The sequence below is a fragment of the Acomys russatus genome, chromosome 4, assembly GCF_903995435.1.
Source record: "Acomys russatus chromosome 4, mAcoRus1.1, whole genome shotgun sequence".
Lineage (NCBI taxonomy): Eukaryota > Metazoa > Chordata > Mammalia > Rodentia > Muridae > Acomys > Acomys russatus.
Window position 1 is genome coordinate 25585154 of NC_067140.1, and position 1143383 is coordinate 26728536.

The following is a 1143383-nucleotide window of genomic DNA, read 5'->3' on the forward strand; positions in this document are numbered from 1 at the left end:
CAGAACATGCTCCTGGTCACATGTGTGTTTGCATCATGTTCTTGTGAGCTGTGTGCAGTTTATCCTCGTTCATTCAAATGCTGACTTCTCTACCCCACTGGATCAATCCAGACATTGCACTGTGATGGTTATCCTAAGTATCTCCTGTTTCAAGTCTGGGTAAGCGTGTCACCATTTGTTCTCTGTTCTGCCAATAAAAACAAACTAGCCAATGCTGAACAATAACAGAATAGGGTGGGACATTCTGATCCAGTGAGGGGAGGAGAAAGAGGAAGAAGGAGAGGATGGAGCTTCAATGAGAGACCAGGAAACATCAGAAGAAATGAACAGGGCCTAGGAGATGATTTAAAAGCAAGTATAAAGTGGGAACTCAGAATGGGAGAAAACTATACCGACATGGAGGCTTAGGATGGAGTAACTATTGCGCAGCATTGTGCTATAGGCTAATTAAATGGACCCATGTCTCTCTGTGTGGGTATAAAGCAGGTTAAGAAGTAACCACTGATTTTACTAAAAATAATTATTCAATATTAAATATTAATAATCATTCAACACATGCGCAAAGTCAGCCTGTGGTTGACAGATGCCTACCTAAGACCCAGGGCCCCAACTAGCACCAATTGCACTTGTGTCAAGAAGTTGCCTTTTAGCATATAATTAAAATGAAATTAGGACAGCACTAACTTGTGTGCAGGGTTGCATGTGTGAGTGTGTGAGTGTGTTCATGAATGCATAGACTATATGAGTGAATGTGTACAAGCATGTGTGCGAAGGCTACAGTCATTGTCTTTTATTGTCCTGTTGCTGACACAAAATGCACTTACAAAGACAACGTAAGGTTTAGTTCACCACTCCAGGTCCTGTCAAGCATGGCAGGGACATGAAGGCAGCAGGAACTTGAAGCAGCTGCTCACACTGTGTACATAGTGGGCGGAGGGCAGTGGATGCACGCTCAGCTCACTTTCTCCATCATGTACAGTCCACGATCCCACACCATCTCCCCTCAGTTCACACAATAGACGTCATCTCACACACGTGCCCAGAGGCAGTTCCCACACATGCATGCCCAGAGGCTGCTCCCACACACATGCCCAGAGGCTGCTTCCCACACACACATGACCAGAAGCTTCTCCCACACACATGTGCCCAGAGGCTGCTCCCACACATGTGTGCCCAGAGGCTGCTCCCTACATGTGTGCCCAGAGGCTGCTCCCCACGTGTGCCCAGAGGCTGTCCCTCACATGTGTGCCCAGAGGCTGTCCCTCACATGTGTGCCCAGAGGCTGCTCCCCACACATGTGCCCAGAGGCTGTCCCTCACATGTGTGCACAGAGGCTGTTCCTCACATGCATGCCCAGAGGCTGCTCTCCTAGAATCTCCAGATTCTGTCAACTTGACAATTAACCATCACGGTTATAGTGGCAGGGTGGGGGTGAAAGTTGGGGATGGAGTCCATTTTATTTCTGATTTGTGAGGATAGATAGTTCTGTTCAGCTATGGTGTTGCCCTTCATTTATTATAAAATGCTTACGGAGTGTTTCTAAATTGTTTCTTTTATTTTTAATATGATATTGCAATTACATCATTTCCTCCTTTTCTCTCTTTAAATGCTCAAATATGCCTCTCCTCTCTTTCAGATTCACGGCCTCTTTTTCAATGTATCCGTGTGTGTGTGTGTGTGTGTGTGTGTGTGCGCGTACGCGCGCGCGTTCGTGTATGTGTGTACACATACGCATGCACGTGTGCATGTGTACACATATACAAACATTCCTAAGTACATAAGTATAATCTTCTCAGTCTGTACACTGTCACTTGTATGTATGTCTTCAGGCTGACCGTTTGATAGTGAATAACCAATTGGTGTTCTCATCCCCGAGGAAGACTCTGCTACGCTCAGCACTGCTTAGCTGCCTGTAGTTCTTTGTGTCGACATGCACAACACCTCAGCAAAGATGACTGTCTAAACATGAGCTGAACAGGGACAACAGATATACAAGGGTTCTGTTTGCTTTTGTCTGGTTTTGATTTGGGTTTATTTTTGCAAAGCTAAACTCACCTTAATATGAAGATCCTTGGGAGGAAGTCCAAGCACTGGCTGTGAGTGAACTTTATTCCAGGAACAAAGAGTGAGGAGCAGAGAAAGGCTGGTGTTTGTGAGAAGGTTGAAGGTGCATGGCTGGTGGGCTCACCGAGAGCTCATGTGACATTGGGGCACGGAGAGGAAGCTGCAGGTTGGGTGGACAGTGGAGGAAGGCTTGGTGGACACAGAAGGTGCTGGTGTGTTGCGGGTGCAGCCAGGAGGCCAGTGGTGGGTCCAGAAAATGGAGGGGCAAGCAAAACCTGGGATCAGGGCAGCCAGGGTTCTGCTCCATGCAGTGGAGACAGAGTGAGCTTTCAAAGGACAGTCCTCTGTTCAGGCTACTCCTGGCACCAGACACCTAGCTGTAGAATCACACATCTCATCTCTAACTGAATTTGGTGGCTGTTTGTACAAACAGCCAAACTATTTTTGCAAAAAATTATGCCAATTTATGCTGTCATTATCAATTCATGATTATGATACACAATGGCCCCAGTAGTGTCAATACTACAGTTTTTTTAACTTTCTTTTTTTTTTTTAATTTATTCTTGCTAAATCTCAATGGTTATCCCATCTCTTGTATCCTCCCATTCTTCCCTCCCTCCATTTTCCCCTTTACTCCCCTCCCCTATGACTGTGAACTGGAGGGGGACCTCCTCCCCCCCTGTATATGCTCATAGGGTATCAAGTCTCTTCTTGGTAACCTGCTATCCTTCCTCTGAGTGCCACCAGGTCTCCCCCTCCAGAGGACATGGTCAAATATGAGGCACCAGAGTATGTGTGAAAGTCATACCCCACTCTCCACTCAACTGTGGAGAATGTCCTGTCCATTGGCTAGACCTGGGTAGGGGTTTGAAGTTTATGGCCTGTATTGTCCTTGGCTGGTGCCATAGTTTGAGCGGGACCCCTGGGCCCAAATCTGCCTATCATAATGTTCTTCTTGCAGGTTTCTAGGATCCTCTGGATCCTTCTACTTTGCTATTCTCCCATGCTTCTCTCATCTAGAGTCCCAATAGAATACTACAATTTTTAAGCATGTTAATCCTGCATGGTTTATCCACAATTATTCTATTATACACTGGGGGTGACATTTTATTTGTGGCTACCAACATTAGGATAGTGTGAATTACGCCTTTGCAATTCTCAGCCATTTGGTGGCCTGATTTAAAAATAAAAATATCAGGAGCTCACTTAAATTGGAAAAATAAACAATTTTTAATATAAATGCTGTCTTTGTAGTATTGGCAACATATTAAAGTTGCTTCTTAGTTCTCTAAAAAAAAATCACATTTTTACAGGGCTTCCATGTGTTATGTGGTAATCCTAAAGGAAGAATGAAGCTCTGCTTTAGCCTGGACACTCAGCCAAACACTGTAGGCCTAATGTTCTTCTCCATAGCTCACTCCAGATCATGGAGTGCTAAGTCACAGATTTTCAGAGTCTGTGTGTGTGTGTGTGTGTGTATGTGTCTGTCTGTCTGTCTGTTTGTCTGTGAGTGTGCCTGTGTGCTTGTGTGTATCTCTGTGTGTCTGTGCGCGTGCTGTATATCTCTGTGTGTGTGGTGTACATATGTGTGCTATATGTGTGTGTTTATGGGTGTATGTGCTGTGTGTGTGTGTGTGTGTGTGTGTGTGTGTGTGTGTGCTCGTATACATACAACTTTGTGCACCTGGGTGTGGAAATCAGAGGTTAACTTCGAATTCTTCCTCACGCACTTTCCCCCCTCATTGCATGGTTGAGTGTTTTGGTGGCGTCTCTCTGAACCTGGAGCTCAGGGATTCAGATGAGCTGTCTGTCCAGGGAGGCCGGGTTACCCTTGTCTCTGCCTCCAGAGCCTGGCTATTTGTTTTGTTTTGATTGTGAGTTCTATGGTTGGAACTCAGGTCCGCAGACTTGCAGGGTAAGCACCTGACCAGCTGAGCCACCCCTAGACCTGAGTGTGCCTCTTTGCTGTCTGCTACTTACTGTTTTTTGTCTAGACATTGTAATTTGTGGTAACCAAGCCTTTCCTCAACCACCTCAGATTTGAGGTTCTTTGGTATTTTACTTCAAACTGTAAAGGTGGACACCTCTAATGTTGAGTGCTCAGCCTGCTGCTGAGGACAGTGTCGGAACTGCACCTTCAAGTCCCCACGCCAGGACTTCTGAGAGATGTGTTCTGCCTCAAGCACTTACATTGCTTACACTGGGGCTACAGCTCTGAAAATCGGCTCTTATCCCAGCAGTCCGATTTTGAATACAGAAGTTGGAGAATAAAAGTTAGTGGCCATGGCTGCTAAGAGTTGCACTGCCTATATAGAGAGCAACAGTGAATGGTGTCCTTGAAGGGACATTTTAGAGGTGGAAAGTTCCCTCTTGCAAGCCCAGGTCAGCTGGAGAACTGAAAATTAAAGCTAAGGCTCATGGGAAGGACAGGTTGTGGGACCCCAGGAACACAAACGCTACTGTTTAGATACTTTAAAATATTTTAGCTATTATTCATGCATGCATATATTAATGTGATTGAACCCAATCAGTCACCCCATTTCCTCCTCCCCACCCCACATTTCCAGATTCATGCTCTCTCTTCTCTCTTCTTCTCTTCTCTTCTCTCTCTCTCTCTCTCTCTCTCTCTCTCTCTCTCTCTCTCTCTCTCTCTCTCTCTCTCTCTCTGCCTTGTGCAATGGGTGTATGACCATCTACTGATAGCCAGTAGCTCTTAGATATGGAGCGGGGGGGCTGTGGACTTCATGCACCCTTCCCTGATACTTGCTGGGTTTTTGTGGCTTGAACTTGTCCAGGTCTTGTACGCTCAGCCACAGCCACTAGGGAGTTCCTGTGTGCAACTGCAGTTTTACTGCAGACACGCAGACATCCTGTTCCCTCTTCCAAGATGATCCTTGCAGTTTGGGGGATGCCTGTGATGTAGACATTTAGAGTTGAGCACTACACATTCTCTCATTCACTACACGTTGACACTTTGTTGCTATCTGCATCAACTGGCACCAACTGCAAGAAGACACTTCTGGTGAAGGTTGTGAGATGCAGTGATCTGTGGGTATAAAGAGGAGAACCGTCCGCTCTGTTTACTACTGTGTCCACTAAGCAGCACAATAAGACCAGGCTCCTCACTAAGGCCTATGGTCTAAGCAGCCACTGGTTTGGGGACCAATTAACAGTATCAGACGTGAGGCAAGAGTGAACTTTAGAGTGCTGCAGGTTAGACCCCCAAAGGCCTTCAGACAGAAGAGCAACTCTTTCTCAACTCAAGACATTCTCCTTAGCCCCCTAAGTACCCTCAGTTGTGCCCAGGATGTCTTTCATAGCCACCACGCCCTAAAAGGATGGGATTTTATGTGAAACGCAGTGGAAGAAGCTACATCACCCAGGAGACACTCCCCACAGTTGGTTTATTTTGCATGGATTGACAGGTTTAAACCTGATTTTTTGGAAGTCTGGTAACACAGAACTGAAGGACTGTTTTGAAGCCTATCGAGGTATTTTTGTTTGTCAAAAAAAAAGTCTTCTCATTCTCCACTTCCACCAAGAGCACTGAGAGCTGGCCACTGGGGAAATCCTTTTTTTATTAAGCAAGAAAGCTGGGCCTGAGACCCACTTTTATAACAGGGAGGAAGCACTCTTGGTGTTGGCATGGTGTGTGTGTGTGAGAGAGAGAGAGAGAGAGAAGAGAGAGAGAGAGAGAGAGAGAGAGAGAGAGAGAGAGAGAGAGAGAGAGAGAGATTTCTGTCTTTCTGATCAGCAAAGACTGGAGACAGCAGCTTGTAAGCCAGCTGTTTTCTTCAGCACCTTAATCTTGAATTTCCATCCTCTAGACCCTTGAGGATCCAGTGGCTCTTGTCTGAGATGTCCACTGTAGATCATCCTTTAAACGGTCCAAACACACTAATGGATTCCCTGAAAAGATAAACTGTTTTGAATCAAAAGTACCTTAGCTCATGACTAGGTGAAGATGCCCTAGGTCCCTCCACAGAGGGTGTTAGGCCCATCTAAAACCCAGACAAAGGCTGCTAACTGCATCAATTGAGCCCACAGAGCATCCACACCTCAGGGAACCGCCCAATAGAGCAAGTCTGCACAGTATGCTATCCTGTTCTCTGGCCTGAAGAACTGTCTGAGCTGGGAGATGGGCACACTGCACACAGTGGTATCTTGATGTGTTCGGTTGGGTTTCATAGACCAGCAGCGTTCACCAAGAGTGGGGCACCTTCCTTTCCCATCCCCGGGAGTATTGCTCTTGTCTTCAGTCAGCCAACACTCATCCCAATACAGTCCTGACCCATGCATTCAGCAAGAAGGAGGTGATCCCTGCCAGGTTCCAGACGGAAGGCTGGAGGCTGTTACAAACATATTGGGAAGAGCAGGTGACCACACTGACCTTGGAGATGAGAGAAGGGACCATGTAAGAAAAGGATCAAGTCCAGGGTACAGTGACATCCACACTGTGGCCAGAGGCAAAGCTTGGATTATCACATGCTGCCTCCATCAGAGCCCCGAGCTTCCACCTTGCAAGGGGGGGGGGGGCGGGGGGAGAATCCATTGCCAGATCTTAAAGAAGATAGTAAGCAAGATGAGAATTAAGAGTGTGAAAAATCCTCCTTGAGGTGGGGGCTTGGAGAAAAATTTCCGGAGCCTGCTATAAAAATGAATGTCAAATCAGCTTTCTTATCTTAAAAAATGTTGTAAAAATAACTCATTTTGAATTTGGGGGTGCGGGTAGGTAACAGTCATAATAGCTGTCAATCATCTCGTGCTCAGGCATCTATCCGAAGGCCGCAGGTACAAGATCACACTTAATTTAATTTAATCCTTAAAATGATCCACCAGTTAGACTTGATCACCTGCCTGTCACTGGGAACAGGAAGAGTCAGGGTGTTCAAGACTGTTTGCGTGCATCCAGCTACCAGGGCCAGATTGTCTGATGGGGCCTTGGCCTCAGCACCCCTCCTTGCCCGAGCTGGATGCCCACTCCCACTCCTACTCCAGAACAGGCACAGAGTGTTTAACATCTCACACACAAGGACCTGAGGCTGGGCCTGGAAGCTGAGGTGGCCCTGGCCACACTGCTTCTGTAGATCAGAAGAGAATGTGTGGGGTTGGGGCATGAAAGCACTGGCTGCCTGATGACTGAGCATCATCCCTGGGGTCCACATGGCAGGCAGAGACAGAACAGAGTTCTGCAAGTTGTCATCTGCCCTACACACGTGTCCTCCACATGTACCACAGGAGCTCTAGGGTGCATGCTCATGCACACATACCCACACACTAAATAAATAAATAAGTGAATGAATGAATGAATGAATGAATGCAAAGCCTTGTTGGAAGAAAGGGAACATGCAGCGGTGTTTGTGGCGTCATTACCCGCCAATATGTCAAATGTCTCACATTTATGTTTTATCACGAGTAAGACCTAGAATGACTTAGAAAAGCACAAAGTAGTTTTAATTACATGACGAAAGATTGTTTCAGACACATCCAAAAAAAAAAAAAAAAAAAAAAAAAACCAGGTACCATGTCGGGGGCACAGGGGGCAGGGACAGGTAGTCCTGCAGAGCAACAGAAGACAGAAAACCCATCTGTAAAAGAGCCAAGAAGAGGAGCGGGCTCAGGGTGGGTGGGAACAGCAAGCAGCCTCCAACCTTCAGGTCTCCCAGCTTGAATCACACTGTTGAGTCCCTTCTGGTCAGATGAAGGTTTTCACAACAGGCGTGATGCTGGAAACAGCCACACCCAGACCAGTGTGGTTCTTCATCAGAGTCTTTCCAGACAACTTCCTTCTATACAAACTCCTTTTCTTGTGTTTAAATGATTGTATTAAATCACTTGGCCAACATCTCTACTTCCCAGAAAATGCAAAGCAATTTATTTAAAAGATAAATTCAAGGCCTTGTGGATAAACCACATTCAAAATAGTTGACTGAGTCTAAAATTCCAGAAAAAATGAGAGGGTGAATTGTGCTCTGTAATTCTAGGTCTATGTGTGACTCCGGCCAGGAAGGGGACAGAGGCCAGCCTGTTCTATCCACAGTGAGCTGTCCCTCACAGTGGATGGAGGGCCTGCCTGGGAATCAGCAGAACAAACTAGCAGTGATTTGGTTACTCGCTTCGCTGTAGGCAGGTCTTCGGTGATTGCAGATGACATGCACCAATTGCACAACACAGTCAGTCATCATGAAAACTACACTCTTGTGGAGAAGGCTCAGTCTGAAAACATGAGGGCTTGAGGTGGATCCACACAGTTCACAGGAAGCCCTGGCCTGGTGGTAAGCCCTACATGTGGTGGTGAGGACAAGGAGGATATAGACCACCGGCCGGCCAGCCTGTCTTACTTGGTGCGTGCCAAGCCAATGAGAGGTGCTGTGGAAGTCATTTTTATAAAATTGCATCTGTTTCTCTTGGCCTGGCTATCACCCAAATAGTTGAGACTCTTTTATATTTGTTTATAAAGCTGTACAACACAGTCTCGACATAGTCCAACATCAACAAAAGCTAACGAGGAAGAGGGACAGAGGGATCTTAGGATCCAGCCACGAGGAGCTGGCTCACAAGAGCACGGCTGCAACCTTTCTCGGTAACAAGACGGAGAAATCTTTAAGCCAACTCAAAGCTGTTTCCTTCTCAGCTCAAATTCAGCTCTATAGATGTGGGGACAGTAGGAGGAGAAGATAGGCTCCTCTCTGTCTCATGACTGGCCAGGAGGAGATGAAAGCCTTCAGGGAGGTATGGGCTCAGCCCGCTCGTGCTGTTGTAGCAAATGCCTGGATGGATCCAGGAACCAGCAAGGTTGGGGCTGGCGAGGCCCGGCCATTGCCGCTTCCTCTATGGCCCAGCTTCTTTAACGGTGGGCCACAGCCTGCGTCTCGTACTGGATGCGAGGGCTGTGAAAGAATTGTCAGCAGTAAAACATCTCTGGATGTGTCACAACCCAAAGTTAATTAGAAATAGAATTTTAGTAAATCTGAGGCTATGTCATGTGACTTCACAAGTCATGGGCGGGGAGTACGGGGGGGCTTCAGGTCTGAAGATAGGACAGTGCACCTTGCTGTGCTTGCTGGCACACCACTCACACCAGCAGACGCTGCCTGCAAAGCAGATTCAAGACTGTTGCTTATCATGAGGAGCACATACCAAGCTTTCTGCTCCTATAGCAACATGGCCGTTTAATTACAGAAAACGAAGACATTTAATATTTTATCCTCGGGAAGTAAGTACCAAGTCAATGTATCATCTTGTTAGAATGTTTGATTTTTAAAATTGCTATTTGAGTTAATAACTTGAATTTCATTTTAAAAAATCATTAAACAAATTTTGGCTTGGGATTAGGACAGAATTTCCAATAATTTCTGAAATGGCTCTAAACATACTTCTGCCATTTTGGACTACATATTTATGCAAAGCAGCATTCTCAGAAATGATGATTATAAAACAAAAAATATCAATAAATTCTTTTTTAAGTAAATATGCTCTATGTCCTGCAGGATCAAATATTCAAGATTCATTCTCCAGGTAAAAATAGAGAAACATTTCCATCTCATCAGGATGCAAATTTGCTTTCATTTTTAATAAATGATAACCTTCTGTGTATGCTAAAGAGATGTTTTAAAACAAATTTCCTTATCATTCATTATCAGCAAATCTTCCTTTGTATACCTAGTTTATCTACCTGGAAATTGTATGAAATTTCTCATGTTGTAAAGGTGCCTAGAAATCTAAGGAAGACGGTATGAGCTGGTGAGGTAGCTCAGCAAGGAAGCCGCCTGCTTCCCAGCCTGAAGGCACCTTCACATGCTTAAAGAGAAAAACATCTCCTGCTAGTTATTTCCTGAGCTCCATATGTACACTGTGGCATGCCACATGCGCAGGTGCACACACACGTACACACACATGCCAGCACACACGCACATGTACGTGTACACAAACAAACACAATAAAAGCAGTTCTTAACAAGCTGACCAACTCTAGGGAAAAGAATGTATTTCCACAGAGTACAAAACCTCACAAGAAAGTATACAAAACCAAAATCCATTTCCTAAGAGTTCTCTCTCTCTCTCTCTCTCTCTCTCTCTCTCTCTCTCTCTCTCTCTCTCTCTCTCTCTCTCTCCCCTGTGTGTGTGTGTGCCTGTGTGCCCACACATGTGTGCACCTGTATGTATGTGCATATGGAGGCCAGAGGTCACTGTCAGTCATTTTCTCAGCTCTCCATTTTAACTTTTGAGGCATGGTCCCTGACCGCATAACTCACTAATTAGGCTAGACTAGCTAGCGAGCTCCAGGAATCCTCCTGTCTCCACGCACCCCCAGGGTAGGGTTAAGGCTTGTGCCTCTGCCTTTTAGAGGGTGCCAGGGATGGAACTTTGGTCTTCATGATTGCTCTGCAAGCACTCTAATGGGTGAGGCCTCACCCCAGCCCCTAAAGCACTCGCTTTCATGTGGATTTGGGAAGGTACGTTCAGAGCTCAGCAGATTCAGAATCTTTGTGGGCTGTCTGCTGCTCCCCACCTGCCCTCAGCTTTCCTCCTCACCGGAGGCAAGGCTTCCAAGTGGACTCTCTGAGAATGAAGCCCTGGGGCTGTAAATGCACTCCTCGCCCCCCCCCCCCCCCCCGCCTCTGCTATATCAAGCTACCCCAGACTTAGTGCCCTGGAACCAGCAAGCCCATTGCTTCTAGAGTTAGAAGCCATAAGCCTGAGGCCAGTGCCCAGAAACTACAGCGAGGACCCGCTCCTGCAGGAGCTCATGGCATGAGCTCAGCCTTACATGCTCCTTGGCCGGTGCGTCCTTCCTCCTCTGTACAGGGATTTTTACTTCCATGAGTCAGCCCCTCACCTCTGTGCCCTTGGAATCTCCTGTTTTCTTCTAGATTTGTTACAGTCCCACCCAGTTGGTCCAGGACAATGTCCCCATGACTACCAACAATTTCATCTGGAAAGTCCCATTTGCACTGGAAGTTAAAGCGTGTCTGGGGGCTCCTATTAGGAGGGAAATTGGTAAGAAGCCTTCTATAGAGAGCAGTCTGTCTTGCGCAGACTCTGTTTCTCCTGAGACCTGGTCCAGTGACCTGCAAGTGGGGGTCAGTGCTGCAGTTTCTGCACCCCTGTGAGTTAGTTTACTTGCTCATCCCACGCGTTGTAATTAGTTGCCAAATTGTGACCGATGCTCCTGGGAAACAGAAGACTTCAAAGGGCTTGGCAATGTGCAAGTGGCTTCCCGAAAACTTACACAGGCAGGAAGGCAGGGAAGCGGCTACTGGTGTGAAAGGCTCCTGTGCAGGGAAGTGACCTGGCCAGCCATGAGGGACATGAGTAGAGGGAAAAGACAAAGGTCAGGCTCTCTGAGGCAGAATGAATGGGGGAGATCGTGTCTTCCAGGTCCATAGGGGACATAGCTGGCACGGGAAGCAGTGTTACCTTCATAGATTCTCTGATTTGGGCAGGGCTGGCTTCTGAGGTGTCTGCAGTCATACGGGTTATATCTTACAATTAGAAGGAGCCATGAAAGAATTTTAGAGACTATCCTAGGATATGATAAACTAATGTACACAGTATTAACAGGAAGATGACCATAAGAACCAGACCCTAGAGTGGGTGGCCTATGGGACAGAAAGGAGGTATATGTGAGAGGGCCCAAGGATCTGACTGTGTAGCCTTTCATTGTGGGCACAGAGGTAAGACACAGAGGACAGTCCATGAAGGATCCCACAGCACACTCAGCCACATACAACCACCCAACTCTGACTGACCATACACAAACTCAGTGGCCATAAAGTGGGGACATCCAGATTCTGAGTGCCTACTACATGGGGTTGATAGAGTTAGGGATTCCAGGTACAAAATCCCAGGCCTGGGTGTCCTTGTAGAAGATGCCCAGGAAAAGGCAGCCATCCTGGAGTGGGAAAGGGGTGCGCATCCTATCAGCCCAATGTGCACCCCCCCCACACACACACACAGAAGGGGACTTTATTTTTCTATAACTCACATTACATTGCAACAAGCAAATATAGGAGAGATTCAATAATATCAGGCTTAAGAGTTAAGCCTAAAAGCCCAGGCTGATGAATATAAGGGATAAAAGAGTCACACACCAGAGCTGGGAGATGGCTCAGGTGGAGACGCTTCTGACACGCACACATACAGACCTGAGGCACTCACATGAAAGCAGGCACAATGGCAAGAGGATACAAATTTCTAGAGTTCACTAAGTTCAAGAGGTCCAGGTTCAGAGAGACCTTGCCTCACAAATGAAGATGGGGTCTTTCAGCCAAGCTGGCCAGCAGGCCACGTGATCTGAGGTCAGAGGAAAGGCGCCCGGGTTCTGTTTCCTGCACATGGCTGCATAGAGTATGAGGGTGCCCTCTTGCCTGTGTGCCCTGCAGCATGGCTCTACTGAGTGCGTTGAAGACAGCATCCATAACCTCAGCCACAGTGCTGCCTCCTGAAGGCGAGCTCTCACGATCCCTCCCTGTGGAGCTGATCACCACTGTGGAGACATTCACACGAGGCAAGTGTGTAGTGCGGCACAAAGGCCCATTCAAAATCAGCCGTGTTTGGCCGGTGGGTGCCATGTTGGAGGGTACTATAGTGTGTTGTCTGGAGGAAACGTCTGGGAAGAGAGGCAAGCTGGCATGAGCCTCCAGGGACTCCCCTGCAGTCATCTCCCATGACACTGGACACCAAGAAGACCCAAGTGAAGTTTCCTTCAGGCTCCAGGAAGGTGATATTTCTCAGCAGACAGAGATGGTGGTTGCCGGGGGGGGGGGGGGGGGCAGAACTGGGGAACTTAACTGGGTTAAGTTAAGTTAAGACAAGCCCAAGGCAAACAGGAAATGCAGGGTACCTACTCCCACAGAAGGGACAGTACTCCACACAGAAGGGGACAACTTCATAAGCCTCTGTCACTCAACACTGTGCACTGGGGATTAAGTTCCCAGCTGTCTTAGTCAGGGTTATGAGACACCATGACCAAAAGCAAGTTGGGGAGGAAAGAGTTTGTCTTATACTTCCACTTCTCAGTTCATCATTGAAGAAACTCAGGACAGGCACTCAAACAGGGCAGGAACCTGGAGGCAGGTGCTGATGCAGAGGCCATGGAGGAGTGCTGCTTAATGGCTTGCTCCTCATGGCTTGCTCAGCCTACCTTTTTTTTTTTTTTAAACAGAACTCAGCCCAGGGATGGTGCCACACATAATGGGCTAGGCTCTCCCACGTTGATCACTAATTGAGAAAATGCCTTCCAAGGCTTACCTGCAGCCTGATCTTATTATGGCTGGCATTTTCTCAACTGTGACACCCTCCTCGCTAGCTGGCATCAAGTCACATAAAACCAGCCAGCACACCAGCACACGCACTTGGCACATCATTCAACCCACAGCTTCAGGGTCCATGCATGCACAGCAACTTAAGTCAGTCCTGGGGCATCTCCTTCCAGCTGGGCAGTTCCCCAGCAACCAAGAAGCATTGCCTCTAGTCCTTCAGAACTGCCCCAAACAGGAGCCCCTTTCTCAGCATTTTGTGAAGCAGAACTCCTTGTTTGTCCAAACAATCAACAAAGGATTCCATGCCACCAAATTGAGAGTATCTGGCACAGAGAGTTCAATTTTCTAAAAATTTGCCTTTGAGTGAAGAAGAAAAAAAAAAACTTCAGTTTCCTCTAATAACATACTATATTGCCAAAGCAGAGGGGGAAAAAATAATGAGACTGTAAGTCAGAAAGTGTTTTGACTTTGGGTAATTTACAAGGTTTAAAGAACTAGCCCATTTGTCAAAGGTGAATGATGCGTTAATTTCCAGCTTGGTTGAGCTCCTGTGGAAGACTTAACGGGTTGGTTCTAAACGTGCTCTTAGTGTGTATTGACAGCTTAAGGTAAAAAGTAATGTGAATTTCAAATGCAACAGAACATGGGAAAGAAAGGAAGACAGAAAGGAGAGGTGAGCAATCAGGACGGAATCAGCTAGCCATTGTCTCCCCACCTGTACATCGTCATCTGTACTTTGTCTTTGCCTGTGTTGGTGTATATGCACATACATACACAGGCGCCCACCAATACGCCAGCAAATGGCACCCTTCCATGCCAAGAAGCCGGCTGTTTTCAACAGACTTGGGGTTTTTGTTTTGTTTTGTTTTAAGCCAACGACAAGTTATGGGTAATGTAAGGAGGAAGAAGAACCTGTCCTCGCGTCCTGTGAACTTGTCGCCTTACAGCAATGATCCTCAGCCTGTGGACTGTGACCCATTTGCGGGGGGCGGAGTAGGGGGAGGGAGGTCATGTACCATCAAATATTTACGTTATGTAGCAAAATTGTAGTTACAAAGTAGCAATGAGATGACGCTGTGGTTGGGGGTCACCACAACATAAGGTACTATATTAAAGGGTCACAGCATTCAGAAGGTTAAGAACCGTTGCCTTACAAGGTAACATTTGGCTAATGGCTGTGGGATGAAAGGCTCCCTTGGGCAGCCATGGATCCAGGGCTTCATGGTGCTAGGCAGGCTTTCTACTGGCTAAGCTCCCCCCTCTCCTTCTCCAGCCCTAAGTGGTCCACTTCACAGCCAAGTGACTTAGAGAGTACAGCTAGGGTGCAGGCTGATGGTGCAGGCCAGAGTTGACAAGCTCCTCCTGATCTCTCCAGTGTAGAAAAGCAGAGTTTGCCCATGATCCCTTGCACATGCACACGTGATTGCATAAGGAGATGTGGTTGAAGGTTCAGTGTCTGCAACCCAATAAGAAGTCAGATCAATAACGAGACCAGAACAGGCAGAAGCCAGCTGCCCACATCCCAGAGGTGGGAGGATGGCCACTGCTGATGCAGTCTCTTAAGCCTTTTGCCACATCCACAGATACAATCCCCTCGCTCACAGGCAGCCTGTGTGCCTTCTTCCTTGGCCTCTCTACACCCTGCTAGGCTTGTTCCCTTATTAGCACAGGGTGAGTGTCCCCTGGTCACACATGGGACCTCAGAAGGGGAGGTTTTGTAATCAATTAAAAAACTCGACCTGAATTCGCATTTGACTTTTCCTTATGTTTAATTAAGTCTAATTAAACAATGCTGACATCTTCCTGGCACCTGTGGTGCAATTACGTTAAATATTTAATGCTTGTGAAGGATTAGGCTGCGCTCCTAATCTATAGCTGCAATCTGTTTCCTCTCTGGAGTGCTTTTAATTTAGTTCTGTCTTCATAGGATGAGTTACGTTCCAAAGGAAATTGTTAAGGACTTGGGCATTGGACAAGCAGATCTGTGCTCAAGGATTGGAAGGTTGAGATGCCAAGCCAGTGCTGTTCATATGTGGGCCCATGCCGGGTGTGTGTTCCCAGTGAGAACAGCCAAGCCAAAGGCATGAAGGGGCCATTGGGAACATTTATAAGTTCATACAGCTTCACAAGATGTGCTGGCCTGCATGTGAAATGTCCCCCATGTTCTCAGGCATATGACTACTTGGTCCCAGTTGGTGATGATGTTTTGGGAGTTGTAGGTGATGCTGCCTTGCAGGAGGAGGTACTTCATCGAGGACGGGCTTTGACATTAAAGGCCACTTTCACTTCACTCTCTGCTTTGTATCCTTGGTTGAGATGTGACCTCTCCGCTTTGGCTCCTGCACTCAGGCCTGCCACCTGCAGTCATGCTTCTCCACCAAGACAGGTCCTACCTCTCTAGAACCATGAGCCAAAATTAACTCTGCCTCTTTAAGCTGCTTTAGGTCATAGTGTTTTATCACAGCAACAGAGACACTCAGAAGTAGCTGGGACGTCTTGGCAGCTCTCTGGCTATTTCTCCCAAAGGACTGTCGACTGCAAAATAATAGCAACAATAATTAATAATAATAACAACGACAGCAACGGTAATTTAAAAAGACATCTGTAGGTCTCTACCCCCTCCTGCTCACTCCTGCCTGCTACTTGTCCATGCTCTGCTGGGAAGCGAGGCCAGGTGACGACAGGTGAGCACCAGCTTTAAAGCCTCATTCCAAAGAAAAGGCCACAGCTGGGGATGCTGGTAGCGTGTCTTGGAGAGCACTGTGGTGCTTGTTGCTCTCATGCGCAGGAAAGACTCTCACAGAAGAGATTCCTAGTGTTCTCTACACAGGTAACAATTGGCACAAGGCCTGGAAGCCAGAAGCTTTGCTTCAATTCTCTAACAATATTTGTAAATGAACTCAGTAACTCTAAATGAATTTCATAACAAGAGACATGTTAAAGTGGCTTTCCCAGCCAGATCTGTCTGTTTCTTGGTAAGTTTCTGTGTCTTTTTAAAAATCTGTTTAGGTTTATTTATTTTATGTGTATGAGTATTACCTGAATGTAAATATAAATATATATTTGCTTATATATGTGGCATATAGTGCCATAGTTGTCAGAAGAGCGCAGCAGATCTCTTGAAACTGGCGTTATAGACAGTTGTGAGCCACCATGTGGGTGCTGGGAACCAACCTTAGGTCCTCTGCAACAGCAGCCAGTGCTCTGACCACTGAGCTATCTCTCCAGGCCCAGTTCCTGGGTCTTCAAAGCTCTTCCCTCCTTAGCAGAGTACGGCCAATGCTTCCTACCTAGAAACTGCACAGAAAACCCAGGCATCCCTTTTCTGAAGTTATTACGCCGAATTCTAAAAACATAAATCATCACAGGGAGCACATGTTTGTTGGCACTGAAAGGACAAAATGGACTCCACTCCTAAAGCTCCAACTCTCTGGAAGAGACTCCAGAGCAACCAAGAAAAGGGATGGTTGCAGCTGCATCAAGACATCAGGGCTGGGAGACCAGTCAGGCTGAGGTAGAGGAGGCAGCACATGGGCAGGATGCAGGCTTCATCCAGTGCCTTGGAGTTGTTGCCTAGAGGGCGGAGGAAGCCCACAAGTTGGGGATCTGCAAGGGAATTATCCTCCACAAGCTAATGAAGCTCCTCCTGGGAATTCAACTGTAACTGCTGGGGGGAAAATGCACCCCAAGTGAAAGTCAGTGGTGTCCTGAAAACTGGCAGGCAGATGCTCCTCCCACCTGTTGAGGAGGCATCTGCAGGATCTGAGCCTGGCTTTCCAAAGTAACTTTCCAATTATGTAAAATTAATAGGGAGCTCATTACGAAGTCCATGTGGCTCCTTATTAAACGCTTCCTGTCACTGGAAACAGGAGGTGGAGGCTCCTTAAACTGGGGTTTTGTTGCCCTCTAGTGAGAGAGGTCAGCATTATGTATGCAAAATTATTTTTTGCCGCTGCATAATTAATGTCAGGTGAGGGGGGGGGAATCAAGCCCCAGCTGGCTAGTGAGGGTATGTACACTCTCAAGCCTATTCCAGTCTCTCCCTCTCCTAGCCCATCCCCCACACTTGACTCAGGTAACATATGGAACCCACTGCTTCACTCCTGTCACTTTTGTTTCTTGGCAGGGAAGTTTAGTTTTATATGGCTATCAACAGGCAAAGATCCAAGCATAAGGAATAAATCAACAGAGCTGATCCGAGACACAGAGCCTTAATGCATAAGTATATATTTAATGTGTCTGCTGAAAGAATGTCTAATTACCCTGTCATTGAACAAAGCGCATGTTCAACCGTGATAAATTACGCCATCCTTTACTTCTGCAAAACATATCGAGGCTTCGCAGAGCTGAAGAGAGATCTATGCTCCATCTACCCAGCAGGACCAGTGGCACTCAGACCAAACCAGGAGCAGGGAAAAGGGGGAGCTGGGGGACAGCCCAAATGCTGGCTTTCAGCCCTCAATGGTCTATCCGCTCAGGCAAGAACCAAGTCTCCAAGTGTCCAGTCCTCTGCAGTGTGGCCTGTATCTGCACTGTTCTTTGTTGTAATCAAGTTCCCCAAAACCTGTCATCTGTTCTTCTGAACCAGCCATGCAAGGAGCCTGCATTCCAACCTTCAACAAGAAGCCAACGTACCTTCCCGAAAAAGCAAAGGGAATCCCCAACACAATGCCCCTTGATCTCTCTGGGGCAAGGTCAGGCTGAGGACATCTTCCCTACACTTGGTCATAGTTGTGCCTCTGCTTCCAAGAGGTGACAAGATTCAGTCACAATCAGGGGTTGGGTCTCTGGGAATTGAATGGTCCCAAATGGAATCTCAGACTACAGTTCAATGTAGTAGTGCACTGTCCTGTCCCTTTTGGCTGCATAAAGGGACTAATGGGAAGGTGACAGGGGTGTGGTCCAGCCTGTTGTGAACAGGTACAAGAGTGGCCTAGAGGCCAGCACTGCAGAGGCCATTCCGGGCATGATGTTCAGTGTGTGTGTATGCTGAGGATGGCATGTGTGAGCTTTAGTCCTCCAATCTGACCATCTCAGTAGCAGGAGGTCTCCTACCCACGCCTGCCTCTGTCTCACTCCATCCTCCCAGGCCCTTCTTCCCCAAGTCACCTACTACCTTCTCCCTTGGGCACTGGCCATCATAGCTTGCCACAAACCCAAGGCCAGGACTGGGTACTTTCATTTTGCAGTGGCAGAGTGGGAGCTACATCTGCTCTGTAACTTGTGCAGGACTCCTTTGACAGGAAGAGCAGACACAAGTCTGCCCCGCCGTGGATCTGTCCTTTCCTGAGGGGATGCTCAGAGCAGCAGTCAGCTTCCTCATTGGCAATTGTATTTCTTATTTCTTTGATTATGTTTGAAGTAGCACTTTTATTTACCGACACGGAAGAAAAGGCTTTTCTGTGATTCCTCCGTCGTGTGTAAAATATATAGCTAGTAACATCAGCCCGTTTATTTGCTTTGCTGGATTGAGATCTATAGATGGAAGGGCAAATGAAAATAAAGATAAAAATCTATTCCTGATACCAGATTGGCTCTAAAATGTCAAAGTTTTCTTTATGACTTTAGTAGCTATATATCCTTATTTATCTTGCTGGGTTTGTTTTCAAAGGCTCACTGGCTGGATGGATGCTAGTTCCCTGTGTATCTGGGGCTCTCTTTGCTGCTGGCAGTCTTTTATTGATGCCGGGAGGAACCCAGGATTCCAGCCACGACACGGCCATTGTCATCTTGAAACCAGACCCTCAGAAGACGAGACCCTCACAAGGCCAGACCCATTACCACTGTTTCATAGACGGAGTGGGATCGCCAAACCCTCAGCTGAGATTCTAGCCACTCCTCGCTCCTGCACGTACGTGCTCATGGGAAGCACCAGAGTATGGAAAAGCCTGAAGCTCTACTGGGCCTTTGTTTCCAATAATGTCACTTCTGTGGATTGTCACCCACAAAAGGTGGCTTTGGGGTGATGCACATGCCTGAGTCACTCATGCTCCTGAATGTGACCCCAGTAAATTAAGGAGTTCACCCGTCTAGAGTTGGGTAGAATCATGTCTTTATTATTGTTGCTTTCTTCATCTGAGGTAGATACAAACAGATTCCCAGGGAAAATGTCACAACAGCCTCCAAAGACAGCTGAGAAAGGGGTCAGGATTCACCCCAGGCATGCTGACACAGCACACTTTAGCAATCGCCAAGTACTTTCTGGGCACTCTGATTGTCACAGCACTGAGCCGTCAATGGGCACACTAGACACCAATGTTCTGCAAGGCCAGTTAGAGGCCTAGAAGAGCTGAGCAGGCATTGTCAAGTTGAGGCACTCAGGGCCCCTCTGCCCCTAGAACAAAGCATTCCTGCAGAGCATGGCTGCAGAGTGTGGCTGCAAAGCATAGCTGTGGGGCATGGCTGCGGACCATAGCGGCAGAGTGTGGCGGCAGAGTGTGGCTGCAGAGTGTGCCTACAGATCGTGGCTGCAGAGCATGGCTCTTCACAGGAGTTTGCTGACCTAGTAGCAGGTAGGATGGAGGAACTGGGGAGCATGATGCACTCTCTCCTGCCATAAAGGACAACTGGACCATCTAAGAGATGCTTAGAAAAGGTGTTTCTCCTCTCCTTAACTCTTGCTCCAGCTGCAGAAGATCAGAGGAGACTGCTGGGAAGACCTGTCCCCAGAGCCTTCATCTGTATGGTCAATGCTAAGTTAGGTTGGGGCCTAGGAGCTTATGCCTGCAGGGTGGTCTCCCAGGCTGGGCTGGGGTATGCCCTTTGAAGAGTTCCCTGTTCACTGATGGGTTTCACAGACACACGGGGGATATGTCACTGTGAGGACAATTCTGAGGAGGGAAAAAAATCCTTTCTGAATGTGGGCAGCACCACCCTGGGGCTGGGGGTCTTCGACTGAATAAAGAAGAGCAGCAAGCTGAGGTTTTTAGCTCTCTCTTCTTCCTGACCGTAATGTGACCACGCAGTCCTGCCCCATGCCTTCCCACCACGGTGGACTGTATCCCCTCAAACTGAGAGTAAACCTAGCCTCCCTCAAGTTTCTTATGTCAGGTCTGATGTCACAGCAGTGGGAGCTGTAGCGGCTAGAAGTAGTCCCCAGCAGTGGCATGCCTCCACGGCACCTTTAGAGTCCTTTCTGAGGTTGGCCACTGTTGCCAGAGTTTGCAACCATGGAGCACCCTGTGACACTTCAAGATGGGTAAATTAGGCTGAAGAAGGGGTGGGGTCATGCTTGCAGGAGGTCTGAGGGCATGGCCCCGTAAGTCTTCTAAAGGCTTGCAACTGACCTCCACCCAGGCCTCACCCATGGAACCTGTCACAATGGAAGCTTCCCAGGAGCCAAAAGAGACCACAAATCACCTTCTGCCACATCCACTTCATGGTCCCTGAAGCCACATTCTTCCACTGCCCTTCACAGATCTCCCACCAGGATCTCACTTGACAAATACTCACCCAAACCTATTCTGACAGGTTCGAGCCTGAATGAGACCCACTAACCTGAACCCCACCCCCATGTTCAGTGCCCCTTAATGGCATATGCAGAGGGAGGAACCTGCTGGGTAGGCTCCATGAGAAGGGATTGGCCTGTCTCAGAAGTAAGAGCAGCGGATGCCTGGAGGAGCACTGCAGATTTCCCTTCCCAGCCTTAAATTAGGACAGGATTCTCTCTGTTCCTAGAACTAGAAAGTCTTTAGCTGTCACATCTGAGACAGAATGCCTTGGGCATCAAGAGAGTATTGGGTTCTAGGGACTCAAACTGAAGTCCTCAGTCTTGCAAGGCAAGAGCTTTGCCCACTGACCATCTCCCAACAGCCTGTTCCCCTTTTGCAAAGATTTGGGGGGGGTTTGTGTGTGGCTTTTTGTTTTGTTTTGTTTTGTTTTGTTTTGTTGTTTGTTTGTTTGTTTTTGTTTTCACTTACACAAGTGTTTTGCCTGCATATATGTTCCTGCTGACCACAGAGGTCAGAGAGGGCATCAAACACCTGCAACTGGAGTTACAGATGGTTGTGAGCCACAATGTGGGTCTTGGAACTAAGCCCAGGTCCTCTGCAGAAGCAACAGGCACTCTTAACCACTGCGCCATTTCTCCAGCCCCCTCCCCAAGCCCGTTTTAAACACTTTCTTTTGTATTGTTCAGCCAGTCACATCTGGAAAGACCCAGGAACAGCTGTAGCTCTGTGCAGCCCGTGGCACCCCCACAGGAGCACGGAGCAATTGTGGGCCTTTGTGGCCAGTGGAAGATTACATGAGCAAAGACTGAAGCGGGCCGTGGATCCTGGCCTGCTTTTGTTTGTTTTTATCTTTAAATATTTGTTCATATACATAGTGTGCAAGCCCCCGTCAACTTGCTGAGCCCAGTGCATGGCAGTTACTGACAGAGGCAGTGCAACTGCTGAGGGAGGCTGAGTCTTCACCCTTGAAACACAAAAGGTGAGTGAGTGACACCATGAATCTGAGCATCTAACACTGTGGCAGCCTCATCCATGCCTCGGAGCGAATCATGGCTGAATCATTGCAGAGGGCCTGACCTCCAGCCTCGCCAAGCCAGTCCTTTGCCCTACAAACCACTCGTTCCAGACCCAACCCTCTGACCCACTGGCAAGCACACGGGTGCCCTGTCACCTCTCCCAACATTCCCCAAGAGGAATGAGCATGTGGATTGGTGTCCCCAGAAACTTGTTCATAAAACCAACAATGAGATAGCTTGTGGCCCAGAATAATCCCAATAAACTGTGCTTGGCATTTTTCACTCATGAAGTTGTAGGCACAGGAACGTATTTACATTTTCTATGCCATAAATCAAAGGCAAGATAGCATTGTTCCTAATTTATCTTGCAGACTGCTCGGATGGTATCTTGCCACTGCAAATATTTTTAATATTTCTTAAACAACGGAAGATAAACGGGTCATGAATGCTGAATGTGGCCCTTCCCTTCATACCCCCAGAACTTTATTCCAAGGGACAGGCTTTCTTTCCCCCTCAGCTCCTAAAGAAAATAATATTCAAATTAGATCAAGCAAGCACTAACTGTCAACATCAAAATACTGGCTTTGCTCAAACCTGTCTTTACAACAGGCAACACCAGCCTCCGTGGTTGTGAGCCGCCTGGTGCACAGAGCCCATGAATTATAAATCAAAAGGCAAAAATCGTGTGTTGTTTTTCCTGGTAGACACAGAACAGGATATTAGGGGCCTAAGGGAAGATTAACGTTGGTGCTTTCTAAGTGTTTCACCTCCCTCACGCTGTTGATTCAGCAAAAAGTACCTGCCTCCCCACACCCCGAGCCCCGTGCTATCTGTCTGAGGCATGCCCCTCACAGGACACAGCCAGCAAGACTGACCAAATGGTTGCCCAAAAATCACTTTAACTGTGGGAAATTGTCACTAACTTGGACTCGTAATCTCCGGACTCCGTGTTCATGCGGCAGGGATTTGGCTTGAAGGGAGTCTTCATGAGGGAACTCTGATTTAGTAGACAAAGCCCACTGCAAGTATAATTACGGAGTAAGCAGGTACCCTGCCGAACACTGCATGCTGTTTCTAAGCAGGTTGGGGACATTCATTTTCCTACAAATTTCTATTATATGCTAATTACCAACCATATTAACCTGTGTTTAAGTTTTATTATGGAATAATATAGCTTCTTATAATTAAACATCTAAAACCAAAGTGTCTAAATGAGAAGTGAGGTTTTTCTCGGTCGGGTTTTTCTCCAGGTGTAGGCAGTCTGCCACTGCCTACCTGCCCTCACCAAGGGCAGCCCAGTTGGATTTCTCAATTGTGAGTTTTTGTGGAGGTCAGCCTGGAAGTCACAGAGTCTCTTTCAAGTCATTGATGAACTCTGCTGGCACTCCTGGACAGGCTCATGCCCCTTTGTGGAGTCTGGTGGCTGTGGCCAGATGACCATCTCCTGGAAGTTAGTACTTGGAGTTTTTCTGACCTCTAGGAGTAGATGCATGTTACATACCCTAAAGACCTCACAGCTGAACCAGAGAGGCTGCTGGAGAGGCCAGAACACCAGGGCTCAGAAGTGCTAAGGGCACTAAGAGTTCCCTGTGGGAGGCCTTGTCATGAGGCAGCAGGAATGAGGAGAAGAAGGAGATCTAGTGCGCCATGCGTGGCTCTTACCTCAGCTGCCTACAGACACACCCGTGCAGTGGTCTAACAGACTCTAACCTAAAGGGCAGGCCTCTCAGCCCCTGCAAAATCTCAAATCTGCTCAGATTTATGTAGACGCATCAAACAGCCCCTTGCAGGGCCATACCTGTGCAGACAAGGGTGCAAACACTGAGCAATGAAGACCAGCAGTCAGGAAGCAGTTCCCACAGGCCCATAACCCTGCAAGTCACTCGGATATTCAGGCCCCACCTGCCATAGGAGTGAATCTCCACAAGACCTTTATAGAATTCCCTGCCTAGGGAGCTTGGCTCTTCTGAGGGACAGGGTCACTGGCTCACTGAGGAAGTTTAGGCAACCAGCTGGTCCAAGGCCTGCAGAGTGGGTTGGCAGCTGGAGACAGATCTTAGTTCAGAAGCCAGGAGAGTCAAGAGCACAGAGAGGCAATGCCGGCCAGGAGCGGTACTCTTCTCCTCTCTAGAGCGTCAGGCTTTTTGGTTGAGTCAGTCTGTTGCAGAGACCTTTCCATTTAAATCTGCATGGCACTCAGAAACTCTCCCCACCTAGACACACACACACAGAGCAGTGTCTGGCCCAGTGTCTAGGATGCACTGTGGTTCAGTCAAGGTGACAGGGGGAGTGAACTACCACAGGGCTCACTAAAAGAATCTCAAAGATATTCTGTCCACCGCCTGCCCTGGGGAACAAAGATTCATCCTTTAATCTGCCTGTGGCAGCTCATGTTTATAATTCCAGCCTTCGAGAGGCTGAGGCAGAAGGATTGCCTTGAGTTCAAGGCCAGACTGGACCACATAGAAAAAACCCTGCCCTATAAGCAATAAGCAAACAAGCAAAGGAACTCCTAGAAAACCATCTTCTAAGAAGCTCAAATTAAGACCTGAAGGATGCCGCTGAGCATAGCATGGCTTAACCTCCTGGGTCCGTGCATCTCCTCCGTCTTCTTGCCATCATTTGTGAGGCCCACTGACTGGATCCGTCTCCGATTCATGCTAAGTTAACAGTAACTGGAGGAGCCAAGTCCTCTACGGGAACCTTTCAGCCGGCCGCTAGATGCTACACTAAATTCTCACAGTAAGTCCTTTGCTCCAAGGGTTCTGAGTGTCACCAAGGGCTGGCGATGACTTAGTTGGGGCTGCCTGTTCTAAGTCACAGCCTCCACGGACCATGACAGGTAGCTAGCCTGCTGTGTGGGGGCTGAACCCTTTCTCCAGTTCAAGAACGTTCATGGCTGGCACGGGGGCGTGTCTAGGGAGCAGAAGCCATGATGTTGTCTGATATGGTGCTCGCCTCCCATTATGTAAATGAATCACACAACCTCTGTCTTCAGCTCCAAGCCACGCCTGGTCCTCCCATTATGTAAATGAATCACACAACCTCTGTCTTCAGCTCCAAGCCACTCCTGGTCCTGCCCAGCTGAAAAAAACTGAAGACGGTGACCTCGCCCTGTCCCCAAATTGGATTTCTCATGGCATGCCAGTGCTTAACTAGCCCTTCTGTGGCTTTACCTCACATCTGAGTGGTTTGGTCACTATGTTTTTGTGTCCCCAAATGTAGATAGACAGGGAATATGCCTGTGGACCTTCTCCAGCAAGGCCCAGTACCCATATGTGTCAGCCACCAGTCTCTCTCTCTCTCTCTCTCTCTCTCTCTCTCTCTCTCTCTCTCTCTCTCTCTCTCTCTCTCTGTGTCTCTGTCTCTGTCTCTGTCTGTCTCTGTCTGTCTCTGTCTCTCTCTCTTTCTCTTCTCTCTGTCTCTCTCTGTGTCTCTGTCTCTGTCTCTCTCTCTCTCTCTGTGTGTGTGTGTGTGTGTCTCTGTCTCTGTCTGTCTCTGTCTCTCTCTCTTTCTCTTCTCTCTGTCTCTCTCTGTGTCTGTCTCTGTCTCTCTCTCTCTCTCTCTCTCTCTCTCTCTCTCTCTCTCTCTCTCTCACACACACACACACACACACACACACACACACACACAGAAATCTAAAGCATATGTGCACAGGCTCTTGAACCAACCCTTGAAGGTTTTAGCTCTACTCCCTGCTAGAACTCTGCGAGGCTTGTTCCTCCTGTCAGGCATTTAATGAGAAGAGCTGGAGTTTAGCTTCGCTTTGCTTACAAGCAGCAAGCCTCCTCCACTCAAGCTCACTTGAACGCAGCTTTCTTAGGATGATAAGACAAGGAGCCACATAAGGATTCCTAAGGAAACTGGGACACCCAGGGATCCAAGAAATAACCCTAAGGCGTCATCTCAGAGTCATAGCTACAGGAAGTGTGAGGCTTTTCCCCAGCTGACTCCCCAGAAGCCCCCAGTGAGGGGCTACCTGACCCCTGCCCACTATGCCAAATAGTGGGAAATCTTTTCCATGTGTCTGGTTCAGCCGCATCAGCCTAGAATGGCCCGGATGGCTTGCAGTTGAACCTGACTGCCTGTTTCTTGGATTTGTTGCATTGCAAAAAGCAAGACCCCCAAGCTGCCAACACAGCCATTGTCATTGTGGCAAGGCAAACACTGCCCAGCCTCCTTTGAGAAGGACCGTGAATGGCCTCTCCAGTCCTCTGACTGACATCGCTGGGGAAATGCACCCCTCATCTCCCACAGAACAAAGATTTTGGTGGACGTGCATTCTCCCTGAGCCAGGCCAGGCAGGTGCTGCAGCATCAGTGTTACGATACTCCTGGGGCCAGGATGGATTCCGCAGTCCTGCGGCTGATCTCAGCTCTCCAGCAGTGTCCCCAGAGCCTGAGGAGCAGAGAGCACACCTGCAGTTCTGAGCACACAGCACCACTTGGCTTTAAAAATGTGTGGAGTTGTAAAGGAAGAGAGACTGAAGGAAGGCGGTGGGGAGGATACCTGGCCATCGGCCATGCGTCCTGGAGGGGTTGTGTCTCCTCCACCCTCCTTCCCAGCTGCTTGGCCAGGAAACGAGGAAAGGAAAGGAAGATGACAATGGCTGATTGATTCCACTAAGGCCATGGCAACCTTGACCTCCCCAGAGACAGAAGCAAGCACACATGCAAGGAGGTCACCTGGACAGACCCAGAGATACACAAAAAAGCCTAGCCGTGGAGAATTAGCAGTCTGGGGGCTCCCTGCAACCAAAATTGGGGGTCTCCTCCTGGGTGTCCACAGCACTGTTCCATGGAGGTCTATTTCTCTTGCACCTCTTGGAATCCCTCCATCTGTCAGTCTGCCCATCACATCAGGCTACACTGGGCTTAGGTCACCGATGGTCTCAGTAATGAGCTTGGTAGAGCCTAGAATCACCTAGAAGATGGGCCTCTGGGCATGTCTAGGGGATAAGATGTTCCTCTGGGCATGTTTGGGGGCAGTAAGATGGGCCCCTGGGCATGTATCGGGGTGGGGGTAAGATAGGCCTCTGGGTATGTCTGTGGGAGGGGATAAGATGGGCCTCTGGGCATGTATGGGGGATAAGATGGGCCTCTGGGCATGTCTTGGGGGTAAGATGGCCTCTGGGCATGTCTGTGTATGTGTATATTGATTAAATTAACTGAAGTGACAAAGCCTTTCCACTGTGGGCGGCCCCATTCCTTGGCTGGGTTCCTGGACTGTGCATCAGCATTCACCACTCTCTGCTTCCTGATCTTTGACTCACTTGACTGGCTGATTTAGACTCCTGTCATCTTGGCTTCCCACCATGATGGACAGTACCCTTGAACGGTGAGCCAGAGTAAGCCCTTCCACCTTAAACTGTTCTGTCAGGATGTTTTAGCACAGGGACAGGAAAAGCAACTAAGATAGGTCAGTTTTTGAAGGGCCAAAGCCCCAAGCCCTTATTGCCTACTGATTTGGATCTCCCAAAGGGGCTCAAGTCACCACAGGCATCTTCACGGTGAAGCACAAATGCAAGGAAACTCACACATAGACCCCATTCTGGTAACTGTGTATCAGACAAGCAGGAGACAGAGCTAGCTGCCTGCAGAGCCGATTGCCTGTTACAGGACCTACACAATGGAAGGCCTATGGTGGGCCCATCACTGCGCACACATACCTGAGTGGAGCATGGAGGCCTGTGAATGACAAACAGCAGACAGGCTGAGCCCACGCCACTCTCAGAAGCGAAGGAGTTATTAAGGCAGCCAGAGCACCAAGAAGATGAAGACAGAACACTCTCATATTGCCTCATGGGCTCTCAAGGACAATATTGAAGGCAATTCTCTCTGGGATAAACCGACTGCCCGAAACACCACGATACCAAGTGAAAATAGCATCTGCCACAGAAAGCTGAGCGGCATGCAAACCCCTTATTGTCCAAAAGGGCTATCTCTTTAGCAGGGTCAACTGCAGCTTCTGTGATAGGAAAAGGGTTGCCTGCTCTGGTGACATTTGAATAATTGGCCCCAGTGGAAAGTTAAACTACACCCCAGATTCCAGAGACCAACGTTTCTCCGTTGTCATTGTCAAGATTTATGTTGCTGCATGTTATGTCTCTGCACCTCGTGTGTGTGGTACCTGAGGAGGCCAGGAGAGGGCATCACACCTGGAGTTACATACTGTTGTGAGTCACCTGTGGGTGCTGGGAATAAAACTCAGGATTCCCCCCCCCCAAAAAAGGCAGCAAGTTCTCTCCAGACCCACGCTGACAGACTGAGGTCGGGTGACATACAGGAATCTGGCTCCCCTGGAACCTGTTCCAACTGAATGAAGTCTCCCACGGGGCCCCCCAGGCTTGAGGTACTTACTGTGCACAGTGGAATCCCTCTGGAAGATGGGGTATAGAGCTCATCTGGTCTGCAGCTAGCAGGTCCTTTTGCCCTGGGGAAGAAGCGGTAGGTCCTCTGTTAGGTGTTAGTCTTGAAGCCTAGGCCCCGAGTGAGCTAAGTCCTTCTCTGGACCTCACACTGCCACCCATCCATGCCCCAGCTCCCACCTGAGACTCTCAGCTCTGAGTGTGACACCCCAGGGGAAACCTGTGCCTCTAGGAACCCCAGGCACCCACTCTGCCAACTTCAAAGAAAATAGGCCACCTAGCTTTAGTCCTGTCCGTCCAAGTATGCTCAGGCCACCTGCAGCAGGGTCTGTCCCTCTCCACTGTTCCCCGGGAAGACTGGGTGTCTGCATCCATTCAAAGGGCAGGAAGCTGAGGCGGGTGCTGTGCCCAGGGCTTGGGCAGAGTTGGGACCCTGCCTGGTTTCCCTGGGCTGCACAGCAGTGGGCAAAGCAGCTGCAGACACCAAGGAGGCCTTGCATTTGCCTGTGACTTCACATGTCTTTTCAGACATGCGCTTTAAGTCTTGAGCAGGTAACTCATGCAGAGAGGCTATGGCAGTGGCTGCCTCTGCTTTGCAGACTCTGCCTCTCTTTTTGCAAACAATAGAAAAGGGTATTTTGAAACCTCAACATCCCAATCTGCTGATCGCTAAACTGACTGTTCCCCAAGGGACTGCAGGAAAGCCCCAGTTTCCTTCTCCAGGGATCAGACAGCAGTCTGCTCAGAGGCACCTGGCCCAGCACAGCCTATGAATTCAGCTCCTCACCCTTCTCATACACTGCGTGGAAGACGCTGCCCTTTCCCTACAGATCATGGGGTAAATGCTGGCCCAGGCCTTGGAGGACCATGAGTTTGGCTTTTGTTTTGCTTTCTGGTTACTTATTTTTATTGCAAAATAATCCACATGAGCTATAGTAAATACAAATACTATAGATGTCCAAAAGGAAAAGCTCTTCCACATGCCCCACTGCCATCCTCGGAGACACATAGACAAATCATGCATGTGTGTGCTTCCATACATGCACTGTTGAGCACATGTCTGCACACAGGGAAACATGTACTCGTGTAAACATGCATACACATACACACACAGTCAAATATGCCATTGCAGATTGGTCCTTATGTTCATGGGCCTATACATACACATGAGTACACAGAAAGAGCTGTGTGTATATGCACTGTGTGCCCACACATGTAGATTTACATACATATGTGCACACATGATCATGAGTGTGCATCACAAAAATATGCATTTACAAGTATGTACAAACATATGTATGTGCACATAGGCATGAACATATGTACACATGTACATACAAATGTATATATGCAGGCCCATACACACAGAAACACATGGAGATGTATATATTCATATACTGGCATGCAGGCAGATGTTTCATAAGCACATACAACATTAATGTATGCAGATGAAATATACACACATGAACATAGGCATTCATAAATGCAAGCATGTATACAAACCATGTTTCTATGCACAGGTATCCACATACAGAGCCGCGCATATACTAACATGCATTCAAACATACAGAGGCACACACAGAGACACACACAGAGGTGTGCTCAAGCACAGACAGGAACACACACCTACACATGTATGCATAAAACACTTGCATACACATACACACAGAAAAACACCCTTGCACACATGCAGATATAAATATGCACTTCAAGCAGACACCTTTACCCAGAAGAGGACACACACACACACACACACACACACACACACACACACACACACGGAGGGAGGGAGGGAGGGAGGGGAAAGAGAGAGGGAGAGAGAGAGAGAGAGAGAGAGAGAGAGAGAGAGAGAGAGATCCTTTGGTTCTTTATCCACAAATGGATTCTTTAACTAGACACTGGTTGCTGAAAGCGCCACACATCCTGTGCCCAAGACAACAGAACTGTGGCTGCACCACAACAGGTCAGAGAAGAAGAAAACATGTCATGTGGAAGAGACCAGGCACTACTGGTAGCCTCACTTGACAGTGTCAACTCTCAGGATGTTGGAGTCCCACAGCCAAAGAACTTCTGGAGCATTCCATCACCCCAGCTCTATACTGGGACAGACAGGAACCTGAGAAGGAAGGAGGAGCCCCAAACTGCCACCGGGCTGCCTCCTCAACACAATGCCAGCCTTAGTGTGGACACTGTGACATTATCAAAAGAAAGGGCCACCCAGGAAAGTGCAGCTGTCCGGGGAAGGGAAGAGCTCTCTCCCCCAGAACAAAACTTCTGAGGATGAGAAGCACTGGGGCATCGGCTTGGGCCATCACTTCCAGATGCTGGACCCCCTAAGTGCCCCACAGCTGAATACGACAAATCCTCCCTGTGAGCAGTCCCAAAAGATCACAAATTGTCGCAGTTTGCCTGATGCCTTGGCAGGACACTGTGGCAGGAAATCTTGGTACCCAGTACCTCCGAAGGTCAAGATCTCAGCCCTGAGGGGCCCCCTCACTCTGTTACCAGAGCTTCCTTGCCAAAGATGGATTGCTCCTGGGAGGCCGCTGCGGTTTTAGGGAAGACACTAAATCACAGTTCGCCACTTCTTACCTTGTTGAATTTACGAGCAGGATGTAGCATGCCTTGCCTCTGAAATAGCCAATTAGAAATACAGAGAGATGATCAACTTTGGATTTCCCAAAAGCTCAATGTGTCCCTCGTCCTCTTAAAAGAATAAATTATGCCAATTAGAGGTAGAGGCTAAAGAAGGGGGTTTGAGGAGATAAACAGATATCAAGCCTTTCAAATGGGTGTTTATTGACTTATTTATCCGTGTGTGTATGTGTCCGTGGGCATGCTATGCAGCCTCAGATCTCTCCCTCTATCTTTCTTCACCTCATATTTCGAGACGTGTCTCTCTCTCACTGACCCTAAAGTTCACCAATTCTGCAAAATAGCTAGAAAGCAAGCCGCAAGGAGTCTCCCGTGTTCACCAACCTGACACTAGCATCACCCAGGTTTCACATGGGTGCTGGAGGCTTGTGAGCCAAATGCTCTACTGAATGGCTGGCAACAGCAGAAGCCACTGGATCAAACAAAGGCCAGGGTGAGTTTTTTCTTCAGGGCCACGAGGCATGGATCATAAGGAAGCCTGATCCACTCTGCAGAATGAGTGTCGTCCCTACCGCTAAGTGTTTTAAGACCACTCATTCCTTCTAATTAGCTCTTTCCAAGGCTCTGAAAACTGAGTACCATCCTATCACACCATGTGATAGGCTGTGTGTGGACAGGCCACGAGTGGTCTGAGGGGTTTGGTCATTCTGGCATTGTTATGCAGGTGACAGGCGTAGCCCACTTTTGCAGCCACAGAGTATGCAAGGGTTCTGGCTATGTGCTTGCCAGTTTTAAAGTGCAAGAGGGAAAAAATACATAACCAAGTGTGATTTAACAGAACTGACATACCATTTATTCAACTTTTCTTCAGAACCCTGTGTTTTCAAGCGCCGACCTCATTAAAAAGCCTCTGAGTGGGATGAGGTCCGGGTCCCGTATATATTAATAAAATCATCGATTTTCACAGAGCAGACTCCTCGCTGGCATCAGGAAACCCAAGAACGCTGTGTGCAAACATCGCTCATGTCAATTTCCAGTGTACTGCTGTTAATATCTAATTCTGAGAGCATGGCTTTTGTAGGTTAAAAAAGATGAATTGCAGGAAGACACAGCACTCCCCGTTCCGTGTTTCCATCCCAACTACACATCCTCATGGACAGTTGATCAGAATCCTTTTCTAGATTCCTCCATATTCCATATAGAATGGCCGTTTGTATGTTTAGAGGCGTATGTGACTACATTAATGTTTAAATGGCAATCCAATCTGTAGGGATTTATAATGAGGTTGTGTTGGGGTGCATAGATGAAAGAGCTTCCGCTGAAGAATTAGAACAGGCCAGAGGCTGAAGTCTGGAAATCTCCAGGCTGGGGCTGCTACTTGCACTTGCAGTGGACGCTCCAATAACGGCCCTGGCAGTAAAGTTGCAAGCTCACTGGACTGGCAAGTTAATAAGAACCACTCCAGGAATTAAAGCAAGGAAATTAAGGACATGTGTGGGAGAGACCAATTGTTCACTGGGATTATTGATTGACAGATAAGTCAAGTAATGTTAGCATCAAGTACAGAGTGCAACCCCATCAAGTGTGTAAAAGGGGTTGCATGTTGAATGCATTTGTCTCAAAGTGCACCGGGCACAAGCTGGTGAATAAATTGCTGGGTGCTAGATACAGCTGGAAGTGTGTGTGTGTGAAGACCAGAGGAACAGACAGTGAGGAGTCGGGGAGGGTAAGAGGGCAGTGACAAGCAGCCAGTCAGATCAGGCTTCCAGCAACACATCATAAGATACAGCCATGCACTCTTGTCCAGAGGTATCCATAAAAGCCCTGTGAGAGTGTGCACACGATGGGCCCACCGCAGGTGCTTCGTGTAACTGAATCACTGAGAGTGCGGTTGTGGGGACTCCCTCAAGATCACAGGAGACAGCAGGGAGAAGGCAGGGCTCAATGAGGACCTTTGGTGGCTGTGAATGGGAAGGATGGATCACTAGTGTCAACTGGAGTTGGTCTGGACTCACCTAGGAGACTCCTCCCCTGGGTGTGTCTGTGAGGGAGCTTCTCTATTGGGTTGAGGTGGGAGGAGCCACCCTGAATACGGACAGCAGCATCTTATGTGTGGGATCCCAAGATAGATAAAAAAGGAGGCAGTGAGTCATGCACCAGCGTTCTTTTCTTGCTGCTTCCTGACTGTGGATATCACGTGAGCAGCTGTCTCTTGCCACCATGACTTCCCTGCCTGATGGACCATCCCTCCGAACTGTGAGCCAAAATAAGCCCTTCCTCCCGTAAAGTGCTTCTGTGAGGAATTTTTAAATATGAATTTTTAACTTATTTTATTAATTTATTCAGATTACAACTCAATTGTTATCCCACCACTTGAATCCTCCCATTCCTCACTCCCTCTCACTTTCACCCTATTCCCCTCCCCTAGGTCTATGACCGAGGGGGGTCTACTACCCCACTATATGGTCACAGCCTATCAAGTCTTATCTTGGTAGCCTGCTTATTCCTTCTTTGAGTACCACCTTGCCTCCCCGCCCAGAGGAAGTGGTCAAATATGGGGCACCAGAGTTCATGTCAGAGTCAGTCCCCACTCTCTACATAACTGTGGAGAATGTCCTGTCCATTGGCTAGATCAGAGTAGGGGTTCAATGTTTACTACTTCTATCATCCTGTTTTATTTTTTTCTTTTCTCATACATTATATCCCAACCATAGTTTTCCCCCTCCTTCCACGCCTCCCAGTCCCTCCTCATCACCTCTCTTCTCCCTCAGAGCCACTCCTCCATTTGCCTTCAGAAAAAAAAAAACAGATCTCTCCCAAGGGACATCAACTGAATATAATATAACACGATACAATAAGATTAGGGCACAAACCCTCATGTCAAGACTGGATGAGGCAACCCAGCAGGAAGAAAAGGGTCCTACGAGTAGGACAAAAGGTCAGTGGTATCCCCACTCACACTGTGGAGAGCCCCACAAGAACACCAAGATACACAACCATTGAAATGTTTTATACATAGCAAAGAGAACGCTACCTAATACAAAACAGAATGAATGAAAGGAGTCTTGCTTTTCATTGAAAAGTAAGATCCAAGGGCCCAGTTGCCACCTTCCCCCACACAACAGAACTTTTCTGTGCCTACAAGGAGTGAGGGAGAAAGGCATTCATCCAGTGCTCTGTACACTGTCATGTTTTCTTTCCTTACCCACTCATCATGTCTGACCCAGGACACTTGACTGTGGGAGCCTTTGGAGGAGACATCAGAGCTGACATCAGCCCTCTTCCCTAATAGGCCAACTGGACACTGGAAGCTCAGCTGGAGGGCTGGCAAGTGCGAGCGGCCTTGGCTCTGATCAGTTTGTATGCATCAGTGGCCTTCATTGTAAAGACTGTATAGCAATTGTAAGAGCCGCTGTGCTCCAAGCTGTAAGGGAGAAAATCAATTTCTCTTCTGCAGGACTCACAATGCACCTGGAATTTTACCTGAACCAAGTAAACAAAATTGTCACCTAACATGAATGGGGAAAGAGGTGTTAGAAAAACTCTTTATCGCTCTACTTCTAACACTCCTGTTATTATTGAAGTCTGACTGGGTTTTTCAAGGGATGGGTTATTAAGGGGCAACTTTAAGATGAAACCATTCTTCAGATATTATAATAGAAACATTTTAAAATTTAAATCAGTGGTGGAAGATTGAAGCTATGCAGTTGAGAAGCTGTGATTTTTTTTATTTTTTTTTTATATTTTTGGGGTTTTTTTTTTCCTGTGAAATATCTAGCCCACTCTGGAATTTTCACTTACACACTGCTGTCAAAACATAAGGCTGGTGAAGCAGCTAAAAGGTGAGACAGTAACCTTGAGTGTGCCAAGGTCATGGTGATCAGCTGTCTTTCTCTCTAGATGTACAGCCCATGGCATTGCCCCAGGCATTTTCCCAGGAGGACATAGCAAGGGCAGTTGGAAGGCATCTCTAACTCCTTGGATTCAAGGGCAGGAGGGAACCCAAACCAGTCAGCCCAGACTCTCATCTCTGAGATAAGTAGACCTACCGCTAACCCTCTATAGTCAGCTGAACGTCTAAGGAGACCCTAGACAGAACCAGCGTTAGACGCCATCCTGGACAGCATGCCCCAGTTTGTTAATATGTAATTGATACAACTCGCCTTCACGGTGTGCTATCCTGAGCATCCAGGGCATGTTCTCTGTGTCCAGTGTCTGGCACACACAGTGGTGGCAGGTGGCCTGATGCCACTCTCTGTTACAACCTAGCATAGAGAATATAAGGAGGTCAGATCCAGGTACTCCTGGGTGTTGGCTCCACGAGTTTTCATCCCTAAACTTTATGACGTTGATATGATCACACCTGTTTTGAAAGAATCCCACAAGGACCCTGAGAAGTGAAACTTGAGACGAGCACCATGAATATTGATGTCCTTTAGTACAAGTGGCCTGTTTTCCCAGAATCCATCCCAGAATTCCACCTGTTGTGGCCAAGTGGAGCTGGATCATTGCATCAACCAAAGACTTAGGAAAGGAAAGGACTGTCCATCTGCTATCCACAAGGGAACAGGCCGTGTGAAGGGAGAGTCCTAGACACATGGGGAGACAGGTGGCTTGGGGAGCAGCCGCAGCGTGTGCTTCTACCGTGTCAAGCCACTCTCTGGACTTTCACTATCTTCCTGCAAGCTCGCCTACTGTGGATCGGTGTCTCTACCAGAACAGAGCTGCTAGATTAGTGCAGGTTATAAAGGGGATTTTATTAGATTGGTTTACACAGTGGGGCTGGGTAGCCTAGCAGTGGCCGTGTGCTGGGAAGAGGCTGAGAACACAGTAGTTTCTCATCCTATGAGAGTGGACAACTCAGTGGCAGAACAGCTGTGGTGCTGAGGCCTGGAAGGTTCCAGAAGAGCCACTGGTGTAAGATCCGGGCAGAGGCTGAAGGAGCATCAGCAAGGGAATAGACCCACTCACAGATAGCAAGTGGGCGAGCCTCGCTGCTTTTCCTCAGACATCTTTAGTATCTGAGACTACATAGGAAGGTTCAGCCCCCTCTCTGGAAGGAGCTTCTTTACTGGTTACTCTTTACTGGAAGCAACATTATAGACCTGCGCAGAGGTGTGACTGTTGGTCAGCAGCAGAACCCAGTCAAGCTGACAGTAGAGATTAGCATCCCTGGGGCTGGAGAGGTGACTCCACAGTTAAGAGCACTTGTTGCTCTTGCAGAGGACCTAGGTTCAGGGTGGGTCAGCTGTCTGCAACTCCAGTTCCAGGGAATCTGGACTTCTGCAAGCTCTTACATCCATGTGGAACACATACATACACTCAGGCTCACACACACACACACACACACACACACACACACACACACACACATAAAATAAAATAAATGCATTTTTTAAAAAGATGAGACATTGCCCCTAGGATTACAGTTTCCACTTTCAGGGAAGATGGTGTGAATTTTCTGAAGTCTGCAAAGATGCTTACAAATGTCAGCAGGATGTGGAGTTTCCAGAGTGCTGTGAAGGTTTTTACTTACCCCAAGAACTGATGTTGTCACAGGGTTGTGACACTGCCCCTGTTTTTGTGGTGTCTGTGTGAACTGGTATGTCCCTCAGGATGACCAGTGGTGGCTGAGATGCCACAACTGGAGCTGTTGAAATGTTCTCTGAAACACATTAGAGCCCATTCATGAGAATACCAAAGGCATCATCAGAGTGCAAGGAGACAGCTGAAGGCAGTCTCACCCAGTCCAGGCAGCTTTCATTGTGAGGTGGGCTCAGTGGAACCCAGGAGTGGCAAAGAGCGGTGGCTGTGTGAGACTCTGGGTGTGCACCCTCCAGAAGAAAGCTGAGCCATGTTTCTGGTGACTGACACAGTGTCTCTCCAACCAGCTGGTTGTCCATATTAAATCTACCCAGCATATTCAAGAGTCCACACTGTAAAGAGCAGCAAGCCCCACAGTGCTCACCGCTTACACTCATATGCCCAGCCAATAGCCCACCCACCAAGCTCACACACTCCTTTGCTCTGTCTCATCTGCAAACACTTGAGGCATCTTCCTGCTGTCTGCAGGATGAGACTTGGACCTGGCTCTCCAGCTGGTGACCTCATTCATCCACAATGAGCATTAACTGCTCCAAGCTTCTCTGCAAGTTGCTTGAATCGGAAACTAGGGACTTATGGGTTACAGCAGCAAGAACCCCTAAATGAGCTATTGCTTCCTCTGTATGCTTGGAGGGATTACCTTTCACTCTGACTAGGAATGTTCTTCTGGGCAGCCAAGGCTGTGGCCAGCATCCCAGGTGACCAGCCTGCCAAGTCTAGTGCTCCCAGGCCATTTCCCAAACTCCTTGAAGCCCTCTCCCACTCTTCAGAAAGACGCACCATCTGTTTGCAGACTCTCTGAAGGGGACGCCTGCACCATTTGGGATGTTGATCATATGTTAGCCACTTCTGCGAGCAAAGAAATATTTTGAAAGCTGCCAAGCCACCTTCTTCATCCAGCATGCATGAAAAATTCATTGGGGTTGCTATTTGTCAAGGGACTGCAAACATTTCCTTTCATTTGTCTCGATTCTTACTTAAATTTCGACACCCAACTCAGAAATCCACAGGCCCCACCATTTGGAGCCCTCCTTCCCTCCTTCGTCTCACACCAGAACTATCCATCACTTACTTTCCAAGAATAGGCAAGCTGCCGCTGCCTTCAGCTCCTTCCCCTACGCAGGTAAGCTCTGCTGTGCAGGGTATGGGTCAGGCCAGAGGAGACTGAACTGTAGTTCTAAGCTCAAGAGAAAAGACAGTGGAGTTCTGAGTGTGTGGCTTGAAGATGGAGTACTTGGCTAAAATACTAAAGGCCCTGGTTCATTCCCAACATAGGGGTTAAAATAGGACAGTGGGGGCTCCACCCACTGCCCAATTTGCCCCTCTTGTCTTGGGGATGCACATCATATGGGAGGTGGCAAGTCCTCACCATGCCTTATGTATGCTTGTCGCAATGCAGTATTGTAATATCAGCGTTGTGGCGTGGCCGTGTGGCAGGAGTTGGGGACCTTGAATAACTATTTGAAGTATTTGAAGTATGATAGAAATGGCCAAATTGGAAATACATAGAGTGCAATGTTGGTTTCTTTCCCTGTTGTTGAACAAAACCCCTGACAGAGGCAACTTAAGGAATGGAGTTTATTTGGACTCAGTTCAAAGTATCGTGAGTAGGGAAGTGAGTCCACCATAGCAGGAAAGGAGCTTGCAACAGCTGTTCATATTGTATCTGCAGCTGGTCAAATTGTGTCCATAGCTGGCCACATTTGTCTCTGCAGTTGGTCACATTGTATCCATAGCTGGTCACATTATATCCACAGATTATCACATTTTTTTCATTATCTGCAGCTGGTCACATTGTATCTGCTGCTGTTCACGGTTTGTCCACGGCTGTTCACATTGTGTCCACCGCTGGTCACATTGTATCCACAGCTGGTCACATTTGTATCTGCAGCTGATTACATTGTATCCACAGCTGGACACATTGTATCCACCAGTAGTCAGAAAACAAAGAGAGAAAGGAATGCTGGTGCTCAGTTCATTTTCTCCTTTTTATGCAGTTTGTGGCCCTTGCCCGCAGTGATGGTGCTCCCCCTTCAGAGTTGGTCCTCTCTGTTCAATAAACCTAATCTAGAAAGTCCCTCACTCACATACCTAGAGATTTGTCTACTGGGTGATTAAAAAAAAATCTGTCAAGGTAACAATATTAACCTTCACAGGAGGATTATTTATTTATTGCTTAGTGTGACAGGGAGTATGTCTGTGTGTGAATGTGTGTCTGAGCATGTGTATATGAGTGTGTGCACATGCATGTATGCATGCATGAGTATGTATGTGCATGTGTTTTTGTATACATTATACACGTGTATGTGCACATCCATGCATGTGTTCTATGTGTAAATCCGTGTGTGTGTGTGTGTGTGTGTGTGTGTGTGTGTGTGTGTGTGTGTGTGTGTGTAAGCACATACATATGAACATCTGAGGCCAGAGGAAGACATCCTTTATCATCTTCAGCTTGTTTCCTGAGACAAAGTCTCCCACTGAACTAGAAGTCCTCAGTTTTGGCTAGGCTATCTGACCAGTAATCCCCCCCATGAGCCACCTCTCTCTACTCCACAATGCTGGAGTCACAGGTGCATGCAGACATGTGTAGCTCTTTATGTAGGTGCTAGAGATTTGAACTCAGGCCCTCATGTTTGCAAAGCAAGCACTCTACCCACTGAGCCATCTTCCAAGCTCTATTTTCTATTTTTAAAAGATCATGTTATATGGCTGTTTCCTCCAAGCTTGGCATGACTGTGGCCATCTTGAATCAAAGTAGATGTGTTCACTCACAGGTGATACTCAGGAGACTGGGCCTGTCAGCACTTCTGGATGGATGATGGAAGACAGGGTGCTCAAGAGGTCCTTCATTTCTCTGGGGAAATGGGAACAGCAAACAACTGCCCATAGCCCCATAAGGACTCTTCCCCATCACTCCTGTAACCCAGACAAACTCACAGGTTCAACAGCAGGACTCAGTGGAGTTATTTCTTTAACTAACATCCTATCTGAGGTAAACAAGTGTTTTCCTCTGTCTCCCAGGGAAATATGCAATGGGTTGCTTTTAGTTTGCCCTTTGCTCATCAACTGAGTAGGAAACTTTAGTCTTGGGGCCCATGGTTGCTTTCTAAGGGACATTCTGATAAATCTCAGTGGAAAATTAAGGGACACCTGGGATGGCCTCAGAATAGTGACTTTCCAAGTAGCTCAGAGCTCCTTTCCATGGACTCACAGTCCACTTCCACACAAGGTCAGAGTGAGGCTCTTCCCAACTACCTGTCCCCCACAATGCCTTGCACGTTCAAAGGAGCTCACCAAGAAGCACAGCTCACCTGAAGCTCCACAAGGCAAAGGCTCTCAGACAGCCCCAATTACTACTACTCCTGGTGATGATCAGAACGTATTGAGAGGCCCGTGGTTACTCCTTGTCCCCTGCAGACTTTAAGCATTGTGGAAACTAAGTGGGTTTCTCCTCTCCCCCTCTTCTGGCTGCCAAGAGGCCCCTCCTCCTTCTAAGTCAGCATCCCTGCCTATTAGACAAACATGACAGGAATTGTGAGACACAACACTCTTTCTGTTCTAAGTCCTGAGTAAACACATACAGCACGATCTGGGTCAGACACGGAGTGGCCATCACTTACCGCCTCCTCCCCTATGGACTGACTGGCCCATGCTACATGAAACGATGGCACATCCTGAAGGGATAACGGTTATGTAAGCATGCCAGGTTTTCATGGAGCAGATATGGATTTTAATTTACATTTGTGAAAACTGAAAAGCAAGCAGAGAACAGGTACTGCTGGCCTCCTTCCTGAGGCGCTGACACCGGAGCTGACAGATTAGTGTTGGGGAAGTGGGGGGGACAACTCATGCCTAGGTCTGATGCTGACACCCGTGTCCCCAACAGAACTGTAAAAAGCACCAGCTTGGCAGGTTGGTCATGTATCCATGCCCCTGCCTGGCTTTGGGCCCTCAGTGGTTTAGCCATCCTTTCACTCTCAAGACCCAAACAACCAAGTTAGTTGCTGAGGTCTCTGCTGTCGCACAGGCTGTGACATCACCACACCCTCAGGACTCTGTTACTACCAGACCTTCATACTCACTGGTCCCTTAAACCTCAGGACATTTGCATGTGCTATGTGTACTCTTGTAAAGCTCGTAGGAACACATTCCCCCCCATTTATAGTGTATACCTGTTTTTTATTTGATTGACACTTGCCTTTCCTGTTGGGAAATCACAGAGAGATTTCTCTATTTTGGCTGACACTCTGGTGCATTTAGCTGCAATACAGTAGCTCTAGCTAAGCTTCTGAGTGGATGAATAAATAGTCATTCATAAAACAAATAAGCTTTAAAATAAGCTTCCCTAAGATGCCAAGGGCACAATCCTCCCCTCAGTCACTCTCGTTTCCTGCCCCTGTGTGCTTCAACCACAAGCCCTCTGTGGGTGTCATGATCACATGATCCTGAGCCGTGTGACCACCAGAACCACTCCACTAGCCCAGGCTCCAATGTACATCTGGAGAGATGACCTGGCTCCAAAGTAAAATCTATACTCCTCTTTGCAGGCAGCAGTTCGGCTACATCACAGGAGTGGCTTGGGGAGCAAGGAGGCCGAGGGTCTATACTTATTGTATTAAAGTCCTCAGGAATAGTGATGGGAGCCCTGAGTGTCACCATTGGCACTGCCGGGGGACATAATGACTTGTGCTGAGGCCAGCTGGGAAGTGACTGAGAGAAGAATCGCAATGGGGAGAGCCTGAGGGAGACAGGTAGCATCGTTGATTTGCAAGCATGAGGATGGGAGGTAAACTCCCATCGCTCACATAGAAAGCCAGCCTTTGTGGCGCATGCTTGTAACCTCATACCAGGAAAACAAAAGCCTGGGGTTGGCTGGCCAACAGGAGCAGTTTTAGTGCTACCTTCATCCAATGGCGGTCTGCATCCCGCAGGTGGCATTTGTCCTGCAGAGTTGCCCACGAGCTGCAGGTGGCTCCCATCCCACTGTGGACCCCTGCCTTACGCGTCAAGGAGAGAATAAAGAAAGACATAGTCTAGACCATGTTCACTATGTATGACTCTCAGTACCACATGCCTGCAACACTATGCCACCGTGAGACACCATCGGACTTGTCACGTTACCCATGCTGCACTTCGCAGGTGCAAGTTGACAAGCCCAGCCCCGTGTGCCCTGCTAAGAAGAAGCAAGGCCATCCATAGCTGGCTTTCTCATAGCCTGCACCTTGGCTTCCTCCAGGATCAGAAGATGGCTCCAACATCCAGTGACTTGACCCAAAGAAAGGACAGAACCAGTGTTATCTCTGGAGGAAGCTGTGAGCAGCTGTCTTCCAGGGGTCTGTGCAAGGGTTAGAAAATGTTTATCTTGAAACCTGACATGATGGGTTTAAAACCATGAGCTCCTAATCCCATTGTATCATGGAAAGAAGGCATGCAGCCTGTCACCACTGAGGTGAGCCTGAGAGAAAAAAAATGAGAAAACCTAGAGTTTAAGATATGTGAGATGCATGCTTTGCCTTCAAAGAGATGTGTTTGCTATGAATGAAACTGACCAAGACAAAGATCTTTCTTATAGACCATACATTTCACACTCAAGCCTCTCCCACTGGCCCTGCAAGTCCTGGCAAGAAGGGGATGTGCATCTTAGATCAGATTACAACATCGCCATGGAACAGATACTACAATGCCTGGCCATGCCCCCTGCGAGGCTGAGGGTGGCCCACCTCTGCCTTGAGCAGCAAAAGGAAAGGGACTTGATTGAGTGGACAAGGAAGATAGTCCTGGGATTGAAGCATTTCCAGAAAGCTACCCTAATTTTGTTTTGGTTTGGGGTCCCTGCAGAAGAGGAAGAGAGGGAAGAGGGAGAAGGAGAGGGAGGGGGGAAGGAAGGAAGGGGGGCGGGGAGGGAGGGAAGTAGTCGGTCCAGCTGTATGTGGTGAGGACCCACCACTGACTGACTGAGCTGCAATTCAAACGTGGGCATTCACCAGATCCTGAAGAACAGCTGCTTTGCAAATTTACATCTCAGAAAACTTTGAGTCAAAGGTCAAGTGCAGCCAGCAGAACTATGCGCAAGACAGACAAAATATCCTCTAACCAACAGTCCACATCAGCTAGATGGGGTGAGGGAGGCAGACCCTCTCAGTATGAGGGCCTGCAGATTCCTCCTGGCGTCGCCTCTGACTTGGTCTGTCTGTGGTTGATATATTGTGGTGGGGCAGACAGCAGACAGCGAGACCCTTCCTACCCTCCATTCAAGGATTTCCCCCAGAAAGAGGGACCTGCGTCCATGGCAGCTGGCCATAGCTACACCACTGACCTTATGTGGACAGGGTCAGCCATCCCACTAGAAGAACAGAAATAGAAGGTGTCAGCCTTCTTATCTTGAGTCATTGATGCCAAAAGTGTGGGGATGAGCTGTACCTCCCTGCCAATAAGAGACAGTCAGAGCGACACTTTTAGGTTATCCGTTTAGGTGGCTTTTTAATTTTGCAGAGCAGTTGGACGTCATCATTTAGAAATTAAACTGTGCATACCATTGACCCAACAACTCCATTTCTAGAAAATCCATTTACAGAAATGCTGACAAAAAAAAATGAGGAAGTCACACACACACACACACACACACACATATGGTGGAGAACTGGAAAGGAACCAGCCGGGACACTCACCACCGTGGCTGCTCCATTTTAACTCATGGGCATCTAAAGAGGGAGAAACTTTGTGCAGCCAACACAAGATGGTACTCGAAATAACTGGCAGGTGCCCAGGCTGTCATCAAAGTCAGTTCATCCAGCTGTAATGGATACACCATCAAGTGCATGCATTTTAAGGTGCATAAAGGGACCCCCCCCCCTCAGCCTAATCTCTACTTCTATAGACTATCTCCTCTCCACATTCCAAGCGACTTACACTTCCTAAGAAACCACTGCTCTACCTCTGAGGGACACCATTTTCCAGTTGCAGATGAACGAAGCTTCATGTGATGGATTCCATTCCGTTCGGCTCCTCACACTTGGCCTGTTTACCCTCAGAGCCATCCAAGTCAGATGCACCAATAGCTCACCCTGTTGTTGTTGTTGTTGTTGTTGTTGTTGTTGTTGTTGTCATCGTCATTGTTTTTCAAGATAGATTTTCTCTGTGTAGCCTTGGCTGCCCTGTACTCCCTTTGTAGACTAGGCTGGCCTTGAACTCACAGTGATCTGCCTGTGTCTGCCTCCCGAGTGCTGGGATTAAAGGCGTGGGCCACCACGCCTGGCCATAGCTCACCCTTTTTATTGCTGAATAATTTTTCCTTGTATGGCTATACCAAGAGTTTAGAGAGCAGTTTTATACTATGCCTATCTAGTGAAATAATAGTAGGTTCCCCACTGAGGCCGATGAGCTCCCCAGACACATGTGTTCCTCCCTGTGGAGTAAGCCTTAAATCCAAGCTGAATGTGGTTGGTTACCCTGTAACATTCCTGCCACTATTGCACCGTGGTGTTATCTTACCACACTAATTGTTATTGTAGGTCACAGGTCCAAGCTGTATAAGGTTGCTGGTGACTTCCTCATTAGCAGCCTCCTCATGAGAGCCAGCAGCATGGAGGAAGCTTTCTGGTCAGTACCAACTTGTCCTGCGACCAATATGCACGATGTCATCAGCAATGGGGACTTTACATCAAGTTCTATAGCAAAAGGAGGTTTATTTAAGAAACTCCTATACCGATTTTCAAAACAGTTGTCCCCTTCACATCCCCACCCAAGTATGAAGACCCAGAACATTTCTAACTAATTAATAGCATTTTAATCAGCAATTAATTCCTTTTAAATTGACAAAATATGTGTATATATTTATCATGTAAAACATGGTGTTTTGAAACATGCACATCATGTGAGATGGCTCCACTGAGCTAAGGGGAAAAGCATAAGAGAAAGTAGCTTCCAAACATTCATCTATAAAATGCTGCCGAAACTTGTACATCGTCATTTGTTGGATGAGCATGCCCGTGCACTCACAATGGAAGACGAGTTCACTTCTATTCTCAACCATGATTGTCTTCAGAAGATACAACCAAGACTGGATTTTTATTGGGGTTTGGGGACAACTATTCCTGAATTTGTTACTTTAATACATTTAAAAACTAGCAGAGCTTGGCAACACAGGCCTTTGATCCCAGCTACGAGACTCATGTGGGAGGACAGCAAGCTCAAGGCCAGCCTGATTAACTTACTGAGAGCCTCTTTCAAAACAAAAAGTAAAAAAAAAAAAAAATGCATCTTAGTGGCTTAGTTGAGGCTTAGACTGTAAATGGCTGTTAAGTTCAAACCTTAGACCACAAAAAGACAAAGGGTACGACAGCTATTAGTATGCCTAGACTTTAACACTCATCTGCCTCAGATGTAACCTAGAAAAGAGCTCTGACGTCATCCATCGAAGATTTGACTGGGTGGTCTGCCTGAGCCCCTTCCTGGCTGGCTATCTGTTAATGCCTGGCCCTCTAAGCAAGGCTGTGCTATACCGAGCTTCCTGGTGGTCCTGAGGAAAGGCATCTTGTGTGTATCAGCCTCTGAAGGTTGGGACAGGCCACCCTCCATCATTAATATCCCTATAAACTCCAGAATGAGGCCAGGTGACCCCCACATGTCTATTATAATTATAAAAATAACTGTATCATTTTATCTTTCAAATGGCAATGGTGTTTCCTACATATGATATTTGCATGGGATTGTTTTATTGATACTTTAGAACACTTGTTGATTTTCCAGCCAGATCCTTACAAATTTTAAAAAGAAAAAAAGGAAGACAAAGACTACCTTAAAGATGGCCATGTGTCTTTTTGGGTGGCACCCTCTTGAACCTCTCTCTTGAATGAGTCCCTCACTTGGCGGTTTTTGAAAGACTGTTTGAGCAAACGTTCTACAGGCTGTGGGGAAAGCTGGCCACAGTGGAGCTCCACAGGTGAAGGCCTTGCTGCCTCTGTGTTAACAGCATGGAGGCCAGCAAAGGCTTGGCCTGTGGAGAGTAGGACTTGGCCAAGAAGAGCACGTGGCCCAGAATTGTGAGCAGCTTTGCATGAAGATCCAGGATGACAGTACAGGGCTGGTGGGAGGAAGCTGGGAGTCTGCAAGAGAGGGTTGTCGCGGGGAGGAAACGTGTTCTTAAGACTCCCACTGAGTTATGGAGCCAGGCGTTGTTTAGCAGGAGTAGCTGCAAGGCTCAACAAAAGGATGGGCTGAACCAATGTCAGGTATAAAAAAGGAATATTCATGAGCACACATTGTGACTGTGTCCTTTCTAGAGAAATCGAAACAGAGAGTGGACCTTGTGGACCAAGTGGAGACAAGGAGCACCATGCGGACTGGCTTTTTGTGACACCCCCCCCTGCCAGATGCCACTGCCACTCTGAGGGCAGCTTGAAGGATTCTTGAGAACTTTTCTGTGGAGGTTAAAAGAAAGAGATCTTGAAAGTAATGAAGGTGCAGCTGTGTGTTGATGTCCAGGGTGAGATGAGACCAGAGGAGCTCACAGCCGTGGTGGCCGCTCCACTGGGAGTTTAGCAGATGTGCCAGCCTGGTACCCGGGTGAGAGCACGTCTCTATAAAGAAACAGCTGTAGTCTGAGACAGACAAAGAGCTCAGGTTCTGCTTCAGATCCGGGAATGTGCCACCTCCAGCTCCACAAGTAAAGACTCAACCAGGCTGCAGACAGCTGAATCCCACTCAAAGAACTGAAGTCCCAGAGCAAAGATCGACTTCAGAGCTCAGGAAGGGGTGCCCACAGCAAAAGGGCCACACTTTGGATGTCCCTGAGCACTCCTTGGTGATGACACTTGACTCTGGTCCTTCCATGGTCCTGGTTCCATCCTGTTTCCATGACAAACACCTGACAAAAGCAGAGTAGGGGAGGAAGAGTTTATTTCCACTCAAAGCAAAAGTCAAGGACCTTCCATTTGTCCCATCACAGCCACAGTTGGGAGCAGAGGACAGCTCCAGTCCTTCCTGAGTCCTGTCCACCATAACCTTCTGTCACATTATGGGAGCATAGGGTCCCCCTCAGACCACTAAGTGCATGAACACACAGCTCTAATTTGGATAGCATGTACATCAGCCTGCCCACACGCCGCCGTTCCACACTGTTCTGAGCAAAGCTAAGGATGTGTTTCCATGGTGACCTGGTAATTGCCTCCTTGGAAGGTGTCCAAGTCAGCCCTGTCTTCTCTGGACCTTGGCACTTCTAGAATCTTTTCTACCCCAGGGCAACTGATGTTGGAAAGCTAAGCTGTGTGATCAAGCTGTAGGAAGGGGGATCTGTTGCCTTCTGCTCCCTGTGGACCTCAGAGGGCCACCTCTTCCACAGACTCACATTGTCCATGTCCCTCCTTATCTCCTTATACACAAGAACCCCAGGTTCCTGATGGCTCCTGGCACTGGGTCATGCACTTGGGTCTGTCATAAGATCATGAGGCAAGATGCAGAGAAAGGAATGAGCATCTGGCCTCTTTCCATTTCCATAGTCAGTGGACCTTTAAGACAATAAACGTATCCCTTCAGACACATGGTGAAAGGAAGTTAGCATGCCAGGACACCCCAGGAAGGCACACCTCCTACAGCACATTGTGTTCTAGAAGATGTGGGTTTTGCCAGCATTTTGAAATTCATTGTTTAGCTTCTTTATGCTTGAGGCAAAACACGGAGCCTGAGACAATGATAGCACGCTGTTGAGACAATGGTGATAAATTCTGAACAGATAGAATCACCCTGTGGCCTGAAAAAGAACCATTGCCAATTAATATTGAGATTTGGCAAGTGTGCAGCCTTATACACATGTAATTTATCAGGCAAGGAAATGTTAGGAACAAGCATTGTGTAGAACTAAGCACGTGTCTCCTGCAGGGAAGACGTAGAGGGATCCCACCAGGATCACCGTGGGGATTCGAAGACACTGGTTGGTGCACTGGGTTTTCTTCATCCAGACTGGATCTAGGTGATGCTACAACAAGTACTAGAGGTCCAAGTACAGAGTTAGACTGCAGGAGGCCCTGAGACCTGCACCTAGACGTTTAGCCACTACCTCAGGACAGGCAAGTCCAGTTCTTGAGAGATCCGGCCCAAAGTAGAGGCATGAAGACCTCAGTTGAATCTCTGAAACCCAGGTAAAAAGCTGGGCGTGGTGCCACATGCTTGTAATTCCAGCATTTGGTAGGCATGGAGAGACTTACTTGCCAGATGAGTGTGCACAGAGTTCAGTGAAAGAGTCTGTCTCAAAAGCAATCAGGTAAAGGTGCTGACATTGACTTCTGGGCTCTGCACATACTTGCTTATGCACAGACACACACATACACACACACACACACACACACACACACACACACACACTACCACCACCACCACCACACACATCACATCACATCTCTATCTCTCTCTGTGTCCCTGTCTCCTTCTGTATCTATCTCTCTCTGTAACTCTCTGTATCTCTCTGTGACCCTGTCTCCTTCTTTGTCTATCTCTCTCTGTAACTCTCTGTATCTCTCTGTGTCTCTGTAACTGTCTCTGTATCTCTCTGTGTCTCTGTTTCTCTTTGTCTCTCTGTCTCTGTCTCTGTCTCTCTCTCTGTCTCTCTCTCTCTCTCTCTCTCACACACACACACACACACACACACAGAGGGAGAGGGAGAGAGAGAGAGAGAGAGAGAGAGAGAGAGAGAGAGAGAGAGAGAGAGAGCGCAATGGCACTGTTTAAGCGGTACCTAAGACCCTGTTCCTTTTAGGAGTATCAAGCAGGACTCTGGTATTCAAGTCACCTATGACAGAACTAATCTTCCTGCATCAGCCAGGAGGATGATCCAGCAGGAGGTGGATGGGGTGAGGACTGCCTCCTATGAGACAGTTCTGAACCCCTTCCCAGACATGTAGCCTTCATGCAAGCCGCAAAGTCCAGTAGTGGCCACTGTGCCCACAACTGGCTTACACACTGGCATGCTGTGTTTGCATCCTTTGCTGCAGCAGAAGCGATTCCAGAAGCCAACTCCCCAACAAGTCCCATGAAAGCAGCTGTTTTCTTCATGATTGACTCTTTTCTGAGTAAATCCTCCAGAATCAAGCTGCTTGACGGGTAATTGTTCCTGACGATCATCTTGTTTTCTCATCTGTGCAGCTGTGGTATTGAGAACCACTGTAACATCAACAGGCTGGCGCGGTGATCGCCGGTTCGCTTCCCGCTTACATTGTGCCTTAGTGAGGTTTCTTCTTTTACTTGTGGAAGCTGGGTGCTCCAGTTTTGGGGTGGAGGTCCCTTCCTTCCTCTTTCTTTTCTTTTCTCTTCTCTCTCTCTCTCTCTCTCTCTCTCTCTCTCTCTCTCTCTCTTTCTCTGTCTCTCTCAGTCTCTGTCTCTCTCTGTCTATCTGTCTCTGTCTCTGTCTCTCTCTCTCTCTGTCTCTCTCTCTCTCTGTCTCTCTCTCTCTCTGTCTCTCTCTCTGTCTCTCTCTCTCTCTCTCTCTCATGTCTAATGCAGAGTAGATGTTTCCATTGTAAAATTAAATACCTTAAAAATTGAAAACCTGACAAGAACATCTCAATGATTTGACAGGAGCCCATCTACTGACAAGATCTTTGTTGGTAAAGACACTGGCTTACCTCACTGGCCTGAAGATCATCTGAGTAATCTTGGGATCAACACACAGAACCCTCTTTAGCAATTAGATTTCATAACAGAAAATTGGAAAGTGGGGCTGCCATCATTTTTAGCACATCCATGGGCATATGTCAGTGGTGGCACCTGAATCACAGGGAGCTCTGAGTCTTCCATCCTGCAGCTCTGACTTGTAAGTCATCCTGCAGGACTGCTGGGGAGCAGGTCCTGGGAACCAGAGTTCCAGTTACCTTAGAGAAACTCTGTCAGCTCAAACAACAGCAACCACTTGCCTTGCACCGAGCCCAGCATGGGTAGCCGACTGCAGTGCAGAAAACAGAAGCCAACTGGGGAAGAGAAGAGAACAAAGCAAAGAGGAAAGAAGGGCGACAGAGCCCAGAGGGAGGGCTGGTCCCCTGATGGTCCTATTTCCACTCAGAACCCACCCGACCCAGCTCACACACCTATGGCTCCCCATGCCCCACTGCCACCAGTGCTTCTGGGCCCTGCTCTTTGTTCTGGTCCTCCTGCTTGCCTGATATCCAGGACTTGGCTACAGCCCTGGCAAGAAGTGGCTTTCTCAGGAGGAGCAGGGGCCTGTGGGTTGAGGGAGGAGCAGACCAGACCAGCCAAGGACCCCAGGTGAGCTCATGGGAATGTGTAAGAATTGTGCTTACAGACACGGTTAAACATTTAGGTCCATGTCACAGACAGTGACAGGTTAGGATGACATGTGATAATTGGCTCAGCCCGGCAACAGTCCAATTGTGAGGTCTCAATAGCGAGTTTCCCCTTTTTCTCCATTAGTGGAAGAACCATCAAGGCTCCAATATGGTGCTCACTGGGCCTGCACGCCTTCGGCTTCTCCCTCAGTTCTGGTCTATATAAAAGGCCCTGGAGATCTCTCAGAGCTTGGCCTGATATCTGAAGAGCGAGAAGTGGAGGTGGAGATGGAACATTTAGCTTCCAGAACTCTCTCTCTCTCTCTCTCTCTCTCTCTCTCTCTCTCTCTCTCTCTCTCTCTCTCTCTCTCTCTCAACACTTTGAGAATTACACTAAGAGTGGACAGTATGTGATTGGAACTGGAGCTAGCCAGTTAAGGAACCGGCCACAGGCCCAAAGCAACAACAACAACATGAATTCTCCGTGAAGCTTTCAAAAGCATCCGGGAGCACTGGTGGGAAGGGAGATTTGTAGGCGTCAGGGTCTAGGGCTACGGATAACTTGCTGGTTAATAGAAAAGCTAGGTCTACACAGTAAGGGTGGGGTTGGCTGTCCCACCCCATCTCAGTGACCAGATGTTAGTGCAGGAAGCAGCCAGCCCTGTGAGTCTCACAAAACAAGGCCATAGACGCATCACCATCCAGTTCAAGGTGATGAAATACAACCCGGGTGACCCCCATCTTCCACGTGCCTCCAAAGTGAGTGCCTCTAGACTTCACTGTACCCACCAGCGGGCATCACGCCATTGAATGTCTCACCAAGATGAAGGCTTGAGCATCAAGGAGGAATCAGGGGGAGGGGATCTCTTATTACTTATTAAACCTCCAAAATCTGCCCAGATATGCAATTATGAATCCTCTTCATGAGGACAGGGAGCTGGCACTGAGATGTTCCATGCAGCATCTCCTTGTGCACAGCCCAGCGTTCTCTAGAGAAACTGAACTGAAAGAGGGGATTGATTGGTTGGCCTTCCTGATTCAGGCGGGTCAGCCCAGCAATGGCTGTCTGTACACCAGAGAGGGTCTGACCTGGTAGCTGCTCAGGCCATGAGGCTGGATGCCTCAGAAGCATCTGTCTGGTCTGGGAGGTCTAGAGGTCTCCTGTAGAGACTCAGTCCATGTCAGAAGGCCTGATGCCATTGAAGGGTGGCAGACGTGTCAGCAGCAGAGCAGATGTGCCCACCAGCAATGGCAGAAGGCAGGCAGGCAAAGCAGCAACTGTTCCTGCAGACCCCACCAGACAGTGCCACCCACTTCTCGCTTAAGTAAATCCTTCTAGAAAATAATCTCAACAGACACACTCAGAGGCTTGTTTCAGTGGATCCAAGAGTCACCTGACATCCACTGATAGCCACCATACCATGTCTTCCCTCAGCCTTCATGATAGCCATGGGACACGAGTGTCAGTGTTTCCAGCCACTTACCAACACACTGAGACTTGTGCTGAGTAAGCAGTGTGAGCCTGTGAGTGGCCATGTGGCCCTGAGCCCAGGAGTTCTGCAGCTGTCCATCACCCATGAGAGGCCTTTGCCACTCAATCAATGGTTCTGGAAATGCCACTTAGAACTTAGCATTTATTTCTCATAGAAAAGAATGAATATGGTTTTTTTTTTCCTGCTGGAAATTTACTGCGTCTTTATTATGTTTAACCGATAATACCTTCTGGGCTTTTGGAAATTATATTCACTTAGAGATCAAGCAGTTGTTTTCACTTGTCCCAACAGAAAACTGTAAACCACCATTGGGTCTGCAGAGCCCCTGCTCAGGCAAGGCCCAGACAACAATGGCAGCCGCCAGACTCATGCCACTCAGAACACTCTTGGTCTCTGCTCATAGCTATTTGCTGGAAGCACTGCCCTCAAATGTGAGGCTGTTCTGGTACCCCTCCCCCTCCCTGCCCCCTTCGCCTTCCCCTTTTCCTCTCACTATCCCATCCTCTTCCCCTCCCAGCTAACATCCCTCCTCTCCCTTCCCCTCTTCCTCCCCCTCTACCTCTCACCATCCCTTCCCCTCTCCCTCTCCCTCTCCCTCTCACCATCCTTTCATTCTTTCCTCTCTTACTCCCCCCCCCATCCTCCCCCTTTTCCTCTCACCATCCCTCCCCCTCTCATCCTCCCTCCCCATCCCCCTCTCCTTGCCCCTTTTCCTCTCACCATCCTTTCCCCTCTTACTTCCCCTTCCCCTCCCTCCCCCTTTTCCTCTCACCATCCCTTCCCCTCGCCCTCTCCCTCTCACCATCCTTTTCCCTCCCCCTCTCATTATCCCTCCCCCTCCCCCTCTCCCTCTCACCATCCTCCCCTCCCCCCTCATCATCCCTCCCCATCCCCCTCTCCCTGCTCCTTTTCCTCTAACCCTCCTTTCCCCTCTTACTTCCCCTCCCCCTCCCTCCCCCTTTCCCTCTCACCATTCCTCCCCCTCTCATCATCCCTTCCCCTCCCCCTCTCCCTCTCACCATCCCTCCCCCCTCCCTCTTTCTCCTCATCTCCCTCTCCTCCTTCCCCCTCCCTCTCCCTTCCCCCTCCCTCTCTTCCTCACTTCCTCCCATTTTCTCTCTTAATCTTTCTTTTGTAGACTAATTTTCCGACTAAACCACATTCTTCCATCCAATAACCACCAGTTCACCAGCGGCTCCTAGGCTTTGGATTTGGGTACACGGTTGACTTGGACAGCAGAAGGTATTTGTGCCTGAGATGGTAGGAGAGTAGACAAGCAGAGCCCAGAGGAGACCACCAAATTACCCCAGTCAATACACAGTCACCTGGGAATGAGCACGTTTAGAGGCAGGTGCATGTGTATAGAGTTCAGAAACTAACACTGGGTGTCTTCCTTGCTTGTTCTCCCACCACCACCACCCCTTTCAAGTATCTCACTGAACCTGGAACTTCACAAGCTAGCTAACCTGGCTGGTGAGGAATCCTCTAGAACCCTCTATCTCCACCTTCCTGTTGCTGGGATTACAAAGCTACACTGCCACACCTGGCTTTGTTTTATATTTACCAAAGGTCTAGGGGGTTGAACTCAGATGTCTACACAGCAAGCACTTGACTGACTGAGCTGTCTCCCCAGCCCCCGTGAGCTAATTTTCCTGTGCAGCTGAGATCTTTGAGGTCACTTGTTTGTGGTAACAGCAACAGGAGATGGCCTTCCAGGTATCTTTTCCTGTCACTCGTCTTCCGAGGCATTTGCAAAGCGAGTATGATCCCTGGCTAACACCCTTGATCCCCAGGTTCTAGCCACTCAAACGTGAGGAACTGTGTCTCCACCCATATAGTGAATACTCGGTCCTGTGGTTACAGCAAAACATTTACCAGGAAGACAACAGTGAGTGTGGGAGCCTCTAGACCACCCATAGCGGAGACAGCCAGCCCTCACTGTCGAAAAGCCACACTTACACTCTTTACAAATACCTTTCCCCACACCTGTTCTGTGACCTCAGAAAGTTGGTAGTGTTCTCTGGCAGCACCCCTGCCTCAGCAGCCTCATAAGCTCAATGCAAGATATACAGGAAGCAGATATAGTGCATACAGTGTATACAGTGATGTATACTGTGGCCAGGACTAACCTCCCAGGAGCTGCCAGGTTCTCTCTGTGCTGGGGCCCAGCAAGCTCTCTGGGCTTTGGTGGCTTAGCCTGGTAGGTGACTTATCCATGAAAAAAGGAGGTGAGGCCATTTCTCCAGCACCCAGCAGTGACTCCTCCCTTGATGGGATCACCTTCTGCCTACCCGCACCTCGCCAGCCTCCAGGAGGATCACCAAGTACCAAGTATGGCAGCGTTAATTTCTTCCCACAGCTGCCGTCTGCCTGGAGCCAGGTGACTTGAAAACACTGTTGGGGAAAGGTCTTCCTAGAGCCGAGATGACACTTCCCAGCTCACCCCTGAGACTGGTGTGGCTGGCAGCGGAACCCAGCCACAGCACAGGGGAAAAGCTCAACAAACACTCTCATGAAGGTTTTGACCTTTTTGAACAGGTACCCAACCAAGTGCAAGTAAACTCAGTGGAGGGTTATACAGAAAGGTCTGTACACTGTGACCAGCTGAAACTATCCCTGAACCTCACAAATGGTTCCTTTTCTGAGACTCAACTAATGCAGTACAAAGCGCAAAGCTGTAAGATCACCTCAGTGAACAGGTAAAGTTGTCTGCCAAGATTTAGCCTTCACGGCATGAACACGCTAGGGAGTGGGAACAGAAGACACCGTGGCTTGGTAAGGGAATCCTCCTGCCAGGACATTAGGAGCCATGTGAAGGGACTGTCCCTGACTGTGCTCACTGCTTCTGTCCACTTTGCATTAGAGGATGGCTGCAAGGCTATTAATAAAGAAATCGAATGTGTGGCTTCTAGATTGCAAAAGAAGAAGTAAGGCCATCTCTTCTCACAGATAATATAATTTGTATATGCAAATCCTAAGAAACCAACCAAAAGTCATAGAGGTAATAAATGGTGCTATCCAGTATACGAAACGTAAACAGTGCAGGGAATATATTGCATTTTTATGCAGTGGAAATGAACATATCAACATCAAAGTAGAAAATGTTTCCGTTCTTAATAGCACTGGACTAATAAAAGACCCAAAAATATTTTTTCGCAAGATTTTTGTAATATGAGCATTCTGAGTACACAAAATATTATCAGAAGAAACCCAAGGAGACCCAGATGAGCGTGGATCCTGCAATCCTAGATTTCCAGATTCGCCTTTGCTGGGACACTACTGTGTCTAGCACTCCCATCACCAAACTCACTCTTGTTTTCTTTAGAAATTGACAGTAAAACACACCTGTCATTTCAAGGTACCCAGAATTGCCAAGAAAAACCTGTTCTGAGCTAGGTAATGAGTTGGGAGCACAACAGGTAGAAGTATTTGCCAGATGAGCTCTCTCTCTCTCTCTCTCTCTCTCTCTCTCTCTCTCTCTCTCTCTCTCTCTCTCTCTCTCTCTCTCACACACACACACACACACACACACACACTATAAATTTAAAAGCTGAAGGTCGTTAGCAGAGCCCGGGAGACTCGTGTCGGAAGGAGAGGTGACAGGCATCCTTGGCAGGCATCACAGTTTGGGAAGAAGTAGGCTGTGTCCCATGTTTTATAGTGGGGTCACTCTACCTAACAATTACCTCAAGGCCAGCTGGGAAGAAGAAAACAAGGGTGAAGGACTCACACGTTCCTGTCACAGCTTGCTCCCAAGCTACAGGCGGCAGCACAGTCGGCACCGGCAGCAGACAGATGTGTTGGTGACAATGTATACATTTCCACAGTGGCCAGCTCACTGCCAGTCAGACACCAGGATAACTCAATGAGGACACAGTGTGCTTCCCAGACAATAGTGAGAAGGCAGCCAGACACCTGTGTGGAAGAATACATCTGGATTGCATACAATGTATTAAAAAAAAAAATAAAGTCAAAACAGGAATAAAAATCTAAACATACAGGTTGAAACTGCAAAACTCTGAGGGGAAAAGTGAAATTTTTCAATACTTACTCTAGGCGATGATTTCTTAGATTTGATGACAGAGGAAAAAATAAAAAGAGGAAACATGGATGAACCCCACATCAAAAAAAACACCCCAGAATTATTCTCCAAATGACTACAAGGAAATTGGAAAGGTTTCATAAAAAAGGGAGAAAATCGTGTGTTAGTTGGGACTCGCATCTAGGTGATACAAAGAGCTATTATAATTCAATAATAAAAAGGCAAATGATTCAATTTAGAAACTGGCAAGAGATATGAATAGACCGATTCTCCAAAGAAGACACATAAGTGGGCAACAGCCCATGAAAAGACACTCAGTGTTGTCAGCCACCAGGGACATGCCAATCAACCTCTGAGAGAGACACCAGGTGCTCAGGGAGCAGGGGCTAATGGAGAGAAACATGAGCCCTCACACAGTACTGGTGGGGATTTAAAACAACCCACTTGGCCCCTCAAATGGCCATCCAGAGACTTATCATATGAACCAGCCATTAACTCCACTCCTAATACCATATGCAGATATGGGAATGAAAACATGCATTCAACGCAGAGATGTCCTGTGTTCAGAGCATTGCTGCTCACGCCAGGCAAAGAGTAGGAACAAGAAAGTGGCAGAATAAATCACACCATAGCTACATGGTAGGACAGTCCGTGATAAGGAGTAGATGCCTGGAACTGCACCCATGTTATGTGTGACCACATGCATAAAATCTCCAGGAAAGGACAGCCTGTAGTAATAGAAAGGGATGAGGTACCGGAGAAGTGGGCCAGCTGTTAGGAGAGTGCACTGTTCCTGCAGAGGACACAGGTTCTGTTCCCAGCACCCATGTGGGAGACTTAAAAACTTCCTGCAACTGTGACTCCTAGACAACCAACACCCTCTTCTGGTCTCCATGGGCATTGCACTCAGATATGCCTGCCCGCTCCCCTCCCCCCACCCCACCCCCCTCCGACCGCTGACACACACAAACATGTATACTTTAAAAATAAGACCCATTTTCAAAAACATAGGAAGCAGAGCAGCTGCTGCTGCAGGGCATTGGGGCTGCAGAGGTTGAGGATGAAGGCTAAGGGGTGCATGGTTTCTTGGAATAATAAAACCATTTAAAATCAACTGTAATGTTGGACCAGAATTCCAAATGAACTGAAACCATGAAACTGTACAAGGTAAGTGGGCAGTGTAGTGAACCTCAACCTGCTAGAAGAGACATGGAAGGCGGCCTGTGTTGATGTCAGGAGTGGGGCCTGTGCTGATGTCAGGAGTGGGGCCTGTGCTGATGTCAGGAGTGGGGCCTGTGCTGATGTCAGGAGTGGGGGCTGTGCTGATGTCAGGAGTGGGGCCTGTGTTGATGTCAGGAGTGGGGCCTGTGCTGATGTCAGGAGTGGGGCCTGTGCTGATGTCAGGAGTGGGGCCTGTGCTGATGTCAGGAGTGGGGGCTGTGCTGATGTCAGGAGTGGGGCCTGTGCTGATGTCAGGAGTGGGGGCTGTGCTGATGTCAGGAGTGGGGCCTGTGCTGATATCAGCAGTGGGGCCTGTGCTGATGTCAGGAGTGGGGGCTGTGCTGATGTCAGCAGTGGGGCCTGTGCTGATGTCAGCAGTGGGGGCTGTGCTGATGTCAGGAGTGGGGCCTGTGCTGATGTCAGGAGTGGGGGCTGTGCTGATATCAGCAGTGGGGCCTGTACTGATGTCAGGAGTGGGGGCTGTGTTGTTGTCAGGAGTGGGGCCTGTGCTGATGTCAGGAGTGGGGCCTGTGCTGATATCAGCAGTGGAGGCTGTGCTGATGTCAGGAGTGGGGGCTGTGCTGATGTCAGGAGTGGGGGCTGTGCTGATGTCAGGAGTGGGGGCTGTGTTGTTGTCAGGAGTGGGGGCTGTGTTGTTGTCAGGAGTGGGGGCTGTGCTGATGTCAGGAGTGGGGGCTGTGCTGATGTCAGGAGTGGGGGCTGTGCTGATGTCAGGAGTGGCGGCTGTGCTGATGTCAGGAGTGGGGGCTGTGCTGATGTCAGGAGTGGGGGCTGTGCTGATGTCAGGAGTGGCGGCTGTGCTGATGTCAGGAGTGGGGGCTGTGCTGATGTCAGGAGTGGCGGCTGAGCTGATGTCAGGGGTGGGGGCTGTGTTGTTGTCAGGAGTGGGGGCTGTGCTGATGTCAGGAGTGGGGGCTGTGCTGATGTCAGGAGTGGGGGCTGTGCTGATGTCAGGAGTGGGGCCTGTGCTGATGTCAGGAGTGGGGGCCTTGTTGATATCTGGAGTTGAACCATGTTGCTGCTATCAATGCTGCTCTGGTCAGTGACTGTGTACAGCAGACAGGTAGCTTAGTCACTCCTATTTAGTTCATTTTCTCTGCTGAGAATGGAGACCATGGGGTCAAACATGAAAACAGACATCAGCTCATCCCAGCCTCTCACACCCAGCCCCTCACAGGCCTCTGGGTTCCAAAGCAGCACCATCAACACTGTGGGGTCAGTAGAGCAAGAGAACCAGTTTGTTTGTTTATTTATTTATTTATTTATTTATTTATTTATTTATTTTCATGGAACATATGTTCTGGCTTAACAGCAACAAACAAACAAATAAAAAAGAAGCAATTAATAAGTTTAATTGGCCAAATTCATTACAACCCATCCCGATCTCAGATGGCGACTTTAATTAACTAATTAGAAGTGCCTTGTGCCATAGTCCTCTCAGCGGTTGCTTTAATGAGCAGGCTTCCATGCTTCATGTTACGTTTGTTGGTGTGTTTCACTCATCCATCTCAGGGTTACCGCACGACAAACAGCAGAACTCTTGACAGCCTAGTCTTGAATTCGTGGGAAGTTGAGGAAACAAAAGGTGATGCGGGACTCCGCTCAGGGACAGAATGAGTGAGCATGCAGGGTGCTGCACTTCCTAAAGCTCCTGGCCTGGTGTACGTGTGCAGCCTTGGCTTCACGCATTTCACCGTTCTGAGAGAAAGAACGCAGAGCAAGTAGCTGGTGCTAAGCAACCCCTTAGAATATGCGCCTGAGGACCGAGCATCCCACACGGCTAGAGGAGCAGCTCTGAGAGGTCAGAGAGGCAGCCATGGGTGCTGGTTCTGGGCCAGGAGCAGGAGCAGCCACTTGGGCCAGCTTGGAGGAGTTAGAGATTCATGGTGTGAAAGCAAAGTATTCAGGAAGGCATGGTGATATCAGTGAAAGTTGGCCCCACTGTGTCCCCACAGAAAGCATGCTCAAAAGGAGAGACCTGTCTCCCAGGAACTTCATTGCACTTCAGAAGAAAAAAAAAATAGTTTAAAACACTTCAGGTTTTTTAGGAAGAACACAAAACAGCCAGTACTCAGACTGTCACAGGGGTTGTCTAGATGCAGTTAGCCCAAGGTCGGGTCTTGTGTTAACCGATGTGGCAAGACACAGCTTGACAGTGAACTGTTCGTTCCAGGCTTTGGGGCCCTGGGCTGCACAGGCGAGTGCGAGTGTGCATTCATTCATTTTAGATGTGACTACACTCCTAAAAGCTCCTACCTCTGTGGCTGCTCTGACATGATGGGCTGTGACCTGGAAGTGTGAACTAAGAGGAACTCTTTCTCACACGAGCTCCTTTTTCCATGGTGTTTTGTCACAGTGGCAGAAATGACGCCATGACACCTGGGACCCTAGACGGGGTACACCCTCCTGTCACCACCCAGCTGTCGCTTTGCCCCATTGCTCATGGGGAACCAGCTTCCTCTGCCCACACTTGGAACTTCATCTAAGAGTCTGTCCTCTGGCAGGACACTGACCAAGACCAACCTGGAGGAGGAAGGCTTATTGGCTCACACTCCCGGTAACGGCCTATCATCCCGTAAACCAGGCCACGGACCTGAGGCAGAAACTGAAGCAGAAGCTGCTGAAGAAGGTCACTGACTGGCCAGCATCCCAGAGTGGTGCCACCCATAGTGGGCCAGGCCCTCCAAAGCAAATCATCAGTCAGAAACTGCCCCACAAGCAGGTCCACAGGCCAGGCTGAGGAAGGACACTCCTTAGTCAGGTTTTCTCTTCCCAGGCAACTCCATTCTTGTCAAGTTGACAAAAACTGACCGGCATAGAAATTCTGAATGGAAGAGGGCATGATTCCCCTTTGCTTCTGCTGGTCGCAGCACTAGGAAGGACAGGTCTACACTGCATGGGAGGGCAGTGGTGGTGTTCAGCCATGCCAGTGAAGCCCACAGCACTGACATCTGGGGTCATGGATTTCCAGGGAAGCCTCTCCCGCTCACAGCCTCCTCTAGATCTGACTGGACCGGTTCATTGTGCTGTCACTGAGGGGAGACTCAGCAACCCTCCAAGTGTAGGGGTAGCCACTGCTTTGGCTCCTGTTTCAGGAGGGAAACGGCTCTGACGTAGCATCATGGAGAGGTGCTCTGCACCAGCCTCTCCTGCCTGTTCCTGCCACAGCTCTGGGTTCCCAGCAGCCTGCAGTGCTGTCCTTCAGGAAGAACTCGGTTTCTCTACAGGAGTCATGCATTTTAAAGGGGTGTTTTTCTCATTGGCATCTGGAGCTGCTTTCAATACAGTTTGTCATATCTCGCCCATCACTCTGCCACAGGCACCTTTTCTAATAGCTGCATAAAATTCCACATTATAAATGTCCCAAATTTCAATCACTGATGGATGGATAGTCTTTTTTTTTTTTTTTTTTTTTTTTTTTTTTTTTTTTTTTCCTGGACTGTTTTTGCTTGTTTTTGATACCAAAAGACTCTTGGGCATGCATATTCATGAGTACATGCTCTCGTTTCTGAAGGATCAGTTCAGACATCAAAATGTCTGCCTTTTGATCCACAGCCACACCCACACATGTGGTTTGGGTAGACACACAGGTTGATACACTCGTGGTGTCTGACAACCTTCAGATCTAGCCCTCCTTTCCCCAACTTTCTACTTCCAAAATCTTATACCTACACATTAGCTGCAAGACAGATGTGATACACATTTGAGTGCCCGTGGAGACGGATATAGTGCATGTCCACACACATGTACACACATAAACACACAAACACATATGTAAACACAAATACACACATGTGTATAGTCATAAACACACCATAAACATATGCATATATACACATGCGTGAGCACACACAAACATATAAATGTGCACACAATAACACAATGTACACACACACTTGTAAAGTTTTGCACACCATCTCACTGAGCTGTTTGATTCACAGCTATTGGGTCACTTCATTATTAAGGAACTCAGTGATCATGCCCTTAAAAGCAGACATTCCTGACCGAGGTGGCTAAGATGTTAACGTACTTGCCATTCCAAGCATGAGGAGCAGGGGTCGGGTCCCCATCAAACCCCACAGAAGCATGTAAATCCTGGAAGCTATGCTGATGTGGCAGCAATCACAGCTTCAGAAGGAAGAGACTGTGTCCCCAAGACAAACTGGCTGATGAGGGTCACTGGTAGGTTAGGTCTAGGTTTGACTGAGAGACATGGAGTGGTGGATAAGGTCCCCCCCCCCATGCACACACACATACACACTCACACACATACACACCATACACATACACTCACTCACACACATATACACGCACTCACACACAGACACACATATACACACAGACACACACATATGCACACAAACATGCACAAACACACACAGAGATACACACACACACACACAGGAAAAAAACAAGCAAGCCTCCTCTTGTCCAGTTGTAACACATTATCACTCATTGTGTCCCCACCCTGGTGACAGTTACAAGACCTGATCTTATGATCTGAAATGATTTCCATAGTCAATTTTTCCAATTGCCTCAATAATTCTTTTTATAACTGTTTTCATTTTTAATCCGGAAAAAAATTCAGGGTAATTAAGGATCAGAAATTCTTTTGGTTGCAAGATTCCCTTAATCCCCTCGAATCCAGAATAGCTCCCTAGACTTCATTTGTACTTTCCACCGACGCACTGGTCTGCTGGTACATCCAGGTAATTAATTTGCAGGGGACCTCTCAATTGTACTGATGTGATCTGATCCTGGAACATCATTTTCGTCGGGCGGTGTCCCCTTTGCTGAGCAGTCCTTCTGGGTTTGTGAAGTCACCGTGTTCCTCCGTTGATCTCTCAAGCTTGATCACTGCAGTCCGGAAGTGTCTGTCAGCCTCCCCGCTTATTAAGTTCTCCCTTTGCCCTCAGTAATTAATAAGTAACCATGACACCAGACTTCTCAGGGGTGTGAACCACGGCTGCAGCCGGCTCCTTCATCCCTTGCTGTGAAAGCCCATTGATGTCCTTGCCTCAATCAGTTCTCATCACTGTGGCTGGGAAGTGACAGCTCAAGATTCATTTGGCTCCACTTCCTTCAGGGCCTGATGGCTACACTAAGAAAGGAGGTTTTTTTTTGTTTTTGTTTGTTTGTTTGTTTGTTTGTTTGTTTCATGTGCCTGACTTCCAACTTCTGTTTATTTGATTGTTTAAAGGTTGGTTTGCTGGCTGAGTGTGGATATGCCTGTACTCATCCCCTTATTTGATGGCGTTAACACCCATCTTCCTTTCCACAGGAAGAACGCCTTGGGCCCAGATCACTGGAGTCTCATCCAGCCAGCTCTGCCGTCCTGCTGTGCTTCTTCTGTGGCCAGCACTCCCGCCCTGGGGACACATGATCTGCTCTCATACCCTCTGGGCCTTGCTGTCCTTGCCTTACAGCTTGGGGGATCCCGTGGGTGCCTGACCCATTCTGGCATGGCTCATAGGCCCTTTATACATCACTCTTCCCTTGACTTTGGGCTGCATCCCGCAGCCCCTCCCACGGCATGTGGGCCGCTTCTGGGAGGATGGCTCTCACCCCTGTATGATCTTCTCTGACACTATAACAAGACTCTTCTGGCTTCCTGTCCTCAGGCAACTTCACTTACCCCAGTGTCTGAGAAGGGTGAAGAGGCTCTCCAGCCAGTACCCAGCCTCCCAGGGTTACTACATCACTTTCCTTCTCAGACATCCAAGTCACTAAAGTCTATCCAACTTGACCCAGAAATGTCTAGAGTATTATATTTCCCTCTCTACCTCCTTCTGGCTGCACCAATTCCAGCTCTCATCTCCACAGTTGCCTGACCCCATGCTACAACTGTCTCTCCATAATACAAGTGTGTCCCTTGGCCATACTACTTTCTCGCTGGGAAAACTGCCGTGCGTTTAGAATACCACTGGGCCTGCCTAGCTGTCCACTTTCTCTCTAAAGAGTGTAAGCTAAACCACCATGTTGGATCCCATCGGTTGTGGGGCTGAGAGATTCAACAAGGCTTCTTTGGGATCCCACACGCACACACACTCCCTACCTTCTTTCAGCCAAGGCTTAAAGGTGGGGGTGCTGAGCTGAGAGACAGAACAAAGAGCTGAACGCATGTGACCCTCCAAAATAACTGTGTGGAGCCATGTCCTGCACACACGTCTCTTCTACCTGGGAGATACAACTTGAGTCTTGTCTGACCATCCCAGCTGTCACCACACAGCACACTAGTAAAGAAAACCCCTCTGAGAGCCAAGAGGAATTGTGACGTGAGTGTGCTGGTGTGAATGCAGGTGGGTGACATTTTCCATACTCTGCTGAAGCCCACGAGTCCACTAGCCAATGAGCAGCATCCCCTGGGTCAGCCACACTGGAACGCAAACAGGACACAGAGAAAGTATTCATATATGTAACAGTGCTGAAGCCTCTCCTGGGCATATGTATTTGGAGCCTCTAGCTAATGGTTTCCATGTGCCTCATACCAACTGCATGAAGTCACGCTTCCTTCATTTAGTCTGAGTTGACTTTCTTTACCTTGTATGAACCGCCTTCCTGACGTGAGTATTGGGATTTGGAGAACAACCCTTCTCCCTCCTGTTTGCCGCTTTCTTGGTCCAGTGCATTCAAGTCACGTCCTCTTAACCTGGGAACAGCTCGTGTGAGCGTGTCTCCCATGAAGTCAGCTTTCTGTCCCATCTTAGGCTGACCATGGCTGCTGTGGTGTCCTGAGCCGCGCTGAGCAGCACCAGGTGGAATTGTATGTAGCTGGAGAGGACAGAGCAGTCCTGACACAGGCAGAAGCTGAAAGAAGACAAAGGAGCAGACGCTCGGGAGTGAGACACACTAGACTTAGGGTGCTATGACTTCTCCATTGTGTATAGGCCAATGCGTTGTATTAGTGGCAGGGGGCTGGGGGTTGGAGGAGTCCTACATACTTACTTGTACATTTAAAGACCAACCTTACCCGGTTAGGCAGACTCCCAGGGTGGCCCCTCTGTGCTGCTCGTGATCACTGAGAGAACGCTAGAGGCTGCCTCTGGTCAGGTTAGTCTTTCCCCAAAGTCTGAACCCCAGATTCTTCATTACTTCTCATAGGAAAGTAAAGTGCACAGCCCGAGGCTTGTTAGAGAAAGCCTCACTCGCCTCCCGTATTCCAGACAGAGGGCACCGCCTGTGAGCCTGCCCGTTTAGCAGCCACCACTGGACACATAAACCATCCCACTGAGCACACATAAATGCCAGTGCGGAGGCCCCGGCAGGTGATGAGTCTACCTTTTCCCAAGATTTACATTCTGCGTGTGAAAGTCAATAAAAACTAATTAGATGTTTACTTCATTTCCTTCGTAATGACCCTTACATGCCACTAATTGTCAAACTGAATCTACATGCAGACGTTACCTCTATGAGGGTCAGGGCTAATTTCTGCATACACAAAAAGACATCACCGTGGTTATTTATACCTGTGGCCAGCGTGCTCTCTGCAGATGCTCACGAGCTCATTTCCATAGGAGGGAGGAGCTGCGGCCAAGATTTTAGTGTGCTGAGCGAGCAAGCGGGGGAATTAGGTATGCAGCCACCATTCACAACTACCAGAAGGACGCACCTAATTCCCCGGCATCGCTCTGAAATTTGCTTTATTAAATAACGCTGTAATGTTACGTTAAGTAACATTGGCTCCAGCCTCATTAAATAATCTCCTTAACTATCGCACTGGAAAACTAGTATCATTAGGCAAACTGTATTTGTCATGGGCTCTGATGTGATAGCTACGGAGGACTCTGTGCTGAGCAATTAATCAATAAATAAGGGACCACCACTCTAGCACCACTGAAGGAAGAAGGCTCAAAAACACTAATTCAGTGTGTGCTGTAGTCATTAAACTCAGAAAGAGCCATGCAAGCCTAGGGGACACAAACCCAGACTTGCTTCTTTGCACCTGCCTGAGAGGCCTGGCCAGAGGCAACTTGTGTGAGAAAGGGTTTGTTTTGGCTCAGAGTGTGGAGTGTGAGAAGGTCCGGTTCCCCATGGTGAGTCCTGGCAGCACGGATGTCCAGCAGAACTGTTCATATCGTGGTCAAGCAGGAGGCAGAGAGATCAGGTTAGACCAGAAGTATCACCTTCAAAGGCCCCACCGCCAGGCATTCACCAATAAGGCCCCATGCTCCAAAATGTTCCATAACCTCCCAAAACACCATGCGGAAGCCGAGTGTTCAAACACAGGAGCCTGTGCTGGGCAGTGCAGGTTCAAAGCATGACATCTGATCCTTGATGCCACAGGCTTATGGACATCTCCCGATGGAAAACATACCCAGCCAAACTGTCAAAGTCCCTATATTCTGCCTCGACACTGTCCAGTGGCGCAACATTGCTTTTGAGAATTAACATAAATGCTTAGGTGTAAGGCTCTACAGAAGTTTTTTTTTTTAATCAGTTTAAATCCCCATTAATGCAATAGTAGCACAAAATAAACAATGAGAGGAAACGATTAGACCAAAGCAAGACCCAGAGGGCAAATGTGGAAACCTTTAGCTCCACCTCCAATAGTCAGTGTGGGGAGCATCCAGTGAATTCTAATGGGCTTTGCAGCCTGGCCCCTATGGCCTCTCTACCTGAGACAACACAGCTTCTCTCAGGATGCCTTCACTTGGTGTCCCACAGCTTTCCTCAGCAAATGCCCCACGTTCCTGCCATTTTCGTCATCCTGGGGTGTCCACCGCAACCTGAAGCTTCACCCTGAAAGCTCCATGCATCAGCCTCTTTGCAGGGAGCCCATCCCTGCTGTGAATTGACTTGTCTACTCAGTGTTCTTTCTGGGAACCTTGGTGCGGGCCTCCCTGATCCTGCAACTCTTGTATTCTGAATGTCTGAGAAGCCAGCACTTGTGGGTGATACCAAGTCTTCTGCCACTCGAGGAGCATTCAGAGCCCTCTCGCACCACTACAGCGGGCTCAGGCAGCTGAGCCAAGGATAGAAGTCCGCTGCACAGCTCTGTGGGAGCAGAGCACCCTGGGGGCTCTTTCTGACCATGAACTCTGCTTTCAGGCACTATCCTCCTTAACTTAAGTCTCCCCACTAACGAGTTTGCACTCTATACCTTGAGGCACCCCACGTGATGTCTGTCACCCTTCAAGCACATTTTCTACTGATCCAGAGCAACTACAGTTTATCTTAATGATGCAATTTCTTTCACCTTGACACTCTTTTCATCCGTACCTTGTCTTGTTGATAACACTGATGTGCCGGCATGCCTTTACACACAATAGATGGTTTTCACGTTCTTCTGTATCTGTTTTGTTCAGAATTATCAGTGTAAACATATTCTAAAATCAGTCAGCAACAGCTGTGCCATGATCTGGATGCTAGGCTGTCTTGAAGCTTCTTCTGCCAATCAAATTAACCCAATAGTTCTGAGACTCATTAAAAGTTTTAGAACATGGAAAGAATGTAGCCTGATTATTTGCCACAACACCACCACAGGAACAGTGTCTAATCAAATCCCCAGTGGAGTCCTTGCTCCCATCCTCCTAAGATTAGCCTCTCCACATCCGGTCTTCCCAACTCTCATCAGAATTTCCCATCAGTCTCTGCTTACAGTGTAGTAGAGCTCCACCAGCCTGCAACTGCAGACTTTTACAGACTCTTCTCACAAGCCAGTTCTAAGGGCCTCAGAACCACATGGTCATGTTGTTGACAAGAATGTCCCCACCCTTGGTACCAAGGTAGTGTGTCGCTTCTCTTGCCACTGATAAAATACCTCACAGAAGCAACTTAAGGAAAGTTTATCTCAGCTTGTGGGCTCAGTCCACCACTGTGCAGAAACCATGGTGAGGGCAGAAGTGTGGAGGGTGATAACTATGCCTGCACATGTCTACGCAGGTATGATAACTATGCCTGCGCATGTCTATGTGGGGATGATAGCTATGAGTGCACATGTTTATGCAGCCCCATATGAGTGTTCTGAAGTGAGGAGTTAAAACATCGGGGACAGTCTCATGAAGCTATGACTCAGAATGTCTTCGTATGCATCGCACCCAAGTAGACCGTGCACCTTGAGTCAGCTTCCGATGCCTCTTGGCAACGTGCTGCTGCTTCCATGAGGAGACCTCTTCCATAGAGAGACAGAGGCCAGCAGAACAGCGCACAGCACAGCGGGGGGGGGGGCATCATTGTTGCTTTTGAACATGCCCAAACCCCTCTCAAATGTCTCTCTGTGGCCTGGGTACTGTGGAACCAGGAAGAAGCAGCCTGGAGCAAGAATGAGATCGAGAAGTGTCCAAACCCTGGAAACATCATCCTGATACCAGCAGAAGTAGGACTGTGCCCTCCCTGCTCTGAGTCTACATGTCCCAACACATGTAACCCCCAATTCTACCAACCTTGAGGTGGTCGTGTAGCCTGGTGGTCAGGTTACAGGTTAAACTTCCTCTCTCCCTATAAGGTCATGTTCAGCAAGCACCTGGAATTCCTCTTCATGCAAATAAAGCATTCCCAGCACCATGGTCCCAGCCAATGATGGACACTCACCCCCAAAGCCCCTACTCACTCCCCAAAGGTTTAAATAGCCTTTGTTCCCCCAAATTAAACAAGTTGCTCAGTAAAACTGCCTCCTGAGAAGTGTTTCTCACTACCTGAGGTCTCCATGACCCCCTCCCCAGCCAGTTCTGCCTCACTCTCCCTCACAGGCCACCGGTCTGACCGAAGGCATCCCGCCTTTAAGGAGTGGAGTAGGAAGGACAGCTTCCTTCCTTGGTCTTCCTTTTAAGCAAATATTAGCATGATTTTAGAGATGAAAAATGGATGCCTAAAGCCAGGCAGTAGTGGTGCACGCCTTTAATCCCAGCACTCAGGAGACAGAGGCAGGTGGATCGCTGTGAGTTCGAGGCCAGCCTGGTCTACAAAGTGAGTCCAGGACAGCCAAGGCTACACAGAGAAACACTGTCTCAGAAAACAAAACAAAAAACAAAAACAAGAACAAAATAAAAAACGATGCCTAGTCACTTAAATACAAGTTCAGATCTACCTAGCAAGACTGCTGTAGAGCAGAATTAAAACAGAGCAGAGCTGTCACTCTAAGGCCTAGCTTGGGAGTCACTGACTTTTTTTTCATCTGCATCTTGCCTGCTCCCTCTTAAAGGGTCTTAAATTACATCAGAATAAGCAGGATCAACAGGAGGTTACTCTGTTCCTCAGTCAGCTGGCTCAGTGAGTGAAGTTTTTGTTGTGTGTAAGTGTGAGGACATGAGTTTGGACACTCAGAACTCACACAGAAAAGCAGGATGCTATGATCTGTGGATACCAGCTCATCAAGCGCTCTGGGTCAGCCTTATGTGTATTCACACGTGCAATCTCTGCAGCTGTGTGCTCTAGTATATGATGCAAGATGAAAAGGCATACTTAGTTTAATAGAACTTTCTAGAACGCTGGAAATGGTCCGTCTGCCCTTGTCAGTATGGTAGCTCTAGTAACCACACTGGCCAGTGTGTTCAACCAGTTTTACTTGTAAATCCACACATCCACCGTGACTCTTGTACCGGGAGGCATGGAGCTGTGGGATCACATGTGTTCAAGATGCTGGGAGGGGCCTGGGCATGGAGAACGGTCAGCTTTCAGACAGGTCCATCCCGGCCTCCAGGATCTAGAAGAATTGTCTTGTGAAAAGCTGTGTGCACCCATCCATCATCTTGTCACTTAAAAAAAAAGACCTTTAGTCTGGATGTCTTGTATCTGTCACTGGGTACAGTACCTGTCAATTGGTATGACACAGTGTGCCTTCTATGAGATCCTGCCCCAGCGGGGCCACTCTTGGTGCCTTTTTATCACACACACAAAATTAATACAGTGTTAATCACTGTCATCCATTAGGGAACATAGCTCACAATAAAAGGAACCTTTGGATGTTGTGGCGCTCACAGGCCCATGTGCTGGCAGACATCTGGCTGAGTGAGGACAGTCACTAAGGCTCTTCTGCCCAAATTCTCCTCACCAGAGAACTTGTCTTCATGTGTCACTCTTGGGATCAAGGGAAGAAAGGGGCCTCCCGGCCACTGTCACCTTAGCATGATAAAGACCTCTGGAGACAGACATTTTCAACTTGACTTTGGCAGTCACAAACACCTCCGGAGTCAACGCATCCAGGCAGTAATCCAGGTTGAATGACATTTTCAAAGGAGGAAAAGGAGGTTTATAGATCCACTCACCAGCCCCAGAATTTTGGTCTTCAAACCAAGCAGTGCACGTTTGACAAGTGTTATTTAGAACACTGTCTGATGGGGGGGGGGGGCTTCTGTGGGAAAAGGCAGCAGTGAGTCCCCGCCTGGCTATGTCACCATCAAAATTAGCCACACTTAACCCATAGCTCCCCATGTTAGGCCACCGTCTCTGTCCCAGGTGAATGTGGCCTCTCCTGCTCTGAAGTTATTTTATTGTTCTTAAAAGATGGGGTTGCTGTTGAAATGTGATCTCTCCGAGCGAGCCCCACACGCATGCTGCAGGCAGCTCTTAAATATTTGTTCAGTTAAGGCAGCGACTGTGCTCAAAGCCAGCTAAAGGGCACAGGGTAAACACAGCAGGCCTGGTACACACACTCCCCATGGTGTTCAGGATGCCTGGGATCCTGCTGCTGTGCGTGGAGCAGAGTGCAGACTCCGAGTGACTGTGTGAGTCAATATTTATTTTGTGATGACACCGAGAAACCAAAGCAGCCAGCATTGTCACAAGCTGTGTCCACCTAGGAACGACACAGTTCCTAATGAGTGGCCCCTGGAGACTCCTTGGAAATCCCATAGGGCTCTTTGTTTGTCTCCACCCCATGTGGCTGGATCCTCCTCAGTCAGTGGTTCTCAACCTTCCTAAAGCTGAGGCTCTTTAGTACAATTCCGTGTGCTCTGGTGGCCTCCAACCACAAAATTATTCTCATTGCTACTTCTTAACTGTAATTTTGCTACTGTTGTGAATACAATGTAAATATCTGTGTCTTCTGATGGTCTTAGGCAAACCCGATGAAAGGGTTGTTCCACCCCCAAAGGACAACTCACAAGTCAAGAACAGCTGTTCTACATCAACTATCTGTTATAACGCCCTCATACGGAAGTGAGCCCAGGCAAAGTGAGACATCTCTTCCCATGTGATTCTACGTTCTGGGTTGTGTTGAGAATAAAACTAACCTGGATACTATGTGTCAGCCTTAAATTAATTTAAATTATAAACACGAAACAGCAAGCAAAGTATAGTAGCATTTATTTGTCCCTTCTCAGGGGTGCTTTGACCTCATGTACTTGGGAACGTGCATGTGGGCTCAGCACGGTAGGGCTGGGGGCAGGGAACGAAGATGCGTCGGCCTGAGGGGCATCCAGGGGTTCTGACCCAGACATTGCTCTTGAGTGCCACCTTGCCTCACCCAACTCCATCTGTAGCATCTGCAGGGAATCAGAGTGGGACCCTGTGTTTGTGACAAACATTTCATATTGCAGAGACAGCCAAAGTGCCAATCAGCCAGGCTAGTTCTCCGCATTCTTCCTGTCCACCTGGCTGCACATCAACATGGCCGGCAGCCCTTCCCCTCAAGCTCCACCTGAGAAGGCAAAACGCTAGACCTGGTTTAGTGGGGTTCGTCTTCCTGACACCCTTGCTGCTCGTGGTGTTTGCTGCTAGAACAACCTCAGAGTCTAGGCATCAATTTCTTGCTCAAACTCTGTCTCACACATACACAGGGAAAATTAAATCAGATGAAGAAGAAATTGCCTTAACAGGAGTTAATATTCTGACTAAACTCCTGCTCAGTGTGGTCATGCTAACCAGGTCTGCCACATTCACACTATTATCTGGGTCAGACAAATGAACAAGCCAGGCATCCCTTGGGCGTCTTTTGGGGAAGTGGCCCTGGGAAATCCCATTTACTTTCTGGCTCTGGGTTTCAATTTATGGCAGGGTTAGCCGATGCCAAGACAATGAAAGAACAGTGAGCCATTGTGAATGGGTGGATGGTTTTAGGAAATTGTCTGTTCAGAATGTGAAAAATGTAGACTGTGTTTGAAGCGTTCGAAATGGAAGCCACTGTTTTTATAGCTAGAAATTGAAATACCCTCCAAAGCCAATGGGAAGGCGTTGGGAGGCGGATTATGAAAATGGGATGGGCGTAACATTGCTGTTGGAAAGGCAACTGCCCGCTCACGCAGACAGCGCGTGTTAACCGTAATGTAGGGTACATGGTCAGCAGATTAATGCCTCAGAAAGTCACACAGGCACAAGCCGTATATATCTTACTTTTTCATGACTAAAGGAACTTTGCAGGTGTAGTTAAGAATTTGAGGCAGCTGGGCGTGGTGGCGCAAGCCTTTAATCCCAGCATTCGGGAGGCGGAGGCAAGCGGATCACTGTGAGTTTGAGGCCAGCCTGGTCTACAAAGTGAGTCCAGGATAGCCAAGGCTACACAGAGAAACCCTGTCTCGAAAAACCAAAAAAGAAAAAAGAAAAAGAAAAAGAAAAGAAAAGAAAAAAAAAACAGAACCTTGAGGCATGGGGCACAAATCCATTTCTTGACATACAAGCCTGAGGACTCCACTTCTGCTCCCCTGAAGCCACATACAAAACCAGACATGAGGCATGCTTTTAATCCCAGCACCAGGGAAGTGGAGGGCCGGGGGACACGTGGGCTCACCGGCCAACTGGATACGTGCTGTTCAGTGATCTCCAAATCAGTGAGAGACCCTGCCTCATAAAACAAGGCAGGCAGCTCTTGAGGTTGACTTCTGGCATTTACTCACATACACACAATTAAATTAAAATTCAGGCTTTGTGTGTATGTGTGTTTTAAAGAAGAATCTTAGGACCGGAGATTGACTTGAAGAAGGGCATCAAGCCATGATCTGAGGAACAGAATGTCTGCTGGGACCTCTGGAAGCTGGGCTCAGGAAAGCCATGCTATCCTCCTCAAGATAGCACAGCAGGGAACCCTACCCCAGACTGCCCCCCCTCTTTTTTTTTTTTTTTTTTTTTTTTTTTTTTTTCTTGTCAGTATATCTCATGTAGCCCTGACTGGCCTTGAACTCCTGATATTCCTCCCTCTACCTCCCAAGTGATGGAATTACAGGGTTGAAAAAGCACATCCAGTTTCTTTTTTTTTTTTTTTTTTTTTTTTCAGAAAGAAAAACCAAAAAGCTGATTTTGAGCTACACAACCTCATGCCTCATTAGCACATTTGAGGGACTTTTTTGGAAATAAATTCTTTGTTCCTGGCAAGCTTCTGGGCAGGGTCCCTGTGACTCCCTCTGGGTTTTGTCATCTTTCAGCGTGTACTCCTCCTTCGTCCTTGTCCCCTGGCATGGGAAGGGCAGCAACTGTTGCTGCCAGGTTGATTATAATGTCCCAGGCCCTGATCCTGCCACCAGTAGGGAAGCTACTCCTCAAAAGCCAGCAGGAGGGATTCTGAGCTTCAGGGTGTGACATCTCCTGTGCCTAATGGCCACAGTGTCCCTTGCTTTGCAGAACTCTGGACAAGTTTTGATGAGGAAGAGATAAGAAGGTGAGGATGGGAAAGTGGGTACAGGTTGCTCTTCTTAGGTCACCATTTTGTCGCTTGATTTCTCTGTGGGACCACCCACCATGGTGGCATTCCAGGGCATTATCTACAAATCAAGGAAAATTAAATGATGCATACACATGTGTGTTGACGCAGTCAACAGGCCTCTGCAAAACTGTCATGTTAGACATCAAAAGTGGTCCAGGGGATCAGCCTGATATTGGTGCGTGAGGAAAAACAGTAACATGTGTAATTTTTTTCATTCAAGAATCATTCAGATGGTGTTTACAGAGTAAAAAATCCATCTGTTGTCAGAAAGGAAAGTTTCATGGTGTGTGTGTGTTTGTGTGTGTGTGTGTGTGTGTGTGTGTGTGTGTGTGTGTGTGTGTAAAATGCCTGTGTGTGTAGGTATGTCTGTAGATATGCTCAACCACGCCAAAGGCCAGAGGTTGATGTCAGATGTCTTCATCAATCACGTTCTACCTTTTTGTGATTTGGCCTGCTTCTTTACACAGGGTCTCTTTCTGACCTGGAGCTCAACCATTTTGGCTTAGACTGGCTTGCCAATGAACTCTGGGACCCATCACTCTCCACACGCCAGCACTGTGGTTACGAGTACATGATACACATGCCCACCCACCTTTTTAGGTAGGTGCTTGGGGTCCCAACACAGGTTCTCTTGCTAGTATAGCAAGTTCTGTACCATAGCCATTTCCCACAGCCCCACCTCTTGCTATTTCTAGGAAAGACAGTGGGTGTTTGTCCGGTCAGGCTCCAGATCTCTCTTGTCACCTCAAAGCTACCTCCTTCTGAGCTTGCCCCTGATCCAGGATAGAGAGTGACGTCGGGCTGGCTTTTAGGCACTAGCCACTTTGGCCCCTGGCTTCAGTACTACAGCTTCTGAGACGAGAGGAGGTGGTTACTCCTAGCTGATGGAGAGCATCCCTCCTGATCGCAAGTCTACATCGGAACTGAGCAGTTGAGACCAGCAGGAGCCCTGGCTGCTTCTCCCCTTACCTCCCACCCTAGCCCACTCCCCTCTGAGTCTCCAACCAAGGGCCATTGTCCCACTCTGGTTTTGGTTGTCTCCTTTCTAGGATCAGTGAGGTCCCCTCTCAGTGTCTTCTCCTCTAAGAAGCCCTTCCTGGTCCTCTCCTGGCATGAGGCAGTCTCCACCATTCATAGCCCTCCAGGGAAGCCATGGTCTGTCCTCATAGCACCTGTCTGAATCGTCTCCCATGTCATGTCCACGAGGTGTCCCCCACCAAATGAGGCTTCTGTACATGAATCTCTCATCTCACCTGCCACATGCTCAGCTGACACCATGCAGAAGGCACACCCAGAACGCTGCTCAAGTGAAAGGGGACTGTAGGAAATTGTGAGGGTAGATGTCACTGTCACATGCCTAAAAACAGAAAGACATCTCCCTAGGAACCCTAGGTAATGAGCTCAGGTGAGGAAGTCTCACAATAGGACTCAGCCTCAAAAAAATGCCCATTCATACCACCATGAAATGCTGGTGTAACACCTCTTAACGTTTGAAAACTCACCACAATAAATGAAAAAAATTTTAAATAATGTTGGTTTTTTAAAGTTAAACAACTGACAATATCAAGCGTCGAGGAGGGTGGAACAACTGGAATGCTGGTTCTGTGCAGCAGGGGCGAGGCCTCTGGGGGGAAATAGCCTGAAATTGGATGAAGTAGTTCCTTATAAAACTAAACATGGCCTCCTCATCTTCCAACAGTCCTGTGCCTAACACAGACAGAAATGAAAGTTTGTGTCAATCACCAAACCATAGAAACTACCTGGATGCAAACAGGTTGTACTGGTGTATTCCACAGCTGGGGTTACGAGGATGACTGGTTGGTATTCTTCCCTGAGAGGCCTGTGAAGGAGTACCTGTGAGGTCCTGTGAGTGCCTGTGAGGCGAACCTCAGGACTCCTGTCAGGCCACAGCTTTCTTTGCAGTAAGAAAAGCGACATCTCCTACTCCTATGAGTTGAAGGCTCCATGCCCAGGATCAAGTGGCTGGATGGAGCTTCCTGAACGTGAGGAGGTAGCACTGAGGGAGGCTATGTCACAGGACCATCCCAAGCCTTCTGTGTTCTGCTCACATCATGTGTCCACTGCGAGCCCCGAGCCAGGGACCTGAGAGGATGGTGAACGCTTCTCCCCTTCATCCAAACAGTTCAGCTGCTTCACAAAAGTGCTGTTAGGGGTGGCCATGGTACAACCTTCCCAAATGCTTCTTGGGAGAGCGGCATTGTCACACCCCTCAACCCTGTGACCAGTCTCCTAGTGCTTCCTCATCCACCACGCTCCACAGCCCTGCAGTGGGTCTCTTTGTATGCTCTCACTCACCAACTTCCATACTCTGGTAGCAGACCCCATTAAAGCCCCTTACCCATGGCTCTGTAGCGAATCCTCAGCTGCCCTGTAGCGCTTAATTTCTGTCTAAAATTCCCTGGTGTGGTTTGGATGAGAATGTACCCACAGGCTCAGGTTTTGGATACTCAGTTCACAGTGTGGGAGGTGCAGAAGGTGTGGCCTTGCTGGAGGAAGCATGTCCCTGGGGGCGGGCTTTGAAGTTTCCAAGCCTTACACTACTCCCAGTGAGCACTCTGCTTGCTGCTACTTGAGGTTCAAGGTGTGATCTCTCATCTGCTGCAGCATGCATTCACTCACTCTTATCTGCCGCCGCATGCAGTCATTCACTCTCATCTGCTGCTGCATGCAGTCATTCACTCTCATCTGCTGCTGCACGCAGTCATTCACTCTCATCTGCCGCTGCACGCATTCATTCACTCTCATCTGCCGCTGCATGCAGTCATTCACTCTCATCTGCCGCTGCATGCAGTCATTCACTCTCATCTGCCGCTGCATGCAGTCATTCACTCTCATCTGCCGCAGCATGCAGTCATTCACTCTCATCTGCCGCTGCATGCAGTCATTCACTCTCATCTGCTGCTGCATGCAGTCATTCACTCTCATCTGCCGCTGCATGCATGCATTCACTCTCATCTGCTGCTGCATGCAGTCGTTCACTCTCATCTGCCGCTGCATGCATTCGTTCACTCTCATCTGCTGCTGCATGCATTCGTTCACTCTCATCTGCTGCAGCATGCATTCGTTCACTCTCATCTGTTGCAGCATGCATTCGTTCACTCTCATCTGCTGCAGCATGCATTCGTTCACTCTTATCTGCTGCAGCATGCATTCGTTTACTCTCTGCTTTTGGTGTGATGAGTTTGGCTGTTTCAAATCCCTGCTTTAATCTCCTCCAAAATGATAGACTATAACCTGGAATTGTAAGTCGAATAAACCCTTTTTCCTCCAAGCTGGTATTTGGTATTTGTTTTTGTTTGCTTTGTTTTCTGTCAGGGTTTTCCATTACAGCAGCACGCCCTTACTGCATAGGCTGAGGACAGCCCTAGACTCCACACAGGCGACAGAGAGCCAAGTGATAAGTTCCAGCCACATTGCTGACTGAGTGATGTGACTTAGCTCATCAGATCACAGGATGGAACCCCCCCCCCCTTGAGGTACATCAACAGGGCTAGATGTAGCTGTGACTATGGGGCTTCAGTGTGGGACAATGGTGTTATGAGAAAATGAGGAGGGGTTTCTCCTGCATACAGGCCTTGAGGAGAGGTTACCCACAGGAAGACATGGCAAGTGGCTGTTGATAAGTCAGGGAACCGTGTCGTCATAGCAGATGGGAAATGGGTACAGCTTTCATCTCAGATTTCCCAGCTACAGCTGTGGCTCTTGGTGCCTTAAGCCAGAGCCCTGACAGACAGACAGACAGACTGACCAACTGACTGACTGACTGACATCATCCTCCCAGCCTCCATGCTCCCACAGAGGGTCAGGGCTGTGGCCTCAGGTCAGGAAGCCATGATGATCTGACCCATACATGTAACCTCTCAGTCTGTACATGAGCCAAAGCAACCCCTTCTCCATTATGTTGCCTTTGTCGGGGTGTTTTATCACAGTGACAAGTAACTAATATGCACCCCAAACAGAACTGGTTCTCTGGAAGGAACCTGCAGTTGTCTTCTATCATAACCTCCTCTCACCTTCCTGCGGAGGGGTCTTCATTACTTCACTACAAAATCAGAAGCTGATCTGAGCGCGGTTAGCTGACTTCCTGGCGGCGCAACACACAGCAAGTACACGGAGTCCCATCTGTTTCCGTCTATCTGTAGACACTGCTTTCACTGTGACCCTCCAATTTGCAGCTGCACTGGCTGATGTTGGCCACGGGAGATCTCTGTGTGTTGGATGCAGCTGTGGCAAGCTTCTCCTGCCACCCTCCTGCCGACTGCATTCAAGGGTGTCAGCACTGTGAGGGGCCCAAGCCTGCTGGGAAGAGGGAGCTGGTTCTCTGGATCTTCTGAGGGTCTCAGGAAGACCAGACGAACAAGGCAGCATGGACTATGGCCATGTCACACTGCCCAGGTCTGGGATCCTCATCTGAGCCTCTGGAGTACTTCACATACATTTGTCCCATACACCTGCTGAGCCTCAACCTTCCTCAGCCAGCACAAAACAAATCTGGGCAGAGCCAGACATGGTCTAAAGCAGGCTTCTCATCAACGAAGCCCCTCCTATGTGGTACCTCAAAAGCACAGAGCCTGGGGTAGGGCTAAACAGAGACAAGTTGGCCACAGTCCCACCCAGCTCACTCTGGCTCTACCAAACCAACACAGCCAACATAAGAAGCTTTGCCTAAACCAGGTTATAGACGTCAACCCAGGGCAATGGTCCAACCCAGGCTATACCTAGCATATGAACATGTCAGCCCAGGAGCATCAAGGCCAACCAAATTCCACCCAGGCCACAGTCCCATCACCTTAAGCCAGGAACATCAAACCACACCAACTTGCTTGACTGGCCTTCAGAAACAGCTCCACCACACCATCCCAGGGGTGAGACACCCCCTAAAATACAGGAAACCTGTCATGGCTTTGAATGCCTTGGGCAGTGTGCACTTTCTTGAATTTCTAACAGCCCATCCTGAGGCAGGGTAGGAAGGAACATCCAGCCCCTCCCAAAGCAAGGGCCCACCAGGCACCCCCAGCCTGTCAGCTCTTTGACAGCCATAGTCACAAGATGATTATGCTGCCAGCTACTTGACATCGCTTTCAAACCCCTACTTCATTTCAATAATTATAAAGCTGTCTGGCCTCTGACAAACAAGACAGAGGCTTTCAGTCAGCAGCCAAGCCTGGAAGGAGGTGACCGGCATCAAGCATCACCCTCCTGTGTACTTCTCCTCTTCCTAATCGGTGTTTGCCCACAGTGATAGAAATGGAGAGCATGCGGGCTTGGTACTCATGCTCCACCCTGCCAATCACAGTGAGGCGCTGTGTGGTTGGATGTGAGGTGAGGGGATCACTCAGGATCTGTGTTTTGATGAATGGGGAGACACCTGTGGAGGACACGGACCTCTGCGTGCAGGTGCTCACATGTCCCAGGAAAGCAGACACTGGCTCCAGCACCTCCCCCACCAAGTCCACAGCCTGTGACATATTTTCTGCAGGCCTCTTGCACTTCCCCCGTCAACAGCTGGACTCTGGAGTTTAAATAGTGTCTACCTGGGCCTCAGATGGGCTTCTCTGTAAATGTTAGAAACGACAGCAGGACCAAGGGTTGCCACAACTCTAGTTACCCCAGCCTGGGTCACCTGTTCACTTGTGCTTCAGAACTGTGCATATGACAACATGCCTCATTCTGTCGTGAATCAGAACCTACTACTGTATTGCCTGATACACACATGTTCAAGGATCATGACCTGAGAGGCCTCAAGCCCCTGAGCCCCAGTTCCTGTTGGCTACCATTGGAGCCCCCCTTCTATCTATCTAGCAGGAGATACGGCCTCTGGACAAGCTCTTCTTCACTGCTGACCATCTGGGGAATAAGACCAGTGATACTGCAAGACTGTTGTCCCTCTGTGACCAGGGTGAGAACTTTGCCTGGGGACCGATGACCTCAGAGAGTACACTGGACATCTCCGGCTTTGAAAGGCTCCATCCTGGGGTAGATTCTGTTTCCCAGCTTCCCCTGCCTGTGGATTTATTTACTCACTAACCACTCTGTTCTGGGCAGTTGCTTCACTTCCTGTTTGCATAACCCCTGGGGTGGCTAGTGAGTTGGCTAAGGGCCATAGATGGTGAGAAAGTTCCCAGGGGAGGGGGCTGGTCTTGTCGCAGGCAGAGCTAGCTTCAGTAACTTGTTATTGCTACAGGTCTCCACCTCATATGATTAATTCCATTTATAGCAGAACCAATAACTCATACATTCAAGGCACTCTGTCATGCATACCTGTAAATAGATTGAAAGTTTACTGAAGCATGCTGGGTAAACACAGCTCGAGTGTCTGCATGTCTCCTGGAAGGCCGCCAAGTTCTTTAGATTCGGGCGATATTTTTTTATAATGCATATGAATTCATGCTACAAAGGCTACCTTACCATCCCGGGCCCCCCGCCTCCATCACCCCTGAAATTCCATTTACTTTCAATTTTGCTGTCAAGTTGCTCTGCCTGAGATGAGCCTGTGAAGGTGGAAGCGCAAGGCCATCGCTCTCCATTGATTTAGAAGCGTCGTCTCCCTGTCACAGGCTCCTGTTGCATCTGTGCAGTGACTTGAGCAGACACTGCTTGGCTCTGCACAAGGTGAAAACCTGAGCTGGTCACCTGGCTAGGCAGCAGATTTCCACCCCAGGAGCTCAAAGAAACCAAGGAAAGCTTTCCACGCTGCAGTCAGGGTGAGAAATGATGGCAGAACGGATCCTAACACTTGGGGCCCAGGAGGATAGCAAGTCTTCCATTTTTCTTTCTCTCAGCCCTCCCTCCCACCCTCCACCCCCATCCTCCTTCTCCTCCTCCTCTTTCTCCTCCCCCCTCTCCTTCTTTGAATTTATTTTATTTAATGTGTAAAGATACTTTGGCATGTATGTAAGTACACTGTGTGTGTGTGTGTGTGTGTGTGTGTGCGCGTGCACGCTCTCTCTCGCATGCACTATCCAAGGAGGTCATAAGCAAATATCCTACTCCTCTAAAACTGGATTACAGACAGCTGTGAGCCACCAAGTGGGGGTGCTGGGAACTGGACCTTTGCTCCCCTGCAAGAGCAGCTAATGCTCTGACCACTGATTAGTCTCTGTAGCCCCTCATTTTCCTTTTAAGGCCTTATCAATGAGAAGGTGAAGGGGATACCCAGCAGCATTGCACCATGTCCTCCAATGTCAGCCCTGTCTTCCAGACTGTGTCGTACAGATGGCCTCACAAGCAACTCAGGTCCTCACCCCGGAACACCCTGAGCTGCTGAAGCAGGACCACAGACCTCACTCTCCTCCCCATCTGCTCCTCTTCCAGGTATAAGATGCTCTGTCTCCTCCAGGAGCATCTGCTCCTTGGTGAGCGTGGTTCAAACAACTGACTCCACCAAGCCCCTGGCTGTCTCTAGCCTGGCCACACAGAAGACCGGATGATCTACTTGCTGGCTTAGCCCGACTGCAGCATCCAGGGAGGTTCCTCTCTAGAACTTTGCTGAATACACTCAGCTCCCCAGCCATGGGACTGCTGAGAGTTCAGTGTCTAAACTTCCAGGGGCAGGTGACTTTATTTCTACTAGGGCACAGCCTCACGCAGAATGGAGCCAACGCCCCAGTACTCTGGTGCCCATTTTTGACCATATCCCCTGGATGGGGAGACCTGGTGGCACTCAGAGGAAAGATAGCAGGCTACCAAGAAGAGACTTGATACCTTATGAGCATATACAGGGGGAGGAGCTCCCCCTCAGTCACAGACATGGGGGAGGAGAGTAGGGAGAAAGCGGGAGGGAGGGAAGAATGGGAGGATACAAGGGATAAGATAACAATTGAGATGTAATGTGAATAAATTAATAAAATATTTTTTAAAAGAAGAAGAAGAACCGAAGCCCAGGAGACGAAAGCAAACAATTGCGTGCCCAGATCCAGCCGATTCTGAAGTAAAGGCTTGCCTTCACTTTTTTACCTAAAGCCAGTCCAGATCTTGGCTTTTGAGTTACCTGAGCTAAAATGTATTCTGTTTCTTTACAGAGTCAGGATAAGTTCGGGTTCGCTGTCTTCTGATTGAAAAGCACTATCCTAACGCTACACCTGAGAGCCTTGGTTAGGACCAGGCAACCCTTCTGACAACTGCTATGGTTCCTTTGCAAGTTCAAGTGCCTGGGTCTAAATTAGTGGTGAGTTTTCGTTGTTGTTGTTTTGTTTTTAATCCTTCTGGGCAGTACCCTTGGTTAAAAAGCAACCTCTCCCATTGTCAGAGTGCTCGCTGATCTGGTCATGTAGAGGAAAATGTCTTTTAAAATAAAAGTTCTGCCTGGTATGGTGGCTCACACTTATAATCTCAACACTCCAGAGAAAACTGAGGCAGGAGGATTACCCTGAGCCTGGGGTGAACCCAGGCAGCACTGTGGGCTTCAGGGCAGCTTGGGCTACAGAGTTACAGAGCAATATACTGCCTTAAAAATAATTTTGAAAATTAAATAAAAACACAGGGGCACTGTCCAGCCCTGTGGGCGTCTCTTCTCACAGAGTTCCTGCTCAAATATTTCAGGCCTCCCTTCCCCCCCTTATTTCTGCCTGGGTTATTCCTGGTTTCTCCACAGCTGGCAGAACTGTCCCTTGGAGTCAGCAAACAGGGCAGACCATCAACCTTCTGCCCATGGTGCCTTGTGTTTTCTCACCCTTGGCCTTGAATAATATGTGTGAATATGCTTTGCTTAGGTTGAACTATTAATTTTATTTGATTTTACATACCAAAGTCAATGGTATTTTGAACACAACAGGAAAAAAAAAAAAAAAAAAAATCCATGTTCATGAATATGTATGAGTATGTAAATGAGCATGCAAATGAGAGTCCCTGAGGCCTTTGGCCTGCATTGAGGACTATACCAGACCTCAGGAAAACAGGAAGGCAGGGCTTAGACTGCAATGAAAAATAGAGATGGGCTCTACCACCTCCCCATCCCCCTGTGCACGATGCCTGATTACAGTAGTGTGGTTTGAAAGCAAAGATCCTGTTTTTATTTACATAACTGTGATTAAGCTTTTTTTTGCCTACTTTCTGGTCACATGAGTGCTTCCAGAGTCTTCCCTCCCTCTGCTAACTCTGAGCTCCCTGCATTCTTTTTCTGACTCTCCACCTAGGTGGACACCTTTTGTGTCCCTTTCATCTTGATGCATTATGTTTCATCTCCCTAGTCTCAAGATATTTCCTTACTACCTTTTTCTCTCTCCCTTGACCCTTCAATATCCCAGGCTATTGTTTTTCTGTGAATTTTTCAAGAGTTCTGGGTTTGTCCCACTATAGTAGGAAAAAAATAAAAAAAATTTTAAAAACTCAAAAAGCTCCATTTCTGTGGTGACAACCGGAAGAAGTTTGCTTTGTGGCCCAGACTGGAAACTACACTGGAGAATGTCCCAGATTAACTTGAGAAAAAAGTGTCTATACCAGGTCCCCGGCAGCCTCCACCCAACACCCAGGCTATTCGACCAACCCAAGTGTCTGCTGACAGGTGCCAGATGAAGATGGTGTGGTCTAGAAACAGAAAGGAGCATCAGTCGACCTTTAACCAGGAACTCCTGCCATGAACAGCCACGCAGATGACCCCTGGAGACCACGCTAAGTGAAATAAGCCCATTGCTACCTGAATCTATATGGAGATCCTGCAGGAGGCAGGTCTAGGAGAGTGGAAACTGATTGGTCAAGACAGACCGTGGGTATGTGTGTTGGGGGGGGGCGGTGGGGGGGTGAGGAGTTCACCAGTATAAAGCCTAGGCTATGCAAAGTGAGCAAGCTTCGGGAACCCGCTGTGTGGCTCAGTTCATCTGCCTGGTTTGTGAGTTAACAAACCTCGTGTTGTCATCTGTTCCGATTCCAATATAGCTGCAGTCAGGAAACCCTGGGAGAGCATCTCAGGAAGAAGGGGCAAGGAGGGTGTGAGGCCAGCCAAGACTGTGCACCTGCAGTTCTGTTCTCAGGAGACATTGTTAGAGCCTTGCAAAGACATACAGAAGCACACACCCCTCCCCCCCCCCACCGCCACCCCCCTCCCCCGCCTGCTTGGGCCATGTGATGCCCTTACCTCATATAATCAGATCACTTCCCACTCTGACAACTTGAGATTAGCTTCACGAAGGATGCAGGACTCATTCTGCCTCTTGCTCTCACACCCATTCCCTCTCGCTCCGCCTCTGAGCTCAGCCTACACACAGCCACAGAGCTGTCTGAAGTTAAGAAGTCTGGACTGGGTAGGCGGTTTATACCCAGGGACACCAGCATGTGCACCCCAGCACAGAGGATCTCTCCTTCACCTTCCACCCTAAACACACCCTCTAGGCAAAAGCAGGCATATCTCCCTACCCCTCCCCCCCACCCACACAAGCCTCCTTTTCCTACTGCCTCCATGCTCGCTCAGTGGATCCTGGGAATGTGACCTTAGAGGGCTGACTGAGGTAAGGAGACAGCTCAGAGACACCACATTCCTCAAGCCTGTCCCTCAGACTCCAGTGTCTGGGGATCCAGGACTGAAAGGAGGATCTCTCTGCATTGGTTTCCTCTAAGTCAGTCGACACACATCTGCCATTGGCATTGCTGCTTCCTTGAGTCTGGGATTCTCTCAAGAAGTCAAGGCTAAGCAACCGCCTCAAAAGGAAGAACGGGGTGGGGGTGGGGGGGGGTGGGGTGGGGTGGGGTATGAATTGTGCCTCGATGCCCTATGTGCTCATCCATCCAGGAAGGGACCAGAGCACCTCTTCTCTCCTTGGGGTCAGGCTGGGTGGAAACCAGGATGGGTCTCCTGGGTGCCTCAGACCAAATGGGTTGTGCTGGGCTTTCTCTCCCAGTGCTTCATGGTGCTCTTCAGAACACCAGCTTCCCACCAAAATGGGTAGAGAGGACCTTGTCAAGCCACTAAAGGCCATTATTGCTGAGAACAAAATGTGTTTGCCTAGAATGCGACTTCCTGGCCATGTTATGCAAATGAGACAGAAAAAAAAATCATAACTGTGCTTGGACACCAAGAAGGGATGAGACTAACCTGAAGGATGCAAAGTATTTTATTTTATTTGTGCTGGTCTGGAGCTGAGGTTCCCGAGTGGGAAAGAAACCAGCATGCTTCTGTTTGTTGGTGACTAAAGCAGCATCTTATGAAAGATGCTTCCCAGGACTTGCTGGGTCTCAAGGGACTCATAAGGATTTGTGGGGTGCATAGAAGCTCATGGGGATTCACAGAGAGAGGTTCATGGGGATCCCCAGGGGCTCACAGCACAGAGGTGCTCTAAGTAGGTCGCAGGTAGCTTGCTTGCCAGTCAGAACCGCTCACTGCCAATCCATCAGGGAAGGCAGAAAGCAGCAAGTTTGCAGCTGGGAAGGAGGGCAGAGAAGAAAAGAAGTCAGTGCTTTATCTGCAGCTCATGTAGAGGGAGTAGACAAAGAAACACCTGTCTGTTTACCCCATCCCCACCCCCACCCCCCAATTCTCTGTTCTAGAATATTAGCCAGCCATGAAAAAGTACTATCAAGCTGTGAGGACATGAAAAAAAAAACCCTCAACTTCAGATGGCTAAGGGGAGGAAGGCTCCAAAAAGGCCCCACATTCTGATTCCAGCCATATGACATCCTGGAGAAGGGAACACTGTGGAAGACTTATAGAGGGCAGAGGTTTCCAGAGTTGGGGAGGAGGCTAGAAGGGAGCAGTAAAGATGCTTAGCCAGGGAGATTTACCTGAGTGGCACTATCAAGCTGGCCACACTGTTTCCATTCACAAAAGGGAGCTGTGTTGTAAAGCCCAGATCTTAGGAACGGTGTAGCCATGTTTATCAACTGCTACAATATCACTGCAGTAGTGAGGTGGGGAGGATGTTTCACTAGTGGGTGCCCCAGGAACACCTGTGTGAACACTGGGTAGGGGAAGCCAGTCTAATTTCCATACTTCCTGACCAATCTTCCTGTAAACCTAAAGCAACTCTAAAAACAAAAACAAAAACAACAACAACAACAACAAAAACACCTTTAAAAGATTTTAAAACGTTTGTCAGTCATTGGACAATCTGCAGAAATCAGTTCTCAACTGCAAGTCCTCGGGTAGCTTTGCCCACTGAGCTACCCTGCCAGGACCCTTTCGATCTGCCTGCCTCTACCTCCTGAGTCCGGGAATTGTATCTTTTACCATACCCAAAATATGTAGTACGGGGGATGTAACCCAGGACAGGACCTTGTACATGCTGGCCAGGCATTCTATGAACTGAGTTCAAGATACAGATAAATTATTGATTTTCCTAAAGAGTGGGAGGGGGTGTCTACTTAGCATAGGAAACAAAGGCAACACTAAGGCAGTGTAGAATAAGAGCTCAGGGATGGAGGATAGACACCTGGCCCTGCTTGGTGTAGCTGCTTGGGCTGGCGAGCTTGCACCAGCACACTGCCCGGATCCTAAAGCCTCTATCCCACTCTTCAGGGGAAAGGTACCTGTGTTTGGATGCCAGAGCTGGGATGTCTCCTCTGTGCACAAAGGCTGACGCTATGTGGCTTTGACTTCCGCGTGGAAGAGAGTAAAGACAGGCTGAGTCCAGGGATGTGACTCTGTGGGGTGGCTATCACACGCACACACTGAACCTGAGTCTTCGTCTTAGGCTCAGCTTCTTCACCAGACTGTGAGTGCCCCGGTCAGTCCTTCTGCGGTGTTGAAGTGAGGCCCAGAACTGTGCTCACGAAGGAATATAGGAGACCCCAAAGTGGCAGCATCAGGGACAGGACTCGACCAGACTGGCTCAGTTTACCTGATGCCAACATCAGCTCTTCACCTCTGCCCAGGAGCGCAGCTGTACTGGACTAAGATGCTGGCTGGTGGCCTTCTCGACAGGTGAGTGCCTCTCATGCCCACACACACTCACACAGGCTATGGGCAGCTCTGTCTGGGTCAACTCTGCTTTTCATTCTTTTTTCCTTGGTCCTGCAAAGAGTGCAGAAGAAGTCACATTTTGTGATGCCCTCTGCTGGGCCCTTTCCAGGAACGAGGCAGGAGGGTATCTTTTCTGCGTTTGAGGAGGGCCTATGGGACCTGCTCACCTCATCTTCTCCACGTCCAGCTCTCAGCACACTGATCCAGTGTTTGCTGCCTCCTCCATATGTGACAGTTACCAGTGTTTCTCTCTGTGTCCCTGTCTCTGTCTCTCTGTCTCTGTCTCTCTCTGTTTCTCTGTCTCTGTCTCTCTGTCTCTGTCTGTGTGTGTGTGTGTGTGTGTGTGTGTGTGTGTGTGTGTGTGTACAGCACACAGGAAGGTGCAGATGTGCATGTATGCACATGTGTTAGGAGTCTAGAGGTAACTTCCTCAATCACTGCTCATCTTACCTTTTGAGACAGAGCTTTTAGAAAAGCAACTTAGGGAAGAAGGGATCACTTCCGCTTACAGGTTACAGTCAGCCACTGAGGGAGAACGGGACAGGATCTCAAGCAGAGCTTGAAACAGAGACCTTAACGAGTGCTGCTTGCTGGCTTCTCTGAAGGATCACGCTCAGCTAACTTTCTTAGACAGCCCAGGACCACCTGCCTAGGGGAAGTGCTGCCACAGCGGGATGGGCCCTCGGCATTATTCCACAATCAAGACAAATCCCCACAGAGACTGAGATGCCCACAGACCAGTCTGATCTGAGCACTCCCTCAATGGAGACTTTCAGGTGATTCTAGGTTGTGACAAGTTGACAGTAAAAGCCCTCTGAAATACAAGGTCTTTCACCAAAGGCAGAGCTAACAGATTCTACTAGACTGGCTGGCCAATGTGCCTCCTCAGTGCGGGGACTGCAGATGTGCCCACCACAGCTAGCTTCTATGTGCTGGGATGCCGGAGCTCCAACTCAAGTCCTTAGGCTTGCAAGCCCTTCCCTGAGACCACATTTCTTTCATCATATTGGGAGTCTGTGCTGGCTAGGCTATTTTTTTTTTTTTTTGGTTGTTTTGTTTTGTTTTGTTTTCCTTTGTGTGAGACAGGGTTTCTCTGTGTAACAGCTCTGCCTGTCCTGGAACTCACTTTGTAGACCAGGCTGTCCTTGAATTCACAGAGATCCACCTACCTCTGCCTCCCGAGTGCCGGCGTTAAAGGTGTGCTGGCTAATTTTATGTCAACCTGATACAAGCTAGAGTTATCTGAAAGGAAGGAACTCCAATTGAGAAAATGCCTCCATAAGATCTGGCTGGCAGGCGTTTCTTCCTTCTTTCTTTCTTTCTTTCTTTCTTTCTTTCTTTCTTTTTTAAAGACAGAGTTTCTCTGTGTAGCCTTGGCTGGCCTAGACTCATTCTATAGACCAGGCTGGCCTCAGACTCACAGAGATCGGCCTGCCTCTTCCTCCCTGAATGCTGGGATGTAGGGTATCTCTTAACTAGTGATTGATGGGGAAGGGCTCAGCCCATTGTGGGTGGGGCCATCCCTGGGCTAGTGGTCCCGGGTCCTATAGGAAAGCAGGCTGAACAAGCCAGTAAGCAGCTCCCCTCCATGGCCTCTGCATCAGCTCCTGCCTCCAGGTTCCTGCCCTGGATGAGTTCCTGTCCTGACTTTCTTCAATGAAGAACAGTGCTGTGGAAGTGTAAGCCAAATAAAACCTGTCCTCCCCAAGTTTTTTGGTCCTGGTGTTTCATCACAGCAGTAGAAACCCTGACTAAGACAGCATTTTTCTGCCTCCGGAAACGAGGCCCTCGCTGGAAGGACGGTGTTGCTCCTTCCATGCTGAGGTGCCCGGGACCTCTACAGGTGGCTCTACTCAGTATGGGACAGGAGCTGAGTAGGGCACCCACCTGGGCAGGCAGGTCACCTGGGTGGCAGGACCTGGGCTGGAAATACCTGTCCTCAGGGACTCAGCCTCACGTTGTTGCATGGGACTCACGTCTGAGAGAGGACAAGACTGTCCCCAAGTTCAGCAACAAACCTGCTTACATACAACATGGAAGGGCTCTCAACCCGCTGGCCGGTCATAGCTGTCCCCAGGCTTTTCTGGGGCTTCAGAAGCCAGGGAGCATCTTGTCAGGGCAGGCTTCATAATTCCAGGCAGACACTTAAACCCGTACAGCCTACTTCCACTCTCTTTCCATTTTCTCCATGTCTGTGTTTTTATGGCCGCTCTGTCTGTTCATGTTCCTTGCTTCCCCTCTGGTCTTCCTCCCTTTAAATCTGATATTATCCACTTTACTATTTAATTTCATTTCCTCTCCTTGAACATCTGTTTTTATAGCCCCCCTCTGCCTCTCCAACCCCCACCTCTGGGATCCCATCCCACTCTCCCTCTCCCTCTCACTTGCTCTTGTGCTCTCCCTCGGTAGGAGTCCGCCCACCCCACCCCTCCAGCCCTGGTTTATGGTTCAGAAAGGTACAGACACACAGCTCCTCCCCCACTCTAGGCTGCCTTGCTGAGGCCACCCCCCTTTCTCAGCTATTCCTCCAGAGCTCAATCAGATGTGTGTGGAGCACAAGCAAGGAGTGCTGGGGACAGATAGCACCAAACACTGGCAAGAGATGGCCCCATTGGAGACACTGGAGGCTTGAGAGCCAGTGTGTTTCTGTCTGTGTCTCTCAGACTGGCCAAGGTTCCTCAGACCTTAGGTGGAACATCATAAAGAGCTGTGGTCAGCAGGGAAGCTGGATAGAATGTTGAAGCAACTCCAGAGCCAGTTCAGGTCCCAGGATGTGGGTAGAGGATGGCAAAAGATCGAGGACTTACCAGAAGCCAGGTGGCACAGCATCTCACAGGCTGTGGAGAAGCTATCAAGACCCTAAAGGGGCCATCTGCAAAAAGACCACCTCAGATCTAGCTTTTCAGCAGATCTCTCAGTCCTGATGTGCAAAATACATCAAACATAAAGAAGCTGCAGGAGTTCCAGAACAAACAGAAATGGCTCAACCACTGGCCAGAGAGAGTGCATGGATTTGGAGTGTGTTTTGGAGGGGCGTCTAAATGGTGGTGATCTTTTTAAAAAGTGAGAAGTCAATCTTTGACCTACTGAGAGCCTGGGATCTGGGTCACCAAAAGCACTGAATCCAAGAAAGACACAGCTTTATCCACATGCGGAGATTTTTTTGAGGCTGAGTGGGGGCATCACCACACTCCTGGGAGACAGGGTCCATGTCTTCATGATGTGTGTGACGCTATCTGTCAGTAACTCCCCCTGCCAAGCACTTCTATACATCAGCAAGTGACTAGACAGATGCCAGGTCATGACTGAGTGCTGCCACTGGCACCCCCTTTTCTAACAGCAGGCAGTAACCCAACAAGCAAAGCAACAACAAAACAGGGCGACCGATGACTCGGGTCACAGGAGAGTTGCATCTGTCTCCAGCTGACCTGTTCACTCTGACGGCTGCTTACTTTGACAGCTTTTTTTCTGATGTTTCCCTTTTGAGTTGTGCAGCCTACTTTACAGATGCATTCGACATTCTGTGTCCCTTCCTATGGCCCCAGCAAACACCACAGTGCTGTGGCTAATGGCACGAGAGTGGACTGAGGCATCGTGAGGTGCCCCGTCTAAGCTCCTTTGCTAGCTTCAGTCCTTAGTTTCATCCTCAGCAAAATGGAATAATGGGACATGTGCCAGAGTGGCAGGCATAGCCAACATCACTGCAAGTGTTGAAAAGGTGGAATCTTGCCTGCTGGAGGAGTGGGTGGACATGCTGCGCACCTTATCCTCTATGCTCTTTGAGGGACCAGGGAGCAGATACACAGATGCCAGCTGTGGTGCAGAATGAGGGGCAGGTATGATAGCCTAGAGCCCACCAAAGACTTTCCTGCCCCAGGGGAAAGAGCAATGGCAGCCAGAGGAGGGTGCTGAGGGGCAGAGTGAGGCCTGGCGTGGCTTCTGAACTCCTAATCGGCTGTGGTCAGGCTGGATGTGAGGTCAAAGGGGGAAGATGGGGAGCCAGGGACTCACCTGACTTTCCTTTGCCTGCATCGGTCGGTCTCTGTACCAGGGGGGACCCTGGCTGCGAAGCACCATGTCCAAGTCCCACTGCCCCTTGTTGCAGAATCTCAGCAAGGAACTGGGTGACCTGTTACAAGTCTATAATCCTAGCACTGGGGAGGCTGAGGCAGGAGGATTGCCAAAAGTTGGAGGTGAGCGAGAGATCTCTGAAAAGGGACCATGATGGGCCATCCACATATGCAAGTCTTTTTCCTGTTTGGGACACCACTGGGATTGATTGCATGAGGTCACAATTCCAGGCTTTCACAGGGAGGCTAGGCAGGCTGTAAATGACAATGGATACTGAAGAGAAAGAGAGGCTGCAATAGGAAAAGCCAAACAGTGCAAGGATGCCTCGGCCTTCTTGTTCCCAGGGAAGCTTGGCCAGGCAGGTAAGTGATGCTGCCGGTGCACTCTCTCCCTCACTCCCTCTCCAAATCTCTCTTGCTTCTTCCCTTAAGAGCTGTCTGTCCTCTGCGCAAAGAGGCTTTCAGGAGCCGGTAGCAAGGGGATTCCATTCCTTTCCACTCTGCCTCGAAGATTTTCAACAACCCTCCCCCAAGGACCTGGCTTTACTTTTATGAACACAATTTTTTTTTCTAACTCTGCCTTCTTTACAAGACAGCTTTTTCACTTAACACTGAGGTGCCTAAACGATGATGATAAATGCAGGCTGGGGAGATTGGCTCAGCCATTAATATGCTTGCCTCAACAGCACGAGGGCCTGAGTCTGGATCCCCAGCACCTACTTAAAAAGACACCTGTGGCAACACGAATCTGTGAAGTCAGCACCCAAGAGAGGAGACAGGAGGAGACTTGGGGCTCGCTGTACAGCAGCTCTAGGTTCTGTGAGAGACCTAGGGTATTAACAAGAGGAAAGCAATGGAAGAAGATACGGGAGTCAGCCTCTGGTCTCCACATATATGTGCTCTCTCTCTCTCTCTCTCTCTCTCTCTCTCTCTCTCTCTCTCTCTCTCACACACACACACACACACACACACACACACACACATGGTGTGTGTGTGAAAACCACAAATACAGGAAAAGTCAGAGGTCTGTGAGCCTTTGGCTTGCCAGAAGCCGAACCCCTTGCCAGGAACCCCAGCAGGTGGGTGTATATAAGACTACCCTGCTTGCTAACATCAATAGCTTTTCAGGTGCTGAAGTCAGTCAAGCTGATGCCCCCTCCCCAGTGCCTTTTAAAAACTTCTCTTCAGAACAAAAGTGCACCTCCCTCCGGTCCTGATGCCTCAGTGGCTTCCTATGCAGAACCAGCAGGCAGTGGCAGAGCCAAGGCCCAGGAAGCAGCCTGGCCTGAGGCTCCTTGGTCCTGGGCTCTCCATGGGAAACAGTGTCTACCAAGCCATTGTCTACGCTTCGGATGTTGGGGAGTGTTGCTGTCCACGAGGGCAGCTGCTAAATGCAGATGTGCATGTGTGTGTGTGTGTGTGTGTGTGTGTGTGTGTGTGTGTGTGTGTATGTATGTATTTCAGTAAGGAGCAGTGGGTAAGGGGCCCAAGAATCCATATTTTTAAGCAAGCTCCCTTGGTCATGTGGCTGGCCAGACTGCAAGAGACAGACTGGGGCAGTCGCTGGGAAGAGCTGCTTTGTGTTTGCCTGTCTCAGCATGCCCTCTCCGCTTCCCTCAGAACAAGCCTGACAGAGCAATGCTCTCTGCTGGACTCGCATGGGTTACTGCAACGCTTCTGAGCCATGTTCTTGGAAACGTGGGTCCCTGCAAGATGCCGGAGCTGACTCCTCAAATAAGTAAGTCTGGGGAATTCTGCCCTTTCTAGGGGTCCTGGGGCCTGTCTGCTGGCAGCCAGCTTCCAGATTCTAGACTTCCCTCTGCCTAGCTGTGTAATGGGAACGTTTACAACTGCACCCCTGGGGGAGATTAATTTACATAGTGTTCCTTCACTCACAGTAGGGCTGGTTGATGCCAGGGTGGCAAGCTCTGTCAGGAGTCACAATGCATGTCTCTGACATTTAAGCCTAAACAACAGTAAGATATCCTAAGGACCCACCTGCTTCCTCAGAACCAAGGCCTGGCCCCAAAAGTTGACATGGCTGTCTGCCAGGAACATAAGCTGCAGAGAGGAGGGGGCTCTTCCAGGTGACTGCCTGCTGCTCTGTGCCTAGGCTTCCTGAGAACACAGCGTGGCCCCCATGGTGGCATCTCAATACAACACAGGTAAGAGGAGGGCTGAGCAAACTGTGGTCTGGGCAGGATGAAGTGTGTTCTGCAGGGAAGCATGTCTTACAGGACGTGTGCGTTCACTTCAGAAGGAGATGTTCCTGTCTCTTCCTGACTGTACAGTGGGTCTGAGTCTACAGTGTCCGCCCCCCCCCCCCCCATCCCCCTACCCCCTGTCCCTGTGTTCCTGCAAGTAACCCCAGTAAGCTCACTGACAAAGTACCAGGCTGCTCTCACGTCTTTCTTTGGTCTTAGGTTTCTATCTGGGGTGAGTGTTTCTTTGTCTCCTCAGAAAAGGCCACACCAGAGTCTGAAGACTGCCCAGCCAGCCATGTTAGCTGAGTAGTCTCTCTTGTGCCCTGGCAGGCTAACACTGAGACAATCTGTAGGACAGGGACAATCTGGCACAGGCTTGGTGTTCAGACACTTGGCAGTACAGCCAGACCCAGCCTCATAGTTAACCAGACCCTAACTTCCCACTGCATGAGTGCTAGCCAGTAGACCAGCCAACAGCCTAGGGTGCCATCCACCATTGGGGGCCGGCAAGGCAGAAAGGACCTCTCTGTCCAAGCTGATTCTGACCTTGGGGTAATTTCACTCACTCCTCTCAAACCAGAACTGTTATATTCTAGACACTTTGTCCCCCAGAAGGGAGACAAAGAATATTTGAAAGATCTGAGCAAACACACCACTTTTCTCTACATTGCTTAGCCAGGGGAGGGATGGGGAGGCCTTCACTCACATTCCAAGCTGCCCTTATTTTTCAACGGGAGCGATATGATTCTTAAAGAAATGCCTGCAGTCAGGGTTGGAAATTGCCCATGCAAAGCAAATGGAGCTGGGCTTGCTCAGGGAGCTGACGGCCTGACAGCCCTGCCTGCTGGAGTTCTTTCCTTCCCAGGGCCTCTGATTTCTTCCCTGCCTTTTCAAGCCTAACTACATTTTGGCGCACAAACAGGAATGAGAGCTGGGGGGGGGGGGGTGGGGGGGATGGGAGGGGGGTAGGACCCTCCCAAACCTTGGGGTGTAGCCAGAACTAGGCTCACATTATAAGGGGTCAGCTGAGCCTTGCCAGCCCCTCCTTTCTCCCTTCTCTTCTGACCTCCCTAGGTATATTCCTGAGCTGCTCAGCAGCCTGGAGGCCATCACAAAGGCCCGTGTCAGGACACTTAGATGACACAAGGGCTGGGGGGGGAAGCGTCCTCTCTTCATGGTGGGCTCTGGAAAGTTGACCTAAGGTGTGATGGTGAAGGGGTCCCACAATCTATAAAGGACATCTAACTTGGAGACAAGGATCGCAGTACCATCTTCGGTTCACACAGTCTTTGCTCCTAGAGAGCGAGTGTCCTGGGCTACTTCTGTCCAAATGGGGTTCTAGATGTCCTGCGAGTCTGAAGCCAACCGGCCAGCGAGCAACCAGGCCCGCAGGCTGTGAAAGTGGGCACAGAAGCGGTTCCTTTAAGGCCCGCGTCAGGCCCGGCCAGAGGGGCGGGGCCTCGGCAGGGCAGCAGCGCGGCTTCACCTGCAGTTCCGAGCGCGCGGAACAGAGGCGCGGGCGGCTGCGAGGCCGGCGGACGCACCGGCCAGAGGGAGCGCGCCGCCGGCCCACTTGGCCTGGCTCCTGGAGCCCCGGCGGCGAGCGCGGGGAGCAGCAGGGCGGGCGCGGGCGGAGCATTGCCGCGGCGGGGGAAGCCGGGCACCGGGCGAGCGCCGGGGCGGCGCAGCGGGGAAGATGACCACGGGCTCAGTGCTGCCGCTGCTGCTGCTCGGGCTCTCGGGCGCGCTCCGGGTAAGTTGCCGCCTTCCCGCTCACGAACGATCCGGCAACCCGTGGGGCTAGCTGGGCTCTCCCGGTCCTCTCATCCCGCCGCCCGCTATCGGAGCCCAGAGCCTCGGGGCGGATCGGGAGGGACCCGGGGTGCCATCTCGTTGCCCGATCTGCGCTTGGGGACCGCTCTCCGTAGCTTAGCACTCGCCTCCACTGCCCGGCAGCCCTGAATCCCGAGTTCCAGCCGCGCGCTGGGGTCGGGTGGGCTGCGCTGGGCGCCTGCCCGGGTCCCGTGGGTGCTGCGGAGCGCGGCTTGCGGTGGGAGGCGGAGGCGACTAAGGGGCTCAGGCTGTAGCTGTGGTGTCTGGAGGGTCCTCCCTACTTAGAGAGGGACAGGGAAGAGGGTGCGGCAGGAGAGTGAGACACTGAGCCCAGGGACACCCGCTGGACACCCGCGCTATCATCCCCGCCCCATCTCTACGCTCTCCTAGCGGGTTCTAGCCGGGAGCTCCGGCTCGCTGCGGGGCCTCTGCGCGGCTTAGCGGCAGCTCCCGCGGCGACCCTGGGCGGAGAGCTAGTAGCCCGAACCCCCTCTCGTGGCCGATCGGTCCGGTGGCCTGCTCTAAGCCACGCCGAGGTAATCTCTGCGATGAACCAGGGCTAGCGACCGCTCGATCTGAGGCCACCGGACCCTTGCTGTGCGCCGGGAACACGCCCCGGGAGGACAGAAACTTTCCCGGCCGACTTTCGCCTCCCGCGGGCTGCAAGTGAATTTCGAAGCTGCAGCCTCCAAGAATCGGACCCGATTCTGAGCTTGGCCCAAGAAAGATCCCCAACGCGGCCCGCCCTCTACCAGCCTCTCGGATGGGGTTCCAAGCCTGAGCTACAGGCTGCGGGCTGCGGGTGGCTTCCCAGCCGAACCCGGGCGGCGCCGTTTCGCGCAGCTGGAGGACTCGGCCAGCAGGGAGGCGCGTTCCGCTCTGGCGGCCGGCGAAGCCTATACTGCGGGGTGCCGGCTGTGCTTGTAGCTCCCTGAGCTCGCTCACTAGGCACAGGGCGCCTAGAGCTTCTCCTCCATGGCGGACTGGATTGGTGGGGACACCTGCTATCTTCCTTGGTTCCTGGCAGCTTGGGTGGAACCCTCTGCCCACTGCCTTCTCTTCCCTACAGATCTAAACTCCAGAGGAGCAGGGAGCAAGCCCTTCTGGTAGGCGGGGAAGCCCTCTCTCCTGGCTAGGCTTTAAATGGGGCTGCTGGGTGAATAAGAGTCCAGGACATTGGGTGGGTGAACTTACACACACACACACACACACACACACACACACACACACACACACACACACACACACACACACACACACACACACACACGGAGCGCCTTGCCCCCTTGCAGCCTAATGGCAGAACTGGTCACTCTATTTGCTCAGCTTGGAAACAGACCTGGAATCACTGAATTTGCCAGCTCCCTTTCTTGGAGCTCCACCCCTGTGGCCTGCAGAGGGAGGCTGCCTCCTTCTCACCTAGCCTAAAGGCAGAACTCTGCAGCCTGGAGAGACAGTTCTTAGCAGAGCCTCGCCCCCCCCCCCAGGGGTCTGGTTTTGCCTATGGGTGGGTAAACCACTGGTAAAGCCTGCTGCTGCTGCTGCTGCTGCTGCTGCTGCTGCTGCTGCTGCTGCTGCTCATCCACCTATCCTGGCACCTCTGTCTGCCTCCCCACCCCCCATATTGCCAATAAAGCCCCTCTGGTACCTGATCTAGGCATCAGCTGAGCCCGTGTTTCTCATAGAAGTCCCCACAGCAGTCCAGTGTGGGATGACCCTCCCAGCCTGGGCCAATCCAACCTGAATGAAGTCTCTCAGAGACCTGAGGATCCCAGTGTCACCTCTGGGTGGAGATGGTGGTTTATCTGCACATCTAAGCCAGAGGCTCCTGAGGTGGCCGTGACAAATGGTGGGTTGGATTACATTTCCGTGAACTTACTTGGTTTCACACTCACCTTTCCATCCCCAGGCCCACCATGAGGATCTTACAGTCAGAGAGGCTTGTAAGGCTGGCTTCTCGGAAGAAGACTACACTGCGTTGATCTCCCCGAATGTCCTGGAAGGAGAGAAACTACTCAAAGGTAGGACCAGCTGTGGGGATGGTGGAGTGACGACGGGGCGGCAGGCCTTCGAGCCTTGCTCTCTGAGAAGAGATGGTTGTGAAATCGATGAGCCTCCACTGGGCCAACTGAGAGGCTCTTTGCAATTAGTGAATGATTCGAAAGGCTTGCCTGCCATTTTGGATTGAGGTGAATCATTTCCTGGGCAACAACATGGAATTTAGGAGGAACACTGTCACCCAACGCCGTGCAGCCATGCAGAGAGACCTCCGTACTGAGCGTTTTTATGTATGGAATGCAGGACTCTTAAATTATCCCCACTTTGAAATGCGTGACAAAGCAGACGATGTTGTTGGGAGCTCGGTAAATAAGCCCACAGACGTTCTGTTCCCAAATGTGGCATGTGGCTTTCACGACTGCCCCTCCAACAGCAGGAAAACACACACAGGGAGGGGCGTCAGACAGCTTCCAGAACCACGGTGTGTGAGGGGCTAGATAGCGGCTGGAAAGCTCGTTGCACGTCTATCTGTTTCCCTTTTCCAGGCAAATTAATTAAACTTTCTGTTTGCATAGAGCGAGAAATAAGAAGCTGGGTTCTGGGGTTTCAGAGTTGAGCGTTTGCTCTTGGCCCCAGTTTCCCAGAAGTTTGAACTGATTTCATAGAGACAGGGAAAGTGGGCTGTCAAAAAAGTGTAAAAGGCTAAGTTCTACATTGGCTCTGAAGCCCTAAGGCTGTTGAGTTCTCCCAGCAGGTTTATATTCTAAGAAATAGAGCAGCTGTCCATGAACAGGTGTGTACAGGTGGGAATTGGTGTGTACAGGTGGGAACTGGTGTGTACAGGTGTGTGGAAGCTCTTACCAGCACAGTGAGTGCTGGTTCTAGGCATGTCCACCTTGCAGCAATGCTCTGTGTGAACTCAAAAGCGGCTTGAATTTACTTTGACATAAAATCCCAGACTGACATACTTCCTTCTAGCAGGAATCTCTGATATTCTTGTTTCTTACACATTATATGAACTAAGACAATATCCAGCTTTTCTTGATTTTTTTGTTTTATGAGTTGTGAAGCCAAAACCATTGACCATTGATGATCATTAAAAATAAGAAAAAGAAACAAAGAAAGAGGAAAAAAAAAAAAAAACCCTCCAGGATCGGCGGGCCTCAGTGAGAAAGTGTGTTCAGGACACCCCAGGAGCCACGTGTGTGTTTTCATGTGGAACGTAATGAAGTGGACCACCTTCCCAAGTCAAGTGCAGCTCATCCCTGTTCTAGCTGCATTCTGGAGTCCACCACGCTGACATAGGACATGAGGCCTCTGGGAGCTCCTGAGAGACACACAGAGATCTTGCCATACGCACTAACCAGGGACTCGAGAAAAATACCATTTGGCAGCAAGGGGTGTCTACAACAGAAAAGACATTTCCATATTTTTTTTGCCATGCTTCCTGGATCTCTCAGCCATCATAACTGTGTGTGTAGCCCAGCCCTACTGTGTGCTTTGGTCCTGTAGCCCTACTGTATGCTCTGGTCCTGGCAGCATGGAGGGTTCTGGCCTGGGCTCACCTAGTGTGTTCTGGGTAAACGTCATACAGCCAGTCCCAGACCAGGGGAGAGTGTGGCCAGTAACGACATTTCGGGGCATCTGCACTCCTCTTGGTCATCCTCCGGTGGCTTATAGCCATGGCCACATCACTTCTTCCTGGGCCGCACCCTCTGTTCTTTCCCTGCTGTCTTCGCCTTGAGCTTGCAGTGCAAGATGTTGGGATCAAAGATGCTTTTATATCTTAGACATAATTCTACACACATGGAGGTGAGAACTGAGGCCTGCACACACTCAAATAAGGATGTGCAGAAATGCCTGGGTGCGCAGAAAACTGCCACTCTGAGAACACAGTGAGGGTGTCTTGACAGAGCAGACGTGGAGCTTGGAGCTTCTGGAAGGTTCTGTGCTAAATAGATAATGACTCCTGATAATTGAGTTATTCCGAGGGAGAGAGCTTAACCTTACTTAATTTGACAAGCAGAGCTTCCCAGTCGTGGTTTTACGGTGAGCCGTGCCATGAGCTATTACTGGCTGCCCTGTGGCTTCCTCTCAATGCCTGAGTCAGCTCACCGGCAGCCCCAGACCTCCACGTTCCGGCAGGAGAAGATTTGTTACACAGTAATTAACTTGTTTGTGATAAATGGGTGGAGGAAATGTCGTGGCATTTTGTTTTATGTCTAAATGAAAAGCATTTGCATTCTTTTAAAAGAACCCCGCTAATTAGGCTTAAAATAGTTTTCCCCAACAGGGTAACAAGTGCGCGTACAGTGAGCGGCCCTTCGGAGGTGCAGAGCCACCAAGTACAGAAGGCAAGGTGCTCCTTAGGCCTCAGTGTTCCTGGTCTACTTGGCTTTGTGTTTCCCTGGTGCCTCTGCTGGCGAACACTGAATGTTGCCTGCAGTGCAGCCGAGGCTCTGTTTGTGGAATAATTTACTCATGATCGCTGATGCATGCTAATATCTAAATATGGCGGTCAGCTTCTGAGGGCTGTCAAGCAGCCTGCTCCGAGCCCTGCTGGGGCTGGGCAAGTGCTTAGGCCAGTGTCTCTTTCTCTGCTGGGTAAATTATTGAGGGTTAACCTGCCCAAGGATGGTGCAGGCCAACGTGAAGGGTGGAGTCTGGGTCCACGCTGCCTAAGCTCACACTGGAGAGCCCTGTGTGGGGGAAGGGTTAGGGTGTCTTGGGGAGGAAAGGCTGTGTGTGGATTGGGTGCCCACTGCCATCTCGGAGAATGGCAACTATCAGTCGGGGCCTTGCTTGCTGAGTGGCAGTAGGGCTAGGGTTGGGTGTCGCCTGAGGAGAGTCTGTGTGGAGTTCTAGGACGCTAGAAAGAAAGGCTTTGCCATTGATGACTTCATTCAAAGACTTCCTCCCTGTCTCCTTCCTCAAGTGCACCTGACACACTTGTCCCTGTCAAACTACTGTCTCTCGATTGTCAACCTTGAGGATTGCAGCATTTACTGACGTGTCGCCCAGTTTTTATCATATTTACTATTCCGAGACATACTTGGCCAACAGGCTAAGACCCTTAAATAAATGGGGTTAATTTCACTCACACTACAATGAGTGCTGAGGTGTTATGGTCAAGGGCCGGGCCAGATCCATGCCTATCGCAAGCCTAATCTTCATTCTTACCCCAGTCTCTCTGCCGTCTACTTTGTTAGTTTATTGCCACATTACTGTAGACCAGCTGCTGTGGCTCTGCGTGCTGCATCTGAGTTCAGGGCAGAGAAGAAATAGAAGACCCCTCTGCATTTCTGTCCAGTCTCAGGAAAACTTTCTGTCTTGTAATACCTGCAAGGGCTACCACCAGGTCACGTGGTATTCAGTGCACAGAATGCACTGTTGCGCTTGCCTTAAACCCCTTGCTGGATAGGGAGCCAACTGATTGTCTCAGGACAGAACTGAGAGTGCTGTTTTGGGAAGGAGGGAGAGAAAGATGCCATGAAAACAGCCTTAGGGCCTGGTATGTGGCACTTCCCCAGTGCTAGTCTCTCTCTCTCTCTCTCTCTCTCTCTCTCTCTCTCTCTCTCTCTCTCTCTCTCTCTCTCTCTCTCTCTCTCTCTTTTTCCTCTCTCTCTCTCTCTGGTTCTCATGTAGCTCAGCTTTGCCTCGAACTCACCATGTAGTTAGGAATGACCCTAAAGTTCTCCTGATCCTCCATTGCCTCTTTGCAAGAGCTGAGGACTATATCTGCCCCCTGCCCCCTGCCCCATATACTTATGAGAGGACAGCTGGGCCAAGATCATGGAAGGCACATGGCATCAGTGTCTAAGACACTGGTAAAGCCTAGCAAGCACTGATTCCAGAGGTAATGTCTTCCTGGTATTTTATTTTAAAGATTTATTTTTAATTTTATGTATATGTGTTTGCCTGCATGTATGTATATGTGCAAGGTGCATGCAGTGCCTGTGGAGGCCAGAAGAGGGCATCAGATTCCCTTGAGCAGACCTTTATGACCTTTATGAGTCATCATGTGGGTACTGGGAACTGAACTCAGGTCCTCCGCAAGAGCAGCAAGTGTTCTTAACCACTGAGCCCTCACTCCCCGCCCCCAATCATTCTTTTATAAATCATCAAGAAGTGTCTCTTTGCCCCTGTGGTTTGATAGGATGCAACTCTAAACCCAAGTGATTCTGGCAGGGCAGAATGTGTTCACTGAGGGCCTGCCCTGTGCTGAGCCTCTCTCGGGAGCTGGATCATGCTGGAAGTGAATGGCCCGGAAGTGGCATTCTTGATCAGCACGTGGCAGAGCACCAACTGCTATGGAGGCTGAAACCAAGACATTAATGGTGTGCCCGCAACTCTCAGGCTCCACAGGCTGCCAGACCATGACCCTCCTCTCTCATTTGGCTGACTGTGGGCCCCATTTAAAATGTGTATAGGCTTTTACACCCTCGTGGCAATGTGGCCTCTTTCTGGTCAGTGGCGTTTAATTAGGTTATGCTTCTGGGAAAGCTAGACTTTTAATTTTTTTTTTTTTTTCTGACAAAGAAGAAAATCGTAAGCTGGCTGTGTCTGTGTCCCTTTCCTCTTGCCTGGAACACAGGCATGATTCCTGGTGGCAGAGTGGCATTTGTGACTATCAAGAATGGTGGCGCTGTCCTGGTCACAGGTCACCCTTGAACCTCAGCACAGATGAGACAGGGAAAGTGAGAACCCCACCACTGAGTCACTAAGAACAGGCCCCACCCAAGGGGCAGCAGTGATTGTGGGCACAGGCCGTCAAGCCCCCTACCTGAGTGGCTGTCTCCAGCTCCTTCACCCAGCCTGAGTCCCAGGCCTTTGCTCCTTTGTGCATTGAGGTTTCCTCCTGACACACTGGGCTACAGGGAGCATGAAGGGCACATTGGTAAATATTTGATAAACAAGTGAAACAAGCAGCTACCCTTCTGATTCTTTCCCAGCCAGGAACAGAGATGCGTTAAATGTGTCAGGTCAGGCCCCTCTGCAGAGCCTTCGGGAGAAACTGGCTCCAGAAACCCTATAGGAGCAGAGGCCGTGCTGCACATCTTCCTTGTACACACCAATTCTCCACCAACACACCACAGTTTTGGCAAGGTTGAGGAGGATGAGGCTGGGGGCACACAGCCCCAAACACCAAGCTGGATTGCTTGCCGCTCCTATGGCCAAAGCAATTGTTGGTAGCATGAGATACCATCCTTCCCTTGGCTGTCACTTCTGGGGTCTCTCTAGAGTGACTGCACTGTCTCTGATCTCAGCCTCAGCAACAGTCATTGATTTTTTTTTTTTTTTGACGGCTTTTCTCTAACTTGTGCCTTATGCAAGGCTACTGTGAAGAAAGGGGCAGCAGGGCCCTGGAGGACAAAGGGGAGCTGGGCCCAGAGATAAAGTATGAGAAACACTGCTCTCCTCCAACTGTGTGATTCACATAGAGAGAGGGTCCTAGTAGCTAAGGAAATAGGTGCACACACTGCACATGGCTCTTCCAGCAGCCCCTCTGCTCCTGGCTGTAAGTGGCAACCTGGGTCGATGGACCCTGGAGTCCCACTGCCTGCAAGGCAATGAAGACTTAATCAAAGGAGAATGGCCTTTTATTGCATCCCACACCATGGACCACAGTTCCCTCCACGCTATCCTCCTGTCCTCTACCCCGTGACATGATGATGTCAGAAAATAGCATCCTTTGTAGCGTGTACAATTAGCACACCAGTCCCATGCAGGGAGTCGGGACACACTGAAGACTCCAGTTCTTGAGACAAACATTTTAATCAAACTGGAAGATGAAGGGCCATGAGGCTTTAGCTCCGGTACCTCCCTCTGCATATATCTCATTAGATCCTCAGACAGGCCCGTTACTAGATCAGGGACTGAGGTCAGTGAGGCCGATTGGCTGCGTTGCTCTTCTTCCTGCTTGCCCTGTGTCCCTAGCTACTGCTCATCCTCCTGCAGCATGAGAGCAGACAGCACAGATAGCCCAGAAATGGATGTGCATGGTCAGATCCCCTACATGCTCAGAGCTGCTGGCACAGTTGACAGTGACCAAGAGATGTGTTGATTGTCCCTCCTCCCAACAGCTACATCACAGAGACTCTGCTAGTAAGACGCCCTCAACAACCATTGCTCACTGCTTCCAGACCTAACTCCTTGGCCCACTGGGCCTATACAGACAGTGCTGGCATTGGAAGGCTAGGCTTCTGCAGTACCAGTCCTGGACAGGGCTCTCCCCTGCCTTTCAGGCTGGGCCTGCACTGGGCATATGGCAGAGAAGGTTCTAGATGCAGGTCTGGCCAGCTCTGGAAGCCTGCACATACTTGCTCCCAGCTGGGTTTATGCAGAGAACCGCCATTAGATTACATTATGTCACCTGGGCCTAGGACCTGGGGGGAGGGTGATCACAGATTCATGTGAAGGTAATGGGATTCCAGCTGCCTGACACTTCTCTTGAAGGACCTCACCTCCCCACATGTGTCCTTTCTGCTGTGTCCTTGCTGTGTGTTGAGCGCCCCCTGTCCTAGACTCTGAAGCATCATAGAGCTCTAAGGGCCAGGGGCTCCCTCTGCTTCCTCCGGGCCCAGTCCCTGTGAGACCCTGTGTGCAGTTCCTCCAGGGTATCTGCTCTAGCCAAACAAAGGATCCATTCCACCAAGTGGCACATGTATATGTATACGTGTATGTGTATGTATATGTATATTTAAATTTTTATTTACTTTTATGTGCATACATGTTTTGCCTGCTTGTTTGTCTGTGCACCATGTGCATGCCTGGTGCCCGAGGAGGCCAGAAGAGGGTGTCGGATTCCCTGGGACTGGAGTTATAGACAGATGTGAGCCACCATGTGGTTGCTGGGAATTGAACTCAGGACCTCTGGAAGAGCAGCTCATGCTCTAAACCACTGAGCCATCTCTCCAGCCCATGATTTTTTCTATCAGCTGCCAAGACATTGAAAGTCTGGTTTTGTTTCAGAAACAGTGGCTTTCCAATTCTGCTCTGCTGGGTTTGTAAATTTTATTAAACATTACAATGAGCTTCATAGTACGGTCTAAAAGAGCTGTGTGTGGTGTGTGGCGTTTCTTCATGATCTTAATTTCAGAATGTGAAAGTTTTGTGAATCCCCCAAATTTGCAAGTGGATGTGGGTTAAAAGTGAGGACAGGTGTCCCCCTCCCTCTTTCTTTTTCCCTTTGGAAGTATGGTTAAGTAAATGCCAGAACCCATCACGAGGTGAGAGCAAGCAGGCAGGCATTCATCTTTTCCAAGAATGTGCCTATTATTCTGACTTCTTGAAGGAGCAATTTTTCCTGTGAGTGAATTCCACTATAAAAAATGCCATGAGCCTAGAGAAGCTTGTGTCTGTAGAGGGTGATAAACTTCTCGGGGTGCATCTGCTCGCTCCTTTGTCCCCAGAGGGGCTCTGGCCTGTGTTGCAAAGGCAGTTTTGTTGAGAGGGGTTTGCCCTGGCTCTGGGCTGCCCTCTCCCTTCCTCCTCCAGTATGGCCTTGGCGGTTCCCACATCAGCCAAGGTGCCATCTTCCTGGTAGCCTGTTTCTGTGTGTTTGCTTTTGTGCATTAGCCAACTTATTTGTGTTGATCTCTTCATACTCTTCCCCGTTTTCCTTCCACCCCCAGGAGGCCCTGTTTCTCTTTCATGTCACATGTGTTCTGTGACCTCAGCCCTTCGTAGGCACCCTCTTTCCTCATGGTCTCCCTTCTGCTCTCATGACCTCTACCCACACACAAATGCACTTACATAGCTGTTCTGATATCCCATATGAGGGGGAACACAAAGCCTCATCTTTTGGGAAACTGCCCACCCCACTCCCACTTAACATAGCAACTTCCAAGTCCATCAGTATTTTTCTGAAATTTTTCCTGGTTTCATTTCTTTCCATAGCTGAATAAAATCCCATTGTGCATATGCACCACACTTTCGTGACCTATTCTTCTGTTAGTGACCATCTAGACTGGCCTCACTCCCTTGACATCGTAAACAGAGCAACAGTGAATATGGATGTGCAAGCATCTCTGTGGGAGGATGTAGACCCTTGGTTATATGCCCAGCCACAGTATAGTCTTTGGGGGCTATTCTTAATTCAAACCACTATGGCATGCTCACACATGCCTATAACTCCAGATCTGGCCTCCAGGGACACTGTGCTCACATGTTGTATGTACACATACAGTATGCACATAAATATGTAAGAACAAACAAAAAAATTTTATAAAGAATGAAGGATTGAGGATGTGGTTTGCTGGGAGAGCATTTTTCTGGCATCTGCAAAGGCCAGGATCCGTCACCAGCAACACAAACTTAAGCAGAACAAATGTTTGATTGTCTGTGACCAGGTTATACCTACAAAGACCATTTCCTTCCAGTGCCCCATCAGGGTCAAGAGTGAGGGAAACAACTCGTGTGTCTTGTGCCTTGTGTCCGTGTCTCCTCCTGTGATTCTGCTTTGGTACCCACAGATTTCAGGTGGCTCCAAGGGATACTCAGGTCACAAAATGCAGACTTAGGCTCTGTGGGTTTCCCCACTTTACTGATCCCACAGTTCTTAATGTAACATAATTCACACAGACAAGGATTTAAGCAGCCAATGATTCTGGATGTCAGGAGGTGGCCATGGCCTTTAGTGAGCTGGAATAAAGAAGATACAGTGGTAACAGACTGGCTTCTTCTGAGGGCTCCAGGCAAGAACTTTCCAGCTTACAATGGCCACTGTGCCTTGCATCCCCAGCCAACGGGGCACCCTGTCTGTACCGGCCACGCTTCAGTCGGCTCCGCCTCGCATCTGGTTTAGGACAATCTGTGATGACAGTGGTTTCACTAGCATAATCTAGGATCATCTTCACCTCCAAAGTATTTAGCTTAACCAATCACAAGAGCTCCTCTTACCTCAACAGTGCGCTGTGCAGAGGACCAGGGGTCCATCGTGAGGACACAGCAGCCACTTCTGGAAGTTTTTCTGGCTGTCACATATGAGGACTGGCAGCAGTTCATGTTGGCCTGCCTGTGGAGGAAACTGAGGCAGCCAACCACCACTGTTAGGAAGCTCTCTGTGAATGGGGAGCGCCAGCCTTTCTTCTCAGTCCATCCTGCCCTGCACATCCACAAGGGTGCAATGTCCTGCTTTGCCCAGTGTCCATAACTAAGACTCAGTAGGGCAGATGCATCACTGTAGCCAGCTGAGAGGAGACTGGCCCGGGGAGTGTCTGAAGGCAGATGCTGCCAAACGGCTCCAGGACTTCTCTAACTGTTTTAACTTGGCCTTCTTCGCATTCCCTGTGTTTTCTTACTGACAGTGTGAGGGGATTTAGGGAGGATTACTGTAAGCCTTTAGGGACAGATGGATATCCGCAGCACTTGAGGACTGCTTGTACCTTGCTGGTAGTCAGCTAGTCCCTGTGGGGCTTAGATGCTTCCTGTCTGGGAGAGTGGCACAGGTGAGCCATGGCATGCGAGGTGTACTTGGCCTCTAAGAGGGGGCCTCTTCCATTTTGAACATAAGCCAGCTACCTTCCAGGCCCGGAACACGGGCACTGTGTTTGTCCTGAGTATGGACTGGCTCCTGGTATCTCTGAGCCTTCCGTGCATGAGTAAGCCTTGGTCTCTGGTTGTTTCAGGAGCCTGTGAGTGTGCTCAAGGTGTCCGGCTAGGCGAAGGGTTGGGTTTCTTCTTTGTCCTGTGTGACACCTGCAGTAGTGACTCTTCTTGTCACTGTGACCAAGTCCCACCCGGGCGCTGTCTATCTTAATAGCAGAAGGGATCGTGTTGGCTCTTGAAGGAATGCAGCTTGTCATGGAAGTGAATCCTGGTGGGGAACTCGGCCCATGGTGCCAGTCAGGAAGCAGAGAGAGGGAAGTGCCTGTGCTCAGCTGGTCTTCTCCCATTTATCCTCCTTACTAAAGAGGCCCCAGCTCATGAGATAAAGCTGTCCATACTCAGGGTGTCCCCATCATTGAACACTCTGGAAATTCCTCTACAGACACATCCACAGGTGAAGCCAAAGCAAGAGTGAAACCCAGCAGGGAAAATACCAAACCATGCCACCCCAGGTCGTATTCCCGGGGAGCCAGATGATCACCAGCACACTTGAAAGCCCACGCCTCCGTTTCCGACACCTTCAGCACACATAGCCTTTTCCTACTGGTATCTGGACTCACTCTGGCCCGCAGCTTTCATGGACATCCCATGCTCCTTGCATTCCTACCATGTGCTTTGAAACTTCAGGCTCCCCCGTCACAGATTCATCCAACACCTTCCTAAGGCTCTGCCACATGTTGTGCGATGTCCACAGCTCTCTGGAACAGTGGTGCAAGCCGCCACACTCTGTAACCCGTCCACTTTCCATGTCTGTAAAACCAACGCCAGCTGCATGGTTCTGTTGCACTCTGCTGCCAGCTCCCTCCAGTCCTACAGCTGTAGTGCCCTCTGTGTTCCTTGTTGGCTGACTCTGGGAAAACACTTTCTTAAGGCAGTTGCTTTCAAGCAGGGAGCCCCTTCAGCTGACTCGAAGTTCAGGCTTTGTACTTTTTAAGTCGCTTCGCATTTTCACAAGCTGGAGCCCTTGATGGATAGAAGGTTGCCTTGAAGGCACTTTTCCTACTATTGCAATATGAAGTGAGTGCTATTTATTTGTTTATGTGTGTGTGGCAGTTGTTTATGTGTGTTTATCTGTGGGTTGTACACATGTGTATTCGGCTGAAAAAAGTGGAGGAGGGGCTACAGGTGGGGGGGGTGCTGGAGGCCCATAGTTGTAGAAGTCTTTTTCAGCTAGGCTCCACCTTATTTTTAATTAATTTATTCTTTCCTTTCGTCCTTCCTTCCTTCCTTCCTTCCTTCCTTCCTTCCTTCCATCTGCCTTTTTTCGAGACTCTTTTTCAGGCTATCATAAAACTCACTTTATAGAGTATACTGGCCTTTAACGTCACAGAGATTCACCTGCCTATGCCCCAAGTACTATAATTAAGGGCATGCACCATCCCGACCAGCAAAAATGTGAAATAGTTTTCCTACCAATAAACACTTCAAAACATGTTTGAGGCAGGGTCTCACTGCCCTGGAAGTTGTTATATAAACCAAGTTGGCCTTGAACTCATGGAGATCCATCTACCCTGCCTCCTGAGTACTGGGATTAAAGGTATGTGCTTTCCATCTTATTTTCTGAGACAGAGTCTCTTGCTAATTTGCCTGGCTTGTAGTGAGCTCCAGAAACCACCTGTCCCTTCCCCTCCGTGAGCACTGGGATTATGGGTGGATGCGGACACGCCCAGCTTTCGTGTGGGTGTTCAGCATCTCAACGGAGATCCCTGGGTTTATGTGACAACCACCTCCCTGATGAGCTAGCTACCTCTCCAGCTCTGAAAGGTTTCTTTTAGGTCACACTAATCTCATTGACAATTATAATTGCTTCCTCCACATCCACCTTGCCTGTACAGCTTCCCCTTCCCCCTCCCCCCACCCTGTCATGTCTTGTGCTCTCCCCCATTGTTGATCTGACCAAGAGCAGCAACTGTGCCATGTTTCCTCTGCCAAACAGCTTTTGAATCCATTGTCACTCGACTTATGAGGACACGGGCAAATATAGCTAGAGTCTGTGCCGCAATGGCCTCTAGCCCAGAACCTTACTCTCTGTAGCCTCACGAGCCTGCCCCTCTTTGTCTGCCTTCCTCTCAGCATTTTATTCTTCAAATTCCCATCCCAAAGGACCACTAGGCTCTGCTTACAGAATTCTGTGGCTTCTTTAGCCCACAGCTCCACACTTTTCCAAATTCCTTCCACATACCTGTTTGGAAGGCTGGTTTATGGTCAGGGGACCCTACTTCTTGACCCCCGTTTTCTATATGATTTGCTTTTTCTCATCACTATAACCAAATTCACAAGACAAAGCAACTGAAAGGTTTGCCTTTTTGGCTCAGTGTCAAAAGAGAAGGCTTAGGACAGGGACAGCTTAGTCCCCAGAAGCAGGGACTGGAAAAGACCAGTGTCCATCTTGCATTCTCCTTTCCTCCCTTCTGTTTGGCTCAGAACCTCAGCCCTTTGGTTTTCTGCCCACACACAGGGTTGGACTTCCTTCCTCACCAGAACTGGTCTGGAAATGCTCTTAAACACACACACACACACACACACACACACACGCACGCACGCACGCACGCACGCACGCACGCACGCGCGCATGTCTCCCAAGTGGTTTCAAATCTAATCAAGCTGACAACGAAGACGGACCACCACGCCATCTATGCCAGTATGCCTTGGAATTAGAAAAGAAACCTTGAAACACTCCACACTGACGCCGCAATAGGCTACAGAGCTCACCTGATTAGGGAGGGGTCTTTGAGATATCCCAGCCTCAATTTCCTAACCAGAAAAATCAGAGGCTTGCAATATTCAACTCTGGTCTAGGACCTGCCTGGCTGGTTGGTGCTGGTTCAACTAGCTGGGCTTGTGAGTCCCATCCTAGACCCCTCTGTACAGAGACCTCCGCTGGTTCATCTTTTGGGAACTCCTGTGACACTCTGTAGATAAAAGGTCTCTGCAGATGTATTTAAGATCTAGCCAGTGGACAGGACATTCTCCACAGTTGAGTGGAGAGTGGGGTCTGACTTTCGCACACACTCTGGTGCCCCATATTTGACCACGTCCCCTGGATGGGGAGGCCTGGTGGCACTCAGAGGAAGGATAGCAGGCTACCAAGAAGAGACTTGATACCCTATGAGCATATACAGGGGGAAGAGGTCCCCCTCAGTTACAGTCATAGGGGAGGGGAGTAAGGGGAAAATGGGAGGGAGGGAGGGAAGAATGGGAGGATACAAGGGATGGGATAACAATTGAGATGTAATGTGAATAAATTAATAAAAAATATTTTAAAAAAAGTCTCAAGATAATGTCATCCCAGGTGTGATAATTTGGATAAGAATGGCCCCAATAGGCTTATATTTGAATGCTTAGTCACCAGGGAGTGGAACTGTTTGCTAGGAATTGAAGACTTAGGAGGTGTGGTCTTACTGAAGAAAATGCCCACACTGGCCCTGGCAGAACTGCTAGGCTCAGTTCTTGCTCCGCCCCGCCCCCTCAGCCTGCGGGTCAGATGTGGCTCTCAATGGCTTCTCTAGTACCACGCTTGCCATGCTCCACCTCATGACGATAATGGATTAACCCTCTGAAACTATAAGTAAAGCCCCCAGCTAAATGCCGTTTTAAATTAAGAGTTGCCACAGTCATGGTGTCTCAGTGACTAAGACCCCAGGTAGCTGAGTGTGCCCCAAATACCACAATTATCATTATTGGATTATTTGGTTTGCTGGTGTTTACTTTCTTGAGTTCTTTATATGTTTTGGATATTAGCCATCGGTCAGATGTAGGGTTGGTGATGATCTTTTCCTAGTCTGTAGGCTGTCGTTTTGTTCTGTTGGCAGTGTCCTTTGCCTTATAGAAGCTTTTCAGTTTCATGAGGCCCCGTTTATTAATCGTTGCTCTTAGAGCCTGAACTGTTGGTGTTCTGTTCAGGAAGTTGTCTCCAGTGCCAATGAGGTCAAGGCTCTAAACTAAATCTTATGCACGTAGTCACACACACACACACACACACACACACACACACACACACACACACACACGTGCTCCCTGTCCATTATCCTTCTCTGCCAAGTGGAACTTAAGAGCTATGGGTCACAGGAGATCCTTAAGATAGATTCCTTCTAAATAGTTTGTTAATCTAAGGGCTGTAACTGTGGATGGAGTGCTCGGCAGAGACAAGGCACACTTCATCTGCTGCTGACACATGCATGTGGGAGGAAGTATTTATAAGACAGGCCTTTTCTCTCCTCCCAACACTCCGCCCAGGTGTGGAGGCTGCGGTCAAGTGGGCTAGCTCGCACCCATAGCTGGGTGCCTCACGACAGTGTAGAATGTCACAGGGCCTTTCCCAGAGAGTGACAACTGTTACTGGACTCCAGACTGTCTTGGTCCTGTCACTTCTCCAGGCTTGCGGTCAAGGGGGAGACTGAGTCTCTAAGAGAGATTGAATCTCCACTAGACTGAAATTGATGTTTCCAGCCAGTCTCTGGAGACAAAGTCAGGAGCAGTGGCTGGAACAGGAAGGTCCCACTGGCTAGTAAGGTCAGAGCCAGGAATGGCGGGCAGGGCAGGAAGTGCCCACTGGTGAGCTCAGAGCCAGGTGTGCAGGCCTTTCTCTCATTGCCTTTTCCTGGTGGCCAGCTTGACATGAAGGGAAAAGATGTCTTCTTCCTTTCTGTCCCTCAGTAAGGTATCCACGGAGATGTTGGTGGCTCACCGTTGGGGACACCCATGGGTTATTTGGTTAATGAAAACTCCTGCAGGCACTTTGGTGGGCATCACAGGAGCCCATTTTTCATCCATGGCAGCACCCCTAAGAGCTCTGTAGCTCTGGCCTATTGGACTGGTCTTCTCTGGGCAGGCACTGGGGCAAATGAGCACCTTGTCCATAGCCACTGGGTTGAGCTGCGGCTCTTCTCACCTGGCATCAGATGCCTTATAAACTCCTCTTGACAGAATGAAGACTCAGATGTGTGTGGATATGGGCTCCCTTGCTTAAAGTTTGCAGTGAGGCCCAGCCTCCAGCCCTGCTCCGTGCACGGTCCCAGAACCAGGCTACGCCCTGCCTGGAGACTGTAGTTCAGCGTCTGACCCATCCTAGGCTTCTGGTCCCAGTTATTGGCCATACAGTAGCCATGTCTCATAGCTTTGTGGATCATCTATGGGTGAGGGCATCAGACTGCTTTCCTTGGCAGGGTTTGTGGATGTGCCCACGACCCATGGAAACATTGGCCCTGTAACCATTGCAGGTGCAAATGCATAAGCTCCACCTAAGAAGCAAGCACAGGCAGACTCCGCCCTTGCTCCTCTTCTTCCACTTCAGTGTCATCCCCTTGCCTTGACTCAGCCTCAGCCTCGGGTGGCTTCAGGCCCCAAGGTCTTCCAAAGCATTCCCAAAGAGTTCAGCTTGTCCCTGGGTGGGGAGGGAATGCTCAGAGACTGGCAGCCCTTCCCTTCCATCCTTTCCAGTTGTCTATGGAGGCCCCCCAGACTCCCGCAACAAGCCCGCTCTGGAACCTGGGCTCTGTACTTGGGGGCAGGTACCCTCTGAGCTCAGCAGCAACTCAATCCCAGGAATTCTGTGCCTCTTTGAAGGCTTCCCTCCTAATGGCCTTTGATGCTCAGGTGTAGCTAGGGGACCTTTTGGCCCAAGGTGTGTTTTTTTAAAACTGAATAAATAAATTGTGAAGTGACTTAAGGCTTCAAGGGGTCGTGGGCAGGAGAGGTGTGAGTGTCTGTTTATGTCTGCTTACTCTTGCTATTTGTTAGCAGGGCACTGGGACCTCTGGATTGTGTTGTCATGATAACGCTTAGGTGCTTATGCGTTCAGGAGTTTGTGGAGTTGGAAACAAGTTACTATAGAGATAACCCTACTATGGGCCTCAACTGTTAACCCCACTGTGGGCCCCTGACTGTTTAAAACTAGATTTTTCAGTTCTTATCTTATCTTTTCTTATCTTCCCACAGCTAACAAAGAAGGGATTAATAAGCTTGACTTATCTGGGTCTTATATTTTAAGATAAACAAGAGTGCCACTGCAGGAGGAAGGGTATAAATATGTGATCAGAAGTCGGTAAAATTTTAGAAGTTACGCTTTCTCGAGGAGAGACAGGTAGTTTCAATGACTTTTTTTTTTCTTTCTTAAAAGAACTAGACAGCTTAAAGGATTGGTCTCTCAGGAGTGTAAGATACACTTTCATGAGGGGGAGAATGGAGTTACATGCTTGAAAGGTTAATGGGTGGTAAACGCCAATTTTCTACAATCCTGGCTAATAAAAATAGCTTACAAGACATAAAATGTCATACTGCCAAAATTACAGAGGACTTCAAAATCCATTTGGAAGCTTTGCATCCTTTGCAATCGGTGCACAGAGCTTCGAGTGTCTTCTCCTCATGGTTGAGGGATGCACCCCTAGGGGGAGGTACCCATCTTTCCATAGTGGGCTATGCGTGTATCTCTGGGGGAGCTTTAGCAGAATCTCTGGGTCTTTGGTTCTAGACCCTGAAAGTGCATCTTACTGTGATGGATCTGGCCACCTTGACTCAGCCAGCCTGTCCCCATGTGTCTCTGATGAGCCCCCAGGGAGGGTGTGCAATACTCCTGCCAAATTTCAGTTTTTCAATATGGTGGCCGAGAGCAGCTACTGCTGCCCTGTACATCATACAGCAAGGGATTGTTTTGAATTTATCTCCCATTCAGATATTCTAGAGCTTTTTGGAATATTTATGTGTATGTGTCTTTGTTTGTATGTGTGTATGTTGAGTATGTTTGTGTGTGTCTGTGTTTGTATGTGTGTGCATGTTGAGTGTATTTGTGTGTGTATGTTTCTGTGTTTCTATGTGTGTGCATGTTTGTGTATATGTGTGCATGTTGAATGTGTATGTGTATGTGTACATGTGTATGTGTCTGTATTTTTATGTGTTTGTGTGTGTATGTGTCTGTGTTTGTATGTGATGTGTGTGTATGTTGAGTGTATTTGCATGCGTGTTTGTATATGTGTATGTGTCTGTATTTGTATGTGTGTGTATGTGTCTGTTTGTCTGTGTGTGTATGTTGAGTGTATTTGTGTATATGTATGTGTTTGTATGTGTGTGTTTGTGTGTGTATGTGTGTGTGTGCAAAGGTCAGAAGACAACTCTGTAGAGTTAGTGTCTGTCTCTCCACTTTTATGTAGGTTCTAGGCATTGAACTCAGACTTGCATATCCAGTGCCTTTACCCACCAGCCTATTTGTCAGCCTGAGGTTTTAAAGGGAAAAGCAGGGAATGGGAGACTCAGAGTTCTATGCCTGAGAATTTCCACCTTCATGTCTCTGACTTGTTAGCTTTAACACAGGATTAAAGCTTGAGGGGTCAGAGCAAAGGCTTTTGCATCTTGAAAGATATACAAAGAGCCTGGCTAAAAATTAATTGCTCTCTGTGCTAATTTCCTAGAGTCCTTTGGATCCAGTATCTTGAGCTATATTAAATCGAGCCCATTGACGAGAGCTCTCTCTAAGTGATGGAAGATGGCCTCTGCATCCAGCTTGCTGAATCAGCGTAACCGACAGGCCAGTGGGCTGTCTTTGTAATTTCTTTGTGAGCAGGATTAAATTACCCTGCAGGCTGGCATGGAGCCACAGGCCCTGGCTTTGCTGTCTTGGAATACGAGGATCCAGCCCAGAAGCACACGTGTCTGCATTTAAATTCTGACAATCTCCTGTGCTCACCTGATGTCTCATCTATGGCTCTGGCCTGCCATCCTCTCATGGTGCTCAAGGCCACACAAACATAAAATAAGAATTAGATTTTCCAGCGCTATCAAACTGGAGGCCGTGCCTTGCCTTGGATGGGAGGAAAGGTGCCACTGATGAGATGGTTCTGCCACAACTTGGGGGGGGGGGCGGGGAATTCTGCTGTTGCCTTTTCATAACTGAAAATGAAAATGAAGTATGCATGGCATATCCCCTCTCTGTGCCAAGGTTTGCTTTTGGGTATGGGGTGGGACTTCAGACTGAGTCCTTTCTATTTGTATGTACTATGCTCATCCGAAGGAGAGGCGGGGCCAGCTGAGGGCTGGGGCTGGTCAGCACCAGAGCTGGTGCTGGGCAGGATGTTCCTCGTGAACCAGGCTACTTCTTTCTTTCCCCCAATATTGTGTCACTAATGGCTTTGCCTCCCTTTACAAAAGAAGCCTCCGAGAAGAGGCCTTTTCACTCAGAGCCCTGGGGCCGCAGCCTGCTGGCACTTGGGACTTTCAGAAATTTGCCCATTGTTGGGTTCCAAAGGGAGGAATCTGGAAGGATATCTTTCTCTGCCGCACACGGAGAGTCCCCCAGCACTTTCCTAAGGTTGCACTTGAAGGAGGTACTAATTAATCACTTCTTCCAGCCCCAGGGGAGCCAAAGCGCTACTCCCAAGATAAAGAGGCTGCAGCCACCTTCTGCCTGTCTATTCCTCCCTGCAAGGCAGAAAACCACATTATTTCCTCACTTATTTTTATCAGAAAGGCACACCCCCCCACACACACACACATACACAGTTATTGAGGTGTTCTTAGTGCAGTCCCTGGGTTTCAAGTAATATTCTTTCCTTTTTTATTAAATGCCAAATGGATCAAATACTTGTCCTTGGAAAAATGGCATCTTGAATAAGTACATTGTTTGTGGTAGGTGTCCCCCAGTCACCCCCAGAAGTGGTAACCACTGATGTTAAGAAGAGTAGGTGCAGCTCAGGACCCTTGCCTGTGTGTTTTGGATGGAATCCCTGTTCTGAACAACAGTAGGATAGAAGATAAAGCCTTATCTATTTATTTCCCAACATATTGCTCTGCTAATCTCAACCGCAGTCTCTCTGTGGAACTGCTCTTGGTGAGACTGTGGCCTCTCTTCAGGAAGTTATTTGATTTTTGATGTAAGAAAAAGGATTAGTACGGATGGATTTTGATAAGGCTGGCTGCTTGGCATGGCTCAGATGCTCTCGTCCCGTCTGTATCGCTGACAGTTGGTTCGTTATGCCGGAGCACTGCGGAGTGGCGATACAGAGCATGCAGAGATAATTGTGGTTTTGCTATTTAAAAAAAAAAAAAAATACGTGTAGTGCTTTACGGTGTTAAAATGATAACCTGTTTAGGGAAACTCTCAGTACCCGCCTTTTGGCAAAGAAAAACCTCTTCTAGCCGCTCAACTTGAATCCTATTAATCTATTTTTATTTTCCTGAGTATAATTTAAAGTCTCGTTGCTGTTTGAACTCCTAAGCTAGGAAGGGAGGCCAGAAGTGGCTGCGTGCACTTTTGAGATAAATGTGCCTGCAAGAGGTCCTGCGCCTTCGCTTTGTGGTGAGCTCAGGCTTCAGCCTCAGACTCGGGTGGCTAGACTTGGGACAAGTGCCTTGACCGGTGGTGGGCATTTTTGACCAAGGAACTATATTCTTTGTGCTTTCCTCACATTGGGAGAAGGAAGATTTAGGAGGCCCATGTGACCAGTGAGCAAATGCCATTCCATTTTTTCTGTTAGCTTCATATTTCCTCCAGGAAGTAAGTGCTGTGCCCTGCCCAGGAAACAATACTCTTCAACGGCTGGTGTCCCATGACTCTTGAGCAGGAAATGCTGCTTCCTTTATTCACAAGCCAGGTTCTTTGGTGGGATAAGCATGCTTGGAGGCTAAGATGTTTCTGGATTATAGACACTAGGCCTGCTCTTCTATATCAGTGCGGTCAAGGTGGCCACAGGGGTTCAGGCTATTGGAAAGAAGTAGATAGAGGATTAGCAAGCTACATAATTTTCACAAATACACATTATTCGTTTTTTGTTATCTTTGGGATCTTACTGAATAGATGCCCAAGAGATTTAGGAATTTCTGGATATCAAAGGAGTTGTAGCTTCGCCCTCCCCCCAAACAGAAAGTCCAGAGACTCTTAGACTCTCTAAAATCCCACAAATTAAGACCCAAATGCTGTATTCCAGGACCTTCATTCAGTGTTTTCATAGCCACTCCCTTTTTCCCTTGGCCACACCCACTTCTTTCTAGGCACCAGCCTTTACTGCCTGATAAGATAGCTAGAATTTTCTGCTTCTTCCCTGTAGTATTTCTTTGTTCTTTTTGTTTAAAAGATGATTCTTTACTTGCACTTTTCTTTTTAAAAAAAGATTTATTTATTATTATGTATACAGTGATGTCTGCTTGTACACCTGCAGGCTGGAAGAGAGCATAAGGTTACATTATAAATGGTTGTGAGCCACCATGTGGGTGCTGGGAATTGAACTCAGGACCTTTGGAAGAACGGGCGGTGCTCTTAACCACTGAGCCATCTCTCCAGCCCGCACTTTTCTTACATGAATGTTTTTCCTGCATCTATGTATATGCACTATGAATGTGCATGGTGCCCATAGAGGCCAGAAGAGGACTTAGGCTCCCTGGACCTGGAGGCACAAACAGTTGTAAGCTGTTGTGTGAATGCTAAGAACTGAAACCAGGTCCTCTACAAGACAAGAGAGTGCTCTTAACCATTCAGCCATCTATTCAGCCCTGTTCCTTCGTGTTTGTTGTTTCCCCTGTGTATGTGAATGCCTTCTGGGGCCTTCTAACTTACATGCCAAGTCTTGCTGACTTCTCTTGCCAACTACCTAAAATAAGTCAATGCATTTTCACCACTGTTTTCTGTGGTTTTTATTAAATGTGTAATGATTCAGTGTTTGCTGCATTCTACTTCCTTCTTTCCTTCCTTCCCAGTCTGCGGTCGTACTATTATTTCAAATGTACATGTGTGTACACATACATGTATACTGGAAATAGCTATGAAAGTCAGGTGTGTGTGTGTGTGTGTGTGTGTGTGTGTGTGTGTGTGTGTGTGTGTGTTTGATGGAGCCATAAAGAGAGACAGATGTCACATTGCACCCACATAAAACCAAACCATCCTGCCAGGAAGGAATCTTTGTACTGAAGTAGATGAGCTTTCTCCCACCTCTAGGAACGGGGAGAAGCTGAACTGACAAGCAAGGAAATATGAAAGCATGACAACTGAGGAATGTTAGACATAAAATGGCAAACTGAAGTATTTTTCATTTTGCACCTGTGTATTAGGGCGTACTCGGTTTATTTATTAAGCTATTATCAAAGTAAAGTAAGACAAGTGGGTCTTAATCTAATGAAATTGCCCCGTGGTGGGCTGTGCTGCCTTCAGTTATACAAAGCATAATTGGATAACAATGACGGCGATTGCACTTTGAGCGGCATCCGGGACTGGACAGCGCCTTCGCTGTGTGCCTTCTGCACACTGCTGTTTCATCCAGCTCCTGCCTCAGCACGGCAGGACGCATGCCGGCTGCGCCTGGTGGCCCCCACGTTCCAGTCCCCTCCACTGCTCTCATATTAAAGCTCCTCCCACAGCCTCACAGAGAAGCATTTATGTTGCCATTTGGTAAAAATATTTGCACCGTGGCTACTGACCTGTTTCAAGAATCTGCACTCCGGGGCCGTTGCTCTCCTCAGGGCCAGGCAGCCAAGGAGACCCACCTCAAACAACTACCTTGCTTAAAGTGCTTGGCTTATTACCCTTTCCTCAACCTCATCCCACGTCCTGCCCGCCCCCCCAGACCTCCACCTTAGTGGTGCTGTCATCCAGTTTCATCTCACTACTGAGAATTAGGCACCTCAATAAAATGATATTGCCCTGCAGGAGCTGAGATATACAAGTGCCCATACACTCAAATGGTCAGGGGCCAAGCTGCTAGGCTGATGGCATTTTATTGATTCATCTCCTCCTTCTGCTCCACTGAGCCAGGGCTCTCCCAGCGAGGTCGCGATGTGTTGGTGCTGACCATGGCATAGACGTCCTCACTGTAGATACTGAAGTGATGTGTCTGTGGGCCCCGGGGACATTGATTATTGTCATGACCCAGTGCCTTCAGGCTGCATCTCATAAGGCTGTGTGATTGGGGATTTTTTTTTTTTTTAACAACCACCTTCCTCTACTTGGTGCACATCCCCCAGCACCTCACCCAGCTTAGCTTCCCTTTAAAGTCTTTTTAAAGTGTGTACAATAATTGTGGTAAATGAGAATGTGCAAAATGGAAGATAAATTGAGGACATTTGCAAGGAAAATTCGGAGAGAATGGAAGTGTCTGTAACATGCTTTCTTTCTTCTTCCATGGCCAGTTGAGACTGCGGTCCCCTCTCCTGCCTGAGAGGCAGGCAGCCCATGGATGTCAAGGGCCCAGAGGAGAATAGAACCATCCAGAATCTTACCTGCATGGGCTGAAAATGTGTTACCTGGAGGCGGGGGTGTAGGAGTGTTGGGTTGACAGAATCTATTTCTTTAAGTAAGGGCTGTTTGTGGAGCTTTGTGGCAAGAATTCTGTATTTGGCGAGAGACGAGATTTGCTTTTGAAGCCTTTACCCATGCAGGTGAGTTGGCTGAAGATGGTGGGTATATACATGCGAGCAGGGAGGCACACTTTCTGGAGCTTAAGGCACAGAACCGGTCCTTTTTCTTCTTCTTCTTCTCTAAATTGTTGCCCAGATCTCTTTGTTGCTAGTGACGGGGGAGTCCCCTGTTCACAACCTACTGCTAAGAGCTGCCCATCATCCCTGCAGCCTCTTATCAGGAATGTAGCTGAGTGATTGCCAGAGAGCATTCCGCACACTGCGTAAGGAGCTGAGCACAGGAGAGACACGGTGAGGCATGCTGTTCTTCCTGTCTAGCTGTTGGCAAAAGCCTTCCCGGGCTTTCTCATCCTCTATGCCGTCCCTTCCCAATTGTGAGGAGCTCTGTGAGCAGCAGCAGCTCAGTGAGTCCTGCCACACAGTGACCAGCAAGCTGTGTGTGAACCCAAGCCCTTCACAAATTCCTCCCCACACATACTGTGCTTTCTCACTCTGTCTGTTGTTTGCACTTATCCTGGGGCTGCTGGCTGGGGTCCTGGCTTTGATGTGAGCGCCTCTGCCTGTGTCCCTTGATGCTGTGTAGCTGGACATGGTTCAGCAATCCCTCCCCAAAGAGTTCGTCCCATTCTTCCCAGTCCCTCTGACCCTTTCACAGCAGCCTGTGCAGAATGCACAGCCACCCAGAGCCACTGCTGCCCTGTGTTGCATGAGTCCTCACCTGTTGATGTGATGCATGCCCCTGCCTTTAGTCAGGCACCAGAGCAGGTGGGTGCAGAGGCTCACTCAGGACTTGAGTCTGTTCCTTTTCTCTGCTCTAAGCCTTCCCCACCAGAGTCCACAGAGGAAGAGGGAAGACACTGGCACCCTCACCAGCCTCTTCATGACGCTGTTCCATTCACAATCCGTCCCCTCCGCGTTTGGTCCTGCTGAGTGTCACAGCTCATTCCCAGGGGACAGCTGAGCTCTCCCTCCCACCCGACCCTTCTTATCTTTACTTGGTTGGTTTATACTAACCTTCTGGGACATCCCACTTTGCCTGGAGCTCTCACACTTTCCTTATGGCTCTGACACCTGCTACAACTGTGATGTCTCTCAGGGCCTGAGGTTATCACTCTCCTATCTACCTGGAGCCCTGGAGGTCATGGACATGGTCTGTCTCCCACATAGCACCTGCTGGTGTCCAGTTACTGGAGCAGCTGGCTTCCTGAGTGGAAGCTATTGAGTCCCAAAACTAGCATGGGTCACCCCCGATGCCTCCAGGGTATGGTAAGAAGTCCACACTGGGATCCTCCCCTCCAGCTAGAACGGCTGCTGCAGGATTCCCTGGGGTTGTAGGCTTGGCCTCCCTTCCTGTTCCAGAGATGCATAGGGAGCCTGGCCATCCACATGAAAAGTCTCCATTTGTCAGAGCTCTGTACTGCCATGTAGCCTGCTGTGAAGGCCCAGTGGACACACGGACACCGGTGTTACTGTGTGCCCTTGATGCCCTTCCTGAGGGAGCGCCAGGAGAGAACGGAAGTTTGTAGTCTGAGCCTGGTATCGCAGGGAAGATAGCCTCTGCCAGTGGGTGGACACTTGACATAAGGGTCAGCCAAGTGGGGAAGGGTGGGCTGGGAGTGGTATGTGCCTCCAAGGAAGGGCTGGGGCACCCACTCCCATCCACTGGCTGTGGATTCTCTAAGTGCTTCTTGCCTTGAATGTGCCAAGTGAGAGGCTCTCTGATGAACCCGGGACTGCGGGTGGGATGCAGAGCTGTGAGATGTAACATGCAGGGGAGGTGGGTCCTGATCAGGAGGAACAGGTTATTTTGACCTTGAATGCTCACGATGGTGGAATGGAGGATCCGGGACATGTTTGGTTTGAATGCAGGGCTGTTAGATCCAGAAAGCTGTCCGAAAGATTTGGCTGTCTCTTGATTTTTCCATGTGAAGACTTGTGGCTCATGCCGAGTACAGCAGGTGCCATCGTGGCATGCGTGCATGCACGTCTCAGCCTGCAGAGACCCCTTCAGGTCTCCTCCCATGTCCAAGTTAGTGCTGGGGGTCCTGGATGCAGCATGGCCCCCTTCCCAAAAGCAAGCCCCGCTTGAAACAAAGGTTAAGGGTGCTGTTCTGTTTACTGTGCTATCATCAGCACAGCCTTAGGGCAGTGGTATAGACTTTTCCTTCAAAGATGAACACTTATGCAAAATAATAGAGTGTGTTAAATACAATCGAAAGTCTAGGAAGTTGCCATGGGGTGACAACAACTATAGCCACCCTAGGTTAAGGTAGTTTCATGGCACGTATGTGTGGTGGCTGTGCTTGCCTTCTGGTGTGGACTTGGGAATGATATGTTCTTAATGACCCCCTAAGCAAGGTTCTAACCGCTCCCCCTGCAAGAGGGGAGAGTGGTGTTGGGGTCCCCTGAGCCTCCTAATATTACTGTCTCCATTGCTGTCGTTGGGGGCCACGCTGCTGACTTCCCACTCAGGCTGTGGCTTGTTAAAGGAAACAGAACAGATGTGTAGACAGGGTCTGCACATGGGCCATACGGCCTTGCTGGGCTGACCAGGCTGCAAGCTTCCTTGGCATGCAAGGTGAGAGGGCCAGCCTCATCTCCTTCTCAGTCACATAACTTGTGGGTGAAGCCTATTCTTATGTAGGGCTGTGAGCTGGATCTTTATGTACCCCCAAAACACATATGTCAGAATCACCCCCCTCCTGAACTGAAGGTGTTGCCTGAGGTGGTTGGCCATGAGAATGGCCTCTGGAGTGAGACTTTACTCAAGGGGTCTTGTCAGGGACATAGAGAAGGAGTGTATGAACCCGGAACCGTCTCTCACCAGATACAGGATCTTCTGGTACCAGCACCTTGCATTTCCAGCCTCCAAAATGGTGAGAGGTGGGTTTGCATTGTTTCTCAGCTACCTAGTTAGTAGTGTTTTGTAACAGTAGCACCAAGGGCGACACTTAGCAGCCAGGTGTCTTCCTCCCCGCCACCTTCCAAACCCCCAGGTAGCACTGAGGAACTAACACAAGAGCCAGGCTCTCCAGGTGCACCTGTTTCCTGCCTCCTGGATAAACCAAGGGCGTTGGTGGCTGGAAGCTCAGTGAAGCCTGAACCACAGGTCTGTGCTCAGCTTCTCACGTCACGGAGTCAGGTTGTGCTTCCTACAGGATGGGCACAGCCCGGAACTGTCAGCCGTCCATCATGATTGCTGACTCGCCACTAAGCAAAGGAGAAAACACAGTGGGGTTTGCAAATTAGCAAGTTCTCTGTACCACACTACACCCACTCGAGTGTTTCTCTGAGAAATCTGGCTGATGGAAAGGAAGTCAGAAGGGCATCAGTCAGGACCAGCAGAGGTCGAGTAAACAGAGCGTTAACATCCAGAAGATGCTAAAAACCCTACCTTCCCCACCCTCTTATTTTTATGGGATGCTTTGTGGGTTTGCTTTCCTTCTTCTCTCTTCTTTATCTTCCAGGTCACACTCACTGTATAGCCCCACCCAACTTGAAACTTGTGATCCTCCTGCCTCAGCCTCCTACGTGCTGAGGTTAAAGGTATGTATAACTGCTACACCACTGGTCCTAGTTATGTTTTTTTGCCAACTTGACCCAAATTAGAGTCATTTGGGAATAGGAAGTCTCCACTGAGAAAATGCCTCTACCACATTGGCCTGTGGAGCGGTTTCTTGAGTCATGACTGATGTGGGGGAGGGGCCCACCTAACTGGGGAGCGGGTGCTACCACTGGGCTGGTGGTTCGAGGGTGTGTAAGAAAGCAGGATGAGCAAGCATTGTCAAGCGAACCGGTGAGCAGCACCCCTCCGTGGCCCCTGCTTCAGTTCCTGCCTCCGGGTTCCTGCCTCCGGGTTCCTGCCTCCGGGTTCCTGCCCTGACTTCCCTGGATGATACACTACAGGCTGTTAAATGAAGTAAACCCATTCCTCCCCCAGTTTGCTTTTGGTCATGATGTTTTATCACAGCGACAGAAACTCCAACTAAGACAACCAGGCTTTAAGTATTTTTGTGTTCTTTAAATGCTGACCCCAAAATGCAAATAAAATGAATGTAACCTGTCTCCTCCCTCTGAGCAAATTTCCTTCAATCATGTGGTGTCTCATTTGCATGTGTGCACATGGGTACATGTGTACATGAATGTGCATGCACAGGCAGCTATGTGTGGGAAGCCATTATTTATGTCTACCCATACACATATATATGTTCATGTGTATGTGTTTACCTGTGTATGCAAGTGTGTTGTGTTCATGCATGGTGTTATATCCTATTCACACATGTAAGAATGCATAGAAGAGTGCTCCTATGTGTGTGTGCATGTGCGCGAATGTATGTGCCTATGTCTGTGTGAAAGGAAGAAGGGCGTTTGCAGGCCTTCGCTCTCAGGATGGACTCAGTGAGCAAAGCCCTTTGTAAGCAGCATTTCCTTCTCTCTGTATGCTGAGTCATTAGATGCACAGTGAGGATTCTGGTTCAGAGAAAGCTCTGTCTGTGATTGGCCCTGGATCCAGGCAGAGGGGTGGAGCCAGTGTGTTTGCTAAGGGGGCGCGGGGTGCATGGGTGCCCACCGGCCTGGATGTCTGCCATGGGGGCGTCCTTCTGCACCATTTCCCCTCAGGCAAGTGTGAGATGAATGGTGTGCCTCGGTCTGGTGTCTATTGACTTGTGGGATGATGGCATTTCACCTGGCAAGCTCCCCTTTTCCCACTTTGTGAATTACGTTTCCGTGGTTGCCAGTTTCTCTCCCGGGGAAGGCAACTAGGAAGGCTTTACGAAGATGGATTTGGGTAGTGGAAATCTGGCTTCACCCACAACACAACTCTGGCATCTACTCAGCCCTGTGACCACCGAGCACTTCAGCCATGTGTAAGGTTTTCTTAAGGAGCTGCCCCTCATAGCACGTAGCCAGCATGGGAGCATTGTATATGTGTGTAGTTGGTGGGATCTGTTCTTATTTGAGAGGGAATGGAACTTTCTGAAGCCTGGAACTGAGGATTCCTCAGGACCAGGTAGCCATCCCCAGAGAAAGGATTGGCATGAGTTTTCATAAGGTCCCAGAGGGTAAAGATCTTAGGCTTTTGAGGCCAGATAGGATGTGTTCGCTCACTCTGCATTTGGCTCAAAAGATGCCACAGAGCATAGACTGTGCACGAATGAAACAAGGAGATGTGTGCTAATAAAACTTTATTAGTAGCAGCAACTGGCACTAGATTCCACCCTTCAGCTGCTGTTTGTCCCCTTCTCTGGAAAGGAGTCTCTCCTTGCTGCTGTGTTATCAACTAGCTTATCTTCCCCTCAGCCTGGCATTTCCTGTTTTCTGTGAATTTGGAGGAAAAGGCCTCTGGGTGTGAATGCCGCTCTGCTTTTGTTGTGCCTCAGTCCTCAGCACAAGCTGGTGAGAGATAAGGAGCTGAGGCTGGAACGGCAGATCACACATTGAAGGCCACTTGATGTCCAGAGGCGGAGCTGACCTTGATCCCTGCCTCCCAGTAATGGCAGTACTGCCCATGGAAGCTCAGAAGTGGAGCCGAAGGCTGTGGCACCTGCCTGTTGAGCCGAGGCTCCACCAGCCGCGTAGTCCAGCCTCAGGAAGCAGAGGCGGGGACTCAGACATCCAGGGCTGCCCTGCTGATCCCTGCTGTAGGAGCACTCTCTGCAGGGCGGATAATAATGGCGACACCACGCCAATGGCCGTAATAATGGGAGATAAAGGAAATGAAACATGAGAACCGCCGGCTGATGGATAGCGTCTTCAGTCTGCAGTTTAATGATCTGCGAGTGCAAATCTGTAGTTAAGAACGAGCCAATTTCTCACTTCCTTTCTGCTCTGTTCACCCCAGATAAGGAAATTGAAGTGCTCCACAGACATGGAACCCAAATGTCTCAAATGTCTCCATTCCACCTTATTAGAGAGATGGGGGGTTTGGTGGGGGGGGGGGGTCAGTGCCCTGGGAAGCCAGGAGGTTCTGGCAATGATGTCACTCTTGGGTACACTTCTGAACACTTGGTCCCCAGCTGGTGGTGCTGTTTTAGGAGGCCGAGGAGCCATTACGAGTTGGGACCTGACTAGAAGAAATATGTCCCCCCAGGGGTTACGACTGCCCTAGTCCCTGCCTGCTCTGAGCTTCTCCATCCATCCAGATGTGAGCAGGCGGCCGAGACCTACCTTCTTCTCCGTTATGGAAGGCACCCTCAAAGTGTGAACTCGACCAACCCTCAAGGTGCCTCTTGTCACATATTTGGTCAGAGCACTCTGGGCACACTGAGAGCCTAGGTGGGCAGGGAGGGTGACTTGGGACCGGATCCCGCTTGGGAGAAGGCTCCCTGCAGGTAGGTCCTTCCTTCCTGGATGTACAAGGTTTCTCTCTCCATGCTTCTTTGTCCTTCTGGCTCAGCCTAGGGTCACGTGCACCTTGTAGGCAAGTGTATAGAGCCGTGCACACGGAAGGAAGGGATTCCAGGAAGTAATCCTGACTCCATGCCAGCTGACCCCAGTGAGACGCACATAGACAGTGGGAGGCTTTCCCCAATCCTGGTGCCCTGACTGAGATTGGCCCGTCCCTCCCCAGCAGCCTCTCCATGTTGACAGGAAATGTCGCACCATGGATTACTCTGTTCAGAGCCAGGCCTGACTCCAGTGATGATGGCACGAGCACAATGCTGACCGTACACCCAACAGGTGTGGCTGGGTACAGCCCATTTGTGCAGCCATCTACACATACAACCGTGTAGAATCTTCCAGATCAAGTGACTCTAAGTTCTGCCTGCATGTTTCTGGGGCAAGGCTGAGGTGAATGCAGGGGCGTGCTGTGGGTGCTGTTGGTGGTTCCGAAGCCAAGGGTCGCTCAGGCCTCCTAGCTCACGGAGGGAATTTATGAGCAAACATGTCTGCTCGGCAACTTTGGGAAAACAAACATACGACAGTGGAAGAGCTTTTTAACAGCCCTGCATATTGGTCTGGTTCACAAGGCATTGAAAACCGAAAATAAAACAATGAGGAAGGATGTGTGCCAGCTTGCGGGAAGATCCCTGAATAGCTGACGGGTTCATTTTTGCTTGTTTATGGGTAGATTTCAGAGTCACATCTGTTACTTCTTTGTGAGCTTAGAGACATCCTCCGGGGTTGTTTGCTTTTTCAGCTTTCTTTCTTTTTATTTTTTGGATGCTTTGAGATTGCTACTGGGCTGAGGTTGAGTGTCAAGGAAGACAGTTGGAAGAGTGACTGGGTTAACTCTGTGGAAGCGATGGCTGCCGTGAGACCGGCCCCTGTGAGATTTCTTTATGGCACTTCTTAAAACATTTGCTCTGTGGCATGAGGTTGCCGGTCCCCAGAATGGCAGAAGGACTGACACGCCCATAGGCTCCCAGTGTCCTTTCCGTCTTGCCTCTTGGCCCCAAATCCACATATTTTGTGGGACCCCAGTCTTTCCACCAACAGACTCAGTGTGTGGCTCTTGGCATCTCATACTAAGGTCACAGAGCGTATACATTGGCCACCCTTCAGGATGCCTGGTTGGTGGCTTTCACTTAATCTGTGCTAGCCACTTTCTAAAGGAAGGGCAGTCAAGGGCACTGCTAGGTTGTGGGTCTCTCCAAGCTCTGTTTACTTCTCATTGTGGGATGGCACTCTCAGGCCAGCGCAGGTGGTCTCCACTCTCCCCCGGTAAGTACAGGTGTGGTCATAGCTGTGCACCAGTGGTTCCCTGAAAGGAAGAACTTGCCTTACCTATGTGGTGTTAGACTTACCTGAGGTTCCTGGGTGGCTGCTGGGACGGACAGACAAGGCAGTTCGCCAAGTTTGTTGGGTGAACCGTACGTAAGGCCCTCCATAAGGAAAGAATGAGCCAGGCCTCCAAAGTGACTAAGAAAGAAAGCACAGAGACCAGACCAAGTGCCCTCCTGGGACCTACGCACCAGGCCTCGTAGTTAGAAAGCCAATGAGTTCTTGGCCTTCTGAGCACAGTGAAAATATTTTTGGAGTCTTATGTTTTTCCATAAAATGTGAATTTTACCAAAGAGGAGAAAAAGACACAGTTGGGTTTCAAAAGAGAATTATCTGCTTTAAGAGTCATAGTATCTGGCCACACATATTGGCTTATTATGCCTGTAGTCCCAGCACTAAGCAAGCTGAGGCAGAAGGATTGCTGTGAGTTTGAGGCCATCTTGGGTTATTTAATGAGTTCCAGTCAAGTCTGGGCTAGACTGAGGCCCTATCTTAAAAAAAAAAAAAAAAAAAAAAGCAACAAAGAACTGTTCAGTTTCCCCAGATCCACCTAGAGCTTCATACATGCTTTGGTTTTCCCAAACAATGTATTCCTCGGAGTCTTTCCCAGTGACATCCAAGAACTTCTTCCCATGAAAAATCCCTTTTCAGGGGACTGGTCCTGTTTTCTGGCCGAGCTGTACAAATGGGACTTTCTCAGTCTTGCGCTCAAGCCCCTGAAATCTGTCTGTGTAACCTGCTTTAGCTGAAAAAAAAAATTAAAAGCCTGTTGCTTGCTCATGGCCAGCAACCGCACACACTTGACAGCTCATGTTTGGGACTGTGGCTGTTGACTACAGAGTGGTCCGCACCTGAGCTGGCCTTGGGTCTTGGAGTAGGGAGGAGTTTGGCTTATTAACAATATTTTTCCATTGGGTGCTGGCTCTAGAGAGGCGAGGAGTGGGGGTCGGGGGCATACTGAACAATTCCCGATTAACAAGGCTGTTTATCCAGCAGCCTCCTGCTGCCTGGGAGAACCTAGGCTGGCCAACCAGAGACACAGCCACTCTGGGCCCTGGTAGCTCCCACCCGGCCAGAAGAGTAGACATCATTGTGAAAAACCTGGTTTTCTGAGGCCAGGGAAGCAGCGTCAGACCAAACTGCAAATGAAGGAGCCTGCTCTCGGAGCACGCACACCCAGAGCCGACGTAACAGGGTGCTTGGAACAATACAAATAAAAGCAGTTTCCGCTTTTATCTGTGTCGGAAGGTTCAAGGGTATTCATCGTCTGCAGCAATAATAAAATCATCCTGTTCTCAGGTAGAAGTCACAGGCACTCGCTCCTGGAAAGTAAACCGGGCCAAGGAGGAGAGTGGCTTACACAGATCCTATTAGAAAGGACAAAGCTGTTGCCCTCAGAGTGGTTATAATGGAAAGTGGTTCTGTGCACAGATCTTCACAAGGTGCCCGGCATGAGGCATAAGGTTTGCAGACGCAGCTACAGCCAATTCGGCTGTCCCGATCTGTGAGTGGTCTTGTCTTGTCTGAGGACAACAGCTGTGTGCGTAGAGCACCTCCCTGTGCCAGGGGTCTGTGGGGTGGAACACTTCCTGGAGACTGACTAGACGTGTTCACTTAAGGCTCTGGGGAAGCCCCACACTGCTTCCCTCATTCAAGTCCCCTAGATACGGAGCATGCCTGAGATACAGCCTCCAAGGCACCACATGGCCAGTCCATTTTGGAGAGTGCTGCCCCCACGCGCACACTTGGGACACACTTGCCTGAGGGCAGGCGGACAGTGTGGGTGTCCTTACACACATGGCTCCTGTTACTCATTGCAAGAAGCCCAAGCTGGTGATACTTGAGACTGATGCTCCATTAGAGCTGCATTGGGGAAACTGAGTCCCCAAGGCTAGGCTAGACCAGGACCTTCATCATGAGGCATGGCACAGGCATCAGGGTACACAAACCCCAGCCTCGACATCAACTCTAGCTGGAGCGTTGGGCACAAGGTCAGTGGTCTCCCAAGTAGATCCTCTGTGAATGGCTATGGTGCTGTTCAGGAGAATGAGCTAGCGATGTCCACTCTAAACAGACAAAGTAGGCTTCCTAGTGTGCATCCTTAATACTGTGGGGTGAGAAGCCACTCTGGCCACTTCACTGGAGTGCTGTATCTGTGGGGTGTGGCACACTACGGTGTAATTGTTAGAATGTATCCACACATTGATCATTTGATGGATTGGACTATTATATGGGTGAGAGGAAGCTGCTTTGTTTTCTAAAATGTAATTAAAGCCTCCTTCTGCTTGTGGAAAGGGTTTTAATTTGGCTGTGGGTGGGATGCGTTTATGGATGTTTCAAGCCAGAGGCAGTTGAGTTCTTGAGCTAGGTTGAAGGGGCTTGTATCCCATGCTGGGAGCCAGAGCCAGTGTGAGGGGCCATGCAGGTCACAGCAGCTGCCACCTCATCCACGGTCCACCACTGCACTGCTGAGTCCCAGCAGTGTGTCCCTTGGCATTTCCTGTCTCCTTAGCTTCAGTCATGATCGATTCCCTAAGGTGTCATCCCACAACCGTTTGATGGACGTAGACCAATGAGAGGTCAGAGCTGAGAGATAAAGCATTATGTAATTCGCACATGGGAACTATAGAACCATGTGAGAGAGCCCATTTTAACTGCAAGAGGTGGGAGGCTTTGGGAGACAGGGGACCAGGGCCAAGATGGAACAGGAAGGAAGCTGTCTGAGCAAAGCAGGGGGCTTTTAAGGTTCAGTGTAAACAGAGGGTTGTCACACCATGTTTAGGGCTAGATGGGAAATTTATCTCAAATAGCAAATGTGCATGTGTCCACATGTGTGAGTGTGTTTGTGTGTCTGTGTCTCCCAGTGTGCCAGCCTGCAGTCACTGTTTTTATCACCAAGGTGGCACTTTCTTGCTTTTATGGGATCTGTCATTCAAACAGGGCAGGTCCTACCTAAGGCTACCTCTCAACATCTTTTGATCATGACTCAGAAAAAAAAAAAGATATAATTGTAAACCAGTAAATGCCCTCAACTTTTCATAACACAAAAAAGCACAGGCAGAAACAAGTGTGACAGACTAGTCCATGTGTCACATCATTAAAACGGGTATTTTCATATTGCCTGCTTTTTAAATAGAAAAATGTTTATTGCTGCCCACTTCACCAGTGCCAATGATGTGAGTGGAACCATCTGGAAGGCCAGGAACTGATGGGGCATTTGAGAATGATTTAGAAAGAGTAAGTAGAAGAAGATGGTGAAGGGCCCGAAGCTTTGGGGTGCAGACCAAGTCAGGTATGAGGATGAGTGGGTGCATAGTGGATGGATGGATGGATGATTGATATATGAATTATGTCTAGATGATAGGTACATGGATTATGAATAGATGATGGCTAGATAGATGATGGTAGATGGATAGGTAGATGATGAACTATGGATGATGGATGAATAGACGAGGGAGGGAGGGAGAGAGGAAGAGAGGAAGGAGGATAGATGTGTGTGTATTTGTGGATGAGTGGGTGGTGGGTAAATGCAGAAATCTGGGTTAAGGATTGGGTGGGTAGGTGACACAATAAAAGAGTGAAAGGATGAAAAAGGATATGTGGGTTTATGATGGTGGATGGATGAATGAATGGTGAGTAGATGACAAACAGAGGGAGATTGGATAGAAGAAAAGTGGAGGAACCTGGGAACCCCCCACCTCTCTCTGAACAGAGTTCTACTATTTGACCTCAAATTCTTATCCTTAAGAGATCCTTTTGCCTCTAAGTAGCTGGGTATCTGGGGATGCAGTTGGGCACTATCCCACCCAAGGAGGTTCCTTTTTTTTTTTTTTTTTTTTTAGATTTTTTTGAAATTTTATTTTATATATATGATAATTTTGCCTGCTTGTATGTTGGTGCACTGCACACATGCCTGATGCTCACAGAAGTCAGAAGATGGGTTGATCCCCTGGTACTGAAATTAGGGATGTTTGTGAACTGCCATGTGGGTGACAAGAACCAAACCTTGGTACTCCACGAGAACAGCCGGTGTCTATAACCACAGAGCCATTTGAGGCATCTCTCCAGGCCTTAGTTTTCTTTTCTTAGTAGGGAGAAAGCACTGCTTCTGCGGCATGAACAGCTGGTGTCCTTTGCTCACGTAAACCATCAGTCCTGAGAGATACCTGCCTGGTGCTGAGGCTCCCAGGCTTCCTCCTGCCCAGTTCGCTGCTACTCTAGTACCAAGGACAGTGCCTAGCACACAGCTGACTCTACAGGAGGACGCCCACTCCTCCAAGATGAGTCACAGAAGCCCACGGAGCTTTCCCTGTGTGTGTACACACACACACACACACACACACACACACACACACACACACACACACACACCGGTGTGATAGAGACATCAGTGCCAGTGCATGTCAGACCCTTTACTGGGGGATTCCCATTGTTTCAGCTTGCTCCTTTAATCTATTAAGTACGTGCCCTTGGCTGAACTTTTCACCAGTCCGTGGGGACCTGGAATGAATGTATTAGGCGGTGTGGAGAGAATGAGAATCAGGAGGAGGTGTCTTGGCTGATGCTAAAATATGCCATTCTCCTGGGCTTGTGTTTCTGGGTCCCTTCAGGGTCTGTTGTTCCCGGTCAGGAGTGGCTCTGGGTACCTCAGGAGGCTTCTGTCACTGTGAACACTTGGCTTCCTTTTTAAGATTTATTTTTACTTATATGTGAGTACGTGTCTGTGTGAGTATCTGTCATGTTTGCACAGGTGCCCACAGAAGCCAAAAGAGAGTGGCAGAGTTCCTGGAGCTGGAGTTACTGGCAGTTGTGGGCTGCCAGATGTGGTGCTGGGAACTGAAATCTGATCTTTTTGAAGAGCAGGAAGTGCTCTGAACTACTGAGCCATCTCTCACACCTCTGTGCAGTTGCTTTTTCTGGGCAATTATTCCCTAACTGGTATTCGTTGTGTTTGGAGTAACAGAAGAGCAGATGTTAGCCCATAGTGGTGTAGAGGAGCCAGTTTTCTCTGTCCAGGGGCCACCTATCTATGCTCACTCTGTGACTCAGCCCTGGTCAGCTGTAGGTTTGCTGGCCACCAATTGCACATGCACAGGATTTAATTAAGCTGAGTGTGTAAAGTGTGAGGAGGATTAGGTTGGAGTACAGAGGCCTTGGAGCTCTGGTGTCTGGGCGTTCTGCAGTCCCCTCAGCGGTCTGCAATGCACAGCTCTGTAGGAGACCTGGCTCCTCCCCTCGTCCCTCTCTCCTGATCTTCCACAGGCCACATCCTGTTCAAACCCCAGGGGAAAAAGTTCTACACATTTTCGTGCACTGGCCTTGAGCTTCTTCAACCAGACTCTATTAGGCACCCATGGGCCCCACATTTCCTTTGAAAAATAAAACATGGCATCTGACAGACATGCTGAGACTTCCAGCACACGGCGCTCTCTGATTTTACTCTGATCGCTACCCTTTCCTCCTGCCAAAATATATTAAAAATAATCTTAACAGAACACAAAGCAAAGAGAATATTTTCTGAGTCAAGCTGCAAAATGGCCTGAAACTGATCGGCGCGCACGAGAGCTTACTTTTTTCACGGTAACGAGAAAAGCAAGTGGTGTGTGTGTGTGTCTGTGTGTGATAAACAGGGCGGTTTGATGGAACTCAAGAGCTGAAAGAACAGAGTTAGCTTCTGAGAGAGGCACGCTACAGCGTGGTGGCCCAATATCCATGAGAACATTTCTTCTAAGTGTGATGGCTGAGCAGTTTGTAGCAGAACCCAACTTGTGCGTGTGACCTTGCTTGGGAAAACAGGATCTCTCCAGTGAATCGAGTTCGAGATGAGGCTGGCAGGGTGAACGCTGGAGGCAAAGGCTGCTATTATCCTTATCCGACAGAGCAGGGAGCCCCAAGATTGCCCCCAGCCACCAGGCACTGGGAGAGGAAGAGAAGCCTTCTAGAGCTTTCTTAGGGAGCACATCCATGCCCCCACCTGGAGTTTTCACTCTGGCCTCTAGAGCTTGGGGAAGACTGTGTTCTGTCGTCTAAGCTGCTGGTTTGTAGCTGTGTCTTGCTGAGCATAGGAGAGTGAGTCACAGAGGGGAAAGCAATTAGAAAAACTGTGGAAAAAATGTCACACGCTTCTGACATTTCTCCAGCACTCCTGGCAATGCTCTGAAAGGGCTCTGTCCACTGTGGGCAGGCATGTTCTGTCCCCGGCTTGCTTGCAGATAGGTAGTCTCTTCTTGCGCAAGGGCTGGTACCAGTACTCCGGGACTGTTACAAGGACATCCAGATATAGTGATCTCCATGGCAGCATGAGAGCCACTGTGCACACTCTCAGCCTGGACCTTCCTCTCTCACTCAAGACAGTGAACACAGCTGAGGAAAGCAGCCTATCCAAGCACTGTGGGTTCTGTTAAGTTCCCTGTACAGGTTGGCTGGCACTGTCTGCCAGTAATATTCACAATGAGGCTCCAGGAGGTGACTGGGTCTGGAGTGAGTCCATACATAGGGACAGTACTCTTTAGGGAATGTGTTTGTTTATTCACTCAACAAACACTGTGGGTGGTTTTATCTACTGATGACCCACTGGTGCAGAGTGGGGATGTTAACCTGGCTGGAGCTCACTGGTGCCAGTGGAGTGCAAGACTGAAGACAAACAGTTACACACTTGTGAGTACCCGAGGCCACAGGCAGTGCTTCATAGTGAGACAATGGGACAGGCACTTGGGGATCCATGGTCAGAGGCTGGGCACACGACAGCAGCTGTGACTTAATAGGGATAGATGACGAGAAAAGCTACCTGAAGATGGAAGGGGACAGTGGGTAGGGGACACAGTATGTACAAAGGCCCCACAAACTCTACAGAGCGACCAGGGTTCTTGGCTGCATGGGCTCCTGCTCTGCCTGGTGCCTACCACAACCCCACCTCTGGGTTAGAAGAAGACCTGCCACTTACTCTGACACAAACCTCCAGAAGCCCAAGCCACCCACCACGTATTTCCATCTCCTCCCCAGCTGACGTCCTCTCTCCACTTGCCTGTCTGCGCCCGTCCATTTTAACCTGTCACCCGTGCCTCTGTCTGCTGCCCTACTCTGCCCTGCAGAAAGCCTGCCCCTCCCCAATCCAATCTGCAGAGCTTTCCCCTTTCCTGCCCCAGGCTCAGGGTCCTCTGCAAGGCTGTGGCAGCCTCTGCTCTCCTCCCAGGCTGCCATCCCATCTAGATGAGAGAAGAGAGGTTTCTTATATAGTCACTAGAGGGCATGGACTCAGGAAACAAGCCCAGTTCTTGTGCTCTGTGTGTTAAAAAATCTTGAACACTTCTGGGCTGGGAAGATGGGCTTTAGTAAATAAATAGTCTGCTATGCAAGCCTGAGGACCTGGGTTTGACTCCCGGGATCTACATAAATAGCTGCTTGTGGTGGTGTGTGCCTGGATCCACAGCTTGGGATCGAGTTAGGTGGAGACAGGCATCTCCTTGATGCTCGGCCAGGTAGCACAGACAAATGATGTGCTTTGGGATTAGTGAGAGACCCTGTCTCAGAAAATGAAGGGGAAGAGTGACTGAGAAAAGATACTGAAGTCAACTTCTGCCCTCATATCCGCTGTAACAATATATACACAACAGAGACTCATAGATACAGATACACCCACATACCCCAACCCCACATATGTGTACACCCACTCACATCCCACACATACACACTCATACTCACACACAGAGACACACCCCACACACATGTACACACACACTCATACCCCACACATGTGCACACACATTCACACTCACTCACACACACATACATACTACCCACATGTTCACACACTCAGACCCCACACATGCGTACACACATGTACATACATACTCACACATACACACTCACACCCCATACATACATGCATACATACATACATACTTACTTATACTCCACCCATGTATACACACATTCATATTCACGTGAACACAAACACCTCACATATGTATACACACATATGTGCACACACAGTGTGCACACACACTCACCCTACACATGTATACACATGCACACACATACACACACCTATAATATTCCAAGCCACAACAAAGCCAATGTGCATCACTAGTTGGTAGCCACCCACTACAGTGAACAACAGGACCCTCCCCCTCCCCTCATAAGCCTTGGGAAAGGCATACATAGATTTACCCCAACATGGAACTCTAGTAGCCTTCCGAGAAAGTGCCCAGTGTAGGAGCAACGTAGCTCCTTGGCTACCCTGACAGTTGTGGGTTTGTGTGGGCTCCTTGCACGGAGCACATGGTGTGTCAGCATTGCAACCCTGTACATCAGGGTTGGCCATGGCTTCATCAGCCAAAGACAAGGAACAGCTCTGCACCCTGGAGACCCACAAAAGGCCGTATCCACTCTTTTCTCTGGACTCTAAAGGGACAGCAGTCCTGCCCTTCTTGTATTTCCACCTGCGCAGCATTGGCACACTCTAATGGCCATCTGAGAACCTCACTCTGGAAACAACTGTACCTGCGGCTTCAGGGAGGTGACCTGACCACCAATGCCACATGGTGCCCAGGCAGGTCCCTTTCCCCTGTCTTCATGATGACATACCTGCCATGCTGCCTTCCTGCTGGCCTGGTGTGCCTGCCTAGGCCACAGACCTCTGGAGAGTTTCCTGCATTTTAAGTTGTTTCCAGCTATTATTCTTGGGCAATAAAATTCATCTCTAAAAATAGGTCGCATAAAGGCCTCGGCTTCTCTTCTAATTAGTGTAAGGATTTATTGAATATACATCATACGTATAGGTCATAATATTATTAAAATTACTATTAAGACTTTACTCATCAGAATCTTTCAGGCGGTGGGGAGACAGCAAGCCCAATGGTCCCCAGGAATCGTATCTGCATTAGCAAGATAAAGGACAATTTAGGACGATTACAAAAGCCATGATTTAGGGAACAACATAAAACTGTGCTGAGAACTAATTCGTAATGCCAGCTGCTGCTAAGCTTCTTAATCTTTATCTAGTTCAATTAAAATCTGAATGTTTGGGATTTCATTAACAACCGGGGGGCTTGGAAACCACACTCTCTTTTTACATTGTGCTCTGTTGCTGACTTACAGTGCTGGAAGTTGCCCCAAATGTCCAAAGGTAGAATTAGGTATTATTGAAACTTAGGTCCTTTAAGGATACAGCAAAGGAAAGACTACATTCCTTCAAGTCAGATCCAGATGATGAAGGAAAAAGACCCCACCTAAGCCATGCTGAACAGTGAGGCCTGTGGGGTTAGGGCCTCTGCAAACGAAGAGCTTAGTTTACAAGACTCTGTTCTAAGGTCTTTCCTACTGGGGGGCCCTCATCCTTAAGGGGCCATATCAGTGTAGTCTGCCGCCTGTCACTTCATTAAACACTAACCCTGACCAAGCCTTCACAAGCAGGACTTACAGGAGTGAGAGCGGCCAAGCGGCTCTCTCTGTGTGTGACTCCTGGTTGACCAGGAAAGCCAAAATGCCAAAAGGATGCATTCTGTGGGGTTTTCCTTTGCCTGGGTGGCTGTCTGTCATCTCAAGCTTTATTCCGGGGATTGGGAGGGTACCCCCCCACCCCACAGGGAAGTTCTAATGGCGACAAAGTGGGCCAGCAAAATGGCTTTATCCTGCTTCCGCTCCCATCACCCTGAGACCTCCATGCCATCCCCGGAAGTAGAATGAGGAGCCTGGGTCCCCATGATGCTCCAGCGCTTCATGGTCTCCGTGTGGCCCGAGCGGTATCCCCCACGATGCCCACACCCTGTGACTGTGCTGTCCTAAATAGCAGCAGGAACTTCTGCAGGCAGGGTGGAAGCTGTGGACACCGAGCTGTGAAGCCATGCTTGTCCTCCCCGTGGTGTCCCAAGTCCGCTCCCAAAGGCAGGTGGGGATGCCAGAGTTGTAATTGGAACATAGGAGTTGCACCGCCTCCCACAAATGTGTGCACGTGTGTGTGTGTGGGGGGGGGTGGATGCACCCACCTGTGGAGGTCAACACTGGGAGTCCTCCTCAGCCACTTTCCACCTTATATTTTGAGATACAGCCTATTGTTGAACCAGGAACTCACTGGCCAGCAAGTGCCTGATATGCAACAGTCTCCAGTCCCCAGAGCCAGGGCCACAGGTACATGCTTCCATACCCAGCTTTTTTTGGTGGGGGATCCAAGCTCAGGTTCCCACGCTTGAGCATCAAGCCCATTGTTATCCACTGAGTCATCATCTTGGTTAATCTAAGATTGCTTTGTTCAGAGAACACACAATCCAAGAGAGCACCCCGTTAGCGCACAACAAGCAAGCCGCCTTTCTTCTTATCTATGTCCTGAGGCTCCAGAGAGACCGGGAAGAAGGCAGTCAGGCATTTCAGAGCTCTCCAGGTTGGCAGGGTCTGAGGCCAACTTCAAGCTTGCCTTTTCTCAGCCACAGAGGAGGAAACGTTCCTCTCTACACACTGCCCTGAAGGCCTGTCTTGGATTTCAATTCTTTCTCCGAACCCTCTGAGCCCAGTTCTTAGAAGTCAGGGTTTTATAGGGATATGACAGACAGCCTGTGGTTGTGCAGAGTTGCCTTCTTCAGATACCCACCAGAAGTGTGTGCTCCGTCATCCTGCACCTGGCTCTCCAGAGCCCAACTTGCTGTTCTCCACTGGTGTCTACTGCTCATGTGCAGTGCTCCCTGCAAGAGCAGAGGTCTGGGAGCACAGGAGGCCTATCCTGTCATATGTGTTCTCTGTGTTTGTTACATGAATATGCACACCACATGTGTATTCTTAGTGTGTATATAGATATGTGATTTTTGCATAGATTGTGTTGTGCATATTATGTCTTATGTGCTGTGTGCATTAGATATATACATGTGTATGCATTTGTGCATGTTATACATGTACATATACATGAACACATGTGTGGTGTTGTGTATATTATATGTGCATGCATGTGTTAGATATGTCCATATGATGTATGTGTGCTGTGTGTAATGTGCATGTATGTGTGTCACATGCAACATGCTGTGTGTTCTTTGTATGCTTAGGTAGCATTGTTGAATGCTGTGGGTCTCTTATGTGGTATGTGTGTTTCTCAGCATCATCAATTCTGACCCTGACAATCTGTGAACATGGCTCGCCTGGCCCTCTGGACAAGCTTCTGCATCCCATGACTGGTGTCTCTGTGTCCCAGGTAAAGGAAGCAGCTTATGAGGTGGCGGAGTGTGGTGTGACAGGAACTTCAGGCCCCGAGTCTGACTCTCCGGCTTCTAAGCGTCACATGTAGGACTGAATACCTGCTGCTCCTGGGTCAGAGGGTCTAGGTGGTAGGAGCCTGCATCTCGGCAGACTCCAGAGATGATGTCCCCACCGTCCAGGTGCTGGGAAGGCTATGCACTTTAGAGCTTGAGTCTCATCAAGGCTGCCACTGGCCACTGTGACTTGGAGCTTGTCACAGTGGCTTGGGAAGGAGAAGACAGAAATAAATGAACGAAAGGTGCTTCTGTGTCCCCGGTGGATATAACAGTGTGTTGGCAAAGTGGGACCATCAGAGCTGAGGGTCTGATTCCTATCTGTGGACTTGGCCTCTGATCTGAAAATCTGGGTCACCGATTGATCCCATCGCTAGTAAATACCCTGCCTGTAATTACTTTGAGCATTACAAGGCTTCTAATATGACCCTTCCTTTTTCTTAGTCCTTTTAATATTTTATGACAGAGCCAGGCACTCTAGTGCAATTCAAAGTCCCAAGATGAGCTGTGTGCTTTAGCTCTTGGCTGTCCTTCCAGAACATTCTGAGTGCTGCCCTCCCCTGCTCCTTTGCCACACAGGCTTTCTTTCTCATCTGCCGATTTTATAAGTCTTTGGAAAGTTGTTGAAAGAATGATAATTGTGAATTTGACATGACAGATACCAATAGAATCTTATAGGCAGAAAATCCTAGATTTTAGAATACTGGCTACAAATGGCTGACTTGTGACTACGTGTCGCCCTAGGAACTTTTCACGGACATGTGAGAGCATTCTAAGGAGCACACATCAGCGTGCCCATGTGGTTCGTGGTGTGCAGAGCTGGACCTCCAGCCAGAGCAGGAAGCAGCCACTTCCCCTCACATCAGTTACCTTTTTACCTGGCAAAGGCAGCTTAAGCAGGAACGTGTGCCAGCAGTCCATCTTTGCCCACCTGCAAACTGGCAAGAGCCAGCCGCACTAGCAGGTGCTAGGTGGCTGAGTCAGCTGCTTCATTTGTTCATTGTGTTGAGGATGGCTGGAAGGGGAAGAGACGGGCTTCTCTGGTGTCATGACGCACACAAGATGTCCAGTGTGCCCTGTCATCTTTCTACATGCTAATGTCACTAGCTCAGGTCCCTTCAGGGTCAGTTGTAGCAGTGAGACGATGGCTGCAGGTGGCATAGGAGTAGGATGCTGACATTTGACGTCTTGGACTTAGCTGCCAGCATCCTGCCCCATCCTTAGTGTCCCTTGCCTGTGCACAATAAGTTGCTCTGGGTCTTTTGCGGGGCTGATCCTGGGAGTTAGGGCTTGTGGGGGCCCTGACTCTGGGAAGAAGCCTCTTTAGAGCGGCTCCCAGGTCCGTCTTTTCCCAGCAGACTCTGTCCCCACTGCGGATTTGCAGGTCCAGAGCACATTGGAAGTCAGGGGCCTTTCGCTCAAAACTTGTGCAGTTCCAAGATAGCAGTGACAGGATATGACAGCCGTGGGTGCAAGCCTATGAGCACAAGCCTCTGAGCCCTCCCTTGAGAGTGCTGACCTGTGAGCACAGGCCAGGGAGTGAGCTGTGGTGAACTGCCCCGTGATCTCTATGGAGAGAGGCTGAGATCATTGGCTGAGCTCTGGGGCTGCCGACTGGTAGGACAGCTCAGCCACCAAAACCACAGGAGCTCAGGCGCACTGGTGGCAGCAGTGGTGATCTGGTAGCGGCTCCGAGTAAAGTGTCACCGTGGGACCAGTTGGCCCCATCTGGATCCCACTGTGGATCTGTGCTTAACTTCACAGCTGCCCTCTGTCGGGGGTGGGGGGGGGTGAGCGGAGGTGTCCTCGCAGCCTTCACACCGAATGTCACTGTGCATGCTCCGTGTGGTGTGTGGCAATGCTGCCGAGAAGACAGTGATTTGAAAGTAAAGGTTTCTTACTCAAAAAGAAATGAGAGGAAAGCCAGCGAACAGAACAAGCTTGGGAGGCGAGGAAGAGAAATGACTTGTGACATGGACCATCCCTAGGTGGCCGGCTCCTTTTCTACTGCCGTCTGAACAAAAGTTATGGCCATCCTAGCGTTTTGTATATTTTGTGGATTTGGACAGGATGAGGATAAATTTGCATCCAAAGAGCCAGGCCTCAGCCTATAGGCATCAAGTATGTTGGGAACAGCTGGAGGACATGCCTGTCATGACAGACTTGTTACTTGGAGTCGCTAGGTCGAGTGTGGCTAACTGCTGTGTGAGACAGCTTTAAACGCTGGCATTAGGGACTAGTGAGGTGTTTCAGTGGGTAAAGGTCCTTGCTGCCGAGCCTGGTGACCTGACTTCCATCCCTGGGACCCACAGGGTGGAAGGAGAAGCTGACCCCACTACATGTTTTCTGCTCTCCACACGCAAGCTGTGGCGCACACACACACACACACACACACACACACACACACACACACACACACACCACCCCAACATACATAAATACACCAAATAAGCAAATAATATTGTAAAACTGCAACACAGTATTCTTTGACGCTCATGGAGAAGAAGGTCCCGTGGGTGTTAAGGCTGCAGCTTCTGTGCCCTCTCTGCCATCAGCTTGGCTCTCTGCTGCAGGATGATGTTTGCAAGACCTCTCTTCCTGCTTCCCACAGGTGGGTAGGGTAAGCCAGCATAGACCCCAAGACTGACCCTGCTATGCTCTGATGGCTCACGTCACTTGCCTATCTCAGTCTCCTGGCTAAGCCCAGGGAGTGCTGGCTCCAGGCTAGCCTCAGAGCATTTAGGGGCCAAGCGGTGAGCTAGTTAGACTTCTTTCATCGAGCTCTTTGCTAGACGTTCGTCTGTATCCACCATGTCACCTAGACAGCTCAGATGAGGGCGCTGTGGGAGAACGGGTGCTAGGCAGCTTGGATAGCAGAAGGAATCCCCAGACAGGAAGTTTCCTACTTTCCCACAACACTGGGGATGGAATTCAAGGCTCACTAGACAACCACAATGGAGATACAGCACAGCCAAGTAACTCTCGGGTTCACGTGCTGTGGGTGAGTCGAGTGGCTTGCTGAACTCTGAAAGGCTTGGTGTTAGCTCACTAAACACACGGACACGGACACACACACACACACACACACACACACACAATGTGTACCATATGCATAGATGTGACTGTGTGCCTGTGTTTGGCAGGTGGGTAGTATGATTCATATATGGAATGTGTGAGGGGCATGTCGTGAGTGGTGTGTAGATATGTCTGTGTGTGATGTGTGTGTGTGTGTGTGTGTGTGAGCCTGAGAGGCCAGGGGCTCTCAGAGGCTCTCCTCTACCATATCACCGTAATGCCACATGCAAGTCTGCTGTCTCTGGAAGCTCCCAGCACTGAGTTCTCACCTTTTGTCAAGTGCCAGCGTGGTGTCCCTTTCTCACACACAATAGAGCTGGCTCCCCTGGCCTGTCACATCACCTGCATGTCTGACTCTCGGCTCAGCCTCCCCCTCCATTGTACGTGTCTCCCTTTATACCACCCCTGGTGCTAACGATCTCTGATCAGGGTCTGTGTGTCCTTCCCCAACTCTCTGTGCTCCATGATGCCCATTTTGTGTGATGATAGATACATCATTGAAGGTGGAAATGAGCCATCCCACCCCTCCCCAGAGCTTATGGGATGGGCAATATCTAAGGCCTCTCTCTGTCATGACCCTGACTCTCTGCACTTGACCCCCTGCTCAAGTGCTGGGTAAGCCTCTCATGCGTGCAGAAGCGTCTCAGTCCAGCTCCTTGTACCCACACTGCCCTGTCCCTGAGGTGATCAGGCCTCCTTGCTAGAAACTTCTGTGACTGCAACCCCTCCCCACAGACCCAGAGGCATTTCCTCTCACTGGGCCTTCCAGAGAAGGCCGTGGTAATGCCATAAAGAATGCCTATTTCAGTCTGGCTCCATTCCAGCAAGGCTTTCTTGTCTGGGCTTATGGAGGCCTACCGGTGTTGAAAATCCCATTTGTGCCGTCCCTTCTCAATCTCATGTACTACATAGGCCTGGCTTAGCCGTGTCTGATAAGCAGTCTGCTAAGCCCTGGTGGCTGAGGATTCTCCGCTATGCATCTCCGACTGCTGTGAAGGCAGAGTCCAGCGAGCATTTCCCTAGGAGCAATCGGGAAGCGCTGAGTGAGACTACCCAGGGAGCTGCTGGGTTTCTTCACTGAGGGGCCCTAACTCCATCTTGTGCCCTGTACACACACACACACACGATAAGTGATGATAGCACAGCCTGATGATTTGATTGATATATATGCAATATGTAATAAATGACCATTTCCATTAAGTCAACTGGTTTATCTTTTACCTATTTACCGTTTGTGTTTATGAGGGGAACACTGAGCAAACTTCACATGGAGAACATAGCATTTTCTCCGAGTCACCATGGTGTAATTATGTTCTCCAGACGCCCCACCTCTTACATCGGAGCTTATTAACCCTTTAGCAGTCGCCTCTCCGTTCCCTGCCCCGCCCACTATAACTGCTCTTGCTTCGTTGACTTTGACTTATGTAGACTATGTGCGTGGACGGCGATACGCACCACTTTTATTTCTCACCTGTCTTGTTTCACTCATCCGGGTCCGTGTTGTCATCGCAAGTAGCAGGCTTTCCCTTTTAAAGGGCTGAATAGCATTCCGTGGTGATAAATGTGTGGCCGTCACTGTGGACCCACTCACTCATCCTCAGGCACCCGTGTGGGCTCCGTGTCTTGGCTGTTTTGAAGAGTGTCTCAGTGGACATGGGAGCACGCATAGTGTCCTGAGAGGTTGGAATTCAACTTCCTTTCGATATTTACCAGTGATGGGGTTGCCAGCTCACAGGGCAGTGCTGTTTTTAACGTCTGTAGGAAGCTGTGCGCTAAGCTGTGCGCTGTTTTCCCGTAATAACCCCACTAGTTTCCATTCTCGGCAGCCTGTCAGCGCCCAACTCTTCCCTTTTGATAACAGCATCCTAACAGGTGTGAAATGATAGATCTTTGTGTTTTTAATTTGCATTTCCCTGTTAATTGGTGATGCTGAACACTCCCCCTACCCCCTGTGAACTGGTGGGCCATTTCCTTGTCTTTTCTTTTTTTTTTTTTTTTTTTGAGGCATCTCTTCTGGTTCTTTGCCCAATTTTTTTTAATTGGGTTGTTTATTCGCTTGCTTGACTAGTTTGACAGTTTCTACTTGCAGCTGAGTGGTCTTCGCTGGGCTCTTCCACGGCTGGATTGGGGGCGCGGGGTCAAGGAGATCCCACTTTCCCCAACAGCACCTGTTCTTTCTGAGGCAGGAGCAGGTGAGAGACCTGGTTACCTGGTCCCCTCAGCTGCCAGGGAGCTCCACGGGAGAGCCCCGTGCAGTGTTGCTGTGCTGGGATGCTATGAAGCCACACTGGGGAAGGGAGTCAAGAAGACACTAGGGAGGAAGAGGAGGAGGAGTGGAAGGAGGGGGAGGAGGAGGAAGGCAGATCTTCTGAGCTGGAGGCTGGCCTTGGTCTACAACACTATCGTATTCCAGCTGAGCCAACTCAGTGACTCCCGAGCCAATTCGGGGGCCCTGTCTCAAAACAAACAAAACTAAACAAGAAAACTGGACAGTTCCTGAGGAAAACTAGCTGACGTGTCCTCTGACCTCCATACTAACTTGCGTGCATATGCATGGGAAGCTATACATGTTCACACACACACACACACACACACACACACTCACACTCACAAACTGCCAAGAAAACAAGAAGGATGCCTCAAGATAGGCTTTTTAATAGATCTTCATTTCCCAAACCCCATCACATCAGGAGAAGTTAAGGAAAGGAAAGCAGTTTCCTACATCCTCGCCGTCGGGAAGGCCTCTGGTACTCGCTGGCGGGGCCTGCTCCTGACCCACTTTGTAAGCTGAAGGCTCTAACAAGTTTGCAAGCAGTGTGTCCCCCTCAGTGAGGTTCAGTCTGCAGAACAAATGTGCTGCTCCAGCAAAGACAACGGAGGTGGAATAAACCTCTGGCCGGGGGAAGAATGAAGCCGTCAGCTCCTACTTATCGGGTTTTCCGCCTCTCTCTTCCCTGCCCACCATCTGCTCGGACTTTGAGCAGGAATCGCTTTGCTTGTTAGAGGGAAAGAGTTGCTTTTCGGCACAATTAATTAAGTAGGCCACCAGTGTTGCTGGGTGATGGGTGTGAGGTTTGATCAAACAGATCAGCTAATTGGTAGCGAAGACACGCTGACCATGTGAAACAGGCTGCGAGAGGGGCTGGGCTGCTCTGTCTTCCCAGTGCCCAGGCTCCGCTTTTGTGGAGCATGGATGGGTCCTGCTTCTGAGTCCTTACCCATCACTGGGGAACATGCACCTGTCTGTCTGTTTTGTACAGATGCTGGTCAGATGGGGGCACCTGGGCCTGGGTCCTCAGGTTCCCTCAGCACCTTACCACAGTCATGAACTGCAGCTCCATGCGGCCTCTCACTTCCACACCAGGATGCTAAGCGGCCATGTCTAACAGCGCCCCTGCTATAAAGTCTATCAAATCCTGTTTGAATTGAAGTGTTTATCAGGAAACCCCTGTCATATGACGGGATGGATTCTGAACAGGTAGCCACGAGCCATTCAGCTGGCATGCAGCCAACTTTGCCCTGGGTCGGCTTCTCTGGCCACAGTGCACTGAGGCTGGGGGACTCCCTGAGGTGAACAGTGATATGACCTCTCCTCCCTAGGGGCTAGTGGCAGCCAGTCTCCCTGGTATACTTGTGAGACAATGCAGAATGCCTTCCGATGTCACCAAGAATCCCCGGGGGACTGAGCTCTCTGTTTGCTTGACCTGGTAAGCTGAGGTGAGGCCAGGGAGTCCACGAGCTACTGGAGGGCTGAGCCACCCTCTCTGTCCACTGTGCACTGCCAGAGTAGAGCTTGTGCCAGGGAGAGTTGAGTGCCTAGCTAGACAACCATCTTTGCACATGTGGGCCTGTGTGGGCCTTTCTAACTGGAGCCAAGCTCCCAAATACTTTTTTCCTTTTTCTTTCTTATTTTCCCTCCACCCCCTTTTTTTCTTTTTTCTTTTTTCTTTTTTTTTCTTTTTTTCTTTTTTTTCTTTTTTTTTTTTTTTGCAGCAGGGATCCACAGGGCTTGACTGACCCGCCCAGAGCATCATGAGATGCATCCTCAAGCCTCTTTGATTTCTGCTTTGAGAGCTTTAAAAACAATAAGTATATGAAAATGAGCTTAGCCAATCCATTTCCTCTTAGGCCTTTATCTCATAGGATCATTTTGATGGTCTCCCAAGGAAACTTTGGCCACTGACAGTTTTATTTTGGAGTACAAATCCAGGTGTCTGGATGCCTGTTGTGCAGTTTGTGCTCTAGAAAGAAGCAGAAAGGGCATGGGCTTGCATTCTACCCAGAAGGACTTGGGCCTACCCCTCGTGTGGCACAGGCTGCAGGAGCGCAAAGGGCGTGTGTGCAGCTGGTCTGAGTCTAGACCCCTGACATCCCTGAGCTACACAGCTGGGACCCAGAATGCTCCTCCCCAGCCTGACCATTCCAGTGTCCTGTTCCTTTCATTCATTCCTTTGGTAGCCCTAGCCTACACAGGTGTGCTGTGGAGGGCTGAGCTGAAAGCCCTATCCCCTCAACCTTTGACTGAGTACTGTGCTGCACACTTGAAAGCTGTCAAGAGAGTGGGCCTCCTACTAAATGCTCTTCGTGCTATAATGCTTAATAAAAGGCCTGTGAGCCAGCCTTGGGCTTCCGGAGCAGAACGTGCGCCTTGGTGCCGCCTGGGGTTGGGGCTCAGTTTCCCTGGGGATGCATCATTCTCCTGCTGCTGTGCTTTGTTCTGAGCACTACCTGCCTCTTCCGCTGACACCATGAGCATCGCTGTGAGTCACAGCTGGGCCAGGTGCAGGGAATAACTCAGCAATTCTTCATCGGCAGGAGCTGGGTGTTCAGCTGGAGGCGCTGAGCAGGCAGCCTCCATGGGGTGCCCAGATCTGGCTAGGTGGGCTGGGGACCAGACTAGCTAGTGAGTACAACCACTTCCAAGGGGTGTCACCTGAACCAAAGGATCTCTACCAGACACTACAAGGGTCCTCCCTGCCCCCACCCTAGCCAGGGCACACTTGGCAGGGTCTACTTGTTATCAGTGGGTCAAGGTGCCACTAACGTCCGGCAATAAGGGAACAGCAAGTCTACGTACGATATGTGGGGCAGGCTCAGACAGAGAAAAGCCAAACCTCTAGTCCTCCTGGTACAGAGGCTCGGGTAGCCTGGGTTCAGCTGCAGTTCAGCTCAGAGAATGGAGCCAAGCAGATGGTGAGTGAGAAAACCAACCCATGTGAAAGGAGCACTGTATACTGAGAACCATGTTAGGAAATCCACAGGAGGAAAAGGCAACTGAGAAGTAGATGGAAGTAGAGAGAAGGCAGGACTGTGATGTGGACAGAGCACATGGGGAGGGTGGTGGCTGCACAGGACCCTGTCACCTTGGTGGTAACAAGAGACTGTGTCTCTCTGCCCTGCTATGAGAGGTGTCACATGATCCCTGCTCAGTGGTCAATCCAGCCAGTGGGCCCTGGCTGACTCTAGCCCATTTAGCCAAAAGCCTCCCTCCTCAGGGGTCTCCTGACATTTGAGCTCTCTGTGGGGGCTCCCCCCCCTCCGCTGTAACTCACTTGGTCTTACCTTGCACAGCCTATAAGGTAGACTTGCAGAGAGCGGGAGGGGGAAAGGGGAGGAGGGCAGCAGCTCTGTGGTCTCATTAGTGGTTGATGGAGGTCAGAGTGCTCTGGCATTTATTTAACTCTGCAAATTAAACCAGTTAATTCCCTGGGAAATGAATGTAGTCTCCTCATTGATCCAGGGAGTTGCCCGGTCTACCTGGAGTGTGGAGGGGGCAGAGAGGCATGTCCTGCTGACTCCTAAGGCGAGGTCACCTTTTTAACATCAGAGAAGCCTTGATCGTTTCTGCTTTTCTAATATTCTTGAAATGTGGGCCATTGGATGTTAGTATGTTAAATGTTTTCCTAATTTAAAAAAATTCAAATTCTGTATTCTTGTGTGCAATAAAGAAAGAGATCATGGTGCAAGGAATGGGGAGACCCACGTGGCCCAGCTACCACCTGAGGCTTCTGAGAGACTTGGCTACGCACAACCCAAGGGTGGGAGCCACCCTCCAAGAGATTAGGGCATTAAATGGATGGACGAGGAAAGCGCTTACAGACCACAGGTGTCAGTGACCTCAGCAGGGCTGCAGAACAGAGAGAACCCAGCCAGCTCTCCTCCACAGGGCACAGCTGAGGTTCCAGTGGCACTCAGGGGTCCTAAGCCCACCCACCTATGCTTCACCGCTAACAAGCCCACCTCTCCCAAATTCAAATGCTGACAGTGAGATTTCCAAGGAAGCGGGTGTGTGTGTGTGTGTGTGTGTGTGTGTGTAGCTTTCCACACAGGGATGGCTTGCCTGAAGATCAATTCCATGCCTGTCACATGTCTCCTTTCCAGTAAGTATCACCACTGGCTGTCTCCAGCCTGGTGACGCAAGTGGACAGCAAGGGTCTTCCCCCAGCCCCATTCTGACTCCACTGGAAGAACTGCACACCTGTCTGCCTGCTATAAATGGGGCCTCAGCAGCCAGGGCCTCCCCTCCCGATCCCTGTTTCTCTCTCTTGACCTTTGATGTCAAAGTTTATCCCAAGGAACAGCAGAACAGTAAGTGCAGAACAACACACAGTACATATAGTTGGGAGGCTGCCTCACATAAAACAAGCGACTAATGTCGCGTCATTGTTAACTTCAGCCATCAACTTGACACAGACTTATAGTCACCTGGGAAGAGAGACCCTCAACAGATACATGGTCCAGGTCAGATTGGTCTGTGATGTCTCTGGCGCATTTTCTTAACCACTAACTGATGTAGGAGGGCCTAGCCCACTGTGGGCGGTGGTGCCATACCTAAGCGTGTGTGTGTGTGTGTGTGTGTGTGTGTGTGTGTGTGTGTGTGTGTGTGTGTGTGCAGTTTTGTGACCACAAACTTTGGAGGGCTGCCTCTAGGGAGTCAGTGGGCTTTACTGGGACTTATGAGGAATCTGAGACTGCCTTCGCTCCCGGTTTGGACTTTTCGCCTACACACTTGTCTAAATGGGCTTGGCCTCGCATTTCGTCTGTGAGTCCCTCCATGGTTCCACCAGCTGTTATGGCATCAGAGTAGATCTGGGTGAAGATCCAGAGGGAACTTATAGTAACAATCAGATGAGGAAAAAGGCTGTGCTTTGCCCATAATCCTCTCCCCCACAGCCACCCCTCTGCTGGCTCTGCTGTGTTTTAGGAGGGGCTATTCAAAGCTCAGACTCCGTGAGCACATTTTGAACAAGTAATGACAGTGCTGACTCATGGGTAGGATGTGGCATGCAGAGCGGAAATGCTGCTTAGGAAAGACACCTGGTTCCTAGGAAATACCTCACAATTGCTCAGGTATGTCAGGTGTCTCAGAGCCTCCTGGGATTGCACAGACTGCCTGGCCTGGCTGGAGCAGGTCATTTTTAGCTTACCAAATGCCTGGGAGCCTTGACCTCAAACAGATCACCTCATGTGAGGTGGGTAGGCATTTCGAAGATTTTCAGTGTGAAAAAACCCAAAGCTCATGAGGATTGTAGAGATTAAATTTTTCCTTCCACGAGGGTTCCAGGCATTCTGGGAAATACCAGGTAGCCACTGAGACTCCAGGCTGCCATGACTATTTGGATATGGTGGTACCTGCCCTGGGTTGTGGGTACTCAGATTGTATGCTTCAGGACAGAGCTTTTGTTGTGCTATCTCATAAGAGAGTCATAAAAATGGCTGAAGGAATGGTTCTATTTGATTTCAAGTGGAACAAAGTCCCAGGTAAACACGAGACATGTAACTTCTTGTGACCCCCCTCATCTCAGCCATCTTTGGATAGATTGGCTATGAGGCACAGTGAAGGGTACAAAAGGGACATGCCTGTCCCTGATTTCCAAAGCTGTCATCTCCAGGTCACCTGCATGCTGGGAACAGGTGGACTGGCTGTGTGGGTTGGCCTTCCCTGAGCAGCCATGCTTCCGTGGACTTCAGTGGACTCTGTGCCTCCTAATGAGAATCCCACATCAAGGGAAGACAGGGAGGGTGACCTTGGGGTTCTGAGGAAGTCGCTTGCAGTGGTCTGCTGGAAGCAAATGATTACTTTGAACTCTCATATCTTCCCTGAAAAATTCATGTGTCCAGAAGCCTTGGAAGAAAAGACAGATATGTTTGATTCTATAAAATTTAAAGGCACTGATGATCAAAAACATACCATTTAATTTTTGCAGGGAAAAAAAAAAGAGTAACTTGGGGGAAATATTTTATGTATTTGAAAGTTTCCTTAATAAATAAAGAACCCTTCAAAAATAAATGAGAACAAGACCTTTTGATTTGTTTGGGGCAGGATGTTAAGCAATGACTGAGAGACACATGTGAGCAGTGAAGAAAAGAGGGTTTGGGTGTGTTCTGCAAGTGCAAAGGTCACTCCTGGCCTGCAATTTCACTAATCAGAGTGGCAAAGATTAGTTAGAGCCTGGGGTTCCAAGGTGGCAACAGAGCTGTGTGCACGTAGGCAGCTGATAGGAATACTCTGGGGTGTATGTGTGTGTGTGTTTTGTGTGTGTGTGTGTGTGTGTGTTTTGTGTGTGTGTGGTGTGGTGTGTGTGGTGTGAGTGTTGTGTGTGGTGTTTGTGTGTATGTGGGGTGTGTGTGTGTTTTGTGTGTGTGTGGTGTGTGTGTGTGAGTGTTGTGTGTGGTGTTTGTGTGTATGTGGTGTGTGTGGTGTGGTGTGGTGTGGTACGTGTCATGTGAGTGGTGTGTGTGTAGTGTTTGCGTGTATGTATTGGATTGTGTGTGGTGTGAGTGTTGTGTGTGGTGTTTGTGTGTGTGTTTTGTGTGTGTGTGTGGTGTGAGTGTTGTGTGTGGTGTTTGTGTGTATGTGGTGTGTGTGTGGTGTGGTGTGGTATGTGTCGTGTGAGTGGTGTGTGTGTGGTGTTTGCATGTATGTATTGTATTGTGTGTGGTGTGTGTGTAGGTGTGGGGGTGCACGCTCACACATGCACACGTGCACCCACTTGTGGGTACAGGGAGCTCATGTGTGGTGAGCATGTCGAAGTCAGGAAACAGTTTCAGGTGTTGAATCTCAGGCACCTTCCCATTGCCTTTGAGACAGGGTCTCTCATTGTCCTGGGATTTTGCTAGGCTGACTAAACCAGCGGGCCTGTAAGCCCCCAGGGACCTACTTGTCATCAACCTACCTCGCCACGGCAGGGATTACAGGTGCACACTCTGACAAGGAGGGAATTTAATTCCATGAGCGACACAGAATTTGATTTATAAGCTCATGTGAAAAAAAAAAAAAAACAAGTTCCTTAGACAGTACCACCTAGGTTAACATTTGTGGGAAATGGGACTCTGGCCATGCTGTGAGTGTGTGGGGACCCTGGTCATACTGTGCATGTGTGGGAACCCTGGTCATACTGTGCATGTGTGGGGACCCTGGTCATACTGTGTATGTGTGGGGACCCTGGTCATGCTGTGCATGTGTGGGGACCCTGGTCATACTAGGGGGGACCCTGTCATACTGTGCATGTGTGGGGATCCTGGTCATACTGTGCATATGTGGGGACCCTGGTCATTCTGTGCATGTGTGGGGACCCTGGTCATACTTGGGGGGACTCTGTCATACTGTGCATGTGTGGGGACCCTGTCATACTGTGCATGTGTGGGGACCCTGGTCATACTAGGGAGGACCCTGTCATACTCTGCATGTGTGGGGACCCTGTCATACTGTGCATGTGTGGGGACCCTGGTCATACTGAACAGATGTGGACACACCACTTTGAGGAAGTCATTTCACAAAGTAGCACAGCTCTTCTGGAGCTGGAGCAGGAAGCAAGAACATTTTTTTTAAACCATGAATTTCATCTGGTGGGTGGGATTTACTTTTTAATAGCTGCTAATTCGGGTGGTGCTGAAGGAGGGCACTTCGCCTTGTCTGTAGAACATGCACTATTATCACGCCACAACTCTGGCCCCACAGAAGGTAAAGCATCTTGATTGTGACGGTTCAACATTGGTGTCTGCCGAGTTCTGCTCCCAGGATGCTCAGCTCAGCCTGGAGGAGTGGGTCCCTGACTCCTGGCTGTGTCTCATCCAAATCCTTCCAGATGGGTCTTGGGAATGCTCTTGGCTCTGAGAGCCTGGTCCACCCTTGTTTTGTCATTTTCAAGTGAGAATAGGAACCTTTCCCCTTGGCTTTTTTCTTTTCTTCACCCTGTCTTTAACTGACGGCTCTTCCTAGGGCACAGGGAGTTGAACTTGTGCTCACTCACGTTCCCCAGACCTAGTTTGTCTTTTGGGAGGAGCCGGTGGCCACCACAGCAGCCCACACTTCCACTGAGTGATTCAGGGTGTGACAGGCAGCTTCCTCCAAGAACAGTGTCTGGCTTTGGCTGCCTGGAGCTGGCTGCTGGCTCCAAATGGTCACACCTGAAGGCTAAAAGCCTGGCCATGCGACAAAGGTACCTTCAGGGAGCCTCTCTGCCTTCTGCCCCAGAAAAATACCTGCTACTCCCGCCATGATCATAATACAGGTGCCAGCTTGCAGACTTGGTTTTTCTCTTGGGAGGCTAACCTTCCTATGGGATAGTGACCAGAGTCTCATAGCCTCCTGCGGTTCAGTGACCCCTTGGTCTCCTGTGACATGGATGTTCCACACTTGTTTGAAACCGTTCCCAAGGGACAAGGAGGTGAGTGCTCCGGCTTTACCATTACAGACAATCCCCCTGAGAGTTCTGGGATACCTTAGGGGTACATCTCTAGAGTGAGCTTCTAGAAGAGAAGTGCTCACCTTCCTCACAGTGGTGGATGATATCCAATGCCATTTCCCAAACGATTGTGCTCCCACAATGCCTTGGGGCACACATCTGGTAGTGAAATCCTCTGCCAGGGCTCCAGCCCTACTACCGACTCAGTACAGGGTCTTACTGGCCACATGACCCCGTGTCCAGAGCAATCTTCTTCACCACTCTGGTCTTCATCATTGTCAACCACCCCACCCCCACCCCCGTGCAAGCATTCCCCTCACCCTGATGTCCTTTTCATGAGGGAGCCTAGTAGGGCGAGCAGCAAGGTGACACCAGGTCCCCATGTTTATTCACCCAGCCAAAGAAGCTGCTGTACTTCCTTGAAACTGGAACCCCCTCCTAAGTTGCAGGCCAGAGACTGTGTCCCCAGCCACAGCGATGCCCCTACCTCCTGTCTGAGAATTCAGTGTTGGTATTGCTTCCATAACAATGCACAAAGCCCTGGGCTCAGGCTCCAGGACCATAAAAAGGCAGTCGTGGTGGGACTTGTCTGTTGTCCCAGAAGGTAAGACAGAACAGTGGGATGTGCCGCAGAGACCACTTCCTCCCAGCGAGGGCATTTGGCTTTGCTTGAGCAATGAGAGTGGATTCTTTCTGCAACCTTTCAGCCTTCACTGTGCTCCCCCAGTCTCCAGAGCTTCAGCCCCATCAATCCTTTTCAGGGTACCGGACCGGGCACAGCTTTACCTTCCTTGCCCGCCCTAGAGGAGAGTAGTTTGTAGTTGCTTTAGCATCCACAGGACGCAGCCCTGAGCTAATTTTGACTCTGCTCTGCTCCAGAGCCCCATTGGCACTGAGCACTTCCTTGCTTAGATTCGTGGCCCTCCCACTTCTCTCAGGATGGACTTACCCTTCTTGTGTGTGTTCCTGTCTCTGTCAAGGGTGTGGATCCAGCCCACCTCTGTCCTCTTGCAGGCAGATACCACAAGCTTTAGGCCTGGCTTATGGTCACGCAGCTGCCTCCAAGAAGCCTGTCTGCCCAGCCCAGGAGGCTTCATTCCCCTCACAGACCAGTGTCCTAAAGCTTGGCCCTACGCAGAGCCCCTCCTACCCTGAGCTTAAGTGACCTCTCTTCTCTGACCTCTCTTTGACATTTGCTTATTGGGAAAAGACAGAAACAGGAAGCTGTTCCGAGAGGGTTTTAGCGAATCCAACAAAGAGAGGAAACAAGAAGAGACATGTGAACTGCTTTCATGAATGCATACGTGTGCACACACATTCACACGCAAACCCCTGGGCTGGCAAGCCAGGCAGGCTCACTTTTCTTAAACATTCAGCCAAATCCAGGCCGTCAAACCTTTAGCTTATGTGCTTCAGAGTGTGGTGCAAAGGTTCAATGGAAGCTGTCACAGGGCCGTCAGAGGTGAACACGGTCTAGTTTAGGAGGGTCGGACTGTGGTGGTGATGTGTGTTTCACAGTCCGGTGCTGACGGGCAGGCCTAGGCAGCTGGGGAGGTGGAGGCTGGGAGAGCTGAAGAGCAGGGTCTTAGGCTTCCTCTGCCACCAGAAGCCACACGTGTCCCCGCAGGAGCCTGGGCAGATATTCAAAGCAGGTGCACAGGATGGAAAGTTGATTACCCTGGTGGACACCATCAGACTCGGGGCTGGCTTGGACGCCAGTTGTGGACACAGATCCATGGAGCTCTTACAACATGGTTAGCTCACACACACACACACACACACACACACACACACACACCTGAAGCCTGCCTTCCAGGGCTTAAGGATGGGGCCACCGGGCTACAAGTTCAGGGAAACCTCTCAGTTGGAAGGGGTATCTGGGTACCTGACCCTTTAAGGATTGAGAAGGGCTTTCTGTCATCCAGCAGGGATGAGTTCCGCCCCCTATCTAACTAAGGCACCCTGTCTCATCATCTGCCCATTCCCTGTCCCTGTCCCTCCTAGGAGGATGCTTTGGCTCACCTCTTTTCCCAGATTAGCTGCTGGACTTGAGTGGCTCAGCCAGTGGTGAGTTTTAGAAAGCAAAGATGCCCAGGGGTGTCTGCCCATCTGCTCAGGAGCACAAAGCTCTCCGCTCTTCATTCTCAAAGCCCTCTGGGGCCCAGCTTCTTCCCTACCCCAGCCACTACCACCCCTGTGGCTGGCTATTCCTCCTGTGGGTGGGCCCTGGACCTTATACCTCCAGGCAAGACTCTCCTCTACCTCAGGGAGGCTGTCACATCAATGTGCTATCCTCCCTGGAGTCTCCATCCCCTTGAGGCTTCTGTGGACGATTTAAGAGCCTGAGCACATTTTGTTAATTCATTTATCTTTTTTTCTTCTTTTTTTTAAATTAATTTATTCATATTACATCTCAATTGTTAGCCCATCCCTTGTATCCTCCCATTCCTCCCTCCCTCCCGCTTCCCCCCTACTCCCCTCCCCAATGCCTGTGACTGAAGGGGACCTCCCCCCCCCATATATGCCCTTAGGGTATCGAGTCTCCTGGTGGCGCTCAGAGGAAGGATAGCAAGTTACCAAGAAGAGACTCGATACTCTAAGAGCATATATGGGGGAGGAGATGTAATATGAATAAATTAATAAAAAATTTAAAAATAGCTTGAGCAATGTTGAGGGTAGTGGGGGTTCATGAATGAGAGGGTGAACTTGAACTCCAGTGGAGACTGGTCTTCTTCAACCCAGACTGTAGAGTGCAGGCTTTCCTCCAAGAAACAGGTGGGCAGTGGGCGGAGCTTGGCAGTGATGGACTTTAGCTGAGAAGAACCAGGCAAGATGAGGAGGGCCATCCTGCAATGCTGGCAGGGCCCTGATGGTGAAGTTTTAGAGCCCCTCCCACATCAAACCCCAACCCAGGTCAGACTCACTGGCCTGTGCCACAGGAATGGCTGGGTTTTGCTGTTTCCTCGGCGAGGAGCAAGACTCAACTCAAAAAGGTCAGGCAGCAGCCAGGGTTACATATCAATGAGTGCCAGAGTGGGGTCTGTCTTCTCTATCTGTTCTGCCTACTGTGCCTACCCTTTAATGTGATCATTTTATAGGATAGGAATTTATTGGTCATTGTCATAGTTGGCCAAGGTCAGGGGCCGGCAGATATACTGTGCAAGGTGAGCTGCCCTCTGCATCACAGATGGTGCCATGTTACTGCACACACACCTTCACCCATCCCCCATTGCCCCCCCCCCCCAAGACAGGAAGATGTATAGACCTCTTAGGCCTCCTTCATAGTACACGGGACTTGTACTGTGTAGACAAGTACTGTGTACTCCAGGCTTCAGGTAGGAAGCTAGAAAGCCCCTTTGTGTGTGCTCAGACTGGAGGGGAGGGCTGACTTTCCCACTGGCTCACAGTCCCCTCAGCCAGCCCTCTCTGGAGAAAACTGACTGCAGAGTGGATTTCACTTACCTTGTCTTGGATGTCTCCAAGCAGGGGACAGGCCTCTGTTGTATGGACACTGTGATCATCCTGCCACAGGGGCTAATGAGATCAACTCAGGGGATGATTCCCACTGGTGTCACGGCCGCTTGGTGCGTTCAGTACCAGCTCTCGCACAGAGTCAGCAGAGACAGAGTATGAGCCGTTGACAAATGTATTCAGATTGATTTCTTCCTTAATGGCCTAGCCAATTTGGAACCAATGAGCAGGGACCATTGGCAGCTGTGTCTGCAGCCCAGGTAGTCGAGCTGCAGTGTTCACAGAGGACAATCGCAGGCAATTACCATCCTCGCCAGCCCTGGACTCCTTTTCCACCTCACTGATCTGAGCAGAAGGGCTGGGATCACAGCGATGGAAGTAGAAATCGCCCCACCTAACCTGGTCACATCGGGGACCATTAGCTTGCCTGAGAGGATCACCTTCCTCGGATACTGTCAGGGAAGAAGATCTGATCTCCAAAGTGTGGAGTCTTCTCAATTTCCTCAACTTCCCCACTCAGGCCTGCCCTTCCTTAGTGTGCCCTCTCCCATTCTGACCCACTCACTTTGACAAGAGTGGGAGACGCTGGGTGAGTGGGAGGCCCTGGGCAAGTCACTTGACTCACAGAACCGCCTTCTGCTCCGTGCACTTGCCTCGAGCTCAATGCTGAAGGCCAAATGAGATGCGTGTGAAGCGTAGCACATGCCTAGCAATGCTTAGCACATGCCTACCACATGCCTAGCACATAGTAAATTCTTTCTCTTTCCTCCATTGACATTACTGTCTTAAAATATGAGTGTCTCACCCATTCAACTGTTCTACTGCCACCCCCCACAAAGCTTCCCTTAGGGGTCTTTTTCTCCCAACATCTGTTCCTTAGCCCAATACATGATCACCTTAAGTCCTTTGTGTCTCCTATGCAGAAGACCTTGTCATGGGTGTTGCTCAGTGTCTTTCTATCAATGCCAAAACCACCCACACAGTAGGCCCTCTGTGTTTGATGGGAGCATCCAGTGCCTCCTCTAGCCCAAATCTGTGGATATTTGGCCAGGACATGCTTGTTTGGGTAGGTAAAATGTATGGAGTCTATATCAGATGTTTCAGGGGTAGGCTGGCTAATCACTGAGAGTCAGGCCAATGGCAGAATTCCTGAGGGCCTGACAACACTTTTGTATTATTCCCTCCTGGAAATTATGGAGAAGAGTTGCGAGTGTGACCATCACTGTGTCTCTATGGCGGCAGCACCCCCAGTGGAGGCTCGTCATCTCAGACTCACAGGTCAGAGCAGCAGATGTCCTAGGAGAGGCAGGGTCTGAGTGAGGAGGTTTGGGCCATAGTCTGGATGATCAGGAAGAATAGATCCACTGGCTTCCATGTTCATGCAGGGCTCGTCTCCCTCTCACTGCCTTCACTGCTCCTTATTGATCTGGCCATGAACAAGTGCATCATCTTGGAGTGACAGATCTTCCCTGTAAATGGACAGTGGTCTAGGCATTGATGTCCCAGAGGTGTCTGGAGGCTTAATAATTAGTTTCTTGAGTGTGGTTAGTAGAATGTGTTGTTAGGTGGTGGTGGTGGTGGTGGTAGAGGAGGTGATGATAGAGGTGATAGTGGAGGTGGTGGAGATGGCTGTGACCATAATGAAGATGGTGGCGATGGTGTTGGTGATAGTGGAGATAATAATAATGTGATGATAGGATGATAGTGATAAGTTGGTGAGGATGCTAATTATGATGAGGACCACATGCTAATGGCTATCGCGCTGCTGATGGTGATGATGGTGACTATGGAGATGATGGTGGGCATGATAATGATAATGGTGACAACAATGAAGGTAGTGATGAAGATGGTTATGAAGATGGTAATTATGGTGATGTCACGGACAGTGGTGACCGTAATGAAGACGGTAGTAGTGATAATGCTATTCATGATGATGATGATGATGATGATGATGATGATGATGATGATGAAAAGAACGATCATGATGATGCTGATGAAGATTGTAGTGATGAGGATCAGGATGGACGTGATTATAGGATGATGACAAACATGCTGATGTCGTGATGATGAAGGTAATGATGAGGGTTACGATGGTGACTATACCTACGGTGTCAGGGATGGTTGTGTTGATAATGAGAAGGGAGAAGATGGGAAGACGATGACAATGATGGTAAGGATGGGGATAAAGGTGGTGATTATGATGATGTTAAGGGTAACAGTGACCATATTGCAGGTGACAATAGTGATGCTGGTGGTGTTGATGATAACCATGGTGATAATGGTGCCAGTGATCTGATTTCTGAGCCTAGCCCTGTGATTTCTTCCACATTCACATGTGTCTAGCATGCATTCACATTCAAAGCCTTTGTCCTTAATTCACACATGTGGAGTCTCTGTCTGGAAAGCTCCACCACTCATCCTGTGGCCTTCATGGTCCACACGTTTTCCACTTACTCCAACCATGGCGTACACTTATGGAGTTTTCTGCTCTCTCGACCCACGCCTGTGCCAGTGATGAGCACAGCTGTGAGCACCGGCATGGCGCTTCCTTCTTTCCCTGGTAATTCTGGGAGGTGTGACTTTCTGCCCTGGGGTTTTTAGTTTTCTGTGGCTGTGGGGGGCTAATTAGTTTGGTTTCTTCACAATAGCATTTACAGTTTTCCTATTAACTGGGCAGATGCTCAAAACTGCCCCTTCCTTAGGATCTTCTGTGCGCTCTGAATGACAGGGTTTGGTGGGACTGCAGAGTACCAGGACCAAGGGGAGCCTGGCATGGCTGGCATGGCCTTCTTTTTTACCTCAGAGGGAGAGGCCTGGGACTCAGTTTGCTTTTCTGGTTTGATTAGTCGCTGTGAGCCGAGGGCTCAGCTGCTTCTCTGTTGCCAACCTGGCTCTACCACACTGGCCAGAGCCTCGGTTGATTATCCGGATTCTTTAGGGAGGGTGCTAGGAAAGAGACTGATGAGAAGAAAGCTCAGGTTTATAATCTGCAGAAAGGACTGAGACCGCCAAGGGCTGTGTTCTGTCTCGGCACAGCTGGGTCTGGATGGAACCAAAGCAGGACATAAGGGAGGGACTGGGCAGCCAGCTGCTTTATCATTGAGTGTGGGGACTAGAGAACCCACCAGGACCACGTGTGTCCATGTTCATCTCTTGCCCTTTCTCCTGCCAAACTATTGCCCCTCTCTGCTTCTCCCTGACCCCCAACCCAGATTCAGTGGTCCTTTCCCTCATCTGGTCTTCTATCCTCCAGATAAAGCCGGTCCCTGTTGGCCACTTCCTGTATCCTTGCTTATAATAGCCGGCACTTGCCCAGCACAGAGATAAAAATTGAAATTGGAAAGAGAGTCTGCTCAATTACACTAATGGTTCCCCAGAATGCATTTATTCTTTTAAGTGTTGAACTATCCTGAGGGCGAAGATGACATTGGGAGGCTGAGAATTCTGGAGAAAACCTTGCCGGGCACTTCAGATGCCTATGAGTCCTTCAGAGGATGGCTGTTTCTGGACCAAAAGCCCATTGATACTCATAAACAGATTCCATGGGAGTGGCACAGGAAGTTACCGCAGTGCCAACCATATAACAGCAAGGACAGGCATCCAGGACAAACCAAAATGTCCCTGGTGGAACAAGCAGAGCAGTCATGGCATGCCCCCTGTGGTGACACTCCGAGAGACCATACACACAATCTCTCTTTGCAAGGTCCACCAGAGAGGCATGAAAACATTGCATATTCACATCAGCAAAATTATTTCTGATAACAGATGCTTTAAGACTCTCCAAGTACTTATTTTGTTTATCTTCAGGAGTAGAAACAGGAGTATGAGCAGACGTGCAGACTAATTTCCAAGTGGACGTTTCTACCGTGGATGGAGGGACCAGCACTGAGGGCAGTAAGAGAACAGGTGTTCTGCCCTAAGGCACGGTGGTTCCTGGGAGTCCAGGGCAGAGATGGGGCGTGTTCTCCCTTACTTTCTGCTACAGGGTCATGCATGTGTGCATGTGGCTGTGATCGCATGCACGCACCTATATGTTTCTGTAGACCTGAAACATTTCCTAAATCTGATCCAGTTGTGGGCTTCATAAAGGAGTAGCCACAATGATTCTCACCCAGCCCAGTGTCCAAAAAAAGTATACAATTATTGGATCCAGATAAAACCAGTGCCAGGCCCTGAAGTATGAGGAGGTTTCAGGGCTGTGGAAACGGACAAGCCACAGGAGCACAGACATTCTGCCAGCTTCTTGCCTTTATGACGTCCCATGATGGAGGCTAACAGGTGCATCCCCAAGCAGGAATCCCTGCTGGGCACAGCTGACAGTAAGTGTTTTAGTAGGGTCCATACCCTGTGCCGGTCAGACAAGTATACTCTGCACCCCACACGCAGCAGCCATGCAGAGGGCGGGAGGGAGAAGCCCCGATGGAGCTCTCCCCCGTCATGGGTTATTGGCTCGCCCATTCCAAGTGCCACCTCGTTGCTCTCAAGCTCCGTTTATGAACAGGAAGGGTATTACCGTGCATAAGATGAGTTAATTAAGGAATTATAATTCCCAGAAAGCCTCTTTGACATAATTTTAAAAACCCAGGTAGGTGTAATCCTATCATTGGGAACCCTAAATGGAACAGGAGGCTTGAGATACCATTCTATCTGTGCAAAACAAGTAATCCTATCAGGCAAGGCGGGGCTGGCGAGGGAGAGCTGTCTGAGCAGAGAAGTACAGACAGTGGAGAGCAGACGATGGAGAGGATGCAGGCAGTCCTGAGCCCACCGCACACTGAGGTACCAAGAGACAGGCTTAGGCAAGCATCCTGATGGGTCACCCCAGCCAGTGCCTCCCAATCTCAGGCCCCTGCGTATGCGCACAGCTTCCTACCACACAAGGGTGCTCCTTTCTCAGGAGCACAGGGAAAGGCCAGGCATCCATTGCTACCACTGTAGACTCCTCCCCGAGGCAGCTCTGTGGACCTTCCAAACGGGATTCTGTGGTGATTGATCCTGAACTTGATCTTGTTCATTATAAAACGATGGCTGGGCCAAGCAGGCGTATCCAATCTTTTGACGTAGTAACAGGACAAAGTTCACACCGAAGAGCCATAAAATCAAGGTTTTTTTGGTTTTGTTTTGTTTTGTTTTGTTTTGTTTTTTAATGCATGAACCAGTCTTGTACTATTCTAAGTAAGCTTGTGAGTTTGTGTTGAGATTGTCCTCATAGTCTGCCCCGGGAGGATGGGGCGCTTGTGCTGTGATACAGCCTGTGGAATGGTGGCTTCTTGGCCCCTGGGGTTTGTTTTGTGCTTAATTCTTTTGGTATAAGGCCCTGGTCATGTGCAAAGAATTCAGCTGTAGTGTTCAGCCTGTTAAGGGCTGTTGTTCATCAAGGTCACGTGAGCACGAATGACTGTTCCATCAGCAGACAGCAAGGCTTCCAGGACAGCACTGAGGACCCTCCCTTCTGTATGCTTGCTCCCCGCTGGCCTCCTCAGGAGCCTGTCTTACTAGCTGGGGAGACAAGCACCAAGCTGGGGCCACTGGGGTGGCTCCTAGGACCTGCCTGGTTCCTAAGGCCAACGTGCTTGGTGGTTAAGGTGTCACACTCTGTTGGGATTCAGACAGAAAGGGAGTTCACCCCCACATCCCGAGCTCCCCACACAGAACCTAACTCAGTCGTGGTGTGTTAGCCATTATAACCACTTCTACTAAGTGTCACTTCCAATATAAACTCGGGGGAGAAACAAGTGACTCCAGTGACCAAAAAAAAAAAAAAAAATAGCGCTGTGGCCTAATATTAAACAAATCTGGACATTGCAAAGCAGTCAAAACCCAGCACACATGTTCGACCATGGTGTCGAGAAAAGACCACATGGTTTCGTGCACCACTTACCCCTTCAGATAATAGAGCAAGGAAGGAGCTGGAACTAGAAGTTCTTAACAGCTCAAGAGCTGGCAGACGAGAAGATGCGGGCACCGTGATTGCAGAACACGGGCGGGGACCTTCTCCCAGATGATAAACACCTTTGTTGATTAATTGTCGTGGGCTATTAATAGGAAGCTGAGTAGTCTGGGGTGATTGGCAGAAGATGGCTGGCCCATCTGCTTACTGCATCCTAATGGCTGCTCTCCATGCAAAGAGTACGCGAGGTGGTGGGAAAGCCTGCGTGGCAGCAAGCCTTGGAGACACAGACCCTGTGCTGAAGGCCCTAAACCCACCACCATCCCTGCCTCCCAACTCACAGGCCAAATCTATGGGTGACAAGTGCACGTCGAAGCCTGCTTGTGATAAGGAGAGAACTGCTCAGATTGCTCTTTGCAAAGGCCTGGGCCATGGTCAGCAAGGGCCCATGGCCTACAGAATATGCCTTCTGGCCTGAGGAGCTCTGGGCCTTGACTAACTGGGAGGGCACTGGGCAAGAGGCCCAGTCAGAGGATGCTGAGTACTCATCCTCAGAATTCTCAGGGAGAGATGGGCTGCCCCGCCGGAGGGACGAGCCTGCTCCCCCAAAGCCCATGTTGTCTGGGAAACAGGTCCAGTGATGGTGGTAGAGCCCAGCGAGGGAGGCAAGGAATTCAAGATGAGAAGCCTCTATTCTAAAGTCCTAGGAGGTCACTGGGGACAGGTATAAATAACGTCTGTGATGCTTACTGCTGCTCAACTTGAGAAGATGCCGAATTGCCGAAGAGACAAACCTCCAGGCACAAGTGTAAGGAACTACCTAGAATGGGTTGAGGTGGGAAAACTCACTCTCAAGGGGACCATACTATTTTCTGGGCTGGAGCCCTGGGGCCGAATAAGAAAGGAGGAAGTGGGCCAAGCACCAGCCCCCATCTCTCTCTGCTTCCTGACCGGCCATGCAGTGTGACCAGCTGCCTCATGCTCCTGCCTCCCCGCCAGGATGAGCTGTACATTAAAACTGTGAGCCAAGAAGCCAGGTATAGTGGCGCACGCCTTTAATCCCAGCACTCAAGGAGGCAGAGGCAGGCAGATTGCTGTGAGTTCGAGGCCAGCCTGGTCTACAAAGTGTGTCCAGGAGAGTCAAGGCTACACAGAGAAACCCTGTCTCAAAAAAACAAAACAAAAAAACAAAAACAAACAGACACTGTGAGCCAAGACCCTGCCTCTCTCCCTCCCCCCTTCTCTCCCTCCTTCCCTCCCTTCCTTATGCTGCTTTTGTCAGAATTTCATCCAAGCAGCAAGGAGGAAAACAACCAATAAAACATCATAAGTAAACACTGCCCGTGTCCATTTAAACAGAAGAACGGCAGGAATGAGGACTCCTCCATCTGCGCTTTTGAAATCACCCACCTGTGGCTTTGTGAGGTCAAACTGGCTTCTCTGCTCCATACTGCCCATGAGGGAGATGGCATCTTCACATTTCTCTGACCTCTCTGGGCAGTCTGGCAGGTGAGAGATCATGGCATCCTGGGACCATCAAAGCTACTGTGAGCAGAGGATGCTAATGTCTCAGCTGGCCCAGAGCCTTCCTTCTAATCTTCTTGGGAGAGTTCTGCTCAGCAAACAACTGGGGAGGAGCTGGTGAATCTCTACCTCAGGTCCAGAAATTAGACACAAAATGATTATGAATTATGAATTAAGAAACCCAGGTTAGTGGCCCTTTGCCCCCCCCCCCAAAGTCACTTTCATTCAGATTCATTCACAAGAATGGCTGGGGACCAAGAACGTGGAAAGAACCTTGTTGAGTTAGATTTTTTGACTTAAGTGAGAAGGTGTGTGTCTGTGGGGTGGGGGGAGGTTGTGTTTCAGAATAGAGAAACAAGACCTTGGCCAATGGTTATCCTGCATCCAGAGAGACGGTTTCTATGTGGCTGAGATGTGGCTCTTCACTGGCCCCATTGTTCACCATGGTGTGGGGAGGTCATAGCTGCAAGAATTGATGTACCGAGCTGGGGTGACTTAGAGCAGCCTGGGTCTGGCTCATAGACATGCTGGGACCTTGTCCCTCCTAGAATTTCAGGCACGTCGTACAGCAGAACAGTTGGATTTGGGCAAAAAAAAAAAAAAAAAAAAAAAAAAAAAAAGTAGGTAGCAAAGTGAAGAACTCTAGCTGCTTCCTTCAAAGAGGAGGAGGGCAGGTGCCTCCTGGGAGTAGAGCAGTCACTTGGTCTGGTCAAGCCTCAGAAGTGGACTTTGACGGCTGCGTAGGGCGGCAACGGACACAGGAAAAGAGGGGAGCTGTTGCAGTGTGGTTAAGAGGAGGACCTGCCTCTAGCCTCGCAAAGAAGCAGGCTCACATCTGAGGAGAGAGAGAGAGAGAAGTGGGCGGGGGGGGGGGGGCTTGCCGTAGTTCCCAGAGGCAGTGTCTTAGGGAAGCTGTTGGGGGGGCATCTTCAGAGGAACAGCAGTGTTGGGATCACAGTGCCAGCTGACTGCTCTGTGTGGCAGGTGGATAACAGCTGCTTCCCAGCCTTGTGCCATAGAAACTGAGAGGACACAGACACGTTCGTCAGTGTGGTCCCTCATCGCTGTCACATAACCCACGCGGGTTTGCTCCTTGCAGCATGCAGATGCGTTCGGGAACTCATACCTCACAGTGTCGTCCACTGTTTCGTTCACACTTGGTTGCTCCTCAGCCTGGGGCCCTCCAAGACTTACACAGCTATTGCTCGTTCCCTGTTCTTTTCTCTCCTTTGCAGTACTGGGGGTTGAACCAAGGACCCCAACATGCTAAGGCCAACCCTGCCACAGAGCCGCCTCCCAAGGATGAGTCCTTGTGTCATAGACTCTGTGACTCAGAAATCCATTCTGGATGTCATGCCCCATGTGACCTTGAACTTCAAAGAATCATTTTACAGGCCCTCCCCGCAGCCTGCTGAAGTACGCCCTGGGTATGTTAGTAGTGGCTGGATTTGGGGGACAGTCCTTCCTGGTTCCCAGGCAGAAAGCATTCACTAACTTCTGATCAGTCTTCCTCCAGTTTTGCTTAAGAAGAAAAAGAAAGAAAGAAAGAAAAAAACAGCATAAAGAAAACCCTGTCAACACATTTGTCTCTTTGGGCTTTCCCAAAGAGAAAGGGGAGATACAGCCAGGATGCTAACTCCCACGGCTCTTCCTGTGGGATCCAAATATAAATATCTGTGACAAATGGCAGAAGGAATCGTTAATGACAGCTGTCGGTGTTATTTCAAATGGATTGGACCTTTGCAGCAGCCCCCCCACCCCAGTAACAAACGTGGAGACAAACATTTGAGGCTACCTGAATGCACACACTCGCTGAGTCAGGGCCACAGTGCTTACCAGGCAAAATGAGGCCAGCTGGAGGAACTTCCTTTGCCCGGTGACAGCTGGTAGGAAGGTTTTCTTTTTCTTTTTCTTTCTTTCTTTCTTTCTTTCTTTCTTTCTTTCTTTCTTTCTTTTTTATTTTTTTTTCCTGGACTTGACCTCAACCTCCTGGGTATCAGCCATTTTTGACCGGCAGGTGTATGAACCCAAAGCCAGACTCCAGGACTAGATGCAGAGAGGCCTGGCTGACCTTGTGGTGGCAGAGCCTGGTGATCAGAATGAAATGGATGCTGTCCCTCCAAAGCTGCGCCCCCACCTTCTGGCATGGTCACATGATGTCATCTACAGAGTTTTACCCCCTGAGAACTGCATAATCAAACTACAAAAATAATCACAGAACTAAAAATCCCCTAATGTTCTAAGTTAGTTTGTGGGATTTCATCACATCCGAAGCTCCCCGGGGAGGCGTGTGAGTTAGGCACACCTGTGAGCAAGCACAGTCAGGCCAGCACTTTTCATAACTTACAGGGAAGATTGAGAACTCACAGAATCCGCAGGGGGAGTATGTTCTACTGGGCACGGTGACCCTAGGACACCATGACTTCTGATCACCCTGTTTCCCCCTTTATCGCACGCACTTCCGCATTTGAAGTGTGGCAGGAGAGAGCAGAAGGTTGGCGGTTTTCTTGCCTGGGTTATCCTTGCCAGTGTGAGTTTTTAATTACACCCACATCTGTGTATTCAGGTATCCTGTGGCTGTCCTCTTAACTGAGACATCTTCCCCTAAGGGGAGGAGAAAAAGAGAGGCTTATGAGACTCAGAAAGCTAAGACAACTTACCAGGCTCAGGAAACTCATGAAACCTACAGCATTGCAAAGCCCTTCCCGAGGTTATGAAAGCAGTGACAACTTCAAGTTTGTGTGTGTGTGTGTGTGTGTGTGTGTGTGTGTGTGTGTGTGTGTGTGTGTGTGTAGGGGACGGCAAACTCTGGCATAACTGCATGCAAGTTGTGCATGGAGCTCCAAGGATGCAGCCTACCTGAGTCAGCACTACGCTGGGGTGGTCTGGTTGGTGAGGTGGCTGCCTTTGAATCACCCACACTCCTTTAAGTAACCCCAGTAAATTCACGGGCTCACTAAACTAGATTTGGCGTATGACAGTTACTTCAGTTACTTTGATCGGCTGGTTATGCCCTGTCTGGGGTGAACAGACGCCTGTTCACATCTCTCGGGGAAGTTATTCAACAGCAGCCGCCAGCACGGTTGGCACTGTGACGGAGGCTGCCACTTCGCCTTTGAGGTGGCTGCACCAGCTTGCACGCCTTGTCGCAGCCACAACCATGCTCCATCCATCCAGCAGTTCCACCGCTTGCATTCCCAACCTTTTGAATGCCAGACATTAGCTTACAAGAGACGAGAGGAGTGCTTTCTTTGTTTTAATTTTTATTTTCCCAGTAACTGGCAGAGCAGATCATCCAAATGTTTTATGTTGACTCTATATATTTCTATGCGGGCATCTTAGTTGTATTTGCTGTTGCTGTGACAAAATAGGTTGTGATCCATCAGTGCAGGGAAGTCGGGCAATGGGAGCTTGAAGCAGCTGTCATGTCACATCCGCAGTCAAGGGCCTGAGCTCCACTTGCTTTCTCCACCATCACGTAGTCCAGAGTCCCCTGCCCAGGGAATGGTACTGCCCATGGTGGACAGGCCTTCCAAGTTCAATTAACTTAATAAAGGCAGTCCCCCACAGACATGCCCAGAGGTCAACCTGATCCAAATAGTGCCTCATGGAGTCTCCCTCCTCAGGTGAGTCTAGATTGTGTCAAGCTGACAGCTAAAACCAACCATCTCAGTGGACAAGTGTCTTCTTGTTGATTTGTGAATACTCTTTATATATTCCACATTGTCTCATGTTGCATTTGACTTCTGAAAGTCTGCTGTTTGGCCTTTTCCTGTGTCCAGTGACCTGATACCCTGTGCATGCATGACACTGAGAGCAAGAAACAGTTCTGTTTCCCATTCTCACCTGGCACAAATGGTTGGGACCCTGGAAACCTCAGTAAAGAGAGAGCACTTCACCCTGCCTATGCAGCATCAGGGCTTCCAGAAAGCTCTGCAGGACTCCCAGCATTTCTCTCTTTCCTCCTCCACACTTGGAGTCAATGGAAAGAGGCTTTCTTGGCACCCATGGTTTCTGACTTCTCCCAGCATGGCTGTCACTTGCACACTCCCTCTATGCCTGCCTATACTTCACTCCAGAGTGAGTCCCAAATCCTGGGTCCCCGTAGATTGTAAATGACATGTCTGTTTACCGCCACAGACAATGCTAGCCTGGGGCGGGGACGGGACTCTCAAGGTCACAGGTGGCAGTGCTTGGGGCAGTAAAGGCACCAAGGCTGGGACCCTGAGGTGGCAGCCCACCTCCCCGAAGCAGCTTGTCTCCTGACTAGCACTTCCTCTTCCATTGAAATTAATTTCACCACCTCTGGCATTGTGCCAGGCCATCACAGATTGCGTAATGACTGTGGCTCCGGCTGTAAACCCATTCCACCGCCATTAGCAAACTCATTACCTTGTAACCCCCCTTAATATACTGAGGTTCCTTGGAAGACAGGCTCCCTGTAAGGCGAGATTGTGTTCCACAGTCTTGAGAGAGGACGCCTCTCAAATTAACCACTTCTTGAAGCCTGGCTTTTAATTCAGGTAAACTCTCCTCTTACTCTCCTCGTCCTCCTCTCCTCCTTCCTCTTCCTGCTCCCCTCCATCCTATTCCTCCTCCCCTCCCTCCTGTTCCTCCTCCCCTCCCTCCTGTTCCTCCTCCCCTCCCTCCTTTTCCTCCTTCCTTCCCTCCTCTTCCTCCTCTCCTCCTTCCTCTTCCTCCTCCCTTCCTCCTCTTCCTCCTCCCCTCCCTCTGGTTCCTCCTCCCCTCCCTCCTGTTCCTCCTCCCCTCCCTCCTGTTCCTCCTCCCCTCCTTCTGCTTCTCTCCCTCCTGCCTCTTCTTTCTCTCTCTCTCTCTGTTCTTCACTTTCTTCTCGCCTCTTTCCGTCCCTCTCATCTTCCTCTCCTTTGTCTCCTTTCCCTCTGCCTCCTCCTCTCCTCTTCCCTTCCCCTCCTCCTCTTCCTGTGTCATAGCTCCTTCCCCTCTAATCTGTCCTCCACTTCCTCATCCCCTCTACCTCCTACCCCTGCTCTCCCTCTATTCCTCTTTCGTCCTGTCCTCTCGCCCTCATTCTCCACCCCCTCTTTTTCCCTCTCCTCCCTCCTCTATTCCCTCCTCCACTCCATTCTCTCTGTTCTTCTCCTCCCTCTATCCTCCTCTCATCTGTTCTTCCATCCCGATTCCCCATTTCTCCTCCTCCTGCACTGCCTCAGAAACATGTAAGAATGACAGTCATCCTTGGCTGCTTTCATGAAATGTAGTGTGGAGCACATAGAGAAGATCACTTCTCTCCCTACCAGTGTCTAAAGGACCCACCCTCAGCGTGAGGCTGCAAGAAGCAAGTCATACACAGGAATACTGAGAACTGTGCAGACCCACTCTGATATTTAACAAAGAGCAACTTTGACCCCCCAGAAATGCTTGCTTGTCACACAGATAGAGGTGCTACTGGCTCCATGGATGGAGCCAAGGCTGTCAGTCAACACTGCTGCAGCAGGACCTGTCCAGCTTCCTTCCAGCCTATGACAGGGACCCAGAGCATCACAGTCTATGCACTGAAATTGTCTTCCTACCACTGTGGCTGGGAGACCACGTGACCAGAAGATCTCTGACCCATCAGGGCTCAGTCACAGCCTTGCCTTTGTGTGGCCTGGCCGCTCCTGGGCATTTCCCAGTTATATGTTCCTAATTGATGGGTCCTATGAGAATGGATGAGCTAATTCCTCCTTAGGGCTAATCCAGGTGACATCCAAGTGGAAGTCCCTGCTAAAGCCATGATGTGGCTTAAAGACGACTCAAGAGAGGAGAAGGTGCTACACACTCTTTCCTTTCCAGACCTAAGGCAACCCTGGACATCTCTATGTCCCATCATCTGCCTGGATCCTTAGGTCCTGGTTGCCAGGGGACACTGTAGCTGCCTCAATCAGATGCCCTCATAGTAACTGCATTGCCTGAGCATAACGTTGTCCCCTGCAGGTCTTCACTGCCCTTTGTCCGAGTGAGGACTGTTCATTCTTGCTGAGACTCTCTATGTCATACTTTTCTGCCACTGGGCCCTGGGAGTGACTGGACGGCTAGAAAAATGGTCTTTGAGGAGGGGCCAGAGCCCAAAAGTATTGCTCCAGCTGCTAGAAGACTTGCTCCCCCAACTTGCCCCCCCACACTTAAGAGCACCCTCCTAATTAGGTGTTGTCAGCCATCATGGGAGCCACACGCATCACTTTATAGGCCATTTTCTCATGAAGAAAAGCAAAGCCAACGCAATTCTTGCTGGCTCTGGGGTTTCGCTTCTCACTCAGCACATCCAACCAAGTCACTGTGGGAATAAAATTCCTTCAATGTGTCCGTATTCACTGAGCAGGGAGGAAAATGTCGCTGTTTTAGCTCCTTTAGTTTCTTATCAGGAAGCAGCAAGCAAACTAGACCTGGAGAACTGAAGTGCCACGCATGAGCTCTGCATCAGGCAGATCAGCAAAAAAGCAGAGAGAGAGAGGGAGAGGGAGGGAGGGAGGGAGGGAGAGACAGAGAGAGAGAGAGAGAGAGAGAGAGAGAGAGAGAGAGAGAGAGAGAGAGAGAGAGAGAGAGCGCACTCAGGTGTCCAGGTACTTCCAGTGTCTAAACAAAGCCAGTCAGTCACCCACAGGCTCTTGGCATCCTCAGAGCCTAGTTGTGATCTGACAGGCCTAGAGGAGATGGTGGGCACGGTGTCCCTCTTGTGGAAGTTTAGGAATCTATGACAAGCAGAAACAAGAAGGGCACAGGACTGCAAGCACCAGAGGAAAACCACCCAGCCTGTCCTGACTTCACATGGGTTTCACCACACACGTGAGCCATCTGGCTTTTTGCCTCAGGAGACACATCTGGGCTGCGTAGGAGGCACACATGAAGAGCCAACACCTGGGAACTGAGCAGAGGGAGGCACCATGGATAGAGCTGTGCCTATGTGGACACTGTCCGTGAGCCTGGCTTCCGTCTGTTGACACACACTCAAACATCCCACAGTCACAGATCTGAGCAGTGTTAGCCACGGACATACCATGTGAAAAATTGCTTGCCTTCTTCATAACCCATAACATAAGGCCTTAGGTGTGGCTGACTCAAAGGCTCACGGGGTGTTCTAGATTGTTCTAAAGATGATTGGGGAATCAAGAGAGCATATTTGGTTGTTTCAGGTGTACAGTGTTTATCATGGACTTAGAAATAGTTTCTTGTAGAAGATAAAATGTTTTCCTCCTAGTTTTCTTTATTATTTACTTGGTTTGCTTTGGCTTTTTGAAACAGGGTCTTATTCTCCCCCGCCCCCCGCCCGTGTGTGTGTGTGTGTGTGTGTGTGTGTGTGTGTGTGTGTGTGTGTGTGTCTTTCCCCAAGACTGGCCTCAAACTCCTCCTAACTGTTAGAATCTCAGGTATGAGGCTCCACACCCAGCTTTCTTCACAGTCTTCCTTTTGTTAGGCCTCAATTGGTCAGGGCATTCTACAGCCATGAGGCAATGAAATGATGAAATGGAATCAGAGCATTTGTAGGGCACTGACTTGGTACCCGGGTTGAGGGGCAGTGCATCATGGGAAGTCCTTGTTATTTCTATCCACAGATGAATGCTCAGTTTCCTAGGGCGCTACACTCTCCACCCAGGTGCTGCAGCCAAGAGAAGCAGCCTGGCTTCAACCTGTTTTGTCTCTTACACATCTCCAGCCACCCCTGAGTAGACAGTCACCACCTCAGGCTCCACACAAATGAAGGCTGAAGCTCTGAGCTGCCCGGTGCACAGCCACGAGTACAAGCTCCCCGGCCCCTTTGTTTATGAGTTAAGCCAAGCGGAGAAAACCCTCGCCTTCTCTGCACCTCTGTCTGTTCACCGTTAATTGTCTGGCTTCGTTTTCTTCAAGACGCAACAAAGGGCAGAAGCCATGCTGTTGATTTTCTGTTTAGCTGGCTGTAAATATTCAGGCCGAATTTGACTGACAGCGCGATATTATGTTCCCCAAAGCTTGTGCCGTATGTGAATATTTTAATTAGGATTGTAACAAGCTATTGAGAAAGTTTGAGCTAAATTGGTTCAGCTGTTTTTGCATTAGTGAAGCATGAAAAGGAATTTTTCATCTATTAGGAAATATTCCTTAAAAAAAAAAAAAAAAGAACAGAAAGCAACTAAAATATCAGCCAGTTTAGGACTGTTGCAGTCCGCGTATTGCATCTAGGTAGGGACTGACTGGACAGACTTGAAAAGAGGGGAATAAAGTTCAGAGATTGGCTGACATCTCACCTCTTCCTGTGGCAGCTGTCTGGGAGGGGCGGGTGGACTTTAGGGAGAGTGTGTTGTTAAGATAGGAAAGCTCTAGCTGGACAAATTGCCCTGGGTAAGCATCAACCTGAAGGGGATGTGCCCTGTATAACATTGCTCCCCCACTTCCACATCCTGCCCACTCCACACGCTGCTGAGAGCCTGGAGACGGAGGTGAGCCTGGGCTGTCATGGGGAAGACTGCTAGGAAGCTTCTTCCTCCCGTGTGTTGGCTTTTGGCTTTTCTCTTTCAGCTAACTGGCCACCATGCTTGCTCAGGCTCTAGGCCTTTCCTGACATTGAGGGTCGTCCCCCCCCCCCCCCCCCCCCCCCCCCCCCCCCAGCTGGCTTGTTGGGAAAAACAGGGCATGCTTGTCCAAGATCAAGTGATGCCTCAGCGTGCTGCCACAGTGCTCACCCATTGGGAGGCTCTTGCTTTGGACCCCGGCACCCCTCTGCCCTTTCACATGATGTTTCTTACCCTCTGGCGTAAACATTCTTTGTGCCCTTTTCCATGGGTTCTTCTTGGTTCCAAACTTCTTTTCCCATATGGACCTGCAATCCCCCTGAGGACCTGGCCCTGGGAACCTGGGCTAGACCAAAAGTTGCAGGTATAAGCCCAGTGTTGGCAGTCTTCATGTTTCCAGAAGGAAGGAGGAATGATGTCCTCACATGACACCTCCTAATCTCAGACAGAGGAGGCACAGGGTTCAAATTTTCAGAAAGGTGTGCCAGCTGTGCCAAGCCATAAGGCCCCCAGGAAGCTCGGAGTCAGTCTGCAGTCTCAGATTTTGAATTCAGGCCCCTGAGGTCAATGGCAGTTCTTTCTGTTTGTCACTGTGTCCTTCCCAACAGGTCCCTCTCTGACCACAGGGTGGTCCTTATTAGCTACTAGTGTTGGGGAAGAGGTTCAGCCTGTGCTTATCATGTTGGGGAGGGCTGGGCTCAGTGCTGGGTTGTATAGTCCTGTGCACCCCAGCTGCTCACTGCAGTAGGGAAATCGCACCAGGAGGAATTGTTCTTAATCTCGTTCGTCTGAAAGCGGGAACTTTGACAGATTCCTGCAAGCTGAGCCACCGAGACCATTTCCCAGCAAAGTTCCCCTGTGGGTGGTAGGTGTGGAGTGACAAGTGAGGTACTGTCTTCTAGGTCTCATCCACAGCCCAGGACTGGGGGCTCATCTGGAGTGTGCGCTCCACCCTCAGCGCCCAGCCTAATGCTGAGCCCAAGTGCCTAGCATATGGTGGGCCTCAGGAAAGAACAGCGCCCCCCACATCATGGACCCTAAGCTCTCACAGGAGGCCAGCCCATATCTGACATGCTGTACCCCAGCGCCCCAGGGCCTCAGCCCAGGAACTGTCCCATCCATGTATGTCGAGCAAAGGCAGAATGACTGTTTTTCATTATCTCCTTCTCCATTGCTTTGGAGTCTGGAGGAAAATGCTTTAAACCAATCAGCACCACACTGTTAATTAGCAGAACCTGAGATCCAGCCCCTGGGTACAGGTATGCCCTCATTCATTACTCTGCTCCAGGGCAGAACACTCACTCTTCCTGGTCCACTGGACACCTCATGCCAAATTCACCTTGAAACAGATTTGCTTCTGTTTTTACAGGCTGGGTTTAGAAGCTTCAGGCTACAGGGAACCTGGCCTAGGGCCGAAGACAGTAATTCTTACCAAAGGGAACAATCCCATTAATGCAAGGAGGAAGGTGAGGAAGCCTCCGTATAGCTGCACAAAACCTGCTCTCCGTGGGGAGCCGTCCTACAGACTGCTTTCCATAAATTTCAGCTCAGAGTCTGGTAGGAGAGGAGGGAGGCGCTTGCTCCTTGGTACACCAGAATCCTATAGAATGGACTGAATTAGAGCCTGGGGCACAGTGGGTCTTAAGGAGACTACTCACGCCTGTCAAAAGCTGCTGGTTGGTCAGGAGGCAGAGAGATCAGGCAATGAATGCCAGAAATCTTACAGCAAAACTCATGCCCATCTTTCACGCCTGGGCAGCTGGGGTTCATTACCTCGAAGGAAGGTTCCGGGTCTCTGACCTCTCATCTTGGCTTTTTGTTCATACGAGCAGTGAACTCACACAGTCCCACTATAGGAAGACCTTGTAAACCCGAGGAGCAATTTACTCTTTTCACTACCTTCCATAGGAGTTGGGGTATCTGGTGGTGCGGGCCCCTCAACAGTCAGTCCCACTACCCCCTACATGTCCACCCACCCTGAGAAAGCCACAGTAGGAAGCACAAAGATCCAAGTTCAGGATCACACTAAGAGCATGTAACATCTGTTGTTTATCCAGAATGGCTCTCCTGTAGCCCAGGCTAGCTTCAAACTCACTTTGCACCCATGGATAGCCTTCAACTTCTGATGCTCCCATCTCTTCCTCCCAAATGCTGGCATCTCAGGCGTGTGCCTCCATGCCTGGCTAAAGTGTGCCTTTAAAATACGTGCTTCCCCATACAAGGATGGCTGGAAATACAAGGTCGGTTTGTTCCCACCACCCCCCGAAAGTGGTAGATCCCAAGAGTACTTGGGGTCCAGGCTGTAGGCTTTTTATGTCCCACAAAGTAGCAAATGAGGCGTGCAGCCCCACACCCCCTGCTGCTGCAGACCCTTGGCTGTTTTCTTTGGTGTTGAGGGATTTAGAGGCATCCTTTCCATTCCCACACCCTTCAGTTTTCTTTTCTCCCTGGAAAGAAGGAAGGAAGGGAAAACAATAAGGGTGCACTTTGCTCTGACTGCCTGTTGACGTCGGCCCTGTGCCTTGTGTTCAGAGGAAGTGGACCATGGTGGAGAGAAATCCAGAGGAGATGGTAATTTTGCCAGGATGTGGCATTTTGGGAAAAATGGCCTGGGAAGTTTTCTTTCTTTCTTTTTTTTAAATTATATTTTAGTTTTAATTATATGTGTGTGTGTGTACTTATACATATACATATGCACACACACACACACACACACACAATCTGGGCGTGGTGTGTGTGAGGGCAGGTGACCAGGGAGGGTTAGGTCAAATCCTCTGGAGCTGGAGTTGCATGCACTTGTAAGCCACCCAGCGTGCATCCTGGGAATCACACTTGGCTCTTCTGCAAGAATAGTAAACAATCTTAGCCCTGAGCATTTCTCCAGCCCCAAGAAAATTATTTATTTATCTATTTATTGTTTATTTATCTATTTATTGAGAATGACCCATAATAAACCCAGATGAAATTATCAGGGCATACAAATCCTGGAAGGAAAGAGAGCAGAGACCAGACCCTTCCGGAACGAACAACAAATAATAACGTACAATGAAACCAGGCGCTCTCGGCAGGAGATTGGCCCTAGCCAGGTGTAAAGGGTTGTACAGTTTCCTATTCTCACTCAACCAAGAGACAGGCTGAGTCCTCAAGACCTAGGAGGGACTGTTGTGTCAACCTCTGTGCATTCAGCTTGCTGGGCAGGTGATGGGTGGGGCTTGGGAGCCCGGGGTTAGAGCATGCTGGACTTGTCTGTAAGCGGAGACCTGGGCTGGGCTCACTTGCAGTTAGGAGATGAGCTGGCGGGTTCAGAATCTGAAAGAGCCTCCAAAGTGAAGGCAGACGCAGATAGCAGAGGTGGCCACACCTGTTCTATGGAGTCGTGGGATACCTGGGACTCTGCCCTGCAGAGGGACAGCCCAGCATTTGGCTAACCTTCTGTTCCCACTGCTCCAAGCCCTGGGTATCTAGTAAAGGGCAAGAAAGCCAGGGACCTACCTTCATGGAGACCACAATTTCTAGGTCCAGAGGAGGGAACCCCAAGCAAATGTTCAACCAACACTAGCAGCTCATGGGGCAGAAGCTGAAGAAGAAAACAGCCACCGTGTAAAGAGGGACAGGCCACTGGACCCACTTCAGCAAAGTTGAAAATGGCTTTTGCAGGAGGAGACACTTAGACTGAGTCTAGAGGAGCAAAGAAAGCCAGGCGAGAGACAACATAGGACAAGAGGTTAAAGAAAAGGACACAGTGAGCGCCAGGCCTGAAGAGGTACATGCCTGGGGGGTTGGTCTTGTGTTACCAGCAGGGCAGGGAGAGTGGATCCATCTGGGATGGGAGAGGAGCAAACAAAAGAGCACATGCTCACCAGGGAGCCAGCAATGCAGCCAGTGCCTGAAGTGAGGACAGGTCAGTCTTGGGTCACAGTCATGGTCTTCTGGAGCTGGGCAGGGTGTTTCCTGGAGTGAGGCCTGGGCGGTCAACCTTCTGAAGTGTCAGTGGAGCTGAAGTTGGGTAGCTACAAGTAAAAGAAGGCTCTGGAGAGTGTGTACCTCACAGAATGGGAGTCCAGAGATTTCACACCCAACGGCCAAAGTGTGAGTAGTGAGGCTCTCTGCACACAACCACACACCACGCCCACCTGTTACTTGGACTTAGAAGCTTGAGGAATGGCTTTGGATTCTCATGTTCTCGTATAAGACATTGAGGTGACCCAGGATTCCTCCTTTGCCTTCCAGACTCATCTTATGGGTCATATCTAACAGTGTGAAGAGTGCTCACCCACGGGTGTGCATGGGTGACGTATGCTACAGCTAAGCCTTAGAGTTGTTCTACTACTTTTGAGGTTTTGAGAGTCACTGCTGGACAGAGGTGCCCTCATTTCCTCATTCCTTAACTATCTACCCATTCATTCATTATCTACTCACTCATTCATTCATTCACTATCTAATCATTCATTCATTCATCCATTAGCTATCTACTCATTCATTCATTAACTAATCATTCATTCATTCATTAGCTATCTACTCATTCATTCATTATCTACTCGTTCATTCATTCATTAACTAATCATTCATTCATTCATTAGCTATATACTCATTCATTCATTCATTAACTAATCATTCATTCATTCACTAATCATTCATTCATTCATTAGCTATCTACTCATTCATTCATTATCTATTCACTCATTCCTTAACTGTCTATTCATTCATTCTCTAACTATCTACTCGTTCAGTCCTTCATTAACTCTCTGCTCATTCATTTATTAACTCTACTTATTCATTCATTAACTATCTATTAATTCAACAACTATCTACCCATTCATTCACCAAATAGTGGTGAGCATTCACTTACCAAGTGCTGAACCATACTTTGGGGCTCACAGGGGGCCACAGAGGAAGCTTCAGTCTTTTGAGGAGCAAGAAAGTAAGTGGATCCTCAGTTTGTCCACCCCTTTCCCCACACTGATCACAAATAAAAAGACCAGAGCTACAGAGAGGCTCACCCAAAATGTTATCTAAGTGGAGCATAGCCGATGTGGGGCACGGAGGCTTCCTGGGGTAGCCAGGACTACACTGTGGCCAAAGGGGGAAGCAGATGAAGTCTGCCAGAGATGGCCCAGTGTCCGCCCAGATGCAGCTCTGCGTGTGTGCATGCCAAAGTAGGGGGTTGCTGCTCCTCCAAGGAGGCACATGAGGCCAGTGCTCAGGGCCATGCAGGGAGGTTAGGTCAGTGAAAGAGTGGTGAGGCCAGAACTTCCACAGGCTCGCAGGCTGGAAGGCCAGACGCAGAAGCAGCGCCTCTAAATGGCCCCCAGCTAGAGCATTCATAGCTTCTTACATGAACTAGTATCCCATCTGAAGCAAGGTCTTCTGGGAAGGACCCTTTTTCCTTGGTCCCCTCTTTGCTCTCTTCATTTGGAGTTCATGTCCAGTGGGAGGCCCCTGGGAAAGGCTGTCTCCCAGGCAAACACGTACACACCTGCTCCAGACACTCACTGTAGATCACCGCAGATACGGCTCTCAACTACTTTTGGCCTGGCCTTGCTCTGAGGACTCTTCACACACTTAGATAAGACCATGAATAGTCAGGAACCTGCTTGAGCTTGGGATCCTCCCTGGACAAGCATGGCTCAGCTTCTTCTATCAGGTACTGTCCACTGTCTGTGTCCTATAGTCAGGAGGGAGGTGCATGCCAAACCTTTCCCCTCTCCCACCTGCCCTTTCCCTGGCTTGCAGGCCTATGTTGAATGCCATCTACAAGTGTGTGTACATGCTGCAGATGTGTGCACACACTGCAGATGTGTGCTCAGCTGCAAGTGTGTGCTCAGGCTGCAGATGTGTGCTCAGGCTGCAGATGTGTGCTCAGGCTGCAGATGTGTGCTCAGGCTGCAGATGTGTGCATGTGCTACAAATGTGTGCTCAGGCTACAAATGTGTGCTCAGGCTGCAGATGTGTGCTCAGGCTGCAGATGTGTGCATGTGCTACAGATGTGTGCTCAGGCTGCAGATGTGTGCTCAGGCTGCAGATGTGTGCTCAGGCTGCAGATGCATGCTCAGGCTGCAGATGCATGCTCAGGCTCCAGATGTGTGCTCAGGCTGCAGATATGTGGATGTGCTAAAGGTGTGTGCTCAGGCTGCAGATGCATGCTCAGGCTCCAGATGTGTGCTCAGGCTGCAGATATGTGGATGTGCTAAAGGTGTGTGCTCAGGCTGCAGATGCATGCTCAGGCTGCAGATGTGTGCTCAGGCTACAGATGTGTGCATGTGCTACAGATGTGTGCTCAGGCTGCAGATGTGTGCATGTGCTACAGATGTGTGCTCAGGCTGCAGATGTGTGCTCAGGCTGCAGATGCATGCTCAGGCTGCAGATGTGTGCTCAGGCTGCAGGTGTGTGCATGTGCTAAAGGTGTGTGCTCAGGCTGCAGATGCATGCTCAGGCTGCAGATGTGTGCTCAGGCTGCAGATGTGTGCATGTGCTACAGATGTGTGCTCAGGCTGCAGATGCATGCTCAGGCTGCAGATGTGTGCTCAGGCTGCAGATGTGTGCTCAGGCTGCAGATGTGTGCATGTACTACACATGTGTGCTGAGGCTGCAGATGTGTGCATGTACTACACATCTGTGCTCAGGTTGTAGGTGTGTACGTGCTGCAGATGTGTGCACGTGCTGCAGATGTGTGCACGTGCTGCAGATGTGTGCTCAGGCTGCAGATGTGTGCATGGGTATGACCCTGTCTCACTGAGATGCTGATGAGGGATGCCAGCCTACAGCTTGTTCCCGGGAGCATACCTTGAAGCTAGAGGTGCAGACGTTGATGACACCCAGGTGAGTCTGGGCTGCTCTGAGTCAGCAGCCCCATGCTTAGGGACCAGCTGCCTCAGGGTGCTGTGCTTCAAACTTAGGCTTAGCGATCATGCTCCACCGGATCAAACCCACACTCTCTCTGACACCAGCTGGACCCCAGGACCACAGCCTTGAGGACCAGAGTTCAGGCTGGGAATCTTGTTTGAGCTGTGACTGCTTTTATTTTGTTTTTGTTGTTGCTTTGTTTTGTTTTGTTTTGGTTTGCCTGAGAGAGTTTCAAAGTATTTTATGCAAAGAAAAATATGTATTTAAAAAAAAAATGAAAGCAGAACCTTAGTCCACTAGAAGCCCCTGTGTGCCCTGGCCTTCCCTGCCCTGCCCCTCTGCCCTGCAGCTGAACTCTCCCCTTTCACTTGCCCTGTCTGGATGCGTCCTGGGTGGAGCTTTATAAAGATGGATTTTCACTTTCAGCGAAGAGGAAAGATGGAGTAGGGAAGGACCCCATGCTGACTCAGGAGCCCCACCCCCTGCCCGCCCAGGTGTGCCTTCCAGGAGGGCCAGAGGGCTTATGCAAGCTGGAAGCTCCTGAGGTACTGCTGTGGGGACAGGTGTGCAGCATGTGTGCAGATTTCTAATTTTGTATTCACATTTAAGTATTAACTCAATTTCACTGCTGTGTAGAGTTCCATTCTATACATACTATCATTGTCCATCCTTCTCTCTTAAAAAAAAAAAAAGATTTATTTATTCACTTTACATCCCAAGCATGGCGCCCTCCCTCCTCCCCTCTTAGTTCAATTCTCAGTCTCCCATCCCCCTTCCCTATTCCTCAGAAAAGGGGAGCTCTCCCCACCACCCCACCCCACCCCTGCCCACCCACACCAGCTCACCATGTCCCATCAGGACTAAGCTCATCCTCTTCCTCTGTGGCCCAGCAAGGCAGTCCCCCCAGAGAGAAGTGATCAAAAGCAGGCAACAGACCTGTATAACAAGGACTTCAAGTCTCTGAAGAAAAAAATTGAAGATGGAAAGATCTCCCATGCTCATGGACCGGTAGGATTAACAGTAAAAATGGCCACCCTACCAAAAGCAGTCTACAGATTCAGTGTAATCCCCATCTAAATACCTACACGATATTTTACAGACCTTGAAAGAACAATTCTAAACTTCATATGGAAAAACAACAACAGCAACAAAACCAGAATAGCTAAAACAATCCATCCTTCTCTTGATGGCCAGTTGACCTGCCTCCAGCTTTTGCCTTGCTATGCACGTCCACACCAGTTTCTGAGGCATTTGCACCCAGCATCTGGGTTCCAATTGTGACAACACAGTAGATTTAGTCCCTACTTGACATGAAGCCTTTCCTCCCTCACTGCTCTTCAACTGGTATGGGTGCTGGGAACCAAACCCAGGCTCTCTGGGAGAACAGCAAGTACTCTTGACCGCTGAGCCATCTCTCCAGACCTCACTTTATTTATTTATTTATTTATTTATTTATTTATTTATTTAGAGACAGTTTCTCCCTGAACCTGGAGCTCTTTGCTTATCCAGCTGGCAGCACTCCAGGGAATCCTCTTCTCTGTCTCCCGGTGCTGGATTTAAAGGCACATACAGACAACTTTGCAGACAACTTTTACAAGTGTCCTGGGACCCAGTCATCTCCTCAGCTCATTCCCAAGTGTTTCTGTCAGAGACTCCAGGAACGCTGTGTGCTGTGCAGCTGGGTGGTTCCGCAATGCCTCCCGGGACTGGAACGGCGTTCCCACAGGCCCTTAGCTGCTAACCGTCTTCCCTTCTTTGTTTTTCCAGTTGGGTTCCTTCACTCACTTGCGTGTTGGCATTTTCTTACCAATTGCAAAGGTGTTCACGTACCCAAGACTCAAGTCCTTTATTAGAGCTGTGTGCAGTGACTGTCACCTCCAATAAGCACCCTGTCCTTCCCTTAGCATCCTGTGATGGCTCCAGATAAACCTTAGTTCTTAATTGAGTGCGGAGAAGCAATCGATCGTGTTTGGTGCAGACTGGGGTTTCTGTGTCTCATTGCAGAACTCTCCCCTTAACCCGAGGTCACATGAATATTCTACCACATCGACATCTAAGACTTCTCCCTAAGTCCACACTTTGGGTGCATTAAAGTCCTTTGTCCTTCCCAAATTGGTATGGGAAGAGTATGAGACAAAAGTCTGATATGATGCCATCTGTTGGCATTGTTTTAAAAGTATGATCTGTTAATGTTTATTATTAGCCTTATAATTATTACAGCATTATTATCTAACTGACTATCACAATCAATACAGACATGGATACCTGATAGATTTTAGAATAGCCTTATTTCACCTGGGGTATGGCAGGTATTGCCTCCTAAGCTATCTTTACCTCCCAAACCCCTATATCATGGCATCTGTTCTAATAATTTCTATCTGGGCTACCTCCCATCCATAATTCCATAACCCTTGCTCACGCTCTTCATCTGGGCCACTTTCCTGCATCCACCACAATCCGGCCACATGCTCCTCTCCACACTAACCCATTGCAGCAGCTTCCGGCCACATGCTCCTCTCCACGCTAACCCATTGCGGCAGCTTCCACGTGCTCCTCTCTACACTAACCCATTGCAGCAGCTTCCAGCCATGTGCTCCTCTCCACATTAACCCATTGCAGCAGCTTCCGGCCACGTGCTCCTCTCTACACTAACCCATTGCAGCAGCTTCCGGCCACGTGCTTCTGTACACGATCGCCCATTGCAGCAGCTTTTGCTCCTTTCTTCCTCTGATACCTATCTGCTTCCTAGTACCTCTCTCTCTTTCCCAAGATCCTTCTCTTCTCAAGGCCTAAGAGCCTTTGCCACGCCTTGCTTGTTCCAGCCCTGCCCAGGTATCGGCTTTTTATTGGTCAAACAGGAATAATTTCTTAGGCAAGGTTTACACAACAAGGACAGGTGTAGGTGAAAATGTGCTTGTCTGGACAGCAGCTAGATCTTGGGAGCCAGTAATTAGCATCAGAATACATATTCCCAGACCAACCTCCCACAGCTGCATCTCATGCCTTAGGATCCAAGGTGGATCAAATCCGAGAAAAAAAGGAGACTGCCACACCAGCATTTATCTGTCCGTGCTTCCTAAGCTGCTGTGATGTGTGCAAACCACCCTATACCCCTGCTTCCCCCGCCAAGGGTCTCTCACACACCATACCTCCCCTGCCATGAGCAAGAAGGGCGGGTAGCAGGTGACCCCCTCCCTCAGGTTGCTTCTTGTGAACTCTTAGATCACAGCAACGAAAAAGTAGCAAATACCACAGGTTTCTGATGCCTCCACCTCGGCCGTGCAGGTGTCAGTGGGAAATAGCCTCCACTTGTGCTTACGCTGGATAAAATGTTGGCAGGTTCCCACCGGCTCTTCCCAGCCCATCTGCCCAATCCCACCTCCTCTGTTCCTCCATAGGAAAATTGGAAACGCCTGCTACAAAACCACCCTGAAGCTTTGATGGGGATTTCTGTGAAACTTTGGTCCAATTAAGTAAGAACTGAGAACCTGCATATTTATGAGAGGGTTGTTTCTCAGATTGCGCACCCGTCCTAGGAGTCCTGTAACGTGCGGTTTTTCTCTTTGCACACCCCTTGCTGGGTTTCCTCCTGGGTGCTCTGTAAGCGCTCCACACATTATTTCTTATTAAATACATCTTCTCCCCATTCTGCTATGTTGGATGCAGTGGACGCTTGTAAATTTATCTTGTATCTACCAAGCTGTTCGACTTCTGGTTTCTCATAAACTGTAGATTGCTTGGAGTTTTTCGGTGCCTAAAATCATAGCATCTATGAGCGATGCTGATCTTAATTATCTCTCTCTAATCACGGCTTCTTCTTTCTTGTTAATTAGTTGACGTTAAGTAGAGGTGTAAATTAATAGTGGATAGCTGTCTCGTTCCCAATTTAAAAGGCGATGGCTCTGATGGTCCATCATTGCAAATGATGTTTGCTGGAAATTTCTTAAAAGACATCTTTCACGAAATGCTGGAAGCCATGCCAGACTCACTTTGCTAAAACTTTTTGTTAGGATTTTTTTCCCTCCTGTGAGATAGGCATGCAGTTTTCAATCAGTGATCGTGGAAGTTACACTAATAAACACTGTGGGCCAAACTCGCGTTACTGAGATGAAGTCGGCCTGGCCACACAGATAGGTTCACTAAGCCCGTCTAGACTTAGAGGTTAAAGGTGTCTGCCTCTCATATTGCTGTGGTTTCTTTTTCTTTTGTTTGATTTTTTTGATACTAAGGCTGGCTTGCTGCCGAACACAGACCTTAGCGTGCATTTCCTCCCTGTTCTCTGGGAGAAGTTACTCAGTATTGAAATGTGTTAGGGTGTTATGGCTGCCACGCCTCTCAGCCTCCCCAGTGCTGTGGTGTATGTGCACACTTGAGCCCGTGTGCTCTCAGCCTCCCCAGCACTGAGGGTGGGTGTGCACACTTAAGCCCGTGTGCTCTCAGCCTCCCCAGATCTGTGGGTGTGTGTGAGCACTTGAGCCCATGTTCTGCGTGCCAGCAAGGGCTGCTGACAATGGAGCTGTCCTTTTCATAGCTGTGGAATCCATGAGGTGCAGCACTTAACTACTAAGTCATTTTTCATCTGTTTGGTTTTTCTTTTGACTTTATATAACAATAGAATTTTACATATGTTGAGCATTCTATCAGAAATTTTTACACAATTTATTATTATAACATTATGTTCTGTGGCCTTGCCAAAAAGTAAAAATAAAGAAAATTTAAACATGATTAACAGGATCATTTGTAATTAGGTAAAGAATACTGATGAAAAATACCTGTGAGAATGAGAGTGTCTGTAAGTCTGTTCACCTTCATTCACAACCAATATTAAATGTTTGAAAGCAATTTTAATTGTTTTAATTTTAATTTTTGCTTTTTGGATAATATATAAAGGGGATTTCACTGTGACACTTTTGTGTGTTCTTTTGGTAAAAACAAAACAAGCAAGCAAAACTAAATAAACAACCCCTTGCCTGCCCCTGGTGACCTGGCACTGCACCTGCCCTTGGCTTCTTGTTCCTTGGATAACATTTGTGCTCTCTGCTCCCTTCCCCTGTGACTCCAGACCTGCTGTGCCTCTCCTGTGTTCAAAGGTTAATGGACACCAGTCTTTGTCAAAGCATTGGTTTTGTCTTTACTAGAGGAGAGAGAGCAGGGCAGCAGGGAGCCCACACTGGAGTTCTACTCTTAGTCCTGGGACCCATGGACCGCTGCTTGCCTAGTGGGTTTTCATAAAGTCTCCCCTCCATCCCCGTCCCCCGCTCCCCTCCCATGCCTTCCCTCTTCTCCTACTTTTGTAATGCCTGTGTCTTAGGAGATTCTAGACACAGATTCAGTGTGCACATTTAAATATTTTCCTTGGTTATTGTAGCAGAAGGGTTTCAAGGTAGCATTGGGCAGGCAGGTATAGAACCGGGTCCTAAGGGCCAAGCTCAGCGGGTGACTAGAACACTGGGGGAGCCCTGCTGCTGCGTGGGAATGAAGGGTACACTATGCTAATGGCATCTGTGCTCTCTTTGTAAAGTCACTGCCAGCCACTGGGTCAGAATCTAGCCAGAGGGTCTTCCAAACAGTGCCCAGCATCGGGTGAGAGGTGTCTGGCCAAAGCCAGGAAGAGGAGGCCACGCTCACCAGGGCCATCAGTACAAAAGCTGAGCACAGCAAACTCCCTGGCAAAGCATGAAATGGAAGGCAGCCACGGAGCTGGGGTTCTGTGCAGTTTGAGGGTCTCCTGCCAGAGCTGGAGGGATCTACTAGTGAGCATCCACTCCCCTGTAGTAAGAGATTTGTCATGGCTGAAGCATGGCTTTGCTGCCGGCTTTGTCTGCATCTGTCCGGTTCTCCAGGGAGCCCCTCCAAGATAGCCCAGAGTGTGACCCCGAAGTCAGTTCTCTGGGTGTCTGCAGAGTATCCTGCATCCTGAGATGGGTTGCATCTTGCCTTAGGGATTCTTAGCACTGGATCCTGTGGCAAGGGCTAAGTGCAAGCAGCTGGTGAAAGGGATGGTCCTAAGAAACACAGCACAGTGGGAAACGCTGATGGTCCCAGCGCTGGGGAGGCTAAATCAGGAGGATGAGGACAGTGAACTTAAGCCCAGCCTGAGTTGCTTAGTGAAATTCTGTCTGCAACAAAAGATTGAAGAAAAAGAAGAGTAGTTGGAAAGAGAGACAGAGAAAGGAAAAAAGGAGGAGGAGGAGGAGACTGGAGAGAGAAGAAAGAGAAAAAGAAAATGGACAATGCATGCATTAGCAGGGCCACAGCCATGGGCAGCTGGAATGCTGTGCTAAGTCCCTAGCTGGCCAGGTCCATCCAGGTACCAGTTGAGCAGACGCACAAAGTCTTCTGTGAGAGATTTAACAGGGCTGCTGAGATGCCCATGGATGCTGCTTCCCCACCGAGTGTCCCCAGCGCGGGTGAGTGACTCTCAGGTGCTTATCTGCGCTTGGACCATTTCTGAGGCTTAAGACTCAGCCATGAACAAAGCTGGTGGCGAGATACTATCAGAGGGGGAGTGATTAAGCAACAGAGCCCCGGCTAATTATAAGTGAAGCCAATTAAAGCAACAAAGGAACCTTGCAGAAAGCTGGGACGCGTTCACATGGCGACGGGCTGAGACAGGAGCACCTGGAGCCAGCTCGCAGACTCCCACCGACCCAGTCTGGAGACAGCTGAGCCTCAGAAGTAAGATATGATGGGCTTACTTACCTCTTACATCCCCCAGGCTTACTCAAGTCGGAGAGATGGCTTGGTTGCCAAGGGTGCTTGCTGCACAAACTTAGGGATCTGAGTTCAAACTTCCATCACTCATGTAAAAAAAAAGCCAGATGTAGCCAACCAGACCTATAAGCCCAGCAATGAGGGTGGTATGGACAGCAGGATCATCGTGGCTTGCTGCCTGCCAGCCCAGTTTCAGGGTCAATTAGAGAGACTATCTAAGTTACGAGTGTTGGTTAGCAATCGGCTGGGATACCCACACTAGTGCATGTGAGCATACGTATACAATGGGGCAGAGGGTAAGTCATAGAAACCTAAATAGAGGACAAATGGTGAGATCAGAAACCACTGTCAGACAGGCAGCATCCTGATTATCAACTGGGTAAGAAACGCCAATGGACTACAGAACCAGCAGAACACCGGACACGCACCCCACCCTGTGACTTCACACTGGAGAGCTCTGACCTGTTGCTGTGGCTTGAGTCTTTGTCCCCATCTATATGTTGAGTTCTCACCCTTTGGGGGACATGGCATAAGGAATCCTGGGATTTTATTCTTGAAGGAAGAAGCCTGGGGTCCTGGGGTCCCAAGAGGATTTGAATAGTGGCTCCCTATCTGGCTGTTGATGTGACTCGCACAAGATGGTTCTTCCCAGGGAGTGTTTAAATACTGACTACATCTTCGGCTTTGTAAATAACTCAATGGTGATTTTTTACAATATTGCTTTTATAGAGCCTATAATGGGAAGGCAGTTTTTTTTTCTCTTTCTCTGTCACTTGGATATTAAGCGCTTTAATGAAAATACACAAATGGGGTCTCTATAAAACTTGGCCTGAAGCAAGCTGTGTGGGGCTTAATGCTGTATTAATGTGGTGAGGGTTCCAGGGAGCTGATGAACAACCCTTTTGTCATTGCTAGGGAAATGGAATAGTGGTGGCTATTTGTCCAGCCTCTCTCCCTTCCCTCCGTCCGTTTGTCCCCCAGGAACCACGCTGCGTTGGGCAGTGGTCGCTTAGCAAGGCTTCCTGGGAAGGGATGAGAATGCCCGGCCTGGGGGATTTCTTTATTGGTAGCATGCCTACTTTTTAATTGGTCTTCGTGTTAATGAATGGATTCGTTCTGTTTGGAGTGAGCAGGGCTGGGCACTGGTGCGTGTAATCTGATTGCAGCCGGGTGCTCAGAGCCCTGCAGAAGCCTCACGAACAGCCGTGATTGGCTTGGCCCAGGCTGCACCGTGCTGGTAGTCATGGGGCACCAGAGAATGGCAGGCGAGAGAGGTGGGTACCTCTATGTCCACAGGCCTCCTCCTTCAGTCCCTTGGTCATGGGTGCCAATGGTCACTGTGCAGTGACTGCCACAGAGGCTGTCTTGGGACTCTACGGTTCCAGCAATCTTATTTTTCTGGAATAATTCTTCGTCAAGTAGGGTAGTACAGCCTCCCTTTCCACTCAGGAATCTGGCATTCTGTGGAAAATTTTCACCCCACCTACTCTTCAAACACCTGTATTTTCTCCCCAGCCTATTGGCTCACTCTGCACTGGTCACACTCTGAGAGTACCAGGTCAGCTCCTGACATCACAAACTAAAATGCCATCAGTTTGGTCACCAGAACCCACCTCTGGAGAAGGAGACAATATGGCCCTGGTGGGACTCTGGACACCCTAGGCAGTGTTGCCAGGAGCTGAATGAAAGACACTGGCAGAAATCCTTCTGCTCCTAGCAAGGCCAAACACATGTCATTTGGGACTAAAAGGCACGGAGCCTGGCCTGGAGATGATTTAATATCTCTTTGATCGGGTGACAGGCCTGGCTTGGGTTTATTAACAATACCAAGTCAAGACCAAAGATTAACGTTCTCTAAAGGGGTTATATGAGGTAGCGTCGTGGTCTTGTCCCTTCTTGAGTCTCTTTCTCCACATCCATAATCAATTCCCCCTCTCTCTTTCTCTCTCTCTCTCTCTCCCTCCCGTCCCCCTCTCTCCTCATAAAAGTCACAATTTTTTGCTGGGCTGGCATTTTGGCCTCAGAGTTAAGCATGTGAACCATTTGGCTGACTGATGGTCCCCAACGGCCCCAGTGCCACGTCTTCCTGATGACCCAGTCCTTGTTTGTGACTTGGCTGCCTGTTTGGAAATTGGGGAGTGGTGACAAGGCCTCAAATACAATGCAGCTCTATCAGAACGGGGTACCGAGCCTTCCCTGCCCAGTGCTTATCTCATGTGGAAGCTATTGAGGGTTGCTGCACCCCAGTCTTAGCCTCACGCCTCCTTGCTGAGAAACATGTGTCCGGAGCCTTCCCTGCCCAGTGCTTATCTCATGTGGAAGCTATTGAGGGTTGCTGCACCCCAGTCTTAGCCTCACGCCTCCTTGCTGAGGAACATGTGTCTGGCAGGGAGGGTAGCATGTGACATCCACATGCCTGTCCAGATATGCACAGGGGGCTCTGATCAGATGACACCCGCAGATCCACTTTAAGAAAACAGCAGCTACAGGATTGCTCCTCAGGCTTTGCTAGTCTCAGTACCTCTGAGTGCCCATTTATCAACCCATGGCTGTGGTGGCCTAGAAAGGACATGGAGATCTTGGTCACTGAGTCCTCCCGAGGGCCCTTCAGGCACAAGGCCCACCCCCACCCCACCCCCATCTGCAAGCAGGCCAGGCAGCAGTGCTCCGTCTTCAGTGAGGAACTTCCGAGCTAAGCTGAGACCCAGCTTGGCACTCAGGTAGATGTGGCACTAGCACAGCAGGTCTTAGAATGAGAGCAAAGGGCTCAGACCCTCAGCATCACCCGCCTGTCATGAGCTCAGCCAGGGGCCACATCCATGACATTATTTTTTGGTTGTTGTTTTTGTTTTTGTTTTTGTTTTTAATTCTTACTACCTGAGTTTTAAAAATCTAGATGTGAACTCTTGGTCACATTTTTTTCCCAGAAAATTCCGATTCCAGGCTTAGCTTTTAAACACTGGAGAGGGAGAGCTGGCTGTCAGGCAGAGTTCACGTTCCAGTGGGTCCCCCAACAACTGGCTGTGGGTTCTGAGATAGCACCATTTTATTCCCATTCCGGCCCAGGCCTTTGTCCTGCACAGGGTGTCAGTGTGGCCAGCCCCCCGGCCCCCTGCTGCGGGGGGGAGGACAGCTCTGGATATCTGACTAGGAAGGCTGCATTTGCTCTGCTTTGCATGGGAGGAGTGAACAGGAGCAAGCCCTTTCCCTGCCCGTTTTAAATTCTTAGAGGTTTATTCAGAGGCCCTTTCATTGTTCTAAAAACAGCAATGATATTCTTTGTTCTATGGAGATAATGTGGCCGGGATTCTGTTACACTGCCTGTAATGAATGGCCCCCTGGGCTTCTCAGGGCCTTTGGACTTAATGGAGAAAAAGCGGCAAGTCAGATTACAGGATTCCTGGGCTTCCAGCTGCCCAGCCACACAGGCTGAAGAGCCAAGGGCGGGTGTGCTTATACCTGCGCCAGAGTGACCGTGGCCCACCGTGGATAGCAGGCTGTTCTGTCAGATGCAGAACACAGGGACCATTCTCCTTTTTGGATGCAATTTGAATGGCTGTTGCAAACATGGGGTAGGTGTGTGAAAAACTTAAATGGTGCATGAGGCCCAGCTTGGCTCGCTCCCGGGTAAAGAGGCAAGTGTGTGTGGGTTTAGGTAAGCTCTTTCCCAGTCCTGTTAACTGCACAGGACCACTACTCCCTCCAGAGAATGGTCTGAAGGTCCTCAGGTTCCAGGCGAGAGAGCTCTGATGTGGGGCACCAAAGTGTGGGAGTGTTTGGGGGGTGCAGGTTAAGTCAGCCAATGTCTAACATGCATCAGATCAGGCCCTGAGCTCAGGGCTAGTTTGTGACCTCTGCAGCTTGCAACACCCTGCTCCCTAAGCTCACAGCCTCAGTGCACCAAATGGGAAATCAGTGCTGTGAGACGCCAAGGAAGCTCAGGAGGCTCACCCTGCATGTATCTAGGGAGGACTTCAGGAAAAGCAGAGGACCAGCCATCTGCACGAGTCACATGATGTGCACTGCTGAAGAAAGGGATATCATGTGGTGTCGAGAGAATTCCAAGAAGTCTGAGGAGGTCCTGGATGGTCAACTCAGAGACCACCCTGCCTGGACCCAGGAGCTGGTTCCTCCACTTTCATTCTCTGACTTTGGACAAGTCACGGAAGTGGAAGGTGCTCAGGCCAATTCTGAGCTGTAAGATGGGGCAGTCATCACAGGGTTGGCTTTTGGAAGGACGCATAGGGATGCTGTTTCATATGACTGTTCTGACAAGGGTGTAAACGGTGGGGTGCTGGTCTTGACAGCAAGGATAACGATGTCTGTGGTTGTGGTGATGCTGTTGACAGAGCTGGCATCTGTGGTAGCAATGGTGCTATTGACTGGAGTGGTCATGATGGTGCTTGTAATGCAGGGAGGGCTGGTGTCTATGGCTTTATTGGGGATGGCACTGTTGACAGAGCTTATGGCATCTGTAACCTCAGTGGCTGTGTCCTACCGTCCACATGAGCACCACCAGTGAGGTGAGCAGAGACCCCAGAGCTATAGTACACGCTGTGATCTGGAGTAAATACTCTGAGGAGATCCTAGGAAAGAGGGGCAGGATCAGCTGAGACATCTTCCGGGAGAAAGCCTGGTCAGGGAGGGAGGCCAGCTTTCTCAGTGGGAGATGAGGAGGAGCAGAGATGGAGAGTGGGAACGTGGACAGGGAAGCTCTGCAGCAGAGCAGAGCCCACCTGGCCAATTCAAACGAGCCATAAGGGAAAGGTCATGAGTCCTCATGCACAGCATCAGTGTGTATGGAGTGGCCGCCCACTACAGGTGCTTCTGCGTGGCTTGCACCTGTGGATCTTGCACTGTAGGTCCCTTCACAAAGGCCCAGACAGGCCTAGGAGGAAAACCCATGCTACAGGTTAAGGACATGGCCTCTATGACAACATGGCCGCATGCAGGCAAGTGTACCGGACAAGGACTGCTGTCTGTCTATGTGAGGCAGGACACACCTGGCTCTTTCCTCACTTACACTTTGCCATGTCTAATACCCCTGCCTAGCTGTCCCCTACTAGGTCTGGTGCAGATGGACACACGCAAAGCCTGCTTTGCACATCTTCCAGGCCACCTCTCTCTTCCTAGTCAGTGAGCATTAGCCAACCTTGAAGCCGAGGGGAGGCCAAAATCCTGTGTCCACCTGCCCCCAGCATGTGCCAGGAACGGCTCCCTTTCTTGTCTGTGTTGCCAAGGAAACGGGGGATTTGGAGGGGACATCCTTTGCAAGCAGGGCTCTGAGATTACTGAAGGGCTTGTGGCTCCATCTGAATGAAGAGATTCAGAGCTTGGGGAAACAGAACAGAGAAACCAGGGCTGGGAGAGGCTTGGCCTGACCAGATCCTTTGGATGCTCCTGCCAACCTCTGACACAGCCTGAGGCCCTGATCAAGGTCTATATGCTAGACAGATGGTAGAGTTGAATGCCCAAGGGAGTCTCTGAAGCTAGAATTCTAGCATATTCCATCACTTTATAAATATAATACAAAACCTTTCAATTCCAGGTGTCACTGGTGACTACCAGGGCCATTGTGATATGAAAACAAGACTATGGTGTCTATCTGTCGTCACCTGCTCATTCTAGCTTTGCTAACAATCCTACTGTCTGAAAGTTGGTACAAGGAGCATAAAGTAGATTTCCAGGGAGAGCATCCATCCTCCTTAGGCTCCTTCTGAGTTCCCCTCAGACCAGAAGGGCCTGAGGATGCCTGCACATCTTATTCGCTGTGACCCTTAGCACTGGAGAAAGGTCTGTCTATTTGAAATTGTGGCTTTGTAGAGTCGCCTTTGAGGTCTTTGTCTCACTCACTGTGAGCAGGTGTGGGCAGAAGGACAGAAGGTGGCTTAGAATAATTATGTTTTTTTTTAATCAGATTCACAGAAAGGGGGCACAGACAGTATGGCGCGTCTGTCTCCCCAGCAACTTCACCACCTGCAGCCCAGTGTTTCAACCATCTACTGCCTTTGACACAATCCACAGCCATTAGAAATAGTTGGCTCTTTGGGGTTTTGTCTGTTTGTTTGGTTTGTTTAGTGTGTGTGTGTGTGTGTGTGTGTGTGTGTGTGTGTGTGTGTGTGTGTGTGTGTCCCCGTCCGCTAGGGGTTTAACTGGAGATCAGAGAAACCTGAATTTCAACCACAGCCTTCCTGTGACTTAACCTTTCTGAGCCCTAGGGTTTTGTTTTCTCCTGTGTATAAGGGATGTGAGGACCCTGCCCCTACTCCCACCCCATCCCCCTCCCCCCACTGTAGCATTCCCAGGTATTTGTGAACATCCAGTGAGTCCACAGGATTGGCACTCTGGACACTCGGCCTCCCTGGGCTGTGGATATAATAGTGCTTCGAGTACATGGGAAAGCAGAGCTTGCAAACTCCTAACAGCTCAAGATGTCCCAGAGAACGGACAGATTGTGCAGGGTATGTATATGAGCACCGTGGCTGCTGCACTGGGTCTGGTGGGGTCTGAGGAAGGCTCTGGTGTTGGCCCATATGGGGAAATAAAATGGCAGTGTCCTAATTGGCAGTCATCCCTGCAGAACAACCCAGAACTCCTTATTGGAGACACCAAGCCAAGTGTCTGGAACATCTGGAGTCATGGGTTTAAGTTTGTGTTAGCCCAACAGCCGAATCTGAGTAGGATTAGTTCTGAGGGTCACGAGGGGTCACCAGAGCCCCATCCTTCCAGTAGTTCCAAAGGTGGAGCATTGAATATTCTACTGCCTCGCATTCTCAGTGCACAGTACAGGAGGAGAGCTTCCTGTGTGTAACACGGAGGTTATTAGAACGCCTCATGTCCATGAACTAATACAAGGGAGAGCTTTCCTAAGGAGAAATAAGAAAATTCCAGCAACACGTTTCCTGTTCGCGTTGGTCCGCAAACTCCACTGAACACCCCTGTTCTTGGATGTTCTTTATTTAAATTCCTGATGCTGGTCCCCGAAGGGTCACATTTAGGAATGTTCAACAGAAAGAAAAGTCATTCACGGTAGGTATCAGTGCTAAGAGAGGCTAAGTCAGTCAAAGAGAGCCAGAGTGTCACTGACCTCTGTTTAAAGGGGAGAGTTGCTCAGGTAAGTGCTGTGTGGGTAATTTTGTGGTTAACTTTTTCATCACACAGGCTGGTCCTGCACCATCCTGGGACGGTGTCCCTGCCACTATTCACCAGAAGTAACAATGCAGAGGGCCAGGCCGAGCCGGGAAGGAAAAGCATTACCTTTGTATAATGTGTGCTCGGTGACAGCCATCACTGTTTCACTCCGTCACACATTCCTGGGGAGGCTGCACGATGCTTCAAGTCTCATTAAGCTATTTATCCATAGCAATAAATGGTTTTAATGTAGCACGTTAAGGTTATGCCACCCGGAGCTAGTAAGAAGCAATCCATCTCAGTGTGCATAGTGTGTGGCTCGCCACGAAGTTAATGCCTTCATTCCTGCCTCAATGGTGATCAGGCCCCACTGGCACATTAATCATACTTGTCGCCAGCTCTTGCCATCTTGATGGCACTTCTGGATGGCGTCCTGATACGATCATCACATCTGTATCTGTGGACAGATGTGCTATGAGGTTTGCATAAACCTGTCACTCATAAGCCCTTGACTCATAAACCCCTTCCCTGGTACCTCCTACCCAAGGATGACAGCTTGATTGCCCCACCCACCATGTTTGCCCCGCCTACCATGTTTGCCCCTCCTTCCATCTTTCAAGGTATTGTTAATATGTCACAATGGCAGGAAGATAATATGTTGTGGGAGGGTGGCAGGGAATTCTAATAAAAAGGTGTCATTCACAAAGCCGATCTTCCCCTGCCCTGTCACACAATCTGCATTTTAAAGACCACTTGAATTGTTAACTGGCTTGCTCTGGCAGCCTCCATGGTTAGTGCAGTGTGGACATTTTCACCAGCATATGAGTGAGTGTGGAGCCATCAGGGCTTTGGCAAAGGATGGGTTTGGGGTTCTGCAAAGTAGCGCGACATCTACCCTGTGTTCTCTTGGAACTGCTTCTCCCACACCTGTGGAAGAAGCCTTCAGAAACATTTGCCCTAAGAAGGAAGCCTTAGCACTGCGGGGTCTTCCTGTGTAACCTAGCAAATAGTTGAAACCTCCAACCTGTGCGGTGTGATGTTGCTGCACCTGAACGTGGCAGATGGGAGTTCAGAGCGACACTCTGCGGGAAGGCTGGGCCCCGCCTGAGGGTGGAGCCATTTATTTAGGTTTTTTACTTGTTCATATGCACGTTTGCTTCGTTTTCTCCATGAGTGCACATGTGGAGGCCAAAACTAAATGGTAGATGTCTTCTTCAGTTACACACCAGCTTATGTTTCATTTCAATTTTCTACATTTATTAATTTTTTTGTGGAGGGCCACATGTCCTTGCACATTTGTGGAGGTCAGAGAACAGCTGGCAAAAACTGGGTTCTGGGGACTCATACCGTGCTGGTGGGCTTGGTGGTGAGCGCTCTCGGCTGCTAAGCCATCTCTCTGGCTACCTACCTTATTTCTTGAGATACGGTCTCTGATTGATCCTGGAGCTCACTTTCTTGGGCTAGGCTGGGCTAGGGTCCCAGGGGACCCTCCTAATTACCCCCACAGCAGCACAGGTTTAAAATGTGCCACACTACATCCATCTTTTATGTGGGTACCTGGGATCTGAATCCAGGCCCCCATACTCATGTACACCTTTTTTACTGAACCTTCGCCCAGCCTCAAGAGCATTGTAAATTTGAGTAGGAGGGAGGAAAAAGATGGGCTCACTCTCCTTCGAGTCACTGACCTTGAACAGGCGGTATGGTTGTCAGGATGTGGCCATAGACTCCCAAGGTGAGCCATGTTTATTTTCATACATGATTATTGCCTGCGCCCAGTCAGGGGCTCAGGAGTTCTGGGGGAGAACACAGATGGAGAAAACTGTACACAATTATTGTGCTCTTGTTTTAGGCTATGCAGAAATAATTAAGTCCATCACAGTTCACAGTGAGCAAAAGCATCCACTTAACAAGATGCCCTTGTGTTGGGAGAAAAATGAAATGGGGAGTGTGCGAGCCTAACCCCTAACCAGACCCAACCTCACCCTTGTCAGGATGCCGAGGCTAGATCACCACCTGCTCCTAGGAGACAAAGTTTTTCACAAGGGAGTACCCCATTGTCAATCTGAGCCTTGGCCCAGAAGAATGGCAGCGGTGGCAGCAGCTGACCATCTTTCCTGTTTAATCTGGCACTGGGAAAACATGTAACCAGGCTGTTTGCCCCAGAGACCATAGTAGCTGCTTCCCTCAACACTGACAACAGGACCACACAAGCAACTTGAAAGAGGAAGGGTTTGTCTCGCTTCACAGTATGAGGGAGCAGTCCAGGACGGCGCAGAGAGCATCGGCCAAGGCAGCCAGGGCTGCAGGAGTGGGGAGCTGGAAGCAGTGAAAGAGACAAAGCTGGTACTCGCTGGCTTCCAGCTTCTTCCTGTGTTGTGCTGTGTGGGGCCCCAGTCCATGGGGCAGCACCGCCCCCCCATATTCAGGATGACCCCTCTATTCTCAGTTAACCTCTCTGTGAATGCCCTCACAGATACACTCAGACTTGGTGTTCACTAATACCTTAGGGATGTCTTAATCCAGGCAAGTTGATCATCAAAATTAGCTGTTACAGAGACCTACTTAAAAGGTGCCAAAGAGGAAAGATGCCTAACAGCTATAGCTAGATACTTCTCTTATGTGTAACTCAGACGCAAAAATAAGAAACTAAAAAAAAAAAGCCACTAAATCGTCCAACAGGGCCTTCATAGCGAGCATTTCAAATGCTCTACAAAGATCAGTGTGGCAGACGAGCTGATGCCAGTCACAGGAAAGCAATTTAGTGTTGACAGGAAATGCAGAGAAGTGACCGGATGTCTGAAATTAAGGTGTGGGCAGCCTTGCTTCCCCTGGAGGCTGATGGGAGGAGGGTGTTATTCCTGTGTCTTCCTGCCTCTGGCGGCTGTACTGCTTGAGTCTGATTTATGGTCGTGTAACTTTCCCCCCACGTATCTTTGACACCCTCTTTTCTCATGAGAACACCTGTCGCTGGCTTAGGCCCCATCCAAAGCCCAGGGGGGACACTATCCCACAATGCTTAAAATAATTATATTTGCAAAGATTATCTTTCCAAGTCACAGCCAAAGGTGTGATGGTGTTAGCTGTCAACCTGACCTGGTCTGAAATCACCTGGGCAACAGTCTCATGGAGGCATCGTCCAGATGTTGGCTTTGGGTCTACCTGGGGCATTATCTTGTTCATGTGTTAATTAACATAGGAAGATATAGCCACTGTGGGTGACCCCATTCCATGGTTTTAGGCCCTGAACTGTCTAAGAGTTTAGGAACCAAGGTAAATACAAGCTAAGAAGCGAGCAGCATGCATTCGTTTCTCTCTGCTCTTGACTGTGGATATGACCAGCTGGTTCAAGCTCCTGCCACAGTGACACCCCTGCTGTGACGGATTGTAACCTGGAATTAGAAGCCTAAGTAAACTCCTTTCTCCCTATGTTGCCTTTTTTTTCCCCCAGCAAAACTGAAACCAGAACAAGCGATAAGGACATAGACGTATAGTAACACGTGTAGTCCTGGTACTGAAACCCGAGAAAAGAGAATCACAGGTTCAAAGCCAGGCTGAACTACGTTGGGGCAAATCTCAAACACAAATCAACAACTACATGACGGGACACCTAGTGCCATGGGGGCAGCAGTTGCAGCTGATACTTGGGGTGAGCTGTGAGAGTGGGTGGAGGCAGGTCTCCCTAGCAAGCCTGGAACCCAGGTCAGGCCTGCACACAGAGTGGTCCCCAACTGGGGACCTCCCTATCAAGTCTCTGCAGAAACACAGAGTGCTACACCCAGCATGAGGTTCTGTATCCATCATGCGGCTACCTATCTAGGCACTGGGACTTGTTCTGGGAGCCACCTTATTCATTCATTCATTCATTCATTCATTCATTCACTCATTCATTTTACATACCGGCCATAGCCCCTTCCCTCCTCTCCTCTTAGTCCAACCTTCCCTCCACCATCCCCTCTTCTATTTCTCAGAAAAGGGGAGCCCTTCCAAGCCACCCATCCCAGCTCATCGAGTCACATCAGGACTGAGCACCTCCTTCCCCTATGCCTAGGAGGCAATCTTGTCAGAGGAAAGTGATCAAAAAGCAAGCAACAGAGTCAATGTCAGAGACAGTCCCCTGCCCTCCTTACTAGAGGACCCACATGAAGCCTGAGGTGCCCATCGGCTACATCTATGTAGAGGACCTAGGTCCAGCCTATGCATGGTCCTTATTTGCTGTTTCAGTCTCCCCTCTGGGCTCTGGTTAGTTGGCTCTGTTGGTCTTCTTGTGGAACTCTTATCACCTTTAGCTCCTTTTATCCTTCCCCCCACTTTTCCAGCTCCCTATGTTTGTCTGTGAGTCTCAGCATCTGTTTCAAACCACTGCTGGTTGGAGACTCTCAGAGGACAACTTTGATAGGCTCCCATCTGCAAGCATAGCAGCGTATCATTAATAGTGTCACAGGTGGGTCTTGGGTTGGGCCAGGCATTGGTTGGACATTCCCTCAATCTCTGCTCTATCTGTTCTGTCTTTATCCCAGCATGTCTTGTAGCCAGTGTAAGTTTTGGATCAAAGATTTGTGGGTGGGTTGATGTTCTCCTGAGTCTCATCTAGATAGAAGGTATCTTCTTCAGTCTCCATGGTCCCTCCTACTAGGAGTCTCAGCTATAGTTCCCCTTATATCTTCCGAGAGGCCTATTTTGACTTAGATCTGCAGCTTGTCACAAAGATGCCCCCACTCACAGTCTCTCTTTTCTCTGAAGGCCTCTGTCCTCCCACCTCCACTCTCCACAGGTCTGATCTCCATCCACCTTTATTTCTCTCTGGGTTCCCTCTCCTACTTCATTCTCTCTCTTCAACCACTACCTCTGTCTATTCTATTTCTCCTTCTGAGCGAGATTTAAGCATCCTTCCTGGATCCTCCTTGTTACTTATCTTCTTTGGGTCTATGCATTGTTTGTTTATCCTATACTATTTGGCTAAAATCGCTCATACCATGTATGTCTTTCTGGGTCTGGGTTACCTCACTCAGGATGCTGTCTTCTAGCTCCAGCCTGCCAATTTCATGATTTCTCTGTTTTTAATGGCTGAGTAGTATTTCATTGTATAAGTGTACCAGGGTTTCTTTATCCATTCTTCAGTTGAAGGACATATGGGTTGTTTCCAGAGTCTGACTATTACAAATAAAGCTGCTACGAACATAGGTGAACAAATGTCCTTGTCGTATGGTGGAGCATCTTTTCGGTATATGCCCAGGAGTGGTATAGCTGGGTCTTCAGGTAGAGCTATTCCTAGTTTTCTGAGAAAGTGACAGATTGATTTGCAAAGTGGTTGCACAAGTTTGCACTCCCACCAGCAATGGAGGAGTGTTCCCTTACCTCCACATCCTCGCCAGCATGTGCGGTCACTTGAATTTTTGGTCTTAACCATTCTGAGGGGTTGTAAGGTGCCATCTCAGAGTAGTTTTGATTTGCATTTCCCTGATGACTAAGGAGGTTGAACATTTTTCAAGGTGTCTCTCACCCACTCAAGATTCCTCTGTTGAAAATTCTGTTTTACTCTGTGCCCCATTTTGTTTGCTGGTGATTTTGTTTGCTGGTGTTTAATTTTTTGAGTTCTTTATATATTTTGAATATTAGCCATTTGCTGGATATAGGGCTGGTGAAGATCTTTTCCCAGTCTATAGGCTGCCGTTTCATTCTATTGACAGTGCCCTTTGCCTTATAAAAGATTTTCAGTTTCAAGAGGTCCTATTTATTAATCATTGCTCTTACTGCCTGAGCTATTGGTGTTCTGTTCAGGAAGTTGGCTCCTGTGCCAATGAGCTCAAGGCTCTTCTCCACTGTCTATCGTAATAGATTTAGTGTGTGTGCCTGGCTTTAGGTTGAGGTCTTTGATCCACTTGGACTTGAGTTTTGTGCAGGGTGACAAATGTGGACTTACACATCTCTGGAATCTCACAGCTTGTGTCTTGGGGCCTTTTCTCTCCTGTTGTTATCCTTCTTCCCGTATCCTAAGGTTCCCTCTGACCTGCCTTCTGTCTTGCCAGTTCTCTCTTCAGCACCATCAGCTCAGATTAGATTAGCCTTTTTTACTGGAAGTTTCTATATCCTTTGGCATGGTTTGCTTTTGCAGTTATTTCCCATTCTTTACAAATATTTCCAGTTCATTAAACAGGAACCTTTGACCTTGACAAGCATGAGTGTCTCAGAGTCCTGAACACTGATTGTAAGCTGGCACCATATGCCCTATGAGTCCTAACAATGTGATCCTGGGTCAAGAAAAGAAGTGCACAGTTTGCACACTGAAAGGAAAGGGGTATGGAAGGTGGAAATGGAAAGTGGAAGGGGAAAGGTAGGTGGTTTGGGTTGTCGCCTCAGCACTTATTCCAGACCACCGCACCTTGACACCTTGACACCTTGCCATCTTGACAGCTTGCCATCTTGACAGCTTGACACGTTGCATGGTTGCTTTGTCATCCACTTACATCTTATGCTGAGCAAGAACTTGATGAGACCCCTCAAAACCCCTCAACCCCTGAGGACTTACACTGGTCATTGATAGGCTGTGGGGTGCTGCCAGTTCAGACCTGGGGGTGCTGCTGGGACCATGAGAAGAGGCTAATGTGGTCCATGACCTCTGAGAACAGCACTCACACCCCAAGTTCCAGGAAGCCACCTTCACCCAGGCTCTGTAGCATGCGGGGGAAGGTTGGCATTACCTCTAGGTAACACTACAAGGGGCAGCTTTCCACTCCAGGCCTACCTCAGAGGGAACCGTGCTTTGACTTTCCCCTCAAGCAGCCCTTGCTTTTTGTTTACAAGGCTCAGACCCCCATGTGGCTGTCTCCTTGCTCATCTTTGTCTAATGCAGTGCATTTATCTGTCAGTGGTGGGTGTTGGTGTGAACACTTGCCTGGCATCCCCGTGGGTGTGATAGCTGGCCTGCAGCCTGGTTCCTCGGCTAACCATAGTCCCTCCCACACCAGGTGCCCAGCCTGAGGAGCCTCACAGGTGCCACTCCTCATGTATACATCAAGTGCTTTATCTACTGAGCCCCCAGCCCTAGCCCTGGTGTTAACATTCTTCCTGCATATGGTGCTGTGACTTGATTCTTAAATACATCCTGGACTTCTTGCAAATGGTGGTGGTGATGATGATGGTGGTGGTGGTGTGTGTATACACCAACATGCACGTGCATACACACTTACATACATTCTTATCTGTGTTTACAGACATTGTTGCATTCTGCCCTTTTCATGTACCAACATTCCCCTGGAGCTGTTTCCAGGAATCAGGCTATGCCCAAAGCCCAGACCCACCCCTCACCCTTGCCACAGGCCACATATAACTAATGCTTTATGTTTTCGTTTGGCTTTTCACAATTATAAATTGCTTTGGTATAAACAGCCTTGACATTCAATCTTTTTTGTTAAATCATTCTGCATTTGAATTTTATCCCCTCCAGAGGTGTTTTACAAACTGAACGTGTTGAGCAGGAGAGCCTGATGGATCTTCTCCTTCGTGTTGGGTTAAGCTGATCAAGGTCCTTGGCGCTGGCTTTAGCTTCTGTTCCCTGCTGAAGAAAACAGCTCTTCTCTATGTGGGCAGATGTCCTTGGTCATTCCAAGCGCAGTGGTGGCTGTGCACTGCTAGGTGGCAATTGCAGGCACTGAGGAAGCAGGGTCTCGGTTTCTTCTCTTTTCTTCCCACCACTCAGCTCCAGACCTGGCTGCCTGACGGCCAGCAAGCCTGTCCTATGTGCTTCTTGTCACATGTCAACCCGTGCCTGGTTCCCTGGGCTGTAGGAGCCCATTTGTCAGTGTGACCACAGCCTGCCTGTTCACCAGCACCCTGTATCCTTATCTAGTGCCTGTCACGTAGTCGATGCGTCCTATGTGTGCTGCTGACTTGGTTGACTGTGCATCCTGAAAGGTGGAGGCCTCATGTCATGTCAGTGTTCTCACAGGTTCAGGCGTCTCACCAGGGCCCCACATATGTGGCCCTGTCTGGGGGCCTTTCTGGTTGTCACGACAGGATGTGTGTGTGTGTGCGCACATGCACACACACACACACACACACACACACACACACACACACACGTTGCCCCAGGCCCAAACCCTGGACCCATGAACCCAGAATGCCAATTTGAGAAACACTAATTCTAACTCATTAGCTCAGATCTGGGTTCGTAGTCTCATCTTGCTGAGTTCTCTGAGATGATACTGTAGTTAAAACTTACTTATTAAAAGTACAACCAGCTACTGCAGTGCCAGGAAAGGCCAGCAGTGGGTCCTCGAGGGACTCACACCCAGCACACTGTTCCAGCTACATCTCGGCTCTGCATATGGGATTTTTCTTGCAAATTTGGGTATCTATTCTTGCCTTCCAGATTGAGAGCGCATGGACATTCCCAAGAATGTTCTAGAAAGCACTCCTGGGGTGTACCAGTCTTTGAGCTGCCAAATGAGAAAGTGTAAGCATGTGATAATCTACACAATCAGGATGCTGAGGTCAAGAGGAAGTGAGGGCAGGGTCCAGGGCCTAGAGCCAGTCAGAGGCAGATTCTGCCAGCTGGGGCATGCCAAGCCTGTTGGATCTAACACCTGGGACATAGGATCGTTAGGCATAGTGGGCCCCACTGGCCAGGACCCTTCCCTCATGGGGTTGGAGTGACTCTGCCCTAAGGCCACTGCCTGCCTGGCTTTGCTGGCATGGGAGGCATTGTCCAAACTGGACACATGTCACCCGCTGCCATTTATACAACATTTCCCGAAAGTTCTCTGTGGGGCATGAGGACCCAGTGACTATGTAATGAAAGGCGCAGGATTGTGGTGATCACCATGCACCTCCTTGTTGGCTTCTGTGGCTTGCTCCACATCCATTAGGAAAGGTAAGCAGAAGCAGAAGGGTCATGAGATGAAGGAGTGAACCTCCTGTGTCAGCGGACTGACTTACGGATGGGCTGAAATCACAGTGCGAGGATAGTGTCCCTCTTTATACTCCCCACACCAATTCGCCTGCACGGGGCAGCTTTCCTGAGGCATGTTCATGGGGACACAGAGTAGTTAGAGGGACCAGCCTCCCCTGGCCTGCGGGACTTGGCATCCTCCCACCCCTGCCTTCCGTGGAGCTTTAACAGCAAGGGAGGGGAGGAAGGAGGCCCTCAGTGGCTCCATGCAATGAGGTCGCTCTGGTCAGTGAAGACTGTGGATCTTGGCCCCCATGACAGCTGTGTGACCTTGGCCACTATAACAGGTTAATATTGACTGTCAACTTGGCAGGTTCTAGAACCTTCTAGGCATGTCTTCTAGGCTGGGCTAGTGGAGGAAGGTCTTCACCCACCCTAACGATGGGTAACACCATTCCCTGGCCCGGGGGTGGGGGGTGGGGGGGCGGGGAGCTGAACTGTGGAAAAAGAAAACAATGAGTTGAGCACCAACCTTCATCTCACTCTGCCTGCTGACAGCGAGCACAGCATCGTCAACTGTCTCACACACTTGATGCCATGACTTCCGACATCACGGTGGACTGTACCCTGGAACCGTGAGACGACATAAAATTTCTCCTTCCTCAAGCTGTTTTTTGTCAGGTATTTTGTTAAAGCACCAAGAAAACTGACTAATTCAAGTGTGCTCTGGAGCCCACATGGTTCTCTGCATGGAACACAGGGCTTTCAGTGACATACCAAAGGACCTAGAAGAAAGAGTGACAGGTAGATTGGGGTGGGATGAAGCTACTCTGTTTTGACAAACACACCCCTCCCCTTTGTTAACCTGACCTTCACTGCCCTCATGAGCAGGGTGGAACCCTAACCTTGTTCCCAAAGCAGGCCAGGATCCGGGTCCCAGCTTGGTTTCTTTGTGGGTGATCTTTGCTGTCCATTTCCAGATTCTTCTAAAGGCAGATGTACCCCCACACAGAGCTGCTCACTGCCACCCCTGTTCAGTATTCATTGTCACAAGGAGCCACCAGGTTGGAACATTCCAGACCCCTAGCCTGATTTTCCAGAGAAGTGAGCTCCTTGAGTATTAAAATTAACCTTTTTTAATAACAAAAACGATACAGTCCATTGAAGTGTGGCTGGATTTATCTTATGACAGGGCTTGTCACAGCCTTGAGTATTCATCGGGTAGTTTTAAAAGTTCATTAAGCTCAGAGGATTAAATATCGCCCTGAGCAGCGTCCCATAAAGGGGAAATATGGTCCTATTACTTGGTAAAATGTTGGGCCATGTTGTTAATCTAACTCCCTCGAGTTCTCCTCTCCCAACTCAAAAGACATTTCCTCATGCTGTTAAATCTGACATTTTCCGGGACCCTTGGACTTTCTTATGGCTGTCACCAGGAACGCAACAATACCGGGTGTTGATTTCACGGGCACTCCCCCCAACCCCCACGGCTCTGGGAAATGTCAAGTGCATTAGTCTTCCATTTGTCTCAGCTCCACCCATCACTCCACTCAGTAATAACCAGATGACTAATGTGGAGGACCTACGGTGGAAGAGAGTAGTAGCCAGTGCCCGTGAGAGATGTGGCTGAGCTTCACTCCTGGGCATCATCCTCATCACAGGGGGTTCCATACTGGTGTCACGTTGTGCCCCAGGCACATGAACATGTCCCTGCTACCCCAGGTGGGCAGTGCCATGCTAGCTACCTGCTGGCCCCTCCATGGTTAACACCTCTGGGTTTTTTTCTAATTTTGTATGCAGTCATTTAGACAGATCTCTGTAGGAGAGTGTGTTCATCATCTCAGCAACAGGGGCTCATTTTTGCTTCAAAGAGGCCTCTGCCACAGAGGCAGCACTCTGATTGGCCCTCATATGGACTCACCTGGGGGTAGCAAGAACATCTTGATGTGCCTGGGACAGGAAGTGATACCCCATCACTCAGGGGGGTGCACATGATGCCCAGGGACTGACAGCATTGGGGCCACTGAGAGTCATTGACTGTGTGTCTGACTGAGATCTTCACGCAGCACAGCCATTTGCTGGCCAGTGTCGCTGAATATGTACTTCAGCTGAATCCAGCTCTGTGTGGACAGGGTGACTGTTAGTGAGAGACAGGGCATCCAGGCTTGCAGACAGAATTTGAGAGATCACCTCAGCCATCGTATCTAACTGGCCACCCAGATTTTTGTGAGAGTGAAGTGAGATCATGTAAGATACAGAGGTCAGTGTTGGGTACCATGTAACCATAACATGTAAACCAGAGGTCAGTAACTATGTAACTGTAATATATTAGAGGTCAGTAACTATGTAACTGTAACATATCAGAGGTCAGTAACCATGTAATGGTAACATATCAGGGGTCAGTAACCATGTAACTGTAGCATATCAGAGGTCAGTAACCATGTAATGGTAACATATCAGGGGTCAGTAACCATGTAACTGTAACATATCAGGAGTCAGTAACCATGTAACTATAACATGTAAACCAGAGGTCAGTAACCGTGTAACTGTAACATGTAAACCAGAGGCTCAGTAGCCGTGCCCATCAATGCCACCAACAGCTAAAAAATGCTCAACATTCAGAGTCGTGTATGTACTATGCCAGGTTAAGTAGCATGACTGAGACTGCACAGCTCAGAGCCTAGATCCAAACCCGTGCTTTCAAGAGCGGGACACTACTCCACCAGACACGTCCTACCGTGCTCCCTGGTGAGGGTCTGTGGCATCTGCCTCTGCTGCCACGAGAGCCCTGCCCTGCCTGGGTATTCCTCTTCCAGCAAGTGTTTCTGGAATGCACCCCAGGGTATCAGCCCTCATCTCCATCTGCATCACCATCACCGTGGTGATCTCAGTGTCACATGTTACGTGGCACCACTACATTCTCAGAACACTTACACCTGTAAGAGCACAGTTACTGCCTGTGTGTTATGTCACAGCCCCGCCCTCACTTAAAGGCACGTGAGGGAGAAGACGTAGCTGCCCTCACACTCCAGGGGTCAATGACTGCTGTTGTCACTTTTAGAAGTTCTGGGCCTGGTACAAGGTCCCTGTTATGGGGCCGCAACCCCAGGTGCCTGGAGAGACTGGGATCCTGGGTGAACTTCTAGGAGTGTCTTTCTCTCTTAGGTACATTCCCCATACCCGTGCCTTCACCCGCCTCTAGGGTGTGTCCTTCCTCCCAGCATCTATCTTCAAGGGTCATCTGATGGCTACCTTCTTGCCAGAGGCTGCCCACACTGCCTGCCTCAAGCCCTGCCTCTCTCAGAGGTCCCCTGCAACCGTAATTCCCAGGCTAGGACTGAGCAAGTATCGGGGTGTACCTGTCTTGGGTGCTTATTTCACAACTGATAGTGCGCCTCCAAACATCCCAAACTAAATATCTGTAAAGTCTTTCTCTGCGTTTGACAGACGTCCACTCGGGCTGTGTGGCTTGTGCATTACAGACTTGGCATTTCCTCCCCCTCCCCCCCAAGCACACTGTTTGCCAAGGCAGGAGGACGGGAAACAGAGTGTTGACTGGCATTTGAGTAATGTCACAAGAGTGACATGAACAAGGTGAGATCAGAGTAGCTGAGGCTCTCCATGGAAATATCCCCCACAGGACCCCTGTTCAAGAAGGGAAGGAAAGAGGGACAACTAGGCTCACGCTGTTGTGGTCTGGCGAGTCCCAAGTATGAGTGCCCCAGGCCTGTGTGGCTGGAAGAGCCCAGGAGGAAGAACACTGACATCTGCATCAGTGCTGCTGCGGTGAGGCTGAGCACAGGGGGCCCACTCACGGTTAGCGAGCTTTTCTATTGCTGCAACAAAAGGCAGAGGTGTGGGCTCACAGGGAAGAAAGGCTTCCCTCACTCAGAGTTGTGTCCATCAGCAAAACAGAAAGCAGAGACAATCCTGTACCTGGAAGAAAAGTCTGTGTTTGCTCACAGTTGTGGGGGCTGCTGTCCCCGCTTTAGGCCTAGGCTAGCAGCTATGTCCCTGGAGATCACAGCTGGTGTCAGAGAAGTCCCGTGGAGAGGCAGTTGGTGGTGACTTCTCCAAGGGCCTCAGGGTCCACAGTGGACACTGACCTGGGGTCTCTGCACTTGTGCAGAGGCCTTCTTTATAGAACACAGCAGGGTAGGAGCATCAGTTTCTTTGTTGGCACAGCCTTGCACGCCTGACGACCGTCTCAACCACCTCTGTCATTTCTGGGGCCCAGCGCCCACCATTGTTTACATGGCAGCAATCTTGTTGGGCAGGCCGGGGGCCCATCCTTCTTGGTCACCATGTGCTGTACTGTCTGCCAGGCTTCTTCAGCCCACACTGCTCCCTAGTGTGGCTGCATCACACTTGTGAGGAAGGGCCGGTGAAGCCCAACCTTTTAGTGTCCCAGGTCCTTCGAGGCGGGCCCTCACTCTTAAGAACTTATGATCTCATCCTTTCTACATATGTCCACAGACACGCTGGGGAGGCCAGCTGGCAACAGTGTAGGTGCTGCTGAGAGAGACAAGGGAAATGCCAGGGATCATTTGGAGTGCAGACAAGGGAGATTCCACCAACACTGGGTGTCAGCACCAGGCGTCCACTCTGGAGCATGGGCTGCACTGGGCCTGAGGCCTGAGATAAAGAGGCTCCCCAGAGGCCACTAGGTCTAGCTCAAAAGAGGAAATCTCTTTCTTTCTTCTTTCTTCACTTACAGTTCCACAAATGTTCTCGGGGCAGTTCTCTATCCAGACAAGGGCTTACTTTACAGCTGTGTGTGGCTCCCTGAACAAGCTCTGGCCGCTGCAATTAAGCAGAAATATTTGGTAGACTGTTTTAAAAATGATTTTTGTCCCAATTTTTTCCTTCTGCCCACTACACCTTCCCCCCCTTAGTAGATGTGGAGCATTAAAATAACGGCTCGGTGTGACTCAGCTGCCTTGGACTGTGAAGTAAGTTTGAAGCTCACACACACAGACATAAACACACACAGAGTGAGGATGAGAGGGAGGGAGGGAAGGAGGGAGGGAGACTGCAGAGGAACAGGAGAAAGGTGGCTGTGTGTCACCCCCAAGCACTATTAGTTTCCTTCAACTGGCAACTTCTGGACCCTGATTTAGCTCGATGAGTTGGGGCGCTGTTCCTTTGTTTCTGGGAGTTGGGGTGTGCTGAGTCGCTGACACTTTTCTTCTTGTGAGTGAGCCTCACTCTCCAAGGTATGTGGACCGCTCTCCAGGGGAGATTTGGCAGTGACCACTTCCTTCTCCACCACAACATGTCAAGGCAACAAACCCAGTAGGATCCCATGAGGAAGCCAGACCCCCAAGGCTGAGAAAGACTCCACACGTGCCCTCATTCTACCTGCCCTGAGATGCCCTACTCCTCATTACCTCAAATGGCCAGACACTTGCTTGGACTGTCACTGTTAAACTCCCCAGAGACCCTCAGTTTGCGCCCTCATTCCTCCAGGAATACTTTCTTCGTGGAAGATAGCAGACAGTAAATGCTCTTTAGTCTCCGATACCCAAAGGGCAAAGGGAAACATAACATGGCTGTTGATCCCTCCCTCCCCCCCCCCCTTTTTTTTTTTTGAGTGCCACCATGCAGTGTCTGGCAGGACAGAGTTCATCAGAAAAAAAAATTCAGAAGTTGCAGTGTGCGCTCTGTAGCTTATGTGAATGGCTCCACGTGTTATTCTTAATTAATTATATTTTATTGAAGCAATTAGGTGACTGACAGCCTCAGTTAAGTGCTAATGAAAAGCTCACATTTTCCCCATCTTTTCACATACTGTTGGCCACAAAGTGCAGCTCAGACTCCCAGGGGCTGTGGCTGAGGCTGGAGGCAAGAGCTGGGCTGGGCCTTGCACCCTGCACCCCTCGGGAAGGGGCATCCTTGCCCTGCTGTGCCTGATTGAGCCACTCCCAGAAGCAAGGACAGATGTCCAAGTTCTGAACAGTGGTGCTTCTCTGGGAAGGTATGTTAATCGCTTGGATTTTCACTCCCTTCCAGGAGGGCGGCACATGGGGTGTCAGAACATCAGACAGTTTCCACACTTCTTCTTGCTTTTTCCGGCATCTTCAATGACTGCAGACGTGCTCTGTGCACCATGCACAGCAAATCCAGGGCTCTGCGTCTGCGTGGTGACCCAGAGCATCTAACTCCAGAGCTCTGAGCATCCCAACACAGGTGCCCAGGAGCAGGAGATGCTATGGACAAGCTGGGCACTTGTGTTTGTGTAGCCAAAGTGCCTGCTGAGTCCCTTCCCAACATCACTTTCTGAGGAATGATGTGACTGAGGGTAGCCTGCTTTCCTCATCTTGTGCTGTTACACATGAACCAAAGTCTTTCTGGGATGGAGTCTGGGATAGAGACCCAAAACATCTCTTCCTTTTGCTGCTCAGATGCACAGGGCTGGCCTTTGCCTCGCTTTCCTGTAGGGCATGCTCCCACTGTCTGTGACATAGTCTGTTCCCACACTGACCATGTTGTTTAAAGAAAACAAAATTCCAAATTTCTCACTATAACATCCGTTCTGTCAGAGTGTGGCAGAGCCACCGAATACTCCTGTAACCCTCCTGTCGTTGTGACACCGGGGCTGGTGGTGGAGGATGAGTTGTGGAGCAGCGGGCACTGGTGTGACATCTGCCTTACAGCTTGTCATTAGTTCCGTTCCATGTTGCCTAGAGCAGCAGCCCAGCAATGAGTCAGGGAAGGACTCTTGTGTAGGTAGTCACAGGAGTGTCCAGCTTGCAGCCCATGGACTACGAGCACCCACAGTTATTTGTGGATATTTGTGAAAACCAAAGTGTCGTGAGATTTGATTTCCTGTTTTGTAATACCAAAAGTTATATTTTATTTTCCATTTATTTATTTATTTAATCACTTTGCAGCCTGATCCCAGCCTCCTCCTCCTCTCCTTCTAGTCCTACCCTCATGCTCCTTCCCCCCTCCTCCTTCTTCTCAGAGAAGGGGAGACCCCCAGTGGTTACCAACCCTCTCTGGGACCTCAAGTCATAGCAGGACTAAGCACATCCTCTCCCGCTGAGGCCAGACAAGGCAGCCCAGCTAGGGGAAAGGGATCCAAAAGCAGGCAACAGAGCCAGAGACAGCCCCTACTCCCATTGTTTGGGGACCCATATGGTGACCAAGCTGCGTATCTGCTACCTATGTATAAGAGGTTTATGTCCAGCCCATGCATGCTTTTTGGTTGGTGGTTCAGTTTCTGTGATCCCCCATGGGCCCAGGTTAGTTTACTTTGTAGGTCTTCTTGTGGTGTCCTTGACCCCTCCAGCTCCCTCAATCCTTCCTCATACTCCTCCACAAAACTCCCTGAGTTTGGACTATTGCTTGTCTGTGGGTCTCTGCATCTGTTTCCATCAGCTGCTAAACAAAGCCTCTCAGAAGACAGTTATGCTAGGCTCCTGTCTGTAAGCATAGCAGAGTATCATTAATAGTGCCAGGGGTTGGTTTTCTCCCATGGGATGGGTCTCAAGTTGGGCCAGTGGTTGGTTTGCCATTCCCTCAGTCTCTGCTCCATCTTTATCCCTACACTTGTAGGCAAGACACATTTTGGGTCAAAGGCTTTATGGGTGGGTTGGTGTCCTCCACTGGAATTCCTACCTGGCTACAGGAAGTGGTGACATCAGGCTCCATGCCCCACCCCCCGCCATTGTTAGGAGTCTCAGCTAGTTTGTTTTTATTTATTTGTATTTTCATAACTCAACACGGGGTTCTCAAAAATGAACGTTTCTGTGATATCTATTGCAATGTCAAAAAGCTGAGGCAGGGCCACATCTGACAGTAGGTCCTCTGACCCACTTCTCTTTCTCAGAGCCGTCTTCTTACAGTTTGTATAAAAGGAAGACATTCTGACATCATTAGTGTCCATCACCTCCTTGTCTTCTTGGATCCCAGCTGGATACTTCCAGGCTAATGAGGCCTGTTGGGACATGGGAACCACACGCATGCGTGCATTCTGTGGTGCCAACCTTGAGCAGGCTTCTCCACTCCTGTAGCCCAGGCTGGCCTCTTGTTCATTTATCTCAGTGCTGGACCCTTTGCCTTACGTGGCATCCGGGATTCTGGCACCTGTGCTTAGGTGTGTTGTCTTCAGAGCCCAGAGTGAGTTGACTCACGTACAGAGGAACCATGCCACCATCACATGGCTTGGGACACTTTGTGTGGTAGCGGTGGGACATCATTTTCTTAACACAAGGGCGGTACTAATACCTTGAGCTCTCCCTGAGCCAGTTAGGAGCTGAGGGACCCACATCTAAGCACCACCACCAGTGGGCATGAGCATGGCAGGTGTCGGGCTTAGCGCCTGGGTCACATCGCCTTCCTAGATACCAATGACTAACTGTTAACATGCCCAACTCTGATTCTGGCCAAGATGCATTTATATATCAATATCTACTCGGCTGGAAAGCAGCTCCGTTTTCCTGGGAGAAAATCTACACATTTGCGTTGACCCAGACACCCACTTCCTTCCTGACAGAAACACTTGCCCTCACATGGGCAGAGCCCTGTTCTAGGCAGGCAACAATGGATCTTCCTAACACCCAACATCATGAAAGGGCAGGGGGTAATGACATTTCCACAAGGAGGGTTGGTGTGACAGTGAAACCAAGGACTGGGGTCTGTCACACCATAGAGGAATACTCACAGGCACAAATCTGAGAGCAACCTTAGGACACTCTGCCCACCTGTCTCTGAGCACACACACAGATGGCAGGTGTGTCTGCACAGTCTTTCTCAGGGGCCTGAGTTGTGGGACACAGAGCAGGCTGGTAGAGAATAAGTGTCTCGTCTGCTGTGACCTGCTAGCGGCCAGGGCTATGTGACTGCAGAAACCCTTCCCTGAGATAAATCAGGGGCTGGCACGGGCCAGGAAGGGTTATACCCTCCCCTCCTCGGGGGGCTGCTGGGAGTCACACTTTTGCCTAACAAACTCTCTGCAGGTGGAGACTTGGGAGAGGAATTAATTTTTTATAAAAAAAAAAAAAAGCAACCAGGGACATAAATGAATGCAGAGAGAGTGGTGCTATGTTTTTTAATGGACGGTTCTAGTTCCACATGCACGTGTTCTTGTAGACCTGACAACCAAAAGAGTGACCTCATTCTGTGGCACAGCTTAAGTGCTGTAATCTCAGGGGTGGGCACTTTGTCAAATTAAACATTCTAATGGATCAAAGATGAGACAATGCCCGGGCCATGACATGAGCTGTGGTGCATCCCCAGTGTCAGATGGCAGGGAGCACACATCTATGTTATAGGGACATACAGGATGGCAGTGGGCCCTGTGTCCCTGGGTGGGACTACAGGACCCTTGATTCTTCTTCAGCTCCAAGCTATGAACGACGTGTCATCTGTGGTCATGCAACCTCTCTGCAGAATTCACTTTGTGGACGCAGGTTTGGCCATCCCCAGCTTTTCTGGATTGCAGTATTGCCTCCTCCTCAGAAGTGACCCTGGAAGCTGACTCTATCCACGGCAGAGGAAGGCTTGACCCACAGTTTCCTTCCAAGAATTGAGGCATGTGTGTGAGGCTTCTGTCTGACTCTCCAGGGTGGCCCACTTCAGGAAGATAGTGTGTATGCATGCATCGTGGGCTCCTGTGTTAAGTATTTCAAAACCCAAGCATGCTTCTCCTCCACAGGACTTTTCTTTGAGACCTTTCCCGCAAATCTGTGTGGTTCTGGGCTGTGCCGGCAGTTTTTGCTTTTGGGGAGTGTGTTCCAGGCAGGTGATGATTTTCCTTAATAATGTTCACGCCACTCATTTGGGACTGAAACGAGCACTCTGTGACAGCCTCTCCAAGTCTAATTAGGAGGAAGAAAAAAATCAGGAAGTAAGCACTTTCTGAGCTGGTGTCTTTGAGACAAGAAATTAAAAGCCATGCAGAAGCCCACCACCTCTCTTCCTGACATGTACTCCAACATGGAGACAGGTGTCAGTGTCTGCACTCTGGCTGTGGGGGATTTCTGTACTGCACTGTGCTGGGCACCTGACTACATCCTGCCCTGCAGAGCCACCCTAGTGGAGCTCACAGGCTTTGTCTCTCTGCAGACTTGGATAGAGTGTGAGACTCTAACATGAGTACATCAAAAGCCAGAGGCATCCGTGGTTTTTCTCCTGGGTTTTGCGGGCAATTGAATAAACTTTGGCAGCACATTCACGTGGATCTGTCACCTGCAGTGAATTCCAGAGGGAAACCGGTTTGTTTGTTGGTTTGACCCACCTGACAACTCCCATCCTGTCCGGCCACATCCTTCACTCCTCCCCGTCACAAGTCCCTTGTCTAGTGTCCTCATCAGGGTTAGACATTTGGAGGATAGAGGCTATGCTGCCCTTCTCTATGCCCTGCCTGGAATGCCAACTCCAGACCCCGATTTTGTGCCCAGTCAGCCATCTATTTCTCTCCTAGCAGTACCCTGCCCTACGGGCAGCTCATCTCAGTGTCTCCAATGCAGCAGAGTAGTGGGACCCAGACTAAGTCACCCAAAAGCAAAGGTTATGCTACAGAGGAAGAGGCTGGGGAAAGATAACAAGGCGAGAGTCTCTGTAAGGTCCTGAAAGCACCCAGCAGCTAGGACTTGGAGGGAAGAACTGCAGAGAAGGGCAGGTAGTTGTATAGCATTTTCCTCGGCCAGTGCAGCGTCCTAGGCTCCACATCCTCTGGGCAGGAGAACTAGAGGCACCAAGCAATACACAATGCTGAGAGACTAAAGAAAGGCAGAGTAGGAACAGCTGTCTGTTTGATGGATAGATGCTAAATGGACAGGTAGAAAACCAGATGCTTGGATGGTTGGATAAATGGATAAATCAATGGATGGGCATATGGATACATGAATGGATGGACGTAAGGATGGATGGACAGTGGGTGGATGTTTAAACAGAGAGATATAGATGGATGATAGATCAGTGGGTGGGTGGGTAGATAAATGAATAGGTGGATGAGTGGATGGCGCCTGGGTAGATGGATGGGTGGAAGGACATATAGATATGGGTGTAGATGAATAGTTGTATAAGCGGTGGGTGGGTACATGAATGCACAGACGGATGAGAAGAGTTTTCATAGGCCATGCCTCTATGGTGTCCTTTGACCTGTCTGGTTCCTTGGGAAGGATCCTTGGGGAAAGCCCAGAAACTCAGGCTTCCTGAATACCACAGGACCCAGAGCCATATTGTCCGTCTGGAGATGGGCTTGGAAATGGGCTCTGGAGAATGGACGTCCAAAGCCAATACCTTGACTCTCTAAGGCTCCCAGAAGGGAGTTCCCCCTGCCTGTCTGCGGGCTGCACCAAGGGGCAAGCAAGGGCTTGCCTTTGATAGTCTCTTAGCCACAGCCACTTCCTCTAAACCTCTGCTAATTGCATTAAGCAGTGATAAGTAGAGGGTGATTTCTGAGGCCAGGGGCTCGACTTGGCTCTTCACAGCCCACCTCATACCTGAGTCCCCACTCCACTTTGAAGCTGCTTCTCTGCCTGGAGGCTCTCTGCCTCAGGCCATTTATAGAGCCAGGGCCTGTGAAGCTAAAACAGTTTGATGTGTAATTGCAGGAGGAAATGGGGAGCCTGCTGAGCATGGCAGGATGGAGTGCCTTCCCGTACAGCGCAGCTCGCAGCAATGGCCCCCCCAGGATGCGCACCCTAGGCAGAATGGTGACATTTTTCATGGGCTGCCGTGTTCCTGAATCAACGCTGCAGCGGTGCGATTAGAGGAGGGAAACAATCTCGGCCTCGCCAGCCACAGATCAGTCCTCCGTCCTGCCTCCTGCCTTATTACCCACTGTCTCCTGTGATATGCAGAATAGCTGCTCCCTCCGCATTACACCCTCACGTTACCTGAAAAGTGAATTTTATTTGGTGGTCTGCACATAATTCACAGCACTCCTCCCAAATGCTCCTTGGTTCCCATTTAACTGAAAGTGTGTTCTTTATTTCCCGCAGGCTGAGAAACAGAAGGTAGCTGGGGATCTGTGTGCCAACAAACCACATACCCTAGGCAGCCCCTGGAAGGGAGTGGGTATCTGGCTCCCTCTGCCCCTCTGTGGCAAGCATCTCCTGCTCTCCTTCCCAAGGGACAGGTGCTACCTTCAGCCCTACCAGAGGTGTAATGGGGCTGTCTCCTACCTGGCTGTTGCATGTAGATTTCGTGTTTAGAGTTGACAATAGATGTAATCATGGAAGCATGTTAGGAGCTGGGCATGGTACCCACTTATGATCCCAGCACTTGGAATGGAGAGGCAGGAGGATCAGGAGTTCAAGGCCAGCTTCAGCAACATAGTGGCTATGAGACCGTTCTGGATCACATGAGACCACTCTGAAAAATAAAAATAAAACAAAAAATAAATATTAAAGTTTAATGTTCATTGTAACAGTGTTCTGAGAATCAGATGAAAGTGCACACGCGTACTCACACACATATATGCACTACTATTGTAGGACTTAAAGAGTTAGACACTGGTGTTCTATACAGAAAGTCTTGGCTCTTGAGCTATGTGCCTGTTCTGCCGGATAAATGTGTTTCTTATAATCTGTCCAGCTGTCCATGGACGCTTCAGTTGCTGGTGTTAAAGTCTGAGTCTGAAAGGTCCCACAGCTCATGTTGTGAACACTTCCCTGGCTGTTGGTTCTGGTTTTGGTGGCTGTTGACTCTTTAGGAAGTGAGACCGATAGGGACAAAGTAGGTTCTTGGAGCAGGCCTTTAGAGGCTGTGGCCCAGGCCATTAGAGGTTGTGGCCCACTCCATGTTTCTGGACCTACCCCTCACCCCGCCCTGCTTCCTAGTCAGCTGCCATGTGACTCCTGCACTCCCATGGTCGGTCACTAACTCTGCAGGGCTTTCCCCCTTCACAAGGAACTGACTCCTCCTGTCTTAGGTAGCTATCCACTGCTGAAGGTAAAGCTTCTTTGGGTGTCCACATCCAGGCCACAGTCCTGGCATCTTCCCTGCTGGGAGCAAACCTCTAGGTGTGGTAACTTGGTTCTGCAGCAGAAAAGGTTCAAAGAATTGACTGTGGTTTTCTAGACTTATCAGAATATTCTCTGTTCCCAGCTCCTTCACATCTTCACACATGGCCAGGCCTTCCAATGGCACTTTTCCAGTAAGTGTGGGAAGGCTCGCTGTCCTTCAGGGTTTCTTCTGGACTTGTGATGCCAAGCGCTTACCATGGTCCCTTTGGGCATTTGTGTATCTTCTCCTCCTCCTCCTCTTCTTCTTCTTCTTCTTCTTTAAAGATTTATTTATTCATTATGTATACAGTGTTCTGCCTGTATATATGTGCTTCCACACCAGAAGAGGGCATCAGATCCCATTACAGGTGGTAGTGAGCCACTATGTGGTTGCTGGGAATTGAACTCAGGATCTCTGGAAAAGTAGCCAGTGCTCTTAACCTCTGAGCCATCTCTCTAGCCCGTATCTTCTTTTGTGAAGTTTTTTTATTTTTCAGTATTTCATCTATTCTTAAATTGTACTGTTTGTTAGAGACAGAGTATGTATTTATTATATGTGTGTATAAATAATATAATATATATTATTTCAGTTGCTTTCTGTTGCTGTGATAAAACACCATGACCAAGGCAACTCATAGTAGAGAGTTTTCATTTGCTTTAAGGTTCCAGAGGGTTGACGACCATGATGGCATGTGAGCATGGCGGGCAGAGCAGGAGGCTGGAAGCTTGCATCCTTCACTGCAAGCACAAAACAGAGGGAAACAAGGTGGAACTAGCTGAGGCCTGGACCTCAAAGCCCACCCCAGTGACATACTTCTTGCAGCAAGGCCACGCCTTATAACCTCTCCACAGTGCCGCCAACTGCGAACCAAGTAAATGCTTGAAACCACATGGATGTCTCAGTCACTGTCCAGTTGCTGGGAGGAGACACCAGGATCACGGCAAGTCCGATAAAAGAAAGCATCTAGCTGAGGCTGGCTTACAGTCCAGAGGTTTAGCCCATTATCGTGACAAAGAGCATGGCGACACACAGGCAGACATGGTGCTGGAGACGTAGCTGAGAGGTCTCTATACCCGGGTCCTGCAGCAGGAAGAGAAAGCCACTGGGTCTGGCTTTCACTTTTGAAATCTCAAAGCCGACCCCTAGGGACACACTTCCTCCAATAAGGCCACATCTCCTGATGCTTTCAAATAGTGTCATTCCCTAAGCATTCAAATACATGAACCTGTGTGGGTAGTGTAGCAGTGAGCATAGCTGCCTTCCAAATATACGAACCTATGGGCGTCATTCTTATTCGAACTATAGAAAGACAGAGAAACAGAGAATAACAGAATAGATGATCGATTAGATGTTTGGTTGATACATAATTATATGGATAGATTGATGATAGATAGATAGATAGACAGATAGATAGATAGAGATTTGATGATAGATAAATGATAGGTGATTAGGAGATTGATGATTGATTGACAGATTAGACTATAGATGCATTTATGATAAATAGATACATAGTGGATCAGCAGATGATAAGTAGCTATTCAGAGGAGAGAGGGAGGATGCATACACATGCTCTGGGGGTTTGTTTTGTTTTGTAGCTTTTTAAAAATTCCATCTGTATTTTGTCTTAGTACTTTCTTAGGGCTATGTATTTATTAAAGAGCAGAAGTCCCAGCTTGGCTAGAATCCATATCCGGTTTTTGGTTTTGTTTTGTTTGTTTCGTTTTCCTCCCATGTTCCATGCATCTTGTGCTCTGACTGAGGACTCTGTTTCACTCCAAGGTCACGGCCCCTCTTTTCCCTGTCCCCCACTCCTGTATCGCTGTTCTGGGTGTACATTCAGTGCTGGGGTTCTGTTGTACCTTGTACATGGCGAGAATGAAGGCCCAGTGTTCTGTGTCTTTCCCTTTTCCATGTAAACAGAAAATTATTCGGGCCCCATTTGTTAGAAAAACCATTCCTACCTACGGAGCTGCCCTTTCCGCTTTGTCAAACCGAGGTCAGCCTCCCGTGTGTGGCTGGCTTCATGGTCACTCCATTTCTGCATGTCCTCTGGGTGCCTTCCCTTTGCACACACCTCCTGCCCGCACTTCTGTCCCCCAGGGAGGTGTGCAACAAGCCAGTGCGTACCATCCTGCTACTTCCTTTTCAAAATCGCTGCGGCTCTTCTACGCCGTTTGCATTTCTGTATCCATCACAGAAGCCTCGTGTTAATTTTAGAAAATAAAACCTGCTGGAATTTTGATTGGGAATGTCAAGATCCCTCTTGAAAAATCACTTCAGTTCACGGTAAAATGCAACCCACAACACTTTGGGTGTGGCTCCCTGTTGTGCAGATACCACGCAGAAGGGAGAGGGAGAATGGGGTGCAGGGCTCCAGGGAGAAAAAGAAGAAAAGGTGTGTGAGAGCCTGTGGTGCTGAAGAGAGCCCTGGGGTAACTAGAGGCATTCTGCAGGTGCCTGGTCCCGTGCATTACTTGGGCTTCTTGAATCTAAGGTGTGTGAAGAGGGCCTCTTTGTGCGAGGGGTTGGATGAGGAGAAGGTCCCCAGTGGATTGTCTGTAGGTCCTCACTCCTGCCTGCCTGAGCCTCCTTTTTTGCACCACCACCACCACCACCACTATAGTGGTCTACTGCAGTAGTCAGTAGAAGACTGGCCTACCATCTAACAATAAGCGTTTACATTGCAGCATGGTGTGTAGTCTAACGTGCCAGGCTTGTTAGTCTGAACTGCTGACTTAACACAATCTAGACTCACCCGGGGAAGAGAGTCTTTCTGAAGAGTTCTCTAAGACAAGTTGGCCTGTGGGCGTGTCTGTGGGAGAACTGTCTTGATTGTTAACTGATGTAGGAGGCCCCAGCCCACTGTGGGTGGCACCATTCCCTAGGCAGGAGGGTCTTGAATAGTATAAGAGAGAAGAAAGCTTGCCGAGAGCAAGCAAGCAAATAAGCAAAGCAGCCCTACCAAGTGCTTTCATGTCTGTCTGTTCTTGACTGGGAGTGTGATGGGCCCAGCGGCTACTTGAGTTCTTGCCTTGATCTCCTTCAGTGATGGCAGTAACATGCTAAGCTGAGTAAGCCCTTTCTCCCCTAGGTTGTTTCCTGTCCAGATATTTTTATCACAGCCACAGAAATCAAACTAGATCAGCCACTGTGCTAGCTACCCTGATACATAGGTGACCCACGGGCCCCAGGTTGAACACACCTGCTAGCACAAACTGCTCTCCAGGGGTTCTGCCCAGTGGCAGATGCTGGTATCCATGGTTCCTTCCACCTCTCCGGTGTCAAAGGTCACACCAGCCAGTAGTGCCTAGAATTAACTCACCTGGGAGCTTCATCTTGGATGGCGGCCCAGGTCAGGGCTGGCCTGCCTTTCCTACCTGCTTAGCTTCACTGAACGAGCCTCATTAGATTTTTGCATGATCTAATTTGGCCAGGCTCTATGAAGACGTTGTACAAGCTAGTCCCCTCTCTCTGCTGTTTGAGAGAATAATACATCCATAGGAGAATTCATTTGCAACTCTAAGCCCCCAGTTAAAGACACCTCCGGGGACCAACGTGGGTAATTTGTAGAACATTCCGATCCATTTATGAGATAGATTGCAGCTCACAGTGCGTGGCAAGGCCCCGATCAGACTGCTTCGGAGAAGGCGTCCGTGTAACCCAGCTCTCCTCTGGGAAGGAGTGGAAGCACCAGGGAGCGCTAAGCAGCAAAAGCTACAGTGCAAATTGCTTTCATGGCTCAGGTCCTGGGAGCAGGTACCCGCCTCGCCTTCATCTAAGCACATTAGTGAACTTCATAAAGGCTTAAGTGGCACAAAGGACACTTAATTTCCAGCCCGAGCCCCACCTCCTCTCTCCTGGGTGTGATAGCAGGCAGAGGACACTGGGCCAAGCTGCAGCCGGTGAATCCTAGCCAGCAGCTCGTGGACCCCTGTGAAGTTTTACAGGATTCTTAGCTGCCCACCGGCCACACTCCTGCCTTGTCCCCTCACATCTCAGTGGTCACCCTGTGGGTTATGTATCATTTGGGATCCATAGTGATGTGCAACAGATGAAACCACTAGTCCAACTGTTGTCACTTTTCCTCAGACACCGCCATTTGCAGCCGTCCCCCGTGCTCACATTGTGCTAAGGTGCCCTTCACTCAAGCCGGGGGGGGGGGGGGCAGTGGGCTTCTCCTTCTGAGGCCACAGCGCTGAGAGTTAGTGACTGTGATTCCTCTGGGAACTGTGACCAGCTGGGCACACATGATCCCTGCAGGCAGCAATTCACATCCTGACATCCCCTTTACAGAATACTGGGGCTCCCCCAGAACAGCACGTGTGACTGCAGAGAAGCAGCCAGAAGGCAAGAAGGAGCTTCGGACCTGTTGGGGGTGCAGGGAGGGTACAACCTTGAGGCCCATATCTGAGACTCCTACTCAGGGCTGCAGGTCACCTGCCCCAGTGGGGCCATAGGCTCCAGGGTACTGACCAGCTCTGCAGCATTTGGGGCTCCCAGCAAGTTCTACAGAAGAGCAAGGCCCTGTCGCATGGAAAAGTAGAGCCAGGGCCTGTGCACAGAGCAGGCAAGATCCACAGCTCTCAACCTGGGACATGCCCTTGTCACGGTCAGTTCCACAGGGATCTGGCTGCCTTCTGGCCCCTGCAATTCAGATGGCTTCGGCTTGCAGGGATGGCTGCTAAGCCTTTGTTCACACGGATTTGACGTTCCTCGTGGAGCCTCCACGCAGGATGGATTCTCAGCTCCCAGAAGACTGTACCAGAGGGGCCCCTAGTCTTTAGAGCATGCCCACAGTCGTCATGAACAAAGTTTTGAGAAAGCTAGCTGCCCTGGTGGCATGAGCTGAGTATCTATGGACCCAGGGCTGGCTCCTAGTAGAATGGACCCACACCCCCAGTCCCTGGAGCCCTTCTAGCCTGGCATGTTGGGGATGGAGCCTAACCTTTCTCTGCTCTCCCCTACTCTTACCCCAGATCACCTCTCCCCAGTCCCTCCACAGGGCTTGGCGTGTGCTGTTCCTTCCCCCTGAGCGCCCTTCCAGGGCCTGGTCAACCCTGTCCATCCTTCCTGCCTCAGCTCACATGTCGCCTCTCTAGCTTGTCCCTCCCTTAAACACCACCTTGGAGATCACTTTTGCCATGTCATGTATAGCTGTGACCTCTTTCCCACGGCTCCTAGGTCACATATACTTCTGAGGGCCACCCTCATTTCTGAACAACAACTTGCAAACCCTGGAGTTCCCAAAATCCCCCTGGCATGATAATTTTGTGGAACTTGTCAGAGAACTCAGAAACTCTCTAGACTGACTGTTTGAATCATCCTTGTGTGTAGGGCTGGGTTTGGCCTTGGCTCTATTTCCCTCGTTGTCTGCCAGGGGGCTCCACTGGGCCTCGGCGTCCAGCGTTCTCAGAGGCTCCAGCACATAGGCAAGATGGGTTAGCTTTCCTGACTGGGTGGAACCAACCATGGAATATCAGCTTTTGGAGTCAAGCTGGCTCAGTCTCCAGCTGCCAGCCTGGGGTTAGTCTTCCTGTGCCCAGCCCCCCACCCCAAAAACCCTTGGGGGGCCAACAGTGAGTCACCTCATTTGCATAACAAAGACACTCCCACTTCTCAGGAAATCTCAAGGGGTTTGAAGAAGCTCCTGCCAGGACCCAGGAACAGAGAGCAAATTCTTCAGGACACAAAAGCTGAGCTGTTTCCTTGCCTGCTTTGCCCTCTGGAGAACTCAGGAAGGCAGGATCCTGCCGCTCTTTGTTCACTTCTGTGTGTACATCGGCCCACGTACACGCATGCATAACACCAGCACACCGGCCTGCATACATAGACATTTGTGTGTTTGAATATTAAAGTGTTGCTACTTACAAACCTATGCTTATGCAGAGAGCACGTACTTCACTAGCATGCAGAACCTACATACATATGTGCTTACATGCATGTATACATGTGTTCTCCAACTCGAAAGCTCACATATTCCTGCTTAAGTGTGTGTTTCCTCTTGCCTGTCATACACAAAATGTACCATGAAGTACGCATCCACACCCAGGTGCAGACACATGGAGCCTGTCACAGGGTGGCGTTTCCTAATTCTAGCATTCAAAGGAGGCGACCAGTGGGCCAGGCGTAGAACAGGTCACAATGGCCAGTAAGACGCACCTGTATTCTGGAAAGAGGGCCAGTGCACACAAGCCCCTCCCTTTTTAACTTTTTGTTTGTTTGATTTTTAAGACATGGTCTCACCCTGAGTCTCAGGCTTGGCTGGAACTCACTATGAAACCGAAGCTTGTCTGTAGCTTACAGCAATCCTCCTGCCTCAGCTTTTCATGTGTTGGGCTCACAGGCGTGCACCGCCACAGCCAACCATATCTCTTGCGCTCTCTTTTTGTTTCTCTTCCAGCAAGGAAATGGCTGTTTGGAATCCCAGGCCCCGAGGAAGAAACTCATCTGTTTACTTTCCCTACTCTTTTTCCCTTCTTGGCATGTTATTTTCCTCTGGCAAGATACCTGTTTTCTTTGGAACGGTGCTCACAATGATAGCATTTAGCCGCAGAAATAGCAGCTGTCCTTTTCTCCAGTGACACAGCAAAATGCTGTGGCTCACAGAGCACCTAGTTTCCCTCCTGTGAGCTCAGGACACCGATTACTAAATAAGGTATGTAGGTTCCAGCCATCTCATCTGAGAGGGGCCGCAATCAGACCTTCAGCAGCAGGGACCTTCGAAGAAGAAAGATGTGCTGGCTGCCTTTTCAAATTGGATCTTCTGCATGTGCGGAAAATAGGACCAGGCAGCTGTGCCTGGCTCTCCAGGTGGTGTTCCTAGCTTCTACTATGAAACTTAGCGAATGCTATTTTAAGAGACTGGATCTCCAGGTGCCCCCTAAGACCCTCCTGTGTGGTCAGTCTCTCTTATAGATACACCCTGAACACTTTGGGTCCATGGACCTTCCCTTTGGATAACAGATGGTATGTGATGGTTTCAAAGAGATGGCCATTTCCTTCCCATGAATAGCTAACTGTCCCATGAATGGCTTTGCAGTCTGCACAGGCCCGGGCGCCATCCTTCCGTCATATCACGCTAGACAGGTAGAGAGGTGAGTCGCTGGCAGTAACTAAGCAAGGCCAGGCCAGAGATAGATCAGGGCTGTGGTTCATCAAGCCTGAGCTAGGTCCTTCAACAATTCCAATCCAGGTGTTCCAAGGCAGGCATGTTTCTCACACATAACCCTCATGGATGAGAATATCCCACCGATGCCTTGAGTCAAGGCCAACAACCTGGAGAAGTCGCACTACTTTAAAAGACAATCATGGTCTGGCAAAATAGCTCAGTGTTAAAGCAAAGGTGTTGCCGTCAAGCCTACAAGCCTGAGTTCCAACCCTGGGACCCACGTGGTAGAAGGAAAGACTGACTTAAGCAAGTCCACTTGAGCAAATTACCCTCTGATCTCTGCACATGCACTGTGACACATGTGCGTGCGCACAAGCACACACGTGCACGCACACAGGCGTATCGATTATACGATCATGAAAATCGGTAAACACAGCAGGATGACAACAGGGCTCCCCAAAAGAAATCCTCCGCTTACAAACCGGAAGCCTGAGCCGCGCACAATCTGGCAGCGTTGCCTCCCAGAAGCCCGGAAGCCTTTCTGTGGAGTTCTGGCTTTGTGGTGCGTGTTTTGTTCTCCTTGAGAGAGCCTCGTAAATCAATTGGACACATTTCGCTATGAAAGAAATATTTCATGTGTGGAGTACTTTCTTGAAGATTTCTCTCTTTTATGCAGGGTTTGTGGAAGCGCAAAATGGCCCGTGGGTGTAATGAGTGGCCACAGTCCTTAGCTGTAGATGCTGAATGCTGCTGTTTATGCAAAATTTGGGAGTCAGAGCTTTGTTTGGGTGGATAAGCTGAGGAAAGTAGTCCCAAAAACATGGTATGTGAAAAATGGATGTTCTAGGTATCAAAAAAAGAAAATAATAACTTTGGGGAAACTTTGCAACCAATACCTAGAGGATGATAATTGACATGTCCATGGAAAAACACCAAGAAGCTCACCCTGGGCAAAGACAGACCCTGCTGCCACAGGAAATCGGTGGCACCCCTGTACTCGCAGGAGCAGGCCTCGGGCACTGCCCCCTCCGCAGTGAACACGCTGCATTATTTCCCTGGTGGAGATTGGGACCCTCTAGAGAATTTTTTTTTCCTCTCAGACTAGCACAGGCCTCTATGTGTTGGCTGCTCTGACGAGGTGTGTTTTTAACTTTTAAAAGACTTGTCTTCTTCTCTGAAAAATACTTTGACTTTTTTGTCAAAACGGTCAAAACATTCTCGATGCTTGCAGCGGTGTGATCAAAAGATGCGGGTCTGTCTTTCACAAACAAGCCGGGAGAGGAGTGTTGAAGGGCACAGCTCTGCAGCTGTGGGGTGTGCCGTGTCCAAGCACAAGCAGACCTTTTCAACAACCATCCCTGGCTCCGGGGTTCTGACGGAGATGGGGTTCCTGGAGTTCCTCGTGCCTTTGCCCTGAGTTGAGGCTCAGCCTGGATTTGCCCCAAGCTGTAACTTGTTCATCTATTTAGGCTCCGACACCCAGCAGTTTCTGTCCACGCTCAGCTCGATGCTCAGCTAGATGCATTGCTTCTGGGCTTGTGATAGGTGAGAGCATCGTGACGGACAGGCTGCTTACCTCACAGCAGCCAGAAAGCAGAGACGGGCAAGAAGGGACTAGAAGAGCGAGCAGAAGCCCAGTGCCCTCCTTCCTCCTGCCAGGTCCTGTTTCCTGTTCCCAGCATGCTCCACTCTAATAACTAATGCGTTGGTGGGCTAACACAGGGGCTAGGTGAGAGCCTTGAGGTACAGTCATACCCCAAAGCCCTACCTCTCACCATCACACTGGGGTCAAGCCCTCGACACATGAATCTGGGATGACCCCTAGCTCTACTGTGCCTGTCTATAGTGCAGAGCAGAGATTGCGAGGCAGACAGGCAAGTGTGGGTTGCCACAAAGGTGACCCTTGGAGACGTCAAAACGGCACCTGCTGCAAAGCCCAAAGATCTGAGTTTGGTCACCAGGACCCACATAGTGGAAGAAGACAACCAACTTGTGCAAAGTGGACTCATCAGGTTTTCCTTTGACGTCCACACTTGTGTCATGCCACCCACCCACACAGATAAATGATAAATTAAGTGAACTTAAAGGCAGAGGGGACCACAGGGCTCCTAGGAGCTGCAAACACCATGAGATGACCAAGGAATTGCTCCCAGACAGGTGACCACAGAAGAAGTCAAGGTCTGTTTATCCAGCAGTAGGGGTGAGGGGAGAGGGCTCATTAAGATAACTATTGAAACAGTGAATGAATGCCTGTCACCTCCAGGAGACAGGCATAGCCACTCCCAGCGGTAGGGCTCTGAGTCATAGTTTATGATGGCATGCCCTTTGCCGCAGGGTGCTTTTTGTAGGCAGCTAGCCAAAGAAAATGGTCTCACTAATTCACATCTCATTCTAAATGTTAGCTCGTAGCTGCCATTACAACCAAAATGTTATTAGATATAAAATACAACATGCCCATCTTTGATAAAATTTTGTTTTGATTTTCTATATGAAGCACTAAGCAAATATTTGATTCACCCAATTTAGCGTGAGCTTTGAGCCCCAGCTGCCCGTGAATTTGCTGGAGTCTCAGAATTGATGGCTCAGTGAAGGGAAGCTATGAGGTCCTGGTCCCTCGGATGCAGCTAGAAATCTGGCTTCCTCTCACCCTTAGCACCAATGTGCCAGGACTCTTATTAGAGTCTTCAGCAGGTGCCGTGGTGCCTTCCATGCTGCCTTCCTGAGAGGGGCAAGGAAGGGGGAGATCTGGCATTCATTTTGTGGCTAAGTACTGCCACCTCAGGATGATAAGTTCTGGAAGTGTATACTTAACAGAGGAGTCCAGGTCAGCAATGTCTGAGAGCCAACTGCTCCCATGGAAAATGTTAAACAATCAGCAGAGACTTCGGGTTTGAACAGAAGTCTCTTTTGAGTTCAGATGTAACTTCAAAGATATTGCCGTCTGTAGCTTCATTCAGTCTTGGGGCAAAAACGATGCAGCTCTTCATACATTTCAGAGGAAGAATCGATGCCTTTGAGTTTGCAGACCTGTGCCTTGTGAGCTTCTTGTGAGCAGTACCCCAAAGCTTCTGGAACAGCAGGCCTGAAGTGCAGCCTGCAGGAGCAAGCCCTGCTGCTCTCCCACCTGCCCTGAAGGCAGCAGACTGTCCGTTCTCCTGGGAAAGTAGGGCCAGATAAGACTGGATTCCGCAGTGGGTTTTTCTGATTTGGGAGACAGTTTGTGGTTGGCAGAGCAGGACCATGCAGCCACTGAGGCAGAACCAGCCGAGACTCCGGGTCTCTGTTGATGCTGCCATTTACACTCTCTCCACCTGGGAGGAAGGTCGCTGCCTCTCTCTGCCCCATGCCTCCCACTTGGCCTTGCTGTGAATCCTCCTTACCATGGGAGTGGAGTTAGGGGATGGGAGTCTGGGAAGTGGCTGGGTCAGAGGGCTCTACCCAGCTCCTGGCATTACAGCTCTTGCGAAACAGGCCCAGGAGAGCTGCCTTGCTTATTTGTACCTTGGGAGGGCCACCAGGAGGCGCTATCTCACCCAACCAGCCAAAACCTTGATCTTACAGTTCCTGACCACCTCTGCTTTATCTTTGTTTTGCCAATAGTGAGGTTTGAGCACAGGTTTTGTGCCTGTTGGGGATAGGGCAAAGAAGCCCTACCACTGTGTTCTCCGTTCTTTCTTCTTCTTTTTCTGTTTCGTTAGGCAGCAAGCCCAGGGCCTCCTGCCTAACAGTCACGCTCCTTACCTCTTTTTCTTTTTCTTTTAAAGAGATCTTTATTTTAGTTTATGTGCATGAGTGTTTTGAAACATGTATGTTTTGCACCATGTGTTCTAGTGCCTACAAAGATCAGAGAAGGCAGTATAATTACCTGAAAGTGGAGTTATGGATAGCTGTGGGCCATCATGTAGGTGCTGGGAATTGAGCCCAGGTCCTCTACACAAGCAGCAGGTGCACTGAACAACTGAGCTTTTTTTCTCCTCTCCCAATTTTACTTTTAATTTCTGAGACAAAGGCTCACTTAAGTTGAACTCATTCTGCAGCCCAATATGGCCTTGAATTTGTCATCTTCCTGATTCAACCCCTCAAGTAGCTGAGACTACAGGTCTGTGCCACAAGAAATGGATCTTTGGTTTAGAGATGATGTAGTCTAGGGCATTTTCTTGTGGTGTCCAGAGCAGAGTAGGCAAGTGTGTAATACCAGATTGTTCCATTTGCTGGGCAGGCAGGGACCGTCCTTGCCTACTTACTAGTGGATATGGTCTGAGAAAAACACAGGCAAAGAAGAATCAGTCAGTCACACAGGTTCAGACTCCACCCTGGTGGCTGAGTGTGTGCCTCAGAAAGACAGTGAGCTTGAAGCCCATCCACAACCGAAGGCCTCGCGCCCAGATGATGGTCCAGCGCACGCTTCTGGAGCAGTCACTGCCGTCTCTTGTGTCTCTGTTTAGCAAGATGGATTGTACCCCGTCCCTGCTAACCTGAGCATTAAAGGAGTATTTACTCGAGACGAATTTAAGGGAGTCAGTGCGCATCTCATAAGCCCCAACACTGGTAGCAGAGCCTGCCCCTGCTTGTTTGAGGGCCATACTGCTGCCTCTGACATAAATGCATCTCTGCACTTGACCCCTGGAGCTTGTCACCCATGACACAGGGATGAAAAGCCTCATGCCCCTGATGCTAATCCTCCTGCTATTAAAGTGCTTAGGGTTTAAAGAGTGAGCTTTCTGGGCTGAGAATCAAGTGCCGCTGAGCACGTGTTCGAGTGTGAGTTCAGAGCCCCAGGACCCAAGCAGAAGCTAGGAGCACATGTGGAACTCACTGGTCAACCTGCCTAGCCACTCTGTGATCACTAGGCTCTGAGAATGACCCTGGCTGAAGAAATAAGATAAAGAACAGTGGGAAAGGCTACTGGTGTCAACCTCTGGCTTCCACACACATGTACAGATATCTAAGAACATATGCACATTATCACACACACACACACACATGCACGTACACGTGCACATGATTTTTGAGACTCCAGTGAGACAAGCATGATGACTCACACCTATAGACCCAACTGAGAAGGCTGAGGCAGGGGGATTGCTATGAATTTGAGCCAACCTTGGTTGGCCTAACAGTAAGTTCTAGGACAGCCTGGGCTACAGAGCAAGAGCTTGTCTCAAATAATCAAGTAAACAGCAAGGAGAAAGAGCCCAATGCAACGCTTGCAGGAGTCCCAGGGGAAATCAAAGCGGTGTTGCTGTGTGCCATACTCCCAGGGCCACAGCCTTCCCTTTGGGGTGATGTGTTAAATTGCACTTGCACACAGCAGCAATCCTCATCTGAGCCGCATGGCTCTACAGCTTCTGCGAGAAGCAGGAGATCAGGCCAGGGGATGCGCTGCCCCGGATCCTCAGATAAAAGAAGTAACAAAGAGCTTTATGCAGGCAAAACTGTACACTGCCAGAAGACCTTTCTCCACTTTGACAGATCTTTCCACTGCACTTTCCTCAGGCTCTGCACCCTTGACATCAAGGGCAGGGTGATCCTCTGTGGTGGGGACGTGTCTATACTGTCATGTGCGGCCGAATCTCTGGGTTCCTCCCTTCTCCTCATCCTTCACCCCAAGTAATGCCTGTCTCAGCTATCCCCAGACATGGCGTGGGCCTCCCGGAGCCTGCTGAGAACTGAAGCTTCCAGTGTGTTTTCTGCCTGTTGACTGCTTTTTAATGTACCTTGGGCCCTATACTCCCAGTGTGAAAAGTGCCCTGCCTTCCCCTAAAGCCCCTGCCCCCTTGCCACGGCACACCTAATGCTTGCTAGCTGGTGCAGTAAATATTCCGGAGCCTGCCTTGTTATGCCGGAGTCATTTGGAAATCAGCTCCGAGACGTGGCTGCTATTTTCGGGATCATCACACATCATCTGCTGTTTGGTGTCAAACCCGAGCCGCGGTTACTTAACACTGATTAATAAATGGCAGGTTGTCAGCCGGCTGCGAACATGCTTCCAGGAGCCATTGTTCTTTTAAATTAAAACATTTAAACATTTAAATCCGGGGCTGGTTCTGGTAGCTCACTCTAATTATTCCTTTTGTCTTAGTCTACCTTTCTACCCGGATCACACAGCTGTCACGCCGCGGTACCCGGAGCTGACTACCACAGCCCTGCCCTGGGAACTGCTGTTACTTTCCTGGGGAAAGCTGGAAGTCAGGGGAGACAGCTGGTTAAGTTATTAACACACACAGCTCTGGGAGCTGTGCCTCATAGGAATTAAAATGTGGGTTCAACCTGCAGACTGTGTGTGTGTGTGTGTGTGTGTGTGTGTGTGTGTGTCTATGTGCATTGATGTATTTGTTGATATTTCTGTATCTGTACATCTCCAAGTTCTTGCGTATCTCTACATGTATATATATGTGTGTTTCTATGTTATTTGTGTACTATCTTAACATGTACATGTGTTTATATTTGTGTGTATATGTTTGTGCTTATCTTTACATAATTGTAAATGTGCTCCTGTGTATATCTTTATATGCATGTGTGGTTCTGTGTATACATATGCATGCATGTATCTCTATGCATGCACATATACTTATTTATATGTGTTTCTGTGTATATGTCTGTATGTAAATGTGTATATCTTTTCATACATATGTATGTTTTGTGTGTATGCCCACATATATGTATCTGTGTGTATCTCATTCTATGTACCTATGGTACCCCATGTGTTTCTCTATGCAGATGTGTAATCTTTGGATATCTCTATGACTGTGTGTATGTATCTGCATATATCTGCACACATCTATGTGTATTCCTGAGTGTATGTCATGTGTATTTCTACATGCATGCATGCATGTATGTATGTATGTATATGTGCCCACAGGTACCTCTGTTCCTATGCATTTGTGTGTGTCCCATGTATCTGTCTATGCAGCTGTGTGCACCCTCGTGTGTGTCAAGGAAGCACTTTTCTTTCTTTCTTGCCCTGGAAATTTTGTCCTTCTGCGTCTGCGTCTCTCTCTTCTCTCTCTCTCTCTCTCTCTCTCTCTCTCTCTCTCTCTCTCTCTCTCTCTTTCTCCTTCTGCTCATGGGAGATACAAAGTCTCACTTTGGCTTTCTCTGACAAACCAGATACATACCCAATTCTCTCAAAGAATCAATGGAACTAGGGAACCAATGAGAGAGTAAGTACGAAAGCTGTGGGGAGCTGGGGCAACTTTGCCTTGCTGCCTTCTGAACATACAGATCGTGGTCCCAGCCAGCCCACACAGTGAACAGCATTAGTACTTGTGGTCTGTGGATAGAGGTCCAGCTGGAGAGGCAAAGTCTAGAGCTGGTGGCCTCTGAGACACCCTCTTCAAAATGCTGACTGTGCAAAGACTCCACAGCAAAGGTCCTAAGGGTGAGGAAACGACCCTAGCAGGAAGTGGGTACCACTTATCCAGATGCTAAGGGACCAAAAGATGTGAGCACCCTTTCTGTTCCCACCCTGCTGCCTGCAGAGATGGCCTTTTCTCAGCATCCTCTGGACGCACACAGGTCCCATTATGTTTAGCTGTGCTCTAATTTTTTTTTTTTTAAGGAACAGAACAAAGCAAGGAAGGTGGGAACCTTGCAAGAACAGATGGTGCTTCCTGGGGGCCACACCCCGCCTCACAGTCACGGAGACCATTTGCTGTGACAGGGCTTGTGGACGTGGCTCCATGGCTGACCTTGGCAGTCTGTAGTCCAATGCTTAGATTTTTTTCTCCTCTAGAACCCCAACCCTTGAGCTCCTGACACCCTTTGGGCAGTGTAGCAGCCAGGGCAGTGACTGGCCTGGGGGTAAGTGGAGTGATGATTCTAGGTGCCATTTAAGAAGGGAAACTGAGGAGGTAAGATGGCAGTCTATGATGTTTCCTAAGGAAGCGGTGCAATCCGCATACCTTCCCCCCACCACCCCCCCGCCCCCGCACTGAAATGAGGTTCCGGTGTAGAAAGTTTACCTAGGGAGGTTAGCGTTAACAGACCGGACAATCGCCCAGCTCTTTCCTTAGGAGCATGGAAGGCTGCAGTGTAGGGCATGCACAGAGAGATGACTGCACTGTGCTTTGCAGCACCGTGTCACCAAGACTCTTGGAGCCACCTAACTGTCAACAGGAGAGCCAAGCACCCGCCAGACTCCATTAGGCAGAGACCGCGATTTTAAAATGTACTTCTTAAGCCAAATGGCCACCTGCCTGTCTGTGCACATCGCCGTTTCCATAAATTTCCCTTGTTTTTAATTATAGACTTAAAAAATAAAGTAGGAGCACAAGATTTAATATTACGTGAATAAATATTTGATTAATTGTCTTGCCCACACACCAAAAAAAAATGCTTTCCCAGAAAGAAATCACTCACACTTTGATCATGCTCATGTGTGAAGTTAGAGCAATTTTCAGACAAATTGAGAGCAGCAGTTTTAAAACAAATATTTTTATTCCTCTTGTGGTCTCATGCTGTTCCACATCGTCAGATGTTCCTGGCAGCACACGTGTTCCATGGAGTGGATGCTCACTGCTGTCCCCTTCCTGCTCAAAAACAAGGGGCTTTCCATTTTAAACCATGGGAAAGTACTCTAAAATGCACATTTGCCACGTGTTATTCATGTGTCTCACACTGGGGCTGATGCACAAGACTGAAGCATTGGGGCAGATCATGGTTTGGTATATGTGGCTACACCGGGCCTCAGAAGATACAGTTACAAACATTCACAAGTTTGTGGATAACAAGCCTGTGTCACCTTAATGCAGAGTGGTATCTTCACACATGTGCGTATGCTCACACGTTTGCACATGTGTGTTCATTTATAGGCTTTAGTAAATATATTGGTTTGGGCCAATTAGTGGAAATCATTAAAATGTTGTGAAACTAAACTTTTACTATAACTTACTTGTTGGTAATTTGGTTTTTTTCCTGGGAGTTAGTTGTCTCTTCGCTGTTTGTGTTTTTTTGAGGGGGGTATTGTTTTGTTTCCATCATCCTAGTAGCCCTCTTGGCGTTTCCATCTTTGCTATTTCATTTGTAGGAATTTTTTTATCTGTGTTTGACGCTGACCTTTTACCTGGCGTTCCACTTTCTTTTTGGTGTCCTTTGTGGTGAGTTATCTTTCAGACACTCCTGGAATCTCAGAGCCTTGTTTTCTGGTCTTACCCCTGTCTCGTAGCCATCCTTCACAGGTCTCTTCGGGACTAGTCTCCATACAGGACACATGTGGGGATGAGCCACCCCAGCCCTGCAGGCTTGTTTTAGCCCAACCAGGGGTCTCCAGATAGAAAACTGAACCCCAAGCCCAAACACAGGCCTGCTTTTCCGGGAAGCACAGCACTGGCGGAGAGCTTGGCCTTCTTTCTGTTGGCTGCAAAGCTATTCTTGGAAGAGATTTCTATTAAACCTGTGCTCATCCCACTCGGAGAGGTATTATGTGAGCGTTTAACAAGAGAATGGAGGAACCGGACTAGGACAGTGGCTGCCGGTGTTGCCGCCCCCGCCCTGTAGAATACGGTTAATCACACATCGCGCTGCCAACTCCCCAATCTCTGTAACGTGCTTCTTATTTCCATCTGTGTCAGGGTTTGTAAAATAAACACATATTGTGTTCTTGGAGAAGATAATGGCTATCTCGGAAAGGACAAAGGGGACTCGGATGCAGGCTGCTTTGCTCTGTGATAGGCGCGAGAGGAATTCCACGTACCACATTATCACCGTTCTGCTGGCAGGAAATGACTTAAATAGAGCCAGCCTCGGAAGCCATAATTGCGTTAAACCTTGTTCTGATGAACTTTTCCTTGCGTGGATGTGCTATTCTGCCTAACGAATATATAAACAGGCACCGGTGCCCCAGCAGCTCTTTCTGATCTCAGGAAATGCTATTCTCTCTCTCTCTCTCTCTCTCTCTCTCTCTCTCTCTCTCTCTCTCTCTCTCTCTCTCTCTCTCTCTCTCTCTCTTTCTCTCTCTCTCTCTCTCTCTCTCCTCTCCCCCACCCTACCCGGACCAATCATCGAGCTTAGTGATGGACAAATGGCAATGAAAATAATAACAACAACACAAAATAATAAATCAAATTTTCAAAAGCCCCGTAATGTTTAAATTTCCATTAGGCAAACAGCTGCAGTGACTTGATATACGTAGGTCATGATGTGGGGCTTCGAGGTCCTGAATATGCAATGTTATTTTCTACAATTTTACGAAGCTAGGATTCTCATTACATTCTGGGTTGGTTTTTTTTTTTTTTTCTCCACCGCCGCCAGGGAGGCAGTTGAGAACTAGGTGGCACCTGCTGCCCTCATGGTGCACTGTGCCAGAGACACCTGGGTTTCACCGACACTGTGCTGAGGGCTCTGGTGCCAGCCAGCTCTGTGTTTTTAACCCAAGCCAGGGCTGCCCTTGGAGGCCCATGCATTCATTTCCACTGAGGGCAGGGGACCTTTGAACAAAGGTCAGTGTGGATGGCGGGGCCAGCTGCCCTGGAACCAAGGACAGGGGAAATTAAAGCCATTAATTTGCATACGCTGCAGCCTTCCCATTCTCCAGGGACTGGGCAAGACTCCAGTTCCTACACTAAGCACACAGCACTGGGCTCCTGGAGTCCCTCTGTTCAGAGGGCTGTCTGTCCCTGCCCTCAAGCCTTGAACTACGCAGCAGGCAATGTAGGGTCTCAATACCCGTGGGCTCCTCCTGCTTACGTGGTAATTTTGTACAATCTCATATAGAAAGGACTTCAACTTTTGTTGCTTTCTAAAAGCTATTTGGACAGTGGTATGTCTTGATGGAAGAAAATGTTGATAATGTCTGATCTGATACGCAGCATTAAATCACAACTGTTAGTGTCTTGCTCAACGGACATAATTTCTAACCTTGCCAGTTAAATCTACAAAAATGACGTGTCACCAAACAATTTTGGTTTTCCTCCTCAACTTACTCCTCTACCTCAATGATCCCCTGAATTGTAAATAATTAGCTATATTCTTTTTTTGTTGGTTTTTTTGTTTTTCCAGACAGAGTTTCTCTGTGTGGTCCTTGGCTGTCCTGGACTCACTTTATAGACCAGGCTGGCCTTGAACTCACAGTGATCCACCTACCTCTGCCTCCGCCTGAGTGCTGGGATTAAAGGTGTTTGCCACCACACCCTGCTAGCTATACTCTAAAGAACACTCCAGACTCTGACCTAGTGTTTCAGTTCAGACTCCTTAGTTGCTCTTTGTGTGCTCCATAATCAGTTTTAGAAGGGGGCGGGGCGGCGTCACATACTTCACTTCAGTTACACCAGCAGGAATTATTTATTAGAAAAGTGGGTCACTTGAGGCAGGCTGAACACTGTCCCCTGGGACCTGTCCAGACCCTTGTACACAGTGGGAGCTTGAACTGTATTTGTTCCTGCAGTGTCAGCGGCCCTGCCAGCGTGGTCAGGGATGTCTTAGTGGTTGAAGTCAGGTGCAGGCAGCATCTTCCCTCGTGAGTTACCAGCACTTTCATTGATGAGCGTTTGCTATTGTGGGGTTATCAGAGGTGAGAAGAAAACTTTCTTCTGACTTCTGTTTTGTGTTCTGCTGAGCAAATACAGTGTGATGATGCCAGACCAGCTTAGGGGACGGGACAACGTGGCCCAGACCAAAGGAGGAAGCCCCGTACATGTGGAAGGGAACATTTGAATTTGGCCCAATACAAGCTGGGGAGGGTCCGGAAGCAGGAATCTCCTGGGGAAGTAATACTGCTCCATCCACGGTAGCCCCAACAGCCAGCCTGACCCTGCCATGCATTGTGCGCATGTATATAAGCATATGCATATATGTCATGTGCACAGCCGTATGCATACTGTATAAATGTTAGCAGCCCTTTCCCATCGCAGGCTAGGAAACAAAAGGAGACCCTGAGTCAGGTGAAACACCACCAGAGTCCTGCCTCATGCAGAGCTGAGGCTGTGGGCATCCCGAACCAAGGGCCAAAGCGAGCCTCTAGGCCCCTAAGTGTGAGCGCTGGGTGGACAGCTCATACCAGCCTGTCACTCGGGGCATTCAGAATATAGCCTAGGGAGACAGCACCTGAAAACTCATTATTCATTTAATTGTCCAAATCTAAACGTCACATCCTAACGTGCAAACCTGATGGTCAACTGACTCACGCGCATTTTTCGGCCGTCAGCCCTTGCCCATGTGTCTGGGGCGGTTGATCTTAAGGGTCAGCCAGCAGCACTCAGGCCACTCTGGGAGCAGACAGGCCGCTGAGACGCAGTGCTTAGGCAGTAATGAAGCCATTCTACTTTGTCTTGCGGAAGGGGCAGATTTACATGTAGAGTCCCAAGCATCTTTGCAATTTGTCTCATGTGTCAGGAAATGATAGAAGATGATGCCTGATTCCTCAGGTCTGTAATAGATCTTAGTCCCCCGTTTAAAGATTCCCTTACACGGCGTGATGGTGAGGGAATGCCAACCTTAAGTAGCTTTGTGTGTGTGGTTTGATTTCTGAAAAGATCGCTAATCCTGTGGGGATTTTTGTAAAAGCCTTCCGTCTCTGTGGAGCTACGCTTTCATAATTATCAGATACGGCTCTTCTTGTGTAAATGCATTGTGGAGTAGACTCTGCAAATTGCTTTAGCTAATGAATTTCAAAGGTGGAGTTGGTCCTTATCAGCTAGGGTTGCTATCCCGATGTTATTTGGCTTTTAAATGTTGGCACTTGTTGAAGACTTTTCTAGCATTTTGTAGGGAGGGAAGACAGAGAAAGCAAGAGGAAGGGCCCGTACCTGTTGGTTTCGTAGCTGATGTGGCAGGCCGTGCTGCTTCTAGGCATGCCAGGGTTTCCTGTGCGCACTCCAAAGTAAGTAAAAATGGAGGAGTGGCGAGTGGCAGGTGACAAGGTGGGTGGGGAGTGAGTGACATTTATCCTGGTTCTTACCTTTTCCCCATCCATCCCTCCACCCCACAGCCCTAAGTTCTAACCGATCTGCCTTCGATAATAACACACTGGAGAGAAAGCACAACCAGTTTTCAGTCTCACAACTTCTCAAAAGTTAAACTTGTGACGTGTCTTCTCCCAACTTAGCGGCGGAGAAAAGGTTTATTAAGGAGCAGATGAAGAAATGAAAATCAAACTTCCTGGGAAGTAATTACATTAGTTTATAATAAGCCATAAGAATTTGAAAAGAAGGGGGGCAATGCCAGCCAAGGAATATATTGAGGATATTAAATTAAGTAATTTTAATGTCACCATTTGATATCCAGGAACACGAACAATTTGTAGTTCTCAAAACTGTCAAGTTGAAGCATCCATCTTTCTGTCGTGGGGAAAGGTGGCACGGATGGGGGTTATACATCCCACTGTATAGAAAAAAGAAATCACTAATCACACTTCAAAGGTGCATGTCTTTAGGGGGACGGAACCAAGCAGCCCGGGCTGCGGTTGCTGCCTTCACTTTTTTCCAGTCCCAGCTCAGCACAGCAGCTCCTAACAGATGACCAGAACTCTTTACAATAGGCCAGGGGTCTGCCTCTGGCCTGAGGTGGCCATGTTCCAGAATTGGGGAGCAAGGGGTGAGTGTGTGCAAGAGGTCCCCTGTAGGGCTCAGCCCTTGGCAAGTGCAGTCACAGAGAACAGATAGAGTCTATAGACCACCCCTCTGCAACACTGTGGCTCTGAGTTTAGTGGGTTTTTGTTTTGTTTTTATTTGATTTGATTTTTTTTTTTCAAGATGGGGTTTCTCTGTGTAGCCTTGACTGTCCTGGACTCGCTTTGTAGACCAGGCTGGCCTCGAACTCACAGCGATCCACCTGCCTCTGTCTCTTGAGTGCTGGGATTAAAGGCATGCACCACCACACCCAGCTCAGGTTTTTTTTTTTTTTTTTCTTAAGAGCCAAATACATTGCATGTGCTTTTTCCATGCTTCAGAGGAAGACTGAAAAGCAGTGGGCTATGACCCATGACACCCCGGTTCCGTTCCCCATGGTGCCGACATGTCCTTGCAACCTTTCCTCCAGGCTTGTCCCATTCCCTGCCAGACAGAAGTGTCCAATGTGACCCAGGCCTGGGGCTCAAGAAGAAAAGTAATGACAGTCCTCCCGGGGAGGACAATGTGACAGGGGTGTGTCTTCATCAGTTACACACATGGATCACACACATCAGATAAGCCGAGCGTAAGCAAAGACCCCGTGTTTAGTGCCCTGTGTGCTGGCCGGACGTAGCAACGTTTTCAACAGGGAACAGCAGAGATCGAAGCCCCGAACCAGAGGCCGATCGCACTGTCAGGGGTCTGCACAGGGCTGGTATTTGAACTGTCATTGAGTGTGAACCAGGCTGTTCCTTGCTCCCAAAGAGGTCACTGTGGATTGTGCTTTATTAAACTGAGAGCAGTAGGTCAGGGGCCTATAGCTGAGGCTCCTCCACAGAGCTCTGTGAGCAGTGTAGGAAGTGTGGGCTCCATTCCAAGGGCAGGTGAGAACCATTTAAGGCTTTCTTTCTTTTTTTTTTTTTTTTTTAAACAGCTTTATTGAAATAAAATTTACATACCATAAAATTCACCCTTTTAATGCAGTTCAGTGGTTTTTAGTATATTCACAGTTATGCAACAACCACCACTGCCTAATTATAGAACATTTTCCTCACACCCCAAAAGCTCCTATGGAATTTATGTCACGTGTGGATTTGTGTAACCACCACAGGCAAGGTTCCGTACTGTTCCCTCTCCTCGCTGAGTGTTTTCTAAGAAATCAGTATTTGTCACACCCCTTCCCTTTAAGCCATCAGTATTGAGAGAGATGTCATGTGAGGGGTGACAGGTGAGTGATTCTCAGTGGACGGCACCCATGGAGGACTGGTCAGGAACACGGTGCTGGATCTGTGTCTTCCCTCAGAGCGCCTGCAGAGGAGACAGGACAGCGTAGACTCTACGCCAGTGAGCATGGTTTTCTCTGTTCAATTCTTCTAGCTGGTAAGAAGTCTCTGGAAATCCCAGGTGGCCTTCTATCTATTTATATGGCAGTTGCTCCCTGCCCCCGGGAAGATTCCACATAAGCTCTTAATCAACCTTGCAGAGATGGGCAAGATTCTTGTATACATAAAGCCAAAATCTGGACTCAATTCTAAACTTTCAGGACCTTGCAGAGGGCCCTCAAAGGCCTACCAAGGCCTCTCTGCCTGTTGAGATGCTCTGGCATCTCTTGCTCATGCCTAGAAGATACAGATGTCATCCAAGATATTGAAGTGATGAAAAGTAGACATCTAAATTTATAAAACTTTCCACCAAAGTCCCACCACCCTCAAGAGACCAACTTAGCTTGACAGTGAGGTCCTCAGAGGCCCTGTATTTGGCCATATATCACACCCACAGCATGGGCCCAGTCACAGAGGTAACTGACTATGCACATATGTGGAGGGCAGGTGGGAGGAAGGAAGAATGGATGGATTAGTGGCTGTGGGATGGATGGATGATTATAGGTGCATGAGTGGATAGATTGAAGGGTGCTGTGGGTGGCATGGCTACATGTGTGGTAGATTCGTACCCATGTGGAAAGCTTTAGTGGGGAGTCAGTGGGAATAGGGACAGATGGATGGATGGGTGGATGGATAGGTGCATGGGTGAAGTAGATGGATGGATGGATGGATGGATGGATGGATGGATGGATGGATGGGTAATAGATGGGTGGATAGATGGACGGGTGGATGGATAGGTGGATGGGTGGACGGGTGGATGGATAGGTGGATGGGTGGATGGATGAGTGGATGGATGGACGGGTGGATGGATGAGTGGATGGATGGATGGGTGGATAACTGTAAAGATCCATGAGTGGAAAGATTTATGGATAGGTGAATGGACATGCGCATGTGTGGATGGATGGGTGTATGGAAGGAAAGATGGGTGTGTAGACAGACTAAAGGTTGGAGAGATGGGTGAATGTGTGGATGAATAGATTACTGGATGGATGATGAATGGGTGAGTGGGTGGAAAATGGATAGGTCAGTGCATGGGTGTGCAGATGCATGAGTGGATGACTCATTAAAGGATGGATGGGTTTATGTGTTGGTAGTCATACTTAAAAAATGGCTGGGTGGCTGGGTGTGGTGGCGTACACCTTTAACCCCAGCACTCAGGAGGCAGAGGCAGGTGGATCGCTGTGAGTTTGAGGTGAGCCTGGTCTACAAAGCAAGTCCAGGAGGACAGCCAAGGCTAACACAGAGAGACCCTGTCTCAAAAAAACAAAAACAAAAAAAAATATGGATGGGTGAGTAGGTGGATGGGTGGATGGATGGATGGATATTGGGTGACTAGATTGATGGGCGGGTAGGTAAATGGATAGTTGATGGATGGCTTGTTGCATGGGTACATGAATGAGTTAGTTATATAGATACATGATTGGTAGGTGGATGAGTAGGTAGACAGATAGATGGATAAAGGCATAGATGGACGGACGGATGGATGGATGGACGGACGGACGGATGGATGGATGGACAGATGGATGGATGGATGGATGTGTGGGTGTGTAGTCGCATGGCTAGGTGAATTGGTGAGTTAATGGGTGCGTGTGTGAATTATTATTAGTAGTACAGATCTAGTTGTTAGGGAAGTGTAGCAAAGCTCCTGAGGATAAAGGAAGACTTGTGCTGGGGGTGAACAAGTTAACACACGTTGACTAAGAAGGCTGGGTGCACAATGGGGTCATAAATGGAAACTTGCTACACAAAGAAGCACCGATGTTTTAATTTGTCAGCAAATTATTGAATGGCGGAGGTGCTTTGTGCTCGAGTTCTCCTTTCAGAGTGTGAATTTTCCTTAAAAGCAAACAAGCCTATGTTTACAGCATCTACCCAAAGCAGAGGAGACAATGAGGACAAGAAGCTTGAAAAACAGCTTCTGTGTTGCCATGACCACACAAGGCCTTCGGGTGACACAATTGTCATGATCACCTGCTGTGACATTGTTATATTTTTTTTTATTCCATTTACCTGGGAAGTTAGCAACATCTCCAGTCAATTTCTCTGCACACCATAGTGCCATTCCTCCCTATGTGGAGCAAAGGATTGCCTCATTTTATCCTTTCACAGTAACTCTGTTAAAGGTGACACCTGCAGAGAGAAAGCCAGGGGTGTCTCAAGACCTAGACCATCTGGGAAATTCAGCCCACACAGCAGATGAAACCTGACGGCAACTGTCATTTGAGAGTGGTGGTGCCAGATCGGACAATAATACTGGATACAATGGTAGTGACGATGATGGAGGACAGTACTGGCAGCGATCAGATAGCAGTGGTGGCCATGGAAGTGGTGATGGTGGTGGTGATGATGGAGTTAGGTGATAATTGCCGTGGTGGTGGTGGTGGTGATGATGATGGTAATGGTGGTGGTTGTGTTGACTATGGTGATGGCAATGGTGACAATGATGGTTATTGTGATGGTGATGGTGATGATGGTGAAGGTGATAGTGGTGGGTGATGGTGAAGATGATGATGATGATGGAACAAAGTGATAATTTGGGTAGTGATGATGGTAATTTTGTTGGTGATGGTGGCGACTATGGTGATTGTGGTAATGGCGGTGATGACAATGGTGATGGTGAAATGTTTGGTATGCAGGCATGAGGACCTAAATCCAATCCCCAGCACCCATAGAAATAAAGTCAGTGGCACATGATTACAATCTACTGAAACAGAGACAAGAGGATCCCAGGGTCTACATGGCCAGCCAGCCTAGCTGAATTGGTGAGCTCTAGGCTCTGTGAGAGACCTCACCTCAGAAAAGAAGGTAAGGAGCAATTGAGTAGACACCTGATGTCAACCTCTGACCTCCACATTCCCTCATGCTTACGTGCACACACATAAACCCATGCACATAGACACAAAGAAATCAGCTCCACCCACTACCAAAGGGAGATAGGCAGTAACCCGTAAGACAGGTAAGACACTGTCACTTTAGGATTACAAGTGTCCCCGGGTCATTTGAGGGTAGCAACTGCTTCCCCAGCATGCCCAGGGCCCAAGTAGTTCCCTTGATGCCTGGCCTCCCTGGCATGACTGAGGGAATGGAGCCCTGTTTTTGCCCATCAGAGTGCAGCAAGTGGGCCCACAGCCCTAGACTCCCATGTTGGGCACAGCCAAAATTCCTAGGGAGCTGTTAGGGCCCAAGGACTCTAGCCAGGAGGACATTCATTGAGAAGGGTTCCTCTCAGGCTGCCTTTCTCAGTTAGGGATACTATTGATAGCATACAACTCCAAGGTGGTGAGGAAAGCATTTGTCTGGCTTACACTTCCACATTGCTATAGGAAGTCAGAACAGGAACTCAACGAGGGCAGGAACCTGGATGCAGGCGCTGATGCAGAGGCCACAGAGGGATGCTGCTTACTGGCTTGCTCCTTGTGGCTTGCACGGCCTGCTTTCTTACAGCACCCAGGACCATCAGCCAAGGAGTGACACCGCCCACAGTGGGTAAGCTTTCCCTCATCAATTAAGAAGATGCTGTTCAGGCTTGCCTACAGTCCAGTCTCATGGAGGCACTTTTCTCAATTGAGGTTCCCATCTCTCAGATGACTCTAGCCTGTGTCAAACTGACAAAACTAGACAGCACACCAGGTCTGACTGCAGGAAGGAAAAGGATGACAGGGTATCCTGGAGACCTTCAGGGGCAGCACTGTGGACAGGCATGGTGGGAAAGCCTGACTTAGTGAGAGGGTGGCTGTTTTGTGAGTGACAATCTTGTGCTGTCCTGACTAGTCTCCCGTGAGCTTGGCATTTTCTTCAGTCTTCCCAAACCCCTGTGGTGTACTCCCCACCCCAACCCCTAGCCCCTCCCATGCACCCCTAACATGAGCCTTGCCTGTAGTCTACATTTCATTCAGAAGCAACCCTGTTGCTTTCTGGGGTGTCATTTGAGAACTGACTGGGCACCAGGGTCCCAGTGCAGAACTTAGCCACATTTTCAGACATACTTGGCCCTACACTTGAATTCTCACAGGTTAGTGTGTCACACCCTGCCGATTCCAGAGTCACACAAATTACTTTAAAAGGAATATTGGTGAGCAACAGACAGAGGCCTTGGTCTGGAGTTTCCGAGGCTGCAATGAGGAAGAACCTGCCCTGTGGCCTTCTCTGCTCTGACACAGGTAGTCCTGGAGGCAGAGTTGCTCATTCTAATTGTCAGCCCTGTGAGCTAATGATCCTCAAGGCCCTGACAAGGCTGAGGGTAGGGGTAAGGGGAGGCATGAGAAGGGGTGGAACACAGAGAGGAGTGAGGCGTGATGAAAGAACGGGGATGTGAGGTCATTCTGGTTCCTAGGAAGAGGACTTGGAGAGGGATCCTAAGAAGGCAGCAAAAACCTAGGGAGATGAGGTGACCAAGGAGAGGTCCAGTGCCATAGAAGCAGGTGGAATCTGGGAAGGGGATGGGGTCCTTGGGGTTACTAGGGAGGAACCATGTCCTAAGTAGGAGACCAGAGCCTTGGATGAGGGTGGGTTCAGGGCAAGGCGGGGCATCTTTTCTTGGAAGCTGGAAGCCCTTGACTAAGCAGAAGGCTGTGGCTCCGCCCTCAGACCAGCTGCTGTGTAGCACCCTGCTCTGAGGAACCCTTGGAAGCCCAGGGGGGTGGCTAGCGCTGGGGCGGGGCTTGATTGCTTCTTCCTAGGCTGCTATTCTCTGGAATTGGAGCCTCGTCCTCCTGTGTTATTTCTGCATTTGTGCAGTTGTTCACTTAACCTGCGCACTGACCTGGAATGGTCCCCGCAGGAGGCACAGGATGTTTGCAGGGGAATCTTATTGAACAAGCGCCCAGCTCTTTCCACTTGGCTAGCAACGAATCAGAAAGATTATTCAGCACTTGGCTGCCCAAAGCACTGGAATACGTGGAAGTCACCAGGCCAAAAAGTCACTTTGAAACCCCGTGACCAGGCCCATGAAAAATTAAGATGCCCATTAAAAATTGAGCTGACAAAAGAATTGCCACTTTAATTCTCCCTGTTCAGGCTCCAGATTGGAGCATGCACTTAATCATGAAGCCATCGTGAGGCTTTCTGACAGGAAAGTTGACAAAGAAGGGCTGTTAGCTGGATTAAGGGACAAATCCGAACCCCGGGCTAGAAGCTCCACGGTGAGAGCTAGCAGATGAGGTGTGTGATAGGAAAGTGTTTGTGCCTTCCTCCGGCCCTGCTAAGCCTTGCTGAGGATCAGAACTTCCTGCCAGAGTCCTACCCGCCTCTCCTTTCACTCTTTCTTTCAATTATCTTTACAACCACTGCTTGCTTTTGCTACCTTTGGGTCCTCCTTGGGGCAGGGTCCATCAGCGCAGAGGTTCTGAAGGCAGAGAAGAGCTTCTGACACACAGACAGCTGGGGATCTAATCGGAATCCACTCCTGTCACAGGCAAGGATTCGTCCAGAGGACAGGCATCAAGGTCTCTGGGTCCTCGGGTCCTGGAACAAAGACACAGGCAAGGGGCACATGGGCAGTGAAAGAAGTAGAGGCCATTTAGTAAGAAAGAGAAAGGAAAGGCATCACTAAAAATGACAGAAGGCTCAAGAGCTGCGCAAAGTCCCAGGGTCATAACCAGGGCCCCTGTGCCACGACCTTTCATCGCATTTACACCACTCTCTCCACATACGGAGATCTGGATTTGTCTCCCATACACTGTTTTGTCCCTGCTGGTTTCCAGTTTTCCTCTGCCGTTGTTCTGTGTTCGGTGTTGTTTCTTTGTATGATGACCCCACCCACATTCCCATCTTCCCTCCTGATTGGTGACCCACAATCCCCGTGTCTGCTTCTGCCTGTGCGTTCTGAAAAGGACTTACATAGACTTAAGATTTCTGCGTGAAGCTTATGTTTCTTTCCAGCAGACCTCAGCAGTGACCCGCCTCTCTGTTGAAAGCCTGAGCTTCCAGGCCCTTCTTGGAGGAGGCTAGGGACAGGGTGGGAGAAGACACAGGCCTCTCTAGAGGGACACAGTAGAGTCCCTCCCCAGGCCTTTCTTTGGTTCCATTCTTCATCCATGACATTGGTTGGCCCTTCACAAATCCAGACAGTAGCAAGTGTCTTCTTTGTTCTGTTGAGGTTCCAAGTCATCCTTAGTGATGGGGACAACCAACACTGTAGAGCAGAAGGCCACACATTAGCAGGAGGCCACCGAGGCTATCGGCAGAGCCGGCGGGTCCCCAAGGCATGGGGACACCAGAGTACAAGCCACAGGGCCTCTGTAAGGGGGTGTCATGAGGCCAGTATGCCAGAAACATAGACGAACTTGCTTGTCTCATTCCACAGTGTCTGTCAGGAGTTACCCACTAATAAATCCACAAGGAAAAATTGCTTCAGTGGCAGCAATCTGCCAGGTTGCCTGTCTAACTCTGCAGCCTGGCCAAAGCAAATGCAGGTTATTTTATTCCAATCTTAACTACTAAGATGAACTCACAGTCAACATGTCTGTATCTTGGGGTTATCACATGACTACAAGTTAAAGAGGCTGCAGCCGAGTTCGCAAGGATTCAGAAGTGGGCTGAGAGAGTCTGTGTTGGTAGAGATCACGGCCGGGGTGCAGAGGCAGCAGCTGCTGATGCTGACCAGTCAGATTTGAGAGCAAAGCTTCAGGGTTCAGCTTCCTGGGAAGGCTGGACTGGGTGAGGAGAAGGAGGTGACACACAGTTTAGAGGTACCAAAAGGTAGATAGTCAAGGAGGCTAGCTCAGGAGCAGGAGGCTGAGCCTGACTGAAGTTCCAGGAGCAGCTGGGAAGCGCTCCACCCCTGATATAACACGGGAATCTGATTGTAGGCTGGTAGGTTCAGTGCAAGTTGTTCTCCGTTGTATGTGGTTCAAATGAACTAGGGCCCCCCTCTCCTCTATCTGGTGTGTCCCATGAGTTCTTGGACTCTAATATGATTTTAATGCACTCATGTGCCCCCAATAAATGTATATGGTGGACCTTTTTCTACACCCTGGAACAAGCCCTTCATCAGCCTGTGCTGGATGGGTAAGTGCCATGGGGTACATCCCATGGTGTATTAGATGGTACAGCCCCTACCAGGGGCTACATTCCTCTTCTGCAAAACAGAGTCAAGGGCCACGTGTAGAATGGAGCATCTCAAGGTGAGGCACAGCCTGAAAAAGCACCATGTTCTACAATATAGAGTAACTCAGAGTAGGGCAAGACTGCCTTCATCAGAGAAGAAAGCCTTCAACACCAAAATACCAGAGTGGAGCAGGTGCCTTGGCTACGCTGTGTGCCTACCATGTGCCTTGAGACCCCCCCTCCCACTCCCAAGTCAGTCATCTGGTGGGGATGGAGACAGAGTTCTTAAAGACACACACACACACACACACACACACACACACACACACACACACACACACACACGTCGCAGGTGTGTTATACCTCTTTGTCTTTGGTGAGTTAGGCAGCCAGCAAAGCCCTCCATAGAATTGGATCAGAGGGGACCATGCTCCACTAAGAGCTGTAAGGACCTGGAGGACCCCTGATATCTGTGGGAGATATTCCAGGAAGGCTGGGAGTTCAGGAAGATCAAAGGCTAAGAGCCCTTGTGAAACCTGCATAGGGAAGCTATTCAGGTGACATGAGACCCATAACAGGGGCAGGAGGAAGCCGGGGTCTGCACATGAACCTCGTTGACTGTGGTAAAGGAGTTGTTTTCTGGAGGACACTGACCCACCTGTGAGTTCATGGCCAACGTGACAGAATTAAATCCAATAGGGGCTTTTCTTCTCCAAGCCCCCTGGCTCTTACATAGCACTTTCTAGAGATGGAAGTGTCTGAGCCTGGCTGGTGTTGCTAGAAGGATGGGCCAGGCCCCTGTAGACAGAAGGGGAGGGTAACACAAAGGAGACCAGAATGTGCCATTTTCACAGAAAGCCCTAGACTATCCGTTTCCTATATAATCACAGGTGACCCACACGGAGTCCAGAAGGGACAGAGGAAGTGGGTGTGCAGTCTATTCTAGGCTGCCTCCCAGGGGTGGGAGAGACGTTCCCATGACCCACATGATTCCTGTGTGCAGCAATGATCCAATATCAAGCTCCTGACCCAATTATACTTGCACACGGCCACCTCTGAGAGTCCTGCAGATTGAGGGTCCAAGACATCCTTCTGGCTTTACGGTGACATGTGTCCCCAAGTAGGGCCAGGACTACAGAAGGTTAATTGACAGAGGCCGATGCTGGATGCAGAGGTAGGTCTTGGGAGCCAAGGCTAAAGCAGCCAACAGGACCACAGAGACTCTAGGGTCCAGCTTTATTAAGTTTCCAGCGACTAACTTGGCTGCGCTGCTGTCCTTACAGTGAAAAGCAAGCCAGTCTTCAAAGGAGCTGAGTCGAAGTCCCTCCCCAAGCAGGCTGAACACTCTTGCCAGCATCTATGGGGTGGTGAGGGACAGGCTCACTTTGCACTGTGGCCTTGGAGCTGTGACCAAATTAATTTTCCCTGAGAACAAAGAGACCTGCTTGAGAGCTGAGAGCCTGCTGAGAATGGCTCTTTACCCAGAGCATGCATTTGAAAAGAAAAATTTGAAAAGGTTGAATTTGGGTCCTTTATTACACAGGCACAGGGAGTGTGGGGAGGGTCTGCAGATGTGTGTTCACGTTGCATGCCCTCTTAAAACACACGTTGGCTGGTCCCAGGTACCCCTTGGCAGGGATTTTGATCACTCCTTAAAACCTTGGCAAGGGAAGTAAGGCATGTGTTTCCTGTCCCTATGGGAACTAGGAAGGCACCTGTAGGGGAACTGGTGGAGATCTGTACTTGATGCACACGGTGAATTTGATGTCTGTTTTGTTCCACACAGTATGCAAGGGGTGGAGGTCTCTGTTGGAACTGTGAACTGAAGGTGGCTTTCCTGGAGCTGTGATGCTGGGGGAAGGGGAAGTGTGTATCAAAGCGGGAATTTAAAAAAAAAAAAACAAACAAACAAAAACCAAAAACCTCTCCTTTGTCCTCTTTTTCAAACATGCCAGGTGTTTCCACACAAAATACACTGGCCCATGGTAATAAAGATAACCTTTTTAATTTCTTAGAAATTACCAGCCTTGGTGCAGTGGGGCCCATTGCCGACGTGTGGGACCATCCGGTAAACCCATGTCTGTTTTGATTTCACCTCAGGTAGAGGGTCATATTATTGGTGAAACTTACTCTCTAGGGAAGGTAATTACTGGCCTTGAATTCAGACTCTTTTAATATGTGTGTGTTGGGGGTGGGGTGGGGTGACATGCATTTGCATGTAGGTGTCTGTGGAGGCCAGCAGAGGGCGCTGCAGAGGTCACCTGATGCGTTCTCCCTGGAGTTAGTACATGACAGAGTTGTACTCTCGCACTTAACCACTAAGCCATCCTCCAGCCAAGAATTTTGAAATTTTTATCCCAGGGCTTTTTTTTTTTTTTTTTTTTTTTTTTTTTGCTCTGGTCTTACACATTAGGAGCTTAACTTCTACTCTCAACTTGCAAAGGTTACTTTGAGTTTTGACCTTAGCGAACTGTTCAAAAGCATAAGCCAGAACAACAGATCCAACGTAGCATATTATCTCATGGGGTGTAAAATGTGACCCGCTAGTGTTTCTCTGGACAGATTTAGACTTTAGGCCAGTTTCCAGGGGACTCCGTGTGCAGTGAGGGCACAAGAAAGCGCCTATGTTTGGGGTGGGAGGCAAAGGGTCAGATCTCCCCTTTGAAGAGTTCCATCCTGAGGGCACATCAAAGGTCAGCCGCAGCGCAGCCCCGGATGGAGTGTGCTCCTTCTCCACGGGTAAATCTGTGTTTATGTCTTCCCGCGGCTGCCCTCATGCCCCTGCAGCCACTGAACTGCAAAGTGTAATAGATATTTACAAAGAGCCAGCAGAGGCCCTGATCTCTTAACTCCGACCTCAGACACGTTATGGCAAATGTTTTTCTAAGTTTCTCTCCAGATGTTTGACAATGTGCCGACACAGCTGGATTAGTGCTAGGCAAAGCAGGTGATTTCTATGTAGTCCTGTGAGATCATACGTCCTCCTGCTATGACTAAGAATGGACAAAAACTAGACACTGTGTCACAAGGAAACAAGGAGCGAAGACCTCCCTAGAGGGAAAAAAGAAATGAGCAGGTGGTGGGTGACTGGTACCACCCCAGAGCGACCGTCCCAGACTGAAACTTTTGCTTCACAATTAAAGAGCCCTTTATTTAGCACTCCCACTATGGTGCCCGTGCCTTAAGAGATAACCCTTTCCCTGGCTGAGGAGATAGCTCAGTCTAGAAAGTTTCCTATGCAAACATGAGGACCTGAATTCCACCCTCATCAAAAGGCGTGGGGGCTGGCACCTGTAACCTCAGCTCTGGGAGGCAGAGACGGGCAGATTCCTGGGGCTCCTTGGCCAGCCAGCCTCCCCTGTTTAGTTCCAAGCCAATGAGAAATATTGTCTCCAAGCTAAGGCAGCTGGTGACCTAGGAACAGTACCCAAAGTTGACCTCTGGCTTTCATACACACACATACACACACGAGCGTGCGCGCACTCGCTCAAACTTACACACCACTTAAAAACAAAAAGAATTAATACTGTCTGGCCAATGTTGGTTTCTTCCTAGATGCTGGAAACCTTTATTCAAGTATGAAGTTCCTATCTTGTCTTTTCTTCCCCCACTGAAGCAATGATGTTCTCGGTGGTTTTAATACCTTTTCTGCTGTGTGTGCGCTTAACGCTGTGCCAAGTTCTCTGATGAACCGTTGTACTCAGTGCTTCCCGAGATGAGGTGTGCAGAGTCCTGACTCCTGGGTTGAAGGAGGGGAATGCTGCTTGCTGCACAGAGAGGGGAGTACCAATTCTCAGGATACTGAGGCAGTCCTAGTTGCTGACATTTGGCAATTAGTGTAATACAGTTCTGTGTCGAGAGTAAGTCCCCGACATCGCATCATCGTGCGTGGGCTTGGGAAAAGGCAAAACCAGCCCAGCATGACACTTCTTTATGGGGAAACAACTAGCTTGAATAACCTCCGTAAGCATGGGTCAGCCACGAGGAAATCATGAGGATGTGAACACCTGCTGCTCTTGTTTGTAATGTGACATGTCCATTGTGGGTCCATGTCATTTTATTCCTTAAACTGCATGTGTAAGAGGCAGGCCGACTCTGAACACTTAGTGATTTACTGACAGGCTCCAGCAGGATCCTAGGGGCATACTCCATGTCCTGGCTACGGGGCTCCTCAGCACCCTCACAGCGGCAGGCTCACTGTTCCACCAGACTTGGTCTTTACTTCAGAAACACCTGCTGGGGGGAGCTCACAGTTTAATGGCAGGCACGGTTACTTAACTCGTGGGTCGACACTTGCACTTCTGGCTCATTTAGCAGATTGCTTATAGTTCTTGGGTCTGTGATCTAGCGGAAACCCACTGTGGGGAAATGTCCTCTGCATCTGTATGACTGCCATCACAAGAGTCTAACTGAGTGCTGAGCTGAACGTGGAGTGGCCAAGGGCGTGAGTGCGTGTGGCTCTGGATGGAGCAGGGTAGAGAGGAGAGAGATTCCGATGGTCACATCTGGGCATGTTCCTGTGCCCTGGAGACATGAGCCTGTCTTCCTCGTCCTTACAGCACTTTCTCTTCAGGTTCTGCTGTGAGAGTAGCCAGTGGTTTGGGCCCCCTGAGCCTGCATAGAGGACCCAGGTTGCCTTGGTGAGGGCCACAGGGGCTGAGCTGCACCCTCTCGGGGATTCTGAGTTGTAGGGAGCAAGTGCCTGTGTGCTGTTTTTTCTTGGTGGGCTAGCACATTTTCGTGTGTGTGTGTGTGTGTGTGTGTGTGTGTGTGTGTGTGTGTGTGTTTTCTTCTTTCACACAAAAGCCACTTGGTGCCTCTGGGAGCAAATGTCATCGATTCACAGGGGTCTAGAGATGTAAGGTGGGTTTCAGGTTGTTAGGGAAACTTGTCTTTCATGGGAGGGGAGGCTCATGATCGCTGTGGCCTGGGTGAAGGCCCCTTTATAACACATGGGCACTGCTTACTTTCCTCTTTGTCTGAAGCACCCTCTTCTCTCTTTCTCCTTTTCCCTTTTTTGATACCGCCCAGGGCGTTTTCCAATGCTCTATGAAGGAAATTCCTGCCGTGGCAGATGCCGGCAGCAAATACCCTGGAGCCGGCTGTTGTTTCTGCCTTGGGTGGGATTTCACAGCATGTGGACTGATCTGGAACACAGTAACAAAGTGGGTGCTGCAGAAGACGGCTGTGACTTCAGGCTGTCTGTGGCTGGTGCAGAAACCTACCCTGGGGAGGAACTTGCTTTGGGAAGATTAGGTAGATCATAGCTTTGTTCAGCTCTGAGCTCTGGGCCTAGCACTCCATGCTGGGTGCGCTTATTGCAGGCAAGAAGATTGTCTGCTTTGTCAGCAGTGAGCATCCTGACAGAAGAGTATGTGCCTTAGCCTTCCCACAGCTGCAGTGAGCACAGGACCAACCAAAACACACCCCAGAAAATGACTGTCTTTGACTTTGGAGGAAAACACCAGTAGCACAGGCCAAATTTAGAAGTGTCTTCCACCACTCAGTCCTTCTTCATGAGCCCAGGCCAAAAATCTGATTTTAAAAAAAGTCACTTGGGAAGCAGAGGCAGGAGAATCTCTGTAATTTCTAAGCCAGCCTGGGCGACATGAGGCCAGCCTGGGCTACATAGTGAGACCAACACAGAACCACAAAAGTCGATGTCCAGGAAGGAGCTGTCTGTCCATCCATGACCAGCTTCCCCTTCCACACCCTCCCTAAGGAATTTGACCCTCTCTATCTTTTTCTCTCAGTGTTGGTCTCTGTGTCCCTCTCAATTTCTGTCTCGGTCACTTCCTGTCTTACATACATGTGCAGAACGGGGCCTCATGCAGTTTGCCAACTTTGCCCTACTTTGCTGTGCTCTGTGGATTCACTGTAGATTGCTGTTTTATGAGACTATAAGCAAACATGGTTCATGAGAACAATTTGCAGCATGTCCTATTGGTTTCTCAGGAAATCTTCTTTGCCATGTGTCCCCACTTCTGCCTGTGAGGACCATGACCAAAGGCAATGTGCCAACGAGTACCAGAGTAAGCCATGAAAAAGCTTCTGGGCCATAGTTGGCCTTCTTCCCAACAGAGACATTTTTGCCAGCACATTGCTATGCCACCATGCCACCACACAGACCATATGCCACCATATGGCCACACCACGTGCTACCACACAGCCAGCCACATAGCTACACCACATGCCACCATAGAGCCACTTCCCTATGCCACCACAAGCCACATCCATGCTACCACATAGCCACATAACCACACCACATGGTACTGCACAGCCGTGCTACCACACAGCCACACCACATGCCACCAGACAGCCACATAGCCACTCCACATGCCACCAGACAGCCACATAGCCACTCCACATGCCACCAGACAGCCACACAGCCACTCCACATGCCACTCCACAGCATGCCACCATTCCACCACACAACCACGCTGCATGCCATCCCGTAGCTGTGCCACTGTGTCACCACACTGCCATGCCACTATCCCACAACATAGACACACATAGCTGAGGCTACTGGATGGGCAATAAGAACAGCAAAATGTCAGAACACATTTTTGTGTGTGTTTAATTCATGTTTTTAATGATTTTTAAGTTTTTGTGTATAAGTATGTGCCTACACATATATCTGTGCACCGTGAGCATGCGGTGCCTGTGAAGATGAGAAGAGGGAATCACGTCTCCCAGATGATTGTGAGCTATTAAGAGGTTGCTGGAAACTGAACCCAGGTCCTCTGACAAAGCAGACAGTGCTCTTCATCACCAACCCATGGATCTAGTGTTTTAATTCCTCTTTTTCATTTCTGTGTCATGACTGATGTATGTATGTGCACAGGTTTGCATGCCACAACTGACACGTGGGCGTCGGAGGCAGCTTCAGGTACGGGCCCTCGTCATGCAGCCTGTTTGAAACACAGACCTTTCCTTGTCGTTTGCCACAGGGTTCACAGGCGAGCTGACCTGGGGGCACTAGTATTCTCCCGTGTGCACTCCCATGTGTGGGAGTGCTGGCATTGCAGGCCTGTGCACTGCTGGGTGTGGCTTTACTTAGGGGCTAGGATTCTGAGCTCAGGACATCATGCTTGAATAGCAAGTGCTTTGCCCACTGTGCTGTGGGCTGTAGCCGTGTGCTTAGTCCTCATGAGCAAAGAGACACGCCTGGCCCTTCCTTATCAAACCAGAGCTGGAGGTCGTCCTCTCAGGCACTTCTTTGCTTCTCACCGACTGGTCTCCACACTTCACCCTAGTCCTTTTGCGTCTCATTCCATGGCCATTCTTCCCACTGCAATCCCGTGAGGGCCAGAGCCGCAGCCAGCTGGTGCCAGAAGGAGCCGCAGGAAATGCTTCATGCTTCAAAACAAGAGCAGGAATGTGAGATCTGGGTGCAGTCCCTGTCCTGAGGGAGGTGGGAGTCCAGGCTCACACCCAGAGCGTCCCTGCTGACAACTCTGACTTAAAAGTGTGCATGCTCTGAGCCTAGATGTGTGTAGTGTATATTCTTTCCAAACTTACGTGCAATAACTACACATTTGTTAATATCCTTATATGAAGTTTAATCTTGATAGCATTGCTGTGAGGAGTCCCATGGCGTCCCCATTCGTAGCTGAGGAAGCAGACACTTGGGGAGCTGAAGGAACGGAGCCACAGAGCACACCCACTGCCTAGATTCAGGAGCTGTAGGGCCTCAGTGCAGCCGCACAGCTGCACGGCGAGCATCGGGAGGCTAGTCTGGGAATTCCAGGCTGTTGTTCTGGTTGTCACAGCCCTTCTCAAAACAAATAAACAAAAGCTAAACTGCATTCTAGACTGTGGCTGGGGACAGGGCATTCATCACCCACAGTCAGGACTGCAGAGCTGACTCAGTGTTGTGGGCCCAATCAGCACAAAAGTGTTAACAGTGACAGGAGAAGCTGAATCCAGGAGTCCTGCTGTTAGAAAACTCCAGAAGCCTGGAGAGATGGGAAATTTAGGTATGACAAGGTTCTCCTCTCAGCTAAGAGGGGACAGAGCCTGGGCAGGGGTTGCCTGTTGGCCAGACAGGGCGGTCTGACTCTACAGAGCAGAGTCCTGTGTCCCTGCCCACAAGCCAGCCCATACAGAGTGCATGGAGGAGCCGGTCCTGGTTCTAGATTCTGGGTCGGGGCAGGCCAGGTCTTAGGGCGGACCAACAAATGCAGCACAGGTGGGTCATGAGAAGTTTAAGTGGGCCATTCCGAGTGTATTCATGATGGGACCTGACCAGCACTCCTTCCAGGGTCAGGTGGTGGATAGGGAAAGTGTGCCCATGCAGGCTAGTGAAAGGAAATGCTGGCGCTGGTAGCAGAAAGCTAAGAACAGGTGTCCAAGTGATGATCCCAATGATGGGGTGGGCACAGTGGGTCCAGAGAAAACAAGCATGGGACACAGAATTGGAGGAGTGGATGCGGCTCAGAGCAGGGGCACCAAAGGCTGAGGGGATAAGGAATACGTTTCTGAGAGTCCTGATTCTGGGGACATATGTGAGGCTAAAATGAACTCATAGGTCCACTAGACCCACAGCAAAAAACTTCACACACATCCACTCTAGTCCCTTGGATTTCCTCACTGCACCTCCCCACAGTGTAGACCTCCACACAGCTATTTACATGTAAATTGTCTGTGGAAAAGTGAGTTCCCGCCACAGAGCTCCGTTGCAGTGCTGGGCACCCTCACACTACAGATGCATGCCCCTCGTTACATAACGTAACCCTGGGTAGCATCACCTCCTCACCTGGCATGCCCCCAGGGGCTGCTCTGTGAGGTCCTCATTGTGTGGCATGGCCCTGGCTGCTGTGACACCCTCTCAGTTTGCGGAAGGATCAAGGCTAAGAGAGAGGCACTTGGACCACACACGCCGCGGTTATTGCTCACATCCGTAAGTAACCCCGGCACTTGGCTTATAAGGCAGGAGGATTACTGTAGGTTGGAGGCCAGCCTGAGCTCCATAGTGAGTTCTAGATCAATCCGAACTACAGTGTAACACTGTCTCAGAAGGAGAAGGCATGTAGAAAGAAAGAAAAAGAGGAGGAAGGGAGAAAGGAGGAGATGGAGAAAGGTAGGGGAAGGAAGGAGGAACAGTCTGAGTGAACAGTATTTCACACCAAAGGCATTTCAAAGCTGCCCTCCCACCACCACCGCCACAAGCATCCTTAAAACCCAAGAGTGAGGCAGGTAAGATGAATGGCCAGGGTTAGACTTCCTCTTCCATCAGCTCTGGCAGCGGCTCAGGCTGCCACAGTGTGGTCCTGCAGTCAACATGCCTGCCCGTGTCTGAGGAGTTCTGAGGGACTCTGGCCTCTATAGTAGCAGCACCAGGCAGCTCCCCACCCTCCCATTCACTGTCATGAAGAAGGGTGCTTCTCTTCCTTCCCGGGACAGCGTGACCCCGTTGCTGGGATACTTTCTAGGCAGTGCATCCCAGCCTTGCAGAAGGTCCATGGCTGATGGCTGAGACTCCATCCCCAGACACAGAGTTCCAGCAATGCCTATAAGAGGTGGGCTCAAAGCTGTGTGACAGCGAGGAACAGCAATTCCTCCCAGTGACTGGCAGGATCAGAAATGCTCAGAGAACAAAAATGCTCCTCTAAATTGGAAACCGCAAGCAGGCACCCCCAAGCCACAGAGGCAGGACTCCTGTTCCAGTCACCACCTATACCGTTGAGCCGTGGTGACAGCCCGCATAGGTCAACTAAAGGAAGAGCAGGCGCCGCCAGCTGCCATGTGTGCTCGGACAGAAACAACAGATGGCTTGAAAAGCCCAGCAAGAACGGGTGCCTAATCTCACAGTGGTTAACAGCTGTCCTCTGGCATCAGACAAGAGCAACTTCAGGGAGCAGGGGCTTGTTCTGGCTCACAGTTTAAAGTCTACCTTTGCTGGGGAATGGAGGCAGCAGGAGTTTGAAGCGGCTGCTCACATGGCAAGCATAGCCGGAAACAGAAAGCAGGGAATGTGCCCAGCTTGCTTTCTTGGTGTTGTATAGTCCTGGATCTCAGCCTAGGGAATAGTCCTGCCCACAGGGAAGACAGGTGTCACCACGTCAGTTACTACAGTCAAGGTAATCCCCAGAGGCGCCCGGAGCCTCACCTCCCAGGCAGTTAGAATCTTGTCAAGTTGGCAGTTAATGCCTGCTATCACGGCTGATTTGAGACAGCAGTGGCCATGTCGAGCTGTCATTGAGTCTCACGTCTGTACATAATCTGGTCACAGAGCATCACAGGGCAACATCCCCACATACATAGGTGTATGTGTCCAGGTGTTGTATTCTCTGCAAATCTGATGACAGCATATCTGGGAAAAGCAGCTCAAAAGAGAAAGGACAAACTTTGCCTTATGTGTGGTGAGGCAGAACACCATGGTGCTGAGGCAGACAGGAAACATGTGGTGGGGCAGGAATATGGCCTCCTACTGGGCAGGGGCAGAGGCAGGCAGAGAAGGATCCAGGGCAGATGGAGAACCCGAGGACACACCTCCAGTGGCCTGCTTCTTCAGCATAGGCCCCACGCCCATGGTTCAGTCAGGCCTCATGGCCTAGTCTCTTCTCAGTGGTTGTGTCCAGCAGCTGAGGACCAAGCTTTCAGCACACGGGCCTTTGGGTAGCATTGGGAGAACTCTTCCCTGAGGAGACATGAAAAATGTACACATCCTCCTCTTTAGATCCAATGGCAAACCAACATATAGTTCCATCGGAACCCAGCCTGGAACATCAGGACTGTGTGGAACTTAGTTACAGAACATGAGTGAGGAGCAGCTGGCAGGAGTGAGCATCCCCCCCGCAAAGCAGCCACCCTGGAAAGTCTCCAGCCAGCGTGGAGATAGCTTCCCCATAGATGCATGCATGCAAGCACGCACGCACGTGCGCATACACACACACACACACACACACACACACACACACACACACACACACACACACACACACGGAGCTCCCTCTCTGTTAACTTCCCCCCAGCCTATCCACTCGAGCTCTCCAGAGACCCTGTGGCCACAGATCTTCAGGCCAGAATTGTATGCAAGCTGCCAGAAGGAGCGGCAGGAACCTTAGGTAGGGGTTCTGGCCCTCCTGTGCCACCCTCTGGGAGTGTGGGAATCAGTAGGGATGGCACTTTGCAGCAGTCAATGGGCCTCATCAATCAGAATGGACTCTTGCAAACAGGAACAGCTGATCTAGTGTAGACGGCAGCTATGTTGCTCAGAGGAACACAGCCTGTAACAGGTGGAGTCTGGCTACCCAAACTGTTACATTTCACATTCCGGTGGAATGTGACTAGGACCCATCGTGGTGTAGGGTGACTCTGGGTATGTACAGCATCTGCACCCTGCGCTAGACTCTGTGCTTACCGCTGGAATAAAGAGTGAGCCTGCATGAAAGCCCTGCACTGTTAACATGGCCGTGGGAAAAGTACAGCTGGTGTAAGCTACCCACTTCACTCACTGCCGTCTTCACACTTAGAACTTAAAGAGGGACCACGGCCATGAAGCTTTTCTGGGCACTCACCTTCACCTTGCGAGGACATGGGCTTCTGTCTGGTGACACTTCCTCCTACCCAGAAGAACTCCTTAAATGCTCTTCACAGTGCCGGTCTGCTGGTGACGAATGAATCCTGGACAGCTTTCTTATGTCTGAGAGAAATCTACATTTTGCTGCTTTTGAAAGATGTTTTTTGCTGGCTCAAGAATGCTAAGTGGAAGGGGATTTTGTTTGTTTTCTTTCAGTGCTTTAAAAATCTGGTGCCACAGTCTTCCGACTGGAGCCTCCTCTGATGAGAAATCTCCCGGCATCCTTTTTTTTTTTTTTTTTTGAAGATTTATTTATTTTATTTATTGCATATGAGTGCTTTATCTGCAGAAGAGGGTATCAGATTACATTATAGGTGTTTGTGAGCCACCATGTGGTTGCTGGGAGTTGAACTCAGGACCTCTGGAAGAGCAGGTGGCGCTCTTAACCACTGAGCCATCTCTCCAGCCCCTCCCAGCATCCTTATCTTTGTTCCTCTGTATGAAATGCTAACCCCCTGCTGGCCAACCTTGAGCTTTTTCTATCACCTGCTTGACCATAAGCCACCTTGGTCTGTTTTGTTTTTTTTGTTTTGTTTTGTTTTGTTTTCTGCTCACTGCTTAGTTTGCTCATTTACAGTGTGTTGGCTCTTGGAAGGTGTAGTTTTGATCAAGGTTGGAAAATGGTTCTCATTATTTTGATAATTTCTGTTCTCTTCTCCCATCTTCTTTGATGATTCTAATTACACGTATCGGGCTGCCTGAAATTGCACGCAGCCCACCGTCTGGGTGTTTTGTTTTCACCTGCTATTCGTGCAAGGCCTTGTTTCTCTGATTTCATTTCCCATGCTTCCTATTGCATCTTCACGCACAAGCTTTTCCCTTCTTCACTATCTCGCCCACTGTTAATCCTGCTCGATGAGTTTTCTTCCTGAACACTGTCATGTCACCCCAAAAGCCCTTGCTTGGGGGGGCGTCAGGATCTTGGTCTTTCCACTTCCCACTTGGGCGCAACATGGACTGATAACCACCTTCAGTGTTTGTTCCCACCTTACTCATCTAGACTGGTTTCGGTCAGTCGTTCCCTCCCCCCCCCCCCCCGACACCTTTCTTTTCACCGCAGTCATGGTGTGTTCTGATAGGTTGAGTGCCATGGATTTGGGTCCTGTAGGCCCAGGCATTCTCATAAGCCTGGGAGAAGCTCTATCTTGGTTGTAGGCACAGGAATACCCTGGAAGGAGTTGCGTGTCTCCGTGTCTCTCTTGAAGTTTTATCAGCCCAGGGCTGCTGAAGTCAGCATCCCGCCACTGTAGAGAAACTTCTGAGACAAACACTTGCAAATGGAAAGGGCTGGTCAGTTCAGCGCTCTGTGAGTCCTAGAGCAAGACAGGAAAGATAGATGCATACCTTGTGCCTCAAAGGCTTAAGATGACAGTCCAGGGGTGTGCCTGGAGGAGCAAGCTGGTCACCTTATATCCAGGAATCAAAAGAAAAATAAGGTGGCCGTACAACCCTTTCAAGCATGTGCCCCAAAGAACCAAAAGCCACTCAGAGTTCCTGCCCACTAATGTGTCCACCACCCAACAGCACTGGGCCTTCCAAGAGAGACACCCAGGATGCAAACTCCCCCCGCTCCCCAGGTCCACTCTGTCTGTCTGTTGCTCAAGTCTCTGTTCCACATGTCCTGTGAAGCTGGCTATGGCCAGCAAGTCACAGCCCTGGTGAACCGTGGGTACTGTACTCCTTAATTCTTCCTGGGGGCCTTTTGTAGTCACGAGCCCCCCCAAATGTGTCAATACGACCAGAATTCAGCCCAAGATGGAAGAGAGATCCTCATGTCATGGCCACCTCTGTCTACCTCTTTCCTTTTCCTGCTCTCTTTCTCTCTGTACCTGTCTCTCTTTCCCTCTCCTGTCTCTATCTTTCTTTCCCTCTCTCTTTCTTTCTCAGTCACCCTCTCTCTTTTCATTTCTCCCCCAGCTCCCCCTTGCTCTTTCTTTCTCTCTCTAAGAGCACCCCCTTTTCTTCTTCCAGGCTTCCCACACCACCTCCTCCTCTGAGCTGGACCTAGACTTTCCCTTCCTAAGTCCCAGTCTGGAGACTCTCCTTGAAGCAAATGTGACAGCTTGGGTCTCGCTTCATTCTCCTCAGCCGTTTGTTTCACACACAGGAATGTCTTTCATGGGTATGTGTGGTCTGGGCACACAAAGGCCCAATCATCTCTAGGACTGGCTGCTCCTTGCGACAGTCACCCATGGCAGCACACTCCAGAGCGGGTGAGATGCAGTAATGATGTGGAAAACTCCTTCTTCGCCTCTTGCCCAAGATGTTTATGCATTTCAATGTATATGTAAGAGGACATCAAAATATATGATGGAGATTTTTTCCTTTCCAGGGACCAAATTGCTTCAGCAAACGGTTTTCAAATACAGTAAAATGACCATAAATTTTTACTTATAAAATGTTCCCTTGTGAGATATTTTTTTTTTCTGTTTCATGGCTACCCGCAGCGTTCTGCTTTTTGCAGAGATGACTGTGTTCTATTTGTGCCCTTCCTCCTCCTCGTGTGCTTGCACCAGGTGACTCTGAGAGAAGGTCACAGCTTCATTTACCTGGGAATGTGGCCCATGTCTGCTGAGGGTCAAGACTTCGGCTATTCCTTTTCTCTGACCCCATTTATTAAAGTTGCCAGAGTCCTCTGTGCCTGCCATGTACTTACCACACTAGCTGTAAAATGCAGGCGAACAGGGATGTGGTCCAATAGGGTCCCCCAAACACCTACCTCATGTTATCATTAGAGCCAAGGGTAACGAGGCTAGAAGTGCACCCACACAAACATTTTCAAAGTGCTCATGCTTGTCTGTCACCAGCTGGCACCCCCTTTTATTCATAAGGAAATCATTAAAGCAATTGCTCTATTTTGACTGCATATTTTGATCTTTCTGGAAAAACTCCAGCCTCATAGAGGCTCATCCCTCTTTTCTAGGGCCAGCCAGATGTCTCCACAGCTGGACCAGTGGTCAACCCTCACCACCGCACCCCTTCACTGACAAGGTGTTGGATTGCAGAGCCAACCCCTGCCCACCCCGGGGGGATGGACTCCCTTTAAATAGTCCTGTGACACAAAAAGCCAATCGGCTGAGGGGGACCTCCTCCCCCGTATATGCTCATAGGGTATCAAGTCTCTTCTTGGTAGCCTGCTATTCTTCCTCTGAGTGGTCCCCCTCAGTCACAGTCATAGAGGAGGGGAGTTAGGGGAAAATGGGAGGGAGGGAGGAATGGGAGGATACAAGGGATAGGATAACAATTGAGATGTAATATGAATAAATTAATAAAATATATTTTAAGAAACCACCCACGTCTGGAGTCTGGCACTGACCCCTGCTGGAAGCAAAATGCCCCAATAGCAGCAGTAACTGTGCCTTGTGCCAGGCCCAGCCCTGTGCTCCGGTATTCACTGACCACCTGTGAAGGGTCTCTATATACCTGGTGCCCAGTTACAGAAGAGGAAGCCAGGCACAGGGCCATTTCCAGCCTTCTCTGGATAGCTTTGGAGTGAGGTGTATGTGGCACACGGCTCCTCTGGCTCTCCCACTCAGGGACTATGCTGGGCAGGAGTTTCGCATTCATTCACTTGGCCTCTCCTTTCCAGTGCTCCATCAGCATCATTAGTCTGCACCTTGGATGCCTAGTGGCTGGGGCTGGCATTCTGTCCCTTGTTTTTACAGCCAGGTGTCCTCTGTGCCCGCAGCCATCCACAGTGGCATAGACGGCTTGCTGTGGGTGGCTGGCACTGTAAAGGTAGGTACACTACACTCCTGGCATGCACCCTGGGGAGATGGGCTGAGCCTGTCCTGAGGCCAGTCTACAGGCAGGAGCAGACTACACCCATCCATTTTTTTTTTTTTTTTTTCCTGAACAGAGAGACAAGCTACCCATGTTGCACAGCCAAGGTGCGAGTTCACAGACACGTGGCGCCAGCTGGTTGCCATTCTCACACTCTCTCCTCACGTGACTGATTACAACATGGGCTGCGGTTTCCCCGTGTCATCTGCCTTCAAAGTAGATTCAATGAGATTCTGACCATCATGTTGCTGTGTCCTCCTGTTGTGCTGCAGTATGCTTCAGCAGGAAAATTAATATGGCAAAGCTATTCCCTGGTAAGATATAAATATCCAGCCCATCAGGCAGCGTGGCCATAGGTAATAAACACTGCACTCATCCGTAGCTCTAGGCCAAGATACGGGGGCTTCGAGGCAGAGGTGGGCACCCTGTCTCATCTCAGAAAGACTAGAAGCAAAATCTTTTAGAAACCCACATGGAGAACTGTCCTCGCATCACTTCTCAGTACGACTGGGTGACAGGAAAGCCCACCCAACGAACTGTCTCTTCACTCTCCAAAAACCTCTGGCTGTTCTGAGTATCCACTGCAGACCACGCAGAGCGCTTTCTTCTAGAATGTTCCGTCAGGCCCAATGACAGGGGCTTGTGCACGTGTAGGGTGGGGGCTCGTAGAGCTCTGTGGGGCTACATGAGGCTGGTTCCAGAGGTGATGGCGGATGATGTTCCCAGCCTGCCAGAGCAAGAGAACTGCAGAGCAAATTGGCGATTGGCCAGTTTGAGAATTGTTGATCTGAGAATGGAAGAATGGACAGCTGCCTGCGCCATGGAGCCAGGCTTGGGCCAGTTCCTCTTGGAGTACAGCTTTGGGGGTGTCAAGATCCCCCACCCATAACTAAAGCTGTATGGGCAGTAAACAAACTGTTCACAAGCTCCTGGTTCCTTGGCTCGCCCTCAGCTCAGCAAATCCCAATACAGTTCCTCTGATCGTTCCTTTCTCCCTGTCAGTCAATACTGGAAGTCCCAGGAGTGAGTCTCGCTACCTTAACTGTCCACTGGACAGACCGGCTCACAGGTGAGAAGTGAGTTAACCTACGTAGGCCTGCAGTGCCTTGTGAGTGACAAGTCCAGTAGGCCCACACCTGCCAGGCGCTCAGCGACTCATGTCTTAGCTTGCGGTGCCTGGTGCTGGCGTTTCTTTGCCGAATGCGTATCTTTTTCAGTGAAGTGTCGGTTAAGGCCGGTGCCCCATGCTGAGTCATTTTGTCCTGATTGCTGGGGTTCGGGAGGACTGAGTACATATTAGGTGTGTGTGTGTATCTTTAGTTCAGGGTCTTGTGCAGCCCGAGCTGGTCTGCAGCCTGCGGTAAAGGCAAGGCTGAACTCAAGTTCCTTCTGCTTCTACGCCAAGTCTATGACTACACATGTGTGTTGCCATGCCTGTACACGCAGCTCTCGGGCGGACTCGAGGGCTTCCTGCACACTGAGGGTACACGCCACCTGAGTGAGCTAGCTTCCTAGCCATTCATATGTGGGTTTCCCAAGTATCTTCAGCCAGTCTGTGCTTTGCCTTCTCATTATCCTGACTATGCCTTCACAGAATCGGTGATTTCTGCTTTTTAATAAAATCCAACTTCTTAACTTCTTCTCTCGGGATTAACACCTTAGCGTTTTACCTAAGAAGACATGCCAGCTCCTCCGAGGTCACGTCGAATCCCTGATGTACTATGAGGCAGCTTCATGAGGGTTAAGACGGTCTGGGTGTGGCATCACATTTCTGTTTGTCCAGCAGTGCCCTGCAGAAGATGATAAGCATCTTGTCAGGATACAGGAAGCAGGTGGCTTGCAAGAGGGTCCTAGGGAGATGAGGCTGGAAGAGCAAAGCTCGGGATAGATTCGTTGGTAGTCCACTGTGCCTGCTGGTGGGCGCTGTGAGCATAGCTTACGTTTAAGCATCTATTTGTTTGGTCTTGAACCTAGACCCATCATTTCCTCTCAGACTTCCTGAGCTTCATCAGCCGTGGAAAAGGGACCCAGAGCTTAGCGTTTCAGCTTGCCCTTTAAGCAGCCTGCTGCTCCTCCACGCCTCTCCAACAGGCACGGGGAGGAGATGAAATACAAGCTGACAAGGAGCCTCCTGCAGGTTCATTCTCTAATCTACACAATTTCCCAGCTAGACATCACTGACCAGCACTGCGGAGCATCTACAGAGCCCAGTATCTGGTCCCCACCTGCCACATTCACCCCAGAGGGCCCGTCTAGGTGCCAGTCTTCTTCATCACTGGGACACAGTCCAGTCTGTAGTGATACATGGTGCATGGTCTTGAAGACCACAGCTGGGCTTGGCAGTCCCCAGAGCAGGATCTGGCAACCTCTGGGTCTTCTAGAACCATAGTCAAGGGGCTAGCTCTGTTCAGTCAGAGTTCAGAGAAAATAATACATTGATTGGCTCTGTAGGCAAGCAGGTGGCAGCCTGGGCAGAGGCAAGCGTTCATTTTGCAGGTGGCAATGCTGCTCCATACCACTCTAGGAAGGGCCAACAGGCAGGTCTATGATTGCTCCCTTCCCACAGCCTGCCTCTCAAAAAGCAGGGTGCTGTCCAGGCCGCTAGCAGCAGTAACCAAGGTCCTAACCTTTCTAATGACCAGAGAAGCTTTTAATTCTTTAAAGGAACATTCCAGAGTAACCTGTTTTTTCCAGATCTCTGTACACAAGTGCTGGGAGCCCACGTGGGGCGTCTGCAGAATGATCTTTCTAAGCTGCTTTGCCCGACAGACTTCCTGCCATGGTGATTGCTTTAGGATCAGTTCCCTCGTGTGAATTATGTGTGTGGTGCAACCTACACTGCGCTGATTTATTTTAAATTGTAGGATCAGTTCCAAAGTATAAGAGGTGTGAGTCTATAAAAAAAAAAATGTCAGGGGGCCTGACTATAGCAGCAGCTCTGATAAGGGGAAAGCCTAGGAGGGAGATAGAGACAGACGAAAGACCACAGCTTAGACTCTCTCTTCTGATTTTAACAAAAGGCCAAGCTTGGAAGCTGATGGTTTGGTCTTAGCTTTAAAAAAGAAAAAATTTATGGCTAAGGGCATTCAGGAGAGAGGGAGGGGGGAAGAAAGGAAAGAGGGATGGGGAGGGAGGAAGAGGAAGGGATAGAGGGGAGAAGGAGCGGGGGGATATCAAAGCAAGCCAGTAGCCTAGAAATTCTTTTTCTGGTTTTGCCAGGAGGAATAAAGAATGGACAGATGACTGCTTACTCACATGGTATTATCCACAGTGGCACAATCACTGGGTGAGCCGCACACTGCATGTGCTATATACTGGGTAAGCCATAAACTGGGTGAGCCACACGATGGGTTCCTCCAACACTTGGAATGCCAGGCATATGTGAAGGAGAACACTGTGAAGCAGAGGTGGGGGTGCATAGGAAGGGACCTTGAAATGCAAGGATGGAGCCTGGTGCCAGACAATGCTCGTTGCCTAGGATCATTCATAGAGCATTCAGGGAGGAGCAAAACCCACAGGCCACTTTAAAAGTCATCATAGACTGGAGAGACAACTTAAAGTGAATCTTGATCAGAAATTTCCTGACTTGATTTGTTATTTCTCACTTCTCTGTATCCTACTTTCAATCCTCACTCCCTCTTTCAGGTGAACCCTGATTCAATTTTTCCCGTGGGCTGGGACCTGACAACAACTTAGTAGTCAGAAGCACCTGCTGCTCTTATGGACAACACAGGTTCAGTTCATAGCACCCGCAGGGCAGCTCACACGTGTATGTAATGCCAGGGGATCAGATGCCCTCTTCTGGCCTCCACAGGCACTGCACCCACATGGTTCATGTACATATATGCAAGCAAAACATTCATGCACATAAAATAGGTGGTTTGGTTTTTGTTTTTGTTTTGAAGTTATCTGAGTTGGAGATGGAGCTCAACAGCAGAGCATTTGCCTGGAATGAACAAAGTCCCAGGTTCAGTACAAGATGCCTGGGATGGGAGTGAATCTTCACATGGCCCAAGATAGGCACCAAACTACATCAGCAGGGAGCACCTTTGTCACAGCCCTTCAGCGGATGCACCAAAGATGTATACTGCCATGCACTCTTTAGGCATGACATTCACTCAGTGGGTATAAATATTGAATCTTGCTGGTAGGGTGCCTGGTGAAGTATGTGGGGGTGGCCTGCTCTGATGGGTTGATAGGGGGATCATGGGGTGGATAGATAGGTGTTGAAACAAGTATAGCGTTCCGACTTGAATTTGACAAATTCTGCCACAAACTTGTATCTTGAACACTTATTCCCTACCTGACAGTGCCGTTGTGAGAAGCAACGAATTCTTTATGAGGTGGAGCCTGGCTGGTAGAAGTAAGTCACTAGGAGTAGGCTTTGAAACTTCTAGCCAAACTTGTTTCCCCCCCACCCCCCCTCTCCCCTCTCTCCTCTCTCCTCTTCCTGGTCTTTCATGGTGTGAAAAGCTGTCTTTCCCAACCCACCCCACACACTGCCATGAGCTGACCTGCTCCCCTATGCCTCCGCACCATGCCATGAGCTGACCTGCTCCCCCATGCCTCCCCACCATGAGCTGACCTGCTGCCCTATGCCTCCGCACCATGCCATGAGCTGACCTGCTCCCCCATGCCTCCCCACCATGAGCTGACCTGCTCCTCCATGCCTCCCCGCCATGAGCTGACCTGTTCCCCTATGCCTCCCCATTATGCCATGAGCTGACCTACTCCCCATGCCTCCCCACCATGAGCTGACCTGCTCCCCCATGCCTCCCCACCATGCCATGAGCTGACCTGCTCCCCCATGCCTCCCTGCCATGAGCTGACCTGCTCCCCCATACCTCCCCGCCATGCCATGAGCTGACCTGCTCCCTCATGCCTCCCTGCCATGATGGACTTACACTCTCTGAAACTGTGAGCCAAAGCAAAGTTTCCCTACCCACACTTTTTGTCACACATTCTGGTGATACAAAAGAGACATATGTGTCACAGATAGAAGATGGGAAATAAGTACCCAGAAGCCTCCAAAAGCAGCTGTGGGATGCCCTGCTCCGAGTCTCAGAGATGACAGTGGATACATCCCAGAGGAAGACATGTAAGATGTTGGTTCCAGAATGGGTACACTAAAGATAAAAAGGAAACATACTAACCCGAGATACATAGGGTTACAGATGTGTCTCTTACAGACAGATATGGCTGAAGTGGTCCCTTCTTACGTAGAGCTGCCCTGACAGGACAGTTACTTAAATTTAGTGGCATTCTGGAAGACAGGGAAACATTTACCAAAGCCTTGTCTTGCATCATTGCAGAATGATAAAGTCCGTGTGACTTTAGACCACTTGGGTTCTTGACTTTGCCAGGAGTGGGGCCCTTGCTGGTGTCCTTGGGGTCAGTGCAGTGAGTTTCTCCATGAGAATGACCAGGCAGACAGACAGCTCTGAGGAGGGGGAGCCATCATCGACCCACAGAACAGAAGAGACATCTCCTATGACTTCCTCTGAGTGAGGCCTCCTGGATAGGCTCTTGGAGCCTAGATGAGCTTTGGCCTTTGATGAGCTTTCTTTCTGGGTGCTGCTTACAAGTGCTTAATGGGAAAAAGCAAAGACGGCAGGGCCTGGGTCCAGTGCAGACTCACATTCATGGGCTCCAGATGGTACCACTTGAGTTTAACATGTGAGTGCATTTGGGGCAATCAGAGCTCCATTGCTCCATCGAGAGTTGTCGCCGTTTCCCCACAGCACTTATTCCAACACCTAAACACTGCTGTCTTAATTAGACTCTCTATATGGGACGTGGCAGGGCTGCAGGCTATTCTGCAGAGTCCATCTCCTCATCCCTTTGTGCACCAGGCTCCCATGGCACACGCATGGCCAAGCAGACGCTGTCAGTGCCCTTTAAACTTGACCCGGGCGGCTTCTATGAACATGATTGTCCGTGAGTGCCCTTTACTTACTACCATCTTCCTAGTCAACATGGTGCTAACCACGCAGCTGTTTACTTGTGACTTTTGAGTAGAACCATGGCCAGTGACATCAGAATATGTCCTGTTCTAGAGCTAAGCTTGGAAGAGAAGGTCTTTGCTTCTTAGAGTGCAAGCCTGGAGATTCTGGCGATTGAAAATGGCTGACCTAGAAGAGCGGTTTGGACTGGGTGTCACTGCCACCAGCTATAAGCACACCTGCTGTAGTGCGTTTGTTCTCAGCACATCGTCAGGGAGTGTCACTACGCCTTTTTGTGTAGCTCTTTGTGTATCAACTCTGATGATACTGAGACCACACTTTCTGGTGCCCATGCCTACAACAAATGGTTGTGTGGATGCTGTGAGACAGATTTAAAGCATGGAGCTTAAAATATACCCTGAGTCATTAAGGAAATATAAAATTGCATTCAAAGTAATCAAAGTCTAACAAGCATTGCTGATTGTACTTTAATTGTCTGATGACAGGCGATTTGTTTAAGATTCAAGTGGCCACACTCCAGGCAAATCTCACTAATCAGAATTTCTTACCTGCACTGGATGACAGTTTACCACCCTGCCACTTGAGACCTTGGGAAGAGCCTTGTCAAAGAATGACATAAGTTTGATACTGACGCCATTGCACATGACATAACCACATATAGTGTTGCCAGCTCTTGCTTGTTACAGCACCCTGGGCTTTCTTTATACACAGTCACCTGTGGGTACTTCCTATGGAAAAGCCCACGGGGAGCATCCTCATCTTCAGAAACCATCATCATCATCATCATCAACAACAACTTACGCAGTTGTAATTGAAGGAGAGCTCCAAGTTCCAGCCCCATCAAGCAGCAGAAGCAGAATTTGGCAGCTTTGACCACGTGGTCAAAGCTTTAGAGTCAAGAATACAAAAAAAAGGAGTCATGGAATCTCCCTCTGCAGCTAAGGAAAGCTTCTGAGGCAAGAAGTGTGTCTGGGATGTTTCAGTATGGAGGCCTAGACAGGCCACTTTGTGAAGCTGTGATGATAAAGCCTGGATTATGTTGGAGACCACAGATGTTGAAGATGCCAGAGTTGTGGGACAGCTTCTGAGCAGAGATGTTAATAGGGAGTGGAACCAGCCAAAGGGAGAGAAGAGTGTGCGCCCAACAAAACTGAAAGGAGTTGGAGATGTGAGGAGTGCTTTGGCATAAAACATGGAGATAAAGAGTTGGAGTTTGCCCTACTGGCTTTCAGTTGCTTTGGTCAGCAACTGTGCTCCCTTTCCTTCCTGTTGGTCCAGCACTTCCTCACTGTGCTCCCTTTCCTTCCTGTTGGTCCAGCACTTCCTCACTGTGCTCCCTTTCCTTCCTGTTGGTCCAGCACTTCCTCACTGTGCACCCTTTCCTTCCTGTTGAAATGTCGATGTTTATTCAATGCCACTGTATGTTGGAAGTATGCAATCTGCTTTTTTATTTTGGTTTTACAGGTAGTTACAGTTAAGAGATTGCCTTTGAGTCTCAGAAGAGACTTTAAACTTTGTGATAGACATGGGAACTTTTGAGGTTGGTCTAAATGCATTTTGCATTGTGATATGGCTACCGGCCTATGAGCTCCGAGAGTGGAATGTGGCGGTTTTAGTAAGAATGGCTCCCATAGGGTGATATATTTGAATGCTTGGTCATCAGGGAGAAGGATTAGAATGATTAGGAGGTCCAGCCTTGTTGGAGGAAGTGTGCCACTAAGGGTGCCAGGCCTAGTCTGTGTCTTGGCCCGTGGATCAGGATGTAGCTCTCAGCCACTGCACTAGCACCATGCTGGCCACCACGCTTCCCACCACAATGATAATGAACTCAGCCTCCGAAACTATACGCAAGCCTTCGGTTAAATGAATTCATTTGCAAGAGTTGCCTCCTTCGTGGTGTCTCTTCACAGCAACAGAACACTAGGACAGTGCTGACGTCAGTGGGGTTGGTGTTGGTAGTTCTTGTGCTCCTGGTGGTGAGGTAGATGTCACTGTTGAAGGTGTTGGTACTTGAATGCTGCTACTGATGGTGTTGGCGTTGCTGGCGCTATCACTATTCTTGGTGTTACTGATGTTGATGGAGTTCTTGCTGGTGTTCCTGGACTTGCTGATCCTGATTATAGTGGAATTGATAACAGTGTTGATGGTGTAGATATTTTGATGCTGATGTAGGCATTTTCATGGTAATATTGATATTATTTGTGCAGATACTATTGCTAGTTGTGTTTATTTTGGTAGTCAAGGCATTGCTGATACTGGCGTTGGTACAGTTAATACCAATGTTTTTGAGGTTTTAATGCTTTTATACTGATCCTGATGTTAGTGGTGGTATCAATATTATTGATGTTGATGGTCTTCATATTACTGGTGCTTGTGGTGGTGAGGTTCTCAAGGGAGCATCCTGTGGAGTTTTGCCTTTTACAACTATAGACTACTATGTGCCAATCATAACTGCGTTGGAGATACTATGGAGAAGATGTCAGAGGAGACGCCTGGCCTGGAGAAGCAGAGGAAGAGCAGACAAGCGGTGAGCAAGTGAACACAGAATTACAGTATCAGAAATCCAGAAGCACAAAGTACAAAGTCAAAACACTAAAAATTGACACTACACAGGGAGTTGGGGAAGGGTGACTACAAACAGCACAGCTTTAGCCTAGGAAGCCTCCTGTGGAGAAGCCATGGTAAGCCAAACTCAAATGGAGAGCTTGGGCAGACCAAAGATGGCAGGATGAGCTACCTGGGGGCAGGAGTCATGGTGCAGGGCTCAAGGTAAAGCACCACATGCCTTTCCATGTGTTCCATGGGCACAAAGACCACTCTGCACCAAGAAGAGCTGCCCAAGAGGAAGCAAGTGGTGTCCCAGAGCTGGATTCCCAGGAGCCACATAGAAAAATGAGAAGAAATGGGTAGAATTAATTACAGTAAAGCACACTATCTAGTTCCATATACTAAAGTCGTAAGGCTCCAACAAGCAATGAAGACATATACTAGTGAGCTGCACTGCATCCCTTTATGTTCACATTTTTGAAATATGTGGCTTCTTCCCTCTTGTACACATCCCAGAGCAGACTGAAGGTGTGCCAACTGCTCAAGGGCCACAATGAATCCGAGAGGGCTCGGGTGTGTGGCAGCGTGGGAGATGGCACTGGCCACATGGCCACACTTAGGTCTGTGTGCCTATGCTGACATCTCTACAGTGGAACACATAAAAAGAAATTCCACAGTAGGGTCTTTAGGAACATATTCCTGAGAGAGATACAAGTTGCCTTCTGGCATAAGGATGGGGGGGGGGGTGGGGCAGAAGAGATAGCGGAGTCGGCTACTCAGACTGCAGGCAAAGGGAGGCTGCACCAGCAGACCTGATTTGAGCCAGTGTGGAGGGTGGAAGGAATCACAGGCGGAGATGCCTTGGAGGGGTGTGGTGGAGGAGTCAGTGGAGCAGGTAGAAAGGGTGGCAGGATGGATTCCATGAAGAGGCTTCTGGTGTGCGAGCTTCTGCTCTGTATCAGGTACGTGGCCAGGGCTGAGCACTAAGTCCCAAGCCTCTAACTTCATCCTCAGGGTCAAATTCCATCTCCACAATGGCCCTGCGAATGGGTTTTCATCTCATTTTCTTCCAGGAGAAGCTGAGCAGCCCACCTCCCAGCTCACCTCCCACTGGCCTTACCTTCCCGAAGCCGTTGATCCATACGCTGGCTACACCCTGACTTCTTCATAGGCCTGACTCCCACTCTGCCTAATACTCAGGAACAGTTTTGGGGTCTCTGAATCTTTTGTTTCTAGCAGAGCAATACCCCACCCTGTGGGTGACACCCCTGTTGGTCCACAAAAAAAAATCCCTTTTTTGTAAACAGACAAGAAAGAGAGGAACAAGAAACTGGTGCAGGAAGCACTTGCAGGGCTAACTGTCAGTGGTTTGGTCCCTCACACCAGGGTGAGGCACAGACATGGTCCTGTGTGACTCCCTGCAACAGGCACATAGGTAGCCCAAGAGGGCCGCACCACTCCATCCGAGGAGCTGGACTGGCTGGCAACCCGGGCTGCTCCTCAGCCTGTCCTCTGAGCCCTGACAGGGTGTATGGTCACTTCCAGACTCTGACTCCTTTAAAAAAAAAAAATCCCTGGTTTTAGTCATCCTCTGAGTCTGCTGAAGTTTTGTGTCAAATGTCGGTTCATCCTTTTTTTTTCTCCTTCTGAACTTGATAACAAGATCTCCTTCCACCTCGCCTCTCACATGCCGTGTGCAAGTCTCTAAAATCTATAACCCTGAACAGATTTAGAAAATCATATGCTGCTATGAAAGGGAGCCATAAATGAAGCCTTATAGCTGAAGTTTTGTCATTTAACAAATGCGCTGTCTCTCCATTATTCCTTCACTACTTAACAAACAACTCATAGTGCAATGCAGAAGGCTCACTGGAAGGGCTCCCCCACCCTTTTCTTTCTTTCAAAAACAGCTATTTCCTTGCAGGTAGTAATTTTGTTTTAAGAAAAGTGATGTTTTAGCACCAGGCTTTTTAATAAAATATGCGTGAGAGAATAATTCTTCTAAAACCTTCCGTATCTACCAAAAAAATCTATATGTGGGAGAGCGTGAATTAATCTCTAATAGATTTTATTACATAGCAGTTAAAAATTTCTCTAAGAGACATGCAGTCAAAGACATCAATTTGGGGTAACAAAGCACAGCAGAGAGAAAAGGCTGAGTGAAGATGGGCACCAAGCCCTGCTTGCTTGTTCTGTTTCTGGCTTAATGGGAAATCGCTTGCTTATAGACAGGGCTGGGCTGTGGACTGTATCTGCGGGGTGCTGGGGCTGGTCAAAATGCAGAGCTGGGCCTGAGGAAGTGGCTCACTGTACAATGCTTGCCTTACGGGCCAAAGACCTGAGCTCAAGCTCCAGTTCCAGAAATGAGGGAGGGAGGGAGGGAGGGAGGGAGGGAAGGAGGGGTCACAGCAGCAAGCCTCTATAACCTCAGCACTAGAAAGGCAGAGACACATGGATCCCTGGGTCTCACTAGCCAGCCAGCAGAGCCCAGTGGGTGAGCGCCAGGCCAATGAGAGATCTTGTTTCAAAAACCAAGCTAGATGACATATGAGGAACAGCACATAAGTTTGAGCTCATGTGCATCTTCATGCATGCAGTCGTACATGTGCATGCACACATGCGCGCGTACACACATACACACACACATACACGTGTGCACAGTTTGAAGGTGACATCTCCCCATGATTTCTTGTTCGATGGACATCGGCCACCTGCTAGGAACCAAAATCTGTTCAGACTGGGCAAACTGAGGTTAGTGACAATGCTGAGAGGGCCTCCACGAATGCTGGAAGCAGCGGGAATGGAGTTTTAAATGTGGGGCCTACGTGGGGAGCAAGCCCAGGGACAATTGCACCTACTGATCTGGCGAACAGCCACGTGGCCCTCTCAGATCCAACACTGGCCATTTAGCTTCAAAGTCAAGGCAGGGGCATTCGAACTCATAGCTACATCCCAGGTGTGTGGCAGGTTCCAGAAACAGGGCCAGTCCACAGCACGTGGGTTGTGACCTTTCCAGAGTTGAACAACCCTTTCACAGGGGTCACCTAAGGCCATCAGAAAGCACAGATATTTACATTACAATCCGCAATGCTATAAACTGTAGCAAAATTAGTTATGAAGTAGAAATGCAACATTTTATCCTTGGGGACCACCACAACATGACGAAGGGTATTAAAGGGTCACAGCCTTAGGAAGGCTGAGAACCGCTGCTCTCTAGGAATGCTGGCAAAAGACACCACGCATTAATTTAGAAGTGTAATGTGCTGGGATCACAGGTGTGTGCTACCGTGGTGTGGTTCTTAAGAGTGTCTGTTACTCATCTCCATTTCTGTAAGGATGGGGGTGGCCTGTGGTTAAGGTCCAGGGTTCTCGTTTCTGAATGAGCTCCCTCCAAGAGTGAGCAAAACACTGCACTATGATCCTTGAGCAGAAAGAGAGGGTAGAGTGGCCAGGTCTGTGATTTTACGGAGTTCACATAGCGGACCCTATGACAGAGGGTACCTCAACTTGCTCAGCCAGCATGCCTGGAGAGACAGCAGAGGCTGGTCCACACCAACCACACAGAAGCAGTAGTGGACACTTAGGGGCCACATGCTGTAGCTCAGGTCGCCATGCCTCCACAACTGCACCCTGCCCCTCATGAGGCCAGCATAGACCCACTGCTACTCACACTGATGGCCACATGACCATGGTCGGGTGTGGACTCTGGGGACACCCATGCCTCTGTCTTTCTGACAGGTCCATTCCCCACTCCTGGCCTCAGTTTCCCTACCTAAAAGTCCAATGCCTCCTTCTGTTCTGGCCTTGCTTCTTCTGGCCATGAGGGGAGCCTCCCCAGCACACAAGAGCACTGGAAACATGATCTTGTTCCTTTTCAGACAAGTCACCTTCCTCCATGGTTCGTGGGTGACCAGTTGTATGCCTGGGCTCACATGGTTTAAGCCCTGTCCCCAAGACCAACCTGGAACCTTATACTGCCGACACATGACAGATCCATCTCATGGGCCCTCACAGGATTACCTACAGTTCACCATAGGCAGGATTCTGAGATGGCCATTCTGTGAGCTTGTCACTACCCCTCCAACCCCTCCTCTACCCCACCCCCAAGACTTTGAGCAAGGCTCTGCCCTCATCCAGGCCCAGTCTGACTTACTTCAAGTGGCCTTGGCTGAGCTCCTCCTACCCTTGGTGCTTGTGACAAATTGTGAGAACCGTCCACGCTGAGGGCGTCAGAGGGTCAGTGAGGCATCTTCCCAGCACACTTGGAAAGATGCTAGACACAGCCTTCATGTCACCAAGTCTTTAACTCAGCCATTAGAACCATTACTGTTAACATCTGATGGCTCTTGTCACTAAGACAACAGCCATCAGCCTGAGGACCATCACTTCTCTGTCTGAGCAGGAACTGCGGGGTGTCCTTGGAGATAGCTGAGGTGGCTGGGGGCCCCCCCTTAGCTTCAGCATGGGTGCACGTGGTGTCAGTAATTTGTTTACATTACTGTTGTGTTTGTCAAATAATGGAAATATTACAGGCTGTGTTCTGAAATGGAAATTAAATTTTTAATGGGGTATATGGTAGTAATAAAAGAAAGGGGTGCACACTGAGGAGGACTCGGACACGGTAATTACAGATTATAAAGTCATTACTCACGTTCACATCTGGAACTGCAGACTGAGCTAAACTACGTGACTGGGAGCAGAGCCCACAGGACTTACTCATTAAAATTCTACATTATAGCACTGGAGAGAAATGTAAACTTGAGGCCCCATCTCACTGGCATCTGCCTGCTCTGAACTCCTCTCTCTCTCTCTCTCTCTTCCCCCCTCCACATGTATATTCACATAGGACATGAGGAAGAGTCTGTAGTCTTTCCTGCCACCGCCCTGAAAGTAAAATACCTGTGTGTCTCTGCCAGTTGCTGTAGGTATTTGTGACCAAATGCCTGGCAGAAATACAAGAGAACAATATCTTTCGCTCACTTATTTGGTCGCCCGGTCCTTGGTTTCTTGGCTCATGTTTCTGGGCCCCTCAGAGGTAGCATATCACAGGGACTGGATTGTTCGTGCTGTTCACCCCATGGTGGCCAGGAAGCAGAAAGAGAAGGGTGTCTTCAAATATCTGTCCCTATGACTTGCTTTCTCTAGACAGGCCGGGCCTCTACCAGTTTCCTGGGCCTCTCCAAATAGCACCATACCTGGCCACCAAGCATTTAACATACAATCCCACAGTCAACATCTCATCTTCAGATTCTAACATCTCACCCCTGGCTCCAACAGGGTCATGGCCATCTCATAAAACAAAATGCAGTTAAGTCTTCTCAACGTCTCCAAAGACTTACGAGTTCCACTAGTGTCCAAAACTCCATGTTGACAGTCTCTTCTGAGACCCAGAGCGAGCTCTTAGCTGTGAGACGTCATAAAATCAGAAAGCAGGATGCATATGTCTAAGGTAGAACCGTTGAGACTAGGGGAGCCGGTGAGGTTCCAACCAGGAGGGTGGGTACCTAAGCACGCAAAGCAAACACTGCCTTGTAGCTCCATGTACAGCATCCAGGACGTGTGGTATCATGATGCGAGCTCCAGCAAGCTTGTGTGGCCCCAGCCCTACATCCTTGCACTTTGTGGCTCATGGACCTCCTCTCCTGGACCAGCCCCACCCTTGCCTATGGCTTTCCTCCCAGTAGAGTCTTGCTGTCTCCCTTCACAACACCATAGATTGTCCCTTAAAGTCTTCTGGGTCTCTGACTGCCACACATTTCCTGGCCTCCTAGACCAGGGGATGCCTTCATGACTCCATAACTCTGACATCTCCAGACTTGCCAAACTGCCATCATTGGCAGGTGTCCCTGTGACCTGAATAAGAGCAGCATCAAAGCTGTAAGAAGGGTCGTGTTTGGCCAGTTCTGGCAGTTCCTCGGGGCGTCATTCCTAGCGAGCACGTGCAAAGCACTTGATTTCCTTTTAACTGTATTAATCCCTCTAACAACCGTGCCCTCTGACACTGAATCACTTCTTTTCTGGCTAATCTGAACCTTATCTTTTCCCTTCCCGCCTCCCCCTCCCCCCCACACACACACCTTTAGCTCTGTTCTTTGCTCTCCAATCTCATTCTAAGCCTAGGTAAAAGCAGCTGGCAGGAACCATGCCACGCCCTGAATGCTCACCCTCTTGAAGTTTTATCTGCCAGATTAATTAATCCGTTCTTTGTTTAAAAAAACCCAGCCTCATTTAAACTCTCAGGACACAGACAAAATTCTGACAGATTGTTTTCCCGAATGTAACAGGAATGAGTTCTACTGTGACTGCTGACACGTAGCTTCCGGTCCTTATCATCCTCGTTTCTATTGGAAGCTTGTTATTCTGGGCTTCCACAAAACTCATCCGTTAACAGTGGCTAGGACCCCAGCTTTCTCCATCCTGCATCTTCAAACTTTTCCGAATCCCTCCCACGATCCGGTGCCAAAGCTTCTTTCTCCCTTAGTCTGGAGATGCAAAATCCAGAGTGAGCCTTGAGTGGGAAGCCGCTGGGGCCGTATCAGGCCCAGGAACCTTCACATGAACTCGTCTGGCATGAGGCACAGGAAAGCACATCCTCTACAGGTTCTGGGCACTTAGCTGTCTTCATGGCATGACTGCATTATGCCTCCCGAGTGCTGTTCCTCCACTGCGTCCACCAGGCACCAACGCTAATGAGATGAGGAGAATTCCTCTCTTACAGGCAGCGAACTCTCTCCAAGGTCCTTCCAGAGTCAGGTCTTTCAAAGCCCTCACCAGATTCCCAAGTCTCCTCTGAGCTGCGGGGTAGCTGGGCTGCCGGAAACACCGTAACCCACAGCTGTGTTCTTCATCCTCGCTCACATCTCAGCCATACAGTTCCAGCATTGCTGGGCCCTTCAGGCTGTGGGAGGAGGCACTTAGATTGCATATTAATTATCAAGCTGGTCCTGATACAGAAGAGCAGTCTAAGGATGCTGGAAAGTAAGAGGAGTGGAGCCAGAGCCACTTGGGTGGGTTGGGGGTGGGGAGAATGCTGAAGGTCATTGTCATACTCCTGGCTGTTGTTTGCCAGTGAGAGGCCTGGAAGGGGCATGAGGAGGCTGAGGTAACAGGAGATGGCACCTTTGTCTTGGCTCTTTCACACTCTCTGGGTCCCCAAGACGTATAAACACTTGTCTCCTCATGAATCTCTAAGATTCAGGGAAGTATGTTCTAGAATGACACAGTGTGGAAACTACAAGAGGTGTCAGACTAGGGATGGTGGCACACGCCTGTAACCCCAGCACCTGAGAGGCAGAGGTGGAGGGGATCTCCATGAGTTCGAGGCCAGCCTGGACTGCATGAGTTCCAAGACAGCTAAGGTTACTAGAGGGGCCTTGTCTCAACAAAACAAAAACAAACAAACAGAACCTAAAAGGTGTCAGTGTACTAGTCACTATGGCAAGGATCAGACCTCACTCACTGGGGCACTGCCAAAGTTTCAGATGTCAACTTGACATGAACTTAGAGTCATCTGGGAAGACAGAACCTTCAACTTAAGAATTTCCTGAATCAGACTGGCCAGTGGACTAGTCTCTGTGACATCTTTTTGATGACTAGTTGACTCAGGAGGGTCCAGCCCACTTATGGGGGTGGGGGGGGGCAGGGAGCACCTCAGAGCAGATGGCCTTGGTTTATATAAGAATGCTGGCTGAACACAAGCCAGTGGGGAGCCAGCCAGTCCGCAGTGCACCCCCATAGGTTCTGCTTCAAGCTCCTGCCTTGGCTTCCTTGATGACCAGTTATAACTTGTAAGCCAAATAAACCCTTTCCTCCCCAAGTTGGTTTTTGGTCCTAAAGTTCATGAAGGGCAACAGGATGAAACTAGGACAGGGATCCAATGGGAGAGAGGTGATGCTAAACTCACAAACCTTTCCTCTTGTTTCTAGGTAAGTGACTTGCTGCTAAAGCTGAGCATACGTGTGTCTGTACTGGCTGTCGCACCAGCAAGAATGGCTTCAGAGATGTGTGAGTGAAGACCCTGGGTACAGTAAGAGCCACCCCACCCCCACCCCGGCAGTGTGTCTACAGGCCGATGATCCTTGGTCTGTACGTGAGGGACGTACATCACGTTTTCCAAGTCTATGGTGGCGTCTCTTGGTGTATCTAGTCTAACAAGTACAAATGAATGAAGGTATAAAGATGAGACAGCTAAATGGTGAAACACACGTGCGTGCACACACACACACACACACACACACACACACACAGAGGACTCCAACCTGGAGTCAAAGTGCTGCAGATGAGGCAGAACGCAGGCGTTCAATGTGAACTTCAAAACCCGCTCTCCCTGCTCTCAGCAGCCCCAGGGATGGAGCTGGTGTCTGTCCTTGAGGTTGACATTGACACCTCTGCAATGACATGACATCCTCATGATCTGCAGTGTCTGTTTCTGCTCCCACCAGCCGATCTCCTGGCACTCTGGTCAGGCTGCCTTAGGTCTTCCTGTTTGCCACGATGGCTTCAGTGGTGGTCATGATTGTCTTCCAGAAGGAAGACTGTGAGATGTGATGGGTGTGGGTGAAACGTGTCCCCTTTGTAACTGCTCGTGTGTGAAAACCGTAACCACAACCCTGTGTCATATGGCTGACGGATAAGATTATGATATTATCTGAAGGAAAAATGCCTAGTCTTCTGGCGCTCCCATAGTCGTGATGCTAGCTCAGCCATACGCCGTATGATGTGAAAGACATGCAGCCAGAAGGAACAAAGAGGCATGATCTAAAGAAGTGCCCCACCCCGCCCCGACAACCTGAATGGCGGGATGGCTGTCTAAGCGCTGCAGGTGACCACCACGTGGTGCAAGCTTCCCAGACGTCACAGCTAGAGGGAAATAGCCACAGTTAAAATAGCCATAGATATCTCAAAATAAAGCGTCGTTACTTTCTTTCCTTGTTTTGAGGGTGTTGTTGTTGCTGCTGCTGCTGCTGTTCCTGGAAGAATTCAGTCACACTAAAAATAACTTCCTTCATAAGAACCTTCTAGATTGTGAGTTCTAAAGATGTCACCCTAATGAACCATAGTCTCAAGATTTCTGGAGAAAACACAGGGAGGGTTCCCTGTGGTTGTATGTCCCAGTTACTTTGTGTCACAATTGTGACATTATAACATGGCTTGCTGGGGCCATCCTTGATTGTTCCTTCAGTGGCTGGGAAGTCCAGGGACACTGTAGAGAACCATGAAGACAAAAACACTGACAAGTCTAGAACATGAGGCCTGGTGTCATGTGACAGGGCCCCAAATGGGCATACAGGGTCCTGGAGTGACAGCTGGCATTAGGAAGGAAGGGTGCAGATGCACGTGATGGGGCAAAATTCTATGGTGAAGGGAAACAACCCAGTGGAGGCCGAGTGAGGCGTCTGCTCAGGGCTCAGGTGGATAGAGATGCACCAGGCAGACACCTGCAAGTATGTAGCACTAGACTTTCCAGTGCGCAGTCCTTGCCCCAAGTGGGGGAGATGTTCCCACTAACACATACCATGGGAGGTAGGAAGGGATCATAAAAGCTTTCCCACTGAGCACATTTTTTCTGGAAAAGTGCACAGAGGGTGGAGCTTATCTGCACAAAAGCCAGGAGAACGTGTTGTGGGGACTGAGGAACATGCTCACTGGCCCCAGGTTTGCCTTAGTCTTATGAAAGAAGAGGGGTCATGCACCACTCCTGGTCTTGGATGCAAACTTCAGATGCAGCCTCAGCTGTGTGTGAATCAGCTTAGCGTGTGAGGAGCCACGTACATACGCTCTGTGTAATGGCCATCTTCTGTCCACCATGGCAAGTCATCTGGGTCACGTGAGCAAAGCTGTCTTTTATTTCCCTCACGCGCCTGCTCTGTTCTCACGATAAGCAGGTGTTAGGTTCTGTGAACTGTTCACCTTTGCTAGAGCAATCCAGTGTGATCAGGTTGGCCAAGAGCACCCTTGGCCATAGCCAAGATTCTTCACTCGCTGTCTGCTTGAGCTCTGAGGATGAAAGCTGCCCTGCACTTCCTACCTGCCACCCTGGGGCTGAGACGGTCTTTCCTGTGTCCTAGCGTCAGACCGTGGCACCTCTATGGTAGGATCTCAGGTTTGGTTATCACCAGGTGGCTGAGAGAGCATGCATGCCAGGGTCTCAGGGCTCATGGCCAAGGCCGGATCATTGAGAAAAGCCTACCCCTGAGCTCTCATGGGGGTGGGACACCCATGGGGCTGGCTCCTGGGTTTCTGCAGAACACCCATGACTCTGTCAGTCACCTGATTCCCTGTGATTCCTGAGGGGATGCCCAGAGAAGACTCCATCTGTAGTTGGTTTTCACTCATGGGTTATTTGTGGTAACATTTGGGTCTTCTTACTTTAATTTGGGGCTAGGAGCTCATCAACTGTGGGACACTGGGAAGCATCCAGAAGTACTCTATGATCACCATTCTAGGAGCAGCTTGCTAGTGAAGGATGCTGTTTGAAATCCTTTTGGAAGCAGGACACTCCCCGTAAAACAGCCTCATCTAGACATTGCGGGGGTGGAGCTTGGGAGCCCTGCGTTCCCTGATGCAGGTAGCACTGAGTGACATCTGTGAGTAGAGACAGACATTGACTTAAGAATACTGACAGTGACACACACACACACACACACACACACTAACTCACAAGATCCACACCATGAGCTCCATGTGGTTCTTGCTACTTCTGATGGGGAAATGGAGGCCTGGAGAGCTCCGCAGCATGCCCAAGTCCCACCCTAACCCTGCAGCTACCACCACCATCCTTTGCTGGGTTTTACCCAAGCCAGAATAAGGCTGGTTAAAGCCCACATGGTACAAAGTACCGAATCCCGCCATGTGCAAATACATGTGTATGTCTCCAGGACCCCGGACTTTGATGCCTCCTCAAATCCCCTAAACTTTGGCCTCCTCACAGATCCCCGATGCCATCAGTGGGCCAGGCCCAAGGCCAATACGAAAACTGTGTGTACTTGCCATGTGTAAATCTGACTAATGTCCTAATTGGAAGCAGAGCCACAGTTAATTACCCTGATTCCTCCCCCAGAGTGTCTGGATGGTGGCATCTCCTTGATCTCAGCAAAGGCAGTCACAAACATTGCTCTCGGCCCAGTCCGTGTTCACATCACACCACTTCCTCCCCAAGGGCTTGGTTCAGAAGTGTCTGACTTAATGTGAGGGAAAACAACGCATCAGGGAAGCCCCAGCATGGCACGGGTAGGGGACAGCGCTCTTCCCTCACACACTCCCTGTGTTACTGCATAACATTTTGCTCATGATGTAGGGCTTGGGGCTGTTTCTCTTGTGGAAATTACTTTTCAACTCATGGCTGCTTTCATTCATATACCGGAAGGCAGGTCTGTGATGTGAGTCTTCTGTGAGGCTGGGGCTATGGGCAGCTATATTCGGAGGACAGTAAAGAGGGCACTGAAGGGGAGCCATGATGGTTTACTGGACTCTAAAGGTGGTTGGTGGAGATGGAGCTCAGATGGCAAAGTGCTTGTCTGGAATGCAAGGGACCCTGGGTTCCATCACAGCAAAGCATGAGCTCAACACAGTGGAGCTTGTCAATAATCTCAGCGTTTGGGAGGCAGAGGCATAGGAGGATCAAGAGCTAAGGGTGGATCATCTATAGCTACGTATGGAATTTGAGGCCAGCTAAGGCTACATGTGATCCTGTCTTTAAAAAATATAACATAATATGGGGTTGAAATGAATTGTAAGAGAAGGAAAAGGAGGAAGAGGAGAAGGAGGAGGAGGAGAAGGAGGAAACAGCCTCAGCCAGTTCTCTTCTGGGACAAGGGCAGGGCATAGCCACTGGGAGCCCTGTGAAAAGTCAGGGGAGGAGATAACCCATGAAAGCATTCCCCCAAGTCCTAGCTTCCTGGGCTCCTAACTGGGGACACACAGGGCACGGGGCATGGCCTGGGTGTTTTGTGTTGCAAAGGACCTAGTTGCTGTTCCTGTCGACCAAAGACCATGTTCCCATGGGAGGGTCTGTGCCACAGGCCACCAGGCCACGGGTGGGCTACTTCTGCTCTCCTCTAGAACACCGAGCGTGCAAAAGGTGCTCCTAATTCAAGGTCTGTGTGTTTCAGGGAAACCCAGTCTTCAGCTGGCTTTGAGGGAAAAAGGGTTTAGCCACCTATGGAGAGGCCGAGAAGGGATTCCAGAGGCACAGAAGTTGCCTGGTTGATTAGAAGTCCAGAGACGGCCTCAAACTGTGGAGTTCGAATTACAGAGCTGCAATTAAAGTGTCATAAAGTAATCTGCTGTACAGATTTGAGAATCATTTGTCCCCTGGATGAATGGCTAATGTGAGTAATAGCAAATGGCCTCACGGTTACTGTTTGTGACAGCGCAGAACACTGTGGTGTGGGGAGCAGAGCGATGAAGTGTGGTACCAGGAACTAGCCTCTTCAAGAGGTCTGAGTCAGGAACCGTCCGCAAGTGGAGAGGGCGGTACAGTGCAGGCCTCTTGTCCTCGCGTTGGTACAGGCAGCAAGCAAAGCTCTAGACAATTCTCTGGCCTTATTAAAATCCAATTACAGTAATGGCTCGGGCTCAAATGCAGGGCATTGTGAATGCAAGATAAATGCCTCAACAGACCAGTCTCACACAGTCCCCCGTCCTTGTGTCTCTCTGTTGGTGATCTGGTTCCAGGCGCAGCTGGCTTTCTGGGTTTGTCTAGTAAAGGACTTGAGGGAGGCAGCCTCGGAATGTGGTGTGTTGCGTCTGTATTGTTATGTTTCTTTGACCTTTACAAAGAGATGAAGCCCCCATCTGACTAATTCAAGTGAAGCTGAGAACTCAATCAATCAGTGCCCATGTGTCAAGCCCTGACAGCTGGACTCTCAGTAATATAGATGTAGATGTCCCCTTGCTGGGATGTGGAAGTGACACACAGAGGATCAGCAGCTGCTGTAAGAGCCACCTGGGTGCTGTGACCACAGGGACTCCCAAAGGTGCCCAAGACCCACGTGGTAGGGCTCTCTGTCAATCCCAACTGCCTCTGGTGGGGTTGGGGGGAAGGTTAAAGCTGCTAAGAGAGAAATGATGATTTGGGCTATCAGGGATCTTAGAAATCCCAAACCAGTAAGGTCCAGCTGCCCAGGCAGGTGGTTGCACTCAGTGGCCTCCAGGTCCTTCCCCTAGGACTCCATGCAGTGCCAGGGAAGTGGAGCCACAGTGAGAACTCAGGGTACTATTTCCTAAGTTACATATTGTGCAACATATTGTGCCTGTTTGCAGCGGTGTTGGGGGGTATATTTCTTAAGTGCAACAACTAAAAATAAATACACAGAGAGACACTTACAAATAGATACATTTTTTTCTCCAACTGTAATTTTTCAAAGCCAGGATAGCTGTAGCTACCACTAGCAATTAAGAGGCCGTCAGAGCCAGCCTGATGAGGGTGGTGTCTTTGGAGAGCTTGGGGATTGCTTCCTTCCCTCGGCTTCTATCTTGCCATTGGATACAGTTATTTTTAGTTCTCCCAGGATCCAAATGAGATTTGGATTTGCATGAAGAGGGGCCCAGGGCAGCCCGGGCTCTTCCCAGGTGCTGGCTTCCCACAGCCTAAGGAGGTTTAGGGAAAGCCAGCTGCACAGACAGACTCTCTTGACTGAGACTGGCTTTTATGTTCAAAAAAGCAGATGGTGGCATGCTCAGAAACAAGCAGTACATTCTACAAAACTCCTGACCACTTTCAGCAGACTCCAAAGGTCAAAAGCAAGGAGAATCTGAGAAATTTCCACAGATGAGAGGAACCCTGGGAGGCGTGAGGGGTTCTGGATGGGGTCCCAGACGCTGAGGTGCCTGGGGTGAAGGCTAAGGACACAGCACCACGTGGTCTGCTGCGAATCACAGCACAATGATACCTGAGTGTTCGCCCCACCAGCTATGGACTGGAGAACACTAAGGGGACCCGTGGGCAGCTGAGGACTTTGTGGGGTGTCCGATCCACAGTCCTTACAAAGTCCTGGCAGTCACCATAGCTTCTCCTTAGATCTAAATTAGAGTCCTCACCTTAAAAAGTCTACACACAAGTCATTTTAAAACTTTGTCATTCCATGACTGGGGGAAGCTGCCATGCACTATCATGGAAATCCACACAGCTGCCCCTGCATGCACACAGAAGCGACATGACTCCAGGGGTACACCCACCATCTTCCCTGCCACTGAGAGACATAGACAACCTCCTAGTGACAATAAATCATACCTGGTCACCCAGCCAGACACACAGATATCAGCATGTGAGGGAATGCCATCTCCAAAACATATTGTATTATATTATATTATATTATATTATATTATATTATATTATATTATATTATATATTATATCATTATATTAATCAAGGCTCCTCATATGAGATAAAGTGCTCAGTGTACATCTTTTTAGACTGAAAAATCTTCCTTTAACAATAAATTTTAGTTCCAACAATTATCCTGTAAATGTCATGATTTCATCCTTCCTTGTGGCTGAATACTATTCCGTTGTGTTTATGTAGCACCTTTTCCCCCCTCATTCACCTGTTGATGGGCATCCAAGTGGTTTTTATTTCCTACATGTCATGACTAGTGCAAGAATAAATATGAACGTGTGGCATCTCTGTTGGAGTATTCAGAGCCCTTTCTGCCCAGGAGTGGTAAAGCTGGGTTCTCTGAGCTCATAGGCAACCCTATCTGGCCACCAGCTGCCTGTCAAGGAGCTAATCTCACCAACATCTGCATGCTTGGTGACATGCCCAAAGCACACAGCAGCAACTAGGGTATGTGTGTGTGTGTTCACACAGTCACATATGTCCATGAGACCCCAAGAGTCCTTACAGAGAAGACATTCAGGGACCCTGAGACCTGGCCACCTATACTGACCCTACCCTCCTCTAAGCTGCTCATTTCCAACCTGTCATAAGCTCCATTCTGTCTGAGGCCCAGAAGGAAGGAATGCAATCTATTAAACATTTTTTTCTCAAAGCCCTGTGCACATCACGACCCAATTCTCCAGCTGCCAATACACAAAAGACCAAAAGTGGGTCGGCAAGTGGTAAAGGGGGTGAAGGGTGATCCACAAGCAATCACTTAAAAATGCTTTAGCTGCAGCTTCTGGGGATTATCTAGGCAGATGAGAGCGGAGATTCAGAGGCACACACAGGTCAGCTACAACCACTTGTAAAAACCTGAGACCTGCGAGGGTGAGCCTGTGGCAGGTGACAAGAGCTGGCATCCCACAGAAGCAGCCTGCCAGGGCCCTCCTCTGCAGGAAGCATATAGGTGTGAAAATGTGGAATGTTAATTCCCCTGCAAGAAGACTTCTCCAAATGCCTGAGGACTGGGGCTGGGGATGGACTGAAGTGGTTTTGTTTTTGTAGGCTGAAAATTCCACCATCAGAAACTATGTAGATTTTGTCGTAGCATCAGAACACTGTTTTCCTGTTCCATTTTTTAAAAGAATACATATATGTCAGTTCAAAAGGCTTCTACATAAGCTACATTGTCAGTCAGTACAGCAATTTCAGGGCTTCTTGCTCACTACCTAGTGCCCACCCCCTGTCTACCACCATCAACTGCCCACTGTCCACCACTCACTGTCCACCACCATCAACTGCCCACTGTCCACCACCCACTGTCTACCACCACTTCCAGTCTACCACGCACTGTACACCACCCACTGTCCACTACCCACAGTCTACTCTCCACAGTCCACAGTCCACAGTCCACCATCCACTGTCCGCCACCTGTTGTCCATTACCCACAGTCACAATCCACCATTATCCACCATCTCTCCCTCTGCCCATTGACCAGTTCCTACTGCCAGCTGCCCAGTGCCTATGTCTAAAGCCACTGCACATCTCTCAGTGCCAACCACTCATTATCCACCAGCCATCAGATGCCACCCCTTATAGTACTGTCATTTACCAAGGGACAACTGTACAGCAGTGGCTAGCTCTCTGCCCAGACTGACATATCTCTCTTGAGGCTGGAATCCTAGCTCTGAGTCTTGCCACCCAGGGCTTGAGAGAATATGCGAGGCATGGGTCCATATGGTCTACAGGGGTCGAGCTCCCCACCTCTGGCATGTGTAGCATCTGCAGAGGGTAGGGTGCCACCTCTGGGCTGTCTATTGGCCTTAGGTATTGCTCTCATTACTTAACAGAAGACTTGACAGAGCAGTTTAAGGAAGGAAAGAATCGTCTCGGCTCACTGTTTTAAGTACTGTCCCTTGTGGCTGTGAATGCGCAGCAGCAGGAGCGTGAGGCAGCAGCTGATCATCCCGTTGATTTGACAATTAAGATTCGTCATAATGCCAAGCCACTTTATTTCCCTGCTGGCCGTGTACTCGATGTCCACCCATTTTATAGGAAGAAACTGAAGCATGGGATTTATAAAGTGACCAGGATGGCTCAGCTACCAAGGGTAGAGCTAGGAGGTAGGTTCCACCCTGTATCCTGACAGTCCCACTATGTTTTTTCTTGTAAACCTTACACGGTGCATGTGTGTGTGCGTATGTGTATGTGTGTGTGTGCATGCACACGTGTCGCCTTTAAGAAAATTTCATCTATAAAACTACCACATTTTTCCCTCTTAAAAACAATTTTGAAAATGGTGACTACCTCAGTTTATGTCCCCATGTGGCTGTAACCCTAGTGACTGGCCAGGCCGCTGCACCACGGCTGCCCGCCGACCTTGGTCTCGTCACTGGGCCGTGAAGGGCCATGGGCATTGATTGAATGACCAAATCTTCTCTGGAGTCCAGTATTACCTGACTCTGAGGTTGGCAGGTAATATATAGACATAGCCCTCCACGGTAGACTGGAGTTGGGAGCCAGAGATTAATTCTGTCCCCAAGAAATGAGTGTTCTTGGGAGTAGCCCTGGGCTGTGGGTCTCAAAGAGGGCTGTATGGCCAGTAGGTACAGGGCAGCAGGAGGCCCAGGATATTGCTAGACACACCCTTCCCCACCACGTGGTTTCTCATCTTGGGTTAGGGGCTGGGGTGTTGCTGGGCCCTCACCCAAAACAACACACTCTTCTCCCCAGGTATCCCCAGAACATCCTGTGTGGAGCATGTGGGTGTGTTGAGACTGCAAAGAGAACACAGAGGTGTCTGATTCATGTGACGTTCACTTATACTTGGAGCAAATGGTGGAAAGGCTGTAAAATCCATCACTGTGTGGCACTGACTCTCTTCACGACTGCTGGCTGCCCACCTCTCACTGTCCACTAGCACTGCATGTCAACCATCTGCCAACCACTGCCCGCTGTCCATCATTCACTCCCACCTGACCCCCGTCCATCATATGCTGCCACTACCCCATTGTCCACTATCCATAGTCACCGCCCTCTGTCGCCCCTCTGTCCACCATGCCAACCACTCCCACTCTTCACTGCTTAGTGAGCATCTACCACTCACCATCATCTGCCCTCTGTCCATCTCCCATTGCCTGCCATTCACAGCCCACTGCGCATGCCCCCTAGCCACCATCCACTGTCACTAGCCTCATCCACCATCTACTTTACATTCTCTGCCGCCCTCTTCCATTGCCCAGCACCCACTGTCCACCACACACCACCTGGTGCTCACCATCCACTCTCCATCATCACTGTCCTCCCAACATCACCATCCATCGCCCACTGCCCACTGTTCACTGCTTAGTGCCTGTTTTCCACCCACTGTCCACTTCCCACAGCTCACCAGCCCCTGCCCACCCCCTCTACTGACCACAGTTACCATCTGCTTTCTACCACCTACTTTGGACTCTCCTTTGGAGAGTCACTGTGGCTGGCCTGGTGGTGACCTATGGTGGTTGTCAATCAGGTCCCAAATGGACACATCTATCCAGACACACATAGCATTCAGGAATACACAGGAAGTCAAGACTACCCAGAACAAATTCCTTTAGACTGTGAGTTCTAACAGGGGACAGACAGGCAGGCCCATCCTACAGAAGCAGGCACTTCCTCCATTTCCATGTGAGCCATGAGGTTTTCCCACCAGGCGGAGAAATGTATGGCATGCCCAGGACTAGACTCTGTATGACCCATACAATATGCCATTTCTTACACTGAGTTTCAGCCCCATATGAGGTCACATACATGAATGTGAGACTTAAAAATTCTAATGGCAGTGAAGATTACCTAAGTGTACAAAACAAAGCTTAATACAAAACCTGATATGTAATGCACCCAAAGTGTGTCCCACAGGGCTCACCCAAGATGCATTCTGCAGGGCTCACACAGGGGTGTCCTACAGTGCTCTCCCAGGGGTGTCCCACAGTGCTCACTCAAGATATATCCCACAGTGCTCACCCAGAGACATCCCACGGTGCTCACGAAGATGCATCCCACAGTGGTCACTAAGGGCATCCCACAGTGTTCACCCAGGGGCATCCCACAGTGCTCACATCTAGGGGCATCCCACAGTGCTCACCCAGGAGCATCCCACAGTGCTCACCCAGGGACATCCCACAGTGCTCACCCAGGGGCACCCCACAGTGCTCACCCAGGAGCATCCCACAGTGCTCACCCAGGGGAACCACACAGTGCTCACCCAGGGACATCCCACAGTGCTCGCATGCAGGGACATCCCACAGTGCTCACATCCAGGGGCATCCCACAGTGCTCACATCCAGGGGCACCCCACAGTGCTCACCCAGGGGCATCCCACAGTGCTCACATCCAGGGGCACCCCACAGTGCTCACCCAGGGACATCCCACAGTGCTCACCCAGGGACATCCCACAGTGCTCACATCCAGGGACATCCCACAGTGCTCACCCAGGGGCATCCCACAGTGCTCACCCAGGTGCACCCCACAGTGCTCACATCCAGGGGCACCCCACAGTGCTCACCCAAGGACATCCCACAGTGCTCACCCAGGGGCACCCCACAGTGCTCACCCAGGGGCATCCCACAGTGCTCACTCGGGGCACCCCACAGTGCTCACCCAGGGGCATCCCACAGTGCTCACCCAGGAGCATCCCACAGTGCTCACCCAGGGGCACCCCACAGTGCTCACCCAGGGGCATCCCACAGTGCTCACCCAGGGGCATCCCACAGTGCTCACCCAGGGGCACCCCACAGTGCTCACCCAGGGGCATCCCACAGTGCTCACCCAGGGGCACCCCACAGTGCTCACCCAGGGACATCCCACAGTGCTCACCCAGGGGCATCCCACAGTGCTCACATCCAGGGGCATCCCACAGTGCTCACCCAGGTGCACCCCACAGTGCTCACCCAAGGACATCCCACAGTGCTCACATCCAGGGGTACCCCACAGTGCTCACATCCAGGGGCACCCCACAGTGCTCACCCAGGGACATCTCACAGTGCTCACATCCAGGGACATCCCACAGTGCTCACATCCAGGGGCACCCCACAGTGCTCACCCAGGAGCATCCCACAGTGCTCACCCAGGAGCATCCCACAGGGCTCACCCAGGGGCATCCCACAGTGCTCACCCAGGGGCACCCCACAGTGCTCACCCAGGGGCACCCCACAGTGCTCACATCCAGGGGCATCCCACAGTGCTCATATCCAGGGGCACCCCACAGTGCTCACCCAGGGACATCCCACAGTGCTCACATCCAGGGACATCCCACAGTGCTCACCCAGGGGCACCCCACAGTGCTCATCCAGGAGCTTCCCACAGTGCTCACATCTAGGGGCACCCCACAGTGCTCACCCAGGGACATCCCATAGTGCTCACATCCAGGGGCACCCCACAGTGCTCACCCAGGGACATCCCACAGTGCTCACATCCAGGGACATCCCACAGTGCTCACATCCAGGGGCACCCCCCACAATGCTCACCCAGGGGCATCCCACGGTGCACCCCACAGTGCTCACCCAAGGACATCCCACAGTGCTCACATCCAGGGGCACCCCACAGTGCTCACCCAGGGACATCCCACAGTGCTCACATCCAGGGACATCCCACAGTGCTCACATCTAGGGGCATCCCACAGTGCTCACCCAGGTGCACCCCACAGTGCTCACATCCAGGGGCACCCCACAGTGCTCACCCAGGGACATCCCACAGTGCTCACATCCAGGGGCATCCCACAGTGCTCACCCAAGGGCACCCCACAGTGCTCACCCAGGGGCACCCCACAGTGCTCACCCTGCTCACCTAGGGTGTGTAATTTGACTGTAGTTTAATTTCTGGACGCACAACTGGAGCACTTGGCATTGCGCATGCCACGACACCACACATCACTGATGAACGCTGCCTGAAGCCCTCCAGCTCAGACTACTGTGTTATGAGCTGCAGTGTCTGTGCTGAACACAGAGTTTCTGTTCTCATAGAAACAGAATGGTTTAATTACAGAAAACAAACACCTTCAATATTTTCCCACCCTCATTCCTCAGCATGAAGGTATCAAGCGAGTCTATCTTTGGAGTGTTCTGTGTTAGAATGTTTGGTTTTTAAAATTGACATTTAAGTTGTTGACTTGAGTTTCTTTAAAAGTTGCTAAATGAATTTTGACTTGGGATAAGAATAGAATTGCTAATAATTGCCCTAGACATGGTTGCACGGTGTTTTCAGCATTGTTGATTATAAAATCAAAACATCAATCAGTTCTGAAGAGTGAGTGAGGAAGATGCTCTGTGTCCTTCCTGCTGGATCAAATATTCAGCCAAGACTTAATTCTCGTGTAAAAATAAACAAGCATGTCCATCTCATTAGTGTGCAAATCTGTCTTCATCTTTAATAGATAGTAAATTCTATGTACGGCAAAGAATCATTTGCAAATAAATGTCTTTGATTTGCTGTAATGTTTGATTTGTGGGCCTGCTTCATGTAGGTATGTGCCCAAGGTCATGTAAAGATTCCTCAAGTGTAGAGGGGTTATGAGTGAGTAGAAAAGGTTTGAAAACCGTGGTGTGGATCGCCCAGTGGAGGCCCAGACTTAACCAAGAAGACAACCTGTCACAAGGACCAATAACCCCAACAGGCTCACATACAACTTTTCTTCTCATGAGCACAAGGCCTGAAGTGCACCCCCACCATGCTCACAGTGGGCCAGCTTGGCCTGTGATCCACAGTCCCCAGTTAATACGCTTCCATCTGTCTCTACATTCCTTGCAGAGTGCCCCCACCCCCCTGCTTGGCCAGACTCCCGCCCCTCTCTCTCTACTATCTCACAGAGGCATTTGCCCCAACCCACCACTAGGTAACCTCACTGTGGGGGACCCACAGCCAACATGACACCTCTGTTCTCAGACACAGCAGAGCTACAGACTCACTCTCACCCTAACAGGAGGGTCCTATAGGTGTCGCTGTCCCCTCTGTGGCCAAGAATCAAGGTGCGCTGATAGGAGAATGCATTCTTACCACCCTTGAAAATGCTCCCGGGAGCCCGTGCCCCTGCATCAGAGTCATGGAAAATACTCTACAAAGTCACGTGGTGAAAAACTCAACAGCTGAGGTATTTTAAAGCCAACAGCAGACCCTGGGAGAGCCCTGGCTCTCTGCAATCACAGAGCTGCTGCTTATGTGGCCTAGCCCCAGATACATCTCTAAAAATATGTAGAGAGGGAATTTAACCCCAGTCAGAGCACAGGCTTTCATCATCTCATAGGCATCTTCCCTTAGTCAGGGCATGGGCTCCTCTAGGTTTATAGGCCCCATTTCCTGGTCAGAGCACAGCTTGGTCATACACACGGTTTCCCAGCCATAGAATGGGCTCTCTTAGCTCAGCCCAGTTCCTGTTTAAGCAGGTGGTGTAGGCTGCCGCCTTGTCCAGCATGTGCTGCTCAGAACATTTCCTCTTGACTCGAGCACAGAGCTCAGTCGCCACGTCTGCTCTTGGTTCCTCCAGGGAGGCCTATTTAGACTATTCTATCTATTTTTGTATTGTTTAGCATAGTGTACAAATGATCGCTACACAGCTGGTGGGTTTGCAGCCAGCGAGGACCCCAGTGTAGCTGGCACTGTGTCTACCAGGCCAAGAGCTGCCTGGAAGAAAGCAGCTTCAGGCACTTTGTGGGCTCCAGCTGCTGAGGGGGGAGGGTAGCCTGAGGAGTGGGGGGGTGGAGATCAGGTTTCTGAAATTTAACCTTCTGGATGAGTTCTGCTTGACTTCAAGTGCAGGCAACCTGCTTCTTTCCCGTCTGGCTTTTCTCGCCCTGTTTGTTAGGCCCGCCGGCAACATTGTAGCTTCTCACTGGCAACATTGTAGCTTCTTTGTTTGTCTTTAGTGTCCCCTGGAAAGAGACCTGCTGAACCCATCCGCCCGCTGTAGGGCATTAGGGAGCTGACCAGGCTGAGCTCTCGGGCTACGGTGAGAGCCTTGGCTGTGTCTTCTGCTGACCTGGAGCTTGCATCTCTGAGCATATGGCCATGGGGTACAGCTGCCAGAGGCCAGCACACCTGAGTGTTCAGCTGATACTTCTGATCAAAGGTCAAGGTGGACATCTCTTTACAGCCCTGTGGAGAGTGGGTTCTGAGGTCAATCCTTCCCCTGGATTCAACAAGTGACTAAAGTCCTTCGGCTGCAAAGTGGGGACACAGGAGAAATCAGCCCTGATGCCGAGAAAAGGGTTTACTGAGGAAGACCGTGCTGTGCTCAAGGCAGGAACGACATGGCTGTGGTCGACATGGTCTGTGTTCTTAGCCAGAAAGTGTCCTGAACACAAAACATATTCTCATTCCTGAGAGAGTCAGTACACTTCACAGGGAAGAAAACTGAGGCATGGAAAATTAAACTCAGCAAGGCCACCGAGCCGCAGCATTGTCTGCCTCCTGGGCTGGCTCAGAACCACACTTTGCTCTTTTAGAGCAAGCCATGGGCAAATCTGCTGCTGGCAAATAAAGCCTCCATTCCCAGGGTCTGTCCCAGCTCCTCCAACCCTCACAGCCTCACAGCCCCACAGCGCATCCACAGACTTCTCTTTCTTGTCAGAGATGAGCTCCAGTCTCTGGAGCCATTTGAGCTCAGAATACTCATTTCTGAAGGCCCAGATGAGGCCTTGCTTAGCCCACTCAAGGCTGTGGTGTATGAGAGCAGGCCTGGGTACCCCAGCTCACGTCCATGGCAGCTTAGGTTGTTGCTGTAGCCTGCCAGAAACGTCCTCCGTGGCCCTCAGGTGTGAGGCCAGGCACTATTGTGCTGTTCTGTCATCCGGGCTCATAGCTGTGCCTTCAAAGGCAAAGACCAGCAAGGACCTGGAAAGGGGGCTCCCACAGGATGTGAGGGGCACCTAGGACCTAAGCCCAGGTTCCTTTTGGCCATATGTCCTGCCCCTCAGCCACAGAAGAAGAGCTACAGCTAGATTCTCATCTATGAACTCAGTAAAAACCGGGAAAGGGCCGCAGTGCCTTTTCTGACACAAGTGTCACATTCATTAAAGTTTAATTTGATCTTTTTAAATATCACATTAAGACAATTCTATCCTGGAATGGAATGGTTATGGTTAGCATAAAGCTGCCCCCCCCCCCCACACACACACACAGTGACTTCATTTATATTAGCTTTTATTTAACTGGGTAAAAGGTAATTTGTTTTTATTAATTGATACATTCCCCCCTCAACTGGGGCTAGCCTTGGGCCCTAAACTGCATGCATGTAACTGCCCTCCCTACAACAGAGGGCTGCCCACCCTGGCAGAGATGATGACTGCCTGGCGCAGGCAGCCTGTTAATGCCGCCTCTAGTTTCAGGGGACTTGGGCCAATTGCTTAGTCACAGTCTCAGCTGAGGTAAGCAGGACACTTTCACTTTCTGCTTTAAGCTGTGGGGAACTGGTGGCTCTTGGGCAGAACGCAGGTGCCAGGACACACACAGCTTGCCATGCAGTGGGCAGGTCCTGCAGCCATACGCGGGACAGGTGCTGCTTCCACGCTGCCCTCGCTGCCGCCACCGAGCTTCATCCCTCGGCCACCAGCTGCCTGGCATGGACCTCTTGCTTATCTGTCTTTTGGCTTCTTCCTAAACAACCAATGGGACTGTATCCCTCCCTTGGTAACTCATCTCTTCTTGCCCTGTCTCATGCTGTGACCTATGTCTTCAGAGAAAACCCCCTGTTTGGATTGGTAAAATGCTGGGGGTCTCCTAGGTGAACCCAGAACCCACCACACACACTGGGCAAACCTTATTTCTACCATTTTGTGTTTGCAGGCACCCACCCACAGAGCAGGGGGCTCACACAGAGCCATCCTTCCCTCATTCCCCTGCATTATAGAGAGGACACCATTACCCCCTCGTGACCTCTCCCAAAACTTGACACATAGACCATTCAGGAGCCATTTCTCCTTCCAGTGGCTTGTAGGTTAGGACATGGAGCACCTACCAAATTTTATGTGATGAATACCTGGGTGGGCAGGCTTTAGATACAGGGGGCAGGCCACTAAAAATGAGCCTCGCACATCTTTATACCATTTCTCTTTGCAACAAACACCTGGTGTGGCAGGGTCCTGGGAGACGATCTCGTCACCTCATAAGCGTTGAGTCCCTTTCCTAAACAGAAAAGCCCCATCGTTTTCCATGGAATAATTCCAGCTGTGTGCCTGTGTGGGGTGCATTGTGTTCGTATGTGCTTTGAGTCTGGGTCTCTCCCTAAAGCTGGGGTTCACTGGTTGCCTAGACTGGCTGTCCATTCGACCCCAGGGACCCTCCCAGCTCTGTTTCCAGAGCACTGAGATTACAGGCCCATGGGCAGCTTTTTACTCAGGAGGTTGATTTCTTCATGCTTGCCTGGCAAGCACATCACTGACCGAGCTCTCTCCCCAGCCCCAAAATGTCTATTATTGGAAAACATATTTAATAACAATATCTGTTCTAGTTACTTTGTTACTGTGACAAAATATCTGAGTGGGGCTGAAGACGTGGCTCAGCAGTTAAGAGCCCTGGCTGCTCGTCCAGAAGACCAGAGTTAGGTTTCCAGTACCCACATAGCCACTCACAAACATCTAGAACCCCAGTCCTAGGTCCTCCGATGCCATCTTCTGGCCTCTGTGGGCATTGCATGTACACAGTGCACACACCAAACACCCATACAAATAATAATGATTTATGACTATAGTATTTTTAAATATATCTGACAGAAGCGGCTGAAGGGAGGAAAAGTTTAATTTGCATCCCAGTTTCAGGGGACTCAGTCCTTCGTGTCTGAGGTGCACATGGTGGCTTGGGCAGTTCTATCTGTAGCAGTACAGCATGAGGCAGAAGTTCCAGTCTCAGTGGGTCAGGAAGCTCCCAGAGGAGCTGATTCCACTTCTGCCAGGCAAACCACATGTCTCAAAGGTTCCACAACATCCCCAAACAGTATCCACATCTGGGGACCAAGTGCTCAAAGTATGAAGCTGCGGGGGACATTTTGGCCAAGATCTATACAAATAGCTACAGGTGGGCATGTACCAGGGCAAAACTGGACACTTCACTTGCACTTGCCTCGTCCCTTTTCAAAAGCAAGAAGTCTGGAAAGTTCAACTTCATTTTCAGCTTAGAGACATGGAAGGCCCTTTGAGCTGGACACAGGCTGTCTGTGAGGCTGTATCTGCTGCTTGCTCAGCAGTGCATCTTCTACAGTGGAGACATGCATGTCCCTAACACGTAGATACTGAAGCCCAGGCAAGTGTGGCCCCAGCATTACATATGCAGTGAACACCACCAAATGGTAATTGGACAAATGGTTCTTCTCCGTGGTTTCCATAATGACATTTTCTATGTATGCCGCACTTTAAACTCTTTTCAAAGCTTTTTCATCTCCATTATTCTGTTTAATCCAGTTAATTGAACTTGAATTGGAACAAAGAAAAACACTGATAAATTAATTAAATCTCTGCCTTTTATGGGGGGTCAGAGGTAGACAGGAAACACAGCTTGTAGCAGCTGTTGGTGAGTGCCTATTGTAGTGGGACACAGAAGAGCAAGACACCCCACCCTCCCACTTCTGACGATTTATTGAAAAGGGGGGAAGAAAGAATAAAGTTTGACTAGGACTTTAATGTAAGATTTCTGAGGGGAAAGCTTTGTTTCTTGTTTTCCTTCTCCTCCTCTGGCCCCCTTATCTACATGACCCCGAATACTTTTCTGAATAGTTTGTGGTAGTTTTGTTTGTTTGTTTGTTTGTTTGTGTTTTGTTTTTATGAGGGCACATGCTGGTTATGAGTCTTGACATGTATGATTCACAGACAGACATCAGTTTCTACCGGTTGGCCGTGCCTGAACAGAGGCCAGACAGAAGCAGGGGTGTCTTGTGCTCTGGGGGACTCTCAATAGCTGGCCTCTGCACCCACAGGATGACAATGCCCCTGCCTTGCCCAAGGGTGCCAGCCAAATATATCTCCAGGTCTGGGAAGATGTCCTCAGGCAGAGAGGACAGGGGACAGGCCTAACACTGAAGTTAGGCTGCAAGGCTGGGCCCTCTGTGTGTGGAGTGGGTGGGCCTGGGCTCTCTGTGTGTGGAGTCGGCAGGGATGGGATCTCTGTGTGTGGAGTGGGCAGGGCTGGGCTCTCTGTGTGTGGAGTGGACAGGGCTGGGCTCTCTGTGTGTGGAGTGGACAGAGCTGGGCTCTCTGTGTGTGGAGTGGGCAGGGATGGGCTCTCTGTGTGTGGAGTGGGCAGGGATGGGCCATGTGCGCAGTTCTGCACAGTGAGCACGTGGATCTGGTGTTCAGACGCAGCAGCAACCAAAGTCAGCTCATCAGCATGTGTAGGTAACATCCCAGTGTCAGTGTCAGCTTTCTGCCCCTGTGCTGTGGGGTACCTGGTGTCCAGCTCTGCCTAAATATGACCCTATTTCAGAAATTCCTAAATCTGAGGAAACAATACCTCAGGCGTGGGCAATGAGGAGCATACCTAGAAATTTCCTCTTTAATATCCCTGAGGTTAGCTGGTCCGCACCTCTCCTCCCTTGGTGAGATGCTGTGAGATCAACACACTCACTGGGCCCTCCTGGGCCTGTCCCTGATATATGTGAGTGGAGCAGAGAGGATGTCGGTTACATCTCTTGACTGAGGAACACTACAGGCCAGAGACTCATCCCAGGTTAGGCTAGGGCCAAGCTCTCTTTTCCATTTTCGATGGGTGCAGGAGAGGGGGAGCCCTCAAGTGATATGTGTCAAATCAAGGCTGCATCTGACCCATGAGCTCTGAGGCAAAATCAGTGCCCTGGAGACAAGACTGCACTGATGGGTCATCTCACCACAGGTTGCATGCTAAGCACCTACTTTCAGACAGATGCTAAAAACACCAAGGGAAGGTCAAAATTAGCTGGCAATATAGGTCTTTGGAGGATTTGTATGACAGACATGGGAAGGTTATGGATACGTGTGTTACATAATATATCAATATTATAATGTGTATTTACTTGTGCCCGTACAGATGACCACGTGATACACACACCCGCATATACTCAGAGTTCTTATTCCTTGTTACTTCTTTGGCAAATCCTGCTATGTGGATTCACTTCACCTCATGGGTGAACAGTGTTGAGAGAGACAAGGGCAGAGAGACAGGGTGATGGCAGCTGAGGCACAGGATTCCCAGGCAACCTCAGCTAGCCAAGCCAAGCCATGAAGCGGGGAGCGAGACAGGATGAAAGACTGGGCTCAGGAACAGTTGGGATAAGGGCCCCACCCTTTAAACATGTGACAAGTATGCAGTTAATAAACGTGGTAGACAAAGTTTTGGGAAACTAGGTTTTACCTTAAAAGGACAACTCTGTGGGAAGGGGGCGGGGCTGGCACCGGCCTGTCTGGGCTCCATGAGCTGCTGTTTTTACCTCTTTCAGTCTCAGAAACACCTCTGCCTGTGCAATAGACACCCAGAGCTCACCAGAGAGCACCCAGTGCTGTCCTCCAAATGGCAGAGGAGGGGACTGTGTGCTTCCTCCTTACAGACCAGCCTCCAGGATTTCTCCAAACTGCAGCCTGCTCGCTGACTGTTCTCTGCCATGTTGCTCCTTAAAGCTATGGCACAAACAAGCCTACGGAGCTTCCGGGGCTTGGGGCAGTCTTGAGTGCTCCTCCCTGTTAAAGCCACTGCACTTAGGCAGTTAGAAGAGTCTTGTTAAGAAAAACGCTTCCCTGCTGGAGGCATGTCTCAGGGATGGCATCCAGTTAGGTGCAGCTGTGTAAAAAGAGAGCCACATTAGCCCCTGCCATGTCCGGCTTTTGTTGATGTACCCTTGTCAGTTTGTGCGCAGTCCCTGGAGGATGCTGGAGGAGAGACACCCAGGAGTTCCTCAATGGATGGTGTCACCTCCAAGAGTCTAAAACTATATCAGACATGCTATTTTAATAGACATTTGTAAAACTTCATCCCTTGTCCTTACTTGGCAATGCTTTGCTTTTGGGGAGTGCAGTTGATTAATTAATTGGTTAATTAAGTAAGTAATGGGAAAATTCCCCCAGTGTTTTAAGTAAGTTTATGCCCTTGTGTTGGGTCACATTCATGGATACCCTTAGCCACATGCAGCCTAAAGGCTAGGGGCTGGACACTCCTGCCTCACATGTGTCCCTTATGGAAAAAATGTATTGATTTGAACAACCTTCAGGTTCCCCAGCCTGTCATTTAACAGAAAAGTTAAAAGTCATAAGACCAAATCTTCACACGAAACAGTGACTTCTCTTCTTCACCATCTCCCAAATCTTCCATCAAGACCATCAAGGTCAGCACCATGTGAAGTTCACACACCTCAGAACCAGACCTAGCTGCTGGGCCACACGGTCCTCGAGGAAGGGCCATTGCGCCTGGGCTGGGGAGACCCCGGGGCCAGCACAGGCAGAGCACAGCTCCCTGTCTCCTCCCATTGGCTCAGTTCTTTCTAGATAACTTACCTGTGGGAGGCTTTTGGTCACCAAAAGGGAGCAGGACAGCAGGGGGGGGGGGGGGGCGGAGGGCACAGTGTTGAAAGCACCTTCATGGAGCACTGTTGGACATGTTGACATGCTGAGGTTTGGGGGCTGGAGCCTTCTGCTCCATCCTGCACTCTACAGTGCACAACCCTGTCACTTCTCACTGGCCAGGTACAAGGTGCTCAGACATGGCTGTGGTCCCCGGAAGCATCCCGTTTGTGTCTCGGAACCTCTTCCACCACAGTGCTCATCCCTCACAGGCTAGAAGACAGGAACAGGAAGGAGAGTAGGGCAGCAAATGCCAGCTGAGTGGCCACTGTGTGACCCATGTTATGTCCCCTTCCAGAACCTCGATGTCATCTCAGTTACCTCCACCTCTGGTCAGCTGCTTCGAAGGACTACTGGCCTGTGGTTTCCAGGGTTTTCCTGTATCGCAGACACCTCTGGGGTCTCTTTCCCCCATCCTCAGATCTTCTTGCCCAACTGCCGGGCAGAGGAGGGGGGCGTGGGGAGGAAGAAACCCAGGTGACAAGCAACACAGGTGTCCTGGCCAGCTGCAGGCAGGACTTGCATTGCACAGATCCATAGTCCAGAGCAACCCAAGTGCCCTGCTGGCACGTGAGGAACAGCACCCAGCATGGAGGTCAGGGGAGGTGGCGCTTCACTGAGAAGCAACTGAAGGTTCAGCAATGCACTTTATTGCCCCCAGCCATGCTTCATCAAGCTCTCCCTATGTCTCTGTTGGCCCCTTCCTGGGGGTCAGCGGCGTAATCCTGACCTCCTTGTAGTATCAGCATCTGTGTTAGACGGAACCCAGAGAAGCCAACTTTGACAGTGGGGCAGCACAGCGCTTTTGTAAGCAGGTACCCCTTCATCAGCTTCCCTGCAGTTCCTGGGGACACAGAGTCGCCCGTCGGTGTGCCAGGTGCAACCCCAGCATCGCCTTGCATGGCGAACTCTCTTTCTAAGGACCTCACCCAGGTTGGCTTTCCTTTCTTGTTCAGAGCTGTGGCCCTCAGATGTGAACGGCAAGAAGAGTGGTTTCACTTTCGTCCTTATACTTGTCACATTTTAGAGCTTCCTAAATATAGCTTTATTTTTTTTTTTTAATCCTACTGCCTTACATCAAGATAAAAAGGTTTCTGTCAAAATCAAGCGACATGTCAATTTTAATGAGCAACTGAAAAATTAACAAACGCGGCGTTCTAATCTAATTATGTTCCTTCAGAAAGCTCCCTAGGAATTGACTCAAGTCTGATTTGTCAGGCTCTCTGCCACTAAGGCTGGATGACGGCACGTAGGAGACTCAGAACCTCCCTGGGCCTCTGACATGGCCCTTCTCTGTTCGCAGCCCTTAAAGACTTGTGGTTTGCATGGCAGCAAAGGCACAGGAAACCTGCTGTGTTTTCAAGTCCCCATCTCCTGAGACCCAGCTCCCAGAGGAGAGTAGAAGCCACATAAACAGTGGCCATACACCCCGAACCCTGCCATGTTGCCATCATTCATGGACGGGCCTCTCCTCTTTTCTAAATAAAACTTTTTTAAAAAGATTTATTTATTGATTACTTATACAGTGGTCTACATGTACCCCTGCAGGCCAGAAGAGGGCATCAGATTACATTATAGATGGTTGTAAGGCACCATGTGGTTGCTGGGAATTGAACTCAGGACCTCTGGAAGAGCAGTCAGTGCTCTTCTGAGCCATCTCTCCAGACTTAAGTAAGACTTTCATTAGTAGAACATGGAGCCATCCTCCCCCAGCAGGGATCCTGGCAACAGCAGGAGGTAAAATTCTTTCACTGTCCTGAAGCCACTGCTCAGCCCCTAGTAAAGTCTGTGACTGGACAAGGAGAGCCTGCTGGCTCCCTACCAAGCCTGAGTCTGTGGTGGATCTTTTGGTGACTGGCCTGTCCCCACAGAGGTTCTTGTTATTTGTGTGACCACTGCATGCTATGTCTGTGTGGTGTGACATTTCACCCTAGCCACAGCGCCAGGCGAGGGAAAGCCAGCCCACTGCCCAGTTCCTCACTCCTAAGACCCCCCTTTCTTCAGCCCATTACGCTTCTGTGTTTATGACACTGCAGTTTTGCGTGAGAGTGGTGGTCTCATGCCAAGGCTCGGGGACATCCTGGACAGCCTAAAGAGTGTTCATTTTTCTGACACCCATGAACAGCAGGCCTCATTTTTTCCTGATAAAGATTTACTGTGTGCCTGGAAAACAAAGCACAGCAGAAAAAAAGTCTGGGGACACAGCTCAGTTAGGAAAGCACCCAACTAGCATGCAGGAAGCCCTGGGGTTCAGCTACAAGCACTGCATAACTCAGGTGTGGGGGTGTGCACTTTTAGTCCCAGCTCTTGGAATCCTGGGTCAGTCTCAGCTGTGTGACAAGTTTGAGGCCAGTTTCAGCGACAGGAGACCTCGCCTGACAGGAAAATCCTAATAAGTGTGCTAGAGGAAGTGTGAGGCAGATAGCAGGGAAGAGAAGTTCAAAATTCTGCAAGCCGCGGCGGAGCTGGGCCACTCAGAACGTCTAGAAATCTCTGCAAACAAAGGCAAGGGGGTGGTCAGGGCCTGGGTAGACAGTGTACTGTCCTCACTGCTGTGCCTGGACCACAGCTCCTACCAGAGAATGAATTTTCACTTGGTCCTGGCCTTGGTGCCTGAGCCCTGCATATAACACATGCGGTGGACCTACCGAGGCAGAGGTTGACGCATTGACAAGGCTCCCAACACAACCCAGTCTAAAACATTCCTTGTAAATAGCTCCGTTCTCTGGTACCCTAGCCTAGTCTTAATAATGAAGTAATTTCCAGGGCCTTCAAATTTTGAATGAGTAGGAAGGGAGCGAGAACCCAGCCATGTCACGTGACTAGTTTCTGCTGTGAGCTGTTCTGGTGTCACTTCTGAGACCCAGATCTGGGAGCCTAACTCACTGTGGTCACAGGAACTGGCGAGAGAAGGGTCAGGGAGTGGTGCGCACACCATTCTGGCCCTTCCTCCAGTGCGCGCTGTCATTTGTATCTGCTTTAAATATCCGAGGAATTATAGTGTAGAGGAATTCATAACACAGCTGGCCGTAAACTGGAGCGTTCAGGTGTGGCCCTTGTTGCAGATCATTATGATCATGTAGCCCATATTAAATCTGGATCTAAGAAAAAAAATCCTTCTCTGGAGGTGCTTCGCGAGCATTTTAATAAATTCTGTTTATTGCATGATCCCTGGGTGGATATTGTCTTCGTAATTCCATGCACACTTGTAACACGGGATCCACAGGAGATACCAGCCCTTGAGGAATGCAAACCTGTTTTCAAGTCAGCGTTCTTTGATGATGCGAGGCGTTGGCTGCAAGCGATTTCTTTACTTTAGTTGTATGAACATCTCTCCAGAATGGCCCCTCCATAAAATCTTATTCTCGGGCAGCCCCAGGGACCTTTGAGGTGAATTAAAGTCACATGTAACCACGGCACGCTGTGGCACAGGAAAGCAGCGACGGCTAAAATTCTCACAAGTGTGTCTTGCCCAGCCACCCTTTGATGTGACACTTCCACAAAAACCCAGCAGAGCCACACACGATCCAGAGGCAGATAAAGTGGCTAGTGGGACAGTGAGGAGGTAGAAGCAGCTGGGAATTACATGCCTAGGTTCTGAAGGGGCTAGTGGCAGCCCTAGAAATGGATGTTTTTGGTTCTACCTAAAGGCCTAAGCCAGAAGGCGGGGCCTGTAGAACCCGCTGCTCTCAGCCCCACCTGGCACAGGGGACAGAGCTGTAAACATCCTGTGGCCTTGGCTTCCTTTCCTGCCCAACTCTTCCTAGCTGGTACTGTCCCCAAGGGTGTGCAGAGTCTGTGTCTGCACATATCAAGCACTTAACACCATTCCTGTCCCCACAACCAGTGTCCCAGATGTTTCCTTTCTAAGTCCCCACACGTGAGAGAGAACAGTATTGTCCATCTTGAATCCATAGCTGCTTTGGGGACAGAATGTGACTGGATGGGTCAGTTCTGAGCCCAGTATTCAGGCAGGTTGTAGCTAGTGCTCTGGCCTGTAAGGTGGGGCTGGTCCAGGACCTCCCTTGATGGTGTTTAAAAAGGCTGCATGACTTTATTAGAAAATGCTACAATGTCTAGCACCTGATGTGAGTGTCTGCTAACTATTGGTGCATGTGGCAGGGAGGCAGAGAGAGTCGGAAAGAGATAAGGAAAGGAAGAGGTTGAGGGGAAGAGATCAAAGTTGGGTACCATTCATCTTGTTTTTAGAAACAGGGTCTCTCGTGATCTGCAGCTCATCAGGTAAATTAAACTGTCTGGACTGCAAGCCCCAAGCACGTGACTGTCTCTAGCTCCCCAGTGCTAGAATTACAGAAGATCTATACCACCTTATTTTTGGCATGGGTTCTGGGCATCAAAAGTCAGATCCCGAGGTGTCTCTACCTCTCCTGGTAAACTAACGGTTTGAGAGGTGGCGGCGGGGTAGAGGTAGCGGGGCTCCACAGTGCTGGCAGAGACCCAGCTGTGGAAGTGTAACGGTCTCCGAGGCCAAAAAGGGCCTGTGATGTGCAGAGCTCCGGGGAAGATAGCTGTCAAACGCAGAGTGCTGGAAACTCGCCTCTACTCTGGCTGAGGAGGCAGAGTTTTCAAAGCAGGATTTAGAGCATCCTGTTTGGGAGCAACGTGAGGATTAGCTGGGGTTTTAAAGTCCGTTCTTATCGCACACATTACTCATGTGTGGAGGCTCCTGAGGTATTGGCCCTGGAGCAGGAATTTCAGCTGTGATAAAAGTCAACACTTGCTGCAACCCCAAGGCTATGGCACTGGTTAGCACTGTGGACCCCTGGGCGGCACTGATAAATTATCCAATGCTAGGAGGACCTGCCTGGCTACTCCCCCATATCCCAGGACCAAGCAAAGCACACTCCATGTCACCTGTATTTGGATAGAGGACTCCACACAGGACGGATGTGTGAGTGTGGTTGGCTCCCTCACTATTCCTTGCTTCCAGGCAGACCTATGCCCAAACCTCCATTCTGTCCCCCTGGGTCCATTAATGCTGCCACCTCCTAAGATACCACTGAGCAGGTGTCTCAAGGGACCAGTCTGGGCCTCCGTTCTGCAAAGCAAATAAACAGGATGTTAGCAATATGGGGCAGGCTCTGTGGGCTGCTGCCTGAGGCATCAACTCCTCAACGTTGGCAGTGAGAAGGGAACAAGGCAGAGGTATTATAACTGCTGGTTCAGGTTGTGAGGCCCTTCTGGAAGATGTAGCCCCCACCACCTTGATGGGGGAGCTAAGCAGTATCCAGGGCCCCAGATCTGCGTGTGCATCTGGATACACTCATTCTGTCCCAGGCATCTCTCTGGGGGTGTTACTGATCGCTCCTGCCTCCCCGACAGGAACCCCACCTCCTTTGTTTAAGACAGTGATTCCCAGGGGTTAGCCTGTCTTTACAGCTGTGTAAATCTATCTTTGAAATAATAAAAACATCCTTAAATGCCATATTCTGTATATCTCTGAGGTTTTTGAAGACCTTATCTAACTATTTTACCTTGTCTTTCTATAGAATCATATTTATCTGTTACACCTAGGATGTATATTCTTGGGATTAAAAAAAAAAAGACTAGTAATTGACATGACCATGATTTGATGAACTAACAATTAACTTGCATAACTTACTTATCCTAAACAGCCTGCAATAGCACTTTCAAAGTATTGGAAGTAAACCCTGTATTATAATTGAGTTGCATGGATATAATACCACATAGTAGAGTAGAAATATATATGTATGTGTGAAGAATAATCTTAAATTTGAGTTCTATACCAATATATCTAAAATTAAACTTACTTTGCATCAATATACAAAATTCTATTCAAGTTAATTAAAAATAACCTTATTTGTGAGTCACAGTTAAGTCCTTAAGTTGGGAGTAGATTCATTGATATACTTTTTGTCCTATCATACCTTTATATTTCTATATCCCCCCTTCTTTCTTTTCAACCCCTATCTCCAAACCTAAGAACTAAAGGTAAAGAAAAGGAGAGACCTCCCTGAGTCCAACCTTGTTTTCTCTGTAAGTAAGATCAATAATAACTTATAACCAATACCCAATGAAGATAAACATCTATCACCCAAGAAAGCAACAAAAAAAGAAAAGAAAACCCTCCCTACCCCCCTTACGGGAAATGGGGCATCATTCTCTTAAGGTTTCTTCCTGCCGATTTGAGATGAATAATACCTTTGTAGGGGGCCGAATAAAGTTGGGGGAAAATGGTTAAACAAGCTAAGAATAGCATTTGTGGTCCAGTTTCTAAATGTTGAGAAATTCCAGGCTTAATTAGAATCCTGTGTAGGATAGTCTGAAATGCTGGGCCAGTTGGGATTAGAAGCTTTCTTCGAAGTTGTCTTGGGAGCTGTCCCATTCTGCTGGAGAACAGCAACTGCAGCACTTGGTGCTGGAACATGAAGGATGCAGGATGTCAGTGTCTAGCATGCTGAGAGGAATGAATCCTGTCAGGTCTGATCCAACATCAGTGTCTGGTTCTTTCCCTCTGAAAACATTCAATTTCTCACAAGCATTATACACTCCTAAAACTATGAATGGATTAAGTGTGCAGGATGCACAGAACAATTAAGGCTGGTTCTCTGCTCTTTGTGTGAGCAGAAGAAAGACATCTGCAAATCTTCATTCATACAGTAAGAAGAATGGCATCTAATAATAACTCGCAGGGATTCTGTAGCCAACAAGAAGCATTGTCTATGCCATAGACATTCATGTCTCAGCCAGTCTCCGAGCTATTCTCCATGCAGTGGGATTAGCAATACAAGCTACCTGCTTGTTCTGCAGTTTGAATTCTTCACATCCCTATTGTAGCCCCCTCCCTCCCCTAGTCCTCAGAAAGAGGAGCCCTTCTCCCCTAACATCTGACCTTTACCTATCAGGTCTTGTTGTTACTACCTGTACCCTCTTCCTCTGTGGTCTGGCAAGGCCCCCCTGCCAGGGGGAAGTGATCAAAGTTGGGGACCAGAGTCCATGTCAGAAGTAGTCTGTACTCCCCATAGATGGGACCCACCAGGGGACTGTGCTGCCTATCTGCTACATCTTAGCACATCATACATGGTCCTTGGTTGATGTTTCAGTCTCTGTATTGTCGTGTAGTTATCCTGTATTATGTGGCTAATATCTGCTTTTGAGTAAGTAAGACCCATGCATGTCTTTCTGGGTCTGGATTACCTTACTCGGGATGATCTTTTCTAGTTCCATCCATTTGCTTGCAAATTTCAAGATTTCCTTATTTCTTAATAGCTGAGTAGTATCCCATTGTGTAAACGTACCACAGTTTCTTTATCCATTCTTCAGTTGAGGGACATCTAGACACCCAGCTGACCTCAAAGAAGATAATGAGCATCAAAGAACCTCCTTGTGGAGGTCACTTCAAATGTGGTAAACCAGCCACTGGGCAAAACGTCCTCACTTCTACCTAAAAAAGGAAAAGCTTGGATGCAGGCAGGGTCAACACCAAACTCTGCCAAGAGAGGGTAAGCAAGTCCTCAGTAGTTCCTGCTTCACAAATATGTCTGTCAGATATATTGGGCCAGAAGGCTGAAGATGATGCTCCAGCGTTATCGAGAATTTTGGGTGACTGCTCAGGCAGCAAACTGTCTCTGTCATCTTCTCATCTGGGAAGCTACTAACTTGCACTCCCTGTAGACTCAGGTAATCAATTTTATTTCTTCTCAAGTCTCTGATAGGGTCAAAGATGAGATAGTTTAGTTTTGCAATTAAGCTTAGTAATTTAGGGGTTAAGATATATTTATGTCTAGATAGATGTTTTAAGTTGATAATAATGTGAGATATGATAGATATTGATTTACATTCAGAATTTTAGACTCACCAAGGTAGGAAAAATGTTTTCTTTAAGGCTGCCAAATACAAATAGCCAAACCACTATGAACGTGACATTTATATAAATCCTGATTGTCTCCTGATTCTTCTTACCAATAAGTAGTTTAGTGTATATAAGTGTGATAATCTAAATGCTTATGTAAACTATTTAATAAAAATTGTTTTATAAAAATTAACAGACTTTAAAAAAAAATGACAGTTTCCCAGCCTGTGGGTCTCGACCCCTTTGGGATCAAATGACTCTTCCACAGGGTTCACATTTCAGATATTACGCATATCAGATGTTTACATTAAGATTCATAACAGTAGCAAAATTACAGTTATGAGGTAGCAGAGAAGTGGCTGTGTGGTTGAGGGGTCAGCGCAACATGAGGGACTGTATTAAAGGGTCTCAGCATTCGGAAGGTTGAGGACCAGGGCAACAGGAAGATGATGATAGATGCATGGAAGATAGATGGGTGGAGTGCTCACCAGTCAGTTCTATTAGCATATTCAGCATAGGCAGGCGTGAGGCGGCATAACTCAATTTCTATCTTAAATCGTTGTTTTAATCTCGCACTTGAATATCATCATTTAATTTGTACATCCAGCTGGAAATATTGATTTTTTGAGCCATTCATTCTGTGCATTATGTAAAATTCTATTTGCTCTGTGCTGTGGAAATATTACTTTGTGGTTTAAAATAGGATTGAGATTGTTCCTTTTTTTTTTTTTTTTTTTTTTTTTTTTCCCTTCCCCTAGTGTCTCCTGCGGATGTTTCTGTAGACGGAGAGTAGTAACTAGGGCTGAAATTAAAGCTTGGAGTGGGCGAATGGTTGGGTGGGAGAGACAAAAAAAACCTGTTTACTTTGTTTCCATGACTATATAAGGCTTGCTCTACGCATCCGTGCATCCGTGTTTAATGCATTCTTAAGGCTGGTGAAATTGGCAGGCACAGACTCACAGTCCTGACAAGGGACTGGCAGTCTGGAGGAGCTCCCAGGGCAGCTGCCTCTGGGTGCCTACTCTGGAGAGTAAGCATCCAGGGCAAAGGCTGCTGCGGTGTTGCCTGCTCCCTCTCAAGGGACTCCTCTTTTGACACCTTTCCCTAAACTTGAGCCTTGGGATCAACTCCAGGGCCTCAGATGCGAGACAGCACGCCCCCTGGTGGCAGTTGTAGCTTGACCTCAGCAAAGACTTCAGTCTTTTTAAGAGCCCTCCCTCTCACTTAAAGGGACAATCAGATAGAAGAGCCTCTAGCCTCATTTCAGGTATTCATACAACCTATGGCCAATGGGTGACGACGTGCATTCCATAGTAGCTATGAGTGACGCCTAACACGTTTGTAGTTGGTGACATCACACTCAAGTGTAAAATATTAGACACCCCTGAGTTGACCACCACATGAGATGTTTTTGAGCTTAGCCTTGCCTTTCTCAGGGACAGAGGTGATTATTGCCACTTTAGCTTTCATCAGGGCTGTGCCCTGACATTCAGCCTGAGGGATTTTTCACCACTCCCACTTCCCAGATGAGACCACTGAGGCCCATGGTCCAGTGACGAACTGGTTTTACTGGCAGGTCAGCAGTTTCCCGCAGGGTAGCCAGCCCCATGGCAGGGGAAGTTGAGTTAGCTTATGGGGACTATGACAGGCCAAGGAGACACACCAGGGATCCTCCAGGAAAAACGAATATGTTATCCTCTTGCATATAAGCAAGCCTGTTTTACCATAAATTATATAATGCATTAATGTTTTAACCACATTAATTTCTTCTCGATACAAATATTCTTGTTCCATGGGAACCACTGGCGTTAAGTAGACATCAGATATCTGATCGGACATACACACTGACCATCAGTCAGTTCACTTCTTACCAGCATGGCTATCCCCATCAGTCAGTCGGCTAAGTTGTGAAACCAGAAACTCACCCTGCCCCCCCCCCAGTACTCTTCTCACCCAATTGGGGGATTCCTAACATGAGACTGTATGTGGCACCTGGTTCTCACTCCAGGACCACGTTAATGAATGATCACCCTTAAAGTAGACGTCTGAATGAGCTTGTTGCTAATTTAGCCCACAAACACCACAATGGCGCTCTCAACCCTGGATGTACAGATCAGATCCCCTTGCAGCCCAGGACACAAGGAAGGAAGCACGTGACACCCGCCGAGGCAGCATCTTCACAGAAGAAGTCGTGGCTCTAACATCAGACTTGGGAATAAATCAATTTGTAGCTGTCCAGGAACGCTTTTTGAAAGGATGTTTTCAGGACGAAGTCATCTACAACAAAGTCACAGTGGAGCCCAGTGCAGCATAAAACCACAAATTTCTTGTCCAGGTCACATTAAAAATTTCAAGATTGCAATAGCAGAGCCATATGCCAAGCTGGGGCCCATGTGCAGCCAACTATGCAGACTCTATACACTACAGGGATGTGGCCCTGGTGCCATCTGAGCACCCTGGAACCAGCCAGTGTCCCTTCCCAGGGCTATGTTCCATTAGAAACGTTCTGCTGCTAGGGTGGGAAGCAGCCAGAGAAAGAGTGGGGTCTTCACAGTCACCCCACACTTCCTGTCACAGGGACCAGGTACTGCATGCATCCAGGGTCTTCACAGTCACCCCACACACTTCCTGTCACAGGGGCTGTGCAGTACATGCACCCTAGCTTTTCACAACCACCTCACAGTTCTGTCCTATATGATCATGCAATGTATGTATCTTGCCATTACATCCATGGCACCCTGAGAAGACATGGCTAGCTCATGCCCGGGTCAGACCTGGAAAAACACTCGGGCATCTGAGTAAGCCACCCAGGCTCCCCTCGGGCCAGGTCTTGCTGTTGGACCAGAGACAAGAAGGGTTGTGGAGGACTCAGAATGTTTTCCCCATGGCCCTGCTTTCATGGCACTAGTGGCCCTCTGCCCTCAAACACAAATCCTCGGACCCTTGCTCTCCTGCTCATCTGCCTCCGTGACACCTCCAGCATCCTTAGGGGACTAAAGTGACCTGAAGGCTCAGGGAAAGAGAGAGAGACACACAGATAAACTGAGAAAAAAGCAATCCACCTGGAAGTGGAGACTGAAGAAGAGCCGGTGTCTCCCGGGACTGCAGAGATACACCACCCAAAATAAACCAGATTGATTATTGTCAGAAGGAGGGATGAGAGAGAGAGAGAGAGAGAGAGAGAGAGAGAGAGAGAGAGAGAGAGAGAGAGAGAGAGAGAGAGAGAGAGAGATTGTGTGCCTAGACATGTCCCACCCTGACACAGGACCCTCAATCCCCCCAACACATACCCTGTGAGGCCACCAGTCTAAAGACACCAAAACTCCACAATGAGTTCCACAGGAGATAAATTATAATTTAAATGAAAATATCTGAGCCCTAAACTACTTTGCACACATGCATCCATGTGTGCCTATGCACACGGTACACTCCCAGTGTCTACAGACATCTTTGTAACATCTGATATAGAGCTGGGGGTTGCTGTGGCCTGGAGAGGGAGGTCACTTGATGAGAGCCTGCCCAGCTGCGTGAGAACCAACCTCCTCTGGAACCTTCCAGAATAGCTGCCTTTTGCCTGTGCTAGTGAGGAATTTCAGGAACCCTGAAGTCCCTACTCACCAAAGTCCCCTCTTCATGTCTTGGTCACATGTTCAATGTGTCAGCACTAATATGGGAGTGAGTGACAAGAGATGGTTTAATTTTTCTCAGACTGCCTGGAGGTCTGATATGTGAAGTCCTGGCTAGTCTTCATGCCTTTGTTTTCCTACCTGCTATGGTCTCTAAGCAGATCAGCACCATGTGCCGCTGACCAGCCATCGCGACCCTGACGGGAGCAGGAGACCATGATGGCTAACAGGTGCCCATGTTGCCCTGAGGAATAGCTGTGCCCTTAGCCATCCAGAGGGCACAGGCAGCTCAGGAAAGCAGGCAGCCAGGCATCTCCAGCTTGCTAGGAAATGCCACTAGCAAGAGCTATCTTCTGGTAGAAAGAACACGGAGACAGACACAGGCCCACCACACCTCAGGCCTTGAACTTGATGAGTGGGAGACGCTGGGCAAGCAGGAGTGAGGCGGGCTTACGTGACCATGATACCTTCTCCCCTGAGTGAGGGCTTGCTGGGTATTTCCAACCCATTCTTCCCTCTACCCCCTATGTCCCCTTCCCCCCTCCCGCCCACCCCCCACCACTACCCCTTCCGTCAGAGCCTCAAAAGACAGGCACCTGGTGGGGCATGATGAGCCGGCCTTTCAAAGGAGTGGTTGAAATAACCTCTGCAGGCTGGAAGCCAGAGCTCTGGCTGGGCTTGGAGGGACTGGCCCCCCAGGGTGACAGCAATGTCACAGTACCATGAAAGGGACCTGGGGGCTCACACAGGTTGGTCAGTTATGCACCAGTGTTGGTTCCCAGGGAACGCCCACCAGTCTGGCCTGGGATACTCCATCCATCTCCCAGAGCTCTAAAAACAGTTTTTCCCACAAGCCTGAGTGACAGCTTCCTCTCATTCCCAGCGCCCTACACAGCAAGGAGGGAGTCCTAAGTTCTTCTTGTTAGAATGCTGGTCCAAATGGGGTGGCCTCAACTGATCTAACTTCCCAGTGTGGTCACATCCTGTGCCCTAGGGTTGAGATGTCACTTGTGAGCTGCGGTTGAGGGTCAGCTCTTAAGTTGTTCTCCATCTCAGGCATAAGGTGTATGGTGACGGCTGTGATGTCCACTGGCGTTTCCCTCTGTACCCATGTGTGCGTTCTCACCGGTGTCCGCTACTGTGAAGATGCGTGAGGAAGGAGCCCAGCTCTGAAACAGCATACCCTCTGCATACACCCCTGCCCTGTTCTCAGCAGCCAGCTCATCTCTCCCAAATCCCACAAGCCCCCATTTTCTGAGGTGTTTCGGGCTGAGCGATTGGATCCCCTGCTGGGGGCCAGGTGTGGATGAGACTGGAGGAGGAGCAGGTGCAACCACCCCTCGGGCTTCGCCTCTGCTGCCCACTGTGGTTATGGACCCAGAACAGGGTGAGGCACAGCAGTGTTCAACAAGCAAGGTGGATGGGCAATTGACAGAGGTTGATTGTTGGACTTAGAGAATGTGGTTGCACGGTGAATGAATTGCCTTTATTTGAAGACAAAAGCCTTCATGAAAAGACACATAGGAGCTATGCAGACAAGCACCAGGTAGTTGACGCGTGTGCTCTGGAGTGGAAACGGGATGAAGTGCATTCAAAGTGTCCCCTAGAGCTGTGCTTTATTGGGGAGACTGCAGAAAATAGAGGCAGCATCGTCCCCAGACTCTGCCGTCTACTCCCTAAGAAGCTCATGTGTCTGGTGTCACGAGACCATGATGCCAACCTCTAGGCTCTGGGCTGTCATTCATATCCTAAACCCCTACCTGAAGTGTTTTGTGTATGGCACTTGATGCCATGGGTACCCGCAGGGACAAGTGGGGTGGAGGCCCCTTGTCCCAAGGAAGACCCCTGAAGTAACAATGAATGGTGGCCATCCAAAAGAGCTCCACTGGCAGTGGATTCTTCCACTTCTCATACTTGACACTGGGCCGGAGCTTCCTGGGCCTTTGATGATAGAATTATACATAGTAAAGCTGCACACTTTTTGGTAACCCCAGGCATATTGCAGGGCCTTGAGTGGGGAACTTTCCAGTCATCACTTAGTCTTTCATGGCTCTGTTTACAGCAGTAATGAAACAAGGGCCACCAAGCTGGAGGCTTCTCTACCTCTTCCCAGGCTCAGGGGCCCAGGGCATCTCTGGACATCTTGCACAATGACAACACATTCCCCTGGGATTTCTAGCTTATCTCATCCCATCACAGCTTGTGGGGAGTGGGGAGAAACATTTGAAGATTTCCAATCGAGAACTGAAAATAAATGGTTAGCACCATCCTACCTGTGTGCAGGAAAGTTTGGAAAGGGAGCTACTGATGCCGCTCCAGAAAATAAGTGCCCAGTGCTCGTAGGCTCTGAATGTATCTGCTTAGCTTAGCAACCAAGATGTCTGTCCAGTTCTCCAACATCTGCTGTTCTGCTATTAAAGGGGTGCACTGAGCATGTGGGGTCTCCATAGTGAGTGTAGGCACCCTCGAGTCTTGCTGTGAATGGTCAGCATCTCCCACAATAATCATGTGTGAATGTTACGTTACTGTATGGTTATTGTTCAGCATATTAAGAGCTTTAAATGGTTAACGAAAATGTTGCAAGTAACCAAGGACAAAGTATTACTGGGGTGCCCATCACCTGGGAATGACAAGCATCCATCACCCAGGATTGACAGGTGTCCATCATGCAGGATTTACAGGGGTTTTGCTCACAAGCTCCAGATCCTAAAAGGGAGATTGAAAGAAGTGGTATTCCCTGAATCACCTTTCTTCTTTTGTTTTTTTAAAGGTTTGTGCGCTCTCTCTCTCTCTCTCTCTCTCTCTCTCTCTCTCTCTCTCTCTCTCTCTCTGTGTGTGTGTGTTGATTTGTTTGTTGGTTTGTTTATCAGCTGTGTGCAGGTGCCTGTGGAGGCTATTAGAGGTGTCAGCTCCTGTGGAGGTGCAGTTACAGGCTGTTTTGATCCATCCTGCATGGGTGCTGAGAACTAAACGTGGGTCCTCGGCAAGAACAGTACACCCTCACCCACTGACCCTGCTACTCTGGCTTCGCTTCGTGTGCACAGAAAGTATGCTGAGTCCCTACAGAAACTTACTTGAAATTCATAGATGGCATCATATCCTCATCTGTAGTAGGGATTTTTTTTTCCAAAATCAATGATGCTCTTGGGTCTCCTACATTCCTTTCAGTAGCTGTCCACCAAATGAATGTGCCATGATGTGTTCCTGTCAGGGCTCCTTCCTCTGCCCTCCTCGAAGGCACCAGAAGGATCCTTGTGCCCTGCCCCTGTGTTAGAGTTGACCATAAGCCTTACCTTCAGGGTGACATGGTATCTGTAACCAAACGCTAAAATGCTCGCCCTGTGGGGTTACTCAGAGTCTCATGTGAAAATCAACTGGAGCAAAGTCCGTAGGAATGCCTAGTCATACCCAGGTGGACGGGGCGGGGAGGGGGGGGCGCGCGGTGGTTAGAGGGCTGTGGAGGCCCTACGCTAGAAAGAAATGTGTGTAGGCAAAGGCAGCTTATTACTGCAGCAAAGCCATGCTCTGCTGACTAACAAGGGCAGCTCAGGTTTTTGGGTGTCAGGGTGGCAAGGCTGACCCTACACAGGGCCATGTCTCTTTGGTCACATGGGCTTTGAACTGCATGGGCCCCTCCCCCAGCAGCAGCAGCAGAGCCTGGGCTCCATGTGCTCCTTGTACACGGCAGCTTGGATTCACTGTGTCTGCCGGTCAGAGGCCTGTCAGGTCCTGGCTTTTGCTGGCTGTGGATCCACTCACACAGTAAAATTTTCTGTAACGGCCTTTTAATGAACAAAATTCATGTTTCCACGATGTTGGGGGTCACTTTATATTAGTACGGAAAAAAATAAAAACATCCATCCCCAGCAGGATAAGCTTTTATAAGCACACGGAGTGTGTTTGTTAGCAGGACAGGGTTCTCCATTCTGCCGATAGATACACCAGCAGTGTCTGCTTGCTGCAGAGCGAGAGTCGCCGGGCAATGCTGCCCCTTTGCAAGTGTTCCACAGGGTCTTTAATGAGGTTTAAAGTTCCTGCGGCTTCAACAGTGACAGTTTCTTTTGTCGGTAGGAGTGGGGATGGCAGCGTTTAGTTGAGTGATAAAAAAGTTACATTCGCTAATGTCATTTAGCCCTGCTAATTTCACAACCTTAATAGGATTCATTTGTCACTTACGACATTGCCAAACCGAGCAGTTCTCTTTCTAACTTAGTTATAAAATTACACACACACACACACACACGCACACACACACAAAAGCAACAAAGCTGGTGGCACCTCTGATCTGTCGCTGCAGACAAGTCAAGAAGTTGAAGCGGGGCTGCTATTCGGCAGACGCCCCAGCTGTGAGGGGCGTTCTCCTAAGCGAATGTATCGGCTCACAAGGGCGAGCAAGGAGAAACACATCCTATATCCCTGAAGCCTGGGAAAAGGATCCAGTGATGGCCCAAAACCTTTCCTTAATCAGTAAGGATTCTCTCTCTACCTGGTCCTTAAGGAGCCCCTCCCCATGCCCCAAGGCTCTGCAGCTGATCCCTGGGGAAGTGAATCACACCATCCACTTTAGATCCATGCTTCTGTCTGAGGGCACTGGCAGTGACTGGAGATGTGTGCGGTTGTCACAACAGCTGTGTTGGGGCTACAGGCATTGCCCTGCTCCAAATGCCACCAGTGCCGCTGAGGCTGAGACATCCACTAAAGATAGTGAGTATTCTTAGCTGCTGTGACTTGTGGACCCCTCTCTGCGCATAACTACTATGAGGGCAGCATGCAAAGAGGTCGCTAGAAAACAGTGGTCATTATAGACACATCACCAAGACTTTGTCTTGCATCTGGGACATTCTGAGGGCCACGGAGAACATCATCCCTTCACTGCACTGTTTGCCTCAGCCTCACCACCACCAGAAGACACTAGGACCAGAGGGCCAGCTCGGGATAATTATGGAAAACAAACAATATAGATCTGACTTCAGCCCTACGCAGGACGCCTGCCACCCTGTCTAATCATGGGGAAAAGGGTCTTGCTACTGTCCCCCAAAAAGTCAGAGTCCCACAGTTATGAGCCCTAAACAGAGAAAGGACATTTCTTACTGCCAAAGTCTTGGAAATTGATGGGTACAAGTGTAGCTGGAGCCACATTTACAGATTGTGGAGCTGAGTGTGCCCGTGCTATGGGTTTGCTGAATCTGCCCTCCAGAGCTGTCTCAGACAGCATGAGCCTCTGGATCCTGCAGGGTCCATATGACAGTGTCTCTGGACCATTTTCAGAGCCCAGAGCAGTTTATCAAATGAAATGTTCCACATGAGCCACGAGCTTTGCCAAACAGCATTGGGAGCGCTGTGGCCATTTACGGCTCCCACGTGAGAGTAACCACTGCTTTTTAAAAAGACCAAGTGGTCTGCCATGTTAAAAATTACCTTTAAAACGCTAAAAAATTATGGCCGTGTCCAATAAGTGTGCATTTGGGAAGTGGCAGTAAATTCAGTGAATGGCCAATTAACATTTCAGGCGCCACAAGCCGCTGCACACTGAAACTCTGATGGCCTGTCACCAGGAAGTGGGCTTTTCCCCAGGGAGCATACCACGGGTTTGTCATGCCCACCGCCCCGGAACCTCCTCCACAGGGCTGGCTGGGTGCGTAACTGAGCACTAGCCTCTGTATTAGGTCATGTCTGCATGCCGTGTCTCTCCTGCTCCATCAGGTCTTGTTCTTGTAAAGGCCAGCTGGAGATGTGGGCTCCCTTTTCACGGCCTGTGTAGAAATTATCTCTTCCTGTCACCCTTCATTGTGCAGCTGCCAGAGATGGCAGGAGAAAGCAAGGCATCTCCTGGGGTGCAGCCAGTCACCAGGCACAGGGGAGAGGTGGGGTTCAGGGGGCTTTGTTCTACTGCCTGGAACTCAGTGACTGTGGGGTGTGTGTGTGTGTGTGTGTGTGTGTGTGTGTGTGTGTGTGTGTGGTATCTGTGGACGTTATGGTGTGAGGTGGGGTGGGTGTACAAACAGGCTCTTAGTCAAACTTACAATTTGTCTGTGACCAAAAAGGAACCGCTGGGGTGCCTGATTCTCCCTGCAGAGCGGGAAGTCCTGCCCTCCGTCCATTTCCACTCTGACAACAGGAGAGGGGTGCTCGATGGGTAACCTGTGCCAAGGGGAATACTGAAGACCCACATAACAGCTGGGGAGGAGGCACACTGAAGACCTCAGCAGTTCAGAGCTAGGTTGGGACCTGGGAGAGCCAAGCTGAAAGAAAGAGGTGCAGGGGAGGAGAGGGAAGGAGGGGGGGAGGAGGTGCCTGCCTAGCAAAGGGCATCTGTGTAAAGCAGACAGAATGTGGGCAAAGAGGGAAGGCAGGAAAGCAGCAGGGTTGTGGTAAAACAGTAGGATTAATCCCTCCCACCCCAGCTCTGCAACATTTTAAAATTTAATTTTGAAATATTGAGTGAAGTTCTTGGGGTAACACTTTATTCAGATGGGTTGCGTTTCCGTGGCATAAAATGTCTATTAAAAAATTAAAATGTGTTTACAGAAACATAAATTCTCAGAGTGCCTCAAATAAATTGCCTCTAAAAGCACATATCTCTTAGCAAGTCAAAGAGAGCAGACAAAATGCACAGCGCCTGATGCACAGCCCAGCCGCAGAAAGTTCAGGATCCTTAGTGGGTCCGCCTCAAGGTGCCTGTCACGAGAAGAGGCTTGGTAACAGAAATAAAGACAGGAAGTCAGGTCCTGGCAAGAGTCGGCAGGTGACTGGACTGGCTAGACTGGTGGGACCGTTGCATGTCCAGAGGAAGAATTAGGAAGACACTGGAGTAGGAGCTTTCCAAGCAGGAGGTAGGCATTTCACTGGGCTTTAGCTGTGGAACAGGTGGGTGGAAGCCATCAGCGGGGTGGAGGTGACAGGGCAGGATGGAGATAAACGACATCCGCTGGCAGGACTAGTGAGCTGGCAGCAGCACCACCACCCCTGTCTCATGAGGCTTTGGTGGGAATCACTGTGAAAATGCTGACACCAGGGTGAGCCAGCAGCCATGGAGGTGGAATATGCCACCCAGCGGTTGATTGGATCATTGGCATTCCTTGGGCTGGATAACAGGTGACAAGAGGGGAGCGGGGCACTGCACCCTCACCAGCCATTCCATCACAGAGGCTTAGAGTTAGGAGGACAGTGGAAGAAGGGGTGTAAGAGGTCATTTAAAACTATACACACCCTCCAAGACTCTGTCTACAAACAAGATCTGGTTCAACAGTGCTACACTGAGTGCTGGCGCGCATGCAGTGTCTCTCGCTGGCCTAGAACACAGCACGTAGGCTAGGCTGGTTGGCCAGCATACCTACCCTGGTGATCTGTCAATGTCCACCTCCTTAGCCCTGGGATTATGTGGGTCCTTGGACTTGAACTCAGAGCCTTATGCTTGTGAGTCAAACACTTTACTGACCAGACCATACTGCCTTCCTTCAAACACTTAGGGTTAGGATTGGGTGGGCTGCTGAGAAACATGCCTGGCTATAATTTGCATTCCTCGTGGACAAAATTAGAATGTTGTGTGTGTGTGTTGGCTGTGCCTGTGTGTGGCCCAGCAGCTGGTTAGATCGTTCCGTTGTCCACATCCCCAGCTGCACCCAACATACTGAAATCAGAGCCACTGCCTCCTGCATTCTGGGCACCAAGCATGTGGGACATGTTACTCAGATCGTGAGGAGGGGATGCTGGGTGCAGGACTGGCCAGGACCGGGCAGCAGATCTGGTGTCTAGATGAACTCCTGCTGAGCTGGCTGCTCAGCTCTGTTCCCTCAAGCCAAGAACCAGGTAGCCGTAGAGCCGGACCATCCCTTCTTGCTGAGGGCCTGTTTCCTGTACGGCCTGTCACTGATCTTATCAAAGCCTGGTGTTCTCCTAAACTCACCCTCTGCCTCTCTAACTGACGTTTCTGACTCTCTCCAACTGGAACAAGCAGGAACTGGCCTCTGCCTGCTTCCAAAGTTGCCCATGGCCTGGCTGCATGCTGCTTGACCCCACCCAGTGCTTACGTTCACTGTGTGAGGCAACATCTGTCCACCTTGTGGCCTTTGTACCCACCACAGACTCATCACCTGAACACTTTTCCCCAGAGCTCCAGAAGCTACTGATGCCTTGCAGCACACACATTCTCCACAGAGCTCTCGCCTCCTGCACTCCCTCTTCCCTCTGGCCCAGAACCTACCTCTGCTAACTCCACAGTGGCCTCAAACACAGAAAGTAAACAGTAGGCAATTCCTCCTCCTCCTCCTGGGCTCCTATAAACAGTTAACAGAAGGAGCAATGAGTAGCTGTAGACTAGGGTGTGGACTAGTGTGTGGCGCATCACCAGGCCGAAGCTGTTAGCTGGTGAACATGAATGCACTTTCGTGTTTCTGAGCAGAGTGTGTGGAGCTTGATGAAGGTGCACTGTGCGCACTGAGGAATAGTTTGTCCCTCCCCGTCTTGACTAAGCTAAGCTTTGTTCTCCCTTTTATCTTATAAAGTATATTGGAGTGTAAAACTATATAAGAAAGTCCGTAACTCGCCAGCCCACACCTCAATGTATGTTCACGAAATGAGTTTACGTGTGTAACCAGACACTGGCTCAAAAAATAACAGAACATTCAAAGGCCTTCCAAGTCTTCTGGCTCCTCTGAGTGGCTGCGCTGGCTTCCCAAAGCACAGGTAGCGCTTGCTATTTGTGAATGTGTGAACAGAACCCTCCAGGGACCACACCGGCAAGGACTTCCTTACCCACTTTACACCAGGAAATATGTGAAATAATCACCTGCTGTGGAATAAAAGACATACTAAGAACCCACAGTCATCACTTAGCATGGTGTCCCTAGCCTGTGATCCCAGCATTTGGGGAGACTGAGTCAGGAGGGTCAAGTGTGAGGCCAGCTTGGGGGAGCTACCTAGTGAGCCTATGTGTCAAAATTAAAAACACAAGTCAGCAAGACGGGGTGGTGCTGATGCAAAGATAAACACAGGGATCACTAGACCTCAACCCAAAATCCAGGCATTGACCTGTACATCTATGGCCAATTGACTGTTGATAAGGAGCCAAGACCACAGTGGCAAATGGTGCTGAGACAACTCTATATCTCTATGGGAAGGAGTGAGACTGGACCCCTACCTCACACTACACAAAAATTAACTCCAGATGGACTGAGGGCCAAATGCAAGAATTAAGAGTATGAACATTTTAGAATTAGGCAATGACTTCTTAGACAAGACCCAACGCACAAAAGAGAAAATAACCAGAGTTCTTCAAAATTAAAATTATATGTGCTCCAAGAAGAGCCACCAAAAAATCAAAAAGGTAAATGAATGCACCAGAGAAAACATTTGTAAATGGCACCTATGATGAGGGTCTGGGGTCTAGATAGGTGAGGAGCTCCGAGAACTCAGTAACAGAACATACGAGTCCTCCATGTAAAGTGAGTGGGTGTTTTGAGTAGATGTGATAGGGGCTGGGGAGATGGATCAGTGAGCAAACACACTGCTGTGCAAGCGCAAGAATGGAGCTCAAAACCCACGCAACACAAACGTGTAGTCCCTGCACCCCACAACAAAATGGGAGGTGGCGGTTAGAGGGCTTCTGGAAGCTCACAGCGGGCTGGCCCCTTGTCCACAGCAGGAGAGACAAGGCAGGTCTACTAATATTTGTGACGTTCTTAATTTTGTTTTATATTATGTGTGTGGATGTTTTGCCTGCATGTGAGCCTGTGCAGCGCGTGCATGCCTGCACTTAGACACAACAGATACACACACATGTAGCGATACATCAGATATCAGAGGGGGACACATCACAACAGGGAAATGTTACTGGCCCCACACAGCCACAGGGCGCCTGTGATTATGAAGCAGAGTTGCTGAAGACACTGGGGCCTTTCATGCATTACTAGAAAGAATGGAAACTAGTGCAGACACCATAGGGGGGAGTGTATGATTCTTTAAAAGTAAAAAAAAAAAAAAAAGTTTAATGTATAACTCAGCAATTTTATCTTCAGGAACTACCCACAAGAATTGAAAATACAACATTACAAATACCAGGCTACTCGGAGTGACACTAGTCACAGTAGCTGAGACCCCCCAACCTGTCCATAGATGATGAATAGGAAATCAAAATGGTTTATCCACGCAGTGACAAAGCAACAGTGTTGAAGTGTGCTTTATTACGTGTGAACCGTGGCTCCACTGGGCTAAGAACATGAGGCCAGACATGAAAAGCCCACATCACAGATTCCATTTGGCCTAGTTGTCTAGAACAGGCAAATCCAAATAAACAGAAATCATTCTGTTGGAGACCAGAGGATGAGAGAAAGGGAGAGAGATGAGATGATGGAGGTGTCCTGGCCAAGATGATGGCACGTCATGTGAAGTGTAAAACTGTAGGGTGGATTCGTAGTTGTGAGTCACATTATAATGTTTCAAACCGGTGGGTTAACGGCTTTTGAGTTTGAAGCCAGGGTCATCATGGCTGGTGACATGTGAACATTATCAACAGGGCATCGAATAAGCACTTGTGTGTCTCTACCTTCGGCACCATCATTGGATCATGGGGACCTGTGCATCCTACTTTATGGATGTCACCTAAGGGGTTTCCAGGACATGGGAAACTCCCACCCTATAGCCACCAGGCATGTAGCTTGCTTTCCCATCTTATCTAAACTCTCTCCCTCCCCCTCTTCTTGTCTGGCTCTCAACGTTGCACTGTGGCTGTCAGTTCCCACTCTCAGGTGTGCATATCCAATGGTTACACCTGCAGTTCTAGGAACCAGGCCTTTGGAGCTAAGAAACAGCCTCAGAGACATGAGCTTGAACTAAGACTTGAACGTCATGAATTGCCCACAGCATCACGGTGGCCCTGAATAGGGTACAGGTCTACGGCATTGTAGGTCTAGGTCCTACCTGGTGGTTTTGACTCTGCTCTAAGGAAGCCCTCACAACAGGGTAAGTCTCCCCAGGCAGGGACAAGTTCTACCTGTCCCCAGTTTCACCTGATGCAGTGGTTGATTGAGTGAGGGGCTCTTGCAAACCATCCTATCCAGTCCTTTATGTTTCGCTGGGTAGTTCCTTCAGCGTCACAGCCCTTGATATACACTTTCTCCGAGTCTTATCCTTGGACACTCAGAGCATTAACAGGCTGTAAGAAGAGTCACTCCAGGTGACACCTGAAGCTAGGAGGCAGGTGGAGGTGTTGCAGATGCTAGTCAGGTGCATCTTGGGGACTCGTGGGTACCTTCCTGCTATCAATCTGTGGGTGCCATCTGGGATACCAGAGCCAAATCCATATTTCCTTTTGAACCTAATTCTTCAGAAGACAAATGCAGTCACAGAACCGGCTTTGCTGCACAAACCCAGCCAGGCTGATCACAGATGGCCAGATGCCTCAGGAGGGAGGATACAGGGAGACTGTACCAGGCAGAAAAGATGCTGCAGACCAGCTGTGAGGCGGGGTCTTATGCACATGGACATGTATATGCAGGGACCTGTGTGCATGCGTGCAGACGTGTGCACGTGAGAGTAAGTACAGGGGTGTGTTGTGTCGGCTTCTGGGGTTACTATGGCTTGAATATGAAACGCCTTCGAAAAAGCCCCTGGGTTGATCATTTGGTCCTCAGCTTACAGAGCCAATACTGGAGAAATGGCTGGCTCCTGAAGAACCTGCTCCCATCAGTGGATTCACGCCTCTATGGCTTTGTAAATGGTCATGACGGGAGGCAGGAACTGGCTGGAGGAAGTGCATCACAAAGCAGATGGGGTGCCCTGAAAAGACAAGACCTGTCTTGAGTTCCTTGCCATCTCTGTATTTAGGCCCCATGAAGGAGGAACTATGCTCAAATGCATGTGAAAGTCCTCTCAGTAAGAGTTCTGTGTGTCCATGTGTACACACCCATGTGAACAAATGGACAATGCAAGTGCACAGCTGCATGTGGTGTATACAAACACTCTCCCAGGATGTGCTGTGTGCATCTCTGTATGTAAGCATGAAGCACACGGAGAGCCAGTCACCCTTACAGTACATGTTGTAAGCATCTTCACGTATGTGGTCCTAAGGCCCGGTGCCTTCTGGGTGAGCGACTCCACGGGAGCACAGGGGAGTCATTTATTTTTCTGGATGAAGCCAGCGTGTCCTGCACGAGATCACGGGATGAGGAACCAAGGGCCCCAGCTCCTCTTGGTTTTAATAGATGGCAGATCAGCAGGGCTCCTGAGACAGCGGCCTCCTGTCTCTTTGACTAGATCAACTGCTCCAGGTGACCTCTTCAGGAGGAGCCCCGCCTGTGGCCTATGCAAGAGGCTCCAGGGCCAAGCTCTTCTCTGTCAGCTGTTCTGAGCATTACCATCCACCCCACCTCACATCCGGAGGGAACGCAGCCCCTTCCAGCCCCTCATCATATCCATCTCTGGAGCCGTTTGTGCATTTGATGAGAGGAATCAGAGCTGGGCCACTATTCAAACACGCTACATAAACAGTGGTTCCATTGGCATGAATGAGACCCATGCATGAGTTATGGGCTCGTTAGCACAGCAGAGAGCCTCCCTCTATCATATTAAGTTTATTTAAATCACAGAGTGTTCATTTTTAGAAACAATTTGCACTCAGCTTAAGGTGCCATGGGTGCTGCCTCAGGAACAATGATGCAATCCTATTCCTAACAAGATTCGCACAGTTTGTACTTGTGTGACAACTTGGTTGCATTGTCCCTGCCCTCTGGGTACAGCACATAGTTATTGATTGCACATTAAACAGTATTAAAGAAAGCCTCAGAGTTATGTGCATTCCTCTCTGTGGGCTCTGAGCATAGAGCATCTTTCCCTGTTCTGAGACCCCTAGCGGGATTCCCTCAGCATCTCTGCCATAGGGAACACGGCTTTCAGTGGCTCTCTGACCACTGGGCTCTGCCAAGAATGGCTTCCACATTAGCCCCAGGAATGGGAACTGAGATTTTATTGTGCTTCCAAAGCTTGGGTTTCTTCTGGGAAATAATCTCCACCCCAGCCAGGAAGGTCCAGGTAGAGGGCAAGATTTGACCTTTAGATCTCATGTTTCCTCATGTTTACTAGAATGCAAAACACAGGGCAAACAGCCCATCCTATGGCAGAAAAACAAAAAGGGACTGTGGAGACGGCAGCTTCTGAGAGTGGAAGGATTGGCCCTGCACGAAATAACTGTGCACAGTCACCACCTCTGTCCCAGGATGTATTGTATGCACTCAGCAAACAGGAGACTGACCAAAGCCCAAACACAAGCCCCCACTCCCACCCCCTGAGCAACAGCTGGAAGCTGTGGAACTCAAGAGCCCTCACTCCAGCTCCTGTGCACCGCCATGGGCGGCGGTCCCCTTGCCTTCAGGAAGCTCATGCACCAAACACCACTGTTCATGGGAGCCTCTTGTGCACCGCTATTAGCTGCCCCCAGCCCCTAACCTTCATTGCCACCTGTAGCCCCCTAGACACCAGGGTGGTAGAGTTGCCTCAAGCATAGCTGGGTGGCTGATCTCTACCCTGCCACCACCATCCTCCTTTGGAAGTCTGGTCTTGCTTCAATTTGGGGCCTGATGAAATAGAAATGTCACTGGAAATTGATTTTCAATTTAATCAAAAGGGAAATTTATTTCTGGGTCTTTCCAAATGGAAGGTCACCCTTTGATGAGCTAGTGGGGCTTTTATTAAGTTTTAACCTTCCCAATGGGCGTTCCTGCCGCTGTGGTCCCGGGTGAGTGGGCATCCTGGGAATCTATAAGCTAATACCTAAAAAGGTCAGAATTGGCCCCACAAAGGAGAGGCGCCTGGAGCTGCTGGGGCCTCTAGCTCCCTAGTTCCTCTTTTGCAAGACTCTCCATCCAGACAGCCAAGTTGCCTGTCTTAAGCCAGATGCTTAAAAGTACACTAAGGAAGTGGTGGGATAAAACTGTTTACAAAACCGTCCACCATTTCAGCTCCAGGGCCTCAGTTCACAGATGGTTAGCTGGCCACAGGGACCCATATCTTGGTGCAACTTTATCCAAGACCACAGCAGATCTTGTGAAAGCAAATTCAGCTTGCAGTTTAGCTCCGCCCTCCCCGCTCCCCAAGTGAGATAGCCATTGCTTGTGCCACAGGACCTTGCTCTGCTTGCTGCGGATGGCTCTCTTGCATATTAACTGGGTTTCCTGACATGATGGCTGTTGTTTAGATAGCTCAGAGGAACAAGAAGGGATAAAATCCAGGAGTAAAACCTCAGCTCTTTTATGATCCCATTCAAAATTGCATCTTTGTTTTTAGTGGAACCCTGTGCTTTCTAAAGGCATTCGAACTTCTGGGGTGACGAGCACCTTTGTGCTCCCCTAAAGGTCTGTGCTTGCCCTCCTAGATGGATGGCCCTGCTGGAGTCTGAAAGGCTTGTTAACGGCATTAACGCACAGCTACCTGGGTTTTAATCATCAAAGACAAACTCGCACCATCCCATGCTGGCAGAGCATCACTAATTCTAGTTATACGGTAACTATGTAGCTCTGGGTTTCAGAAATTAGGCCTCTGAGACCCATCGGCTGTGTGGCGCGCCTTTGCTAAATGAATGGCTGTATTATTATCAAGGTAATTCAAAACAAATTTCAAGCTGTGACAATGAAATGGTTCTGATCGTAGGCTGGGGTTTGTGCTGAAATTGCCCATTGGAATGAGAACTGCTATGCCTCGAGTTGGAATACTGGTGTACTAATTTTACCTACTCATTTTCATTAAATTCTAACAAAATTTTTACCAGTGTGAATAATAGCAGCCTTGGGCCAACTGTTACTATGGGTTAATAATGTGATGGTGTCTCTTTCACCCCACTTAGCTGGTGGTGGCTCTTGATCTAAGATTACTCTGTCCAATGTATCTAAGAGGAGAAAGAACTCAGTACCCCAATGACTCTGCCCTAGAAAGGAAGAGCTGGCTTCCTCAATCCAGACCCAGCACCGTCCTCCCCAAACTGGGTGTGTTCGTGCGTGTGTGCATGGGGGGGGGGGGAGCACAAGCGTCTGACATGCAGGTGTCTGTACCTAAGAAGATCAGAGATCAATCTCAGGTGTCATTTCTTGGGAGCCATCCACCTTGTTTTTTTAAGACAGTCTTCCACTAGCTTGGCTAGCCTAGCTAATCAGCAAGCCCTGGATAAACCCATTCCCACATCCCAGCAGAGGGAGTACAAGCATGTTTCACCATGCTCAACATGCTTTATATGGGTTCTAAGGTTTGAACTCTGGTCCTCTGGTTCTCAGGCTGACAGAGCAAGCACTCTACCAACTGTCTCCCCATCCCCAGCTCTCTCCTTTCAAACCCTATATGCTGGGGGACAGAGGGGGGCGGACTGATGGCTCAGTGGTTAAGAGCATGCACTGCCCTTACAGAGGACCTGAGTTCTAATCCCAGCACCCACATCAGGCATCTTACGACCACATATGACTCCAACCCCAGGGGACCCGATACCACTAGCATCCATGGGCAGTGGCACTCACATGTACATACCCAAACACAGGCGCATGCACACACGCACACAAACACACACGCACACATACTCACAGATCAAAAATAATGAAATCTTTTTTTAAACATCTCAGGATGTTTCGCCTTCTGCTCTATCTCTTTGCTATTGCTTGTCATTTGTGCTCAAGGAAAACACTTCAGAGGCAGCAGTGTGGGTGCCTTTGAGGTCCTTCCTCTCATCACACGTGTCCATGGGCAGAAGAGAGCTGTGAGATTCTGCCTGGCCATTTGGGTGTCCTCGCCTCTGCCCCTGAGATCTGTTTCTGCTCATGTCCCCACCTTACTGCACGGTGCAGCCAATGCTCAGCGAGCCTGTGGGAGGTAGCAAAGGTCATTTCCATGACCACATCTTAGGAACCCCTGGAATTCCATCTTGCGTCCATGAAGAAAATGATTCCAGAGGAGTTGCATGTACTGTGCAGTGTGTCCCCTCCCTTCCCTCACCAAATATCACACCCATAAGAACAGCATCCATTGGCAACATCTGCTGACATCCACACAGGACACACAGCAGCCTCCCGAGATGCTCTCACCTCCACAGTTGCTAGAGAGACACACTCCCATGAAGAGCACCGCATGGGGCCTCTCAAAGTGTTTGTGAGCTGCCAGCCAGCCCCAGTCCCTCGATCCTTCGCTGATGAGTCCCCAGCTGTGTTAAGTGGCTTTAAAGGCTAAATTTTTCCTTCCTTCAGGGAAGACCTGTGAGAAACTCGGTGGGAAGACAGACTCCCATGCTTCGTGGAATACTGATGGTGCCCTGATGTGTGCCCTAAGGGATGGGGGACCTTTTTGGGTCATCACCAGGAGTCAGGGTGCTGGTGCGACAAGAGAGGAGAGCCATGTGCAGCTTCTGATCACACAGCTAGGGAAGCCCATGTACCTCGGCTAGATGTCATCTTCCCTCCTCCATGTACCAGCAAGTGACGTCATCAGCCTCCCAGGGTCCGCTCTGTTGGTGAGGCTGTGTCCATGGGCAGGCATCTGCACCCAAGGGAGAGCTGAAGAGCTTCAGTCGCTTTCCCTGAGAAGCTCGGAGCATCCCACATCTGAGATGTGGACGTTATCTCCATCAGTTTTCCCTGTTACAGCATCAGGCTGAGGTCTCAGCAATGCTTGCACAGAAGGGATCACACAGCCTGCCTGAAAACCCATGTTTACACTCCTACTTGTTCTCTTCAGTCCGCGCCGGCGAAGGAAGACTTCACCTGGTTGAAAGCCAGACAACCGAATTTTGGTCAGCACCATGGACAGAAATTCCCATTTCCCCCTACACTGTCCTAAAGGGACACTGTGTACTTGTATGCGTGTGTGTGCGCGCGCGCGCGCGCGCGCGCGCGCGCGCGCACGCGCGCGCACATGTGCGTTTTATTTTGTTTTGTTTCTCGAGACAGGGTTTCCTCTGTGTAGCCCTGAACTCACTTTGTAGACCAGGCTGGCTTTGAACTCAAGAGATCCACCTGCCTCTGCCTCCAAAGTGCTGGGATTAAAGGCGTGCGCCACCACACCCAGCCTTCATTATTAACTTTTTAAGTTAATGCTTTTTAGTAAGAATGCAAAGTATTGGGCTTTGTTGTGGCATTTCAGTTCATGTGTATCATCATACTTTGTTCTTAAGTACCCACTTCCCGGTGCAGTCCCCACCCCCACCCCTTTTGCAGATCTCCTTCCACACCGCCAATAAAACGTTCCCTCTTCCGCTGTCATGTCACATATACCTTATTACCTTTTCTTGTTTATTCCTTCTCCTCCCTTCAGGCCTCTTCCTCCACCCCTGTAGCCCTTTTTCTATTTCCATGCTCTGTGTGTGTGTGTGTGTGTGTGTGTGTGTGTGTGTGTGTGTGTGTGTAAGCCTGGATTCCTCACGGGAGAGAAAGCGCATCATATTTGCCTGAATCTGTCTCATTTGGCTTAACATGTTGATCTCTAGTTCCCTCCGTTTCCTTGAAAACGTGGTAATGTCATTTTTTCAGTCTGTATTTTCCTTGTGCATTCATCTAGTGATGGACCTCTAGGCTGGTTCCACATCTTGGCTGTTGTAAATAGTGTAGCACTAAGCGTGCATGTACAAGTCTCTCTGGGTTGTGCTAACTTAGAACCCGCTGGTTAGATACCCAGGAGAGCACAGATGGGCCCTAAGACAATGCTGTCCTCAGTATATTAAAGAATCTCTGCACTGCTGCATACTGGCTGCACTGTATAAAGGGAACCCCTTTCCCCACCTCCTCACTAGCTTTCTTGATGATAGCCGTTCTGATTTGTGGGTAAGACAGTGTCTCAAAGCAGTTTTAATTTGCATTTCCCTGGGAGATAAAGATGTTGAACATTTATTAAATATGTATCAGCCTTTTGTGCCTTTTCCTCTGAGGACTGTCTGTGCAGTTCGCTGGCCCATTTACTGTTTGAACAGCTTGGTTTTTGATGTTTAAATTTTGTGGTTCTTGGTGGATTCTTCGTGGGTTCATCCCCTATCCCGTGTAAACTTGGCGAAGGCTTGCCCTTGCTCTCTGGACTTGCTCTTTTCTCTGCTAATTGTTTCCGTTGAGATACAGGAGACTTTTACTCCCACATAACTTCCATTGTAAGTTCTTGGTGTTACCTCCTGCTTTGTTGTGGTTCCTTTTAGAAATCCCTTACCTGTTCCTGTATCTTGAAATATTTAGAGAAACAGTATAAAGATCTGTAAGTAGGAAAACTTCTCACAGGGAATCTGGGGGATAACTCTAAACCAGACCTTTGAAAGGTCCTAAGGACCCATGACCCTGCAACAGCAGTTACTCCACAGATGTTTCTATCCAACTCACTCTGCCCAGTCTGAGCCCCCGCCTGCCCGTCGCTAGCGGGTCTCCTGCACCTCCGATGGCAAATTTTGCCATCTGGGAGGTGAGGCTGACAGCACTAGCCTACCTGTGGATTCTGACAGGGACTGACCGATTTGGTCCAAAGAGTTCTGAGATATCCCACCACGCCTCAGCATACATGTAACATGCACCGTTCAGTGTGCTGACCGCTGTCTCATCCTTAGGGACACACCCCAGTACGAGCCTGGGGAAGGGGTCCTCTGGAATTGGTACTAAGACTTTCATCAGCGTGCCCCAGAGAAGTGGCAGGCTGCTGGGCCCAGGCACTTCAGACCCCATGCTGAGTCCTGCAATACAGAAACTATCTGGCCTCCAGAGCCACCCATACCCACGTGGGAGGGACACTGCAGAGGTTCCCTTCAAGACTGGCTATTTGAACCAGACAATCAGATGAGTAGGCAGGGGGTGTGGCTCTGACGTTGGCAGTGAGTCCACTGTCTATGTCCCCATCTGAGAATGAGTCGGGAGCTTTCATTTATGAGCCCTGGCTTTGCTTACCATGACTACCCCCAGCCCACCCCCCAGGCCTCCAAGAGTGTTCAGAAAAGCTTGTGTTTCTTTCTGTATAACAATAAACATAGAAAATCATGCGTTAGTTCTATTCACATCCTCTAAAAGATGCACGCGCGCGTGCACACACACACACACACACACACACACACACACACACACACACACACTACATCCATGCCATTGAAGGCAGAGTCTGTGGCCCTGCAGTTGCTATAAGATGTGGCGGACTGCTTGGGCTTGGGCTCTTTACATATTACACTGGTCCCTGCACAACACAAGCCACCCTCCTCTCTAACCAGTCCTGCTCATGAGGGAAGGATGAGTCAAGGTCACCTTCATGACTAACTATTGTACCCCAAAGCCAAATCTGGCCCTTTGCCTGTGTTTACAAATGAAGTTTTATTGGCACACACCCATGGCCATTTATCTCTGGGTTGTCTGTGGCTGCCTGTGCTAAAATAACAGAACTAAGTAGTTACAATAAATGCCAGTTTTTCCACAACGCTGGAAATATTTACCACCTGGCCCTTTACAGAAAACCCCTGTTAACCCCTGCTTTAACACACAGACAGGAAGAGACGCCAGCCATCCCCACACATGTGAGGGTTCCTTCTGTCCCCAGCCATGGAAGCTGGATGTGCCATTTTTCTAACAATGGCAGTGATTTGAGAGGCAGCATCCACCTGTTGATCTCTTAACCCATTTCACCCACATGGGGAGAAGGAGTGTTGTGCTTGTACACAAAGCTAGGTTCGCACTTCCGGTTGTGGCAGTTGTTGTGGGGACCGGAAGGACAGGTTTGAGGTGGCCCTGTGGCACCACTCAGCCCTCCACAGAAGGAAGGCAGTAATATGGAATCTGTTAACTCCTGTGGGCTGCAGTGATCGTTCTGATTTATTATTTTAATTAAGTGTTTTAATTTCAAAAGTTAAATAAGCTGTCTTTATATGTAAATCAAAGCAAACAAATTATTGCTCATGAGCAGGTGCACCATCATCTGAGGAGAGAGAGCTGGGAGCCCCGCTCCTTAACAGCCCTGAAGCTGTGGTCAGACACTGGGTGGGCACTTGAGCTAACAGCTCAGGTCAGAAGCCCCTGAGAAAGGAGGCAGCCCACGGAACGGCAGTTCTTTGTCAGTCTTGGCTGCATCCTCAGTCCTGGCATGGTGTCACTGGCCTCCACAAACAGTTACAGATCCCAGGAGCCTTTGCTTAGCCCTGCATAGCTGCAGCTCTGGCCGGCTTCATCCTTTCCAGCCAACCTCCCCGCTAAGCAGAGCACATGGTTCTGTGTGTTCCCGAATGGCCACGCGTGCAGGCAGGAGGGCTGGGAGCCCTAGCATTGGGGTTCAGGTCTTTATGCAGCAATGAGATCAACTACATCAGGGAGAAACAGCAGGTATCTGCACGGGAGGGCTGCACAGCCAGACCAAGGCCCCAAAGGAACAACCCGTGCCTGTACACACCCTGCCTGCTTGTAGGATGCTCAGCTTGAGCAAATGAGGGTCTCTGCATTGCCCTCCGCTGCTCAGCCCCAGCTGCCTCCCACCTGATCAGGAGACCCTCAGCTCACCTAGGCATGGTGACAAAACAAGCCCTCTTCTGACTGTCCTCCTACAGCCACCGAGGCCCCCATGCTCAGCCTCCTGTGTGTCAGGGGAAGGTCTGTCACAGGACTGGGTGAGTCTGTCTTGGGGTACCTCACTGAACTGTGAGTGAGCACTAGGCAGCCCAAGTATTCTCCTGGAGACTCGAAGGAATGTCTCAGTGTTTTAGTTTCCTTAAAGCCTTCATTATCACCTCCTGTCCTTCCTGCCTGGGTTCAAGAACCCTTGTTGAGGTACATAGGCATGATGCCATGACAGTCCCTGGTGCTGCCACCATTCTGACCACCAGCCTCTTCTTATGGAAAACTAGCAGAATCCAGTGCTTTCTCATGTCCATTATTTTTGGATCTTCCAAAGATTTTTGAAAACGTGAGATAGTTTCTGGGACTTCATTCGTCAGTGTGAACCCAGGGGGTGGTGAATGGAATTAAACATAGACAACAGACTAGGAAGGTGGATCACTTGGGAAAGTGCTTGCTGCGCACATGGGAGGCTTGATTTTGATTCCCTGCAGCCATGTAAAAAAAGCCAGGCGCAGCACACTGAGCTAGCGAGATGAAAATGAGCCTGCGTGGCAAGCCGAATAGGTAGACATTTGCTGGCAAGCCTGACTACCTGAATTTAGTGAAGGCATACAGCCAACTTCTACAGGTGTCTTCTGACCCAGTATGCATGCTGTGGGACACTCATGCATGTACAAGCACACACACACACACACACACACGCACGCACGCACGCACGCACGCACAGTGACTATCTACCCACTTTGTAAGAGTGAGTGTCCTACCAGTTGCCTACATAATATATGTACTTTTGTGTCTCCCTGAACTGGGAGGGACCACCTTGCATGTGTCTGTGAGACTAGGGAAGACTATTTTGCCATGCCCTGTGTTCTGTGAGAGAGGACGTTGTGGCCTTGAGGTCGTTGGCACCCACAGGGCTCCGTGGGACCTGAGTGATGGTGCACGTTCACACAGTATCACTACATCACTTTCTAACTCTCTGGCCACTGCCTGCGAGGCCCTAGGGAGTAGACACCAGGACAGCAGCTGAGTGAGGTCAGTCTGTCCCGGGAAAAGGTCACTGGGCCCCTCCACAGCTGCATGTTGGACAGCTCTGTAAGCTTGTCCCACTTTGTGGGGTTCTGCTCTTACCGACAAGTCACTTACCTTGCTCCATGAGTAAACAAGGGTTGACATCTCATTGCCCCCTTGATTCCTGCAGACACTGGTGGGACAGCTGGTTTACCTGCCTTGGGAAGGGAAGGGAAGGGAAGGGAGCGGAGAGAAACATATAAATGAGCCCCATTCTGAACTCTGTGCCCTTCACCAGTGAGGGAAACAACACTTCACCCTAAATCCCTAGGCATGCCAGTGAAGGGTCCTGCTGTGTGGGTCAGCAGGCAAGTTTATTCTCAGCTAAGACATCAAGAAGCAATCTATGAAGGGCGGGGCTGCGTGGCTGCCCTGGGGAGCACGCAGGAACTGAGCTTTCTGATCTGTGCTTGACTGTGACACTATGGTCTCACGTGCTAGTTACCACAGGCCTTCCTCGTCTCCTCCTCCAAGAGCGTTACCTTCAGTGTGAGGTGGCTGGTATTGTAGACAGGTTCTCCTCTCAGAAAATGTCAGCTGGAGCTACCCTCCGTGCCGTGGGGAGATAGGCATCATATGGTGGGAGTCTTTACGCATTCACGTGGCTACAGCAGAACTTGGCTGCTGCCTCCGCTGTCTGAACAGACAGGTTCTGCGGATCTCGCCGGCGTGCCAGCAGCTGCCCACACGGCTTGTGTTTGCTGTCTGCGAACAAGGGCTGCGCTCCGTCGTTTTGCTCTGTTCTTTTCTGCTGGTGTGCCTGAGCTGGAATTTGCATGGGTGTTTCTTTTCCCTGCACCCTTAGCATCCCCTCCTCCATAGAGCATAAATGCCCACAAGGACATGTTCACTGACAGCACAGGTGTGTGGCCACCATCACCTCAGAAGGATTTATCAATAGCTGAGTGAACAGTGTTGAAATGCAGCCTGGGTGTGTGTTTAGTCAAGAGGATGGGGGTGGGGGGGTGCTGTCATCAACAAAGCCACCTGCAAGGGGATAATACAGGACCAGATCCAAGTAGGTGTCTGACTCTTGCCCTGTGACCAGAGTGATTTTCTCAGTTTTTATACAAGCCTAGAAACGTACAGGGGCATCCTGGACTTAGAGATGAGCCTTACTCATTGGTCTCCCTGAGCAGACTTGGTGTGCCCATTCATATCAAGGTCTATGCTTTGGTGCCTAGAAATAGCTAAGGCACTCACTGGGTTGTTGAAAGGAAGTGTTTCTCCTCCAGCCATGGGCCCCTGACTACTCTCCTTCTCTTTCTTCCTTTCCACCTGCTTCTCCAGTCTTCCACAACTTTCTAAAGCCACCCCTAGCAGCCCTACATGACAGAAGGCCCTAACCCTCACCGCTGGAGTCACCACCTGTGCCCTGTGCGTGGGCGTCCTGGGTGCTTCCATGTTTAAGAGGAAGAAATATACATGGAGGCAATTGCGGTTCTCCTCGAGACCCTGACCTTCCTAGCCATAGATTGGAGCAAAATGCAACTCCCCTCCGAATCCATGGCCTCCAAAGAGCAGAGTGGATATGATCAGAAACTGGGGGGTCTCTGAAGTGAGGGTGGGTCCCTTGTGAGCAGCAGGGGTCTATGGGCGCACTTCCCAAACCTTCCCCTCACCCCACTTATCCAGGACCCATCTTGCCTAGTCGCCTGGCTGAAGCTGTTTCCTGCACTTCTCACCAGGCACCCGCTGAGCCCAGGCACTGCAGGACAGCCCCCCTGTCCCCTTGGGTCGCCTAGCACACGCATGAGATTCTGAAGAGCTCCTCACTGCAGCCAGCCAGGGAATATCCTTACCACATACTCTGAGAGAACCCCCAGGCCCTGTGTGGTCAGACACATGTGTTCATGTCATGGGAAACCATGGAGTACCTGAGGAGTAGTCCAGCGCTCCTATGGCTGCCAGCTCAGTCTTTTCCACACAGCTTAGATTCTCAGACCCACCCTATCTCTTCCTGTCCCCTGCTTTTCTTCCCTGTTTGTTAATATCACTGAAACCGTGTGGGTTTTTGTTTAATTATAGAGAAAAACACCTCCTTAGCAAAGAACCAAAACGTGAGACTCAGTGAATCTCGCCCTGCAGCACAAGATACCCCAAGGCTGCCTGGGGCCTGCACTCCTCAACTGTGCCACAAGAGGGAGCTGCACACACTGCTGCTTCAGGGTCCGGTGCTGTGTCTCTGTGGCGCTGGCTCCACCTTTGGAAGGCCAAGGGGGGAATCCAGGATGTGCCCAAGCAGGGGTGACTTAGGTACACCCACACACAGTGTTCCAGTGAGACAAAAGCAGATGACAGACACTTTGCTGGGGAAAAGCCTTAAGGGAAAGAGAAGAAATGGCCAACAGGTAGGTCATTGGCTCATTTCTACAGTAAAGTAGAGTTGTACCACATAGACAAGATTTCTGGAAAGTGACAGTACTGTCAAAACCTTGACATTGTCCAGCCATTTCTTTGGCAGGTGGCAGAGTGGCTGAGGTAGAAAAGAAGAAGAGAAATCCAAGCATAGTTTCAGGTATGGCTTGATCAGGCCCTGGCTTTTCTCCATCTCTGCTGCCTCCAGCTGAACTGTCTAGCCAGATCACCTCCCATTGAAATGGGCTGCTGATGGGCAGTCTAAATGTCCCCAAGAATAAGTAAATTAACAAAGGAGCAAAGGATGTCCCCAGTGTTGGCACAAGTCCCAGGGTGCGGACTCACAGTCCATGCAGAGGCAGTCGGTACCACGTACCAAGAGGATTTGTTGGGTGGGTTCCAGTGGGAGCAGAAAGACCCAGAACCACCTACACTTGTAGCATTTAGATGTTAGTGAGCAGCAGCCAGTTAAATCCTAGAAAGAAAAAAAGGAGCCAGAAGAAAGGAGTCTGAGTGGGTAAAGCGAGCAGGGCACAGAGGGCGGTGGCCTCAGTGCTGTCCGTCTGGCCCTCTGCCTTGGTTTATAAGTAAAGCTTTATTGGAGCACCGCCGTGTCACTGCTCCCATATTGCGAGCAACTGCTGCCTTATTACAACAGCAGAACAGAGGGACAGCAAGAAATACCTCTACACTGAAATACCCCCTGCCTGGCCCTGCCCAGAATATGGTGCCCAGTCCCGGCTTGGACACACAGTGACGGAACAAGACCTGAGTCGAGGGGCACGGGTGTCCCTGGAGACATGTGGGTGAGGGTGTGGCTCTGAGACATGATGCTCCTTCTAAGATTCGAGCTATGAGTAGGAGTAGAGAAGGACAAACAGGAAGGGATGGAAAGCTTGAAGAAATGTGGAATGTGTGAGCCCTGGGTGTACACACATGGGTGTGAGCTCCAGTCCACGCTGCTGAGGAGTGTGGCCCCAGGGCAGGCTTCAGGTTGGCTTTTCCTCTGTTTGGGTGTGCACGTGTGACAAAGCCCCTACCACACCCGTGTCCTCTGTATCTGACGCATGGAATAGACGAGGCTTTTAGGGCTCGTAGGGTCTGTGGACTTGAACTGAACCTGGAACCTCCATGTGGATGCAGAGGCGTTTTCCTTCCTGTTGGAGCATGACTGAGTTGGAGAGCTGGCCTGAGTGTGTGTGCCTTTTGAATGCCAAACGCTCTGCGTCTCCATGTTGCTCTAAAGCGCTCCCACACTTTTTATTTTGTAAAAAAAAAAAAAAAAAAAAAAAATGGCAAATTAGATTGAGTATCCTTTCTGGTATTTTCGTAACTGACAAATAAATAGCTGTGCATCTGAGATTCTTTCAGCGTCTCCCAGGTAAGCTGTGCCTTTAGCAGCTACCTTAAAACACAGCATGGGAACTGAAGAGATGGATCAGCATTTAAGAGCATTTATTGCCGATGTGGACTTGGTTTCCAGCATCCACTTGGTGGCTCACACCTGCCTGAAACGCTGGTTCCAAGGTATCTTATGACCTCTTCTGGCCACTATGGGCACTGTATGCACACAAGGCACATACACACAAGCAAGCACATAAACAGACACAAAAATATATATAAATCAGTCTTTTTAAAAAGTATAAAGTTGTAGCCAACCCTTTTACTTATAACACATGTGTTTTTAACTTTCATGTCCTAAGTGCCGTGTAATGCCTGTACAACTCAAACCTTTGCTGTTTTGGTAAGAAGTTTCAGATCATGGCAGCAGCAGTACCCAACCAGACTCGAAATCCACGAATTTCTGAGAATGCTCTTACAGAGAGAAACTTGTCGCAAACAACTTCCTGCTAAAGCTGAGACTCTTGTTACAGAAGCTTCTGGCAGCTTTGTTCATAGCACCGATCGCAAAGGATGACTCCCAGGCAGTGGGGATAAGCATCCTAGAAACACATGGTGACATAGTGAGTTTTGAGCCAGAAAGCATGGGGAGCTGAGGCCACCCACAGGGTCATATGTTCTTCACACCGGTTCTCAGCGCGTGTACACACACACACACACACACACACACACACACACACACACACACACACACACACACACACCTGAGGCTCAGGGGAACCTAGAACCACTTCCAAGTGCTAGAATTGAGGGGAGACAGGTCTTTCCTTTTCTGGTGGACTCAGAGGTAGCAGAAACCCAGGCACAGCCTGTGCTAGTTAGTTCCTATTGCTGCGATGAAACACCATGACCGAAAGCAAGTTGTGGAAGAAAGGGTTTATTTGCCTTATGCTTCCAGATCGTAGCCCACCACTGAAGGAAGTATGGACAGGAGTTCAAACACCAGGAGGCAGGAGGTGATGCAGGAAGAGATGCAGGAGATGGAGGAGATGCAGGAGGTGATGCAGGAGATGGAGGAGATGATGGAGGTGATGCAGGAGGAGATGATGGAGGTGATGTAGGAGGAGATGATGGAGGTGATGCAGGAGGAGATGCAGGAGATGGAGGAGATGCAGGAGGTGATGCAAGAGATGGAGGGGATGATGAAGGAGATGATGGAGGTGTGATGCAGGAGGAGATGCAGGAGATGGAGGTGATGCAGGACGAGATGCAGGAGGTGATGCAGGAGGAGATACAGGAAGAGATGAAGAAGGAAATGCAGGAGGAGGGCTGCTGCTTACTGGCTTGCTTGCCATGCTTATGCTTGTCCAGCCTGCTTTCTTAGAGCACTCAGGACCACCAGCCCAGGGATGACTCCACCCACAGTGGGCAGAGCCCTCCCACATCAATCACTAAGAAAATGCCATAAAGGTTTGCCTACAGCCCAATCTCATGGAGGCTTTTTCTCAATTGAGATTCCGCCCCTCAGACTACAGCCAGCACACAACACTGTCTGCACCTCAACCCAGGTCTCTGGGAGTAGACACCTTGCCATGTGGATGATGGCTTCAAGTGGCAGTGTTTATTATCTTTCATCTCTTGCTCTCAGAAGTCCAAGGCCCATCTCCGTGCCTCCCGCCACCTGTTAGTAAGGCTGGGTCCCGTGGAGACTCTCTCTCCTTCATCCTCCTCTGCCTCTCCTGACTCCCTCCCTTAAGGGCCACCCTTCTTGTTTTTTACCCAGAGGTTCGTCACTTCAGCTCCTCTCTCAAGTCCCTTCTGCCTTCATGGCCATAACCAGCAAGGCATTGTGTATGCCTTGTCACCATAATGGGTCTCAGAATGTGCTTGACCAGCTCCTTCCCAGGGTTGTGCTGTGTGTGGCTGCGTTCTGCATCCTGTGAGCTGCAATCTTGAGTACATGTCATCCCTGAAGTCAGTGGTAGGAAGGCTATAAGGTCTGAGGTAGCCATTTGGGGGTATGTGGAGGACACTGCAGAGCCAGCAAGTAGCCAGCAGGCTAGTGATCGAGGAGACTCAACCAGCGTCCAACAGGAAATGGAAGAAAGCTATGAAGTGGGAAGTTGTTAGCAGCTGGCTTCACACCCATCAGGCTCTCAGGAGCCTGCAAACTCCCTCCCTCCCTGCCCACTCTCTCTTTCTTCTTTTCCCTCTCCCTCCCCCTTGCTCTTTCTCTCTGGTGTGAGTGTGTGTGTGTGTGTGTGTGTGTGTGTGTGTGTGTGTGTGTGTGTGTAACTCAAGCCTCTCACACTGTAGCTAGAAATCCCAGGCCCTAGGCAGCTACTCACACAGAGATTCAAGGATTTTGAATGTGAGCATTTAGGGGAGGAAATGATGGCCCCACAGAACTTCGGGCTGGGGCTCAGGTAGCTTGCCCCAGAAGCCTCTGGCACCTGTTTTCAGTGCTCCACCTTCGAGTCTCACCCGACAGGCCAGCTCTGGGTTTGCAGCTTGCAGCTGATGTCATCTCCACCCTGCATGGGTCACGCTCCTAGGCCAGACCACACCGGTGCTGTGGCTACAGGCCACCGAGGTAACAGTGAGATCTTCTCAATGAGCGTCAGGTCCAGGTCCAAGTTCCTGCTCAGTCCCTTCCAGTGGCTTCTGTCACTCCTGGAATCTCACCTCAGCTCCTCACTGAATCCTTCCATGAGCCAGCCCTGCCAGCTCTTGTTGTAGCTGCCCCTGAGACACCCACTGGAGGACAGGAATGACAGAGCAGCTCCTTTCTCCTAGTGCTCTGTCTGCAATGAACAGGACATTGCCTGGCCACTTCCTAGCTACAGTCTGTGCTTGGGGCAGTTTAGCTAAATCAATACCAGTAGATTTTCTTATGGAAGATAATAAAACGTGTGATTAACCTGGAGGATGTCCTAAGGAGAGGTCTATTCCAATGATAGCAATAGTAATGGTGGTGGTGGTGTTTTGGTTTGGTTTGGGATTTTTTTTGTTTTTTGAGGCAAGGTTACTTTGTATAACCTTGGATGTCCCAGAACATACTCTGTTTAGGCTGGCCTTGAACTCATAGATCTGCCTGCCTCTGCCTCCCGAGTGCTGGGATTAAAGGTGTGCACCACCGCTACCCAGCAACAGTGACAGTGTTTACGATAGGAGCAAAGGTGGCAGAGATGATAGAGGTGATGTTAGTAGCGGTGATGGAGGTAATTGGGTGATGGGGTGATGGGGTGATGGGGTGATGGGGTGATGGGGGTGATGGGGGTGATAGGGGTGATAGGGGTGATGGGGTGATGGGGTGATGGGGTGATGGGGGTGATTGGGGTGATGGGGTGATAGGGGTGATGGGGGTGATGGGGGTGAGGGTGATGGGGTGGGGTGATGGGGGTGATAGGGGTGATAGGGGTGATAGGGTGATAGGGTGATGGGGTGATGGGGGGTGATGGGGTGATGGGGTGAGGGGTGATGGGGGTGATGGAGGTGAAGGGGTGATTGGGTGATAGGGGTGATGGGGGTGATAGGGGTGATGGGGGTGATGGGGTGAAGGGGTGATGGGGTGATAGGGGTGATGGGGGTGATAGGGGTGATGGGGGTGATGGGGTGATGGGGTGATGGGGTGATGGAGGTAAAGGGGTGATAGGGGTGATGGGGGTGATGGAGGTGAAGGGGTGATGGGGTGATAGGGGTGATGGGGGTGATAGGGTGATGGGGGTGATGGAGCTGAAGGGGTGATGGGGTGATAGGGGTGATAGGGGTGATGGGGATGATAGGGGTGATGGGGTGATAGGGGTGATGGGGGTGATGAGTGATGGGGTGATGGGGGTGATGGGTGATGGGGTGATGGGGTGATGGGTGTGATGGGGTGATGGAGGTGAAGGGGTGATGGGGTGATAGGGGTGATGGGGGTGATAGGGGTGATAGGGGTGATGGGGTGATGGGGTGGTGAAATGAGGATGAGGATTGGCACTTGGTCTGAAGGGAGACACTAGAAGGAATTATAGGGAAAGTCTTCCCATCACAAGGGAAACAGGGATCCAACCCTGCAGGGGCCCAGCACTATGACTGAATTGCTTGTCGGGACTGCATCTCTCCCACAGACACTTGCTACTGAGTGAGTAGATTACAAGATGGGGTTGCCCGTAATGAGCTACGGTATCCCCTGTGCCCTACACACATGCATACCTGTAGTCAGCTACAGCTGTGCCTGGCTCCATGTACTTTACGGTCTGTGCCTCACAGATAAGAAACGGGGCTGCATAGTATGGGAATCTTGGCTCAGGACACGACAGAGCTGAAGCCCAGGCATGGCTCTGCTTACAAATGCTTCAATAAAATGACTGCTGAAAAGCCCTGGCTGCACAGGTGGGCGCCCTGCAGACAGCTGAGGCTGCCGGCCATTTCCAGCCTCTGCATACACCTTGCAGAAAGTTTCTCAGCCTTTCACTAATCCACCTCTGATTCAAAGCCTGGAAAATGGCATCTATCTGGGTCTCATTTTTATGGCATTCTGTATTAGGTGATCTATAGCTTTCTGTGTGTGTGATTTTCAAAACACTTTCTATTTATGTGCAGTTTCCTGTGGTGCTTTTATTTTTGGAAGAGCTGTTGCTGACAATATGGGCAATGGACTGATGGTGATGGTGCTAATCAGAACCTCACATGCTCTATCCCCGAGACACACCCTGCACCTTAGTCTTCAATTGGTGATTCAGAAAGTTTTGTCTTTTTATTTTATCAAATTCAATTTTCAAGGATTTTAAGAATCCGTTATGGGATGCATGAATCCTGGTGGAGCATTAAAGATGATGATGGTGGTGGCGGTGATGGTGGTGGTGGTGATGTTGGTGGTGATGGTGATGGTGGTGATGATGATGGTGGTGGTGGTGGTGGTGGTGATGGTGGTGGTGGTGGTGATGGTGGTGATGGTGATGGTGGTGGTGGTGGTGGTGATGGTGATGGTGGTGATTGTGGTGATGGTGGTGGTGGTGGTGGTGGTGATTGTGATGGTGGTGGTGGTGGTGGTGATGGTGATGGTGGTGGTGATGGTGGTATTGGTGGTGGTGGTGATGATGGTGATGGTAATAGTGCTGGTGGTGGTGCTGATGATGGTGGTGATAATGGTGAGACAGGATAATGATGATGCTGTTAGTGATAAGGATAAGGTAGTGAGAATATTGGTGATAATAATAATAGTGATGGGCATGACAGTGACAACAGCTATACCTCACACTCAGTGCTATTGGGTTTCCACACAGTCCTGACACCTTTCTTACATTAACTCATGTGGTGCTCACACCGGCCTTAAGAAGTCTCTTCCTTCTGACAGATGAGGAACTTCTCTTGCAAAGAGTTGAAATGATGTCACTGGGATTCCCAGCCCGTGAGTTGGGGGAAAGTCTGAATATCAGACACCTGGCCCCACAGACCACACTCTGCATCCTTGGAGACCCACCAGCCCATGAGCAGGTGCACCACCCCAAGCACAGCAGTTAGATAACAGTGCAGAAAGTCATCAGGCTGAAGCGCATGTACTCATTCGCCTGAGGAGCACTTAGTCTGTGCTGAGGCTGGGATGAGCGCTACAGACCAGATGGGCCCTGGGTAAGCTCCTGACCTCCCGTGGCCCACACTCAGAGGTTGGGGTCATGAGCAGGATTATAATGGGATTCAGGGCTGGAACCGAGCCAGGGGTGGCTCAGGTACACAGCTCCAGAGTTGCCATCTGACACAGAAGACAAAGAGGTGGATTCTCCTGCTGGAACTTGCCTCTGGGCTTATGGCAGGGAGAACAACGGTGAGGAAGGCTGGTGGCTTAAAGTAGGATCCCCAAAGTCCTCATCAGGACAAGATAGATGGATGCTTTGGGGAGTGCCTCTCTCTCTGTGGATCTGCCATTTCATTTCCCAGTGGTCATTCTGCTGGGATTTCAGCTCAGTTTCTAAATTGGTTGGACCAGATCATCACTTTTGTTCTTGTTTATGTCAACCCAAACTGAGAGGCAGAATGGTACTGTATGCTCAGAAAACTCCAGACCCTTCATATTGTAGATGCTGGCGATCGAACCCAGGGCCTTGTGTGTGTTAGGCAAGTCCTCTTCCGCGAGCCACATCCTCAGCCCAGAAAAAGTTTCTGTCTATAAGTCAGTCCCCAAAATGGGTAAGCAGTGCACTGAAGGGAAGCCCGGGGCAGTGGTGCTTTCTACAGCCCTGTGGCGAGCCATCCTGGTCAGTTGTGTTGGTCATCCTGTGGTCATGAGCGGTGTTCTTGATTCCTGAAGCAAGGCGAAGCCTGGGAGGGGCCACAGGGAAGGTGAGGCTCCTGCCCATAGCAAGGAGCAGAGGGGAGCTGTTCTGGCCCCTCATAGAGAAGACCAGCAGCCAAGACCCCATGTCCACAAATGGCCCCAGACACACATGAACAGTGCAGACCCAGCAAAGGAAACTGAGTCATCCATTGGCTCGGAAGTGGCTGTGGCCTGAATTCCCTTCTCCCGTCCTGCTCCCCACACTGTTATCCCTCTGCCTCTCTCCATAAGATCCTGCTGCTTGTGCTCTTTGCGAGGGAGGTGGACAGGGTTGTGGTGTGTGTACATATGTCGTGTACATGTCCACATGGGAGTGCACACACATGTGCGCAGTTGCACTGAGTAGAAGGACACATCAGCTCTTGACCTGGCTACTTCAGCTAGTCCATCTATCTAGCTCGCCACAGTAATTTTCTCTCTGCCTCCCAGAGACTGGGATTACAGGCGGCTGCCATGCTGGGCTTTTATGAGGGTTCTGGCATTCGAACTCTGGTCCTTGTGCTTGCAGAGCCAGCACTTTATCCACTGAGCCACCTCTCCAGGCTCATTTGTATCTTTTACTCAGCGCTCCTCCCAGCAACGCCCTGTCCACGGTGCAGTGCTCGGCAGTCACTTGGCCTCCTTTATATGAGCGCCTTTCCCTGGAAAAGCAAAGCAGCCCTTGCACCTCATAAATTTTAACTGCCTTCCGGCTGATGTGTTCCATGTCTGGATCGTTTTATCAGCCTCCCTTTGATTGTGAGCCCGAGGGCTGAGCCCTCATCCCGTCTCATCTCTAAGCAGCTCCAAGCTCTCACTCTTGGCACAGGGCTCGTAAAGAACCACGAGAGGACAAATACATGCAAACATCTCTAATTGTTTTACTTACAGGCATCTGACAATGGATCAGAGATGTGTGTGTCGTGCCACATCAGAGCCCTGTGTGCTGTTTCCTCACATGCCTTAATCTGCTCCTTGGGTATTAGTGATTTGTAAAGCATGATTTATTTGCTTAGAATTTTCTTCATAGCTTTAAAATTGTGCATGGTGTAAAGGAAAAATTTAATCTCTGATTCCTCGTTAGGTTTTGCCAAGCAGGCTTCCTGGAGTTAGTTCTGTCTGTTCCATAGGAACTTTTTGTTGTTGATGATGACAGTTTGGGGTTGTGGAAGGAAGGGAGGAGGAGAGAGAGGAACGAGGGAGATGATAGAAAGGCAGACAGACAGACGTGTTGTGCAGCACACTGGGCTGCATAAGGATATTGTTACATAGACATATAATGTGCTTTGAGCATCTTTCCCCACCCCTATGGCTCTGCCTTCATCTTCCTCTCCCCTTTGCCCTCCTTCCTTCCCCTATACAGTCTTGCTCAACACGTGCAAATACACTTGATTTTATGGAACTATATAAAATCCAAGATCCATATATAATAGAAAACGTATGGTGTTTTTCTTTCCGAATCTGCATTGTTTCACTTACCTTGATGGTCTCCAGCCTCTCCCTTTCCTAAAAACAACATAATTTTGTTCACTTTTATGGCTGAATAAAATTCATTGTGTGTACAAACCACATTTTCCTTATCTGCTCCTCCAAGGCTGGGTGTCTAGGTTGGCTCCATAAGTGCTGTGGGTGGTGCAGTGATGAACAGCAGTACCAAGTGCTGCTGACACATGTTGTGTCTGCTGAGCAAACACCAGGCATGCCGTAGCAGGCCATATTGTGAGAAACCTCCCTACTGGCTTCCCCACAGTGGCTAGACTAGTGTGCATCCCCACAGCAATGCGTAGAGTGCCTTCCTCCGCGTCTCCTCTAGCATTTGGCATTATCTGTATTCATAATGAGTGCCATTCTGCTTGGTGTTTGGTTGGCTGCTTTGGGTTTTGGGTTTTTGAAATAGGGTCTTGCTCTGTATTCAGGCTGCATAAAGCTCACCATGTAGCCCAGACTGACCTCAAAGGACTCATGGCTGTCGTCTGCTTCCACCTCCTGTGCTGGTATGACATGTGGGAGCCACCATGGCTGGCTCATGTTATGTGTGGCAACCTGTAAAGACTGCGCACTTCTCTTAAGACAAAACCCAAGTCTTCCTTCTGCCTGCGTGTTACATTGTTAAAACAAAGAATTTCCAAACACACAGCACTTTTATATATACCACACACAGAGACACAGACATGCACATACATGCACATGCATATATACACACACACTACAACATACACACATACCACAGCACAACACCACACCACACACACACACACACACACACACACACACACACACACACACACACACACACACACACACATTTGTACTTTGACACGGGTTGCGTAGCAGAGGAGCCATTCTCAACCCAACCTCATCTTGCCCAGGCACCTCAGCTTTGTTTGTAGTGTGTAAACTTTCCAGTGTTTTCCCCTGTGTTTTCCTCAGGACATTTTTTTTTTGAGTGAATGTAATATTCGGTGACTCATATAATTCAAGAGGTGACAGCCAGAGACAGAAGGAACACCCATAAAGAGCAGTTCAAACCGTGCCATTCTGTCCTCCAAACCATGTTGCCAGATGCCCCTTGCCAAGGAACATGTGGGTGCTGAGGCTGCACGGACGGCCTTGGTCACCACGGTGTCCAGGGGCCCAAGACACAACAGAGCCCAGTCGGTGAGCTCTAGGTTCAGTGAGACTCTGCCTCAAAACTTGCAGTGGAAAGCAACGGGGGAGACATTTGGCATCAGCCTTGGCCTCCACACACGTGTACACACATGAGTGTATGCACACCCACACCCACACACGCACACCCACACACACGGGGTCCAGCCTCAGGGACCTTCCTGACCACTGGGGAGCAGATAACAGTGGCCTAACACCAAGAGCCTAAGTATGACGCTGAAGGCTCTGCTGGCTGGAAGACGACTGTGGGAGTGGGGTGACCAGGAGTGTCCCCGTCCCCAGCAGCAGACACAGGGAAGACAGAAGCCCCTTCCCAGCCCTCAGCTCTCTTGCTCTGCCCTTCCCTGGTTAGCCCTGGCCTGTGACATCCTTCCCTAGCTGGAAACCCTCTGAGTACTATAATTCTCTTAACAGTTTACCAAACCCCAAAGAGCGTTTGTGTGTATAACCTCAGCCCACCGCTGCTTAGAGCCAGACATCAGAGTCAGAACCGCCGTATTTGAAAGCCAGTGTCTGGCTGTCTCTCTTAGCATAAGATGCACACCACGGGCCAACATAAACTGAGAGATTTATTAAGCTAACTCTGTGTCCCTCAACAAAGCCAGCGGAGTGAGGAGAGGACCTCCCTAGTGCCAAGCTGTGCAGGGAGTGCAGGGCTCACCACTGTGTTTGCCCTGGGCCTGTCATCTGGTGGGAATGTGCAAAAACCTCAGCCAGCTCTGCTGCGCATACTCGAGGAGAGTGTTGCATCTCCTCTCCATGGGAATTGTGGGTATTCTTCTGACATCAGATGCTGACACACAGGAGATTCTCATTTTTTAAAAGATAAATTCATGTGGTGTATATGCATGTTCACATGTGTGTGCACAGGTGTGCATGCACATGTATGTACAGGTTCATAGAGGGCTAAAATTGATATTGGGTGTCTTCCTCGTTGCTCTCTGTCTGTTTTTTTGTTTTGTTTTGTTTTGTTTTGTTTACTTATTTTTATTTTACTTATTGAAGCAAAGCCTCCTGCTGAACCTGGGGCTCACAGATTCCAGCTTGTCTAGCTAGCCAGCTTGTTCTAGGGAGCCTGTCTCTGTCCCTCCTGGGGAGATGGCGGCTGGGATTACAGATGGCCACCATGCCTGCCTGGCTTTGACAGGAGTTCTGAGGGTCTGCTATCTGTGCAGCAAGCGCTTTATCCCCTGAGCTACCTCTGCAGGCCCGGTGAGCGGTGGCTTCTTAAAGGTCGGCTGAGATGTGGCAGTGGATGCCATGCTGGGAGCTCAGCAGAGAGAGGCCCTGTCACCCCCATGCCCCCACCCTCCACCCCCTACCCCCCTACTCCACCCCCCCACCCCCCACCCCGTCTTCTCAGGGCAGCCTCTAACCTGCACGTGATGGACTCACCACTGGAAACTTGAGATCCTAAGTTAGGTCATTGTTTCCTTGAACAGCAACTTACCCATCAGGCACCAGCACTACCACATGCCTCTGCAGAGCCCCTACAGGTAGAGAAGCCATAGCTTTGCCACCCCCAGTATTTCCAAGGTTCTTCTACAAGCAGCAGCGGCGGCGGCGGCGGCGGCGGCAACAGCAGGCTTCTTCCTTTTTAATCACAGAACCACATCCCATAGCATGGTGTGGTGTCCTAGGCTACTTAACCCCTGAAGCCTGCAACAATGCCACAGCCCTCAACTGGAGCCTTTCCGTGTGACTGAGTCAGGAACTCAAGGTTGGGGCGGGGGTACCTGAGTGGACATTAATAAGATCAAGGTGCAGTCAGAGGCAGATAGGCCCGTGAGGCAAGGACCTCAGCAGTCCCCAGAAGCTGAATGTGGCCATGAAGGTTCCTAGGAGTCTGGGCAGGAGTGCGGCCAGGCTGACCCCAGTCAGAATCCTGCTGCAGTGTGGCAGTGTGAGGGTATGGCCCCAGACTGCCTTGATCTGTTTGACAGCAATAAGGTATTTCCTGCTGTGCCTGCGTAGCGGGTCACACAAGGCCCCCCGGGGTATCCCCTTAGCGGACTCCCCATGCCAAGCGCCTATCCAGGCTGCCCCAAGGCTCAGAGCCCTCCATGTCCTTCCAGGGATCCTAACCCAGCATCTGTGGTCTGAGAAGCCTGTGTGAGGAAGGGATGCCCATTAGGATGCGTCTCCATGGTGAGACGCCCATGGTAACCTGTGTTTTGTGTCCTGTATGAGCGAAAGTTAAGAAATACAGAGAAGCGGATATTTTGTGGTTTACCAAGTCTGTGGGGGTTGAGTGGGTTTTGATCAGTTATGTGCTGGTGTGAGGAGAACAGTAAATGACGTTTCCGCCGTGCCCAGGTGGCATGAAAAATATTCTTATATTCCACCAAGGTCCCTGTCCATGCCATATCCTGCATGAAGTCACAGATTTTGACATCTGTGTTTTCATGGCAAGCTACTGGGGAAAGACAGAACCGTAGAGCCAGGCTCTACCAGTCACATGAGGAGCCCTGTGAATTAGGTGGGTGAGAGCTTTCTCATGCTGGCGTTCCATAAGCCTTTCCCACAACAGCATCTTCCAGTAAAGATGCCAACTCCATCAGCTCCTGGGAGGGGAAGCCCCATGGTTTGGTGACTGTGAACCTACAGGGTAGTATCCTTTAGGATGCCCAGCCCAGGACTGACATGTCCCTTAGGGCTGAGGCACACGTGCGGTCAGTAAGCAATCTCCAACATCAGGAGAAACAGGGTGAAAGCCAGAGCCCCAACAGCTGCCCAGGTGGGACTAGGACTTCAAAGCCCCTGATTGTGTCATCTACTGCAGCCCACCTGCCGGGTGGTGTTGAGTGGAAACCACAGCCTCTCTGCCAGGGCACAGTGACCTCATTCACAGTGTGGGTAAGCGGGAAGGAGGAGATAAACTGGTTCATCACCTAGGTCCAAAGCTCTACGTCCCAAGAGCATCCTGCACACAGGTCCCTGGTGCACGTGGACTTGCACCTCTGCCCTCTCCAGAGCTAGGAACATGAACATCCTGCCCTCCTGCCAGAAAGTCAGTGGTGAAGCTTCCTTCCTGGTTCTCTTGAGAAGTTGGAGAGCAGTGTCCTGTGCCACCGGGCCTGAGTCCCACCCCTTTCTTTTTTCTTTTTACTAACTCATTCATATTACATCTCAATTGTTATCCCATCCCTTGTATCCTCCCATTCCTCCCTCCCTCCCACTTTCACCCTATTTCCCTCACCTATGACTATGACTGAGGGGGACCTCCTCCTCCTCCTGTATATGATCATAGGGTATCAAGTCTCTTCTTGGTAGCCTACTATCCTTTCCCTGAGTGCCACTGGGCCTCCCCATCAAGGGGACATGGTCAAATATGGGGCACCAGAGTTCATGTGAAAGTCAGTCCCCGCTCCTCACTCATCTGTGAAGAATGTCCTGTCCATTGGCTAGATCTGGGTAGGGGTTCAATGCACCCCTTTCAATCTGAGAGACAGCCATGGGAGCTGGGCCACCCCCACAGTCAAGACCCAAACATTTCACAAATAACAACTGGCCCCCAAATTTCATTTTAGTAGGGGATTCACAAGCGTAGATGCTTCCAGAATGATCCCCAAGCTAGTCACCCCTGCATTTTGGGGCAGTTGTGCCCTTCCTGACTCTACAGCTCCACAGGACCTCCTTTACTTTCCTAATGAATCTGCCCCCTGGGCACAATGACTTGGCTTCCTTTGCAGAGCAGAGCACGCATCAGGGGCGGGCTTCACAGGTCCCCAGAGGGAGCCAGATCCTGAACCGAAGTGACAGATACACGGGTGAGAACCCGGAGAGGAAGAAGGGCTGTTATATTTAAGAGGCATTCTATCTGAGCAGACTGTCTGACTACTCAAGGCGTTTATCCTAGTTAGAATGAGCTTGGGCACCTTCGAGAAGGTATGCTGGGTCCCGGGGGAGGGGCTCCGCCCTGCTGGTGTGGGCGTGGCAGGGAAACAGCTCTTTGGGGAAAGCTGAGGGGTTGAGATGGGAACTTGGTCCCTGGTAGAGCACTTCTCAGCATGGGTAAAATCTTAGGTTTGATCTCCCATTTCTTAAAACAATAAGGAGGGCCGAGTGGCACTCTTGGCAGCAAAGACACACATCCCCTCCCTCCCCCAAAAGCCCAGCCCCCCAACCCCCTGACCCCCTGACCCCATCACCTCCAAGGCACCTCCCTGCAGTGTGAACTTTGAAGGCTCAACTTGGTGCTGAGAAAAACAGCCCTTGCAGCAGCATGGAGCCTGCATAAGTTCATTCCATGTCACTGTGTCTTGGTTCTTGTCCCTGCCATGGAGACCTCATTGTCCTTGTCATAGAGTGCTGTAAGCTCCCACCCTCACCCCCACCCGCGAGGCACCTGGCTAGTGCCTGTTTAGCCAGCATGGGGCACCCTGCCATCACTGTCATCCTCTGGACTTGTTTTAACTCTGCTGGCTTCTTGGTGAGCTCCTAGTCAGGCCTCAAAACCTACTGAAATTGACCCTCCTAAGGCAGTTTCCCCAACACCCTGGGCTAGTGGCTCTGCCCAGCAGAATCAGCTCACTACACCTTGCTGCTCCCTGGACACACTGCCGAATCACCTTGATAGTTATTTTTTCAGCAGCCTCTTCAGGCCTCCTCCTGCTGGCTGTGTCTACCTCTCTCCACCCTCTGTGAGCAGCAGTCTCTCCCCCGGACAACTGTGACACACTAGAGCAACTCTGGTGACAGATAGAGAGCGGAGGATCCTGGGCCTTTCTCTGGCACAAATTTAGCCCATGCAGCCCAGCCTCTGATGTGTCGGGAACAGCCTGAGCTTGCCTACTGTGGTTTTCTGCATGCTGAGCCTAACCCTGCCTCTGCAGTGGCATGGGGTTGGGGGGTAGAGCTTGGGGAGGCACAGCCCAAGATCAGGAAACACTTCTTTTTTGTAGATGTGTAGCACATGTGCAAACACACATAAACACACACACAAACACACACACACACACCAACACACACACTTTTATCTCTACCTATGCATGGACATACACCAGATGTAATGGGCGTTCTCTTTGCAAACCCAGCAGGAGCCCACAGTCCCCCCCCCCCGAGAGTCACACTCCCTCTCTTCCAGCAGAGATCATACTGTTAAACAGAATCAGCTCCCCGCCCTACCCACTGATGTCATTGCTTTCTTCCCTATTAACTTTTGTGTCCAAAGCCAAGAAGACAATATTTTTATGCCCTGGAGGAAGGATGCTGAGACAGTGGCTCTCTGGAGAGTACGTGGCCAGGAGCCTTTGTAGCTGGCGCGACGTGAACCTAATCATATAAGCGCTCACCCTGGCGGCAGCTGCTGCGCCTTCCTTTGCTCCTAATGAGCCTTTCTGGACATTGAGGTTGATCTCTGATGAGTTATTGATACTGATTTCCAGCCTGAATAATTGCACCAGGAGCATTGGGCCTGAGATGGGGACATGTTAGACAGCTGGAGGAATCGTTCTCTGCCTTTGCCCTTCAGTGTAGTCCAGGCAGTGATAAGATGTGTTGGAGGCGATTTCTATGCCTGGGGTCTCAGATAAGCAGGTTTCCATTCTGCATATCAGAGGAACACGGAGGCAATGACGTGTCAGATCTCAGCAGTGCACTCCCTTTCCCTTCTTCCTGTATGTGAACTCACATGTGCACATGAGGTGCCCACCCCTGTGCCAACACACACACACACACACACACACACACACACACACACACACACACACACACACACGTGTTTGTTGTTTATTCTTCTCTCAGACAGGAAATGTTGACTAACAAATTGTCCTTCAACCACTCGTTTTCCTGGTCAAGTTATGAAGTGCTCCATGCGTACTGCAGTGGGTGTCACTTCGAAGAGACTGGAAATGAGCCACCAACCCCGCCAATGTGGTGTAAGGGGCGAGGACCGGAGACAAGGCTGGCCCTGAGAGGCCAAGTCCATCTCCCACCATCTAGCTGAGGCTAGAGCAGGCTGGGTTCAGGCTTGTTGGCGTCCCAGTGGCATTTTGCGAGTTTTGTCACGAGTCATGTCAGAGGCTGGGGCTCTCAGTAGGGTACCACTTGGTACTTTTCCATGAAATGCAATTCCATGGGCTGGGGAAGATTCAAAAGTCAGCAAGCATGGGGTGGAGATGAGTGGCAAGGTTCAGAAAGGAAGAAGGTCTATGCTCGATGAAGCCCTGGGGGTACTCTGGGCATGGGGAGGGGGACTCAGAAGAAAGTGCAGGGTCCTGCTGCCCAGAAACAGTGGCCAGTGCTGGTCATACTGCCATCCCCACTACCATGACTGTCCCTGTTTTTCTGCCTCTCTGTCTACCCCCATGCTGTCTCTCTTGCTCTCTGACTCTCTCCACCTGTCTCTGTCTCTGCCTCTCTTCCTCCCTGACTTTCTCCCTCATACACAGGCTCCTCCTCACCTCTCTTTGTCCCTTCTGTCTCTGTCACTCACCTGCCCCTGGACCACCAGCAACATTGCCATTCAACCATGTGATCTGGCAGATGCCGCCCACAAAATGAAGTTTGCACATGACATTGGCTCCGCACGAACTTAGATCTGGATCCTTGGCCCAATGGGGGAAAGTTTCCCAGTAGCGACTGGTGTGGGGACAAAGAGAAGTCCAGAAAGGGAGTAATCTGGAATGTGATGGACTATATACAGTGTGACTCTTCCCATATGCCAAGGGCCTGGCAGGTGAGTCTAGGCCCAATAGGCCTCCTCAGCCAACCTTGCACTTGGACACTGTCACCTCCAAATTGGCTCCCGGGTACCTGCTGTGGTGTCCTGGGAAAGCCATAGTGTTCAGAACTTATTTTTCTGCCCACTCTGTGGGAATTGGGGCCAGAGGTCTAAGACCACCTGGAAGTGAGAGAGAAGGGCCATAGCCACCCGCTTGTCCTTTGTGGGAGACAGACATTTGCATGTTTCCTGGTCTATTAACCTTTATGATCTTGTTTGAACACTTTGAATCTGCCTTCACCACATTGTACCTGAAATCCAGATGCCAAGCCACATATGCAGACCATGAGGAAAAAAACAAGCGCCTCCCCATCCCACCCCCATTACAGGGAGACTGGACTCTTAGTGTGCACAGGGCTCCAGGCAGAGCTGTCTCCTGCCAGAATGCATCAGCCACGAGGGTTTCCTTCCAGTGTTTGTTGGTTTTTTTCACCTCATGAAATCAGTAATGCCATGGCCTTTTGGAATGCAAAGTGGCTAATTAAAAAAACCCCAAAGCATTTTATACCACTTAAGAAGAGAGGCAGAAGCAGAATGTGATGTGTACTCATGTTTCTGGGAGAGGCCTAAGGAGAACATGGAGGTTCTGCTCTTACTTTGCACCGTATTCCTTGAGGACAGTCTCTCTGAACCTGAAGCTCGCCATTAGAGTTAGACTGGCTGGGTCGCAAGCTGTCAGGTTCAGACTGTCTTCTCCCTCCCGTGCAGAAGGTAAAGGCACATACAACTGTGCCTGCGTCTTATGTAGGTGCTGAGAACTGAGCCATCTTCCCAGTCTAATTTATAACAACAACAAAAATCAGATGTAAAACTTGGCTTGTTCATGCCAAAAGGAAGAATGTGGCAGTCCAGGAAAGAGGTGGTGATGTAACAGAATGTGATGGCATCCTAAGGAGATTTGCCTATGCCCAGACTCCTAGCAGCATATGAGGTCTGAGATGAAAAAGGATCAGTTCTGGGGAACCTCAATCACAGCACAGGCTCCCCTGGGCCAGGGATCTCTACCTGGGACAGCGTTCTCTCCAAGGCCACCCTGGCTCCTGGCTGCATCTTGGCACACTCAGTTCAAGGGTCAGCTGGGAAGGTTTTCGTTAAGAGGAGGAGATGAGGAGATTGAAACAGAAAGAACAAAGTGGAGATTTTCACACGTAGCCAGTTTAAAGAGGCAAGCCTGCCTGGTTCTGCTCTGGTGTGACACGGCTTGGTCTCCTGCTTGCAGCTCACTTCATCCCTGGCACTTAGACGCACAGTTCTCTTCACCTCCCCTGCTCTTCCCAACACCCCCCCCAAAACCCCCATGTCTCCTGATCCTCCAATTAAAGCTGGGCCTGTCTCTCCCCTTCCCTCTTCCTGTGCCCTGCATCCAGTGCTGCTAGGTAGATCAGACCAAGTCTGAAAAACAAGGGCAAAATAGCCAGTGGTCTCCTGAATGCCATCATTTGATGGGCCTGTTCACCTGTCTACCAAGCCTCTGAAAGCAGTTGATCTTTCTGCGGTGGTGCCCTCCACACTTCCCTTGTTAGCTTTTCATAGGGTTTTATGACAGACCATCACCCCGTGCTGTCCCTACCACCCCTCTGCTCGGTGTTGCCTGCCTGTCCTAGATGAAAGCCAACGTGAGTCCAAGCTGCACAGGCTGGTCTAGAAAGCATGAACCATGTGTTCACCCACTATCACCCAATGAGGACAGCAGCTGTCACTGTGAGAGCAGAGGAGAAGGACCTGCCCTTACTTAACTTCTCACAAGTTGTCTTTCCTTGGCCATCACACTGGCCTTTTTATTGGCCACATGGAGCTGCTGTGATGCCAGGTAGTGCCTGCCAACCCGAGCCCTGCAACAGGAGAGCCGTTGTCAGGACCCTGGACAGAGCTTCCTGGAACCCTGCTGCTCTCTGTCCCTTATCCATTCAGCTGTGTCCTATACTATGGGGACATTAGACACAGCCAGGGGCACAGCCTGTGACCGTGACCTCATTCCCTCACCGTATCTAGGGAACTCTGCACCCCATTCTGCACTGGTTCACAGGAGGCAGGCGTCTCAATTACAAGGGTCCCTAGAGGCTTTTGCCAAAGAAGCAGCTCAAGATCAACCAAGTGCAAGGCCGAACGCGACCTCCTGGGTCACAGAGCAGATGTCCACGCTCCACGAAGCCTGCCAGCCCGGCCCTTCGAGTCAGCTGCAGCGTTCATTGTCTAACACCCACAGCTAGACGTCCATGCTGACGCCAGGCTGAGTGGCCTTCTGTTTCTGGCAGCACGAGGGTAGCTGCACACACAAAGGCCCAGCTCTTCCATCTGCAGCTGAGTGACAGACCAGTTTCCCTATCTGGCACTGGAGTTGTGTGATACCCTCCAGCATCATATCATTAGTGCAATCAGAACCCCATGCCATCTCTGTGTCATGCCCTCTAAGGCAAGTGCAGGTGGATGTTAAACCCAGCTGTGTTGGTCACACATGACCCTGTGACTGTTGGACCAGACACCAGCCAGGCCTTTTTGGACTTGGACTTCCTGCTGCGGGGGTCCCCTCCAGGCTTCCTTTGCCTGGTGCTGTTATCTAGATCATATGACAGTCCTCATCTTGTGCCAGCCCAGATAGCCTCTGCCCTGTGTGAGAGTCTGCTGGAGAGGAAGGATGGGAGCTAGGGTTGGGTACAAAGAGTGGGTCCCAGGACACGTGGTAAATCCCCTGTGGGATTCTAGGAGACCTGAGTGGCTCTCACCCTCAATGAAAACAATATGTGGCACATGGCCACTTTCAGTCACCTCTGATTTCCTCTGCTCAAGTGCCCTTCCTAGCACTTTCAACATAGTTTTCCTTGTAGTCTTGGAAAGCTTTCCTGGTTTTTCTGCACGTTGATTCTGACAGGGAGCAAGCCCCCGTCTGGCTGTCACTGACTGTCAATCATGGACCTACAAGGGCAAAGTGCTTCATCCCATGCCTTAGACCCCAGAGTCTTATTCAAAGACTCCTCCTGTCTGCATCACCAACAGTGTCTCGGAGCCTTGGTCTGTTACCATCTCACGTGTTGCTCTCGGGTCTCTAACTGGCTTTACCAAGGTTGGGCATGAGGCAGGGATCACACACATTTCTCAACTCTCTGATTTCCTCAGGAGGCTTGTGGGTCCTTGGCCATTTCTTCTGTTTAGTGTCTACTGCAGAGAACATAGCTCTGAAGAAGGAGCTGCCATCACATATGCTGCCCATATAGAGCAGAAAAGCCTGCTTTGTGTACAGAGTTCGTGGCCATGAGCTACTGGTCACCATGCCAGGCCACCATTACAGGTGAGACGAGAGGCTCCTGTTTGCAACAAGAAGAGGCCACACAGCACCACATTTCACACACCTTCTGGAATATTCCTTCTTTCCCCTGTCTTCAGCTCTTCTCACCTGTAAGAAGAGTCTCCTTGAGAAACCAGGGTGAGGTGTTTACTCTTCTTCTGTCCTGCTCTTGGTCTCTGTTTCACACTACCAATTCCCTTAACAGCCCCAAGTCTTCACCCAAGTTCTTCAAGAAGCAAAAATACCTTCAGAGTCATTTACAAGGAGAGACAGCCTAGAAAGATACCACTGCCCTCCAGGCACAATGGGCCCTAGGCATTATTCAAGGATCCCAGAGGCTGATCTGAAGACAAAGCAGACACTGTCCCCTCATTACAGAGCTCCCAGGGCCTGTTTGCATGTGTCAGTTGATAGGAGAAATCTCCAGAGCCAGGCAGAAACATTCACACCTTTTAATATTTCCCAGGAACTACAGAAACCTTCCTGATCTCTGTGTTTTGTCAGCCACTATCATTTCTAGACTGTCCGTCTCTGTGTGGGATTCAGGATGTTTAAATGAAAGAAAAATCCAGGAGAAGGGTTTCAAAAGGAAAAAAACATCTAGTGAGCTAGATGCCCAAACCACCAGGGAAATAATTAATTCCAAGATATTAAAAGAACATCGCAGCTGCATCCGCTGTCTTCCTGTCTACTTCTGTCTCCTAAGCCTCAGCCTGAAGCAGAATCCCCATCAACCCTTCTGAGGGGGAGGCGCTTGGCTCCGCGGGCTTCCACTCTTTGCAGATTTTCTTTGGCATCCTTGAAGCTCCGATGAGGGAACTTAGGAGACCAGATAGTCTGTCTGTCCCAGCCTCTGATAATGTGCTGTACATCACAGAGACAGGCCAGGGTGCAGAGACAGGCACGGGAGCAACTGACAGGACTGTGGCGCCATGAGGAACACAGTTGACCAACCCCTGGCATAGGACGCCTAAACTTCTTGGGACTTCCTGAATACCCTGTGTATTTTGTTACTCATGAGTAGCCCTTTCCTGGCACACCTAGGTTGGTGACTCAGATTGAGGCAGCCAGACAGTGGCAGGGTAAGGCTGGTCACCTGGAAGATCGGGAGCCTTGTGATGTCATCAGCCCATGTGCTGACTAGAGCATAAGAGGGACAGTAAGCACCAGACCAACTCTTGAAGGTGAAGTTCAGAGAGACAGCTTCCTGGGGTCCGACACAGAGGTGCAGGGAGGATGTCACATGGTGTGGCTGTGGAGTCACATTGTGTGCCTCTTGCTCTGCATGTCTCTTGTGTGTTCTCGGTAATCATGGAAGCTGAAAGTGGTTCATCAGAGCCCCCCAGGTCACAGCCAGTCAGAGAGCAACTGGACTGAGACTCAGGACCGATCTGAAGCAGGGTGGTCTCACAGAAGTAAGTCCTAGAGTGTGCAGCCACGTAGGTGGTTGTGTCAGAACTTAGCTGTGTGATGAGCACACTAACGTTGGGTGTTGCCTTGTGAGACGTGTTAGAGAGAACAGCGCAGTAGATCTTAGAGAGAGAACACTGGGAAAACAAAAGCCATGCTTCCATAGACAGCCGTGGCTAGCCTCCTTTTGTAGATGTTAGTAGTTGGCTTATTCTCAGACTTCCTGAAGACTGGAAACAGGAGCTACCCACTCAGGTCCCAACTTCCTTTCGCCCCTGCACTCCTTCTCCCACACTGTCTCCAAGTTTCTTAGGACACTATTGAGTTCAGCCCACCCAGAGCCTCAGGAAGCAGGAGGAACCCTGGGAGAAGCCCACTTTTGCCACCATTATGAAAGTCCGTACTTTGAACTCAACTCCCATGTTTTACATGGTTTTTTTATAAAGGAGCAGCATTCCATGATAAAACCATTTATAATCAGTTAAGCCCCGTAGTGTTCCAGTGCAGCTTATTTATGGACTTGTAAGCCTCTTAGGTTCATATTTTATAAAGGAAAATGAATTAACGGCTGGTGGGTAACCAGAAATGTGTACTAAATATACTGCCTGATGCCTCTGGCGAGTCACAGTTTGGCTTTCCCTCTTGTCTCTTTGAAGCATCTCAAGGAAAAACTATAGACCTGGGCTCTCGACAACAGTGAGGTTATTAAGTGTAAAGCTTGAGAGTTAGCAGAATTGATTATTTCAAGTCGGAGTGCACAAAAGAAGAGCTGCCGAATCTTACCTTTCCGGATGCCGGGATCATGACAACAAGTGCAGCTAGGGACAGTGCGCCGACGGGCACAGACACTCTACATAATCGGAGGCCCCATGGAGGGACCCGGTGGAGGGGCCTCAGGTGTGGAGAAAGGATCGGGCTATTGAAAACCCAGGGTCTGTTCCTGGGATGTGTCGACTGTGGTCTGGCCTCTCTTTCAGAGCCGCTGTGGGATTGGGAGGCACCCTTCCCAGCTGGCTCCAGCTAAGGGTCCTATACCCTTTGCCCTGTTTGTGGGATCCCTGGCAACCCTCTGCTGGATGCGGAGTTGAAGATTATAATATGATATCTAGAGCTAGGTTATTTGGAGAGGAGAGACCCGGGGCCCAGTGGCCCTTCTGTCTGACATCATCAGGGGTCTGTACTGCCATGTGCACTTCAAAGGGACATAACTAGGAAGACTCCCCAGCTAGATAATATGCTCAAGGTGAGGCTGGTTCTGCAGCCTTCCCTTGGGTAGGAGTGGTCCAGCACACAGAGGCTACACAGGCATTCCAATACGTGCCTTGTCGGTGCATCTGAGCTGACCTTGATGCTGGTGAGAGACGGGTCCCCACAAGTGACTTAGAAGAACCATGCAGTGATACATTTCCCAAGGACAGAGCTTGTAGACATCTGAAGATAAAGTCTATAAGCTTTGGGGAGGATGCCTGCCCCAAGAATGTCCCCATTTGTTACCTCCAGTTCTTAATTCTGGGAATCAGAGTCTGCCTCAGGATATGAGTTCCAACAGGTTAGAGGCAATGCATGTTTGAGCAATGAAAATGGATGTCAGGAGAACTGCAATTCCTCCCCAGGAAGTGCCAGGAAAGGTCACATAACCCCATCTGCCCTGCACTGTGGGGCTCTGATAGATGGCTACTTGCAGGGGGCCCACAGGCACTCTCGTATTATAGAACATGTCATTAGAGCCCAGATGTAGGTATCTTTCTAAGAGCTTGATACAGGAGGAAGAAAGATGTGGGGAGAGGGTTGTGAGCCAGATGCAGCAGCCAGGTAAAATATCAAGGTTGAATGGGGGTGGAGAACAGAGAAGAAAGGCTGCTGCTGCTGGTGTAAGTGAACAGGGACCAGCACCAACAAGGCAGCATGGTTTAGGGGCTTTTCAGCCTCTGTGTCTCTCCCTTTACTTAAGCCTGTCTCATCTGTATCATATCTGCCTCCTCAGTGAAACTATATCCCAACATCTCCAGGACACCCTCTGCTGGAGAGATACAGACGGACCAGTCATGTTGGTGTGTCTTTCTGTCTTTATCCATTATAATGTAGCCATCATAAACAAAGACGGACACTACACAGAACACTACACAGGACCAGACAGTAAATGGGTGCATGATAACTCAGTGAGATGTGTGTAGATAGATAGGTAGATAGATAGGTAGATAGATAGATAGATAGATAGATAGATGGATGATAAGTAGATAGATAGATAATAGAGAGAGAGATAGAGAGAGATGTATTGATGATTTATAGATCGATTTATTGATGTTTAGATGACAGATGGATAGATAGACAGATTGATTGGTGTTTAGATGATTGATAGATAGATAGATAGATAGATAGATTATTGACGATAGGTAGATGATGTAGATGGATAGATAAATGATAGCTAGAGACATTAAGAGATAACTGCATCTCCTTGCTATATACATAGTGAAAGCAGAAGTGAGAACTGGTACTTGCCAACAGACTCCATAATTCATTAACAAAGATGTTTAAATTACTTTAATTACAGTTCACTTAATTGAAAGCAACATCTTTTATTTCCTTCTGTGTCCCCTGGAGAGGATCGGTTGGTTAGTGGTTCCATAGGCATACAGTAAAAGCTCTCCTCCCTGGTGTGCCACACTGGCTTACCCATAGGAGTTTCACACACACACACACACACACACACACACACACACACACACACACACACTCCTCCAGCCCTCACTGGAGAGCTCAGGCCAGGCAGGGCCAAGTGATGCGTCTCTGACTCATTCTAGTCAGATAATTGTTCTCCATCTGCGCTCTGTGACCCATAGGGACGTCTCCCCAGCACTCAGGAACCCGTGGCCCACACTTCTGTTCTCCACCACACTGATGCCAGGGTGTTCTCACGACTGCCCCGTTAGTGCTGCTCAGCACTACCCCCGTGGCTCCCCGCGTGGCTTTACCGGCAGCTTCCCTGGATGCTGCGCTGCTGCTGTGTAACGACTTGTAACTGTCTCCAGAGCAGCCTGCCTCAGAAGAAAGTTCTTTAGTCTGTTGAAAGATCTCGACTAATTGCAAAGCTGGTACCACACTGTCAAGTTCATATTCCATCTGGGCATGAACACAGTCATAAAGATTTTTTTTGGACAGGTTAATTTGCCTAAAATACCATGCAGTCAATCAGAGTAACAAAGTTGTTGATGCTCGCATCTGTCAGGCGGCCTTCCATCAACACTGACCTTCCTCTAAAGCGTCCTGGCTTGCAGGCGCTGGCAGTGAGACAGAACCAAGAGCCCAGCTGCAGAGGAAGGCCCCGATGTGGAGTGCCAAGCAGCTGGGCATTGTGAACTGAGAGCGGCTGGTAGTTCAGTCCTTTCTAGAGGTAAAATGTAGCCATCGAGATAGAAGACAGCAGTAACCATTCATTCAGATGGCTGGTCTTACTTAACATTTGTTACTTTTACATTTTTCTTAATTTGTGACAGATACAAACTCTCTTTGGGATGGAGTTCCCAGCGCTTCTATCTGAAGATTCTAATACACATAGGTGTTTACTTTAAAAGTAAAAGTAGCTTAAGTGTATAAACTATAATTATGGAAATTAGGCCCCCCCCAGTAGAGCCGCACGGTCCCAGCAGCACAGGAGGCACCTCTGCTGGCCTTCTGTCTGGAGCTGGTCACTTGTGACAGCTGATTGAAGTACTGTTTCAGGACTGGACCCCGTGCATCTCTAGCCTTTCAGCCTGCTTGAGGCAGGAATGGTATAGGAAGGAAGAACTCTGCCACAGAGGTCCAGCCCTGGGATTACAAAGCTCAAGGGTGCTGGGAACACCTGTCATGTCCAGCCCCTCTCATGTACTTAGAGGAGAAAATGCCTAGTAAGCAAACCAGGGAGGTCACAGAAATTTACACACTATGACCACCCCATTTTTCTTCACCAGTCTGAGAACGAGCAGGGTGTGGTAGCACACATCTGTAATCCCAACACACAAGAGACTGAAAATGACGGAGACAGTCTTAATATGAAGCTATAGCCAGGCAGTGGTGGCGCACGCCTTTAGTCCCAGCACTTGGGAGGCAGAGGCAGGGTGATCGCTGTGAGTTCAAGGCCAGCCTGGTCTACAAAAGCGAGTCCAGGACAGTCAAGGCTACACAGAGAAACCCTGTCTCGAAAAAACAAAAACCCTACAGAAAAGCGTAGGTCTGCTGTTCATAGGGCCTTTCTTTGCTAGCTGGAGGGGCTAAATGCAGCCTGGGATGGGATAGCAGTAACTGCACGCGGCCATAGGTCAGGCTATGATGGTCCATGCCCACAGGACCAGCATGAGATGCAAAGTTTCATAGTTGGCCTTGTTCTACAGACGTCTTGGGCCTTGCTGTAGGTAGGAGTCTATCCTAGAACCCCATACCAGAGAAACTTGACAAGAGGTAGACTAGACAGCTATGGGAACAGCTTCCTGACCTCTGCGCACAAGACTATTCAGTAAGGCTATTGTGTCTCACCCCTGACTCTAGCCAGAAGACACCAGCAATACCTGCACACCCAGTTGTCACGACTGACTTGTCTCAAGACACTGCTGCACACTCCCTGTGGAGACACACTGCATCGATTTAGAAGAATGCTGAGTCATGGCATACTGAAGTAACCTTGAGCCGCTTTGGGTGCCTGATCAGTGGTCACTACAGTGCCTGGCATGATGGGAGGGGTGAGTTACCCTGTGGACCACAGCCAGGGCTCCGATATCCCCAGCTGAACAGACGACAGCCAGTCTGCCTTGAAGGTTATTTCCATGTCAGTTAATGACATGAAACATTTGGCTTCAGATTTGATGCCTGGAAGTAGCTTTGATGCAGAGCGCTTTGGCTGAGAGTGGAACCGGCCTGGCTTCCTGCTCCTGCCTGCCACATGCAACAGAGAAGCTACAGGAAGGTGACTGGCCATCTCTGCTGTAAGGAGAAATGAAAATAGGTCTGTCAGAGCTGGCAGGGCTGGCTCTGCAGACGTAATGGAAAGCATGGGGGAGGGGCGTCAGCATCAGTACCCATGGTGTGCCAGAGTGTCGACAATATGGGGTTGAGATCAGTGGTTTAGTCAACCGCCTCCTCCATAGCTGCACGGTGGCCAAAGCAGAGCAGATTCCTTTGTGCAGCACCCAGGCTGATTTCCGATGCACACTGGAAATGTTGGTTGACATTGCATGCTGTGGCCCCAGATTCTCAGCATCACCGGCTCTGTCATCAGAAGGCAGCTGCTGCTTTCCTGGGTGTGAAACCCACTGGTTGTTCCCCAGCTGGGAACCCTTTCAACTCCCTTCCAAACAGACCCTGAAGGTGTGAACTGCACATGGTCTGGGTACAGATCACACCTTGCATCAGAGCTCTTGGCAACACTGCCATAGCAGAAATAATTGCGAAAACAAATCTAACACCCAAAGAAGTCTAACAGTGAACTAATATAAAGCCACGTGGAGACGGCCTGATGACTGACTAAGAGCCAGGCCCAACAGCCATGCAATCTTCCACACACCGGCCTCCTTTGATGAAAGTGTAGCACAGCAGGACTTCAGGTGGGGCTCTAGGGAACCGCCCAAAAGACATGTCATTAGATTCAGGGTATTTTTATAGTCAGACATAAAATCTTCATGGAATCTAAACCAGAAACACCCCCCCCAAAAGAACATCCACCCTCTTCGGAGCTGCCTGACTGGCCCAGTCACCAGGGTGGAGATTTAGAAAGGAGGGGCTGTCGGGCAGACCCAGTACCTTGGACAAGCACCTTTCTGGGGCTGTTTCCGCACCAATCAGATGACTGTCCTTGCTTTGAAGGTTGCTGTATCCTAAGCGTGGAGTAGATTTCTGGATCCCTCAGGAGTCAGGATGAGGCAGCCTCACTGAGAGAAGTCCATCAGTCACCACAGTGCCTCACCCTTAGTGCCAGTCAGTGGACAAAGCACGCCATTGGCCAGACGCTGACTCTAGGCTCCTGGCTTTGCCTCCTAAGTTCACAGAAGCCTGGCGATGCAGGCTCTCTCCATCCTTCCCTCCTGGGAAGGTGATCCCAGCAGGCGTGGAGTCTGACTTGATCTGTGCCCCTCAAATGGAATCCAGGGTGAACAGTGACAGCTTCATGGTAAAACTGGGGAGGGGAGAATCAGCCATCTCCTTTTCTTCTATTATTTGTTATTGGAAAATTGTTCATGCAGTATATTTTTATCATATTTTCCATTCCCCAAACTCCTCTCAGATTCTTCCCACTTCCCTACCCACCTTACTTCATGTGTTCTCTCTCTCTCTCTCTCTCTCTCTCTCTCTCTCTCTCTCTCTCTCTCTCTCTCTCTCTCTCTCTCTCTCAACACCAAAAAAAAAAAAAACCAGAAAAAAAAATGAAAATCAAAAGAAGCAAGTGAAAGACCAATAAGACCAAAAAAAAAAAAAAAAAAAAAAAAGCAGAAACAAAGCAAAATGAAACAAAGTCCACAAAAATACCATTGAGTTTGCTTTGTGTTGGCCATCTACTCCTGGGCATGAATCCGTCCCTGGAAGGTGGTTTATAGACTCAGCGACACTACACTGGAGAAATTTTATATTCCCTTTGCTGAAGGGTATTAACTGCAGATAGTGTCTTGGTTAAGTATGGGCCCCGTCTACATCTCCCTCTCAGTACTGGCACCCTCTCTGGCTTGAACCTGGGAGGGCCTTGTGTGTGCTATTATGGTCTCTGTGAGTTTGTGTGTGCATCAGACCCTGCTGTGTGTGGAAGACAAGTTTCCTTGGAGCCCACCACCTCTTGCTCTTATAATCTTTACACCTCCTCTTTCACACAGATACCGAGCCTTAAATGGATGGGTTTGAGGAAGATGTCCCATCAAGGACCGAGGGCTCCAAAGTCTCTCACTTTCTATACATTGTCCAGTCATGGTCTGTGCGTTCCCGTCTACTGCAAGAATATTTTCTGGTGTGGGCTGAGCAAGGCACTGATATATGGATATAGCAACATATCATTAGGAGCTATTTTATTACTATGACCCTTTAGCAGAATAATAACATTAGGTTTTAACACCTAAGGCCATGACCAAACTATTCTCAAGTTCTCGGCCACTTTAGCAGTGTCAAATATGGGTTCCATTCCATAGCATGAGCTTTAAATCTAATCAGAAAGTGGTTGGTTACTCCCATAACATCTGTGCCACAATTCCACCAGTAAGTACATCTTGCAGGCAGATCACTGTTGTAGGCCACAGGGTTTGTAGCTGGGTGATAATAATGGTTACCTGTTTTCTCCATGAACACTAGGCAGTAGGGGTGAGGCTTCCGGTTAGGCACCAGCTAAACTTTTCCATGTTCAGTGGCACACGCTTGTGCTGTCTCTATCAATAAGGCCTTGCCCGCTGTTAGGTTGTAGAGCACAACCAATAGCTGTGGAAATAGCCTGAGGTGCTTGAGGGGTTTTCTGGTACCCCTTTGGACAACCACTCAAAGCAGTGTAACCCGTTGCTGGCACTGAAGGTTTTCCTTGGTGACGTAAGGTGTCTAGTTGGGGCTTGGTCTCGCCTAGAATTGGACAACTCTACTTAGATTCCTTTCATATGTGTGTATGTTTTAGGAAGCTTCTACAGTAGTAAATTTCCATATGTTTTTTGAGTGGCCTTCAGTGTTAGTGCTCACCCCATATTCCCTCTTTGAACCTTCCCTCCAACCCTCCTCCCCATTTAATCCTCCAATCCTAGTTTTCCCTTTGTCTCTCCATAGCGCTGTATGCTCTTCTCCCTTCTGTGGGAGAGTCTCTCCTCCCCCATGCCTGTACCTCACACTTGTTTCCTACTAGGTTCCTGTTGTCATTTGAATTGTAATACATACACGGAAAGCTTAGACCCTAATATCCACATATAAGAGAAAATATATGATGCTTGTCTTTGGGTGGTTCAGGCTACCTCACTCAGGATGATTTTTGCGAGCTCCATCCGTTTCCCTGAAAGTTTCATAATTTCGTTTCCTTAATGGGTAAGTAATATTCTATTGTGTGATTGCACCACATTTTCATTATCCACTCTTCATAATAGCCAGGAACTGGAAACAGCCTAGAATCAATATTCCTGGTGGTGATGATGAGACAAATGGAAGGAAAGTATGTCAGTTATAAGGGAGTAAAGGCCTCTGAGCTACTGCCCATGGACAGCAGGGGTTCCCTAGGGAGGAGGTGAGAAACCCAGATGGAGCCACGGGGAGCCACGTGGAACAGGAGAACTGTGAACACAGGTCTGGAGGGGAGAGATCAGTCTTGTGAGAATGAAAGGATGTCAGCTGGGAGAGTGACTCAGTGAGGATGGCCCCTGCAGGAGCTCCCGCGAGCCCTGTAGTCAGCGGTTCCCTCACAGATGTAGCTGTGCATGTCTGTGTGTGTCTGACCCTGCTGGCTGTGAACACAATACTCATGAGTGCCTTTGTGGTCACAGATAGGCAGCAAGGCTCTGCCTGGGGAGCTGCTTCTGCCTCTGCGACATGGGACTGGAGACTTCCCAGCTTTGGTTCATTAGTCCATTTGACTTGAGGCAAGGTTTTGTGCAGAATGGACTGACCTGGAACTCACTAGGTAGCCAAGGTTAGCCCTGGGTTCCTGATGCTCCTCCCTCTGCCCCCCAAGTGCTGGGATGGCAAGTGCACACCAGCAGATAAAGTCATCCTTTGACACTCTCTATATAGAATCACTAGAATGCTACACACTGGGACAGGTCTGAAGGTAGAGTCTGTCCTGGGTGCTACCAAGACCTCTTTAGGACGGGATCAAGCCCCAATGACTGCCGCTCTCCAAACCCTGCTGACTCTGCAGTCTGGGAGTGAAGAGAGGAACTGTGGGCAGATTTGTGTTGGCCTGTGTATTTAATTAGCACATTCGTCCACCATTCAAATATTTAATGAGATTGTTTTTCTCCTCTTGACATCAGGCATTCTGACGTTTGCTGAACCAACTTGGCATCTTAATTAAGGATTTGTCTCGATGATTCTTTGTTCCCAGAAGATTGTGTGGGAGTCAGAAGCCTGAGAAGCAGGCTGTGTTGGGGTCAGAAATAACGATCATCGACTTAGCATGAGAACCAAGCACCAGCAGGTCCACACAGACAAGCCCAGCAGCTGCAGCGGCCGCAGCAGCCGCAGCAGCAGCAGCAGCAGCAGTAGCATTGCTAAAATACAGTTGAGCATTGCTTGGCTCTGGTGTTCGAGGTTCTGGCTTCTGTATGCTTGGCTTTTGTCTACAGGAGTTTGTTCAAGGTCTTGCAGACTCCTTGATGGACTTGAGAGAGCAACCCCAGTGTATACACCTCCAAGCTATAACCAACTACAGTGACATTGATCCTCTTATCAATCAGCCAGGAGGCTGAGGCTTAGGGAGCTTGTAACCTGGTCCGGGCCTATAGCTAAGCTGTAGCATGCCCTCCAGGTCTTCATAACACCCCCATAGTTTCAGCCTCTCTTTCCACTTGTCTGGGTTGCCATGGGGATGAGGCAGGGCAGTATATGTCAAAGCTCTCGTCCCTCAGAGAGTGCCATGCGAGCATGCACGTTCTGCAGGAAGGTGGGGCTGCTGAGCTTCAGCCACTGGGGCAGGGCAGAAGGGCACCATCTGTTCCACGGTGTTTGGCACTTCCTGGGTGTCACACAAACTCTTGGGCACAGGAAAACATGAACAACCAAGAAGTGTATTGCTGGTCAAGAAACCAGGGCTTCAGAACAAGAGGTGGGCTGGAGAGGGTCAGCTGTGGAGGAGTTTTCAGGGCAGAGGGGACTGTGCGCATTGGATCCTGCTCCCTTTCAGAGCACAGATCCTGGGTCCCACTGCAGTCTGTGCAGTCTCCTGAGCCTTTCGTTTGACCTTAGCGTGTTCCCATGTTGTTTCAGTCATGACCCCAGAGTGTGTGCATGTCTGCAGCTGCAAATGTTCACCTATGACCTTCCTCCAGGGTGTGAGCTGGTACAAGCCAGAGTGGGAGGGAGCCCGGAAGGGGTAAAAAAAAAAAAAAGGAGTATGGGCTTTGCTTAATGACATAGCTCAGAAGTGCTCCTCTGAGGTACAAGGTCAGCAAGGCTAAACTTCTGAGACCTCTGGCCTCATTGGTCCAGATGGTCCCCCTTACAGGTCTCCCCTTGGTCAGGGGCCTCAACGCCCACCACAAAACATCGAGGATCTGGAGAGTGTTTGCCAGCTGCTGGGCAAGGAAAAAAAATGCAGACCCCATCCGCCTGGCCTGTGGTCAGGTTTATAGGTAAAGATCTGCAACTCAGAATCTTTCTAACCTTACCCGAAGAGAAATCTAAGCTCAGGCCAGAAAATGAGTGCTATAGAGAAATAATGCTGGGTATTCCAGCCTGCTTTCCTAGCTGTTGGGTAACCACTCCTAGTCAAGGCTTCTGAGATCTCTTTATGCAAGATGGGTGATGTAATGAGCTGCAGGATGGTACATGGTGAGGGCAAGTCCGCCCTGGAGGGTTACTGAAGAAACCCCTATGAGCGTGACCATCATGTGGTCCTAGCTTTTCACACTGCCTCCCTTTTCGTAAGTGTGCCACTCATGAGGCCCAGAAACTTGTTCTCCCTTACATCTCCCTGTAGGCTGGACACCTGTCCCCTGCTCCTTTGTGGCCTTGCAGGGATGTCTGTCTCCCTCTTCACACTGCACCACAAAGAGTGTGCTTTACCAGATGTTATTTCCAGGGACCTCCAGGCATCCTCTGGTGTAGGGATTCAGCTAAGGAGGGACCAGTTTGCTTCTGGCATTCCAGGCAGTTCCCCCTGCCAACCACGCCCTCGTGTGCCGCAGCCTTCACGTATATGTGTCCCTGGCCCACAACCATAGACCGCTGTGTCAGCCCTCTGTGCATAGAGACTGCACCTGTCGCTGCCTGTGTCATGACTTGGCCTTCCTCCATTCCCAACCCTCATGCATCCTGAGTCTGCCATCTTCCCAGGCTGCAGCCTGGATCTCCCAGCTGTGTCAGCAGCTCCTCCAGAATGGCTGCTGTGCCTCAGGTGTCCCAGCTGCTCATTTTGCAGCTCCTGCACTGGAATGTGTAATAGGCCCTATGAATTCATATTCTATCTGTGTTTGCTGAAGGAGAACAAGTTTTCTGCCCTGGTGGGAACCCGCGCCCCCTCTGAGTGCAGAAGACCACCATCTTCAGGACAATTGTGGGCCAGGCATCCTGGGTAGACAGCTTCCTCCCTCTGAGTCCTATGTGAGATGGCTGTGTACCCCTGTGAAGTGAGCGTGCTGGAGTGTGGCTGCTAGGTCCAAGGCCCTCAGCTGAAATAAAGCACAAAATCACAGTTATGTCTGAGAACCACGCACAGTTGAGGAATCAGTGCTATATAGACGGTCTCATCTTTGTATCTCAGATCCCATATTAATATCAGCTCCTAATGAGGGGGAATGAAGGAGAAGCTCCTACCCTCCCTGCAGCTACACGTGCCTCCATGGCAGGCTGGGATCTCAGACCTTTTCAGCTTTACATCGCTGTCTCTGACGGTTACACTGCATAAAGTAGGGACTTTATACATGCTTAGAGGGTCTTTGCCGGCAAGTCCCTCTTAACTGAGGTGTCTTGTAAACTTCTCTAGATCTCTCTGCAGGGCACATCTGACCCACAGCAGGCTGGCAGGAGTCTGCCTCAGCCAGCTCAGCCGCTGCCCCTGTTATCCACCTGCCCTATTTATAGGACCCGGGGCCACTAGGAAGGTGGCTCTTGTCTTTTGATGCTGGTGAGAAAAGACCACCATACACACAGGTAGGCACAAAATGGAGAGCCCCTTTGTGGCTTTCAGTGCCTGTCTTACCACCCCCCCCCCCACAGGAGCTAGCTGTGTCCCCCAGGAGCTGCTGCCAGGGAGGGCTGTGCACAGGATGCTCTGGGCACTCACTGATGCCAAAAATGAAATAAAAAATAATAATTAAGAGCTTGGACTCCAAAGGTTGAGGGATTAAAAATCCCCAAGGCAAAAATGAGCCATAATCAAAGAGACCAGGGCTGTTATCTGCCCTCCACACATGCTGTCCTGCCCCATGCAGTTGCCTTTAATTATTGGTATTTCTTTTTAAGTTAAAGATGAATTTGAGACAGCAATGAACTTGGAAGGTTTATCTTCCAATTACAGGGAACCTGTTCATAATGATCACTTAGAGCGGCTGTGGCTTTTCCCGTCAGTCAGTGAGGAGGCTGGGAACCGTGTGGGAAAGCAAAGAAGCCACCACATCCTAGATAGACCACGTGCTTGCCACATCTATCCCTGTGTCGTCCCCACCAAGTGACCAAGTCAGCGATGCTTCACAGCATCTGGACCACTACGCTCTGGGAATGAGTCTGCTGAGACCACTGGGATCCCTCCTTCACACCTTCCCCAGCCCAGCTCACCCTGCCACCAGGCACCCACTGGACGCCAGTCACCCTCACCGCTGGCACTAACTGCCCTGATCCCTACCCTTCTTTGACACATGATCATACTCAGTGTGATAGTGATAGTGATAGTGAGCTTACAGTGGTGACTCTGATTGACAGTTGCCAACAAGGTTGCAGTAGGGTGTGTGCAGAATTCTCAGCCACTGTCTCTGCCCTGGTGCCTCTCTCATCCCTGTTTGAAAGGAGGCTACACTTTCTGGAAAGTGATTTATATTATAACTTACAATTCCCCCAAGAGTCCATCGCACTCTCCTCTCACTGGGTTAGAGAGTGCAGGAGCCAACTGACTGATCCGATCGTAGTTCTGCGGTCTGCTCAGGGTTCCTGACAATCCGATCAAAGCAGAAGTGAACAAGTGGGCACAGTGGGCGGGAAGTGAAGGGCAGTTATTCATTCAGCAAACACTGTCAGGACCTTTGCGTATGTGGGTGCAAGGCTACAGCAGAGCATGCCTCTCTGCCTCTCCAGCTCTGTGGGTCTCTCTCCTTCCCTCTCCACTTTCTTTTTTTTTTTTTTAAGCGATTTTTTAACTCAACTCTCCTGAGTTAAATCTTTTTTTTTTCCAAGAGCCATCTCTCCCACATGCACCCTGTCCCTCAGGACTCTTTCTCAGAGCATCCACAATCTTTAAAGAGACTTGCACACTGAGAGGCGAGCACACTGCTAAGATTGCATAACCGCCAGCTTGACTATCCAGAAGAGGCAGGGCAGGTGCTTACCAGATAGTAGATGGAAAGGAATTGCAATCATGCTAGGGTTACTCGTACAGGAGAGAAGCCAACAGTATGGCCAAGGGTGGGAGCAGGGCTGAGCATTAGCGACCTCTGCTGAGCCTAAGAAAAACTATAGACCATCTGCCACGTGTTTTCCAGGCCTCAGAAGGCCCTACCTCTCTCTGGCAGAACGCCTAGTGCCCACCACCTACAATGCACTGCCCAAACCCCCCTTCCTTGTAGCTACAGGGCTTCTTTGGTCACAGTCTACTAGGATTTGGATCCAGTTGGGAGGTGTGAAGTCAGGGGACAGGAAGAGGTGTCCTCCTCTCAGGCGCATGAGTAGTGGGGACTTGGGGACATGTGGAGCTGTAGCCACCTGCCATCTGTGGGCCCACGCCCAGGATTCTTGAACAGACACTCCTTCCAGGCAACTGGCCCTCCTCTCTCTTGCCTTTTGTCTGGCTGGTCAGAGAGACAGCACCACCCACTCAGGCCCAGGCCAGGCTGAGATGTACCTCTCTGCCAGCCTTCTGGGAGCACTTTACCCCTGCCACCTTCACTTCCTGTCCCAGGACCAGAACCCCACAGAGAGAACGTTGCCTCCAGAGCCTACACCTCTGAAATTCAATCAGACCCAGCAAGTTAGAGGAATGGTGGAGGCCAGATGTGGGACAGAAACCATGCTGGACTTACCTTCTCTGATGTCTTAGTTAGGGTTTCTATTCCTATGAAGAGACACCATGACCACAGCAACTCTAATGAAGAAAAACATTTAACTGGGGCTGGCTTACAGTTTCAGAGGTTTAGTCCATCATCATCATGGCGGGAAGCATGGCAGTGTCTAGACAGACATGGTGCTGGAGAAGAAGCTGAGAGTTCTACATCTGGATCTGTAGGCAGCAGGCAGTGAACACCACAGTGGGTGTGGCTTGAGCATCTGAGACCTCAAAGCCTGCTCCCAATGGCACACCTGCTCCAACAAAGCCACACCCACTCCAACAAAGCCACACCCACTTCAACAAAGCCACACCTACTACATCAAAGCCACACCACCTAATAGTGCTGCCCCCTATGGGCCTATGAGGGCCATTTTTATTCATCCACCACACCTGCCTTGCTCTGGGCAGTCTGGAGCATCTGGTCTCTGGCCCACATGGTCCTCTATGATTTCTTGCTGTAGGGAGATCACTGGAGCCCTATTCTGCCCATTCCTGGTCAGCATGGATATCTGGGCCCAGTATGGCAGTTGACCACATTTGGTTTTTTTTTCATTTTTCTTCTCTTCCAATAATTTTACCCCTTTGTGTTAAAATTTATAAATATAGATTCATAGGAAGATGCATGGACAGAGTCACTTCTTCCATGCCTCCAGTCTTCTCATTGGTCCCGTTGTGTGTGTCACTCATGTGGATTATGTCACAGGATTGGCTCCCACAGATATGTCCCTCAAGTACCCTAGTGTCAATGTTATATTGCTGTGAAAAGATGCCATGAGCATGGCAGCTTTTAGAAGATAATTCATTTAATTGGGGCCTTGCTTATAGTTTCAGAGGTATAGTCCACTATCATCGTATGGTAGTGAGGAGCCTGGCATCAGGTGTGGCAGGTATGGTACTGGAGAAGTGGTTGAGAAGCTGCATCCTGATCCACAGATGGTGGGAGGAGAGAGAGAGAGAGAGAGAGAGAGAGAGAGAGAGAGAGAGAGAGAGAGAGAGAGAGAGAGAGAGAGAGACGACGGACAGACAGACAGACAGACAGACATGGTGGTCTGACATGGGCTTTTGAAATGTCAAAGCCCCTCCCTCACCTCAGTGACACACTTCTTCCAACAAAGCCACACCTCCTAATCCTTCTAATCCTTTCAAACAGTTCCACTCCCTAGTGACTGAGCATTCAAATATGTGACTCACTGAGGGCCATTCTTACTCAAACCACCACATCTGTCTAACAGAACCCTGCAATTCAACCCCAGGGCCATCCAAGGAAGATGGTGTCACCTGGTAGCTCAGTCCCAGCCTAGGCTCCTACATGGTATATGCACTGTGCACCCAGCCTCCTGGTTTGAATTAGGGAAGCTGCATTTTAGACTTCACCTTCCTCCTCTTTCATGGGGAGCAATGGTACCCTCCCAGACTCTCCAGTCTCAGTAATAATTCTGCACCTCCCTTCATCTTCCTTGCTACTCTGCCTCCCTCCTCCCCACTGCCCTGCCTGGGACTCCTCTATGACCGACCTCATGTGTCTCCTGTTCCCTTGTGATTTTTTTTTTTACCTCTTCTTTCCTTCCTCTCACCATGCCCCTATTCTCCCCACCAATACTTTATAAAATATTAGCTGCATTGCATCTCAGTCTAAAGTACCCATGACCTTGTAAGAATAATGGCATTTGAGTAACTGTCATGTTTATTGAATTCACGTTGGTGTAAAAGCAAGACTCTTCTGTGCTAGGGAGACTGGAGGAGCAACTGGCTAGGAAGCTGGATTACAAGGCCGGGAGCAGCGGTGGGCAGCTTCACTGTGAGCACTGCACATTCTCAATGCTTCAGCCTTCCAAGCCTCCGTCTCCCTAGCTGCCTCCGACTCACCTAAGTGCATACTTCAGCAGGATGTAGAGTAGAGTTTCCAGCCTGAGCAGCAGCAGCAGCAGCAGCCAACTTTATGGGGTTTGATTTTTGTTTCTTCATGCATGTATGAATTCTCGGGGATATTATTTTTTAAACCTAAAGTGAATCTTGGAAGACTGTCCGTGTCTTGGATTGAGTCATGCTGCCTGGCCCTTTGTCATTCTCTACCCACAACTCTGTGAGCTGGTTTTGAGTCCCTTTCTTATGACACCAAAAATGCTGTATAGGTCATGTGCCATGAACCAAAACTATAAATAAATAAATGTGTGATTGTTGCTGCCAAGGGCAGCAGGTTCAGTTTTAGAAGCCTCTCAGGAGGCAGGAAGAGTCACATAAAGCATAGCCCCTGCAGAGGGAGAGGTATGAAAGGTGATTGGCCAGTGGAGTGTAAAGGAAGAAAGAGTCATCCAACAAGCACCAGGTCCCTCATCCAAGGAGTGATGGCCTGGGGGAGGGGCTTAAAGCGGAGGGCAAAGAGTTTGAAATAAGGTGAGCAGAGACCGGTGAAAGGAGCTGAGGGGAGAGACAATGAAGTATCTGGATACAGTGGTGAGGGGACAGACAGGCATGGTCTGGTGGAGCCTCATGTCTAGTGAGGAGAGACTGTTGACATGGGGAGAAGAAAAAAGGGAAGATGATGGATGAATGGTTAGATGAGATAGGATGGATGGGTGTGTGGGTGGGTGGGTGGATGGGTGAGTGGGTGGATGGGTGTGTGGGTGGGTAGATGGATGGATTCATGGGTGGGTGGATTGATGGATGGGTGGGTGGATGGATGGATATGAGGATGGATGGGTGGATGAATCAATGGATGGACCGGTGGGTGAGTGGATGGATGGATGGATGGATGGATGGATGGATGGATGGATGGATAGATGGATGCATGGATGATAGATAGGTGGATAGATGGACGGATGGGTAAATGAATGGATGGATGGATGGATGGATGGATGAATGGATGGATGGATGGGATATATGGGACGACAGATGATGGGCTGGGTGAGATGACAGATGGATGGGATTGAATGAACAAATGCATGGATGGACAGACAGGATGGATGGAAAAGGTGAGAAAGTAAGGTCAGAGATGTGAAATTAAGTTATGAAACACTTAAATATACAGGAAAAGAAGAGTTCCATAGCTAAATGAAGAGGCTAGTGCCAGAGTAGGCAGACCCTACACGTCAGCATTGGTTTGTGTACCTCATGGCATCATAGTGTCCAGCACCATACTGCAAGGTCAAGAGAAAATCTTTCCAAGGAATACTGGAGAGGGACACAGTGAGGATAGAGCAGAGCTGTGGGGTGCCCAGGTGCTATGGGGTGCCTGGAGAAAGCACACCATAGTTCCTGGTGCTGGGTGAAGGTCCTGTAAAATACAAAGACCCACACTTCGGTTCAGGTGTGTCATGTATACAGTGTTTCCCCTGTCATGACCTGTCTTGAGGGGACTGCTTCAGACATGGGCCACTTGCTGGTTTTGCCGCTAGGTTCCGGCAGAGTCACTTTCTGTAGAACATGGAAGCAGAAGCACAAAGCACAGAATGGGGGATTGTGCCACCTCCGGGCGAGGTTCCTCAAGGTGCCACTGGGCACACTGGTATTGTAACATCTCTCTGTGATCAGCCCCTGTGATCCCGGCTGTCAGAAGCAATAAGCAGCGCAGATGTAAATGAGTAAGGTGCACAGGGACAAGAGCGGGGCCAGACACCTGCCTCAACAGCGCAGCAATGCTCCAAGATGCTTGGTAACCATTCTCTTGTTCACTGAGGTGCTGAGGAGGAGACTGCAAAGGACCAGGAGCTCATGACTTCTATACAGTGGTCAGTGGAGTCTCTAGAACTTTCTCTGCAGTGGTTCTCCACAGGATCAGGCTTCTGATGGTCAACACTGACTCTTGTTAACTTGGCAGATGATTCCTTTCGTGGCCAATAGCTGTTCTGTTAGTTCCTGGGTATGTTTGCGACTCAAGGGCACACAGACACCTGAAACAACAACACCGGAGATCTCCATTGTCTGCGTAAACCTCCTCAAAGAATGGCAAAAGCTCTGCACTTGGAGTTCAACTTGATAGCTGGAGAGAAAGGTAGACCAAGGCTTTGCGGCCCACTCCTCCTGGGCCATCCATCCCTGCAGTGTAATAGAGCAAGAGAATCCTTTGTCTAGCCCTGGTTTCCTGTACCATGTAAGTTTTGAACACAGAGCTGAAGGTCTGGGCTTCCCAAGAAGTCCTGGGGCTGAGAGCAGCATTAGCGCTTTTTGAGAGTTTTCACATGACCCGGTCTGTGATACCCCACGGGGAAGGAACCAGCACCAGCCTAGGCCGCCAGGGAGCTGCTCTCAGGTGCTGAGCCCACCTGCTGGCTCCATCAGCTCTTCTTTTCAGGTGCAACAATGGCTCTCTCGATGGTCTGGCTGTCTTGCCTTTGTGCATGGTACACATGAGAGAAACTATGAGGAAAGAAAGTCGCAGGCCCTACCTTCCATGTGAAGCCCTGCAGCTTCTGGTGTTTAGTGGGATGTCTCACTGCTAAATTCTAGGAAAAGCGGCTAACGCTTTCCCTGCTCAAAACCTTTTGTGTCACAGCCGGGCTCGATGGCGCGGGCCTATAATCCCAGCACTGGGGAGGCAGAGGTAGGAGATATCTCTGAGTTCAAGGCCAGTCTGGTCTACAGAGCCAGTTCCAGGACAGCCAGGGCTACACAGAGAAGTCGAGCCTCCAAACACACACAAAAAAAATTATGTAAAACAAAGCCCTTCATGTCTCATCTCGGGCACCCTAACCATCACCCAGGTCTGTCCTCCAGCATGGAGAGATAAAAGCCACCTCAGAGGGCCACAATACTGATCGCATATGAAGCTTGATCTCCAAGCTCATTGCTGGCACAGTGGCCCCCAGACCAGTCCAGTTTAGATAGGGACTCACATCCAGATGAGTACATGGATGTGCATGGCACAAATGCCAACACAGCTCAGACAACAGTTGCACTCACATACCCATGGATGTATACAGTCCATGCTAGCAGCTGGGCTTTCGTGCTGTGTTGCTGCTGTCTGAAGGAAGGAGGACTCATGAGAGGCTGGACAAGTGTAAGAGTCAGTGTCCCATGACAAGAGCATCCCACCCTCAGACAGGTCAGGGTGATGTGTAGAGTCCAGTCTAAGTCACCTGGGCTGGGAGGAGGCAGCTGCTTCTGGGAGGCAGAGCAGACATGAATCTTTAGGAGTTGACAGGGGTCTGCAGTGGCGGATTTATTAAACATTGCTGCACACATACATGTTTCTCCTACTAACAGATAATTTCTTTCATCTCCCAGCAAACTCAGGGGAGATTAATTAGGCATGAGACGTTGATTACCTTTAAGAGAGTGCTGGCATTTGGGCTGTGCCTCGGGTCATTTTCAGGCCCATTTCTACTGATCACTCCTTAGTACTGCTCCAGGTTAGCCAAAGCAGGTGGTTGTCCACAGCAGGACAGAATGGCACAGCCTTCCCAAGTGCTAAGTCTGAGTTTCCCAGGAGATGGCTGGTGGCCATGTGGGTGGCACCATGCGGTCCAAGTTCTGTGAGGCATTCTATTCCTTAGGTGGTGTTCTGTCTCCTGGTCTACTTTCTATCAGCTATGAGGTGGCAGTAAGAGGACCCCAGTGAGCACTGCAGGATTTGAGGGGAGCCCCTGGGAAGCAGGAGGCAGCTCACGGGGCACAGGCCTGAACAGGCTTGGACACAGCTTCACCTCAGCTCCACAGTCCGGCCTCCCCATCCCAGATGACCCGGCCGCCTCTAATGGTCTCCAGGCCTCACTAACCTCTATTTGTTGTGCTCATGTGGCTAAACTTAAGCAACATTTATTCAGCACAGGTTTGGAGCCATCTACTGGGTGCCTGATGTCAGCATAAAGGAAAAAAAGAGGCACACTGAAGCTCCTCGTATGCTGTGGCCCTCAGAGCCCCCAAGGTATACAGAGGACCTGAAAATATTATATTATTTTTAAATCGGGAAGAAAAAGTCACCTAAGCTACATTATGGTTTTGTTTTGTTTTGTTTTTAGCAATATAGTGGTAGATTGTTATTCTTATGTTTTTGAGGAAGGTGGATTAGGCAGAGTCATAGGAGGCCAGGGTGGGCCTGAGGTCTGGTAAGGAGAGAGGCAGGCAGCTAGCAAACAGTAGCTACCTGGGGTACAGTTCAACAGGCTGGGAGGGAGGCCACCAAGGCAGATTGTCATAGGTGACCAAAGGCGAGGTCACTTGCAGGAAGAATGGAAGTAGCCAGGAGATGTGTGGTGGAAGAGCGCCCGAAGCTGAAAGACCGATCATCTGCCATAACCACAGACACAGTCCTTTGCTGTGGGGATGGGTGACTTTGAGCTCAGTGGTTGAATGTGTGAACGCGTTATCTCCCAGCTCTGCTGGCAAGAAACACCACAGGGAAGAATCCACTCCCATGCCTTATTCTGAGTCTGGAGGCCCCTGTGTCCCTTGGCTGTGACCTCCATCCTGTGAGCCAGCAGCCACGTCATGCTAACCTCTGCTTACATCATCGTGGCTGTGACCTCCATCCTGTGAGCCAGCAGCCATGTCATGCTGACCTCTGCTTATGTCATCTCTCCGTCCTAAATCCCCATCCAGTGCCAGAGACATCCTGTTCTCACCTCAGGTGAGGAAGGCCGTCTGAGGCCATTCATCCTGCGGTGCCCGAGCGCGTCAGAAAAACACCCCATCACTCTTTCGCCTTCTATGTTGCACACGTGTCAAGGAATAAAATGTTGAGAGCAAGGCCCACCTCATCGGCCCAGGGCCTACCCTGCTGCCGTAGGAAGTGGGCTTGGCGAGGGTAGTGCTTCTGTTTGTCTTTGGATCTTGGTGTGCCTGCTCTGGCCCAACCTCAGTTTTTCCTGTTCCTTCGCCCTGTGCTGTCTGTGGGCAGTGGAGAGCGCTGTCCCTCTGTCAGGCTGCTGCTGTGTGGCCGGGGCTGGAGGTGGGTGGAGTAACTGACACTAGATAGGAAGATGCCCTTGGCGACTCTGGTAGAGAGACACTAAATTTCACTAAGCACAGGAAAGATCAACCAACCGGCTGTGTGCCATGAGGTGTCAGGATGGAAAACTCCTGAGAGAAGCTTGATTGGATGGGGGAGGTCTCACCCCGACTGAATGGGATTCTCAGTAAAAAGGAGAAGTGGGAATCAAGGGCCTGGCTATGTGGCAGGGCGTCACGGCAAACTAAGTTAGTCAGGTCATTGCTAAAACTGGGTAGGGAGGTCAAAGTGGAAGTGGCCATACAGAGGGTTTGCTAGGCCTAGATCTCTAGTGGCTCAAAGGAAAGTCTGGCTATGGGTACATAGTGGTTTCTAGAGAAACCCCTGGGAGTTATCATGGGTAGCCCCAGTGGGCATGCAGACAGCACTAAGCCCATGAAGGGCAGGGGCTAGACTAGCCTCAGCTGCCAACACAGGACCCTTGCTCACTGTCTGGCCTGTCCTAGCTCCCAACAGCTCTGCTTATGATAAGGGAAAGTGCTTTGGACAATGTGGACTAGCTAAGCACCAGAAGAAGAGAGGCTGAAGGTCACCAGAGTGCAGAGGTACCCAGGCTACCCGGGCCCCCTCGCTGCCTGCAAATGCTGGTGCCCTGAGCGGGAGCGAGAGCTAACTTCAGTGGCCGCCATTGTTCCCCGGGCACTTGATCCTCTGCGAGGTTCCAAAATACTCTGTGCAAAGACAGAAGCAGCCAGGAATAGTAGAGTTAGACAGCAGCGGGAGAGACTGGCCTCCCATGCCCACAAGAGCTCAAGTAAACAGTGCTGTTTCCCTGGAGCCAGGAAGGTGTATGCTCAGGAAGGGGCCCTGGCAGTGAGCATTGCAAGAATTTCAGACTCCAGCTGTACAGAAACCGGGTAGCCAACTACACAGAAGCTAGACTTAGGATCCACCAGGTGTAAACCAGTGTGGCTATGAGGGGGAAATCAAGACATCTAGTGACATGTCTCAGAGGCTTTTAAACAGAAGCATTGTCTTTGAGAGTCCCTCGTTACACAGATTACCCTGTGTGGAAGAGTTTCTGATTACAGTGTCCTGGCCACCTATAGCTGTCACCACTAACCATGTGTCAGAGGCAGGGACAGTTTCAGGAGTTCCTGGGATGTTGCCTTCCTCAGGAGTCTCTAGTCCTGAGGGACTCTGAGTCACATTACAGCCACATACCAGCCGGATGAGTGTGATCAAGCATATATTATCTTTAAATGTAAATGAGTATATGAATAAAATAATTAGCAAACAGATTAATTCAGAGGCATGTGTTGCAGTGTTGGGGACCAAACATAAGGCATGCTTATCAAATGCTGTACCACTGAACTGCACCCCAGTCCCTATAACTGGCTTTAAGAAACTCAATCCATATATAAATAGACTTGTGAGATGGATGCACTGCAGGGATTTTTGTTTGTTTGTTTATCTCACTATACAAACAGAGCCCTCATTGTACGAGTGTGGGGATGCAGTAACAGACCAGCACAGGCTGGAAGACTTAACATGAGTCACGTAACCGATGTCTACGATCAAGCCCCTGGCCTTCTCCCTGTTCAGGGACTGCCACCTCTGTGTGTGCATGCAGCCAGAAGCAAAGAGCAGACCCCATGCAGTCTGGCCTCTGGGGACACCAGTCCTCTGAGAGGAGGGACTGCCTTCCTCAGGAGCCTCCCTGCTTGCTCCACTCACAGCCCCTCCTGCATTGCTCTCCCTAGGGCTTGTCCTAGCCATGGTAACAGCTATCTCTCTGGATGAGGTAGGGAGGGCTACAGACATGGCCCAGAGCCTCCTCCTCCCACCACCACCACTCATCTACCTCCCAGGACCCCCAAGCGTTCCAAACATAGTGCTGGAAGAGTCTGCCAAACACTTCAGTAAGGAGATGAATTGGATAACGGAAGAGAAGCTTCTTCAAGGAATTGGAGCTGATCCAACCTCAAACATTTTGTTAGAACAACATTTTCTGATTCCAAAGTACTGGGGTAGTTAACTTCTGTGTCAGCTCCAAACTGCAGGTGTGGGCTATAAAAAAGAAGAAGACGAAGAAAAGGAAGAAAAAAGAAGTTACTCGAGAATGCTTACAAAATGACAGCTCAGTGGACGCACTCGTGCTGGTGCTTGGCCAGTGCTCGGTTCACAGCAGCTCATTCATTCTCAATGAGTTTACAACACTGAGCAAGGGGGAAGGGAAGGTCCCCGTCTGCCTGTCTCCTGTGACCACAGGATGGTTAGGAACAGAAAGGCAGCCCGAGCAGGCCAGCATATATCTCCTCTGCATGCAAGGTCCCCGCTAACAAGGTCTTACCTAAGGTTCTTTGCGTGGCACCTGGTTGTCTATGCAGAGGCATCGGCTTGCTCTCGGCACTCACACTGTCTCTCTTACTCAAGCATCGCGATCTCCCCAATCTCCAGAGGCAGCAGTGAGAATTCTAGAAATATGGATCATATATAGCTGCAAAACAAGTGAGGCTAGGAGGGTAGTTGGCAAATAGCTAAAGTATGTTTTATATCTTTCTACCTCAAAATGAGATAGCATGGGGTCATCTAATAGGGAAAAGAGATATATGCATACAGACAAATGCCTATATATGCATGCATGGCATAGATAGCATATAGGCACACAGACATACATGCAAACACTGACATGAGCATATATGCAGGCATGAAAATACCTACTGTTTGACTTTAGAAGATCTGGGAGTCCAAAGTACATAATAACACCCTGTCCTAGCTGGTTGTGACCTGGAAGGCAGGAACTGTTTGCCGAAGGTGGAGAGGGCCCAAGGATAGAGTTCCATGTCTGTGATACCCCCTCACTGCTTCTGGAGAGGAGGCAACCATGTGGCCCACCTGCAACAGGATTGTACCCTCCCAAGGACAGTTAAATAGCAGCCATTACTAAAAGTACATCACCAAAAGAGTGGCCCAGGCTGCCCCTGTCATCTTGGCCATGTGATTTAACCTTGTCACCATGCAGTGGGCTCCCATCCCTCAGCTGCATTTTTGTGTCAGACTGAAGCAGAGGACACTCCAGTCAGGAATGCCACTTGCTTCAGGTGGGTGAGCCACAGCCATCTCCTCCTACCTTCCTCCGAGGACCACAGATACAGACAACACAGCCAACTTCACTCACCTTCAACTAACTGAGCAAGCATCTTATGTAACGGAATAGAAAGGTAAACACTGATCTTGATGCCTCTTGTCAAGCCTGAGATTTCACAGCGTGAAAGCTAGGTGAATGTAGGTGAAGTCTACAGACAGAATCCAGGTCGCTGGCAAAGCACCATGGGTAGAAGGAGAGGAGTGGCCTGGGCTTAAGAGCCACCTACAAGCATTGATTTGTCCTAGCTGCAAGGACCGGCTCCACTACACAGGTGGGCTCCTCTGTTGTGATCCAAGGGCTGGCCACATGGCCCCAAGCAAGGTCCAACCGTATCTGGCCCCTCTTGGCTTCCCAGCTCAAAGCCTTCATCTGTAAGACTTAGGCCTGGCACGGTGAGACTCTGATACAACTCCTCTATGCTTTCTTTCCAATTTCTGTTTCCCAAGTGTTGCTCCTGCAGTCTCTGCGAACGTCATTGTCGTTATTTTGAAGTGGCGTCTCCGGGTCACGATTTGTAGGTTGTCATGGGCTTGCGTCAAGAGTACAACTGAAGTTCTCCCCTGCACTGGGCACAGGAGAGGAAAAGCTCAGTGCTGATCACATGAAAGATGCCCTGCAGGGAGAGAGATAGCAGGTTCCAAGAGAAAGGTTTTGGGCCATGCTTGTGTGGTGGAGCGGGCTCAGCTTTGAAAGACTGGGTGTCTGGAAACTTCAGGAGAAAGTTACAGGGAATGGCCAACTGTGACAAATTTGCAAGCAATGCAGCTTCTAGCAACCTCTGTCACCCTTTAGGGGCTCCAGGCCTCACATTCGGCAGGGGTTCCCAAGTCTGAGACACCCCAGGAGAATACCTGAAAGTACCTCATTAGACTCTGTCTTGTCCAGATACACCCATGGCCTGGCTGAGGAGCAGGCTCAGGGGAGCCATAGAAATGTCAGACCCATTGCATACACCTGGTGACTTGAGGCAGGGAAGCTGCCACTGCCCCTCCTGCTACCGCTGAATCAGTGTGGCACCAGCAGCTGCTTCCTCAAGGGAAGCGCACTCCCTGGCTGAACAGTACTCAGCTAGCCCAGTGTCCATGCGGCTCTTCCTTGCTCTCTCAGTCTATTCCCCTGCATGTAGCTGTTGCCAATAGATACTTTTTTCTCCTTCTTTTTTTTTTTTTTTTTTTTTTTTACAAAAACAAGATCATATCAGCTTTTACTTCCAGTCCATCAATGGCTGTGGTCACATTTAGAATAGAACTCATCTGTGTGGCCCTCAATGATCTGTCCACTGCTGACCCCACTGCTATCCTGGGGGACTTAGTCTCCAAGTGGTCATTACATGTGGACCTTCTCTGGCTTTTTAAATACATTCAAGCACTTCCTGGTCCACAGGTTTGTGGTAATGGGGGTGCCCACTCCCCTGCGCTTTGCCTAAGCAGCAGGCTCTTCCTCCACAGCCTCCTCCCCATACATGAGGCTTGGCCACCTCCACCTGAGCTCCAGGCAGATGCCTCCTCCATCCTCGAATCTCTTGCAGCCCAGTCCGCCGACAGTCACTTCTCTGTTTTTTGCGCGCTCTATGAAGGGGCCAGGGTTTTGTGCACTGGTAAGCTCCTGATGGTTGTCTCAAAACCAGGCACAGAGCTAGCAGAGCCTGCGCACGGTGCATGGATACTGTGTGCCATCTCTGGTGTGACGATGTCTGTATGTGCTTAGAGCCGCACTGTGCAGTGCATTCTGAAGTGTGTAGCTGCAGTGTGCAGTGCTGGGAGCATGGGCCCACAGTGACTGACACTGTTAACAAAACAGTCACAATACGACCCAGGAAGCACTGCTAACACGTGTGTTGTCCTTCTTGAAAGTGAGAGCTGAGCATCTACTGGAGGAGGAGTGAGCATGCGCTAACCACTGGGTATCTCATAAGACAGAGAGTAGCCAACATCCTCACCAGCAAGAAAACCAGACTTTAGCATCGAGATATAAGGTCACCCACAGGCAGTGTTTACCTTGCATTCAAAAGATTTATTTCCATTCTTAAAGGAAATAATAATAATAATTACAGGCCTTTGGTGGTAGTAATTCACAAATAAGTGGTATTTAGTTAGGTTTTTCTAAGTGCTAACGGTTGGCCTCGCCTTTCTCACTGGTGAGATTTACTTCACTTAGATGTCAGCCAGGGTTTTAATCAATGTGTCCCTGTGTGGGCCATCTGGGTAATTATGGTTGTTTTCACCTCGACTGACATCACCCCTTGACTGAAGGCTGAGCACAGAGGACAGCAGACAGCTGAGTCTGTGTACACGAGGGTTGGGGATGGCGCGTTCTGATCACAGGTACTCGCAAAGGGTATATAGTCCTACCTGCCACCAAAAGGTGCCTTCTCTAGGCGCATAGCCCCGCCCCCACCCTCACCCCCGTGGAAGCACAGTGTTGGAGCCAAGGAGTCTCCTGTGGCCACCAGGAGACCTGGCCACGTGCAGCACACTGGCCAGCATGTGGCCACCTAAGAGCCATATGTTCTCCACAGACAGCCCCACCATGCAGGTAGACTGAGGGCCACTTGGTTAGCCCTGCTAAGAAGGCGTCACACCCATCTCATCTTCTCCAACTTAAGGAAGACCTAACTTTCCAAATCTACATTCATTTCTTTTCCAGTGAGTCAGTGGGATTAGGCCTCTCTGGGGGTTGGGGGGCGGAGTTTCTGTCTCCTCAATAGACTAAGAATTTCCTTCAGCTCCATCATAGGCTTTCAGACTGGGATGGCAGAGATAAAAATGGGATCCAGTGAAGGGCCCCATCTTGTGGAAAGGGAAGCATCGCCTCAAATTGTGCTGCTGCTGCTGCTGAAGGGGAGGAAGGAGTCCCACAGAAAGCGGATGGTGGGGAAACCGAGAGCTACCGTTTCTCCTCAGCGCACAGCCTGTGCTTGCATGTGATGGGTGGAGTCAGCAGCCCACAGCCACCGGGAAGAGGGAGGAACTGCAAAGACAGCCCTGGAACCATCCTGCAACATAGTTTCTCGAACCTTGCGGAAGAATAGCACATGCCGTTACAGTAGAGAACACACAGGATGCTGCAGCTGCGGCCCCTTGTGAAGCAGCTGTGTGCGTGGCCTGGCCTGGTCCTTCCGTGATTCTCCTTGTGGCCATGCACGTACACAGTTATGTGTTGCAGTTTGCTGTGACATCAAGATTCAATACCTAATGTCCCGCATATGCACCTGGTTGTTGGATACATGTCATCATGACTGTAAACGTCTGAAAGCCACAATGGAGACACAGTCTCCTCAACTGGCCTTCTACAGCTTACATCCAGGCTGTTTCTAATATTTTTCAGTATTGTAAGTACCATAATGAATGCCCTTAATCTTTTCTCATTCGCCAATTATTTCCTTTGGCAAATTCTTAAGACTGTCAGGTCCCAATGAGCAGACATTTGCCATGCTTTTAATAAATAGTACATATAGCCCTTCAGGACAATTGATTGCATATATTCACCATTAGTACTCGAGAAAATCTACTAAAACCTTTGGGCTTTGAAATGTAATTTTACCCAATTACAGTCTCAGAGATAACACTAGTGACATTCATTCTTTTTTTTCCATTGGAAAAAAAATGCATTTTCATTCCTCATAATGACAAGCAAATTTCAAAAAGGACAAAATTTTTCATTGATTAGTTGTGTATTTATGTTGCATGAGAAGCACTATGGCTTGAAAAAACAGTCACGGACAAGACTGTTTCATCTTGTAATTTATCACGCAGCCTTTTAAATTTGTTAAGTGTGTCGCTCTTTCTGGGACTCTTCGGCATCCATGTGCTTAAGACATGGACTGGATCCAGGGCAACCTGTCCGAACCCCACTGGTGGATTCGTAATCTAGTGGACTTGTGGGAGGTGGAGTACGATGGGAGAAGTAGACTGTCCCCAGGAACAGCCTCTGAAGGCCTCTTTGGTGTCTCTCAGCTTCATGAGCACCAACCATAACTGACCCCTCACCACATCTCCACCATGATCCCCGCCTCACTGCAGACCCCAAATCAAAGAGACGTGCAACTACGGCTTGAAATCTTGGCAATCATAAAACCTTTTCTTTCTTAAATTGTTCACCTTGAGTATTTGGTCACACTAGACAAGAGCTAATGTGGTATCACCAGCACTACTTCAGGTGTATATGAAGGAGCAGGTGGCATCGGGTGGCCTGGAGGTGACATTGAACCATGGAAGCAGAGCAGGAGATTCTTCGGGGGTGGGGGTGCAGCAGCTCCTGAATAGGACCACGGCATAGGCCAACTCAGAAAGCAATGGATGCCCATCTGCATGCTTCCACAGACAGGCAATGGGCAGGCTGTTCACGCTGAGACAAGCTCTGAGTAGTTTGGCAGTCAGAACAAGAGGGGACACGCTTGACTCCCCAGCAGGTGGCCATGACAGAATCTCAGCTGGCAAGAAGGCACATTTCCTGAGCACAGGTTCAAGTCCTGTATCAGCTCCTGCAGTGACCAGGCACCATGACCGAGGTGACTTACAGAAGCAAGGTTAATTTCGGCTTACAGTTGCACAGAGTTAGAGGCCATGGTGCCAGAGCAGTGGTAGCAGGTGCAGGCAGCTGGGGCAGCTGCCACAGCTCACACCTCACACTGCAACCCGGAAGCGGAGAGAGCTAACTTGAAATGACCAATCCTTCTGAAACCTCAAAGCCCACCTTTAGTGGCACACTTCCTCCAGTGAGACGGAGCCTCCTAGTCTTCCCCAAACAGCTGCTAAGTAGGACCGAGTATTCAAATGCCCAAGACTTGTGGGAGGCATCTCATTCAACTTCCTCAAGTTGTTTCTTCATTCTTCCTCATCATTTTGTATGCAATTCTGCCTGCTTGTTACCCCTGGGCACCACGTGAACACAGTGCCTTCACCGGCCAGAAGAGGGCATCAGAGTCTCCCGAAAACAAAGTAACTGATGAGTCACTGTGTGGGTGCTGGGAATGGAACCTGGGTCGTCTGGAAGAGCAACCGGTGTTCTCCGAGCCGTCTCTCCAGCCACCTCTCCGCTCCTGTGACAAGGTTTCATTAAATAACTCAGACTGCCCTAGAACTAGTTGTGCTCCCACCTCTGGCCCTGACTGCTGGGTTACGGCAGCGGCTACCACACCTGGCTCCTGATCATTCGGGCAGCAGGACTTTAGCGCCTCTCTGAAACTTTCAGCTTCCTGCTCTTTTTAACTCTCCAGTTAACGCTGTTCCCAAGAACCTAGGGTAAAGCAGGGCCTTGGGTCTCCAGATTTTCCAGGTTAGGATACTGCGAGGCTGAGGATTCCGAGTCTCTTTCAAGGTTACCGTGGAGGGGAAGGAGTGGGCTGGGCTTGAGTATCCACTCTCCTTCAGTGTTTCACTAAAGGAAGTCGATGAAGATGAAGATATCTTCAGGATCCTTAACAATGTCAGCACACGGCTCTCTCTGTAGTGAAATGGGCTACACAGGATTTGTGATAGGCCAAAATCAATAGTGGCAGATCCACGTCGGTAAAGGGACCTAATCCTTCCAGAGACTTAACCGATTAGCCTCTCTGTGGCTTCCTCCACGTGGGGAGCATCTCTGGGAGAAGTAAGAAGGTGCCTGGCAGGGGAGGGGGGGTACGGTGCTGCGTCTGTGTTACATCTGTTGTGATCCTTCTGCTAGAGTGAATTAAGTGAGCTGCTGAGCCCCGCTAGCTAGGATAAGGCACAGGACTCCTGAGGTGTCTCAGGCTAGGCATGGTAATTCTGGGGTTCACTCGGTGGCTGAACTCTGCTGTGCTTTCCTTTGCACTTGGTCCACACAAACCTCTCTACTGGGCTTCCAGTGTGCGCACTTCCTTCTCCTGAAGGGTGCTCCAACTTAAAGGGCAGGTCCCTCTGATGGCGTCTTTATTACTGTAAGGAAAGACCTGAGATGAGAAATACGTGAAGACAAGTGGTCTCTGTACTTAAAAATTTGGAAACTTAAATTCCCAAAAGCCTCACTTTGCAGGGATCACACCACCATGACAAGATAGAAATCATGTGGGGAGACGAGAGAGAGAGAGAGAGAGAGAGAGAGAGAGAGAGAGAGAGAGAGAGAGAGAGAGAGAGAGGATAAACTTTGAACTTAGATCTGGGCCCCACTTCTTAAGTGGCCCACCACTTCCCAAAATCCCCACACTGGTGACCAGGCTCCCAACACCTTAGGGGGGGCGGTCCAAGCCATTCTGAATCCATGGCAGCCTCTCAGGTTTTCCTATCAGGTCAGGAGAGATGACTGATGGGAGGGAAGGAGAAGGTACAACATGCCCTCTAGCCACCGCCACGGCAACATCTAGCTGTTGATTTGTAAGCAAGTGAGGGGCTTGGGGGGACAGTGTCAAGGCCTGGTGTCCCTATGAGCCCTGCTCCACCAACCCCACTCAGGGCAGAGAAGCCAGAGAGCGTCTGAGGGAGCAGAAGGGCCAAGAAGGAGCCTTCCAAAAGAAGACTCCTCAGAGCTCCTTGTGTCCCTGACACTCTCTGGACAGCCCCCACCCTCGGCACAGAGGGCGGTCCTGTCTGCAGCCCCTGCCAGCACAGGGGAGCTTTGGGATCAGTGGAGGATGAGAAAAGCTTGAGACTCTGGAACAGATATGAGCCCCTGCTCCCACTCCCAGCGCTGCTGTGTGCTTGCTGTCCTGCTCTTGGCGATCCTGAAAGCAGCCACCAGCTCACACGCTCCCTTGCTGATGCCTCAGAATCACAGACTGGATCTCTAGTGACCAGTCTTGTAAGACAGTGGGACACACCAAAGGCAAAAGACAAAGAAGGAATCCCCAGGGAGCCATTACAAGATTATGATGGTTTGATGTGAGATGTTCCCCACACTGCTCTTGGGGAGATATGAACAAACATCTGCTCACAGCAGCCCGAGGTTCAGCTACACCAAGTTCCAATTGGTGAGCCAGCAAGTTTTATTAGAGTTATTTAAAGGTCTGTGGTGAGGAGTTACAGGAACAGAAGTGACTCAAAGGCAGCTATATTACCAATGCCCACCCCAGCACAGTGACAACTCGAAAACATTAGAAACCCGGAGCACGCTGCACAGCCCTCAGGCAGCTCAACAGGCTGCAGTGTCCTTTCTAGGCTACCCAGTTGGTCTCTGCTTCTTCTGGGCAGCTGAGCGGGTCTAAGAGCATCGCTTCGTAGACAGTCTTATATATGCTGGGGGAGGGAGGAGATTAGTGACTTTGGTCCAATTCCTGAAGGCGTTAAATCCTTTGCTTCCTGAGCTTAAGGAGCTTCCCTGTGAGGTGGAATGTTTCGCCTCTCCTTAGAACATTCAGTGTTTTGAGGAGCTTTCTTCAAAGACAGAAAGTTTTGGTCTCAGGAAATTAATATGCAATAATGTGTTCAAACACTTGGTCCTAAGTTGGTGATCCATGCTGGTATTCTGTAACACCTAGGAACTAAAGCCTCAAGGCTTACAGAGGCCATCCCCTCTTCCTGTCCACTCTCTGCTTCCTGTTCTATGGAAATAAGAAGAAGCATTGAGTCACAAATGCTCTTCCACAGCCCTGAGCTGCTTGCCACTACGTCTCCTTCCCTCCATGATAGTCTATTTCCTCTCAAACCTTGAACTCAGATCAACCCCTCCTTCATGTGGCCTTGGGACAGAGTGTGAACAGGCACCTCCTTATCTGTAAAGGCAGTCTGCATGTGTGGGGCAGAGCGGATCAGCCGTAAGTAGCATCTGACAGGAAGATGAACGGTGCAAATTCAGTATTCTCTAGGAAGTCTCTTTAGTCCAACCAGGGTTCTGCTAGTATCTGGACTAGGTTGACAGGCGGGTATCCATATATGGCGCGGTCTGTTCCTGAGTAATTGCTAGATCCTAGGAGGCTGACTGGAGAGTCCGTGCAAGTGCTGCCTGTAGGAAAGGAAGCAACCCAACTCCTCCTTACACTCTGGGCCCGCCCTGCTCCCAAGGCCTGTCCCTGTTGCACACAGCTCAGCACCGAACAGTGACATCAAAAAGCAATAGCCTCCTGAATGAGCCATTACATCCTAAAAGGCCACAAAACTCAAAACTAAGCAATAAAAGCCTCTGGCTGCATCTTTCATTTTAAGCATCCAGCTTATAACAGCTTTGTTCCTTCTGGGCTTCGGGGAGTCTCAGTCATGCTGAGCACGCAGGCTTCTCCATGGGGCATGGAAGCCTGTTCATCACGTCCCAGGGTGGGGACTACCAGGATGGGAGCCACGTGCCACAGAACCCCATAAAGCTAGGAGGACTTGAATCCAGAGCAGGGGGAAAGAGTAGCTACATGGCTGCAAGCACAGATGTTGGCCCCTGAACAGAGACCCTCCCAGCATACCTGCCCTGGGGACTGATGTCCCAGGCTGGGGCTCGGGGACACCTGGATAGTAGCTTCTTGGTTCCTCTACACATACTTCTTATCCATGAATATTTAGGTCTCAGCCAGAGCATAGCATAGAGGTCAGCTGACAGGTCGAGGAGTCGCAGAGCTTCTATGAGCCAAACCAGGCCTGGAATATTCGTATCTTCTCCCCCAGTGTTCTCTGGCAGCAGCCCCACCCAACCCCACCCATCCTGTGGAACACTCCTCCCTGCCCCACCCCACCTTCCACATCTATCCTACCCATCCCTCATCTTTCTCTCCCCACATTCATGTGAGCACCTGAGCTGTTAACCCTATTTCAGATGAAAAATAATCAAAGCTGTACCAGCCGCACGCGGCTCGGTACCGTGCAGGCTTACATAACTAACTTCTCAAATTCCGGGAAACCAGCCTATAAAGATTCATATTTTTCCAAAAAGGGGAACTGAGATTCAAAGGGTGCAAGATCTCCCAGTAGAAGACCTGCTGAACTTTAACTTAGACCCCCAGCTCCTAAAGGCAGCAAGGTCCAGGGCCTGCTCAGCCTTCCTTCTGTCTCCTGAGGCAGCCTGGCCACCTTCCTCTCTGTCCACAGCCACCAGCTCCGCCTGCCCTGGGGACAGAGGCCACGCCCCTACCGTGTCTCTATCCTGTCTCTGTCACTCTGAGCTGAGCTGTGCTGAGCGCCCCTGGCCTCCAACTAGAACACGAAGGCCTGCGGGCATGTGTTCTGTCCTCATTAAACAAGCAGCTTTTAATAACCATAATTAATTCACTGTGCTGTTCCTGTAAATCAGACACATTAGACAGAAGTCAGCAGACGCTGTGATAAAGTCACCAGGCATCGCGATCATTAGAGACTTGCAGTGAGAAGATTCTCCACACCTGGTCCTGGCTTCCTCTGCCCTTCTTCTCTGGGGCTCTACAGAGCGTCAGGCTGCCCGGTGCCACAGAACTGTCTGAACACGGACTTGTGTTCGTGGGGTCTTCAGGGCCACATGGAGTTCACCAGTGTTTTGTATGATCTCTTAACTGGGTGTCAGCATTTGAACCTCAGGAGCTCCCATGGACGTGAAGATGCCCACACATAGTGTCTGGCAGCGGGAGCTAGTCCCCTTTGTTATCCTCTCTGCATTCCCTGCAGCCCAGTCGGGCACCTGTGCCTCCTTAGCATGGCCCAGACGTGTTCCCTTCTTCCCCTCCAAGGGCCTCTAAGCGGTGGATTTTACAGGAGAATCACAGGTAAAGAAACAAGGGAGGGAATGAGTGGATGGAAGTAATAAGGTAGCGTCATACAGCCAGTCTTCCAAGCCCTGGCACAAATGCTCTCCTGCCGAGTCTCCTCAGCCCTAGGGGATGAGGAGGGAAACATACAGATGAGCAGCCCCAGTACTCCTGCAGGCTCAGCCCCTGCTCCACCCTGGCCATCACATTGAGGATGATGGCAGCTTGCACTGCCCTGCCCTGCCCTTCCTCTGTGCTGGAGCCAGTGGGGACACACCGTAGGTCTACTGACTCCCTCCATCTCACAAATGACAAATGGGAGACACAGAGAGATGAAGGAGCTTGTCCAAAGTCACACAGCAGAAAAGCTTGGAAACAGAATGTCAGCCAGGCGCTCTGGGCCCATGCTTGCACTGGTTCGGGAAGAGCTCAGGTGTGTGTGTGTGTGTGTGTGTGTGTGTGTGTGTGTGTGTGTGTGTGTGTGTGTGTGTGTGTGTGTGAAGACTGGAGACTCTTCTGGAAGTTTCTCTGAGTTCTCTACTCTTGGCACTTTGAGTAGAAGTGCCAGTTATAAGGTCACTCAGCTCCCAGGTCGATATGGGGGAGCAGCACCGTGACTGAGACCATCACACAGCAGCCCACCTGGACTCCAACTAAACAGCCGTTTTGGGGTCTGTGTGTATAGATGGCAGAGCCATAGGCAGGAGTGTGGAGGTCCCTTGACTGTTCCTAGTCATGGCTCACACAGCCCCTTTCCCCTCCTCGTTCCACTACCTGCTTAGAGAGCAGAGACCAAGACTGGGGAAACAGATCCAGAAGAGAACAGGAGCCGTCCCCGACTCTCTCCCTATGATGTGACTGCTTGGTGCCTAGCCCAGATGATGCACTTATTAAATGATTCCTTAGGGCAAGGAGTGTTCACAGCTCAATGAATGTCCACCTTCCCTGTCACTGGCCAGTGGGAACTGGGGAGCCTACCACAGACAAGGCAGCATCAGGGTGACTAAGATGACGGATGAAGAAGGGGTATATGTCAACGGTGTGTGTGATGCGGACCAGCTCGGCAGAACCCCAGAGGCTCTGCCCACAGCAACATGGCGCTAAAACCAGAATCAGTCTGCAGTGCCATGGCACTCCAGACAGGTTTGTAATGTGTGCCACTTGGTGGCTGCAGCGTTAGCCCAGACACGCAGTCGCCATGGTCATTCTAAGTCAGGAGCTGGCAGCATGGCCTTGGCATATTTGTAAGAGCCGAGCCTGGCTGCCTGGGACATGGACCAGGAAGGAGGCTGGGGAGAGCTGGAGTCATCTTTCCAGGCAGGAGCTGATTGCCCAGACAGACTGGCGTCCCTGAAGATGGCCAGACAAGGAGGGACCCACCAAGCAAGAAAGCAGCGCGTGCTGACAGCCTTGGGCGTCAGAGGAGGAGGCCCACAGCCCCATCATCCTGGCTGGGCTCAGGTCCCTAAATAAGCAGATCGTTTCTACCCCCACAGCCTCCACCCTGCTACCCTAGATACCACCGGCACCAGGCCTAGCATTGTGTCACAGTGCTCTTGAGAGCAACAGTGCTGCGTCTGTATGTCCAGCCAGTCTGTCAGGGGTATCTGTTGTTCTTGCATTGTGAAGACAGGGCATGGCGACATCAACTAAGGACCAAGGAGAAGGGGAAGGCAGAGCTTAACCCCAGAGAGACAGTGTGACTTAGTGACACAGTATAGAGAAAGCATATGCTTAGTGATAGTAAGAGCTCCGTGGAGCCTGCGTGTGGAGTGTGTGGAGCACCTGCTGGAGGCTGAGACTGGAAGATCTGCCAGTCTCACTATGCTGCGTATGATCCCTGGAGGGAACAGCTCCCAGCTCATGGTTATTAATTTTATTCGTTTTTGATGAGGTGTGTGCACAGCCACGGGCCGCCACGACCTTACAATGCACTAGGGTGTCAAAATGTGAGATTTATCTCTGACCTTCAGCTCCCTGCAAGCGACTGGTGGCCTCGTGGGCAAAGTTTGCATAAGTCTCAGCCTGAGCCGCGACTTCCGTTCTCTGCCATCTGGGACTCTGTCACAGGGTTTCCATCTGAAAAACCAACCAGAAAAGCCAGAATGGGTGCACAGGAACTAAGGGACCACCTGAGAGTCCTCCCCAGCCTCTCCCAGCAGATGCTGGCCAGTGAACCACCGTGCGGATGGATGCTGCCTCCACCCACTGGCCACTGCCTCATGGCCAGGCCCTTCTTGATGGTGCTCCAATTCTGGAAAGCCCATCTATGGAGGTCCCAGCAGGCCAGAGACAGAACCAGGACTCCTGAGTGGCACGCTACCTGCCCTCGTTGGCCTCTGTCCTGTATCCCGGGTACCATGCCTGGTGCCATGTTCTTAGGCAGTAAGGTACAAAGTGGTTATGGACACAGCATGGGGATGGAGTTCTGGGAAGGGCACTAAGAGCATTATGGGTAGGGAAGACAGGTCAACAGAAAGCTAGAGTCAAGGTCCGCTGGAGCGATGGTGACGAGGGCTGGCATACTGCACCTTGCACAATGCGCTGTCAACACAAAAGCCCAGTGCAGGGCAAGGCTCTGTGTGCCTAGGCATACAAACCTGGTTGCTAATGAGGGTTGCTAATGAGGGTTGGACTGAGGCTAGAGGGATCAGGCGGGCCCTGGCAGAGCATGCTGGAAACTTTATTCTGAGACCACTGGGCAACTGCAGGCTTTAGTGGAAGGGCAGTGTGTGGATTTGTCTGAAATTCAGTGTTCTACACTAAGGCTCCTATTTCCAAGGAGGAAACAGTGTCAAGAAAACCAAGGAAGAGGCCTCAGATCCTGTCAGAGACTAGTCCACGCGCAATGCAACCTCCGAAAAGCCATCTCCCAAAACTCCTATCTACCACTGAGTCAGAGCAATCTTTCTTCCAAAGTTTTCATCCTCTGCCAGCAGAGAGGAAGGTCCTGTCTCCTCATCGTCCTAGCCCTGAGCTACAAAGGGCTTAATGAAAATAACTTCCAAGTAGCTGTGGTTTTGAGGGTCCAGTGCAGGTGTGTTTTGCCTTCTCAGTATCAATAAAACATGTAGCGACACAGGAAGTGCTGTGAGCTTGAAGCTAGAGAGGAGGTTTTACTTCTACGGGTCAGCAGCAGACCTGAGCTGGGAGGGACAGGAAGAGCCAAGCCATGAACACCTTAGAACACCTGAAGCTGCCACCTTTAAACATCCACTCCCTTTCCAGCCTCAGTAAAGGAGGCAGGGTGGATAGGACAACAAAGTACAGCCCTGAGTAGCCCCACAAGCAAAAATGTGGACTTTAGGAATGTCTAGACCCCGGGGGCCTGAGTGATCAGGTCAGGAAGATGTCACAGCCTCTCTGCATTGACTGGGTTTCTGCCTTTCACCACCCCATGTGGGTCCTCACTGGCATGCAGAGTGGCTGCCCCCTCCCTCTCAGTCCCAGAAAACTGTGAAGCGTGAGAGTCAATGACCCAGTCAGTGTGGTGTGATGACCCCTGACCTGTTCATGAGGGTTTAAGTCCATGCATTGACTAGGCTAGGATCACATGTCCTCCAAGGGGGCCAAGGATGAGGTCAACCAACCCACCAAATGGACTAAAAGGGGACATGGGAAGCCCCTACAGAACTCAGAGTCACTGTCAACTTGAGGAAGGAGGCATCAAAATCAAGTGCCCGCCCCACCCCACCCCCAAAGAGGTATGGCACACAGGTCTGGGTGTAGGAGGCTGAAGAAAGCCATTCAGACAAGGCAATGCTTAAGTAGCCTTTCAGGGTTCCTGTCACCCTGTGGCCATCCCAATGCTGTGAAAAGCTAGGCCTGACTCCCTTTGGCGATGTGGGATAGAACATGGGTGGTCGGTCACGTCTGCAAGGTAAAGAGCCGCAGACGGATTTGCTGCAGCTTGCCCTGTGGCTCCCTCCACCAGGGGACAGGCTTCTAGGAGATAAGAAATGAGAATGAACTTAGCTTACCTGCATTTGATGCTAACCATGGTCCCTTCAAATCCAGGTGCAGAGCTAGCATTGGGGTGCTGCTGACGGTAGGGAGTTGAAGAGATACAAGTGTGATGGATTGATAGGTGGAGATTGGATGATTGACATGGGCTGTGTCATGGGTACATGGATGCATTGATGGATCGATGGCAAATGAGAGGGTGGGTACATGGATGTGGAGGAGGGTAGGTGAAGAAATGATGGTAGATAGGTGGGTGGGCAGATGGATGGAGATGGACAGGCAGTACTAGTGGGTAGGTGAGTAGATAGATGGATGGTTAGACTGATGATGGATGATGGCCAGTTGCCTGAATGAAGAAGAAAGGATGGAAGGAAGGACAGGTAGGTGGGAGGACAGATGACAGGTGGTATGTCTCCCAGTGTCCCTTCAATACATGATAAGAATACACATAAGGTTTTGTACTAGGAAATCCCAAGATGAATTAAGCAAAATCCATCCCATCAAGAGCCCTTCACAGCCTGAGAAGTAGACCTAGTCATATGCCCTGTGAGAGCATGAACATCTGTGGAATGGCTTGGCCAGCTCTTGCATCTGGCACTGTAGCTGAATGATCAAGTGTGGCCCCAGGCAAGGCAACCCTGAGGCCATGGCAAAGGTGTGTTCTGAGCAGATCCTGTCTGGAGACGGATGGTGAAAACTCCTGCCGTGTGTGCAAGGGCGCTGAGCAGGTCCTTGGGTCACTAGCAAGGAGACTGGAATATTAGTGGGGAAAAATGAAAGAAAAGAGTGAGACAGCCCTGAGAACATGTGTGACTGAAGCTGTCCTATGTCTCTGCAGACAGCGTTGTCTAAGAAGGCACTAGAGACAGCACAGGGCAGAGGAAGTGGGAGACGACAGCCAAGGACAGAGTGAGTGGTTGGCCCCTGGTTCTGGTATGAAGTAGGAACCTCAAGAGAAGTGTGAGGTCTGGAATGGCATGCAGAACAAGACCAAAGACAGTATGATGGTGGGGTTGTGGGGGCGGGCATTGCTAGCGTGTAGCTGAGTGCATGAGCCTGAAGTAAAAGTTGCCTATTTGGTCCAGGGTAAAATACTTCCTGACCTGGACTAGGAACTAGAAGCCACCAGAGTGGGCCTCAGCACTGCACTCCAACGCTCCCAGACGGTGTGGTGGGAAGATGCCATGTCCTTGAGTGGGAATATGTATACAACCTCGCGTGGTCTAAGCACATCCGAGCTGTCCTTGAGAGAGAAGGGAGAGACGCGGAGCACAACCAGCGATATGAGGTCAGAAGGAGAAGCCCGTGGGAAATGGGGAGGTAGGAGATGCTCCCCTAAACCACTGAGAGAAGACAGGCGCTCCACCCACCTTAACTGCCACCCTGGAGACTTTCTCTGACCGCTGACCCCTGAGCTGAATGACGGTGCTCTGATGCTCCCAGCCCTGAGCCAGTGACTGTGTTAGTGTAACCACAGGTACTTTAAGAGCCTCTGAGCCTCTGGTCATGGCTGCATTACCTTCTCTGAGGTACTCACCTAAAGGAACGTAGACAAAAATCCAGGGATAGCATCCTCCTCATATGCCGTCTCTCCCTGTCTCCTTTTTGAAAGCTCCACAGTGAAGAGATCATGTGAGAGGGAGTGGTCCAGGCAGGTCTGCATTCATCCATCCCTGGCAAACAGAGGTCATGGGAAGCCTAGCAAATTTCACTTCACATGGGAGGCAGGGTTGCTGTTCCTGTGGACAGCTTCACCCTAGCCAGGGTTTTATTACACAGTGTGTGCGCAAGCCTGAGGCCTCTGTTTTTCAATACTCAGTGCCTCCCATAGGCAGGGAGGGCCAGCCCGGCGGATTCTCTACCCTGTTGGCATGTCTTTGGTTCTTAGTGCTCTCGGGGCACATCCTGAAATGAATTCAGGGCTGTGGAGCTACCCACAGAGCAAATAGCACACTCGGGTTACCCCACTGCTAAGGAAAAATTAAGAACGACATCTCTCCTGGACCACGCGACGACACGGTGGGACAGAAGCTAGAGAGAATGCCCTTCAGGGATTTAAGTTATATGGCCGTCTTGCCCAGTGGTCTGCTCACAGCTCACACTTCTCAAGCTTAAGTTACACCTTAACAGGAATGAGTGAAGCCATCCAAGGGAGGGCTGGAGCCAGGCTCAGGAGGTGAGAGGTATGGACGGCTCTGGGGAGCAGGCAGAAGATGCCTGGTCTCTGGGCTGCTTCCCTCTCTAGGCCTCAGTCGGTTCACATAAGCTTCTCCTTGAGACTGCAGGACTAACACAGGCAGCACAGACAACTGGAGCAGAGTGAGGGACAACCAGAAGAGGGATAAGAGGACCCCAGGAGGTGAGTGTGCCTTCTAGAAGGAAGAGGATGCTACAGAGCTGGAGGAGGTTCCAGCCAGCCCCCTGGGAGAAGAGCATTTGGATTAAAAGGATAAGTGTGGGGGCTGGAGAGATGGCTCAGAGGTTAAGAGCACTGTCTGCTCTTCCAAAGGTCCTGAGTTCATTTCCCAGGAACCACATGGTGGCTCACAACCATCTATAGTGAAATCTGGTGCCCTCTTCTGGCATGCAGGTGTACATGCGGGCAGAGTAATGTATACATAATAAATAAATATTTTTTTAAAAAGGATAAGTGTGACATAGAAGGCTGGGATGAGGACAAAAGGTCGTAAGGTAGATGAGCTTGTGCCAGTCGCTGGGAGCAAGAGATGCAACACCAGGGACAGGAGTGCAATCAGGACAGGCAAGCTCTGAGAGCCGTTTGCCTGCCATCAGCTCACAGAGATGGTATATTTTTCCATCCACGTGTGCTGCCCCTAGCACCCTGAGCAGTTAAAAGATTACACTAATCAGAAAGGGTCCATTCTAACACTGCGTTTTACTTAATTCAGTGGGTTTGAAATGCAGCCTCGGTGTATACTGCTGTTCATGAGCATGTGACACTTGTGAGGTCTGCAGAGCCCCGGTGTGTGCTCCACACGGTGTGACCTCCCAAAGTGGCAATCCTGGCTCTCTCTGCACCACACACGCACACACAGGCAGCTTAAAGGGTCAGCGTCTCCTCCCCGGCTACTCTTTGCTGCTCTTATAGCCTTGGGAGGGCGATACACAATCCTACACATTGTGACTTTTCCAATCTTATTAGTAGGCTATCTTCCTGAGTCTTGTGAGCCTCTGCGCTCCCTCTAGGAGGGAGTGTTTCAACTTGGAGGTAGTTGCTGCACAGCAGAGTGCTAGCCGGTTTGGTTGGCTCTGGAGCACCACCTAGCAAGAGGAACGGTGATGCCTTGGACCCCAATTCAGGATTAGAGGCGCAATAAGGCACGTTAGATCTGCCTCCTGCCCTGCCCTGCTGCCTGTTTGATTTAGTCAGTTTTGGCTGGCACACAGCCACACCTTCATTGAGCTGTTGCCTATGGCTTTTGCCTTTGGGTGAACTGATTGAGCAGTTTCAAGAAGCCCCAGAGCCTGGCAGCCTGAGATTGTCATGCCAGGTCCTTCAGAAAAGTCCATGCTGTCCACCAAGACAAAGGGATAGGGATCTGGCCAGGGGTAATGGGCTCAGAGTCTCTCTACCTGTTTTCAACTTCTGGGTGTACTGTGTGGGGTGATGGGGCAGCTCTGCAACATGCCCCCACCAACACCTCCTGCAGCTTGGGAGAAGGAAATAGCCATCCTGTAGGGATTCTGACTTGGCTTGGCTCACCTCTGACCCCTCGAGTTTGGAGTCAGGACCTTCTTCACAGAGCTTTCCAAGTTGTCTCTTACCCACCTTGGCCAGCCAGCACCTGTCTGGAATCCCCTGTCCTCAGCCCCCGCCCCCTCCTCCAGAGCAGCACAGGCTCCTCATGCTGCCTGGACTCGCCCTGCAGATGCCTCTAGATGTACCAGGGTGTGCTTGTGTGGCTTGAGGCCTGATTGACCTATTCAAGAGTCTGGACAGGGCAAAAGTACAGGCCAGGCTGGAGAGCATACAGCCTGGACAAGAGCCCTGGGACATCAGGGTAGCGAAGAGCACCCAAAGAACTGCTCAAGGAAGAGAGAGGGAAAGTGGGGCGGTTCCCACATCTGGCACGAGTGAGGAGAGGTTCTCTCAGGCCAAGTCCTTACAACTGGCCAGAGCAAAGCAAAAGCAGGACCCCCCAGCCCAGCCCACCCCACCTCACCTCACCCCACCCCGTACCCGTACCCACTGAGGGGAGGGGCGAGAAAGGGGCACGTAACCTACTTAAAAGGACGACCTGCATATGATCCATTAACAGCACCATTTGCTGGCTGAGAATGTGCTAAGTGAGCAATACCAAGGAAATGTAAGGAGAGAGCCAGATCTGTCTTTTCATTGGGGCCTTTCAGGCACACCACTCAACAACACCCAGCACACTTTGGGGTTTTGTTAATGTGTGATAGTTGGCGCTAATGCATGGGCTTGAAAATATACAGCTTGAAGAAAAAAAAAGTCAACAGCTCTTCACACGTTGTTTTCCCCCACCAGTTCAGACAGACTTTTTCTGTGCAGGTTTTTCCCACGTCCAAGCGTAGAGAGGTTGGTATGACCCGGGAGATGGCAGTGGGCTATGGAGAAGTACAGGTGGTAGGGAGGGCAGTCCACATAGACAGACAGGGCACAGGTGACAGGTATGTAGGCAGTAGACACATGTTTGCATCGTGTTAGATACATACCACCCACAGATGAGAGCTAAGTACACAGATGCAGATGGTCGGACACGGACAGAGACCTATCATTTCTGCACGTTGAGATTTGCTTAGTTACTTCAGAGTCCTTGCAGAAGAAGGTGGGCAGGAGAGCCATAATCATGGTTGCAGACATCATGTATGGACCTCGGTAGACACCCTGACGGCCACCATTAGGAACGACCGTTAGCTGGAAGCCCTGTAGTCGCAGTCAAGAGCAAATGACCACCAAGTTGGAGGCTTCAAACAATCCTGGAATCCAAAATTTGAAATCAAAGTATCGTTGGAGTTAGTTCCTTTAGGGCATCTGGGCATCTGTTCCAGGTCTTTGTGCAGCTTCTGGTGGCTCTGAAAACTCTTGAGTCTCTTGTCGTGCAAAAGTGCTGCCCCCTCCCAGCTCTGGTTTCCTGTGGCCTCTTCTCTACCTGCCTGAGTTCTTGTCTTGCCTCCTAAGGATGCTCTCCTTGATTGACAGCCCGCCCTGGTCCAGCACAGCCTCACTGCTGTTGCTTAGACACCCCTGCAAATAATGGGTAGGGAAGTGGCTCAGAAGGTGAAGTTCTTGTCACGAAAGCACAAGGACCCGAGTTTGACCCACTGTGCCAATGACTCAAAAAGTCAGGTACAATAGTATGCTCCTGTGACCCCCAGCACTGGTAAGGCAGAGGCAGGAGGATCCCTCCTGGAACTCACTGGCCAACCAGCCAAACTGAATCTGTGAGCTCCAGATTCAAAGTAAAGGAGAGAGAGCTTGAGGAAGACAGCTAGTGTTGGCCCCTTCCATGCATGTGCTCACGCGCGTATGCACACACACGCACACATACACACACCACCATCACACCACACCACATATGTATGCATGTATGCATGCATACATACATACATGCAGGCACAATTTTAGCAGTCAAAACCCTAGAAAGTCTCCATACACACCCAGCTATTTTGGACTACCTGTCTTACCAACGATGGAAGGAGAGGGGTTCTGCTCTCTACAGAAGGACTTATGTCTCCTGGAGATCTGTCTGCATCTCCAAGGGGCTAACTAAGCTCTCTTGGAACGGGGAGGGCTGGAGTGGTCGTTTTTCTTCCCTCTCTTCCCACCCACTCCTCCCTGGGGGAGAAAGAGATGATGCCCACCGAGGAAGGCATGCTTTAAGCAACTTCAGAAGAGTGCTCAGCCCATGCCTTGTGTGTCCATTAACAAACCCAGCAATGGTGTCACTGAAGGGAGTGTTCGTGGGCCCTCTAATATCCCAGGATTCTTCTCAGCGGGGAAAACACCCACCTCCTATGCTAACAGCTTTTTCCCTCTTTCAGCCACATAAACCTGAGGCATAATTTAATGTGAATTACCTACAAATTGTATACAGTGCTTTGCAGCTAAGAAGCTTTTTGCAGGGCTCGGTATAAATTTTCTCCTTTGTCCAAATCCTACGAAATCCTCTTTCTGAATTGTTAAGATTTTCTGCCATGCATAAAAATGAGGCTTAAATCACCCAAAAGGTGACAGAAATGCATTAGACAGCCCTTGGAGCGTCACAACAGAGCCTGCATTCTGAGGCAAGTCAGCTTCAGGCCTTAACCAAGCGAATGGGAACGTTCAGCTTTGGCCAGTGGGCAGGAAGAGAACGGTGGCCACGGCTGAAACCTAAATCCTCAGCGACAGGCCCAGAGCACAGGCTGCCCCCTACAAGCTAAGATGGGTGCCCCTGAACTGTGCCTCAGGAAGCCCTGTAGAGATGTCAGCAAATAGTCCCTGTGATTCATCTCACCCACCATCAGCCTCCTGGACAGAGGAGCACAATGGAGAGTGTTTTCGCGTTTGCACTGAGGAGTGGCATGCTGTGGGCTAGAGAGAGGCATTCCAGAAGTGGCCCCAGGGTTTCTGCTGCTAAGTGCTTTCAGTAACTTTTACCAACATCAAACTGCTGATTATCCGCCTCCATTCTAAGTTTGCGATCTGGGAGGTCCCAACCTTTATCTAGGATGGACTCATGGACAAATGCATTTGATCTCATCCAAAATAAGAAGCAATGGATGAGTAAAGTGGATGGATAGGTGGATACACGAGGCTGTGATGAGAAGGAAGGAAGGAAGGAAGGATGGATGGATAGATGGATGGATGCATGGATGGATAGATGGATACACGAGGTTGTGATGAAAGGGAAGGATGAACGGACAGATGGATGGATGGATAGATGGATAGATCAGTGGTGAGTAAATGAGTGGATGGGTAGACAGATAAATGTACATGTGGAAATAAATGTGTGGGTGGATACGTGGATGGATGAGTGTGCGGATCGATAAATGGATAAATAGATGAGTGAGTGGGAGGTGGATGATAGATAAAGAAATGGGGGGATGGGTTCATAGCTGGATGAATATATCGATGAATAAATGGCATGGGGAAAGGGATTCATTGCTGATAAACAGCAACTGGAGGAAGTGTAGACATCACCTGCACTGCCCCTTCCCCCTCCCCAGCTCACTGACTGGAGAATGCCTGACAGTTCTGGCCTAGAAAGGAGAAAGCATGGAGAACCCCGAAGGCAATGCTAGATTACCCTCAGATTTACAGACAAACAAAGTTTGCTATGCGACAGGGCTTGGGACACCCAGGTGACTCTAGAAAGAACACCTTGGCTTTCCACCCTCCCAGCATTACTCTTTCTTCAGGAAAACTCCCCGCAAGAAAACAAGCGTTAAAAACGCACTGTGAGTGGCCTCCCTTGCCTACTCTTCAAAAAACCTAACACCTTTTTATAAAGATAAAAATGACAGACTAGAGTCTATTAAAGAAAACGTAAAGTCACCGTGTCATTCGAGGCTGACAACGGGAGCTTGCTTCGTATGACTTTGACACAATATTTTCTTGCAGAAATGTGTTGGTGTGAATTTATACTCTGGGAACAAACGTGCAGGGAGTGACTAAGTACACACAGCTGTATTTCCACATCGACACAGCACAGGGCATATGATAAATCTCAAGATCCATATGTTTGTCTTATAAAATTCTGATCTTTACAAATAGAAAGAACAGATGTCTGAGTGGCAGAGGAGGAGTAACCACCGGAGGCAAGAATGTGTTTTGGAGATTGTCTGCTGACAAAGTTCTGTCCAGCCCGTCCAATCTCCCACGCAGAAGTCGCTTTCTCCGATTTGTAGCTGGGCACCTTGGGCACCTCACCTGGAAGGTGATAGCAGATGTCCTCAGGGGCATAGCTAAGTGGGTGAAGACTGAAAGATCATGCTAAGCTGCTAGTCCCTGCCATCTAGGGACCCTAAGATTAAGGGCCACCTTTTAGTAAGGTGCCGACCTAATGCAATATATCCTCGACCTGTTGAAAATGATGTCGAAATTAAATGTTATGCTGCATTTGGCTTTTCCGTGCCATAAAAGCTAATGGCACTGTTAGAGATGGCCCAGTGGTTCTCAGTGAAGGACTGGCTACTCTTTCGGAAGACCCGGGTTCAATTCCCAGCACTTACAAAGAGGCTCACAACTGTCTATAACCAGTTCCCAGGGAGCCTGATAGCCTCTCCTTGCCACCGTGGGCACTGTACACACATCATGCACAGATGTACATGCAGAGAAAACACCCACATACAAAAAACAGTGATGTAATTCAGATACAATTTATTGTCCTGTCACCTCGAGTCAGCCTTGAACTGTGATCACGAGTGGACCCTGTTTGCATATGTAGTGTCTGGTGTGCACCTGCCGGGTCTGGTGTGGGTGATGCCTCTGGGCTCAGCCTTAGCAGAGGAGAGATCTAGCAGTGAGGCACTCCCTACCGCCTAATTTCAGAGCTTTTGCATTGCCCAAGTTAACGTTCACGCTGTCCTCCCTGTGTCGCCCATCCCCAGCTGGCCTAGCCACCACCAATCCATTTCTTGTCTGTTTTTCTTTCTGTCTCAGAGCTTTGCCTCTTCTGAATATTTCATACTAATAAGTCATACAACCCAGGGCTTCTGGTTTTCGGTCTTCCTCCACTCATCAGTCTCTCAAGAGAGTCTTAGGCTTATGACCCAGTGTGCAAAGTGGAGTGACAAGTCTCCTACAGACCTTCTATGGGCATGAAGCAACAAGTCTGGCACCAAGCCATTCTTCCTATGCTAGTCTCGTAGTTAACACTGGTGACATGCTATCCCTCTTGCCAGTCCAAGCCAGCCTCTCGGGCTGCTCTCACCAGTTCTGGCGGTTACCACCATGGGTCTTGTCTAGTCACAGTGACCATCTTGCTTTTAGCTGAACACTTATCACTCACAGGAGTTACTGCTACCTAACTGCTTTCCTAACTTGGGGAACCAAGAAATGTATCTCTTCTTAAGAGCCACAAGACTCCAGTCCTCACTGAAGCAAGTGGATGTGCCCTCCAGAAGTCTGGAGCACCCTTTATGTATACTCCTCCATGTATATGGCAGGCAGGACACAGCAGCCTGTGGAGTCTCTGCACATTGCACCCTCATCCACTTGACATTCCAGAGGGTCTGTTCTTCCCAAGCCATTTCCTTTCTCTCCTCAGAGGAGAAATGCTGAAGAGTCTGATAAAGACTGCAGCACCCTCAGATGCACAGGCATGCTGACCACTGTACCCTCAGATGTAAAGGCATGCTGACCACTGCACCCTCAGATGCACAGACATGCTGACCACTGTATTCTCAGATGCATAGGCATGCTGACCACTGCAGCACCCTCAGATGCACAGACATGCTGACCCCTGCAGCACCCTCAGATGCACAGACATGCTGACCACTGCAGCACCCTCAGATGCACAGGCATGCTGACCCCTGCAGCACCCTCAGATGCACAGGCATGCTGACTACTGCAGCACCCTCAGATGCACAGGCATGCTGACTACTGCAGCACCCTCAGATGCACAGACATGCTGCCCACTGTATTCTCAGATGCACGGGCATGCTGACTACTGCAGCACCCTCAGATGCACAGGCATGCTGACCACTGTACCCTCAGATGCATAGGCATGCTGACCACTGCAGCATCCTCAGATGCACAGGCATGCTGACCCCTGCAGCACCCTCAGATGCACAGACATGCTGACCACTGCAACACCCTCAGATGCACAGACATGCTGACCCCTGCAGCACCCTCAGATGCACAGACATGCTGACCCCTGCAGCACCCTCAGATGCACAGACATGCTGACCCCTGCAGCACCCTCAGATGCACAGACATGCTGACCACTGCACCATGTTCAGATGTGGAGAAATGATTTTCTTCTGGTTAAAATAGACCAGTGGAGTATTCACAGATCCATGTATATACATATCTGCCAAGAGAATGTGAGTCTTGCCAGCTTTTCCTACAAGAGTCAGAATTTTTGTGAAGCTCCTGGAATTCTGCAAACTGCCTTGAATCAGATGACAGGCAGTGTCCATCTGCCCCCTGCTGTGTATGTGTGTGTGTATGAGAGAGAGAGAGAGAGAGAGAGAGAGAGAGAGAGAGAGAGACAGACAGACAGACAGACAGACAGACAGACAGACAGAGGAGGTCCAGAAGCAAGCAGCAGTCTTAGAATGAGTGTGTATGGTTATGTGTGTTTACACATGTGTGAGCATAAATCTGTATGTGATGGGAGGTCCAAGGTCAAGCAGGAGTGGTGTGTGTGTGTGTGTGTGTGTGTGTGTGTGTGTGTGTGTGTGTGTGTGTGTGTGTATGTGTGTAGGATACATGTGCACGTATGAATGCATGTGCACATAATGAGAACTCCAGAAGTAAGTAGGAGCTCTGAGTGTGTGTTCACGTGTGCACATGTGTGTGAGTGTGTGCACATGAGCCCTAACAGAGGGTGATTGGCTCCCTAGAGAATTCCCCAAAGCAAGGTGCAGTTTTCCCTAAAGCTGCAATGACTGTACTCCTTTGATTGACAAGTTGTCTTGTTATCCTACGGTGTGTCTTATCAACCCTGGAGTTCACTGGAAATCACAGGCACCCCTCCTACCCCCAACCAGCCCCAACATATTTCTTATTTTTGTTTTTGTAACCCAAAGGACCAAAATGGTCTTTCCTTTTCTTCTTTAGATGTGATTTGTGGAGAACAGTTCACTGGGGAGGTGCGTCCTTTCATCAGTGACTGTCCTCAGAGGCCACTGAGTGTCAGAAGTAGGAAGGCACATGGTAGGGCTGCTCTGAATGGTGTGGCCTCCTCCCTCTTTGAGCGCTGTGACTTGCTGACTCAAGCAGAGGTTCGATTGGTGATTTGTTTTAATTCTGTGATACAAGCCAGGGAGATATTTTAGGAGCAGCTTAAAGCACAGAGAACTTTATTTAAAAATAGACCTGGCAGTGTAAAATTGGCCAGGTTCCCTCCCCAGTACACAAGCCATGCGAAGGAGCTTCTGCTCCCAGGTGAATCACTTGGAAATGCTTCACCCTAAAGGCTCATGGGAGGGGAGTAGCATTTGTTGCAGAAACACCTGGTAGTCCATGCATGGTCCATGAGGCAAAATTTTCTTTGTAAAACACAGAAACTCAACCATGGCCCAGAGCCCATCTCAAACCACAAGGGAAGTTTCTGTCCTGGGTTTTCACAACAGGAATTAATTCACTTTACTTAAGGTCTGTGGGCTTACCTAGGTATCTACCATGGATTTTATTAGTTCAGTTGTCCTTAGCTGAGTGATGAAGTCGGTGGGACATAAGGCAGCTCATTGGCAGGACAAGTGCAACATGACATAGGAGCATCTCACAGTCTTCTGGAGTCACCTCCAGGACACTCAACCCTAACCCTGACGCTGGGAAAGCTGCGTCTATATGTAATCAACTGTGCTGTGCAGTTAGAAAAACCAATATCCCCCCCCCCAAAAAAAAAAAACAGTCTGGGCATGCTCAACAAGCATGCAGTTCTTAAGATACCTCCGATCCTGGCTGGTTAGTGCTGGACATGAAACCCGGGTTCCGGAGAAATCACTGCACTTCATTCTGAGCGTGGTTTAAAAGAGAGTTAGTCAAGCACGTTAGTTAGTTCAGTTAGGTTAAGAGGCTAAGTTAGTGGCTAATGAGTTCTGTTAGCTAAGTTAGGCCGAGAAGCCCCAGTAAGCTTGTACGTTCACTAGCTCGGTCCAACATAGCAGCCACGTCCAGGATGTGTCAGTTGGGAGTTGACAGAGCTGACTGAGGCGGAGTGTGACAACCACTCCTTCACAGCCACAGCCCCAGAGCTGCCTCTGAGTGAGTCAGCAGCAGGGCCCTCCGTGTTCTCGTTCAGCTGTTCTGCTCCCAACCTCACACTGGTCAACAGAGGTCCGCTAACAGCTTCCCACCCCTGCTGTTGCCTTCCCCCACAGCCTCACCAGCCAGACCTGAGGAGATAGTGTCTGTTCAGGGAAGCATCCGCACCAGCTGTTGCTCTATCAGTGGTGGAAGCCATAGCAACCTCTGCCCGGTCTTGACATTGACTTGTCTGGTGGGCAGCGTTCACTCAGTCTCTGCTGCGAGGGAGATTGTTGCTTCTGGTGACATTTTGCAGAGGTGTGTGGAAACAGGCACGGAGTTCAGTGTGTCTGAACTCCTCCTGACCATACGGAGCTACACTGTTGGCTTCAGGCCTGCTGTGTTCCCAACATACCTCTTACCAGTCACATGCCTAGGTCCTCACATCGATACTAGGATCACATGCTTCCAAGGAACCGACTCCACTTTTTAATTTCAGTCCCTTTGCCTCCTAACAAAACTCATATGTACAATGTAGAAAAGTTTCAAACCCAGAACTGTATGACAGCAGTCGGCAAACGTTCTGGTAATTGAGCCACTAAGGGAGTCCCCCCCACACACATACCGAGTGTTGTTTGCCTAGAGTAAAAAAAAAAAAAACATGCGCATGTAATATGTAAGGATGTTCCAGAACTAAATTTATGCTACCTTTGCAACCAGCTTCCTCCTCCCAGCATGCCCTGCCTGTCACTGGGTGACTTTCTCCTGCCTGTGGGTGCTGTGACGCACACTGAGTTCAACCAGAGCAATGGAGGTCGGGGACAACACCGTGGTCATTTAGTCACAGGAGCATGTGACAGGAGGTGTGTACAGTAGGGTGTGTACAGTGACTGGAGCTGAATGAGCTCTGGGAAGCTGGGACCCAGGGTCAACAGTGTTAGGTCCAGAGGCAGCTGTGTCCTCTCGGCTACTCACGCCCTCCTCCTGCTAGAGCCTGCATTTCGTCTTCGCAGGGCCTGAGTGAGCTGTGGTGAGGCTTGGTGGCGGCTCTACCTCACAGTATTCTGGCTTTTGGTTTTGGTTATCACAGTCCCTGGCGCAGATGACTAAGGAGGGGGAAAGAACGGTTTTGGCTCCGAGTTTCTGAGCTGAGAGAGCACAGTAAATCAATCCATATTACAACTGGCAGAGAGACTGAGAAAGAGAATGCTGATAGCCTCTGGTTTCCCTTTAGTCCACTCAGGCCAGCAGCCCAACTATGGCAGCACCCGTGCTCAGGCCCAGTCTCTCGCTTTAATCGCCCAGGAGATGCCTCACAGGCATGCAAGCGGTAAGCCACATTCTATTAGATGATCTAAGTCCTGTCATGCTGACCACAAGGACTACCAGCACACACCTATCTCGGACCCAGAACAGAGCTGCTCCGGTGCCCAAGCCTTGCATGGCTTCTAAACACACAGCCCTTTCTCTGATAAGAGGAAGGGACAGACTGGTCTGGAGTGAGACAGCTCCATGGGTAAAGCACTTGCCTCCAAGCCTGATTGATGGCTTCAGTTCAACCCAAAGACATCACATAGTATAAAGAGAAAACAGACTCTCAAAAACGTGTCCTCTGGCCGAGAAACACACACACACACACACACACACACACACACACAGAGAGAGAGAGAGAGACACACACACGGCAAATGCACATATAATTGATCAATCAGTGTAATAAAAAATATTTTAAAGCATGGCATATGGCTGGAGAGATGGCTCAGCAGTTAAGAACACTGGCTGCTCCCTCAGAGAACCCAGGCTCAGTTCCCAGAACGCAAATAGGACTAATAATCATCTGTGTCTCCAGTTCCAGAGGATCTGATGCCCTCTTCTGACGGTGCACCCATGTGACACACAGACATAATGCATGCAGGCAAAAATACCCACATACACAAAATAAAAATAATCTTGTTTAAAATGAAAACAAAGAGACACCTTTTAAGCATGGGGCCTTTTCCTCCTGAGGCGCTCCGCCTCTGACATCTCAGTGAGTGGATGGCAGCCAGAGCTGCTCTCCCATGATTCACTCCTAGGCCGAATCCCTCAAAACTCTTTCACTTGCGTTTTCTGCCCAGAAAGCTCCACGTGCAGAGGTCAGCAGCCCAGCACTCTGGATGGACAGGCAGGGGGAGATCGACATGCACCTGAGTACGCATGAATGCCTGCCTGTGCGCTGCATAGGCACAGACATCAGGCGAGCTTATGTGTGTGCATGTCTGCATAGACACAGATCTGAGGTGTTCACTACAAGGGTGCACGTATAGAAACAAGATGACTGGAGTACAGTGTGTGTGTCTATATGCAGATATCAGTGTACGTGTGTAGTTGCGCATGAATGTCCACAGTTATAAATATTAAGTAAATGTTTGTGTGCACATTTGTTCATAAATTTAGATAGTTTCGGTGTACTATGCATATGTTTCTGTGTGTATGTGTATAGATCCAAGTATGCATTTGTGCACATACGTGTGGATTCAGACATTAGGTGTATTTATGTGTGCATCTCTATAGGTATAGATAGTGTATTAGATCTATGAAATCATTTATTTATTTATTTATTTGTGTTGGCATGTGTTTGTGCACATGCGTGGTGATGGACACACCCTATGTACACATGCAGAAGCTAAGAAAGGTCTTCTCTATCAGTCCCTGTCTATTCCTTTGAGACACGGTGTCTCCATGAACGTGGAGTCTGCGCTTTCTCAGCTAGGTTGGAAGACAACAAACCCCATGATCCTTTTGCCCCCAGGCCACAGGCTTGCACAGACCACCCAGCTCGCTACACAGGCACTGGAATTCAAACTCCAAGGGCTCACGGTTGCGCACAAAGCACTCTTAACTCCATCCCTCTAGGCTTTGTCTCTGTACAAGGAAACATATAAACAGAAAAGTCTGGTGAGAGGTAAAGGCGTATGCGAGGGGGTGTGAGAGATGAAGAGGCATGAGCCGGTGTGGGCGTGTGAGTAGGTGTGTATGGTGTATGCGTGTGACTTAGTTTTATGTTTGTTTTTAGCACCTATGTCCTTAGATTCAATTAAGGAGCTTCTCAGAGGAGCATTTGCTTACTCCTGAGACACTGAGACGTTTCTTTCCATCCTGGCCAGCGTCTTCCTGAAAGAGTCTGTTTTAGAGAGACAGACCTGGGGCTAATCTCAGTTTAGGTTAAAGGGGAGAAATCAGAGGAGGAGAAAGCTGAGCATCTAAGCTCTTCCGCACGTGCTGCTGGGGACGTATGAGCCACACTTCTTAATAAGCATTTATCGATCAAGCAGGAAATTTTTTCAGATCTGCATCCGTGTCTGCAAGTCCCTCGGTGCTGAAGGGAGGGAGCGGGGCGTGTTTATAACAACTCTCCACCATCACAGAGCCCATCTGTGTGCTGCATGAGTCAATTTGCAGCCACTTACATACATCTCCGCAGCAATTGATCAGAAAAATTGATTCAGATTCTACTTTAATACCCTATTTTCTACCAACAGTGAGTGTCTTTTGCAAATGCCAGCTAGGACCTCATAAATGCCCATGTGGATTTTGTCAAAAGTTAGCACATTTTTTTCCTGAAAGCCTTTGAGCTAATAGTATTGGAAGGCTTACTAAGAGAGCTTTGGTTTTTGTTTGTTTGTTTTCTTTGTTTGTTTGTTTTCCTTGGTGATCCAATAAAAATGATCCATGAGTTTTAGGCCCTAGGAGGGAGTCTGGGGAAAACACCACTTGGGGCTGGAATGGCTCATTTGGGGATCCGGAAGTTCTTTTTGCCCATCACCTGAGTGGCTGTTTATTGCTAAACCTGGCGACTGCCATAATGACCATCATTGTTGGACCTACCAGGATGTGATAGGATATTTTAGTCAAAAGTTAGCGCATGCCCCTAATGGTGGGGATGAGACAGGTTAGAGAGAACAGCAGCCTGTCCCTGGTCTCGCCTTTCGCAGGGTCAGGGTGACGGTGGAAAAGTGACCATGCAACAGGAGAAACACAGAGGTCTTAAGTACTGAAACCATCTCACCCGCCAGCCAGCATGAACCACGGAGCTTCTGGTTACCAGACCCTGAGACACTGATAGTGAGGCAGAGGGGGAGGCCCAGGATCTGCATCAACACAGGTACCAGCCTGTGGCCTTGTGAGAGCATCAGTGTTGGCATCCCAGGAGGAGGAGGAGCAGCTACTCTCTGTAGACAGTCGGGAGGCCCCAGCACAGGCATCGCCCCATCATTGTCAGTGGGTGAGGCACAGGAGACGGAGGGAAAGGAGAGGCAAAGTTAAGGCCTCCACGCCTTCAGAGACTGCTTTCATTCCTTCAGTGCCCGACATATGGCATGAAGTAGGGTGTGAAAGATAAATTTCTTTGGATAGGTGCGGAAAATCTGTGTGGCATTCTTACCGCTTGGCTGCATGGGAAGATGGAAACAGACGTTTCCGAGCACAGAATTTTAATGCCTCAAAGCCCAGCCTCAAGATTGGCCTTGCTAGTGTGGGACTAATGCCTGCTTAGTGGTGAGTGTAGGAGGGGTGGGGAGGCCACATAAGGGAGAGCCTCAAGCAGCTCTGCCTAACCTTTGGCACTGTAACATGCCACTGTCGCTTGCTCAAGAGTGATTTGGCCAAGTTACCAAAAAAAAAAAAATCTTAAAATGTTTTAAGTAAGATTTCCTGTTGGGCCTCATTCATAGCCATCATGGGCCACATGCAGCCTACAGACCATGGATTGAACACAACTGGGCAGAGGAAGCCAACAGCTAAGGAGTGTTGATTAGACAGTGACCAGCCTGACTTAGCAGGGCTCTGGAAGGCCATTTCCCTCCAAATGTGGCTGGCCATGTACAACCAGCCCAAAGTTTCTACAGCTCCTCTGGAGAACTAGGCCTGCCTGCATGAGTGAGTCCAGATGTGGACCTAGGCCTACCTAGATGAGCCCAGATGTGGGGCTAGGCCTACCTAGATGAGTCCAGATGTGGGGCTAGGCCTGCTTAGATGAGTCCAGATGCAGGGAAAGAGATGGGCAGTAGCCAGGGATGTCTCCTTCTTGGCCTCTCCACCATCTTACTAGCTTGCTGGGGACCGTGCTGTAGCACAGATCCAGCAGGCTCTCAGCTCTGACAGGCTCTTGGCTCCAGTGGGCTCTCAGCTCTCCAACTTCAGCCCAGAGCAGTTCTTCCTGAACTGTGAGTCAATGCTGGCCCTGAGCTTGGCATGAGTGTGAAGCTGTGATGGAGATGAGGCTGTAGGCATAGAACTGTGACCTCCCCTACACACACACACACACACACACACACACACACACACACACACACTCACACACACACACTCATAGGGGCCACTGAGTGCCTTGAAGAAACATAAGGAAAGGAGACAAGTAGTGTGCATGCACATCCACACACGCACACAAACACACGCATGCACACACATACTCACACACATATTCACACACATGCACAAGACTTGCATGAGAACAGTGCCTGGGGTCCACACCACTCCACAGCTTTTGAGCACCCACTGTCCTCAGTACCCCTTGGAAGGAATGGGAGTATGAGCAGTGCTACTGCTGAGATGGACAAAGGACCCATGAGAGACTCCAGCACATTCTAAGCACCAGCAGTATGCAGCAAGCCCACTGTTTGCAGTACTACCCTGGGGAGAAGGCCTTCCCAGTCTTCCTTGCAGGAAGATGGCCACTGGATCCTGCTAAGACTGTCATATCAAACCTTCCTATATGGCCTTGTTTGGAGAGATGACCCCTTGTCCCCTTTGCAGCCTGCCCACAGTGTGTGCAGGAACTTACTTTAAACTGTGTGGTGGTGGCTGTACAAACACAAGGACCTGAGTTCAAATCCTAGTACCCACATAAAAAAGGCAGATGAAGCAGCACACCCTGGTACTCCCCACACTGGGAGGCACAGACAGGAGGATCCTCAAGCTGGCTGGCCTGCCAATCTAGCCAGGTTGGTCAGCTCCAGGTTCACCAAGAGACTCTATCTCAAAGACAGTAAGATGGTGCGATGTGATGGCCTGTGCCTTTCATTCCAGCACCTGAGAGGCACAAGCAGGTAGAGCTTTGTTAGTTCGAGGCCAGTATAGTCAACATAGTAAGTTGTAGGGTAGCTAGGGATACCTGGAGAAACACTCAAAACAAAAAAAAAACAACAACAAACAAAAAAACACTGTTGACCTCTGCCTTTCACATACATGTGCACACACATGCACGCACACCATGAACATACACATACATATACCATGAAAAAAGAAAACAGTGTCTCATGGTCACCCACTCTGTGGTCCTATAGAATAGGCCCCAAGGACTGGAACCAGACAAGAATGGGTGTCCAAATGACATAGTAAAATGATGCAAAGTGACCCTGGAGGCCCCAGTCTTTGAAGTAAAGCCCTGAAGACTCTCACCTTGGAGAGGAAAGTGAGAGTCACTCTCCTTTGTACAGCCTGCTCCCCTGGGCGCAGTGCGTTCTTATCCTCTCTCCGGCCTGGCAGCACAGTAGCGATGCAGTTATTTTGTTTTATGGGGAAGCTGAGCATGCAGCCTTGGTTCAGAGCCACTGACGTGCAAGTGAGGCCAAGCCACTGCTTGTAATTGTACACAATTTTATTTATCGGCCCACACGCCTCTTGAGCTGCAGCTCCAGGGGTGCTCCGTAGATCCAATTATTAGTGTTGCCACCTTCAGAGAAGACGCAGGGGTTTTTGTGTTGAGTTCATGATGTTATTTTCTTTCCAGAGTATTTTGAAAGGTTTTTGCAATTAATCTGCTGTTCTATTTGATTGAAACTTAGAGTTTTTGACCTGTGTCACCTTCCTGCAAAGCAGACAGAGCCAAGTGTGCCTGACAGTCTGCTTTGGTGAGGTGGGGCCTTGCAGAGCTTGCAGGGGCCATCGAGTGCTGTGAGCACAGCATGCATGCTGCCAATCAGAGAGGGATGCTGGGGCAAGCTGAATCCACTCTTCTCTGTCTGCCTGGATATGAGCTCCAACTTCAAGCTGAAGTCCACTCTGTGTGTGGATGCTAGCACCATAGAGCTCCTGTGCTAGTGTAAAAACACAGGCCAAGTGGCGAGCGGCAGCAAGCATCCTGAGAAAGTGGGTGTGGTGCCTATTTCCATGAAGGAGGGCACAGCGTGGCTGGAATTAGGGCTGAACGAGGCTTTGTAACATTGACTTGGTAGGAGAGGAAGACTGATTCCCAAGCCTAAGGAGAAATCTACAGAGAACGACGTTCAATTGTCTGTGGCCATCTGTAGACCCAAGAGAGCTATGTAGCCCTTGATGGCACTTTAGGGCCAGAGCCGAGACTGTGCCCTCACAGTACCTATCCCTGCCCTCCCAGCTCACTCCCCAACTTGTCCTTTTTCATTTTAATTTTAAGCACTTTGGATTTTTTAACAATATTTACTCAGAGATACTTCATCTTGTATTTTTCATTTGAAGATATTAATAATGACCTTTCAGAACTTCCAATTAAACTTTTCAATAAATGGGAAGGCGAATGAGAGGAGTTTGGGCAGACTAAGTGTGCTGACATTACTACTATTCTTAGGGGGCTGAGCTTAGAGCTGAAAGAATAGGAAAAACCTGGTTCCTGTCCTCAAGTGGGCAAAATACACCTTTGGTTAGGAAGGCGAGGTGTGCATGCTTCCTTTGGGCCTCTTCCCAGACTGAAGGATTCGGTAGAGTACCTTTTCTCTGCTTCTAGAAAAAGGCCAGCTTTTCTGCACACCTAACCAGTCCACCCTAGAGCAAAGAGTACCCTAAGACATAATGCTCAACTCTGTGGAGGCGGCACAGAAGGAGAAGGGTGGTGTCTGGGTGGTCATGGTCACCTCCCATCTCCATCTGTTGTCTGGATAAAGCAGTCCATGGAAATAAGCTTTTAACCCTTTATATGGGATGAAATATGGACTGTTTGGTTTGGTTTGTCCTATCTTGCTCTGCTCTGCCCTGCCTTGCTTCAGGATTCCTGTTATATATTGATTCCCAACACAGAGAGAGAAGGGGGGAGAGGAGAAGAGGAGAGGAGAGGAAAGGAGAGGGCAGAATATTGTTTAGACAGACTTTGAGGGACATGGAGGTAGAAAAGACCAGGTCAAGTGTCAGTTCTTTGAAATAAGGGCACCGTTGAATACTAAGACCAGGCCCCTACAGCCAATGAAGCAAGTGGTGTGTGAGGCTCCCCTGAGACCATCTTTTTTTGTAGCATGACCCACATCCCCAGAGCCTTCTGTGTGGAACCAGGCAACTCTAGGGCTGACCCCTAGGGATTGCAATGGCTACAGGTACTCCAGGAATCTCTGGGAAACATTGCTCCACATCTTACAGTCCTAGTTTAGGGCTGTTTGGAGAGCAGCAACAGCTGTGCTCCCTCTCACCACTTCAAAGAACCCTAAGGTGGGGGCTGGGTGGCAAAAGCAGACCCATGAGATTTGCCTGGAGGCTCCCAACCCTGGCTGCCCACATATAAACTCCAGCAGTCCGCTTGCTCTGCTGACAAAATCTCTGAGCCAGAACCTAGGGAAGGTTTAAATTGGGAGTTGAGGGAGCAGAGACTAGCCGGGAGGCTCTGGTTGTAAGGCATTGGCTGGGTTCTTCTGCACGCTGTGTGTCAACAGCGAAAAATTACATCACTAAGAGCCAAGTCAAATACCCCAGTTGTGTCAAGTTTCCCTAGATGTGATGTGAGGAGTAGGAGCCTCTTGAAAATGCCACATTCCTTCCATGTAATGCCTGCAATTTCTCTAGAAGGGCACTGGGTATGATGCCCACATTTGCATTCAGAGTTGGCATTCCTGCTCCTCTCCCTGGGCACAGCAACCCCCACTGCACTCATGCTCAGAGCATGGCAAACACAGAGGACAGTAGAGAGTGGAGCTCCTTGCATCCTCCCCTCTTCTCTCAGATCTCTCTCTCTCTCTCTCTCTCTCTCTCTCTCTCTCTCTCTCTCTCTCTCTCTCTCTCTCCTCTCTCTCTCTCTCTCTCCTCTCTCTCTCTCTCTCTCCTCAGTGGCCCCATGGTTTTGAGTCATGTTGGCACAGCAGTCAAGCTACCTTTGAGTTTGTTGGTTGGAGAGGGCTTAGCAGAACCAAGGGGGGGGGGTAGTTAGGGACTCAAAGAACCCCAGCTGTCCCCAACCTCCACCCCTGAAATCCTGACTACTGGTCAGGAACTGCTGCTTGCCTTACTATGGGAAACCCTCACTTCTCGTGGTAATACTGGGAACAGTTGTAATCAGCATGGTGACCAGAGTGCATGAAAGAAGTGCAGATGGAACCGCTGGACCAGGTGGGTTCCCCAAGGACACCACAAGGTCAGGAGCTGTAGGGTCTCCCAGCAGAGGTGAAAGAAGCCTGCATCGTGGGTTCTCCACAGCTGCAAAGCTCCCTGCCAGCTCCCTGATATTTGGTAGTACCCAAGCCAGGTCCCCACAGGGGCTGTGAGTGGCCCACTGGCACCCTGGGTATCTCAGGAGCATGGAGTATGCCTGCTGTAAGTAAGGAGGCTCAGGCTGGTGGCTGTCAGCCTCTGATGTTCACTGTAAGAGCACCGTCAGCAGCTATGTGGTGAGGTATACTTCCATCAAGGGCTAAAGGGAGGCCTGAGAGACACATGGGAGGTGTGTGCTGATGAGTCCCCGACAGACAGACATGGCTTGCCTTTCCATCTGGTGCACAGGAGCCTGCACAGGCCACTTCACAAACACTGACGAGAGTGATGATTCAGCTTCTGTCCAGTTGGTCTGTGAGATCTGCGCTCCATGCTCCCTGGTCATCTAAAGAGGATGGCTACTGGGACCCAGAAGCCTGCCAAGCATTCCCACCCCCTTTGCATCGTCGACTTTGAGAGACATGAGAATAAAATCATTGCAAATGGAGGCTGGTTGAGAGGCTGCTGTAGGCCACAGCCCTCTTCTGGGCTCTTGTCCACCAAGAAAAGTAGGGAGGAGAGGGTGTGGGCACTAGGCAATTGCCCTTCCCCTGGCTCTTCAGCTGAGACTTCCTGCCCCACAGCTCCCACTTCCTCAGCTGCAAAGGGCAGTCAACATACATGTCTCACTGGTGTGCTAGGAACACTCCCTAGTGAACAACCAACAGATTACAGCCAACACCAGAAGCAGCACCCACACCACATTCAAGGGAACAGCCAGGTTCTGCCCAGAATGAGGCTGGCTGCCCCAGGGAGCCCCTATAATAGCCATCCACCAGCCTCACAGAGCTAGGCAGGGAGCCAAGCATCAATTTGGTGAAAATCTCCTCCTCAGGAACAAAGAATCTGAACCTTGAGACTAATTCCAGAATCATCCTGTATTCCTCCATCACCAGAGCCCATGATGTTCTCTCCACACTCACCACTGGGGACACCCTTATCTGGGGACATCACTCTGAGACTTTATCCTGGCTGCTCAGGATGGCACAGGGACATGAGTGACAGAGCTCTGGTGGGGCCATGCACTCAGCATTTAGGGACCATGTCACACCGTTGTGCCAACAGCTTCTCAGGCCCTTGAGGCATATCCACAACACAGACGAGGCAGTTAGAGAGTTGCAGTAGGACCCTTCTGCATCCACCATCTCCTGCCTCCAAGGACGTGAGTTCTGACTGAATACAAGCCTAGGGACAGAAGCCAGCCTGGTCAGCATCCAAGTCCTGGGGATCTTTCCATCTCCTGGTAACTGTGGTCCCTATCCAGCACCCCCTGGGTCCCACCCCAAGCCTGGCTGATGATGGAGAAGTGGCTCACTCATACAGCCCACCTGGCAGAAGTAGGCCATCACTGCCAGTATCTGAGCCTCTGCTTTCTTGGAAGATGCTGTTCGCTCCTGTTACGGAGGCCGAGAGGGTCAACTCCAGGTGACACTTCAGTCTGTGCTCCCAGGGATATGGCAGGCTGCTCTTGAAGGGTCTAAGAGGCATCAGAGCAGTGAGGATGAGGCTGGAGACACACTTCCATCCCCACTGAAGGTCAAGCACTTAGCTGCTCCTCTGGGTCATGAATGTGGTGCAGGGCGCCATCATTAGCACGGGCTGCTGCTGGGTCTGAACCTTGAGGCACACCCTCTGCCCCATGTAAACCTCCACTGCTCAGACTCTGCCTCAGCATCTCTCTCAGGATGCTCTTTACAGCCCTGGGTCAGCCAGTCAGCCCTAGGAAATCACTAGGATCAGGGCGTGGGGGGGGGATACTGCCCAGCACATCCCATCATAGCTCACTCATCCTATACACGGAAGGTTATTGTATAAAATTCAGATGCTGATCTCTGCACCCCCCCCCCACCCCATGTCTGGTTGCAAGCCTTGTTCTGAGAATCTCTTATCTCAATGTTGTATAAACTCTGCTCCCCAATTGTCCCCTTGTATGCCAGTAAAGCAGCTTACAGCCACTTGCTGAGCAGGGGAGATAGTAGGGCTGGACTTCTTGACAGCCAGGGGAGGAGGAGTTAGAAGATTCAGGAAGGGATTCAGCCACAGGCAGAGGTGAAGAAAATACAGCTAGAGCAAAGAAAGAACTAAAAAAAGCAAGTAACTTGGGGGTTTTGGAAAAGATGGAGTCACGATAACATAAAGAGTTAAGAACAGACTTAAACTGCTCAAGAATGTGTTGTAGAGTTTTATAAACAAATATAAAAGAGCCTCGGTTATTTGTGTGGTTGCCAGGTTAAGAGAGAAACTAAGAGCAGTACATCATGGCTCCTGCCTACAACTGTGTACAGCAGCCCCTGCCCCACGCTCCTCCACGGGTAAATCAGCTGTTACACGTGTAATTCTGAGTACACTGAGGCTAGCAAGAGGAAACGTGGGGAAAATGAGATGTGAAGCCAAGCACCGCCTGTTCTGAAGTGCCATGTTAGGGCATAAGAGGATCGCCCCTCGGTGCTGTTCTACAGATCTACGAGCTACCTCTCACTAAACTGGTGGCGGTTGATGGATTAGGTGCGTTGTTGTCTTGGTAGTACCTGCTTTTAATGGAAGTGGCGTCGTGCTGTCAGACCGTCGGCTCAGTGGGGAGTCTGGCTGACTCAGTAGGGCAGCAGCTGGCACTGAGTTTGTGGAGAGTCTGGCTGACTCAGTAGGGCAGCAGCTGGCACTGAGTTTGAATGCCGCACATTCTAGTAAGATGGGGGTCTCTGCAACATGGAGACTTACGGTCTGGCTCAGGAAAGGGTCGGACTACAGGCGGTTGTGGTCTTGTGGAGACTGGGGCAGCAAGGACCTAGTTAGGGGAGAGCTTCCAGACTGGCTGGTGGGCTGTATGAAAATGCCTTAAGCTGGGACGGCTCTTGGTTGCTCCCCTTTCTTCCTCAAGGCATCGTAGCTTCTGGAACTGTTACCAGGGATCTGCACACAACTCCCTCCCAACCTGAAGAAGAGGGTCCCAGAGCTCCGCCTCAGCTCACTCAAACCCCCCAGCTCTGGCAGTCGCATGCAGTTCCCCCGCAGGGGGCATCATGGTGGGATGCTGTGCACTGCCACTGTCCCTGGACCTCTGTGAGGCGGGGACCCTGACAGGAATGGCACAAGAGCTGAGTGCTCCCCTGACAACACCCTAGGGCAGCCACAGAAGGGAGAGGAAGGAGTAGGCCTGCTGGCCCCTTCCTCAGCTGTGCCTCTGGCCTTGTCCATCACTCCTGCCTGGCCCACAGCACAGGAATGGACAGCTCTAGGACCTACAGGGGCTGCCCAGAGGACGCAAGTGGCTGCCGTCAGCGCAGAGGTAGCGAGCAGGAATGTAGGAACAGACATACAGAAGCTCCTCCCAGTGCAAGATGCCAAGCTAAGCTCTCACTCCAAGGTGGAGACATGGCTTTCTCAGCCCTGAATCCCTGGACCTGGGAAGTTACCTTGTATCGTGACGAAATAGCCAACCAGTTCCCTCTCAGTGGCTCAGAAGCACTAAGTGTTTGCGGCCTTGCTGCTCTGCAGCTCAGGGGTGTACCTCGTCCCGAGCAAGCTGGTCCTGAAGGCTCTGGTGGTGGCAGTTTGCAGACCCACTTTCCGTGATGGCCTTAGCTCTTCCTATGTGGATTCACAACTCGTGCTCCTTAGTAGGGACACTCTTTATTGCCATCCCTCGTCTGAGAACCTGTCCCCTGTCCCCCGGGGCCAGGGTCCTCCTGGGTCCTGACCTACAGGTGTATGTGTGGTATGTTTGTTCCCACGATGGCACCCCCTGATGTGGATACTGGGGAAGGTGGCAGGGCTGGCACCCTGGGGCTTTCTGCCTCACAGTGTCTGTCTATCTGTCTGTCTGTCTGCCCTCTGTCTGAGCTTGGCCTTTGTGTGTGTCCAGGCCTCTGCCTGGCTTTTTTCCCAGCAGAATGGAGTGCACATTTTCAGCCTTGTCCAGTGCTGGCCCAGACTCCCTCTCAACACACTTAGTCTCTTCTACCTCCTACTAGCTTGGCATGAAGCCCTCCTTCCCAACCTGGGCCCCCTTGACTAGGACTGAAGCCACCGCCAGCCACTGTATTCCCCATCCCGGAGACACAAGAGCCCGTGGGGGTGGGGGCAAGAACAGAACCCGCTGGTCTGACCCTGAAAGCTTCACTAAAAGCACTGTGTCTCTGCTGGCCCCAGGTCCCTCCAGCCAGGCTCAGTCCACAGCCCCTCCCCGCTACAACACCATAGCCTGAGGTGTTACAGTATTTTACTTCAGTACCAGTGAGTAATATACAAAGGCTGGTCCCCAACAGATGGGCTGAGCCTGGTTCTGCCTGCTTCCCTGCAGGCTGCAAGCTCCCCTAGCCACCATCAGCCTCCACCTGGCACATGGCAGGCTCAGTGTCAGGACTCAGAGAATGGGCAGAAGATACAGGCTAAGTTAACAGACATGGCACCCTGAGAGCAATGTCAGCCACTCCACAACGTTCCTGTCCGTCAAGAACGGGGCCATCGCTTTCCTAGTTATATGACCACAAAGTTTGCAAAGGACTGTGGGGTGTTAGTTGATTAAGTAAATGAGAGCAGAGGAGGCTCCTGAAGGGACGTGTTCGCTTATCAAGAGCAGTCAGTACCTTCGCCGAAGTTCACCGCTCACCTCTTCTAGAAGCCCGTAGTAGCGGGTGGAGCGGAAGGCGGGGGGGGGGGGGTCCTTATTTTCCCCACAGATGGCACAAGCTAATTTTCCTCGTTTGCGTAGCACCTTACACCTCTGTAGACTTTTTCAGAACGTTGGAAAACAGATAATTGTCTGTTTTTGTAGCCGTATAAGGACTTTTTTCATTAGCAAGATAAGGCTGGACCATCTGTGTGTTTCGGTGTGAAGTTTGCCACCAGCCACACATTAGAAACTTTGAGACAAAAGCTGAGTAGGACGGTTCTAGCCGACCACAGGCAGCCAGCTCCTAGGTCCCCAGATGCCTGTCAGGGTCCTGGGATTCAGAACCTACAGTGAGTGGATCCAAACCCATGGAGGGCTGGAAAGCCTAGCTGGTGGGTGTACCTGTACTCACTTCATGCTCTCCCTTAGCCTGGATCGGATGGTTTATCCAGCCCAGCTGGGTCTAGCCAAGTTAGGACTTCCCAGTAAAAAACAATGAATAACCAGAAATCCCTGCAGCAGACACTTGTAATTAGCCAAAATAATGAGCAGACGTGACTGCGTGCCCAGCTTTAGACACGTCATCTGTAGCAGCCTGCCCCACCCAAGGTCCAGGGACATCATGGAAGGGGGCCAGATGTAATAGCCAGAGGATGGGCAGGAGTGCTGTGCAACGCTGCCTTCTGACGTGGCAATGCCTGTGCCATTCACAAACTCACACCAACTGTGGTCACCTGTACAGTACTAAACCCATCAAAATTCCAACATGGATGGGAGAGGCGCCCCCAGGGTCCATCCTTGCCAAAGCAGATATTGGCACCTGGCATCCGCTGAGGGAGGGAGGACCACTCCCTTTTGGGAATGCGGCCTGCGGTCGGTTGATAGATATGTTCAAAACATGTCATATAAATGTATGAGAATTTCAACAAATTAACTTACAAACATCTTTAAGTTCCTTTGCTGTGTGTCCTCCAACAAGTTAACTCCTGTCTCTGAGCCTGGTGTCCTAGAGAAGCTGTGCCAGACAGGCACACCAGGTTCCCAATCCCATACTTGAGCTGATATAAATGGCTATAGGAGATAAGTCCCAGCTGAGAACTCCACAAACTACATGGAGTGAGAGCCTCCATCTGCATGGCGTCAAGGTCAGCTTTCTGGGCCGTGGTCGTTTGGTGAGCTCCTGGTCTGTGCCCATGCACTTCTTTATGTGACTTCCCAGGATAAAAGCAATGAAGACCGGCCAGGTGGGCTCTGTCCAGCAAAGGAGATCTTCAGTGCACTTTCGGATAACATTGCCCACAAGAGCCTGGAACACCATGTGGTCAGTGTTACATTCTTACAGTCACCTGCATGCACAACAGATCTAGATTTAAAAAATATGGATGCTATGAGTGTCAAGCGATGTAACTCCAATGAGACAAGGAACTTCCCTTTGGGGTCTGGATACCCATCTGTTCACTCCCATCCTCTGCGGGACAGTGCCTGAGCAGTGTCACCCGAGGAGCTATGATCCTCTCCCCAGGTTGGTTCTGCCATATCTGGAATCCTGCAGCACCAGCCATGGCAAAGCAGTACCTCACATGGTAGAGGCACCGCTGAGTCATCACACTGGGCAAGAGAGACCCAGTTAAACCATATCGGCGGTACCAGTCACTCAGCTGCTCCTGGTGTAGAGCCTGCAGGGCCAGCACTCCAGCCTGGCACCCCATGTACAGAACCAGCTACAGAAGATGCTGTGCTGCCTGCCTAGGCTTCTTGCCGCAGTTCTCACAAGCCCTCAGATTTGAAGAACTCTGGCACCTGCTTGCTTGGGCTCTACTGTTCTTTACAGGCTGGTTAATGCGTCAGGATGCCTCCTTCGCACTGGCTCCTGGTCCACTCCAGATGAACAGATGCTTTAGCCAATAAGAATGGTCACCTTGTGATATGGAGAAGGCTGTCCTCATGCTCATGGGCAGTTCTGACAGAAGCAGGTCAGAACCATATCCAAGCCCACGGAATGGCACTCCCCACACAGGACCATCTGCCCATGGAATGGTGCTCCCCACACAGGACCATCTGCCCCTAGAATGGCACTCCCAACCCAGGACCATCTGTCCACAGAATGGTGTTCCCCACACAACACCATCTGTCCACAGAATGGTGCTCCCCACACAGGACCATCTGCCCACAGAATGTGCTCCCCACACAGGACCATCTGTCCATGGAATGGTGCTCCTCACACAGGACCATCTGCCCACGAAGTGGTGTTCCCAACAATGGACCCCAGGCTATAATGTATACACATAATGTGTGTGTGTGTGAGAGAGAGAGAGAGAGAGAGAGAGAGAGAGAGAGAGAGAGAGAGAGAGAGAGAGAGAGAGAGAACAATGGCAGGTGTGGAAAGCATAATGTTTATAGAGACTAAGAACGGGCAGTATCAGTTGGTGAGGGCGCAGGTAAAGGACACATGGGTCCTAAAAGTAGACAGGAAGCTGGGGTTTTTTCCTCATTTCTTTTCCATCATGGTTTCCATTTCTTTTCCTATGGTTGATAAGTGAATCCAACTTTCTGAATATTGAAATAGCTAGAATGATGAAACAAAGCGTAAATTATGCAGTTTGATACTGAAAGTGTGAAACCCTCGGCAAAGCCCTAGGGCTTAAGTGAGACAGGGTTTGGGACTGGGAGGTGTTGTTTGAGAGACTTCCTCGGACCATCTTTGTTCTTCTTTTGTTTGTGAGCTAATTAGAATAAGTTGTCATTGTAAGAGTTATCTTTATTATTTTGAAATATGCACCTGTATGTGGGTATGTGCATTGGAGTGCAAATGCCCCTGAAGCCTAGAAGCACCGGATCCCCCCCCCCCAAGCTGGAGTTACAGGCGGTGCAGAGCCCCCTGGTGTGTGGTCTGGGAATGGAACCAGGTCCTATGGAAGAGCAGTACACACTCTTAACTATGGAGCCATCTCTCTAAGCCCATAGAAAGTTGCTTTTAGTAATAGAAAATACATTTTGTTCTTTCCTCCCAAACCAAAGAGATAATTTCTTCTTCATCTTTAATTTGTTCCTCTAAACAATGGCCATCCCAGGTCCTCAAGCCCACTAGAACTGTGAATTCTAAATGCAGGGAATCATGTCCTAGCCTGTCCTCCTCACACCGCCTCTCCCAGAATACAGGGAAAGCCAGTGAGCCGGGGGCCCCACCCCAAGGTTCCCGGGGAGCACCTGACAAGAGGCTGCCTCTCTGGCTTCCTTCCTGGAGAAGAGACGACTTCTGGGGATTTCTTTTCTGCTGGGACTGTTGAGAGGAAGACTAGGACGTAGGCAGGAAGGCACCCCACTTTTCTGAATTGCAGGAAATGTGCAGATGCAGCTGTGGGCTCCCTCCCAGGGTTTAGGCCACAGCTCCTTGCAGCCTCTGAGTGAGGAGCCCTCCATGTCTCAGCAGCTAAAGCAGAGGAGTGAAAGGCTGACCTGGAGGGGACAGCGGCTCCAGCTGTCACACCAGCACATACAGGGTGCGCAGGTCATTCCTGCAGACAGCTGATTTGTGTGTTTGGAGGACGGTCAGCCTCTAGGTGGTGTTCACGGTGAAATGGTTGTTCCCAATGCCAGCACCACAGACTCTTGTGCTAGATTCAGCTCCCTCTCCACCCTCTCCCCGCGCCCGCCCCCACCCGCCCCGCCTCAGGAACAGGCAGAGGTTGATTAGTGACATCGGCCAGGAAGCTGAGCTGAGCTATGGCTCTGCAATCACGCCTTTTGTCTGATTTTTATGTACACTGCCACTTGCTTCCTTCTCCCAGGTGATTATAAGATCTGCAGGAAGCTCATCGTCCTCCTTGACTGACCCATTCAAATCCGCAAGCCTCCAAATTGTAGGTGCTGAGTGTTCCCCTGGGCTCAATTGCCACAAACAGCTTTGTGAGTAGAGAAGGTGACATTGGCAGGCAGCCTCCCTCGCCACAGTGAGTCAGTAAATCGGACTCTGCCAGCTACAGGTTCGTGCCTGGTAGCTTTTACTAGTCAGACATGATCAGAGAAGTGTAGCAACCTCTACCAAGCCACACAGCTCGGCCCACTAGCTCCAAGTCCTGGACTTTTACAAAGCAGCACACTTGTACTTTCCAGACACACCAGCTAGTGGAAGCACACAGTAGGTTCATTCAGAGGTCGAGCCTAACAGGAGAGAGGCAGGCATGGACTGTTCTCTCTCCACCAAGTCTTCCAGGAGTATCTAAGCCAAAGTTCACCTACCTCGAAAGAGCGTGTTCCTTTAATAAAAGCCTGGAGTCTTCTTCACCACTCTCTACTGCTCACTTGGCAGGGGCTCCAGAGTCACTAGAAGCAAATGGTCCATCTTGATGGGCAGAGATGGTGGACTGAGCAGGTGGGTGGGGCCAAATGACAGATAGTCTGAGCAGCTTCCTCCAGAAGAAATCATTGGGATGGGTAAAAAAAAAAAAATCTCTCCTGGCTCCCCAACACTTTTGTGAGTTTTAATTTGCACCCAGAAGCAAAGCGTCACCTACGTCTTAGGCATTTGGCTGAGCATCTTCAGGGCTGTCTTCTGAGATCTTGTGTTGAAATTATCCTTGATAATCTCCTTTGCAGAAGCTCTTCGTTTGCATAACAGACATCACTCAAGGGCTCCCTATAGGCTGCATTGTCAGCTAAGCTCTCTGCTGTTTTTCTCTGGACAGGGAGGGGGATGGTCTTTGAGGACACTTAAGGATCAGGTCAAAGACCACATGAGACCACGTTTGCATGTTTCTGTCACTCCTAAGCTGACTTCATTAGCCAGCTTTTACTCAGCCCAAAGTTCAGCCCCCATTAATGAAGCTTAAAAGAACCAGCTTTCCCAGAAGGGTATTCCTATAAAACAACCCTTCCCTAGTGTGGAGGTTCAATTGCCTTCTTTAGAGAAATGGGGTGTACTAGCAATCATGGACAGAAGTGGCCTTTGGACTAGACCCTCCTGGCTGAAGAAAATAGAAAAAGAATTACGGAGGAATGTGCAGTCCACCTCAGCCTTCCTCTTATCCTGGGTGTGATGTGGAAATCCAGAGCCCTCCAGCCTTCCAGAGATACGGTAGGCACCGGAGGGGTTTCCTGCCTAAGAGAGAGTTTAACCAGAGAGATGCCTATTCATACTGTCTCTGGACACAAGACTTGTCTTCTTATTTGTGAAAAAGACAGCATAGGCAGAAGGCATGATGGCACCTCCCAGTGCCATGCACAGCCTGTCACTAGACAGTGTGGGTAACCCGGCCATTACTGCCGCACATGCCACCGTGTCCCCAGTGCAGCCGCTGGGGCTGGCTTCGCCTCCCTACTCCCTGCATGTTAGATGCGACCGACAATCAAGCTTGCTTCTCCCACTGAGCTGGGAGGAAAGCACAGTGTGCTGTTCCACCACCACCCACAGCAGTCATGATGATATTGTGACCCACGGAGTCTGTGGCCTGATCACATGCTCCTTAGAAGCAAGACGGGATTATAGATGGATGATCTCAAATCTTGACTCCTGCTCCCTTGGGGGTGACCTATATGGAGGCCAAGGATGATGAAGAAGTCATTAGTAAGGGGCTGTACCTTGTGTCTGTGGGATGTAGGCTTCATTTTCATAACTCCTGGGGTCTCTTTATACCCACATCTCAAATTCCTGGTCCTATGGGAGTGTCAGGGTCCCATGCTGGGAGGAGGTTCAGAGGGTGTTACACGAGGCCCTATTTTTGTTTTTCTGAAGAATGCCCCTGTGGTGATCTTGGCGACCTCTGGACTCTGTGAAACTAGTCTCTCTGTCTGGGATGGACTTAATTGGGGGCGGGGGTTATAACCTGCCTTTCTCAGATTCCTATGCAAGCGTAGCTCCGCCGAGAGTGTCCCCTGGGCCCCAGGACCAGGTGAAATTCCTGGTGCTCTCCCAGAAGCTAGTGCTGTGGGGTCCATAACAAATCCACCATCAGCAGCCCAGGCTCCCTAGGCACTGTTGCCTCCTGAGAGTGTCATCTCTTGGCTCATGGTAGGGTCCACTTTGTCCCATTAGGGACAAAGCAACATATGTCCCAAGCAACATAGGTACCACCTATACCCAAAGTTCCATTCCTTGGTTTTCAGGCACCCACACAGGTCGCCTTATCTAAAGGGGTCTCTGTGTACCTTGAAATTATGCACTGTGCATATACCAGAGTCTCCTGTGGAGACCCCAGCAGAAGCTGCTAGGGCAGACCAGGAGAGTTAGAGATGGGAGAACCTATGTTTGCATTTCCCAGGCTGCTTCCTGTTGACTCTAGCAAGATGGCTGACAGCCAGTGTGGGTGCTAACAGTAGAGCCCAGATGGGAAAGTTCAGGCTCATATTTGGATTCAGCCCTGAAAATGACAGAGAGCCAAACTAAGGGCTGCCGCTGCCTCAGCCCTGGGGAACTCAGACTCCACACCCTACCCCAACCCCTGGCCCATCACTGCCAAGCTTCCAGATAGGCCTAGAATCCCCGCATCTTCCTCATGCTCTTTTAGAAGCTTTTCTTCCCACCTCACGTCTGTATGTACCATGAGACACAGAGAACGTGTCCCTATCCAGAGTCACAGGCATGTGTCTTCACTTCGAGTGATGACAAGGAGTTGGGACAGTGGTTGCTGCAAACCTTATCAGGGTTTCAACCCTCCTGTCTTCCCAAACATCCTTAGCTTATCTGCAGGAGCTTAAGCTGCCTCCTGCAGCCTTAGGGCTGGAGCCAGAGCAGGAAGAAAATGCAGAACAAGAGACAGCACCCCAAATGGAGAAAAGCAAGAGTGGGCACTTGGGGCCCTTCATGTACAGAAAGGGAGTGGGGGAAGGGCCGCAGGCAAGAGAGAGTCATCTCTCTACCTGGGCCCTAATTACAAATGATTTCATTAGCCCCATCCTGATGTGCAAGACGCTAATGAGAGAGAGGTTGGCAGCTCTAAAAATAGCCCCCTCATCTAGTTCCTTGTTTTAAAGACACAGCCCCGGTTGGGCCGCTGGGCCTCGGCTGTCAGCTCCAACATGTTTCTCACCACTCTGCGTGTGTGACCAGAGCTTGTAGAGGGGACAGCGGCCCTGCCCCTGGTGGTTGAGACAAGAGGCCCACAGCAGGGAAGCTGGGTGGGAGAATGTGGTCTGTGCCCTCTGCACCACACACATCGAGGCTGCTGGCTGCTGATGGTGTACTGGGTGAGGCTGACACAGTCACAGTGGTGTAGGCTGGCCCAGGCGGGGCTTGTAAACTGGAACAGTCTGAGGTGTTCCTCCTCAGAGTTGACTTATGGCTCCTGAGGGACACCCTGCCTCGGTGGTACATCCTAGGGCAGAAGCCATGTTTCCCGTCTGTAAATTAGGGTAGGGCTGGGAAGATGGCCCATCTGGTGAATTACTTCTGAGGACCCAAGTTCAACCCCCAAAAAACCACATTAAAAATAATAATAAAGTTGAGTGTGCTGATGCGTGTCTGTGATCCCAGTGCCGGGGAGGAAGAGACAGCCTAGCCTGCTTGATGAGTTCTAGGCCAATGAGAAACTTTGCCTCAAAAGGGGAGGGGGTGCTGGCCAGCCAGGTGCCCAGCACTCAGGGAGGCAGAGGCAGGCAGATCTCTGTGAGTTCCAGACCAGCCTGGTCTACAAAGTGAGTCTAGGGCAGCCAAGGCTACACAGAGAGACCCTGTATAAAAAAACAAACACATACACACACACACACACACACACACACAAAAGAGGAGTGGGCTGAATAGAGTCTGATGAACGACACCCAAGGTTTTTGTTCTCCGGCCTCCATGTGCATACACACACAAGAACATACATACACAAACATGCATGTGCATCTACATGTGAATGAACATATATACAGGAGTGCCATTGTAGGTGCGGTAGTGCTGGAACAGGCTCATGTGGAGGTGTGCCAGCATGCCATGCTTGGGATGTTCTCTCCAGAGAGATGCCTTCTGGCTTCTGCCGCAGAGGCCCCTGTCTAGCCGATGCATCCTGGAGGCAGAAGCTGCACTTTAGATTTGGGTGGTGTCTATGTAAGAAGGGGGAGGTGGTAACCACCCCCCACGATTGCAGTGGGAGGGAGTGGGGTTCCTGCACACTGTGATCCACTCTGGTCTGGCACATAGTTCCGAATTATTGTTCCAGAGCTGCTAATGTCATCACCATCATCACCTCTGTCAATCGTCAGAGCCAGCCCTGTCAGTCATCAACATCTCTGTCAATCATCACCATCACTCCTGTCAGCCAGTCAGCAGCATCGTCACCTCTGTCTGTCATCACCATTAGCATAACCACCATCAGTCATCAGCACCACTTTGGTCAGTCTGCAGCAACAGCAGCTCTGTCAGTCATCACCAGCTCTGTCTGTCACCATCACCATCACCCTTGTGGGTCATTGCCAGCTCTGTTTGTCACCATCACCATCACCCTTGTCAGTCATTGCCAGCTCTGTTTGTCACCATCACCATCACCCTTGTCAGTCATTGCCAGCTCTGTCTGTCACCATTACCATCATTATCATCACTATTACCATCACCATCATCATCATCATCACCATCATCATCACCACCCTGTCAGTTATCATCAGCTATGACAGCCACTCAACATCATCACCACCATTCCTGCATTGCCATTATCCATCACAGGGGCTAAGAAGGAGCATGTTAGCTCACACTTGCCCGGATTAGAAATGGTAGGCATTTCAGGCAGAACCCGAGGTCCACCACAGGAAAGTCTAGAGCCACGAGGCCGTGAAGCAGAGAGAGAACCCCCTCTAGAGCACGATCCTGATCCCTGAACCCCATGCAGACCCTTTCCCCAAGCACCACTGTCAAACGAGCCAGGACGGTGTGCACCCAGAAGATACCAGCCTCTCCGGAGCTTAGCAGAGTTGCCTACCAAGCCAATTGTGACCTTGCAAGACTTCACAGCATGCTACCACGATGCCCTGTTTCGGTGAGCTGGAGGCAAGAGCATAAACGGAGACTTTTATTTGCCTTACAAAGCTCCTGGGAAGCAGGAAGCAAGACCAGACTGACAGAGCCACAGTAACTGTAGACATGTAGACAGTGAGGACTTGAGCTACCCGAGGAGAAGTCAAGGCTCTGGAGTCAGCAGGGGCTTTGCGGGGCGGCGAACAGCCAGGCACCCTGGGCGAGCACTGGCCTTGGTGTTTGCTGTTATGGGCACCCTGAGGTGCCAGCTAACACTCTGACACTCATTTCCTCTTCCAAAATGAGGGGGTGCCTATTCCCATGAAGTGTGTGAGGGTTCACGAGGACAATAGCCTCTAAGTGCCAACAGGACGTGGGTTAGACTGTGAGTCGGTGCTGGATGTGAGTGGGTGGCTGGCTGGCTGAGAGAATTTCCAGGAAATGTTAGTTGCGTCAGTTAGCCCATGCAATGTTACCTTCAAGGAGGGGAAAAAAATCATAGCCATTCTCAGAAGAATCCTGAAATCTCTCCCATCTCCCCAAAGTGTCAAGGGACTCCAGAGTCTTGAATGAGAGCAGTGATGGCAGCCATTCTGCCTCTCCTGAGTCCTCAGGAATTCCAGATCCCAAGCTACCATTCATGGGGATGGCTCCTCCATCACAGCCCAGAACCCTCCTATCTGCTGAGGTTCAGGCGATCCCCCACCCCCACCCAGCCAGTACCAGAAGAGTGTCCGTGTCTAAACCAGCATTTTCACCAGCATCGGAAAAATGAGTGCTGGTCCTCTGGGTGCAGGGAGCAGCAGGAAGCAGCGGGGAGCAGCAGCTTGTAGTGCAGGAGGCTGGAATGCTCCCTGGGCCTGCAAGCCCTCGGTGTGCCCACCGTGTCTATGGCTACATTAGGGAACTCATTAGGGATTTCTTCAATTAAGAACCACTGTGTTCGACCCTAATGGGGCGTTGGCAGGATTTATCAATGGGGTGCACATGGCTCAGTTTCTCTCACCACTTGGAAAAGCCACACTAAGAATGACCCCGTCTTGCACCCACTTAGGCATTGCCCAGTACGGCAGCACAGTCATTCACTTAAGCAAAGGAGCAGTATTAACGCAAAAAGCCAGGATCCCTCCCCTGCATGGGGAAGAATCTGTCTCCTGTCTGGGGGAAACCTCCCTCCTACCCAGACTCAGGGCGATTCTAGACGAAGCTCAAACACTTCAAGGAGTTGTGGGTAGCTCCGACCCTGCCCTTGGGTAGCTCGGACCCTGACCTTGGGTAGCTCGGACCCTGACCTTGGGTAGCTCGGACCCTGACCTTGGGTAGTTCGGACCCTGACCTTGGCTCAGTTGCGCCGTCCTCCTGATTCCTGATCTTACCCATGACTGTTAAAGACTCAGAGAGCCCAGTAGTACCACACTGAGGAGAGTGATGCTAGCAGAAGGTCAATGGGGTGCACATGGCCCACTGTGGTCAGCTTTTCATAGACAGGAAGAGCACCCGGAATTTCCCAACAGTGCAAGATGTAAGGTCATCATGGTGTGAGGTCACTATAACACTGCCTCAGCCCATTCCACGTAAGCCCACAGTGGGCAGCTCAGCCACCGAGTGGGAAGGAGGCCTTGGTGTCTCCTCTGACACAGGATTTCTCACAATCCCACTGCCTGTCTCCCTTTAGTTCACTTGACCGTGCATAGTAGATCAAGTGCCTGGAGTGACAGCAGGAAGAGGACCCTCCTGCCCTGCCCAGCTGCTCTATTATTCAAGTCACCTACCATGTCCACTGCGACTGACAGCCCAGGATGACACACTGCTATTAAGCAACTTGCTCGGGCCATGTTCTTCGAAACAGTTGTATGAGGTGTATCTACGTGACACTCTTGCTCAGAATTCCCTGGACCGTCTTCTACCTGCTTGCCCATCCTCTCTCTTCCCAAAGCCCTAACAAGCCTGATTTCCCAGTGTTCCACCCAGCAGTTTTTCTGCAGTGCTAGAAGGCCTGGTGCAGTCTTCCCGGCCTCATTCACCCAAAAACCACATTCAACGGGAGGGAAACTGTGGAAAGCCTGTCCCCGCCCTGAAAATGCCTTTGCTCTGTGTCATCGCTCAAGTCTCTGCTCAAACATACCCCATTAGGGGGCCTGAGAGCCACACAGCTTCCTCTGCCCTCCAGGACTGGCCCCCCACAGAGCCTCGCCTGGCAATTCCTGCCTCCCAGAGGGACAGTGAGCTTCCTAAGAGGAGACTCTTCTGTGCTCATCCTCATCCTGTACTAGTGATGCGGCCTGTGTGGGTGTTCATTATCATTCACTGGATAAAACTGATTTCCAGGTCATAGGTTCAAATACAACCAGGACTTGAACTCCAAAGTCATCTTCCCACGTTGCCCTCAGTGTGTAGAAAGTGTGTTCTGAAAATCTCCACCCACACTGCTTTTAGGATAGTGAACTGATGGCGGGGACAGGGCTGGAAATCCAGAGGAGAGTTTGCCCCAGAAGAAAAAGGTTGCAGACTGGGAGCTGGCTCAGCAGCTAAGAGCAATCACTGCTCTCGCAAAGGACCTGAGTTCGGTTCCCAGCACCCAGGCATAGGTCATAACTTCCCGTGGCTTCCCTCCGTGGAATCCGACACCATCTTCTGGTCTCCATTGTGCCTTTGCTCGTGTACATGTATCCACTCAGAGACACACACACACATAATTAAAAGTAGAATAAACTTTAAAAGAGTGATCCGTGAGGCCCAGACAGTGTCCTTAAGCCATGGCCGAACTAACATCAGCATAGGAAATGGTCTGCCCAGTAAAACAGAGGGACCTTTGCAGAGTTGTTCAGACAAGAAAACACAGTCAAAGGAAGCCGTGACGTTCTGACATTGCTCACCCAGCCCACATACCCTTCACCAGACAGGCCACTGCTCTGGGGTGAGGAACGACCCTCCGCTTTCCTCACAGAGCGAGCCTGTCCCAGCAGCACGGAACATCTAAGCAGCAGGGGACTCAAGTGACTGCTGAGGGACTGACAAGTCCAGTCAGGAGCCCTGGGAACGGACTGTCCATCTTCCTCCCTCACCAGCACAGTGCTGCCATTGCGGGGTCGGCTGAACAAACCACACTTTCTAGAAACAAATGTTGTGCTCTCATCAGCATATGGCCACTTTGGGAATCAGCTGAGCAACATAAACCAGAGTAAACAAAGCAGGGAGCTGGCAAGGGTCCTGCAGGCTCCAGGTGCAGCCGACTGGCATGTGCGTGCAGAGCTGCAGGCAGGCAGGCAGCTCCGAAGCTGGTGGTCATGGCTTCCTGTGGCAAGCAGCCCCTCGAGACTCTTCAGGCTGTTTGCGATAAGAACTGAGAGGAGCAATCTCCTTGGGCCCAGCCCCTTGCGAGGAGTTGCCACACATCACGGGCAGGAGGGGACAGATGGCTCCTGAGAGGTCTGTGCCATATCTGTGCATGGCTGAAGAGTACACGGAAGAAAACATCCAGGTGAACTTGGCAGGAAGTAACGCTTCGTGCAACTCAGCCGTCTTCAACAGATCTGCTGCACTCACATGCAAGAGTTCATCATGAGGGGAGCCTGTTGACTGTGGACTTTCCCTCAGAAAAGGAGGGGTAGGGAGGTCATGGCACCCTTGCCTGAGATTCTAGCAGATGCCTCCTGTGCCTTCCACTCATCTGTGTGCAGCTCTGTCCTACTTGCATGTGACCTGGGACTCAAGAGATGCTAGAGAGCACAGGCTGGGGAGGCTCAGCTGCAGGATGTGGGGCCTCCACCTCTGTTGGGTGAGAATTTACAGTGTGGCTCCTTTGGGGCCACCCACACCTACAGGAAAAAAAATCATCCATGTTCTGAAAGCAAGGCCACCTTGTCGGTTCCCTGGGGTGCATTTTTGTGGAATCGTGCTATGGTTTGTCACTAGGACCTCATCAGGAGAGCATAGACCTATCTTCCTGGGGAAATAATTCTCAAAACAGACCCCCAAGGGGACCTGGAGCCTGTCTGCAGCTCTAGAGACACCCCATCCATCTCCAGGCTAGGTTGGTGTCCATGAGAGGCAACCACTGCCCAGACAAGAACCTCAGCTCTACCTCACCAGACCCCTTGTAACCAAACCCAGCAGTGTCAAGTCATATGTCCCAGACTCTCTGCTTCTGTGCTCTCAGGAGGCTCTGTGGCCAGTGGTGTGGTACCTCGTGCCCTCCAGAACCCAGCACAGAACTCCTTCTGTCCTCTCTGTCCATAGACTCTCACGTGGGAGCCAGGGACGCAGGCTGGAGCAAGCTGCAGGGCAGAGTCGGCAAACGGGTGCCTGGCGGAGATGCTTAACTGCACGCAGCTCCTCAGCTAATGAAGAATGTTCTGGCCACGCATCACGGCGGGTACAGACAAAGGTGCAGGTGGAAGAAAACAGCACCGGGGAGGGCCGGGGCACCAGTGCATGGCCCTGCCAGGCGAACTGCTCATGGAACGTTAAGGAAGAGCTTGTTCCCAGTGGGGTCTTTATCGGCAACAGCAAGAGCAACAGTCCACACAACCACATATCCACAAGGTCATCCCTACCCATCACATTCAACGAGGCATCTTCCATGATCCTCCACGGGCGGGCTCATCCCACCCCCACCCCCGGGCTGTCTCGGGGCCTTTGCACTGCTGTCCCACCTCAGGACATTTCCTCTGACAGACACAGCCTCCGCACTGGCCCCTCTAATCTCCCTCGTTGTCCAGGCAGCTGGGGTTTTGTTTACACAGTGGCTTGTCCATTTATTGTCCTCTGCACACCAAGGTCACTTGGGCAAGCTCTGAGCCTTCCTGCTCACACCCAGAACACCTGGCTGGATGGTATGGAGGTCCTGGGCAATTGTGGGAGGGAGGAACGAAGAAGCAGGGAGATGGAGTGAGAACAGTGCTCTTGTGAGCTGAACAGCAGGCATGACGCTGCCTGCTTCTTGGCAGAAATCCAGCTACAAGCTCACCTCTGGCTCATTTGATCTTTCTCCACTCACCTAACAAAGGAAATAATAAAATGACGTGTTCGCAGACACAGCACAATTCTGCCGCGCTCTGTCTTGGGGAGATGCCGTCTGCCGCCCCCATGAATGTCAGGCCATCTCTGCTGAGGAGGAGCCCCTCCAAACGTGTGCCACCTTAGCTCCATCTACAGAGCCAGCAATTAAAAGTGACAAGGGTGAGAGGTTGGAGGCAGCCTCCTGGCGAACACTGAGCTTTTTTCTCTGGAGCAAGGTGACTGGGAAGCATCTGCCGATGAATCTGCGAGCATGGCTACACCTGTGCTTCTGGGCCTGTGGGAGCAGGATAACATAGGGTAGCATTTAAGGCAGAGGTATCAGAAGCCTTCTGGAGAGAAAAAAAGAAACGGTGCTGGGCTGCCAAGGACCCATTGTGATGGTTGTGTGTTTGTGTTCTGGGAGTAATAGACTGCCGGATTTCAGAACTAGTGACCAAGGGAGGGCCACTCCCACACAGTGGGGCTTTGAGAGGCATTCTGACAGATGAAACTTGACGCCACGTGTAACTTAGGAGAGGCACACAATGTCAGGAGCAGTCCAAGGGCATCAGCTTGCTACACGCTTTACTGTTTGAGTCTTATACAGATAGACACTCTAAGTGCGCCAAAGCCAGACACAGCACTCGAGAGTGCCTGCCTGTAATGCCAACACCCAGGAGGCAGAAGCGAGAATATCTCTGTGAGTTTGAAGCCAAACCTGGGCTAAAGAGTGAGACCCTATCTCAAAAACTAAAGATTAAAAAATAATGCCCTAGTACGGAAAGAGAAGGGAGGTATTTGTCATGGCTTGACCCTGGGGCAAGCTGAAGGGATTCAAAGCAGATTTTGGGGCTTTACTGATAAGTGAATCCTGCTAACAGGTGCTTTGTTTCAGTGGAATTCACTTCCTCCTTCTGGCCGTGATCATTCTGAATATGAGCATCCCTTGACAAATGCAGTTTGTTTTTCCAACACACCACATGGGACTACAGTGCCTGCTGGAATCCTCATGGATGCCTTGCTGCAGCCCAAGGGGACATTAGCCGGACACGGTGTTTTCATCATCACATAATAACACCAGTCATTTTCTACTCTGTCAGGGGGCAAAGCCAAACCCACATTACAAGTAATGTTATAATGGCATCAAGTTACCTGAGCACCAAGACCCTTTGATAGTGCAAAGTGTGGGAGAATGCTCTGTTGCCTTGGATACAGTGGAAAACCCCTGGGTCCCTCTTCAAGGATGCTTACCCACAGAAATGCTTAACACCCTGACCCTAGAGTACACAGCCAGATTCTCTATACTGACCACTCTGCCCCTTGACAGAGCCGAAATCCCTGGTCTCATTATATTTAAAAACATTTTCAAGCTAGGCATAGTGGTACACGTCTTTAATCTCAGCTCTCGAGATGCAGAGGCAAGCAGATCTCTGAGTTCAAGACCAGCCTGGTCTACAAAGAGAGTTCCAGGACAGCCAGAGAGCTACACACACACACACACACACACACACACACACACACACACACACACACACACACACACACGCATCTCTCTCTCTCTCTCTCTCTCTCTCTCTCTCTCTCAATAGACAGACAGACAGACAATACACTTTCATATTAAACCCACAAGCAGGAGGAGTATCTCTAGGAATGATTCCAGACAAGGAAACCCACATGTTATTTATTATTTCAAGGCAGCAACAATAAAAGGTGAACATGCAAGAAAACACTTTATCAAATGTAACCGCAAGTCGCTTTTTTTAGTTTCTAGAATAAATAGTAATTAAATCATGGAAGCTGTGACAGTGAAATTGCTTATAAAACCAATCCTCCCACCATAATTGCTCAGATACCCACATTTTTATAAATACTGGGTAACTTTATCCATTGCTTTTATCAGCAGAATGTGACACCAGCTGTTGGTGCTTCATAATTTACCGCGGCACTGGGTGACAGTCACAAAAGCATGTGTCTTTAAAAATGCACTAACGTGGTTCAGATAAATATGCGGATTTGGACGTGTCGCTTTCTGTGGTGGAGTCAGAAATGGCTGCAGCACTGGCCGTCAGGAGGGGCCAGTCGCCTAATTAATGTTTCGGAAGAAAAATGATGCAGGGTGCCTGCCGTACCTGCACTATCAACAGGCCACGGCAACTCTGCGACTAATCAAGAAAGTCTGTGGTACGCTAGGCCAGCCATCTTGCCTCTGCCCCAACAGGACACAGGTGGCTGACAAGTCTCACTAAGTCATGGAAGAACCAGCCATGTCAGTCCCATTTCTGTGGTGTTCCTGATGCATAGAAGAGCCCTGATATGCCAGCTTTCTCTGGCTCCTCCATTGCAACCAGCTTCCTGGGCACAAAAACAGATGAAAGGATGGGTCGTCTGCACCCACAGGCAGAGACCGGTGTGAGGCAAGAAGTGGGGATGTGTGACTCAGTGGGTAGCAGGGATTGTGACAGGAGTGAAGGGGTCTGCCGGGGTTTAGAGGGTGGGTGCTTGCCCAACTTTTCTTCTGTCCATTTTCCTGGACTCCTGGAAGATGGAGGAGAGCCCAGTGAGGTCCCTACTGTCCCGGGGCTACTTGGGGATCCAGATGCTGTACCTGTTGTTGCAGCCGTCTGTCTGCTGGTCATTCTGACCGTCTTCTCTCCTCTTACAGTCAAGTTCAGCAGCTGCTTGGGCACCAAAGGGACACAGTATGAGACCAACAGCTTGGACTTCAAAGTCAGGGCGGATGGGACGGTCTTCGCCACTCGGGAGCTGAAGATCCCCTCAGAGCAGGTGGCCTTTACTGTGACGGCACGGGAACACCAGACTGCTGAGCAGTGGGACGCCATGGTGCGGCTGCTGGTAGCCCAGACCTCATCCCCACACTCTGGACACGAGGTAAGAGGACACAGCACAAGCAGGAAGGTGTGGCTCCAGAGCCAAGGTGTCACCTGCCCTGGCAGGAGGGGGCACAGGCAGAGCCTTTCCCTGGCTCATGGCAGCCCTTTGGCTTTGCCCGTCACAGGCATGGCATCACTCCTGTCCTCCACATCATTCTGAGGTAGACCCGCCCTCATGGGTAGGATATCTGAGCAGGTTCCACCCACCAATCTGCTGCCATCATGCCCTCCACTGCATTTCGAATGAGATGTTCACGCTTCTACCTTGAGCTATAAACCACAAATGCTGTATGTGGCCTGGGCTCTCAGGCATTGTACTTACTAGTAGCCGCCTGCTTTCAAGGACAGGAGGGTCAGCAAGCAAAGCAGGTAAACCCTGAGACTAGGAAACCACGGCAGGTCTAATTCAGAGCCACTGAGAGGTGGAGGGAGAGGACGGCAGACAGGAAGAGAGTTGGGGGGTGGTGGGGAGAAAGGTAAGGAAAAGGAGAAACAGGAGAGGGGAAAGAGGGGACGGGTGGATAAGTGAGGGGAGGGAGAGAGTGATGACAGGTGAGGAGGCAGGCTCCTGCACTGTCCAGTAGTCTTACCAGATTCCTAACAACCTCCATGATTCCCCACATCCTCTCTGTCCCATTCTTGTTTGTGCTGGGAACTCCTAGGTGGCTGCATTAGGCTCAAGGCATCAGAACTAGGGCTAGCAGAGAGCTTGCAACCTGGGAGCCTGCAGTAGAGAGAGACACTGAAAAAACCAGCGTAGTTGGAGAGGGGAGCATGATCAGGCCCTCAGATCTGTGTGGCTCTGTAATTGTGCACAGCATAAGATAGTCCCAGGCACTGCATTGGGGCTCCCTGGGAGATGCCTGGAGGACCGGAAGTCAGTTGAGCGTTTGCGCAAAACCTTCCATAACTGAATGTGCCTTTGAAAGAAGCCTCTTTGTGGGAGAAAATCTGCAAATATCCAAAAACCTGTCTGACCAAGGAGCCCTTCATGGAGCGGCTTGCAGGACAGGCGGCCAAGGGGGAAGCAGGAATTGGTTTTTGGACTTGTTGCTTGACTCCAACCAAGTAGGAGCAGAACCTTGGAAGACGTTCTTTCCCACTGTGGCGAGTGGAAAGGAGATCATGAACACCAACCTCCTGGGTAGGGAACCAAGCATATGTGTGTGTACGTGCACACTCACACACACACATACTCACACACACTCACATTCACATATTCACACATATTAACCTCCACACACATTCACACACACACTAACCATCACATACACACACACATACACACTAACCATCATACACACACTCACATACACTCATTCACACACATTAACCTTCATACACATTCATACACACACACACACTAACTATCACACACATACATACCATCACACACACAAACACATTCAGACACACACACTATCACATACACATACTAACCATCACACACACACATTCACACATACACACTAACCATCACACATACACAAGCCATCACACACATACACACTAACCATTACACACGTAAACCATCATACACACAAACCATCACACACACACTCATATTCACACACATATACACTAACCATAACACACACTTACACACACACACACACACACACACACACACACACACACACACCCTTCCTCTGCCCACAGATGCTGAGGACTCTAAGACAGGCAGGTATACTGCTCGCTTCCTTGTGTGTTTATCATGCACGCTCCCCATGCCAGGACTTTCTGCTCTTGCTCGGTATTAGTTACTCTTCTTGCTGCTATGTGAGACACCTGACAGGAAAGCAGCTAAGCGAAAGCCAGTCTATGGCTCACAGCTCAGGGGGATGCAGTCTGTGGTGGAGGGGGAGGCACGGCAGCAGGAAGGCAGTTGCTGGTTTAAATGAAAATCCCAGACCGTTCTACTTTACCAATAAAGACTCAGGAGCCAGATGCTAGGGGTGAAAACCTCTTGGCTCAGAGAGACAGAGAAAGCACCCAGCTGGCCTTCCTACTCAGCTCACGTTCCCAATGGACGAGGCCAAAAAGGTTCACTAGCTCAGCTGACAGCCCAGGAGGAAAAAGCCAAAAAACCCAAGACCAAAGCCTTGCTAGCCCCAAAAGCCAAAAGCCAAGAGGCTGAGGAGTGGAAGAGCTAAAGAGCCAAAGCACCCTTCTACTTCTACCCCTCAACTCAAAGTCCCTCCTACCCTGTCAGCTGGCTTCTTGCTCTGCCTTTTGACCTAAGGTTCACTTTATTAAATCCTGCGTACAGTTAGCTCTTGGATCAAAGGTGTGTGCTAGGGCTCAACTACAATAAACAAGAAGCAGGTTTTTACAGTTCACAATCTCAGGGATCACAGTGGGATGGACGATCCTCTAACACACATGGAGGTCCACCTGATTTATACCTGCAGGCCGGAAGAGGGCACCAGATCTCATTATAGATGGTTGTGAGGCACCATGTGGCTGCTGGGAATTGAACTCAGGTCCTCTGGAAGAGCTGGTGGTGCTCTTAACCTCTGATCCATCACCCAAGCCCATAGGTGTTGTTTTTAAATTACCTAGTATTATCAGTATGCCTGACTAGCAATCAATCAAGACACAGACACTTGTTGTATTTTAAAATAGCCTTAGTTAACCTGGGGCAGCGCAGATATCAATCCTCTAAACTACTTCCCATAGTGGGGCATGTATGGGATCCCTGCCCCAATCCCATGCCATGTGTTTCTAATAACTTCTATCAAGCTACCTTCCATCCATAATCCCAAATACTTGCTAATGTTCTTCATCTGGGCCAAATCTTCCATCCATGCCGGCCACATGTTTTTCTTCCATCTAACAGATGACGACCTCCTCCTCTTCCTCCTCCTCCTCAGGTTCCTCTTTCTTTCATCCTCCTTCTTCCCAGGATCCTCTCTGTCTCTCAAGCCTGGGAAGCTTAGCCAAACCTATCTCGTCCATCCTGCCCAGGTGATGGCCTTTTTTTTTTTAAATTAGCATCAAAATACATCAAACCATCCCCCAACATGTAGGGAAGACTTTAGCCTTTAGTCAAATCTCCTTTCATATACAATGCCTAGCGGTCAAGCAAAAATAATCAGATACATAGAAATAGATAAAATTAATGAAAATCCTGCAAAGCCACAAATCACAGAGCAGACAGCTACAGGAGTGAAGCTGTGATTGTGCTCACTCAAATTTAATAAGAGCTTTTGACAAGATTGGAAGAATTTGAAACTGAAAATGTGATAAGCAAAACTGAAACTTTTGTAGATAGATACTGCTACAAATTAGACACAGATGAAGAGAGAATCTCTGAAGCAGAAAGTTGTTTAGACTGAAGTGTGGTAGTCTACACAGCTGAGTTCTGGCAGGGCTGTGTTTGGACTGTGGGAGGAGGAGGAGGTTTGGAGAGATGAAATTGGGGTAATGTCCCACTTGGGACACAGATCTGAAAACACACATTCAAGGAGCCCTAACTAACACTCTAGGCTTAAAAATAAAGAGAAACTCACTTTACGCCCTAAAAACAGATTAAACCTGAGCTCAAAAAAGGAAAGGAAGGAAGGAAGGAAGAAAGGGAGGAAGAAAGCAGAATAGCAGCAGTGGGAGGGAAAACAGAGCTGAGGCTTGGGCTCACGTGGACTTTGGGGCTGACATGTGAGGAAGGTTGTTTGTAACATGCTAAAGGAAGAAAGGACTCTACACTGGTAAGGCAAACCAGCGCATAAAACTGAATATCAGCATTGCCAAACAAACCAAAGCTGCAAGAAACTGTTATGAGTTAGCTCTTTGGACACCTGAGGTGAAGGGTGGGTGAGGTGAAGGGCAGCTGAGGTGAAAGACAGCTGAGGTGACAGACAGCTGAGGTGAAGGACAGCTGAGGTGAAAGGACAGCTGAAGTGAAGGGCAGCTGAGGGTGAAGGGCAGCTGAGGGTGAAGGACAGCTGAGGTGAAGGACAGCTGAGGTGAAGGACAGCTGAGGTGAAGGACAGCTGAGGTGAAGGACAGCTGAGGTGAAGGACAGCTGAGGTGAAGGGCAGCTGAGGTGAAGGGCAGCTGAGGTGAAGGGCAGCTGAGGTGAAGGACTGGTGAGGTGAAGAAGAGGTGAGATGGAGGACAAGTGAGATGGAGGATGGGTGAGGGTTCAAGGCAGAACAGACAGAAGGCTGTTTCCTGCATGTGAACAGCTCATGTGGGAAACAGCAAGTGTCAGAACTCTGACAGGAAGTAAGTGAAACGCTGAGATGGGACAGCTAACACCAAAAAGACCTGAGATGCCATGTCTGGAACAGCAGTTCTCAACCTGTATGTCATGACCCCAAAAAGACTATATTTAGCCCCAAAACAGAATTTTACATTTCAGTTCATAACAGTAGCAAAATTACAGTTATGAAATAGCAACAAAATAATTTTATGTCTGGGGGTCATCACAGCATGAGGAACTGTATTAAAGGGTCGCAGCATTTGGAAGATTGAGAGCCATATGGAAAATGATCAATTTTATGCTGATCATTCCTTATCCAGAATGCTTGAGCCAGAGGGTTTCAAATTTTAGAATATCTGCTTGGGACTACAGAGAAGCATCTTGGGGACACAACCCAAGGCTAAACACAGAATTCATATGTTTCATCTACACTTTGTACACATAGCCTGGAGGGGTGTGTGTGTGTGTGTGTGTGTGTGTGTGTGTGTGTGTGTGTGTGTGTGTGTGTGTGTGTTTACTGTGACCTATCACATGAAGTCAGGTGTGGAATTTTCACTTTGGGTGGAAAGGGCTCAAAACATTTCAGATTTTGAATTTTCTGATAAGAGATATTCAACGTCTATTATATTTTGATAAGATAAAAAAAATACTTACTCTTGGGATGTGGTGATGGCTCCATGGTTAAAAGCACTTACTGCTCTTGCGAAGGACCCAGGTTCAGTCCCAAGCACCTACACACAGTGGCTCATAGCCCCCTACAGCTCTAGTTTAAGGGGATCCAACCCCCTCTTCTGGTCTTCGTAGGTGCTGCACACATGTTGCACACATAATGTATTTGCAGGAAAAACACTCATGCATTTATAAAAGTATAAATATTAAAAATTTAACAAATAAAGACTTCCCTAAAAACTACTTACTCTAAAGTCTTTGAGAAATTCCTGAGAGTCATAAGATTGTGTGTGTATGTCTGTGTGCTCAAAGATAATAAATTCAAGAAAGGAGAAAGGAAAACACAGAACAGATGGACTAATATATTTCTCTTGGAGTAAGATGGTATGCTTACAAATACATCGGTAATTATAAAAAATGAAGACACGGTAACATACAAATAAAAGAAAACATGTTGACAGATTGAGCAAGTGAAAACCCTGCTAGGTGCAGCTTGCTAAACACACATCTCAAAGTCTAAGAATGGAGACAGGTTGAAAGTAAAATCCTAGGGAAACAAAAACTGTGTAAATAACAACCAGAAGAAAGCCGGAGGCTGCTCTGTTAACATCAGACAAACAGACCGAGATGAAGCATCACGTAAAGCGGACGCTTCACAGAGCCAAGGCGACACGCAAGACCTGAATTGCCGTGCACACGTGTGACTTCAAGCTGTTCACAATGAAGTTGGTACAAGTAAAGGGAGAAATGCCCAGCAAGTGTGCATCCATTGTAAATGTTAGCAAGCATGCATCTGTGAGTAATAGACAGACAGACAAAGTACAGTGAGGAAACAAAAGGGAGCCATGCAGTCAGGAAGCTCAACCTTGTGCAAGGAAGTTTGTAACCCAGAATCCACCACTGCTAAGGACCCCCGACTTCTAACCACTGACAGACCAGTTCCAATTTTTAACCCAAAAAGTCATACTATTGTTGCAACATTCAAAGTCCAAATAGGCCTAGGTGGTGGGTTATTTATTTTTATATCAGAACAACAAAGATAAAAATCAATAGCAAGAAACATAACTGGAAAAACCCCCCATAGATACATAAGTCAAGTGAGAGCCTTGTTACTGTCCCCTGGTAAAACAGAACTGAAATGTAAATTAGGGAATATGTTGCCTGAATAGTAAAACTAGTGGGGTACACCAGGTAGAATGGCTGGGGTTAATGGATGATGGGATAAAGAAAGAAAACTGCCTTCAAAGTACACATCCCTAGAAATTACCGAAGGGATAGAAGATGAGGTTCAAGTAAAACAGAAAAAAATAAATAAGTAGGAGAGGAGGGGGGGAGAAGAAGAGAAGAGAAGAGAAGAGAAGAGAAGAGAAGAGGAAATCAGAAAGTCATAAAATCTGTAACAAAGGTCAGCTCTTAAATGATGAAGTCCATCATTCTGGGCAAGAAAAAAGACAGAAGCAGCAGATAACCGACTCTAGTATAAAAAGATGGTGCTGACTAACATGTGGACACTAGAAAAGTATGTAAAGGGAGTATGTGCATTTTATACCAAAACTAACTCGAGAAAATGCTGATCTGTGTCGTTATGCTCAATCTTGGCCAAAAGGCAAAGAAACAGCCAAAACTGTTTATTATTATAAACAAAAATTAAAGTCTGTATTAAGGTAACCATTCAACTCTGCTGATAGATTCTACCTCAGCTCAGAGGAGAAATTAAAATTAATTCCACACGAACTTGTCCAGAGAGCTAAACGAGAAGGTTGGTCCTGTAAGCCTGAATGGAGAGTGTGTCTCAAACCCCCAAAACCACCGCCCGGGTGAGGAGGACTCGTGTCTGGAGCCCAGCATGAGTCACTCCCAAAACCCGGCAGAAATTCATCTTTCCTGACAGAAGTCTTTTCCAAAACCAGTAAAACTATGTGCCAAGCCAAAGACCCAAACTTTTGGAATGTGTGACAGAAAAGATCATCATGTGCTGGCATCGTCTATAAATTTATATAAACAGGATGCTAACAAACTTCTATCTAGCTATGTTTACATAGATTGATAAGTCACGACTGAGCAGTATTTATAAAAAGAGTACAAGGTTAGATTAATATATACAATTCGTAGAACAAAGAATTAAAAGATTGCATAATCCCCTGCATATCACTTACTAAAAGTTAACTTCTGTTCCAGATATTAGGAATATTCAGGTTATTAGTAAGAGGAATGACCTTACGGTGACTCAGAAAGGGGCTCTACAAACTCAACAGTGGCTGTCCAAATTGGCTCTTGAAATAGGTAAAGGGGGTTCCCACCTCATGCCCTGAAGGTCCAAGCCAATGCAATAAGACAAGAAAAAGAATATTGAAATATAAACCCTAACAGGGCGGTAGGTAGGTTACTGGGGCCGATGGGAGAGATTGGCTGTGTGCGGAGGAACTGAGCTCTGTTGTGCCAGCCATGAACTCCAGCAAGTGAACTGAACGCCACTCAACAGTTCACACTATTTATTTACATGTGTATATATGTGGGTGGCACCATATGCTTCAGCACACATGGTGAGGACAAAGAAGGCTTGTGAACGCCCATTTTCCCCTTTCACCATGTAGATTCCAGGGGCTGAACTCAGGTGGTCAGGCCTGGAAGCAAGTGAACGCCTTTACCCACTCAATTCCCAACCTTCACTCCTTGAGAAAGATTCACAGAGCGCCACAACAGCAAACAGAACAATTCACTGATCTACAGGAGGATCTAGAGAAGAAATGGCCGCCTGTAAAACATAATCCATGGAACATTAACGTCCCAAGGCAGCTCTCATGGAAAGGGCACTGAAGTGAATTCCTCAATTACTGTTGCCCAGGGACCCCATACACACACGTATACATACATGCAAACAAACAAAAATACATACCTACATCCACATACAAACAAACATACCTACACACAAACATACATACATACAAACAAACATACATACATACATGCACACATGTGTACATGCATAACATTTTTAGTACACATACGCATATGCATATATATTTTACAAAAGTATACCAGGATCCAAACAAGGTCGGCTCCCATTGAACCAACAGCTGACCCTTAATATTTTTTTAATTACTGTATTTTAAATTATTACATAAGTTCCTATACAACATATTCAAGCTTATCTCCTGATCTGCAATGTTTAAAAATTGGTACACGCCTTTAATCCCAGCACTCGGGAGGCAGAGGCAGGTGGATCGCTGTGAGTTCAAGGCCATCCTGGTCTACAAAGTGATTACAGGACACAGGACAGCCAGAGACCGGTAGCAAAAACAACACAATAATAATAATAATTTTTTTTTTTTACTCTGTGACCTGGAGAAAAATTGTAGAGAGCAATCAAGGAAGGCACTTATGTTGGCCTACACACACATACACACTACACACGACACAACATATCACTACACACCTGCACACACATATACTATACACTTACACATGCAGATATACCTACTCACACTTTATCAACATATTCACACACTACACAGAAATACACAGGCACATACAATATACATATAAACTAAATACCACACACACACATATTGTACATCGAACACTATACAAATGCACACCTGGTAATACACATCACACACATACACTACACACATATATAATGCACATATAAATGCACTACACATAAACACATGCACATGTAAACATATAAACTACACACACTTATAACACAAATACATGTACATGCACTAAATCAGACACACATGCAGTACATACATATAAATGCATATATACATATATTATGTAACACATATGATGCTGGGGGATCAAAACATTAACCATACACATGCATGCATTCATTGCAATGAAAACACAAACCCACACACACACACACATCCATACACAGAAACACCAAACAACATACATGCACACATATGCTACATACAAAGTATACATACATGCACTGCACACAAGTGCACAGCACATGTACATACTACATGTATGCCCACATATACATTACGCTTGCACACAGAACACGGCGATAAAAATGCGAAGACACACACATATACCCTTAAACGCCAAGGACTTCCCAGCAGGGCCTGAAGAAGGAGAATTCATACCCTAAGTAAGATTTCTGTTCTGCAAGGTTCTAGAGAGAAAGATGGCTGCCTGGAAGGCAGAGAGCCCGTGGAGTGCGTAAGTTCCAGGACAGCTCGCACGGAGAGGAGCCTTGGAGTAAATCCCTCAAGGGCCGGCGCCCAGGGGCCCCCTAATTTCTCGGTTCTGTTCTTTCATTTCTCTTCTGCCAAGGCTTCTGCGTCCAATGCCTCCCCATTCATTATTTCAGCGACTCTCTGTGGCTCTGAGTAAAACCGACAGCTTTACAGTTAGATGAACCATAAAAAATTGGCAACTTCTCTCCTCCCCCCACCATCCCCAGCAGCCATTAAAGGCCGCCTTCCTGCGTGTGATGCGAGCGGTGCTCAAATCTGGAAGAACGTCCTTTTGTGCAGTCTTGCAGGAAAGCCGATAGCAATTCAATTAGAAAATGCAAATGAGGTCACATATTTCCCAGCGGAGCGCTGAGGTGCCCCTGAGGAATCGGAGCAACATGCAGCCTCCCGGTAAATACCGAAGATGAAGCGTCCCTCGCTTGCTGTCATCTGCCCGGCTGGTACAGCGCTCGGATGTGGCAATGGGGCCTGTGGGTATAGTTTCCCAAAAAGACACTGTTGTTTATGAAACTAATATTGGGTCTTCTAGCCCATCAGCACTTTTGAAGGATCAGATCACAGGCAAGCAGCTGGGAGCTTCCCTGGGCTCCTTGATCAGCTGCGTCCCAACCTCTAGTGCCACAAAGGGTGGTCCAGTTTAGAGATCGATTTTGCAGTGGGGTTAGATCAACAATGGTGGGTGACCCTGTGAGCCCTTAAGACACAGACATGCAGGGAGAGCATCGTCAGGCAATGAAAGCAAAGATAAGGTGATCTCTATACTCCCAGGATTGCCAAGGATTGCCAGCACACCAGGAGCCAGCTAGATGGACAAGGAGCCGCCACAGCCCCAGGCCCAGGCCCAGCTCCAGCCTCAGCCCCAACCCCAGCCTCAGCTCCAGCCCCAGCCTCAGCCTCAGCCCAAGCCTCATTCCAGCCCACCTCAGGCCCAGCCTCACTCCGCCCCCATCCGCAGGGCCCAGCCTCACCCCAGCCCAGCCCCCCGCACCAGCCACAGCAAACCGCACGCATAGCCCCAGCCACAGCATAGCCACAGCCTCACCACAGCCACAGCCACAAGTCTCAGGCCACCCCAGCCAAAGCTCAGCCCCAGCCCAGGCCTAGGCCCAGCTCAGCCCTAGGCCCATCCCTACCCCAGCCCTCAGCCTCAGCCCAAGCCCCAACGCCCAGCCCCACCCCCAGCCAGAGGCTCGGCCCCAGGCCAGGTCAAGCCCATCTTCAGGCCAGGCCCAGCCTAGCCCCATCCGTCAGCCTCAGTCCCCGCCCAGCCTCAGCCAAGCACCCAGCCCAACCCCACAGCCCCAGCCCAGGCCCGGCCCAGCCCCACCCCATGTACCAGCCCCAGCCCCAGCCCCAGCCTCAGCCCAGCCCAGCCCCAGCCACCAGCCCCATCCCCAGCCTCAGGCCAGCACCCAGCCCACCCATCCCCACCCCAGCTCAGCCCAGCCCCAGCCCTAGCCCCAGCCCCAGCCCCCCGGCCCGTCCCAATCCCCGTCCCCACCCAGCCCCGCCGCCAGCCCACCTCAGGCCCAGCCAGCCCAGCCCAGCCCCAGCCCCAGCCCCAGCCCCAGCTCCCATCCCCAGCCCCTTCCAAATCCTTCCCCAGCCCCAAAGCCCCATCCACAGCCACATGTCCCAGCTACATCTCAGTCCTATCCTCAGACCCGCCCCAGGCCGCTCCCCAGCCTCAGCCTCATGCCCAGCAACATCCCCAGGCCTCAGCCTCATGCCAATCTCAGGCCTAGCCTCATGCCCACCCCAGGCCAGCCCCAGTCCCATCCCCATCTCACCACCAGCCCGCCACAGCCAGCTACATGCTCAGTCCCTACCTAATACCCAGCCCCAGGCCCAGCCCCATCCTCAGCATCAGCCCCATCCACAGACCCATCCCATCCCTCGAGGTCCCATCCGCATGGCCCCGCCACAGGCCCATGCCCAGCTCAGGCTAGCTCATACCGCAGCGCAAAGGCCCCCCACCCCCACCCCCAGCCCCACCTCAGGTCCAGGCACGCCTCAGTCCCAGCCCCAGGTCAAGCCCCAGCCTCAGCCCCCCCACCCTAGCCTCAGTCCCAGGCCCAGCCCCACCCCGCCCCAGTCTAACCCAGCCTCAGGCCCAGCTCCAGCCCCAGGCCCAGCCCCAGGTCCAGCCACAGCCACAGCCACAGCCACAGCCACAGGTCCAGCCACAGGCTCAGGCCTAGCCTCAGACCCAGCCACAGGCCCAGCCCCAGCCTCAGCCTCAGGCCCAGCCACAGCCCCACACCACCTCAGCATCCAGCCTCACTCAAGCTCACACTCGCCTCAGGCCCAGCCCACGCTTAGCCACCCAGACCAGCATGCCCACCGCAACCCAGCCCGGCCAGCACACCTACGCCCGTCAGCAGCCCAGCCCCAGCCCCAGCCCTCAGCCTCAGCCGCCAAGCACTCACAGCAGGCCCCAGCCCAAGCCCCAGCCCAGCCCAGGTCCAGCTCGCTAGTCCTAGCCAGCCAGGCCCCCACCAGTCCCCAGCTCCAGCCTCTAGCGCTCAGAGCTAGGCCCACGCCATCCGGCCAGAGCCTCGCTAGCTCAGGCCCGCCCAGGCACCAGCCAGCCCCAGCTCAGCACCCAGACACAGGCCAGCTAGGACAGTCCACCTCAGTCCCAACCCCAGGCCTCAGCCCAGCCAGGCCCCAGCCCGCACAGCCCCAGCCACATGGCCCAGTGCCCGCACGCCCCAGCCTCAGGCTACTCAGCCAGCCACGCCAGCGCTCCAAGCCCCCGCCCGCCTCAGGTCCGCCCCTAGTCCAGCCCAGGTCAGCCCAGCCTCAGGCCAGCCCAGACCCTAGGCTCAGCCAGGCCCAGCCCCGCCCCAGCGCCCAGTCGGCTAGCCAGTACCCAGCCCCAGCCTCAGGCCCAGGCCGCACAGGCCAGCCTCAGCCCGCCGCAGCCCCAGCACCAGCCCCCCACCTCAGGCCAGCCACGCCCGCCCAGTTCCCAGCCCAGCCTAGTTGCAGCCCAGCGCCACCCCAGCCCCAGCTCAGGCCCAGCCAGAGCTGCCCCAGCACCCCAGACCCCCCCACCCACCCCACCCAACCCACAACCCCAGACCCAGACCCAGCCACAGCCCAGCCAGCACCATCCCCAACCCCCCAGCCCCAGCCCCCAGCCCCCAACCCAGCCCCCCGAACGCCAGCCCAACGTGCCACAACCCCACCACAACCCCAGCCCCAGCCCCAGCCCCACACCCCAGCCCCAGCCCCCAGGCCCCCAACCCCCAGCCCCCAGCCACCACCCACCATTCCCCACACCGAGCCCCAGCCCCAGCCCCACCCCACCCCCAACCACCCCAATCCCCAACCCAGCCCCAGCCCAGCCCCCGGAACCACCAATCCCTAACCCCATCCCCAGCCCCCAACCCCGGCCCAGCCCAGCCCCAGCCCCAGCCCCAGCCCCAACCACAGCCCTAACCCCAGCCCCAGCCCCACCAACCCATCCCAACCACAGCCTCAGCCCCCAGCCCCAGCCCAAGCCCCAACCACAGCCCTAACCCCACCCAACCGCCCCACAGCCCGCCCCAGCCCCAGCCCGCCCCAACCACAAAAACCCAACCACCCCAACCACCCAGGACCAAAGCCACACCGCAGCCCCACAACATCCCTAACCCCAGCCCCACCCAACCACACCAACCCAGCCCCCAACCCACCCCAAGCCCACCCCCAGCCCCACCCCCAACCACACCCATCACCCCAGACCCCAGCCCCAACCAAACAACCCTAAGCCCCAAGCCCCGAGCCCCCAACCAGCCCAACCCAGCCCAGCGCCCAGCCCCACCCACCCCAAACAACACCAACCCCAGCCCCGCCCCAAACACCCCAACCCGCACCAGCCCTAGACCCCCAGATCCCCGCCCCAACCACAGCCCTAACCCCTCAGCCCCCAGCCCGCAGACCCCAGCCCCAGCCCAGCCCCAACCCACCCTACCAAAGACCCCACCGCAGCCCCACCCACCGACCCAACCCAGCCCCAGCCCCCATCCCCACCGCCACCCCAACCCACCACAGAGCCCCAGCCCATCCCCCCAACCAAAGCCTAACCACCCCAGCCCCACCCCAGCCCAGCCCAAACACATCCCCTAACCCAGCCCCCAGCCCCACTCCACCCAACACAACAGCCCCAGCCCCCACCCCCACCCCAACCCACGCCCCAGCCCACCGCAACCACCCCTAAAGCCCCAGCCCCCAGCCCCAACCCGCCCCAACCACAGCCGCAGCCGCACCACAGCCCAGCCCCCCAACCCAGCCCTAACCCCATGCCCACCCCATCCACCACCCCAACCACAGTCCCCAGCCCCAATCCCAAGCCCACAGCCCTAACCACAGGCCTCACCCAGCCCAGCCCAACCCCAGCCCTAACCCCAGCCCCAGCCCCAACCACAACCCTAACCCTAACCCCAGCCCGAACCCCAACCCCATCCCCAACCCAGCCCCCCACCCCCTAACCCCAGCCCCCATCCCAGCCCTAACCCCAACCCCCCGCCCCAGCCCCAGCCCAGCCCAACCACAGCCCTAACCCCAGCCCCAGCCCCAGCCCCAGCCCCAACCACAGCCCAGCCCCAGCCCCAACCACAGCCCTAACCCCAGCCCCAACCACAGCCCTAACCCCAGCCCCAACCCCAGCCCTAACCCCAGCCCCAGCCCCAACCACAGCCCTAAAACCCCAGCCCTAACCCCACCCAGCCCCCATCATCCCCAGCCCAGCCCCGCCCCGGCCGCCCTAACCCCCCCCCAGCCCCAACCCAGCCCCAGCCTCAACTCCAGCCCCAAGCCCAACCCCAGCCCCAACCCCAGCCCCAGGCCCAGCCCTAACCCCAACCCAAACCCCAACCCCAGCCCCAGCCCCAGCCCCAGCCCCAACCCCAGCCCCAGCCTCAACTCCAGCCCCAAGCCCAACCCCAGCCCCAACCCCAGCCCCAGGCCCAGCACTACCCCAACCCCCCAGCCCCAGCCCCAGCCCCAGCCCCAACCCCAGCCCCAAGCCTCAACCCCAGCCCCAAGCCCAACCCAGCCCAACCCCAGCCCCAGGCCCAGCCCTAACCCCAACCCCAACCCCAACCCCAGCCCCAGCCCCAGCCCCAGGCCCAGCCCCAACCCCAGCCCCAGTCCCTACCCCAGCCCCAGCCCCAACCCCAGCCCCAACCCCAACCCAGCCCCACCCCAGCCCCAGCCTCAACCCCAGCCCCAGCCTCAACCCCAGCCCCAGCCCTCAGCCCCAGCCCAACCATCCCCAGGCCAAGGCCCAGTGCCTAGCCCAACCCCGCCCAGCCAGCCCAGCGCACTGATTTGGACTCTGCCCTCCCTCTGGAAGAGAATAAACCTCTGTTGGTTTAAGATCCACCCCTGACTCCATAGTCTTTTGTTCTGCAGCCTGTAGACAATATTGCAAGGGGCATGGTGGTCAGTTACCTCTATGCCCTGGTGCATGACCCCACCCCCTGGGCCCATCCATCCTCCTGCCCCTTGGGTCCAGCACCCTCTTTCTTCTTGGCCCATTACCCTCCCATTTTGAAGGTCAGTGGTACCATCATGCTTCGTCACCCACTTCTTGTCCCTTTTGCCACCCCACCCCCGTTGTCATGGTTGGTTGCCCCATCCTGCCAGTTGGTAGCCTAATTCTAGTTTCTGCCTCTGAGGCTCCCATGTTGCCTGAGAGAAAATGGAAAGGTGAGATCTTAATAACTAACATCAACCATTCCTAGAAGCCATTTCCACGGAGACCTTGTTGACCTTGTAGCTGAACTGTGTCACAAGAAAGGACAGTAGTCCGTGTAGGCTCCACCCCCTGGTGAGTTCTGGAAGCCTGGTATCCTGAAACCTAAGCAAGACACTGAAAGGTTCAGAGACTTTTGTTGAAAGCTCTTGGGGCCCTACAACGTAAAGGCTGCAGTGGCCCGGGGCTTTGTGCATGAAGAGGAGGCATGGCCGGCCAGAAGAAGCCCCTGGCAGTGTTAGGCGGTTTGTAGGCCATGAAGTTTGTATCTCAGAAAATAGTTATGGATAAATTCTCAGGGAGACTGAAAACACCAGCTCCATAAACAGTAAGCTGCAGGAGTGTAGACAAGCTGTGTCCCACTGAGAGCAGAGCTCTCCATGGTTCCATGATGTCAGACTACATTCGACTCCAGTACTCCGCAGGTCTGGGCTGAATGCCCTGAGGCTGGGACACACGTGGTGACTGGTCCATGTGTCTCTCATGACTACTGGCCAGTGTTGCTAGGAAGCTGTATGGGAGAGGAACATAGGTAAAACCCCAGCCCAAGAGCACCAGGCCCCACTTGGCGAGAGTAGGCATCCATCAATGTCATAGCCTCATGTGGTCCATGAAATTGGGTCATTATGTTGTGAAGGACAGGGTGATGGACTTAAATGAGTGTCCTTAGCTCCTCCCTGTCAGTGCTCTGTGACAGCCCTCCAGTCCCAACACCGACTGCCTTGCTGGTGTGTCTGCCACTATCTCCCTGTCAGCGTGGGTCACAAACTTCTGAAGTTCAAACTTGGATGACATTCCCAGACTTGAACAGTGCCATGGCCCTTTGCTTTGTAGATACACTGATGACAGGAGGCATGAAGGCTTGTCTAGGCACCATGGCCATTGGCTACAGGTAGCCCCATGGCCAGAGCCATGTGGCCAGGCTCACAGATGTGGTACGGTCTTCTGCCACTTGTCATCAGTCTCTGACATTGCCATAGGCCTCGGGGTAAGGGCATTGTGTCAAAAGTCTGCCCAGATCTAGCCATTCTGCTCCTTGCCCAGGCCCCAACAACTCAGGTCTCTCTACACAGGGTGGATGGCGACACTCATGCAGTCACTCTGGAGACAGCATGAGGCACAGTGGTGGTCCTTGAATCTGAGCTGCGGTCCCTGCCAGGCAGAGTGACCTGAGCATCCTGCCCAATGACAGGAGTGACAGGCCCACACTGGAGGATGCCAACAGACAAGGTGCAAGCCCACACAGTGGCCACCATCTCTCACACTATTGCTCACCTACAGTTTTTAATTAGGGCTTTTAATCTTCATAGAGGTGTGTCCATGTGCCTATACGTGACTTCAGAGAGCCGAGAAGAGCCTCCTAGGGAGGCCTCAGCCTCTGGAGTAACAAAGGCTTCAGGCCTGTGCCTTCAGGACAGCACCTCTCTGGTGTGTAGAGTGAAAATAATGCCAGGGTGTCTCTGACCAAACATGCACATTTCTCTCCAAGGTGTCCATCTGGGAGTTGACACCAAAGGAAAATGCCATGTGTCCCTGGAAGAGTCTATGGTAGTGATAAGAAAGTGGTCATGGCAAAAAGGATTCCCAACAAAGACAGGCCATCTGTGACCCTAAAGCCCATAGGTGTGGGTGAAGAACCATGCAGCACCAGGCAGTGGACACGACAGCTGGGCTGTGTGTGGCACCAGACAGTGGACATGACACCTGGACTGTGTGTGGCACCAGGCAGTGGACATGACACCTGGACTGTGTGTGGCACCAGGCAGTGGACATGACAGCCGGGCTGTGTGTGGCACTAGGCAGTGGACATGACACCTGGGCTGTGTGTGGCACCAGGCAGTGGACATGACAGCCGGGCTGTGTGTGGCACCAGGCAGTGGACATGACACCTGGGCTGTGTGTGGCACCAGGCAGTGGACATGACAGCCGGGCTGTGTGTGGCACCAGGCAGTGGACATGACACCTGGGCTGTGTGTGGCACCAGGCAGTGGACATGACAGCTGGGCTGTGTGTGGCACTAGGCAGTGGACATGACAGCTGGGCTGTGTGTGGCACCAGGCAGTGGACATGACAGCCGGGCTGTGTGTGGCACCAGGCAGTGGACATGACAGCCGGGCTGTGTGTGGCACCAGGCAGTGGACATAACAGCAGGCTGTGTGTGGCACCAGACAGTGGACATAACACCTGGGCTGTGTGTGGCACCAGGCAGTGGACATGACAGCCTGGGCTGTGTGTGGCACCAGGCAGTGGACATGACAGCCGGGCTGTGTGGTGCCTCTGAGGAAAGGCTGCCCATGGGCTCCTCCTACACTCTACTCACGACCTGCTGGAGCCATGGAGGGAAGGAACGGGGCAGATAGTTTCTGGCCCTGTGAACAAGTCCAGGAAGGAATGATGCATGATCCCTGAGTTTCCTATGGATCTAGGTGTCTTCTTACTGTGATGGGAGTTTGTAGAGGGTTTATTTATTTCTTCTGAAAATCAAGGGATATTTTGTATCTTACTGCACATAATTTTCTTAACTCTCTGGAGCATTTTGTTCTCATCCAGGGCATTTGGTGATGTCGGAAACCACTCTGGATGTTGTGGGCGGGAGGTGCGTCTGGTAAAAGTCAAGGATGCTACCAGCAGTCTGTAGTGCCAGGGATGGTGAGACTTAACGGCTCACACTGTCTGCAGTGCCCAGGGTGGTGGGACTCACAGCCACACTGTCTGCAGTGCCCAGGGTGGTGGGACTCACAGCCACACTGTCTGCAGTGCCCAGGGCGGTGGGACTCACAGCCACACTGTCTGCAGTGCCCAGGGCGGTGGGACTCACAGCCACACTGTCTGCAGTGCCCAGGGCGGTGGGACTCAGAGCCACACTGTCTGCAGTGCCCAGGGCGGTGGGACTCACAGCCACACTGTCTGCAGTGCCCAGGGCGGTGGGACTCACAGCCACACTGTCTGCAGTGCCCAGGGCGGTGGGACTCACAGCCACACTGTCTGCAGTGCCCAGGGCGGTGGGACTCACAGCCACACTGCTACTCTGTGCATAGGCATCAGAGAGTAGGGCCGGTCCCTAACAGAACAGTAACTTCTACCCTGTGCGTCAGCTGTCACCTTCAATAGAAGGAGCAGTGAAGGACTGAGGTGTGTTTTGGCGACTCAGTCTGAGCTCCAGTCTGAGACCTCCAGGCCTCAGGCAGCATCAGACTCCACCATTCTACATTACGCTCGTAAGTAAACCAAAAGTTGCTTCAGTTGGTGCCCTGCACACAGTAGGTAGTTTACACAGAAGGTTCAAGCCCAAACTGGCCTTCCAGATAGAGGCGATGACAAAACAAACATCCCACCCTGTTCAGGAAGCCTTCCCGTGTGCATCTCAGTGGAATTTCAGCACCTCCCCAGTGGGCAAAGATCAGAACTAAGTAGCATCAAGCATCTGGGGCAAGGGCTGTATTCATCACCCACCTGGGGCCTTTTCAGGGCGAACTCATGCAAAGATGTGTGTGTGATAGCCCCATGCTCTGTTTGTGAGTGTAGCTATCTGCCTGTTGTTTTTATGTGTGTGCGTGTTTGTTAAATGCCAGTTTATTCTGCCTTAGCTGTTCCTTGGCTACTATGGAAACCCTAGCTAAATATTTTAAATGTGTATGCTTTCAGACAAGCCAAGTGGGCCCTTTCCAGAGTTACCTTAAAAGGAAGTGACAAAGGAATGAGCTGTGTAGAGTCCAATGTTCCTGTAGAAGGAAGAGAGGGAAGGCGGGGCTGACGGAGGGAAGGGGGAAAGGGCAGTGAGGAGGGGCCTAAATATCTAATCACCCTCAGTTAAAAACAATGCCAGGGCTCGACAGTGGCGGGGGACCCACATCACTTTCGTTATTGAAATGTGTTGAATCTAGAACTCTGGGGAAGCCACAAATACCAGAAGACGCAAGACAGAGAAGTGAAAGGCAGCTATCAATAGATTTATTTGGGACCATATCTTATCTCTTCCTATTGCAGTGTGGACTGAGATCACTCCTGATGCCCAGTTAGCAACCTCAGAATGCTAGGAGTTAAGACAAATTAGGTGTGTGACCGGGGTTGGCTCTACTTTTACCTGTGTGTTGGACAGACCCACCCAGGCCATTGGGCTACAACCCAGTGACACTGTGGGTAGCCAGCGGCGTACAGAGCTGCAGGCATTGAGAACGAGAGCACCGTGACAGCAAAGGCTGCTGGGTAAGGGAAAGGAGATGCAAGTAGAGCAGTTGTTGACTGCTGGATGCTGGGAGAGACCAGGGAAGAAAAGGCTTTGAAGATCCCAGAACCTTCCCTTCTGGGGTCACCATCTGACTGGGGCCGCAGCTCGAGTTCTTCTCCTCCCACACACAGCCGGATGTGTGTAAAAGCCCACGCCACTATAGTGAGCAAATGGCCATCCAGTGAAGGTCTGTGCCTGGCGGTGGGACTCAGGGGAAAAGCCCATGCCCTCCTGGCCAGCAGGAAGGCTATAGGAAGTCCACATGGGGCCATGCAGTTCCTGTGGTACCCCCTCTGCCACTGTGCAGCTGTGGGGCAGACACAATTTCCAGGTTAAATGGATAGACCTTTTTTAATTATTACTATAATTTTGCCGTGTGTGTGTGTGTGTGTGTGTGTGTGTGTGTGTGTGTGTGTTGGTGCATGCATGCCACTGTGTGCATACGGATGTCACAGGGAACTTTATGGAAGGAGTTTTCGCCTTCCATCTAAGCCTGGGTCCTAAGGCTTGGTCTCAGCCCTCTAGGGTTATGCAGCAAGATCGTTACCCACTGAGCCATCTTGCCCCTTAGACACCCTTTCCGTGGCTATGATTGTGAGCCTCCAATGTCTTTTCACAGAAAGAAAGTCTCTGATCTCAAGTCTGTCCCATCAATCGACATTTCCCTGCTCACCGCAGCTCTGTGCACACACCTCCTCCACCTTTGCCATCTCTATTTTATTTTAATTTATTGCTCTTGTAATGTGGATCAAAGCCAGGGTCCTCTGTGTGCTAGGAAAGCACACTACCGCGGGGTGACATCCTGAGTCCTCTTTTCACTTTTTCTTCTGTGACAGCACTGCACTAACAGCTCAGGCAGCTGTTGAGCTTTCAGTCTTTCTTCATCTGCTTAGCAAGAGGCTGAGGCTGCGCGCCTGTGCCACAGATCTCCTCTGCCCTCATCATCGCAGGAGGGGAACCTTGGCTCAGGCAAACAAGCATAGGCGAGAGGGCAGATCCCCAGTTTGCCACTATCACTGATATTTAAATCTTCTTTTCTTCTTTTTTTAAAAGATTTATTTATTATTTATACAGTGTTTTCTTTGCATGTACACCTACACACCAGAAGAGGGCACCAGATCTCATTATAGATGGTTGTTAGCCACCATGTGGTTGCTGAGAATTGAACTCAGGACCTTTGGAAGAACAGACGGTGCTCTTAACCTCTAAGCCATCTCTCCAACCCAGATACTTCTTTTCTGATGGAATTTCCTGGTCAGAAGAACTAGAGAGAGAAGATGGGGTCATCTTTGGCCCACACACTCTCTTTACCCTGTGTCCGTGCAAGGACTGGACTATCTGTTTATGCAAAGAAGGACCCGGGGCTCCTTATGGAAACCACGGGTCAACCTTAGGGGTTTACAGGGCTGAGCTGCCAACCACAGACTTTCCCAAGGAATCACAACCTTGGGTAATGGAAGCTGATGGCTACATCTCCTGAGGTGAGGTTGGCAATGTGACACCTTCACTAAGACACTGTGTCCCAGGGCCCTGTTGCGGGTCCCTCAAGAGCTGATGTGCCAGCTTCTATAAGCTGCATTTATTGAATCGGGAAGACCCAGACTACGTCCTTTTCTCACAATTGGGAGGAATGTAAGGTGTTTCAGCATGCTCGCCCACACCCGGTGACTGGGGAGCCGGGAAAGCATCACAGTTGTGATGGGTCACCCCATCTCCAAGGTCAGGCCACCCAACTGCCCGGTGATGCAGAGCTGGAAGCTAGGAACCTGGAAGCGATCCTATTTCCTTGCTGCAGAGCGTGACTCTGTCTCTGGGCAGCAATGGGAAATGCTCTGTCCCTCTGGGGACTTTGTAAAAAACCTACATGTATATTCAGTGCCTGGCAACCGGTGCTGACCGCCCATCCTCCCATGACTGTGGGGGATGGGTAAGGATGTTCCATTCTCTAGGTCTTGTCAGTATCCCTGTGCCCCACAAGAGACTCACACCAGCTGCAGGGAACCTACCATGCCAAATCCAGAGGCCTGGAATGAAGCTCTGCCATCACACGGACATTTACAACATACCGATCAGCATCTATGTGTAAAGCAGTTTCCACCCACTGAAAATCAGCTCTCTCCCATTGCAAACCAAGATGATAAGGACAGACCCGTACACACCTGGGGCAGGTGTTTGGGAGTGTCTGGTCCCAGGCACGCTGTCACTCACACTACCCTTTGTGGTCTCGCCTGAGTGTTTTACATTTAAGCCTGTTGACTTGAAAGTCCAAGCTCCTGCCTGGTTCCTTGAAAAAAATGAGTAGACTGGGCAGCAGGGAACCAGCAGAAAACATCGCTCTCCGAATTACATTCTAACTCTGACTCTTTATTGTCTTTAAAATAAAATTTGATGAGCGGGGTATGGTGGCACGTACATTTGATCCCAGCCCAGGAGGCAGAAACAAGAAGACCGCTCTGAGTTCGAGGCCAGCCTGGTCTACCTAACAAGCTCCAGGCCAGCTAGCAATATAGTGAGACCTTGTCTGAAAGAAAGAAAAAGAAAAAGAAAGAAAGAAAGAAAAAGGTGCTTATTTTAAACCTGCCCTGGATCAGTGTTGAATTATTCATCCCTGACTTGTGACTGGAGCCTGCAGGGAGCTGACTCAGCTTCCTGCTAACAGGGGCCAGCCCTAGAGTCCTCACTGAGAAGCCACAGTGGATCACCCTCCATGGCCCTGCCCTGGGGACAACTCTCCTTCCAGGCTCAGTACACAGGCACACAGGCAGGAATGCACATGCATGCACACACACCACACGCACACAAGCAGGTACACACACCACACACACACACACACACACACACACACACACACACACACACTCACAGTATGCAGAATAAGGATGCACATTCTATCAGTGGATTCGGCCAGCTCATGAGGGCTCAGGATGCCACTTGCAGTTAAAAGGCAGAGGATACAGCTTAGTTGTTAAAGCACTTTCCTTGCAAGCATGAAGACTTGAGGTTAATCATCAGAAATCATATTTTAAAATAAGAAAAAAGACAAGTGTGGTGGGAAAGCACCTGTGATGCCAGCATTTTGGAGGCAAAAGCTGGGGGATCACAAGTTCAAGGCTAGCCTGGGCTACATAACATCCTAACTCAAGTGAAGAGGAAAAGTGGGGGAAGAAAGAGGGGGAATCAAACAGATTTAGGGCCATGAGTCCGGATGCAGAATAGCTGGTGCCTTGGAGGCACATGGTCCTAGGCTTTCCTGGCTCCTATATAACCCACTGCCTCAGTCAGCCCAAAGCACAAGCAGGCCCCAGAACTGGAGATCAAGGGAAAGGCAGAAGGTCTCAGGTGTGGTAAAGTTCCCACAGACTCACCTACGGCAGAGAGGTGGGGCAGAGCTAGTTGTACGGCTCTAGAGCACTGGTTCTCAGTTTCCCTAGTGCTACAAACTTTTAATACAGTCCCTCATGTTGTGGTGACCCCCAACCATAAATCTATTCCATTGCTACCTCATGGCTGTAACTTTGCTGCTGTTATGAACCGTAAAGGATATCTGATACATGACCCTGGTGCCTGGGATGCTGCAGGCCGGATTTCTCCTCTTCCATCACCTGTTCACCTTCCATGCAGCTGCCCTAAGGCCCAGCAGCAAGAGACACAGCAAGGCTTTCCTCTTGAAGCTGTGTGTTCAGTGCCCAGACAGCAGCCACAGCCGGTGTGAGTGAGGCTTCAGTTTGGCAGCAGCTGCCGTAAGAAAGCTGAGGCCAGCTGAGAGGGAACAGGAAAATGAGGAGGAATATTGTTAGACAGGAGGCCCAGCGACACTCGAGACACTAGATGCAGAAACCCGGCAAGAAGCAGCCCACAGAGGAGCCCGGGCATATGTCCACATGTATACACATCTGCCTCTGTGTGTACGCCAGTTGTACGCACACACGCAGAGTGTCACACAGATATGGACGTCCTCTGAGATGCTTAGCAACCTCGGTGAAGCTCACCGCCCCTTGCCCATCACCCAGTCGCCATCACTCAGAAACACAGAGGCGAGAGAGTCAGCCAGCATCCACGGTTATGAAGAACTGCTGGGGGAAGTGGAAGCATCGTCCACGTTCCCCATGCCATGTTCTGAAAGGACCCGGATGCTCATATGTCAGGGAGAACAAGCCTCTCCCGCCAGGTTGGCCGCTAATTGCGGTCGATGGTTTTTCTCCCAGAGCAGTGGGTGCTTCTTCCAGGAAGAAGCCTGCGCAGGTCTGGCATTGACTTCCACCAGATTTTGTTATTACATTTGTCTCACAGCTTTAAAACAGTAGCAAATATGTGCAATTTATTTAAACAACACTTGGGAAATTAACGCCGTGCAAGCTCTTTCTAAGCAAATGAAGATAAAAAGCCGGGTTTTTAAGCGGATGTATGAGAGGTGCTTGGCGTTTCCAGTCTGCAATTAGAGGCCTCCACAGTAGTGGCTACTATTGGAGAGGCACCTCTGAGTGGGGCAGCCTGGCTGGCTGTGCCTCACCACATGCTAGGAGCACTGGGGACAAGCTGGAGTCTCCGCCCAGAGGCTGGCCACCTCAGCAGATATGCTCTGAATGAGAACAGCCAGTCTACAGGGTCTGGTGGCCGCAGGGTTGAGATTTTAGCTATTCCAGGGGCAGAGACAGGAAGATCACTAATCTAAAGCCTACCTGTGCTGTAGAGTGAGTCTCTATCTTAAAATTTAAAAAGGGGGGGGGAGAGAAAAAGATGGGGGGGGGGGAGAGGAAGGAGGAGGAGGACAGAGATCAGGGTTAGATCCCTTGCTTAGCATGCACAAGGCCTAGGTTTGTGCCTAATGTTGGAAAAATCATCCCTTCCCCTCCAGAGCTAAGTACCTGGCACAGGTGAGCCTGGCATCTGGGCTCGCGTGAATATCACATGTGTCTGAAAACCAATGACGTCCTTCACCCAAGGGCTCAACACACAGAGATGCGCAGCCAGCGCTGAGCTGGCCAGGCCTGGGGCTGAGGAATGAGTGTTTCTACAAGGTCCTTAGTCCACAGCTGCAGGTGTGGGGCCAGCCTGGAACTCAAGCCCAGTCCCCTCCTGCTCCCAGCAGGTTTTTAAAAGACAGGCCAGGGGCAGGAAGACAAGCCTCAGAGGCCACGTCTTTCATGGGAACACGCACCACTGCCATCCCGCTGCCCAGCCCAGGAGAACACAGGCAAAGGGGATACCACTCACAGGATTCAGGGCCTCAGAAGTGAAAATCAGCACTTGGGAGGCTGAGACAGGGGTATTGCTGTAAGTTCAACTGAGTTCCAAGTCATCTGGGACTAGAAAATGTAAAGGTGTCTGTCCACAAGGCAAGTGCCCAGGCTGTCTGTCCACAGGGCCAGTGCCCAGGCTGTCTGTCTGTCCGTGGGGGGTGGGGGGAGGGCGTTCAATAATCCACAGAGGAGATGTTCAGGCGGTCATGACTTCACCCATGCCTAGAGCTCAGTAAAAGGGGATTCTACCATGCCAGTGAGTCAAGACAGAAAACACATCACGCGTTTCTTAACCCCGCTTAGTGTGTTACAGAGAACCTACAGCCGCGGCCGTCCCCCACCACTAGCAAATGTCTCAGTCTGCGCTGGGAACAGACTTGCTTTGGCTTCTCAGTTTGACAAGTGAAAGGCTATCTTACTCTCATTTGCATTTCTGATTCATGGAAGATGTAACAAGTTTATAGATAGTCAGCATCTATTGAGGTATTGCCACGGACCAGCTCAGTCGGGGATAGGTCCGTGGGACCAAGAGTTTTCAAAGTGTCGGTGCGTAGAGATAAGGTGGTTGACAAACAAAGACAAAACTCAAGATCCAGTTTGTATCTGAGTGTATTTGGCAGCTAAGCAGTCTAAATTTTTATACATACATTTGAAAAGCGGGGGTGGGTGTGGTTACAGTTTCCCACAGAGCGGATTCACAGAAGTCAGTGAGCAATCAGGCATACACAGTACAGGTACAGAATGCAAAGTTATTGTGTTGTCATATTTTGAATTACAACTTTAAATGAAACAATATAGGTTATGAAACACACAGCAAAGACGTCATCACTTTTATGTTGCTGGCTTGATACCAACACGCATGTGCTCCCTTTGTCCAGGGTCAGTGTTCTCTCCCTAACGAAACATGTGCCCAGCACCTGTGTGCCAAGACAGTTTTTTCCTCTAGTTCTCTTTTTAAATATCTGAGTGCCATTATCTGGAGTTGTTTTGTTTTGTTTTGTTTGATACACCTTATTTCTTTGTAAGCCATAATATAACTTACCAACTAATGATTATTTCCTAGTCATGTTTTTTTTTTTAATAAGTGGAAGTGAAGTAGAAATACTCTGACCCTGGACAGTCCCTCCCTGGCTGCAGTCCCAAGTTAGGGTTGTCTCATAGCAACATTCATGCTTGAAAAGTCCTGATTTGCGAGTAAAGCAGAGTTAAGAAAAGAATAGATTCCAGCACAACGAGAGAAGAGAACTGCAATTTAATTTTCCCTGGCAGAAACAGCCCCAGTCCAGGAGACTCTCCCTTGTGGTGGGGGTGGGGGGTGGGGGGCAGTCATAGCCTCAGGCCTGTGTAGTACTTGTTACACAGACTCCACTGGAAGGCTTGGGACAAGATATGAATTATCTGCGCATGTTCTTTTCTTGTTCTGAAAGAAATTATTAGTTTGCAAAAGCTCTTTACATAGGGGCTAGTGATCTTTTCTAAGTTCTCTTTTGAATCTTGTTGTTTAACACAAAGCCATGAGTAAAATTAAATTTAAAAAAAAAAACCTTGTCCATAGCCCATTAAGGAGCTTCATGGGCTTCCTTCTGTGGTGTCTCCTTCTTCTATCAAATTTTACATCATAAGACAAGACCCTCGCCCCTTCCCCAGTGTCCCCTACTTTTCCATACCTGTAGGGGTGAACACAGATCCTCCTAACAGCTACCTAACCTGGTTTCTCTGACTCTTCACCCTCAGAAAGGGGAGGCAGTGGCCCTGGACACCTCTCAGCCCCCGAAAGACACACTGCTGCCGTGGCCCCAACATCAGACCTCCAGCGGGCTGAGGAGGCAGAAACGTGACTGGGTCATCCCACCCATCAACGTGCCCGAGAACTCGCGTGGGCCCTTCCCACAGCAGCTCGTCAGGGTAAGTGGGCCTCAGCTGCTCTTACAGCTCATCTGGAGACATCTCTTGCGTAAACTCCGGAGCCAGGGCAGGTTCAGGGTGTGGGAGGTGCTATGGGAGGATGCTCTTCCTCCAGGCCAATAGGCCTGCTCTGGTCACAGCGACTCCTTTGGGGATTATCTATGGAAGCCTGTGTGGTTCAGGCTGTGCCCTTCAGCCTCTGGCATCTGTCTGTGATCTGACTGTGGTTTTCCCTGTGGAGCACTTGCACATCTGTGACAACGGTCACCATGATGCTATGCAGGGACACGATCATGGAAAAGCCCCATGAAATTGAGGTTCCCACGGATGGCCAGAGTATGCCGGCGGTGTGTGTTTTCGGGCCTGTTTTGTACTGTGCTCCTTTCAAAGTAAACCAGGGTTTGTGTTTAGTACGCAGACATCATCAGAGTCCTTTATGTCACTACCATCGGCCCCGATGGGTTTTCCAGTCTGTCCAAGAGTGACAGCAGGGTCACAGCATAAACTCTGGCATCGGTTCATGCAGCACACTCCCAGAGAGGCTTGGTGGTCATGTCCCTGCCTCGGTGCTTGCTCTCACCACAGGAGCATGAGGCTTTCCTGAGTGTATTACATGCCCTGGTACTGTCCAGCTGGGCTGGGAATTGCCCTATGAGTCCAAGTAAAGGCCTGGAGGGAGCTATGGAGGAGGGAGACCCTACCGTGGGTGGGGGCCTTAGCTCTTGGCTGTTGGCCGACCTGCTGTCCACAATGGCTGGTAAGAAAATGCTGATGTCAGCCCTGTGGTCCTCACGCTGGATATGGCCTCAGTCCTCCCCGGCTGGTGGCTGCGGCTGGTGATGACTTGTGTTGTCATTCGCTGAAGTGTTTTCTCCAAGTCTTTCATTCTTAATATAAATCAATTTGTTCTGAAAGGAATTTCATCCAGCCATGCCTGCTACACTGTATTGTGTGTCACGTGGAGGGTGGCTATGAATGTGGTGGCTGCCGACTCAGAGAAAACAACCCAGAACATCCCTGGAGCCTCGGTATGAGCCTAGGAAAGGCCACAGGACCATCAGAGTGTCATAGAGATGCACCAGGGCACCGTAGACCCCTCTTTAGCATCACCAGGTGGGGAGGAGAAAGGGGGAGGGGCTGTTCCACGACCCTGGCTCGCTCTTCTAAGACAGGCCAGTCTCCAAATGTCAAAGGCTCTCTGGGAGACAGGTGCGAACTGAGTGGGCCCCAGGCAGCATATGAACGGGGGTGTGGCCGTGTGCCCATCAAACCCAATTGTTGAAAGTAACTAGCAAGCCGATTGACAGCTCCTCAATTGAAAACTACCAATCAAATTCATCCCCAGCCTCCAGGAGGGTCATCTCCAAGTCATTCTCAGGAGAAGTGAGTGAGTGAGTGAGTGAGTGAGTGAGTGAGTGAGTGATCGAGTGACAGGGGTGTGCTGAGGGCTCTGGTCTGCTCACATCCAAAAGCTATGCTCAGGAACAGGGATTGGGGAAAGACTCAGGAGCTCTGCAGTATCCCCAAATCCTTGCTTTGTCATACACCCCCATCTATAGAGAGACAGGGGAAACATAACAAGACTATAATAGGCCTTTGTGGGCAGAGCCAGGCCCCAGAAAGTGCTACCTGTATGCCACAGGGCCCCTGGGTGGAGTGGGGTCACTGATGCTGCCTGCCTGCTATCCTCTGCTAGGCCTGGAGGAAAAGGTCCTTGGAATGCTTGAGACCTGCATGGATGTGTCTGTGGTCAGGGATGGCCAGGCAGGGTTGGAGCTGAGGGAATGGCCACTTCTCCCAGCCACCACAGGCCTGGATCCACTGTCATTAAGTCTCTCAACCTATGAGGAGAATAAAGGAACCGTGTTGTGACTGTATACACAGCAACCCACCTCCTAAAAATGTGTACATAGGGAGGGAAGAATGGACACAAGGGATGAGATAACCATTGAGATGTAACAAGAATAAATTAATAATAAAAAAAATTTTTTAAAAGGTAAAAAAAATGTGTACATATGTAGCAGCCCACCCCATACATACATGCACACATGCAGACATGAACATAGAGCAACCTGCTTCATATATACACACATGCAGAAACCTAATTTTTACATGCACTCTCTCTCACTTCCTATGTACATAGACGTAAACACATACCCACTTTATACATACATGAATAACCCACACACACACCAGCCCATTTCAAACATATATATACACATGCAATGCACAAGCTCATTTTGTTCACAGGTGTGCGCACCAGCTGCACACACACACACACACACACACACACACACGCATTACACCATTCACACAACCACACACACATCGTGCTCTCGTTTTCTGTTCCTGGCTGTTGGAGTGCAGTGACTCTGGGTCTACTCTGTGGTACTTCATCGGCAGGAAGCCTGTGAGCTTCCTGTCGGTGTTCCAGGGCAGTGCTCCAAGAGCTCACATCAGAGCCTGAATGCAGCTTGATGGACGAGCAGCAGCGCTGGCACACTCAGAGGCTCAGCTGGGATTAGCTGCAGTTCCGTGCTCATTAAGGCATTTCATTCTGATAAAATATGTTAAATGAAAACGTGGGTGGAAGAAGAGGCAGAATGTTCTTCCCAAACTTTGGTTAATTGCAGGCTCTTTCCTTGGAAGGGACAGTGTGCATCTTCAGAAGTGTTTGCTCTCTACCACACAGGGGACAGATGACTTGTGTGGACAGGGAAGCCTGGCAAGGACAGTGGCTCCCATCAGCTAAGAGGCTGAGCCATGCAGGTGCAGAGTAAGGGCTGAGGGGCACGGGTCCACGAGAGCTGAGGCACAGCAGTCTATGGTAAAGCAAGGGCTGAGCCACATAGGTCCACAAGAATTGAGACACAGCAGTCTGTGGTAAAGCAAGGGCTGAGCCACACAGGTCCACAAGAGCTGAGACACAGGAGCCCATGGTAAAGCAAGGGCTGAGCCACACAGGCCCATAAGAGCTGAGACACAGCAGCCCATGGTAAAGCAAGGGCTGAGCCTCACAGGTCCACGAGAGCTGAGACACAGCAGTCTGTGGTAAAGCAAGGGCTGAGCCACACAACCACAGCAAAACATGTGGGGCCTCGGTGGAGCGTGACTCTCAGCAACTGGGCTGCTGAGCTGTGCATAGCAATTATGCAACGATCTCACAGGTCCACTGTGGGGGGCTAGCCCACAGTCTCAATTCAGTGTGCATGAAGGGTGGCAGCAGCCTCTGGGAGACATAACCCGTAAGTCCCAGCCATATTTTCTTCTCAGATGGAGGGTGTGTGATTAAGAGCCAAGTGCATGCAGAAGCCTGTGTAGACGGCATGGTTGAGAGCTACTGGCCTCTTTAGGAGATGGAGGGCAGGGAACTATTCATGAGGTGGCATTTGAAGGGCACAATGTCACAGGTGACACTAGCATCTTCCATACCACACTGGGCTATCGGTAAACAGCCACCAACATCACACACTTTGTGCCACCAAGACCCCAAATCACACAGAGCCCATTGTCAGGAGCCATATAAACTTTTCATCTTTTTGTTTGTTTGGTTGGTTTGGTTTTTGGTTTGTTGAGACAAGGTTTCTCTGTCTAGCTCTAGCTGTCCTGGAACTGTAGACCAGGCTGGCCTTGAACTCACAGACATCCGCCTGCCTCTACCTGCCAAGTGCTGAGATTAAAGGAGTGCGCTGCCGCCGCCACCCAGCAACCTTTTGTCGTCATAGGCCAGTTATTTTGGGTATTTGCTGCAGCAATGGAAGACTGATTAGCACAGGAGTGGAAGCAACGAACAGCCCCTGAGCCACCCTGGAAAGCTCCAGAGGAACCATAGAAAACACTGGGACATGGTCCCTAGACCAGAATCCCAGTACTAGCCTGGACAGTGTGGGGCACCCCTCCCCTTTTGGAGATTCAAGGGGAAGAACTGGAAGCTCTCCTTCCATGGGGTCCAGGAGCACATCAGCTTTCTGCTCGCCCCTCCCTCTCCCGACTGGGCTCCATGCGGTGCTAAGGGGGCATCAGCAAAAGCTTTGAAAGACGCTTGCTGCTCTAGCGTGTTCATGAAGTTTGACTGCTGGCAAGATTCAGGAGAGGATAAAGCAGGACTTGTAGAAAAAGGACTTTTCCGCAGCTGAATCTAATAAAAACTCAGTTTGTTAACCAGGGAGGTTGTCCACGGCGGCAGCACAAATTGACTGGAGACAAGGAGGGAGGAGAGCAGCATCCTGGAGGACAAGTCATTTAATTTTGGAAACTGATATTTGAGGAGACAGGAAGCCATGCAAATCAGTCCTTGGGGCCCCTGCTAGAAAGTGAGCCCCTAGAAATAGCTGCCACAAAACCACTCTGCAGGGATGGTGCCTGCGGAAGGTGGCAAAGACGGTGTCTACAGCAGAGAGGTCGCAAGTAGCCGTGATGAAGTATGCAGAGGGCATCTGAGCCAGTGCCAACAGCAGCAGTAGCCAACCAGATGGAGGCTGAGGGCTTTCTGCTTTCGTGGGTGTAATGTTCAGGTATGTGGGCACACATGTGTGGGTGCATATGCACATGTGCCTATTTAAAGAATAAAAAGACAAGAGTGGAGCTGGAGAGACAGCTAAGTGGTCAACACTAGCTGCTCTTGCAGAGGACCTGGGTTCAGTTCCCAGCATCCACACAGAGGTTCACAATTATCTATAACTCAACTTCCATGGGTCTTTTGGCCTGCATGCACATGATACACATAAACTCACACAGGCAAACAAAGATAGATGATAGATGGAGATAAATAGATAGATAGATAGATAGATAGATAGATAGATAGACAGACAATAGATAGACTTGGTTTTTTCTTTTTTCTTTTTTAAATTTATTTATTTATTCACTTTACATCCTGATTGCAGGCCCCCTCCTCGCTTCCCAGTTCCTCCCTCCACATATTTGTTTTCTAAAGACAAAAAACAGCATGGAAGGTGTGGTAAGGGCTGGCTTGGAGTGGGGCTGGGCTAAGAAAAGCATGAGCAAAGCACACAGAGAGACTCCCCCATGGGAAGGGGATCCAAAGGTGGACTCTGAGTTAGTCTGGCACATACAGACCTCTGTGTGTTAGGGAATAGGATGAGCTCCCCTTTCTGCCCAAAGCTGGCTCTTTTGTGCTACTCCAGAGGATTGGATAATCTAGACAAAGAAAGGTAAACTGATTGGTTCTCGCAACAGGAAGCCCACCCTCTGCTCCACCATAGAAGGTGTGAAAGCCCCACCTTATAGTTCCCTCCTGCAGGCTTGGACCAAGAAGTAGCCATCTTAAATACAGCAGTCTACCTGCAACCTCTTCCTCCTCTCTGTCCGGTTCCTCCTCCCTCAGTTCCCTTTGCAATTCCATTGTCCTCAGGAAGCTTGTCTCAGACGTCACTGAGGCCTGGCACACTGCCTCTAGCCACAGTGGGTGTCAGGTGACCCCCAGCCACAGTGGGTGTCAGGTGACCCCCAGCCACAGTGGGTGTCAGGTGACCCCCAGCCACAGTGGGTATCAGGTGACCCCAAGCCACAGTGGGTGTCTATCAAGTGCCTCTAGCTTGCTTATTTCCTTGGTTACCAGCAAGCGTGAGTGCCAGCTCTTCTTTAACTTGGGAGGGAGTTCCCGCTGAGCAGACCGCACCCTATGGGCCACACCTGAGATGCCCCACTTCTCAGGACCCAGCAGAGCTTAAGGGATAGGACACCATCAGACTCAACACTGCGGACTTATGAGGTGAGCAGCTGATGACAGGACTGACAGGACCCCCAGGCCAGCAGACATTAGGAAGAAGTTGGTGGCTGTTCCCTTAGGGGTCTCTTGGTTCTGCTCAAGCCATCTGTGTGGCTTAGAGTAATGTGTTTGCATGTCTCCTTGGCAAGGGATGGACCTGTGATGGTTTCCTCCACTGCCAACCTAATTAGACTAAGAAACACCCAGCGCCATGGCAAGGCTGCCTGTGAGCGTAGTTCCATCGAGGTTCAGCTGAGGAGAAAAGACACGACCTGACTGTGGGCAGAACCAGCATGGCCTGGGATCCTGACTTAAAGAAGAGGGAGAAATTATCCAACACCAACGTTCCCCTTCCCCTTGGCTCTTAGTCCGCTGAGAGGCCCCACATTCCCCTCGCCTGGCCTTCCCTGCCTTGATGGGCTGTCCCTCCCACACCAGGAGCCAAAATATCCCACTCTCTCCCCTTTGGTTGCTTTTGTCAAGGATGTGGTCACATGGAGAAGGATAACCAACACACTAGCATGTCTACCGATTACAAGAAAATTCACACGACAGTGTCCCATAGAAGGCAAAAGTGTTGCAGACCCTCGGAGGGAGGAAACAGCCTCGCGTGTTCACGTGGTCCCCCTTGTCCTGCCTCAAAGGGCGGACACATGCCTCCTCATTGCAGGAGTCTCTAGAGCAGCAGTTCTCAACCTGTGTGGCATGACCCCCCCCCACAGGGGTCACATATCAGATATCCTACATGTCAGATATTTACATTATAATCCCTACCAGTATCAAAATTACAGTAAGAAAGTATCGTCACCGCAACATGAGGAACTGTAAAAAAAAAAAAAAAAAAAAGGCCCGCAGCACTCAGAAGGCTGAGAACCGCTGCTCTAGAGGAAGCCTGGCTGGCAGGAAGGATGGGGCATAAGACCACACATCTGGCTGGACCTGCAGTGCAGACCTGTATGACGCAAGTCTCCCCCAGACAGAAACTGCAGGCTGGACCTCTGAGAAGGAATGAGGCGTGAGGCAGAGTATGTTGGATTTTCTCCCCACAGAGCCGAACCGTGGCTGTAACTGGCACTCAGCAGGAGGGGCTCGCTGCAAGAATGGCTGAAATTGCAATCCCTAGGGGTGCAGCTCAGCCCTGAAGCACACATACCTCCCTGGGGAAAGTGGCATTCCCACAGTGTGCACCCTTTCACACCATATCCTGGCTCCAGGTGGGAGTCCCTTCCTGGCCTCATGGTGAGGAGAGGAAGGTGTGATTCTGAAAGAGCAGACAGGGCAGGACGACCCCGCAGCATCCTTGTGATTTACACAGTGCCCAGGGTCTGCTGTTCCTGTTGAAGCCCCAGGGACACGAAGAAAGTCTCCCTTCCCAGCTGCCCTGCATGCTGTGACTCCATCAGTTGTGTGAAAGGACTAAGTGGGTCTCGGTACGCACTGTCTCTTGTCTGAGCAGAAAGGGTTCCTGCTCAACCGCCTTAGTGGCTCTATGGATACAGCAGAAAGCTCCTTGGGAAATGACAGTCAAATCAAATTGCTGCAAGTGCTCAGATAATTTATTGGAGAATATTCAATTAGAATACATTAATATTTTAGGTCTCCATCATCAATTTACTGTCAGGATTTAAGGCCGTTATGGCAGCGCTGCTGGCTCAGTGGGTATATTTAGGTGAGGTTGGGAGCCTCAAACTGGCTCCGCCATGGCTGGCAGCAGCCAAGAGCCCCACGACCCTGGACCAGATGTGGCCAGGTGTGGTCAGGACACTGGGCAGTGGGTCCCTGCTACTCTGGGGGCTTCACTGGGAACAAGGGAAGGAGAATAGTGGGTCTCTACAGGATGTCGTGGCAACTGGGTGTCCTCAAGGAGATTCAAGTCTCAGGCTCTGGGAAGGCTGAGCAGGAGGTGACTGTCTGATATCATTGCTCTGCTCAGAAAATCACCACTTAGCCATGGCCTGCAAAGGTCACATGGCAGAGCCAGCTTCGCAGGTATCATGACACCCTTCACATTTGGAGTGGGCAAGGGGCCACTGATGGCAGACTGTGACTTGAAGAGATGTCTCCAATCGGAGGTGACAGGTATCAGCCACCCTGCCTCTAGGTGGCCAAGAAGTAGCCCAGCAGGTCTGTTCTCGTTGTAGGCTAGTGACAGGAGGAGGCCTGGCCACACTGTCCAGCTAGACCTGAAGACCAGCTGGCACAGGGGTCCAGCATGGACATGAGTCTCTTTTCAGTCTTGGGCCCAGAGGGACATAACACTCATTACACGTCAAAGAGGGTCTCCTTGCCTACAGGGCCCCCACTGTGAATGTGGCAGAGCAAGGATGGAAGAGGCTTAGGAGTGATGTCCAGCAGGGTGGAGCTGTCAGAGGCTCAGCAGAGGTGGAGCCTGCCCCCTCCCCATGTGCCCTATCTTGGAATCTAATGGATCTAGCTGCATTTGTATAAAATATAATACAAATAGCCTGTGGAGTCTGGACCGGCCTCATACACACCTCACTGTCCCCCGACCCTCATTCTTGTGGAGAAGAAGCCAGTGGTCTCCGGGGGACTCCTCTCACAGCCTCCCAGTGAGGCTGGACAGGGCTCAGGCCCCTCCCACATCAACACCACCCTCTGGGTCTCACTGTCCTGTCTCTGGTTGGAGGCGGCAGGCCAGCCTAGAACATCTGCAACAGACAGCTTTGGATCAGTCAGGGTTCTCTAAGTTATACTCACACGCGCACACATGTGCATAGACATGCACACACACTCATGCACACACTAAAGGGGGGTTATTAGATTGGTTCATCAGATTTGCCCCAGGGTAGTCCAACAATGCCTGTCTCACACTGGAAAGACAGAGAATCAGCCATTGTTCAGTCCACAAGGCCGGATGTCTCAGCAGTCCCATTCTGGAGGATTCTGGGAGAGCTGCTGGTCTTTAGTCTACTTTGAAATTCTAAAGAAGTTGCTGCTGCAGCAGGATAGATGGTCTTGCTATCGAGAGTGGGAGGCAAGCAGGCAAAAAGCAGTTTCCTTCTTCACTGCCGCCAGAGGTCCACCTATACTTGGGGTGGGGTCTTCAATATTTGAATATTATGAAGAAAACCTTCACAGCAGTTCCCAGCACCCCGATGCAGTCAGGTTGATGACTGATTGACCATCACAAAACCCTTCCTCACCACCTGCTGAGGATACAGGTGATCACGCATCCCGCCCTATGGATCTGAGGCCCGGCTGCAGGGCTGATTGTGTGGGCCATCTCATCATAGCTGACCTATACCTTAGCACCTCCATATCAGTCATCTGGGGTGTCCTGCCCTGGCCACAGGGAAGCAAGGAGCGCTTGTGGAGATATGAGCTCTGCTTCTGCTACCATTCATCCCGCACTGCTTGGTGTGTGACATGTCATTTCTCATCGATGTGACCAAATGCCTGACAGTAAGCAACTAGGGGGAAGAAAAGTTGATTCTGGCTCACAGTTTTGAGGATACAGGGTGGGGGAGTCATGGTCACAGGAGTCTGGACAGCTGGTCACGTTGCACCCACAGCCCCCACTCACCTGCTCAGTCTTACTCAGTCCAGGACCCCATCCCATGGACTGCGCCACCCACAGTCAGGCAGACCTTCTCTCCTCCAGGAAGCCTCCCTGATCACGCCTTCACATACACTCCCAGAAGTGTGTCTCTTAGGTGACTCCAAGTCCGGGTTGGCAAGACCAGGAATCGCGCTGATCCTGCACCTCAGTCTTCCCGGACCCACAGGTTCTCCGCACCCCTCACATCAGACAGCAGCTGCTCACTTGGCTATGTTGTGTGGACCCACCTGCTCCTTTACCAGGCACGTCCACACAATCCCTCAGCCACATGAGAGCCCCACAGAACCCATGTGTGAAGGCTCCTTGGGAGGAAGATGCTGGCATGAGCTCAGGACTGAGGCTGCAGGACAGATACCACCCTGCTCAGGCCTCTCACTGGAGGGTTCGTATGCACGGACATTAGCAGTGAACTGAGGCTGTGAGCATCCCAGGTGCCAGGGCCGTGGATAACCTGCTTCCTCCTCCTTTGGAAGAGGAGACTAGGCTGGGCAGCGGTCCTCTATAGTAGTCACACACAGTGTCTCAAGTCCAACTACTCCACAGTGCCCTCCCCTCGTGTGTGTGTGTGTGTGTGTGTGTGTGTGTGACCTCTCTCTGTCTCTCTGTCTTTGTTTCTCTCTCTCTCTCTCTCTCTCTCTCTCTCTCTCTCTCTCTCTCTCTCTCTCTCTCTCTCTCATTAATTTGCTCAATGCTTCCTATCAAAGATGTAGTCAATAAAAATTAGCCTGTCCTGACCTGGCCTCATTCTGCAGCAGAGGGCCGGGGGTGGCAGCTACTTTATCTCGGTCAGAGTCCCCAGGGATTTCACTGAGCTCCAAGCTCTCTTAATGCAAATTTAAAAAGCTTTTAATATATGTTAAATAAATATCAGCCACTTGTCAGAGCTGTGGCTATTAAGGATTAATTTTATAGCTGTTACATTTCTGATCAACTGTTACTTATAATTAGCCCCTATAAATGTTTCTAAATAATTGGATAATATTTGAATAGCTTAAACACACTATCTTGTTGCATCCATCAAGAATTTATATTTAAACAGCTGGAAATCAGGAGCAATGGTGAGGAGGGGCCCCACAGCTGGCCGGTGCGTACACCTGTGTGTTTGTGTGTGTGCGCGCGCACATGTTGAAGCCAGGCACTACCTTCATTCACTATTGTATGTTTTGAGGTAGGGTCTCCACTAAGCTAGAAGCTCACCAATTTGGTGCCCGGCCCAGGGATCCTGCCTCCACCCCGACCTGGCACACACAGAGTGTCTGCTGCCACACACAGATTTTCACAAGGGTACTGGGCACTGAACTTTGGTCCTCTTGTGTGCACAGCAAGAACAATACCTAAGAAGCCATGAGTCAAAATAGACCTCTCTTCCCTTCCTTGTCACAGCGATGAAACAATTGACTCCTGAGACTGCTTGCTGCCTCAGCCCCATCCAGCCACCTTCTCCTTCTCAGAGCCTGGGGTGCCTACCCAGAGTTTCTTAGGTTCAGAAGGCAGCCCCTGTGTTGCTTCTCTTCACTCTCTGCGCAAGGTTTGGGTAGCTTTGAACAACCCACACTTACTCTCTGACATTCCTGAAGGTCAGAGGTCATGGGTCAGGCCTGAGTGGTCAGAGTGAAGGCTGTAGCAAACCAGCGCCCCCAGGAGGATTCAAGGAGCCACCACGTTCCTATTCTCCCCATCTCCTAGAAGTGCCTGCATTCCCCCCCCCCACCCCCTGCCAGGCCCTCAGCGCAGCACCACCCTGTCTCTTTCCACACCATCACCTTGAGGTCTGTTCCTCCATCACCAAACCTCTTCCTCCTTACAGAGGAGGCTTCTGGAACCTCCTAGGTGACCCAGAGTCGTTTTCCACATCAAGGTCCTTAACTACCCACCACTGTGGACCATTCAGCTGAGGAAGGTAACCTTCGTAGGCCTCAGGTTGAGCACCTAGACCATCGGTGTCCCTCTGCTGCTGGCCACATGGTCCAGGAAGAGAGCTGTGGCCCCTCACATCCTGTAATCCAGCACAAACATAGTTCTATATGGTTTCTGCTTGTGTCGAGGATGCTCTTAACCTCGCTCATCTCCTGTAAGCAAGGATGCTCCAATAGGCACTATCTGTAGTCTGCATTGCTGGGGGCTTGGAGCCCTCCCTGCCTGCTCAAGCCCAGCTGCGGCCTTGTAGAAGGCAGCACACACTGGCCATGTTGTTGCCAGGGAGAGAGCAGCTCAGAAAGGCCAGGGTTCTCACTCCAGGTCACAGCTCCAGGAACAGAACTGGACTTGGAGACCCCCCAAAATCAAACCTAAGAACTTTCCTTGCTCACACCCAGGGCAGAGATGCCACCCTGAGCAAGGTATGGTAAAAGACAGTGGTTTCTGGAAGTTCCGAAACCATTTGGCTCCCCGCCCTGTGCCATCTCTCACCCTCCCACCCTCCCACCCTCCCACCCTGCCACTGGGACTCTGCTTTGCAACCACCACAGTCCAGCAAGTGGCCTTCTCAGGAACAGGGGACACTTCTCCCTGTCATTCTTATTGTCATCCTTTGTGGAATTCACAGATGACTACAGCTCAGAGACATTTCTCTTAATTCTGTTTGTCAGGGGCCAGGCCCTTGGGGGGGGGGGCAGCTGGCAGGAATGGGATGTGTCCATGCTCACTATTCGTATTGTGGTCTGACCCTGATGGCGATGGACAGTCAAGGAACCTTCTCTTGTGCCATTCACTTACCCTCCTGTTTGCGCACCCCACCCCACCTGCCCGCAGGTAGCTTACCATGGCTAGTCACCACCTGTAAGGGAGCTGCCCTGAGGTACGTTGCTGCCACATGTCCATGAAGTGATGCCCAGAGCCCCTCTGGGTGATTCGGACAGCTCTGACCCTCTGAATGCTTTCAAATCAGGAGACACCAGCTAGGAACTTGGCATGCTTGGCAGAACCCATCCAAGCTGGCAATTAATGGTGCCAGAGAGAGAGAGACAGAGACAGAGACAGAGAGAGAAACGTAGCCAGAGCACCTGTCCAAACCAATTTCCCTTGGCTTGGTTATTTGAAAGTCTAAAAAACTCTAATATGGAGAGGCAGGCAGCATTTAAATTTACGTTCAGTTCCCAGATGAGATCTCCTGGTTCAGCCGCTCAACTTTATTTGGAAATATGAACAGTAACTTGATTACATGTTCAGGAAGCTGCGGCTGGGGGATTTCCATCAATATCCTTTTTCCTCCGCGTTCCTCCTCTTGAGGGTGGAATCCATTCAGTTCAGAAGCAGGCTTCCAAAGCTATGTGTGCAGAGCAGATGGCAGAGGCCAGGATGAGACCCCTTGGCTGATGTCTCGCAGGTCCCAGGTGAGGCGACCCAAACTGGAAATTCCAGGCCTGTGATAGAAGCCGGAGCACGTTGCTTTGTCCACCCAGCCAACTTTATTTCTAGCTTCCAACCCAATTACTTGGCCAATAAACTGTCAAAACACGGAAGTCCATTATAAGAAAAATTTCCACTCCCAGCAGCTTTGTGGCTTGGAATGCTCAGAGATTTAAAAAAAAAATCACTCACCCACTCCTTGGAAAATGAAGGCTGTGTGAATAAAAAATCTGCCTGTTCACCCCTGAAGGAGGCATTACAGACACAGCAGTCAGGGATTAGGGTGGGGAGCGTGGACAGGAGCACTAGAAAAAGATGAATATTTATGCTCTTTGCCCCTTGATCTTCCACCAAGGATGCGGCCACACCATGGCTGGTCTCACCAAAAGAAGCCACATTGTCCAAGGGGGTGTGTTTTTTATAGGATGGAAAATGTCATTGCTGCCTCTTCACTCAGACAAGGAAAACTAGGAGGCTGTGTAAAAGCCAGCCCACCATCCAGGTCACCTGAGATGCACCATGGAGGGTAGGAATGGAGATTAGGCCCTGTGCCGAGCACCCGTGGGGCCTGGGTCTGCAGGGACACACCCATGTGTGACCTGTCAGGAGTCAGATGTCTCCGGCTGCATGCTGCAATGAGAAAACAGAGGCCTGAGGTGGGAGCCACGAGATGAGAGACACAGAACTCTGCTCCACAGGCCTCGGCCCTCAAGGCAGCATAGGGCATGCCCACAGGAAATGGCACTGGGGAACCACTGAGCTCTTTCTTTTCCTGCTGAGAAATAAAGTCTCAAAATCTTCAATAGTTTTTCTAGAAAGTAGCTTCCATTCCAGGGAAATAGCAAAAGGAAAGACCTGTAGGACCAACAAGCCATGTATTATCCACCACAGTCACACTGTTGCACATTACAGTGAGGGGCAGGCACCAGAGTGCCCACGTGGTGCTGGACTCTCATCCTGGAGGCCTGGGTGTCCCTCAGATCCTAGGAGGAGAACATCTGAGTTTCTAGTAACAAGACAAAGCAGAGAAACACACAGGGAAGTAGTAAACACCTGCCTCATGCAGAGAGCTTCCTGTGCCCTGACAGGGCAGCTGTGCACACTGCATGCACATGCACACGCGTGTACACACACACACACACACACACACACACACACACACACCTGAGCTGGCAGCAGCAGTGGAGGGGTCCATGCTCAGACCTGGAGCTGCGGAGACACCATCTCCTCCCGAACCCTGGCTAATTCTGGGAAGAAGTGCAAGGGCACAAGAGGAAACCTCTGTCCAGTAAGGGCTGCTGTGTGGCACGCCCAGTGTCAGCATCACGGACACCAGCAGCGACTTGGTGGAGTTTTTGTAGCGGCTCCTGTCCCTGGGCAGGATACCATGGCCACTTGATTCTGAGGAGAGGGTTAAGGACCACTTGCTATTTTCCTGGGTGTTTCCTCCAGTGCACAGAGCACAGGCAGAGAGGAGAGCAGGCTCCACCATCCATGGCTCCATTTTCAAGAGAGCAGATCTTTTTTTAACTACCAAGGAGCCCTCTAATAACGGTTGCTAAGAAACTGCTGCAGTTGGTGATTTTGCAAACCTCTCGCTCATTCCCTGATCTTCTAGTTTTCAGCTCCCACCTGCTTGAAAGCCCCACAGCAGTACTGAGGTCAGGGGGGGGCGGTCAGGGGGGCCTGGGAGCAGCCTGTGGGGTGGGGTGGGGTGAAGAGCGGCAGTCTGTAAGGAGGATGCCCTTGGGAGAAGACCAGCAATGCTGGACACAGGAGGACTCATAGAATCCCAGGCTAACTCTCGGAGCCACGCCATCCCATGTTAGGGGGAACTGGAGCTGAAGTTCCACTGTCAGCCTCTGGTAGCAGGGTATCTGGGTACCCCCAAATATTATGAGCAAGGCTCTTGGAGTTCAATGCCTTGGATCCAGAAGTCCCCATCTCCATCTTTTCCATCATCTCCTGTCTGAGGGATGAAGGCCCCATTCCACCCCAGTCCATGCTGATGTGTGGCAGGACCTTCCACTGATGGGGAGGATAGGAGTGGCCAGGTCTTTCCTACTCAAACACAGCCCTTGGTAAAATAAATGAGTGAAAGAGTGGCTGAGAAAGGCTGCTCAGACCAGTGTGTTGGGGCATGCCTGATTAGAAGATGTCACCTCCAGGGATGACTAGCTAGCTGGGAACTGAACAGTGGTTAGGGACCATGGCCCTGGCAAGAACACAGGTGTAAAGTTGGGGTAGGATGTCAAAAGTTGGAGAGCATTGCTCCTCAGCCGGTCCCTATAGAAGCTTCACTTCGGACTCTATCCCATCTAGAACCATCTTCTCCAGCTGCTCTCTGTGGGGCAGGGACATAGATAGCTCTGAACACAGGGCCCTGCCCCAGTCCCCTGCAGACAGACGGTCACTGATGCATTGTCAGAAAGGGCAGAGCATCACCCACACATTTCACGTTCAGGACAAACACTCCATTTCATCATGGATGTGTCTCCCAGCCCAGTCTCTCTTAGAACTCCTTTGGAATTTAAGGGGAACAAGTGCAGAGGGCTTCCTTGGCGTGACTTGCAGCAGGACCAGGACCCCCACACTGCACCTTGAGCTACTTCCCTGCAAGCATTCTCACTCTTGACGTTCTTGGCTCGCCTTTGGCTTTTCGAGTGTGTGACGTGTCACCACCTCACATGCATGCCTGCCTGTGACCAGAATGCCTTATGTAGAGCTGGCACCCATGACATACATACACCCCATACCTACCTTTGCCCCTGTGGTTAGATTCCTGTATACTGTTGATCCCATGGTGTTGCTTAAGACGGCAACAGCTTTATGATTATGGCAATTCATTGCTCAACAAAACATCCTATCAGGTGAGAAGCATACCTCCAGAAGAGATGCAATGATAGCAAAATGATGTTATTATCCTAGGGAAGTGTATGTACATCTACCTATAAATGAAAAAAATCCAAGTACAGGAACACCTGTCACACCTTGGACATGGTGTTGTCAGGATCCAGTGGTCATGAGACCTTAAATTTGGACTGTTGCTTCCTTCCTCCAAGGAGTACTGTAATACGTTCCTAAAGACATGGGCTGTCAGCCCAGCAGAGTCATTAGGCAGGATGTGTCCGTGAGCTCAGGAACCTAATTAATCCATAGTATTAGATACTGGAGCAAATTGCAGATGACACCAGGAAGACGACTTACCTGCTATCTGCACAGTTTACATAGCTAAAACCAACTCCCCAAACGGGAGATCTGAAAGCAGGTGCCACTCTATGCAAGATCAGGGTCCCAACATGCTGGGTGATTAGACGTAATTACATCCTCTCAAATATGACCATGGGACTCATTAGTGACCGTGCTTCAGGGAAGAAAGGACACAGAGCTCACAGGAATGTCGTCGCAATGGGAGTGGGCGCGGGATTCCAGAACCAGGACCAGGGTTGTGAGGGCTCTGGACAAAAGCAGAGTGTTCCATGCACACAAGTTTCACAGACTGGTCCTGAGATGAGGCATGGGACAGCCAGGGCAGTGGAGGAGTGGCAGCCTCGCTCTGTGTAGGGCAGAGGCTGTCAGGCTCTGTGCTGTAGGGGAACAGTCTAGGTTGGGCTCTCATAGACAGTGGTATCAAATCCTGCACACCGTAAAGTCCTGAGGGCATCCCCAGGAAAGCAGAGTGCTCTCCCGCGCACGGGGCTGGTGGTGCCAGGAAGGCCAGAGCCCAACATGGGTCTCACAGTGAGAAAGCAAGCACAAAGAGCCACATGAGAATAGGTATGTGGGCCAGTACTGTCCACGGACCCTGAGATGGCCTTTCCATAGGACTCTACCCTGTAACCACTTTCCCCAGCACCATCGTGACCTGGTGTCTCAGACCCAGACTCAAGATCTGATCCAGTGTGTTCCCTCTTTCCACCAAGGAGAGTCCATCAAAACTCATAACAAGTGAGCCAGAGAGTCAAGGAGACACACACACAGAGAGAAAGAGAAAGAGACAACACACACACACACACACACACACGGGTGGGGGGAGAGAGAGACAGACAGACAGACAGACAGACAAGACAAGACAGAGACAGAGAGAGAGAGAGAGAGCTCCCATGAGGCACAAGGTCTGTGTGTCCCCACCTTTGCTCTCCTCCACTTTCTCAGCCATCCCAGCTCCCTAGCCAGCCAGCAATGAGAGAATGAGAAGTGAGAACAGTGGGAGTTTGTAAATGATTCTTCACAGCTATGTATGCCAGGGCTGAGCTGAGTGTGGTTTATAGGCCCAAGACTTTCCTAGGACCCTAGACACCTCAGGCATCATAGCCCTCCCAGATAGGGCATTGCCAGGTCCTGTCATCTTCTCTGCACGTTCTGCTGTGTTTACAACACCGTGATCTAGAAAGAAACTGTAGGTATGAATCAAGATCACCATGCCCAGCAAGGAGAAAGACATAGCGCTGGTTAGTGCAGGCAGCCACTCTAGACACATGCAACAGAAGCCATATTTTTTAAAAAGCAAAAACATCCTCCAATTCTCAGCAGGAAAAAAAATGTGATCTCTGCTAAGGCCAATCTCCGGGTGGGAGCAAGGACCGCTGTGGTAGAGATAGAAATGTCTGAAGTGGCTTTTTTCTGAAAAAAGGAGGATCAGCCACCAATATGGAGACAGGTGAATTAAGTGCCCACCCTTGGCTCATGCAGACAACCCAGAAGGGTGTGTGATAGCCACCGCTCCCCTACAATAAAGATCAAACTTTGAGCAACCTGAAGCGAGGAAAGGCCAATAAATATTTAGCTTCTGTGCCTTTCTGACAGAAAAAGGCACCTCGCTGTAGAGCAGTAAGCAGAGCTGTGAAACCAGCCAGTCAGTCAGAAATAGAAAAACAAATCAACAACTGCTTGCTCCACAGTCCAGTGGGCTCTGGGAGCTCAGGAGCCCTCCCCCCTCCACTTGCCACATGGAAGTGGTTACCCCATAAATATGCCAGCTATGACTGCATTGAGGGCCCCTCCCACAGCAGCCAGCTATCTTTCCAATCTGGGGCTACACCCAGAGCCATGGGAAGGGCCACGCCCCTCCCTCGGAGCTGTCTTTTCACCCCTCCATCCCTAGAAGACAGATACTATTGTACCTGCTCAGGATACTACCTAAGACTCACCACATTTTCACCAAAGTACAGCTTTGGAGCTTGGGATGAGGCACAGCAGGGCCAGGCACTGGGTACCCGTGAGCTTTCTTTCACCAGCACACACGCAGCTGCAGAAGCAGGCTCACCATCACCCAGGGACGGGAATCTGAGCAGGCCTCTCGACATTCCCTGTCTCCTCCCTGAAGTGGCCTCTCTTTCCAGTCACACTGGTCCCAAACAGCCTGAGTTTGATGAGCTCCTGCTGCTCTGGTGGTTAGTGTGCAGGCCCCTCCCCCACAGTCGTTACCTGTGGAGTAGCCAGAGAGAATGATGCACCTCCAGCCAGGTCTTTCTGCTGACTGCAGATGCTAGGATTTGGACATGTATGTAGCCTATCATTTGCGACTGTGTAAAAACATTTGTAGCCTTTTCTGGTCCCTCGGCACTTGAGGGGTAAGGAATGCCTGAGCAGACCTCACCTGTTCCCTCACCTCCAACAGCCAGGAGCAGGTTGGCTGCCCTCACAGAAATGGGTCAGACAGAACCTGGTAGTGGACAGCCCTGCAGGGTGGTCCCTGGAGAAACATGGGTCAGGCAGAAGGCTGGCTGATGGACCATAGGTGCTACCTGGGCTCTGAGAACTAGACAGCAACACATTCAACTGATGGAAAGACTGCCGATCTTCTGTACCTTTAAATACAGAGGAGGTACAATCTAGCCAACCACCACAGATTTCAAACAGAATTCCTAAGGACCCCTGCGAACCCCCTAGTTCTGGAGTGAGCAGTGTAAACAAGGTTATTGCTGGGAGTGGGCGGTAAAGCGCACCATGAGCCCCGCTGAGGCTCCTCAGAGCTCCAGTTTCAGTCTCACCGTGCCCCCCCCCCCCATTAATGAGCCAGCCATCTCATCTCTCCATCCCAGCAGGCACCAGGAGAGCCTTTGTAGTCCTCACTCTCCCGGAAGTATGCTGGTAACAATGGCAGGGGCCTCTAGTGGAGTGTAGGTGCTGTACCCTCCCCCACTGCCCACCCCACTTGCCCGTGAGCTCAGCACATGCAGATGTCAGGAAAGGCGGGGTGACTGAACATCTCCTTGGGCCCCTTCCCACAGGTAAGAACACTGAGCTCAGAGGGACCCCAGTCATGCAGCCTGGCTCAGGGTGTGGCACTGAACTAGGAAGCTGCACTCTTCATGCCGCCTGAGATGTGACAGTGGATGCCATGCTGGGAGCTGTGCTGGCAGGTCTTATGTCAACTTGACACAAGCTGGAGTTACCTGAAAGGAGGGAACCTCAATTGGAAAAAAAAAGGCCTCCATAAGATCTGGGGGCAATGCACTTTCTTAATTAGTGATTTAGGGGAAGAGCCTAGTCCATGGTGGGTGGCGCCACCCCTGGCCTGGTGGTCCTGGGTCCTACAAGAGCAGGCTGAGAAAGCCTCGTCTTGCAGCAGTCCAAAGCCTTAGCAATGAATAAGATGCTGAAAGCCGGCTGTATGGAGCTGAAGCCACTTTAATGGTGTTCATGGTTTATGTGGCAGGCTGCTGGATGGTGGCAGATGTAGGGTAGGAAGGGCTTTTAATGAATGGCTCTTACGTCTCTTCCAGCCCAGTTGCCGTGATTCCAGGGCTGCGAACAGCCATGAAACACAATAGCAGGCCCCAAGGGGGGCACTTCCTTGGAGGTCACAGGCCGTGAGTCGTATGTCTTGTGGCCAGGCAACGTTTGTTCAGGCTCAGGAACAGCTCCCATGGCATCCCCAGCATCCACAAAACCATTTCTTGGAGCAATGGGAGCTGCTGACCCAGCCTTGACCACGTTTGTCCCAGAGAGGCTCCAAAAGAAGACAGTAAAAGGCAGCCTGGCTCTTGGGTTCCCAGAGGATAAGCTGAATGCCCCCAGTGAGCTCCCCAGAGCATAAGGAATCCATAAGGCTCCACTGAGTCGTCAGGGCAGAGGCAGGGACTGCACACAGGTGGGGGTGGAGTTCCAGCCCTGGGCCATGCTGAGGGCCTCCAGAAGGGTTTAAAGTGAGTGGGAATCTGGGCCTTCTGATTTTAAATGAGTGAAACTGCTAATCCAAGATTATCAAATGCAAAAGACAGCCCCAACCAGGGAGGAAAGGCTCAGGCTCTGAGATTCAGAACCCATTATCTGGTCCCCTTATCCCCGCCGCCTTGTGATCTGTGATGCCTGCCACACTTATTCATTAAACCCTCCACTTCTCTGCCTTTACAAAAGAAAGTTAAGTGAACAATTTCACTTGGCCTTGGCACAGCGGAGCTTAAAGTCACTTAAACCCAGGGAAGCTCAGAAGCAAATGGGGAGGGCTCCAGGTGACACCTGGTGCTTGCTCTTGTAGCCAGGTCTGCTAAAGCATATGTCCCATAAAACGGTGGGGCCACTGAGTGTGTGGCCTGCACATCTACCCACAGGAGCCTTGCGAGTGGGAACACGGGGGGAGTGAGATTTTTCTCCCCTAATCTAAACTCCCCCTCACCTTACTTACCTTCATCTTGTACCGAGTAGTGTTTTCCCTGGTGTGCACAGGTGAGTGGGCTAGTGAGAGATTAGAGAGCTTTCTCTCTCGCTCTTAGATTTTATAAATAGAGGTGAAGTCCAGAGTGCTAGTTCAGCTGAAATGCTTAGGCACAAAGCAATGGGAAATGCTATTTTCCACTTGCTTAAACACCAAACTTATTTTCTATTATGGTGGGAAATGTTAATTCTTATAATAGCGGAGGCATGTGCTTGCCAACTGGTGTCTCCAAAAGCAGGAACTCCCCTCAATTTAGACTAAGGCATCTTTCAGCCTCAGGGCTCTGTGACCCATCAGCTCCTTGGGGAGCGACTTTGGGTGAAGGAGGGTCTGGTATAGTCTGGAGGGGCGGGCATTAGAGGAAGGCTCCCTGGCAGAAGTCCCAGAAGTCCGAGCAGATCTTTCAGCAGACCCCCCCCCCCACTCTACAGGAGAGGGCGCTGGACACTCCCACAGGTTGCTCTGAGTTGAGGGCACACAGTGGAGACTCTCAGGGTCACGTGTTTATCTTCAGCCCAGTTCTTTCCCCTGCCCTGTCTCCTAGGTACGTTACAGTTGTGCCAGATGCCAGACAGGTCCAACAGGTACAAGCATGGCCAGTGCTTAGAGCAGAGGGCCCACCCTGCCCAGACTAGAGCACAGCACTGTCCCTTAGTGGGGCACCATTTGAGGTCTTCTTATGAGGATTCTGTGTGTGTACACACGTGCATATGTGCATGCATGCACACACATGCTTATGTGTGCATACATGTGTGTATAGGTATGCTTGCCTATGCACCCCTCAGTGGGGCACTATCTGAGGTCTTCTTATTAGGATTCTATACATGCACATGTGTGTGCATGCATGTGTATACAGGTATGCATGCCTATGCACCCTACAGTGGGACATCATTTGAAGTCTTCTTATGAGGATTCTGTGCATGTGTGTGTGCATGTGTGCATGCATGTGTATATGTGCACACACACACTCATGCGTGCATACATGTGTATACAGGTGTGCTTGCCTATGCAGGCAGGAATGAAGGCTAGAAGTTGATGTCAGCTAATTGCTTCTTCCTGATTTTTTCCTTTGACTTTTCATTTGTTTGTTTATTTTGTATGTGTCATCTATGTTTGGCCACACATGTTCCACAATGCATGTGTGAAGGTGAGCATAACTTGTGGGAGTCAGTCTCACCTTCCACCATCTGAGTCTCACACTCTTCCTGCTGAGCCTTTAGCAACTGTGCAGCCTTATTTTTTGAGACCAGGTTTCCCACTGAACCTGTAACTGGCCATTCCAGGTAAACTAACTGGTCCTAAGCCTGGGATCTGCATGTCCTGTCACTGAGCCCCCTGTACTGGGTTACAGGTACACGCTGTCACACTCAGCTTTTAAATGGGCACCGGAGATCTCAGGTCCTTGTGCCTGTTTCGGGAGCACATGAGCCATCTGCTATGCTATTATCCACCACGTCTATGCATAGGCTCCTCCCCGCCTGGCCTTGCCACCCTTCTTCACACACAGAGCCTGAGGCGTGCCACGTCCTGGCCTCTCATCACGTCCAGGCTGTTCCGGGGGGCTTTGCTTACCAGACCCTGAGCCCGTGTTGTGGCATGCCCCTCCTGCACCCCAGCTGGCCTCTCCCTCCCATGCCCACTCTCTCCTCTTCTGACTGTGCGCTCCCAACACCTGAGATCTTACTCCATCCATCCATCTTTGAGCCTACAGAGTCACTGACACTATGCACTGCAGCCACACTTCTTGGCTGGACAGCTGACTACATGTCTATTCTCAGTGGCACAGAGTCAGGGATATGATGGGGAAGTGGAGTCCGGGAGTGGGTGCTGGAGAGCTGTGGCTGCCTCAATCATCTCCTGGCCAGCCAAGGAGGACTGTTGAGAAACAGGAGGCACACTGAGCCCTCCACCACTGGGCCAAGACTCCAGTGACTACTGTAACCCAGGCATTTAGGAAATGATCCCAACCCCGACCCATGCACAGCTCCATCCCTGACACAGGACCCCTAATGATTCAAGTCAGCAGTGAGCTCATCTGCCTGTGCGGCTGCTAAAGATAAGCAAGTTGGACCTGCTGGGAGCAGCTGGAACTTCCTGCCATTGGACATCTCGGCAAGAGCCACAGCGCTGCACTCAGATGTTCCCTAATGACGGTGTCCAGTGGAAGAGCCTGCCTCTTGGGTCACTCCCAGCATCCTTCAGCCTTACCTGAGGTCTGCATCTTGCACCTGCCCTTACCTGAGAGCCCTCTCAGGTACCCTCTGCTGTGGCATCTGCACCACACATAGGGAGGGAGCCAGATTAGCAGGCATGAAGGACCATCGGAGGCCTAGAAAGAGACCCTGGCGGAGCATACACTCTGCAGCCCAGGCTTCAGGTGTGTTTGTGGCCCATCACTCACGCCTCCCAGGGAACATTACCGATGCATTTGCATGCTGCAGCCTCCCTTGGTTCTGTGATTTATCATGCCCCCCCAAATACATCATTAAGATGATCATATGCATTTAGGAAGGCGGCCAGGCTGAAGACCAACATTCACTTCACGGAGGCGTCAGCCCCCAGCGCTGTTTTGCTGTGATTTAGTGCCGTGTGCATCTGTCAGGAGAAAGCATCGCTTTCAGGACCACGTGGGGGTTCCCTCTCTCCATGGCTGATTCGTATAATTTATATGAAGGCTCTGAGCCCCCCCCGCCGGGCTGGGATAGCTTGTGATACACATAATTACAAACCCTTCTCCCAGCATCCTGTGCTGTGTGAAGACATGTTGAAAAGAGCTATTTCAGTTGTGTTGGTGAAGTGTATCTTCTCTGGGGAGCTGGCCAGGTAGCTGTTAGTGTGTGGCACTCAGGGACCCACTCAGCCAATGGGGAGATGTGAAAGGACAGGGCGGGGCCACCAATATGACTTTGAACAGGGTGGAGACCAGCTTTTGGAGTAGGACAAGCTACTGTTGAGCCAGGGCCCTTCCCAGAGACAGCCTTTGGGAGAAGATTTTGGATCAGGTCCCTGCCTCCACCACTGACCAACAAAACTGTCCCAGGCCGGCTTGGGATGGCCAGGACAAGGAAGGAATGCCCTTCCTCTCCTGGGATTATGTCCTATTTAGGGAGGCAAGTCACCTAGGGGAGAAGTGGGACCACCGTGACAAGGTTTATAATAATCCTTAAAATCCCTCAGTGTCTGTGAGGCTGGGATATGGCCCAGGGCAGAGTGCTCACCCAGCATGGCCTTCAACATGGAGTCAAGCGAGTCAAGCGTGGCGGTGCACACCTGTAACCCCAGCACTCAGGGAGTGGAGGCGGCAAGAGCTGGATTTCAAGGGCATCCTCATCTGCAAATTGAGTTGGAGAGCAGTCTGGGCTACATGCACCCTGTGTCAAACATAGTCACCTCTTCCGAGGTGACTCAGTGGTTAAGAGCACCAGCTGCTCTTTCGGGGGTTCAATATCCAGCACCCTCACAGTAACAACTGTCTGTAGTTCCAGGAAGCCCAATGCTTTCTTCCGGCTTCCGTGGGTACCAGGAGACAAACGGTACACAGACATACATGAAGGCAGAACGGCCATACACATACAATAACATGTTTAAATATTGATTAAAAATAAAACCCTTGGCCAGGCAGTGGGGGCGCACGCCTTTAATCCCAGCACTTGGGAGGCAGAGGCAGGGGGGATCGCTGTGAGTTCGAGGCCAGCCTAGTCTACAAAAGTGAGTCCAGGACAGTCAAGGCTACACAGAGAAACCCTGTCTCAAAAAACAAAAAATTAATTAATTAATTAAAACCCCTTTGTATCTCAGGCTCACCTGAACATATTCTCCAGTCTTAGGAGGTGGAGGGGGTGGGGGGGGGGGGGGGGGGGGGGGCTAGGGGTGGCTACTGGGAAAGAAACAGAGAAAAAGATAATACCATGCAGGTTGGTTCTATGCCCCTCACCAGCCCCAAGTCCCTAATACACCTAGCAGGCAGGCGGTGGCAGGGGGAAGGGGGTGTGCCAGGGAGGACTATGGGGAGCAGGTTCAATCGCACAGATCAGACCGACCGGCACAGGAAACAAATGACTTCCATTCTTAGACCCTGGGGTTTGGCCCTCCCTGTGCTTTCTGCTCAGCCTTCTGGGTGGGACCGTTCAGGGTAACTTGTGGCGTTACTATTTAGGGAGGGGGAATCCTACAGTCGTAATTTGCAAACATTTCATTGCATCTGCACAACTAGCACAAGGCAGCGTCAGGAATCTTGCTCAGACCCAGGTCGCTCCTTCACCATCACCACTGAGGAGCAGGGCCCCGGGCTGTACCAGAGCCTGTCCTCAGGGACTTGCAGCCAAGCCTGCTGGCCTGGCAAAAACAGGTGCAGATGTCAGGTGCCGCCCTGTACCATCTCCTTCCTCTCTGAGCACGCGCTCCCATGACTGTCATTGTAACACACCCCATCACTGCGTCCCCACCCTGACACTGTCCTCACTAAACTTAACCACCCAGCCCTGGAAGCACCATCTGCTTTCTGACCACAATGCCCCCCCCCCCCCACGGCAAGCAATGGAGTCCCACAGTGCCCTTCCTTCCTTGTGTCAGGCTCATTCGCAGGAAACAGCATCAATTTCCTTCCATCTTCAGATGCAGTCAGTGCACTGCTGAGGCCATGTCTGCCGTCAGTCTGTTCACTGATGGGCTGTTGTACATTCTGGCTGCTGCAAAGGACACCACTCACAGTGTGCCCTTGAGTGGCCTCTTACAGTGCTAAGTGGGGGGAGGGGGGGAGGGGAGATGGTTCAGTCAGGAGTGTGCTTGCTGAGCTAACATGAGGACCCAAGTCCACTACCACCCAGTAAAACCTGCCAGGCATGGTAGTTCAGAGCTCGGGACTGGAGACAGGCAGATCCCTGGTGCTCTCTGGGCCACCAGCCTAAACTAATCAATGCCATGTCTTACTGAGAGACTTTGTCTCAAAAAACAAGGTAAGCCACCCCCCAAGGGACAACACCCAATGCCGACCTCTGGCCACACACATACATGAGTGCACGTATATACATAACAGTGTATGTGGGCACATGTAAGTTGTGCCTACCACCTAGGACAGTATAAAGTGAGGTCAGGAATGGCTGAGAGGGTAAAGTGAAATTAGGATGTAAAAGCTCCTGGGCCGGTCCCTGTCCACAGGGAGCACCCACCATGGAGACAACAGTAAGGCAGAGGAAGATGCTGACCTGGGTGTTGGCCTGAGGCTGATGTGGGACTGGTACTGCTCTTGGGCTGGTACTGATCGGGGTGAGGGTTGCTAGGGGCACTGGCTGTTGGCCCCTCAGAAAAGTGGCAGAGACCTATCAGGCCTACAGAGACTTACCGCACAGGAAAACTTTGTAGTTTTTGGTGGCTGCAGGGGCAGGCAAGGGACCCAGGAGATACTAAAGTTCAGCAGTGCTGTAGACCACTGCTGAGGAATCCTCTCCCCGCTGGGAAAAGCAGATCTTTCTGCCTTATTCGGGCTTCAGGTGTTTGGGTGAGGGCCCACTCCATACCATATCTGGGAAGGACAGTGGCTATTCCCTGTTTGTAGGTGCAAATGCCAACCTCAGTCAAAAGTGGCCTCACACAAACACCAGCACAGTGGTGGCCTGACCAGGCTGACAACAGAAACCTATGTCCAAGGGGAAGGGGAGGTCCCAGGCCTCAGCAAACCTGGTCCAGTGGCCTGCCTCAAGTCACTCAACCTGATCTTTCTGGAAGATTGTCACCCTGGTAGTGGTAATATTTCCCAGCCCGGGATACACACATACATTTGGTGGGGTCCTGTCAAACGTCACGCCAGGCTGACTTGATGACAGCATGGGGTCCAGAGTAAAGACTTTGGAGCCTCTGATCTTGGCTGGGTGGCCATGGCAGGCCCATTCCTCAAAGCTCTGCCTAGGTAGGAGAGTTTGTCTGAGCCAAGAGTGTGAGAAAGCATTGTAACCAGCTGGCAAGAAACAGAAATAGAAAGCCAGACATGGAAGAGACCCATTGTTGATGCAGAGCAGGTGGGGTCACGAGGGCCTCACCATCTGACAGGCTATCAGGAGGAGGTGTCCTAGAGGCCAGAGCTGTCTATAGAGAGAAAGGGTGTCCCCAGGGCAGCCTGTCCATCTGCCTGAGTGAGCCAGGGAGACAAGCCACCATGCTGGGGCAAGGGGGCAGGAGGTCAAGCAATGCCTGCCAACTGCAGTTGTCAGATGCCCCGAGCACATTCTCTCTGTTCTGTCCAAGGCTGAGATCCATCACAGGCCAGAAACATCCCAGCTGTTTCCCCAAGGCTGACTGGAGCTCAGACTTGAGATCCCAGACCCTGGTGAGCCAAGTGGTCATGGGGAGGGAAGTAGGTGGTTTTGTGATCATGTGGAGGCAAGACAAGGCCAGCATCTCTCCACTGAACCAGTCCACTGTGGATCTAAGGCTGTTGGGAGTAGGGGGCCTCCTGTCGAGGCTCAAGGGGCCAAGACCAGGCTGCTTGTGAGACACTAAGAGGAAGTAGGGACTCGTACGTTCTTTAAAGGGGCAGCCTCTCCACTCTCCCAGATAACTGTCTTAAGTCAAATGTACCAGACACCTCACTTATTCAAGGAGCCACTTCTGCAGATTCTTAAGTAAAATTCAATCTTTGAAAGCTGAAACTTGATCTGAAATCAGCACAGCTGTATTAAGAGAAGGCAAAGGCAGCCTATCTATGGCACCTCCTGCCATGCCCACTGCCTCTGCACAGCTGGAGGTAGTAGTGGCCTCCTTGTGAAACCCACATGCTCCAGAAGATGTGCCCAGGTCTCTCTATACCTGCACACAATGAAGCCAGCAGCCACCACCTGATAGTCTTTCTTGGCTACCCTGGCTCTTGGACTCCGGGAGAATTAAAGCCAGTCAGACTTCTTCCCTGATATAAGCACACAGCAGCCATAAGGTGAATCCCACAGCCCTCCCTGGGTTCACATGTGGTCCCATAAAAGCAAGGAGTTGGCAGCAAATAGATGTAATAGAGGTTGTCTCACTGACAAAGAGATCTGGAGCAGCAAGGTGAAGGGACAGGAAAAGAACAGCCAGGCTTTTACCTGCATAGCCAGTGGCCAAACTTTCTGCCCACGCATCAGGAAAATATGTCCTGGGGTCACCACACACACACATTATCCACAAGGAACACAAAGAAAGAAATTTTAGTTACTCAAAGGAGTTCGACATTGGTGACAGCAGACTTGGTGGCCTGATCCTTCTTAGTAAGCACCAAGTCTCAAGCTGTAAAAATATTGAAAAAAAAAAAAAACAAAATTGTGTAGTCCCACAAGCACCCATGGCTGTGTCTTTTGTGGTTCATCAATTTTTCACCACGGTTAGGTAGCACATCTCTTGTACATCTCTTCTCCCTCTCTTTAGGAAAATGAGTTCCCCTCAAGCAATGATGGTGGTGCTGATAATAGATTGATGATGGAGATGATGAGAAAGAGGTGGTGGTGCTAATGGCAATGTGATGATGATAAGGATGATGGCGATGGCAGTGGTGATAATGCAGACAATGGTACCCCTGGTGATATGCATGGGTGTGACAGTGATGATGGCAGTGGTGGTAATTCAGACAATAGTACCCCTGGTGATGTGCATGGGTGTGACAGTGTTGATGGCGGTGGAAATGAGGATGGAGATGGCAATGGTGTGGCTAAAGATGATGGTGTTGATGAGGAAGATGGTGACACAGGCATGGTGGTGGTAATGTGGATGTGGAAGAAGATGGTGATGGTGTGGAAGATGGTGACCCAAGCAGTGGCGGTGGTACTGGTGGAGATGGAGATGATGGTGATTGGTGATGAATGTAGAGAAGGCAATATGAACATGAATGTGGTGTGATGGTATAGGGTGGTGTGATGGTAGAGAGTGGTGTAATGGTAGAGGGTGGTGTGATGGTAGAGGGTGGTGTAATGGTAGAGGGTGGTGTGATGGTAGAGGACGGTGTAATGGGAGAGGGTGGTGTGATGGTGGAGGACGGTGTGATGGTAGAGGGTGGTGTGATGGTAGAGGAAGGTGTGATGGTAGAGGGTGGTGTGATGGTAGAGGGTGGTGTGATGGTAGAGGGTGGTGTGATGGTAGAGGGAGGTGTGATGGTAGAGGGTGGTGTGATGGTAGAGGGTGGTGTGATGGTAGAGGGTGGTGTGATGGTAGAGGAAGGTGTGATGGTAGAGGGTGGTGTGATGGTAGAGGAAGGTGTGATGGTAGAGGGTGGTGTGATGGTAGAGGGTGGTGTGATGGTAGAGGAAGGTGTGATGGTAGAGGGTGGTGTGATGGTAGAGGGTGGTGTGATGGTTAGGGGTGTGTGTGATGGTAGAGGGTGGGTGATGGTAGAGGGTGGTGTGTGATGGTAGAGGGTGGTGTGATGGTATCGGGTGGTTGTGATGGTAGAGGGTTGGTGTGATGGTAGAGAGGGTGGTGTGATGGTAGAGAGGTGTGATGGTAGAGGTGGTGTGATGGTAGAGGGTGGTGTGATGGTAGAGGGTGGTGTGATGGTAGAGGGTGGTGTGATGGTAGAGGGTGGTGTGATGGTAGAGGGAGGTGTGATGGTAGAGGGTGGTGGTGTGATGGTAGAGGTGGTGGATGTGTGATGTATAGGGTGGTGTGATGGTAGAGGGTGGTGTGTGATGGTAGAGGGTGGTGTGATGTGTGATGTAGAGGTGGTGTGATGGTAGAGGGGTGGTGTGATGGTATAGGAGGTGTGTGTGATGGTCGCGGGTGGTGTGATGGTAGAGGGTGGTGTGATGGTAGAGGGTGGTGTGATGGTAGAGGGTGGTGTGATGGTAGAGGGTGGTGTGATGGAAGAGGACGATGTGATGGTAGAGGAAGAGGAGGCTGCAAGCACCTTCTCTTGAACATTTTCTCTGCTTTAATTCTATGACGTTTTTATTCAGCAGATATCTCGAGTCCCGTTTCAAGAATGAAGAGATAAAGAATTAGGGGTTAGACTTGTCCAAAGTTCACTAATAAGAGACAAAATGAGGGCTTTAAACTGAATATGTTTGATCCCAAACTCAGGGTTGAAACTGTTGGTCATTCTATATTTGTGTGCTTTGATCCCACTGAATTTATCTGTGCTTAGAGCCCACTGAGCTATCTGGCGGCTTAAGAAAGTTGCCAGTCTGTGGAGATGCTGTGGAAAATAAGACATGCCATTTTCTACTAAGTATTTTTCACACCCAACACTGTCTCATCTATAAATACTGTGCTGTGAAAGCACATGGTGAGCCACTCTCTTCCTGTGTAAAGATGTGTCTTATTGGAAATCTGGGAACTTGCAATGTCTTGAGGCACAAGAAGGAATTGCTGGAGGAAGGCACGTCACTAAGGCGCCATAGTTAAGTGTGTCTACTTGTTTTCTTTCTGCCTGTAATTTGCCACCAGGGGTCGGAAGCAACATGTTCCTGGGGAAACACCTCCCCCTCCCCCACAGCTCTAGGGGAGTGGCTTTCCCCTAAGACACAGCACTTTCCCTCTCTGACTTCAAAGGCATGCCCAGCGCTGCCCTATCTGGGGCAGACTCCTGAGTCAGTGGGATGGTTTGAGATGCACCAGTATGGAGCTAATTGTATGGACAAAAGTACTGAGGAAGGCAGACCTTAAAGCAAATGGGCCCTGTGAAGTGTCACTCCTGGGCCACAGGTCTCCCTAAGGAACCAGTTTCCATCACCTTGTATCTGAGTCAAGCTTTCTGCTGTGAGGAAAAGCTGTGCGTTCATGCTCGTGCTTCTAATCCTGGCCTCGGAGGTTTATCTGGAACTAACCAGCAGATAAACTGGGGAGAAAGAGCTTGGTAGCAAATCAGAATTTGGTGTCAAGCAATAGGTGTAGGCCACATGTCCAATTGTGATAACATGGGGTCCTGTATTCAAGGCCTAGTTTGTGTAGTGTCATTCCTGTCGGCGCACAAAGGGAAACTGGGATAACACTGGGCCACACACGGTAGGAACAGCCTCAGTTCCCTCATGATCACACCGGAACTTAAGCTGTGTGCCGTGTCCTGGGTGCCGCCAGCTGCCACAGCACAGCTTCAATGATGACGTTTGAGGATGGGATTTTCCAAGTACCACTCTCTCCTGCTACCCACTGCCACACCCTTCATCCCATGACATCGGATGCAGTGGTGAGGTATGTGGCAGAGTGGGCTCTCGCAGTGACCTATAGACTGTAGAGTTGGTGGGATTTCCCCTTTCTCTCACCCCATGATGCCCAAATCCATCAGCTACCACCACCACCAGATACATACACAGTCATGCGGAACTCTGACGGAAGATGAGCCCACACTGCAGAGCCCTCCAAATGCCACACCTCACTCGGTGCTCACCCAGTACCTAGAGGCAAGGTTTTGACAGGAGGCAAACTGAGGCCAAGAATAAGTGTGTCCAAGAACACTGGTAGAAGTCAGTAGAACCAGAATTTGAACTGGGACAGAGCTCAGTCCAGCCCACTGTGCTCTGAGCCATCTGCTGCTTGTCAGGCCTAGCATGTCCCATAAACCCCTGAGTCCCTCAACACGGACCCAAGCTTCCCACGTGCACTGCCTGTGTTGACAGCAGCTCTGTCTTCCCAGTTGCCTGGAGCCCTGTGTTCCCTTCTCTGTTCACAGTCTGCCTATGGCCCATACCCAGAGTGTGGCATCTATGCCTCCAAACACCTCAGTCACCCTGCCCCGAGGCCATTGCCATCCCTCGCCAGTGTCATGTCTATGGCGCCTATGCCACTCTCCTGCTTCCGTCCCCACTCCTGCTGCAGGCACCGGTCAGCAGCAAAACTGGGTGTTCCTAGGAACATGAAAGGCAGCACCTTTTTCTCTCCCCATCCAGTGGTCCCTCGTTACCAGGACAAAAGCCAGGATCCCAAAGGTCTTCCTTGGCCCCACAGCATGTGGTCTTCTAAACGCTGTCCTCATTTCCTGCCACACTGTCCTTACTCACTCCACCCCCACCACATTGGCCACCTTGCTGCCCTTGACTGTGACAGCTGAGCCCCCTGGCTCTAAGCCTCAGCCCTCTGAGGATTTGTGGACATTTTCTGCTGAAACGCTGTCTCCCATCACCCAGGTGGCTGTCTCTTCTCTTGGTCCAGGTCTTGGCCACAGTGCCATCTTTGTAAGAACCTGTCACTGGTGCCTTTATCTAAGCCCGTAACTATAGGACATCACTGCCTTCCACTGGAAACACAGAGACAAGCACAGGGCACCAGGGAGGCACAGAGACAAGCACAGGGTACCAGGGAGGCATAGAGACAAGCACAGGGTACCAGGGAGGCACAGAGACAACAAGCACAGGGTACCAGGGAGGCACAGAGACAAGCACAGGGTACCAGGGAGGCATAGAGACAAGCACAGGGTACCAGGGCAAGTATCTCTGTCAGTTGACAAGGGTTCTGAAAGGAAGCATCTTAGCCGACTTCCCAAAAAAAATATCATTCTTGGAAGAATTGTCGCATAAACCACGACTCCATACTACCCCCCAATGTGCTCAGTCCCCAGGAACATCAAACCAGACACCTGCCTGCTGCAGGGAGTCCAAAAGCCTGTCACACCCCACCCTGAGCTGGTGTCTATTCTGACCAGGCTGCTGTCCTTGCTCAGTTGGGTGATGCAGTCACCTCCCACCTTTGTTCTTACTTTGTTGTCCAGAGAGCACTGAGAAGTCTAAAAACAAAACCCCATGGGAACTATCAAAGAAAGGAAAAGAAGCAGAAATCCAGGCATGGTGGTGCACAGCTGTAATTCCAGCGCTCAAAAAGTAGTCAGGGTTACACAGCAAGACTTTGTCAGGAAAAAAAAAAAAACAAGCAAAGGAGCTGGGGAGAAGGCTTTGTTGGTAAAGTACTTTTCAGGCAAGTATAAAGACCTGAGTTCAGGTCCCAGCACTGACACGAAACGCCAAACATGGTGGCATGATAGAAGAAGATATAGCTACTACCAATTATCTAAGAAGTAAGCTGGCTTCTACCTGTGTGTCTTCAAGTAGACAGACAGACAGACAGACAGACAGATTCTACCTGTGGGAGGACATGCCCAGCATTGGGTATCCAGGGTAAAAACTATCTTTTCTAAAAGTTCTTGTCGAGTCTAGCTTTAATGAGTTTATTTCCAAGTTTTTTTTTTAACTACTTAAAAAAAAAAAAAAAAAAAGAGGCTCCTGAAAACTAAATGCAAAGGGAGATCTGTGTGATCAGCAAATCCAGGTCTTAGTGCACAAGAGGCAATTATTTTGAATGACTCAAGACATGATCATCTGATTGTATGCCTGTGTATGCCCTAACACCAAAGGAAAAGCCTTGCAACCCAGACAAACAGCCAGGCGTGGTGGAATACTCTTGTAACCCCAGTGCTGGTAGGACGGTGGATCCTGGAACTTCGCTGGCCAGGCCAGCCTTCCCAACTTGGTCAGCTCCAGGCCAGTGAAAAACCTTGTCTCAAAATAACAAGAGGAGTGGAGTCTGAGGAGTGTACCAGAGGCCATCCTGTGGCCTTCCGCTGCCTAGGGAGGGCAGGGCACATTGACAGTCTCCCAACGGGAAATTGATGAGACCTCAAAAGTTAAGCAGGCCTTTGTGCAACCAGCAGGCCAGGCACATGCATAACCACAAATCCCACTGTTAGCGATAAAGCCCGCCCACTTCCCCCACTAGGAATTCAGAGAGCCTGGCCTTATTAACTTGGCACAGCCTGAGCGGCGTCTCTGAGAGCACCAGTTCCCTCTTCCCACCAGGCAGCTCTTGTAAGAGCATGTAAGCACGGCTTTCATCAGCATCCATATGACCTTGAGGGGCTTTCCCGTGATTCATGAAACTTGGAGTAATTGTGAACAGTACGCACAATGGCCGTGGCATTTCACCATCAACTCCGTTCCCTCCCTTTCCTGTCTCGTGCTGGGAATTCTGCTACAAGAACCTATGTGAAAATAAGTGAAGGTTCAGTTTCGTTATGCGTGGAACACATGTCAAGTCTCTTCAATAATGTTCAGAGATCAGGGAAGAGCGCGGGCAGGGCAAGCCCCACGTCCGTACCATTCATTTGATAAGAACGGTTTTAACGGCCTGCTGAGCCCAGCTGCTTGCAAACTTTCTTCTTTGGCCATTTTATATGTCTATGATGTATGTTGGTCATTTTCTCCTTTCCCACTACCCTCTCCTTCCCCTCCCAGTTGGATGGTTGGGTTTTCTGTGGTCATTTTTGTGGCTCAGTAGGGTTGCTTGCACTGGGGTTAGTCACTGTAGCATGGGCAGTTTAACCTTGACTTCTAAGAGAATGACCATGCTAACGGCTGGCTCCTGGGGATGGGGGGGGGAGGGGCGGGGGGCGGGAGTCCTCATGAGCTTCTCTGCATCCATGATGAAATGCCGACCATCTGTCTCATGCAGGGAACCCCGCTGCTAGCCACATGGTTCCCCAGCACTCTGCCCCACCCTCCAGCCCTACGTTCTTTCTGTCCCCTCTTTCACAGTGTTCCCTGAGCCCTGAAGTGGATCACACAGATGTCTACTCAGGGCTGAGCACTCAACACCAGCAAGGGGCTCTTCAGTGCTGCAGCAAGTCAACAATGGAGCTGCAATTTCACGATCACTTCCTAAAATAATTGAAATGAAGCTCCGCCCAGGAACAGAGATAAAATCATGCTGATTTTAAACCGGGGCCTTCAAAAGACTTGCCTGAATGTCCGGGACCCACGTCTGCAGCGTAGGCTAGACAGCATGCTCTGATGGTCTTTTGTGGGCTTCGTAAGGGATAGAGATTCCTGGGCAGCTCCCACTCAGGGTGTGCCGCTGAGCTCATGTCAGAGGGCTTGACCAGGCTTGCATCCTGATGTGGACCATGATTCTGCAACGAGGACTGATACGGAAATAGCCCTTGGCTACCAGGGCAGAAAGCAAGAGTGGAGCCCCCACTGTGTGCACGCCTTCATCTTTTGCTATGGGCTGCAAGCAGTCCTCACGCCAGACTCCAAGAGTGGGGGCTAACGTGCCTTCCCTTCCTCACCTCTCTTTCCACCTCTGCCTTCCCACTTCTGCATTCACTGTCTTTGTTCTCTGTACAATAATGAGTCACAAAAGCCCCAGAACCCCTCTGACTTCACCAAGCCTCAGGTAGTGTAGACCATCTCTCCCCCACTTCTCCACAGCCAGCCCACTGCTCACCCTTTGGAGCACAGGGTGGCCAGATGTCATGCAAAAAGCCTTTCTTAGGGCCTTGGCAGCCATGGCTTCCCAACAGAATGGTGAGTTGACCTGGCCATCTCTCTGTCTACCCTTTCCCCTGGGCTGCTACTCCTGGTTTAATTTGCTTATCTAATAATTATGAGGCACCCGCTGCATGCACCTTCCAGGACCAAACAGGCCACTCTTGGGGGCAGGTTGCCCTGTTGAATTCCCAGGGTCCAGCAAGGTGTGTAAAGCATCATCAGTCCTCAACAACAATGGAGCAGGGAAGGAAAAACGAAGGCGGGGCATCTGGGCAAAGCGGTAGTGAGTGGACGCAGAAGCCCAAGAAATCCTGATTCTCTGTCAGCTGTGGGATCAAGTTCAAACACCGAAAGCATTAGAGTTTTGTGTACATATGGCTGAGGCCGCAGGAAGCTGCAAATGTGTTTAGACACAACCTCTGGGCTTCAGCGAGAGTTGGGCTTTAAAAGAAAATTGCCTCTCTTGGCCAGCTACAGTCTTGCTGGCTGCAGTCACAGCCAAGAGTAAAACCGCCCGACTCCATCCTGGTGTGTGGGCAGAGGGATGAGGAAGGCATGGATGTCACGACTCAGAGCCCTTCACTCGAAGACAAAGAAGTGGGAGCTGCTGCAAGCCATGCCAACTCCCAGTGGGGAGCAAAAATGAAAAATTGCAACTTGTTCTCCCAGGGAAACCTCTGGGTTTAATACAATACTAGGAGAAAAAGCACAGAAGCATTTCACCAGAGACCCATGTCTTGTTGGACAGACTTGATCCTGGGGATTATCTGAGCATCCTCCGAAATGCCAGGGCACAGACCAGGGAGGCCTAGGGGTGGCAGAACCATTAGCCACAGACTTTCCAAGTCCTTCAGAGGAGGGAAGCCATGGTGCAGGCATGGAGGCTTGTATGTACTTATGTGTTTGAATGTCTGAATAATGCATGTTTGGGCATGTGTGGTTTTGTGTGTATATTGTGTGGTGTGTGTGCAAATTATGTTTATGCATCTATGTGTAGTGTGTCTGTGTCCTTAACTGGCCGTGGATAAGAGCACATGAACCCAATTTGGTCATGATGTTCTGTGAGCTATCTTGCCCCATGTTCCCACATCCTCACAGACCCTTTTCTCCCTGACAGCCTCTGTCCAGATTTACAAATGTGGAATGTCACTTTGTGGGACAGTTCCTGCCTCCTGACAGGTGATTGTGTCTTCCTGCTTGTCTCCATAGGGCCTGGCAGTGTGTTTTTCCCCATAAACTGAGGGCCTTTTATGAGTGGACCACTCTTTCTCTCCTTCCCATTCTCTCCCCTCCCCATGCCTCACACACACATCTGGAATCCAGATGTGGCTGCCCCCATTGCTTCCTCACCTGAATGCACCGAGAATAAACCCCGGGTGTCTGTAACTGGAAGCCATGCACAGGGCTGACTTTCTCCAGCTTCAAGTTCATTTGAATAAGGCAAATACTCCATATGGGGGGTCTGGGGAGTTCCCTCCTTCCATCCTTTCCGGAGGACAGAGCCATCCTGCTACTGTCCCCAGGTGAGCACAGCCTCCGGTGTGGTACATTATTTTAATGCAGACATCACTTTAAACTAACCTTTTACCATCTGTTCTGTCCTCTAATAACAAACGTGAAGGAGCCCAAGCAATTCTCTGTGGCGTCCTCAGCAGGGAGCTGGAGGGAGGGCTGTCTGTACTTCCAACTCCCCACCTAGCATCCATGTCTGCAATGTTTTCCTCATTTTCCAGACACAAATCACAGGAAAGTGTTCTCCCCTGGCCTGCTGGCTTCCTTCACAACAGTATTTCTTCTCCACAAGGTAAACTCTGAGAGAATCAGAGCGTTCCAGTGTCTGTGCAAAGAGCCCCCTGGACACGGCGCTCAGTGGCCCACTGCTGCTGTATTTCAGAAGGTACTTTAGGGTGACCCAGAAGGTGATCAAAAAGTAAAGTTTCCTTTTTAAAAAATCTTTAACTATATGGTGGATTCCTTTCAGAACGGCTATAATGAAATGTCCCTGTGGCCAGAAGGAAGTGGTGGTAGCCACACCTCATGCAAGAGTGCAGCAGCATTGGCCCTAAGGCCACTAGAGACACTCACTCTCACCAGAGGGCCGTCCCTGGCTCCATGTGCCCCCTTCAGCCAGTGCACTCCACCAGCAGCGCCCTGACTGTGACTCAGTGCTCTAGTCCAAGTCAAAGCTTCCAACGTACCACAAATGGGTCCTTGACACTCCAGGGCAGGGACTGCCCCAGTACCATGTACTTCTACCTCACCTGGCACCATGAACTCAGACGCAGGCATAAGACAGGCAGCTCTCTGTCTCTCCTCTAGACTCTCCATGGAGAAGAGGCAGCCTCTCAGACTACCCACCTCGCCGGGGCATATGGGCACAACTCAGCCTCCATGGCACACTTATTCTGCTGTGCACAGACCAGGAGCGCACAAGCTTACACAGGCACCACCAGCTCTGGCTAGCTAACAGGGGGAGGGAAGGGAAAGCCAGGATGTCTACCACCTACTCTGGTCATGTTCTCAGAAGCCCTGTCCCCTACCTTGTCATGGAAGCATAAACGGGGACATGGGTGGGAGCCTAGATCTGAGCCTCCACAGACTGCACACCACACATACACGTGCACAGCGGTCTCACATGGATATTTCTCCAGACCCAGCACAAGCAGTTGTAGGTCTGCCCTGATTTTCATGATGCCTGTGTGGTGTCAGAGAGCTATTCTGCTGTCCCGGGTGACTGGGGTGTTGGTGGCCTCACTCTAGTGTAACCAGCTCTGGTTCAACCATGATAAATGCTGGTTTAAGAAAGGGTTTCTCAGCTGAGCATGGTGGTGCACACCTTTTATCCCAGCACTCAGGAGACAGAGACAGACAGATCTCTTTGAGTTCAGGGCTATCATGGTCTATATAGTAAGTTCCAGACCAGCCTAGGCTACATAGTGAGACTCTGCCAAAAGGAAGGAAGGAAGAGTGGGAGGGAGGAAGAGAGAGAGTAAGGAAATGTTCTCCAGTTGGCATGCCCTCATGGAAATCACATGAGAGTGAAGAGCTACAGTACGGTCAATTTAAAAACTTCTGTGAGAGGGAGAATTAGTCATCCCCAAAGTTGAGTACCCAAAATAGTTATCCCGTCCCAAATGGCCACCCCTTCCAAGAAAAAAAATACACATAACACTAAACAGATTCAGCAGGTTGTGTGTTATGTATTTAGGGGTGTGTGTGTGTGTGTGTGTGTGTGTGTGTGTGTGTGTGTGTGTGTGTCTAAGTCACTGTCTTATTACTGTGAAAAGACACCATGACCAAAGCAAGTCTTATGAAAGAGAGCATTTACTGGGAACTTACTTACAGTTCAGGGGCCTAGTCTACCATCAGCATGGCATGGAGCACAGTAACACGCAGGCAGTAGCTGAGAGCTACATCCTGACCCATAGTCAAAGAGAGAGACAGAGATTGAGCCTAGCGTGGGATTTTGAAACCTCAAAACCCACCCCAGTGGCACACTTCTCAAACAAGGACATGCCTCCTAATCCTTCTAATCCTATCAAACAGTTCCAAGAAAGAGCTGAGTGTGGTGGTGCGCAGTAACAGGGCCCTAGTGAGGGATGGAAAGTAAGCACCACATGGCCAGCTGGAGGAAACAGGGAAAGCAGATAGGCACGAAATACCTCCAGGTCAGCAATGGAGGCATTCAGCCTGTGTAGCCTGGCCCAGGCTGCAGCACTGGCATTGATGCCCTGCAGCTGCTCAGGGATGGAGGGGATGAGGGCACCAGGCCACTCGAGGCCATCCAGAAGCAGGACCACACAGTGGTCACACACTGTAGGCAGGGGAGAGTGGCCACTGAGGACAGGGGTCAGCATCAGGAGGCCAGCACCTGGCTAGGCATGGTGGCACACACCTTTAGTCCCAGCACTTGGGATGCAGAGGCAGGTGAGACTCTGTGAGTTTGAGGCCAACATGGTCTACAAAGCAAGTCCAGGACAGCCAGCACTCTGTGTGACACAGAGAAACCCTGGCCTGTCTCAAAAGAAAAAAAAAGTCTAAAGTTTTACGTCTCTGAAACTCAAGGCAATCTCCAAACTGTAACCCCTGTAAAAATCAAAATGAAGAAGCCGACCGCACACTTCCAACATACAATGGCATGGAGTGAGCATTTCCAGTCCCAAAGCGGGGAAAGAGCATAGTGAGGAAATACTGAACCAAAGCAAGAGCAAAATCCAGCAGGACAAACTCCAAATTCTCCGTTTCCGTGACTGATGTTAATGTGTTCTTCAGAGCTATAACTCCTTTCAGTTTGGGTTTGTTTGGTTGGTTGTTTGGTTGGTTTGGTTTGGTTTGGTTTGACTGAAACACACTTCTGTCTCTTGAGCTGATTCCACACGCCGTCTCCAGCTTTCCTTGGCAGATATCCTACCAGTCTGGCATCTCCGACATCTTGGGATCTCCGACAATCTAGACTTCACCTTCACAGCGTCACCTAATGGCCTCTCTGAGCCTCCATGCAAGGACACTACCGAAACAGGGCTGGCCTTGGCAGCTTCCCTCAGCCTTACTTGGAGATGACACAACCCCTTTCTTCTATCCTTGACTCTACAGGAAGAACAGCGTGGCCAAGGATATTGAGTTCTGCTGCTTGCTGACACTAGAACCTGGCCCCCAAGTTTAATTACACTTGTATCAGCTTCTGTTGTTGATGGCACCTTCTACTGCTTGAGCTTTTCTTTCCCTTTCACAAGTTGGAAGCTTAGCTTGTGGGAGCTTGCCCTGAGGTCATCGCTCCCTTTATCCCACCAGGCTTTTCTTCAAACTCTTTTTCCCCCCCCCCCCAGAGCTGAGGACCAAATGCAGGGCTTTGTGCTTGCTAGGCAAGTGCTCTACCACTGAGCTAAATCCCCAACCCCTTCTTTAAACTCTTTATCCCCTTGAGCTCTGGAACTTCTTCTGTCTTCTTTCTATCTTACACTTCCTGGTACTCTTTTTCTCTTCAAAACTGTACGTTTTGCTTTTTCTTTTCCTTTGCTCTGCTTGCTCCTTTTCATTGTAGATCTGCGTATGAGAGACCTCTGATAACCATGTGACACAGTCAATACTAGGCTGCCATGAAAGCTCCTCTGCCAAGGCAGTGCAAAATTCTTCACTTTATCTTCTTGCAGATGTTTAGGACAAGGGCAGAAATCAGCCACTTTCCTTGCCAGAATATCACAAGAACAGCCTCTAGGCCACTTAGGTCCTTCCCATCTGAAACCTCCTGAGCTGCCCCACACTGCTCTCGGCACTGTCTTCCCTGCCCCTACTAGGATGGCCCATCCAGCCCCACTTCACATTCACCCGCTTTCCTAGTCCAAAGTCCCAAAGTCCACATCCCACGAACGAGCACCAATACCCCACTCCTGGTACCAATTTATGTCTTAGTAACTACTCTGTTACTGTGAAAATGTGCCATAATCAAGGCAACTCTTATGAAAGGAAGAACTTAATTGGGGGCTTGCTTATAGTTTCAGAAGTTTAATCCATTATCGTTGTGCTGGGGAGCACGGCGGCATGCAGGCAGACGTGGTGCTGGAGCGATAGCTGAGAAGACAGCCATGTTCTGATCCATGGGTAGAAAGACGGGGGGGGGGGGAGACCTGGCATGGGCTTTGTGAAACTTCAAAGCTCATCCCCAATGACAACACACTTCTTCCAGCAGGCCACGCCTCTTACTTTTTTATCAATCCACTCCCTGGTGACTAAGCATTCAAGATACGAGCCCTCTGGGGACCATTGTTACTCAAACCACCACAGTGTGTAACAATAATAAGTAAAGAATAGAAGCCCATAAATGTGAAAGAGGGAAAGAAAAGGGGTAACGATGTAATTATATTTTAATTAAATGTTTAAAATCAGGTTATTCTTAAAAATGAAGAAAGAAAAGAAAGATGTTCTCCATCAAGCTGAAGTTTCTAGGAATTGGGTTTTTTTTTATCTTTATTTATTATTTATCCAGTATTCTGCCTGAATGTCAGAAGAGGACCAGATCTCACATATAGATGGTTGTGAGCCACCATGTGGTTGCCAGGAATTGAACTCAGGACCTTTGGAAGAACAGCCAGTGGTCTTAACCTCTGAGCCATCTCTCCAGCCTGGAATTGGGTTTTTTTTTTTTTTTCCTGGAGCTAGCTTGCATTTCGGCATACAAATGAAACTGGAAAGAAAATCTGTTCCCACACTTTCTCATGCTTCAGCTGGGAAGTCTGTCTTCTTTCGTGCAAAAAAAAGTGCCCCATGCCAGGTGATGGTGGCATATGCTTTTAATTCCAGCATTCGAGAGGCAGAGGCAGGCAGATCGCTGTGAGTTCAAGGCCAGCCTATCTACAAAGTGAGTCCAGGATAGCCAAGGCTACACAGAGAAAACTTGTCTCAAAAAAAAGAGGGGCCCCACCCAGCAAGATCCCTAATTTGTGTGTGGATGTCTATGCTCCCTTGGCAATGTCTGTGGCCTGGCATACTACATCACAGCTTGAAATACTGGAACTTGAAATACTGAGGGCTGGGGGTGTAGCTCAGTGGATGGAGTGTTTGCCTAGCATGCATGAATCTCTGGGTTCAGTTCCCAGCATTGTACAAACTGGATTTAATGGTGCGTGCCGGTCATTCCAGGACCTGGGAGGTAGAGGAGCATCTGAAATGCAAAGTCATTCTCAGTTACATAACAGGTTTGAGGCAAACCTGAGCTACATGAATCCTTGCTCAAAAATAAAATAAAAGTTAAAAAAAAAAACCCAATCTTGAAATGTTGTACCTTGTGCCTCCCCGTCACCCAATGTACCCCTGAGCATGAGACTGGTGACACTCAGTAACTCCCTATCCACCAACTGCCCTCCTGTTACCACTGTTTGCTGTCTGAGCCTACTATGTCTCTGGTTCCTGGCATCTTCAAAGGACTGAAGAACCTTACATAAATATCAATGTAACAAGGAGTTTTATTCAGAGGAGAAAGTGCGAGATAGACAAGCAGAAAGCAGCAGGTGTGAGCCAGAGTGTTCAAGAGTCCATGGATTCCTGGAAGCTCTTTTTGGGTCCTTGAGGAAGAGAAGTTGGTTGTAGGGGTGGGGTATAGGTGGGTTTCTGCTCTGATAAACTTTTGATTGACATCTGGAAATGGGCCTGTTGTGCAGGCATGGGATATTTTAATCATATGCGTGCCTACTCATGCATATGCATTAGATGGTGAATGGGCACCTTTCTCTAAACTCTAAGACACAGGTCGCCTCACTGTACATGTACCCAAACCCTGTTCAGCCTGGATTGGCTCCTTTCCCTCAGGATGGGTTTGACCACAGAAGGGAAGTCTGTGGGGCAGAACAACTGGTTGCTTTGTTGGGGAGGGGACAAGTGTGATTCCATGTAGGAGGGGTGCTGCTGAGCTGTTCCTGCGTGGCCCATGATGCTCTGAGAACATGGCCAAGTGTGAGGCCCTCCAGCGTCAGGACGGATGCGTCAGCCACTGCTGTAGGCTCACATCTCCATGCACGTGTCTTTCAGATCAGATCCGACAAGGACAATGACATTCCCATCCGGTATAGCGTCACAGGTGTGGGCGCCGACCAGCCCCCCATGGAGGTCTTCAGCATTGACTCCATGTCTGGCCGGATGTATGTGACTCGGCCCATGGACCGGGAGGAAAGAGCCTCTTACCACGTGAGTATCCATATATGGAACAGGGCAGTGTCCACGCCGGCAGGGCACAAGCAGGGTGCAAGCAGCAAGGCACACTTCTGCCAGGCCACAGGGTCCTGAGCACAGGAGGAGGACCCGGGCATCTACCGGCAGGCTCCACCACAGTGCTTCCAGGCCAGAGTGGGCTTAAGTCAGCACTGCCAGTCCCTTCCCGGGTTAGAGCTACCTTACATTTGCATGCTGTGTCTCTGAGAGCTTCTTAGAGGAGAGCCAGTCAGAAAGGAGAAAAGAGAGGCTGTGGGGTCTCAGCTTCCTCCTTGCCCCCACCAGCCTTGCACATGAGGGAGACAACCAAGTTCCCCCCACCTCTCTCTCTGTCTCTGTCTGTCCCTCCCTCCCTCCCTCTCTCTCTCTCTCTCTCTCTCTCTCTCTCTCTCTCTCTCTCTCTCTCTCTCTCTCTCTCTCTCTCTAATATTATGGCCAAGTGACACTGCATCTTGTCCCCTGGGCTCTGCTCCAGCACTTGTGAGGGGCAGGCCCAGCACTCTACTTCTGTGAGCCTCAGTCACTGAGTCTACCCTGGACCTAGGTCTCGCTGCAGCATGAGGAGCTGTGACATTGTTATCATGATAACCACTCTATCGGGTGGATAGAGCAGAGGTAGGTGTGTTAGGGTGTTGTTTGTGCTTGTGGCTGAATGCCCAGTGTTTTGATGATCATCTGAGAACAAAGGTGGAATTCTTGGCTTCTGCCCATACTGTCGTATTAACTGCTGTGACTTCTCGCTGCAGCTCTGTGCTGATTGCAGGCTGACCCTGGTACCCTGGGCCTGATGGCCGTTTGTTCAGGACTGGTCCTCTACCTCCTCTCTCCCGAAGGAGGCTCCATGTACACTAGGACTTGTCGGGTTGTGCACATCACATCCTCAGGCAAGGCCAGAGGTTGGCCTTGGAGCTGCTTGCTGCCCATTTATGTAAAGGGAGGGTTACAGGAAGTTGAGTCTGTCACTGGCAGCCAGTGACTTTCCCAACCAGCCCCAAGAAGCCTCGAGGAGTAAGGTGCCGCGCTGAGGGACTAGAGAACCAACCTCAGGAATGTGGTTTTCCCATTCCTAGCCACAAAAGGCCCCTCCCTCAGACAGCTACCTGAGCCCTACGTAGCTGCAGTTTATAGTCCACAGACCTGGAGCTCTGCACATCGCATGGCTTCTGTGATGGGCTGAGACACAAGAGTGACCCCAGTCAGGCTCACAGCACCTGGTACACACTCTCTCTCTCTCTCTCTCTCTCTCTCTCTCTCTCTCTCTCTCTCTCTCTCTCTCTCTCTCCTTGCAGACGCTCACCTTATCTACTCACTGCACTCTGCACCTATCTGTTCATCTACTCACAGTTCCACACACTTTCTCTATCCACCTATACATCCAAGTACCTGCCTGCCCATCCAGCCATCTACCTATCCATCTGTCAGCCCAGCTACCCACCCGCCTACCTGTCCGGCCATGCTCCTGCCCATCTATCCATCATCTGCAAATTCAGTTATCCATTCATTCACCCGCCCACTCGCCCATCCTACATCCATACGTCCGTCCTTCCACACAAGGTTCATTTCTTGAGCATTCACTATATGTTGGGCCCTGTGTTCGGTGCTGGGAAAACAGAAATGACTGGAGTATGCATGGCCCAGGTTTGGGAGAACATCTACAGTTCTAAGCTGAGGAAAAGGTGACTCCTTTATAGCCCTACACCTCTGAGACAATCAGAGCCCAGGAAATGCCATCTGAGTACTCTGGTAGAGGCCAAGGTCAGGAAGAGGAAGTGAAAAAAGCAAATTGTCTTGTTAGCTTGGGTGGAGAGATTCCCACAGGAGCAGAGTTGGAAAGTCATTGTGTCCTTCCCCGCCCCCCGCCCCCCAGCAGGAAGATGATTTTGCTCACAGGCTAAACAACTGGAGGGGAGAGAGTTGGAGCTGGTCTCTGTGCCGGACTTCACTCTGGGGCTGGCAGGCTGTCTGAGGCTGAGGTTTGGGTCAGGTGGCAGTAAGCTCTCAGCTTGGCTGCTGGTTTCTACGCAGGAAGGGGTCAGTGCCTCCCAAGGCCCCCCAGGGGCTTTGCCTCACTCTTGACAAAGAGCTCCGTGCTCTTCAGCTTCAGCTGCTGTCGCTGTCAAGGACCGCTGTCAAGGACCGCTCCAGCAGGCCACATCCCCACGCTTTCCCTGCCGTTCCCTCCCTCCACCTCTTGTCCTTGTTCCCTGCTTGCCTCGTGCGCACTTCACTTCCAGGATGTGTTCTTTAGGAACATTTGTCTCCAGAGTGTAGAGAAGGGCTCCAGCAGATGTGGGATCGAAGGTTGGGAGACGGACGGTGCAGGTGCAGCCTACCCCACCCTCCTGCCTCTTTCCCTGGGTGGCAGATCACCTGGAGTCAACCCTGCATCATTATTTTGCTTCCTCGTGGGCCACAGGAGGAAGCCACTCACTGATTAAACTCACTTCTTCCAAGATTAGACAGATTCATTTTTAATTATCAAGGCCTATAGGAGAAAGCCCCTGGCCTGAGGAGTTTCCACTTTCTGCTTCCTCCCCTCCCTGAGGCCTTGACTAGAGGACTCTATCAAGCCCTCTGATTTCCCACCGGAAGATTCTATCTGCCCTGTACTTCAGGACATCTCCAAAATTGCTTTGATACCTCTGGGAGGCAGCGGCTGTTGGCAGGGTGTCCCAGGTGGGAACCAGCTGTGGCTGGGGCTTCTCGGGCTGCCTTCCTCTGTATCTTCCATCATCTTCCCACTGGAAGAGTCAGCAGTCTCAAAGTTTTCAGGCTTATTACCTTCAGCCTGTGGCAGTCAGTGTACAGTCCACTGCTGTCCCCTCCCCCTACTTGCCGTGTGTGCATCACAGGCATAGAGTTTTAGTCCTGGCGTTAAATGGAGGGTAGCCCTCTGCCCTAAAGAACATGAAGAATTTCAAAATAATGTGACAAATCATACAAATTAAATGGCTCACAGCGAGCACAGAGCTTCCGTGACTTCCAAGTCCTATGTGTCCACCTGCGATAAAGCATTAGGATGATGTCACTCCTGCAGAAAACAGGCATGAAAACCCACAGATCTCACCCCTCGCTGTGGCCCAAGCTGGAGCTGCCACCACAGCCACATCGGTCACTTAGGAGAGGGAAGGCCGGTCCCTCCATGCACCTTCACGGCCACTTGGTGTCAGAAGCAGCCAGGAGGGCACCACCAGCCTATGTGAAGGCTCAGAACTGCAGGTGTGTATGCAACACTGGCAGCCTCCCAGAGGACGAGCAGGCAGCTAGCCCCACAGAGCACAGCAGGTCCCCAGGGTACTGGTAGGCTCAGCCCTCCATCTGCCCCTTCCCTCTTAGGCACAGGCACCCAAGCACAGTGGCCTGGCTGCTTCCACTGTGAGAAGATGTGAAGTCTTGTGTGCGGGGCACTTGTCCAGCCCAGGGGCTCTGGGTGACCTTGGTAGCACAGACAGAGCTTCTGCTTACACAATGACCCTATCCGCACACAGGGGAGAACCAAGGCTCACAGAGGTTTCTGGATGTGCCAGACCTACCTGAGCCCTGCCCAGTTGCCTCTCCCTCTTTCCCCCAGGGAGTAGGGCACTGTTATGCTACCCCAGTGCTGAGTCACCAGGGAACCACACTCATCCAAGTCAAGAACGCCCCTGAATGTGGCTGCCAGCTCTGACACGTCTCTTGCTCCGCAGCTCCGAGCCCACGCAGTGGACATGAATGGCAACAAAGTGGAGAATCCCATTGACCTGTACATCTATGTCATCGACATGAATGACAACCGTCCCGAGTTCATCAACCAGGTCTACAACGGCTCTGTGGATGAGGGCTCCAAGCCAGGTGAGGTTTGCCAGATGTGTTCGGCATTTGCTTCCTGGGGACTGCACACATGGGGCTGGGACTGTTAACACACAACACAGCTGCCCGGGACTGTACGACCCCCCTCCCCCCGTCGTCACACACCTCAGGGTACAGAGAGGCTGCAGAGAGCAAGCACTGTGGCAACAGTGGATAGCCTGATGGAGTTTGGACCTCAGGTGCAGAGGAAGAGTAGAAGAGAACAATAATGTCAGAAAAGATGGACCCTAAGCAAGGAGCAAAGTTTTTTACCAGACTAAAACTGATAAAGTTTTAAGGACAAATGGGCACTGGGGACAGAAAGATGGCGGGTGAGTGGACAGACTCCTGAGAGGGACTGGAGATATTTTATTGCAGTTATGAGAGGCCAGAGGTCATTATCTGAATGGATGAGGAAAGTCGTTCACTATCTCCTAGTATGAGGGTGTGGGGGGAGTGAATGTGGGCAGCACACGTGTGAGTACACATGCAAGTGTGTGTATGTGGAGGTCAGAGGTTAACCTCAGGTGTTGCTCATCCACCCCTTATTTTGGGACAGGGTCTCAATAGTCTAGAACTCTCTGCATAGGCTAGGCTGGCAGGCCAGCAAGTCCCAGGGTTTGACTATCTATGCCTTGCCAGCTCTGGGTCTGTAAGCACGAGCCAGGAATTACGTGGGTTCTGGAAGGTAACGCAGGTCCTCTTTGCAGGCACTTGTTACTAGCTGAGCTACCTGCCTTGAGGTAGTAAATTGCTTAGCGTCACTTGTCCTCCCCAAGGCTGGCCATTTGGGGTGAGGCCCAGGAGTCATTAGGAGTCAGGCGCTAATTGTTTGTATCCTGGGTCAGGCTCCAAGAAGTTGGGCTCAGGTTGTCAGAGCTGGAGAGTCTTCTTTGGCTCTTGGTCTTATTGTCTCTATGGTAACATTAGACCAGGAGATGAGGGCATGTGTTGGAAAAGAACCTAGGAATGGAAGGGGCTGTGCCAACCCAAGTCAGGAAACCCAGCCAGAGTCCGAGGCCCACCAAACAAGCCAAACTCTTCTCCCAGCCCAGGAGGTGAGTCCTTGTAGAGAACTGCCCCAAGTGCGTGTCTTCCCACAGAGCCGTCGGACACATGGCTTTACCACATGCCGCAGCCCTCACTGTGAGTTGGGTCTCAACATCTCTGCCCTCCACAACTCCTGACAAGCACATATGCCCCTCAACACTTAACAGTGAAGACACCTTAGACCCAGGCAGCTGTGTGTGGGGCTCACAGCATCAGTACCCACATGTAGAGAGGTAAAGGGTGCTAGCCAGTCCCACATCTAGTTAGGCCGGCTGTCTCCTGTGCCCAGGTGTGAGAGGACATCATTGGACAGGCCTTATCCTGGGAAGGGTAGAATGGAAGAAGTCAGAAGCCTCTGCTGAAAGTACCAGGCATAGACATTACGATACCCAGGTAACTTTGAAGTTCTGACAGACAACAAGCCCCTCCACATGGGTGTGTCCTGAGGAGCAACTCTCAGACACTTACATTAAAAGGTTCCCTCATTATCTTCCTAGTGACCTGCACTTTATCCTCTGATCCCAGGCCTAGTGCTCTGACAGCAACTCTGAACTCTGCAGAGTACTGGGCGAAACTAAGGCAGTTTCTCCTCAGATATCCAGAGCAGGCAAAGCCAGGGCAGGCTGTCCACCTGCTCCCCAGGCTCTGTGGGCCCCACGGGGGGCGGGGGGTCAGCCTCGTCTGGCTAGGGCAGGAAGGCAAACATTTATCACACTCTCTTCCACTGGCCGAGGTTGTCATTGCTCCATCCCTGGGGACTGCTGTTTCAACAAGGCGATTGCGTTTTGGAGTGATTGTCTTTCAGGATGGTGAGACGCAGGCAAGCCCAGTGTCACCCGAGGGAACAGGATGTAACATTATTTCTGGGGAACCTTAGGCAGCTCATCCCAAGGCAGTCCCTTGAGGGGCAGGGGCAGGCGGTGGGCGGGTAAATTAGCTACAGCAATGGAAGAAAAGGAATGAGGGCGGCCAAGGGCACCTCTTGGAGGGGCTGGAGGGAAGGCGTGAGCGCAGCTGGGGTGTGTTCTCGTTAGCGCAGAGGCAGGTGACTGTCATCCAGTGCGGGGCTTATCCGAAGGGCCTAAAGTTCTCCTGGCTTCCCACACCTTCTTTTACAGCAAACAAGAAAAGATAATAATAATAATAATAATAATAATAATAATAATAATAATAATAATAATAATAATAATAATCAGCATGTGTAGCTGGCATTGACTCATTAGGACAACAAAAGCAGCAGGCTGCTGCACCACCTCTCAGATATAAGCCATCAACCCTGCAGCCTGCAGCGGGTCCTTCTCAGAGCTGGCCAGGGAACGGGAGCCTCACAGACCTGAACTCTGCCCTCCAGCTGGCCGCTCAGCAAGCTTTCCAGGGCCTGAGTGTGAGTTCTGAGTGGCTTTTGGGACTCCTGGAAGTATAGACCCCGTCTCTCGTCCCTGAAGGAGTCACGTATTCAGACCAACTGTGGGACGAAGCCGGCTGATGTCACAGCCACTTGGCATCTCCCTCCTCCCCAGACCCCAGCCAAGGGCGAGCACGTGGCGTCCCTTCCTGTAGCACAGTCTCTGGGCCCTGGAAATGGTCTACAATTTCTTCTCCTCCATCAGTAAATTACAATAATAGAAGGGTCTTTGTAGGAAAAAGGCAAGCTCCTGTCGAAAATTAGTCATTATTCTCTGGGAAGATGGGCTAATGAGAGGTTTCGGATGTGCGTCCTAATGGGAAACAAATGGGAAAAGATGAAATATTGACTGAGCTGGCAAAGAATGTTGAAGGGTGAGGTTCATTCAGGGCCCCACAAGCAGCCTGCACTGACCTCACTTCCCCCCAGAACCCCAGTCTTCTCTCAATTGTAAGAATTCACTAGAAATGCTTTTTTGTCTAAATTATGGGCATGTTGAGAAAATATATATTCACGTGTAGCTGTGAGAAATGCAGCCGCCCCTCACCTAGTTCCCATAGTCCAGACCAGCACATGGGTTGTTCTCAGGAGGTGACGACGTCTGTATAGCCACAGCCATACTGAGGGCCAGCCAGTGTCACCTGCACCCTTGTGTATATGTGCATCTATGTGTCTGTGTGCATGTCTGTCTGTCTGTGTCTAGGTATGTGTATCTGTGTGTGTCTATGTTTGTGTGTGAGCCTATGTGTGCATGCACGTGTGTGTGTTGTGTGTGTGTGTGTGTGTGTAGGTGTTTGTGTCTGTGTGTTTGTTTCTATGTAGGTCTGCCACTCATGTGGCTCTGTGACCCCTGCCATGAAGACACAAAAGGCCTATGATGGTGTACATGTGACAATGTCGGTGCCCCATGGGCTCATGGAACCTTTGGGGCATGGAACCTGTTAGACGAAGTGGATCACTGGGGACAGGCCTTGAGGCCTGACAACCCATTTCCTGTCTGCTCCCTGCTTCCTGTCTGCTCCCTGCTTCCTGTTCCATCAGGAAGTCCCAGCTACACTCCTTGCTCCCCAGAGCCACCTGCTGCCATGCCTGACCCTCCCTGTATCACAGCTGCACCCCCAACCACGAGCTGAAATTAACTCTTCCTGTCAGGTATTTGGTCAGAGCAATGAGGAAAGTAAACTACTACGGGCCCCATCAGAGGATGCCCCCACTACCTTTTCATAGCCACGACTCTTACGCGCTCCACCCCCATCCCTGTCCCTCACCCCAGCAGGCTCTGTCATGTTCTCTCTGTATCTGCCTGTACAAGATCCACTGTGGGCGGGACCATGGGACCTCTGGGGTTGGCACTTTCACTCAGAATGAGACTGCAGCTCCATCCAGGCTGCCACATAGATCCCAGAGCAGCCATGCCACAGTTTGCTAGCTGGCCACCTTCTGAGAAGTTCCAGGGTGATTTCCAGCTTGGGACCATCCAAATGATGCCGCTAAGAGGAAAACACAGGTAGAATGTTTGAGAACACACAACTTTGTTTCTCTGGGATGAAGGCCTGTAGCAGGAGTTCCAGTTTATATAGTCCCATCTCTGTGATAAAATCCCTGAGACAGTCCCCTTATGTGGAAGAAAGGGGTTTTTGGTTTTGGGGTTTTTTTTGTTTTTTTGGTTTTTTTTGTTTTTGGCTTATCATTTCAGAGGGTCCAGGCCATGCTTGACTGGCTATGTGGTGTGAGCCTGAGGGGAGGGTGAAACATCATGCTGGAAGAGCATGGCAGGACCACCACTCACCTTCACAGCAGCTGGGGACAGAAACCACACAGAAGTAGCAGAAACAAGATATACCCCAGTGGCATACTTCCCCCAGGCAGGCCTTCCCTCTGGTTCCCACCACCAACACTAACAACAAAGCTTTCCAGCGAGGGGCCCACCAGGGAATGGACCAGCTGGCTGGGTCAAAACTCTCCATGGTCAAATCTGCCTGCTGGGGACCAATCCTTCAGCCCAAGCCTTATGACGTACTTCTTGGCAAATCGAAGCAAGGTGTCACCTCCTCCCAACATGGTCACCCATGCGAGGGTCTTTAGAGGACATTGGCATGCTCTGGGCATCCAGTAGACAATTTTATAAGACACTTCCATGCCCTTCCTCGAGGAGCTGCCTTGTTGAATGGCACAGCCTCTCTGCCTCACCAGCCCCTGCACGCAGCTGTGGGTGGGTGCACAGCGATATTTGCTACAGTCTGAGAGTGTTTCCCTAATGGCAAGTGACATGCAGCATCTTGTCCTGTGTCTCTCGCCATCTGTGCCCCCTCTGTGGTGACCACTCATGTCTCTGTCTGCCTCTAATTAGATTGTTCTCAGAGGTGCTTTGAGAATTACTCTCCCACACTGCCCACAGTCCTTTGCCTGTGCATGGCGTGCACATCCTCCTCCAGCTCTGTGGCTTGTTTTCCCAGGGCTTTGGTGAACCTGACTCTTGACGAAGTTCTCTCTTCAGAACGGGGCTTTGGGATTGCAAGAATGCCTCCCAAGCTCCGGCTCCTGAAACCCTTTCCCCCGGGCTGTTCTCTAAGAGGTTTTAGATTCATGCTGAGCACCAGTCCATGGTTCATGCTCAGTCAGTTTTCATATAAGGTGACAGATTTATGTCCAGGTTCCTTTTTCTTTCTGCTCTTGGCTGTTTTGCTCATTGTTCCCGGTACCACCTGTCCAAACTCTGAAATCCACAGCTCATGTGCCTCATGGATCTGAAATCATCCACAGCTCATGTGCCACATGTGCCATGTGGCTCTATGGCAGGTGGCTCTATGGATGGTGGCTCTGTGGCAAGTGACTCTATTGGAGGTAGCTCTATGGGAGGTGGCTCTATGGCAAGAGGTTCTATGGCAGGCGGCTCTATTGCAGGTGGCTCTGTAGCAGGTGGCTCTATGGTGGATGGCTCTATGGCAGGCATCTCTATGGACGGTGGCTCTGTGGCTGGTGGCTCTATGGCAGGTGGCTCTATGGCAGGCATCTCTATGGACGGTGGCTCTGTGGCTGGTAGCTCTATGGCAGGTGTCTCTATGGGCAGTGGCTATGTGGTAGATGGCTCTATGGCAGATGGTTCTATGGCTGGTGGCTCTATGGCAGGTGGTTCTGTGGCTGGTGGCTCTATGGCAGGTGGTTCTGTGGCTGGTGGCTCTATGGAGGGTGGCTCTATGGATGGTGGCTCTGTGGCAGGTGGCTCTATGGCAGGTGGTTCTGTGGCAGGTGGCCCTATGGTGGGTGGCTCTATGGCAGGTGGCTCTGTGGTGTGTGGCTCTATGGCAGGTGGCTCTATGGCAGGTGGCTCTATGGCGGGTGGCTCTATGGCAGGTGGCTCTGTGGTATGTGGCTCTATGACAGCATGAGCATACAGCTAGGACTCCTCACATCTCTGGAACAGAGGTGGATACCAGAAAGGAAGCAAGGCGAGGAGAGCCCTCAACCTATAAAATACCTCAAGGCCTCCCCTCTGTGACCCATGACCCCACAAGAGGCTGTACCCCTAAAAGTTTCCACAACCTCTCAAAATGGCACCAAGTAGAGACCAAGTGTTCAAATACGGGAGCCCTTGGGAGGCAGTTAGTTCACACTCAACTGTGACAGACCACACACTATGGCTCAGGTCTCACGCAGACCGGCCACCATGACAGATCACACACTAGACTTTCATGTGGATTCTGGTGGTCCAAGCTCCATGCTTGCACGGGAAGCTCTTTGCCCACTGTGTTATCTCCCCCACCCCGTCTCCTTTCTGGAGCACCCCAGGTGAGCCATAGGACCTCCACCATGCTTCTGGCCAGAAAGGCCACAGCCAACTAGAAGCATCATTTCTCAAACTACACGAGCAAAGATGCCTCTTGACCCCTCAGCCAGCTGCTTTAACTCACTGCACACCTTGACCCTTGTAGCAGTGTGGGAACCCATGCTATAAATTCTGAAGTTGGTGTCACTTAGAAAATATGAAATAGCAGAAGAATATACAAGTTGGGAGTGTAGTGAGAGAAACACTCATCTGTACAAGGCAGGGCTCGGGCTTGAATAGATTATTCTATTAGCAAGCCCCCGTATTTATTTATTTCATTTCTGCGCTGGTGGAAGTCCCCCTAGATTAATGCCACGGCCTGATGCACAGATGGCACCAGATACTTGAAAGTCATCTGAATATTAAGAATTTAAATCTTTAGCCTCAGTGATTTGAGCAGAAAGCCAATTATGGGGCTGAATTAGTTTTCAAATTAAACTGCAATTTAAGGCTTGTGAAATTAATCCTTTAAGGCGTGTGGCAGCATAGTACATGGGTTCCGAGGAAAAGCAGAGCCACGAGTCCTCAGTGATCCCACACTACTTGCCAGTGCATTCAGAAAAGAGATGCCATCACCCTCCAGTTGAGAGCCAGGCCACACCCCTGAGCCCAGGAAAAAGACGGCTGATTCAGCTGGCCTGGCTCTGCTCACAGGAGAAATCCAGGCCTTTCTCCAGGTAGTGGGAGGCTGTGGAGGCCTCTGGAGAAAGCTCTGGAAAGCTCGCTTCCCTCGCCTTCTGTGCCTAGCATACAGGCCAGCACAGATGTGGCTCAGGTGGGCGCTCCACCCGTGGAGCCATTGCGCTGGTGCTCTGGCTTTGCCATGGGGCACATGTTCAGAAGTGTAACTGAGAGGTTGTAATCAGAAGGAAGGATCAGTGGGGGACACTGAGCACCATCTCACTGGAGGCCTGTGGGGCCCACTGGAGTGGCATTGAACTCAGAATCCAGATCAATCTTCTGCAGACCAAGACATGAGGTACCTTCGGCTCCAGCTTTCCGAAGAATCTGGACCTTTAAGGGGTGACATGGCAGCAAGCTGAGCATCAGGGAGGACACAGGGCCAGGTTCAGATCTAGGACTGAGAATGACCCATGTGAGCCCCAAGCCCAACCTGGCCTCTGAATTTACCCAGGCCATGCAGGACCATCAACACACAGTGGTCACAGCCCCCTGTGCTTTGTCACTGCAGCCAGTATCAAGCCCTGCCCTGCCCCATTTTTCATGTAGTCTCTATTAAGGATGGGTACAAGGTTGGACCCCCCAAACTTGGGTCCCCACAGGACCTCAGAGCATGGCCTACTTTATGAAAATAGGGTCAGCTTTTTCACACATTGCTCGTCAGGGCAAATCCAAGATGGCAAGGGGATAGTCGACATACCAGTGATGACAGAGGCAGAGTTTGCAGGGCTATGTCCACAGGCAAGAAACTGCCTGGGCCTGGGGACTTCAGCAACTGTAAAGCTTCTGGGGCATCAGGAATGTGAGCAGCTTGGCCATCCCACAATACTGGATGGGCTCAGCCTGTGGGCATAAACACTTGTGTAAGCCCCACTCGGAGACATTTTGCTACCTGAGAGACAAGCATGGATCCCTTCAAGAAACACCCTGGAAATCCATGGCCTCCTCCTCTGGAACCTTCCAAGCAACACCCAAAGCCAAGGACCACCATCCGCTATCCCAGCATTGCTAGGCACTGATGGAGAAGTTCCCAGGACACAGATGTCAAACTCAGACATCAGTGAGACCCTCCCCCCCCCCCGCACCCCCGCTTAACCTGGAGGTCAGAGAAGGTCCCCAGCAGGATAGGTGTGCCTCTCTGGGGCTGTGGGTTTGGCTGATCAGCCTGGATTCCTCAGCCCTGTATTTCCTACCCCAGGCCTTGTTGCTTTTGAGTCTCTAGACAAAATACTTTTAATCATTTCTTGGGCCCAGTGAAGACACTGCTAAAAAATAAATTAAAATTAAAATTAAATAAAAAGTCCAGGACAAGACATAGGCCAGTGCCAGGGATCCAGAGCCCTTGTAGATGACACTGACTGACTACTGGCCCTGACCTCAGGCCAAAAGAGACAAAGCAGGGCCCTTAGCAAGGATTTCAGGGGGCTGAAGATGGACAGGGGGCATTCTCTGAGTTCCCCCTCAACACTCCCTTAAGGAAGGATGTCTCTCACACCCCAGCTGAGTAAGACAGTATAGTCTCTGTACTCAACACTTGGCCTGCAAATAAATGCAAGCAAGAGTCGAGAGTCTGGAGAAAAAAAATGTGTCCTACCTATGGTCCTCCCCAGGCCACCAGCAGCAGCCATAATTCAGGACATGGCCTCCCAGCACACACCAAGGCCATGCATCTGTCTGTGGGATTCAAGGGTCCTGCAGAGCAATAAATTTGCCATTTCCCTGCTGAGGCCAATAAATCCAGCCCACTGAACCCTGTAAGTCAGTTGTGCAGAACGCAACACACTACTGGGGAAGCAAGAAACCGCCATGCTGTGAAGGGTCACGGTGACATTCATATTCTAGTCTCAAGATCAGGGAGACTGTGGTGTGGATTCAGTTACCCTGGAGACATGAGACAGCCACAGGCAAGTCAGCAGCAAGCGATTTTCTGGACAAAGTCACCAGGGCATCTGTCTCACCCCAGCTCCACATCCCAAAGCCAAGCCCTGTGATGGCCATGATGTCCTCTGGGTGCCTAGAGATGATGGTGCAGCCAGCTCCTGCTTCCAGGCTTCTAGGCCCTTCGTGGTGCGTCTGTGTGACTAGGCTACTGTGTAGTGTGCTCACAAATGCAAGCCTGTTTTCAAAGCCCCGCCAAAGGGCGATTGAGTCCATTCCTCCGCATGCCTTTGTTGGGGGCAGGTATGGGCCTCTGCACTTGAGTTATGCTCACAGCCTGGGCATGAGGCTGTGCAGACCCAGCCCTGTCTGTGATGAAGACAGACAACTCTGCGCCCTGCCCCCATAGCCACTGCCCAGCCTGTGTCCTGGCCTTCTCTGCTGCAGTCTCCTCCAGTACCCTCTGGCTGACTGGATGCAGCTTTTCTGAAAGGCCCTGGGCTCCATGGTTCTAAGGTGAGCACACTTACCTTCCTGGCCATGTCCACACCTTCCACAGTCCCCAGGGATTATGTGTCTCCTCTCCCTTTTGACTTGAGCCAAGACTAGACCTACTGCCTGACAGATACACCCAGGAAGACTTACCACAGCTCCAGGACTGTCTCCATCGGCAGCTTTCTTTACTGTCTCTGCAACCTCCCCCACCCTTCAGTCTCTGGGCTGTAATGGGGCTGACAGCCTGCCCTCTATGTCCCATGGGGGCAAAGTGAATGACAGGCATGAAAAAGACAGGAAGAGCTGAGCCATTCTGGGATCAAGTGACCCCCTTCTATGTGGGACACCACACCCTCTTTGGCCTCTGGCTTCAGCCTGTCCTGCCAGCTCCCTCGTCCCAGTGTAGCTTTCTTCCACAGAGATAAAGGCCTTGGTGGCCACATGTTCTTCTATCACCTGCATCTCGTCTGCCTTCCCGCCGCGCAGGCACGCGCGCACACACACACACACACACACACACACACACACACTTGAACCCACTGCCAGGAGCCTGCATGTGACCGTGACCTCCGGGCCTCTATCCTCCTCCCTTTGTTCTCTCCTGATACTGAGGACTTCCTGGAGCTCTCCTCCCTCTCTCTCTGATGATGGCAGCCACTGTTTTCTGGGTCCTCTGCACAGGTCCAGGGTTCTGTGCCAAGGGGCTTCTCCTCTGCCTCAGTCTACCATTTAATGGCCCTTCCTCATCCCTGGGCCCTCCCCAGCCTTTGCCACCCACAGCTTTGTCTGGAGCATCTCAACAACTGCCCTGCACTCCTCCTTACAACCATCCACCCAGATCCCCATGGTCAGGGTGGTCAGGGTGCAAAGGAGGAAAAAAAAAAACGTTCACCACAGAGAGTATGAGCACTCGTATGTATGGAGGGTGAGAAGGGCCAAGAAGGTGAGGGCTGAGGAGGACAACTCCTCTCAAGCATGCAGGAGTAGCTGAGGCTCACAGGATGCAAATATGGCCAAAGCTGCCCCTCAGACTATCAGGCATCCTCAAGGGTCTGCTCAGGGAGCCCTTAGGGTGCCGACCATGCCTGGGCAACAGCATGGAGGCTACTTCCCAGCCACATTCTGGGCTTCTTCCTCCCCCCACCCCCTTCCCTCTGCACCTTTCAGAAAGAAAGAAAAAAAAACAAAAAACAAAAATTGCTGAGCCCTTGCTCTGCTCTAGGGCTGGGAATGTTCCTGGGTCGTTTCCATGGCAACCCGCGGACCTGCTTCTTCCTCTTGGCTCAAAGTGTTCAAGCCTGAAGCATCCTCACCTCACCCTAAGGGCTGCAGTGAAAACAGCCAGGTCTCACGGTTTCCAACTTGTGGTTTAGGCTCTATCTGCCTCAGTAACTTCAGTCCCCTCTCCTTGCTTGGCTGGCCTCCTCCCCCCCCCCTCCCTCCCTCTCTCCCTCCCTCCTTTGCTCTTTCCTTCCTTCCCTCCCTCTCTCCTTCCTTCCCTTCCTTCCTCCCTCCCTCGTCTCCTTCCCCCACCGCATTTTCTGATGCCTAAGTGACATTCACTCACTCTTAGGAGAAAATCGCCAGATCTTGCCTAGGGTGCCACGCTCCCTTCCACAGCTGTTACGGGTTGTGTGGTCATGTGTCAGTCTCTCTCCTCCGTGTCACACGTCAGTGTTAAAGCCTAGCTTTGGCCTCAGTGAACCCAGCATGGAGCCCTGCTTTCCACTTCACCATTCCCCATGTTAACCTCAAGTGTCCTATTCTACAGCACCTCCAGGCTCGATCCTTGTCGTCGCAGGCGCACGCCTCGCTTCGTGTACCCAGCACCCTGTTGCGGAACTATTCGATGGACTCCCTCCCCTGCCCTCCTGGGTGTGCAGCTCACCGTCTGAGGACACATTTCCCACTGACTTCCTATCTTGAGTTCATTGTCGACTCACACCCATCTATCCCATCACATGGCCTGCCCCACTCTGTCCCTCCCACATACAGAACTCTTCCTCAGGACCTTTGCTTCCCCACCCAGGGTCTACATCCTGTTTTGTGAGATAGGGTGGCCTGGAACCTGACAATCTCACACTTGTGGCAATCCTCCAGCCTCAGCGCTGTGGGTGCTGAGATCACAGAAGTGTGCTACTGAGAAGGACCGCAGTCCACCTTCTCACTTGGCTAATTCATATGTCTTTTCATAAAAATGGGCCTCCCTTATTTGCTAGGAAACACTGTTGATTTGTAGTTCAGAATCTCTGCCTATCTGTGCCGTCTTTATCAGTAACAGTGAAAAAAAGAGGATGACATTTTTCTGGCAGACCTCATTCACAAGCTAAGCACGAGGCATGATGCCTGGCATGTCACAAGTTCAGTTAATAAGTGTAAAGTGGCTCATTCATAAAATAGAGTAGTATTCAGTCATGAAAAGAATGGCTCGTTCATCCAATGGAGTAGTATTCAGTCACGAAAAGAGTGGCTTGTTCATCCAATGGAGTAGTATTCAGTCATGAAAAGAGTGGCTCGTTCATCCAATGGAGTAGTATTCAGTCACGAAAAGAGTGGCTCGTTCATCCAATGGAGTATTCAGTCATAAAAAGGGCAGATGCTCAAGAACTCTAAGCTCAGTAAGAGAAACCAGACACAAAAGGTCACAGATTGTGTCACCTCGTTAACATGAAGTGTCCAGAATAGGTGAATCTGGAGAAACAGAAAGCGGATGGGAGGCTGGAAAGGCTGGGAGAAAGGACAAAGAGTGGCCAGTGATAGGTTTGACTTCTCTCCAGGGTGACGATTGCCTTTTGCAGTTAGATGGTGCGAATGGTTCTTTTCCATTTCCTGAGGATATTCTCAAGGGCAACTGTCATGTGTGTGGCTTATATTTCAGTAACAGTGTCTTTATGGAGTCCCTCTGTGCAAGACCAGTTGGTCCTCAGTAAGCAGCTTGCACGGGCACTCACTCTTCCCCAGCCTCACGCTCTGGCTGGGGGCCTTAGCAGTCCTGACTCAGGCCTAGTCCTTCTGCCAGTTCCCCCCAGAGGTGAAAAAGCACCTCCTGATGCAGGTGGGGCCTCTACAGAACAATGAAGTCAGGGAGGGACACGCTCGGGTGCTGTAGGGCAGGCTGAGGAGGTTTGCTCTTGAACTATCTCAGACAAGTGGCAGTGCCTAGGCCACACTGTGGAGAAGGATGCTGTCGTCACTTACTGTTCTGTCAAGAGCCCTGGGTGGACTGGGGATGTCTACCCTGGCAGGTGTCTGGAGTCAAACCATCCCCATCTGACCTGCCGTCTGTTCCAGGTACATACGTGATGACTGTCACAGCCAACGACGCTGATGACAGCACTACGGCCAATGGCATGGTGAGGTACCGGATTGTCACGCAGACGCCCCAGAGCCCGTCCCAGAACATGTTCACCATCAACAGTGAAACAGGGGACATCGTGACAGTGGCAGCAGGCCTGGACCGGGAGGTGAGACGAGCCATGGGCTACGTAAAAGCAGCCAGTGCTGTGGTCCAAACATAGGGTTAGAGAGCCGGGGAGCCAGGGGATGCTCAGTGGTGACTCCGACCTGGACTGGAGAGAGATGGTCCAGCAGTCACCTTGCTGCTTGGGTGAGTCACCAGCTGACACCCTGTGAAGTCCCCAGAGCTGGCCCAGTGGTATGTGCATCACAACAGGAACTCAGGAAAGTGGAGATGAGCTCCCTGGTGCCCAGGATCCTATCACCACTGGACACATGATCTGGGGTCCTATGACACCACTGTGCTCCAGATCTGGGGTCCTTTGAAGCCTACTTGTCTGAGCTGGCCTCGCCTCAGCATGATTGACCACCATGAGTGAGTAGCTGCCTGCCCTCTGTGACATAACAGGCACCAACAGAGGGTTGGTGTTTCTGAACACCTGACCTGCCTGTATCATCAGACAGGTGGTTTCTCACCTGGGATGCACATAAGAGAAGGCAGACCAGCTGTATCCCCACCAGAAACAGTAGAGCTGACCACCTGCCCTAGTCTGGCCCATCATCAGGACAGTATGGCCTGCCCTCGCACAGGCTGGCTTCCTGTGTAGCCTGTGACCACTAAGGCCAGCCACATTGCAGATGTACAATACTCACTAGGGACCAGGAAGGAGAGCCACTGAGCACAGAGGCACCCGCAACTTCTACAACTTTGTAGAAGTGTGACCGGGGCTCCCTGACAGTACTGTCTTGGTGGTCCAGGTTGTCCCATTGCAAGTCAGCATCCCTGGAAGTTCCACAACCTCACCCTCCAGGTGCTGGGACCCTGTCACAAGCCTGGTCTCATGAGGGCACACTGTGAGGATGCACAGCAGGTCTCCTCCCCTGGGGAGCCTACATCTGGGGAATCTGGCAGGCTTGAGAGCTGCAGAGCACCTGAGGCCTCCAATTCCATCTTGTCTCTAAGACTCAGAGGTCTCTGAAGAGCTCAAACTATCCCTGACCATCTAAGCCGTAAAACAGTGCACAGGGTGGTCCATGGTCAGTGACCCTTTGTAGCTGCGTGGCATGGACAGGAGGGGATGGTAGCCCTGAAGACAGTGTGAGTTGTATTCAGCTGAGGTGTGGCCTTCACTGGCTATGTGACCACAAGTGTGTCAGAGGGCACTGAGCTCAGCCATGGTGCCTTCATCTGTGAAGGAATGATAGTGCTGGCCTTTGAGCTTTAAGGTGTGTGTGTGTGTATGTGTGTGTATGTGTGTGTGTGTGTGTTTGTGTGTATGTGTGAGTGCATGTGTGAGTGTGTGTGGTGAGTGTGTGACTATGTGTGTGAGTGTGTGTGGTGAAGTATATGAGTATGTGTGTGTGAGCGTATGTGTGTTTGTGTGTGTGGTGAGTGTGTGACTATGTATGTGAGTGTGTGTAAGTGTGTATATGAGTGTGTGTGGTGAAGTATATGAGTATGTGTGTAAGTGTGTATGAGTATGTGTGTGTGAGTGTGTGTGTGTGTGAGTGTGTGGTGAGTGTGTGACTATGTGAGTGTGTGTGTGTGTGAGTGTGTGGTGAAGTGTATGCGTATGTGTGTGAGTGTGCATGTTTGTGTGTGTGGTGAGTGTGTGACTATGTGAGTGTGTGTGTGTGAGTGTGTGGTGAAGTGTATGAGTATGTATGTAAATGTGCATGTTTGTGTGTGTGGTGAGTGTGTAACTATGTGAGTGTGTGTGTGAGTGTGTGGTGAAGTGTATGAGTATGTGTGTGTGAGTGTGAGTGAGCGTGTGTGTCTGCTTGATGAAAACAGAGAGACATTAGGAGGTGTCCTTGTGCTGTGTGCAATTGGTATTGAGAGTTCTTCTGTTTTGAAGCCATGTAACCCTCATCTCCTCCCTCGGAGAAACTACCACTGTGTCCCCAGCACCATGTACTCATTGAGGGCTCAAAGCCTTGGCTCCATCAAAGGACCTGCCAATTTAGCCTGAGACACTGAGATGCCATTTAGCCACCCCCACCTTGTGAGGGTGTGGGATCTGGCAGAGAGGAAGCAGTCTTTGTGTACTTGGCAAAACCTTGGTGTGTTAATGGACCGTGGCAACTATTCCCATAGGACACAGCTAGAATCAACACATTACCAACCCCAAGAAGCCATTGTGTCTCCACAGAAGCTTTGGGCTCTGTGGAAGGTCTTAGAAGGCAGTTTCCCCACTACCTGCTCCAGCTAAACTTGACAACCAAGTCTGAACCACCACACCAAGGCTCCTCGGTGTCCTCTCGCTTATAGAGAGCTCTGCCCACCACTGTGCAGCAGGCAGTGTTTGGGAGGGCGCCGTGGACAGGTCCCTTCTGGTCCCACTTCCTGCTCAAGGCAGAGCTATCCTTAGGAAGTGGGAAAGTCCCGAGCACTTGTCTAATTAAGTCCCAAGCATCTACATGATTAAATGTCAGGAGAGACTTGGACGAGGTACAAAGGGCTCTAGTGCCGCGCTGGTCCCTGCCCCACCTGCTAATCCCGCTCATCTTCCCACGTTTCCTAATTAGAATATTTATGGCCTAATAAGAAGATGAGCGCCACTCTTGGCTGCTCTGAAGGTGAGAGCCAAGCTTCGGAGGCAGCAGGGGGTTTGATTGCTGAGTTCATGATTAGCAGCCAGCCTTACTGTGTTCGCACCTCCACACTCCCCCAGGAGGCTCGCTTTGCTGTCGTGGGCTCCATCAGTTCAGGTTCCACCACATGGTGACCATCAGCTGGCCACCTTCCTCTGTCTCAAATTTCTCAACTTTATGGTGGTGGGACCGTAATGGCCCAGGACTAATGCAGGAAGGGTCAGAGAGAGTTTCCACCCTGACACCTCATATGAGGACTGACAGCAGGCACTGACTCCCTCTCCCCTCCCAACCTGGCCCCAGGAAGTCAGCTGACCCACCATCAACCCCAGTAAGGATCTACTACCCTGGCAGTTATCAGGCCTCACTCCTTGTTTGACTTTATAAGGTTTTCCCTCCTCAGACCCCTTAACCCCTGAGTATGCAGATGAAGTATCGTCCAACCCCCCATATTCTGGCCAAGGGTACATGGCCACAAAAACCTTGTCCCAGAGACCCTGCCCACACCCCCAGAGGCATAAAGATCCCCCCAAACTGAACTGGTTCTCCTAAGCTGTCCCCAGGCATATGTTCTTTGTCACACACTCACATGCCAACCAAGATCCTGCTTGCACCCACCTACCTGCCCCCTGGCTAAGCCTCCCTCCCAGAGTGGGAAGGGATCCTGCGGAAGGCCAGCCCAGCCCCATCCTGTGCTCATGTCAGATGGAAAGAGCTCAGTTCCCTCCAGAAGATGAAAAAAAAAAGGAGAAGGGCGGTGGGGAGTGAAGGAAGATAGCACAAAGCAAACACAGACAGCACAGCTATTGGCCTGGGCTGGCCTCTGCTTTTCCAAATGTCTCCTGACTCCAGTGTGGGGTATGTGCCAGCCACAGGCCCCTTGACCTCCCAGGCCTCATGAAGTGCAGCTCCCAGGGTTCCAGCCATGCCATGCTATCAGACCCCATCCAAAAAAAAAACAAGCTTTTTCTGTGTTAATGTCTATTGACTTTTTTCCTTATCACAAAAGCTACTTCTCCTTGGTAGGAAACAAGTCAGCCCAACGAAGGAAATAGCAGGCCTCCATGCCACAGTGTGGTGGGGAAAGCATGCTCTAAAGCAGGCTGTGGCCTTCTCTGAGTCTCCTGTGCCTGTTTGTCCCGTTTCCCTGCTAATGGTCCTTGAGGCCATAGGGGCAGAGTGAAGTTACTGTGCCGAGAGGACCCTTTCAGCTCCCCCCCCCCCCCCCCCGCCATACAACAGGGTCTGTCCTCTGCCTTCGCAGACTCCCGTGTCCCTTCCCTTGTCTCTGTCCCCATCAGCACAGACAGTCTGTCCCTGACAGACAGCACAGAAGTCAAAGGAGCAGTTTTAGCTGACACCATGGAACTCCCAAGGCACAGACAGGACAGAGAACTGAGGGACCAAGGCCCGGTCAACCCTGTGCCACAGAGCCACCATCCATGACTCTTTGGCCACTTGTTCTGCCCTCCTCTGGCACCACATTCTAAAGAAGCATAGCTGTCCCTCCTTGTGGCCTCTTCCAGTGTGAACATCCCTCAGGGACACCCTGAAAATGTCTCTAGCCTGATTGCTGATGGCCACCACCTGAGCCCAGGCCAGCTGCTGGTCAGAGTGCAGGCCATTGTGACAGGCTGGGGCTTCCAGGGCATCTCCACAGCCAGGTCTGGCACCTCTCTATGAACAGGCCTCCTGGCATGTCCACCTTGTGAGGTGCTCACATGTACCATAAGCGCTGACGCCTCCAGCTGTAGGAGAGCCACGAAAGGCCAACACAGGCATAGCACGGCCACCAAGAGAATCCAGAGAAGACCTTTGTACCCATGGCCCTGCAGCTTCCCAGGGCTATAGGAGCCTCAGCAGCACCCAGGCCACATACAGTGTATCACCTAAGCTCTCAGCACCAGCACAGTGGAGGGGACGGAAATCTCCCACCAGTCCTCAGCAGCTGGGAGCCAACTAGCTCAGATCTGGCTAAGCCACAGGGACAGAGGTGGGCCTCTGGGAAGGTGCGATCACAGCATGGCCCACCTCAGCCAGATGCAGAGACCTATCGTACCCATAAGCCATGGTGAGGATCATGGCTCAACCTGCTTGGGGCTGCTTCAACTTTCATGCCAGGTCCCTCCTACCTTAGACCCGCCCCCTCCCCGACTCCCAATGCCAATGAGCCAGCTGTTGTCCAACTGCCCTCAGAGCCCACCAGGTTGGCCCAGACTGAACAGGCAGACCTGACATCTCCAACTCAGGACGCAGGGTATGAACAAGGGGAGAGAACCCACCAGCTTGAGACCAAGGGTCCCAGGAGTCACTGGCCGACTGTAGCCATGGTCCACTCAGTGTCTGTACCAGACAGAATGATGGTCCCACAACTGCATCCTCGCCCTGCGTGTGAGGACCAGGAGCATCACTACCACTTCGGAAAACATCTTTGAAATGAGACATTAGGACCTAGAAAGGCCTGAGTGCACCCAGATCTACAAACGGGGGTCCAGGAAGAATCAGGCAGAGGAAAACTTGATACAGACACAAGGAAGACAACCACCAGACATGTTAGAAGGAAGACAAAAACTCTGTGAGCCCAAGGAAGCGAGGGCCCATGGAAGGAGGAAAGATGGGGCTAGATCTTGTGATGGAGTCGGTGCAGGAAGGGGCTCTGTTCCACACTAAAAGAAACCCTGCTGATGAACCTACTAGGAAAGCCTCCAAGCAGGCCGTGATGCGATCCTATCTTGCTCTTAGTTTTGGTCTGTCCTTCCTGAAGGCCCCCTTAGGCGGCCCAGGCCTGAGCAGTACTCCACTGTCCCAGAAAAGCAGGCAGTACAGTGGTGAGACTCCCCCCAAAGACCATCTCCACAGCCCTTGCTGCCACAGACCACTGAGTCTCTGCCAAGAGGTGGAAGGCTCCCAGTTTGGGAGCTTCCTGTGTCTTTTTGTTATTCCTAGAAAACCCCTACCTGAGGTAGCCTTTGCAGGAAGCATGGCTGGGGTCTTCCTCAAGAGGATCTGGCTTGGGGACATGAAAGGCACAGATGGAGAGACACACTGTTACTAGCCATGGCCACACTGTGTGTGTGTGTGTCTGTGTGTGTGTGTGTGTGTTTGTGTGTGTGTGTGTTTGTGTGTGTGTGTGTTGGCTCCGCCATGGCTATGTCAGGCCATCAGTCAACACAAGAGAGAGACAGGACAGATTGCCACAGTAAAGGTGTCAAGACAGATCTCCATTGCCATGGTAAGGGTGCCAGTCACTGATCCTCTTGGGGGGGGGGGGGAGAAGAGGCTGCTTGCTTTTTGGATGTTTGCAGTACTAGGTACTAACCCCAGGGCCTTGCCTGTGCTCGGCCAGAACTCTACCACCAAGCTGCACCCAACCCAAGAGTTTTTAATTACCGGCTCCACAGGAAAACATCTCAGCAAGGGCAGAGCTGTGTGTGATGATGCAGGCATGCGCAGGGGTGTGCCTGCCTGCAGACACCACCCCGCAAACCCAGAAACATCCAGGCACTTCCAAAAATAGCTACAAATACTCAGACGTGTCCAGAAAACCCAGTGACATCCAGACATGTCCAAAAATGTACAGACACATTCAGAAATATGTGACATGTCGTTGGCAAGGACATCTGTGTGGGGATTTTTAAGCACCCTCTTTCACAGTGTTCCAGACACCGTCTCCCTACAACCTCCACTTGGCAGCAACTGAAAAAAAAAAAACCAAGGCCAGAGAAAGCTGGGCACTGCCCTTCCTTTCCCAAAGATGGAAACCTTTTGTTTCCTGTCTCAGCTGTCTTCCCAGCTCCACTCAGGACAAAATCATCGGATACCCTCATAGTTATCAACCAAACCCTGGGGACTTGACACTGGTCCCTAACACTGTTCTTCCCAGACAACACTGTTTCCAGTCACACCCATAAAGACACAGCCTTCTGCAGTGTGGAAGACACAGGCCGGAGCACTGAGGATCATGCCACTCAGGCCAGGCTGACAGGGAGCCCTGGAGAGCCAGGAACAGGTGTCAGCGGAGGCAAAGGGCACCACTGGGATAGCAGACTACAGCGTCACCCATTCCCGAGGCTAGATCTCTGCAGTGCCCTCTGGGCGGTCCCCTGCCTCCATGCCCAGTGTCCCCGACACTCCCCATCCACTGTGCTCCTTGCTCAGAGGAGCCTCGGGCTTTCTGCTCTTGCCTGTTTCCCTCTCCTCTCACCTCTTCATCCAAGGGCCACTGGAAGTGGCCTTCAAGGGCATGGGGCCAGAGATACTGCCGTGCAGGCCAAGTGAAGAGATAGGAAGGTCCAAAGTGTGACCTTCATTGGCCCCTAAGGATGAAGGGATGGTGACAAATCCAGACAGGTTGGTCTCAGTCCCCAGATCGGCATTTTCCTGGGCTCCCAAAGACAAGAGGCAGGGCAGAGCACAGCTTAGCTCAGGACCACCCAGTCAGCCCACAGGCCCAGTCCAACCTGTGCCTGTTCTATAAGTTGTACCAGAACGTAGCCTGCACCCATCCACACTGTATCCCCATCAGTACAGACACTGAGACAAGTTGTTGACTTGCCTGCCCCCGACACTGAGGTCATCAGCAGATGTTGGGTACAGAGCAGCCAAATCAGCCCCAGGCTGGCCACCTCACCTGTGGCAGCAGGGCCCCCTCCTTCCCTGCAGAGGCTTTGCAGCACTTACTGCTCCGATCTGAGGTCTCAGGCAGGCAGCCAGAGACAGATGCAGCCGCAGATGGACGCTGTAGCTATTTGTTATCTTTGAACTTTGCCAGTGTTTAAGCAGGAGGCTTTGTACACAAATCCTCTGGATCCTTTGGCAGTAGAGGCTCTCACCTCCGGCCATGCTTCTCAGGAGGGACTAGGAGGCCAGGACCTGCCTGAGCCCAAGTGTCTGCAACCTCTGCCCCCCCCCCCCCCCCCCCCCCGACCCCCCTGCACAGCACTAGCCCCAGGCGGGCTGCACCTGGCAGCAAGCGTCTGCTACTGTTTGCTTCCAGTGAGGAATACTCCCAGCTTCTATCAACAATGAGAGAAGGAAGGAGTCAGAGCACCATGGCCTCCAGCCTGGAGCAGACAGGACCAGGTCCCTTGGGTGACGGTGCCTAGGCAGCAGACTCCCTGGGTCCCACTTCCCCATCCATTCAGACAGGCTCACCCTTTGGGTGGTTCTTTCCTTTTCCTGGTCTCACCCCAGACAGCCCCACAGACTAGAGCCGCCTGCTCAGCTGCTCTCTGACCTCCACTGAGCCCCACCCCCATCTCCGGCTGCCCTTCCGCTCCCTTGGGCGTCCTCTGCAGACACAGATCGGACTGTGCTCATCCTCTCTACCCTTCCATGGCTGTCCATCTTGCTCTGACTAGTATAGATCCGGCTTTTGATCCCTCTATACCCTCAGCACTACACTCCCCATCACAGGCCCAACTTCCTGGGGTGCACATGCATAAGTACACACACACACACACACACACACACATGTACATACATGTACACATGCACAGGCACACATGCACACACAGAGAAACAAACATCTACACAATCACATACGTGTACACGTGCACATGTGTACATACATGTACACACCTACACAGATACAGACGTGTACACACACATACATACATGCAAGCAGCACAAACACACATATACACTTGTACACACACAAACATATGAACACATGCATGCACATATGCACAGGTACACACACGAATACATGCACACATGTACACACACACACCCCATGTCCCACAGGGCCTTAGCAGAAACCATTCTCTCTGTTGACGACAGTCCTTCCCAAGTATAGTAAGTACCCAGAGGTGGTTAATTGGACTAGCAGCCCATGCCTACCATCCACCCTCTGTACACACTACACAGCCCACAGCCCATGTCGCTATCTGAAGTGACTGCTTTCCCCTTGTTTACTGCCAGCCTCCTTCTTCAGAGCCCTGCTTCTCAAACAATATCCCCTAACACCCCCCCCCCCCCGGGCAGAGTCAACAGGTACTGCCCAGCTCCCCATAAAGCATGTGACACTCAACAAGAATATGACCCACCCACAAATGTCAATAGTCCGCATTTGGGAAAAGCTGTCCTGGAGTCAGCCTTGGAAAGTCAGGAGCCCCAAGGGTGAGTAAGCCACAGCCTCGAGGAGGAGGAGGATAAAGAAGAGCGAAAGAGGGCAGTGTTGAGCCTGCGCTTTGAGTGGGCAGCCTGGAGGAGCCACCTCAGAGCTGGAGGGGTTACCAGGAAGGGCTGAGAAGAGGGACATCCCTGCCACTGCAGCCTTCTTCCTTGTAGCGTCCTCAAGCCTTCAGTTGCCAGGGGTGGTGGGTGATGGAGAAGAGAGGGGGAGAGACAGAGGAGGGAGAGAGAGAGAGGGAGAGAGACAGAGGGGCTGGTGAGAGCAGAGCAATGCAGCTGGCTCCACCGCACGTTCCAAGCCTGAGGCTTGCTAAGCTGTTGGCTCCCACAGGCAGCAGCAGTGGGGAGGAGGGGCCGCGTGCACCCCACTGAGAAGGGGAGGAGGGGCCGCGTGCACCCCACTGAGAAGAGCCGCATTGTCTCTTTCTGCTTTTGATGCAGCAGAAAGAGCTGCTGGCTGGAAGGAAGTAGAGTGGAGCAGTGCCAGAAGCAGGTGGCAGGGCTAGACAGGTAGGAGCCCCAAGTGGGTCTGTGTGTAGCCTTTCCCCAGAGAGTAGAGGCAGAGTCACCGCCCCAGGCTACAGCAAGCAATGCTGACGTCTGGGCAAGAAACACACCCTTTGATTCAGCTAGAAGCTTCAAGCAGGACTGGAGTTAAACCCACATATTTTTAATCATGTGGGATGGGGTCAGGGTTGGTGTGTGTCACTTGCGTGTACAAGTGAGTGCAGGCCCACAGAGGCCAGAGGAGTTGAATCCCCTGGAACTGCAGTTGCAGGTCATGGTGAGACCCCCCCCACCCCCATGCAGGTTCTGAGAATCAAGCTCAGGTCCCCTTGGAGAACAGTGCTGAACCACTGAGCCATCTCTCCAGCCTCAGAGCCTGGTTTTTTTTTTTTTTTTTTTTTTTTTTGTTTTTTTTTTACTCATGTACTCTAGTGAGGGTACTCAGGAAGCCCAGATTTCAGGAACTGGATTGGTCACTGCAAGTTTGCTCAAGACACGGGCCATCCTGGGGGCCACCCTTTCTGGGAGCTCTGCCGGGGGCCTTGGCTCTGCACTTAAGACAACTTCTTGGAGTCTTCACCAAGTGAACCAAGTCCACCAAGTGGACAGATGAACCTGGTCCGCCTGGGCACCCCGTGAAGTGTGCACAGCTTCCCCGCCCCCCCCCCCACTCCAGCCTCAGGCAAGGAAAGCCTCAGCAAGTAGGACAAAGGCAGAGGTCCCCGCCCTGTGGACCACTGCTGCTGAGGCCCAGTGCCACAGGAGACGCGTCTGAGCCAGGTGGTCTGTGCACACATGCACCATTTTATCCTGGCACCCGATGCAGCAGCATAGATAGAGATCCCTGCAACAGGCCAGGGCTGCTCTGTGACAGGGTTCAGCCTGCTGTAAGGGTCACTCTGAGGCCCTGTGCATTGGGTGCACCCCACTGAGGAGAGTTGCACTTTTGGGGGGACAGGCTAGTGCCAGCACCTTGAGCTGTGATTCACATACCTTGGACTCCTTCCCCTTAGTGCACTCAGCTCACCCAGGGGTGCTGCATACCTGTCACTTCTGCTAGCTCCCAGAAAGAAGCCCTGCAGTGTTGGTGTCACTCCCACTTAGCCTTTTCCGTCTGCCCCAGTAGGCAGCCTCTGCTGTCTGTGGACTTGCCCGGTGTGAACATGTTGCGTTAATGAGGACATCCTCGTGGCTTCTGGGCCTGGCTCCTTTCACCTGACAATGTGAGATTCGTCTGGGCATAGCTAGTGTCAAAATGCTGTTCCTTTTCGTGTTTGAGTGAGATGCCATCATGTGGACATGCTGTATTCATGTACCCGTCACGGGCTGCTTGCCTTTGTGGATGGTGTGGTGGGCACACTGGTGGACACCGTCTATGTGGACACCTGCTTTCCACCTTTAGATCTACACCCAGGGGTGAGGGGTTTCCAGGTTGCATGCCAACTTTAGGTCCAACTTTCCACTGTTTCCACAGTGCTTGCCTGCCCTTCTGCCCCACAGCTGGCCCTTGCAAACCCCCTCACCACACACCTGCGCACAGAGCAGTCTCTAGGTGCTGAGTAACAAGAGGATGGCCTCAGCTGCTCCATTTCTCAGTGTCTGGAGGGACAAAGGCTCCAGCAGTGACCACTGGCATTGCCTAAGAGGAAAGGCTCCCTGGGAAACCAGGAAAAGCCACCTCAGAGCAGCCCTCGAACCCCGAAGGACCAGAGACGCTCTCAGAAGGGCCAGCAGTGGCTTTGGCCTCCATGAATGACGGGAGAACTCAGAGGTTCTATATGTCTGGACTCTGAGCCTCAGTTTATACCCTCTATACCAACCGCCTGCTAGGAACCGAGAGCCCAGAACGAGTAGGTGGCATGCTTGCAACCTTGTAGGTGAGACAGACTCACTGAGGCAGAGCCTGAGGTGACATTGGGAGCTCCCCAGCCACGAGCTCAGCCTGACCTAGGGAACACAGCTAGCTGGACAGCAAGCCAGGAAGGCAAGGGATGCCACATACGGGGGCAAGCTGGAGACTCTTTGATGCATTATTGATGGGTGTTCTGTGGAATTTGCATTCTGGGCTACAGGGAGGTGAGTGAAAGCCCCAGGGATAGCTGCTCCCGGCTATCTTCCTCCTCTCTAACTTAAAAATCGTGTTTTAATGAATTCACTGCAACTCCACTGCTGATATTTGGGCCAGATCCAGGGGCACCTGCCCTGCCCTCTACACCTAATGGGAGCTGGGGAAGGGGTGCCACAGGAAGACAGTCGAGCAGTAGGGGTGACCTTGAACGCAGTATGTGCACTGCACCCAGCACCTCCATGGAGGTGTAATTCAGGGGCAGAGACTGCCAGACTCAGGCCCACAAGGGCTCAGAGGCAGGCAGTAGACTCTACAGCTGCCCCAGCCATGACAAGCCCAGCTTCTTCTGGGTCCTTGCAGTATTTCTCCCATCTTGCTGGACTAGCTTCCATCCAGAGTCCTGCTGTCCAAAAGCAAGCCCAGCTCGCCCTCTAGTGGCGAGCTACGGTACAGCCACATGCACACTATCCACATGTGAACATAGACCTACATGCAAATATAATATGCATGCACACAGGTGTACGCACGTCCTAACATGTACACAGATATTCATGTGCACACATGCACATGCAAGCACATATGTTCATACCTATGTCTCTGTGCTTCTGCTTTTCTTTTTCCAGCGCCTCAAGTGGGCAGCAGTGCTGGGCTTGGCCCACTTGTTTATCCCTCTCCAGCTGCCAGGTTGGCTGTGTCTGGGACAGAAAGAGGGAGAGGAAGGGGCACAGATGGAAGGATGGGAGAGAAGTAATGGAGAGCAAGGAAGGAACATCCGGATACCAGGGGAGAATGAGTGAAGTAATGGGTGTGAGATGGAGGGACAACAGAAGAATAGACAGGGATTCTGTGACCTATCATCTGCTGCCCATAATTTTCTTGGAGCCAATGTATGGAACTCACACACACACTTCCCTGAGTCATGCGGTGAGAACTGGCCTTTCCTAACCTCGGGAGAGCAAGAATAGAGATTCAAGTCATCTGAAGGACATTCCAGGGGGGGGCCGTTTCTCCCCTGTCCTCCAGCGGTGCCAGTGAGAAGTGGACAGGGTCCCTACAGAGTTGCCTCCCTCAGAGGCTGGTCAGAACCTGTCACTCCCACAGCACTGTTATGTCTGGTCAGAAAAGGCATGTGATTCCAGTGCTTTAGGCCTCCAGTGTAGGCAGTAAGCAGGGGAGAGTCACGTGACTCCCACAGTGCAGGTGGTGAGCAGGGGAGGGTCATGTGACTCCCCCAGTGCAGGCAGTGAGCAGGGGAGGTCACGTGACTCCCCCAGTGCAGGCAGTGAGCAGGGGAGGGTCACGTGACTCTCTCAGTGCAGGCAGTGAGCAGGAGAGGGTCACGTGACTCTCTCAGTGCAGGCAGTGAGCAGGGGAGGGTCACGTGACTCCCCCAGTGCAGGCAGTGAGCAGGGGAGGGTCACGTGACTCCCCCAGTGCAGGCAGTGAGCAGGGGAGAGTCACATGACTCCCTCAGTGCAGGCAGTGAGCAGGGGAGGGTCACGTGACTCCCCCAGTGCAGGCAGTGAGCAGGGGAGGGTCACGTGACTCTCTCAGTGCAGGCAGTGAGCAGGAGAGGGTCACGTGACTCTCTCAGTGCAGGCAGTGAGCAGGGGAGGGTCACGTGACTCCCCCAGTGCAGGCAGTGAGCAGGGGAGGGTCACGTGACTCCCCCAGTGCAGGCAGTGAGCAGGGGAGAGTCACATGACTCCCCCAGTGCAGGCAGTGAGCAGGGGAGGGTCATGTGACTCCCCCAGTGCAGGCAGTGAGCAGAGGAGGGTCACGTGACTCTCTCAGTGTAGGCAGTGAGCAGGAGAGGGTCACATGACTCTCTCAGTGCAGACAATGAGCAGGGGAGGGTCACGTGACTCCCCCATTGCAGGCAATGAGCAAGGGAGGGTCACGTGACTCCCCCAGTGCAGGCAGTGAGCAGGGGAGGGTCACGTGACTCCCCCAGTGCAGGCAGTGAGCAGGGGAGGGTCACGTGACTCCCCCAGTGCAGGCAGTGAGCAGGGGAGGGTCACGTGACTCCCCCAGTGTAGGCAGTGAGCAGGGGAGGGTCACGTGACTCCCACAGTGCAGGCAGTGAGCAGGGGAGGGTCACGTGACTCCCACAGTGCAGGCAGTGAGCAGGGGAGGGTCACGTGACTCCCACAGTGCAGGCAGTGAGCAAAGGAGGGTCATGTGACTCCCACACTGCCTGATGCAGCATATTATTATCTTTTGCTTACCTTCCAAAGATCACAGCTGCATCCAGGTGCTCACTGCTCCTTCACTGTGGAGCGTGTGAGTGAACCCAAACTGCTGTGTCTTGCCATTTGCTAACCTGCCATTCCATCCCCAGCTCCAGTTCTGGCCTTCTGTTCAGCTTTACTGCAACAATGGTATCTTGCAGACTGTCTTCTCTGCCACAACGAAGACTGTACAGGTCTATCTGAACCCCGATCTGCCCCTTCTGCCTCAGCACCTAAAGTAGCTATGCCCACTGAGCACTGCTGAGATGCAGACATGGTCAGCCTCCCTCTGCCACAGCTACCTACCGCCAGGCAACAGCAGGCTGAGGAAGGGGAGCTGCCACAGGTCCAGGGAGCTCTAGGTGGCCTGTGCCAAGGATGGGTCCCACTGAGGAAGAAGCCCGCATTCCCCATCTACTGAGCCCAGACTGACCCATGGTCTTTCCCCTCCAGAAAGTCCAGCAGTACACCGTCATCGTCCAGGCCACAGATATGGAAGGGAACCTTAACTATGGCCTCTCGAACACAGCCACCGCCATCATCACAGTGACGGATGTGAATGACAACCCTCCCGAATTCAGCACAAGCACAGTGAGTAGCTCACAGTCCGCAGGGACACCAGACCCACAGGCACTGAGAGAGTCCCAGTGGGGGGAGGAGCTGAAGGAAGGGCCCTAGGTAACAAAGGCTGAGGCCCAGGTGCCTGGAACAGAGAGGGCATAATGCCAACCACCTCGACACTCCCTAGGGAAGTGAGGAGGCTAAGTGATGGCTGATATGTTTCTGGGCCTTGTAAAGTCTGACTAGTCAGGCCACCATACCATTTGGGGAGGCTTGTGTGACTGTGCAGTGGGTGTTGACTGGCAGATGCCAGCTGGGCCTTGGCTATGAGCATGTGTGTCCTTGAAGCAAGGATCCCCTTTCTACCTTAGTCCTCAGTGGACAGTGGCTAGCCCCTTGTGGTCCCCATCAGCAGACAGGGGTAAAGAATGGGCTGGACACTGGACTGGGCTGGGACATCAGAGGCCAAGGGTTCTTAATGAGTACGCATGTACCAACCCAACTATGGTACCAAAAGTCCACTGTGGGCCTCCAGCCATGGGTCAGAGGAACAGACCCCACCCCAACCATGGGAGGGAAGGTTCTGGAGACAGAACTGTAAATCACATGACCCCTATTTCCCCCAGACTCCCATGGAACAGCCACACTGCAGGGAGGGCCCCTATCTGTGTGACCCTGATAACCACTCCTGGGCCTCCCAAAACTCTGTGGGATCCTGGTCTCACACAGCTCTCTGCTTGCCAGCATCCAGGACTCCCAAGTTCATGGATGAGCGGACAGTGCTGTGACCCAAGTACCCCTGCCCCTCTGTGAACACGCAGCCCAGTCCAGACCCGAAGAGACTGCAGGTCGAGGTGTGCAGAGGGAAAAGTCAGAAGGTCACTCCCAGAGACAGAGTAAAGAGGGAAGTGTGTCCTTAATAGTAACAACAAGGACGTCGCCAGGCACAGCATCCAAGGTCACCCAGGGTGACCTTGTCAGGAGCAAAGCCAGCACCAGCACAAACTCTGAGTAGTGGGGACCCAGTGGTGGGCCCGGAACAGGGCAACTGGGACTGAACCCTGAAAGTGTCGCGCCACGTGGAGGTGAGTGGAAAGGAAGGAGGAAGCCTTCTCTTGAAGATGCCTGGAAGGCTGGATCCCAATCAGGAGCATGGTCCCACCTTCTAGTCTCCTGGACCACAGTGCCATCTAGTGGCCAAACAGTAGATGGCGGCCAACGGCCCCCAGCCGACTGGGTGAGTCTTGTCTCAAGAGGAGCAGGGAGGAGGGGTAGAGGATTTAGTGAACCAGCTCGCCCTGGAGGAGCACTGGTGCTCTGTCCAGGGAGGCCTTGAGAAAGCCAGAGGGGCCTCTCCCTGGGTTCAGTCTTTTTGTTCTACCTCTAGCAGGCAAGAGGAAGAAAGATCGGGGGGGGGGGGGGGCAGGCTTTAGGGAAGTGGCCACTGACTCTGGACCTGCAAGTGACACCCCTAGCACAGACTTCCTTCTGCCTCTAGGAGGCTTGCTTAGTAGCACTCAGTGTGGCAACCACCTTCTGTGTCAGTACAGGGACTCTCAGCCAGCGGGTTGGTGCCAAGCCCACACTGGGGCCACCCCTGGTCTAGACCATGCCTTGCCACAGCCACTGCAAGAGGGCAAGGAACTCACCCAGGGTGACCTTGTCAGGAGCAGAGCCAGGGCCACACTCAGACACAGACCCACTTGTCTTAATTAGGTTTCTATTGCTGTGGTAAAACACCATGACCCATCCCGGTCACTGTGCATCATGAAGGGCAGACAGGTAGACACGCAAGGCAGAAGCTGTTGCAGAAACCGTGGAGGAATGCTGCTTACGGGCCTACCCCTCATGGTTTGCTCAGTTTTCTTTCTTATAGCCACCAGGACCACCAGCCCAGGGGTGGCACTGGGCCCTCCCACATCAGCCACGAGTCACGAAAATGACCCATAGAGTTGCCCACAGGAAATAGGATGCAGGCATCTTCTCAAATAAGGTTCTTCTTCATAGTAACACTAGGTTGTGTTAAGTTGAATAATAACAATAATAATAATAATATCAAGACAGCACTCCTGAAGCAGGCATTGGTGCTGCAGGGTCCTGGGATAGTCATACAAAGCTGAGACCCTCCCCTAAGCCAGGGCCACCTGTGCTTCCAGGAACATACCCTTAATGCCCATGCCAGGCTGCTGGAGCACAGATATTGCGGGCAGGAACCACACAGGTCTCCTGACTTTGGAGGCCCCACACCTACCCTCAGGAGGCAACCTTGGAATGGTATAGTCACCATGAGAACCAGGCCAAAGAGAAGAAAAAAGAAGTACAGCTTTGGGCTCATCCCCAGCAGAGGAGACGGCATACCACAGCGGCCTGAGCGGTTCTGAGGAGCTCACCTACAGGAGGAGAGTGTTCATCGCAGACTAAGGGCGCTGAAAGGAGCCTCAAGAGGCTGGTGTGTGGAGCACAAGGACCCATCCTGCCTCTCAATCCTGCCACAAGCCCCAGTTTCCTCTCCATGCCACCTTGCTCATTCCAAAGAGCTCTAAGAAGGCTGTGCTGGTCAGAAAGGACAGGCCATGCCACCTCCAGATGAGAGCCAGCAAGCCTTACTCCTATATTTTCAAATGCTGAGATCAGACTTAGCAGATCCCAAGCTGGCAGCTCTGACTCCAAGGTGAGGCTCCAGCACCTGCCAGGCCACTGCCCAGGCCCTACAGCACTGCTTCAGGGTAACCATAGCCCACAGTGAGAGAGCACCAACATGAGTGCCCTTCCTCAATAGCTCCGGGGGGAAGTCCCCCTCACCTGAGCTCAGCAGGAGGGCCTCTGCAGGTGGCCCACTTCGGCCCATGACTCGGAGCTCTGTCTGACCTGAACCACCACCTACAATCCAGCTGAACTTCATCTTCCCTGGTGTGCATCAGCCACTGCAAACACCTCGCCAGCTCGCACGCCATCTGTGAGGGGTGGGCGAGCAGCGGCCCCTGTGCTGGGACACAGAGGAAATCCTGGCCCAGGCAGCACATGCTGCTACAAACGGGCAGCTGGAAGGTCACGCTGGAACTTAAGTCTGCAGCAAAATGGCACAAAACTCACTCCAGGGGTTGGCCGTGCCTCCGAGCAGCCCATAAAAGGAGGTGGAGACTCCTGGTTCCTGGGACACAGAGGGCAAAGAGGGACGAGCAGGTGGCATCTGAAGTCCCTTGAGTACAGAACACTTTTCCACACATCCTCTCCAAAGACATCTGTACATATTTGGGTTCCGGGTGGCCCTTGCCAGGACCCCATCCAGAAGAGTGGCAGGCAGGTGCTCCGGACATGTCTTGGCTTCACGGTGGGAGTGTGCTGGCAGGTTGGCCACACACTGCACCTGGGCTATTTTTGTGAAGCCCAATCAGGAACCATCAGGCAAGGCTAAGGAGACGCGGGCATTCGTCAGCTCTGGTTCCTACTCTTAAGTGTTAATTAAAAGTTATTTCCTTCTTGCTCCTGTGCAGCTGCAGTGCCCTCTGGAGGGCAGAGCCCATTTTTCATCCAAGACCACCACAGGCACTCCCCTCCAGAGCGATGCAGGACCAGCTGGGGTGGAAATCAACCTTCAGACCACGCCCCAGACGCCTCCAACCTGACCCATGCTCAGATCCCAGTGGCACAGAGGAGCCCTGAGACCCAGCAACTGGGGCCTTCCTCTGAGCCCTGGCCCTCCCACCCACACATAGTCACTCTTGAGCTACTCTTGTGCCCTTCTCCCTGTGTGGCCTTGACTGGTGTCCAAACCTCAGCGAGCCCAGAAAGCTTGTCCACATTTTACTGTGTTGTGTGATCAATGACAAGACGTGGGCATCGCTGGTTCTTGGAGGCTTACGTCTGAATAAGCCCAGGCTTCCCTGCAGACACAGCAGTTGGAGCCTAGCATTTAGCAGTAAGAGGAGGGAGCAATCTCTAAAGCCATGATCAGCCTATGCCACATGACTCCAGTGTCATGTGCAGTTTACCTATGCAAGATGTTCTGTCCCCTCACAGGAGCGAGTGACACCGAGCTAATGATTGAAAAGGGGGTGGTGAGAGCATGGTGTTCCTATAGGTCACCTCCCAGCAGGACAGCGCCCATCTGAAGGGACGCTGCCAGGCTATGCTACACACACGGCGGTGGCTCTCCATCACGATGACAATAATATCATTGGTGTACAAAGAGGAAAAGCTGGTTTGGGCTCGTTTTCAGAGAAGCCCGTCCACAGTCACTGTGGACCTGTGTGTGTTGAGGCCACAGATCATGGTAGGAACATGAAAAATAAATTGCTCAGTTAGTGATGAGGAAGCAAACACAGGGACAAGAAGGGGTCAGGGTCACCATCGCTCCCTCAAGGGCACAACCCAGCCAATGATCTGACTCCCTCCCACCAACTCATACCTACTCTAGTTTTCACCCTTACACTGCCACAGGCTAAAGACCAGCTAGCTCTTCAACACCGTGATCTTCAGAAGACTCTTAGCAGGCAGTAATTGAAGGCAGCCAGATGGCTCACTCACCAGGGGTGAGATGTTCTTTTCCCCAGAGGCAGGAGTCTACTGAACTTAAGAGCCAAGAATCTTGCCCATAGCCTCCAAGGTTCTGAGGTTCTTCTAGAAGCATCTACCCCCCAATAACCAGGGGTGTAATTTATGTTGTCCTCTGGGGTGGCCTGTCTGCTTGAGAAGGCTACCCTCAACTATGAGGTTGGACTTGGGCCAACCTGGGAACCTTCCTTGCGTCTATCTGGATGGGGCAGCATGGTCTCTGCCAGTGTCTTGCCAGCCTCTCATCCTAGCGGCAAGCCCCACCGCCAAGCCCTGAAAGCCTTGACTTCTCAGCTTTTCAACTAAGTGTGGAAACCCAGGAGAAGAGAGAGATTTTTGACTCACCTCAAGTTCCTGGGTCTTAGAATTTGGCATCTTAAAACTGTTCTGGGCTCTGTACACTTAATTACACTTGGGCACATAGTTATAAATCATTCATTGGGGGCTAGTTCCCCATGCTCTGAGGTGGTGGCCACAGGGCTGAGTCCAGAGCTTATATCCCTACCACCTAGCATCCCCTCCTCTCCCTCAGCCCTCCCTCCGGTGTCCACCCTCAGACCAAGGGGCCTCCAGTGCCTCTGAGGGACTCCACAGACAGGCCAGTATACAGGGAACCAGACCCAGGCCCTGCCCTGAAAGATGCAGGCAACTCACAGCAGAAGGGTACCTGTGAATAGGACCCACACCAACAAGCCACCCCTCAGCCTGGGACCAAGACTTCAAGGTCTCTGTCAAAGGAAGGATTTTTATGTTCCTTGGGGTCCTGGGCCCCCTCCTGGCCACGCAGTGTGTGCACAAGCTGGGAAAGGAAGCAAAGCCAGGGTACCTGGCCTCAACCTGGCTGCCCACTAACCAGCTGCTGGCCAGGGACAGTCCCAGAGCCCGTTGAAACTCCATTTACTTATTTGCTCTCACCTCGTGGAGCCTGCGAGGCCTGTAGATGTTTGCAACTTGACAGCACGGGGACACGCAGACACTCGATAATGAAACAGCAGTATCAGTCAGGGAAGAGATCAGCCTCCAAGTGGATTCAGCGTCCAGCACCGGGGGTTCCGATTTCTGGACAGAACCCAACCGATGTGTTTCGCTGCCATGGCTAGAGTAGCCCACTTTTCGAAAACATGGAAGGGAATCCAGACACGTCTGAAGATCTGAGGAACCTCTCAGACTAAATGGACGCGGGAAATCTGCCCGAAGGAGACTATCTCTGTTAGGACCCGGAGAGTCCTGGGTTTGGAGGCACCTGGGAGGCACACCCCGGGTGTGTGTATAAGGGAGGGAGGGTGCTTCCAGCAGGGTTTGGCCGAGGAGAAAAGAACCCCCCTGAATGTGAGTAGACAGCACTATTGCGGGCTGGGATGCCCGACTGGAGAAAACAAGTTCATGTCTCCTCTACTTCCTGGTTGCGGATGCGGGGTGATCAGCAGCCTCCAGGACTTACCTGCCCCGGTGGACTGAGCCCTTAAACTGTGAGCAGAGAAAGACCCTTCTTTACATTGCTTTCGTGAGAGACTTAGCCGCAGAAGTAAGAAAAAGAACCAGTGCACCCTCGATGCGTGTGCCACCGTGGCCTACTCTCCACAAGGATGCCACACAGGCTGGGTTAGGAGCGCTCCCGGCCTCATGCTGACAGCTCTTGAGACAAGGTTACAGGCTGAGGTGCAGGGGCTAAGGGCCTTAACATACAAATTTGGGGGACATGGTTCAGCCTGCAACACTGCCCCCTCAAGCACCTGTGGTCTCCCTCCAAGGAAAGCTTCCCATCTCATTTTGTGGGAACACTCTGACACCGTGGCAGCCCTATTGCCAACTTGGGATGTCAGTGGCAGGAGGAGGGACCCTCACTTCGGAGGCCATCAGCAATGGCAGCCTCGCCCAGCCACACGAGGAACCTGGGAGCCCAGTAAGGAAGCCACACACTGGACACACGTGCCCATGACTCAGATGTGCCGTGTCTTCCCGTGCCCCCGCGCCCCGCCATGCTAAATGGCAGAGAAGCAGAAGGTTTAAAAGTAGGGTTTCATTTCCCAGAACTCTCTGCTTCCCTTGTACTCCCTTCCTGGTGCTTCCTGGGGGAAACTGCTGCAGCCTCGGGCCTCTTTGCTCCAGGGCAGCTAGGCTGAACACGGCTGAAAATCAAAGGAGTCTCTTCTGCACAGCAGCCCTTTGCTTCCATCCCTTGTTCCAATGAAAGGTTGGAAGAGGAAGGTTCCAGAACAGCACTGGGGGCACTGCAGGGACATCCTTTACAATACGCACAGTAGGCTCCTAGTTGATCCTGAATTGGCGTGACAATTATTTATCTTGCTAAGGTGGATTTCAAGCATGTGAGCTCAGAGCTGCTGAGCGCAGAACCTAGATGCCATCCCCAGCAGTGGGCCACAGTCAGCAGGGGGCACTCGGACTCCTAAGGCAGACAGCCCCTCCCCCACTCTAAGTGAGCCCATGGGGCCTTCATGGGTGTGCAAGCAACTTCACTGTGCCTTTAGCATTAGAGAGGCTACCACCTCTGTGTCTGGTCACCAGCCATGGTGGCTGACCCCAAGTCACCTGGGGGCAGTGACCACATGGTGGCAGGATCCAGGGCCTGCCTCTCTCAGAAGCCTCCTGCAGCTGCCTAAGCCTCCTATTCACTTCCCTCATGGATACCTTCCACTGATCCTCCATGCTCATAAGCCAAGCTTGAGCACAGCAAGAGCCTGTGCAACAGCTTGCTGCATACATGAGGGTTGTTCTGGGTAGGTATGTGCAGGCGGGACCCAGATGCCAGGGCATTCTCCTTTTGGCACCCCGCTGTCATCACAGTGAACAACAGTTGTCCCCATCCACCTCGGGCATCTGCTCCAGAGCGGTGACCCAGGAGCAGGGAGTCTGGATTCCCGGCTCCACATTCTGAATTTCTTTCTTTCTTTCTTTCTTTTTTTTTTTTCTTTTTGTTGTTTTGTTTTGTTTTTTTTGTTTTGGTTTGTTTTTTGAGACAGGGTTTCTCTGTGTAGCCTTGCTGTCTTGGACTCACTTTGTAGACCAGGCTGGCCTCGAAATCACAGCAATCCACCCGCCTCTGCCTCCGGAGAGCTAGGATTAAAGGCATGTGCCACCACGCCCCTGATATTCTTTCTTACGTTTTGAAGTTTGCAGGCGAGGTCCCCGAAAACCGTGTGGAGACAGTGGTGGCCAACCTCACAGTAATGGACCGTGATCAGCCCCACTCACCCAACTGGAACGCCGTCTACCGGATCATAAGCGGGGACCCCTCAGGGCACTTCAGCGTCCGCACAGACCCCGTCACCAATGAAGGCATGGTCACTGTGGTGAAGGTGGGTGACTGCTACCTGCACATTCCCCAGTCCAGGAGCATGAACATCTTTCAGCCACCAACAGCAGAGGACTGAACCTTTTGGAGACATCCTCCACAGGGTCCCTCCCAACTCAGGCTGACCTCAAACTTGTGCAACCAAAGCCGGCCTTAAACTCCCTCCTGATCCTCCTGCCTCCCCCTCTCACCCACCATTTTCCACTGGGGAAGTAGAAGTGGTTAAGCTCAGATTCTGCCTTTTGTGTCCTTGCTGATGTTTTTCTGTGAACAAGCCCCGCCCCCCCCCACCTCCCCATTCACGTAAGCACCCTGTGGTACAGTTCACGGAATGCAGGGGTTTATGTTAGGACTCCTCTGGTCTGATGCTAGGGCCCAGCTCTCCAGGGTGCACTTGGGCCTCTCTTTTGAGCCAAGGGTGTTGAGAGGGGAAGACGCCTTAGTGAGCACGTCCAGCACCCTAATTGGAACTGTCAGAGCAACTTTTTTTGCTGGTTTCCACATTCCAGGTGTGTTTTATCTTTTCTACCTGTGGATTTTATTGGCAATCGTATTTCTGGAAGGACTGATGACACAATTTTTAGTGCATCGCATACAGTGTGATCCCATGTCCCACAGGGACATGAGCCAATAAACATGGATGCAGCCTGTTAAAACAAATCAGTCTGGCCTCTACCTGGGGCAGCCAGGAGGGGCTGCAGGCATTCCCAGGCACAGGTTCTGCAAGACTAAGCCCTTGTCGTGGTGTGGTACCAGCTCTGGGAGCTTGGTGGCACCTGGAGTTTCCATACAGAGGAGGCAAGACTAGGTCACTATTTCTGGCCTAAAAGCCTCCATGAGACCTTTCAGGGGAAGGGTGCAGGTTACTCTGCCAGACTTGCAGCCCGCCCACCCAGCCAGGTGACCCTGCGGGCACAGACCCCACCTACAAATGCGCCTACACAGTGTCCAGCAACACAGAATAAACAGGGCAGAGGTAGGAAAAGGGAGGGACCAGCTCGTTCTCCACTTGTTTGGCTAACCTCACCAGCAATACCCGGGCCTAAGGAAGCAGAGGCACTGGCCTAGCCATACTCCATGACTGGGGGACAGTGACAGGTGGACAGCACCATGTGCCATGGAGAGGTGAGATCATAATCAGAGCTTAGGAAACTGTGTCCAGGGCTCCCCTCAGACAAACAGGAAGACCTGGTTTGGGGAAAGGGAGGGCTCACCATGGACGCCATCCGGGAACCAGAAGCCTCTCTGGCGCCCCCTCCAGGCCCATCTAGATCCAGTGCCTCTGTTTCTTTCCCACGCCCAGTGATGATCAGTTTTGAATTCCTTTCCATGCATAGATACACCACATGGTGGCAGCACTGGGACACCCCGGTTCAGAGCCACAAGGGCTTGTGCTTACACATTCCAGAGATAGGGTAGGTTTGGATCCACAGATTCAGGCGTCAGGCCCAGCACAAGGGTTGGCACCTGCAGTGGGACACAGACATGTGAAGCTGACTCTGCAAGCAAAGCTCTTCCCTACACAGAGCTCATGACGAGCCAGGCAGGCCTCCAAGAGGCAGGGAGCCATGTGAATTCCCCAGTGACTGTCAGGCCTCACACTCTACCTATCTTTGCCCTGTTGGAGAAAGACGCTGAGTCAGTTGGCTGTGAATGTCCCCATATTGGGATCTGATGGCATCCCTGTTCTCTCAAGCTCCCTTTGAGGAAAGAATTAGCCAAGAGGATCCCTCAGGGAGAGGCTGGTGGCTAGAGAGCTGTGGTATATGGCTGTCTTGCTTATGGTCATCAAGGCCTGGCCTATGGGCTCAGGTGGTGACTGGCCTGAGCCTCCCAGTTTATAGTCCCATTGGCTAGCTCTTGCCTAAGTTTCAACCAGGTGTAGAGGCTTTTCTCAACAGCAAGGGCCCAGACACACCTTCAGTGCCATCTCCCCCAGGACCCCTTACCCAGGTGGCAGCAGAATCTTTGCCAACGTGACAGTGTTAAGAGTCTTAAGGTTTGAGGTGAGCCTGGACCATCTGGGTCAGCCTAGTGCAACCTCAGAGGTCTTTACAAGAGGACGCAGGAAGGTCAGAGAGTGTCTTAGTTAAGGGGTCAAACACCATGACCAAAAGTAACTTGGGGAGGAAAGGGTTTGTCTCCTCCCACAGCACTCAGGTCACAGTCTATCCTTGAGGGAACCCAGGGCAGGCACTCAAGGCAGGAACCTGGAGGCAGGAGCTGATGCAGAGGCCATGGAGGAGTGCTGCTCACTGGCTTGCCCCCATAGCTGCTTTGTTATAGCTCGTGCCCCGGGGTGGCCCCACCCACAGTGAGCTGGGCCCTCCTACATCATTCACCAATCAGGAGGAGGCACCACAGGCCACCGTGATGGCAGCAACCCTCTCCCTAAAAGGACTCTGGCTTGTGTTAAGAGGGAGGTGTGAAGGCAAGCAGACTGTCAGAAGCAGTTGGCTCTGAGGAGGCCCCACTATTGGACCTGAGCCAGGGACAGGAATTTTACTTCTGACCCCAGAGCTGCATCTAATTACTTTAAGTCTCAAACGTGGGACACAATGTCAGTAACGAGTAAAAAAACAAACAAACAACAACAAAAAAAAAGTTAAACAAGTCTGAGCTTAAGTCTGGCTTGGTTTGGTTTGGGGTTTTGAGACCTCCTCCCTGTGTGTTCCAGGCTGGCCTCCAGCTCGCAGCCTTCCCATCTCGGCCTCCCGAGTGCTCGGATAGCAGGCGTGCACCACTGTGTCCAGAAGACCCTTAACTCTTTAACTTTGACTTTACTTAGCATGGGTGGGCGCAACACTACTACTCACGCATGAGGCGGTTGGAGGACAACTTGCAAGAGTCATTTCTCCCCTCCAACCATGTGGATCCTGGAGGTCAAACTCATATCCAGGCAGCAGATGTCTTTACTCACTGACCCACCTTACCCACCCTAAAACCAAAATCAACCTGTGGCCACCATTACCCTCAGTTGTGTTTGCTGAGCTTCCTGTGGCTATGATGGCCCTCAAGAACCTCAGCACACTTGTTCGTGTCCACCCGCTCAGTAGCTAAGGGATCTTTGTTGAGAACTCTGGAAGCCAGGCACAGAGGTACGCACGTGTAATACCATCGCTGGGGAAGCTTAGGCAGAAAGATCGATGGCCCAGAAACCTGGCCTCTGCCTCACCAAGGCATGGGGCTACTGGCCATTTTACCCCAACCCCTCTCATTGGCCAGAACCCAGAAGAACAGAGACAAGAGTCTGAGGTGGAGGGACAGTGGAAAGCAGACCACCATGCAAAGCTGGAGACTGGGCAGTTGGAAGGCCAGCCCACACCCACACAGTAGGAAGTTCCAACACCCCTGTCTCTTCTTCCAGGCAGTGGACTACGAGCTGAACCGTGCCTTCATGCTGACCGTAATGGTGTCCAACCAGGCGCCCCTGGCCACTGGGGTGCAGATGTCCTTCCAGTCCACAGCGGGGGTGACCATCTCTGTCACTGACGTCAACGAGGCCCCCTACTTCCCCTCCAACCACAAACTGGTCCGCCTGGAAGAGGGTGTGCCTGCCGGAACCGCACTCATCACTTTTTCCGCAGTGGACCCTGACCGGTTCATGCAGCAAGCCGTGAGGTGAGTTTTTCAGCATAGTCTGGCCCTGTGTGACCCTCAGAGTGGGATCCAGTCCTATGTGCCACACACAAGAGTCCCAGAATGCCCAAAGAAACCTGGAAAACCAGGAAGCCCAGTAGAGAGAGGGGGAGGGAGGGAGGGAGGGAGGACAAGGGGTACCATGTCCAGACCTGAGGAATTGGCTCAGTCTAGGAACAACCCATCTCCAGAGAGTCACGCAACAGGACAGGCTTGGGCATCAATGAGCACCATAACCACATCCAGGTTGACAGGGAAGATGTTTAGGCAGACCATGGCCTCACTGACAATGGCAAGTGACTTGAGCAAGCCACTTAGAGTACCTCATACACCCACAAGATATAGATGATGAGAGCATAGCTTCTTGGAGTCATCCAGAAGCTAAGACCACTGCCTGTGGCCTGTCCCTCTGTAGGACAGCCTCAGAGGTACATGAACCCTCCAAGTACTCTGAGAGGACAGAAATGTCACTGTGCTATGATCCAGGATCACTGGGGCCTTCATCTTACCTCTGGTTTCCTGTCCACAGGTACTCAAAGCTGTCTGATCCTGCGAACTGGCTGCACATCAACACATCCAATGGGCAGATCACTACAGCCGCAGTCCTGGACCGAGAATCCCTCTACACAAAGAACAATGTATACGAGGCCACCTTCCTGGCTGCTGACAACGGTTTGTACCACTCCTTTGAGGCCCTGCCCTGGGGTTATGGGCAAGGGAGGGAGGATGTGGTGAGAGAGGCCAGTGGTACCCAGAGAGTTACAGTGAGGTCTAGAGAGCTGGATGGGAGGTGGGGAGAGTGGGGACAGCAAGAGGGAAATCGGTACAGGCAGCCGTGAACACCTAACACTGCTCCATCCTGCCTCTCTCATCATCCAAACTTCAGACACTTCTGTTTCTCCACCTAATGCTGCATACTCATTTACCTGACCATGTCCCCACAGTGTCCCACTGTCCCTCATTCACTCATTCACCCATGGCTCCAGGGTAGCCAAGAACCAGAGAGTTAAGCGGGAGATGCTCTCCCAGCCTATGTTCACTATCTTCTCAGGCTCCCCACCTATAAAGTGGGTGGCAAGAACAGACCTACCATTCTCCAATACTGTTAGCTGGCACCCTAGCCTGGAAAGGCCCTAGCTCTATGGCTCAGAGTCAGAGCAGACATGACGGCCCTGGAAGCAAGGGAGGGCGTTAGGCGGGCACCAGGCAGACAGCACAAAGGAGGCGTTAGGCAGGCACTCTGCAGGCAGCACAGAGAAAGGGCACAAGGAATGGGGCAGGAAGGGTGACGGGCTGAGGAAGACACTGCCGTTTCCCATAAGGCTTCTTAGAGCTTTGGACCAAGTACAGGGGGAACCTATGGCCAAGAGGCCCATTTCAAGAACCACAGCACCCTGAAGTCTGGCTGAGCACTCTCGAGTGTTCTGTGTGGTAGAGGTAAAAGAGACTCTGAGCAGAGAGCAGTCTAGCACCATCGGTCCTGGGATGAGCCCTGGCCTCTCTGAGCCTCAGCTGTCTCCTGGGCCAAATGGGAAAAGCCTAACACCACTGAGAGTCACATCACTAATGGGCAATGACAGGCCTATGAGTGAGCCAGGGGTCAGTGTTCTCCATAGCACTGACCACAGCCATCCTGCCGTTCACTGAGGGCCCACTGAAGGCCAGGCACCTTCCTACCGGGAGCCTCACCTAGCAGAACTCACTGAGGGCCTGGCGCCTACCAGAAATTAGAACAGAGCAACCCTGTCTGGCAAGGCCTGTTTCCCAGTAGCGGTCACTGCAGCTGTGGGCTAGCAGGAACTTCAGCAAGATTGAGAGGCATTTTTCTCTGGCATTAAGGAGGCCGGGAGCTGGGGGTTAGCTCAGTGACACAGTGCTTGCCAACGACTGTGAGGCTCTTGAGTTCACTCCCAGTACAGCAGAAGGGACAAGGGAGAGTGGGGGGAGGTGGGAGCGGAGAGGAGAGAAGATGCCAGGACCAGTGGTCCATACCTTAATCCCAGTTACTCAAGAGACTGGGGCAGCCTGGGCTCCAGAGTATGTTCAAAGCCAGCCTCCGGGACTTAGAAAGCGAAGCCTAAAGCCTGGCAGCCAGGGTGAGAGTTGATAACCAGGTGCTCTCCACTCTCACCGGATTCATGCTGTCCCCCGGCACAGTCCAGAATGTATGCCCCAGGATCGTGACTGCATTCCGGCAAGCAGAAAGGGTGTGGTGCTCACCCATGCTCTCCTGGGGACTTCCAGGAGGCACCACACAAGCTCTCTGCTCAGTTTGTGACAACCAGAACTTAGTCACGGGATGACTGTAGCCAGAGATGTAACCTCCCAGGGGACAGTGATGATCTGAGCTAACACTTAGAGTTCTGGGTCTTCCCTTTTTTAGGGGGTGGGGAGTTGGTTTGGTGGTTTGGTTTTTTGAGACAGGGTTTCTCTGTGTAGCCTTGGCTGTCCTAGACTCGCTTTGCAGACCAGGCTGGCCTCGAACTCACAGAGATCCACCTGCCTCTGCCTCTGCCTCCCAAGTGCTGGGATTAAAGGCATGCACCACCACGCCTGGCCTGGCTCTTCTCTTAAAGAGAACAGAGAAAAGAAGAGAGCACTGAGGGGCAGCAACGCAGCAGTCTCTGACCCACAGAGACAGGGGAGAAACAAGCTGACCAGGCCATTTTAGTAGTGAGAGGAGCTGTGAGGGAGTAAAGGCACCGGGAGAGAGAAACCTGTGATGAGCACCCAGCCCTTGTTGAGGGAGGACCACCCGGGTTCTCTCCTACAGCAGATTACAAGACAACAGGTGAACTCTAATCAGCATGTGGCTGTGTGTCTTCCTGGGGACTTCACTTATCTGTCTGTCCTATGTAGGGCCCTGTGTGCTCACTCCAATCTGTCCTGCAGGGATCCCCCCAGCCAGTGGCACTGGGACCCTGCAGATCTACCTCATCGACATCAACGACAATGCACCACAGCTGCTGCCCAAGGAGGCCCAGATCTGTGAGAGGCCCGGCTTCAACGCCATCAACATCACCGCGGCTGATGCCGATATGGACCCCAACATTGGCCCCTATGTCTTTGAGTTGCCCTTTATCCCCACTACAGTAAAGAAGAATTGGACCATCACCCGCCTAAATGGTGAGCCCCCACCCAGCAGTGCCCTGGCCACAGGCAGAGCCAGGGTCCATCCCCACGGAGATGGGAGTCCCCGCCTCCCAGATGGTTCACACACAAGGCTGGAGATCTAGCCCTGTTTACCCCTGTCCCCTGCCTCAAGGCCATTCACTTGTTCCTTAGTGCCTCATGTGCTAGAAAGAGCCTCGCTCGGCCCAAGCAGGCAGCCACTGTGGGTTGACTGGCCCCTGAAGACTGCATCCCTGAAGGCATTTCTTCCTAGAGATGCAGTTTATGCTTCCACCAGCAAAGCTACTAGTTCTTCAGGCCCTTGCCAACACGACAGGCTGTTGCTTCTAGAAGCAACGCCACTGCCGTCCTCAGTCTCTGGGCTCTTGGGGGAGAACTTACATGCGGCTGAGGTTCGGCCTCCTGCTCAATGCCTTTGCCTTTTTTCTTTGGAAAGTTTTTTTTTTCCTAATTGATTTTATGAAACTCTATACATTCAGGAAATCATTTCTTCATTCTGTACATTGACTCGCTTTTTTTCTTGATTTGTCAATGTTTTAGCTTTGTGTGTCAGTATATGTGTGCAGGTACGGGCATGTGTAGATACATGTGTGTGCATGTGCACAGGAGGTCATCGTCAAGCTCCACTGTTGTTCCTTGGGCACTGTCCACCTTGTTTTTTTCAGACAGAGCCAGCAAGACCCACAGATCTGCCTGCCTCTGCCTGCCTCTTGCCTGCCCAGCTCTGGAACTATGCACTCTGTGCCAGGCTTTTTAGATGGGTCCTTGGGAGTAAAACTTGTTTTTGTGGCAAGAACTTCACCAAAGGAACCATCTCCCCAACTCAGTATCCTGAATTTAACAGCATGATGTGTGTGTGTGTGTGTGTGTGTGTGTGTGTGTGTGTGTACACGCCTAGGTGTACATATGGTGTATGATGTGTCTGCACACACATGTATGGCGTGTTTGTGATGTGTGTGCATGTGCGTAGATTGTGTGCTAGGCGTATGTACATGCACACATGAGTGTGTGTGTGTGTGTGTGTGTGTGTGTGTGTGTGTGTGTGTGTGTGATTGAGTGTCTGGCTGTGGAATTCTTCCTTGGGAAGGACAGCAGCAAACTGGCTGACTGTTGCTGTTCCTCACTCCAGGGGACTACGCCCAGCTCAGTTTGCGTATCCTGTACCTAGAAGCAGGAGTGTATGACGTCCCCATCATCGTCACGGACTCTGGCAACCCTCCCCTATCCAACACATCCGTCATCAAAGTCAAGGTGTGCCCGTGTGACGAGAATGGCGACTGCACCACCGTTGGTGCAGTGGCTGCGGCCGGCCTGGGCACGGGCGCCATTGTGGCTATTCTTATCTGTATCGTGATCCTGCTCAGTGAGTACCAGCACGTGTTCAGAGCCACCTCGCCTTCCGTCTCTCTCCTGTCCAGACATGGGGACCCCGCCTTCTGTCTCTCTCCTGTCCAGACATGGGGACCCCGCCTTCTGTCTCTCTCCTGTCCCAGACATGGGGACCCCGCCTTCCGTCTCTCTCCTGTCCCAGACATGGGGACCCCGCCTTCCGTCTCTCTCCTGTCCCAGACATGGGGACCCCGCCTTCCGTCTCTCTCCTGTCCAGACATGGGGACCCCGCCTTCTGTCTCTCTCCTGTCACAGACATGGGGACCCCACCTTCCGTCTCTCTCCTGTTCCAGATGCAGGCTTCGCTCTCACTACACCTAGATCCAAGGCCTTTGACCAGACAATCAGTGTGATACCTTCTTTATGTGGGATCAGAAACAGCCCCACTATGGGGCCTAGGGGAAGTGACTCTGAGGCAGGGCTGGGGCCTGCATTGTCCTCTGAAGACAAAAGGCACAGGGATGCAGAACACAAAAGCAGTCAGTGCCCCTGGGAGTGAGTGGACCTACCAGCCAGACAGGGAGCCTGGGTCCCTCTCCAGCCTGCTGGGTATACAAAGCCATGGATCAGAACAGACACCCCTGTGGCCCTGACAGAGTCAGGCACACAGGGGCCACATCCCTTCTTCCACAAGCTCCCTCCACCTGTCTCCTCAGGTGACAGATCTGAGACACCAGCTGCACAGGTGCCTCTCTGGTCACTTGATCTGGCAGAAAGTGGCTCAAGGTTTCTGGTTTCTGCTTAGATGCTCACAGCTCAGACCTACCCCACTTTCCAGTTCCCTGTCCACAACGTGGGCCACATCAAGAGGTCCCCTGGCTACCACCTTGTCCTGGGTTTGAAAGAAATACTATCTCTCGCAGGGTTCTGACCTCTGAGCCTACACTAGCCGCAGCCTTTCTTATCCCATTGCCCATCAAACTACATGACCAAGCTGGTCACCCCACAGACTGCCTGCAACCCTTCCTACACGCCCCTCCCTCGCTCTGTATGGGGTGCCTAGTGACACTCTCTGTCCCCTCCCTGTGCCCTGCACTGCTTGACTGCAACTTCCTCCTTCTCCATGTCTAACCGTAGAGAGATGGCGGAGGCTGGGAAAGCTTACCTGGAGAGACCACATGTTCATGACGATGGGGTTGTGGGGACAGGGGAGGCTCCCCTGTATCCCCTTCATAGGAGCCCTGTCCTCAGAACCCAGGTGGGAATGGAGACCTATCAAAGATGAACGTGCAAAAGTGGAGGCTCCCAGAGGTCCAGAGATAAGCAAAGTGCCACAGGACACAGGGACAAGGGAGCATGACCACATGTGACAGGGAGGTGACAAAATTTCTTATTTTGTGCCTGAGTTCTTTGGGTAGAAGGACCCGTGGGATTGTTCCCCAGTCAGCCTTCCTTCATGGTAGGCTATCCCTTAACTCAGTGTGTTGCCTCTGGAGGTGCCAGGGATGGCTTCCACTCACCCCTCGCCGACCTGCGGGAGGCCCTTTCTGGGTTTCTCCTCCTCAGTCTCTGTCCACCATGGGGGCATCACCCCACCATGCCTCCTGCCTAGAAACGTGGTGCCCTGCAACCCTCCCTTTTGCCTTCTGGACCCGAAGCCTCACCTGCCAGTACTTCTAAAAGAATAATGGTCTCTCAGTTTACCCTCCACCCTTGTCCTCCTGCTCCTTAGGTAGTGACATTTGTGCTCAGTCAGCCCTGCCCAACCCCTGAAGGAGGAAATAATCCAGTGGGCTGTTAGCAAGCCCAGGTTCCACATCTGTATATGCAACCAACTGCAGATAAACGGTCACAAACAAACAGAATCGTGTGACTGGGGGGTGGCTTTTCGGTGTATGAGCACTTGCTGCAGAAACTTAAGGACCTGAGTTTGAATTCTTTTTTTTTTTTTTTTTTTTTTTTTTTTTTTTTTGGTTTTTTGAGACAAGGTTTCTCTGTGTAGCCTTGGCTGTCCTGGACTCACTTTGTAGACCAGGCTGACCTCGAACTCACAGTGCTCCACCAGTCTCTGCCTCCCAAGTGCTGGGATTAAAGGCAAGCACCACCATGCCTGGCTTCTGAGTTTGAATTCTTAAGACCACCAGGCATAGCTGTGCACACACCTGTAACCGCACTGTAAGGTGTAGAAGCAGGATTACTAGAGCTTGCAGGGGAACAGCCAGGACCCAGGTTCAGGGACAGACCCAATCTCCAGTCTCAAAGGAATACAGCGGGGAGTAAAGATCAGGACACAGGTGTCCTCTTCTGGTCTCCACTCTATAGTTGAACTTGGTAGTCACATGCACATGTGTATATGTATGTACATGTGTGTACACATGTGCATATCATGTGCACATACCTAACTGCTTATGTAGATGAGTACAGAATATGTTCATAATATTCCCCGGGCATGCACATTTGTATACACAAAAGCCATGCACACACACACACTCACACCTGCGCACATCATGTGTGCCCACACCGCTCACAGTGCGGCCCCCTCCTCTTCACAGTCATGGTCCTGTTGTTCATTGTGTGGATGAAGCGGAGGGAAAAGGAGCGACACACGAAGCAGCTGCTCATCGACCCTGAGGATGATGTGCGTGACAACATCCTGAAGTATGACGAGGAAGGCGGCGGTGAGGAGGACCAGGTGAGCTGCAGGTCTCAGCCTCCGTACCCCATCCCTCTGTACCCCATCCCTTGGGCTCCAGCAGGGCTCACTCAGGCATTTTGGCCTTACGTGTCTTGTCCTGTTTCTTACGGAAAGGTATTGCATACTCCTTCAGACCTGGGCCCATGCTGCAGCCTCCCCTGTGTGCGCACACAGGCCTGGGTTTGCGTCCTCTCATCAGATCAGTCCGCCCCACATGTTCCTCCGACTCCAGCCACCATCCCCAACCCATGGCTGCCCTGTGCCCTGGACGAAACAGTCCAGAGTCTCCTGGGAACACCAACACCCGCCTACAGGACACTCCCCGTGTGGGCTCTCTGACCAGGACGGGTAGACTTCACACAGCTATCTAGTAAGGGCAAGGAGGACCCAGCCCTTTTCTGTCAGCACTATGAGTGTCAGGTGGCTGGCTGTACAAGGCTGCTGAGCTACAGGCAGGAGCCTCACCTCTGGGGGTCAGCGGGGAGGTCCAGGCCCTTGCGAGGCAGCCAGCAGGCATAGACTCCATGGCTACCCTGAGGTCAGGCAAGACTGTGGCAAAAGGAGAAGAGGTGGTGTGTGGAAGGGTCAGGCCTCGGGGGTGGGATGGGATGGGACAGTGGATGTGCTTGGAGCCTGGTACAGTGGCAGCCTCTGGGTGGATGACAAGACTGAACAGGGGTGTGCTCAGGATTCTCCCGTTGCCCTGCGTGTTGCTCCCACACTCCAGCTCCCCTGACTGACTCACTTGGTCTTCATCCCCCAGGACTATGACCTCAGCCAGTTACAACAGCCAGAAGCCATGGAGCATGTGCTGAGCAAGGGCCCCGGTGTGCGTAGGGTGGATGAACGGCCAGTAGGTGCTGAACCCCAGTACCCAGTCAGGCCTGTGGTGCCCCACCCGGGAGACATTGGAGACTTCATCAATGAGGTATGAACCTCGGGAGGACCTGAGCAAGGTGTCTCCTTTAATGTTAAATCCTATCACTCATACACAGAGCTTGTGGGGACAGAGGTGGCTAAGATCAAGACCTGAGGCCAGGACGGCCCTCCTGCTGTGTGGCCTTGAGCACAGCGTTAGCTCCCAGAGTCAGCTACTCTTAGAAGGCCTAAGACTCTCAGGTCTAGAGCTTAGCTCTCAGCAGACACTCAGCGGGAGTTAGGGGCCATTTAGGCCACTGTGCCTACAATGGGGTGACGGTAGGAAGAAATATTCTCAGAGGAAATGGCAAAGGGGCCAAAACAGCTCTGGGGCACACTAAGCCAGTGCAGCGGGGAATGGCCTTCCCTGGTACCCAAGCGCACTGCCCTGCATATCTTAGCGCTGCCCTGGAACCACTGAGCCCTATCCTCAAGCATCTACAGAGCCCTTTCTGATGTCAGCACTTGGATGCATTAAAGACCCAACAACAAGGCCTCCACACTGTGGGAAAAGCTTGGTTTCTTACAGTGAAGCCAGGAAAGGCTGGGCTACATGCCGCACCACACCCCTGACTGTTACAAAGAAAGGGAACAAATGACTGGGCCAGAGCACTGTTTTCATTTGACAGACAGAGGCAGGGATCTGAAGGGGGAGATCTCTAGCTCAATAAACCAGAGACTCCACCATCTTCGTACAGGCTGGAGGTGCTATAAGGCAGAAAGCGGGATGACGGAAAGCGAGGGAGAAGGTGGCCTCTGAAGGCCAGCCCTTCTAGGGAGTAATAGGGCTGGGACTGAGGACTCTAGAGAACCAGTTACCGTTGCTCTGGAAAGCAAATTCCTTTTGTGTCAGAAAATGTCATTGCTCAACCAAAGGAGTCTCTGGTCCATAGCTCTGTCCACCTTCTTCTGCAATGAAGCAAACAGGAGCTGTGGAAACCGCTTCCCTGGGGTCCCATCTGTGACCCTGTCTACCCACCAGCATGGAGGTGGGAGGGGCAAGCTGGGGCTTCACCACCGGGTCCTCAGGACTCACTGTATTTGAAGTGGGGTCGGCAACTCTTATACCTCAGCCAGTGGCAGATTCTCTTGCATGGTGACCTGTGTTGTGAGCCAGCAGACATCCAGGGGTTTCCTCAGAATGCTCACAAGAGATGGCACCAAATTCTGTAGTTACCAGAAAGCCAGTGGCACTCAGACAACACCATGAGCAACAAAACTTTCAAGCCCTGCAAAGCATGTCCCACCCTCCCCTACCCCATTTTTAAGTCACTCAGGAGAAATAACGAACACAGAGTAAAGGTAAGGAGTGTGGGACCATCCCCTTCCCAGGGCAAGGGTGCGCCCAGGTGGCCTCGGAGGGACATACAGAGCCCTCGGCACATAATGAAGGACTGGAAAGAATGAGTACAAAGGAATGGAGCTCCTGGCTGGAGAAGGAAAGGATGGGAAATGGGAAAAGAAAAAGAATCACGATCACAAAGGCTGAGGGCCAGGCTCAGGGTAGAGTACCAGGCTCTCGGTTTGATCCCAAGAGCTGCTGAGCATGATAGAGCACTCGTCTGAGCCAGTGTGACCAGGGCCTGAGCTGAATAAGCCCATACTTTTTTTTTCTTTCTAAATCAACAAGGAAGAAGCAGAACTCACAGCCTTGCCCTTCACTCTGACCCTGACCAGAAAGCCCTAACATCTGCCACATCTCACGGCCTAATAATGCCCCTAGAACAAATCAAAATGCTAGCCATAACCCAAGCATAACCTTAGACCTAACCTAACCCTGTCCTGACCCAGAGCTATTCCTAACCCTAGTTACGGTACAGCCATAGCCACAATCCCACTACTAGCCACGACATAACCATAACTACAGCCTAAAGGCAAAACTACATTTAAATATAATCATTTACTGACTGCAGCATCAATCCACCTAGACCTAGGCATGACCATAACCTTACACTAGCCCTCACTCTAACCCTAGACATGACCATAACCTTACGCTAGCCCTCACTCTAACCCTAGACATGACCATAACCTTACGCTAGCCCTCACTCTAACCCTAGACATGACCATAACCTTACGCTAGCCCTCACTCTAACCCTAGACATGACCATAACCTTACGCTAGCCCTCACTCTAACCCTAGACATGACCATAACCTTACGCTAGCCCTCACTCTAACCCTAGACATGACCATAACCTTAAATTAGCCCTCACTCTAACCACAGACATGACCATAACCTTACACTAGCCCTCACTCTGAGTTACATATAAACATAATTCAGCCTGAACCTAAGCTACAAACTAACTCTAATCCCACCCACAGCCCAAACTCGAGCACAGTGGTTCTCAACCTGTGGACCATGATCCATTCGGAGCCACCTAAGACCACTGGGAGACACAGAGATTTACATTATGATTCATAACAGAAGCAAAATTACAGTTATGAAGTAGCAACAAGAATAATTTTATCGTTGGGGGTCACCACAACATGAGGAATCTCATTAAAGGGTCACAGTGTTAGAACCACTGCTCTAACCTTAGTGCCATATTTGACCCCAACCCCAACCCTAATACTAATACTAACACTAATACTAGCCTGGAACTTACCCTAGCTAGCCCTAGCCCTAAATATATTCCTAACCTAAAACCTTTGTCTAGCCTTAGCACTAGACCTAACCCACTGTAGCCCTAACCATAACAACCATAGCCATAACCCTAGCCTGAAACCCAGGCTTGGAACTAAACCTACTCCTGCTCCTACGTTCTCACCCTAGCACCAGCCTGACCCACAGCAATCCTCATACTGCCACAGAATAGCCTACTGGAATCCTAACCCAGACCTTTCTATCCTTAGCACTAACCCTAAGCCTAGCTCTGAGCCCTAACCCTAATGCAAACCCTAGAATAGCTGTAACCCCACCTTACCCTGGACTAACCCTGTTGCAACCCTAACCCTTGGTGGAGCAGAACTCTACTCATGCCCAGCCCAGGCCCCACCCTCATTCTTTTTTTTTTTTTTAAACAAGTGAGCAAAGGCTTCAAACTTTTTTAAAGACTTTATTTATTATTTATACAGTATTCTGCCTACATGTGTGCCTGCCCACCACAAGAAGGCACTGGATCTCATTACAGATGGTTGTAAGCCACCATGTGGTTGCTGGGAAATGAACTCAGGACCTTTGGAAGAGCAGACGGTGCTCCTAACTGCTGAGCCATCTCTCCAGTCCCCCAGCCTCATTCTTGATGCAGCTGTTAGTGGCTTTGAGCTTCCAGCCCCTGCGCTCTGTTGTTTTTTGTTGTTTGGTTGGTTTGGTTTTTCGAGACAGGGTTTCTCTGTGTAGCCTTGGCTTCCATGTTATTTGTTTGTTTGTTTGTTTGTTTAGATTTATATATCTTGCTTTATATGTATACGTGCTTTGCCTGCATATATGATATGTCTGTGTACCGTGTGTGTACAATGTCCACAGAGGTCAGAAAATGGGGATCATATACCCTAGAACTAGAATACAGACAGTTGTGAGCACCAATGTGGGTGCTGCAAGAGCAAAGGCTGCTCTTAACCACCGAGCGACCTCTAGCCCCTGTGTCTGTTCTTATAAGCATACTTCCTTATTTGGCCCCTGGCAACACCCTACTCATGCAGCAATTATTAAACATCTACTGTATGCAAGCGCCTGTCCTCCCTCCTCCCCCTTCCCCCCACCCGCCTTGCCTGCTTGTGTGGGTCCTCCTTCTATGTTCTATCAGATCACTGGGCCGACACAGCTTACACACTTTCACCCTAACCCTCATCTCTGTGATTTCCCAGGGACTCCGAGCTGCTGACAATGACCCCACTGCACCTCCCTATGACTCCCTACTAGTCTTTGACTATGAGGGCAGTGGTTCTACTGCAGGCTCCGTCAGCTCCCTGAACTCTTCCAGCTCTGGGGATCAAGATTACGACTACTTGAATGACTGGGGGCCCCGGTTCAAGAAGCTGGCGGACATGTATGGGGGTGGCGAGGAGGACTAGCCGACCTCACCTCCTCTCCCACCAACATGAGAAGGGCACTTGAGGCCAAGCAGCGGAACTGAGCCAAGGCGCCAGTGCTGTCCTGGTGTCAGGAGGCCCCTCCTCGCTGCTGTCGCCCTGTGTGGAGCTGCGCAGTATGGACAGAAGCCACCCACCACCACTGCGGCATCTCAGTAGCCACGTACCGCGAAGGGAGAGCCAGAGGCACAGCCCTAACTTGAATCTCTTACAACAAAAGCACTGTTAAAACAAAACAAAAAAACAAACAAAAAAAAAAAAAACAAAAGTGCCTTTTGGTACACATGACAGATTCCCTAACTCAGGAGTGACTGAAAGAGAGGAGACAGCCCGAGGCCCCCACCTCTGTCCACCCTGCCCCACAGCCCTTGGCCCCATCTGGTACCTTCTGAAGGCAAAAGCAAGGGGAGAGAATATGTCTTTTTTTTTTTAAGTCTTTTATTAAGAAAAAAAGTGGGTTACTTATTTGCAAAAATAGTATGGGGTCCAGACCTCAACAGCTTCTGTTGTGCGTGGCCAGGGTCTCGTGGGCCCTTTGGGCTCTTCAAGGCTGTTAGGTGAGGATCAGGCTTTCCAGTGCCAAAGAGCACCAGGCTAGTCCAACCCCAACAGCAGAGCCACTTCTGTGTGCAATCAGCTTCACCTGAATCTGTGTCCTGCTCCCAAGATACTGTAAATAGCTGGGGCAGGGGTGATGCCTAGAGACCGTCCCGGGCATCCTCACCTCTTCACTTGGCCACTGCCATGCCCTCAAGTCCACCAGAAAGCCTCTCTGGGCCAGCTGTCACCCCGATACCACTGAGGTCCCCTTTTGCTTTGTGTTGTCCAAGAAGCCACAGCGCCCTGCAGAACCTTGGCACAGCCCTCCACTCTTCAGGATGAGACCCTGAGGGATCCTGTTGAAGGCCTAGCAATCACAAGCTCCCCTCACCGGAACCCCTGAATGCCCTCAGCACACTGCCAAGGCTGTGCAGATGGCAGAGAGCAGAGCCTGGCCTGACTGTGGCAGCTGCTTGGCCTCCTTGGGCCCGTTTAGCCCAAGCTCCTGCCTGGCCCCATGAACTGCTGTGGATGTCAGGACCTACCAAGTAGCCGGTGAGAGGTTTCATGTGTCATGGGACCACAGATGCTCTGGCTTGGACCCATGTTTCTGCTGTTCTCCGGAGCTGGTGTGGCATGTTCCATGGGCAGCTTGACACAGGGCAGACTGGGCAGGGTGACCCCATCTGGAGGACAGTAATAGGCTTTGTATAAGGACCTACAGGAGATGTCAAAGCTGTCCTTTTCACTAGAGGGCAAAACAGGCCTAGGACATGTACGTGTCTCAGGAAGGAGCCCTGAGATGGGGCAGAAGGGCAGGCACTGAGGGGCACTCAGGCAGTGCAACATGCTCCCCAAGAAAGGGGTTGAGAGTGATGGTAGCTTGGGAGGTCTTGGTGTCTGAGTCTTCTTGGGGAGACAACAGAAGTCCCAGCACTGATGAAAAACAACTTCCTCTAGACCCCCAGCCCATACCTACTGCTGGGGGCTGGAAGGGCTTCGAAAGGGCTGGGGGTACCCAGGAGATAGCACGCTCTCCAGGCAGAGGTCTCTAATTCATGGCTCCTCTTGGCCTCTGGCTTTACCCGATGGCTAGGTTCATACCGCCCCCCCCCCTCCAGACTGCTTGGCCTCAAAGACGTACCTGAGTGAGCTCATGGGTGCCAAACTTGTGGGTATGACCCATTGGATGTCAGGGTTCTTTCCCAAACCAAACCTATCCCCACCTCTGAGCTCCTGAACCTGAGCTGGGCTACAGGCACCACTGTATCCATTCTTACTCCTCCTATGGCTGCGCAGGAGGTGGGATCCATAGGGGCCTCCGTCTCCAGCCAGCCAGGCCAGTGGAGCTCTCGGAGAAGGGAAGTGATAAGCTGTCCTATGCAAATTGCTCGGAGTAGGCCACCAATGAGGGTGGTACTGAGCTTGGCATGGCCACTGGTGGGATTGCTGTGGGTCAGGGCTTGGGGAATAAGAAGAATCTTCCGGGTTTGATTTTAGAAAATCCAAGAATCCCAAATGCTCCATGGGAAGTGTGTGTATGGCTGGGAGACAGTAGCCGAGAGCTCTCCTAAAATCCCAAGGCTTTTTTTGGAACCCTGGGATGGGAGGTGCCAACTCCACCAGGTATCTCAAAGAATGTCTCACCTGCCTCCACCTACTCCTCTCCCCATCCCCAAGGCCTCTGTCACTGCCAGGCCCCTACAGGAACATCCATGGGGTTCCTTGAAAGCTGGACAGCTTGCCTCTTCACCCTACACCCCAGTCAGCCCCTAGGCTAAAGAAAAATAGGGTTCTACACACCCCCAGACCCATCTTGGAACTCGGTTCCCAGGCCAACAAGTTAGCATTAGCCAAGCAAACAGTCACTGTCAAATGTCTCTCTCCTGTAGCTTGTAGATACGATGTGTCTATGGTCAGGCCCCAGCCAGCCTAGGCTGGTGGCCAGCTCTGTGCAGTACGAGGGTGCAGTTTAGATCCTTTAGGGAGGAACCTGCACTGCTGAGCAGCTTGGAAGACTACCTGGCCATGGTTAGCCTCAGGCACACCTGACTCCCGGCCAGCAGCTTTCCTCTCATGCCTTTCAGCACATCCAAAATGCTGGGCCTCCTTCCGCCAAAGTGTCAGAGTAATGGCCAATTATCAGGCCCTCAGAGATGCCTCAGTTTCCCCAGGGTGAGTACATGGTCCATTGAGATGACACCTCTGTGTTCTCTAAGGTAAACAAGGGAGGGGAGGTCTCTATCTCCACCCAAGCTGAAAGGCAAAACCAAAAACTCGAAGCAGACTCACCCTGCGCAGAGCACACCGGGTGCGGTAGTAGCTCACGCACGGCTTACTGAGCAGGCTCCACCACACCAGCCGGCCGGTGGAAACCACCTCCATATACACCGGGGACGCATCTTGCTTTTCCTTCCTCTCCTTTTTTTCATTCTGTTTTATTTTTTGCATGTTTATTTTTGAAAATGGACAAATGTGTAGCAGCCCGCATGACCGTGGTTTGTTTTGGGAAAGATACAGGAGTTATGAAGTGTTCGCACCGCAGCCCCGAGCGTCGTGCGCTGAGGCAGATGTCTGACTTTTTTTGTAATCGTCAACAGCACAAATATTTTGTATTGTTGTTTGTATCATTTTGTACCGAAAAAAAAAGGAAAAAAAAAAAGGGAAGAGAGTTGATGTTTTCAATGTGTTTTTAGTGCCAGGCAGTCTTGGTTCCAAAGGGAACAGCAGCTTTGCAGAACTGTCATGCCCTGGAGTGGAGTTGGGCGTTAGCGCGCTGCTCCAAAGGAGTAAATAAAGTCCCCTTTTAAGTAGTCGGCCTCTGGCTTGCTTGTGTTCTTCCACGCATCCCAGGATCTGTTGGAGTTCAGGCCTGTGAGCAGGTGAGCAGAGGGTGGATGGTGCCAGGAGTGAGGCTTCTTGGGCCCCTGCTGTGCTAAAGCCTGGGCATTGTTCTAGGCTCCAGAAAAGGGGTAACGCCAGGCCCACTCCCCACATCTGAGGCCCAAAGTCCTATGCATACTTTACATTTCCAGGTTACAAATCGAACGCAGAGTTAAGTGTGCTCAACAAACGCCTCATGACACCACATGGAGGCAGACTGAGATGGAGAGCTGGGTTTTTTTGTACAATCGTGCTGAGGCTCAAATCTAGGCCTCTCGTGTGCTGGCCAAGTGCTCTGCCGCTGCACCATATCGCATGCCCTAAATTTAGAGTTCTCATAGTCAGTGTGTGGCATGTAAGCGTGAACTGGGCTACCTTCTTACCCTAGCGCTGGCTGACACAAGGAAGCTGGGGCCTGCACATGGAGAGATACTCCAGTCTGCATGTGGCCTCTTTGCCTATGCACTGCTGCCCAAATAATACCTTGGAGCTTTGCACAGGTCCACTTTGTATTAAAAAAAAAATTAATGTGTCTTCAGAGGGAGCTGGCTGAAGACAATCTGTGATGAACACCAGGGTCCTGGGACCCACAATGGACTGAGGGGTAAATACATAGCCTGGGTACAGGGATTCTTTCCTCTGTCTTGGGGCATAGTCAAATCTATCCTAGAGTGCCAAGACACACACACACACACACACACACACACACACACACGTCTATATGCAAACATACACACACATGCATGCACATGCATGCTCACCTGTATATGTTGGTGTGTACATGCATGCATACAAACAGGCCTATAGCCACTACATTTTTCAGTGCAAGCCATCCTAGATACCACTGGAATTATCGGAAACCACAACCCAGAATACCACTCACGGCTGAGCTGAACGCCCTGGACATCTCTCGCCTTCACTGTGAGCTCACCTAGCCCCCAGGAGTCCGCCCTCCTCCACCTTACTCCTCCCAGTCTGCTGCTGGGCTTCAGTTCGTCCTCAGTTCTAGCTATCTGCACTTTTCTTCCCTCACCTCTTCCTCCTCCTACCTGCCCCAGGCGTGAACGAGAGAGGATTCATGCTCCCACGTAGGATTTCCAGACAGGTCAGGCACAACTCTGTCCATCAGATTTTGAGGCTTCCGCTTACTAGGAACAGCAGGTGGTGGTCACTCGTCATGTCAGTAACACACTGTTGGGATTTAGATGGCTGCCACGCCCTGCTCCCCGCAAGCATATGGGCTACCTCGAGCCACCTTCCCATGGTCTCCAGAGGGCAACTTGGGGAGCTGAGTCCAGGCCTCGTTCTCTGCAGCTTCCAGAACTTTGCAGCATGGTGATCGAAGAATAGGGGTGCCCCCCCCCCGCCATCTTCATGGACTCCAGTCCTCTCCAAGGACTCTAGAAGATGCCCTACTCTCCTACCCATCCCAACACACACGTGGCGGAGGAGCAAGGACAGGGACAAGTCTGCCCATATCAGGCTCCTCTGTTAGCTCCACAGAACTGGGCACGGGAGGCCAGAAGCTGAGAGGAGGAAGAGAAGCATGTGGCCTCCAGGCAAGGATTTGGCTCCCAACAGCTTCCAGCTCGACGTGACACCTGCAGGGATCACCACAGCTACAAATCCAGAGTCCGTTCCCACACACTACAAAGGCTTTTCCCAAATGCTTCACACACTGGTCACCCACCCTCTACTGGGAGGACACAGTGTCACGGACACAGCAGGCACCAACATGGAAGCACACAGGGTCCTTGTCAGACACCATCCTGCCAGGCCTGCTCTTGGCACTGGCAACCAACAGAACTGTGAGACTTTAGTTTCAGTCATTCTGTTCTAACGACACAAAGACACCAGCACCAGAGGCCCGAACACCATCTATGCTCAAGCAGCTGACAGCCAAACCGCTGTGTGGATGCCACAGCAGCAGTGAGTCTTGTGTACTCATGGCCAGGGTCTACCTGGTAGCGCTAACCTTTGGGATTCACTTCCTCCCTCCACAGAACCAGCCAGAGACCCAGATCCCTGAGCATCATGGGGGATGCCAAACCAAAGCTGGCAGCCCCTCTTAGCACTCTGAAGGGTCTTTCTCCTCTCCTCTTCTCTCTTTCTACCTGTCTCTCTGCCAAGCATAGAGCTGCGCGGTGAGCCTCTGTGTGTCCTTGATTTGGTGTTTCTGCCTCCTTGAGACAAACATCAGCAGGTATCCCTCCCTGGAACAAACCAGGTCTCTCAGGTCCCTGGAGATGAGGTGCCTTCTTGTCTACACAGTCTTGGTCCTCAGCTGCCCATGAGCCAGCAGTGGCTGCACTCAAAAGTAAGTGGGGACTGTGGGCTAGACCAGGGTTTCCCAGGAGAAATGTGCTTAGGTGTGAACTCATGCTGTGGCCTAGGCTTTCTGTGTGTGTGTGTGTGTGTGTGTGTAACCTTACTCTCCCCCACAGTACCAGGAAAAGACGCATAGTCCTGGGCCTGATCTTGGCTGGAGGCCTGGCAGGGCACAGGCCTCCACTCCAACTCTTCCTGGCTTGGAAGACCAGGCTTCAACCACAGCAACCTGCACCTGACCAGTGTAGCCAGACCCTTTGCCAGCAGCTTGGTAAGGGTGACAACCTGGCTGGGACATATATCACACATTCTCATAGACGAACCACCTGTTGTCCACAGGTTCAGGCCCCCGATACTCCAGCCTTCCTAGCTGGAGTTCCTCCTCAGTATCTTGGGCCTCAGCCAACATGACTTTACTGGGCCCACTCAAGATGCCTCACCCTCCTGGTGACAAGGAACGCTGCAAAAGCAAGAACAAGACTCCTTCCCATCCCCACTCCCGGGAGCAGGCTGAGCATTGCTGATGAGAGAGCCCTGTGTAGCTTTTCCTGAGAGGCTCACGTTAAACACAGGCCACACCAAGACCAGCAGACAGTTGTGTCAGGATGTAACCAAAAGCCCAGTCCCTGGAAGCACAAGTGGACCTGTCACTCAGGGTGTCCTGTCCCTCAGGCACACCTGCTGCTCTCTCCTGTGCCATGCCAGCATGCCTAGGATTCCCACAGGGGCCCCTTCACTGGCTTTGGGGCAAACAATCTTTCCAAGTGACCCAGTTATGTGTCCTCTCCCCACTAGCCCGAGGCCCCACTCGAAGACCTCAGCAGCAGCCCACACCTCCATAGCCACACGAACCCACAGAGGCTGGGCCTTGACTTGAGAAAAGAGCTCAGAGTCTGAGAAGTGTGCCCCACAGGGGTCAGCTGCAGGGTAATAATACCTCAGACCCAGCCCCAGGCCAGTCTCTCCCTGAAGATGTAGCCTTCCTTGAAAAAAGAAATGGTTCACTCTGGGCTCCTTCAGGCAACACCTCTGGGGAAAGGTCAGCGTTCTGACAGGACATCAGCCTTTGCTTGGGCACAAGTTTGCCTCCACAATGACTTGCATAACAACAACAAAAAATCACACAGTTAATTACAGTGCAGCTGGTAATTGCAGGATCAATTAGCCCAGTGCTCATTTTGAGGGCCCCCTCCCCCCCCAGCAGCTAATAACATTTACAACTAGGCAACTGCTCTAGCTGAGAACGACAGCGAGAAGCACGCAACTACAACCAGCCTCCCAGGGTGCAGTCCCAGGATATGAATTGGGCCAGAGGGTCTGGTGAGGACCCCCTTTCCCAGCACCAGGCAGAGTACTTGGCCTACAGGCAGAGTTTGGGGAAATGACCTGTAAAGTCCAGCTTAGGTCTTTTTCTGGAAGCCCAGAGACTCTTGGATTTCTGTAGACAGAAGTTTCTGTCCTCCTCTACTACAGGTGTCGGAGACCCGAGCCACCAGCTCACAGGCCTACACTGGGCACAGCCTCCTAACTGGTATTGACTTAGAGGCAGCTATCAACAAACTCAGAGGCAGCATGTGATGGAGACCTGGTCCAGCCACCGTCAGGGACCCTGCACACTCACTGACGTGCACGCAGGTGCGCGCGCGCGCGCACACACACACACACACACACACACCACTGCCCTCCTTGGGCCTATCACAGGCTGTCAGGCACTGTCTGATGCACTCCCATGGCTGAGGGGAGCACAGGGAGGTACCAAGCAAGGCCTTAATCTAAGCAGGCTCCCCTGCAGGGCACAGCCAGCCATGCTGACACACCAACACATCCATGTGGACCTGAGTCACATGGAGTCCTCTGTGGGAAGACCTTCCAGAGTCCCTGCTAAACAAAATTTCCAGTCCACAGGCCCTGTACACATGTGGTGCGCAGACATGCAGACAAACACCCAGGCACATAATTTTGTTTTGTTTCTCAAGACAGGATTTCTCTGTGTAGCCCTAGCTGTTCTGGAGTGCACTCTGTCGACCAGGCTGGCCTGAAACTCAGAGATCCACCTGCCTCTGCCTCCCAAGTGCTGGGATTAAAAGCGTGTGCTACTACCATCCAACTAAAAAAATTTTAAATATATTTTAAAGAAAATATGCATCCCTTAAATCTCATGACCCTTATCCCTCAGTCCCCACATTTTTCTGGGGTAGGAAAATGACAAAATCAGCCTTGAAGAAATGGCTCCTTAACCCGGTATATTTTGGAGGTGTCTGGGGGCTAGACAGCAAGAACACAACACCTACCGCAAACTGGTCCTTACCACCCCTAGCATATAGACACACACACACACACACACACACACACACACACACACACACACACACACACACATACACACACACCACTCCAGCTACACCCAGTCCTTCCAGCTTCTCCTCGCCTTAAGCAGAGTGGAGGCTCAGGAAGATCTTCCATGCCATCGTGTCAGAAAAGCACACTGGCTGGCTTGACTCGAAACGGCATTCGCAGACTGGGCGGGGCTGAGGTGATGTGGATGCCGCTGGCTTGCCAAGACCACTGTACACTGGCCTCTTGGTAACCACCACGAAGCCCCGTAAGTGGTGTGAGATACTGTAGACACAGGGGTCATGCCTCCGTCCTATGGTTACCCTTCCAGTCCCCCCTCCTTCAGCATCCTTCTCTTGAGGAGAACACTTGTTGGGGACCAATCCAGAATGCCCTGCTGAGCCTTTCACCTGATTCCGTTCACAGAGTTCTTGTGTCTGAAGAATACCAAGTCCACAGGCTAGGGGACCGGATCTTGACATCTTTAGAGACCATTCTTCAGCCAGACACAATCATCAACATTAAAAAATAAATAAATACAATAAAAATTTTTTGTTGTTGGGGGTTTGTTTGTTTGTTTGTTTTTGAGACAGGGTTTCCCTGTGTAGCCTTGGCTGTCCTGGACTTGCTTTGTAGACCAGACTGGCCTCGAACTCAGAGATCCTCCTGCCTCTCCCTTCCAAGTGCTGGGATTAAAGGTGTGCGCCAGCATGCCAAGCTCCTACAATTTAAAATTTAAAAAAAAAAAAAAAAAAAAAAGGTCAGCAAGATGGCTGAGCAGGTAAAATAAATCTTGCTGTTCCAGACTGACACCCTGCATTTGATCCCTGGAAGCCACATGATAGGAGAAGAGAATGGATGAAGAGAATGGACATCACAGAGTGGCCTCTGACCCCGTGGGTGTCACGACACACACATATCCACATTTGCACACCCACAGCCCTGAGCCCTGAGCCCAGGCAGCTGAGAGGTGAGGCAGGGACGGCTGCCTGTTATTGCTGTTTAATGTCCATGTGGGAGTCCTGAGCTCTCACACTTTGGATAATTTTCTCTATTTCATGATTTGCATATATCATACTAACGAATTAACAAATAAAAACAAAAATGTCCAAGGGCTGTGCCACCTTGAAAGGGTCTCAGCCAGGAGGGCCAACTGCCTCAGTGGCATGAAGTTGGTGTTTGCTTGGCTCGCTTGGCTGGAAGTAATAGGAAGTGAACCCTTCCCCCAGTCTCACTCTTGCCTAGCCAGCAGGAGGCCAGCCTCTAGCTTCTCACAGGATGGCCCAGACACAAAAAGGACAGCCTCAGCTGAGTGTGGTAGCACACGCCTTTAATCCTAGCACTCGAGGCAGAGGCAGGAGGATCCCTGTGAGTTCAAGGCCAGTGTGGTCTACAAAGTGAGTCCAGGACAGCTAAGGCTAACAGAGAAACCCTATCTCAAAAAAAAAAAAAAAAAAAAAAAAAGGACAGCCTCACCCCTACCCCACAGCATGGTCAGAGTCTCTGTCCCTCAGGGTATCCCCAGCATCTGCACCCACAAAGAGCTCCAAGGCCACAACAGATCAACCTGGTACACATCCTCTTGCCCAGAAAAGCACCTGCCACTGTCACTCACTGAAGCCCCTACCTCCCTCTAAGACCCTCCCTTTAGTCTTCTGTAAAAGCATCAAGTGCTCTTAACCACTGAGCCATCTCTGGGTGGTGGTGGTGCACACCTTTAATCTCAGCAGAGGCAGGAGGATCTCTGTAAGTTTGAGGCCAGCCTGGTCTACAGAGTTTCAAGACAGCCAGAACTACAAAAAGAAACCCTGTCTTGGAAAACCAAAAAAAAAAAAAAAAAAATAATAATAATAATAATAATAATATAGTAATAACAGCAAACAATCCCTTGACACTGAGCCATCTGTGGTGGTTTGGATGAAAATGACCCCTTAGGCCCATAGGGAGTGGCATTATTAGTAGGTGTGGCCTTGTTGGAGGAAGTGTGTCACTGGGGGCAGGCTTTGGGTTTCAGAAACTCAAGTCAGGGCAAGTGGCTAACTGTTTCTTCTTGCTGCCTGCCGATCCAGATATGGAATTTTCACCTCCCTCTCCTGCGCCACGTCTGCCTGCATGCTGCCACATTCCCACCATGATGACAATAGACTAAACCTCTGAACTGTAAGCCAGTTAAATGCTTTCCTTTCTAAGACTTGCTGTGGTCATGGTGTCTCTTCACAGGAATAGAAACCCTCGCTAAGACATGATCTCTACAGACCCCTGGATTTTTTTTTTTTTTTTTTTTTTTAAAGACAGGCTCTCCCTCTATAGCCCTGGCTGTCATGTTACTGTAAGTTCCAGGCTGGCCTCCAGCTAGCAGAAATCCTCCTGCCTCGGTCTTCTGAGTGTTAGGATTACAGATGTGAGCCAATACATCTATAACTCACCAGTCTTTTACACTATTTGATGAGTGTGTTGGGCTGTGTACTGGTGGGTGCCTCCACAGCTGCAGAGCACGTTCCTACCTGCCTCACATGCTCTCTTGGTGTCCCTCGCAGTCACCCCTGGCTGGGTTCCAGAGCCAGTGCTTTACTTGCTGTCACCAAGGCTCCCTGTTCCTCTCTGAACAGGACACCACTAAGAACTGCACAGGATTTCTCATGTCATGCTTCCCGCTCTGAGCGCACGTAACATTTGTTTCTGCACACCTGCTAAAGGACACCGGGCTGCCTGCAGTGTGGGGGTACTAACGAGCCAAGCCCCCTGCAGTGTCTGCTGGGACAGCCCTTTACCAGGAAACCTTCATGCGGTCCCACAATGGTTAGAAGTGCACACCCACACAGACGCTCCGGCCCTCCCAGCGTCTAGCCATCACGGTTTCTTCCAGTATGCAGTCACCTTGCTGAGATCTCAATGTGCATGTAGCAGCCAGTGGCCAGGCATCTTTCTACAGACACATCTGCTCTGGTGGCTTCTCCACTCAGATCTTGTCTCTGGTATTTCCCTTTATGGTCTGCTACTTAGTGGCCTTCAAATCATCTCTCCAGTCCTTTGTGCCTCTCTGGGGAACACAACACTACCTGATATCTGAGATGACTTCCCATTTTTGTGTGGTGGCCCCCTGAAAAGACTTTTAATTTTGGCATTTCTGAAAGCATTTCACCCACTTTTTAAAAAAAGCATTTCATTGGGTAAAGATTTGCATTTTTTTTCCAGTGCGTCAAGTATGCCATGCCACCGTGTCCTTACTTGCAATTCTCCCAACAGAATGTTCTTATTTTGTCCCTTCAGTTTTTTCCTTTTCCTACTGAGTATGACATGTCTCGATATTGCTTTTTTCCTTCATATTTCCCATGATTGAAAAACAAATCAAGCCAGGCAGTGGTGGAGCACGCCTTTAATCCCAGCACTTGGGAGGCAGAGGCGGCGGATCGCTGTGAGTTCGAGACCAACCTGGTCTACAAAGCAAATCTAAGTCAGCCAAGGCTACACAGAGAAACTCTGTCTCGAAAAACCAAAAAAGAAAAGAAAGACAAATCAAAACTTCCTGAAGCTGGAGACACAGTCCAACAGTTAAGCATCTAGCTCCCAGCTTTCAGGTCAGGACTACGTGAAGAGACTCAAACACCACTCAGCAGCAGCAGCACCCAGGAGCTGGGGAGACTTTGTGGGCACCCTCACTGCCTCTCCTCAGCCTCCCTCCACTTCTCCACCACTGAGATTCCTCAGTGGCCAGGTTCCTTCCTGTACTACTATTCCTGGCACATCTCTAGGTCCATTTTAATTGGCTGGGTTTTTTTTTCTCCTCACTTCTGCTGTTTCTGCTTCTTAGAGCGCCTGGGAACTTGGGCTGGTGACCAGATGTTGTGACTTCAACCTTTCTTAGGTAATGGATATTTGTGTCCGTGTACATGTTCTTGGGTGTTACTATGGGATACTCAGTTACCTGAACTTCTTAGCCCTTTGGGAACCTCTGAGCTTTATCAAGTACAAACGATTCCAAGCACTAAGATGCGGGCTCTGCCCCACCAAGGGTGGTGGTGGTGGGGAACAGTTAATGATGCCAACCGTACAGGATGATCTAGGGAAAGGAGATGGCAAGCCTCTGGGCTTGTCTGTGGATGGGGTTCTAGATCAGGTCAGGGTAGCGAGATCTAGCCCATAGGCGGAGTCCCTGGAGTGAATGAGAAGGGAGCCAAGTCCCAGCAGCCACATCTCCCGTTTCCTCACTGGGTTCAGTGTGACCAGCTGCCTGAGGCTCCTGCCACCGTGACTCGCCCACGATGTCATGATGCACTCACAAGCTTTAGGCAAAATGAACTCTTCCCTACTTGTTTCTTGGGAGCGAGGGTATGCAAGCGCGCATGCATGCACCAAAGAACACATATTCTAGACAACGCAATGAGAAAAGTGAAAAGTCATCTATCTACCAGGGCTCACGTGTGTGTGTGCGCGTGCATGCCACCATGCACACACAGGCGGCATGCACACACATGTCCCAAAGAACGAATGTGGAGGTCAGAGACCAACTTGTGAGCTAATCTCTCCTTCCCCCGTGCAGGTCAGCAGACTTGGTGGCAAACATCCTTATCCACTAAGCCACCTTGCCTGCCCAAGCAGCAGGGTCTTAGTCCTTTGTCAGGTACACCATTTTCCAAGGCTGCTGCCGTCTGCCATATTTTCAGAAGGATATCTTTTTTTTTTTTTTTTTTTAAATTCTAAAAAGGAATTATGTTCCACTTTATTTCTCGTCTGGCTCTATGACTTAGCAATCTCAAGACACCAAGTAACATCTCACTTTTCAGAAATTTAATACACTTCAGAGAAATTCAGCGGGCACTGATGTCTCCCCCGTCTCCACCATTTGAATTGTTTATTATGGATCAGTAAATACCACAGACAGGCCAGACTAGGCCGTGAATCTTCCCTTCAAGAAAGCAGCACTCAGCTACAGAAACCAGACATGTGACCATGACAACAGGCTGGATACTGACCACCCACCCTCCACCTTGTGGCCGTAATTGGCAAAAGCCCCATGACCCACACAACCTGCACAACCTGAGAGCATTCTGTTGACCAGCCACCACCCTATCACTGAACACAGCACCATGAGGCTGCCCCATGAGGCAGGACAGCAGTCTCCCCAGCTGTTCTAAGCCCTCATCTCCAAGTCAATCTCTGAATCCAGACTGTGGTTCTGCAAAATCTCCTGGCACTGCCCCACTTAGGGCAGTGGTTCTCAACCTTCCCAACGCTGTGACTCTTTAATATAAATCCTCATGTTGTGGTGACCCCCAACCACAGTGATTTTATTGCTACTCCATAAGTGTAATGCTGCTGTTATGAACTGTAATGCAAATGGCTGATGTACAGGCTATCTGATGTGACCCCTGTGTGGGTCTTGACCCCACAGGCTGACAGCCACTGACCTAGGGGTTTGCACAGAGCTCAGCTCTGGCCTGAGGATCTTAGGCTGTTAAGCGTCATCAACTGGACAGAATTAGAATCACCTGGGAGACAGGATGTCTGTGGGTGGCTGTCTTGATTCCATTGAGACCCTGCAGTGGGTGGCATCATTCCGTGGCTGGGATCCTGGACTGTGTAAGTGGGGACATCGAGCTTCTGGCCGGAAGCCTGTGACCAGCCGCTTCGAGCTCCTCCCTCCCACCTTGACTTTCCTGCCATGGTGGACATCACCTTCGAACCCTTCTGCTTTGAGTTACTTCTTTCAGACATGTTGTCACGCAACAGGAAACTAGTATCCTACACAGCCTTCATGAAATGCATTCTAGGCACACTCTGTTGTGTGCTGCTGTCAACAGCACGCTTCCAAGTTTTCTAACCATTTGTTCATTTGTGCAGAATCACAAGTTGACCACAGGCCTTGAGTGTGGCTCAAGTGTCAAGTGACTCAAGAACCTAACTGTGGAAGAGCCTGGGGGCTATACCACCACTGTAGGGTCATCTCACCTGGGCACAGACTAAATCTTCACTGTGGCTGTCCTGGAGGACTGGACAAGCAGGAAGAGCAAGAGAGGGAAAGCAAAGTCAACTACTAGCACAGAAAGTCGGTGTCCTTTACAGTCAAGTGTAGGACGGGAAACCAAGAAACAAGCAGTGAGGCCACAGGGACGTCACCCCACAAACCCACCGCCCGCCACAATAGCCTGCCTCCGCCCTCAAACTTTAGGTCTCATTTTTCACACTTCTCAATATTGTAGGCTCCCTGTGTTGAACTGTGTGTGTCCCCCACACCCAGCCTAAAAGGTATGGTGGCATCCCAACCCCAGGACTTTAAACGTGCCCGTATTTGAAGATGAGGTCTTTGCTACAGCAATCGGGTTAACATGATGTTTCTTGGGTTTCCTTGGCCCGAGTAGACTGTTCTGACAGAAAGGGAAGCCTCAGCACAAAGTGACACAGGCCAGGGACTGCTCAGACAGAAGGAAGGCAGATAGAGTGCTGTTCTGCATGCCCAGGGCCACCACAAAACCCTAGAAGCCAACCTTTGCCACGTGGACCTCAGGCCTCCAGCCATCCAGCCAGGACCTGAGGAGGTTTGTCCATGGTGTCTGGTCTGTGTCCTTCATCACTACAGCTATAGGAGATCAAGACAGTGGAGATGCTATGGGGGCTAGTAGCGGCTTTAGGTAAGCCTGCCTGCCTGCAGGGCCTTAACACCAGGTGGGCAGAGGTTCTACCCAGGGACCAGCTCCAGTTACACTGACTCAGGTTGCTGGACCTTGAATAAATTCCACTCTGCTGAGGCATGGTTCAGTGTGACTACCCCGAACTTCACCTGTCCACGTGCAGCCAGGCTCCCGAGACAAGGCCTGGAGTGCAAGGAACACAACCTCTCTGGGTGGATAGAGTAAGCACAGGACCCCGTCTCCAGCTCTAAGGGGCTGCCCTCATAGTTAAGGCCCAGCTTCAGCAGGACCAGAGAGGAGTCTTGATGGCATGACCAGAGACTAAGAAACTGGAAAAATAGGCTCGACAAATACAGATAAATTTGTTTTTAATAAAGGAGTTAATTTTCTTTCAATCCTATATAAAACAATAGCAATTAAAAACTTCATTTTTGAAAGTAAAATATTTACATATGAACAAGTAACTGTGCAAAATTTACATGAAAAAATGGAAAGACAGGGATTTCCTAAAAGATAAAATGAAAGGTGTAACAGTTCTCAGGTGTTGGTAAAAAATACTGATCAGCGTTCAGTTCACACGTGCGAATTAAAGTCTAACATGAGAATCCACATGGAGAAAGCCAAAGTATTTACAGTCATAAAAGTACTATCAATAGACAATTTAATACAATAACCTCTGAAAATATAAAGAACCAATTAGTATATTTGTAATAAAAAAATAGGTACAAAGAAGGGGCTTTGCTCTGGACGCCTGTAAGGTTGGCCACAGCTTGCATACAGTCTCTTAGCAAAATAATTATAGTTTACATAGCCATTTCATGTTATGTGCCAAAAATTATGTACAATTACTGACAAAATACACCGACCATTTCCAACACTTGATCCACACTGAGAAACAGTCTGTTGATTCTTCTCAACTCTGATTTTATTTTATCTAGGTTTTCACTCTGAGCTAAAAACACAGTGCAAGTAAAACACATTTATGCTGAAAGGGTTTTTTGATTCCTTCAAAAGCCTTACAGCTCCCAAACAGCAGCAAATAAAATGCATTTGTACAGGTGCTGCGCCCCGGCCTCCTAGCAGAAAGTAACCTGCTTGGAGGTTGAATTCCTGGGGAATTTCATGTAGAAGGAGGGTAAGGGACGGGGTGGGGGGTGGGGTGATAAATAGTCTAAAAATCAGTTTGCTTCGCCAACTGACTGCTACAACAGTAAAATAAGTGAATGAGGTCACCGGCTGTAGACGTACACCTAGTGGGTGAGTCAGAGTGAACTGAACCAAAACGCACACAGGATGAGCAACTGCTAATTATTTGCTAAGCGCTTCCATAGTCTTTAAATATGGCTTGTTTGGCAAGAAGGCCACTCAGTCGAGGATGAGCTCGGTCAGCTGTCCTGTAAGAGCATCCACAGGCCTTTGTACTCTCTCTGCTGCAGACACGATTGCTGCTGCACTGAAGAGCTGATTTAGAAACAGGAGTATAAAACTGCTCCATTGTAAAGAGGTGGCTGTTTTTAAACAATATCCCGTTTGCTTGTTACAAAAAGGCGTAATCTGCAAATATATAAAAACGTCCGAGGCGTCCCATCAGAAACGCCGGCTCATCCTGTTACTTAAGGAATGCTTTGTAGAGCAACAGTGAATGGCTTGTCTCTCGCTCATTTTCTAAACAAAATATGAGGTCCCTGAGGTTGACCCGCGTGATTCTTTGCCGTGTGAACTGTCTGGGGGTTCCCACGCCGGAGCCGCCTGGGACTGCTGTGCCTGGGCCTGAGCCCTGGTGACAAGAAAGGAGAAGAGAAGTGCATTAGTGGGAGGTGGGGGGGGAGTCAAGTATCCCAAGAGCCCTGGCTTTGAAGGAAACAGGCGTGGCCAAGCCCCATCCACAACCTAGGACTGGAGATGAACTGTGAAGGCCCTAACTAGGGCGAAGGCCCCACTCCCCACTACAGCACATTCGGGCAGGACCCTGAAGTGCCCAGAGCACTGGCCCTGGGTGAGGGAGACAAAGCATGGCTTCCATCCGACCTCTGAACCACGCGGCCCGATTTCCACACCACCACAGCACAGTATAGTACAAGAGGCTCAGGTGAGGGGACCAAAGATCACACTCGATGCCACACCTGGGATTGTCCCATCCCTGCTTGGCTGACAGAAGCACTAGGCCTGAATGCTTGGGCTGGGCAGGCTGCTTGTCAGCGGGAAAGGCCGATGCTCAGCGGTTATGACGGTGATCCATGGCCAAGGGATGGGGCTCCCTGCTCCCCTGGCCAGGCCCTGCTGCAGACCCGTCCCCTGGGCGACCAGGGAGCCAGTGAGCCAGCCCAGTTCTTCCTGCTCAGAGACACAGATGGTCGAGGGGGTGGCATTAGCAGTCTATCTCATCACTGCCTCCATCTGACCCCTGCTGGGCTCAAACCACTCGATCCCAACAGGCAGCTCTCCTCTTCTACTCAGTGAAGAGCCAGGTGTGTGTCCTGCTGGTTAAATTGCTGGTGCACATTCAAGTTTACATGCTGCTGTGGCACCCCTACTGTGCCTCCATAAGCTTTAGAAACTGGAAGCACCATGTTCTACCCGTGAGGCCACGGGGCGGGGGGGGGGGGGGGGGCATGCCAGGAGGTGGCAATCACAGGAAGCTGGCCAGGTACAATCGTGCCTGCATGACCTGGCCACAGTTTCTTCATGCATATAACCATCCAAATGAAGACAGGGTACTTTTCTTCAGATGCTGGGAGCCACCACTGTCCATCTTTGTCCCCAGTCTGCACCATAACTTTGCTAGCCATATCCTTTTCGGTGGACAATGTCCTTGGATTTTGTTGGCAGTAACAGCCCCCAAGTAGTGTTTCATCACGAGATCATGTGGCCTCTTAAAGGGCCACAGTGAAAATGAGCAGCTGGTAGGAATGAAGAAAACAGTCCTTCTCCCACAGCCGCCTCGGGCTTCAGCCGGATCAGCGGGCACGTGAGCTTCCTTCAAATGGGTCTTGATCTAGATAGGAGCAAGCAGCCAGTGCTGGGAAGGAAGCCAGTAAAGAGGAGGGCTCTGCAACAGAAGCAGCAAGAGAAGGGACGGCTGAGCGCAGCGGAGTCAGGGTCCTGGCGCCTTGGAGCAGGTTGAGATCCAACTGCCTCCCGTTTCCAGACGTGCACTCCACTCTTCTTGCACTTGCTATATACCTGACCCGAATCACCCTGACTCTGGGCCCAAGAGAAACTCAGGTGGTGACGAGGTGGTGGCCAGGCCCACGGAGACCCAGCCTGGGCAGCAGGCCGTGCCAGGCCGTATTTCACACCTCTACTTTCAGGCTCAACAGCTGACGGCTGGGATGAGGGGGAAGCACTCATCATAGATGCAATACTTAAGAAGCACTAACAGTTGGAGATTGAGACAAACAGGACCAAACCAGTGCCCCAGACTTGCTGATGAGCAAGTATTGACACTGAGGAAGCCCAGACAGTTTCATGTAGTCTCCTCATCCACCCTGGGCCTCCAACCTGGTGCACACCTGCTGGACCCACTCAACCTGAGGGCTCAGCTGTCAGGTGAGGATACCACAAACTCTCACTTGTCTTCTAAGGCCTCCTAAGCAGCAAGGTGCGACTTGGGTTGTAAAATCGCAAGTGCAGCTAAGGCACAGGTGCAGGTTGATGCGACACCCTTTTCTGAGCACACACAGGATTGGTCACAGCAAGAAGAGGCTGCCCTCAGCCTTAGGACTGTGACCAGCTGACCTGAGGTCCTTACAAGACTGTGTGGCACCCAAGTACATCCAAAACCTTCACAGGGTACAGGAGCACACGCAGGCCATACAGCCTGTGGCATCTTGGAGGCCCCTGGGGACCCTTAGCTGGGGAGTCCAGGCACAGTCGTAGATGGAATGTATTCCTGGCTCCTGGGATTGAAGCTCGCTCACAGCCCAATACAGGGCCACAGGAATAAGGCATTTGCTGTCATCCACATAGACGATGAAACTGTAATAAGATAACCACAGTTCGGAGAACTCTTTGAGGAGGGTGGGCATGGAAACAGATGGCATGGGACGGGGACACGAGCACATGGTGGAGGCACCAGAGGAACTCTCCCTGGTCCATGTGTCTGGGCCTCCTGAGTGTACGTTGCAGTCCCCCACCTGACCCCATCCAAGGCTACTGAAAGGCTAAATAAAAGGGTGAGTCTGCCTCTTGGCTATCTAGCTTGCCATAGTAAGGCCAGCTTGCTAAACACGGGTCCTGTATAGCAAAAAGTAGTTCTATATCCTAAGGAAACACTAGGTTTCATCTCCTTCCCAAGGCCACAGGACTACAAGGCTGCAATCTGATGCTTTTCTCCACCAAGGAATACTACTCCAGTAAGAGTCGAGCTCTGTACCCCAGAACAGAGTGAGGGTTCCTGGGGAAAACTCTAAGACCCCAAATCTGCACCAGTGTCTCCTGATCAGCTAGATAATGGCACGCCCTCAGGTCAGAGCAGCATTCGGGAGTGCCACCTACCCAGCAGCACACAATGGATGGCCCCAGCTCTGCTCCACCCTTACAGACAGTACCTCTGGAAGCCACACTCACCTGCAGAGCATTTGAAGGACAGTCATGAACACCCAGAAGCCTGCTAAGAAATTACGTCAATTCTAAGAGGTTCAGCACCTCCCCAGTGCAAAGCGCTAATGAAACCCTGAGAGACACTGCCCCACACAAAGCCGGGGGTGTTAGAAGAGCAATGCGACCACACTCCTGGCAAGGGTGCTCACAACAGGTGGACACACGTGGGAGACTTGAGAATGCAAGGACCCAGGACATGTGTCCAAATTGTCCAAACACAGGCAGTGAGTAAAGATCCCTCACAAGGTGGCAGTGGGTCCTCAGATGGCAAAACAGAACCTTCCACACATGGGAGAAATGAAGGAGAAGGAAGGAGAGAGGTTCAAAACAAGCATCCATAGTCAGTAGACACTGGCAAGTCGGTGGTACAACACAGACAGAGTTCCCAGTACTACCAGGAGAGGGCACCATCACCCCACGCCACACTTGGGCACAGATGAAGTGACCAAGGGCAGCAGCACTCTGCCTATGAGCAACAGGCGTCAGAGGTCAGAAGCACTGATCTCACAGAGAAGGAGAAACAGAGTGACCACAGGGAGAAAGGCCAAGGTGAACACACAATGAGTGATAAGCAAGTCCAGGAAAAGGAGAAAGGAAATCAGGAGAAGGAAAACAGAGTAATGATGGCCAGAAAGGAAATCATACAAAGAAAGCCTGGAACTAGCAAACTGAAAGAGCAAGGCTTGCAGCACAGCAAGGGCCCAGCAGCAGCACGGCAGTGACAACAGCTCTCAAAGAGTAACTAAGTTACCAAGGCAAGAGAAACAGGGCACCTGTGCCTTTAGACAACATGACAGTCAAAACAGTGTGATCTCCAGCACTGGGTGACAGCAGCAAGGAGCACAGCTGAGTGGCTGGAGGCCGCTTTATCTCCCTCTAACATGTAAGACTTTAGCTGCAAAGGAAAACAGCAACAAGAGGCCCGCCTCACACAGTCATAAGTGAGCAGGGGAGGCAGAGGCCTGAAGAGAAGACTCTATTACACTAAGAAAACAACTGTGAGGCTAGGGGCATTTAAAACCTGCTTAAGGACAAAAGCAACCACAAGAACACAAATGTAAGCCTTCCTTAGCAGGACAGCTTTCACAAAGGAGGCAGGGGTGGAAGGGAACACCTGCTATTCCAGCACGTGGGTGGCAGAAGGTCATGAGTTCAAGGTCAGCCTGAGCTATAGCCAAGTCAGTAAATCAAAAACTGTAAAGAAATCAGGAATAGTGTGGTACACCTTCAATCCCGGTGTCAGAGGGCAGAGGCAAATGGATCTTGAGTTTGAGGTTGCCCCGGTCTACACAGTGAGTTCCAGGACAGCCAGGGTTACACGGAGAAACCCTGTCTCAAAGCCCTACCCCTCTCCCAAAAGAACAAAAATAAAATGTTTTTCTTTTTCTTTAGACAGGGTCTCTCTGTGTTAGCCTTGGCTGTCCTGGACTCGCTTTGTAGACCAGGCTGGCCTTGAACTCATAGTGATCCACCTGCCTCTGCCTTCCGGGTGCTGGGATTAAAGGCATGCGCTACTACACCTGGCAACAAAATGTTTTTCTTAAGATAAAAGAAAATTTGGTTTGTTTATTTTTGAGAGGGGGCTAGAGAGATGGCTGAGTGGTAAGAGCACTTGCAGCACAAGAATTAGGATCAGAAGGCTACACAGAGAAACCCTGTCTCAAGGGGAGAAAAAAAAAGAATTAAGATCAGAGTTCAGTTCTCAGCACCATGTAAAAAGCCAGTCACGGTTCACTGTGCCTGACACTTAGCACTAGGAGTGAGGAGACAGATCCCAGGAATTTATTGGCCAGCTCGCCAGCCTCCCCCAAATAGCAGGGTGTTGGTTCCTTCTCCAGCCTCTGCATACATGAAGTCATGTGTGCAGACACTCTGTGCAAGCACCACAGACAGACACATGCACACATACCAAAAATCAAAACAAAACTCTAACTCATAAAAAACACAGCAAATAAAAACACATGTAATCATATACAGCATGACAAGCAGACACTAACCCTGTTGCTTACATTAACAAGTCTAATGAGCTCAGCCTGATGTCAGCAAGTTTTCAGTTGAGTCAGGGTCAGGCATGGTAGTGCACCCTGTGATCCCAGCACTTGGGAGGTGGAGGCAGACTGGCAGAGTTCAGGGCCAATTTCAACTGTGTACAGGACTCATGGCTAGCCTTGGTATCATGAGATGCCCTGTCTACCCTACCCCAATTACTTTAGCTGATATAATGCCCAACAGCTAGCTGGGTGGTGGCGGCACACGCCTTTAATCCCAGCACTCGAGAGGCAGTGGCAGGCAGATCTCTGTGAGTTTGAGGCCAGCCTGGTCTACAGAGCAAGTTCCAGAACAGCCAGGGCTATTACACAGAGAAACCCTGTCTTGGAAAGCAAAAAACAAACAAAAAAGCCAACAGCATGATCTAGCCACACAGAATCATGATGTGTCAGAAGGCACCTGAGCTGCTGGAGAGGCTGAGGCAGGCAAAGGAGTCAGGCAGCATGCTGACCTAAGCAGTGCCTCTCGATGCTTGGCTGCAACCTGCACTGCAGGTGTCACTTACGGATTCTTCTGCACCACATGGCACACAGTCCTTCCACAGCAAAATCCCCCAAAGACAGGTAGAAACAAACACACCCTGACCATAGGCTACAAGGACTGGACTTCCCCAAACCACACTGTCAGGAGTAATCAAGAGCACAGAGGTCAAGGTCCTGACCCTACATATCCACGGAACTTAGCAGCCATGCCAGAAATCTGTTCCCACAGACATGGAACTCCCCGCCTCACACCACCTGCCTCCCAACACAGCAGCAGCCAAACAGCTCAGCACCACAGCATGCCTGCCACTGTGCACGTCACACTGCACACTACACATAGAGAACTGACAGAAGGGCCAAGGGTACCAGTGTCATGGTCTCTTTTCCATGAGGGAAGGAAAGATGGCCCATGGGAGATGGGAATGGGAAGGGAAAGAGGCAGGCACTTCCTTGCATGTTCTTTTGTAAAGTTCTGACTCGTAGAACCATAGCAACATTTTACCCAAAATAACGAGACTCAGCCAGCATGGGCAATGTGACCCTGGGCTTAACTAGTGACAATGTCCTCTACTGAGCTTCAGAGAGTGTGGCCCCTGGAGCAGCAGGAAGGAGTCACTCTGGCAACGCAGGCGCCACGTAGGCTTATAAGGCTCAACACACAGCAGCTGTGCAGGGTGGGTTCTCACAGAAGGCATATTCTCATAGGGCACAGATACTCTGAAACTTCACTTCATACCAGAAACTGAGCAAACAGCAGCGCAACTGGGACAGTGAGACTCAAGTCCCCAGAGGAAACGAGAGGTGAGGAGAAGCTACAGCAGTAAGTGGAGCCTGTGCGCACAGACAGCTCCATGCCCTCAGCTGAGTGTAGCCTGTGCTAGCAAGAGTCTGGCAAGAACCCAGCACCCACCCTGTGCCAAGCTCATTCTGAAGACGACCTCCAGCAGAACATCTGTGCTTCCCACAAAGGGCCTGCCATGCAGTCGCCAATACGTTATGGTGTTAGAAAGCAAGTAAACTGTGGGAAATGACGGGACACCAAAAATGATCCAGAACCAGCCTAAGGAGCTCAAAATCACCAAAGCTGGAAAAGAAAAAACAAGCGATAGTGAGAAAGTACAAGACACAAAACAAGGCCCGCTGAGGCAGTGACCAAGTCACTCAAAAACTGAGGTGTAGAAAGGAAGGCCGAGCTCTCTTTCTCGAGATACACTTACTAAAAAAGCCAGGAAAACACTAGCACACCAGAGCAGATGCAGGCAACAACACAGTGCAAAACAATGGTGAGTACAAGAGCTTCCACAGATACCAACAGTGACGTTACAGTGACAAGCCTGACAGACCCTTCAATGAAGGTTTAGAGCTGTCAGCAGTATGTCTGGATGTCTGCCAGGGGCTCTATGACACTTTAGCCTAAGTGACAGAATCCCACACTTGGCTATCACACAATAGAGGGGACAGCTTCTCTAGCATGTGCAAACCCCTTAGTTAAATGAGCCTTAATACTGCAAACAAAAACATGTTTATTGTATAAAACAAGCTAAAGACACTAAGGAAAACAAGCATGAGAGAATAGTATGATCCTGGCTGGCTGTGGTTAGTCCCAGCATGTTGGAGGCAGAGGCTGGCAGAGCTCTGAGGTCAAGGCCAGCCTGGTCTGAGAGAGTTCCAGGACAGTCAGGGCTACACAGAGAAACTCAGACTCAAAAAACCAAAATAACAACAATAATGAAAGGAAAGTCGAAGCAGTGGCACATGCCTGTGATCCCCAAACTAGATGGGGGATGGGGGGTTGGGATCACGCTCAGCTACAAAACAAGGTCAAGTCCAGTCTGTGCTACAAGAGCAGCTGTCTCAAACAAATACCAAACCCACAAGCACAGGTAAAGAAACAGAAGGTGCCAAGGAGACGCGTGTATGTGTATGCTCAGGTGCATGTGTACAAGTGTGCATTCAAGGCCAAAAGTGCACGGCCACCTCATCTGAGACGAGGTGTCTCAATCACTGTCTCACCTGTGCTGCCTCCACAGTGCTGAGGTTACGGGTACACACGGCAGCACCTGCCTTCTCGTGTGTATGCTGGAGATCAAACTCAGGCCTCTGTAGCAAGGAACCACCCCAGCCCATCTATGTAGGAGGCTTTCCTTAAGCGAGACACACAAACAGCCAAGTTCTTTAACAGAGGCACTGCTAAATACAGACCTGAAGCTGACCATAGGAAGAACACCCACCCAGGGAACTAAGATGACAGTTCCTGTAGAGAAACGGACAGAGGACACAAAAGGAGGATTGCCACCCTCTGAGAGAACTCTGTGCCAGGGACCACCTGCAGGAGGCACCGGAGGCCGTCAGCACAGGGAGCAGCCCCGTGGGAAGCCGCAGCCTTGCTCTTGGAGAGGCTGGGAGCACTGCTCTGGGAACTAACACAAAGGCCCAGAGAGTGGAAAACAGCAGCACTGAGGCACCACAAAGCCTCACACAGGGAGGTAAGGAAGGAGGGTGAGGAGGGGACAGCAAGGCACAGTGCCATTTGTTGACAAGGTGAGGATAGTGCATTGAAAACTGGGGCAAAGACTGGAACACCCACAGAAACAATGGCTGAGCCGCACCACTCAGTTCTCTGGTAATGGCCAGGGAGAACCAGGACTCTCCCTGTTAACAGGAAAGACAGCAATGTCACCTCAGACAGGAAAACCCTGTCCCTCCGAACTTAAATTCTCTAACATCTGAGGACTCCAGCATGCCAGTCCTATTTTGTAGCTTTGAAATGATACTTTCCAGAGAAATGGGTTCTTTCTCCAGTCTGACAAGCCCGAAACATCCAGCACCACACTGCAGGACATTAAATACAAACAAGCCGGTCCATTTGCCATGGGAAGAAACATGCACAGGCGTACGTGCACACGAGTGTGTGTGTGTGTGTGTGTGTGTGTGTGTGTGTGTGTGTGTGTGTGTGTGTGTGTGTCTAACACCACAGAACTAAAAACACTTGAAACAGGGAAGACCACAGGGTCTGGCTGCATGGCCTTGGATTTCTTCAGGTTATGATCATCAGGACACATCAGTTCTGGAGCACAGCCAGGGACTGATAAGTTGGGGGGGGGAGCAAGGCACACAGGGATCCTCTTCTCAGGCAACTGGCAAAGTCCTAATGCCTGAACTAGGAGGTGAGTTACTTGGATTTACGTCTTAGGATAACTCAGCAGGTTGCAAAAACACTCAACATGAAAAAGTTCACTAATGTCTTTTTAATTCCCCTAACATCCTTCTTGAGGTACGCTGCTGCTACCCAAAGTTTTACTCACTTCTTGTTTTTACTCATTTCTGGTGTAGGCTTTGCAGGCCTGCATACTGCTGCAGGCTCTTGCTGACAAGTTGTACACAACAGAACCAGCCTGGGATCCTGCAAACAACCACTTCAGTCTTTATACCAGCCAGGGCCCTGACTGAGGTTCAGGAATTATATTTTCTTCTTTCTAACTCACTTAGGAATAAACCTAATTCCACATGGGCTCAGGCAGCACATTTGCATGAAGATTCTGTATAGGCACGCTTCTATCCCACACCCAGACTCCTTACCTACCCTTCAATTGATGTCCCTGGGTCTCTAGGGTACTTCTCACCAAACCACAGTCTTCACATCAAAAGAGCACAGCTCTGGGAGTCATTACTGGCACTAGGGCTGGGGATGGGTCAACTGCCCTTGGCAGGGACAACACTGCCCTGCTGACGACACTGATATGAGCAGCCCCAGAGTCTACCTGCATACGTCCACAGCAGGACACGCCTGTCCAAGCAAAGCAAACAGCAGTTTTTTTTTTTTTTTTGGTTTTGTTGTTGTTGTTGTTTTGTTTTTGGCTTTTTGAGACAGGGTTTCTCTGTGTAAAAAAAAAAAAAAAAAAAAAAGCCTTGGCTGTCCTGGATCAGGCTGGCCTCGAACTCACAGAGATCCACCTGCCTCTGCATCCCAGGTACTGGGACTAAGGCGTGCGCTACCACACCCGGCTAGACATCAGTTTCTATAGGGATAAAGGCAAAATAGACAAAGTGGTCAGGTGGCAACACGAGGATTCAGCTGAAACTTTAGACAAGCCCCTTCCCAGGGTTAAGGGTCATACTCCTTAAGACTCCTGCTAAAATAGCCAAAAGCCACCCACAGACAGGGGTATTATGTTGTATTGTGTTAGACTAGGGGAAAAATGCCCCACCTCTCTACAGAGACTTACTAGCAGAATAAACAGTGAATGAGGCACTACTTAAGTGGCTGCTGAAACGAGAGACCAGTCTACATTCTTCAGAGAAAAACCACCCATAAGCCCCCTCACATCTGACCCAGGGTGCCCAGTGTTCAGGCAACAGTCTCTAGATATGCAACGAAACAGGAAAAGTAGTCCATGACTGAGGGAGAGCAGTGAGGAGAAGCTGAGGCTACAAGGCAGGCTTTAATACGTGTGTTCACAGACTTAGGAGAAATACAGCCATCGTCAAGTGGCAGACAGGGCAAGCCTGCCACTCACTAGATAGACACTTGCAAAGAGCCTATAGACCTGTGGTGCTATCACCTTCCTAATGCTGTGAGCCTCTAACACAGCTCCCCATGTTGTGGTGACCCCCCCACCATGAAATCCTTTGATGCTGTTTCATAACTGTAATTTTGCTACTGCTATGAATCGTGATATAGATCTGATATGCAGGCACCTCATCTAATATGTGACCCCAAGGGGGTCTCAACCACAGGCTGAGAACGGCTGCTATAGATGCTCTAAACTGAAATCTGCGTCAGTAGATAAGACCTTCCTGGAGGGGACTGCACAGCTCCCATCTTGCTGAGGAACATGACCCAATCTGAAGGGCAGAGGAGAAATACCGATGCAAACGAACACAAGCCATGCCACAGTCTAGTGTGTGTGTAACAGGAGACCAAGAGGAAGACAGATGGGAGCGAAAACACACCTGAAGAAACAATGGCCAACATGTTCCAAGGTGCTATAAAGCACAGGCCCATATGTGGCTCCAGCAGCTCAGCACACAGAAGCAGGGTCAACACCCAGACAATGAACCAACACTTCATAAAGAAAGGCCCAAAGTGTCAGCAGTCACACAAGAGATACACACAGAGGCAAGGAGAGGAACCACCCCAGTCTTCAGATGAAGGTGACACAACACCTCTAACACCCTAGAACGTTATAGCTGGTGGAAAAGCTCCCAAATGAGAACGAAGCTCAACCACTTTAAGCCAGCACTGAGAGAGGGTGGACCCAGCCAGCCTCCAGGCTGCCGGGACTTAGATGCACAGACCCCGTTCCTCCGTGGGAGAAAGGTCAACAGTGACGACAACTGGCGGACATGCAAGGCTGCTGCTACTCTTCTGAAATTCAACTGGTCTAAAGCAAAAGCAACCAGTGAGGTAGCAAATAAGACACTCAGACTTTGGGCTCAGGGACAAGTGGCTAGCTCTCTGGGTCATACACCTTGCAGGTTGCCTCCCACTATCCCCACCAGAGCCAACCCTGAATTCCACCCTATGCTTTTCAAAGTCAGACTGAACCTCATCAGAGCCAACCATGTGAACATGTGCTTTAGCTCACATGATATCAACAAAAAAGCAACTTGAACATCAAGTGTCAAATGCAAAACAATGCCTCCACAAAGACCAGGCGCTCCTGCTGGCTCCTCAAGGGAGGTGCTTGCTCTCTCCCGCGCCTTCCAGACCTCAACCCCACCTTCTGCTGTACCTCTGCTCCCGATCCCGGCCCAGCACAGTCCACTTTCCTCTTCTTCCTGGGCCCGATTGCCGCCAGTGCTGTGAGGTTGGCATCTCGCTGCCGCATCTGTGCCAACTCCTGCTGCTGCATCTACATGTTGGGAAGAAAACAGGAGCTATGGTTGCTTGAGCGTTCTTGCTGCAAATGCAGCCACAGCTACCAAGACCATCTCAAGCTTCCTAAGTTACAACTTCATTAAAGTTGAGGCTTTTAAAACTAAGAATATGTCTGTAATCAAAAATATTCTCAAAAAATTTTAAACAGAAGCCTACCTTAAAATGCTCAGAAAATTAGATGAAAAGGCTTAAGGAGCCTGACCTCACAGAGAAGTCCCCAGGAACTACTCTGCAGCCAAGCGCAAGCTGCACAGGAAGCCGGTGATGGCGGTGGCCACGTGAGAGCTCAAGTGAGCAACGGAGCCTACACTCAGGCTTCCTTAACTGTTCCCTAGTTTGCTGGGCACTGGGCATGAGCACGCATGCACATGAGGGAAGGGCCCGTTGTGAGGAGCTCACCTCTTTTGCTTTCTGCTTCAACCTTAACTGCTCTGGGTCTTCTTGTCTGGATCGAGACTGTTTTTGAAAGAAGGAGAAAAGGAAGAGTCATGCCTTCCATGAGCGCCACTGAAGCACTGCTACTGTCCTCAGCCTGTAACAGCAGCAAGCCAGGTGACACAATGTCTACTAGTTTTATAAATGTGTATATTCAAAGGATGAAAATTTACACTACATAACATAAAAAGAAAAAAAATTTTTTTAAAGTCGCTGCCACCATCCAGATGCAACAAGACTGAATCTTAGCCATATGGCTGCCAGTTTGTCATATGCTTCTAACTCAATGTCAACTGAGAAAAGAACCAGGACAGAGCTTCCTGAGATGGGGGCTCAGGGGCTAGTGAGGGTTGGCATTCAGCTGTCACCCCTCCCGCTGCACAAAAAGCTTGACACTAGAAGTAATGGCTCTAATAGTAACTAAATATAGCTCCTAACTTAGCTCTGAACACTCTAAACTCAGGGCAATGTGAATCCCCAGCCACAGCCTGCAGTGTCCTAAGAGAGCCATGGCTGCCAAGCACAGCGGTGCACAGCTGTAATCCCAACACTTGGAAGGCAGAGGCAGGAGGATCTCTGACTTCAAGGATAGTCTGGTCTACACGGTGAGTTCCAGGACAGCCAAGAGCTACATATTGAGATCTTGTCTCAAAAAGTAAAATAAAATAAAATAAATAAGTAATTGACTGATTAAATGGGAGAGCCCATATCTCTTATATCAATCCCGACTGGAGTGCATCCCCAGCAGCTGAAGTGTTCCATGGGAGCCAGGAGTCTCCCCGCCTCCAGCTCCACTTACAACACCTGTTCTTCCATGCCAGCCAGAAACACGGCCCTGAGCCTGATGAGTGACTCATGAGGGGATGGCCCAAAGGCTTAGCTTGCCTTTGCTGCCCGCATCAAGATCTCCCTCTCCTGTTCATCTTTCCTCTGCTTTTCAATCTGATCAAGCTGTTCAAAGAATTTGAGCTGGGCCCGGACATCACTTGCTTGCTCATATCTGTCGTCATCCTATGAAAGAAAAGAGAGAAAGAGAGAGAGAGAGAGAGAGAGAGAGAGAGAGAGAGAGAGAGAGAGAGAAAGAAAGAAAGAAAGAAAGAAAGAAAGAAAGAAAGAAAGAAGTAAGTAAAAACACTGTCTACCATGAATTTGGAACTTCAAGAGCATGAACATGCATTGCCCCACTGGACAGTCTGCACACGGCGCCCATGGGTGGTGGAAGCCCTCACATCTCACTCCAAGTGTACTCTGACAGAGGGAGAATCTCCTGAGTTACCAGGAGTCCATAGAAGGTTTTCACATGATACACTTTGGTATTTTTTAAGAGACATTTAAGTCCTTCTTTGTAGAAGTGTTGGGTTGGTTAGTTGGTTAATTAGTTGAATTTTTTTGAGGCAGGGTTTCTCTGTGTAGCCTTGACTGTCCTGGAACTCACTATGTAGACCAGGCTGGCCTTAAACTCAGAGATCCTCCTGCCTCTGCCTCCTGAGAGCTGGAATTAAAGGCGTGCGCCATCACATCTGACTTTAGAAGTGTTTTTAAAGCTGACAATTCACCATAAGCTACTCTGAAGACACAGACACTGACTCCAGGTGACATCGGTGCAAGTGTTCAAGACATACTCTGCCTGAAAAGTCACTTTGGAAACAGAGCAAAAGCTGGCTGAGAGCCTGTAGCTTTCGTTCATGGATCAGGAAGGACCAGGCTGCAAGTACTGGGCACTTTGGATGGAATGAGAGTTAAGACTCCATACATAGTTTCCTAAGCTGACAGGTCATGTTTGAAAGCAGTCTCCCTGCAAAGCACTCCTGCAGGCCCTCTCTTACTTCCCCAGCCCAGATGTAAGAGGCCCTGAGAGCACTTACATGGGGTGTGTGTGTGTGTGTGTGTGTGTGTGTGCGCGTGTGTGCATGTGCGCACACACATGTGTCTTAGACAATGACCACAGGAACAGCCCAGACACCAACACTTCCCGGTGGTCTTGGATCAGGAGGCAAGAATACCAACACTCTCCCCTGGAAAACAGCCCCATTACCTTATACGAGAAGTTTTTCTGCTGAGCCGTTTCAGATATTTTTTCTACAAGATTCTGCAGCCTTTGCTGTGTGGCATGAGACACGTAACTCACTACATCCGGGTGCAGCTCTGTGATGCCGTGCTTTTTACCTGCAGGCCATTCAGAAAAAGAGCACATAAAGTGCTTACCCAGCTTCTTTACTATGGCCCTGGCTTCTCTCACCCGCTAGTACTGCTTTGTACAGTCAAAGGCAAGCTAAGCAGGGCAGCAGACAGCCACTGGCCACCCTTCTCCTACCTGCCAACCACCAGGCAGCCACCATGGGTGAGCCCAAGGCAGAGACACACTCACCTACAGCCCCCACATCCAGAAGGGCTGTAGTGAGTCTCATCAGAGTCATGGAGCACATTGGACATATTATGTGGCCACTGAGTGTTCCAGTGGCATCACCAGGTGCAAACGTACCTATTTCCAGTATCCTCCTCTGCAAAGGCGCGGGGAGGAGGAAGGTGTCATCTTTACAGGACCGAGTTAGTGTCCCAACCAATTCGGAATTTGTGGCCAATATTCTTGCACTTTCTTCAGATAGGTTCACTCCAGCCATTGACGCAACATCATTGATGTCATCATCATCTCTGGAAGGAGAAGAACAGATCACTCTTGTCACATGAGGAAACCACAGCTCACTGAGGAGGTTCCAACTCAGTGGCCGATGACAAAAGGCAGGGAACAGCAGAAGGCACTGGGACAGAGACACACACATCCCACACCGCTCCTGTACTGTGTCCTGTTGTCTGAAGGTATCTTGCTGCCTTGTTTGAAAATTAAAGTGTTCAAAGGCAGAACTGTGTGGGGTCATGGCTGTGTGCCCACAGTCCATACCATGTCTCAAGAAAACAAAACCCAGAACACCATCTGCTACTTTAAAGAGTCCATGTCACCTGAAAAAAAAGTCAACCCGCACTCTTTCCTTCCCTCAGTCACAAGCTTTTGGGAGGTGGAAGAGAGCACAAATCACTGTCAGACAGATATTTAGGTGTATTTCCCAGATAGGGGCGTCATGTGAAATTGGCCCAGCCACAGTGAAGGTCCACACAACAATCTCAGGACACAGCAATGTCCACGAAGGCTGTTTGGTCATCAAAAGTCAAAATGAGCACACAGGTCACCTGTGTTACAAACGGTAGTGACCTTGGCGCATTGTGTTGGTACTGAGTCAGCTGATCTGCATCCATTCCTGCAGAGGGCACAGAGCAAGCCTCCACTGCTGCACCCACATTGGGAGCCCACACTGACAGAGATGAGGTCAGAACCAAGTAGAAGTAACAATACTGAAGCTACCAGGCCAAGGACCAATAAATAGGGAAGACCTAACGGTGAAATCAACAGATAACCTGGGCACACCTCCCTGCCCATGCTCTCCTAAAGTATACGGGGCTTCAGTCCTTACCGAAAGGAGCCTCCTCCTGCCTCCTTGAGCTTGTTTTTCTGTGCAGCAGCTGCTTGTGCAGATACAGTAGAAAGGGCTTTGGTTCCAGGTAAGACAGTGGGTTTCACCACAGGGACTGTAAAGCCAAAGATACAGTGGAGACCAGAGGCTGTTACAAGCGGCCTGGCGCTTTAGCCTTACAAGTCTCAGGGAGAAACTGTCATCTCCTTACTCATCACAGTAACATCCTCAAAGCTCTGAGCAGGGTGGGTTGGCTCAGTGATTAGTGATGGGACAGCTCTTTAGAGGACCCAGGCTCAGCTCCCAGCACTCATATCAGGCAGTTCACAACATCTGTAATTACAGCTCCAGGGTCCAGGGATCCAAGGCCCTCTTCTGAAAACACACACACACACACACACACACACACACTCATACTGCAGAGAAACAGAGACTAGCATGCTCAGCCCTAAACGGGACTTCTTTATCACATCCTTTCTTCTCAGGAAGCATCACAGAAGGAGCGGGTAGAAAGACTAAAAGAGTGAGAAACTGAGCCAGGCATGATGGCGCATGCCTATAAGCACAGCACTCTGGGAGGCAGAGGAGGGTAGATTTTTTTGAGTTTGAGGTTAGCCTGGTCTACAAAATGAGTCTAGGACAGCCAAGGCTACATTGAGAAACCGTGTCTTGAAAAAACAAACAAAAAGAGTGAGAACTGTGGGAGGCACTTGGAATCAGTGTCTTCTAGACACGACAGGCCCCTTGCAGCTATGGTTGGTTGCATATACATCTGCTAAGATCAAGCCCATTAAAATCCCAGCATGGGGGTGGAGGAGATGGCTCAGTAGTTAAGAGCACTTCCTCTTTCAGAGGACTTGGGTTCAATTCCTGGGCACCACATAGTGACTGACACCAGCTCCAGGGGACCCAACACCCTCTTCTGGCCTTCAAGGACACCAGGTATGCACATGGTTTCAGACATGCATGCAGGCAAACACCCATACACATGAAACAATAATAATAAAGTAGTTGTGGTGTGTGTTTTGTTTTGCTTTTTAAATTCTAAGATGGATAGGGAGGGGCTCCTGGCTGAAGAGCTTCTGGGATAGTGACAGGGGAAGGGATGTCAATCTTCTCCAAGGACCCAGCCCTGCATAGGCTGCCCATGCTGCCATGTCCTACACACATGCACCTAGCCTGCAGCAACAATAGCACTCAGGTGGCTTTTAAAAAAGTACATAAAAACTGAGAGGGAGATGGAGGGTCTGGGAGGAGGTGAAGGAATGAGTATCAGGAGGGTGGATTTTATCAAAACATGCTATACACACATGCTATACAAAACATGCTATACACACATTAAAACGCTAAGGAAGACATACTTAAGCACAAGGAGAAGAAAAGCAGACATTAGGGAAATTACAGTGCACATCCGAGACAGCACCACTGACCACTGTGAACCATCCATCCCTATCTGCAGCTCCCTTCCTCAAGAGCACCAATGCTAGAGAGGCATTCTTACGTGTGTGTCTGTGTGTGTGTGTGTATACGCACATATACACACTATGTATATACATACACATTTATGTGTACGTGTATATACACATACATACTGTGTGTGCACATTTGTGTACACAGGTATATACATATATACACACTATGTATGTATGCATACATTTATGTACATGTGTATATACACACATATGCACATTGTGTGTATACCTTTATGTATACGTGTGTAAATATACACACATACACACTATGTGTGTGTTGCATTTACGTATATGTGCATATATATATATACACACACTATACATGTGTGCACACACATTTATGTACACATGTATATATACACATGTATATTATGTATACATGTGTGTATGCCTGTGGCTTTCTCAAAGGATGTAATTTACAACAAAGTTTAAGATTTAAAAAACATTTAAGCCCTAATTAAAAAAAAGGTTTAAGCCGGGCATGGTGGCACACACCTTTAAAAAAAAGGTTTAGTTGCATCTTTCAAGTATCTACTCTCCTATATTTCTTCAAACTCTTTTTTGGGGGGGCTGCGCATTGAGACAGGGTTTCTCTCTGACAGTCCTGGCTGTCCTGGAACTCCCTCTGTAGACCAGCCTGGCCTTGAGTAACTCCTCAGTACAGAGAAGACTCCTGACAGAGACTAACAGTAAGCAGACATCGGTGGGTATAAAGTCTCAGCTCAGACTTTACTGCAGCCCAGGAGTTTAGGGCCAAGGAAACACAATGAGGCTGCCCTGAGGGGAAAAAAAGGTGTGGGGGGGGGGGCAGAGGGGGGGGTGGAGGGGGGGGCGGAGATACTGTTATCATCTAAAAGCCTGAGTCCAGTGAAAGGAGCTGATACAGAATTGCACTTCAAAATAAACTTGACCCATAGCCAGGCCTTGAGGTGGGAAGGCCTTAGAAGAGAGAGCATCACACCTAAGGCGGCATAATGGGGCCTTGAAAAGAGAGAAGACCCTGTGTTCAAACCCCAAGAACAAAGCAGGTTTCTGGCCTTTTATAGGTTTTTAGGGAACAAGATTTATACCACACAATGTACACTAGCCTATGTGCCTGAAGGAGGCCTGCAAGGCTACTGTACAGTATACATTCCATCAACTCTGGGAAAGAGGGGGCAGCAGGAAGACAGGGAGGGAAGACGGAGTAAGGGGGGGAGGAAACGGAAGGAGGGAGGGATGAGAACATACCTTAGCACAAGGTGAGAGAGAGCTGCAGGGGGCATGGCCTGAGTGCTAGGAGAGGGAGGAAGGCAGCTAGAAGGTCTGTGATCTAACAGATACTAACAGTGGCAATCGTATACTAACTCAGGTAACTTAAAAAAAATCATGTTGACAAGGGCAATGGCTGTACAACCTCATAAATGAAGTCACTGAGTGGTGTGTGTACATGAATTTTATCACAATGATTAAATGAAATCAAGTACCGTCCCACAGCTGGCCCTTCCTGGGAACAGCCAGTCCTGGGTGGCAGCAGCTGGGCCTCACCTGGCTGTAGCTGGTTCAGCTGGATCTGCTGAGGTGTGGTGAGCATGATCCGGTTGTGAGGCTGCCGCAATGCGACCATGGGTGTCTGCGTCAAGGTCACCTGCGGGGGCCGGATCAAGGCTCCAGGCTTCGGGGGCTGCTGGATCACCTGGGGCACAGCCAGCAGAGTGCATGAGCACATACACACATCCACAAAGCCATCCGCGCTACCCCAACCTTGCCCTGCCGGAAACTCCAGGACACTCAGATGTACACCTCATTCCAGACCTAAAAGCCTGGCTCAACAAGCCCTGCCTCAAGCCTCTACACAGCTTCTGAAGATTTAGACAAAGACAGAATGGCACCACACCAGGCCACAGCACGGCAGAGCAAGAACATGGAGCACATGACACGGAGGACCTGCACAGACCCCACTCCTCCCAACCTGTCAGCAGAGTGACACTGTTCCCTGGTAGCCACATGTCAAATGACTTATTTCTAGTCTGTTTTCTGTAGGATTCAGGTCATTTTTCTATTGGACTAAAGGTGGATCTCCAAGTCCTGCCCTAAACTTGGTTCTCCATCCCAGTACAGCCTATCCCCCTCATCTCTCTGAAGCATGCTGGGCTCAAGGGTGCTTGGTCCATACTTCAGGGCCTGCTCAGCTCCACTGTCCTGCATATTGTCCTAGGCTTACAACAGGCTCCCAGAGCCCACAGCACTGGATGTGCTCTGAGTCCTGCTCACAGGATGGCACCCATGGCCTGACCATAAACCCCTGGGCTAGGACCTTTCCTGTAAGAATTCTAGTTTTTGTTAAGGAGCCTTTTTCTGAGGCTGGTACTGTAACACAGCAGCACAGCGTCCTGAAGCCCCTCTCGGGTTTGAACTCCAATTGTGCTTTTGTTGAGCACCACATGTAACAGGACACTTGCCAAGGACTGAGGTTGAGGCCTGCACCAGAAATGTTTCTGCAACAAAAGATGGTGCTCACACCACAGGATGGGCGAGCCCACAGCAGCTCAAGCTAGGGCTTTCCACTGAGACCACTAATGCCAGCACAGGAGAAGCATCCCACTGCCATGGATTCTGAGATCCCCTGGCTTCAGGCCCAGGTGCATGAAGCTGACCTATCTGTCTCAGATGCACACACAGGCACAGACGAAGTGAGGGATCAGGACAGTACAGAGCAATGACCAGGTGCCTGAACACACCACATACGTATGTGTGTAGCTTCATTTCTGATGCTATGTTCAAACACCCTAACTGCAAGGAATTGACAGAGGAAGAGATTTATGTGGCTCACAATTCCAGGTCACAGTGTCACTGCAGATAAGTCACACAGGCAAAACCTGAGACAACTAACTGGTCAGCCCACAGCCACAGTCATGAGGAACAGCAGTAGCCATGCCGCCTGCCTGCCCCCTCTGTCCAGCTGGCTTTCTTCGCTATCACACAGGTCTGGGAGCGGCCCATGAAATACTGCCACCCACACTCAGGGCCCATCTTCCCGTATCAACCAAAATCCAGACAATCCCCCGTAGATACGCCCACAGGCCACTCTCATCTAGAGTCTTTCTCATTAAGAACACTCTCCCCAGATGATTCTAGGTTATTCCAAATTGGCAGACAAAACCAACACAATAGAAATGATGGTCCTGCGGGCAATCCAGCATTCAAGACCACAACTGACAAAAACCACACACCAGAAGCCTCACAAAGAGAGCAAGTCCTTCCACAGAACTGCATTCTAGGTAAATCAGCATGCTGATTGCTTTCCAGCGCAGTTCCTACTTAAACTATATGAAGGCAAATGACACAGTAACGCCTGCCCCAGGAGAGACCTTTCTCATGTGTGGTCCTTCAGCCTGACCTCCATGCATGCTCTCTTCACTATCAATAGAATGAAGACAAAAGCAAGCTCTAATAGAACAGAGGAGTCTGGCACTGTGTCAACTCCAACAACTCATGTTTAAGCTGCATTTACAACAATTCTAACCCCATTCCACCACCACCACCCAGAGCGGAAAAAGTAAACCCAAGACCTCATAAATGCTCTACTATACATTTTACTATACAGCTAGCCCTCTTCCGAGGTATGGTGAGGCAGCGCTGTTCACGGCAAGCGTACACTCTGAATGCAACTCATAGTGAAGAGCACCCTGCCTCCAATGAAAGAACACAAACGAGACAAAGGCAGATGCACCTGCCAACAGCCCTCAGCTTCCCCTAAGCGTTGGCTAGACTTCTACCCCAGGAAGACAAAAGCCTGACTGCCCCATCTCCTACCCAATCCCAAAGGGTTAAACATTCAGGCACCACTCAAAGTCCAGAAGGCATCCTTCTAAGAGGCCCACTCAACAACTGTGCTCCTGTGCAGGAAACCCCAACAACAGGTTAAGAGCCTGCCATTCTATGAAAACTATGACACAAAGTCGTGGGCCTCGACCTCAGCTCACACTTTAACCTAAGAGAACCACATGTCTTTCCAGCAGGAGCTTCCTTGCCTGCTCTTTCCAGCAGGGGCTCCAAGACAGGGATGGTGAGTTAAGTGGCATGGCGGCTGGCAAGGGCACCATGCCAGGCTCGCGCCTTCATACCAGTGGTGTGGGTGGTGCCCGCTTGCCAACGCCAACCTGTGTGGGCTGAGTGAGGCTGATGACTGGGGGCTGGAGGGCGCTGGTCACTGAGGCAGCTGTCTTCCCAGCTGTGCGCTGCACCGAGCCGCTCAGCACCACAGCCGTGAGTGCAGTGGTGGCCTGCGAGGCAGGGGGCTGCTGCTGCTGGCTCTGCTGGATGAAGGCCGCGGAGTCTGGGGTCAGCTGTCTCAAGGCAGGTAAGCTCCTCTGAGGACAGAAAGACATGTAGTGTCAAGTACTAATCCCCCACCTGTCACTCAACTCCAAACACGATTACTAAGCAGGACTTCCTCGATAAGAACTGGCTAAAGTGCATTTCAGAAACAAAACACATCTCCAAAAGGTGTCAAAGCTGTCAAGCTTATGGAAACAAACCCTACCCCACAGGAAGCCCTGGCCCTAGATGTGAGTGTGCCAGAGCTACGATGCCCGCCCACCACTGGGGACTCAGCTGCAAGAAAGCCAGTTCTGAACAGAGACCCTCACATGCATTGCAGCCACACCAGGTGGCGTCTGTGACATCGCACCTGACTGGACCACACTGCTGCAGCACAAGCTGTCAGTTACCTTCAGGAAAGGCACAAGGTAAGGTTGAGGTGAAGAGTTCAGTTCTCGATACAACCTGCTAGTGAAATCTTCTGCTTCAATTTTCCCGTCCTGAAAAGTAAGCACACTGACATTGCAGTGACACCACAACTGCCATGACACACTTCCACACAACTCCAGGGCACACAGCATCACACTGGTCTGAGCCTTCAGACAGTAGTCTGTCAGTGAGCCACTGTCCAATGTAACAGGTGCAGATCTCCAGGAGCACACGTGTCTGGTGGCCCCTGGACCCTGAGCCACAACTAGTGAACGTGTCTCTAGCCAAGTCCCCAGAATATCCACGCCAAACACCCAGGCAGTGGTGCACCCTGCTCCCTCTCCAGGTCCTGCCACAGGCCCTCACCACCCCACCCAGGCTACTCTGGCAGGCTGAGCTCGGGCTGCAGGTCACACACCATGCTCTGAGGCAGAGTTCCACCTGAGTTCCTTACCAGCAAGTTTTGTACTAATTCTTTCACATTAGCCGCTGTCTCTGTGGACTGTTTACCAGAAGAAGCCAGTTTTATCAATGTAGACAGAAAACTTTTGCATTTCTTTACATTCTCCATAGTTTCCTGTATTAAACAAAAAGGCAGAAATCACAGGAGATTCATCACAGCATCTCACTGTCGTGAAGTGTGTACAGGTCTGCAGGACACATCAACTCAGCATTTAAACCTCTTTCCAGAAACTTCTTTCATCTGCATCCTTCTTGCACAAGCCAGAAGCTTCTCAGAAGGGCAGTCAGGCACGATGAGGTCACCAAGCCTGCGTCTCTCCCCCAGCAGCCCCTTTCTAGGGAAGGCTGCACCTGCCAAGACTCTGCCCTTCAGGAGCGGGGCTGCTGCCTGCCTGAATGTGCACAAGCAGGGTGAGCCCAGGCAGCTCCTGAAAAGGGTCAAAAATACTTGACAAAGAACACACACACAAAAAGAAGTTGCAGAGTATGGCTACAGCTTGTCTAAACGTGCAGGTGCATAAAGGGAAGCAATGAATTGAAAATAGACAGACACACTGACACCCAGACCACAGGTGCTCAGCAGCTGCATGTACATGGCTTTCATAGGCATCTGCAGGGCCCCAGATCCCAAGCAGGATGCTCAGGGCCCTTTCTTCTCAGTGGAAACCCTGTTAGGGGAAGGCAGAGCCCAGGCGCTCACATGGGCCCCTCTATGCCACCAGCACTCCTGGTTGGCTTTTGGGCCCCAAAACATTCTCAAGCCCCTTTATACTACTTCCCCCCCACTCCCCCCCCCCCAACTCTCTAATACCAATGGGCTGGCTTTGCCCCTAGAGGTCCTGAATGGAATCCTTACCGTGGCAGCTGTGGAGGTGGTGCTGGTGCCGGGGACTGTTCGTTGAGGTGTCCCTGTCTGAACAGCTGTGGCTGTTCCAAGTGAGGCTGTCTGTGCAGAACCACCCAGAACCAGCTGAGGCTAGAAGAATTCAAAACACAAGGTAAAATTCATCTCAGCTACAGCACAAGCTGGTGAAGTAAAACAGCTTCTGAAGAAGAACAGAGTGAAAATGGCTAAACAAGTGTCAGTGGTCACATTTCCTGCAGCCACCTGAGGGAGCCAAGGGCATCCCTGGCAGACCCACACCTGAGGACCACAGTGATAACAGGGGGATGTATTTGTATCTGCACTAAAGCCTGATTAGCTTAAACCCATCACTGTCAGGAACGTGTCAGTCTGACAGCTGTCAGAGACAAGCACAGAGGATTGGGTGACCATCACTGTCAGGAATGTGTCAGTCTGACAGCTGTCAGAGACAAGCACAGAGGATCCGGTGACCATCACTGTCAGGAATGTGTCAGTCTGACAGCTGTCAGAGACAAGCACAGAGGATCCGGTGACCATCACTATCAGGAATGTGTCAGTCTGACAGCTGTCAGAGACAAGCACAGAGGATCGGGTGACCATCACTGTCAGGAATGTGTCAGTCTGACAGCTGTCAGAGACAAGCACAGAGGATCGGGTGACCATCACTGTCAGGAACGTGTCAGTCTGACAGCTGTCAGAGACAAGCACAGAGGATCGGGTGACCATCACTGTCAAGAATGTGTCAGTCTGACAGCTGTCAGAGACAAGCACAGAGGATCGGGTGACCATCACTGTCAGGAACGTGTCAGTCTGACAGCTGTCAGAGACAAGCACAGAGGATGGCCCAATGAGCTCCATCTCAGAAGCCACTCCTGAAATGTTTCAGTCTGCTCAGAGCCATGGCTAAAAGGCACACAGCACCCGCTGCAGGGACCATACAGGACCAAGACAAGGATAGACCTCCATTCTCCCAGAACCTACACAAACCTCATCTGCTTCCCAAGAGCGAGACCTGTCAACAACAGCAAGTAGAGGTACAGGCCCAAGAGCTAGGTCACTGGTCCTGGCCTAGCTGTGGAAAGGTATTGCTTGTCCAAACATGAGAACATTTGCAAAGTAAATGGATCCCCAGACGCCAAACAACTTAGATTCCCCAAACCACTAGCCCTAAGTCCTTTTCCTAAGACTTCTGCTTTTCTTGAATAGTCATGATGAAACAGTTACTGGTTTTTAAACTAGTGCCTCTCATTCATAAATCCTGCTGCTCACATTTCTACACTCCTGAGTGCCACAGCCACAGATGCTTATGAGGATGCTGCACTAACACTGCCCCGCCTCCAAGTTACTCTACAGCCAGCGACAGACTGAGGGGTGATAAGTGTCTCCTTCTGCTAAGCATGCATTGCCCTTGGGACTGGAAAGCACCAAACAACACATCATGTGAAGATAATATGCAGGAACAAACCAAGGGCGTCCAGAGAACCAGGGACCCTTCTCACCAAGTTTATTTCATCTTAAAGCTTATTTCTCAGCTGACTACTATGGGCCTAGGGATACAGAGCTCCCTGCCTTTAATCAGATGCGGCCAGCACTAGACGTTCCCCTCAGAAAACCCCAGGCCTCTTAAGACACCGGCTTCTGAAACAGAGCTCTCTGCTGGCTTACAGCTACCTAGGCAGAACTACTCTCCAAGCTGTTCTTACTCCCCACAGCTGCCCAGGAACAGGGAGCTGAGCTCCAAGAGTTTAGAACAGCTGCCCTTCAGTCCATTACCTAGCTGAGGGCTCCCACTGGAACAGAGATGCAAGCTTATGCAGGAACACTGCACTTAAGACCACATGTAAGTGGGCACAGCACCTAGGCACAGTGTGGCAAGAGCTTCAGTGTGGATCCCAAAGCCCTACACTGTGAGACTGCCCACAAACTCAACATCAGGAGCCTTTGGGACTTGTTTCTTCCCACCTGCTCACAAATGACTGCCCAGAAAGAGCTTCCCTAACCAAGTCTGCCTCCCAGCCAATGATGTCTTCCCTAGTGAATCTCCTGAACAGATATGTCTTCCATAGCCAGGCACATCTCTCCAAACATGTTATGTCTTCTCTGATCAGGTCTGTCCTCCTGGACCAGCCCCTTCCCCTACTCTTAACATCTGCTCGGCCCTCTGCAACAGGAGCCCCTGGCATGTGAGCTCCTCCTCTTTATAAGCTAGAAGCTGCACAGGTTGATGAGCAGTATCGGTTTGACAGACAGAGGCAGGATAAGCATCACAAGTGTACAGCAGTGTAGTCCACACAAGTCCCAACCAAATAGGTTATGTCCTGAGATCCTAGCTCAAAAGAAGAGGAGGAAGGGGAGGAAAGGGGAGAAAAAGACAGAGAAAGCTGATCATTTCTGTCATGATAGATAAGGTCCACAGGGGGGCAGTGTGGCCTAGAAGCCACATAAGGCTGGAGTGGCCCCTAGGAAAGCAAGACCACTCCCATTTCCCTCCCTAGCTCACCTACAAATTTGCCACAGGAAGGTGAGAAGAGGTCCTGTACACAGTAGGAGCACTGTCCATGAGGATGTGACGGGGCCATAGCACAGAACAAACTCTCCTCACCAGAGACTTTCCTTCCTCAAAGATGGCCTGAGTCAAATACTAGCGAGGTGGCATTCCTACTTATGCTTTACAAAGCCCTTCTGAATGCTGTGAATACTAAATCGTTTGATTTTTAGGGAAAAGGATGTAGCCTTCATTCAGACACAGTAAAATCACTTCCTTCACTGACCACCTGCATCTTCAAAGTCAGCCTAATGTCCAATAGAAAAAGTCCTAAAGCCTAGTTAGTCTTTGCACTGGCAGCCAGGCTGCATCCTCTTACCTGTACCCCAGGAGAGCGCTGCAGGGTTGTAGTGGGCTGTACCGTTGTCGTCTGGGCCTGAGACACTTGCTTAATTATGGTAGTTGGGGTCACCTGCCGTGCAATAATAGGTGTTCCTGGAGCCTAAAAAAGTAAGTTAGGAGTCATCTAAAATGAGCTACAGTAAATAATACGTGCACATGTGCACACGCACACACATAAACTCCCAAATACATACTAGCGCACTCAACTAACCCACAGCTTACTACTAACCCACAAGGAAATCATCCTAAGCCCAAAACTTTCCAGTCAAAGAGAAAAATGTCTGATGAAAAATGTCACAGAAAATCCTAAAAGCAGACTTTTTTTTTTTAGCTAAGTCTACAAATGCCATCTTTTAAAGCAGACATCTGGAAACCTAGCTGTGGCACTGCTTGTAGGGTGACACTGAAAGTGGGAGAAATGCCCGGTGTCCTAGCTACAGGCTGTAAAACGGGAAGGCAGGGGCTGACCAGGAGGCCTGAGGTGGTTACAGAGACACTATTGAGTAGAGATGCAAAGGTCAGATGGAGAAGCAGAGCCCCCAGCACAGAGACCCTTCAAAGCAGTCCACATGCTTCCGGCACAGGAAACACAACACTGCAGGGGTGCTCTATGGTATTTCGTCTGGGCGAGCTCTGCCTACCTCCACCATATACAACCCCATCTACAGGACAGAGCTCCAGAGGGAGCTCAGAGCTATCAGGATTACTCCTGCTATCTCTTTAGTTGCCAGCTACCTAGGGAAGGCACGGGACAAAAGCAAAGCCACGCAAAGCATACAACCGAGTGCACTGGCAGACCGAAGGGCTTGTGGTGCTGGGGATGTGAGGGCACTGCACACTGGGACAGCACAGCTTGGCATCAAGACCTACAACCTCAGCTGGGCATGGTGGTGCATGCCTTTAGTCCAGGCACTCAGGGAGGCAAAGGCAGGCGGATCATTGTAAGTTCAGGGCCTGGTCTACAAAGAGAGTCCAGAGCAGCCAAGACTACATGGAAAAACCATGTCTCGAAAGAAAAAGAAAAAGATAGATGCGCCTGAGTGGCCTCTGCGCTGTCCTACCACTCATTCTTGGTATGTCAAGCATCTCATTCTTCATGACAGTCCCATGACTAGATCTGCACTTTACAGAGAAAGACACTGGGACACAAAAAGGTAAACCTACTGGTGACAAGAGAAAGGCCAGGATCTGGCCAAGGCAGCTGACCCCAAGTGCCTACTCTTAACCCTCCTCAGTCAACAAACAGCATTAGCCACAAGCGCTGGCCCTCCCAGGAGTGTGTGTATGGTCTCAGCCAGGAGAGTGGGAGACCAAGCCATTCTAGCCTCTGCTTGATGGTTGGGCTTGAAAACACTTGCATGCAAGGGTGTCCACTCACATAGGACACACCTTCACTCTTGCAACAACCCCAGTGTGCAGTGGTAGGGAATGGGTGAGCCAGGCTGAGTTGGGGCCACTCGACACTAACCTGTTCACAATGCATGCACTCACCTGCACGGTGGAGATCTGGACAGGTGGAGCACCTGTGGGGGTTGCAGGACGGGGCGCCATGGTGCTCTGAGGCTGGGCCTGGGCATGGGCCTGCATCTGGGCCAGGGCCTGCTGAGGAATCATTAACAACTGCCCATTCTCACTCCGCACGAGGACCATTCCTGGGGGACAGATGAGACTTGGCATCAGGAAGCACTCTCCACTTCAGTGCAAAAAGACCCTGGCCAGGAAACTACTTACTATAGAAGAAATACAAGAGTAGCTGCAGAGCAGTTGGCTCCCCAAGGGAGACAGAGCAAAGGATGGTGGGGGGCTGTCCAACACTAAGACCACAACTGTATCTCCTTTCACAAGGAACACAAGTGGCAAAGCCACACTCAGTGGTCACAGCTTCAGCCCAGATGTGTGCCCTGCAGCCTCTTCAGATGTGGGTGTGTAAGTACAGTAAGTACCTGCCTCCTGCTTCTGCCTTTTATACACTCACCAAGTAGCAGGTGCCTATCAGTGCAGGCTTCCAACAGCCATGAGCTCATGTCCTGGAGCTACTCTCTGTACCTTCTCCACATGTCTCTGCACAACACACTGAAGTGTGTGGGTCATGCCTCTGATACCGGACACCATCACCACTACATCCACAAGCCAAGTGTCTCCAGCCTAATGCCACAGAATGTCAAGACCAAACCAGGAAGTGTGGTCCTCTATTCTTCATGGGAAGACGGCTCTGGTGAGACACAGGTGCACTTTCCCCCAGATGACATGGATGCCCACAACACAATACAGATGTCCACAGCACCAGAACAGCCTCTCACCCTTCAAAGTCCTTGAAACTCTGGGAAAACAAATTCTACCGGTCCAGTCTAACTAATTTTGGCTTCAAAACCAGCAACCAATTGTACCTTACATCCTAGAAGCAACAGTAACAATTATCTTAAATTTAAATTTCACAACAGAACTACAGATGCCCTCAGCAACAGCACAGCAGGACATAGCTGCAGAGTAACACCCCTGTGGGGAGGGGTGCTGGTAGGGGGCATTGGACTAGAGCCTCCTGTAAGCTACATACCCAGCTCCTGAACTTTCCTTCTGTGAGAAGTAAGCCAGAGCAACCATACAGGAGGAGTCTTTGAAGCTGTCAAGCTCCAAGTATACCAGAAAAGGCAGTAGGGCATCCCTAACCCCACTAAACTCTTAATCCAGAAAGCCCTGGTACTGACATTAAGGAAATAAATGTCCCTCCAGAACTACCTCACACCATCTCCATCAGCACACTAGTGGCCAGTGTTTCTCTGTGGACCTAACAAAGGTACAGGCGACAGACATGTCTGACTATCCATGTGACCACTGTCACTGAAGAATATGGTCCAGCCCAGCTAGTGGAGCACAGGTCCCTTGCAGGATTCCTCAAGGGGCACTTCTTCTCTTCTGGTGCAAAACAGACTGAAGGGAATTTGTGTTCCCTTGGCTGATAGGGGTCTTTTGGTCAAAAAGATCTCAATGCCAGCCTACCCTCAAGCTTTGCAGCTCCTTGGACTTGTGTTAATATCCAATAGAATAGGCACAGTGAGGCCCAGTAGGCAAAGCTCAGACAGCTCAGTTCCTCCTGCTGTTCTGAGTGAGGAGGTTTTCCGAGTGTCATCATGCAAATAACAGGTGACAACCAAAGACCTTAGGCACCTGGGACAGACCTAAACTGACAAATGCCTGACAAGCGCCACCCCCTCTTTAGACAATGCCTGTTTGAGACTAGTAAGATTTAACCAGAAAGCCCTTCAACGTTACCCACAAGATGGCCAGATATGGGCACCCAGCACCATATAGGAGACACTACAGAAAGAAAAAGTAGAGACTTGGTCAAGGGTATGACAAAATTGAGGAGATTGTTTCAGAAGCACCAACAAATGGTGAGAGAAAAGGAAAGCAACCACACACAGGACAGTACATCCTGGACAGGGTCCCCTGCCATTAGCAGCAAAGCTCTGCCATGCTGAGAAGGAAGTGAGATGAAGATGCCCTCTGAACCACACAGGACTGCAACACCACTGACCACGACAGGGAAGGAAGTGCAGAGCACACACTAAAGAGACACAACTGGGTGCTCTACAGCAGACAACGGACACCATGAGCCTTCCACTGCCACTTGGAAGGCAGTACCAGCCACACCATTGCAACAGGAAGGAAAGCATTTCGATGCTCTGTCTCAAACATGTATGTTCTGAAGAAATGCAATGCCTCTAGGACATGAACATAGCCTTGTACCCAAGGAGATCTGAAAAATGTCTCAAAAATCTCCATGCAGTAGAACCTCATCAGTGCATCAAAGTACACTGTACACGGTACAGACTGCTCACGGTACACACAGACCCTACAGACTGACAGAAAGCTGAGTGAGCAGGGACAACAGCACAGGTGCAAGCAAAGACCACGGCTCCAGGAGAAAAAAAAGGTAACACCATTATTCTAGAAAACATTCCAGAAACATGGTCCACAAAGGACCAAGTGAGCAGCTCACACACCCCAATTTCTAGGTGCCAGATTCTCCAGAAGCTGAGAGGAAATGTGGGTCCCCAATCCAGACAGCACAGAGAGACTGCTGTATGTGCTGCAGAAGCTTGTATGCGCTGAATGAGCCTGAATATGCTGTATGAGCTGATGTGTGCTGAATGAGCCTGTATGTGCTGGCAAAAAACACACCGACTTACTGATGTCCCACATCTCAGCAGGAAAAGTAAAAGTAACAGATCTGAAAAGACACCTCCCAGAGATGAAAGACATACAGCCCATGGCAACAAATTAGCTCAGTGTCACAGGCCAACAAGGATAGCGCGAATTAAATCCACCATGCAGAGCTACCCACGCCCACTACTGCAGCTGAAAGGAGACCAAACGTAACTGGTGACAGGAGCAGGGAACTCCCAGCAGCATGCTGGACCCCTGAATGCCATCCAACAATCGTAGGCTTACCACATGATGAGGTGGAGCCCTCTACTCCTGTCTACTTCAGAGAGACTTGGGCCTGAACTAATTGAGGCAGTCTTATTTCTGATAGCTCAAAACTAGGAGCAACAAAATACACCAATATAGAGACAATGCCTAAAATATCTAAATAATGAAAGAATATTCGGAGAAAAAGAAATGAGCCACAGATACAACACAGGTGACCCTCATATGACAAGACAAAGTGGCCAGGGAAAGGTTACACAACATGCTTCTATGTTCCAGGACCCAACTCCATGTGACAGAAAGCTGACAAACAGGTAAAGGCTGGGAGCAGGCGGGGTTGGGACGACTGACACTGCAGAAGTGTTCTGGTGATAGGGGAGGCTCAATATCTTGACTGGTGATGACTTCAAGGGTGTATGTGTCAGACTAGCAAACTGCACTGAGATTCCTGTCTGTCAACTGCATCTCCATAAAGACCTATGCACACGCACAGAAGCACAAGCCCACACGTGCATGTGTGTACACACACTCACCAAGAACCAGCTAAGGTCTAAAGGTAAGGCAGGGTCTTGATTAGCATATCCAGTCACCAAAGCATTCCAACACAGGCCAGGAGTGCTACCTCATGCTTGCTGCCCTCACACATGGTAACTGGAAGCTGGGCCTGTGGTGGCGACATAAAGGAATCACACCCTCCAGGCTCCTCTTTGATGACACCTCTTGTAGTACAGCCACATGGTAAACAGTACAGGAAGGATGCCTGGCTTTGTATTTCACAGGTACCTGACAGAATCCCACATGGGAAACACTGCAGCTGAGCAAACCCTCACCACCACTGCCTCAACTTTAACTCCTTCCAAAAGACACGCTTGCCAGAGATCTCCTGTCACTCGAGGGACATGCTATCCTGGGCTCGCTCTTCCCTATTACGTCACAGCGCCAGGCTGCTTTCCTGGCCACTCATCTTGAACCCCAAGCCTAGTTCCTGAACACCATTCCTCGCCTGCGCATCCCACAAATTCTCCCCAGCCCTCACTTCCCACTGGACCCCATATCCTCCCAGCTCACCACTGCAGAGTTGTCCTAGCCCAGTCTCCAGACTACTGCAGACTGCCCTGTCCTCCTCTCCATACCCCGCTGTAACACAATCTGTCAGTGTCCACTCCAGCTTCCACAGCTGCCTGAGCTCTAGCCGCCCGTCACCTAAGTTAGGAGCAGGTCCCCAATGCCTCCTCCACTGCAGGACAGAGCTCCTGTTGTGGAAAGCCGGGATGCCTTGTGCCTCCTTTCCCAATGGTGGCCTCCAAACATCGGAGGCCTCTCTGCACTCTCACTCACAGGCCTGCAAGTTGCAGACAAAGAACCTCTTAACAGCCCTTCAGACAATTCCTCACAGACACTAGCTAATGCATGCTCTCCCAGTCAGCTTCCTGAGGTCAGGGCTGGAACCTGCAGAAGCTTTGGCTCCTTGACCATTCATCTGCATCTCCCTCCTTCCCACCACAAGCCCTACCCCCTGAAAACGTCTCAGTCATCTTATCAGAGCAGGATAAATACAGTTGACAATAAATTGCTTCTTGCATTGCCCCCAAATCATCAATACTACATTCACAAACATCTAAATTACATACTGTTCAATGGGTAAAGGTGTGTGCTGGTTAGCATGGGCACAGGGACCATGCCACTCGAAGGTCAAAAGCCACAGTCTGTTCACATCAGAGCCCATGCTAACTGAGATCTGCTTTAATGTGTAAAGAGCCTACAATATGAAGATGCCCCCCATGCCTCTTCTCAAAAATTGCTCAACTAAAACAGGGCAGAATTGCCGGGCGTGGTGGCGCACACCTGTAATCCCAGCAGGAGGCAGAGGCAGGCAGATCAATGTGAGTTCGAAGCCAACTTGGTCTACAAAACAAGTCCAGGGCAGCCAAGGCTACACAAGGAAACTGTCTTGAAAAATCAAAAACAAATAAACAAAAACAAAAAGAGCAGAATTATTTTTGTATTCAAGGGGGTTGTTTCAAACTCAACCCTAGGCCAGCTTGCAAACAGGAAGGTCAACTGGGTATGTCAAAGTCTGGAAGAGGCCAAGCGGCCAAAGCCACCCTGGCTAATGTATAGATAGTCACGTTCTGTCAGTATATAAAAGCAGCCTACACTTCTGCTTTCTGAAAGCTCAGGCCGCCGGTTTACCACACACAGATGCCCTCAGGGCCATCACAGGGAACAGGCTGGGCCCTGACCAGGGACAATGCACTTTGAATCCAGCAAGTTCCTAACCCTCAGTGAGTCTTAGGGTAGCAAGTACTCTGTCCCTAGCATGCTCTAGCTCCCCACTGTACACCCAGCAGGTGGCTCCACAGCTCTTCTCACAGCATGTTCATTCAGGATCAGCATTTCCAATGGTGCTCATAGCAGCTTTTTAAAAAATAGTCTCATGATGTAAACTAAGTTGATTTCAAACTTGTAATTCTCCTGCCTCAGCCTCCCCAGTGCTAGAATTACAGACATATAAGTATATGCCACCACATCCAGCAAGTAACAATTTTTGTTTATTTTTGTTTTTCAAGACAGCGTTTCTCTGTGTAGCCCTGGCTATCCTGGAACTCACTCTATATACCAGGCTGGCCTAGAACTCTCAGAGATCCACCTACCTCTGCCTCCCAAGTGCTGAGATTAAAGGCATGCACCACCACTACTCAGCTAGTAACAATTTTTCAAAGTGAAATTTTTTACTCAAAAATTTTATTTAAGGGAACTTGAAGATAGCTCAGTCAAAAAAAAGTGCTTGTCCCGCAAGTATACAGCCCTGCGTTAGATCCCTAGCGCCTTGTAAAACAGGTGCAGCAGTGTGCACCTGTGACTCCAGCACTGCAGAAAGAGGAGACAAGAGGACCCCAGCTCCCCTAGCCAGGTCTCTAAGTTTCACTCAATATGAGCAGCTGAGGGAGACACACAACATTTACCTGCAGGTGTGCGCGCGCGCGCGCACACACACACACACACACACAATAAAACCACTTCACTAAGCTAGCTGACAATCATGACTGTCTACCTTAAAGTTGTCTAGAGTACAAAGGATCCACAAAAGCAACTCAAAGACAAACAGCAAAGGTACTCTGTGTTACTTGTAACAAGCAAATTAAAACCAGATAGCAATTTTACCTACCATGGTAGCAGAAACTTCATTTAAGTTCTAGTATTCCGTACTGGCAATGAATGGTATAGATTACACATAAAAGAAGCAGGCACATCATCCTTTGACTCAGCAGAAACAGCTGCCTGGTACACACCAGAGGCCCCCACATATGACCAACTACTGGGAAAGACTTACATGTGCACACTGAGTCCCACTTAAGACATAGGTAAAGTGACATTTAAGTCACCTAACAGGCCTTTCACTGGCAGGATAAGTCACTTTTGGAGATCAGAGAATCCACACTTTGGCTTGTACAGTTTACGTCTCCTTAAAGCCACAATGAAGATCATCATTTGCTTGTTTGCTTGCTTGCTTGCTTGCTTACTTACTTACTTACTTTTGAGACACATTCTCCCTGTGTAGCCCTAGCTGGCCTGGAACTCCCAACCAGGCTGGCCTCAAATTCAAAGAGATCTGTCTGCCTCTTGTCCCAAGTGCCTGGATGAAATGTGTACACTGCTGCATGGCTAGCTAGCATTTAAAGCAGATGATAAAGGCAGGCATGGTGACACATATGCCAAGCTCAAGGACAGTGTGGTCTACACAATTCGTCAGGGCCACATTGTAAGGCCCTGTCCCAAAACAAAACAAAAATAGCTAGAGAGGGGCCAGGCGCTCCACTCTTCCTCCTCCCAACCACACCCTGCCTCCTGAATGGTCTATGGCTACCCCCTCAACGCACACCATCTCCATAGTTCACACAGACTCCAGCAAGGAACCCTATGGGTTGCACACCCTTCACACAGCTGCCTTCCAACCCAGCTGCTCATCCACTACATGGGCTCCTTGACCCTAAGTGCCCGGCAGAAGGAAGGGCCGTCTGTCTCAAGTGTCCAGGAGCAGCTACACCAGCAAAATGGACCACATGGCCCGGCTCCATCTGCCAAGAAATCTGCAGCTCTGAGTGTTTGTGGGCCCCACAGTTTTCTGGAAGCCATGGCTCTAGATGCTCCCAGGGAAAGGCAGAGCAAACAGTATCCATACCAGATGTAGGAAGCCTGGTAACCAAGAGCGGGGCTCTCCCTATAGCAAGGCTCCCCACAAAACTCATTTGGGAGTGTCCTTGGCCAAACTCTCAGCCTTCACCGTGCTCTTGACTTGCTCCGTGTGCAATTCACTAGCCAGGCTTCGTCAACACTCACTGTTCACAGCAACAGGAAACTAGGGCCTCATCCCAGCCAGCATGACCACTGCTGAGGGGCTGTTTCCACAAAAGCACCTCTAGGTGCCTTCTGGAAGAACACTCCAGTCATCCTATGTCCACAACACTCAGTGGGCGCCTGTCAGTGCACCCAGACTGCTACTGTTCTCTCCTCCGGAGACTCAGGCTCAGCCAGTCAGCACTGGCTGTCTTTTGGTAGAACTGACAGAAGCTAGGGAACATGAGGCAAAGCATTTCTTACTCCTTATTTCCCCTTTCCTCTGACTCTCTCACTAAGTCTAATTTCTGGTATCATGTATGTTCTGCTCACTTTGTATTCTGACTAAAGCAAGGAATGTGTGTGTGGTGGCACGTTGTGGGTATTTTACGGGTGTGAAAGGCAGCACCTGGCAGGTATCCAGTGAATGTGTGTGGCAGCTTACAACAGGTGTCAGTATGTGTGCTGGCTGTCGGATGATTATAAAAATAAAAATTAAAGCCTCAAAGAACACGGCCAGGACTCAGGAGCAGCGCTGATGAGCCATCTCTACTGGGCCCAGAAGCAAGAGAGGTGTATGCACAGACTGCTCTGACAGAGAAAGCACACTTACCCACTGCCATGCTTCTCCATCCTCCAAGAAGAAGCTGCCGTATGGTTTAGGTTTTAACATGTCTTGATATGTCTTATTTGCAACATAAAGAAAGTGTCCACACTTTGGCTCTTACATGGAAGTCTCAGCACTTCTCGTGGAGGGACCAGTGACAGCCTCTGAGACCCCTGGACTGCTCCAGCCCAGCAGCCTCTGCCCTCTGACATCTCAGATCATCTCCAGCCACAGCCTCCAGATAAAGACACACAGAGGGTGGGATGAAACTCAGTGGTAAGACATCTACTACCTCCAGCATTGGAGACAAAAGGGGCATCCAGATGGAGAGAAGTGTCTCCGCCCTTCTCATGTTGAGCTTTTTAGAGTAGCCTCTACCCAAAAGGCCAGGAAAGGGGGGGAAGCAATCCAAGTGCTAACAATGAAAAGTAAATACAGTACACCTAGTGCAGGAGAAGATGGAGCCCAGGCAGAGGGCACGCCAGGGCCTGAACTCATGCTCTCTGCTTGTGGCAAAATGCCTTAAACTAGTGCTCTGTGCATGCCACTGACGAGGAAACAAGGTCAGGTGTGAGTAAAACGCATCTGAAACAACATGCAGCCAAACCTCAGCTCTCCAAACTTGACTGCCTGGCAACGTCACTTAGCAAAACACGATGGGGAGAAGATAGCCACTGGCTCACCATCATCCGACAGCCAGCACACATACTGACACCTGTTGTAAGCTGCCACACACATTCACTGGATACCTGCCAGGTGCTGCCTTTCACACCCGTAAAATACCCACAATGTGCCACCACATACACACCCGCACCTGCTCTATGCCACCCTGCACAGTCACTGGCCAGCCTCCATCAACCATGAGAAACCCACACACATGTGGTACAGCCTTCTGAAGTTTCCACTGTACCCAACCAATGTGACCTGCCAACCCATGTCATAGATTACATCTCCTCTGCCTGTCTTGGGAAGGACAGCCACTCTGTACAATAGGAACTGTCTAGACCTCTTGTGAAGGCCCATAAGCAGATGAGTAGGACTTGGCAGTTAGGGGGGATGAGAAGCATCCAAACAAAGATGAAGCCAAGGGCACACCAGCAGGGGAGCTTGGGAACAACATACGGGACCAAAGAGGCACACACCTCCACTCTCCAACTAATCTGTCACAGTGTCAACACCAGGAAACAGTTCTAGTGGTCTCCTGGAGAAAAAGAGGAAGTGACCCACAAAGATGGAAATGTGTGGGTAAGGCCAAAAGACAGCACACCAGAGGAGAGTTAGCAAATGTGGAGCTCACAAGGGCATTGTTATGACAGTAAAGAAACCCAATAAAACCTACCTACTTCTGGCAAGTATACAAACATTCCCCTGCCCTCCCACACACACTAACTCCCACCCGAAAAAGGCTGTAAAGTATTAGCAATGATTTGGTAAAGTGTTTGCCACTCGACCATCTAGTTTATGATTCCCAGAAACTATGGACATAGCCAGGGCCTTAGATGCCTACTGCTGTGATAAAACACCATGAACAAAAGCAACTTGGAGAGAAAATGGTTTTATTTTGCCTTAGAAAACTCTCAGGTTTCCTCTATCACTAAGGGAAATGAGGGCAAGAATTCAAAGCAGGAAACTGGAGGCAGGAACTGAAGAAACAGAGGCCATGGAGGGATGGCAAGACACCTGGCTGTCCTGGACTTGCTTTGTAGACCAATCAGGCTGGCCTGGCACTCACAGGAATACACCTACCTCTGCCTCCTGCAGTGCTAGGATTACACCACACCAGGCTAGCCTACTTTCTTACACCCTCCACGACACACTGTCTAGGGGTGGCAACACCCACAGTGGGCTGGGCCCTCCACATCAATCACTTATTTTAAAGATGCCCCCAAAAGCTTGCCTCCAGAGCAATCTTGTCAGGGAAGTTTCTCAACTGAGGTTCCCTCTTCCTAAATGACTTTCAACTTGTATTAAGTTGAAAAGAAATTAAGCAGGACAGCTAGTCAGAGCAGTGTGCAATCCCAGTGTCTCAGAAGTAGAGACAGGAAGATCCTGAAGCCTGCTGGCCAGTCATTCTAGTTTAGCCTGTGAGCTCCAAATTTAGTGAAAGACTTTGTCTCAAAATCAAGTAAGACATACAGCAACAGAAGAACAGCTAGTGTCAACCTCTGACCTCTAGACACAGGTGTGCTTACACATCCATACACACATAGATCTCAAAACAGAAAACCAGCAATGCATAAATCTAGCACTCATAAGGCTGAGGCAAGAGGACTACCATGAATTCAAAGCCAGCCTGGGCTGCATAAATAGTAAGTTGCAGACCACCCTTGACTACAGAGTGAGGGCCTGTCTCAAACCCACAGACATCAGAAAAAAGGATTGATTGATTATGTGTCTCAGTGGGTAAGAGTGCTTTGCGGAACATGCATAAGCCCCTCCCTGTCAGAAATGAAAAAAGTGTGAATCAGAGACTACAACTGATAGTATGGAAAATACTGTTAACAGCTGAAGGGTATAGCTTGATGATAGAGTACTTGCCTGGCACACATGGGGCCCTGGTTCAATACCCACCATTGCACAGGAGGGGGGCGGGAGTAAGACAACCAAAGCAATAAACTCAAGGGTGCCCCAGAATAAACCTAGCAAAATACATGCAAGACTAATTTGGAAAAGTATAAAACTTATTTGGAAGTCATTGCACAAGATCTAAATAGAGTGACAGCCCATGCTCACTCACAGACAGGTAGACACCACTGTTCAATGAGTATTGATTTATTCCTCCAAACTGTCCAATACATCAACAAAATTCCAACAGTTCTGTCCTTCAAGGAGTTAGCTCCAAAGCACAGGGGCAGGAGGCTCTAGCACCAATCCTAGGCAACACGCAGTCAATATGGAGCTCTGCCATTTAAGGACAAGTTGACATGAAGGGACCAACAAGTGAAAAGAAAACTCAGAGCCAGATGTAGGCCTCCATGACAAGGCCTGGAAGACCACAGAGGGAGCATGTGGTCAGTACACACTACGTACAAAGAAATGCAATCTGGGACCAACGCAGAGCACATGGCTCCAACTGCATGAAGACCAAGGGCTGGAGAAATGGCTCAGCAGCTAAGAGCACTGACTGCTCTTCCAGTACCATGGTTCAACTTCCACAGTGCAGCTCACAACTGTCTATAACTCCAGTTTCAGAGAATCTGAGACCATCACATAGACATACGTGCAAACAAAACACTAATGCATTTTTTTTTAATTTTTTTTAATAAGCATTAAGCCAAGGTGGTGGTGGTACACACTTTTAATCCCAGCACTCAGGAAGTAGAGGCAGGCAGATCTTTGAGTTTGAGGCCAGTCTGATCTATAGAGTTGAGTTCCAGGTCAGCCAGGGCTACACAGAGAAACCCTGTCTCAGAAAAAAACAAAATTAGAAGCAAAAACTAAAATCTTACAGGAAAATACAGAAGATCCTCATGACCTTGAGGTTTAGAAAGAACTTACAGATCTCTTTAAAAAAAAAAAGTCTTTACCACAGAGGAAGGATACGTAAATTCAAAAACATTAAAATCAGGAAATATATTAAGAAATCTGAGGGAAACAGCATGTATCCATAATCCTAGGTAGAGAAAGATCAAAAGTTCAAGGTCATGATTAGCTCCATTGTAAGACCCAAGCAAAGAAATAGGAGTGAAGAGGAAGGAAGGAAGGAAGGAAGGAAGGAAGGAAGGAAGGAAGGAAGGAAAGAGTGGGGAGAGGTGGGAAAAGAGGAAAGGGGAGGGGGAAGGAGCAGAGAATGGATAGATGGATGGATGGATGGATGGATGGATGGATGGATGGATGGATAGATGGGTGGGTGGGTGGATGGATGGGTGGATGGGTGGATGGATAGATAGATGGATGGATGGATGGGTGGATGGATAGATAGATGGATGGATGGATGGATGGGTGGATGGATAGATGGATGGATGGATGGATGGATAGGTGGATGGATGGATGGATGGATGGATGGATAGATGGATGGGTGGGTGGGTGGGTGGATGGATGGATGGATGAGTGGATGGGTGGATGGATAGATAGATGGATGCTGGATGGCTGGGTGACTGGATGGATTGATGGGTGGATGGATAGCTGGTGGCTGGGCTCGCTCGCTGCTGGCTGGCTCGGTGGCTGGCTGGCTGCTGGCTGGCTCGCTGGGCTGGGTGTGTGGGGTGGGTGGTGGCTGGCTGGGTCAGGGTCGCTGGGTGGCTGGCTGGCTGGCGGCTGGGTGGGTGGCTGGGTGGCTGGCTCGCTGGTGGCTGGCTGGGTGGCTGGCTCAGTGGCTGGGCTGGCTGGCTCGCTGGCTGGCTGGCTGCTGCTCGGTGGCTGGCTGAGCTCGGTGGCTGGCTCGCTGGCTGGCTGGCTCGCTGGCTGGCTCGCTGGCTGGCTGGGCTGGCATGCTCGCTGGGCTCGCTGGCTAGGCATCGCTGCTGGCTCGCTGGCTGCTGGCTGGCTGGCTCGCTGGCTGGCTGGCTGGCTGGCTACCGTGCGTGCTCGCCGTTGCGTGCCTGCGTGCGTGCCTGCCCCGGCGCCTGCGCCCTCCGCTCCCGCCCGTCCCCCGCCGCAGCCGGAAGAAACTGTTTAAAAGAAGCCCAGGTGGAAAGACAGAAGCCACTTCCTAGAAGTATTCCCACAAGCAGCAGGAAACAGAATGGTGTCAGTTTCTGAGCTCAGGGCAGGAAAAGTGGAGTCACCCCTGATTTGAAGAACTTCAGAAGCCTGACTGCGCTACAAGCGCTATGAGGAGGCAGGCAAAAGACTGGTACAACCGGACCCGTTCACATGGAGCCTGACCCAAGACATCGGACAGTGAAGAAGGGCAAGCAGAGCCTTCTGAGCGGGAACTGTGGGTTAGCATTCAAAATAAACGAACACAGCTCTCCACAACGCAGACCAAAAGTGAAAAGTCATTCTAACAAAACCAAACACCCATTCAAGCTAAGAACACTCACTCACCGAACAGAGCAGGCAAAGGATAGCAAAGCCTGACTCCCCAGGTGACAGTGTTACGAGGTCAGTAGACCAGAGAGTGGAGCCTCAAGAATAGGATCCAAGCTCTTAAAAGGACCCCTCACCTCCTTCCTCGCACCAAGCCAGGACACAGTGAGTCCAGGAAGCCAGCCCTCAACAGACACACCACCTGCTGGAACCTGGCCTTGGAGTCCAGAGTCCAAGAGACAGAAGGCTATGTCTCAGCTGCTGATAAGCCCCTACCCCTGCCCGTAGGGACAAAACTTATCACAGCAGACCTAACAGGCTAGAAAAGGGATGAGCAGGGAGTAATGGGTGTAAATGGGAGTAAAGGGTGCTACAGAAGAACTAGAGCACAAAGGCTGATCAGAAATGATGCCCAAGTATCCTTGCCTGTGACCGCCCGCACCGTGCTGGAGGCGCTAGCCAGAGCAGCAAAGGAAAACAACAATGGATGAGGTGAGGCCTCTACTCCCATAATGCATTGGTCTCTAAAGAAAAACCTTAAGACTCTACAAAGCAACGCTGTAAAGATTAACAAATAAACCAGAGAGATGGCCGAGAAGATAAGGAGCACTCTCTGCTCTTACAGAGAGCATCTGGGTTCCATTTCCAGAAGCCGAGTGAGGCAGCTCACAGCTGTCTATACCTCCTGTCCCCAGGGATCCAAGGCCTTCTTCTGGCCTCAGTGGAAACCAGGTACACAAGTGGTGCACAAACAAACATTTTTGCCTGTATACAGGCAAAACAGTCTTACACATAAAATAAATCTTTAGAAAACAACAATTAGCAAATTATCTCTGCAAGGATACAGTATACAATGATTTAGAAAGTGATGTTTCTAAGTACTAGCAACAAATAACTAGATACTTACATTTTTAAAAAGTACTGCCTGTATACTGTATAAAATATGAAGACATACACAAATTAAACAAAATATGTTAAACTCTGAAAACTATAAAACAATGCTAAGAATAATGTGCTTTATTTGTATTTGTAAATCAGCCTCACTCATCAAGGCATGGTGACCCAGCACTTGGGAAGCAGAGACAGGCAGATCTCTGCGAGTTTGAGGCCAGCCTAGTCCACAAAGTGAGTCCAGGACAGCCAGAGATACACAGAGAAATACCATCTTGTGTATGTGTGGGGGGGGGGGTTTACAGCAAGGCAATCCAGCCTCACTCAACAGCCCGGATGCTCAAACACACAACCCTCCACGTCCCACACACTCCAGCACTAGAGACATACACCACCACCTTTGAAAGGCTTGAATAGACGGAGGTAAGTACCATGCTTATGGGTCAGAGGGTTCAATCCTAAGATACCAAACCAATCTAAAGGTGCAACAGGGATCTGAGCTTTTGGAGAAACTCATTAATTCTAGAGCTTACATGAGGACAAAGAACCACAATAGCCACACGTGGTCTTGAAAAGGCAAAGCAGTGAGGACTCCAGGTCCTGGGAAGAAGGGCTCCCCTCTGTCTGGGCCATCAGGGGAGGAAGCATTTCTCAACAGACAGGGCTACAAGTGGACACACTATGGAAAAAGTGCAATCCAACCCCTACCTTACAATTCTAACAAAATTATTTCAAACCAGATCCCAGGACAGCAAAAACATACACATTCTAAAGGAAAATCTGCCGGGCGGTGGTGGCACACACCTTTAATCCCAGCACTTGGGAAGCAGAGACAGGCAGATCTCTGTGAGTTCTTGGCCAGCCTGGTCTACAAGGCAAGTCTAGGACAGTCAAAGCTACACAGAGAAACCCTGTCTCGAAAAGCACATCTCCCAAAAAAATCCTTGTGCTTTGAATTAGGCATAAACTGACAGGGCATAACCAATTTAGAAAGAAGCCAACCAACTGGATAGACCCTTATACATACCTGAAGCCTGTGTGAAGTTCAGAGGAGAGACAGGCAGAGAGGAAGTACTGCTAAAACCATTCTACATAACAAAGGACTTGATTTATAGTGCATCTGAAAAACTCTTACTAAATCCAACAAGCATATTTTTTAAAACAGCGGCCAAAAGTCAAGCACACAAAAAGATACTGCACACCTTGGTCTGCAAGGAAACCAAACTAAAACCACAGTATCAAGACCAAGCATTAGCAGACCCCACTGACCTCCCACAAGGGTAGAAGATCCAACCATACCATCTTGGGGCAGGAGTCCAGATCTCAAACAACATGGAAGCAGCTTAAATGGCTAAGTGTGCGCTCCTCACATACCCCTAACCCCTCTCCCAGGGGGCAGTCCAAGAAAGGGAGACTGTGTCCACTAAAGGAGCTACAGAGAATGCTGTTGAGATCAGAAAGCTAGGTGTGATGGCTGACCTTGGTTGTCACCTTGACGACACCAGAGCTGAGGAAGAGTGGAGTCACCCCCTGGATTTGAAGAACTTCAGAAGTCTTCAGCTGGGCACAGCTGTGGAACTTTCTTAAGAAGACACACCCTAAACCTGGGCCACACCTTCTGGTGGCAGCCCACACAGAAGGGCATGGAAGAAGGAAGCTTCGGCTGTTTGCCCGCTTGCTCTCACTCTTGCTGGCAAGTTCATCCACTCTGTTGCTGAGGCATTCCTTCACTCATGTTAGAGCTGACTTCTTCAGGATTCTAACGTAGACTGAAGACCAGAAGCTCTCTAGGAAGCCTCTGGGACTCCAGCAGCAGGCTGGGACTGCTGAGACAGCCAGCCTCAGGAGCTGGGCAACATGTGGACTCCTGGCCTTTCCATCAGGAGGCAGCCGTGGTTGGAAGACCCTGGCCACAGCCTGTAAACTACTCTAATGTATATACTTATTATATTTATATACATATGTGTAAATGTGTTTATTTGTATGTATATGTATATCTATGAATATATGCATGTATTCATATATGAAACAAATATATATGTTTGTTTTATCCTATCAGTCCTGTTCCTATAAAGAACCCTGACCAATACACAGAAACGACCTACATATCCGCTGACTGATGGGCAGGTGGAAGAGCTATCCCCAGGACACCACTCAGCAACAAAAGGGACCAACTATTGGCACTAACACCAAATGAGAAAAAAACTCAAGTTCTTGTCAGGAGTGGAAGACAGAAGCTGTGTGCCAACTCCTGCATGAACTGAATAGGCCAAACATCAGTCTCAAAGGCAGCCAGGGAGAGCTGGGGAGGAAGTACCCACCACATCAGTAAGATGACCTGAGGCCACAGCGACTCCCTACCTTGATTGTGGTGGAGATGTGACAGAGAACCACACACTAAAAAAGGTGTGCCTGAATACCAACTAGGCCTCGACTAAAAAAAAAAAAAAAAGGCTGAGTTAGAAAGCAGGTGAGGAGACACAGATACACAGATCATGTCCTGGAAATTACCAGAAGATGGGTCCGAGACTCTGCACAGGGCTGGCCAGTCTACCCCAGTGTTGCCCTAGAGCAAAGAGGAACTACACAAGGGTCACACACGCGCTTCCAGCAGCTTAGTTCATTACAGCCAGATGCTAGAGCAACCACAAAGCCCGTCCACTGTCGAATGGAGGGACAGCACATGTCTGCACATGCAAAACTACTCAGCATACACAACAAGCTGCCAACAAGACAACGCAGAGTGAGGAGAGAAGACACAAGGTCGCTCTTCTATAGGCTCACCTGAACTCAGCCCGAAAGTGGCAGTGGTGGCAGTTGAGGTCCAGCATGTAAGGACTGGCTATACAGGGGCTATGGGCTACATGGACCTTTGTATCTCTCACTAGTCACTGGTTAGACACACAGGTGCTTCTCAAAAGAAACTGTACTTTAAAATGAAGATATGCTGATGTGTGTAAAGTATGACTCTCAAAATAAAAAGTTACGAATTCATACCTGTATTTAAAGGAGAACCCCAGCCAGGAGAGATAACTCAATGGTAGAATATTTACTTAGCACACATATAACCTTAGGTTCCATCACCAGCATTATTATTAGTAGTAGTAGTAGTAGTAGTAGTAATAAAAATAATAAAAAACAAGATGGCTGAATGTGGTGACTCAAACCTTTTAATCGCAGCACTTAAAAGGAAAAAAGGGAAAGCCCACCGCAGTGGCACACACCTATAATCCCAGCACTCAAGGAGGCAGAGACAGGTGGATTTCTGTGAATTTGAGTTCAGCCTGGTCTACAAAACAAGTCCAGGACAGCCAAGGCTACAAATAAATATTTAAAAGGTATTTAGCTGCTGTGGTAGACATAACCACAAGCCCTTCACTCAGGAGCTGAAACAGGGATTGTGAGTTGTAAGGCCTGCCTGGGCTATAAAAGCAAGATCTTGCCCACCTTGCTCAAACTCCCAGGTACCGTATCACTTGCCCACAAGTCTACAGTGACTGTCTTAGTACCGTTTCTGTGGCTATAACAAAACAATAACAACAACTTAGAAGAGGAAAGGGTGGATGTAAATATGTTTTTGTTTTGATCCCAAGTGTGGGCTGTGAAACAGACTTGTGTGAGGGCATGCCATGTTTGTCGCTAGAAACAGACTTGTGAGAGGACACATAGTATTTGTCCACTAGAAGAGGAACTGCCTCTTGTAGGGACATGGTCTCTGCCAACTGATAAACATACAGACTCTGAGAGGAGATACATATGAGCCCAAAACCAAAGGCTTGGCCTTTTTGTTTTTGCATCGTTTCCTATCCTTTGGCTGTTTATTGCTCCACTTGAAGATGCTCGTAGAGAAGGAAAAAAAAAAAAGCTCCAAAGAACGCTTTGAGGTCCCAAGTTCCAGAAGCTGCTCCGGGCTCCAGCAGCTTGCTGTTTAGCGGGTCTGCTGGAATCCTGATGACCAAGAGTGGGGTCACTCCAAGGAACTGAATCTAAAAAGGTCTACTTCTCCTGTCCCCTTTAACGTCTTTTCTTTCTTATCTACGATAGGTGGCTTGGAAAGAATGTATAGGCATTAAAGAACCCCAAATAAAGTAGAGTGGTAAAAGTTCAAAGCCTACAAAGGATTTACTTGGCTTATATATCCCACATTACAAACCATCAGGGAAGAAACTCAAAATCGGAACCTGAAACTGGATATGACACAGATATGGTGGAAAAACAGTGCTGAGCGGCTTGTTCTTCAGGGCTGGCCAGCCTGCTTTTTAACACAACCAGGGACTCCCTGCCCACAGTGTGCTGGTCTCTCCCATATCAATCACTGATCAGGCAAATGCTCCACAAACTCGCCTGTATTACAACCTGAGGAACACAGTCTTCAGTTGGGGTTCACTCTTCCCAAGTTACTCGTTTGTGCTATGCTGACAAAAACTACTCAGCAGGAAGACAGAAAAAGGGACTCAAGACCACCAGACTTCTGCCAAAGGACCACCCACTGCCTGGAAGACCATCACCTCTACTCTCAGATTCACCCAGGCAAAACTAACTGAATTTACTACCTGCCTTTATCATTAGCAGAGAAAAGTGTAGGGTGTTTTTGAACTATTTCCTTCTGAAATTATGTCAAGTTTTAGTGCCTGAATTACGCAGAAAGACATCAGTACTGAAAGCAATTTCTTCTCCAAGTGTATTAGGGATACATTTTAAAGTATTTCAATTAAAAGAAAATGTCAGGGCTATAGAGATAGCTTAACAGTAGTACCAGCAGTACCAGCTGCTCTTCCTGAGGGGATCTGGGTTCCAAGACAACTGCAGTTCCAGAGAATCCAAGACCCTCTTCTGGCCTCAAAGGACACTGTACACACATGGTGTATAGCCGTACACACATGGTGTATAGCCGTACACACATGGTGTATAGCCGTACACACATGGTGTATAGCCGTACACATGGAACAAAAATAAACAAATCTTTTTTTAATAATGTATTTATTTGCATTGGTGTTTTGCCTACATGTATGTCTGTGAGAGTGTTGCATCCTCTGGAACTGGAGTTACAGACAATTGCAAGCTACAATGTGGCTGCCCAGAATTGAACTCAGGACCTCTGGAAGAGTAGAGGGTACTCTTAACCACTGAGCCATCGCTCCAGCCCCAAAATAAGTTAACTCTTAAGAAGAAAATGTGGGCTGGAGAGATGGCTCAGTGGTTAAGAGCACCGCCTGCTCTTCCAAAGGTCCTGAGTTCAATTCCCAGCACCCACATGGCAGCTCACAACTGTCTGTAATTCCAAGATCTGACACCCTCACACCAATACACATAAATTAAAACTAAATAAAAATATCTTTAAAAAAAAAAAAAAAAAGAAAATGGGCCAGGCGAGTGGCGCACGCCTTTAATCCCAGCACTCAGGAGACAGAAGCAGGCAGATCGCTGTGAGTTTGAGGCCAGCCTGGTCTACAAAGAGAGTCCAGGACAGCCAAGGCTAGAGAGACCCTGTCTCGAAAAAAGAAGAAGAGGAGGAGGAGGAAGAGGAGGAAGAGGAGGAGAATAGCACCAACAAAAATCTCTAACCTGTGTCTCTTAAGAAAAACACCGAGGTACACATCAGTACATGACACCAGGCACCAAGGGGTACACCTGCAATCCCAACACTTCCTTTAAGTGGAGGCAGAAGAATTCAAAGCCAGCTAAAGAACAAGATCCCCTCTCAAAAACAAAACTAAACTAAAACAAACAAAAAGGAGTAAATGCTTGTATGTCTGTATATGTTAATGTGCAGTGTACACTGGCACATATCATATATATACAATTCCTTGTTTTTATAAAGAAACACTAAGGGGTGGCTTAGAAACTGCCAAAAATAAAAATGAAAACCCTTCCTGGGAAGCAGGAAAGAGGAAGGGGCAGAGGTCAAAGTGCTTCTCAGAAACTCCCTTCTGACCCATTTGTTTAACAAATTTAATACATAACATGAAAACAAACAAGTAGAAATTAAATCAAACTAAATCAGGCTAACACAGGTACGTCAGATTAGTAGACACAGCATGCAGAAGGGTAACCTGATAAGCATTCTTATAGGACAGAGTCTGAGGCAAAGACCTGCAAAGAAGCCTCACCAACTTCAGAGCTCACTGTGTGCCTAACAAGTTGAGCTAGGCAGGTAAGTACATGACTTCATCAGACCCAAGGCCTCCTATGTAAAAAGAAAATGGGAACAGTTCAAAAGGACCCATGGCAGAGCTGCCGGGTCAAAACCTAAAGAGACAATGCAGGTCCCTGCCCCATCACTGCTGCACCTAGGTGCTGTGGCGCGCCACTCCTCCACACACACACACAAAATCATTGTTTGCAAGTGTGAGCTATGTAGAAATCACATAACAGCCACTACTGGAAGCAGAGAGGCTCAGGAGAAACAAAACCTGGGGTGTGAAAGACAAATACTTCTGCTCAGACAGAACAAAGATGGAACAGATTCCCAGGAAACCTGCTGATCCATGTGAGTAACTCTGATCCACACAACAGATTCCTTCAACTCTGCACACCACCCAACACTGCCCTTGTAAAAATAAGAGCAGAACCCACACATAGCATCAGCCCCAACAGCAATGCATGAGGCCACTTCAACTGAGCCCCAAGCAGCTGGCCAACCTTGGCCCTGCTGCACCTTTCTGATGCACCTGCACCTGCCTTCTGATGCACCTGCCTTCTGATGCACTTGCTTTCAGAGGCAGCAGGGTGCTGAGGTTCTACCCAAATAAATGAGAACCCAAACATGGTTCCAGCTACAAACACCTTTCCTGATCCTACAATGGTTTGTAGCACCAAGTAAGAGAAGACAGGGCACCAAGAACTTGCCTGCAACTTTACTGAAATACAGCTCACAAAAATAAAACCCAGCAGGCTGGAGAGATGGCTCAAAGTACTGTCTGTTCTTCCAAAGGTCATGAGTTCAATTCCCAGCAACCACATGGTGGCTCACAACCATCTATAATGAGATCTGGTACCCTCTTCTGGCCTGCTGGCTCACATACAGGCAGAATACTGGGTAAATAATTTTTAAAAAAATTCAGAAAATAAATAAAAATAAAATCCAGCATCTTAAGGCCACAGTCTGCTGGTCCAACAGTTTGTGCAGCCATGCGTCTACTACCACCTTAATGTAAACACCCCACACGCTACAAACCTCCCACCACAGCCTCTTTGCTCTAAGAAACCACTACCATGGCAGTTTACTTTAGGTTTGGTTTGGTTTGGTTTTGAGGACAGGGTTTACAGTGTTGAGAACTGAACACAGAGCTGGCACATGCTAACCAAGGAGCTACCAACTGAGCTATACCACCAGTCCCTAATTCAGCTTTTTCTAGAAGCCCATACAAACAGAATCATGTAGTGCAATGCCTACTCACAGAGTATTTTTAGACCACTCATGCAGCTGCATCTGTCAGAATAGTGTCCCTGGTGCTACCAACTACAGGGCCACTCATCCCCACATGAGTGACACATATAGTGAACTAATGAGTATGGTGAGTGAGCACTAACTCCACTCCTTCCTCAGGAGTCACACACAGATTCATCTGCAGGGTCCTCCTCCAACCTCTAAGACTGTCTGCTGCAGGACCCTGCAGGACCTGGGATCTGCACTCCACATGGCCAGTCTCTTTCACTGTGATTGCAACCACCCTCCCCGCCCACCCGCCCACCCCCCCCCCCGCCCCCCCCCCCCCCAGGGCAGTAAGATGGGATGATGAAATGTCTCCGCATGCACATAGCAGCCTTCTTTTTGTAAGAGCTGCTTGTTGCCATTACATTAAACTGTAGGAGGCCTTTGTAAAGTGCTTGGACCTGCACCCACCCTGCCAAAACTCAAACTCTCTTCTAATTTTGAAGTCAAATCTACTGATCTTTCCCTGTGTTTCTGATGTCACTTTGTCCTAAGGCCACAGCCAGAAGGCACAGCAGCAGTTCATGCATCTTCCTGAAATCTTCATTCACCCCTACGTTGAGCCTTCCAAGAGCATACTTCCAGAAACCTCTCTATGAATGTCATGGAGGTCTACCTCAAAGGCACAAGGAAAGGAGGGGACAGGGGTCGGGGGGTGGGGTGAATAAGTCACTGTGCTCTCGGCTGCACTCCAAACAGGAAGAGTACACTCAAGTGTACAACACAACAGAGTTGGCTCTGACAGAGAGAACACGCACTCAAGACACTGTGACAGGCAGCCTTGGCTCAGAGCTCCTGCCATAAACCAAAGGTCCTTCAGTCACTTGGGAACAGTCAGGCTCTGCCACAATGAAGGTCATCTTGGTTTCCACGTGTGCGGTGTCAAATTTCAGTTACACCAAAAATGGCACTGTCACAGAAGCCAGCAACAGGCAGGCAGGGGGCTCTTCTCTGAGGAGAGACAGATAGAGGGGCTCACTGGGGAGCATCTCATCAGGGCTGCCCCGGCCCCTCTTCCTCCCAAATTCAATGCCCCTGCCTTAACACACGAAGTGCCTGTTCCACACCAAGAACTACAACTTGAGAGGGTTTCTGCCAGCTACAACCATGTCTAGTAACAATCAATGGCCAAAAGTAACTTGGAGAGCCCAAGGGGCACGGCACTGAGGCAGCGCCTCTGCTGTCCTCCCTTCCCTGCAGCAGATGAGCACCAACAGAAGGGTCTGATATGGCACAAACACTTCTTTAAAACCCCAAGGCTCAACCACAGCTTGAGGGCCAGGTGCACCCTAGATGTGCTTGTCAGTGTCCTAGAAACCATTCTCATATGGCTGAGACAGTTTGGACAGCACCATGCCTGTGAAACTGAGCCCTTGAAGGCCTTGTAAGGCAAACCCACTTAGGTGCCACCAACAGGCTCTTCCAGCACTAGTCCTGAACTTGACCTTCCAATGCTTGCTGGCAATCAGTACCACTCCCCGCACATGGCCCTGCTTCTCCCACAGAGGTTCATCCACTCTCGTGAGCCCCGTGCTAGTATGTCATCTTCTAAGGTCTTTATTTGGGAGCCACACCCCACTTAAGAACAACCCTCTCCAGCATCACCTAGCTCTCAGACTTACTATACTGCCACTCTTGGCTTCACACCTGCTTCCTTGTCAGCCAGCATCATCCAAAGACTCTTATTTTACTGTGGTGTCTCCATAGGCACTGTCCTGTACAGCCATTTTCCATACCCACCGCTCAGTGTCTAAGCTCAATTTACAGCTACGATGCCAGCAATCTCTGTTCCCACAAGCAATGCCACTGGCTCTTTGTCTCTTCTCTGTAACATCAGACTGGGATATGGAAATCAATCACAGCCAAGCTCCACACCTTCACATGGTTGCCTGCCAACCTTCAGGTCTAACCCTGACACCTGAACACTACTCTACTGTACCTCCTAGACACACCCAGGAATCTTAAATGACCTTGCCTGTGCACTCCTCAGTCTTTCCCTGTCCTGTCCAATTTTCCCATGAACCTATGTGGCTCCATCTGAGGGCTACAGCCATCAACTTCCACATTATCCAAAGTGGGTCCCATCGCGCTTAGTCAGTCCCTTAGCCATTGCACGTGCTCTGCCCAGTCACCTGAGTACAACTTACTCAGAAGACATAGCTGAGCCCTTGTGTCACATGAACACTAGGTTGCACACTGAGTATGGTCACAAACACAAAGTACCTTCAAAAAGTAAACCACATACTTGCTCATCTGATTGCACAGCAGCAATCAGAACTGTCTGTGAGTTGTCCATGGTCCTCCTTGAGGGACCCATTCTCTTTGCCTTGCTCCCTCTCTGCTGCATGTGTGTATGCCCTCACAGGTCCTACAGAGCCCTCTTACCACTAACCTGAGTCTCTCAGTCTCCCTGTCTTGTCCCTGCCTCCTGTCTACCTAGAAGGCAATTCTCAAGTTCTTGCCAAAGTACCATGAGACTGGCTAGTACAGGAGGGCGAGCCTGAAGGAAGGGTCATAAGGAGGTGGGAGGGCCCAGGAAGGAGTACCTGGGTGAAGAGGAACCAAGCAGGGAGGACCCGGGTATAAAGGAACAAGGTGGAAAACAAAGGACCTCATTGGAGTAACTCAGGAACGACCAAATCAAGAGAGTAACCAGCATCCAAAACCAAGAGACTTCTCTGGAGTCATGGAGAAGAGTGAGAAAGCACCTAACACCCATCAGAACAGCTAAGGTCAAACACTCAGGTGACAGCACATGCTAGTATGGATGTGAGAAAGGGGAACACTTCTCCACTGCTGGTGGGAGTGCAAACGTGTACAATCACCATGAAAATCAAGTGTGTGCTTTCTCAGAAAGTTGAGAATAGTGCTACCTCAAGACCCAGCTATACCACTCCTGGGCATATATCTAAAAGAAGCTCCACCATACAACAAGGACACTCGCTCAGCCATGTTCATAGCAGTGTTACTTGTAATAGCCAGAAACTGTAAACAACCTAGGTGCCCCTCAACAGAAGAATGGATAAAGAAAATGTGCTACATTTACACAATGGAATGCTACTTGGCTATTAAAAACAAAGACATGCAATTTTCAGGCAAATGGATGGCATCCCAGACCCAGAAAGAACACATGCACAGTATGTCCTCACAGGATAACCATGCTACAATCCACAGACCCAAAGAAGCCAAGGAGGGTCCATGAAAGGATGCTTGAATCTCAGGCGAAAGGAAAAATAAAATAGACATCTGAAGTAGATGGAAGGAGGGAGCTGGGTGGGAAGAGGAGGTGGGGAGGATTAACAGGGGTGGGATCAGGTGAGGGCAATGTGAGGGTGGGAGAGGGAGGACAGGGAGAGAGAACAGAAATGGGGGGCACCCGGAGTCTATAGTGGTGGCGCTAGCTAGCATCAGGGGTTATGGGGCCTGAAGTCACCACCTCCTGTAGGCAGGTGGGACTTCCAGTGGAGGGAGGGGTACACCAATCCACCCATAAAACCTTTGACCCAAAATGTGTCCTGCCTACAAGTGTAGGGATAAAGATAGAGCAGAGATTAAGGAAATGATAAGCCAATGGGTAGCCCAACTTGAGACCCACCCCATGGGAGAGCGCCAACCCAACACTATTAATGATACTCTGCTATGCTTGCAGACAGGAGCCTAATATAACTGTCTTCTGAGAGGCTTCATCCAGCAGCTGACGGAAACATGCAGCAACCCACAACCCAACAATAAGCTGAGCTCAAGGAGTTTTGTGGAAGAGTGGGAGGAAAGATCGAGGGAGCTGGAGGGGTCAAGGACTCCACAAGAAGACCTACAGAGTCAACTAGCCTGGACCCATGGGGGCTCACAGAGACTGAACCACCAACCAAAGAGCATGGATGGACTGGTCCTAGACTCCCTACATATATGAAGGTGATGGGCTGCTTGGTTATCGTGTGGGCCCCCTGACAATGGGAATAGGGGCTGTCTCTGACTCTGTTGCCTGCCTCTGGACCCCTTTCCCATAGTTGGGCTGCCTTGTCTCGACTCAGTGGGAGGGATGCTCTTAGTCCTGCTGCAACTTGAGGTGCCAGGCTGGGTTGGTACCTCTTGGGGACTTCCTCTTCTCTGAGAATGAAAAGGGGGAGTCAGGGGACATAAGGGTGGGACTGAGAGGAGAGGAGGGAGGGGACCGGCATCAGACTGTATAGTGAATAATTTTTTAATGGGAGGGGGGAAAAGAGGGAGTTGACATAAAAACAATACCAGAAATGACCACAGCTCTTCAACATAGATGTGAGCCAGCCAGAAACACAGATGCCCTCTCCACACACAGCCACACGCCACCCTCACACACACAGGGCCATGGAGGATGCATGGTGGCTGACATAGAGGCCTTTCCTGGGCCCTTGGAGGGCCCTGGCTCTGTGTGTCCATGACAAGACAAGGCTCACCCTGTACAGGACATCCCAGTCCGCATGTGGCCAGCTCAGCTAATCTGTGACCTCCTTTCACACTCACGGTAGGTGAGAAACTGTCCACAATCCAACCCAGTTGATGCCACAGGGTCCCTTTGTAGGTGCCTGGCAGGCTACCCTCTCAAGAATACTCTTGCTGAGAACTCTTTCACCTATTGGCCTGAAACCAGGACAGGGGCACTAGCCCCACAAAGCCACAGGATGGAGGACCAGTACTTGGCAGCCAGGGGCACACCAGTTCCCCCTAAGTTCTGCTGCGCTGAGAAGCACATCTGCAAGTACACAGTACAATTTGGGCTGCCCACCAGCCAACGTCTGCCACCTGTGCCAGTGGCTATGCTGAACACCTGGCTACCCTGGCCCTCGTCACTATCTGGCTCAGTCTCCCTGTACACACATCATCACAGCCGCAAGGACAGTCCTTCAGGTCTCAGGTCTGCAGAAGCACAGGAGTATGCGGCCACCACAGGGTTGACAGAGAAAACGGGACCAAAGCTGTTCACACCAGGTAAGAACAGACACAGCGGTCACATCAGAATCACTGGTGAAGCTGCCTTCACAGTTTTGTTCAAACAGTCTCACTGTAGTTCTAGCTGGCTATAACTTCTGAGGCTCTGCCCCAGAAGTGCTGGGTTACAGGCATGTACCACCAGTGTCTTTTACATGCTCTTACATGTTATTAGGAATGAAATTGACCCATGTGACCCAAATTCTGTCTCTACTAGGAAATATCCTCCCCCCAAAATTTCTCTTTGGCCAGGTATGGTGCAGTATTTAACACTCAAAGGCAGAGGCAGCCACTGCTGGAGCTCAAAGCCACCCTAGTCTACACAGAGAGTATTAGGCCAGCCAAGACTACAGAGTGATATCCTGTCTCAAAAACAAAACAAAAAACTAGGTAAACTGCCCTTTGACTCTGTTCCTGCAGTGATGTGCTCTCTCACATTCCTTCTGAAAAGGCTTGGGGAAGGCAACCACCTCCTACCATAGCGCTACACCGGCTTTCCTGGGTGTCCCATGGGTTCTCCTGGCCACTTGCCCTATCCTCCACCTCCAAACCAGAACTGGACCACAGGCTGACTCTCCCCAACACCCCCATGGTTTAAAAGTCTTTGGACACCCCCTCCGCTCCTACACTGACTCATCTGCTATCTGCTGGATACTCCAAATCTGCACCCCCAAAGTCACAGGCAGGAAGTAAACACCCTGTTCTCAGAAGGCCACCTTCACTGCTGGACAGCAACAACTGAACATAGAACAATCTGACAATACCCAAGGCTACAAGACTGCCACTCGACCATACTTAACCATCACACAGCAAGGTCCTGCGAGGTGGATGGGGTACTTACTCCTTTACACAGACAAAAACCATAAACTGACTATTGACAGAAAAAAACTGGTCTCCGAATACAGGAGACATCACATACCCATGGAGACAGTCACTGGTAACCGAGAACTCTGCAAAATCAAGGTAAGATGAAGCACCCACACCAAGGAATGCACTGAAGAGGCAGTTTGCATGAGAAGAAGGAAAAGGAAGGCAGAAGAGCAGCTACCACAGGCTAGGACAATAAATGCTACACACGGTCACCTGGGATGCTGGCTCACTCCGAGCTCTCCTACAGGGCGGTATGGAGGTCCCGATTCAAGTGTGAAATGACAAATAAAAGCTGGCCTGGAAGGTTACAGAGACAGTAAGCAATCCAGATCTACACATTTGGGATCCAAGAGCACATACCCTGTCCCCTATATGGCGTCCCATGCTAATTAAGAGTCGCCTAAACACCAGCCGTCAACCCTTACCCAAGCCACACAACATCCTAGAGACTCCCTGTGAATCACACCTGGGGCATCTCAGTCACATGGGGCCCACATTGGAATGCTGAGGGCAAAGAAGTGTGTCGGTGCTCTTGCTCAGCAGACAAGACCACAGCCAGACCAGCACTGAGCCAACAGGAAGCCCAGCAGTGTGGTCTTGCTTGAGCAATGCTATCTGGATGGTACCCTGCTCAGCTAGGCCTCCCAGCCCAGAGTGACAGAGAAGAAAGCACCAAGCTCTGCGAAGTCAGGAAAAGGTCCTGACAGGAAGGCTAGCCTGGGTTGGGGGTCAGGCTCCTCTAAGTCTAAATTTCATTCCAAAGGCAGCAGAGAACTCACAGAACTTCTCCAGTGAACCAGACACCTGGCAGAGGAAGGACACCTTGTGCTCAAAGAGCATTGAGGAGAGAGACACAAGGGGGAGCCATTGGACACCTGTCACCAGGCCTGGAACTACACCTGCCAAGAGTGCTGCACAAGCACCTACCGGTGCCGCCAAGGCAGCTGTAAACACAGACTTAGGAACAAAGCAGGCCACCCGAAGCAGAGGGCTCTTAGGAACTGCAGCAACAGCTCCAGGTCTCCTCAGGAGAGCTACAGTAAGGTGACTGAGAAGTGTGTGTGCAATCCTCACCCTCCTCTCCCTAGAAATGCTGCCTATAAAAAGTCACTCACTGCTGTTCAGAAACAGAGCCGTGACTAGTGAGGCCACTCTGTCTATGCCAAGACCAGGACCCGGGCAGGGAAAGAAACTAGAGCCTCTCAAAGACTAGACAAAGACCCAAAAGGTGTGCCCTAGCCCTCTTTTTATTTTGCATTTCAGTCCAGGCCTCATCCTGACTGCACCCCAGACTGGCCTTAAACTTGTGATCCTTCCACACCAGCCTTCCAAGTAGCTGGGACTACATACTGTGCCACCAAGCCTGGGCCAAGTGCATTTCTGTCACCTGATAATCATACATCTCCCAGTACTTACTGGATGTGTCCCACACACAACCCACAATATTCCACGTGCACATATCACCTGGGCTCAGGTACTTCAGCCATGGCCTTGGTCACGTGTAGACATGAGGTGTAACCCTTCTTTCTCAGGGTGGTCTTCCTAGCCCTGGAGCCAGGTCTGGGATGAGGAAGTCATAGGACAACAACACCAGGGTTCTGGAGAGCCAGGCTGGAAGGTAAGGTTCTCGGGGTCACGACGCTGAGATAGCACTAGCCCAACCAAGCCTCAGAGAACCCACAAGCTGAGTCTGGCCAACGACTCACCCCAAAGATGAAAGAGGTCATCTCTCTTCAGCTCGAGAAGCAGATCCTCAGTCGGCTCCCAGTGAACACACACACACACTGTGACAATGGAGTCACGTCACAAGATCCAGGGGAAGTTAAACTACACCCTATCCTAGAGCCAATTAGAGCCTGGCAAGACAACTGTACCAGGAGACAGAGGTCAGAGGCCAGAAGTCAAGGGACACCTGGAACCATGCAGTGTAATGAGCCTTGTGAGAAACTCACTGCTGCACCTCACAGGACCAGAACCTCACTGGGCCACCCTAAAGTTTCACACACATCCTATAATCCAAGTTCCCTCAGTGCTAAACTGAATTCATCCCTAAGTGGCACTGAAGTGGCTCCGCACACTTGCCAGAGGACAGAGAAAACTCTGGAATGGCCTGTATGGTATGCAACCGACAGCATGTGTCTAGGGGTGGGGAGGATGCTGGTCTTAGAGCTCTGCTCCCCAAACACAGCCCAGCAACAGTCTGCTACTCCTTCCACCTCTAGCACAAGGGGATCTCACGCTGAAGCTGACCCTCCCCTGACCGCTCCTCTTGCCTACTGACTTGTACCCTAAGACCTGTTCCTTGTCCCTCAGACCTCCCTTCCCCTCCCCACGGCACAGGTCCAACTCCCCAACAGTCTTTGCAGTTAGAAACAGCCAATTATCAAATTTCCCTGGCTGGCGTTAGAGAACAAGCGCCGTGTCACTTGTAGGACAAGAACTAAGGCCAAGGGGACGCCCCTGCCCACTGCCGGCTGCCCTGCCTGCTGGCGTGACTACAGCAGGTTACTGCACAGGCATTAGCCAGGGAGCCCCAGCTACAAGCAGGAGCTGTAAGGTGGAACAGACAGAACTCAAGGAGCTCAAAGCAAAGGAGCCTTGCGGAACACCAGAATCCTCGCAGGACAGAAGACAAGCCACAGAACACAGAGTCACCACTCCCTGACCCCTTAGGCACAGTGAGCACGTCCCCCACGCAGATGCAGATGTTCTCCTCATGCGTTCCCTACACATGGGCATGTAGAGCACACAAGCAGACTTCAAGTGAACCACATGCAGGCCGCCAAGAGCTGCCAACACACTGAAGGGCCAAGTCTCCTCCAAGTGGCCATGGGGGGGGCCATACCTGTCTTCCTGCTTACTCACCACCTTCACAGAAGAAAACTTCCTATCACGGGACCTTCAAGACCCAGAGACTGGCCAAAGACTAGACACACCTGGCAGGTCGGCTGGGCCTGAGCCCCACCTACAGCGTGCACAGCCCAGTCACAGGGACAAACAGGAAGCACTGGTCCCCAAACCAAAACAGGCCCCAGCACACTGGCCACATTATGCCCCCCCCTCCCCCTCCCCCAGAGTCAGTGGCTCTTCATTCCTCCCAAGCCATGCCCAGGCTTTTGGGACTCTACAGCCCATCGCAGGAGCAGGCCAGAACCTGCAGGTGCAGGGCATGCCTGGAAGGAGGGGCCAACAGCTCTTCTTGCCCAGACCACAGGGCCAAACACTCTGACTCTGGGCTCCTGTTCACTACCCAGTGTTCCCACTCAGGTTCTACACATCAAACGTTCTACCCAGAGGGCGTACAGCAGTGCGGCCCCATATCAGACTCACTGACAAGGCCTCCTAACCAGTTCCTAGAGCTGAGGCCCTGAGCAAGCCCACTAATGTCCACACCACACCACCACTAGCACCCTGCCACATCCCATGCCCTGCTTCTGGCCTCACCCCCCAGAACAAACTTTGTATTCCACAGCTCACAAACACAAAAATAACCACAAAACACAGTTTTGATTCTGTCACTACCCTGCATAAACCCTCAGTAGCTGGATCCCAGGTGAGAAAACCTCAATTCCAAGGCCAAACCAACACAGACTCAGCTCCCACTGCCCCTCTCCCTACACCCCTGCCCTTTCCCCACAGTCTTTCCCTGGACAAACTGTGTATGGCTGGCTCCTCCCCGCCTAGCATCCTCTCTCAGCTATAGGCACCCATCACAGCCAGAAAGGGCCATGCCAGAAGAGCTGAGATATGTAGCTGGGAGACCCCAAGGTGGGCCCCTCGGCACCCAGCTCACTGGTCAGCATGTATTGCAAGTGAGCCACGAGTGACATCAGCCAGGCTGCTCCAGCACCATCCACACTACAAGACCCACCCCAGCTGGTCAGAGACACTACCAAAGCACAACTACACAGACCTACACGATGTTTCTGATTCCCAAAAAGTCATATTTTTAGCAATGATTGTAGACGTGTAAACTGGCCTAGTCTCTGCAAAGCAATTTGTATCTGTATCAAGACCTAGAAGATGTTCGACCCATCAGATGCACAGGTGCGTGTGGACATACCCATCTACAGCAGGTCGGGCACCTCAGCCGGGGGGGGGGGGGGGTGGGGGGGGGTCGGTTACAGGTTGAGTTGCACACAGTGCAGCAAAGCCTCAAAAGCCAATGAAGGCCAGGAGAGCACACAAAGCAGCAGGGCAAGGCTAGCCACTCACAAGGGCCAGGGATGGTTCTAACTTTATGAAAATTAGAAATATCGTAAGAAACGGCCAGCCGTGATGAGGAGGGCTGGGTAGGGAGCGATAGCAAAGACCTCATTTTCTGCTACTCTCAAAACTTCCGACAGTAAATACAAACTTTATAATCAGAAAATGGCCTTGTAATCCTGGGGGAGGGGAAACCACCCAGCAGGGCATGGTGATACATACCCATGACCACAGCACTTGGGACTGCAAGCTCCAAGATAGCCTGGGCTACATGGGGAGACCCTGTCCCAACAACAAGTAAGCCAGAAAAGTTTTCCTTTAAACACCTTCCACATAACCACTGCACAGTTCAAGGCTCTAAGTGGGCCTACCCTATCTATGACTGCTGTGTTTCTCCACAAGGACCAAACCATGAAGTCAGGACTCCCTGTCAAAGACCCAAAATCTCCCGAAAACTAATCCTGAAGGTTTGTTGTACAAATATGAGGATCTGATTCAACCTCCAGCACACACATGAAAAGCCAGCTACGCACACACTTGTAACCCCAGCACTAGGTAAGCATTAGCAGATGGGGTCCAAGGGTTGGCTGAGTTCCAGCCAGTGAGAGACAGAGACCCTTCTCAACAACCAGGAAGTCAACACCTGAGAAACACCTCCCAAGAATGACTTCTGGTCTCTATACTAAAGTTCAAAACACACACACACACACACACACACACACACACACACACACACACACACACGGCGGAGATGGGTTTAAGTCAGGCATGACAGCTGCAGCTAGTCTCAGAGCTGCTAAGGCAGAGAAAGGAGGACCCCAACCTCTGCTGGCCAGCCGGTCTGGCCAAATTATCAAGCCCTAGTTTCAGTGAGCAGCCTTATCTTTTCTTAAGGAGGAGGGAGGGGCAGGAGAGACCATGCACTGTGTACACACATGCAAACACAAACAGGTACACACAGGGAAAAAAGGAATCCTGCCTGAGCCACTGCCCCAATGAATTTTAACACAGAAAGTAAAAATGCAGGCTCCCTTTCCTTCCCTCTCTCACCCTCTGTGACCAGCTGAGGACCCTCTACCCTTGTCAGCATCTTCTCCAACATGCTCAGATAAGAGCCGCTCAGCCTCTGCCCAGTGGCTGCCCTGGGTCACACTCCCCAGCTTTAGCACTTGCAGGAGGCTCTGGGCAGCAGCCCTCAAAGGGGAGGGCTCAGCTCTTCAGGCTGCTGGGCATCAACTTAGACCCTCAAGCTAAATCCCTTCAGAGGCATAGAGCAGACTCGTTACTGAGGTCTCTCTAAAGCCTGACCGTTCAGTCTGTACAAGCAATGACTCTAAGACTCAAGGTCACCAGCACCACCACCTGCTGTATGATGTAGGTGCATTCCCTTCAAAAGTTCAGGGGCCAAAGAAACCAGTAAGCACCTTCCTCCTTCACATCCACCCTACCACACACAGAGAAAAAGACAAAAAAGAGGGGGGTGGGGTCCCCAAAACAACCTCAGGAAGGGGCCAGGAAAAGGAAGGTTCAATGAGTAAAGGCATTTGCTATGCTATGCAAGCCTGGCATCCTGAATTTGATCCCCAAAATGCAGTGAGGTGGGAAGGACAAATATGACTCTATATGCTGTGGTCTGCTCTTCACACACGTGCTGATGCACATGCACCCACACATATCATGTACACACACAATAACAATATTTTTAAAGCATCAGGAAGGACAAGGTTCTTCCTAGCCTCACATACTCTCAGAGTAGCAAAAGGGCCCAAGCTTCCAGCAGCTTCTCCCATCGAAAGTTCCTACCAGAACAAGAAGATGGAGCAAGCCACAGGGCGGCATCTCGCCCAGGGGCCCCCATAGAGCAGAGCAGCAACAAAATGCTCAGGCAAGCAGGGTAACAAAGAGCAGGACAGGGTGGACGCTAGGTAGGGCCGTAACTGTGGGCAGTCTTATCTCTTAAAGATTTTCAAGTTTTAAGTGTTTGGTGAAAATATTCAAAATAATATATAAACGAAAACTTTCACAGCCCTCCCATAAAATAGAAAGCTTCTAATTCCTAGATATAGCCTGGCCTCTTACCATGCAGAGCAACACTGCCCAGCAAGGTGCTCTAAGAGAAGTGACCCAAGTGCACTCCCAACACCAGCACCAAGTAACCCCATTGCTACACAGCACCTAGGCCTCCTACAAAAAGTCACCCTCTCTCATTTTCTTTAATTTAGCAAATTTATTGCTAGCAAAGGCCTGATTAATAGACTGCCAACAAGTGCCCTAAACAGCAACGCATCGTAGGCCAAGCAAGCAGAGGCTCATGGAGAAAAGCAAAGTTGCTTCTTTAAATTCCACACACTGCCTCAGACCTCAGTCAGTTTCTACAGATTTTTACATCTTTGCTTCAAGATTTGGGGGGGAGAAAAAACAGCTATTATGATTTGATCAACTCGGATATAACCTGCTATTTATAAAAGCTGTTTCCAAATTTGTGACATAAATGGAGGAAAGTGCACATTTACATGAAGGCAGACTCTGAAGGCATCCCTGCAGCACCCTGACTTAAGTCTTACCACCCTGCTAGGCCACTCTATTCAGGGCAGGGGTTGAGTGAGGTGGGTGTGGTTCTGACCCAAGCGCATCTCTGGGGCAATTGTGAAGAGGATTAAAGAGGCAACTTCCTCGGTGCTACCAGTGGTCCTGCTTCCCTCAAGTTTATCAGTCCTACCCAAGCCAGGAGTTCCTTTTCCTAGCAACTCTAGTAGATGAGCATCTGTGCAAAAGTGGCAGGGCAAGCACCTGGGGATAAACAACACAAGCATCCAGGAAGCTGGAGCAGAAGGGCCTCAAGTTCAAGGCCAACATGGGCTACAGAAGGAGTTCCAGACAATCTAGTGAGAGACCCTGCCTCACGAAAACCAAATCAAAGAGGTGATAAGATGGTCCTCCTCAAGCTCAGAGCCATCCTGAGAATGTCCACAGGCCCCGCCACTACCAAACATGAGACTGAACAATACGCTGCAGATGCCAGCCATCCAGCCCAACACCTCCCAAAGATGGTAACGACAGGCCAGCAGTGAACTGCACAGGGAAGGAGACCAGCCCCCTGCAGGTCCTCTCCACAGGTAGCACGCAGACAAGTGGGTGGTGACCCACCTGTGGCAATTTCTGTGCTTTCCAAGGAGAGCACAACAGCCCTGCCCTAAACTTCTTGTGCACCTGGATAAGGGTTCCACTGGGTGAAACTAACCTTTAAAAGACTTCTGTAGCAACATCGCCCTAAGCAGGGGAAGAACCGGGGAACGAGGAAGCTGGGGGTCCACGTCTCATCCTGACAGAGTTTTCTCTTCACAAAGCAGTCATTTACAGTCAGGCAAACAGCAACTATGACATCAAGTAAGAAAAGCTAAAGTGCCAAGAATATCCCTCCCCTTTGGCTGCTGCTGCCAAAGCTGGCATCCAGAACTCAGCCCAGTAACTCCACAGGCAACTCTCCATCCTCCGTGAGACCTGGGAGTCCGCCTACCAGGCAGCCCACATGCAGCCTGCCCGGCTTCCCCTTCTCCACTAATCTACAACCTGCCACAGGTGGAAACCAGCACCTGTCCTGACCACAGAGCCACAGCATCCAGGCCACGGGAGGAACGCTCCCTCCTAGATGGAGAACCTATGCTTTAGCCAAGTTCTAGAGCAATATGAGAGTAAATTCAATTCGAAGGTAGAGCAAACAGACACATATAAAGGAAAATGTTAATTTGCCACGTAGGAAAAATAGCCTACAAGACAGCATCCTGGAGCCAGACCTTTCAAAGCCACCAAAGGACACACTGATTCTGAGACCCTCTCATCTGCTCCTTCTCCAGCAATAAGGACACTGTGGCGTGCCTCTATTGCCTCTTGAGGTGTGCACCAGCCAACCAGTGGAAGCTCTCTAAAGCTCTCTCACTGGGGACCAAACTTTGGCACCAGCAAACCAGCAAATGACAAGCACTGCTAACATTCCGTCCTTTACAAACCTGTCTTGACAAGGAAGCTTGGGTCTCAGTTTGCTAAAGACAAGTTCACCATGCTTATTAGAAGTTTCTGCTGAACCATAAAGATGAAACTTGACCTCAAAGCCCTAGGTTGAAACCTGAGCCCCTCCCCTCTCCCAGCATGACCTCTATCAGGAGGGCACTGGGAGAGGCTCAGCCCCTTTCACACTCTATTCAACTGCCAATGGTGTGTTATTCCACTTGACACCTATGTGTACCCTTGAAACCTCCCTCCCATCTCACTCCACTTCACCATGTCAGGCTGCTATTGGCTAAAGAGACATTTTATTAGAACTTACTTTCACCTTTTCTGAATATATTTTATTATGAAAAGTGCCAATGAAGAAGAAACATAAGTTAGAAACAGTTCTGATCGCCCAGTCACAGGACAAAACTAGAATGTTTACATCCTCTGACTGTGCCTCTGTCTTGTTTAAAGAGAGCCTGGATTTCTAGCACTGGTGGTAGTTTTAACCACCAAACATCAGGTCAGCTTTGGGTGTTTTAAAGTAAGGCATTCCGCATCCAAAGAGCAACAGAAGCCAGAGTGCAGAAGATGGGTCTGGCCTTCTCTTTTCTAGAAAGCCTGCGAGCATTGGGTGTTTGCTGCCCTACTCTGCAGCACAAGTACAGGGGCTGGTGGGGGCAAGCGCAGAGGAAGTACAAACAATGGACTCCGCTACACTTCTCCCCAAGGAGCTATCTTCTGCTCAAACACACCAGCCCTGAACCTGAGCTGGAAATCAAGGCAGCTGTGATGGAGACAAATGTGCCATCCTCCTCCTCCCGGGGAGATAGGCCTCACCTGTACAGCACGGAAGCAAAGGAACCAGGGTCAGCCAGCATCGCTGTGGAAGGGTGCCATGGGCACCGGACCATGCCAGCTTCCCTACTAACAGGACAACATGGGCACGTCCTTGCCATGGGGAAGGCAGTGTTGCAGGACTCCCAGAAAGATCTTCAAATAACAGACACCAACCAGCCACAGAATGCCTGGTAAGCTATAAACATCAGCTGTATTTTACACGCAAAGATCAGCATGAGCACAATGACAGGACCTTCAGTCACACAGCCTGTGTGGGAAGGGGCATTTGCAGCTCCTAGGCCCTGTGTCACACCCAGCTCCTCCTCAGAGCACGGCAGCCCCGGCAACCTCAGAAACATTGCTGGGTCCCAGATCCCCATAGATACGGCAGATATCACCAGGCCTGTGATGGGCCTTCCTGATCCTTACTGACTTCCACAGCAAGACTCAGTTCTTAAGACGCCGTAGCTCTTTCAAAGTGACTCAAACCACCTTTCAGAAAACGGAAGAGGACACAGTGGCAGCATGCTTTCTAATTCTCTACTACTGCCACCGCGGCGGGCAGGCGGCACTGCTACTACCACTGCACATGTCACTATGTAACACGGGAGGAGCGCTCGGGGCTTGCTCCAGCCCAGGGTTCAGTGGGAACACTCCCGCAGAGGACTCTCAAACAAAAGCAGTCTACAAGCCCGGGAGAGGAGCCACTCATCAAACCCAAGGGGCCCTGAGGAATCAGGAGGCAACCGAGCCAGCGCATGTTTGACGCCTGCTCTGTGCTCACCCACATCACCATGATCTCCCGCATCCGCAGACCCCTGCGCATCGAGTGTCCCGCTGACCTCCAGGGACAGCAACAACAAAAGCACCCAGAGCCCCTTTGGGCACTGATGACCACTAAACCACTCAGCTCCCAACAAGGAGTTCCCCAACCCGCCTCCCTGGCAGCAGGGAAGCTATGCTGTCCACACAGACTTGACCAGCCTGCCCGCGAGAAGCCCACCCTCCCTTGACCTCACCTGAGGGAGAGAGAAGGGCACCCTCTGCCAAACGGTGGTGGCCCATGGCACCCCGTCGGGACAGCAGAGTTCCCCGGAGGACTCTGAGCTCTCCAGCCACTGGGAAGCCCTCAAGACTGGCAGGTCACCTGGGCAGTGGCCAGGGCACGGGCCCCAGAACGCAGCCTAGAACTTCCTGGAACGCCAGGGCCTCCTAATGCCCCCGCCCTCGCCTCCCGCCGCGCGCTGCCACTCACCTGGGGGCAGCTGGAAGTTCTGGATGTTGGTCGGGTTCTGCGGCGGCTGCGGCAGGCGCGGGGCCAGCACGGTGGGCGTCAGCGTGGCACGGATAGCGCCGGTGGTGACCGCCGGCGTCCGAGGCAGGCTGGGGGTCGCCGCGGCCGCGCCCTTCGCCAGCCCCGCGGGGGTCCCAGGAGCAGGCCCCGGCAGCGCGCCCGGCATGGCGGGCCCGAGCAGAACGCCGCCCGCCGCGCCCCCGCCCGCGACCCCCGCCACCGCCGCCGCCGCCGCCGCCGCCGCCGGCCCCGGCCCGGGCCCGGGCTTGGGAGCCTCGGCCTTCGCCCCCTGCGCGCCCGCGCCCGGCTGTCCCAGCCCCGCGGCGCCCCCGGAGGCCGCGGCGGGGGCAGGAGCAGCCCCGTTCTGCGCGGCGACGGCAGCAGCGGCGGCGGCGGCGGGTGACACGGGGGGCGCGGGTGCGGCGGGGTGCCCGGGCGGCCGGGCTGGCGCGGCGGGCGCTGGGGGCGCGGGCGGCGGGGGCGCGGCGGGCGCGGGCGCGGCGGGCGGCGAGGGCGCGGCGGGCGCGGGCGCGGGGGCCGCCTGGATGACAGAGCCGGCGGCTGGCGGCGGCGCGGGCCCGTTGTTGACCGGGCTGACAGCAGGTGCGGCGTGCGGCGCGGTGGGCGGCGCGGCGCTCCCATTCAAAGTTTGCGCGGCGCCGGGGCCGGGCGGGCCGGGCTTGGAGGCGCCGGGGACAGCGGGCGGGGCGGCGGTGGCGGCGGGATCCGGCCCCGCTGCGGCGGCGGCGGCGGCGGTGGCGGCGGCGACGGCGGGGCAGGGCCCCGCGCTGGCCTCGGGCGGCGGCCTCAGCTTGGCGGGCGCCGGCGCGGGCCCTGCGGGAACAAGCAAGCGGCGCGGTGAGCTGCAGCCCGGGCGCCGCGGGCCCCCACCCGCCGGCCGCGCTCTACCTGCGGGGGGCGGCTCCGGCGCCGCTGCGGGCGCGCCCTCGGCGGAGGCGGCCGGCCCTGCGCCCGCGGCTCCGGCCGGGCTGCCGCTCACAACATGGTTCCCGAGCGCGCCGGCGGCCGCGGCCCGCAGCTCGGGCGTGCGCGGCGCGAGGTGGTGGTGGTGGGCCGCGCTGGCCGCCAGCTGCGACTCGAGCGAGCCCACCAGATCGCTCACCACTTTCTCGTCCACCTCGCTGTTGAAGAAGACCTCGTCCAGCAGATCCGAGCCCGCCGCCATCTTTCCTCCTCGCCGCCGCCGCCGCCGCCGCTCGGCCGAGCGCGCCTGGGCAGGAGGAGGTTCCAGCGGGGCGCGGGGCGGGCGGGGGGCGGGGCACGGGGCGGGCGGGGGCGCGGCGCGTGGGGCGGGGGGGAGGGCGGCGCACTACGCAGGCGCGGCGGCACGCACCGCCCCCGCCCGCGCCCCTGCGGCTTCTGATTGGTCACGGCCTGCTCTTAAAAGCGGCGGCCAATGGCTGCGAGCGCCAGAGGCCGGGGTAGCATGCGAGGTACGGGTTGCAGGTCGGCTGTTGGAGCGCGGCTGGGAACGGCAGCTGGGCCGAAGGTGCGGGCGGGCAGCGGCTCGGCGAGGGTCGCGGCAGGCGGCGGCGGGGCTCGCCCTTTGTCTGCGCGGTTCCAAAATGGCTGCGGCCAGGGCGGGCGGCGGCAGCTGCGCGGGTGCTCCCAGGGCCCGGGCGGTCCGTGAGCAGCGGCAGCCCTGGCACGGAGGCGCGCAGAGAACGCCGCGGGCGCTCTGGTCAGCTCCTCTGACTTACAGCGGTGGATAGGAGAGCGGAGCACACCCTAGGTGAAGCTGGACATCCGGAAGCAGATTTGCTCTGTATTTACTTTTTCCGCGGGGGGGGGGGGGGAATGAATAAATCCTCTAACCCGATGTTTGCAAGCACTTTGTGGGAGTATTTTAGTTGCCATCTCACCCATTTCTCTGGGGTGTTTTCTTAAGCAAAAGGTAGCCTTACTGACGTTGCTATGGGTTTCCGCTTTCCGGGTTTTTGTTTGTTTGTTTGTTTGTTTGTTTGTTTTGGAAAAGCCCAGAAACAAACCAGGTAGCAAAACTCCTTGTTGGAACCTCACAGCAACCGACCCTCCCAGGATCCTTTTCACTTCTCAAGAGACTATAGTGGGGATGAGGGCTTTGACACCATTTTTTTTTCCCCCTAAAAGAGACACTTCCCGCGTGTGTTTCCTGTACACACCATCCCAGCACTTGGAAGATGAAGACAAGAGGATAGGGAGCTCAACCATTGTTGTATATTTAGTTGGGAGGCCAGCCTGGGGCTTCTCTCAAAAGCAGAGCATATCGGAGCCCACGTGCTGATTCTGTCCTAGCCTTTTAAGTTAAATGGCTTGTTAGCACTGCTCTGTAAGCAACAATGTACCTAAGGAACTGTCCGCACTTGTAAAGTGTGCGGGGGGGGGGGGGGGGGGGGGGGGGCCTTAAACAACAGAAGTGTCGTTCCAGGACATCAGCCCCTGGCCAGCTAGGGTCGTTCCAGGACATCAGCCCCCTTGGCCAGCTAGGAAAGCCAGTAAGGAGAGCAGGCAGGCCTTGAGGAAGCAGTTTGGCTGCTACAAGCCATTGTAGGCCTGTGTGCCCCTCTCCAAAGTACCCGAGCTTGGCTTTGGCTTGACACCAGGAACAGAAACTCACAGTTGTAAATAAAACCCAAGAGTCTTCTTGTGGCACAGGAGAACATGCCAAAAGCATGCTAGGCAAGTGGAGCACTGTTTAGCACCCCCAACCTCAAACCAACTTCAATGTTGATTTATGACTGGTTTGAAGATTTTAAAGTAGATCAACCATCAACAAGGTTCTTGCTGGTCCCCTCACTGTTCTGGTTAATAGGAACCACCAGCTAGGTGTACATCACCCTGTACCCCAAAACCTTTGATGAGAGATGAGAAAAGCCATGAGTGCCTACAAAAAAGACCTAGGTTCTGGAGCTCATAGGCCCATCTGTCTACTGAGTCCCAATCACGCACCCTGCGTGTTCACTGCTGCCCTGCACCAAGGTTCTTCATGAGAGCATGCAGGACTGTCCTTGCCATAGGCCCACCAGGACCTCTCTCCAGTGACCCCAAACCTCTCCAACTTAGCCTAATAGCACTTACGAGCCCTGGGCTGCACTTAAGTGGCAGGAAAAGTGAAAGAGATAGAAACATGGATTTTTATGTGATCCCAAGAGTGGGACTGGGGGGAAGAGACAGACTTGTGAGAGAACAGGTGATGTAATCGAGAAGATGAACCAAGCTCGTGCAGGAGCTTGATTGTTGCCAACTGAAGAAAACCATGACCAGACTCGGGGAGGGGGTGGGGGGTAATATATAGGATCCCAAAACAGGAGGCAGGGGCTGCCTTCCGGAGACTGGAGATAGTTTTAGCTGTTCATCGCTCCACTTCAAGACACTCCTAGAGAGAACTGCTCAAGGGCAGTAGAAGAAATCCTGCCAACTATGCCAGGAGAATCGTTCCTCGGAACTGATATCCTTAAGGTTTCATTAATGTGTTCTTTAATCTCCTTTTCCTATTGTTTAGGTTAGTCGGGTTATAAGTAAGGTACGCTCAACTAGTAAGTTTGTAATAAAATATAATTGTTAAGAAAATTGAGCCAAAAAAGAAAGAAAGAAAGAAAAATTTAAAAGAAAAAGAAAATTGAGCCTACAGTATAGGGTTAAGCTCTGTGCCCACTGACGCCTTAATTCTTTGCTGAAGGGTCAGGTCCTGGAGCCACAGCGCGGGCTGGGTGTTCTGAGAGCACTGCCCTAAGACAGATGGGTGGAAGACTCTGGAGTCTATAAAGGATAATTTTCCTTTAACTGTGTCACCCTTGGATCCATTGCCACCAGCCATTATGACTTCTGTAGTTTGAAGTTGAAAATCCCAGAACTAGGTAGCATTAAAAGAAAAGGAAGAGTCATCAAGACACGTTTAAATTATAAAACACCTCATTAAGTTTTAGGCTTGCTCAGCTTGCACAAAGCCTTGAAACCCCCAGCATTCATACACTAGGTGTAGTGGCAGGTCCTTGCAGGAATCACAGGTTCAAAGTCAGACTGCCATTCAGAAAGCTCCAGGCCAACTTGGCTACACAAGACCTTGTTTTTATTTTTGTTTTTCCAGGCAGTGTTTCTCTGTGTATCCCTTGCTGTACTGGAACTTGGTCTGTAGACCAGAATGGCCTCCAACCCACAGAGATCTGCCTGCCTCTGCCTCCCGAGTGCTGGGATTAAACATGTGTGCCACCATCACTCAAGAGAGACCTCGTTTTTTTAAAAAATAAAAAGAAACCACCATGTTCAATGGAAGAATACGACTGAATAGGAAGCAACACACCATGATGCTAATGAGCAGGGCTGTAGGCCATCAGATTCTTAAACCTTTTAAATTTATTAAGCTGTATGTTTCCAACAGAAGTAGAGACATTCAGTTAAATATGAGAATAAACCACCAAAAGGTAACAATGTCTGTGATGTTGTGGCCTCGAATGACACCACACTGTTGTCGGCCGTGCTTTTTCCCCACTGTCTGCCTGAAATCCTTGCCGTGAGCTGTGTGTATGAGAGAGGCTGACTGACTTCAGGGGCATTCTTGTAGAGACAGAGGTCAACTTTTGGGAGTGGGTTCTCTCCACCATAAGTTCCAGGGATCAAATTCATATCAGGCTAATCTTGCAATTACTTTTACCTGCTTAGCCATCTCACCAGCTCTGTAAGATGTTTGTTTAAAAAAAAAAAAAAAAAGGCACAGTGGCGGGTTGAGCAAACAGCTCATCTGGTAAAGTGGTAATGAATTGGGTCCCAGCAACTTCGTGAAAAGGCTAGGTGTAGCCACACGCCTCTGTAACCCCAACTATGGGGAGGTAGAGACCATAGTATTCCTGGGTCTCACTGGCCCAAATAATGTAGTGAAGTACCCTATCTCAAAACATAATAAAAATGATTGAGAAATTCACCTGTATACCTAATGTTGACCTCTAACCTCTATACACGCACACAGAGAGAGAGTGCTAGATGGCAGGTGGAGATGTCAGGCTGGTTCCCTCTTTCGGGGTGACTGTATCAGGCATCCTTGCCTTGTGGTGGCATCAGTCATTTCTAGCCTCACCTGGCTCCGATCTCTATTCTGTTTTGTTTTGAGACGCTGTCTTGCGCTGCCCATGCTAGCCTTGATAGGCTCATTTGATCCCATCAGCCTCTCACATAGCTGTCACTCCTCATCTTACAGTGACACCAGTCCCTGATTTGGGACCTACCTAAATCCAAAGTGATTTTGGAAAGGTCTTTAATTCACTACACCTGCAAGGAGATCGCCACCAAGTAAGTCCTCCTGTGTCCTGAGCGGGTGTGACTTGGAGGGCCATCTATGCCGGTGTGACCATGTAAGGGGAGAACGCCTCTGAAGAAGCCAGAAGGCACATGTTGACCTGTCCAGTCTCTCGTGTCTGGACAGAAGCTTAAGGGAACTGGAGAAGACATGGGCTTGAAGCATCTGGAACAGAGTCCACTCTGTGCCCTGCGTTCCCAAGGAAGTAACAGCACTCAAGTATGCACAGTCAAGGCTCCTTTGCTTGGGGCCAGGCTCGGGAGGCCAACGGTGCTCTCTACAAGCCAGGAGGAACTGAAGTTAGAGGGCCGAGTCCATGGCTGGGTGTCATGGACCCTAATGTTGGTGGGTGCTGAGGTTAGCTGTCCTTCTGTCCACAGATCACGTGGACATCGCAGGTCTGGTGCCTGCTCTCACCCTCTCCCCTTTGAAACTGACCCAGGTCTCCAGAGACAGCTGCCACACAACTCCAGAATGACTCACAGACAACGGTCTCTTGGCTGACTCCCACAAAGGACAGCTGTGTGACCAGGTTTACAGTTCAGCTCAGAGGAACTTAACTCAGAGTGCATGAGGGAACCCAGCCTGACAGCAGGCATACAACCAGCCTTGCCCAGAGTCGCTCTGCTCCATCAGGTGCCTCAGCTCCTCGGGGTTTCTTCTCTGGTTAATTTCTAATACAACTTGGCCCTCACTCAGCTGACATGTCCAGTTTGTAAAATCTAAACTCCATTTGAAACAGGGTATAGTACTACATACATGTAATCTAGCACTTAAGAGGTGGAGGCAGGAATTGTTCAGGGCTAGCCTCAGCTACACAGTAATTTCAAGAGCATCGGGTCCACATAAAACCGTCTCAAATACAACAACAAAACAAAAACCCAACAAAACATAGTGCAGTGTTACATACTGAACGATCACGGCTCGGGGTGTGTTCCTGGTATCTCTTTATCCCTGCTCCACCCCAATCCTTTCCAACACCCCAACATCGGGCAGGGGAGAAAGAAGGTTAGTAGGGGAGAAGGGATGTGGTTTTCTTAGCTACTTCCTGCTGCTCAGGGTCATCGGGTTCCTCGGGGCAAGCTTACTCTTCATTTCAGGACGTCTCCAACTTCTCCTCAAACTACATCAACAGCAACCAGGAGCAGCGCCTTCTTCCTCGGACTCCTCAGTCTCTCTCTCTCTGGGTCTGGCTTTTATCCCCACTGACAAAGACCATACCCCCGCACAAGGTAGTTCCCACCCAGCTAACAAACATCATGTGCCCTCTCAGGAAGCAGTTATCAGCTGTGGACAAACTGGAGCAGCCCCCACATCCTACACCTGGGATTTTAAAAACCATGTTTACATATAAACCAAAACTTCCACAACACACATTAAAGGCATGGTGGCCTATGGGACACTATTGGAAAGACCCAAGAACTATTGAGATGCCCAGGTCACTGGGGATGCACCATTAAAAGATGGTGGACCCCAGTGCTTTTCTCCTTGCTGTGACAGAATGCCTGATAAAAGGTCCGAGGTGAGGAAAAACTTATTCTGCCTCACAGTTTTTTAGGATATGGTCCAGCAAAGAATGCACTTCTGCTTCTAGCTGCAATATCAGGGGCTTCTTGTTCACATCCTGAGCTTCATGTAACACACCAGACAGGAAGCAGGGCCTGGTCGCCATACTGAGCATCCTGCTTCTTCTAGCTAGACTCCACCTCCTCCTCAAACCACCCCAGCTGGGGACCAAGTGTTCAAACGGTTGACCACTTAGAAAGTGACATGTGAGGTGGGTAGTGGTGATGCACGTCTGTAATCCAAGCAGAGGCAGGGTGAACTGGAGGCCAGCCAGGGCTACAGAGAGAAACCCTGTCATGGGAAAGAAAAAAGAAAAAGAAATGCCCCCACTACATGGGCTACATAAGACTGTTTTAAAAATATTTTGTATCACCAGGAGGTGGTGGCGCCCGTCTTTAATCCCAGCACTTGGGAGGCAGAGGCAGGTGGATTGCTGTGAGTTTGAGGCCAGCCTGGTCTACAAGCGAGTCCAGGACAGTCAAGGCTACACAGAGAAACCCTGTCTGCAAAAAAAAAATAGTTTGTGTCTGTATATATGTGACACATGAGGAGTGCATGCATGTGTGGCCGCAAGAGAAATGTGGAGTCAGTTCTCACACCTTCTTGTGGGTTCCAAGGATTTAACTTGTTGTAGTACAAGAATTGCCACACAAAGCACTCGAGCACCTGTCTCAGTGAGACACTGATCTATTGAGTGACTGTATGCACCAGACAAGGCCGATGGCAATCAGGACCACAGAAAGGACTCGGGCGCCTAACTGTGATGCTGGCCTGATTTTTGGTTGGTTGGTTGGTTGGGGTTTTTTGTTTTGTTTTCTTTTGTTTTTTGTTTGTTTTGTTTTGTTTTTCTAGAAAGGGTTTCTCTGTGTACTCTTAGGGCCCTGGACTCCCTTTGTAGACCAGGCTGGCCTCGAACTCACAGAGATCTGCCTGCCTCTGCCTCCCCGGTGCTAGAAAAACAATAACCAGGTAACCATGTGGGAAGCAAGGGGAGGGAAACATTACATCATTTTGACTAGCTAAACACAAGAAGAATTTATTTGATTTTGTTCCCAGTACATTGTGACCAGGTGGCTAGACAAAGCATTTGAAGCTGATTGGCTAGGATATAGGCTTGGGGATTTTCCAGTTCCCTCCCTTTCCAGGAGAAGAGAACATAGCAGGGTATTGTGGTTTTGTTTAAGTAGAACATATATCATTAATTCAAGCAGAACATTCAATAAGTATTGAACTCTAAGTAACAAGCTGTTCAAGCTCCCAGACAGGTAGAGCCTGAGAACCTGGACTTAATTTTACCTAATGATCAAAATGGAGACTTAAAATGGTCCCTGTTGGGCTGGAGAGATGGCTCAGAGGTTAAGAGCACTGACTTGTTCTTTCAAAGGTCCTGAGTTCAATTCCCAGAAACCACATGGTGGCTCACAACCATCTATAATGAGATCTGGTGCCCTCTTCTGGCGTGCAGGCATACATGCAAGGAACATACTGTATACATGATAAATAAATAAATAAATCTTTTAAATGGCCCCTGTTATGTAAGGAGCTACAATTATGCTTTAAAAAAAAAAACTAAAGTAGGGTTCAATGGAGGGGCTATAGACTTTAAGCAGGTTACAACAAACTCAGTTTGTCATGCTTGCATGGAAATCACCCTTGTCCACTGAGCCATTTCACAAGCCCAAAACTTTTAAAATAAGATCCTTGGGTGTGCAGGCAGTGGGGAAGCATGCCTTTAATCCCAGCACTTGGGGTGGCAGAGGCAGGCAGATCGCTGTGAGTTCGAGGCCAGCCTGGTCTATAAACCAAGTGCAGGACAGAGGGCTACACAGAGAAACCCCTTCTCAGAAAAAAACAAACAAAAAAAGCATGGCACAATAGTACACCCCTGTAATCCCAGCACTTGGGGGGGGGGGGCAAAGGCAGGTGGATCGCTGTGAATTCAAGGCCATCCTTGGTCTACAAAGCAAATCCAGGTGAGCCAAGGCAACACGGAGAAACCTTGTCTGGAGATAAGTTGGAGGAGAGGTGAGGAAATGCCTCTGTTAACAAAGTGCTTACAATGCAAACTTGACTAGAATTCAGATCTCCAGAGCCCATGTAAAAGCCAGGCAGGTCGCCAGCTAGACGTGGTGCCACACACCTGTAATCCTGGCACTCAGGAGGCAGGCAGCTAGGTAACAACTAGACTAGCTGGACTTGGTGAGCTCTGGGTTCATCAGGACACCTTGCCTCAGTGAATAAAGTAGGAAGCAATCAAGGAAAAACAGGAAAGACATCAGCTTTAGGCCTGCACACGGATGCAAACATTTACACTGCACACAGGGTACATACCTAGAGGAATATACCAAATGAAAGAATGAAAAATCTTGACATTGTAAAAATGTCCTCTCTCCCCAGTATCAGCTACAGACTTGTGCAAAATGAAGTTTAAGTCCCAATTATTCTGTTCTTTGTTTTGTTTTGTTTTGTTTTGTTTTTTAAATCCTTAATCACAAAAAGTTAACAGGTTAGGCTTGTGTTTCCCATAGGGCAAAACTAACTTGGGTCATACTTCAAATTCTGGGTGAAGATATAACAACGCTTGCCTGGCGCTCAGAGTATGACCTCAGGTGCAGGCTCTGGAAAAGAACCAACACAGGGAATTGCCTGGTACGCTGCAAAGGTCAGAACACAGTCCAGGCCATTCAAGCAGAAAAAAAAAAAAAAAAAAAAAAAAACTCTGGAGAAGCCTGAGACTCCTTGCCCAAATGCTGACTGCCAAAGCTGGATGTCACCCTCCTCTGGAAGGTGCAGGACATCCTAGAGAAGGGACAAGTCAGGAAGCGGACGGTCAGAGCTGGGCGTGTGGGTATAGGCTCCATCTCTACAGCACAGCTGGAGTAAGACACAAACTGCTGTCCAAGTGACAGGTGGGTCTTGGGTCTCAGTCCCTCAAGTCACTCATCAACTGACAAAACTCAATCCTGTCACAGTGTCCAGGCTAGAACCCCAAAAGAATAATTATCAAAATAATATTATCCTTAAGTGGGGGCTGGGGGGAGTACACACCTTTTAATCCCAGCACTCTGGAGGCAGAGGCAGGTAGATCTCTGAGTTCAAGGCCAGCCTGGTCTACAGAATGAGTTCCAGGACAGTAGGGGCTACAACAGAGAATCCCTGTCTCAAAAAAAAAAAAAAAAATTTTTTTTTTTTTGGTTCTGTTTTTCAAGATAGGTTTTCTCTGTGTAGCCCCAGCTCTCCTTGACTCACTTTGTAGACCAGGCTAGCCTGGAACTAACAGAGATCTACCTGCCTCTGCCTCCAGAGTGCTTGGATTAAAGGTGTGTGCCACCATGCCAGGCTTCAACATTTTTTAATAATTAAAAAATTACCCATTCTCGGGCCCAGCATGGTGGTATACCCTTTTAATACCAACATTCAGGAGGTAGAGGCAGGTGGATCTCTGTGAGTTCAAGGCCAGCCTGGTCTACAAAGTGAGTCCAGGATAGCCAGGGATACACACAGAGAAACCCTGTCTCAAAAAAACAAAAATAAAAAAGTATCCATTTTCAACAAACCTGATAGGAGTGGTATGTAAGGGTTATAAGGTAGGTGTGGGCGATGGAGACAGCTCAGTCTCCCATGAGGGCCAGGTTTTGATCCCAACAATCATGTTTAACAAGATTTAAGTATAAAAAAATTAAGCTGGACACAGCGGTGCACGCCTTTAATCCCAGCACCCAGATACAGAGGCAGGGGTATCGCTATGAGTTTGAGGCCAGCCTGGTCTACATAATAAAACTTTGTCTCAGCCGGGCGTGGTGGCGCACGTCTTTAATCCCAGCACTCGGGAGGCAGAGGCAGGCGGATCGCTAAGAGTTCAAGGCCAGCCTGGTCTACAAAGTGAGTCCAGGATGGCCAAGGCTACACAGAGAAACCCTGTCTCGAAAAACCAAAATAAATAAATAAATAAATAAATAAATAAATAAAACTTTGTCTCAAAAAAGACAAACAAGCAAATAACAAAAAAATTAATTCTAAATAATAAATAAGTAAATAAACTCAAGTGCCAGAGAATTGGACAAAGGAGGATCCTTGGGGCTCACAGGCCAGTCAGCTGCCTAAATTTCTCAGTGAAAGCCCCTGTCTTAGAAAAAGAAGAAGGCAGAGCCTGCAGCTGATGCAGGCACCTGCTGTGCAAGCCTGAGAGTCTGAGTTTGGATCCCAGCGCCCATGCAGAGTTAGGCATGGCTCCATGCACACTTCTCTCCTGCAGTGTTGTGGGGGGCATGGACAAGGCGATGGCTTGCTGCCCGCCAGAGTAGCTCCACGTCTAGTGACAAATCCCATCCCAAACACAAAGTCTGCTTCTGTACACTTGCACACGCAAATGTGCATATCACACACACACACATACATGTGTGTGAAAGCAAACAAATTGTCCTGAAGACTTCCTGAAGCTGTCCTCTGGGTGCATATGTATCACACACATATGCACACACATAGGTGCACAAAAACAAAAACAAAACCAACCCTGAATTATAAGGAAACTAACTGCAAGACCAGTAATATCTGGCATAAAGGAAAAAATGCCTTCAATCAATGAAAGTTTTTTTTTAAGCTCACCAACATAACTAGAGACTACATTTTAAGTGTATATTCTGGAACTTATAAAAACTCAGTGAGTGGGGGCTGGAGAGATGGCTCAGCGGTTAAGAGCACTGACTGTTCTGTCAGACATCATGAGTTCAATTCCCAGCAACCACATGGTGGCTCACAACCATTTATAATGTGAGGTGATGCCCTCTTCTGGCATGCAGGTGTACATGCAGGCAGAGCACTGTATACATAATAAATAAATAAATCTTTTTTAAAAAAATACCTCAATGAGTAGGCCAAGTGTTGATAGAACTCATCAAAGGAAAGAAGAGAAGAGGGAAAACAGGGCAGTGTGACAATGTCTATGCGTGCATTACTAGAATTGCAAAGAGGGAGGAAGGACCAGGAAAAAGCCCTAAAGGGAAGAGTGGCTGGGATTCTGTTTTAGTGAGAGAGATACAGTTATATTTTTATAAATTTCTCTGCTCTCCCACAAGAATAACCTCAAAGGAAACTAGAGGTAGGTGTGATGTGGGTCAAATATCTACCTGGCCTACTTACCAAGTGCTGGACCATCGAGGACTGCACAGGGAGACCTATCCCAAAAGAACAAAAATAAAGGGCAGAAAGATGTCTGTCCACCAATTTAGATATACCACACTCTTTTAATAATGAGAGCAAAGTTGGACCTGATGGCACAGACCTGGAATCCCTGCTTAGACAGGCTCAAGCCGGAAGGCCGGAAGTTCCGGCCTGAGCAACATAGCAAGACTATCAAAATAAAAGGCAAGAACGGAGTTGTGAGTGGATCTTAGAAGTGAAACACTCAGCTGGTATGCGCCAAGCCCTGGGTTCGGTTCCCAATGCTGAGAAAGAGGATGAGGGTAAGCCAAGACATTTTCATGTAAAAATAAGAGAAGTTACCAGCAGCAGACCCCAAAATCCTACAGGAAACTGTTCAGGCTGAAGGAAGAGGATACCAGATGCAAATTTGATAACCAGGGAAAAAAATTTTTTTAATGAAAAGTTTAAGCCGGCGGTGGTGGTACAAGTCTTTAATCCCAGCACTCGGGAGGCAGAGGCAGGCGGATCACTGTGAGTTCGAGGCCAGCCTGGTCTACAAAGTGAGTCCAGCACAGCCAAGGCTACACAGAGAAACCCTATCTCAACTGCCCCCCCCCAAAAAGAAAAAGCTTCAGAAATGCTAAATATTTGGGATAAGCACAAAGGATGCTTTTTACTCTTAATTTCTTTGAAATGCACATGTTTCTTAAAGCAAATATGGCAGCAGTGAATTGTGGCAGTTTTACTGTAATGACACAGTAAACTGGTCCTACAGTATCGAGATGCTCATGCCTGTGACAAGCATCCGTGAACAGTAATGGGCATCAGTTCACATGTCAGCAGCATTCTGGGGAGCCCAGTACTGCTGTCAGCAGCCTAAGGAATTCCTGCTGCCAGTACAGAAAATAATTTCAGGACCAAACAGGCTGACGCAGAGGTCTCAGGTTTAGACAGATGTGTTGCGGAAAGCACAGTCTACACTCAAGGCATGGGTGCAAGCTTCTGGAGACAATGTTAAAATCCAGGTGCGTGTGTGTGTGTGTGTGTGTGTGTGTGTGTGTGTGTGTGTGTGTGTGTATGAGTGCGTGTGCTCAATGGATTTAATTTACAACAAAGTTAAAAGGTTAATCAAAGTTTAAAACTTCAGTAAAATTTAAAAATGGAGGAGGGATGCAGAGTCATCTCAGCAGTTAAGAACACTGGCTACTCTTGCAGAAGACCCAGGTTCGATTCTCAGTACTCACGTGGTAGTTCACAACCATCTGTAACTCCAGGTCCAGGGCAAATGCCGTCCTCTTCTGACCTTCCTGGGTACCCGACACACATGTTATACCCATACAAACATTCAGCAAACCATTCGTACACATAAAATAATAAAATAAATAAATCTAAAATTTTAAATGAAAAGCTGATTTGCTTGTATCTCTTATCTTAAAGAATTTGGGAGACTGTCAAGAAGACTAAGCAAGCAAGGATGTCCTCCATTGAGGCTGCTGGCTGGATCCTATCCTGGGCACCCACTAGGTGAAAAAGATGTGCTCTCAACTTCACATGCACACTGTGACACCTGTACACACACACACACACACACACACACACACACACACACACAACATGGCACACACAGAGATGGGGAGAGGGAGGGAGGGAGTGCAAAATGTAATGAAAATGAAAATGTTTTTAAATTTGTTTTCAGAGCTGGAGAGATGGCACAGCAGTAAAGAGCACATAGAGCTCTTACAGAGGACTGACGTTCAGTTTCCAGAACCCAAGTTGGCTGAGTGCCTCGCCCCCTCCTATAACTCCAGCTCCAGGGGGCTCCGGCACCCTCTTCTGGCTGCCTTGGGTACCTGCACACACATGCAAGAACATAAATAGAAGTAAAATAGAACTTTTAAAATATTTCTTGCTGCTTAGATTTAGGGACTGGGGGAGCGTTAGCAGTTAAACTGTAGGTCATACACATTTTCACCCTGTGTAGACAGTTTTTCGTCTTTGACATCTTCTTTGAGATGTCTCTAGGACAGGCATGATCTCTGCAGGCAATTTTGAGTTTACCAGCTTTGCTGAAATTGCTTCTCTCTCATTTCCTGTTAGGCAGCAGGAAATGGAAACTGGGTCCCAGGGTGAGGGGCTTCTTTCCCTTCCTGAGTCGTCTTTATTTTTTGGTCTTTCTACGCTGCCTCATACCCATTTTCAAAGTGTTTGGCAATATTTTGTTTGTTTGTTTTTGTTTTATTTTTTGTTTTTTGGTTTTGATTTTTTGGTTTTTTTGGCAACATTTTTAATCAATCAATCTTTCTCTATGTGTGTGTGTCTGTGTATGTGTGTGTATGTACATGTGTGTATGTGTGCATGCATGGGTATGTGTATATGTGTGTGTGCATGCATATGTGTGCGTGTGCATATGCGTGTGTATATGTATGTGTGTGTGCATGCATGTGTGCATATACGTGTGCAAGTGTATATGTATGTGTGTGTGTGCATGCACATGTGTGTGGGCACTTGTTCCATGGCATCTGTGTGGAGGTCAGGACAATCTCAAGGCTCTGGTTTTCACCTTCTTTGTTCTTTGCTGTTGCATATGAGGTTCTTGGTGTCTCCTGTCTCCACCCCCCATCTCACCACGGGGAGCACCAGGACTACAGATACACACATCACCGCATCTGACTTCACATGGGCTCTGGAGTTCCAAACTCAGGTCCCGATGCTTGTATGTCTCACCTGCTTAGCCATTTTGCAGACCCTGTCATGCTTGTCAAATTCTAATAGGGCCAGGTGATTAATTGTTCAGATTAGTCCAAACATTCTACCAACAAAACATCTGCAACAGACATGCACCTTCCACACCGCAGACCCGCAGTGCTGTTCCTGATGCCACACACTCGGACTAATGCCGGCAGCAAAGCCAGCGAGGAGACACAGTCTGCTCGCCTCGTGATGACAGGTGTACTTGTGAAGATTGTTGTGTGTGCAGTTGTCTGTGTGCTATAGCTGAGTGGATCTGTGCGGGCTGCAGCTCTTCTGTGCATACTGACTTTCTGAGCCAGAAAGTCAAGAATCAACTCATTTTATAGGATGCAGAAATCTGAGCTCAGAGATGGAATTGGCCTTTGGCCTTCAGAAAATGAAATGCTGTGACCCAAAGCTTCTGGATTCTTGGCCAACAAACTGCTCTCCTTGGTGGTGTCTGTCTGTCTGTCGGCAGAGCGTCTACTTCACAAGCACAAGGACCTGAGTTTGAATACCTGGCACCCATGTAAAAGCCAGTGCTGGGTAGGGGGTCGCGTCAGACAGATACCAGGGGCTCAGTAGGGAGCCAATTCAGTGAGAAATGCCACCTGAGAACTACACAGAAGGCTGGAGACATGGCTCACTGGTTCAGCACTTGCTGCTCTGGTAAAGGAGCCAAGTTCAGCTGCAGCACCCACGTCAGGTGATTCACAACCACCTGAAAGTCCATGTCTGTGCGATCTGACACTGTCTTCTGGCCCCTTTAGGAAAAAACAAAAATAACAGAGACAGCTGGCTGCCGGGACAGCTACACAAAACTTCTCTATAATGTTGGAGCATCCATCTTCAGCCTTCAGGCCCAGAATATCTGACAGACTTATTTGTGAAGCAGGAAATATGAAGGGCCACTTACCCTGTCCTTTGCAGAGCTTGGCAGTCAACTTCTCTGCACCCAAGCTTTGCCCATTTCAGATGGCATTCTGCCTGCTGAGGGAGAAAGAGCAGTTTTTGCCCAGTGGCTAGTTTGCCACAATGGAAACAAACTCCGTAAGGGGATTTTTCAATGTTCACCATCTTCTTCCAAGGGGTACTGTCATGAGCTAGCATGTCTCATTGTCAGAAAATCCTTTGGCTAGGTGTGATGGTGCGTGCCTTTAATCTCAGCACTCAGGGAGGCAGAGGCAGATGGATTGTTGTGAATTCGAGGCCAGCGTGGTCTGCAAAGCGAGTCCAGGATAGCCAAGGCTACATAGAGAAACCCTGTCTGGAAAAAGAAAAAAAAAATCTTTAAAATAATAAAAACATCCTTAAATGCTACTTTATGTAGGTCTCTGAGGTTTTTGAAGACCACCTATCTGTACACATTTACATAATCATTATCTATCTGTAATCTATCTATAGCGTATCTGAGTAAGCAAATGTTGCTTGTTTATAGCTATTTATTATCTTTTCAGCCTAAGAAGTATATTTTTGTGATTAAACTAGGCTAGTATCTGAAATGACCATGAGTTTGATTGACTATTAACTTGCATTACTTGATTATCCTAAACAGTTTGTAATAGCAGCTATTAAAAGACTGAAACTGAACCTTGTATTTATAAATGAGTTGGAAAGGACCAATGCCTTATACAATAGTTGAAGAATATATACATGATATGTATCAAAAATAACTTTAAATTTGTATCAGTATACAATAATCTAAACCAATGTAAATCTTAAATTTGTATAAAAATCTATATTAATGTAAGCAAAAATAATCTTATTTTTATATCAATTTACAAAATCTATACCAGTGTTAGATAAGAAAAGCTTATAACATGTTCTTTAAGAATAGATTCAATAAAAAATAAAAATAAATAATAAATAATAATAAAAAAGAATAGATTCAATAATCTACCCTTTTCCCTGTTATTCTTTTGTTTGTTTGTTTGTTTTTGTTTTTGTTTTTCGAGACAGGGTCTCTCTGTGTAGCCTTGGCTGTCTTTTCCTGTTATTCTTGTATGATATTCCTATATTCCCCCTTTCTTCTTCTCAAGCCCTTTCCACTTACCTGAGAAACAAAGAAGGATAGAGAAAAGGAAAAAGAGAAGTCCCTGAGTCTAACCTCCTATATCTAGTTTCCCCCTTGATGGAGATCAATTAATGACTTGTAACCAGCTCCTTTTCCTTTTTTTTTTTTTAAAAGATTTATTTATTTATTATTATATATACAGTGCTATGTCGGCATGCACTCCTGCAGGCCAGAAAGGAGCATCAGATCCCATTACAGATGGTTGTGAGCCACCATGTGCTTGCTGGGAATTGAACTTAGGACCTCTGGAAGAACAGTCAGTACTCTTAACCTCTGAGCCATCTCTCCAGCCCAACCAGTCCCTTTTCAACAGTAAGCATTCATTGCCCACAGAACAAACTAAGCCTATGCACCTGCCTTAAGGGAGATTGCTTCCTGCTGATTTGGGTATAGTACTCTTTTTTGGGGGGTGCTCAAGAAAACTGAGGGAATTGTTAACAATATTAGCTATAACATTTGTTGTCCAGTTTCTTTTTTTTTTTTTTTTTTTAATCATTTATTTAATTTATATGCATTGGTGTGAGGCTGTCAGATCACCTGGAAGTAGAGTTGCAGACAGTTGTGAGCTGCCATGTTGGTGCTGGGAATTGAACCAAGATCCTTTAGAAAAGCAGACAGTGCTCTTAACCACTGAGCCATCTCCCCAGCCCTGTTGTCCAGTTTCTAAATGCTGTGAACATGCAGGCTTAAAATGACGTCCTGTTTGGAACAGTCTGAAAGGCTAGACCAATCGGGACCAGCAGCCTTCTTTGAAGGTATCCTGAGAGCAAGCTCTGATGGAACAGCCACGGAAGTAGTCTGAGGCTGGGTGAAGCAGGATGCTAGAATAAACATGTTCCAGCAACCTAGAGGATAGAGCTTGTCAAGGCTGTCTCCTTCTGTTAGTGTTTGGTCCTTATATGTTCTGTAAACATGTAAGCTCTCACAAGTAATGTGCAGTTCTATGGTTAGATATGTATGGGTGTGCAGTGCGCACAGGTCAGTGAAAGATGACTCTCTGCTCTTTGTTTGGGCACATAGAAGACATCTGCCTTTCTTTAGAAGCCAGTTTGAACTTACAATACCAAATATTTATCTATGCCATATGAGAGGGTCCTGAGGGGTCTGTAGCCAACAAGATTTATTTGCCAAGCAGAGACAATCGTGTCTGCCAGTCTAAGAGCTTTCCCCATGTAAAGGGAGCATCATATACATTACCTGTCTTTTTTTTTTTTTTCTTTCTTTTTTTCTTTTTTTTTTCAAGACAGGGTCTCTCTGTGTAGCCTCGGCTGTCTTGGACTTGCTTTGTAGACCAGGCTGGCCTCGAACTCACAGCAACCCATCTGCCTCTGCCTCCCGGGTGCTGGGATTAAAGGCGTGCGCCACCACGCCTGGCTTTTTACATTACCTGTCTTGATCTTTCAATTTTCTTTCTGTCTGTCTGTGAGACACAATCTTCGCAGGGTCTTCCTCTGTCAAATCTGATTTCCAATCGTTTGGATGGAAGGCCTGGTGCTCATTTTCCTGTTGGAACAAATGTAAGATCTCCTCCCCAACACAACATAACTCCTTTCCTCTGTCCTGAGGTTCACACACACATATATGTTGATTTAATTCATCCGTCTTTCCTAAATTCCAGTGCTTTCTAACACCTGTGCTGTCTGTCTCGTTGACTTTTTAGAAATTCAAAGTCTTCCCCCAATGCAAAGTCTGTATGTTTATCCTCTACTAAATGGCTAAAAATCCACTTATAAGTGAGTACATAACCATGTATGTCTTTCTGGGTCCAAGTTAACTCACTCAGGAAGATCTTTTCTAGTTCCATCCATTTGCCCGCAAATTTCAAGATTTCCTCATTTTTAATAGCTGAGTAGTATTCCATTGTGTAAATGTACCACAGTTTCTTTATCTATTCTTTGGTTGAGGGACAACTAGGTTGTTTCCAGATTCTGACTATTACAAATAAAGCTGCTATGAACATAGTTTAGCAAATGTCCTTGTTGTATGGTGGAGCATCTTTTGGGTCTATGCCCAGGAGTGGTATAGGTAGGTCTTGAGGTGGAGCTGTTCCAAGTTTTCTGAGAAAGCACCAGATTGATTTCCAAAGTGGTTGTACAAGTTTGCACTCCCACCAGCAATGGAGGAGTGTTCCCTTTGTACCACATTTGCCAACATGTGTTGTCACTGGAGCTTTTGATCTTAGCCATTCTGACAGGTGTAAGACAGAATCTGAGTCATTTATGATTTATATTTTCTTGATGACTAAGGATGTTGGACATTTCTTTAAGTGCTTCTCAGCCATTCGAGATTCCTCTATTGAGAATTCTGTTTAGCTCTGTGGCCCATTTTTTGCAGAAAAAAAGACAAGCTGTGGGTGAGGGCATCTCTGTGACAAGCTGGAGACCTAAGTCAGAATAGGCCTCTGAGAGGATATGAAGGGACAATAACTGAGACTCCTAGTGGAGACTGAAGAGGACACCCTCTAACTAGATGGAGACTCCTGGTAGAAGGAGGAGAACACCAACGCACCCACAAAAACTTTGATGCAAAACTCACCCTGTCTATAAGGTGTGCAGGGATAAAGATAGAACAAATAGAGCAGAGATTGAGGGAATGTCCAACCAATGCCTGGCCCAACACAAGACCCACCCCATAGAAGAGAGCCCACCCCTGACACTATTTTTTTCCATTTTTCAAGACAAGATTTCTCTGTGTAGCCTTGGCTGTCCTAGACTCCCTTTGTAGACCAGGCTGACGTCAAACTCACAGCAATCTGCCTGCCTCTGCCTCCCAAGTGCTGGGGTTAAAGGCATGCACCACCATGCCCAGCTCACCCCTGACACTATTAACGATACTCTCCTATGCTTACAGAGATAGGAACCTAACATAGCTGTCCTCTGAGAGGCTCCGCCCAGCAGCAGTTGAAACAGGTGACAAACATTGGGTGAAGCATAGGGAGTCTAGTGGAAAGTAGGGGGAAGGATAAAAGGATAAAAGGACCTAGAGGCAACAGGATCTCTACAAGAAGACCTACAGAGCTGGGTAGTGGTGGCACACACCGTTAATCCCAGCACTTGGGAGGCAAAGGCAGGAGGATCTCTGTGAGTTTGAGGCCAGCCTGCTCTATGTAGAGAGTTCCAGGACAGCTAGAGCTGTTACACAGAGAAACTCTGTCTTGAAAAACAAAAACAAAAAACAAGAGGAAGGAGAAGAAGAAGAAGAAGAAGAAGAAGGAGAAGGAGAAGAAGAAGAAGAAGAAGAAGAAAAAGAAGACGACCAACAGAGCCAGCTAACCAGTGGAGACTGAAGCACCAACCAAGGACCATGCATGGACTGGACCTAGGCCTCCTTCAAGATGTAGCCGATGGATAGCCCAGGCTTCATGTGGGTCCACTAGTAAGGGCAGTCCACGTCAGAGACATGGACTCTGTTGCCTCCTTTTTTATCACTTTCCTGTGATGGGACTTCCTTGCCAGGCTATAGGGGAAGAGGACAAATTCAGTCCTGATGTGACTTGATGAGCTGGGGTGGGGGTGGGGGTGGGGGTATACCCTTTTCCAAGGAATAGAAGAGGGAGGAAGGGAAGGGGGCTGGGAGGAGAGAAGGGAGTGGGCTATGAACGGGATGTAAATGAATAAATTAATTTTAAAAAATTCCTCCCGAGAGCTGGGTGCAGTGGCACACTCCTATAATCCCAGCACTCTGAGAAGCAGAGGTAGGCAGATCACTGAGTTCAAGACCAGCCTGGTCTACAAGGACAGCAGGACAGTCAACACTACATAGAGAAACTCTGTCTTGAAAAAAATAAATCTACATTCTGCCATGTGGCTGGTCCCTCTGCTCAGGTACCATGAGTCTGTCCTCCTAGCATCTTCCCTGGTGACTCTCCCATACCTTGATCTATCCCAGAATCCTTTCTGCCTACTGGATGTCCCACATTCTATTCTACCCTTTCCTAAAGGCCATAGGTTTGTGTTTTGTTTTGTGTTTTGACAGGGGTTGCATCCATACAGTACACAAGTACACAAGATAGTCTCTCTACAACTCAGTCCTAAACAGCAGGTATGACTCCATCAAACTCCTCCCCTCAGGACTCAGAGAACCCTGTGGAAGAGGAAGCACAAAGAGAGGAAGAGCTGGAGGGCGTGGAGGACAGCAGGAAACATGGCCTAAGTCAACATGACGAAGATATAGATGAACTCACAGGGAAGGAGGCAGCACACACAGGACCTGCAGGAGTCTGCACCAGGTCAGCACACACAGGGCCTGCAGGGGTCCGCACCAGGTGCACTCACAGGATCTGCAGGGGTCTGCACCAGGTGCACACACAGGACCTGCAGGGGTCTGCACCAGGTCAGCACGCACAGGACCTGCAGGGGTCCGTACCAGGTCCGCATGCATAGGACCTGCAGGGGTCTGTACCAGGTCAGCACACACAGGACCTGCAGGGGTCTGCACCAGGTGCATGAACAGGACCTGCAAGGGTCTGCACCAGGTCAGCATGCACAGGACCTGCAGGGGTCTGCACCAGGTCAGCATGCATAGGATCTGCAGGGGTCTGCACCAGGTCAGCACACACAGGACCTGCAGGGGTCCGTACCAGGTCAGCACACACAGGACCTGCAGGGGTCTGCACCAGGTCAGCACACACAGGACCTGCAGGGGTCTGCACCAAGTGCATGCACAGGACCTGCAAGGGTCTGCACCAGGTCAGCACGCACAGGACCTGCAGGGGTCCGTACCAGGTCCGCATGCATAGGACCTGCAGGGGTCTGTACCAGGTCAGCACGCACAGGACCTGCAAGGGTCTGCACCAGGTCAGCATGCATAGGACCTGCAGGGATCTGCACCAGGTCAGCACACACAGGACCTACAGGGGTCTGCACCAGGTCAGCACACACAGGACCTGCAGGGGTCTGTACCAGGTCAGCACGCACAGGACCTGCAGGGGTCTGCACCAGGTCAGCATGCACAGGACCTGCAGGGGTCTGCACCAGGTCAGCATGCACAGGACCTGCAGGGGTCTGCACCAGGTCAGCATGCACAGGACCTGCAGGGGTCTGTACCAGGTCAGCACGCACAGGACCTGCAGGGGTCTGCACCAGGTCAGCATGCACAGGACCTACAGGGGTCTGCACCAGGTCCTCTGTGTATATGTTATGGCTTCCAGTTTAGTGTTTTCATGGGATCCCTGAATGTAGGAATAAATGGGTCTTTGTTTCTCGTGCCATCTCTTGGGTTCTTTTCCTTCTCTTTGTTTTGTCTAATTCCAATTTGTTAGTTTTTTGTATTATCTTATATTTTATTGTTATCCCTTAGAAGCCTGTTTGTTTTCTAATGAGAGACAGATAGTGTACCAAGGTCAGAGGGGAGGGGAGGAGGCATAATCAGGACATATTATGTGAGGAAAAACATCTATTTTACAAAAAATGAAAACTTAGAAAATAAATACTGAGTATTAAAGTAAAATAAGCCAATCATCAAACAATACACATTGTATGATTAAAAGAGGTATCTGAGGTCACTGACCACACCCACAGAAACACAAAACAGCATCATGATTGACAGTGGCTAAGAGGAAGGGAATAAATAATTATATATTAAAATCTCTAAGTCCTAAATCCATTATCTGTGAACAGAGGCTTGTTTGGGAATCGTGTCTGTGTAGATGTACTTTTAAATTTTACTCTTTGGTTTGTTTGAGACAAAGTCTCAAGTAGCCAAAGTTGCCCTCAAAAGTTAGCAATCCTCCTGCCTCAGCTATCCCAGCACTAGAATTACAGGCTACAACACCTGGTTTATGAATCCAAGACAAGCTCCTTGTCTGTGCAAATAGTTCTCAGTGGCAGTGGTCGCTGAGTCCCATTTTCATCCTGCAAGCATCTCCACTGAGAGGACATGGTGGTGTACATCTTTAATCCCAACACTCAGGGGAGCAGAGGCAGGGGGAGTCTGTGAGTTCGAAGCCAGCCTGGTCTACGAAGTGAGTACAGGACAGCCAAGGCTAAACAGAGAAACCCTGTCTCAGAAAAACAAAACAATACAACAAAAAAACCACCTCCAGGGCAAAGTTAGTCCATGTACCCAAACCTGACGAAAAGAACTTCCTGTAAGGAGTGTCAGGCACATCAGCCTCATGAAATGACACAGTTTGAGAAGAGCCAGGGCTCCTGTACACCCAAGGAAATTGGAGCTACAGTGGGAAGGAGGGTGGCTATGGTAAGAGATGAAGCTGGTTCTGGTTTGTTGTTGTTTTTTGAGACAGGGTTTCTCTGTGTAGCCTTGACTAACCTGGACTCACTTTGTAGACCAGGCTGGCCTCGAACTCACAGCGATTTGCCTGCCTCTGCCTCCCAAGTGCTGAGATTAAAGGCGTGAGCCACCACTGGCTGGCTTTTGTTCTCTTAAAGCTACAGAGGAGATCATGCCAAGCCCCACTGCTGATCGCAAAGGCGCGGCCTCCAGACACGCAGCAGTTTGACCTGTAGGAGACAAGAGGGAGAAGAGCCAAGTGATCTGGGTCTAAACCTTTTGTGTTGTCTGAGGGAGAAAAGGCAGAAGCAGCAGAAAAATACTCTCTTGGGAAATAGATTTATCATTAGTCATTTAAAAAGAATTTTGAAAACTGGGCATGGTGGCACAGGCCTTTAATATCTGTACTTGAGTCGCAGAGGCAGGCAGATGTCTGCATTTCAGAGCAGCCAGAGCTACACAGTGAGACTAAAAACAAACAAACAAACACAAAACAAAACCTGAAATGAGATTATCAGCTGTCCTTATAAGAATAGGAGCAAAGGTTAACAGGAACTTTAAGAAGTGCCCCTACCTGAGTGGCAGAAGCTGAGGACGCTAGGAACAGATTCTCCATTAGAGTCTTGGGAATAAATCAACCCCAATTTGGGGTTTCTGGCCTCCAGAACAGTAAGGGAATCTCTTGTCTTGTTTACTGTTGAAAGTGTACTAACACATCTAGCAAGCCATGTACGCACATAAACACGGAAGCAAACACTGACTGTTGGCTGGCGTGTCCTGGGCACGTCTCCAAAGTCTCAGGGCCACACCTCGGATTCCCGAGACAGCCGCCATACAAGCCAACTGAATGCAGGTGCCAATCAGTTTCACACAGCTGCAGCCTCTAGCCCTGCTGCCATCATTCCCCACCCTGATTCCCAAACCCACCCAACATAAGACCGGAATGTGACTCAGTGCCCCCCAAAGGATGGCAGCTGGGAGCCAAAGGATGACACTTCAGTCTGGACTCACTGGGTAAAAGTCAGTCTATGGGGCCAGGCGTGGTGGCGCACGCCTTTGATCCCAGCACTCAGGAGGCAGAGGCAGGCGGATCGTTATGAGTTCAAGGCCAGCCTGGTCTACAAAGCGAGTCCAGGACAGCCAAGGCTTCACAGAGGAACCCTGTCTCGGGGGGTTGGGGGGGAAGATTCAGTCTATGCTCTGAACAAGCCACTCAATGTCTCCAGCCGGTGCGCAAAGCAGCCGTTCCCTCAGGTTGTCCCATCGTCCCCGTCCACTTGTAAGTCTGCTCAAGCCCTGACCTCTGGGATCTGTGGCCAGTAAGTGATACAATGATAATGACTGCATAGCTGAAGGGGAGGGGACCCGGGAATAAGCCAGGTCTATAGTGTTTCTAAATAAAGGCAAAAGGTTACAGTGTGGTAGTGTTGTATTTGCCGGGGTTCCCTAGAACAGAAGGATTGAATGAGCGTGTCGGGCTGGAGAGAGATGGCTCAGAGGTTAAGAGCACTGGCTGCTCTCCCAAAGGTCCTGAGTTCAATTCTCAGCACCCACCCACATGGTGGCTCACAACCACCTATAATGAGATCTGGCAGGCAGGTGTACATGCAGGCAGAACACTGTATACATAATAAATAAATAAATCTTTTTTTAAAATGAGCATGTCACATAGAAGATTTGCCCTACACACATGGCCTGTGTAGTCCAACAGTGGCTCTCTGCATATGGCAGAGGCTGAGTGTCTCAGGAGTCCCAGACTGGTGCTGAAGTCCTCAGGGATTCCTGGAGCACTAGCAGCTGGTCTCGTCTTCACGGGAAGGCTGAAGAGTCTGGGCTCTAACTTCAGAATAGTAGAAACAGGAACAGAAACCCTCCAGGAGAAGGTTTTTCCTGAGCCAGTCCTTCCAGAAAATACCTTCCCGTACTGCTCGTGTTTCCTTTCTGCTGTGAGATTAAACACTATGACCAAAGAGCATCCTGGGGGAGGAAAAGGTTTGTTTGGTTTACACTTCCAGGTTGCAGACTCTGTGACTCAAGCCCATAATCCGAGCACTGCTATGGAAAAGTGGAGCTCAGAGACAAAGGATCTCCTAGGCCTGTCAGCAACTTAGACCTGAATACATCTCAGCAGCAAACAAGAGAGCCCCTGCCTCAAACATGGCAGAAGGCAAGCACCAACACGTGAGGTTGTCCTCCGCCTTCCATGTGTGTCAAAGCATGAAAATACCCTCAAGCCGGAGCGCACGTGTGTGTGTGTGTGTGTGTGTGTGTGTGTGTGTGTGTACACACATGTGCACATGCATGCACATGTGCACACACATACAAGCATGCACTCGCATACGCACACATACACACACATGCACGCACACATGCACTCAAGCATGCACACACCTATACACAAACATACATACACTTGCGCATGCACACACACACACGCATACAAACATTCTGTTAAACAATTCAAGAGGGGCTGGGTAGGTACTCAGTTAGGTACTAGCCTAGCATCGCATAAACTCAGCCTGGTGGCACACACCTGTAGCCCCAGAACCCAGGAGGTGGAGGCAGAAGTTCCAAGTCACCTTTAGACAAGACCTTTACTGAGGGAGCCCTCTCTTCAGCCTTTAAGCAGAATCTTCTTGATGAGCCACTTAACGTTGGATCGGCAGAGAGGGACTCAGCGGCGACTGCTTGGCCGGTGAACCAGGTAGGAGAAGGGAGGGAACCAGTGAGAGGGCCATCACGTGGAGGTGAACCACCACGTGAAGAAACAGGCAGGAGTAGCAACAAGGACATCCCATGGCAGTGGAAGTGAGAAGAACCCAAGGGAACAGGTTTCTGACGCGATCTCCCACCAGCATCCACCCTGAGATCAGAATAGAGTAGAGGCCAAGGTAATGTCACATGATACAAAGTGAGGACAGAGTCTGCCTGTGAGTGGGTCCACATGGAAAGTCAGGCAGTGGGATTTCCCAGCCACAGTCGGAGAGAAAAGGAGGTACTGTGGAGAATTCACTGCCTTTATTCCTGAGTAAATGAGAAGTCTGCATCCCGGGAGTGGCGGCGAGAACCGCCCACAGGAGCTATCTCTCAAGCAAGTGTCTCAGGATCAGGCCAGGGCTGGGCACCATGTCCCAGGGAAACCCAAGGAGGACCAGAGACAGATAGCCAGCAAGGAGAGGAAACGCATGCTCGGGCACCCACTCCCTCCCCACAGACGGGCTTAAGGGGCTTAGCGTCCTGTAGGTCACCGGTAACCTTGCCGCTGCATCTGTCTTAGTAGAAGCCTGCTTTGCGGAATGGAGTTGGGTTGGGGGGTAATGAAGGAGAGAGCACCTCTGAAGGAGTGCCGCTGTAAAAAGGAAATCAGAGAAACTAGCCAAGTTAACCAGGTTGCTGTGGGGAAACATTAAAGCAGGCAAAACTCAGGGTGACAGCGGAGAAGGGGAGTGGGCAGGGCTAGTGAGGAAAAGAGGCAGAGACTGAGTGGGGGGCGGGGCTTGGCCTCAGGCAGGTGCCAGTCAATACAAGAAATGACGTCACCGCATATCTAGGTTAAACTGTATCCAAGCTCACCAGAGTCCAACAGCAGCCTTGGGACAAAAGCAAAGGCAGCGAGCTTGGCAGACACTTCACAGCCTTGATAGACTGTATGGCTTTCTTCATCCACCGACTTCTCTCGAAGCTTCTGAGAAACTCGGGTCACCACACACGCCAGTCAAAAAAGTAGCTTCCTGCAAGAGGTGAGACTGGTCTTCCAGACCGGGCCATGAGCTAAGCAAAAGCTCCCAGTGGAGGGATCGGGGAGTTGGGTAGGGCAGGCCTGGGTCTGCAGTTGCCTATGGGAATTGAACTAGGTAGATCCAGTGCCTCTCCTCCCCCCTACAGGCTCGGTGCAGGAGGGAAAGGGGCTGCTGGCCACTTGCCAGGGCTAAGAGGGGAGGAGGAGGAGACCTACTTGCCAAGGGCACCTTGCTGCTCCTTGTGAAGTGTTCTTCACATCGTGGTTGCCTGTAGGTGCTCTGTGGCCAGCTCTGGGGCTGAGTAGACACACAGACCTGTAGGCCAGGAGTACAGTGTGCACGGAGTCCACAGCCCATCTGTTCTGCTTTGCTCAGGGTCCCATCTGGGCTTGAGGTTAAGTATAAACCCCCAGCAGGTCCGTTACCTCCATATCTGCTGGCTGAGCTGGCTATGGGCTAGGTGTCCCAGAACATCACACAGCACCAGGTTAGGCTCCTAGCTGTATGGCACCTGGGTTCCCAAAGTGACTGCCCCCTCCTCCCCGCCGCCCAAAGGAGCCCTTTCACCTGAGCTCCTTCCTCAGGAAACCCTTTTCAGGTCTTCTGAAGGAGTAGCACCCCCATTCTGCTTCCATTTTATCCCTTCAAGGAATGCCACCTTTGGGCATCCAGGTGCCTGTGTGTCTTTGGCACACATCACCATCCTCTCAGCTGTGTGAACACCAAGAGTTAGAGTTTACAGTAGGTAATTTTCAATCAACAACTAGAAAATGCACCTCTAGGTGTGAGCTGTGAGGGCATTTCCAGAAAGGCTTAACTGAGAAGGGAAACCCTACCATCCCATCGGCTGAGGTCCCAAACTAAACAAAAAGGAGACTAATGAGCTGGGTAGCAGCACTGCCTTTCTCTGCTTCCCCATGGAGGGTACCATGTGACCAACATTCCTTTGCTTGGTGTTCCTGCTGCCTTATCCTGCTGGGATGGACTGTATCCCCTCAGACTGTGAACCAAAACAAATCCTCCCGCAAGTAGCTTAAATAACAACGCAGAGCTCCACCACATTTTGCACCTGTCTGCTTCCTTCCACGGGGACATCACTTATACAGTTCCATCTCTATCTGGCTCATCTGTTAGCCTACAGCTCCACTCTCACCCCCAGGACACCCCGTCAGAGTCAGGATCAGGACCAACGTATCACCGTTGCACTTCTCTGCTCCCACCCGACCCTATTACTAGTCATTTGGGTGGGAACCCTATTATTAGTCATCTGCTTCGTTTCTCTCCTGCCCTCCCCTCAACTAGACACCCCACCCATCCACCCAGGGTAGTCCCAGCCTGTTTCCCCCACTCTGTGCCCCCTCTGGACAAGAGAGAAAGGGTGGGCTGGATTCTGTTGCTGTCTGACTGGTCCCAGGGGTGTTTCAGGAAGAAACTTTCTGAGCCCTGCCTTCCCACAGTTGGAGTCAGTCAGCTTCTGACACTGATTTGGCTTCCAGGAGGACAAAGAAAAAAACTATGGCTCTAAATTGACCAGGGCTCCAGAGCTCCATGTTAGATCCTCTGGGATATCTGAGGTGTCAGCAACTTCTCTGTGCAGACAAGTAAGGGCTGGCTTTCCCAGGGCAGGTAACTAAGGTCAGGGAAAGTCCTTCTGGGGCGTTGGGCGGGGGGGTGGTCCTCGCAGACTAGAGCATCCTAGGTCCTATGAACAAACCAGATGTTAGAATGGCTGTCAAGAGCCCCAAAATACCAGAGAACATCTTAGGAATGAGAAATGATGGCCCCAGCTGGGGCAGGAAGATCTAGCCAGGGAGATACAGCTCCATAGGGCTTCAGACTCAATTGTCATTTCTGCCTGGGTAGCTTAGGGAGAGGCTGGCCTGGTGCTGCAGGCCTGTCAACCCTAAAACAGGAGAGTTTCAAGTTCAAGGCCAGCCTAGGCAACTTAGTGACTTGGTCTCAAGAAACAAAACACTTTTTTTTTAAGAACCAGGACTATAGCTCAGTAGTATAGCACCTGTTTAACATGTATGAGGCTCTGCTAGTACTGCAAAGGATGGGGGAGGGAGAGAGAAAATGGGGAGGGCCTTAGTTAGGGTTCTGTAGGCTCATATTAACAACTTATTACCCGAGCGTACGTCACTTATAACCCGACTAACCAAAACAATAGGAAATGAGGATTAAAGAACACAATAGCAAAACCGTAAGGATATCAGTTATGAGGAACGATTTTCCTGGCATAGTCAGCAAGATTTCTTCTTTTGGAACCTGGAGTAACCAGAACCTGGAACCTCAGCAGAAGCCGGAGCCGGAGTCCCGAAGCCTTCCCTCGAGTAGTTCTCTCTAGGATTGTCTCGAAGGGGGGCGACGAACAGCCAAAACTATCCGAAGTCTCCAAAAGCCCCGCCTCCAGTTCTGGGCTCATTTATATATCTCCTCCCCAAGTCTGCTCACAAGATCTTTTCAGCTGGCAACAATCAAGCTCCCACACGAGATGGTTGGTCTTCTAGTGTATTAACATCACCTGTTCTCTCACAAGACCGTTCCAATCCCACAATTGGGATCATCAAAAACAGGTTTATCTCTCCTTTAGGGTTCTATTGCTGTGAAGAGACACCATGACCACAGGAGCAACTCTTTTTTTTTTTTCCCCCCGAGACAAGGTTTCTCTGTGTAGCCTTGGCTGTCCTCGACTCGCTTTGTAGACCAGGCTGGCCCCGAACTCACAGCGCTCCACCTGCCTTCATTGGGGCTGGCTTATAGTTTCAGAGGTTCAGTTCATTATCATCATGGTGGGAAGCATGGCAGCACATAGGCAGACATGGTGCTGGAGAAGGAGCTAAGAGTTCTACATCTTGATCTGTAGGCAGCAGCAGGAGACTGCCACACTAGGCTTAGTTTGAGCACATGAGATCTCCAAGCCTGCCTCCACAGTGACACACTTCTCCAACAAGGCCACAGTCTCACTCCCTATGGGCCAAGCATTTGTTTACACACCTGAGTCTGGGGGATGAGGAAGGGCACTCTTCTTTTTTTTTTTTTTTTTTTTGGTTTTTCGAGACAGGGTTTCTCTGTGTAGCTTTGGCCATCCTGGACTCACTTTGTAGACCAGGCTGGCCTCGAACTCACAGTGATCCGCCTGCCTCTGCCTCCCGAGTGCTGGGATTAAAGGCGTGGGCCACCACGCCCGGCTAGGAGGGGCATTCTTATTCAAACTGCCACATTCCCACTCTCTGGACCGCACAGGCCTATAACCATCACATAATACAGAAATGCTTTTAGTCCAACTTCAAAGGTCTCCATTGGCTATCACAGTCTCAACCCAGTTTAAAAGTCCAAAATTCAGCCGGGCGTGGTGGTGCATGCCTTTAATCCCAGCACTTGGGAGGCAGAGGCAGGTAGATCCCTGTGAGTTCCAGGCCAGCCTGGTCTACAAAAGCGAGCCTAGAATAGCCAGGACTGTTACACAGAGAAACCCTGTGTAAAAAAAAAAAAAAGCCCAAAATTCAAAGTCTCTTCTGAGAGTCAAGCAATCTCTTAACTGCAATTCCCTGTAAAATCAAATGAAAGGGTCGAATATTTCCAATATATCACGCTCAGTATGTACATCACCAACCCAAAAGGGGGAAAGGAGCACGGTGAGGAAATCCTGTACCAAAGCAAGACTGGAAGCCACGAGGGCAGACTCTGACCTCTACATCTCCATGGCTGATGTCAAAGTGCTCTCCAGAGCTCCAGCTCCCTTCAGCTTTGCTGCCTGCAACACACTTCTTCCTCTCGGATTGGTCTCACTCCCTGTTGGCATCTCTCCTTGTTGTAACCCATGACTCTGGCATCGCCAGCATTTTGGGGTCTCCAAGGCAACCCCAAACTTTGCCTTCACAGCTTCACACAATGGCCTCCCTAGACCTCCATGCAGGGACACCCCTGACATACGCCTGGCCTCAGTCACACAGGGAGATTCTATAACCCCCCTTCCTTCCATCCTTGCCTCTAGAGCTGCACCCGTGTGGACAACGCTGCCAGTTCCTGCTGCTTGGGGAGCTGGAATATGCTCCCCCTTGTTCCATTACATCTTCACCAGATTACTGACTAAGCTTGGCTCTCCTGGAACTTACCCTATAGGTCAGGCTGGCTTCAAACTCAAGAGATCTGCCAACCTCTGCTTTCTGGGTGCTGGGATAAAAAGGTGTGCACCATCACACCCGGCCCTAAGTGCTTTTCTTCAATTCCTCTCAGAAGTTGGAAGCTTAGGTGAGTGGGGTCTTCCTGAGGTCACCTCTCCCTTTATTCCATTTCTTTCTTTTTTTTGGGGGGGGGGTTTCAAGCCAGGATTTCTCTGTGTAGCCTTTGGCTGTGCTGGACTTGCTTTGCAGACCAGGCTGGCCTCGAACTCACGGTGATCTGCCTTTCTCTGCCTCCCAAGTGCTGGGATTAAAGGCATGCGCCATCACGCCCAGCCCTTTATTCCGTTTCTTGATCTGTTTATCTCCTTGGACACAGGACTGAGCTCCATTCCACTTACTGGTGCCCCTTTTTCCTCAATCTGTAAGTTTTGTATTTTTACTTGCTCAGCTTTTCGTTATAAATCTTCATGAGAGTGAGCACTAATAACCACCCAGACAGAGTCAGTACTAGGCTGTTTTAGAGATTGCCTCTGCCAATGCAATTAATCTAAATCCCTTCACCTTAGCTTCAGTAAACCTTTCAGACAAGGTCAAAAAGCAGCCATGTTCTTCAACAAAATGGCACAAAAAAAGTTTCTAGGCCACATTCTAACATTCTTCTCCTCGGAACCCTCTTGAGCCAGGCCCCCACAGTTCAAATCACCCTCAGCACTACTGTCTTCCACATGTTCCTGTAAGTATGGTTCATTAAACACCACATAAAGTGTTCAACTGATTTCCTAATCCAAAGTCCCAAAGTCCACATTTCTCCAAACAAAAGTATGGTCAGGCCTGTCACACCAATGCCCCATTTCTGGGACCAACTTCCATCTTAGTTTGGGTTTCTTTTGCTGGGAAAAGACACTATGACCATAGTAATTTTTTTTTTTTTACACAGGGTTTCTCTGTGTAGCCTTGGCTGTCCTAGACTCACTTTGTAGACCAGGCTGGCCTCGAACTCACAGCGATCTACCTGCCCAAGTGAATTTTTTTTCCCAAATGCTGGGATTAAAGGTGTGCCCCACCACCGCTCAGCAACCATGGGAAGTCTTATGAAGAAAAACATTTAATTGAGGATGTGTCACTCAGTGTCTAGAAAGAGCCTGGGCCTTGTTGGGTACTCTCCCAGGAAACTCAGACCCATAAAGCACCAAACCAGAAGTAAACGCTCCTTCGCTGGAAGGTCAGGGCTAAGTAGGTTTCTGATAGGAAATGGGTGAAGCTCAGGGTCAAAGGTTCCAGCTTTCCCAGAAACACTGGTGTCAAGGTCAAGAAAGGTGAAACACAAAACCGAGACCCATGCCAGGAGATCTCCTGTTCAGCTGGAGGTGCAGGAGAAAAGATTTCTTCACAATAAATGTTACTGCTCTTTTAGCTGGGATGTCAGCACCAGGCCAGGTGGCAACAGGGAGCTCAGGGCTCTGAAACCCAAGCCAGCTGGCAACAAGGGCCTGGCCTGACTCAGTCAGTAGCTACTTCAAGAACAGCTGGTAAGAGAGGCTTGGTGCTCTGAAAACAAGAGGCATTGGTGGGAGCCCGGTTTGGTTTGGGCAGACAGAATGGCTGCTTCTAGAACGCTGCCTGCTCACCTCCACAGAGGGGCACTGTGGTGGGCAGAGCAGTGGGCGAAAGATGGCAGCAGCATGTGGTAGCCTGACTGCCTGGGAAGTCCAGTGGTGAATTCTTCAGGGAGGAGGAGAGCCCTTCCTTCCCTAGAATAAATGATGACAGTCATGATGGAGGAATGGAGAGAGAGTTTATTTTGTGAACTGGGGACATTTTAAACCTTAGATAGTGGGAGTGGATTCAGGGTTGACAGTGTTTGATTCACGGGGGGGGGGGGGGGCGGGTACGACTTTATTTACATGCAGCAGCATAGTCCTATCATAAGAAGGAGAACACAGTACTTAATTATCCCATGGCAGCGGGGATGTGGGGATGAGCGAAGAACTCCAGGTATGGTTAGAGGTATGGAAAAAGGTCATTGGTTAAAAGGGAGGAAGAAACAGAAAAAGAGAGAGAGAGAGACTATTAAATTGGGCACAGTGGAACACATGTTTAATCATAGCACCTGGGAGGCAGAAACAGGAGATCTCTGTGAGTTCTAGGCGCTCTGGTCTACATAGTAAGTTCCAGAATAGAGCTATATTATGAGACCCTGTCTCAAACAAACAAAAGACTAATAAGTGAATTTGATGAGACTGCAAAATATACAGTCAATACATACAAATCAGTTTTACAGCCAGGTATGATGGCGCACGCCTTTAATCTCAGCACTCAGGAGGCAGAGGCAGGGGATCGCTATGAATTCGAGGCCAGCCTGGTCTACAAAGTGAGTCCAGGACAGCCAGGGCTACACAGAGAAATCCTGTCTTGAAAAAAAAAAAAAAAAAAAAAAAAAAAACAAATCAGTTTTACTTCTATATAGTCCTGATGAACAAATTAAAAACAAAATTAACATAATGTTGTATGATAGACTATAGAGATGACTCAGGTATTAAGAACGACTGGATGCTCCTCCAGAGGACATGGGTTCAATTCCCAGCACCCACAGAGCAACTCACAACCATTTGTCTGCAAGTCCAATTCCGTGGGTTATGACACCCTCTTCTGGCCTCCATGGGCACTGCACGTGTGTGGTGCACACAAACTCGGGCAGGCACACAAGCATAAGCATAAAACAAAATTTTAAAACCTTATTTATTTATTTATTTGGTTTTTCAAGACAGGGTTTCTCTGTGTAACCCCTGGCTGTCCTGGACTCGCTTTGTAGGCCAGGTTGGCCTCGAACTCACAGAGATCCACCCGCCTCTGCCTCCCGAGTGCTGAGATTAAAGGCATGCTCCACCATGCCCGGCTCTCCTTTTTTATTTTTCAGTCCTTTATAAAAAAAAATCAGGGGTGGGATAAAAAAAAAAATCAAGTAACACAGTGCTGATAAGAATATGGGGAAAACCACACCTATAATCTCAGCACCCGGGAGGCAGAGGCAGGTGGATCGCTGTGAGTTCAAGGCCAGCCTGGTCTACAAAACGACTCCAGGACAGCCAAAGCTAACACAGAGAGACCCTGTCTCGAAAAACAAAACAAAACAAAAAATATGGGGAAAACAAACCCATACACACTTGTCTTAGTTTAGGTGTATATTACTGTGACAAAACACCATGATCAAAAAGCAAGTTGGGTGGGGCTGGAGAGATAACTCAGAGGTTAAGAGCACCACTTGCTCTTCCAAAGGACCTGAGTTCAATTCCCAGCAACCAAATGGTGGCTCACAACCATCTATAATGTGATCTGATGTTTTCTTCTGGCTTGCAGGTGTACATTCAGGCAGAAGACTGTACACATAATAAATAAATTAATTAATATTTTTTAAAGCAAGTTGGGGAGAAAAAGGTTTATTTGGCTTACACTTGCATATCACTGTTCATCATTAAAGGAAGTCAGAATAGGAACTCAACCAGGGCAGGAACCTGGAGGTACAAGCTGATGCAGAAGTCATGGAGGGGTGCTGCTTCCTGGTTTGCTCCCTATGGCTTGCTCAGCTGCATCCTTATAGAATCCAGGACCACCAGCCCAGGGACGGCACCACCCACAAGGGTCTAAGCTCTTCCCCATCAATCACTAGTTAAGAAAATGCCTTACAGCCTGGCGTGGTGGCGTACACCTTTAATTCCAGCACTCAGGAAGCAGAGGCAGGTGGATCACTATGAGTTCGAGGCCAGCCTGGTCTACAAAGCGAGTCCAGGACAGCCAAGGCTACACTGAGAAACACTGTCTTGAAAAAAAACAAAAACAAAAAGAAAGAAAGAAAAGAAAATGTCCTATAGCTGGATCTTATGGAGGCATTTTCTTAATTGATTTTTCCCTCCTTTCAGATGACTCAAGCTTGTGTCAAGTTAACATAAGACTAGCCTGTACAATAAACACTGCTGCCGAGAGTGTAGCATGGAATTGCCTCTTGGGAAACAAGCTGATGGTTCCTCAAAAGGTTGAGCAGTTACCAAATGACCAGTGTATCCCCAAGAGAAATGAAAACTGTCCACACAGAAGCTGTATACAAAGGACATAGCAGCACTGTTCTGCCTACCTAAAAAATGAAAAAAGAGCCAAATCCACCAACTAGTGAATGGATAAGTAAAATATGGAAGATACGAGTGACACTTGTTACTCTAGCACCTGGTAGGACTGAGGCGGGATGATTGACGTGAGTTTGAGGCCACCCTGGGCTACATAAGACACCTTGGGATTCTTAACAAGATCCTGTTCCAAAACAAGACAAACAAAAACAGGCAAACATACGCAATGCCAACACCAACACAAATCAAGGGGCTTGAGAGGTGGCTCAGCAGTTCAGAGCACTTTCGGTTCTTCCCAGGATGAGTGAGTTTGGTTCCCAGCACCCACATCAGATGGTTCACAATCACAAGTAACTCCAGCTCTAGGGGATCTGATGCCCTCTTCTGGCCCATGTGGTACACATAAATAAAAAGTAAAAACATTTGTTTTCAGGAGAGAGGGGTAAGGCATGGTCTCACTGTGTAAGCCAGGCTGGCTTTGAACTCACAGAGATCCACTTTCCTCTCTGCCTCTCAAGTGCTGGTATTAAAGATGTGTGTCACCATGTCTGAACTAAAGTATATCTTAAAATAAACATGACGTATTTATATGATAGGTTATTGTCCAGCCACATGAAGGAAAGGATTGTGACCCATCTTAAGAAGGAAGGACTCACCTGGAAACCTTCATGCTGTGGGCAGGGAGCTGGGGACAAAGCCCACACCTTACATGGCTCCCTTCACACAAAATGTCCTCAGGAGGCAACCCATAAAGGCATGGAGTAGGAGGAGCCTGAGGAGAAACTGTGACAGTAGGTGCTGGGCTCCTTGCTGGGCATGCAAGCCGTTCTGAATCCACAGTGATGGCCAACGTGGCCCCAAGACACTGAACTGTACACTTCAAGTGGGTATGTTATTGGATATGTCATTATTTTAAGCCATGACGCATGTCCTGGGGCAGCCTGGGAGCTCAGGCTTGGCTGTGGCAGGAGGGCTGTCCTGTGAGTCTCTTCAGCTGGTGTTTCAGTTTCCTTTCTTGTTATTATGACAAAATAGTCTGAAAAAGGAATTTAAGGAGGAGGGGGCACATTAAGATGGCTTAATGGGTAAGGATGACTGTCTCCAGGGCAGAGAACCCTGAGTTTGAGCCCTGGGACTGTTAGAAATAAAATCTGATGGTTCGTTTTCAAATGTGCCTTGAGCTAGCTTGGGTCCAGCTACAAACGAATGGAAAAACACTAGAGCCTTTGCTTAATGCCTGTTAGTCTAGCTACCCCTCCCCCTACACACACACACACACTAATAAAAACAAACAAACCTAGATGTCAGAATTACTCACAGCCACACTTGCCTGCACGGTCACGTGTCTGGTCAGCTTTAAGATGAACAGGATACAAAAAAACTCAGACAAACTGAGCCGACAGAGGGAAAGAGAAGAGCTCAGTGACCATAACGCTGTCACCACTGGTTATTCAGAACAGGAAGGAAGGTATGTGCTCCGGTTTCTAGACTGTTCTCCATTGGAGCACCTGCTTATTACATACACTGCATCACTCCTGTCACTCTGAGTCCCCAGACTCTTATTATGATATGAGGATCTGTGTTTCTCACAGGACTTGTGTGGTGAAAGGGAAGAACTAACTCCATCAAGTTGTCCTCTAACCTCCACACATGCACTGTAGCATGTGCACCACCCATCTACACACAAATAAATGGAATATACACATATAAATATTTTTTTTTCTTGAGACAGGACTCCTCTGTGTAGCCCTGGCTATCCTGGAGCTAGCTCTGTAGACCAGGTCGGCCTCAAACTCACACATCTACTTGCTTCTGCCTTTTTGTTTTGTTTTTTGTTTTTTGGGTTTTTTGTTTTTGTTTTTTGTTTTTCCCAGACAGGGTTTCTCTGTGTAGCCTTGGCTGTCCCGGACTCACCTTGTAGACCAGGCTGGCCTCGAACTCACAAAGACCTGCCTGCCTCTGCCTCTTAAGTGCTGGGATTAAAGGCATGAGCCACAACTGCCAGATAATAAACATAATTTTTTTTTTAAAAAAAGCAGCTCAAGGGGTCTTGAAAGATGGCTCAGAGTTTAATAACAATAGCTCCTCTTCCAGAGGACCCAAGTTCAATTCCCAGCACCCATCTGGCAGCTCACAACTGTCTGTAACTGTTCCAAGGAGAATCAGACACCTTCACACATGCAGGCAAAATACCAATGCACATAAAATTAAAATAAATAATTTAGAAGATAATAAAATAAAAAGCAACTTAAAGAAGGAAGGGTTTTATAGGCGTAGATTTTCTACACCTACTTTATTTAGGGTTCTTAATGCTTCTACCTCACTCTGACCCACCATCTGAAGGAAGGGGAGAGAGAACATTGATAGGTAAAAGGAGATGTGGACCTGTTCAGACATAGTTCCTTGGGCCAATACCACCCTATGTTGTCAAGAGACCACCAGGCGTGGTGGCGCATGCCTTTAGTGCCAGCACTTGGGAGGCAGAGTCAGGTGGATCGCTGCAAGTTCAAGGCCAGCCTGGTCCACAAGCAAGTCTAGGACAGCCAAGGCTACACAGAGAAACCCTGTCTCAAAAAACAAAAACACAAACCAAAAATATGTTGTCAAGATACCAGCAGTACTTATATAAATGTTCCATTCTTAGTGTTTTGGCTATTTGTATTTGACAGCCTTGAAGAAAACATCTTTCCTAGCTTGGTGGATCTAAATTTCTGAATGTAAATCAATCTCTATCACATCTTGTCATTGTCAACTTAGAACACCTATCTAGACCTGAAAACATCTTAACCCCTAAACAGTTAAGCTTCATTGTATAGCTAGGCTACCTGGTCTTCAACTCCATCAGAGACTTGAGAAGGAGTAAACTTGATTCTCTGAGTATTCCGGGAGTGCAGGTTAGCAGCTTTCCAAATGAGAAGACAACAGAGACAGTTTGCTACCTGAATAGTCACCCATAACTCTCTACAATGTTGGAGCATCTTCTTCAGCCTTCGGGCCCAATATATCTGACAGACATGTTTGTGAGGCAGGAACTATTGTGTCATGGTTCTCGCCAGAGGTAATCTATTGTATATATGTGTAATAATATAAATGTATATGTACAAAATTTTTTTTTAATTTTAAAAAAGAAAAAAAAAAGATTGCATCTCACAGCAAAATAAAACAAAACAAATACAAATCTTTTTTTTTTTTAAGATGCTTTTAGGTCTAGACAGATGTTTTTAAGTTGATAATGATGAGATATAAAAGATATTGATTTACATTCAGAATTTTAGACACACCAAGCTAGTAAGATGTTTTCTTCAAAGTTGCCAAATACAAATAGCACAAACACTATGAATGTAACATTTATATAATTTTTGTTTGTTTGTTTGTTTTTTTGAGACAGGGTTTCTCTGTGTAGCCTTGGCCATCCTGGACTCACTTTGTAGACCAGGCTGGCCTTGAACTCATAGCGATCCACCTGCCTCTGCCTCCCAAGTGCTGGGATTAAATGCGTGCGCCACCACGCCCGGCCACATTTATATAATTTATATGATTGTTTCATGAATGTAACATTTATATGATTGTTTCATGGTTCTTCTTGCTATAGGTAGTTTACTGTGTATATGTGTAATAATACAAATGCTTATGTAAGAAATAAATATTTAATAATAAAAAATGATACCAGCAGTGCAGTCCAATAGCCAACACCGAGCAGTCATCCGAATCTGTAGCAGTGGAGCAATCCAGAAGAAATCGCAAGGTCCTGCCAAATCAGCAGGATTCAGTGGAAGTGGCCAGACTCAGCCAGAGTACCATAAGAAGTTCTCTGGACCGTTTCTTTCTGCAAATGATGACCAGAAAAAACCAGCAATGACCAGAAAAAGACCAGCAAAGACCATTGAAGACCAGCAATGACCAGCAAAGACCAGCAAAGGTTGCACAGCAGGGTAGCAATGCAAAAGTCTTCTCCTTGGGGTTCTGTTTATACCCTTCCAACCATCACGTGCTCTCTCACGTGTCTGATTCCAACAAAACATCACATGCCTTCTCACAAGATCTCTTCCACAAAAACATCACGTGACACACCAAATCTTCAAAGTACCAGAAACTTCCACTTCGGTGTTTACTTTAGCTCACGGTTCAAAGCACAGTCTAGCCTGGTAGGTAAAGCTTGAAACAGCTGGTCACGAGACCTCTGTAGTGCTCTCTTTGCTTTCTTACACAGCCCAGAGTCCCCTCCCCAGGACATAATCCTCCCATAATTAAGATGGGTCTTCAACATGGCAATTAGTGTCACATGACAATCCTCACAGGTGGCCTAGAGGCCGATTTTTCAGGTGACTCTGGATTCTGCCAAGGTGTCAATCAATTATCACAGCTGGGAACAAGTGGCAGATTCCAACCCAACTATCACAAAGAAAGAGGGACAGGGCCTGCTGAATAGGGGCAGTCACTCTGCCTTTAGATGTCTTCCACGTTTTCTTTTTAAGATTTTTTTAAAATTTATTAAGTATACAGTGCTCTGCCTGCATATACACTGCAGGCCAGAAGAAGGCATTAGATCACATTATAGATGGTTGTGAGGCACCATGTGCTTGCTGGGATTTGAACTCAGGACCTCTGGAAGAGCAGTCAGTGCTCTTAACCTCTGAGCCATCTCTCCATGTCCACTTGGAGGCTGCATCCTAGGCAGGCCTCATTCCCAGTGCAGCTCCAGCTCACTTGCCAGGTGTGTGGGGCCCTGGGGATGGAGAGAGAGGATGGAACTGTAGCCCATCTGCGTGACAAAGGTACCACGTGTCCATAGACCTGAGCCAAAGTCTGTAACCCACCCAACCTTGATGTAGTCCTGGTTGGCCTAACGCAGGCCCTCTCACTACCATCGTCTACGGCTCCTTGGACACTCAAGGGTTACAGGAATGTAGATCTGATATCTAATTACTGGGGCTGGGATGATAAAGGGCAGCAGGCCAGCAAACACACAAAGAACCCGTCCTTACATTTCCACATCCTGAGGTCTGGGACCCGGAGAGTTTTTATCATGAGGACTCCAAGTGCTACTGAAGGCCACTATAGGCTGAAAGCTGCTGCTGGTTGGGATGCATGGATGGTCATCAGTAACGCCCTCTCCCTCATCTGGAGTGACACCTAGTGGGATGTCTCCCCCTACTTCTGACTGAAGTCTTCTCTGCAGCTCTATAGTGCATGTCTGTGTGAGGCCTTGACACAGTTCCACCCGCTGTCCTCAGTGTGAGGACCTACTACACTGACCTCCACCATCAACCCCTTCTCTCTAGCTGGAGATCTGTCAGGTCAGGTGAGATTACATCCCACCCAGGAGAATCCAAGGAGGTGCTCTCTAGGAGCCAGATTCAACTGGATTCTCCACACCTGGCAGAGAGTAACTCATAGAGAGAGTACTCACTGTTCTCTCGGGAGCAGTTACCTGAACCCCGAAGCCTGCCAAGCCCTTGGTAGCAGGCACAGAGGCCATACTTGCCCAACTGAAGAGCCTCCAGAGGCCAGCTGGGCAAAGCTGGGGCAGACTGCCCACACAGCCTCTCTTGCTGGCAGTTTGTGCGTCCTGGCAGTTTGTGCGTCCTAATACAGAGACAGAGGTTTCAGACACCACCAGGTTCCAACTACTGTCTCTGGTTCGCTCCCTCCTCCTCTAGAAGGTGTGATTTCCCAAGGAACCTCTGGCCACCTCAGCATCTGCTTCCTAGAGAGTGGGCACTTAGGGATGGAGAGCCCAAACAAGGGGGCTAGTAAGACTGGCCTTGTACCAGACCACTCACCAACCACTGCCTCAGTGAGGCGGTGGGCTCCACGTGGTGACCGTATGTCATGGCCAAGGCCTGGAGTTGACAGTTCTCCTGAGACTGGCCCAAGAGCTACTGCGGGGGAGGGATTCCAGGCAAGGGCCAGTGTGGCACTGGGAGTCGACTGATGCAGGTGCTAGAACCGTGTGGAGGGGAGGATGATAGCACTTGAGGGCTGTTAGCTCAGTTGCAGCAGGGGTAATTAGCTCAGGGCAGTTAGCTAACAATTGAAAAGTTGAACACAAGAGCAGCCAGTTGTACTCATCTGCTTCAAAGCCCTTTTTTCCAGAAGGGACAGAAAAAGTTCAAGTTCAGATCCAGAGTTTATGGCTAAAGTGATTGGCTTCAAAGATGGCTGAGCCTTCAACTCAGGCCAGGTATTAGGCCAAAGTGAGGAGCCCTATGGGGGGGGTGGGGCTCAAGTGGGTGAATAGATACCCCCAAGGAGCTAATCGTTTGACCCCTCAAAGACTCTGGAACCACATGAGCCACAGAAGGAGGCCTCTCTCTGCATCTAGCCCACTCCAGTTGGTGGTGACAGTAGACAACCTTTTCTCTAGGTGGGAGCTGCCCTTCATATCCTTTCTGTAGCCACACCTGCCCAAACACAACCCAGCTGGTAAAATGCTGGGCTGGTGATGACACCTGTGGACTCTGAGAGTGCCTGGGGTCCTCAGGTGCCATGGGTCTCCCTCACACGGCCTTTCTGTGAAGGAGCAGTTACTGCTTCCCTTCTCTGGAACTACATACAGTGGCCACAGTTCAACCTGCAGACCTGTGGTGGTAACAGCTGGACTTAGGGGGACAAGTCCATCAAATAATAGCTGTAGCTACAGACACGGAGCTCCCCACAGACACAAGAGAGGCCTAACGCCTCAGGGTCAGCCCCCAGATCTCCCTTCAAAAAGCAACAAGTAAGCAGAGGAGGTACTATAGTGACAGACAGTGTTCTCGTAAGTGTCTATGAGTTCTGGCATCCTTCCCTCAGCAACTGCCCACAGCTGTCGACACTTGAGGGCTTGCTGCTCTAACAGTACTGTGGAGCTGGACTTGCGACTCTAAGACAGGATAGAAAGCATGCCTGAAAAGGGGGAAAGCCCTGTGCCCTGGGATCTAATCTGCCTTTCCCACAGTCTAAGAGTTAAGAAACCTCAACACAACCGATGCAGCCAAGATTATCTACAGAGATAACGTTGTGTTTCCCAAAACATATATTTAAAGGATTTTTAAAACAAGTGAACTAACTCAGGGCCAGAATGAGTGTGGCCTTGAGTTTAACTGTGGTAACACCTAGTCTAAACAAGGCTCCTTATTAAAAACAACAACAACAACAAAAAAAAAACTTATAATTTACAAAAGAAAAACAATTACACCTGCTCAGGTGTCCTCACCTTTTAAACCTGACTCTTGTTCTGCGCTTCGCTTAATCTTTAAGCCTTGTTGTAAATTACATCTGTTGAGGAACAGGAGCTGGAAAGCTGCCAAATCCCATAGGGAGTCATTTTAAAGACGAAGATGTGCGACTCTCCCAGGAGCCCACCCATGCTATGGAAGTGTATTCTCTGTTCCCTACAGGAATCTGTCTAAACACCTAAGAATCTCACAAGCTTGACTTCACTTTGACTTGGCCTCAAGTTCTTTTCTGTGATGTACTTGGAAGTTCCTACGGGGGAAGGGAACTCTTCTGGTTTCTGACAACCACGGGGCTGTAACTCCTGCCCCTACTAGAACCCAGCCATGTCTGCGCAGTGTGGGGCTCGGTACTGTCCACTGCCTCAGAGTTCCCTGTTGGCCTGGCAGACTTCATAAAGTCAGGGTCTTTGCTTCCTGCTCGCAGTCATGACCCTCCCGCTACTGATCTTTGCGGAGAAGCAGGCCCAAGACTTAGTCTGGGGAGATATGAACAAACACCTATTTACTCCAGTTAGCGAACCGACCACAGATAGGATGAGTCCTTCCGCGGCTAGCTTGGTAAACCACTGAGTTAGTTTATTAGGCTTATCTTCAAGCAATGGGTGGTCCCAAAAAAGCTGTATCACTAAAAAGTCCTATGCCCACTCCCCATCCCACTCAAGCTGCACTGGACGTTTTCCTTTTCCTGTATATTCTAGCGCCTCCTAAGACCATGTGCATTACAGATAGCTATAAAAGGGAGTGGTCAGGGCCAGGTGGTGGAGGTGACGGTGGCAGCGGCAGTGGCAGTGGTGGTGGTGCAGGCCTTTAATTCCAACACTCGGGAGGCAGAGGCAGGCAGATCTCCGTGAGTCCTAGGCCAGCCTCGGCTACTGAGCAAGTTCCAGGACAGCCAGAGCTGTTACACAGAAAAACCCTGTCTCGAAAAGTGGGGTGGGGGGCTGGGGGGGTGGGCTGGGGGGGGTGAGGTGGCTGGAATCTCAGGTGAGGACTAATTAAACCCCCCCCCCCGCACTTTCAATGTTGTGAGAGTCACTAGTGAGTAATCTCAGCGACTCTAATTAAAATGGTAATAGCTACATTATGTGTGGAGGACAGTGGTCCACAGGGGCCTCTCACACAGCCTTGTGTGGTAGGTGGGAAGGGCTAGCCAGTTCATGTGGGTTCATCTATTCATTCAACAAATATTTAGGAAGGGGGTGTTACAGTGCACTCAAGACCACAAATTCCCCGATTCAGGTCTGCAGCTAGCTGTGCTGGGACGTAGGGCACGGTACTTAACAGTCCTGTCGCTTTACTTCCTATCTTGAAGACAGAGACAATGATGAGATCTGCTCTCTCGGGTCACACGTGTAGGTTGCTCATGGCTAAGCCTTAGCACAACGCCCAGCACACATTAAAAGGAGCCGCTTCATCTGCTGCAACTTCTTTGAGCGCTAATCTCAAGGCCTTTGCTACACGAGTTATTTTTCCTATTTAGAATTAGGATGCTGGGGCTGGAGAAATGGCTCAGAGGTTAAGAGCAATGTCTGCTCTTCCAGAGGTCCTGAGTTCAATTCCCAGCAACTACATGGTGGCTCATGACCATCTGTAATGAGATCTGGTGCCTTCTTGTGGCAGGCAGAGTACTGTATAAATAATAAATACATCTTTAAAAGAAAAAAAAAAGAATTAGGATGCTGTTGAATAACAGTTTCCTCTGAGATTAAAACATTCCATCCTGCTGGAAGCTCCTTAAGCAGGAAGGGAAACAACTCAAAATAGCTTCAGGAGAGCTCCTTAAGTGGGAAAGTAAAGGGCTCAAAGTAGAGTCAGGAAGTCCCTGAAACTGACCAGATTCACTGGGGGTGGGGGGGGCCCTCCCTGCCCTGCCAAAGGAAACTGTAAGAGCTGAGAGTCCTTAAAGGAGCAGAGCCAAGCTGCGAGGAAGACTCTCAGACAGGACCAGCTGCCTGCCAGAAGCTAACAGCAGCCAGCTGCCTGGAGAAAAGCTCAGACCTGCTGAGCAGCCTGCAGGCTGTGCAGTGTGCTCCAGGTTCCCAGCCTGGTGAGCTGTCACCGTGCTGGGGTAGATACAGTCATCGGAGTCGTCTCTGCTCCTGTAAGTGACCTCCACCACCCCCCCCACACCATCCATATCCCTGAAAGCAACCCCAATAAAACTCACTGGTTCACCAAAGTGGCCTTTTGTGGTATCTGTCATTGTTCTGTAGTGGGTTCCGTATCTGTGTGTTACATTCTTCAGGGACAGTATATCACACAGGTAGCAATGATGACAAGAGGACTGAAGAAGGGGAATAGAAAGAACAGAGGATTGTGGGACTTGGGGGTGGGGGGGGCGAATGACTCAGTGAATAAAGCACTTTTCATGTGAGTATGAAACCTCAAGTTTACGTTCCTAATAAAAGCTCGTTTTCTACTCAGGATTTAGGAGGCAGAACCAGATCTCTGAGGCACGCTGGCTAGCGAGGCTAGCAGGAATTGCTGCACTCAGCAAGAACCCCGCTTCTAGAAAACGAATAGAGAGATCGACCCATAGGATCATTAGCTTTAACGCCTGCGTACACACACAGACATGCACATACACTCTCACACATGGCGCACACAAACACAATAAAAAAAAAACCCCGGAGGATTGTGACTTGCTGGAGTGCACTGTCAGCTCCGTGGGCTGCAACACTGGAGGCTTCTCCAGAAAGACGCTTCCAGTCCTATCTCCACCAGGAGAGAAGCCTCCATCTGCCTTGCTCACCTGTGACTCTGGAAAATTGTGGTCAGGGAGAGTGGGCACTCAGTTCTGAGGTGCTCAGTACCCTGTGCCTGGATGGAAGAACAGAACACTGATGTGTCAACACCCCAAGCCACATTCAGCACTGTGAGTGTACGAGGTAGTATAGCCACTCACAATGTGACATTTATCTTGACCTGTCACCCAAACACCATATTCCTGAGAACAATTAAAACAGCCAGGCAAGCCGGGTGTGGTAGCACATGCCTGTAATCCCAGCACTCTGGGAAGCAGAGGCAAGCGGATCACTGCGAGTTCGAGGCCAGCCTGGTCTACAAAGTGAGTCCAGGACAGTCAAGGCTACACCGAGGCTACAGAGAAACCCTGTCTCAAAAAAACAAAAACAAAAACAAAAACAGCCAGGCAAATACACAGCTGTTCACAGCAGTATTGTAATACCTAAACTGTAGTGATAACCTATCAGGTGGTGATGTGTTTGGCAACACTGTAAAACAGAACATTTCCCACTGATCCACGCTGTGACACATAAACGCGAGCCAAGTGAAGGGAGCCAGAGCATGATTCCATTCATGTGAAATTGTACTTAATGTCCAGACCAGGAAAATCCATGGAAACAAAGAGACTTAAGTTGTTTGGTACCAGGAGAAGAACTGCTAAAGAGCATGGGGTTTCTATTTGGGATGGTGGTTATACAACTCTGAACATAGTCAAACATCACTGAACTGTATACATACAGTCCTATTTAAGGAGTAAGTAGTATCTAAGTAAAACTGTTAAGTAAACAGGAAATGCTTCAGGTCCAGCCTACTATGGAAACGCTGCACTCTCTTTCAGGTCACCACTGTTGATGAGGGTCAGCTGAGTGTTCTGATCCCGCAGGACTTCCAAGGCAAGAGTTTTGGTGCTTGGGGGCTTGTTCCCTATCTGGTGTCTGGTACCTGATGAAAGAGAACAAGAACATGCCCTGGGCTGGGAAAGGAGCTTCCTCTAGAGACAGCCTCTTCTCCAGCTCTGCCTCTGGTACTGCAGTGCCCTGCCTGCTCCTGCCTGCGCCTCCCTGGCTGGCAGACTCTGGAAGCCTCCCTTGCTGGTGTATTATAGTTCTGTCACCTGGAGCCCTAATTCACCTTTTGCTCTTGGAGTGGGTGAGGTGGGGACAGAAAGAAAGCACTGTGATTGTTAAGTCACACCTGTTTATGAGTAAAAATAGAACCTTCCGTTCACCAGTATGCCAGGGCTGAGTGACGAAACCCTCAAAACAGGGCCGGGTGTCCTGGGTCAGCTGAGGACCAGCTTGGGGAATCTGGACGTCTTCATTTACATGACCTTGTTCTTTGGGTGGTGGCTTTGCCCAGCAGGTGCTCGTTCACCATCAAGCAGGTGCCAAAAAGTGCCCAGGCTGGCTGGAATGCACCCAGGTAGGCTTCTGGGTTGTCATGGCAACCTCCTTGGAAGGCGGCATCCTGGCATCTCCAGTGGAGCCAAGCTAGGATGAAACGCCAGAGAAAACGCTTGGAGAATCTGCTGCTTCTTTTCCCAGTGTCTTGCTCCAGACTCAGGAAAGCCTTTCTCTGGACATCTGGAGAGCCTCTGTCCAGGCAAAGCCATATCTGGGTTCTGCCCCTCAGCTGACTACAGAGATCCACAAGGCAGGATGCCCAGAGGCTGAGAAACAGAGGTCAGAGGTCAGAAGACTTGGATCAGACCTGCCCTACCATTCACTGGCTGTGTGACCCTCGCAAAGTCACGAGGCTCAGGACAAAAGTGTTCACAACACCTTAGAGGGCTGGCAGGGACACTGTATGGCCAGGTGTGCTGGGATGGCACAGGTGGAGCTGGATGGACTTGGCTGTCATGTGGTGGTGGGCACTTAGTAAAAGCTTGGTAGACTGCATCTGAATGAGCTTCTATTTCTTATCCAAAAACAACAGAGGCCCAAGGAATTTGCCCCTCACCCTAAGCTGTTCCTGAGGTCTTAACAAGGCTTGCCTCCATGTAAACATCCGTTTCTGTCCCAAGGGTTCTCTAAGCGTGTTGTATCTGCGTTTCTGCCTCTCTGTCATGTGGGGATTCAGTGTGCAGGGCTTCCCATAACCCCATCAGGTCTGACCAGCAGCACAGCCCCGAACAGCTGCACCTGTTAGAGCAGCTGCACCTTGGTGATGGAGTAAGGAGTCTCACGTGCTTTTCTTTGCTGCCCTGCAGCACAGCTTCGTCACTGCACTGTTCCATCCCTGGGAAGCTGGGGTGTCTGGGAAGGGGGGTGATAAAAGAGGTGACAGGAAAGAGAACCAGAAGCCACCTCGATGGAGAGGAGGAGGAGGAAGGTAAGAGTAGGGGCAGAGAGAGGACCAGGAAGACTGGGGAGGGGGGGGGTGCTGCTTAGCTGGCAGAATGCTTGCCCAGTGTGCTCCAAGCCGTGTTTAATGTGGGAGAAGACGCCTGTGACCCCCAAACGTGGAATGCAGAGGCAAGAAGGTGAGGAATTCAAAATCATCTGAGCTATATAGTTTACAGCCAGCCTTGGCTACTTGAGAGACCCTGTCTCACAAAACAATATAGGACCAGAAAGGGGAAAGAGGAAAAGGGTTAAAAAGAAAGGATTGAGGGAGGTGTCAGATCACATGAACTTTTACCCATGCTGGGACAACAGGGCTGTCGGAAAGTGGGAATGCAACAGTGGGAACCGCGTACCTGAGGTAAGACATCAAAAGGATTGCTGGTTGTGCAAGCCCTTCCTTCTTACAGTCCAGTCACATACACAGCACTGCTCTCTGAACGCAGTCACCCTAGGCTGCCCACCTGCTTTCCTCCCCCTTCCACCCCATCCATCCGTGCCTCCTTGCTTCATCAGAGCCAGTTGTGATCAGAGGGAGGGCTTCTTACCTGGCATGTAGACCACTGTTCTTGATTCCTCTTTATGTGTGGATCACCAACCTACCCATGGCTCGCTCTCTCGTTCCTTTTGTTTGTTTTTAATTTATTTATTTATTATGTATAATATGCATGTTATATCTCATTATAGATGGTTGTGAGCCACCATGTGGTTGCTAGGAATTGAACTCAGGACCTCTGGAAGAGCAGTCAGTGCTCTTAACCACTGAGCCATCTCTCCAGGCCCTTGTTTTGTTTGTTTGTTTGTTTGTTTGTTTGAGGCAGGGTTTCTGTGTGTAGCCTTGGCTGTTCTCAACTCACAGAGATCCGCCTGCCTCTGCCTCCCCAAGTACTGGGATGTCAGGTGTGTGCCACCTCACCCAGCTGGTTTTCTCTAATTCTTATTTAGTATTCTTTTTATTTTAGGGAGGGGGGTTTTGAGACAGGGTCTTTCTGGGTAGCCTTGGCTATCCCAGACTCACTCTGTAGACCAGGCTGGCCTCGAACTCACAGAGATCCACCTGCCTCTCCTCCCAACTGCTGGGATTAAAGGCGTGCACCACCGTGCCTGATTATGGTTTAGTTATACTAAGCAATGGTATCTGTGAAATCCGGTGTGCTGGGCATTCTTTCTCAGGTGTGCTTCCGGGTTGCAGAACAGTTTTCTGTGGCACCACACACTCACCTGCTATGGAATGCTGGCCAGTGTAACCCCAGCTCACTGGCACTGAAGTGTGGGCTATGGATTCACCTTCCTGCCTTCTACCCGTCCTTGGGGATGACTGCACACCCTGTTCCCTCCATGTAGCTCACAATTGCAGCAGAGATCTCTGCAGCTACCTCTCAGGTTCTTCTCCTATCCAACCTAGCCACTTTCTTTCTTTCTTTCTTTCTTTTTTGGGGGGAGCTTTTTGAGACAGGGTTTCTCTGTGTAGCATTGGCTGTCCTGGACTCTCTTTGTAGACCAAGCTGGCCTCGAACTCACAGCGATCCGCCTGCCTCTGCTTCCCGAGTGCTGGGATTAAAGGTGTCCCGGCTAACCTAGCCACTTTCAAAGCCTCTTGCAGGCATTATCTTCTGGGGCCTTCTCTTATACCAGTAAGATAAACAAAGTAGCTCAAACACCACTTGGGAAAAGAAGAAACTGAGCTGGGCAATCTGACAGGGTCAGTTCCTCAGAAGCCCTGGCTTCTTTTTCTCGTCTCTCCCCTCACTGGTCTGGTGATTATCAAATGGGTAGGCTCACTAGGTTCTTCAGACCTGCACGCTTGTAAACAGCCGGGGTTGTAGGGGAACCGGGCAGATGCTCTAGTCAGGAAACAAACACTTTGCCAGTAGATGCCCTGGTCAAATGTCTGGCACAGCTGCTCCCCTTCTTGGGCCTGTCCAAGTACCCTCCATTCCTGGCACTGGGCAGGACACCGGGAATGAATGGCCGAGCCTGTGTTCCTGGACCTGGGCGCTGTGTGTATTTTTAGCCTCCGCCCTGTGTGGGCATCTACACTGTATGTAGTGTCCTCAGGGAAGCACCCAGTTGCAAATGCAGGAGCCTGGCAGGCACTTTGAAGCCACTGAGAGCTGAAACTCCTTTCTCCATCTCAGGTTCTAGGGCTCAGAAAGACAGAATCAACCTCTGTTAACTGAGGAAAGCACACCCAGGCTTGTGACTCTGTGACCTTGAATTCGTCTGCTGAAAGGTAGAGGGAAGGAGAGTCTCAGCTGCAGGGGGTGGGGGAGTCACCAGCCAGGTCACTGATGTGCTCACAGGTCCACTCGCCTACCCCATCACGACAACCCAGATGTCTGAGTGAGCAAGGTCATGCTGTGGTTACAGCCTGGATGCCCCAGGCCAGGAAACCTCTTCCCCAACCAGACTGCCTCAGATCTCCTGAGCACAACTTTCCAGGAGTCAAGAAGCAGCTGTGGAAAAAGTGTAGCAGTGGTCTGCCTTCCCTCCTGTTCCAGTGGCTCAGTGCTGGTGGGTGCTGCTGTTATTCAGTGGGTCTTACAAAGGTAGGAGGCAGTGTGTCTGAGGCCTGGACTCTCCAGGCTCACCGCAATTCACCCACATAATATGCTTGTTTCTGCTTCTGTAAACAGAAGGGAGGAGGGATCAGCCCACTATGGCAGCTAGTATAGTGGTTCATTCTCAAAATGCTTGCACGTAGGAAGGCTGAGACAGGAGATTAGAGGCCAGCCTGAGCTAAGAGTTAAGACCCCTGTCACAACAAAAACTGAAAGGAAAACCAGTGTCAGCAAGATGGCTCAGTGGGGAAAGGCACTTGCTAAGTGTGACCACCTGAGTCTACATTTCCAGGACCCATATGGTGGAAGCAGAGAACTCAAAAACTGTCCTCTGACCTCTACATGTGCTGTGATGTAAGCATGCCTATGCACACCCCAAATAAAAGAATATTTAAAATTTAAGATGTGTACAGTTGTTCCCACCAGCCGCCGGTGGTGGTGTTAAGTTGATGTCAACACAGTAATAAGTATATTTTATGTCTCACATTGAGGAGAAATGGTTTCACAAAGCAGCACTTATTTTCACTTATAAGGGATGCTTCCTTATCTTTCATTCTATTTCACTTTTATAAAATACCGATCAACACCTACCAAATTTTTCATGGTATCCATCATGCATGACAAGAACAGGGAACGATTTAAGGTGGCGGGGGGGGGGGGGGGGGGGAGGAGGTTGTCTCCCAACTTCACAGCTGCTGGCAGGGCTTTGGGGCCCAGCCATAGGCTGCATGTAGGCTGGTTGGTGCCCTACGCCTGTGGGAGCCACCTAAGCCAGCCAGGGCTTATTTTTAGGACATCAGCGCCGCAGGCTAGGGAGGGGTGCAGGGCTCCCCCGGGTTCCCCCTCCTGCGCTTTCTATTTCGGGGCCGGTCCGCCTGCTGTAGAGCGGAACCCGCTTGCCGGTTCTTCACTTAGGATGCACCGGCCCAGCGCTGGCTAACCGTCGAGGTCCATCTCTTTGCAAACAGGAAAAGCAGACCGAAGTCTTCAGCCCATTAACACCCGTGCCCGAAGGGTGACGCCGGCACGCGCAGAGGGAGGAGCCTGGCGTTCCTCCAGGACCAGCCCCAGACCCGCCCCCGAGTTTGCAAACAGCGGAGGCCCGCCAGCCTCGCGCACGCGCGCCCCGCCCGCCCAGTCTCACGCCCCCTAAGCCGTGCGCAGGGCCCGCCGGGAACAGGCTGTGAGGAGCCCCGGAGGCGAGTCCCCGGCCAGCAGCCCCCAGGTGCGCAGGCGCGGTCACGCCCCTCGCCGGCGGCGCGGCCATATTTAAAGGGAGCCGAGCGCGCCGAGCCAATGGGCTGCGAGCGTGCGGGGGCGGCGCGTGGTGGCGGGAGGCCCCGGATGTGGCTGCGGCGGCGCTCCTCCCCCGCTCCCTTCAGACTCAGGCTACGCGCCTCGCTCCGCTCCGCTCCCTCTCTGGCTCGCTCGTGGCCCGCAGGCCCCTAGGCGCGGCAGCGGGCGCCTCGGCGGCGGCGGCGGCGGCGGCGCAGGAGTGGGCGGCCAGGAGACCGCGAGGCGGCGGAGCGGGCGGGGCCCGGCGCTGGTCCCTCGCGCCCCGGCCGCCGCCATGAGCGGCTCGTCCGGCACCCCGTATCTGGGCAGCAAGATCAGCCTCATCTCCAAGGCGCAGATCCGCTACGAGGGCATCCTCTACACTATCGACACAGACAACTCCACCGTGGCGCTCGCCAAAGGTAGCGGCCAGCCGCCGCCGCGCGCCCAACCGCCGCCCCAACAGCTCCGCCGCCCCGCGCCTGCCGGCACAATGGTGTTCCCGGCTTCGGCGTTGGGCCGAGGAAGGAACGGACCGGGGTCCTTGCAGGTGTCGGGGGCGCGGGCGGGCCGGCTTTGAAGCCGCGGACCTCCCCACCCGCGGGGCGAGACGCGCGCCGGGGCGGGGAGCAGGGGGGGGGGGCGGGCACGGGTCCTGTGCTCTCCTGGAAGCCTTCGGCTGCCACGGCCCCGCCGCGTCCCGGTGCGGCCTCCCACCGAGCTAGGGCGTCGGTTGAGCTGCGGCTGCCCCGCTCTGAACTCTTCCCGACCCTGTGGTCTTGAGGGGGGTTGGTTTGGTGAGAGAAATACGGAGTCTGTACTTGCTGGTCGCGGCATCCTGAGGCCCCACAGCTTCTTTGTCTCCATTCTCCGCGTTAAATGGGGCGCTCGTTTCTTTGCCGCTCTCTAGAACCGCGAGCGCAGCCGCCCGCCCGGTGTGTGTTAGACCCTCGAGGGTGCAGATTGAAGGGGGTCGAGGCCAATCTGAAGCCAGCGGACCCAGACTGCGGCGAGGCAGGGAAGAGCTCAGTGTTAGGGGTTTTTTGTTCGTTTGAACTCTTCCCTGCTGTACTTACGTGAGATTCCCCAGTTGGAAAAACAGGCCCAGGGTAGGCCCCTGTCCACAATAGGACTTTGCTGATTAAATCCTGCCAATCTCTGACCAGCCCAGGAGTCCTGCCAAAGAGAGGTGTGCTAGCAGCCTGTAGAAGGGTCCCTTGGGTCCAGGATTTCCTTATGGACACAGAAGCTAACGTTGGGGGTCCGAGTTTGTGGACTCCTTCCCTTTGTTTCTGAAACAGCCGTGGCCTCTTGTGTGTACAAGGGCTAGGGAGACTTTCCGTGCTTGCCTAGGGAAATCTCAGCTGCAGCTTGTGATGAGGGTTCAGGCGTGGGACCGCCGCCATAGATTGCATCTGCAAAGTCAGGTGTGAGGAGGGAGGTTCTGCAAAGCCAGCCTTGTCTGCAGAGCTCTGCCCATAAGTTGGTTTGTGCGGATATGCATGGAGCTTTGTGAGACTGGAGAGTCTGGGAAATTTTTCACGCCATCTTCCTGAACTACTGCTGTCCCTAGCAATATTTGCCACATGGTGCCTTATAGGTACTGTCCGCTGAGAATTGATTAAGTAGCTGTTAGTTGTGAAGAGTGCTGTGTCAGTGTGCTCTAGTGTCAGAAGCTCAGTCTCAGGGACTTGGCACAGGACAACAACTTAACCCTTCTTTTTCTCACCCCTAAGTGAGGTCCTTTGGTACTGAAGACCGTCCCACAGATAGGCCTGCTCCCCCAAGAGAGGAAATTTATGAGTACATCATTTTCCGGGGAAGTGATATCAAAGATATTACTGTGTGTGAACCTCCAAAAGCTCAGCATACACTCCCTCAGGATCCTGCTATTGTTCAGGTAAGTGTGTCGTGCCTCTGTGTGGGTGTGGCTTATAAGAGAGGCTGGCTTCCACATGGACCTTGGTGTCATCCATTTGTCTAGAGCACCAGCCTGGTTTTCATCCATATGGCTTGTGTTTCTAGAGATGTTGACCCATGCAGGAGCATGCATTTTTCAGGGTAGTGTGTATGTTCTGCATGGCAAGGCCACCAGGGGAAGAGATCTGTAGGTCACTGTGTGCGAAGTGCAGATGTGACTGCTGGTACCCTTGCCTGGCGCTGGAGTACCTGGAGCACAGCAGTCAAGCTCCTGAGTGGCATAGTGTGAGTGTCATCAGATGCTCTCTGTGGTGACAGGGTTGGTTCACTGTCTTAATGGTGTATTCCATTGTTATAGGAATCTAAATTTGCAAGTATTGAGCTAATAAGCTGGTAGGTTTTTGCCGGGGATTGCTAGGGGAAGGGCGTCTAGATTATTATCTTTTGTAAATTTAGACCTTAGTTGGTTTCTCCAATTCAAAATTCTCCAGGTTCTGAGGTGAAGCTATACTTAGAAAGGTGGGAACAGGCAGGGCTAGCATGTGGAAGAACCCAAGTCAGGTTTCTGAAAATTTGGTGGCTAGGTCTTGAAGGTCTTCAACAGGGGAAACCAGACTAACAAGGAGACTAGAGAGGCTGAAAGGAAGTCAAAGGAGGATGTGGGACTAGGCAAGTCCTCGTGAGCAGTCCTGGTCCTGGAGGCTTGGGTGGGGAAAGGAAGGGCACATTTGGAGACGTGTAAATAGTTCCTAGCCTCACAGCTACATCTCTTCAAGGGAGCCTTTCTCCAACTAAAGGTAGCCTTTATGTAGAAAGGTCAGATTGCTGTTGGCAGGTGGGAGTTGTGAGAGAGTTTAAATTTTGTGAAGTTCATGCAGCTGTAGTGAAATGGGGAAAGGCATCTTTGGCACACTAGAAATTGCCCAAAACTCCCCACCATATCAGGAGTGCAGGCTGACTACCTGGCACCCTCTTCCTGTCAGAAAGTACTGTTTGTGGAGACCTGAAGGGTACCAGGATGTTGCAGTGCTCTTACCTGTGTGTCTCGTTGTTCAGTCCTCCCTGGGCTCTGCCTCCGCCTCGCCCTTCCAGCCGCATGTGCCTTACAGCCCCTTCAGAGGGATGCCGCCGTATGGCCAGCTGGCAGCCAGCTCCCTGCTCAGCCAGCAGTATGCCGCTTCCTTAGGTCTAGGTGAGTGACTGTTCTGTGTGCTCAGTACCCTTACCTGGGATCACCATACAGTGGAGTCATACACCCTGAGAGTGGGGCACTTCTCCTTCCATAATAAGCTGCTGGACCACTGTATCTTTACCACTCCTGATAATTACCCAGTGCAGCTTCAGCTCATTAGTGTTTAATGCTGGTCTGTGAGACTGAGAGGCAGCAGCGGTGAGCTTTGCACCAGGTGACATAAGTCAAAATGCACCTGCACTCAGAAGCTCTGGTGCAGATGTTGTTTCCTCACAGATGAGGTCTGTGAGCCCATTCATCAATCCCTGTGTAATCCTATGGTAGCCTGCTTTACGTGCTGCAAGACCCCAGCTCAGACATGGTTCCTACTGAGGCTTACTAGTCCTAGAGCAAGAGTGTCTCCTGTTGGGAGTCAAATCAGCCCAGGCTTTGACCTGGATCTTGAAGCAGTTTAAAAACATGGAGAGTTGGGTGTTTATCTCAGTGCTGGGGAAGCAGAGACAGGCCCCTGAGATTGGCTAGCCTGCAAGTTGAGCCTAGTCAGTGATTTCCAAGCCAACCGAGAGACCCTAACACCTGAGGAAGCACCACCCAAGGTTGACCTATGTATGGCCTATACGTGAATATGTGCATATGTACACGTGTGCATTCCCATCCCTAAGAACATAAGAGTTTGCTCAGACTCCAGCATAAGGCACTGAGGCAGGGAGTATTAATAAATGCTATGGCCCACTTATTGTGATTGCTGTTCTGATGATTGGCAGGTGACTTCTCAGCCTGGCTCTAAAAAACATCATTTGAGAGGTCACTTGGCTCTTTCCAAGCTTGCTAGGCGTAAGACAAGTATGTCCTGACTTACTTGTGTGCTTTCTCTGTGCTCTTCTCTCTCTCTCTCTCTTTCTCTTCTTTAGAGAAGTTGGTAAGCCCTCCAGCGTCAGCCGCTGCTTCCAGCCCTAGTTCCTCTCCATCTCCACAGCCTGTTTCAGAGCTTGACATGTCCTCAGAGCCACCTCAGCTCACTTCCAAGGGTAACAGCAGTTTGGAGAACTAACTGCATGCTGTCTTGTAGACTATGAGAGCCAGGGGGTAAATAGAGCCAGGCTGGTAGGAGCTGGAACAGACGACCGGCTAGGCCCAGGACTCAGCACCCCGCTTCTGTTTGGTTCAGCATGTGGCCTGATGGATTAACGCCAGTTTTTTAAATGGTTAGAGTCAGCAGAGCACTTGATTCACTCTGCCTGGGTTAGGTTTGACTTGACCATGGTCATTACATGGGAAGACATAAAGATGTTTCTCTGGGGTTTTCTAGGTCCTAAACATGTTCTGGATTGCTGCTGTGGAACTTCCCAAACAACTCAGATGAGACATGTAGTTAAGCATTCCAAGTGGGGAGCCTGCATGGCAGCCCCAGGTGTTGGGCTACGTGACTAGCACCATCTTGAGAGCCAGCCAATTAGTGTTGTTGTCCACCCACCTGTCTCTGCTGAGCAGCAGCACTTAAAGGCTTCTGGACCTTTCTGATGTTCTCATGCTGATGTTTCTGCATGTCTGTGTTACATATGGCCTCATGCTAGTAGCCAGCTCAAGCATCTCACAGTGTGGTTAAGTCCTAAAGGGCCTCCTTGTATCTGAATTAGGGCATACATTATTCTTTCTAATTAAGAGCTATGCCTAGAGATACTTTTTTGTTGTTCTTAGGACTGGTCATATAAATCTACCCACAGGGTAAAATTGCTTTTTAAAAGCACACAAGAGGGGGGAAAAAAAAAAGCACACAAGAGGCTAGAGAGATGGCTCAGTGGTTAAGAGCACTGGCTGCTGTTATAGAGGACCTGGGTTTGGTTCTCAACACCCACATGGTGGTTCACAGCCATCTATAATTAGTCCTAGGGTCCTGACCCCCCTTCTGCCCTGAGGATACTATGCATACCTGTAGAGCGCAGGCATATATGTAGACAAAGCACACACACACAAGATTTTTAGAAAGCACACATACAAGCCACTTACTTGTGTGTGGCTGTTTTCCTGTTTGTCTCTTGGTCATTCTTGCTGAGTGAGACAGGCCTGCGAAAGTGGTCAGCAAGGACTTCAGGAGTGTCTCTCTGACCTTGTTACTGGAGTTTCTCCACAGCAGTGTTTCCATTTTGTTTCACCATGATCAGGACTTCTGTCTCATATCTCCAGTTCCACACAGCCCCTGAGGCCTTAATGTTCCCCATGGGTTACACGACCTGAGACAGGTCAAAGGGCAGCAGACAGTACTGGTGCCCCATCACGTTTCTGCCACTTTCAGAGGATTCATGTTGAGACCACCACTGATAATCTGTTTGGGGGGGGGGGTGTTTTGTGTGGTGCTGTGGGTATAGTCTCTTATAGTGGGGATCTGGTAGCTCATCCTTACTTATGAAGAGCTTACTCGTTGAGAAACTGTGGGTTGTTAACCTTCATTGTAGTCTGTCCTGCTCAGCTCATCCTGTTTGTTTTTGTTTTGTTTTGTTTTTCATAAAGCTGTTCTAGACTTTAACTTCAGAGTCTGACTACTATACCATCTAGAAGTCCCCAGACTGGGATAGTGGTTCTCTAGCATAGAGCAGAGTAACAGTTCTTGAACTCTGAACTCATTTCAGGGCTGTTGACACCTTCAGCATTGGTCAGAGCTTGTCTGGAAGACCCACTGGCAGCACAGTGACGTTCTTTGCATTGTAGTCTCTTAACTTGGAGTTCAAGGATTGGTGCTCCTAGAAAACTGGCCTTGGTGCCACCCTGTGACTTGGGTTTTTTGGGGTTTTTGGTTTGTTTGTTTTTTGTTTTATGTCACAGTGGACCAGCTTCATAGGGAAGGAAAGGGCCAACTGGGAAAGTAAATCCTGGCTTCAGACTTTCTAGACAGTGTGTCACCCTTATCCTACCCCTAAGGTGCCAGCCAGAAGGAGAGATGGCTGGAGATAGTGAGCTTTCTCCTTTTAGCTGTTTGTAAAAGTCTCCTCTCTTCACCTCAGGAGCTGGCTTTCCGTCTACCCCAGTCGGCAAGAGCCCCATGGTGGAGCAGGCTGTCCAAACTAGTTCTGTTGATAACTTGAATGCTAAGAAACTGTTACCCAGCAAGGTCACCTCGGCGGCACAGATCAATGGGCGCCCGGCTCAGCCAAGCAGCAAGACTGCCAGCGGTACTTGACCACTGATTTCCCCCTGCAGTTTGCTCATTCCCACAGGGCTGCATGTGGTGTGGTGCTCTGCTTTGGTAGCTGGGCTCTGGCTTCTGCAGGAGCTTGGCCTCACTTCTCCCTTTGCACCTTAGATGTAGTCCAGCCGGCACCTGTGCACACTCAAGGGCAGGTGAACGATGAGAACAGAAGACCTCCACGGAGGCGCTCAGGTAACACCACGGCCACTTGAGTTGGAGAGCTCTGAGCAGCAGGCAGTGCTTTGCTTTCCTGTGCCTAGGGACTTGGGGCTAAGATGGTGCTTTAGTGAGCTGTGTGCCCTCCTTGTCTTCAGTGTGTCTATGAGCTGCTTTTGAATTAAAGCTGGAAGTAAGTTGATGACTTCAGCCACCTGGTTTTTCTCCATAGGCAATCGGAGAACAAGAAATCGTTCCAGAGGGCAAAATCGTCCAACTAATGTTAAGGAAAACACAATCAAGTTTGAAGGTGACTTTGATTTTGAGAGTGCAAATGCCCAGTTCAACCGAGAAGAGCTTGATAAAGAATTTAAGAAGAAACTGAATTTTAAAGGTCTGAGTCATTTGAAAGTTATCCCCCAAGAGAACCCCTAGAGCGTGTTAAGACAGGAAGACTGGTACACTCTGGAGTGAGTTGGGGTCCTGACCAGTGTGCACATTGGCATAAAGTGAAGACTAAATGAGATGGGCTGTTGGGGAGGGTTTGTGACCTGTGACTTGCAGTGAGAGGAAAGGATCTCTTTGGCATGAAATATTTTGGTCATCCTTTTGGCCTGAGGACAGCTGCAAAGTGGACTTCAGCAAGAAGCCACTTGGGTAGTGTTTGTTTCTGGACCTTTGTGCTCTGCTTCTTCTTGTAGACGACAAAGCTGAAAAGGGGGAGGAGAAGGACCCAGCTGTGATGGCCCCGAGTGAAGAGACTCCCGCAGAGGAAGATCTTCTGGGGCCTAACTGTTACTACGACAAGTCTAAGTCCTTCTTCGACAATATCTCCTCTGAACTCAAAACAAGGTAAGTGCGCTGTGGGAAGACCTGCAAGGACACGACTGAAATGTACGAACATTAAGACAAACTGGGAGCTTATTTTCTGGGAGGGTGTCCTGGGTGTCTATGTGATAGGTACAAGAGTCCCAGCTGTTCTACTTCTGCCAGCTCGGATGTAGTGTCAGAAACTTCTGGATGTCCCCTAGCCTGCTTAAGGCTTTGGGTTCTTTTTGTTTGTTTGTTTTTGTTTTTTGTTTTAATTTACTTTTATTTTATGTGCATCGTATGTCTACGGGGTGTCAGATTTTGGAATTACAGACAGTTGTGAGCTGCCATGTGGGTGCTGGGAATTGAACCCAGGTCCTCTGGAAGAACAGTCAGTGTTCCCAACCGCTGAGCCACCTCTCCAGCCCAGCTTTGTTGTTTTTAAACTATCTTTATTATCAGTATGATCAGGATGCCTGGCTAGCAATCAATTAAGACACTGACACTGGTTATATTTCAAAATAGCCTTAGTTAACCTGGGGCAGGGCAGATATCAATCCTCTAAACTATTTTCCATAGTGGGGCAGGTATGTGATACCTGCCTCAATCCCATGCCCTCTGTTTCTAATAACTTCTGTTAAGCTACCTCCCATCCATAATCCCAAATACTTGCTAATGTTCATCTGGGCCAGATTCTCTATCCACGCCAGCCATGTGCTTTTCCTCCATCTAACCCATGGCAGACTTCCTCTCTTCTGCTCAGGGTCTCTCTCCTCTGGCCTTTCTCTTTTTCTTATTTCAGGATCCTGTCTCTCCAAGCCCCACCTATCTCCTTTGCCCTGCCCAGACAGCAAGCAGTAATTAGTATTAACATACATTAGACCATCCCCCAGCGGGGCTTGCTGAGATCAAGTCTTTGGCACTCCCTGCTTTTCCTCCAAGAGTTCCATTCATGCTTTTTTTTTTCTTGCCTGACCTGCCTACTGTCCTGGGAATCCCTTTAAGGACCTGGCTACTTAGGCAATTGGGTGACAGCCTGTCCTCTCAGGTACTGGAGTCAGTGACTGTGGATGAGTGTCCAGGCTGTGTGGTAGTCTTCAAACAGACCCAGGAGTCCTTTTGGTTGGGTACTAGGCATGCTGCCAGCCAATGAAGAGCAGGAAATGAGCTAGCTGTGTAGCCCGAGCCATGCATACACTTTATCAGGGGAGCAATTGAAGTGAGAGAGATACAGGCTAAGAGAAGGACTTAGACCAGCTGTATTATTATCATGTAGGAGGGGTGTGGCCAGCTCTCAGCAGCAGCTGTAGGAGCGGGGAAAGGAACTTCCCAGGTGAAGGCAAGCTCTGCATGTGGCTGTGCCTCAGAACAGACAGGTGCTGGTGTTGGCCATATTCTAGTAGAGGGCATAGCCAGTCAGGAACAATTTGCTGACCCTGTACAACCTCTTGGTGACAGTGGCTAAAGATGAGCCAGTATAAGAGAGCTAGCTGGCTCAGCCAGAGGTTCATCTGGAGGATGGTCACCATGTGGCAGCAGGAAGGGCTGGGATCTGAATGTTTTTATTGGGTTTATCACCCTTGGTGTCAAGAGCCAATAAAGGCTTGATTTCTGCAGTTAATAGGGTCCGAGGTCCAGGGCAGGTTCCCCTCTCTGCCTCTAACAACTGTATCCCTAGCTCGTTCTCCCTTCTCTGGGCTACTCTGAGGACAAAGCCTCTTTCAGAAACTTCAGTTGTTGCCCACTACACTCAGATCTTAACACACCTTATCTCTTGGGGGTAGTTCTAGGCGGACAACATGGGCTGAAGAGAGGAAGCTGAATACTGAGACCTTTGGAGTGTCGGGGAGGTTCCTTCGTGGCCGCAGTTCACGTGGTGGATTCCGAGGAGGCAGAGGAAATGGGACAACAAGGCGCAACCCCACTTCCCACCGAGCTGGGACTGGCCGGGTGTAAAGGTGCAGTACAAGTGAGTGGGGAACCATCTAGATCCCTGGGTAAGAGATGGTGGGGTGAGCGTCCCTAGACAGTGCTTAGAAGTGGGGGAGCAAGCCTGTCTGTTCACAGAAACTGTACCACAGCATGGATCTTGACCCTTGGAACAACACAGGCAGATCTTAGGAACAATGAGGGTGATAGCTAGGCCCCTGCTTCATCTGAGTGGGAAGGTCAGGGCAATGTCACAGTCATCTGAGGGCTTGTGGAGTGTGTGGTCTGTGAGCGAGAATGGCACTGACTCTGTCACTGAGTCAGAGCCTGTTAGCTCATTATTATTGTGGAACAAGTCTGGCTGGAGTGCCCTTGTGCGGGATGTGGAGGGGCCAGGGTGCTGAGGGAATAAACAGGTGTGTGACAGGTAGCTGCTGGACATGCTCACTTCCTGTCCTCACAGGGTCCTGAAGAGGCATGGAGGTGCTGCTCTGAAGATATGGACAGAAGGAAATGCTGTGCTCACCAGAAGTGGATCTTGTTTACCACGTCTGGAAATCCTCATACTGTTTCTTTTGGACTTAACCTGACTTGGACATGGTCTGAGAGTTAGAACCACTTGTTTTTTGGGGGAAGTGTTTGCAGGTGACCTCTGAGGGCGTCTTGACCTGTACTTCTTGGTTGCACACAGCCTAATAGTAAGGTTTTTGGTATTTTGCAAAAAGGTTTCTATAGACAAAGGCTCAATCCTCACTTTGTACCTTTTTTTTTTTTAATGACAGCTTTGACTCTTAAAACAGAACCAAATTTTATTTGGCACATGTGTCCAAATGTGTCTCTGCAACCCATCTGGACCCTGGTGCTGCTGGCCTGGTACCCCAACCAATAAAAGTGGGAAGTCTCAGGAGCCAGGCAGGGCCGCACAGGGTGAACCAGTCATGTGGGGTGGGAGGGCCAAGGGCAGGAAGGGGTGGGGGGCGTGCTTCATGGATCATGTTGTGTAATGAACCAGTGATGTGTTCAGTATTGGGGGCTGGTGGGATGAGTGTGGTGGGAGGGGGCCTCTTGAGTGCCAGGTAGAGCCAGCTTTCCACAGGTACTGAGGCTTACTGTTGAAATCCAAGACAAGCTCATGTGTTGTGCTCGACATTGTCTTGTCCTTGTCAGCCTCTGGTGCACTTAAGTGTTCTCATCCACTTTGAAATGAGCCAGTCTTTTTTTTTTTTTTTTAAGGTCACTGGCCTTATTTCCTCAATTGTAAATAGTTCTTGTGTGTTTATTTTAAAAGTGGGAGGGGGGGTAGGGACATAAATTTGTTGCATGAGGAAACGGGTCAGATTTTCTGTATAAGCATGCATCCTCTGACAGGGCGTTTTGTTGAAAACAAGCACCTTGATAACCAAAACCCCCTCGAAATAGCTACAAAGCTTTAGTTCTGTATTGAAGTCACATTGTAAAAGCTTGGGTTTATTTTTGTAGGACTTCATAGCTGAGACTAGAACATAGCATTGGGGCTACTGTTGGGGTAATACAAACTCTAAATAAACATTCGAACCTTCAAGTACTGCCTCCACTACATGTCATGCCAGAGCCTGCCCAGAAGCAAGTGCTAGTCAGGCCTTGAGCACCTGTGACTAGTTAGGATTTAGAGGTAATGTACCTGCTGACCAGAGACAAGTGGGCTGTCTTGCTGGGATCAACACCCAGGTGTAGTATGGATGCTAACTGGTATAGGCTCAGAGCACCTTGCTTTGCTCTAACTATCCTCAAGCACAGATGTGTGGTTCGTGGATTGACTTGCTGAGTCTACAAGAGACAGGCAGTCTTGGGACCATAGATGACATATTCTTGTCCTTGACTAATAAAGAAAGCAGTATGTATCCTAACCCAATAAACTGAATCGGCCAAGACACAATAGTCAGTCATTGTACAGATGTTATGCTGCATGTAAGTTTGGCCCAAGAGTCTTATAAAACTGATTAAAACAAAGCCAAGGGGCAGAGCAAAGGAAACTGTAAGCTAGGCAAATGGTATACTAGTAAACTGGTCTAGCAGCCAAGTAGTACATTTCTGGCAAAACAAAAAAGTGACAGCTGTTTTGGGGGGTGGATGGAATGGGAGATGGCAGCTTTAAGGTTTGCTCAGCATGTCACATTCATGAACTGGAGTTTAGAGAGTCATCTGATGTGAGTTGGGAACCAAGTCCAAGTGTTAAGAAGGACTGAGCTCTCTCTCTCCAGGCCACACACATTAAGCAAGAGCACTTGTAGCACTTAATTTAGTTCCATTGGACATGGCTGAACAAAGCCTTAGCCCCACAGACTTGTTACTTGTGGAGACTTATCTTAAAGGAAGCGTATTGAGAACCCCAGATCTGCCAAACAATTTGGCACACACCCCGAGTATAGTGAACCAAGAACTTTTCTTAAAAAGGTGCAAAGATCCCATCCTAACTACAGCTGCACCCAAATGACACGTTCTCATCACAAGGGTTAAAAAATGTAGTTTATTGGGCTCTTGGACAAGTAGACAGAAGGCCCGCAACACTGAGGCTGAAAGATGTTCCCATTCACGCTCAGTTCATCAAGACGCTTTCTTTTGTTTCTTCTTTTCATTTTCTTCTTTTTCTTTTTCAATTTCAGCAACATACTTCTCAATTTCTTCAGGATTTAGAATCTGCCCTCCAGAAAACACAGGTTAATCTCTGCACTATGGGTTAATCCAGCTACTTCCACAGGGCTGTGGAGGGAGTGCTGCTGGGGGCAAAGTGAGGGCTGAGGAGGAACATGGGGCCACAGTGTGACAAATGGTTCCCTGAGGAAGCAGGTATTCAGCCCTATTGCTATAACCTGGCACTGGGCACACTAAGGAGCTCTCCCCTATGTGAACCCTTCCACCCAAAAATAAACTTACCTTGAGGGGTTGATCCCGCCTCATGACAGCAAGTTCAATGTTTTTGCCACCTGACTGGACCACCTTAAATTAAAAGCAAAGAGGCGTGTCTGCCCTCATGTGCATGTAAAATATGGCTCATGACCACACCTAACAATGAGGGCAGGAGCATCTATAGTGTTTGTCAGGCTACTCCAGTCTGGACAACAGGGGCCACTGGGACCCAATGCCTTTATTCCTAGCTGCTCACTTTGTCTTCACCCACTTGGAACCTAATTCCCTGACTTTAGCAACACAACCCTCTGAAAACCCAGTCACCTGAGCGGGAGGCTGCACAGCTGTTGTGCTCTGACTGTCCTGTGCACACCACAGCACCAACACTCTCAAGACAGGAGGCCCGCCCTGCCTGGGGTTTCCCATGAACACTCACTTCAAGGAGCGCCTTGATCACTAGCTGGATGGTCAGATCATCCGTCTGGATGGCATCATCAGTGTAGTTCTTCTCCAGGAACTCACGCACTGACTTGGCGCCTCGGCCTATGGCGTTTGCCTGAAACACACACATCTTAGCAGAGCCAGTCTGTGGCGGGCCAGTAGCGGCTTGCTTCCTGCAGTTGGCTCTCCAGAAGTAGGAGGTGATAGCACAGACCCATGTCCTACATTATTATTTTGTGGTGGTCTTTAACCAAGAATGAGAGGGTTTTTTTTTTTTAATTTTCATTTTATGTGCATTAGTGTTTTCCTGCATGTATGTCTGTGTGAGGGTGTCAGGTCTTGGAGTTAGAGTTGTGAGCCACCATGTGGGTGCTGGGAACTAATCCCAGGTCCTCTGGAAGAGCAGTCAGTGCTCTTAACCACTGAGCCATCTCTCCAGCCCCAAGAAAGAGTTTGTATTTCCTTATCAAGACCCTTAGACCCTGTCTCTTATAATCTCATTGTCCTTTGACACAATGACAAACAGTAATGTAGGTTTTGCTTTTATATACACATCATGGGACAGGCAGTGCATGTAGAACTGAGCTAAGAGGTGGTCCTCTCCTTTGTTTACACCAGCTCAATACCTCTCTCTAGAGCCCAAAGTTCGGCTTTTGATATAGACTTACCTTCCAAGCATGGTATGTGCCCGAGGGGTCCGTCTGATAGAGCCTAGGAGTACCATCAAAGTCAAACCCCACAATGAGAGCAGAGATACCAAATGGCCTGCGCCCATTGCTCTGAGTATAACGCTGAAAGGAAAAGAAGTGAATACCATCAGCCACAAAGTTCATGCCATAAAGCAGGACAAGTTAGCAAAGAAAGAAAACTAAACCTATCCCCAAGCAACCTCAATTCAGATGCTATGGGAAACTTGAGAACAGCTTTCAACATTTCCCTTTCCTCTTAGACACACCCAGGACTGGAAATGTATCCTGCATCTTTTTAAAGACTTGTGTGTATTTGCCTCCATACATTTGTGTCTGCTGTCAGAAGGAGGAGTTGGATCTCCTGCAAATGGAGTTATAGACTGGGAGGTGCTGAGAATTGAACTGGAGTTCTCACAAAGAGCAGCCGGCCAATACCCTTAACTGCTGAACTAGCCCTTAAATCATACATCTTACAGGAGACTGCTAGAAGTCACCATTTACCAGCATTTACCACAGAGCAAGGGTGTGCCTTTCAGCCCTTTCTCAACTGCTTGGCAAATTCTCCAGAGAAGAGAATTCAGGATGGCTGCAAGCCAGAAGATGCAACAGAACAAGAGCGGTAGGCACCTAAGCAAGCACTCACCTGCTTCAGACTGGCAATGTAGCGGGTGATGTACTCCACAGTGACTGGGTCCTCCACAGTCAGCCGGTGGCTCTGACACTCTACGCGGGCTCTGTTGATGACTATTCTTGCATCAGCAGTGAGGCCTGAGATGAGATGAGAGGCACTACAACCGAGTACAAGGGTCACACAGCACACCAGCCTCTACAGGCTGTCCCAAGTGGAAAACATGACCAGCTGGGACTCAGGTTATGCTGCACTGAGTTTTGTTTGGGAATTTGAGAGGTCTTAGGTTGGGTCTGCTGAAGGTGCTAAATGACATCACTGTGGTGTGAGTGAGGGCAAGGAGGGTCCCATCATCCCTCCAGCCACAGGTGCTGCTGGACCAGAGCACATTAGCTGGTGAGACTAACACAGCAGCCAGGTCCAGGAATGCAGACACCTAGGTCTTGCCCATGCCAGCTGAGGCCCTCAAGAACTGCTGTTCTCATTTGGTAGACCAGGCTAGCCTCACACTCAAGAGATCCATATCCATTTATTTTAAATTATCTCCATTTACCTAGCTTACATGTGTCACAACTTGCCCATCCCCACCAATGCTCCACTTGCCGCCCTGATCAGCTTGTACCTGCAAAGGCCATGCAGACATTATCGTCTAAAGCACAGATCTTCCGTACTGTTCTTTCATCTTGTAGCTTGGCCACTGATTTCTTTTCCACACCAAGAACAACAATATCCCTTCCTCGAACACCAACCTTAAGTGAAAATGCACAAGTTACATAAGCAGGACAGCTGTTAGTCTCTGGTATGGCGGGGCGGGGTTAGCCAAGCACACAGCACAAGGGTTGCACAGGACCCCATAGGGAAGTATGCCCATCCTTATCTGGCCTACCACACTGGACACACTACCACAACAAGGACCTCGATCCATTCCTGTGGACTAGGACACATTATCAGGACCTAAATGCCACCCTCATGCTTTTTTTTTTTCCAATTTGTTTTTTTATGTGCATTGGTGTTCTGACCGCATGTATGTCTGTGAGTGTCAGATCTCAGAGTTACAGACGGTTGTGAGCTGCCATGTGGGAATCAAACCCAGGTCCTCAGGAAGAGTAGCCAGAGCTCTTAACCACTGAGCCATCTCTCTAGCCCAATTTATTTGTTTTTGTTGTTATTAAAGTTTTTTTTTCCTGAGATTGTTACAATTGTATCATAGCTAAATAGTCTGTCCCGCAATTGTATCATAGCTAAATAGTCTGTGCTGCAGGAAAGCATGAGTTACATGAAAGCCTAGGCCACAGTGCTAGCAGGACCCCTTGCGCTACAAAGCGAAGCACTGTCACTGGTTCTGGGGACGTGGAATGGTGCTTGCAAGCTAGGCCTGCACCTAGCACCACCAAAATCAAACCAAACCAAACACAATAAACCCAGGGAACCTCACTGGCATTTAACTCTTTAAGCAAAAGAGGAACAGAAACAAATGCAGCGTCCCTGAACTAGGCAGTTAGGAACAGAGGGCACAACTTGGTGACATATGACTGACATGGGGCAGCATCCCTGGTCCCGATCTTCCAGATACCAGGAACCTTCTAAAGGTCCTAACCAAGGGAGATGCTCTGTCCATACAGCCCCTGGTTTGGAGTGATTTCCTAAGTTCCTTCTGTGTGACCAGCAGAGTCGAGAAGCTAGGTGCAGCAAGCAGCTGCAGGACAGAGCACCGGGGACAGACACCTCCAGATTCCAGAGCTTTCCTCTAGTTTTGTGTGTCTCTGAGTGTGCACAGGGGCCCAGGGTGCTGGATTTCTTGAAGCTGAAGTCAAAGGCAGTGTTGAGCCTTACAATCTGGGTGCTGGGAACTAAACTATGGTCGCTGGCATGGGGGGGTGGTGCGTGAGAGAGGAGAGAGAGAATACTAGAAGACCAAAATCAGGTCTTTAGGATTGCTCAAGCACTTCACCGACTTGGCTATCTCACCAGCCTCACGGGTTTTTGTTTTGTTTTTGAAAGATGGTCTCCCACTAGTCATATCGCTTGGGGCTGGAGATATGAAACAGCGATTAAAAGCACTGGTTGCTTTTCTAGATGACCAGGGCTCAATTCTCAGCACCCATATGGCAACACACAACTATTTGTAACTAGTACCAGGTAATCTGACACCCTCATACAGATATACATGCAGGCAAAACACCAATGAACATAAAAAATAGTTTAAAGTAATAAATTAAAAATGCATACAGAGCCAGGTGTAGTGGCACATGCCTTAAATCTCAGCACTCGGGAGGCAGAGGCAGTCAGATCTCTGTAGTTCGAGCCCCGCCTGGTGTACAGAATGGTCTCAAGACAGGACAAACCCTGTCTTGAACACACACACACACACACACACACACACACACACACACACACACACACACACACAAAGAGAGTGTGTGGGGTGGGGTGGGTGAGTAGGAGGGAGAGAGAGATTGATTTTTAAGCCTCAACCTTCTAAACGCCAGGCTTCCAGGCCTGAGCCTCCAAGCCTGGCTATTCTAGAGTCCTGTGGGTGGGTTAAGTCACCAAAGATTGGGACTTTAATTTCAAGGTGATAAAAACACTTGGGAAATGCAAGCGCGTCAAGACTCAGAACCACGTGTGTTCCGAAGATCCGGTGACTCGGGAAACACAGAAAGCAACCCTGTCTCACTGCTGACGCTTGCAGGTGTCGTGCAGTCCCCTTTCCAAATGGTGCTTAGTCCCTGAACAAAATCTGGGGCCCAGCGCAATGAGAGGGGCCCACCGGAACCAGAACACTGCATCTGGAGAGTAGGCGGACCCGGAAGCAGCCTGTCACCATCGCAGGGCCGACGAACCGCCTTTTGTTCACAGCGCCCACCCGGGCCTGGCTAGGAGATCCCCAAGTCCCTGCGGGCGCCGACTCCCCGCTCACTTCCCGCCGCCCGCGCGCACCTGCGGCCTCCGTCGTCCGCGCCGCGCCAACAGCACCAAGATGGCCCCGGCTCAGTCGCGGGGCTGCGCTCGCCTACACGCTCCGCGGCGGGGAAGCCTGGCAAAGCTGCCCGGTTCCCCATGGAGCGTGGAGCAGACTCCGCGGCCCGGCTCCCTTCCCCCGTCGCCACCGTTCAGCTCCCGTCACCTCCCGGGCCACCCGCCGCTAGCAGAACGCCCGGCCCCCGCGCCCAGGTCTGCGCGCCCCGCTTCCTTGTGCGCCCCGCCGCGCAGGCCTCGGGCCGGCTCACCGCGGTGGAGCCCTTCTTGACAGCCTCCTGCGCGTACTCCACTTGAAAGAGGTGGCCGTCGGGCGAGAAGACGGTGATGGCGCGATCGTAGCTCATTACTGCGGACGCGCGAGTTCCGGCCGCCGCCGCCGCCGCTCAAAAGCGCACACTCACCGTCAGCGCCCCGCCCGCCCGCCCGGGCCACGCTGCCGGCGTCCAAGGCGTCGGGCGTCATGGGGACGTGCGGCGCGGCGGGGCGGGGCGGGCGGAACCACCGAAGCCCAGCACAGGGGGCGGCGTAGCGGCGGCGGACTGGACGCCGAACGCAGGCCGGGCGCTGGGGGGCTCCGCTAAGGATCCGGTCCAGGGTTGCAGTGGCGTAAGGCGCGGGGACGCGGGGGGCTCGGGCGCGCATTGGTGGCAGGCAGGCGGGCGAGCCCACGGCACAGCGCCCCCCGCGCCCCCGCCCCCGCGCTGCGGAGAATGGGCACCTCGGGCCGCGGGGCGCAGCCGGAGAATAAACCCCAATGATCACGGGCTGAGAACGGCGCCGCCACCATGTCCGTGGCCTTCGCGTCGGCACGGCCGAGAGGCAAAGGGGAGGTCACTCAGCAGACCATCCAGAAGGTGGGCAGGGCCACGGGGGTGCGGAGTGCGGGTGGGCGCGGGGTGTGAACAAAGCCGGGGCACAGCCCGCCCTCCCGAGCCCTGACGGCGGTCCCGCGCGCCCCCAGGAGAGCCTGCGCCAACTTTGCCGGAGGCACTGGCAGAGGGGGCCGGGTGGCCGCAGGGGGTGGCCACTCCGGAGCGGCGTCCTCAAAGAGCGCCCCAGGCAGCAGACGCGGCAGTGCGGGACGCCGGGGCCCGAGGCCCCTCTAGCCGAGGCGGGGGCTCGTCGCGCTCCGCTGACAGCCTTGGTGGCGACGGTCGCGCGCTTTTACGCGCAGCTTGGCGAGTGGAGAAGGGGGCGCGGGCAGCCTGGAGGCGTGCCGCTGCAGCTAGCTGGCCGCCTTCGTGAGGTACTTAGGTGCCCGGCACAAAGGGACGCATCCAAAGTGTACATGCCATCCCCTTGGCCCGCAGCGCTGTCCCGAGCTCACTGCACGCGGTGGACCTGAGGCCAGCGCAGCCCCGCCCCCGCTCTGGTCACTGGGCATCAGTGAGCCCCACCACCTGCGCCCTGGCTTCAGACACCCCAGATTCGTCCTACAGTCTGGGTCCCATCTATTAGTTCGGGCCACTTTTCCAGAGAAGACGTTTTCATGGGTTAGTGGATATATGGGTTTGTCGTTAACAAAAGAAAGCTTTAAGTTTTAACTTGGACATGTTAGCTTTTTGCTGATTGTCTTCTCGCTTCTGAACTTCTTTCCTGTGTGCTGGCTTTTCTTTTTATTCTTTTTTCGAGACAGGGTTTCTCTGTGTAGCCTTGGCTGTCCTGGACTCGCTTTGTAGACCTGCCTGGCCTGGAACTCACAAAGATCTGCTTGCCTCTGCCTCCTCCAGGCTTGCGCCACCACGTCCGGCTGCACTGGCTTTTCTTAATTCAGATTCTTTCTACAGAATAATTCCTGAATTCCCTTGAGCCAGTTATGTCTCCTGTGGCATTGGCCTCTTCCCTCATGACCTGAGAGGCTTGTGGGAATTTCCTCCCATGTCACCTGTTCCCCAGATCATCCTTGCTGTCTTGCCCTGTAGGAATATGGTGGCTGTCGCAATTAGCAAGCCCTAGCCAGCTTTGAGCTGGGAAGATTATTGGAGCAGAGTAGAAATGCAGGTTTCAAGCGTGGCTTAAAAGCTGTGGGATGCCATGGTGTTCCAGGCACTGTTCAAAGGCTTTATTGAGCTTACCACATTTAGCTTTTTTTGCAAAAGTGACTTAGTGATGGAAACTAAGGCCACAGAGACTTAAGTGGTAGAGCTGGTAGCAGCCCTTCAGTGATGGCTCCACAGGCTGCGGTTCCTGTGGCCATGGGTCCGGCACCTTGGTTGATGGATAGTGATGCAGTCTACACATTGGCAGTCCCCAGTGTCCTGGCACTTTGCCTTTAGAGCCTGACAGTCACTGTTTCCAAAGGCACCTTTGGCTTCAGCATTTATTCAGAATGTTGTAGTTACACCTGCTCATCAAAGCTCCTCATTTTCTCCAGGCAGAAGTGTGTTGGAGGACTGCCCTGCCCCAAACATCAGATCTCATGTTTGCTGACCTCACTCCAGGGCAGACACTCACTCCTCTTTGGAAGTGGGTCTACAATTTAGCCTGTCAAGGTACTTGACCTGGTAGGGCCAGCATTCCACACCCTACCTCTGGGGATCCTTTGCTGAGCCATCTTGAGACAGCTTAACAGGGATGCATCGTGTACCTAGAATGTGCACTTTGACCTGGCTTGATGATGTGCCGCTGTAATCATGTTCTGAAGCCGACGCTTGGGGATGGTGAGGTTGCAGCCAGCCTGAGCTACAGGGCAAGGTCAAAGGCAGCTCAAGCTGTACAGCAAGACCCTGTAAAAGCCAAGGGCTAGGGTTGTCTCGCACACAAAGCCCTGAACTCCTTCTAGCATGTGCACAACACCCCACCCCCACCCCCCCGTGTGTGTGTGTGTGTGTGTGTGTGTGTGTGTGTGTGTGTGTGTGTGTGTGTGTGTATCAACCCATGCTAAGACTGCTGGGGGAAGCCAGGAATTTCAGAGAGGGCTGGTGGGTAGTGAAAGCGAAGGAACAGCTTGTTCTCGGACAACAGGTCCAGTCCCACACAAATGTCCTCTCTTAATCTTCTCTCCCCAGTCACAAGGCCATTGCAAGACTTTGAGGTATTGTTTGCGGCATGTGAATTAGCACCTGACCAGGGTAGTCATTGCTGGTCCGGAGTGTTGTGTGGTATACACTATGTTCTGTAGACTCTGTAGCATAGGTAAATAGCAGCCACTGTCTATTTACCCACTTCGTTGGGATGTGGAAAAGTGGCTGCCGTCCTGCAGTCCTAAGGGAGGCTGCCTCGTACCTTCTCGACTTCTGGTTGCTGCCACAGCCTTTGGTGTCCCTCGGTCTGCAGCGAGGTCTCTTTTCCTCTTCTGGGATCTCCTTGCCTACTTTTCTCTCTTCTTATAAAGATAATGGTAGCATTCGTTTGCAGGTGGCCCACTTTCCAAGTACAGGGGCTTTCCATGGCAGCAGGGGTGTGAAGGCAGGAAATCTGAGCAGTCTGGGTATAGTCCTAGATGTGGCCTGACCTGGAGCAGGTGACCTTGTGGTGACAGCACTGGCACCTGAGAGGGATGCAGTCAGGGCCCCGTGGCCAGGTAGCTGTGCCTGGGATCCTGAGATGGAGCTGCAGCTGGCTAGTGTCCTCAGATGCCAGTGACCTAGGACTAACTCTGCCTTCCTCTCCGCTAGCTAAGGTCCATAGTATACCAGCGTCCAGCTCTGTGCCCCTGCTGCAGCCAGCCATGGTTACATGGTACAGTGCATACAGTGCAGTGGTTCCCCGTGGCTGCCTGCCTATGAAAAGGACCACCGACGCCCCCTGCTGTTTCACACAACAATTACACAATAAAAGTCACATAGCTCTGTTGCTCATTGCATTGCTGCCGCCTTCTTCTTCTCCTTCTCCTCCTTCTCCTTCTTCTTCTTCTTCTTCTTTTTAATTCCTAAGTTCACACATGGTGCACGTGCCACAGTGTATGAGTAGAGGTCAGAGGATTATGGCGTCAGTCCCTCCTCATTTCTCATGGCTTCCAGTCTCCAGGCTTGTACTGCCAGTCCAGTTAGGAAGGCAACTTGGCCACTTGGAAAGTTAGAGCTGTCCCCCACAACGGTGAGTGGCTTGTGGAGGTGAGGCTGCTAGTCTAGTGACAGAGTCTGGCTCTTACGCAAGAGTCCTTCCTAGCAGAGCTCAGGGTCTCTCTTCCCATCCCCGGAACGGGGAGGGAACGGTAACCCTCATTACTCACTCTGGAGGCCACCTTGAAGAGGGAGCAGTGCCTTGGCTTCTTTGCCTTCTGTCAGCCAGGGGACCACCCTGCATGCCTCTCAACCAGAGCCTTGCGATCCTGGGATGGAGATAAGCAGGGACAGGCGTTCTTGGGGAAGAGACAGACAGGCCTGTGCCCTCTGCTCAGTGAGGTCTGTCTGGGAAAGCTTGTGCCGGACATGCCCGAAAAGGCATCTCTGGCCAAAGGCTGTCACCGTCACATCTGCTCCCTAGTACAAATGAGAGAGACGCTTGAATAGGATTCAGGGTTTTCTACCTCCCTGCACCCCTGTCCCTTGTGTGCCCTTGGAGAGAACACCTATACTGTTGGCTACATGGTGCTCGATCCTAGGTATGTTCCTAGATTGCTGGGCCAGTGGGCTTGCCTACCACCTGTCTCTGTGCTTGGAGCCCTAGGGGCCACTTGTCCCCAGGCTACAGGCAAGGAACACGCTGTCCAGCAGGTGTAGTGAAGGGTAGGTGTGACCACTGGCAAGAAGGGCATGGACTGCTATCTTGAGGCATGTGGTTTCAGAGCCTAATGAGCGGCACAGGGGAAAGAGGAATGGAAGGCCTAAAGGAGTGGGCCGTGAGGGAGAGGGACTGTGGGCCGCTGTGTAGAGTAGGCTATGGACAGGACCCATTTGCGCTGCTCTTCAAGTTGTGCCTCGCGGTAAGCATGTGCGTATGGGGGTCCTCTGGCTGCAAGGGAGCGAAGCAGGCTTCCCTAGCTTCTTGGGCCCAGATTCTCGCCCATCAGTTCTAGTTGGTGTGTGCATGCTTTCTCAGCCTCGGTTTCTTGCTTTTTGAGTGACGATGATGTTGAGTTAAAGGCACTTGGGCAGGATGGAATGGGCCAGACCATCTCGGTGTCATTCGGCAAAAGTGCTGAGGGCTCCATTGAGAATGGTGGAAACCCGAGGCCGGTCCACAATCTTGTAAACAGGCGGTTTCTGGCATGCAGCTTGGATTCATCTGAACACACTGGGTTTTAACGTCACCTGCCATCTGTGTGTCTCTTCATTGTGGAGATTCTCACCGTGGCAGGGTGCTAGCTCAGCTTTCTTTTTTTTTTTTTTTTGGTTTTTCGAGACAGGGTTTCTCTGTGTAGCCTTGCTGTCCTTGGAATTTATACCTTTCTGTTCTCCCACAGGCAGCTCTGTGAAGGTCTGAAGTGCTCAGCATGCGTTGAATGTTCTTAGATTAAGCGAGCCAGCACCACGTTTGCCATTTTAAAAAGGCAGAGGCTGGATATGCAGCTCAGTGGTTAAGAGCATGCACTGCCCTTGCAGAGGCTGCACCCTCACCGAGCAGCTGACAACCACCTGTGACTCCAGTTCCAGGGGGTCTGACCCTCCTCTTCTGGCCTCTGTGGGCACCTGTGTAGGCGTGCTTTTAAAATCTATTTTTATGCCGGGAGGTGGTGGCGTATGCCTTTAATCCCAGCACTCAGGAGGCAGAGGCAGGCGGATCGCTGTAAGTTCGAGGCCAGCCTGGTCTACAAAGTTAGTCCAGGACAGCCAAGGCTACACAGAGAAACCTTGTCTCGAAAAACCAAAAAAAAAAAAAAAAAAAATCTATTTTTATTTTGGTTTCTTACATCTCTTTCTCCCTTCTCCACCCCAATCCCTTCCAGCACTCCAACACCAGGTAGGAGAGAGAGAAGTTTAGTGGGGAGAGGGGGCGTTGTTTTCCTTAACTACTTCCTGCTGTTTAGGGTTGTTAAGTTCCTTGGGGCAAGTCCAATCCTCATTTCAGGATGTCTCCACCTTCTCCTCATCAAACTGCATCAACAGCAACCAGGAGCAGCAGGGAAAGCACCGCTGGCTGGCTCGTGCGCGCTCTCGTGTGTGTGTGTGTGTGTGTGTGTGTGTGTGTGTGTGTGTGTGTGTGTGTGTGTCTGTGTGTCTGTCTGTCTGTCTGTCTGTCTGTCTCTCTCTCTCTCTCTCTCTCTCTCTCTCTCTCTCTCTCTTTGTCTGGCAAACAAAGATCACATGCCCTCTCATGGGACAGTTATCAGCTGTGGGCAAACTGGAGCCGCCCCGAATATCTCACACCTGGGATTAATACAAACATATGTTTACATATAAACCAAAACTTCCACAACACACCTGTGTGGGCGCATACCACCACACAAACACATGCACATATAAAACACAGAAACAAAATCTTAAAACACGGCAACAGTTCAGTGTTTCCTTGGGCTTTCAAATGCTGGTGCCATGTGATGCAGCACTGTCCCACCTTATGGCTCTACCATAATGTGATGCTGTCACTGACCTATCTTCTTTTTTTATTTTTTATTTTTATTTATTTATTTATTTATTTTGGTTTTTCGAGACAGGGTTTCTCTGTGTAGCCTTGGCCATCCTGGACTCACTTTGTAGACCAGGCTGGCCTCGAACTCACAGTGATCCGCCTGCCTCTGCCTCCCGAGTGCTGGGATTAAAGGCGTGCGCCACCACGCCCAGCTCCTATCTTCTTTTTGTTAAGGCTGTTGTAGCTGGCCATACTGTGTGGGATTTACTTTGTGTCCTTGGAGAGAGACCTTCCCTGAGAGTGAGGGGTTGAAGAAGAGGATGCTGGGAGCTGTGTGTGTGTGTGTGTGTGTGTGTGTGTGTGTGTTTCTGTTTGTGTGTGTTGTGCCTGCTCACAGGCGGCTGCTGTGTGCCAGTGCCCCCTGGTGGACACTGAGTTGAGGATGTGCTGTCAACTCACCTGGGAAGGAAAACAGTAGAGAGGTGTTTTAACCTGGGGGGGGGGGGGCACAAAAGAGACTGCCCTGACTGTATAGGCTGAGGGGTGGCGCTGGGAGCTGGACTCAGGCAGAGGGTAGTTCCAGGAACCCATGCTGCAGAGTACAGGGAAGGGCAGCAGGCAGCCTAAAGGAGCAGGGCAAGCGTGTCTTCTGAAGATGGAGGAAGGACCTGCCTGTTGTGAGCACTTGAGCAAAGACACTGTGTGGCACAGGAAGTAGCAGGTGTGCCAGGCTTCCACCCCAGGGAGACTGGTCACTCCAGATAGGAAGTGGCCCAACACTGTGCCTGGTGGCTGTCCTCTGGTACGGGCTTGCCACACCTCCTCTGTCCCCTTCCACCTCTCTGCCTTTCTCAGATGCCCCAGAAGAACTGCCAAGTGGCAAAAGGTCCTCTGTATACCATGCCTGCCTGTAAGCTTGCTGTGTCGCTTTCATGCCTGGTGCCCTTGATGTCCCAGTGCTACCTGGAGCCAGGACATGCCCTGGGGTCTACGGAGGTCAGAGCCTCACATGAATGGGTTTGGGAAAAGTGCTAGAATCTCCTACAGGCGCCTCCGCACATCTTGGGAGCCCAGCTCACTGCCTTCCAACGTTGCCAAGCGTCCCAGCCTGGCAGGTGCCAGCTTGGGATTCTGCATTCCTGACCAATTCCCCCACAATGCCAAGAGTGGGCTGTGCCACATTTCTGGGAGCCCATGGTCCATCTCCAGCATGCTCATGTCTGACCACACATCACTCTTTCTTTCTTTCTTTCTTTCTTTTTTGTTTGTTTTTGTTTTTGTTTTTTTGGTTTTTTGAGACAGGGTTTCTCTGTATAGCCTTGCCTGTCCTGGCCTCACTTCGTAGACCAGGCTGGCCTGAACTCACAGAGATCCACCTGCCTCTGCCTCCTGAGTGCTGGGATTAAAGGCGTGTGCACCACCACACCCGGCACTCTCTGGATTGTTTTCAACTCTGGGCCCTATGTTATGTGTGAGACAGTCTGAAAAGAGTGCTGACCTCTACCAAGCCGCACTTCTTTTCTTCACATGTTGTGCTCAGGGCTGCGTGAGATCCCAAGAGATGAGCTTGGAGATGGGGAGCCCCGTGGTTCTCTAGTCAGCCCTCATTGTCTTGCCTAGTCTGCAGAATCCACAGTGCCTCCTACTGGCCATGATGTCCCCTTGGCTTCCCTGGCTGGCCCAGACTGAGAGCAGCCTGCAGAGATGTAAGCTGCGTCTCCCCTCTTGTGGAGTTGTGATTTGAAGGTCTGTGGCACTCTCTGGGTAGGGGCCGGGGCCTTCTGAAGTGTGTGCCCCCAGCACACTCCCCAAGGGTCCTGGCATCCCAGGTGTGAGCCAGCTGCTGTGTGACCACGCGTGTGGCCTGCTTACCTCTGTCTCCTCTAGATGCTGGATGAGAACCACCACCTGATCCAGTGCATTCTGGACTACCAGAGCAAGGGCAAGACAGCCGAGTGCACGCAGTAAGTGACCCAGCTTGCTCTGGTCTCTGTGACACTGTCTTCTTTCTCCGTGTGCTGGGAAAGTTTTCCTTGGGTGCAGAGCCGAGTGAGGTCAGATGTGGCCCCGAGAGGACACGTGAGGTGGGAAGCATTGCTCTCAGGGCCTGGAGATAAAGAGGAAAGAGGGCCACAGAGAGCAGTTTCCACAGCCTCCATCCACGGGGCAGGTAGTAGACCCAACCTGGAGGTGGGCAGAGTACCCAGAGCTCTCTCTCACCTCCATGAGGGCCCTTGGGTCTTCCGGGTACCAACTGTGAGAGGCCTGTGTCCTCACCTTGTGCAGCCTGTCTGAGAGAACTGAGACTTCATCCTGGCTAAGATGTAGGTGAGAATCCACCTGGGCTCCTCCCATCTCCTCACAGGGCCCTCAGGATGTCCGCAGCTATGGACTTAGCCTGTTGTCTGACTCTGAGGAGCAGGGCTCTGCTCCCTGTTCTCCCGCTGTCAGCTCCAGGCCTCTTGTCCTTTTCCACTGACCCAGTGCCACCTCAGAGTCTTCCTAGGGAGGGTTCAGTCATGGAACAGTAGCCTTCTTGGGACTCGGCTGGACCTGCTCCCTGCCTACCCTGTACTGCAGAAAACTGCCAGCCTGGCCTGGGTATCACCGGCCAATGTCTTTTGGTCCTCTGTGTTGGGTGTGGCAGTTTGTCCTGCTTCTCCCACAGGTACCAGCAGATCCTGCACCGGAACCTCGTCTACCTGGCCACCATTGCAGACTCCAACCAGAACATGCAGTCGCTCCTTCCTGCGGTAGGTTCTGCAGCCAGTTTCTCAGTGCGTCACCTCAAGTAGACAGGCCAACAGCAGCCCAGGACTAGGAGGCACCAGAAATGAGGGGTTCTGGGAAAACCCTGTCACACCTGGTGAGATTATGAACGGCTGCAGTAGGCAGGAAGGATTGGACATAGCCTACTTAGTTTACAGGTGTGATCCCAGAACCAAGCCTGAGACTGTTAACGGTGAAGGTCATGACTGACAGGAAGGGCTTTCGCCTTTGTTGTAAAGCCTTCTTTTTCCTTTCTGTTTTTATGTGGCACTGCGACTTGAATGCAGGGCCTTGTCCGTTGTAAGCCCCTCTGAATGGTGTGCGCAGCTCCAGTGCATGTGGGGGCACTACCAGGATAAAAATAAATAAATAGATCCTCCTAGATGAACTCCTTCAATCTTAGCACTTAGGAGGCTGAGGTAGAAGGATTGCTGTCAGTTTGAAGCCAGACTGGGCCATATATCAAGTACCAAGCTAGGTACACACTATCAACACTGTCTTAAATATGTTTGTTTATTTTAGTGTATATGCACACCAGAAGAGGGCATCAGATCCCATTACAGATAGTTGTGAGCCAACATGTGGTTGCTGGGAATTGAACCCAGGGCCTCTGGAAGAGCAGACAGTGCTTTTAACCTCGGAGCCATCTCTTCAGCCACCCCCCTCACCCCCGCACCCTGTCTTTAAAAAAAAAAAAAAGAAAGAAAGTTAAAAGGAAAAATCTCCAATGCAGTCAAGTTCATGTTCTGGATGTTAGCATAATATTTTATTATCTGTTTGATTTTCTCTAAATGCATTTTCTCCAAATTAAATTTTTGCTGTGAAATTGGGTCACATGTCCGTGGCTAGGAGAGTAACATGGCCATTACCTCATGGTAACCAAGGCTGGCTACAGGTGCCAGGGCAGATGTGTTACCAGGAAGGCTCACCCCCAGAACGTGGCTCCCTTGGAAAGTGGAGGTGTTGTTTTTTTGTTGATGGTAATGGTGGGGTTTTGTTGTTGTTGTTTGAGACATCGTCTCTCTCTATGTAGCCTTGGCTGTCCTGGACTCACTATGTAGACCAGGCTGGCCTCGAACTCACAGCAATCTGCCTGCCTCTGCCTCCCAAGTGCTGGGATTAAAGGTGTGTGCCACCATGCCCGGCCTAAAAGTGGAGGTGTTATAAGTGTCATTACCTTGGTCGGCTGTGGTGCTGATCAGGTGTTCCTGCTGGAGACTCACCTTCTCGTTTTATTTTCAGTACTAGGGGCTGAACTCAGAGCTCTGTGCATATCCTTAGGCCTCTTCTAACGTCTTAAAAATAAGTTTTAAATCTCCAGGTCTAAACTGTTTTGCCCAGACTGAACTTACTCTGTAGCCCAGGCAAGCCTTGACCCTGTCATCCTCCTGCCTCCGCCACCTCTCAACTGAGATTTTAGGCCCTGCACCTCCAGGCCTGGTTGGGGGCCAGGCATAGTTAGCATGTGTGTGCTGGCCTAGGAAAGGAACCGCCTCCGTTGTTGCCCTTACAGTTGCCTGAGGGGCTGGGTGAGTCAGGAGAGGACGCAGGAAGTCAGCTCGTGCAAGGCCTGGGTCACAGATGAGACGTGGATACTGAGGCACTTGGCCTATCTATTTGCATTCCGAATGCAGTCATGGATACCTCTCTCTTACCCCGGTACCCCTGCTGCAGTTTGTATGGGCTGCTAAGTCCCAGGGGTGGCTGCGGTGCTTATTCTCTGAGGTAACTCTCTTGTTCTCACCCTCTTGTCATCTACAGCCACCAACACAGAACATGAACCTGGGCCCCGGAGCCCTGAGTCAGAGCGGTTCCAGCCAGGGCCTGCACCCCCAGGGCAGCCTCAGTGATACCATCAGCACGGGCCTGCCCCCCGCCTCTCTCATGCAGGGACAGATCGGTAATGGTGAGCAGGTTTGCCTCAGTGATGTCACCAAGGTAGCCATAGCTTTGTGCCCACCTCTCTCCCAGGGACCTGGCCGTAGGTACTCCTGTAAGCCTAAGTGCATGTGGCGGTTGAATCGCTATGCAGCGTTCAGGGGGCTGACTCCAAGGGCCCAGTTCTACTTGACTGTCCAGTGACCCTTAATGTGCAGACATGTGCTTCTGCATGGATTCTGTAAGAATGAAGGTGTGGTAGTGGTGCCGCCTCTATTGCTGCAACATAAGACCCCCTAATAACAACTGGGGCCTCTCAGTAACCGCGACACGTGGCGTGGGTCTGTTCATTAATCCCTCACTTCATTCATAAGTGTTACTGATCTGGGGTTAATCTTCCTCCTTAAAGCCATCTGAGGGGAACTTGGATCTCTTTACTTTAAGGCGACTCCCTGGCCTCCGGTGCCTGATACTCACTCCCTCTCCTCCCCTTCCCGGCAGGTCCGAACCACGTGTCCATGCAGCAGACGGCCCAGAGCACACTGCCCACAACCTCTATGAGCATGTCAGGCAGCAGCCATGGTACTGGACCTGGCTACAGCCACTCGGGACCCACCTCGCAGAGTGTCCCCATGCAAGGCCAAGGTGCCATCAGCAACTATGTGTCTCGGACCAACATCAACATGCAGTCCAACCCAGGTACTGCCCCTACGCCTGGTAAGGGGCAGCCCTCCTGGTGGGTGCTGTGCCTCTTCCCTGGGCATTTCCACAGGGCCAGGTTGGTAGACACACTTGGCCCCGAGTGGTTTCTCTGAGACCTCAGAAGTTCCAAGGAAAGGGTGCCATTGGCTGTGGGATGTGGAAGGGGAACCCTGGTCTCAGGTGCGGGACCCCTGACAAATGCCAGAAAAGATGGGAAGTCACAGATAACTGAGCTGGAAGTCTAGGCCTTTCTTTTCGCAGAGCAGGGCCCCCAGGTTTGGGCTGTCCGTGACGGTGGATGCTGATGGTTAGATCCAGGAGTGCCTTGGATATGGCAGATCTGAATCAGATGGTCCCTGAGCATCAGAGACAAGGTTTTCAGAGGAATGTTGCAGGTTGAGATGGAACGTCTCCTTAGTGTCTCCTACAATCATAACCCCGCAGGTTTATTTTGTAAATACACTGTTGCAGTGCTTCCCTGAGGATTGTTTTCCCTGTTTTTACTTTTCCAACATGGATACTGGAAGCTTTCTTTTTCCTTTTTCAGTGCTGAGGACTAAACATGGGGCCCTTACATGCAAGGCAAGCCAAGGGCTCTGCTGGTGTGCTTGCACCTCCCCACTAAATTGCCGTGGCTGGCCTTGAATGTGCTCTGCAGTCTAAGATAGCCTTGAACTCGGGATCTCCTCCTGAGCAGCTAAGGTGGCAGGCGTGCTCAGGTCTGGCTTTCTACAAACTTTAAAAGAAATGGCTCCTGTTTCGGTTCTGTCGGATGGTGCTGTTCCGTGAGTCCTGAGCAGTGTGCTGACAGGCCAGCGGGCAGGCAGCCGCAGTCCTGCTGCCGTAGGCCCGTTGCTCAAGAAATGCAGAAAGAACGCTGTGACTCCCTAGGGACAAGGAAGGACAGGATTCTAGTGTCCAGGAGCTGTGGGCTGCCTTCCTATGAGAGCCAAATGTTAGGCCTCACATTAGTACTGACGGCTGAGGTCTGACCTTGTGCCAGGGCGTGGATGCAGCTCACATTGTTAGAGGTTTGACTTGGAGTCAAAGGTACTGTATGTCTTATCTGAAACATAGGAAGTGACGATGGAGGAGCGCTAGGAGGGAGTCAGGTTTGCAGGAGGAGGAGCCCTACCCTAAAGCTTTCTCAGATTTATTTTGGGGTCTCTGTCCTGTCACACAGTCTCCATGATGCACCAGCAGGCAGCCACGTCCCACTACAACTCAGCACAGGGAGGGAGCCAGCATTACCAGGGCCAGGCGCCCATTGCCATGATGGGCCAGGGTGGCCAAGGGAGCAGCATGATGGGACAGCGGCCCATGGCACCCTACCGACCCTCCCAGCAAGGTAAGGCTACTTCAGCCCGTGGTGAAGGGCCATTGTTCTGTGTCTCCGTGTGGTGGAGTCCTAGGTTTGCTGTGGCATGAGCAAGGATGCTGGACCTTCAGGTATGATGCGGACCGAGTGAGCACCAGCTAGCTAGCCCAGAGAGCAGGGCCCTGGGGAGATGGGGTTGCTGTTCCAGTTCTAGAGTATTTGGGCAGCTGGGTTAAGAGGAGAGGGAGGCTTGGTGGTTGAACGGTCCTGAATGTGTTCCTCCCACGGGCAAGGCTGGTTAGAACAGCTTTGCTCCTGAACCAGGTATGAGCATGTCTCGCCCACTGCATGCTGGTCCTGAGTGTCTGGTCACATCCCTGCAGGCTCTTCCCAGCAGTACCTGGGCCAGGAGGAGTACTACAGCGAACAGTACAGCCACAGCCAGGGTGCTGCCGAGCCCATGAGCCAACAGTACTACCCAGACGGTAAGGCACGCTGCTGATCTGTTCTTCAGGCCCAAAGCTCTGCGTCCTGCCAGCAAAGTGCCCCGAGTCCCCTCCGCTCGAGCACACTGGGGCATGGGCTGAGGCTGGTCTCCGCCAAGAAAAGCTTTAGCACATGACACCGCCCACCTTTGGGTTTTCCCCACCTCCCATTCATTCCCAGAAGGTAGTAGGAGCCTCACCTGGGTAGAGTCGCCCATCACTACTACCAGGTGTGTTTAACCTAGTGGGTCCCAACGTCCAGCCTCCTTCCCTCACTTCTGCAAACTGTCACCTTTCAGTCACCTTTAAGTGGATTTGTGAAAGCAGCATTTAGAGAGATCCTGGTATTTGGTATGGTAGCCCGTGCCTATGACCCCAGCTGTCAGGTGGCTCTGCGGGGAGAATGAAGAATTTGGGGCCAGGCTGGGCTACATTACGAGACACTGTCTCAATAAACATCTATCTTAAAGACATTTTGAGAGATAAGGATGGAGCTCTCTGGGGGACTCTGACCATGGCCCTCGTATGAGGTAGGGTACATGTCTGGGATAGAGAAATAAGAGCAGAGTAGGTGGCTGAGTCAAGTCTTGGACCAAGCTGTGACGCCTGGTACGAGATGGGAGCGTGTTCCAAAGGCCTTTACGTGGACACAGCGCTGCCACCCAGGAACTCCCCGGGGCCGGACAGGGACAGGAGAGAACAGCTGGTGCTGTAAAGAAGGTTGGATTCTCTCTACAACTTGCAGTAGCCTCACAGTGAGGTAACATCTACACAAGAAGGAGGGAGGGAGGACGAGAGAACAGAGGGGCTGAGAGAGGAGGCCCAGCTAGTTCTCCCTCGTCCCCCTGGCTGGCCTGTGCTCACTGTTGCGGAGCCGTTGACTCCCAGGACCTAGGCAGGGAGACACCTCTGTTGACTGAGGTCACCTGTTTTCTCACAGGCCACGGTGACTACGCCTATCAGCAGTCATCTTATACTGAACAGAGCTACGACCGCTCGTTTGAGGAGTCCACGCAGCACTACTATGAGGGGGGTAAGAAGCATGGTAGGGGCGCATTTGCGCCCGAGTGTGTAAACAGCACAGAGTACTTTGGATACCACACCCTAGAGTTCACAGTGCTGGCCTCCACTGAGTTACACAAGTCATTGATGGCTGGTGTCGGTTTGTGAAGTTGGGCTTGCCAGGCTGTGCCTTGAGCCTTCACTTGCCTTGTATGTTTGTCTGACCATGTTGGGGGTGCCGCTGCTGGAAGACAAGTGCTGCCATTCTTGCAGCTTAACAGTCGTGAGCCAGGAGGATTGCATCTTTGGGGGGCCTGTGGCCCCAGCATGAAGATCCTTAGCAGTGCTATGGGAATCGAGGAGACGGGCAGCTATGTGTTGTCACTACATTGCTCTGGAGAAAGCCTTGCCTTGTAGCATCTGCCCATCTCTGTGGTGTAAATATGTCTGTCCTGCCTGACTAACGGGATGCCATAGAATGTCAAAGTGAAGCAGGGTGGTGATAGTACACGCTTTTAATTCCAGCACTCGGGAGGCGGAGGCAGGCAGATCTCTGTGAGTTCAAGGCCCGCCAGGTCTACAGAGTGACTCCAGGACAGCCAATGCTACTCAGAGAAACTCTGTCTGGAAAAACAAAACAAAACAAAAAAATGTCAAAGTGAGAGGTGATGCACATATTGCAACCCAGTTGAGAGTCATGGACACATAGGACTTTGCATGCATGCATACATACATAATTTTAAGAAATAATTATTTCTGTCCTTTATTAATCTATGTGTGCACATGTGCACTCATGCATGCACATATGTTTGTGCACCCTCTTATGGGGAGGGGGCCATTCTTAGAGACCAGAAGAAGGTGTTGGATGCCCTGGAGTTAGAGTTACAGATGTTTGTGCACTACCTAATGGAGCTCTGGGAACCAAACTTGGGTCTTCTGGAGGAATAACCAAGCACTCTTAAGCCTCTGAGCCATCTCTTCTGAAGTATTTCTTTCTTTTGTTTTTTTGTTTTGTTTTTTCCAGACAAGCTTTCTCTATGTAGCTCTGGCTGTCCTGTAATGCACTCTGTAGACTAGGCTAGCCTTGAACTCAAAAGATCTGCCTACCTCTGCCTCCCGAGTGCTGGGATTAAAGGAGTTCACCGCCACCACCCAGCTAAATCTTTTTCTTTCTTTCTTTCTTTCTTTCTTTCTTTCTTTCTTCCTTCCTTTCTTTTTAGGATTTATATATTTACTTCATATATACAGTGTTCTCCCTGCATGTACACCTGCAGGCCAGAAGAGAGCATCAGATCCCAGTATACATGGTTGTGACGCACCATATGGTTGCTGGGAATTGAACTCAAGAAGAGCAGCCGGTGCTCTTAACCTCTGAGCCATCTCTCCAGCCCTCGAAATATTTCTTAATAATTGACCTATACTCTCTCTTAGAATACCTCTGTAAGAGAAAAACCACAGAGGGGTGAGTGTCTGTAAATATGACACTGATGTGTAGCCTGTACCGATCCAGAGGTCTTGACACTTCTACCTGCCTATCACACTTAGCCCTCAGGCGTGACTTTTCACAGTCTACATTTTCTTGTTTTATTCATTCAAAACCAAACACACAGTAGTCAGGGCACTCCGCTCAAGCCTCTGCTGTGGCCTGCTCGCTGGATGCTCAGCCTCTCAGGGCAACAGTGAGTATGTGCAGGGAAATGTGAGCCATCAGGCCTTCACCCGCTCCTCGTTCTGGAGGCCCGAGAGCTGAGGCCAGATGTCTGCAGAGCTCCTGTTGGCCAGCTCAGGGCAGGTCTGCTCCAAGGCCTCTGGAGCGTCTTCTGCTGGCTGCCTTCAGTCTGGCAGTCTCTGGGCTTGGCAAACCATGCTCCACCTGCATTGTCATGTGGCCTCTGCATCTGCTCCCATTTCTCTCCCTTCACACAGACCACTATTCTTAGCATCCACTGAAGGTCTAGCTTCTGATTAAGGTCCCATTCATGTCTTGGGAACTGGGGGTAACTTTGGGGGCTGGGTTTTATTTTTCTTGTTTCTTGGACAAAACACCAGACAGAAGCAACTTAAGGAAGCATTTGCTTTAGCTCACAGTTTGAGGTGCAGTCCATGGTGGCTGGAGCTTGAGGCAGCCAGTCATAGGGCATCCACAGTCAGGAGGCCAAGTTGGATAAGCACTGGTGCTCAGCTGACTGTCTCTTGGTGCCACCTACATCTGACTAGACTTTTCAAGGGACACTTTCAAGACACATCCAGGTGTGTCTCCTAGGAGGTTCTCAGTTTAGTGATATGGACAATTAAGATCAACCACGTGGAGTAGACCCTGACAGTTCAGCGCACAGCGCCTTGTCAGCTGTGATATGAGCGGCTCCCCCTGCTTCTCTGTATTGTCAGTCTTTTCATTTGTGTTTCACAAAACAGTAAGACAAAATATGTCGTATGATATTTGAGCCTTTGTGGAAAAAGACGGCCTCTGGAGACATGGTGAAAGGGTTCCAAAGCTACTCACTCGCCTTGTGGGTGACAGGGAGCCTTCTGCCCTGCCCAGAAACGGGACTGTGCCCCTTCTTTCTGCAGGAAACCCCCAATACAGTCAGCAGCAGGCGGGGTACCAGCAGGGCACAGCACAGCAACAGACTTACTCCCAGCAGCAGTATCCCAACCAGCAGAGCTACACGGGGCAGCAGCAAGGCTACGGTAAGAGGGGCGTGTCTTCTTACGGGAGCCCTCTGGCGCCTAGTGTGGGCTGCACACACTGTGATGTCATCCTTTCAGGCGCGTGTTCAGTAAGTCTGTTTTCACATGGATGTTGACTTTAGGAGAGGTTGGGGATGGTACAGAGGGTTCCTAAGTACCCGTGTGTCTAAGATCATCAGTCATCCTAGGACAGTGGACACAGCTCAAGCCAGCATTGGGGCCTGGAGAGATGGCTCAGCTGCTAACAGCATTTAACTTTCCTGCAGGGGACCTGAGTTTGGTTCTCTCAGCACCCACATGGTAGCTTCCAGCTGACTCTAACTCCAGCCCCAGGAGAGATCTGACTCCATTTTGACCTCTGCTTGATGTACATGATACAGAGATACATGCAGGAAAAAAGAAAACCAGCATTGGGCGGTAGCTCACAGGCCACAGCCATGCTGTATTGAAGGTCAGCCTGGGGTTCACCAGGCAGAGTACTGTCCACCTATGGCGAGCTGTGCCTTATCCTTAGCACTGCACACAAAGATAACACCAGTTAAGCAGTGCTACGCTTTATCAACCCTTTCCTGAGCCTTCAACCTGGCGCTCCCCTACCCCTCCCCCGCCCCCCTCGGCTTTTGTACACTAGGCAATCCTTCACCCACTTCTGCAAGATGGCAGGCCCAATGTGCTAGGGACAGGCCTTCAGTTCACCATATCTATGTGGGCATAGTCCCAAGTCTTCTCAGGACTATCAAGGATGGCATGCTGGCTTGTGGCAATCTGGTAGTACAGGCTTTATCCACCAGAGGACAGGTCCCCGGTGCCTCGATGTTCACAAGCATGGATAGCCGGTCATGGTTGGTCTCACAGCCTCTGCCGTCTTCACAGGCCCTGCCCAGGGAGCCCCCTCACAGTACTCAAGCTACCAGCAAGGCCAAGGCCAGCAGTATGGAAGCTACAGAGCATCGCAGACGGGACCTTCTGCCCAACAACAGCGGCCTTACGGCTATGAGCAGGCAAGCTTTCTGGGTGTCTCAGGAAGTGCTGTCTGCCAAGCTGCAGTGGGGCATGGCCAGGATTTCTCTTATGGTCCTGAGGAGCGATCAGTAGGACTGGTCGGCTTTCAGGAAGGCAGCAGTATGCAACCACCATGGGCCTAGAGTTCCTAGGACAGACTTGATGACACGGAAGCCAGAAAAGACCATCAAGTGGCATGCTAGCTTAGTTGTAGACTGAACTTGCCTCTAGAGGAGACACAGCAGTGACATCTCAGGGAAGTGCCCTCACTAGATCTTCAGTGCAGCCTGTTATGGACCTAGTCAGGCACAGGCAAGGTGTTGTGTATATGTTTTCTGGTGTCACTCCCCAGTTCTGAAGATCGGAGACAGCTCCAGGCGCTGCCATATCTCTCCTGCAGGAAGAGCTAGCTAGCCAGCCTGCAAGGCACTGGTGTGGACTTACTCTGTGCTGAGGTGCTGCCTGCCCTGAGGATTATACTCAGGCCCTGCTGTGCCCTCTGCTTCACCCACCTGGGCCCAGGCACCAGAGACCTGTCAGACTAGCTCTGCATAGACTTTTCACTGTGTGGGCACCCAGGGGCCCTTCTCAGCCAGCTGTGTGAAAGGAGAAGCCGCCGAGTTAGTTGTGTGCCCATGTCCCTAAGGACAACAGTCCTCCAGGACATGATCTCCCTCTGGGTGCAGGTTCCCGTAAGCTCGGAGGGAGTCAAGCTCCAAATCTCTCTTCTTCAGACTTCACATTGACCGATCTGCTAACCAGGTCACTCTAATCTCGTTTCCTACAGGAGTGTACTGAGTGATAGCTAGTGTTAGCCTGAGCCCTGCTTCCCCCTCACTGACTCTGGGGATCTCTTTCCTGGAGGGCCAGCATGACGTCTGGTTAGGCACAGGGCTAGGCGCTACCTCCTAGAGAGAGCAGTGCAGCATTGAAGGTACACTGCCTGCGGGTAAAGCTGATAGAAACCCTGGTCAAGCAAACAGTTGTCTAAAGTAGGGAGTGACTGTTGGGCTGAAGGTTGATTGGAGAACTGTCACTGCTCACTTCCTGGGCTTCAGAAGACTCTTAGCTACTTGTTTTTGTGTTTACTTTCCACCTGTGACCCAGGGCTCTGGCTGTGGGAAGAAGCTTCCTGTTGTCTGGGTGTGGGGACCCTGCCACTCAGGACTGGAGAGGTTTAATCTGTGTCTTGTTCTCTTTTAGGGCCAGTATGGGAATTACCAGCAGTAAAGGAGAAGCGATGTCTTTGGCCCCTTCGTGGTAGTAGGTTCTGGACAAGCCGGTGGCAATGCCGATGGGTTGTGGCGTGTTGGGTGCCCTCCACCCGATGCCACGTCTGCATGTTAGGCAGGCTCATTTCACGTGGGTACGATGCCAGGTGTGCACCACTGGCTGCGATGGTGTGACATATTTGGTGCTGTGTAAAGTATTGCATATCGATACAACAGAGAGGTTGTCCTGTTTCTGTCCCTCACCCGCTCCTTGATGTTCTTAGCTAGCTTTGGGGGGGGTCATACTGTCATCACACGTTTTGTGCCCGGTGATGAGACAATATCTACAAGACACCATGGTCCACGTTACCATGAACAGACTCACTCTGCCCCTCCTCACACCATTGTTGCAAAGTGGACTGGAAATGTTTCTTTAACTGGCTGCCCATAGCTTGGCACACATACATACAACCCTGGGTGGCCATCTCTTCTGTGCCTAGATAGGGCTCGGGGACACCTTCTGTGTTTTGGGCCAGTTTGTTGTGTCACTGTAACAAGAAACCTGTGCTTCGTGCAGAAAGACCGTGAGCTGTTCTTTCCAGAACTCACCCATTGCCTGTGTCTCTCCAAAAAGTTTATGTCTTTGCATTAGGAAACGAAGAGGGATAGGTGACTTTTTCCAAATAAATGTATCCATGAGGGAGGGCAGTGTGGGGGTGGCCTACCGTAGGGAGGGCGGTGTTCTCAAGAGCAAGGCTGCCCATCTCCCGCTGCTTCATATATGGTGTAGCTTTGGCCCTTACTTATTTGATGTCATTTCTAGAATTTACAGTACTGACGCTAAATTTTACATGCAATTGCTAAGTGTTTATATTACTTTTTCAGGACCTCTGAGTTCAGATAGCCAAGCAAATGTTCCTTTGTGTTTAGGGAAATCTGAAACCCACGCCATATTTTCTTTTTAAATCCAGATAACTTTATTACGTTCTTTTAAATGAAAAGTACAAGCTTTATATAGGGAAATTTGCGTGGATTTTTTTTTTTTTTTGCATCCCTGTGATGTTCACTTTCATTTTAATTGTGTGCAAACATGAGAGACAGCTTTTTTGAAAAGGTACGATCAAAGGAAACCATCACATGTAATATAGCATGGGCATTTCTCAGCCTTTATTTGGATATAATAATCATGTTACTATGAAAAGAAAACAGAACTCTTCAAGATAAGTGCTAAGAACAACCAAGAAAATACAACAACAACAACAAAAATCCCAGGACCCAGGGCCGCTGTATCGGGCCTGCCCACCAGGACACTTTTGTTGTGTTTTGTATGTAGCCCAGACTAGCCTCAAACTCACTACACAGCTGAGGCTGAACTTAATTTTATGATGCTCCTGCCTCCACTCCCCAAATACTGTGACTACAGGCATGCACAACCACACCTGACTGGTTTTTTCAGTTAATAGTTTTTAAAACATAAAACTTACCTGTAGCTCAGGGGGTAAGGCGCTATTGTGGGTTCTGCTTGAACTAATCTTGACAGCCTTGCTGGAAAATACAGCACAAGGTCCATTTCACTTGCAGAAGAAGAATCAAGGGCCAGACTAAAGGACTGTGTTGGCTACAGTCTTATTCTAGGTCACCCCCTCCTGCATAGGCCTGATAACAACAAACACAGGCGTATATGTCTAGGCATAGTTTAGGAAATAACACTGGCAAGGGCTGACTACATGATGGTATTAACTTTACAGAAATAAGTTTCTGATTGCTAAGTGACAGAAGTATTAGCAGCTTCATTTTAGGGAGTCATCTCTTTTGCTCCTTTGTTTTCTGGCAATTTTTATAAAACGAGTCTATAAGCTCAATTGGGGGCTAAAATTTCCCATTGAAAATGTTGAAACATTTTAAGTAACTGTGAAAATGGTTTTTATTCCTTGCCAATCTAGGAATATGCCTTTTATGTATGCGTGAATGTATGTGTGTGTACAGTATGTGTGTATGTGTGTGTGTGTATGTTAAGTGCTGTATTAATGTATGTGTGTTATATTAGTACTTTTTGAAAGAAAAGAACACTTAAAAAAATGTATCATCCCAAAACTCCAATCTGAAATGTCTTACATTAAGAATTTCTTGAATGTTGTGTATATATTTTTAAGAGCACTTTGTGAAATAGTTTGTACATTTATTTCCTAATTTATACATGATTTTGGTGTTAATATATTTAATGATTAATAATAATGTTTATTTAATGTTTTGTTCATTTTTATGTAATTTTGTGGGGGAAAGTGACGCCAGCAGTTCTTTTTCATAGACTGTATTATAGCTTTTCTTCTGTAACATGAATGTTTGGGAAGTCCTAGGCTCAAATGAACCCTTCGTGCAGGTGTGGTTTACTGTGTTTTGTTTTTTTTATGACTCCTACTAAAGGCCAGAAAAGATGCAAAGGGAGATTTGGAAATCGCTGCTCATTCTTCCTCCTGTTTCCCAACATCCGTTCCACACTTGAACTTGAACCAGTGATGATGAGGTTTTCAGATGTGCTGACAAGCACCTGCTGCTGGAGCTATGGCTGGACGGACCTCTCTCCAGACTTAGCATAGCAGTGGGCCGACAAGGGCTTGGACCAGGATGGAGTGTCTTCCTTTCCTGTAGTCCAGTTTTCAGGCGTGGGCTTCAGAAACGAGCGCCCATTCAAACTTGTAAAAAGAGGAAGACTTTCCATTTCATTAAAACATTTTTTTTAGCCATTACTTCATTTCTGTTTATTAAACAGGTTAAATCTGTCTTATTTGTGAACGAAGTACAGTTTTAAAGCACCCTATCTCATTTTCACCGCTTTTTGTTTGGTTGACTGGTTTTTGGTTTTGTTTTTCAGACAGAGACTCTTCTATGTATCCCTGTCTGGCCTGGAACTCAAGAGTCCTCTGCCTGTTTCCCGAGGTTAGGATTAAAGGTTTGGGATCCCACCTGCCTTTTTCCTGGCTTCGTTGGACAGGGTCACTGTGTACCCGGGGCTGGGCTGGAATTGACAGTGATCCTTAGGCCTCGGCTTCCAGAGTGCCCGGATGCTGAACAGCCTTCGGGGCTTTAGGAGCCTTAGGGGCGGTGCCGCGCCTTCACGCGGTGTGCATTGCGCAGGCGCCGCCAGAGCCCGCCCCGGAAACAGTCGAGCGGCCGGAAGTGGTAGCTGCCGGGAGTCGGTGGATCCCGGAACGCGGCGTTCCCCAGGTGTGCGTTCTACGGCGGCGGGCGGCGGGCTGGCAGGGCGGCGAGCACCGTGTGCCTTGCCGTACGCTCTGTTGAGGAGGGCCCGTGCGACCTGAGCTGCAGGAAGTTGGTTTCTGAACGATTTGTTCTTAGCTAGAGCGTGGCGGCTCGCGCCCGTAATCTAAACACAGGGGAAACTGAGGCAGGAGGATTTCTAAGAGCTCGAGGCCTGCCTTAGGCTAAATAGTGAGACCATGGACAGAAAACAGTGGCAGAAGCTTCTCCTTGCCCAACTCTTTTTGGAAAGCTTTATGGATGCGCTCCTCGGGTGGAGGCTCCCTTATGAGACGCAGGCGCCTCGGGGTGCTGCCTGGCTCTGGGTGGTTGACTTATCCTGAGTCCCAGCCTCCACTGCGTTATGTAGGGGCATTCTGCACACTGAGGACCGATAGAGGTAGGGGTGCGGCTAGGCTGGTGCTCTGCCAGAGCAAACGGGAGCAGTTCCGGCGCTGTCAGGCTTCCTACCGCGATGCGAACCAGTCTCGAGACCTTGAGTAGTCCTGGGGGGTGGGGGAGCGTCGGCCCGTCTCACAAGGCCCCATAGGGCAGGCACCAGGCAGCAGCGTTGTTGAAAGGAACACATGGTTTATTTTTGTTTTTGAGACAGGCTCTCCCTGTGTAACCCCTGGCTGGCCTGGAACTGTCTGGCTTTCAGAAGCCCTGGGATTAAAGGCATATGCCATCACACACACAGCAGGAACACTTTTTTTCTCTATGTAATTAAGTTAAAAAAAAAAAAAAAAAAAGACATGTAATGTGAATTGTCAAAGGACAAAAATACTCTGGTTTCTACATATTTTTCACATGATAAGTGAAGTAGATCGCAAATATATGTAATGAAATGTAGCAGAAACAGTAATGCCCCTGTGGGATTTAATATCGTGCAGCGAAATGAAAACAAAATGCTTAGGATTAAATTAGTCAGCTGTAAAAGCCAATTGAAAGATGAGTGTTGGGTAAGCACACAGCACGCCTCACGTGGTTCTATAAAAGAACAACACTAAAGAAATGCAAACTTTTCTCAAGAATGGTGGGGGGCGGCGCTTTGTTTTGTTTTTTTGGGACAGTTTGTGTAGCCTTGACTGTCCTGGACTCACTTTGTAGACCAGGCTGGGCTTGAACTCACATCAATCTGCCTGCCTCTGCCTCCCAAGTGCTGGGATTACGAGGGTGTGCTTGTATGCCTGCCTTTCCCCCGCCTGCCTTTCTCATTTTTAAAGACAGGTTTTCCTGTATCTCTGGCTACCTGTCTGGCCTTGAACTTGGTATGTAGTAGATGATGACCTTGAATTTTTGATCTGGTCACCTCCACTGCCTAAGGGCTAGAATAGCTCCTAAGTGCCTGGTTTACGTGGTTCCAGGGCTCCAGCCCAGGGCTTGGTACATAGGAGGAGAGCAAGCTTTCTCCCACCTGAGCTATACCCCTCTCCCACGCTGCTAGGGAGGGGGTTGTTTTTGGTTTTCTTTTTTTCCTCACTGGAGACGTTTGCGGCCAAATTTTCAATCAGTTCAGTGAATACACTGAAATCAGTATAGAAGAACCTTGGCAGTACCTTTTGTGCACAGTACCCAGGAGCTCAGCATCCTGTGTAGCAGCAGCGACATGACCTTTTTGCACTGCAGCACCGTCTCCACGTGGGAAGCTCGTATACAGCCATAACTCATCTGGCTGTCATGCTTCAGACCCTGACTGTCCTCGCTGGTCCAGCAAAGGCAGTGCAGAAAGGGAAGTGAGGTCTAGGTTCCCGCTGCAGGGGACTTTCTGTGATGGCAGTGTCGTGATGCAGCCTGCCTGGGATAGCCCTGTGTGGCCTGTGGCACTGAAGGACTCGGTTCTTAACGCTTTATTTACTCTTTTGTGTGTGTGTGTCTGTGTCTGTCTGTCTGTCTGCCTAAGAGCAATAGGTGCCTCGCTCGCTCTTTCTTTCTTTCTTTTCGAGACAGGGTTTCTCTTACAGTCCTGGCTGTGTCCTGGACTCGCTCTGTAGACCAGGCTGGCCTGGAACTCATAGAGATTGCTTCCCTCTGCCTCTAACCCTAACCCTAACCCGGGTTAGGTGTCCTTTCTTATTCTGTCACTCTCTTTCTTATTTTCTTGAGGTCAGGTTTCTCACTGAGTCTGGAGCTAGCCAGGCAGCCAGCAGGCCCCATATAGGTGTGTGGTCACCCCAGCTTTTTTTTTTTTAAAGATTTGTGTGTATGAATACCCTATCTGCATGTCCACCTGCACTCCAGAAGAGGGCACCAGATCACATTCTAGATGGTTGTGAGCCACCATGTGGTTGCTGGGAGTTGAACTCAGGACCTCTGGGAGAGCAGTTCAGTGTAACTGCTGAGCCATCTCTCAAGCCCCCTCACCCAGCTGTTTAAAAGAGTGATGGAGTCCCAAGTCCTCCACAGCAAGGATTGCACAGCAAGGATTCTTGTCCTCTGAGTCATTGCCTCGGCCCCATTTTATTTAATTTTAACTTTACCAGTCCCAGGTGGCTGGTAGACACTGGGTGAGACAATGCAGACATAGTGTTAGGAAAACAATTCGAGACCGAAAGGCAGGGAGAAAGCCATTGAGTTTATTTGCTGGCAGGGAGCCACATCCCTCAAAGAGTCCACATACAAATTGAAAGTGGGGAAAGGAAGGGACTGTGGTGTCACACACCGTTGGTCTCAGCACTTGTAGGTAGAGTGCCAGGCCAGCCAAGGTTACACAGGGAAACCTCGTCCCCAAACCAGACACTACCACCACCCCCGGAAAACCAAAACGAAACAAAAAACCCAGGAAGCACAGAAAGAAGGAAACATGCCAGAGCAGGCCAGGTTCTGAGTCAGGCTCCAGGTGGCTCTGCAGCTGTCCCTGACCTTTGGGGTTGGCTCTTCCAGTGCTGGGATGGTGGACAGCTGTGCCTTGCAGATTGAGCTGCCAGTGTGCCAGCAGGTGCCCATAGCAGAGCCAGGAACTCTGCTTTTCCCTGGCCCACTGTGTCCGTGCTATACTCTCCCCTCCTAAGCAGCAGTAGACCAGGACGTTGCTGGGTTGTTCATGTTCTTCCCCTCAGTGTCTTCCACTGTGAGGTGGGAATGATGAAAGGATTTGCTTCACAGAATTTTTATGTAGACAGAATGAGTTGATCCCTGGAAACCACTTTAACAGGAACAAGGTTGTACACTTGTGCTGCAGCAAACGGCTGCTGCTTGCTTGCTTGGTTTTTGAGGCAGGGTCTCGTGTATCTCAGGCTAGCTTTGCGCTGTGTAGCTGAGGCTGGTCTTGAACGCTAGCAGGCCTGGCTGCTTGGTTTGTTTAGATAGCCTTACTCTGTATGCTCTAGCCTGGAAACCCTTACATAGCTTAGACTGGCCTCAAAACCAAGGAAACCCTGCTCCCTCAGCTCCTAAGTGCCAGGATCACAGACATGAGCTACGGCACCTGGCTCGTGTGTGTTGTTAATTTATCTCCGGGTGGGCAGCGTGTGACTCAGTGTTAAGGAGCATTTATTACTATCTCAGAACACAAGATTCAGTTCCCACAGCACACACTGGTGCACCCGTAATTCCAGTTCCTGGGGATCTGGTGCCCTCCTATGACCTACGTGGGCACTGGGCCTTCATGTGATACACATACATACATGTGGACAAAACACTCATAAAATAATTTGCAAAAATATTTTTAGAACTGGAGAGATGGCTCAGAGGTTAAGAGCACTGGCTGTTCTTCCAAAGGTCATGAGTTCAGTTCCCAGCAACCACATGGTGGCTCATAGCCATATAATGAGATCTGGTGCTCTATTCTGGTATGCAGATGTACATGCAGGCAGAACACTGTATGCATAGTAACGAAATCTTTTTTTTTTTTTAATTTTTTAAATTTGCATTGCTATTTTGCCTACATGTATGTCTGTGTCAGGCACCCTGGAACAGGAGCTGTAGACAGTTGTGAGCTGCCATAGTGGGTGCTGGGAACTGAACCCAGGTCCTCTGGAGGAGCAGCCAGTGTCAGCCTCATAAAATAAAAATTTTTATGTATTTTTAATTTACCTTCAAGTGCCTTTCATATGTGGCACTGGATAAAGAGGGTTGCCGCCTTCTTCTTCTTCTTCTTCTTCTTCTTCTTCTTCTTCTTCTTCTTCTTCTTCTTCTTCTTCTTCTCACCTCCCCACCACCACCTGCATTTGTTTTTTGTTTTTCAAGACAGGGTTTCTCTGTGTAGTCCTGGCTGTCATGGAACTTGCTCTGAAGACCAGGCTGGCCTGCCTGCCTCTGCCTCCTGAGTCCTGGGCCTGGAAGTGTCTGTGTGTCTGTGTGCCTGTCTATGGGTGTGATGCAGAGAGCAGATTTCAGTGGAGCCCAGAACAAGGTGTTGCAGTTCCTGGATCTAGACTCCAAATGGTTAAGCTGCCTGGTAATGGGTGCTGGGGACTGCCTGCAAGAGCTGAGCCAGCTCTAGCCACGCAGCTTCCCCACACACACACACCCCACCCCGCACATTAACACCTGAAAGCATGTAGTTTGAATGTGGGCATCCTTATCTTCCTAGGTCTCAGGGGTAATACTCATGCTTATCCATGTAAAGTATGCCATGGCACCTTGCCAGGTGACATTCCTTTCCCATCCTGTTCACTGAGGCATTGGTTTCTATTGGGGGATGGTCTGATGTATTTTGATACTAATTACTGCTTACTGTCTGTGTAACCACCTTTTGTTTAATAAAAAGCCATCCAACCTAGACAGGACAAAAAAAAAAAAAAATAGGTGGGGCTAAAAAATTCTAAACAAAAAGACTGCCACAAGGAGAAAGGAGAGAAATCTAAAGTGAAGAGAGAAAGGCCACCATGGGTTAACTAAAAAAACAAAAAAAAACCATACATGGCTGGCAACGTAGATGGAGAATACAGCCCAAATAAAAAACATTAACAAGTATTTAAAATTATAAATAAAGGGTAGCTTGATAAAAGTTACTAAAAACATGGATTAAGACAGAGATCCCATGCCTGCCCCACTATTAGAGGTAGTTTAAAAGATTAATATCTGCCCTGCCCCAGGTTAACTAAGACTATTTTAAAGTATAGCAAGTGTCTGTGTCTTAATTAATTACTAATACTAATAATACATGTAACTTAAAAACAGTAGGTTTCCCTACTGGGTGTCAGGAAGGCCCTACCATGTGCCATGGCATGCCAGCCAGGACGGAGCTGCAGAGATGGTCTTGTGCTCTCATAGCAGACCCTGATGGGTGCTAGCCTGGGGTCCCCAGAGCAGCATGCTGCCCTGGAGGGTACTGGCCTCTAATCTCTGTGTGAAAGCTAGGTTTGGGTTTGGATTTAGCATTTACCAGGGGAATGTACTGCCAGGTCTGAAGTTTGGGGATATGTTTTCCAGAAAATGTGATTTCTTGAGATGTAAGGTTGTTTGTTCATGTGTTTGTTTGAATTTAAAGATATGTTCATTCAGTTGCCAGGCAGTTGTGACACACACCTTTAATCGCAGGACTAGGAAGTCAAGAGCAGCCGGATCTCTGAGTTTAAGGCCAGCCTAGTCTACAGAGTGAGTTATGGGACCTTGTCTCATAAAACAATTTTAAAAAAAAGAAGGAGGAGGAGGAGGAGGAGGACTGGAGAGATGGCTCAGCAGTTAAGAGCACTGACTGCTTTTCCAAAGGTCCTGAGTTCAGTTCCCAGCAACCACATGGTGGCTCACAACCATTTATAACGAGATCTGGTGCCCTCTTCTGTCATGCAGGTGTACATGCAGGCAGGGCACTGTATACATAATAAAAATAAATAAATTTTAAAAAGAAAAAAACGATATGCACATTTGACACAAGCTATTCAATGAGTTTCAGAGTACCACATATAAAGCACATAGAAATTCCTTTGTTACTTCTGTAAATGTAGTTGTTCCAAAGTAATTTACTTTAAAAAGAATACTTTCTTAGTCAAGACTAGGGTAGTAGTTCAGTGGTTGAGTATTTCCTTGAGTGTGTGGGCCCTGTGTTCAATCTCTGGCATTGGAGAAATTAAAACAAAAACAACCTTTCAGAGGGCTCAGAGGTTAAAAGTATGGCTGCTCTTACAAACTAGGGCTCTGTTCCCAAGACAAAGCTGGCTGCTCACAGCTATCTGTTTCCCAGGGCGCTGACACCTACATCCTGTACCCACAGGAACTAGGTGTACACGTGCGTGCATGCGTGCACCACACATGCATGTAGGCAAAACACCCATAGCTGGCACACACCTGTAATCTCAACACTCTAGGAGGCAGAAGCAGCAGATTTCTGTGAGTTTGAGGCCAGCCTGGTCTACAAAGCAAGTCCAAGACAGCCTTGGCTACATAGGGAAATACTGTCTCAAAAAACCAAAAGAAAAGAAAGAGTTCTATGTCTGGATCGACACAGCAGAAAGAGTAAGTGAGCCGCTGGGCCTGGCTTGAGCTTCTGAAACCTCAAAGCCTCCCCCCCAGTGACGCACTTCCTCCAAGAAGGCCACACCTCCTAATGGTGCCACTCCCTATGAGCCTATGGGGCTATTTTCATTCAAGCCACCATACTATGAACTTTTAATTTCCAACAGAACTGTGTTGTGTGTGTGCGTGTGAGTACATATTTCAGGCAGATTGGTGCAGATGTAACCTGACTAAAGGTGTAAGTATAGACTGTTGGGGGAGGAGAGAGGAGCAAAGGGTGTCTGCGTGCTCCCTGCTATATCCATCAAAGGTCTGGGAGCAGCAGTGTTACACACTGTCCATCAAAGGTCTGGGAACAGCAGTGTTACACACCGTCCAAATGTGGGTCCATGGTTCCTGGAGGTGAGGCTGGCTGTGCTGCAGGAAGACTCGGCTGCACCCTATGTGCTGAGACCTACAGTGCAAGCCAGGAGGATCTGAAACTTCAGGATGGACTTCTGGCCACACTAGGGATATTTGGAATCTCAGATGGAGTACTGCTAACAGCTGTTGCACTGACCTAAGATGACGTGTGCATAAAATAATAAACTGGTGGTGTATGGTGGCGCAGGATTCCAGGTGTCTCCCTAGGTCCCTATGAAGTAGCCAGGCAGAGAGGCCCTTGCCCAGGAGTGTCCCTCCCTGTGGAGCCAGAGCATGGCCCAGCTTGCCGTGTGCTCAGTAGCCTAGCTCTCCTGTGGCCTAAGGGCTTTGTAGATGTTCTAGCATGGAGGCACACCTTTACCTCCCTAGCTGCTGCTGCTGCTGCTGCCACTGTGTGGTGGAGGCTCACGCATCAGAGCTGCCTGGTCCCCACCCTGAGGCTTCTAGAGCACACATCAGCTCATTAGAGCAGAAGCCGCTTGGCCTCAGAGGCCCTAGTCAGATGCCCCATCACTCTCATCTCTCAGGAAATTAGAAGGATGGGGGCTGCGTGCGGAACAGAGGCCTGAGGCCGCACAGCTGCTGCTCATTGTGTTCACAGTAGGACAGAAGCTACAGGGCACCCGTGTTGCTTGGCTGGCCTTGCCCAGCCTCTCCACTTTCAGGTGAGGAAACTGGGGCAGCAGTTGCAAAGGTGACCTTTGAGTGTGTGGCTGCTGTTGTTCAATATTCTAGTGTTCCGGTTTAACAGGGTTTAGCTGCCCAAGAGCACACTGTTCAATAAAATTTAGCAAATGACTTTCTCCTCCTCTGGAGGAATTCTGACTTGAGGTAGATCCCTTTTAATAATCTCACCAAGTAGGTACCTTGTATTCTCCAGGGTGATTGACTCACCATTGCAAGAGATTTAATTATCTAAATACTGTGTACACAGATCCTGGCCTGAGCGCAGAGAGGCTGGGGGCACCAGAAGCCCCATGCACTCTGGGGTCCAGCAGATCAATTCATCAGTCTGCTTGTTTTCCTTGGCTGCTGCCATATGCCAGGCTCTTCTCTAGCTATAGTGTGAAGTTCATGTCTAACCTCAGTGCCTTACTGGATCTTTCTGGTGTTCTTGTTAGGGCCATGATAGCCTCCCGGCTTCTTTTGGCAAGGTCTTCCACTGTGTTGGAGGGTGTTTTGAAGTGGGCTTCATGCACACAAGCTGACCTCAAGCCCGGCCAGCTCCTTCCACTACAGGCATCATCTAGATTGCTCTCTGTGGCCGTTGTAGACCACGCTAAACACCGGGAGCCCTCTGGAAAGAAGCTGCTGTCCGAGAAAAAACTGGTAAGTGTCAGCCTAGGGAGGACACTTTTGAGTTCCCTCCTCTCCCCCTCCCCCCGCCCCCAAAGTGTGCCTGTCTGTGTCTATGTGTGCTATGTGTGTGCAGCCTAGGGAGGACACTTTGAGTTCCCTCCTCTTCCCCCCCACCCCCGCTGTGCGGTTTTGTGTGTGTGTGTGTGTGTGTGTGTGTGTGTGTGTGTGTGTGTGTGTGTGTGTGTGTGTGTGTGTCTTACTCATGGAGGTCAGTATAAAGGCCAGGATCCCTTGGAGTTACAGACAGTTGTGTGCCACCAGATGCAGATGCTCTAATCCAAACTAGGGTTTTCTGGAAGAGCAGCAAGAACTCTTAACCGCTCAGCCATCTCTCCAGCACCAGCCTTTGCAGTCTCTATCCCACCATGGCTTGTCTTGACTGTGCAGCTGAGGGCTGAATGGAGCTCTTAAAGAGGGCCCTGTGGACCAAAGGCTTGCCAGCAGCACAGGAGGGTCAGGGCCTGATTTGACTGATTTGGGGTATTAGGGCTAGAACCCAGGGCTTTTTGCATGCTACCACTGAAGATCTCCACCACTGAACTGAATCCCAGCCTTAAAACCTTATTCTAAGGGCTAGAGAGATGGCTCAATGATAAGAGCACCGCCAGCTCTTCAAGAGGACCTGAGTTCAATTCCCACTACCACATGGTGGCTCACAACCATCTATAATGTGGTCTGATGCCCTCTTCTGGCATGCTGATAAAGCACTCATAAATAAATCAACCTTTTTTATTTTTAGTTTTCTTACATTTCTTTTGATTTGTTTTGTTTTGTTTTAACCTTACTCTACTTTTTTTGAGGCAGGTACTCATATCACCCAGGTGCTCTTTAAACTCCTGATCCTCCTGTCTCCACCTCCCTAGTGGAAGGATTACAGGCATGTGCTACCGTGCCTAGTTCTTGTAAAAGTACTTTTACATGTGTTTATTTATTTGCAGTTAGGTGTTTTTGAATGTTCATGTTCTGTTTTGAACCTAGCTGGGGACTAGGTATATCTTAGTTTTAAGTTCTTTTTTTTTAATTTATTTATTTTCATTTTATGTGCATTAGTGTTTTGCCTGCATGTATGTCTGTGTAAGGGAGCCCCTGGAACTGGAGTTACAGACGGCCATGTGGGTGCTAGAAATTAAACTAGGATCCTCTGGAAGAACAGCCAGTGCTCTGAACCATTGAGCCATCTAGCTAGCCCCTAGTTTTAAAGTTGGGTTTTGATTTTTGGGTTGTTGTTGTTTTGCTTGTTTTTTGTTTGTTTTGAGACAGGGTTTCTCTGTGTAGCCTTGACTTTCCTGGACTCACTTTTTAGACCAGGCTGGCCTCAAACTCACAGAAATCCACTTGTCTCTGCTTTCCTGAGTGTTGGGATCACAGGTGTGTGCCACCACGCCCAGCCTAGCTTTAAGTTCTTTAATAGTTATAATGAGCAAGATGCTGTTTATTCATTTTTTGTTTGTTTAATGCATGTGCAGGTGTGTATGCAGGTGCCTGTGTAAATGTGTATATGAAGGCCAGGGGAAATCTCTGTGTCATCTCAGGAACACTATCTACCTCTTGAGATAGAGTTTCTCATGTTGACCTAGAGCTCACCAGTCCTGCCGTGGTCCTCTGCTCTCTGCTGTACAGCACTAGGATTGCATGCCACCATGGAAGCTCTGGGGAATCTATCCAGGCTGTTACCCACTTGAGGCAGCTTTTTCCTGACTCTACTGCCCTTGCAGGAAATTTCTATTCTGTTTACCAGAACCTTTTATGATCTTGGTTTGGTTTGGTTTTGGTTTTGGCTTTGGTTTTTCGAGAAAGGGTTTCTCTGTATAATGGCCCTGGCTGTCCTGGACTCACTTTGTAGACCAGGCTGGCCTTGAACTCACCTCATTTCCACCTCAGTGAGGGAGCTCCAGATGAGCAGCTGAGAAAAATCCCTGCTTCTTAGGGAAAAGAACTGTGGCAGCTAGGCTGAGGGGCACAGCACCGAGGCTGTCTGCTCCTGGCAACTCGTGCTTGAGCGGGGTCCTTCCTGGAGGTCTCCCACCTGTGCGTTCCCTGTGAGGCGGAGTCTGGTTATGTTGGTACAGTGCGAGCGCTCATTGCTTTTGAAGTAGCAGCTTGTGATTCTCCTCAGGGTGCTGCCAAGGAATCCTGGGTGATTTTTGGACTCTCTGTTTATTTTTGTAGTACAAGGCATCAAATCCAGGACCTTGCACATGAGGAGTCAATGCTGTCCCGCTCAGCTCTACACCCCACTGGGCTTCTTCTTTTCTTCCTTCCTTTCTTTCTTTCTTTCTTTCTTTCTTTCTTTCTTTATTTATTTATTTATTTATTTTATATGAGTGCTTTTTCTGCAGGAGAGGGCATCAGATCACATTATAGATGGTTGTGAGCCACCATGTGGTTGCTGGGAATTGAACTCAGGACCTCTGGAAGAGCAGGTGGCGCTCTTAACCACTGAGTCATCTCTCCAGCCCACTTCTTTTCTTAAAGACAATCCAATCCTGGGAACTGGAGTGATGGCTTAGTGGTTAACAGCACTTACTATTCGTGCAGAGGACTTGGGTTTGGTTCTCAGCACCCACAGCTCACAGCTACCTGTAATTCCAGTTCCAGGGCATCTGGCACAGGCATTGCACACACATGGTACAGACACACATACTCAGGCAGACACACACATAAAAAAATGAGTATTTTTTAAATCTACTGCTGAGGACTGGGGAAATGGTTCAGCAGTTAAGAGCACTGTCTGCTCTTCCAGAGATCTTGAGTTCAATTCCCAGCAACCACATGGAGGCTCACAACCATCTATACTTGGATCTGACGCCCTCTTCTGGCCTACAGGTGTACATTCAGATAGAGCACTCATATATGTAAAATAAATATTTAAAAAATTTAAAAATCCACTGTTGAGGATGGAGGAGGAAACTATAACAGAAGGATGAGCTGGTCTGTGAGTGTCGCCAGCACGTGTGTATGTGTGGCACATGCATGCCTGGTGTCCACAGAGGTCAAAAGAGGGCTTCACGTGTCCTAGGATTGGAGTTACAGATACTTGTAAGCCGGCTGGGTGCTGGGAATTGAACCCAGGTCCTCTACAACAATAGCAAGTGCTCTTACTGCTGAGCCATCTCTCCAGCCCATATAGTTAATTCTTACTCTTTCACTGTACACTGCATTAAGTGCCTAAAGAGAACCCTCCTGAAAAGGGTCATGCCTGCTTTTCTGTGATTCACACATCAGCCCTCAGGTGGTACCATGGAAAGTAGTCTCTCCTCACAGCTAAAGCCTAGGCGATGTCCAAGGCCTCCATCTCATTCCATCCTAAGCAGCTACAGCAGCATTCCACAGGGAAAGACAGAGCTCGTGTTTTAGCAGTGCAGTTCTGTTTGAAAGAAGCTGGGAGGACACTGTGTTCAGGGAACATTTCCTAAGCAAGCTGTGCTCTCCAGGTTAGAATCGCTGTGTCCCCTTTTGAAGCATGCATACTATACCAGCCACCCGCTGCTGTCTGCAGAGATTTACATCAGCCCTCAGGTGTGAGGACCTGTAAGAGCTGGGTCGTACCTGCAGCTTTTGGAGAGCTCTGTGGTCACGCTAGCATGGCTAACCTCTCATGTTGGTAGAGAGGCATGTAGCAAGTGGGTGCCTATGTGTCTGGGTGTTCCCGTCTGCGTGTGTGTGTGTGTCTCCCAGGAGGGCTCCAGGGTTGCTAATGTCCTCTGGTACTTCTGCTCTCTGTAGAAAAGACATTTCGTGGATCACCGGAGAGTGCTGGTCCGTGGAGGAAATGGAGGCTCTGGCATGAGCTGCTTCCACAGTGAGCCCCGCAAGGAGTTTGGAGGCCCTGATGGCGGGGATGGAGGAAATGGTGGACACATCATCCTGAGAGGCATGTGCCCTAAGAGCAGCTGCCGGGGGGGGGGTGGGGGGTGGCACACACAGCGAGTACAAGTCCCACCTCATTGACTTGCCATGCATGTGATGTGTAGACAGCATTCCTATGAATTACATGAGGTCATCATCAGTGTGCCAAGGCCAGCAAAACAGATTGTTTCCCGTCAGGAACCTCATGACAGCCTGTGTCACAGGGTCAGAAAGTGCGCAGAGGGCCTGGGTCTGAGCATGTGCTTGGCATGAGCACTTGGGAAGCTGGGCACACAGGTCTTCACAGCATGATCAAGTTAGCTGTTTTCTTTCTTCTTCTTCTTTTTTTTTTTTTTTTTTTTTTTTTTTTGGAGTTTTTTGTTTTGGTTTTGTTTTTTGAGACAGGGTTTCTCTGTGTAGCCTCGGCTGTCCCGGACTCACTTTGTAGACCAGGCTGGCCTCAGACTCACAGTGATCTGCCTGCCTCTGCCTCCCAAGTGCTGGGATTAAAGGCGTGTGCCACCACGCCGGGCTTGGTTTTTTTCATTCTTGTTTTATGTGTGTAGGTGCTATGCCTGAGTGTATGTCTCTGTATATACCACATGTGTGTCCTGCAGAGGCTATCAGATCTCCTGGAACTAGAGTTACAGACAGTTACAAGCTGCCATTAGGTGCTAAGAATCAAGCCTGGGTCCTCTAGAAGAGCTGCCAGTGTTCCTAACCACTGGTCCATCTCTTTAGGCCCTTGGTGACTCTGTGTGTGTGTGTGTGTGTTTAATTGATAATAATTGCATTCAGTTCATATGGTGATGCCTTCTTGTTGCAAGTTTGAGCAAGTTTCAGGCCAGCCAGGGCACAGGACTACATAGTGAAAGCCGGTCTCAAAAAACAAAACAAAGCCAGGCGTGGTGGCGCACGCCTTTAATCCCAGCACTCGGGAGGCAGAGGCAGGCGGATCGCTGTGAGTTCGAGGCCAGCCTGGTCTACAAAGTGAGTCCAGGATGGCCAAGGCTACACAGAGAAACCCTGTCTCGAAAAACCAAAAAAAAACAAACAAACAAACAAACAAAACAAAGCCTGGTGGGGAGGATGCACACCTTTAATCCCAGCACTCGGGAGGCAGAGGCAGACAGATTGCTCTGAGTTCGAGGCCAGCCTGCTCTACAAATCAAGTTCCAGGATAGCCAGGACTGCTAAACAGAGAAACCCTATTTAAAAAAAAAAAAAGGAAACAAAAACCAAAAAGATCATATTCTATTTCAGTTAGAATAATGAAGAGTGTGGCAGGCCAAGCCAGGGGAGGGAGGGATGACATATGAGGCCACTGTCCTGCTCAGCAGCGGCATTGGCTGTGTTTTAACACAAAGGAACACGAGATTTCACTCTCACCCTAGTTGACCAGCAAGTCAAGTCCCTGTCATCAGTCTTATCCCAGTACCAGGGTTTCAGTGGAGAAAATGGTGGCAGTAAAAACTGTTTTGGGCGAGGTGGTGACACCCTCTATGTCCAGGTAAGCTGAAGAACTGGGGTGGGCCTTATTCCCTTGGGTCTGTGGGTGACTAAAGGCACCTGGCTGGGAACAGAAGTGGACAGCGGTCTGTTTTAGGAGTCACATTTCCACACAGATGCCTTGGCACTTCTTCATGCCATGTTGCTTCTGACCCACCAGTGTAGAGGAGTGACTCTCCCTGAGTCTAGGTGAGGGCAGCACACCCACATGGGGCTACACTCTCAGGCTGGCTCCCTGGTGCTTGGTTGGTTCTGATACTGTAGAAATAAATACTTTAGAAGTCTGTCTTTGAACTTGTAATCCCCCTGCCTCAGCCTCCTGAGTGCTGGAAGGCAAATGTTACTATAAGAGCTTACTTCTTGTGCAGCATGGGGCATATAACTAGCCCCATAAAAATCTTTTAAGGGCTGGGACATTTTTTTTGTGCTGGTGACTAAAGAGTGGTTAGCAGTGACCCACCCATCCTCTTCCTGGCTGGTTATAGAACAGAGCTTGGTGGTGGTGATGATGATGACGGTGGTGGTGATGATGGTGTTTTTCAGGTTCCTGTGGGTACCTTGGTGAAAGAAGGAGGTGAGATCGTGGCTGACCTATCTTACCCAGGAGACGAGTACATCGCTGCACTGGGGGGTGCAGGGGGGAAAGGCAATCGTTTTTTTCTGGCCAATGACAACCGTGCCCCTGTAACTTGCACCCCTGGACAACCAGGTCAGGAGCGGGTTCTCTACCTGGAGCTCAAGACAATGGCCCATGCTGGGATGGTGAGTTCTTGACTGTGTCACACTCTGAGGTGGAGGGTCCCTGATGGTCGGGTACGCTGCTACCCAGGAGAGAGAATGGTAGCTATTATTAGTTTCCCTGTGTGTATGCTGCTGCTGAGCAGGAGCCTGCACACTCACCTACCCCAGCCCAGACCTCTATCTGTGCCAACTGCTGGTGGCATTGGCAATGTCCCTCCCTGAGGTCACACAGTTCTTTTACATTTTTTCTAGGTTGGCTTCCCCAATGCTGGGAAATCCTCTCTCCTTCGAGCCATTTCAAACGCAAAACCCGCTGTAGCTTCCTACCCCTTCACCACCTTGAACCCTCACGTGGGGATCGTCCACTATGAAGGCCACCAACAGGTAGCAGGTAGAACCTCTGAACCCCTTCCAGAGGATGGGTTTAAATGGTCTAGTGATTCAGGAGAGCAATTATGTAACCCCTTAGTTTAGCTCCCACTTAAAATGAGACATTGTTTTCCCTGATTGAAACAATTTTAATGAGTCTGTTCTCTGTCAAAATCGTCCCCTCCCCTCCCAGCCAAGAAACCTGATCTCTTCAGTTGGGAATTGTAATCTTGAGTGTGGAGCCTGAGGAGAGGGCTGCCTCTTGCCTTCCTCCTTCTCTCCTGTGGAACTGGGCGGCGTCAGTCATGCAGACAGCATGTGGTTTTAAAACCTTTCCTGTACCATTTTTAAGAGGAAAACTTTTTTCCAGAAGATAATGTACCCATTAAAAATAGCAAGCCTGCTGGTAAGGTTATTCGTACAGCACTTTATATCTGCAAAGTGCACGATAGTGATTTGTGCCCATAATCAAATTATCCATAGAATGCAGGGAGCCATCTCCCTATTTTGAACTATGTTTGAAGCCTGGGAGACAGGAATATGCTAAATCTCCCTCATTAGATTGATCCACCATGCCTGTCACCCAAATATTTCAGAGCATTTTACAGATCTGAGGGCTGAGGTGCCTTGGTGTCACTTGGCCCTGCTGAGTCACCTGGGGGTGGATGAATGGCTTCAATTTCAGCTGTTCCTTGAAAGTTGTAGGACATGAGATCTGGGCCAGAGGAGGTCTCCCTGAGGGGAGTCTCCTGACCCCAAGGTTGAGAGCGGGGGACCCTGACCTGACTGTGAGTTCTTCCCTCTTGCAGTGGCAGACATCCCGGGCATCATCCGAGGCGCACACCGCAACAAGGGCCTGGGGCTCAGCTTCCTCAGGCACATTGAGCGCTGTCTCTTCTTCCTGGTCGTGGTGGATCTGTCTCTGCCTGAGCCATGGACTCAGGTTGACGACTTAAAATTCGAACTGGAGAAGTACGAGGAAGGCCTGTCTGAGAGGCCTCACGCCATCATCGCAAACAAGATCGATCTCCCGCAGGCCAGAGCCCACCTGCCTCAGCTCCAGGCCCACCTGGGACAGGAGGTCATCGCCCTGTCAGCACTGACAGGGGAGAACCTGGAGCAGCTGCTTCTACACCTGAAGGCGCTACACGATGCCCACGTGGAGACCAAGCTGGAGCAGGGCTGCCAGCCTCTCAGGTGGTAGTGGGCACAGGGCGGTGTGCCCCGGCGGCCAGCATGGTGCTAGGCCACAGGAAGCAAAGGCAACCCTGTTGGAAAATGCAGGCCGCTTGAACACAGAGAGAAAGTGCTTAGAAATACATGAGAGTGTCAGTGTCTCTGTTTCCCCACCTATTTGGGGCGCCTTCCTAGAGTGCCCCCTCCCCTCAGGCCCAGAGTGGTGGAATATTCTGTGCCACCTGGTACCTGAATTGCTCTCAGTGCTTGGTGTGCCTGTCACCCTTGCTGACTGGGTGCTGGGGTTGACTCATTTGTGCTAATTAACACCTCATTAGTAGGAGGACAGTGCTGCTGGCTGAAGGTAGCAAACGCTGCTGCCAGGCGGCCTGGGCAAACAGCAGCAGAGCCATGGCTGGGCTGCTCACATGCAGCAGCATTTGTGACAGAGCGTGGGGATTGGGTCTGCCCCATAGCCCTGCAGAGCGGCTGGGCCCCACCCCCGCCTCGGTGCTGTTGTCTATTGTGCCAGCATGTCAGGCAGGCAGGGTGCAATGGCCATACTTTGTTCTCCAGTGCCAGCTGACTGAGGAGAACAGTGAGGGCCGGCTCCTTCCCTGTTCTCAGAATGCTGTGCTGAGCTCTGTGGGGGCCGAACACCAAGGCAGCTTGAGCTTCACGACTGAATGCACCCAATATCCGACCCAGGCACGCAGCCTCTGGCTTGCATCAAGGATGCGCCAGCAAGTTGTCAGCCAAAGGAGATGTGAACTTTAAATTGCTGGCATTGTTCCTGATAGGTGGCTTCAGCTTAGCATATATAGAAGAGTGGCAGGGGACCTGTCTCTGGTGACAAAGACTGCCACAACTCTGCCCTGCCCTGTCCAAAGGCTCAGCTCACCAAAGCTTACCTGAACCTGGGAGTCAGCACCAGCTTTTTCTTGCCAAGTGGGGCTGATTTGCTCCTCTAGGCAGCTCGGTCTAGAAAGTGCCCCCAGGTGGTACGGGCTGGGGTCTGCAAGTCCCTGAACAGGCCCCAGGGAAGCTGCTGCCATAAGGTGGCCCTGGGGCCTTAAAAGTGCAATGAGAAGACAGAGACAAGAGGCCTCATATTTTGGGGAGACCCCTGCCCTAGGGTGAGGTTAGTCATACTTCTGGCACATGGGCAAGTCCCTCTGTGTGTTGGGGTGGGGCTGCTGGAACAGCAAGCCTGCCCTCAGCTCTCAGGAGCAATTCCATTTTGATCTGCAGCTGGAACACGGGGTCCTTTTCCGAGAAGCTTTATTCTAATGTCTTATAATTTCAAAGGTCCTGGCGTTCTGGAGGCCAGGGCGGGTCTCGTGTCTGGCTTTCCCTTTCAGGCCACCGCAAAGGGTTTTGTAGTCAGGCCAGACCTGAGAGCATTCATTATCTACCACCAGCTTTCATCTTTGTGACCACTGTGCTCTGGAGCCCTCAGAATGCCTCCCTAGGGCCTGGAGCCCTCAGAATGCCTCCCTAGGGCCTGGAGCCCCCAGAGCTGCTGTATGTCCTGGGAACCAGCATCAGCCCTTGGCCAGGACTCCGTCACACAGGCTGCTGAGGTCCAGGCCAGGAGGGTTGGGTTTCTGAAACTGGTCTCCTCCAAGCTGGTGTTCTTGGAGAGAGAAAACTTGATTTGGTCCCTCCACAGAGGCTCCTGGTCTCATCATTGGGTGAGGGACGAGTGCAGGCCATAAGAAAGCTCATTTAAAGTCACGTGATTGCTGCATACATGTGGCACTAACATATATGTAGGGGAAATGCCTATACACAAGATAGTAAGTAAAAGGGCCCGAGTTCAATTCCCAGCACGCACATGGCAACTGACAGCAGTCTGATTCCACTTTCAGGAGACCCAGTGCCCCCTTCTGGACTCCAAGGACACTGCATGCATGTGGTGCATAGCCCTACACATGCAAGCAAAACCAATACACATAAAATTAAAATAAAATATATGATTACAGGCTGACGTGTGGCATGGTGGTGAAGTATTTGGCATGTCAAGGCTCTGAGCTCCGTCCTGAGCCCTGCAAATCACAGTAATCAGGAGCGATGCACACCTGTAATTGCAGTATTGGAAGATGGAGACTAGTGCATTGGAAGTTCAAAGGTCATCATCCTCAATTACATATGCAGTTTGACGCTAGCCTGAGCTACATGAGATCCTATTTCAAATTTCAAAAGAAAAAAGGAATGATAGTGTGCTAACCGCATGTGTGTAAAACTTCTAAAGTTGTGTCAAGCATGGTGGCACATGCCTTTAATCCCAGCACTTGGGAGGCAGAGGCAAGGAAATCACTGAATTCAAGGCCAGCTTGGTCTACAAAGCAAGTCCAGGACAGCCAAGGCTACACAGAAAAACCCTGTCTCAAAAAACTAAAGAAAGAGAGGAGCTCCATCTCTGCCTCTGCCTCCCGGGTGCTGGGACCTAGGAGTGCTCCACCACACCTGGCTGGGCTACAGCAGTGCAGTAGGTGGCTACTATGCCACTTTTGAGACAGCTACTGCTGCCTGAGTCACAGAAGGGCCGCAGGCACCATGGGGCTGAGATTGCCCCCAGTGCAAGGATCTGTGATTATAGGCTGATCTCCAGCAACCTCAGTGGGTCTGACCCCAACAAAGCACCTAGTGAGTGCGTGTGGGTGTACGATGAATAAGGATGACAGGTCCCAGATTTGTGTGGACTCCTCTCCACTTGAAAGACAGTCACAGCCCTTCTCTGCCCTAAGCTGGACAGCACCCTTCTCTCCTGGCCATTTCCAAAAAGCTGTTTGGCCTTCCGATGACCATTTGAGATGTTGCTGGCCTTGAACTCACAGAAGCCCAGAGCCTGGACATAGGGAGCGTTGGGGGAGTTGCTGTGCCCTAGCTAGCTGAGCTGTCTGGGGCACACACCTGCCCTGTGTTCTTTCCCACTCTCTGCTCTGTTGCTGGATTCTTCCCATCTTCCACATCTGTCCCCACTGACTGGTGACATTTCCCAGACAGCACAGCAAGCCAGGCTCCCTGTGTTCCTGGGTGCTCTTTCCTGGCACATTTACATGTAGGGTCTAGCCTGCCCCTGCTGCCTCCTGTTGACAGTCGTCTGCCAACGATTGCATATGGGCATCTGCTGCAGCCTGGTTGCTCCCAGGCCTGTCTGGAAACAGGTCTGGGGATAGAGCCCAGAGTCCCCTCAAGTTTCCCGGCCTTTGGCCTGCTCCCCACTCAGACCTGCCACTGTTGCTCCAGAGCATCCACTTGCTCCAGGGGCCCAGCCTCCAGGCCCTGCAGGGCTTTAGGAACACACAAGGAAGGGGTCCTTGCTATCAGCTTCCCCTCACAGCCACTACCAGGCCCCTCTTCCACTTCTCTGTGCCAAGAGATGTCCCTGCCCTATTTCTTTCCTGGGTTTGTTGAAATAGAAGCAAGAAGACACTTGCCTCGTGCCCAGGAGCAGAAGATGCAAACATCAGGCTTGCCAACCAATTAGAACTGCATAGGTTCCCTTCCACGGTGCTGTGAGTCATGGGCAACAACATGGCTGGTGGCATGGAACCTTGGCTGTCACTGGTAGGTGTAGCTTGGCTCCCATCCTTCCTGTTTGGTCTTGAAAGATCAATTCTCAACTTCATATGGAAAAAAACAGAAACAAAAACAGAATAGCTAAAATAATCCTGTACAATAAAAGATCCCCCAATGGAATCTCCATCCCTGATCTCAAGCTGTACTATAGAGCAACAGTAATAAAAATGGCTTGGCACTGGCATAGCAATAGGCTGATTGATCAATGGCATCAAATCGAAGACCCAGAAATAAATCCATATACCTATGGGCACTTGATTTTTGACAAAGAAGCCAAATCTATACAATAGAAAAAGGTTAGCATCTTCAACAAGTGGTGCTTGTCTAACTGGATGTCTGCATGTAGAAAAATTAAAGTAGATCCATATTAACCACCATGCACAAAAGTAAAATCCAAGTGGATTAAAGACCTCAACATAAAACCAGATACACTTATATTCAATTTTTTTTTTTCAAGGCAGGGTTTCTCTGTGTAGCCCTGGCTTTCCTAGACTCACTTTGTAGAGCAGGCTGGCCTCAAACTCACAGTGATCTGCCTGCCTCTGCCTCCCGAGTGCTGGGAGGGATTAAAGGCGTGTGCCACCACGCCCGGCTCTGCTATTCAATTTTTAAGGGTACCACTCACTATCTCTAGGGCCCAGTCTATATCTAGACACCCTCAAGATTCTAACTGACCGCTGGAACTAGAAGAACAGCCTGGGTGGTGAGGGGAGGTCCTTGGAGTCTATATGTGAACAGCAGCTCAGAACTTCATGTATTAGGCACCAGTGAAAAAACCAAGAGCATTGTTGAAAGCCAAGCATAGAGAAACATACCTATAACCCAGCAATTAGGGGGTCTAGGCAAGAAGATGAATCTTGGGCTACACATCAACCTTGACTAGAAACAAGATGCTCTTGAGGTGGATGGTGACAGCTGCACAGTGTGCGTGCACTTAATGCCGCAGTGAGCAGTTTTGTGTTGACAGTGCACTATAGTGCAAGGTTAGCCAAGCAGAGCTGAACACACACGACCTGCAGCGGCATGGGATGGGATGGGTGTTAAATGCTGAAGCAGATTGATGTCAGTCTCCTAGCTTGACTCTGCACTGGCTGACCATTTGCCCAGGGCTCTACTGGGCACATGGGCTCAACCGGGTACAGGGCACATGGAGCTTTGTATATATCACTGTGGCGTGTGGCTCTACAGAGTCCTCAAAAGGAATAGCGCAGTGAGAAGCTCTGGAAGAGGGCCCAGTGGCAGTGCTCACCTGGTCGTCAGCTATGCTCAGAGCTGGTTTGCTCAGAGGATGAGCCTGGGAGGGAGCCCAGCAGTAAAGGCTGCTTGCCACCAGCTGCTGCCTTCCCTGGCATCTGATGGTACCCTCTGAGACACCTGCCCTCATGTTGGCACTCCCAGCTGAGGAGCCTCATTTGAGAAAGCCATGGGGGCCATAGAGAAGCAGCTGGGACTCACCATGAATTGAGGGGTATCTTGACCCTGGGTTATGGAACTGTAGAAAGTATGTGGTTGTTGTGTCTTTTATGAAAATCCGAAGTTATACTCCAACGCAGTCTTCTTTTCTGTCTGCTTCCTGACTACTATAAATGGCACTTCTTGGCAATGTCTGCCAAGGTATAAGGTGTAGTGAGTGCAGACTAAGCCCTGGAAATGGAAATGGCTCAGTCCTTCTTCCCTTTGGTTGCTTTTGTCAGGTGTTCTCTCATACGGACTCCAATGTAACTAGTACAAAAAAACGAAAAAACAACTGGTACCAGAGGGGTGGGGTCATTACCATGACTATATCCGCCCTTAAGCCTCTGGAGCAAGTGATGCTTAGGAAGAATTTGGAAGTTTGGAGATGCAGCCTGGAGAAACCCTGGATGCTGTAAAATAAGCTTGCCTCATTTTATGAGACATTGTCTCTCTCTCTGTGGCTCGGGCTGGCTTTATATTGCAGCAATCCTCTTGCCTCCTCCTCCTCCTCCTCTTCCTCTTCCTCCTCCTCCTCCTCCTCCTCCTCCTCCCAAGTGCTGGCATTGAAAAAGTGAGCCACTGGGTCAGTAATGTCTGTTTGTTTATCTGAGACGGGGTCTCACTCACCATGTAGCCAAGGCTGGCATCAGACTTACAGAGCTCCTCCCGCCTCTGCCTCCTGAGTGGAAATCATAGTTGTGCTGCCCAGCTCTGTGAGCTCACCTCCCATCAGGCCGCTCTGGAGGGAGTTCCTATAGGCAGAACGAAGGTAGGAAATAGGCAGGAAAAACTATACTGATGAAGTTTCAGGGAGAGAGGAAGATTGCACGGTTTGCACAAGGCAGTACTCATATATGCTCTGGCCAGGAATTTACCTACATTTTTCTGTGCCCTGAGACACAGAAGAGTGAATTTAAAAATAAAGAACTAGCCAGGCACAGCGGCACATGCCTGTAATCTCAGCACTCAGGGAGGCAGAGGCAGGCAGGTCTCAGTGAGTTCGAGGCCAGCTTGATATACAAAGAGAGCCCAGGACAGCCAGGACTACACAGAGAATCCTTGTCTCAAAAAAACCAAAATAGATAAATAAGAAAAAAAAAAAAAAAAAAAAAAAGAACAAGTTAATTGTCTCAATCCTGAAGGCAGCTCAGCCTTCAGAGGTGTGCCATGAGTGTTGCTGGCTGCTTTTAGAAATGTTTACAGTGAGTATTTGGGACTGGGCATGGTGACCTCAACATTTGGGAGGCTGAGACAGAGGGGTTTTTGTGAGTTTGAGATAAGCCTGGGCTACAGAGGGAGACCTGTGTAAAGAAAGAAAGAAAGAAAAAAAAAGCCCACAACAAAGCTAGGTGTAGTGGCACATGCCTTTAATCCCAACACACAGGAGGCAGAGGCAGATGGGAGTTCGAAGCCAGCCTGGTCTACAAAGGTAGTCCAGGAGATCCAAGGCTACACAGAGAAATCCTGTCTCAAATAAAACAAAACAAAAACAGTCCACAACAACACATGTCCCGCAAGAAGGCAAAAGTGAGACTGTGAGGGTAAAGTCTAAACTACAGACTTTGGAGAGACCAGAAATACGGACTGCCCGCTGAGGAAAGCCATTGGCAGTGAGTTAGACCAGCCCAACAGAGAGGCCGTGTGGCCTGCAGACAGAGCCCAAGTACAGCTGCCCAAGTTCACTATAGCTCATGTCAAAGCACCACATGGCCCGGGTGCCAGGGGAGCCGTGGGTTTCCTGTCTGAACTTCTGCTTTAGACTTTGATTTCTCCTCTCTTTTGCTTTCTTCTGTTATTTATTTGTCTATCTTGTTGAGATAGGTAGCGCAAGCTCTCCTGAAACTCTCTATAGCCCAGGCTAGCCTCAAATCTGCCTTCAGCCTTAGATCCTCAAGTGTTAGGATTTCAGGCATAAGCCACACCTGGCTTCCATTCTGCATGGTGTTTTGTTCGGTGACGGAGTCTCAAGTGCAGTCAAAGATGACCTTGAAGTTCTCTACCTCCCAAGGGGCCATCCTAAAGCAGGTGCTATGGCCCACAGAGCTAAATGTGAGAAAGGACTGGTTTTGTGGGAACGAATGCAGCTTCAGAGCAGGGCCTATCAGGCTGGGCTCAAGAGAGGTACAAGAAGGTGGCCCGAGGCCAGGCGTGGTGGCGCATGCCTTTAATCCCAGTACTCAAGAGGCAGAGGCAGGTGGATCTCTGTGAGTTCGAGGCTAGCCTGGTCTACAAAGAGAGTCCAGGACAGCCGAGGCTACACAGAGAACCCTTGTCTCGATAAACAAACAACAACAAAAAAAAAGTGGCCCAAATGCTGAACAGACTGAGATATAATCACAGAAAGAGCCAGCTGCAGCTCAGCCTTTTACCAGCTGTGGATGTTAAGCTGCCTAACCCCCCCCCCCCCCCCCCATCCCTCAGTGTCAGCAGCTGCAAAGCAGGCCTAACAGAAGACGCTGTGTTTGAGAACTAGAGTTTAAGAAAAGGTCTCAGAGTCTGGCCTGGGGCACAGTGTAACTGCCCAAAGCTGTCTTGGGTCTGAGTACAGTCCTTGGGCTGGTGCCATAGTGAACCTTCCCAGGTAGGTACAGGGAGTGCTCTGCACAGTCCTCAGTCTCTTCTCTAGCCTCTGTGCAGCCAAAGCCTCCTCTGGGATCCCTGGGGTCCCCACCCCAGTTATGATCACCCATGTGCCATAAGGCATGAACTTCAGAATTGAGATGTCCCTCTGTCCTCATTGGACCCCAGGGAAGCAAAGGTCTTCTTGGTCCTGGGGCTGAAGGACCTGCTGAGACCACATAGCTAAGAAACAGCCAGTCTGGACTGGACTCCTGATCTTGTGTTTGCCCCACTGAGGAGCGGGGACAGGGAGAAGCAGCAGGAAGGTGGCCCCTCCAGGTATACCCACCCCCTGAAGTCTGCCTTCCTGCAGGGAGGGGGGACCCAGGCACTTAATGCCAGGTTAGCGTGGCACTCCCCACTGGTAGCGGGTGTGGGTACTGTCAATAGTGAAGCAATTGTGTTAATGACAGGAGGTCTGCAGCAGCCCAAGTGCCACTTCCTGCTGGTGGGCAGGGGGAGGGAGCCCTGCCAGGCAGGCAGCATTTAAGTGATGCTGGCACCTGACTACCTCAAGCCCAGCTGCTGAGCCCAAGCTGCAGAGCCACAGTGCTTAGGAACCCGCAACACCCCACACCCCACCCCCGGCTGCTCGTAGGAGCTGGCATGGGGCAGACAGAGGACTGGGCATTCCTTTGAGATGCCTGGGTTATACTCTTAGCCTCAACACAGGCCAGCTGGGGAGTCTGAGGCAGCTCTTAGCCTCCAAGCCTCCATGTGCCACTTGGACAACTGAGTCCCTATGCCACTGTTCCCCACAACGGTGACTCAGCAGCAGCTTAGGGAAGGCAGGGGCTGGTGCTCTCCTGACTTAGAGTCTCAGCACAGTGGAGGGATGCAGTGTTGTTACTTATCTCTTTCTTCTTCTTTTCCTCTTTTGGTGGAGGTGTTTCAAGACAGGGTTTCTCTGTGTAGGTCCTGGCCATCCTGGAACTCTCTTTGTAAACCAGGCTGGCCTCGACCTCAGAAATTGACCTGCCTTTGCCTCTGAGATTAAAGGCTCAACAAGTGTTTTATTGGCAGGAAGGGTGACAGTCTCAGTTGGTGAGTGCTTGCTTGGTATGTTTGTGGTTCTGGGCTCCATTCCCAATGCTACATAAAACCTGGCATGCTGCCTCCTGCTTAGAATCCTATGACCAAGAGGTGGAGGCAGGAGGACCAGGAGTTAAAGGTTATCCTTGGCTATATAATGGATCAGAAGTCAGCCTGGGCTAAACAAAAAATCTCAATAACAGGCTGGAGTGATGGCTTAGCAGTTAAGAGCACTGGCTGTTCTTCCAGAGGTCATGAGTTCAATTCCCAGCAACCACATGGTGGCTCACAGCCATCTATAATGTGATCTGATGCCCTCCTTTGGCCTACAGACGTACATGCAGGCAGAGCTCTGTATACATAATAATAAATAAATAAATCTTTAAAAAAATCTCAATTACAAATGCTTTGTGTTAAGATCAACAGAGCCAGGGGCTGGAGAGATAGCTCAGAGGTTAAGAGCACTGGCTGCTCTTCCAAAGATTTTGAGTTCAATTCCCAGCAACCACATGGTGGCTCAATGTGATCTGGTGCCAACTTCTAGCATGTACGCTGTATACACAGAAGAAAAAAAAAAAGACCAACAGAGCCAAGCTGGGTTGTGGTAGCACACATCTTTAATTCCAGCAGAGGCAGGTGGATCTCTGAGTTCAAGCCTAGCCTGATCTACAGAGTTCCAGGACAGCAAGGGCTACACAGAGAAGCCCTGTCTTCAAAACCCAAAACACACACACACACACACACACACACACACACACACACACACACACACACACACACACCAAAGAAAGATCAACAGAACCTTTTTGTTTGTTTGTTTGTTTTGGTTTTTCGAGACAGGGTTTCTCTGTGTAGCCTTGACTGTACAGAACCCTTCTTGAAGACCCTGCTCTCCTTTCCATCCCAGGATGACCCCTGCCAGCCATCATGCACTGAGTGATAGCTTGGCTGCTGTCCTCCAGAAAGGCAGAGTCCTTCAGAAGTGACCTGTTCAGACACTGCTACCCTACAGTATCTAGAGCACAGAACTGCTCAGGACGAAAGCGACGGAGTGGAAGGAGCTTGGGTTCCACATGAGGCTTGGCTTCACCTGCTGGTTCCCTGCCGACTGCCAGTGTGTGATGTGGGGTGAGTCTGCAGAACAGAGAGTGTGCACAGTACTGGGGGGAGGGAGGGGTTGCTACGAGGATGTGAGGTGCTAACCTTGGCAGGAGCACTGGGATAGGTCGGAGAACACACATGGCTAGCAGCCATATGAGTCGTGTACAACAGGGCCTGGCCAGAGAGACCCCAGCCATCCTCACTCACAGCCCTGGCTCTGAGTCACTTCTCCTTTTGTGGAGGAGGGGACTGGGTTTACCTGGTGGGACTCCTAGTAGCTTAGGCTCTTCATTTAGGCTGGGAGGGTCCACAGCTATCATGTGTCAAGACCGTGCATGAGGCATCTTCAGGGTCAGCACCAAGGGTGAAGAGATGATGATGATGATACTTGCAGGCAGTGTCAGCACCCAGGGGGAACCCGCTGGCTCTGACTCCCACTCCTTCAGGTGGCCTTCAGCCTGGCCATAGTCCTGACTTATAATCCAAGTACGTGTCTCTCCCTATTGGTGGCCCCTGGTTGGTAACTGGTCCTCCCCCAGGCCCAAGTCAACTATGACCTTGAACTGCTTCTCCTGGGGGTCTTCTCTGTCACCTCTGGCTCAGGGAGCCAGATCTCTGCTCAGCAACCCACCTCCCTGGCACCAGTGCACAGTAGGTGCTCAGTAAACAACAGCTGCACTTCTGGGCTCCAGCACAGCTTTGTCTCCTCCAGGCTGGGACTATGGGAGCGGCTGGAACTGCAGAAGGCCCCCTCCGCCGCCTGTTTGTTTGCTGCAGACGCGTGGGGCCCAATAGACTCCGTGTCTTTCTTCTCTCCTCCTCCGTCCCCACACAGCGACTCCAGGAGCGGCAGTTTCCAGAGATTGAAGGCAAAATTGCTTGAAAGCCTGTGCTTTTATCCTCCAATTTGTAGCCATTTAGTAGGGCCGGGTGGAGGGGCAGCCTGGCCGCTGGTTATGCTGGAAGTGCCCGTTGCTGGGGAAAGCAGTCCTTTGTCCTTTTCCAGATCACTCTGGGCTTTGGGGACAGACACCCACTGGGGAGGCCAGGCCTGGAGCAGGGTGAGGGAGCCAGTACCAGCCTGCTGGGGGAGCTACAAAACCTCTCAGTTGTCAGGGACAAAATGGGGAAGGGGGGGCGTGGTGAGCAAAGAAAGATGGCATCTACTCCCATTGCTCCCAACTGCTCAGGGCAGGGCCCTGCCTGAGGCAGGGAAACACAAGGAAGACCCAGAACCCCCAGGTTTACTCCACAGTCCAGTGACTAAGGAGGGGCCTGGGTGATGTCCTGAGGGAGCAGGACTCAAAGCCAGAGAGACAAAGGAGAGGGGAAGGGTCTGCCCTTTGGGAGTTGTCCAGCAGTTGAGAAAGACAAGTGCAGGCACAGCTGCAGGGAGACACATCTGGAGGAGGAAAGGCCTCGAGGGTTACTTCCCCTGTGCAGCACGGAGCTGACCATGGAGTCCCTCACTGCAGTGATGACCCCCTTGGTGCCTGGCTATGGTGGCAAGTTTCCTTCCCACTCAGAGAAGGAAAAGTGAAGTCCCTTAAGATCAAAGTAGTGAGGAGGTAACCGCCATGGTCAGGCTATTTTGATCCCTAAGGCCATAAGGCTGTCCACTGAGGGCAGTATTACCCACCTTCCATCAGGTCTTCTTCCTAGTGCCTCAGCTCTCAGCCACAGCCCCTGTCAAATCTTTGCCTGCAAAGGTGACTCTGACTCTCCCCACAAGGCCAGTTGTAATCCTTATAACCCAGAAGCCCTCTATGGTCCCAGCAGCCCCTTTGTTGCCACTTTCCTGAGTGTCTCTCAAAACATTGAGGCATGGTCAAGGCCCTGCCTGGGGCCTGTGTATTGCCAGCACATGGGAAGTCAAGTCAAGGCCAGGATAAGGAAAGCCTTCTGGCAAGAAAACTGAGCTCCTCTCTTAGAAGAGGCTGGCTACAGACCTGGAACCTGCAGGCAGATGCAAGCCATCCCAGTACTGTGCCACCCTCCTGGAAAGGGACACCAGCTGGGTCTCTGCCCCTGCAGGTCCTTGAGGAGTCTTATGATGGGGCACCGCTGGGGACAGTCCCTTGTGAGAACTAACCTTGGAAGGACAGCCTGGCTTTTCTCCAACTCAGAATACCAAGGCTGCATTCTTGTCTCCATAGGGCCTCCAATTAGAGCCCTGAACATTACCCACCCCCACAAAGTCCCCAAAAGTCAGCACCCATAAAAAAATACACTTTATTGTGTCTTCACATTGGCAGAGGCAGCACACCAGGGCACACAGACAGCAGAGCATGCAGAGGCCTGAGGTGGGTATGAGGACAAGACAGAGGAGCCCCACCAGGCATCACCAGACCCCCCCGCATCCTGATTGCACAGATGGGGCAAGCAGGGCAGGGCCATCGTCCCAAGCCTGGGGGTGGGGCGGGCAGAGGCAGCTGGCGCAGCTCAGCCGGAAGCTGCAGCACTGAGGGAGGAGGGCGTGGGAGCCCACACCTGCCAATCCAGCCCCAAGCTCCTTGGCAATTTTGTCTCTCTTGATTAAACATCCAAGGAACATCAAGTTCACAGACGCGTTTTCTTCTCCTCCATCTTCCTGAAAACACCCAGAATGGAAGAGCAAAGAAGGGCTTCAAGGTTCCTGGGGCCCTTGACACTTTGTGGGGCAAAGAGTTGAAGGGAGTGGGATAAAGGAGCTGGGCTCTGGGCTTAAGCAAGAGACAGAAGTAGCAAAAAGCATCATCCCCAGATTGTCTGGGAGAGTGTTGCAGTGTGTGGCAGGTGTGCGGCGGGTGTGTGCACATGCAGGGCACACACCAAGGTTTGCATTAGGGAGGACACCGACCACTAAGTATGCAAAAGGGGACATCACTGGCACTGCACTGTCTGTAGAGGTGGAACGCATGCCTGGGACTCCTGGATTGTCTCCTCTGTGGTGAAGGAGAATGTGATGGTGGCAGAGCCAGCCAGCACACTCCAGTTCCACCAGCGAGGGCTCTCGGCCAGCCTACCAGGCTACCCCATTGCAGGGTTGATGATCTAAGGGGCTGCCATGGTATTTAGAGTGGGCCATGGACAAGGCAGGGCCCACACCTGGGGCTGCCCATGAAACAGGTACAAGGGCATTGCCACAGCAGGGTAGGGCAGCTGCTCATTTCCAGCACTGCTCCAGGGAGCCATGGGGCTGGACCTTGAGCTTCTGTGGGCAGAGGAGCTTGGTGAAGGCTCTGCGGAAACTGTAGTGGCACAGAGGGTACAGGACAGGGTTGACAGCTGAGTTGGCCCACAGAAGCCAAAAGGATGTCTCATACCAGTAGTCGGGGATGCAGTGGCCATGGCAAGCTGCTCGGATGATCATTAGGAGTGTATACGGGGCCCAGCAGAGCCCAAAGATGCTCACGATGATGGCCAGAGATTTGGCCACCTTCTTGTCCCGTGACAGCCGAAAGCGCTGTGTGATACTCTGGGACACCATCTTCATGCGCTTCTCCAGGGAGGCTGAGGATGCTGATGGCTTGGAGCCCCTTTTGAGTGAGCGAGGCCTCTCGGTGCCCCTCGAGGAGCTTCCAGAGCTGGAGGTGGGTGAGGCAGCAGCCCCCCCAGCACTGCCACCCCCGAGGGCAGCCTCCCCAGCCTCAACGCCAGGGCCTGCCTCACCCACCCCATACCTGTGCAGTGGCATGGCCTCTCCATGCCCTCTTGGCCAGCAGCCCCAGCAGCTGGGGGGAGCTGGAGGTGGTGAGGGCTGGGCATCAGGTGGGGGTTCAGGGCCAGCCTCACGGCCCCCGTCAAGCCGGAGGCGGGTGCGCCTCTGGATGTTCAGGTAGATGCTGAGGTTGAAGAAGGTAACGCTGAGGAAGGGTGTGAAGAACTCGAGTGTGGAGGCTGTGATGAGAAAGTACCAGTTGTAGAAGAACTCTGCATAGCAGTGGCCTTCAGGGATGGAGCTGCCGCCAGACAGGTACTCCCAACTCAGGATGGCAGGCCCATACAGCAGGAAGGCCAGCACCCACACCAGTGCCATCTTCCGCACTGCCCGACGCGTATCCCCCTGCTGGGCACGGTAGGAGACCTATAGAGGGTTGCACAAATCAAGAGATTAGGAGCATTAAACTAGAGCCTCCCACAGCTGACCAGAATCCTGCCTCTTGGCTTTCCTCCACCAGCTCTGAACTCCATGGGGTCCTGCCTTTGGTTGCTGCTTCACTGGCACCAGATGAGCATTGGCCACACCCAGGGGCAGCACCTAGCTGTTTCTGGTGTGAGGCTTCTTGTGAGGGTCTGAGCTAATTTCAGTGGCTTGCTATGCTGAAAGGGAAGGACTTTGCCCCAACTCAGCTCCAATATTTCCTTCCTCCCACTACTGGAGCCTGGGGATACAGAAGAGAAGCCTGCAGGACCACTGCTACACACACACACACACACACACAAATTAAGTATCCTGTCTCCTTTTCTAGAAGGTGAATGGCTAGAAAAGGTAGGGAGGTAGGGCCATCTAGTCTTTCCCGCCCCCCCCAAAAAAAAACAAAAAACAAAAAAACAGCATATCTAACCTCCAAGTGCAACCAGTAAGCAAAACCAGTGGCAGAAGGGGCAAAAAAAAAAAAAAAAAAAAAAAAAAGGACAGCTGAGAGATGTGTCCTTGGTAGCCACCTTGGGAACCACAAGACCCACAATCAGAGCTTGTGTTAGCCACAGGTCTAGGGCACACCTGCCACATGCCAGCTCTATAACCAGGCACCCCAGTCACAATAGCTCTGTGATTGCACCACTCGCTCAGTGGTTCAAGGGTTGGTAGAAAGGACCTAGGGAGGCTCAAGAAGGTTCCATGCTGGTGCTCTTTGCAAGCTGGTCCTCAGGATACCCCTGACAAAACCTGAGGTGAGTGAGCCATCTAGAAAAGGAGGCTAAAATGATACTCCAGTGTCTGGGTGGGCCCAGGACTATCTTACAATAGCCATTTGGGGGAACGTGTGCATCTAGGAGCTGTGGCTGGCCTTCTTGGAGCTATGTGTGTGCACCTTCATGTTTACAAAAGTGGGAAGGATGAAGACCTTCTGTCAGCTCCAGGGATCCTGAGCCCACCCAGGACAGAGGTTGGACACTGACACGCCTTCCTGCAAGAGTATGGCATTCCAAGCTAACCTCCTGTCTCATGCTAACATTACTGGCAGCCAATGGTCACTGAAAAAAATGGCCCAAATGTCCAAAGGGGGCAAGACCACTATCTGCCTGCAACTCGGTAGCTGCCCTGCCCTGCCCTGCCCAGCACTCTCCCACACGTAGTATACTCTAACGTCCACACCCCAGGACTCACGGCTCGAGTGACCGACAAGAACCGGTCGTAGCTGATGAGCACGATATTGAAGACCGAGGAGGCACACAGCAAGTAGTCTACCACCAACCACAGCTTGCAGAGGCCCCGGCCAAAGGTCCAGCGGCCGGTCAGCACATAGGGCACATACAATGGGATGCAGAAGGCACCTATGGGAGAGCAGCTGTGGTGGGACCATGGCTCAGGATTTGGGGTCAGGCTGACCACATGGAGAGAGGGCAGAGCCTGGCCCTCATAGGGTAGCCACCTTTCTTGGACCAGCAATCTTATTTACCTTCCTATTTTTACCCTGTCCCCCTTACAACTGAGCTGCTGCCAGCCTTCAGTCTCCTCAAAACCTCCAGCCCACCAATGTCATCTGAATCTGGAGATAGGAGGAAAGCCCTCCACATAGAGACTTCTGGACCCAGAACCTAGGCTTCTGTCAGCGCTACCCACCCGCCAAAGGAGGAAAAAGGGGGTGTATGTTTTCCCTGGTCTGTCTGGCTCTGGAACCGATCACCCATGCCTACTCTGGCTGTTGGACAGCCTCCCTTCTCAGCTTAAAAACCGAGAAAGCTTTTCTCTTGGCTTAAAGGGTTCTTGGCTGCAGCCGCGCCAGCCGCTCTCACTGCCCAAACTGGCTTCCAGTGTCTGGGAGACGCAGCAGCTCTCAGCCCCAACAGGTGTCTGGCGCTCCGGCCCCCACCGCTTGCCCCCCCCCCCCCCCCCCCCCCCCCGGTTGGGAGCAGAGCTTGGACACGTGAGAACACGCTCCTCGGAGCATTTCCCTCATCTCACCCCCGCCTTCCTCGCAGTCCCCTTCCCCAGCACAGCTCCCCAAATCCCCCTTCCATGTCCCCTCCCCCGCCAGCGTCCTCCCAGCATCCTGAGTCCGGCGCCACTGCCTTTGTTTGGTTCGGCGCAGGAGCCTGCGCTACACCCGCGGCCGCTGCGCCTTGCGCCTTGCTGAGCGCCCGTAGGCTAGGGTAGCCTCCCCGGGGACATCCCTACCCAGCCCCGGTCCTGCGGCTCCGGAGGCGAGGAACTTCGCCCGCCCCCACCATCCTAAGGTTTCTAGAGGTCCTCTTCCGAGCCAACCCCCTGAGAAGCCACCCCAGGTCGGAGCGCCAAGCCCCATTGCCCAGCCCGGGCTCCGTGCCCCTGGACTCTGGCAGCGGACGGGGTCTGGGGGCTTTACCCACGAGGAAGTCGGAGATGGCGAGGTTGAGCAGAAAGAAGTTGTTCTGGGTGCGGAGGCTCGAATCCGCCACGAAGGCGAGCATGACCAGCGCGTTGCCCAGCACTGTGGCCACGATGAGCAGCGCCATGAGCGCAGCCAGGACAGCGGTCCAGGCAGCCGAGAAGCCGCGCGCCCCGCCTGCGGCCGCCGCCTCGCCGGCCAGGGCACCCGACGCGTTCAGCAGCCCGTCGGGCGGCGCGCGCTCCATGGCCCAGCAGGCTCACAAGGCTCGGGGACACCCGGCACGGCTGGGGCCGAGAGCTGGGCGGCCGGGTGGGGCCCCCGCTCGGGAGCCTAATCTTTGCCGGCTCTTCACCCAGCCCGGTTTTCCCGGGGGCACCCGGAGCATGGTCTGCAGGGCCGGAGCAAGAGCCGGGGCTGGAGTCTGGGAAGATCGTGCAGAGGGGGCTGGGGTCGTAACCTGAGCGGAGTAGGGCAGGCGGCGCGGTTGATGCAGCTAAAGCAAAACTGAGCTCCAGCCGCCTGCGGAGCGTCGGTGCACCCCTAGCTCAGCGCACAGCCGAGTGCGCCCGGCGATCTGCCCGCCGCCCCCCGCGCCCCGCGCAGAGCCCCCGCCATTGGCTGGCGCCCTCGCCCCGCCTCCGTCCCGCCTCCGCCCCGCCCGGCGCGGGCAGCACCACGGACAGCGCCGCGTGCCCGCCGGCCGAATAGAGCCCCTGCCCCGGTGCGCACCGCGGCTGGCTGAGAGCCCGGCCCTGGTAATAACCAGCCACAAGATTGGGACCACGTCTGAGGTTACACCTGGAAGCTGGTTCCTTGCCTATCCGTCTGCCCTCGTGCCCTCGCCCCTGTTGACCCAAGCCCGACCCTTGTCCGTAGCTTCTGAGCTTGTGAGGACCTGGGACCGGACCGGGGTTGGGTCGGGGAGTGGCCGCCCGCCGACCCCTTAGATCTGGGGAACTTGCACCCCAGGACTTCCTTTCACATCTTGCTTTGGGCAAGTAGATTTCTGGGGTAAGAGATATCAAAGAGGGATTGGGGAGGGGTCCCTGAAAGTGATGCCGGGGACAGGGGTTCTCTCCAGCCTCATATGCACAGAACTGTGGGTCCCAAGTCTCCACGTGGTTAGATAGAGCTCAGAACAGAGTCCAGGGTGACCTGCAAGGCGCACACAGATGTGGAGTTACATAAGGCAAGAACGAGCCCTAGCGGACCCAGCCCAGAGCTGAGCACATTCACACAGGACTCAGCAGCAGTGGGTGGAGGGGCGACCCACAAAGCAGCTTGGTTTGGGCCACCAATGCCCCTGAGACAGCCCAGTAGGGTGGTCGGTTGTCGCGGCAGGGGACAGGTGAGGTCACTAAGTTCTAGGTGCAGCCAGGGTGGCGCCAGCTGCGTTAGTGCCTGTGGGAGGGGGAGGAGAAGAGCCGGCCCCCCTCCTCTGACACAGATACTGGAGGTCAAGGACAGAGTCAGCAGGAGAGGCTCCCTGCGGACAGACAGACACACCCACGCTCTGACACACAGACATTCCTAGTCAGAGAAACAGCTACCCAGCATCAGGCTGGGACCCACGAATAGTCAGACATCAGACAGCAGACAGGGAACAGTGCCCGAGGGAGAAGGAAGCAGCGACTGTCCTCTGTCACCAGCGGCACACATTAGTGGATGCTTCAAAGTGGACAGAAATGCAATCTGTGGGGGGGGAGGGGACCCCAGGCACTGCTCCAAGCACCCCACACTGACAGCTAGCTGCTGGTCATGTGCGGACCTGCCCCTCCCCCACCCCAAATGCTCCTCTGAAAACTTTGGGCGGTGGGGACAGGCACTCCTGTCTTCCAACCTACAGGCAGCTGGCAAAGAGTAGCCCCTACCCTAGGTCCATAGCCCCTCAAGGGCACCCAGGAAGCTTCTATGGGGGAGGGGTGGATTCCAACATAAACGCTCCAGAAAGCCCTACTTTGATCTGCTCTTACAAGCCCTTAAACTCCCCCTCCATACCACACTGACCTGTCCAGGAGCTGTGCTAGGTTCAGGCACCTAACTAGTGGTCAAAGTAAAATGTGTCGAGCTGGGCAGCAAGACCCACCTGAGCCACCGGGCACAGCAAGTGTGGCCTTTGAGCCTGCCTGAGGCCTCAAGTGGTTGGCAGGGCTCACTCTCCCAGCCCTATCAAGCACCTCCCAAAAGTGCTCCTCTCTCAACTACCCCTGAGGAAGTAAGTCCAACTGGACATGTTCAAAATTCCCAGAGTCCTCAGGAGACCAAGTTGGAAGGAGTTTAGGGGGGCCCCTAGATCTCATTTACTGGCTGGAGCTTCGGTGTCCCCATCTTGATACAGGACTGAAAGAAGATAATAAGAGTTTGTAAAATCTGTGTAAAGTCTTAGCCAGCCCCAGTCTGACATTGAGCATTAGGAGGCTGGGAGTCTATGAAGAATTCAAGAGATAGCATGGAGGGCCACCTGCTGTGTCTCCCTCCCTTCACATCCTCTCCAGGCCTCCATAAATGTTGTCACTTGCTGCCCCAGCCCCCGAGAACCATGCTGGTGATCTCACTCCATCCCAGCAGCTGGGTGGACACAATCCAATCCCACTACCCCACAGCCGCTTACAGCTGGTGTGATGGGACTTTCAATATACATGGAGGGCAGGTAGCATGCCCATGTCCTACAGGCCAGCTCCCTGTGCCCTCATGGGAACTCTGAGGAGGCCAAGCTCCAGAAGGGCGGTCAGGAAGGGTCACCTCAGACCCTAGCATTGAAGGTTCAGCTGTGTGATCTTCTTCCTCCACAAATAAGGACAGTGACTGGTAGTGATGGGTGCCCCCTATAGGCCAGAATAACTGCTTGCATGTATGACCTCCTTAGCCCCACCCCCCCATACCCTCTGTCAGTGGGTCTCAACCTGTGGGTCTTGACCCCAGGGGTTGCATTTGCATATCAGATATTGCATTATGACTCATAACAGTAGCAAAATTAGTTACAAAGTAGCACTGAAATAATTTATGGTGGGGGGGTAGCAGCATGAGGAACTGTATTAAAGAGTTGCAGCATTAGGAAAGTTGAGAACCACACTGCCCTATGTAGTCACCTTTGTAGGGCCACACAGACCTGGAGTTCGCCCTCTTAAGGGCCATGGCCCTGATTCAGCACTGAGATGGAAGCTCCTGAGGCTGGCAGACATACAAGTGTGGAAAGCACGCAGACGAGGGGTCTTGAATGGCTGATTGGACGTGGCAACACATAAATAGAGGTCACTCTGTGGTACCCTACCCTGGAGGATTACCCCCAGGGAGGGCTTTGTGTAGATAAAGGAGCACAGGACCAGAAGCAATGGCCAGTGTCCTGGTGAGCCAGGAGCTTTGGAGGAAAAGGCCTGTTGATGGAGACAGGAAGCCCTGGTCCAGGAGCACGTGGATGCCATGTGATATGAGCCTGACATTTTGTGTATGTTGTGCAGACACCCACCAGAGTGTACCTCACAGACTGACATGCAAGCGAGTGCAAAGCAGTAACTACTGCTCCAATCCCACATATTGAACCCTCACTCCTTATTCCTGCTACTTCTGAGTGCCTGGCCATGGACCCATCCCAGAAGCAAACTCCAAAGAAATAGCCCTCGAGGAACATGCCTGGCCATGAGTTGACCTTGTGGCCTCCTCCTTTCAGCTCAGGTTACTCTTGTTTACCCACCTAGCCTACACCAACATACAAGAACTTGCAGAGTCCTCACCCATGGGCACGTGCACCTGCATACGCAGCACCTGGCCAAAAAGACCAGTTTTCAACAAATGAGGGAAGGAACGGTCCAAGATGGGTAACCTGCACCCTGGAGGAGCAGCTGCAACCCAGGCTGCAGGGACAGCTTCCTGTAGGCACACAGGTTGGGGACAATGGCTTAAAAGGATAATTGTTGCCCTGCAGGATGTATACTATGGGGTCAGAGGTCATACTGCATTTGCAGAGGACAGGCACAGTGTCTAGGAGCTGGAGTTGGTGGGGAGGGGGAAGCCACTCCTAGTATCCCTTTCAATGCCCCACCAGGGAGTATGTTGTTCAGAGATCTTCTGGGGTAGGAGTCCCCATCTCTGAAGTTCCTCGGGCCCAGTGACTAGTGGCTAAGGACATCAGGAAGAGGTGAGTGGCTCTGGACAGGAGAAAAGGTGGCAGAGCTAGGATTCATGAAGGTAAGCTCCCAAGACCTAAACAGGTGACAACTGCAGCAGGGTGGGGGACTGGAGCAGGGAGCAGGGAGTGGAAGGGACCCAGAGAGGCTGGGGACTTGCTGTTCACTTTTTGCCCAAGTCCCTTACATAGGTCACTGTCTTCACCTCTAGCCCTACCTTAGCTGGCAAGCCCCACATTGATTGGGGCCAGAGTCTGATTTTTAAAGGGATTCCCCACCGAGAAGAATTCACTAGGTCACGGACATAGAAAGGAAAGAAAGGAAACAGAGGTTTTGGAAAAGGTTAGTGGCAGGAAAGGATGGCCTAGTCTAACACAGCCAGGAAGCCAGTGAGGCTGCAGCACAGAGAAAGGCAGATGGGAGGGCTGTGGCAGGGAAGAGGAGGGGCTTCTCATGCTGTGGGCAAGATGCTGCCAAGCTTCCTTGGGGTGGGTCAGGAGGCATCTTAAAGATCCCTGGCAGCCACAGTGGGGTTAACTGGGCAGGAGGATGGTAGGCGCCCAGAGCCAGCTGGAGGCAGCTGTGTAATGAAGTCCAAGTGGGGACCTGAAGAATTTGGATGCTTTTCAAGCCCGGCATGAGCTGTGGGAAGGGAGGGGAATGAAGAGGCCCCGCCCACCTCCAGAGGTTACAGCTCAAGCACTGAGCTGGGCAGTGCTCACAGCCATGACAAGGAGCTGAGTGGGGGATCCTGGGTGCTGGGTGCTGGGTGTTCCAAGGTTGAATTGCAGTCACACTCGAGAGGGTAGGCACAATGCATGACTGGGGACCAGGACAAGGACAAGAGTGCAGGCCACAGCCTCAGCTCAACTAGTACCAACCTCTGGTGCTGTGCCTGCTGTCCCTGTCTCACTGCCAGAAGAGACCTTTCTCCCTTGAACTAAGGGTGAGCCCGGTGCCACTGCCTGCAGAGCTCTGTGCCCGCTGTGAGTGAGCACAGCTCACTAATGAGAAATAACGAGAGAACAGGGGTGGGCCCCCAAGGGCTAGTTGAAGGACAGCTATCCGACTTGTAGTGGCCAAGGGGCTTGCCAGGATCCGGTCCCTTCACTGCTTTATTTCCTCAGTGGAAATGCTGTCTGCTTTCTCTTCCAGGAGTTCATTTGAATATGGGAATGCAGATTTTTCTTTTTTTGTGCCTTGTCCCCCTCCCCCCAACCCCTCCCCCATCCCGTGACATTCCGAGCCAGCTCTGGTGCACCCTGATGAGCTCAGGGCCCAAATGTGATAAAAATGGTGATTGAAGCCATGATTTAGAACAAAAGCAGGCTTGATTCTCTTGTCCCCTTGCCCTTAGGGACCAGGTGTCAGGAAGGAGGAAGAGATGGGAGAAAGAGTTGCTATTTAGTTGAATGTGACAAAAAAAAACCAACTCAAGACATCCCTAAAGAAAGAAGTGGTACAGACTGGCATGATGGCCCACGCCTTTAATCCCAGCACTTGGCAGGCAGAGGCAGGGGGATCTTTGTGAGTTCAAGGCCAGCCTGGTCTACAAAGTAAGTCTAGGACAGCCAGAAACTCTGTCTCAAAAAACCTGAAAAAAGAAAAAGAGAGAAAGAAAGAAAAAAGAAAGAAAGACATGGCTATTGTTCCACAGGGCTCAAAAGTCCAGGGAAGGAGAGACTTAGGGTGCTCAAAGAATGAATTTCTTTTCCAGCTTGCCTTTCCCGAGTTTGCTTCCTTTTCAGTTTGCCCCTGCAGCTCCCTCTAGCTCCTGTTTCCTTCTCCCTACCTTACAGTCTGCCCCATTAGTCTGCCTCTGAAAACCATGGTAGCTGTCCTTGTGATGGTGTGGACCCATGTGGCTTGAAATCTGCAAAGGCTGCGGAGAACATATGAGGGAAGTGTTGGTGAGTACAGCTGCAACCATCCCAGCAGGCTGCTCTTGGTGTCCCCATTCAACCAAGTAGCCTGTGCTAATGGCGTCAGGTGCCCACACACTGTCCTACAGAGACTTGACCTAGCCAGAACAGGAACTGTAACGGGGTCCGTGGCCAGGAGCGGTGGGGGGGGGGGGGCTGGTGTGAGACAGTGGGACATCTGTCAGCTGATGTCACATCTTCCAGGGAGGCTGCTGGAGAGGCTGTTGTGGCAATGACAGAGGACAGTGTTTTGGAAGGCCACTTGTCCCCTGAGGTGCCACCACAGACCACACTAGCCCTCCTGGAATCTGGGTGGGTGCTGAGCACCTGTAGCTGGTTGAACTCAGCCCTGGCACCTGCAGGCGTCCTGTCCTCTAGATGCTAAACCCGAGACAACCAGAACAAGAAAGCTAGAGAGAAGGGAGGAAGCAGCCCTCCCCCAGAGACCCTCTGAGGCTCCCAGGCAGGGTGTGGGTTGGTGTGGACCCAGCCTGTGACCAGACGCCTCTACTCTGTCCTCTGGAGTGTTTGGTGGAGGCTCCCATGACTATGACATTGCAACAGCAGGCCTGCCTGCCCACTCACTGAAGCTCCCACCCTCCTTATGCAAGCACTCTTATGGGGCCATTGGACTGGAGCTCGTTTCAAACAGCTGTGAACGGAGAATGCCACACAATGGAGCGACACTGGGCCAACTCTCTGACTGCTTTGTCTCCAGAGATGGGTACAGGTGTTCTGATGGAGGGTCATGCTCTGGAGAGAGAGGAGGTGCAGCCCCGTGTGATCTGCTCAACTCTGCCTATCCTCACAGGGTCCTCTCCCAACATCCCAGCTGGTACCCACACTGAGCCCCTCCATGCCCTTGGTCTGGTTCCTGATAGGTTTGTCTGAGTCATTCCTCTATCTGGATGCTTTTGGGGGTGGGGTTTGAGGGCAGGATTTCTCTGTATAGCTCTAGCTACCTGGAACTCACTCTGTAGACCAGGCTGGCCTCAAACTCAGAGATCTACCTGCCTCTGCCTCCCCAGTGCTGGGATTAAAAGGTGTGCACCATTATGCCTGGTCTCTGTCTGGACTCTTAACCTGTGGCTAGCTGTGGCTGGCCACCTGCTGTCTGATCTGGAAAATACCACCTTTTCAGTAAAGGTCCTGACTCCATATTCTGTTCATTTGATTGCCATCATGACCTTGTCCAGCCTGAATGTTTCTCCTGGTCTGATCAGCACTTACTATCTCTGGGTTCCTGCCTTCTGCTTGACTGCCTCCTGGGCCACACTAAACTCACTGCACACATGACAACACTATGACCAGGCCTGGTGCCTCTTGCCTCTGATGTTGACCCCAGTCTGATGGTGCAAGGCTAGATGGTCAGCAAGGGGGCTAATCATACCAGGCTACTTCATGTGCCCTCTGGTCAGGACCTAAGGTCATGGGAGGGCAGGGTATTTCTCGGTCCATTCTTCCTCTTCCTGGGTGGGGAGAGTCTGCTGAACTGGCTCACTGGGGTTGTCCTGGAGTCTAAGTGCCAGGTAGAAGGTCACTGCACCCAACTGGAGCATGGATCCTAGTGGGGGCAGATGCCTACCTCTTCCCATGCCCCATCTGAAACCCCCAGCCATATACCTTCATGCTCAGCCCACCAGCACCCCAGAGGGTACCCTTGGGGCTTCTCCAGGGTTCCCCATTATGCTGTGCTATCTTCCCAGCCCCAGCCCTGTGATCAGGGTGGTACCCATACTTCTGTGAATGAGTCTAGTGCCCTCCCCCGCCGAGTTATGTGGAGTCCTTGAACCCTCTTAGAGCACTGAGCCCTCTCTGCAGTCCTCAGAAGCACAGTAGAAGAAGGAAGGTCAGTGATATGTTGCCGTAGAGCTGCTTGGAAGACCCTGCCCTCTGTGACATGGCTCTGTTTACTCTTGATGTCCCCTGGGAGTCCAGGCAGCTCCTTAGGGAACAGGCACCTGCCAAGAAAATAAGAATGAGTTAAACTGTGCTTAGGGCAGGGCTGTGAATGGATCCTCGAGAGAGGAAGGCTGGGGCCTCTGAGGATCCCAAGGAGCTGTGTGTGTGTGTGTGTGTGTGTGTGTGTGTGTGTGTGTCTGTCTGTCTGTCTGTCAGTGTGTGTCTAGGCGTGTAAGATGACAACAGGATAATGCTAACTCACCCTTTAGAGACAAGCCAGTATCAGAAACATATCCTATCTCTCCATAATGGCCTAGGATGGCTGGGTGGGTACCTAAGATTCCCATTGATACTCGCATCCCATCCCACACATTTGTCCATTTACCTGACATGCTCACAACGCACAGAGTCAGAACATAAGAATAAAACAGAACAGGGTGTCCCTTAAGGCCCCCAGCCTTGTGGGAGGCAGCAGGGGCTGGGGTGCTGTGACATCTCAGAGGGCTTGCGCAGGGCGCCAACAGATGAGGCTGCAGTTCCACATGACTCCGCCGGGTGGCGCTAGTGCTTACCTGTTCCAGCTGGGGCAACAGTGGTCACGCATAGCAAGTGGAAGTGCTGGGACTGAGAACTGAGAATGAGGATACCCTCAGCTCTAGATTCCGGCTTTTGTTTGATTCTTGTTTGGTGGCAGGGTCTCTCTGTGTAGACCAGCTGGCTTTTAGCTCACAGAGATCTACCTACTCATGTCTCCCCCAAGCGCTGGGACTAAAGACATGCATTACCCAACTTCTGTGGCATTTTGAAGGGCTAGCCCAGCCTAGGGTGCCCAGTGGGGGCAGTTGGTCATTTCTTCCACTATGTAAGCATGGCTGGCTTTAGAAGAAGCCTAACTGCTGCCGTGTCTCCTTGGTTCTACTGTCCTTGCAAACCTCTCCCCGCATTGGGGCACCTTTAGGGTCATATCTCAGCTCACTTGCATTTAGCTGTCATGTCCCCCAGTCTGAGGTCAACCTCCTGGTAGGGAGGAGTCAAGGGAGCTCCTAGTGGATCCTGTGCCCCTAGTGGAACCTCTGAAGGGTTTTCACACACACCTTGCCAAGCCCCAAGAAAGTGGCAGCACACAGAGCAAACGGCAGGGTGAAGACCTATGCCGGCTCTGGGCTCTATCCTACCTGGGCTGTCTGTGTATATCTCCTGGCACCATCTCCTATTGCCAATGGGACTGTTTCTTGAGCATTTACTGTGTGCAGCTGGGCCAAGGGCTCAGATGGTCAGGCTGCCCTTGAGGTTAGGGTGCTGGGGAAGTTAACGCTGTCTCCCAGGGGTACTCTGGGGAGGCCTAGCCCCGAGGCCCTTTGGAGCTATGGCTAAGGACTCTTGGTTTTCCTAAGTCCTCCTAGCCCTGGCAAAGTGCCCAGCATGAGGCCCTTCATCAGCCCCTCCATCTCCTCCCCAAACAACCCCAACCTGATAGCCTGGCCCATCCCCATTCCTGGAGGGGAAAAGTCACTGAGCTGCTTGAGGCATTAGCCATGGGCCCAGCCCACTCCTTCCATGCAATGGCTGTAGACTTTGCTAAACTTGCTATGAAATGAAAATGTGGCCTAGGAATTTCTTTCTTTTGTTTTTCTTTTTTCTTTTTCTTTCTGTCTTTCGAGACAGGGTTTCTCTATGTAGCCTTGGCTGTCCTAGACTCACTTTGTAGACCAGGCTGGCCTCAAACTCACAGCGATCCGCCCGCCTCTGCCTCCCAAGTGCTGGGATTAAAGGCATGTGCCACCACGCCCGGCTGTGGCCTAGGAATTTCAAGACAGCAACATCAGTGCAGTCAAGCCTGCTTGTACAGCTGCACAGGCTTGTGCCCAGTGAGACTCCTGGCTAGAACACAACACTGTAAGGGGCCACCTCACTCCCTTCATCCCAAGTCAGGGTCTAGGGCAGGGCACCTGACCTCTGTGATAACCCAGCCTGGCACACAGGCACTCAGTCCTTGGCTGTGTCTTTCCTGACCACCTCTCCCAAGATGGGGTAGGGGTACATACCCTCCCCAAGAAGGACCCTCAGTTACCTGGTTGCCTCTTACCTGTGTCCTTAGCTCCACCTTATGGAGGAAGTGTGCTGGTGCCAGGAAGGGAGAGTGGGTGGCTTTGACTAGCCTTCCTCTCTGGCCTGGGCTACTGCCAGAAAGAAGAAACCTCCATTCTTTGTCCTGAACTTCTGCTCTTCCTCTAGGCTCCCCAGGCATGTCTAACCTGCCCCTCCCATCCGGTGCGCAGTTTCCCCGGCACTGAGGCCCAGCCAGCGGCTCAGGCCAACGCATTTGGCTCTCAGCAAGCTAAATCTCACCCAGCGCAGCTGTCGCTCCTCCAGCTCCCTCCTGCTCCGCCAGTTCCCTGCACGAGGATGAGGATTTGTGTATATTCTTGTCACCCAACACGGGCCCCGGGATTGGTGGAGAAGGGCCAGGGACTTGGGCCTCTCTCTCTTCAGGTGTTAGCTGCATCTGTGCTCCATTCATGCTGGTCCCCAAGGTTCAGGACAGGGTCAGTGTGCAGTAGGTGCTCAGGAGGTTCTGGGAAGAGAGATAGGTACAGCTGATGGCTGCACCCATCAGCTTGGGTACAGCCAGGAAGAACCAGAGTTCCCTGGGCCAGCTCCGTGCTGTGCATGGAATGGCAGTAGAGATTCCGAGATGGAGCCCCGCTGGCGTCCCGCCCATCCTGCCATTGCCCCCATGGGAGGGAGTATCATGGAGTGTCATTGTTATGGGCTGAAATAGGTGTGTGGGTGGGTGGTGAATTTAGGCCAGTGACACCCTCAGCTAAAATGCTGCAGCCTCATTAAAGTAGCCCGGGACAGTGTTCTGGCCAGCGAGTCCTGAGCAGAGGTCGATGCTTGGAAGAGGGTTCCACAGGTTCCCTGGCCTAGCATTCCTCAGCTCCTGGCGAACTGATTCAGCTGAGGGGGAGGGAGCATTGCTATCCTTCCTCTTTTCACCCGTCCTTCCTTGTTAGAGGTGTATGTGATGGCTAGAGCACCGGCCACTGTTTTGGGCCATGGAGTGGCATAGACCGGAAGGCAGCCCTAGTTGAGTGATGTAGCAAGGCAGGAGCCAGACAGGGCACTTCGGGCTCCTGTCACGTGGGAAACAAGCACGCTTCTATTTTGTTGAAGCTTTTGTTATTCTGGGCTTCCTCAGAAATGGAGTGCTTGCTAACCAATCCTGAAGGGCGGGCAGCCAAGTCAGCTCAAATGTCTCCTTCAACAAGGCAGGGTGCCATTCTAGTGTCCTGTAAGGAAGTCTCAGTCTTTGCAATGCTGGGTCCGCACTGGGCTCCTTGCCTGTAGGCCTCCACGCACTCTGGTAGGAAGGGCTTTGGTCAGCCTTGTCAGGGAGAAAGACACATGTTGGCCTTGAACTTTTTTCACATATCCCTGTGACCTCAAGGGAGCAGATGACTGCTGAGTTCTGTAATCCCAGCACTCTGGGAGGCAGAAGCAGGCAGATCACTGTACGTTCGAGGCCAGCCTAGTCTACAGAGCGAGTCCAGGACAGCCAAGGCTACACAGAGAAACCCTGTCTCAAAAAACAAACAAACAAACAAACCAACAACAACAAAGCATATAACTGGCAAGTGAGGCCTCTGAACCTCTGGTAGGCAGACCCCTGTGGGCCTGTTGATCCCTTGTCTTGAGCAGTTGGGCGTTTGGCTTATATAGTGCACTCAAGGGTACTCAGCCTATGGCTGGGTACACAGCACTCAGAAAAGGTTCAATAGCTTCCTTGGCGCTTAGAAGGGTGTCTGTGCGGCCTCCTTCTCCACCTCTGCTGGACCCTCACCCCTCAGCGTGGCACGACTTGGACTTGCTTTAGCCTGGAGGGAACTGTGAGGTGAAAAGTTTATCAGAGGAATGTCACTTTTCCTTGTTTTCTTTTGGCAGAGTTTAAAGGGTGCAGCTTGTTCATGTCCCAAAGACACAGGGGGAGAAAAAAAAAAAAAAAGAATAAGAAAAAGCCCTTTGCTGCTGCTATTGATAACTTGTCTCTTCCCGAGGCGGGTTCAACCTAAAAATACCCTCCCTCCCCGACAGGGAAGCCAGCGTCGTCACGTTGCAGAGGAGACTTGAAAGTTGGCTGGGAAGAATCAGGCAAGCCACGTGAGCTGGCCCAGGCCCCTGTGGCCAGGCTGCCCACTGGAAGCCACGGAAGATTCCATGATATGCTGGAGAAGAGAGCTGGAAGTGTGCTCTGCCAGCAGCCTGGGAATGTGGGATGGAGATAGCCTCAGGCTGGCTTCCACAACAGGGGCCAGGTGGGGCCACCATACCAGGGCACCCGGGTTCCTGGATGCCAGGCCCTGGCCCAGCGGGCCTACAGACAGGTTGAGATGAAGAGATAGCAGCATCGCAAGGAGGTAAGAGTGAAGCGGGTGAAGGGCAGAGGGCGGTTGGCATCCTGGCCCTGGGCAAGCTGCTGCTCTTGAGCCTTCGTTTCCTGCCTAGGATGGGGGCAAGAATCTCTGTTCCGCCTCCCTCTGGGGTGAATATGGGAAGCGCAGAGACGGGCATGTGTTCTTATCTGGTTGTGACCACCCACAGCACCAGCTGTGGTCAAGGGAGGCCTTGCGTGGGTCATGAGAGCCCCAGGCAGATGGCTTGCCCACAGGGAGGGGTAGTCTCTCAGAGCTGGCGAGGCCTCCAGGATCCACTCTGTTATGCCCCACATCCATTCAGCACTTGGAACAGGAAGGTATCCTTTATTTACACCATGTGGAGGTGGGGCAGCACCCTCACAGCCTCCCTTTGTGTCCCAGGGAGCAGTTCAGGAAGGAACACCCTCCCCAAACAGTCCATTGGAACGGCAGTTCTCAGACACTGAGAGCACTCAAAGCTGCAGCTGCTCAGGGGTCTTGTGACACGGAATCTGATCTTGTGGCTTTTAGCCACAGGCTCTTCAGGAACCTCGGGGCAGATACTGGTCTGAAGTCTGGGCCTGGCCAGACTGCTGACCCATAAGACCTCTCTTTGGGCCTCGGCCCCCAGGAGACTTGTAACTGGGTTGAGACTCAGTCTGACGTCTGTAAAGTGGGAGCAACAGCACGGGTCTCCTTGGCTGGCTGCTGACACGGGGAGGGGGTGGGGGGGAGGAGACTGTACGTCATGGAACATGTGAGAGTCATTTCAACCATCACTGTCATGGCAGGACCCAGAGCCACCTCTGCCCCGTTCTAAGCCTTACTAGTCCCTTCCTAGAGAACATTGCCTAAGGAATTGGCCACTCAGTGAAGATGGTGAGAGTCCCCTTCCTTAGGTGCTGAGCCTAGCAGCCCCTGAAAGGGGCGGAGAACCAGGAGTAGTGGTGCACATCTGTTATCTCAGCGCTTGAGAGGTAAAAGCCCAAGGGTGAGGAGTTCAAGGCTACCCTTGGCCTGAAGAAGAGCTTAGAGATAGATGTTTAGAATGCCACCAGAGCCCTAGGGACCACCTGAGGTCAGCCGACCTACTCCACGGCTTGGCTGGAAATGCCCAGCCCAGCCTGGGTGGTTAATTTGTTCAGATGGCAGGGCCCTGAAGCTCAAAGTCCCTTGCACAGGGCTGATCTTGGAGATTTAGATGAGGGTGTGGCTGGTGGTGGGGTTGAGGAACTCTGAGCTGGTTTTGGCCAGGCCCCCAGAAAAGCTGCAGAACCTGGTCAGCCTATCTCCGTAGCAACCAGCTAGCCGTCCTTGTCCTGGCTGGGGGGCCAGCTGCCGCACCCTTCCATCAAGCCCTCAGCGGGCTGGAGTTGCTTTCTTCAGAGGTAACCATGGCAACGCCTTTGTTTCGGAGGTCTGGCCCGCCTCCCTCTGTCTCTCTCTTTAGGAGCAGAGCTTGCAGGGGGCTCTTTTTCCAGTCTCAGCACGTCTCCCCAGCGCCACTGACAACAGGCCACCAGAAAGCCCTGCTGTCCCTGGGGTGGGAGCCAGAGAGGCAGACAGGGTCTGCCCTGCCACAGAAGGAAGTACATGCGTTCATTCCATGTTCGCAGAGGGCATGAGCACCCGCAGAGGCTGCTGGGGGCCTGTGTGTGAGCATCACCTTTATGGGAGGAAGAAGTGTGGCCTTGGGGCAGGATCCTTCGGTGGCGTGTGCTGAAGGTTCACGGGTCATACATCACTGATCTTGTGGTTCAGAGGTTTGCCAAAACCTCAGACAGGCTCAGAAAAAAACAAAACAAAACAAAAACAAAAACAAAAAACACCCAAGCGGTTACTCAAATAACTGGAAAGCCTAGGACAGATGTCAGGTGCAGCTGGCTCTAGGTGACCTGGGGGTCTTGCTTCCTCTTCTGCCTCCTGCTGCTCTCAAGCAACCAGACACCTACAGCAACCCTACTCCAACCATTCTCCCGTGTCACTTGCTTCTGGGGAGGTTTGTAGGAGACAAGAGACACCTGACTTAGTTCCTTCTGGTCTGACATTAGGCTGAGCTTCCTGGCTGGGAGAGGACCTCATGTCCATCCCTTCGCCAATTGCTGTACCCTGGAAGGCCTATGGAAGTCCGTAGCCATCTTGGTTCACGCCATCCCACCTGTCTCAAAGCAGACCGCTATTCAAATGCCGTGAGGAGGCTGGGGGGCCCTGGCTACGGAGGAAAACTGAGTGTTCAGAGAGGTCAGTTAACTTTCCTGAGGCCGAACAGGATGCAAGACACAGGCATGTCCTCAGAGATTCTGGGCCTAATCAGGAGCCACTGCAGACCACAGGGCGCCTAAGGGTGTTAAACAGGATGAACCGGCCAGAGGGGCAGCTGGAGCCCCAGGATGTGCTAAGCCACGATCTGCGCGCAAAGGCCGGCGCTGACATTTGCTACTTGTCCAGTCCTCAGCGACCGCCATTAACGCGTCCCGGGGTTCGTATCCCGTGGACGTGGGCTTGGCGGGGCGCCAGCCAGCTGGGGACTCGTTCACGCCCAACCACCTGACTCACTGTTTGTAAACTAGCCTCTCCCAAGGTCACGCCCCTTCCTCCTCCCTCCCCTTCCTTCTAGCTACATATTTGCATAAACCCACCTTTTCCGGGCGATGATTGGCTGAGCGCGCCGCCACTCCCCCCGTGCGAGCCGGAGTCCGCGGGGTCCAGCGAGAAGCCGTCCTGAGAACGTGATCGGCATAGCCCCGCCCCCGGCGCGGCCTGCGGGCCGGGCGCTGATTGGGCAGACGGCGGATGACGACACGGCGCGGGGCGCGGCGAGCGGTGCGGCGGGCTGTCGGTCGGAGAGACGCGGGGCCGCACTTCCGCTTGGGTGTCAGTGGGTTGCTGGCCGCGGGCGGGGGCGGGGCGGGATCGGCGGTGTTGCTGGGCTGCGGACAGGTGAGTTGGGCTGCTGCGGCGGGGCGCGCGCGAGGGCGAGGGCTAGGGCGAGCGGGAGGACGGGGCTCCGGGGAGGCCGGTGTGACTCCTTGGCCTCCAGCCGGGCGCGGGATAGAGGGTCGGAGCGCTAGGCCGCCCGGAGCGTGGACGGCCGCCGCGGGAAGGATGAGGCCCCGCGGGGGCTCGTGTGAGGCCCGCGACCCTCGCCCGGCGCGTCCTGCCCTCGCCTCGGTCAGTAAGCCGCGCATCACCCCTCGGGGCGCGCGCGGAGCCCGGTGGCCTCTCCGGTCCGAGGGCCTCTCCTCTCTCCACAGCGGAGTCGGAGCGCGCCTTCTGACTGCCTGCGCCGGGGAGGCAGGCAGCAGCCGGGACTGTCGGCGCAGCGCAGAACCAGCCGCCTGCGGCCGGTGGGCCCCGCGGGTAGGGGGAGGTGGCGGCGCGCCGTCCCGGTTGAGGGTCCCGGCTCCTCCTCCGAGACGCTGCGCCCAGGGGCGGCGGCTCAGTCTTGAGAGTTGGACAGACTTTCAGGTTTATGCCCTTTTGGGTCGTCCTTTGCACGTGCAGGTCAGTGAGCTGGTTCTGTGGGGCTTCGCACACACTTCGCGGAGGCCTTCGTGCAGGCTAGGCTCCAGACCGTCAGAGATGTTGAAGGGACAGCTCCTGAGTGGCGTCCTCAGAGCTTGGGGTCTCCCATCTGCCTCTGCAGAGAGTTCGGCCTTTTCTAACTGTCACCGGACTGTCCTCTCTCCCACCTTCATTTTTGTTTGTGGCGTGTGACTATCTGCCATACCAGTAAGAAATACATATGGATCAGTTGTCTACAGTGGGCTCTGATGAGCAACAGGTGCTCTAAAATGTTAGTTCACTGCTGCGAGTAAGGGGGACAGGGACACATTTTCCATTGCCTCCCCATGCCTGTGGTGGTGCCATGTAAAGGGTGGCCATGAGGAAATGGGTGGCTGCGTGTCCTCCATAGAATCTACCTTCCTGTTTGCCCCAGGTACAGTCTGTTAATAACAACTCTTATCTCAGGGGACGATAATTTTGAGCAATTATTTGTTCTAGGTCATTAGAAACATGAGTCTTACAGCAGTCACTAACATCCTCATTTCTGAGGGACAGAGAGGCCAAGTAACTTACCATAAATCACAGAACAGAAAATTACGTGGCGAGGGCGCTGTAACCCCAGAGTCTCGTTTTCTCCTCTTTTTTGCCTTATGCCCGTCATACAGGTGGCCGGTCAGCCTCTGCACTATTTCCCCAGCCCCTGTTTCAAATTAAGAAAAAAGCTTTATTTTTTGATATTATAATTTCATCATTTCCTCCCTCTACATTCCCTTATACCCCCTTTGCTCTCTTTCAAATTTGTGGCTTCTCATTTCTTTGATTATTGTTACACGTATGCGTATGTATGTGTATATCCTTAAATGCATGCATACAACCTGCTCGTCTATATACTGTTACTTGTATCTGTGTGTTTTCAGGGCTGATCAAGCTGGTTTGGATACTAGTTGGTGTGTTCTTTACATTCCTCTTGTCACTCTTGAAGCAGCATCTTCTGTAACTCAGGGTGGCCTCAGACATAGCTGATTCTTCCGCTCCTTGTGTTCTTGGATTATAGGCGTGCATCGCAGCCCCTGGCTGTGCTTTGTTTTTGAGGCAGGGTCTTACTGTAATATTGGCATTCTGAGAGGCAGGCAAATACCTGAATTCAAGGTCAGCCCTATCTATACAGTGAGTTCTAGGCCAGCAAGGGCTATATACATAGTGAGACTTTATATTTAAAAAATAGCAAAATGTTTATATTAGCATATATTAACTATGCATAATAATGGGTTTCATTGTGACATCTCCATATATTTTGTATTTTGATCAAATTCATCTCCCTTGTTACCCTTTCGCCTACCTCCCCACGTTTGCCATTTTCTTTTTATTACAGATTCTTATTAAACTTACATTTGCAAAGTTTATTTTAGCTGGGCAGGGGTGGCATGGGCCTTTAATCTTAGCACTTGAGAGGCAGAGGCAGGCGGATTGCTGTGAGTTTGAAGCCAGCCTGGTCTATAGAACTAATTCTAGGATAGCCATGGCTACAGAAACCCTGTCTCAAAAACCAGGGGTGGGGGGGGGGTCTTTATTTTATGTGTGTGTGCCATAATGTATATGTTGAAGTCAGTGGACAACTTGTAGGAGATGGTTCCTGACTTCTACCTTGTGGGTGCCAAGGATCCACCTAAAGTCATCAGGCTTGGCAGAAAGTTCCTTTCCCCAGTGAGCTATCTCTGTGTCTTGTCCATGAGCGTCCATCTTTTTTTAAATTTATTTATTATGTATACATTGCTCTGCCTGCTTGTACCCCTGAAGGCCAGAAGAGGGCATCAGATCTCATATAGGTGGTTGCTGGGAATTGAACTCAGGACCTCTGGAAGAACAGTCAGTACTCTTAACTAATGAGCCATCTCTCTCTAGCCCTTCCATCCTTTTTGTGAAGGGGTGATTTGTTGTTGTTGTTGTTGTTTTGAGTGCCACTATGCATTGCTAAAGTCATATTCTTCCCCCCCCCACCCCCTCCCCCCGAGACAGGGTCTCTCTGTGTAGCCTTGGCTGTCCTGGACTCATTTTGTATACCAGGCAGGCCTTGAACTCACAGTGATCCACCTGCCTCTGCCCCTTGAGTGCTGGGATTGAAGGCGTGTGCCACCACACCTGGCCCATACTGACTTTCATTGTGTGTGTGTGCGCGCGCACACGCGTGTGTGTAACTGTATGTATGTTTTGGGGAGAGGGTATCTTTGAGACAGTTTCTCTCTACATAGCCCTGACTGTCTTGTAACTCATTGGTCTTGAGCTCACGGAGATCTGCCTGCCTCCCCCTCTCTAGTGCTAGAGTCAAAGGCAAGTACCACCATGCCCAGCATGGATTCTTTCTTAGAGTCTAACTATGTATTATAGACTGGCCACAAACTTGCCATTCTTCTGCCTTATCCCCATTGCTGGGATGGTAGGCTTGTACTACCGTGCTTGACTGTTTTTTTTTGTTGTTGTTGTTTTGTTTTTTGGTTTTTAGTTTTTGATTTTTTGTTTATTTTCTTAATATTTAAAAAGTAGGAGCCCAGTGGTGGTGGTACATGCCTTTAATCCCAGCACTTGGGAGGCAGAGGCAGGTGGATATTTTTGAGTTCTAGGACAGTCAGGGCTATAGAGAGAAACCCTGTCTCAAAAAAAAAAAGTGCCATTAAACTTTGATTCTCTTGTCCCACACCTGGAGATGATATGAGTTCTTGTTCACAAAGGTAATTGAAAATATAATAAGCCGGGCGTGGTGGCGCATGCCTTTAATCCCAGCACTCGGGAGGCAGAGGCAGGCGGATCACTGTGAGTTGGAGGCCAGCCTGGTCTACAAAGCTAGCCCAGGACAGCCAAGGCTAACAGAGAGACTCTGTTTCGAAAAGCAAAAATAAACAAATAAACAAATGAAAATATAATACTTAAAAAAAAAAGATTTAATATGTATATGTGTCTGTATGTCTGTCTTGCATGCATACATTTTGGTACCAGTGGAGGACAAAAGAGGTGTTAAGTCCCCTGGAGCTACCAGTGGTTTCTGGAAACAGAACTCCAGTCCTCTGTAGAAGCAACAAGAACCCTTAACCAGAGCAGGGCATGGTGGCGCATGCCTTTAATCCCAGCACTTGGGAGGCAGAGGCAGGCGGATCGCTGTGAGTTCGAGGCCAGCCAGCCTGGTCTACAAAGTGAGTCCAGGATGGCCAAGCCTACACAGAGAAACCCTGTCTTGAAAAACCAAAAAAAAAAAAAAAAAAAAAAAGAACCCTTAACCACCATCTCTCCAGGCTCTGTCATTTTTTTTTGTTTAGAACATTTTTGGTGCATTTTATTCTCCTATAGTGCCTAAAATGGAGTTTACTACATCATAGAAATTATTTCTCTGATGTCCCTCTGAACAGCCTTGTCTTTACCTTTGTTGTTATGTTGTAGCCAGGCCCAAGGTGCGCCGTTGAGTAGAAGTTGTGTGGCAGCCCTCGCAGGTGTGGGGTGTAGTGGGGAGGCTGTGGTGAGTTTCTGGGTCCTGGTTGCTCCCTGGACAGTTTGACATGAGCAGTCACTGTTTCCTTTACCAGGCAGATCTGTGCTCTGTTTGAAATGCATTGCTGTGAAATGGAGATTATCAAGTGGGTGTCCTATACTTACAAGAAACATCCTGATTACCTGAGGGTATGGTTGCTGTGACTTTTTGTGGGTCTCTGTTGTGACACTGTGGGAATAAGTCAGTGTCTTTTGGTCATCCCCTGCTTCTATTTGGATGTAGACATCTGATGAACTGTTTAGCACTTATTGGCAAGTGCAGGGTTTAGTGCCAAACTTAGTATAACATTCAGCTTGGTTGAAACGGGTCAGTATTTGAGCATAACTGTTAAGTACTTCAATTATGGGACCAGAGAGGTGGTGCAGAAGGTAACAGCTACATGGTGTATAGACAAAACATCAGTACACACAAATGCATCAGTCATGAGAGTTAATAGTTCAGACTTGAGTTTGATAATAGTTTTGGTGTCCAGGTTCAATCCTGAATTTGTATCTGATGTCTAAGTTTTGCATTTTCAAAATACTTTGTTAACTCATTGCCACTGCTGTTGTAGCTTCATAAAACAACTGGTTTAATTCTAACCTGTAGTCCTTGTGTATAAGCGTGATCCTGTGGCTTACTCTGATGTGTCCATGAACTTTGCTGACATTTCCCATTCTTTGCAAATTCAGAAAAGAAAGTGGGGGTCGCTTGGCAGAACCTCCAAACACTTGGTGCTTTTGGTGCTTAAAGTTCCACAGTGTCAGTTGGTGTTGTGGTGTGAGTGAGCCTGGAGGGACTAGCTTCTAGGGGGTGGCTGTGTGGACTGTTGATGGCTGCTCATGTGGCTCTTTCTTTGCTTGCTTTCTCCTGTCCTTTTTTTTTCCCCTTTAATTTTGAGAAACACAGTCTGAACTCTTGGTCTGGGCTGAGGAAGGCTGGATGTGAGTGGGATGTTTACCTGTTGGGGTTGGCAGTGCTTGGCCCTGGCCCGAGTACTGGAGTATTCTGGACCTGTGCTAAGATATTTCCGGTCAGTAAGTGTCCCAAGAACTCTTGGCTGGTGTCTATGAGGAAAAGTATTTCAGAAGGGCTGAACTGCTGGTTTGGGAAAATGCTTGGAATTCTTGGGGTGGGGGCAGTTATGCATGGAGAACAAGAAGTCTGTTGGAAGGATGTGCCGAGTCTGCTTTGTAATACATGGAGGCAGCTGTCCAGAGGGAGTCACAGTAGAGCACCTGGTAGATGAATACAGTCTGATTAAAGGCAGGTTGTAGAAAGGGCCAGCTGTGGTGGGCAGGGTGCCACACACCTTTAATTCCAGCCCTGAGGGAGGCAGAGGCAGGCAGATCTTTGTGAGTTGGAGGCCAGTCTGGTCTACATAGTAAGTCTAGGAAAGGCTACATAGAGAAACCCTGTCTCCAAAAACCAAAACCGAAACAGAAAAAACCTTGGTACCTTGTGCTACTTTTGACAGGAAGTGGTAATACTTTTTAAGTAAGTGTGTGATCCAGTGTCTGGAACAACCTGGAGAAGGAAAGAGCACCATTAGTGCCAAAGGTGGGTGTCGGAAGTGAGGCCACCCCAGCAATTGTCAAAGGACTTGGTTTAATGATTAAAAAATAAGAAATAAAGGCCTGCCGTGGTGGCTCCCAGCAGTCAGGAGGCAGAGGCAGGCGGGTCTCTGTGACTTCAAGGCCAGCCTAGTCTACAAAGAGAGTTCCAGGACAGCCACGGCTACACGTAGAGTAGTACACTACACGCAGAGAAGCCCTGTCTTGAAAAACCAAAAAGAAAAAAGAAAAGAAATAAGACAATAAGATACCAGGCAACAGATATTAGATTATATGAGGTTTATTAAATGGACATGGGGAGAGCAGAAAAGGGGCAGGGGTGCCCCAGAAAGAGAGAGACAGAGGAGAAGAAAAAGGAGGTAGGTAAGAGAGTAAGAGGGTAAGAGAGAGAAAGGGAGTAGGAGAAGGGGGTGAGAGAGAAGAGAGGAGGGTTTGTCCTTTTATATATCCCTGGGTAAGGCCACACCCCCATGGTGGGTAGGCAGTGACATCACAGGTAGGCAGACTAAAGCAGAATCCTAACATTTGGGTCAGATCCGGGGCATACCTCATTCCCATGAGTGCTCACTCCTAGTGTGGGCCCCTCCCAGTGATGTGTGACAAAGACCGCACTCTAGATTTAATAGTTAAATGCAACCAGGAGGTATTAGGCGGATGGAGTGGGAAGGACAGAGGGAAGTGCTCTTGGCTTATCATCAGCAAACCTGGAGCAACTGTGAGAGCATAGCTTCTGGTCTAGCCCCAGACCTAGAACCTTCTGTTAGTGAGAGCCCCTTTGGATGAAGGATCTTTGATCACTTAATCAATAGCCGAGTCACCTTTCTTCAGACAGAGAAAGCACTGATTCAATTTAGTAGCTTTTCTCCTTTCTTTCCTCTTTTGTCTTTTGGCAGGAGGGGTCAGAGTTTATGGAACCTCTGACTTATGTCTTAACAGCTGCTCATCCTTGCCCCAGTGCTCAGAAAGGATCTTGGGAGTGACCTGGGTGCGTTTGTTTGTTTTCCTTTGGTTTTTCGAGACAGGGTTTCTCTGTGTATCCCTTGGCTGTCCTGGACTCACTTTGTAGACCAGGCTGGCCTAGAACTCTGAGTGATCCGCCTGCCTCTGCCTCTGATCGGATTAAAGGTGTGCGCCACCACACCTGGCTGTTAGGTTTGGTTTTATCATGACAAGTTTCTCAGTACAGTAAAACCAGTTCAGTTAGGGAACTGCAGAGTGATGTTGAGTAGATGGATGAGGAAGGGCCTGGAATAGGAGAGGAAACTGGCCAAATAAGATGTCAGAATCATCTGGGAACCCTGAGGACATCTCTCTCAGTGGGTGATCATGGGTCATCCATCTGGGTCTGCAGCAGCTCCCCTTTTCTTGGCTCTCGCCAAAGCTGTGGTTTTGATCTGCAGAAGATCAACATAGTGGTGGTGGTGGAGGAGCAGCAGCCACGTGTAGCAGAGGATTGACCACTTGTCTGATTCAGCTGCTGTCGCAGTGGCAGACTTAAGCCGTGGAGACACCACCCACAACTTTCCCACCCATCCTTCTGAGCAGCTTTTGAACAGCTCTCTTCTGTTGCAGCATGATGACTAAAACAAACATTTTTGTACAAAAGTGCTGGGCTCATCTTGTGTGTGCTTGAAATACACTGTGCTGGATTATAAGATAATGTTCTTGAAGTGTGTGGTATGTTTTTGGTGCTTGTTTTGATACTAAGTGTGATCTAGTGAAGGAAGGATTCTGTCATGAATAATAGGCTCCCTTAAGAGGTGACACAGCCCTCCCCCCAGGTGGTTGCTGTTAAGGGACCCTGCTGAGCACCTTCTTGGCCTGCAGTTGAGGCCCGCCCTGCTGGTGTGGAGAATCGAAACCGCAGGTGATTAATGCTGTTGCTTTCCTAGCCTTTCTCTTGGCCTGGACACTTCCCGTTTCCTGCTTGAATAAAGTTAAGTCTTCTGTGGCCACAAAACTTGCTCAGCAGGTGTACACTAACAGGAGTTGCTCTTGCTGCCTGCTGAATGGAGACTGGAGGCTGAAGTCAGCTCTTCACTTACACAGCTCAGGGTGGTTAGGTTTTACTTTGGGGTAGATTGTGGGGCTCCTGGTAGAAGAAGGTACAGATCTTGGGAACCTAAAGAAAGCCAGGGCTCTGTGACCGCTAAGGAAGGTAGAGCCCATTTGTTTTGCCTGTAATGGCACCTCTTGAACAGCTGGAGGTAACTGTGTTTGGCTAAAAGATTGGGAGCCAGTGTTCAGTAAAGGTCACTTCTACTTCCTTCCCCAGGACTGCCTGTGCTTAAAGCAAAGGATGCATGACCCATGCACTCTGGTCAAGGCCATAGCCCGCCAGCCACTCTCACTTCTTTCCTTAAAAAGCTTTTGTTGTGAAGGAGTAGGGATTGTTTTTTGAGTCTAAATTTATACAAAATTTGTAAAAATAACCACTACACTTCTACCATGCCAGGGCTCTTCAGACCTGATCTTTCATTAGTGTTAGCAGACAGCGCTGTCCAGTGACTATGAACTGAGAACGCCAAGGTGATTGGAATGAGAATGAAGAGTGTGGCATGGTGGGCTCTTGTTCCCTGTCTCATCCTGCCGATGGCTTCATCCTTCGGAATTGGCTGTGAATGTCTGGGCTGAGCTAGGCTGTGCTCCTGCTGGGGGCTGGAAAGTCTCCTGCTACATTCCCTCCTGCCCTTTGGGAGCTGCCAAGCATCCTAGGGCCAGTGGGTGGTGGTTTAGCCTCTGGCTCCCTTGGGCCACGCTGCCTCACCGGGCGTGGAGTCAGGTTGAACACTCCTCCCTCACACCTCTACCTTTCCTGTGGTATGTATGATAGCTTTCTGGGTGTTACAAGATGACACCCAAGTGACAGATGAAGACCAAGAAGGCAACACAGCTAAGAAGCATTGTCTGCCCAAGTAGTCTTGCTGCAGGGGGGAGGAATGAAGTCCCTCACTAGCCTGACCATTCTGACCCCAGGATTGGTGGCTCTAGAAGATGCTGGGGAAGGGGCAGGGAATGGGAGCCTGGGCTCCAGCTGCCTATGGGCTGTGCAGAGGGTGTGTTCAGATTGTGGAGCCAACTCTGTCTTTGTGACTTGGCTTCTCATCCTCCACCTCAGTCTAAGAGAGTTGTCCTTAATAACTGCAGAGCTATTTTGACCATTGTAGCATATGCTCTCTTCCCAGCATTCCTGAGTGACTCTTGATGTCATGTTCTGGCTTGTATCTGCAGTCTGACAGGCCTACCTGGGATACACAGCTAGATAGTTCCTGCTAGGTCTGCATGTTGAGGAAGGATTGGCTCTGTGAGGATATGGTGGTGTCCTTTGCGTGACTTTACTGTCAACTTTGACGGTAATGCTGTGACTTTGGTGGCCTCGCCATGAAAGATGCTATTATGGCTGTTGTTTCTCTGGCCTGTGTCTGAAATCTCTTTAGACTCCAGTGAGTGAGGGTGGGACTGTGCATTTGGCCTGAGCTCAGGCACTGCTGAGATTTCACTGTTTGAGGACTTCTGCTGAGTGCTCTCAGGACAGAGCAAGTCCAGTAACATCTGTGAGCTTCCTGTCTGGTCAAGCAAGGGTTTGGGGGATTAGAGACTAATGTTTTCCCCACAGAAACTGACTGGAGGGTTTCACTGTGTATACCTGGCTAACCTGGAGCTCACTCTGTAGATCATGCTGGCCTCAAACTTAGAGATCCACCTGCCTCTGCCTCTGAAGTGCTAGGATTAAAGGTGTGTGCGACCACTGCCTGGCTACAAATGTTTTTTTTAAGATACGGTCTCAAGAGCTGGGTGTGGTGGTGCATGCCTTTAATCCTAGCACTAGGGAGGCAGAGGCAGGCAGATCTCAGTGAGTTTAAGGCCAGCCTGGTCTACAAAGCGAGTCCAGGACAGCCAAGGCTACCCAGAGAAACCCTGTCTCAAAAAAACAACAGCCAAAAAAAGGGGGGGGGCTCTTAAGTACCCAGGTTGACCTTGAACTGATCCCTCTGCCTCCACCTCTCATATGCGGAAATGACAGGTGTGTGAGAAAAAAATGTTTGTATTACTCAGGCATGTTGTGCTGTGTAGAGAGCCTGTCTAGCTTGCCCCACCTGGTTTTAACAGCAGAGGTTTCCCATGACTAGGTTTTCAGCAAGCCGATAGTAGCATTCCCCTGGTGGTTCTACTGCCTCATTGTCCAAACTTGTAGACCTCTTTCCTCTATCCTTTCTCCCTGCCTCTCTCCGTCTCTCCCTCCCCTTTTTTCCTCGTTGTTTGAGACAGGTTTCACTGTGTAGACTAGGTTGTTCTGGAACCCTCCTGTGTTCTCAGATATGTACAAACATATCTAGCTCTAGATCTTTTATGTTTGTTTGTTTTTCGAGACAGGTTTTCTCTGCTTAGCCTTGGCTGTCCTAGACTTGCAATGTAGACCAGGCTGGCCTCAAACTCACAGCAATCCGCCTGCCTCTGCCTCCCTAGTGCTGGGATTAGAAGCATGTGCCACTGCTCTGGGCTCTAGATCCATCTTTATAAATAACCTAAAGATACATTGTAACAGTGAAGTAGGAGAATTCATGGAAGTAGTGAGACATTTTGGGCCTGACTGGGTCAGGTCCTCCTACCTTCAGAAGAGCCTGGTAGGGGCTCTTTTTTAAGCAAGTGGGTATTTATTGGATAGCAGAACAGTTGTTGAGTATCCCAGGTTGGGAGGGTTACAGTGATGGCATGCTTGGGGAAGATGGAAGGAGAAAGCCCTGCCTCAGCCTAGAGTTATTTGTGGAGAAGGTGGAAGGCCAAAATGATGCCCAGCTAGAACTAATTTCCTGGGTTTTCTCTAGACTTCAGAAAGGGATATACCTGACCAGACAGCACTGATTAAACAAACAAGAATCCCAGAGCCTTTCCTGAAGCGTTCCCTGTAGGCTGACTGAGAGCAGGAGAACTGGAGGTCCATTGCCTAAGAGGCAAGGTCTGTCTTCCCATCAGCTTCATGTATCGTCTCAGCATGGACAGAAAGCTGTGTCAGCCAAACACAGGCTTTAGTCCAGTGAGTGGCTCTGTGGTAAGAGCACTTGTTGCCAAGCCTGTTGACCCGAGTTCAATCCCACATGCTGGAAGCAAGAAATAGTTCTACAAGTTGTCTCTGACCTCTACGGGTACCTGTGCACATATACCCCTCATCCCAGAGGGAAGAAGAAAGAGTTTATTCTAAGCTGAATGTGAGCACCTTGGTCCAAAAATAAGGATCCAGGTTGTCTCATGTAAAATTTTGCAGTAAGGACCTAGGGTCATGAACCTCATAGTCACAGAACAAAAGACAGATAGACCCAGGCGTCTGCTGAGTGCACTGGTGGGAACATGAGGCTGTCAGCACAGCAAAGTTTGCAGCAGTCTGCTGTTGATTCCCTCTGGTGATGCTCTTGGCTTTTGGTGGGTGGGAGCCTGTAGTCGGCTTAGAACACATCCCAGAGGTTGGTTGGTTTGTTTGGTTTGATTTGGTTTTTGGTTTTTCGAGATAGGGTTTCTTGCTTTGTAGACTAGGATGGCCTTGAACTCACAGAGATCTGCCTGACTGTGCATTGAGTGCAGAGATTAAAGGTGTGCATCACCATGTCTGGCCTCCTTCCAGGGGGATTTTAGGACAAGCATTAAGGTGGGCAACAAATGGCTTTTAAGAGGAGAACCAATTACCCAGGAGAGTTTGGCTTGGATTTGGGACACTCCAGCTCTCCACGATGGGAGGATCTGTTCAGAAAGCAGTTCTTCATTTCCTTTAACAGAAGAGGCCATTTTCCAAACACAATTTGCATTCTCTCAGCTGTTCTAAGCTGAGAAAGCACACAGGGCCCATGGGGTACATTGACATTGAGACCCATGTTCTGGACCAGGCCCTGCAGATGGGACAGACTGACAGAAGGTCTGAAGACTTAACAGATAGGTGCTATTTCACCCTGTGGGCATCTGTGGAGTGCCAGGCATGTAGATACCTTAATGGTGCCCAGCCCCGTTTTCCTGCAGATCTTCATGTCAGTTGTAGAAGTCCATCAGGAAAGTTTCCTGGGAACACTGTTGTGCTTGGCCTTACCAGCAGGACTTTTTCCATCCCTTTCTGAGGTGCCCAGCTTCTAGTGGCTTAGCTCTGCTAAAAACTAGTGAAATGGCACCAAGTTTGGCCTGACAGTGCAGCAATCTTCTCAGACCCTTGAATACCTTCTGTCTCCTCCAGAGCAACCTGCAGCCATGTGGGATTTGGAGGTTAATAGTTTCACTTACAGTTTTGAGACATCCTGAGGATGAGTGGGAAGGTTGGCCCTTGACCTTATGGGAATTGAACTCAGGACCTTTGGAAAAGCAGATGATACTCTTAACCTCTGAGCCATCTCTCCAGCCCCTGTAATTTACTTTTAACATTAGGTATTTTGCTCTAGATATGAAAGCATGTAAAAAGAGCAGATCAGGTGGGCTGGAGAGATGGCTTAGAGGTTAAGAACACTGGCTGCTCTTCCAAAGGTCCTGAGCTCAATTCCCAGCAACCACATGGTGGCTCATGACAATCTGTAATGAGATCTGGTGCCCTCTTCTGGTGTGTACATGCAGGCAGAACACTGTATACATAATAAATTTAAAAATCTTAAAAAAAAAAAAAAAAAAAAAAAAAAAAAAAAAAAAGACAGACCAGCTTGTAGCATTCTTTTCATCGTGGAGCTGTTATAAACACAGCAGGAAATTAGAGCAAGGGGTCCATCCCCGTCATTCACCATCCAGGCCTATCGTGCGTTCCATGGGTTTTCCCTGAGTTTCCACAAGAGCCACATGTCCAGGTACCTCACCAGCATCTCTGTGGTCCTGATCTGTGTACAACCTTGTTTGAATTTGGCTTCAGGGATGACATTAATGTCTTTTTATAAAAAATAAAAATATGTGCATGCCTGTATGTATGTACACGTACCACATGCATGCAGGAGTCAGAAGAGATATTCCGTCTCTGGGAACTGGAGTTATAGACAGTTATGAGCCAGCATGCCCAGTGCCAAGAATTGAACCCTGGTTCTCTGTAAGAGCAGAAAGTGCTATTAACTGCAGAGCCATCTCTCCAGGCTCCATCGATATTGTTTTGTTTTGTGTTTTGAGACAGTCTCTCTTTAGCCCTGGCTGTCTTGGAACTCACTATGTAGAGCTGCCTACCTCTGCCCTCCAAGTGCTGGAATTAAAAGCATGCCGCCGTGTGTGTGTGTGTGTGTGTGTGTGTGTGTGTGTGTTCTGTTGTCTGTGACTGTCTTTTTTTTTTTTTTTTTTGAGACAGGCTTTTTCTGTGTAACCTTGGCTGTCCTGGACTTGCTTTGTAGACCAGGCTGGCCTCAAACTTGTAGTGATCCCTCTGCCTCTGCCTCCCAAGTGCTGGGATTAAAGGCATATGCCACTGCACTCTGCCTGCTTGTGTCCTTTTTTTTTTTTTTTATTAAGATTTATTGATTTATTATGTACACCTACAAGCCAGAAGAGAGCATCAGATCACATTATAGATGGTTGTGAGCCACCATGTGGTTGCTGGGACTTCAACTCATGACCTCTGGAAGAGCAGTGAGTGCTCTTAACTGCTGAGCCATCTCTCCAGCACTTGTGTCCTTTTTAAAGGTAGCTTTTCCCCTGGGTACTTGGGATTGATCTCAGGTTTTATAAACGCTAGGCAATTAATTGTTCTGCTAACCAAACCACTCCCCTTGGCCCTTCTAGACAGCTTTTCTTTCTTTTCTTTTTGTTTTTTGTTTTTTTGTGACAGGGTTTCTCTGTGTAGCCTTGGCTGTCCTGGACTTGCTTTGTAGACCAGGCTGAGCTCAGACTCACAGAGATCCATCCTCCTGCCTCTGCTGCCCGAGCTGAGATTAAAGGCAGATAGCTTTTCTTACTTGTTTGTGGTTTTATTTTGAGACAAGTCTCTGGTAGCTCAGGGTGTCCTCTAATTTGCTTTACATCTTCTAATCAGGATGACCTTGATTTCCTAATCCTCCTGCTTGCACCTCCTGAGTGCTGGGATTATAGGTAAATGCCACCACAACAGGCTTCAGGATAGCTTTGGAAGGGGGTGATTCATACATAATAAAATGCACACTTTTAAGTATAAGGTGAAGACAAGAATATGGCCATATGAGCTTCATCATGTTTTTGTTTGTTTGGTTTGGTTGTTGATTTTTTGAGACAAAAGTTTCTCTGTGTAATAGCCCTGGCTGTCCTGGACTCACTTTGTAGACTAGGCTGGCCTGGAACTCACAGGGCCTGCCTCTGCCTCCCTGGTGCTGGGATTAAAGGTGCGTGCCAGCACGCTCGTCATGTGTGTTAACTTGTGCCTTCCTGTATGTACAGCAACCACTGCTCAGTTGGGATAATGTCTGTCCTCCACCACTCTGTCACTTTCTTTCCTTTGTGACTTGTTTACTGGAGAAGCTGGCCTGGAAGGTCCCAGAGTCTGGCTGTTGCTGTTTGGGCTCCTACAGTGTCTAGCACAATCTTCTTCTGAGTAGGTTGGTAGGTCAAGCCAGATGCTGGGCTGCATTTGGGATGGTTTTCTCAGCAGGATGGCATTCACTGGCTCTGTGGTTTTCCCCCGAGAATGCACAGGCATCGAAGGAGAGAAGGTGCACTTCAGAGGAAGTGTGTTGTGTAGGTGTGAGCTGACCTAGGTGCCACTGGGAACCCTTGCCTTCCAGGATGGCATTGCTTATTTATATGTTCACCAGGGCAGGCCTTTGGCCCAGGCACCTTGTAGAGCTCCATGTTGGAGGAGCAGATATAGCACTTCGGTGGCCATTTGGCTATCTTGCTATCTGTAGGACAGATGGTGCCTAGCGGCTTTAGCTGTTTCTCTTCCTGCAGCTGCAGGTGATTGAGGGCCCAATGTGAGGTGAAGCAAGCAACACACCCTGGCTTTGCAAGGGACAGCAGGCCTCCCGGGGAACTGTGGCTGCTCTTTGTGTTGCTTCACAGGTGTCTGGTTCCTAACTAAATTTCATAGCTCTTTGAGAAGGGAGCAAAGAAAACAGAAGTACTCCAAGCATGGGGAAGGGGGTTGGTGCCAGTTGGTTACCACTTAGACCTTTATAAGTATGCAGAGCTTCAGGATTGGGTGGGTGTTGTCTCTAGTATTGTTTTGCCACTCCAAGGGAAGAGGGCGAATTTCTCACCTGGGACTTCCCTTTTCCCTGTCCCTCAGGCCTTACAGGCAATTGTTTAAGAGACTTTGTAAGTTACATGTGGCACTTTACTTATTTTCAGGAAAAAAAAAAAAAATCAACCTTTTGAAATAGTTTGAAGGTTTGTTGTTGTTGTTGTTGTTTTGGGTTTTTCTTCTTTTTTTTTTTTTTTTTTGGTTTTTCGAGACAGGGTTTCTCTATGTAGCCTTGGCTGTCCTGCACTTCCTTTGTAGACCAGGCTGGCCTCAAACTCACAATCTGCCTGCCTCTGCCTCCCAAGAGCTTCTTCTTCTTTTTCTTCTTGTTTTTTTTTTTGTTTTGTTTTGTTTTTTTTTGTTTTGTTTTTTCGAGACAGGGTTTCTCTGTGTAGCCTTGGCCATCCTGGACTCACTTTGTAGACCAGGCTGGCCTCGAACTCACAGCGATCCGCCTGCCTCTGCCTCCCGAGTGCTGGGGTTAAAGGCGTGCGCCACCACGCCCGGCTTTCTTCTTGTTTTTAAAATAAGATTTATTTATTTATTTTACATGTATGAGTGTTCTATTTGCACGTATGCCTGCATACTAGAACAGGGCATCATATCACATTACAGATGGCTGTGAGCCACCATGTGGTTGCTGGGAATTGAACTCAGGACCTCTGGAAAAGCAGTCAGTGCTCTTAACTGTTTAGCCATCTCTCCAGCCCTGTTGTTTCTCTTTTAGACAAAAGTTTACTGTGTATCTCTGGCTGGCCTTGAACTCAGAGCTCCTCCTGCTTCTGCCTCAGAAATGCTGGGATTAAAGACATGCATACCTGGCTACAGGTTGAATTTTTGCTTCACTGTTTTAAAATACTGTTCTTGGGCAAATTGTGGTCGTGCACTTAATCTCAGCACTCCAGAGGCAGAGGCTGGTGAGTTCCTGTGAGTCTGAGGCCCATCCAGGGCTATATAGAGAGATCCTGTCCTGAGCAAAACAAAACTGTTCTTCCCAACAGGAGAAATTATTGTACAGGAGTTGTAAAATGCTAACCTAAGGTAATTTCAAGAAAATTGAAGCATCTTCTGGCTATGTGATGGAAATAAGTTATATAGTTGTCTTAATTCTCTGCCTTGGAAAACTGGGGTCCAGGCTGGGGATATACCTCATAGTAAGATGTTTGCCTAAGTGTGTGTGAGGTGCTGGGCTCCATCATCAGCACCACAGAGGAAAGGAACATTTGGCTTGAGAGGCAAATATTTTGACACAGTCTTTCACCTGTTTGTTATTCAGTTCCTCATGACTCACAGTGTACAGAGCCCCACCCGCATGTGACTGCCTGTTGAAGCTACTCCAACTGCCCACGTGTCTTCCTAAATTATATTTTATCATTTTCCTGAACAATTGTAAAGGATTATTTAAAAATATCTCTTAAAATAATAATCACTTATTGACGTATTAGTCATTGATTGTTACTAAACTTTTTCTTTTTATACCATTTACTGAAGATCAAACTTAGGGCCTTGCATATGCTAGGCAAGTGCTCTCCTACTGAGCTACACTCTCCAGCACTTTATTACTGTTTCTGCTTACATATTGCGTGTGGGTGAGGAATATGGTGTGTGTAGATATCTCAGAAGACAACTTGTAGGAGTTGATTCTTTCTTTCTACCATATGGGTTCCAGGAATTAAGTTTAGCTTATGCTTGGTAGCAAGCACCCTTACCCTTACCTGCTGAGCTGTCTCACAGGCCTTCTTTTTACTTTTCTGTTTGTTTATTTGTATGTTTTTTGTTTTTTTGAGACAGGGTTTCTCTGTGTAACAGCCCTGGCTGTCCTGAACTCACTTTGTAGACTGGGCTGGCCCCCAACTCAAAGAGATCCTCCTGCCTCTGCCTCCTGAGTACTGAGATTAAAGGTGTGTGCCATCACACCTGGCTCTTTTTTATTTTTTATCATGAGACAAAAATATTACTAACTTGTTCACGCTGTCCTGGAACTTTACTTTTATTACTGGGGAGCTGGGTCTTATTTCTTCTAAGTGTGTGTGTGTGTGTGTAGTATGCATGTGTGTGTATCCTCATATGTGAGAATACACATGTGTGTGTGCACTACCTCTGCCTGGGGAGTGCTGGGATTAAAGGCATGTGCCAATGTACCTGGCCCTTGTGGAGATCAATTAGATCAATTTCAATAATCAGTATTTAGCTGGGCATGGTAGCACACACCTTTAATTCCAGCCTTTGAGTTAGAGACAGAACGATCTTTGAGTTCTAGATCAGTTTGGTCTACTTGGCAAGTTGTAGGCCAGCCAGAGGGGTACATAGTGAGATCCTGTCTCAAACAAAACCCAAAAAGTCAAAATGAAAAATGGATATTTAAGAGCTGTTTCTAGACCATAGGCTTTATAAAGCTGAGTTCATTCCAAAATATTTCTCTCTGCAGAGCTCCAGTGCACACGCAGCTTCTACATAATATAGATCAGATATGATCTTGTAGGAGGACCAAGCCCAGAACAGTGACAGCCTGGTCACTGAAGGATGAACGGGGAGGAAGAATTCTTTGATGCCGTTACAGGTGAGCTACGACGGGAGACATGACCTCATTGATGCTGTGGTGACCTCTGCCATCCTAACAGACCTCTCTCCCACACAGCACCTCTGTGCACCTGCCCCTGAGGTGGACCACACGTTTACTGAGTTGGCAGCAGAGATACTTATTCTAGATGATATTCAGATGGGGATGTGCACGTGACCCAGCACTCGGGAGCAGAGCCTGGCGGGTCACTGTGAGTCTGAGGCAGACAGGGCTACAGAGCAAACAAAAGGTTTGCACATCTGGGCTGGAGAGATGGCTCAGTGGTTAAGAGCACTGCCTGTTCTTCCAAAGGTCTTGAGTTCAATTCCCAGCAACCACACGGTGGCTCACAACCATCTGTAATGCGATTTGCTGTCCTCTTCTGGCCTGCAGGCACACATGCAGATGGAGTATTGTATAAATAATAAACAGACTTTTAAAAAAAAGGTTTGCACATCTTTAGGCTTCTGTTTGTGCAGTTGCTCTTGAAGTAGGCTTCTTTCTCTCCCAGCTCTAGTGGAGGTGACCATTTTGCTTCTTTCTTGCAGGCTTTGATTCCGATAACTCTACAGGGGAATTTTCAGAGGCAAATAAAATCAGTGGGATGATTGATTTGGATACTAGCAAAAGTACTAGGAGTGGGAAAAGTGGAGAGAGACCACCACAAGAGAATGGAATTCAAAAGCACAGGTATGCTGTCTTCTGTACATTGCTTCAGAATTTGTCAGAGTCTATCTGTGTACTATAAGGTATCCCCTTAGGTCTCATAGATTGAGCTGGAGCACCCCTAGTTCCAGGCAGTCCAGCCACCCAGTGTCTTAAGAGACTTGATGCCTGCCCAGTGGAGGGCACAAATCTCTTTCTGTGAAGTTATAATGCTGTCCCAAGATGGCTCACAGCCTGTACACAGCGTGACCTACACACCTCACTGACTGACTCCATAGACCCACCTATTGCTCCACAGGTACCAGGTTTAATCCTCTTCTCCCTTCAGTGTCTGAGGCATCCTTCATTTTTTTTTTAATATAAATTTTTAGTGCATTGGTGTTTTGCCTGCATATATGTCTGTGTGAGGGTGTCAGATTCCCTGGAACTGAAGCTACAGACAATTGTGAGCTGCCATGTGGGTGCTGAGAATTGAACCCAGAAGAGCAGCCAGTGCTCTTAACCGCTGAGCCATCTCCTCAGCCTGTTTTTTGTTTTTTGTTTTGGTTTTTTGAGACAAGATTTCTCTGTGTAGCCTTGGCTTACTGGACTCACTTTGTAGACCAGGTTGACCTCAAACTCACAAAGATCCGCCTGCCTCTGCCTCCCAAGTGCTGGGATTAAAGGCATGCGCCGCCGCCACCACCACCTGGCCTGAGGTATGCTTGGCTGCTGGGCTAGTGGGAATACTGGGGATTCTCTTGTCCCTTCTGCATCTCACTGAAGAATGTTGGCCACTAGCCCTGTAGGACTAATAGGGTTTGATTTAGCTGCTGCAACAAAATCATATTCATTTGTGTATCCAGACTATGATAACAGTGGTCATCATGGAAGTTTCTCAGTCTCTATTAGGAAAAGCAGGAGCACATAGGGATAGTCCATGGGACAGAGACTTCCTGTGTGGTGCCTCCAGCCTCACTGCTGACCTTACACGTGGGCCTACTTGCCTTCAGGGTATGTTCCCTCAGTGCCCAGGGTGATAACTCTTCTCTTGTCCTACACTCATGTGCTTAGTGGGTGTAGGAGCACCTCACATGTGCTGTGAGGGCCTGTTTAAAGCTGCTTATGCTCACTCTATACCTCATCATCTCCCTCCTAAGTATACATCACCTTATGGCCAAACATCAGCACTGGGCCTGGGACCATTGCCTATTCTGTTACCCTCATCTGACCTTTTGGCCTCTAAATAGACCTGGATCTCTCATGTCCACTATGCATCAAGTGTGCCACCATCCCCTCATTCTACCTGCTAAACACAATGCACTTAACACACTGGGGCACCTGTGTTCTCTGCCTAAAGCTACTGTAGCAGGGATTCACTCCTGCTCTCATACCTCTGTCCTAAGCAGCTCTGAATATCGTCATTTGCTCACAGAAGTGTCCCATGTTGGGCATTGACCTGCATGGTCACTATTAAAACGAGGACTGACCTCTCCTATCCCTGGTACTCAGACCTACCTTTATACTTCCCAGACCTCTTGTCTTAAGTTCTACATATAGGCCTGTGCATACCCAAATTCCTCCTGTGCTGCTGTCTTAGCCTGGAGCCTTGCTGTCCTCCTTCATGTCTTTTTTTTTTCCCCCCCTGTTTTTCTTCTCATCTTCATGCAAGAGTTGTACATTAATTACTTTCTTATTGCTGCGTATCTAAAACCAAATACCTTCATGTGCTTGGGAACAAAAGGATTTGCTTGGCTAACAGGTTGCAGTCCATCATTATGGAACCAAGGCAGGAGCTGAAGATGAGACCATGGAGGAATGCTGCTTACTCCCATGGGTTGCTCAGCTTGCTTTCTTATGCAACCCAGGGCCATCTGCTGAGGAATGGCACTGCCCTCAGTGGGCTTGGTCCTTCCACATCAATCATTAATCGGTAAAGTGCCTTACAAACTGGCCTATAGGCAGTCTGACAGAGAAACTGTTTTTTCAGTGGAGGTTCTTCTTCATAGATAACCTAGCTTCTGTCAAGCTGACAAAGACTAACCAGCGCAGGTTGTATCCTTGGGACCTAACTCTGCCCTTCATAGCGCAACATCTTTACTTCTTATGAGTCTCACAGTTTGCCTGTGCACAGCAGCCCTGATCCAGAGTGCTCAGTAGACAGATATTTCCTTCCTTTCCCACTCTGTCTCAGAGCTTCTTCTCTCCCTCTTGTCTTTACTCAGTTACCCACATGAGCCCTTTGTGGGGTCTTACCAGGCAACACCCCAGCTGTCACTGTGCCAGGATCAAAATGCCCAGTCAGGTTCTCCTCTTCCACTTGAGAGAGGTGTCATTGGGAATTCCACAAGAAAAACTAGGCTGCCATCTAAGGGCCCATAGCAGGCATGTGTGTCTGAGGGCTTGCTCTATGATGTCTGCTCTGCACTCTTATGATGGGCCACATTCCTGCCCACAAGCTAGTCAGATCTCTATTGAGGCTTCTCCCCACCCCATGGAGACAGTGCTCAGTGTAGCCCACAGCCCTAAAGGGAGCTATAGTCTTTGCACAAGTAGCCACAGCTGGAGTTGAGGCAAAGGTGACTGCTGGGCCCTTATTGGATGGAAGATGGCTTGAGAAGGAATGCACCTTGGGAAGACAGGTCTGTGGCAGAGGGATAGATAGCTGGTTTCGGAGAGTTTCTTGACTCATTTCACTCTTGGTTATCTTAGTTCTGTCCGCTGTCCTGGGCTTGGGCTGAAGACCCTAAAATAGGCAGCAGGGATGCAAGCAGATGGACTCCCTTCTCACTGTCAGCCTTGCCTCAGTTCATGGAAGGAAAGCAGTGGCCTGGCTTTTAGTCCCAGCAGTCCACTCAGGAGACAGAGGCAGGCGGATCGCTGTGAGTTCGAGGCCAGCCTAGTCTACAAAGTGAGTCCAGGACAGCCAAGGCTACACAGAGAAACCTTGTCTCAAAAAAATCAAAAAACAAAAACAAAAGACTCCAAGTTTGTTATAACCAATAACCATTACTAGCAACACTTCAAAATAGTGGTGCATAAACCCTGTCGAGTTTCAGCTGTTGACCTAGCTTTTCTTCCAGGCACACTCTTGTTTAGAGACATTGATGTTTAGGTCTCAAGCTAAGATGATGACCTTGAGAACTTCCTGTGAGAAATAGGTGCTACCCTTTATATACTCCATTGGATAATAAATGCCTGCTGCTCTCTACTCCTCACAGGACAGCTCTTCCTGCCCCCATGTTCACCAGAAGTGATTTCAGCGTGTGGAGTATCCTGAAAAAGTGCATTGGCTTGGTAAGTGCAGATAACTATGAAGCATGGAGTTTAGGTATGAACTCGTATGAGATTTGCACTGTTGGTATCTAAGAAAGTGAGTGCAGTGTATTTATAATGATCATGAAATTAAGATAACAAGGTGGGCAGGTGGTGCTGGAGAGATGGCTCAGAGGTTAAGAGTGCTGGCTGTTCTTCCAAAGGTCCTGAATTCAATTCCCAGCAACCACATGGTGGCTCAAAACCATCTATAATGAGATCTGATGCCCTCTTCTGGCGTGGGGTAGAATATTGTATAAATAATAAATAAATCTTTAAAAAAACAAACAAAAAAAAGATAAGGCAGGAAAAGAACAATTTCCTAAGGGGAAACATCATTACTTAGGAACAGCAGAATGGCAGTTTTCAGTTAATCAATTGAACAGACAGAGAAGACATCCCATAAGGAATTTTTCCTGGTGCTCTGAGATGTGCTCCTTGCTTATGGCCTGAACACCTTCTGCATAAGACCAGGTGGCCTAGCCACACACTACGCTCTAGGTAGCTTTTGTCAATTGCTGAGGCTTTGTGTCTGGAAAATGGAATGTCTGGTAGCCATGAACTCGCCATATGGGCTTTTATTTGTTTGTTTTGTTTTGTTTTGTTTTGTTTTTGAGACAGGGTTTCTCTGTGTAGCCTTGGCTGTCCTAGACTCACTTTGTAGACCAGGCTGGCCTGGAACTCACAGTGATCCCCCTACATCTGCCTTCCAAGTGCTGGGATTAAAGGTGTGCGCCACCATGCCCGGCTCCATATGGGCTTTAAAAATGTTTATTTAGGCCGGGCGTGGTGGCGCACGCCTTTAATCCCAGCACTCGGGAGGCAGAGGCAGGCGGATCGCTGTGAGTTCGAGGCCAGCCTGGTCTACAAAGTGAGTCCAGGATGGCCAAGGCTACACAGAGAAACCCTGTCTCGAAAAACCAAAAAAAAAAAAAAAAAAAAAAAAAAAAAAAAAAAAAAAAAATGTTTATTTATTTAATGCATGTGAGTGCTCCGTCTGCATGTACACCTGCATACCAGAAGAGGGTATTAGATTCCAGTATAGACAGTTGTGAGCCATCATGTGGTCCCTGGGACTTGAACTAGGGACCTGTGGAAGAGCAGACAGTGCTCTTATGCACTGAGCCATCTCTCCAGCCCCCATATGGTCTTCTTTGACTTTTTGAAACTATTGTACCCGTCTGGTCTCTGGTACATTTCACGCACAAACTAGCACTTGACAACAAGAAGCACAAGTCAAAGAGTACAGAAGTACACGTTGCCAAATTTCATGTGTGTGTCTACCTGCATTCTTCTAATGCCAAGTTGTGGTTGATGATGATGATTTCTATACTTTGCATTTTAAATAGTGTTAGACTGGCGGTGCATAGATTGGTACGGGGGTTGGTATTGGGGGCTGTAAGAAGGCGTAACCAGAGGTTGTCTTGTGGGCAGGAGTACGCTAAAGCTAGGAGCTCTTCTTGCCTGTGCTCTTTCAGAATGGCATCTTAGTAGGGATGTTGACCTCAATTGCTTGCCTGTGCATCCCTATTGCTAAGTTTCCCTGTTATTTTCATGAGTAATTGTGCATGGGTCTGGGAGAATCATGTAGGTTCATCAGTTACATTTTTGATGTTAATAGGTTCCTTTTATGACTTTTTTCAAAATATGTGTCTAAAGTCAAACTCATTAAGTGTGTGTTAGTCTGTTTTCTGTTGCCTGTACCACAATACCATAGACGGGGTAAACTGTAAAGGAAAGAAGAACTGAAAGGAAAGTACAACTCTTGGAGGTACAAGGCCAAGGGCATGCATCTGGTGATGACGTCAGTGCTGGCAGAATCTTGAGGTAGCATAGGACAGCGCGCAAGAAGAGGCAGGGAATGGACACATACAGTGTGTGTCTGTTGCTCTCTTCCTTTGTTGTTGTTTGTTTGCAGTACTGAGGATTGAATCCAGAGCCTGCCACTGAGCTTTTTCACCAGCCCTGTTCTATTATTATTATTAATTACATTTATTTATGTCCATATATGTGCATGTGGAGGTCAGAGGAGGGCTTGCAGAAATTGATTTTCTTTTACCGTGTACCTGCTGAAATCGTCTCATTAGCCTCCTTGCCCTTTTACTGAGAGACCCTAGCCAGCCATGGAGGTGCCTTCCATCCAGTGACTTAACCAATCCTAATGTTTTCCCAGAAGACTGGCCTTCAACACAGATGGATTAAGTGCCATCCTCTTAGTTCTTCACAGTTAGTTGCTAAAGCCTGAGGATACTCAGACACATCCAGAACATGACAGTGTTGTATGAAGCTCAGCTTCCTGGCCTTGTCCCTCCCCACAAGTAGCTGTTACTCATCCTCATGGTATCTCATCCCATGCCCACAACCTGACTTATGTATGTCTCTCCCTATCCTTTCAGAGAGGCAATAGGCCTTTGTTTAACCTTGAGCTGCCAATATCTAAATGATCTTGTAACTACTTCATGTGCCTTTCTTGGTTGTCGTTTAGTTTAGTGGGACAGTGCCCTGTTTTGGACATTAGACCATTTCTGGCTTTTGGCTGACCAAAGCAAGTTACAGTGGCTAGCCCTGCATGCGTGTCTGCTGAGGCTCAGGGATGGGTGCCCAGACATGGGATTACTGGATCAAAGCAGAAATGTGTTGGCATTTTGCTAGCTGTAGCTAAGTGCACTTTATAGGCTGTGTTACTTTACCCAGCAGCAGGGGTGGAGCCTCGCTTGTGGAACCCAAGGCTGCAGGTTTCGACCAGGTGAACAGTGTGTATGCAAGTTCTGGGAGCCCAGCCAGCCTCTCTGACCTCTCGCACTGAGGTTGTGGGCTCAGTTTCCCTTGTTTTACAGGCATGTAATGCTCAGAAGATACGTGAAGCCTTATCATTCTTTTCTTACATTTCTGCTTTTCTGGCTACTGTCTCAGTTCCCCCCTTAGCTCTGTTGTACAGATTCTTGATATAGTGGATGTAGTCCCAAGCTTCTTGTCCTTTCTGCTAACCTTACACAACTTCCTTATGTGATCTTGGTCACCTCTACATGTCAAAAGGCACCTAGCTTGTAATTCCTGCCTTACCATCCTGCCCATCATCCTCACAGATGCCCAAATGTCTCTCAGCTTGGCACGTAGCCTCTATGAGGAGCCTAACTGACTCAGGCTCAGGATCTGTGAGTTCAGGCTTTCAGTGGGATCTCCCTAGATCAGCATTGTAATCAGTGCCCTACCCTGCTGTCTCCCAGGACCTGGCTAGGAGGGCTGTCTTGCTGATAATATGCTGAGAATACTGCCTCCCCAGGGCATTCTATCAATCTCTCCTGACATTCGGGGCTGGTGAGACCAGAGGGGTCATTCTAGGCCCCAATACAGAAAATCTGCAAATCATCTTAAGATTCAAAGCTTGTACCTTGTCCTGTTCCTGGAGTACCTAGGCCTACCCTGTTATTGCAGCTCCACTTTCTTCTGGCAGTCCTTCTGTCATCTCTGCTGATGCCTTTCTAGAAGCCCAGCTCAAGAATAGCTCCTGAGACTTTTGTGCTCTACGAATGAGCTCTGTGGAAGCAGAAGCTGCAGCCTCACTCCTCCCATGGTGCCTGGGAGCCACATTGTAGAAGGGCATGCCTGCCATCTCAGGTGCTTCTGTGTCATCCTGGAAGGCCATGGGTGCTAAGGACAGGTTTGTTTTGTTTCTCTGTAGCCTGGACTGTCCTGAAACTCACTCTGTAGACCAGAGTGGCCTTGAATTCGGAGATCCACCTGCCTCTGCCTCCTGAGTGCTGGGATTAAAGGCGTGTGTTACTACCACCCCTGCAAGGGCAAGTTTTTTGTTTGTTTGTATTTTTTGGTTTTTCAAGACAGGGTTTCTCTGTGTAGCGTTGGCTGTCCTGGACTTGCTTAGTAGACCAGGCTAGTCTCAAGTCTTAACAGTGGGAAGCTTGGGGCTGGTACCACGCATCTGGACTGGGAGCGGAGGTGAGGTTGCTGTCTTGGAGTTCCTTTGATTATTGCATGTGATGGAAGTTGGGAGTGGCTCCCAGACCTGGGAGATGGAGAGCTGCCATGGCATTCTCTGTTGGGTCAGGTGGACACTGGGGCTCACAGCAGATAGCCTGTCCACAGAAGGTTTCTAAGGCCTTGTCTGTTTGAGAACTTTCGGCTCTGGGAAGAGATCCTTGGGGCACTCCCAGGAAAGTGGGATGTTTGTATCTGGGTCATACCTGGAAGCCTCCAGAAACCCAACCAGATGTCTTTCTGGCTTCTTCTAGGAACTATCCAAGATCACGATGCCAATCGCCTTCAATGAGCCACTGAGCTTCCTGCAGCGGATCACGGAGTACATGGAGCATGTGTACCTCATTCACAAAGCCTCAAATCAGTCCCAGCCCCTGGAAAGGATGCAGGTAGGCACTTCATATGACTGTGAGGACAGTCCCAGAGCCATAACTGTCCCCATAGTTGTAGGGACCCAGGTGTCCTGCTGCTGGGCCATGTGGAAGAATTGTATTCTCATCAGGAATCGGGGCAGTCTAAGAACTCCCAGTTGTCAGCCTCACAAAGTGGCTTCTCTTCTGTGTCTCCACTGCCTTATGTATGCTTATGGCTGTGTGGAGGGATTTACCTCTGCATCTCCTGTGTGCGTGCATGCGTGCGGGAGTGTATGGACAGGAGTACTAGTGTAGAAGACTGGCAGATGGATTGCTTCAGCATCTGCAGCTTAGGCTGGAAAAAATGTTTCCTCTTTTTGTGATTTTTGAGGAAGTGGGCAATAATGGTGTTTACCCAAAAGTTCTGTACTTCCCCTCCCCCACCTCAGGGTTTCTTTGTGTATCCTTGGCTGTACTGGACTTGCTTTGTAGAACAGGCTGGCCTTGAACTCACAGCAGTCTGCCTACCTCTGTCTTTCAGAGTGTTGGGATTACAGGCGTATGCTACCACACCCAACTAAATTATGTAATCTTAAAAATCTGAGAAGTGGCATACAGGAGGCAGAGGCAGATCTCTGCAAGTTCCAGGCCAGCCTGGTCCACAAAGCAAGTCCAGGACAGCTAAGGCTATCGTAGGGAAACTCTGTCTCGAAAAACCAAAAACAAACAAACAAACCTGAGAAGTCAGCAAAGGAAGCAGTGATGCTGCCTGGGTGCCTAGGATGCCCTGTGGGAGCAGTGATGCTACCTGGATGCCTAGAGTGCCCTGTGGGAGCAGTGATGCTGCCTGGATGCCTAGGATGCCCTGTGGGAGCAGTGATGCTGCCTGGGTACCTAGGATGCCCTGTAGGAGCAGTGATGATGCCTGGGTGCCTAGGATGCCCTGTAGGAGCAGTGATGCCGGCTGGGTACCTAGGATGCCCTGTAGGAGCAGTGATGATGCCTGGGTGCCTAGGATGCCCTGTAGGATCCTGCTCATTTGCTGTCTTGGCTGAAGCTGTTCTGATCCACCTTCTGATTGTTTGCAGTCCGTAGCTGCCTTCGCGGTCTCGGCTGTGGCTTCCCAGTGGGAGAGAACTGGCAAACCCTTTAACCCGCTCTTGGGGGAGACGTATGAATTGATCAGGTAAGGAGAGTTCACTATGAATCTTTTGCAGAAGGGCTCTTGGGCGACAAGAGCACAGTTTTCTCTTCAGCACTGACTCCTCAGATCAGGACAGATGTTTGGAGTTAGGAGCTACTGTAGTGTTTAATGCTGTGGGCAAGAAGGTACTCATACCATGGAGTGTGTGTGACTGATGGATGCTGTGGGCAAGAAGGTACTCATACCATGGAGTGTGTGTGACTGATGGATGCTGTGGGCAAGAAGGTGCTCATACCATGCATCTGTGTGTGTGACTGATGGAGTAGAACTCTGGTACTCTATGAAGGACTGGCACAGAATCTTAGTGCAGTGGGCTCAAGGATGGAGGCCATGCTGTGTAGCCCACTAGTGGTATGTTTGTACCACATGCCAGAGACATGGGGAGTCACTAGTTTTCAACAAAAAAAGAAATTAGAATTAATAACTAGGACTGTACCATTTTTTGCAGCACTTTGTTTGTTTCTTGGTTTTTTGTGTTTGTTTGCTTGTTTTTGTAGCACTTTGATGAAAGAGGAATAACCCCATGCCTGTGTTGCAGGGTCTCAGGAATGCTTGGACAAGCCCCTAGAATTAGCCTCACTCTACCTAGTCTGTGCATGTTTGCTGAAATCTCTTTGAGGAGTTTCTTCTGGGTAGTATCATGCCTCTTGGCGCCCTGTAGACCATGAAGCTTCCAGGGTGGGGTAGACAGGGCAGATGGTGGCAAATGCTCATGCACATGAGCAGTGTGTACCCCTCCATTCTCACCCTTGGACCTAGCAGACCTCTGAGCCTGGACCCTGAATCCTAGTGCATATGAATGTGATGAGCCTCCAAGCAAGCGGCCTGGGAGATTGTTGCTATCTACTTTGTCAACTCTGGGTCTCCTGCAGTTATGCAGAATACAGTCTTGGACACTTCCAGCTGTATGTCACATGCCTGTTGTGTTTTTGCCTTAGTCTTTCCTGAGCCTCAGGGACTGAACTTGCACAGGTCCTAGTGGCCATTTGTGCTCTTAAGGATCATTTGTGGTCCAACCTATTCTGTGCTACAGGTGTGGCTAGCGTAGTGTTGTGCTTACACCTCAGGAGTGCAGAGAACAACACTGTAGTTCAGTGAGGAGATCTTTTCACGGGGGAAGGAAGTTATTGGAAGTATTTAGATGAGATGTCTAATTGGCTGGCATTATGGTTACAGCCATGGGGCTGCCGGCAGGAGGGCCACCACCTGCCATTCTGCTCTGTTCTCTTCTGTAGAGAGCTGTGCTGCCATGACAATCTGCCACTGCCCTGGAATCAGGGTCATCTGGTAATCTGGGGGATTCACTAAATGGAGCCTGTTGATGTTTTAGCTATGATAATGGTCTATACAGAATATGGCAGTGCTGGAAGCAGAAAACAGATGTAACCCACCGAAGACAGTTGGTATCAACATTTTAGTAGATTTTCTTGTGTGTGAGATGTTAATTGATGACTTTTACATTGTATCATAATCATTTTTCCTTAGCTAGGCATGGAGGCACATGTCTTTAATATCAGCACTCAGGAGGCAGAGGCAGGCCGATCTCTCTGAGTTCAAGGCCATCCTGGTCTATAGAGCCAGTTTCAGGACAGCCAGATCTACACAGAGAAACCCTGTCTTGAAAAACAAAAACAAATTATTATTTTATGTGTATGGATGTTTGGGCTACATGTTGATCTGTACACCATATGTGTGCCTGGCACTGGGAGAGGCCAAAAGATTATATCAAATTCCCTGAAACTGGAGTTAGGGATGGTTGTGATCTGCCATGTGAGTGCTGGGAATTGAACCTGGGTCCTCTGGAAAACATCCAGTGTTCTTAGTCACTGACCCTATCTCTCCAGCCCCACAAATGTCACTCTTAAGGATGTGGCTTTGTCTGAATTGGTTCCGTCCTTCCTTTTTTTTTTTAAACGATTTATTTATTATTAAGTACACAGTTCTGCCTGCTGTACACCTGCACACCAGAAGAGGGCACCAGATCTCATTATAGATGGTTCTGAGCCACCATGTGGTTGCTAGGAATTGAACTCAGGACCTTTGGAAAACCAGGCAGTGCTCTCTGGGCCTCCCTCCCCCTCCTCCTTCCTTTTTCTAGACATTTCTGAATGTCTAGATCATTGCTGCCCATCACGTACCAAGATTTGAGGTTCAAACCTTGCTTAGCTTTCAGGAAATTATTAAAATGTCTTGAAAAAGATAAAATAGAAGCTGAGGGATGGGGGTGCACACTTTTAGTCCTAGTACTCAAAAGGCAGGAACAGGCAGATCTCTGAGTTTGAGGCCAGGCTGGTCTACAGAGTGAGTTTCAGGACAGCCAGGGCTTCACAGAGAAGTCTTGTCTCAAAAACCAAAAAGAAAAAAAGAAATAAGATAGAGAACATTTTTGGGGGATTAAAAAAAAAAAAAAGAGCTGTATAAGTTAAGCATGGTGGCACAACCTCTAAATTCTAGCACTCAGGAGGCTTAGGCAGGAGGATTGTAAGTTCCAGGCCAGCGTGGGCTACATAGTGGGAACCTGTCTCTGCAAACAGAAAAGAAAAACAGCAGCCATATAGATGTGGGAGAATAGGAAAATAGGAATAGCCTGGACTGCTGAACAGAAGACGGGACGCTTAACCTGACTTGAGTTTAATTCAGAGGCTGAGCGCCAGGAAAACTCCCTCACACTCAGCTTGGCATGTGTTTCTCTCCAGGCTGCTTGTTGGTGTCTGTGCACTGAGCTTCCCTGACACTAAGAGGCCCACTGCACAGACCAGGCTGTGTACAGACCAGGCTGTGCACACCATCTTTCATCTCTTCATATCCCTCTTGAACAGCTAAAAATACATCTGCTTTTCTTAGACAAGTATTCATTTTGTAGATTACATACCTTGGCAGGCAACCTTTTAAAATCTAATTTTTCAACTTTCCTTCCTCTGTAATGATTGGGAATTCTGATTCCAGCTAAGTTAGTAATTATGTGGTTTAGCTTTTATAATTCTTAATGACTACAACTGTAGGTGTATTCATAGTTCCGGAACAATTAAAAACTGACATTTTTATTGAATAAGGGAGTCTGCTAAAGTCCTATTTCCTGGCCAGGAATATTTTGGGATCTAAGACACTTCATCATAGCAGTTCTGGGAGCCTGCACAGAGGTGGGCAGAGGAACACCCTTCATGGGCTTCCTGCATTAGGAGTCAGTCCTGGGAAACAGAAATGAGACTTTGCGATTGGGTACCCTGTGTCTGAGCCCCGCCTGACTGGTGGCTGTGAGTTTCAGGTGTCAGTGGGATAAGCAGCAGGACAGATGGAGGCGCCTCTCAGTAAGTTTGTGTGGCAGTGGGCAGCTGTACTCTAGAGTAATGGTGGATGGCCAGATGTGCCATCTGAGGCGTTGTGCTGGGCGTTTCTGCTGCCTATCACAGCCAGAGGCTCCTGGGCCTAGAACAGCTGCTAGGAGAGGGCGGGGCATGCCAAGTGTTTGATGGAGCTGGCAGGTGAGCTGGCAGCCTTTGTTATTGCTGTCATTAATGTTACTTTTTCTCTTTCCCTGCCATTTTCATTTTTGGACCCAGGGAAGACTTAGGGTTCAGATTTATATCTGAGCAGGTCAGTCACCACCCTCCTATTAGTGCATTTTATTCAGAAGGTCTCAACCAAGACTTCATGTTCCACGGTTCCATCTACCCAAAGCTGAAGTTCTGGGGCAAGAGTGTTGAAGCAGAGCCCCGGGGGACCATCACACTGGAGCTTCTCAAGTGAGTGACAAGAGCAAGCAAGGGCCAGAGTCCCCTGCTCTGACTGGGAGGCAGGTATGGCTTCCATGTCTCAAGGCTTCTTTTTGGGGCGATCCTGACCTTTTGTGGGCTGAAAGCCTTTCTGCCAGCAGCATTTCTTCTGGTTGGCTTCCTGGTGAGGAGAGGATGAGTTACACACCCTCTCATACACTGATTGGGACCACTCCCTCTAGCCATCAATCATTGCTTCATGACAGCCCTATAGCCAAGTGCTTAGCTTAGCGCTGTACCTCCAGGCTGCACATAAGACAGACTGGCCCTGGGTCAGCAAGAGCTTCATTCTCGGTCATAGACTCCCTCTGCCGGCCTTTTCAGAGTAGGGTGCTCTCCTTCCTTAGTCAGAGGAACCCAAAGCTCCCCTGCAGCCAAACATACCTGCTTGCTGATGGTCACACAGGCCTATGTGTTTGCAGAAATGAAGTTGAGTGCCTGGAGATGAGGGCCACTGGAGAGCCCACTTAGAGGCTGTGCAGCCCAGCTCCCATCAGAGATACTCAGCCAGAGAAAATCTCCAGCACACGCTAGAGCTTGAAACCCACTGCAGTGCCCACAGCCCAGGGTTTAGTTGCTACGGCAGGTCTCTAATAGGACCATGCTGTAGGGGAGCATATGTGTAGAATTTGATCTGCACTGGCCACTTGCCAGTCAGTTTGAGAACCTAGGGGCAGGCTGGGTGTAGTTTAACACACTTAGGCAGATGGATCTGTCTGAGTTTGAGGCCAAGCCTGGTCTACATAATGAGCTCTAGGGCAATCAAACTACATACTTAGAGAGACCTTCTCTCAACTAACAACAAGAACCTAGGGGCTGTCCCTGAACATCTTCCCATGAACACTGAGGCAGGTTCATGAGGAAGCCCCTGTGGTGAACATCCCACTGCTTAACCTGTGTCATGACAGTATTTGCTTTGGGAGTTGAGGTGGGGAGAATTGGAAAGCTAGAAATGTTTTTGAGGAAGATGCTTGGGTTCTGCCTTTTGACAGAGTCTAGATTTCCTCAGCCGTCCTGTGTCAAGACAGTTCTGCTGTTAGAGGCAGCCTCCCATGCGCAGGTCTAGGTGCCGCTGCGTTTTGTACTGTGAGATTTTTCCTTGGGGCAGAGTCATTTGAAAGGGTGAGGAGTGTGGGGTGCTGTTGACAATGGCAGCCCTCTCCTACACTCCGCACAGCCAGGCTGTGGCTCAGGCCTGTGCTTCTCTAGAGCGCCTTTCTTCTGGGCAGCTTCACAAGAGAGCTGTCTCTCTTTTGTCTTAGTTTCCTTTTATTGCTTATTAACTTGTCTTGACATTTAAGTAGAAAGCATTGTTGATGCTACAAAGGAAAAGAAAAATAAATTTCAGATGCATGCTAACTAAATAGCCTGCACTGGAAAGACTTCAAAGCACTGTTTTGCTTCCAGGCAGTTGTGGTCTGGTTTTGCCTGGTCATGCCTTCTGGGTCACCCAAGTTCTGGGCTTCATGTCCCTGACTTGTTTTTTGTGTTTTCACAGACACAATGAAGCCTACACCTGGACCAACCCCACCTGCTGTGTACACAATGTCATCCTTGGGCAGCTGTGGATCGAACAGTACGGGATAGTGGAGATCCTGAATCACAGGTGACAGGTCCCTCTGTGTACGTGGGATGGTGGTGGTTCTGAGCTGTAGGTGACAGGCTAGGATGAACCAACTGACCTGAAGGGAGCTGCCGCTGTCTGCATTCCTTCTCTCTGGACTTTTAGCCCTTTATGTCCATCCCTCAACTTGAGTCCTTCCTGTATGGGGCTCCTAGGCATTGTATCTGGCTAGATTTAGTTCTGTCTAGTGTTGAGATAATCAGGAATGCCCACGTTGATTGATTGGTTTTTATTACTGTTGTTAATATCTGTGACAATGTAAAAGGCACTAAGTAGTGTCAGTGCTGGGTAAAACTTAGAGCCGGAAGCTTAGGACTCATTGGTTTTGCTTGTTAACACTTTAGTGATAAGTGGTTTATAAATCATACAGTTCACCTGTTTTCTAAATGGGCCTGAAGGGATAGTGTAGTACATTACCCAGTTGGGCAAGTCAGTTTCAGAGCCTTTCTGTCACCGAGCAAAGGCTCCTTATGGTGCATCCATCCCTCATGGCCTCCTTTTCCTACTTTCCCCTGAAGCTTTACTAGACATTTCTCATCATGAACTAATGCCTGCATTTGTTCCCACAGAACTGGAGACAAGTGTATACTTCACTTCAAGCCATGTGGACTGTTTGGGAAGGAACTTCACAGAGTAGAAGGCTACATTCAAGACAAAAAGTAGGTCTACTCATTGGTGCTGCTGGGTGTGGTCTACCATGGCCAGTGCTGTACCAGATGTGGTTAGGCAATGATGTCTATTCACAGTGGAAACGATGCCAGTTCTCCTCCTCCTCCTCCTCCTCTTCCTCCTCCTCCTCCTCCTCCTCCTCTTCTTCTTCCTCCTCCTCCTTTTTTGGTTTTTTGAGACAGGGTTTCTCTGTAGCCCTAGCTGTGCTGGACTCGCTTTGTAGACCAGGCTGGCCCCAAACTCACAGTGATCTGCCTGCCTCTGCCGAGATGAAAGGTGTGCTCCACCACGCCTGGCCCAGCTCTTTTTTCTTTCTTTCTATTTTTTATTTTATTTTATTTTTTTAAGGTAAGTTTTGAATGTGTCTTCTGGTGATAGGAGAGTGGATGGAGCTTGTTCCCTCTGGAGGAAGAAGATAAGTGAGCCTTAAAAATAAAACATTTTTACTCAGGGATAATGTGGCTTTTCTTCCCCACATTTTTTTAAAAAAAGATTTTATTTATTATGTATACAGTGCTCAAAGGCCAGAAGAGGGCATTAGATCACATTATAGATGGTTGTGAGCCACCATGTGGTTGCTGGGAATTGAACTCAGGACCTTTGGAAGAATAACAGAACAGTCAGTGCTCTTAACATCTGAGCCATCTCTCCAGCCCCTTGCTTTGTTTTTGAGATAGTCTTGCTATGCACCATAGGCTGGCATCAGCCTTACAGTCCTGCATCCACCTCCTAAGTGCTAGGTGATAGCCCACATGGCCCGGTGTACTTCTAGTGCTGCAGTTTTACAAACAAAGCTGAGATCTCTCTCTCTCTCTCTTTTTTTTTTTAAGATTTATTTATTTTATGTATATGAGTACACTGTCTTCATGCACACCAGAAGAGGGCACCAGATCTCATTATAGATGGTTGTGAGCCACCATGTGGTTGCTGGGAATTGAACTCAGGACCTCTGGAAGAGCAGCCAGTGCTCCCAACCTCTGAGTCATCTCTCCAGCCCAAAGCTGAGATCTCTTGACCAGGAATCTCCTCCCTGTGGGCACCTATTTTACATATCAGCAAAGCACATGGGTATCCATTGTTCATGTGCCTGCATCATTCCACTCTGTAAGCCAGGGCCGTATGGAGATTTTTGTTTAGAAAATATCCAGTAGTGATTTTTCTCCCTTTGGTAAAATTATGTTCTAGATCTCAAATTTTTACTTATCGCTAGCTCCCCTTCAGTAACAATGCCAAGAGAGTCTTTGATGCGGTTGACATATAGTCTTAACTTAAAAACAATGCCTTTGTTCTCTCTGCCTGCCTCTTGGAAACCAGAAGCCCATGTGTTCAGACAACCTGTATATTAATGAGGCGTGTGCTGTAAAGGACACACATCCTATCTTGGTCATAGGTAGGTAACCAAGGGCACTAAGGCTTTTCAGAGACTGGCCTGCTCATGGTCTCATTGGCTCAAAATCAGACTGTTTCAGACCTGTTGGTTTTGCATCCTGGATCCAAGCGCACTTTTCCTTTTTTTTTTTTTTTTTTTTTTTTTTAATGTGTGCACATGTTTGTACATGTGAGTTGTATACATGTTTATGAATATGCATATGAAAAAAATAAAATAAAATAAATGGAAAAAAAAGAATATGCTTATGGAAGCCAGGAGTCGTATTGGGAATTTTCCTCTATCATTTTGTCTTTTTTTTTTTTTTTTTTTAAGACCGGGTCTCACTGAATCTGAAGATCACTGGTTTGGCTTGATCATCTGGGTAGCTGGCTCTGCGTCTGCGTCCCCAGAGCAGTGTTACTATCCAGCTTTTGTGTGTTCTGGGGATCTGAAATTGGGTCCTTGTGCTTATGCAGCAAGTTCTCACTGAACCTTCTCTTCAGCCCCAAGCATACTTTTTCCTTGGAGTTAAAGAGTTGCCTGCTAGGGGCTGGAGAGATGGCTCAGAGCACTTGGCTGCTCTTCTGGAGGATTTGGGTTCAATTCCCAGCACCCACATGGCAGCTCACCCTGTGTTGGGTCCAGTACCCTAATACAGACATACATACAGGCAAAACATAATGCATATAATATAAAAATAAAATAATTTTTAAAAAGTTGTTGCCAGGCGTGGTGGCACACATCTTTAATCTTACCACTCTTGAGGCAGAGGTAGGCGCAATCCTTTGAGTACGAGGCCAGCCTGGTCTACAAAGAGAGTCCAGGACAGCCAGGGCTCTGTGTAACAGAGAAACCCTGTCTCAAAAAACAAACAACAACAACACAACAACAAAAAAGGTTGCCTAGTAGCTGGGTGTGGAGTTCTGAGTTCACATGTACCTGCTCTGCAAGCGCCTACCCACATACATGTGTCCTCCTGGTGGCACTGTCCTGTCAAGGCAACTCTCCAAGGAGCATGTGGCCACCTTGTGCTCTTCCCAGACAGTGGCAAAAGGAAAAAATTGTCCTATCCTGAATGGGCTGTGTTCCTTTTGGCATGAGGCAGAGTCTTTGGCTGTATGTGGAGTTTTCCAGGACTGTGATTGGATGAGGAGAGCAGGTGATAACCAAAGAGAAAGCAATTCTATCATGTTTTTTTTTTTTTTTAAAGATTTATTTATTTATTTATTATGTATACAGTGTTCTGCTTGCGTGTATATCTGCATACCAGAAGAAGGCATCAGAGCTCATTATAGATGGTTGGTTGTGAGCCACCATGTGGTGGCTAGGAATTGAACTCAGAACCTCTGGAAGAGCAGACAGTGTTCTAACCGCTGAGCCATCTTTCCAGCTCCAACTCTATCATGTGATCTTGGGAGGTGTTATGGATACAGTTGATAGAAAAAGGTCTGAAAGACTTGCAGAACATGAGAATCCTGTGTATTAAAATCAAACAACGCAGGTTGTGGGGTGAGGCTCAGAGCACTTACCCGAGCCGAGGGCCTGCCACAGCTTTACACTTAAGAATGTTTGTGCTTTCCCTGCTTCCTAAGGCCCTGAGGACTGTGTAGGCTTCTGTGCCCTCATTTTCTGTTTGGCATCAGGGATAGGGTTACTTTCTCTCCAGCAGTATGAGTGGGGTTCTGAAACACAGAGTTTCTTCCTCTGTGATGTCCCAGAACATAGACAGTGTGGCAGAAGGGAGCACACAGGTCAGCACTAAGATGCTGCCCTGTAGAAGGTTGTTCTTAACTCTGTTTTAACTCCTCTACTGCAGCAGGAAGAAGCTCTTTATAATATATGGCAAGTGGACAGAATGCTTGTGGGGCATAGATCCTGCTTCATATGAGTCATTTAAGAAGCACGAGAAGAGAAGTGACCATGCCAGGAAGGCCAAGACGGTGAGTGCACATTCCAGCTGACCCTGGTGAAGTTGGGGCCTCAGCCGGGAGGCATGTATATGTGGTGGGTCGGGCAGTCTGTCCAGACGGTACTGTCTCCTGTCTAGGTTAGGGTTAGGGCAGGGGTATTTGATTATTTTGATTATGTTGTGGCTTTTTTTTTTTTTAATAAGCTGGAAGCTTATAAAGGAAAGCAAGTCTTTCCACATAGTCCTTTGTAATAAATCTCTCTTGTTTTGCCTAAGTTAGCTGAGACCTATTTAAGAAGTCAAGTGCATTTCATTTCTGTTTTTCCAGCTCTGAGTTCTCAGTAATATATTCAGCAGTCAGGAAGTACTGGCAAAGACTTTCCTCTAAGAATTTTGAATGCTGATGACTATGAGTTATTCTTAAGCAAAATTAAAATGAAAAGTGATAGTTCAAAAGAGGTCTCAGACTTTCTAGATTTAAAAAAAAAAAAAAAACCAGGATGTTCTAAACTGGAGAGATTTGCTATTTATTTAACAAAAATGTTCCACTTCATGCAGGTATGTTTTTTATGTTGTATATTTGTGTTGGACACCTTTTATGATACTTTTATTTATTTGTTTGCTTGTTCTTCAAGACAGGGTTTCTCTGTGTAGCCCTGGCTGTCTTGGAACTCACTCTGTAGACCAGGCAGCCTGGTCGGCCTCAAACTCCAAGAGCTGTCTATCTCTGCCTCCCAAGTGCTAGGATTAAAGGTGTGTGTTACCACCACCTGGTGATTATTTTATTTATTATGTTTTTTCCAAGACAGGGCTTCTCTGTGTGGCCTTGGCTGTACAGGAACTCCCTGTGTAAGACTAGAGTGGCCCTGAACTCAGAGATCCACATGCCTCTGCCTCCCAAGTGCTAGGACGAAAGTCGTGCACCAGCCACCACTGCCCATAAAAATGTATTTATTGCGTATACCATGTTCTGCTTGCGTGTATGCCTGCAGGCAAGAAGAGGACACCAGATCTCATTATAGATGGCTATTAGCCACCATATGGTTGCTGGGAATTGAACTCAGGACCTCTGGAAGAGCAGCCAGTGCTCTTACCCTCTCAGCCTTCTCTCCAGCCCAATAATTTCATTCATTCATTCATTCATTCATTCATTCATTCATTCATTTATTATGTATACAATGTTCTCTCTGCAAATACACCTGCAGGCCAGAAGAGGGCAAGAGATCACATTATAGATGGTTGTGAGCCACCATGTGGTTGCTGGGGATTGAACTCAGGACCTTTGGAAGAGCAGCCGGTGTTCTTAACCTCTGAGCCATCTTTCCAGCCCATAATTTCATTTTCTTAAAAAGGAAAATTTCACCAGTGTTGTAGTACACTCCAGGGACAAACATGGGAGGTTTGTGAGTTCCAGGGCAGCCTGCTCCACAGAGCAAGTTCCTAGCCATCCAGGAACTACACGGTGAGAATGTCTCAAAAAAGAAAGAAAGAAAGAAAAAAAAGAAAAGAAAAACTTGGGGCTGGAGAGATGGCTCATAGGTTAAGAGCACTGGCTGTTCTTCCAGAGGTCCTGAATTCAGTTCCCAGCCACCACATGGTGACTCATAATCATCTAGTATAATGAGATGTGGTGCCTTCTTCTGGCATGCAGGTAGAACATTGTATACATAATAAAGAAATAAATCTTTAAAACGGTAACTTACTGCCCAGCGTGGTGACACATGCCTTTAATCCTAGCACTTGGAAGGCAGAGGCAGTTGCATCTCTGTGAGTTCGAGGTCAGCCTGGTCTACAAAATAAGTCCAGGACAGCCAGGGCTACACACAGAGAAATTGTGTCTTGAGGAACCAAAAAAAAAAAAAGAAAAGATAATTTATTTTTATTTCATGTTCATTGGTGTTTTGCCTGCATGTATGTTTGTGTCAGGGTGTCAGAGCCCCTGGACCTGGAGTTACAGACAGCTGTGAGCTGCCATATGTGTGCTGGGAATTGAACACAGGTCTTCTGGAAGAGTAGTCAGTGCTCTTAACTGTTGAACTATCTCTCCAGCCCCAATAAATAAATCTTTTAAAAATAAAATAAAACAAAATTTCATTTAGAGTGTTCAATCTGTTGCATTTTCACCACTTTATTGCTCCCTTGTGTCATCTGTCATTGAGCAGAAAGTGCCCACCTTAGCTGTCCAGGCTCAGGCGGCTTTGCTGTTGGCAGGTAGGAGGGCTCCAAGCGTTCGTCCTTTATCCCTGGTGTTCTCCCTCCTCAGCTGCACCCTATAGCTGGCTTTAAAGGCAAAGCAGACAGCTGTCTGTTGAAATGGGATGGGCTCATGAGCTTGCTCAGGAGAACTGCTTTTGGTTGGTGAACAGACGGCACCAGGAGGCCTTCTGTCACAGATGATGTGTCATGGGTCCAGAAGGAGGGCAGGCACATGGCCAGGCATGTGTCAGGGAGGACAGTGTGTGGACCTCCTGTTCTTTCAACCTGTACTGAGGTGTCCTGTGTTTCAGGATGATGGTCCTGAGAAAGCTAACAGTGATGTGCCTGGCAATATGGCGGATGGTGTTCCTGTGGCCCAAGAGACGGTGCAAATCATCCCTGGAAGTAAGCTACTCTGGAGGATCAACAGCCGCCCCCCCAACTCGGCTCAGGTGTGTGTCACCCCTCTCTGAGGATCCATGACATGCCTACAGTCTAAGGGCCCTTACTCCCTAGAGCTACCTTGAACCTGTGCCATGATCCAGCCTGACAGTGACTTGTGCTACTGCATTGCCTAGGTGGAACCTGAGGATCATGTATGGCAGTCTACCTAGCACTGGTATCTTGATGCAGAATTCATACAGCATTGGTGCTCCCTGTTTTCCACACCTGTCCTTCTACTAAGCACACTAGTGCTTATTATGCCTTCAGAGCTCTGTCCTGACCACATCACATTAACAGAGAGCTTCATGGGGATGGAGAGATGGCTCAGCAGTTAAGAGCACTGACTGCTCTTCCAGAGGACCTGGGTTCAATTCCCATTACACACATGGCAACTCACAACTGTCTATAACTCCAGTTCCAGGGGATCTGACATGACACCCTCACATAGACGGACATGCAAGCAAAACACTAATACATATTTTTTAAAAATATTAAACATAAAAAAGAGGGTGCTAGAGAGGTGGCTCAGACATTAAGAGCACTGCCTGCTTTTCCAAAGGTCATAGTTCAATTCCCAGTGACCACATGATGGCTCACAACTATTTGTAATAAAATCTGGCACCCTCTTCTGGTGTGCAGGCATTGCATGCAGACAGAGCACTGTATACATAATAATAAATAAATGAATCTTAAAAGAGGGAGTGCTCCAGGGGCTGGAGAGATGGTGTTATTTTATAAAATGAAAATCCCAAACATTCTATTTTACCAATACTCAGGAGCCAGATGCTGGGGTGAAAACCTGCTAGCTCAGAGAGGCAGAGAAAGCACCCATCTGACCTTCTTGCTCAGCTCAGGTCCCAGAGGAAAAACCAAAAGCTAAAAGCCCAAGGCCAAAAGCTTGCTAGCTCAAAGTTCAAAAGCCTCTCTTCTTATCCACACTGTCTTAAATACCCTTCAACTCAAAGTCCCTTGTATCCTTTAATCCCTGTCAACTGGTTTCTTGTTCAACCTCATGACTTAGGGTTAATTTAACTTTATTAAATCTGTGTACAGAAAGCTCTTGGATTAAAGGTGTATGTTAAGGCTCAACCACACCAAACAAAAAAGAGGTTTTTACACTTCACAATCTCAGGATTCGCACTGGAATCAAATATCCTGCATCAAGATGGCTTAGCCTTCAGCATGATTGCTGCTTTTCCAGAGGCCCTGATTTCAGAACTCAGCACCGTGTCTGGTAGTTCACAGCTGGCTGTAACTCCAACTCCAGGATGTCTAACACCTCTTGTCTCTGAGCATACCTGTGTACACTCCTGTGCATAGGTATACACACATACATGTAATTTAAATAAATAAGTAAGATGAGCCAAGAGTGATGGCACACGCCTGTGATCCCAGCACTCAGGGAGGCAGATGCAGGTGGATCTCTGTAAGTTTGAGGGCAAATGCAGGACAGCCAAGGCTACACAGAGAAACCTTGTCTTGGAAATTAAAAAAAAAAAAAAAAAAAAGCAAAACAACAACAAAAAGGAAACAAACAAAATTTAGCCAGTTGTAGTAGTACATGCCTTTAATCACAAGGAAGAGGAGGCAAGTGGATCTTCTGGTAGTTTGAGGCTTGGTCTTAAACTGTAAGCCTACAAAATTAGTTCCTGAACAACCAGAGCTACATAGTAAGACCCTGTCTCTAAATAAATAAATAAACAATAAGTAAAGCCAGGTGGTGGTGGTGCACTTAGTCCCAGCACTCAAGAGGCACAGGCAGGTAGATCTCTTAAGCTGGAGGCCAGCCTGATCTACAGACTAAGTTCCAGGACAGCCAGGGCTACACAGAGAAACCCTGTCTCAAAAACAAAAACAAACAAAAAACAAAAACAAAAAATGAGTGGTGCACGCCTTTAATCCCAGGACTTGGGAGGCGGAGGCCAGTCTGGCCTACAAAGGGAGTCTAGGATAGCCAAGGATATACAGAGAAACCCTGTCTTGAAAAACAAAACCAAAACATTTTTAAAGGGGGGCTCCCAGGCTTGTGATATAGCTTAGGGATAGAGTGCTGTTGTGCCGGGCTTAAATGAAACCCCAATCAACACTAGGAGCTGATTTGCATGCAGACACACAAGGGTCTTGTTTATTGACTGTTCAGCTTAAGCTGGACCCACACTGTCACTGACACAGCAGATCAGGTGTGAGTCCTGAGTACAAGTAGGAAAGAACTTTTTGTGGATTGTAGTGAGCAAGAAAGCAAGTAAGTGGATTTCTAGTTTGGCAAGCATCCTATTGATTATTTCTTGAACTGATTGATATGATGAATTGATATTTATCTGGTACAAGTCCATTATCAACCCACGAATAATTAACTTTTAAAGATTAACTCTTGAGAAATCTTAGTACTTTCTTATTTTCTGGCTAGTTGGTAATTCTATATCTTTGTGGGTTTTTCTAAATCCAGAGTTCAAGAATAGGTCACCCAAATACAGAAATGAAAATGTTAGACAAAATGAAGTTACTTTGGTCCATCAGTGCCTAGCATATACAAATAAGGCTCTAAATTCTGTCCCTAGCACTATGCCAAATTGTGTGTTTGCAGGGGTAGGCAGTGACATGGCTCAGTAGGTGAGACCTGACAACTTCAGTTTGACCCTTGGAACACATGGTGGAAGGAAGGGATCAGTGCTTACAGGCTGATCTCTGATCTACATGCATGTGCGTGCACACACATAATGGCACATGCACAACCACGAATAAATAAGTATAAAGAGAACAAAGTGGCTCAGTTACCTTGACTATGTTGCCTTATTCGTTTGCTTTTATTGCTGAGATAAAACTAATGTGGAAGGAGAGGCTTACACTTCCAGGTAACAGCTTATTACTGAGGAAAGACTAGGCAGAAACTGATGCAGAGTCAATGGAGGATGCTGCTCACTGTTTTTCGAGACAGGGTTTCTCCTGTAGTCCTGGCTGTCCTGGATTGGCTTTATAGACCAGGCTGGCCTTGAACTCACAGCAATCCGCCTGCCTCTGCCTCCCCAATGCTGGCATTAAAGGTGAGCGCCACCACACCCGGCTCTAAATTGTTTTTAGAAGAATAAAACCTATGCATAGTTCAAGGAAATTCTTTTTAAGATTAATTCTTGTTCCTTTTTGGTTCAGTGTATTGGTCTAGTCCCACATGCCTACCAGGGTTTGGTGGATCTGGGGTAGTAGAAATGGCCTGGCAAGGCAGAATGCACACTCACAGGCACCACTACCTATTGAGGGTACTGGACACGGTGGTTCCAGGGCACGGTTCTAAAGAAAGTCAGGTATGAGCTCTGCCCACCTGAGGACCGTGTTGGAGAGCCAGACACACACTCCATAACACTCTTCTCAGGTGCTGTGGCAGTCAAGCTCAGGGATCCTGACAGATCTGCCGTTGTTTTTACCGACATAGTCACTTAAGCAGGGGTGAATTTTACATTCCTTGTAGCCCTTAGAGCCACAGCCTCATAGATGATGGCAAGAAAGAGAAGGCCAATAGGAAGAGCAGAGGCGTCAAGGCCTGGGAAGGCTGTAAAGCAAGCTGAGCGGTGCCATGTGCGCAGCAAACGGCAGTTCTGCCTCAGGTGTACTCAACTGTAGATCCCTCTCAGGCACTCAACACATACTGACTGAGCAGACGGACACCTCAGAAGTCAGGGTAAGGTCTTTGCTGAATAGGACACAATTGCCCTTCTATTGAGCAGGTGACACATGACTGGCAGTGGTTTAGGGCACCCATGGATTATCTTCCTGAAGCCATCTCCCAACAGTGCTTCTGGGTTTCTCCTGCAGATGTACAACTTTACCAGCTTCACTGTGAGTCTCAATGAGTTGGAGTCAGGCATGGAGAAGACCCTGCCACCCACAGACTGCCGCCTCCGCCCTGACATCCGCGGCATGGAGAATGGCAATATGGGTAAGTGCTGGGCCCTCGCCAGAGGCTGTGTGGGTGAGTTTGGGGTTCTCTGAAAGAAGGATGCCTAGACCCTTCATCCAGGCTAATAGTGTGCTGCCCTCCAAGGACAGTGCTTTACAGGGCAGTGAAACGTGGTAAACAAATTAACTTCCAGCTTGCCACAGACCAGTCCTTTGTAAAATGTTAAAGTTAAATTAAGGATGAATGAGCCAGGTGTGGTGACACAGACCCATTATATTCCAGCAGTGAGAGACTGAGGCAAGAGGGTCGATATAAGCTCCGGCCAGTCTCGGATGCATAGTGAGTTCCAGGGTAGACTGGAGGCCACCTGTGAGACCATGTGTCAAAACAGCAACAGTTTTTAAAAAATGAACAAAATACAAACTGCAAAACTTTATTGTTTAATTCAGTGGGTGTTAAAGTTGCATTTCCAAAGCTGGAGAAGTGGCTCAGAGGTGGAGCGCTTGCATTCAGGGCTGACTTCACGTGTGCAGAGTCACTGCAGGACATCTCGTTCTACCCAGGACCAGGCAGCCACTCCCAGTGAGCCTGCTCAGGTTCTCAGGGTGCTTTGTGCTTCCTGCCTGCTGAGCTAGACCAAAGACCAGCAAAGCTCTTTGCTAGGGATGCCTATGCTTGGGGCAGAGAGACAGGCCTGAACGTCTGGAGGTTACTCTCCACTCTGACCCATGCTGGGCAGGTGGTGCTCCTCCCTCAGAATTCACCCCCTGCCACAGTTTGTCCTGCAAGGTGAGGGTTCAGTAGGTCTGTCTTTTATAGCAAATAGATTTGGGGTTCTGTGAGCTCACTGTTCCAGATACTTGCTTTCCCACTTGGCCATTAAGCTACCCAGCACATCACAGACCACACTTGGAGTTATGCTGTAGTCCAGTGTGATGCCTCCCTCTCTGCTTGTCCTGGGGAAGGGCCTTCTTCACACATCCAGCGGGAGCCAAAGTTCATGCCTCACACTTTGTAGTCAAAGTGGAACAGGTTCTCTAGGGGTCAAGATGGAGTCTGACATCTCAGACATAACAGAAGCTTCAAGTGTTTGCTTGTATCTAGATCTGGCCAGCCAGGAGAAGGAGCGGCTAGAGGAAAAACAGAGAGAAGCCAGAAAAGAGCGTGCCAAAGAGGAAGCAGAGTGGCGGACCAGGTGAGTTGGAACAGGCAGTTAGGAGGCCACAATCACATCATAGGTAGTACCAGCGTATACCCTCTTTGCTGTCCTGCCCTTGGCTAAGTAGGAGCAATCTGGGGGTTGCTACTATGGTGCTGTGTGACTCAACCATGTATGTTGGGGTGTCTGGTTAACACCTACCTTGCTTAAAACCATTTGCTGGAAGTTGACTGTTACAGAAGACAGGTCACCTCAGCCTTGCTGTCCTTTTTCACAGCATATTTGACCCAAAATGGTTTTTTCAAATATGGCTAGTTTAAAGACAAATACAGCCTGAACCCAGCTGTTCACTTAAACAATTGGTGAGGGCTTTGATGTTGCCCTCACATGTGTACATGATGGTAAAGCGATGCACGCACAGGTTCCCTACCCCCATGTTCTGTGGTGCCAGGCTGGCAGCCCTGAGGTGGGGTGTCTTTAATCCCAGCACTCGGGAGGCAGAGGCAGGTGGATCCCTGTGAGTTCAAGACCAGCCTGGTCTACAATGCCAGTCCAGAACAGCCAAGGCTACACAGAGAAACCCTGTTTTGAAAAACTAAGATGGGCTTCACTGTTATGCAGTCTTGAACTCAAGCAGCTCCCAGTCCCAGGCTGCAGAGTAGCTGAGAGAGCAGGTTTGTGTGTCGCTGAGCCTGCTAGGCTCCATTCCTTGTGGTGTTTATCTCTAGGTCATATTAACAACCAGTTTGAATGATAGAGGGCAGGGTTTCTGTTTGTTTACTGCTTTTGTTTTGTTTTGTTTTGTTTTTAGAGTCAGGATTCTCTGTACAGCCGTGGCTGGCAACTCACTCTGCAGACCAGGCTGGCCTCAAACTCAAAGATCTACCTGCCTCTGTACACACCCCCCACCCTACCCCTACCCACGATATGAATCCAGGTGTGCCACAATGGGGGTATAGGTGTGTGTTACCACTGCCTGGCAGGGCTGAAGTTTTGTTTTAAAGATTTTTTATTACATATACAATGTTCTGCCTACAAGTACATCTACACACCAGAAGAGGGCACCAGAGCTCATTATAGATGGTTAATTGTGAGCCACCATGTGGTTGCTGGGAATTGAACTCAGGACCTTTGGAAGAGCAGTCAGTGCTCTTAACCTCTGAGCCATCTCTCCAGCCCCCAGGGCTGAAATTTTAAAACAAGTTTTTCTTCTGTCTTTGTTCCACCCTCATCCCTTTTGTGCTGCGATGAAAATGGAAGCCAGAGCCTTGTGTGTGTGGCAGACACTCCACCCCTGTGCCACTGTGCCAGTCTTTGAGCCAATTATTGGTGCATGGGCTTCTGATTTAGTACAGTGCCCTTAGTGTCCATGTTTTTGGAATTTGTCTTTGTTCTAGAGAAAAATTTGAAAATAATGTTCTTTCATTGTTCTTCTAAAGCATTAAATACATAAACAAGTGAGTGGCTTGCATCTCCAGTTCCAGCATTCTGGAAGCTGAGACACGAGGGTCTTGAGTTTGAGGCCAACCTGGGTTCCTGGCAAGCCTGAACTGTATAATGAGCCGCTGTCTCTAAAAGAAGTAACTAAAAATGGATAATCCAAGTCGGACATGGTGGCACATGCCTGTGATTCCAGCGTTTGGAGGCAGAGGCAGGTGATATCTCTGAGTTCGAGGCCAGCCTGGTTTACAGAGCGAGTTCCAGGACAGCCAAGGCTACACAAAGATGCCCTGTCTCACCAAACAAACAAAACAAAACAAAACTACTTTTTTTTTTTGTTTTGAGACAAGGTCTCTCTGTGTTAGCCTTGGACTTGCTGGCCTGAACTGACAGCAATCCCTGCCTCTGCCTCCTGAGTGCTAGGATTAAAGGTGTGCGCCACCATACCCAGGCTTACTTCTACTTTTTTTCTTTGTGGTGCTGAGGAGGAAGCTTGGGGGACTTTGTATGTGCCAGGCAAATTGCTTAAGCACTGAGCTACACAGCAATCCATCACTCCTCTGTGAGTGCCCACAGGATGTGCTTCCTGCTGTGCTCCTGATGGCCTTAGTCACTTCTCTTGGTGGAGTGCAGCTGCAGGAGTGCACACTGAACCTAGTGAGGTTCAGCTTCATGGGACCCTCTCCATGCACATGAGCGCAGCCCTGTGGAGAGTTGAGTATTGAGATAATGGTGTGTCGGGTGTGGATGAGCACAGCCACAGGGAAGGTGATTGCTTACAGTTAGTGGCAGTGTTGCCTCAGGGTGCATTTCCCCATAGCACATCCTGCTATGAGAAGACTTAGATGGCTCCTACCATCTGCTGACCACCGCCCTTGTGTTCTGCAGGTGGTTCTATCCAGGCGACAACCCTTATACAGGAACTCCTGACTGGTTATATGCAGGGGATTACTTTGAGCGTAATTTCTCAGACTGCCCAGACATCTACTAAGTAAGGCCTGGGAGCCCAGGAGGAGAGGAGACCTGTGAGGTTGGACTGCTCAAATAGCATCTGAGCTTCACGGTGGCAGACGCTAGCTTCTCCGGCCACAGTCGTGGAGACAGCCTCAGACCTGATGGAGTACTTCATTTAGCCTCTGATTGCCCAGCACTTCACTATGTTGCAGCCCTTCATGAAGCTCCACTTGGGTCCTCACATTCACTGAGGCCTCAGAAGAGCTCCACAGTACTTTTCACCAGTGACAGAAGTGCACAAGGCCAGCTGAGCTGGCAGCACACTGCTACAAGACATGTAAGGAAGAAGAACCAGCAGGGCCTGTGTGCTCCTCTTAAGGCCGTGGTGTGCGTCTCTGGAAGAGTTTCACACCCAAGGAAGAGAGGACATGGATCTCGAAAGTAACCTGTAGGCCAGGGTCCTCTTTACTGTGGAGGGCATCTGTGGGATGAAGTGACAAGTTGCCAGATTCTGTATTTTCTACCAATCTTGAATAAGGTAAAGATTACTTTAGAAAATATTTAATTGAAACTACTTGAATGATCTGCTGAAGCGCAGCAAATACATAGTCACCACTGTGTACTGTCCAAACAAAAGTGTCCCTGTGACAAGCCGGAGTGGCAGGAACACTGTGACTTAGATGAGAAACCACCAGGGCTGCTCCCAGCCTCTTGCCACAGCACTCCCACAGCTTTACTGTCACTGTGGACCACACCTGTCTCTGAGGGGTCATTTCTTCACTCACCTCGCCTGTGTGTTCCCTCCTCATCCCCCCAAAGTCTTGTGTTTGGTTTCCCCAGCATGCATGTTTCAGTCCAGGCAATTTACATTCGGTTGTGTGCAGTGGGAGGCCAGAAGCAAGATCTATTTAACCTGGTGTCATTAAAATTGTTTTAACACAAGGTGTGTCCATCTCTGCATTCCTGTCAAGTGATGGACTTTATGTAGAAATGGTCACACCAAGGATCACAGTGGAGCTCTTTGCATCAAAGACAATCTACTGTATGCACATACCTGTGCTTGGGCACACATGTACACTTATGCATCATATGGAGTGTGAGTTACCATATTGGGTACTTCCGAAGGAGAAGGTATTCTCACTATGTCCAGGCTTCCAAACCACCTCTGTCATTAAAACACTTTGAAAAGCTAACATGGGTTGAAGGCTTGATTTTATAGTTGTGGAAATCGAAAACAGGTGTGTCTGTGGCAGCCAGGGGCCCTCCAGGGCTAGCATCTCTGCTGTATCTACTGAGACCCCTTAACAGAGCCTCAGATGGCTCAGGTCCATCTGAAGGTTGATGCCTTTATCATATTCCAAGAGGAGATTGTAAAGTGCCTTGAGAGAATAGGGCGGCCTGTGTGTGCCTTGAGGGGGTCATTTGCCTTTCTAGATCATGTCTACACACAGAGCTCATTCTCCCAAAAGGTGGAAAGCTGAGAAGGTTGAGGAATGCAAGTCCAAGGCAAACTTCAGCTATTTCATGACGCCTACAGACCTCTCACCAGTGATTGTAACAGTCTGAAATAACAAGCCAGTAGGTTTGTATCTCCATGTCATCTCCTGAGGCAAGGCCCAGCGTGTTTAAGGGTTCATTACCATGCACATAGCCCCCACACTTGGGTCCTGCGTGCATTTGCCTAAACCAGATTCAGGGGGAAAGGCAAAAGGGCTGCTAGAAAGGACAGCTGTGTGCCGGGTGCATGAAACAGTGAGTTTGTCACTGCAGTCTGCCTGCACCAACACATGAAGAAATCCACTCTGACCTCTCACCCTGGACCACTTGTGAAAGCTGCCATGGAGATGCACACAAAGATGGCCTCCTGTGTACAGTGGCTTGTGAGCGCAGCCTTGCGTGGGGCCTGGGTATTTACAGAGTGGTCCTGTCCCTTGAGACACCCTCATGCCTAGGGTATATGAGACCTTATCTCAAAAAACAAAAAGGAACTTGAGCTGTCAGCAGTGAGACATCTCAAACAGCTCTCCTTGTTTTGTGCTCTAATTGAAGTTAGAATTAAATAATGTCCCTACAAGGCCAAGGGAAATTACTGTGATTTATTAAAGATCTAGAGGTGAGAAGATAAGCATGTCTGGAGTATTTTATGTAAAAAGTAACTCAAAACAATTTAAATAATGCTGTATCTCATTGCACTGGTGGTTCTCTGAAGCCAGGTCACCAGCAGCCACATTATCCTGCCAGAGCTTGCCAGGTGTACCTCAGTATTTTGAACATGCAGCTCCAAAATCCAGCTCTTCAGTCCTGGAGAGTACACATGAGGAATCCTTTGGCTAAGCATAGCACTCTGAAGAGGAAAGATATCACCCACATACACATGTGTGAGCTTGCTTTCATAGCCCTGTGATGGAAGCGGGAAGCCAGCTCCCACTGGCACTCATAGCTTTCAGGCTCCCAAAGCTTACAGTGACTACACACGTCTGTCAAAGGGTCCTTGTCACACTTCAGAGTCTGGTGCAGAAGAGGCTCAGCAGGACCCTGAACATGCTCCTAGGAGGTGTCACACAGCCCCAGTGGCCCTGGCACCCTAGTGCTGGTTGAACTATCAGGGAGACACACTCGTGCATAGGGGATACGCTCTCTACTTCCAGAAGAAAAGCTTGAGAACCCTCTTCTCTCCGTTGGTGAACCAGCCTACAGGGAGCTGCTTGAAGGAAGGCACCTGCTAGACTCTGCTTCTGCGGAAAGTTGGGAGTTGCAAGTGTTGTCTCCTTACTGTCTCAAGAGTAAGTGGGGAGACATCTCTAAAAGTTGTAACATGATCTAGACAGGTAGTAGGCATGGCTGGGACCCTAGGTCCGCGATGTATTTGCAAGTACAAGGCATGTCTGAGCTGGCTGACAGCAAGGGGGACTACCCTGCCCCAAGTTCTTGGACCTGGAGGAGTTGCATAGCAGTCTTCAGAGCCATGGCTTCCTCCTATCTCAGCCTGTAGAGTTCCCTGTGTCTAATGTTAGTACCAGACAAGAGGACCTGCAGCCTGTTAAGTCAGCAGACCTTGCCAGGCAGTGGTGGCACATACCTTGAATCCCAGCACTTGGGAAACAGGCAGGCAGATCTCTGTAAGTTCGAGGCCAGCCTGGCCTACAAAGCAAGTCCTGGACAACCAAGGCTACCCAGAGAAACCCTGTCTAGGAAAAAAAAAAAAAAAAAAAACAAAAAAAAAAACAAAAAAAAAAAAACAAAGCCAGCTGACCTCACAAGAACTGTTCTTAGTTCCTAACTACTTTCCATGTGCTTGGTGTGCTGTGGAACTCATCCGGCTCTAGGCTGCTCAGAGCCAGCTGCACTGACCAGATGTTCGAGAAAGCCAGTCTACAGAGGATGATGACATTTGCCGTCTATTTTGGCATGGACCCGGCTGTTTTGTGTCTGCATTCCTCATATTATGCCTATGCATGGCTGGCCCTTGATCAACACCCACCTACACACATGGAAATGTCAGACAAGAAAATGTGCTAGTGACATGTTTATTTTATGACTGTCAATACCATTTATTTAGCAGAATCATTTCTGGGTTTGGTTTTGGAGGATTGTGCACAGATCTGAGTATATAATGTTAACCTTCAGGCCTGAGTCAATATTCCTTGGAAATGGCTTGTGATTGACATTTATTTCACACTGGATAAGTTTTCACTGTCTCAGGATTCTGACTTCTCTAGAAAGAACTCCAGACAAGTCCTTGTACCCAACTGTTCTGTAGAGCTGGCCTAGCAAATGAATTGTGTCTTAAAATGGCTTGTCCTGGTGGGGAGGGGACCCAGGGGTGGCATGTCAGGATGGAGGGTTCAGACTTTGTGAGTTGTAGCAGATCTGCCTAATTGTCTTATCTCCTGGACACTAGAGGTTGCTGTTAGAAGCCATAAGAACAGCTGGGCTGGGGCAGCCTGGATGCTTGGGAGGAAGCCCAGAAGTTTATCCAGTGTCATGGCTCTGTGGACAGAGGGACAGATGGTCTTCCAGAATTCATGTGCTTGGAACGCTCCAGCTGTGCTGGGCAGATGGCACCATTGCTGCAGGTGCTCAGCCACAGAACTGGAGTGTCAGCACAGATCCAGAGTGTTAGCACACCATGCCTGTCACCGCCAGTCTGACCCAAGGAGCAAGTACTGAAGGTGGAGCTGGGGCCTCTTCTTGAGAGGCATAACCTACAAGGTCCAACAAGTCCATACTGTTGCGTGGCCACATGCTGCCAAGGCCCACTGCAGAAACCATGTAAGTGCCCTGTTACACAGCTTCTCCAGCCCTGACCACCCCACCTGGCTTTGTCCCCAAGACTCTGCCCTTCCTTTCAGTCTAGTTTCTTTCTTTTTGTTTTTGAGGCAGGGTTTCTCTGTGTAGTCTTGGCTGTCCTGGACTCACTTTGTAGACCAGGCTGTCCTTGAACTCACAGAGATCTGCCTGTCTCTGCCCCCTGAGTGCTGGGATTACAGGCATGAGCCACCATACCTGGTTTGGTCTGACTGTTTTCGTATTTAACAGTTCATTTGAAAGTCACTGTGGGTGGATGTGAGCCCAAATTTTTTTTGTTTTTTCCCTGTTAGTAAGCACTAACATGTCACCTTTTGTCCATTTATCAGGCTTGCCTCAAATTTGGGGCAATTGTGAAAACAAAACCCACTAGATATTTGTATCGTGTTCTCTGGAGATCACCTTTCCCTCTAGCTTGTGTGCAGAGACCAGAGTTGAGCCTTGGGTGTCATCCTCAGGGCCATACATACGTCTTGTTTGGACAGCCTCTCTGGGACTTGAAGGGTGTGAGGAGGTTAGACTGGCTGAGCAGTGAGCTGCATGGACTCACCCCAGCACTAGGCCTGGCTTTTTATGTGGGTGTTAGGAGCTTGTGGCAAGTACTTTCACAACTGAGCTATCTCCTCAGACCCTCTCTTTGTTCTGTTGTGGTCAAGTCTCCTTATGTAGCTTGAAACCCTAACCCTCACCTTCCTCAGTGCTGGGATTAACAGGTGTGAGTCACTACACCCAGCCTGTAGATCAGCTTGCATTTTTCTTAGATAAATGCCTAAGAAATACTAGCTGGGTCACACAATAGCAGTATACCTAACACCACTAAAAACAAACAAAAGCATTGCTACCCCATCAAAAAAAAAAAATCATAGATTGGAGAGCTGAGATAAGGAGACCAGCCTAGGGAAGCACCACATGACCCTGACACATGGCGCAGGTGGACACTGAGCACTGCGAGGGCCACGCAGAGGAGGTGGCAGGGACTCAGAAAACTAAACACATCTCTTATCCCAGCCCTTGGGAGGTAGAACCAGGTGAATTGGAGTTCAAGGCCAGCCTGGTCTACATAGGAAGTTCCAGGACAGCCAAGGCTGCATGGGCACTGTCTATTAAAAAAAACAAAAAAACAAAAACGGAACAGTAAATACGCGGTAGTGTAGTGCTGCACACCTGCTATCCCAGCATGGAGGGGAAGGCAGGAAGCTTAGCTAATTACAACCCTACCACACTAAGAGACAACCGGGCTTTCATATTTACATAAACAGGGCACTTATGTCCATAAAGCCTGCACACAGGTGTTTACAGGAGCTGGAATCCTAACACGTACTTACAAGAACCAAGATGTCCTTCACCATGAGTGAACAGAGGGACATCCACACCGTGGACTGTTAGCGCTAGGAGGAGATTTCAAGCCATGACAAGGCACGGGGAGGACCAGTGAGATGACTCAGCGGGTAAAGGCACTTGCCTCCTAGCCCAGTGACCCTGGTTCCACACCCAGGATTCACGTGGCAGAAGAAGAGACCAACCCCTGAACGTCATGCTCCGACTTACAGGCTGTGGCACAGCCACACCATTAAAGGTGGGAAGTGACGGGGATGGCTCAGTAGACAAAGATCTGGTTCCCAGCCACAAGAACCTGTAACTAGTTCTGGGGATCTGACACCCTCTTCTGTTCACTGCACTTGTTGTACCTACACACAGGCAAGCAAAATTCTATATACATTTTTTAAAAGGGCATGGGGAAACTAATTCCTATTTTGTTTGTTTTTGGAGACAGGGTTTCTCTGTGTAGCCTTGGCTGTCCTGAACTTCCTTTGTAGAACAGGCTGGCTTCGAACTCACAGCGATCCACCTGCCTTTGCCTCCCCAGTGCTGGGATTAAAGGCCACCACACCCAGCCAATTGCCATTATTGAGAGAAGTTCCTTTAAGTAGGCCACAACGCACTACCACAACATGATGTTATGGAAAAGGTAGGAGAGAAAGGGTGCAGGTGAACTGGGGCTCTGCTGCTCTTACGGTGAGTGTGTGTCAGCATAAACTGGGCATGCCAGGCATAGCAGTACACATGTAAACCCAGAAGCACCCAGGAGGCTTACACAGGAAGAAGGTCTGGATGCCCATCTGGGGTATGTAGTGAGACATATGTTGGTGTGACTTAACCATACCTGTGTGCAACTCAGGCTTAGAACTTTGTGACAGCATTGTGAGGCAAGACCTGTAAGAGGTGTGGAGGCCAGGAGGATGCCTCCCTCATGCATGGGCCGAAGCCCTTATGAAAGGAGGTGCGTCCCCCCACCCCATATTCCCCTGGCTTGTCCTGGCATCTTTCATTCTGTGAAAACACATTTGTCCCCACTAAGACACAGCTCCTGTAGACACTGGAACTGCACTGCTTTGACCTTGGTTTTTCTGAGTAGAGGTGCATAGTAGCCCCTGCTGGGTGGGAGAGAGGTTACTTGTTCTAACAGACCCACCTGGAAGGAGCAGCCTGGGAGGCAGGGAGTGGGACAGTGTGAACTGGCTGTACTTTCTGCTCAGTTCTCTTGTGAACCTAAAATTACTCTGAAGAATTAAGTCTATTAATAAAAAAAAAGGGGTGGGGGGAGCCACACCTGCCAAACTTAGCTCCCCAGTGGCTCTGCCACTGCATTTTGTCCTTGTTCTCAACGGTGAGTTTTCATCCGTGTTTCCTTGTAAATAAGGATATGAGCATCTTTTCAGATTCCTTTGCCCTCTGGAAAACTCTTCCTCCCCCAGATAAAGGGCATAGCCACACTTGTGCCTCTTAGCTACTGTGCTCAGGGCTGTGAGCCAGCATCCAAGCCCACCACTAATGGCTCATAGTTTTCTGGGTTTCTTTTGTGCAGTGGGGCTTTTGCTGTATTTGTTTAGAAATGCTGGGGGTCACTCAGCCACTGGGTCACATCTTAAGCTCAGGGCTTGCCCTTTCCCATAGGACTGCTAGAACTGACTTCCCTTGTGGCACAGAGACCATCCACAGTGTAGTTCACACAGGTCATGGCCAAGGTAACCAGGGCAGCCTACTCACTGTTCTCCCCAGCCTCCGGGACCTTTACATGGCTTCAGTACAGGCTTGCACATTCTAAGGGTCACATTTGTGAGCTATAGTGTCTGTGGGGGGCCAGCATCCTTTGCAGGCTGCCTGCAGCTGCCCTCTCAGTGCCCTCATGCAGCTCTCAAGTGGGGCAGACACCAACACAGCCTCCTCAGTTCCCAGCTAAGATAATGTGTCTTCCACTGCAGAATGCTTGCCTATGGAAGGGATGGGAGGTGCCTTTGCAGTTGTGTCTGTGTGCAGAACTGCACTCCTTCTGAGACACCCCAAGGCTCCTGGCTTGAGAGAAGACACTGGATCCAAGGCCCTCAGCACTCAGGACTGGGAGAAGCCCAACTCTTCTGACTTTGAAGTATGGGTTCCTTGTAACCTCCAGTGGCAGCTTTGACATTTCTTAGGGCCACTTGCCTGGAAGCCAGGTTAGGTTTCCTTCTGTTCCCCTTTTCCTGTTCCATGGCCCACTGGGCTACAGTGTTGGCTCCTGACACCAGGCTCAGTGTTGACCTCACACCACCACTACCCTCCGGGAACTTAGGTTCTTAGAAATGACCAGGGCTGCCTGAAGATGTGATGGCACAGCACCACACACAAGAACTATCAACCCCAAAGAAGTTCTGTTTCTGTGGGCTTTACACAGCACTGCCTGCTCCTCCAGAGGACTAGGTAAGGTTCCCAGCACACACATGGTGGCTCACAACTGTAACTCCAGCTCCTGAGGATCCCAGATACCCTCTTCTGGGCTTTGCAGGCACCTGGCATGTGAGTTGCTTATATATACACCAGGGAAAAACACCCACACACATAAGATTACAAAAAAATTACACAGCTGAGCTGGAACTGGGACTCGGTGGTGAAGCACTTGCCCGGAATGCATAACACAGGCCCTGGGTTGGATCCCTAGCATGGCAACAAACAAAAATAAACCTTCCATTTATGAACATAGAGCTAGGCGTGGTGACGCACACCTTTAATCCCAGCACTCAGGAGGCAAGGCAACCCAGAGAGACCCTGTCTCAAAAAAAATTAAATTAAATTAAATTTTAAAATGACCATAACAATTTAATGAAATGAGAGCTATGTTTTCCAAGCTGCCCTCAAATCAAATCTTTTAATTAAAAATGACCAAAAGGGCTGGAGAGATGGCTTAGAGGTTAAGAGCACTGGCTGCTCTTCCAGAGGTCCTGAGTTCAATTCCCAGCAACCGCATGGTGGCTCACAGCCATCTATAATGTGATCTAGTGTTCTCTTCTGACCTGCTGGCTCACATGTGGGCACAGTGCTGTATAAATAAATAAATAAATCTTTTTTTAAAAAATGACCAAAAAGATTTGTATGTGTTTTGCCTGCATGCATATCTGTATAACATGCATGTGCCTGGAGCCCAGAGGCCAGAAGAGGGCATCAGATCACATGGAACTGAAGTTACAGACAGTTGTGAGCAGCCATATGGATGCTGAAAATCAGACCTGGGGCCTCAGGAAGAGCAGCCAGTGCTTTAAACCACAGAACCATTTCTCTAGCCCCAATTAAAAATTTTAAATTGGTCTTGAACATGTGGCAGTTTTTTTAACCTCAGCTTTTTGAGGGCTAGGATTACAAGCATGAGCTACCACACCTGGCTAGATTGAAGGAGTTTTTTTTTTTTTTTTTTTAAGTAAAAAGATAGAAACCAGGCCAATGAGATGATGCAGCAAGTAAAACTCTTTGCCAGGCAAGCCTGACAACCCAAGTTTTAGCACAGGAACCCTCAGTGGAAAGAGAACCAAACACTAAAAGTTGAGTTTAGACTTCCACCAGTGTGCCGTGGGACACACACAAAATAGTAAAATAAAAAACTTCCAAAAAAGGAAACTACAGAGGACAGCTTCCAACAAAAAGATGACCGATGCAAACGTGCAGAACTTAAAGCAGGTTTCCCTTTAACTTAGGCTGGCCTGGGACACGTGTGTCAGCATCCAACAAGTATTGGGAGGGGTTTTTGTTTTGTTTTTTTTTCCTTATTTGGTTTTTGGAAACAGGGTTTCTCTGTGTACCCTTTGCTGTCCTGGACTCGCTTTGCACTCGCACTCACAGAGATCCTCCGCCTTCCTGAGTGCTGGGATTACAGGACTGCGCCACCACACCGGGCTTCAAATATTGTTGAGTGAAGGAACTACTTTCCCCTCTTTCTATCTTTCAGAAAAAGACCACAGACGTCTCACACATACATGGATGGTGAATTGTGAAGCGTGCCAGGGGAAGCTATAGACTCAGCACTGTCGCTTGGCCCTGGAGTGACACCGAACATGGGCTGGGGTCTACCAAACAGGAACTACTGCTCACTTCCTCGAAGCTGTCAAAGGGGAAGCAAAGAAATCCAAGTGGTGCGTAAAAGAAGACGTGAGGGCTCTTGGGCTCTACATTTTGCCAGCACCTGTGCCCTAACCCGAAGCAGCCGCACTCCATGGCTCCACACAGCCTCTAGGTCCCGACCCTAGTGCCTTGTGAACTCGCTCATGCAGCAATGAGCAGCTCCCTTGCCCCGCCCCAGCAGTCTCTTGTACTTTCCTGTAAAGTATGCCAAATTAGCACAAAGTGACACGAGGCTGACACTTGACTTGCTCCCGTGTCATGAGACTACCTCCTACCTTTCGACCATGTGACTGACTAGTTTGTGTCTCAGGCCCTGACATCTCGCTCACTGAATAATGCAAATCAGACGGGCTGTCTTCCTGCGGGTGTGGACAGCTGGCTCCATTCTGAACCGGGTAGATAACGCGGCGGACACGCTCCCCCACGAGCACGTTCGCGTACTATCCGGTGCCCACCACTCCCGTCTGACCTCGGCCGCCGCCGCTGCGGGTCGCGGAGGCCGGCCCGCTGTTCCCGGCACCGCCGCCAGGGGCCGCCGCCGCTCCCCTATGACACAGCAACAATAGGGGCCGCTCTGGCCCGCGCTTCCGCCGGAAACAGGCCGCCAGCGCGGAGGCGGGCCGGATACGACGGACGGCCGGCGAAGGCCAATCGGCTCTGGGTCAGGGCGGGCCTCGCGGCTGACGGAACTCACTCGGTGGCGGGGCGGGCCGAGCGCGGGCTTCCGGCGAGGCCCGGCAGGCGCCGAGAAGGAAGAGCGAGCCCGGACGGCGTCCCTAGGCCGAGTGTGAGCACAGTCAGGTAGGGGCCCGGCGGCGGCGGCAGCGGGCCAGGGGCACGCGGCTCCAGGCTCCGCCGAGCGGCGGGGGGAACGGGACGCCGCAGCAGCGCGGGGCCGAGGCCGCCGGTGCCCTAGACGCGCCGGGCCATACGCGGCGAGGCTCTGCGCGGTCTGGCGGGCAGTGACGTCGCGGGCTGCGCTCCGTCCTGCGCACGCCAGCTGGCCTTGCGCAGCCTGGCGCGCTCCCGCTCCCGGGCAGCCGCGAGCCGAGCAGCGTTTGGGTGGGACATTGAGCACGCGACGCCGTACGACGGGCCTCGCTCTGCTTTTTCAGGATGACGACTTCAGGCGCGCTGTTCCCAAGCCTGGTGCCCGGCTCTCGGGGATCCTCTACCAAGTATCTGGTGGAGTTCCGGGCAGGAAAAATGTCATTAAAAGGAACTACGGTCACCCCAGATAAACGGAAAGGGCTCGTGTACATCCAGCAGACGGACGACTCCCTAATTCACTTCTGTTGGAAAGACAGGACCTCGGGGACCGTGGAGGATGTGAGTGTTTGTCACCAGACCAGGCCAGCGGGGGCTCTGAGCAGGAGCTGGGAATGTGGGGCCACTGGGGTAGGGCTCGATTGTCCCCAGGTTAGCAGGCTGCTCCTGTCACTCTTTGAAGCCATGCACCCCCATGGTGACCACGGTTCTTAAGATTTTAGCAGAGACAGCTTGCCGGCAGCATGACGGGCCCCTCAGCCCTGGCTTTAAACTTGCAGTGTTGTGGAGGAGCGTACAGCTATGGCCCTCAGCACAGCCGCAGCTAGTTCAGCTCTCTGAAGAGGCTGCTTTCCTTAGGGCTCTTTGTCTCTCAGACTGCAGTGTTCTTTGTTACACTTAGAAGCAGCCAGAGTTGGTTGGCCTTTTTGCTTCTTGGAGCACAGTTCCAGAATGTCTCTATTAAAAGTTACCAGGTCCTCAGGGTTCATCTTTTTGACCCTTCTGGGCCCTCCCACCTGTCTCCACTGGGGTCTGAGCCTTCTGGACCCCACTCTGTTACTGGGTGCTGCAAGTTTCCAGGGGACCTAAGCCTTGGTGGTGGTGGTGGCAGTGGTGGCGGTGTATGTGTGTGTATGACTGCCATCCTTGTGTTACCAGGACTTGATTATCTTTCCTGATGACTGTGAGTTCAAGAGGGTGCCTCAGTGTCCCAGCGGGAGGGTCTACGTGCTCAAGTTTAAGGCGGGGTCCAAGCGGCTCTTCTTCTGGATGCAGGTAAGCAGGAGAGTGGTCCACGCTGCCTAGTGATGCACTTGACAGAGGGTGCTGACCTGGAGTGCTGGCTCCAGCTGAGTTCCTGTGGAGCCGTCCACAGGCACACGGCTCAGGGCTCCTGTTGCTCCCTGGCCTTTCACTGTCATGGTTCCCTCTCACCCACAGCCGTAGTGCCCCTCAAATGGAGGGTGCGGGGGTCTCCACATTGTGCTGCCTGTTAGAGTCCATTGGTATATTTGTATTTCTTAGGCTGTTATTGTGATTTTGCGGCAGTGTGGGCCATGGCTCTCTTGGGTCAGAAGCTAGACTTGGGGCGTGTTTGGGCGTGGGGCAGACATTTTCAGGATGGACAGTCATTGCTGCTGTCCTCCTGTTGTAGTTCCAGGAGGGAAGAGGGTTCTGGTCACCTGAGCCAGAGGATCCAGAACACAGGACAGTGGGGATGTGGCTGTTTTGGAACATCTGTAGTTGTGAACTGATGGAGGGTGATTGCTTGCTACAGAGGATGTCTCCACAGTCTGAACACTGTTGATGGACCCCGTTAGTTAGAGTTAGCACTTTGATTTCACTCTGTAATGTCTTTCTTGCCCCTTTGCCAACAGTGTTCTGTCCTGCAGTCAGGGCCAGCTGTCCCCCAGGCAGTGGCTTTATGGCCCATACTCACTGCTGTAATTACTGTGCCTGTGAGAGCCTAGGCTGGGTTCTGTCTCTGATGCTGTGACTTTTGCAGGTCACTGCCTCTCCAGTCAGTGTGTGGGCTGAATTGGGGTAGCCGGCCGGCCATGTGGAGCTAGGAAGCCAGCAGGAATGAGCCAGCACCTTGTGCAAACTGCTCAGCCTTGGCTCGTTGTGTGTCCTCTCTGGCAGGAGCCCAAGACTGACCAAGATGAGGAGCATTGCCGGAAAGTCAACGAGTGTCTGAACAACCCCCCCATGCCCGGGGCACTGGGAACAAGTGGGAGTGGTGGCCATGAGCTCTCAGCACTGGGCGGTAATGATCACCCGGGTCTGTGTGGGGCAGTGTCCTCGGTGAACCATAGATTGTAAGGCAGAGCTCTGCCCAAGTTCTGGTTTTCTTTACTCCCATCTATACTGGACAGAACTCACTGGTCGGTGCTGCCTCCTTCCAGAGGCTTACTCCCTCAGTGGCTCTGGGGTGGGCCATGGCCACTGCAGGCCCATGTCTGACTCCTGTGTTCATAGGTGAGGGTGGCCTGCAGAGCCTGTTGGGGAACATGAGTCACAGCCAGCTCATGCAGCTCATCGGACCAGCTGGCCTCGGAGGACTGGGTAAGGCCCTGCTGGCTATCCCTGGCTCCCCCATACGACACCTTCTATGTTCCTGTGTTCCTTGTGCCATGTTTTTGCAAGTTGTTTGCTGGGTGGGCAGGGAGGAACCTGGTCTTAGACCTGTGTATGTAGGAGGCACAGTTTTGCCCAAGTGGTGGCCTATTGAGCATGCATGTGGGTGGAGTGAAAATGACCTAGCTTTCAGAATTCAGACAGTCTGGGCATATCTCTAGAACACATTTCTTTGCTCCTTTAGGTGGGCTTGGGGCCCTCACTGGACCAGGCCTGGCCAGCTTGCTGGGGAGCAGCGGGCCTCCTGCAAGCAGCTCTTCGTCCAGGTGAGCCCCCAGCTCCCACTGCCTGACATGGGTACCAGCATTGCCGTCTCCTCTCTGGAGACCTTGCTTAGGTAGGGGAGGGGGTCCTCCAGACCTGTTGAGTAGCCCTGAAGCACGGTGGGCCTAGCTGCTCCAGCCCTCGCTCACTTTCCCCAGCTCCCGGAGCCAGTCGGCAGCCGTCACCCCATCCTCCACCACCTCTTCCGCTCGCGCCACCCCAGCCCCTTCTGCCCCAGCAGCTGCTTCGGCAACCAGCCCGAGTCCCGCACCCAGCTCAGGTAATGGAACGAGCACAGCTGCCAGCCCGACACAGCCCATCCAGCTGAGCGACCTCCAGAGCATTCTGGCCACTATGAATGTGCCCGCAGGGCCAGGAGGCAGCCAGCAAGGTAAGGAGCTGGGGGAGCTCATGGGGTGAATGACTGCTACTTAGAAACTCTGTGTCCAGGGTGCCAGGCCACACTTGCCCACCTCACCCTGCCTGTGCTGCCCTCTGGGTGCCTGGACTGGCAATGGGCCACTGATGGCCACTTGCTTGTGCCCTAGTGGATCTGGCGAGCGTGCTGACACCAGAGATCATGGCTCCCATCCTTGCCAATGCAGACGTTCAGGAACGCCTGTTGCCCTACCTGCCTTCTGGGGAGTCTCTGCCCCAGACTGCAGATGAGATCCAGAACACATTGACCTCGCCCCAGTTCCAGCAGGTATGTATGTCTGTGGTGCACGCTCTGCACCCGCGGCTTTGAGGGTTGCCCTCGGCGCCGACTCTGCACATATGCTCTTTGTTGCAGGCCCTAGGTATGTTCAGTGCGGCCTTGGCCTCAGGACAGCTTGGCCCCCTCATGTGCCAGTTTGGCCTTCCTGCAGAGGCTGTGGAGGCCGCCAACAAAGGTGGTGAGTACAGATTTCAGTCTGGGCCAGAACAAAGTGCTGGAGGCTGTCTCTTTGGGGAGTAGCCCTGACCTGGGCCTCAGCTGTCCTGCAATGGCTCTTTCAGATGTGGAAGCATTTGCCAAAGCCATGCAGAACAATGCCAAATCAGACCCAAAGGAGGGCGACGCAAAGGACAAGAAAGATGAAGAGGAAGATATGAGTCTAGATTAAATTATTAGATGCCCTTCCCCGAGTTGGAATTTGTAGTTGTGTGATTCTGTAGTGGCCATTTGTGGTTCGTTGTACCCCTCTCCTGCCCCGCCTCACTAATAAAATCCTTTCTTGTACCCAGCAACTGTGGTCTTGGCTCTGTGTTACCTGAAGCTCCACTCCCAGCCGTTGCTCTGTTTGACTCAACATACTCAAGTGAAACAAGTCCTTTAATTTCAAAGGAGTTCGTGATTTTACAGATGTCAGTACTAAAACTAGAAGTGACTTGTTACCCACAGGAAGTCTGGGCGCCCTCAATGCTGAAGTAGTGGGAAGACGCTGGGCTTGTGCCTAAGCCCGCGGGATCGCGCTTGCCTCTGCATCAATGCCTTCCCCTGCATGGGAAGTGCTGAAGAGTGAGCTGGGTCTGGGGTCCCCGAGGGGCAGCCACTCATCCCCACTGCTCCCTGGATGTGTGCAGAAGCAGTTATGGTGACAGGGGTCCCATTGAGCACCAGCTCCCTCATGCATCCTTGGTAGGCAGGGGGCTCTGGCTGAGCTGTTGTTGCCTCTGAAAATACAGAGGGGCCAGAGAAGACTGCTTGGTGTCCAGGCAGCTGGGTCCTCTGTCCCTGCGTCAGCTGCCTGGTCTCTGCTGCCCCTTTGAGGGGTGGGAGGATCCCAGCCCCCCACAGGGCAGTCCCACTTACTAGGCAGGCCCCCAAGGTGCAGTGGTGCTGGAGAATCGGCCAAGGTCACAGGCCTAGGGCCTGTGGTGCTGTTGCGCTTCCCAGCTACCTCCAGCTGGAGTGAGTGCCTGCTCTTGGTCACTGTGGAGCAGATTTGTGTCCCCTCACCAGCCAGCCTGCAGGGTCCCTTACACCCTGCTCTGCAGAAGAGGGAAAGGGCCCCTTACCTGCCACTCGGTGCCACTGTCCATCACAAAGCTTGGGGTAGGTCACCCATGTAGAGAACTCTCCTGCCCCGTCATTTGCCCGCAGCAGAACCTGGGGTAAAGGACAGTTAGGTTCTGCCCCGCCCCCATGGGCCACGGTGGTGCCATTTACTCACCCAGCACCATAACTCTGCTCACCTGCTCTGTCAACACCTGCAGCTGCATGTAGGGAGTGGCCCGGGCCTGGCCCAGATGGAAGATGAGGCCAGCAGCTGCCAAAGGCCGCATCTCCAGTTCCAGGCTTACATAGGACAGCTTGGCCATGGGGACCTCTGCGGGGGAGGAGCCGTGATGGGAGAGGTCCAGGCCCTTGCTTAGAGCCCCTATATACCCACAGGACCTCCCCTGCCTCACACACCTAATGTGACCATGCCCTCACTGCCTGGAAAGAACAGGCCATCCTCCAGGGGGCCTGAGACACAGGGCGTGACCCCCACCATTCGCGTTGGGGCCCTCAGGGGCCGCTTATCCAGCTGCAGTTTCTTCACACACCCGCTGAACCCCACAGACACCTGAAAGGAGATGGCATCAGGCTAGATGCCCTGAGGGTGGACATCCAGGCCAAGGCCGGGGCTGGGGAGTGTGGTTCTCACAGGGAGCGTGGAGCTGTAGCTACTGGCAGGGAGACCTCCTACAAAGAGGGTGTGGGGCTGCGGCCCCTCTGCCCTGTGGGCCCGACGGTGGGGTGCCTTCTGGCTCCTTGTCTGGCTGCCGTCCACCACAAGCTCAACCTGCTGCGTCCCCCAGCGCACAGACACCTGGTGTGGGAGGAAACCTGGTCAACGGTATTCCAGCACCCTGGGAAGAAAGCAGCCTCAGGAGGCATTCCCTGTGTCCCACCACGCACACCCTTTCTCCTTAACCTCTCACCCTGTGCCACTGGCCAGCCCTTGAGCGCTGGCGGCTCTGGACCTGTAGCCGGGGCCCAGGACCCTCGGTCTGTGCGACGAAGTGTCCATGGCTCAGGAAGAGTACCAGTGAAGGCCCGTGGCTCGACCCGGGGGCTGCTGAGAGCAAGAGGCCCTGGGAAGCAGCATTTGGGCGGACAAGCATCGAGAAGTGGAACCTGAACGCCAAACATGGTGTCAGCTTGGGCAGCCGCCTGCAATCCCACCAAAGCCTGGCCAACGAACATTACCTATTCCTGTGGGTCGGGGAGACACCCACAAACTGCAGGTAACTGGACAGGGGTCCTCCAAACTGGTATGCATCCCGAATGGTCCCAAGGAGCCAGGGTGTTGTGCAGCCGAGGGCCTGGCTGGGTTGGCGGCTGCGGCGGGAGACCTAGGGCACAAACCGGGGGCCAACTGTTGGGTAGCCAGTCTTCCCAGCTACCCCAGTCCTGCCCACACAACACCTTGGCACCCTACCTTCTGAGCCATGGCCCTTGAGGTCTGCGGGAGTTGGGGCGGTGTGCAACCTATGCTCACGTTGACACTGCCTGTGTTCTGCTGCAGGTCAAGCACACGCTGTGGCCCCCGAAGTCTGTGTGGGGGCAGGTGGGTACCTGTCAGTACCTGGGGTGGGGTGGGGTGGGTTCCGCTAGGACCTCACCCCTGCACCCACCAGCTCACCGTTGCACGAAAACATTGCTGATGCAGCCACTGAAGTTGTGGAAGGCGCCAGATGTAGGCAGGCCTCCCAGGAGGAGTTTTGGGGGGTCCTCAGGCTGTAGCGGGAGCACGGGAGATGTTCCCTGGTGGGACTTTACCGATTGTAGCTGGTCATCCACATAGAGCCGTACCCTGGGAAGAAGACAGTGTTTCTTCCTGAAGGCCCAGCATCACCCAGACCCTCCTGCAGGGGGCACTGGCACTGCTTCCCTCGCCACCCGAGGCAGGGCTCACCCCGAGGCATTGCTGTAGAAGGCAACGTAGTGGGGGGCACCATCGGCAAAGACCTCTCGAGTTTCCACCTCTGTTCCCATAAACTGGAGGGTCACGTGGCCTTGCTTCAGGGATACCTGATACGGCCCATCCTAGGAACAGAAGCAAGGAAATTGGTTAGGCCAAGAGTCCAGACCTCCCACCCACCCCCAAGAGAACCGGACTGTGTGTCCGCAGCAGAACCAAGCTGCCACCAACTCACCAGGGAGGTACGGTAGTACAGCAGGCTGTTGTCCTGGGTGCCACGAAAGCCAAAGCCAGAATAGACCTCGCCAGTGATGGGTGCCACATCAGGGAGTGCCAGGGGCAGGAAGCCATGGCCATGGAAAGTCATGGCACGTCCCACCAGCAGGTCAGCGGTGCAGCCGAAGCTGATACCAGTGGTATTCAATCGTTTGAGGTCCACGTACTTGCCCAGAGCCTTGATGCCTTTGATGCAGCCTCGGATGGAGCCTCCTGAGGGGAAGAGCTGCCGCAGGCTGCAGAATACCAGTCAGGTCTTGAGTAGCTGCCCTGGTGACACCGGGACCCCCACATGCCCCCGGGCCCACGCTCACCTTGAGGGCAGCTGCTCAGGTGGCACGCCTCCCAGGTAATAGGCATCAGCTGTCTCTAGCATGTTGTCCTGGTCTATGCTGAACACAGTGGCCCTCTCCACACGCACCAGTACACGTTTGCGGTTGCCAGCCAGTAGAAACACCTGGATCTGCAAGGGATGGGTAGGAGCCTTCAGGAGGGCCAAGTCCCTCTGCTGGCCCGCCTGTCCCCAGGCCCCTTGCCTTACCGCCTTGCTGGCTGCTGTCAAGGCTTGTGGGGGCTGCAGTGGGTCGGCCTTCTTCAGGCCAGAGCCAAAGTCATACAAGAGTACAAGGGTTCCTTCTTGCACTGCCAGGCACACGAACTGGCTCTGCAGGAGCAGGGCGGAGCAGGGTCAGCGCGGGGTCAAAGCAGGGCAAAGCCAGAGTGGGGAGAGAGGGCAGGTTGGGGCGCAGGGCTGGCCGTGCCTCTTGCTTGAGGAAGAAGATGATCCCGTTGTAGGACACAAGCCGCAGCTCCTGGTCAAAGCGCTTTGTGTTGCTGAACTGCTTTTCAAAGCTGATGCGGGCAAAGCCACTGCCATCCAGGTAGGAACCGTCCGTGAGCCATGGGTCGCCAGTGGCCTTGGAGCTGCAGTTTAGAGGCTTCGGGTCAGTGGAGGGTGGGCGAGTGGGGACACTGGGCACTGGGCCTTACCCACCGAGCACACGGCTTATCCACTGCAGTGTCCAGCTTGAAGGTCCGCTCAAAATTGTAGAGACTGACCACCTTCTCGTTCAAAGTGTCCATCTCAATGCAGCCCAGGTAGCCGGGGAATCGGAGGGGCTCGGGGGGCTGTGGGTAGAGTGCACGATCAGGGCACTTCCCGCCTCCTAGTGACCATGGGCACTGAGACTGAGAAGGAGGCCGACAGGCAGGGCTGCCTGCACACTCCGAGACCTCCCTGAGGCTGAGCCAGGCCCACCGTGAAGTTGCTGGGGTATCCTCCCACGTAGAAGACAAAGTCATCAGGCTGCAGGCTGAGCAGCCCCTCCATCCCAGGGGCCACTGTGTCCCCCTTGATCTCATGAACCATCTGCTTCTCCACTGTGACAGACATGTGGCCAAACTGAAGGGTTCTAAGAGCAGAGATGAGGGGTGAGGAATAGGCAGAAGACTTGGAACTCTTAGGTGTCTGACTTCTCTTCAGGGTGTCCCTACCTGTCAATGCTGACGGCTGCAAACTGCTCCCCGATGTTCTCATCAATGCTGAGTGTTGTGGGGCCAGCTTTGCCTAGCCGGTACACCCAGTGCACCTTCTGGTTACGCAGCGACACTCCCATGTAGTCCCCGGTGGCCTGTGGTGGTGGCCCAAAGACACAGTTAGGATGGGACCAAACACTACCCGTTTTAACTTGTGGTCCAGTATGCCTCACCACCCCTCCTGCTTGGTACCTGTCGGCTGCCCATGTAGAGAACGAAGCGGTCCCCGGTGTTCTCGCCAGGGGCGGGTGCTGGCACTGGGCTCTGTATGTAGAACTTGAGGGCAGTGTAGGCAGCAAGGTCGGCAAGGTCTCGTGGGGCACGCAGTTGCACCCCGGAGCGCCCACTGAACTTCATGGACACCTTGACCTGAGAGCGTAGCACACTGAAGTTCACTACCCAGTGCCCCAGGTCCATGTCACTGCATAACACCCCTAAGGTGAGAGGCTACCCACCTTGTTGGCAGCACCCCGGGCCTGGGCAATGAGCTTGCGCACACGACCGATGTTGGCGGACAAGGCCAGGCTGGCATTATGCACCACACGGTTCTCCAGACGGCTCAGTTTGGCCAGCAGCTGTGGCAATGTCTTCTCCAGGGTGGACACTGCAGGAAAAGTGGGCTGAGAGACTTGTCGCCAGTACCTTGGACCCCAGGAAGGCAAGGACCACTCACTCACCTGAACTGCTTGCATCACGCTCCACCTGGCTCAGGTCCTGGCCTCGCAGGCCCCCCACCTGGCTTTGCCATCGCTCCACATTCTTACGCATGTTCTGAAGCTGGGACTGCACATGGGTGGCTGTGTCCCGGGCTTCGGCAGCCACAGCTTTGGCATGGGCAATCTTCTCACTGGTCTCACCTGTAACAGATGGAAGCCACGCCCTCTGCTGCAGGTGCTCACCCCTAAGATAACATAAGCTCCGTGCCTGCAGCTCAATACGTTAGAAGTTCTACCTAGACTCCTCTCCTTGACCCTGTACCACTCCCACCCAGGGACCGCCATCAATTCCCAAGTCTTGCCCCGCTTCTAGGCTTGTGCCCACCCAGGCATGTCCGGTCGCTGACGGGAAGCCGAGACAACCACGTCAGATCATGCTGTTGTCAGTTCTGAGCCCTCTTGGAGGAGGCAGCCAGATGAACCCCACTCTGACCTCTGTGCTCACTCAACAGCTGGTCTTTTCCAGGAATGGCTTAGCCCGAACCATCGGGCTTCCTCTGGACACACGTCTTCCGGTGCCTACCCCACTGCTGTTCGCCCCATGACTTCACTACAGTCCAGCACTCTTGTGCGATCTGTGCCAAGTGTCTGCAGGCCACTGTGTTGGTGACCTGTGCTTCAGGTCAGAGGCACAACCCCAGGTGCCCAGATTGCACCTTAGGGTGGGAACCCCCTCAGACACACTGACCACAGCATGCGGGCTCATCGGGTGTGTGTGTGTCTTGCCCTCACAAGGCACTACGGGGTACAAAAGGGTGACGGGCAAAGGCAGGGATAAGTCACATACTTGTGTCCATGGCTAACATGGTTCGTGCCTCTTGGATCTGGGCTGCCAGCTGGTCCTTCTTGGCCCGGACATCATGAAGCTGGGTTCCTACAGCCTGGAGGCGGCCCTGGGCTGAGGAGGAGGAGGAGGAGGAGGAGGAGGAGGAGGAGGAGGAGGAGGAGGAGGAGGAGGAGGCAGCCTCAGTGACAAGGAGTTCCACCCAACCCTCCTGCATCATAGACAGACACTGAACAAAAACAGGGGCCTTGAAATTCATCCTCCTCCTCCTCCGGCTGTGGTCTCTTGGCCTACCACCAAGACAGGCAGACATTACCCCACCACACACCCCGCCCCACAGTAGAGAAGCCACACAGAGCTTGCAGCCATTTCTAACTTGCAGTCCAGTATGCCCCGTCACTCACCCCTCCTACTTAGTGCCTATGGCTTCTTATACTGAACCAGGGTCATCCCAAGACTACATGGACATGGCCCAGAGATCAGCACCGCCCCAAGGATGTGGGTACTCACCAAGGCCCAGCCTCTCCTGGTGCCCATGGACGGTGTCCTCCAGGGCACTACTGTTGGCTAAGAGTTGTTGGGCTGCAGCCGCTAGGCCCCGCCTCACCACCGCCTGCAGAAGATCAGGAGCTACTTACACGGGGCTGCTCCCACCCCCAGGGTGGGGGTGGGGAGCAGGGATGCTCAGGGACCCACCTCCCACGTGCGGCTGGCCTGCCTCAGTGCCTGGCCCGAGGCATTCTCAGCAGCTTGCACGGCCTGCAGGATGCTGCTATAGGCTTGGGAGGCTTCTACAGCCCTCTGAATGAAGCGGTCCTGATTGATGTCAAGGATGATGCTGGCAGGAAGGAAGGAGGATCATGGAATATGTGCTGGCAGTCTTTGCAGGGCGTCTTAACCCTCTTTAGATCTGCCACCCTCCGCCTCCCCCCCCCCCTTTGGTTTTCCAAGACAGGGTCTTTCTGTGTAGCCTTGGCTGTCCTGGTCTTGCTTTGTAGTCCAGGCTGGCCTCGAACTCACAGTGATCTGCCTGCCTCTGCCTCCCAAGTGCTGGGATTAAAGGCATGCGCCGCCACGCCTGGCTAGATCTGCCCCTTTCTGACAAAATTTGGGCCCCAGACTACAAAAAACCCGGATCCTTCGGGAAAGATGACGCCTCCCCTCCTGGAGCCCTCCCAGACCAGTCACTCCACTGAGGGGCAATGGCACCCACAGGCACCCAGGCTGCACCCCGGAGATGACACCCACCCAGACAGGCTCGTTGCCAGCTGATCCAGCTTCTGAGCGTGGGCCTCAGCAGCCTCTACCAGCTCCACCTTGCTGCTGGCAGGGGAGAAGGCCTCCATCTTCTTCAGTAAGGGTGTCCAGGCTCCATCCAGGCTGGCTGCCAGGCGCTCTAGGTCCTGAGAAGGAGGTGAGGGGAGAAGAGAGGTGGGCTTCATTTTATTACCCTCCTAATTTGGGACCCCAGGAGCAGGTGGGTAGGTGGCACGCTCCAAGCGAGCGAGTCAGGATACCTCAAAGCTGGAAGTGACCACAAATCTTGGAGGGAACTAGCCAGGAATGGGTGAGGTGGCGGGGGGGGGGGGGGGGGGGGCGGCTCTCCTTACCTCCTTAGCCTGGTCCATGCCCTGCAGAAGCTCAGAAACATGACCCAAGGTAAGTCTGGCAGCGTGAAGGGTGGCCTTTAAGGTAGCATTGTCCCGGGACAGCTCCTGTTTCCATTGCTTGGGACAAAATTGTAGGAGAGAAGGAATAAAGGATACAAAGAGGCCTTGAGCACCACAGGGGAGGAAGGCTGAGGGCAGGAGACAGGGTGGGGGTGGGGCGGGGGGTGGCGGTCACTGAGGGCCAGGGCCTGGGTGGGAGGCAAGCGGCAGATGCACTTACCAGGGCTTCTCTCAGCTGCTCCTGGTTTTGGCTGTTGAGTTCTTCAGCCTCCCGTGTAGTATTGACAGCATGGTTCAGAGCCTCCCGGAGGTCCATGAGGCCAGCCTCATATTGGGCCAGCTGGTCCCGAATGCGTGTGGCCAACGACTGGTTCTCCTCCCAGAAGTCAGTCAGCTGCCCCTGCACGCGAGCCACCACTGGCCAGCAACAGAGTAGGAAGGTGGTCACTCCATACCTAGGCCCCTTCGTGACCTCCAGTCTCTGCCTAGTACCTGTTTTGTCCACCCTCTCACACGGGTCAGCTGCTTCACACTGACTTCGTCCCCAGGCCTCCCAGGCCTTGATCTTCAACAGCTCTGCCTACCAGGGTTTGGCCCCACTCACGTCTCTCGGCTTCTGCCAGCTCAGCCTCTGCCACTGCCCGTGGGGCCCCCAGGTCACGCGTCCGCATGTCCCAGAGTAGCCGCTCCACTTCAGCGAGTGCCCAGCGCAGCTGCTCGCCAGATGGCGCTGACACATTGTCTGGAGACACTTGGCCCATGCGAGATGCCAGCTCTACATGGAGGGGATGGTCAGGGCCTGGGGCTGGCCTCCACTCACCCACTTCCAAGCCTGAGACCCACCCAAGGCATTTTGGCAGGCCACCAGCACATAGCCCATTAGCTCTTTGGAGCTTCTTGGAGCCCCCAAGGTTAACATCCTCCCTGCCTTTCGCTCCTGATCCTGGCACGCTGGCTCAGCCCACTTCCTGGTTTCCCCCAAGAAGAAAGTTCACTTTCTCCCAACCCTCTGGCTGTGCCAGGTAGGTCCCATCTAAGACTGGGAGCCCCGATTTCTTCTCAGCTGTTGGCCTGTCTGTCACTGAGGAGGTTTGTGAGTGGCACTGGGTCAGTCCAACTCTATGGGATCCAATAGAGCCTGGCCAACTAGCCACTTGCCCAGAGGATAAACATATAGGACCTAACCAGCTCAAGAGGAAACCTTCCAGGAGGCCCTGCCCACCCACCCCCACCCCCAAGCACCCCACCCTATACTGGGCCCATGCATCTCAGCCAGTCCTACCACTCAGGTAACGGTCCAGAGCACGCACAGTCTCCAACAACGTCTGTGCCCGTCCCAATGTGGCCTCCGTGTTGTTCAGCAGCTGGCCCGCCCGATCTTGGACCGCTGTGGCCTGTTGATGCAGTTTCCTTGATCTGTGGTTGTTCGTGGGTATGCAACTGGGGCATGGGCAGGGTAGAAAGGGTGGCCCCAGGGATGGAGGAGTGATTAAAAGTGCTGGGGGAGGGTGGCCTTGGTGTCCAGGACTGGAGGAGCCTCGGGGTGAGGGCTTCCTGAGGAGAGGCACCACAGGACACTGGGATGGGGTTCGTAGGTCTTGCCTGACTGCCCAGCCGTTCAGCATCCTGTTGAAGGCTCGCACTCTGCTGTTCTAGAGTCTGTAACTGCTGTGCTGTCTGGTAGCGGGGTCCCAGTGGGCTCCGGAGCTTACTCTGTTTAGGAGGGGGAAGGGGTAAGTGGCACATGGCCAGCTGGAAGAGGCAGGGAAGGCAGGTGGGCATGAAATACCTTCAGGTCAGCAATGGAGGCATTCAGCCTGTGCAGCCTGGCCCAGGCTGCAGCGCTGGCATTGATGCCCTGCAACTGCTCATGGATGGAGGGGAGGAGGGCACCAGCCCGCTCGAGGTCATCCAGAAGCAGGACCACACAGTGGTCACACACTGTAGGCAGGAGAGAGTGGCCACTGAGGACAGGGGTCAGCACCAGGAGGTCAGTAGAAGAGGCCAGCACCAGGGTTATGGGTACTACAGAGTGGCTGGGTCAGGGCAGAATTAAGCAAGAAATCGGGGTCAGAGAAGCGTAACAGGTTGGCGTAAGACGTCAGGCAAGGGCATTCCCAGAGTCAGGTGAAGGCCCTCATCTGGTTGGGGGAGGCTGGCCTGAGGCTATAGAGCACCCTATTAGGGAGAATCCTGGGCAATGAGGTCCACTGAGGGCAGTGGACAGTGTTGGAGCTGTGGCCTCAACTAGAGTAAGAAGGAGGCTACCAGGTCAGCACAGAGTTGTGGGAGTCCCTCCACAAATGGAGACAGACAGTGAGGTTCCTCTGAGGTGCTGAGATTACTTAATATGGGGAAAGAGGGCTGGAGAGATGGCTCAGAGGTTAAGGGCATTGACTGCTCCTCCAGAGGTCCTGAGTTCAATTCCCAGCAACCACATGGTACCTCACAACCATCTATAATAAGATCTGGTGCCCTCTTCTGGACTGCAGGTGTACATGCAGGCAGAGCACTGTATACATAATAATAAATAAAAATAAATAAATCTTAAAAAAACAAAAAACAAAACAGTGCTTTAAAAAAAAAAACATATAGGAAAAGAACACCAAGTCCTAAGAGGCCTGGGAACCCACATAGCAGGCAGAGAAGAAGAGCGGGGAAAGAGCAAGAAGGGTACAGTGAGGGCACACCTTCACAGTGTATGCCGTGGCCCCCAGGCCTGCCTGGTACAGGCACCTGGTGCTGCTGGCTGCAGGTGTCACAACGCTCCCCACTGAGCCCCGGGGGACAGGTGCAGCGGCCCGTGTGTGGGTCGCAGTGGCCTTGTGGACACTGGCAGCCTGCAGAAAAAGAGGTAGGTAGATATGGCCATAGGTGTCAAGGTTGCCTGCCACCCTACCTGCCCACACTACTGTACTTACGCCTGCAGCCCGTCTCCGGGAGCCCCCAGTAGCCAGGGGCACACTCGCGACACTGGGGTCCTGTGGTCCCAGGCTGGCAGTGACACTGACCGCTCTGAGGGTGGCACTCGGAGCCCTTGGCAGCTGGTCCACAGGCACAAGGGCGGCAGCCCTGGCATTGCTCAAAGCCGAAGTGCCCTTCCTGTGATAAACCTCGCAGTCACAACCCAGCCCTCAACAACACGGTTCACCAGCCCTGGAAACCTGGGCTATCTCAGGCTCCTCAGGACCAGCCAAAGCTCCCCCTAACCCATTCCTGCACAGATCACGACTCTCCCTCAGTCCCCTCCTCCGCAGCCCCGGTCCCTCCCTCTAGGCTGTCCCCCATCTTTGGGCCTACTTCCAACCCTACCAAACAGCGGTCACAGCGTTGTCCAGTCACGCCTGCCTTGCACAGGCAGCGCCCATTCTGAGGGTCACAGGCTTCTGTCCCACACGGGGAGCAGTCACACCCTGCAGAAAGTGGGGACTATGATACCTACCCTGTCCCCAACTCCAGTCCTTCCAAACCTAGCCCATTACTTCCTGCTTTTTTTTCTATTTTTTTGGTCTAGGCCTCTCACACCCCATAGTCACAACCTCACTGGTCCAGTTTGGCTCTCCTCCCTGCAGCCCTGCCCTAAAGGCAAGGGCAGGGTCTGACCTTGCTGGTGACTATACAGGGAAGGCGGTGGGGTCACACTGGCACATAACCTGTTCTTTGGGTGTACCCAAGATCCGGCCCAGCGCTTACGGGTACAGTTGCCAGGCAACAAAGCATTGCCATAGAAGCCAGGGGCACAGCTTTCACAGTGGGGCCCAGTGGTGTGGCGAAGGCAGCCTCGGCAAGCGCCTGTCAAGGGGTCGCAGTCACTGAAGATCATGTTGGGGTCACCATTGCCGCTGCAGTCGCAGGGCTGACAGGAGCTGCCCAGCACCAGAGGATTCCCAAAAAAGCCAGGTGCGCACCTAAGGATGAGTGACAGGGAGAGAGGAACAGTCAGGGTCCACTGGCTCCACTCAGGGTATCCTGTGGTTTAAACAGATTTAACCCCATCTAGTTACCGCTCGCAGGAGGCCCCAGCATAGCCTGGTCTGCAGAGGCACTGGGTTCGGCCGTTCCTTAGGACGCAACCATCAGCAAAGCTGTAAGGATGAGACAAGCAGATGCCACACACTAGTGCCTCTCCATCAGGGCTAGCACCTGGGGCTGGGGTGCTGGGGTTCCCACCCGTTCCCATCAGGAGCAGCACCCGGGGCTGGGTGATGGGGTTCCCACCTTACAGGCCTACCCCAGCTGCTCAGGGGCTGCAGAAGAACCAGGAGCTGCTTACTTGTTGGAAGGTACAGCCAAGGGGCACGGGCAGCTCACACAGGGAGCTGCAGGGTTGTTGGGATCACTGCTCACAAAGCCGGCCCTGCAGCGCTCACACTGGTCCCCTTCTGTGTTGTGTTGGCAGCCCTGGGGGTACAGTGGAAAGTCAGTGCTGAGAGTAAAGACGCCGCCCGTACCTGACTCCAGGTACTCTGCCCTAAGCCAGAGAGTTCTCTGCGTCTGGGGCCTCAGTTTATCTGGAACCACAGACTCTGGGGTCTTCCTTGACCAGCCAGCCTCCTCAGAGTACTCACCACACAGGTGCCAGAGCCGGGAAGGCAGCGGTCCGAATGCCCGTGGCACTGACAGGGGACACAGCGGCCCAGGAAGAGACCTTTGGTGTCCCGGTAATAGCCAGGGGCACATTCCTGGAGGAAGGCAGGTAGGGCCTTAGTGATGGGGGAAAATGTGATGCCAACCCCAAGGCTGGGCAGACAAGGTCAGCATATGGGGACCTTCACATGCTAGCAGGGGCTGCAGGGGCAGCACACTCTGGATCATAGGGAGCCGGATGCCAGAACTACCCGCCACGTCCAGCTGCCAGACCTCCACCAGTGAACGCTGTGCCCAGGAATGACTGCACAGTGGGGCTGGTGACCAGAGCTGCCTTCTTCTTTCTACCCCAAACATCTTTTTCTAGTGGTGGTCAGTCACAAACCTTCCTCCGGTACCATGCTAAGCTACTCAGAGCCACAGGCAGATGGACACAGGTGAGCGAGGGGAGGTTGACAGCTGGAACCGGGGTGGATCAGGGATGCGGCTGTGTGGGTGCTGGGTGAGCAACAGAGGCAGGCCGTGATGACCGGTGGGAAAAACAAGTGATGGCACAGCAGCTGACTGGACATGCCAAGTAGGCTGGCAAGGTGGCGGAGAGGAAGGCATGCTGGGCAGAGACAGGACAGAGTGGAGACCAGGTACCGGCAGAAGTATGCACATGCCAAGCACCCCTCATCACTTTACCTGACATGAGTCCCCACGGTAGCTGGCAGGGCACATACACAGTTCCACATTGCTGGCCGGAGGTCCCCTGCCAGCCTCGCTGGCCACCTCTAGTACCACTCTACGCAAGGAGACAGTGGCAGAGGTCTGTGAGAAGAGGGCGCGGATCTGCAGCTGCTCCAGGCCGGCCAGCACCATCATAAGTTCTTCACGGGACACTGGGTTGTGAGTCTCCAAGTGCCGGAAGTTCCCCTGTGGGACCAAGATAAGAACTCAGCTGGGGGTGGAGGATGGAGTGCAGGACACACAGATCACAGGAGCAGGTGACAACAGAAGTCACCCATGGTGAGAATGAGCCGCTGGGTTCCTACTTCACACCACACAAAGTCAACCCCAGATATATTAACTTAAATACAGGGCTGGAGAGGTGGCTCAGAGGTTAAGAGCACTGTCTGTTCTTCCGAAGGTCCTGAGCTCAACTCCCAGCAACCACGTGGTGGCTCACAACCATCTATAATGAGATCTGGTGCCCTCTTCTGGCATGCAGACATGAATGCAGGCAGAAACAATACTTAATAAATAAATTAAAAAAAAAAAAAGAAAGAAATATGCAAGAAAATAGTTCAACTCTTTTAGAAGAAAACCTTTAGAAAAAAGGTCCTTTCTGATATCAGGAAGACAAATATTTTCACAAATAAGACATAGAAAACTGGGCATGAAAACTTGATAGACTTGAATATTCAAAAATCTGTTCATCAAAGGACATTTTTAAAAGTTTTTTTGTTTTGTTTTTTGTTTTTTGAGACAGTTTCTCTGTGTAACAGTGCTGGCTGTCCTGGAACTCACTCTGTAGTCTAGGCTGACCTCAAACTCACGGACATCCACCTGCCTCTGCCTCCCAAGTGCTGGAATTATAGGTGTGTGCCACCACCACCCAACTGAGGTTTTTTTTGTTTGTTTGTTTAAGATTTATGTATTTTATAAGTACTCCGTCTGCATGTACATCTGCATGGCAGAGAGGTGGGTTGGGTCCCATTATAGATGGCTGTAAGCCACCATGTGGTTGCTGGGAATTGAACTCAAGACCTCTGGAAGAGCAGCCAGTGCTCCTAACTGCTGAGCCATCTCTCCAGCCCCCTCAAAGGACATTTTTAAAAAACAAAGTTAGAAAGCCAATGGGGCAGCTCACTGAGTAACAGTGCTTGCCCTCAAGCCGCCAAGTCCAATCCCCAGGACCTGCACTGTGGAAGAGAACTAGCTCTTGCAAGTCATCCTCTGATTCCATGTGCATGTTGTAACATGTATGCCTGGGTCTGTATGTACACACACACACACACACACAAAATGAATTAGTTAAATAAATAAAATAGTAATTAAAAAAACAAATCACGCTACAAACTGGAGGGGGCTCTTGATGTGTGTAGAGCGAAGCCATCTAAAGAGAGGCCAGGTCTGAGACACATAGGGGCAGCTCCCAGAGTGGTCAATGGCCAAGGAGCCCCAGGGGCCGCTCACATGCTGTGATCCAGGGTTTTAAAACCAGAGATGACCCCACTCATGGATGATCAGAACGGAAGCCCAGCGGCCTCTGTCTCCTTTCTATGGCTGGCTATTGTCCATGGTGGAGGACGGTTGAGTACAGCGGCTGTGGCTCCTTTCAGCCCATCCTGGGGTTCAGGTCAGCTCTGCTCACCTCTACTAGTTGTAGCTGTCCCCGGTGAACGTGGCCAGGTGGAGGGTACGCCAGCTCCAGAAAGGCGATGCTCATCTGGTTGCCCTGAAAGCCAGACACATGGACCAAGTGAGGGCTGGCAACTGGGCAGGCTCACCATCCCGGCTGGCCACACCCACCCCACTCAACTACCTGCAGCACCACATCTGGCCGGCTCTCATAGGGGATGAAGACGTCGCCACGCTGGGGCTCTGAGTGCAGCTCATAGTGGAGGGTCCCACCATAGGAAGACACCTAGAGCCAGCACAGGGGGAATAAATGGTCTCCCTATTTTTCCACATCCATTCCTCACAGCATCCACCCCTGGGCACCTCTCAGGCTCCCTTGACAATGTAGCTCCAAGGTCCCTGGATGTAATCTCAGTCTCCCTGGTACCCCAGGACATTTCCTGCCTTCACGGTACAAACACTCAAACCAAATGCCCCTGCTTACCCTGTCTCCCAGGTAGGACGGTGGGGCTTGCCAGTAGAGTTCTGAGGAAGTGTCGGCCACAAGGCGCAGGTCTGCGTGCAGCAGCTCCATCTCAGGCCTCCGCTGATGCGGTACCACCTGCCGGTCACTGCCCAACAGCACCCAGCCATTCATGTCCACGAACTGTGAGCACACACACAGGTCACACAGCGTGGAAACTTGGCCTAGCCCCGCACTCTCTCTGGGCCCCTCTAGGCTGCCTCAGTCCCAGGCTAGGACAGGATACCTCGTAGCGGGCATGGTCAGAGCTCCTACAGCGCTCTGTGGCCCCGAAACAGAAGCAGCGGGTACAACCCTTGGGGTTAGCAGCGTCCAAGGAGAAGGTCCCCACGCGACACTGGTCACATCTTGAGCCCTGGACATTCTCCTAAGGGCAGGAGACAGTGAAAGTTGGTTGGCTGTGTGTTGAGGACCAGACTGTATATCAGTTCTACACCTAGTCCCTGAAAGCTTTCAGGAAACCCCACCTGCCCAGGAAGGCTGCGGAGGACAATGTCTCAGTCAAAGTGAAAACAATGGCCGCTCACCTTGCAGTGGCACTGGCCTGTCAGGGGGTCACACACACTAGGCATGGTGCCTGCCTCGTGGCAATCACAGGGGCGACAGCTGGGATAACCGTAGAAGCCTGGGGCACAGGTGTCACAGCGACGCCCAGCTACGTTGGGTCTGCATCTGTGTGTGGATAAAGGCTAGGTGAGTCCCCCTCCAGCCCTCGGGCGTCCGGAGCCCACAGGATCCCAGCCTGAGATCCAGGAGTGCGTCGTGACATAAGGGGCAACGCTCTCCCTGACCATGGGGACGACATCCAGACTCACTTGCACTGGCCGCTGTCCATGTCACAGGTGGGGTCTGTCAGCTCCTGGACGCCAGGCCCTGAGCAGTTGCACTCCTCACAGCCAACCAAGGGGTGGCAACCAAAGCTCTGAGGCTGGCAGACCAGGCAGTCAGGGGGCACAGTGCGTGGTGGACAGATACACTGACCAGTGAGTTCGTCGCACAGGCGGGCGCCACAGTCACAGGCTGTGGGGGTGGATATCACTGGTTGACCCCTCTGCCCTACTCAGGCCCCCAGGTGCAGCCCTAAGGATGTGGCCAGAAAGGGTAGGGATGCCACCCAAGCTCCACCCACAGGCTCCTGTGCCTCCCAGAGCTCCACTGACAAGAACAGTCAATGTGACTTTGTCTGGGGCTGCTGCTTCCTAGGGAGCGCCTTTTAGACAAGCCCACAAAGCAAGTACACTTCACCCAGCTACTAGCTGCCTGAGGTGCACAGACAGGAAATGACAGGGCTAGTCAGCTAGGCTCCAGAATGTTCCCTTGACCACCGTGCCTCCAGGATCCTGGAGTACCCCATCCCCCAGGGAGTCCTTGGGGCTGGTGCTCTGAGCCCCTGGTACTCACGCCTGCATTTGGGGAAGCCCCAGTAGCCGGTGGCACAGCGGGAGCAGTCTCGGCCAATGACGTGGCTTCGGCAGGGACACTGGCCCCCAAAGGGTTCACACGTGGGGCTTATGGCACCCACCTCGTGGCAGCCACAAGGCAGGGCCCCGTTATTGTAGTAGAGGGACAGGGAGGTGGCGGCGTTCCGGCAGAACAGAGATGAGCTGCTGGGACTGCATTGCAGAGCAGTGGTGAGGCTGGCTCCTGGCCTGACCCCTGTGCCCCGAGACCTCTGTCCTGCCCCCACCCAGCCCACCTGATGTGGTAGCCGTGGGTGGCACAGTGGCTCAGGAAGTCATAGGACTTGTCCAGGGGCTCCTCGTGGAGGTAACTGGAGCTGTAAGCTTCCTCAGGGACGATGAGTACGTAGTCCTAAGGGACAAGACCTAGTTAGCTTTGGGCCTGGCTGGGGGGATGTGGATGGAGCCGGTAGGCAGGAGGGACAGGCGATGGGGGAGGCCCTCAGACTGGCTAAGGCCAAGGTATGGCAATGATCCATGGGAAGTGGGTCACGGACTGGGACACGGAAGAGACAGTAAGCGAAGTGTCTGGTGTCGCTTGTGCCCTCCTCTACCGGCCGAGCCCCACAAATATGTGACAGGCTTAAAGGGAAGACCTCTCTGCAAGTACAACTGGCCTCACCAGCCAGAGCCACCGGCCTTCGGGCACACGCACGGTCACGGTGAGTTCGTTGTCTGTCACATCCAGCATTGTCTGACCCTCACACAACACCAGGGTACGGCAGCCGTAACCGTGTGGACAGAAGCTGGCATTGGCGTGGCCTGGCAGGGAGTCAAAACGGGAAGGTCAGGCCTCCAATACTGACTACTTTAGCTGCCTGGCTACTCCCCCCTGGCTGTGGGGCAGTTAAGAGATATGAGGTGACACAGACAGATCAGGCCTTGTGCTAAGAACCACATGTGATGGCAGGTCACAGGCAGAGAGCATATCAGCAGCCTTTGAAACCAGGCCTCATCCTTTGTGGATTATGTATAGCCACCCATGACCAACCCCCATGTACAAGTGACTGGACGCCCCAGGCATTGTATTTGTGTCACCACTCCTGACAGAAACAAAGAGCCCTAATACAGGGAACAGGTGTTAGGCTAAGACTTCTGAGGATGGCCCCTCACTGTGGCCATAGGTGACTCAGTTTGAAAACTGACAGACAGCATCCAGGCTATGGTCCCTTGTCACTGTGGCACACTCCGCCACTCACCCTGCCAGACACGGCCACCATTGATGAGTACCTCCACGGGGAAGGTGGGGTGGACTGGCTGGTAGCCGTGCAGCAGGAAGGCATAGCGGCCCAGGGTGGGCACCTGGGTGGTGAAGACCACAGTGCCCTGTAGAAAAAGTCTCCAATGAGTGGCCTAAGTAGAGACCAGCTGGTCCCCCACTGCTGCGGACATCTGTCACGGAGGAGGGTAGGGACCCAGCGCCCTGCCCTGCCTCACGCCCATTCCCTGGGAAGGCTTCTGTTTGACCTCGGCCCTCACCTGTGGGTGACGCAGCAAGGTAGGTTCTGCATTAGGGTCCACAGTGGTTGGGGGCCGAGGCTGTGGCCCAGCCGGGGGTGCACCTGGTGTAAGCTCCTGTGACTGGGTCAGGGGCAGGTCAGGAGGCAGCGGCAAGACCTGGCAGTCCTTAAGGACGATGGGCTGCGGTGGCTTCGGAAATCGGGAGGGCAGACAGGCAGGGCTGGGAAGCACCGTGAGTTGAGTGCGCGCCCCTGGCCAACAGGTCCCTGCTATGCGCCCCAGTCACTCCCAGCACCACTACCTGCCGGCGTTGAAAGTGCCATGATTGCTCACACAGAAGACCCCAGGCTCCACGAACTCCATGCTGAACTCCTCCACAGGTACCAGGGTGACGCTATGCTGTGGGTAGAAGGATGGTATATGTTGCTATTCCCTAGACAGCCGAGGACAGGTGAGGCGGGGTGTGGGTGGCTGGTCACACGGTTTAGATCCTAGGGGCCCATTGAGTCTAGACTCAGTCGCTCCTGTCTTCTGCTTGCAGCCCAGACTCGGGTGCAGGACTGGTGGCGGATCCTAGGGTTTGCTTCCCATCTGCCTGGTCTGTCTCCATCCACCCATCTTTATCTTGGGCTCCCTCAGCTCAGAGGCCAAGAACAGGCCCAGATCTGTATATGGCCCGTCAAAGGTTAACAACAGTAAGCAGGGACACACTACACTGCAGCGCCACACCCACCCACAGGCCCTGCTCTCTTGCATACATACTTAAAATATGGGGGGGGGGGGGGGGGGAGAACTGCCTCCGGGCAAGGGCTCAAGGTGTTTTACCAGGAAGAAGTTAGCCTGCTCAGCCGTGAGCCGGATGCTGGCCTCCGAGTCCAGGTGGAAGGTGGCCAGATGCTGCTGCATACCCCGAGCTGGACCCCGGCACAGGGAACTGTACAGAGGGATGGACTGTAAGTGGAAAGTCCTGGGCAGAGTCTTCCCATCAGCCCTTTCCTATTTTAAGCTCACCTGTATGGGCAGGGGTGCAGGAGGAGCATTCCATGCTGGGGAGCTCTCTGAGGAGTGTGCACAGCCAAGCCCACCTCCTGGTGTGAAGCCTCACTGACATATTCTACCACCAGAGCATACCGGCCTGGCCGAGGCACTGCCATCTCAAGCTGGATGTCCACCTGGGGGAGGGGAGGGTCACCAGAGGCCTATGATCCTCATCCTCCCCACAGATGCCTATGGCAAGGTCTTGGTGCCCAGGGCATCTCCAAGCAAAAGGAGAGGGCCACTCCAGGTCATGGAAGCAGAAAAGCCAGGTGAGTTCCCTTTCACCCCCAGTGTCCACTGGGGACAGCAGCGGCCACTCTGGGCCATGCACGCCAGCTCCATCATCTTACAACCTGGCCTTGTACCCACTCCGCCGTGGACACAGGCAGCACCGCCCTCCAGTCCAATGCCCACAGCACCCACTCCTCCACGGGCCCTCAGACACCCACATCACTGCCAATGCAGGTTGCCAGTGGTGGGTGTGAAGGACTGAGCTGCTTTGTGGGGCAGGGCCGAGGCAGGCTGTTGTCATGACGACACAGGGCGGCAGTTCCAGCTACGGAGGGGAAGGCATCCAGGGGTAGGTGAGCATACAGGAGGCAGCTGGAGAACAGAGAGTGAGGTCAGCACAGGTCTACACAGGATCCAGCCCCGAGCTACCCCGCAGGGCCTTACTTCTCTGTGGACTGCAGAGCTGAGGGACGGTAGGTACAAGCCTCCGCTACTCGATGCTGGAGGAGTGCCGCCTCATAGTAGATGCTGGGCAGTAGGACCACATAGTCCTGGGAGAGATGGGAGGTGAGTACAAGGGCTCTGGGGCCCGGGGCCTGCCCCCACCCCGCTGTGGCCCTAGCCTCTCACCAGGAGTACACCTTCAGCCTCCACTAGCAAGGCCCAGATGCCAGGGTTCAGCACAAAGGGTTCCCCAAAGCCCCTCTGGGGCACAGTGACAAAGGCAGGCTCTGTGCTGGGTGGGAAGGCCACTGGCTGGCTCTGCTCTGTGCCTGGGTGGGGAAGGTAAGGCACCTGGGCTCAGTGCTCATGCCAAACCCCGAGTCTGTACCCCTCCCACGGGGTGGAGGCTGGGATGAAGATGGCACAGGTTGGGTCCAACTGCCTGCATGAGTCCGGGGGGATGGGGTTGGGGTAGGGTTGGGGTTGGAAGAGGAATGGGTGGTCAGGCTCCACTCACAGTTGGTACAGCTAGAAAACTTGCCCTCTTCACGAACAAAGACCCGGCCATTCACACTTGTGGGTCCCCGGTTGACATATCGGAAGACCAGACGGAAGAGGTCGGGGGAGGTCACGTTCAGCTTGGCCACGATCCTGGGCTGTGATGCGTGCGAGGCAAGAGGGTCACTCGTCTGCCCACTGAGCTGGGCCCCAGGATCCCGAGGCCCTGCTTGCTCTGCTCGTCACCCGAGGGGGCCCAGCTGGTTCCATTTTTTGCACCAAGCCCTGGGAAGCGGGCAGCGTGGCCCACCTGGATAGCCGTCATGTGTGCGTATCCTCTCCAGCTAAAGCTCTCAAACTCCAGGGGGTTGAAGCCAAAGCGTACGGCGTGGCCCTCGGGGGTGGCCGCCTCCTCCAGCTCCAGGCGCATGTGATGCAGGTCCGCCAGGTAGTGGTCCTTAGCTGGCCTGCCACGGCACAGGGTGTGTGGGTGGGACAGGCACCAGCCCCACACAGCCACCCAGATTTCCAAGGAGGCAGCAGCTGAGAACCTTGTGGGCTTCTGGTAAGAACTTAGAGGACACATTCGTCCTGTTACCCCAACCCAGGCCCAGCCAGTGGAAGGTACTTACTCACTGCAGGTGGGGCCCTGGGTGTTAGGGCGGCACCTGCAGGCACCCGTCCTTGGTTCGCAGCCCTGGCCTAGGGCACCACCAATATCACACCGGCAGCCTGTGTTGGGGAAGAACAGAATCAGACGATGCCTAGTCCCTTAGGGCTCCCCTCTCACAACCCTCCAGGTTAGGCCCCATTGGCAGAGGTCTCTACCCACCCTCAGTAGAAAAACTAGCATTGACCCTTAGGGTCTGCTTGGGGCCAGGGACAAGGGATCTGGGATGGATTAGTGATGTCTGCTATGAACACAGGCTGGAATAAAGGGTCATGTGTCAGAACAGAGCTCCCCCAGCACAGAGCTGGTGGGAGTGGGGGGCATTCAAGCATCTGGACCTCTTGCTGTTGTCAGAGGGAGACCTGCCTCCCTAACTAACCCACTTACACCTGCCTCCCTGGGCCTTAGTCTTCCAGAGTGCACCCTGGGCCTCAGTCTTTCTTGCATGGTACAGTACGAATGATGTCTGGGGGCCTGTGTGAGCACTTACTACGGCAGCCAAAGTAGTTGGCGTGGTCCATGCCAAAGAAGCCATCTTTGCAGGCTGCACAGGTCTGGCCACACACATGAGGCTTGCAGAAACACTGCCCATTGCTCTGAGGAGGAAGAAGAAGCGAGACTTGGTGGGGTAGAATCCTAATACACTTGACCCCCCCCTACCAGACCCTAACCCAATACCCTGACTCACCAAGTGGCACTCAGTAACTCCACCCAGTGTGCCTCGTGGGTCACAGCTACAGCCTGGGGAGAGCAGAGAGGGCTGAGAGCCCTAGGGACAGAAGGGCTTGGGGTCTACCCCTCATACCCCCAACCATCCGTCTAGGGCAGACTCACGTGTGCAGCCTTCAGGGTTGCTGGGACTCAGCCCCCAGTAGCCAGGTTTACAGTGATCACAGCTTGGCCCCTCCACATGAGCCCGGCATGTACAGGGAGCCTGTGCCTGGGAGAGGGTAAGACTATGGGACGCCTGGCTCTTATGGGACAGAAGAAGGCCAAAGCTCCTCACCTGCCCTTACCCCTGCGTGACAGCCACCCAGAATGAAAAGAAAGGAGCTTCAAAAGGAGTGGATGGGCCCTGCGGTGGCCATAGCCAACAAGCAGCAGGCCGGAAGCCAGGGCTTGCCTGGGCTGCGTCCGCTGCCTGATCCTGCACCATGGGCAATCCCGTGCTCACCTCAGGAAGGGCAGGGTTAGCTGGGGCCAAACCAGCAGGATGACAAGAGCCAGCTATGAGAGAAAAACAAGCCTTGATCACTCCTCAGTGAGGACCCCAAGGTCCAGCGCTTTCCAGCCCCAGACAGAATGAACCCAAATCCCTCCTATGGTTGTGAAACGGGTATGAAAACATGAACCGCCCTGCTCCAGCTACCAAGGCAAGGGTGGCGCATGTTCCTCCTCCCTGTTGCATGTGGCTGTAGCATGTGAATACAGGCATGGATACACACAAACACTACTCACCCATACATAAATGAATGCATGTAATACACACACAGAGCAATCATGTGAATAGCTGCTTGAACATTTACAAAGCACGAGAACACATGTGGTACATGGGAAATATTATACATAAAACTCAGGATATGAACCACCTTAAAGACACATGGCTCTAGAATGCAGCCCCTGGGTGTACACATACGTGGACCTCTGTGGGCAGTGCAGTGCACACACCACACAGAGAAGGCCAACCTCTGCTGCCCCACCAACTCACCTTCGCAGTAGGGGAAGTTATAGGCTCCTGGCACACACACATCACAGCGCAGTCCTGTCACTCGGGGCCGGCAGCTACACTGCCCTGTCATGGGGTCACAGGCTGTATGCAAGGAACCATCAGCAGAGCAGTGGCAGGCTGTGGAGGTGAAGTCAGCGTGTGGGTACAAGGTAGGGCTGTCAACTGCCCACCCCCATTCTCCCAAGAAACTCACGGACGCAGCTGGGGAAGCCGTGGAAGCCAGGGCTGCACTCCTGGCAAGTGGTGCCTGTGTAGCCAGGACGGCAGCGGCACGAACTGCCCACTCCGCAGTATTGATCCAGGGACCCCCGAGGGTCACAGGCACAAGCTATGGGGCACACAGGGTGGAGCAGGGGATGGGGGTGTGTGTGTCAGACTGTGGTTCTGTAGAGTTGGCCTGACCCCTTCTTGCCCTCAATTTTTGCTTACCACGACAGTCAGGGTAACCATGGTAACCTGGGAGGCAGCGGTCACAGTGAGGGCCATCAAACCCAGGTCGGCACTGGCAACGGCCAGCCTCATCACAGCTTTCAGGCAGGGTCCCAGCAGGGCTGCAGCCACATACTGCAGGGTGGAATGCATTACTGGGGACCCTGACAGGGACAGGCTGTCCCTCAGGTACCCCAGCCACCTATCCCTACGTGGAGGGATGCCACTCACACTGACAGAGAGGGAAGTGGAAGTATCCAGGGGCGCAGTGATCACAGCTGTCCCCCTCAAAGCCTGTGCGGCATGTGCACTGACCAGACTCTGGGTCACAGAGGCCATTGGCTGCCCCAGGGCTGGAGCACTGACATGCTGCAGAGAGAACAGCTGATTAGCCAATGCTGCTGCAGGGCAGTCATGAGTGGGTAAGAGAGGCTACACTCACGTTGGCAGTTAGCACCATAGAATCCAGGTGCACAGAGCTCACAGTGGGTACCCTGGAAGTTCGGTTTGCACACGCAGCGTCCCAACCGTGGGTCCTTCCTGCAGGCATTGCCCTGGGTCCCTGAGGCACTGCAGTCACAACCTAAGGGGAAGGTGGGAGAAAGAGGCTCAGACACAGGCAGAGCCCAGCCCTCCCACCTGAAAAACCAGCTTTTCCACAAAGTCACATAATTACACACTTACATAGCAGAAATTAGAATCTAAAAACAAGCAAACAAAAAACCCCAGTTGAGCAGTGGTGGCACGCGCCTATAATCCCAGCACTTGGCAGAGGCAGGCAGATCGCTGTGAGTTCAAGGCCAGCCTGGTCTACAGAGTGAGTCCAAGACAGCCAAGGCTACATAGAGAAAGCCTGTCTAAAAAAACCAAACCAAACCAAACCCAAATACCCAAATCTCCCAAAGCTGCTACTTTAGGAAAACAACGATGAACTGCAAAATCAAAACATTTGGCTGGGTGTGGTGGCACACGCCTTCCATCCCACCCTTGGGAAACAAAAGCAGGTGGATCTCTGTGAGTTCAAAGCCTGTCTCAAAAACAAAGAAACAAATAATGCTCAAAGGCGCCAGTGAGGGCACAGCCTGACAGCTGCACACTTTATCCCTTAGCAAAAGTCTAGAAAGGAATAACAGGAGGGCAGGCGAGGCCAGCCTGACATCAGGAAGAACAGGTAGGACATCACATTACTGTTCCTTCCTCATAAACCACCAAAGGTGCCAGTGGGGTTGCAAGGAAATCCCTGTGACAGAAAGTATCTAAAGGCCAGAGAAGAAGGTGGGTGAAGAAGCCAGAAGGAGCCAGGCGTGGTGGCGCACACCTTTAATCCCAGCACTTGGGAGGCAGAGGCAGGCAGGTCTCTGTGAGTTCTGAGGCCAGCCTGGTCTACAAAGTGAGTCTAGGACAGCCAAGGCTACACAGAGAAACCCTGTCCCAAAAAACCAAAAGGGGAGGAAAAAAAGACACACAAAAAAAGGACCAGAAGAAGAGGACCACAGGCAAACCAGACAGAGAAACGCAGTCCAAAGCCCTGGGGTATCTACGACACACAAACACACAGGAGCCAAGCTGAGACCCCTCCTACTGTAAAACAGTATCCACTCCGTCCTGCCCTACGAGGATACGATCCTGCCAACAGGACAAAAAAATACCATCATCTAAAAGATGCAAACCCATCCCAGAACCACTGAGAAGGGGGCGCCTGTCCCTGTGCTACAGGAGGGGTCTACACTCAAGCCAACAGCAGAGGCTAATGACTGTGCCAGTTGGCAATGGTCCAGCCAGCAGCTGTACACACAGCCAGTGCACCAGTGTTGTCTTGTGTTAGGAAAGTGACTTGGCACCTGGGCAAAGGCCACAGTATATGCAAGTTTGGTAGGACAGAGCCTTGTGACTTCTAGGAAAACACCCGTGGAGACAAAACCATGAAGTCATGGGTGCTTGTAGGTCTTTTGAAAGGAGGGCAGGGTAGTTGGTTAATCTGATGCTCTGTCTATCTGTATAACGTGGCTGTGAGCAGACGTGTTTAAGGGAGTGTGGTGGGAGAAGACACATCCCTAGGGTGCATGGTTTACTGCAGTGTTTCTAAGGATGTGCGCATACAGACAGAGATCAGGGTGCCAGGATGGGGCTATCTGCCTTTTGTGTTTGCTGACAACAGAACCCAGGGCTTTGTGAAAGCTAGGCAGGTGCTGCACCACTGAACTACACAGCTATAGGCAAGAGCACTGGCCCAGGCAGAGCTGGGACTGTACATCATTTCAAAAAATAAAGACTAAGGCTGAAGACAACTAAGCAATTAAAAGCACTGGCTACTCTTGCAGAGGACCAGGGTTCAGGCAGGTCTGAGCACCCGCATGGTGGTTCAGATCTGTAACTCTAAGATCAGGCAATCCAACACCTCTTCTGCCTCGGTGGGCATCAGGCACGCACGTGATCATAGACACAAAACATGCATACACATGAAACACAGATTAATTTTAAAATTGAACAGGCTAAATAAAAGGTGATTATGGTAAAAAGTGGTCCTGGTCCTTTGTGCACAACTTCTTCCTCTGGGTCCTGATGACCTTAGGGTACTTACTGATGATCTGTCCAGCAGGTAATAACTGTTCTCTGGTGTCGTTGTGAGGAAATGAAGTTACGGCTAAGGGGGTGAATTACACACATAGGTCAGCCAACTCTGCGGGACAAACTCTCTGGGCCCCGGGTCCTCCATCCTTCCTAGGCCCTGTGATCCCCTCAGGCAGTGATCCTGGGCCTTCCCACCAACTCCCACCCTGAGCTCCCAGGGGGTCCTCACAGTAGCAGTGTGGGAAATCAATGTAGCCATCAGCACAGGCGGCACACTGCTCTCCTGTGAAGTTTGGCCTACAGTAACAGCGGCCTGTTAAGTCTTCACACGTCCCATCGGTGAAGTCCGACTCACAGTCACAGGCTGAGGGACAGTGAGAGATAAGAGAGTCACGGGATGTAGGGAGGGAGCTGTGGTTTGGCCTCCTCAGGTGGGAGATCTGGAAGATACCGCAGCTGTGACACTGAGACTTCTCAACACCCTCTCCCATGGGCTTGGGAACACTTGCTCTACTCACGGCGACAGGTGTGGGGTGAGTCCAGTGGCTGGTTAGGGGCACGGTAGAAGCCAGGCAGGCAGCGCTCACAGTTGATGCCTGTGGTATGGTGCTAGGGAAACAGAACACAGAGCTCGCTAAGTCCAGACAGGTCCCTATTACACGCACACACGCACGCACGCACACGCGCGCGCACACACACACGCCTAGCCTAGCCTACCTGGCAATCGAGACAGACACCTCCACCCTGGTACATGTTGTCTTGGTTCCGGCTGGCATTGCGCCGGTCCACCTCAGGGTCATAGTAACAGTCATGGGCGTGGCCATGGCAGTTGCAGGCTGCAGAATCAGGGCCAATGGTTAGCATGCCTCCCATGGCTGTGGAACCCCTGGGACATACTCCATGAGCCAAGGGCGCCGGCAGTACACACTCCCGCGGGATACTCACACTGACACTCATTGGCACTATCGGTGGTGGCAGGCTTCCATGGCTGCTGGTTGAAGCCTGGACAGCATCGGTCACAAGAGCCTCCACATGTGTTGTGTTGGCAGGCGCACTGCAGCCTATGAAAGGACATGGCGGACTCAGGACCCACCCTAGCAGAGGGCTAGAGATGAGGTAGGTGGTCTCTGGGCGTCGCTGGCCTGCTGTGTGGCACAGGCTCCTCTCCCCCAGAGTTCCCCAGCTGCCATGCAGCAAGCTTTGGTCCAGATTCCCTACTCCCATCACACTGCATCTGGACATGGCTTGAGTCTCAGAGAATGGGCTCAGAGCAAGAAAGGAGACAGGGAGAAGAGGGGAGGGGATCTCAGTGACAGCCTTATGTGGGGAGTGGTTAGGAGAAGGGTGTGTGCTGATGTTGGGGTGGGGCCTAGGAGCTTAGCACAGGTGCAGGCTTGGCCCTTCCAACACTGCCTAGGCCCAAACCCTGATCTGGTTCTATGGAGGGGCACATCGGTTTCCCAGAGACCTGGATCTCACTCGGGCTGTGAAACCCTGTGCCAGCCAGGCACCCCCATGGATCTAGGGCACCTCCCCAGGGGCAAGTGGCCAAGAACTACTTCCTCTTTCCAAAGGCTGGAGGCCCGCCGGCTGTCCCAGTGGGCAGGGGGACAGCTGGTTGGAGATGAGGACAACAAGGCTGGAGCATCTGCTGTGCATAAGCCAACACCTCCTTGCATTCTACCAACGTGTGGCAGGGTCACAGCCAACCCGCTCAAAGAACTGTGCATTCGCTTCCTGAGCCAGAAGCCAGAAGCTCAGAGCCTCAAACAGTCAAGCTCTACTCCTACTGGTCCTCATCGGGGTGGGGGGGTGGGGGGGTGGATCCCCCCAAGGGCCTTGGGAGTCAACTCTGCTTCCAGTCCCCGTCCAAAGGCTTTGGGAAACCCTCAGCTTCAGTGGAGGAAGAAGGAACAAACCACCTGTCATGGCAGATAAGCCTACCCCAGCTGAGAGAGCCGAGAGTCTGCAGTGGGCACCTCACTTTTGGATGATCTACACATGGTTAAGGGGCCCCCTGAGCTAATAAGGGAAGAGGCCAACTGGTAAAAATCCTTACAAATCCACCCTGGGGGCTTGTCCCTAGTCACAGATAGAGCCCCCTAGGAGGACTTGCAAAGGAACAGCACAGTGGGGTCGGCAGATGCCAAACTGAACAGGTTTAGGTCAACTCTACTTAACAGAGCAATCTGGTGGATACTGTAAAAGAATGCTTCAGATGACTATAAACAAAGGAATCTAAAAATAGGCAGATGTGAAAAATGACTAGTTAGAACTTCTACAATTGAAAAAATGCAATTAAAATCTAAAAACTCAAGCCAAGAGCAGTCGAGCACGCCTTTAATCTTAGTTGGGAGCTTCGTGAGGCTTTCAAAGCCAAGACTGGAGCTGGAGAGATGGCTCAGTGGTTAAGAGCACTGGCTGCTTTTCCAAGGGTTTGATTCCTAGCATCCACATGGATCTGACACCCTCTTCCGTCTGGCCTTCTCAAGTACAAGGCACACATGTGGTACACACACATACACGTAGGCAAAACATTTTCTTTTTTGGTTTTTCAGGATAGGGTTTCTCTGTGTGGCCTTGGCTGTCCTGGACTCACTTTGTAGACCAGGATGGCCTGGAACTCACAGAGATCCACTTGCCTCTGGGGTTAAACGCCTGCGGTGTCGCCATGCCCCGCAAAACATTTTCATTCATAGAAAAAGTTTCAAGTATTTTTTAAAGGAAATTAAAGATTCTCAGCTGACTAGAGAAGTAACAGAACAGACACAGCCAATGGGGAAATTCTGAGTGGAAGGTGGAACTGAAGAAGCTACCGGAAAGGCGGCTGAGAAGATAAACAGAAAAGATGAGGTGTTGTCAGACAGGTCTCATACAGAAGAGAGCAAGGAGGGCCATGGGCACCCAGTTAAAATGACACATGTATTCTTAGATCTCAGAACCAGAGAGCAGAGGCCCAAGAGACACCCCACACATACACCCTCCACACTTTCTACTAGATCCACAGGGCATACAGGCACAGGTCAGGAAACATGGCAACACCTCCAACAGCCCAAGGGACCCTGGAAAAGAACTCCTCCGGTGGTCTGTAGGCAGCCATCAAACAGGAGTCAAAGCCAACTGTGTGAGTGGGACAGCCATCTTCTACAGGCGACTAATAGATAGCCACCCACTAAGTGGCCGAGGGGTACACTTTGGAAAAAAGGAAACAGAGTCCCAGGGAAGCAAGAGGCCATGAGAACAGGGAACAAGAGGGTGACCAAAGCACTGGAGAAAGAACAAATAAACGTTTCAGGTGGGGATAATGTAGGGCTGAGGACCAGGTCACATGGGGAAGGTGCCAGGGTATCTCTTCACACCTGGGTTTGACTGATACAGGTAAACCTCAGACAGCGTACGGGCTGCCAGACCTGGTAGGACAGCCAATATCACAGCTGCTCTGGAGGCTGAGGCAGGAAGATCCAAGTCTGCCCCACCACAGAATTAGGGCAAGACAAGAGTGTGCAAAACAAAAGAATGGTGGGGCGGGGCCCCGCGGTGTAGCACTTGCTTAGTGCAAAGCAATTTCCTCACCAGAGGAGAAAGCCATGGTACGGACAAGTGGTGGGGTAGGGACAACACTGGAGTGACAGGATGAGGGGGTATTGAGAAAGGGGCAAAGAAGACCTCCCCCCCAGAAAGGAGGTGGCAAACGCTGAACGGTGCAGGAAGAACATGCTGGCTGGCTTCAGACCCATGGCATGATGGAGCTCAGTGATAATATTTTGTTGAAGTCTGAGGCTCTGGGGAAAATGCCAGCATACATCACTCCTCATGCCCTGAAGGGAGGGCTGGACTCAGTTCAGGCCCGAGCATGCGAGACAGGCACAACGGGTGAGCCTCTCCCAGCAGGTAAGTACAGACCCAGATTTTGGGGCCCCACCTAGGGCTAATTTGGTTTTCTAATAGGCTCCATCCATTTCTGGCCACAGGGAGCTGTTCTCCCACTTGGCATTTAATTTCCCAGGGCAATTAGCAGCGCCTGGAGCTGCACTGCCAGGGACTCATTCTCACAAGTGTCCCCAGAAGGCCCGGCTTACAGCCTGCCTGAGGCCTCCAGCCAGACTTACTTAAGCTGCTCTGAGGGAGCTGCTTTGTCATAGGGGGAGGTGCACTCTCATCCCTGTGTCTGGCCTGTGGCAGGGCAGTGGCTAACATCTGTGGGAGTGCTCTAGGGAAGGCTGAGGGCCAGGATGGGCTGCCTGGCACTGCCAGCTCTGCCACCCAGCCCTATCCAGTCCTGCCCCTGCTTTGTTCTGACTTGCGGCTGGTGGAGGTGGGAGAGTGATGGGTGCTGGGCCTCAGAGCGGGTGTGCTCATGCCCACAGAGCCTTGTCTGTTAGGAGTTCAACGTGTGGCTGCTGCACAGTAAAGCGGGGGCTTACTGGGGGGCTAGGCCACCAGGGGGGTCTATTTAGACGCAGGTACAAAGTGTGTGATGGCATCTGGTGCTGGGCGTAGGTACTGGGCGGGTCACGGGAACTTGGCTATATGAGCGCCGGGGCCAAGCTCACGCACTACTTACTCACAAGAGCTCAGAGCCCTTGGCTGGCCCTAGCTACATGAGCACTGTGCACAGTAGATGGGGAACGCACTTGCTGCTCCTGTCCTTGCCCTTTGTGGGGCAAAGGTCAAGGGTGAAGGCAGCAGAGGGTCGTAGTGCCCTGGGAAAGGCTGGGGGAGCTGGGATGGGCTGCCTGGACAAACGCTACACATCTATTCAGGGACACAGGTCTGTGCCAAAGGATCCTATCTGTCATTGATGCCCTGGGTCTGAACCCCACCTCTGTGGAATTCAGAATAAAGCACCACCCGAGACAGGAAAGCAGAGCTGTGACGGGCGGGTAGGTAGAGGAAGATAGACAGGATAGCCAAAGGTCTCACCTGAAAGGATCCGAGGGGTCCTTAGCGTCACAGACATCTGCGTGGCCATGACAGACACAGCGACCGCCAATGCTGATGTCCTTGATGCTGTAATAGTACTGCAGCAGAGGGCATAAGAGTCAGGTGCCACCCGCCGTGCCACCCGCCGTGCCGTGCCACCCGCCGTGCCACCTGCCGTGCCACCCGCCGTGCCGTGCCACCCGCCGTGCCACCCGCCGTGCCACCTGCACCTACCGACTCCCAAGAGCCCCTACAAGAAACCAACTCTGCCAGCCCCTTCTGGCTCTCACCCTGCGGGTGACGGTGGGGTCCCGAAGCGCCTTGCCCATAAGGTGGCCCAGTAGTGTGTTGGTTCGCAGGAACCGCAAGCGGATGTTGGTGGCCTTGGTGAAGTCTCGAAGTAGCGGCGAGTAGGAGAAGTTCATGGCCCCGGGGCGCCCGTTCACCAAGGACACCACGATCTGCAGACGGCATGGCAGGTGAGGCCGAATTCGGCCTGAGGGAGCCACCACCCCCAGACAAGCCTAGCTGTGCACCCCCACCTCGCCATTCTCCAGAGGCACTATCCGAGAGTACTCTGTGGTGCAGATGACACCATCATCCTGAGTGATGCGGTCTAGAGTCCGAGGTCCAAACCGCTCCAAACAATCCCTCTTGGAGGCTGCAGGAAGTGATGACAATGTGAAGGCAGTGGCTACCAGAAATACACACCCATCCTGGGCCCCAACCTGGTACCCCTGTGCTCCCCTGCATGCTCTTGAAATACAGGCTTGCCGTCCCACGTCCTAGGAACCAGCAGGGATTGCTGAAGAGAGGGCAAAACCCTGGCTCAGGGCAGAGCCCTTGCCACGGGCAGCCAGGCCAGGCTGGACTGTAGGACCTTCACTACCCCATTGCCCAGGATGCTCTCTCCCTGGGACGTGACAGAGAACAAATGTTCCCTAACCTCTTCCCAGGGATAGTCTACAACCATCTCTCCCCTGCCAGGGAGCTGTGGGGGCCGGGGGAGGCATGTCACCAGACCTATCTTATCAGAACACCCTCACCCCACCAGCTTGACTGGTCAGGGTGGCACGTGACTCCAGCTCTCCCCTACCACAGGCAGTAAAGCTGGCAGGAGGTAGGCCCACAGCTGCCAGGGCTGCTTTGTTACCAGTGCGACACCAGCCGCATCCAATGCTGCCGCTGGCGGTGATGAGCCACAAAGAGCCTATCACAAGGGCAAGGGTTGGCCCCACCACAGGGACGGCCCAGTCCCATAGCTTAGGACACTCACAGGCAAAGTACTGCCACGGCTGGTAAGTGCGGCCGAAGTCTGTGGACCGCTCCAACACCCAGAGGTCAGGCCGCGGTGAGTTGGCAAACTTGATGAGCACATAGGCCACGTGGAAGACCTGTAGGGACAGCGGGTGCCATGTCAGGCACTGGGCCCTCCGTGTGTCCTTCCCGTCCTCCTGGGGTGAGGTACAGCAGGTGAGCAACTGTCTGTCACGAGCTCTTCAGGTGTGAGTCTGAAATGACTTCCCCAGCAGGCTCACCATTTTGGGAAGTGTGGAACCTTTAGGAGGTGGGGCCTAGCTGGAGGAAGTGGGCCACTAGGAGCCTTGAAGACCTAGTTTCGGTCTGCTGTGACATGAACAGCCCTTGCCAGCATGCTCCTGCCATCATGAACTCAGCCGCTCCCTGCCAGGACAGACTGAAACCTCCTGAAGCCATGAGCCAAAATAAAATAAAATAAGCCTTTGTCCTTTGTTTCACTTAGGTATTATGAGCACGGCAAAGCACAAGCTATTTATAAAGAAACTGGATACCACCAGGCATGGTGGCACACACCCTCAATCCCAGCACTCAGGAGGCAGAGGCAGGCAGATCTCTGAGTTCGAGATCAGCCTGGTCTACAGAGTGAGTTCTAGGACAGCCAGTTCTGTTACACAGAGAGACCCTGTCTCAGAGAAGAAGAAAAAAATAAATCTGATACCAAAGTAGTTGGGCCACTGTTGTCACTAAACCTTATCACACAGTCCTCAGACTCTGGACCTGAGGTGAAAGAGGAATGTGGGAGACATGGGAAGTGTAGGTGTGAAAAGCCTAGAAGCTGGAGGTGGAGTTTGCTGGCTATTCTGATGCAAGTGGAAAAGACCCCGTAGAAATACGTTCAATGAGGCCAGCGAGGAGATGATCCATGCATAAAGCACTTCCCACATGACAACCTGACTCTCCTCTCCAGAACCTGACCTCCACACGTGTACCATGGCGTGCACACACATACACACAGCTAACCTCCACGTGTATATCATGGCATTCATGCCTATACATGCGTGCACACACACACAGACACACAGATAACCTCCACGTGTGTACCATGGCATGCATGCTTATACAAACACACACATGCACACCAATGCACATAACCACCATGTATGATGTACCCTGGCATGCATGCCTACACACACGTACATTAAAAGCAACAACAATAGAGAAATGTGGACGGGGCCATCTATAAATGAGATCTGGTGCCTTCTTCTGGCCTGCAGGTGTATATGCAGGCAGAGCACTGTATACATAATAATAAATAAACCTTAAAAAAAATGAAGCAAAGATGTGAAAAGTGTACAGTATACCAGAAAAGCAACTTGTTTAAATTTAATTAAAGAGATTAGTAAATTTTAAATTAGAAGTAACATATTTAGCACTTGGAAAATAAGAAAGGACCCTGAGGGCCTTGGACAAAGTGAGGGGACTCCACCAGGCTCCACAGTGTGAAACTGCAAATTCTCCTGAAAGGCTTTACAAAGAATGCTGCTGCCTACTGTCAGAAGGCTCCCTAGGGGCACATCCTCAGTGTCAGGCAGCTAAAGCCATGTACCAGGGCCACCCATTGCTCAGGCTGGTGACAGAACTTGACATCATCTACATGGTAGGGGGCTTGCTGGGGCGGAGAATACAAGAGCTGTGGGGTCACGAGGCTTTTACCAAAACTTCTGCGAAAAGCCTGCGAGGCAACACGATTGCAGCAGTCAGGTTCCAAATGAAGCCTACGCTACAGGAAAGACCTGGATATTGGTGATGCTGGGGACTTGAAGATCTGCAAAGAAAAGCTGCAGGCACCAAGAGGCGTCAGCCCCAGGGAAGCCATATGGTCTGCAGCAGCAAGCCACTGGATGGGGTTATGTGCCCGGCAGAACTCAGATGGTGCCACGGTACGCCCCAAATATTGAGCACATACCTACAGGATTTAATGTTTGTCCTTTGGCTTTGGTTCCATTCTCTCCTTTTAGAATAAGGATGTTACGACACACACCTTTAACCCTAGCACTTGGGAGGCAGAGACAGGAGGATCTCTGTAAGTTTGAGGACAGCCTAGTCTACATAATGAGTTCCAGAACAGCTAGAGGTATATAGTGAGACTCTGGAGAGAAAGTAAAACTTAAAAATGAATGGTAATGTCATTTTATATTGAAAATAACTTCTCTCAAGCCAGGTGTGGTGGCACACGCCTTTAATCCCAGCACTCGGGAGGCAGAGAGAGGTGGATTGCTGTGAGTTCGAGGCCAGCCTGGTCTACAAAGTAAGTCCAGGACAGCCAAGGCTACACAGAGAAACCCTGTCTCAAAAAACCAAAAAATAGAAAAAGAAAATAACCTCTCTCTCTCTTTTTGGTTTTTCGAGACAGGGCTTCTCTGTGTACCTTAGCTGTCCTGGACTCACTTTGTAGACCAGGCTGGTCTCGAACTCGCAGCGGTCCGCCTGCCTCTGCCTCCCGAAGATACTGCCTTGAGTCCAGAGGGTAGTCTGAACTTTGGATTTCTGAATAGTGCTAGAATTGTTCACTCTAAGCCTCAGGGCTTAATGGAGCTCCTCCACGGTCTGACCGGTCCAGCCCTGCCCTCTCAGCACTAACTACATAACAAGCTGTCACACGACTCCTAGGGAAACCCTCCTGTGGACCAACTAAGTGCCATCCACCCTTCATAGGCTGAAGCTCCTGTCCACTGCCCTGCCCGACCCCATCATACCACCTGACTCATCCCGCACCTGAGACACCCCAACTACACTGTCACCGCCAATCTTATTTCTGCCACAAGTCACCTGCAGTATGGGGTGTATACAAACCCCATCAGTAAGATGAAGGAGGAAGTTCCTCTCTCATCTGTGTTAAGAATGTCTGGAATCTGTCAGGAATGAAGCACTTGGGATGAAGGCATTGGGCGGGCAACTTGTCCCTGTTTATCTGCCTGGCACAGCGGCCCTAGAGCACTTGTCAAGAATATTTGAAGCCAGCCGGATGTGATGGTGCGTGCCTTTACTCACAGCATTCGGGAGGCAGAGGCAGGCAGATTGCTGTGTGTTCCAGGCCAGCCTGGTTTCCAAAGCAAGTACAGGACAGCTAAGGAACAGCTTCCCACGTCCCCCCGCATCCCTGCCCCCCCAAAAAAAGGAAAAAGAAAAGCCACTCCTCATTCACTCGGGCAGCACCATCCGCTGCCTGCACTCCCAGCTTAGCCCATGGTGCGGGCAGACCAGCCTCGCACCCTCTCCCTCTCCCTCTCCCTCTATGCGCATCTGGGGCAGCCCAACAGCACCCACTGCAGGCTTGGCTTCTCCTGTGCTGAGGAAGAAGAGGAAATGGTTTCTACAGCCTGTCCACAAGTCTGAAATCTGAGAAGGACGCACCCCCACAAGGCTTGGAGACTGGAGTGTGATGAGCAACAAAGGGGAGAAGCCATTGTCGGGCTGGGATCTGTTCCAAACACTGGAACTAAGGAGGCCATGGTGTGAGGAGGCTGGACCTAGCCTGCAGCGAGGGCTATCTGCTGCCCCAGTTTCTTACCAATAGCAGCTGGAAGTCACCAGGCTTAGAGTCAGTCACCAAGTCTGTAGGAGCCCGTGGGGAAGGGCAGGGAACCCCTAGTATACCAGCTATGTTTGTTGGCTGTCGTTGGGATCAACATGGACGTGAGGCAGGGACAGAGGCAAAGGTCACAGGGAATGCTGCTCTTACAGCGGCTTGCTTCCCTCCTCAAGTGCTCAGCTACCTTTCTTTTCTTTTTCTTTAATAAAGGATTTATTTATTTTATGTATGAGTGCTCTATCTGCATGCACACCTGCAGGCCAGAGAAGAGGGTGTCAGATCCCAGTACAGATGGTTGTAAGCCACCACGCGGTTGCTGGGAATTGAACTCAGGGCCTCTGGAAGAGCAGACAAGTGCTTTTAACCCTTTTAACGGCTGAGCCATTTCTCCAGCAGCCTCAGCTACCTTTCTTAAATAGTTCAGGCCCACCTGGGGCACCACCCAAAGTGGGCTAGGCTTTCCCACCATCAATCATTAACAAGAAAATGCCACACAGACATGCCCAGGGGCAAGCCCGATGGAGGTGATTCACACAGATTCTCTCATTCTAGGTATGTGTAGGTTTGCATCAATTTGACAAAAACTAACAACACAGTGTCCCCTTGTCAACCTGAAGCACACACCACCAGTCTTTCTTCACGACCCCTGCAACCGAGGCTGTACCTTCACCAACGGCCTCTCCCTGTGCCATGCATCCGTTTCTCTCCATGCGTGCCACTCTCGTGCCACCAAACCCTGTACCATGTGGGAGACACTTACAGGTTATCAAGTTTGGCTTAAAAAAAAAAGCCCTGACCTCATGGACCACAGCAGCTGTGTGTTGACCCTGACATGGTACTTCTCAGACGACTTCACCTCCACTATGCTGATCTCTTTTAGAAAAATCGTGGCTAATTTCCCAGCTCCCACCAATGAGCATCGATTGTACCAGGAAGGGCTGGTTCCTTGTTAACCACAGCTGACCGGAACCACAGATGATGATGATGATTATTCTTCTTCTTTCTTCTTCTTCTTTTTGGTTTTTCGAGACAGGGTTTCTCTGTGTAGCCTTGGCTGTCCTAGACTTGTTTTTTAGACCAGGCTGGCCTCGAACTCACAGTGATCCACAGATTCTTAATTCAAAGTATCAGTATCATACAAATGTTGCCAACAGAATGGCTGAAAGGCTCTCAAACTTCCCTCTGAAATTCCCCAAGCCAGGCCTCCACTGTCTGCATCTGTGTTCTTATCCTCAAAGGTCTCCCAAGAGCTCATCACAGCCATGAGCCCCACGGTCAGGACGTGAAGGCAATGCCCACTTCTGTTAGCTTGCTTCCTGCTGTTCTGGTAAAAAACTAACAGAAAGCAGAGTGGGGAGGAGAGGATTTACTTCATCTTACACAGAAGGAAGCCAAGGCAGAAACTAAAGCAGAAAGCAACGCTGCTTCCTGGCTTGCTCCCCTTGGTCTGCTCAGCTACCTTTCTTGAATTACTCAGGCCCACCTGCATAGGGACAGCACTGCCCACTGTGGGCTGGGTCCTTCCACATCAGTCATTAGTCAAGAAAATGCCCCAAGAGCCAATCTGAGGGAGACAAGTCTTCCGTTGAGAACCTATCGCTCAGTCTTGCTGCATGCCTTTAATCCCAGCACTCAGGAGGCAGAGGCAGGTGGCTCTCTGAATTCACTGACAGCCAGGTCTACACAGCTAGCAGTTCCAGGACAGCTGGGGCTACTCAGAGAAACCTTGTCGAGGGTGGGGGTGGAGGGGGAGAGGTGGTGGGAGACTGAAAGAGACCTAGACGCCAGGCAGGCAGTGCACCAGGACCCCAGACACAGTCTGAGCTGTCCTTGTGGGAATAAAATGGTGGAGACAAGCACAGCCTCTCTCTCAGAATAGGGGCACAGGCCTATTCACTGGCTGCCAGTTCTGAGGTCATTGTCCACTTCCCTACAGGGGGAGGGCAGGGAGCTACTCCACCCAGCTGGAGGAGGGATTCTAGCCTCTTCAGGGACAACCTTACATCCCACCTCATGCCTGAACCTCTTGGGTCCTGTGGCCCTAAACTGGAGGTCCAGCGAGCCTGGGAAAGTGTGTAATGACAGAGGGACCCTCGTGAAGAAGACCGGCCAGGGAGAGCAAAAGAGAAACCTACACATAACAGGCATGGACACTGGCTGATCCTGGGAGCTGGCAGCCTCCTGGCCCTCATGAGTCCCTGGGGCCCACCCCCGCCTTTCCCTGGGCCCGACCCCAGGCTGCACCCTTGCTGGAGGCTCTGGCCTTCTCCAGTCAGCTGGCCCTGCATTTTTCCCAGCTGAGAGCACTTTTACAAATACTGATTCCAACCTGCTGACGGGCAGAGTAAGGGCGCACGGAAGCTTCTAGGCCTGTGCTGGGATGGGATACACATATCCACCCCTTCTACCTGTTGAGCTAAGCCTCTGTCACAGAGTAGCCTGTGAAGCTGTCTTCAAGAGCTTCTGGCTGCAGACACTGTGTTCTAGCTCCTCCCATCTGTCTCCAACCTGGTCCCTGCTCCCAGGACGACAGCAATGGCCGTGGTATGACCCGGGACGGGCACAGACCCCTGGCTTCAGCCCTCCCCCCGCCACGCCTGCTCCTCTCAGCTGCCAAGGCAGCCTGACCTTTCTGCTGCTGCAAAGCTCTTTGCAGAGGGGAAAAAAATGTCTTTTAAAGCAAAAAGCAAACAAAAGCCGCTGGTTATTTTTAAAATACTTGCTATTTTGGGGCAGGCACGTCTCCAGGGCAGCAGCCGGGGCCAGGCTCTTGGCTACCATGGCCCCCTTACCCCCTGCCCAGTCAGATCTCACAAGGCCAAGACTCCAAACGAGGGGTTATGCTCCAAAACCCTGCCTGACAGGATTGGCAAGAGTCCCATGAACCAGGCTGGCCAGCAGGGTGGGGGTTTAGGGCAGGCTCCACGTTCAAGGGACCACCTGGCTCTATGAAGCCATTTCTCCACCCTAGGGACAGTGGGGGAAGGTACACAGAGAAGAGTCAGACATGACAACTCTGTGCTGATATGAAGGTTCCAGAGCCCCAGCTGGAAGATGATGCCTGTCTCCTGGAATATCAGTGGTTGTTCTTCCAAAGAGGAGGACCCTGATTCAAATCCCAGCACCCACATGGCAGCTCACAACTGTAACTCCAAGATCTGACCCCCTCACAGTGACATGCAGGCAGGCAAAATACCAATGCACATAAAATGGAAAACAAAAAGCAAGTGGGGTTGATCTTGGATCTGGACTTCACACATGTGAGGATGAGAGGGGAGCTGGTGGGGCCTCCCAGGTCCTGGGATGTGGTCATGTAGAAGGTAAGCCTCCTGGCTGGCAGCTTCCTAGACGCAAATATCACTTCACCAAGAGGTAGGTTGTACCGGGCACCTCCAGGGAAAGACCAGCATTCTGTCCTGAGTCTATAGTCTAGTTCTACCCTGGCCCATCTGGGGACTAGGGGAGACCCATGCTGGATATAGGTGGCTGTGACACACGTTCTGGGGCTGAGGGGACCAACCCAATGCTCTAGTGGAATGACTCAGCGGGTGGCCTGTGACTCAGCTGGGGCCTGCAGGAAGAAGGCCCGGGGACAGGCCCGGGTCCCAGGCGATGCTGGGTGGAGGCAGGAAGCCCTTCCTAGCCCCGGGCGTCCAGCTAATGCGCTGACCCCTCCCTTCAGATCAAGCTCCAGGGCACCTGGAGGGCCCTCAGTCTTTCTGTCCTTCTCCACGTCACCTAGAGATCTGTTGCCACCAGAAGGGGCTGCAATGGCACAGCCGTAACAGCGACCATTCAGGCTAACAGCTGGGTAAACAGACAGAGCCATGCTGTCAACAGACAAGGGAGTCCAAAAACAGGCTGTGTGTGGACTCCATCCCAAGAGACAGGGTGCAGCTCAAGGATGGAGTGGCTGTTTATTAGCATGTGTGCCAGCCTGGACAGACGGTGAGAGTCAGTGAAACCACAGGACAGAAGTCAATGACTTGTGATCTTAGCAAGAAGTTCAAGGTCATCCTCAGCTACTGAGCATGTTGAAGGCCAGCCTGCACTACATGAGATGCTATCTCATAAACACTACAAAAAAACCCAAAAACTGTGGTATACACCCAAAACAGACAGCTGCTTGGGCCCCACGTGTGTCCTAAGCACCGCAGAAAGACTGTAAAAACAGGCAGAGGTGACTGGTCCTGGAGGGGACAGGAGGTTGTCAACTAGGGGGTCCCTGCCTAGCAACAGGGGTTCCTGGGATGGGCTCAGGGACCCTGAACACAGAGAGGCGGGAGCTCTCTGCGCTGCCCCCTCCCCCCAGATAAGCCAGGTCGGGCCAGGTCACCTAGTGGATCAGAGGAAGTAGAGTTGATCCCAAAAGGACCCCCCACGGCCAAAACCCAAACAGTTTAGTCTTCACTGAGAGGTACAGCAGGAGTAAGAGGCCAGCACAGTGGAGTTTGTTTAAAACCACAGAAAACAGGAAGCTTTTGGGGGCTGCCAGGGCATTGGGGCGGGGGCAGGGGGTGTGGTTTAAGGGGGTCAGAGGGGGTGTTGTAGGCGAGTGCATCCTTCTGTTCAGAGTAACGGAGGAGCATGTGAGAGACAACATTGCGTGGCTACTGTGTGCCAGCAGCGTGGTAGCAAAAGGGCTGGGTGTGAGGGAGGAGGAGTGAGAAAAAAGGGGAGGGGAGAGGGTGGGGGAGAGAGAAGGAGACCTAGGAGGAGGGAGAGGGGTTTGGAGGGAGGGGAATGGTACTCAGAGACTATATACTCTGAGCAGGAAGCAAGCCCCTGAGGGAAGGAAGGTGGACTGAGGACCCACCTGCAGGACTCTATCCTACCCAAGAGTCCAGCTAAAGGGGCCAGGCTGGCACTACCCTGCACCTGTCCTGGCCTCTGGACCCTGTAACTTGTAACTTAAGCCTGGCCACGACTATACTTCCTGCCTCTTCTCTGGACAACCCAACTGGTCTCAGGACATTGGCCATGTGGCTGTGTGCCCAGCCGGGCCCAGGAAGCCATGCCAGAAGCTTCAGCCTGATGACCACTAGCAGCTGAGACCAGCAGGCCTATCCACAGGGCCCAACCCTGCCAGCCTGAGAGAAGCGAGGCAGGGCAGGCCTGCAGGACACCTGACAGGCAGTCAACGTGCCACCATGCCATGGCAGGTGCCGTGACGTGTTGTTCTCCCAGACACAGAAGACGGCTTAGGGCAGAGGACAAGGCCTGTGTCATCCAGCCATTCCTGGGGCACGGGCCCCTCGCCTTGACCTTACTCAACTTTAACCAGCTCAGCCCTCATCTTTGCCCATAGCCTGGCACCTCCAGTGTGTGCTGCAGCTCAGAGCCTCTGGGGACTGGGACCTGAGCAGTCTGCGCACTAGCAGGAGATAACAAAGGCCCTGTCAGGATGGAAACTAACAGGCCTCACCCCTCTGAGCTGGCCTGGGAAGGACAGCTGATACCACAGGTAAAGAGGAACTGTAGCCAATAGCCCTGTGTGGCCAGGTTTCCAGATGGGTGTCGGAGAAAGGACACAGGCCGGGGCCTGCCAGCTCATCCCTGCCTGCTGGGGGGGCTGCCAGGAACCTGAGCCTGGTTCCCTGGCACAGGGTCTGAGTCGGAAAAGAAGAAGATGGCAGCAGCCACCTGACTACTGGGCCCCAGAAACTTCCAGCAGACACAGGAGGTATATAGGAGCCCCCCTTTCAGGCCCTGGCAAGTCAGGCTGGGATTCAGGAAACCTCCTTTTGTCCTCAGCTGGAACCTCATCCCGGGAACCCTCCCGAACAGAAAGAATCCTCTCTCAAGCTTCATTAAGTGCCCAGTCCCTCCTAGGTTTCCTGCCAGGTGTTCCGGCTGCTCTCAGACAGGTGTCACGGGGACCAGCCCTCCAAGCCCAGTGTTAGCTCTGGACCCACACACCAGGGCATAAGATCCAGGGCAGCCTGGCCTGCCCTCCCCAGCCTGTAGGGCTCCCTGCCAGCCACCCCCACCCCCTTCTCAGGGCATCCGCTTTCACCAGAACAAAGGCGGCTGGCCAGGCGCTTCCTGATGCTTCCTGAAGGAGCCCCAGCCCAGGGCTAGCGCCTTGGAGGACCTCCCAGGCTCGCAGCACAGAACCCAGGAAGAAGTGGAGTCAGTCTGCCTACCCCTGTCCCAGAGTTTCCCACCCCTACCATGGCTAGCAGCCATTGGGACAACAGTGACAGGAGCTGTAGTGGACAAGAGCGAGGGGCCTCCTCTTCTCAAACGTAGCTGGGAAGCCTTCCTTTCCCCTTCGTCATTTTGCATCTGGTAAAACTGAGGCTGAGCCGGGCATGGTGGCGCACGCCTTTAATCCCAGCACTCAGGAGGCAGAAGCAGGCGGATCGCTATGAGTTCTGAGGCCAGCCTGGTCTACAAAGTGAGTCCAGGATGGCCAAGGCTACACAGAGAAACCCTGTCTCGAAAAACAAAACAAAACAAACAAAAACAAAAAACAAAAAACTGAAGCTAAGGGAGACAGGATGTGCCTGCATGAAGCTCTCTCCCAGCTTGAACAACCCAAGGCCCAACAGACAGATGTGAAAATGGCTCTGGGCCCTGGAGGTAGCAGAGTCCATACTTTTGTCATCCCCCTCCCGCGGAGCACTTGGGCATAGTGCCCACCTGCTCTGTAGGCAATCTGGGGTTGCCATGGAGATAGGGCCCCTCTCCCCGGCACTACCTCACCCCTGCCTCCTTAGGCCAGCCAGGCAAGACTGGGAGGAAGGAGGCCATAAGTACACTCTTGCTACCTCTAGCAAGTGACAGTTTACACACACACACCCTCCTGTGGCTACCCCACTGCTGTGCCAGAGAAGAAAGTGGTTTTAGGTTCAGGGGCCTCCAGAGACACCCCCCACCCCAGGCTCCAGGGCACAGGAATCCAGACAGTGGAAAACTGGGAGACAGGAACGGAGCAGGTCAAGACCAGACCAGACAGCACAAGGGCAGCCGCCTCCTCCTGTTCCCTTCTTCCACACTGGCTGCTGGAGCACAGCTGTGTTTCAGTCTGGCTTTTTTGAGACAGGGTTTCTCTGTATAGCCCTGGCTGTCCTGGAACTCACTCTGTAGACCAGGCTGGCCCAGAACTCAAGAGATCCACCTGCCTCTGCTGGGATTAAAGGCGTGTACCACCATGGCCCAGCTTGGAACACAGATGTGAACTGGGTTCCCCTGAAGTTCGAGACCACCCGCGGAGGCTCCAGCTGCCTGTCCACTGCCTACCAGGTCAGGAAGCAGGGACCTGCCTTGCAGGTCTGTCCCTAGCAGCCCAGCTGTGGAGACCCACCTTCCTCTGCCTCACCTTCACCCTCCCCCACTTCAGGTTGCAGCAGGCACACAGGCCCAGAAAGGAGCAGAGAGGCCAGCTGTGTTGTGGCAGGACACAAGCCTCTGGACTGGCAAAATGGCAAATCTGTAGGATCAACCCGGCGGCCTGCCCCAGCCCCACCTCACCCACACACCCTTACCCTGGTCCCAGGGAGCCTCAATTCGGCCACCACTCCCACAAGGCAGGATCCCAATGGACTGTAAGACACAGCTATGTGAGCGCCACCCAGTCCTGGAGTGCCACCAGAGTCCCCAGGCCCTGTTCGCCATGGCCTCTCACCACTGAGAAACAGCCTTACCCACCCTCCTGCCTGAACAGGAGGCTGCTGGAGGCTTATGAGGGGTCAGAGCTGGGTCCAGTCACCGATCCCCTGACCGGAAGGTGGTCACCAGAGCACAGGTATCTTAGGAATGTCCATTTCTACCAGGCTTCCTCCACATTCCTGTGCCCCTCCCGGCTCCACCAGGAATTTCTCAGAGTAAACACGAGGGTGCCTCTGCTTTAGGGCACCAGGGACCCTAAAACAGGTTGGCTGGCTACGCCCTCCTATACACAGCACTTCTTCCCTGCCTATTCTGCCGGGGCCTTTGGTGCTGTCCCATTCACTGCCCACTTTCCATGTATAACCAGGGACATTAGAGACCAAAGATGCCCACCACTAAGCCTTTGCCTGTCCTGACCCTGCTCCCAGCAGCCCTGCCCAGGGCTCTCTCCCCAAGGGTGACCCTCACCAGCCCCATTGTCTTGTGCCCAAGGCAAGCTTTGGGTCTAGAGCCACATAGACAGAAATGACCCCTACCTGGCCCAGGTCCAGTGTGACGTTGACCTCATTGTATTCCAGGCCACGGGACAGGGGTGGGCTCTGCCACCAGCGTTCTGTGCCATCGACGGCGTTGCTCACAGGGTGGGCCTTGTTGCTGTTGGCAGCGGTACAGATGTCGCAGTATTGGCCCTGTAGGAAGAAGGTAGCCAGATGACCCAGAAGGGCGAAGCACCCACCGTGCCGTGTGAACCCTGTGTCCCACACCTTCAGAGCCTCATCTTTCAGTTATTAAATCAACTGAGGAAATGGCTCACCTTACAGGAAAACCAGCGTTTGAGGGGACAGACACTTGCTTCAGGTGAGAGAAGTCAAGGAAAGGCAAGGCTCAGAGGCCTTGAGGATAAAGGGAGCATGCTCTGCTGGTCACTGCAAGGGACCCCACCAGGAGCTGAAAGTATGGGATGGAGGCGCATGCCTTTAATCCCAGCACTTGGGAGGCAGAGGCAGGCGGATCGCTGTGAGTTCGAGGACAGCTGGTCTACAAATTGAGTCCAGGTCAGCCAGGGCTACACAGAGAAACCCTGTCTTGAAAAACCAAAGAAAAAAAAAAACCAACAAAATAAAGTATGGGATGGGGACGGGGGTGGGGGGAATGAAAAAGTAAGAAAGGTAGAGCTATCAGGAATAGGGACTCTCTGGGGAAGAGGGTTCGCAAGGCAGTTAGATATAGCCTAAACTCCCAGTCTGTGCCTTGAGGCCCCACCCCAGCATGTCCAGTACCTCCTAGATTGGTTCCCCAAAGAGTTAAGCTGTTCGAGGCTTGTGTGTGTGTGTATGTGTGTGTGTGCACGCGCGCACGTGCGCACGTGCGTGCAAGGGTGGCGTGACACCTAGAATGCAAATATTCTAACAAGTGGGCAGTGGCAAGAGAAGCCTGGGGCTCCCAAGTGTCATTTCTGAGTTCTGGGACAAAGCCACATCAATGCACCCTGGAACCTCAGTGTCCCCATCTTTAGGGGTAACGTTGTACTGTTGGAGATGCCACTACTGGGAGCAGATCACACACAGGGCCTGGCAGCTGCTCCAGTCACCCACCTGCCTGGAGGGGGTGGAGCAGGGCTATGATCCTGGCCAGGAGAGCCCTCACCCCCTGTACTCCCCAGGGAAACCTGTCCTACACAAAGGCAACCTGAAGACTTGACACTGACTGTGGCCCAGAAAGTGGCCCCATTCCTCCCACGCTGGGGGTGTGGCACAGAACTTCTTTCAAAGAGGTTGGAGTATGGGAGACCCCTGCCACGATTAGGAGGTCTAAGCGGCAACAGAGCCTCCAGCCCCCGCTTGCACACAGTAGGCTTTGCCTCCCTGGAAGTCCAGGTAGGTCCAGACTGCCGCCTTGCTGTGTCCTGGGTTGTCTGTGGCTCCCAGGACCCAGGTGTTAACATCTGGGGAGCACCCGCCTGCCTGGCAGCCCGCAGAGGCCTTGGAGCTTGCTGTTCTGATCTTGGTTTAAACGTCAGCCAGTGAGCACTGTTCTGGATCACCTGAGCAGCTGGCCTGCCCCCCTGCCAGGCACTGCCTGCCATATTTATCCCATCACACCAACCTATCTGCCTAGCTCTATCTCCTGCGGCCCTGAGAGCTCGTTAGCCTTCCTTGCTCCGCCACCCTCAGCTGCTGCACAGAGACCTAAGCGGGCCACTCTGTCAGGCCTAATGATGATTGCAGTCTGTGTATATCCATCCTCTGCTCGCAGAGCCACAGGATGCAGCAGGGCAGGGACCTGCCCCATGGATGCCAAGCAGGGTGAGGTGGGCGTGCCTCCTAGCGAGGCTTCTTGTGGCCCAGACCGCACGGAACATGATCACAGTGGCCCCAGAAGTTGGGCCCAGGCTCAAGGCTGCAAGGTAGGCCTCTGAAAATCTCCAATCAGCCATTCATGGAGCACCAAGCCACAAGCACCCTTGGCAGCCTGGATTTCCCCCACTGACCTCTGGCTCACAGCAGAGGGCTGGAAAACAGGCTTCCTCCCATCTCCCAGCCCTCCCCACCACCCTCCCTGCAGAGGGTCCTGCCAGGAACAGAACTAGAAAACATAGGCTGATTAGGACTTTCCCTTCCAATGAGTCACCAATTGCCTAAGTGGAGGCCAGCAGAGTCCCTTCTGATGCCCGCCTTACGCTGGGAGGACGGGAGTGCCAATCCACACTCCACCTTGCCTGGAGGTTGCTCAGGCTCCTACCACGGATGCCCAGTCCCTCTTCTATCGACATAAAGGATCCCTGGCCGGGCATAGTGGAGCACGCCTTTAAAATCCCACCACTTGGGAGGTAGAGGCAGGCGATTGCTGTGAGTTCAAGGCCAGCCTGGTCAACAAAGAGTCCGGGATGGCCAACACTACACAGAGAAACCCTGTCTCAAAAAAAAAAAAAAAACAATAAAAATAAATAAATGAATAAATAAATAAATAAATGGTGCTTGGGCCTGACCCCTTTGATAATGGGCCTTTGGGGAAACAGCTGCTCCTTCTACCTTCTCACCAAGGAGGTGCGGCATAGGGGGTCAGTGCCCTCTGATGACCTGGCTGGACCTTTACCATGTAGCAAGGTTGTCAAGAGACAGAACTATCTGAGCAGTGACCCTCGGAGAAGGCCTGTGCACTGGCAGCACAGGGACCATTGTCTCGGATGTGGAAAAGGACTTGAGTTCCCTTCCCAGGGAATAACAATTACTATGTAAGCAGAGAAGAGGGCTCTGGGAGCGCAGGCAGACCCTCTGGGTCAGATCGGAAGATCCCTACTGGGTCCCCTCCCCAGACTCATCTTCCTGACACCATATACAGGGGACCACAGGCCAAGGGACACCCCATTTCAACTGCTCCCCTCAGAGGGATCCTACTCTGACCTATAAAGCTTCAAAAGCAGGTGTTTGTACCTTTCCAGGCCACGGTTCCTCTACCTCCGAGTCAACCTCTGACCGCCCACACCTGTTCTTACTCCCAGACCCCCCGCCAACCCCCCCAACGGGGGAGGCTGGCCCTTCTCAGCTCCCTCCTCCCCACCTGAGGCCCAAGGAAGGGCTGAGTGGGCAGGCAAGAAAGGGCGGCGGCCAGGTAAGCAGTAAGCAACAGGACTAAATTCCTTCACTTCTCATCTCTTTCTCCGCCATTTTCTGCTTCTCCCCCCCCCCCCCCACTAGCCTCCTCCCAGGAAGGTGGAGGCAGGTCCCTACAGGAGGTAGCTAAAGTCACTAGGCCCTTATGGTTCGCCACTCTCCTAACTTCCCAACATGAGGCAGGGGTCCTGCCGCGGGACTTTTTAGCGCACCGGCAGGCTCAGCCTGAAGGGCAGGCCTCGGAAGAGTCTACTAGCACAGACTCCATCTCCCAGGAGACTGAGGCCAAAGGACCGAGCACCTGCTGGCAGGGGGCTGCCCCCTGATGGCCTACAGGTGTTCCTACTCAGTTAAAACTTGGCTTGCCCGCTCTCTCCCACCTCCCGCCGAAGTTCCCAGATCCCAGGTACAAAAGCTTCAACTCTTTGGCTGGGACAGTGAGAGCACCAACACCAGGAGAAAGGGCGCCCGACGCGGCTTCCGCGCTCGTTCCGTCCCCATCCGGGAGACCAACAGGTTCCAGCCTGTCCCGGGGGAAGAACGAGCTCCCGCCCCCTCCTCACAGTCAGCGGGCACCCAGGCCAAGTCCCGCCTACGCAGGGATCCCGGACTTTCGGCTGCCGGGGACAGATCACCGGTTCCCCCTCTGTTTAGATACCTCCACCACCACCCCCATCTAGGTCCCTCCCCCAACCCGAGCTTCATCGGTCCCTGGGGCCCTCGGTCTGCGACACTTCATTGGCTCTTCCAGAGGCACGTGCAGTTTCTGCACGAGTTTCGGTAGCCGCGTTGGGGGCTCTCAAAAGCCACCAAAACATAGGACCAGGGAGCGCTGGTGGGAGAGTCCGTACCTAGGATCTCCCCAGCACAGGGAGCCTAGGAGTCGACTGGGTTCGTGCGCTGGGGTAGGAACACTATAGGATGGGGTAACCGACTCCTCCGCCCCGCGCTCACCTGGATGGTCTGGTTGGGATCTCCGCCGGCCACCGGACCTCCAACCAGCTTACAGTAGAGGTCCTCGGTGGGGCGTGAGGCGCTGCGCGTCGGGGCCTCCTCCCCGCAGGTCGCAGACGCGGTGATGCGAGCGCCTTCGGCCAGGTTGAAGTAGGGCGGGTGCAGGCTGAAGCCATCGCCCCCGGGAGTCCGCGCCTCGCCCAGCAGCGCCAGCCCAGCCAGCAGCAGTAGGCGTAGGGGCACGGGACTCCGGGGGCCACATGCGCGCGGTGCGCTCCCCGCGCAGAGCCACCCTCCGGGCTTCGCCATCTTCCTGCTGAGGGCAGCGGCTCTAGGGACAGCGCGCGCCGTAGGAACCCGGCAAGTCTAGTTTGGAGCGGCCGGCCCGGCTAGCCCCGCCTGTCCGAGGACGTCAGGCCCCGCCCAGGCCCGCCCTGGCGCCCGAGTCTTCTGCCCCGGGGAGGGGGTTGGGGGAGGGCACAAGCGAGGGGGCGGCCTGGGGACCTTAACCCTTCGGACCCCGACTAGACCAGCGTCCTGGAAGGGGCACCTGCTGGCCCCGGGCCAGGCCATGGGAACTTGACGCTACCGAGCCTTTCCTCTCTCCCCTAGATCCTGGCTTCTGTCCCTAGGGAGACCCCTTGCTTTTCCCTGGATGCTCGGGACCCCAGCATGCCAGGCCTGCCTCTACCCGCCCAGCGGCTCTCCTTTTTGTTTCCCTAACTTCAAACAGGTCTCAGCCACCTGGCGCCTCCCTGTTGCCCTACCCTACAGGAGAGAGTAAAACAACCTTCCTTCCCTGCTGGATGTTTGTAGCCGTGTGTAGCCATTGGTGGGGGTATATGTTTGGCAAGTGGTCGGGAGGAGAACCCCTGCTTAGGTCAGATTTAGCCCTGTCTAGCCCTATTGGACTTTAAAATCCTCTGCAATAGTGGATCAGTCCCGGAGCAATTGAATTGACGCAGGTGCCCACCCATGGGGCATTTCCAAGGATGCTGATTGGCCAGTCTGGTAGGTTCCTTGGGAAGCTCTTAAGCAAGCCCGTGACTCTAACTCCTGTGTTTCTGGGGTACAATGGGCTGCAGAGACCTACCAGGCTCTGAGTCCATGTTGCTAACACTGAAGGTCCTAGAAGCTAAGTTGATAGTGTACCTCATTCCTGCTTCAGCCACAGCCACTGGACCACCTCCCCTTGGACACAGCAGCAAGGCTAGCCGCTCTCCCTAGTCTCCGAGCCAGGCTAACAAGGCGCTGCACCTACACTGCTGGTAGGACTCCCGCCTTGCTGAGCCCTCTGGATAGTCCCAAGGGTCCGAGTCAGTTCCTGATGCACTGGACACTGGCCATCTTGTCCTGGCCGGTAGTTGTTAGGAAAGGTCGCACCACCCTCACATCCTCCTAGTTGCCCCCAAATCTTAAACCCCGAGGGGCTGAGAGGACCCCTGTGTATGGTTGAAAAGTTGAGGTCAAGACAAGCTGCCCTCCCTGGGCTCTTCCAGTGTTCCACCCCGGAATTCCTCTATAACCTCACTATTAGTGTTCCACCTGGGGGAGGGCAGGGCAGCCGCTTCCCTCTGCCGCAAAGGCTTGGTGTGGGGGAGGGGCTGGCTCCAGGGAGGGCGGGAGACAGGGAGGAATCTCGAATTCAGTAGAGTAGGCTCAGAAGCTGATTTATGACCCCGTGTTGAGGCACAGCTGGGGCAGTAGCAGGTTCCCAGATGGCTGGCCCCACCCTACTACTACCCAGAAGTCCACCATGCCCATCAGGAAGCTGTTCCGGCCTCTATCCCCTTTGGCACCTGGGGGTCCTAATTAGCCTGAGGCTGAAAACTAAAGTGCTAAAGAGTCTGACCACCAGGCTTGATGGCCCGCTGTCTTTCATGTGAATTTCTTAAGGATCTAGAGGGCAAAGGTTATGCCAGGACTCCTCTGAGCCCCCTAGTGGTCAGGCCAGGTGTACTTTGGATTGGTCTCAGCAGTCTGGCCAGAGGGGAGAGAGGGGCAGATGCCTCAGAATGTGCTGAGTCAGCCTAGCAGCCAGCATCAGGAGGGTTAACCCCAAGCTAGCTACTTGCCAGCAGACAGCTGCCCTGAGAGCAACTGGTGGCACGCAGGGCGGGTGATGTGAGCAGAGGACATTGTGGCACAGGACTGGTGAGGTGTCCACACTGCCCCTACCCTGTGGCAGCTGGTAAGCCTGGGCCAGGAGGGAGCAGCTGGAGCCGGGGAGCAGGAGGCACTTTCCCACCAGTGTGGGGTAGGGAAGCGGTTTTCTCTTTCCACTCCACCTCTGTACTCACTCCCACCGCATTCCCTGCTGACCGGGTCCTGTTTCCAGTCCTCACTATAGTGACTATATAACCTGTATCTTCTTTTGACTTCCTTTGAGTCATAGGCAACTCAGCCAGTTTTCCTCCTCAGGGATAGAGAAACGGGCTGCATGGATGGAGGCAGTCAGCAGCACACACACAGTTCTGTTCTCAAGCTTGCCTCCTGGGACCTTTTGGGTACCAGTCCCCAAAGCAGACTCCTTTCTTCGGAAGGTCCAGACCACACCAGAGGGTTCTGTCCTATTGGACGAGGGTGCCTCTGAGGTGAGGAGTAAGCTGGCCAAGAATGAGGGGACATGTCCTCATTTAGGCCCAGGCTCAGAGGACGGCAGAGGGGTCAGCTGCAGCTTGATGGAGGAGAAGTCGGGCATACCTTCTCCCAGCCCTGGCATGGAGTCCACTCTAACAGCATTCCAGGGGTGTGCATCAACCCCGGGGGCAGCTGCTGGAAACAGAACCGGACACAAGCCATCTGATGTAACCCTAGAAGCGCACCTTGGGAGCCTCTGGGGAACCACACACTCAAGTATGTCCCTAGGCATCACAAACAACAGCAGACAGGCCCCAGCCTTTAGGTGGCTGCCACTCCCTCACAGAGAGCTGGCTCTAACTACCTCTTGCTTGCACAAGCCAGGAAGAGGGTCCAGTTCCAACGCCCAGGATGCATGCCTCCACGGGGACAGGCTTTGGAGAAAAGCCAGCATGGAGGCCACAGTCCCTCTCCCAGGGAATGCACTCTGAAGCCCTTTCAGAGAGCCAGTGGTGGAACCTCTATCCCTGCCCGTGGAAGGCAGCCAGGAGCCAGTGGCAAGGCTGTTTCTGGCAGCTGCTGTCAGCAAGATCCAGCTCTGTCCTCCAAAGAGTCAGTCTGGACAGGTGCCAAAAGGAGTCACAGGCCTGAGAAGCTGACATCAGAGTGTTGTAAACCCAAAGGACAGCATCTGGTCCCTGTTGGCCACTGTTTGACGGAGTGGCACATCAAGTCCCTTCATCAGCACTGTGTTCTGTGAGAGCCCTTCCCCCAGGCTGGGAGAACCCTAGCCCCTGCCTGAGCTAACCTTCCAAAAGGCTCCTGCACCCACAAGGGTGGGGCTGAGGGCTACTAGACATCTCTGGCCTGAGACGGGGGCCTGAAAACAGTCCCAGGAACCAAGGGTCCAAGCAGATCCATCACCTCTGTAAGCACTGAGCTTTGGTCCCTGCCCAGAGGCCTCTGTAGGCACTGCAAGCCTGACCCAAGGCAGCCACTGCCCCATGGGTGGAGGCCTGATAGGTGGGGTGGAAGGTGGTTCAGGTCCCAGGCTCTGCACAGGGCTTCTCAAAGGTTCTTTTCCTATCCACCTCTCCTCTCTGTGGGTGGGATGAAGGTGTAAGCTTAACTGATGCTCTGCAGAGAAGGGCACACTTATAATAACAGGTACACAACCTAGGGAGGTCTCCGTGCAGTGCTTAATGCAATCAACACTCAAGAATTCAGAGCAGGGTGGTGGTGGCCCACGCCTTTATTCCTAGCACTCGGGAGGCAGAGGCAGGCAGGTCTCTGTGAGTTCAAGGCCAGACTGGTCTACAGAGTGAGTTCCAGGACAGCCAGAGCTGTTACACAAAGAAACCCTGTTTCAGACACATACACACCAAAGAATTCAGGGTCCAGAGCTAGGCATGGTGGCGCACGCCTTTAATCCCAGCACTCAGGAGGCAGAGGCAGAGTATAGATGTGAGTTCAAGGCCAGCCTGGTCTACAAAGTGAGTCCAGGACAACCAAGGCTACACAGAGAAACCCTGTCTTGAAAAACCAAAAAAAGAAAAGAAAAAAAAATGATTCAGGGTCTAACTTAGATGCTTCTCCAGCCTTAGTGACTTTATCTGAGTGTGGGAGTCAGGCCATTAGCAGACAGGATGAGGTGCCTAGAGCCCAGTGAGTAATGGGAGGGCTCCTGGGGGTCTCCTACCCTGAGCCCTGGCAGTTCTCAGAGGAAACTTATAGAAACTTTTAGGAAGATCTGGGTTCCCAGAGAAACCCAATTATTTTCCAGCCATTTTACAGCCTGGGTGGGTGGTTTTCCAGAAGTATCCCTGTACAGCTCGCAAGAGGCCTAGCCCTTCTTCTGAGAGACAAATGTCAGGTCCTTCTAGGCCCAGCAGCTTCCTGGGAAGGGACAGCACAATAGGCCTAGGAGGAGCTGCAGATACCAACAGAGAAAGGGATCTGGCCTTCCGTGGTGACTCTGCTCTTAGAAGACCAGGTAGTCTTCAAGTGCATCAAGGTGTCTCCTGGCACCTTGCTCAGATAAATACATTTGGGATCCATTTAGCCTCTCCTACCCCATCCCCACCACTTCCTGGATAGTATCCTGAAAAGCCTGAGGCTCAGACCTGTAAGGAGAGAGTAAGAGGGAGCTCTGGGCACAATGGGAGGTTGGTGGCACTGGGATGCAGCCCCAAGGCTGCCCTGTGCTCCCCACCCACTACCAGTGCTCCCACAGGCCCCTCCCTGTCCTGGCTGGTCACACTGGCTCCCATGTGGGTAGGTGGGGTGAGGGCCTGTGAGAGGTGCCCACAGGCAGCCTTATATGGCCAGGAGGCCTTAAGCTCAAAAGGAATGTTCTCCTGAGGGCAGAGCCTTAGTACAGCAGGGACAAGGCTTCCTGAGCTGTTTCCCATGAGCCATAACTGGCCTCCTGGCCCCAGCCCAGCAGGGGAGCCACCCAACAAGATTCTCACCAGCTCCAGGAGGGTCCTTAAATTCGAACTGTGCCAGGTTTTCTGCACTGGCAAAAAATCAGACCTGGGGATCAGCCTCTGCTCTTTACTGAGAGCAGGTCCTCTGCCCACCTGCTTCCCTCCATCTCTCCTACCCTAACCCTCCTCTCTGCTTCCTGCCTCTGTCTCTACCTCCATCTTTGTCTATTTCTGTTATTACAGTTTCTGCCTCCATGTAGCTGTCGTTCTGTGTTTATGTATGTCCCTCTCTGTGTATATGTCTCTGTATCTGTCTGTCTGTCTGTCTCTCTCTGACTCTCTATCCCCTGGCCAGTGCTGCCTCAAACCAGTCAAACTCAGCGGCAGGGTCTGATATGGCCCTGGCAGAGCAGAGCAGGCTGGGCAGTGGGCCAGTTGGAAGGCACAGATACTCTGGAACCCCAGGCTGACAGGCCCTGGTTCTTCAGCTTCCATCGGGCTGATCTCCCAGAAGCTTCTCAGGCCTACAAGTGCCCCTGCCCTCCCCCCCAGGACTCTACCCACTGCCTCTGGGAATCTCTCCTCACTGTCCTTAAAACTAATATATCTTTCCCTAACTGTGCCCTGAAATCACTCCCCACCTCAGAGCCCAGAGAGCCCTCCCATGTTCTCTTACTCAGAGCCTTATTTGTGATATTGCGGGTGGCTTAAGTCCACTTTAGGGGCTAGTCACGCCAGGGTACCAGGATCCTGCCTCAACTGGGAGATGGTCTGGGCCTGATGCTCATTCACAGGGATCATGGGACATGGCACTGTCAACAAAGTGGCCTTCAGTCTTGTACCACCACCAAAGTGCTGTGCTGCCCTGGCCCGGGGAGGTCAGTGTGCTGTACCTGGGAGTCTGGTGCTGCCGTTCTGCTGCTGCTGTCCCCTGTGACCCCTAAGAAGCTTCAGCACAGCTTGTAAGAAATGGCACCAACATTAAAGGGCAGCAGGTAATAGCCTGTAGAGCGGCTGCCATTGACAGTGTGAACCAGGGCACATGGTGGTTCATAGAGAGCCTGCATGGGTCTGACCTAGGTCTTCTGCAGATATGCTATGGTTGTGCAGTTTGGTGCTCTTGTGGAACACCTAACAGTGGGAGTGGGAGCAGGAACAGCTATCTCTGACTCTTTCACCTGCTTTTGGGACCCTTTTCCTCCTACTGGATTGCCTTGTCTAGCCTTAGTATAAGGCAATGAGCCTAGTCAGGTTTTGGGTTTGTTTTTTTTCTTTTTCTTTTTCTTTTTTTTCCTGAGAGACAGGGTCTCTCTGTGTAGCCTTGGATGTCCTGGATACCATTTAGATACCAGGCTGGCCTCAAACTCACAGTGGTCTGAATGCTGGGATTACAGGTATGCGCCACAAAGCTCGAGCCTAGTCTTATTGTAACTTAATACACCATGACTGAGCTGGGAGCAGTGGCACATGCCTGTAATCCCAGCACTCAGGGAGACAGAGGCAGGTGGATCGCTGTGAGTTTGAGGCCAGCCTGATCTACAAAGCGAGTTCAGGACAACCAGTGCTACACAGAGAAACCCTGTCTCAAACAAAAACAAAAACAACAAAAAGTCACAGTGAAGATCAACTCTGGTGGCACTGAGGATGCTGACTGGCCTCATTGGAGAACTGGGGGCTGAGGAGGCATGTGTGACCACCAATCTGTAAAACCCACATCAGCACGAGGCCCTGGACACCGAGGCTGGAAGACATAGCCAGACTCTGAGCAAGGCGACATGGAATGACTGGGGAGAAAACCAGGGTGCACTGGGGGCTGCAGCAGTCTGAGAGACTTGTACAAGGCCCTGTGCAAGGCTCACACACTGAGACAGACCACTGGTCACAGTGGCTGAGTCATGGGTGTGTCCATGAAGAATGTGGAGGCTTTTGTTAATAAACACTTTATAGATCTGTATTAAAGATCAGAACAGTAACAACAAAGAGTGGCTGACTCTGACTCACTGGGCTCGGCACACAGGAGCCCATGGGGCGGGCTGGGTCTGTGAGCCTAAGTACGGAGCTGAGCCACTGATGGGTCAGTGGCCGCATGACTGGAGGTCCATTTAATCTGCACTCTCACCCTGACCTGCAGGCCAGCCCTTCCTTGGGCAGGTACTGGAGGCTCTGAGATGGAGACAGGCCAGGCAAAGTGGGCTAAGTACGTGATGCTCAGACAGCATCTTTATTGTGGCCGCCTGAGGCCTACAGGAGTGCTCTTCAGTCTGTGGCCACTGAGCAGAACCCTGGGAGTGATAAGGAATGATGTGAGAGGATTGCACACACACAACACAGGTGCAACAATGTCGACAGACCGGGGTTCCAGAGTTAAACAGTCACACTTGACCCAGTGGAGATGCCTAGAAACCACCAGACAACCTGTGTTGTAAGTACACCAGAATGCTGTGTACTTCTGTCTACAGTCCCCACAGCTGAGAGGTGGAGACAGCCCAATGGCTGTCAGCCATGACCAGGGCAGGAAAGCAGCTTCTGAAGGATGAGGAAAGACTTGCACTCCCACCTACCTGCTGTACAGACCTTGAAGGCCGGCTCTTTAAAGAGGCTGCCCAGGCTTAGATGTGGATGGCTCAGGACATGCTGTGGCCACAGCCCTCCTGTGTGAGGGCTCAATTGTGCAAGCTCAATCACTGAATCTGATCTTGGAGGTGACTGGGGGCCATGGAGGCAGGGAGGGCGCCTGGGGCCTCTCAGGCTGGCAGTGGAGGCAGGGCTATGTCCTCACAACTACAGCACACAGACTTCTGACAAGAGCTGGGTCCTGTCACCTGCACTAGGAGGCAAGCACCCATATTTAGGTTTGCAGAGAACCCAGGCTGGCTCAGCCTGGAGAGACACTATGAGATTCCCAGGATCTAAGAGCTATGGGCCCTCTGTGTCCTGTCGTCAGCTGACCACTGCCCCCAGGTTCCTGTGGAGTCTGGAGTCTGGCTGGAAAAACTCCGACCCCATTGCTATAGATGGGAGGCCTGGCACATGTCTTCTTGGGGTCTGCATTGTTTCAAATTACCAAGCGGTGCCCAGCTACTGTCATTGACTGCCATCCCAGTTGTATAGCAGAGGTTGAGGGAAATCCAATGTGGGCAGAAACTTTGGAGGGAACTTGGGGTATCCAGCTCAGGCAGGGAGCTCCTACCACAGCTGGGTCCTGTAGGTCATTTCTGGCCAGACTGCATAGCCTTCAGTTCAGGCCAGGTTACGCCTGGAGAAGTAGCTATCCCCCTGCTTACATGGCAAGGGAGAACTAAGATGGAGGCTTCACTCCAGGTCTCTGTTTGCCCCGAGTTTCAACATTAGCAAAATATTTGTCCTGTGACTCTTGTGTGGCAGTACATTTCCAGGGAATGTAAACACGTGGAGACTTGGAGGCTCCTCTTGCTGGGGGGGGGGGGAGATCCCACTGTAAGTGCAGGCCTATCCTTTCCAAGGGGCTGTTCCTGTCCTCTGAGGGCTTCCTTACAGCTGAAGGTGGGAGGGTACACCACCCTGCAGTCTCCTGACAGGAAGCCCAGCCTCCTAGCAAGCCTTGCGGTGCTATCAGGCTAACATGGCCCCTGGGACCTCTGGACACAGTGTTGAGTTGTATTTCCCCACCTTTGTCTCCAACTGCCTTGGGCCCTCTGGCCCAGTCCTAGAATCACGTCCTTGCAAGGAGCCAGGGGCCACTTACTAGCACCTGGAGCAAGCTGCTCTACAACCAGAGAACAGACGCTAGCAGTGAGGCCACCTATGGACTGATGCAGATGGCCATTTGACCCCAGCGACACTGTTCCCTGCCCCCTTCCTCTCCACCCTGTCCACCAGGCTGGAAAAGCCCTGACCTAGTACCCTGGCCTCTTTCCAGTCCTTTAGGCAGGGCTCAGACCCCTGCTGTCCTCAGCAAGGCCCAGCCCAGCTTCACTGAAAGTGAGCCTGGGCAGAGGTTATCTGCATCCTCCTGATTCTGGCGCAGGCTGCGGGGCCCGTCTCCACCAGGAATGCACAGAGCCCCTGCCCCTGCCCACCCAGGTAGAGGAATGTAGTGGGCCCCTCTCTGGAATTCCCCGAAAGGCCTGGCACCAGTGGGAGCCTGCTGAGCTTTGTCTCTGAGTACAGTGGCACCAGCCCTCTCAGATCTGCTCACTTGGAAACAAAGTCCAGTGCCTTCCAGGGTTACCACACCAGCAGGTAGCTCCTCTTTGTCACCACAGCTCTTTAAAACCCTCCAACCACCCACTGCAGGGCTATGACTTCAACTCAACTGTTCTCATCCTGTGGATTGAGACCCCTTTGGGGGGGTCAAACAAACCTTTCTTTCACAGGGGTTTGCACATCAGAGATCCTGCGTATCAGAAGACATTTACGCCAGGTGGTGGTGGCGCACGCCTTTAATCCCAGCACTTGGGAGGTGGATTGCTGTGAGTTCGAGGCCAGCCTGGTCTACATAAGCTAGTCCAGGACAGTCAAGGCTACATAGAGAAACCCTGTCTCAAAAAACAAACAAACAAAAAGACATTTACATTACAATTAATAACAGTAGCAAAACTACAGTTACGGAGTAGCAACAAAAATAATTTTATGGTTGAGGTCACCATAGCATAAGGAACTGTACTAAGGAGTCCAAGCATTAGGAAGGTCGAGACCACTGCTTTAACACACTGCTAAGTGTTGACTGAATTCCGTCTCCAGCACCGCACCCTGTCCACACTGTTGACTGTCTGGGTTGGTCACAGGTCCATGGTGAGTGGCCTATTCCCTGTGACTCTGAGCAGTCACCATGGCCTGGACACAAGAACCCTCATACTTGTCCCGAGTTATGGCAACCAGAAATGTCTCCCACATTGTCACTTGTCCTTTGGGAAACCTCCCTGACGTTCCTGAACTGCCACCTGTCCTGCCCTGCTCCTCACAGGCCTGAACAAACAGGTACTTGTTGAGTACCTGTGGGCTGAACAAATGCCCAGAGTGGTGGAAACTATGGTTCAGGTACCCCTGGAACTGGAGCTAGGGACAGCGGCCAGACAGCAGGGTCTGCACAGAGCCCTGGACAGGCAGATGGTGGGGTGGGAATGAATGGGCCTGCAGGCTCACCTCAAGCTCAACCCAGTTTCTTCTTGGCTGGTCCTGTGGCAGGGCAGGGCAGGGGTTATCCAGGCTTTATTATACAGTGGCTTTGTTGCCATGAGGTTCTCACAGAGGAAGTGGACAAAGTGCCTACAGGAAACAGCGGCCCAAGGAGAAGCGTAAGGTGGTGGAGACACTGGGAGCAAGGTGGGTTTGCAGATGGATGCTTTCGTGTCCCTGCAGTGCTGCAGTGGCTAGCCAGAAGCACAGCTCATTGGGTCCCTGCTCCCCTGCCTGACTCCACCCTCAGGGACTGGCCCTCAGAAGGCTCCTTAGGAAGCTTGGTCCACTGTTGGCAAGCACTCAGAGCAGCCTTCAACCCTGCTGAGCTGCCTTCCCTCTCTGCTGCAGGCAGCCTCAGGAGGGCGCAGCACAGAGAGTGCCGAATCTCCCTACAGGGGCCTTGACTCTCTGGCAGCTTTTCTTGGAGTTCTGAGAACATTCCAGAGGGACCTGTAAAGCTGGTGGGGGGAAAGCCTCCAGGAGATATGGCGCCCAGGCTGAGAAAGACAAGCCCAGGCAACTCACCAGTGCAGGAATTTGGATTCTGTCACTTTCTACCATCAGACCTTGGCCTCAGGCTTGTTTTGGCAGCTATGGACACACCTAGGTTGCAGTTCCTCTTTGATAGACCTGTGCTCTGAGGAGGCGGTGCTCTCTTGTACAGTTCACCCAGGCTCCCAGCTGGGCATCTCATCTCATCTGGGAGATGAGGTCCCCAATTCTAGGTCTCCTCGTTAGCTCGTTAGCATTGCTCTAGGCGGAGCAGCGCCTGGCCCCTCAGTCTCCGAGCTTCTGACTTCCCCACTCAGCCTTGTTTTCCTGATGTGTAAGATGGGATCTGACTGTCAGGTCTATTATTCTCAGTGTGGCACACTGACAAACAAAGAGAAAGTAAGGCACTTCTTTGCAATAAGGGCGCGCGGTGAGCTAAGGCTGGCCAGCAAGCGCACTGGGGCAGGGGCTTCTTTCTCTTGGTTGTCATTCTGAAGTACGTGGTGACTGTGTCATTTCACAGGTAGGAGACTGACCTCACAGTCTAACTCGACTGGCTAATTCTAGTGGGCACAAGGGGCAGCGTGGTAGTCTCAGCAATGTTTACGGTTGAGCAAATAGGCATTTATAGAAAAGTTTCACTAGCCAGGCGTGGTAGCACACACCTTTAATCTCAGCACTGGGGAGGCAGAGGCAGGCAGATCCCTGTGAATTAAGTTTGAGATCAGCCTGGTCCACAAAATGAGTCCAGGACAGCCAAGGCTACACAGAGAAACCAAAACCAAGGGGCTGGAGAGATAACTCAGAGGTTAAAAGCACTGTCTGCTCTTCCAGAGGTCCTGAGTTCAATTCCCAGCAACCACATGGTGGCTCACAACCATCTATCATGAGATCTGATGCCTTCTTCTGGCATGCAGGTGTACATGCAGATAGAACATTGTATACATAATAAATAAATAAGTTTAAGAGAAAAAACAAAACAAAACCAAAACAAAACAGGGCACTGGAAAGATGGCTCTGAGGTTAAGAGCACTGGTAGCTCATCCAGAGGACCCAGGTTCGATTTCCAACACACACATGATAGCTCACAACCATCTGTAACTCTGGTCCCAGGGAATCCAGTGCCTTCTGACCTCTGCAGGTATTGCATGGCTTGTCATACACACAGACAAAACACCTGTTCACATAAAATAAAAATAAAAGTTAAAAAGAGAAAAGGAGAGTTTTCTTTTGGAACCTTGACAGTACCTCTCCCAGGTGCCAGGCTAAAATCACAACACCCAGCATGTTGCTCCTAGAGACAAGATTGGGATTACCCATCAAGACATCATCATTGTGGTGGCACAAGCCTTTAATCCCAGCACTTGGGAGGCAGAGGCAGGAGATTCATGTGAGACAGGTAAAGGGGAGGGGCTGGACACACCCCAGGTACTTCTAACTACTTCTAACAAATCTTCAAGTCATGTCCTTACCACCCACTTGCTCAAGTTCAAAGCTGTTCCTAATTTTCCATCACTTAGACCAAAAAAAATTATTTGCGAGGACCAATACCCCACGCTAGCAATGGTGGAAGCCAAAGACTTAAGACAGTCTTTTAGCACTGAGGCAGGGTGCGGAGACCCAGACTGGAATGCACACAAGTTAGAATGGATAAAGCACCCAGTTCATACATTGATCAGAGTGGTTATTATTTGTGTGAGGCTAGACGACCCAAGACTCAAATCGTCCTCTTCCTGTTGGAGTCGTCCTTCAGTCCAAATGGCATGCGCTTGTAAGATGTTTCTCTTCTGAGACTGAGGGGGCCTGAAGCAATGAGTCCCGCTGCACCCTGTCCCTGCTGCTTCCACTCTCAAAGAAATGGGGCCCTCGCTCTCATAGCTCTCATAGCCCTGAGCCCCAGGAGTAATTGCATCTCATGCCTTTCTAGGTGGGAAGAGTAGTGGACTCCAGTGGGCAATGTAATGAGATGCAGTGAGGTCTTCTCTTCAGAAGCCCTTCAGCCAGCCCTGGGTCACACAGTCAGATACTTAGTGATGTTACAGAGGACATGTAGTCCCATTAGCTACCTCTTTCACTATGACATTTAGAAGAACTCTCTTGCCTTAAGGCCCCTCCTGCAAGAAGGGGGATCTGTTAACTTCAGGAGACTCATTTGACCCCCATATTTATATAGATCGTACAGAAGTGTCCCAGAGGCCCCCAAATTAATTCAAACCTCAAAACCAAACAGCAGCCAGTTTCAAGTCAACATTGTCCTGATGGTCAATGGTTAGTAAAAATGCAGATTGCAGCCAGGCGTGGTGGGTGGTGTATGTCTTTAATCTCAGCACTCGGCAGACAGAGGCAGGGCATTACTGTGAGTTTGAGGGCAGCCTCGTCTACAAAGAGAGATTCAGGATAACCAAGACTACATAGAGAAACCCTTGTCTCGAAAAACAAAAACAAAAAAATGCAGATTGTGCCAGGTGTGGTGGCACACGCCTTTAATCCCAGCACTTGGGAGGCAGAGGCAGGTGGATTGTTGTGAGTTCAAGGCTAGCCTGCTCTACAAAGTGAGTCCAGGATAGCCAAGGCTACACAGAGAAACCCTGTCTCAAAAAACAATCAAAAAACCAAAAAATAAAATAAAATTTAAAAACGCAGATTGTAGCAACTAACCCATTACAAGCAAAAAAGATTTCTTAACTGTGTGGGAGATACTGCCAAGGGCATAGCTGAGCAAATGAGTCCTAACAAAATGGCTTGGGAAAACAGACTGATTAACATGATTTTAGCTGGAAAAGGTGAAGTCTGTGTATGTAAGGAAGGCAGTGTCCAAAAAATATTGCTTCACATGGGGATGTTACTACGGTTCTCCAAGGTCTTGATGCTCTCACTAATGAATTAGCCAAAAAATTTAGGAATAGTTTAGGTTCTTTTACTAACTTAATGGTTTGGAAAATGGAATAATGGCTTCAGCTTTAGCATCTATAGTTATAGCAGTTGGGGTCATGATTCCAGTAGGCTGCTGTAGGCTGCTGTAGACAACTGCTGTTGGAGGTTTAGTCCCAAGTCTAGTGCCAATCAGCCTCCACCAGTACCCACAATGCCCTTTCCTTTAGATGCCCAGGGAAGGGAGGCCCAGTGACTCTTAACAGAATTTGAAGAGAATTTATAAAAAAAAGCAGGGAGTAGACTGTGAAAGAGCTCATCTCTCTTATCTCTCAGACACATTTAGTAGCTGTGTTCCTGTTTCCTCTCAGATCCTCCTCTTCTGCTGCTTGTTAAGGACTGTGTGTTTGTTTATCCAGATGTAATCTGCTTCTTGGAATGTCCGTAAGTCTGACACCCTGACTCATTGCCACAACTTCCTTGAATGCTTATCTGTTAGAATTTGCCCCTTCAGGCAGGAGAGATGACTCAGCAGTTAGGAGCACTGGTGGCTTTTCCAGAGGACCTGGGTTTGGTTCTTAGCACTCACACAGTGGCTCACAACTATTTTAACTCCAGTTCCATGGGATTTGATGCCCTCCTCTGGCCCCTGTGGGCACCATGGTTCACAGATGTACATACAGGCCAAACACATAAAATAATAATTTAAAAACAATTTAAAACCCACCCCTCCTCTTTGTGCCCTTCTATTTCCTTTGTTGCTAGTTTTCAAACTAGCCAGTCAGGTGTAAATTGTGAGGCCAAGGCCCATTAAGTTAGCAATAAAAGGTTGACAGGGTTTGGGCTTGGTTTCCAGCTTTTGGCAGCTGCACACCCTGTATTTTTTGTTTGTTTGTTTGTTTTTTGAGACAGAGCTTCTTAGTGTAGCCTCAGCTGTCCTGGAACTCTGTAGACCAGGCTGGGCTTGATCACCAACATCCACCTTCCTCTGCCTCTTGAGTCCTGGGATTAAAGGCATGCACCACCATGCCTAGTTCCAAAACATGTTAATTTGAGTGATGATCTCTTTTTGTCTGTTTGTATGAATAAATAAATAAATTGCACACATGGGGCTTAAGCAGCATTTTCTGTCTGTCTGTCTGGTAAAAGCTATTTCCCATCTTTTCTTTTCTTTCTCTTTTTCTTTTATTTGTTTTGGTTTTTTGAGACAGGGTTTCTCTGTGCAGCCATGGATGTTTGTAGACCAGGCTGGCCTCAAAGTCACAGACATCTACCTGCCTCTGCCTCTCAGGTGCTGGGTATTAAATTATATGCCCATGAAAGCCAGAAGTTAGACAGTTGTGGGAGGTGGGAAGTGAGCTTGTGCCCTTGCAAGAGCAGTAAGCAGTCTTAACCACTGAGTCATCTCTCTAGAACCCCTCCCCCATCCTCATCTTTGGAGGCCACACTTTGTTGTTTTTCCTTGGGGGTAAGTAGCAGGGCTGGGGTGGGGGGTAAGGGTAGGAGTAGGAATTTAGGGTAGGAGGAGTAATGTGAGATAGAAAAGGAAATTTCTACTAAGTGGCCTTTTAGTAAATTTACCTGCCAGATTTCTCCCCTCCTGGATCCCAGGGTCATGTTGCAATCTCTCAGGCAGCACTAAGATCTAGAATCTCAGTGATAAGATCCTGTGAACATGGCGTCTTCCTGTTCATTATACCCAGATCCCACCAAGTGTGCTACACCGAAGGCTTAGGATCAGTCTCCGCCTCCTTCTGGCACTTCAAGGAATTTCCAAGCCCAGTTTAAAGCACATAGTTCACAGACGTGGCCTGAGTGGTTATCTGGTAATCTCTCTGATTTTATGGGGTCTTGTTTTTTGTTTTGTTTTGTTTTTTGTTTTCAAGACAGAGTTTCTCTGTGTAGCCCTGGCTGTCCTGGACTCACTTTGTAGACCAGGCTGGCCTCAAACTCACAGTGATCTGCCTGCCTCTGCCTCCCAAGTGCTGGGGTTAAAGGCATGCACCACGCCCGGCTCCCAAGTCCAATCTTAAAATGAGTTTCTTTTAAGTCAAATGGGACCTCAGCTTGACAGTCTATGCTGTCCAAACAATGTGCTCAATTTCCTTTAGTGTTTTATGATAGCCAACAAAAAACTGGGCTGCATTCAAGGACTTATCAGAATCAAGTCATCTCTCTTGAGTAGGGTGACTCTATACTTCAAGATCTGAGACTGATCCATCTCTCCACCCTGTGGTATATTTATTTATGGCTGGTTTCTTATTTCTGTTGAAAGAATGGCGGCTGCCACCCACTGAAAACATTTGGCCAGCCCAGATTAATGGGGTGAGTACTTTACACAGTTAGCCACAGCTTGTTAGTGTCCTCTGTTCTTGTGTTAGGACACCAAGGGCTGTCCTTTTATTAACACTGACAAGTAAATCAAATGACCTTTCTCAGTAGGGTAGGGCTGAACTGTTCCCAGGCAGTAACGGGGCTGCTGTTGCTGCTTCCTCCTCCTCCTTCCTCTTGTTTTTCAAGACAAGGTTTCTCCTTGTAGCCCAGGCCATCCTAGAACTGACTCTGTAGATTAGGCTGTCCTTGAACTCAGAGATCCTGTCTCTGCCTCCCGAGTACAGAGGGTGGTGTTGGGGGAACCACAGCTTGGCTTCAATGATGCTTCTTCAATGTCCTCTATTAAGTTAGCTTCTCCTAGTTTCCGAGATGAGGATGTTGTCACTTGAGCAGAGCATTCGTGGACCCAACTCCTCCCCTTCCTAGGAGACCTTTGCTAAGTGGGTACATCAGTTGGAAAGGGTCTCAGGTATTGGGGTTATATTTCTTGGTGACCCAGATGGGAGATTCTCAATTTCCCTCTCACATTGCTCACCTGAGGCCAAAATGTGTTGCGTCTAACACAGGGTCTGTCTGAGTTGAAGGGTTTCGGACAATTGAGGAAGAGAAGGTAGAGGGAGCAGGAGCGGCAACATGAGGTAGATCTAAGGAGTCAAGAATCTGGTCTGGTAGGGAGTGGTGGGGCGGGTCTTTAATCCCAGCACTTGGGAGGCAGAGGCAGGCATATCTCTGTCAGTTCCAGGCCAGCCTGGTCTACAAAGGGAGTCCAGGACAGACAAGGCTACACAGAGAAACTTTGTCTCGAAAAACAAACAAACAAAGAATCTGGTCTGGCCAGGAGTGGTGGTGCATGCCTTCAATCCCAGCAGTCAGGAGGCAGAGGCAGGGGATTCAGGTGAGTTCGAGGACAGCCTGGTCTACAAAGTGAGTCCAGGACAGCCAAGGCTACACAGAGAAACCCTGTCTTGAAAAAACAAACAAAGAATCTGGTCTGATTGGCATAACGCTGGTGAACATAAACCAAACTCACAAAAATCCCAGAAGGCTACATCCCAGAACACTGTAAGTGTTACAAGCATCCACTATCAAGATGGATAGCCCAAACTCTCTATGATGGTCCTGTAAAGAACTATGAAAAAACCCTGGCTGTCCTCCAGATTAAATCTGAAAAGACTGATTTACAGTTAAAGGAGCAGGAAATTCGAAGACTGATGCAGGAAGGACCCTGGTTTCAGTATCCAACCCCTGAAAAGGAGTTCATTGATAATTCTCCAAAAGCAACTCCTGACAACTGATGACTCTCAGCATGTTAGCCGGGTGGTGGTGGTACACGCCTTTAATCCCAGCACTTGGGAGGCAGAGGCCAGCCTGGTCTACAAAGAAAGTTCCAGGACAGCCAAGGCTACACAGAGAGAAACCCTGTCTCAAAAAACCAAACTAAACCAAACCAACCAACCAAACAAACAAACAAAACCCAAAACCAAAAAAAAAAAGAATGTCTGAGTCAGGAAAGCCAGGAACAGTGGGTCACATTTGTGTTTTTTTTTTTTTTTGGTGGCTCATATTTGTAATCCCAGCACTCAGGAGGCAGAAGTGAGTTCCAGGCCAGCCTGGTCTACAAAGTGAGTCCGGGACAGTCAGGGATGTTAACACAGAGAAACCCTGTCCCGAACAACCAGGAAGAAAAATAAATAAATAAATAAAAATAAAAGAGGAGGAGGAGGAGGAGGAAGAGAACCTGGTCTGAGTTGGCGGGTGGGAGAAACAAGCAAGCAGGGGTCTTATTTGCATTCTCGTTTATCTTTGTGGGTACCCTGGTCTGGTTTTAGGGAGCCTCCTCCAGCAGTGGTCATGCTTCATTCCTTCTTGGGCAACAGGACACTTTGAATTTCCTCGGTCAATGAAAGGCTGGCAGACCCAGTCCTCATCTGAGCTGGACTGGGGCTGAAATACTGAGGGTTCGAAGATCTGCTCTGGAGTCCAGGAGAAACACCAGAACTTTTGATATTCGTTGTGCTTTCTTGTCTTTAGTGGGTGTTTTCTTTTTTCTTTTCAAGACAGGGTTTCTCTGTGTAGCCTTGGCTGTCCTGGACTCACTTTGTAGACCAGGCTGGCCTCAAACTCACAGCAAACTGCCTGCCTCTGCCTCCCGAGTGCTGGGATTAAAAGCGTGCACCACCACACTGGCTTAAAGTTTTTTTAAAAAGTAAATTTATGTATGTCTAGTGTGTGTGTGTATATGTGTGTGTGTGTATGTGTGTGTGTATGTGTGTGTGTGTATGTGTGTGTGTATGTGCGTGTGTGTATGTGTGTGTGCGTATGTGCGTGTGTGTGTGTATGTGTGTGTGTGTGTGTGTGTGTGTATGTTGTATGTGCAGATGCCTGGAGAGATCAAAAGAGGGTGTTGGATTCCCTAGATCTGGAATTCTGGGTGCTTGTGAGCCACCATGTAGGTGCTGGAAACCAAACCTGGGTCCTCTAGAAGAACAGTAAGTGCTCTTAAACTCTGAGCACCTTTCCAGATTCTAGTCCTGTTTTTTTTTTTTTTTTTTTCCTTTGAGACAGGGTCTCTTTGTGTTAGCCTTGGCTGTCCTGGACTCACAGGCTGGCCTCAAACTCAGAGTGATCCACCTGCCTCTCCCTCCCGAGGGCTGGGATTAAAGGCATGTGCCACCACGCCGTTTTGTTTGTTCTTTTAAGGATTTTATTTATTTTATGTATATGAGTGCTCTATTTTGCATGTGCACCAGCACACCAGAAGAGGGCATCAGATCACATTATTGATGGTTGTGAGCCACTATGTGGTTGCTGGGCATCGAACACAGGACCTCTGGAAGAGCAGAGAGTGTGCTTAACTGCTGGCCCTCTCTCCAGCACCCTCCCCCTCAGGTTTGTTTCTTAACTAGCCCCAGGGAGCACTAGAGACTCAGGGCCCAGGGAGCATTGCAAACAGGTCTGGGGTACATTTCCCCTGGGAAGAGAGCTGCACACCTCAAGAAGGCTAGAATCCTGGGCAAGCCCCTATGTTGTTACAGACAAGAATAGGGTCACAAATTAAGGGATTCCATTCAAATTAGGGGTCACAGTAAGGCAAACTTCACTTCTGCACAAAAGAGTAAATATCTCCAAAAAGTTGGAGGGCAAGCACACCTATTCAAAGCTGGCCTCCACATGACACCCCTAGTGGGAGGGTGCTTTGGCTATCCTTCACTGGCTGAAGTTCAGCCTTACAATCTACATCCATTAGCTAATTTTAAAAAATGGCAATAAAATGTCAGGCGTGTTGGCGCATGCCTTTAATCCCAGCACTCAGGAGGCAGAGGCAGGTGGATCGCTGTAAGTTCGAGGCCAGCCGGGTCTATGAAGCAGGTCCAGGACAGCCAGGGCTACACAGAGAAACTCTGACTTGAAAAACAAAACAAAAGCTGGGTGTGTTGGTGCATGCCTTTACTGCCAGCACTCAGGAGGCAGAGGGAGGCGGATCGCTGTGAGTTCAAGGCCAGCCAGGTCTACAAAAGGGAGTCTAGGATAGCCAAGAGCCAATGCTACACAGAGAAACCCTGTCCCAAAAATCCAAAAAACCAACCCAAACCCAAACAAACAAAAAATGGCAATAAAGGAAAGCAAAAGGGTTCAAGGAGAAGGGGTGTATTTTACATTAATCTACATTAACTGTTCCAGGAAATTTGTCAATGAATCAAGGTTCAGACATAGGGACATTCCAAGGAATAGATTATATTGGAGTGAACAAATATATAGTCCTTGACACAGGAGCCAAAGCGGAGGACATGAGAGGAAACAGGCACACAACTACTAAGCTTGTTTGATGAAAAGATTAAAGCACTCACACCACTGGGGATGTGTTCTTGAGGAGCCCTGTGTGGGTAGGCCCCAGCTCTTTCCACTGTCTAGATCTGCTTGCTGGCTCCAACATGCTGTATGTGTCTCCAAGAGACTGGCTGGGGTGTGTTGACAGTTCAGAAATAAGCATCACAATGCTGCTCTTCCTGGGAATGTAGAAACCTAGCATCAGGGTTATCTGTGGCTAGGGTCAGAAGTCAGCCTGGAGGCTGGGTCTAGGCACTGTCTATAACTGGGGTGAGAGGTCAGCTTGTTGCTGGGTATGATTGCTTTCTTCTCTTGAACCTGATAGTGCATCTTGGCTGGAGGGAGTTGTTGGCCAGAGTTGGAGCTAGTGGGGCTGCCGGCATACAGCGGCTCTTTTCCTGTTGCTTGGCTCAGAGCTGGGTAGCCAGCTCCTCTAGACCCCAGATAGCAGTGCTGACCCTCTGTTGGTACCTTACAAGGTCTTACCTGAGCCTTCTATGACTGTCTGCTGGAGACCAGGAAATTGTCTCTACCATGGCTGGGGAAGCAGAGGCACCAGGAGGCCCACTCTGAGTTGGGGACTGTCAGAGCCTTCACCCAGGAGGGGGCTGACGGAGAAGGGGCTGAAGCTCTTGGTCAGACCTGTCCAAGAAGGCCTGCCCCTTTCCCTGACCTGCGATTCATCCTGAAGAAAATCCAGGTCTGCTGGAAGGTTTCTTGGCCCTGAAGTATATCTTTTTCTCACATACTGCATTTGATGCTGGCCTAGCAGCCCACACATAGTTGCTCCATTGAATCACAGTCTCAAGTTTACATATATGTGAGGTGGGCCTTCAGAATGGGTATAGGGAATTCAGCGGGGTCTACTGCACACAAAACCCCAGATAATCCATATCAGGGCTGTGTAAGATTGAGGCAAGTTCAATATGGCTTCAGAGGAACCCAGGATGGAAATCTATCTACCCAGTATATGAATTATAACATTGATGACGGTGATCATACTGAGACTGCAGTGGAGGTGATGACAGTGACAACAGATAGTGATGGTGATGGCTGGTGACAATGATGGTTATGATAGTCATGATGACGGTAGCTATAATATGGGGGTACAGTGGGGCAGAGCAGGTGTGATCATGGTCTTGGGAAGGAGATCTAGGGCTGTTCAGGGACCTTGACAAGACTGCCTTGCAGCAGCAGTTTCAACTCTGAGGCCTAAGATTCTGCAGGAAGGCATCAGCCTAACAGTGTCTTAAGTTTGGGGGCCTCCTGTTCTCATCCTTCTTTTTCACTTGGCCTCTGACCCATTCCTACCCTAAAGATTTTGCGGGGCATGGTGGGACACACTTGTAACCCCAGCACTTGGGAGGCAGAGCCAGGTGGATCTCTGCGAGTTCAAAGCTAGCCAGTTCTACAAAGCAAGTCCAGGACAGCCAGGACTACAAGAGAAACCTTGTCTTGAAAAACTAAGGGGTTAACTGGGTGGTGGTGGCCTTTAATCCCAGCACTCGGGAGGCAGAGGCAGGTGGATCACTGTTGAGTTCAAGGCCAGCCTGATATACAGAGTCCAGGACAGCCAGGGCTACACAGAGAAACCCTGTCTCAGAAAACCAAACAAAAAAGGAAAACCAAAAATCCCCTTTTTTATTTTATAAGAGGTTCTGTCAACAGATGACTCATGACTTGGGGTGAAGGGTTCAGCTAGCCTGGAGGTAGCTAAGAGCTGAACTGTGTAAGCTTGCCCTTGTTCCAGAATGGCTCGTGGCTGCCCTCCGGTGGCAACTAGGGACAGTACAGGGGTTCCAGGGTAGAGCAGTTTCACTTCTGCAGACCCTCAGGTGCTGGAGGATAGAGAAACTCACTGTAGCTCTTTCTGTTGGGGTGTGTGCTCCTTTATTTTGGGTGTCTTGAATTTTGTACAACAAATTATGCTATAGAAAGGATGACCCAGATCTCATGGGCCCTGAGGGTGGAATTGCAATCCCAGTGCTGGGGTGCTAGAGAGAAAACAGATGAACCTTGGAAGTCACTGCCTGAGTCATCTGAGATCCAGACTATATGACTCTGTCTCAAAATACAAATTGGAGATCACTTGATGAACACCACCTAGAACTGACCTCTGGGAGGGGAAGGGAGTGAGAGAGGGGAAGAGAGAAAGACAGACAGTGTGTGTGGGTGTGTGCACAGGGCAGAGGGGTGGGGGTGGGGGACATAGGCTAGAGGGGCCTGTGTGTGTGTGTGCGCATGTGTGTGCATGTACGTGAAGGCCAGAGATTGATTGATGGTGGTGATGTTGATGTTCTTTCCAACTCACTTTTTGAGATAAAGCCTCTTGCTGAAGCTGGAATTTGCTGATTCACTAGATTAGGGGACCAGTAGTCTGCAGTTCTCCTCTCTCCGCTTCCTTAGCTCTGGCATTGCAGATGTGTGTTGCCACACCTGGATTTGAGGGCTTGAACTCAGGTCCTCATGCTTGTGCAGAAAGCATTTTGCTGATTGAGCCTTCTCCCCAGCACCACCTCCCACCTTTGCTTTTGTGTTTACTTATTAGACAGGATCTCACTGTGTCACTATGCAGGCCTGTTTGGCCTGGAACTCACTATGTAGACTTGGCTGGCTTTGAACTTACAGAGATCCACTTGCCTCTGATTGATGTTTTGCTAGCTTGGTGGCATGGGTCTGTAATTCCAACTAGTTGGAAGGCTAAGGGAGTAGAATGTCAAGTTGAAGACTAGCTTGGGCTACAGATCTGAATTTAAAGCCAGCCTGGGATCCTTAAGTGAGATGCTGTCTTAAAAAGGCTGTGGATAAGTGGAGAGAGACCTCACACTGGGCAGCTGACAGCTCCAGGGGACTCAACTCTTTCCGGCCTCCATGGGCTACAGCACTCACACATGCAGACTGCCCCCCAACACACATGTAAGTAAAACTATTTGCAAAGGGCTGTGGCTACAGCTCAGGGACCTGCTTGTCCTGCTTGAGGCTTTGGGTTCAACCCAAGTACAGAAGGAACAAGTGGTTTGTGTGGAAGGATGAAACTTACGCAGCTGTCACTGTGTTAACATTACTCTTGACTTTCCTTTTCCCTTTGTTGTGCTGGAGACTGAACGCAGGGTCTCAGTCATACCCCCCTGCCCCCACAGAGTCTCTCTGTGTAGCCTTGGCTGTCCTGGACTCGCTTTGTAGTCTAGGCTAGCAATCTGCCTGCCCCTGCCTTGGTCTCAGTCATTCTGGCAAGTGCTCTATTCAGCTTAGAGCCTCAGACTTTAGTTTTTGACACAGGCTCTCCTTATATATTTCAGGTTGACCTTGAGCTTGCTATGCAATAGAGGCTGGCTCTAATTTCAGGCAATTTTGCCCTCTCTTTAAAGGCTGTGCTTACAGGTATAAGCCACTGTGTGCGTGTGTGTGGAGTGGCCCGCATGCTCTGTGATGTATGTATGGCGGTCAGAGGATAACTTTCTAGAGTGGGTTCTTTCGTTCCCAGTTGGTTTTGGGAGTCAAATTCAGGTTGTCAGGCTTGGGGACAAGGGCCTTTACCTCCTTAGCCATCTCACTGGCCTAGGTTTGCCAGTTTAAAAAAACAATGGATGCAATTATATAATCTTTGAGATACTAACTGATTTTTGTCTGTTTTTTTAAGTTAGGGTCTCACTATACAATTCTGGCTGTCCTGGAATTCCCTATGAGGATCAGGCTGTCCTTGAACTCACAGAGATCCGCCCTCTCCCTCCTAAAGGTGTGTGCCACCATGGCCGACTCCTACTAATTTTTATTTTTATATTTTTGAGACAAGGTTTTACTTTGTAGCCTAAGATCAAACTTTTCTTTTTTTTTTTTTGAGACAGGGTTTCTCTGTGTAGCCTTGACTGTCATGGACTCACTTTGTACACCAGGCTGGCCTCAAACTCACAGCGATCTGCCTGCCTCTGCCTCCTGAGTGCTGTCATTAAAGGCGTGCACCACCACGCCCAGCTAAGATCAAACTGTTGATATCCTTCTGCCCATACCTTCCTAGTGCAGATGCTTCTCCCAGGGGCTTTGAACAGATGGAGTACATTCTAGATAAACCCGCATCATGCCCCTGTCTGCTGAGTCAGTTCTGGATCCGTTTCCACAGGCTGCTCTGTTTCTCACTAGTAACCAAATCCCCATGTTGTTTACTCTGGTGGGTGAGTGGATCCCAGACAATGTGGACTTTGCCCTGCATGGGCTCCACGCAGTGGGGTTACTTGGTAATACTTTGATACTTGATCTGTTTTTGTGATGTTAGGTGGGCCCTGGGCATTGTTGAAGGCAGTTACCAGAGGCTAGACCTTTCTGAACACTCTACCCACTGCTATGTGCCCTAAGCTTTTCCACTTGATTCTAGTCCCTGCCCTTCTTAGGACTATTGAATTTGCTGAGTAGAGCCTACTGAAGATTTCTGGGGTTCCCCTTTGGCCAGGCTCCTTTCTGGTACTCCAGCTTCTAAGGAAGCTTTGAAGGTTCAACTCAACATATACAGATGTAGCCAGACCATGTGCGGATCTTAAAGCTAAATCATAAACAAACCACTTTGTACACACGCCTCATGGCTTACATGAGCAGTGACTTTCCAAGGGTCAGTGGCTTTGCTGTTCTCACTTCTGATTCACAGTTAAGGATCTAGTGGAAATTGCGGACAAAATGCGTGAAGGGACTGCGGCTAGCGTGGCTGTGTTGAGCATGGCTCTGGCAGGCCACGCTCTTCTCCCCATTCCCTCTGCCTTGATAGGAGAAACTGTTAAGATTCTATTCCTAAGGCTAGACACCAAAGTGTATTCCTTTATTTGGCCACTTCCTCTTCCTGAGGCTGACTACCAAGGTCCAACTATCAAAACGTTAGAGTCCAGTAATCAAAAGCCCCCTTTGCTCGACCTAATTAACATGCCTAGTCAAAATATACCAGCATATCCTAGCCCATTCTAACACAGACCTCCCCTTTTTCTCCTGTAAGTTACACTTGCAAGGCCATTTGCTGCTGTGTTCCCCCTCCCCCCTTTTCCTAAGTCAGAAAGCACCCACCTTAACTTTTCTTCCCTGCTCAACAAAGGCTCTCTTTGTGAAAACAGGTGTTTGGGTGTGGTGTTGGCCTAATCCAGGTCCGAAGGAGAACACAGGTCTCCCAACAATGTACATACAACTACTTGCTTTCTAGGTGTGAGGAGCAAAATGTAGCCTTGGCTTCACCAGACCCCATGACAGTCCTGGGAAGGTGATCACCACTTAGGGAGCACATCGCAGGGCAGGCTCTCACCAAGACCATGTAACTGACTGAGTGCATCCGCCTGCAGCTCCAGTCCCAGAGGATGATGTAAGGCGCCTAAAGGTTCCACAGGTGAGTGAGCAAAGAGGGTCCACCGTAGCAAAGTCAACACTGTAGACCGTGTCCGGGTGGTTGGTAACCTCTCCAACAAGGGGCTTACTGCGCATTATGGTGAATGTGGCAACTCTGGAACGCCATGGCAGCCTGGGAGACAGTAGGTCACTATGCGGGGTGGGGAGGGGGCCATGAAGCCAATGAATGTGCAGCGCAAAGCCAGCTCATTGGAACCGACCTCAGTTTCCCCTTCTCGAGGCAGATTCCCTGACCTCAGCAATTCCCCTTGGGACGTTGCTGGCACCGGTCCCCGCCTCGCCCCGCCACGCTCGGCCGTTCCTCTCCGAAGTCCTGGAGGCGGTCTTCCTGGAGCGGTCTCCAGGCGCAGGTCTGGAGCGCCGGCGTTCCAGCAGGGCGGCCCGGCTCCCTGTAACACCCTTCTTACCCTCAAGGAATGCCGGCAAACACGCGCAGGATTCCGCGGTGGAGGCGGAGCCTGAGGAGCGAATCTGGCCTTGTTTGGGGTGGAGCCAGGGCCCGGCGGCAGAGCCCCTTGAGGAAGAGACCAGGCTTCCTTGCACCGGAAGCGGAAGTAAACACGCACAAACTGGCCTCCGGATGGTAGATACAGGCGCGTGACCCGGAAGCACTCACTGACGGACCGCCCCTCCCGCCCAATAGTGCTGCCGGGGAACGAGCCACTTCCTTTCTGCGTTCCGGCTGGATCAGCGAGCAGGTAGGCCGCGCGGCGGGCTGTGGCTACGAGCTGTGCCCGGGCGGGCGCGGGCGCGGGCGCGGGCGCCCGGCCGGGAGCGCTCCGGAGTGGGTCTGGATGGGGCTGCAGACCCGGAGCCCCGGCCTGGCCAATCTCATGTCCCACGTGGTGACTCTACAGGCACGGTCTCGACATGCAGAACGACGCCGGCGAGTTCGTGGACCTGTACGTGCCGCGGAAATGGTGAGCATCAGGGATCCTTCCCGCGCTTGCGCTGCCTCATCAGGCCTCCCTTCCCCACCCCTTTCACCCAGCTTTTCTTTCGCTGCCTATCACACGCACGGTGCTTTCTTTCTTCAGCTCCGCGAGCAACCGCATCATTGCTGCCAAGGACCACGCGTCCATCCAGATGAATGTGGCCGAGGTGAGCTGGGAATCAGAGGGTGGTGAGGCCTCCCAGGGCCTGGGTTTTCGCTTTGGTGTTTCCTAACATTAATGGCCGACCAACCCAAAGCGTGGGCCGGGGTCGAATCTTTTTCCCAACCTTTTTTCCTTTACAGGTTGACAGGGTTACAGGCCGATTTAATGGCCACTTTCAAACCTATGCTATCTGCGGGGCCATTCGCAGGATGGTGAGTTTACCACGTGGACCTTTGAGCTGTGATGGTTTTAGCCCTTTCTTCTGGGGGAAATAGTTGGCGCTTGGGACAGGTTTGCTGTTAGCCTGTCTTCCCTTCTCAGACCATGGAGGGCCTGCTCTAGGCCGACTGAGGTTGTGGGTTGTCGCTCTATCTCCCTTGATGTAGGTACAGATTTGGTCTGGTTGTGCATGCCCTGCCAGACAGGGAGCCAGCCAGCCAGCCAGCAGTGTCAGGATATTCACGATTTTGTTTTTAACTTTAAAGGGCGAGTCAGATGATTCCATTCTCCGTCTGGCTAAAGCTGATGGAATTGTCTCCAAGTAAGTGGGGGAATCTCACATTGGGGTGAGTGGCCTGGGACTTGCCAAGAGATACAGATTTTAATATTTTCTTTCTTTGTTAGGAACTTTTGATCAGAAGAGATCGGGAATACTTACCATAAATAAAAAGGTTAAAGTATCTTATCGGTTGAGCCTGCTTTTGGTGTGTGGGCAGAGCTGGTGTTTTTATTGTGACCAGAATAGGAGCAACACACTACTTGAAGGGAGGCAAATTAGGAAGCATGTTGCAAAAACAAGTTTTACTTTAACAAAAACAGTTTTAACACCATCCGTTCAAAACCTTCCAGACACACAGCATTCTGAGGTCAGATTCTCTCTCACACAGTTGTCCACTGTTGGGCGCAAGGGTGCAGCACCAGGTCTGGCATCGGGTCACAGTCCAGCTGGACACCGTGGATATAGCTCAGATTTCTGGACTCAGTCTACAGGATTGTGGGTTCGGCTTGCCATTTGGCTTTGTGCATGATACCACGAACACCAGCAACTCTTGGCATTACTGAGGAGGGCAGGGCTTCAGAGCAGCTTGGTAAACGAGTAAACCTTACTACATAAATACACTTATCACTGTCTACCAACTTCTACAGTAACTACGTCTAGAGGAAGCTGCCTGTTATGTCTTCCAAGGGTAGTGAAGCTAGAGCAGCGTCTAGGAAGTTCATAAAAGAATGGGACTGCCCTGAAGATAACTGCTAGGACTTGTGCCCAAAATGCTCTAGGGGCACAGGCACATTCGCGCCAGCATAAACATGGTCAGGGCACAAGGCTGGTCTGCAAGGTGCCTGTATGCTTAGGCTGTTTATGATTCTCTGGGCCGTGTCAGTCCCGAGGTGTGAACATTGCTGGGGATACAGAGGTTGCTGAGCCAGCAGTGGCATCTATGGGAGTCCAGGCTAGTGACCAGTGTAGGGAAGGACAGACCTGGGACAGTAGGAGGGTCCTGTTATCTGGGTCTAGCAGGGACAATGGCACAGTGGATGCACAGGCATGGTGGCCTAGGTGGCAGGAGCAGTGCCTTCCTGCTTGAGGGTCAAGTGTAGTTTCAGTCACCAGCACACCTTATTGGGCTAGCTTCTGTTCCCACACTGTGATGCCCTTTAGATATTGCTTGGGAAAGTCAAGAGCCTCAAGTCAGTTGTCTTAAAGGTCCAGTGCTGCAGGAAGCTTCCCAGGAGGTGACACAGATGGGTGGTGGGATTGGCCAAGCTCTGCTGTGCATGTGATGCATAGAGGTTTCACAGTGAGATGCGTTAACAAGGGCTGAGTGAGCAGAGTCAAAATGGAACAGGTCAAGGTGTCTGCGCTTTCCTCTACCTTAACAGACGTGGGGTGCTTGGGTCAGCACACCAGGAGACAGCAATTCCAGCATGTTCAGAAGGTATGGACACCTAGGGCTCCACAGCAATGGTTTCATGGCTGTGACGGGTTGCAAGGGCTAAGCAAAATGAAGGCTGGACCTCAGGATTCACAACGTAAACCAGGCTGGTTTCAGGCACCGAAAAGCCCACACTGCTCATTTACTTCAGGAAAACACTCAGAAGTGCCTTGAGGTGTATCCGAAGTGCCACTTTGGAATGAAAGCAAGTGTCTCTTTCCAAGGAAACCAAGAGCCGCCTTGGGCTGTGAGGAACAAGTGGAGTACTGGAGGAGGGGCAGGATGGGAGTCCTCCCAGTGCTCTAGCCAAGCTACAGGTCTTCCTACCGGGCAGCCTTCTTTTGGGGTGCACTGTTCTGGGCTAGAACTGCTGGGTGAGGCGTCTGTAGTGAGGTAACACTTGGTTCTCAGGGAGGTACAGGGCCAGTTCCAAAGCCACAAGCACTGTGAACTCAAATCCAATGAGATCTCTCCTGTTGAACCGGAACCTTTCCTCCAGCTTCTGCAGTGAAGGAAGCAGAGGTCAGGGTTAGCTGCTGTGTGGTCCCACCTGAGGCTCAGTGCCACGCAGGTCTCTGCACTCACATCGATGAGCTGCTTTACTTGGCTCCTGCGGAGGTCGCTGCTGATCTTGGCAGCCAGCAGAACACAGGCGCCCGCACACAGCTTGCGGTTCTGTTTGTTGAGCTTGCCCTGCAGTACCAGCTTCTCAAAGTACACGTAGGCCATGGACACGGTCACAGGCTCCAAACTGCACTCTTCAGAAAGGTTCCGCATTTCACGTTTTAAACTGTGGGTGGGATGGGAACCATGTCCCTGGGGCAAATCTATGTCATGAGACTAGGATAAAGCAGCAGCCACCCTTTGATAGCTATGCCATGTGCTGGGGGCTGTCAGACACTTCTTTCTCCAAGGAGAGAGCCCAGAGCCGAATTTTGTGCCTGGGTAGGGGTATCCCTTCCTTACCTCCTAATTTTGCTCAGTGTCAGTTTGATATGAGGGAACTTCTCCCTGAAGGTCTCATTCATGTCCTTTTTGAGGTCTGCAGGCTTCACATACTCTATAACCGTGGTCTGTAACAGAAGTAGAGGTAGGTGGGGGCCAGATGTCTGGAGAGTGGAAGGCCTGCAGCCTGGATTTAGACATGAGCATGTGGGGCTTCAGCATTTCTGAGAATAAAATGGCTCAGCCTGTCTGTGGATAGGCCCAGTTGGCCAGGCACTCAGCTGACCCCAGGAGACAGTCCAGCTGGCTGCTATCCTGCTTTGGCAAACGGCCCTTGTCTAAGGCCTTGTGCAGCTACCTGCTGGTGCTGGGTGGGGACAAAGCACCCTGGGATGGTTGTTCTGGGTTCTGGGTGTGGAGGGGTGCTCGCTCACATTTGAACACCACTAGGGCTATGAAACTCACCATGTATGAAGCAAAGATAAGTACCCGCTTGTGCTTCCCACATGGCCACTGGGGGTCGTCCAGGAGGTTGGGGTTGTATTCTATTGCATCTCCCCCGTCGCTTCCTGTAAGTAGAGACAGCCACTGACACCCTAGATCCTCATCAGAACCCACGTCCCTGCCCCCCAATGAAGAGGTACCACATCACAGCAAGCTCCCCAGCTCCGCGGAGGGTCCAGGTCAAGGGCTTGGGTACAAGAAACACCTGGGCAGAACCCCCTTCCCATTCTGATCCTTTCCTCTGCCTGACTCAGGCAGAGCCTAGGGCCATACTATCTCAGAGGAAAAGGATTCCTCTGAGTGTGGCTCATATTGCTGTCTGCCTCATCCTGGCCCAGACAGTGCTACTGCCCCCTTGTACCATGAGGAAGGCACCTCGGCTACCTAGTTCTGTGCCAGCTGGTGTTGACTTGGTAGGCACAGATTTGTGTCTTGAGCCTGGTGGAGCCCGGGTAATGCTTGGTCGAGGCTGGGGCAGCAAGCCATGGCTGTCATTCTTGGGTATAACCAGGGCGTTAGTGGGGTACAGGAATTTTGCATAGGACACGACCTGTAAAAGCAATCACGTTAGCTTAGTTTTGCTTCTGCAGGTCAGAAGCTCTGCTTCCTCCACCCTCCAGTGAGGAGCCTGAGCACCATGCTGCTACCCACTTGGAGTGGGCACTTCCATGTCAGAACACAGCCTCCATCCCTGATCTGGGCCCTGCAGGTGGCCTGTCTCCCCATCTTGGAAGACTCTTGGCCTAGTGGTCCAGAAGCAGGGCTAGATGTGGAGAGCTCAGGGGGAGACAGGTGGGTTACCCATGGCTGGTAGTGGCCATGTGAGCCAGCTAGTGATAGGTCTAACAGGATGTGTGGCTTGCTGCCAATACTGTCTTAGATTAATGTCCGTCTAACTCTGCTGGCCACAGTGCTCTTGCCTTTCCATCTGCTCCCAGCTCAACGCCTTCCAACTCAAAGACCATCTCAGAAGAAACACAAACGCCGCCGGATGGGTGCCTCTGTCTCTGGCTGTCAACCCTCAGGTCACTGCAATGCATATGGGAGAGGGAGGGAGGGCATGGATGTCAGTGGGTGGATGCTTGGTCCACAGTGAATCCACATGCAGTTCAGTCTGCTCTTCCACCCGCACAGAATTGTTCCTGCCACAAAGCTGCTAGCCTAAGAGAAGTAGATGGCCATGACTTTAGAAGGCATGACAGAAGTTTAACCTAAAGGCAGTCCGCGCATCATTCCTGTCCTGTGGCAGAAGTCATCTGTCAGAGCACCAGGAAGCTGCAAGTCTGGAACACCTCTGAACACTTACCTGAACTCTGGCTCAAATTTACTCCTCTGATACCTCTGAACCTTCCACTGTACCCCACAGCTTAGCAGCTGGCCTGGGATGCTGAGGACTGGCTACCGCTCACTCTGGTCAGGAGGTTTCTTTGTGCAGACTATTGTTCTGTGGGGTCACATTCAGCACTGCCCCGCCCCAACAGCTGTTTCCTTCTTCCCTGAGTTATATTCAGGACACAACTGCCTGGGTTAGTCACAAGGTTTTAGGAGCATATCAGAGAGAGAGGGACAGGAATATCACAGACAACCTACATAGTTTGAATAGAACTTATGGCTCCCTGGGGAATAAGAACCTAAAATACAAGTTCCTGCGTTGTGCTGGAGGACGATAAGCATAAGGACCAGCCTACCCCAGTGATAGGCTGCACTGATGCCTTGTGGGCTGGGCTCAGCAGGACCTGGGCTTTCTTACCTGATCCGTAGGCCCTCTCCATAGGGCAGGACTGAAAAGGCTGCACACAGGGACCGCTTGGCACAGATGAGTACAATCCTGTGGGAGGTCCAGGTCAGAGCAGGGCAGTAACTGTCCTGCCTACATTTGGGTGATGAGAAACTGCCAGAGCCATGGAGGGCACTTGGATTCAGGAAGCCAGGCCTGGCATCTTAGCACTTGGGCCTGATTCCTTAGAGCTGTTCCCAGGCCCAGCACATTAGGAGCACAATAGTGCTGCTAAGTAGGTCTCTTTTGGCCTGTAACATACAAGGCCATAGACTTCATGTTTCCTGAGAGCACAGGTCACCCAGGAAAGGCAGCCTCATTTGTACAAAGAGAGGGCACAGGAAGGTTCAAAGTTCATCAGCATCAGTTCACAGTGGTCCAGACAGATGCAAGGCCTAATGCTACCAGAGGGACCCAGATCTAAGACAGAGCTCAGCTATGCAGGGGGCTTAGCCTCCCCCTCCCCCCATACTCAAAGCTGCAATCAGGCCACTTTACAGCCTCCCCAGGGCTTTAAGGGAGCTATAGGACACCTACCAGGGTGACTTACACAAGGAAGGGGGACTCTGGCCTCAGAGGGACTGGGAGTGCTGCTCCTGTACCAGAGCAAGACATCTGCACTGCCCAGAGCTCAACTTAGCACTGTTTTGGGGAGCCAGACACTAACTAGTTTGGGTTAAGCCTCCCACATATTCCCCAATATGCCGTATCTCCTTCCATGTGTCCCCAATGTGATTATGCTTCCTCTTACGTGTTCCCAAGTGTGGCATGCCTTATCCTGCCTATGTTCCCTAAATATGACCACACCTCCTATCCTGGGCACATGCAGGATGGGGCCCACTTTTGGCTTCCCTGGGATTGTTCAGTGACCGCCATGCTAGCCAGTGTTCAGCTAATGCAGAGGAACACCAACGCTCAAATCTAAAGGTCAAGGGCAGGGAACGAGTGATGAAGCAGCTGCCGGTGCCAACAAGGGTAGGCCCGGACCTCATATGGCTGCCCTCGGTAGATATGGCCTGGTCCTGCAGTGTAGGGAGCACAGTGGGCAGCCCCAGGCCCTGCACGCGCTTACCTGCTGTTCTTTGTGTCATACTGCCTCATGTTCTTGATGAAGTGGGTTTTCTTCAAGCCTTTGTGTCTTGGCGATCCAGATGCATGCTTGGTTCTGTAAGGTAAAAAGCACATCATTCTTGCCCTCTTGGACCTTCTTGGGCCCCAGAGGTCAGAGGCAGTTGGAGCTCAGGGCCTTGGAGCAGGGGCAGGTAGGGTGTATACCTCTGCACCGAGGCACATCCCACTGCATCTTCCAGAAACTCGAGGGAACAGCGCTGAGATGTGACTCGTCTCCTGTAGGAAGACATCATGACCTCAGAAGAGACAGCACACAGACTCCAGGAAGCCTTGGCAGCCAGGGTCCTTGAACGGAACTGAACTAGTGTAGGTATATGCAGGCGAGGACTGTCATGAAACTGCGAGGCTTCAAGACCCCGTGAACCAAAACTGCAGCAGGGTGGAGGTGGTGGATCACTTCCCTGCCACAAGGTGCCAACCTTTCCTATGTGGGGGCATCTGGTGCATGGCAGTTCTAATACAGAGGGAGGTGGGAGGGAGGGGGACAGACAGACACACATGTACAGATAGACAGACATGCACATAGAACATTCTTATGCAACTAAGAATTTCTGCCTGGACTTTGGGTTCCAGCTCCATGTTACCCCGCAGGAGACCCGCTGGTGGATCGTCACTAAAGGGCAGTAACAGCTCCGCTTTGGGAGCACTGTGGGATGAGATCCCCACCTTCATAGCAGGATAACCAACTCAGGCACTTAGTTCCAGGGTTTAATGACTATATCATTTACTGACCTTCTGGTCCTTCCTTAGGACACAGTTAGTGAAAATTACAGCAAAGCTACAAGGGTGGGCTTCTGGAGGCCAATGTCACAATGTGGGAAGGCAAGAGATGGTTTGCAGTTCTGAGGCTGAAGCCTGCCCTGAAGTCTGCCAGGACCCCCTGAACAGACAGACACCAGCTTTCCATCTTTATCCTATTATTAGACAAGTGGTACATGTTTTGTTTGTTTTTGAGACAGGGTTTCTCTGTGTAGCCTTGGCTGTCCTGGACTCCCTTTGAAGACCAGGCCGGCCTTGAACTGAGATCAGCCTGCCTCTGCCTCCCTGAGTGCTGGATTATGGGCGTACACTACCACACCTGGCTGTGGTACATACTATTAAAGAAAAAAAATTAGGAATAGCTAGGCATGGTCTTACAAAAGGTAGCTGGGAATAATCTTGAACTCCTAATGCTCCAGCCTCCACTGCTGCCTGCTGGGCTGACATAGAAAAGCACCTCCTTCAAAAGCTATTTAACCTTCACACCATGACTTCCTGTCAGATACCAGGGTTGCTGTCTTGGTGTAAAATCACTGTGACACAGGGTATATGCCTCATGACACAAGATTCAGCGTCTGTGTGTGTGCACAGGGTGCATTTAAGTACATGCCTGTGGTGCTGAGAATCTTAAGTCTCACACATGGTGGGCAAATTGCTCTACCACTGAGCTAGATTCCAGCTCTTAGCAATGCCCATCTCGCCAATCAAATGTACCTGACCCAGCTTTGTCACTGTGGTGCAGGATGCCTGGGCCATTAAGGATTAGTGGGATATGCAAACTCTCTTGTTCATCCTCACTCCCCTGCAGTCCTGGAACTAGAAATCTGGCCAGGGAATTCACCAGAACATAAAGTCGGAGGTTTCCCAAACAGAAGCCGAGGATACACATGAGCCACCCTCCTCCTGCCTGGACTTCAACAATTGTCAGGCATTTTCAAACAATGAGTTGAGCTAAGTGCCTGTGGGCTGATTGGATGAGGGGCAGCCTCCCTCAGATCTAGCATTGCTAATTTAATAATCTGACCCTGTGCAAGCTGTGGGGCCCTTTCTGGCAAGCTCAAAGCAGCTAAATGGTTCTCCATTCCACACACCTACCAAAGCACAAATAATGATGCTTTCCTCTTTTCCCCGTACCAGGATCCATGGGTGTACATGCTCTATACCCAAATATTCTCAAAGTGCAGCCAGTGAGGTCAAGCACTGCCATACAGCACTGTTAGGAAGACCTTCAGCTCTGAACAAGGATGGTGGAGAGGGTGTGGCTGGTAGTGGCAGGGATGTTGATGGTGGTGGAGTTACTTCTGGGGATGGTGTCAGTGGTGATGCAGCTAAAGTGCCTCAGTTGTACTAACTGGTGCCATATGTACACTGTACTTGGTATACTCGTGTCTCACTCTGAACCAAGTTCCCCTTACTTGATTGACACAGAGCACGGAGTGCCTACTTCACAGTTAAGAAGCCTCCAGTGGTGTTGGAGGCCAGCAGTCAAGGCCTACTGAAGACACAGAGATGAGGTGAGCCTGGTATCCAAGGCCTTCTAGGTACCTGGGGAAGAAAGCCCCGGGCTGGCATTTAGCCAGAAGCCCCAGGCAGGAAGTCAACAAGGAACTCAAGACTAGAACCTCTCTATAGCTTTCTTCAGGGTTCTGTGGCTGGCTGGGTACAGAGGATTCCCATACATGAGAGACTCAGTCAGTCCCAGGGCAGTATTTTCCCTGAGAGCTCTCAGTCACACGAGTAGGACCTATGGTTATGAGGCTACCTGCCTATCCTTCCAGGATTATGGGTGGGGAGCTTTTTTACAACATGAAAGGAGTCCTTGACTTGTGAGTGATGCAATTAAGCCTAAGCTCCCTGATCAGCGAGTCCTCTAGCTGGACGTGAGAATCCAGACATGAGCCTCTGACATGCAAAGGACAGTCAAACAAGGTCTAAGGTACTGCAGCTCAGAAATGCCTATCCTTGAGGACAAGAAAAATGCCTGCACGCCAGGTATGGGGTTGTGGAAAGGAAGGGTCATATGGAGAAGCTGCTACTACCACATAGGCTTAGATCCACTTGTTACCAGAAACTTCTACAAGTAAAAGCCCCTGGACCTCTAGGATCGGCACCTGCAGATCTGAGCATGCCCTGCAAGAAACAGGCCCTTCATATGGGGATGCTGGTGGGATTATGTCCCCTCCAAATTAACCCTGGGACCTCAGAACATGAATGAATTTGGAGATACAGTTGTTAAGGAGATTAACTGGGATGGCCCTTAATCCAATGTGACTGGTATCCTTAAGACACACAGAGGGAGGACCATGTGATGACAAGGACAAGTCTGAGGTCAAGGGAGAGGCCTCAAAGGGAGCCTGCCATACCTTCTTGGGCTTCTGGCTTCCAGAATGTGAGAAATAAAAGTGTTGTTTGGGGGCTGGAGAGATGGCTCAATGGTTAAGAGCACTGCCTGCTCTTCCAAAGGTCCTGAGTTCAATTCCTAGCAACCACATGGTGGCTCACAACCATCTACAATGTGATCTGATGCCCTCTTCTGGCCTGCAGGTGTACATGCAGGCAGAACACTGTATACATAATAATAAATAAATCTTTTTTTTAAAAAAAGCGTTGTTTGGGGCTGGAGAGATGGCTCAGTGGTTAAGAACCCACATGATAGCTCAATACCATTTGTAACTCCAGTTCTAAGGGAGTCAACACTCTACTCTGCTGACCTCTAGGTACACAGGCAGACATGCAGGTAAAACACCTGTACACATAATTTACCAGCCCACTGTCAGCCCTGCAGGGCTGCTGCATGCTAACTGCATATTGGTCCCTGGACTAGGTCAAACACTTGTCAGTAGCCACTTATACTGGAGAGCTGCATCTGGTGAGCACCAGCCTCCGACTGTCCCTGTACCACCATTAGCTAAGGTTCCCCTTCCAGCAGAGCAGGTGGTTTACATGAGGTGTGGCATGGACAGATACTTACACGCCAGGTGGATCTCTGAACCATGCCCTTGCCTGTGCTTGCTGCAGAAGCAGCAGATATAGCCACTGCCTCACACCAACACTTCAGAGGCTGTGACACTCACACTCAAGTGGGGGTGGCAGAGAGGCCAGCTTGACGAAGGTCAAGGTCACACAGTACAAAGGTTTTGGTGGGCTCTGAGACCCACAGTTCTCCCTTCTTACCCACATAGTCACTTACATCCACGAAATGGCAAAGCCACAGGAGTTTGTAGGACACTAAGCAGAGTCAACTGTCTATAGCACCGCTGCCTTTGGTGCCACCTCTAAAGGACCCTGCAGCCACCAGCTGGGCCTGTACTAGGAACAAGAACCAGCCCAGAGAGGCTCTAGAAGTGGGCAGGTGAGTGTGTTAGGCCAGAGGGAAAAGCTAGTGGCTTAGAACAGGATCTGTCAGCCAGTCAGAATGGCAGACTCAGGCAACCACATGAGTGCTCATGCTGTGGTGGGTGGTGGGAAGCCGAATCTGCCCAGGGGCACTAGCCAAGGGCAGGAAGCACAGGTCTGGAGCAGAGAAATGCAGCTTGCTGACACGGGACAGAACGTGGGGCCCGAGGGAAGGGCCACCTGCCTGCATGGCGTTCCCTGAGGTAATTACCCATGAGAAGCCAGGTGGCTGATCATAGCCCTGGGATCTCATTTGCAAGTCCATAGAGGCAGTGTGGGAGGGCTGTGGCAGATCTTCCCTCAGTTGCCCAGCTTGTTCTTCCTGCTGTTTTCTGGTCCCCTGGGGATGATGTGCGCCCAAGAGGCTTGTGCAATGTTCCTAGTTGGTCCAACATCTTGTTCCCCATGGCTTTCTCTTCCCACATAAGCATGTTATTCTAAACCCAGTGCTTAGAACTGTACCAGGTAGGCACTACTCGTATTCAGTTTCAGGTAGGGAAACTGAGGTACAGAGCCGCTCAACTTGTGCCATATCAAACAGCTGACAAGAGAGGAGTAGAGGCCTGTGTCCACAGCGCAGGCGCTGAGGAAGGGCCAGGGTCTCCTAGTGCAGACCTTGTACTCCACAGACAAGACAGGGTCACACCCACAGTGTGCTCTGAACTGAACCCCCTGGGAATAGCAGCTGTGCTGGTGAGAAGGGCAGGTATGTGGGATGGCTGTGTACACAATGCTCAGATGTGACACTCTGTGACAAAACGTGTCTTTGTAGGAGATGGCGGAGGAGGGTGTGAGGAGACCTAGGGGCTGTTTCTCTGGAGTCCATGGTGGCCATGCACGGTGTATGTCCCCAAACACACACGGGGAGCTAGCTGCACATTAGGTTTCCATGTACTGTTTGCATATATGTGGAATCTCTATTTGAAAACTGCTAAAAGCAGACAGACACTGAAGAACAATCTGGACTTTTTGTTGGCCTCAGCTGACACTCCCCAACCAACCACACAAGTTCAAATGTGGCAGAGCTGAGCTCAGTGCCTCCAGCTGCACATTTATACAGGACAGTGTCTGCCCTAGCTCTATGTGCATGGTGGTGTGGCAAGTGCTGGAGCCCTCTACAGTCACCTGGGAAGAAGAGACCACGGGTCAGGAGTGAGGCAGGTTGCTGGTTGCTAAGAGGGCTAACCCATTTAGCAGTTCAGCTGAGCTAACAGCTCAGAACTGCCCCTTAGCAAGCTCGCTGCTAGGGGAGTCCACTTCCCTGCTCTTCAGTCAGTATCTGAGACCTGACTACAGACTTTAAAAATGGCTGCTAAGTAGCAGGCTTCCTTCCTTGGTGATTAAGAGATAGGGAGAGGTCTAGGCAGCGCCACCTCCCCATGGCTGCGATTCTGTGCACATTAGGGAGTCACGGAGAGTGAACGGGCTGTGCAGGCTGAGGGCAGACTCAGGAGCCACCTGCCATGTGACAAGCTGCAGAGAAGGCCCAGTGAGAAACCTAGGCAGTACTCCCACCATCCTGGCCAGTGGGCTTAGGGCCAGGGAGCCTACCCTGCTAAGGACGTACAGTCAAACCACAGTCTGGTGCAGTCGGGCACCATGAGCCTGATCATACATATCATTTGGTTCATTGCAGACCCATATCTGCTAAAAAACAACCCCCCAAAACCCATGGTCTCCGGGTGAGTCTCAGTCTGAGGCAAAGCCAAGGTGTCTGGTCCCAGCACCCCATGTAGAGGCCTGTGGGTCTAGCGGCGTCACAGAGAGAGGCAGGGGCCAGGCACCTGGGCTGACTAGACAACTGAGTGCTCCACTGGTTTTCAGCCCTAGTGAGCAGATGCTGGTCAGAGACTAGTCTGTGGATGTCACGTGGCTCAGGAGCCACTTAGGGCTGGCCTGGGCCCCTCCTCCACATCAAAGCCCAGCACATCCTCCTGCGCCCAGGCAATGCCAGGCTCTCTCTGACGGTGGGTGCATTAGGCTGCAATTTGCAAAGTCATTTGCCTGTGGGGACGGTCCCTTCCCACTCGTTTCTGCAGCAGATACTAAGCAGGACTGTTGTGAGTGTAATTAGTTACCCAAAAAGAGCCATCAAAAGCCCAGGCCCTGTGAGAGGCCCTAGCTACCACAGTACAGGAAGGGGTCAAGGCAAAAGGAGGACGAGTAAGAGTCTGTGAGGTCACACAGGGAGACGGAGCAGCACAGCGCAAGCCCCTGGCACCTGAGGCCTGTGGAAGCTACACAGGATAGGAAGCGCCCAGCCTCCAGTGACTGGCATGCAGGGCTAGGAGAAGACAGAGCTGATGTTGAGACCTGTCACGCTTGTCTCCTTTGTTGCTGTGGACCTTCTGCCTGGAAAGCCTATGTCTGCATACACTTCAAACCTGACCACAGATCATAGAGATAAACCCACTCCCAGCCATGCAGTAAAAAGAAACACAGTAAACAGCGCTAAAAGCCCTATGCAGAAAACCAGCAGGGATTCTATCACTAGCTAAAAAAAACACTACTCAGAGCTCCAAGTTGTAACAAGTGGTCACCTTTACTGAGTCCTTAAGCTCGGCCTACTCCACAGAGGGGGCGACTGAGGCTCTGAGAGACTCACGAGCTGCTCAAGGTCACAGAGCTCTCGGACGGAAGGCCAGTCTGTCCTCACTGTGACACAGCCTTCAGGAACTCGAGGGTTTTGCTTCTTAAAAAAAAAACAAGTGATCAGGGAACTAAGTCTGGGTGCCAGCCGGCCAGGCACAGGCCGGGAGCTGAGGGCAGACAGTCCCACTGAGGGCTTGTGCCCACGAGAGGAAGGGCAGCGACTCCCCAGCACCAGGGGTGCCAAGAACTAGGAAACAGAGCCCAAGAAGAGAAGAAGACAGGCAGCTGTGGCTGTGGGTGGTGTCAAGGGTATTAGAAGGAAAGTGGAAGGCACTCCCAGGATGGCAGGGAGTGGCTCAATGGAGGAACGAGGGTGACTGGAGTACCAAGGTGTGCCCCAACCACACTCCAGCCTGTTCTTCAGTTCTCTGCCTCTGCTCTTCACAAGGGGTGTCCAGCTAACACTCTGGGATAAACTGACCCCCCTGTCCCCTGCCTGCAGGCTAACATAGTGACCACAGAAAACTGAGGTCCTACTGGCCACACGGACATGTGATACAGACCTGGGAGGCTCCTCACTGTGAGCCTACAGTTTATCCATGATAGGCCTACCTAGGGCTTCCTACATCTGGGAGTCACACAGCAGAAGTTCTGCCATATTAGCAGTGGGGCCTGCCCAGAAGGTGTCCAGACCTGGTTCTTACTGTCACTCTTCTGGTGAAGACTGAGAATGCAGGAGGGGGCTGAGACTGTGTGACATGGTGCCTGGCAGCTGGGGCCATCTGGGGAGGAAGAAGAGCTGTTCTGGGCTAAGGTGAGGGGCTCCTAGAAATGACCCAGAGGAGGAAGTATGTAAAGTGTGATATGGCAGGCCCTCAAGTCCAGGAGGTGTGGAGGAGAAGGAGGAGGGTCTGGCCAGGTATACAAGGCTGAGGAGAAAGAGAAAGTGTGGTAAGACCCTGGCCCACAAGCGGAGGTGGGACACACACACACACACACACACACACACACACACACACACACACAAAGCAAGTAAAAAGTGTTAGAGTGGACAGGGAAGAGGTGTTGTCTACAGTCAACTAGGCTGAGGGAACGCTGAAATCCGTGTTCAGGGGGCTTTCAAGGTGAGGAACTGACTCCGTATCCAGGAGCTGGCAGCTTTGACAGAACCGTTCCCTGTATCTGGAGGACGACAAGCTTCCAGTCATCCAAATTTGTCCCCTGTATTCTGGACTGATGCTGCTAGATCAACTCAGCCCAAGTCAAGGGCAGGTGGGGCCTACAAACACTCTGACTCTTGCATGCCGGGGTGATGGGCCTTTAGGGCCCTCTGACCCGTGCGTGCGTGCGTGCGTCAGGGGCTGAAGGCCTCCCCCCTTCCCCTAGTCACCCAACACCCTGATCCTGGGCTGGTGGGCTCAGGTCATCCTGACCCTACGTCCTGGGCTGACCCAGTCCGGGTCACCCAGACCTCTGAGTGCTAGCTGATGGGTCCCACGTGACCACACCTGTGCCTGTGTCCTGGCTGAATGGACCCACCTCACCTCAACCACGTCCGGGTCTGTCGAGCTTGTGGTTTACCTGAACTCTCGTGCCCTGAGCTGCCAGGCTGGGAGGAAGGACCCAGCTCACCACTACCTGCGTCCTGGGCTGCCAAGCCCACGGGTCACACCCCAGGGTGCTGGCTAGGCCTCTAGGCCATCCTAACCCCTGTGTGCAGCCGGCCCCGCCCAGCCTACTCACCTCTGGCGCTGCCCGTCCAGGCCGAGGCCGACGGGCGCCGTCGTGGGGCTGAGCAGGCCCTGGGGCGCGGGCCTGGCTGGCAGCCCCGGGAGGCCTCCGGGTGGAGCGGGCGGCGGCGCGGGCGGCTCGCGGGCCTCGGTGGGCGGCGGCGGCGGTGGCTTCTCGCCGCCAGGACCCAGGCTCGGGGGCCGTCCGTCCAGGGAGATATTGTTGAGAAAGAAGAGGGCGGCCTGGCGGCGCCGCGAGTCCCCGCGCCTCCGCGGCACGGCCGGCGGGTTCCGAGCGGCCGGCGCGGGCCTGGCGGGGCCGGGGGCCGGACCCGGGGCTCCTCCCGCCGCGGCCGCGGCCATGCTCGAGTGCGCCGCCGCGCCGCGCCGCCGCGCAGCCGCTCATTGGCCGCGGCGCGCCCGCATGCAAATATGCCTCCGTCACTCGCGCCCATTGGCCGCGGCGCGCCAGTATACAAATATACCTCTGTCACTCCCGCCCATTGGCCGCGGCGCGCCCGCATGCAAATGAACCTCTGTCACTCCGACCCATTGGCAGAGGCGGGTCTGCATGCAAATATACCTCTGTCACTCCCGCCCATTGGATGAGGCGCGCCCACATGCAAATATAGTTCCACAGACTCCATCCATTGGCCGCGACGCACCTACATGCAAATGAGTTTCTCGGAGCCCTTCCATTGGCTAGCGAGGTGCCCCGGCGGTCCCCTGGGTCCTAGAGGTGGCTATCATCTGTTGGTTGTAGGTTTGCACTGCGAGGTTGGTGGGTGCATAGAGTCTGTGTCCTGTTCGCCTGCCCAGGACGAATGATTGGGGCACCCTACAGCGAATTCTCATTATGGGACTCGGGTTGTGGGCCAGGTGTGGTTCCCTTGCCCTCCAGGCTGTTTCTTCAGAGCTTAGGACCTCTGGGCTGGCCATACAGCCACGGGACACCAGAGCACACTGCTTCCGGGCTGTGCCAGCGGGGCCTCCCTCACTGATTGCAGAAGAGACCCATCTGTGGTCTGAGGACAGCTGGCCCCTTCCAGGGTTGCGGTCTGTTTCAGCATGGACGTGGTCTTGAGTCTGCAGGGTGCTGGAACTTCAGTTTCCTCTTGGACAGGTGACCAGGGCTTTCGTATATAGACCTTTCTGGTTATGTACCATTCACTCTACCACAATCTGCTCTTTTCAGTTCCCAGCCTATGTGGATGTCTTGTCTTAAAGTGGGACCTTGGTGTTTGGTGGATAATTGAGGAGGCACAAAGGAAAATCTCCCTGATGTTCTAAGGTCACCACCTGCTCTGGTTCTGTGGCTACTGCAGCGTGTTCTGCAGTGGAGTTGGTTGAAGTACAGGGACTGGCTTCTTTGCGTGGGAAGAGAAGCCATTAGTGGTGTGACCCACAGGAGTCCACAGTTCCCTCTCTGCTTTCAAGACTCAGTCACGCTGATCATGTCAGACACCTCCTCTCCTTGGCAGTCTCCCTCTTTCTTTCTTTCTTTCTTTTTTCCAAGACAGGGTTTCTCTGTGTAGCCTTGGCTGTCCTGGACTCACTTTGTAGACCAGGCTGGCCTCAAACTCACAGCAATCCGCCTGCCTCTGCCTCCCGAGTACTGGGATTAAAGACGTGTGCCACCACGCCCGGCCCCCAGTCTCCCTCTTTCATGCCTGCACAAGTAGACTTATCCTTCCCTGCCCTCTCTGCTTCTCCCCTGCCTTTTCCAAACTGGCCTCTGCCAAGAACCAATGGTAAGGCGGGCAGTTTTTCTTCCTAGTAGAATGCAGGGCTTGGTCCAACTGTGTGGTGGGCACTCCCAGCAAGCGTCATTTTTGTCAGCTGGAAGCACTAAACACTGAAGGGGCCCTGGTGTCTGCTGACCTGGGTGTGGTGCCCAGCACCCAGCCAACTGTTTGCGAGTGAGCACGGGAGCCACTTACCTTTCTGAGTTTTGGTCCCCAGTAGCATGAAGAGCTGGCAGTATGCCTAACGTGGTTTGGGATGGGTGATTGAGACACAGCAGTGTTGGGTCAGCGGTATGGTCCTTGCCACTGACATAAACAGTCCTTGACAGGGAGGGGAGAACAAAGTGTGGCAACCGAAGCAGTTGTCAAATGGGAAAGGCGAGGAAGTGTGTCCCCAGCAGGGTGCCATGAGTGTGGACCTAGCCCTGAGGCCAGGCCCCCAATGCTGGCTGGCACTATGGGACCCGTGAGAGCCTTGGTGGACATTTAGGCAGGAACTTGGCTGTGGTGTTGTGGCAAACCTGACCATGAGGGCAGACTGAATAGAGCATAAGCTTGTGTTTAATTTAATTTTGGAAAAAAAAACCCCAAACAACTCATGAAACCTGTAATAACACACACACACACACACACACACACACACACACACACACACACACGCACACACACCCCTGAATGTCCTGTCTGGTGACAGATGAGAGGCCACTGTCTGCCCAGTGGAGAATGGAACCTCGTCAGGCCCAGACTTCACCCAGCCCCAGTTCTGGAAGTGTGAGACTTTACAGCTACATTTGCAGCACCTTTTATGCTGTGGTCCCGTACAACTGGCTTGGTTGCTTGGGTCTTCCTCACTCAGGTATAGTCGAGTGAGTTTTCTTTGGCCTTCGCCCTGACTTCTTAGCTGGCACCTAGAGGCTTATAAAAGTTTGCTAGGAACTTTGCCTGCTTCCCACACTCCTATTCACCCCTCAGAATCCAAATCTAAGTTTTAGGCGCCACCTTCTTTGACCTCCCCAAGACAGCTTCTCTTGTCCTTATCTCTCTCCTCACACTGGACCCTGATTCAGAGCTTTTACCCTTTTGCCTACAGCGCCTGTCTTTGCCCTGGAAATGGCAGTTCTTAAGTCTCCTCAATACCCTCAGGATTCAGTGGCCCAGGATTGATTTTTTTTTTTTTTTTTTTTAAGACAGGGTTTCTATGTGTGTAGCCTTGGCTGTCCTGGACTTGCTTTGTAGACCAGGCTGGCCTGGAACTCACAGACAACCTCCGGCCTCTGCCTGATCCCTGTGCTGGGATCAAAGGTGTGCACCACCAAGCCTGGCCTCAGGAGAGGGTGAGACACCTGCCTCACTAACACCAGGTTGTTAGAGTGCAGGAGCTCTGCAGAACATAACGGCCACTTTGTTTCTGCCTTCCTGTCCTTGTAGCTGATCCTAGACCGCCTGCCTAAATGGGTCAAGGCCTCTGACTTCAGCCCTGCCAGCTGCATATATTGCCCTTCGTGGTCTTCTCTGAGCTTTTGGGAGACCGCATCTGACCAGGTACCCTGCGTACGGCCCTCCCCTTTTCCTCTTTGCTGGCTGCATTTGCCCAGACTCCACAAGGGGGCGTCTGAGACCATTGTCTCTTGAAGCGTCCTTCCTGGCCTGGAAAAGTCTGCAGGGTCTGGGACCTCCAATTGCATCGGGAGGTGGGGCCGTTGCCCAGAAAAAGAAGCAGGAGTTGCAGCTAGGCTAGGGTTCCCCTACTTCCTGCCCTGCCTCCGGGTGCGGGTCCATCTTCCTTCAGGCTTGGGATGAGAAGGAGCTGTCGAGAGGCCTGGGAGGGGGCGTGGCTCACCAGCCCCTCCGGAAGCAGGCCACGCCTCCGTGCGCTCGCTGTTCCAGGCTCTCTTCAGGTTGGGAGGCTTCACACGTGACTAGTCCCTGACAGATGACAGACAGTCTCTGGGCAAGTGCAGCGTCTCTCAGTCTGGTGGGCTAGGACTCTCCCCCCGCTAATGGGGGAGAGGCTGCAGTCCTCCATGTCCCTTGGGCTCCTGGGACCTTCTGCTGGTGTCAGGGGTTCCTTTGGTTTCCTTCTCCCATGAGATGGCTTCTTGGGGGCTGTGGGAAATATGGGATTAATTATAAGAGACATGGCAGCAGGCCCTGTGGACTTGTAGGTCCTTCCTAGAGGGTCTTCTGACTTGCAACTTCTAGGCTCAGGAGAGCTCAACTCCATGAAGTCAGTCACCAGTTTTTGTTCCTAAGAAGGTAGTGAATGGGCGGAGCGAAGGAGGAGAACCACAGGGTATGGCAAAGGGCCACCTCTCCCACAGAGCCTAACTCCAGCCTCTCTCACTGCCACTGAGTGGCTGGGACTGTGACTACAAGGTCTGGGCAGGTCACACCTAGGACCTTCTGAGATGCTGGGTCTGTGTAGCAGACCTGTGGCTTTGGGCCAGTTAACCCATCGAGCCTCGGTTTCCCCGTGTGTCAAGCAGTGTCAGTTCTATGTACTGGCCAGAGTTATAAGCCCAAGGTAGAGATAGCTACATATCCTTTCCACTCTGTGTGGCTCAAGATAGTGCTGGGATGTGTGTGACACCCTGCTAGGTTAAGTTGGGAGCATGAATGACCCTTATAGGACATGGGCCTATTCTCACTGATTGCCAGACAAGTGTCCTGGAATGAAGGAGTGCCACCCACAGGATGCCTGGTGCCAGCCATCCTTTGTCCAATTACAGCCAAGAGGACGGGGGTGGGTGAGGGGGTGAGTAGGGGGAACGGGAGGGGGGGAGGGGGGCAGCTGACTCAGTGTGGAAGGTGACAGGCATACTGGTAACCCAGAGGACCACACCCTACTCCGTGTGCATAAAGCAGGAAGTGCTTGGAAGTGAAACAGTCACCCTGGCCTCCACTCCGAGCAAACACAGGTTGCGGTCAGTCCCTTTCCGGCAACAATGGCTTATTGTGGTGGCCCCGGCCCAGCCTGCTGAGCTGTAGCCTGGGCAAACATAGGCCACATGCATATTAGCTTAGGTGTTCAAAGACTCACCATTGTGCATTGGAACAGGAAGTGCCCTGATACTCTTCCCGGGGGACCAGGTTGAGATTCCTGCTATCTTATCAGGCAGGGTTGAGCTCAAAGGCACCGCCATGGGCAAACACGTGAGCAACCCTAACACCGAAGGAACACATACCCCAGGGCCAGCCGGATGTACCTCTGTGGCTCCCCAAAGGGGCACAGGAAGGTCCACAGATGCCAGTCCCAGGGAGCTGCTTGCAGGGGGACAGTAATAACTGTCCTCAATCCCCCCCTCTTTTTCCTTTTTGAGACAGGGGCTCATATAGCCTAGGTTGGCCTTGAACTTGCTATGTAGTTGAGGATGACAATGTGATGTACATTGTTCCCCTGTGGCTGGGTGCAGTGGTGCACACGCCTTTAGTCCCAGCACTCAGGAGGCAGAGGCAGGACAATCTCTGTGAATTCGAGGGTAGCCTGGTCTACAGAGTGAGTTCCAGGCCAGTCAGGGCTACCTAGAGAAACCTTGTCACAAAACAAAACAAAACAAAACAAAACATAATATTGTTTCCTGTGGAAACTGTCATATTTTTAGAGGTTGGCAAAGGAATCTAGAGGCTCATGTATGCCAGGCAAGCCTTCTGCCAGCTGAGCTACATCCCCAGCCCCTCGTGGCTCCAGTCTTATCCTACTGGGGTCTATGGAGCTCTGGTGTCAGTCTTCTTGAGGGAGGGACACTAAGGCAAGAAAGCCATTTGGTCAGGATTCACAGAGGCCTTTTCTGGAGGATGGCTCAGGACTTCAGTCAGGCTCCAGCGGGTCCTCAGGTGCCATTCTCCAGGTAGCTAGAGATGCACCCAGCACATACTGACCCTACTTGTCCCTCCAGGATGTAGGTACCTTTGTCCTGCAGGTCTGAGGCCCACTTCCTCTTTTGTTGTGGACCCTGTTGTTGGTCTTCAGCATGTCCCTCGCCTGGGATGCTCGGCTCTGCACTTGCCTTAGAGGTCAGGCCCACCTGAGCAGAAGGAAACGCACTCATTCAGGCCAAGGAGCAACCCCCTCTCCTGCCCGGGCATCTGCCAGAACTACCTTGAAGATTTATTTATTTATCTATCTATTTATTTATTTATTTATTTATTTATTTATTTATTTATTATGTATACAGGGCTCTGCCTGCATGTACATCTGCAGGCCAGGAGAGGGCATCATATCACATTATAGATGGTTGTGAGCCACCATGTGGTTGCTGGAAATTGAACTCAGGACCTCTGGAAGAACAGACAGTGCTCTTAACTTCTGAACCATCTCTCCAGCCCCCCCCCCTTTTTTTTAGGTTTTCCAAGACAGGGTTTCACTGTGTATCCTTGACTGTCCTGGACTCGCTTTGTAGACCAGGCTGGCCTCGAACTCATAGCGATCCACCTGCCTCTGCCTCCTGAGTGCTGAGATTAAAGGCATGTGCTACTACGCCCGACCAGAACTTCCTTGAATGAGTGGCTGAGGACCCACCTTAGTGTCTGAGGTATCCGACTCTTCTTCCAGTCGCTCCAGGTCTGGCTTCTGAGCCATGACCTTGCTGGGCTCTGAAAGACAAATGAGGTCAGCCAGGCTGGTGGCCTTGGGCATGCATTCCCGGGACAAAGAGAATGACTCTTCATATGAGGACTGTTAGCCTGCTGCAGGACTCTTGCTGGAGATCTGAACCCAGGCTTACCTGCTTGGCTCCTACAGCCCTGTGGGATGGAGGAGCAATGTCTTCTGGGCCTCAGAGCCTTGGTGCACAGTGGGAGAGACCCAGCCAGGGGCCAGCAGGCTGTCCCTTGCTTCCCTTCCCACTGTTCATCCCTTTCCACTGGACTGGGGCTCTGAGTGATGACTTTACCTGTGGTCCCGTCAGGGTCAACCCTCTGCAGATGGGGCACTGGCCTTGGCATTCTTCCAGCCTCCTCGTCTGTCCTTCCAGGAGATGCCAGGCTGGCGTGGGTCCCTGGGAGAGGGTGTGAGGTGTCCTGGGGGAGGCAAATTAATGGTTTGAGTATCTGTGTGTGTGTGTGTACCCCTGAGCCATCTCAATCTTCAGGCTGTAGTAGGTGTTCAACCCCTCCCATTCGAGTGTGAACAGCTAGGCTGCTCTTTGTCATCAACTGCTGGGGCAGAGAGAAAGCAGGCAGGCCAGGGAGGTGTAAATGCCACCCTGCAGTGGAGGTACATAAAAGATGAGGACCGGGCTGGGATCTTTACCTCAGGAGGAGCGTGCTCTTCAGGCTCCTGAGCTCTGGTCTCTGTGCTGTCATTGCTGGGAGTGTGGGGGCTATGAATCAGGGGTCTGGACAAGGTGGGCGGCTGGGGGCTGGCGATGTGAGCAACTGTGGGGCTGAGTGGCAAAGCTTGGCCGGTCAACTTGGAGATGTCTCGACACCGTCCCCGGTCAGAGAGGTCCAGAGGCTTGTCTGGGGGGCAATCTTGAGTGGTCACGTGTGCCTCCTTCCTCCAGGTGCAACCTTGGCCTGTGGACCGAGGGTGCCACGCATCAGGCTGGGCATCTGTGCTCAGAGCTGTCCTGGGGGCCTCACTCTCAGAGTTCTCAGAATCCGAGCCAGCTGGTGAGAGAGATGGCATCTCTTCTGGTGCAGATGGGACCCTCGACCTGGCACTGCCTGCCCGTGCCCGTGCGCGGAGCTGCTGCTGGATCAGCAGCAGGTGCAATGCTCCTTCTAGCCGTGGGTCCTGCATGCCCATGAAGGCACCAGGCTCGTCCCATGTTTCTGCCTCTCTAGCCTTCAGGCCGTGGGGCAGGGGGCTACTGGCCGATGTAGCAGGAGCCAGGGTGCTGCTGTGGGGGCTTTGCAGGTGCAGAGACAGGTGGCGATTCAGGAGGGAGAGGCGATCGGCTTGAAGGGAGCGCTTCAGGGTCTCATAGGCTATGGCTGATGGCCGGGAGGCCCGCAGGAAGCTAGGGGAAAGAGAAGAGTGACCACAGTGGCCCTTGGCCATCAGTGACTGGCTAAGTGAGCTCCGAGAGGGAGGACAAAAACACCTCACTTCATGGATGGGAAAGCTGAGGCTCAGGAAAGTCGGGTAAGCTACCTGAGATCACATGACCATGGGAAAGGGCAGGCTCTCAGGCCCTGGCTCTGGAGGCCACTAGGTATAGAAGAAGGTGGTAGATTTGGCCAAAGAGGACCCAGAGCCTGGACACTGGGTCCTTTATCTCCTCCTGTGTCTTAGTTAGCTTTAGCTGTCAACTTGACACGGCTTAATGCCTGCATCTGATTGGCTAATGTAGGAGAGGCTGCCGTAGGAGAGCCCTGCCTGTGGTGGGTGGCACCATTCCCTGGGCAAATGCTCCCAGCCTGTAGAAGAGAGCTAGCTGGCATCCTTCTCCGCGGATCCTGCTGCACTTGCTTTGTTGCGAGCAAGTCCCCCCAGGAGAGGCAATGCTGCATAGAATAGCAGGCCTTCTTCAACTTCCTGCTTGAGCTTCTGCCCTGGCTTCCTTCACGCATGAACCCTGAGCTGTGAGCTGAAATAAACCCTTTCCTCCCTTACATTGCTGTGGGTCATGTTTTTCACCACAACTGAAAGTGAGAAGATCTTGTGAGGGGAGTGTCTGACCCTCCTGTCCATCTCCCACGGCCCCACTGGCTCCACTAGGCAATGGGACTCAGGCTTTACATAGGTCCCCTGAGGTCCTAGCCAAAGTGTATACTCCACCGTGGTCTGGTCACTCAGGAACTGTGAGAGCTGTGAACCAACCCGGATGTCCAGAAAAGTCAATCCAGGAGAAAGTAGGGTACCTGGACAGATACTGAGTGGCACTCTGCTATGGAGTGCCAGCAGAGAGCTGCTCCTTGTAGTAGGTGGGCCTCACCTGTCCACGCGGAGGCCGTGTTCGTGTGCTGGGCTGGGCGGGCTGCTTCTGGTAGATGGTGGTGGGGGCGTCCCATTGGCAGTGCTGCAATCTGGTGGGCAGGCCCTGGAGCCAGGCCGCACTACGGCTACTGTCGAGTGCAGTTGGTTGGAGATGCACTGAGGGCTCTGTATGGGGCAGGGGGTGGGTAGGCCAATCACCCAGGCTCTCCTCTCCCACCTCACATGAAACTCTGTGTCCCTGTCTGGCCTGGGTACGGGCCTGATGGGTATGAAGCTGGCACAGGGCACCTTGCACACAGCAGGAGGCTGCTGCTGGCCTGCTTGCCTGGAAGGCAAGGGTGGGGGTGGGATGGGGGTGGGGGTCCAGGAAGCAGGTCCTCACCATGTCCAGGGTGCGTGGCTCGGGTAGGTTGGCAGCTGGGGAGACTCTGGCCATTGGGGATGTCTTGTGGCTTGACACCTTATCTGTGGGAGGAGGAGTCACAGCTAGGGAGACCCTGTGGCATCCCCCTAGGGGCCCACTCTCACAGCCTCTCCCCTAACCCTGCTGACCTTTGCCTGGCTGCTCTTCCTCAGCCTCCTCTGGGCCTCCTGGTGTGTTCTCAGTGGTGCCCTTCCGGCTACTGGGGGAGTGCAGTGGCATGGGTGACGGGGGCTCTGAGGTGCCCTCCCAGGCCTGGGGTGCAGTCTTGTCTCTGGAGAGGAACAGGGCTGATGATGAGGACGTAGAAGCGAGAGCACCTGGGGCGGTCAGGCCACTCCGCACGCAGGGTAGGTGTCCGGGGCCTGTGCTGCCCCACTCACCCCAGGCTCCGCAGCCTCTTCACTTCTTCTTTCAGAATCTTGTTTTCCTCCTTCAGCCCATTCATCTCATTGGCTGCAAGGAGTGAGGCCATAGGTCAGGGGTGGAGACAAGAGGCTCCCACAGTACAGGGAAGTCCTCTGCTTGCTCTAGCCTGGCACATAGCAGGAGGGACGGTGATACTGTCTGTGAGACAGTGTTGGTAAGGGCCAGGCTGCACCCCAGCTTGTCCCTAGAGCTCCTCTCAGGAAGGTTGGAGGGGACCCCCACCCCGCCTAGGAACTGAGAAGAGACACAGGCCACTGGGGGCCTTGTCCCATGTGTCAGGGAACCAGAGCGTGCCGCCTGCCATGTGCCGTGCCTCTTCCTTTCCTATGGTTCTGTGTGGGCTGGGCTGGCTGGCCCTGGGGTCCCTGGACTGTGGGTGTGGCTCACTGAGGATGCAGAGGTGCTGCAGGCTCTGCAGGTGTGCACTTTCCAGTTCCAGCTGCTTCTTCCTGGCCAGCTCCTGGGTGACCATGCATCGGTCGCACAAGCCAGCCCGCAGCCTGGGGACAGGGGGAGCCATACTGAGGCACACGTTCTGCTTCCTTTCCCTAACTGTGTTCCATGGACCCCCAGGCCTACCTCCTGCTGAGGGCTTAGGAGCCCATTGCAATTACATTTGGAAAGGAGTCTTTTGTTGTTGTTGTTTGAGACAGGGTTTCTCTGTGTAGCCTTGGCTGTCCTGGACTCGCTTTGTAGACCAGGCTGGCCTTGAACTCACAGAGATCTGTCTACCTCTGCCTCCCGAGTGCTGGGATTAAAGGCGTGTGCCACCACACCCAGTGGGAAGGAATCTTAGAAAAGAGGTTCTCTTAAAGGTCTGTGGAGTGCTGGCGTGGGGACATCTGTCTGGTTTGGTCTGTGCTAAAGATTCTCAGATTGGCTCTGGGAGGGGTTACCTCACCTGTTCTCCAGAACCCGCAGGTTCTCCTTCAGTGCCTTCTGCTGCTCCCGCAGCTGGTGATTCTTGGCAAAGAGCTCCTCTACCCTCTGTGCGTCTCTGTGTGACAGATAGCTGAGGTGAGCTGCTGGTCTTGATGCCCTGTGTAGCCTGGCTTTGGGTGGCTCCTCCCTAGCGGCTTCCCATGGTGACCTGCCCCGTCCAGTCTGATTGTTGTGTTGCCTTAGCTATGGGACCTTGGTCTAGTTCAATGGTTCTCAACCGAAATGGTCGAGGCCCCTTTGAGGATGTTGAATGACCTTTTCACAGAGGTCGCCTAAGACCATTAGAAAACACGGATATTTACATTATGATGCATAACAGTAGCAAAATTACAGTTATGAAGTAGCCACAAAGATAATTTTATGGTTGGGGGGGGGGTGTCGCCACAACATGAGGAACTATATAAAGGGTTGCAGCATTTGAAAGGTTGAAAACCACTGGTCTAGTCAGAGATGGGACACAGGAGGGTCACACAGCAATTGAGGTTGAGTTGGGCCTCACAACAAGTATTGTCACTGGCACTTTGTTCTCCCTGGGTCTCGAAGTGGATGGCCATGCCAGACCCCTTGGGACTGATGTCTCAATGGTCTAGTCCTAGCTCTACCACATAAGCAGTATGTCACCTTGGCCAAGGGACTCACTGCCCCATCCTTGCCATGCTAAGCCTCAGTTTCCCTTTGTTTGGGATGCTGGGTGGGCTGCCATCCTGAGACCTTGGGGGCCAGTGTGGGTGGCCATGGCCTGTGGGAACAGCTGCCCTCCCCTCTGCTCCTCTGGCTCAGCTGGGCTGACTCACCGGCACCGCTCTGAGTTCAGTTCTAGAAGCTTGTTCTGCAGGCCTGGCAGGGAGGACAGAGAAGGTGTGTGTCAGGTCCGGCCTAGCTGCCTCCTCACAGCAGTGGTGGGGCTGAGCAGCAATATGGGAACTCCTGCCTCAGCTGTCACATAGGATCCTCTCCAGACCCTGGGAAGGGTGTGGGGAGGACGCCCCATCTGCACCGCTGCCCAGATGTTCTGTTTTCCCGAGCTCAGCCTCTGATTAGAGGTTGGTAGAGACCCTGGTCCAGAAGTGCCTGGCCATCTGGGAGAAGCAGCAGATCTAAGAGGGGCTACTTTCTGAGGGACCAGGAGGGAAACTAGGTGCACCCTTAACTTCTCCTGGACCTGCCAATGTGTACTGGGTTCACTAATGGGATGGAAAGACTTGGCACCTGTGCTTCCCTTCTAGTTAGTTCTGTTCAGTCCTCAGATCAACATAGTCTCTGAGAGTGGGGCTGGTCATCTCCTCTCTCAGCAGCTTCAAGTTCTTTGCCTCTGGGGTTCAGCAGCCTCTGCCCCATCCTGAGTTCCTGTGTACCCAACCAAGTCCCTTAGCTATAATAAGAGTTATCTGTCAGCTCAAACCAATTGCCAAAAAAGGTCCACTCCTCTGTTAGGGAGTAGCCTGGTCTCCTCTTGGTCAGTGCTGACTCCAAGACTCTCAAACTCCAGTCCTGCTAGACCTAGCTTGTATCCCCAAGCACACTGGAGCAGGTATTGTTTCTGTAGCTTCTGGGACATTTCCTGTAACACTAGATGTGTAATCAACAGTTTTTTAGAGCAAGCCCCACAAGACCCTCTTCTGGCTGCCACACTTCCTTGGGATCCAGGAGGCTGATCCCAGCCTGGCATGGGGGTTCCCAGAAACATCCCGCATTCTTCCCTGTGGTTTGGGGGAGTGGCTGGTTTCTTTGACCTTAAGGTCTCCCAGGACTGAGCTGGAATTGCAGTGAAGTGGGTGGAGGGCACCCTGACCAGTGGGGGAGCTTAGCCGGGGCTGGAGGAAAGGCGTCCGTTCTGTGTCAGTGGCACCTCATATGGCCTTAGGAGCCTCTAGAGTGAGCACCCTCTCCCTCTCCCTCTGCCAGCCCTCTGAGAGGACACAGCAGGGACGTGCTTGGGGCTGGATGTAGCCTGTGGTCATGAGGTGTTGATAATGCCCCCTGCATATGCCCGTCTCCTGGTCCACACCACAGCCTACAGTCTATAGACATTCTGGATGATGCAATGCTCAGAGCTGAGTCTGGGCCAGGCTGCGTATCTAAACACATTGCAGCTTGTGTCCTTGTGTCAGGATTCCAGTCTCCAGCCAGCCAGCCAGCCAGCCGGACTGATAACTAGAGGGGATCCCTGACCTGCCAGGAGCGCAGTGGAGCCTTCCATTGGCCACTCACCCAGGACCTCCTTCTCATGGGCCTCCTTCAGCCTGTTCAGTGACTCCATGAAGTTGTCCATGGCTCGGGGTGCGCTGGCCACTCTGCACTGGCTATGAGGAGTGCTGGGGCCTTTACTTCCTTTCTGTGTCCAGCCTGCAGAGAGGGTAGGGGTGGGGGAGAAGGTTTAAGTAGGGGCTGTGGGCTGAAAAGTAAGTGAACTTTCCATGTGTTGGGCAAATCTGCTCCATGTGAGGGGTTGCCCAGGGAGGTGGGGTGGCAAGAGAATGGCTAATGGTTGGAGAGTGGAGGTTGAAATGGTCAGACTACTAGGCATAAGCCTTGACTTCTGAAGGCTGGGCAAGGAGTGGGGCCGAGGGACAGCTGGGGACCCTGAAATGTAGTGGATTCTATGTCACACAGTGGCTGTGGTGGCCACAGGAGCTTACTGACAGAGACATCTAATGGTGTGGGGGAGAGAAACCAGGAAGGTGGCTCCCAAACTGGTTTTATAGACCCACTGGGCTCCCATTCTCCTATAGTTGGCCACAGTAGTGGAGATGATGGTTGGTGACTCTGTGTTTGGTGGGAATGGAGAATTGAGAGGTCCCTCAACTGGGAGCTGAGGCTCATCTCAATGAAGGATGTCCTCATGGGTTTACTAACCACCCCAAGGCTGAGTGCCAGAGGCTGAGGGGCCAGGTTTAGGACACATGACTCTAGCTGCCTGTTTCCTCTCCTGGATTTAGTATGGTTACCACTTTCACCAGAACCATCTAATCCTCAAGATATCTCAGGAAATTTCTCCAAGTGGAAGAACTGAGGTTCAGAGAGAGCCTATCCCCATTTCTTTTACTGGGGGAAGGAGAGTTGAACACGGACCTTGCTCATTCATCTAGTGTGAACCTGGGATGTTTTCCAGTGGGCCTGTATGCTCAGCTGTGTAGGCCTTACCTTGCTAAAGGCTCAGAATGTGAGACCGGCTGGCTGGGACAAACAGGGCTAGCAAGGGACTGAGCCAGCACCTGCAATTCCACCCAGACTCGCCCAACGGGTGGCTCTTCCCAGGCCCCTAGCACCTTCTGTATGGGCTGGGTCAACACTTGTAATGGAGCCAGCCAAGGGAGCTTGAGGTGCCTGTAGGCTTGGGAGAGGCCTGTACGGGATCTGGGTCTACATGCTGTCTTTCTGTATTTTAGCCCATCACACACACCAGTTGGCTGTTACGCTCAAGGTCCCCAAAGGGCAGTCCTGAATTGTCTGCTGTAGATCGCCTGAGTTCCCTCAGATGCAGATGGTGCATCCAGTCCAGAAACCCGTGGCCATGACAAGACCAAGCAAAGTCATCCTGATCCTGGGTAACAGTGCTATAGGCATGAAGTGACTGCCCTGGTAAGCAGACGGCAGAGATACATATGGCTGAAATAAAGTGGAAGTCAGTTTCCTCGGCCCTGCCATGCCTTGGCTGTCCCTGTGTCTAGCTTCCACCATTCTGGAGTGGTGGAGGTCTGGGAAGGAAGTGGAGGGCGCCAGTTTCCGTGACGCAGTCAGCAAGCCTTAGCATTTTGGTGCAGAAATAGGCATGCTGGCTTTTGAAAAGACACAGTCCTTGCCCGGAAGCCTTGTGCTACAGGCCAGCAGAGTAGCTGTCCCCAGTTAGCCTGCTCTGTGAGTCTAGGCTTGCTGAAGGTGGCTGGCAACTTGGGGGTGCAGGGAAGTCTGTAGGTGGGTGTGGGTCTTTCCAGAGGCCAAGGCTATATTGTGCGTCCAGGGGTAGGGATCTGTGAAAGGAAACAAGCCTGGAAGAATAATAGGCTCAGTGCAACCTTTAACCCAGAAGGGGGTTGCCTGGGAGACTGTGAGGCATAAGGGGCTGCAAACAGCAGAGAGGTAATGGGCGCAGGCAGAGATCCCCAACTCTGTGCCTTAGTGTCCCTAGTCGGGGGCAAGGGTGCCCCTAGCCTGGAAGGTCTGTGTGGCACTGCGTCCATGGGAAAGAGCTGGCAATGGGATGAGTCTGCTGGATTTGTTGCTGCTGCCTGGGCAGCTCGGGAGGCTGGTCCAGAGTTGGGAACAGCTCCACCTACACAGACGGTATACACCTCCAGGCCTACTGTGCTTCCCTTTGTCTGCGAGGACTCAGGGACAGAGGTGGGGTTTGTTCAGAATCAAAGCTGGCAAGAGGAGGGAGGCTGCCCGTGAGAGACTGCTTCTATGTAGACAGGTTGGGTGTCGTGGGATCCTTCCCTGGTCAGAACCGAGGGTGCCCGAGGGAGAGAAGGAACCTCCTACCACACCACGGCATCTTTACCAGGAAGGCTCACTGTAAACTCTGCCTGCCTTTTAGGAAGCCAACTTGAACCTCAGGCTCCCCCCCTTCCTCTCTGCTCCTCCCAGTCCCTCACGTGCTCCAAGGAATCTCCCTTGTCTCTGTGGAACCTCTACTTGTCTCAACGGCCTCTCTCTCTATACCTTTGGGTCCCAATCTGCCTCCTAGAGCATCCACATGCTCCATGAGGCCTTCACTACTCCAAGGGCCCCATGGAGCATGTACTCTCTCAGGAGCCCTACCTGAACCTCAGACGCTCTCATCTGTTCCATGGGGCCCTACCTGTTCTGTAGAGCCCCCGCCGGTTCCTTAATCTTACCTGCTTCCTGGGAGCCTCACCTGAACCTCAGACTTTTCACCTGTCCTTCACAGCCCCCCTACCACCCACCCCCACCCCGTGGCCTCTGAGAGGAATTAGGGGTTTTCCATAGTCAGTCACGATCAGCAGGATGTTGCTGTCCCAGAGGAGAGCCACTATCCCTGCCCGGAGTTCTAGCCTGGTCTTTGAATATGGTTCTTGTTCTTCCTTTGTGTAGCCTTGTGTAAGTTGTCTCACCCCCCTCCCCCGCCAAACATATCCTCCAGGCCCCTGTTTCCTCATCTGGAGGTAATGACACACCTCTGTTCTGTGAGAGTTCTACCAGTATTTCATATTCTAGGCAAAAGGTGGGTGGCACATATTCCGTGTGTGACAGAGGGAACCCTGAACCTCTCATCTCCCTCATGTATAGCCCCCAGGGAGCTAATGGTGTCCTCCATCCTTGTGACAGGCCCGAGTCTCACAACAGGAAGACCTGTTGTAGGTGGACAAATCCTTCCCTGTGTTCAGAGCAGAGGCCTGCCATCAACAGAGGTCACAAAAGTGCTCACCAGTCCATGGGGCTTGGTGGCCATCCCAGGGGAGGTGTCATTCATTCCCTACAGATGAAGGCCCTTGGCTTCAACTGTAGCTCCCAATAAGACCAGGTGCCATCTGTCTCAGTGGCAAAGCCCAAGTGGTTGGTCTGAGGCAGCTGGAGCCTCTACACCCTTCCTGCTGCCTGACCATGTGACTGGCAGATGATGGTGGCTGCCTTCCTTCCCCTCCTAGAGTGCTAAATCAGAAGAGACTGGTGCCATCTACCATGTTTGGCTGTCCTTAATGCCTGGCCCCTTTCTCTTAGCAGGCCCTCAAGGGAAGAGGACTCCTCTTCCGACAATGGTTCTTTAAGGGAGTCTGTTGGTCTATCTGTCTGATGCCCACCTATCCACAGCACACAGAAAGCAGTACTGACCACAGTGGTGGCAATGACAGCAGGTGTTTTGCACACACAGCATCTCACTAAAGATTTTCTGGCCCAGGCATGTTAACATCCTCCCAGCATTTTGCCGAGGATGTTACCTGGCCTGCTGTCTACCTTGGCAGGCCTCTCCAGAGTCAGGAACACCACCAAATGTGACTGGGGCCCATTTGACCTTGGAGGAAGCACAGGGCATCCTATACTATGGAATCTGCCTTCAAAGCATGGAGTGGACAAGAGGCAAGGAGGCAGAAGCTGGATTTGAATCAGAGTCTAGCTGGTCCATCTCCTCTCGTTCTCTGTGCGGGAGACAAAGTATTTCACAGTGGCTTCATACAAGCTACTTGTCTGTGCCTTAGTTCCCCATTCATAAATCTGGTGGTGGTGACTAGGGAGGCAGGGGAACCTGGTGTGTAGTGGGAGCTTCCATGTGTGATGGAGGGGGCCAGGCAGGGAACAGAGTTCTCCTAACCCGTGTGCTCCCACATGCTCTTCAGGGTCAGCCATGGCAGTCTATTGGATAGAGACTTGAGGTTCAGAAACGTTATTGATCTACAATCGCGGCCTGGACGCAAACAGGTCTCCTGACAACCTCTTGGGTTAGTCTGCGTGGTGGGCTGTATTGAAAGAGGTTTCCTTGGTAGGGTGGCTTCTGAAAGCTTTCTGACACACAGGCCCCTGACAGACAGTCAGCTACCACACACAGAGAAACACCTTCAGTTTGAGAAACCACATTTGAGTACATGCCAAAAGTAAATGCCTTTGCGCAGGCTCAGCCCATCCCCTGCCATACACACAACCCTTAACACGGGGCTAGTGATGGCTGTGTACACACAGGCAAATGGGTACAGACATTTGCGTGCCCCATGCTTGCATGCACACTGCCTGTCTGGGCACAAGTAAAAGAACAAGGCAGCTTTGGTAACAGCTCAGGTAACAGAGGGCTCTGCAACCTGACCCTGGCCTCCTGGGCTTGGGGGTAGGAGACTGAATAGGCTGGTGATCTTGTTACCCACTGCCTGCTGCAGTACTGCGGCCACTGACCCAATCTTAGGGCCTGACAATGTCCTCTGCCAAGCTCTGAGTTATGGCTGGCTGGACCTGGCCTTGCCCTCCGCTCATTCCCATGGCTGCAAAGTCTCCGGGCCCACAGGGAGCTAGGCAGTGAGAGGTCCTGGACATGGTACTGACCACAAGCCAATTTCTGTGCCTTGAGACCCCCTGCAGAGATTGGAAGCCACAGTTCCATGCCAGGCTTTGTTTTTTTGCTGCACCCAAACATCTGCTGAAACCCTTGAGCCATCCTCCTTCTTGCTTGGTCTCCAGGACCAGGTATCAGGTAGTTCTCCATACTGCCCCATACTCCATACTGCCTGTCCCTGCCTCCCGCCTCACGGGCCTTCTGCTTCCTGTTTCTGGCCTCCTGCTCCTAAGCCTGAGCTTGGGTCTCCAGCCCCCATGGTGAGCACCCCAACAACTCCAGTCCACCCAGCCCCTGGAAGGGCCCTGCCTCCTGTAACCGTGTACTCACATGGCCACTTGGCCAGCCTTGGACCTCCAGGGGCCTCGGTCCTCAGTGATCCCCACCCGGGAGAGAGAGAAGAGCAAGCAGTATGAACTCGCAAGAGAGAATTTTGACCAAACCCGCCCGACAGGTTTCCGATTCTTCCAGCCGGGAGCTGCGAGGAGGCAGGGACTGCCCAAAGCCGCCCGACTGGTCTGGCCATCTCAGGAAGAGTGGAAGAACCGGCTGGCCATGTGCATAGAGCTGGCTTGTTTCCCCACAATCCCGGCTGCCTCCGCCTGACCATCACATGGAGCATCCTGTGGGGTCCTGGACAGAAGCATGGCTATCCCGGGCCACAGCAGGGTGTGTAGGCATTTAAAGAGGAAGGGAAGATGCTGCTGGCCTTGCCACTTGAGGGTCAGATGTTTAGAGGGCGCCTATGGTGTCCACACCCAGCTTGCCTTGGGCTGACTTTGGGCAGGTGAAGTTTTCCTCCTTGGGCTGACCTTGGGCAGGTGAGGAAGTTTTCCTGTTTAACCTTGGTTTCCTGGTCTGTGGCTAGAATGACCTTGGATGGACACCATTCACTTCTCCTGACTTGGCTTCTTCATCTGTGGCTTGTGGATTAAAACCCAGGACCTGAGCCTCTGGAGACTACCATTCAGAGACCTCACTGGGTCAGGGGCTGTGAAGTACCCACTATGGCCTCCCCAAGACAGATGTCTGGCCTCTGCTGGTGGTGGAGGCGGGCAGGGCTAAGTCTCTGTGGGTGCCTCCACTGGATGGACATCTCTGGGTTTCAGGACAAGCTGGATGTCCCAGCCAGGTGAAACCCTGGGGTGACAAGTGGGGCAAGGGGCTGGCTTGGTATGAGGTAGCTTGGCGCAAGGTGCTAGCGGGGCCAGGCACTGTGGTGTCATGCCATTTTCTTTCTGGACAGTGACATCGTGACTGCATTCATGCCGAAAACAGTGGCCTTTGAGGCCAGGCATGCCCACATCCCTGTCCCCTTTTCTCTTGTTTACTTGCCTTTCACCATCCCTTACTTCAGCTTGTCTGGCTCTGCCCAGAAACAAGGGGGCTCCCTCATTCACGGGGCCATGGAAGGCACATACTGAGGGTCTGCCAGAGCAACCACGTTGACTAGGAGAGGAGGAAGTTTTGGATCTTGAGGGATATAAGACTTCCTGTTGCTGGCAAGCCGGCCCTGGGCTTGGGGGTGAGAATGGACTGTCTCTAGCCCCAGGATGACCTTGTCTAGGCTCCAGGAAGGGGAAGGTTTTAGGCCACAGAGCGCTGTAGATGCATGCTCCCTGCATTCTGGCTGGGCCTTTGTGAGAAGTGTCTGTCTGCTCGGCACGTGTGTCTCTGAAGTGTTCCCTCAACTCATATGTTCACTTCTTTTTTTAAAAAAATTTTTTATTTATTTTTATTTTATGTGCATTGGTGCTTTGTCTGCCTGTATGTCTGTGGGTGTCAGATTTTGGCGTTACAGACAGTTGTGAGCTACCATATGGGTGCCGGGAATTGAACCTGGGTCCTCCGGAAGAACAGTCAGTGCTTCCAACTGCTGAGCCATCTCTCCAGCCCATATGTTGACTTCTTAACCCCAAGGCTGTAGTACTGTAGGGTCTTTAATGGCAGTCAGGGCATGACAGAACTCCATGAATAGCACCAGATCAATAGCTCTCAAAGAGAGATCAGAGAGCTCTGGTCCCCTCCACCAGATGAGACAGAGAGAAGGTTGTCATCAGATCTGCTTTTGGACTTCCAACATCCAGGACCAGGAGAGGTGCATTTGTGCTTCCTGTCAGCCCTAAGGCAGCTTGTGCAGCAGCCTTTAGCAAGCCAGATCTGGTGCACATGTATTGGTGTTTCAAGCGGCTGGTTGTAGTTCCTTGACTAATGCATGTTTAACAGAGTATCTGCATGTGTACGTTGTGTGTGGACTTTTCTTGTGTGTGTGTGTGTGTGTGTGTGTGTGTGTGTGTGTGTGCGTGTGTGGTGGTCTACAGGCTAGAGGCTGTGTGTGCATGCCTGGGGGTTGTGTGTACATATCTAATGGGTTCTCTGTGGGGAGAAAAAGCCAAATACTCTATATCAGCAGTGTAGCCTTATGTCTGGACCAAAGCTGAAGTTTGGACCCCGCAATTCTGTCCTGCTTCCTTTGTCCCCAGCTCTTGCCACAGACAGTTGAATACTAGCTTTGTCTTCTGTGGCTTGGGTCACAATCTCTCTGGGCCGGGGACAGTATGCTTCCTAGGCAGCTCAGAAGGAGCCCCGAGGTTGCATCTAAAGCTTCTGTCAGGGGCTATCTCAGTGGGTACTTAGCAGTAGGACCCTTCCTGCCTGGAGGCATAGACAGGGAAGTGGCACTGACTGAGCAGAGGCTGCTTTCTCAGAGGTCCACAGCAGCTGTATTTATAACCAACCCTAACTGGACTGGCCAGAGAATAAACAAAAGAGCCAAACTCTGAAGTGGAAAACTCCTTGGCAAGGTGGAGAGGCAGAGGCCGGACGTCTGCGTCTCCTCTCCATGTGACAGGTGCAGCATATGCACTGCAGGGGTTCCACTGATGAGCAGCCCAGGAGCCAGCTTCTTGGCGGATGGGACTGTCAGTTTCTTGGCTGTGGTTGTGTGTGGGAGGACTCATCTGGGCATATTCATCCTGTACATTAAAGACCATCAGCTTAGTTTTATGCAACTGTATTTCATTATGGCTGATTTTTTTTTTATGGTGCTGGGAATAGAACCCAGGACTTTATATATATATATATATATATATATATATATATATATATATATATATATATATATATATATATATATATATATATATATTGGCCTACCACTGAGCTACATTCCCACCTCTTAACATTAAAGGAAAAAGGAGGGACTTGGAGTATATAGCTCAGTTGGCAGAGTGCTTGCCTATCATGTGTGAAGCCCTGGGCTTCATGCCCAGCACTACATAACACCAAGTAAAGTGGTGTGTGCCTCCATGAGTTTGAGGCCAGCCTGGGCTACAGCAGACCATGTCTCAAAAGAAATTTTTTTTATTTTTTAAATTTGAGACTGGTTGTCACTATGTAGCTCAGGCTGGTCTTGCACTTTCAATCTTCCACTGTCTGCCTCTCAGGCAGCTGGGATTCAGGTGTGCATCAGGCCTAAGTGGGTTTTCCCTCTCTTCCTCCCTTCCTCCCCTCCCTCCTTCCTTCCTTTCTTTTTTCTCCCTGCCCCTTTCCTTTTCCTTCCTCTTCATTCCTTTCTTCCCTTTCCTTCTTTTTTTGAGATAGGGCACTGCTATGTGGTACAAGTTCGTCTTAAACTTCTGGAATCAAGAGATCTACCTGCCTCATGCTCTTAAGTGGCCATGACTACAGGTCTACACCACCACACCAGGTAATGAAATTGGGTTTTAAAAAATTAGTAAAAACTGGGCTAAGGGGTTCTGGAGAGATGGCTCAGAGGTTAAGAGCACTGATTGCACTTCCAGAGGTCCTGAGTTCAATTCCCAGCAACCACATGGTGGCTCACAACCATCTATAATGTGATCTGATGCCCTCTTCTGGCATGCAGGTGTACATGCAGGCAGAGTGCTGTATACATAGTAATAAATAAATAGAAAAAAAAACTGGACTAAAGATGTAGCTCAGTTGGCAGAGTGCTTGCCTAGCATGTGTGAAACCCTAGGTTTGATTCTCAGCACTGCATCAGCTGTGTGGTGGATCATGCATGTAATCTCACCTCTTAGGAGGTGGAGGTAGGAGTGGCAGAAGTTCAAGGCCATCCTTGACCACATGGAAAGTTTGAGACCAGCCTGTCTAAGAGAAGATGTAGAGCTAAGTTTTAGAGTCATGTGGGGGTCATAGTATGACAGACAGGGAAGCACAGTATTTTCCCCTACTGTCCCAACACAGCCTCCTCCACACCAGGCGTCCTCCCTCCAGCGGTCCTTGTCACACCTGAGCCAATGGCTACCCACCCAAGACATTGTTACCAACTCAAGAGGGATACTTAGGGATTGTAAGAAAGTGTTCAGTTGCCCACTCCATCTGCCAACAAGGCCCTGGATCTATGGGACCCTAACACCACCACGGCATCTGGGATCCCTTCTCCCACAGGCATGTTTGGACGGTGAACATGTGTTGGAGGATGTCAGTGTGGTACCCTCTGTTCTCACCACTTCCCTGGAATGATTGCCATGGTGACAGTGATGCTGCCAACTGTCTTTGTCTGGTTTTGCTCAAGGCCAAGAGCTTCCCCTGCATCAATCTCTTCACCCTTCTCTGATTTACAGGTGGGAGAAACTGAGGCCAGAGAAGTGAAGTGCCTTACCCAAGGACCCCAGAGGGGGCCCTGGAATTAATGGTGGGACTGTCTGAAGGTACACCCACAGTTCACTTGCTGCAAGGTGGCGTCAGGACTAGGGAGTCAGGTTCTGCTTTTGCTGCTTACACACTGCCAAGGCCTTTTTTCAGACTTGCTCCACATTCCCATGGGTCCAAGTCTGCCTAGAGCTGTTGGTCTGGGGTCTACCAGAGCCAGTGGTGGGGGCAGTTCTGTGGCCTCTGAGTGGATGAGGGTAAATTGTTTGTTTCAGAGAGCCTTGGAGGGCGCGGTGACGCATGCCTGTAATCCCAGCACTTGGGGGGCAGAGGCAGGCAGATCTCTGTGAATTAGAGGCCAGCCTGGTCTACAAAGTGAGTCCAGGACAGCCAAGGCTACACAGAGAAACTCTGTCTTGAAAACAAAACAAAACAAAACAAAACCAACAGAAACAAAAAACAACAGCACCCAGGAGGCAGAGGCAGGCTGATCTCTGAGTTCTGAGTTGGAGGACAGTCTGGTCTACAGAGCAAGTTCCAGGACAGCTAAGGCTACACAGAGAAACACTGTCTCAAAAAAGCTGAAACATAAAATAAAATAAAAAAATAGCACGATCATGTGAGTGAGACAGCCAGCAACACCCGTTCATGGTTTCTGCTTCAAGTTCTTGCCTTGACTTTCCTCAGTGATGGACTGTGTCTGGAAGTGTGAACTGGACTAGCCCTTTCTTCCCTCAACACAAGGAAACCAGAACATACCCAGTTCCCCGTGTGCATGCACACATGCCCCTTACCCTCGGCTGTGGAAAGAGGGGGTACTGGGGAACAAGAAACCCCCATTTACCCAGGATCAGGGCAGCTGTGCATGAGGTTAGTCCTCACTGTAGTCCCCCCCCCTCTTTCTCTCTCTCTTTAAAAATTTAAAACTTACAGTCTGGAGAAATGAAACAGCAGTTAAGAACACAGGATGCTTTTCCAGAAGACCTGGGTTCAATTTCCAGCACTCACATGGTGGCTCGCAACCATCTGTAACTCCAGTCCCATGGCTCCTGAGATTACCAGGCACACACATGATATACAAGCATACAAGCAGTCCCAACAGCCATATACATCTTATAAGTAAATGAAAAAAAAACTTTTTTTTTTGGTTTTTCGAGACAGGGTTTCTCTGTGTAGCCTTGGCTATCCTGGACTCACTTTGTAGACCAGGCTGGCCTCGAACTCACAGCGATCCGCCTGCCTCTGCCTCCCGAGTGCTGGGATTAAAGGCGTGCGCCACCACGCCCGGCAAGTAAATGAATTTTTAAAACCTGCAAGTAAAATATCTTTTCTTTTTAATTTTTTTTTCTGGTCCTGGAGATTGGACCCAGAGCCTTGTACATGTTATGCAAACACTGAGATTCATCTCCAGACCTTTGCCAATTTTAAGACAGAATATAGTTAAGTCATCCAAGATGGCCTCATTTATTTAATCTGGTTTTTTGTTTTTGGTGGGATTGGAAATTGACTGCAGAGACTCACACATATCGGGCAAGTGCTCTACCACTGAGCCACATCTCTAGGCCCAAGCAGGCCTTGAACTTGGAGTCCTTCTGTCTCACTTGGCTATCTCAATTATAGTTAGGAACTAGACACTTGAGAAACTGCCTGATGGGGTGCAGGGTTGTGGGGTTCAGATCTTTCTAGACTTAGAGGGCTCCACTGCTTTCCTGGAAGATAAGCTGAGCGAACTGTGCCTCCTGGATGAAAGGACAATGTGATTTTTCAGGGACATAGGCCAGTCCATGGGAACCACAGCTAAATGTCGGGAGGCCCTGAGTGGGCGGATGAGAAAAATCTCCATTTTCCAGGCTGTGAGGGTGTGACCCATCTGCTCTGTGCCTAACTGTGCCTCAGAACCCATGCTTGAACTTGCAGATTAGGATATTGAGGCAGGCATCATTGGTGGCCTTCGTGAGTGCATTTGTAGGCTACCCACTGTCCTGTGGGTGTGGGCTAAAGAGCTTGCAGCCAAAGGACCCCACTGAGCATGCTCACTGGTGTCTGCTAACAGCCTGCTTAGGATCTGTGCTGTGAGTAGACTAGGGCAAGATTGGGGTGTCCTTGCTGAGTGCCTACTGTGTGCAGTCTGGAGGTAAGGAATGGGGCGCCATTGCTGAGTGCCCACTGTGTGCAGGTCAGGAAGGCACCACGAGACTCTTCTTTAGGAGCTTTAAAAAAAAAAAAAAAAAGGTGGCTACTTTGGCCACACCAGCTTGTGGAGAGAAAATGGGTGTTGGTTGTGGCAGCTCAAGGGCACCTTTGGTAGAACATGAGCAGATTACATTTAACCAAAATGAAGCAGAGAACAGATGTTGATGCACAAAGGAGTGGGCGATGATGTAGGGAGACAGGCGGGGAACTGCAAGATTGGAGTGTATGGGATGAGGATAGGGAAAAGCTGCTGGGTCTAGAGAAGGTGGGAAGGAGAAGGAGGGACAGGTGGCCCCTTCCCAAGCCACTGCTCATCTGCTCTGTTGGCTTGGATGCCAAACTTCCTCCTTCTCCTCTTTACTTTTTTGTTTTTGTTTTTGTTTTTTCTCTGTGTAACCTTGGCTGTCCTGGATTTACTTTGTAGACCAGGCTGGCCTCGAACTCACAGAGATCCGCCTGCCTTTGCTTCCCCGAGTGCTGGGATTAAAGGCGTGGGCCACCAGGCCAGGCCTCGTCCTCCTGTTCTTCTCCCCATCTCCTCTTTTGCTAGGGATTGAACCCAGGGCATCATGGGTGTGAGGCAAGGCCACTTCCGACTAAATCACATCCCAGTCACTCAAAACTGTTCATGTCCATCCTACAAGGTTTTGTTTTTGTTTGTTTGTTTGTTTGATTTTGTTTTTCAAGACAGGGTTTCTTTGTGTACCCTTGGCTGTCCTGGAACTAGCTTTATTATTATTTTTTTTAAGATTTATTTATTTTATGAATACAAGTGCTCTATCTGCATGTTCACCTGTAGGCCAGAAGAGGACATCATATCACATTATAGATGGTTGTGAGACGCCATGTGGGTGCTGGGAATTGAACCCGGGTCCTCTGGAAGAGCAGCCAGTGCTCTTAACTGCTGAGCTATCTCTCCAGCCCTTTAGGAAACTTCTGATTGTCAGAACCAGCGTATGGAGAGCTGGGTATAAGCTCCAGTTTGCTCACCTGTGACTTTGCAGGGCCGACACTGGCTTCCTTCTTTGATGCATCCAGTTGGCAGGGGAGGCAGGGCAGCAAACGGTCAGTGACTTCAGAGTCTGGGGACTCTGGGTCTGGCTGATGCCAGAGACACCAAAGGTTCCCTCTGAAGCTCACCCAGTGCCCAGCCCTACTTCCTGAGCCACTTGAGGGAAAAAAAGCCCAGCCTGGAGGTGAGGCGGTCCTGGGCTTTTATGCCTGAGCAGGGAGGCCTGAAGATAAGGCTTCAAAGACATCTGCCTGTAAGCACACCTTTAAAAGCTGCCCGGCCACTAATGTTTGTGTTACTGGACTAATAGATAAGAGGTTGGGGGGGGGGGCTACCAGTACCAAGCTAGTCTGGCCCTGCAGCCCTAGCCCCCAGATAAATGTGTCACCTATTAATATGGCCCCGGAGGAGGGGTCCAGCAGAGCAGGGCTTCTTTCTGTGAAGTTTAGCGCCCTTGTCTCCACCTTCCTACAGACAAGCTTTTGGTGGCCTCTGGAGGAGGGGGAAGGGGAGGGGCATTCTCATGGCAGCTGGCTACAGACCCAACATGAGACACATGACACTGAGGGGGAGGAGGCAACTGGAAGGAAGAGGCATCCCCTCTTCTGCCCTCCACATGACCTCAACGTTAGCACCCTGTTTTTATAGTTACTTTTTGATAACACAGGCATTGTAAGGATGGTCTACTTTGCCCAGCCCTGAAGCATGCTGAATAAGGCCAAAGTCTCCTTTCCCAGGGTTCCCTCTGCTGGGATGAGCCTGTTTCTTTTCAGGTCCTTCTCTGCCAGTGCTGTAGCCATGCAAGCCCGAAGAATTCAGAGATGTTTCCCGTGGCCACAAGTCTGCACAACCATGGTGGTCATCTGATTCCAGAACCACTCTCCTCACCTTGAAGGACAACCTCAGTCTACCTGCAGTCACCTGTCCCTTGACAGTCTACTAGACCTCTCATATTAGTGGCTTTACCTGCTCTGGGCATTTCTTCTGAATCATCTGGTCTCTTGTTGCCCTCAGTGGGGCTGCCTCCCTTCTTTGGGCTAAAGACACTCTCTGTGGGTGGCAGTGGTATCTTTCCTCCATTATCAGTCGGGAGTATTTTGTTGTCCCCCTCTGGTTGCTATCCCAAGGACTGTTACAACCAGGCCTCGTGGCGCACACCTTTAATTCTGGCACGTGGGAGGCAGAGGCAGGCAGATTTCCATGAGTTTGAGACCAGCCTGGTCCACATAGAGCATTGTAGGCCAGCCAGGGTAACAAAGTGAGATCTCACCCCAGAAGTAAAATAGAGGCTTTTGTGGACATCAGAGAACAGCTGAATGGCTCAGGTTGCCATTGAATTCTTTTTTTTTTTTTTTTTAAAGATTTATTTATTTATTATGTATACAATGTTCTGTCTGCATGTATACCTGCATGCCAGAAGAGGGCACCAGATCTCTTTATAGATGGTTGCAAACCACCATGTAGTTGCTGGGAATTGAACTCAGGACCTCTGGAAGAGCAGGCAGTGCTCTTAACCGCTGAGCCATCTATCCAGCCCCAGTTGCCATTGAATTCTTGTCTCTGCATTCTAGGGGCTGAGGTAGCCGGGTATGTGCCACCAGGCTTGACTTGGGGCCAGGGATGCATTATGTTGGCTCTGGATTAACTTTGAGGAACCATTAAGAGGCTACAGTTTTCTTTCTTTTCTTGTAGTAGTTGGCTTTAAACTCGGGGCCTCCCACATGTTAGGTAAGTGCTCTACCACTGAGCTACATACCTAGCCCTAAGCATATTTTAAAAAATATTTATTTTATTATTTAAAACATTATGTGTATGTGTATATTTGTGTGGGGGTATGTATATATGAGTGCAGGTGTCCTCTGAGGCGGGAAGTATCTGGTCCTCCTGCAGCTGGAGTCACAGGTGGCTATGAGCTGTCCAACATGGGTGCTGAAAACTGAACTCAAGTCCTCTGGAAGAACAGTATGTGCTCTTAACTACCCTCTTAGATGCTGAGCTGTCTCTCTGGCTTCCAGCCCTGAGGATCTTCAAAGACTCCTCCGGTGCCTTAATATCACATCTGAGCACCATCACCATCTTTGCAGTCACCTACAGACCCTGGACTGGCAGGATCATTTCTGTTTGTGAAGCCACATTTCTCTAAAAGACATTCAGTTGAAATAAAAGTGTAAATATATGCCTGTAACCCAGCACTGGCTAGGTGGAGGCAGGAGGGTATGGAGTTTAAGATTGGTCTCTGATACACAGTAAATTTGAGTGCAGTCTGGGCTGCATGATACTTTGTTTCAAAAACCAAAAATAAATAAAAGAAGTTAAGAATGCTCAAATGCCTGGTATTTTTCTTGCCTGCTCAGGTTTTGGAATCTGAAGTCTGAACTGGCCTGGAATTCAGAGATTCACCCTCCTCTGCCTCCTAAGTGCTGGAATTAGAGGCCCACACTATACCTGGCTAGGAATCCCAAGTCTTAGCTCTGGCGAGACCTGACAGTGGTACCCAGTCTGAGCCCTGCCTTTCCCTTCTTGCCCTTTGCTGGAGATCCCCATATGCTTGCCTGGGGCTCAGGGGCTCAGGGGCTCAGGGGCTCAGGGGCTCAGGGGCTCAGGGGCTCAGGGGCTCAGGGGCTCAGGGGCTCAGGGGCTCAGGGGCTCAGGGGCTCAGGGGCTCAGGGGCTCAGGGGCTCAGGGGCTGGTGCAAACCATAACTGCTTCAGTTGGCCTCCTCAGTTTCAGTTGCTAGCAAGGCAGCAGAGGGAGCTGCTCCAGGACAGAATTGGGGGTCCTTGGAAGACTGTCCTGGGGCCATGGAGACCCCTTCCCTAGCTGCTTCTTTTGTTCCTGACTAGTTGTGTTCTCTAAAAGAGGGGAAGGGGGCTGAGGGGATGCCACTGGCAGGTCATGTGGCGGCCTTTCTGGGCAGTTCTGGGCCTCCAGAGTGGATTCAACTCTGGGAAGCATGGACTTGTTTTTCTGCTCATTTGTCCCCTGGCCTGGGGCTGTGATGGCAGGGCTCCCAGGCTTGTGCATCTGCCTAGAGTGGCCCCAGCTTCCTGGAGTTGGAGGAACTTAATGAGCTTGTGATGGGAACTGTAAATGGCTGTCGGTCAGGATAACTTGATCTGTGACTTTGGAGGAGGGCAGACGGAGAGGACAAGGAGGTGTTGGTGATGGGAGAGCAGATCCTAGGACTGGGCTGGGCTGTCTGCTGGCACGTCATAGACAGTAAAACTGCATTGCCCTGCTGTGCAGAGTCAGCTTCAGACCCAGATGTTGTAACTAATGCTGCGTGGCAAGGGTCTGGTGTCAGCAGGCCGCAGGCCAGGCACCAAGGATCCCGCGCACATCATAAAGATACATTAATGGTCTGCGTGTCTTTAGAGAAAGAGTAATGTTGTTTTATGAGAAACAAGAGTTGAAAATATTAAAGTCAGAATTTTATGGCCTAAAAACAGTTAAACAATGAAGATATGGGGAGGGAGACGTTGTCTCTGCCCTTGGGTCTTGGTGCCCTGGATGGGATGTGGGGTGTGGCCTCCCCTCTGGTGACCTCCTCGGTGAAGCTCAGACACAGCAGGAAACATCCTCCTGGGTGGGGATGGCTGGAGAGCAGATGTGCGGGATGGGCACGGTGGGAGGGCACTGGGATGTCTTTGGGCAGTGGGGTGAACCAGAGGACCAGCACACCTCGAAGACCAGGTTCAGAGTGAAGACTTGCTCGCATCTTTCTCTTTCCAGTGGGGAGTTCTTGCCATCTGCCATGTGCTCCTTGTCTGAGGAACGTTTATTTTTATCATCGTAAGGTTTTATCTTCAGGATTAGCTTAAGTGCCCTGCTAAAAAGGAGCAAATTTGTCATGGGAAGGACTACAGTATGAGCGGAGTCCTGGCAGAGCAGTGCAGCCAGAGCCCTGCCATGAGGGCCTGTCCATAGTTCTGAGTGCCCTGCTCCAGGGGGGAGGGGTCTTCCTGTGCTGGGGACTGCTGCCTGGCTGCCTGGCTGTATTTGGGGCCTGTGTCTTTCCTGCATGTGGAATCTATACAAGAAGAAGGTGGAGTGCATGAGGCCTAGTCTCAGCTCTCTCTGGGCTATGATGAGGAGCTCAGAAATGTGGGTACATCAGGGTTAGGCACAGACCAAGTTTGTAAGTCAGTTGATTGTGTGTGGGTGTTTCTTTCTTTCTTTTTTTGTTTGTTTTTTGTTTTTTCGAGACAGGGTTTCTCTGTGTAGTCTTGGCTATCCTGAACTCACTTTGTAGACCAGGCTGGCCTCGAACTCAAAGTGCTCCACCTGCCTCTGCTTCCCAAGTGCTGGAATTAAAGGTATGCGCCACCACACCCGGCCTATATATTTCTTTAAAAATATTTATTTCTTTATTATTTATACAGTATTCTGCCTGCATGTCAGCCAGCAGGCCAGAAGAGGGCACCAGATCTCATTATAGATGGTTGTGAGGCACCATATGTTTGCTGGGAATTCAGGACCTTTAGAAGAGCAGGCAGTGCTCTTAACCTCTGAGCCATCTGTCCAGCCTGATTGTGTGTTTTATGTGTATGAGTGTTTGTTTGCACTTCTTTTGCACACCAGAAGAGGGCATCAGATCGTGTGGGTCTAGTTATAGTGGTAGTGAGCCACCATATGGGTGCTGGGAATTGAACTCAGGCCCTAAAGAAGAGCAACCAGCTCTATCAGTCACTTGAAAGTGAAGAATTCAATGGCATTTACTAATTCTCCAGCTTTGATGTCACCTCTGTTTACTTTCCAACACTCCATCGCACCAAAGAGAGACCAGAGGCCCTTCAATAGCTGCTCCCCGCTCTCCCTCTTCTTGGTTTACCTAGCTGGACACTTCATGTGACTGGAATTGTGCAGAGTGAGCTACTAGGGCTTGGCTTCTTTTCCCAGGCACCATGTTTGGGGGGAGGGTCATATCCCTCCATTCCTCCACTGTGTACAGTGCTATGACTGTCTACTCTGCCCTCCAAGGGTGTGGGGCTCATCTCCACATTGTCTGGGTGAGCATTAGGTACAGGAGTTGATACCTGTTTGATACCTGTTTTCAGTTCTTTTGGTGTTTAAGACTTTTTTTTTTTTTTTTTTTTTTTAAGGATTTAAGACTTTTCCCCCTCTTCCCAGGAACTTTGCCTGGTGATGGGCATGGTGAACAATTTATAGAATGTCATATCTTGTCCAGAGTGATCAGGTGGGAGTGTCAGGATAGGCATGTGACCCCTTTTTCCTCTCCTGAGAGGTGACCACTGCATAGCTGATCAGGTCTCTTGGGACAGTTCACAGCTTCTCCTCCCTAGTTTCTGATCAGGTGCTGCTGGATGCTGCTTCTGTTTATGGCTGAGTAGTATTCCCTCTCATGTCTGAACCATCATTTATCTGCTTGCCTATTGGTGAGCCCCTGTGAGGATGAGCCGTGGGCATCACCTGACTGGTAGTGGATGTACAGGTTGCTGTTTTCCAGTCGTTGTGAGTAGAGTCACATAGATGTCTGCACAGGGCTTCTGTGAGCATGGGTTGGTTTCCTTTAGAGGGCAGATCTGTAGCCACAGGCAGGATGGCTCCACAGAAGGACACAGTGAAGTGCTTTTTGGCAGCGACATCTTCCTGCTAGAACAGATGAGAGTGCTGGCTGCCCTGCTGCTATCCTGTCATCTCTTAGCCATTCCTGTGGGTGTTTGTCTCAGAAATCAGGTTCAGAGAGGTGAAGTGAGCTGCCTGAGACTGCACAGCAGCCAAGCAGCACCAATCTGGGACCTGTGTCTTTGGTCTGGCTATTGATGCTGACAACTGTGCCCTGAAATCCACCCTGTCCACCACTGCCTCCTGTAGGCCTAGTGTCCTTCTGCTGCCTGACAACTCTCTGTGCTTTGTCTTCACTCTGATTTTTCTGAGCTTTCCTCTCCCTAGGACCTTTGCACATGCTGGCCCTCTGAACTGTCCTGGCTGTCCTTCCTCACTCTTTGGCCCATGTGTCCCTTTGGCATTCAGACAGAAAAAACTCATCTGAGGTGGCAGCAAGGCTCAGAATCTAGCACCCTGTAGGGTTGGGTAGAGCAGATGCCATGGCCATGCTTTTGGCCCTGAGGTCTTCTCTGGGGCCCATCTGGTGACATGGGACACAACATAGAATTCTCACTTGCCCTCAGCACCCCTAGGACAGGTCCACTGAAAACAGAGGCTGTCGGTGGCACTGCGAGTGGGCACTTTAAAGCCTAGAGGAGCTAGACATTGACTGAGCACAGAGAAACTGGGAAAGTTTGAAGCCATGAAAGTGCCCCCAGGGAGTGAGGGGACGGTTCCATAGCCTTGGACCAGGCACTGGGGTTTTGCAGGACCTAGAATACGCCCTGGCCTTAGCATCTGCTCCTAGAGCTGGGGAACCTGGGCACACTCCAGGATACAGTCCCTCCTTGGGCACAGGCAGGCTGGGCTTGGCCTGTGTGGTCTGCTGCATCTATGCTTCTTTCCCAACACGCACGGTTACATAAACGACGATAACACTTCATAAACATTTTTCTAACATGTGGAATGTTTGACATGATTTCAGCTATTTCAGAACTAATAAACAATTGTCAATGTCATGGCGGACAGGGAGCAGAAGCTCAGAGCTTATGAAAGATCAAAGGCTGGAGCAAGCGCTCTTAGGAGAGACAGGGGACAGGAAAGAAGCCCCTCCTCCTTCCTGTCCTGGTGGGAGGGGCCAGCTTGGGGAGTCTTGGCCAGGCCTGGCTGCTAAAAGGGCAGGCAGGAGGGAAGGACTACTTGACCGTGTCTTGGTCATGTCTGCCGGCCCTGTGAAGGGCATCCAGGGGGTAGCTGGGGGTGTGTAAGTGCCAGTGAGCTGCTGAGCGTCTGCCCAGCTGCCTGGTCTCAGAGTCCATAACTAGCAGCCAAGTCCCTGAGTGCTGTGCATCATGGCACCCCTCTAAATAACAATCATGTTTTTTGGAGAGGGACAAGGCTCAGGCTGACTGCATGTCAGATGCCGGAGTCACATTCCTATGGGCTGGGGGACCAGGTTTGCCTATTTGGAGTCTTCCAGTTGTTACACAGTGTCATTGGTGGGAGTCTTCCAGCTGTTACACAGTGTCCTTGGTGGGAGTCTTCCAGCTGTTACACAGTGTCATTGGTGGGAATCTTCCAGCTGTTACACAGTGTCCTTGGTGGGAGTCTTCCAGCTGTTACACAGTGTCATTGGTGGGAGTCTTTCAGTTACACAGTGTCATTGGCAGGGCTGGAAGGTACCATCTTCTTCAAGTCCTGGGGAGGTGTGGATGTGGGAGAATGGGGAGTGATGGGACACCTGAAGCAGACATCCAGCTCAGGGAGGCTCCTTTACCCTGGGCTGGACTCTGAGACATGAATAGGCCAGGGACGGGGTCGGGGAGAGGGGCTGGAGGGGTGGTGCAGAGGATGGTGGGGCTTCTGTAGAAAGGCTCTGTTTGGTGTTTCTGGTTGGGAAGTTGGTGCCACAGTGGCTAGAGCAAGGTGGGGCAGCTTGGGGGGGGGTCACTTCTACTCCCCTGGGGGTGGTGTTGGGATTTCCACCTGCAGACATGCGGAGGGCTACAGGAGGAAGGTGATCCTTGCTCAGCTACCCACTTCATCTCAGAGATGGTTACACACACTGCCCGAACAATTGTTTACCTGGCACTTGCATGCCGATAAGAGGACACCACTTCTTGTGTGGTCCCTCTGAGGTTCTGGTGTGGGAGCGATTACTTTTCCTTTTATAGAGGAAGATACTGAGGGTCTGAAAGCTGCTGGGCTCTGCCCAGAGAATCTGGAATAATGGAGCCTCTGGCCTGGTGACAGGACAGGGGTATGAGTAGCTGCCTGGGACGGCTTAGACACGCATTAACAGACCAGCAGCATACAGTATGTGGGTCACCTGTTCTCCAGAGGAAGGGAGGGAGGAGCGAGATAAGGTGTGTACAGGGCAGACCCCTGGCTACCGTTCCCCTGGGCTATGGATCTGGCTTGGCGGACCCTTCTGAGAGGCTGGGCTTCTCTGCCCACAGCTGAAGGTCCCACTTATTCATGCTTACAGCCCTGTGCTTTTCCAGCTGGGCACCAGCTGTGCTCTGAGCACTAAGCTGGATTCTTAGGGGTGCAGGCTGGGAAACCTCTAGGTCTTCAAGCATCCATGGTCACCCCAACAAGGAGCTCATCTCCTTCTGATTTCTTGACTCCCTGAGCCCATTCAAACACAATAGCAGTTGTTCTATGGGAGATCACATCCTTGGGCTCTTCCAAATCCTTGTGGCCCCCACTTGACTGGGAGAAAAGAGGAAATGTCTTCTGGGTGCCAGCAGCCCCTCACTTCTCTGTCTCAACCTCTCCCTTGCTGTCACGTGTCTCTCCAGTTCTGCACGTCCATCTTTTTTTTTTTTCTTTTTAAAGATTTATTTATTTATTATTGTGTATGCAGTGTTTCACCTGCACACCAGAAGAGGGTATCAGATTACATTATAGATGGTTGTGAGACACCATGTGGTTGTTGAGAGTTGAACTCAGGACCTTTGGAAGAGCAGACAGTGCTCTTAACCTCTGAGCTATCTCTCCAGCAAACCCCCCGCCCCCGTGTGTCCATCGTTCACTTCTTAAGCACTTCCTGTTTTATTCCCCATGACGTGAGCTCCAGTGTGGAGGGCCTGCTTCTGTCACAGCTACACCTGCATGCCCAGAATGTGACTGGTACGCAAGACATGGGGAAGTCCTTGTCCCTGACACCCAAGAATGTGACCTTATTTGGAAACAGGGTCTTTGCAGATGGAATCAAGGAAAGATAACGTCATCATGAGTCCTAATCAAATGTAAGTGTGCCCATGGTGGAGGTCACCCTGTGACATTGTAGTGGATGAGAATGCTACTCCATGTGTCCATGGACGTGAAGAAACAAAACGACTCTCTCTAAACCTTGGAAGGCAGTATGGCTCTGCCTGAGCAAGGCCCTGCCCACACCTGGATTTGTCTCATGGCCAGAGCACAGTGAGCAGGTCTGCCCAGGGCTGAGAATTCTGTGGGCCCTGTTAGGACCTCAGAAACAAATGCAGTCAGCAAAGCATTACTCTTCTGTGGTGAATTCACAATGGGGAACACAGAATTCCTTCAGTTTGCTCCCAGTAGTGGCAGTTAACCTCCCAAGTGGCCTAGCACTTCCCAAGGCTTATCTGGAAGGCCAGCTCTTGTCCCTGGCCATCCTGGAGAGAGCAGAGCCTGGGTGTTTTCTTCCTACTATGAGTACTGACTAGGTGATGTTAGGAGACCCAGCCTGGCTGGCTCATCCCACCTGCTTTCTGCATTTTTCATCCCACACACTCCCTCCTCTCCCTCCCTCCAGAATGGATGACTTCCACCTCACCTGTGGCTCCCCCTGGCTTGGCGCACCTACATGCCAGGACCAGCCTGCTGTTGCTGAGTGGTATGTGTATATACCCCCTGTTTGAGGACCCAAGGCTTTGGGACCATGCCTGGGAGCTTGACAAATGCTCAGCACACCACATATGTTTCTCTCTCTCTCTCTCTCCCTCTCCCTCTCTCTCTCTCTCTCTCCCTCTCCCTCCCTCTCTCTCTCTCTCTCTCTCTCTCTCTCTCTCTCTCTCTCTCTCTCTCTCTCCCTCTCCCTCCCCCCCCCTCTCGTGCAAGCTCTCTCTCTCGTGCAAGCGCCCTGTGAGTGTCAGACGGGGGACACTGATTGGGCCAGTGGCTAGGCGCTGTGTGTAGTGGTGTGTAGAAGGCAGGGATGGGGTCCCTCCATGCTACTCAGCCACCAGCACTCGTTTGCCCAGTTGCCATCCATGGGGAAGAAGGGGAAACAGAGGGGTTTTTGTGTTTGCAAGTTGCAGGGGGCAGTTACTCATCATATGTGGAAGTCATCTTGGCTTAGAGGAATCAGAGAAAGTTCTAGAAGTGCAACCTGTACTTCCTAGCCCTTAGAAGCTGTTGTTTCTGGCGGTGTGGGACAGAGGCCTGGTGGTCTTCACTGGCCGTTTGCAGCTAGTCCTGCTGACTGGCTGGGGGAATACCCTATGTGTCTGACAGCTTCTCCAGTTCCACTCCTGTGCAGGTGACGCTGTGTCTTCTGGGATTCCCAGAGTACATGCCCATTCTTGAGGCATGGTCATGGGGTTCCCCCAAACTAACACATAATTATCTGGGGACCCAGGGCATATTCTGCTCTTAAGACTAGCATCAGAAGGGGCTTCGGTGTAGTTCTGTAACATTTGCCTGATGAGTCACAGGCACTGGGTTTGAGCTCCAACACCACACAAAAAGTAACAAAAACCTTAACTTCTCAGAAGATCTCTGGGCTGTAGGCCCATCCTAGCACCCTGCCCCATCACAAGGAGGCCTCAGTTTTCAGGGCTTCATCCTGGGAACCTCATCTGTGCAGCTGTTCTTAACATGACCCAAAGAATGCAGGTGCATCTGGGCTGCTCGGTTTCTGCGCAGCTGGTGCCGGTGTCCCCCAGGAGCCCTCCTCCCGGCTCTGCAGAAGTGAGCTGGCCTGAAGAACCCTCGTCCTTCCCGCAGCTGTCTCCCAAGTTCCTTAAGCTGAAGCACCCTGGCCTATTCTCAGAGCTGTTTTTATGGCGTAGGAAGAGGATCAGTGACTTGCCACACAGCACTGCTAGGCAGAGCTGGGGTTTGAACTGGTGCATCTGGTCCGGGTCCTGGCTCCCAATGGTACTACAGGAGTCTTTCTCTGGTCACCTTGTCATTTGGAGAACCCAAGGGGGTCAAGACCTGGGACTTAATGTCTTCCATTGTCCAGTTCTGGCCAGTTGGGAAGGCACTCTGTGGGCTGCTCAAGGCAGGTTCCTTGCCACTGTCTCTCCTCACCTCCTCCCTTACCCTCCCTCCCCCTCTGCCTCTTCTTTCCCTTCCCGACTCCTGTCATATATACTTATCCTTTGAGTACCTGCTGTGCACCCAGTATACCTTGCTGATGATGCCCAGCCTTCCCGCTTAGCCCAGCAGGTGGCAGAGGTACAGAGGCAGTGAAAACAAGGTAGAGTCTATCCTCTTGAGCTGCTGGGTCCTGTATAGAGTTTCCTCTGTGCATGAGTTCCTTTGCTCCTCACTACTGCTCTGAGTACAGGCCTAGGGAGGCCCAGGGTTCCCTTATCAGCATGATATCCCAGCTGTCAGGCCCACCTCCTCAGAGGAAAATGTGAGTTGTTTCCCCCCCGCCCCCCAGGCTGCTGGCCAGGGCCATCACAGACAGCTTGGCCTGGCAGCAGAGCCTGGCACGACCCTCACCCTGTTTGGGAGGCCAAAGTGTACTGAGGTGCCGGCTGGAAGACTTCATGGAAAACCTACCCCATCCATCACTGAGGTGGGGGATTGCTATGGAGGCCTCAGCTTCCCACAGGCTGAGGCTGCCTTGCCCCTTCCCTCCACTCTGCTCCCCAGACCCCTTCTCTGCTTCTCAGCGTAGCCTCTTCTTCTTTATCTCCTCCTCCTCGCTTCTAAAACGGATTTTATTTATTTTATGTATATGAGTGCTCCATCTGCATGTACACCTGCACGACAGAAGAGGGCATTAGAGGGTATAGATAGTTGTGAGCCAACATGTGGTTGCCAGGCACTGAACTCAGGATGCCTCTCTTAACCGCTGAGCCATCTCTCCAGCCCCTCAGCCCCTGTTCTTTTACCTGGACCAGCTCTGTCATCTACACAGGTAGAGACTTAGGAACCCAGCCTGACACAGCATGGCATTTGTGGCTCAGCTTACTTAGTTCTTGCCAAAACATGGGGACTGAGAAGGACCCATCCCAGCTGGGTGCTGGTCTCATGCAGCACACATGGCTGTCGTGGGATGGCTGGTCCTGTTATACTACGGCTCAGTGTGGACTACACAGTGAGTACACGGTCCTGAATGGAGCAGAGATGCTAAATGATGTCGTCTGTCACTTTCTGGGGAGATAGCAGGCTGAGATGTTTTGGATATGCTGGGTTAAGACATACTAAAAATTATTTCTTCATCTTTTTTTTTTTTTTTTGATGAACAGGTATGCATGTTCTGTATGTATCTGTGTCTGGCTCTTCCTAAGACTTAGGTGTAGAAACATTTCTGTCGTTTCTCTCTTCTTTATGTGCCCTTCTCTCTGAGGGTGTCTGTGTCCACCTTCCCTTCCTACAAATTTCTGCCATACTGAACCAGGACTGTCCGTATTCTTATATGACCCTGTCTCATTTTGTTGTAACTGTCATGACCTTGTTTTCAGGGTCATACTGAGGTCCTGGGGATTTGGGTTCCAACATATGTTTTGGGAGATTGCTGTTCCCCAGCTGGGGACCCTGCTTAAGAAGGACGTGGAGCTTTTAAAAGGGGGAATTTTGAAGGCTATAGTCATCTTACAGTCAGGCCCTCTGATTCCTGTAAAGGAGCCTGCCACACACTTCCACCGCCACGAATTCAGCTGTGTCTGCCCCACTGTGGTGGACTAAAACCTGGTGAAACTACAAGTCAAAATAGCCCTTCAAGTACTGTGATACAAAAGTAACAAGCTGTAATTTCAGTGCTTCAGAGACTGAGGCTGGAGGATCACCCAGGATGCACAGGAAGATCTTGTCCAGGGGGAAGAAATGGTCAGGAAGAACTGGCCTGGGAGAGGCTGGTCTATGTGGTTCTTACAGGCTCATTTCAGCTTCTACAGGCTAGTCAGGGGCTCCTTCCTGTGTGAGGCAGGGGCATGGAATTCGTCAGGGAGAAACAGGAAGAATGCTGCATGATGCTCAGTGCAGGAGCTCCTGGTGTTGGGACCAGTCCAGCCTCCAGGTCTCTCAGGGACACCCGGGGGTGGGGGTGGGTATCTGCTCCAGAGACACTGGACAAGCCATGCTACACTTATGTACAGGACCCTGCTGAACCTATGTCTTAACCCAGAGTTTCTGCTACTCTTTTTTCAGTCTTTGTGGGATTGCCCCAAGTACAGAAATGCTCCTCTGGGGAGGGTCACCTCAGAGACTTGCAGCCCGAACTCCATACTTGTCCCCTCCCGCCTTCATTGTTATTTCCAAGACACAGACCCCTCATTATCATCCGTGGGCTTTCCAACCCCAACTGTGTGTGCGTGTGCACATGTGTGTGTGTGTGTCTGTCTGTCTGTAAACTTTTTCCTGGTGCCGTCCTATGCAATGGAAGCTCCAGAGCACAGGTCCATGCCTCTCATGTACTTGTGTGATTGTCATCTGAGCAAGCAGTTTTCAGCTAGTGGCAGGGTTCTGGATGCTTGCTGAATTTGTGAAACATTTGGATACACTCTGATGTCAACCCATTTTAGCAGCTTGTCTTCTTCCTTCCATTCACTATTCCACCTCTCTCTCCCTCTCTCCCTCCCTCTCTCTTTCTCCCTCCTTTTTTCCTTCCTTTCTTTGGTTTTCTTTTTTTTTTTTTTTTTTTTTTTAAAGATTTATTTATTTATTTATTTATTTACTTTTGAGACAGGGTCTCTCTGCATAGCCTTGAGTGTCCTAGACTTGCTTTGTAGACCAGGGTGGCCTCGAACTCACAGTGATCTGCCTGCGTCTGCCTCCCGAGTGCTGGGACTAAAGGCGTGCGCCACCACGCCCAGCCTTTCTTTGGTTTTCTTCTGTGTAAACCTGACTGTCCTGGAAAACGCACTCTGTAGACCAGGCTGGCATCGAACTCAGATCTGCCTGCCTCTGTCTCCTCAGTGCTGAAGTTAGAGGCACACACCACTATTCCTGGCCTCATTTCTTAATCATACTGAAGCTCCAGCCCCAGAAATCATGGAGTTACCCACAGTCCTTCAGTGTTATGAGGCTTCAGGCTTGCCCTAGAAGGAGCAGAGCTCTGAGGCCCATCTCACTCATTGGGAGCCTGCCATTTACCCTCAGGCGGGCACACAGTTGCTCAGGAAACTGCTGTGGGAATTAATGGAAGGACTCCAAGAGGAAGCAGGCCCCTATGGATATATGCAGTCTTTGCTGATCTGCTCTTCCTGGGGCAGAGTCTCCACTGTGGGATGGGAGGCTGGGGCAGCTCTCAACACCAGAGGTCCCCGCGCTGGGTGCCAACTGCGGCCTGAATCTGCCTCTCAGCAGAATGCTGCCCTTTGGTTTATGGCTGTTTCTTTTTTTCCTCTGGAACCTTTGCACTGAGATCCTCAGGCACCCCACCTATGGCAGATGTCCCCAAGGTCACTGGGCCTGACTTCCCCGTCCAGAAGGCTAGGGCTTGGTCTCCAGGCTGGGCCAGGGCATGTCTGATGAACACTCCTCAGGCTGTGTGGACTGGGGGAACCAGACCCCTTGGGCACTATTGACATGAGTTGCAGCACCCCTTGTCCCTAGGCTGTGGAAGGGCAGCTCTCTCAGCAGGGTTCAGCCTGCATGGTCTGCTTAGGTGGCTCTGTGATTCACACCGGAACCAGGCACTGAGTGAGGCCATAGAGGCCTCTTATGTCTATGTGTTCTGTGCCCTGGACATACTTCATGCCCCATGTCATCCACCAGCCGGCCAGTAGGACTGAGTGCCTGAGTTTATGTCAGAGGCATGCACGGGCGGCTCTGTGGGCCAGGCTGGCTTCAAGAGCGTAATCCAGAGGTGGAAATAGGATGTACATTGTCACCCTGAGAAGTCTCCTACCATGGCCAAACTCCTTGTCCCACCTTACCAGATCTCCACCTTGACGGTGGAAAAAGCTACCATCCACGGATTCTGCAGAAAGGGACCCAGCAAAATGGGGTTAGAGGATCAATTACCCTAGTGGAGACCCAGGCTTTGCGCTGTTGACAGAGAGGGGACATTTTGGGTAGGGAAGGTAGATATTATGGACTCCAGCAGTGTAGATATACTCTTGACAGGACAGTTTTGCCCCCTTTGGATGGGACAGAAGCTGGCCCCTTGCTGCCATGCCAATGGTTCTGAGTCCTGAGCTCCGCAGTACCTCATAGCTGAGATGTTTGGGCCCTGAGGCTCTGAGCTGACCCTGTGGAGGATCTGCTTCCTCCTCACCCTCTCCGTAGGGCCGCCATGAGCACACCAGCTCTTGGATATATGAGAGTCTTTCCCTGCCTGCCAGAGGTCCAGGAACAGATAGCCTTATGCTCCACTTGTTAGAACCTGGCACATCTGAGGTTCAGAATCTGCTGTGGTCCTTCACTCCATCCCGCTATCCTAGGGTTCCCAAGCCTTTTCCACTCTTCTCTCAGGCCCTTCTGAGGGCCAGGGAGACTTAGGACCTTCCTGTAGCTCCACAGGAACCTCTGTTAGAGCGCCCTTGCCAGCACCGAGGCCTCAGCAGCATTCTAACCTCATCTAACCCAAACCACTCACTCTTGCCATCCATGTGCTCCAGAGCTGGCCCCTGGGTTCTGGTTCTTGGGATGAGGGTTTAGAGCAGGGATGGAAGCTGGGGTCATAGGTCATAGTAGAGACTCCAACTTAAGGTTTCCTCCCAGGAGAGGTCAAACAGGGCCAAGGGAGCCTAGCTTGACCTTCCTAGCTCAGGCTCGGGGGCAGGGAAAGAGGCTGTAAGGCCAGTGCTGAGGCATATTTGAGTGCAGAGAGGGCACGCCAGCTATGGGAGCTCTTGAGGCTGAGGTGCACCAGCTATGGGAAGACTTTCAGCTGGAAGGGCCAAGGAGCCCTTTTTTTTTTTTTTTTTTTTTTTTTTTTTTAAGGACCTAGGCCCTTTCACCTTTGCCTGTGATTCGTGAGGCCCACAGGTCACCTGCCTGCTACTCTCGCTCTCCTGGGCCAGTGAGGTGGTGACTATGCAGCTTTACTGTTTCCTGCCCCTCAAGCTGATGGCACAATACAGGGTTCAGCCAGTGAGGCTTTCACAGGTGCGTGTACCTGGGATGTTCTGCGGTGGGGGAGGTGGGGGCGGGGCCAGGTAGTGTGGCTCCCAAACAGTGCTCTGTGGAGCATCTGCTGGATGCCAGGTTTGTACAAACTCTGGGGAGTGATAAAGAGACAGCGTGGGACCCATCCTTCTGCACTTCAGCCTTGAAGAGAGCTGTTAAGAATCAGTAACACCAATACCAAGTGGCTGTGAGCAAGATGGCAGAGGGCTGCATAGACTGTCATGGGCACCCTCTCCAGTGCTGGGGGATGAGAGCCTGGTGGGTGAAGGACAAGGACCCAGGATTTGTGAGGCAGCTGTGGCCACAGCCTCTCAGGAGGCTGTGGGAGTATGGGTCTTCCTTGTGACCTGAAACCCTGTGGATCACAGATGTGCAGAGGGCTGAAGGCAGATGTTAGGTGAGGTTGGGAGGTACGAAGGATGCTGTCATGTCACTTTGAGGGTGGCCTGGACCTGGTGCCAAAGGGGTTAGGGTCAAGAGAGGAACCAGACCCCTGTTTGGATAGAGGCAAGGCTATGGCAGACGGGTTGTTTGGGGGTATCTGAAGACTCTAAGGGCTCAGGTTACCTCCTGGGGGGTCCTGTGTGTGGGTTGCTGACTAGGGAGCATAGCAATGGCTCTCAGAGCTGCTGGCTAGGACAAAGGTGGTCCTACCCAGCCAGCCTAGCTCCCACCCCTGGTGGCTCAAGGGAAAACCTTGCTTTTTCCTGCCTTTCCTCTTTTTGCCTGTCGCTGAATTTAACTATAAAGGGCAGTAAATTACAAATCTGGAAAAACATCCCTTGTCCTACAAAGGACGGGGCTGTCCCCAAATGACAAATGACTCTGAATTAACATTATTTCGTATTTATAACTTCCTCAGGACAGAACTTACAGATGTCACGGGCAAGTCCTGTCTGCCTTGGGGTATTTTTGGAGCCCATTGTCCGGCTGGCAGTGCTTCTAATTGCGTCTCCACTCACGGGCAGTGTGAGCAGCTCCGGAGGAAGTGCAGGGCCCATTCCCCTCAGTAGGATGAAGTGGCCACGGAAGGGCCACTTCTGTCCACTCACACATAGACCACGGAACACATCAGGGCTGGGGTTTATCAATCCCCATTTTATGGCCAGCCTTGAGGCAGCAGCTGGGGAAGATGTCAGAGCTTCCTACGTTGGGGAGGAAGCTTATGTTAGGGTTTGGGGAAGGCCAGTGGAGGACTGAGCAGGGCTGAGGCCAGGAGTAGGAGCCACAGAGCAGGACAGCAAGGGCACCATGTTGCCTGTGGGGCATGTCCTAGGATCTGAAAGTGGCACACTGGGCCTGGAGGGGGCCACATTTCCCTGGGAGAGTTCCCTTCTTCATCTACTTGCTATTAGCAGCAACGGTGGGGCCACGACTAAGCTGTTTGGCTTGCCCTGAGGTAGCCGACACTCAGGTGGGAAAAGGCAAGAAGACGAGGAGGCAGTGGGCAGCAGCTGTGAGTTTGGTCTGGGCTTTCTCTGGGAACAAAAGTGCATCGTGGCTCCTGTGTGATGTGCAAGGACATGAAGAGGACAGTGAAGCGGTGAGGACATTGCCAGGCCTCAGTGGGCCGCCACTGCTCTTGTGGCAAGCCCACCGCTGTCACCAACGCTTCTGCAGACTGGGATTCCTAGGCACAGAGCAGCTGAGAACTGCCAAACTTTCCTGATAGCCCCTGAACCCCACTCCAGTGCAGCCCCAAACAGTCCTAAGTCGGCTGAAGTCCAAGCGGCCTGTGTATGTCTGACCTGGCTGCTGTCCCCTTCAGCCCTGGCTCCAATTGTGTTTGCAGCATATGCCTGCTGTAGTGACTCTCAGGCCTGGCTGTCAATCCTCTGGGTCGCCGCCTTGGCCCCCCCTGCCCCCCACAACTACTACCACCAGATATAACTATTTTGAGGCTCTAGGCTTGCTGGGAAAAGATGGAGGACTCTTAGTAGTTAACCTCCTGACTCAGCTGTGACGTGGACAAGGTGATCTGCCAAGCATCAACACGTGGCTGTGGGCTCATCCAGGCTCTCTCTACAGAGCTCCTGTTGCAGCAGTGAGATGCTCTGACCTTAGCCAAGGGCAGTGCCTTCTCTCTAGGGTGGCATAGGGTGTATGTGTGCTAGACTGGAGATGTTACCTTCTAGGCCAAGATCTCTTAAATCTTAGCCAGAAGACCCTGGTGAAGCTGCAGAGGAGGGTGAGAGTCAGGCTCGCCAGGGAACCATCTGTGGCTGGCTCGTTCCTAGCAGGTGCTGTTGGCTTAAGAAGGCTGCAGGGTGAGAGGTTTTTGGTGCTTAAATTTTAGCCCTGGGATGTAGAACTTAGGAAACACTGTGGTCCTGAGGCTTAGGTGGGACCCGCTGTGTCTCACATTCTAGTCCAAGCTCATTAGTGTTGGCTGGTCTCTGTTGACTCCATTCAGAGGTGGGCAGGCTGACTCTGTGAGGCTAAGCCCTAGGCCAGCATTTTTTTTCTCCTGTGTTCTTCAGCCTCAGAGGTGACAAATGGGGCCTGTGGGTACCAGGTCCTCGCTCATGGGCATTTCACTCCTCCAAGAGCCAAGCTACCTGGTTGCGGTTGTCAGATCACAGAGCCAAGGCCAGCAGTTTGGGTCCATTTGTTTCTTCTTGCTTTTCTTCTTGTTGCTTTCTTTCTATATTTCTTTTGGTCTGTCTGTCTCTAACTCTTCCCCTTGTCTCTCTGTCTGTCTTGCTATCTTTGCCTGTCTCGCCTCCCTCACCCACCTCTACCTCTCTCTCTCTTTTTTCACCCAGGTGGATTCAGCCCCCTGAATGTCCCCCAGTGCTTCTGAGGCCTATGGATTCATCCCTGAGAAGTGCCTGGCAGCAGGAATTGCCTTTTTCCAGTTGTCTCCTACACTGGACTGGCAGAAGACCTCTTGGATCCTAGATCTAAATCCGACTATGGCAAAGACACCCCGGCATAGAATAGGCAGGGCCACTGCAGACACTCCCTGGAGCCCTCTGTGGGAGCAGGCACATGATGGGAGGCCCTGTGTGCACTCCACAGTCACCGCCCTCAGTCTCCATCCTGATATTTCTCTTCCAGACTCTCTCATGGCTCCATCAAGAGAAACTCTCTTTCAAGGATGTAGTTGTGGGGACAGGCCTCCCAGGGCGTTGGGAACCCACAGATTGGTGTATTGACGTTTGTCCAGTGGCTCTCTTTGGGGCTGTGGATTGTTGAGAGACTACATGTGACCAGGCAGGGGAGGGGGTATCTGAGGTCGCTCTCCCTGAGGAGGAGATGTCACTTCTCCAAGATGACAGTGTAGTCACCTGGATGGCCTGATTGGGACCAGCTCCACCTCTTTTGCTGGATCCTCTGTGAGGAGGGCCTGTGGGGGTCAAGTGGACACCAGTGGCTGTGTCTCACTTCACTTTACCACTGTTTCTCTCACTTTTGGATAATGAGGCAGTGGCACTGGTTTCTGCAGCCCCGTGAAGGCCATCTCTGCTGTTTACTTCCTTGTTGTAAAGTTGAGTTGAAGAAAGTTTAGAAAAATACATTTTAGATGAAGTTGTATTTGTCCCAGGAAGTAGTTTGTTTCCATCCGTTCCTTTATGTATTAAGAATAAGCATTCTCAGGCTAGAGAGATGGCTCAGTGGCTAAGAGCCCTGTCTGCTCTTCCAGAGGTCCTGAGTTCAATTCCCAGCAACCACATGGTGGCTCACAACCATCTATAATGTGATCGATGCCCTCTTTCAGCGTGCAGGCATACATGCAGATAGAGCACTCATATACATACAAATAAAAAAATATTTAAAAAAAGAATAGTCATTCTCAAAGGAGATAGCTCAGTTGTGAACGTGCCTGCTACATAATCAAGAGGACCCCAGTTTGGATTCCCAGCACCCATATAAAATCTGGACACAGAAATGTGTGTCTGTAAGCCCCGTCCAGCGGGTGGGTGGGAGGGCAGGTCCTTAGAGTTCATTGGCCAGCCAGCCTAGCTGAATTGATGAGTGCCAGGTACAGTGTGAGACCCTGTATGAAAAAATGAGGAGGAGAGCAGCTATGTGTGGTGACCCACACCTTTAATCCCAACGCTTCAGAGCAGAGGACCTCTGTGAGTTTGAGACCAGTCTGGCCTACATAGTGAGTTCCAGGCCAGATAGGGCTACACAGTGAGAACCTTTCTTAGCCAATCAATCAACTAATCAATAAACAGACAAACAAATAACACATGGAGAGTGATGTAGGAAAGACACCTGAAGTCAATCTTTGGCTGCCCTGTGCACAACATGTTCATGCACATGTGTGAATTTATATCACATACACAATACATGCAGACACAAAGAATAATCACATACTTAGTATTTTTTTTGTGCATGGTATGGTGGTCATACTTTATGCATGAGTTGAAATTTTGCTTTTCTTCTTGGTAGGAATGCTTACCAAAGCTTACATAGCTGTGTGTTATTAAGCAATCTTAGGAACTCTGGTTTTAGGAGCATCATCCAGCAACTGACAGGAGCAGATGCAGAGACCCACAGCCAAACACCAGGCAGACACCCCACCCCACCCCCGGGAGAAGAGGAGGAGGAAGGATTGTAGGAGCCAGAGGGGTTGAGGACACCTCAAGAACATGACCCACAGAATCAGCTAAGTAGGGCTCATGGGAGCTCACAGAGACCGAGATGTCAAACATGGACCCTGTACGGGTCTGAGCTAGTCCTCTGCATATGCATCATGGTTGTGTAGCTTGGTGTTGCTATGGGACTCCCAGCAGTGGGAGTGGGGAGTGTCTCTGCCTCTTTTGCCTGCTCTTTAGACCCTTTTCCTCCTGCTGGGTCACCTCATCCAGCCTTGATGGGAGGGTTTGTGTCTGGTCTTATTGTAACTTGTGCAGTGTTCTGTGGATACCACTGGGAGGCCTGCTCACTTCTGGGAGGCCTGTTTGTTTTTTTCAAAGGGAAACAAAAGAGTGGACGTCAGGGAGAGGGGAGGTGGGGGGGGGGCTGGGAGGAGGGGAGGGAGGGGAAAACTGCCATCAGGATGTAATGTGTGAGAGAAGAATAAAAGAAAGAACCGATAAGCAAAATATCACAAGTTAAAAATAGTAAGAAAAAGGATTTCTGATTTTTTATTTTACTTTATTTTATTTTATATTTTAAACAAGGTTTCTCTGTGTAGCCCTGGCTGTCCTGGAACTATCTCTGTAGGCCAGGCTGACCTGGAACTCACAGAGATCTACCTGCCTCTGCCTCTCGAGTGCTGGGATTGAAGGCGTGGGGCCATCTTTTGGAACTCTGATTTTTAAGGACTCAGCTGCGTGCATTCCCTCTAGTAGTTATCAGACTCTCTCTTCTTAGATAGCTACCACGTTTCCCCAGGACAGCCCTGGGTGTCAGGTGATAGATCTGATCTGTCTGTGAGAGATCTCAGAACAGTATTCCTAGTGGAAGGTAGTCTCACAGGACCTTGTCCACAGTAAGAGGAGAACTTATCACCTCACATTGCAATGCCCAGGCCCACAAATACACATGATGTGTATACATGGTTATACTAATTTGAGACCTCTGGAGCTGGATGGGGCACTTGACCTCTAAGTATGGTAGCAGGACTCTATTGATCCTCTCTCTCTCTCTCTTGAGACAGGGTTTCTCTGTGTAGCCCTGGCTATCCTGTAACTCACTTTGTAGACCAAGCTGGCCTCAAACTCACAGAGATCCACCTGCCTTTGCTTCCCGAATGCTGGGATTAAAGGTGTGTGCTACCACTGCCCGGCTTGATCCTGCTTACTTTCTTTTCTTTTCTTTTTTTTTCTTTTTTAAAAAGAATTATTTGTTTATTATGTATACAGTGTTCTGCCTGCCCGTGTTTCTGGACCCCAGAAGAGGGTACCACAGCTCATTACAGGTGGTTATGAGCCACCATGTGGTTGCTGGGAATTGAACTCAGGATCTTTGGAAGAGCATCCAGTGCTCTTAACCTCTGAGCCATCTCTCCAGCCCAATCCTTGCTTTCTTAATCCTTCCCAAAAATCCTGGAGGAGGAGGGGAGTAGGCCCCAGATGCTCTGACCCAGGTCACTGGTTAGACACACAGGAATCAGGAAGGGCATTTGAGTCAGGGCAGATAAAGCAAAAAGGCCTAGAGGTCTGATGCACTCGGGAGCTGGCAAGTGTCTCCTGTATCTGAGAGCAAATGCAGCTGCCAGCAAAGGGAAGCCCTGGAAGCAGGGGGTGGAAGGGGCAGGAGTGAGGCTCTTGGGGCCTAGTCAAGATTGCAGAGTTGAGTCTTGAAGGAGTAGTGTTTGGAGGCAGAGAAACAGGCCTGAACCTGCATCATGGAAAAGTCTGAGCTCCGGGCCAAATGAAGGGTGAGGGAGGATGGGCAGCAACAGTAATTGGGTGACGGGTACACGAGGAGGAAGGACTCAGATAGAAGATTTGGTAACTGGGAGTGGCAGAGTTTTGCAGAAACGGGCATAACCTCAGGTGTGTGTGCCACTCCAGGCTGGGAGATCCTTTCCAGATGGCCAGTGGTGGGAGAGGAAGAGGTGTCTTCTGTCCCAGAGTTCAGGGTGGAGGCCTGTCCTAGGGTGAGGCCCATAGCCCAGCTCTGTCAGCACAGCCTTCTCCTCCCCCATACTGGTCAGCTCCGAACGGCCAGACGCTGTCCACCACTGGTGCCGAGCTCGCTTTATCAGATAATAAATAAGACGGCTGGAGCCGTCCGTGTCAACATCTTGGCGGCGTGCGGGGGGCCCAGAGGGGAGGGGGCTACTCACAAAGGGCTTAGTCAGCCCCCCTCCCCTTGAGGCCAGGGTCAACCACTATCCAAGTGTTTGTGTAGGGAATTCGGGCATCAGGGCTGCCCTGCTCTGCCCAAGGCCTGGCGGCTACGAGAAACCAAACCTCCTCTCTGGATTCACTTCATCCCGTAGAGCGGGGAGTGAGGAGGACATGGTAGGGGCTTAGTTTGCTGGATCGCATGGCCCATGCATGGGGTAGGCCCAGAGAGACCCTGATTCTCAAGTGGAGATGGTTGGCGTTAGTGAGATGCGATACACTCTAAGCGAGCCTGACTTCAGCTGCTGTCCTAGGCCTATCCGTAAGGCACTAGAGGGTCTCTGAGGGCCAGGCACTGCACAGCTGCAGGTCCATGTCCGACAAAGCACAGGGAGCATCTGTTCAAGGGAGTGTGGCTCTGAGCTCTACGCTGTATTCCTGACATCCTTTTCCTATATGCAGCCTCTCATCTCTCCACCCAGGATGCCCTACCCACACCCTGTTCACACACCTCGGGGAATGCTGCCTGAGCCCCTAGAACTGTCCACAGGGCTGTGATGAAGGACAGTGGTGAGAGCCTTCTGGATGGCTGGTACCCTTTCCACGACTTGGCACCTTCGGTCTTTTGATGAGAGAGCCACATGTGTGATGGTGACAGTAGCGAGTGGTCTGTCCTAAGAAATGCCCTTACTCTGTCAAATAGGAAGCTGCTGCTCTTCACATGCCTCCTCCCCTCCAGGCCTTCCCTTCTGAGACATCCAGGCTTTCAGATGAGCACCTGGGAGAATTTGTCTTGCTTTGCAACAGGGTACCCTTTTTAGCCTAAGAAACTCTCACCCTTGGTTTGGCTGTACTGCTGCAAGCTCAGATCCCAGTCCGATGTTGTGCCAGTGCATCCAGCATTTGGCTACCTGGTGCAGGACAGCTCTCAGGGTCTGGATGAAGCACCTGGGGGGGGGGTCAGGTTTCACCCTACACCCACAGAGAACACACCAATACAAGCTGCAGCATAGAGGAGACCTGGGAACAGAGCAGGAGTGCACCACACCAGCCTGGAGGAGGGGGCTCCTGTCTGCTATGCTATGGATGAAAGCTGGAGCTGGCAGAAGCTCTGCCCATCTGTCCTGTCAAGCAGCTCCTACTGACAGGACCCTGATCTCCCCAGCCCAGCTCTATACCTCATGTGTTCCATTTTGCTGCCTTTCTGGGTCTCCTTCCTTCCCCAGGCTGCCCAGGACACGTCATAGGGGACTAGAAATGATTTTGTTCAGGAAGGGATGGACTTGGGGCACGTGGACCCTCCTGCTTTAGGATCTGGAGCGCTGTAGTTCAAAGATGATGGAGACAGAGTGCATTACAGGTAACAGACAAAGGGGCCTTCCCTTCCATCCTGCTGTTCAGATAAGGCCCGCAGTAGCTCTGTCCTGAGTGAGTGTGCAGCTCATCTGGAGGTTTATGACCACTGGGTGGTGGGAGGAAGGGCAGTGCAGGGTGCTTGGTAGCTATATTAAAGACTTGTTTCACTGGCTTCCTTCTGAAGAGGAGAAAACTTAAATTTAGCCTCAGTGACCATGCCCAGCGGTGAAGCCTATGGCTCTTCTTCACCTCAGCCAACTCCTTAGCTAAGAAACAGAAGAGGGGAAGTGGAGAGATTGCTCAGTGGTTAGGAGCTCTCCCAGTGCAGTTCTCACCCCTCACACGATGGCTCCCAGCCACCTGCCACTCCAGTTCCAAGGGATCTGAATCCTAGTGTCTGCTGACACCAGGCATGCATGTGACACACATATACGCATGCAGGCAAAGCACTCATACAGATAAAATGAATAAGTTAAAAGGAAAAAAAATACAGGTGTGGTGGCACATGCCTTTAATCCTAGCACTCAGGAGGCAGAGGCAGGCAGGTCTCTGTTGAATGGTGTGGGTTCAAGGCCAGCCTGGTCTACATAATGAGTTCCAGGAGACCCAGAGCTACATAGTAAGACCCTGTCTCAAAAAACAAAACAAATGAAAGAAAGAAGGAAGGAAGGAAGGAAGGAAGGAAGGAAGAAAAAAACAGAAAGAGAAACAAAGTGGAAGGGATCTCTTAGGCCCCGTCTCTGCTGAGTTCCTTTCCTCTCCATCCAAGGGGACACCCCCTGCCTTGTGCCTCTCACTGTGCAGAGCTCCAGGAAGCTCCCCCAGGTTGGCGAGTGGCCGGTGCCACTTCAAAGGTGCATGAGTTACAGATGTGGTCACCAACACCCCTGTCATCACAGACAGGGAAACTGAAGCTCAGACAAAAGGGGGCTCCTAGGAACAGCACTGCAGTGAGAACACTGTGCACAACCCTCAGGCGGCTGCTGTGGTCTGGTCTGCATCTTTGCACACTTGGGGTGTGAGTTTTCTGAGGTATCCACACGGTGCCACCTGTGCCCAGGTCTCTAGCCCCCTTCCTCTCCCTACCCAGTATCTGGGATGTGGTAACAGACACCCAGGCAGCTGGCTTTGCCTTCCACAGACACATGGATGGTGAGCTAGTGGCAGGAGCATGTCCTGCCTGCCCTTGCCCCTGTAACATCTGCAAAGGCTTCAGACTACTGTCCCTTGCTTTGCTTCTAACCAGAGCCCATGTCTCCCCCTCAAGCTGAACTGGGTGGCAGGATCGAGGGTCAACACAGGAGACAGGCTAGGGATGGCTTTCATAGTTGGGTGACCCCCTTAGCTCCTCTATTTCTTGGTTTTCTCAACTGGGAGTTGAAATGCCAGGAAGTAGCCAATGGAGATAAGACCTGTGGGGGTGTGGCCTACAGAACACCCTCTGCTTTCTACCGGGACCCTAGAAAACTGACCAGTAGCCCCTGGGCAGAGTCACCACCAGCTGACATGACCTGGGATTGCATTACCAGCTGCTGGGATGGTGGCTGAGCCAGGCTACAAGGTCACATGTCACCCAGTTCCAACAGTGTCTCTGTGTAGGTCTACCCACTAGCAAAAGCCTTAGGACACAGATTGCCAGAACAATGCCCTTTACTGCCCTGTCTGGAAATGAACATCCAAATAAATACGGAAGTTTATGATGATGGCCAGAGGGAGGCATTCGCCTCGGGGTAGTGTCCTGGTACAGTGCTCAGCCTGCACACTGGTCCTGCATCCATCAGTAAGAAAAGGACCTTTTCAGCTTTGCAGAGGCAAACGTGGGAAATGAAGACCTGAGGCCCCAGAGGCCTTGTGTCGGGTCCCCTTTTGCTTACTGCTTGCATGGACTCTGTTTGTTTCACTTGGATCAGATTTTACTGTGGGATGCTGTGAACCTTTGCCAGCGGCTACAAACTGTAAATGTCGACCATTGATGGCAAGAGCTGAATTCAAGTAACTTGTGGGTAACTCCAGTCGTCTTGGCTGCAGAGGGGTCCATGAGGGGGGCTTGGGGAATCCATTGCTGTCCCAGATCAGGATCCAACCGTTCATCCTCCGGCCTCCTTCTTTCTCTAGGCAGTCATCACAGAAAGCTTTCCCGCCACAGAGGTGAGGGACCCTTGGGGCTGCTAGCTTCAGGTACTAACAACCTCTGTTTCTTGGAGCTCCTGTGGTAACAGTTTCCCAAGCACCTAGGCCAAGGCCAGGGCACACCAGGTCTCTTGACGCAGGACCCCACTGAAGCCAGCCTGAGGGCTCGGGGACGAGTTGGTGAAGGCAAAGTCTTCAGGCTCAAACTTGAACTCCAAATGGCTGGGGGCCAGGGATTCGTCCACTGGGCTGGAGACCTGCAGGGAGGATGGAGTGGGTGAGTATACCACTTTCCTGGGCCTGAGAGGCATGGAATGGGGTGATTTGCTCCAAAGGCCCTTAGAATGAGTAGAAAGGCCCTGGGAAAATGACTAGTGAGACCCGAGGGTCTCTGGACCACGCCACACACAGCTCTGGGGAAGGTGCCACCACATCGGTGGTTGAGTGCTCTGTGCCCAGCGAAGCTCAGGTCTTGGGGGCTCTGACAGGATCTGAATGGGTGAAGAGTCAAGGTCCTCCGTGAAGTGTGAGGCCAGACCTGTCTCACACACTCCCCTGCCTCATCCTCCTTACCTGGGAGGTGACGGTGGGCCCAGCACACAGTGGAGATGCCAGGCTGGGCTCTGCCTTCAAAGTGGTGGCTGAGCTCTCAGTGTTGAGGATGGTGGGAGAAGAGGCTGTGGTGCTTACTGTGGATCCTGGAAGGGAAGAGGAGGCACATTCACAGATGCCACATCTGACCACATTTCCTGCCATGTGGCCAATTTTCTCGTCCTTGTCCAGAGAGAATCAAAGATCCTTCCTTCCTCCCTCCCTCTCTCCCTTTCTTTTTTCAAGACAGCGTTTTTCTGTGTAGCCCTGGCTATCCTGGCCTCCTTTTGTAGACCAGACTGGTCTCGAACTCAGAGATCTGCCTGTCTCTGCCTCCCTGAGTGCTGGGATTAAAGGCATGCACCACCACTGCCCGGCTCAGAGACTTCTTAAAGATACACATCACTGCCACTGGGCATGGTGGCGCACGCCTTTAATCCCAGTACTCAGGAGGCAGAGGCAGGTGGATTGCAGTGAGTTCGAGGCCAGCCTGGTCTACAAAGCAAGTCCAGGACAGCCAAGGCTACACAGAGAGACCCTGTCTTGAAGAACAAACAAACAAACAAACAAACAAAAAGACACACATCACTGAAGGGTGGAGGAGGGTCAGGTATAGTTTTATCCACCCAATGTTTGTCATGTGCCCTTCCCCAGTAGGCCTAAGGACACCCATCAGGGCTGGGTTAGAGTGAGACTTGGAGGCCTGGGTGTGGCCCCTCCTGGCTCCTGCGCACCTGAGGAGCCCTTGATCTTGGCAGGGTTCTTCGGCTTCCGTTTTCTTGTCTGGATACTCTCCTTTTTCATTGCCAGTGGCCTTGGCACCTAGCAGGAACAGCAAAGGAAGGTGGCTGCTCCTTTGTCCCTGATCACCCCTGGGCCCCTCACAGTCACCTTCCTGTCCCACCCCGGCTAGCTAGTCCCTACTAGATGCTGGGCTGACCTGGGGACACAGGCCTGCTGAGTCAACTCCACCCTTGGGTTCCATCCAAGAGGCATGTTGAAATACAGGTGTGTAGTGGGGGACAGGAGCAAAATTTGGGTGCCCAGCATCTATCCTAGACTGAAAAGCCCTGGTGAGCTCATAAGCCTCAGTGGGCAGGCCTACATAGTGGGCACGGAGGCAGCAACTTGGTCTCCCAGAGGAGTAGAAATGCTGTTAACACAGGTGTGACGCTCCCAGACCCTGCCACTCACCCCGTGGAGCTTCATGTAGAGGCCACAGGCATTGCACACAGGTTCTCCCTCCGCGTTGCGCCTCCAGAGGGTGGTGGTGGCAGTGTGGCAGTTGGAGCAGCACAGGCCATATCGGCGGGATGAGGACTGTGGGGCAAGTGAGCTGGGGTGAGCCCAGACTTGGGGTGGGGGAAGGCAATGTCTGGTGCAGTATATGACAATGAAACAGTATGCAGAGAGCTAGACTTAACGGTTCCCAGCTGCCAAGTCAGGGACTATTCTAGTTGAGTGGAACATTTGGGTGCTGAAGGCTTGAGGCCCACCATGCACCTCTCTGGCAGGACATGATACCCTTAGTTCCACAGAGCTTTGAATCATTGGCCTTCTGCTCGGAGGGCCAGTCCCTCCACCTCTGGGCATTTCTCATCATTGAGGTGTTAAGAAAACTCTGAGGGTCTGGTTGTGGGGTTCTGAGCCCATGAAGGCCTAGTGTAGAAATACAGCTATGGCTTACGTTCCTAAGCCAGCCAGACCGATCTAATTCATCGTCTACGAGAGATCAGTGCCCTGATGGCCCAAAGGTTAACTCTTAGAGCTTTGCTGGTCCCCTTGCGCACCTGTCTTCCAAGAGCTCGTGCACACACTGACAACAGCCCACAGTGTCACCAGCACCCACAGAGGATTGAGTGTGCAGGTTCCTGTTTTGTCTCACCCTTGCGGTGCTCAGTGCCTGGAGTCTCTTGGTCCTGGGCTGTGTGGAGACTTCTAGTTGTCTGCCTCATCCCACCACATCTCTCTGCAGCACCTCTGATCTCACACCCTTGAATCCCAACAGGGACCCCAGACTTCCTTGTGTTTGAGGAGTCATCACAGAGGGCCCAACTGGTCTTCACCAAGCACAATTGTCTCCTGAGCTGTCTGGGATTTGCACCTTTCCTGCATGGCTCCCAGTTCAACCTGTGATGGACAGTACCTCTGGGCCCCAACTGTCTGTCCCTTCTATGGTTCAGGGCTGCACATTCCACTATGTTCCAGAACATCAGCCAAAAGTGACAGTGTGGGTTTCGCATATGTGTATCCTCTTCAGTACTCAGAATATCCGCGTTTCTCTGGAAGCCACATTTAATGAGGTGCCTGGCATTTTGTGGTACCCAGTTCCTGCTGGGCCTTCAGAGCCAGGGGAGCCCTTGCCTCTCTTCTTCCACAAACAAGCTAGGGACTATAGGCACTGTCTGGGACATGGTGGGCAAGAAGCAAAAGTATGTACCCTATGTGTAGACACACACCCCAGAAGCACAAGAGGAAGTCTGGAAACCATGTCAGAGTCTTCCATCATGACGGTGTTTTACTTTTGTACAATGAAGAACATAGGGGGATGTAACGACCTGAGGAGCTTGCCTTTCCTTCATCTTCACACTTATTAGACATTGCACAGAAGGGAAATGGATGCTCAGACACCTCAAAGGACCACAGGAGACCGAGGAGACAGGTGGGCAGAGCCCTCCCACCTTGTTAAGCACTTGGCACATGCCCATTTGCCATGTCCTGATGCCCCCCACTTCAGCCTCCATCTGTCCTCCCTCCCTGTCTGTGCAGGCAGCCTCTCCTGGATATACTTCATTTCCTTTCTGTCTGTTCTTTTCAAGGGAAGTTTGTCTTCAGTGACCGCTCACCTGAGCAGCATCGAGTGCCAGGCTTCGTGCATTGGGGACCAAGTACATCTGCCTCGGAGCACCAGGCAGCCCTGCCAAGGTGGACACCCATGGGAGGTGGCTGGAGCTCTCCTTGGAGGACAAGTCATATCTACAGGGAAGCTTTTTGGAAAATGAAAGCTGCAGTACAAAGTGCTGCAAGTGGCTTTCTGGGTGCCCAGAACCCAGTTACCCAAGGTTGGGGGAGAGAGCCAATTGGAGCCTTGGGGACAGGCTAAGGCTCAAAATCCTTCCAGTTCCAAGTGGACCCTTTCCTGGAGGAGACACAGTAGACTGGGTCAAAGGTTTGTCCCTTGTCTGCTGAGAGAAAACTGAGGTGGGGTGTGAGTGCTGAGTAGAGCATGCTTGGGGCCAGAGCAGACCAGGGGTTCTTGCCTGATTCTTTGCTTGTTACTGTGTCTCAGTGCCCAGTTCAGAGCCCAGCACAGAGGAGAATGGGTGGAGTCAAGGGACAGGGCAGGTCTGCTGTCTGAGACTGTACCCTGAGGCCTGGGATACGGTCCTTGATGACCTGGCTATGTTTCTATGGTTTCCTCATTAGTGAACATCACGGAGACCAGGTTGGGCAGCTCACATGGAGAGGGGGTCCGTTATGAGACAGAACACTGCAGGAAGGGGCTGGAGGGTGCAATAGCCTCTGAGGTGGCCCATCAGTTGGCAAGAAGCAAAGTATTGGGCAGGATGGGCCTGCAGATCCCCAGACCCAGGCCACTCAGAGGAAGAGAGGCATGGCTTTCCTAAAGCCCCTTCCTGAATCCTGACTGCCTCTTGGAGCTCACAGGCTGTTCCTGTCTTAGGGCCTCACATGCCTACAACCCTGAGGCTGGACAGAGCTATGGCCTGAAGTCAGTGCACCCAGGAGACCACCTGTCTGGCAGGATTAGGGCAATCCAGTCCCCAGATGCTGCCTGCAACAGGCATCGGAGAAGCACCCTCCCAGGGGGAGATGTTGACAGGAGGGCCTGGTGCTCAGGCGCAGTCTTGTCCAGGCCTGAGCCCCACAAACCCATTGTAGCCTCCATAGCAAGAACGTTAGCTGCCAACTCCGACTCCAACACATATTTAAACTTGAACTTGAAGTCTTGCCTGTGAGATGCTAGAGCAGGCAGAGCTACGTCCTGTCGTGCTTGAGCAACTTCTGGTGACCCAAGTGTGAGCCTCTATTCCTAACCGGCCTCGACACCCCAATACCGAACGCAGCACTCACCAGAAAGAACCAAAAGTGAAAATAAGATTTAGCCAGCGGGCTAGGCAAAAGGCAGAGGCCTGGCTTCCTAGAGGCCCTCGAAGGAAGCACAGACAGGAAACACTTCCCAAGGACACACACCCAAAGACTCTCTCCTTCAAGTTCTCAATACCATCATCAATGCACCAGTGCCCCTTCCCTTAACCTTTTCTGTGCTGAGTCACCTTGCCTCCGATACATGATCAGGTTGCCACCCACTATTACCACCAACACAGTCCCACTGCAAGACTGAGCCCTCAGGGTCTCACAGAGACTGTGGCTTATGTACAGGGGAGGGGGGATCTGGGGGTGAGCAGTGAGCCTGATTCTGGGACATCCTGTGGCTGTGCAGCAAGTGGCTTTGAAACACCTTGTTGTGTCAAGTACCAGGCGGCTTGCCAATGCTGCAGCGGGTTGTGAGCCCCAAGCCAGGTCCCCTTTAGGAGTCAGTGCCTAGATCCTGGCGGCTCTCTGGATATTTTCAAACTCCAGGAGGGAATGAGTCGCCCCGGCTCAACCAGAAGCCCTGGGCAGCCCACAGTGCCCTGTGCTTCAATCCTTACCCCGTCCTTCAGGAACCCAGACACCTCTGAGACCATAGGAGCCAGCTATTCCCTTATTTGTAGCTCTGACCCTGGTCCTCTCCCTGCCACACTCACCAGTCGCTTCTGGGGCCTCACTAGTGGCCGGTTGACACCGTTCATCTTGTGATAGAGGCCGCAGGCGTTGCATAGGTAGTGTCCGGTGCCATCACGGCGCCACAGTGGTGTGGACAGGGCTCCACAGTTGACGCACTCCCGGCCCTCACCAGGGAACTCCTCCAAGAAGTCAGGTACTGTGGGGACAAGAATCTTGTGGACTGGGGCCTCTGCCCCACCAGAGAGCCTGAGGGCTTCTGCTGTGCTCTACCCTCCTTTTATGGTGTCTTGTAATTTATTTATTTGAAAAAAGTAATTTATATACTTAGTTGTATTTTGTTTTTAGTGAACTTAGTTAGGGTTGCTTTTATAAGGCAGGAGTATAAATAAGCTAAACTTTAATGTAGACATCTGAGATGATGGCCCCTTTCTTAACTAGAGTCTATGCCAGCCTTTGTATTTTCAGTAAGCTTTGGAAGCAGGCAGAGGGAAGTGGATGGCAGAACCTTATTTCTCTCCCTCCCCCCTTGAAGATCTCCTGTGTAAAAGTGAGTGGCCTCAAGGGCCGGGGATTGGGAGACAGAGATTTGAGATTCTACAAGGGTGCTGATGGCCTTGCTGTCAGCTTTGTTGTGGGGTCACCCGTTGTCCTTCCTCAGAAGACAAGGCCACAGGGCCATCAGGGAGTCCCCATCCAGCTCCAGGTGCTAGCCAGGCACCACAGATATGCAAGCAGTGGACTCCTGGCTGGGGGCAGTATGGGATCAATCAGCTACTGGCTGGAGGTGGGCACCAGGCACAGGGGCTGCCCTCGTCCATCGAAGTGCACCAGGTCGGCTCCGGCCAAGAGGGGCCTACGAATCAGGGGGTAAGGCTTCCAGCTTCTTGGAGGGATGGCCTACAGGAGCCTGGAAACAGAGGTTGGCCCTCTTTGTTGTGACTGTGCCTCAAAAGTGCTCAGAAACCAAGAGGAAGGATTTCCTGCTCAACAACCTTGGGCTCTAATTAATGTTCCTGGAAGGTATGGAAATCTCAAGCTGAATGCTGGTGTTGCAGAATGAGATGGCTGTGGTGACTTGCTCAAATAATCAGTATTTTGAGTTTTATAAAATGCATTTCAGATCAGCATAATGGGCACACACCTGTAAGCTCAGCATGTAGGAAGGGTGAAGCGGGAGGGTTGCTGTTAAGTTGGAAGCTGTTAAGTTTGACACCCAATCTTAAAACCAAAAATAGCTGGGCAATGGTGGCGCAAGCCTTTAACCCCAGCACTCGGGAGGCAAAGGCAGGTGGATCACTGTGAGTTCGAGGCCAGCCTGGTCTACAAAGTACAGGACAGCCAAGGCTACACAGAGAAACCCTGTCTCGAAAAACAAACAAACAAAACAACCTCCCCAAAAAAACCAAAAATAATTTCCAAGACTTCCCAATAGAAGTTTGAATGTAGTTTCCAAATTGACATAACCCACAATGCTCTCTCTCTGTGTATGTGTGTGTGTGTGTGTGTGTGTGTGTGTGTGTGTGTGTGTGTGTGTGTGTGTGTGTTTGTGTTTGTGTGTATGAGCGTGCGCGTTTGGCTGTGTGAAAAGCAGAAATATGTTATTTTCTTGCCATTATGCTGAAAAAAGAAGTCTGGATCGAGTGCTTTTCATCCTATTGTGTTCCATGAAGGTTCCTGCGTCCTAGCGATTCTATGCGGGAATCTGCGGGGTCGGACCAGGCAGGAGAGCCCTGACTGTAGGAGAGCGCATTTCAGATTTTCGCAGCATTTCGTAGGGCGCGGGTTTATCGCTGCGCGTCTTAGCTTTAGAACCAAATCCACCGGGCACGCCTAGCCCGATACTCACCATAGGTGGCTCTGCGGCCAGGGAGGCCGCCAGGGCGACCTTGCAGACCGTGCAGGACGCTGCTGTCGAAGGGTCCCGGGGTCCACGAAGGCGTTACATCAGGACTCACGTATGTTGGATAAGTTGTAGAGTACGAGGCACTCATGGGTCTCCCGAGCGGGGTGGCGTACTGTTCGCGAGCCAACAGCGCGCTCTGGAAGGAGCCACCGTCCCGGGACACCGCACCGCCGCCGCTGCCGGATCCCGGGGGGCTGTGTGCGAATGGGAAGGCAGTGGCTCCGGGTGGATGTGCGGCTGGCGGGTGCGGGCTTCCGGAGCCGAAGGCTGAGGAATCAGTCTGCGTCCAGCTAGAGTGTGAGGCGAGCACGGGAGGCTGCGAGCCCGGCTCACACGCAGGCAGGTAGGGCAGCATGGAGGGCACGCGCGTAGGTGCCACGAACATCGCGGAGCCGGCTCCCGAAGCGTGCAGAAAGGCTCCCGAGTCGGCGTAGGTGGCATGGCTGGGGCTCTGGGCCAGCGCCAAGTTCTGGTACATTTTACACCCTCGCACGAGAGCTTGACCTGCAGAGAACAAAAACAGGCGTCGAGGGCAGGATCACTGGGCCCCTTCCATCAGATCTCGCGCTCGCCCTGGGCAGGTGCTGCTGCTCGGCTTGCGCACTCCGCTTTCTGAATCGGTTCACCGGGGCAGGTCCCGGGCTCCTCCGGGTGGAAAGACGGGGCTAAAAGAGGCACTGGACCACAGGAGCGAAGTCCTTGCCATGCGCGGAGAGATCGCCGACTAAAGCCCTCACCCACTGGGCAGGAAGGCGCGGGGCTGGCCGAGGGCTGGTGACCCGTGGGTTGTAGACTGGGTCTCCAGAGGGAGCCGCTCTGCAGGGAATCCCGGGAGCTCGGGCTGCCCCGCCCCCGCCGGGCGGCCCCTTCCCTCTCTGAATCCGTCCCTCCCTCTCCTCAGGGTCAGCGCCAGGGCTCAAGCTGCGGTGCCACGTGACCCGAACAGGCTCCAAGACCAAAACGCACTGCGTACCCTCGGCTGAGCCCGAACCAAACACCGGGGATGCGAGGAGGCTGAGGGCGCGCCGAGTCCATGGGACAGCAGCAGCTCTGAACTGTCTCGATCTTTGTTGTTAGGATTACGGGTCCCAGCCCTTGCTCCTCGACTGTTCCGAACTCCCGCCCAAGGCTGGTTTAGAGGCCGGTTCCACGTCCATGTTGAATAGATTGCTCAGGCCCCACTGAACCTAGGACCGCATGGTGCTGGAACCGTGGTGGCCGGCACTTGATGCCTCTATACTTCTGGACATACTTGGGAACCTAGCTTCCATGATACCACAGGGCTGGGGCCTATCTTCTCTTACTGGGTGTTTTGTTCACCAGCAATTATCCTAAGTCCACCAGGAACCGCACAGTCGGCTGAGTTTTTTGAGCAAGAAGGACCACTGGGGGAGGGACTCCAGCGCCAGCGAAGGCTGAGCGGAGCGATGTAGTTCCTAAGGCCACAACAGAAGACTGCTAGACTCAAAGCCCCGCGCGGCTTTCACAAGCTGAGGAACTTGGCAAGAGTATCTTTCAGGTGCTGGAAACTCCCGGGGGGCGGGAGGGGGCTGTTGCTGGAGCACCTGGTTCAGTTTTGTTGTGACTTCTGTCATCTGGCTTACCGGGAGTCCCAGATGGAGAGACCGTGAAGGTGTGGCAACCCCGGAGGCCCCTAAGATGTTTCTTGCTTGCTCGTGCTGGCCCAGCGGTGCTGCAGACAGATAAGTGGGTGAAGCAGGAGCGGCTAAGATAACGGAAGTACACTGATTAACCTTAGGATCAGTGTTCACTGTGCTGGCCGCTCACTGCAGGATTGGTTAACTAGCAGGTGCCCACCCATCCTGCACTCCTTCAGCATGTAGAGAGCTGGTTGTGAGTCCTAGTGGAAGTGAGGGGGGGGGGACCACGCTGGTCCTGGGGGAAGGTACAGATCCAGGATCTGAGCCTAGAGGTGCAGAGCAGAGGCTGGCTTGCGGCGGTGAGTTCCTGCTCTAGGTGCTGAGCCCTGCATCCTCCTGGCCTCTTCTCTTCCTCTCTCCTTGAGCTGGGGACTGGGTCAGGGCTCTTGGTTGATGCTTCCAGCACTGACTTCATGATTTGCCTTCCTGTGGCATGCACAATACTTCAGTCACCAGGCTTGACATCCCTTCTAACCAGAACCCTTCAGCTTCCACTGTGCAGGTCTTCCTCTTTGCAAAGAGCCCTAGTGGAGGAAGAAAAGTGCTGGGTGGGTGCTAATGGCAACACTGCAGCTTCCCCCCAAGAATGTTTAAATGAAATGGGACACCCCCCCCCCACTCCACCAAGCTCAGAGATGAAGAGTGGAAACACTCTTAACTTGCTGGGGGTTGAGTCCTCTCTCCTCAGAAAGAATCAGTAGCAGACGTGGGATCCTGCAGGAATGGACCTGGAGGGGTAAACTCAGCAAAGTCTCTGAGGAGGAGGAAATAGCCACATGACCCAGGTGACGGCTTTGCCCTGTGCCATTACACTCAGTTGTTACCTCAGTCTTACTGAGGCAGGTGAAGTTACTCCTATTCACAAGCATAGGAGCAAAGAACAGACTAGTCAGCTGACTTATCCACAGCCACACAGCTAGTAACTCAACGAACAAACCCAGACAGATGAACAGTTGCAAATACACTTAAGGAGGGACTCCTGACCCATATAGATATAGAAAGGGGCGGGGACCCACCCTTCCCAGGCTCCTTGGAGGCTTGCTCCCTCAGAGGGCAGTCCAGCAGGTGCCCGGGTCTTTGGCCAACCGGACTGTCTGAACAGAGAAGCAGGCACATCTCTGTTCAGAGAGGAGGGACAGGAGTGGCTGGGGTGGCCTTTGCCCAGATCAGGTTGCCTTACCACGGTGGACCACACTGGCTGTGACCATATCTGAGCCCTTTACAGGACCCTTCTGGGTAAGCCAAAGAGGGAGGAGCCTCAGCTCAAACCACAGAGCCTAGTTCCTCCCTCCCCATGAGGTCTCTGATGCCACTGTCTTGCTTCCCAGTTCCAGGAGGGAGCCAACCCCTGAACCGCTAGGCTGGAAGAGCGCCCTGTCTTCCCTGTGCATTATTTGTCAAACTCCTACACATCCCTCAAGGCCCACCCTACTCCCTGTGACAGCAGACACTGAGTCTCAAGGTCAGCTGTGAGGAGAACAGGACAGAGCAAGGACAGGAAGTAGCCAGACTCTCTAGTGGGCTTAGCTTTGCTGTGGCAAGTCTTTATAGCATTGGCTGGGTGTCTTTCTGTCTGTGATAGTAGCACTCTCGCAGTGGCTGCAGGGAGGGACTGGTGGGACTAGGTATCAGAGCAGCTGCCTGGGAATGTGCACATGGCAGGCCCTCTGCAGGCTCCATGTAAAGACTGATGAATACTGGCCAGGTGGGTGGATGAACAGACCCTAGTCCTACCGTGCCAAGGGCCAAACAGCAGGGCGGGTAGGTGGGTGGGAGATTCTGCCTTGTCTAGCCATGGTGACCCTCAGCCAGCCTCGCTGGCTTCCCTGGTCTAGCAGAGAGACAGACCTGACAAGCCAGGTAAGAAGAAAGAACACATTCTGGATGAGGGCCCTGTTCTGCCAGAGAGATGAGGGCTTGGCGTGGTAGCTCTTTGGTAATCAAACAGAGCCAAGTCTCATGACCCCTGGACTAGGAGGGCTGTGGGCATTGTGACCATCAGAGCCTGAGTGGCCAGGGTGGAGGATGGGGAGAGGAACCTCCAGCCAGCCTGACAGGGTCTGGGTTTCATTTCCAGCTGTCACTTCCTCAACAGACGCGGGCTCCGCACTGCAGAGCTTGGAACTGTTAATGCAGACACGTTTATCGAAGGAAAAGAAAACAGTCCTATTGTTTGTGTGGGATAAGTGGGCGTCAGGGCCTCTAGATTGACTCCCTGGAGGGACCCTGGCCTGCTCATAGGCGTCTGGGGCATGCATCACACTTTGGTTGTGTTTGCTCCAATGAGGGCATTGGCCCCCTGCAGTGGGAGTGGCCTGGGACTTGGAACCTTGTGATGGCTACCTCCAGGTGCTCACCCCTTGCCTGTAGTCATTGGCATGCTGGTTGTGAGTGCAGACAGGGGTGGCCTTAGTCTCCCACCCTGGGGGAGGGAAGTAGCCCCTGAGAGCAGGGGTGCCCAGGTGAGGAGTTGCGACTGGACTGACACCACCCCCATCCCCAATCCCTGGGCACCTGCTATTCTCTGTGAGTGCTCAGAGAGCTGTGAGAAGGCCTGGGGGTGTCTTCCTTTGCTTCCTATGGCAGCCTGGAGGGGGATGTCAGGGAGGTCCCCAGCACACAGGGCTATGCCTTCAAAAAGTACTGCTGCCCAGCTGTTAGGGTGAGGAACACTAGCTTACCCCCTGCCCCACTGCTTCCTGCAGCTCCTCGCTCCTCTTTCTCTGTGTCCATGGCGGGGTTCACTGTGGACCCCACTAGGCCTCAGATTGTCTCAGGAACTTGCCACCCCTCTGAGTCCACAGAGCAGGTTTCCAGGGCTCTTTCAAGGATCATAAACTCATTGAGGTGAGGGAGGGCTGAGAGGTGTGTGCTTCTAATTGGGAGGGGTGGGAGAGCCTGGAGGTGCTGAATTTGCTGTGTCTGGGCACATAGCACTCTTGCAGGTGTGTTTAAGCTCAGCCACTAGAAACAATCTTGGACCACTGTCTCTCAGGCCAGTGGCATCTGAATGTGCTCACTTCAGGAAACTTCAGAGCAAGGTGTCATCTGCAGGGCCCCTTCTCTACCTAGGTCCCTGTAAGCCCAAAGTTGCTTTTGTCACTGTGACCATCAAGACATTTCCTGAGTGGTCTCACGTGCCTGTCTTCATATGGGCGCTTGCCTTGTTTTTAGTTCGTCTAGCATTCTAGTAAGGTGGGCAGTTTTCATGCCCCCTTCCCAGATGGGAAAACTGAGGCTGGAAGTGACTAGTCCCAGGGGCATAACCAGGCAGAGGCTGGTCTCTGCTCTGCTCCACAGCCACTGATAGGCTCTGCTCCTTGCCAACTCCACAGGCGCTAAACCCATTGGGCCGAGTGGGCTCCCTGTCCATCTAAGGAGCCTATAGTCTTGAGCCGTCCATGTTGTGGGAGGGCTCCACTGCTGGTGGCAGTAACTGTCAGCACCTGAAAAGAGAAACATGGACCTTGCAAGCAGCCTGCACTGTAGGGTGACCTGGTGGAGCCTGAGCCAGTGTGGGATGGGGGTGGGTTGGGGTGGAGAGGGAAGAAAGCTGCAGGAATGAAATCAGAGTTTGGGGGCCACTGTGTTCCATGTGTAACTGAGTCTGCTTTCAAAGAGCTTCCTGATATCCTTCAGCCTTCAGCATGGCAGGCTCTGGCATCAGACCACTAGATGACTTTAAGGTGAGTTTGTGTTTGGGCAGATGCCCATCTAACGGAAAAAGTACCAAATGTCTTGTTATAGGGCAGGATGGCTTTGAGGCTTGCCTTCCAAGGGCAGAGGGAGGAGTGGATGAATGGACCTGTCACATCACTGAAGAGGAGAAATAAAGGCAGGAGACGAGCTGGAGTGAGGATGGATAAGGCTGCCGGACTCATGGCTCTCAGTTGAGAATCAGCCCAGGGAGAATGACCCTACCCTGGACACCTGGTGGCAAGCAGGCTGGGAAGAGGGTGATGCTGACGCTGCCCTGCAGGTGAATTTTCCTTCCCTTGTCCTTGAATACAAAAGTAGGAGGGAAGCTTGGAAGTGGGTATACAGCAATCCCAGCATTTGGGAGGCTGAGGCAGGCGGATCTCTGTGAGTTCAAGGCCAGCCTGGTCTACAGAGAGACAGTTCCAGGACAGCCAGGGCTACTGCTAAGCTCTGCTAAGCTGAAGGCTATGATGACACAGGGGTAGATGTGGGACAGTGCTGGGTAAGGTTGAAGCCTGATGTCAGCAAAGCCGTCTTGTGCTCCGTCTACGATGGTGTTCTCCTTTTTCTCAGCAGGGTTCCCACTCCACCTGATCTGGTAACCCCAGATCTTGTGTCACATAGCCCTTAGAGACAATTACAGGCCTGATCCTTTCCTGATAAGGAACTTGTTCAGCAAGCACATAGGAATTCCTGGAAGTATCCCACCCTATGCTGAGGAGATCCTAGCTTCCAGCAAATGAAGTTATAGTACCTAGAAGTTATTCCCTCACTCACAGGATAATTAAGAACCCTGTTACCATATGTAAATGAGCTACTGTATCACTGTATGTAGATTAGGTATCCTGGCACCCCTAGCCCTCAAACCCCTCCCCACTACCCAAGGTTTATAAATAAAGACTGGATGGCTTGTGTGTGTGCGCTCTTGCTCGCCATTCCTCCACCATAACTACCTGAGATTCCGTTTATTCCGGGGCGGGGAGGAGGGGCTGGATATCTGGTGGTCAGGCAGCAATGGTGGCACTACCTTTTCAGCTTCTGGGGCTTGCTCCATCACTGCCGCTGGCTCAGTGCTCACCCCTGGTGAAGCACCACTGGGCTGGGCCTGCATCTCATGGGACCTGCCTGCCAATGGGTTTCGGATGACGGCTTCCTGTGCTCAAACAAGAAGCTGTAACGCTTTTGGTATCATAACAGGCTTATGAAGCTCCCGAATCTCCACTGCCTTCTGATACCAGCAATCTCATTCTAAACGCGCTCACTGTATGTAACAGTGGTGGAAACTCATTTTCTGCCTCCTCTGGTGAGACTGGGAACCAGGCCTAGTGTCCAGGCCACAAGCCTCACCCTGAGTTCTCTAAGCTGCCCCTGAGTGGGGGGGGGGGGGGCGGGGAAGGGACCTTTGATCTCATGGTCCCTCCGTTTTCATACAGAGGCAAGCAATGCTTAGACCAGTCCACTGGAAGTGGAACACAGGCCACCCACCAGACACTGAACGACACATAGAGAAACCCTGTCTCAAAACCCATAGATAGATAGATAGATAGATAGATAGATAGATAGATAGATGGATAGGTGGATGGAGGGGGGTTTGGCTTCTGTGAGGTAGGCTCTGGCTGGGCTGAGCAAGATTAAAAATGAAAACTACCACTAAGGCTGAGGGACACACTAAACCTCCCTCCCCAATACCTATAGTTCTAGCACATTGGAAGTAGAGGAAGGAGGATTAGGAGTTCAAAGTCACTCTGGGCTACTTGAGAGTGTCTCAAAAACCAAACAATAAACATAAATTATTAACAATAAGCCAGACCCTAACCTATGTGAGTGCACTCACTCATTTAGTGACCTCCCTTAATAGACAAATAGTCTGTGCTTGTGGAAGGACGCTCCAAGACTGGGCTGGAGTACAGGGAAGGGGATAGCAGGTGCCACCTGCAGGCATGCTGCATCCCGGCACCAGGAGGGACTTGGTGTGGTGTGTGTGAGTGGACTTCTGGTGGGCTGGGCTGGGAACAAGGTATAACAGAACTTCAGGAGGGATTCTGATACCCAGGAAGCCAGCTGGCCTCACCTTAACCCTCAAGGTGACCTTGAGCGAAGGGCACCTCTGCTAGCTCATCTGTAGAGCTTTGCTGAGGCCCACAGGGGAAGCTAGGGATTTTCATGGCCGGTTCTTGGGGTCGGCGTGTAGAGTGACCTAGAGGGGACTGCTGCTTCCTACGAGTCTATTCCGTCCAGGTACCCATGTGAAGGGAGCTGTGCAGTGTCTTCTGAAGAGTGTCTTTCCGTAATATGTCACCTGGGCAGTCTTAGAGCTTGGGAGCTAAGACAGGAAAGGCCCGTGGGACATGGAGAGCTATTCTTGGCTTCTGTGTACTCAGAAGCTTCGCCTGGCTCTGTTTGCAGCTCTGTGTGGAGAACATTGGGGAACATGGCAGGCCAGGGACCCAAAGGCTCTCTGAGGCCCTCCTGAGGCAGCTGCGGAGCTCTCAGAGGAGCGTCAGGCCAGCATTTAGGCAAGGTGAGGCACACTAATTGTTCTGCATACTTGGGGGTCTTTCCAGCTCAGAATACTCCCAGGTCACCTCAGGATCTGGTCCTGGAGTGGAACAGGGCTGAGTGCCGGCCCTGGGTGGGGTCATGTTAGTGGGATTGACTGCCGGGCAGAGTCTGCTTCACTAGCATGTAGAGACAGTCTACACCACCTAGGAGCACCTTGAGTGACAACTGGACTATGTTCTCATAGAGACAAGAAGAGGGCTGGTGAGCACCTTTGAATCCCCAGATGAGCCAGCGATAAATTATAACGTAATGGATTTGACTTCACTGTTAATTCTAAGAGTCCGGGGTGATCAGCTGGCTTGTGTTGGCTGGTGCAGGGCTGGGTTGGGCATGACCAGGCCATGGCAAGGCAGGCTGTGTGAAACTGTGTCAGGTTGTTCATGGTAGAAAGTACTCAAGCGGCCTCCTCAACTTCCTGACCTTACTAAGGCTTCTGGGAAGGCTTACTCTGGATAGACTTGGAGCCTCTGGCGGGGAGGGGCGAAGTGTGCAGCTAGCCAATAGGCAGAGCTTAGGATGGTGCCAGCCACGTAATATGCAGCATGCTTCAGCCTCCTGTTATCTGTATGCATTTTCTTCCTGTTCCTCCCTCCCCCCTCCCTTCGCCGCCTCCCTTTTCTCTCTGCTTCTAGTGCCATCTGCGAACCAACCGCCCCAGGAAGCTCCATCCTTCTGACCTCTCCTTATTCCACCCAGAGGGGCTGAGGCTAAAGTCACACTGGGCCAAGACAGAACCGCTGGGTGCTTTAAGGAGACTGCACGAGCGTCCACTGGGAGCTTTGCTGCTTTCTTCCAGGTCTGTGGAGGAGGACAGCCTAGGAACTCCTGTCCCTCAAGACTATAGTCCCCAGGGCCAGGGGCTGGGGTTTATTTTGGTTTTGTCTGCTTAGTGTACTGACTCCGGAAGTGTCAGAAGCCATCAACTGACTCCTCTTGGTGGAGATTTGGGATGTGAAGCCAAGGAAGTTAAAAGGTTTCCGAAGCGCCAAGTGGTCTGGAGGGAAGAAGGATGATTGATCAGCTGAGGCTGATGAGCGCATGCGTGCGTGCGTGTGCGTGTGTGTGTGTGTGTGTGTGTGTGTGTGTGTGTGTGTGTGTGTGTGTCTGCAGATGCACATTCATGTGAGCCTGGATATATGTGAATGTACACGCCCAAGCAGCTCACATAGGTGTACATGCTTGCTCATGAGGGGATGTGTGTGTGTGCTCATGACTAGAAAATAAATAAGTATATACCTTTTATACTAAACAATGTGTGGCTAGTTTGGAAACAGAGAAATGGGGGCAAGCAGTGTTCTTTATATGGTTCAGCTGTCATATTCTAAGTGTCATTCAAAACCTGTAGTGAGAGAAAGTGTGTCCTTGAGCTGGGCCTAGTCCTTGCATCCAGGGTGTGCCATGTGGACTGGCCTGGCAGCCTGAGCAGAGAGGGAGGAATATTGTCCTTGATGCTCAGTGAGAAATGTTCTAAGCCCTCTTGTGGCTCCATCATGCTGAGGTGCAGGCAGCTCACAAGAGCTGAGCAGTTCTATGCACAGGCCTAGGGTCTGTGTGTGAACACCTACGTGAATGCACTCATACTCACAGTCATGTGCACGCACACACATTCCCTCCTGCACATGCATGCACTCATCTATGTGCACGGACATTCACATGACCCACACACATGCCCAAGCTCACATGAATGCACATCTGCAGCCGCCCACACATTCACATGCACACACATTTTTCTGTATACACCTACCCATGGGTATGACCATACACAACACATGAGTATTTGCAACACAGCTTGGAAGGTGACAGCCACTCCCTTCCCTGCCCCAGGCACCTGCGCTGGCTGATATCCATTGCTGAGCTCCAGTCTGACTGGCCACCCCTCAGCTTTGGGCAGACGCAGAACGGTTAGATGAGTGGTCTGTACCATAATCACTCATGGTTGGGCAGCCAGATGGGATACTGCCCTCTAATGACCAATAACGGCTTTTGAGACCGTGAAAGAACTTTGATCTGGGGTCCTGCTGAGGGGAGCAAATGTCGACACTGAAGTCCCTATGGAGGCCTTCCCATGCCCACAGGCCCAGGGCTTGGCAGGCAGGGGACGAGAGATAATTCCCAGGGAGCAGGGAGCCCCAGGGAAGGCCCCGGTGTGATGGCTGCAACTTACCTAGGCCTTCTGTCTGCAGCAGTGCAGGAGGCAGCAGCTATGTCCCTGTGCAGCACTATATTTGGGGGGGGGGCACAATGCAAGGAAGTTCTGAGTTGGAAACTGGATGTCACTGTGGAGAGGCTATGAGGGGCTGGGTCAGGGCCCAGCCCTGCGCCTTTGTCTCTGAAACCTTCTTGCTTGCTCTACCTCTCATGCTCCCTGAGAGAAGGTGCAAGGGCCATTGGATGGCATCACAGGGCTGCTCTGGACCTCAGAGAAGTCCCAGTTTGTGCATCCATCCCATCAGGGCTTACTAAGTGGTCACCCAGATGGATCGGGATCACCCCACTTTGGTGGTTCCTCCTCCAGGGTTGACATGTTGTGGCCATTCCTCCCTGGCTGATTTCCATGACGGCCCAGCACCATTAGAGTCTGTCCCAGGCTGTGCCTGCCTCCGACTGACTGCTGTCTGGAGTTGCCATCCTCCTGCGGAGGAATTTCTCGTCAGCAGCTATAGCTGCAGCTAGAATCTACGAAACAGTTTGTATCTTACTAGAAAACCCGGGCCTCTCTGCCTGTTCTAGCTTCCTTTGGAGGAGAGATAAGGGAGCTTTTGGCATCTTGCTAGCTGAAGAACTGGCCCAGCCCACTGACATGGTGGCGCCAGAGCTGACACCAGCTGTCAGCTGGGGCTCAAATAGAAAAAAGCCCTGGGTGGCCTGGCTTCTCTAGCTGGCTGCTCTGGGTGCCCAGAGAAGTACCTGGCACCCAGCATGACCACCATCTCTCTGTTATGGCTCAGGCTGAGTGAGCAAACTTCTTTCTTAGTATCTTTTGATGCTTTTTTTTTGGGGGGGGGAGGGGCGAGCAGGGAAAGGAATTCTCCAGTGAGCAGGCAGAGGCAGCACCTCCTGTGCCTCATGTGAGGTGTAGTTATGTAGAGGCACAGGAAAGTAAACATAGGGGTTAATGATGAGGAGGGAGGGCTGTGGGGAGAGGGGGGGAAGGAAGTCCTCCCACCTCGGACTATAGGGGGATTTGTGGGGCAGAGAAGCTCATCCATTCCTCAGTACTTCACCTGGGGATGCCTTTATCCTGTCGCTGAGGTGAGTTTGCAAACACACAGCCTTGCAGGGTGCTCCACTGTGTTTTAAAAACTGGAAATGTTGAGCCGGGTGTGGTGGCGCACACCTTTAATCCCAGCACTCCAGAGGCAGAGGCAGGTGGATCGCTGTGAGTTGGAGGCCAGCCTGGTCTACAAAGAGAGTCCAGGACAGCCAAGGCTACACAGAGAGACCCTGTCTCAAAAAACCAAACCAACCAACCAACCAACAAAAAACCCCGAAGATTGTGGGACACATCTGTGATTCCTAGCACTTGGGAGGTGGCAGCAGGAGGATGAGAAGTTTAAGGTCATCCGTGGGCTTCTTGGAAAAGTCAAAGCCAGCTTCAGCTACCTGAGACTGGTGCCTTAAAAACAACAAAACAAACAAAACCCCACAGTGTGTAGCCACGATGGCAACAGCAAAGTGAGCTGTCATTCCTTGCCCCAGAAGGTTCCATCACACCCTGCTGCCTACTTTCCCCGATGGGACCCATTTGACCCAACTTCTGCTCAGATATCTCTCCTAGTGAGACGACCCTTCTCAAAATGTCCAGTCTCTGCCTTGAGCGCCTGGACCACGTTGCTCATTGCTGCAGCACAAGCCCATGCCTCTCTCTCTGGGCCTTTGCTTCACCATGTCTCACAGGCTGTCCCAGAGCTGCAAATGGAAGGCTTAACCTTGCCCCAGGGCTGTCTGCACAGGGCAGGGCCTGCTGGTGCCCATGGGGTGGAGGATAGCCGGGTGGGGCTTCCCACCTCCTCTGAAGTCTGCTTCCTGCTTAAGGCCTCCAGCCTTTGTCCCCTTCTCAGGGGCCAATAAGTCACAGGCAGTGGTAGTGTTTGCACCATCCATTCAGGAAGATGACTTCGTTCTGTGGAAATAAGCCTCACAGTGGGGGAGTAAGGGTGGGGGAGTAGGGGTGGGGGAGGAGTAGGAATGTGGTAGTAGGGGTGAGGTAGGTCCACAGAGGATCTGCAAGGAGGAGAAATTTGGTTGTGCAGAGTGGAAGGCCCGCCTTCTCTTGAGGCTTTGCCTATAGTCTGGTAAATGCTGCTTCTTTGGGAAAACCTTACAAGACCTGTCTCCCCAACCTCTCTCTGGTTTTTCAAGACAGAATTTCTCTGTGTAGCCCTGGCTTTCCTGGACTTGCTTTGTAGACCGGGCTGGCTTTGAACTCACAGCGATCTGCCTGCCTCTGCCTCCCGAGGGTTGGGGTTAAAGGCTGCACCACCGTGCCCAGCTCTTGTTTCCATTCTTAGTCCTCTGGCCTCAGTTAGAGGTTCAGACCCTGCCTGGCAGACACCTTTCCTTGCCCAGTGGGAACACAGATGGAAGGGGCCCAGGTCAAGCAAACCCTTCCCTTTCCCATAGCCATTTTTCTTGCTTTACTTGGGGTTACAGGGACAAAGGGGTCCTCTGGGCAAGGGGTATCTTTATGAGATACAAGTCCTGTGTACACTGGTCCCTTAGTTCTTGGCTCGTACCTACCATAGCTACATTCCTGGGACACACTTTTATCTTGAAAGTCACCTTCATTGACCCCAAAGTTCCACCTTTTTAAGTGTAGTACTCGGTCCTTAAGGAGGGCCCATTTTCCCTGATCCTCTGACATGCCCAGTGCCACTTCCATAAGGAAAGATCTAGAAACCCTCCAGGTCACCTGACATCCCAGCCCAGAGCTCATCCACTTCAAAAAGTATGCCTGTTGCCTCTGTGGCAGCGGGCTGCGTGGGAATTCTTACTGTCAAGGACTAGGTTAGAGGCTGCATGATGGGCCTTGAAGCCTGTTTGGAGGGCTTCTAGAACCTGACTGGAGCGGCTGGTGGTGGGAAATGAGGCAGGAAATGCCAGGGTTGGTGTTTGATCTGGAAAATGGTCGTCCTTTATGTAGCAGCCTGGAGAACTGCAGTTAGAAATTGAGCTGAGGTTCCTACTCTCTCCCTGAAAGCCTCACAGTCCAGGTGGTTCCGTTAGTCCATCTCTCGTCCTCACAGATGTCCTAAGGCTGAGAATGGTTTTGTGAGGGGCTGTGGCTATGGTTTTGGAGGTGGGTGTCCAGAAGCATTCAGTCTATTTTGGGGGCGGGGCTTGTGACCTGTTGCGGGTCTGCTTGCCTGCCCTTGGGGAATGTTGGCAGACTCCCACAGTGGACCTTCCGAGGACACTAGCAGCATGTACTGCCTAGTAAAGGCTGTCAGGTCCCTTCCAGAAATGCTGAAGGGTGCAACCTTGGGCGGGAAGACCTGCCTCCCTGCCTCCAGCTGTGTTTTCCCCCAGTTGTGTGGGTGAAGCCACATGCCTTACACTTTCATCATTGGTTACTCCACTTCCAGCAGACTGAGAGTCCCTCTGCCTACGCTGTGGATCTCACTGAGGTCTTTCTAGGGCCCGGAGTTGGGTTCTGCCCGTTGTTGCCTGCAGACTTCGGGCCCTTCTGCGGGGCCAACACCTCCCAGGCAGATGCCCTGGCACAGCGAACAGGCAGCTGCGGACTTTGAGCCTGGGCCCACGGCAGTGAGAAGGCGTTTCCCGGCACAGACCGCTCTAACCTTTGCGGCACCCCAAATGCAGATGGAATGGAGGGCCTGTCTTGGCAATTGGGTGCGGATGGGTTGGGGCGGGAGGGCGAGGGTCCTCCCTGAGAGGTGGTGCATGGCACAGCCTGTAACAGGTGGTGACTCACTGCTCAGCCAGTCATAAAGTCAGGGTGATAGCCCAGCACCCAAGCTATGCTCCCTAGAGTTCCCATGTCCATCCCTGCAGCTGAGCCAGCTGGGTCCTCCATAGAGGACAGCCTGGCCTGGCTCTGAACCATCACATGGTCCTGTACCCCTTACCATCCATTTGCTACTTGAGTCCCCTGAAGGGTTGGGGAGTTAAGAGCTGAGGGCGTTCCTTGCACACCGGCCACTCATTTCATAGAGTCGGCAGTACAGCCTGGATGCAGAGCTCTGCTGAGGTACGGGGTCTACTAGACACAGTTTCCAGGAGGCGGTGGCCACTCATGCTCCGGGAACTGCCCACAGATCTATGAAAGCTGCCTTTGCAGCTGGGCTTCGTCATACTTCTTTTCTGTTGACACCAGGACGGTCCCGTGCCTCAGTTTCCCCATTGTAACTCTTTTCCACTGGGCTGAGTGAGGGCTGGTGAGTGATTTTGGAGGGATCAGACTGTGATTTACAAAATGTCTCATGCTCTGCCACAAAAGGATAGGCCTGGGAGGAGGGGCAGGGCATTGTAGGGAGAATGCATCGGCAATGGAGCTGCACCATCTTTTGGAGCATCCTTGAGATCCCAAGCTGCACTGGGCAGCTTCAGCTAAGGCTGCAGTTCATAGGTTACTCTGGACTCCCAGGCACAGAAGGGGGGTGAGCCTTCCAGCTGTACCGTGCCCAGGTTGCTTTCTTGCCTGCTCCATACTTGTGCCTGTCACTAACACTTGCCCTGTGGCCCCTCCCCATCCCTGGTCTGCTCCCAGCCTTTACCCAACCTTTAAATGGATCCTGAATCTTGTACTTGCCCCCTTTTGTCTCTCCCAGTCCTAGGCCTGCCCATCAGGTCTTGCTCCTTGCTAATGCTGGGCAGCTGTAAGGTGATAGCACACTTATTGCCAGGAGAATTGAGTCCTGGGGTTGTGGAGCGTCACCACCTAGAAAACTTTGCTCACTTTGCACCCGAGTAGGTAGAGGGAAATCTTTGCTCAGAGTAGAGCATGAGCCAGGCCATCACCTCCTGGAGTCAGCCCAGTGGGTGGGTGTGCTCTAGTGACGTCTGTCATCCTCCTGTTAACTAAGTAACTGGTGTGTGTGCCTGAAGGGCTCCTCCAGAGCAGCTGAGGATCTGACAGGAGCAGCCCCTTCGGGGATGTAGAATGACCCTTTCACAGGGTCGCATAAGATCGTCAGAAAACAGATATTTAGATTAATTTAGATTACAGTATCTAGATTAAATTTAGATATTTAGATTACTGTTGCAACTCCTACCAGTAGCAAAATTACAGTTATGAAGTAGCAATGAATATGATTTTATAGTTGGGGGGTCACCACAACAGGAGGAACTGTATTAAAGGGTGGCAACATTAGGAAGGTTGAGAACCACTGGTCTAGAGAGTTCCAAGTGCCTGGGCTTTATAGAGGCTTAGCCTCCTGCCTGAAGTGGTATTATACACCAGTAATCCTATGACTGGGGTTGCTGAGGCAGGAGGATCATAGGTTCCTGACCAGCCTGGGCTACATGGGGAAAGCTTGTTTCTATGGACAATTTAATCTTTGTACCTGCCCTGATGCCCAGTCTTGAGCCCTACCTGCAGGGTACCTACTTCTAGCCCAGATTAGACACTCCCTGGAGGGTCCTGTGAAGGCTAGAAAGGCCCTGTGCAGGGTCTTTTTCCCACTTGCAGCCTCTGCCACCGGCTGATCTGATATTATTTGTTTTTCCTCAATGTCCTAAACATAGCGGCACCTTTGAAATCTCTTTGCCATCTAAGGTGACTTGTTAGCAAGTTCCAGGATATCTGGAGGACAATTATTCTGTATGTTGCTATTGTCCCCATTTTACAGACGAGGACCTTAGAGGCTGTGGACTGGCCATGTAACTTGCTCGGTGTCCCCAGAATCAGGCATTGGAACTTAGAGGTATAATGAAACTAAAGATCCTCAGCCCCATCAGGCAGCACACTCACCACAAGGTCACCTGCCTTAGAGTGGAAACCGAGGCACGGAAAAGGCAGGTGACCTATTTGAGGTCGTGTTGGGTGGGAGCCCGAGTCTTGTTGCTGTATCCTGTGGTTCCTGAACGTCTGAGTGGGCACTCCTGGCGTCTCAGGGTGTGGGGCTGCCCATCTGTGCAGCCTTGCTCTATTTCCAAGATTCTGAGGACCAGGCTGCAGAAGTGTAAGAGTGAGTGGGGACAGTGTGTGTGTGTGTGTGTGTGTGTGTGTGTGTGTGTGTGCGTGCGTGTGTGTGCTGTAAAGTTGGGGAGTTAAGATGCCTTGGGGTGGTAGGCAATTCCGTGGGCCAGAGACTGCTTGCTGACTGCAGTGAAACAATGTTGGGGTGAGTGGGTGGGAGACCCTGAGTATGGGTGCTCTGATATCAGCTTTGTAGGCAGGGAAACTGAGGCTAATTAGCTTAGGGCCCTTTCTAGGAACCCTGGCCCTGGCCTTTGGGCACAGACAGAGTACCAGGGGCCTGGGCTCACTTCCTTCCTCTAAAGCAGGTTCCGGGAGATGTCGGCTGGCATGGAAAACCAGCAAACTAAATATAGCTGTATAACTTCCCGGAACACATTATTCTGAATGTCTAATAATTAATGCTCAACAGTAGCATCTTCCTGAAGGCCAAGAGTCCACTTTGCATATTCAATTGTTTGGCTGGAGGGGCTCTCTCCAGCTCCCAAGCATTCCTGAGAGGATCCTGGAGATCTTATGGCTTTTGGGGTCCCTGACAGATTCCAGGGGTCCAACAAACTGGTGGGTTAGTCCTCAACCCAGAATGTTAGGATGGTTGGCCAAGTTGCCACCCACCTGCTGCATCTGCCCACCTTGGGAAGTGGGCTGGGTCCCCAGGAAGTTGTAGTGCCTGGGGTGGGTAAGAAGATCTGTGCCAGGCATGGCCTTCCCCAGAAGCCCTCCCTGCCTGTTCTGGCCCAAGCACCTTCATTTTAGCCCAGCCGCTATCTAGCAAGGGTCCCTCCTCATCCTCCTGAGCCCCCTGACAAGGAGACAAGGGTACGACATTGGCTGAACACCCCAGAGAACACATAGGAAGGAGACTGTTAGGGGAGGGGTACGTCAGGTCATGCAGAGATGACCTAGGTTGCTGCGCAGAGAGGAAGCCCCAGTTCGGCCTCTGGATGGGGCTCAGCTGTACTGGCCCTTTCGGACTGACCGTTGGGTCAGTTTACAGACTCTCTGGCCTCACTCCTCCTCATCTCTTCAGGGAAGGGGGTAGTGGGCCCTGCTCCATGGTCAGCCTGGGTTACTCTATGCAGAGGGGCAGTTCTGGCCGCACTGGCATCTTGCAGGTCTCCAAGGCTCTCTAAAACATTGGAGTCCTCTTCTTGGAGCATGTTCCTGATGCTCACCCCAAAGTGAGGAGAATCAACATACACCTTGTGGTCAGAGGACAGTGCAGGACGGATCTTGGGGTGCTCTCATCTCAGCCCTCAGGCAGGTTCCTCACTCCTGCTAACCCTTACAGGTTGGTCAACTAGAATAGCGGTGCTCTCAGACACCTTCCCTGTGATCCTCTCTGGCTCTACTTTGGTTGGTAGTATCTAGTGTGCGATGAGCATCCCCTGGTGGCCACACCGAACACTTCTCTGGGAGGCTGGTCCTCCCAGAGAGCTTGGGGGAGTTCTGTGCAGCTGGCCGCTACTAAGCTTTAGGTTCTAGGATCAGCGGGCTTCTGGCCCTACCACAAATGTGAGAACAGCTTCCAGTAGGACTGCACAACAGCACTGAACATGGAAAAAGACTGATGGGCCACATTTCTCCTTTCTTTCTTTCTTTCCTTCTTTCTTTCTCTTCTCTCATACATTACACCCATTGCAGTTTCCTCTCCCTCCCCTCCTCCCAGCTTCCCCTCCCTTCCATCCCAGATCCACTCCTCTTTCTTTTCCCTTAAAAAGAGAATAAGAAGAAAGATCGGGTCTCCCAGTGGTATCCACAGAACACTGCACAACAAAGTTACAATAAAACCAGACACAAACCCTCACATCAAGGCTGGATGAGGTGACCCAGCAAGAGGAAAAGGGTCCAAAGAGCTATGGGAGTCCCATAGCAACACCAAGCTACACAACCATGATGCATATGCAGAGGACTAGCTCAGACCCGTACAGGGTCCATGTTTGACATCTCAGTCTCTGGGAGCTCCTATGAGCCCTACTTAGTTGATTCGGTGTGTCATGTTCTTGAGGCATCCTCAATCCCTCTGGTTCCTACAACCCTTCTTACTCCTCTTCTGTGGGGTTCTCCTGGCTCTGCCTGGTGTTTGGCTGTGGGTCTCTGCACCTGCTCCCATCAGTTGCTGGAAGACGCCTCTCTGATGACAACTGGGCACTGACCTATGAGTATAGCGAAACATCACTAGGAATTATTCCATTGACTTTTTTTTTCTTTCTTTTTTTTGGCCAGTCATGCTTGGTTCTATCCTGGGTCTCTGGGCTGTGATGTTTCTGGCTCCTGGCCCTCCAGGAAGTGTCAGGCATGGCCTCCCTCTTATGGTGTGGGGCTCAAGTTGGACCAGTCATTAGTTGGCCACTCCCACACCTTCTGCACCACCATTACCCGAGCATATCTTGTAGGCTGGACAGAGAGTAGGTTGAAGGTTTTGTGGCTGGGTCAATGGCTCAGTCCCACTGCCGAGAGCCTTGCCTGGATATAGAAGATGCTCCATATCCCCCATTACTAGGAGGCTTTGCTAGGGTCACTGTTGTAGATTCCAGGGAATTTCCTCAGCACTAGGTCTCTACATTTTTTCCCTAATGCCCCCCAATTTCAGCCATCTCTTCCAGTACTCCCTCTCCCCATCCCTCCACATGGTCTTTCCTGTTCCCACCCCCACCTTCCTCCAGTCCACCTACAAAATCTATTCTATTTCTCCTTCCCAGGGAGATCCATGTGTCCATCCCCCCTACCCACCTTGAGCGCTCTTTGTTACTTAGCGTCTCTGGGTCTGTGGATTGTAGCATAGCTATCCTTTACTTAACAGCTAGTGCTCACTTATAAGTGAGTACATACTATGTTTGTCTTTCTGGGTCTGGGTTACCTCTCCCAGGATGATTTTTTTTTTATAGTTCTATCCATTTGCCTGCAGATTTCATAATGTCATTGTTTTTAACAGCTGAGCAATATTCTATTGTGTAAATGTACCATGTTTTCTTTGTTCATTCTTTGGTTGAGGGACAACTAGGTTGTTTCCAGTTACTGGCTATTAGGGATAAAGCTGTTATAAACATAGTTAATCAAGTGTCCTTCTGGTAGGGTGGAGCATCTTTTGGGTATATGCCCAGGATTGTTATAGCTGGGTCTTGAGGTAGATCTTCTTCCACTTTTCTGACGTACTGCCATATTGATTTCCATAGTGTCTGTGCAAGTTTGCATTCCCACCAGCAATGGAGGCGTGGTCTCCTTGCTCCACATCCTTATCAGCATGAGCTGTCACTTGTGGTTTTGATCTTAGGCATTCTGACAGGTGTAAGATGGAATCTCAAAGTAGTTTTGATTTGCATTTTTCTGCTGGCTAAGGATGCTGAACGTTTCTCTAAGTATTTCTCAGCTATTTGAAATTTCTCTGTTGAGAATTCTCTGTTTATGTCTGTACCCCACCTTCTAAAGTTTTGGTTTTTAAATATCTAGTTTATTGAGTTCTTTTTCTTTTCTTTTCTTTCTTTCTTTCCTTGGGTTTTTTTTTTTTTTTTTTCTTCGAGACCTGGTTTCTCTGTGTATCCTTGGCTGTCCTGGACTTGTTTTGTAGACCAGGCTGGCCTCAAACTCATACAGACCCACCTGCCTCTGCTTCAAGTGCTGGGGTTACAAGTGTGCATCACTGTGCCCGGCTGCTTCTTGAGTTCTTAATATATTTTGGATACTAGCTCCCTGTCAGATGTGGAATTGTTGAAAATCTTTTCCCGTTCTGTAAGATGCCATTTTGTCCTTTTGATGATGTCCTTTGCCTTACAGAAGCTTTTCAATTTCATGAGGTCCCATTTATTGATTGTGATCTTAGAACCTGAGCTGTTGATGTTTTGTTCAGGAAGTTGTCTCCTCCACCAACGAGTTCAAGGCTGATCCACACTTTCTCTTCTATTAGGTTCAGTGTGTTTAGTTTTATGTTGGGGTCTTTAATCCACTTGGACCTGAGTTTTTTTAAATTAATCTTTTATGTGTTTATTTATTAATTATGTATACAGGACTCTGTCTGCATGTACACCTGCATGTCAGAAGAGGGCACCAGATTTCATTATAGATGGTGGTGAGCCACCATGTGGTCGCTGGGAATTGAACTCAGGACCTTTGGAAGAGCAGAGAGTGCTCTTAACCTCTGAACCATCTCTCCAGCCCTTGGACTTGAGTTTTGTGCAGGGTAATAAATATGGATCTATTTGCATTCTTCTATATGCGGACATCCAGTTGGACCAGCGCCATTGGATATTTCTGGCTTCTTTATAAAAATATCAGATGCTCATTGATTCCATTGATCAAGCTGTCTTTTTTTATGCCAGTACCATCTGGTTTTTCTTGTTATAGTTCTATAGTACAACTTGAAATCAGGGATGGTGATAGCTCTAGAAGTTATTTTATTAAACAGCATTGTTTTTGTTTTTGTTGTTGTTGCTGTTGTTTTTGTTTGTTTGTTTTAGATATCCTGGAGGTTTTTTTCCACATGAAATTAAATATTGTCCTTTCAAAGTATGTAAAGAATTGTATTGGAATTTTAATGGGGATTGCATTGAATCTGTAGACTGCTTTCGGTAGGATTTTTTTTTTTTTTAAACTGTAAATCCTACCAATCCATGAGCATGGAAGATCTTTCCATCTTTCGATATCTTTTTCAATTTCTTTCTTCAAAGACGAAGTGTTTGTCATACAAGTCTTTCATTTGCTTGGTTAGAGTTACCCCAAATATTTTATATTTTTTGAAGGGTATTGCTTTCCTGATTTCTTTTTCAGCCCATTTGCCAATTGAGTATAGGAGGACTACTGATTTTTTTTTTTTTTTTAAGACAGGGTTTCTCTTGTAGTCCTGGCTGTGCTGGACTTGCTTTGTAGACCAGGCTGGCCTCGAGCTCACAGAGATTCTCCTGCCTCTGCCTCCCCAAGTGCTGGGATTAAATTTGTGTGCCACCACGCCCGGCCTTTTGAGTTAATCCTGTATCCAGCCACTTTGTTAAAGGTGTTTATCAGTGGTGGGAGTTCTCTGGTACAGTTTTTGGGTTGCTTATGTACACTATCACATATGTTAACTTAAATCCAAGCAAGTGCAACCAGGATGTGCAGATGCAAATCTTCATTGTTTTGGTATGAAATGAGGAGACTAAATCTTGGCTGCAACGACCTCAGTTGTTGTGTTTGGAGGGGGGCTAGAGGGAAGGTGGGAAGGGAAGGAGTCCTGAGCTGTGCAAGGGGGCTGGTTCTGTGGCCAGGCTGGAGGAGGGACAGACCCAGGTGGACAGTGCTATACCATCCACTGTCACATTTTTCTTCCCAGAGAGGAGCAGGCAGAGACTCTGTCCTGACATGAATCCTGCCTTTGGGCACCTTGGGATATAAAGGAATGGGAAGGCCAGCTCACTGCTCACCACCAAGCCTGGGTTATTGCCACCGTCAAAACAGGCCTGGAGGCCAATCTGGGATGTTACATAGCCTTTAAGCCCTGCAGGAGGGTGACCAAGGTTGAAAGTCTGTCAATATTCAACATTCAAGGTAGCACTGGCCTTCCTGATGCCTCACAGAAGCCCTTTGGTTCAGAAGGACCATCAGGGGCCAGTAGAGTAAGACTGGAAACCCAAGATCCAGGAGCACATGAGAAGTCATGTTGACTTTTATCAGCACGGAAATCAGAAATGCCAAGGAGATACCACACTGACTGTGGTGTCACTGTCATCCTGAAATTAAGTTAGGAGACAGGACTGGGATTCCTGCAGCATCTGGGCAGGTAGGTGATAAGTCCTGCTTGGCAGCTGCCTTGGCTTCTGCTAGGCTCTAGATACTATGGGACTCCAGGGGATGTAGGGCTCCCCTCTGGCCAGAGAGCATAGGCAAGCGAAATTCCAGATGTTCAAGGCTCTCTCCCTCCAAGGCTGGCTGTAAAGGTCAACAAGCCAGGCTGTCGTGTACACATGAGATCACAGGAGATGTTTCATATGTGAACGGAGACTTCAGCTTATTGCTTCAGCGTCACTGCATAGCCATGAAAAGCTGCAGGGACGGCACACAAAGGTTGTGGACCATCCCGGATCCTGATGGCTGCATCTCACACTGGCACCAGAAAGCGGACATGGAAGCAAGTTTCTGTTTTCTGCTGCTATTGCAAGTGTATGACGGGCACATTCACACATACATGGTTTAGGGGATGGAGAGGGTGATGTTCATACCTGTTGGTTCCTTCTTCCAGCATTGCTGAGTCCCAGCTATGAGCAGGCAAGCCTAGCCCCTGCCTGTAGGAAGCCCCTCTCCCCTCCCCTCCCCTCCCTTTCCCCTCCCCCACCCCAGAAGACAGCATGGAGGAGCTGCAGGTACACACACCTCATCTTCGAGTGGTTGACTTCTTGAGGCAGGAGACAGGATCTCTGTGTTGAAGGGGGAGTAGGAGGAACAGAACTGAGACAGAGGGAAGAGCATGTGCCATGTTCCGTGTAGCCCGCCCAGGGCTCTGCAGAGCAACAGGGAAGAGGCTATTGCCCCAGCATCCAGGGGAAAAGCCTGAGCCTGGGGGAGTCAAGCCTTCCTCTCCCTGCCTGGTGCTGGTCACTCTGTGTAGTGTGTTGCTGAGCTGCCCAGTTGCATTCAGCACAGGGCTTTTCTCCCACTGCTTCCTGCCATGCACATTTAGGGGACACGGAAGGAGGGGTGATTCCTCCAACAAAGATTTGCATAAAGTCAGCCTATTTTACAGTGAGAGTAATGAAGAAAAGAGGGTCCACATACCTGCCTACCTGCCCCAGACCTGGTGCCAGGGCTTCTTCATGCATGCCAGTTGAGCAATCCTCCACTAAGCTACACGCCCAGCCCCCCAAATCAGCTTTGAGACATGCTTCATCTTTGTCTACAATGGTGGGACCACAACTGTGAATTAAGAATTAATGTTGGCTCAGGCAGGCTCTGGGGCAAGGATGGGGTGGGGTACCTCAGGGAAGAGACCAAAGGTCAGGATCACCCCTCTGCCTCTCTCTCCCTGGACAGCTGTTTGCCGGTACTGAGCCCTCCATAGCCTTCAGACTGTCCTGGGAGTTCCTTCAGGGACAGTCACACCCCCCACAGAATCTCACCACACATCCAGTGCAGTGCCCTCTGGCCCAGTAGAGGGATGCTGGCACAGCAGAGAGGCTGTGTGGATCCAGTGGTTGCTTCCCAGGATATGTTGGGTGGCCCTGATTGCACATTCTGGTGGTATAGGTCCCTGAGTGTGACTTTCAGACATGGTGGCCCCAGGCAGAACCTGTTTTTCTTTTATTTGCTTTTTTGGTGCATGATCTCACCCTGTAGCCCTGGCTGTCCTCATATCTGCAGTGATCCTCCTACCCCAGCCTCCAAGTGCTGAACCACAGGTGTGAGCCACCACACCTGCCTCTCTTGATTCAAGATCTCATTAGGTTGCCCAGGCTGGCCTTGATCACGACCCTCCTGCCTCAGAGCTGTGTGTGATTACAGTTGTCATCCATCACACTACCAGGTAGATCATGTTCTGCAGCACAGCCAGATAGCCCAATCACTTTGGTGCCTACATTTTTATAAAGGTACACTTTCAGGAAATTTAATATAAACATTTCCACTTATTAAGGAGCATTGTGTGAGAGAAACATTGTTAGCTGTGTGAACATTCTTGGGGCATAGTCTCACCCTAACCCAAACTTAACCCTAACCTAACCCTAACCCAGGGCCCTGAACCTGGACCACAGTGATATTTCAAATAAGCAGGCTCATGGCAGTGCCCCACAGTGTTGGAGAGTGTCCGATCCTGGCCAGGAGTGGCCTGGCCCCTGAAGTGTTCCTGGTATAAGTACATTATTTCATCAACAGGGGGCAGCCTGAGGCATGCTGTTGTGACAACTGTCCTTCTGTGGATGTGTGTGTGTCTAGGTTGATGTGTCCACTGCTGGTGGTGTAAGTGGGTGCCTCTGTATGATTGGAGCTGTCACCCAGAAGCCCCAGTCCTTCTAAAAACTGGCCTGTCACGTGACACTTAGGGCTTCTTGGCTGCGTGATAAGGACTCCTCATGTAGCTTCTGGGCCAGAATGTTCTCTCTGATTCTGGTGGCCCATGTGCCTTGGCTCAGTGTCTGAAACTGTTCACATACACAGGGGATTTGGTGAGTAGGGATCTGAGGGCTCTATGGAGTTGGAATCAGGGTGTGTATGGCATGGGACCACAGCCCCAGCAGCCCAGGAGCTCTCAGGACAGCTGTGACAGCTTGATGAGGCCCTGAGGCTTTCCCTCTGTCCTTGGGACCCTCACCACTCCAGGTGTAGACTAATTTGCAGGTGTACCCCAGCAGAAGCCCCAAAGGTGAGGCTAGGTACACAGGCAGCCTCTAAGTAGGTGTGGTGGGCGGGGCCAACTCATCTGACTATGACCTGGCGTGGATAGGGCTCCAGGGTTAGAGATAGGACTAGGGAAAGTACAGAGGGCTAGGCTGGCAGTCCTGGGAGACGATGGTCTGGCAGGAGGTGCCCTGAAGTGTCAGCTCTCTTGAGCAGAGTCATGGATCATGAACAGGAAAGGCTATGTGGGTTCAGGTCCTCAGGTCTTGCAAGGTGCAGAGGGCACAGTACCTCTGGTACACTGCCCCTTAATCCTTCCTTGGAGAAGATACAGTGCAGATGGCAAGGACCTGCAGGTTCCCATATTCAGGGGTTCACAGTTCCTTCTTTCACCTCCCTGGAGAACCCTTTGGCCACTTCTCTCCTCTGTTGGCTGACACCTCCCTCCCCACCCCCCGCACCCCCAGCCCCACCCCTGTCTTCCCTGACAGGAGCCCTGCTATGAGCTGCATACCCTGACTCCTGATCACAGCCTATTGCCTGTTAGCTCTGTGACACTTCTGCAAGAATGTGTATGGACTTGGGACCAAGTGTGGGGAGTGCTGGGTTGATTTATTTGAGAACATACCGAGGTGTGTCCCAATCCCAGGACAGACCCTGCTTTGGGTGGAATGGACGATGACAACTGTCACTGACTCATGTCTCTTAGACACTTTCCCACGGGAACATTTTTCACCTAAAGTTTAGAGACCACCAGGTCCCTTGAATGTGGAGTCTGTCAGGTTTACCCCCCAGTGCCACAGGCTGTGGGGAGAATGGGATGCCTCGGCTGGCCTTCCCAGAGTCTTCACTCTGGCCACCTACGTGACAGGCGGCTCCTTGTTATCAGGAAAGGCTAGATCCTGAACACCACTGAGGGACTTATGGTGTTCTCCCAGGTGTCCTGCCTACCCTCTCCCCATCCCTGTCAGCCGGTCACCTTATCAGAGCCCTCTCAGTCTCTGGGTAGAGGCTGTGACCTTATCAGCAGACTCTTTGGGTCCCCTGGATGCTGCCCCTCTGATACCAGAGGTGTCGGAGTGTCAGGCAGAAGACGGCCTGAGCCAGGATATAGTGGGAATGGGGGCTTGACGAGACAGTGGGCTGTGTCTTGTCTGCTGGCTCCTGGCCTGCACTTTTTGGTGGGTGGTCTGGCTGCAAAGCTAGATAAGGCAGCTTGATGGGCCAAGCGTGCTCAGGGGTGGGAGAAGCCCCGTGGAAAAAGCAAGTATGTGCCTGCCACTTCCCCGCTTAGGCAGGTCTGGAGGGTATAGCCATAAGGGTTTGAGCAGCTTCCTGGGTCCAGAGCGGCACAGAGCCAAGGAGGAGAAAGCACACTTCTGGAACACTGTCCTCCTGCCAGATCTTTGTGGTGTCTTGTGGGCTGTGCATTTGCTCACCACCTGCTGCTGGCCTGGAGATCTGTGCTGTTATCTGCACCTAGGAGTGAGATGTTCCAGGTCACCCTGGTGGAAGCAGTGGGACTGAGAAGGCCCTAAAGGGGTGTGGCTTTGGCCCTCACTTAGCAGCCAGAAAACAGGCAAGAAAAAGGTGTGGTTCTTATTCTCTTCAGGCTTTTTTCCAACACTACAGCCATGACCCCAACCGTAGTGTTCACCATGGACACTACCACCATCACCACCATCACCGTCACCACCATCACCACTACCACCACTGTCACCATCACTACCTCCACCATCACCACCACCACCTCCACCATCACCACCACCACCTCCACCATCATCACCACCACCATCACCACCACCACCACATCCACCACCATCACCACCATCACCACTACCACCACCGTCACCACCACCACCACCATCATCACCTCCACCACCACTACATCCACCACCATCACCTCCTCCACCACTACCACCACAACCATCATCACCTCCTCTACCACCACCACCTCCACCATTATTTCCACCACCACCACCACCTCCACCATCATCATTATCATCTTATCATAATCACCAATTCTACCGTCATTATCGGCATTGCTACCACCATTATTACTGTTACCACCACCACCTCTGTCATCACCATCATATCCACCATCGTCGTCATCATCACCACCATCATCTTTGCACACACACCCCTCTTGCCTCTCAAACACCACAAGGAATGAGCTTTGACCTCTTTCTGTCCCTGGTGCTCGTGGCCTTTGGTGTCTGAATAAACAGCCCAGGGTTTATTCTAGAAGGAGTGTCATGTCCATTTTACCCTCTAATTTTCAGTTCTTTCTGAACCCCTACCCCCTACTCATCTTGCAGTAAATTCCCACCCTCCTCTTCCCTAAGTGTATGTTGACCATAGGAGATACCTGCATGTATTTTCTAGTTGTAGCTGGCAGTGGATCGAAGGCTGAGGGCTGTGTCTCTCTCACTCAGCAGTACTTGTTTCTTTTTCCTTGGTGACTGGCCAGGGCTCAGACATCTCTACTTTATACCCACAAGACTCTGTGGGCTCTTGGTCTTATTTTGGTAATGCTTTGGGGTCTCTGGGTTGTACTAACTGAGCTCCGACTGTTCTGGTGATTTGATTGGATGAGCATCACCAACCTTTCTCATGTGGACTCGCTGAGTCCTCTGACCCTAGAGCTCTCTGGCAATAAGGACTGCCCTCGTGGCCTCCTCTCGAGAAGGATGGCACATTGACCCGATGGGCTTAGAGAGGGCAAAGCTGGGGCAACTGAGACCTTCTTTAGAACTAAGAGTAACAGACACAGGTGGTGGCACCAGAGGGTTTGGGAGGACACTGGGGTCAAGGGGTGTAGCTCGCTTGGGGATGGACAGGACATCGCAACCACGCTCTGAGCACCCACAGAGGCCTTGGTGAGTATCCTGTGCCCTATGCTGGATCTTGGTAAGGGCTGAGAAGCTGCTCTTGAGTAGGTGACCTGAAGTTTTCTGGCATGCAGTGAGAGTTTGGCTGAAGCATCTCCATTCCTCTCCACAGGCTGTGTGAGGCCCAAAGCATCAGGCCAGCTCCTGCCCCCTTCCTCACCCCAAGATCCTCACTATGCTGGCTGAATCTCCAATAGCATTGTAGGTCGTACAAGAACCTCTTGACAAAGCGATTCCTAGGCCAAACCTAGCCGCATCTCAGCCGGTGGCTCCATGCAGACGGCTGAGATGCCTGTCGTCAGCAAACACCACAGGATGAAGGAGCTGTGGGTGAGGGTCACCTCCATGGCAGGCTTCTCTTTCTGTTAGAGGGGGCTGGGCAGTTCAGGCTTCCGTAGAAGTTGCACACTGGCTGGGTGTCCCCACGTATCTCAGAATGGCCAGGGAATGGGACTTGAACTTCTCCTAGGGCAGATGTGGGTCAGAGGGCCCAGCAGGGCCACATGAATGGGTAGGAGATGCTGGTTCCCACCCAACCCTCCACTCTGACTTGGCCTAGTGGAGTCACTGGGCAGGAAGATCCCACACCCTTGCCAGCTGACTCTAACAGTCTTCTTCCCCAGTTTGTCCTATTTCATGCTGATTTGGCCCTAGGTCAGAGCTCAGGGGCATTTTTTTTTCTTCAGAGAACACAGCCCAAGAAGGCCACAGTTTTAAGCAGTGACCCACACACGACAAGGAAGTGGCTAGGGTGTAGGTGCTCAGGAACAGCCAGGGGCGCCTGACAGGCTCAAAGGCCGCCCTTCACACTCACTGCTGGGTTGAGGCCCAAGCTTCTGTTCAGATATATGAAACACAGAAGTGTGTCCAGTGTCCTCAAGAGGAAGGACAGCAAGCTACTGTCAAAAGCCGCTGCTAGCCCAAAAGCTCAAGGAAAGGGCCCTGTCATCTGTCCTGCAGACAGGGGGCAGAAAGAAACTGTATCTCCATTCTGAAAGAAGACCTAGCTGTCCTCCGGGACCCAGGGTACTCTCAGCAGAGACCAAAGGGCCTCTTGACCAATACTTAGAACCTGCTGCTCCCATGCCTTCCCCAGACTCCTGATATATGTGGCTCTCCACTGCCAAGCTCAAAGGTGACTTCAGGGTCCTCTAGCCACAGTGGCCCCAAGGAGCCAGATACACCAGGATTTTGCTAAAACATTTCTCCAAAGCAAGCCAGACCTATGCCAAGGGGAGAGCCCCAGTCCAACCCTCTCTTTGTGGCTCTTTGCTCCCCCTTTCCTACCTGTGTGGCCTCCAACAAAAGCTGAATACCTGGGCATGTCCTCTCCCTGAGCTTTCCTTGATTGGACACTTCCTTGTTCCTGACCTGAAGGGAAAACTGGCCCACGTCCTATCTGTGTATATCTTGCACCTTCAGCCTTGGGGTTCAAGCCTGATTCTTGGCTTCTTTTGGCTGCTTCCTCAGTTTCCCTGTTTTGGAGACTGGATGGCATTTTCCTAGAAAACAGTGTCCATTGGTGCTGCTGGTGACCTAAGGCCATTGGCTCAGCCCCAAGTCCGAGTGAGGTTGCAGCAACTAAGATGAGGGCAGACCTCATAGACTTGTTTTTCTGTGCACACCAGTGATGCTTTTAATGGCTCTCTTGGGTCTGCACAGGTGTGCACACCAGTGATACTCTTGATGGCCCTCCTGGGTCTGCAGAGGTGGCCACGGGTGTGCACAGGTGTATCTGCCTACCTGCTTCCCTGGAGGGCTGTAGCCAAGAATTCTACCCCTGGCAGGCAATGAACATGCTTAGTCCTAATACCTACCTGAGCTGTATAAGCCGGTGGTTGTCTTGGTAGCTTTCAGGACACTGTCATGGCCTGAGGGTCCAGTAGCTTCTGTGGCACAGAGGCCCCCTTCTCCCAGTGAGTATCTTCCCTGTTCACCATGTGCCTGGTGACTTAAAGGTATACCCTCTCTTCTGGGCCACACTGTGTCTCCCATACATTGCAGAGTCCTGTAGGCTTCCCCCAACTCCATCATTTCCTTCTGAGAATTCCTCACTATTACGGGCCGCAGAGCCAGGGCTGCAGGGCCAGTGCAGTACCTGCTGGAGGCTAGCCTAGCCTGTCGGTCACCCTGTGCTCAGTTGGTGCTGAGACTGCAACCGTGGTGCTGCTGCTGAGTCCTTGTTGTCTCTGCCAAGAGCTATTTGGCACTTCTCTGCCTCAGTGGGGGAGCTGTCCACTGCACGAGCCTGGGGGGCGGGGCAGCCCTTCCTTGTCTCCACTCCAGTTGATGGCTCCACCTCCAAGATGCTTAGCCTCCTCCCTCCGTCCCCTCTTACTCTTCCTCCCCATGGCTCTATTTGCTCCTCCCTTCTGTTGGTCTATGTTCTCCCTATTTTCTTTCAGCTGTCCCTGGCTTCCCTTTGGGGGTCTGACCAAGAGCTGAGCTTTTGCTCTTGGGTGATGAGCTACCTCCCCCAGCTGGCCTGTTTCTAGGTGGCCTTTGCTTAACAAACAGTAGTAGCAGGCTGGGAGGGGCAGAGCTGTCAGGTCATGGCCAGAAGTAAAATAGGAGTGGCACTCTGCTCACAGCTTTGGGTGTGTCTGTAGATGACTGTGCTCACTCCTTAACTTCATGGGGCCAGCAGCTTCAGGCCCTCTGGGCATTCTGGTCACTCCTCAAATGGCCAGAGGATGGCAGTGAGCTAATAATCAGTAGCTGGACTGGCTGGGAACACATTTCAATAGGGCCAGACCTCAAGCGGTAGCTGCTGTTCCTAAGATGAGCAATGTGGGCATTGGGCCCCACTGGTGCCAGAGACACCCCTGTGGCCTGATGGCTTCCCATGCAAAAGGGAAAACTGGCAGGTGCTTCTCTGCTCCAGTGGGGGAGCTGTCCCCTGAACGAGAGGCTCCTGTAAGCCAGCCCTTCCTGGTCCCCTCTCAGCTTCATATCTACCTCCAGGATACCGAGCCTTCTCTCTTGCTCCCCTGGCTTCCAATAAAGCACAGACCTGCTCTGTCGGGTGCTGTTAGAACAATGCACACGGCTTCTGTTAGAACATGCATTCGGACATAGTTAATCTCTGTCTGTCTGTCTGTCTGTCTGTCTGTCTGTCTCTGTGTGTGTATGCACACACATGTGTACACTCATGCTGCATGTTTACATGTGTGTATGGGCACACAGTAGCCAGAGTCAGCCTTGGGTGTCATTCCTCAGGGTGTCTTTCCACCTTGCTAGTTGAGATAGGGTTCCCTGGGACCTGGGCTCGCTGATCAGACTAGGTGGGCTGGCCAGTGAACTCTGGGGATCTGCCTGTCTCTGCTGCCCTGCTGCTGAGATTGCAAGGGTGCACTGTACCACCATGCTGAGCCTCTTACACGTTTTTCTGGGGATCAAATGAGGTCTTCACGGCTGTGTTGCAAACACAGTCTTGGTCCTTGGCTGGCTTTTCGAGATCTGATCTTCCAGAGAGCCAGCTTGTCATAGAACTCACACATTCCTGGGGTCCTACCAGTATACACCAGCGTGAGAGAGGTAGGCCTTGGGTGTTGCTCAGTGGGAGGGCCAGGGAAGCATGGTGAGGCCTAGGCTCAGGAAGTTCCTGAGAGAGAGGGGATAGCTACATTTGCCTTCATGGGACGTCACCCATGCTGCTCTGTGTTTTAGGAGCCATTGGGGCCACCATCGCCACTGGGACCCAAATAGGGAGGCATACATATTACCACCTTCAACCTCAAAGAAGAGGAAACAGGGTCGAATGACTAGAGTAAGCTGTCCAGTCACGTGGTGAGTGTGGTGATAGCAAGGCCTGACCCTTGGGGCCTGGACCCACCTCTACAGCCACATTGCACTGAACAGGACTTCGTAGATAGGCTAGAACCGCTTTGGGCCATCAAGTGTAAGGACCCACTTTTAGGGAACAAATGAATCTGGTCTTTTTGGGCACTTCAAGGCCAGCCTGAGCCTGTGAACTTCAGATGCCTGGGTTCCTGTTGGGTCCTGACCCTGGGGGCCTCTTTTCTTGCGGTGTTGGATGGTAAGACTACCCTGAATGCCATGTTGGGTGTCCAGGAGCCTCTGGAGTGCTTCCTGTGCTAGCCTCTCTCCTAATCCTGGCTCAGCCCCTGCCCAAGCTTGCACCTGTCCATTCACCATCTTTAAATAGCCGTGATCAAATGCCCTGTTCCTCCCTCCTCTACCAAGGCCAACACAGACTTCCTAAAAAAGCCACCGCTTTCCTCTGCCCACGGGCCGGGCAGGAAACAGCCAGAGGACATTTGTTATGGCTGGACAGCCGGGGTGCCTGGGTCCAGGCCACATCAGCTCTCTGCTCTTGGTGACCTTGAGGAACATAGAGAGATCTGGCTTAGTGTTGTGATCTCTGCAGCAGCCGGGCCAAGGGGCAGTGGCTCCCCCCGCCCCCAGATCCTCTGACATTTTACCTGCTCAAGCCCCCTGTGTGCAGTTAGTGGGTGCAGCTGCCGCGCCCTGTGTCAGCACCTGTTCCCAGTGTCCCCTGCCTGGGGCTGGGTGGGGCTGCATTGGGGTTATCTGCAGAGGCCTGTCCCATTGGATCGCAGAGATCTGTGCCTGGTGCTGTCCGCCCAGCCAGCTCTCTGCCTGGCTATTTTTATCCTGAGGGTGGGGAACGCACTTCTTCAGGAAGCCCACCTCCTGGTCAATCATTGCAGCTGCACAATGTGACCAGGTTGTGCCGGCTGCTCTACTGGATGTGGCAGTGGTGGCTGCTGCTGCTGCTGCTGCTGCTGCTGCTGCTGAGGATGGTAACTGAAACCCATCAGCTGACTGGACAGGATAAATCTGGGTCCTCGACAACTGCAGCCTTGGCTCATCTCTGGTTACAGACCTCCCCGCTTCTCCCACCCCTTGCTGGTCTTAATAGAATTGTGAAGTCACTGTGGTGCCCACTGCGGGGGGGGGAATGGTTGCAGAGAACTTGGGCCTGGCCCCCAACAACAGTACTACAGTACTGTGGCCCAAGGTGTACTAAATCCCTGGCTTTACTCCTGGCAGATGGTGGCGTTTCCTCCCTGTGTGGGTGCCCTGGTGCATTCAGCTGGGACTTCACCTGAAACCATGACCCTCTCTAATTGCCTTGGGTTTGAGACTTGCTCAGTTCTCTGGGTGTTAACCACCTTGTCCCAGGTAAACACCAGCCTTCCTTCCCTTCTGTGCTTGGCTGTTATGTCTCTGTCGACTGACTTTGTGTCCCAAGGTTTATCTGTCTATGGCTTGCCTTCTCCCTGTAGTGGGAGGCCCTGGGGACCATGTTTTTGATGTATAGATGCTTTCCTGGTGCAGCAAGAAGTACCAAGAAGTGGATCTGCAGGTGGTTTGAAGAACATTCCAGAAGGAGAAAGCCTGGTGTGCCAGTCAAGACAGATTGGGTTATACCTAGGTAATAAACATGCCCACATCACTTCTGGGTGGCTTTAAGCAACACAGGCCTAATTTTTCTGGTGTTGTACCTGCATCTGGAGTTTTGTGGTCCTTCTGGCATGTGGGGGTGTGTTTTTTGGGGGATGTCTGTCTTTCATATGTACACCTTAAGAGCCCTTGCCATGTCCCCAGTCAGATCCAGTCTCAACCAGAATATGGCTACTAAGAGAGGAGGGAGTGCTGGAAATATCTGGACTGATTCAGTGGGCCAAAAGGGTCTGGGTGAGAGCTGGGTGTAGGAGGCCTGTGGGACTGCTCTGGCCCACATGGCTTCTGTGGTGATATGTCTCTGGAGTCAGACAGGAGGAGGACGGGGGACAGGTCTCAAGTCCAAGCCCCTTGAGACTCGACTCAGAGCTGGGAGGCTGGTCTCCAAGGAGCCTGGTTAGCTGTCTGTGGCTCAGAGCTGGGAGCCTCTGTGTGGCACTCTGAGGCTTCTTGAGGCAGGCAGAGTTGGGTTGTGGGCAAAGCACCCAAAGCTTTTTGTGAGTGACACCTTGTGAGATAGTTTTACTTTACTGTCTAGTCTCAGCTTCAGTGGGAAAACATATAAATTCTGGTCTGCTGAGAAAGATAAGTGCACCCATTTTGTGGTATCTTTTTTTTTTTTTTTTTTTTTTTTGAGATGGAGGCGTATGTCACCCTGGCCAACCTTAGGTCTCTTTCTTTCTTTCCTTTTCTTTTTCTTTTTTTGACTTTCCACGACAGAATTTCTTTGTGTAGCCTTGGCTGTCCTGGACTCACTTCGTAGACCAGGCTGGCCTTGAACTCACAGTGATCCGCCTACCTCTGCCTCCCGAGTGCTGGGATTAAAGGCATGAGCCACCACCACCCTGCTGGCCTTTTCTATGGTAGAGGTTCCCTTGAATGCCTCACTCACTTCATCTCCCAGGTGTTGGAATGACAGGTGTGCACTACTGTGCACAAGTTCCACGTCATACAGGAAGGGAAAGAGGGGAGGGAGGGACCGTCCATGGAGCACCGGGTTGGGGACATCAGCTTCCCAGGCTCAGGGCTCCTTGGCCCGTCTTCCCTGGCTGTGTTCTGGTGCTGGAGGCAGGCAGGGGCTGCCAGCTGACAGCCAGGCCTGCATCCCACTGAGTCAAGGGATTCAGACAGGTTTCTAAGCCTACCTTATTCCCCATGAGAGCAGGCTCTGAGTGCCTCTGTTTTCCCTACCTTTGGGGGATTTTGTGTGGGGAGCCAGATTGGTGGGGGGTGTGAGAGATGTTGGCGACTTGACCATGGGAAGATGAGGGTTCCCATATGCTAAAGAGCTCACTTCTACACCATCTAGTGCTGTTAGACCATAAACCGTACTTGTGTGTTGTCACTGAAGAAAATGAAAATGACAACTTATCAAGAGCAATAACAGCAATTGAGGTAACAGTGATAGCTCTGGACCAGACAGTCTGCTTTTGTCAGGGACCGAGTTCTAACAGGGTCTAAGTATGAAGAGAGTGTTTATCTCAGGTTTTCATGGGCTCAGTTCTCCGATTGACCAAAAGACACTTAAGTGGGTTTGTCTCCAATGTGCCTGGGCCATGAAGCCTCAGAGTGTGTGGCTCCCTGTGAGAGGGGCCAGGGGATTTGTACCCCATGGAGGGGCAATGCTATGCACAGGCAGCACTCAGTCCTGCTGCAGTCCCCAAGAAATTCAGCCACTGGTCCCTAGTGATCCAAGTGGCGGTGACTGTGGTAGAGATATTTGGTGCTCCCCGTGTGTCACTAGCCACTGTCCAGGAGGATATGTTGTTCAGAGGGGATCCACCTCCTCCTGGCTGGCACAGTTCCCAGGATGCTAGTAAGGCTGGGTCTTCTAGAGAAACCCAGGCCACGTGGTTGGTGTGGGGTCAGGTCAGCTGTTCTGGTGGAGTCAGAATATGTACAGGGAGGGATTTATGCAGATGAGTCAAGCCAGCAGGCACAAAGACCCCCTACTTCCTACAGGTGTCCAAGACAGCAGGACAGCAGGACAGAGGGCTCTGGAACAGGCTGGGACAGTGGGTGTGGGCTGCCAGCACTGAGCCCCATGCTGTGGTCCCCACACAAGGTCTGAGAAGGGCCCAGTGGAGGGCTACTAGTCAGGCCTGCACATCACAACTAAGCTTCCCCAGGCTGCACCCCCAGCCACTGACTCCTAACTTTCTGCTATTCCCACGCGTGGTTTAGCATTTTAGTGGCTGCTGACTGAGCAGTGATGTGACTATCTATGATCTTGAACAGAATTTCTCCCGTTTGTAGGTGGCAAGAGCTCAGCACAATTATCTCATCACTGTTCCAGATGAAGCCATCTGCCCCATCCTGGCCTGAGGACCCCCATGTTGGCTGCTGAGTGAAGTTGGGGTGTGATCTTCCTTCACAGCGTTGCTTGTCCTTAACACACAGTCTGGGTCAGTTCATTACACCTTACAGGCAACCTCATGGGGTGGCCAGACTTCAGGGGGCCTGTGGTCCGTTAAACCAGGCACTCACGTAACCAGGGGGCTACGGTGGGTGTCAGGGCTGCAGAGACACATGCATATGTGAAGGAGAAAGCCAGGGCGTAGGGAGGGAAGCCTGAGCCCACAGCTCAGTCAACTTTGATCTCTCTGCTCCGTGCTTCTGCCCGTGAATGGTGCCACCCTTGAAGCACCTCAGCCCTTGGTTCTATACAAAGGAGATGTAAACTTTGGCCCTGGGGGTCAAGCAGACAGGACGGGGCAGAAGCTTCTCAAGGAAGCAGTCACGTGCTCAGGGCCTGCTGCGGAGCCGCTATACATCAGCGAGGGCTGGAGCAGATGCGATTCCTGGGGATGCTGAGGTTAGCTCCTGGGTTCCAGGCCCCTATGCCACTTGAGCTCGGTGTGTTCTGATCTGCAGATGGAGGCTGGCTGGGGCCTAACAGCTGAGTAGCCAGTGGGGGAGGGACATTGAGGTGGCTGGGACGGGGGGTGTGGGACAGGCATGTCTGGGTGTGGAAAGATTGGAAGACGGATTCCAGGAGAGGAAGGACTTAACAGCTATGCTGGTTCTTCATGGTCCTGCCCGTGCTGAAGTCTTAGCTGTCTCTGAGGAGACACGTTCCTCCAGGGAACCTTCGTTCAGAATCACAGGAGCCTCCTGGACACTGGGTTGGATTCTCAGTGCTCAGCTCCATGACCCTGTCCTCTTTCTGTGCTCACACCCTCCTCATCAAGAGCCACAGCAGGAATCTGAAGCTAGCCAATCTGTCAAGCCTGGCTTCATGTCTACTGTCTTATCTCTATCTCTCCTCTCCTGCCTCAGCCCTTGTCCTATCCTGTCCCATTCTGTCTTTCCTTCCCAACACACCCACACTCCTAGCTTGCTCTGCATGCTCCTCATGCCTGCCCCTTGTGCGCCTCTGGTGCATGCTCCTGGTGTGGAGTGCAAGCACCCTCTTGGGATCTCTAGACTGGATCCCCATTTGCCCTCTCCCCAGGCCTGTACCCTAGACCCTGAAGAACTGGGGCCACATGGGGGAAGTCATGTATCTCCCATTCCGATGGGGACACAGAACGATCTGCCTCACCAGCCAACAAGGTCCTCTCAGGACTGCAAGGCATATGTATCTTGTGGGCCACCCTGCAGGGGGCATAGAAGCTTCCCAGGGCAGCTGTCCACTCAGCTGCCAAAGGAGAGGACATGGGGATCTAAGGATCACTGGTTCTCAGCTGTCAGTGCCTGCTCAGGAAAGATGCCATTCCCAGCTCAGATCCCTGCAGCTGTGCCCAAGGGTCCATCATGCACAGACACCAGGCCACCCCATTATTTCTTAGCTCATAGGTCCTTGTCGTACAGCGTTACACACCTGGATGTAGCCCAGATGTCCTCACACCTGTCTTTCCATGGTGGGTTCCTGAAGACTATATTTAAGTGTTGACTATGTTAAAACCCTGGGCTGACCCAGGGGAAGGGATAGGGTAACGTCATGCCTAACAGGTGCCCAGTTCCAGGCCACAGTTGCTCAGCATGAGCTACTTTAGAGTGTGCTTCTGCTGGTGTGAAGGGGTCAGGGCTGTTCTCAGGGGCCCTAAAAAAGACCAGCCCCTCCCAAAATATCTGTACAATGAATGAAAGCATGTCAGTCAGAGGACCTCAGAGAAGGCGTGGCTGGGGCACACGATTCCTCTAGAATTGCTTGGTTCTGTTTGAAGATTCTGTGTTATCCTGAGGGTCTAAGATTTGGATCACAAGTTGAGACTTTCCAGTTCTTTCTGTCTGGGTCTGAGAAGCTGGAAAAAGAAGGCTTCCTGTCTAGGCCCAGGGCCTCTGTTGAGCGGTGACATTGGGGTCTTGTGGGCTTGTCAAATGCTAGCTTGCAGCTTTGGACCAGGCTCACGCAAAAGGACCAACAGTTTCTGCCTCCCAGGCAGGTCCTATTTTGTTCTCATAGAAGGCTGAGTGGGGAGGGACTCATCTGAATCTCAAGGAAGCAGGAGGTGGGGTGGGGGTGGGGCATATCTGGGCTCCACCTGCTGTGGCTGCTCAAATGCTTCTGGGATCAAGGGTCCTAAGATAGCTGTCCTGGCCCCATCCACAACAGAAATGTCCCTGGGGGAGCTGGCAGCTTCAAGGAGGCCTCCCAACCCTGCCCTTGTGTGGGCAAGCCAGCTTCAGCAGTGCTGTAGCTGAGTCACCCAGAAGGGGCTCAGCCACCTGCTCTCGAGGGCAGCCGCTTTGCCTTGTAGGGTGTATGTCAGGCCCAGCCCATGTGATGCTTCTGGCCTGAGGTGGCTCCCAGTCTCAGGGTCTCTGGCATGACCAGTATGGATGCCCCTTCTATTCACTCACTCACTCACTCACTCACTCACTCACTCACTCACATTCAGTGAGAGCCTACTGATTGCATGGATCCCTGGGAATCAGTGATTCTCTGGGAGATGAGATGTGTGTGGTTTGGTGATAGACAGCTTGCCTAGTATTCATGAGGCCGTGGGTTGTATCTCATAAAGTAACATGTACACGCACACACACACACACACACACACACACACACACACACACACACACACACACACACACACACACACACACAGCCTGGGGAGGGAAGCAAATAGGAACATGTTCCATGTAGCATGGCAGGGCAGAGCACCAAAGCCCCCCAGAGTCTCCATGAGAAAACACCCATATATGTGGGCATGGAAGACTTCCTGGAGGCAGAGTCGGTTATGTCAGACTGGGAGGGGAGGAGGTGCTTGAGGTGGGCATGGTACACTTACATAGTCCATCCAACCATTGGACCCTGTCCACTGGTCTTGGTAAAAAGACTCCTGTCTTAAGGCTGGGAGGACTGAAGTCTATCTTCCCTACCCACATATCTTCTCCTACTCCATCTTCCACCCCCGATGGCTAAAACTCAGCAAGGAACTTGTGCAGTGCTTGATAGTGAGCCCAGAGAAGCAAAGCCAGTTGAATTACTCTAAGTGCTGATGGGTGAGGCATTGTCCCTAGGGGCCACATCAACAAGGAGTGCTGAATGGCCTCACGTTTCTGGCCAGGCCTCCAGGGCCCGCTGACGCAGCAGAGGGATTCCTGAAGGCCGCCTGCCTCTGCCTGAGTGTTTGGCATCTCTAAGCAGTTCCCTGTTCTCTCTGAACCTTGGGCTAAGGTCAGAAGGTCCCTCAGGTTGCAGAAGCTAGGGACTTTTACCTAGAACGTCTCTCAGGGCCAGGACTCTAAGCCCTGGGCTGTTCCCCGAATGGCATCACAGAGCCTCAAGGGTCTTCAGGGTCCTGTTTCTGGTATTGAGTGGCTTGGAGGAAGACCCTTCAGGACCCAGGCCTCTCAGATAACAGACATATGTGACCATGTTGGGGGGGGTGGTCCACTCACGGAGTAGGGTCTTTGGAACCCTACAGAACCGTGGGGGGAATTTGCTGACTCTCCTATCATACTCTCTGGCTTATCACTGGGGCACGGGACGAAATGGCACTCTTAGGGGCGGTACTGAGAGATGGCATGATATGTGGCCCTGGGACACAGGTGCCCTCCTGCCTGGCAGGTCCCTTTCCCTGCCTTCCTAGGCTCAGGTCTTGAGCTGAGGTAGGTAGATGTCAGTCGCTAGTGCAGTAACAGTCTCTTTTTTCCCCCTTTAAAAAAATACATGAAGGAAAAAAAAATACATGAAGGAACCCCATTGTATTCTTTTAAGAAGGCAAGTCACTAAAGTTTATTTTTAGCTACTGCGGAATTTCATCAATTTTTCTATAAGACCAAGATTCTCAATAAAAATAAACTCAACAAGGATGTGCCCCTCGTCCAGGCGGTCCTTCCCTTTCAGATGGGGGTGAGTTGTGAAAAAGTGTCTATACACACCCAAACAATTGGAGAATGTGTGCCCCTGCAGCCCCCACCGCCCCAGAATGTCCATACCTGAGCTCTGGGGACCCAGGCCCATGCTCCATGCAGAGGAAGCACATCCTGTGTGACTCAGCCTCTGCGCTTGCATGCTTGTTCCTGGCCAATGTGCAAGTTGAAGAGAAGCAACCTCTTTCTTGTGTGCTGGGGAGGGGCCTGTCTGGAGCTGGCTGTGCCTATGTGCCTGCAAGGCCTAGGACTGGAGAGGCTTCCAGTAAGAGGTCCCGGCGTCTGATTCTGGGGCTCCTGTGGCCCCAGCAGAGTAAGGAGCAGGAGGGCAACGTGGCGTGTAGCCATCTCGCTCCCTGGGTTTTATTCGGATTTATTCTTTTTATATGATGCTGCGCTCCCTGCTAAATCACCGAGGGGAAGCACGAGCCAATTACACACTGAACTGGGCAGGAAATGTAGGGTGAAGATGAAGTTTCCTCCAGTGACTTGCAGCCTGGATTGTGCTGGGACGTGAGAAGGAAACCTCTGCTACACAAGTGTGGCTTCTTCGGGGACTAAGTGCTTACTGCTGAAGACCAAAGTCAACAAGACTGGGGACAGCCCTGGCCTCCTAGGTGGCTGTATTTGTGGAGACCGGATGCCTATGGAAATAGAGAGCCCCTGAGTCCTTTTACCTAGAGCAAGGACCCTGGGGTGACCAACCAACCCCAGCTTCCTTCTAAGGCATGCTGGGAGTGGGGCTTTTTTGGAATCCCCCCCCTGGGAGGCCATTTGGATGCCTGGATTGCTCCAGGGAGCTTGAGTGGCAGGTGTGTCACTTAGTCTGGGTTCTCAGCTACCCTGTCCAGATCCTGTAGGAAAAGTGCCGATGAAATCACCAGCTAAAGCTTTGTGTCTTTGAATGTCCAGTTGAGAGGGTCACCTGGTCCACCGCGCCCCTACCTGAGCCTTTCCTGAGCTTGGGGAGGTGGGTGCGGACTTGAGTTCCTCTCTGTGGAAGAACCCTTGTTAACACTGATGCTGCTCCTAGGAGGCCGGCTTCCAGCGGAGGGAACGAAAATCCTAACTCAGCCCAAACAGTGTCCACAGGGAGCAGCTGAGGAGGCTTCAAATGCACCAGGACAGAGGATCCCCTGCAGCAAGGGGGACCCCAAAGTGACTCCTACTAGAATCTATTTCCTGCCGCCTGCTAATCAGAGAGGTGTATTAGCAGACATGGACTGGTGAGGTAGGAAGGTGCACGAGCAGTGCTTTATTCTGAAGCTGCAATGGCAGCACCGAGAGCTCCTTCATGCCGTTCCTGCACTCTGAAAATGGGTACTTTTTATAGTACTTTTTTGGGGGAGCTTTTTTTTTGAAGACAGAGTCTTTCTGTATAGCCCTGGCTGGCCTGGAACTTGTTATATAGCCCTTGAACTCATAGAACTCTGCCTGCCTCTGCCTCCCTGAGTGCTGGGATTAAAGGCATGCCCTGCCACCACCCAGCTTAGTACTTCAGATTATAAACAAAAATTGTGCATAAAGCATTAAGACTTTTCTGTCAGCCTCACCCGCAGCTCCTCCTCCTCACCCACAGCTCACCCCCCATCCCAGCTGAGTGGAGGTATGAACCAAAACTCACAGCCTTTACGCCAGTCTCCAGGGCGTGTGTTTGTCAGATTCGGACAAACAAAAGACGATTCGTCCACGGAGAGTGGCTGTCTTCAACCTGTGGGTTGTGCTTCTTTGGGACTGAATGACCCTTTCACAGGGGTTCAGAAGACCATCGGAAAACAGATCTTTACATTACAATCCAAAACAGTAGAGACATTACAGTTATGAGACAGCGAGAAAAATAATTTTGTGGTTGAGGGTCACCACAGCATGAGGGTATTAAAGGGTCGCAGCATTAGGAAGGTTGAGAACAACTATTCTAGTGTTCTCTGTGCTTCTCGCCCCCTCATCCTTCTTCTGGGGGTCACTGCTTTTTTTAAATGTAAATTAACCCATTTATTGCAGGCTAGGCAAGTCTCAAACAGTAGTGCTTCTATTGGTCTTTCAGTTCCTTGAGTCTTCTGATGGCCGACTTCACTGTGACGGCAGAAGTGGTGTTGTAGGTCCAGGCCCCACCAGCCACTGTTTTCATGCAGGAGCCACAGTGCCAGATGCCAACGGCTCGTCTCTTCATCTTGGTCTTGCCACAGAAGAAGCAAGTGTACTTGGCATGCTGGCTGATTTCAATTTTCTTCACCATTTTCTGGAGGGAGGCACCATAGTAGGTCCAGTATTTCCCGACAATCCGACCTTCTTGGTGTGTTTAGCCATCTTGCCGGAACCAAAGCCAGAGCCCTGTCACTGTTTGTTTTGTTTTGTTTTGTTTTGTTTTCCTTTTTATTTTCTTTCCAGTACTGGGGCTCAAACTCAGAACTTTGTACATGTTACGGCACTGAGCAACATCCCGGCCACCACTGGTCCAAGAATGTTCCCTTTCCCAGAATGGCAGCGTGCAGCCTTTCAGCCTTAGGACTACACGCTGAAGGCTCCTCCTGTGTGTCTCTTCATGGCTTGGTTTTCATTTCTTTTTATGGTTGGGTACTATTCTACCGGCTGGATGATCCACTTCTCAGTAGGCCCCTCACCGGCTAGGGGGCACCTTGGCATCTTCCCAGGCTTGGAGTTACAAAATCAATCCACCCTTGGCATCATCTGCATATCTTTCCAGGGGGCATACTCAGTCCTGAAGTCACGTGTGTTAATGTGTGGGCCCCCAATCGGCATGTGACAGCTCTGAGCTGCAAGACCCCGGGGACATGACTGAGACACACACTGTTACTGAAGATGCAGCTGGCTAAGATGAGGCTGACAGAGTAAGAAGGGTCCTGGTCCAATACGGCGGTCCTTATGAGGATGAGAGAGGCTGAGATAGGAGAGATGCTTCTGTATCCCCAGGGGCCCCAAAGATAGCCAGCCAGTGGAGGCTGTCCAAGCCCAGAGTAGATGGAGACATGGCTGCTGATGCTGATCCAGGGCTAGAGATGGCACCTTCTTGCTGGTTAAAACAGCCATGCTAGGGTCCTCTGCGATGCTGGCTCCCAGGACCCTCACATGATGTGTGAGCATGCATATCCGATGCAGTATGTGACTAGGCAGCTCTTATGCTGCCTTGAGACGTGACAACAGTGCAACCTCTAGCTGACCGTGAGCTGGTTCTGAAGCCATCCTGTCTGCAGGGGAAGATGGACACTCACGGCTTCCTGGGACCCTGAGGCCCACACACTTACCTGCCTCCACCCATACGTATGAAGTTTGTGCTTAGAGGGAGCCAACATGAAACCCTGAGATGAGACCCTGACAGGCCCCATGCCTCTATCTCCTGAGGGCCTCTTTTGGGATTTGGAGCCAGGTGCTGGCAAGCTTGTCTTCCAGCCTTGCAGCTGCTGCAGCACCGGCCGGTATTTCTGCAAGAAAAGCAGCTTCGGCTCTTCTTCATTCTTTCAGTTATGCAGCGGAGGTTCCCTAGTCCCATTCGTCAAAGCAGTGGGCTGAGTAGAGACCGCTGACAGGAAGGCCACAGATGGCCCTCTGTGACCTTGGCCACAGGGAAATGTCTTCTGCGATATCAAAATTAATTATTTCTTGGAGAAATGTCAGCAGAGACCTAATGAGTCTCAGATGCATGGATGGGGTCACTCCCTGCATCCTTAGCACACTTGGTGGCTGGTACCTATGCTTCTCTGAGCTCAGGGAGGAGGTGTGCCTGCGTTTTCAGTCCTGGCACTGCCGTGCTTATCTGAGGGGGCGACATCCTGCCCCAGGCCTAGGTGCCTTTGGTAAGTGGCAAGTAAGGATGTAGGCAGGAGAATGGAGGTCACTGTTCCTTGCTTGGGGATCCAAAGGGCTGCAGCACCACAGTATGGTGAGGGGTCCTGGATAGACCAACTTCTTGATCAAGCTCAATTCTGATGCTTTGTCCCAAGCACTGTCTTTGCGCCCAACTTAGCCAATGGAGACCCCCATAATTCTGTTCTGAAGTCTCCTCTGGTGCTCTGAGGAGAACCCCCTCCTCACTGGAATAAGTCCAAGGTTCTTATGCAGGCCTGTGGAGCTGCCAAAGAAGTTTTGTAACATTTGTAATGAGACCTTGGTGTTGCAGATGAGATAACTATGGCATCAGGTGGCCAAACAAAGTTGCTCAAGGAGGCTCATTGGAAGAGTGGTTGGATGGTAAGCAACTGCTAAGATCCTCAGCCCTTACTACCCCTCGACCCAACCCAGCTCAGGGCCAGCTATCCTGCCTAATACCCTGGACATCCAGGAGAAGAGTCCTCATGGCTGCCTGGCCTCTTGCTGCCTGGCACATAGCCCTCGGGTGATGCTGCCGCTCCCGCCTCCCCCCCTGCAACCCCCCACCCATGGGGCTTTTCTCTGCCTGGAGGCTGTCCATAGACTAAAGCTGCTCTTCAGCTTCCGGGGCGGCTGACATACCAGAGATCAGTTGTCTGTTTCTCGGCAAATGGGATTGCTTCAGGTTTCATCTTTCAGCCAATCATTTAGGTCAATAGACTCTATGTCTTTCTCTGGAAGGTGGCCCCCAGGAGCCATCTTCAGGACATATTGGGGGCATGGACGCTGTATCCTGCAGGTGCGGCTCTGGGACCCTGCGGAAAACCTCTTCAGAGATGATTCAGGCCGCTTGGTATTCTGTATCCGTCAAAGCCATCCAGTGGGGTTGCCTGCCTACTGACCCTAAATCTTCATGTCACCCTTTTCACATGTACTGAGCACTAAAAAAAAAAAAAAAAAGCACGTGGCTTTCTGAAGAAGTTGTGTGGCACCTAATATGAAGGGTCTGATATGCAGTAAATGATCAATAAATACAATTGTACTGATGGTGACAGTTGCCGTTATTTTCTGCAGAATTTTACCCACAAGCACGCGCTGTCTTTGGACAGTGCTCAGAGGAGCTGGGGAAATCTGATACCTTTGGAGGCTCTAGGACCCTAGTGTGGGACTTGGGGAGAAGGCACTAGCCACAGATCAAGGGGCAGATGAAGTCCTTACCCAATAGCAGGCTCTGTTATCCTCACCTGCAGCAGGAGCGGGGCAGTTGGGGTCTAGCCCCTACGTAACTGCACTGGGAGCCTCAATCAGCTATCCCTACAGTTTGGATAAGAGTGGCCTCTAGAGCTGGAGAGATGGCTCAGCCTTTAAAGGTTAGGCTCACAACCAAATGAACCAAACCAAACCAAGAATGGCCTCCATAGGCCCTCTGATGGCTGGGTGTTGAAATCAGCACTGAGGGCAGCCCACACAGGCAGGTGGGCAATGTGGCCCACACATGGAGGTGGGCAGGGCAGCTCACAGAGGCAAGTGTGTAGTGTGGCCTACACAGGCAGGTGTGCAAGGTGGACTACACACGCATGTGTGCAGGGCAGCCCACATAGGCAGGTGAGCAGAGTGGCTCACAGAGGCAGGTGTGCAAGGTGGCTCACACAGGCATGTGTGCAGGGTGGCCCACGCAGGCAGATGGGCAGGGCAGCCTCACCCTTAGGTATCAGCTAGGCATCTGGATTGCAATCACCAAATGGCTCTGAGAGGGCAATATCTTTACCCAAGGGTTATTCACTATGACAGAAGACATCTTCCCTTCCATGGATAATCTCTGAAGAGATTGATGGGGAAAAGGCTGCGACCTTTGCTGCCTGGTGTGCCTGGCCAGAGGAGGTTACTAGTCTTTGCCTCTGTTCTCTATTCCCTGCACCAATGATGGCTCAAGTGAGGGCTTTAGCAGTTGCAGACATGGATATTTTCAATTTACTGTCAATACTTCCCAACTATCGTGACTTAATCAGGTGCCCAGAGCCCTGGTGAGTATCCTGGGTGGCCCCTATCCCTGCCAGGGACACCGGCTCATGGGCCGCATGGAACCACGTGCTTAGGAACAGGGACAGGCAAGCAGCAACTCCTTTAAGTAACGCTGACCTAATTAGCTTGCTGCCGAGGTTGCTCACTCAGGTTACATCAGGGCACAGGTGGGCTTTAGGGAGCCACAGAGTTATCCTGACCAGATGTGGGCACTGGGGTTGAGGCCAGTGTGTGTGACACTTATTCATGGAGGGCCTGGGGATTGGTGGGAACAGGAGAGATGCTCCACCCACCCAGTCCTGCAAGAGGCCATGGGAAGCCCCAGAAGGGAGAGAGAAGGGTCATCACAGGTTTGCAGCGGGCAATACTGGAGAATAGGTGTTGGCTAGGGTGAGGCAGCCCTGGGAGGAGAGTCAGGTGCTTGGGGAGCCCCATAGCCGTCTCCTCTCTCTCTCTAACCCAGAAGGGAAAGCCCAAGGGAGGCTTGGGAAGCTGGAGAAGGTGGCCAGGGTGTGTAAAGGAGCCCTGTCATTCTCTCAGCACACATAAGGTTAACCCAGCTCTCGTCTACGCCAGAGTTGCTTCCTTCATCCTAGGTGGGTCTTGGTCCCTGCCCCTGAGCTGTTAACCTGGAGTTAGTTATATCAGGACTGACTCTTAGGGCTGGGGTAGATGGGTCCCTAGAGGATCTGAAAGTTGGTTGGCTACTGCAATTTAAGTGAACAAGGATGTGAGGGTACAGTGAGTCCCCAAAGTCATGAATATCATGCATCCAACACAGTATCCTCTCACTATTTGGACCTTTACTGCTGATCAGATAACCAGCCACTTCTTCCCCACCAGGGCACAGAGGGTGGGTGGGACCCCTCCTTTCCTAGTTGGGTAAATGGAGGACTAGACACAAATGTCTCCAGTGTCAAGGCACCAGACACTCCCATGTCTAAAGAGAAGGGCAACTCTGTCTGAGGGTTGGGGGTCACATGGCCCCCATTCCTCCTAACCTCTGACAGGCTGCTTGGCCTCCTTGGAAAAGGCTATTCTTGGGTCTGCCTAACAGGTGCCTAGTAGGCAGCGTGAGTCTGCGCTGATGTCAACCTCCCAGTGTGTCTTGGCTGGGCACCAAGGCCATCTCCACCCTCCACTGGGACCGAGGAGCCCAGGGAGCCAGGGAGCCAGGTTGACAAGTGTCTCAGGAAGCTGGACCAAGACTGGCTTCACAGGAAGTAGGTCCTGCCCTCCCCACAGGGACTGGAGACCCTGAAATGACTGTGGGGGTCTTCTGCTCTTCCACCCTCAGTCCCAGGGAGCCTTGGTGTGTCTCTAAGTCCTATTAGTCACAAAGGGCATGGAAGAGGCAGCGGAAGAAAGCTGGTGTGAAGGCAGAGGGGTCAGCAGCAGACGGAAGGAAATGCATATTTTTTTGGCATCCAGCTGCCTCTGCAATGACATAATCAGAAGGTTCTTACTGACTGGGCAATAAAATCACTCATAACCATGAATGCAGAATGTCTTAGCGCAGCCAGCATCATAGCCGCGGTGAAGGTCACCCCAGGACCTCAAAAGAGGACCTTGCAGGCAGCAGCCTTGTCAGGAGCGGGGCTGCAGGGAGTCCCATATGACACAAGCCAGATGTCCTGCCATGGAAACTCCATCCCCACTACCCACCACCATGCTGGTTCCCCTGTCCCAGGGTTTCTGAGACTACCACACTAGTGAAGCCGTTATCCAAGTGTGGTCAGTGTACCCTACTCCAAGATTGGTGCAGTCAGATCAGTGAATATTGGATTGTTATTCTGGGGAGGAAGGTATGAGGAGGGATGTGGGTCTGAGAGTTCTATGGCTCCAATGAGGACATCTGGAGTCTTCTGGATTTCCTAGTTGGGCCAGGAGGAGGGACTGGGTAAAGAACAAGGGACAGCAGACAGTCCAGGGCCACAACTTCCAGCTCTGCTGTCTCTGGGACAAGATCCAGAACAGGTACATCTACCACCCGCACAAAAAGACAATCTAAGTTTCAAGGGAACTTCAGTCTGAAGGGCCCAGGGATTCTCTCCTTGGCTCATTTCGCAGTCTGTGTGGATGGAAGGCAGACAGTGGTGGCAAGGCCTCAAGTCAGGGCCACCTCTCCAGCCGGTCCTTCCCCAAACTCCTGAGGTTGCCATGGAATTCAGCGTCTTGAAGCTGTGGAGTACAGTCCTGTCTCTACAGCGATGGGCAGGGTTGTGAAGGCTTCCAGGCAAGAACACAGCATGGCCGCCACCTCCGCTTAGGCCTGGACCGCCCCTTCCTCATATCTTTCCTGATGCCTGTAGGAAAGAGTTGTGTGAGTGATTACAAGCAAGAGCCCCCCAGAAGCGGGAGTTTGGGGTTTTCAGAGGAAGCTGGGAAAGAGTCCCTGAACTTCTGGTGAATAGAGAGCTGAGTTTCCACAGTGTCCTGGCTTGAGATGGATGAAGGTCCCAGAGAACCCTGCCTGTGGGCTCTCCCCAGCTTTGCTGGCCCGGTTCCCTCTCAAGGCTGAGCCCTTGCTCTGATCCTGTGGATGTGGCTTTGCCAGCTCAGGCTACTGACACAAAGGCTTCCTGACGGAGAGTTCCCCCCCGGATGAAGGGACGATCACCACCACAGTCCTGCTTTCTCCACAAAAAGATACCAAGGACTCCCAGTTCAATGATCTGTAAGGAATACCTTCAAGGCTTTGGGAACCCAAATTCGACTTCCTCTGGAGCTTTGTGAGATGGCAGAGTCAATCACCAGGACTTGCACAACTTCTTTTTTCTTTTTTGAGCGGATGGCTCATTCTCCAGTGGAGAGGGTCTCAACGGAAGCTAGACATGGAGGATGGAAGTGTCCTTGGGGACCCAGGAGTATGGCCAGACCCTGAGCCTTGGAGCTGAACCCTCTCAGAAACTCCAGACTGTGCCGTCCAGCCTTTGCCTGAGAGCCAAACCTCCTCAGGGACCCAAGTGTAAGGCTGCCCAAGACTCCTCCCTTTTCTTTAGACAGTCAGAAGCAGAAGCAGTGAACAGTGAGTGTTATACCCCAACACCCACTGCCCCCCCAAACATCCAGGAAGGAGGGCAGCATTCACAGATTACCCTGGGGACACAGTGTAGCCAGGGATACAAATGGAGGGGCGGGTGGGTATGGCAAGCTAGAGCGATGCTAGCGCTTGCTGAGGTGAGGCTTCTGAGGCGTAGAGTCTTCTGTAGGTTGGGCTGTGGATGGAGATGGGTAGTGACGAGGCATCCCTGGGTGGTCATCTCCTACCTATGTCTGGAAGGATGAGTCTCAGGTAACCCAGGCTCACTCTCCTATAGACTGTACCCATTCACATCCCAAGTGTGCATCAGCATTTATAAATGTTTCACCCAGGGGGTCAAAACCCATCCCAAGTTAAGCTATCTGCCGCGCCCCCTGCCCTCCCCACCCCCTGCCCAGAGAGTGGCACAAGGCCTAGGGGAGGTTGCTCGGAGCAGCCTCTGCACTGTGCACCTCAGAGCCTTGTTTGCCAGCTGCATTTGGCAGAAGTTCAGCTCCTTATCCAAATGAGTTTGGCATTTTTTTTAAAAAAGCATCTTTATAACATTTACAAAATGAATATTTATAGGGCAGAGATGAGGGAACAGCTAATTGTGGTAGAGAACCTGTTGGATCAAGACTCCTTGGAGGATATTCCCAGGAGAACGCAGTGGCTCCTGACCCGAGGGACCACCCCCTTCTGGAGGGGAGACCCCAGGAGGAGCCCTGGAGTACAGCAGTGAGAAGCTAGGGCTGATGGGCATAGAAACTCAAACCTGGAGTTTCCCTTGGGAGGAGGGAGAGGCCAAGGCCAAGGCTAGGTGAGGGCTGAGGCACTAGGGTGTTCTCCACAAAGCTTTCACAAGGGCTGGGTGACACACTGGCAGCCAGGCCGAAGGCCCAGCCAGAGGGGTCCATCAATGACAGTCCAGAAGGCCTGCAATCTGCCTGACACAAGGCCTGTCGTTTTGTGGAGCCCAGGGAAAGGAGGGGTGTCAGGAAATAGGCCCCTACATTTTTACCCCCTGAGCTTACCCAGAAGGGACCAGGTGACTTAGTAGGGCTTGTTTTGTCCCAAACATAGGTTCTGGACACAATGATGACTTTGTGCACAGTTGAAATCACTTGTTACTTGGCGGGCCCTGTCCATTTGGGAACAAACATGTGTGGATAGCATAGGTTTGATACCCCATTGGCTCTCTGAGTCTTGAGGATGCTGACATGTCTTCCTCCCCAGGTGAGGGGTGAAGCTTTGTTAGGTAGGAGCAAGAGGAAGGTGGGGATGGGAGCAAGGAGGTAGGCCAGGTCCATGGTGAGGCAGGAAATACTGTATGGTGTTCCCCTGTGTCCCTGCCTTCCTGCCCCACCGCCATCTCTCCATTTTGGTACCCTCTTGTGAACACCAGAACAGCATGGGGGAGGGTCGCAGAAACGGGAAGGCCTTCAGGAATCTGGAGAACTGTATTCAGTGTCGAATGTAGAAGTGCTCATTTCATCCTGGGAGAGACAAGACACAAGCCCAACAGAATGCAGAGGGTCATGGGAGGCTGGAGGATGGCAGGATGCTGAGGGTCCCTCCAGCTGCCTGCCCTCTAGGCTGGTGTGTCATGCTAGTCTATGAAATGAGCTCCAGGCCTTAAGTCTACACAGAGGCCTCTTCCTGGAGTAGGCCCAGATGTTTCTTGTGGAGCCACAGGGACTCAGTGCACAGCTTCAGGGTCACTTCAAGGGCCTTGTCCTAAGGTGTGTGTGTGTGTGTGTGTGTGTGTGTGTGTGTGTGTGTGTGAGAGAGAGGTGAGAGAGAGAGAGAGAGAGAGAGAGAGAGACCATGTGTATGTGTCCCTGTGTGTGTGTGACCTTGTGTGTGTGAGTCCCTGTGTGTGACCTTGTGTGTGTGTCCCTGTGTGATACCATGTGTGTGTGCCTCTGTGTGTGCCCCCGTGTGTGTGTGTGTGTGTGTGTGTGTGTGTGTGTGTGTGAGAGAGAGAGAGAGAGAGAGAGAGAGAGAGAGAGAGAGACCCTGTGTGTACTGGAGGTAGATGAAAGGACTCTAGCCTTGACCCTAGTATGGCACAGCAACCTCTGAGGTGAAGTTCCTCCTGAGAAAGTGGCTGTTTGGAATGTGGCCCTCATTACTCACAGCTTTTCTAGTGCTCAGGACCTGCAGACCTGACCAGGCTGGGCAGCAGGGGCTCATGCAGGGGCAGGCACATGGAGGGAGTTATCTGAGGTGGGAGGCTTCTGCACAGACCAGAAGTCTCCACCATAGCAAGTGTTAGTTTTCCAGCCAGCCTTCCATTTCTCCGCTGCCACATTCCCTACTGTAGTTCACCCAGAGAGGGTGTGCTGAGACCTCCTTCCCTTCCTCCCCATCAGCATGGATCCCTGGTCCCCCCAGTGTAGCAAGCACATGGGGAGCTTCCCAGAGAGGATGTCAGGCCTTTCTGGCTTGAGTTGAGGTGGGAGCTGGCAAATGCATCCAGGCATGTGTCAAGACCTGAAGGGAGAACCAGGGGCACATTTTGGGAAGATAGCAACTTGAGGGTCTGCCTGAGAGTGACCTGCACAGGGCAAGGGCGGGGGTGGGGGGGGCAGGGAGCGGGGTGTGTGTGTGTGTGTGTGTGTGTGTGTGTGTGTGTGTGTGTGTGTGTGTCTGGATCCTAAACGCCGCAGGCCACGGGAATTCAGCAGGAGGCTCAGCAGGGCCTCGCATGATGGCAGTGGTGAGGCAGTGGTGAAAAAGTAACTCCTGAACTGGGGAAGCTGGGAGACACTAGTGAAGTCTGTGGTGGAATAGTTCCCTGAAGCTAAGGCTATTGCTGTGGCTTAGGAGCTTAGATGGAGGGGAAAGTGAGGTAACCCCAGGCAGGGAGTCTGTGTCCCCAGCCTGTTGAGCTCAGGCCTCTGCGGGAGCCGGGTGGCTGCTCTGCATCTCAGCACAGGCTCTCCCAGGGAGAAGCTTAACATCTGGGGCAGATTTCTTAAGAAACAGCAGAACTTTGTCCCTGATCTGTCCACGCACCCACTCATCCATCCACAACCCACCCATCTATCTATCTGTCTATCGATCTATCTATCTATCATCCATCCACCCACTCGTCCATCTGTCTGTCCATCCATCCATTCATCCATCCCTCCACCCACATATCTGTCCATCCATCCATCCATCCATTCATCCACCCACCCATCCAAATATCCATCCATCCACCCACCCACCCATCCAAACATCCATCCATCCATCCACCTACCCACCCATCCAAACATTCATCCATCATCCACTCACCCACCCATCCAAACATCCATCCATCCATCCACCCACCCACCCATCCAAACATCCATCCATCCATCCACCCACCCAGCCATCCATTCACCCACCCAACCACCCATCTCCCCCTTATCCTTGCCTGTGGGATCCATCTAGATAGAAAAGTGGTCCAGGGACCACATGGGATAAGGAGCTCACCAGCTCTCCTTGCTCTTGCGTCCCTCGATGTCTGTAGGGCCATCCTGTGGTGAGTAGAAATCAGGGTACCATCTGAGTGTTTCCAAGGATGACAGATAATGGGGTGGGGGCTGCAGGAAGTGCTCCCTTTTCATCCCCAACACTAATCTCAATCCTGTTTCCACTCCTCCCAAATAGGAGATGCTGTGGCTCCAGGGTGCTTTGAAGCCTGGCCTACCTGTCGTGTTAGGTCTTCTTCCAGGATGTTGGTATGTCCTCCACAGTGGACGTTTAGTGGCTTATGGAAAAGTTGATTTTGAGTCCCACCACTTAGCTGGGGGGGGGGCGTGGAGAGAGTGGGAGGCTTTGGCGCTCTTCCTGGCTGCAGACTCAGGGGGTCAACCTGGATCTTAGGACCTGCAGTCTATCCAGCCTGCTGCTTCTTATATGTCCTGGGTTCTGAGTTCTGACCTGGAGCTGCTGAGGTCTGGCTGGGGGCTAAATTGTTATCCCTTGGGCAGGGTGTGCTGAAGCGTCCTGAATCCGCTGATGGTTGAGCTGCCACCATACTGAATTGAGCACCCATCGCAGGAGACAGATTGCTCTCTGCTGACACTGTGGCAGTGAAATATGCCTTTCTTTACTAGCTGCCAGGGAGGTTTTCCCTCTGCTGTTAAGGGAGCATGCATGCGTGTGCATGTGTGTGTATGTGCATGCATGCAAGTGTGTACATGCATGTGTGTGTGTGTGTGTGTGTGTGTGTGCCTGTGGGTATACCAAGTCTGGCAGTGGCAGCCTCCTGGGTGCAGTGGGGCTGTGGGCTCCTGTGTCATGGTGAAGAGGTCTCATGCTCAGGTGCGTTCCATCCTGCTCCATAGGCCACTCTGGCACACACAAGCCTTTCCCACCAGAGACACTTTATGCTATGAGTGTATACCACAAATACCAGGTAGTGGTTAGTTGATGTTGGGCAGTGCTGTAGGCTCTGTCTTCTGTTTGAGACTCTTAGTTCTCATGAGACTCGTAAAAGTTCCCTGGGGTCCTTCACACGCGCCAAACATGCTTAATGAACACCACCAGGGACCCCATCTTTAGGGGCCCTTTAGCAGCATTAGGTCCCTGATATGCTTCAGGGTTTGTGACCCCCCCCCTCCGCCCACCACAGTTGCTTCAATTCCTGGCTTTTGGTGACCAGCTAGCCATCCTGGACAGAGCTATAGATGGTATAGTGTGAATGTTCGCAGAGAGGTGTCACGGAGCCCAGGCTTTCTTCCCACTGGCTTTGCTTGCCTATGGATCCACTGCCCTCATCCAACCTAGGCCCAGGCCTGGTTAGCACAGAAAATCAGTCCATAGGCATAGCCACAGGACACGGGGTGGGGTACCCTGAAATCATCACATCAGTCCCTTTTCTTGACAGGTGCTCTCCTATGCCCAGGGACGTTCTTCGAACATAGCTTCCTGCCTGGCTCTCTTGGAATTCAGCATGGGACATGTTGGGTATTGCAGATGAAGGCCCCAAAGCACATGTGTGCAGGCCATGGGGAGTCTCAGAGCAGGGTCCGTGTGGGCCTCTGACTCTGCTCACTGGGAGGGCTTCCTGGAAAGTCACAAGGCACAAGGCACAGTGTCCTATGACTGCTTGTGACACATGGCCATACACTTAGTGCTTGAATGCTCAGTTACTTTCTTATAGACTAGAAGAGGAACCCTAATGTCAGCTGACTCCTGGCTAGAGGGGTGCCTATTCCTGTTGATATGGGAGCCAGCGGTGTAGTCCCATATTTCTAGCTCTCTGCCCCCTACAAGGAGGATCCAGGACCATCTCGAATTCCTCAGATTAACCCCTCCTGCTAGGCAAAGCACCTCAGTCATGCCTCATTCCTGTGGCTGCATACCCGTGGGAGTAATTGTTGGCTCGTGTCTGAGGATGTACCCCATCATGTGAGGAGCAGTGGAGGCAGAAGCATGGGGTTGATCCCTCTGCATCCGAGGTCAGGACCCGAGAGGGGTGAATGTTGCTCCTCAGCTTACTTTTTCCTTTTTGTTCAGCACACGGGGCCCAAGCCCACAGAACGGGTGCTGCGTATATTCAGTCTGGGCCTTTCTACTTTAGTCAAACCTCTTTAGAAATGCTCTCACAGACATGCTCAAATGTACGTTTCCACAGTGGCTCAAAATCCCACACGTTGACAAGAAAGATTGACCACCCCGCACAGAGGGGTCTGAGGGTCTGGAGTGTTCTTGAGGAGAAGTGAGCTGTCTGTCCACTGCACAGTACGCTCCCACTCTCCACAGGACTGAGTAAGGAAAATGGAGTTCACTTACAGCATCCTGGGGGATGTCCCCCAGAAAGCTACCGCTAGGCCCTTGAAGATCCAAGTGCCCATGCCCAGGTCTGGGCAGTCCTGAGCCCAGGAATGGGAGTCAGTGGGGAGAGGGGGTGGGCTAGGCATTGAGTTAGGCTTGTTTATTTTTCAACTGAGGAGAAATAAATGTAAGGTAAAGGCACCAAGGTGCGGGGTGGCACTCATACCTGTAATCCTAGCATACCAGAAGGGTCAGAAGTTCAAGGTCATCCTCAGACACAGAGTAAGCTTGCTGGCAGTCTGGGCTACATGAGAACCCTATCTCAAAAACAGAACAAACAAAGATAAAAAGAACTGTTTTTGAAGAGACCATCATTGGACAGTATCTATGGCACCCAGTACTGTGCAGCTGTCACCTCTGTCTCCCCCTGGAACATCTCATCACCTGCAGGAAACCCACTTCCTGTGGGTGACCTCCCCCCATCCCACCCCCATCCCTGGACCTTGCTGTCCTAGGAGTCCCACATTTGGTACACTCACAGCGCATGGGCCCTGATGTCAGCTCCATGTCGTATTTTTAAGAGACGTGGCATGCAGCAGTGCCTCGGTTCTTATGACCAAAATAATACTCCGTTTTGCTAGCACACCATGCTTTGCTCCCTGGTTATCAGCGAGTAACATCTGGGTTGTGCTGTTGGTACTGTGGATGCTGCTGCAGACCCCGCTCAGACATGCGCCTAGGAGAGCACCTGCCCAGGCTTAAGAAGAAGCTGCCTATTGGCTGCAGCGGCTTCACTGGTGTGGAATGGTCAGGTGGGGGATGGGGTGGGGGTGTCAAGATATGAGCTTGGATAGGAGGAGCATCCTCTCCATCCTGCTTCCTAGGGAAGAAATAAGAAGTATCCGCCACTCTTAAGAGCCATGTGGACAAGATAGGACACTTGCTTAGCCTCAGTGTCGGTGGGCTTGGGGACAACCTGTGACAAGGGTGTTCCAACTCCTACTCCTGGGTGGAGGACAGGGGTGGCTTGTGCAGACTTGGTGGCTGGTCCCTGCTGAGGTATAAAATCCATGAAAATTCTGGTCCTAGGGAGGTGGATTGCTGTGACTTTGAGGCCAGCCTGGTCTACAAAGCAAGTCCAGGACAGGCAAGGCTACACACAGAAACCCTGTCTCGAAAAACAAAAACAAAACAAAGAATTTCTGGTCCTGAGAACTCACTGGGTGGAGCACAGAGGATCTTGGGTGGTTTTGCCTAGTTGTGGGTGACCAAAGGTTCCCCAGATACAGGCCAGTCTCTGTAAGAACCCCACACATCTGTGGGGAAATGTCTGTGACATAAGACTGAGCTGAGCCATTGTGGGCATTTGCACTGCTCCCCCCATAAGATGCAAGGCCTGTCCAAACTCAAGTTAAACCTCCATAAACAGGATTCTAGCCAGAGTCCTCAACCCCACCATGTCCTGCCCTTGGGCCTAGCTGTCTAGTGATCAATGGCTCAGTTAGTTGATTGAGTAAGTCATTCATTCATCCATCATTTGTTCATTTAATTTCCCAAGCAAATAACAGGTATTGGAAGACTCAGAGGTAAGTGTGTTGGGGAGGACTGTTTTGGAGGACTTCCCAGCCATCCGCGTCATCATGGGCACAATACGTTCTCATTTATTTGCCTATTTATTTATTTTGAGGCAGAGTCTTACTATGTAGCTCCTGCTGGCTTGGGATTCACCGGAGCCCAGGCTGGTCTCACACTCTTGGCAACTTTACCTCCTGAATGCTGAGATTATAGAAACTGGGCCCAGGCCTTCCCTCTGCAGGAGTTTCTTTTCTTTTTCTTTTCTTTTCTTTTTTTGGCTGGGTCCTGTAGGGGGTGAGGGGGGATTTGGGGCAGTTTGCTCTCTATACCTTCCCTGGGAAAGAGGCAGCCCTGTGGCCTGCGAGCCCCGAGTACGCTGGGCACACCACACAGTTCTATATCCATCCCAGCTTAGCCAGCAATGGAGATCCTCCTTCCTGCTTCTCCCTCTTTGGTTGGGACCCTGGTCACAGGCAGCCTGTGTGGTGTCTTTGTTTCTCTTCTTGTGTGGTATGCCTCTGCAGATTGACCTCGGGGAGTGTCCTTTCCTTCTTGGTGAGCAAGAGCCAGGGAGTGAAGCTGAAGGGGTGGCCTGGGTGGAGGCAGGCTACTCGCCTGTCACTCCTGGGAAGATAAACATGCCCCACAGATTGGCCAGCACAGAGAGGACACTTCCCTAAGTACAGGAAGAAGGGGGCTTTGTGAACGGGTTCTAAACCAGCAGAAAGCCTTTGCATGGCCTGCTCTGTGCAGTGCCACAGGAACCCTCAGACCCACTGTGGGGCCTGCTTCAGCCTTTCACCAGCAGTTCCCAGGTCATCTCAGTTGCCTGTCATTTTTGTACTTCACAGTTGCAGGGTGCTAGAGACTCGCTCAATGTCACTGCTCTAAGGGGACAGTAGCCAATCCCAGGCTACTAGTCTCTGAGTCCCAGCCCAGAGGGGCCACGGTCCCCAAGCTGTGTCTTTTGTATATAACCCAAGTGAGAGACAAAAATGGAGGCGCTCCCAATCATACTCATTTTTGGGGTCTTCTAGCTACACACTATTGATGTCAGGGTCTGGAGGAGGTAGGAGTGACAAGTGAGTTGGCCTTGTCTGCTGCCCAAGGTGACCTGAAATTCTCATTATCGGTGGCTGGCTTAGGACCCTCAGGAAAACTGGTGGCTCTGGTGGTCACTTGACCCAACCTTATTTCTTAGCAAAAAAAGCAGCACCCTGAAGACACTGAGGCCCTGGGCCAGCTGGGCATCCATCTCCCTCTCTGGGCCCAGGCTCCCTGGAGTAACTTCAATCTCCCTAGAGCACTCTGAGGAATGGACTGGTGAGGCCAGTGCCCACTGGGGAGGAGGCACCTCTCTACTGGGCCTAGCTAAAAATAGCAGGGGGATTCGGACAGGGACAGCCGGTGGCAGGCTGGTCAGGGAGGGGTTGGGAGGGGGACGGGGCAGCCCAGGACCGCTGTCAATGGTGCCGGGGCTCCCACCCTGTTCCCTGTTGCCTGGCCAGCCTCGGCCCAGCTGACAGGCTATTTTTTCCCCTGCTTGACTAAATATGGTCAGGGCGCACAGCCCGAGGGGGGCCACTTGGCCGGGCCGCGTGTTTGGGATGTTTGGCGGGGTATATAAGAACTGCCAAGGTGAGGTCGCTCCTGATCCAGGGGCCCCTTGCCCCACAAGCGTTGGGTCAGGCCATCCCATTCGGGCTCTGCCCTCCCCTCCCCCTGCATGCATGAATCTTGACCTGTGGGGCTGCGTGCAAGTGTGAGCGTGCATACCCGCGGGGCCTTTCTCTTTTTCCCTTTTGTTCTGCTCTGACCTCTACCTGGTACCGCCAGGGCTGAGGGTGCAGGAGCTTCCTGCAGCTTTGGCAGGGCAAGGTGTGCAGCTGGGCTCTGCCTCCTTAACTCTGCATCAGCGCTCTCTCTCTCTCTCTCTCTCTCTCTCTCTCTCTCTCTCTCTCTCTCTCTCTCTCTCTCTCTCTCTCTCTCTCTCTCTCTCTCTCTCCTCCCCTTCCCTCTCCCTCTTCCTCCTTCTCTCTCAAGATTTCCCTGCTGCTAAGTCTGCGCTGCTGCAGGAGGGCTGGGGGAAGGGCAGGGGTGCGGAGTCGGGGTGCCTTGGTGTCTTCTTTCCCCCCCCCCCACCAAGTGCGGACGCAACGGGAGCTCCGGCCCGCCCCCACCCCTGCATTTGCGATTGGCTCCGGGAGGAGGTGGCTACCGCTGCCGCTGCTGCAGCATCTCCCCGGGAGCCGCGACCCTGCGCCCGCCACCACTGCTGCCGCGGTCACCAGCCCAGCCTGAGGGGCGCCCAGGGCTCCCTGGTGAGTCCCTCTCAGCTGGCTGCCTCAGCTACCCACCAGCTAGGAAAGCCCCTGAAAACTTATCGGCAGTGGTGGGGGTGTGCCCTCCGGTGAGGTGGGTGCTGTGGGTGCTGGTGCCGCGTGGCTCCGAGGGGTGCCTGGAGTTTTCTCTTGGCTCCCAGCATCATCCACATTTGGAAAACTGCAGAGCCAGCAGCCGGCAGGGCTGGGAAGGTTGGGAGGGCGCGTCCAACCGGCATGCAGGAACTTTGACATACGGCTTTTTGCAAGAAAGCAGCGCCCCTGGAAGCTTGGTGGAGGGCAGGGTGGATGGCGCCCGCTGTTCTGGGGGATTGGCACGGGAGCTGAGAAAATATATTAACCAGTTAAGTGCAATAGCTATTGTGGCTAAACTTACCTTGGAACTTGCTGCCACGACTATGAGTGCCTTAGGGGTGGGGGATTTCTGTGGAGCGCTGACAATGCTGCCATGGGCTGGGACTCCGGATTTCTGAAGCTTTTCCAGCCCTACCAGGATCAGAAGGGTGCTGTGTCAGGCATCCAGGGGCTGGAGCTGGGGCTGGGGCTAGGGCTGAGCTAGTGTTTCCAGCTGGAGGGACTTTGGACAAAGCCCCGCCCCAGACACAAGCTCTGCTTGCCATAGGGGGTCTGCTTTTCTGTCAAGGTGGGAAACTTTCTGAGAAGTGACTCTCATTTGTTTCTGAATGGGAAGCCCCTGAAGATGTGGGCTCAGACTGAGTTGATGTCTGCTCCTCTGGTCTCCCCCAACTTTCCATTTGATATATAGACACCATCATATGGTCACCTGGGAGGTGGGGCAGAGGGTTGTTCTTAGAGTTGTCCGGGAGCCTGAGTGGGGGCCAGGGTCAGTGGCTCAGCCACATCAGAAGCTGGAAGCTGAGGCTGCTGTACTGGCTACTCTTTTTATCCTTGGCGGCGTGGAAATGAAAAATTAGCAAGCAGCCACATGGGAAACGGGCATAGTTTCTGCCCCTTGCTAGGTAGCTCATGCCTGCTGCATGAGGGTGCCTCTCTCCATTTTGTCTGACTGCAGCTGCTACAAGCAGGGGACCTCTGCATGCTGCAGGCTCTGCAGAGATAGGGCCCTCCCAGCAATCGGAGAGTCTGGACTCTCTCTGGGGTGTTTCCTCACAGGGACAGGGCTGGTCAGGTCATGCGGGAGACAGATGTCGTCGTCCTGCTGACAAGGAAGAACTGGATGTTCTTTCAGGCGCTGGGACTGCCCCGCAGCCCCACACCAGGACCAAGCCCAGCCAGACCCCCTGTGTCTGCACCAGTCCAGCTCCTCCTGCTGCGGGCATCTTCAGCTCTCTGTAGGTAGACACCTGCAGGGACACCTGTTCCAGGGGTCCAGCACCTGACCTGCAGGCTCACCTTGGGTGATGGCGAGCTCCCCTAGTATGTGAGTCTCTTCCTCCTCTCCCTTTTCTTCCTTTCCCTCTTCCTCTTTCTTCTCCTTCCCCTCTCTTTTCTTCTCCTCAATTCTCTTTCTTTCAGTCCAAGAATGGCCTCCCTTTCCACCACTGAGGACCTGACCTCAAAGTCCTGCCCTTCTTTCTCCTTTTCAGATTTCCTTCTACTTCACTCTGGGTATAGAAGTTGGTAGGGCGGACGGGAACCTTCACTTTACTTCCAGAGAGCTCTCAAAACTTGAGGAGAAACAAAATGCAACTAAGTTTCTCAAGCATTTCCCTTGCACTGTCCACATTTGCCTTTACCTTTCTCAGGAGTTGGTACAGCAGGGATCTTCTGGTCCAGGAGGAAAACCTTTTGTTTAGCTATAAACTACTATTGATCAGGGACTGATGGAAGTTGAGTGGATAAGGTGCGGGACAAGCCCTTCAGGGTGACCTCTGACTTTTCGTGTGGAATGGTTCCTCACCATCATCTCGGGTGGCCATGCTGCCTGGCAAGAGATGGCGGCAGCTTGGGTTGGTGATCGTAGGTCACCAAGAGGATAGACAGTCCAGAAGAGTGGAGGGGACCAAAGAAGAAGATGGTCAGAGTAGAAACACTTCCTCACTGGCTGGACATCAGCTCTTAGGCCAGGCTGATCCCTGAAGAGCTGGCCACCAGTAAATCACCTCTCAGTAGCCCCTAGGCACTGCGGGGACATGGAGTTCAAGATCACCATCTTTCTCCTTCACTGAGCTCTCTCCTCCTGGGAACTCTCGTTTTTTGGAAATGGAATTCCTCAGAACCCTGCCAGGGAAGCTATCACCTGCCCAGGTAAGCCCCCTGATTCATTTCTGGAGACTCCAGGAACTGCTGTCCTCATGGAGCTGGGCTGTTCAGTTCCCAGGAAAATGATGCGCCTGGTCCTTGGTCTGGGGTGCTGGGTCCCTGATGGCACATGGGTGGAGCTGCGCCTGTACTTTGTCTCCTTATCCCATCTTCTCTGTCCTTGGTGGTGACAAGGTGGGCAGGAAGGAGAGGCAAGATGTTGCCAGAGGTCGAGCGCTGTTCCTCAGACTCTGGGATACAACTTCTCTCCGTTGGGTAGAATGGGCTGGGACTTCCGTTGCTCTATTGAGGGGAAAAAAAATGAGCAACGGTTGGGGAGAAGATTCTTGAGACTTTCCAGCATGCTCTGTCTGCTCCCAGCCTTCTTTACCAAGTGTGCACATGTGTGAGAGGCTGAGACACAGGCAGAGAGGGCTTGGAGTTGGGAGGGGCGGCCACGGAGAAGTCAGTGGGAGGGTGGGGAATGGATTCCGACCTGTCCTGGGGGGGCAGGGGCAACTTGAACATTTAGAACTTGATGGGAATTCATCCTCTTTCTTTTTCTTAATGCCAAATGGGGTCAGCTTATGGCGGGCCACTTCTAGGGGCCACGTTCTTATGCACGCTGAACTACCTGCTTGGGACACATACTTCTTTATATGCCCATATGGACCTGCTAAGCTATGGAATGTAAAGAAGTATGTATTTCAGGCTAGGAACTCACTCGCCAGACTGAAGGGTAGCCCCATGGGTGGCTGCTCAGGGTGGGAGCTGGCCAGGCAGGGCCTTGGGAGGCCGCCTGTAAGGGGACTGTCCACTATCCGTGTCCCTGCCGGCATTGTTCTGCCACTTTGCCTGTGTCAGCAGGTGGAAGTGCTCGTCAGACATTAAATATTCAGTGTGCTGACTGCGGCAGAGGGAGGCAGCCCTCTGGCAGTCCTGGGGTCCCGAGTCGGGGGGCCAGCGGAGCCAGTGAGGCTGGGGGGCGGCATGGGAGCTTGGCTTGGGAATGGAGTTGAAGTGGCTGTCGCTGTGCCCTGAAGGAGGGCTCTACAGCACAAAAGGTGCGGGGAGTGGGGCAGGGACTGCTCAGACCACTAGGAGAGACAGCAAGTTCTGATAGGCTGTGCTTTGCCGGCGGGGGTGGGGTGGGTGGGTGGGGGGACGGAGAGTGGGATGTGAAAAGAGAGGAGAGACTTTGGTAGCCACATGGCCAAAGCTTTTGAGGGATGAGTCTCTTGTTTGGTCTCTGGCTCACAGGTCACAGTGGGGGAGGGAAGGTGGAGAGCCCTGTGCTGAACCCTGCTGTGCTGATTCGCACATGCCCACCGATAGTCTCAACTCTACTCATGAGTGACCTGGCCACCCATGATGATTAGAATAAAGGGAGTCAAGGGTCTGAATCTGTCCCAGCCTGAGTGGAGGAGTTGGCCCTGGGGGGACCAGGTGCAGCAGCCCATCCTGGGACCCTGGGCCCAGTAGCCAGCGCTGGGCACCTAGGCTATTTCATTTTGCCAACTCTACAGGCCCGTTCTGCCACCAGCTTCCTCCCAGCAGAGCCTCAGCCTCATTCCATTCCACTTTCTCTCCAAATTCAACCTGAAGCCTTTCTGTTGGGAAGGCTAGCCAAGTTTCTGCTGAACAGCCCACGTATGACCTAGGATCCCTGTCCTAACTGTTTTGCTGACAGTTGGTCTGGCCAGGAAAAAGGGCTGGGTTCACAATCTTTGGGTCCCAGGACGGGAAGAGCTTTCCAAGGCCTTTGCCCTGCTCAGGTAGATATGGGCCAAAGGGCTCTGAGCGCAGCAGAAAGCCGCTGCCTGAGACCAGTGTCTGCCTGGCTTCATCTCTGGGTCTCAGATTAGAGGCTCCATCTGGCTAGAGTCAGCATCCCCACATAAGGCGTCTCCTCCACGGGGCCTGGGGGATCTTTCTCATAAGCATGTGACAGTGTAGATGCTATTGTCAGTTGTATTGGTCAGCTGCGAGTGGCAGATGTCCCCTTACGTCCTGCAGCATAACCTTTGGAAGGACTGTGATTGGGGGGAGTGGCAGACCCCTCTGTCAGGTCTAAGTGTTGGGGCTTGGGCAGCCAGGTGATCCAGGCAGCTGAGCATCCTGAAACCAAATGCTAGGGACAGAGCTGAGCTCACAGGTGGCTCCCATCCCGAGTGGTCTTGACTATAAGGGGCTAGAGGTCTCCACAGCCAAGGAGCCTTCCTTCTGGAGGCCGCATTCTCTCCTGGTCTCTGGATCCTTGTGTGCAGAGGGTGTGGCAATGAGAAGGCAGCTTTGCCCTTGGCGCTACCTCCCTTTTGGTCATTGGTCCCAGAGTGGTCAGTGCTCCATAACCCCGGAAGGTCATCTATGCCCTCCTTGATTCCAGCCCCGGCCACAGGGAGGTAAACAGCCAGTGTGTGGCCACTGAAGCTGCCAGCAGCCACGGCACACCACTGTCTTCCGCCAGATACGTCTGTCATACATTAAAGCTTTATTGCAGGATGTGGTGTTTAAATAAAAGCCTTAGTGTTTTGGAATTAGGTTGGCCTGAGCAGTAAAATGAGAGAATTTGCAGGGAGCGAGCCTCAGCCTCTTCGGTTATAAATCACCTCGGTGCTCTCCACCTGCTGAATTAAAAATGAACGCCCTTGGACACCTCCGTGAATGTCTGCCCCCCATCCCCAGTGTGTGTGAGGGCTGATTCTCTAGTGACACTTGTGAAGGTGTGTGTTTGTGATGTCTGGTGAATGCGTTTTCACAGGACGGACTGCCTGGGGTGGGACTCCACACCATCGTGCAATGTGGTTGGGCCAAGACGGTCTTGTATGGTGTCTTTGAATTTTTGCGTGGGAAGGAGAGGTGAGGCAGGCTAGGTTGGGACAGGGTTTCCCACACAGATAGATGTTCCTAGTTTGGGTACCATTCCAGACATGTAGCCAAAGGGATAAGGGATCCCAGACAAGGCCATGTGGAGCAAAGAGGACACCACACCATCTGGGACTTACCTAGCAGGTTGGCAACTCAAAAGAGTGTGCAGCTGTTAAGAGGCCTGGCCTTCCTTTTCTGAGTGGACTGGAACAGGGACACACCACTTGGAACTCTTCAACTCCCAGAATGTGCTGGAGACACTTGTGCCAGGAACAGTGGTCACGGGGGCCCTGCACTTTGCTGAGAAAACAGTAGGTTCAAGCATCATGGTTCTCCTAGGTTCAGGGACACGATGCAGTGAGCTGAACGGTCCAGTGCTGTGGTTTACATCTGGGACTTTGTACGTAGGACTGGACAATCTGCAGATGGCATGAGCCGCATGAGTGTCTAAGTCAGAGAGAGAGAGAGAGAGAGAGAGAGAGAGAGAGAGAGAGAGAGAGAGAGAGAGAGAACACGTGTCACCAAGTATCTTTTTTTTTTTTTTTGGTAGCCAGGTGGGCAAGTAAATTGTGCCAACCTCTCTAAAGGGGGGTGGGTGTCTGATATTGACTCCAGATATATAAATAATGCCATACCTCAAGTGCGATAAAGCGTTTTATGGCTCAAGCACTTCAGTGTGTGTGCTGGGCCGGTAAAGCCCTAGCGGGGTTCCTCGGCAACCACATTCAGAACTGTTGACCTCACGTGGAGAGTAACATTGAAGAATAAACCACTGTTAAGCATGGACAGATGACTACAGGATTGTATTTTAGCTGCCATAATCCAAGTCAAACGGAGTGAACACTCTTGGATCTGCATCTCACACTCCCCCCCCCTGCCCCCGCCCCCGCCACCAAAACGGTATAGCTTAAAAAGAAAGGAAGGGGCCTGAGTAATCTTCAGGATCAGGGCACCAGGGCATGATGACGAAGACGCTGGCGAGGAGGAGTGAGGGAGGTGTATACAATTGCGTTAATCGCCGCCACCTTAGCAGAAAGGGTAGCCAGCCTTCTGCAAGGCTTTGTGCTGACTCAGCACCCATGCACTTCTGATTGCTGAAGGAAGGTCTCACTCTCTCTCACTCTCGGCAGGCAGTGCAGCGCTGCTCCTTGCTTAATGTCCATGGCCAGGGCACCCTTCTTGGGATGGGCGTTGCAGGGGTGCTAGCTTGAGTGTGGTGTGGACTGGTAGAGGTAGGCTGTAGGGTGAGAACACCTGGCTTTATAGAGAACCCCGGTCTTATTTACTGTCCTCACCTGGCCAGCGACCGCAGCCCCAGTGTCCTGGGCGAATCACACTGGGAAAGGGGCAGGCATGGGTTTTAGGCAGGGAAGGGAGCAAAGGGGCCTTACAGGCAGTTCTCAGATGTTGTGCTGGCTGTCCCTTCCTGGGCTCAGGACCTGGCCAAGTAGAGTTTGGGTTTGGAAGGTTCTCTAAGGAGGTTGCTGGATGTCCAGTGAGGGAGGAGTTCTCAGCACTCCCAGTTCAAGGCTGGCTGTGACCCTGGGATGGCTGGTTCTGCTGAGCGTGTGGGAGGGGCAGCAGCTACAGCAGCTGGAATGGTGCAGGCTGCTGCAGAGCTGCTGCTGGTTGCTGCAGTGCAGCTGCAGCTGCAGGCACATGCAGGGCGGCGTGTCTCAAGGGCAGAGATGAGAGGCCACCTACAGCAGATCCTCAGATCTGCAGGCAGGGTGGGCTTTCTGTGACGTGGCTACCGTAATAGATATGAAATTGGCCGGCGTCTCCGGGTTTCAAGAGGCCTCCTGGGGCTCTGGGGGTGGGTCTGCTGTCCTCTAGGTGGGACAGCCCTACAGGTTACATCTGTGGGTGATGGGAAGGGACAAAGGCAGTGGCACACAGGCCTCCCAGGCCTGCTCTGTCCACCTGGAGAGAGGACAGTGAAGAATCCCTAATGCTGATGTGCTGGGAGTAGAGGTTATGGGCTGTTCCTTAGGGAAGAGGGTCCTCCACAAAGTGGTTGAAAGTCAAGGATCCCTTTCCCTGAGGCTAAGCCAGGAGCTAGGCTAAGAACAGTGACTTCTCACTGGTGCTGGGCAGACATGTGGGCAGGTGCATGTGTGCATAGACTCAGAGTAAGTGGGACAGTGAACCAGAATATTTTTAACTACAAGAGGGGGAGAGGGCAGCTGTCCTGGAGCCTGTCATGGGGGTTCCATGGGGACATTGTGAGGCTGAAGGACATCCAGGACAGATGTGCCACCTGGACCCTGTCCTCCTGGCAGCCCCGTGTGCCCTTACTCATGCCCAGATATGGCCACAGGGCTGTGTGTGTCTCCCCAGTCTTGTCCATGTCATGGCTGGTATAAATAGCCTGCACTCTCAGATGTCCTGTTGGAGAGGGCACTTGGGTGACTTGGGCCTGCAGAGGCCCAGGAGTGTCTTCTTGAGCTCTGCCACCCCTAAGAGCCCCCAGTCACAGCAGCTGTGGCCTGGGTGTGGCTCCGAGCTCTATTTTATGTGTTTCCCCTTCTTGTGTGCCCCTTTCTAGGCTGTTGAGTCCAGGTGGGACCTACCGGCTTTTTCTCCCCTCTCAAGGGCACTGAGCAGGCTTCGCTCACTGAAGGAGGGTAATAAGAGGAAGAGTCCCAGTTCTTGGAGCTGGTTCAGAGGACATCCTGGTCCTACCGCCTTGGACTCAGTCCTGTCGCAGGCCCACGTTGCTGTTAGGGTGTTCTGTGTACCCTACCTTGAGGTCTCCCCAAATCGCACCCTGAGGCTCCTCTTCTAGAACTCGGCGTTGCTCACTTTTGTCTCAGCAAGTGAATCTCTAGTGGTCTGACTCACAACCCAAGACATCCCTATGTGAGGGGTAGAATGTTCTTCTGGACGGTACCTCGTCCTTCCATGCCTCTGCATCCTCTCCAAGCCATAGGGAGAGTAAGAACATGAGAGATGAGAGGACAGTATACAGCGTTGTGCACTACCTGGGCCTTCCCACGGCGTCCCATGGAAGGCCCCAGCTGCTTGTCTGACAGTGTGTCTGAGTTCCAGGCTCTGAGCTCTGGCAGCTGCAGGGTCTGTCTCGGCAGGAAGATGGGGTACAGGACATAGATGTGACCCACCTGCCCTATCTACTGCAGAGACTTTAAGCAGACCTCTCTGTTGACAAGCCACATTTTTTTTTTTTCTCATCTTGGAACACATCAGTCCTCCAGGACAGAAATTCTCCTTAACCTCCAGGTTCCATGATTAAGTTCTTATCTACAGCTTTTCCTTTAAATAGCATCAGTGATTACTACTACAGTCCTATCTTTGAGATAATAGGAAACACACACACACACACACACACACACACACACACACACACACACACACACACACACACACAATCTGTCTTTTGGTTTTGCAAAGAACAGCAAAACAGTCGTGTGCCCCCTCCCGCCCCTGCCTCTACTGCCTGCCCCCTGTTCTGCTGGTCTATTTCAGGTGAAATTTATATCTAGGAAAGGGCCTCATCAATTTGCCAAGCTCCTTTGTTGACAAGTTTATTAAAAACCCAGGCAACTCTGTATTAAACTTTTATCAGTTGTGAGGAAAAAAAAAATACATTTTTTTGAACAGACAGAAAAGTTATGGATTTGGGTTGAATGGGGCTTGGTGGTGTTTGGCTGAGTCAGCACTGCTGATGCAAAAAAAACCCAAAAAAAACAAACAAAAAAAAACGGTGCTGTTTGTGGGGTATAGTTCCTCTTGCTTTTCAATTATGGCTTTTTCTGGAGATTGCCCCGTGGGACTTGGTATCCTCAAACAGAACTTCCAGAAAGTTCCTGAGCAGCAGCCCTGGCCAGGTCCACTCACACCCACTGTGCTGTCTGTAATTCCTTGCTATCTATTTTAATGATGAGCCATGATATAAAGTTAAATATTAATTTTGTGGTGAATCGGTTTGCTAGTGGGCATTATCGTTACATAGAGAAATACTAGGTTAGTTGTGCTTAAGTTTTACGGGCTCCACAGAAGGAAAACACAGAAAGCGCCAAGCAGGAATTGGTGGCATTCTCTTGAGGTGGGAATGGAGGGGTCAGGAACCTGCCATTGGCTAGGGTGCTACTCCCCGCAAGCCCAACTGGAGGTGCTGGTGTGGGAGGATGCAGGCTCCCCAGCCAGGTTCCTTGGTCCTGTGAGAACTCTGGCTACAGGCTACAACCCACCCTGTGGCCTCCGGGCAGTGGCTAGTTACACATGTGACTAGGAGCTGGTTGTCCCTAAGGAGAAGTGTTGTGATCTCATGAAGGACTCATCCTGCCTGCTGTGTTAGAGCAAGTGTCGCATGCCCCTGGAGGTGGCTCTGCGGTTTTAACTGCTGTTCCTGATATCCTGAGGTGAGGCTAAGGCTGCTAGATGAAGGAACACCCTCCCTCCCTCCCATTGTCCTTGTTGGCCATATAGCCAGTGGTCACCTGTGGAGTCATGACAGGAATGGAATACAGGCCACGTACAGCTGGCCTTCAGACACAAGTCCATTAAACCCAGGTGCTTGCTGCACCCCTGCTCCATGTTGGGAAACTGAGGCCCAGAGAGGTTCAGACAGCCTTAGTTCTCTCTAGTTTGGAGTGTTTTGCCCCAGAGTCTCAGGTCACTTTCAGTCTCACAGGTCAGGTTTGGGGACAGACAGCTGGGAGTGACAACAGGAGTCCTGCTGAGGTTTCTGATTCTCTGGGCTGCTGTGCCACCTACAAGCAGGACCCATCAGGGGTCTTGAACTCCTAGCAGATGCAAGAGGGCTTCCTGGCGAGGTGGCAGTTTTGCTCAGTGTAATGAGTTCATGGAATCTCATGGGCTGAGAATGAGGCCTAGCCTGTGCCAGAAACTGCCAGCCCCGAGTGTGAGCCTGCAAATGTTGTCTTTGTTGCTATTTGCTCCAATTAGAACTAATTGAGTGTGTACCACATTTTCATGGCATCTAATTTTCCATTGATTTTTAACCAGGGCTTCTGGTGTTTTCAGCAGTGAATGCCAGTGCCTAGTATCTGTCGCTGCTTGAAAACGCTGAGTGTACTTCTCCCTTTCAGATGACTCCATCGGCAGATGTTTTTTGAAAAATCTTTTTAACTGTTTGGGTCACAAAATGCAAACAAACAAACAAAGCAACAAAAACAAAAGTCTAAGTAAATAAGCAAACAACAACAGCAGCAGCAAAATAGTGTGACAACTACAGTCCTGATCCATTCGCTTTGGAAACCTAGCAAAGAAAAGATTCCCAAAGAAGTCACGCCTGTGGGTTCCAGACCAACCTTGTTGTCCTAGCAAATGCTGCACTCATCAGTCACTGCTGGGAATCTTGCTGCCAGGTATGGCACCAAGGCTCTAGGTGGCCCTTCAAGGCTGCCATGTCCCTGCTGGCTGGCTTGCCTTCTTGCTTGGGCAGGGGGTGTGCTGTGGTAGTGATGCTCTCTACTCCGATGGAGCCAGCCTCTCATGTCATGTGCCTGACAGGACAGGGTAGCTGAACAAAAGTGACAGTGTGGAAGATGGCAGGACAGCCATTTTGGGGTGAAGCAAATGCTCAGGCCTAGGAGAAGGTGGATCTTGTGGAGAAGTTATGGGCCCTTGAGGGTTTGGAGCTGTGTGGTGTGAGCTTCTTTGTTGTTCAGAAAGAAAAGAAAAGAAAAGAAAAATACCACAAGGAATTCAGGCAGATCAGTCCATTTGGGGGAGATTCCTCCAGGCTGGCGACATCTGGACAGAAAAAAGGGCCTTCACAGGGGAATGCCAGCTCTATTTTCCCGTGACCTTGATCCTTGGCAGAATGAAATTGTGCCAAAGGGCTGGCCATGTGGAGTTGCACTGGAGTGGGATTTGGACTCAACGCAGCTAGGCCACGGTACCTGTGGTTCCCTTCCTCGGTCTTCGACATGGTAGCTAAGGACTCAGGGCTACTTCTACCTCTTGTCAAATCTTCCTCTCCATTAGCTCTACTGACATCACAGATAAAGGGATGAATGTGGCCAGCAGCAAGGACTGAGACATTTTCACTAGGGGCTGGAGGGCCAGGCTAGGAGCCTGGTGCCTGTCCTGCACAGGAGCGAGGAGAGGGGAGGCACGTGCTGAGCCAGAGGCTAGTGGCTGGCAGGTCCTCTGTATCTGTGTGGGCTGAAAGGCAGAGCCTACCCCCCATGACTCCAGGGGACATCAAGACATCCCTGGGTGGATCTTTCTGGAAGAAGTTGTGCATCAGGGATGCTTGGAGAAGGCCACTGTGCACACAGGCTAGAGGGGACCTGGGGGAGGCTGAGGTTGTGGGGTTGCCCAACACTTCTTGGATGAGTGGTATTCCTGAGGGCACACACACACACACACACACACACACACACACACACACACAGAGAGAGAGAGAGAGAGAGAGAGAGATGAGAGAGAGAGAGAGAGAGAGAGAGAAGAGAGAAGAGAGAGAAAGAGAGAGGAGAGAGAGAGAGAGAGAGAGAGAGAGAGAGAGAGAGAGAGAGAGAGAGAGAGAGAAGACATCCCTGTACTGCTGAGGACACTCTCACCTCACGTCCTTGATCCTGGTGAATGGATGTCATTGGACACTAGCTTCCTTAAAGGGGATGTGACCTTCTGAGTCACTGAGTAAGAACTGTGAAGTGCAAGGCTGACAGCGCTAGAGAACAAACACATGGACACTGGGCCTCTTCTGACCTGTCACCTCTTATGCCACATAAACCAGTCTGCGCTGGAATATTCCAGTTTCTGCCAGCCCAAAGTCGTGTGTGGTGTCTGATCTACCCTTGCCCCTCCCAAGCCCAGTCACAGGGCCATGGCTGGCTGAGAGAAACAGCCCTGCCTTGATATAGCGAGAGTGCGTCTGGGCGGTGCAGGCAGGGCCAAAGGTGTAAACTGTGAAGTCTTCAAGTCCCTATGGGAGTCCCTGGGTCAGAGGCTCAGTGGTCTTGGATATATTCCAGAAAGGATGCTGGGCAGTGCTGGTGTATATGTGGGTGCATAGTGAGTGAGAGACAGAGGTTGTGAGACATATGTCCCCTCACACCTGGTCTCTGCAGAGCTCCAAAGCCCTTGAGTTTGCATAGGTTCTTGGAGTGGGGAGGGCCTGGGACGGGACACCTGCTTGACAGAGCCACCTTCTTCCTGGAGTCACTCCTGCCACCCGATGAGAAGTCTAAATGCTTTGCTGAAGCTGGTAAAATGGAACCAAATCAGCTGTTGGATGGATTTGGTCCCCTTCAACCAGCTGTAGCTGCGCATTGATCACGCCGTCCAGCCCAGCCAGAGGACCCAGAGGACCCAGCTACAGCAAGGACTCTTTGAAGGCTTCAGGGAGGCCTCTGCAACGCTCAGCTCCAAAGATGGCAGGTCATGTGCAACACTTGGGTCCCTGAGTGGCCCTGGCTTGGAATCCGGGCTCCTCTTATCCCCACTACAGGCGAGATGTGGAGAAAGCCAGCACCTCCCCAAGCTGTGACTGACCCAGCCCAGGTCATTTGCCAGGTGACTGTGAAAATAAATGTTCTTTTCACACCAGAGCTTTGCTTGAAAATGAGTGCTGGGGCCTAAGCAAGTGGTGTTGGGGTACAAGAAACCTCTGATTTCCCCTTAAGTACACTCCATGCTAAGGGTGCCACCCTGGGACCCGGGAAGGTAGCATCCATTTTGTGCTGATGAGCTGAGGGGACTATGAGGATGGAATGTACATCTCGTCATAGGGGAAGCTGAACTGGTGGCCATGCTCCAGGACACATGGTGGCGCAGGAGCTGCTGACAGGACCCTTCAAGATGCCACTGAACAGGAGCCCTGCCATGGCTCTGTGGCCCAGAAGCCATGTGAGTGTTCTTACGGAAGTCAGGGCCACCCACGTGGTGGGAAGCCAGACAACCAACAAGTGCGTCTGCAGTTAGTTGAGGCACAGGAAGTCGACGGCAGTGCGGGCACTTGTGCCTCTGCTCGGACTCATGCACACAGCTCTTCTTAGGCAAGGCCCTGCATGAGGCTGGGGCCACTGGGCACTCATATTTCCTGTCTGGTGGGCTCCGAACAGTGTGCCTACCTGATATGGACAGAGCTGGCATCTCTCTTCATATGTAAGTTTGTCCCTTGTGGTGACAGGGAACTGAAGGCTGTATCAGGGAAAGACAAGGAAGGAGAGCCAGTCTTTCCCGGGGTCTTGCACCCCTGAATCCTTTATACTGGTCACGGGGTGAGCAGCTTTCAGTATGACCTGCCTCGACCTGAAACCCCCAGGGGCATGCTGATAGAGTGCTGTCGTTGGTGAGGTTTTGAGTGACTTTTACCCAGCGAGTTGAGCTCAGTCCTGCCCCAGAGGGGAGACTGGGGAAATCTCTACCTCAAAACAGAGGATCTGGTAGGAAGCCAAGTTTAGCTTTGGTCTGCTCTGCCTCCATTCTCAGCCAAGAGCAGAGCCTGGAATAGTTTTCAATGCCCTGTCAAATATCCCACCAGGGTGAGACCTGGGCCACACCCACCACCATGAGCACTGGGCCTCACCCACCTCAGACACTGAGCCACACCTGCCACGGGCACTAGACCACACCCACCTCAGACACTGAGCCACACCCACATGGGCACTAGACCACACCCACCTCAGACACTGAGTCACACCCACCATGAGCACTGGAACCAGACCAAAAGTTGCCAGGGCGAGATGCAGTGTGAACATACTTGGTCTTCATTCAGCACTTCAGTCCAAGCCTTGATGGTTAAGATGGGGCTGTCATGTCTCTGAACATGCACCTCCTTCCTGGGCAGCCAATCATCTCCTGACAGGGCACATTCCCAGGACAGGTACATACTGGGAACAGGGACCCCACCTGGTAGAAGGCACATCTGGAGTCTAGCGACAAGAGACATGGAAGGCGTCTCCCTTTCCTGTCTCATCTACCTGGTACCCACAGTGCCCCAACTCTTAGTATCCAGCACCAGCAGCCAAGCCAGGCTGGACCCATTCTGTGCTCACAGAGGTGAAAAGCCCCTCAGGGTCACAGCCATCCCTGACCAGCTCAGAGTAGATTGGAATGCCCGATGTCTAACCTATGGTCTGGCTCTTCCACGTGCAAGGAAAGACCCCAGCCAAGCCTGGTGGGCCGAGCTTTTTATGCTTATGGAGCCGTCATCTTTACTGTTCTGCTGAACAAGCAAATATCTGGCTATGTAGGAGGCCCTGGGGCATCTCACCATAGGGTTTCTGGAAAAAATCCAGGAAGTAGCTTGGCATTCCTTGATGTTCCAAGGCTCTGTCTTTTCTTCTCCTGAGGAAGAGATGAGAATATGAGCACTAGTGGAGGGTCTGAGTGTCCCATGCCATGGGTAGTATAGATCACAACCAGATGCAGTGATGACACCCTTGGACAGAGAGCTGACCTCAAACCCAGCATTGCAGCAAGTCTGACCCTACAGGGCAGGAGTCCAAGAACACAGATTTTTCACCCAATGCACTGGAATACCGACCTAGTTCCCCAGGAGGTGGAACTTGGGAGGTGATACCAAGGACTGGCTTGCCTTCTGCAGCTAGCTGTCCCACTCACGCCTCTGCACAATCATGGCATTGGTCTTTCATCTGGGCTCCCAGAAATCCTTGCTGTGGTACTCAGAGTTCTTGTCACTGTCTATAGGTCTTTGAGCCTGCCAATTCTTCTCCTTTCAGTCTTGCCTGGGTGGGGACTGGTTTGTATTTACATCATCCTCAAACTCCAAGGGACAGAGTGCAGGGTTTATGGGCCCTGTTCCAAGGTGGCTTTCTCTTCTCATCTCTTCTTGGTCCTAGTCGTGTGTGTGTGTGTGTGTGTGCGTGTGTGTGTGTGTGTGTGTACACATATCCACACAATCTGTGCCTGTAGTTTTATGCAAAGGTCTCTTTGGAATCTTGTGCCTTTGCCTCACCTGGGTCATCTCCTTTCAAGGTCCTAAAATGTAGGGGTGAACCCCTACAGCATTGCCCTCCTGCTGCCCGCAATTGTTCCTCTCCTGAGTCTCTCGAGTGACAATTTTCAAACCTGAGACTTGCCCGGCTATCCTGTGGCTTGACTGAAGTCATTCCAAGAGTGCAAGATGACATCAAGGGCCCAGGCCTCCCACAATTCTTCATGGCCTGGTGGGGACACCCCCATCCCCACTTGACATTCTCTCTGCTCCTTCTTTGTCCTACCATCTCTGCCCCAGGGCCTTGTTTTTAAAGTCCCTCAAGTGTCCTCAGCTTCCTGATCACAACACTTGCAAGAGACAACTGTACCAGTCATCGTGGAGTCACTGGTGACCACTCAGATCTTCCTCATGCCTGGTCCTTGAGTGAGGCTGTGGTTGGATAGATGCTGGACTGGGTGGGGGCAAAAGATGGGACCCTGGAACCCTGAGTACAGTTAAAGAGGTTGAAGGCCACATGAGACGGTGCGCTTCCAATTCCTGCTTCCATCTTGACCTGAAAAATGAAGCTCTTGTCTCCCTGGGGTACCAACTTGCATCCATTTTCCTCATGGACCTTGACAAACGTGCAAGTGTCTCAGTCATACCCTCTGGGCTGCACAGTTGGGGTCTAGGTAGGTCTTGCCTGCAGTGTTTCTTCCTTACAGGTTGGCTCTTAGCTTCGCGTTACTCACATGTGAGTAAAGAGAAGGCAAGTGGCCTTCAAGACAGTCTGTCTGTGACAGCAAAGGCAACCCCCAGTCACTGATCACAACAGGAGGGCAGTAACTGACTGGGAGTTGACATCTTCCGCCAGTAAGGCTCCAGGTGGTGCATCCAGTGAGCAGGACATGTACCCTGCTGTTCAAGCCACTTCAGAGGATTTTGGAGGTGCTGGTGCAGCCAGAGGTGTCTGACGAGGCTGCCAGGCTTGGTGTCAGTTCTCACTCCCCCCACCCTCCTTTCCTCATCAGTGTGTTGTGGGAAATCCCTCACTGTTGGGGACTTTAACATGACAAGAATAACCACACTAAGAGCTGGTTACAGCCTCTTGTCTTCTCCTGGTCCCCACCCCGTGCCAGCTCCTGGCGCTTTCAGTTGGGAAATGAACACACCTGCATGCATTGCACACACAGGTATACATGCAGGCATTCACACACTTTTCCACTCATGAATCACAGGTTCACATGTGCACAGTCAGAGTTGTATACGCTTCATACACACATTTACAAACAAGTGCATACACAAGGTATACACATGTCATATACACGCACATACCTACCCATTTTTACATGTGTGCACGGTCTCACTCCTGTATCAGTGCACACATGTCCATGTGCACACATAGGTGTGCCCTTGCCCACATGCACAATGCATGCTCTTCCGAGTGCATGGATGTATACACTCTCAAAAATGCTTGTGCAGACACACTTGTGTACAGACATATAGCAGGTGAACTTGCATGCATACCCACAGGCACACCTCTGCACACATTCCTGCATCCAACAGGCCTGTGCTCCATACACAGCAGGATTAAGGCTCTGTTAGCAGAGGCTATCACAGGCTGGGAGGTAAGTGGGTGTGAACTGGTGGACAGGAAAGCTGAGATGAGCCAGCCAAAGGACCAAGGAGAGGGGAAGGGAGGGTAATGACTAAGTGAGCCGGGGTACTGAGGGACCGAGTGACCCTGTTTGGTGCTTTCCTAAGAACCCAGCCCTGCTCTGGATGCTCCTTTACTCCATGGCCACTTGCTGCCCTTTGCCCTGCCACCTCCCTGGGATTCCATTGCAGGCCCTGTGGCTCCTGAGCATGAGAAGTCTGTCTCGGCTTGTTGTCTATGGAAAACAGCTGTAGCGGGAGCCACACTCACTGCTATAATGAGGGAACAACCACTACTCCTCTCTTCCTCCCCAGGGAGGGAAGACAAGTTACACCTGAATTTGAGTTCCTAGCCACAGTAGGCCATCAGTGTTTGGGGGTCTCATTTTTGTGGGTGGATGATCCCTCCCCAGGGGTGTGTGGCTGGCAGGAGTTCTGCTGGGAGAGGCAGCTGAGGAAAGAGTCAGCATGAACTTGTACACCAAGGGGAAAACCCTGGGGGCTTCGACTCCTCCCATGATGATCGCACATCTCCCTTTGTGCAAAAAGACAAGAGTGGGGAGGCATGTGGAAGGGTATGGACTGTGGGAACTCCAGGCCTTTGGAAGAGTGGCCTCTGGTAGGAGGCACACAGTGGGAGACATGGTCTATGAGAATGTGGGAGTATGGGGGCGCCTTTGGGAAGTGAGGACTTCTAGGGTTAAGCAGGAAGCACCGCCACCATGCAGGCTTCGTTTAGCCAACCAGCACTCACCCTGCTGTTCCTCAGAGGATCCAGAGAGGCATGGCCCAGATTTATTCTCTCTAGTGTACTGGCAGGGAGACTGAGGCATGGAGGAGTCTCACAGAGGGTCTCTCTGCTACAGGCTGCCTGTAGGAGGTTGGGCCTGAGGTTCCTTCTCCTGAGCAATGAGCGCTTATTAGGCCCAGGACAAAGGCTGAGCACTGTGCACAGCTTTATAAAAACATTTACTTTTGAGTGTGTTGGGAATGTGAGGCGCAGGCACATGTCTGTTGTGCGGGCAGGTGTGTGAGTGTGACTGTGAGTGTGTGTGAGTGTGAATGTGTGTACATACAGGCAAAGGCTAGAGGAAGACATTGGGGTTTTGTTGTTGTTTTGTTTTCTTGAGACAGGGTTTTTCTGTAGTAGACCAGGCTGGCCTCTAACAGAGATCCACCTGCCTCTGCCTCCTGAGTGCTGGGGGTTAAAGGCAGGCATGCCCACGGCCCAGATTAATCGTTTTAACAAGAGAGACAAAGCTCAGAGACAAAGCTCAAACACAGGGTTCAGGGCAAAACCCCAAACCACAACTTGGTTAAAGAAAAAACCAAAAGCTTCCAAGCATTTCCAACCTGTAACCCCCACCAGTGCTCTCCAGCATAGACTGCGCCACTTGACCTGTGTTCCCACAGGCAGGCACGGGTTGGGCCCTTGTAGTGCAGCTCACTGTATGCTTCTGTTCCTGGACTTCCCGACCATGACAGTCAGATCTGAGACCGTCAACTCGTACCTCTGCAGCAACGCCAGGACACCATGAGGTCCCTCAACCAGGAAGAACAGTCCAAGCTCTCCTAGGATAGCTGCTCACACCCAGAGCCACTAGTGCTTTGGGTTGTAAACATATATATATATATATATATATATATATATATATATATATATATATATATTTTTTTTTTTTTTTTTTTTTTTTTTTTTTTTTTTTTTAAGTCTACAAGCCCATGTTTGCTTATGAGCTGGGATGTTTCCAGACACCGCCTTCCTTTGGCTGTGACTCTGCCCCAGATACATGGCTGAAAGCAGGAAGATGAAGGATGGGACCTTCCGCCCTCCCTACCGCTTTCTGGAGACCCTCCAGGGGAGCAGTTTATTTCCTTCAGTATCACAATAGTCCCAGGCTTTTCCCTGGCTCTACCCAGAAGTTACTGAGCAGAGCAAGTCAGCAGTTCCTCTTCCAGAAACCCAGAAAGCAAAAGGGGAGAACCCCGCAGGGATGGGGACCAGTTGCCTGCCAAGGAAGCCCGTTCAAACGATGGCTGACTAACCCAGGGGTGCTCTCCTCAGAGCATTGCCGCAGGGAACACAGGTGGAGATACAGACAGGAGGATGGCCAGAGAGCACAGCCCTGTGCACCAGCAGAGACAAACTGACCTTCGTGCCCAGGGCCCAGGTTACATGAGACTCCGTGTTGGAAGCCAGCACCTTCACCTCTGTGAGGTCACCAGTGGGCTTCTGTGTTCACCTCAGTGAGACTTCTGGTACTGTGCCAAGGACCACGGGACCACACACTGTGACCCAAACCTGAAGTCTGTTAGTGAGCTGACCCACCAGCACAGCTGTGGCAGAGTCCATAGAAATCACACTGACATGAGATTTAGATTGGCCACCTTTGGGTAAAATGGAGGGAGAGTTTGGCTCATGAGCAGTGCTGGTGGGAATATGTCAAAGCCCACCATAAAATACGGTGGAGAAAAAGAGGTCCGAGCATAGGAGGAAGAGATGTGGGGGAGGGGGGTGGACAGGACAAGGTCACCGATGGAAAAAAACAACTAAGGTGCCTGTTGCATTTATTTTCTGGAGTCTGGTCAGTAAACACTGTGACCTCCTCGATAGTTAGAAAGGTTGCATAATTGTGGGTTATTGAAGTTAACATGGCTGGCACCTGTCAATCACTTGCAATCGTCCCCTTTGGTCAGTGGGTAGCTCCTTTAAATCATCTTCTCCAGATTAGTGGTCGGAGAGACCCCAAGCTCAGCTCGGGAAAACACTTGCTCAACTCCAAATACAGGCTGGACCCAGACTCAGGCTCTATCAGCCACAGCTTGCTTTCTCCATCTGTGGCCCTACTTCTCTCCACCCCCCACCCCACCCCACCCCCCAACATAGGCTTCATTCTGGGGCAGGGGCTTTCTTGTGGATGCCAAGGTGGTTCTTGGAAGATCCACATACTGTATCCAATAAGGACAGAAGGGAGGGGGGGGATGGGAAAGGAAGGGGGAGGGGGAGGGGGAGGGGGAGAGACAGGCAGGGAGAACAAAGTCACAGGGGCTATGCTTGCTGGTGAGGCTAACATCTCCTAACCTCTCAGGGGTTGAAGGAGGCCATCTGAGAAGCCAGAGATGTTACTGAAAGAAAGGAGGGCAGTGGGCAGGCAAAGCAAAGGCTGCTTAGCACCTGGACCAACCCCAGGGTGCTGGGAGTTAGTTCCTACCATGCTGTCATCTTGGGGCACAGTAGGGGAGGGCAGCTTTGTGCTTTCACGTCATTTTATTTATTTAGTTTTCTTTTCTTCTTCTTTTTTTATTTTTCATTTTTTTTCCACGTCATTTTAAACAGGTAAACATTAAGTGAGGCACATGCCTGTCATCCTAGCACATGGGAGGAAGAGATAGGAGGACTAGGGGTTCAAGACCAGCCCCAGTTACATAGTGAGTTTGAGGGAAGCCTGGGCTACATGATACACACACACACACAGTTTAAAATAAAATTAAACACAAAACAAGACAAGCAAAACCAAAAAATAAATAATAAAAATAAAAACACCAACAAAAAACCGTACAACAAATCACAAAACAAAAAGAACACAGCACCACTAATACGGACATACTTAAATGTGGTCAAGTTGAAATGAGGCAGGCACTGTGAGATCTGCCCAAAGGGGTTTTCTGGCAAGGATCCAACAGCAGTCTGCTGTGAGAGAAAGCCTGATGCTATGGCTCAGGCTAAGCTTGACACCATGGTGGGAAGACACTGGCTTGCCACAACTCATTTGCAGTGTCCTTTGGCTCTTTGGGACCTGTGAGTATGAATCTGTGGCCTGACTTCTGCATAACAGGTTTTGGTGTATTTTCAGAGTGTGTGCACGTATGCTGAAAGGCAACGCAGGGAAACTTTGCTTCTTGGGAGACAGATCACTGGCAGTGCTGGCCTCCTCTGGCGCAGGAGTTGTCTGAACAGAGAAAACATTTCCCAAGGAAGGTGGACAGGCACACCTAAGTGAACACATGATTTGGCCGATGAGAAGCTAGTAGGAGATGTGCCCCAGTCAAATCTGAATAGAAGCCTGGCATAGTGATGCATGCCTTTAATCTCAGCAATTGGGAGGCAGAGGCAGGTGGATCTCTGTGAGTTCAAGGCCAGCCTGGTCTGCATAGATAGTTCCAAGATGGCCAGGGATAGATAAAAAGATACTCTGTCTTAAAAGAAAAAAAAATCTGAACAGAAAGCAAACTTGTGTTCCCACAAGTTCTTTTTAAAAGAGATTTTATTTTATTTTAAATTTTAAATTATTATTTAATACGTATAAGTGTTTTGCCTGCATGAATGTCTGTGTACCACCTGTGGGCTTGACACTCACTCGGATCCCCAGAACTGAAGTGACAGGCTATTGTGAGCTACCAGGAATTGAACAAAGACCTGGAAGAAAAAGTCATTGCTCTCAACTGCTGAGACATCCCTACAGCCCTTGTTTTATTTTAAATAATGTGCACATGTATCTCTCTCTCTCTCTCTCTCTCTCTCTCTCTCTCTCTCTCTCTCTCTCTGTGTGTGTGTGTGTGTGTGTGTGTGTGTGTGTGTGTGTGTGTGTGTGTAGATGAGCTCAGGTGTTTTCAGAGCATAGAAGTGCCAGGTCTGCATCTGGCGTTACAGGTGGCTCACAGCCACCTGACATGGCTGCTGAGAACTGAACTTGGGTCCTCTGGCAGAGCAGCGAGGGCTCTTAACCTCTGAGCCATCCCTCTAGCTGCTCAAGAGCATGCTGTCTTGCTGTCAGATGTAAAGTGCTCCCACCTGTGTGAGGCTGGGGGCTGGACCTTAGCTCTTCACTGGGAATGAGTTTGTGTTGGCAGGGTGGGCGGAGCCAAAGCCAGCCTCAAACTTCCAGATGAAATCCTGGTCTTCCGGCACAAACAGGAAATACAAATGAGTGAAGTAATTCTTGTCTTCTTGGGGTAAGCCTGGCATAGCTCTATCAAAGAGCGTGTGAATCTGCCAATCTTTCTTCTTGCCAAGTTCGGGTCACACAAGCTGCATCTCCATAGGTGCATCTCCTTCCAAACTGCATTCTGATGGTGGTGCCTGAGCTGGCCTGGGCAGTCTGGGGGACCCAACTATGTCTGAGCAACATCCCCAAGGCAGGCTGAAGGGAAGTGTGTGCTGGGTCCCCCAACACATAGTGAACTCCGGGAAAGCCACTGGACGGGTGTGAGAAACGAGCATTACTGGTGTTTGAACAGTTGCTGAGAATGTCGGGGGTGTTCAGTCTGGGACGGGACAAGAAAAGGGAAAAAAAGTGCAGATGAGTGGGACACTGAAGACAAGTGAACATGATGGGGCTGGGGGTCCTGTCTTGGAGACAGTGGGCTCTGGTTAGCAGGGACGGGGATGGGGGCAGGGGCAGGGCCACCTGGTCTCTCCCCTCTCCTATCCCATCCCATAAGGAAGTGTTTCCCTTGTCTTCTGCCTCAGTGAGCTTCTATGACTAGTTCATGTCTCTATCATTCAAGGAACATGCCAAAGACACACAAGTGTGTTATGCCAGCAGCAGGGACATGGGCGGCAGTGCTGGGAACATGGGTGATTGGTCCCAGCACAGTGAGAACATGGCCATGGCTCTGTGTGCTAGGCTGGCTGCTCTGCGGCTGGGTATCATTTATGCAGGTGGATCCTTTCATGATGAGCCACCCAGTGAGCAGTATGCTGTCCTTGCTCCTTCATGCACATCTCTACACACACACCGACGTGCATCCACATACAGGATGCACACCCTCCTCGCGATGTACACCTGTACACACTCATATAGGCACGCAGTTACACACAGGTTCATACCTATACAGATTCATACTCACACCCGAGTGCACCCTCGCTAGTGCCCATGTTCACATCCATTCACACTTACACATTTGCCAACACAGGGGCACCCTGACGACATGAACCCTGGACTGTGCTGTGGACAAGTGGGGCCTTTGGTATAGAAACACTGCCGTGAGCCGGGTGTGGTGACTCATGCCTTTAATCCCAGCACTCAGAAGGCAGAGACAGATGGATCGCTGTGAGTTCAAGGCCAGCCTGGTCTACAAAGTGAGTCCAGGACAGCCAAAGCTACACAGAGAAACCCTGTCTCGAAAAATCAAAATAAATAAATAAATAAAAAGAAATACTGCCAGCACCTGGGGCTAATCTGTGAGGGATAACAAACCCACAGCCTCTAGAGAGCTGCTTTCATTCCTGGAATCAAGACAAGAGGAAATGACCCCAAGAAGAGTCCCTTATGTTCTCATCTGTCACATGGCGCTGCTGGCCCTGCATACCGGGAATCAGGACTCGCTGTCTGTGAATTGGCCAAATCCCAGACTGGGAGCCAAGATGAGCTCATGTGGGGGAGGGGCTGCAGCCCTCCGCCTCATCTGATCCATTAGCTACAAGGAAGAGCCCTATCCATACAGCCAGCAGCAGCTCTGCAGTGTGGGGTGGGGACAGGCAGTGGGACAGCGGGGCCCGCTAGGCTTTCTGTGCTTTGGGCACCCATGTCTGCTCTTCATCCCAGGCCATTGGGGTCTCTGGGGTCTCCCCCCCAATACTTTCAGCTATAAGCCAAGCAGGGCCCTTCCCCAGGTGGACCCTTCCCCAACTATAGCTCTGCTTTTCTTAATGCTTTTAATGAAGGTCACATTGACTCATAGTCATGCCATAACTATAGCCTTATAATTTAAAAACTCAGATTCATCTACAGTCTTACCAGTCCCTGATAGAAGGACTGTTTGCCTGGGAGAGAGTTACCGGAAATCCACGAAGGCTCAGGGCTGGGATGGCTACTGTCACTCAGTTTCAGATAGGCAGTGGTCCACGATGGGACCCTTGGCAGGCTGTTTGCTTTCTGATTCTTCCCAACAAGGGCTACTAAGATCAGGAAGTGGAGTAGGTGTGGGAGTGTCTATAAAGCAGAGTGTTAAAAAAAAAAAAAAAAAATAGCCGCAGTGCTGGTGTTTTCAGTACCCAAACTGTGGACAGTTCCCTACAGCATCCCAGCTCACTCTGGAATAGCCCTGAGCTAATCACAGCCAGGAAAGGAAGTCCTTGACCCTTGCTAGGAAGCAATTGCAAACTCTCCCCTATGTCCCTGAGTCTGCAGAGCTGAGGCTTGCTCTGGCTACAGGGGGACATCTCTGGCTACATCATGAGCCTGAAGCCAGATGAGAGCAATTAATTCATAAGTCACAGCAAGTTAATTAAAATGTTTATTCCTAATGGTTCCTGGGCACAACTTGGAACGAGGTGCTATTGCAGAGATCCCATCTATTCGGGGACTCCCTGGGCTGAAAACCGTAGTACTGAGCTTCTAATATGTCCCCTACAGGAGGGAGAGTCTCTCATGAATCATTAATGTGGCGTGTAGTTGCCATTTTGATATGTTAATAATTAATAATGACACGCTAATAATTGCTACTGTGGCTGCGGTTATTGCTGCTCCCTGAATTCTCCCCAGGAAACAGTGTGGTCCTGCTCTGGGATGAGGCAGTGAGCTCAGGAAGGATGAATACATCGCCCAAGGGCAGTTAGGAGGCCATGGAGCTCCTAGTATTGGGTGATGCTGAAGCCACCAAAAAGCCTATGACCTTCAGGAGTTTGGTAGCACAAATGGGCATCACAACACAGGCCGTCACTCAGGTGTATCCGGGAAGCGTTGAACTTGCCGTACAGACCACGCCGGATTTGAGATTAAAGGTGTACACCTCTATGCCTAGCACCAGGTAAGTCTTGTGGGGAGAGAAGTGACAGCAGGGCTCAGCAAGGGTCAGGTCAGAGGGTAGGGGCTCTGCACTACTGACAGAAGCGGGCCTGTGGGGGAAAGGCTTCAGCAGCTCAGTGTCTCCACTTCTGTGTTTCTTTCATCATCCATCGATGCAGAGTGGTGTCACCTTGCAGAGGACTCAGGACTGGCAGGCTCGCAGCCCTTGGCAGAAGCTGGCTCTTGGAGTAGCTGTTATGTGTTATTGCTCTCTAAGGGGTTTGCCTCATTCCTTTCCTTGGAAAATACTTATAGAAACCGCTGTATTCCCCAGAAACAGCCCACCCCCACCTGGGGCCGCACATTCCAGCTGTCAGGGGCTGGGGCAGTAACTGGGTCCCCTGGGCTTGAAGGGTCTGCAGAAAATGGATCTCCATATCTCTGGGAGAAGATGAAGGAACCTTTCTATTTATCTTATTCAGTCAGGCCTGGAGCTCTATAGCCTCAGGCAGAGTCAGGTGCCCATTGGCACTCAGGGGCTCTGGAGGGGAGCTGGAAAGGGGTCATGTCTATGTGAGCTTCACTTGTTTTAAAACAGAGTTTCTAGGTTGGAACATGTTGTGAATAGGAAAGCCGTGGGCCCTGAACAATTCCACTCACAATGGTGACAGTCTCCTCCACAGTGACCTCCTCCACAGAGCATTGCCAATTGCTCTGTTCCATTCAATACATAAGAAACTGAGGCTCAGGCAGGTTGGATGGCTTCCTAGGTGACACAACCACAAATGAGCTGGGCAAATGGAAGATTCCAAGCCACCAGGTGGCACCACCTTCTACTTGGCAGTCGCAGAGGACAGCAAGTAACTTGCACATGGGATACCCTGATCCCCTCCCTTCCACACCCATCTGGCCTCCTCATGTCTCTATCCCTTTGCTTTGCTGTCTCAGTCAATTTCTCTTTGAGTCTCTTTCTCCATCCCTCTCTCTTTCTGTCCTTGTCCTGTCTCTGACTCTCTCTGTCTCTGGGCTTCCTGATGTAATGGCCGGAGATGTTACAAGAGATCTGAGTGTGTGAAGACAATATCCGTTGAGCATCTGTGCTCACTGGGACACACTCTGCATCACCTGTATTCACTGTGTCTTTGACCTTATGGGGTATGACCTCGGCCAAGCTGGGTGTGGAGGACAAACACCGTTGGAACTTTCATTGCTCCCTCTGGTAACTCTCTCTGCATGGCCTCTCACTCTGTCTCCTTATAGTAGGATCTTGATGCCCAAGGAGACTTGGACAGCCTTTGTCCCAGGCCCCACTGGGATCGCTGGAGAGAGAAAACATGGTAGACCTAGGTTCAATTAGAGTGGAGACACTTCTCCCTAGAGATTTGCCTTTCATCTGTTCTTGGCAGAGATTTCCAGGCAACTGTGTCTTGGGTTGAAGCCATCTCCAAGGAGGGGAAGGGGCTGCTGTGCAGAGCCCTGGGGACAGCCACAGGACAGTGTTGGCTCAGCATCAGGGCAGGCTTCCAGGCTGTCTTCAAGAGCTCCCTGAGGCATGCAAATAGAAAAGAGGGATCTTCTGTAGCCCTGGCCACGGGCTTGTGGATAAACACTGTATGGTGCCCCTACCACCCACTTAGACACAGTCCCACCTGAACACAGTGTTTCCAGTCCAGGGGAGGCTCCTGGGGGGATATGAATAAATGCCCATTCACTATAGATAGGCTATCAGTGACAGGCCAAAGACACAAGCCCTCCCAGCCTGACTCTGAGTTTATTGGGGTTGCATGAGCGAGTGGTTATTACAAAAGCATCATCTCCTTAGAGGCAATTGCATCGCTGAAAAGCCCACTCCGGTGTGGATGAGGCCTTGTGAAAACAGCATCTCTGGACATGCCTGCCCAGCTTACAGGAAGTTCCTCCCAGGAGTCTCATCTTCCCACAACCGCCTACTGCCTATGTAGCCTCCGGAAGAGGCTTTGTGTGTCTTGGAACTCTGGCTGAGCTTCCTGGCTTCATGAGACACCCCCCCCCCACACACACACACACTTGCACTTTCTTTCCCAGGAAGGAGTGTCTCAAGTTAGAGGAAGAAGCTACAGGCTCAGGAATCACCCGCCTGTGTGGTGTGTAAGGTCAGCGTGGCTCCCTCCAGTGCAGCCACAGCGGGGGCAACTGTTCTGAGGGTGTTCAAGACGCTACTCCGAGGCAGGCAGCCATCGGCTCCGTTTTGTTGTCTGTTTCTCCCCAGTTTGAGTGCTAAGCCAGGGAAAGGGATAGTTGCATTTACAAATCTGGGAAAGCGCATCTCAAAAGGACAGAAATTGCACAGGAGGTGCTGGTCCCACTAAGGACATCCATATGGTTTCTCCTCAGATTGCTGAAGTTGGCCAGTACCTTGAGTTGGTCAGGTCTCAGGGGGGACCCGAACTCCTCTCTCTGTGAGATGTTCATCAGTGTCCTTTGCATCCTTCACTTTGGTGCTTGTTGCTTTGAGCGTCTGAACTTCTCCAGAAGAAGCCTATATGACTTCTGGTAGAGTCGGTAGCCAGAGTAACCTAAGAGGAGTTGAATTATGAGCTGCCTGAGACTCACATCCACAGAGCCAGGCTATCTGCCCAGAATACCTCCTGGAACCCTGCAGCCTCTGTGGAAGTTTTCAGATAGCAAAAATTCTCCTGGTACATTGTGGTGTCCGCCCCACCCATACCAGCCCAACTAGTGCCCTTGAGATTGCCCGATCAGGAGAAGCCATTGAATGAGGTGAGAATGAGGAGTCGATGTTGAATGCAGAGGTGATTAAAGGGCGAGACCATGCCTGTGGCTGCGGTGGAATGTGGCAGATATCTAGTGAACCAGAGGAAGGCTGTGTGAGTTAGGGGGTATTCTTTGTTCTAAGAAGTAGTCTTGAACTAGACAGTGTCTCTTAGGCTTTGAAACCCAGTCTCTAAGGACAGAATGGGATGTGATAGTCTCAAGTTCTTCTGGCTCTATGGAATTATGGAGGAAGGTGGCCTCTGCCTATGGGATAGCTCCAGGATCTCTCTTTCCCTCTAAATTCATGTCTGGTTTCAGTCTTTGAGTCCTTGTGTGAGTCAGGGCTTTACAGAGAAACCAAGTCAACAGGGTCTCTATGTCTATCCCCATCCTTTTTCATCCATCAGTCTACTATCTATCTATCTATCTATCTATCTATCTATCTATCTATCTATCTATAATCTATCTATCTATCATCTATCCTTTACATACTATCTATCCATCCATGATGCATTCTCTATAATCTCTCTATTTCCTTACTCATATATACTGTGTTAAGTGTCATTAGCATATGAAACACTCAGAAACACCCAAGTGAGATCCAGATGACAATTGAACACCTTGGCCAAATGAGCTGACACATAAAACTGACTATCACACTTTCTTGCAGTGATGAGGGAGAGGGTGTCTTCCAAATCTTACTGCAGAGACTGAGGCTTTTAATAGTCCAAGAATTAGGTCAGATTTTCTGCTCAGTTTTTCCAGGAGGCCTGGGATTCAGTACTGGTGAGCTGCTGGTGTGTCTGTGAGGCCTGAGTGTTAGGAAGCCTGCAGGCATGGCTGTTCCTGGACAGGCACCAGCGCTCTACCCCTGCTCAATCCTTCACTTTCTAGGAAGCCCTTGTGACTGGGCCTGGGCCTGTAACAAGAACAGGCAGCTATACCATATTTCTGGGTTCCTAGTCCAGTGGAAAATCAACTAACTCCTAGATAACCTACACAGGACGGCCAGGTCACAGTGGGGTTGTGAGGGCTATTACTTCTCTGGTTTTGTTCAAGAAGACCTTCCTGAAAGAAGGAGGATGAAAAATGAGATTCAAGGGGTTAAAACAGAAGAACTCCTCCTCACTAACCCCAGGTCTGCTGTCCACCTAGGGTTTGGGGTATCCTCCAGGCCACGGGCTCTGTATAAATGTGCCCTGTTAAACACTAGCCGCATATCTCTGGAGCATGCTGAGGCCCATGGACTCAGCACTGGATGACTTTGAATGTCTAGCCAGGCAGACATGTAAGTGGTGGTTACACTTGAACCCAACAGACAGCTACGAGGTTCAAACACTCTCATTCAGAACCCAGGCTCTGTAAGTTTTTTATTGAGTACCTGCTGTGTTCCAATGGATGACATGCCTGTGGAGATGTGATCTAGAGGGGGTTACCTTCAGGAAAGTACACATAACTAGGAGAGAGAGAGGTGCTATCTCTAAGTGGGAGTGACAAATACCAGAGCCGGAATGCCAGCAGAGGACATGGGAAGTGGAGATGGACAACCTGGAAGAGGTAGCCGCTCATCCGGGTCAGGCAGAGTAGATGGACAACCTGGAAGAGGTAGCCGCTCATCCGGGTCAGGCGGAGTAGATGGACAACCTGGAAGAGGTAGCTGTTCATCCGGGTCAGGCGGAGTAGATGGACAACCTGGAAGAGGTAGCCGCTCATCCGGGTCAGGCGGAGTAGATGGACAACCTGGAAGAGGTAGCCGCTCATCCGGGTCAGGCGGAGGGGATGGACAACCTGGAAGAGGTAGCCGCTCATCCGGGTCAGGCGGAGTGGATGGACAACCTGGAAGAGGTAGCCGCTCATCCGGGTCAGGCGGAGTGGATGGACAACCTGGAAGAGGTAGCCGCTCATCCGGGTCAGGCGGAGTGGATGGACAACCTGGAAGAGGTAGCCGCTCATCCGGGTCAGGCGGAGTGGATGGAGGAAACTTTCAAACTGGAGGAGGAGGACAGCTGGGGCCATGAAGACCAAGCACTGTACAAACCGAGGTGCACCCATGCCTCAAAGCAGGAGTGATTCCCCACAGCACACACCTCTCAGGTGCACCCCTTGTACACATGAAATATGCCAGCTATGCTCCCACAAACACATACATTTAAGCACATGTCCTATAAATATTTCCCACAATTATATACTGTTTTATGTTGTAAAACTCTTCCCTAAGGCCAATGGGGAATGAGCTGATCAAAGTAACTCCATTTTGTCCTAGTTTTAGCTAATTTCACCCAGCTGTTCCCTGGCTCCCATGGATGGCATCCATGGACAGTGTGATGGTCTCAGGGAGTCACACCTGCAGTTTTGGGGGAGGAGCCCATTGTTTTACAACACGAACACAAAACAAATTGTTTTAATCAACTAAACTGAAAAAAAAAAAAACACCCCATGAAACTTCTGCCCCACAAAGCGCCTCTGGTATGATGTGAGTGTGGTTTTGGGATTTCTAAGCCTTGGCCCTGCATCTCTCAGAGGCTGGGAGGTCTTTCAGGCATGAGGCATCCTCCCCACTGCCAGAGAGTAAAGAACTCTTAATCTGGCCTTTACGGAGTTGCTTTCTCCTGTGTCTCACGTGGTTACAACATTTGATCATATGCATAGCCCAGAAGCACACACACCCCACGAGTCACCCCTCCATATGATTACACACCCCGCAAGCAATAGTCAAGTACACCTCTGCAGCACAATCTCATCTACAGACACACCCCCAAAGACACGTCATGAACACTGCATACCCACCCCTGCACACCCACCTGAGGCACACACCACACAGGTAGGTGATTATCACTGAGCACACAGGGCTGGTTGCCATTCACAACAGGACAGGAAGGTTTGGTGCAGTGCAGATGTGACCTCAGCCTGTGAAGATGCCCTCCACTCAGCTACATCTCTGGCTGAATCTGCTGTAGCTGGGTCTTCATGGACACTTTAGCAGGACTTAGAATCTCTCAGTAGGCTAACCGCTGGGTAGGCGTTTCCAGACAGGTCTAAGTGAGGAGGGAAGACCCTGAATATGGGTGGCGTCATCTCATGGAATGGGCTCCTGGAATGAGTAGGAAGAAGAAAGCCAGCTGAGCAACCAGCCTTCCTTTCTCTGTGCTTCCTTGTGTGACCAGCTGCCTCATGCTCCTGTTGCCTTTGCTGCCATGGCGCTGAGATAGGCAGCATCCTCAAGTCATGAGCCAAAACAAACCTTCTCTTCTTAAGCTGTTTTTGCTGGTGTTTAATCGCAGCGATAGAGAGTAATTAAAATAAGTATCAACTATTGCCACTTGCGGTGCGTCCAGAGCCATTGTGGCTTGTTTCCAGCACCATGGACAGCACACGGTGGGGGGGTCGGGCCTTTCCACTCAGGGTCTGCGCTGAGCTCTGGCAGGCAGGCAGCTTGGGTTTACAGATCACTTTAAGGATGGTTTTATGTTTCTTCCTGTCAAGACAGAAAGCACTGCGGGGGCTGAGGTAAACAGCTTCCTGGACACTGACTGATACGAGACAGAAACGCACTTTCTCATTTGGGGCATGAATAACCAATTTCTTACAAAAATCCCAGGGGTTTTGAATCAAGTTCCCCCCCACCCCCAACCCCGATAAGGATGACCTCATCAAGTTCATCTTCTGGGATATTTTGTGAGAAACTCATTCTATCCTGGCTCCTGCCTCTGAGGCAGGCTCCCTCCCTGCATGTGCGTCTGCGTGTGAGTGTGCGGGTGTGTGTGTGCGTGCGCGCACCCAGCCTGCCTGCTAGAGGAAAGGAAGTGATGGACAAGGCTGAAAAGCAAGCTGGCAAAGGAGCCAGATTCAGAGTCCATCTCAGAGCTGCTCTCGGCAGCCGCCACCAATGACCAGCCTGTGGGAGGGGCTCAGGGTTTCTCAGCTCTCAGATGCTTGGGTTCAAGGATGCTCTCTAGCATCCATGAGGAACGTGGGAATATGGTCTTGTTCTTCAAAGAACCAGCTCCCTCTAAATCTGCACCACAGGGATTAGAGCTATCCCATTCCAGGTGTTTCCTCACAGAGAAAGAAGCTACAAAGGACATGGAAGCCATCCTAGGGCAGAGAAGTCTTCCAATCAGGGTGCATTTGCCCGCACAGGCTGGGACAGTCAGGGTCCAAGACAGCGCAACACTACTCTCCCCACCACGCCGGAGCCCTGGCTAGTATCCTGAGCAGGGCTATGGCAAGCAGTTCCTCTGCATTCCCATGAAGATGTGGAGACACCCAGCTGCAGTCAGGAGGCTGGGGAGCCAGCATCACCTCTCCTGGACTCTCAGCAGAGGGGCCTCTCTGGAGCTCATAGATTCCCCATGACATCCAAGTGAGTAAACAGAAGGGAAGCACATCTTTTCCAAAGTGGAGCCATCCCAGAGCTGGGTGAGGGGATCCTCAAATCTGAGGTCCACCCTGGGGTACGACGACCTTGGCCTTGAAGGCTCAGCATTAATGGGGGTGTCTGAGTCAGCCTGATACGTCCACCCAGCCTGCCTGCTAGTGTCTTTGTACCAGCTTGAGAAACACCTCATGGAAGGGAGCTGCTAAGGAAGTGTCTCAGCCCCTACATGGCGAGTCAGGTCACCAGAGGAATGGGACAATGGGAGTAAGTGAGGACAGGTAACCACCTGTACTTAAGGCAGGTGACAAGCTGGGGACACTGGGTGGCAGAGTCTCCTCTGCTTCTTTCATTTTGCAGTTCAACCTGGAGGTAAGGGAGAATCCCACTGAGACTTGAGGGTCAAAGCCAGGAGACCTCCTATGCTTCCCTTGGGGATCTGGGGCAGGACAAAGTTGCCTCAGTCCTCCTTCCATGGGAGCTGTAGCACTGAGGAACTTCAGGGCTTCCACACAAAGGGCAAGGGGCTCTCGATGAACAATTCAGAAACCGGTAAACAAAGACACTCCAGAACCAAGCTTGGGAACTGTGGGGCTGAATGTGTCACATGACAGCCACACAGCAAGTCCTGGCCACATTGCCTATGCACAGCAGGCCCGGGGCAATGGAAGTTTCATTGGGTGTAAAATATTACATGTGAAACAGCACCAAATTTGCATGTGTGCATGCATGTGAACATACTCCTGCATGTGCAATACTCCTGCCATGCACACACACACACAGGTACACAATTTATGCATGTCAACACACATACATGCATATATGCATGCATGCATGCATGTGCACACACATGTGCTCCTGAATAATACTCCAAAACAAACAAATAAACCTTGAATTTTCCTTTTCTGAGACATTGCAGGATTTTTCTGAGAAAAGCTCAGTGCAGTGATCCTGGTGAGTCTTGATGCTCATATTTTGTCTCAGTTTCTTGCCTGGTTGATATAGGGGTGGGGATTGGCTGGGTGACTGGGTGGAGCCTAATACCCAGGGCACATGGCATTAAGCCTCAGCCCCAGAGCCCAAGGCAGCAGGTGAGACACAGATCAGAAAAACGCAGGGCCAGGTATGGAGCTGACTGTAGGAGGATGTGGGACTGCCCCACCCTTGCAGGAGACTCTGGCTGTGGTTTCATTAATGGCTGTCTCCCAGCAAAGCCAGAGATGACTAAGACATAGCGGAGGGTTGGGACACAGTCCAGGAGCATGCTCACCCTACCTCATCCTGCCAGGTGGCCCTAATATGACCTAGTGAATAATTCAGCAGATACACTCAGACAGAAGAGGGGTGTCAGACCAGGCCAAGGGCAAACAAGACATGGGTCGAGGGAAGCCAGGCCTACAGCACTGAGGGTTTTGCTGAGGCCTCACACCAGGAAGAACCCTGTCTGGCCTCCCAAATGCTTTCTTTCCATGTGCTTGGTGCTTTCTGAGACCTTTGTCTCATGGTGACATGACATGTGTGTCTAGACAGGGCCCCTGCCCTGGGACAAGACATAGTAACCCTCCTGTCTGGGCACCCTGCGGAGGAGAAGTGTATTCAATCTTGTATTCAATCAGTCCAGTCTATGTTTCTATCTGACATGAGTGTTTCAGGATATTTGATCCCATTGTGAACCCAAAGATTGGGAACTATTAAACACAACACACACACACACACACACACACACACACACACACACACACACACACACACCAAAAAAAAAAAAAAAAACAACAACAACAAAAAAACTGTCTTTTGTTTGGTGTGGTTCATCCCTAACACACATCTTTAATCCAAGAACTTTGTTTGTTGTAAACAGGTGATTAAGGTGTGGTTCAGCAAGCCCTAGCACACACTTTAATCCAAGAGCTTTCTGTACGCAGGATTTAATAAAGTTAACCTTAGGTCAAGAGGTAGAGCAAGAAACCAGCTGACAGGGATTAAAGAGCAGGAGGGACTTTGAGTTGAAGGATATTTAAGACAGTATGGACAAAGTTTTTTTGGCTTTTCCTCTTTGTTTATCAGCTGAGCTAGTGAGCTTCTTGGACTTCTTCCTCTGAGGTGTGAGCTGAGTAGGAAGGTCAGCTGGGTGCTTTCTCTGCCTCTCTGAGCCAGCAGGTTTTCACCTTAGATTCTGGCTCCCGAGTCTTTACTGGTAATATTGAACAACTGGGAACTTTTTAAAACTTAATGCATGAGTTCTCCAGCAGGAAATGTTCTGAGCAGCAAACAAAACAGGGCTCCCACAGCTCCCCCAGGAAGGCTGTGAGGGCAGATCAGATGGCCCCAGGCAAGTATTAATCAAGGTGGATGTATGGAAGGATGGGAACCCACATTCTCCAGAATCCTAGAGAAACCTGTCTTATCTACTTGATCTGATTTCTCAATCTTACCCTTGAGCCCACCACAAAGATGTTTCTCAATGCATGAGGAACTTAGGCTCTGAGTGTCTGATGTCCCATTGCTGCAGGACTACAGAGATGGCACATCCTGCAGGAAGAGGCCACAGCCAGGCACTCATAAGAGCCCAGGCTCCCCCTGTGGACTTAAGGGAGCCAGGTAGGCAATGGGCTTCTCAGGGATGGGTGGAAAGACTGGGCACTGGGTGTGCCATGGGATTTCTTTCTTACAGCGTCATTTCAGGGTAACACAGAGACTCCCCATCTAAAGTCCTGAAACATTTGGGTGGACATAAGGAGGAGGTAGCTCTAAGCTACTGAAGCAAAAGGCCACGGAAAGATCTGTTAATTCCAGGTGCCCCTCGCCCTCAGCATCTTAACCTCATTCAGCTTGGAACCCCAGAGAGGCGATGCTGGAAACTCAGGCTTCATGAATAAGATGAATGGCTAGGACTTCTAAGACTGTCCAATTCCAGCCTTCTCGGTGAGACTCAAGCTCAGCAGATGGTACAAAGAACACTCTGTCTTTGTTGTTGTTAGGGTTTTTCTTTTATCTTTTATCTTCTTTTCTTTCTTTCTTTTCTTTTTTCTTTTTCTTTACTTTTCTTTCTTTGTTTTTCTTTTCTTTTCTTTTTCTTTTTTTTGTTGTTGTTGTTTGAGACACAGCCTCTCTACATAGCCCTAACTATCCTGGAACTCACTATATGGACCAAGCTGACCTTGAACTCCCAGATATCTGCCTGTCGTTACCTCCTGAGTGATGAGATTAAAGGCGTGACCACCATACTTGCCTCAAAAAGCACATTTTCAGTGGGGCCCAGTGCCCATGCCTAACTACCATGTGTCACCTGGGTCAGAATGACTCCCCCAAACATCCTTCTTTTGGGGAGTATATCTGTTTAAGTGCATAGCTTCCCATACAGTGGGCTCAAACTATAATGAAAGTGTGGTCCAAGAAACCCCACTTCACTAGCTGGGTGTGTGGTGCATATCTGTCTCCCCCAGAATTGGAGCCTGAGGCAGGAAGAAGAGTTTAAGGCTAGCTCTGCTGCACAGGGAGGCGGGGATAGCCCCAGCTATACAGCAAGATGCCCTCACCCAACAAAAAGGGCTAAAAGTTTGTTATAGTCCAGGGAAGAAAGGGAGAATTGTTCTTATTCCTCGGTGGGGGGTCCACAGGAGAAGCCCCTGGTCAGTCAGAAGGCTCCAGCAGGATGGGGCACAGGCAGCACATCAGGACTGGTTACTTTGCATGACCCCAGTCAGCCTGGTGTGGGATCCTGGCCTGGGAAAGTAGGTCAGCTGGGCAGTCATAGCCCCGAGTAAGCGGCCAGAGCAGAGGTGAGGACACAGTGGGTCAGCCCTCTGCTGCCTGTTAAAATTGGCCAGGCCTGGAAAAGGCCATCCCTCAGGGTTAGCAAGGCCCCAGATATCAAAGCATCAGAAACACACGGTTAATACAGACGGTGCAGATGAAAATTAAAGCACTATAAAGTTTGTGGTATGCAGACAAAGGGCACTTAAAATATATTTTATTTAGTCATTAACTAATTAAGTATTAATTACTTAAACAAGAGAACTAGAAGATCACAGAGTCAAGCATAGTGGTATATCCCTGTAATCCCAGCTCCGGGGAGGAGGGAGGCCAAGGTCATCATTAGCTACGTATCAAGCCCAAGGCCAACCTAGACTGCCTGAGACCCATCTCAAAAACTGACTAAATAACCAAGTGGTCATAAGTCAACAAGGCGGGAGCGAGCAGGGAGGCTGTAAGAGGAACCCAATGTGAGCAGAAGGTAGGAAATAGTAACAATCAGAGGAGAAGCCATTGAGTCAGAAACCAGAAAAACAACCACAGAGAAAAGCAGTGTGCTTCGGATTGGCTCCTGGAAAAGATAACTAAAGTAAACTCCTAGTCAGTCTGTGAGACTGAGGAGGAAGAGAGGCAAATAAAGCGGGTACGGTAGGTGTGGCGTAGGCAAGACTCTAGGTTCTAACCTCATCATATTAAAAAGGAGAGTCAGTCAAAGTGGCTTGTGCCTGTGAGCTCTGAGCACAAAGTGTTCCTTTCACGATGGATGTAGGTGATACACCAATGTTTTTGGAAGACCCATCAAGATTTAGTTCAGTGGGGATGTACTAATTCAGGGGGTTCCCAGAATCATGTTGTGAGTTCAAGTCCCACCTGCTTGGCTCCTAGAGCAGATATGGGAGGGCTGTGAACAGATAATGTATCCTCTCTCCCTCCCCTCCCCTTCCCAACCCCCCTTCTAGTGCATGTGTGCATGTGTGTATGTGTGTGTGTGCGCGTGTGTGCACTATTGCACAAAGCACAACCATTGTAGCTGCTATTGGCTGCTCCAGGGCTGGCATCTCTCACATACTGTCTTTCTTCTAGAAGATGGTCAGGTTTTCTTAGTTCTGGATCTGCTTAGCACTATGACCATATAGCACAGATGCTGGGTCCTGTTTCTTGCCTTTGAAGAACACTGGTAGTTTTGCTGGCTAGTGAGTCATCCTGAATTCTAGTGTCTCTGAGATATAATTTCCAACATCAGATTAGTTCTCACAGCTTGTGCTGTGCCACGTATCCCTCAGGGTCCCTGTATGGGTCCACATGTTGAAGTAGGGAATCTACCTCCCAGGTCTCTCCTCTCTTGCCTATAGGGGCTCCGCTCCTTTGCTTAGCTCTGCTGGCCAGGAACATAGGGATCTTAACAGAGTTCTCTGTGAGGGCTGCCTGGGCCTCTGTGGGGGCTTGGTCTGGAGTGTGCTTGCTACATCTCAAGAGTCAGACACATCTTACTAACTCCCCAGCCAGGGTGGCTCATAGCACCTTGACAGAACTGGCACTTGAGGATGCCTGGTGGAGCCCTCCATGAAGCCAGACCAAGTATGGCCCTGACTGTGTGCCAGGCAGTGGAAAGTGCCAGAACCTGGGGTTGTGGGGAAAGCTGTGATAAACGCTTTGGGGGCGGGGGGCACAGACTGGCACTGTCCCTTGAGCAGAAAGGAGGGTAACTAGCTGACACCAAACAGCCACATCCTGTGCAAGGGGGAGCTTGTGCCCATATTGGTGACACAGTGACTTCCTTTCTCATGTCAGTGACAGGGAGACATCCTCAGGCAGGCTTGGATTGATCTTAGAGCTGAGGCTAGGGCAGCTCTGAACCCTTAGGAGCAGACCTCTCCATCATCACACAGTGTAGTCCCACAGCTGGGGCAGGAAGACTGGAGCCTGTGCAGCAAGCACACAGAACTCCTGGCCAGCTGAACTGCCTTAGATAGAAAAGTCCTTGTCAGATGCGAGTCTCCTCAGTGCCTCATCCCGGAGGTAGCTGATTGATGGCGGAGCCGATGAGCTCAGAGCTGGTGTGGGCAGTCTGGTCGGATGGTGGTGACTCAATGGGAAGAAAAGGATGGCAGTGGAGGCCCCTCACCCACACCCGCTGTCAAGCATCAACAGGAAGAGGCCTGAGGCATATGCACAGCGACAGCTTAATGGCTTCTGGTTAAAGCATCTTCAGAAGATGCTGGGCCGGGAGAGGCTAAGAGAAACATGGTAGCCCTGGCTAGGACTTCTGGACTAAAAGAGATATAATAAGAGCTACAGACTCAGATGTCCCTCTCCCAGCACCCACCTAGCCCTCAGGGGACTGTGAGTACTCAGTGAAGGAGGACTCATCAAGCAAGGGCCCCAATGCTCTTCTTGGCCCGGTGCTGCCTCCTTACCTAGAGCCACCTTCCTTGTGAGACCCTCCCAGGATCTGCAACCACGACCACCAGGCAGGGAGAGCCAGAAAGCTGAGGCACACTGGCTATAAAAGCCACATGTGCCGGAAGGTCTTTTATCAAGGTCACACAAAACTTGGCTTCTTTCTACAAGGAACCCAGAATGAGACCAACATGTCAGTCTCCAGGCTCTCTCTCAGGCAGCGGGAACTCTTTCAGGACATGGTAGAGGAGGGCTTTGGCCATGGCCAGCTTCCACCAGGAGCTGCCACCCTTTGCGTTCTGAGCTTGAAGTACAACTATGCAGTCACTGCCAGGCAACTCTACTAGCAACTCAGGGCAGCTCTTTGCCAACCCATGGAGTGAGCACACGCCCATCCTGCCAGGCACCGCTCCGACTCTTGGTGAGGGTGAGGAGGTGTGGAGTCAGGCAGCTGCTCTGCCCAGGTCTGCACATCGTCCACAGGCCTGTGTGCATGTGTATCCCCTCCAGCTACAAAAATTCTTAGGGACCAGTGCTGTTCACTCTGGGGGCTAGGTGTCTGACACTGGGCTGCAGAGCTAGGAGTTAGCTTGAGGAATGACCAGACATGGGTGACAGAAGGAGGGATGCCTTGAAGATGAGTTTCCCTGAAAGTCCCGTTGTCTTGAATGGATGAAGGTTTTAACACCAGGCTCATTTGAGTGCAGGACATGGGGACAAGGGAGTCTCTAGAAAGCTCTCGTGACCAGCCCAGGATGCAAAGTCCATGTGCTTCATTCAGATCCAGTGAGTTCTGAATGTCTGCAGAGGGGAATTGGGGCATCATGGGACTATGGAGCTCTGGACAGCAGTGGGATGTTTCAGTGAACCCAGCAGCTTCATGGCCCTTAAGCAAACACCACGGAGAGAGCCTGCGGGTGTCCTCAGCAGCCTCCTCCTTAGTCCTTAGTCCTGCTGAATTCAGAGCCACTGTGGAGGCCACCCTGACTGTGATCAACAGCTGCAGCAGGTCATTGAAACCTGTCCTCTACATCAAGACGTGGTTGGTGGGCAAACTGACTGGCTGGGTGGTCTTGGAAATGAAAACATGGTTACTTTAAGAAGGTGCAAAGAAAGCCCCCTCATCTGGAAAGTTACTTTTCACATCTGAGCAAACAGCTTTTTTAAAATACAGGAAATGGCTGTTTGGCCCTCATGAGCAACAAACAGCACTTCCAGAGGTACCTTTTTGTAGGTGTGATACTGACATCACAGGGTCCTCTTATGTAGCTTAGGCTAGCCTAGAACTCAGGGAAACCCTTATGTTTCAGGCTTCTATACACTGGGATTGCAGGTGTGCACCCCCACGTTTGACTTCTCATTTGATTTTTTAAGCAAATGGAAGGCAGGATCTGAAATCCCAAAGTGAAAAGGCGTCGCTGGATGGCAAGTGAGGCACAGAGAGACCGAAACAGGCAAAGGCTCAGGGAGAAGGAGGGGGAGGAAGGGAGAGAAAACCACTCAATTAGCCATTAAGAAAAAACTGTGGCGAGCGCTGCACAGGAACATCGGAAGACGGTGATGAGCACCTTGTGATTCAGGTGAATGGGTGGTGTGCGGGTCCTGCTGGTCCAGGTACCCTGCCCATGCCCCAGCTCAGCTGGGAAGTGTTGGGCTGGGGGCCAGCGAAACACTCTGGTTTTTTAACTGGTATTATTTCATTAGCGGCTTTACTCAGCCGCTGGCAGCGACCCAACCCTGCCACGAGCCGACGCCCCAGCTAGAGGCACGCAAGGCTCTTCTGTTTACATACTGCATTTGCAGCATCTCTCTTACTAAGCACCCTAAAACACCCCACCCTCCTGGGCTCTGCCCCAGGAACTTGGGTGCCAGCAGAGGCTGGAGTGGGTAATACACCGGCTATAGATTCAGGTGGCTGACTGGAGGGTGTTCCAGTGAAGGCTGTGGGCTAAGGCCTATTTCCTGACAGGAGAGATTCTCTAAGCCCATCAAGCCAAGGACCTCAGGGGCCTGCTCTCTGTCAGTCACTGTCCACACTAATTTTAGGTCTTACAGTTTCCTCCTTGAATAGCATCTGAGGGAACCAGTAAGTTGTCACCTCCTAAAACAAGCCTTAGATGCAAACAAGCCTCACATACATTGTGCTCCGAATTAAACATCAATGTGCCCCCATTCAGACCCCAAACACAGAACCTGCTTGTCCACCAAGGTGGCAGGGCCCACAGCACAAAACCCACTCAGCCTCATTGTTCTTACTTGGAAAATTACTGCAGAGAGCAGCTACGACATAGAGGTTAGGGAGCCCAGCTGGAGCTGGAAGTGCTCAAAATTTGTCAGAAAGGGTCTTGGGAATAGCTCCTCCCACATCTGCTCACAACAGAGGTCTGGGCCCATTGGGGAGATGGAGTCTGTTGGAGCATTTGGTTGGATGTGGTAGTCCAGACTCTATCTTAAAGGCTATGGACCCTACTCCTTGGCTCTTGTGTCTGAAGAAAACAGTGATCTAAAATTATCTGTTATGATTTAACTGTCGTCTCCTAGTCTTACTGCCCCATCCGCTAACCTAGGCCTGGTCCCGGAAGCTTCTACCTTCCATACAATTTAATCTAGGCCTAGAACATTTTCAGCCTCTGAGACTTACTGCTGAATAAGCTCGCCCTTTCTAGGTCTTTCTGAACTCTGGCTGGCTGGTTCAACTCAGCTGTTCTGGATTAAACTCCTCTCCAAGCTGACTGATTCAATCTGGCTTCTCTCAGTTTCTCACTGAATTGCTCTGCTTGGCCTTGAACTAACTGCAGCAATCTGTTCTAATCTTCTGGCTCCTTCTCATTCTCTGGCTTGTTCTGTCTTCACTTGAGTCTAGCTTGTTTTCTCTTCAACTTCACTCTGTAAAACTCTCCTGGTAAAAACTGCCTCTGAATTCCATGAGCTGAACTGCCACCAACTCAGCTCCGCTGCAGGGCCTCTCAACTCACTGACTCAACTGAACTGAACTGAACAGCATGGACTAGAATTCAGAGATCTGCTTGCCTCTGTCTACTGGGGTTAAAGGTGTCTGTATTCCAGCCGCCTCACACAGACCTAAAAGGTCTTTGGATATGATCTCTTGCCAAAACAGCTATGTTCTGAAGTAAAATTCCTCTACATAGAGAAGTGTCCAGGTTGGGACACATGGTCCTTGGGGAGAAAGAGAGTCAACTCCATGGAGGCCAACGTAGGTGCAGGCTCTGCCTGGGGTCCTGATGACACTTGCTAAGACTGAAAGAGGCTGGTCTTCAAGGACAGACTCAGTGTAGACTGGACATCCATAGCACACCTGGTCTTAGCAGCATCTTTTTATCTGATTTAGGCATACTTAAAACTGATAACACCCCATACTTTTATCTACAACTCCCCAGGTCCCTCTGCCCAGGCCAGTTTGGGATTTTTTTTGTTTTTGTTTTGTTGTTTTTGGGGTTTTTGTTTTTGTTTTTTTTTTCCCCTTTCCTTTTCTTTTCTCATCACTTCCAAGCAAAGAAGACCTATCTGCTTTCAAGTTCTAGGTGTAGGGTGTGGGTCAGATGGCTCATGCCAGGCAGTGGAAAAGATACCAAAGCTTGTCTCATAATGAGAAAATTAGCAGACAAATCCAAATTGAGGAACATTCTGTAAAGTACTGACTATCACTGGTGTGTGTGTGTGTGTGTGTGTGTGTGTGTGTGTGTGTGTAGAGAGAGAGAGAGAGGGAGAGAGAGAGGGAGAAGAGAGAGAGAGGGAGAGAGAGAGAGATATCTCCTTAATCATTACACTTCTGAGGATATGGGGTGTCTGAATGCCACGTGGGACCCGTGTACAGGAAAAAGCAGCAGAAAAAAGCTGGTAGCACTTGATTCCTACGGTGGCGAGATGTACCTGAAAGTGTCACGTGACTGTGGGCTTGGGAGCTCTGCATCATTAATCTGAAACTATTCTAAAGTGAAAAGTGCCCCTGAGACGGGAGGGGCGTGGAACACATTACTCCTCCAGAGGCCAGTCCTGTTCTGTTCAGTTTCCACACTGAGCCATATAGCGTGAAGAGTTGGGGCAGGGGCCCTCTGAGGAAGAGCCTGCCAAATACTAATGACTCTCCACTAGGGGGAGCTATGCGCAAAGTCTGCTCTAGGAAATTGTCACTAACAACTGCCTTTCCTGGATTCTGTGGGTGGGTGGGTGGGTGGGTGTCAGAGCAGGCCTTACTCAAAGCATGGCTGTTACCTGAATGAGGCACAGGGAGTGTGGCGGGCTCTGCAAGACAGGCAGCTGACTCCCCCGCCTCCCCAGGCTCACAGAGAGGCAGAATTCCCAGGCAGCTTACGGCTCTGTAGGGAGTCATCAGAGACCCTGGGACACACCGCTGCAGCCGCTTGCCCTGGTTCCCACCCCCAGGCTGAGCTGCTGGTTGGCTGTGGCCATGGATCCTCCTTACAGTAATCGCTGTGATGATGCTGAATGTGTGAAGACTGCTTTCCCGGAAAACTGCTGACACGCATGTCTGGGAAAGGGAGGGCTGCTGAGAGACAGCCTGATCCGTAGGACGCCGGATGGCTCAGACCTTAATCAATCTCTACTCTTGCAGCTAAAATAGTTGTGATTTATGAAATTCTGCAAGTCGGGCCTCTGCTGCCCATGCGTTCTGAGCAGCGAAGAGGCTCACTGGATACCTGCCTGCGCGGTGCCTCTGCCTCTGCCTAGCCTCTTCTCTGAGGTCACCTGCTTTCTCTGGCCCTTCAGTCTCTGATTTCATATGGAAACCAGCAAACAGGCGTTCTGTGTCTCCCCTAGGATCTGTCACACTCCTATCCCTCTTAGGCCATGACTCGGGTTCACAAAGTTCGGCACAGACTCTGGGCGTGACCCTAGCCTGGGTCATTCTCTATCCATGATGAGGTGACAACAGAGGGAAACGCCATTCGCTCTGACTCCATTTGTGGAGGACAAACACGTTTGTATTATGGTATTGGTCAGAAATTGACAGGGAATACGACCTTTTATCCAGCTTCAGTATGTGTCTCATAGGGCAATGTGTGTGTGTGTGTGTGTGTGTGTGTACTGTGTGTTGTGTATGTGCTGTGTGTGTATGCACTGTGTTGTATGTGTTTGTGTGTGCTGTGGGTGTGTGTATTGTGTGTTGTGTATTGCTGTGTGTACTGTGTGGTGTGTGTGTGTACTGTGGGTGTGTGTAGTGTGTGTGTTACATGTGTGTACTATTTGTGCATACTGTGTGTGGTGTGTACATGCTGTGTGTGTACTGTGTGGTGTGTATGTACTGTGTGTGTTGTTTATGTGCTGTGTGTTGTGAGTGTGTGTACTGTATGTGGTGTGTGTGTATGCACAGTGTGTGTTGTGTGTTATGTGTGTTGTGTATGGGCTATGTGTATGTGTGCTGTGTTTTGTGTGTGTGCTATGGGTGTGTGCTCTGTGTGTTGTGTGTGCTATGTATGTGAGTGTTTTGTGTGTATGTGCTTTGGGTGTATGTGCCTTGTGTGCTGTGTGTGTGTTGTGTATTTGCTGTGTGTATATGTGCTGTGTGTGCTGTGTGTATATGTGCATGTGTTATGGGTGTGTGTGCTGTGTGTGTGTGTTATGTATGTTGTGTGTGTGGTGTATGTGAGTGTTTTGTGTGGATGTGTGTGTGCTATGTGTGTTGGTGTATGTGTGCTGTGTGTGTATTGTAAGTTTTGTGTGTATGTGCTATGGGTGTGTACACTGTGTGTGCTGGGGTGTGTGTGTGTGTGTGTGTGTGTGTAGGCCAGAGATGAAGTTCAGGTATCTTTTTTTATTATTCTCTGCCTTGTCCTTGAAACAGGGTCTGTCACTGAATCCAGAGCTTGTCGATTTGGCTAGACTGATGGGGCAGCGAGTCCAAGGGGTCTTTCTGTCTTTGTCTTCCACACGAGCCGCTGCTCCTGGTTTTTAATATGGGTGCTGAGAACGCAGACCCAGAACCTCACACTTGCACAGTGGGTACTCAGGTGAGCCATCTCCCCAGCTTAGTGATGCCAGAACAATCAGAGAAATGCACAGAAGGCTGGAAACAGGACTTCTGTGGGCTGAATTACCTCAACAATTATACTTTATTATGAACGTATTAAACAAGCACACCTCCCTTACAACTTGACTAGCCTAAATAAGAGGAAAAAGTAAGGAAAACAAGAATGAAACCTGGGTATTAGTTCCTAGGAACGATTCTCCTGGCGTAGTCAGCAGAATTTAAGCAGACTAGCAATCCCACCAAAGTTGCTGCTGGAACCCGGAGCAACTGGAGCCTGAAGCCTCAGCTGGAGTCCAAAGCCTTGAAGCTTTCCCTGGAGCGGTTCTCTCTAGGAGCTTCTTGAAGTGCAGGGATGTACAGCAAAAAACCAAGTCCCAACAAAAAGCTCTGCCTCTTGTTTTTGGAATATATATATCCATCCTCTCTGTGGAGAGTAACACTGTGGCTATCTAGTCTTCAACCCCATCAGAGACCCCAGAATGAAATACTATTTAATATGAAGGAAGTACAGGCAAGAAACTTGCAAAAGTATAGACAGGACAGAAAGAGCTGACTGCCTTGACAGTCATAGGTTCCTCTCCATCATCGAGGCATCAAGTCTTCAGCCCCCTGGCCCAAAACCATCTGACAGACTTGCTCTGTGAAGCAGGAATCCTGAAGGACTGGCCCACCTAGTCTCTGCAAGGCTGGGCAGCCAATTTCTCCCTATCAGGCCTGATCATAGTGGATGGTCAGTTTGTCATCAGCAGTAGAGATAAGAACAGTTCCTCAGGCCAGTGGCTATTCTGCCACACTCGGTTTTTGATGCCTTCATAATTAGACTGGAGGTACTGCCAGGAGCAGATGTATTTCTCTGTCACAAAAGCCCTTTTTTATTAAATGCCATTTTCTGTGGATCTCTGAAGTGTTTGAAGACCATCTATCTATCTGTCTATCTATCTATCTATCTATCCATCCATCATCTATCTATTCCTTTGAAAACATATACAAGAAACTAAATAAGGCTTGTTCTGTAATTAATTAATTTAGTGTCTAATAAGATTTTTGTTTTTTGTTTTTGTTTTTCAAGACAGGGTTTCTCTGTGTAGCCTTGGCTGTCCTGGACTCACTTTGTAGACAAGGCTGGCCTTGAACTCAGGTCAATCCACCTGCCTCTGCTTCCCAAGTGCTGGGATTAAAGGCGTGTGCCATCATGCCCAGCCCCTAATAAGATTTATAGGTGACTAACTACCAAATTTTATCTCTGACCATCCTAAACAGGTTATAACAGTTAGCTTTCATAAGACAAGAACTGTACATCACCTTTTCAAATGAGTTGCACATGTATAATACATTAAGTAAAGATCGAACAAAATGATCTTAAGTTTCAACCAACATACAGTATACAGTTTAAAGTTTCTATCAACATACAATATATAATACATAAAGCAAAAGTTGAATAGTCTTAATTTTCCATCAGTCTATAATACCGATGTAAAACATTTGAATACCAATGCAAAACATTTGAGCCTACTAGATTCAATAATCTACTTTTTATTCTATAAGTCAATATCCTCCCTTATATCCTTCCCATCTTACCCCCCCCTCCTTTCTCCTAATGTAAGATAAGATAGAAAGATAAGATGAAAACTCAGCACTGCCTTTGGAAACATGGTCCCTCCTACCGGTCTCCTGAAGCTAAGTTTGCTCACCTGTCCTCTCCTCCGTGGGTGGGTCTCCGGGTGGCTGGCTCGCCCTGTAGGTCGGTGGCATAACCCGGTGTCCTCTCTGTCCTCCACTCAGCGATGGCAGGAGGCTGACCCCTGTGGCGGTGAGTATCCTGGGCTCCCAGCACAAGCACAGCCTCCCCGACCTGCCCTACGACTATGGCGCATTGGAGCTGCACGTCAACAGGCAGATCATGTAACTGCACCATAGCAAGCACGATCTGAACGCTACGTGAACAATCTGAACGCTACGGAGAAGAAGTACCACAAGGTGCTGGCCAAGGGCCCCACTGCTCACCTGTTCCCTAGATTGGGAAAAAGCAGGCAGAGAATGCTACCACCCAGTCTTGAGTCCCCAAAAGGATGAAGATGTATTTTAGATGTTTTCATGGTCTTGAAACTTTGTCAAGCAACAGTGACAGTGCCAGGGTTTGGTGGTTAGGGGTCAATTTTCCTATTTTAGAAGATGGAACACAGATGTGGACACCAATGTGGAAGTCCAGCCACTCAATGGCCTTCTCAGCCGCTCCCACTTTGTCACTGTCTCTGGCTTCTGCCAGCGCCCCCAGCCTGAGAGGAACAGCTAATGTAAGGCGATATATCTCCATGAAGACTCTCAGAGCCCTGACTTTTATCTTTAGATATATCTGAGGCCAGATCCAAGGCTGTGCTGCCTTCAGTAGCATGCATTAGGTCACTAATACCCAATTTCCATTTCCCTGTGAGTCCCTTACTTCTGGACTGGCCAGGCAAGTGTGGCTTGTATTATTGATGGGGCCCCGAGCCGATGAGCCCCTCTTGCCATTTCCCAATGGCAAGACATTACCTTGCCCATCTCTTTTAGATTGACAATGCCTAGACCAATGCTTTCCTTTCCCACAGTGGCTACAGTACCCTGGAAGTCTTGGCACCTTGTAATCATCATGGCCAGACGCTCCTTGTTCTGCCCTATGAGTACCATTTACTCCAGATTGACTGCACCTGTTATTTTGATGTCTGGAACTTTTAATCTTACAGTTTCTTTGTACATGACCAATTCTGCCACACTTAAAGCACTGGATGTTATGATATCTGGAGCCTCTGGCCATAGCTTGTCCTACAATATTGTTTTGCTGTTCTGGAAAGCTGATATTAACTGTTTCTCTCACCCATTCATCTAATGGAGCTCCTCTTTAAGGGTCTAATTGCCCTCTTACACTCCGTGTTAGCATTCTCATATGCCATAATGAGTTTCAGTGCCTGTTTGGTGTCAGCATCTGCTATTACTCTATCTAGAGCTGATCTCAATCTCTGCAAAAATTCTGTGAAGGCTTCCCCAGGCCCTTGAAATATCTTAGTAAAGGGAACAGTTATCTTACCAGGTTCCTCCACCATGTCCCAAGCTCTTAAGGCTGCAGCACAACATTGTCCAATCACTGTGTCATCATATTGGACTTGTTGTCTTAAGTCAGCATATCGCCCTTCACCAAGCAATTGCTCCTTACCAACATTTATGTCCCTTCTCCTATTTTCTGTTCTATTCTCTCTGCCTCATGTCGCCGCCATAATAACCATTGTAACTGTTGTGCTGCTTCTAATACCACTGAAACCAAACTTTTCCAATCTTGAGGAACAAGTCTGTGCTGCATGGCCCAGGTATTCAGCATTTGTTTAACGAAAGCAGAATGTATTCCATACCTGATGATAGATTCCTTAAAATGTTTTAAATCTACAACGTCTATTGGACTCCATGCCATTTCACCATAACCCTCAGCACCATTTTGAGCAGGCACGTGTCTTATCATAACTGGAAAAGCTGATGGTGACTGTGTGACTCTGGAGGGTTCCTCTATCAGAACACTTTTCTCCAAAGACCCTTTTGTCTGTCTGCTCTCCTGTTCCTCTAGTTTCTTTACAGCCTCTCCAGCTCCCCCATTTTTCTCCACCCCCTTCTGCACGCTGGTGCTCTGACCACCTGGCCTGTGGGGCAGGGAAGGGTGGCAATTGTGGGAAACACTGTCTCTCAGTTACCAGGTTTCCCCCCCTTTATCAGTGGTGCCTTTTGTTTTCCAATTGTTTCAACCTCTACCCTCAAATTCTTTAGGTGTACTGCCAACTCTGTAATCCTTTCCAGAATGATAGAATTTACTGACTGTTCCGGTTTTCGCATCTTATCAGTCTTTCTTCCAATCTTTTTAAAAATGTAATATAGTAAAAAGACCAAGAAAGAATAACAAAAAAAAAATCCCTCTGGGTATAAAACAGGAAAGAACTTTGCAACAGCAGCTGGTGTGTGTGTGTGTCCCCTTAGTCTGCTCAAGGATGCTTTTCAGCTGGCAACAACCAAGCCTCCCACAAAGTGGTTTGACTTCTAAGTGGAAAAATATCCTGCCCTCTCACATCTAAGTGGTAAACATCTTGCTCTCTTCCCCATTCCACACTTGGGATCAAAACAAAACCAGGTTTCTCTCCCCACTGTCTTCCACAGGCTCTCAGCTCAGGATGAATGCTGGCCTTAGAATGAGTCCAAGGCACATAGTCAGAGAATGCATTTTTCCCTCTCAGACCTAAATTATAAATCCAGTTCTGGCCACAGAACTGATGCAGGCAAGAAAACCAACTTGACTATCTTTCTAGGGAGTAAGAGAAGGCCCCAGGGCTTCACTCTGACATAGCACACCACAGTTCCAATAAAATCCTCAGAAATTGTCCGTTTGCACGTAAGGCCAGCCATTGAATTTAACATTCAGGATTGGGAATGACCCATGTGAGTTAAATAAATTATGGCAAGAAGGTGTGTAGCGACAGTGTCAGAGGCACATATTAACTGATGTGAAGCAATATCCAAACACACTGAATGGATGGGACCCATGGGCATAGCTCCATGGAGAAAGGCACTTGTGGAGGAAGCCTGGCGAGCTTAGTTCAATCCCTGGACCCCTCATTCATGCCTGTGGGGGATTATCCCCAATTACCTTACCTGCTGTGAGGAGACCCCTCATAACTACACACACACACACACACACACACACACACACACACACACACACACACGGGCTATTCCCCGGGCAGGGAATCCTGGCCTATATAAGCAGAGAAGGGAATCTGAGAAGCACACGTGCGTTCGTTGCTTTTTCCTTGTCACCAGCCACTTCAAGCTCCTGCTGCCTTGACTTCCTTGCTGTAACGGACAGATTGTTCCTTGAATTTGAACTGTGTCTGAAATAAATCCTTTCTCTCTTAAATTGCTTTTGTTAGGGTGTTTTTGTTTTTGTTTTTGTTTTTTTAATCACAGTAACAGGAAAGTTGCCAAGGCACAGAGAACAGGACCCTAGGTCTCTGCACCTGAGTTTCTTACAGCATTGCTCACAGCAGCTAAAAGGCAGAAGCAGCCCAGGGCCCGTCAGTGGGTGGCTGAGGCAGCACAGCATAGCACCCACACAGCAGACTCTCTCTCAGCCCCAAGAACGAAGGGTATTCTGACAACTGCCACAACACAAGTGAGCAACAAGGGCATGAAGAGGAGGGAAGTAAGCCCGTCGCAAAAGGACAAAGGTTACGTGATCCATCAAATGTTATAGGAGCCACCAAAGGCAGAGACTGAAAGTGGAGTGACAGCTACCAGGCGCTGGGGAGAGTGATGGAGCTGGCGTCCTGTGGGGGTGGGGCCTGGCTGGGAGGGTTTCATAGCACGAATTAACTGAGCACCCTCAGCTGTGTGCTTGCCTAATGTTCGGCATATCTTCCCAGACTAAAGACCTACTTTAATGGCTTAGTTGCAACAAAACCCAAGCACAGACACACAGCAGATACACCCCAGGCTCAGGCTCAGCTGCGTTCTGGAGAGGATGCCAATACCAAGCCAGAGCACCTGGGTCTGAGCCCAGCTATGGCTCTGGGTCAGATTTCTCAGCTCTTGGAGCTGCTGTCATCCATCCGTGTAGAGATGGGGACACACTCCAGCTTGTTGTAAAGGTCAAACACCAGATTGCACATGCAATGTGCTGATCTTGGTAGGCCACAGCTCCCACTGTACAGCTGTCCTCGCAGCTCTCTGTGGCCCATCTGACCTGTGGATTCTCAGACTCCAGGCCCTTATAACCTCAGTCTGGCAAGCAGGCAAAAGACAGTAGGTTTTGCTCTGAGTCTGTGAATTCTGGTCTTAGGGAAATCCAGGGAGCTGGTGTCATGGGCGATGACTCCAGCAGGTGTTTCTCATTCACATGTCAAAACAGGATAGAACGCAGTATCTGAAAAGGCAGAACCTCCACGTGTGTCCGAGAGTAGGCCTAAGTATCGAGGGCCTCAGGCCAGCAGCTGCTGGCCTCTCCACAACTTGCTGAGCACCCAAGTGGTGACAAAGCAGAATTCCCAAGTGCGAGATGCTCAGGGCCATGTGTTGTCAGTGTTGGGGAAGGCCTGTCCCAAGGTTTCCAGAGGAGTGAGAAACATGAGAGGGGGTGACACGGAGGCCGAGTGAACAGCTGGACACCAGTGAGACCGTCCGTACTGGGGTCTCTTGAGTCTCACATGGATGCCTGGCCGTGTGTGCTGCTCTGGAACCCATCTAACAGGCCTGCCCAAACAGGCTCAGAACTGCCATTTAAATCTAGGCCACATCTAACCCAGACACGCCAACACAGATGTCTGGCTGGTGAGCAGAATGCTGCCCCGGATCCTAGCTGGAGTACATTTCCTGAGGGACACATCCACTATCAGCCTGAGGGGAATAGGGCTTCCAAGGAGTCCACAGCGTGCTAGGCCAACAAGAAGGGGCTCTCATCTGAGACTTCTGCAGGCCACCGGAGTCACCGCCCCCCGCTCTGAGGCCTCCTCAGCCTGTGCACCAGGGTCTGTCATATGCGCACTGGGCTGGAGCCTCTCTCTCTTTCTGAGATTCCTCCCTAATTCATCTATTTTATGGTCCCCTGCCTAGGGTGCCCAGTGAGGACCCCGAGTACCACAGATAATCTGAGGCCTCCTGGCTCCTCCTGAGAGATGAAAGCTTCAGAGAGAGTACTAGGAAGGCTTCTGGCAGGTTCCACTGTGTAGATACCTTCATGGGCTCCCTCCAGCAGGGCAAGGAGCCTGGGCTCAGCAGAGACACTTCTGCCCTCTCCTGGCTGAGATGGGTACTACAGGGAGGGACTAGTGAGAAAAGCTGCCTTCAAGGACCCGCATGGGGTTCACCAGTCCCACAAGGCCCTGCTCTGAGGCATTAAGGAGAGGCCTGGGGGAACTTATTGTGTCTGGGAAGGGAACTAGAGCAGCCTGCAGGGCCAGGATTCTCTCTGTCCCACATTCCTATAAATGGGAGCATGGGCAACATCACTTCCTGGTTGGAGAAACTGAGGCTCTGTGGAGCAGATGCTTTCATAAGTGCTGGACTGATGCCCTGGGGCCATGTTCCAGGCACTTGGCCAGCAGCACAGCCCCACCATGCCTGGGGCAGGGTCTGACTGTGCCCCGTTGCAGATGTCCAAAACTGACTCTGGAGTCTTATCATTGAGACCAGATGATATATAAAGCATGCAGGTTTTAGGGTCCACTGTGGCCTTTGTGGATGGTGGCGTTCACTGTAGGCCACGCAAAGTCCCGAGCCTCAGCTTGATGAGGACGCAGTCTGTAAGAGTCCCCACCATGACACTAAAACACAGGGCCCACACTACACGTGGCCAACAGTCGCTCCTCTGTTAGCAAGCTTGGTTTCAATTTGAGGGTTCCAGGACATAGCCTTGCTTATCATTCCGTGCCTGGGTAGCTGCTAAGAGAGACGTGGGACCCACAGGTGTCGCCAATCAATGCACTCCCAAAAACCAGGATTCACCACGTACCAGGCTTATTTCTGGGGCTGCCTTGCCATCCCTAGCCTCCCAGAAGCACCTGAGTTCTGAGCATCTTGTGTTGTGTGAAGGGAAGGGCTGTGGACTGGCTCCTGCAGGCCACCAGATTTCCATACGCTTAAAGCATCCCTGGGCCAGAGTCCAGCCTGACCCGAATGCCACAGGATTCGGGAGCAAACATACCCAGCTGTGTCTGGTGGTAATATGAGGCCCATGTGGCCTCCCAGTGCACAGAGTTCAGAGATATAATTAAAATTGTCCTTTTTCTCTTGCAGTTCTGGGCCTAGATCCCTAGGCCTCGTACCCGCGAGCCAAGTGCTCTAGCACTGAGGCCTGAAAGACCTTTTACTAAATCCCTAAATATTGGTTTCTACCACCAGCAGTAGAGTCAACTCTTTCTTGAGAATGATTGAAAAACATCTTGGGAGGAAAGGTCCTGTTTCACTGGACCTCAGCTGAGCAAGGATTCAGGGAAGATGTTCCTCAGGATGGGCCTCAGGGTGAGTCTCCTTTTTGGTCGCCTTGCAGCCAACCCTCACAGTCAGCTGGGAATCTACCCTCATGACTCCCTGACCTGATCAGCCCTGATGATTATTCATGGCCCAGCCTGAAAGGCACCCTGTATAGACACTGCCTAAGTCTGAGTTTGCTTTTCCTGGTTCCTCCCTCCTGGGCAACAGGATTGTGTACTATGGGGACCACAAGGGCCCAGACAATGCCCCTTGTTTATAGATGGTGTGAGGGTTTATAGGGGTGTGAGGGGATGAAGCCTGGCCACTAGTGTGCTTCACTTTGTTCTCTCTCCTGCTGTCGAAGATGCACTGGATGTTCGTGGCTCCTGCGGACGCTGTCACCACAGTCTGGGATGAACCAGTATGGGGCACAGAGAGATACAGGATGGGAGAAGGAAGGGTGTAATGTCCTGCCTGAGGCCACCTGGAGCCTATCCTGGCAGAATGGAGCCCCTTAGATGCCAGTTATAAGGCAGGCAGCCCTTTGACAGGCAGCTCCAGCTGGGCCCAAGGGAGGACTGATGGGAGCACCAGTCACTGAGACACCCATGTTCTGAGTTCCTGATGAACATCAAGACACTCAGATAGGCTAACTTGTCACCACCCAAAATTCCAGGAGGCAACTCATGGGTTCTGAAGTGAACAACGAGAGGCAAGAAGGCCATTCCCACACAAGCTGTGTCTTCCTGTAGCCAAGGAGTGAGAGAAGTGTCTCATGGGGAAAAGTGGCATAGGGTGAGAATTCGCGGCCAAGCACGGAGGGCCTCTGCATCAATGGACAGTGATGTCACAGCAGTAAGGTGATCAGATAGGCCCTGCTCCTGAGTCCCCAGTTGTGCGTACAATTGCCAGTCTTCCTGTCATGCATATGGAGGAGGCCATGCCAAGAAGACCTCAAACAGTTGGACCATTATCTTATGAAATGGTTTGGACAGGGGCCAGGAGACAGCTCAGCTGGGTAAGGGTGCTGGCTGCCAACCTGAGGACCTGAGTTCTATCCCTGGGACTTACATGATAGAAAGAGAACAGACCCCCCACAAGTTGTTCTCTGGCCTCCACAACCATGCTATGCATAGGTATGTGGGTGCAGGTATACATGTATATGTCTGCAAGAATAGGCCAGAGGTGGTTGGGTGTCTTTCTCAGTGATTCCCTGCCTTATATAGTGGGGACTGGTCTCTAGTCCATCTGGCCAGCTTACCCTGGGATCTCTATTTCTGCCTCCTGAGTGCATGGGGTTCCAGGTGGGCCACGGCACCTGCTCACCCTTTACCTGTGCTGGAGATCAGAACTCAGAACCTCACAGGTGCGTGGCGAGTGTGTTTCCTCCTGAGCCATTTCCTAGCCCCTGATTCTATACTTTAAAATAGTCAATTGGGTGGGGTTGGTGGCGGCACATTTGCAATCTCAGTACTTGGCAAGAGGACCAAGGCTTCAAGGTCAGCCTCAGCTATGTGGCAAGTTCAAGGCCAGTCTGGACTACAGGAAACTGTTTCTAAGCTAATACAAACCAACCAACCAAACAAACAAAAAGCCTCAGCAAAAACAACAAAACAAACACACAAATAAATACAGTGTTGGGCCTGGGCTGGAGGCAGTGTGTCTTGCGTGGAGGACGGCCTGGGCTCCGTCCCCAACAGCAGGTGGCAAAATGGTTAACGTCTTGCTTCTTTTATCTGTGACACTGAAACAGCAAAGCCATCCCTCATTGACTGATCTGGGGGAGATCTGAAGACACAGGGTTGTGGTGGCCACAGCAGTGGAAAGACATCTGCATGCATGTGGGGTCAGGGCAGGACCCAGCTTCCTTAACCCACAAGCAAGGAGCCAGCCACGTTCCAAGCTTTGAGCAGATTCAGACACATACCACCAGTCAAGTGGACTTGGGAGGCAGCCTATGCCTTGCCTGAGCTGTTCCTGGTGGGTGTGATAGCAGAACTGTGTGTTTTAAGTATGCAAAGAGCTGCTCAGCAATGCAGTAGGAATGGCTGAGGTCATAGAAACCCAAGTGACCAGGGTGGGCTGGGGGTGGGGCCTGCAGACACTGGTAATGGCCTACGTGTGTTCCATGTGTGGGCGTTTAAATGTTTCCAGAACATGATAAAGCAGGAAGTGGTGAACAGCACACATAAGGGGGCCGGCAGCTCCTGCTGGACCCAGGTGTCTGGTCAGCTCCAGGCTCCCAAATCTGTGGATTTGTGAGGACTTTGTAAAGGACCCTAGGCACCAGCAAGAACAGAAATATGAAGAGAGGCATGAGACCAGAGGGTCTGAGCCAGCCAGGACCAGTAAGCCGAGTGCTTCTCCTAGGACCTGGAATTTTCCACAGACCTATCTGTCTCCCATGTGACTTAGCCACATCCTTATTGCTTGGGATGACCAGACCTCCAGTGAAGGAACAGGAGGAAGGGGTGGCACTTTGCTTTATTGGTGAACTTTTCCACTGTGGCCCAGGGCCTCTTGGGCCCCCAGCTCACTACTCTCCCCCAACTTCCTGTGGGAACCCACATCGAGCTTCACCACAAGTTTCTGAGATGGTGCCTCTCAGGGACCATTTTTGCACCTTCACCGTAAGCCTAGAACATGGCCTGCACACACAAAGCTGAGACCTGTCTCCTTCCCAACCCCGATCAGAACATGGGTCCAGCTACAGCCTCACAGGATTCCCATACCCAGCCCCAGCTACCATGCTGAGCCCTGGGGAAGTGGCCTGTGCACTCAGATGACAGGAAGTGTCACTGTCACTCAAGACAAGAATGGCAGTCTCCTGAGTGCTTCCTCTGTGACTCCATTTTCCTCAGCGGGGCCAGGGCTCCAAGCAACCCCGCCATCAGAGGTCACTATGTAAAGTCTGAACTATAGCCAAGCCAAGAGCAGTTAGACCCGGGGAAGCCTCTGGGGCACTGCTACCCTAACAAAAGAGAGGGGGTGGGGGGAACCCCAGACGTCTCAGGTGGAGATACTATCTGCTCAGGGTTCCTACCCACTACACCCTGGCCCAGAGGTTCCTACTGCTTGACTCCCAGAGCCCATACTTTGATCTCAGGAACTCACATATACTGGCTCCTCAGGACTCGACATCTGGACCCCTTGAAGCCTCCCCCACATCTAGTCACAGGAACCCCTCACACTGACCCATGGATCTCAGACCTTGGGACCCAGGAAATCCTCCAGGCGTCCGCTGGTGGAAGAGCTGGAAAGCTCAGAGCAGGGCCTTCTTTCTCCTCAGAGGCTCGGCTCTCCCTGGGCTCCCGGTTGCTGAGCAGGAGCACACAGTCCCCAGACATTACACATAGTTGGTCTGAAACTTCCTGGTATAAAATAGAGCCCCTGGGCACCACCCTGGGCATAGCCCTCCATACCCATCACAACCAAATACCCACAGGAGCCTTTGCTCCTCTATGGTGACAAACAACAGGCTGTGGGTAGTGAGGCTGTCTCTCCATTGCACCACAGGTGCCCTAGCCTACGGATCTTACAAGCTTTGGTGTGACTGGATCTGCTCAGCTGTGAAAACAGAATAGAGGCACAAGTGTGATTGTCTGTGTTCAGGTAGCACACATGTGACTGTCTGTGTTCAGGCAGAACATATGTGACTGTCTGTGTTCAGGTAGAACATATGTGACTGTCTGTGTTCAGGTAGCACACATGTGACTGTGTTCAGGCAGAACATATGTGACTGTCTGTGTTCAGGTAGAACATATGTGACTATCTGTGTTCAGGTAGAACACATGTGACTGTCTGTGTTCAGGTAGAACACATGTGACTGTCTGTGTTCAGGTAGCACACAAAAAAAGACTGAGGCGGCTGAGGTCGGGCCCTGTGTTTCATACAAGGATTGATTCCTGGGCCGCAAGCATGTAGGCAAGTGTTCTAGCACTAAAGCCACCACCACAGCCCTCTTTTTACTTTTGATTCAGAGTCAGGGACTCACTAGTTTTCCCGGCCTGGTGTTTAACTTACAGTCCTGCTGCAGCCTACCAAGTGGTTGGGATTTTCAGCCTGTGCCACCAGGCCTGGTGTGAAGTCAATCTTGATGTCTTTTATTTAAATCTAACGGAGTCATATACCACCAACTCGATACGGAAGCAATGTAAGGAACGACAGATACTCCACTCCCTTCAGCTTCTCCATCTTCAAAGGTTTGTATTTTGCATCCCCTGCCTGTATCAAGTCAGACACCGATTTTTTTTTTTTTTAAATCAGAAATACTGGATGGAGAGCTGGCAAGATCGCTCAGTGAGTTAAGACAATTGCTGCCAAGCTTGACCCCCTGAGTTCAATCCCTAAGACCCACATGGTGGGAAGAGAGAACCAACTAACGCAGGCTTCCCTCTGACCTCTGGATGTACACTGTGGCATGCACAAGCCTCACACAAGATAGATAGATGATAGATAGATAGATAGATAGATAGATAGATAGATAGATAGATAGATGATAGATAGATAGATAGATAGATAGATAGATAGATAGATATAGATGTGACGGAATTTAAAAAAGAAAAAAGAAATCCTGGACTGGACTTAGAATTCACAAAATTTAGCCAACAACATAGCCCTCGGATGGGCTATGGAACCAGGTCAGTCGGCAGAGTGCCTGCCTTTAAAGTTCAATTCACACTAAAGGCGGGGTTGGGGGAAGTTGGGCATAGTGGCACAGCTGTGTAATCCTAGCACTAAGGTAGCAGAGACCACAGGAGACCCCTGTGGCTCGCTGGCCAGTCAGCCTCACCCACTTAGTGTGTTCCAGGCAAATAAGAGGCCTTGTCTCAAAAATCCAAGGAAGATAGCACCTGAGAAATGACACTCAAGGTTGCCCTCTGGCCTCCCCAGACATCTGCACATGCGCACCTTCATACACAGAATGTACACACAAAGTACACCTAACACAGACGCAGATGTTTTTATTTTTATATATTTCTTAAAGATTTGTTTATTTTATGTAAATGAGTGCTCTCTGCACACCAGAAGAGGGCATCAGATCCCAGTATAGGTGGTTGGGAGGCACCATGTGGTTGCCGGGAATTGAACTCAGGACCTCTGGAAGAGCAGCCAGTGCTCTTAACTTCTGAGCCATCTCTCCAGCGCCGTCAGATGTTTTTTAAAGTGCAATGTTTGGCCTAAATTTTTTTTTTTTTCCGCTGTTGTTTGGCAGCAGGATCTCACTCCAGTCGTTGTGACATGTGACTATGGCTCTGTCATGTCTGAGTGCATACCATCATAGGTTGTATCTATATCCTACTGGCATGGTCTTTGATTACCCAGTCTTGTCTGCTGGTGTCTAGTCTCCATGAAGAACTCTGTCTGGCTACACTGCAGCCACAGCCTGTTGATGAAACCAGAGAAACACCAGAAGGAAGGAAGGAGGCCCAAAGCCCCTCACTGAGAACTGCTAAGACATGGTGCTAGCACCACCCAGGAGGCCTCTGAGGACTAGAGGCTACTAAGGCCCCATAGGAGGAGGCTGATGACCAGGCTCAATAGTCTGGAGTCCCCATACCCAGGCCTGCCTGTCACCATCCTGCTAGGAAGCTTCTTGTATATGTTGGTGGGCCCACCTTCTGCTTGTAGGTCCTCATAGGGCTCCAGGGCAGTGCATGGTGGTGAGAGATCAGGCCCCAGGTGTGACAGGTGGGTCTGACCCTATCTTCCTACGGGCTGAAATCCTGGCTCTCAGGTACCACTGAAATGGGTGGCATTCTTTGCTCTCTGACTATGTGAAGGTCTTCCAGGCCATCCATTCATTTGTATAAGAATGTGTGCAAAACTTGTGTGGGAGGACACAGGTATGTCAGGCCCCACCCACAAGAGGGAACTGGAAGAGGGTCAGTTTTTCCTTCAGTCAGAGAAGAGCAGAGGGGAGAAGGCCTGAATGGAAGAGTCAAGTCAGTAAGGGCTGCAGGCTCTCAGAGAGCCTGCCACAGTGACTAGATTATAAACCTAACCTGCAGAAGACTGAGGCAGGAGGATTGACAAGAGTTCATGTCTTCCCTAAGACCCTGTCTGAAAAAGAAGATCCAATAGTGGCATCACCAGCAGGCTGGGCAATAGTGGTACCTTGCAAGCTGGGCGTGGCATGGGATGGCGGATACAGGGTCTTCACTTAGGCTGGGCGAAAGTACACTGGCGAGCTGGACATGGGAACGCTTTGGCCTGCTCCTCCCAGACCTGCTCCAGCAGGTAGGTTGGCCAATTACATCTTGGGCTTTAATGGGTTAGCTGGTACTTAACCCTCCCCTCATAGTTACCCGGCTCCCAGGTACTTTGAAAAGAATTTATCCAAGGCGAAAGGGGGAGGAATCTGCTGCCACCTAGGCAGACGGGACCAGGCTGTTTCTAGAAGGAGTTGGTGTGTCCCAAAGACACACTGGTTGGAGTCTGCTCCTGATACTGTCACTAAGGGCCATGTACCCTGTTCATAACTCATGTCACTAGGACAGCCTGGCACAAGTTCTCCTGGCTGCCAGAGGCCCTCAGAAATTGTTGCAGTAAAAGTCACTGGAGCCAGGCACTCTCCTTGTAGGCTGAGACCAACCCAGGAAGCTGATCTCAAATCTCCCCAGGGCAGAAAGTTCCCTGGTTTCCTGGATGTAATTTTCCAGCATTGAAAGTTTCCTCTCGAGTGGGCAGAAGGACATTTATATATCCACTGACAGCATACACAGAACTATTTCTGTCCAATCGGAGGCCACGCCCCATGGCTGACTAGCCAGCCATGGCGGTGCACACATATGACCCAGCAGCAAGGCAGGTAGAGGCAAGCAAGATCAGGAGTTCAAGGTCATCCCAAGCTACCTAGGGAGTTCAAGGCCAGCATGTGACTCTGTCTCAAAATAAATAAGTAATCTGTCAGAACAACAGAAGCATCGGCACTGGGTAGGCACAGACGGAGGCCAAACTCTGAGGCAAGGCAGGTGGAATGTAAGTCTGTTCTTTTTTTTTTTTTTTTTTTTTTGCAGGTACAGGTCTGGGCACATGTGTGCAGTTCCTACAAGGTACAGAAAGTTGTGGAGAAAAGAGGCCCAAGGAGGCAAGGACTTGGGGCCTTGGCTACTTGTGGGAGAGATGGCTGCAGGAGAGCCATACCTGGGTACAGAGGCACCAGTGGGAATGAGGAGAAATGGACGCGAACATCTGAGGATGTGTGTCTGATGATGACTCCTTTCAGCCTCAGGCCCCAGGAATCCAGTCCCCAGGGGGATACACTGTGGCTCATGACATGCCTTAAATGAATCCCACACCACACCAAAGCCATGGCATCTACACCACACCAAACCAAAGCCATAAAGCTGAGTGTCTTGGTGGACTTAAACACCTTCCTGGGGGTACAGGTGGCAAGATTTCATGGCAGGAGACCTGTGTGACTGCCAACCAATGGCAAGAAGTGCTGTGTCTGGGTCTGTCGGGATCCTGGAGATGAATGTGGAATCTGCCTGCCCAGACAGCAACAGCTCAGCACTCAGAGGGCACCCACAGGAGTAAAGTTGTGACTTGTGCTGCTCCAAACCCATGGAAATCTGGTGAATGCCAATCACCCTACTCCCAGGTGGGAAGGGGCTAGAAACCCAGTACCTTCTTCTCAGCAACTGCAAGGCAGTCCCGGTGTTGGCACAGGTTTAGGGAAAGCTCTTAATGACTATTTAAATATGTCACTGACAGAAAAGGGAAGTGACCAACCAACAGACAACACTGTCATTGCCCCACAAAGCACACTGTGCCAACCTGGTGCCTGAGAGAATAGAACAAACACTGCTGTCTAGACAGGCAGGAAGCCATCCTCTGGCTTCTGCAGGAGCAGGGACGCTGATGGAGTTTAAAAGAACTGGAACAGACTGTGGCCCCCCCGGGGGGGGGGCGGGCAGGCAGGTTGGCTTGCAATTTCTTCTGGAATGGTCAGGCGGAGGCTGCCTTTGCCTCCCCAGGAAAGAGGGGAAAGTTCATGTAAATCAACACTTGCTGAGCTCTTTCTGGCCTACAAAGAATGAGCAGCTGAGCCTGGGACCAACGTCTGAGGATGCGTCAGTGACAGTGAGGCAGGTCACTCTCCTTGGGGGCCTCAAATGTTTTCCTTCATAATCAGTTGTAGGAAATTCGTATCATTAGTCACGATGAAATTCCAAACATTCCTCGCCCTTTTGTTTATCAGTTAAAGTTGCCTCCGAACAAACCAAAACAACCCTTGCTGAGGAACAGCATCCCAGGCAGGCCATATTTCAAAAGGCCCAGGCAGTATCTGCTGGATCTAGTTTCTTTCCAGGGCTGGTCAGTGGGGAAGCCATGGTGGGGGTTGGGGTGGGCAGGAGATGCCCAACCCTGACAAGGCATTGTGCTTTACAGCACATAGCAGGGCACCTGGGACAGAGAAATTGGACTGTGAAGAAGCAGGAGGTGAGAAGGGACAGGAAGATAGGTCTCAGAGACACGAGAATCCTTGATGCAGTGTCACCTGCCAACCTGACCCAGAGTTCTTCTTGACAAGACAGAGCAGAGCTACTCAGTTCAGAGTGAGGGGTCTGAGGGAGAACAGTCCCTGGAGGTGATGCTGTAAACCCCGGGGCGGGGGGTGGGGGGTGGGAAGGGCAGGCCTCCCTGCCGCTGAGCCTGAGGGTCCCCAAGCCCTCAGCTCTGAGTAGGGGATCCTGCGGCACTTACCTGTGGATTGAGAGGGAGGGAACGGCAGATGAGTGTTCCCCCACGCCAGTGGTCTAACTGAACATGCCTCTTGTTGCTTCATAGGTAGGAAACATGAGCCCCAAGGAGGAATGTGACTGTCACAGAGTCCTGTGGAAGTAGGGCAGCAACTGAGAGCCCCCAGCCATTCTCCCAGGCAGCCCTGCCATGCAGTGCTGCCAGACCCCACCCGTTCCTCCTCCTCCCAGATCCCAGATGGCCCTCCACAACTCTAGAGTTGGCATGGGGCAAGAGACTACTCAGTAACCCCCCCCCTCCCCCCACCTCCTGCAAATCACCTGGAGACAAGGCCTGGGTCTGGCTGCCTTGAGGTTGGTGGAGTCAGGTACTTCCTCTTGGTGTTGGAGTGTGTTGGCTCCCAGCCACCACTGGTGAGCCCAGAAGCTCCCACCCAGCATAGATGTTTCTGGTGGCCCCAGGACCACACACGATATGCTGATGCTTCTCTGTCTCCTTTCTCCTTCAGTGATGCCCTGCCTTGACCTAACATAGATAAAGACCACCTGAATGTTCTAGATGCTGCCACATCCCTCACCTCCAACCCAGTCCAGTGCCCCAAGTTCAACTGCTGACTCACTCACACTTCTGGTGTCCAACAGGCATCTGAGAGGTGCCCCTGGCTTCATCCACTACTTGTGGTCCAAAAGTGAGTCCTGGGCACAACCTTCGAAACATTGCTTGGATTTGCTGCCTTCTCTTCACTTCTCCTGTCCTGTCATCGTCGCCGTGATCATCATCATCATCATCCTCACTACTATCATCATCACCATCTTCACCATTACATCACCATCTTCACTATCACCATCACATAATCTTCACTAGCACATCACCATCTTCACCACCATCTCACCATCTTCACCACCATCTCACCATCTTCACCACCATCTCACCATCTTCACCACCATCTCACCATCTTCACCACCATCTCACCATCTTCACTATCATTGTCTTCACCATATTTTGCCAACAAAGCAAGGGGGGAGGGTGTCTCAGTTCAGTAGAAACAGACTTCAACACCCTAAGCTCATCTTCCTGAAAGTGGTCAAGAAGGAGAGACACCCTTGCCCCCCTTACCAGAAGGAAATTAAAGACTTTTCAGGTCACTTAAAAACATAGTTAAGGTTGTAAAGGAAATATTTATGAGCCCTTTGGGGTTTTTCCATTTCCCTGAGTTGACGTGACCAGCTGTGAGTCACTGGTCATCAGAAGCTGAGTTAATCAGGCTCCCACTTTCCTCAACCAAGCATGAAAGCTGCTGTGCAGAACCCACTCATCAAACCTGCCCAGCGCCAATGTCTCAGCCAGCCAAAGCTAAACTCCAGTGGCGGGTGAGCACTGTTTACAGCATCTAAACCCAGTAGGCCTCACTTCCGGAGGCTCCTACCACCGCGCCACTGTTTGCTGCAGCTTCCTATCCCAGAGCATACCTTGGTTATCCAAGCGCACTCCTGGGGTCTTCCATCTGTCCTGTGGTCCTGCTGTATTTCATTGCTGCCTTGAGTTGGTCTGTGTCTTGTTCTTCCACTGCCTGAGCTCTGTAGGAGACCCACATTCCAAGAGCCTAGGACCCAGCCCACAGCAAAATGTGATGCTTCTTGGGATGATACGCTCTACGGTGAACGACTTGGCCCTAACCCTGGTGGTGACAAAGCCCTTTCTATGTCTTATCTCATTTGATTCTCCTGAAGCCCTATACTGTGTCCATTTTCTTTATATCAAATGTGAAATGAATCCCAAGGCTTGGAGAAGTTGAGACACTGGCCTAGGGAAACACAGTTGGTATCACTCAGACTCAGTAATCCATGGCAGGTCTGCTACACCATCCCAGCTACAAAGGTCACAACATACTCATCTCTGCAAAATCATCCTTAAAGCAACAGAATCCCCACACATGCCAGCAGGGTCGCATGTAACTCTTGGTTCTCTTATGATGGGCCCCTCAATGGCCAGTGAGATGGCTTGTGGGTAAATGCACTTGCCAGGCAAACCTCATTGCCTGAGTTGGGTCCCTGGATCCCACAGCAGAAAGAGAAAAGAGAATTTATCTTCTCTTTCTATATATGCACCATGGCACACATGCTGTGGCACACACAGCCAGCCACACACACATGGATGGCATACACTCACACACATTAATAATGATGAATATAAAATTAAAAATAGAATCCTCGGGTTTTGTCCACATTCTAGTTTGGTCAGAATTTCCTTCCTCTTTAAGACTAAGTAATGGTCTGTTGCATGGACAGCTTGGCTTATTCATCTATTAATCCATTGAGAAACACTTGGGCTGTTTCTTCACTTCAGCTATTGTAAATACTGGTGTTATAACCAGAATTGTGCAAATCTTCTTTTGGGTTGCTGTTTTTAATGCTTTTTGCAATATGTCCCAAATGAAATTGATAGAGGGTACAGAAATTCTATTTTTAATTTTGAGGAACTACTGTGACACTTTCACAGCCACTGCCATATTTCACACTTCCACCAGCAGCCAGCAGCAGCACCACAGGTGTATTTCTAAGAAAGCCCCAGAAACATAAGCCTAAATGTACTGGCAATATGATCAAAAATCGAGAAGTGATACTGCACTAAATGAAAAGGCTCCTACACAGAAGAGGAATCTATCAACAGAGTGAGGAAACAACCTGGAGAGGCTAGGAGAAAATATCTGTGAGCTGTACGTCTGACAACGTGATATCTGGTATACACAAGGAATTCAAGCAAGGCCCTGGCAGAGAAACAAACAGCCTAGTGAAAATGGGGGAAGGACCTCTGTGGACAGTTCCCAGAGGAAAACACAGGCAGGCCAGCAGGGAATTGATAAAAGACTCACCAAGGAAATGCAAACCAATACTGGCATCTTGCCTACCCTGTTAGGAAGGCAACCATGAAACGACACAGAAAACAAGTGTTGGCAAGGACATAGACAAAAGAGAACTCTTGTATGCTCTTGGCTGAATGCAAATTCCTACAGCCATTATGGAAAATTTTATGGAGGCGCCTCAAAAGAAAAAAAATTTTAAAAGCCAACTAACACTCATAATGATGTGGTCCCACCATTACTTTCACCGAGCACATAATTGAAGAAAACACAACACATCAGAGACTTCTGCACTCTCCTGCTTATTCTCAGTAACCATTATTCTCAGTAGCCAAGAAGTGGAATCCAATCAGGTGTCCAACAACAGCTGTTTGGGTAAAAAACACTGTTAACCTGAAAAGAGGAAATCATTGCGCAGTGACTTAAATGAACCCAGAGGATGTTATGCAAGTGGAAATAGCCAGATGCAGGCTTGATTTCACTTATCTGAGGAATCTATTAATGGCAAAGTCCTAGTGTGGTAGTTTACAGAGTCAGAAGAGGGTAAAGTTTCAGTTAAAGGCTGAGGGAAGTTCCTGAGCCTGTTACATCAGTGGCCTGGTCCTTGGCCACAGTGTAGCATGCGCTTGCACATTGCTGCCTGGTCCTTGGCCACAGTGTAGCATGCGCTTGCACATTGCTGCCTGGTCCTTGGCCACAGTGTAGCATGGGCTTGCACATTGCTGCCTGGTCCTTGGCCACAGTGTAGCATGCGCTTGCACATTGCTGCCTGGTCCTTGGCCACAGTGCAGCATGGGCTTGCACATTGCTGCCTGGTCCTTGGCCACAGTGTAGCATGCGCTTGCACATTGCTGCCTGGTCCTTGGCCACAGTGCAGCATGGGCTTGTACATTGCTGCCTGGTCCTTGGCCACAGTGCAGCATGGGCTTGCATATTGCTGCCTGGTCCTTGGCAACAATGTAGCATGCACTTGCACAATACTAAGAGAGTGGGTTCTCAAGGTTACAAACACACACACACCGAGTGAAGCACAGGTCTGTGGAGCTTCTTGTTTGATCCTCTCATGGCATAAACATGTATCAAAACACCATGTTCTACACTGCCAATATATCTAGTGTTTGTAAAGTTTTATTGTACTATTTTATTTAAAAGAAAGAAATGCCTGAGAGGGCAAAGGCTCAAGTTCTCAAAGGAGGTCCTAATTTTTCCAGGTCCAATATGGAAAACTCCAAGGCATCCCTGAGACACAGGTCCATGCAAATACCATGGTGTCTTAGTTATTTTTCTATTGTTGTGATAAAACATCATGACCAACACCAACTTGAAGAAGAAAGGATTTACTTCATCTTATAACTCTCAGGTAAGAGTCTATCATTGAGGGAACTCAGGGCAAGAACTCAAGGAAGGAACCTGGAGGCAGGAACTGAAGCAGAGGCCATGAAAGAATGCTGCTTCTTGCTTTGCTCCCCTTGGCTTTCTCAGCTAGCTTTCTTGTTTTGTTTTGTTCTGTTATTGGTTTTACAAGACAGGGTCTCTCTGTGTAGCTTTGGCTGTCCTGGACTCACTTTGTAGACCAGGCTGGCCTTGAACTCACAGCGATCTCCCTGCCTCTGCCTCCCGAGTGCTGGGATTAAAGGTGTGTGCTGCCATGCCTGGCTTGGCTAGCTTTCTTATACCATGCATGACTACCTGCCCATGGTGGAACCACCCTTAGGGAGATAGACCCTCTTTTAGTTATAAATTAAAAAAATTACCCCACAGACTTACATATAGGCAATCTAGTTTGAGATGTCTTCTCAATTACAGTTCCTTTTCCCAGATAACTTGAGCTGGTAACAAGTTGACAGAAAAAAAGAAAGAGAAAGGAATAGAAAAGAAGAAAAATAAGCAGGGCTGCATTAAGCTCTCAGGAGACCAGCTCTTTACCTGAGTTTCCCAGTGACCCTGTGGATCCTGGGGCAGTGGAGAGAGGGATGGAACTGGCTTTGGTACACAGAAGAGGGGCTGCTGCAGAGTCAGGGCTGTCAGAAACCAACTTCCTGCCCTGTACACAAGAAGCAGCTCAGGAGGACCACAGATGAACACCCAAGGCTTGTAATGGTGTCTGGTGATGGTCAATGCTTTGTTTGCAACCTCAGCTTCATTCACTCTCCTGCCGTCTTCACTCTGGATGTTACTTCCTCTGGGAAGTGAGGCCCACCTATCTAGAAACTTCCAGGGACTCCTGTGGCCCTTTCCAGCCCCAAGAAAGGGCTGAGGAAGGACTTCAGGCCTGAGGTTCAGGAGAAGAAGGCAGTGTCCTCTTGGGATGTAGGCCTGGGCCAGCTTGGGACAAGCCTGGGGATCGCTCCAAGGAAAAGAATGAGGGCTGCAGGCATGGAGGATGAGATGGGGGCGGAACAGACAGGGAGGAGCAAGACTGCTGCTGGCAGAGGAGGGGTACACAGATTAGGACAGGTAAGGAGGCACTGGGGACCTGTGACTAGAGAAGCTCTCTCCCAGGGGCTGAAGGTGGGGAGCTGTCTCCCAGGAGACTGCGCTGTGCCTGGTGTCTGACTCTCACTGAGATGCCCTGGGATGTAGTTATGGTGGCAATGGCTGGGTCCAGGGCCTGCCCTCATACAGTACAGCACCCCTGCCTGGGGTGATGAGCCCATCTCCAAACACCTCTTCTTTCTTAGTGGATTTAAGACAAGCTGACATCAGACTGAGGGACAAAGTGAGATGTATTAAGAGACAAGGAACCCTGACCTTCTTTCTACACACTTGTCCCACCCTCTCCTTTCCTTCCCCACCTGTTCGTAAAAAGACATCCGTTTACCACTCACTGGCTTCTCAGCATGGCAGCTTGGCTGTGGCTAGACACTATGCTCTGTGCGATGACCTCTGTCTCCTGAGAACTTTCATTTGCTCCCTACTGTAGACCCAGCCTATGTGCGGCTGCTGGGCCTGGGCAGGGTGTGAAACCCCATGTAATATGCAATGCCAGGTTATCCTCCCAGAAGGCCATAGAGGTGATTCCTACCACCTAGGATGTGCCCGGTACATCCTTCCGGATCCCTTAGCCCAGCATAACAATGCTTGAGCAGGTGTAGTGTGCACTGAGTGAGAAGTTAGCCCAAGCCATGTGTCCACACAGGGTCACACTCATCCATGAGAGTATGCTAATAAATACAGAGAAATGTAGAAAATCAACAAGCCTACGTGTGTAGGCTCAATTTTCTTAACAATTATATTTTATTATGAACGTATTAACCTAGTGTACCTCCCTTACAACCTGACTAGCCTAAATAAGAGGAAAAGGAGATTAAGGAAAACAAGAATGAAACCTGGGTGTCGGTTCCTAGGAACAATTCTCCTGGCCTAGTCAGCAGGATTTTAGCAGACTAGCAATCCCACCAAAGTTCCTACTAGAACCTGGAGCAACTGGAACCAGGAGCCTCAGCCGGAGCCCAAAGCCTTGAAGCCCTCCCTGGAGCAGTTCTCTTTAGGAGCGTCTTGAAGTGGAGTGATGAACAGCCAAAAACCAAGTCCCAATCAAAAAAAGCCCTAGCCTCTTGTTTTGGGCTCATATATATATATATATATATCCTCTCAGTCTGTTGAAGGATGTTTTTCACCAAGCTCCCCCAGGAAGTAGTTCGACTTCTAAGGGGATAAACATCACCTGCTCTCTCACAAGTCTGTTCCTCATCCCACATTGGGGATCTACACAAAAACATGTTCATCTCTCCTTAATTCAGGGGACAGGCCACCTCTCATCATGACCTAAACATGGTGTCACAGCTCAGACCACAGGAAAATATGGAAGCTACGAAAACAGCCCACATGTTCCTGTCACATGCCACAAGCTATGTTACAATGTCGCCTTTGCAATAAATAACATTTCTGGGATAAAAAAGAGGAGGCAGAAATGGAGACAAATGAAAGAGATGGAAGAGACTGGCATGGAGAGGCAGACACACAGAGGAGGGAGAGAGCACAGAAGCCCGTGTGCTTGCAGGCAGAAGAGGAAGGCTCCTGGGGGGTGGGAGGAGGCTCAGGGTCCAGCCAGCAGAGGAGTGAGACAGACTGGGAATGGGGCTAAGAAGCTAAAGTGTCATGGAAGGGCCTGGGGTCTCCTGGAGACGGCACAGGAATGTGGTGAGGCGCGGCAGGGAGCTGAGGCAATGGGCTGAGGTGCAAACTCCCATTGGTCACCCAAGCAAGGATGATGACTGATTAAACCCAAAAGATGTTATGGAGTGACTGACAGGGCATTTCATCTTGGGTTTTAAGTGTCCTTAGGAGGGCCTGTGTAGAGAGAGGTTTGTCCTTCCAGCTACTTATGAGGCTGAGGCAAGAAGATTAAAAATTCAAGGCCAGCCTTGGCTACATAACAGCTTCAAGGCTAGGCTGGACAGTGGAGCCAGATGCTGTCTCCAAATAAAATAAAATAAAAAAATACAGGGCTGTGGCTCAGTGGTATAGTACTCGCTAAGCCTTCAGTACAAGCATTAGCACACACACACACACACACACACACACACACACGGGCAGAGGGCAGAGGGCATGGGGGGGGTGGGTATAGCCTTCATTTGTTCACACAAGGAGAGCTATTGCCACAGCCAGTCTGAGAAAGTTTGCTACTGTGTGGGCAGTGGGCTTTGAACAGATAGATGCAGACATCATATCAACTAGGAATGCGGAGAGAGGACTGGGCTGCAACTTTACTGTGGCAGTGGGGAACAGAAGAGGAAGGGTCACAAGTCCTGAGAAGCTACCAGAACCATCCTCCACAGATTCGTGCAGGCAGATGTAGAGGACTGAGAGGCACCTGAGCTCCAGAGGGAGCCAGACAGTTGAGGAGGAAGCCTTGGGCTGCAGTGTGGTTTTGGGTAGATCTCAGACCTGTGACCCTTGCAGCAGACACAGATGTCTGTGCAGGCCAGGGTGTGAAACAGTCCCTGTTGGTCACATAGAAAGAAAAGAGACAGCCGGGCAGTGGTGGCGCATGCCTTTAATCCCAGCACTCGGGAGGCAGAGGCAGATGGATCGCTGTAAGTTCGAGGCCAGCCTGGTCTACAAAGTTAGTCCAGGACAGCCAAGGCTACACAGAGAAACCTTGTCTTGAAAAACCAAAAAAAAGAAAAAAGAAAGAAAGAAAGAAAGAAAAGAGACAGCCCTGGGCTGACCATGGGAGCCCCTGCCCCAAAGGCTGTAAGAGAAAGTTCCAGAGATGTTGTTGTAATGGTGGAGGCAAAGGAAAGGTAGGTAACCAGGGTTATAGAGTTTTAGAAAGGGGCGGGAGGCTTTAGGAGAACCGGGGAGGGGCTGATGAAGTTGTGTCTTAAGGACAACGATGGAGGCCTGCTTAGAGGTAGAGGGCAAAGCAAACCCAGGTCCTGAAGTGCCCAGGCTTAGGCAAGCTTTCTACCGCAGCTGGACCATCAAGAGCATGCAGAAGACTGGAGAGAGGAGTTTCTAGGGTGTGGTTGTGGTGGCATGGTGAGGGGTGGTGCCAGGCCTGGGATAAGTGATGATGAGGGCAAAAGAGAAGAGAGGCAGATACTGGCTATATTGAATGCCCAGAGGAGGGGCAGTCATGGCCCCTCAGATCTGGGTCTGCCCTGTAGCCCTTCAGGAGCTATTCTCCTTCCTGTGGAGAGAGCAGACCTTCTAGACAGGAACTTGAGCTGGCTCTTCCGTTCCCTTCTGGAACATCTTGCCTCTTGTTTAGACAGATCCATTTCTGCTCAGGTTTAAAAAAAAAAAAAAAGGAAGAAGAAAAAAGAAATGTGTGAGTCTCTCAAATTGAGAAGATCTGACCCCACAGGATGCCAACCACACAGCATTGCCTTAGAGACAAATCCTAAAGATGTTCATTATCTCTGACTGCTAGCCTTTGGGCAGCATCTTCTAGCTCTGATTAAGTTGGCACAAGCTGGTCCCGGCTTCCTCCAGGGTCCCTGGACTTGGACATCACACACACTTGTGAAAAAGGAACCTCGGAGGCTAGCAGGAGTCTCTCACACAAATACAAGCAGTTTGCCAGTCACCCATCTCCATCTCGCACTGCCTTTGCAAGGCTGGTTGGCTCTGTACACAGGCAGGGAGCAACCTCTAAAGGATGGTATTAATCACCTCCCTTCTAGAAGTTCTTCAGTGGTGAGTGGACTGGAAGAATGGTGGGAGTGTCGGCATTTCTCTGGCACCTCTGGGTCTTACCCTGAGAGGGGACGTTGCCAAGAAAAGAGCCTTCAAGGCAAGACAAAGGCCTGTCTGTTGCTATTTGCTCAGATCCCAGCAAAGTAGCACCTGAAGAAATGCCTAAATAGCTGCAGGTAATTGCTGATAATTTGACTATTTATGGTTGATGTTTTTAACATAAAAATACCCTGATGCAACATAACCTGGCCTGTCACAAGGCTGGTGCAGGTAGGTGGGCTGCTGGAGAAGGCCACTTCGCCAGCCAAGGAAGACCTGACAAGACCTGTCAACAGCACACACATTTGTAAGCTAAGGTAATCACTCACTAAATTCAAGGCACCAGCCACATGAGTTCTTGCCCACTTCTACCCTAGATAGTCAGGGCAAAAGCTGGGCAGGCTCAGACAGTTCTGAATGCCTCCAGCTGGCAAGGGCATTTGCCACTTTGAAAGCTATGCAGAGGACCACACAAGTGGATCAGCAGCGAGATTCAACAGAGCCAGGCTTCTGGGGTTCAGGGGCTGGAGCCGTTCTACAGGGCAAGGGGTGCCCACCACTGTGACATGATCTTCTCCCTTACCCTGAAGCTTAGGGTACCCCCATATGGTCACTGTGAGTCCTTTCTGTCCAGATAGGAAAGTGCAGGGGGCACTCCCTCAGTCTCCTCCAAGCCTAATCTCTAGCATCAGCTCTCAGTACTGAGCTTCTTTGCCATTTGGGGTTGGTGGTGCGAATAGGGTCTCATAACCCAGGCTAGCCCCTGAACTCATGGCAATCCTCCTGCCTCATTCTTCCCAGTGCTAGGATTACAGTCATGAGCCACTACATCCAGGTCAAATCCCTTGCGCGTGCGCGTGTATATGTGTGTGTGTGTGTGTGTGTGTGTGTGTGTGTGTGTGTGTGTGTGTATCAAACTTGGGCCTTGCAAAGTGCATGCCTAGGCAGGTACTAGAGCTTGGCTACATGGTGGGATAAGCTGGCCTCGGTTTTTGCACACGTTCTCCTGGCCAAAGCTTCCATTCCCATCCTAGTAGCCTGGGATATGTTTCAACACTGTCTGAGTAGGTCATCCGCGCATCTCCCTCAGAGCAAGTCTCAAGCTTGGGGAGGGAGGGAGGGCAGCTCCAGTGCACCAGCTTGATGCAGCGCAGCCTCTGAAACAAAGATGGAATTGATGCTTGTCTCTTGGTCATCTCACTCCAGGAGACAGAGAACAAGGACAGTAGTGGTCCCTTGCCAGGAGTGGTCTGCTCACAACTGCCAGCCACTGTCACCAGGCCAACAGCAGCATTTGCGCAGAACCGGTGAGACTCCTGGCCCAGTGAGATAGTGTCTTAGTTCACACTGAAGGCTCAGCAGAGTAAGTGAGGACAGATGGCAGTTCATGCGGACGACCAGCTGTGTGCCTGGCATGAGAGAAGAGCCCTGTGAGAAGCAAAAACGGAGGCACAGGGATGCTAATGGAGTCTCTGAGGCCAGAGCTGGCGAGGCAGAGCTCTCACCCCATACCATGCTCCAGTGGTTTTCCAGGATGGAATTAGAACTTTGAGGATATAAAACGCTTTTACTGTCTATGGGATTTTGTTGCAGAAGCCCTTCCCTTCATGTCCCCCCACAGTGGGCCCCCCCACTCCAGTCTTGATTGATAAAGTGATGTCACCACCCCAGAAGGTTGGAGGAACTCTGGGCTGGCTTTTCCTAGGGCTGCTCCGCCCGTGAATGTCTCTTCTCTGGCTTGCCCTCCTCAGGACTCGTATCTCCTTACTAAACACAGTTCCTTATAAATACAGCAAGGTGTGCTCCCGCATAACTGGCTCTGAGCATCCCCTTCAACCTTCAGCGAGATCTATTTTCTCATTCAAAAATGTGAGTGGACTCTTAGAGTCCTGCAGTTGGATATAGCAGCACACATGTCTGGGCAGCTGGAGGATTATGAATTCAAGTTTACCCTCAGCTTTAAAGCAGATTTGGGTGGGCAAAACAAACAAAAAATAAACCAGAAAACAAACAAGCCAAGTCCTAACTCTACTTATTCATTTTGCGTTTTTTGGGACATGGTTTTATAATGTAACCCAGACCGCCTTTGAAACTCATGGCAAACCTCCTGCCTCAGCCTCCCAAGTGCTGGGAGTGGAAGGTATGCACTACCCCAAACAGTTTAGAAGCCCTAACTTTAAATATTTAAAAATTAATATTCCTAGAGACTCCAGGACTTGGCTACAGTCCATGGTTCTGTGGCCAGTGTGTCATCATCACGTTCTCGACGTGGCTCACTGTCACTAGGTGGTCCCCATCTTTTCTGTAAACCAGAAAAGGAAGAACTGGAACACCTTTAAATGATTCAGCTAATATAAATGCAAAACCCACCAGAGCAGACACCACGATGAACACCAGTGGGGAAAGTCACTCACACCCATCAAAGTACCAGGGACAGTTTTGTAGGATAGTTATAAGACTGGGACACTGAGGCCTTTGAGGTTGGCTGCCACCCTGCCCTGCCCTGGAAAAGCATTTTCCCAGTGACTTGCCCCTCCCTTACCCTTTTGTTTCTCTTTCTAATCTAGAGATCAATTGTCCTGGCACTGCCAGCTTCCACGCAACAGCAACACCAGTAGGAAAAGGGCACACATAACATGAGCTTACATTTCAGCATTTTAGGGTCCCTCCCAACACTATGACAGGGGACAGTGGCTGCTCATAGAATCACCCCTGCAGCACAGACCATTGCCCCTCTTGAGGACTATGGGTGCCCAGCAGGACTTGGGTTGCTTGGATTGTTTTCCTTTTGGTTATTTCCTCTCCAAAAGACCCCTGGGATAGAGCTTATTGAAAGCAGAATGTCCCAGAGCTCATAATGTTCCAGCCAGCTCTTGTTCCAGGATGCCGTGGTACCCTGGGGTTGACCTCTTTGGGGCTCCTCCCTGGGCCTCCCAACTCCTCCTTGGCAAGATGTAGGGAAAAGCAGCCATTAGAAATGAGGCCGCTACTGGACCCCAAGTGCCAGATCTCTGTCCCTTTTGAGCAAGGTTAGAAAGACACAGACAGCTCCCAAAACTGCCAGCAGTCTCACAGGCAGAAGGCCAGCTGCCGTCTCAGACAGTCAAGGCCCAAGATCACCAAAGCTGCCTAGGTCCAGCCCAGCTGACTGCGAGATGAAACGAGTGACTGCTGTTTGCCCTCTACTTCATTATAAAGACACTTGGCAAAAAATACCTATTCTTATTGTGCATTCAAGACCCCATGCAAGGGCAAGAATGGGGAAATTTCAACTCATTTATGGAGTTTCCCTGTATCTCTCCCCCACCTTAACTCATGGGTCATCTTTTCCTCATTACACGTTGCCCCTGAGGCTCTCCAGGCTTCTGGTTGATGCATGTGACTCAAGAAACCTGAATCCTCTCTGTAGTAAACTTTCTCCCAAATCCTTATTTAGTCCAGTGTCTGAATTCTATCTGGGCTGGTGTCAGGAACCTGGACCTGCTGGATAGAGATCTCAATTGGATCAATCTCTGAGACTTCCTAGTCTTTAGTCACAGGAAATACCAAGTGCCCCGAGGAGCCAGGCACAGTCTGAGGATGCATAGGTACCCTAGAGGGCCGCTGAGGGCCTGGGTATGTGAGGGCAGGCTTCTGAGGGCAGGACAGAACCTGTGTATTGCATTAATACCAGAATATTTACCCTAGAATTGTCTTTAGTGGTTGTCTGAAGAAGGCTAAGAATTCCTGTTTGAGCTTGAGGCTAGGCTAGCTTAACGTTCAGGCCCCTCAGCAAGCAGCATTATTTGGCTTAGAACTTAGCATCACCGTGTCACCTTTTATCTATTTCTGATCTATTTTTGTGGTGACTTCTCTATAGTAATCAACACAGACTTAACCTTTTCACGAAGCACACTAGATGGTTAAAGGAAAAATATGATACTAATATCGGTCTCGGGGATGAACCCTAAGTTAGGTTTTGGAGTCACAGTGTCCAAGGCTGCTCCTGACCTTTGGAGAGCCTCCATGGATCCCCTTTAGAAACAGGCGGGTTCTGCTTACACATCCTGACAGGAGTGGGGGTTGGGGGGGACTCACAAAGGTGTGTTCAGCCAGTTCTTTCTGGATTCAGACCTGAGCCAGGTCCACGTACCTGAGGGAGGTGTTTTGAGGCGGGGGGCTTCTATTTGCCCTAGCAGGAAGGTGTACAGGCCATGATGCCTCGCAGGCTAACTTCCCAGGGGTCTTCTCTGACCAGAAACAAGGTCAGAGGCCAATACCTGCAGCAACGGAACTGAAACTCAACTTTCTGGAGTAGAGACTCAACATGCTGACAAGTAGTCACTGAAGACATCACCAGCGGCTCCCAGGACAAAGTGTGAATAGGTACCAATCACACCCACCCCAGGAAGATACATTCATAAATAACCGAGTATGGCATGAAGACCTAAGCCCAGCAGCCAGCCCACTTTCTCTACAAGTAAAGGAGAGGTCTGCCTTAGCCCCTGAGGCTGTGTGGGAGCTGGGGCTGTCACCACTGCACTCTTATGCCTGGTCATGTCCTCACAGGGCTGACTGTAGGATCCACACCCTCAGAGGTGACCTTTGTGAGCTTTATTTACATAGAAGACAGAGTCTTGCTATGTAGCCCACACTAGTCACAAGTGGCTCCTTCTGTGTTCACTTCCCAGTCTTGATTATAAACTCCTAATGCCTTTGGGAGCAAGGGAAGGGTTGTTGTTGATGTTGGTTTTTTGTTTTGTTTTGTTTTGTTTTGTTAATTCTGACAGGATCTTATTGGGTAGCTCAGGCTGGCCTCCCACTAGAGATCCTCCTGCATCAGCCTCCTCAGGGATAGACAGGATTATCTGTGTGAGCCACCACACCTGACTCACATATGTCTTTTCAATTAAATGTAATACGCCAAAAAGGGGAGAAATCTGTGGAGAGTTCCTGCCATCCGATGTTGATGTGACAGCAATGTCAAGTGGCTGTCAGCTGTTACTTGGCCGGACTTCAGCTGGATTCATTCCACCTACTGTTTTCCACTTCCTTCAGTGACTTGTTGTAATCACTTTGTAAAAAAAATCATTGTTTGCTTGATTTTCTGAGACCAAGTTTCTCTTGTAGCCCAAGCTGGCCTTGAACTCGCTATAAAAATGGGAGCGTTCTTGTGCCTCAGTCGCCTGAGTATAGGCTTACAAGCATGAACCACGGCGCTCATATGGCTAATGGTCTTAATTTTACAGATTTGGAAACTGGCCCAGAGGAGTTCAGAAGTATGTTCAAGGTTGCACAGCAAAGAACGCCTCAGTGTGAAGGTGACTGGTTTATTCTCTCTCCATCCCATTCAGTGCTAACTTCAAAACTAAGATGGAGTTATGGGAAGAGGCTACGAGGCAGGAACTCTGTGGGCTATCCAGGCCAGAGTGCATCTTAGTTCAGTGTCTCATTGCACTGAACCCACGGAAGGAGTGCACACTGGTTGGCCTAGGCTGGGGGGGGGGGGGCGCGAGGGAGGGAGGAGCTCCCTTTTCCAGGATGCTGCGGTACCCCACGCCTGAGGAGATCGTCACTTGCTCCCTCCACCGCGTGGGTTCCACGTTTGAGCATGAACCCGGAAGCAAGTGGAACCTACGACGCAATGAGGCCTGAGCGGTACCTTTCTAGCCTGGCGCCGCGTTTCCCAGCCTGCAACCTCCAGTGGTGCTGGCTAGCAGCAAGAACTCACCGCGTGTAAAGTACCGGGTAGGTCCCGCCTCCTGCTCTGTACCCGCCCTGCCCGAGGTCCCGCCCCTCCGTTCGTCCCCGCCACTGTCACCTCTGGCCGGGGCCCGGCCCTACCCGAACCGCGCTGCCATTGGTGGTGGTGGCGAGGCCACTACTCCCAGCCCTCCGGGGGTGGCTTTGGCGATGAATGAAGCGCGAGTGGGCTTTGCGCGAAGGCCAGAGCGCAGGGCGCAGCGCGGCGGCCGGGTTCACGGGAAGGTGAGTGCTCTGGGACCTGGACTCGGACCGGGTTGGGGGAACAGGGTCTGCGGTGCGGCGGAACGCCTCCTTGGTATGCCAGACCTGGACCTGCTAGCGGCTGGTGTTAGCGGAGGCTAGACTGAAGCTGCGCCTGGGCGGTGCGGGGTGCGATGTCTGACGGGAAGCCGACCCCAGCGCCGGCGAGACAGCCCACGGTTCCTCTAGGGGGGGCAGGGCGGGACCAAGGAAGCCGGATGCAGAATTTACCCCTTCTCACTGCCAGCTACCCACGAGGGAAGCTGCGGGTCTGCAGAAAGCGGGGGGGGAGGGTGTTGAGCGGGCAGGCAGAGCCGCTACCTTAGAGAAAGGGGGAAGATGGGAGAGAGCTGGGGCGCAGGACTGAGTGCGGGGAGCCGTTTGGGCCGCCGGCCCGGGTTAAGAGTCGGCGAGAATGCTCAGGTGCAAGCTCCTGAGGGTCTGGTTAGGAACAGATTCACCCGCAGCGGGGGCTGTTGCTAAGTCAGGGGAAAAGATGAAGCACGAAAGTTGCTTACGAGTGGCGGGCTTTGTCTTACCGAGGACCGCGGATTCCGGGGTCCCTGAGGCCCGGCACCTTCTCGGAGCTCACGAGCGCCGCCGAACGCAGGTGTACGCCAACGAGGGTTCCGCCCGCCTTTGGCGCCTGGTTAGTAGGCTAGGCTGCAAACCCGGGAACCCGAGACAGGGCACCTCCTTCACGGGAGGCGTCAGCATCTACAGATGTACACAAGTATGAGATGGAGATACACAGTGGCATCGTGCAGCTTGCTTGGCCCCTAGGCGCCATGGCCTGAGTTTAGCGTGATTAGGCCAGCTGGCCTCTCCAATACAGGGCCTGGGGTTTTTCTGACCGGAGGAGCTGGGTCCGCGGTGGTTTATTCGTGGCGGAACCAGCTCTCTATCCCTACTTCAGGGCAGTCGTTTATCGAGTTTAGTAAACCAACTGCTGTTAGGCAGCCTGGGGCAGGTGGCTATCAGGGGAGAGAACACCTGGTGTTTAGCGGAATTATTTATAAATTGTAGCTGTGGGGACAGCAGGAAATGTTTGCTGAGCCTGGCATTTGCTGGCTAGAGAGGGCTTTGGACCAGAGCAGTCCCAGGCAGTGTTTTGAAGTCTGCTGTCACCGAGGAGCAGGCTGAGGCACCGGGAAGATGTGCACCTGAGGCCTCAGGAGAGTGACACAGAGGAAGCCGGAGGCTTGTATCCTTTCTCAGCCATTCTCAAGAAGAGAGGAAAGCCAGGACAGAGAACCAGCAGTTACCAGGACAGGACTATAACAGTGGCCGAAGGTACCTCTTGGCTGCCCATGTGCTGCAAAGAGGTGAAAGACCTAGGGTTTCTTGCTTGGGTACGTTTGCCTTGCCTGCCCGCTAGAAAGGCCAACAGGTACTGCCTGGAAAATTCTTCCTGGATGATCTAATGGAGGCTCACTTGGGTGTGGTCCCTGAAGCAGGTGCTGGACAAATTCCAACTAGAACCTTCCCCAATACTGCAGAGGGGCAGGCAAGGAGGCGGCTTGTGACTGGGCAAAGAGAGGGGCAGGGCAGGCAGGATGAAGATGTGTGAATGAGCCCAGGCAGGAGAGCTACTGATGCTCAGTAACTGCTCAGCCCGAGGCCTGAGGAGCTCTCCACAGCAGTGTGGACTCGATGTCTGCCTTACTTCCAGACACCGGAAGTCTTCTGACTGAACCTGTTTCCTAGTTAGCTTGTATCAGTTCTGTGTACTGTATCAATTGTGTCAAAGCTGTTCTGTGTGTATCCTCTCATACCATTGTGATCTCCTAAACTGGAACAGGTGGAGTTCTCAAACTTTTCCCAGTCAGCCCATTGCAGGGTGAAGCCTCAGGTGTGGAAGAGTCAGTGCTGACTCAGGTGCTCTTGGAACACCCCTGCTTCCTCTTGAGATACATTAAATGCCCTGTGAAGTACAGAGACTGGCACTTCCTTATCCCCACAACCATGGCGCAGTCCTAGTTCTCAACCACTGTAATTGGATAGGCCCTCGGGGATTGTGTCCCACCTGTCAGGTGACTGGAATTCTGCCTGACCAGTAGAGCCTGGGAAATTGCTGGTGGAGACTGGAGGAAATGGGCCAGCATTCGGGACATGGGTGTATCCTGTGGGGCTCTGCAGAGGCATCAACTGGGCCAGAGTGGTCTGGGATAGTCTTGCCCCCAAACCAGATGCTCTCAGATGGAAGGTCTCTGGTTCCCTCCTCCCCCAGCACCCCTTCTTTCCCTGTAGATAGGTAGCATGACCTCATTCTTGGTAGCATTACGAAGAATTAGAATCATCTGGGTGTAGTGGCTCACGCCTTTAATCCCAGCACTCAGGAGGCAGAGGCAGCTAGAATTCTGTGAGTTCAAGGCCAACCTGGTCTACGTAGTGAGTTCCAGGACAGCCAGAGCAACATAGGAAGACCCTGTCTTGAAAAATATAAAATCAAACAAAGAGAATTAGAGTTCTGGACCACATCTGTAAATGAGGGTAGTGCTTTCTCAAACCCTTGCCTTTTAAAAGCTACTCACTTGTGGCTCAGAAACTGGGGACCGTGGGTAGGGCGAGGCTTGTTGTCATTGTCTGGTCTTCCTGGGCACAAGCTACCAAAGCTCTGGGAGCTAAGGGCCCTCTAATATCCCCTTTCTTCTTCTTCCCCCAAGTGCTATTCAAACCCCTTTCAGATGTCCAGGCATGCCTCACATTGCCCCCTCAGACCCAAGCTACAGAGAACACTGAGGATTATCTGAGCACTGTCCTCTCCACCTCACCCATACCTACTTGGGACCGTTGAATTTTGTATTTGAGGTCCCTCAGGCCAGGACACTCTACAGGTATATTTGCACCCTAAGTGGTCACTTAGAGGCAATGGTCTAGCTATGCTAGGCTTGCCTCTTATATAGCTAGAGCTGCCTACTTCTGAACCTAAGAAGACCCTGAAAATCATGAAGGTTGTCACCTACCCCTGCCCTCTGCCCTCCGCCCAGGATGTAGAAGATCTGTGAGAGCCATGAGGTCTGCCACATGGTCCCCTATTGCAGGAACCATCACACCAACAGTGGAGCATGAGCAGGGACAAAGCAAGCTATCATGGGAAACGGAGACCTCCTTGAAGTCCAGGAATGCTGTGCCTCAGAGGTTGAGCTTACTGATCCCACTACTACAGAGCTGTTTCCCATGAGCCTTAGTGGCAGCTGGGCCCGTCTGTGTAAGAAGGCTGAGTCCTTCACCTCGGGCCACGTTGCAGGAGGGAAACTGAAGACCAGAGAAGCCCATGGCTTGCCAAAATGGGGAGCACCCTCCTGGATTGGAGGCAACCTCTACCTGGCTTGACTAGCGAGGCTTCCATTCCCCTCTGGAGCACGGTGCATGGCAGACCCCTCCTCATGCTTCTGGATCCCCAGATACAGACAGGGTGGGAGCAGAGCTACCCAGGTTGCGACAGCAGGCCTTCTGTGTGAGGCATGTCCTTCTGGTGCCAGCCCTGCTGTCCCTTACTCAAGGTCCCTGTCGACTAGTCCGTGGCAGCTTCCATGCAAAGCCGCTGGTTTCCTGTGCTTTCACCCGCGAGTGGCTACACGTGTGCAAATTGGGTTGCTTTGGGCGCTTTGGTGGCCGGCCATATGCCAGTGCCCTCATCCTGAAGAGTGAAGACACATTTCTCCTTGTCTGTAAGAGGGGATAGCTGGAGAAGTTAGGAGGCAAAGTGGAGTCCCAGGGTCCCAGGGGTAGCGGCTGACTAGGGTGTGGTGTCAGGGGGGATGTCAGGAGAGAGAGAGAGAGAGAGAGAGAGAGAGAGAGAGAGAGAGAGAGAGAGAGAGAGAGACTTGGTTTGCTGCTGGCCCCAGAGCAGTTGGGTGGGGTGAAGAGAGACTTGCCTTGTCTTCTTGCTCTCGCAGGAGCTGAGGGGTGTTCGGGTTGGGGGAAGAAGAGAAGAGAAGGGAAATGAGTCTGAAGAGGTTCTAGGATTTGGGCCCCAAAGTGTCTCCAAACAAGGATGGGATCCTGCTAGGCACCCAGCTTTCAGACTTTAAGATGTCTTAGGAACAGGCTGCAGAGACCCCAGGGAGCAGGGACCTGGTGCATCACCCCCCCCCCCCACACACACACACACTGAAATTCTTTCTTCCAAATTGAAGTGTGAACTGAGGCCTTTAGGGAGCACTCCAGCTGGGAAGTTAGTAAATTGGATGGACAGAGGAAATAAGCAAGCAGGGAGGAAGCCTGCAGCCATGCAAATCAGCCCCCTTTTCACAAATTATACTGTGGCAGGCTGCCTCTGGCCACTGACCTCTCTGGGAGACTCTGAGGAGGTGGCCACAGCTGGCTGGATTCTTTCAGAACTAAAAGACATGGTCAGCTAGATGCTGCATTTGCATCCCTGAAGGGGGGGGGGGGTACTTGTAAGGGAATCTTGGTCACCTGTGGCCTAAAATAGCCCACATACATTGCTCACGCCTGTGCACATGTCTGCCCTTCCCACAGTGCTCAGCAGCCAGCAGAGGCCCCAGGGCTCCATCATCCCAGGCTAATCATCTTGACCTAATCCCACAGGGCTGTGCTGCTGGGCCATCTGGGTGGAGCCAGCCCCCTGGGCTGAGATGCAGAACAGGGAAGGCTGGCGCCCTAGAGGGTGGACTCCTCCCCGCCTGAGCAGTGCTTCAGGCTGAGAAAGCTCCTCCGAGCCTGGTGCCAGCTTCTCCCCACCTCAAATATTGTTCTTGCCCACCACATAGCTGCTAGAAGTGGAAGTAGATGCAGGGGCTGGCACCCAGGCAGGCTCCACTCCAGTAGTCCCTCCCACTAACAGCTGTTCAGTGGTGGCGGTGGGGGTAGTCGCGTGGCTGGAGTCCCAGTGGGAAAAAGATCTCTGTCCTCAGATAGCTGTCAGAAGTATAGGGCCCAGCTGAGTGGTGTGATGGGCCTGCCTTCCATATAGATTCAGTGGGCATTTGTGTCCAGGGGACCCAGGCAGCCCACATTTGGTCATGGACACAAGGACGTTGGATGCCCTGTAAAGGCTCTTCCCTTGTCAGCAATGGATGTTTTGCCCCCCAGAGCATGGATTCTGCTGAGCTGCAGCCACACACAGCTTGTGAGGAAACTTTTAAGGGCTGCTCGGGTGTAGTGGCTGTGGGATCCTTGTCATGAGGACTGTATCCTGGGGGTGGGTCCCTGAACCCCGGTGTGTAGCAGAGCTCCCATCTATAGCAGAGCAGTGTCAGCGCCAACGGCATGGGATGGCCTCGAGCAAGGCAGAGTTCTCCAGAGGACAGCCAGTGAGAAACATGAGGGGATTTATTATTAGGAACTGACTCATGAGATTGGACACGTCCCAAGATCCTGAAGACGGTAAGCTGGTAGGGCAGGATCCCTTGGGCTCTACCTTTATACACAGCCAGGCCCTCTAGACAGTGGTGCCTGTAGACTCCGTGGTGCCTTATCACTGACATGCCTGCAGTAATGTGTGACAGATGCATGGACACATGTGGTCTAGCCAGGCTGACACTGGGGCCTGCACCAGCCATCCCAGAATCAACCTACCAGATCCGAGGAAGAAGCCTGAAAGCCAGTGTCTGGGCCATCCCTCCCTCAGCAGCACTGTCCTCCTGGCATCAGAACGACAGCTGTGGGTGTGGGCAGAGGCCCAGAGGTGGATAGGCATGCCATGAGATATTTTAATTTTATTTTATTTTGTTTTGGTTTTTTTAGAGACAGGGTTTCTCTGTGTAGCCTTGGCTGTCCTAGACTCCCTTTTGTAGACCAGGCTGGCCTCAAACTCACAGCGATCCACCAGCCTCTGCCTCCCAAGTGCTGAGATTAAAGGCGTGCGCCACCACCGCCCGGCCAAGATCTTTTTATTGGTGGTGATGGAGGGGTGTACGTTTGTGTTACTCATGTGTGTGCATATATACATGGTTTACATGTATGTGAAGGCCAGAGGACAAGCGCAGCTGCTGTAGGCACCCCCTATCTTGGTTTTTGAGAGTCTCTCATTGACTTGGCAAGCAGACTAAGCTGGCCGGCCAGTGAGCCTGAGGAAGGAATATGCCTGTCCCACCTCCTCAGTGCGGTAAGCATGAACTGTGACATCCAACTTAACAAAAGGAAACCAATGACAACAATGGAGCGTGTGTTCCAGGTCATGGAATGCAAATGCTCATGCTTGCAAGGCAAACAATTGGTGACCAACTGAGCCTTGGCCCCATTTTCAAACTTTCGTTTTTAATTATGTGGCCTTCTGTGTGTCGTGCCCACCGAGGCCAGAAAAGGGCCTTTGATCTCTTGGAGCTGGAGTCGTAGGTGGTTGCAACACACCTTTGGTGCTGGGAACATAACCCAGGTCCTCTAGAAGAGCAGGGAACCCCTTAACTGCTGAGCCATCTCTACAGCCTCACCACCCCATCTTCTGTGAGTAAGAATCTCCAGCTTAGGTTGGCCTTGAACTTGTGACCCTTCTACCTCAGTCTCCCCATACGCTGGTATTACTGGTATGTGCCACATGTCCAGTCGGCTCTGCTAACCCTACAATGGAAAGGCAGCTAACGTCAGAAAGTCACTTGGCTAATATTTACAGTAGGATTTCAGATTGCTCATTTAAGTGTAGAATGTACATAAGCCTAATTTTAGATTGTGCTTCAAATATTTGTCAGTGTTCTCAGCTCAGGTGAAACCATGGTCACGTTGGAGTACTTGAGTGGTGGCTTTCATTTTCAAGGAAGAAATCTGTTTCATTCTGCCTGGTGCTGGTCACAAAGCTGCCATCTAAGTTCCATCATACCCAGATATGTATACTTCATCTGCCTGCCACCTGGGTCGTCCCCAGCAGCTGTCCAGGCATGGGGGGAGAGAACACAGTGGGTGTGAGGCAAGCCTGTATTTAAAGCAACAAAACAAAACAAACAAACAAAAAACAGTACTCTGGTGACCTTGAGTCTTTCCCTTCTGACTCTCCCTGTGCCCAGAGAGTCTGCTGTCTGTTTCAACCCCAGGTTCTGAGGCTGATGTGCAGTATGGTAATCCTCAAGCCTTGGTCTTGCTCTGCCCTGGTCCTCTTTGTCTGGCCTCTGTCCTGGTCCACTGCAGTTTGAGAAAGTCGATGCTTGCTTTGGGACAGAGGGGGTGACTCAGGCAGTGAGGAGCTTGCTGCCCAAACATAAGGACCTGAGCCGATCCCCACTATATATGTAAAAAGACAGCCATACATAGGCATGTGGTGACACATACATATAATCTCAGAGCAAGGGAAACAGGCATGCGCGACTTGCTATGCAGCCAGCTTAGCCAAGTCAGTAAGCCCCAGGCCTCGTTAGAGACTCTGCCATAGAAAATAAGGTGGTGAGATAGCTTAGCACCTGGAGGCGCTTGACACCATTCCTGAGCTCAATCCCCGTGACCTACATGGTGGGAGGAAGAGAACCGACGCCAGCAAGTTGTCCTGTGACCGCCACATGCAATCTGTCGCACATGTGCATCCCACCCCCAATAAATAGATAAGATGTTGTAATTTTTAAAATGGAAAGGTAAAATTGACGAAGCCACCCAGTGTTGGTCTCTGGCCTCCACATGAATGTGCACACATGTGCACATAACACATATATGCACGCTACTGTGATGGCTGCATGTGTGGCTGGCTACACCGGCTGCCCAAGGAAGGTTTGAGTGTTATTACCACACCTGCCGCAGGTGCTCTCCTCTGGCACTCTTTCTCAGGCAAAGGCACCAGCTTGTAGAGGTGTTGGCTCACCGAGCAGCGCCCCAGGCAGCTGTACTCTTCACAGACTCAGAATACAACCACGGATGCCTGACCATGGGCACCAACATGTAAAAGTCAGCCTGGGTCCTGGCTGGGTGCTGGGTCACAGTGTCCGTCAGAAGATGGCTCTATTGGACTGTATGGACTCTGGGACCAGCCATGTGATTCATATCTGAATTACCACGAGCTGACCATTAAGCTTCCTCATACAGCAAAAGGCAACTCAGACAGGCAAGCCAAGCCATGGAGGATGGCATGCAGGTTAGGGCAACACAGGGTGCCTATGGGTCCCCCTCCGTGTCTCAGCTCTGTTCACTGCGTAATAGCCTCCATGTGGTAACTGTCTTGTGTCTTTACATGTGGCAGCCATACCTTTAGGGTCTGCTAGAGTCCAGCCCCTGGGATCATGCTTGGTGTGACCCACCAGCAGCAGCAGGGTTGTAGAAGACCAACAAGATGCATGAGTGAGGGGTTGGCCAATGGCCTGACCAGGTGATCCCAGTGATGGACTGAGTGAGAACTGAATGTTCGTGAAGGGATTTCAGCAGATTAGGGAACAGGTAAAGGCTTATTATTAACAAGAAATTCTATTCACAGAATAGACCCAGAGACACGACACTCTACTGCATCTCACCTGCTGTGTTGCCAAAGCCCTTCTCACGAGACTGGAGATGCCTCAGCACTCAATGGGGGACAAGCACCTCCTCTCCCTCCCGAAGCTCCTCTTCGCCAGCTCGTCCTCCACCACAGACAGCGGGTGTGACACTCCCCCCAGCAGCAGAGCATCACCAGCCTCCCTGCGTGCTGCCCACACCCCCCTGGGCTCCTCCAGCCAACCCCTGTTTGAGCCCCAGGTTGAGGATCGGAGGAGTCAGACAGCCCATGAGGTGCAGTACGTGTCTGCAGGGCCACAGGACACACTATGCGGCTGGCAAGGCTTCACTCCCAAGTGTCTGCAGGTCTTCAACACCCCCAAAGGCTTCCTCTTCTTCCTATGTGCAGCCTCCTTCCTTCAGGGCATGATAGTGAACGGCTTTATCAATACTGTCATCACCTCCATTGAGCGCCGCTTCGACCTGCACAGCTACCAGAGTGGGCTCATCGCCAGCTCCTACGACATCGCTGCCTGCCTCTGCCTCACCTTTGTCAGCTACTTTGGGGGCAATGGGCACAAGCCGCGCTGGCTGGGCTGGGGCGTGCTTGTCCTGGGGATCGGTTCCCTGGTATTTGCACTGCCCCATTTCACCGCTGGCCACTATGAGGTAGAGACGGACGAGGGGGTGAGGACAGGGGCATGCCTGACCAACGGCAGTCACGTGGAGTGTAAGGACAGTCCCTCAGGCCTGTCCAGCTACCGGCTGATCTTCATGCTGGGCCAGCTCCTGCATGGCGTGGGTGCCACACCCCTCTACACACTGGGGGTCACTTACCTGGATGAGAATGTGAAGTCAAGTTATTCACCCATCTATATCGGTGAGTGAGCAGTCGGGATGGGTAGACAGAAGGGACATGGAATAAAGCTGGTGACATGGAATAAAGCTGATGCCTTCTGGGAGCCTGGCTAGGTGATCTTATGTCCCTCCCATGGTCACATGACCCACGTGCCCCTAACTTGAAGTGGCACGGCCATCAGGGGTTCTACCAAAAGACGAGAGTGGATGCCAGCTTTTCTAAGAAATCCCATAGCGGCTTCAGGCTAGAAATCTCAGTACAGCCCCACAATAGGTGAGGCCTGTTCATGCGGCTGGGGTGGGGGGTGGCCCCCAAGTCCTCAGGCAGGAGGACTAGGGCGGGCTTAGCTGGCATCAAGTCTCTGTATAGTTTGGAAGGAATCCCGTACAAAGGTTAAGTGGGGAGAAGGAGTACAGCCTGGCTCCTTGTGTGCCCTGTGTGTACGATGCCTGGCCTCCCTCACCAGGTGAGGAGTAAGTGGAATGAATTCAGGCAGGCTGACTTTGAGGTCAAGCCATGGCCTGTGGCCTTCTAGGCAGCTGCCTGCTGCTGAGTTTGCTGTCTGCCCAGGTGGCCTTAGGTTTCACACCGCCTCAGCTAACCTTGGTGGGGGGCGGGGCAGCAGGGAGTCTAGCAGTGGGTTCAGGCCCCACTCTCTCCCTCCAGTGGCCTTCACCTTCGGCTTTGCCCACTTGTGCCTGCTTTCCCGTGTTCCTCTCTGCTTTCCCGTGTTCCTCTCTGCTTTCCCATGTTCCTCTCTGCTTTCATGTGAGTGAAAATGATACCCGGAGTGCACTGAGGGAGATACTTTAAAAGTTGGTGTGACTGGACGTCAGGCCCAGTTGCAGGCTACACAGACGTACTCTGGCCTCACGGGAACAGTGGGGTTACAGGCACAGGAGCATTGGGGGTGGCATCTCCCAGGAGAGCCCACCGCATGGCACCTGACGTCTGCACACTGTGTTTGCCTTCTAGCCATCTTTTACACGGCAGCCATCCTTGGGCCTGCGGCCGGCTACCTGATCGGAGGAACCATGCTAAATATTTACACAGAAGTGAGCCGACGGTGAGTAGCTGGGTGCAGTCACCTTCCTGCCTCAGTACCGCCTCCCCGACCTGGGATGTTGTGGGCCTCAAGGATAGTCTGATGCACAACGTCGCTGGAGCAGGGAAAACCTGGCTAACCTGGGCTACAAGGACTGGGAATACGCAGAGACTCGAGGTCTGTGGGTGGCTTCGAGGGCATAGACCGGGAAAGGCAGGAGGTGGGGGGAGGGACATGTAGATTCAAGTTCCCAAGATTCTGAAGCCCTGGCCACGCATCTTCAAAGCTCCTCTCTTGAAGTGACAGGAGGCACGTCCGTGACTCTAGTGTGTGTGATACTAATTTTTGCAAATGTAGACAGGGACGGTGAGGAGTAAGACAGATGGAGGGAGATAGAGCTGGGAGACTGGGGTGGCCCCTTGCTGACTACTGCCCAGCAAGGCTATGCAGATGCCCTTGCCCTGTGTCCTACCACGGACCGATGGCTGAATTTTCCTGGTGGCTGTGCTGGGTCTTGGGCACCGCCCCACCTTGGGACTCTCTCTGCAGATGGCGCCGGCGAGGTTTCTAGTGCTCTGCCCTCTCACTTGCCGCCTCTAGCCCTGGGTTGATACTATGGGGTCAAGGGTGCGTGTTCTATGCAGAGCCTGAGGTAGGTCAAGGCTCATGTCCCCGGGTCTGGATGTGTTGTGCTGCTTGGGCTCTGGGTTCCGAGTTAATCTGCTCAAGGGGGTGGGAGCATGCTGCAGGCCCAGGGGCAGCTTCCAGAGCTGAGGGCGCACACGCGCTATCGTCCTGGCATTGCTGCCTTGAGTCCTTCCTCCATCCCTTGCTTCCTCTGAACCCTCTTCTTCCTGTCACCCCATTGCTCCCTCCCTATGACTCCCTGCTCGATTTGAGAACCCTCTCCCTGCTCCTGTGCAGATGGCAGTCGGATGCCTAATGGTCCCTGTGCAAGTAGCTCAGTGAACTCCAGCTGAGCCCTCTGTCCCCTGAGCTCTGTGGCCCTGAGGATGCCAGCTGGTGTGGGGAAGGGATACCAGCTGTTACGTGAAGCTCCTGTCCCTAGGGGCCTTGCCCCCAAGCTCTCAGCCTGAGGCAGCATCCCTGGGTCCGGCAGTTGGGGTCTGAGTGAAGAGCTGCCCTCTCAGGGAATGGCCTCATTGGAGGGCTTCTCCAGCCTGAGGGAGAAGTGAACACATGGCTGTGGCCCCAAGGGCCTCTGATGCCCTCTGCGCAGACACACCCGAGGGGGAAATGAGTGGGCCACCCCATGTAGGTGCTGAGGAGAGCAGGGCAGCTAATCAGCAATCCAAGGACCCTGTTTCTCCCAATAGGACGGAGCTGACCACTGACAGCCCGCTGTGGGTTGGCGCCTGGTGGATTGGCTTCCTGGGAGCTGGGATTGCTGCCTTCTTCATCGCCATCCCCATCCTCGGCTATCCCCGGCAGCTACCAGGTGGGTTCCCTGCCCTGGCACGGAGGTCCCCGTCCAGGAGGCAGGGTATATCCTTTGCTGTCCTACGCCCCCCTTCCCTGTCACTTCAACTAATGGGAAGTCTTTGATCTCAGTCTTCCCACTACGTGGGAAGCAAAGCTGAGCCAGCCAGTCTGTTATCCCCTCCCGTGTGTCTGCCAGAAGCGACCCCTTCACCTCCATTCCTGTTGCGCCCATGCCCACGTGGCCTTGGGCTCTCAGAGCTGCAATTATGTCACACAACTCCACCTTCTCGGGCCACACCCTCAGGCCTGAGTGTCAGCATACCACACTCCCAGGTCCTGAGGGGTGGCGGGGTTGGGGTGGGAGGCAGCCTCCATGGAGTGTGTGAGGCCCTCTGGAAGCTGTAGCGATTTCCTGACCGTTTTCCTCCAGGCTCCCAGCGCTATGTCATTATGAGAGCAGCTGAAAAAGAGCAGCTGAAAGGCCACAGCCACGGAGCAGCAAGCAACCCAGCTTTCGGCAAGACTGTCAGAGACCTGCCCCTGTAAGGAGTGTGTTGTGTGTGCACACGCATGTGTGTGCGTGTGCATGTGTGTGCGTGTGCATGTATGAGAGTGTGTGTGCATGTGTATGTGTGCGTGTATGCATATGTGTATGTGTGTTGTGTATCATGGGTCCCACAGTGGGCCAGTGCACCCCCATACCATCTACAGCCCCTTAATCCCCCTGCTTTTGACCCACCAAGCACCATCAGAAGCTCCTGGCTAAAGCCACAGGCCCTGGTTGAGGCCAGAAGCATCCTGGGAGGCTCCACAGAGTGAATGTCTTCCCAGTGTACCTGCAGGCCCCGGGCCCCTCCCCAGAGAGCCCCTCAGCCAGTGTAGACCACTCTTGTATTTTCACTGGCCGTCACTGCATTTGCTATTAGAAGCTTCAAGGAGATGTGATTCTGGGCCACGCACAGGACAGAGAACCCACAGGAGCAGAGGCCTCTTCCAGCTCTTGCCTCCCCCACTGACCACTCTCCTCCTCTAGGGTGGTCCTTTGCTATGCTAACCAACTTCACTCCATCCCCTCTTTGTCTGTCTGTCTGTCTGTCTGTCTGTCTGTCTGTCTGTCTGTCTGTCCTGGCTTTAAGACCCCAGCAGCTCAGAGACTGTCCCTTGATTCAGAAGGACAGCAGAGCCAGGGTAGACTATAGAAATCTCAATTTTGTAAGGAAGAGCTCCTAGAATCCCTGGTACCCACGGACTGTCTCTTCCTTACGAAACTGAGATTTCCATAGACCCAGGCAAGGCAGCCCTTAGGATGCATTCAGCCCCATCACATGTCCTGATCTTATGAATGGCGGCACCTAACTGACTACTTGGGAGTGGAGGACTGACTTTGCTGGGGTGAAGTTCCACGGTCTGTCCTAACACAGAGAGGGGAGGGCGGCTCCCACAGAGCCCAGAAAAAAGTGAGGCTGGTGAAGATGGAGATGCAAGATCTCACTGGCTTTGCATCTCACTGCTGCTCACCTAGGAGAGCTGGGAGCTGCCTACCTAATAGGCTGAGCCCCAGGCAGGACCGAACTGGCTGAGGACCTACTGGCCATGGTCTTGTAATTGGTCTTTCCTCAACCCAAGAGCAGAGCTGTCTGGTGTTAAGCCATCTGGGGCAGCACAGTATGGCTAGCATGAGCTTTGCCCAGCTGGGGGAACCTGGGCCTTTACATTCATGAAAAGTCATGACCACTTCTCAGTGTAAACTCAAGAATCTCAGCCAACCAGCCTGCAGTGGGATTAGACACCATGTGTAACATGTGCCACATGGCAGCGCCACAACTTCAGCCTGAAGCCAGGCAGGTCTAGGAATATCTTAGGAATGGACCAGCCCATGCATGGCTATCGCACACCAGATATATCCGCAGAGCCTGCAGGGGAGGGGCTGTGAGAGCTCAGCACTCTGACCCTAGAGGTCCTTGTTGGGGTCAGCGTCCCTTCACACTTGCTTTCCTTTGTCAGAACATGAAGCTGAGTGATTGACTGGAAAGACTTTTCAACCCTCAAGTTTAGAAGTAAACTGTAAAAGAATTGAGTGTGCCCTACCTGAGAGGGGTCCTGTGGTGTCTCACCGGGGCCAGTCTGACTACTCAGTACTCTAGTCAATGTCTAGGAAGCAGTGGGTTCTCACCAGTGTGTGCTCCCTCATGGACCTGCTGATCATGGGGTTGTAAGCTAATCCTGGCTTCTCTTCAGAGCGTAGTGTGTTTTGGCCCATATCCTCCCCCATTCAGAGTGTGAAGCTGTGTGGGGCTGCTTTGGCTGATCCTCAGGAATACCATCTCCTAGGTCTAGATTTGTCAAAGAGAGGGATTTTCATGGGGGCAGTAATGTCTGGTGGCCATTCACACAGAAGGCAGGGAACAGGCACCAGCTCACCAAGCCTCACTAAGCTAAAGTTGCAGGTTGGACACAGCATGTAAGCAGTGGTATTCACACCACCCCCTAAGAACCAATGGACACAGCATGTAAGCAGTGGTATTCACACCACCCCCTAAGAACCAATGGACACAGCATGTAAGCAGTGCTGTTCACACCACTCCCTAAGAACCAATTGTCTTCGCATACTTCTAGAAGCAGCTTTAGTATGCAGAGGCCAGTGTAGCTTGTACCATGAACTGACTTCAAGGAACGCCATGGCTCTGTCTGACCTCTGACTAAGGTGTGTGACCCTTGGGCACAATGACCGGCTCTGTTCCCTAGAGGTTTCTAGCTCAGGCTCTGCTCCTGAGGGCTCTGTGAGATCCCAAGTTCAACCCCGCAGTCAGCACACAGCTCCCACAGCCTGGCTTCCGGCTAGCAGGTAGGCGGTGCCTTCAGTCAGACTCCCACATGGCAGGGGTCTGTGCTACACTGGCCTGTGGCCCTGGGAAGGCAAGTCAGTCAGCATCTCACCCTGTGGCTGAGGGCGTGGCTGATGGCTTTTACATCCCAGACAGGATGGCAGGTGGAGGGACAGAGCCAGATGAAGCAGTGGGGATGGCAGTGCTGGGGCCTCCAGGCCAAAGTCACCTTGGGATTAGCAGGCTGTATCTGATTACCAATCCTATTATCACCCCCACAGCCACTGTCCCCTAAGTACAGGCCAAGAGAAGGGGAGCTTGACAAACCGCCTCAGCACTCCTTGAAGGCCCCTGTTTCCAAACCCAGAAGATGCCTGCACTTTACCCCATGGCTTGTGGCTGGACGCCTGTACCTCTCTAGGTGACCCCTATCCCCTTGGTAGCCCCCTTTCCTAGGTCTGTCCAGCGCTGAACTTGGTGGTTACCATCTCACTAGCCCTTGCTCAGACCCTCTCTGATAGTTTGTTACAGTGGCTGCCAGAGGTGATTGCTATCTTCATCCGTTCAGGGTCTGTCCATGTCCCCACAATGAAACTGGAAATCAGCCACAGCAGAGACCCAGTCTCTGTAACTGGCTTTAGTAGCATTGCAGACAGGCATCCCAAAGACTTACAGGAGGGCCGTTGATTCACTACCCGCCAAGCCCAGCCTTTCGCCCCCTCCTGATGTCTCTGGGATAGATGTGGGGACCACTTCATTGTCTCAAAACCACGGACCTTTGTATGTGGATAGCCTCAGGCATGGTTGGCTCCTTGCATGCAACATCTGGCCCATGGTGACCCTCTGTCTTTTTCTGGTCTCTATTCCTCTTTCGCCCAGCTCCATCTGGCTCCTCCTACGGAATCCCACATTCATCCTGCTCTGCCTGGCAGGGGCTACAGAAGCCACACTCATCGCTGGCATGTCCACATTCGGTCCCAAGTTCTTCGAGGCCCAGTTCAGCTTGAGTGCCTCAGAGGCTGCCACTCTGTTTGGTAAGGAGACCCTGAGCACCGGAGTCAACCTCCAAGTAGACAGTTCTCCAAGAGGGGGGCAAGGTTGACTCCTGTGTGCAAGCCACTTTACCTGCCACTCATTAACACAAAGAGTTTGGGCCTGGCTGTCTCTATGAGCCACGGCCATGCAGCTAGTGCCCCCAGAGTCTTAGGGGATCTAAGTTTAAGTCCTTGTACCTGCCTGACAGAACTCTATGGGAGGCCGGCCTTGCAGGGGTGGGGTAGAGGGAGACCATCTAGAACCCTTACTCTAGCAGCCCGTGGCCTCCCTATGCTGAGGGCAGGGCCACAGCCTTGTTGAGCACACTGCTGGCTGGAGATGCCCTATGCACTGGTTAGTGATGGGCCCGGCCTAGGGTATTGACCAGTGTGAACAGAAGCCCTCAGGTGCAGCCCACCCTGCGGGTCTCACTGTCTGGGTAGAAAGAGTGAGTTCATATTGGTGACTCCACTCTCCCTAGACATGACCTTACCTGGCCCAGACGCCCACACCTGTGGCTCCCTCCTATTCTTAGAACTTTCTTGTGCTGACACCCCCACTCCATGTATACCCACAATACACCCGAGTCACTGAGCTCTGGGCTTCCAGGGACTCTGTGTGGCCTGAGGAAACTCCCCCCGCCCACTCCCACAGCTACCCTGCCCGAGCACCCACGGGCAGGAATTATTCTCCCTATTCCTCAGTGTCCACACTAGTCGTGCAGAAATGACAGGACCAGGGTTTCAGGTCCCTCACTGAGTCCCTTCCTCAGGATATCTGGTGGTGCCAGCAGGCGGTGGTGGCACACTCCTGGGTGGCTTCCTGGTGAACAGGCTCAAGCTCCGTGGCTCTGGGATCATCAGGTTCTGTCTGTTCTGCACTCTGACCAGCCTCTTGGCCTTCTTCGTCTTCCTCATACACTGCCCCAACGTGCCCATGGCAGGCGTGACAACTGGCTATGTCGGGAGGTGAGTCTGGTGGAGGCCCCACACCTCTGGGCTCTGCACCCCTGAGGAGGGCTGGCACCCGGCGGGGAGGTGTGGGTCACAGCCACACGTGGGCAGGGAAGCATGCGAACCCCTGAGCCCTGCTGACACACCATTCTATGCCTTACTTCTGCAGCCTCCTGCCTGAGGGCCACCTGGACCTGAAGGCGGCTTGCAACGCCATGTACTGTTGCAGCCCAGAGCACTACATTCCGCTGTGTGGCTCAGATGGCACCATGTACTACTCTCCCTGCTACGCAGGCTGCCCTGCGGGTGCTGGGACAGGCCTCGGCAGCCAGAAGGTGAGTGTGGTCGCTGCCCGCTGCCCTGGTCTGGCTGGGGACCCGGGAAGCCTCCGCCTTTGTGTGATCAGCGCTGTTGTTGGGCTCCCCAGGTATACCGAGGCTGTAGCTGTGTCCTTGAGAAGGTATCCTCTGGCTTGGGCAATGCTACCACAGGGAAGTGCACTTCCACCTGTCAGAGAAAGCCCCTCCTTCTGGTTCTGGTGTTCATTGTAATTATCTTTACATTCCTCAGCAGCATTCCTGCTCTAACTGCTACTCTACGGTAAGAAGCTCTCACCTCGGTTTCTCTTGCAGTACCAGCAGGTGGCGCTCTACGGATGCTGCTGGGCCCCGGGGGGTAGCCGCAGGTCCAGGAACTGGACTTTGCACTATAGTGGCATCGGGAGTTGAATGTCTCCGGTCCCCAGCGAGGTGCTTGGCACCTAGGGAGGTGGTGATGTGGCCTGGAACTTGGCCAGAACTCTTGCTGGTGTAGGGGTGTGAGGTCCACAGCCAACCTTCCACGGGCTCTGACGTCACAATTCTCATTGCAGGTGTGTCTGTGATCGGCAAAGGTCCTTTGCCCTGGGGATCCAGTGGATCGTCGTGAGAACACTAGGTACTGTGTAGGGTGATGAAGCCGTGTATGGTTGTGCAGTGTATTCATGCATCAGGAACCTAGAGGGGTCCTGGCACTGGGAAGGGCCTTTTCCCTAACTGCCCACTAGAGGGACCCATTGTCATATTTTTACCCAATAGGATTCTTTTCCTCAACACAAAAAGGCCCTCTTGAGAAACCATGGCACTCCTTGCCCAGTGCCAATCAATTCTTAAGTCCCCTTTTTGCCCCTGAGAACACAAATGGACAGTGTGTCCTTGCCAAGGTCTTTCCTTATGATACACTCTTTTTTCCCCTATCACGGTACTAAATGGACTCTCTCCTTTGGCAGGAAGTATTCCAGGGCCCATTGCCTTTGGCTGGGTGATTGACAAGGCCTGCCTGCTGTGGCAGAGCCAGTGTGGCCACCAGGGCTCCTGCTTTGTCTACCAGAATGCAGCCATGAGTCGGTACATGCTCATTGCTGGCCTCATTTTCAAGGTGAGACGGTCTTCTGGAGTCTGCTTCCACTTCCGCCTGCCCCTGCCCCACTGTCTTTCTCCACCCACTGTTTTCCCCAACCATCCTACCTCGACCCCCTCCTTTGTTTTATATAAAGGCACAGCCATGGGGTTAGGGCCACCTGAATCCGGGAGGCCTTATCTTGAGAGGTCCTCACCCCCAGAGAGGCTGTGTTATTTGTTCACGGTTTCTAAGAACAGGGGTGGCACATGTCTTTAAGGGGGACCCTGTCCAGCCCATGCCTGGTTCTTCCACCTTGCCTTGCCCCCTACTTTTAACCAAATGGTAGTTTACCTTCTCTAACTGAAGAACTGGGGTCCCCTAAGGGACTAATCAAGCAGGAAGGACTTGTCTTAGTTCCTGAAAGAGGAGGGCAGGGTCCCCAGGCTGGTGAGGGCCAACCTCTCCTCTTGTCTTCCCAGGTGTTGGGCTTCCTCTTCTTTGTCGCCGCCTACTTTCTGTACAAGTCCCCTTCAGTGTCCTCAGATGGCCTGGAGGCCTCCCTGCCCAGCCAGTCCTCAGCCTCTGACAGTCCCACAGAACAGCTCCAGAGCAATGTCTGACATCACCGCACCCCTCCCCCCACTTCCTGAGGACTCTTCCTGGAAACCCTGACCTCCTCATAGGGTGGCAACCCTGAGCAGAGGACCTCACACTGCATTCTGGAGTCTCTTGCTGCTCCACGCTGTGACTAAGCAGCTTCGGAGTCACTAAGGAGGAAGAGGAAGGAGTGTGTCATATATGAACCAGACACATTCCCCAAGCCCTGGAGCCTTTAGGCGGTCACTGCATTTCATAGACCATCACCTGGTCCCGAGTTCCTGTGTCTACTGAAAAGTCCCATGCAGGGTGGCAGTGCCCTGGGTGGCGTGATCCTGTGGAGCCAGATATTTGGTGTTTTGCTTGAATCTGCTTTTACTGCCTGTCCTGGAAGCCTGGTGGCCTCTGTGCTGGGCGGGAGCGACTTGAATCATTATGTCTGGACATACATCTTGCACTGAATGGCGTTTATGGAATCAATTTTGTACCTGATCGTGTGACTTGTGTCCAAGCAAACTGCAGTGAGGGTGTCATCCCATTTGAGGTGCCACACAGGTTGCATGGACAATGCATTTCTATGTTTTTGGTTAAGAGTGTATACATAATATATTTTAATATTTAAAGCAATAATCCTTGTGTGAGGTTTTATTTCTATGAGTCTATGATTTGGCAGGTCTGTCTGACCACCTTGGGTGTGGGTTTCCATAGCAATAGGCTGTCCCAGGCATTTGCTGGGCCCACAATACTCCCAGGGAGCATCCCCACTGCCTCTGTGACCAGAAGCAGGGTAACAATGGGGCAAGTTGACAGGCTGTAGCCCAGACCTCTGGACCTCCCCCACCTCCTGAATTACTCAGGCCCCATCTGTGAACTTCGGGATTAGAAATGGGGTGGCCAGATGCTGCCGTCCGTAGGGTATGATGTGTGCGTGGGTGTATGATCACATGTACTCTGCAGATACAAGTGTATACAACACACACACACACACACACACACACACACACACGAGGCATGCATGCAGGCAGAGATGGCCTCCTCCGCTGGCAACCGAGCTCCAGAGGAATGAAGAATGAATGGCCTCTTCATACCTATCTCATGGCCAAGCCCTTCCCATCTGTTGAGAAAATGCCACTTACTGTGTGTTGAGGGGGCAGCTAGATGGGAGGTGCATATGTAAATTCATGTGTGCCAGGGTGTGGAAGGAATGTGACTGGGCTCCAGGTAAAAGCAGTTTTGAGTGGCTTGACCCCATTGAGACACCACTGATACCACACTGAGAGAAACATCTGTGACAGACTGAGAGGAGCCATGGTTAGGGGGGGGCGGGGCGAGATTAAGGACAAGGACCTGAACTCCGACTGGGCTATTGTATTGCAAAACCACCATCGATGGGAGGAGGGACCTGGATGAATGGTTCCTGCCCAATGGCCAGTTGGGGGGGGCGCAGGGGAGGGAGAAGGAGCAGGGGAGGAGAAGGCAAGAGTTCAGACTATGGCTTGCTTCTGTTGGGTAAAGGATCTGCTACGAGCATGCCTGGAGAATTACACCAAGGGATTCGCCCCGCAGAACTGATACCCAGAAGGTTTCATTCTTGTTCTCCTCAACCTCCTGTTTAGGATAGTCGGGTTGTAGGAAGATACCTTTGTTTGATAAAGTCTAATTGTTAAGGAGCCAGAGCCAACAAGTGGCACCCAGCATGGGGCATGGTAGGGTCTGTAACTTCTAATGGTATGAGGGAAGATTCAGATTTCAAAGATAAAGAAATACTGTTTCTGTGTATCAGCAAAATCACAACTGCTGTTGTAAAACTCTTTCCTGCTTTATACTTAGAATTTTCTGTTTTTTTCTTTGTCCTTTTATTGTATTTCACTCTTAGAAGGATTAGGAAAAAAAAAAAGGCTGATAAGATAGGAAAACTGAAAGTGTCCATAAATTCTATTATTTTGGAAAGAATTGTAGACCTGACTGAACAGATAGGGAAAATGCAGAAAGAAAATGAAGTACTGGGAAAGTAAATAGCATCTTTGGTGAAAAAAAAAAGGGGGGAGGAGGGGGTGAAGAAAGACAGAAACTAGAGGAACAGAAAAGCAAACAAACAAAAGGGTTTTTGGAGGAAAATGTTCCAATAGAGGAAGCCTCCAGAGCCACACAGGAGGATGAAGGAAAACAGAGACTAGAAGAACAGGGAAGTAGACAAACAAAAAGGTCTCTGGAGAAAAATGTTCCAATGGAGGGACCCTCCAGAGTCACTCAGACACCTTCAGCCTTTCCAGTTACTAAAAGACACACACGCCCGGTCAAAATGGTGCTGCATGTTATGATGAAATGGCATGGCATCCAATAGACATGTTGGACTTATAACATTTTAAGGAATCTATCGTCAGATATGGTATGCACTCAACTTTCATTAAACAAATGTTAAATAACTGGGCTATGCAGCATAGATTTATTCCCCAAGATTGGGATTTGCCCCGTGGAACTGACACCCAAACGGTTTCATTCTTGTTCTCCTTAACCTCTTTTCCCTCCTGTTTAGAATAGTTAGGTTGTAAGGAACATACCTTTGTTTGATAAATTCATAATAAAGTCTAATTGTTACAGAACTAGAGCCAACACCAGGCTCAGAGGACAACAAATTCTGCAAGCACCATCCACCTTATTTTTTGAGACAAGGCCAGGAACTCACAAAGTAGACTAGGCTGTCTGGCCAAGGGCTCTGCCTGTCTCTGTTTTGCTAGCACCAGGATTGTGAGTGCTGTCATGTCTGGCTCCTCACATGACTGCTGTGGATCAGCTTCGTGCTCCCACAGTGTCTCACTAGCAGAGCTGTCTCCCTCATTTCAGAAGGCTAGCACCTCTTCTGACCAAGGCCACTCAACTTCTTATCACACATAGATATACAGGTCACAACACCTAAGGGCCAGAGCCTAGGCTTTCTCAGAGTTTCTGTCTAGGGAGGTGATGGGTCATTCAAGAAGACACAAGGCACAAAGCTACCACACACAAAGAGCCACGAAGTCACACAGACACAGACACATAGACACACACACAGACATAGACACAGACACAGGCACACACACACACACAGAGGCGGGGGAGCAAGCTCCTCCCTGCCCCCCTGCACTGGCACTCCAACTTAATCTGCACAGCCATCAGCATTCTAGCAGGATTATGGGTAATGAGGACAGGGAGATTCTTTGTGGAGGCAGATGCCCAGGTGAGCCGACTTGACCTTCCTTCCTGGAACCTGATGGCTCCCACCACCTGAGCAGTGAAATGCTCTCTAACCGAAGCCTTGTCCTTATATCAGCTTCTGCGGTGGGTTCAGATGCTTGCCTGGTACCCATGCTGGGGTCTGAACACTGCTCCTCACCATACCTTATACCGGACAACCCCTACGTGCCCTACCAAGGAGCTGACCAAGTCCACAGCAGCCTGATCTGACTGTATCCCTCGGGCACCTTGGTATCTTCTGTGCATTTTTAGCGGAGACACTGATGTTCAGTTGACCTTCACCTAGAGAAGGAGAAGAGACATTACAGAAATTCCCTCAGATGTACAAGTGGGCTTTCCATGAAACACAAACCGAGCTGTTCACTCCTTGGGGATTTTCAGGTTAACTGGGTGTGTTTGTATCTGCTATGATTGGCCACCCTCAATGTGGGCACCCAGGCAGAGTGGCCTCAACTTAGAAAAGGTTCCTTCTGAGGCCACCAGGGAGTGGATAAGTACACCTGAGAAAGGAGTCAAGAATCACCAATCCAGGGTCAGAAGCCAGGTCCCACCAGTACTTTCCCAAGTGTCCCCAAGATACCAGGACCTGAAGCCATTCCCTCTCTTTGTCCCTCATGGTTTCTTCTCAAAGACATGGCCCCAGGATCTAGACCATCAGGGCACCAAGGCCTCAGGGACTTGGCTTTCAGTGGTTCAGGCTATGCAAAGCTACACGCTGCTGGCATTCAGAGAGCATCTGTGGAATCCATGTCGCATGTTACCAATGAAGGTGCTCATGTGCCCTACCCTGCTAGTTACATCCGCAAGGGAAGAAACTCACATACCAGGACAGAAACTGCATGGCCCTGATGGGAGAGGCAGCTTTGAAGATAAACTGTTTTTGCTTTCAGAGGGTTCTGAGCATCCTCAGACTTCCCTGGTGTCCTCAAAACTCCTACAGTCAAGATACCCCCATAATCAGAGAGGCATTGGGATGACAACATCTTGACTTACCAAAGCAAAGACACAAAGAGTAGGTGAGAAGCACCCATATCACTCCAACTACAAGTGGGCTAAGCTGAGCGGATGTCAGAAAGGGCCACCCTATGGGGGCAGTGGCTTCCTGGACTTGGCCTCTCTTGTGTTGGCAAGGTTGGAGGCTCATTTCTGGCAGCAGATCTTCCCAGGAGACCAGTGTCATGCCCATGACTGGGTTTTCAAAGCTGTGGTGTCCGGCTGGCTTTTCTCTGGTGTTCACACACATTGTGGCAGAGAAGCTGTGGGATTACAGTCCTGCTGAGTGGCACAGGGATGTGGTACAGGGATGTGGCACAGGGATGTGGCACAGGCATGTGGTACAGGGATGTGGTACAGGGATGTGGCACAGGCATGTGGTACAGGGATGTGGTACAGGGATGTGGCACAGGGATGTGGCACAGGCATGTGGTACAGGGATGTGGCACAGGGATGTGGTACAGGGATGTGGCACAGGGATGTGGCACAGGGATGTGGTAGAAGGCAGCAGCTGTCTAGTCCACACCTGGCTAGCCATCCTTAGGGTCAGCGAGTGAGGGCCACAGTAACCAGGCTGCCTGTGGGAAAAACACAACTCGTGGACTAGGTGGCACTGTGGATTTTCCTCTTGTTTTTCTGGGAAGAGAAAGCCTGGTAGCTGTGACAGCGAGGTATACTAAGCACTGAAGAATGCTTCTGGCTCATGGTCCAGAGCTCTTTTCAAGTTCCAAATGCCAGCAAAGGGTCAATGGCTGTTGGTCCATACTCCTTTTATTCTTATATTCAGTTAAGAAAAATAATCAAGCAATTGCAGAATTGCTTTAGGCCTCAGACGACAGCCCCCCCTTTCCTGGTCAGCAGACATCTGATGGGGTAACTGTCTCTTTAGCTCATAGCTCCCTTGATGGAAAGGAAGGGGTCCCATGCCTCCACAGGGGCTGTATACAAGGAGAGCTGCATGCCAGGGGATTGCACACCTGGGAACTGCATACCAGAAGGCCACAGGCCTGCCTGTTCACACTACAACCTAGGCTGTCAGGCCTGCTGTGTCCCAGTCTCTTTCAGGCAGGCTGTTCTGGACAGAACACTCCCCAACCTATGTCAAATGGCAATCTAACATCCCAGCATCCTGCGTCTTCCTCGAATTGGTCCCGGCTCCCAGAGAACAAAGCCCTCTGTGCCCCATGCCAACCCAGTGGAGACCAAGGGCATCTGTTAGGCATCATCTTCCTGTTCTTGAACTGGCCAGTGTCTGCTCCTTCAGCAGAGGCCTGGCACGGAACACATCACTTATGGGGTAGATGAGCCTGCGCTCACCCACAAGACTCTGCTCCATAGAGCTGGAAACGTGCATATCACCTCGCTGAGGTTCTGCTCATACGCATGTCCTAAAACAAAACAAAACAAAACAACAAAACCTATCCCATGGTGCCCAGGTCCTTGGAGAAGCACTGACTCCCAGAAATCTCTGAGCACGTACAGCAAAGGCCAAGATGATTTAAGAGGGACAGGAGAGTGCAAGACCTCAGCCCTCTCCTAGAACCACCACAGCCCACCACCTTGTCTCTGGCCCTGCAGCATCTACCAGGGAGGAGTGGACAAGACCCCTCCCTGAAGCAGCTTATGACATGGGTATGATCTGAGAGACCCTCAGAGGCCCACTGTGACTGCTGGAAGGGGCTCAGGTCACTGGTGGCATCAGGCTGTGCTCCAGTAACCGGGTGTGGTTTTGCAAAAGGTTGCCTCAAAGGAAGCAAGCCCCATGCTCCGGACGGCTCCGCTTCCTGGAGGAGTCACCCGTGTAGCCACTTGCTCGAACCCATGCGCCTCTCATTCCCAACGGCTGCCCGTGGTGAGAGCTTCATCAGAACCTGAACCGCCAGACTTCGTTACAGCGATGGACAGACTTCTGGTTCCAAACTAGAAAGGGAGCACAGAAGGGCCCGGTTATGGCCGAAGCAACCGCCTTATGCAAACCTAGAAGATGGGGTGTTCTGCTGGTGGTGAGCATCCACGCCCAAGTGACACAACAGAGTTGGACATGATGGGCTGAGAACTCCCGGGAACCCTAGCCAGATAGTAAAGGCTCAGAACATCTAAACAAGCTAATGCGAATATCACTCAGCCAGCGCCGGCTCTGCAGTCTAAGCCAGGCCTGCTGTGGCTAAGCCCCTGAGGAGGCCATCTGTTGAGAGGAACCTGACCTAGGCAGAGGGTTGGGGAAGAGGCAGATATTGCAGGCGCTCCAAGCAATGGAGAAGGAAGGTGCTGCTCAGAGTGAGGAACACCTGCGGAAGGGAAGGGAGGCTGCCTGATGATCAGGCGACTCTCGAGGCTGTGAAAATAAGTTCAGCTGAGCAGCTTTCTGGTCCCACCTCCACGGCAGGGAGTGCATGGGAGGCGAACAGCGTTCTACCACCTAGAGGAGGCTGTCTAAGAAATCAGGCCGTGCTTGGCCCTTGCTGAGGTGACCACCCATGGTCAGGAATGCAGAGGAACTGTTGGTAAGCAGGAGCTGGCCACCCCACCAGTCTCACACGCAGATCTAAGGACATGCAATGTCACCCGAAGACCACTAGGTGGCACTTTGTGGGTAGAAGCTGAAAGTCCACGGGCCCCAAAGGTCATGTACGAATCAGGCAGGAGAGGATTTAAGGCCCCAGGAGCTCTCTGTGCATGTTCTGCGAGGACCCTAGATGAGCAGAGGGCAACCACACGAGATGATCATTTGTGCCAGGATTGACTTTAATCAGCAACACATTAGAGGGGCTTGTGTGACAACAGCTTAATGACTGTTACAGGGGTAATCTGTTTTATTCTCAGCTGGTTCCCGTGGTAATTACATTTCCGTTGTGTTTAATTCATAACTTGATCATTTATTCCAAGTTGTGTTGGCCTTGGACCTTAGGCTCTTGGGAACTTCCTCACAAGGAGCCCAGACTGAATGCTTCCTTCTCTGCCTAGGCCAATGAGGCCTCCTCCCAGTGTCCGGCTGTCTCTGTCTCTGTCTCTCCCTCTCTGTCTCTCCCTCTCTCTCTCTCCCTCTCTCCCTTTCTCCCTCCTGCTCTCCCTCCCCCCTCCCTTGCTGTTTCTTCTCTTTCTCCTCTTCTCCATAATGGTGGTGGTTGAGGGTGGCACATCCTCCCCCATGGCTGAGCACTTCCTGTGCACCTGCACCCTCTAATCATGCAAGGGCCTCATAGGCTCTCTTACTCAGGCCTCAGTTTCCCTGCTTCCAGAAAAAGGTGATGCCGTGCTCTGGTTTCACTGAGATAGAAGACGGAAACCTCATTTCTGATGAATGCAGATTTTATTAAATAGCCAAAGATATCCCATCTTTGTTGGGCAGAGGGAGTAAAAGGCACAAAAAGTGGTAAGCCTGTGGTGGCCACACAGGGCTTCAGGTAATGCCTGTCAGGAATGTAGCCTCTTCTTGGACCCTCAATCTTCCCACCCTGTCTACCATGCTAGTATCTTCAAGGCTTGATACCAACATTTCTAAGCAGATTGAGAGTGACCTGCAGCTAATAAAAATAGCTAGCTGGGGGCTGGAGAGATGGCTCAGGGGTTAAGAGCACTGACTGCTCTTCCAGAGGTCCTGAGTTCAATTCCTAGCAACCACAAGGTGGCTTATAACCATCTATGATGAGATCTGGTGCCCTCTTCTGGCCTGCAGGCACACATGCAGACAGAACATTGTATATATAATAAATAAAATTTAAAAAATAAATAAATAAATAAAAAATAAAAATAGCTAGCCACCCTCATGCCCCTGCAGGATAGCCTCAGGCACCACAGTTCCTCAGATAGTCACTGTAGCCACACCTCTGACCACACCTCCCGCCTGGTCCCCAGATCCACCCCATCATTTAATTCCATGAGAGCAGTTGGGGAGCCCTTGGTGATTAACAGACAACAGCCCAACTGCTGGGCAATTACCACACCTGGAGTCACTAATTAGGAGCCTGATTAGCCCTAGTCCCTTCCTCGACCCAGAGTATACCTCATGACCATCTAGGAAACACAACAAGAACAAATGCTGTTGATTTCTCACTCTCCCCAGAGGCCTGTGTAGGCTCCTGCAGGGGACAAATAGTGACAGGTAGGCCAAGGAGGCAGCCAAAGATGGCGGCGGCTCTTTAATTTCAGCCATGAGCTCTTCAGAACGGGGGTGAGGGGAGGGGAGGGGAGAGCAAGGGGCCAGCAGAGGAAGCTGAGGATGCTGGCTGGAAATGGATAAACAGGGGTGGGGTGGGGGCTTGGCAGGCCATGGGGTGGGGTGGGCAGCAGCTGAGAGGGGCTCTGGAGCAGTTAAGTGTGAGCCTTGCTCCTTGTCACTTGTCTGTGGCAGGTTGTTTTCTTGTTTTGTCTTGATTGTTCTTAGGAAAGAAGACAATGGGTTTAGGAAGATGGACCACAGCAGTTTGGGTCCCTCAGATATTTCTTCTCTAACTGGACTTGACCAGGGTCATGATGGATGCCCAGAACACACACTCCATGTAGGCCCCACCCTGGGGGAAGCACCTAGGTCCCTGGTTGAACAGGGATGGGCTATGTCTTGGAGGCTAGGCCTTCATCCACACTAGCTCTGGGTCATCAGGGAGGGGCCCTCCAGACTTTTCCAAGGGTTGGAGCTAAGCCCTTGTCCTCACTCTTGCCCTTTTCTGCCCTCACTCCCTCCACCATCTCTCCCTCCTCTCACCTCCTCTCCCCTCCTCTCCCCTCCTCTCCTCCTCCCTCTTTCTCTCTAGCCTCTTTTGCTCACCCTTTCTTCTTTCCCTCCTTTCCCCTTTCTCTCCTCCCTTCCCCTTCCTCTCCGAATCGCATCCTTCCTCCCTCCTCCTCCTCTTCTTCTTTCCTTTCACCTCTGTAGTTATGGAGCCTGTAAAAGGGACCTCTGGGCTTTTCTCTCAGGTTCTGTGGCCAAGAAAGTCCTGAGGCCTCCGGGCTAAGGAATTAGGAAGAGTGCTGGGTGGGGGGAGTTCTTCCTTCCAGGTGGGTGCTGGTTCCTGGGTCCAGAGCCTCACTGTATGGCTGGGTGATCCTGGCTCCCACATCTGGGTAGAGTTAGCTCTGTCCTCCAGCAGAGCCGCCCACAGACTTTCTGAGAAAAATGAGCTTTGCATCTCTATAAATCTCCCGCACCCCTGTGCGCAGCTTCCTGGCCAGGATGACAGGTGATGACTAAATAGCTATTCACAAGACATTATCTCCAAGCACCGGCTCAAATGAGCCTTTTCTCCATGCGCAGCTGAGACAGGCGCGTCCCTCTGTTTACTGAGGATGGCGGGTCGACTGTGGAGAGGCGTGCAGTCTATTACTCCACTAATGCCATAGTTGTGACTGAACGCCATGTTCTATAGCTCAGGAATGACAGAAGCTCAGTCATGCTGAGAAGCAGGGAGGGGGAGGGTCTGGTAAGGAAAGTGGAGCATAATGGGTGAAGGAGGCCCCTGGACATAGGGGACACCCCTCTACTCACTCTGTCCACTGAGGAGCCCTTGTCATGTAGTTGCCATGAGCCGGGCAGGGTTAGAGGGGAGGTAGCACCCAGAGGCTTTTCTCTGCCATTGTACTCACAGCCCTAACCCAGTGCTTCCCAACCTATGAAAGGGTCATTTGACCCCCAAAGGGGTCACAACCCACATTGTGATTCTTAACATCAGTAAACTTATAGTTATGAAGCAGTGATGAAAATTTTATAGTTGGTGTGGGGAGGGGTTCACCACAACAGGAACTGTATTAAAGGGTTGCAACGTTAGGAAGGTTGAGACTCCATCTGTAGAGCAGGCTGTCTTCAAACTCACAGATCCACCTGCCTCTGCCTCCCAAGTGCTGAGATTAAAGGTGTGTGCCACCACAGCCCCACTGAATACTAGGGTTTGTAAGTATGTCCCTATCTGTAAGCTGTGTGGACATAATGCTTCCTCTGTGTGACCCTGACCCTGTGCACCCCTAAGCCTGCACAACACACCTTTCTGACAATCGCCAATTCCACTCACCTTGACCCTGTTCACTCCTAGTCCTGTTTATCCCAACCCCTTACCCATGAACCTGCTCACCACAGACCTTGCTTACTCCCGACTCTGCTCACCCCTGACCCTGCTCAACTCTGACCTCAGCTTACCTTTGATCACACTGCCACTAAAACCTGACCCCACTCACTGCTGTCCTTGTTGATCCCTGACCCTGCTCACCTCTAACCCCACCAGCTTCCCTGGCAAGCAAGCCCAGTAGACACGCACACACACATACACACACACTGCACACACACACACACACACACATACACACACACTGCACACACACATACCACACACACACTGCACACACACATACACACACACTGCACACACACATATACACACACATACACACACGGAGCAGCTCTGCTCTGTTTCCTAAGTTCCTTGTTATCAAACTAGAGGCCTCTGTGTGTAAACAGAATATCTTTGGCTTTGAAGGAAAGTCCAAGGCACTACACCTTTGAAGGCCTAGCTCCAACTTTACAGCTTCCCCTTCCCAGGGGATAGTGGGAGGAATGGGGACATCAGTAACCCCTGCCCTACTCTAGCTGAGTGTGAGGGAAGCGGCTTGCTGTGGTGCAGCCGTGGCCCAGCCGCATGGAGGTACCTCACACATCCATGGCACCTACAGAACTGGTTGCAGGGCTTCAGGATTTGGACAGGCTGGGTGCCTGACTAGAAAGAAGAGGGCTCATTTTTGTGAGATGCTAATTAAGTCCTTCAAAGAAGCCACATTTTTTAGTCTGGAAAGGCAGATCCACCACAAAAGCCCCCGAAGCTAATGTTTCAGTCAGGTGTGGTGGTGTGCCCCTGCAGTGCCAGTACCCAGGCACAGGCAGGAGGTCTGCCAAGTTCCATCCAACCTCTGAGCTTTGCCTACATGGATGAGCATAACCTTTTATGGATGCAAACCAGGCTCCATCATCCTTCCTGATTAAGGTGGGTTGGGCTCTCAGCTTCCTACCCATCTCCTGGGCTTCACGCCTTCCTTTTCTATCCTGTCTTCTTCCATTA

The 1143383-nt window shown here is 50.9% G+C and overlaps 15 protein-coding genes, 1 long non-coding RNA gene and 1 pseudogene across 24 annotated transcripts; 8 read left to right on the plus strand and 9 right to left on the minus strand.

Moving 5' to 3' along the window:
- Positions 1–92808: 92808 nt before the first annotated feature.
- Cdh4 (cadherin 4) lies at positions 92809–554010 on the plus strand. Its single transcript, XM_051143937.1, has 16 exons — positions 92809–92916; positions 94906–95017; positions 430577–430803; positions 456841–457011; positions 499059–499214; positions 502925–503069; positions 515693–515865; positions 529847–529984; positions 537640–537825; positions 541189–541442; positions 541990–542132; positions 544353–544586; positions 545722–545955; positions 548474–548613; positions 549380–549544; positions 553339–554010. The coding sequence occupies exons 1-16, from the start codon at positions 92860–92862 to the stop codon at positions 553543–553545; spliced, it is 2742 nt and encodes a 913-aa protein (XP_050999894.1). The 5' UTR covers positions 92809–92859; the 3' UTR covers positions 553546–554010.
- A 14632-nt stretch (positions 554011–568642) lies between these two features.
- Positions 568643–635674, minus strand: Taf4 (TATA-box binding protein associated factor 4). The gene is made up of 15 exons (XM_051143930.1): positions 634410–635674; positions 597102–597262; positions 595588–595710; positions 592715–592834; positions 591851–591973; positions 591378–591467; positions 590772–591017; positions 588193–588340; positions 585194–585308; positions 584209–584378; positions 583762–583892; positions 582612–582737; positions 581691–581747; positions 581146–581265; positions 568643–570054 (listed from the first exon to the last, which is right to left on the minus strand). Exons 1-15 carry the CDS (start codon positions 635632–635634, stop codon positions 569887–569889), a joined length of 3123 nt encoding a protein of 1040 aa, XP_050999887.1. The 5' UTR covers positions 635635–635674; the 3' UTR covers positions 568643–569886.
- A 50167-nt stretch (positions 635675–685841) lies between these two features.
- On the plus strand, positions 685842–695385 carry Lsm14b (LSM family member 14B). 5 transcript variants are annotated; one of them, XM_051143933.1, is made up of 10 exons: positions 685842–686031; positions 687346–687509; positions 688586–688721; positions 689633–689749; positions 691721–691888; positions 692020–692097; positions 692294–692455; positions 692763–692913; positions 694656–694829; positions 695264–695382. In XM_051143933.1, the coding sequence occupies exons 1-9, from the start codon at positions 685905–685907 to the stop codon at positions 694825–694827; spliced, it is 1275 nt and encodes a 424-aa protein (XP_050999890.1). In that variant the 5' UTR covers positions 685842–685904; the 3' UTR covers positions 694828–694829; positions 695264–695382. The 5 variants fall into 5 exon arrangements, with proteins under 5 accessions (XP_050999890.1, XP_050999891.1, XP_050999888.1 ...); XM_051143931.1 differs by having other exon boundaries at positions 685843–686031; positions 694656–694840; positions 695264–695385; XM_051143934.1 differs by lacking the exon at positions 692020–692097 and having other exon boundaries at positions 694656–694840; positions 695264–695385.
- Positions 695386–697346: 1961 nt separating this feature from the next.
- On the minus strand, positions 697347–702859 carry Psma7 (proteasome 20S subunit alpha 7). Its single transcript, XM_051143938.1, has 7 exons — positions 702675–702859; positions 700067–700193; positions 699460–699584; positions 698796–698918; positions 698123–698242; positions 697714–697776; positions 697347–697476 (listed from the first exon to the last, which is right to left on the minus strand). Exons 1-7 carry the CDS (start codon positions 702768–702770, stop codon positions 697384–697386), a joined length of 747 nt encoding a protein of 248 aa, XP_050999895.1. The 5' UTR covers positions 702771–702859; the 3' UTR covers positions 697347–697383.
- Positions 702860–703071: 212 nt separating this feature from the next.
- Ss18l1 (SS18L1 subunit of BAF chromatin remodeling complex) lies at positions 703072–721956 on the plus strand. Its single transcript, XM_051144856.1, has 11 exons — positions 703072–703280; positions 710767–710843; positions 711548–711632; positions 713410–713554; positions 714028–714225; positions 715412–715576; positions 715930–716031; positions 716972–717064; positions 719605–719724; positions 720598–720815; positions 721930–721956. The coding sequence occupies exons 1-11, from the start codon at positions 703212–703214 to the stop codon at positions 721954–721956; spliced, it is 1299 nt and encodes a 432-aa protein (XP_051000813.1). The 5' UTR covers positions 703072–703211.
- A 10631-nt stretch (positions 721957–732587) lies between these two features.
- Mtg2 (mitochondrial ribosome associated GTPase 2) lies at positions 732588–741175 on the plus strand. The gene is made up of 7 exons (XM_051143939.1): positions 732588–732682; positions 733139–733346; positions 737103–737250; positions 738620–738735; positions 739278–739496; positions 739728–739866; positions 740654–741175. The coding sequence occupies exons 2-7, from the start codon at positions 733143–733145 to the stop codon at positions 741046–741048; spliced, it is 1221 nt and encodes a 406-aa protein (XP_050999896.1). The 5' UTR covers positions 732588–732682; positions 733139–733142; the 3' UTR covers positions 741049–741175.
- Positions 741176–753031: 11856 nt separating this feature from the next.
- Hrh3 (histamine receptor H3) lies at positions 753032–757872 on the minus strand. Of its 2 annotated transcripts, none has more exons than XM_051143941.1 (3): positions 757326–757872; positions 756124–756290; positions 753032–754878 (listed from the first exon to the last, which is right to left on the minus strand). In XM_051143941.1, exon 3 carries the CDS (start codon positions 754828–754830, stop codon positions 753958–753960), a length of 873 nt encoding a protein of 290 aa, XP_050999898.1. In that variant the 5' UTR covers positions 754831–754878; positions 756124–756290; positions 757326–757872; the 3' UTR covers positions 753032–753957. The 2 variants fall into 2 exon arrangements, with proteins under 2 accessions (XP_050999898.1, XP_050999897.1); XM_051143940.1 differs by having other exon boundaries at positions 757322–757708.
- A 25349-nt stretch (positions 757873–783221) lies between these two features.
- Osbpl2 (oxysterol binding protein like 2) lies at positions 783222–819646 on the plus strand. Of its 3 annotated transcripts, none has more exons than XM_051143943.1 (14): positions 783222–783245; positions 789868–789999; positions 790548–790689; positions 793866–793941; positions 798210–798344; positions 799397–799494; positions 803073–803255; positions 804784–804891; positions 805479–805568; positions 808764–808887; positions 811364–811504; positions 815304–815427; positions 816493–816583; positions 818876–819646. In XM_051143943.1, the coding sequence occupies exons 2-14, from the start codon at positions 789963–789965 to the stop codon at positions 818976–818978; spliced, it is 1452 nt and encodes a 483-aa protein (XP_050999900.1). In that variant the 5' UTR covers positions 783222–783245; positions 789868–789962; the 3' UTR covers positions 818979–819646. The 3 variants fall into 3 exon arrangements, with proteins under 3 accessions (XP_050999900.1, XP_050999899.1, XP_050999901.1); XM_051143942.1 differs by lacking the exon at positions 783222–783245 and adding an exon at positions 783317–783338; XM_051143944.1 differs by lacking the exon at positions 783222–783245 and adding an exon at positions 790078–790210.
- On the minus strand, positions 806056–817716 carry LOC127187797 (uncharacterized). Its single transcript, XR_007830504.1, has 2 exons — positions 817677–817716; positions 806056–806176 (listed from the first exon to the last, which is right to left on the minus strand). It is a non-coding gene; the product is annotated as an uncharacterized LOC127187797 (long non-coding RNA).
- A 9667-nt stretch (positions 819647–829313) lies between the features above and the next one.
- Adrm1 (ADRM1 26S proteasome ubiquitin receptor) lies at positions 829314–833553 on the plus strand. The gene is made up of 10 exons (XM_051143946.1): positions 829314–829477; positions 829792–830005; positions 830603–830719; positions 831587–831710; positions 831923–832009; positions 832266–832347; positions 832504–832736; positions 832894–833051; positions 833139–833241; positions 833345–833553. Exons 2-10 carry the CDS (start codon positions 829793–829795, stop codon positions 833449–833451), a joined length of 1224 nt encoding a protein of 407 aa, XP_050999903.1. The 5' UTR covers positions 829314–829477; position 829792; the 3' UTR covers positions 833452–833553.
- A 191-nt stretch (positions 833554–833744) lies between these two features.
- On the minus strand, positions 833745–881542 carry Lama5 (laminin subunit alpha 5). The gene is made up of 79 exons (XM_051144857.1): positions 881165–881542; positions 877133–877285; positions 865407–865524; positions 864673–864791; positions 864421–864591; positions 864131–864228; positions 860153–860268; positions 859925–860043; positions 859726–859816; positions 859437–859571; positions 859218–859280; positions 857079–857219; positions 856868–857005; positions 856637–856771; positions 856401–856535; positions 856187–856324; positions 855653–855705; positions 855313–855418; positions 855167–855219; positions 854969–855074; positions 854441–854540; positions 854119–854275; positions 853828–853966; positions 853497–853639; positions 853311–853417; positions 853085–853238; positions 852609–852769; positions 852423–852531; positions 851899–851996; positions 851616–851817; positions 851336–851462; positions 850759–850898; positions 850373–850488; positions 850078–850289; positions 849492–849696; positions 849204–849348; positions 848903–849043; positions 848638–848799; positions 848338–848439; positions 848167–848250; positions 846495–846725; positions 845789–845902; positions 845494–845621; positions 845225–845305; positions 844914–845128; positions 844533–844633; positions 844142–844322; positions 843911–844060; positions 843010–843161; positions 842823–842933; positions 842503–842614; positions 841825–841995; positions 841441–841637; positions 841161–841277; positions 840799–840953; positions 840247–840388; positions 840061–840163; positions 839554–839664; positions 838728–838907; positions 838506–838654; positions 838243–838419; positions 838009–838145; positions 837773–837926; positions 837509–837642; positions 837276–837438; positions 837056–837178; positions 836829–836977; positions 836474–836750; positions 836233–836363; positions 835960–836130; positions 835756–835870; positions 835524–835669; positions 835256–835451; positions 834979–835143; positions 834744–834897; positions 834524–834657; positions 834347–834437; positions 834141–834260; positions 833745–834001 (listed from the first exon to the last, which is right to left on the minus strand). The coding sequence occupies exons 1-79, from the start codon at positions 881471–881473 to the stop codon at positions 833745–833747; spliced, it is 11196 nt and encodes a 3731-aa protein (XP_051000814.1). The 5' UTR covers positions 881474–881542.
- Positions 881543–906728: 25186 nt separating this feature from the next.
- On the plus strand, positions 906729–908013 carry Rps21 (ribosomal protein S21). The gene is made up of 6 exons (XM_051143947.1): positions 906729–906932; positions 907092–907154; positions 907272–907335; positions 907472–907543; positions 907817–907872; positions 907956–908013. Exons 2-6 carry the CDS (start codon positions 907105–907107, stop codon positions 907963–907965), a joined length of 252 nt encoding a protein of 83 aa, XP_050999904.1. The 5' UTR covers positions 906729–906932; positions 907092–907104; the 3' UTR covers positions 907966–908013.
- A 1210-nt stretch (positions 908014–909223) lies between these two features.
- Cables2 (Cdk5 and Abl enzyme substrate 2) lies at positions 909224–922465 on the minus strand. 2 transcript variants are annotated; one of them, XM_051143949.1, is made up of 10 exons: positions 922113–922465; positions 913767–913838; positions 913564–913656; positions 912465–912542; positions 911635–911743; positions 911099–911264; positions 910676–910779; positions 910232–910338; positions 909851–910055; positions 909224–909767 (listed from the first exon to the last, which is right to left on the minus strand). In XM_051143949.1, the coding sequence occupies exons 1-10, from the start codon at positions 922460–922462 to the stop codon at positions 909627–909629; spliced, it is 1425 nt and encodes a 474-aa protein (XP_050999906.1). In that variant the 5' UTR covers positions 922463–922465; the 3' UTR covers positions 909224–909626. The 2 variants fall into 2 exon arrangements, with proteins under 2 accessions (XP_050999906.1, XP_050999905.1); XM_051143948.1 differs by lacking the exon at positions 913767–913838 and having other exon boundaries at positions 922113–922462.
- A 3288-nt stretch (positions 922466–925753) lies between these two features.
- On the minus strand, positions 925754–934845 carry Rbbp8nl (RBBP8 N-terminal like). Its single transcript, XM_051144858.1, has 13 exons — positions 934731–934845; positions 933314–933356; positions 932479–932574; positions 931965–932077; positions 931532–931604; positions 931280–931422; positions 931110–931192; positions 930726–930892; positions 929096–929807; positions 928737–928863; positions 928364–928437; positions 927752–927869; positions 925754–925950 (listed from the first exon to the last, which is right to left on the minus strand). Exons 1-13 carry the CDS (start codon positions 934789–934791, stop codon positions 925754–925756), a joined length of 2007 nt encoding a protein of 668 aa, XP_051000815.1. The 5' UTR covers positions 934792–934845.
- A 37969-nt stretch (positions 934846–972814) lies between these two features.
- On the minus strand, positions 972815–981476 carry Gata5 (GATA binding protein 5). The gene is made up of 6 exons (XM_051143950.1): positions 980630–981476; positions 978804–978979; positions 975229–975354; positions 974769–974856; positions 974017–974141; positions 972815–973700 (listed from the first exon to the last, which is right to left on the minus strand). The coding sequence occupies exons 1-6, from the start codon at positions 981162–981164 to the stop codon at positions 973545–973547; spliced, it is 1206 nt and encodes a 401-aa protein (XP_050999907.1). The 5' UTR covers positions 981165–981476; the 3' UTR covers positions 972815–973544.
- A 40235-nt stretch (positions 981477–1021711) lies between these two features.
- On the minus strand, positions 1021712–1022034 carry LOC127188540 (60S ribosomal protein L37a-like; annotated as a pseudogene).
- Positions 1022035–1113452: 91418 nt separating this feature from the next.
- On the plus strand, positions 1113453–1132896 carry Slco4a1 (solute carrier organic anion transporter family member 4A1). The gene is made up of 12 exons (XM_051143951.1): positions 1113453–1113609; positions 1121984–1122859; positions 1123814–1123904; positions 1125221–1125342; positions 1125757–1125868; positions 1129031–1129185; positions 1129959–1130154; positions 1130309–1130474; positions 1130567–1130739; positions 1131011–1131075; positions 1131407–1131555; positions 1131999–1132896. Exons 2-12 carry the CDS (start codon positions 1122058–1122060, stop codon positions 1132137–1132139), a joined length of 2172 nt encoding a protein of 723 aa, XP_050999908.1. The 5' UTR covers positions 1113453–1113609; positions 1121984–1122057; the 3' UTR covers positions 1132140–1132896.
- Positions 1132897–1143383: the final 10487 nt, after the last annotated feature.

Bases quoted from the DNA above. Each gene is read 5' to 3' on its own strand.
- Ss18l1 (XM_051144856.1), top strand. From the start codon at position 703,212: ATGTCCGTGGCCTTCGCGTCGGCACGGCCGAGAGGCAAAGGGGAGGTC. The intron at 713,555-714,027 runs GTGAGCAGGTTT...CCTTCCCGGCAG, and splicing joins GCAGGGACAGATCGGTAATG to GTCCGAACCACGTGTCCATG. The intron at 714,226-715,411 runs GTACTGCCCCTA...CCTGTCACACAG, and splicing joins CAACATGCAGTCCAACCCAG to TCTCCATGATGCACCAGCAG.
- Hrh3 (XM_051143940.1), bottom strand. From the start codon at position 757,571: ATGGAGCGCGCGCCGCCCGACGGGCTGCTGAACGCGTCGGGTGCCCTG. The intron at 756,291-757,321 runs GTAAAGCCCCCA...GCTCTCCCATAG, and splicing joins CATCTCCGACTTCCTCGTGG to GTGCCTTCTGCATCCCATTG. The intron at 754,879-756,123 runs GTGAGTCCTGGG...AACCCTCTATAG, and splicing joins TCTTGTCGGTCACTCGAGCC to GTCTCCTACCGTGCCCAGCA.
- Gata5 (XM_051143950.1), bottom strand. From the start codon at position 981,164: ATGTACCAGAACTTGGCGCTGGCCCAGAGCCCCAGCCATGCCACCTAC. The intron at 978,980-980,629 runs GTGAGTATCGGG...TTGTCCCCACAG, and splicing joins TGGCCGCAGAGCCACCTATG to TACCTGACTTCTTGGAGGAG. The intron at 973,701-974,016 runs GTAAGGAGGATG...TCCTCCCTGCAG, and splicing joins GGCCCACCGTCACCTCCCAG to GTCTCCAGCCCAGTGGACGA.
- Psma7 (XM_051143938.1), bottom strand. From the start codon at position 702,770: ATGAGCTACGATCGCGCCATCACCGTCTTCTCGCCCGACGGCCACCTC. The intron at 700,194-702,674 runs GTGAGCCGGCCC...TTTTCACTTAAG, and splicing joins TCAAGAAGGGCTCCACCGCG to GTTGGTGTTCGAGGAAGGGA. The intron at 698,243-698,795 runs GTAAGTCTATAT...TGTGTGTTTCAG, and splicing joins GCACATACCATGCTTGGAAG to GCAAACGCCATAGGCCGAGG.
- Lama5 (XM_051144857.1), bottom strand. From the start codon at position 881,473: ATGGCGAAGCCCGGAGGGTGGCTCTGCGCGGGGAGCGCACCGCGCGCA. The intron at 857,220-859,217 runs GTAAGTACCCTA...CCTTCCCCTTAG, and splicing joins ACCTGCTGGACAGATCATCA to GTTGTGACTGCAGTGCCTCA. The intron at 845,129-845,224 runs GTAACTAGATGG...ACTCATCCTTAG, and splicing joins GCTGGGGCCTCCTGCGAGCG to GTGCGCACCTGGCTTTTTTG.
- Adrm1 (XM_051143946.1), top strand. From the start codon at position 829,793: ATGACGACTTCAGGCGCGCTGTTCCCAAGCCTGGTGCCCGGCTCTCGG. The intron at 831,711-831,922 runs GTAATGATCACC...CTGTGTTCATAG, and splicing joins TGAGCTCTCAGCACTGGGCG to GTGAGGGTGGCCTGCAGAGC. The intron at 832,737-832,893 runs GTAAGGAGCTGG...CTTGTGCCCTAG, and splicing joins GCCAGGAGGCAGCCAGCAAG to TGGATCTGGCGAGCGTGCTG.
- Slco4a1 (XM_051143951.1), top strand. From the start codon at position 1,122,058: ATGCCTCAGCACTCAATGGGGGACAAGCACCTCCTCTCCCTCCCGAAG. The intron at 1,123,905-1,125,220 runs GTGAGTAGCTGG...TTCTCCCAATAG, and splicing joins TACACAGAAGTGAGCCGACG to GACGGAGCTGACCACTGACA. The intron at 1,125,869-1,129,030 runs GTAAGGAGTGTG...TCTTTCGCCCAG, and splicing joins ACTGTCAGAGACCTGCCCCT to CTCCATCTGGCTCCTCCTAC.
- Osbpl2 (XM_051143943.1), top strand. From the start codon at position 789,963: ATGAACGGGGAGGAAGAATTCTTTGATGCCGTTACAG. The intron at 798,345-799,396 runs GTAGGCACTTCA...GATTGTTTGCAG, and splicing joins AGCCCCTGGAAAGGATGCAG to TCCGTAGCTGCCTTCGCGGT. The intron at 803,256-804,783 runs GTGAGTGACAAG...GTGTTTTCACAG, and splicing joins ATCACACTGGAGCTTCTCAA to ACACAATGAAGCCTACACCT.
- Cdh4 (XM_051143937.1), top strand. From the start codon at position 92,860: ATGACCACGGGCTCAGTGCTGCCGCTGCTGCTGCTCGGGCTCTCGGGC. The intron at 515,866-529,846 runs GTGAGACGAGCC...TTTCCCCTCCAG, and splicing joins CAGCAGGCCTGGACCGGGAG to AAAGTCCAGCAGTACACCGT. The intron at 529,985-537,639 runs GTGAGTAGCTCA...TACGTTTTGAAG, and splicing joins CCGAATTCAGCACAAGCACA to TTTGCAGGCGAGGTCCCCGA.
- Lsm14b (XM_051143933.1), top strand. From the start codon at position 685,905: ATGAGCGGCTCGTCCGGCACCCCGTATCTGGGCAGCAAGATCAGCCTC. The intron at 689,750-691,720 runs GTAACAGCAGTT...TCTTCACCTCAG, and splicing joins ACCTCAGCTCACTTCCAAGG to GAGCTGGCTTTCCGTCTACC. The intron at 692,914-694,655 runs GTAAGTGCGCTG...TCTTGGGGGTAG, and splicing joins TCCTCTGAACTCAAAACAAG to TTCTAGGCGGACAACATGGG.
- Taf4 (XM_051143930.1), bottom strand. From the start codon at position 635,634: ATGGCGGCGGGCTCGGATCTGCTGGACGAGGTCTTCTTCAACAGCGAG. The intron at 588,341-590,771 runs GTATGAAGGCGC...GCTGTGCCCCAG, and splicing joins GGGCACCACCCACACCACTG to GTGATCCAGCAGCCCCCGAA. The intron at 585,309-588,192 runs GTGAGGCCCAGC...TTGGCTTTACAG, and splicing joins GCTGAACCAGCTACAGCCAG to TCCCTGTGGTGAAACCCACT.
- Rps21 (XM_051143947.1), top strand. From the start codon at position 907,105: ATGCAGAACGACGCCGGCGAGTTCGTGGACCTGTACGTGCCGCGGAAA. The intron at 907,155-907,271 runs GTGAGCATCAGG...TTCTTTCTTCAG, and splicing joins CTGTACGTGCCGCGGAAATG to CTCCGCGAGCAACCGCATCA. The intron at 907,544-907,816 runs GTGAGTTTACCA...TTAACTTTAAAG, and splicing joins GCGGGGCCATTCGCAGGATG to GGCGAGTCAGATGATTCCAT.
- Rbbp8nl (XM_051144858.1), bottom strand. From the start codon at position 934,791: ATGGACAACTTCATGGAGTCACTGAACAGGCTGAAGGAGGCCCATGAG. The intron at 932,575-933,313 runs GTGAGTCAGCCC...TCTGTCACACAG, and splicing joins CTGAACTCAGAGCGGTGCCG to AGACGCACAGAGGGTAGAGG. The intron at 928,864-929,095 runs GTAAAGATCCCA...TGCCTCCCCCAG, and splicing joins AAGAGCACGCTCCTCCTGAG to GACACCTCACACCCTCTCCC.
- Mtg2 (XM_051143939.1), top strand. From the start codon at position 733,143: ATGATAGCCTCCCGGCTTCTTTTGGCAAGGTCTTCCACTGTGTTGGAG. The intron at 739,497-739,727 runs GTGAGTTCTTGA...CATTTTTTCTAG, and splicing joins CAATGGCCCATGCTGGGATG to GTTGGCTTCCCCAATGCTGG. The intron at 739,867-740,653 runs GTAGAACCTCTG...TCCCTCTTGCAG, and splicing joins AGGCCACCAACAGGTAGCAG to TGGCAGACATCCCGGGCATC.
- Cables2 (XM_051143949.1), bottom strand. From the start codon at position 922,462: ATGGCCGCGGCCGCGGCGGGAGGAGCCCCGGGTCCGGCCCCCGGCCCC. The intron at 912,543-913,563 runs GTAAGCGCGTGC...GACCTCCCACAG, and splicing joins TATGACACAAAGAACAGCAG to GATTGTACTCATCTGTGCCA. The intron at 910,780-911,098 runs GTAGCCGAGGTG...CTCTACTTACAG, and splicing joins ACCAGCTGGCACAGAACTAG to GAAGCGACGGGGGAGATGCA.